Source organism: Caretta caretta, chromosome 3 (assembly GCF_965140235.1).
Source record: "Caretta caretta isolate rCarCar2 chromosome 3, rCarCar1.hap1, whole genome shotgun sequence".
Lineage (NCBI taxonomy): Eukaryota > Metazoa > Chordata > Testudines > Cheloniidae > Caretta > Caretta caretta.
The window spans coordinates 147,160,147-148,110,910 of NC_134208.1; the positions used below are offsets into that span (position 1 = coordinate 147,160,147).

Genomic DNA, 950,764 nt, shown 5'->3' on the forward strand with positions numbered 1-950,764 from the left:
CCCTTTACAGGCTGGATGTTGGACTGGGAAGTAATGAGCCAGCATGTTCATGACACTAAATCAAACCCTCTAGTAATAGGGTTTATATTTTAAAGGGATAGCATCCCTTCAAGGAATCAAGTGCCATTGGGGCATCATTTGTGTATTTGGTGGGAGGAAGTTGTGAAAGCATCCATCTCTCTCACCAGCCACCACAGGCCTCCATAATCAGCTGTGTTAGAGAGGGCACTAAGAGCTAAGGCAGCTTGGAAGGTGCCATGGCTAACAGCCCAGATCACATATGACAGGAAAGAGGAATATTGGGGGAGACCAAACAAAGGACTTGTCACTGCTATCCTGCTCTAGCTCCAGCAGGCAGTTTCATGCAGTTTTCGTTGTCTCAAAGATGTATCAAACTACGGGGCCTTTAGCCAAACTTTCCCAGCCCAGTGTGGTCTGGTGAACAGATGTAAGTGGCTGCTAAAGTCCCAAAGACTGTTTCCTCATTAAGGATTAGGACATTTGTCCAAAGGCCATTCGGACGTCCAGTTCCCTGTTTTTTGCATGTTAATTAACCAAAAGAGTTATTAAGCAGCATACAAACAGAAGTTAAAATGTTATCTTAGTTACACAGCACCTTGTGTCTTTGCTTGCTCACTAGGTATTCAACAACTTCAAACATTTCAGGGCCAAGTCTCTGATTTACAAGAGGCCATGCCTACTCTTAATTGGTTTTGGGGTAAAATAGCATCCTAAAAATCCTCCTCTTTACAATTATTTCAGTCTATCAAAAATGTTTTAACATTTGGGGTTATAGTTCCGTGAACATACACAGATTTTAAAAGAACAATTGAATTAGAATTGGACACTTACCTACTTGTTGCTAAATACCATTATGTAGTAACTTCAGTGGAAACAATAGCAATTAATTCACACTACCATCATCAAGTTATATCCCTAACATGGTAAATAAATTTGTCACCACTGTATAATTACAAGGTAATAACATTTTACATCCAACCTGTAAAGTACATTTCAAAGGATCTCAAAGTGCTTTAAAAGACATTCAATTATGACATGTCACAGCACCTCTATGAAGGTAACTAAGTTTTACCCCTGCGTAAACTAAGGCACAGGTAAGTTATGGCCAAAATATTCAAACTTGGGTGCATAAAGTTAAGCACCTACATAGACAACTTCAGTTGGAGTTGGAAAATAAATTTGCAGTTGGAGTGCTTGCTACCCCTGAATGCATCCGATGAAGTGAGCTGTAGCTCACGAAAGCTTATGCTCAAATAAATTTGTTAGTCTCCAAGGGGCCACAAGTACTCCTTTTCTTTATGCGACTACCCCTGAAAAGCATGCTAATTCTTTAGATGCCTAAACAGAAATGTAGGTGCCTAACTTTAGACTTGAAGTTTTTAGACTATATGACTTGTCAGTGCTTACAGTGAATCAGCCGCAGAACTGTGAATAGAACCCAGAGTCATAGATCCCCATCTCTTGACCTTACTGTTAGAAAACAGAATCAAAGACCTAACGGTAGGGCAGTAACTCTTTGCCAGAGGGTTTTCATTTAGGTAAAAATGCACACATCTGAGTTTTCACATTTTTGTCAAAGACTTTGCTCTATTTTTAAGCCTTTATTTAACTATATGTAATAGTTAGTGAGTTTTGTGCTTTTAACATAAATGTACAACATTCTGCTCATTATCCCATTCCTTTACTTGCTACTGTGTTCAGCTTGTCCCATTCCTGGAATGGGTAGTCATTTGCTTACAACTTAGACAGAAGATAATAATCAGTTTGGTTGCCAAGACTTAAAATAGTTCAGGGTGGTGCTTGTACTTTTTTTTTTTACATGCGTATACACACACACACACAAACCCAACAAGCCGCAGTCCATCGCCGATATATCTGTGTATCTAAATATCAGTTTTCTCTGCATAAGAGGGAATACGTCCTAAATCGCCTCCCTAGACTTGTTCTTTGTATTGGAAAACATACAATTAGTGTCTGGTTTTAGGTCTCAGAGTTCAGACAGAAAAAGATACAGCAAAGTCCCTGTTACAACTTGGTCTAAGGTCTAGTGGCAGTAGCATGTGCAATTACAACCAGCAGAGCTACTGCAGTCACCCCACGGAGTCTATCCCCACATTTGTATACTGTTTTCCTTCTAAGCTGCAATACAGCCATCTGGGGCGGTTAAGAGTCTCACTGAATGACCTGCTAGTGTCTAACCCTGCATGTGTGTACAACAGAAGGTGCTAGAAGACACTCTCTCTTCCACTCCCCACCTTGCATCCTTTAGTCACTCGTCATAAATGCAGTCCTTGTGTTCTCATGGTGCATGTATGTGTAAAGGAAACCTGGCACAACCCCCTCTGCACTAGCTAGCACAACTGAACCAGCATGGCATTAGCATACACTTTACCAAAGAGTTTATCGGGGTGTCTATCACAGGAGGCATTTAGAGAGGGAGAGGAAGGGTGAACAGTGCCAGCTGTGTGGGAAAGGGGGAAATCTCAGCAGTTTTAGAGGGGACTATAATGTGTTTATTAATTTATTTGTAATACTGTAGCACTTAGGAGCCTTAGTCATGGACCAGGACTCCATTGTGTTAGGCGCTGTACAAACAGAGATCAAAGAGACAGCTCCTGCCCCAAGGAGCTTACAATTTAAGTGTAAGACAAGATACCAGATGGATACAGACAGATTGAAGGGACAGTATAAGAAGCAACAGTGAGACAATACTGGCCAGCCTGTTAGGCAATGGTCTCTTACCCCCAACAGCTTAACCAGTGTCAAGCTTTGAACGCTCACCACAGGAATCAAAAGTAAAATACATATGGGACAGTGTGCCTAACTGCTGTCTAAAGTTCAAGCCCAGTTTATGATAGACATGTACTGCAAAAAAATCAACTTTAAAACTATTATTCTTCTGTTTCCAGCAAAACACACAAATATATAGAGAAAAGCCCCCCTACCAAACTATCCACATTAAGCAGCCCTGTGAGCATGGAGACTCCATTAAAATATTGTGCAATATAGTACACCTGAGCTTTATGGGTACTTCTCATTGTGGGAGGTAAAGAATTGAGTCATACCCAGAAGGAACATGAGTGAGTGTGTGGTTTTAAAAGGGAAAAGATAGTAGATAAAAGTGAATGAAAAATCTGAATCTATACTTTACAATGATAGCAAGCTTCAGCTAGGACTGTAAGCAGCTGCAGATACATTAGCATTAAGGCCCTGATTCAGCAAGGTACTTCAGCATGTGCCTAACTTTAAGCATGTGATCGGCCCAGCTGAAGTCAATAAGTCTATTCATCTACTTATTGTTAAGACAGATGCTAAAGTAGCTTGCTGAACGAGGCCTAAAAATCACACAATTCCCCCCTACTAGAATAGATTCTAAACAGACTCACCTACATCTGACTGGAGTTTTATTGTTGTCTGTCTTTCTGAACCAGCTTTACCTACTGTCTTCATTACAGCCTTCTCCAGAAGGACAGAACACATGAAAATGTTTGCTTTCAAACGTTCCAACAATGGCATGAGATACTATAGTAGTAAACCAGAACCCCCTAAAGCAGATTGTAAGTAACCTCATTCTTTTATAGTTCCAGCAAAGTAATCCCAGGCCACAGATGTCTAGCTTTTCAGCTGCTGTGCATGTTGCTTTGATTCTTATCATAATACTGACAGCCATTGTGTAATTGATTGCACATTTTTTATCTAGATCAGCTGGCTATTTGCTTCCAGTTCTAGATAATGCCTATAAAAGCAGGCACCCAGGAAACGATAGCCTAACATGTGACATATGTTTGCATGAGCAGATAGGCAGGTCTCACTCCCATTATATCAGTTATGTATTTTTTGAATATACTGTTTTTTTTTTCTTGCTCTTGATGGCTTTGCAACCAAATCACTTTAGTTAGGCAAGATGACTTGACGGTGATTTTCTGAACAATCAGACCATACTACAGAATAAATTAAATGTCAGGCCTGACTGCTTTGGGCAAGATTTTTCCCACTCCTTGAAGGAGTGTGTAGATGAGAAATGCAAGGGATGAAATTTCCCTTGTGTACTTCTCATATATAGGCCAGGCACAATCACTGCCTTTCACCCCCAGCATGTTAGACTGTTCCCTCTCGGTATGTCTACACTGCAGTTAGACACCCGTGGCTGGCCCATGCCAGCTGACTTAGGCTTGGAGGGCTCGGGCTAAGAGGCTGTTTAACTGCAGTGTAGATGTTCCAATGTGGGCTGCAGCCTGAGCTCTGGGACCCTCACAGGATCCTAGAGCATGGGCTCCAGCCTGAGGCTGGATGTCCACATTGCAATGAAGCAGCCCAAGCTCTGCAAGCTTGAGTTAGCTGGCATAGGTCAGCCACGAGTTTTTAATTGCAGTGTGGACATACCCATAGTACCTCTGGAGGGGAGCAGAAAGTAGGCAGAACTGTGGCTTCTTCTTGTAGTCTGATGCTTTGAAGGTCTCCCTTTAAATAGGCTGTTTTTGCTTTAATTGGCAAAATGATGCAAACAAACTTATTGTCCCATGTTGAGAGTAAAATGCTACCAATGAATTCTATGACATGCATGTATGTCACTCACAGTCGAGGGAAAGATTAACCAATTTAACTTGCTGCTGGATATAAAAGAGACAGACCCAAATTCTCCCCTCATTTTGGTCTGGTTTGCATTAAAGCAGCCAGTGTATTGTGGGACCCAGTTGTAATATGGTAGTCCTCCACTGTTTCAGACATAGGTCATATGCCATATAGATGGGCCAACCGGTTCTGAACTTCAGAACAGCCTTAGAGCCCTAGTCTGCCCCCCATTATATGGATGGAACTCACGCTGACTCCAGTGAGAGAGTCTTTGCACTTTATCAGGGCTGTACTGTGAGCCCAATGAGCATGGTTCAGTTCTACCAACACTGCAAGATCAAAAAGTGGTTTAACTTGGGAGTCTGCCGTGTTGTAACCTCCTCCTCCAGTGGGGTAGCTGCTATAGTGTGGATGGAACCTTACACAGGTATAATTCCTGTTGAAGTCAGTGGGTTTGCACCCAGGTAACTTAGCAGAATTTAGCCCATTTTATTCAAGTTTTAAAAAATTTGGTCCTAATGGTGTTCTGCAAAATTACCATTGTACTTACTATATATATCATCGTTTATAGCCAATTTGTTCCTATGCTGATTACGTTACCCAGATCATCTGAAGACATCTGTCCATGAGGTTGCCTTGGGAAGTAGAATGGATTAGTGACTATTTGTTATGTGGGTGGCTGAGAAGTGCATATTTTCCAGCAAAAGTCTTAGCATTGACCCTGCTAGTTAATAACCATCTTTCCAAAGATCAAAGGAAAGAACTTGATCTGGAGCAGACTCTGTCATACCTGGTAATTTACATTTTCCTGCCTAACGTCCTAGCATGTTTTTAATGATTTATCTCCTTTAGATGATGGATAATTCTGTGACTTTATCAAACAAAATTGGTACAAAACTGTCTTCGGACGATAACTGTGCATGTTAGGTTTGTACTGCCCTTGATGTGTTGATGGGAATTCCAGGTATAGTTTGAGAGTGGAACACCCTTGGGAGATGAAAGAGCCCTTGGCAATGGAAACCAATGAAGTTCCATTGTGCAAGAGAGCTGCAGGACGCACAGAGGCTATTCAGTGTTTCAGCCCACCCTGCCCAGTGTATAACTCAGTCTCTGCTGACGGGTCCCCTATCAACCCTTAGGACATTAGGATTGCTGGGGCTACTTAAGACTGCAGTGGCAGAGCACCTCCACAGTCACTCTGCAGCCTGAGGTGGAGAGGATCTCTTACCCTGACCTCTCTTTGGAGATACCCAGTACTCAGTACACCAGGTGCTGATGCTAATTCAGGTTACAAGCTGGATGGATTTAAGCCTAAATTTATTATCATGTTTATGTCAACAGTTCAAGATTGGACATATGATCCCATAAAGATTGTAGATTTGAAATTTGATCTGAACTCTAACATTACAGGGTTCACCTTCTGCTTAAAGGAAACTGCAGGGGGAAGGGAACAGAAAGGTGACAGAAACTAAAAAAATAAATTGAAAAGTAATGTACAACAGGATAAGAGATCAAGCAGGGAGAAAGGAGACAGACTTGACAGACAGAAAGAAGGATGAAGAAAAATATTCTAATTAGAAAATTGATTTTGTGTGTGTGTGTGTGTGCATTTAGTGTACAGGCCACACACTTTTGCCACATGGATTTTGGGAGGGTGTTATTCTAGCCCTTATACATAGAACAGGCTTTCCCATTAGCAAGGAAAACACTTATTTTAAATATTGAATCACCCTTGACTAAAACATGGGTTTCAGTTACAGGAAGATCAAGTTCATGAACTCCAGCTAGATTTGTGAAACCTGCAATCTCCACAAAAATAGTTCACAAGGTTCACAAAACATGGAACTCCAGGAAGTTCACCTATCCCTAAGTCACCAACCATTCTACCGAGTAAGCTGCTTTAAACTGCACACAAAAGGAGATATCTGCTGGAGCTAACTATGCACCAATACTAAAGGAAAAACAGATACTACAGCTAACCCATACTATATAGAGCTATCACCTTTCTGCAGGGTGCTCAGATAGCACATTGATGAATGTGGTAAACAGGAGTAGGCCATTAATGCCGTGCTAGGGTCAGATTCAGCTACATCGGTGTGCAAAGGAAGGAGGCTAAGTAATCTCCTTCATTTTTGCATGATTCTCTTAAGAGGTGGGAAGAATTCTAGTCCAAATGCTAGACTTCCCTTCCCTACTTTCCTAGGAGCTCAAGGGGCTCCAAAGGAGATAGAACCATGGCTCTGCCCTCTCTGAGCCAGCCCAGAAAGAAGGGTATTCTATACCCTTGTAACAGAGTGTGTGCTCCCTTTGCATGCTGGGGCCCTTCGGGAGGCATTCTGCCCCTTCCAGAGAGAATGCTGGTGGGTGCTCCCACTGAGATGATCTAGCACAGCACTGCACCTTAACAGAAGAAATGAACATTCACAAGAAGGTGCTAATTGCTGATGGTTTTGCAGCATCATCTCCCCAGCACACTTGGAGGAAGTTACTGATTTAATTCTATTAGAAAAGGAGTACTTGTGGCACCTTAGAGACTATCCTTTTCTTTTTGCGAATACAGACTAATACGTCTGCTACACTGAATTCTATTAGAGTTTAGCCCACCCCACCCCCACCCCACTTCCTGTGACGTGGAGTTCCTCTATAGGCAATGTGGTGTCTTTTTTGATCCTTACACAATAAAAATAATATGAAGAAACCACCAGGGTGCAGTTGGGTCCAAAATAACCGTTTTACTAACTCTACGTGAATGTGCAAGGCGTGCCTACCTAGCTACATGCTGCTGCTCTCTCTGGTTTCTGGTGGCTTCTAAAATATAGAACCCAGTGAGCACCAGTAGAGGGTTCACAAACTATATGAAGAGATACCATCCTATTTCTTATACTCTACAGGGGGATTCCAGGGAAGTGGCTAGTTGGTGATGCCTCTGGAAGCACAGGTCTGCAGAAGCCATGGTGCCAAGGGAGGCCAGAGTAGACTGGAGAGCAGCATGCAGCCCCAAGGCCTCTATATGGATGACCATAGCATCCTATCCAGGGCTCCAGAGACTCAGGGGTTATTTGACATGACCTTCCTGGTTGTTCTGTGGGAACAGGAGAGCAAACACTGCCTCCTAAACAGATGAGAAAACTACATGGTTATTTATTAATGTAAATTCATGGAGTTTTGAGTCTGCTATGTTGGAATACCCTGAATCATGTGATTGCTACCTGAATATGCTATCTGATAGCATCTATACAAGGCATCCTGAGCAGAGCCTTGCTCTGCTGATTTCTGATTTAACTTTGTCCTTGTCTTTTTCAGATATATCAGGAGTTCTCAAACTGGGGGTTGTGACCCCTCAGGGAGTCATGAGGTTATTATGTGGAGGTCGTGAACTGTCAGCCTCCACCCCCAAACCCTGCTTTGCCTCCAACATTTATAATAGTGTTAACTATATAAAAAAGTGTTTTTTAATTTATAGGGGGGGGTCGCACTCAGAGTCTTGCTGTATGCAAGGGGTCACCAGTACAAAAGTTTGAGAACCACTGAGATATATGCTGCTGTGCTATTCTTTCCCATGCCACTGTTTGCATAGTGCAGTTTACTTTTTTTTTTTAAAGGTGGTTTCCTTAGTAAAGTGCAGCTGTTTCCAATATGCATGTATTGCAATGCAAGCAGTGAGAGGCTCCCCAATGCATGGGGGAGGCCTGCTGGTGAATAGCAACAGTGACACAAGCATTTAAATGGCAAAAGCATGTTTGCACCTACTGAATTGCGTTTCTCAGCTTGTTGGAAACACATCGTAGCCAAACTACTATTAAAAAATGTTTGTGTGTCTTGACTTTCACAATAACAGAATTATAATTTTTATTCTCCTCTCACATCAGTTTTATACTGCTGAACCTACATTGATTTCAGGGGAATTAGTTCTGATTTACACCAGCATAAGTGATATCAAAATCAGGCCTGTTGATTTTATTTATTATAAATTGTACAATGGGTCAGAATTTTGACGTCTGTGGAGATACTCTGGATTTCACAGTGTTGTAACGGAGATCAGCATCTGGCTCAATATGTCTGTCATTTTCATTTGCCATTAAAGGTTTTCTGACATTTTTCAATTCTGACTCTTGAAAACCCCTTTGGGGTTTATATGTGCACCTATTACGTGGCTATAGATATTGTTTTGACTGGGATTCTTGCAAGATGTACTGCAACTGCTCAATTTTGAAAACATCTGGGGCTCAGGATAGAGCTTTCAGTGTTTGTGCCTGTCTGTTCAACATACAGCTGTGAATTCAACTTCTGTGGCTTCTCTACATAGTTTCACCCAATCCTGCATATATACAATTACCCAGAAGGTTTGCCACATTCTAGAACAAACTCATTCTATTTGTTGTGGATGTTTATGTGACCAGATATACTGTGCTGAACAGTATTTGAAAAATATTTGAGGCATGTGCTCCATCCCAACCACTCATTCCCTTTCCTTGACCTGCCCTTTGTGGAGAGCAAGGAATGTTAAATATTTCTTGTGGGTCTGCCCAGCCTCGTCCTTTATTTACACTTACTTTCCCATTCCCTTTTCCTGGGGCACCTTTCAGGATATTCTCTTTCCTATTCAAGTAATAAAGCTCTGGTAGGGCTTGATCCTTCATCAGTGAGAGATTTACCATTAAAAGTTTGATCCTGTGCCAATTGAAGCTTATGTGCAGAACTAGAATTAAATAGAAAAAGTGTTGAAGAGCATTTGGAACTAAATGATGCCTGGTCATTAATGAAACTTTATTCTGAGACTAAGCTCTCTTCCTTGCTGCTTACAGGAGGTTTATTTTTAAGCCATGTGTAAGAGTTAGTACTACCAACACTTTTCTTCTTGGTATGGATTGGGCCCAGTCTTGCTGCTATTGAAATCCATTGGCTTTAATAACCGCAGGATCAGACCCACTGTTTTTAATACAGATTCCATATTTAAGAACAAACCTCTCAGCCAAAAGAGGTCAGGCTTGCCTACACCCAGAGTTGCACCAGTTTAACAACAGGTGTTATTTTAAACCTGTTGAGTTGAACTCATGCAAAAGGCTGTGTGGACACTGATTTTGGTTTAAACCAAATGATTTCAGTTTAGCTTATGGCACTTAGGAACAGCTTTAAACTAAATCAAATAAGACACTCAAACCAGAATGTACACAGCCTTTTGCACCGGTTTTGGGTGGAGACACATCCTTACGTAAGGTAGTTTTAGTCATTCTAGCAGAGATATACAGTTGATGGGAAGATGGACTGACATGAAATATTCCCAAATCAAATGATCACACTGAAGTCCTTAGGATACTTGTTTACTTAAGTGGGAATGCAACACTTCAATACTGTCTTTTAAATGCTTTCAGATCTTAACAAACCCCTTGTTGAGGTAAAGACAGTTGTTATTAATGCTGCAGCTACAGTAGCTGTATGTTCATTTCTATTTCAGAATTTAGTTGTTTTGAAACCAGGTACATCCTTTCCCTCTTCTGTATTATTCTTTAAACTAGTGCTGTGGAAATGGGAAGCTGTTTTTCTGCTAAGCTGATTTGAATGAACAGTTCTAACTAAAGCTAAACCTACAACAGAGGAAGGAGAAACTTGCAAAGCTTTTTTCCAAAGCATTTCTTTCATTGTAAGTCATCTCAGATTTAAACTCTTTGGGGCAGGCTTGGGCTGTCTCCCTCTATAATGCACAAGACGAAGCACACTGTTGGTACTGCATACACCTGACTAGCTTCTGAACATTCATGCTCTTAGGATTAAAACATTATTGATTACTATTTTGCCATTAATGGGCCTGATTCTATTATCCTTACTCATGCTGAATAGAACTTGCAGACGCAAGTATCCCACTGAAGTCAAATGGCTACTCACCAAACTAAAGGCTGAAGAATTAGAGCTGAATTTGCACCAGATGTCCCAGCTATTATGCAAGATGGACGTGAATTAAGACTCTCTGAAGTGTAAGGGTGTTTTGAATCCAGACACAGGTTTGAATTGCAATGTTCCAGATGCCACTGACTTTATAATGGATTGAACCAAATATGCTGACCCATGTTTTCAAAAGTAGCCAGTGACTTTGGGTGCCCAAATTTAAGACACCTCAAATTGCCTGATTTTTGGGAAGGGCTGAACACCGACCTTCTGAAAAGTCACACTCCTTCCAGGGTGTCTCAAGTTGGGCATCCAAAGTCACTAGTGGCATTTGAAAATTTGGGCCCCTTTAACTGTGAGGTTTGAAATCCAGATCAGGCCTAAAGGCTGTGACTCTACTTGCTAACTTTTTCTTTTTGTTAAGTAAATGACAACACCTGAATATAGGCTCACAGGCCAGTATCACAGGCTCAGCTGCTCAGGATTGTTCAGCACTCAATGACTGCCTGTCTGCCTCCAGTGGTCACGAGGTTTGCAGCCAGCTGTTGATTGCCTGCAGTGCTGGGCTGTGACTTGAGCTTCAGCACAACCACTCCCAGCCTTAAATCGCAGCTGAATCTTTGTGTGCTTCTTGGTGATAAAGGAGACATTTGCCTGCAGAGAAAGATACAAAGCAGAGCTGTAGCTTCCTCATCCTTTCATCTACAGAGCAGGATAAGGAAACTCTTGGCAGTGGAGAAGGCCTACGCAGTTAATATATTTACGTGTGCTGGGGAGAAGCCTGCCAGCCCTATGGCCTGAAAGTTTCACTGTGAGAATATATATCCCAACAACAAAATGTGCCTAAGATTGAGCCAAAACAGCATGGCTATCTTTTTCTTTTCTGACCACTGAACCATGTGATTGGCAACATTTCTCCTACACAAATTGTTAATAAATTTAGCCCTTGCATAAGAAGGTTCTTTGGGGAATTCTAAAAATGTTTTGTTTCCAGAGCTGTTTAAGGGGGGCGGGGAGGTGGACGTTTGCCAACATTCTGGGTAGAGCCAGTTATCAACATATTTAGATTCCTTATAGGTTTTGCCTTGTTTGAGGTGAAGTAGTCAGACTTTCACGTCACTGCATAGAACAGCTTGGATCACGCTGAAATGCCATGTTAACTGAGAGCAAGATTGTGCCTTGCATGGGTACGTGGGGGGTGGGATGGAAGTGTAGGGAGAGAACACAAGAAACCTCTTGCCTTTGAATCCACCCCACAAGCATCAGGCAGAATAGCAATCTCAGCACAACACAAGGACTGCTCCCCTCTTAGTAGCCCTGGGCACACAAGAGGAAGGATGGTCCAGTGGTTAAGGCACTAGTCTAGGTGTTGGGAGACGTGTATTCAAATCCCTCCTCTACCACAGACTTTCTGTGTTAGCTTGGGTAAGTCATTTAGTCTCTTTCTGCCTTAATTCCCTATCTGGAAAATAGGGATAAACACATTAAAGATTGTGAGGTGTCAAGATACGACAGCAGTGAGGGCCATATAAGTACTTAAAATTGTACAATCCACCCCAAAGTGGAAGGGCATAAGAGCTGACTGACAACAGAGAGAGATCACACTGTGTCATCCCGAGTGAAATAGAAACCAACCTGGGGTGTGTATTTGTACATATTCCCTTTGCATGCCTGCAACAAGAGGAGGAATTACCGTTCCCGTGGAGTATGGCAGCTCTGCATCACTGCTGGTGCAGGACTGCATACAATGTATAGAACCTGCCCTTTGGGCAATTTGAGGCCAGCTTTTAAAAAAACTGGTATTAGTTAAAGTCTGGAATGATGTCTGTTAACCTGCAGTCAGAAGGGAACAAGGAATTTAAATTAGAGCGGTAAGCAATTGATGCAGCACAGCGTTCTTAATTTGTCTTATAGCATGTCCATAAACCTGATGCTTCCTGATAAATTTGTTGAGAGTCCTGGAGAAGGGGAAGAGAGTTCCCAGTTGAGCAACTGAGGCAAAAGAGAAACTATACGAGGAAATTAAAATAGTAAAATCCAACTAAAACCTGCTCTCCCTGCTCCAATCTAAATCAGGAAACAGAAGAAGGTTTCTGTGAGACAGGGGAAAACCTTGACATGTTTATTGTGGGCTCCCTCTCTTTTGAGTTCTCTCTAGCCTGTCCTTTCTTTAAACTGGTGATTAAACAGTCTCACTGATTGTAATTGGACAAATAATGCTAAGCTGTGAGCAAACAGGCCTCCTTGAAATTGTTCTTTCTGCACTGAGCCCTGGAACAGGAATCTGAATAATCCAACTGGGAATTGAGCAGGATCCAGAGTGCTGCAATGAGACCCCAATAATAAGTACTGACAAAGCTAAAAAAAACATCCTGGCTTGTGGCAGTTTATGTTGTTATATTTGTTTGATAAACAATTTTTGAACTGCAGCATTGTTTCTTGCTCACTGAGATGGTTTATCACTTATTATCTCCCATAGTTCAAAGGATGCTTCCAATGCAGTTGCTGTGGAATCCAAGATACACAACTTTGTTTACAGAATGAGCTAGCTCCATTAAACTGCTTCCCTCCCTGCCCCCTGGGTAATTAGCATTTCTCAACATTCAGCTTGCTAACAACATTCAAGAATGGGATTATAGCAGTACTCTATATGATGCTTTTTGTTTCTGGTTAAAAAACACTGTGTGAATGCAGCCATGTCTAACTCAAAAAAATGAAGGTGATTGCAGACTCTTGTGAGGATTATTTTGGCTGCTGCAAGCACACAGTACAGTTGTTTTCTATGCATGGCCAGATCTAGGAACTATGGTGTATTTTTTTTTCACTCTGGATTGTTCATCATTGCCTATTGGAGAATGGTTGACTGGCAGTGTGGGTGCAAACTCTAGTTCCACAATAAGAACAACAAGGAGTCCGGTGGCACCTTAAAGACTAAGAGATTTATTTGGGCATAAGCTTTCGTGGGTAAAAAACCAACTTCTTCACGCCCAAATAAATCTGTTAGTCTTTAAGGTGCCACCGGACTCCTTGTTGTTTTTATGGATACAGACGAACACAGCTACCCCCTAATAAAAACATAAATACTCATCCTTTCTCTTTGTAGAGGAGACATTTCTCTCTAATAGCCTCAATTTGCAATAGTAGGTAATACATGCATCAGAAAAGGGAGTGGGTGAGTGTACACACACATCTAGTCATCCTCTAGGCCTGATATCAGACAGGTTTGAAAGACAAATAGCTGCTTAAGCTACAGCCATACCAGGAAAATGTCAAACTGATTTACATTGTTCATAGTCTTGGTTACTTACCAATATTAATTTACAGTTAGATAATGCAATACCTACATGTAAGTCTACTTAGAACTACTCTGTTGCTAAGAGTCTGTCAATTAGAAAATGTTTTGTATTATCCCCTTATCTCTCGTGTATTTTTTAATCCTTAGATTTTTCACTGAATACAAGTGTTTGCTATGGGTGTTTTGGTTTTGTGGGGTGGGGGGGTTGGTTTTTGGTTTTTGATTTGGGGGGAAAGGGGGATATTTGTGTGTGTGTGAAAATAAAGGAGATGGGCCTAAACCACAAAGTTCAAATCTAGAGCCATTACTTTCACAAATTTTTGGTGTGTTTGTATCAAGGGTTATGGTCTGACATATTATATACATGAAGGGAATAGCTGTGACATTCAGTCCCAATCAGAACTTCCTCAGTTATCAAGGGCTGTCAAGGTTCCTCCCCCACTCTGAACTCTAGGGTACAGATGTGGGGACCTGCATGAAAAACCTCCTAAGCTTATCTTTACCAGCTTAGGTCAAAACTTCCCCAAGGTACAAAATATTCCACCCGTTGTCCTTGGACTGGCCGCTACCACCACCAAACTAATACCGGTTACTGGGGAAGAGCTGTTTGGATGCATCCTTCCCCCCAAAATACTTCCCAAAACCTTGCACCCCACTTCCTGGACAAGGTTTGGTAAAAAGCCTCACCAATTTGCCTAGGTGACTACAGACCCAGACCCTTGGATCTTAAGAACAATGAACAATCCTCCCAACACTTGCACCCCCCCTTTCCTGGGAAATGTTGGATAAAAAGCCTCACCAATTTGCATAGGTGACCACAGACCCAAACCCTTGGATCTGAGAACAATGAAAAAGCATTCAGTTTCTTACAAGAAGACTTTTAATAAAAATAGAAGTAAATAGAAATAAAGAAATCCCGCCCTGTAAAATCAGGATGGTAGATATCTTACAGGGTAATTAGATTCAAAAACATAGAGAACCCCTCTAGGCAAAACCTTAAGTTACAAAAAAGATACACAGACAGAAATAGTTATTCTATTCAGCACAATTCTTTTCTCAGCCATTTAAAGAAATCATAATCTAACACATACCTAGCTAGATTACTTACTAAAAGTTTTAAGACTCCATTCCTGGTCTATCGCTGACAAAGAAGAGACTATAGACAGACACATAGACCCTTTGTTTCTCTCCCTCCTCCCAGCTTTTGAAAGTATCTTGTCTCCTCATTGGTCATTTTGGTCAGGTGCCAGCGAGGTTACCTTTAGCTTCTTAACCCTTTACAGGTGAGAGGAGCTTTCCCCTGGCCAGGAAGGATTTCAAAGGGGTTTACCCTTCCCTTTATATTTATGACAAGGGCATAGGAAGAGTGATACAGAGAGTAGTTATGTGGCTTGTTTTCTAGGCACTATAATCTAGTGGATTAGGTATAGTGGTAAGCACAGTATTCAAGAGAATTTGCTTCGAAAGCTTTCTTCTGAGGCTGACTTGCTGTTTCAGTCACTTGAACCAGTCAATTAGGTTTAAAAAAGGATCGTTGATTTTGGATATATAACTGGAAACAGGTGGTACCCGTTCTCAGAGGTGCTGAACACGCAGCTGCTCTCAGTGATTTCATAAGCAGAGGCCATTTTGAAAATCTCTACCTTACCTTCTCAGAACCTCTAAAGTACAGATAAATATTATCTACGCCTCCTGGGACTGGCTAAGAGACTGGTATCCCAAGAAAGCAAGCAAGGAAGAGGAGCTGCCTCCAAGGGAGGAATGAAGCTAGTTGCTGAAATGCATTTGAACTCCAGTTCCAACATTTAACAGCTGCTTCTCTCATATAAGTAGACATAAGCTAATCTAAGACTTTTTAAATTATACTCTCAATTTTCCATATTAATACAAGCAATTCCTTTTAATCCACAAACTCCATATTTTCACTTTGTGTTGAAAGAGTAAGACTTAGTCAACCTTCAGTATACTACACATTCAACAGATCTGTTGTATGGACAATTAATAGCATCCAGGGGGAAAATTTTCCAACTTAAATGAAGTCATAGGAACACCTGTGATTTGCTCTTAAGGATTCCCCAATCCAGATGTGGTGAAAGAATTTACCAGAAAATAAATTATGACATTTCTGTAGATAAACTGTGTGTTTTTTATTTTTAAGTTACTAGTTCCTTATACAGTACAGTTCCTCATCCTCATGTTTCATATACACACTTAGGCAAAAGGTACATTTCAGCCAAATTCATAGGCCACCCACCAGATAAAGCAGTACTGTTCCTACAGCATGAAGAAAGTGAAATGTGCTGCTGAAGCAGTGAAGATGGAAGTCCCGTATGCCGTCATGTTGAATGTGTGTGATTAGCAGGAGTATGGAAGTAATTTCTGTGTATTACCAGCAGAAAGTGGGAAACAGTGACTCTGAAAAAGATTTGGGGGTCATGGTGGATAATCAGGAGCTCCCAATGTGAAGCTGTGGCCTAATGAGCTAATGTGATCCTTGAATGCATAAATAGGTGACTCTCGAGTAGTAGAAGAGAAGTTATTACCTCTATATTTGGCACTGGTGCGACCACTGCTGGAATACTGTGTCCAATTCAAGAGCCTACAATTCAAGAAGGATGTTGATAATCAGAGAAGAGCCACAAGAATGATTAAAATATTACCCCAAAAAATGAGTTTTGGGCACTGCTACACTAACCTGCCTATTGCCTGCTTAATCTTTCCTTCCCAAGGTAAAAGTTCCCAGGGTTGCTAAGGAAACACTAAAGGACATGGATATAATCTTCCGATAAAGTAATTAACACAGGCAATATTCTTTCCAAAACAAAGGTATCTTTTTATTAAAGTGACTAATAATCCCAATACAGTGTATCCTAAAAATCCTAAATAATGTTCAAAATCCCTGAGACACCAATCCCTGATGGCAAGTTAAATAGCATATAATTCAAATGATACTAAGCAAAGCAATTTGCTGCAAGTGGCCAGTTTGCAACAAATTGCTGACAGTGGATCTTAAATTGCTTTAAAGTTTACATAGATAAAATACAATTAAAACACACACTATATACTATCCTATACTATATGATAGTAAGTGGCGGGACCTATTGTGACCTGTGGAGGGTGAGGAACCCCGGTGGGCCAGCCTGTATTCCACCTTGGTCTCATGGCCTGCCATGGATATTAGTTGGTGGCTCCATCATGGAGCCAAACCAGACAGTCTCTACGGAAAAGAATAAATGGACACAAATCAGACGTCAAGAATTATAACATTCAAAAACCAGTCAGAGAACACTTCAACCTCCCTGGGCTCTCAATTACAGACTTAAAAGTGGCAATTCTTCAACAAAAAAACTTCAAAAACAGACTCCAATGAGAAACTGCAGAACTGGAATTAATTTGCAAACTGGACACCATCAAATTAGGCCTGAATAAAGACGGGGAGTGGGTGGGTCATTACACAAACTAAAAACTATTTCCCCATGCTAATTTTTCCCCCTACTGTTACTCACACCTTCTTGTCAACTGTTTGAAATGGGCCACCCTGATTACCACTATGAAAGTGATTTTTCCTCCTGCTGATAATAGCCCACTTTAATTGAATTATCTCATTAGAATTGGTAAGGCAACCCCCATCTTTTCACGTACTCTGTATATATATCTTCCTACTGTATTTTCCACTCTATGCATCTGATTAAGTGGGTTTTAGCCCACGAAAGCTTATGCCCAAATAAATTTGTTCGTCTCTAAGGTGCCACAAGTACTCCTCATTGTTTATGCCTTTTTGTGACAGTCTCAAGGAGCTCAATCTATTTAGCTTAACAAAGACAAAGTTAAGAGGTGATTTGATTACAGTCTATAAGTATCTACATGTGAACAAATATTTAATAATGGGCTCTTCAATCTAGCAGAGAAAGTTATAACATGGTCCGATAGCTGGAAGTTGAAGCTAGTCAAATTCAGACTGAAAATAAGATGTAAATTTTTAAGATTGAGAGTAATTAACCATTGGAACAATTTACCAAGGGTTGTGGTAGATTCTTCATCTCTGGTAATTTTTAAATCAAGATTAGATGTTTTTCTAAAAGGTCTGCTGTGCAAATTATTCTGGGGAAGTTCTATGGCCTGTGCTATGTAGGAGGTCAGACTAGATGATGTCAAATGTCCCTTCTGACCTTGGAATCTGTGAAAAGGTGAAGTTTCAATTCTTTTTCCTGTTTTTTGTTAAAGAAGAAAATACTATCATCAACATGTCCCCAAATCCCTTTCTTTTTGAGACAAAGATATCATCACTAAGGCTGGAGGTCGCATTCAGGATCTCACTCTGAATTTCTTGGTCACATTGTTCAACTCAGGTGAGATTTCCTGGCACTTGCAGATGCCACGAGGTTTGGAAGATTTTTTTTTTTTTTGGGTGGGCTCTTGTTGCTACATAACTTGAAATGTCTAATTTACACTCCTGTTTTTGACAAGAAAATGAGCCTCCCTCCATGCCTCTGCTAGCATAAACTCCACATGTCCTGTCAAATTACCTTCAACTTTGTACATTTGAAGTGTTCAGATCTCTAAGCTGCAATATTATCTTGGTATGAAATGACTACTCCCTGCCCAGCTTCCATTTCAGAAGCAAAAAAGTTACAATCCATTTGGTAATTTCATTTTTTAAAATGCACACCCCTAATTTTGTATGTTAAATAGAAAATGTTAGCACTTTTTTTTTTTTTTTTTTAATTTCAAGATGTTTACAAGTTTGGTATTCCCTACTCCCCTCAACACACACTACTTTAATTTTGGTTGAAACAGAAAAATGCAGTAGAAATATGAGGCAAACTGTAGCTGCAAGTGGCTGCTGTGGAGAAGTTACATTGTTTGAAAGCTGAGCTTCACCAGCTTGTCTTCTCTGTAATTGTGTTGTCTCCCGCAGAGAAGACTACCAAAGAGCACTTTCTTTAAACCATGTCTGTTGCAAGGCAAAGCTGCTGCTTGTTCTGCCAGTCTTTGATTGGGTTAAACTGGATTTGTACAGTCTGATTTAGAGTGATTGTTAGTAATAAATATCATTACTATATTTTGTTTTTATTACTTCCTTTTTACTCCTTCAAATTCCTATGGCCCAGATCCTCAGGCTCCTAAATAACTCCAACTCCTATTGATTTCAGTGCGAGTTAGATTCCCAAATATCTCTGAGAATCTGGGTCCATGTGACACCAATCTTTCCTCTGGTGGAAGAAGACTGGACGTGACTCTTTCTATCAAGAACTGGCATCATGTTGTGGGACAGATTTTCAGCTGCTCCTCTGTAAACTACCCCACCTACTCCAGCCCAGGATCAGCTACACACCATGCACTTGATCCCTCTCTGCCCTGTAATTCCAGTGGAGGGGAGTGGGCACTGTAGAATTTGCCCCACTGGCTATATGCCACCCAATGATTCCTTGTTGTCGGGAGTTGCACCCTCACCAAAGGACAGTTTAAAAGTTATTTTGTGGCACTAAGGCAGCACAAAACTGCCTGAGGCTTTGTCTATAGTGGCAAATGAAAGATAAAACTTTTGTCATTTAGAGGTGTTAAAAAAACACAGGCCCCTGAAAGACAAAAGTTTTGTCGACAACAAATGCTGTTGTGAGCAGCACTTTGTCGGCAGGAGCACTGTCCTTGTAATACCCTGTAGTCCAGAGCTCTCCTTTCTCCTCACCCATCTTGAGCACCCGCTCTCCCTGTGCATCCAACTGCCTGCAGCTAGTGTCACCTATTCAGAAGGGCCACCCTGCTGCTTCCTCAACAGACCAAGTGCACCAGACCACATTGACTTGCTTCTGCTTCTCAAAAGGCATCAGAAGTTTACTGTCTTTGTCCCAGTGGAAAAGCTTTAAACCCCCATTAACAACCTCTGTCCAAAGTATCTTTTTAAAAATAACGTTTTCAAAAACGGAGGAAATCAGAGTAAGCCAAAGGGAAGCGCTAAGAAATCATCTCATTTAAGGCCTGGTGAAGAGCCTCCTGAGGTAGGGTAAACACTTTAAGTAAAACAGTGTTTGTTCACTGTTATAGGACATGTGGCATAGTACCACTGCAAGAGGTTCTCTCCTTCCGTCTGTCAGCACCACTTGTCTCAGTCCATGAAGTTGTCTTCACCCCTTTCAGGTAGTGTGCTCCTTGTTTGTACTGTTTAGGTCTAACGATCCCCCTATTCCCATTTTAGACCTGAAAGCAATCTCTCAAATAGTACATGGACAATGATACTCTCGGTCACACCACCACTCAGTAAGCTTATTTCTCTGACTCCTTTCCTTACAATTGACTGTCACCTTGGCAGTATATTTGAACTGCGTTCTAGCCCTCCAGTCTGCATTTGAGAGACATGGACCAGAGCAAAAGTTATTTGCTCATATCAATGGGTGAATACATGTTTAAGTAGTAGGTAAGGGTCAGCTACTGCTTTCCCCAAACAAAATGGCTTCTCCTCTGCTGAATTTTGGGCAAATAAGTTACATTCCCTTTTTTGTTCTACACAAGGTTCTTGTACTAGGTTTTCAGATGAGTTTATCAACCCCCTTGGCATCTCCATTTTCTCCTGGCTAATTGTTAGTTTAATTAGAGTATGCCACAGGCTCATATTCTAAACCCCTTTCTATTTTAATTAATTAACTCAAATATGATCTGTCTCTGATGGTATTCAATCCATCAAGTGCTCTAAAAAACTTCTCTCCTTCCTTGCTATTTAAACCTATCAAATACTTGTAAAAGTTCTCCCTTTGTCATCATTTATAAGAACAATAGTTACTAAACAGCATTAATTGTAATAGGTTTAACTTAGTCTGGTAACAGTTGCTTCCTAAATCAATTAGTATTTCAATGACATGTAAATGTAGTGAAGTACAATTACTATTAGACTGTGGCAGGAGAGCTTTGGCTGTTGTACACATTCCTTCCAGCACTGTAAAAACAAAAAAAGTGGATGCTTGAAAATACCCAGGAGACCCATATCATTAAGAATAAGTTTACTGCATTATTGTTAGGTTGTGTGGTTTTTGGAAGCATTTGGAGTTTTCAATAATGCTATAAGATCATGCAAAACCAAACCCCTCCTCCACACATCATGCATGTTTTCCTGCGTAAGAACTCTTCTGACCATTTCTTCAGTATACACTGGTTTAGAGAAACCATGTAAATATCCTACTTTTCTTAAGTAAAAATATTTATGCGTGAATTTAGGGTTCAATGTGCATGAGTTTGACATCCCTTGACACAGATGACTCCTACCCACAATTCTAGCGCAGCAAAGAAAGTGCCACTGCGGCAATCCCTACTCTGTACAGGTGGTTTAAAAAAAAACTAGAACCGCAAAACTTCAATAAATTTTGAACGCTGTGAAATTTCCCCAAACAGCTATTACGCTATACTATCTCGCTAATATGCCTTAACTCCAAGTTGGTGGGAGCACCTGGAGAGTTAAAAAAAAAAGTTCATTCTCTATATTGATATAATCCTTGTCCTCTCTGCTAAGAGTGCCAGTAAGCATTTCAGCTGAGATGGTGACTTTTAAACATAGGTTCATTAAGCCTGAGCTAAGACCCAAACTCATTTGACATAGGCCACTAAATAGCAATAATTTTCAGCCACCATCAATCTGGAATAGACTAAAACAGGCAATGTTGGAGTGAAAAGCTGCCATATACTCATACCAGTGTCCTATACCATCAATCCCCTTGCTATAAGATAATTGACATTATTGAAGGGGTTTTTTTTATATCTGTATATAATATTTATAATGAACTCTGCTTTTCATATATAACAATGGATTTTTCCCCCAGAAAAAAACAAACAGTGAAACAAGTGATGCTACCATAGGATTAGTCAAAATCTATGTTAGATAACCCATTTGGTAGTTCCATGAGTTGTAGGGTGCTTATAAGTTTATATTACAGCACAGTTGTGACAACTAAAAGGAACTCACTTTTCTTTGGGGAATGTGAACTCTGCTCCATTGGTGCAATGAGCCCTGCATTGAGACATAAATAGGAAATGCCACTGAATTTTCTTGACTTTCAGAAAATGACACTAGACAGCTGTGCTGGTTAAAGCTGATATTGCCAGAACGTTAAAATCACTTGAATTTCCCTTCAGAACACTAGATAGCATTAAAGAAGTCTTCTTTCAACTTACAGCACAGAGGGTGCGTGGACCTAGAAATGTACTGTACACTAATGTATTATTGTACACTAATGTATTATTGTAGTCTAAGGGACATTGCATTATTCTGTTGAATGGCTTATTGAGTTATCAGTTATAAACTGATTGATCATCTCTCAGATGATCAGTACAATTTTGCTACAAGGAATGGTTAGCTGGTGAAGTTCACACCATGCTGGGAACAAATTCTATATACTCTCTATATCAGTGGTTCTCAAACTTTCGTACTGCTGACCCCTTTCACACAGCAGGCATCTGAGTATGACCCCCCCCCTTAAAAATTAAAAACACTTTTTTTTATATTGAACATTATTATAAATGCTAGAGGTGAAGCGGTGTTTGGGAGTGGAAGCTGACACCTCGCGACCCCCCATGTAATAACCTCGCGACCCCCTGAGGGGTCATGACCCCCAGTTTGAGAACCCTTGCTGTATATAGTCCAGACTTATCCTCTTTGCTGGTAACGCAAAACGATAAAACAAAACGCAAACCTCAATCTAGGCTTTCTTCCCAAGCTTGGCTGTTTCTTAGACTTTCCATGGAGGACCTCTTCTGTGCCACTTCCTCTTTATCTCAGAGAAGGAAAGACGTTCCAACCCCGCTTACATTCTTGTTGTATGTAACAAGATGCATCTGTCACTATGGCTCAGCTGTAATTATCCTGCACCTTTTGCAGGGTTCAGACACCTGACAGCAAGATGATTTAGATGAGCTGTGTATCATTATACAGGATATTAGGCCAATGGAAAATAGGCATCTAAATATCTTTGACGTTCTGGGCCTTTAGCGTCTGCCATCCTTTTACAGATATGTGACTGGTTCGCTTTTTCTTGTTTACTCTGTAGTGCAATACACAGTTTCCCATTTATAATATGGCTGAAAGGCATGATATGCCTATTAGTATGTTTCATCCACTGCTAATGAATGTGAGTGTGCAGTTCAGTTTTATTGCACTGAAAGAACCTACGGGACAGCGAAACAGAGATACCCCTTTGGGGGGTTCCTGGTTGACCACGTCTGTAATCATTTTAGCAGTTTTAATAGCTTTGTCTAGAGTAACTTATAAAAAATAGTCTTGTCAAAAGTTATTGGAGTCGTTAACAGGATGACATATTCCTACATTATGTTTGTTGCTATTCATGGAAAAAATTAATGTAGCTCACATGTCCATGTGGGAGGCACATGTTACTCTTCCCACTGCTCTTCATTTTCATTACATAACATATTATGCTATTCTCAGGAACATGTATGTAGGTAAGTCCCATTTAAAACCTTGAATTTTCTTAAGGAGTAAAAGTCAAATGGAAGGGGTATGATCATTTTGCACCCTTGCCCCATCTGATCTCAAGTTAAAGAAGGGGGTCCTGTGATTAAGTTCAGACCAAAGAGTGGCTTTTTACACCAAGGTAGAATTTGGTTCCTAGACCTTGCAGGAAGTGGTGTTGGTGTTTCAGTTGGCATTCTGACTCTGTACTTAAACATGGAGCTGGGGCAATGCTCAGAGGGCGCTGAGATGCCTCTTTACAAGGAGATGTAAAACTGAGATGTTAACCATTTGTTCTTAAAATTTGCACGGCTTTGGGGTTTTTTTTGTTTTTTTAAGTAGGCTGTTAATCAAGTGTCCTGGCCAGATTCTAACTCCAGTACTCTAATGCCATTCTGCACACATGAAGGTTCAATATTCTTCACTTTCACCCCTAAATTACTGCGTATTGTGCAGCTGCTAGGCAGCTGTTACATTCCGCCTTGTGCACAACTGCCACAGGGAATTTCCCTAGGGAGTATTCTATTATCTGTCATCTAAGGGCATGCTTGTCCGGGGTTTTAATGTTTATTAATGGTAAAAATGGCTTGTGGTCTGTCACAAGCAGAATGTTATCAAGATCTTGCAAAATCTGCAAGCATCTCACACACCCACACGCTCACCAAATATTCTGTCTTTCTATTTGGGCATTCTAGATTTGTTCGAAAGACATCTGGAACAACGTGTTGCCAGCTTCTGATCATCTTCATTTAAGTAAAGTAAGTAAACTAGCAACTCAATAAGACCGCAGCTGCTGAAATGGCTGTAGACTTGGAAACATAATGAGGAGGTCAATAGATGCTTTAGATCCTCAAAAGCATATCCTTGTGATTTATCCCCATCTGTTTTAAGTAGGTTTATAAATAGCTTGGCCTTTTGAAGTCAGGTTTGAATAAAATTTATATCCTACTGAGGAACTGTGTGGATTTCTACATGTTTTTAGGTGGTTGCATTTCAGCTATGACTTTGAATTTTTCTTAAGCTGCCTTCACCTCTTCTTTATCAGTTGTGTGCCCTAAGAGCAGAAGTTGGATTTGTCCTCAAATATATTTTTCTCTTTAATTTTGGTCCAGCAATCTTTGTTGTCAACAGGATTTGTTTTAACCTCATTATGCTCTTCTGATTTCCTAGAGACAAAAATGTCATCCATATTAATTGCCACTCCTTCCAGAATCTCAGTCATTTACTTTGGAAGATTTCTAGGGGGCTCGTGTTAATGAAAGCAATCTCTTCCAAAGAGCATTATAAAAAGTGCCAGCCTAGAAGAGTCACGGCAGATTAAAGCTTGCCAGAATGCTCCAGCTGTATTTACACTAAAGTGTGTAACTGAGCTCACAAGATTATTAACCTAGTTACAAACCACAGTGTAGGCAAGGCCTAGCAGTGATTCTACTCAGTTCCACTCCACAGTGCCAGTGCCAAGCTGACAACTTTTATAATATCCTTTAAGAAAGCACAGCTTTCAGTATCACAAGTGTACCAGAAATCTCTAATCCTTGGCTGGACCCTAGGGTTATATGCAACCAGCACAGAAGTTTGCTCCTTATCCAGACTCCGATTTACATTCATGTCACAACTAACATGTTAGAAAAAGATTAAATTGTGGTGTAGACAAGTCCTTAGTGAGGTGATCATTACTGGAGCAGTTAACTTGGAGATTCTCTCCCAGGGTATGTCTACACTACGGAATTAGGTCGAATTTACAGAAGTCGGTTTTTTAGAAATCGGTTTTATATACTCGAGTGTGTGTGTCCCCACAGAAAATGCTCTAAGTGCATTAAGTGCATTAACTCGGCGGAGTGCTTCCACAGTACCAAGGCAAGCGTCGACTTCCTGAGTGTTGCACTGTGGGTGGCTATCCCACAGTTCCCGCAGTCTCCGCTGCCCATTGGAATTCTGGGTTGAGATCCCAATGCCTGATGGGGCTAAAACATTGTCGCGGGTGGTTCTGGGTACATATCGTCAGGCCCTAGTTCCCTCCCTCCCTCCGTGAAAGCAAGGGCAGACAATTGTTTCGCGCCTTTTTTCCTGAGTTACCTGTGCAGACGCCATACCACGGCAAGCATGGAGCCCGCTCAGGTAACCGTCACCATATGTCTCCTGGGTGCTGGCAGACGCGGTACTACATTGCTACACAGTAGCAGCAACCCATTGCCTTCTGGCAGCAGATGGTGCAATACGACTGGTAGCCGTCATCGTCATGTCTGAGGTGCTCCTGGCCACATCGGCCAGGAGCGCCTGGGCAGACATGGGCGCAGGGACTAAATTTGGAGTGACTTGACCAGGTCATTCTCTTTAGTCCTGCAATCAGTCCTATTGAACCGTCTTATGGTGAGCAGGCAGGCGATACGGATTGCTAGCAGTCCTATTGCATCATCTTCTGCCGGGCAGCCATGAGATGTGGATGGCATGCAGTCCTTCTGCACCGTCTGCTGCCAGCCAAAGATGTAAAAGATAGATGGAGTGGATCAAAACAAGAAATAGACCAGATTTGTTTTGTACTCATTTGCTCCCCACCTGTCTAGGGGACTCATTCCTCTAGGTCACACTGCAGTCACTCACAGAGAAGGTACAGCGAGGTAAATCTAGCCATGTATCAATCAGAGGCCAGACTAACCTCCTTGTTCCAATAAGAACAATAACTTAGGTGCACCATTTCTTATTGGAACCCTCCGTGAAGTCCTGCCTGAAATACTCCTTGATGTAAAGCCATCCCCTTTGTTGATTTTAGCTCCCTGAAGCCAACCCTGTAAGCCATGTCGTCAGTCGCCCCTCCCTCCGTCGGAGCAACGGCAGACAATCGTTCCGTGCCTTTTTTCTGTGCGGACGCCATACCAAGGCAAGCATGGAGGCCGCTCAGCTCACTTTGGCAATTAGGAGCATATTAAACACCACACACATTATCCAGCAGTATATGCAGCACCAGAACCTGGCAGAGCAATACCGGGCGAGCAGGTGACGTCAGCGCGGTCACGTGAGTGATCAGGACATGGACACAGATTTCTCTGAAAGCATGGGCCCTGCCAATGCATGCATCATGGTGCTAATGGGGCAGGTTCATGCTGTGGAACACCGATTCTGGGCTCGGGAAACAAGCACAGACTGGTGGGACCGCATAGTGTTGCAGGTCTGGGACGATTCCCAGTGACTGCGAAACTTTCGCATGCGTAAGGGCACTTTCATGGAACTTTGTGACTTGCTTTCCCCTGCCCTGAAGCGCATGAATACCAAGATGAGAGCAGCCCTCACAGTTGAGAAGCGAGTGGCAATAGCCCTGTGGAAGCTTGCAACGCCAGACAGCTACCGGTCAGTTGGGAATCAATTTGGAGTGGGCAAATCTACTGTTGGGGCTTCTGTGATGCAAGTAGCCCACGCAATCAAAGATCTGCTGATATCAAGGGTAGTGACCCTGGGAAACGTGCAGGTCATAGTGGATGGCTTTGCTGCAATGGGATTCCCTAACTGTGGTGGGGACATAGACAGAACCCATATCCCTATCTTGGCACCGGAGCACCAAGCCGGCGAGTACATAAACCGCAAGGGGCACTTTTCAATAGTGCTGCAAGCTCTGGGGGATCATAAGGGACGTTTCACCAACATCAACATGGGATGGCCGGGAAAGGTACATGATGCTCGCATCTTCAGGAACTCTGGTCTGTTTCAAAAGCTGCAGGAAGGGACTTTATTCCCAGACCAGAAAATAACTGTTGGGGACGTTGAAATGCCTATATGTATCCTTGGGGACCCAGCCTACCCCTTAATGCCATGGCTCATGAAGCCGTACACAGGCAGCCTGGACAGTAGTCAGGAGCTGTTCAACTACAGGCTGAGCAAGTGCAGAATGGTGGTAGAATGTGCATTTGGACGTTTAAAGGTGCGCTGGCGCAGTTTACTGACTCGCTTAGACCTCAGCGAAACCAGTATTCCCACTGTTATTACTGCTTGCTGTGTGCTCCACAATATCTGTGAGAGTAAGGGGGAGACGTTTATGGCGGGGTGGGAGGTTGAGGCAAATTGCTTGGCTGCTGGTTACGCGCAGCCGGACACCAGGGCGGTTAGAAGAGCATAGGAGGGCAAGGTACACATCAGAGAAGCTTTGAAAACCAGTTTCCTGACTGGCCAGGCTACGGTGTGAAAGTTCTCTTTGTTTCTCCTTGATGAAACCCCCCGCCCCTTGGTTCACTCTACTTCCCTGCAAGCTAACCACCCTCCCCTTCTCCCTTTAATCATTGCTTGCAGAGGCAATAAAGTCATTGTTGCTTCACATTCGTGCATTCTTTATTCATTCATCACACAAATAGGGGGATGACTACCAAGGTAGCCCAGAAGGGGTGGTGGAGGAGGGAAGGAAAATGCCACACAGCACTTTAAAAGTTTACAACTTTAAAATTTATTGAATGCCAGCCTTCTTTTTTTGGGGCAATCCTCTTTGGCGGAGTGGCTGGTTGGCTGGTGGCCCCCCCACCGCGTTCTTGGGCGTCTGGGTGTGGAGGCTATGGAACTTGGGGAGGAGGGCGGTTGGTTACAGAGGGGCTGCAGTGGCAGTCTGTGCTCCAGCTGCCTTTGCTGCAGCTCAACCATACACTGGAGCATACTGGTTTGGTCCTCCAGCAGCCTCAGCATTGAATCCTGCCTCCTCTCATCACGCTGCCGCCACATTTGAGCTTCAGCCCTCTCTTCAGCCCGCCACTTACTCTCTTCAGCCCGCCACCTCTCCTCCCAGTCATTTTGTGCTTTCCTGCACTCTGACATTATTTGCCTCCACGCATTCGTCTGTGCTCTGTCAGTGTGGGAGGACTGCATGAGCTCAGAGAACATTTCATCACGAGGGCGTTTTTTTTTCTTTCTAATCTTCACTAGCCTCTGGGAAGGAGAAGATCCTGTGATCATTGAAACACATGCAGCTGGTGGAGAAAAAAAAAAGGGACAGCGGTATTTAAAAAGACACATTTTATAAAACAGTGGCTACAGTCTTTCAGGGTAAACCTTGCTGTTAACATTACATACATAGCACGTGTGCTTTCATTACAAGGTCGCATTTTGCCTCCCCCCACCGCGTGGCTACCCCCTCAACCCTCCCCCCTCCCTGTGTCTAACAGCGGGGAACATTTCTGTTCAGCCGTAGGCAAACAGCTCAGCAGGAACAGGCACCTCTGAATGTCCTCTGAAGAAAAGCACCCTATTTCAACCAGGAGACCATGAATGATATCTCACTCTCCTGAGGATAACACAGAGAGATAAAGAACGGATGTTGTTTGAACGCCAGCAAACATACACTGCAATGCTTTGTTGTACAATGATTCCCGAGTACGTGTTACTGGCCTGGAGTGGTCAAAGTGTCCTACCATGAAGGACGCAATAAGGCTGCCCTCCCCAGAAACCTTTGGCATTTAGAAAACTGGAACTGAGTTCTGATAGCACGGATTCCTCTCCCCATACAGCGATCAGATCCCGTACCTCCCGTTCAGTCCATGATGGAGCTCTTTTGCGATTCTGGGACTCCATCATGGTCACCTCTGCTGATGAGCTCTGCATGGTCACCTGCAGCTTGCCACGCTGCCCAAACAGGAAATGAGATTCAAAAGTTCGCGGTTCTTTTCCTGTCTACCTGGCCAGTGCATCTGAGTTGAGAGTGCTGTCCAGAGTGGTCACAATGGAGCACTCTGGAGTAGCTCCCGGAGGCCAATACCGTCAAATTGTGTCCACAATACCCCAAATTCGACCCGGCAAGGCCGATTTAAGCGCTAATCCACTTGTCAGGGGTGGAGTACGGAAATCGGTTTTAAGAGCCCTTTAAGTCGAAATAAAGGGCTTCATCGTGTGGACAGGTGCAGGTTTACTTCGATTTAACGCTGCTAAATTTGACCTAAAGTCCTAGTGTAGACCAGGGCTTACACAAGGAGGAAAATATACCTTTCCTTTATTCACTGAATTTCTATAAGTCTGCACAGATATGGATGTACTTTTTAGAAAGCAAATACAGGTACCATAAGGGCACATCACTATCCATTCAGAAATGTGTTCTGTTATGCCCTTCTTCTCCCCCTCACCCAGTTCTTCTTTTATTGTGGGAAACAGCAGGATTGGCACTCTTGTGGCTGTGCTGAATGCCTATGGCACAGCCACCCCTTTCAATAAAATCCACACTCGTTCGTCTTCAAGCTGGTTATTATGACCGCACGCTGTCCAGCTTCCTCTGTGTGTTTTATGAGACCCAGCTCAATGGTTGTGGTTCAGCATAGGTAGTTACCCCACTAGCGATAAAGGGGTCGAACACATGGAGGCAGATTATAAGGTCCAGTCTACACCTAAAACTTAGGTCGACATAGTTACATTGCTCAAGGCTGTGAAAAATGTCATGCCCTGTGAGACATAGGTTGACCTAACCCTGCACTGTAGATGCAGATGGGTTGTTGGAAGAATTCTTCCATTGACTTAGCTACCACCTCTCGAGAGAGTGGATTTACTACAGTGATGGAAAAAACTCTTCCATCAATGTAGGAAGTGTCTACACTGCCGCAGCACAGCCGCAGGGCCACAGCTGTACTGCTGTAGTCGCTGTAGTGTATACAGACATCAGTTGGTGCAAATCAGTAAAGCTCCTTTGAAGTCAGTGAAGCTACATTGCTTTACACGAGCTGAGGATTTGGTTCATACTCTTTTAGTTAATTTTCTTTTAAGCAAGTACAGGCTGTGAATAGACTCAGCCATAGGCACCGACTGTGTGGGCGCTCTGGGGCTGGAGCGCCCATGGAAAGAAATAGTGGGTGCTCAGCACCTACCAGCCACGCACTCAGCAACTGTTTGGCAGCAGAGGGAGTGGGGGCAGGAGAGGCGGAATGAGGGCAGGGCACTGCTGGGAAGTGCTGGGGCAAAGAGTTGGGGTACAGGAGGAGGTACGGGCTCCGGGAGGGAGTTTGGGTGCAGGATGGAGCTCAGGGCTGCGGCAGGGGGCTGGGTTGCAGGAGGGAGTGCAGGGTAAGGGCTCTGGGAGGAAGTTTGGGTGTGGGAGGTGGGGCAGGGCTGGGGCAGGGGGTTGGGGTGTGGGAGGGGATTCGAGGTCTGGGTTTTAGGCGGCACTTACTTCAGGTTGCTCCTGGTAGCGGCTGGCATGTCCCTCTGGCTCCTAGGCAGAGGTGCGGCCAGGCAGCTCTGTGCGGTGCGCACTGCCCCCATCCGTAGGCACTGCCCCCGCAGCTCCCATTTGCCACAGTTCCTGGCCAATGAAAGCTGCGGAGCCGATGCTTGGGGGCGGGGGCAGTGCACAGAATCCCTGTGGCTGCACCTCCACCTAGGAGCCGGAGGGAAAGCCAGCTGCTTCCGGGAGCCACGCGGAGCAAGGCAGGTGGGGAGCCTGCCTTAGCCCTGCTGCGCCTCCAACCGAACTTTTAATGGCCCAGTCAGCACCACCGGCAGGATCCCTTTTCGACCGGGCATTCTGGTTGAAAACCAGATGCCTGGCAATCCTACTCACATTCTGCTCAGAATCACAGTAATTTGTGCCCCTTAATCAGTTTTGGATTTAAACAACAGTAATACTGCAAACTTGAGATTAACAGTTCAAGCCTGTTCAAGAATGCCATCTTTAGATGCAGATCCTCAGAAGCAGACATTGCCCTCATTCCTTTGCTGCAACAGACATGCTTCTAGAGTAACTTTTGTCCTTACACTTCCTGTGCATGTCTCCAGTGGATGGGCAGACTTCAATCTTGAGTTCTCCCTTTTACCACATTTCTGACCATAAAACTATAGGTGTGGTTTAAAGGAATTTTTTGCAATACCTCTCCTTTTCTCCTATGAAAATGTCTTTGCTCCTTTTGCACCAGGTTTCCATTACTTTCTTGTTGGGAACTTGCATTCCCATGAGTTCACACTGCACATCTTGCCAGTGGATTGACTCGTACTTCTCCATGCACTGTGTTAAGCTTCATTGTGATTCAAAATATATGTAAGCTCTAATTCCACTCAGGCCATTCTATGGGTTTAGCATGCTGACGGTCATGCCGTGCATTGCACTTTAGCATTCTCTTTTCCTTACTGTTACAGAAGTGTTCTATAAGAAAGAAATATAAATAGTTAATAGACAAAGTCCCTGTAGATGGTGCTCAAGAATATGCAGCATTGTTCCTAAGTTTTGCAGGCTAATAAAACTAGTTGTTGTACATTGCAAATGGCTTCTTGTGCGCAGTTCTTACCACTCACTTCTGCTGCTTAAAAATGTCAGCTTTTGACTCCATGCCCTGTTGCGTTGGTAAAGAACAAGTCACTTTCTTCTAACACTGAACAAGGAACCTTATTAAAGTAAGGAAAACATTTTTGTCACTAAAACTAATCTGTCTTTCTGCTTTGCTAGAGAACTTCTGACTAGAACTTTTCCTAGCTCCCCTTCTCTATATATAAAAAGGCAGTTACTTGTATCCTCATATATCTTTTCTCTTTTCTTTCTCTTCTCTTTTGGGGCTACTTCCATACAGCTCCCCTCCCCCGCCCCCCAAGCATGGAACAAACTAACAGTCACAGTGCAACAGGCCCTACCCTCTCCTCATGCAAATTCTTCCTAGCGGCCCACTTCTTCTGGAAGGTCCACTGACACTAACCCACAAAAGGAAAATCCCACCTCCTGCCCAATGTTACAAAAGGAGAAGAAAAACAATTTAAACAAACAAATAAAAAAAGCCACCCTGAGCTAACATTGGGTCTCCCAGTGCATGATGTCCTATTGGTGCAGAGCTCTTATGCCTGGTCTATACTACTGCTGTGGGTCAATCTAAGGACTGGTTTACACTACATCATTAGATTGACATTCCCTTCATTGAGTTGAATTTATAATGTGCTTGTCTACACTACAGAGCCCTTCCCACTGACCTAAAGGGCTTTTCAAATTGACGCCTGTACTCCACCTCAGCAAGAGGAGTAGCGCTAGATTCGACCTTCCAGGTCAAATTAGGAGTAGGGTAGACACAGCACAATGTATTTCAACTTGTTTGGCCTCCGGGAGCTGTCCCAATGTGTTCCAATGTGTCCGCTCTGGACAACATTTTCAACTCCACTGCACTTCAGCCAGGTAAATAGGAAAAGCCCCGGGAACTTCTGAATTTCATTTCTTGTTTGATCAGCGTGGAGAGCTCACCACCACAGCTGACCATGGCTGCCCAGGTCTGCAAACGCACTCCAGCGTGGAGCATACAGGAGACACTGAATCTGATTGCTGTGTGGGGAGAAGAGTCTGTGCAGGCAGAGCTCCGAACCAGCAGAAGCAATGCTGACATCTACGCCAAAATCGCACAGGGCATGGGGGAAAAAGGCTACACCAGGGACACACAGCAGTGCCATGTGAAAATAAAGGAGCTCAGGCAAGCCTACCAGAAGACCGGGGAGGTGAATAGTCGCTCTGGTGCTGAGCCACAGACATGCCACTTCTATGAGCAACTGCATGCGATTCTAGCCTGGGACCCCAACACTGTTCATGGATACCACCCAGGGGACCCAGGCGGCCACAGGCAACAACGAGGAGGACATTGTTGATGAGGAAGAGGAGGAGGAGGAGAATGTGCAGCAGGTAAGCAGAGGATCCATTCTCCCTAGCAGCCAGGAACTTTTCCTAACTCTGGAGCCAGTCCCCTCCCAGGATCCACTGGTGTGGGACTGTGATGGCGGGGAAGGCACCTATGGTGAGTGCACACTTGTAATAACACTACAGGGGTTAAATGCAATTGTGGTTACTTTTTAATTTGAGGTAAACAATTGGGATACAGTGGCGGGCAGTGCAGCCATGCAAAGGGTGCTCCCCGGAAAAGCCTGTTTATGTGCCAAGAGTTTCCACAGTAAAAAATGGGCCCCCGGGTGTGACCTGACACTGCTTACCCTTTTGTGTGTGCTTACTATGCTTGCCTACAAACCGAAATCTGCTGCCCAGCACTCTGCCATGTGTTGTACCTTACTGGCAGGCTCTTCTTTTAAAACACAAAATTTGGCCGAGTACCGCAGGGAATGTATTTGCTGCTATGAATTGTTTCATTCATTGCAACTGTTAACCTTTTGTTTTCAACAATGTATGCTTTTCCTTGCAGCTGCAACATGTTCTCTGGATGCTTTCTCCACTCCAGCACAGAGGCTGTCCCAGATTAAAAGGTGAAAAAAGCAGACAAGGGAAGACATGTTCTGTGATTTGATGTGTTCCTCCAAGGGTGACAGGGCCTAGCTCCATGCATGGAGGCTCACACTCTCAGAGAGCATGCACATCAACCAAGAGGGCAGGAAAGCAAGCAGGGAACGAGAGTGTAACACGCAAGAGGAGATGTTGCAGCTTATGGGGGCACAAACAGACATGTTGAGGCATCTGGTTGAAGTGCAGGAAAGGCAGCTAGACCTTAGAGTCCAGCTGCACCCAATGATGAACCAACTGCCCTCCTCACCAAGTTCTATATCCTCTTCTCCCAGATGACCTAGAATGAGGGGATGGGGGGAAAGTTCCGTTATCCCTTGAACTCAACTCCAGGGGATGGTTCATGGAGCAGAAAGCTCTCATTCCCACATCTTAGATTACTAGACAGTGCAATTGTAATAAGATATGTGTCCTTGCCCCCCCCCCCCCCCGTGTTATCAGGCCCTTACCTGGTTATCATTGCTATTCAGTGCTGTCTCTGTTCAGTGTTTATTAGCATAATAAAAATGCATGAATTGAGTATAAGAGGCTCTTTATTCACTGTGCACACTGTGGTTGGTGGAGGTTTAGTTTACAGGGCAGTACATGCAAAAAAGGGGGCAGGTTCGTAAGGAAAAACACACAGAACTGTCACATCAGTGTGGGATCATTCATTAAACTGGTTTTCAAAGCCTCTCAGAGACGCAGTGTGCCTCAGTGTGCTCTTCTTATTGCCCTGGTGTCTGGCTGCTCATAATCTGCCTCAGCCCCCCACCCCACCAGAAACTTTCCCCCCTTACTTTCACAGATATTATGAAGAACACACCATGCAGCAACAACAATGGGAATATTGCTTTACCTGAGGTCTAACCTAGTGAGTAAACTGCACCAGCACCCCTTTAGACGTCCAAAGGCACATTCTACCACCATTCTGCACTTGCTCAGCATATGGTTGAACTGCTCCTTACTGCTGTCCAGGCTGCCTATGTACAGCTTCATGAGCCACAGGAGCAAGGGGTAGGCTGGGTCTCCAAGGATAACTGTTGGCATTTCAACATCACTAACAGTAATTTTCTGGTCTGTGAAGAAAGTTCCTTCTTGCAGCTTTCTGAAGAGACCAGAGTTCCTAAAGATGTATGCGTCATGTACCTTTCCCAACCATCCCACGCTGATGTTGGTGAAACGGTCCCTGTGATCCACTAGCGCTTGCAATACCATTGAGAAGTACCCCATGCAGTTTATGTACTGGTTGGCTAGGTGGTCTGGTGCCAAGATAGGGATATGCATTCCGTCTATCGCCCCACCACAGTTAGGGAACCCCATTGCGGCAAAGCCATCCACTATGTCCTGCACGTTTCCCGGAGTCACTATCCTTCTTAGCAGAAGTGAATTGATTGCCCTGGCTACTTGGATCACAGCAACCCCCATGGTAGATTTACCCATTCCAAACTGATTCCCAACTGACCGGTAGCAATCTGGCTTTGCAAGCTTCCACAGGGCTATCACCACTCACTTTTCAGCTTTCAGAGCAGGTCTCATTTTGGTATTTCTGTGCTTCAGGGCTGGGGAAAGCAATTTGCAAAGTTCCAGGAAAGTGGCCTTATGCATTTGAAAGTTATGCAGCCACGGCTCCTCATCCCATACCTGCATCACGATGCGGTCCCACCAGTCTGTGCTTGTTTCCCTGGCCCAGAAGCAGCGTTCCACTATGTCAACAAGCCCAGCTGCCGCTGCCAGTATGTGCGAATTGCTCCGTTCCATGGCTTCCAGCACAGCAATTTGCATGATATCACATTCTTCCACGCAGCTGCTCCTGGATAGGCTCTGCAAATACCGCAGGATGATGCGCGAGGTGTTTGTGACACTCACAACAACAGCATACAGCTGAGCAGGGTCCATGCTTGCTGTGCTATGGTGTCTGCACAAGTAACCCAAGCTTAGGCACGAAAATTATTGTTTGCCGTTGCTTTCAGGGAGAGAGGGAGGGAGGAACCAAGTGCATCATGGGAAGCTGACAATATGTACCCAAAACATCTCACGAAAATATTTTTGTCCCATCAGGCATTGGGAACCTAACCCAAAATTCCAATCGGGAGCAGGAACTGTGGGATAGCTGCCCACAGTGCATCGCTCCGTGAGTCGATGCTACCCATGGTCATGGTGATGCACTCCACCGACGGAAGGTACATAGGGGGACATACACCAGCAATTTTGTAAAATCGGAGGCTACAGGTCAACTTTAATAAATCTGAACTAATTTTGCAGTGTAGACAAGCTCTAAGCTACACAATTTGAGTTGTGTTAGTAGCATAACTCAAGTCGAAGTAGCTTAGATCTACTTACCGCGGGGTCCACACTCTGCTATGTCGATGGGAGATGCTCTCCTGATGACATTGCTTCCGCATCCTGTTGAGATGGAGTACACAGATCGATGGAAGAGCGCTCTCCATCGATTGAGCATGTCTTCACTGGATCCACTAAATCAATGCTGTTGCATCGATTGCAGCAGCGCCAATTTAGCTCCATAGTGAAGACCTGCCCTTAGTTTGTGAACTCCTCAGGATGGGGGTTCTCTCTAGTTTTGTACTGGCTATAAAGCTACAGGAGTCTCTCGCTGTGTGTCAAAACAACTTCAGAGAGAGACACCATTTTTCTTGGTCTTTTCAAAACTGAAGGAAAACAAACAAAAAACAAAACAAAACTACCTTTCCAGGTTGATTTTTTATTTAAATAAATAACCACAAACACAGATTCCTATAAAGGAGACCTGAAGGGTTTCAGACAGCTGAGCCTTTCTTAGACACTATTTCTGTCTCTATTCATCTCAGAATATGCATAAGAGGGGGGAAAAAGACTAGTCACAACACCAAGTGAACATTTTGCTTAGAGAGTCTCTTTCCAACCTCCCACCTTCTAAGCTCTTCTTATTAAAACACAATCCATCTGCTCTCCCTGCCTGAGTCCTGGACGAAGCACAGTTGCCATCTCTTCTTCCATGGTCAGAACAGAGGTATGGAAGCATCTGTGCCTTGTTAATCTCTACTGGCTTCATCCTTTCCCCCCACCCTACCTTTGGGAGCATGTCATTAAATAGAGTGGTGTTTCTGGTTCCAGTGCGTTCCCTATTGTCATAAATATAAAGGGAAGGGTAACCACCTTTCTGTATACAGTGCTATAAAATCCCTCCTGGCCAGAAGCAAAACCCTTTCACCTGTAAAGGGTTAAGAAGCTACAGTAACCTAGCTGGCACCTGACCCAAAAGACCAATGAGAGGTCAAGATACTGTCAAATCTGGAGGCGGGGGGGAACAAAAGGTTTTTCTGTCTGTGTGATGCTTTTGTTGATTTTACAGAGGTGATTCTTTTACCTTTTCTTTAATTAAAATTTTTCTTTTAAGAAACTGATTGATTTTTTCATTGTTCTTAAGATCCAAGGGTTTGGGTCTGTGTTCACCTGTACAAATTGGTGAGGATTCTTATCAAGCCTTCCCCAGGAAAGGGGGTATAGGGCTTGGGGGGATATTTTGGGGGAAGACGTCTCCAAGTGGGCTCTTTCCCTGTTCTTTGTTTAAAACACTTGGTGATGGCAGCATACGGTTCAAGGACAAGGCAAAGTTTGTACCTTGGGAAAGTTTTAACCTAAGCTGGTAAGAATAAGCTTAGGGGGTCTTGCATGCAGGTCCCCAGATCTGTACCCTAGAGTTCAGAGTGGGGAAGGAACCTTGACACCTATTGAATCCCCAGAGGGTCCACTGACCCCCATTACAAGCCCTAGGATCATCAGTGGGTGCTTAACAAATAATAAACGAGAAGCATACAAAAAGACCCTCACTTTAGTTCTTATTTTCAGAGACCACCAATGTCTGTTCTCTAAGAATTCCTCCAAAAAACCAAATACAATTCCTAAGATTTTTTATTTTATTTTGAGGAGGGGTTTTTTCATCTCAATCCATAGTGTAATGGAAGTGACACGGGTTAGTCAGTAAAACATATGTAGTACATTCCTCTGATTTCATGCAAGTTCTGTGTCTCTCCATCTCATAGTATGTAATTCATATGAAAATTCATCTGAAAATTGATCGTCAGAAAGCCTGGTCTCGTCCAGCAGCTCAGCCCATTAACACAGCACAAAGATACACTGTACTCCACTGGGCAAATACACCAGACAAGCTGGAATCTAATCTGGAAACGTTTAATGGATTTAGCAGTAGAAGTGCCAGCTACTGTATTTCATTAAATGGCAGGGGACTTTAAACTAAATGAACTAAGTTGTCTAAAATGTAATTGTCTTAAATAACAATGAAAACAAATTAGGTTTGAGTTGCTCCAGTCACTTAGGCAAAGTCATCATTAGAAAAATGACAGGTTTCAGAGGAACAGCCGTGTTAGTCTGTATTCGCAAAAAGAAAAGGAGCACTTGTGGCACCTTAGAGACTAACCAATTTATTTGAGCATGAGCTTTCGTGAGCCACAGCTCACTTCATCAGATGTGTACCGTGCTGCAGTTTCCACGGTACACATCTGATGAAGTGAGCTGTGGCTCACGAAAGCTCATGCTCAAATAAATTGGTTAGTCTCTAAGGTGCCACAAGTGCTCCTTTTCTTATTAGAAAAATGAACAATCATAATTTATGGTAGGTCAGGAACTATTTGTGTCGAGAGGTGGCTCAGGGTATCAATTCTCTCAAGTTACTATTTTTTTAAAAAAGAAGTAACTCTGATCGTGTTCTCATTCCTTAATTTAAGTCAAAATTCAAGCAAAACACTGGAAAGTTTACTTGATGTTTTAAGGAAGAGAGATTAATTTACTTCGTTTTAATTCCTTGCCAAGGTACTGAAAGATGGTGCATTTCAGCTAGGAAGATCATTATTTAATTGTTGAGAGCTCATCTAGTCTTTGAGAGAGACCAACAGGGATAGACAGAAACTGAGCTCAAACACTGAAAGTCACAAGAGTGATCTGAGTCACATTATAAAAAGAAAGAAATTCAGTTGCTGGCTGTACAGGATCAGGTGTGATCCATCCTAGAGACTGCCCTTATAATACCAAGCATGGAGGATCCAAGTCACTGCTCCTTTGGTAGTCAGATACCACAGTGCAAAATGTGACTTGGAAATTCAAAATACTGCCAAGTCAGCATAGTAGCATTTTATATCGGCTTGACACTGTTGGAAAGGTTTACACAAGATGCAAAGTGGCAATGATTTGTGCTCTGGAATTTTATACTTTTGGGGCCAAATTTTCAAAACTTAAGTTCTAGATTATGCCTGTAGAAACTATTCTTATATGCACACTCAAATGCATTTGTGTACTCAGATCAGGTAAATGCATGTGCAAATGGGTATATATATTTATAAATACCCTAGCATTACACGTAATTTGTCTTGCAGCTTTTTTTTCCCTTTGGAGCGGTGAGCAGTTTAGGACCTGAATTTTTAAAATATGGCCACTTAGGCTTTCACACAGGTCTAAGCACTCTAACATTACATTAAATTGCTTCTTAACATGTGCCTTATTTATTGGAGGGTATTTATGGCTAAAATGGAGGGAATTTATTGTTTTTATTTACAATATTATAGCAGTGGTAGATTTGCTTTAGTTAAGGTTAAGCATCTTCTTCTGTTTAAAGGTGGATGGTTCTATGTGTTCTAAAATCCAGATGCTGACTCAAATTTGTTGTGCCTCATGGAGGTGCTGGGTAGTTTAAATACTCCAAATTTAGGGTCATTTTATCTAGGGGTTCCTGAGATAAGCATCCCCTAAAAAAAGCATTTTACAAAATCATTTTTCTAATTTTTTGTCCATATGTGGGGTGCAAATGATAGCTCTGATCCTTTCCAAACTGATCTCAGTCACTCAGATACATCTCAGCTAGCATATGGTACCTATTGCCCCTTTGGGAAAGCTATATTGAAAAGAATATTAAAGGTAAAGTTTGTAACTCCAGGTCAGTGCCTGCCAAACTGATGCCCCTAAATCAGTGAAATGTGTACTTGCAGAAAGACTAAGGCTCTGTTGAAACAGGAGGCTGTTGTAACTGGCGGGCTCATGGTGACAGGCTGTGGTCATTGAACTTAAGTGGCACCCATGCACTGTGAGTTTGAATCCTATTATCCTTGAGAGTATCACAGAATGTGTTTTGTGCACACTCCTTCCATTCTGCAGGGGCTCATTTTGGAAGTTTTGCCTTGAGACCAAAATTTCTGGTTTAAGAGTGATATTGTTCGAAGTGCTCGAAAATCCAAATGCAGACTCTGATTTTACTTCAGAAGTATTATCAAATAAATTAGCATAAATGAAACAGAAGGAAGAAGACAGGCACGATAGTGAGATGATTTTTCCTGAACAATGGAACTGACTGTGATCAAAGGAAAGCAGGTTGCTGGGTCACTTAAGGGGTTCCTGATATACAGCCCCCTAACATGGGCTGTTTATAACATAACTTTTTTGGTGCAGAGCTAGGAAACCTGGGGGTCTGGAGCAGTTGGGGGGTGTTTGCCCCATATTCTCCCTATTTGAAGCCTCCTATCTCCTCCCCTTCCTTGCTCCCCTTGTAGTTGCCAATCTGGTGAGGGGAGATGCTTTCCATTCATAGCCCCATTTCTCAGGGCAAAGGCTGGGAGCCAGAAGGGGACACACTTCACACAAAGGGGGAGAGGACCAGTGACCTCCAGCCCCAGGGAAGGCAGGGACCTCCCATGTGTGAACCAGGATTTGGGGTCGCCCTGCACCTCTCCTTGACCATCCCATGTGAGCAAGCTCCTGAAAGGGCTGTTCCCCTCTCCCTGCCCTAGTATGTGTGAGCTGAGATACCAAAGGCCAGAGGCAGTGGGGGGATAAGAGCAGCCACTGAGATAAATGAAATCGTTCACACATTTATGAGCTATTATTTCAGGTTGCATCCATCTCCAGGAGGTGGGTCTCATTCAGTTGAGACCATCACATTGAGAGGAATGGGCCACTTCACACCTCTTTGAGCCTCCTATGCTACAAATAGCCAAGCCTCTCCCTTGTACACTAGACCCAGAATTGGGGTGGGGACTCTGCATCTCCAGTCTCCTGCCTCTCCCTGACTCCAGTTGGTACATGCACTTCTCACAGCCCCACCATCCCTCCAAGCTTGCCGGGGCACAGAACTCAGGGGCCGGGCGGGAGTGTCAAGAAATTATTTTTTTTAAAAATAAGGAAATTAAGTGCTGTAAACAGAGTTATGGTTGCCCAGTGTAGCCTCATGCCTTTCCAGAATGTGGCCAACAGCTCAAATTAAACCTCTAACAAACTGGAAATAAAAGCTAGGGTATCACCCTGCAATGCAACCTTAACTCTGTCCCCCTGGAGTTGGCAAAAGCCACTGGGAATGGTTCAGTAAGGGGCGGGGGTGCAGAGGATAACTGAGTACCAAGGTAAGAAGAGAGGTCTCCATCTTTTTATGTCTACGGATCAAGACTGAAAAGGAGCACTTGTGGCACCTTAGAGACTAACAAATTTATTTGAGCATAAGCTTTCGTGAGCTACAGCTCACTTCATCAGATACATTCAGTGGAAAATACAGCGGGGAGATTTATATACATCGAGAACATGAAACAATGGGTGTTACCATACACACTGTAATGAGAGTGATCACTTAAGGTGAGCTATTACCAGCAGGAGAGCGGGGGGTGGGGGGGGGGAGGGAGTTAACCTTTTGTAGTGATAATCAAGGTGGGCCATTTCCAGCAGTTGACAAGAACGTCTGAGGAACAGTGGGGGGTGGGAGGGAATAAACATGGGGAAATAGTTTTACTTAGTGTAATGACCCATCCACTCCCAGTCTTTATTCAAGCCTAAGTTAATTGTATCCAGTTTGCGAATTAATTCCAATTCAGCAGTCTCTCGTTGGAGTCTGTTTTTGAAGTTTTTTTGTTGAAGAATTGCAACTTTTAGGTCTGTAATCGAGTGACCAAAGAGATTGAAGTGTTCTCCAACTGGTTTTTGAATGTTATAATTCTTGACGTCTGATTTGTGTCCATTTATTCTTTTACGTAGAGACTGTCCAGTTTGACCAATGTACCTGGCAGAGGGGCATTGCTGGCACGTCATATGGCATATATCACATTGGTAGATGTGCAGGTGAACGAGCCTCTGACAGTGTGGCTGATGTGATTAGGCCCTATGAAAGTGTCCCCTGAATAGATATGTGGACACAGTTGGCAACGGGCTTTGTTGCAAGGATAGGTTCCTGGGTTAGTGGTTCTGTTGTGTGGTGTGTGGCTGCTGGTGAGTATTTGCTTCAGGTTGGGGGGCTGTCTGTAAGCAAGGACTGGCCTGTCTCCCAGGATCTGTGAGAGTGACGGGTCATCCTTCAGGATAGGTTGTAGATCCTTCATGATGCATTGAAGAGGTTTTAGTTGGGGGCTGAAGGTGATGGCTAGTGGCATTCTGTTATTTTCTTTGTTAGGCCTGTCCTGTAGTAGGTGACTTCTGGGTGCTTTTCAGGCTCTGTCAATCTGTTTCTTCAGCAGGTGGGTATTGTAGTTGTAAGAATGCTTGGTAGAGATCTTGTAGGTGTTTGTCTCTGTCTGAGGGGTTGGAGCAAATGCAGCTGTATCGTAGAGCTTGGCTGTAGACGGTGGATCGTCTGGTGTGGTCTGGATGAAAGCTGGAGGCGTGTAGGTAGGAATAGCGGTCAGCAGGTTTCCAGTAAAGGGCGGTGTTTATGTGACCGTCGCTTATTAGCACCGTAGTGTCCAGGAAGTGGATCTCTTGTGTGGACTGGTCCAGGCTGAGGTTGATGGTGGGATGGAAATTGTTGAAATCATGGTGGAATTCCTCAAGGGCTTCTTTTCCATGGGTCCAGATGATGAAGATGTCATCAATGTAGCGCAAGTAGAGTAGGGGCATTAGGGGACGAGAGCTGAGGAAGTGTTGTTCTAAGTCAGCCATAAAAATGTTGGCATACTGTGGGGCCATGCGGGTACCCATAGCAGTGCCGCTGATTTGAAGGTATACATTGTCCCCAAATGTGAAATAGTTATGGGTGAGGACAAAATCACAAAGTTCAGCCACCAGGTTTGCCGTGACATTATCGGGGATACTGTTCCTGATGGCTTGTAGTCCATCTTTGTGTGGAATGTAGGTGTAGAGGGCTTCTACATCCATAGTGGCCAGGATGGTGTTTTCAGGAAGATCACCGATGGATTGTAGTTTCCTCAGGAAGTCAGTGGTGTCTCGAAGATAGCTGGGAGTGCTGGTAGCGTAGGGCCTGAGGAGGGAGTCTACGTAGCCAGACAATCCTGCTGTCAGGGTGCCAATGCCTGAGATGATGGGGTGTCCAGGATTTCCAGGTTTATGGATCTTGGGTAGCAGATAGAGTACCCCAGGTCGGGGTTCCAGGGGTGTGTCTGTGCAGATTTGTTCTTGTGCTTTTTCAGGGAGTTTCTTGAGCGAATGGTGTCGTTTCTTTTGGTAACCCTCAGTGGGATCAGAGGGTAATGGCTTGTAGAAAGTGGTGTCGGAGAGCTGCCTAGCAGCCTCTTGTTCATATTCTGACCTATTCATGGTGACAACAGCACCTCCTTTGTCAGCCTTTTTGATTATGATGTCAGAGTTGTTTCTGAGGCTGTGGATGGCATTGTGTTCTGCACGGCTGAGGTTATGGGGAAGTGATGCTGCTTTTCCACAATTTCAGCCAGTGCATGTCGGCGGAAGCACCGTATGTAGAAGTCCAGTCTGTTGTTTCGACCTTCAGGAGTAGTCCACCCAGAATCCTTCTTTTTGTAGTCTTGGTAGAAAGGTCTCTGTGGGTTAATATGTTGTTCAGAGGTGTGTTGGAAATATTCCTTGAGTTGGAGACGTCAAAAATAGGATTCTAGGTCACCACAGAACTATATCATGTTCGTGGGGGTGGAGGAGCAGAAAGAGAGGCCCTGAGATAGGACAGATTCTTCTGCTGGGCTAAGAGCATATTGGATAGATTAACAATATTGCTGGGTGGGTTAAGGGAACCACTGTTGTGGCCCCTTGTGGCATGTAGTAGTTTAGATAGTTTAGTGTCCTTTTTCTTTTGTAGAGAAGCAAAGTGTGTGTTGTAAATGGCTTGTCTAGTTTTTGTAAAGTCCAGCCACGAGGAAGTTTGTGTGGAAGGCTGGTTTTTTATGAGAGTATCCAGTTTTTTGAGAGCTCATACTTAATCTTTCCCTGTTTGCTGTAGAGGACTGGATTCCTTTCTGGAAGATATACTTTAGTCAAACACAAGTTATTAGGCTCAATGCAGGAATAATTGGATGAAATTTTCTGGCCTGTGTTATTCAGGAAATAAAACTAGATGATCTAATGGTCCCTTCTGGCCTTAATATCTATGAATCTATAATAAATAGACACGAAGAAGGACTAAGAGAACATGCCATTTTTGTGATGTGTTCCACAGATTTGAATTCCAGCATTTATCTGCATGCATCCCAGCTGCATTCACTGTGCTATGTGTAGCTGTACTGAAAGTTGGAGCAACTTGGCAGAGCTGTGGTGTGATATGAGGAGAGGTAGATATGTATCTGAAGGGATCAAGTAGGTCTTATTTCAGCACTGAGTTTTGTAGGTTGAGTCGGAGGTGCACAAGAGTGTCTTCTTTCCATGTGGCTTGTCAGCAGTCTGATAGCCTATGTGACAGCGGTCTCCAGGATTTAGTGACTGGTAAGTGAAGGCAATGTCTCAGAAGGAATCCACAGGGCAAGTGTGGAGGGGAGATGACATTTAGCAAGTCTGGGGAGGGGTGGGTTATGTGGAATAGGCTCAGTGTTTTGGTATAGGCCAGCTGTAGATAGCCTCTGCCCTGAATCTGAGTTTTGCCTAGAGCAAAGAGGAGTTGGACTTTGTCCTACAGTGTTCATGTGTTCTGTGTTCTACATTATCTCTCAGGGTGGAGTGCTATTAGGTGTGTTATTGACACGTTCGGCATCACTCAAAGAGGGCAGAGTTAAAGGTGTGTTGAGTAATGACATATATCTAAACCTCTGAAAACCCAGGAAATATGGAGTTAAGGTATATGTTACTCTGTACACTCTGGCAAGGCCTTAGGCACCACTGGGCAACTGTAACTCTAAGTTAACAAAGTTTTGGGGCATTTCATAATACAGTAGGTTGTGATTAGGGAATAAGGAGTTCACATCCAAGGACCTGATTCTCCACTGCCTTGCACACTGCTTCATCATTTTCCACCTGTGCAAAATAAAGGCTGTGTAAGTGTAAAATGATTCCATTCTGATTTGGTGGCAATTTAACCTCATCTTGCCCAGGTGTAAATGACCATACACCGTAGAAGTCAGTGGAGAATCAGGCTTCAAACATTTCAAGGTCAGATAAGTCAAATACAAAGAATTATAGACTAAATCCAAGTCTCACTGTTTAATACAATTTACTCATGGTAAACTTCATTCACATTTACTATATAATATAAATAAAAGGTAATTGATTGCATGTTAGGGGGAAGGCAGTGTAGCCTGGAGATTTTGAGTTCTAATCTCGACTCTGCTGCTACTTCACAGTCTGGTCATGGGAAAATCCATTCATCTTTCTCTTCCCGTTTCCCCACGTGTAAAATAGGAATAATAGTATTTATCTCAACAGAGGCGTTGCGAGGAATAATTAGTTAGACTGTCCAGTGCTCTGAATATGCATATGCTAAGTATTATTATTAATAATTATCCTTCCAATAGTATATGGTATGACCTTTAGTCCCTGTTTCCAACTGTTCCTACAAATTTTAATTGTACCATTAGATTTTTACTATTACTTCTTTAGTCACACTTTCTAATATGATGTTTTTATTACGTAATTACAAAAGCCCACTGGTGGCCAAAGTTACACCTATCTCTAGCTATTTCGGTTAACTCAGCAATGTGTAGCCTAGTTCATAGGTGCTGGAACGAGGAGTGTTGGGGCTGCTGCCGCACCCCCTGGCTTGAAGTGGTTTCCATCATATACAGGGTTTACAGTTTGATCCAATAGCTCTCAGCACTCCCACTATACAAATTGTTCCAGGGCTAGTAGGCAAATTGGCTGTTTCATACTTTAAAAGTTCAAACCCAGTTACCAATGTACTTTGAAGATGAATTGTTCCCCATAAGTTCAATATAGATGGATTTCTTCCACTTTTTGAAAGCCAGAACAGATATCTGATCCAAAATAGAAGAGTAGCTGTGAATAATTCATAGATGCATAAATTCCAAGGCCAGAAGGGACCATTGTGATAATTTTGCCTGACCTTCTGTACAACACAGGCCATAGAACTTCCCCAAAATAATTCCTTTTGAACGAAAGCATTTTTTTAAAAAAAACATCCCATCTTGATTTAAAAATTGTCAGTGATGGAGAATTGACCAGTGATCCTCACTGTTAAAAATGTATGCCTTATTTCCAGATAATAATTAATAACTAATGAAGTGTTGTAATACAGGAAGACAGATTCTGATTTCATTTACACTGGTGTAATTCTGGAGTAACTACAGGGCCATCTTTAGGCATACTCAGCATATGCGGCTGCGTAGGGCACCCGAAAATGTGGGGCACCTCTGGGTCTTAGTGTCCACCCCTCTCCCTCTTTCTATCCCCGTTCTGACCCTTCCTGCAGGCTCCCACAGCTAGCTGCTGCAGCCTGGTGAGTCTTCCTCTGGAGGTTTCAGAGTAGCAGCCATGTTAGTCTGTATTCGCAAAAAGAAAATGAGTAGTTGTGGCACCTTAGAGACTAACCAATTTATTTGAGCATAAGCTTTCGTGAGCTTCAGGTATATACTGTCAGTTTCTGAATGTACTGACAAAAATAATTGTGCGTTACTGTAATATTTACTCAGAACATGTTAGTCTACAGGACCTTAGTTTAAAATTTGCTTTAAAAATATTTCATTAGAAGATTGCTGAAGATTATAAAATCACATCTCTAAAAAATCCTTGATCAATTTTTAGATGCACAATCTGAGTTTTCATCTTTAGCCTTAAATGCTTGGATCTTCAGACATAGTTTTTTTAAATAAATCCTTCAAAAGACCACCCTTATCTAAAATATACATTTTAATTTTAATTACTATAGTACAAAAAACTTGTTTCCAAAGTTTTCCTGTCCTTTTTGTCCATCCGTTTTCTCCCTTCACCCCTCTACCGCCCTCCCCCCCCCCATTGAAGAGAGACATTAAAGGGACAACACCGCTTTCCTTCCAAATAGCTGGACAAATAAGTTTCCCTTTCTTTACTTCTGACTATTTGATGAACTAGTTTTAAGAGAACCCTCTAGCAAAACCAGTACTTTAATAAGATATAAAATCCTTTGTTATGCCTAAAATTTTTGGAAACATATTTTTTAAAGTTGGTGAAATTTCATAAACATGTCTATTGTGATGGAGATCACACAAAGTAAATTAGTGTTCCCTTTTTCTAAAAGCAATGAACATTGTTATGAACACACTAAACCTCTGTGACTGAATAATTTAAAATAATGTCTTTGTTTCAGTGAGTTAAATATGTAGTAATCTGGAATGATTACTTAATGAAGGCTTGAGAGTACATTTAAAATATAAACTCATCTTAGAAATACTGATGAAGAAAATATAAAACAGAGAAGAGCTGTATCATGTATTCCATAATATTTAATGTTGTATTCAGCAGGACAGCTGACTTGCCCTTACTACAAAGTTTTTGCAAATAAATCTCTGACAAACTTCAGGGCATATCAAAAAACCCATGACTGACATCTTTTATTCCCAAATTTAGTGCTTTTAATTAGGTACCTTCTGCATGTCCAGTCTTCACCATCTGGCATGCAGTGGAAAACATTCTCCATTGTCTTTTGACAAAACTACTCTTCTGCAATTTCTTTCTAATGTCATTTGCTTCATTTGGGTTCAGGGATTTGGCTGGAAGGGGGGTGAGCAGGGAGGGGGAGGGAAGAGAGGAGGGAGACAGTGGGGAGAGGGCAGGGCCTGGGCAGAGTGGAGGTGGGGCCTGGGGCAGAGCAGGTGGAGTATGGGCAGGCCCACAGGCAGAAGAAGTGGGCAGGGGAGCTAGCCTCCCCAAGCAGCAGCTTCGCCCACCGCCGATGACAGCAGGTAAGACTGGGTCAGCTCCCGCACACCCAGTGCGCACTGCAGTGTCCTTAGGCAGGGGCTGTATTCACAGAGGCAAATGCACCAGCGGCGCATATTCTGCATGAGGGAGAGGGTACAGGGGTCTCTGCGGGGAACTGTGATTCTCCACCGCCGTGAGGTGGGCCGGGCAGCTCGGTATCCTTGCTGCCTCGTCCCCTCCACCCGCAACGGGCTGCAAGCCCAGGCTGCCGTCGGGCATAGGGGCACCAGTTTAATAATACTGCGTAGGTCCCCATAAATCCTAAGGACAGCCCTGAGTAACTCCATTAACTTTGGTGGAGTTGTGGCAGTTTTACGTCCCTGTAAGTGAGTCCGGCCCAGTGGCTCAGCAGTTCTTAGAAATGCTTGGCCATACACTCTAAGAGAACATGTAAAAGTGAAGAGAATCAGAAAGCATTTGTGTGCTAACTTAAACATGAGGGAGGAGGTGGAGTGCCTGTCTAGGTGGAGGGCTGACTATTTGAGCTAAAATTCTGACCTTATTGCAATCAATAGCAAAACCTCCCATGGAATTCAGTGGAGCCAGGATTTCACCATTAGAGAATAGGTTTTCCAGGTCTGCTTAGTTATTTGTGCGCTTGCAGTTTTAGACATGTAAGAATGACTATGGCCTTAAAAAGAGCTCTGGTTAAACAGAACTGTGAGTGTGCATAGAGCCCCAACAAAGTCACTGGGAGTTGACCTGTGTAGCTCCTTGCAGGATTCAGGCCTATATCAGAATGGGTGTTGGGCCTCACTGTAGAGAGAGAAATATTCTGTTAAATTTTATTACACTTATTTTGCGCAATGTAAAAGAAACAACCCACCAGTAGAAGGGAAGCAGACACATTCAAACACTATCTGGTGCAGTACTGTATCTAAGCTGTGAGATGAGAACGGGTAAAACTGACATCTTAGAGTAAACTCAAAATAAATCATAATTTGGATCCAATGGCTAGTTTCAGTAAAAGTTGGGCCAGAGCTGCAAAATTTGGATCTGGACTTCTGCAAAATCTTGGGGATGTTTGTATCAAGAGTTATGGTCCTGACTCCTGTCTGGTGTTAATGATTCAATCTGGATGGTGTGGGAACAAAACAATTGGTATATTGCAGCTGTTTTATAGACCCTGAAAATATTCTTTTCGACTCTAAAGATGGTATAAAAATTTTTTTTAAATATATGTACAAGTTCAGGATTATAAAATGTTGTTAACATAAAAAAGAGAAATCGATAGCAAACAAAATTCTGCTGTTAAAAGAATTTCTGTCTATGATTTATTTCACTAGTTTATAATAAGTTAAGACCTCTGTACTCTCAGAGAAGAAAGAGAATTGACAATCTGTGAGTAAGGAATTTAGGCACTGAGAGCCTGAGCCAAAAGCTGTTGAGGTCAGTGGGAATCTTTCCATCGTCTTCAATGGTCTTCAAATCAGGCGCTGAGTAATCAGAAAAAAATTAGTTAAAATTTCTACAAATGCTGAAACTCTTCCTGGTTTTGATCTACAATAAAAATAGACTCTGTCCCATACATTCATTCATAATTCACTAAGTCAGACCCCCAAATATGTCTGAAATGTAGGGATTGTGATAGCAGACAATTCCATATTGAATTCGTTTTAGATATAGCAACTGCTGGAAAGTAATATGCTGTGAAGTAGATTTCACATCTGCTTTTTAGTTATTGAATTATCTTTCTCAAAATTGGGTAGTTTACAAATATTTGCAGAAACCATAAAGTACTACAAGTATTTTTCTTGCTGGAAAATGTAAAATGTGAAAAGGGGGCAGTCTTAGCTCACTGCCTGTTTTGATAGCAAGCTATTTTTTTGTATTATTTCATGTAAAAATGGTGAGCTGGAACTAAAAAGAAAAAGTCTTTTTTGCTTTTTGATGCTCTTTCTAATTAATTACCTCTTGCCCCACTCCAACTTTTACTCTATGGCAATGTCTACGCTGCAAGTACAAGGTGTGATTCCTAGCTCAGGGAGACTTACACACCAGCTTTGCTTGAGTTAGTGCATTAAAAATAGCAGTGCAGCCGCGGTGGCACTGCTCAAGCTATCCACCCGAGTACAAGGTCCAAGATCCTAGGTATGTATTTGGGCAGCTAACTTTTGGGACTTTTCCAGACACTATGCCATCTAGTCAATACAGTTGTAGAATTATTCTTTTTTCAACTGTGTAGAATTATTTCAATGGGCAAAAGGATGTCTTCATCCTATGTCATCTCCATTTTGCCTATATATGGCTAGCAGGAGCAAGGGCAGGCAAACAAAAGGATTGAAGATGTCTCAATTGAAATAACATTGTCAGCTCATGCTATTTTATCACATCTTGAGCTATTTCATGTTTCTGTTAAAGCCACAATTCCTGTAATCCTGTGACTATCTAAGAATCTCAGCTTTCTTTCTTCTTCTTTTCTTTTTAAAGTAAGCTTCTTGACGAGGGGTTCTCAAACTGGGGGTCATGACCCCTCAGGGGGTTGCAAGGTTATTATATGAGGAGTCAGGAACTGTCAGCCTCCATCCCCAAACCTCGCTTTGCGTCCAGCATTTATAATAGTGTTAAATATAAAAAAATGTGTTTTTTAATTTATAAGGGGGGCCGCACTCAGAGTCTTGCTCCGTGAAAGGGGTCACCAGTACCAAAGTTTGAGAACCACTGTTCTAGACCTCTTGGTTCCAGAGAAAAGTTTGAAAATGTAACCTGAGTGTATTCTAAAGGCTCGAAAACTAGAAGGTTAATAAAAAGAACACATTTATTTATTAAAATCTCATCATTTTCAGCAAATCTAATGATTGTGGGGCTTAACTCATGATTTTTGAACATCTGGCACTACTGAATATATTTGAGCTAAATGGAAAAATTCAAGATCTAGTTTATTTTTAAATAACATTAAATTTACAAAGTCAATCTTGTGTTATGATTTTGGCTATTGTTAATAAGCTGGTGTATAATTACTTACTGACAGTTTAGCAAATTTGTATCAACTGATAAAATCATAAGTACTATATATTTAATTGATTTTATAATGTATAGATGTCTTTTTAAAAGGGCACAACCGAATGCCCTTATGATATGTAACAGAGATCTGCTGAATTTCTTGGCATGTATCAGGTGAAAGCCACATCAAATTCTGGTTTTATAATGAGACATATCACAGTCTAGGTAGCAGGTCACAAAAAGTTCAAGTAATATTTATGAAAGTTGCCATTCATTATAAAGACCTGGTTTTAGAGAATGCCTTCAGGATTGAATCCTGAAGACCTAACTACACTACAAGCTTACGGTGACTTGCCTACCAGTGAAAACCAGCCTCATTGTCCCTGGGCTCCTTTGCCACCCTTAACCACTTTCCTGGTTTCAGTCTGTCAGCCACTTTTACCTTGCCACATTATTTCCTGAACCATAGTTCAACACACACACACACACACTTGTTTTTCTTTTTCTTTCTTTCTTTCTTTCTTAGGGTGGGGTGAGGGGAGCTGAGGGGCAAATGAATGTGTTTTTGTTTTGTTTTAGCCATTAAAAATAATTTACCACCTTCACTTCCCTTGGCCAAATAAAAGTGAGAGGCCACCAGCACCAGTCACCCATGAACAAACAAACACAATAAATAAGAAAAAGAATAAACCAAACAAAAGCAGCAGACTTAGAACTAAGCAGTTCCCCATTCATTGTAATAGGATGATGCATGCCTAGCACCAGGTGTGTGGGAGTATAAACAGCAGCACTCAGAAGCCTCTTCACCTGGCTCAAAATACTGTTTGCTATCAAGCTCTGTTAGTTTCCCTTGGATCCAGAGAAAATCCAGAGTGGTAACAACTCCTCTGAAGTAAGAGAGTCTGTTTGTTTGTTTTTTAAATAGTATAAGGGGACATGTAAGGAAGGAATGACTTCTGTAGTGTGTGCTCTACAGCTAGTTTCTCCTAACTTTATCTTGAGGGCTTGATATTAATTTCAATTGATAATTTTCATGCAAATTAGAATTATATTGACCTGTGAACAGGACCTTAACCCTCTCATAGTTTCCCCCCATGGCCTGTCTCCTCCTGAAGGATAGATGTCTCTGTCATGAACTTTGATTGTTAAATGATACAGTATCTATTAGTTAGTTTGGTAGCATTACTGAGATGTGGGAAGTGGATATTTGCAATAGTTACAAATAGTATTCTTGTAATTTTATTTTGAGTCCTATGAAATTTGGTGGTTTTTTTGGTTTTTTTTTTTTTTTGAAGCCCCAGTTCCTGGAGTCATGTGAATATAACTCTCCGCTTTGATGCTTAATAAAAGGAAAGTTGTTAGTCCTCATGGTTGCAGAGAAAAGCTTGAAAACATGTCCCCTAATGTCCCAATAAGTTGGAGGCAAATAAAAGGAACCACAAAATTTATTTATTTATTTATTTTAATCTCTTTTTGGGACCTGAGTCATGATTTTTGGGTGCGTGGAGTTGGCAATGCAGTGAAATAGAGACAACAATACTACATTTCATATGAATAGCAAAGTAGGTGCTTATAATGTTTTAATTAGAGTAATCCATCTATTTTTCTGACTGATTCTTATTGACTTGTGTAGAGCCTTGAGCTTCTTGGTTAGAAAAAGAAGTGGTGGTTTATAAATATGGCATTTCTTGGTCAAACAAATTGGCTAAATTATTTGGAATTTACAATCTTGGCAAAAGATGATTTCCCCTTATAATGTTAATCTCTTCCTATGCAGTGTTATTTCCAGAAAAGAATACATAGGGAACCCCTCATGGACTGAAAAGTTAAAATGATGCAGATAATAGACCAAAACTGTGTAAACAATAATGCATTATCACAAGAATGTAGTAAAAATATATATTCCAATAGCTTAGGTCTGAAGACTGCACCCGCAGCCAGTCTTACATATATGCCAATCTGACATAAGAAAATGAGCAGCATGTCGTACATGAATACACAGCTTTATGTATTTCTTATCTATGGACCCACTGAATACTAGACAAGCACATCTTTAGCTATGAGAAATCCATATGGATGAATATAAATTTTGCACAGAGACAGCTACATTCCCCTTGTATGTTAAAATGAAGTAAAATAAAAATTGGACTTTCCCATAGTAAGACCCATAACTTCTAATCGCTGATAGAATGGAAAAATCTATCCATTCAGATATGGCTAAAATGTTTATGTGGGTCCTAGAAATAATATTCCTTCTTTCCATAAGTGAATGTTGTTCTAGTAATTTATAGCTTTTCTTGGATTATTTGTTGTTTCGCAATGATCGGAGGCTTCTTATTTCTAGCCTTAGCAGTGCTTATAAAATGACATACATTTTAACAAAATTATAGTTGTCTGATCATGCTGGCTCAATTCCAGATAACATGGGCATATGGAAAACTGAGCTAGACCCCAAAATTTCAACTTCATTTGAAAAGCTGTACATTTTTCAGTTTAACATGCTGTGAAGTGAAGGATCTTGGTACAAAAGACTGTCAGAAGTGCTTTGAAATCCCTGAGTGTAATCAAAATGCCTAAAAGTTGTGCATTCTTGACTATTTTAAACCCTAAAAGGGAGTAATGTTTGAGATCCCCCTTAATTTTGTAAAAGACTAAATTGCAGAGATGTGTTAAGTGCAAGGCAGGAGAAGTGGCAAGTCCTTTCTTTCTTGGCTTTGTGAAGACAAAATTTGGAAAGGAAGAAGTGGGGGAAGGAAGGGGATTAACACTTCAGTAGCATCCAGGAGGATCTCGCACTACATGTACAATTCTTGAAAATCTACAGAGAACAAAGCAAGGGAGGAGAGTGAGTGACCAGCTGTAGTCTCTTCCCCAGATTGGTAAATTCAAACTATGGATAAAGGAGGATGTTCTGTAAACTTCATTGATGCCTTTAAGCAATTAAACCAAGTCTAAAGATTGTGTGTGTGTGTGAATAAAGGGGTCACATTTAAGCCCTAAGGCTGGACATAGTTTAGCTTTGAACCCTAACTCTACATTGTGAGTCTTAATTTATGCTAATGTTGCTATTCAAACTTGTCCTTGCCTTCAAAGCCCTCCATAACTCAGCCCTAGTTTCCATCTGCCCTCTTCTTTCCTACACCACCTCCTATGCTCACAATAGCTCCAGGTTAGAATTTTGGATTCTGATGCTACCCACACTTACAGAGGTGCTTCAGATTCAACGTGTGTGTAAATGCTAGCAGGCTTGAGGCCTTAAATGAGGACATAGTTATTTACTTTAACAGCTGAGTGACTGTGTTTTAAGCAAGGGCATTTTTGAAAATGTTCTGCTGGGCTGCTCATCAAAGTCCTGTTGCTGCGGCTTATATCTCCCACTACTGTGCAATGGGTGGAGGAACATCTGCTCCTCCCACCCTGCACAGATCCTTCATCTGGAGTGCCAATTCTGTGGTATTGTATGGAATGGTAGATGATTCAATTGTTGTAAAGCACCATGTAAGCAACAAAAAACCCACGCTTTTTTAAGGTAAAATTCCTTCTCAGAACCTTACTTACTGACTGAACAAATAATGTAATCAAAACTCAGTTATAGAGTACACTTTGATCTTAGCTCCAAGAAGTGTGAGTGACCCACATACAGTTCACATTCATGCTAGAATATCCCATGATCATAGCTCACTTCTTGCTGTCTAGGTCAGGTAAGAAAAAGTGTTACTAAACAAACATTTAAGAATTTCTCTTCAGCATTTTTTTCCTATTAAAAAACCCACCCTCACCAACCTTCTCAAATATTGGATTAAGCTATTTCTATGCTGGTATAGCTTTTAGATATAGCCAGTAAAACAAACCAAACACGTCAGGAGAAACAGGAGACAAAAAAACCTCACTAAAATGTAATGTATGTAGATAGTTTTCAATATTTAAACTGCTAGATGTACAGTAAGTTATTGCAATCAAATAACTTGGAGACCGTGAAGTCCAAACTGCCAAGGAGTCATTCCTCTGCATAGCAAACCACAGCTGGGTCTGAAGTTTTCCAAATTAAAAAAAAAGAAAAAGAAAAGGTAATGGTAACTCATACCCTTGTGTGTGTTCTCACAAGTGCTCCCCAAGAAACGCTTGCAGTCAGGAAGAAGCTGTTCTATTTTTGGCTGGCTCTCAGCATTGGGGAGCTCCATCTCTCTAAGCAGATTAGAGGCAAGCATGGCAAAAGAGGTAGGAAAAACATTTAAGGCAGCTCCCGATACTGCACTTCACTATCTGCTACCAAAGGGAAAACCTAGAGAAAGCCAAAAGGCGAAGATAAGTAGGCCACATAAATACAACATGTAATCACTGTATTTCTTCCTAGAGCAAGTATTGTATGCTGCACATTCTGACCTTGGCTGAAGTGCCCTTTTTCAGAGAGAAATCATTCTGACTGTAGTAAGAATTCTCTACGTTTCATGCTCCCATATTAATCTGCACATCGAGGCTGAGAGAAACACAGCTCAAACTGTAATTGGGAATCCCAGTAAGCACTTCCAGCTTCTCAAAGCAGATGGATTAACACGTTAGCACTCTCATGCAATGAATTATCATCTGCTCCGGATTATCTCTCCTATGTATGAAAACATCAGTGTCTTTCCAAGTCCAGTGTTAGGTCTTCTGTTTAGAACTGCATGACTGTTACAGGGAGGAAAAAATAGAGCCCTTTCTGTGATACACTAGGGGGAAGTATGTTTTAAGGAGACGGACTGCTAAAATATATTTATGCTCATTTGAAGCTTGTCTCTTATGGTTGTCTCAAGAGCAGGTTCTACAAAGGGGACTTGAGGCATTGCAACACTTAGCCTCCTTTAGGTGCTCTGCCATATAGTAGAATCCACGGTCTTGAGTTAGCTCAGGCTTCCTTTATAATGCATAGGGAGAAATAGGAGCCAAAGAGTGGGATTAACAAATGCCAGCATGCTGAGTGGGGAGCCACCTAAACTAACTAGCAGGAAATGCTAAGCAGATAGCCCGGCCCTAAACCCTGCCTAACTCCAAGTCTGAGGGAGGCACCTTTCTCCAGTTGGGATTCGCCGCCCTGAACCCTCTCTGGAGTTAGGGCCAACCTGTCTTAAAATCCTTTCTCACCAAAAAATGTAGGACGTAGTGGTGTTGGATACTGCCCCTTGTACCCAATAGCTCAGTGGTTAGAGCACTCGCCCAGGATCTGGGAGACTCAAGGGCAAATCTCCACTCTCCCTAAGAGGAGTAGGGACTTGACCCCAGGTTTCCCACCTTCCAGGTGAGTGCCCTAGATGCTGGGTTGTGGGGTATTTTGGGATGGGTCTCCCTCAGCCTCTCCTGTTGAAGCTGATACACTTCGTATACAATCAAACGTTCACTGGAGCAGGGGCTTGAACCTGACTCTCTCACATCCCAGGGAGTGCCCTAACCACTGGGCTAAGGAATCTCTCTCTTTCTGTCTCTCCCCCAAAGAATATTGGGAAAAGGGGGCACAACCACCTCCAGATATGTTTTGTGCAGGGCCCACTCCGGTAGAGATGTTCTAAGGTGGCCTCAGAGCACACCTACCAGATCAGGCAAGACAGGCAGCGGATCGTTTAGTTGGTAAATCCTGCCAGGGTTCAGGTGTGAGTTAGATGCTGTGTGTCAGGATTTAGGCAGGTGTGTGCATTCCCACTGGCAGAAATTTAGGCACCAGCAGAGTTAGGCAGCAGCTTAGTGGTGGGTTTGAGAATCTACATTTTGGACTTGGGTTTAGGCTCTTAGACCCACAAAGGGATTTAGGTGCCTATCGTGCTGCACTAGGAAATTGATTTTGAACAAAAAGGGCCAAATTCTCTTCTTAGTAAACTCTGTTCTCTCTAAATCTGGACTAACTTCATTGCATTTACACCAGCATTAGCTAGAGTAGACTCTAACCATATGTTTTTGGAAAAGTGCAAACAGACATTAAGCAATTGCTACCAGGTTGAACTGTTGGTCTTGAACCTGCAAGTTGCCCTTCATGCTGAATTTAAGTTATCAACCAACATAGAGAAAATAAATGTCATACTCAAAGACAAAAGTTTTATCTTCTAAATCTTTAAGGTCCAAATATTACCTCTTAGTCATCTTACACTCGTGTGACTCCACTGATCTCTCTGGAATTATTCCTGATTTGCATAAGTATAAATGTTTTCCCTTACAAGTGCAGTACATGCAGTAAGGGAAAACAGGCACAAACCAAATCCACAGTTCTGATCTCTGGGTCCAGATCCAAACTTCCTGGGACCAGTTCTTGGATCTGATAAATCTGTGGTGTGGCTGCAGATCCAGCCGCCCAAGTATGTTTTAAGGGCTATTACCCCACAATGATCTAGTCATGATGCAAAATCATACACTTATATCACAGAATATGATCCTTTGTATGATTATTTTTGAAGTCCACCTATAATCTAATCAAATGATTCATGTTACCGTCTTAATGGATAACAAGTAATGGAACACTAGGCACTAAATAAGGAATGTAGCCACAGTGGGGAGTGCTAATTATACCAAGTACATTGGGGAGAGAGGCAGAGGTAGCAATCTTGGTTTATGACTTGTGGGGATTAGATTTTTGTGGTGGTGATGGGAGGGTGTGGCAGACAGACGAGATGCAATGTGATGTTGCCTGCTCTCTACAGATCAACCCCCTCCAGCTCCACTGATGCTATATTTATGTTTGTTTGAAAATACGGATTTCAATGATAGGAGAAAAGCTGAAAAATGGGGGCCAGAGAAGAGAAGGGTTCCCATGACAGCACAGATCCAGAGAGCTGTACCGGGATGTGGGGCAGGGGTCGGGGGAGAGAGTGTCAAAGGGGAACCCCTTTCTTCATCCCTGCATCCCCTTGCAGCTGAGTGGAATTTGACTGATTGTAGGGAGTTCTTCAGTCTTCTTCTATAACCTGTAATGGCCATTTGAGGTCACATCTATTGCCCATTCTACAGGGGGCAAAATAAATAACTACCATGAGTGGAAACTCCACAAGAAGCTCACAGTGTTTCCTGCCCCTTTGCTGAGTTATTCCCATGGAAGTAATTTATTGAGCTCTAAGGTAATATTGTCTTGGTCAATATTTGCTCTTCACGTCAATAAATAGTAATTCCTCCTGAAGTGAAGAAACCCAGTCTCTTCTTACCTCATAGTAAAGGCATTTTGAGAAGTGCCCCACATATACAATGTCACTCTGGTAACTGTGCCCTTTGGAGCATCACGGAGGAACTGGCACAACTTCACAGGGATTAAAAAGGATCATGAAGTTTAGTTTGTTTACACACTGAATTACTATTGTAGTCTGGTTTTTGTGGTACCTTTCAGCACACTGCTATAATAAGTGGCATTTACATTTTCATTTCCAGTTCACCTTTAAGAGACTGTGCCTTTGGAAATGAACTTCCCTATTTGTTAATCTTGCAGAGCTTGATTTATTCTAAATAGCCGCATAATTTAAAATTGGATATAAATAATATGCCAGTTTACAGTTCCAAGTTTGCAAACATTACCAGGCATATTGCCAGATCCAAAGCCCATTGAAGTCAGAGAGTCTTTCCACTGACTTCAGTGGGCTTGGCTCAAGATCACAGTATTTAGCTACCATGATTAGTCCACTGCAGTAAGCAGTACACCCACTAGTTAGGCTTTCCAGGACTGGACTTTAAATTAGTAACTATTAACTTTCACATTAATCTATCTTGCATACATTGCAATTTAAAAGCATGGAATCCCCTTCAACTTGCCCCTCTTGTTTTTGGCGGGGCGAGGTCAGGAATGGATACTGTGGTCCTGTCACCAAATATTCCAGAAATATTATTTGCAGAAGGGTCTGTACTCTGAAAGACTGTACTTTGTGTTCCTGGAAATCTGTCCTATTATTCTTCAATGCCTGTGGTATTTCACAACTTGGAAACACAGACCCACATAGAGTAGGTATTCTTAACCAATATGAAACTACTGTAAGATGTCATGAATCAGAACTTACTGGCCATCCTCACGAAAGACTTCATAAATTCAGACTCATTTTCAAAACAAACAATATACACTGGAGAGCAGGGCCAAACTAAGGTGAATCTAAAAACTTAAACCTAACAGAAATGGGGTCTTGCCCCAGGTACAGACTTCTCCAACCATGTCCAATGGATGTTTTTGAAACTAGAGAATTCTTTTATTCTTATAAGAATAATTATCTGTGCATTTCTGTGCACTCATCTCCTGAGTGAAATGATCCCTCCCTCAGTAAGGACTGCAGGAGTTGATTCATTCTGAGTAAACTCAGACTAAGAAACTTTCCTCTTTTGAAAAAATCCTCAAGGGAATTGAGTGAAATCTCTGTAATTTTCTTTTGCAGTGGTGAATCTTTTACTTCGAGTTGTAGAAGGCATGAGGATGTTGCCACTCTTTAGCCAACACCAAACAACCTGACATTATGGGATACATTTCAAAAACATCTGCCAATGTGACCTATGTAAAACTGGCATGATCAGCATGATAAATCCCAAGGGCACATAGCCTCTTTGTAAACCGAGTGTCACCCGCATCCATCTCTGGCTTGGTCCTTACGATGTTCTGACTGGATATTCTACTTTTGTCCATCATTGGCAATCTTATCATATCACCAAAACTTTTGGCATCCACATGATCACTGGCCATGTAGTGGCATTCCTTGGCAAACTCGCTTCATAATTCGTTGGTTTTTCATCCTAATAATATGTCCATACCAAGAAAGCTGTTGAAACCAAACCAGTGCTGACAAAGGCAGTTGCTGATCTTGTCCTGCCACTTAATTAGTAAAACTGGTAGTTGCACGCTAATAGAAATACAATACCTCTTTCAAAAACAACTAAGTTAACACGAACGAGGTACCTTTTTAGTTCATGCCAGCAGCATTTGCATGGGGGAGTTACTAGAATGGTGTGCAGTGCGCATAGCAATTTGCGTCCCTATAGTCCAAACTGCAGGGCCTTGTAGACAGGTGAAGCCTTAAGTCTTGTGGTCAATTAAGAAATGCTAGTTATGTCATTCAGCAGCATGACTAATGTTTAAAGATTAATATAAATCTTTCTTCACTAAAATGTGTGGTGTTGTAATACTGGATTACTAAAATGGACACTTGCAGCAAATGACTTCTCTAAAGATATGTGGGGTTTTGAAATATCCGGTGACTCTCCAAATCTCAAATATGTGCTGTGAGGATCTGAGCATGGCCTGTAAGTCTTATGCAGGCAAAACTCCCATTGACTTCAGTGGGGCCTTTCCCATCTTGGGGCTTGTCTACACTAAAGCTTTTTACCTCAAGTTAATTAATTGCTGATTAACTATAGGTATTTAGCACATTTGTAAAGACTAGGCTGAACAGTTTCCAAATGTTTGTTCCAGGATATGATCCATGTGTGTATTTTGTACTTTGATTGGAAGCTTAGATTCTGCAGATGGTGAAGCTCTTGTCTGGGAAAAACTTCCTATTCCCCCTAGGTGAATGGATTTTTTTTTCCACACTACCTTGTCATCATCTGTGCAACTTGATCAGTGTTTTAAGTACCAGTACATAATGAAGATGTATCTTCTATCTGGCTATGTAACAAAAATAATGATAAAAACATAACAGTAATCAGTGTGTACATTACAAACAAATCACCATGCAAAACTGATACTTAGGATGAGGGTTTCTGATTACTAGTGTTTAACACTTTCTGAAATTCACTGTTGATTTTAGATGGACTCACTATCAAGCTATATATTACAGTTTTATCAGTGAAAAACATTAAAAATATTCAGAGCATTTTTCCTCCAAATTTCCCCCCCTGTAATCACTTTCAGTCCAGTGAATGGTCTCTCTTGACACACAAAAAAGCTATATGATGCAAAAATGCAATCTCTAGCTGTATTCTTAAGTCAGAGCAACACCATGCTTTGAGTGTCTTCTGACAGGGGATGGATCACTGGACAATTGCCTGTTCTGTTCATTACCTCTGGGTACTGACAGGATACTGAGAGGCGGACCATTGGTCTGACCCAGTATAGCCATTCTTATGTTCTTGCCCGCGAATATGGGGACATAATCGAACAGAAAAGCTGAAAACCAAATTAAATTCCAAACAGTTCTTTTCAGTGCTTTTAGTTATTAAAAAATGAGCAGTGAAATATTGCTTCAAGTTAGTTTTATCACTTTTACTGGTTTCAACCTAAAACTTAAAATGCTTTTTATAACATTCATGGCACTATAGTACATAAAGGTAATCTTCATTCATTCTGCATTTTATTTAGAGGATCTGTTGACATCAATGGAGAAAAGACGCAGAACCCTGGTTGAGCACAAGTTTGTGACCAAAGTTGTATTACACTGATTGGAAGATTATTTTCCCCTTTCAGTGTATCGTCACAGCTGTTGGGGAAATACAAGTTATGATTCAATAAGCACTATTATAAGAAGTCAAAGGACATTTTAGCAAAAGATACAGAGGCCTGATTCTGATTTTACACCCATCTTTCACTAGCATAGTTCTGGTAACCAAAGTTATTCCTGATTTGTACCAATATGAGATAAGAATCAGACCTACAACACTTAGGACATGATCCAAAGCCCACTGAAAACAGTGGGAGGTCTTTAAATTGTTTGCATGGGTTTTGGAGTAGGCCATTAGGGTTATGTCGGAACTTCAGGGAACTTGCATGATTGACACCCATATGGGAGACCTGGGTCAGCCTAACTTGGGTGTGGACAGCCCAAGTGCAAAGCCATACTTTGAGTGCATCCGTATTTGTGAAAGACGCTAGGAATTCTGGGGGCACATACCATCATTCCTAGCACTGCAATAAACTGTGCCAATCTATGAATTCTTTTGCAGTGTGTCATGGGACACCTTGTCTGTCCTTTCTGGGCCCCTGTGTGGACGTGCTCTTAGCCCACCAGGTCAGGAAAGGAAACTCTTTCTGGATCTGCACAGTCTAAATTCTTGGTTTCAGCCTCTGTTCCAGCCAGTGGCAAGGCCTGGATCCACCTCAGAAGGATGACCTGTTCCAGCAGTTGGCATTAGTGTAATTCTTATTTCAGAAACATTAGGTCAATGCAGGTCATGACACGCAGTGATGGGCATTTTGGCACTGGTTTGTTGTTCTGAGAAGGCAGTGACATACCTTGCTAAGAAGATTCTGCAGGATGCAGGCAGACATGGAGAAGTGGAGACAGCTGATGCAGGTTTAATAGCTGTGGGATCCCCCTACACTGATCAGAAACTCTGGAGTAGGACCACAAGCAAAGAGTGGTGGGACTACATCATACAGATGTGGGAGAAACCAGCAGTGGCTTCAAAACATCTATGTGAGGAAGGCCACATTCCTGAAGCAGCTGGTGGTGCTTGCCCCTTCACTTCTTAATTGAAGACAGGACTTTAGAGAAGCTGCAAAGAAAACAGAAGATCTTTCAGTCCATTTAATAAAGTATTTACCATTCCTGTCAGAAGGCAGGTGAAATAATGACTATGGAACAAAGAAACTTAGGGTCAGATTGTGGTAGATCCTGACCTGAACAGGTGCTGGGCATGATACCATACTGGAGTGCAGATGCTGCTCCGCCCCACACCCCAGTGCTTCCATAGCTACTTGAAAGGGTGAGAGAGGACAATGGGGAGACCACAACCCTGCTACCCTGTATACTGGTCAGCTGGGGTATGGTGAAAGTGTTAACAGGCAATGTTGAGGGAACACAACCCATTGCAAGGGTGGCAAGACAACTGCTGCAACATGTGCTTCCTAGGAGACCCCAGGGGGAATTCTGGCTGACTCAGAAAAACTGAGCTCGTTAAGACAGAATTTTGCATTCATCTGCATTGAATAAAACATAAGAAGTTGTCCAAACTTGGCTCGTACTGCTGTTTGCAATGGGGTTTCATACAAGTGAAATGTCGGGAACAGCACTGTCTTAGGTAAGCAGTAATCGTATGAGGAATGTACTTGTGAAATCTAGATGCAGGCCTGAGATCTGGGTTAGTACCTTTGCTTTATCCTCTGTGAACTCCCATTTTCAATAAGTAGAGGTCATGTAAAATGACTAGCAGCCCACGTCCACACCCAGCAGACTGAAGCATTTCCTAATTAGGTTATATTCAATCTTTATAATGTGCTAGTAATAGATGTGATACTGCAGTGTAATCTCCACTGATATTATTCACTTCCCAGGAATGTACAGCTGAAGCTGCTCTGCTGGCTCTGACTGAAAACAATGGGTGTGGAGCTGACAAATAAAGTAGCTGTTTTACATTCCCTGAGCTATTCTGATTCTATTGTTTAAGTGATGTCTGCTGAACAGGTACTCACATTAGAAAACCAAGCACAATTTTGTCGATGTGGCAGCTATTTCTGAAGCTTATTAAAGCTTGTTAGTGCTTTTCCCATGCAATTAAAAACTGGACTTGCCTGTTGTAATATTGCCTGGCAGTTATGAATGGTTTCAACTCCCATTTTATACTGAAAAAATGAGCTCATACTATATAATTGCAGGCTACCCCCAAGAATATTTTTTAGTATCATCAGACTCTACATCAAAGATGACAAAGAGCCTGATCCTTCAAGATGCTGAGTGATCTCAATTCCCACTGTAGTCAAATAGAGTGAAGGGTACTTGACAGCTGCCAGGATTAGCCCCTAATGTTTAAAGCTGATAGCAATTTTTGTATGGAGCAAGACAAGTTAGAATGTTCCAGTTAGAATTTTGGCTTTCTTCTTGTTTATAATCTTAGCAGTTTTCATCAACATTGCAATATTTATTCTATGTCTTGCCCATACACTCCATGTACATTTCTTAACAATTGCCATATCCCTTACCCACGAATTAACATCTTATTTTTCTCCTTCAAAGCTTACCAGACAATAACCATTAATTGTCTTTATTAAAAACAAAAGCTTATTGAGTTGAATTTGTTCATTTAATATATACAGTGACCTTGATTCCTTCCCCAGCTGGCACGAGCGTATTCAGTTTGCATCCCTCTTCCAAGAGCTCTGCAGAGAGAGGCAGTTTGAGCTTGCTGTTGGGGATCCAAAGGCTGCCTGTGGACGTGTGTGAATTAGCACGTACCATGGCCAGCTTAACCGTGCTCCCGCCCTCGTCAAGACCATCCACTTTTGGGGCAGTGCTAGCTATTAAAGTGACCCTCTGAACGTCCACTTGCTGACATTGGGGCCTTAGATATAATAGCAAAAGTCAGAATAAAAGGGCAAAATCTTGCACAGCACTTGCATATCAATATATTATGATTCAGACGACATAAATAAGGTGAACATGGCTAAAAACAAAATAATCCCCCTTTCAAACAAGGGGTGAATTAGTCTTTCTCTCTCTCCCACATCTGTAGTATTAACATTGAAGAGGAGGATCACGTTCAAGCTAAATAAGAGACTCTGGACATCAGAAGTAACCGTATCAGATTCTTAAAAATGGGTTCCAATTATTATAAAAAGACTTTCAATTCTGTTCTCTAGATATTCTGTTAAATATCCCACTGGGATATTTATGGTCAAAGCTAACCACATTTCTTTGGACTTTTGTCTTTTAATTATTTCAGCGATCTAAAGAATTTAGATGAAAAGCAGAAGTATTTTTGCTTTTAAAAAAAATCAGTAGAAAAGATCCACTGCTCAGCCTGCTAGTAATTTTATTTATAGAAATTCCCAAAGTGGCAGTTACTGAAATAATCTGTGGCCAACAGGCTAAAGAAAACTTCAAAAAATTCAAAAAAGTCTCCTTCCAAGAACCATATAATCACTTCCATGAAATTGTGTTTTGTAACCCCTGGGCATTGTATTGACGTGGTATGAACAAATGAGAGAAGGTGAATTACTGGAGATCTACGTATCTTCAGTAATCCACTAGGATTATAAAAAGGTGGGAGCAGAAATAATCACACATTCCAGAATGTAACCTTTTGAGTGCACTGTGAAATGGTATTAAATGGCTTTTGAAAAATATTGTAGGCTTGGAGTCAAACTTCTTATTTATGACCAAAGCTTTTCGTGAAAAGCATTTACATTACTGTGTAAACTCTGAACTTCTTGAGTTTACACTGTGCGCTGTACTGCTGTAGTGTAGACAGTTGCTACAGTGACAGAAGGTTTTTTTTCATCACTGTAGTTAATCCATCCCCTCAAGAGGCCATAACTAGGTTGATGGAAGAACTCTTCCATTAACCTAGCATTGTCTATACCAGGATTTAGATTGGTTTAACTACATCTCTTGTGATGTGCATTTTTCATACCCCGAGCGACGTAGATAGGTCAACCCAAGTTTTTTAGGTGTAGATAGGTGTAAAGGGGTATACTTTAATGACCATAAAGCCCTTGTACATGCCTTGTCAATTTCAAACTGACAATTTCAAAACACAAAGAAATCCCTTTACAAATTACGTTTAAGTTCTGTGCTTACTAAATGCCTGCTCCTGCTCCGAGTGAAATAAATGCTAAAGTGCCATTGACTTCAATGGGGCATATATAAATCCATTATAATTGCCATATGACATACTAGAAGTGGGATTTAAGTACTGAGCTGAACTGGGACTAGTATGCCTAATGTCAATTAGGAACTTTAACTAAGATCAACCTTTCAACTCCAGCACAAGTTCCTACCTATGAAAGTTTTAAATTAGAGAGAAAGCATAAATCCTTGGTGGGAATGGGACTGGCATTTCCACTCCTACTTTACAATCCATTTACAAGTAGCTGTATGTTATTATACAGTGTTAATGTTGAGATTTTAATTACACAAGAATTGGGGAAACTAGGAATTCAGGTTCCCATAGCAACCTTGATTCTTCCTCTGATATGTATACCCTACAGTAGGGGGAAAATGCATTTTCTATTCAACTACTCCTCCAGTAAGACTATACAAACAAGTTGAATTGTGTGTTATGTTTAAACTGCCTTTTTATAAGATTATATACATTTTGAGCAGGACTTTTTTGCACTATTAATTCTTTATTTCTTTACAATATGATCTAAGCAGTATTATTACTTATCTATCTCTATAGTTGTGCCTGGCACATTACAGGATAGATAAAGGATTCCCCATCATGAAGAGCTAACAATCAGGAGGATACTGGAATGAATTGGGGGAAAGGGAAAGATGACGGTAAGGATAAGCATATAAGGAAAGTAGGATGAATAGGATTCCTACCAGAAACGGGCTTGAAGAAGGAGAGGGTTACTTCATGGACAAGTGGTGAGAGAATGATCCAAACTTAGGGGACAATATGAAAGACTGTATAGCTGAGGGTAGGAGAAGAGAAAGGGAGCAGTAAGAGGAGAGGACTTGGACAAATGTGGCATATCAGAGGAGCAAAAGAACACTAAGTCAACGATATAGGTGAGAGTGAGCTTGTGCAGATCATTGAAAGAGAGAATCTTGAATCTAATGATCCAAGAGACAAGAAGCCAGTGAAGGCATTCAAAGGGGCTGGGATGTGTGCCGTGACTGAAACAGATTTTTGCAGAAGCCCTTGTTAAATGTTGGCAGTCAAAGGCACCTGTGTCGACTTGACTATCAAGTCCTCAAAAATGGTTGGTTGGACTTTCTTCAAACTACCGCTGACACAAACTTCACCTGTGAATTAACAAGTAGCATGACAAACTTGAATCCCAAAGATACATTTAAGTGGCTTATAACAGGGTCTTTAGAACGAAAGCACAGTCTCAACAGTAGTCAGCTTAAAGACCGATAATGCATAAATGCATTCTGGCAAACAAAAAACGATCGCAAAGGCAGAGGTGAACATTTTCAGAAGTAAGAAAGGGACTCACAGAAGTAAGCATTTAATAAAAGATTCTTTTTTCCCCTTAGGTTTCTTGGTGGAATGAATTTCCACCCCATCACAAACTGGCAACTCCTGTATCCCATAACAGTTGGGCTAAGAAGCTTATATATATATTCTAAGAAGAATATATATATTTTTTGTAAGTAGCATTACTTGGGGCCTGAAAGTATCTGTTTTCTGCACAGGAGATATTTGTGTTTTTCAGACAGTGGGTCCCATTCTTCCCAAACTGTTCTCTGGGTGTGAATGGAGATGATGTGACAAAGACGGCTTAAAGCCAACTTTGCACGGCCCCCTGTTTAAGTTGAGAGCAGCCTAGATGCTGCTCTCAATTTATGTAGACTTTTGCAGCAACTAAGAATCCCTGAAGTACCTCATGCTCTGGTTATGCCACTACTACTACGGGCTGCCAGGGCACAGAGCCATTCCAATTCTCCAGCAGCAGTGGGACTACGCTCTAGTTCCAGCTGCTGCCGGTGCTTTCATTGTCGCTGGGAGGCCCCACCACACAGAGAGTAGCAAGGGAAATAACTTCCTGCACAAAACTCCAAACTGTCAGCAGTCCAACTAAGCAAGCAAATTCACCTCCTGGGTGTGAAACCAAACATGGAGCGTATTTGTCTAAACATTGAAAAAAAAATAATTATACACAAATGAAAACAGTAAGTGGAATGGAAAGCCCTTGAACTCACCAATAGCATTTCCTATCATGAATGCTATTATACACAAACTTTTATAACAAAATAACTCAACTTATTATAAAACAAACATGAAAGCCTCCAGCCTCCCGCCTCCCATGTATTCATCTCTGGAGAAGCACTTGGTAACAAATAATGGAGTTGTATTCTGCCCTCGCTCTCTTTGGGCTGGAGTCAAAGAGTATGGGCTGATTCCAGTAACGTCAATGCAGCACTTGATGCCATTCAAGGCATCTTACAGATTCATCCCAATTTAAACCAGAGGGAGTTCGGAGCAAATCACCACTACAGCGGGCCATTAAGACGGTGATAACTCAGATACCAGAATAATTCACAGTAACACAAGTATGAAAAGTGACAAGAATGTATTTAAAAAGAAAAGTCTGGAAATTCAGTTATATACTGAAGACTAGTGTTTACCTCTTCCATCGAATGAGAATCAATCACTGCAGTTTTCCTTTAACAAGTGAAACATGTTTTTCCCCCCTCCAGTACTTGCTGAAGGGATTTTTATAAAGTTTACCAAAAAAATTCACTTCAGCACTGAGTGTATGAGACCTCATTTGAAAGGTGGTAAGGTTTTTTGAGGGAATTACGAAAATTGCAGGATCAGGGTCTTAACTCTATGCATAATGTGTGGTTGGATGGCTGTGCCCACCCAGAGCCCTCATGGGGCCTGTGTGAGGGTGCAGTAGTCCACCTGCATGCTGGATGCTCCAAAATTAGGGCTGCACAGTGAAAATGCTTTCTCAGTCCTGTGACACTGTATTTATATAAACTGTAAAATGAATTACTCCCAATTGCCCTGAAGTAAAGTGCTTAACAGCCACTGACCATAGAGGGGAGAAGTATACATACTGGGTATGCATCTAGCATTTATACTTATAAAAATATCATGCATAATGAAAACTGTGTAAATATTTATAAAAATACCTTTGTGTAAGGTCTGTAACATATTTAATATTTTCAATCAATTCACATGCAGTGCTTGCGTGTCTGTGCCAAATGTAACATTTGGAAAAATGAACCTTTAGTAAAACTGTCAGAAGAGTTGTGTTAAGTTCAGGTAGCTGCCAACAATAACTTCTGGGAGCATATCATTGGAAGAAGCCAAACAATGCTGGGGTCTCTATCAGAATTAACTATGGCACTTGTAAAAATATTATCATTTTAGTATTTATGGACTTCCTATCCCATAACCTGCGGGACTCCCAACAACTATTTTCTTAGTTAACATTCTGCTTAAAGCATTTTTGCTTTCATCAAATAGATGGAGTTTCCTTTTAAATCTGGTGTTCAAAATGATCTTGGTTGTGAGAACTCCTAACAAACACAGAAGTGTCTCTCTAAAGCATGTTTATACCTTTTGGGCATAGCAAAAGCCTGAGCTCCGTTGCCAATTCTTGCTATGTTTGGGGTTTTTTTCTCTTAAAATGCCAGCTCCTGGACTGATGGCACTCCATGCAAAATCTCACCACTCCTTTAAGACAAAATGGTCTCCCCAGCCCTCCTGGTTGCAGAGAAAATCTTGCAATCCTGAACTGTAAAGAAGCAAAAATCAGGAAGCAAATGAAAAGAACCCCAAATGTGGTTTCAAATTCATTTTCCGCAGCCAATCTTGATTTTGGGGGGAGGGGGGAGAGCTCTCCTGACTGATTTTGAATGCCTGGCATTAGTTCAGATGCAGCTCTAACTAGGGAGCAGTTAGCAATGCCTCCATAATGCTGCGCAAACTAGCCATCATGAGATGTATTTAAAATCAAGTGTGTCTTGAGTGTATTCCAGCCAGCCCTGGGCTGTGCCAGGTTTTCAGTTCAGCTGCAGTTTGCCTCACACCAGGGAGCTGCCTAGCGCCCAGTCCAACCCTCTGCAAGCACGTGGGCTTAGCCCTGAGCGGTGCCGGTGTGAGCAGACACCCAGGCTCCAGAGGGAAGCGTTGGCCACACGCAGGACCTGCTGCAGCCATCAGGCTTGCAACAGCCTGTGGATGCTGCTGCTGCTTTCTCGCCTGCAGCCTCTGGGGACGAGCAAGGCGCAGAGTAAGGCGTTTCCCATCCAATGCACCAGCCCGGAGAAGGGGGAGGGCGCGCAGGGGAGGGAGCTGCCGGGTGACAGGCGGTCACAGGTGCTGCTGTTGCCTCTGAGTCACGGGAGAGGCGTCTCTGCGCCCCAACCAGCTGCTGCTCCCCCTCCCCCTCCTCAAGGCTGCTGCGGCTGCCAGCCCAGGCAGAGCCAACTCCTCACAGGCGGCCTTGCTTGCGGGAGGAGCAGCCACCGAGCCGCGCAGCCGCTGGGAAGGAGCTGACGCCCTGGGAAGCCGGTAAGTTGCTGCGCACAAAGATCTGCGTCCCCAGCCCCTGCATGAGCCTCCTGGCCTGGCAGGCAGGTGGTTTGCAGGCAGCGGGCGTTTTCTTTCCCTTGCATGATGTGGAGATTTCGTATTTTGGGCTGCAAGCGGCGGCAGGGCGGGTTTGTAAATACTAACCCCCAGGGAGCAGCACTCCCAAGGCGCGAGCGGGGCACAGTTCTGCTCTCAGAGCTGCTCGGGGCATCGCCCCTCGGGTAACCGGCTTCCCCTGGGCATGTCCAGTGAGCCCGGATCCGCCCCATGCAGCAGGACTCCAGTGTTCTGCTGGGGGTGCGCAGGGCGAGCCAGCTCTGCCCTCAGGGCTGCCCGGTGCAATGCGACTAGTGATCCTCTTCTCCTTCCTCCCTGCAAAACAGACACAATTCTGCTCCTTCCCAGAGCCACCCAGTCCGTCAGGGCTCAGCTTTCCCGCTTGCCCTCTCCCTGTGAAACAGGGCCAGTTCCGCTCCAACAGGCGGCCACCTGGCACATATCTGCTCCCATATTCTGCAGCATGTGCGTGAAACGGGCACAGTTCTGCTCTCCCCGTGCATCTTGGCTGGTACTTTGCTCTCCACAGGGAACAACTGGCAAAATTCTGCCCTGGGATCTGTCTACCCAGCGCAGCGTGGCTCTTCTATTCTGCCCTTCTGTGTGCACAGAGTGGGCAAAATTCTGGGCGTGGAGCTGCCATAAGCATCACAGGTTTTTTTTTTTACTCTGCTCTCTCAGGAGCCGATTACAGGAGTCAAGATGCAGTGTGTTTTGCCATAACACTTGGCAACTTAGAACAATTGCACTGAAACAGCTTGGCTACTGTCTGAGTTAATTTTTAAAAAAAGCTGTCAATTTCAGTGACTTCAAAAATTAGCATTCAGACAGACAAATGTAATCGATGCAATTTATTACTGAAGGTGATACCTGGTTTCATTTCCTACTTTCAGAGTCACATATTTGAATAAAAATAGAGTGGTGTTGGGTTTTTTTGTTTCTTTTTGGCAGGATGTCATTTTTGCAGTGCAGTTCTGGATTGGGTCAGTTTAAAAATAAATATCTACTTGAATGCTGCATTTCTGAATAGCTACGTAGCTGTGACTTGAATGCATCAAAGCAGAGTACTCAGCTGAAAAGAGAGCCTATGGTACAGTGTAATATGGATTGTCTGACAGATTGTAAGTCAGGAACTCACCAAAGGGGTTTATTAGGATGCTATCTAAAAGTAAAGCTGAGGTAAGATTTTGAAAAAAATTATTTCACATGAAAATAAAGTCCCAAATGCAGGAAGCAATTAGTGGAAGAGTTCATCACTGTAGATTGTAGTTGTGATTTAAAGGTATTTAGAATCTTAATATTTATAAAATATTGTTTCATTTAACTAAAATGAGCTTGAGCTTTTACTTTTCTTTGAAAGCATTTGGGAAATTGCTCCACTGTCACCAATCATTTCAGTGGGTCATTCATTATTCCTTGCTAAATGTGGATTAGAGAGGTATACAGGGAACAGTATGTTTGAATAAACAATTAAAAGCATGAATTTAAAAACAATTGAAAACCTTAAATGGATGATTCCTAAAACTCATCTTCATTTGAAATCTTAATGAGATCATTCTTATAAAATGATTGTGCTTCACTTAGGATTTTTAGAAACATGGTACGAATAGGGGAATTGTGGTTCTCAGTGGATCTCCAAGAGCAGGATTTTGTGCATTCTTCACAGGAAAAGAAAGCACAATATTGGAATCCAAAATGTCACCTGGGTGACTGCAGAAATATAAACGTGTATATAGTTAAATGATTACTATGTTGCAAGGATTTTATTTTTAAATGGTGTTATGAAGGACCTAGGTTTTTTTACTGTGTTCATATTTAGATTTATGTTCTCACAGCAGCATGTTACAAGTAGCATTTATAGCACTGGTATTTTGAAAAGTGACTAAAGTAGATCTATACTGCCAAAATATTCTTTGATTTGAGCATTTGTTTCTACATTGGAATATGCTGGAATAAATTGGTTTTTAAACAGGTTTTTTTTTGTTTTTTTTTTTTGTCTCTCTTCAGAAAAATAGTAGAGTCAGATTTTCCCTGGCCCTAGAATGGGTGAGCAGTGTAGAGAGAGGAGGCTTCACAGGGTCCATCCTCTGCACAGATCAAGGAAAATTACAGTCCTCACTCTCACGAGCTCAGCGAGAGTTCACTTGTGCACTGTCAGGAGTACACATCACCCCCAAGAATGAGGGGACACATAGCTGTGGCTCCCCCTCTCACCCCCCCATTACAGCCTTCAAAGCAGGCCAAATGTGCCAGGAGGACAGGGGTCTGGAGTTTGCAGCCTGGGGGGAGAAGAGGGGAGAATTATCTTTTTTTAAAGTGCAGTCTCAACCCAAGCTTTCCCTGGGGCATTGTGGCTCTGCACTAGCCCTTCAAGTGATGTGGCTACATACTGCAATCTAGCACCAAAGAACTGTTTTAAAACTCTTCCAAACCACTTGTATCAGCTCTGATGTGACCAAGTAAAGCCATCGGTTTGGCAAACAAAACTGTTCTTAGGGTTTTTTTTTTTTCTGTAAACCAGAGCAACATACTTAATAATCTGTTTCAAATAAAATGTCTTCCTTATGGGTGAAATCCTGGTCCCCGAGCCCAAGTCTTGAGTAGGAGTTTTGTACAGGGAAGAGTTTTTTTTCTCTTCATGTCTCGTTACCAAGTTCAGAGCACCTTCCTGGCTCGCTCTAGTTCTCCTCCTTTTATTTCTCCTTTTCAATGAGGTGGTATTCCAAAGGATCAAGAGAATTCATAAACTCGCTGTCCATGCGTCTACCACGCTCCCGTTCTGCCATGAGTAGAACTCCTGCTGCACGGGGACTGCAGAGTCCACTCTGTGGCCTCTTCGTATCCTGACTCCACTGCACAGCAGAAGCACAGTGTTTGTGCTACTGCAGGATTTGATCTAATTGCACAGCTAGTGATGCAAACGTAAAGTAGTGAAAAAAATGCAGCAAGAATTATATTACCCTCGAAACAGCCATTGCCCTTCTCTGGGGGTTCCCAGGTTATCCTGAATGGAGTCACTCTGCCTCCTTTAGAGTGGCCTTACAAGGGCACATCTTCACTGCAGAGTTAACTCTGGGTATTGTCAGCTTGGTTAGTATAGCCCAGGTGTGAACAGTCACGCTGCAAAGCCCGCTGCAAAATTACTGCATCCTCACTGGTGCGCCACTCAAGTGTGTCGCTAGGACTTATGGGGCATGTGCTGCAGTAAATGGTGCCGCTCTGATTCTTTCCCAGTGGATTGTGAAATAACTTGTCTGCCCTTCTGGGCACAGGGGGGCAGGGACATGAACAAGAGAACTGTCAGCCCTCAAGTGACTTTTTTCCTGCATCCTCACTGAAAAATGGATGAGTTACCAGCCCAAGTGAAAGCAGCCCCTGAGGTGTAACCCACTCTTCCAGCTAAGCCAGAATTTAAGCACTGCAAAACTCAGGTGAAAGGGTTTTTTGTGTGGATGGGAGAGAGATTAGAGGCAACACTAAAATAAGAGCCCGAGTTTGCTCTGCAACGAAGACCGCACGAGGGAGGACACAATAACACAAATGTGCCCTTGCTGTGGGAACGCTCACACCAGGCTAGTCTAACCCATTTGCCAACTCTATAGTGAAGACATACCCTAAAATGTGAATCCATTTCAGTATGCTTTTCAATGGGCCTACTCCTTTATTTAATGTTATTAATTGTATTTTTGGATGCCCTACTTGAGGTAATCATTACTTCCAAAACCTTGCATTGAATTTAAAATAGTATTAAGCTCATCACACTATTAATCCAACATGGGACTCTTACAGGAATCGGGTATAACAGAAGCAATCTTGGAGTAGGCAAACAACAGTGATATTTTTGTGGTTTTGGAAGTAACTCAGTGAGTTTTGCAAAACAATACAGATTGAGTTAGTATACAAAAATGACAGGGAGCTAGAGAGCTAGCCAGGGTGATAAGAGGAACTTTATGCTGCCATGGGATAAATCCCCAGGTATTGCAAGCTAAGCATTCGTTTTCACACTAATACTATTTGAGTCCACAAATTATTAATTACATTTATAGGCAGCCTTTGCCTTTGGTGGTGTCAGTGAGCTGGAAAGGTTTTTCTTCTTAAAAGTCTAGGAAATGATATACAAAAACCTATATTTGCTAGGACTGCACATTCTAGCACCCAAAGGCCCAAGAATGCAAAAGTTATAGTTGAAATACTCAACTTAAATTTTACCTTCTTGCATGTACACAGTGATCATTTTATTGAAGGTATATGCTACATCTTTGCCTACGGTTGTAGAAGAAGCTGCTATAATATATTGGTCAGAAAACTTACGCAGTCTCATACATATAAAGATAGCATGACTGTGCATGCAATGGGATAGAGTTAAGGAGGTGTGTTCAACCTTAACTTTTACATTAGATGCAATGTAGATGCTTAACTATATGCTCTTAATGTTGCATTAATGTTGTATGCTTGCATTTAATTGGGAAGAAGTTCAGAAATTCTGTTTCACTACCTTGATCACTATCAGAGGAGGTAGTAAAGGCATTCTCTTTGCAGAACAAGTTTAGATAAGACATTAGATGAAGTGATGGAGGCAGTTATCTTGCTGAGGGTCAGACTGGGTGATACAAGTGATCTTTTCTGTGATTCTATGCCATTGCAAATAGTGACTGACCTTCTGTAGAGATAAAATTGCTGATTACAAGCTGAAGTCATCCAGACTGAGTTTCTCATCCAAGCTTTGCAGAAGCTGTCCAGATGTACTTTTATGGCAGTAAAAATATTTTAAAGGTAACATGCAAAGCATTTTTTTAAAACTGGGTTTGTTCACTCATTTTGTGTGGTTGTTTTTTTTTTTTATGGTGTATAAAGAAGGGCTAAAAAGCAGTAGGAGTTTTTTTTATGTTTTTATCTTAGAAATATTTGAAATATCAAGTCTGATCTTCATTGAGATCCAAGAGAAATCTTCCAGCAAAACAGAGCATGTGTATTATGAGCTCTTGCATCTTAATGGCAGAACTGAGGCATTGAATCTTTAATCACAACATTCTTTCTCCGAAATGTTAATTGGACATTGGTGTGAAATCTTAACTATAAGAAACAATATAAAACAATCTGACTAAAGAATGTTAATATTGTTCCATGTGAATTGTTTGATGGCTTTTAAAAAATCTGGGAAGTTAATTACAAAAATTAGATTAAAAGAATGTTAAGGTTGCAAAAGTTAGGAAGTGCCAGAATTAAGGTTGGTTGTTACCTTAATTTGATTCCCTTGTGCATATTTACTATAAAACCATCAGTCATAACATAATCTCATACTATTTTTCACCACAGGACTTCACCTCATTCAGTGCACAATGAATGAGGCCAGAAGTCTCAAGAAGAGAGAAGATATTTTCTTATTTTAAGGTACTGGGCCAGGAGAGCTGAGTTCTATTGCTAAGCTGCCACAGACTTCCTATATAGTGTTGAGTACCACTATCATAATGTGTATGCACAATGGGGCCGAATTAAGGTTGCATAGGAAACTTTAATCCTGGCATTTCCTAACTTCTCATTCCTTGACTTTGCAATCTTAACATTCTAATTTTGGATTTTTTCATATGTAATTTTAATTATGAAGAATTTTGAACATCATAAGACTTTACTCCTGCTTCTTGCACTATCCAGCAAGGGGATCAAAGGAGTTTCCCTGCCACTATCACCAGCTGAGAATTCTTCTAAGCCAGTTGTAAAACCAACTCTGTAGATAGCAGTACTCACTTTTCTCCTGATCCACCTGGGAAGTCAATCAAAGACACCTGTGAGGATAGGAGGAGTACTGCTTTAGATCTGTAATGACCCAGGGGGAGGTGCTAGAGCAGACTTTAGGTTTAAGCTCTTCAGTGAAGCACAGGCCAATGGTGGACCAAATAGCCATTATTCTTGTAAAGTTCCTTGTTCAGTGCTGAAAGGAAGTGACTCTGACTCACGTGAGAGGGCCTACTACAAGAGGGGCTGTAAGAGACAGTTGATTATTTCTTTAGTACTTGGGAGGTGCTGAGGGCATAGACATATTTTAATTTTAGTTTGGTTATTGGTTTTTGTTTGTTTGTCCCCCTCCCCCATGTGTATTCATGCCTTTTTTTAAAAACTTAATAAGAACAGCTATACTGGGTCAGATCAGTGGTCAGTCTAGCTCAGTATCCTGTCGTCCGACAATGGCCAATGCCAGGTGCTTCAGAGAGAATGAACAGAACAGGGAAGTTATCAAGTGATCCATCCCCTATCATCCACTCTCAACTTCTGGCAGTCAGAGGTTTAGGGACACCCAGAGCATGGGGTTGTATCCCTGACCATCTTGGCTAATAGCCACTGATGGACCTATCCTCCATGAACTTATCTAGTTCTTTTTTTCTAACTTTTTTTTTTTTTGGCCTTCACAGTATCCCCTGGAAACAAGTTCCACAGGTTGACTGTGTGTTGTGTGAAGAAGTACTTCCTTATGTTTGTGTTAAAATTGCTGCCTGTTGATTTCATTGCATGACCTCTGGTTCTTGTGTTATGTGAAGGGGGAAATAACGTTTTCTCCACACCGTTCATGATTTTACAGACGTCTACCATATCTCCCTTAGTCATTTATTTTCTAAGCTAAACAGTACCAGTCTTTTTAATCTCTCCTCGTATGGAAGCTGTTCCATACGCCTAATAATTTTTATTGCCCTTGTTTATACTTGTTCCAATTCTACTATATCTGTTTTTGAGATGGGGTGAGCAGAACTGCCTGCGGTATTCAAGGTGTGGGCGTACCATGGATTCATATAGTGACATGATATTTTCTGTCTTCTCTGTCTCTTTCCTAATGGTTCCTGACGTGTTCATTTTTTTTGACTGCTGCTGTGCATTGGGCAGATGCTTTCAAAGAACTATCCATGATGACCACAAGATCGCTTTCTTGAGTGGTAACAGCTAATTTAGGCCCCATCATTTTTTATGTGTAGTTGCAGTTATGTTTTCCAGTGTGCATTACTTTGCATTTATCAACATTGTATTTCACTGCCATTTTCTTGCCCGGTCACCCAGTTTGGTGAGCTCCCTGTGTAACTCTTTGCAGTCAGCTTTGGAGTTAACTATCTTGAGTAATTTTGTTTAATATTTCCCTAAGTAGGATACGTTGATGCATCCTTGAATTGTGTGGTAGCACTATTAGATTTTTCTCATGAAGAAAGAGATTTTAAATGAAGTAAAAAATAGATGCCTTTTTAAAGATCCTTGACTATGAAAGAATATTGTACAGCTCACACATCTAGCTATTTGGATCTTACAAAGACTTTTGAATGTCATTCTTGATTCTGATCCTTGGTAAATCTGACCTTTCTAACTTTATTCAACAAAACATTAAGAAAACATACTGTGCTCAAAAAACAACTATTCTTCTCTCCATCCAAGGGTGTTGGAATGTGGGGGAGGGTGCACGGGGGCCATGGCCTTCCCACTTTTTACTGGCTGTAAGGGCGAACGACGGGGAGTGGAAGCAGAGAGGAGCAAGTGGGGGTGGGGCCTTGGAGGAACAAGCAGCGCAGGGGTGGGGCCTCGGGGTAAGGGGTGGTGTGAGGTTGGGGGCTCAGAGAGAGAGAGCAGTGTTAGGGGCAGTGCAACGCAGCGGGATGGAGCCACAATTCAGTGTCCTGTGCACCCCCGCTTTTAGGGCACTTCCACAGCTCCAGTCTCCATCTGTATGTGTATCTCTCAGTATTGTGTATATGGGCCCACTACAAGAGTAGAATCAACCCGTTTTATATTAACATCTCTTTAAATGCTTTTCATACATCTTTAATAGAAACTCTCTAAATGTACCATTAACTCAATTTAACTGTTGTAGCTAAATATGGTTAGATTTAGTTTTCTAAAATGACTTTAATTCTATTTATTCTCTGGGGTAGACAAACGAAACCTGGAACACGGGCAAAGATTAGACAGATATGTCACTTTTTTTTTTTTTACTGTACGCTTCAAGGTGCACATTCCAAATATGCCAACATTCAGTTTTCAATTTGGCACACCAGTAATTTAAGTAACAGTAGCATGCTCAGACTACCTATTGCCACTGCTTCTAATGATTCATTGACAGTGGTAAGTAGTGTTTGGTATCCGTTTACCATCTTTGTTTTCTGGTACAGTTGATATACTCTCTTTTGGGGATTACAGTGTTGAATTTTTCTATAAAATGTCTCCCGACCATAAGACTCTATTCCTGTCTTGTGTAACAACTATAAATTATTGACATCTCCCTTTTCAGTTTCAGACTATATCTGTACCAGTATAAATCTTCTTAATTTTACAAAAACTATATGATGGCATGATGAACCAACCATGATAATATTCTTCTAAATGTGAATACAAATCTGGCTGAGTTTGTTGAGAGAATTAAGGTATTGGGTAATGTAGTCACAAGGAATTTAAAAACAAAAAGCCTAAGAAAACAAAAGCCGCATATGTCAGAGTAATACTGAAGGAAGGGGGAAATGCCACAGGATCTGCCCTTAGTTTTTAAATACAGCAGTGCCTAGTCATGGAAGGGGGAGAAAGGCATAATATACCCTCAGATAGCTGTCTCTCCAGCCTTGGTTATACTTAACTTTTCTTCACAAAGATATCTCAGCTCCTGTGTGCATGCCCCACAAATCAGAGAGAAGGGCTCCTGGTGCAATTTTTATATGTACAGATATGTTCAACTATGTTAAGTTCCTTTTGACAGCCCCTACCTTTTATCTCATTCTTCTTTCTAGCTCTTTTGGCCTTTAGATTGTTTGTTTGTTTGCTCTTGGCCCTGAGACAATGAGAGAATTGTATGGCCAGAATGCAAGTGACATTGAGAGGATAATGTGATTGTTTGTCCTACATGTGAGGCACTTGTATATTCCAGCTTGCAAAGGATTGATGCAAAAGTTTACTACCCTTGATCAGTTTAACTTGGCTGCCTGTTTGCTCATGACTTTTTGGAATAGGACCCTGGAAGAATAACCACAATTCAAGAGGGTGTGATACATTGTGACCAAAGACACTTCCTGCAATTTGGCAACATCTTTCAGTGATGTATGTGTAGATCAGCTTCCTGCAGCTCCCATTGGCCGGGAACAGTGAACTGTGGCCACTGGGAGCTGCGAGCGGCCATACCTGCGGACACTCAGGTAAACATAGCATCTCGCGGCCCTCCAGGGGCTTACCCTGAACAAGCCACGAACCAAGTTTGGGAACCCCTGGTGTAGATATAACATGCACACGTGGGTTCTTCAATACTAGTAGGGTGCATAAGGAATGGAATGGAAAACAGTGCTCAGAATATTATAATGATGTTATATAAATCAGTGGCACTTCCTCGCCTGGAGTGCAGTGTTTAATTCTCGTCATCCCATCTAAAAAAGATATAGCAAATGTTGGTTTCCTTTTTAAAGGCATACAAAATGAATGATATAGAGAGGCTAGATAGGGTGAATAGAAGAGCCCATTGTCAAAGACATGATACCAGACTAGACAGCACTGGTTTTATGGCAATACTATGTTCCTATATGCACCTTTCCCAGTTGGCAGGATTTGATACACTTTAACTGACATACAGTACATGAGCAATATGCATTTGAGGGGCAATGCTTTAAAATAAAGTACAGAAGACCCTAGACCTGTCCCTGGAATCTCCTAAGCTATCTCCGTTCACTTGTGCCTAGGGTCCACAGCCACATCAACAAAAGCACAAATTTAATGGTAGAGTTGAGTGGTCAATTACAAAACAAAATTCACTTTAATTTCATTCTAAAAAGTTGCAACATTCTTCATTAAACAATTATTTGACAGTTATTACTCAACCACCTCTGACCAACAGTATCAAAATTACTAATGGATCTAAAAGGATCTGCGTAGGAGATGAAAATCGACAAACAGGATAAACCAGTGCAAAATAGTAGTTTTATTGCAAACAGCCATCTTTTGTCTAATGTTAAGTAATTAAAAAGTAAAAATTTATTTTTATTGACTTCTGCATATCATCTTACCTTGAAACGACTCTAGAGCTCTACGTTGGCAGAAGACTATACACATTTCCTAATGTTAATGTTGGCGTTGAATAGCAGCTGGAATGCCAGGATACTACTTTTGTGACTTTGAAGGAGACTTTGAAGGAAATTGTGGAGTGGCATGTACTAAAACTGTAACAATGTTTTCGTAATTTTAAATACTTTTTAGTGATGCCTTTGCCTAGCAGAAAGTATATCCATTAAAATTTAAATCTTTGAATTGTGTTTGAAAAATTCACTGAAAATATGACAGGTTTCAGAGTAGCAGCCGTGTTAGTCTGTATCCGTAAAAAGAAAAGGAGTACTTGTGGCACCTTAGAGACTAACCAATTTATTTGAGCATAAGCTTTCGTGAGCTACAGGATGAAGTGAGCTGTAGCTCACGAAAGCTTATGCTCAAATAAATTGGTTAGTCTCTAAGGTGCCACAGGTACTCCTTTTCTTTTTACTGAAAATATGAAAAGAGAATCTGTATGCAGCTGAACAACGTCCAAGGAAAGAAATACATTTTAGGCCCCAATTCTCAGATTAAGCAAGGATTTAACTCCTGTTTAAATTAATGGGTGTTTTGTATACATAATTAGAATTGGGCCCTAAAATACCATATTCTCTCTCTTCCTCTGACCCACCCACACTTCACATTTGCAGGGAAAGACTGCAATACTCTACAATTATCGTTACAACTTTATCCTATAGTCCTGCAAAAGAGAGATTCTAGCTGTTGTTACAATGTCAGTATTAACATCAAGTAAGTGTGGGGGGAGGGGAGACTACACACAAACTACGTTCAAAGAATGTTAAATTGGAAAAGTCAAGCACTCCTAAATTAGGACAGGGTAGTCAATAGGCGGACTGTGGACCAAATCCGGACTGCCAGACGCTTTTGAAGGGACCGTGAAATCCTTTTATTTACCTATAGGGTTGTCGATTAATTGTAGTTAACTCACACGATTAACTAAAAAAAATTAATCACGATTAAAAGAAATTAATCGCTGTTAATCACACTTTTTTTAATCTCACTGTTAAACAATAGAATATCAAGTGAAATTTACTAAATATTTTTGGATGTTTTTCTATTTTTTCAAATATATTGATTTCAGTTACAACACAGAATACAAAGTGTACAGTGCTCACTTTATATTATCACTTTTATTACAAATATTTGCACTGTAAAAATGATAAAGAAATAGTAGTTTTCAGTTCACCTCATACAAGTACCTAAGTGCAATCTCTTTATTGTGAAAGTGAAACTTTTAAGTGTAGTCTTATTTTTTTTGTTACATAACTGCACTCAAAAAAACAATGTAAAACTTTAGAGCCTACACATCCACTCAGTCCTACTTCTTGTTCAGCCAATCACTAAGACAGACAAGTTTGTTTACATTTACAAATGGTGCCCACTTCTTGTTTACAGTGTCACCTGAAAGTGAGAGCAGGTGTTTGCATGGCACTTTTGTAGCTGGCATAACAAAGTATTTATGGGCCAGGTATGCTAAACATTCATATGTGCCTTCATGTTTCGGCCACTATTCCAGAGGACGTGCTTCCATCCGATGAAGTGAGCTGTAGCTCACGAAAGCTTATGCTCAAATAAATTGGTTAGTCTCTAAGGTGCCACAAGTACTCCTTTTCTTTTTACGGATACAGACTAACACGGCTGTTACTCTGAAACCTTCCATTCTGATGATGCTCATTTTAAAAAAAAAAAATGCGTTAATTAAATTTGTGGCAGAACTCCTTGGGGGAGAATTCTGCCATATGTTTCATGTTCTAGCAATCTCGGATGATGACCAAGCACATGTTGTTCGTTTTAAGAACACTTTCACTTCAGATTTGACAAAACGCAAAGAAGGTACCAATGTGAAATTTCTAAAGATAACTACAGCACTCGAACCAAGGTTTAAGAATCTGAAGTGCCTTCCAAAATCTGAGAGGGACAAGGTTTGGCGCATGCTTTGAGATGTCTTAAAAGATCAACACTCTGATGCGGAAACTACAGAACTGAACGACCAAAAAAAAAAATCAATCTTCTGCTGGTGGCATCTGACTCAGATGATGAAAATGAACATGCGTCGTTCCGCAGTGCTTTGGATCGTTATCGAGCAGAACCCATCTTCAGCATGGATGCATGTCCTCTGGAATGGTGGTTGAAGGTGAAGGGACATTAGAATCTTCAGCGCATCTGACACGTAAATATCTTGCAACGCCGGCTACAACAGTGCCATGCAAATATCTGCTGTCACTTTCAGGTGACATTGTAAACAAGACGCCGGCAGCATTATCTCCTGCAAATGTAAAGAAACTTGTTTGTCTGAGCAAATGACTGAACAAGAAGTAGGACTGAGTGGACTTCGTTTTATTTTTGAGTGCAGTTTTTTTTTGTACATAAGTTGAATTTGTAAGTTCAACTTTGATGATAAAGAGAATTACACTACATTATTTGTATTAAGTTAATTGAAAAATATAATTTTTTGTTTTTTACTGTGCAAATATTTGTAATCAAAAATACCATAAAGTGAAGACTATGCACTTTGTATTCTGTGTGGTAATTAAAATTAATATATTTGAAACTGTAGAAAACATCCAAAATATTTAAATAAATGGTATTCCATTATTCTTTAACAGTGTGATTAATCGTGCAATTAATTGCTTGACAGCCCTATTTACTTACGCTAACATTGCCTGTTTCTACCTTTGAAAGCCCAAGCTCTCAGCCCCACAGCTGACAACTTGGGCTGTCAAAGGCAGCAACAGGTGATGTAAATGCAGGGCTGACCACCTGAGCCCCAGGGCGGCAGGGCTCTGGGCTGTCAGTGCCCCACACTGTCAGCTAAGTTGGTGAGGACACGCACCGCTGACGGAGGGGGTGTAGTGTGGACATGAAAAATTATAATAATTGCTGCAGTGGTTGTATGTCGACCTAACTTAAGTCAACTTAATTTTATGGTGTAGACTTGCCCTTCTCATTATGATGATTGTTATTGCGGTGTGAAAAATGTTTCTCTGGAGTCTGGTACTTGACTATACCTAGGGCTTGACCAAAAAGTGTGGACCTTGACACAAAATATTTGGCTACCCCTGAGTTAGGAAATGTCAGAATTAAGGTTGTCTGTCTGTACAACTTTAATTTGGCCTCCTTATGTGTATGCACGATCACATCAATGACCTAGTACTACTTTGCCCCACCTCACCCCTCAGTACACAGGATGGACTATGCTCTGGGTTGATCCCACCCTCTTCTGGCTCCTTGTCCCAATCTGTCCCTCCACCCACCCACACATGTAGCTCTTGCTCTTGTCCCTTCTGCATTCCAGTCAGAGTGCATTTTCCATCATGCTTTGTGGGTGTCAGCAGGGGAGCACTGAGAGCACAGGAGACAGTCTCTTCTCTCACTTCCAGTGCTCAACACCACAGTGGCCCACAGCTGCAGCAGCTGAGAGCAGCAATTGCAGGGAAAGTCTCCTTGCTCAGCTCTAGGCTGGAGCATGCTCTGTTGTTTTGTGGGTATGGTGCATTCACATGGGAGCCATAAGGGGATGAAACTTGCTCAGTGCAGATGAAATCTTTTGCGTTCTTAGCTCCCAAAGTAAAAAGTCTTTACTGAGCATGCGTGAATTGCAAGCTTTCAAAGGCTTCTAACTGGGCCAATTTGAGCAGTTTTTTTTTTTTTTCAGGAACAGCAAAAGGCACATCTCTTACACAAAGGCAAATTTCAAACCCATGCTCCAAAGCATAGTTGCACAAGAACTTCTCAACAAAATGGTGGTTTTGCCCATGTTTTAAAAAAAAGATTTGTACAATGTTTTTTTTCCCTAAACTTCATTCTTGGAAATGGCTCAACCATTTTTGCTCAAATTATCCCAAAATATTCAGCCTTAGGAAACACCTGGCTGGAAAATTTCAACCCAAATGGCTACAGATTGGCAAAGTTATAAGCAACTGAAAGCAGGGTCTTATAATGGAAAGTGTTGGCAAACCTGAAGAAAAGGCAGCACTACCTGTACCACCTATAATACATGCTGGAAGAAATAATGTATTGACCTTAAGTACCGTAATATGAAGGAAGTTGTATTTATCGTACTCTGTATGGAGGAGAGGGTTTCAAGGTGGGGTTCAAGGTGTTTGTCTAAAATGGCAAAGTCAGTCAGATGATTTGATTGATTGAAAGTGTTTCTTTGATATGCAATACTAGGGGTTGTCAGTTTTAGAATTTTCAGTGTGTAGTCTTTGGGTTTATGAGCTCCCAAAGTGTCTCAAGCCTAAACTTACAGCTGCTAGAATAGGAAAATTATATGGGCACACAACTCAAGATAAACGGCAGTTTGAGAGTGTTGTTTATAAAGACTCACATCATCTTGAAATGTAATTTAAATAACTGAACCTCAGCTAATTTAAAATGTATTAAAAATAATTAAATCATCTGCTGTCATTAGTCTTTCACTCAGGCCTGTCTAGGCTAGCAAATTGGGTCCGTTTAACGATGCTGGTCAGGGGTATGAAAAATCCACGCCCCTGAGTAGTGTTGTTAAGATGAGCTAAGTCCCCTTGTAGAGAGTGTTAGGTTGATGGAAGAATTCTTGCTTAAAAAAATGCTTTTAAAAAAAAAGATATTTATCTGAAGACTAAACCCAAAGTTTTTAAAACTGGCTGCCTAAAGTTGAGAACTTAAATTCACTTACTTTAGGTCCCTAGCTTTAGACACTCAAGTTTGAAAATTATATTGATAGTATTTTGTAATCTAGTCAAAGCAAATGAGTTAAGATTAGCTGAATGTGTACTATTTTGGTTGCATATTAGTTGAGTACTACTCAACTTCCAATTTTAAAGTTTTCAGACAAAAAGCTTTTCATGGCAGCTTGACAAGAAAGTGAATAGCTAAGAAAGGCTATATTCGATACTCCATGCAGGATTTCAAGTAGAAAGTCAAAAGCAGATTTTGAAAAACTGGGGTTTTCCTTTGCTGTTACCACTTGAATGAGATTTTCCTCTGACCATTTTAAGGAGTGTTACCCTTTCACTCTTCACAGTAGTCCTTTTGACTATTGAGAGAAGAGCCAATGAATTTAATAAGAGGCTTTTACAAATTTGGTATTTTGTCCTGGATTTAAAAAAATGTTTTGCAAATATCTCTTTTTCTATTTAAGGGGTGGGAGTCTTGTTTTGAGCTCAGCTAAGCATCTTACTGTTAACTTTCTTTTGTCTGGGAATTACTGAAAAAACTAAGGTGAAGTGAAGTTTGTACATATTAATAACTTCCAGGTAAAAAGCCTTACAAGGACATTAGTCAGCCAAAAAATATTATTAAAGAGCCAGGAAATCATGCAGCCTGCAGGAGATGGAGTAAAAATGTGTGCCATGGAACATTGGTTTTATAATTAGTTCCTTTTATTTCTGGTACCAAGTGGGATGTGGTGTTACTTTGCTAACTTTTGATCTTTTCATGTGAGGGCTGTATCGTGATCTGGGCCTAGGAAGTTGACATTTGGCTATTTGTTGGCACCTAGCTTCTCAGAGCCCTTTATAGGGGAATGGTACTGATTTGCCTCCTCTGTGGATTTTGTCTAAGTAGGAATTTGTGCAGTAGGTTTGTTTCATGTATTGTGTATGATCACAAAGCACTGAGGGTATGTCTACACTGGCAGAGTTAAATCTCTGGCAGTTTCAGCGCCGCTTAGAGAGCGTTGAAGGGAAACCGCTGTTGTGTGATCACACTGTCAGATGCCTGCACAATAGCATGCTCACACTTGAGGCACTTGCAGCGGTATTCAGAGCGGTGCACTCTGGGCAGCTATCCCACAAAGCATCTCTTCCTCTTCTGTCACTAAGAGTTGTGGGAAGGCGGAGGGGGTCATGGGACATTCTGGATCCTGTCCCAATGACCCATGATGCACTGCAATCCCCATGCTTCCGTCTGCATTTGGCACCATCTTTCAAAGGTTTGTGTACTGTGTGCTCTGCCTCTTCGGTCTGCCTGAATGGATCCTGCACTGTTGACCAATATGCTGCTCGCTCTGACTAACACGTCATGAGTGGCAGTGGAGTTATTCCTTAAAGTACAAAGGCAAGAGGAGTGTGACATTGATCTTTCCACGTGTAGTAACTATGACATGAGATTGCTTGTGGCATTCATGGAGGTGCTGACCATAGTGGAACGCTGCTTTTGGGCTTGGGGAAACCAAGCACTGAGTGGTGGGATCACGTCGTCATGTACATCTGGGACGATGAACAGTAGCTGCAGAACTTTCGGCTGAGGAAAGCCACATTCATGGGACTGTGTAATGAGCTTGCCCCAGCCCTGCAGCAAAAGGACATGAGAATGAGAGCTGCCCTGTCACTGGAAAAACTCTTGGTTATTGCACTGTGGAAGCTGGCTACTCCAGACTGCTACCAATCAGTCGCTAACCAGTTTGAAGTGGGAAAGTCTACCTTTGGACTTGTGTTGACGGAAGTGTGCAGGGCCATTAATCATATCCTGCTCCGAAAGACTGTGACTGTGGGCAACGTGCATGACATTGTGGATGGCTTTGCACAAATGGACTTCCCTAACTACGGAGGGGTGATAGATGGCACACACATTCCAATTCTGGCACCAAATCACCTAGCTACTGAGTACATTTATTAGAAGGGGTATTTCTTTATGGTTTTTCGGCTGCTTGTGGATCACCGTGGGTGTTTCACGGACATTAACGCAGGCTGGTCCAGAAAAGTGCATCATGCTCGCGTCTTTCGGAACATTGGCCTGATCAAGAAGCTGCAAGCAGAGACTTTCTTCCCAGACCAGAAGATCACCGTAGGGGAAGTTGAAATGCCCATTGTGCTCCTGGGAGACCCCGCCTACCCCTTAATGCTGTGGCCTGTGAAGCCATACCTGGAGAACCTTGACAGAAGCAAGATGCGGTTCAAGAACAGGCTGAGCAAGTGCAGAATGACTGTTTGAGTGTGCTTTTGGCCATTTAAAGGCCCGCTGGCGCTGCCTATTTGGAAGGCTGGATCTGGCCGATGACCATATTGCTAGGCTTATAGCCATGTGATGTATGCTCCATAATATTTGTGAAGGGAAGGGTGAAAGCTTCACTCAAGGCTGGACTGCTTAGGCTCAGCACCTGGAGGCTGAATTTGAACGGGCTATTAGAGGGGCGCAGCACGGGTCCATAAGGATCAGGGATGCCTTGAGGCATCAACTTGAAGCTGAAAGCCACTGATATTTGTTGCTATGCTCGGGAGTGCAGTTCTTGTAATGCTAGGAGGTAATTGTGATTGGTGTAGACGATGCACTATGAAGGTTTAAGACAATTGCCTGCCGCTTTGTGGCGCTCTGTTTTCTTTCAATTAATGGAATAAAGATTGCTTTCACATCAAAACAATTCTTTTATTAAAAAACAACAACCTGAGGAGAGAGACAAACAAAAAAACACATTAGCACTCTGGGGGTTGGCGAAGGGAAGGTCCCAGGAGGAGGTGGGGTCCCGGGACAGTTAAAGATTTATATATGTCCAAGTATTGTATGCAACCTTGTCCTTTGGAATACAGTGCAGCGCACACTTTACTTCAGCAGAGCTAAACTGCAGAGGGATGGGTGTTGAGTGCAGTGGGTACTAGGAGTCCACAGAGCTGTCCTGTGACGGGGCAGGAGTGGAATTCAGTGGGTACAGACTGGAGGTGATTGTGGATCAGTGTGTTGGCAGTGTCTGCGGGGCGCATGGGAAAGAGTTTTTTGCTACAGCGGCTGCAGGGGAGGACGGGTGCGTAGTTGCTCGGTTTGCAGCGCTAGTAGCGCCTGGAGCAGGTCCGCTTGGCGCTCCATAACGTTTAAGAGCCTCTCCGTGGCTTCATTCTGGCGATCCGCCTTCCCCTTTCAGTCCCTCTTCTCGCTGTCCCGCCACTTCTTCAATTCTTGTTTTTCATCTGTGGAGTGCATCATGACATCATGCAGAAAGTCCCCTTTAGTTCTTTGTGGCCGCTTTCTAATTCTGCACAGCCATTCAGCTGGCGATGATAAAGAGGGAGGGAGGGTGGGCTCCCAAGTTCATATCTCTGAAGCCAAAATGCAACATTTTACAGAAGCAGTATTGGTTGCAACATACAGATCTCTGATTCAGTGATTTAAGACACTGCCACTATTCACATACCTATCGCTAACTAGCTGACCCCAGGCAAGCACATATGAGCCACAAGACCCCCAAAATGGCGAGTAACCACAGGGGTATGGGAAATCAGTGTTCCAGGGCCGTACTGTCCACTGGGCACGTGGCTCATGGGGAGGGCCAGCACTGTTGCGGGGCATTATAATAATTATTGCCCCCACATTTTCCACAGGCTTTGTTCATTACGGACAATATCTCGCTGCTGAGAGTGAGCAGGGAATCAAGGGAGGGTCTTCTCCAAGACTCTTGCATAAGGGCCAGTGCAGAAGCCACTCACCTGTGTGGAGCAATGGTTCCCTCTCTTAATGGGGCAAGAAACAAAGCAGCTCTGCCAAAGAACTGTGGCAGCGGATTGCTCAGTATCTTCATGAGAGTTTCCTGGAGCTCTCTGAAACAGATTCCTGTGAAGTGAGGGAGTCCGTCAACACCCTGTTCTGCCGCTCAGACTAGGCACATGGTGGTACGTGCATCATACAGACACAAGCCTGCTTTCTGCAATCCTCCTGCTCCTAACAACTTGCTTCAGTGATTCCCAAAATCAGAGCCACTTACCAAGGGCCTCCTCTCCTGTTTGCACTTTGCCAAGCTCTGACAGTGGTGACTGGCGAGCCTCTTCTGGGGTAGAGAAGAGCTCCTGGCTGCATGCATCTCTGACCTCTGAGTTGTCGTCTGCCTTTGGGTCTCCCTCCCCCTCCACATCCTTGTCCAAGATTTCCTCCTCCTGGCTCAGTAGTGGAGGTGGGGTTGCCACCAAGTATCATGTCCTGCTCTTTGTAGAACTGGCAGCTCATGGGCGCAGCGGTTTGCCTCCCGTGTCATGGGGTAGGCATTCTGCAGCTCCTTCACTTTCACCCTGCACTGCAGCATGTCCCGGTCATGGCCGCTTTTTGTCATGCATCGTGAAATCTGTCTGTAGGTATCATAATTCCTACGGCTGGAGCGCAGCTGGGACTGGACAGCCTCCTCTCCCCAAATGGTGATGAGGTCCAGTAGCTCGACATTGCTCCAAGCGGGGGATCGCCTGGTGCGTGGAGCTGCATGGTCACCTGGAGAGATGCGCTGAGACCACTGCATGCATCAGCAAGCAAACAGGAAGGGGACTTTCAAAATTCCCAAGGAATTTACGGGGTGGGGCTGATGGTTGGTTGGTCACCCGAGGGCAGGGCAGTAGAGTTCAAACCGATGACCAGAGAGGTGAGGACAGGCATCGTGGGACACCTCCCGGAGGCCAGTCGCAGCACTGTAATCGACCAGGAGGTCTACACTGGCGCCGTGGCGCTGTAGCCCCGGTGCAGAAAGCTCCAAGCCTCTTGTCAGGGTGGTTTTTTTACAGCGCTGCAACTGCACAGTTTCTGCGCACCCAGTGGCGTGGCCGTGCGTGCACCTCGGGAGTTACAGCGCAGAAAGCTGCTTTACTCCGCAGAAACTTGCCAGTGTAGACAAAGCCTGAGTCAGCACAACCCTCCTAGAGTAAAGATTAATGTTCTGTGGTCACTGGTGCGATCAAACTCTTTGTTATGGATTTCCTTAAGTTATCGTTGGGGGGGGGGGGGGCAGCATTGGTTGTATAAGTACCTTAACTGTGAATTTCCTCCATGCATTCCAATACTTTAGTTTCTTGAAAGTTGAATCTTTGCTCTAGATTTCCAGACTTTCTAATGGTGGGGGGAGATGTTGGTCTGTTTTGTTTTGTTTTGTTTTTTTCTTGATGACTGCATTGATTTTAGTAAAGGTTTTAATCCTTAAATTACTGATATTCACTCTCCACCCTAAAAAACGGTTTTGTTTTTTGCCTTAAATTTCCTTTATCTCTGTAAATAGCTTTAACATGGAACTAGGAAGAATAGTGGACTTGAGTTAGAGAGAGAGAGCAAGGACATTCACTCTCTTTCCTGCTGGTTTCCTATGTTCTGCAAGAGGGGAGCACCTTTCATGTAGACATGGGCTGGATGGGGACTTCCTCCTTTGATCTCAGGAGATATGTAGAAGGCAGAGGGGTGACTAGGATGATCATAATAGCTGGGAGAGGGAGCACCACATCAGTGGCTGTTTCCATTCTTTCTGCCTGCAGACCTCTTGAAGCCCATGTGATGATTCCTACTCCAGCTGAACTTTGGAAGTGTGCAGGAGTTGAGGCCTCCACATGTGTAAAGGCATAAACCCTAATTCAGTAGCATCACCCGTAGATCCTTAAGCTCATTGTTTGTCATCCCCTGCCCCAAATCTTCTTTTCCTTCCTCATGAATCTTAAAGGACTCATTGGGGTCCCCTCACAGCTAAGGGCAGCTCCATTCAGCTGCGGTTAGGTATGATCAGAAGGGAACTTGGTGGAAGGCATCAGAGCAGGAGACATTCTCCTCTCTCGTTTCTCTGAAGCTAAAGACTAAAGAGGAAACCACCTCTCCTCTGGTTGCTTTGTTCTGCTGCCTAGCTCCCTTCTCTGTTAGCTGCCAATGAGGCTCTGCAACTCCTGGCAGCCTAGTCTTCAGTTTCAGTTTTAAAATAATGACTTCAAAATATATCAGGGACTTAACTGCTCTACTGGAGCTAGAGTTTCTGAGTAAGTTCCTTGAAGGAGAAGTTGCTGGGATTTCCACCACTGGGAAAGGAAGTGGAGTGTTAGTTGAGCGTCTCGCATGCATCTAACAAAGTGGGTATTCACCCACGAAAGCTCATGCTCCAGTACGTCTGTTAGTCTATCAGGTGCCACAGGACTCTTGGCTGCTTTTACAGATCCAGACTAACATGGCTGCCCCTCTGAAGCTTCGCAAAGGCATGGCCTCTCTCTGCTTTGCTGCTGGCCTCTCCTTATTTTTCTTACTGACCTGGTTAGTTGGTGTCTGGTAAATCTTTGAAACACTGGGTGTTTTAATGCCCTAAAGGGGAGGGGTGGGATGGGAAATAACTCTTCCCAGAATCCTGACTTGTAGTGCAGAAGCAACTCAATTATTGAATTACTAACTCTTTAATATTAATAGATTATGGGAACGATGATTAAGATGGAATACCATGGACTGCACTAATGTTTCTGGTTAGTTCTGCTGTGCAGTAGCTGAACAGAGACCGTATTCTCCTCAGAGTTATTTATGCACTGTGAAAATGTCTTAAGGACAGCTTCCTAAACGTCCTACTTTCCCCAAAACAGTAGAAGTCTGTCTAAATATGAAATATTTAAAAGTACAGGATATTCTTTAACATTAGTCATAATATTCATGGTGGAAACAAATTCTGGTACAAATCTTCTGGTTTTTCACATCAGATACTGTTGCTGTTTTGAATTTTGCACTAATTCAGTTTGACACAAGGCTCCGTTCTCTGAGGTTAGAGCTATGCTCTGTCTTGAAACTGCAGGAGCAAAGGAAAGTGCCTGATGACAGGAAGAGTAGGGACATTTTTAAAGAGGGTAGTATATGTGAGTGACTGTGTAGGTGTTGACCAGATCCAGACTTTGAAGGTCATGGATTTAAATTTTGCATAAGACTGAAATTTTGCATAAGATTCTGAAAAAGATTTGGGGGTCGGGGTGGATAATCAGCTGAACATGAGCTTTGTGTGACACTGTGGCCAAAAGGACTAATGAAATCCTTTCATGCATAAAGAAGGGAATCATAAGCAGGAGTAGAGAGGCTATTTTACCTCTATATTTGGCTCCAGTGTAAATGTTACTTGAATACAGTGTCCAGTTCTGGTGTCCACAATCCAAGAAGGGTGCTGATAAATTGGAAAAGGTTCAGAGAAAAGCTACGAGAATGATTAAAGGATTAAAAACATGCCTTATGGTGACAGTGTCAAAGAGGAGGTTATGGGGTGATTTGATTACAAGTATCTACATGGGGAGAAAATATTTACTAATGGGTTCTTCAGTCTAGCAGAGAAACACAATCCAGTGGCTGGAAGTTGAAGCTAGACAAATTCAGACTGCAAATAAAGTGTACATTTTTTAGTGAGAGTAATTAACCATTGGAACAACTTACCAAGGGTCGTGGTAGATTCTTCACCACTGACCATTTTTAAATAAAGGTTGGATGTTTCTCTAAAAGATCTGCTGTGGGAATTATTTTGGTCAAGCTCTGTGGCCTGTGCTATACAGGAGGTCAGACTGGATGATCACAATAGTCCCTTCTGGCCTTGGAATCGATGATTCTATAAAATATGTCAAATTTTCCCTCTTTCCTGTAGGACAAACCCGTCTGTATGGATTGTGTCTGTGCTTCTGCTGTTGCTGTCTGTAGCATCCCCCTATTAGGCACATAAGTGAATGCATGCTCAGTCAGTCACTGCACTGCTCCTCTTGGGGACACACTTGTAATGTCTTTATCAGTAGAGTTAAAATGGTGTAAGAGGACCAGGCCCACTACTTGTAGGAGCAGCAGTGACATTAAAATTATTCTTTGCTTTTGCAAGAGTGCAGTGGATGATGTGGAGTTACATATAATGCATCAAAATCTTAAGGGTCCATCCTGCTTTAATTGGAAAGAAGGGAAAAAGCGGTGTGATTTTTTTATTTCACTTACACCAATTGTAGGTTGATGTAATTCCATTGGTTTCAACAGTTACTTCTAACTGAGTGAGATCCGAAATGGGCCGAAGGAACTACGTTGGTCTTTCAAGCTAGCAAAATGAGTTTGGAAAAGTGTCCCTGTGTGCACAGTAGTTGAGAACCAGCTGCTAATCCTAACATTATTTACACCTAACATTTAATTGTAAAATGTACTAACAAAATACTTAAGGCAGCTAGAGCATAGTGTTAAGAGATACTTGTTACTTTAGCACTGTGCAATGTACAATTTTTAATGTGAAGTAAGGTGGTTTCAAAATTGTTAAAACACTTTTGTGCCCTGAGACTTTTTGTATGCCAAGTTTCATCAGGGAGCAAATGATTATTGCTAAGCAATTATGAAATTAGGGACTTACAATGGAAAGTCCAACAGCAGTGCTCCAATACATGGAAAAAACACACAAGATAGCTTTTCATATCTTCTCCCACATGGGAGAAGTAAATATTCTCAAATATGAAGGGCATTCCACCAGAATAGTGTTAAGATTGGTTTAATCAAGCAATAAAAACACACCAGTCTATACATTTTACTGAAATAATAAGTAAAGACACTAGAAGTGCACATGTTAGAAGAGTCAAAGCATAGTGAAGATTAAGGCTCTCTCTGGATTTTTGGTAGTCTCAATGTTTGTATATTGCAAGTTTAGCTTTCATTTTTAAATGAGGTTTTTAGTCTTTCTGCTCACATTGAAATTTTTCCAGATGTGACCCACTGAAATGCTGACTTCCAGAGTTGATAAACTCACTGAAACAGTAGCTTTGAGAGGTGTGAATTTAGGAGGGTTAATTCTGAAACCCAGTGACTGTTATATAAATAAAAGCTTTACTTCTAATGCGCTTTATTCAGAGTGTTTTGAGTTGTTTGAAAGGGCGTGCTACAAGAATACAGCTGCAAGATTTAGAAATGCCTATAACTTCGGGTTTTTTATTAAATATTTTATTTACTTTTGTTTGGTCTTCAACATTGGACTCTGAAGGAGACAGGTGATGTGGGAGGATTAGACCGTCTCTATAGAGGGGTGAATGTGGCGCTCTCATGTGGGTAGTGAAAAGCTGAAGAAGATTGGAGAATTTTTTTTTAAGGTAAATAAATTAATTTAAAACTACTCAAAAATACCAAATGTTCATTATTCTTGTATTTTGAGTAAGTTTACATAAAAGTAAATCCCACAGTATTTTCCAAAAATTTCGTTGGGTTCCGGAAAAGAAAATTCAGCAACTATCCGGAGATCTTATAGTAACATACACAAACCATGAGTTTATTAGTATTCTTTTGACTGTCAAACTTGTACAATCAAGTTATCTAAAGAGGTGATATTTTGTGTGTGTAAGAGACATACAGTGAAGAATATTATTAATTATCCAATGAATCTAGTTTATATATAATGACATTTTAAAAGGTATCCTCTAGAAAGATTTTTGTTGACTTCATGAAGTATTTTTTCCGTATGAAAAAAGAATCCTAGAATGTGGGTGGTGGAGGAGGACATGAAAGAAAAAAATACAATAAATCTGATATCGGAGGGGTTACCTATAGAGGGCTGTTGTGTGAGTCTCTCACCTTCAGGTTCAAATTCTGCCTTGGATTAAAAATGAAAATTTATGGGTTTTGGTCTTGTTCTAATTCACAGTGAATATTTGTTCCTCAAGTTATAAGTCTGCCCACCTTGGCATGATTATTCTTGGCAGTTTATGCTCAAAAGAGGCACAAGATTAATATAGTAGGAGTGTTGTAGATCAGTTTTAGAAATGCTCTGTCAAAGCAACGTGTGGACATTTTTACAGTGACTGCTGCAGTATAAATCAAAACATAAGTGTATTCTGCAGCCAGAAGGAATCTGGTGGATCCAGGGAAGCTCCATCCTAGTGACTCCATCGTAGTTTTTTTTTCCCAGTTGACTCCATGAATTTCTTGCAGTTTGGACCAAAGAAGCAGCAATGAAAGGCTGATGCCCTCACAAGATGTGAATTTACCTTCACTGAAGTTTCAGGAATTTGTGGGATTGGAAGGCTGTCTCTTTGGGACCCCATGTTCCTTCCCATGTGAGAGAGACCTTTCCAGAGTTTTTTGGGACCCGTGCCAGAGAACCACCTAAAACCAAGCCTGATTGGCCCAAAAAAACTTGTGAAAACCTCAAAAAAAAAAAAAGGGGGGGGGGGAGTTTGTTTATTTGTTTGGGTCGTGGTTGTTTTTTTTCCAGCTTCCCCACAGGCAAGCAGGAAAAAACGCAGGCCACATGACTGCATGAAAACAACTGCGCCATGCCACAAAAACAAGCCAAAAGTTACTTAAAATAATCTGATTTGGCAACCTCATGACCTTTCCTGTTACTATAGATGAGACATGACTACTTGCTTTTCTCTTCTCGCATTCAATCCTATTCTTCAGGAAATGGGTGAGGAGCATGTCATGATTACATCACTCTGCTGTTTACCAGACTTTCATCCTCCCTCTGTTAATTAATGCAATTTTCCCTGACAATACTTCAAAAGTAAAATCTGGATATTCATGTGGATATTGGAGCACTTTGAAGTATCAGCTTTTACCAGAGTTTAAGCTTTGTTCTCAGGACAAAAGTTCCAGAAGGAGACCTTATGGAATGCAGGCAGAAAGCAAGTAATATGTACAACTCCTGCTCCTAGAAAGCTCACTCTCTCACAGATAGGTGCTGCTTCGATTCAGTCCTCGACTGCCACCTTAATTCCAGGCTGCCTGCAAAGCTGTGTTGACAGAACTCACGCTGCACATGGGCAAATTCTGGGTTATCAAGTTGACTGGAGCCACACTGTGAGGTGTAACTTTTACCCTGCATAACTTTTTTGAAATATTGCTCCCCCAAAGGGACAGTGGTTGATGGACACTAGCTGAGATCAGTCCCAATCTGGTGTGATAAGTTTGGGAATGATCAGAGCCATAGTACGTGGGCTCACTTGGAATTCATGCACTTTTTATAAAAAAAACATGATTTTTAGGGGGCTGCATCTCAGGAACCAGTTGCTCCAAAAACCTTAAATTTGGACCACTAGTCCGACATCAGACCCTCAAAATGAACTTCATTTTCCAAGACCCTCTGAGAGAGCCTGGAGATCATAGAGCTTTAGAAAAATGAGCTGTTAATGAGCTAGTTCCATTCTTAATTATAGTGGTGCTGCTGCCACACACTAGTATTTCATGCTTTTGTACCTTTATTGTTCTTGCCAAACGTAGAATAAGGTCCGATCATGTTTAATTAGTTGAAATTAGTCTGCTTTTGCAAAGCAGTATCTGAAGCATAACTGGTTTTCAAAGCAATACCAGGCACTCAGAGCCTAAATATTTAAGTGGCTTTGGGCATTATTCTTATATATAATTAAAGCTGGGCAACATTTTCCAATGTTGTATCTGAAGAAATGGTGTTTTACCCACGAAAGGTTATGCCCAAAGAAATCCGTTTGTCTTCAAGGTGCCACCAGACTCCTTGTTGTTTTTGTGGATACAGACTAACACAGTTACCCCTGATACTTTCCAGAAAAAGATATACCAGGTACATTATATATCAGACATGACATGACTCCTGTGGAGGACTCTTTACCAAGTCATGTTTATTGTCAGCAAACAGATTCCAAAAGGAAGCAGCAAGAATTGCGTTTCTCTCTGGCATGGTGCAGTCATATCAGCAAAGTCCGAGGCAAGTGATAGGTGACAATGACATATCCCAGCTAGAAAGGTAGTGTCTGACACATGTCTTTCACTTGTATGAGAAATGGAGCACCCAACATGTAATAACTCCAGTCCGATGATGCTGACACATGTAACTCTCATTGAAATCATGCATTGGGAATGCAAGATTGGGACCATTTTGAACACTTCGTTTTCATTCTGTTGGGTTCTCTTCCATATGATGATCTAAAACAAAACTGAAAAGAATTTTAAATTATTCTAACGACCTATATTGAATTATACATGATTTATAAAAAGTCCTATTTGGGGAAATGATGCAGAGCTCAAGTAAAAGAGCTTGGTTTTTGCTCAAACACCTTATTGTGTATGTCTACGCTGCAGCTGGGAGGTGTGATTCTCAGCACGGGCAGACAGACTCATGCTAAAAATAGCAGTGTGGACAGTGCAACTTTAGTGAGAGCTCGGGCTAGCCACCTGAACTCAAACCCAGGGTTTCGACTCAGTCGGCTAGCGAGAGCCATCGAGTACTAGTCGAGTGCTAGCAAGTGCCGCGGTGTCCACACTGCTGTTTTGAGTGTGTTAGCTCAAGCTGAGCTAACATGAGTCTGTCTACCCATGCTGTGAATCACACCTCCCCAGTTGCTGTGTAGACCTACTCATTGAGGTCTACGGGAGAGCAGAGTTTTTAATCCAGTTAAGGACTTCCCCACCCTCCCACCCATGGTGATTTATCTTTTCTACTTTAATCTTTGGAGAAGGGAAGACCTACAACATAGAGAGGTTCACTCTTACCCATGAATAGGATTCATACAAATTGTCTTGTTTTCCATTGCCTTGCACTTTGTTTTGTCACTTACACATATACAAAGTTTTTACTCGGGCATTAAAACTTTCTCAACACCCATGTTTCTAAGCCCTGATCTACACTATGGGGTTAGGTCGAATTAGCCGCATTAGGTCAATTTTAAAATGAATGCATTTACACAACCAACCCCATTCCGTTGACCTAAAGGGCTCTTAAAATCAACTTCTGTACTTCTCCCCAAGGAGGGGAGTAGCGCTAAAATCGAGCTTGCTGGGTCGAATTTGGGATAGTGCAGATGCAATTAGACGGTTTGGGCCTCCGGAAGCTATCCCAGAGTGCTCCACTGTGACCACTCTAGACAGCACTTTCAACTCCGATGCACTAGCCAGGTACACAGGAAAAGCCCTGGGAAATTTTGGATTTCATTTCCTGTTTGGTCAGCGTGGTGAGCTCAGCAGCACAGGTGACCATACAGTCCCCCCAGAATTGCAAATGAGCTCCAGCATAGACCGAAAGGGAGACACTGGATTTGGTTGCTGTATGGGGAGAAGAATCTGTGCAGGCCAAACTCCGATCAAAAAGAAGAAATACTAATTATATATATGTGCCAAAAATCGCACAGGGCATGATGGACAGAGGCTACAACAGGGACACGCAGCAGTGCCACGTGAAAGTCAGGGAGCTCAGGCAAGCCTACCAAAAGACAAAGGAGTCGCTCAGGGTCAGAGCCCCATACATGTTGCTTCTATGATCAGCTGCAAAGCATTCTAGGGGGGGACCCTACCAGTACCCCACCACTGTCCATGGACACCTGCAAGGGGGGAGTCTCACGCAACACCAAGGAGGATTTTGTGGAAGAGGAGGAGGATGTGCAGCAGGCAAGAGGTGAATCCATTCTCCCTGGCAGCCAGGACCTTCTCATCACCCTGGAGCCAATACCCTCCCAAGGCGGGATCCCCGACCCTGAAGCCGGAGAAGGCAGATCTGGTGAGTGCACCTTTGTAACTACAGTACAGGGTTTTAAAGCAATAGTGTTTAATGTTTGATTTGCCCTGAAGAATTGGGATGCATTCGTGGCCAGTACAGCTACTGGAAAAGTCTGTTAACGTGTCTGGGGATGGAGCAGGAATCCTCCAGCTACATCTCCATGAAGCTATTCTGGAGGTACTCTGAAAGCCTTTGCAGAAGGTTTCTGAGGAGGGCTGCCTTATTTCGTCCTCCATGGTAGGACACTTCACCACGCCAAGCCAGTAGCAAGTAGTCTGGAATCATTGCAGCACAAAGCGTGGCAGTGAATGGTCCTGGGTTTTGGTCGCATTCAAGCAACATTTGGTCTATATCTTTCCGTGTTAGCCTCAGGAGAGTGATATCATTCATGGTCACCTGGTTGAAATAGGGGAATTTTTGTAAGGGAACAGTAAAAGGACCACGTTCATGGCGGGCTGTTTGTGCTTGGCTAAAAGGGATCACCCCAGAGAATAGCCATGCGGCAGGGGGAGGGGTGAAGGGATCATCCCAGAGAATAGCCACGTGGTGGGGTGTGGGGAGGTGTGTGCTGCACATCCACCCGAAAAGCGCAGCCCCTCCTTTTTAAATGTGAAACCTAACCGCCATTGCTTGCTGTGGGAAAGGATGGCGCTGCAGTTTGAAACCATTCCCACATGTTATGAAGGCATAAGAAGCCAATCCCGCGTACTGATAGGCTTACTATGGCTGCCTGGAAACCGAATTCTGTTGCCCAGCCATGTGTGATGTGTCGCCATACCGGCAGGCGCTCAATATAAAAGGCAAAATGCAACCTTGTACCTAAAGCACATGTGCTGTCTGTTGTGAATTGCTTGATTCTCTGTGAAAGAGTCTCTGTTTTGTTCTCAGAAATGTATCATCTTACATTTTACTCTCCCTTTTTATCTCCCCCTGCAGGTGCAAATGTTTCCATGCGCCCCCTATCATCTCCGTCCCTGAGGTTATCGCAGATTAGAAGGCAAAAAAAATGCACTCACGATGACTTGTTTTCCGAGCTCATGCAGTCCTCCCGCACTGATAGGGCACAGCTTAATGCATGGAGGCATTCAGTGGCAGAGGCCAGGAAAGCATTAAGTGAGCGCGAAGAGCAGAGGCTAATGGGGGAGCAAACGGATATGATGAAGCATCTGTTGGAGCTGCAGGAAAGCCAACAAGAGCACAGAGCGCTGCATCCACTGTATAACCGCCTTCCCTCCTCCCCAAGTGCCATATCCTCCTCACCCAGACACCCGAGAACGTGCGGGGGAGGCTCCGGGCACCCAGCCACTCCACTCCAGAGGATGGCCCAAGCAACAGAAGGCTGTCATTCAAACAGTTATGATCTGTAGTGGGGCTACAATAAGCAATGTGGCCTTGTCCTTCCCTCCTCCCCCACCCCACCCGGGCTACCTTGTCAGTTATCTCCGTTCTTTTTAATTAATAAAGAAAGATGCATGGTTTCAAAACAATAGTTACTTTATTTCCTTTGCCAGCTGTGATTGAAGGGGGAGGGTGGTTGGCTTACAGGGAATTAAAATCAACAAAGGGGGGCGGGTTTGCAGCAAGGAGAAACACACAGAACTGTCACACCGTAGTCTGGCAGGTCATGAAACTGGTTTTCAAAGCCTCTTCTATGTGCAGCACACCCTGCTGTACTCTTCTAAATCGCCTTGGTGTCTGGGTGCTCAAAATCGGCCACCAGGCAATTTGCTTCAACCTCCCACCCCTCCATAAACGTCTCCCCCTTACTCTCACAGATATTATGGAGCATACAGAAAACAGCTGGACTGGAGACACGTTGATGGAACTGTGCAGGACCATTAATCGCATCCTGCTCCGAAACACCATGACTCTGGGCAACGTGCATTAGATTGTGGATGGCTTTGCACAAATGGGCTTCTCTAACTGCGGAGGGGTGATACATGGCACGCACATGCCAATTCTGGCACCAGACTACCTAGCCACCGAGTACATTAACCACAAGGGGTATTTCTCCAGGGTTCTCCAGACACTTGTGGATCACCGTGAGTGTTTTACAGACATTAACGCAGGCTGGTCCAGAAAGGTGCATGACACACGCATCTTTCGGAACAGTGGCCTGTCAAGAAGCTGCAAGCAGGGACTTTCTTCCCAGACAAGAAGATCACCGTAGGGGAAGTCGAAATGCCCATTATGATCCTGGGAGACTCCAGCCTACCCCTTAATGCTTTGGCTCATGAAGCCATACACAGGGCAACTTGACAGCAGCAAGGAGTGATTCAAGAACAGGCTGAGCAAGTGCAGAATGGCTGTGGAGTGAGCATTTGGCTGTTTAAAAGCCCCCTGGAAATGCCTGTATGGGAAGCTGGACATGGCCGATGACAATATTGCTATGTTTATATCTGTGTGCTGTACGCTCCATCATAATTCGGAAGGGAAGGGTGAAAGCTTCACTCAGGGCTGGACCACTGAGGCTCAGTGCCTGGAGGCTGAATTTGAACAGCCAGAGACCAGGGCTATTAGAGGGGCGCAGCATGGGTCCATAAGGATCAGGGATGCCTTGAGGCATCAATTTGAAGCTGAAAGCCACTAATATTTGTTGCTATGCTCGGGAGTGCAGTTCTTGTAATGCTAGGAGGTGATTGTGTTTGGTGCAGACGATACACTATGAAGGTTTAAGACAATTGCCTACCACTTTGCGGGGCTCTATTTTCTTTCAATTAATGGAATAAAGATTGTTTTCACATCAAAACAATTCTTCTTTTATTAAAAAACAACAACCAGAGGAAAGCCTTGTGGAAGGCGTTGCGCAGCTCCTTCACTTTGACCCTGCACTGCAGTGTGTCCCAGTCATGGCCCTTTTCTATCACACATCTAGAAATCTGTCCATAGGTATCATAATTCCGACAGCTGGAGCGCAGCTGTGACTGAACTGCCTCCTCTCCCCAAATGCTGATGAGGTCCAGCAGCTCGGCATCGCTCCAAGTGCGGGATTGTGTGGGGCAGGCATGGCCACCTAGAAAGATGTGCAGAGACCACTGTACGCATCACGGAGCAAACAAGAAGGGGACTTTCAAATTTGCAAAGGAATGTATGGGGTGGGGCTGACGGTTAGTCACCTGAGATCAGGGCAGTAGAGTTCAAACTGATGGTCAGAGAGGTGAGAACAGACATTGTGGGACACCTTTCTGATTTCAGAGATATCCTTTCAGGTGTTAATAAGTACAAGGCTGTCTTAAGATTGCTGATTGAAAGACTAAAATAATAGTTCCTAGATGAGTGAATTACAATTTCAGTGGGGTGGGTAACTGAAATTTTAGTATGACCATTATAATGGCAGCTTTATCTCATTGTGCATTTAAGTAGAGGCAACTAAGGTGCTTTTATCCAGTGGGGTTTGATCGTGTGAGGGGGTTTTCCATATGGGAAAGGCTGCAAGATTTAAAGATGCAAATAGCTGAATGATTTTTCCAAAAGTGTGATTATTTATTTTCATCCTTGTCAAGGTTCCTTCCCCACTCTGAACTCTAGGGTACAGATGTGGGGACCTGCATGAAAGACCCCCTAAGCGTATTCTTACCATCTTAGGTTAAACGCTGCCACCACCAAAGTGTCTAACAATAACAACAGGGGAAGTGCCCACTTGGAAACGTCTCCCCCCCCCAAAAAAAATCCCCCCCCAAGCACTACACCCCCTTTCCTGGGGAAGTCTTGATAAAAATCCTCAACAATTTTCACGGGTGAAAACAGACCCAAACCCTTGGATCTTAAGAACAATGAAAAGCAATCAGGTTCTTCAAAGAAGAATTTTAATAAAGAAAAAGTAAAAGAATCACCTCTGTAAAATCAGAATGGTTTACAGGGTAATCAGATTCAAAACATAGAGAATCCCTCTAGGCAAAACCTTAAGTTACAAAAAGACACAAAAACAGGAATATACATTCCATTCAGCACAACTTATTTTATCAGCCATTTAAACAAAACAGAATCTAATGCATATCTAACTAGATTGCTTACTAACTCTTTACAGGAGTTCTGACCTGCATTCCTGCTCTGGTCCCGGCAAAAACATCACACAGACAGAGAGAACCTTTGTCCGTCCCCCCGCTTTGAAAGTATCTTGTCTCCTCATTGGTCATTTTGCCAGCGAGGTTCTCCTAGCTTCTTAACCCTTTACAGGTGAAAGGGTTTTTCCTCTGGCCAGGAGGGATTTAAAGGTGTTTACCCTTCCCTTTATATTTATGACAATCCTCAACATAAGAAGGGACTTTGTGGGGAGAGCAGACATGGAAGATATCTAGAGGCAGGGACTCTAAGTTCCTTCCATCTGTCCTAGCCTATCCTTGCAGTTCAACTGTCTTCGCCACCTGTCTAAACATTGCTGGCATACTTTTCTTCTAACGTTTCACTAAATTGAGGGAATCTAACTAGAGGAAATGAAAACGTTTAGGGACAGAATCCATATAAGAAGTGTTTCACACCTTTGGGAAGGGAAGTGGAGAGGAAAGTGTGTCTGAAAATGAACCAGTTCCTTTTATACTCCCTTCAGCTCACCAAGACATCAAATATTTGAAGCTTTCCATGCATTCCCTGTCACTGATAAATAAATATATGTCCAGCGGGGAGCAGGGTGTGTGAGTTTTCTCATGTATTTGTGGTTTTTTGTCGTCTTTAGTTTCTTTTGAGTTAAACTGGGACAGAATGGGTAAATTTAATCTAAAAGGGCTGGGTTGAGCAGAGTTAGGGTAAATCACTTGAACTGAACTGGCGTGTGAATTGGCCTGAATCTTTTATGGAGTAATTAAATCTGTGGCCTGAATCAAAAGGATGCAAACTCTTTAGCAGGGAGCAACAAAAGAGCTAAACAGTACTAACTGATTTGGTTGGAGCTACTCAGAAGGGATTTGGGACTATATAAACACGGAAGTTAAGGGATCTTTTCCAGGAAACAGACATATATGTCCTTCTCTCATATTTTCCAGGGCCTGCTGCCTGCTACAGATACAGAAATCTAGATGGGATTTCAGAGATAAGAGATGGTAAGTTCTTAATTAAGTATATCAGTACTGCTTATATTATAACTAAGGGCTTGTCTGTACTGTACTGACTAGTTTGCCCTGACTTCAGCCATCCGCCAGCCATGGGTTGTAGCTGCACTAGAGCCTCTGATCTAGTTTGAGTAATGCATTTTCTGTAGAACCCATTTCTGTCTTGCATGATTACTCTATTGGCCTTTGGTTTTGTAAGCAGCATAAAATATATTCTGTATGTATGTTGAGTGCCCAGCTTTTCAAGGGAGTTTGCCATTGTGCTAATTGAGGACCATTTCAATGCATGTTCTTGTTAGTGTTGACAAACAGGAAAGTATCTGAATAGCAGTCTAGTACCTAATGCATCTCCTGGTTTTTTAAATTCAAGACAAAGAGTGTCTTGTCATGGCTTGAAAAATACATTCATCTAATGATTAAGTGACAAATCTACAAGGCAAGTACAGAGATTTTCCTGTTAAATTCTGAAGAGTTGAAGATTATTTCGTATGTTTCTAACTCTTGTGTAAATTAAGAGACCCTCCCAAATGTAAACTGATGCAGGCTCAATGCAGTGTCATTTTGTTGAGTTGGCAGATGCACAGATTAGTTGCTTTTAGTTTTGCCAAGCAGCATCAAAGTGAAGTTAACATGGTTCTGGTCACTTTTGACTGCTGCTCACAGGGTTCTGAACAGCAGCAATGAAACTGAAGATGTCCGATGTTTGTTGCTTCTGCTTGGGAAAGTTCTGAGCATGCACTGGAGTTAATCAGAGGAGAGAAGGTTCCAAGGGTAGGGGCAAAATAGTGGAGACCCTCTCCCTTGCAGGAGGCACCTCCTTCTTCCTAGCAGTTTGGGGATGAGACTTCAGATTTAAGGCTTGATCTGAACCCAAAAGTTACACCGGTGGAATTGAAGGTATGGTGATGTGCTGATCTTGTTAAACTGGTGCACCTTTCTATGTAAAACAGTGCTAAAACCCCTGTTAATCAGAGATGGCTATGAAAGATGGAGCCCTTAAAAGAGATCACTCTAATAAAGTGGTTTTTCAAATTTTTTTCATTTGCGGACCCCTTTGGAAATCTTAGATATAGTCTGTGGACCCCAGGTTGAAAACCACTGCTCCAATAGAAATCCCATCCTCACCCTCCCAAAAGATGGGGTGGGTGTGGGGGCTGGGTTTCTTACCAGGGAATTGCGTCTGGCCTTGCTGGGGGTGGAGATGGGAATCCGCCTTTACCTTATGTATTTACCTCTCCCTGGTAGCCCTAGTCCTCAAAAACTAGCTTGTAACTGTTTTTGAAGTGCTGGCTGAGGTATAAACTGAGGCATGCGTTGAAAATTTTAGGCTGCATGAGGGAGGCTTATGCTGACTGTGCACTGGGTTGACAAGACTGCTGAAAGGAGTCTGAGACAGCATTATAAATGTTTGCTTGATAACACAGACTGGAAGGTAAAACTGCTTGAGTGAAAACCGGGTTATAACTGAAAATGTGTCATTGAGGCGGAAATGTCTCAGGCCTAGTCTCTATTCAAAGTATGTGGGGGTGGGGGAGTGGATTTTTGTTGTTGTTGTTTTATTTTTAATTTGAAGGAGATCCTTTTCACCTTTTTTTTTTTTTAATTAAGTTTATTTGTTCCCTTTTTATCTATTTATTTTACCATTGTGCCTAGGAGCCTTAGTCATGGACCAGGACCTCATTGTGCTATGAATAGCCTTGGCAGAATCCGGGACTTTTATATCAGCTATTAATACTGCATTTTTCACTTTTAAGAAATGTTTTAAACCATTTTTATTTTTACAGTTGCTGTAAATTTAGGCAGGGGAGGGAGGTATGGCTAGGGCAGTGCCAACAGCGGGGTTGCAGGGGGCTACCAACACCAACAGCAGGGGTCCAAGACACTGAGGCACAAGGTGCAGGGCAGTATGTGGTCATGGCCTGGCAGAGCAGAGACCCAACCCCCCCCCCCCAGTCAGGACTGCCAGAAGGAGGATGAGCGCATGGCCATGGGGTGTTCCTGAACAGTTCCTGCCTATGGACTGAGCCATTCAGCCACTGCACTGGGTGGCCTCCACCGTGGCCGGAGGTTCGTTACTGTTGTCCTCCTGACAGCCCTGGCCAGGGGTCTCTGCTCTGCCCCGCTAGGACTGGAGCCTTCCTTTCCCTCACCCCTGCCTTGTCTGCAGGCAGTAGTGGAATAGCCATGGGCCAATGGGGCCCGTGCCCCAGAGTACCAGCAAAATGGGTGCCCCCGCACTGGCTTGCCCTGCTCTGTCCCCCCGGCGCTCCTGCCAGAGAGCGGGGTCGGGGTGCAGGGGCTTGTCCCACTCCACCTGCCTGGTGCTCCTGCTGGGGAGTGGGGGAAGCCCCTGCAGCCCAACCCCACTCTTCCCCTGCAGGAGCGCCGGAGGGTGGGAGGGACTACAGGTGGAAGGGGTAGGAAAGGGCCTCCACTTGCTCTGGCCCAGGGACCCACAAACCCCTACTCTGCCTCTGCCTGCAGGGATCCGTTGTCCTGGGCCCTGCAGCAGCCCCAGAAGTTCTCTGCAGCTCTGCTCTCACAGATCCGCTCCCTTGCTCTTGTTACAGCAGGGCTGCAGAGGCTGGCATCATGGGCCGATCATCCTGAATGAGAGATGAGATTGGATGAGGAAGGGTCATAAAGTTCCTTGGAAGTGAGGACACGTAGCTGACGTTTATATGATGGAGAAAGGGAAGCCAAGGGAGGGATATGAAGGTCACTTTTCCAGTGCATGTTAGAAGTTAGTTAAGAGTTTTTAACTAGGCACTTAGTTTTCTAGTGTGCACTTTTAGGAACTGACTAGCAGTAAGTCAAAAGGGTAAACCTTGCAGAGGGCTGACTTTCAAGCTGGGCCGGTCTTTCTTGTGTTGTTTGGCACCAACAGTGAATTACTCCCACAATGTTGCTCCTTCCTGAATCAATACTAGGTGCAGTTAATTGTGGATGTGAAATTTTGCCTGTAAAAACTGGAGGACTGGCTTGAAAGTCGCACCCAGAAAGCCAAGAAATAAAAAATTAAAGTGAACTTGACCACCTTGCACATAAATGATGTTTTCTGTTCTTAAATATGTACCTTTATTTTTAATGCTCATTTTAGTAACTAAATCTAATTGACTGCAGATAGCATGCAGCCTGCCTGAATTAATGTTGCTGTTAAAACCTGTAACCTAATTCCATTGGCTTCAGTAGAGTTTAACCTGGGATATGGTTTTTAACCCTTTCTGCACTTCCTTACGTCCTGTGATTTGTTTCAAATGTGCAATTTTGGATTGACCTAGACTTTTTTTTTAACTTAATTATAATTGAAGTGCTAATGACAACTGTAGTTAAGGCTGAGGTGGGAGTTTCCATTCTAAGATCTTTTCAGTTGTGCATAACTTTCTAAAATTTTGACCTTTCAGGGAAGCAAAAGAGGGCCTACAGTTAGGCTGCTAAATAAATGATATGATTCTTTCCTTTTTTTGAGGGGACGACAATGAGAGGTGGTGGATGATTAACACTCTTGAAAATCAGGTGTCTTATTTAGATGCTTCAGTATGGGGGTAGGAGCCTAAATCTAGGCTCCACGGCTACACTACATCTTAAGTTGCCATAGTTATGTCACTCATGGATGTGAATTAGCCAAACGTAACTGATGCCGACTTAAGGGTTGGTATGGACAGCACTATGTCTGTGGGAGAGCTTCTCAAGCCAACATAGCTACTGCCGCTTTCTGGGGCTGGAGTAATTAAGCCGACAGGAGACCTCTCTCCCATTGACTTAGAGCGGCTACGCTAGAGAGCTTACAGCAGGGCAGCTGTGCCGCTCGCTGTAAGTCATAGCCTTTGACGCCATTTTTTGAAACTCTTGGCTATATGAGTCTAACTTTGAACTTTCTCAGACCTATCTCAATCTTAATGCGTATAGGCCTCTGTGTTAAAAAGTGTGGGGTTTTGTTTAAAAAGTTTGAGGTTTTTTCTTTTAAATGTCAATGTGGAAACCTTTGAATATCATTGCTGCCTCTCCAGATTGAATATGACTGACAGAGTGAGAGAGAAATGGAGATAGTGAGTTTACCAAGTGAACTGTGCTCAGCAACCGTGTCTAAGGAACTCTGACTTCAAAAAACTATGAAGTCAGGAAGAGGTTAGCTAGCCCTTGTTAGACTAAAGCCTTTTATCCTGCTTAATGAAGGGAAGCAACATCATAAAGCTAATCTGCAGGCTGGAACTGTCAGTACCATTACTAATTGTTTTTGTAAAAGCAAGGCTGAGTGAACCATGAAGAGTAAGCTAATAACCTGCTTTGTTTCCCATACAGGTTTTCTCAGGTTTTGGAAGTAATAGAGTACTTGGTCACTGACTCCTCACCTGAAGGACAGTTGTATGCTTAAACTTGGAAGGCTCTGCATTGGGGTTCTTCAGCGCTCTTAATTTCCAGATTCTCTTTTGCAGAAGAAATGGACCCTATGTGTGAGAGCCATCCAAGTCAATAATGTGACAACGATAACATTGAAAGTCTGCTGGAGAAGAATCACTAATTCCTATAAGAAGTGGGTTGGTTTTTTTTCCCATCCCTTATAAAACAGACCACCTCAAAATCTGCAAACAAAATGCCAGCTAAGACACCCATCTACCTGAAAGCTGCCAATAATAAGAAAGGGAAGAAATTCAAATTAAGGGATATTTTGTCGCCTGATATGATCAGTCCACCACTTGGAGACTTTCGCCACACCATACACATTGGGAAAGAGGGACAACATGATGTTTTTGGGGACATCTCATTTCTGCAAGGAAATTATGAGCTGTTACCTGGGAATGAGGGATCACCAAGAGTTGGTCAGTTTGGTGGACATAATGAGTTCTTAAGGGCAAACAGCACCTGTGACTCCATGTTTACAGAAACTCCTTCACCTGTGCTCAAAAATGCCATCTCGCTTCCTGCCATTGGTGGTTCTCAAGCCCTTGTGTTGCCCTTATTATCACCAGTGACATTTAATTCAAAGCGGGACTCCTTTGGGCCATCAAAGAATCCAAGGCTTAGTTGTGAGCCAGTAATGGAAGAAAAATTGCGGGAGAAAAGCAAACAGTTAGAGAATGGGGAAATGTACAAAGATGACATCCTATGGGAGCCGAACAGTTCTGGGTTGCATTATACTAATGGCAGAGAGAGTCATTCATCCAGCCTTTCTGAACAATGCACTGATTGGCAAACGGTTGACTTACTTGATGACAGTCATCTCTCATGTGAACTAACCAAGGCAGAGACTAAGTCAGAAGAATCCCTTTCAGATCTTGCAGGCTCGCTTCTTTCATTGCAGCTTGACCTGGGACCCTCACTTCTGGATGAGGTCCTCAATGTAATGGACAAAAATAAATCCTAGGACTGGTGTACTTTTTTGCCTCTTTGTAAATGATGCATTTAAAAAAAAAAACATGAAGAATATATATATAAAGATCAGCTGTATTTGCAGTTTGGGTTTTCTAAAAATAATCTTTAAAAATATTTTTTTATGTTTTTCATGTGGTGGTTTTTTGTTTTTGTTTTATTTTTTTAAGTATGGTAAACATCTCGTAGCAAGAGGATACATTTTAATAAAAGTTTTCAGCAAGCATACAAATGTCTTTCAAATACCAGTATTAGTTATCAGAAAATTAAGAAATGTTGTTGGGGGATGATAATACTACTTGTGACCATTAGCTTGATTGACCTTTAGTGGCTTTTGAGTAATCAATCTGTAAGCATCAGACTAGAGACTTAGGAGGTGAAGAATAAATATTAACTATTTCAACATTGCTTTACATCTAAGATTCTTTCTAGAATCTTAAATTGTTTTCATTAGTACTATTTCTTTTAGCTGCACTGTAACTAGTTCTTCAGTGTTAAACTATTGCTGTGTGTTCAAATGTGAACAGCTTGGGGTTGTTCAATTTTAAATATGGGCCAGAGCCTCAGGTGCTAAGGATCTGGCCCTATATCTATAGATCAGATCATAGACCATATGTTGTAAACACAGGTAACACAAACAAAATATTACTGTATTTAAATTATTTTAAAAGTTAAAATATATATTTTTGTGCTTATGTGGCTTTTTTTTTTTTTTTTTTTTACTGCAGAGTCTACATTTACAGATAGAGTATCATCGAAGTAGTTGCTTGACTTCATTGGCGGTCCTCTGTAAACTGTATTTTTGAGTGTTTGAAAAAATATGTATTGATAACTTAGCTTTTTCCTTCATTTACTACCAGAAATGCTTAAACTTTCAACTGATTGTCACCTTTTAAAGAAGGCACTGATTACTCACAGCGTGTAAAGAGACTGTGCTGCAATGTGATGTTTGGGGAAATGTGGATCCTTTACTACACTACATACATAAATTGCATAGGTACTCTGAGCAATACAATAAAGAATAAATGTTTAAATTCCCCCGTCTCTTTGTGATTAAATACGTAGCTCTCACATGAAATATTGGGCCTGATTTAGGCTTGTCAGTTTTGGATGGGTGTATTCCTGGAGGTTTCATCACATGACATCTCTAATTAAAGATTAATCTTTAATTCCTGGAGACTCCAGGACAATCCTGGAGGTTTGGCAACCTGAGGGCTGATTGTCCACTGCATGGAACAACATTAGTGGAAAATGAGTCATGCAGGAGACAGAGTCAGCCCCATTATCTTAATTAAATGTTAGTCTCTCCAGAGTTAAAAGTAGATAGAAGTTTTACTAAAAGGTCAAGTCTTTCTAAGCTAATTAAGAGAAAACTAATGCAGATGAAAAGAGTTTTTAATTGCAGCTGAGGGGTGAGGTTCTAGCCTCCACCCAGCTCTCTTTGTGCTGGATAAAAGGGCCAGAGCAGTATAAAGGAGCCTTAAACACCCATATTCAGATGGGGAGGATTCCTCCAGTACAGACACAACCATAAAGTTTCCTTTTGAGGACTTCATTGCAAGCCCCAGCCCCACTGTAGGGGTTTGAGTTTGGGGGAGGAAAGGTATGTCAGGTGGGGTTGAAGAGTACGGTGCTGCAAAAATTCTAGTTGCTGTAACTGTGTGTGTGAAAGAGAGAGAGAGAACTGTGGCAGGGAGAAAACATAGAAACCAAAATTTTGCAAATGAAACTTGATAATTTTGGATAAACAAATGATTCCTCTTCAAAACCTACAGAACCAAAATAACTTTCTGGAGTTTTTTTTGTGGGTGGGTGGTGGTGGCTTAAACTAGTTCTAGCTTCTACTGCGTGGAATTAAACCCTTTTGCCTAGACCAATTGTTGGACTTCAGTTTGGCCCTATCCAACTGCCTGTTGGATTAAGGACTCCATGAGCCATTCAGGGCCCATTATGGAGGGGCATTCTTCCCTGAGCTGGCTGAGGGAAAATCTTCAAAAGGACTACAGTTCAAGAATGAGATTGGGCTCTTTCTGAAAATTAGCCTGAGGAGCCATTGAGGCCAGCCTTTTGCCTTTGGCTCCCTGAGCACTGATGATGAACTGAATTCTGAGGATTTTCTTTTAAACCCACGTTTTTGCTTTTGTGCAAACTTTGAGATTCAACAGGAGTTGCCCCAAGCAAGGACTGAGTAAAATGGAGAGTCTGATCATCTGCTGGACAAACTGGGAACAGGACCTCTGCAGCTGTATTACATTTGTATGGGGAACTCTGTGGGACTCGTTGGGGGAGAATGCATGTACCACCACCCATACTTTCCAGGCTTACAGAGATCCCTGGTGGAGTTGGGATTATGATGAGGTGTTTACCCAGGCCGCTTGAGTAGCGGGAAAGAGCCAATTAACCCTGTGATAGGCTCCATGGCGGGGGGGAGAGTCAGGGCGAATATGCTTTTAATTGATGGTGAAGCACAGCTGGGTGAGGGGAAGACTTGCAGTCACTCTGAGTTTAGAGAAGAAAAGGAAGAAACCAGGGGGGGCATAGAGGCCCTGGGATTCTGGCCATAGGTGCTGACTCCATGGATGCTCCAGGGCTCAGCAGCAGCCCTGCCGATCAGCTCCTCCCCCTCCCTCCCAGTTCCTCCTGCCCACCGCAATCCGCTGTTCAGTGGCGTGCGGGGGGTGGGGCAGGAAGAGGCAGCGTGGGGCCTTGGGGAAAGGGATGGAGTGGGGGTGGGGGTCAAGCACTCCCCAGGAAATGACAAAGTCAGCGTCTGTAATCCTGGCCCTGAGGTAAGGGCATACCTTGAGGAGGGTGGAGAAGGAGCCCAATCAAAGTAAAGTAGGAAGTAGCCCAGGGAAACCAGCAAGGTTTGGGAAAGTGCAGACCTTCGCTGCTGCTTGTATGGTCCCTGGGCTAGAACACGGAGTAGTGGGTGAGCCTAGGTTCCCCTACTAGCCAGTGGGAAGTGGCTCAGGCTGGGTAGTGGAACAGAAGATTGGCTGAGACAGAGGCCCAGTGGGACTTTGATACCCTGGAAGCAGAGGACAGTAGTGATCTGGCGGGAGGGCTAAGCTACAGAGAGCACCATGACTCATGCAGAGAGAGAAGGAGGCTGCGGCTCACATGAATGAGTGATGGAAGAGAGGGTTAGACCTGAAAGGAGCTAATCCCCACAGGCAGTTCGAAGGAGGTGCCCCAGGGAGGAGTGAATCCCATCACAGGAAAGGGGGCGGGGGAGGAATATGCGGCCAATGGTTTGGTAGTAGGTGGGAGATCCCCACGTGAAGGAAGGGAGGGTCCGCTGGCATGATCACACAGAGGAAAGGTTTTTCCTCAAATGGGCATAAAGGATAAAATCCTGACCCATTGAAGTCAATGCGAGTTTTACCATAGGCTTCAATGAGGCCAGGATTTCACATAAACAGTGTTGTTATAAGCTGCTCCTCTAGAACTGACCTCAAGAATATATATTGTATCTGTCTGCCAGGAAATAGTGATAGAGCCCATAGATGATCCACATATTTTTATCACCACCCTCAAAAAGGTCATTAAGGATCACTACTAACCTTGTAGCATGGCTGGAATTAGTTTTAAAAACAGCTCTTTCCTACACTCCCACCCTCTTAACAATCTGCTACTAAATCTGCCTTCGCTCCTTTATCTAAGGTACTTAAATGCCCCCTTTATTGTAGTAGTTGAGCAACCGATCATCTTTAATGTACTTCTTATAGCACCTGTGTGAAGTGGGGCAGTGCTGTTATCCCCATTGTACAGACAGAGAACTGAGGCCCAGAGAGGCTACATGACTTGCGCAAGGTCATGCAGGAAGTCTGTTGGAGCAAGGACTTGATCCCTGAGCTCTCAAGTCTTAGGCTAGTGCCCTAATCACAGGCCATCCTTCCTGTCCCATCATGGCTATTCTGGGAAGTTGTTCTAGGCTACATACTGAGAGTCTCCCGTTTGTAGGAAGTGTGGGAAGGGGAAAAGCCAATTTATTATACAGAGAAGAGAGACCACAACATCGTGGAAACTCTCATGAACTCAGGTTTCAGAGTAGCAGCCGTGTTAGTCTGTATCCGCAAAAGGAAAAGGAGTACTTGTGGCACCTTAGAGACTAACCAATTTATTTGAGCATAAGCTTTCGTGAGCTCCAGCCCACTTCATCGGATGAACTCAGTTGTCCTAATCTTTCCACCTACCAGTTGACTCCGCACTAGTGTGTTTGGAAGATATGGGGAGTACAGAAGAAGGATTTTGCATTTCTATAACAGACATGCTCTTTCTCTGTGTAGGGCAGCTTCACACAAAACCAGGATTTGCAACCTTTCCAGAGCCTGCATTTGATCCGAAGTGTGATTTCTTTGTATAAATAAACATTGCGAGGCAGTTGGATCACGCTCTTTAAGAAAAAGCAGCCTCTTATGTTGCTTTTAAGGTAATGTGGTTTTTAGCAAGTTGTTTTTCACTCCAGGTTAAGCTTTCAACTAGTCTTACTACTGACTTATCCTTTTAAGTGTCATGTTCTTTTACTAAATCCCATGCCCATTTTGCTGATCACTCAACGAAGTTTGTTTAAACAGCTATGTGCAGGGCTTAATTTGTGCCAGGGCTGAGCCTCAGCACCTCTAGGCTTGGCGGTTCACAACCCCAGCACCTCTGGACATGTCAGTTATGAAAGTAAAAAAAAATTGCTTGAGCCCCGGCACCTAACTGCTTGAGCTCCTCTTTCATTACAAATTAGGCACTCGCTATGTGCCTATCTGAACCATCATTTCTTTTTATTTGATCTCGTAATTAGACCTGCTGAATGTGTGATATGGCCTAGAGGCACTGTCATGGAGTAGACTGATCTAAAGCCACAACCTTGATTGCAAGCAGAAAGGATCGTGAGGATGGAAAGCTTTTCAAATGCACGTTTGCAATGAAGCAGAAGGTAAAGGAAATTAGTGGCAAAATAAGTTGCATTTTGTATAAATGTTTCTATTTTCCAAGTTCCCCCAGCATGAAAGTTTCCCTAATAGCACGTGCCGGATCTGTGAATAAGCTTAGGTTTGCCAAGCATATGTGTAAGATTTTCCAGCACATTTTAAAACCGAACTGGATTCGGATCTAACATAATTTTTAAAATGCATGCTTCTGTAAAATACCTCTCTGTTTTACCCAGCTCTGTCTGATCTCATCTGGCATTGTTGCTGTCACAATATGCATTGTCAGTGATGTTGGAACTCCTACTGCTCCATTTTAGTGTTTGGTACGTAGATGGCCTGATTTTCCATTGCTCTGCTCTGCCCCTTGTGTAACCACTGATACCAGTACAAAGTGGATGTTGAGAGCCACCATTTTTTATTTGGTAAGTGACTAGCAAAAAAAAAAAAAAAAAAGGCCTCTCACAGAACAGGGTAATGCAGAACTGGGCCCAGAGTATCTAGAAAACTATTACTGCAATGATGGATGCCTCAAAATACGCGTAACACTAGGTCTGAGCAGAGAATTAACTTCATAGTCCTTCTACTATTTGCATTGGTAGGTGTCAGCGAAGTAGTTTGGCTGTAGGGGTTAGGATTGGGAAGTTTTACTCTGGCATGTGCTGGAAGCTATCACTAGATGAGAGAATGAGATGCAACATTTAGGTTTTAAATCAAGCTCCTAACCCGAGTTATTGTAACCTGGTTTGTCTAATCTGAGTTAAAAATGCGCCGTGCCCCGCCCCTTTTTTGCGGGGAGGGGGGCTCAGTGTAGACCTAACCAAAGAAATACAACACATTTTGGCAGCTGGGATGTGAGTTGGTTCAAGGGCATATGTCAATGCTGGAATATGTGAGGTAGGTTAGTAAATATTAGCAGTGGGAGGGCTTAGGTGGAATACTTTTTTTGAGAAGGTAGAAAACCATCTGCATGGGAAGTAGTCCTTTGACATTGCAAATATAAATAATCCTGCTGTAAGCATAACAAACTGTTGTGCTATGTATCCCAAAGCCAAGTAAAACTAAGATGATGCGAAGGATGGCAGAGTTGGATGCACACTAGACTTTCAGAACTGGGTCCAAGGAAAGCAATTAACAGTCTTTTGTAAGCAAATTAATTGAAGAGCTATGACCTAACTTGCTTTGTCTGCTTCCATTTACTTATCTAATGTTCATATGAAATGTTAGTACATCTGTTTCCTATAAGCGTTTTTTCACGTTATACTTTTTTTTTAAAGGGGGGGGCTTCCTGCGTCCAAAATCAAGGCTCTATCACTCACTCATTGCTTCTCTCTAGTTGCAATTTTAAAAGTGCCAGAAATCTTAATGTGACCCAGGTGCCCCATGTCGGCAACAGATACAAGTATATATCCCAGGGTCTGGCTAGACATGCCCAGATGGGAATGTTTCCCCTGTGATCACCATTTTCGTGATTTTTCACCGAAGGGGGCCCTGTGTGGTCTCTGCCGAAAGCAAAGAACTCACTGGCTGTCATGGTTATTGTGGGATACAAGTATGGAAAATATTTTAAGAGTTATGTACCATGGAGAGTATTGTATTCCAAAACTGCAGGATGCAAAACTGGTCACCTGGGGCCGGATGGCTCTTAGAGCTGACTTAATCAAGAGTGAGAACAATTGACATCTTTCAACCCAGCCCAACCAAGTGTTTACAGTCTAGACAAGGTGCAGGCTTGGGTCTTTATAAATGAGCCCAAGACCATGAATGGGGGGGGGTCTATGGAGCAAACAAAATGCCTCGATTTTGAAAAGAGACAAAAAGAAAGGCACAAGATGGTATCCAGTACAGAGGTGATACTCTGCCAGCATGACTGTCTCATGAAAAGGGGATCACTTCCAGCTCTTTCAACTGGACAAGACCTGTGTGACTGACTATTGGGTGATAAATTAGACAGGAAAGGAATTTGTTGTTAAGTTTGGCTCTAACTTGGATTTCATGTTTATCTGTAACTGTATGTTTCCAATCCTTATACTTGCCTCTATTTGAATCTTTATCTTGTGCATGGTCAAATAACCTTCTGTAGGGTTTTACTAAAGACACAAGCACGTGCTATGGGCTTGGAAGAGTGTTGAACTGAGGTGAAGCTAGTGAACTGGGGTGCAGCAGTACCGGAAGCTCCCTAGAAGTGTGGGGGCCACTGGCACCTGAACCGTAGCCCTGCCCTCCTACAGTCTTTCCTCACAAGGCCCCACCTCTTCCCCCTAAGACCCAGTCCCCCGTTTGCTCCTCTCTGCCCCCTCCCACTCCCATCACTCGCCTTTAAGGCAGGTAAAAAGTGATGGGACCATGGTCTCCTGCCCCCCCAGCTCTGGTGCCCTCATGTACAGATAGGTTGGAGGGACCTGCGCCTGGAGGCGGGAGCAGAACTCTGGGGCATGTCTCTCCACAGAGTTAGGCCCAAGTTATCTCTGTTCCACTTCAAGGCAGAGCCTAAGGGCTGGGGTGTGCAAATTGGTAGCTTGCAGAGGGAAAGAGCATGGCTTGCGGAGCCAGAAGTGGGGTGCTTATGTTGCCAGCAACCGACGATGTTGGGTGAGTTCCCACGATGGACACAGACAAGGCTCCCTTGCACTATAAGCAGGTGGTTGCAATTCACCCTGTACTTCTTGGGTAACCCTGAATGTGTTACACTTAAGTAGTACTTAATGTTTCCTGTTTACTTTTTTAGATACAGTGGATTATTTTCATCTCTAAAATTAAGGGGGAAAAATGAGCTGGATCATCGGCTGGCGTAAATCAGCATAACTCCATGGACATCCGTGAATACCGATTTACACCAACTGAGGATCTGGCGCACTGTCTTTTTATAAGACTGTTGCTGTGTATCGCCATTAATATTCTCTACTTGAATTTTTTTTCCTGTCTGTCTCAAAGAAAATGGGAAAAATCTATTTTAATTTGCATTTCTTGAGACTCAAAAACTTCAGGAATCATAGAACTGTAGGACCGGAAGGGATCTCGAGAGGTCTGTCCAATCTGGGCTGTACAAGTTATGTGATTTTTTTATTTTATATATTCTCCTCTGCTTCATGAATCTTATCCCAACTCCCAAGAAATGTACTGTACTTGAGTACAGACTCTAGTAGATTTTTGTGAATAAGACTTTTCATTGTGAAAGAACGTTGAGCCAACTTCTGCCTTCAATTACTTAGAAACGAATTCCATTGAAGCCAGTGGGAATTGCATGTGAGTATCTGACAGAATCTGGCTGACTGACAAACGATGAAAACCTTGGGACAAATCCTATTGCTTTATTCATGCATCCATGAGCACGGTATACCCCGTGGGTACATTCACATTCGTGGAATCATTTCATCTAATCACAAAGAGAAATCAAACACTAAAAGGGCTCCTTGCCTTTTCTCTGCAGACAAGGGGGATGGCCATGGAGTGTCACCTCTGCAGCATTCTTGCCTTCCTCCAGACCCTGCAAGAGACCATCCACAGGGAACTAAATCTGTAATTGAAGAGTGGGGTTCTCTCCATGAGTTGTCCCTCCATCAACCCCAAAAGCATTTCCTCCCCCCCCCGGCACTAATATTTATTATTAATCAATATTCATTTTCTGTGCACTATTTGCATGCTGTTGAACCTTTCCCCACTCCCTCCCCAGGGGGACCGCTCTGGCATATTGGCTCTTGAGTAGTTCTAAATTGGGCTTCTGCAGAGATGTTCTGCGGAGGGGCTGCAGACAGCACCAGCTTTTTCATTTCATGTTTGTACAGCACCCAGCACAATGGGGCTCCTCAGTGCTACAGGATTACAGATAATGGAGTACAGAGACATGAGGGTTTTGAGGTACAACTGAGCTCCCTTTGGCACAGGTCCTGAGGGGGGAGAGCGCAGGTAACTGCGCCATTTTTGTGCCTTCCCTATTCTGAGACTGGACTTGCAACCACCAGCCTGTGGCTCCCAGGGGCTGTTTCAGCAGCTGGGAATAGGAGTGCAGCTGTACTACAGCCAGGCCCCTTTCCCCTCCACCCCTTGGCCCTTATGCTAATGGCTGTGAGAAGGGTGTAATAGGGTCATTACCCCCATCTCACCACACAGAGAGCCCATTACACCAGGTAAATTCCCTAATGACCAGCTCTACCTGCAGGGAGATTATTTTCAGTTGAAATATATTTTTGTTATCTTTTGACTTGATTCATCTGGTGCCTGTATAATCTTTAGTCTGACAGTTTCGCCTCGGTTTCACCACCTGTTAGCTGTGTGTTAACACGCTTCTGTTGTCACATGGGACTTGTGGACTGTGGACACACGGAAACAGTGAAGGGAGGAAGGGCAGAAAGAATTGAGGAATATTGTTACATTAATTTGATTTACAAAATTCCAATCCTATGAAAATCACCCCTTCCATAAAATCCACATTTAAGGGCAAGATGGCATCTGGCTGGAACTCTTACCTTAAGATCTAACCAGAACTAAGGACTAAGCCCTAAACAGAAAGTTCCTGAACACTAGCTTTTTAGTTCCTTTTGATTGCATACAATCATCACTATCCACCTCTCCATGATGTTGAAAATTTCCACCCCCTTTCTCTCTCTTATTTGTGTATGTTTTCCCCCCCTCCCCATTTAGAACACCTTCCAGGTTACTTTCCTCTGGCAAGGGGGAAGATAAGGGTCCCTACTAACAAACCACCCATCTAAACGAACCAACCAGAATTAAAACAAGCCAACCAATATTTACTGTTAATGGTCTTCCATGAGGAGCCGCACTGTTACCTTCCTGGCAATACTGTGTTCCGAAAAACAAATGGTCCTGTGGAACGGCATAAAAACATAACACATACAAGACTCCTCTTATGTGACCCAAAATGGAGTTTCACAGCCACCAGTTAATACTGCAGCTTCTTCTGGTTCCAGAGAAACCCTCACAAAATTATTGCCCTAAGATAAGAATTCCCAACTCTCTCCTTTTTGAAATATGGGCAGCTGGAAAAAGGAAGACGCCAACTCTGCAGAATGCACCCTGCAGTTGGGTTCTCCTTCTCTCACTTCCCCTTGACATACTGCATATAATTCACTATGAACTATAAATGCAATTAACAGACCGTTTTAGCTGTTATTTATTAATTAACCCCTCAACAGCTCTACCTCTTGAGTTACTATGCTCTCTATAGTATCTTGCTCCATCACGAGATAGTGCTACTTACCTGCCTCACAAGAGTATTGTGAAGCTAAGTTCATGAATATTTATGAAGCACTCTGAGCCTCTTGGAAAGACTATGCTATGAAGTGCTAACCAATATTATCTCATTATTTACTTATACTCTCCCATCTGTCTATCCATCAGTTGTTTCTTAGATTGTAAGCTCCAGGGGGCAGGGACCATCCTTTTGTTCTGTGTCTGTACAGTGCCTAGCACAGTGGGGTCCCCAAACACTCAAATTATGGTGATCATAATAATACAGTATGGCAATTCCTATGTTCTTCATATATGGCCAGTGGTTGGGCAACTGAAGGAGACAGTTGCTTCACTGAAAGCATTTGCACATTTACTCCATCCATTAAACTGCTCTTTATTAATTCATCTAATGCCAGGTGGGAGATGTCAGGCTCAGAAACAACTTTTTTAACCACTAACAGTTAAATAGCAACTCCCTTCCTACTCCTTTTTTTTTAATTTAAGGCTACATCTACAGCTACAACCTGCGTCTGCAAAACTTATGTTTCTCGGGTCTGTAAATATTCCGCCCCCCCGAGCGACATAAGTTACATGACACAGGCATTTGCGTGCACAGCACTATGTCAGCAGGAGAGCTTCTCCCGCTGACATAGCTTATGGCGCTCGCAGAGGTGGGTTTTTTATGCCAACCCAAGAGCTCTCTCCTGTTGGCACAGAGCATCTTCACCAGACGTGCTGCTGTATCAGTACAGCTACGCTGCTACAGTGCGGTACGTATAGATGTACATACCCTAACATTTTTATTGTTTTTGTTCTATTTTTTCTAACATTAGAGATCCTTAGTCCCTTTAAAGGCTACTTAGAGGTGCAGTAAGTGGCTTTGGGTGGGATTCACAAAAGTATTTAGGCACCTATTTCTTTGTGAATCTCATCTTCTGTTGGTAACTGATCCAACTTGACATTCTCTTTATCACTCAGAGAAATGCCTCTTTTCTTCCCTAACAAGGCAGGCTGCTTCAGGAATGCAGGGGTGGAAAAACCTTGCAAAAACAGACTTTTTTTTTTCTCCCCATGATTTCCAGTATGTGATGGTATCTGCTGGGTTGGAAATACCATGAGAATAGCCTTATTCTTGGTATTTCCTGTCCTGGCTAATATCCATATACATCTACACTTGATGGTTTATATATTTGTTTAATCACCAAACATTTTCTAAATGCAGTAAAGCTTCAAGTCAGTTGTTATTTTATCTGAATTGCTGTAAGCCTGGAAAAATTCAGATGGAGACAAAATGACACAAGTAGAATTTTAAATGCTGATCTTCAGCTTCCTCAGTGCTGCAAGAAGTTTTTATTGTTTTTGATTTATGAAATTATTGTTTTCATTCAAGCTCAAACTACAACTAGGTGAAATGTTAAATGGCCTGCTTAAATGACCTCCGTCTCCTCCAGCAGTGTTTGGGAAATCTCCCACCATTGACTCGATCCCTGCTGGAAATACTAATGTTGATCAACCAACAGCATTTTCCCCAGTTTTTTGGAGGGTGGGGATGGAGGGGTAATTTGATCGGGTCACCTGAAAAGAGGACAAAGGATGGCCATGGTTGGGAAAATCTCAGCTGTTTATAAAATGTGCCTTAAAACATTTTGCCCATCTGTCTGTTACTGTGTCTTTTTTAGATGGTATGCTATTGGGGACAGGGATTGTGTCTTTGTATATGTGTGGAAAGCAGTTAGCATGCCTTGGGTGCTCCTGCAATCCAAATAATAATAAAATAGATGCCCAATATTGGTCTTTTCAGCATGGTAACAGTGTGATACTCCCTGTGCTCTGACATGCAAACACATATGTCAGAGAAAGGTCAAATTTAGGCCGATTCAATTAAGTGTGAACAGGTGCCTCCAGACCACCATGAAATAGCTGTCTGGGTAAGCCACTCTAATAGGGTTTGTGGGATTCTCTCCTGTCATTGTGTGTAACTTTAAACCATCCGGTGACAACAGAGACTTTAATGAACCAGACTGCTTGACACAGACACCCTTACAATTACCATTCAGTCATAAAAATGAATCTGTTAAAAAAACAAAACAAAAAAAAACATTTTATTCTGACAGGAGTCCAGATTGGCCCTGCTGTTGAAGTACTCTTGGGAGGGACCAGGATGAAGGAAGTAAAACTTCTGCTATGGAGTTTCTGGGTGGGGCAGAACTGGAACTTTTTCCCGAAAATCTTATCAGTAGCAGGGGGTGGGGTTTATTTGAGTCCATGTGGAACAAGCAGTGGTTCAGACACCCAAATTCTGTAGCTCTCCCAGAATGTGCAGGAAGCTGGGATCTTCCACACTAAGGCCAATTTTGTGTGTGTGTATGTGTTTGTGTATATATACTGTACTAATCTGTACCCCCCACTGAAGTTATGTGGGATGGAAAGAAATCCAGAGTTTGGCCCAGCACGTTGAGATTAAAATGTATGCTACCTAATGCTAATAACTGCTCAATTTTGAAATGTATGTTCACATTTCTTAAGGATTCTTTCAATCCACTGTGGGCAGTTCTGTCACTTCCTTTTTAGGAAATGTCTTTAATTTAAACTGACTCAACAAATATTCTTCATTGTCAAGCAGTGATGTGTACAATTGTGCTTGTACATGGCTATTTCTATAAACAGTTTCCTTTTAGGGGAAAAAATCAATTTACAATGCAGAATACCATTAGTCTTCATTCATGGGAGTTGGATGTGTGACGGTGGCTGTATACTGTACCTGCTAGCTGAAATTCAATATACTTTGCGAGCTCTGCCACAAAGAAGTTTATAATAAAATTATCACCTGCCATATCCCAGCTTTCCAGCTCAACCAAATCGTTTCACTTGTATAAGCAAAAAGTCTGTAGATGATAGATTTGATGTAGGGCAGCCATACATTAATCTATAATCTTCAATTTTAACTTTCCCCTTCAGTGACTCACTGAGTAATCCACTTGAGGAGATTTTCTATATTGAAATCTTTTTTTCCATTGAACTAATCTTCCCAGTCCTCTTAAGCGCTTTCTGTAATTAGGGTATGTATATGATAGAACAAAGTTTAAAAAAAATTGTTGGGGGGGTTATCCCAAAACGAAAATTGTACTATGAGGAAAACATTACCAAAGATGCTGGACATTCAGAAACTGGAGAAATCAAGAATTAATCACTCCTCCTACAGAAGAATGTTTTAGAAAATAAACTCTGACAATTGTGATTTTTTTTCCTCATTGTATTAGTGTTTGTATATTTCCTTAAAATTAAATAAAATGTATGAATTATTAAAAGAAAAGGGGAAAAAAAAAAGCAGGTCAGATCTTTAGCTGGTGTAAATTGCCACAGCTCCATCAATGGACATGTGACAATTTATACAAGTGAGGATCTGCCTCAGTATCAGGTAGACTCCACTAATTTAGGCCCAGATTGTCTCCTAAACTGTAAAGCTCTGTAATAGACTGGAAATTCTCCACCTGATTCAAAGCTCTTTGAAGTGAACGGCCCTCTGTGAAGTTTTCCTTGTACAGTATCCTTGCAATCTTTTCCCCATTGGGGCGAGGTTTGGCCCCTGTGGAATGCACAGGGGAAGTTTCATCCAAAAACGTGGGGGTGGTTCAGATCTCAGTGGACCCATCAGAAGCCAGGTCTCTCCACAAAGAAGTGCTCTGTGGGGACTGGGTATGTCTACACCTCAAATGGGTCTCTGGCTAAGGGGAAGTATAATTGCAGTATAGATGTTCAGACTTGGGCTGGAGCCTGAGCTCTTAGGGTCCCAGAGGTCAATCTCCAGCCCAAGCCCAAATGTCTGTCCCACAAGCCCAAGTCAGCTGGCATGGGTCAGCCGCAGATGTCTAATTACAGTGTAGACCTGTGAGTTTCCATATTGTCTCAAAAAGAAAAGGAGAACTTGTGGTACCTTAGAGACTAACAAATTTATTTGAGCATAAGCTTTCGTGACCTACAGCTCACTTCATCAGATGCATTCAGTGGAAAATACAGTGGGGAGATTTATATACACAGAGAACATGAAACAACGGGTGTTACCATACAGACTGTAACGAGAGTGATCAGGTAAGGTGAGCTATTACCAGCAGGAGAGCGGGGGGTGGGGAGGACTTTTGTAGTGATAATCAAGGTGGGCCATTTCCAGCAGTTGACAAGAATGTCTGAGAAACAGTGTGGGGTGGGGGATAAACATGGGGGCTGCCTCAGCCCAGCCCAGTGTGATTGCTGATCTGAAATCCAGCCCTGACAGGATTCGAGTATGGGATGGGTGCCTCTTGAACACATATATACCTGGCATTTCAATTGTTTTCTCTGGTAATTTATTCCTGATGTTTCTGTTGGGGGAATTACAAGATCATTTCATAAATCTTTAATTCTTAATTTATAGGGTAGTTCTCCCCCCCCCCTTGTCTGCAGAGCTAGAGCCAATGAGCCTCAAGTCCTCCCTGACATCAGTGGAATTACACCAGGGATGAATTTGGCCCATTATATTTAATAAATAACAGCTAAGCTGTGTGTATAAAATTACTGGCTAGCTAAGTATACTGAAGGAGAGTGTAAAATATTCTTTTAGAGACTGCCTGTGTGAGAAGTTACTCCAATAGCTGAGCAAAATATAATAAGAATTTTCAAAAAGAAAAACTGAACCTGATCTTAAATGATATTGGTTCTACGGTATTGTTTTTCATTATCTATTTAAGAGTAGTGCAGAGGTCTCAGTCCTTATAGGCCAAACCAGTCCATAAACACAAGTGGGTCCTCTGCATTTCATCGAAGCTCTGCAATCCATGGGGCATCCCTGTGTCCCTCTTAGGACTGGATGGGAAGGAAACAACATACCTACTTTGGAGACGCCCTTCGCCTCCTCCAGCAATAGAACTGGAAGAGAAGGCCACTAATGACCTGATTTCCCCTTTCTAGCACCGTGGGGCCCCATCCATCCTTGGAACCGCATGAATTATAAGGCCAGCCCTGTTTATTTGCTTAACTGCAGCTCAGTTTAGGGTTTTTTAGCTTATTTTTTCTGGTACAGCTTAAAAAAGCCAAGAAGAATCATTTCAGAAAACCTAAACTAGGTGACTCTAAATTGCTTCCAAGAACTCAGTGTCAACAGAATGACAAGACAAAGAACTAAGTACAAGTAATAGGTAATGGACAGTTCTAGAGTCAGTCACTTGTACACCTATTAATTCTTATATATGGATTTTGTAAAGCTCTTTTTATCAAGTCATCTATTAATACAACACTGCAAAATTTAAAATATCTCTAAAATGATTTTTTCCTAGTTCCTGAATCATATCAGTGGCATCTTGCATCTGGAGCCAAAGAACACACATCACAGGAGTAATCTCCCTATAAAAACAGCTAATATTCCTTGTATAAAATAAGATCCATGTGGTAAATGGATTAAAATCAAATGAATAAATATGTGTATTTAATTATAGCACTGAATTCTGAAATCAGAGGCAAAGAGAAAGTTACTGTGGGGTTTCAAAAGATAACAAAGGTCCATGCACTAAAACATCTGCTCATCCCTGAAATATCTGTAGTAATTCTATCTATCATGGTATTTACAGTATGTCTCCCATCACAATAATATCAGAACATTTCCCAACTGTTCAGAAAATCACAAAAGCACCCTCTCTGTTTTGTCTCCATTTGTAGAACTAACAACTTGAATAAATAATTGCATTTTCATATGTGTATATAGAGCTTATTGAGGGAATTCAAGGAAATGAATTTTGCATTTATAGTTTTGAATGCACTGAGATCTGTGGTTCATTCTTATTTCTGCAAGTAGTATGTTCCACTGATAGTAAGGTTGAGACTATTGCCTTGCTCGTGAGAGAGCCTTTACTGGTTTCGTTGTTCCAATGGAGCATAGCTGTTGTGGAAGGTCATGATCACAGTTGGAGAGGTGATGGAGTTAGTTATTTCAGTGCATGTTTGTATGTAGACAATCCCTTAGATACATAGCTCCACTGCCATAGGGGTCTTTGACTCTCAGTAGTAATACTTTGTATATCTTGCATTTGGTACTGAACAGGGAGCCAGGATAGAAAGTGGAGCATTGAGGTGATGTGCTCTTGGTGACCTTTGTTGCTAAGCAGACAGGCTGCTGTACCAAATGGCGCTTTTTCCAGGTACGTGGCTTCCTTCCTAGAGAAGAGTTGCAGTAATTGAACCTTGAGTTCCCAAATGCATGTCTAGGGCTTAGTCTACACTATGAAGTTTTGCTGGCATAGCTATGTCAGGTAAGAGTATGAAAAAATCAGAGCACCTAGCCAGCATAGCTATGTTGGCAAAACCCCTGGCGCAGATGAAACTATGCTGGCAGAAGACGGCTTCAGTGGGTTTAGCTAACGTTGTTTAGGGCACACCAGAACCGGACACGGTGTTCCAGCAGCAGTCACACCAGTGCCAAATACAGAGGTAAAATAACCACTTTACTCCTACTCAAGATTCCCCTTTTATTCATCCTAGGACCGCATTAGCTCTTTTGGCCACAGCGTCAAACTGGGACCTCATGTTCTGCTGATTATCCACCACAACCCATAACTCTTTTAATTGTCACTGCTTCTGAGGACAGATTCCCCCATCCTGTAAGTATGGCTTGCATTTTTTGCTCCTAGATGTGTGCATTTAGCCCTCTTAAAATACATAGCGTTTGTTTGCATCCAGATTACCAAGCGATCCAGATTGCTCTGAATCAGTTACTTGTCCTCTTTATTATTTACCACTCCCCAATTTTTGTATCATCTGAAAACTTTGTCAGTGATGATTTTGTTTTCTTCCATTGATAAAGATGTTAAACAGTGTAGGGCCAAGAACCAATCCCTGCAAGATCCCACTGGAAACAAACCTGCTCAATGATGATTCCCTGTTACATTTTGAACTTTTTTTTTCTTCAGTTAGCCAGTTTTCAATTCATTTAATGTGTGCCATGTTATTTTTATATTCTAGTTTTTTAATCAACATGTCATGCGGCACGAAGTCAAGTGCCTTACAGAAGTCTAAGTATATTATGTCAGCAGTATTCCCTTTATCAACCAAACCTGTAATCTTATCAAAGAAAGATATCAAGTTAGTTTGAAAGGATTTATTTTCCATAAAGCCATGTTGATTTGTATAAATTACATTACTCTTCTTTAGTCTATGATATAGAGCAATGGCTCTCAACCTTTCCAGACTACTGTACCCCTTTCAGGAGTCCAATTTGTCTTGCATACCGCCAAGTTTCACCTCACTTAAAAACTACTTGCTTACAAAATCAGACATAAAAAACCAAAAGTGTCACAGAACACTATTACTGAAAGATTATTTACTTTCTCATTTTTGCCCTACAATTATAAAATAAATCAATTGGAATATAAATATTGTACTTACATTTCAGTGTATAGTGTATATAGAGCAGTATAAACAAGTCATTATCTATATGAAATTTTAATTTGTACTGACTTCCTAGTGCTTTTTATGTAGCCTGTTGTAAAACTAGACAAATGTTTAGATGGGTTAATAAACCCCTTGGAAGACCTTTGTGTACCCCCAGGGGTACACATACCCATGGTTGAGAATCACTGATATAGAGAACCTGTATAAGTGCACGTATGCACATATTGTGAGTACTTCATCCCAAGCTGTCTAATCAGCTCATGTAGATAGTGAAAAAGATAGGGGACAGGATCAGGGTCCATGCTCCTCTAAGGGAACGTCTTCACCACCCACCGGATCGGCGGGCAGCAATCGATCCAGTGAGGATCGATTTATCACGTCTAGTCTAGATGTGAGATAAATCGATCCCCGAGCACTCTCCCATTGACTCCTGTACTCCACCGCCATGAGACGAGAGGCAGAGTCAACGGGAGAGCGGCAGCAGTCGACTCACTGCAGTGAAGACACCACGGTAAGTTATTCACGTAGCTGAAGTTGCGTGACTTAAATTGATCCCCCCCAGTGTAGACCAGGGCTAAGTGTGAATGCTCTATGTAGGGGATTTTCTAGGGCCTGGAACCACAAAGGGTTAAGTGTAGCAATTCTGTTTGTCTTAAAGCTTAACCTGTAGGTGCCTAGAAAATCACAGGAATTCAGAACGCTGAGTTAGGCTGCTAGGCTTCCTGTACAATTATCAGAGCATAGGCAACCCATGGGGTAGCAAAGTCAAGTGCCCCCGCAGATTTCTGCTTGGCCTCCTGGGGCAGGGGGAAGGGAGAGGGGCTCCCTTCTGCTACACCTGCCCTTTGGCATGCTCTGCCCCTGTCCCTGGCAGCTGGACCTGGGCAGGCAGTGGTACAGTTTAGGCATGAGATCAGCATCCAGACACCTGCCTGAGGAAGCAGTGAGCATGCCCAGAGGTAAAAAATGTAGGCTCCTAGGGAACTTTTACAGTGAAAATTGAGGCACAGAGTGTGTTTAGATGCCAAAAGGGGAGATGGCAGCTAAGCCAGGGGTTTTGTGATCACAGTAGTGCCTAAAACTGAGACTCAGGTGCCTTTGTGATTCTCTTTGTCCCTCCATTTTTTACCTGGCTCCCCCAGCTCCCCAAGGCCCCTTGTCAACATAACTGCTTCAAGAGTCAGGTTAACGCTTCCAAGAAGATCTCCCCCCACCACCACCACCCACACACACACACACTTTCCCTAGCCAACCAGTGCTCCTGGAATCCTACTTTCCCCGCACAGGAGGGGCCTTCATAGCGTGGAGAGGGAAGCAAAGTAAGTTTTACTTATGCTACCACTCCAGAGGCTTGGAGAGTGTAGAAATCTGGTAGACCTGGACCATCACCAGGTGTTTCCTCAGTATTGGGAAAGAGGGGAGTGAGCCACAGCTGCAGCACTCGTCCCTTTCAGAAGTGATGGCTTTGCATGTTTTGTGTGGATACGGCCATTTGTGCTAATTCTCGTTTTCCTTGAGTTTATTTTTCCTTATGAACAGGGAAAAATCAATGCTGAGTCTACTTAAATGGATCCAATTTCAAAATCCTGGCCCCACTGAAAACATTGGCAAAACTCCCATTGAGTTCAGTGGGGCCATCATTTCACCCCTAGAGTATAATGCTGCAGCTGCCGTTTATCCTCTTTGGCAAAACAGCAAACCTTGCGTGTGGTTTATTTCCGTGGCCAGTTTTCATATTGGTAACAGAAGGTGCATGAGAGAGCGCGGTGACAACAGAAAGGCAGATCCTCAGCTGGTGTAAATTGTCAGAGCTTCATGAAACCAACTTACACCAGCTGAGGGTCTGCTCCAGAGATTTAAAATGGAGGAACAGCCCACGTTTTAGGAAATCTAAATATGTGAGAAGTGATTTAATGGTTAATTTAGTTTTAAAGTCCGGCAACCACTAAACGCTTCATTTTTTGTTGTGGAAGTTCTGTTTCCCTCTCCCCCCTTCCCTCCACCCAAACACTCAGGACTATGCTCAAGGAACTGAATAAAGTATAGATATTTAAAGCATATCAGAGTTTGCATGAAATGAAGCCATTGTTGTATATTATTGGTTATAAGTATAGACCCACAAGCAAAGGAGTAATGTGGAAAAACTGATGGAAACTTGTATTAAAATATGATACCTTGCAAATTAACTTCTACAGGCAGCAAGAACTAATGCATTGTGAGCAAAACAGTGCTTTCACTATAAACTTTCAAAAAGAAAAAAAACAGGTTCAGAGGAAAATGTCCACAGTGAAATTGCTGATGGCTTTGGCCTTTACCATGTTAGGTATTACTAATTAAAGAACAGAAGAGTTTTAGATTAGTAACTTCATGGTAAGTCATTTTGAAGCATCTTGGGGGTTTTTCTGTTTTTAATTTATTTTAGTTGCACTATAATATAATTGTTTTATTTAAGTGGGGGGAAAATAAACTGAGGTTGTTTTTGTTTTTTTTAGGATATAAATAGTTCAATGTGATATGAATAATGAAGTGACAAGCAACCAGAGGTGGCTGGTGTTAGAGCTTAGTGACATTAAAATGGAATTTCACTCCTTCCTCCATAGCTCAGCACCTGGAAGGTGATGATTTTATGGAGGAAAAAAAACTGTACAAAAATACCATTTCTTGCAGAACATAATTTATACCTCTTACTATAATAAATAAAAGCCACATAAGTTTAGCCACATAGTTTTAGGTTATTTTAAGAAGTGAAAGGGATTCCCTTCAAAGTGCTAAGGAATGACACAGGAGATGATGAAATAGCCAATGCATAGTGTTTACGCTGCAATTGATAATACTTCTGTTTCTTTTAATAAAACTAGCAACTATATTCTAAATTTGTTTTATTAAAATAAGGGATACAACATTATTTTGTCCCTATTCAAGGAATTATGAATAAATAATTGATTTAAATGTGGAGGTGCAGACAGAATGTTAACTTGCTGTCTTCAGTTTTTACTTCCACTTCCCTCTCAACTGAGTCTTAAAGAATAATTGAGTAGCAAAGGGTGTCTTGATTGAAATAACAGAACATTGCAATAACGTTCTCTCAAATTCATCTCCTGTCATTTAACACTTTATCACACTTAATTTGTATTTTCCTTAACAGAAAAAATGTGACAACTTGAAATAAATATAAAAAGTTTTATCATTGATGGAGATCCTTTCTTTTTAAGTTAAAAACCAAAGAGCCAGTACCAACTTTAAAAAGTAGGTAACAAACGACATTTAGCAGCTCATTCATTGTCTTTGATGGAGTCCCTTTTGTAAGAGAATAAAGGTCATTGATGGTAGCTACATTTAAATGGCTTTCCTTCAAATTGTATTGCACAATAATCTCTGACAAGAAGGTTTTGGAAACAACAGGGGAAGGGACCACTGTGGTGGTGGTGGTGTTTTGTTTTTTTTATTCTTGGATGTGCCACAGATTTGCTTAAGCCTTGGCTACACTTGCAGATGTACAGCACTGTGAGTTAAACCCGCCTTCGTACAGCTGAGCAGGGAAAGCGCTGCAGTCTGTCCACATTGGCAGCTGCCAGCGCACTGGCGTGGCCACATTTGTGGCACTTGCAGCAGTATTGGGAGCGGTGCATTATGGGCAGGGATCACACAGAGCACCTCCTCCCATTCTGACGTCGTGGGTTGTGGGAAGGGGGCGTGGGGCGCGGGGCATTCTGGGTCCTGTCCCAATGCCCTGTGATGCATCGCTTTGCATCCCAGCAATCCCTGTGTTTCCGTCCACATTTGGCACCATCTTTCAACGGTTTCTGTGCAGCGCGATCGGTGTTCCGTTTTGGTCTGCGGGAATGGAGCCCAAACTGCTGAGGAGTATGCTGATGAGTCTCGCCAGCACGTCACGTTTGGCAATCGAGCTATGTCTTAAGATCCAAAGTGACAGTGAGGAGTCCGACGATGATATCGAGTTGCATAACGCGTACGACATGAGATTGCTTGTGGCATTCAATGACATGCTCGTTACTGTGGAACGCCGCTTTTGGGCTCGGGAAACAAGCACTGAGTGGTGGGATCACATCGTCATGCAAGTCTGGGATGACGAGCGGTGACTGCAGAACTTTCGGATGAGAAAAGCCACTTTCATGGGACTGTGTGAGGAGCTCACCCCCACCTGCGGCGCAAGGACACGAGATTGAGAGTTGCTCTGACGATTGAGAAGCAAGTGGCTATTGCAATCTGGAAGCTGGAAACTCCAGACAGCTACCGATCGGTCGCAAACCAGTTTGGAGTGGGAAAGTCGACCGCTGGAATCGTGTTGATGCAAGTTTGCAGGGCCATTAATCGCATCCTGCTCAGAAGAACCGTGACTCTGGGTAACGTGCAGGACATTGTGGCTGGCTTTGCACAAATGGGTTTCCCTAACTGTGGAAGGGCGATAGATGGGATGCATATTCCTATTCTGGCACCACCCCACCTAGCCTCTGAGTACATTAATCCGAAGCGGTATTTCTCTATGGCTCTCCAGGCGCTTGTGGATCACCGTGGGCATTTCATTGACATTAACGCAGGCTGGCCTGGAAAGGTGCATGACACACGCCTCTTTTGGAACACTGCCCTGTTCAGGAAGCTGCAGGCTGGGACTTTTTTCCCAGAGCGGAAGATCACAGTAGGGGAAGTTGAAATGCCCATTGTGATCCTTGGAGACCCTGCTTACCCGTTAATGCCGTGACTCATGAAACCCTACGCAGGGAGCCTTGACAGCAGCAAGGAATGGTTCAACTACAGGCTGAGCCAGTGCCAAATGACTGTGGAGTGTGCTTTTGGCCATTTAAAGGGCCGCTGGCGATCTCTGTATGGGAAGCTGGACTTGGCCGAACACAGCATCCCTGCGGTTATATCCGCGTGCTGTACCCTCCACAATATTTGTGAAGGGAAGGGTGAAATCTTCACTCAGGCATGGACCTCTGAGGTTCAACACCTGGAGGGTGAATTTGCAGCCAGAGAGCAGGGCTATTAGAGGGGCCCAGCGCAGGGCTGCAAGGATTAGGGATGCCTTGAGGGAGCAATTTGAGGCAGAAAACCACCAGTAATGTCTGGTGCCCTGCACGGGAGTGAAGTGCAGTGGTTCCAATGTTAGTAGGAATCTGTGTTTGCTAAGCTGACTTTCAGTGACTGTTTCTTTCCTGGGCTAAGGTATCTTTTACTTTATGCAATAATAAAGAATTTTCAACGCCAAAAAATCCATTTATTGAAAATAAAATTCATTTATTGAAAAGAAACACAACTGCTTGGGAAACAGAAAGGGCAAGGGGGTGGGGTGGGGAATGGTTCAATCACAGATTTGTGTATGTCCTGTTCTCATACTCAGCCTTCCCATCTGGAGTGCTGTGCAATGAGTGCTGCACTTCAGGATGGCTATAATTCAGGATGGGGTTGGAGTGCAGTGGGTAAGGGTCGTAGTTTTCAGGGCTGGGTGGTTAAGCTACAGGTGTTGGAGGTACCTGGTGGCGATAAGAATCTAGATGTTGGGGAAAGTGGGTTGGAGGTGACATGGGGGCACAAGGGCAAGAAGAAGAAAGTCAAGGAAAGTGTGGGCCCCTTACTGAATGAGGGAGGCAACCTAGTGACAGAGGATGTGGAAAAAGCTAATGTACTCAATACTTTTTTTTGCCTCTGTCTTCACGAACAAGGTCAGCTCCCAGACTACTGCTCTGGGCAGCACAGAATGGGGAGGAGGTGACCAGCCCTCTGTGGAGAAAGAAGGGGTTCGGGACTATTTAGAAAAGCTGGACGAGCACAGGTCCATGGGGCTGGATGCGCTGCATTCGAGAGTGATAAAGGAGCTGGCAGATGTGATTGCAGAGCCATTGGCCATTATCTTTGAAAACTCATGGCGATCGGGGGAAGTCCCAGACGACTAGAAAAAGGCTAATGTAGTGCCCATCTTTAAAAAAGGGAAGAAGGAGGATCCTGGGAACTACAGGCCAGTCAGCCTCACCTCAGACCCTGGAAAAATCATGGAGCAGGTCCTCAAGGAATCACTTCTGAAGCACTTAGAGGAGAGGATAGTGATCAGGAACAGTCAGCATGGATTCACCAAGGGCAAGTCATGCCTGACTAATCTAATTGCCTTCTATGACGAGATAACTAGCTCTGTGGATGAGGGGAAAGCGGTGGACGTGTTGTTCCTTGACTTTAGCAAAGCTTTTGACACGGTCTCCCACAGTATTCTTGCCAGCAAGTTAAAGAAATATGGGCTGGATGAATGGACTATAAGGTGGATAGAAAGTTGGCTCGATTATCGGGCTCAACGGGTAGTGATCAATGGCTCCATGTCTAGTTGGCAGCCGGTATCAAGTGGAGTGCCCCAAGGGTCAGTCCTGGGGCCAGTTTTGTTCAATATCTTTATAAATGATCTGGAGGATGGTGTGGATTGCACTCTCAGCAAGTTCACAGAGGACACTAAACTGGGAGGAGAGGTAGATATGCTGGAGGGTAGGGATAGGATACAGAGGGCCCTAGACAAATTAGAGGATTGGACCAAAAGAAATCTGATGAGGTTCAACAAGGACAAGTGCACAGTCCTGCACTTAGGAAGGAAGAATCCCATGCACCGCTACAGACTAGGGACCGAATGGCTCGGCAACAGTTCTGCAGAAAAGGACCTAGGGGTTACAGTGGACAAGAAGCTAGATATGAGTTAGCAGTGTTGCCAATGGCATTTTGGGATGTTTAAGTAGGGGCATTGCCAGCAGATCGAGGGACGTGATCGTTCCCCTCTATTGGACATTGGTGAGGCCTCATCTGGAGTACTGTGTCCAGTTTTGGGCCCCACACTACAAGAAGGAAAAATTGGAGAGAGTCCAGCGGAGGGCAACAAAAATGATTAGGGGACTGGAACACATGACTTATGAGGAGAGGCTGAGGGAACTGGGTTTGTTTAGTCTGCAGAAGAGAAGAATGAGGGGGGATTTGATAGCTGCTTTCAACTACCTGAAAGGGGGTTCCAAAGAGGATGGATCTAGACTGTTCTCAGTGGTAGCTGATGACAGAACAAGGAGTAATGGTCTCAAGTTGCAGTTGGGGAGGCTTAGGTTGGATATTAGAAAAAACTTTTTCACTAGGAGGGTGGTGAAACACTGGAATGCGTTACCTAGGGAGGTGGTGGAATCTCCTTCCTTTGAGGTTTTTAAGGTCAGGCTTGACAAAGCCCTGGCTGGGATGATTTAGTTGGGTATTGGTTCTACTTTGAGCAGTGGGCTGGACTAGATGACCTCCTGAGGACCCTTCCAACCCTGATATTCTATGATTCTATGAAAGAGTTTTGGGACAATGGCTGCAGGAGGGGGCGGGTGCGGTAGTGCTCCGCCTGCATGGCTACGAGTGCGGGGATAGAGTCCGCTTGGCGCTCCATGATGCTTAGCAGCCGATCCATGCTTTGCTGCCAGAGCGCCGTGCTTTGCCTCCGGCGCACTGCGTTTTCCTGGCGGATGCTACTTTCGCTCTCCCTCCACTCCTGCGCTTTTTGATTCTCTTTAAGAGATTGCTGCATCACTTCTTGCAGCATGTCTTCTTTGCTTCCTCGCGTCCTGTTCCTGAGTCTTTACAGTCTCTTGGCCGGTGATAACACGGACTGCTGAGATGTAAAGGCAAAATGCAACACTTAACAGAGGCAGCATTGTTTATACCAGGCAGAGTAATGATTCCCCCGCACTTCAGGAGGGCACACACAGTCTACACAATAGCATAATTTTCCCGTCCCAAAGAGAGCGCACATAACCCCTTGAAGCCCCAAAATGGTGAGTAAGTACAGGGTCAAGGGGGACTGATTGTTTCAAAGTTGTACTGTCCTCTGGGTTTCTGTGCCTTGGGGAGAGCCAACAGCGGCAGGGAGCCCCTATACTGAACATTGTCCCCACATTTTCCACAGGAGTTCGTCCTGGAAGATATCTCGCTGCTGAGGGTGACCTGGGAAGCAAGGGAGGGTCTTCTACTGCAATGCGGCTTCTGCCCTGGCCCATATGCAGTTTGCCTGTGTGCATCAATGGTCCCCCCTTCCCCTTGCGGCACAGTGGTGTGGACATGTTAGCGTAACTTAGACAAGGACCACTGTGGCTCTCCCAATAAACCTGCGTAAGCGCATTGCCCATGTTCTGGATGAGACTTTCGAAGAGATCACTGAGGCCGATTACCGCGAAGTGATAGACCACATCAATGCGCTATTCTGCATCTAGGCATGCATGCAGCCCTAACCCTCCTCGCCCCAAGAGCCCGCACCGAAAAAATTCCTTCCCGAAAAAAAAGCCGCGTACTGGGAACCTGCTTTTCTGTTTGTCCTCCACCAAGTACCAGCCGCTGCAACTGGCTACCTTCCTCGTGGCTCGAGAAGAGCTCCTGGCTGCATGCCTCCAGGAATTCCAGGGGTATCCCCCCGTCCCAGCACCCTCACTCCCGCTTTCCTCCTCCTCCTCCTCCTCCCGCTCTGAGGTGTCCATGGTGGTGCTCGGAGTGGAGGTGGGGTTGGCCCCAAGTATCGCGTCCAGCTATTTGTAGAATCGGCAGGTTGCGGGGGGAGCACCTGAGCAGTCGTTTGCCTTGCAGGCTTTGTGGTAGGCACTCTGCAGCTCCTTCACTTTAATCCTGCACTGCAGTGCGTCCCGGTCATGGCCCCTTTCCCTCATGCCCCTTAATATCTGCCCAAAGGTATCGTAATTCCTGCGGCTGGAGCACAGCTGGGACTGGACAGCTTCCTCCCCCCAAACACTGATGAGGTCCAGCACCTCGCCATTGCTCCATACTGGGGCTCGCCTGGTGCGTGGAGGCATGGTCACCTGCAAAGGGCAAACAGGAAGGGGATTTTCAAAATTCCCAGGGAATTTAAAGGGAGGGTCTGAGGGTTGGTCACCTGAGGGCAGGGCAGTAGAGTTTGAACTGATGACCAGAGTGGCTAGAACAGGCATGGTGGGAGACTTCTGAATACTTCTGGAGGCCAATCAGAGCGCATTGGGCGGCCACACTGGCGCCGCAGCACACCAGTGGCTGCGCAACAAACTTTATTCCTCTGGGGGAGGTGGAGGCCCGACAGTGCTGTACGTGCCTTGCCAGTGTGGACGGGGAGTGAGGTTCAGCGCCCTGAGCGGCCCACTCTAGCAACAACCTGGGAAGGGTAAAGCGGAGATGAAATTCTCTTGCCTCTGTGGCAAAGTCCCTGTATAGCAGCTGGAGCCCTGCCTGTCAGCAGCTGCTGCTGTCTTCTGCCCCCCAGCTTAATTTTAAAAACATCTTAGCTTTGATCCATGCTTAGTTATACTGGCAAAAAGATAGCGTATAGAGCAATAATGAAAATTCATCCTTACAGACTGCATCTGTGCTAGCGGGTAGCAACAGAGCGTAAATCCTATTAACATCAATAGGAATTTCACCCTGCGGGGAAAATTGGTGCCAGTACCCACTGATAAATATATTTTGAAAGATAAGCTGTCGTATGAATGACTTAATATGTTAACCTCAGTGGGGAAGCGTTAAGATAGTCTATTTAAATGCTGCCTAAACATTACTCTCTGATGTGTCAAACAGAATCTTCTCAGGTAATATAGTTAAATGCCTAAAATAGATTCTTTTTATTATTGTTTTCAGTAGTTCCTGCATTGTGCTAGGCACTGTACAAACAAATAGGATGACACGCACACATTAAGGGCTATCTCTGTCCCCACTCCTTAGGTCCTGTGCAGAGCATAGCTCAATTGGACCTCATTTTGGCACCAAACATTTTCACATGTACTTAATTTTAATTAGATGAATAATCTGTTGAAGTTGAATCAAGTCAAATATATGTGTAAGTATTTGCAAGATCAGGCCTTTTACTCTGTTACACCAGTGCAACCCTGTTAAAAAACAGGGGGCTGTCCTGATGTAAGAATGACAAAAAATACTGGTCCAGTCTTCTCTTGTGGGTGTTTTTATAGGCAACTAGTAGGGGCTGAATCCCATGGCTTTGCCACAAGAGCTGAGCAAGCAAGGAGGAGCATGCACTCTCCCTAGAGCAGCCTTGGAGGGAGATTAGGGTTTGATTACCTTTTATGGGAGTTGGGTAGGACCATAACTGTAACTATTCAGCTGCCTTCTAATTGATGAGATAATAAACCAGGAGACAGCTCAGTTAGGGGGAAGGCTCATTCAGGAGACCCTGGGTCAGGGAAAGGAGCTGGAGGACTTGCCACATATGCTGGATGAAAAGCCTGGTTGGGGATACTTGCTGTGTAGTCAGCTGCAAAAGACCTCTGAAGCAAAGGTCTGAGGAAGGGCCAGGTGGTAGGACCTGTTTTACCTGCCTTGACTGATGATGAACTGTTTGTGTTTGAACAATAATACATCTCTTGAAAAAGGGAATGAAATACTGATCCTGGTGGTAGCCTCATTGATGCACTGGCTAATTAGTTGGCCTGCTTGCTTACATGACAGTAAGGAAACTGATTTCAGAGTAGCAGCCATGTTAGTCTGTATTCGCAAAAAGAACAGGAGGACTTGTGGCACCTCAGAGACTAACCCATTTATTAGAGCATAAGCGTTCGTGAGCTACAGCTCACTTCATCGGAGTGAAACGCTTATGCTCTAATAAATGTGTTAGTCTCTAAGGTGCCACAAGTCCTCCTGTTCTTTTTAAGGAAACTGAGGCAGAGACTGGGTCTGATGCCAGGTTTAAGGCGACCCTGTTACACATGCATTCTGGCTTCCGACTCTCTGGCTGCTACAGGGCGGAAGTAAATTGTTGAGTCTCTACCTGGCACAGTGTATGTTCCCTGGTGTGCTAACACCACTCTGCCGACTGGCACGCTGGGGCGGGGGACGACAGAACAAAGGTTCTTGCCCAATTCCATCTCTCGCCATCCACCTGCACAGGATAGGAGGACATAGCAGCTTGGCGGAGCTGCCATTTCCTCTCCTGCGCTACTGCCCACGATGCAGGTAGTGGGTACAGGGGCCGAAGAGGCATTATCTGACACTACTGTGCCAGAGTGCTAGCTGGGCCACAAATAGCCCTAAAATGTAATAATAAAAATTAACTTGCGAACAAATACATTTAAGAATCACTACTGAGGCAGAATAACCATATTTTATGGAGTGGTTTTATTATGAATGCAAACAAGATAATACCAGCTAACAAAAATCTTCAGCTGTCACTTTATTAGTAAGTAAAAAATATATATATATGCTGCTGATTTTGCGAGCAAGTTTCAGAACTAAGCAATTTCAGAGGGTGATTATGTAGCAGAGTTCTGGAAACCTTCTGTCTGTTGCAGCTCCCAGATATTAACACAAGCTGCAGACTAAACATTTGAACCCTGCTTGTGCTGCCAGCTGACAAATGAAGGTAATTAATGAGTAGTTATAAGGTGGAAGAGTCTGGAAAATTGCAAGCTTTGTCATCTAAAATGCCCAGCACCGACGCCAGCATATTGGTTCAGTTGCATTTGTTTTTCAAAGTAATCTGGTATGGTTGTGTGTTGTACATTGAGTCTCACAGATTTATTCTTTCCTATTTCCTTTATATAAAATTCTCCTACCCCTACATTATTGCTGGCAGGGTAGTAGGTGAAAGAAATATCACATGCACTGATTCCAGCCATACGAGTCAGCTGGTGACAGGATTAGACACTATTCAATTCTTATGAAGTTGGGTGTCAGCTCTCCATTTTTTTGAAAAGACATTTGTAATGGATGGTTACAATGGAAGCTCTCAGTGAAGACAAAATCAGTAGCATCTGCTTCAGTGCCTCACAGTTCCTACTGGGAAATTACCACTGCTGGTTTAATATGCTTTCCAAAGTCTCTCTTGTTACGGTTTATGATTCTAACTCTAACAAAAGAAGCAAAAACCTTGGGCTAAATCCTGCTTGCCTTAGTCATTTGCGCAATACCAATAAAGCCAATAGAAATATTAACACAAAGAAAGCAAGATGCATTTGACTGTAATCTTAATTGTAGAACATCTTATGAATTCTTACTCTTCTCCCTGGGTTTCCCTTCCATTCTGGAGCCAGAAGTACCTCAACTTCAGTCTGCAAATTAAGGTGTTGGTTGAGGATTATCTTTGGAGAGTACCAGTATTTGGCCTCATGGATCACTGATGAGTCAGATTTTTTAAGGGAAGAAGGGATCATCTGTTCTGACCTCCTGTGCAACACAGGGCAAAGAATTTCACCTAGTATTTCCTGCATTGAGTCCAACAACTCGTGATTGACCTAGTGTCTTTTAAAAAGATATCCTGCTACACTCAAAGGACTATAAGTGATACAGAATTTACCACATCCTTTTACAAACTGTTCCCAGGGTTAATTACTCAAACAATTAAAAATATGCATCTTGTTTGAGCTTTGTTGACTTCAACTTCCAACCACTGGATTTTATGACTTTATCTGCTAGATTAAAGAGCATTTTGGCATCAAATATCTTCTGCCCAATGAGAGCGGGGGAAGGGAAAGAAGGAGATAAAGCCATAGCCTAAGGAGCAAAGACCTAGCAATCTAACAGATTTTTCCAAAGGGCAGTAGTGTACAAATAAACAGATTCTGCATATTTTACCATATTTTCGAAGACCTTTCTGAGATTAAACCAACATGAATGAGCCATACAGATCGATTCATAGTTTAACATTTCCCCCTTTGTAGAGCTTTCTTCTCTTGAATCACACTATGGTTTTAAAGTAACAGCCGTGTTAGTCTGTATTCGCAAAAAGAAAAGGAGTACTTGTGGCACCTTAGAGACTAACCAATTTATTTGAGCATGAGCTTTCGTGAGCTACAGCTCACTTCATTGGAAAGCTCATGCTCAAATAAATTGGTTAGTCTCTAAGGTGCCACAAGTACTCCTTTTCTTTTTACTATGGTTTTAAGAAAATTTTTTAAGACCCCAGTTCAGGAAAGCACATAAGCAGATGTTTGACTTCCATGCTTGAAGTTAAGCACTTGCTTCAGTGCTATCCTGAATAGGGATATGTTCCTGAACTGGATCCTAAATGTATTAATAAGGATTATGGTAGAGTCCATTTTCTTTCATGAAGAAACTGCAGCATGATAGTAAAATCAACTTCTCTATATTACCAGCAAAATCTGATTTCTACCTAAAATCCATGATTGTGCAAATGGTGAGATTTCTACATATGTGGAAACATACACTTGTGTACTTCAGATCAGTAAATGAGCACTTGAAGTGAGCCGTTTGCGTTCAAACATAAGTATTAAGTAACTTGTGACAGCTGCAATGTCAGTTGAGCTCACAGGTGCTAGATACAATATGTCTGTGTTTGGATTATAGAAGACTACACCTTAATAAATGTTATTGGATTCTGATTTTTACCACCACTTTACATATTAGAAATCTTAAATTTGGACTGCATGTAGGTTTTGAAAATGTAAATTGTTCCAGGAATCATCCTATACAGCATGCATTAAAGACAGAGTGTCCCACTGGCCAGAGAAAATTGAAACTGGAAAATATTTATCTAAATTGCAATATACTTTACCAGTACAGTAGTTGTCTGTGTCCTCCTACTTCTATTGCAGTTGCATGTTTGAATTGAAGCTTCACCTGACCCAGCCAATTTTAGTTTCTTCCTGGTATGCCATCATATTTTTGGTTCCTTTTTGGTTTATTTGTTGTTTTATTTTAATTATCATCCATCTGTTGCTTCCATTCACTGTTAAAAAATTCACTCACTACAGCCTTTTGTGTATCCACAGAAGGCTCAATTAATCTGAGGCATTATTTTCCTCTTGCAGAATGTGACCGTGAAAGCCAAGATTTGATTTCATGGGAAGGTGTCTGGGAGGTGCTGTGGTGTTGCAGCGGTGGACAGATCCTAGTCAGAATGTCCTTCAGAAGTAGTTTAGCATGCCACAATAGCCCTAAATTCTATATAGACTATAATATGGCTGCCATTCAATTGTGTGGTTCTGGTGGTGATAAACCTTGAGACTAAAGTTGACTAAAACCAGAAATGAGATGCAATTACAGTCTTTTATGCTCCGTTTTAGATGATCCTTTTTTTTTATAAGGATAATAAAAGTGGGGTTTTTGTTGTTGTTTTGCTGCTCTTTAAAACTTTACCCTTATTTCCTGGCTCATTCCATGTCCTTTCTGCCTGACAACTGCTGTAACTGACAGTTGAGAGTTTCCGTAGTCTTTAAAAACTGCTTGTAAAGTTTATTTCCTGTGCAAAAATACTGCATCAGGACATTTTTAAACCCCAAAATGTAGATCTTTTAAATAGAAAAAAACCATTGGAAGTCCAAGAGCAGCAGGGGAATGGAACCTGTGACTAGCTAACATTTATTTAAAACCTGTTTTAAAGCACTGAGCATTCTTTATTAAAGACATCAGTACTAAATTGCGCTATAATTATACAATAACTTGAGGACGCTTCCTATTTACACAATAATAACTGTGTCCTGGGCTGAAGAAGCACTAAGGCCAAGGGCTTCAATGCAAATAGTTCTCTCCGCTAATTTTACTTCTACCTTTTCTCCCTACCCCTTATTTTTAACAAGCCTTTTCTGGCAGTACATTTGATCCAGCCAGTTTAACCATGAAAGGGACAGTATTGCCAATCCCCAGTGCTCAAAAATTCAGAGTCATGTCCCAATAAAATGATGCAAATGATTTAGAAACTGAGATTTTTAAAAGTGTGTGGGGGCGTAAGGAGGTGTGTTGTTTGCTCTCTGGTCCTTAAGACTTCAAGGATCATGTTTTCAAACTTTTCTGTGCAGCGATGAGGGCTGGAAACTTACTATTTTTAAATGGAAACATTGCATGACTCCAGGAGTTAGGGCTTTAAGATTGAAATTCTTGCAGTATTTGGTCTATTAAAACTATGAGAGTTGGGAACCGGGCATGGGGAGTCTCCATGCTGCCTCTACCCATGCATCTCAGCCTGCTCTGTAAGCTTTTCAGTCCTACCCATTTCCCTCCCCTGGGCTGATATGCACTTAATCCCATAAGGCACACAGAAAGTCTGTGATGGTCTCCAGCCCTAGAATGGGGTAGACAAACGAGTGAAGGTTCCTCAAGCCCTGTCCCCTTCCACCCACATCTGCACAAGGCCAAAGGGCAGTCTGGCCCTCCGCAAGCTTGACATTTCACAATACCAAAATGAGACCCTGACTGGCCAGTTATTGATAAGGGACACTGAAAGAGTAAAAGTGCAATTTTACTTCTGTTAAGACCAGCTGTTTCTTAAGGACTTTTCTGTTTGCTCACCTTCACTGGATCTTAAACAGAGACATTGTGTTGCTATGGAGAACTGTGAGCAAGCAATGACAAATGCTCCCTCACATAAAGCCAAAGCACCCTGTTAACCATCAGCCATTCAGATATGACTGACAGAGTGGAAAGGAAAATCTGTGGGAAAAATATGAAACCAATTCCAGCTTTCGTTTTCTTAATATGTAAAGATGACCTCATGTTGTTTTAGCACAGCATGGTGGCACTCATATGATCTTGTGGTAGAGCATGATTTCCTGGTAGCTATTTCATTATTCAGGCATACCCATCACTGTGAGAGACATCATTCTGAAACAGGCGACATTGAAAAGCCAGGTCTGAGTTTCATTTCGCGCACCCACATTTCACACCAAGCTAAAAGAATAAGGAGATTGTTTGTTTTTCTCTGATTTTCTAAAAGTTACAAAAATTGTATTCACAGTATACTTATGAGAATATAGCTTCCCCGATCCTGTCAGTCCTCTCCTTTCCTCCAGACACTGAAGGCATTTAAGTAACATAAACTGTAAAATCTGGCATTACCGTTGATCTTTGCTTTCCACCTAAGATGCTTTCCAGGGCGAGCCTTGAAATTCAACACAACACCATTTTGTTGGAAGGAAGCTAAAGTCATAACAGTATAGCCTTTTTCTTTCACAAAATATGAATATTATAGCTTTCATTTATTAAAAATTATTTTGGTCGCATAGGGCTTCATATGTTTATTTTTAAATGATTGATCTTTTCTTTCTAAATATTCACTCTTTTTCTGTCTAACTCCTGGTTCTTTAATGTTTTTGACCCAGAGCAAAAAAGATTAAAATAAAAGTTAATATTTGTATACAGTATACTGTAGATGAAATTGTAGACCTTGAAGGCCTGCTATAAAAAGGCCTCTTGGGATGTGACAATCTAGGAATGCTTCCTAGCTAGGTTATTAATGAAGACAAACAAAACTAGATGAGATTCTATAGTCCTTACTCAGTCAAAACCCGCAATGAAATTTTGTCTAAGTTCATACTGGAAGCATGTAGCAGAGACAGGGATGGAATACAGGTCCTTTTTCCAAGTGTACTTTAAGAACCTTACATCATCCTTCTTTTCAATTACATCTGGTAAGTAAATTTTGATTCTAAGATGTATTCATTAAAGTGTAAAAACATGGTTGAAAGGACTCTTAACTATGCCCAAAATAAAATTCCATTAATCAATTAACTGGAATCTAGAGTAGTAGGAAACACGACTGGTAGCCACAGTTAAATTGATTGGTGGAACAATAAATAGTTGAATGGAACTTTGAAAAATTACTATCTGGGTAAGTGAAACAAAGCACAGACTCTGCCTGCAACAGTTGCAGTATATCCATCTCACCAGCTTCAGCAACACGTGTGTGGCAGAACAAGTAAATCATAAATTGGACTTTACAGCTCTGAACAGATGCCTAAGTCAGAAACACTACAGTCTTTAGGTATGAATAGCATCTTTAGAACTGGAAATAGACTAAGGATGATGTCAATGTGAATCAATACTTAACTGTACTAATTTACCTCTTCTCCAAAACATTATCCATATAGAGTATCCTTTATTTTTTTTTAAAGGGAATAGAGTGCCTACATTCCTTTTTCAGTAATGTGAAAGGTTCAGGCCAGATGGCTACAGGAGAGTGATCCTACTGGGATCCAGGAAGGATCCCACTAAAGGATCCCCTCCAGCCTAAGAGGGGGATCCACAGGACGTGGATACCAAATAAATCCGGGGGACAACTAATGAAATAACAGCGACAGGAGTGGGTCAAAGGATCAAATGAAGGGAACGGGACGGGACAGTGATAGAAGGCAGATATATTAGCCCCAGGTTGAGTAGGTCCCCTTTTCCTGGGTAAGGCAACAGGGAAGGTTCCAGATCAGGAACTTTCTGGAAACAATTAAGACAGACAGGCTCATTAGAACACCTGCAGCCAATCAAGAAGCTGCTAGAATCAATTAAGGCTGGCTAATCAGGGCACCTGAGTTTAACAAGGACCTCACTTCAGTTTGTGGCGTGCGTGCGAGGAGCTGGGAGCAAGAGGAGTAAGAAGCTGAGAGTGAGAAGGCATAGTACTGGAAGACTGAGAAGTGCAAGCATTATCAGACATCTGGAGGAAGGTCCTGTGGTGAGAATAAAGAAGGAGTTGGGAGGAGGCCATGGGGAAGTAGCCCAGGGAGTTGTAGCTGTCACGCAGTTGTTACAGGAGCCACTGTAGACAGCTGCAAGCCACAGGGCCCTAGGCTGGAACCCAGAGTAGAGGGCGGGCCCAGGTTCCTTCCATCCCTCCAACTCCCTACTTGATACCGGAGGAGTTGACCTGGACTGTGGGTTCCACCAGAGGGAAAGGTCTCTGGCCTGTTCCCCAATCCACTAGGTGGATCAGCAGAGACTGCGGGGATTGTTCTTCTTCCTTTCCCCATAGTGGCCAGTGATGAGGCTAACTGAGTGAACAGCAGGTTTGAGCCATGAAAGTGGCCAAACTGAGGGCTGCCATGAACCTCTGAGGCGAGCAAATCTGCCAATAAACACAGGACCCACCAAGGCAGAGGAGGAACTTTGTCACAGTAACCTATTCCCATTTTTAATATATGTTTGAAGTAATTTAATCTGCTCCAGAAAGCTCAGGTTGGTGTTCAGCAATGCCAACTTTTGACCTAAATTTCTAGCTGCACTGAGTAATACAACAGGAGGTCCAAAGCTATGAATAATTCTTGGCTCCCGTCTTTTGCTCAGTATTAGTCATGATGACACTGTCCCCAAACAAAACTGTTTTTCCTTAAGTGCTTTATATTGAGTCCAACTTTATAATTTAATCCCTTTGCTCCAAACTTCTGTATCAGAAAAATACATTTGGCCTTATATCAATCAGGAAGGTGTCATGTGCCTCTGATATAGTAATGAACACTTATAGAACAGGTACCAGCACAAACAGTCCTGGACATCAAAACCATGCAGTAATATTTCACTTCTTCGTGGGTATTGAATGAAAGGGTGTCTCAGCTATGCCAGTTCAAACCACATCACAGCTGAAGTGTCCAAAGAGACTCTAAAGTTTCAGACTCAGCCACTGCTATGTAAAATAATGCCACAGAAACATTCCCATGTCAAAAACACAACTTTTTATAGTACATTAAATAGCTCTCTCGAGCACTAAGGGAGCAGATCAAATAAATATCCTATTCCAAGTAAGACAGAGATCCACTGTGTATCTCTTCAGGAAGCGCATATAGTCTAAATTCTCATCTCTGCAAAGTAAGGTAATTTTGAAAATCCATCTACACTTCAAAAAGCTCAATTTGCAGTTTGTAAAAATAGTAAATAGAGTAGATACCTCTTAACTGAGGTAGCTCTTCCTCTAATTATGCTGCTGTCCCAATTAAACAAAATTTTTAAAGCCTGAAAATAATTTAAGGCCCAGTTTGTCGTATTGGAGGCCTGCAGATCCATCTTGGGGAAGTACAAAAGTTGGGAGAGTATGTTTCCCCTTCTCACCTGAGAAGCCCTTCTGTGGGTTCACCACAGATTTGTATGGGTTCCAGACTGGGATGGGGTGGGCCAAGGAAGAAGCACTGTCCCTTTCTAAGCCTGAGACAGTCAGCTACAAATGGATACAGATCCAGTTTGTATTAACTTGCACTGTGTTGCCAAGGGAGAAGAAGAGGTTCCAAGTCTGTGGAGGAAGGCTGGCAGCTGCTTGTGAGTTAGGGCTCTGCCTTCCAACTCCTTAAGTTCAGATACCAGCAGGATAGGAAAGCATTCATACCCAGAGTGCCTGCTCTGCAAAGAGCAGGAGGAATCCTCTTCCCAACACCCTTCCTAGACAGCACAACTGGAGTGGCAACAATAAACAGAGACGAGAGAAGAGTCAGAGACTGAAAGAGGGCGAAATGGAAATTGGAAGTACAGTACCAAAAGAGGCAAATCAGAAAGGAGAACATAGAAAAGGGGCCAAGCGTGGGGGCGGGGAGAAGAGGAACACAATTAGGAGGACCCTGACACACACGCACAAGACAAAAATGAGATTTCAGTAGTAAAAAATGGGGTATTTCAAGGCAAGAAGGGAAAAATAGGGACTCCCTCTGTATGAGAGGGAGTATGCTTTCCCCAGGGAGGAGTAGGAAGAGGGGGGAAGCCCAGTTTTCAACTCTTGTGCTATTAATCACATCTTGCATTATCAGGTGTTTTGTTTTTTTTAAAGGTTCCTTCTCACTCTCTATACTGGGCTCTAAGGGCCATTGAGTTCAGTGCCTATGTGCTTCTGAAAATCCCGCTAGGTGTCTATCTGCATCTTGAGGCACCTAAATACCTTTACAAATCTGTGATGGGAGCAGACCCCAGACTATGGGCTTTAGCAGAGAGCTAGAGAATAATCTCCTCCCAGGAATCCCTCACTTAATAAAGTTCCTCCAGCACCATGTGCTAGTCCTCTCTGGCCACTGTGGGTATGTCTACACTACACTGGGTAGCAAGCCTCTCCGCATGGGCCCACAGATTTGACCTAGTGGGGTTTGTAATGGCACTCTAAAAATAGATGAGTAGACATTGCAGCTGGGGCTGGAGCTCAGGCTCTGAAGCCTGGGTGGGGTGAGGTGGACTTAAGTGCCTGAGCTCCAGCCTTAGTCACAACGTCAAGGCACCATCTACACAGCTGTTTTTAAAGAGCTAGCACAAGCCCTCCGAGCATAAGTCTGTGGACATGGGCTCGTTCCCAGAGGTAGGGAAGACAAGTCCTGGAAGACCAAGAACTCTATGAGTGTAACTTTTTGCCACATTTTATCTCCATTCATTTTAGGCCCATCTACACAGGGCAGTTTTACCAATACACTGATACAACCCCCCACGTAAATGCTCTTGTGCTGGAATACTCAGTTTAGCTTCCCAAGAGACATATGTAAAAAAACAGAAAAAAGAAAAAAATCACTCTTATCGTGGAATAAGCATGTCCAGAGGACCGGCGTTATACTGGCATAACTATATCAATTTAAAGTCATACCTTAAGGTTTTTCAGTACAACCTTCTTGTGCACGCCCAGTCTTTGAGTTTTGCACTGATACCCATTACCATCGTAACTGAGCAGCACGAAACAATGTGCTTTATTTTTTTAAATCTCGTGATTTTTAAGCCAACCTCACAATTTTGGGGGAACTGACTAATGGTATTTGAAGACATGGGACTGTGATGACAGAAGATTCCCATTCCCTCATGGGAAAGTCCATATGAGAAGGGAAACACTTCAGGTGAGGGAATAGGCTTGCCCTTAGAGTACTCGCGGAGGTATGGACCTGCTGTCTGTCCCCTGAACGCATCTGGAGGCATGCCCGTCCTCTCCCTCCCCTCAAGGAGACATTAAAAGGGAAAGTCTTTTGAGTAGGGCTTCAATTGTTTTGGATAAATATCCAAACTTCTGGAGTTTCTTCTGGACCCCAACATTTTGAGGCCTTTAATTAGGTTATTTAAATTAATCTAAAATTTACATGCAACCTTCCAGCATCTGGAAGCCTCCCAGCTCCCTAACTTATCTGGATAATTGTCCCTGACAACATGTATACAACATCCAAAATTCTGTCCATAAATTAAAATCTGTAGCCTTTCCCAGATCCTACTTGGAAATACCCCTCAAAAAGAGAGCAGCAGACCCGGGATGAAATACAATTCTGTAATGCATAAAAGTAATAATTAATGTGTTATAGCTACATTTCTTCTTTAAATTGTTATTTGGCAACTTTTCTATCAAAAGACTGACGCTTAGAATTTCACACACCTTTAACACCTGGGTAAACACCATTTAACCTATTGGTAGTGGACAAATATACCTTCATTAAAATTTGCTACTACTGTCCTAATTAAGCAGCAGTCATTACCATTACTGTCATAGACTGGTTCTCTGGGAGCTGTTTCAACAAAGCGTCTGTCCCGATTAAATATGTCCAAGTTAAGTGAAACGTATTTTACTGAACTACCTCCATCTGGGGCTCTATCATTTTGAAACTATGTTTCTAATAATGCCCCTTACTACACACTATAGTACAAATGTTTTTACAAAGTAAAATATATATATATATATATATTTATGCTGTAACAGAGAACATTTCTCGACACCTGCCACACTTGAGCCCTCTGTCTGTCATTTCCCTTGTTCTTTTGACTTGTCCCATGTGCCACCTGATTATACCCAGCATCTTGGCAACACTCTGGCTTCGTGTCTTTTACAGAGTGCTTTAGGCCAAGTACCTTTTACCTCCCCAGCTTTTGCCAGAGGTCAGAAGTTTACTTTACATCTCTTTGGAACAGCCTGCCGTGGTTACCTCGGTAACAATAATGTGAAATAAAATGATCTGAAAGAAAGCGATGTTTATTATATTAGAAACTAAACAGAAAATAAAAGTTAACCAGAATAAACATGGCTGTGCTAGCACGTATACGAGGCCTAGTTCAACAGGTTACAACGAGGGCTGTCAAGTGATTAAAAAAATTAATTGTGATTAATCGTGCAATGTTAAACAGAATACCATTTAAATATTTTGAATATATTCTACATTTTCAAATATATTGATTTCAATTACAACACAAAATACGAAGTGTACAGTGCTTACTTTGTATTTATATTTTATTACAAATTGCATTGTAAAAAATAAAATAGTATTTTTCAATTCCCCCATTACAAGTATTGTAGTGCAATCTCTTTATCATGAAAGTTGAACTTACAAATGTAGAATTATGTACAAAAAATAACTGCATTCAAAAATAAAACAATGTAAAATTTTAGAGCCTACAAGTCCATTCAGTCCTATTTCTTGTTCAGCCAATTGCTCAGACAAACAAGTTTGTTTACATTTGCGGGAGATAATGCTGCCTGCTTCTTGTTTACAATGTCACCTGAAAGTGAGAACAGTTCGCATGGCACTGTTGTAGTCAGCATCGCAAGATGTTTACATGCCAGATGCACTAAAGATTCACATTTGTGCTTCAACCACCATTCCAGAGGACATGCGTCCATGCTGACGATGGATTCTGCTCGATAATGATCCAAAGCAGAGTGGACTGACGCATGTTCATTTTCATCATCTCAATCAGATGCCACCAGCAGAAGGCTGATTTTCTTTTTTGGTGGTTCGGGTTCTGTAGTTTGCGCATCGCAGTGTTGCTCTTTAATACTTCTAAAAGCATGCTCCCCACCCCGTCCCTCTCAGATTTTGGAAGACACTTCAGATTTTTAAATCTTCCCCTGGTCTCTAACTTTATAATTTTAGAACTGATTTTTCTTCAAGCTTGGATTTAAAAAAAAAAGGAAAAAAACAAGCCAGATCTGATGACTGTCTAGGTTGTGCTCTAACTTACCACATATACATTTGTGTACGAAATTCAATTTGGCATTTTTTCCCCTTTGTTTATCAGTGTTTCTCTGAAATGCTAGGTGCTCTGTAATTTTAAAACAACATTTCATTAAAAAATGTTAGATCTATGACAAACTTAGTGAATTTCCCAATATCCCATTTTCCAATATCCCATACATAAAACTAAAAATAGTCCCCTATATATTAATAACAGAGCTAAACTCAGTCTATCCCACCTGCTCCCCAAATGGTTGAAAAAGCAGATTTATGTTAACTAAAAAAAGACTATGTTTCAAAGAGTAAACGTGAAGGAGCTGAGTTAAAATGGAATACTTTCAGTTTCCCAATAACACTACATTGTTGTTCATAGAATCATAGAATATCAGGGTTGGAAGGGACCTCAGGAGGTCATCTACTCCAACCCCCTGCTCAAAGCAGGACCAATCCCCAACTAAATCATCCCAGCCAGGGCTTTGTCAAGCCTGAACTTAAAAACATCAAAGGAAGGAGATTCCACCACCTCCCTAGGTAACCCATTCCAGTGCTTCACCACCCTCCCAGTGAAAAAGTTTTTCCTAATATCCAACCTAAACCTCTCCCACTGCAACCGGAGACCATTACTCCCTGTTCTGTCATCAGCTACCACTGAGAACAGTCTAGATCCATCCTCTTTGGAGCCCCCTTTCAGTAGTTGAAAGCAGCTATCAAATCCCCCCTCATTCTTTTCTTCTGCAGACTAAACAACCCCAGTTCCCTCAGCCTCTCCTCATAAGTCATGTGCTCCAGTCCCCTAATCTTTTTTGTTGCCCTCCGCTGTACTCTTTCCAATTTTTCCACATCCTTCTTGTAGTGTGGGGCCCAAAACTGGACACAGTACTCCAGATGAGGCCTCACCAATGTCAAATAGAGGGGAACTATGTTGCTGTTGTTTATTATTACTGTTGTGCATAGGAACCCTCATCATGGACCAGGACCCCAATGTGCTGTACAATCAGAACAACAAAATTGTCTCTGCCCCAAAGAGCTCAAGGTCAAGGTATACAAAGATTTTTGAGTTCCTAGCTCTAATTGAAATCAGTGGAAGTTAAGACCCTAAATACCTTTGATCTGGGCCTTACAATCTAAGTAAAAGACAAGAGACAATAGATGGATACAGACAGATGGGGGAGTACAAGGAAATAATGAGACAATATTAGTCAGAATGCTAGGTCGTGGTCTCTGCAAACTAGCAACCTAGCCATTGTCAATTTTGGGGTTGTTGGTTTTTTTGGTAGGAATCACAGAAAAGGAGAATTTTGAATGGAGATAATGCATTCATTTGTGGATGTTTCTGGGGATCTCCGTTCAAGTGGGAGGGGCAGCATGGGAGAAAGCATGAAGGTGCTTGTTTTAAAACTGAACAAGTAGGCAACGGAGGCTGGCATCATGGGCCAATGAGAGATGTGCGTTGACATCTCACTAGTGAATCAGATGGGGGAGTATGTTATGCAGGATCTTGAAAGTAGGGTAACCAGATGTCCCGATTTTATTGGGACAGTCCAGATTTTGGGGTCTTTTTCTTATATAGGCTCTTTTTACCCCCCACCCTCGTCTCGATTTTTCACATTTGCTGTCTGGTCACCCTACTTGAAAGTGAAGACAAATATATTATGTTTGATGCAATAGAGAAGGCAGAGCCAGTGGAGGATGCAGAGAGAGGGGTGACAATCAAAGCAACAGGCTAGGAAAAGCATGGGCTGCAGTATTCTGAATAGCTGTAAGTGAGGCAAAGTTGCATTTTTCAAGGTCAGATGTTGCAGTAATTGAGATGTGAGAAGATGGCAGCCTGTCTGAGAGTTTTAGCTGTGTGAATAGATAGGAAAGGCCATAGCTTAGAGATGTTAGGCAGAAGGAATCTGCAAGGTTTAGACATAATCTGGATATCAGGACCCTAGAAAGAGGTCTGAGTTGAAGAATGGGTGGAAGGAGGGTTGCGAGGTCTAAATGTCACCACAGGGAAGGAGGAGGTAGCAGATGTGGATGTGAGATCTGTATTTGTGTTGGTGGCAGGAGGAAGGAGATTGGGATGGAGAAGGAAAGAAGAGCAGGTAGAGCTGGTGGGAACTATAGAGTCGTGAGGGTAACAAGAATGGGTAGTGGAGCCAGAGGGATGGGGAAAGAGGAGGAGGAGGAGAAATGCGATGGTGCAGAAGAATGGTATGGTAAGAACCACGGTGGAATGGCAGATGGACATGGTTACACACACACACACACACACATATACCCCAGTTGCTTGAAGCCATGAACCAGCAGAGAGGGAAGAGCTGGCCAGTCACTCATGTATCACTTCCCTTTGCTTCTGCCATATATGATTCCTGGAAACAGACCATACACAATGTGTCATCCTGCTAACTGCTGCTGAAGCACTAACCTCTCTAGTGGCTGTCCATGTTTGTCCCTCCAAAGTTGACCCACTGAGTGTACGTGCCCATTTAGGGGCTCAGCCAAAGTTAATGGAAGCCTATAGAAAGATTCCCATTTACTTTAATTGGCTTTAGATTGGGCCCACAGTGTCTGGTCTGACAACTGGTCCACTGGTCTTTTGAAACCCCTTCCTAAATCAATAAATGAGTGCTAAAATCAATGGGCAGCTTTGTATTAAACCAGAGAGACATAAGGTACATCAAAACTTGCTATGTTATCTCCATTTTTACCAATGAAGAAACTGAGTTACAATTGCCTTTTGGGTGCAGGAGCACTGAGTTCCTGTAGGTTAGGCAGATGTCTAGAACTGGTTATAATCATGGTTCTGACACTGACTTGCTTTGTAACCCAGAGAATGTCACTTAGCCTTTCAGGTCCTCAATTTCCCCATCTGCAAGTTGGAGTTAATGATATTTACCTACTTAACTTTATTTAGTTAAAATGAAGATTTTGCCATTGACTTACATGGGAGCAGTATTGGGTCTAGTGTTCGTAAAGTGCTATACAGAGGCCTGACCCAATGCCTACTGAAGTCTGTGGAAGTCTTGCCATGGACTTTTAATGTGCATTGGGTCAGGCTTGAAGTGTAACATCTTAAGTAGGCCAGTCAGTTCCAGAGGTTCTTAGCATTATGTTCAATCGATGAGAAATTGTAGCTTCAGAAAGGTGTGAACTACTTTTTACAGAAATCTTAGCATATTTAGATCAGTTTAGTTGAGCAGGCATTTCCTGAAGCAGCGAAGCAACTATGCAAGGAAGCATACCACCTTCATCTCAACAACACTCTTAAATGTTAATGGAGTTTTCTACTATTCATGCACAGACCTGCATTTTCAGATGGTAGTATTTTGTTTACACATAACCCATTTTTTCCCCAACTGTAGCAAAGCACATCATACTCATTATAGGATATTTATAACGTAGGGGATCACAAGATTTAGACCTCAGTAGTTAGGAAACCACTTAGGCTGCTGATACGATGAGACCACTACTTCTAATTGTGACCAGTATTGTCTCATTGTTTCCTTGTACTCCCGTCTGTCTGTCTGTCTCCATCCGTTGTCTCTTGTCTTATATTTAGATTGTAAGCTCTTTGAGGCTGGGACCATTTTTTTGTCCTGTGTTGGTACAGCAGCTGGCACAATGAGGTCCTGGCCCATGGTTGGGGCTTCTAGCCAGTAAAGTAAGATAATAACTACAAAAATACTTTAAAATAATTTATTAACAAGTAAACTATTAAAGGACCATTGAAAGAAAAAAATTCTAAATTGAAGGTGACTGTATTAATTATAAATTGGTCCAACAATATAGGACCAAAAAGCCAATGGGATCACTTAGTAAGTAACAACTTAATGGTTTTTTTTTGTATTAACATAAACATCTCTTCTTATTATTCATCCTTTCTAGATTCAATACACGTTTTTTTCCCCATCAAACTACCAAGTATACCACAAAATTGCCCCTTCAGTGAGCAAAGCCTGGATTTGATTATCTAGGTATTAAAATAACCCCAAATATCACTGATATGAAGCATGCTAACTTCAAAATAATTGGAAAGAAGATTACAGGCAATGGAACAAACTCCCCCTCTCATGGATGGGGAGGGCAACTGTCATTATGATCACAGTCATGCCAAGGATATTTTATGTTCTACAGATGGTTCCCTTCCTCTTCAACTCTAAAGATAGAGATGTGCTGAACAAGCATTTTGTAAAATTCCTATTGAAAGGAAAAAAAGCCAAAGATCAAATTAGAGCAAAGAAAATGGTGAGATACCTTTCCCAAATTTAAAACTCTATCTGCCTTTTAACAACAACAAAAGGTGGATATTTCCTAAAAAAGGACTTGATTGATTTGACTTGGAAAGGGTAATGTTTTAAAATGTAAAACTGAGGTGGACTTTATATCATTGCTGATTACAGTGGATCCTTGGCTGCTCCAGTTATATTTGGCCTCTGTCTGAAGATAAATATTTCATATATGTATCAGAAAGGGAGAAAATTGGAGCAAAATCCTTTCAGACATCTTTTAATTCAAGAAGATGGTTTTTCCATACAAAACATAATCCTTGTGAAGGAATAGCACCTTTGCTTAGTTTGAAAAACTAATTAACAAAATTGTGAGCATTGAAAATTACATCTGCTCCTGTGTAGTAGAAAATTTCTATCAAATCATTACGTGCACCATGAGCATGACTGCACACTTCATTGTATGTGCATGTTCCATCTAGACTCAGGGGCATACCATAGAGTTGTGTTCCCCATGCAACTGAGCCCTCACAGTGCTTGTATAGGAGTAATTAAAAGGCAGGAGTAGGAGGTGGGCAGATAGGAGAAGTCAGCATGAACATGGTCCTCAAAGAAGAGTGCATGATTTGCTACATGTAGGGGGAAGGGGAAAAGAGTAGTGTTAGGGACTACTGAAAATGCAGGACTAGGCATACATAGTAAACATTCCTTTTAAGGTAGCTGTACACATAAAGTCAAGTGTGAATTAATGATAGAGCTGGACAGATAATGTAAAATCTTTTTCACGATTTTATTTTTCCTTTTTCAAACAGAATTTTTACTTGTAACAAATTTTGGTCCAGCCAGCTGGAAAGTGCAGCTAGCTCACAGTGTGGCTAAATTCCACAGACTCCTTGCAGCAATTTTTCTCGTTCCTCCATAGCAGCAGACAAAGGGAAGGACACTCCTTCACTGGGAAAATGGAAACAGCCAACACTTGGAGTCTAAATGAGAGCTTAAAAGCTCACTTCTCTGTTGCTTTCAATGGCCATCCACTGACAGATGGCATCACTACTACAAAGCTTGAAAAGTATCTGTTTCTGCTCCACCAGTAAGAAGCACCCAGTAGAATGAGGACCACCATAACCAGCCTTTCCCAGCAGTAAGGAGAAAGGGCTCTTCCCTTATCAGCAGGAGCCAGCTAATAGTCTATTTGGTGCTCTGCTCAGCACTAAAATCACTGTTGGCATTCCACAAGCAATACATAACTGTAATGATATACATTGAACAGGGCTGGTGGCAGAATGGAGCCTCACAGAACCCTATCTTCTTGGGGTAGATGAACAGTTACCTAGTACTACTCTCTGAAATCCCTCAAAGAAATGAATGCAGCCATTAAAGAAAGAATCACCGCAAAGAAGTCCTGCTATGAGCACTTAACTTTGTAAACTTATTCTGTGGGTATTCAGACATTTTGTGCGCTGAAGACTGGAACATAAGACTTGGGTCAGCTGGACTCACTTTACATTTAAGTAAGTGATAGTGTGTTGATGTGATTCAAGTTATTTTTTGCCAAGGTACAGCCAGTTTCTGGCTTAGTTATCTTTTATTGGGTATCCATTTTCTATTCATTATCTCCCCAACATTGTTTCTGATCAGTCTGCTGCCTCTCTGACATAGATTTGCCATCATGATGCAAGGAATGCCACAGGAATGCCAAAAATACTCAGCTTTTTTATTTGAAACATTATGCCCCTGAGGTGCTTTCAGTGCTAGTTGATTGTTGCTGAGAAACCCACAGTTGGATAACCAGCAGTATTCTGAAGCAGCAAGTGGAATTTGGCAAAGACTGAGGCCATTCATATTAGTTCTAGGAGAACTTGAGCTTCATGATCATTTGACACTGTGGTATGTGACGGTGGTTGTCAAAAATTCAGTGTTTTTCTTTAAAAGGTACCTCTTTCGGACTGAAAAGTGACTTTTGATACTTATATTGGTTTGCCTACAGAGTTATCTTTCCCCCCCTTATTCAAACAAAAATACAGTCATCTTGTGCTCTCTCTTTCTGCATACACATGCTGCCAGAACTGATCTTTTCCTTCATTATTTCTAAGATATTATATTACCTTATTGGCGGGACTCCCCAAAACATCCTTGCTACCAGTCTGCATTGCAAACAAAATTGCACATAAAAACTCAGTCTCACTAAAACCTTGTTTCAAATTAATCTGAAATAAAGTTGTGTAGTTTTAATATGGCCTTCCTTTAGTTTTTGCTTTTTAACATTTTGATACTTATGATTCTACTAAACTCATTGGGCCAGACTGCTCCCATGCATATAGTGGAAATTTTGTCATTGGCTTTAAGGGAAGCAGGCTCTGGCCCTATAAATATTTCATTTGTAGCTGTATTAACTACCACACAAATTATCTATCTGCCAGTGGGTACCTGTTCTTAGTTAAGAAAGGTGCTCCAATTATTTTATTTGGAAGTATGGAGAGAAAAATCCTCCTTATGCTGTATGCTTGCAGTAATGGGGGACGAACATGTAAAGACGTCCCCACACCCTCTTCTCCCACGCAATAGCATCATGTTGCATCCAAGCTCTCAAGAGCAGTAGGACAGTGTATCTGCTAGCAGCCCAGATAAAGTCACAGGGATGATCTATTACCTTATGTGTGGCTAGGCATCCCAGCTCTTGCACATATGCTACAGGCTTGTAGGAATGGCAGGAGCATACTGTCCCTGTTTTCTAGGTCCTGATCCAACTTCTGTTGGCATCAGTAATAGTAAGGCCCTTAATTGTCCATGTACAAAGTGATATCTATTACTCTAATAGTCCCATTTCCCTTGGACTGGAGGAGGCAGGAATTGAGTTTAATTCTGTTTCTTTGTGAAAATATTTTGGTTCTAATTATCCTGATGGCTTTTTCTAATGATAGTCTTATGCATACCTGGTTTGTTTTATGCATGTAATCAGATACTTCAGTCAATTTAATAAAATAACTGGAAACAACATACCATGGATAGAGTAAAGATGCTCACTCTCTAATATGGGAACACTTTGTTAAGTAGAGAGATCGGATGATTGTATTACTGTATAATGTTTCCCTAAACAAAAGCTCACTGTTGTAATGATTATTGTAATGTCTCTGATACTTACATGGCAAGGATTTATTAACCTTTTAAAACTTCCTTAATAAAAAGATGTGGCCAGTGTCACAGCTTTCATTTTTCACTTTTAGGCAATGCACAACATTCACGGTTTATTTTTTTCCAGAAGTATAGAAACTTCACTAGAGAAAGCAACACTGGGGATTTGTTCAGGATTTACACCCATGTTTCCAAGATCAGAATCTGGCCCATTATTTTATTTTGTTCTGAGTTCCCCCCTATTTATGAGACAGCACAGAAGCGTTTTCCTTTATATTTGCACACTTTCTTTACGATAACTGCGGGGATGACTCACTTTTCATATTTGTAATGTATATTTGTAGAGCGGGTTCGTCGGGCTTCGTGCCTCTCCGGGGCGGCGGGGAACCACACCGCCTCCTTTAGTCCTTGCATGGCCCCTTGGGGAATTGGCTGGGCAGCAGGAGTCCTGGCTCAAGCCATCTGGCAGGGGGCTGAGCACACACAGGTAACAATTAGCGGATAACCAGCCCTGGGTCAGGGCGAGGCAGCGAAGAGTCACAGCTCAGGCCCTCAGGCAGGGACTGAGCAAACACAGGTAAATAGCACACCCAGGCTTCAGGTTCAGAGGGCCTGGGAGAGGGGGAGACTGCCACCCACGCGTTGGGTGGCAGCGGGGGACCCAGACCCTCCCACTCCACTGCGTCCCAGCCCGGGGCCCTAGCAGCAGCCAAAGGCCCGCTGCTGTGTCAGTGGGGATCCTGGCTGCAACACACTGACATAGGTTCCAGCAGTGTTGCAGCCAGACTCGGGTCGTCTGCTCCCAGGGCTACTTCCCCACTCCCGCTCTGGAGGTACCTGAGTCAAGGTGGGGTCCTCGGGGGGGTCGATCACCATTGGATCCTCTAGGGTAGCTGGCGAGGGGTAGGCTCGGCGACTCTCCCACACACTGATCCATGTTGAGTACTGGCTGGTCTGGCCAGTCTCCAGGTCCACCGCTGGTTGCTGTAGTCTCCCCAGCGGGAGCTGGGTCAGAGATGTCTGGCCTCTCCAGCAGCTGCCTCTCGAGTGAGCTCTGAGGTTGAACTCTTCTACTTCCTGTCCAGCCTCTGAGCCTCTGGGGGGTGGGCTTGGAGTGCTCTGACTCCACCCACTCTGGTATCTGGCGGAGCTCGTCCCTCTCTGGGGCACCAGGGAACGACACCACCTCCCTACAATATTCAAGAGTCCATCTGGTCGAATCCCGCCTTCGTGATGTTTTGCCAATACATGCTTCCAGTACTTATAGTGTTGAATGCTGGGTAGAGCACACACAAGTCAGTTATCTATAGAGATGCTTCACAATCACTAAAATTCAGAATAAAGCCCCAATGGTGTGAATCTGCCCCAATTTAGATTTATATTTTATATTAAGCAATGCATTCTTGTTCTATTTTAGCTTTCAGAATACCAAAGAACATGTTCTGAACATGATTTATTCTGAAAACCAAAGAAAATTCCTCATTTTCCTATCCTATAAACCTTCTAATCATTTGTAGATAAGATTGCTAAAGTACACGCAAGTTAGAGTGTAGAATCTAAATTTTTCTGTCATCAGTTGACCATTTATGAAAATGTTTTTAAAAGTCCTACAATAAATAAGATTTATCAATTCTAGGAATGTGTTCTTGGGTTTTTTGTTTTGTTTTGTTTTTAGCCAGGGAAGAGAGAGCTTAACTCAAAACCTATCACTTAAGTTATAAAACTACTTTCCAAAATTTATTTATTGTACAAGATATATTCCAGAAAGCTTATCTTTGTTTAACCATGTAAAAATCTACTTGTTCAGAGCCTGCAGCCAATTATCTTCCCCTGTCTAGAGAACAACAAAAGTGAGTAAGGGGCTGAAGGGGACTGTATTATGAAAGGAGATTAAAAAAACAAAATATATATAGCTTGGCCAAATTATCACTAAAGAAAAATATGACAAACATATACATGTATTTGAAAGGCATAAATACTAAGAAGAAAGAGGAAATGTGTAGCGTGGACCAAGGAAATAGAGCTCAGGAAAAAATCCTACCAGTGAGGACTATAAATATATGGAGTAGTCTCAGAATAGCGGTGATGAAAATGCGGAGCCAGATCTTCTGGTGCAGTGCAGCCACTTATTGCTGCATCACTAACAGAATCTGGCTACAAAGCCAGCTTCTTCTTCAAGTATATGTCCCTATGTGTGCTTCACTGCAGGATGTGCCCACACCTGTGTGCTCTCAACTGGAGAAAGCAAAGCAGAGTCCACAGGCTCATGCTTCCAAACAATGACATATAAGGCCAGGCCTATACTCAAAAGTTAAATTGACCCAGCTACGTCGCTCAGGGGTGTGAAAAATCACCTGAGAAAGACAATTAATTTGACCTGGTGTAGACACCATGAGGTTGATGGAAGAATTCTTCCATTGACCTAGCTACTGCCTCTCAGGGAGGTGGGTTAACTATGCCAACAGGAGAACTCCTCCTGTCACTGTAGTGAGAGTCTGTGCTCAGGGCCGGCTCCAGGCATCAGCTTTCCAAGCAGGTGCTTGGGCGGCAGTCAGAATGGGGCAGCCGTCCATGTCCCATGGCAGCAATTCAGCAGCAGCTCTGCCACTCTTCCGGGCGCGGCAGCTTTTGGGCGGCAGCTCCCGCTCTTCCGTCCAGGCGCGGAAGCAATTGGGCAGCAGCTCCGCCGCTCTAGCAGCGGCGGCAAGTCGGCAGTGACTGCTTGGGGCGCCCAAATTGGTAGAGCCGCCCTGGCTATGCTGAAGCGCTACAGTGGCGCACAGTGCTGCACCTGTGCCGCTGTAGCATTTCGAGTGTAGACGAGACCTAAGGAGGCATGGCCCCACCAGTGCTCAGTTCCTTCTCAACAGCTTGCAACTCAAAATGAAGCAATTGCGTGTCCACTGTTCTGAGCTTCCCGCCTTTCTTAACATAGACACTTTATTCTTAGTTTTTTCTTTTGTTTGTTTAGTTATTTTGATTTCTCTTTTTCCTAAAACCTCCTTCACCTCTCTGTGGCAATGCCTCTCTTCAGGAAGGATCTCCTGTCACTGAATTCTGGAACTCTGATCTATCCCAACCTCTCCTTCTTGAACCTCAGAGCATGGTTCCTAGATGTTCTCGAGTATGGAGCCAACCTCTTTGGATAGCGTCCAGTCAGTTCTCCTATCTAGTAGGAAACCTAGTATTTGCAAAACTTACCTTCAGAAGTGGTAATGCTTCCATTCCTGGTGTTCTCTTCACTGTTCTCGAGAAATCCTGCTCTCCAAAATCCTAAACGACCTTTATAGACACCAAGTCTATCAATGAGCTCAGTCAGAGTACATTTGGTTACTATCACAGCCTTCCACTTGCCCATCAAGGACTTCTCAGTTTTTGCTCACCCTAGTATCCCCAGATTTTTCACAGATTTACACAACTTGTTTCCCCTTGTACGGAACTCAGCCCCACAGTGGGACCTTAATTTGGTTCTCAGTGTCCTGAGGAAACCCCCTTTGAACTGATGGCAACATGTTCTTTCCTCCACCTCTCCCTCAGGACTTCATTCCTTATAGCCATCCCTTTGGCTAGACCAATGGGAGAGCCCGGTGCTCCCATGGTGAGCCCACATTTACTACCTTCTACAGAGATAAAGTTATACTGTGTCCCCATCCTCGGTTCCTCTTTAAGGTCTCTTCGGAATAACATATTAATCAGAGCTCTGCCTACCAGTGTTCTACCTCCGAGAGGAAACCAGCTTACGTACACTACATGTCAGGAGGCCCTCGCCTTCTTCCTCAACAGACTAAGACCTTCAGGGTCCTTCCCAGATTATTTGTTTCTTTTTTGCAGAGATGATAAAGGGATAACCTACTTCCATTCAAAGACTGTTGAAGTGGGTTTTGGGTCGCATTTTAACCAATTATGAGTCTGCTGGGAAGCAGTGCCTTTGCAGAGCAACAGCACAGTCCACTAGGACTCAGTCCACATCTATGGCTATACTAAAAGATGTTCCCATAGCAGAAAGCTGTAGGATTGAAACTTGGTCTTTCTTTAACACTTTGGCCAAGAATTATGCCATCTGACCTGCTTCCAGGAATGGTACTGCCTTTGGTGACACAGTCCTCTGCACTTTCTAGGACTTGTCTCCTCAACACGCACCTCCTTGTTGATTTACTGCTTGTGAGCCTCCTATGGTGCAGCACTTTAGGGACAAAATATATCAAAGACCTCAAGTCACTGCAAGGTAAGTAACCTCTCCATATCTAGCCCCAAACAGATCACCCAACTGTAAGGGTGATCCTCAGCTTGCACAGAGCCAATGTAGGGACTCTTCCACTACCTTCCCACCCTGTGTACGATGTATGACTGGTGACACAAAGTATGTCCAGGACATACCTACACTGCAGTGATCCTTAGCTGTACTTTGGACCCCTGCCCCTTTGGAGCCCACTGTTAGCCAGGAGAAGTCAGAGCAGGCTCTAGGCTGCTCTAACTCATGCTGAAGACCTGACTTGCACAGAGCCACCTCGGGATCAGGAGAGTGCAAATGAGAGTTTTATGCTTTTGCTCCCAACACTAGTGATCTGTGCTGTGTGCAGGTCAGCCAGACCTCAGAATCTGGCTCACCAAGTATTGCTCCCAAGGATAGCCTATGACTTAATAGGTCTTTCCATTTCCAATTTCTGTGCTTTAAGAGTAAAGAGAGGGATTGTGGAAATGATTCTAACAAACTAACTAAAATTCCTATCTGGGCAATCCAGAAAGCTCTGTGGACTTGGTGATTACTACATAGAGTCTTCAAATTCATTCTGTATTTTTCCACTTTCCTGCTTAATTTGTGTGTATGTGTGTGTATATAAAAATAGGTATGTCTTCAGCCATGCCTATGTATAGTGAATGTCTCAGATAAATTACATTATATGTCTATTACTATACATAATAGCCTACATTTTCTAATGTGACTCTAGAGTAACTAGTGATTTTTTTGGATTTGAACTTGATACACCTTAAAGGATCCTGATTTTCAGATGGGAGATAGCTAATTACTTTCTGTAAGTCTTTAAGACACCCCTTTAAGGTGTCAAATGGGAAACCAAAAATTGAAGCATCCACAGTCAGTGATCATTTTTGAAAATTCAGCCATTACTTTTTAAGTTTAGGTCCCTCCTCAGAGTATAGACACCTGTATGTACACTCTGAGTTTAGGTGGAACCCTTATATGTACTTCCTTTACAAAGTATGTCTTATTAGCTTACAGCATCATTATTAAATATAGGGTCTGATCCTGAAAATCCACATTTACATGAATAGGGACTATATTGTATTACAATTGAAGCATGGGAATTATGGTTCACAGGCTCTTAAATACAATGAAGAAAGAAAGGGCAAAAAGGCCAGGAGTCCATTATAGATAGCAAATATGCACTGTGACAAAGTTCCTGCTCTACCTTGGTGGGTCTTGCGCTTATTGGTAGATTTGCTTGTCTTGGAGCTTCATGGCAGCCCTCAGCTTGGCCGTTTTTCTGAATTCACAGTCCAGGTCGACTCCTCCTGTGTCTGACCAGGAGTTGGGAGGATTTGGGGGGAACCCAGGCCCGCCCTCTACTCCGGGTTCCAGCCCAGGGCCCTGTGGAATGCAGCTGTCTAGAGTGCCTCCTGGAACAGCTGTGTGACAGCTACAACTCCCTGGGCTACTTCCCCATGGCCTCCTCCCAATATCTTCTTTAACCTCACCATAGGACCTTCCTCCTGGTGTCTCATAATGCTTGTACACCTCAGTCCGCCAACAGTCCGCATTCTCACTCTCAGCTCCTAGTGCCTCTTGCTCCCAGCTCCTCACACACACACACACCACAAACTGAAGTGAGCTCTTTTTTAAAACCTAGGTGCCCTGATTAGCCTGCCTTAATTTATTCTAGCAGCTTCTTGATTGGCTTCAGGTGTTCTAATCAGCCTGTCTTAATTTTCTCCAGAAGGTTTCTGATTGTTCTGGAACCTTCCCTGTTGGGAAACGGAACGTCCTTTGCTTGCTCCTCAGCTATCTGCTTTCTATTCTTTTCTAAAGCCCCCTGGCCTGGATTTTTCTTACTTTTTGAATCTGCCTTAGTTCCCCCTTCCGACCGGGCCAGATGCTTTTTGTTTTGGTTTGATTTTTTGTTATTTTTTTCTTCTTGCCGTTTACGTGCTGGTCGGCCTCCAGCTTGCCGCCAGCACCCGCCCTCCCCCCCCCACGCCTGCTTTCGGGCGCAGCTATTTGCCTCAGCTGAGCCCCCCGGAGGAGTGGGGGGAAGATTGCCAATTTTGCTATCTGGAGGGGGCAGTGGAAACCCCCAGACCCAGCCGTTTTGCTGGCAGCTCAGATTTTACTTCTTGTCTTTACAACATTCTCAGCATGCCGGAAGCCTTGGAACACAGCCAACACGGCTGGAGAAGAAGATTTCAGAAGACAGGAGAAATAACCCAGGGAAGCTACAAATCATCGTGAAGGGGGCCGTAAGCCTGAGTAATTTTCTGAATTATACTCTTGTGGGGAGGAGTTTGACTGTGGTTTACTTGCGTTTGTGGCGGCACAGGGGGTGTGGCGCGGAGCCCCCCACGATCCATCGGTGCCCACCCCCCCCACCATTACTACAACTGTTACGGCGCCCCCCGCCGTCCGTCCCTGATGGCAACCTGCCATCTACCTTCGGATCCAGCTGTTCGCTTTGAACTTTGCATTTCGGACTGGACATAACAGCCAACCAACCGAGACTCTTTGGACAAACGTGCGTGGGTCAGCACACCCCCCCCGGATTGCTTATCCCACAGCTTGCCCCTATTACCGGACCCCGATTTGTTTCCCCCCCCCAGTCCAACCCCTTCAGCATTCCCCCACCCCCCCGCCTGCAGCCCAGCAGGGAGGAGCGGTTACTCTGCTTCCCCCTCCCTCCTCCTCCTTCCGGTGTCTCCCCGTCTCTCCCTGCTCACAATGGCGGGGAATGAGAGGGGCGAGGCCCCTTTAACAAAATCAGTTGTCCCTCCCCCACCTTCCCCCCTGCCCGACCCCCAAGGTCCCCCCCCACCACTATTATTAAGATACTTACCACCACCCCCGCTGGGGCACCGGCAGCAGGAGGCACCGGGGTGATTACTGATGCTGCTGCGCCCACCGCCCCCCAGATTCTAGGAACCCCCGCCAGCTGGCCGGAAGGGCCAGGGCGGGAAGAAAGGAAAGGGCCCTGCTAAAACCACTAGGGCCTCCATGGCAGGGGCTGCCCCCACCGCTGTGGCATCGTCATCGACTGTGGCGCCCCTCCCTGCGTTTCCCTCCACCAGCTCTGCGATTGTCCCTCCCCCGGCCCCCAGGACGTATCCCCAGGCGGTGACGGGCTCCCCCCTGCCTGCCGCCTCGTCATCTCATGGAGGGGAAATCGTAACCCCACCCCCCCATGAGCTGCGGCATGTACTACGGAAGTTCCTAGAACACACCCGTGGCGCCCGCGATAGGGTACAGCTTGCTTTTCAGCTATGGGGGGACTTTGTCCAAATCCTTCAGGCCACAAGGGCTCTTATACAGGAGGGCAGGGGGCAAGGAAGGCGCGGTGCTGCGGCCTACGAGCGAGCCCGCGGCTTCCAACACAATCTACTCATCCACGGGATGGGTCATAGGTTGCTGCGCAATCCGCCGGGGGCCACGAACACCCCCGCCACCAAGAAACCCCCACCCCCCCAGCCCTCCGCATGACACCCCTTATTATTGCGACCCTGAATACCAGGGGCTGTAGGATGGCTCTCCGCAGGTCACAGGTGCTCTCTTACCTTTGGGAAGGGGGGTACTCTGTAGTTTTCCTGCAGGAGACCCATACGGACCCGGCCGCCGAGGGCAGGTGGCGGCTGGAGTGGGGGGACGGGGTATACTTTAGCCACTTCGTGACTTGGCAAGCTGGAGTGGCGACCCTGTTCTCCCCCAACCTACGGCCCGAGGTGCTAGGGGTCACTGAGGCCGTGCCGGGCCACCTGCTGCACCTTCGAGTCCATATGGAGGGGCTCATGGTCAATCTTGTTAACATCTATGCCCCGCAAATGAGCTCCAGGCGGCCACAATTCTATCAACGGGTGTCCGACTTTCTCAGCACCCTGGATTCGCACGAGTGCCTGGTCCTGGGAGGGGACTTTAATACCACCCTCGAGGAACGGGACCGCTCAGGGGCCGAGCCGAGCCCGGCCGCCGCGAATATTCTCTGAGGGATAGTTGAACATCACTCCCTAGTGGACGTCTGGCGTGACCATCACCCAGATGACACTTCCACGTTCACCTTTGTCCGGGTGGAGGCCCTTTGGTCACACCACTCTTGGTTGGACCGTATTTACTTATCCCGTTTCCATCTTTCACAGGCCCACTCCTCCGCCATTCGGCCGGCCCCATTCTCCGATCATCATTTAGTCACCGTAATGGTCTCCCTCCATGCAGAGAGACCGGGGCCGGCCTATTGGCACTTTAATAACAGCCTGTTGGAGGACGAGAGCTTTGTGACGTCCTTCCGGGAGTTTTGGCTGGCCTGGCGAGAGCAGTGGCATGCCTTTCCCTCGGTGCGGCGATGGTGGGATCTCGGGAAGGTGCGCGCCAAGCTGTTCTGCCGTGACTACACTAGGGGCACCAGCCGACGGCGAAATGCAGCGATAGAGCAGTTGGAACGGGAGGTCTTAGAGATGGAGAGGCGCCTGGCCGCCGATCCCGAGGACCCGTCCCTCTGCGGAGCGTGCCGGGAGAAGCGGGAGGAGCTCTGGGCCCTTGAGGACCACCGGGCCCGAGGTGCCTTCGTTCGGTCCCGCATCCGCCTCCTTCGGGAGATGGACTGCGGCTCCCGCTTCTTCTATGCCCTGGAGAAAACGAGGGGGGCCAAGAAACACGTCACCTGCCTTCTTGCGGAAGACGGCACCCCCCTCACGGATCCGGAGGAGATGTGTGGGAGGGCCCGTGACTTCTACACAAGCCTTTTCTCCCCGGACCCGACCGATCCTGACGCTTGCGAGGTGCTCTGGGAGGAACTCCCCACGGTCAGCGTGGGCGACCGAGACCAACTAGAGCTGCCTCTCACCCTGGCCGACTTCTCGGAAGCCCTCCGTCGCATGCCCACCAATAAATCTCCGGGCATGGACGGGCTGACCGTGGAGTTTTACCACGTGTTCTGGGACATTCTCGGCCCAGACCTAGTCACCGTCTGGGCTGAGTCCTTGCAGAGCGGGGTCCTCCCTCTGTCGTGCAGGCGAGCGGTGCTCGCTTTGCTGCCGAAGAAGGGGGACCTCCGCGACCTACGAAACTGGCGTCCCGTCTCACTCCTTAGCACGGATTACAAAATCGTAGTGAAAGCAATCTCGCTGCGGCTAGGGTCCGTGATGGCGGACGTGATCCACCCAGACCAGACCTATACTGTCCCGGGTTGCAGCATTTTTGACAACCTCTTTCTAGTCCGAGACCTTTTGGAACTCGGGCGGAGAGATGGTCTGTCGTTCGCCCTCCTGTCTCTTGATCAGGAGAAGGCGTTCGATAGAGTAGACCATGGGTACCTCCTGAGCACTCTGCAGGCGTGTAGTATTGGATTCAGACCTCAGTTTGTGAGTTTTCTCCGGGTGCTGTACACCTCTGCGGAGTGTTTGGTTAGGCTCAACTGGACCCTGACCGAACCGGTCAGCTTCGGGCAAGGAGTGCGGCAGGGATGCCCCCTCTCAGGCCAGTTGTACGCTCTGGCAATCGAGCCTTTCCTCTGTCTCCTCCACAGAAGGATGACAGGGTTGGTGCTGCGGGAGCCGGAGCTGCGGCTGGTCCTGTCGGCGTACGCCGATGACGTGCTCCTCGTGGTCCAGGACCCGGGCGACTTGGCGTGAGTGGAGGCATGCCAGGCCATCTATTCGGCAGCCTCCTCCGCCCGAGTCAACTGGGTCAAGAGCTCTGGCTCGGTGGTGGGGGACTGGCGGCAGGTGAGCTCCCTCCCACCCGCGCTTCAGACCATCCGGTGGAGTGCGGGTCCACTGCTATATCTCGGCGTTTACCTTTCCGCCACGCACCCTTCCCCGCCGGAGAACTGGCAACATTTAGAGGGCGGGGTGATAGAGCGGATCCGGAAATGGACGAGGCTACTCCGATGTCTCTCCCTCCGAGGGACAGCACTGGTGCTTAACCAACTAGTCCTGTCCACGCTCTGGTACCGGCTCAACACCCTGGCCCCGGCTCCAGGTTTCCTGACCCACCTCCGAAGATTGATTCTAGAGTTCTTCTGGTCAGGAATGCACTGGGCCCCTGTTGGAGTTCTTCATCTACACCTGAAGGAAGGAGGGCAGAGCCTGAAGTGTCTGTACACTCAGGTCCGCATTTTCCGCCTCCAGGCCCTGCAGAGGCTCTTTTATAATGCAAGTAGTTCGGCGTGGAGCATACTGGCGCACGCCTTCCTGCGCCGCTTCCAAGGGCTCCGACACGACCGGCAGCTCTTTTATCTTTGTCCGAGGGCTTTTCCGCGAGACCTCTCCGGGCTGCCGGTCTTCCTCCAGGACCTCCTCCAGACCTGGAAACTGTTTCTAACGACCAGGTCCGTGGCGGCCACCGTGGGAGCAGATCTCCTCACGGAGCCCCTGCTACACAACCCCTAGCTCCGTGTGCAGGTGGCGGAGTCCTGCTCGGTGCGCCAGAGGTTGGTCCTGGCGGAAGTCACAAGGGTCGGAGACCTTCTGGACTACGACCGGAGAGACTGGCTGGATCCCCTGATGCTCGCTCGGCGCATGGGGCTCTCCAGCCCCCGTGCCCCCCCGGTGCGTACTTCAGGAGGTGAAGGCTGCCTTGACCCCCGCTGCTCGGGCTTATGTCAGCCGAGCCTTGTGCGAGGGCGCACCCCACCCAGCCTCTACCCCAGGCCCACCGGACCTTTCCATTGGGCCCCTACCCCGTAGATCCCAACAAACCCCTCAGCCTTTCACTGCAAGCCGGCTGCATGAACTGCAACTGGTCAGTTTTCAAATTGCACCACGGAAATATTTATACACACTCACGCTTCACACCCTTCACGCCCACATCCTGGTGTCCTGCCCCGATACAAAGTGGCGGGATCTCCTGCCACCTTTGGAGGGTGAGCAACCTCGATGGGCCAGCCTGTATTCCACCTTGGTTCCGAGGCCCGTCGGGGACATCAGTTGGCGGCTTCTTCACGGAGCTGTGAGCACGGGCGTGTTTCTGACACGGTTTACCCCCATCCCAGATACTTGCCCTTTTTGTAATGTGAGGGAAACCCTGGCACACGTATATCTAGAGTGTGCCAGATTGCAGCCCCTTTTCTGGCTCCTCACAAATATTCTATTGCGCTTCTGGCTTCATTTCTCCCCTCACCTTTTTATCTATACACTTCCCATCCATGGCCCCACAAAATTGCGGGATCTCCTGGTCAACCTCCTCCTAGCCTTGGCTAAAACAGCCATTTATAAAACCAGAGAGAGGAGGTTGGCCCATGAAACATCCTGCGATTGTAGGGACTTTTTCCGATCCTCAGTACATTCACGTATCCGGGCGGAGTTCCTCTGGGCGGTGTCCACCGACTCCCTTGACGCCTTCGAGGAGCGGTGGGCGCTGTCCGGGGTTCTCTGCTCGGTGACCCCGTCCGGTTCCCTCCATCTAACCCTTTGATTGAGGGGAAGAGCGAGAGACGCCAGCCCCAGCCGTTGCCGCTGTGGATACCATAATTACTGTCATCTAGGAGGGGTCCTATAATACATGGGTGTCTACCCCCCACCCCTAAACCGCCCACCCCGCAGCCGTGCCCATCTTACCGGGCACTCTCAGGAGAGGGAGGATCGGTGACACTGGGCGCGGCACTAGGTAACTCGAGGGGGTGGAAGACCACGAGTGTCGAGGAAGCCCCCCCGCTCTAGGCCACCAGGTAACTCAGGAGGGTGGAAGACCACGAGTGTCGAGGAAGCCCTCCCGCTCTGGGCCCAGGCTAGCCTGAACACTTCTCTCTCCTGAAAGCTGCTGTGTTATACCTTCTGTTTGCATTGCTTTGTTGCATAGTTGTTTTGTTTCCTTTGGTAATTCTTGTAAGTGTTGCCAATAAACTTCTTTTCTGTTTCAAAAAAAAAAACCTTCCCTGTTGGGAAACGGGACCTCCCTCGCTTGCTCCTCAGCTATCTGCTTTCTATTCTTTCCTAAAGCCCCCTGGCCTGGATTTTTCTTACTTTTTGACCCTGCCTTAGTTCCCCCCCCCCCCCCCCCCCGACCGGGCCAGACGCTTTTTTGTTTTGGTTTGGTTTTTTGCCGTTTTCTTTGCTGCCGTTTGAGTGCTGGTCGGCTGCCAGCTTGCCGCCAGCACCACCCTCCCCCATGCCTGCTCTCGGGCGCAGCTATTTGCCTTAGCTGAAACCCCCAGAGGAGGGGGGGGGGAGATTGCCAACCCGCTACCCAGAGGGGGGAGTGGAAGCCCCCAGACCCATCCATTTTGCTGTCAGCTCGGAATTTTTTCTTATCTCTGCAATATTCTCAGCCCGCCGGAAGCCTTGGTACACAGCCAACACAGCTGGAGAAGAAGATAGAAAACAGAGAAATCACCCAGGGAAGCTACAAATCATCATGGAGGGGGCCGTAAGACTGAGTAATTTTTTGAATTATACTCTCGTGGGGGGGAGTTTGACTGTGGTTTAATTGCGTTTGTGGCGGCACAGGGGGTGTGGCACGGAGCTGCCCCCCGATCCATCAATGCCCCCCCCAACATTATTACAACTGTCACGGCCCCCCGCCGTCCGTCCCTGCTGGCAACCTGCCATCTGCCTTCGGATCCAGCTGTTTGCTTTGAACTTTGCCTTTCGGACCGGACATAACAGCCGACCAAACGAGACTCTTTGGACAAACGTGCGTGGGTCCACACACACACACCCCGGATTGTTTACCCCACAGCTTGCCCCTATCACCGGACCCCGATTTCTGTTTTTCCCCCCTTCCAGTCCAACCCATTGGTACCCCCCCCCCGCCTGCAACCCAGCAGGGAGGAGCGGTTAATCTGCTTCCCCCTCCCCCCTCCTCCTTCTGGTGTCTCCCCATCTCTCCCTGCTCACAGTGGCAGGGAACGGGAGGGGCGAGGCCCCTCTAACAATATCAGTTGTCCCTCCCCCACCTGCCCCCCTGCCCAACCCCCAAGCCCCCCCCCCACTGTCAAAACACCTGCCACCGCCCCCGCTGGGGCACCGGCAGCAGGAGGCACCGGGGCGACTACTGCCGCTGCTACGTCCACCGCCCCCCCAGATTCTAGGAACCCCCCCAGTTGGCCGGAAGGGCCAGGGTGGGAAGAAAGGAAAGGGCCCCGCTAAAACCACTAGGCCCTCCATGGCAGGGGCTGCCCCCACCGCTGTGGCCTTGTCATCGACCATGGCGTCCCTCCCTGCTGTTCCCCCTACCAGCTCTGCGAACGTCCCTCCCCCTGCACCCAGGGTGTATGACCGGGTGGTGGCAGGTTCCCCCATGCCTACCGCCTCGTCATCTCGCCCACCCACTGCCTCCGCTACCATCACCAGCGGCCAGGGCCCCTTCCCCACCTTGACCAGGAGGCACGGTGTCCGTTGCCTCCTGGTGCCCGCCTCGCCCCATGTGGAGACATACGTGCAGGCGTTGGCGAAGGTGGTAGGACCCACGGCTATTGTGGCAGCCTCCAAGATGTATGGGAAGGTCGTTTTTTTCTTAGCTTCGGAGGCTGCCGCCCAGGAGGCGCTGGAGAGGGGTCTGGCGGTGGGGGGGGTGTTTGTCCCCCTGGAGCCGCTAGAAGACCTGGGTGTTCGCCTCGTCCTCACCTCCGTCCCTCCCTTTTTACCCAATGGTGCCCTGTTACCCGCTCTCTCCACACTGGGGAAACTTGTCTCTGTCATCAGCCCTCTCCCGTTGGGCTGCAAGGACCCCACCCTCCGTCACGTCCTTTCGTTCCGCCGGCAAGTGCAGCTTCTACCGCCGGCGGCGGTGCGTGACAGAGAGGCGCTCGAGGGGTCCTTCCTAGTCCCTGACCAAGGACCCCACTATTGGGTCTTCTATTCCACCGGAGAGGCCCGGTGCTACCTCTGCCGCTCAGCGGGGCATGTCCGCAGAGACTGCCCTTTGACCCAGGGGGGAGGGGCACCCGAGACCCCCGAGACCCGGCAGGACATCGGCCCCGTCGTTGCCGATGCCCCTGGCCGCCCGGCACCTGAAACCAACCCTCCTCCTACTCGACCCACCGCTGCTCCCGTCCGGGCCCAAGAAACACCTCCCCTACAACACCCAGGCGAGCAAGGGAGTCCCACCCTTCCTATTACCAATCCAGCAGAGCCTATGGAGGAGGGTGTGGCCAAGATATTACTGGGTATAGGAGAGGGCCCGCCCCAAGGAGAACCCCCCGCCCCTCATGCTGCCTCACCGTTACCCCCCTGAATCCCTGAACCATCGCCTCCCCCCCGACACAACCCCTGCTAACCAACCCCCAGATGACGCTATGGAGGGCTGGACCCTAGTCCAGGAGAAGCGAGGCAAGCGGAAGGCTCGAGCTCCGCTGCACCCATCCGATGCGGAAGCCCCCCGGAAGACCAGGAAGGGAGGCACTGATATTGAGCCTTCCGCCACGGCCACGAGTGAGATCCATCCGCTGGTGTCGGGAGAGGAAGACAGACTGGCATTGGAGGGCTGAATCCCCCCTCCACGAGAGACCCTGCCCTCCGAGACCCCTGAGGAAGCTCCTTCTGCCCGGATACCACCCAAACCCCCCGCGAACCCCGAGGAGACCGTTGAGGCGGGCCCTAGAGGAGAGGCCCCCGGGGTACCAGGAGTTGGCCTCTCCTCCGTGTATGCGGAGATTGAGGCCCTAGATTTGACCCCGGTCACCCAGGGAGAGGATGATCTACTGCTGGCTGGCCTCAATCTGGGTAACCTCACCCCAGCCCCCCTTTCCCCATGCTCCCTCCCCCTAATTGCCTTCCCGGGCGAGCGCCCCGCAGAAGGTGGTCCACCACCTGATGCCATGGCCGCCAAGACCACCACGGAGCCAGCGCCTAGCGTCACTGGGAGCCCCCTCCCTTACCCTTTAACCCTCGACTCTGCTCAGGAGGCACCTTCTTTTAGCTGCTCGCCTCCTGAAGCCCAGAGCCTTACCTCTGCCCCTGCCCCCACCCCTGTCCCTGCCCAATTCACCTCCTCCTGCAATGCTATTGCCGCCCCTGGGGTTATTTCTTTCCTGCCTTCTGCAGATTCTCCCCAGGGAGCAGTCTTTGCACTTTCTAGTTGCGACCCATTAGGAGTTGCAATTTTCCCCCCACCATCCCCTTCCACCCCAAGGCGGGAAATGGATTTAATAACCCCAGCCTGTCAGACGCCCCGCGAGTGGTCCGCACCCTGCCTACCTGCCTTAGCGGACCACGGGGCTGCATTAACATCCCACCAGGGAACACCCCGGAAATCGTAACCCCACCCCCCCATGAGCTGCGGCATGTACTACGGAAGTTCCTAGAACACACCCGTGGCACCCACAATAGGGTACAGCTGGCTCTTCAGCTATGGGGGGACTTTGATCAAATTCTTCAGGCCACAAGGGCCCTTATGAAGGAGGGCAGGGGGCAAGGAAAGCGCGGTGCTGCGGCCTACGAGCGGGCCCACGGCTTCCGAAAAGATTTTCTCATCCACAGGATGGGTCACGGGTTGCTGCACAACCCGCCGGGGGCCACGAACACCCCCGCCACCAAGAAACCCCCCCCCCCCCCCCAGCCATCCGCATGACGCCTCTCATTATTGCAACCTTGAACACCAGGGGCTGTAGGATGGCTCTCCGCAGGTTCCAGGTGCTCTCTTAACTTCGGGAAGGGGGGTACTCTGTAGCTTTCCTGTAGGAGACCCATATGGACCCGACCGTCGAGGCCAGGCGGCAGCTGGAGTGGGGGGACAGGGTATACTTTAGCCACTTCACGGCTTGACAAGCTGGAGTGGCGACCCTGTTCTCCCCCACCCTACGGCCCGAGGTGCTAGGGGTCACTGAGGCCGTGCCGGGCCACCTGCTACACTTTCGAGTCTGTATGGAGGGGCTCGTGGTCAACCTTATTAACATCTATGCCCCACAAATGAGCCCAAAGCGGCCACAATTCTATCAGCGGGTGTCCGACTTTCTCAACAGCCTAGATTCGCACGAGTGCCTGGTCCTGGGAGGGGACATTAACACCACCCTCGAGGAACGGGACAGCTCAGGGGCCGAGCCGAGCCCAGCCACCGCGAACATTCTTCGAGGAATAGTCGAACATCATTCCCTAGTGGACGTCTGGCATGACCATCACCCAGATGACACTTCCACGTTCACCTTTGTCCGGGTGGAGGCCCTTCGGTCACACCACTCTTGGTTGGACCGTATTTACTTATCCCGTTTCCATCTTTCACAGGCCCACTACTCCGCCATTCGGCCGGCCCCATTCTCCGACCATCATTTAGTCACCATAACGGTCTCCCTCCGTGCAGAGAGACCGGGGCCGGCCTATTGGCACTTTAACAACAGCCTGTTGGAGGACGAGAGCTTTGTGACGTCCTTCCGGGAGTTTTGGCTGGCCTGGCGAGAGCAGTGGCATGCCTTTCCCTCGGTGCGGCAATGGTGGGATCTCGGGAAGGTGCGCGCCAAGCTCTTCTGTCGTGACTACACTCGGGGCACCAGCCGACGGAGAAATGCAACAATAGAGCAGTTGGAACAGGAGGTCTTAGAGATGGAGAGGTGCCTGGCCGCCAACCCCGAGGACCCGTCCCTCTGCAGAGCTTGCCGGGAGAAGCGGGAGGAGCTCCGGGCCCTCGAGGACCACCGGGCCCGAGGTGCCTTCGTTCGGTCCCGCATCCGCCTCCTTCGGGAGATGGACTGCGGCTCCCGCTTCTTCTATGCCCTGGAGAAAACGAGGGGGGCCAAGAAACACGTCACCTGCCTTCTTGCGGAAGACGGCACCCCCCTCACGGATCCGGAGGAGATGTGTGGGAGGGCCCGTGACTTCTACACAAGCCTTTTCTCCCCGGATCCGACCAATCCTTGCGCTTGCAGGGTGTTCTGGGAGGAACTCCCCACGGTCAGCGTGGACAACCGAGACCGGCTAGAGCTGCCTCTCACCCTGGCCAAGTTCTCGGAAGCCCTCCGTCTCATGCCCACCAATAAATCTCCAGGCATGGACGGGCTGACCGTGGAGTTTTACAGCGCGTTCTGGGACATTCTCGGCCCAGACGTAGTCACTGTCTGGGCGGAGTCTTTGCAGAGCGGGGTCCTCCCTCTGTCATGCAGGCGAGCAGTGCTTGCCTTGTTGCCGAAGAAGGGGGACCTCCGCGATTTACGAAACTGGCGTCCCGTCTCACTCCATAGCACGGATTACAAAATTGTAGCGAAAGCAATCTCGGCTAGGGTCCGTGATAGCGGACGTGATCCACCCAGACCAGACCTATACTGTCCCGGGTTGCAGCATTTTTGACAACCTCTTTCTAGTCCGAGACCTTTTGGAACTCGGGCGGAGAGATGGTCTGTCGTTCGCCCTCATGTCTCTTGATCAGGAGAAGGCATTCGATAGAGTAGACCATGGGTACCTCCTGAGCGCTCTGCAGGCGTGTAGTATTGGATTCGGACCTCAGTTTGTGAGTTTTCTCCGGGTGCTGTACACCTCCGCGGAGTGTTTAGTTAGGCTCAACTGGACCCTGACCGAACCGGTCAGCTTCGGGCGAGGAGTGTGGCAGAGGTGCCCCCTCTCGGGCCAGCTGTATGCTCTGGTGATCAAGCCTTTCCTCTGTCTCCTCCGCAGGAGGATGACAGGGTTGGTGCTGCGGGAGCCGGAGCTGCGGCTGGTCCTGTCGGCGTACGCCAATGACGTACTCCTCGTGGTCCAGGACCCGGGCGACTTGGCGCAAGTGGAGGCATGCCAGGCCATCTATTCGGCAGCCTCCTCTGCCCGAGTCAACTGGGTCAAGAGCTCTGGCTCGGTGGTGGGGGACTGGCGGCAGGTGAGCTCCCTCCCACCCGCGCTTCAGACCATCCGGTGGAGTGCGGGTCCACTGTTCTATCTCGGCGTTTACCTTTCCGCCACGCACCCTTCCCCGCTGGAGAACTAGCAAAATTTAGAGGGCGGGGTGATAGAGCGGATCCGGAAATGGACGAGGCTACTCCGATGTCTCTCCCTCTGAGGGAGAGCACTGGTGCTTAACCAACTAGTCCTGTCCACGCTCTGGTACCTGCTCAACACCCTGGCCCCTGGCCCGGGTTTCCTGACCCACCTCTGGAGATTGATTCTAGAGTTCTTTTGGTCAGGAATGCACTGGGCCCCTGTTGGAGTGACACTGGGCACAGCACTAGGTATCTCGAGGGGGTGGAAGACCACGAGTGTCGAGGAAGCCCCCCCGCTCTAGGCCACCAGGTAACTTAGGAGGGTGGAAGACCATGAGTGTCGAGGAAGTCCCCCCGCTCTGGGCCCAGGCTAGCCTGAACACTTCTCCCTCCTGAAAGCTGCTGTGTTATACCTTCTGTTTGCGTTGTTTTATTGCATAGTTTGTTTTGTTTTCTTTGGTAACTCTTTGCAAGTGTTACACAATAAAATTCTTTTCTGTTTAAAAAAAAAAAAAAACCTTCCCTGTTACCTTACCCAGGGAAAAGGGACCTACTTAGCCTGCTCTCCTGCTGCTGCCCTCTGGCCTGGGCTTTTCTTGCTTTTTGCCCCTGCTTTTGGCTTCCCCCCCGACTGGGCCAGATGCTCTCCCCCTTTTCTTTTCTTTTCTTTTCTTTTCTTTTCTTTTCTTTTCTTTTTGTTGTTGTTTTTTTCTTTCTCTGCTGTTGCTAGACTGCTGGCTGGCCACCAGCTGGCTGTTAGCCCTCCCCCCCAGCCCACCCTCGGATGCTGCTGCCGCTTCAGCTGAAACCCCCCCCCTTGGTGGCCGGCCCGCTCCCGGAGGGGGGGAGTGGAAGGACCCAGACCCAGCCACTTGCCGTTTGTTTGTGGACCCATATTTGGCCGAGAGACTTTTATTATCTGCTCCGGCATCCCTGGAATGTTGCAGCTGCAAAAAAGAAAGCCTGGAACAGAGGAGGAAAAAGCTGTCTACCAGAGGAACACCACCCAGGGAATCTACAAATCGCTGTGGAGGGGGCCTAAGACAGTAACTTTCGAACCGTGCTCTCGTATGGGAGGAGGCCTTGACTGTGTCTTAACTGTGTTTGTAGGGACACAGTGGGTGTGGCACAGAGCTGCCCCCCGATCCATCTGTGTCCTCCCAACCCCCACACTGCGATCTTCATCCCCCCCACTCCACCATCTTTGCTGGCTGTCTAACATCTGCCTCTGGACTCAGCTGCTCGCCCTGATTCCACCGCGTGGGCCAGAAGCACCAGCCAACCAAACAGGACTCTCTGGACAAGCATATGGTGGTTCATGTGCCGCCCTGCAAATTGTCCACCCCACAGCTTGTCCCTTTCTACCTGACCCCAACTCCTGTTAACCACCTGCCACCGCCCCCGCTGGGGCATCGGCAATGGAGGGCACCGGGGTGACCTCCGCCGCTGCCATGCCCATCGCCTCCCCAGACTCTAGGGAAGCCCGCCAGCCGGCGGGAAAGGCCAGGTCAAGAAGAAGGGGAAAGGCCCCACTAAAACCACCAGGCCCTCCATGGCAGGGGCCAACCCCACTGCTGTGGCCCCGCCACCGACCACGGCGTCCTTCCCTGCTGCCCCCTCCACCAGCTCTGCGGGTGTCCCTTCCTCAGCCCCCAGGACATACGCCCAGGCGGCGGCAGCCCCCCCGCCTGCCGCCTTGTCATCTCTCCCGCCCACCGCCTCCACCACTGTCAATAGTGGCCGGGGCCCCTTTCCCATCATGACAAGGAAGCACAGTGTCCGACGCCTCCTGGTGCCCGCCTTGCCCCACATGGAGACCTACGTGCGGGCGTTGGCGAGAGTGGTGGGGCCCTCAGCCATTGTGGCAGCCTCCAAAATGTACGGGAAGGTTGTCTTCTTCTTAGCATCGGAGGCTGCTGCCCAGGAAGCGGTGGAGAGGGGCCTGGCAGTGGGGGGGGAGGGGGTGTTTGTCCCCCTAGAGCCGCTGGAAGACCTGGGCGTCTGCCTGGTCCTGACCTCTGTCCCTCCTTTTCTCCCCAGTGCTGCCCTGCTACCCGCCCTTTCCACCCTGGGGAAACCTGTTTCTGTTATCAGTCCTCTCCCGTTGGGCTGCAAGGACCCCACCCTCCATCACATCTTTTCCTTCCGCCAGCAAGTGCAACTTTTGCTGCCGTTGGCGGCACATAATGGAGTGGCACTCGAAGGGTCCTTCCTAGTCCCCCACCAGGGGGCCCATTACCGGGTGTACTTCTCCATGGGGGAAGCCCGGTGCTACCTCTGCCAGGCGTCGGGGCATGTCCAGAGGGACTGCCCCCTAGCCGGGCAAGGAGGGGCACCTGGGATCCCCGAGACCCAGAAGGACATTGGCCCCACCATTGCCGACGCCCCTGGCCTCCTGGTACCCAAACCCGCCCCCTCCTCCTCTTCGGAACACCACTACTTCTGCTCAGGCCCAAAGGGCACCTCCCCTACAATGCCCAGATGAGCGGGAGAGCCCCACCCTCACTGCTTACAATCTGGCGGGGCCTATGGAGGAGGGTGTGGCAGAGATACCACCAGGCATGGGAGAGCGCCTGCCCCAGGGAGAATCCTCCCTCCCTTATGCTACCCCACCGTTCCCCCTCAAGTCCCTGAGCCATTGCCTTTACCCCCTGACACGACCCCTGCTAACCAGCCCACAGATGATGCCATGGAGGGCTGGGCCCTAGTCCAGGGGAAGCGAGGCAAGTGGAAGGCTCGAGCTCCGCCTCATCTACCCGAGGCGGAGGCCCCCCAGAAGACCAGGAAGGGGGACACCAATGCCGAGCCTTCCGCTTTGCCCACGAATGCATCCCACCCACTGGTGTCATCCGGGAAAGACATGGCAGCACCGGAAGGTAGTGTCTCCCCTCCACGGGAGACCCTCCCCTCTGAGACCCTTGAGGAAGCCCCTTCTGTCCTGACTCTACCCGAAGCCCCCGTGAAACCCGAGGCAACCGTCGTGGCGGGTGCCGGCGGGGAGAACCCCGGGGTGGCGGAAAGTGTCCTCTCCTCCATGTTCGAGGAGATCGAGGCCTTAGATCTGACCCCAGTCGCCCAGGGGAGGATGACCTTTTGCCAGCAAATCTCGATCTGGGCGACCTCACTCCACCCTTTTTTTCCCCATGCTCCCTCCCCTTAACTGCTGCTTCTGCTCCCACCTCCGAGGAGCCCCTGGACTCCTCCACCGACCCGGCCGCTGATGGCACCCCGCTTACGACCACCGAGCCTGCTCAGGTGACAGCTGGCGCCACGCGGCCGGGACACGAGTCGCCAGGGGTACCCCCCGTTGGTGCGGAGCAATCGACTTCCTTCCTGGGTAGGGGCCCTACAGAAGATAATCCACCTCCTGATGCTGTGGCCGCTAAATCCACCACAGAGCGTGCACCCAGTGTCACTGAGAGCTCCCTCTCCACCCCCTTAACCCTCGAGCTTGATCGGGAGGCTCCACCATCCAGCTGCTTGCCTCCCGAAACCCAGAACCTCGCCCCTGCCCCTATCCAGTTTACCTCCTGCAATGTCATTGCCCCCCCTGGGGCTGTTCCCTTCCCTTTCCCAAGTGATGACCCCCAAGGAGCGGCTTTTGTGTTCTGCCCTGACCCATTAGGAGCTGCTATTTTCCCTCCATCGCCCCCTATCACCCCAGAGCTTGAGGTGAGCCTAGAAGCTCCAGCCCATCAGGCACCCAGTCAGGGGTCCGCACCCTGCTTGTCCGTTTTAGTGGACCACGGGGCTGCACCAAGGGCCCCGCCGGGGAACAACCAGGAAACTGTAACCCCACCCCCCCATGAGCTGCGAGGAGAGCGGCAGAAGTTTTTAGAGGATGTCCGTGGCTACTGCAACAAGGTACAACTTGCTCTCCAGCGATGGGGGGGACTTTTCTCAAATCCTCCGGGCCACAAGGGCCCTCATGGGGAAGGTAAAGGGATGGGGAAGCAGGATGCCGCAGCCTACTGGCAGGTCCGCGTGTTCTGTGAACAATTACTCACCTACGGGATGGGTCACAGACTGTTGCGTGGCCCGCTGGGGGATGCGAGCGTCTCTGCCAGTGAGGATCCCCCCCCGACACCCCCCATGACACCTCTCACCATTGCAATGTTGAGCACCCGGGGTTGTAGGATGGCTCTCCACAGGTCCCAGGTGCTCTCCTTCCTTCGGTAGGGAGGGTACTCTGTGGTTTTCCTGCAGGAGACCCATACGGATCCGACTGCCGAAGACAGTTGGCAGCTGGAGTGGGGGGACAGGGTCTACTTTAGCCATGCCACAGTTCGACAGGCTGGAGTGGCGACCCTGTTCTCCCCCGACCTATGGCCCGAGGTGCTAGGGGTCGCCGAGGCCGTGCCGGGTCACCTGCTGCATCTCCGGGTCCGTATGGAGGGGCTCGTGGTTAACCTCGTTAACGTCTATGCCCCGACATCGGGACTGGAGCGGCTGCAATTCTATCAGCAGGCATCCGCCTTCCTCGGCACCTTAGATTCTCACAAGTGCCTGGTCCTGGGAAGGGATTTTAATACCACCCTCGAGGAGCAGGACCGCTCGGGGACCGAGCAGAGCCCGGCCGCCGCGGACACCCTTCGAGATAGTCGAACAACACTCCCTAGTGGACATCTGGCACGACCACCACCTGGATGACACTTCCACGTTCACCTTTGTCCGGGTGGAGGCCCATTGGTCGAGCCACTCCCGGTTGGACCGCATTATTTATCACTCTTCCATCTCTCACAAGCCCACTCCTCCAGCATTCGGCTGGCCCTATTTTCTGACCATCATCTAGCCACCATGACAGCCTCCCTCTATGCGAAGAGGTCGGGGCCGGCCTATTGGAATTTTAACAACAGCCTGTTGGAGGATGAGGGCTTCGTGATGTCCTTCCGGAAATTCTGGCTGGCCTGGCGAGGGCAGCAGCGTGTTTTCCCTCGGCATGGCAATGGTGGGACCTGGGGAAGGTGCGCGCCCGGCTTTTCTGCTGCGACTACACCCAGGGCACCAGCCGACGGAGAAATGCGGCGATAGGGCAATTGGAACAGGAGGTCTTAGAGCTGGAGAGGCATCTGGCCGCCAGCCCCAAGGACCCACTCCTCTGCGGAGCATGCCGGGAGAAATGGGAGGAGCTCCGGGCCTGCGAGGACCATCGGGCCCGGGGCGCCTTTGTTTGATTCCGCATTCGCCTCCTTCGGGAGATGGATCGCGGCTCCTGCTTCTTCTATGCCCTGGAGAAAATGAGGGGGGGCAAGAAACACGTCACCTGCCTCCTGGCAGAAGACGGCACCCCCCTCACGGAACCTGTGGAGGTGTGTGGGAGGGCCCGAGCCTTCTACGCAAGTCTTTTCTCCCCGGATCCGACCGATCCTGGCGCTTGCAGAGTGCTCTGGGAGGAGCTCCCTACGGTCAACGCGAGCGACTGAGACCGGCTAGAGTTGCCTCTCACTCTGGCTGAGTTCTCAGAAGCCCTCCATCATATGCCCACTAATAAGTCTCCAGGCATGGACGGGCTGACCGTGGAGTTCTACCGTGTGTTTTGGGATGTCCTCGGCCCAGACCTGGTCACCGATTGGGCCGAGTCTTTGCAGAGCGGGGTCCTCCGTCTTTCATGCAGGCGAGCCATGCTCGCCTTATTGCCGAAGAAGGGGGACCTTCGCGATTTACGAAATTGGCGTCCCGTCTCGCTCCTCAGCATGGACTACAAAATCGTAGCGAAAGCAATCTCGCTGCGGCTAGGGGCTGTGCTGGCGGACGTGATCCACCCAGACCAGATCTACACCGTTCCGAACCGCAGTATCTTTGATAACCTATTTCTGGTTCGGGACCTTTTGGAACTCGGGCATAGAGACGGTCTGTCATTCGCCCTCCTGTCCCTAGATCAGGAGAAGGCGTTCAATAGGGTGAACCATGGGTACCTCCTGAACACTCTGCAAGCGTTTGGCTTCGGACCCCAGTTTGTGGGTTTTCTCCGGGTGCTGTACGCCTCCGCAGAGTGTCTGGTTAAGCTCAACTGGACCCTGACCGAACTGGTCAGCTTCGGGCAAGGAGTACAGCAGGGGTGCCCCCTCTCGGGCCAGCTGTATGCTCTGGTGATTGAGCCCTTCTTCTGCCTCCTCCACAGGAGGTTGACAGGGTTGGTGCTGCGGGAGCTGGAGCTGCGGCTGGTCCTGTCGGCGTACGCTAATGACGTGCTCCTCGTGGTCCAGGACTCAGGCGACTTGGCACGGGTGGAGGCTTGCCAGGCCATGTATTCGGCAGCCTCCTCTGCCCAGGTCAACTGGGTCAAGAGCTCTGGCTTGGCGGTAGGAGTCTGGCGGCAGGCAAGCTCCCTCCTACCCGTGCTTCAGACCATCCGGTGGAGCGCAGGTCCGCTGCTCTACCTCGGCATTTACCTTTCTGCCACGCATCCCTGTCAGCCGGAGAACTGGGAAAATTTAGAGGACGGGGTGATAGAATGGCTCCGGAAATGGACGGAACTACTCCGATGTCTCTCCCTTTGTGGGAGAGTGCTGGTGCTTAATCAACTAGTCCTGTCCAAGCTCTGGTACCGGCTCAACACCCTGGTCCCGGCCCCGGGTTTCCTGACCAACCTCCAAACATCGATTCTGGGGTTCTTTTGGTCAGGAATGCACTGGGCCCCTGTAGGGGTTCTTCATCTACCCCTGAAGGAAGGAGAACAGGGCCTGAAGTGTCTGCACACTCAGGTCTGCGTCTTCCGCCTCCAGGCCCTACAGAGGCTCCTTTATGATGCAGGCAGTTCGGCGTGGAGCATACTGGCGCACACCATCCTGCGCCGCATCCGAGGGCTCCGATATGACCGGCAGCTCTTTTATCTCTGTCCGGGAGGTCTTCCGCAAGACCTCTCCGGGCTGCCAGTCTTCTACCAGGACCTCCTCTGGACTTGGAAATGTTTTTTAACGACCAGGTCTGTGGCGGCCACCGAGGGGGCAGATCTCCTCGCGGAGCCCCTGCTACACAACCCCCAGCTCCATGTGCAGGTGGCGGAGTCCCACTCGGTGCGCCAGAGCTTGATCCTGGCAGAAGTCACGAGGGTCGGAGACCTCCTGGACTACAACCGGGGAGACTGGCTGGATCCCCTGACACTCGTTCGGCGCATGGGACTCTCCAGACCTCGTACCCCCCAGCGCATACTTCAGGAGGTGAAGGCCGCTTTGCCGCCCGCTGCTAGAGCTTACCTTGATCAGGTCCTACTTGAGGGCACGCCCCGCCCACCCTCTACCCCAGGCCCGCCGGACCTTTTCATTGGACCCCTGCCCCGTAGACCCAATTGACCCCCTCACCCCTTTACGGCGAGCCGGCTGAATGAATTGCAGCTGGTAGGCTTCCAAACCGCGCCAAGGAAACATCTATACATGCTCGTGCTCCACACCCTTCACGCCCTCACCCTCGTGTCCCGCCCCGACACAAAGTGGCGAGACCTTCTGCCATCTTTGGAGGGTGAGCAGCCCCAGTGGGCCAGCCTATACTCCACCTTGGTTCCGAGGCCCATCGGGGACATAAGTTGGCGGCTCCTTCATGGAGCTGTGAGCACGGGCACGTACTTGGCGTGGTTCAACCCCATCCCAGATACTTGTCCCTTTTGCGGTGTGAGGGAAACCCTGGCGCACGTATATTTGGAGTGCGCCAGGCTGCAGCCCCTGTTTCGGCTCCTCACAAATCTTTTATTACATTTTTGGTTGCATTTTTCCCCTCACCTTTTTATTTATGCACTCCCCATCCATGGCCTCACAAAGTCGCGGGATCTCCTAGTTAACCTCCTCCTGGCCCTGGCTAAAATGGCCATCTATAAAACCAGAGAGAGGAGGTTGGCCGATGGAGTTTCCTGTGACTGTGGGGCCATTTTCCGATCCTCAGTCCGTTCACGTATCCAGGCGGAGTTCCTCTGGGCGGCGTCCACCGACTCCCTTGATGCTTTTGAGGAGTGGTGGGCGCTGTCCAAGGCTCTCTGCTCGGTGTCCCCGTCTGGCTCCCTTTGTTTTGACCCTTTGATTGGGGGAGAGAGTAAGGGACCCTAGCCCCAGCCATTGCTGCTGCGGATACCACCACCTTAGAGGGGTCCTTTCACACATGGGTGCACGTGCCCCCCCTGGGTTGTCCACCCCACAGCCTGCCCCTTTTGTTGGATGCTTTCAGAGGAGGGAATTGTTGGTGACACTTGGGCGTGGCGCCAGGTAACTCGGGGGGATGGCAGACCTTGAGAGTCGATGAATCCCCCTCGCTCTGGACCACCAGGTAACTCGGAAGGGTGGAAGACCACAAGAGTCGAGAAAGCCCCCCGCTCTGGGCCCAGGCAAACTTGAACACTTCCCTCCCCTTAAGCTAATGAGAAAACAATTGTGATTGGTTGCTGTGTTACACATTGCATATGCTGCTGTTTTGTTTTGTAAGTGTGTTATGCAAAAAAAAACACCACCTTTTTTGCTTAAAAAAAAAATTACTATCCTATAGCCATCTGGCCCAACCCTGTCACAGCACTTTTCGTTTAAGATCCCATTAAAATGTCAATAGCAACTTACAGTGTTCCAGTAACAGTAATCATAGGAACTCACCAGCCTATCTTAAAATCTGCCCTTAAGGATTCTCCTAGTCCTCAATTGAAATCCTTGAGGTAAGGTCTAACAAGAAGGAAGGACATTTGAGCTAGGCTCCTGGGCTGGAGACCAGTTTTACAGTTCCTTGGCTCAAACCCTTCTTGTTTTAGTCAATCAGTCCCCTATACCTTTCCCTGGAATTTCCCTTCTTAGCCCTCCCCTCCTTTTCCATATATTTCTTTCCCCTATTAAAACATTTTTCTATCCCGTTACTTCCAGCCTAGAGCCAACCACTAACAAGCCCCGCATATAAACAAAGAAACCAAAACTAGAATATACAAACCACCTAATATACAGCAATTTTGTGCTCTTCCCTGGGAAGTCGCGGTGTTGTTTTCCTTGCAATACTGCACTTCTAACATTAGATGGTATCAAGGCTCATCAGGCCATCCCCCTCACATGATCTAAAATGGAGTCCAACAGGCAGTAACAAACACTGCAGCTTTTCTTACTTTCAGGGTGATCTCTGCAAAAACGTTATAGCAAGGTAAGAGTTCCCACATCTTTGCACACTTCTATTCAGCTGTACTTACTTGGTTTCTTTTTTTGGCTCCCATCACCACAACCAAAGAACTCTTAGGAGGAGTATAAAATAGCAATGGTGATTTTTCTTTTTTCCTCACCTACAAGCAAGAGGCAGACTTCACTTTTTTAAATATAAAAATGTGAGAATAAGGATAATATTGAGGGAAAGTCTGAGCGAAGGGGAAGATTTTGCTGTGAATACAGTGAGCTTAGAGCACATTCAAGATCAACTTTCACATGGTGTCTGTGTGAAAATTCTGTACAGTTTGGAGAGTTTGGGCCAAATACTGATTTCAGTGAAGTCAGTGGAGTTACACCATGGATGAATATGGTTCTTCGCTTCTGAGATAACTTTTTAGAGTCAATGCATTTTAAATAAGCCACTATATATATGGTGTCAGTTCCTTGGCTGGTGCAAATTGCCAATTTGCATCAGCTGAGCATCTGGCCCCAGGAGTCCTATTGCTTTGTATCAGTTAAAATAAGCTAGACTGCTAATTTTTTCTTTCTTAACAATTCTGCACATTAAAGTTGTAATAAAATCTGTTCCTCTATAAATTTCTATATTCTGACAAAGCAAGTACTGATATCATACATTTGAAATGACAGTTTTTAGGCCAAATATATCAGTTTTATATTACTTTTTTTATTAGTTAGAATACCCACTGCTTCCCTTCAACTATTTATCTTCCAGATATTTTTCACCAACACTCCTATATCTTCTAGTCACATAAATATTTAGCACAGAATGAGATATCTGATGTGCTGATCCTTACATGTAAATCTGTACCAAATATATAATCCAAGCTAGGTATTAAACCTGTGATTGGATAATAATATTATAAATGTTTGGAATGTTATGTTACAAGATAAAGGTAATTAGGGCTTCACATAGTCAAAGTTGACTCATCTCATATTCTAGAGGAGACCCATGAGCAGAAGAAAGATTTTGCTTTTTTGCCAATGCCAATTCTCACACGGACTGAATCTAGTCACATCTTTTGGTCATTCCAGGAAGCACTTCTGGCAAGAATATAGCACCCCGAAGAAGAACATTACAGTGTCAGCAACATTGATTTTCTGGCACTGCAACTCCATTTACAAAATTATATTATTCTTTATATCCAGTACCCAAAGGAATGACAACATGATAAGTCTGCCAATTCATAGAATCATAGAATCATAGAATATCAGGGTTGGAAGGGACCCCAGAAGGTCATCTAGTCCAACCCCCTGCTCGAAGCAGGACCAATTCCCAGTTAAATCATCCCAGCCAGGGCTTTGTCAAGCCTGACCTTAAAAACCTCTAAGGAAGGAGATTCTACCACCTCCCTAGGTAATGCATTCCAGTGTTTCACCACCCTCATAGTGAAAAAGTTTTTCCTAATATCCAATCTAAACCTCCCACACTGCAACTTGAGACCATTACTCCTCGTTCTGTCATCTGCTACCATTGAGAACAGTCTAGAGCCATCCTCTTTGGAACCCCCTTTCAGGTAGTTGAAAGCAGCTATCAAATCCCCCCTCATTCTTCTCTTCTGCAGACTAAACAATCCCAGCTCCCTCAGCCTCTCCTCATAAGTCATGTGTTCTAGACCCCTAATCATTTTTGTTGCCCTTCGCTGGACTCTCTCCAATTTATCCACATCCTTCTTGTAGTGTGGGGCCCAAAACTGGACACAGTACTCCAGATGAGGCCTCACCACAGCACTAGTAGGCAGAGGGTATTTCATTGGCAACCCATCTCTAGTTCCATATCCTCTCACTTTAAAAATAACCATTTATGATTAATTCTATATCTGGAGAGACACATTGATGGTTCTCCCTTCCAACTGGCTCTGGTGAAATAAAGTCTCATAGCCTAAAACAAGGGTAGCAGGTATGGCATATGTATCTTTGTTTTTGGCAGCATAACACAATATTCAAACAATTAATATTAACATTTTTAGAAAATACATATTTATTTTATACATGTTGTGTCAAATTCATCATTGGCGTAGGTGGGAGCTGTTATGCAAGATAATTAAATCCAAAAGCTGACTGGTGAAGAGTTGCAAAGGGATCTCACTAAACTGGATGACTGGAAGATGAAAGTCAATGTTGACAAGTACAAAGTAAAGCACATTGGAAAAAATAATCCCAACTACACATACAAACTGATGGGATCTAAATTAGCTGTTACCACTCAAGAAAGATATCTTGGAGTCATTGTGGATAGTTCTCTTAAAACATCTGCTCAATGTACATCAACAGCCAAAAATGCTAAAATAAGACAGAAAATGTCCTGATGTGTCTGTGTTAATCCATGGCATTTTCACACCTTGAATACTGTGTGCAGTTCTGGTCTTCCCATTTCAAAAAAGATTGGCATTAGAATTGGAAAAGGTACAGTAAAGGGAAACAAAAATTATTAGGGATAAGGAACAGCTTCCATACAAGGAGAGATTAAAAAGACTGGCACTGTTCATCTTAGAAAAGAGATGAATAAGGGGGGATATGACTGAGGTCTATAAAATCCATGAAGGGTGTGGAGAAAGTGAATAAGAAGGTGTTATTTACCCCCTTCATATAACATAAGAACCAGGAGTCACCCAATGAAATTAAGAGGCAATGGGTTTAAAACAAAACATAAGGGAGTACTTCTTTGCACAACACACAGGCAACCTGTGGAACTCATTACCAAGGGATGTTGTGAAGGCAAAAAGTATAATTGGGTGAAAAAAAGAATTAGATAACTTCATGGAGGATAGATTCATTAATGGCTGTTAGCCAAGATGGTTAGGGATGTAACCCCATACTCTTGATGTCCCTAAACCTCTGACTGACAAAAGCTGAGACTGGATGACAGGGGATGGAGCACTTGAAATTGCCCTGTTCTGTTCATTTCCGCTGAAGCATCTGGTACCAGCCACTGTCAGAAGACAGAATATTGGTCGAGATGGACCATTTATCTTTCCCAGTATGAAAGAAAAGGAGTACTTGTGGGACCTTAGAGACTAACCAATTTATTTGAGCATAAGCTTTCGTGAGCTACAGCTGGCCATTCTTATGTTCTTCCCTTGAAGTCAGCACAGTTGATTCTGCTTTTGGTAGTTGTGTGCGCCACCTGGTGAGCAGTCAGAGAACAGAGAGTAGAGAACAGAATTGCCAATTCATAGAATCGTTCATCAAATGGCTGCATAACACACATTACTGCAATTGAAACCTGTGACGGATCCTCCTGATCCATAGGTAGCAGTCCTCATGTGGAAGGCAACTGGAGGTCATGTCCTCTTGCTAAACTCTTCTTGTTGGCAAGTCATCCTTACCATATCTCACCTTCACATATAATGTGTTGCAATGCATTGCTGGGACATGGTATTGATGCAATGTGGCATAAAAAACAATTAAAAGTATGTTTTTCCTCAGGGGGCTTGGAGGAGCACCCTTGTGGACAGAATGGAAAGGGAGCATGTATAGAGGAGTAATGTGCAGCAAAAGGACAGAGACATACAGCAGGATATGGTAGAGCTTTTCAAGCGCCAGATGAATGTGCTGGAGACTATTACAGACCCTCAGGTCCAAGTCACCCATGTTCACCTCCCGCTGGAGCCTATCAATAACTGCATTCCGGGACCTCCCTATATGGCCATCCCCACGTTCCACATATGTTCTGGGGCCACTGCACTACTGTTACCACTCCACCCTGAGGGAGAGTACACAAAATCACAGCCACACATACACTGACCTGGTGAATGTGTTTTTGAAATGAGAATGACTGTTTTTTCCACTTCAAAGGTTCTTTTCCCTGTACTTATACTGTTTCGGTCAGCTACAATTAAAAGTCTATTCATGGAAAATTAATTCATCTGTATTAGTTCACAACATAAGGTGGCTGGGGCTGATGCCAGTCAAAGATAATAGCAGTAGGTGCATTTGCCCTGTTATATTACCATGCACAGAGGCCTCATTACAAGGTTCATACCGGAATACTAAAAAATAATGCCAAGCAGCGCACACTGCACCACACATTTCTGTGACTCACCATTGAAATGTTCTTTCAAAGCCTCCCTGGTCTGCATCGTTGAACTCCTCTTATAGCCCTGGTATCTGGCTGCTTAAAACCAGCAGCCAGGCGTTCCCCCTCCACGCTCCACCCCAGTGGAAACGTTCCCACCTTTGCTTCACAGATATTATCAAACGCACAGCAGGCAGCTATAACCATGGGGATATTTTTTTCACCAAGTCTAATTGCATCAGCCAGCACCCTTTCAAACAGCCAAAAGCACATTCAACAGTCATTCTGTAGTTTAAATTTTCCTTGGTGCTCTCAAGGTGGCCAGTGTATGGCTTCATGAGCCACAGGACAAAGGGGTAGGCTGGGTCTCCAAGGATCACTATTGTCATTTCCATATCCCCAGTGGTAATCTGCCCATCTGGAAAGAAAGTCCTTGCTTGCATCTTTCTAAGCAGGCCTTTTTTTTAAAAAAGATGCATATGTCATGCACCCTCCCTGACCATCCTGCATTGCTGTCCAGGGGTGGCAGGTTTGTAGAAATTTTGGTGGTGCCCAGAACCCACCCCCGCCCAATCTCTGCCCCCACCTGCCCAAGGCTCTGGGAGGGAGTTTGGGTGGTGGAGGAGGTCTGGGGTGCAGGCCCTAGGCTGGGGCAGGGGATTGGGGTGCAGGATTTAGGCTCTGGGAGGGAGTTTGGCGATGGGAAGGGGTGCAGAGGGAGGGGCTGCAGGTTCTGGGAGGGAGTTTGGGGATGGGAGCGGGTGCAGGGGTGAGGGCTGTGGCTGCAGATGAGGGGTTTGGGGTAAGGGAGGGCTCAGGGCAAGAGTAGGGGTGTATGGGGTGAGGGCTCTGTCTGGGGCTGGGAATGAGGGGTTTGGGGTGTGGGATGGGCTCAGGGTGAGAGTAGGAGTGTGGGGAGTGAGTGCTCTGTCTGGGGCTGGGGGGTTTGAGGGGTTAGAGAAGCTCAGGGCTAGGGCAGGGGGTTGGAGTGCAGGGGGATGAGGGCCCTGCTGGGGCTGGAGATGAGAGGTTTGTGGTGTTGGAGAGGCTCAGAGCTGGGGCAGAGGGTTGAGGGTGCGGTGGGGGGGGGTGAAAGCTCTGGCTGGGGGTGTGGGCTCTGGGTGGGGCAGGGCTGGGGATGAGTTTAGGGTGCAGGCAGGCTGCTCTGGGACAGGGGCCAGAGAGGAGGACACCCCCCAGCCCTTTCCCTGCTGGTAGCAGCGAGCTCTGGGGGAGGAGCCCCCCTTTCCCGCTCCCCCAGCAGCACACTCACCCCCACCACTGCCACTGCATGTGCTCCTAGGGCCCCTCTCAGGTCCAGGAATCTCCCTTGCCTCCCCCGTGGTGGGTGCCGGGGGTGCTGCGTGCACCTCCTCCCCTGTTGTTGCCCCTGACTGTAGCCTCACTGGGGGTAAGGGATGAGGCTGCCTCCTTGCTCAGGATGGGGCAGGAGCGGTGACTGTGGGCAGGGGGGCCCCCTGTGCTGGTGGAGGGTCCCCCTGGAAAAGGGAAGGGTCTGAGGTGGAAGGGCAGGCTCAGAGTCCGTGTGCCCTGGCAGTGGAGATGGGGAGGGGATGGGAAGGGGTGCAGGGAGGCAGCGTGGAGCTGCGCGGAAGAGGCAGAGGCAGGGACGCTTTGGTCCAGGGCCCAGGGAAGTGCGCGGGGGGCCGGGAGCAGCAAGAGGGGGTCGGGGGAGGCATGGCGGGCAGCAGGTGGGGCCAGGGGAGGGGAACACCCAATCCCAAATATTGGTGGAGCTGGGCCCCTGTGCTCTGAATATTGCTGGTGCTAAGGCATCACTTGGAGATATAACTCTCCACCGCAGTTGATGTCAGTAAAATGTCCCCAGTGATCCACCAGCACTTGCAATACTATAAAAAAGTAGCCCTTTCTGTTGATATACTCCTCGGCAAGGTGGTCTGGTGCCAAAATAGGGATATGTTTGCCATCTATCACCCCACCACAGTTCAGGAACCCCATTGCTGCAAAACCATTCAGAATGGTTGTCAAGAGTCACAGTCCTTTGTAGCAGGATGCAATTAATGCACACTTGCATCACAGCAACCCCCACAGTGGATTTCTCAACTCCAGATTGATTCCCAGCTGATCGGTAGCACTCTGGCATGGCCAGCTTCCACACAGTGATCACCACTTGTTTCTCCACTGTTAGTGTAGCCCTTATTTTGGTGTTGTTGCACCAGAGGGCTGGGGCAAGCTCCACACAGTTCCATAAATGTGACCTTGTGCATCCAAAAGTTCTGCAGCCACTACTCATTATCCTATGCTTGCATAATGATGCAATCCCATCAGTTTGTGCTTGTTTCTCAGGCCCAGAACCAGCAATCAACTGTCTGTAACTATTCCGTTAATGCCAACAACAACCTTGAATTGTATCTTTCTATGTCTATGCAAGGCAGCCTGCAAGGCATCGTCATATCCCTCATGGCTCCTCTGGCAGCTCTGAAGGACCAGGCATATTGTGTTTGTAACAGTCAGCACGATACTGAAGAGCAGCGCAAAATCCATGCTTCTCGCAGAGGTGGCGGATGTGCAGGTTTGCGGGGCTTTTGAAAAGAGGCGCGAAACATTATGAGCTGCAGATAATATTATGGGATGGATAAACTGCATCATGGGACATTGAAACCATGTTCCCAGTCACCCCTGATGACTCATTTGCCTGAATGAAGCTTTTCAAACCCTTCCCAAAACACCCTGTGCCAGATGGTGATGCGTTGCACAGCGGGATAGCTGCTCACAGTGCACTGCTCTCTGCATTGATGTAAGCGCTGCTAGTGAGGACGTGCACTGCTGACACAAAGACCGTAGTGTGGACATGCAAAAGTGATTTATTTATTGTGGCGGCTGTACATGGTTGTAAATTATGTTGACTTAGTTTTGTAGTGTAGACTTGCCCTCAGTCAAGGTCACAAAAGAACTCTGAGGCAGAGCTGGGAACAGATTTCCTGAGTCTGAGTCCAGTGTGTTAACCACAAGACCATTCTTTTGTCCCTTAGTGCCTTTGACAGAGACAGAGTAACAAAAGCCTTCATTTTTCTTGCAACATGCACTGGAAAAGTAAGAAAGGGCAAATATTTTGCCAACCTGAGCCCACTGTCTGTAATAAAAAAAATCCCTCTCATGCTAGCCCTGGCTTCTGAAGGAGTCAGTTTGAAGGTACCAACCACAGTGGGAATAAAGGAATTAATCAAAATAATTAAAAGTATCTCATAATGACTAGCTAGGTTCAGGGAGAATAAGAAATGTCCATATTATCTCTGAACCTGGGCATTATTCATTATTTTAACTGTGTCTAATTTTATATGTTTTGACACTGGAAAGTCTGTGGCCCTTTAATACCTAGCAAGCATTTGTGGTGTTTTGTTAAAGTTTTTGATCTTTTCTATACATGAACAGTTATTAACTCTATTTTGTTTGTATTCTTTTATTTTAATTTCATAGTTGTTTGTTTAGGATATATTTTAAAACTTGACAAATAATTTTTTTAAAAACATTCATGATTATATAGGCAGAGACCATAAATGAAATATAATCTCTCTTCCAATAATTTTAGATGAGGCACTTCATAAATGGAAAAGGCAAATATTTGGATCCCTGACCCACCTTGGTTGAAAATCACAGAAGAAAATGAAAGGCCAAAGACTAGTGAACAACACTTTCATTCACCCCTGTTGAGAGGAAGTAAGACAGAATGATGGCTTTTCTTGAAGGGGTGGAAAATGGGTATTATCTAGGATCCAAAAAAATTCTACAAGAATGTGGGCATAATCACAAGGAAAACATATATAGTATCTTATTACTCACTGCATGATTATTACAGAGCACACTATACACACTATAAAATGGGTCAGGTTGACTTACATACGCTGGAGGGGCTGGGATGAAATAATGAGTAACTAAAGGGGCTAGGGTGAATCTAATGGGAATGCCCAAGACTCAAATCTTGCACAAAACAGTGTTGAATGACTTCCTGGATGATGCTGAACTATTCAGGGTGGGGGTGCCAAAGACCTTTGGCATGGAGGGGGATGTTTGTGGATGAGGAGGAAAAACAAATGCCGGTGGAGTGGTTTGAGCAGGAGGCTAGCCATGGATATCCAGATGGGTACGGGGAATAAAAGCAGGGGTCCTGGTTGGAGGTGCTCCTTAAAGGACTCCATCAGAGACCTTTGCACATTCAGATTTGGTTTAGACATGGGCAGAGGGTGGAGCTGGTTCTCATCTTATTAGAATTGCCTTCCATCCTTAAACTATATACATCTGAGGTCACAATCTGGCTCTCTCAGAAGTACAGCAACTACTGTATGGGACACCAGATGTGAAACTGGGTAGTCCTCCTGCCATCTCTCCTCCCTCCATTCGCATGTTATTGTGGAAAACAGTTGTCCTGCTAGAGTGAACAGGGTCAGCTGAGTTCAATACCTGTTGTAGTAAAGCGTGCCAGAAACCTAGCATGCTTTGCTATTATGGGTACTGAACTCAGCAGATCCTGTTCATAAGAGCAGGACAAATGTTTTCAACAGTATCTTGTGGGATGAATGGGCTCTGGTATGTTTGACCCTCTGTGTCAAAAATGGCAATTTCTATACTGTAGACACATCCTCTTAGTCTGCTGGAAACAAGTGTTCTAACTGCATTGCTTGTACAGACTCAGTCTCTCCACACAGGCCTAACATTTCTGTGGTGCTGTATGACAGGCTAAGAAGCCTGATCCTCACCTATGGTTGTATCTATGAGAAACTATTCCACAGAGTGAACTAGAAGATATAGGGCAGGTAACAGCTTATAGAGTGTCTGCCTAACCTATGTTGACATAGCAAATGTCCTATTTACATTAAAAACGAGAGTAAGAAGAAAAGGGGAAAAAAGCTGTTGTCATCAAGGTCACCTTAGTTACATGTAAACACTGCTGTGATTGAATAGGTCCACATACAATTTATAAACACTTAGACTGATGCACTTAAATTTACAGTTATATTTATTTTACTCCTATGCATCAGAGTAAAGAAAAAGGTGTTTTTTGTTATCAGGCTGCTGGTGGCCCCACAGTCCTACTACACCATGTCCTAGGAAAGGAGCAGCAAAGGTGGGTTCTCCAGGCCTGCCTAGAGAGGCTGCATGGGAGAATCCAATCAGAGCTCAGCACCCTCAGATAAAAGGAGCTGCAGGGGTTTAGCTGCTCAGTTCTTGGATGGGACTGGGGTAAGTGCCTTTCTGCCACAGGAGCCACTGGCTGTGTTTGTTTAAGCTGGGACAGAGAGGATTTAGGAATTGTCGTCATAATGGAAGGGGTGAAGATAAAGTGGCCAGATAGGAAGAGGCCCAGGAAGTAGCAGCAATGAACTGAAGTGAGCAGTCTGTGGCTGCTGTTTATAGGGTCTCTGGGATAGAACCCAGAATAGTGGGTGGGCCTGGGTTTGATCACTGGTGAAGTGGTGTAACCCTGAGAAGGGGGACAAGACTTCTTAGGAAGCTCAAGTGAAGGGGTGAATTTAAAGGGCCCAGAGCCTAGGCTGAAGACCATGGTGAGGGTAGATAGAATGTTTTTGCTGGACTCTTTCTTTACCCTAGAAGGGGTTCATTTTGACTGGGACACCCAGCTTGAGGGCTGAGCCACTGGGAACCTGCCAAATGAGGCCACTAAGGAAGCAGAATGGAAAAAATATATATATATTTTTAAGCCTGTGGATGTTGCTGTCAGGGTTTAAGAGAGGGATAATAAACCTCTAACAGGCTGATAGTTTTCCTGAAACACCCGATCCTGTTAGCAGGTGTCTATTCTGCTGTGAAAGGGGTAAGTGTGAGTTGCTGACTTTCAGAGACACGCTATAAGGGAAGTTGGAATGGCTCTTTGGGGAGTGAGCACTGAGTGTGGCCTCACAGTGCTGGGGGAGGAACCCTAGGAGCAGTCAGCCTAGGTAGATAGTATGAGAAGAAGTTTGTTGTTATCTTGTGGGGGGTTATTATTATTTTATTAAAGTCAAACACCTGGAAGGGGGAGGTTTGGAAGTGGCATGATGTATGGACTGTGTGTGTAGAGCAGATTAGGAAAGGTATCTGCTTTCATATCCTTGCAAACATTGGAAACAGCTTCTGTTTTATGGCCAATGGTTACTGAGGTGATTAAGGCGCTTACAGTGAAAATATACTATCTTACAAATCCCTGGATGACTTCTGAAAAGCACTGTGACAATAAGCAGGGCTGTACTTCAGAGCCATAACTACCAGGTTACTGAATTGAGACCATGGCTTAATGTTCGTGGAAGAGCTTTTCTGAAACATGAGGCTGGGTATGAAAATATTTTCGAGCCCTTACACGCAGCATGTATGGTGGCTAGAGAATTGCCTAAAGATGTTGTTTATACTGAAATGCGATGATTCTCCAAGTCTATTAGGAGAGGCTTGAGGGACTGCTTGTGCAAAGTAGCTTCTCTGAAACTAGAACAATTTGGGCTATTTTGGAAGCAGTTCCTTCTGCGTGAAAGGCCAGGTCTGGATGGAGACCAGTGATGGAAGAAAGCAGGTCTGGTGCAGCACAGACCAGGAAAAAGGGGGACAAAGAGTTCTATGCCACCCTAGAACCTCCCGGATTGTGCGCTATTCTGAAGGCTGAAAATTCAGCTATATCCTCAAAATTACCCTGGCAGCTGCAATTTATGATAGTGCATCCTAAGCTGCCTATTGTCTTCTGCACAGCCCAGAATCCTCATAGCACTCAGCCCATCTTCCTGCCTAGGACATGCCCTCCTCACTAGGGCGAGTAAACAGATCAATACTGTATCTGCAGTAGGAGACTTCTTCCCTGGCCAGTTGCAGCACATTAACTGTTCCTACTAAATGCCAGAATGACATCTATCTAGGCATATACAGGGACTAATTTTTCCTTGCCTATACTATACTACAGCGTTACTTAAGTGCAAACTCACATTTGGGTTCGCTAGGTAAAAATGCGAGACATAAATTTGAAGTGTGATTTCATTTATCTTGCTTCTGTGTTCGTTTTGAGGGATGATGTGCCTACAGGTATGGTAGCCTTAATTAATAATAAAACACAATGTTGGAGGTAGTGTAGGCGAGGATACGGAAGTCCTTTGAAAACATTATTCAATCCTCATAGTCATTAGGCCCAACAGGCCCTTCCCATTTTTCGTCCTGGAAATGGGTGCAAATGATGCACAAGCATGAATACATTCTAATTAGTCCTGAAGTGCCTCCACAACACTTGCACAGTCCTCTCCACAGATTACATATGTCAGGTGTATAAGAAATCCAGCTGAGAAAAGCATACAGAGCATCAGAATGGTATGTAATAAAATAGACCATTCTTTTTGTCTCCATACCCCACCCCAGAATGTCCACTCTAGAGATTCTTCAGTGGAGCACTTGTTGGATGTGGAGGTAATGGAAAGCCAAGCACAGGCACAAAAAATGTGCCCTGCTTGGCCACCTCTTAATTTGCATATGTGAAGGAAGTGGCCTAAATCTGACACACACACTCTTATTTGTTATAGATTCACATAAATATAAAACTTTACACTGCATGCAATGTTTAGACAGCTTAATCAAGTTAGCGAGCACTGAATTGCTAACTTGCTTCAATCAAAATTGATAGTTTGATATCTGGTTCTGGTTTTATTCAGATAATTGGTTTTTTTTTTCTTTTCCAGCAAGATAACTGTACCTATTACTTCAGGCTCTGGTATGTGTTAATCTTGTCCAGGTTTTTTCTAATGTACTTCTATGAAATTCTCATATATCATCTGTCAGTGAAGGGGGAGAAAATTGAGGACCTATTGTGTCTGACTGGCAAAGGCCTTGCTTGATTCAAAGTTAAACAGTGTATTCTAGATTGGGTGCCTTTAGTGTCACTGGCATCTCAGGGTATATTTCGATGACCATGTGGAATCTACCTAATCTGTCTACTTGCATTCCCCATCTCCTTCATTCCCCACCATTATTTTTCTTTTTCCATCACTGGCTTCTTTCTGCTGCACTGTTTCCACTCAGGGCTGTCCTTACTCATACGCAAAGCAAAGCGTGCTGCTCCTGCCCCTGCTCAGGCTCTTCCCCAGGCCTCTGCCCCCACTCCCCTGAGATTGCAGCCTGGCCCGACCCTGCACTGACCGCGTGGTAAATGGAGTGACCCAGCCCCAGCCTGCTCTGCTCCCCTGGCTCCCAGGGTTGAAGGGAGGGGGGAACTGCCCCCCAGCACTCACCAGCCCCACAGCTGGGAGCCAGGGGAGTGGAGCAGGCTGGGGCTGGGTTGCTCCACTTCCCGCAGGAAGTGGCCAGACCCCCCCCCCCCACGGAGGCCCGGGGTGGGGCCCCACACAGCCCCCCAGCAGAGGTCTGGGGCCAGCACCAGCCCCCTGTGGAGGCCTGGGGTCCCACACTGCCCCCCTGCGGGGGGGGGAGGGGGAGGAGGGGCTGCATAGGGCACCAAAATAGCTAGGGCCGGCCCTGTTTCCACTGCTCCTTCCTCACTCTTGTTCAGTCTCTGAGCCTTTTAGTTCTTTCCCTCCCCTCCATTTTTCCCTCTCTCCCCACAATTTGCTGGGCACAGACCCTATTTCTCTCTCAAAAGTTACTCCCATCAAGTCCTTTCTCTCCTGCACACACCTATGCAATCCTCTCTCTGGGGTAGGTCGTGTTGCTGCTTAGGGGCAGGAGGAAAATGGGCAAGTGTGAGGCAGCTGGTGCTGGGTGACACCTCCTCTCCATTGTCTGTAGCTCCTCCCCACTGGCTGCCCTAAGGTGCTACATTAAGAAGCATGCTGTGGGTGAGAGAGCCAAAAAGAAGAGGGAACCTCAATAGAGAGACCAGATTTTCTGTGTGTGTGTAAACTAGGACAGCTGTTTGAGGGTAGGGGACCAAAAGCAAAGGAGAGAAGCTGGGACTCATGCTAGGGGAGCAGGGTGTTTTAATAGGAAATCTCATGAGGAGACTGGGAAGAGGAGGATGGGGAGTGCAGCGTTACAGACTTGGCACTAGGAAGCCCTGAAGCATGCCAGCACTCAGTCAGCCTTTTGTCAGTTTCACAAGTGCTGCCAACCAGTTCCTTCTGGTTGCTTAAGACTGCAGGGGTAACAAAAAACAGCTTTAAAAAATATTCATAAAGCCAATAGGGATTCTCTGGAAATACAGATGTTTCAGGAATACACAGTCCTCCTAAGAATGAGGAAGCCTTGGCTACCTGGGGCACCCTCAGAGAATAGCCCCTAGCAGTTGGGTGGAGGAACCTGCTCTCTTCCCACAGGCCTGCTTATGTGTGAAATTTCAAATTACCATGAGTGATAGAGCAACAGCAGGGACAAATGTTTGATACCTATCACATACCTTTCAGATGTAGTGAGTTTATTAGTGACCTTCTCATGGTCTTTGTAATTTTTTTCCCCCTAACACAAAGACTCTCGGCTAGGTTTATAATAAAGTGGCTTGTGTTACTTCAGTAACCGATGAGCTCTAGTACACGATAGGCCTAATTCTGCAGCCTTTCTGCAGACAAAATTTTATGATTGAGTCAAGACTTCTAGTTTGGAGACTTTGGAGTAAATTTTCTGATGGGAGTTCTTGCTTTTGCAGGCACAACTTGTACCTACAAAATCTGTATCTGCATTTTTGGATACACAACTCTAATGCAGGCACAAACCTGAGTAGTTTTGTTATACCACCTGACTTCAGGTGGCAAGGGGCGGTTAGTTAGATTCATTCTGTGAGCACACAAATGTAGGAACAAATTATACCTGAACATAAAGAGAGTAGTCCTTATGCCTGCTGAGAATATACTCCTCATACATTCATAATCATATAATGGGTCTGATGCTGCTGCCACTGAAGCCAATAGATGCTGCCTTCAATGAGAACAAATTGGGGCCCAAAGTGAGAGAAATATCCAATTTTCTAGTGGAAAAATCCACTGTGATACAAGACTCAGGAGCAAAAATGTATAATTTAAGGTGGAGAACATTCTGTCCTGCCTTGGGATTCTCTAAGGAAACAGGAATGAAGGGCTGACTGGCAGATAGCTAATGTAATACTCCCCCCCCCTTTTTTTTTTTTTAAAGTCTCCTGAGGTGATCCTGGCAACAAAAGGCCAGTAAGCCTAACTTCATTAGCAGAAAAATTGGTTGAAACTATAGTAAGGAACAGAATTATCAGACACATTGAACACTGTATGATGGGGAAGAGTCAACACAGCTTATGTAAAGGGAAATCATGCCTCACCAATCTATTAGAATTATTTGAAGAGACAACATACAAAGGGTGATCCAGTGACTATAGTGTACATGAACTTTCAGAAAGCCTGTGACAGGGTCCCTCACCGAAGGCTCTTAAGCAAAGTAAGCAGTCACAGGATAAGAGGGAAGGTCCTCTCATGGATCAGTAACTGGTTAAAAAATGAGAAACAAAGGGTAGGAATAAATGGTCAGTTTTCACAGTAGAGAGCGCAAAATAGTGGGGTCCCTGAAGGATTTGTGCTGGAACCTGTGCTGTTCAATATATTCATAAATCATCCAGAAAAGTGGGTGAACAATGAGGTGTCAAGGTTAGCTGATGCTACAAAATTACTCAAGCTAGTTAGGTCGAAAACTGCCTGCAAAGAATTACTCAGTTTTGTAAGATCCCTTTGAATTTCATCTGCCAATTTGTTGCCCAGTTACAGTGTTGATAAATGCAAAGTTATACACATTGGAAAACATCATCTCAACTATATATACAAAATGGCAGGGTCTAAATTAGCTGTTACCACTCAAGAAAGAGTTCTGAGTCATCATGAGTATTTCTCTAAAAACATCTGCCCAATATGCAGCAGCAGTCAAAAAAGCTAACTATGTTAGGAACCACTGGGAAAGGGATAGACAATCAGACAGAAAATATCATAATACCTTTATATAAATTCATGGTATGTCCACACCTTGAACACTGCATGCAGTTCTGGTTGCCCTAAGTCAAAAAATATATATTAAAATAAGTACAGAGAAGGGCAACAAATTATCAGGAGTATGAAAAAGCTTCTGTATTAGGAGAGATTAAAAAGACTGGCACTGTTCAGCTTAGACAAGAGATGAATAAGGAACACGGGATATGATAGAAGTCATAAAATCATGAATGGTCTGGAGAAAGTAAATATATCCTGCAGTCGCTACCAGGGTTACAAAGGGAGTTGGACAAGATGTGCAAAAAGTATTGGACTGAGTATGCATTCCTGTTTGACTCCAGTTTTCTCTTCAAACCACTCGGTCAACTTTCCACTGCATGCATAATGCATGTCAAGCTATGCTCTAGAGAGTCTTTAGTATTTGAATCAACTTGCTGCTACATGTGTACTTTTTGTTTGAACGCTTTTGTTATATTAAACTTTTTGTGAATACTTTCCACAAAGCCTTTCTGTTAAGGAAATTGAATACTCTCCTCAGGTTAATAAATGTGATATACAGGGGTTCGTTGAACTCTGAAAGATTTGATGAAAAACAAATCTGATCTATGCTGGAACATCCAGATCTAAAGCCAGCTTGTGACTCAGAAAGGATTTCCTGTGCTCTTCTTTTCATTCGGCCGAGAATCCCTCTACATAATACCTTGCTTAGAAAATACTTAAGAGTTGTCCCTCTGTAGTTGCTGCAGTCTTTTGGGTCACCTTTCTTAAAGTGATACAATGATTGAGTGTTCCCAGTCTTCAGGGATGTCACCCTTCATCCCAATGAGGTTAAATAGTTTCAGCGGAGCATGACCATGTCTCTTCCACCATGTTTTAACACTGCAGGTGATAGATCGGGCAACTTGTTTTTCAAGGACCTGATTATGGATTCCATTTCTGCTTCCTGTATGTGGTGGCCTTTGTTGCCTTTGCAGTTGATGACCCAACTGTCCTTGAGGCTAACTTAACTATTCATTTTCAATATGCAAAGAAAATATTCTTTGCCTTTTTAAGCTTTTGATCTTCATCTACAACATAGTTTTCCTAAGCATCACATATTACCAGGCATAATTCATGCCATTCATATTAAAGAGGAGGATGGTTTTGTGGTTGAAGCACAAGACTTGGAGTCAGATCTGTTATCCACTTGTGACTGGACCACAAACTTCCTGTGTAACGTAGTGCAAATCACTTAGGATCTGATTCTGCCACCTGCATGCTAAATAGTACCTTACTCTGCGAGTACGGTACTACTCAATGTGAATCTGTTATTTAACATCTCTATTCCCTATTTTACAGCTTGATAAATGGGAATAGAATAGTTCCCTAAGTCACAAGGGTATTGTTACAGTAGAATGTTGAAACAAAGATGGGGGGCTAACTATATCTCTCAAGTAGCTCCTTTACTTTCACAGTGATTACACTGGAAATGTTTTTGGCCATTTGTTACTAACCAACGCCATCTTAAGGCTTGTGAGTTGGACCAAATTATTTTATATGTGAAAGATATGAAAGCCTTAATGGAAAGGACAGCACTTCTTTTGTATATCATCTACAGGAAAGTAGACTATAAATTAGCTTGAACTACAAAGTATGTATACGTTCAGATACATATAAATCTCTATTCTAAATATAGCACCTATTAAGGTCATGCACTGTATTTTATCATCACAAGGATATTAGTAAAATGAACATGTCTATTTAATAATATTTTGGACCTTGCCTCAATTATTGTAAATCCAAATTGTGAAACCCTCCTTCCCGCACTGGCATGGAAAGACTCGCAGTTGTAATGACCATGTTTCTGCTGATAGCTTGTCCCTATTAGTTCAGCAGTGGAAAAGCTCCACAGGTGGAATCATTCCCTGTAGAGTGGAGGTTGGGGGAGGATGTTGGAAGAGGGGCACGAATATGTCCAGTAGGTCTGTTTGTGTGGATCTGTGGCCCAACTGTCCTGTATCTCAAGTGGCTGATGATGAAACACAGTAGCATTGGCTACTGCTATAGCCCATAGAGTGCTGTGCTGATGCTCTGCACCTGGGGAGGGGAGATTCAGGTTGAGATTGTGCTGTGCCTCTGAGAGTGGGTGGGGGCCTATGGTGGCTTTAAACCATCCTTGCACCCTCCTTGGTGGTTTCAGGGTTGAAGAGGCCCCTGGCATAACTTAGAGAGGCCCCCTTAGAGAGAGTTAAGGGTATGTCCACACTAAAATTAGAGTGTGATGGCACCTCCCACAAGCATACTTAAGCTAGCTTTAATTACACCCCACGATTGCAGTGTAGATACCCTATGTTATGGAAGCCTCACTAGCCTGCCCTGCTACAGTACTGTCCAGAATCTCCACAGCACTGTGTGCTGCAGCCCCCTCCCAACACAATCCTCCTTGCCTGCAGAATGCCCCTATGCTGGGGCTTGCAAGCAGCTCCTCAGAAGGTAGTTTTATGGCAATCTTCCACAATGCCTGAGCTATGCCAATCCTCCTCCACCAGCTAGGTGGCTTTTAGTGCTCATTTATGACACTCTGGTCCTCTTATGCAGCATAACCGGGCCAGTGTGGGTATGAGGCTCTGGTCCTCAATCTTTTCCTGACCTTTACAGAGATTCCCTGTACTAAGTTGGCTTAGATACTGTAGACACTCCAGATTTTATCCATATTAAAGGTTCTCTACTATTTTTAATATATTGCTTGGGCAGCATCCTAGAGAACTTGGCAGACCTTTCTGTAGAACTGAATAGAGCATTTTGTCCTTGCTATAGCATTCCATATAGGATAGCTTAAATAAACCTATACAAAATATCTCCTCCTCTGTGGAAATTCTACAGATTTTCTGAATGGCTTTGGTGAACCTATTGATTTCATTCCTTTTAAATTCTATAGGACTCTTCCACAAAGAGTATCTTTTCCTGGTTGGGAAAATATTATAAAGCCTCTGAGTTTTAAAGTTCTCTGGAACTGTTCAAAGTTACAATGCTGTGTGGAAAAGTTCTAGAAAATGTTACTTTGAATCAGAAATTTATAAAATGGATGATTGTCCTAGTACCACATCCTTTCTTCTCAAATACTTCTAGAGCCCTACCCCTTCACTTTCTATCTCTCATCTGGACCATAATTCTTTGTACTATGAGAGAAGGCCTTGTAATTTCTCAGTGCTTACAGGTCTTCAATTGTCTCTCTCTTTCTCAAGCATCTCCCTCATCGTCCAGATCTGCACTATAAGCTGTGGGCCAAATCCTGTTCTCACATACACCGGTGCAACGGAGAGTAGAACATGGGCCCCTTGCTCTTCTCCACTCATTGCAGTTTTTCTAGTACTGTCTTGCCCACTATGGTTCTCCATTCCAGCCTGATTCACCATTGCCCTGCACCTTATGCCATTATTTACAAAGTGAAAAGTGGGTGTAAAACATTACTTTTCTGATCTAATAGTGTTACACCTACAGGGCCCTCATGTTGCTCTTGCTCAAGATGCAGGACAATGGTGAATCAGGCGTGTTGTGCTCAGTGCACTCCTCTTTTGACAGCACGAAGCTGCTTCTTTTATCCATATAAAGTAAACACAAGTAAATGTCAAATATGAGGAATGGATCAGATGCTGTTTTACAGAGCACTAGAATCCACCTTTGACATGAAATGTCCTCTTTCTTTTCATAGCAAAATGAGCCTCTCCAAACTTGAATTGGGATGGCAGTGAAAGAGAGAATTCAGTGAAACCACATTTGTAGAAAGAAAACAGCACCCTTTCTTTCCTCAAGCAATATATACCAAAGTTTAAACCAAGCTTCATGTTTCTTTTACATAATCTTTAAACCTGCCTCAAGGACAAAGTTTTTTCCAAAGTTTAAAAATATCCCCTATCAAGTTATTTATGCACTCAAAATATTTTTCCAGGACATCTATTATTTCTGAGTTTGTTTTCCCAAGGGTCCTATTATGAAATGAACTCAAACTACAGTTGGAAGGTATGGATTTAATCCATGTGCATAAGATCTCGGGCTCAGTCCTGAAAAACACTTAGGCATATGTGCCTAGCTTTAAGCATATGAGTACTTCCATTGAAGTGAATGGGACTACCCATGAGCTTAAAGTTAAGCACATGCATAACTGTTTGCATTGTAGGGTCCTAAAGAATTATAATAATTTTCAGTAAATATTTCTTTTCTCTGAAATGTTTAACATCTTTATTTTTCCTTGAAGACTTAACTAGCTAAATAAGCCTGTTCTGCAACATCACGTATGCTACCTGTGATTAAAAGCTAGAACTGGGAAAGCTTTGTGAATTTTAATTCACACAAGCTCCAGCTTATTTTGCTATTTCTGATTCTGGTGCCTTAGCACCCTATGAATTTCAGTTAGAGTTTTGGGGTCAACCTAATGCAGAGCAGGAAAACCCAGCAATATTTATTAAGCACTGTGAATGGCACATGGGATCATTTGGCTTTTGATTGAAACCAGAAAAAGAATTAATGGCTGTCTTGGCAATTCTTATTTGCAGGTTGAATTTAGGTGAGAGAAGTTGAATTTGGAGAGGACAAAAAGGCCCCATCTAGGCTGGGAAAATAGGCCATATTTTGAAAATGTTTTAACTAATGCCTTTCAAAACACAACTTTGCAACATACATGGACAACGTGTAACATCTTTTTAAGATATGTTAGCTAGCATGTGTCCAGCTAATTCATTTTAAGAGTGTTAAGCTATTACTACAGTACTCCAAAGTAATGTTTAAAAATGTATCGGCTAACACATTTCCAGACATGATCTAGTCTAGACAGGGCCAGGAAGGAAGAAGGCACATTTCTTTTTAAATGTACATATGACACATTTACCAACACTTCTGTTTTATAAGATTCCTTTTCAGTTAGAATAAGTTTCATTGTGTGTGGTTTTTAATAACGCTTTTTAAAAGAGATGTGTAAGGAGGAGAATAGAAGGCAGATGCTTTCCTTCCCCTGCACTCCTGGGTAGGCAAAGATCAGATTCTATGGAAAGCATTTCATCATGGTTGTGGCTAAAATCTAATATGTCAAAAATGCAATAGAGGTGAGTCCTGTTCTATCAGAAATTTTATGTAGGATCCACAATTCAGTAGGAGAACATCTGCACAAGCCACAGAGAGATGTCTGAGAGTCTGTCACACACAGAAGAGTGGCTAGATAGCTGCAGGCTAACACCGAGAGGTGCATGCACTTGTGATGTAGCTGCAGCAGGGGCATCAAGTTGTTTTGGAAGGAAAGTGAGTTTGGCTGGTTGAGTCTGTTAGCCTGTGTGAGCGTCAGTGATGAGTGAAAGCAGGCTTTGTACAGTCAGACATGAGGCAGTGACCATCCCAGAGAGAATTATAACAGGAAGCCAGTTTCAAACTTAACTGTGGAGGTAACTGATGCCTCTCTGTAACAGCAGGTGAGCAAATAGTGGAAAAAATACTCGGAAGTGGATTTCTGTTTGAGAAAAGGACTTGTTTTCTGTGGACAGTTGAGCATTTGCTAAGGGTCATAAATGGGCCCTCTGGTGAAAGTGGTATTGTTTTTTTGTTAAATGGACTTGCAGACCTCAGCTCAACATTCTCCCCCTGAGAGAGCCCAACAGCAAATAGAAATGCTGATCTACCACATTACACTGGGAAAATTCAAGAAAACAGGCTCCAAGAAGCTATCATGTGACTCATACCATGTGACTTCTGTACTTGCCACCATCTTGTGACAAAAAAGTATATTTTTAACTTTGAATAATCCTGCCTCAAAGCAGTGTAGCGGTGACCCTGGCTTGTCTGACAGTGATGATAGCGGAATGTATTCTCCAGTAGGTCTTACCATGCTATTAAGGTGCCAGGGAGGCGACAGTTGTCCTCATTCTTGAGGTTGGGTACTAGCTAAATTGAGGGGGTAAACCTGCCACTGACAACATAACCAGGGTGTGGCTGAAGAAATGGCTAAAACAACGTGAATAAATAGGTCCCAGTTCCTTGTGTGTCCCTTGATCCATTCTGCAGCAACAGTGCAGAGTTTGATTGACGAGAGGCTGTTAGGAATCTCGGGGGCCAGAAAAAGAACTGCTCTCTCAGTGTGTACCTACAACTACAGGACACTGAGGGACAATTCAATCAACCATATAATGGAGGAGAAGGCAAGGATAGTCCTTGGTCTCTCTGAAACACGACAAAGGAGGTGGAAGTGAAGTGGAAAGTTGGAAGCACCATCATGCTGGGAAAAGGAGAAGGTGTGAACTGTTGGAGGAATCATTTTTATCTTCAACAAGGAATGGTCTTAAAAAATCATCTCCTGCAAGTTCAAGTCATCACGCATTGGAGTGCTGTACCTCCAACTGAACAAGAATAGCATCCTCAAGATTATCAAGATCTACGCTCCCACAAGCACAAGTGAACATGATGATGTGGAAGAATTCTGTTAGGAACTTGAGAAAACCCTTGCTCAAAAATCCACATATATGATTGTGATGGGAGACTTCAACACCAAAGTTGGAAGAGGGAAAGAAGGCAAAAAGTTCATTGGAAGGTATGGCATTGGCAAATGGAATTCACAAGGAGAGTGACTTGCAACTCTGGCAGAGACAAAAGAAATGGTCATTGGTAACACGTGGCTTAAGAAAAAGGCCAAGAGAAGATGAATGACTATATTCTGATTGACAAGTGGTGCATTGTACAAGACATCTCAGTCGTGCCATCATTCAACACTGGTAGTGACCATTACTTGCTCAGAGCAAAGATTAACTTCAACGTAAAGATGGAGAAGATAGCGCTACAGATGGCAAATCAGAGACAGTGGCCAAAAATGTTCGACAAGGCAATCCTGAACGCCAACATTTCCAAGGAAGACTGGAATCTCATAGATAACTGACGAGGACTGTGAAAACTTTGCCTCAACTTATCAGCAATGTGTGAAATTAGCCAAGAAAGAGAGACCGAAAAGAGTGAAGGGAAGAATCTTGGAGGAAACGAGGAATTTGCTAGAGAAGCGGAGGAATATGAAGCGAAACGATGGTGACAAACTCGAGTACTCCTTCTCTGCAAGCCGATAAGACTAAAGGAGGACTTAGAGAAGTACCGAAATGAAAGGCTCTTAATGACGGCTGAAGATCACAGAAGCCTCAAAAAATGCAAACGGGAATTGACACTGTACAGGTAGACAATAACAGTGCTGAAGAACAGGGATGGAAAAGCAGTAACTGACAGAACAGGGGTGGAAGTGATCTGCAAAGATTTCTACACCAAACTGTTCACATCTCTAATAAATGTTCCACTACCTACACTTCAACAGACCAACAAGCACGCACTCCCGGTCCTCATCAGCAAAGTTCGACATGCAATTTACCAAATGAAGGAAGGGGAAGCTCCAGGAAAAGGTGGACTGACAACCAAAATGGTAAAAGCCGGAGGCCATGACCTCTGGAAAACCCTTGCTCAGAGATTTAGCCGTTACTTGGAAATGCAGAAGATACCATTCATTTGGAAGGAGTCAAACCCCATTTTGCTGTACAAGAAAGGCAGTTGTGAAGATCTAAAGAACTATCCTCCAATATGCCTGCTCTCACATGTCTACAAGCTAGCTACCAAAATAATAACCAAATGACGAGTCTGAGCAGCAGCTGAGAGGGCAGGCAGGTTTTCAGAGGAATTTCAATACATTGGACCATATCTTTACTATAAACCAGCTATTGGAGTGCTCAAGGGAAGACCAGTTCCTTTTATGCATTGCCTTCATCGATTATGAAAAAGCATTCAACAGCATAGAGATCAATGCAGTGCTGAAAGTTCTTGCAGAGCAGGGCATCGACTCAAACTACTAAAGGAAGCAAACTGACTGTGCTATGGATATAACTCTGTTCGACACTCCCCTTCACATCCCAGTCAAAAAGGAGCAAGGAGACACAGTTTCACAAACTCTTCACAGCCTGCCTTGAAATGGTAATGAGGTGGATGAACTGGAAGGGTGGAATCAGCATCAACGATAAGCATTTAAACCACCTCAGATTCACGGACAATATCGTGTTGATTGCCGAAAACACTATCAAAGTACAGAAAATGCTGCGAGAACTCGACACAAAAAGCAACCATGTCATGCTGAAAATGAACCACTCTAAAATGAAATTTATGCAGTCTGATGCGTTGCCAAAAGCCCAAATAATCGTCAAGGGAGAACAAATAAGTTGAATAATACGTCTATTTGGGCCAAGAAATTAACATGCGCCACGATCAGGAAGGCGAACTCTCGTGAAGAAAGAAAGCTGATTGGCACACATTCAATCCTATCAAGGATGTCCTCCAAGGAAAAATCAACAAGGCAACATGTGCCAGTCTCTTCAACTCAACAGTACTGCCAGCAATGTTGTATGGCAGTGAAAAATGGGCACTGACTAAGATAGAGGAGCAACAACTGTCTGTCATGGAGAGGGCGATGGAAAGAAGAATTCTGGGGATTTCAATCCACAGATGAGTCCCCAGTGAAGTGATCAGACAGCAGAATGGAGTGCAGGACATCATTGTTGAAAGCCGTTACAGAAAATGCGATGGGCTGGGAATATAGCTAGGCTCACCGAGAATCAGTGGACTACAGCTGTCGCCGTGTGGTACCCCCAGGAACTGAAATGACCAGTTGGCTGACCTCCAAAGAGATGGGAAGATTTCATGATTTAAAAAAAAAAAGGCATGGCCACACATGGAGAAGGAAGACCAAGATAAGAGAAGAATGGAAGACGTGTTGTGATCAGTGTAGTCTATATGAGGGCTGAAGGACCAATTGATCAAGGTGATAAAATTGCACAAATTTGCATGAAGTGCTGCCTGATGGCTTGGAGGCTTCACCTATTAATTCTAGATGCCCCAAACCCCATACTAATAGTGCATGCCCCCACATTTTCCCTTTTGCCCCCAGAACATTTTATGCTCCCCCTGCAGCTCTGGAGCATTCTTCTATGCAAAGGCGATATCTACACAGTGGCTGGGAGTGTAATTCCCAGTGTGGGTAGATGGACATGTGATAGCTCTGCTCCAGCTCCTATCTAAAAATAGCTATCATATGTGCATCTAGGAAGCTGGGAATTACAACTCCCAGCTGTTACACAGACATACCCAGTTAAGATCAGACTTAGGGGTTCTTTTCTTCCTTCCCCGCCCCCCAGACCTAGGAAGTAGCTCCAGAAGGGACCTCGTCTTACTGTTCCCAGACCTGAGGCAGAAGTTCTAGCAGGGCTCTTGACCCTATTTCCAGGCCTGGGTCTACAGGGGTGGAAAGTTCTTTCTTCTTCCTAACAATCTATGAGGGGATAGAGGCAGCAAAGCTACCCTAAGCTGCTGGGTTCTTTGTTACCTTCTCAAGCCCCCCCACACCCCCTGTGAAAATGGTATCAACTGCTTCCTATTCCCTATCCAAAAGCTTCTGTTGGCTCTTAAGAATCAGTGGAAGGCTCTGTTTGCAATATACAACAGCTCTGATTGGCTCCCCGCCCACCTCCTGGGGAAGGGAAGCTAACCAGTCTGAGGGAGTCTTCACCACAGACTGCAGAATCTCTGTGGAACACCCATAGAAATGTCAGGCCCCCCTAATTTTATTTCTATGTTTGAACCCCATTTTTAATGGGTTTGGGTTTTGTAACAAAATTTGTTCTGCTCCAGTAAAATCTCTTTACTTGGTGCAGGAAAGTTAGGCTTTTGCCAAGAAAATATATACATAGTTCAAAAGTTTAACAAGACACTTTTGTTCCTCGCGTCACACAAAATAACATCCCTCAAAATTGTTTTGGAAATACTGCAGCAAAATTAAAATACATGGAGTGTAAATCAGAGAGAGTGTGTTTATCGTAGCCTTTGAAATGTTCTAAAGCAGCCTGAACTGAAAGGAAAGGGCCTCTACCTTCGCTTAATGCCAAGTGATTAGTCCTGTCCAAGACAATTAATTTATGATTAAGATCTTACAGGAAACCCTTATCCTTTTGTGTTTTCAATTACAAAAAATATTACAGTGCTAGCATATATATATTGTTTAAAGTGAAAGAGCATCCAGAAGTAATAACTAATAACAGCAAATGGTGCGTGATGACCTGCTGGGAAAGGGTTGCTTCAGCCCCTGACTCTGCTCACATCCTCGCTGTCAAACTAGTTTTAAAGATAGAAAATACCTTAGTGTGTGTGGAAATAATATAAATAGGTTCGACAGCAAAGAGTAGCGACAGCAAGATCCCTTATTTCAACCTCATCTAGGAGGAAGGTTGAGTGATGAGGAGTGGGGGGAATACTGCCCTCTGTTGCAGTAAAAACCTCACAAGGAGTTCTTCATGGAGAAAGATTTGGGTGAAGTTTCTCTTGTGGAGTTTTTCTCCCTTCTCACACAATGAGCATCAGTTCAGTCCCTAAACGTGGGAGAAGTGAAATCCTGAGCCCATTGAAGTCACCAGGCAAACTCCCATTGACTTCAGTGAGGCCAAGCTCTGGACCTATCTCAAGGGATCTGCTAGAGGCCCAGTGTCTCTGCACAGACTCTGGGGGATTCCTGCCTGCCCTCCTCTGGCTCCCTGGCACTGACAGGGCTTCCTGCACCAGCACTCTCTAAGATCTCACCTGGAGAAGAATCATTGCTTGCTAGTGAGGGTAAGGCACCATGCAAAAGCCAGAGACATTAACTGCTGGTGTTCAGGAGTGATAGTGAACATTCCCCTTCCATCTGTCCTTTCCTCCCTTGCGTCCCTGCACCTACAGAAGAACCATCACAGTGTTAGAGGTAGCGGGAGATTGTGCAGTGGCTGACTCTCATCACCTCCAAAAGGGAAAATCAATGTGCAGAAGTTTCTTTTTGTGTGTGATTGATACCTCCATGCCATTTGACTGAAGCAGTTGTGGCAATCAAAAAATGTTCTTTATTTGCAGACAGTGGGTACCATTTCTGAAATTCTGTTCTGTCTGTGCAAAAATTGATTCCGGATCTCAGTATGAGGGAGTGAAGTGGGGGCAGTGTAAATATTTTTTACATCTTTTTGACCTAATTAGTTAGCCGAAATTTGGGGTATAGTGCATTGTTTCAGTTAGGAGGAGAAATTGATTTTTGGAATCAAGTATTTTTTGATGTAATCCTGTTTACTTACAAAGAATGTACAAAGTGCTGTTTCCCAGAACACAGCAGGAATCAAACACCAGGAGACAGTTTCTTTGCTCACAGTTCCAAGCCTCTTTCCAGCCTGTACTTAGCCCAAAGCTCTGTCTCCAGGCTTTCCCCAGTGACATGTTCCTAGTGCTTGTTTTGGCTATGTACTTGGATTTCTGCTGCTTCTCTTTCAGCTTCTCTGCTGTTTCTTCTATATATTGCACAAACACACAACTCCACCAAACAATACCCAGCAACATTCCTGCACCCACATGTGCTTCTGTTTTAGGTGGTGGCTGCTATTAGTTTCAGCTAACTGGTTCCATAAAGGAACTTACTTATATTTATCAACAATTAAGCCTGGCTGTTACACCTACCAGTTTCTATGAGGCTTAACCCAACCCAAAACAACATAAATGTAATGAACCCTCAACTTTAATAGCTATATATGAACAGTATATTCTGTGAAGGACAACATCCGGTCTCCAAAACATACATGTAGAAACAACCTTAAAGACTGTAAAATTCCTTGAATGTGTAAAAGGGGCAACCCCTCTAAATGAGAAATCTAGAGACTGTATAAATATTAGGGCATTTGGGAAATGAGTTGTCAGGCCTATAGTCCTCTTTAGTCTGTGGATCTTACCTACTAGATTCTTGCCATGTCTAAAGTCGGTCTGGTCTGTATTAATAACCTAGTTTATCACTTTATGCTGCCTACCACAATATTAACAAGAAAATCGATATTTAAAATGTATACCATATGTGCACCTTTTGGAGAAGATCCAAATGAAAATGGATAATAGATCCATGATGAAATAATTATCAGTAAAGAAATGCTTTGGTATTCTCTCTCTCTCTCTCTCTTTCTGCCAGTTTACATGAAGTTACATTATATGGAAAAAAATACTGGGTTTTGTCACATTCCAAGATGATTGAGTAGGATATTAATAAGGGATCTGATGTGACAAGGCTATATAAGTATCTGGCAATGTAATTATGAGGTAGATCGATTTTATTTTAAATAATCAATAAAGGATCTTTCAACTGAGAAAGAAAGCAAGTTCAGAGTGGACATGTAATATGGATCAGATGAACTGAATACTTAGATTTTCTTATTTTTGGTGATACCTAGCCAAATAGAGAGTTCTTTGCAAAACTGAACAACAAGGCAGTGAAGTTCATGTAGGGAAGTAAAAAATTGTAATCCAAAAATCAGAACTCTAGTCATCATGGAGGGAAAGGAGTAGTACTACTCACCTTTACAAAGCATTAGATGGCTGTACAATTCTTATAGTACTCTGTGATCATCTTTTCCTCTTAATAATTTATGTATAGGTATTTATGTTAAAAATAATTCTTCTTAAGATCTTTAAGCTTTGGTAGTTATTGTTTTTGTGTATATTTTTTATAAAGTAAAGGGAACACTAAACACTAGTGACAGTGGTGACAATATTGGGTTCAATTCTCCTTTCACAATAGAGCTAAGGTGTTTTCAAAAAAGCAAATGGGTGCCTAATGCTAGGCTCTTAAATCCATATTTATTTAAACCCAAAAGTACAGAGCACCCAACAGCTCCCCTCAATTCCATTTACTTCAATGAGGCTACACTGATTTTAATTCAGCTGATAATGTTGTCTCAGGTTTACATCACTGTAACTTCACTGACTTTAATGACTAGCTCGTGATTTACACCAATGTAAGACGAGAATTGGGCTCATTATTTTATATACCTGAGGTCTGAAGACAACACGAAGGGTGATTTTTAAAAAACAAAATCAAATCAACGTTGAGCCTTTCATGGTACATTCCTGAAAACTATATAAATATAAACAATTGAGAAGAATTAAAACAAGGAACCACCTTTTAACTCTTGGGAAATATGTTGGAATAGGAGCAGTGTAGCAGGCAGCGTGAGGAAAACTATGGATATTCTTAAAAAGGTAGAGACTGACTTTCTTAAATAGACAGTTAACATGACACTTTATTCTTGAAGTATACCAAAGCACTTCCAAATCACTGGCGTGCAGCCATCTGTGAGTGGAAAGAAACTGTTGTTTGCCAGTGGATTGAAACACTGCACAAAAGATCTTAAAAGCCCAGTTCTGCAAACACTCTTGAGTCAACCTTGAGTAGACCCATTGGCTTCAGGGTAGTAACCACTATGCTTAATAGTAAGTGTTTTCAGACCCTGCATCAAGAAAATGAAGAATACTGTATTCTTTTAAAACTGCAAGAGGAATTTAGATAGAATGTAGATACACAAATAGTAATTTGGTCAAAACAGAGGAGTCAAGACCTCCAGAGTTCAAACAAGTCCGATTAAAATTGTTTGATCACTGTGGTCAGGGCTTCAGATTTGTCTCATCTGAAATAGATCAACTGATGGCTTATTCTATGATAGGGCTTTGGATGAAACTTCTAGGTTTTCTTTGAAGGTTTCCTATCCAAGTATTGAGCCTACTTAGCTTGTCTGAGCTAAAAATATAACCGCATGAAGGGGTAAGGTGGCTGCAGAAATAAATAGAAAACTGGAATCAAGTTGTCCGAGAACAAGAGGTACCCTAGATAGGCTTTGAGGCTTGATTCTGCCAGGTGTTGAACAGTCTGACATTGATCCAGCAAAGCCCTTAAGAACAGATTTAATTTAAAGTATATGAGTCGCCCCACTGAAGTCAGTAAGACTAAGCATGTGCCTCAATGCTTTTCTGGATCAGGGCCAGAATGTTCAATACCTTGCGAGACTGAGATCTTGGCAAACAATTTAGGAACCGAATGTGAATGTTCGCTTTCTAATCCATCCACTCCTTCCTTCATCTTTGACCAGCCATCTCTGTTTCAGCTGTAGTTATGAGTAACATTTGTAAGCAACAAATATCGTTTTTTAAGGTAAGTAAATAAGCTCCCTCCCTTTCACTGTTCTTGCTGCCTTTGATGTTCTGCTCAGTTGCATCTGCTCTCCAATGCAATCCCATTTTCCTGCAAGAAGTCTATTAAAGTACCCAGTGCCAAAAGCTCTCTTTATACGTCATATACTTGGCACTGTAGGGATTATGTGCATCTTACACGGTCTCAGAATGGCAAATTTCATGTTCAAATACCAACCTACCATTTAGCAGTGCAGGTGCTATGACTCAACTCCTGTGTTTGTTCCTGTTCTCCTAGTTCCCCTGAATCAAACCTGACATTTTTCTTGATGAATTTCCGCTTAAAGTTGAACCCCAGGAAGAAAAATCCAACTTGAATAAATAAATAGACTACCAGATGAAGAACATTCTTATTTCATGAATAAGACCTTGTGTTTGAAGACAGGAGTCAGCTATTTTATTGAATACTTTCTCCAGCTAGGAAATGGAATTCCTTGCCTATTATGGCCCAGACTGCGATCCACTTCTGTGCAGGTGTACAAAGGGGAAGGAGGCAAGAAGTCTTGTCCCCCTGGTTCCCACCGGGTAGCCAAATACAATCGGTCCCTGCAGCCCCCCGAGCTGAAATGGCTGTTTGAGCCTATTGATCTTCGTGTTCTACACATTGGATGATCTTCTGCCTACTCTTGGTTATTCCTGTGTGGCCCCACAGGGTGCTGATATGGATTGGGGGGGTGGCCCTCTTCATACATTCTTTTTACCCTGTCCTGTGGCAGAGATACATGGCTTATGCTGCAAAGGGTCTTTTGTGTCTGTGGAGAAAGGAACTGAATTGCCCTTATAGCCTACTAATGCATATTCTTTTTAGCTCATTGCTATATTGACCAAGGGAGAATCGTAAGCATCAAATGATCCCAGCGCACTCAAGTGTACTTAAGCATGTTAAATTAAGGCATTTTCATGGTGTGGAGCCAAAAGAGACAAGTTACCTTCAAATTAGCCACTTGAAAATAATCACTGTAGATCTTCCCTTGGGGACATGTGCTTCACAACAGAAATGCTATTCAATGAGACAATTCAGTTGCTCTATCAACAGAATTTGACAGGTATTGAGCGTGCCAGAGAGCAGAAATTACATGGTATGTAGGCCAGTTGCCCCTTGACTGATGCCTCTGACTTTGCTGTACAAACAGAGTACTTCACAATGCTTTTCTGGGATCCTGCCGGTAAATACGTACTAGAAGAATATGTATTCACTAACTGTCTCAGAATGTTACAGGGGAAGCCGCTTGAAGTAAATACACTGGCTAGAAAATTAACTGGATCTAATTCTGACATACACTATCCCTGGAAAGAAAACTATGATCTTATTCACTCTTGCCCTGAAATACATTTTACAAATATGATACTAAAGTGGTTCTCATAACAAAGCCTATCATGTATTTGTTAATAAGTTGTGTTCAAGTATCTTAAGGAGAGGCTGATGTGTCTGTATGCACACAGCAAGATGACAGTGTTTTGAAAATGTAATTCTATCCTAAATCATTTTGGCTAGTAGCAAAGATGTTTCTCACTATTTTCCATTTTTTGAGTGATTAATAATTGCATATATATGTGACCCGTATATGCCAACCTGAATGCTCAAAAATCCTGACTCAGGCCCCCAAACTCATGACATTTTAAAAAATGGGTTTCATTTTGTGTCTCTCCTGGTGTCAAAATGTTCGGAAATGTGAATCAATCTTCTCTCTGCAGCCATGAGGGCTAGAAACTTACTCTCATTCCAGCAGCTGGGCCTTAAAGAAAATGCCAAATATTGTGAGCTTCATAATGAAATTTTGAAAGTTAGGAGCAATGGTGACCATTTGTCCCACAGTTACTCTTTCCAAGTTAGCTGAATTCTTACTGTTAGCTTTCAGATCTGAAGAATCAATAAGGGACCATCTCCTTTTTTTTTTCCTTCAATCTAACTAGGTGGGAGGCACTCACACTATGGTGCTGAGGGCTAATATAAGACCCTACCAAAAATGACAGCTCTAGCACTTCTGACAACTGATCACAACAATGCAGATGACAGCAAAAAGAGAAGCAGTGAAAAAGGAGGCACCCACGATAGAAATGGCCTTCAATCTGACAGCGTCTTATAGCACAGCGGCTATAAGCAGTGCTGGGAGTAATGTTCCACCTCTTCTGGTATCACATTCCAGTGAGGGAGCAATTTATTGCAGATGGTAGTCACAGCCCAGCAGTGAATTCAGCAATGAATGAGATATTTGAAAGAGCATGGACTGTGTGGCAGACCAAAGTAAAGTTAACTCATACACTGAATTAATTGGATGCAAATTTGAAGACTCCCAGCAGAGTATTTTGGTCCCACTCTGGCTTTTAAAAAGCCCAATTCACTGGAGAGTTTTCAAACTGTTGCTGTGGCAATCAGCAAGAATGAGCTCCCTTTCCAGAGGCACAGGGCTACCAAATACATGGGCAAGGATCCAGTAAGATCTTGAGACATGCCACTGACAAATCTAACGATGCAGAATGCTGAGTGAGGCAGGAGTCCTACGGGGGGGGGGGGGGAGGGAAGAGCCATTTTCCAATTAGACTATATTATCCAAATGCATAAAACAGCTGAATTAAGGGTGCATGGCTGATATCGAAGATCCTCAAACTTTAATGTTTTAATATAGTTTTATAATGAAATATATACTTTATAAATTCCATAGACAGACATTAGCTCTAATAACATCTGTCCTCTATGCATTATGACATGTGACTGAAAATTATACCTTGGTGGAAGAATTGTCGATATATTCACTGTTTGTTACATTAACATGCAATGTTTATTAAATTGTGCCCATCTCAATTTTATAAGTATATAATGAGGAGGAAAAACATAAGGATTAATTGGAACACTGACAAAAGACCACAAACAAACAAACCCAGGTAAGTTGCTTTAATAAATCATAATGATTTGTATACCATGACACTGTAATATGGTTTTAAGCTCATTAGAACATGCTCCTCTCCCATATTCAGGCCTGGGCTACACTAGAAAATTAGGTCAGTTAGGGGTGACTGTGTGTGAGTCAGGGGTTGTGGAAAATCCACACCCCTGAACAGTATAGTTAAGCTGACTTATGTCCCCATGACAGCGCTACGTCATGGGAAGAATTATTCCCTGGACCTACCTACAACTTTTCAGGGAGATGGATTAACTATGCTGATAGAAGAATTCCTCCTGACAGCGTAGGTAGTGTCTATACTGAAGCGCTACAATGGTGCAGCTGTGCCGCTGTAGTGTTTTTAAGTGTAGACAAGCCCAAGGCCTGGTCTACACTATATAGGTTTGGTCAGCGTAAAGCACCTTGCATTGACCTAGTTTTTCATGTGTCTACACTTAAATTTTGTCTCCTACCGATGTAAGTGCCCCATTATGCCAACATAGTAAAACCAGCTTGAACAGAAACCCACAGAGACTGCATATAGAGCATTTCATTTTGTCAGTAATCAAAGAGAAAAAGAGCAAATGCAACTGATGGATTTTTGTTCAGACACTTTTTTGGCCTCTCATTCTCTTAGACCATTTATCATCTTTTCCCCATGATCTTCTTTCAGGTTTCCTGTGACCATGTTAGTCTTTTTTTTAACAGCTGAATAAAGGCTAAGTGTATTACAGTGTGAAAGTACAGAAAGCCCCTGCAACCTCATGCAGAAGAAAATGCAGTATTAAATTATGCAGGAGGACTTCAGCAGACCACTTAGGCTCCGATTTAGACCATCTGCTTCCCAAATGTCTTGTCAGTATCTTCATATTAACAAAAGCTTTTTCATCATGAGTGATGGGTCTGATGACTGATCAAGACAAAGAAGTGCCAGTGATACTGATGTGTTTAATTACTGGCAGAACCTTTGGGGATACAAGTTTGAATTTAGTTGATGTCAGGGTTGTTGTGACTTTCCAAACCTGGAAAACACACACACACACACCCCTCCCTCTCCTTCCCTTCCCCCCCAAAGAAAAGACTACTGTGAAAATGCACTGGTGGCTTATGAAATGCACAAGCACCTACTTTGTAAGTATATTTACACTTTTTTCCAAAATAAAAAGTTTGCAGTTCTGTACATAAAACCCAAGAACACACAATCAAGTCCCACAGTCTACTTACTAGGTATAGGTTTAACAGTTTTATACCTGCCCCATTTTTGCCAACTCATTTGCTTTTCCCACACTTAACTTATTAAGATGGTTTGATCAAATCAACTGGAATATGTTAAATATAATGGATGCTGAGCCAGCAGATTGTTTTAAAAATTGAAAACATTTTGAATTCCTGTCTACCTTTATGTTTACTTCCACAATTTTTCACCATTTTGATACAAACCACAATAACCTCTGACACAAACAGATGGGATAGAAATCTGACTCCCATTTTAAATGTCAGAAGAGAAGAAAAATTCAGAGTCCCCAAAGAACATACTTTTCTTCTTCCAATTCTGTATTCAGCATCAGACTTTATATTTGGAGTCAGACACATTCATTAACTAATGGAAAGATTCCATAACTTTTCTCCCATTTTTCAGTTTTGTATTTGTGTGGTTTGTCCTTTGTTAATTATATCAAGCCAGTTTTTCACTGAAACTGTGACATCATCATCATTGGCCCATAATCTTCCATTCCTCCTTCAAGTGCCTTTGACAATGGAGTACCTCTCTGTAGGGTCCATTGTTTGTGTGTAAAATGTCCCTGTGTGATCAGCAAAGTCATCCCTGTGCTCAGGAAAATATTTTATATATGTATGGTAGTTGGATGCAAGTGAAGAGATCATTCTTCTTGAATTCCACTGTGTGTCACTTAGAAGCTGGAACATCAATTCTCCTCGTTCATTCAACCAGCCATGAGGGATGTAGAAGAATTTTGTTTGTAACTTCCACAGTGTGTTTTATGACTATTGGAGATGTTGCTTCTTTCTCAATTAAGCTTAAATAGGTGGCTGAGCACCCAGAGGTCAGAAGTTTAGGATGATGATTGCACCTGAGAATCTCCTTTTTCTTTTATTATTATTGTCTGAGCAAATAGTAAAGCCCTTCATCGTCTCATTTTTCTGTGTGTTCTTGGATGGCATTTTCAAAAACTTGGCCACAATATTTTGTGGTTTTCTATTCAGCTACAATAGCAATAGTTAGAAGAAGGAATGTGGTGGTGTTTTTTCCATGTGGATGCTTGTAGCCATTACTAGGTCCTTTCTCATGTTTGAACTTTTCTGCATTACGGTCAAAGTTGATTCTTTTAGGTCTTCCTTTTAATATTTCCTCTGTTTCTTTGCTTGCTGAATCTAATTATGCACCTCAACATTTTAGCCTCCTCAGTGACTAGTATTCTAATTACAGTAGCAAATTCAAATACTGGTTAGTTTCAGAATGGATCATAATGATCCTGAAGAAATCCATGCATATAGAAACTCTAAATTATGTTTTGATGCTGTTTCAGAGCCATTAAAATATGAAAATAATTGTAATTATCCCATTAATCTCATAAAGATATAGATGTTCAAACTAAACATATTGATTAGTCTTCTCTCCAGTTCAGAGCTCTCATGTATGGGTGAATTAGTTTAGGAAAAGAGTCAGTTGAGCACTAATTGGGCCTATTCATGCAGTCTTTACTCAAGGAAAAAATCATACTGATGTTCAACCACACCTCTTTAAAACCTTTTTCTAACATCACTGTGTTTCTAGGTATGATTTTATAGTTCAGAGTCCTCCTATATATGAAATGCGCACGCATGCACACACCCCCTTTCTCTCCCCCGCACTGAATAACACTAAATTTCCAGTTGGCATCCAAGATTTGTTTTTAAACTATATGGCCTGAAAAAGTTTGGGATCTGGTTACCTGCAAAATGGCTTTTCTCCCTATGAGGTACTGCTATAGCTGCAATCAGAAAAGGCACTTCAGCTGCCTCTTTCTCCATTTAAATCACGCGGAGCTGCTGGTTAGGCTTTCTTCATTGATTGGTCCTCATCTATGGATCTTGCTCCCCAATTTTGTCTATTAGCACCTGGATTTAATAACCATCTTGGCGTGTTGTGCAGCCTATTATTTATTCCAGGTATTTGGGGAGGTAATAGAGGGGACAGTAAGATTTTAAGGGGATGGAGGAGTGGTTGTTTGCTATAAAAATGTTCGATTCAAGGAGCTTCACAAATTTAAGTGCCATGTAGCTACAGTCATAAGTACACAACTGTACTCCTGAGGGCATCCTGCACCGAAAAAATAAAAATTCTGTGCATAATATTTTAAAATTCTGCAAATTTTATTTGTCAAATAATTGTGGAGGCTCCTGCATGGCATTGGGGAGCATAGGCCACTGGTGGCACTGAGGTGGGAGATTCCCCCTCCACCCCCAGGACACAGACTCAGCGGTGAGGCTGCACCCAACCCTGACACAGCATAAGGACTGGGCCTGCCCTTGGAAAACTCCAGGGCCCTACCCCTCTGTGCCAGGCACATTGGTTGTGGGCAGACAGGCTCAGCAAGGCAGGATCCAAGTGTGGAGGGGATTAGTATGGGGGGATCCAGGTGTGGGTTGAGAGGGTTCTGTGTGGGGCAATCTGGGTGTGGGCAGCGCAGTGGGGGATTCAGGTGCGGGGGGATCTGGATGCACAGGGACTTGGGGGGTTCTGGGTGCAACAGTAATGGGACACTGCAGGAGGGTCCAGGTGAGGATAGTTAGGGCCCAGCAGTAGGAGTGTCTGGAGTGGGGGGGATAGAGCTCAGCAGGGAGGTCTGGGTGTGGGGGGGCTCAGTGGTGGGGTCCAGGTGCAGCTTGTTGGGGCTCGGTATGGTGGGAATCCAGGTGCAGGTGGCTCATCTGGGTGGTTCAGGTAAAGCAGGAGTGGGGTTGTTGGGGGGGGGTTCTGGGTGCAGGGGGGTGAGGCTTGGCAGGAGGGTCTGTATATGAGGGGGTCTGGATGCATGGGGGCTGGGCATATCGGGGAGCAGCTCCCTGTACAGTGATCCCTCTCCCTGAAGCAGAGGAACAATGGGTGCAGGAAGCTTGTGGGGCAGGGTGGGGGAGGGAGGAGTTTTCAGAGCTTTCTACAGCCAGGAGAGAAATCTGGGGGCGGGGGTTGGCGGGGGGAGAGGTGTCTGACACAGCCCCAGATGCTGTGCAGGGGAAGAGGAAGTCTTATCCTCCCCAGCCCAGCCAGGATTAGCAGCTGAGCCTGGCGCAGGGTAGGAGCCACCAGCCGGGTCTTCCCCAGTCATGCCCCCTGCCCCACAGTGATTTACCTCTCTGCCAGCTGCCCTGGGCACCCAAAACATACTGCTGGGGAGGGTCGCATGACTGCTCTTGTGGCTTCCTTTTTGCTTCCCCATCAGAAAGTCATTTTTCTGCTGGGAAGCAAAGAAATCCGTGGGAGACACAAATTCTGCGCCTACACAGTGGTGCAGAATTCCCCCCAGGAGTAACAACTGGAAACTCAGTACAGCCAATTAAAACATAACACTGTCAGATTATTCTTCTGCAGTAAGTGTACACTCTGATACATAGAGGACAATACAGATACCGTAGCCTCTGAAACACTCAGAGTTTCCTCTCATTCTCTTGTCTCCATTTTAAATCGCAGCTATATTTTTAATTGATAAAATAAGTTATCCCCCACTCTCATGACATCAATTTAGAAGTATATATCTCTCTCCTTACTTTTTCTATCCTGTCTATTGTACTTTAAGCCAGTTTCAACTGACAGGTTCAGTGCTGCATCATTACAGGCCCTTCCTGTTAACCTGACTGGAAGATATTGAAGTGCATAAAACTGAGCACTAGAGAACTTCAGGCACAAAGGCAAAAGCAGACAGATAAGATGTATTCAGTTTCATATGTTTTTAAATCCAGCCTAGAAAGAGTGCGAGAGAGAATCGGTTCAGAGCCCAATTCTCCAACTCTAATTAGATTCCATACTTAGTTTATCCACGACACTGTCTTTCACATTCAAAGGTCTTTCACAAACATTATCTACTTAAGCCTGACAACAGCCCAGATGGGTAAGTAGGTTATGATCTCTATTTTGCCCATGGAGAGCCTGAGTCAAAGGTTATTTGAGTCTTAATTCCCTGATGTACGTGTGGGTGGACATAAATGTAACTTACACCCATTGTAAGTACACAGTGTTGTAGTAGTCATATTGGTCCCAGGATATTAGGGTATGTCTACACTACGGAATAAGGTCGAATTTATAGAAGTCGGTTTTTTAGAAATCGGTTTTATATATTCGAGTGTGTGTGTCCCCACAGAAAATGCTCTAAGTGCATTAACTCGGCGGAGCGCTTCCACAGTACCGAGGCTAGAGTCGACTTCCGGAGCGTTGCACTGTGGGTAGCTATCCCACAGTTCCCGCAGTCTCCGCTGCCCATTGGAATTCTGGGTTGAGATCCCAATGCCTGATGGGGCTAAAACATTGTCGCGGGTGGTTCTGGGTACATATCGTCAGGCCCCCGTTCCCTCCCTCCCTCCGTGAAAGCAAGGGCAGACAATCATTTCGCGCCTTTTTTCCTGAGTTACCTGTGCAGACGCCATACCACTGCAAGCATGGAGCCCGCTCAGGTAACCGTCACCCTATGTCTCCTGGGTGCTGGCAGACGTGGTACGGCATTGCTACACAGTAGCAGCAACCCCTTGCCTTGTGGCAGCAGACGGTACAGTACGACTGGTAGCCGTCATCGTCATGTCCGAGGTGCTCCTGGCCACGTCGGCTGGGAGCGCCTGGGCAGACATGGGCGCAGGGACTAAATTTGGAGTGACTTGACTAGGTCATTCTCTTTAGTCCTGCAGTCAGTCCTATTGAACCGTCTTATGGTGAGCGGGCAGGCGATATGGACTGCTAGCAGTCGTACTGTACCATCTTCTGCCGAGCAGCTATGAGATGTGGATGGCATGCAGTCCTTCTGCACCGTCTGCTGCCAGCCAAAGATGTAAAAGATAGATGGAGTGGATCAAAACAAGAAATAGACCAGATTTGTTTTGTACTCATTTGCTTCCCCCCCTCCCCTGTCTAGGGGACTCATTCTTCTAGATCACACTGCAGTCACTCAAAGAGAAGGTGCAGTGAGGTAAATCTAGTCATGTATCAATCAGAGGCCAGGCTAACCTTATTGTTCCAATAAGGACAATAACTTAGGTGCACCATTTCTTATTGGAACCCTCCGTGAAGTCCTGCCTGAAATACTCCTTGATGTAAAGCCACCCCCTTTGTTGATTTTTAGCTCCCTGAAGCCAACCCTGTAAGCCGTGTCCTCAGTCGCCCCTCCCGGCGTCAGAGCAACGGCAAACAATCGGGCATCTGAGAGTGCTGTCCAGAGCAGTCACAATGGAGCACTCTGATGGGGCTAAAACATTGTCGCGGGTGGTTCTGGGTACGTATCGTCAGGCCCCCGTTCCCTCCCTCCCTCCGTGAAAGCAAGGGCAGACAATCATTTCGCGCCTTTTTTCCTGAGTTACCTGTGCAGACGCCATACCACGGCAAGCATGGAGCCCGCTCAGGTAACCGTCACCCTATGTCTCCTGGGTGCTGGCAGACGCGGTACGGCTTTGCTGCATAGTAGCAGCAACCCATTGCCTTCTGGCAGCAGACGGTGCAATACGACTGGTAGTCATCCTCGTCGTGTCCGAGGTGCTCCTGGCCACGTTGGCTGGGAGCGCCTGGGCAGACATGAGCGCAGGGACTAAATTTGGAGTGACTTGACCAGGTCATTCTCTTTAGTCCTGCAGTCAGTCCTATTGAACCGTCTTATGGTGAGCGGGCAGGCGATACGGACTGCTAGCAGTCATACTGTACCATCTTCTGCCAGGCAGGCAAGAGATGAGGATTGCTAGCAGTCATATTGTACCATCTTCTGCCAGGCAGCCATGAGATGTGGATGGCATGCAGTCCTTCTGCACCGTCTGCTGCCAGCCAAAGATGTAAAAGATAGATGGAGTGGGTCAAAACAAGAAATAGACCAGATTTGTTTTGTACTCATTTGCCTCCTCCCCTGTCTAGGGGACTCATTCCTCTAGGTCACACTGCAGTCACTCACAGAGAAGGTGCAGCGAGGTAAATCTAGCCATGTATCAATCAGAGGCCAGGCTAACCTCCTTGTTCCAATAAGAACGATAACTTAGGTGCACCATTTCTTATTGGAACCCTCCGTGAAGTCCTGCCTGAAATACTCCTTGATGTACAGGCACCCCCTTTGTTGATTTTAGCTCCCTGAAGCCAACCCTGTAAGCCGTGTCTTCAGTCGCCCCTCCCTCCGTCAGCAACGGCAGACAATCGTTCCGCGCCCTTTTTCTGTGCGGACGCCATACCAAGGCAAGCATGGAGGCCGCTCAGCTCACTTTGGCAATTAGGAGCACATTAAACACCACACGCATTATCCAGCAGTATATGCAGCACCAGAACCTGGCAAAGCGATACCGGGCGAGGAGGCGACGTCAGCGCGGTCACGTGAGTGATCAGGACATGGACACAGATTTCTCTGAAAGCATGGGCCCTGCCAATGCATGCATCATGGTGCTAATGGGGCAGGTTCATGCTGTGGAACGCCGATTCTGGGCTCGGGAAACAAGCACAGACTGGTGGGACCACATAGTGTTGCAGGTCTGGGACGATTCCCAGTGGCTGCGAAACTTTCGCATGCGTAAGGGCACTTTCATGGAACTTTGTGACTTGCTTTCCCCTGCCCTGAGGCGCATGAATACCAAGATGAGAGCAGCCCTCACAGTTGAGAAGCGAGTGGCGATAGCCCTGTGGAAGCTTGCAACGCCAGACAGCTACCGGTCAGTTGGGAATCAATTTGGAGTGGGCAAATCTACTGTGGGGGCTGCTGTGATGCAAGTAGCCCACGCAATCAAAGATCTGCTGATATCAAGGGTAGTGACCCTGGGAAATGTGCAGGTCATAGTGGATGGCTTTGCTGCAATGGGATTCCCTAACTGTGGTGGGGTTATAGACGGAACCCATATCCCTATCTTGGCACCGGAGCACCAAGCCGCCGAGTACATAAACCGCAAGGGGTACTTTTCGATAGTGCTGCAAGCTCTGGTGGATCACAAGGGACCAACATCACCAACATCAACGTGGGATGGCCGGGAAAGGTGCATGATGCTCGCATCTTCAGGAACTCGGGTCTGTTTCAAAAGCTGCAGGAAGGGACTTTATTCCCAGACCAGAAAATAACTGTTGGGGATGTTGAAATGCCTATATGTATCCTTGGGGACCCAGCCTACCCCTTAATGCCATGGCTCATGAAGCCGTACACAGGCAGCCTGGACAGTAGTCAGGAGCTGTTCAACTACAGGCTGAGCAAGTGCAGAATGGTGGTAGAATGTGCATTTGGACGTTTAAAGGCGCGCTGGCGCAGTTTACTGACTCGCTTAGACCTCAGCGAAACCAATATTCCCACTGTTATTACTGCTTGCTGTGTGCTCCACAATATCTGTGAGAGTAAGGGGGAGATGTTTATGGCAGGGTGGGAGGTTGAGGCAAATCGCCTGGCTGCTGGTTACGCGCAGCCAGACACCAGGGCGGTTAGAAGAGCACAGGAGGGCGCGGTACGCATCAGAGAAGCTTTGAAAACCAGTTTCATGACTGGCCAGGCTACGATGTGAAAGTTCTGTTTGTTTCTCCTTGATGAAACCCCCCGCCCCTTGGTTCACTCTACTTCCCTGTAAGCTAACCACCCGCCCCTCCTCCCTTCAATCACCGCTTGCAGAGGCAATAAAGTCATTGTTGCTTCACATTCATGCATTCTTTATTCATTCATCACACAAATAGGGGGATGACTACCAAGGTAGCCCAGGAGGGGTGGTGGAGGAGGGAAGGAAAATGCCACACAGCACTTTAAGCACAGCACTTTAAAAGTTTACAACTTTAAAATTTATTGAATGACAGCCTTCTTTTTTTTGGGCAATCCTCTGTGGTGGAGTGGCTGGTTGGCCGGAGGCCCCCCCACCGCGTTCTTGGGCGTCTGGGTGTGGAGGCTATGGAACTTGGGGAGGAGGGCGGTTGGTTACAGAGGGGCTGCAGTGGCAGTCTGTGCTCCAGCTGCCTTTGCTGCAGCTCAACCATACACTGGAGCATACTGGTTTGGTCCTGCAGCAGCCTCAGCATTGAATCCTGCCTCCTCTCATCACGCTGCCGCCACATTTGAGCTTCAGCCCTCTCTTCAGCCCGCCACTTACTCTCTTCAGCCCGCCACTTACTCTCTTCAGCCCGCCACCTCTCCTCCCGGTCATTTTGTGCTTTCCTGCACTCTGACATTATTTGCCTCCACGCATTCGTCTGTGCTCTGTCAGTGTGGGAGGACAGCATGAGCTCGGAGAACATTTCATCGCGAGTGCGTTTTTTTTTCTTTCTAAGCTTCACTAGCCTCTGGGAAGGAGAAGATCCTGTGATCATTGAAACACATGCAGCTGGTGGAGAAAAAAAAAGGGACAGCGGTATTTAAAAAGACACATTTTATAAAACAGTGGCTACACTCTTTCAGGGTAAACCTTGCTGTTAAGATTACATACATAGCACATGTGCTTTCGTTACAAGGTCGCATTTTGCCTCCTCCCACCGCGTGACTACCCCCTCAACCTTCCCCCCTCCCTGTGGCTAACAGCGGGGAACATTTCTGTTTAGCCACAGGCAAACAGCCCAGCAGGAATGGGCTCCTCTGAGTGTCCCCTGAAGAAAAGCACTCTATTTCAACCAGGTGATCATGAATTATATCTCACTCTCCTGAGGATAACACAGAGAGATAAAGAACGGATGTTGTTTGAATGCCAGCAAACATACACTGCAATGCTTTGTTCTACAATGATTCCCGAGTACGTGTTACTGGCCTGGAGTGGTCAAAGTGTCCTACCATGAAGGACGCAATAAGGCTGCCCTCCCCAGAAACCTTTTGCAAAGGCTTTAGGACTACATCTAGGAGAACCGCAAATGCCAGGGCAAAGTAATCCTTTCACATGCTTGGTTTTAAACCATGTATAGTATTTTAAAAGGTACACTCACCAGAGGTCCCTTCTCCACCTGCTGGGTCCAGGAGGCAGCCTTGGGTGGGTTCGGGGGGTACTGGCTCCAGGTCTAGGGTGAGAAACAGTTCCTGGCTGTCGGGAAAACCGGTTTCTCCGCTTGCTTGCTGTGAGCTATCTACAACCTCCTCCTCCTCATCATCTTCTTCGTCCCCAAAACCTGCTTCCGTATTGCCTCCATCTCCATTGAAGGAGTCAAACAACACGGCTGGGGTAGTGGTGGCTGAACCCCCTAAAATGGCATGCAGCTCATCATAGAAGCGGCATGTTTGGGGCTCTGACCCAGAGCGGCTGTTCGCCTCTCTGGTTTTCTGGTAGGCTTGCCTCAGCTCCTTCAGTTTCACGCGGCACTGCTTCGGGTCCCTGTTATGGCCTCTGTCCTTCATGCCCTGGGAGATTTTCACAAATGTTTTGGCATTTCGAAAACTGGAACGGAGTTCTGATAGCACGGATTCCTCTCCCCAAACAGCGATCAGATCCCGTACCTCCCGTTCGGTCCATGCTGGAGCTCTTTTGCGATTCTGGGACTCCATCATGGTCACCTGTGCTGATGAGCTCTGCATGGTCACCTGCAGCTTGCCACGCTGGCCAAACAGGATATGAGATTCAAAAGTTCGCGGTTCTTTTCCTGTCTACCTGGCCAGTGCATCTGAGTTGAGAGTGCTGTCCAGAGCGGTCATAATGGAGCACTCTGGGATAGCTCCCGGAGGCCAATACCATCGAATTGTGTCCACAGTACCCCAAATTCGAGCCGGCAACGTCGATTTAAGCACTAATCCACTTGTCAGGGGTGGAGTAAGGAAATCGATTTTAAGAGCCCTTTAAGTCAAAATAAAGGGCTTCATTGTGTGGACGGGTGCAGGTTTACATCGATTTAACGCTGCTAAATTCGACCTAAAGTCCTAGTGTAGACCAGGGCTTAGAGAGGCAAGGTGGGTGAGGTAATATCTTTTATTGAACCAACTTCTGTTGCTGAGAAGGACAAGTTTACACAGCGCTCTTCTTCAGGTCTGGGAAACTAAGGCCTTGTCTACACTGCTACTTTACAGCACTGCAACTTTCTTGTTTGGGGTGTGAAAAAAGCTTAGGACACACCACTCTCATTGCCATCTCCATGGGCAAGCTGAGGCAGCACCCCACAGAGGGTGCTGGCTTTTGTGGATTGCATTCTTAGGCTCCTCTCCCCCACCCCCAGTCATTGTATAGGTAGTTTAGTCCCCTAATTCAGGCTTTTGTGGATCACAATGTTTTTCCTGTGATTTTTTCCAGGCACCTAAAAGTTAAGCATTGTAATACTTGTGGTCACAGCTCCTTAGTCTCTTTGTTAATCCAAGCCTTTATACTTCTGCTTCAATTCTTCATATGAATAATAGCACTTCCTTACCTCACACAGCAGCTGAGAGGATAAATAGATTATAGATTGTGGGGAGTTCTGATATTATGATAATAGGGGCCTTAAGTATAGGTTCTGTGGATCTAAATAGGAGCACCCTTCACCCTGTCCCCTCCATCCCCACCCCAATCAATGTTAGTAAAGGACCCCAAGGAGGGACAGGAGCAGAAGGCTGCCACTTTCTCACTGGAACTACACATCTTAGCAATAACCCTGCCTCACACAGAGGCAGGCTGGTCACAAGCTCTTTTCTCCCTTTCAAAAATTACCTCCATAAGCTTGTCAAGCAACCTCAGATTTAAGCTGCATCCTCTCCACCACATATAATCTCATTGCTCCCTTCCTTTTGGGGGTTCTTACCCCACAACCACACCTTCAGATAATTACAGCTGGGAAATCTTATTGCAACTGCATAATGAGAGCGTGGAGGGAACTTTCTGCCCAGTAATGAAGTGGAGGAGACATCTCCAGCCCAACCTCTTCTGGAACTCTAGTTTTGGGGTGGTAAAGGGCTGGGGCGGGGAGAATATGATGGGATTACTATCAGCATGTTTCCCTGAATAAACTCCCTCCTAATTGACGGAGAACGCTCAGCTATTTTTAAGCGAATGTTCATGTGTGTGTAACTGTGTATTTCATTTACTTTGCACTGCAGTAGTGCTGTGGTGGTTATGTACCCCATATTGGTACTGAAAGATTTAAGTGGAGACACAGAGTAACTAGTGCAGCTGGTTGCACCTGGATGGTGGGCCAGGCCCAACGGAAAATGAAGACCAACCGAGGGAAGAGCTGGATGGTGAATGTAAAAGGAGAAATCCCAAATGAGAAAGAGGCTGCAAAGAGAAGAACCCTGTAGTTGTTCTGTGGTTGCTAGAGAGTGGGGGAAGAAGAGAGGCAAATGTATGGTAAGACCAGGGAGGGCTGTGGGAAAAGGCTTGACGGAGGCTAAGGTAAAGAAGTCCAGGAAGGCAGCAAGGAGTATGTAGGAGCGGACTTTAGCAGCTTGCCACAGGGTCCCTGGACTGGAAACCTGAAGAGAGGAAGGGCCTAGTTTCCTTTATTGGTCCACTGCAAAAGGTAGTGCAGAAACACCCTGACACAAGGAAGAGAAGGACCAGGTCTCCTGGGAGAAAGCCATAGGAGCAGTCACTCTGAACAAGAGTGGGAGGACAACCCTGCAGAGCCTGGGAAGGGGTGAAGAGTTATGTTTATTTGTGTTTAGTTTATTGGATTCTTGGCTTGCTCCAGATGGGGAGGAACTAAATGTGACCTGACCGGAGGGCCAACTCGCAAAAAGGCGGACAACTGCAGTGCCAGGGCAGCTTTTGGTAAGGGGTGCTAAAGGAGGAGAGCCTACTGTGCCACACCCAGCCAAGAGGATGGTGCGCCAGCAGCGAGTCCTCTCAGTTGACGGCCCTGTTTATCGTCTTTCATATTTTGATGGCGCTAATAAACACCATTGCTTAATTTAAACCAGACTTCACCTATGGATCATTATTTTAGTCCCACCTTCTTCTATAATAAATCTGAGCTCTCCCTCTCCTCTAAGAATAGTGCCAACTGGATTCTGTTAGTTAAAATGGTGTAAATCCAGAGTAACTCCATTGTGGAGTTAGTCCAAATTTATATCAGTATATCTGAGTTTTGATTCTGACCCACAATGGATAAAAAATAGAGCAGATATCTCATGCCACAACAATTATGGTCTATGTTAAAAATAACTGTGATTATTTATTACAAGGATGTGGCATGGGACAAAGGTGTAAGGAGTAAGGGGTAGCTCTAACAGAATTCTGCAGCAAATAAGAATGTACTGATGATTATTTGGGTACAGTCCAAGTAGGCACACAGCTTCTGTTAAGAGTCACAGAAACTGTGCTTCTAGGTTTCACTGCACTATAATAAAAATGTCGTTCTGTGGGCCTGCCCCATCTTCCACTGTAGTTAGCGGGACTCATTCCATTGACTTCATCCGGGGTTGGATCGAGATGTGTGTGTCTGAGAAAAGCTAATGTGGAATTCAACTGAATAAACAGTTTAGTGATGAAGATTACAAAGTAACCTTTTACTTGCTCTTTTTTTAAACAGGAGAGAGATGTTTTGCTGCCAGTTTGTGTGTTTATTTTCCAGTTACCATAGGAAATAACTGACCTATTTTCTTCCAACAATAAATACCTTTACTGAAGCTTCGTAAAATGAGCACACAGCCAAGACTTGCACTGAGGGTCCCACCCACACAGTCTATTGCTAGAGCCTACTGTGGACTGATTTAAGCATTACCATTTTTACTTGGGGCTTTGAACTGTTGGATGAGTGTTTTTTCTTACTGTATGTTTCCCCTGCTGACTTTGCTGTTCCAGATCAGAGATACAATTCTAATAGGAAACCTACAGAATTGTAGGATGTAAAGAGGCCAACGAACCCTGTGGTGCCACTGCCCCTCGTTCATAATTGTATCCCCATAATTTTGTTTAGCTCCAACTGTGCACCTTTAAAACGTTTATTCTGATTATTCCTATTTCTCTTCTTGATCCGTATGTTCAGGGCCTGATCCAAAGCCCACTGAAGTGTTTCACTTGACTTAAAGAGCTTTTGGATCAGGCCTTCAATGCTAATGCTATTCCTCTTTGTTTCCAGTTTAGTTAATGGGGCATCTTTTCTTTTTAAAAAAAAAAAAATGAGTCTGTGCAACTTTTTCAATGGGTGTTTAGCACTTCTGAAAAATAGACTAATAGTTTCTTTAACCTATAACATTTGATTTGGCATCAATCTAGTAGCTCTTCTCCCTTGTGCTTTTCCATTTCTATTATTAATGTCTGTGTATATTACTCACATTGGCTTATCACCGTTTACACAAAACAGTGCTAGAATTATTTCTGTCAAATGATAGCCAACATTTCTATTTGTATATCATATTTGTTTTTCTTACTGCTGCTAAGCACTGTGCTGAATCTTTCAGAGTCTTATCTATCACTTTGTCCAGACACCAGTCCTGTTCAGTGTTGTACAGTATGGACAGCGAATGAGGCAAGTTTGTGTAATGAATCAGGCTGTCCAAAGGGGATTTTGGTAAGCGTGTAGTGAATGAGGCACAAAGAAGTGAAAGGAGAGTCTTGTGATTAAGTCATTGGACTGAGACCCAGAAAAACTGGAAGAGCCACTTATATTTTGCCCCTGCAAATATGCATTTGAAATGAATTGTTTAAAACTGTATGTCACAACTGGCCCAGTACCACACTGTACGAACACAAGTCTGTTGCAGGTGGACCCAAACACTGGGTTCCACGTGCTTTGAAGCCAACTAGGCCTGGGCAGAGCATCAACTCTGTTTCTAGCTCTGGAATTCTAGGGCACGCTCCCAGGCTCAGACTTCTTATCTGAGCCCCTCTTTGTGACATGAGACTTTGCAGTCCAGCTATGCTAAACTCCAAAACCACTGCTTCAGACCTCAACCCCCCCCTAGTTATTTGCAGATTATTTTGTCCTGGGAAAAAGCAAAAAAGACACATCCCTGATACAGTCCACTCCCCTGCCAAATTTCAAGCCCTGGCTCTAAAGCCTGAAGGCAGAAACGCTTGTAAGAATTTTTATAACACGGACAAAACATTGTATTCTTTCCTAACCTCCCTCTCTCTCTCTCTCACAATCAGCCTAACAGGTTCATATAATTGGAAGTGTTGGGCAACCTTAATTGTAAGGGCACTACCAACCATTGTATACTAATAATCTGAGGTGCAGAGCAGTCAGGATCTTAAGTGTGTTCTGTAACTAGGCAAAAACCTGCCTCAGTTGTATTGGTGGGAAAGGTAAAAGGGGACCAGGATAGTTCATAGCAAATTCTCAAGCAGCATGTGCATTGCTACACTAAGTATATCCCAAATCCATCAGTCACGTCTTTAAGTGGATTTTATAGCAATACCAAGCCAGTCCCCCCAGTAGCTGGTACAGAACAGTCATAGATTCTTTAAAAGGCATTTGTTTAACCAAAACTAGTTCGCATATAAAATATTTTTTTAAATATGCAAATGTACAAAAAGGACCTTTAATATATGTACAATAGTGCATATTTCATAAATTCAGTTAAAATTAAGCATGACTGGAATTCTTGAGGTGGGACTGACATCAATGGGGAAGAGGAAAGGGAAATTATTTATTCAGCACTGGATCTCACACCAATAAAAAAAGACACATGGTTTTGATTGCTTGTCTCCCCACTAAATTCCCTTATATAAAAGTGAAGTGATCCTAAAGATGCTCGGGAATCTGACCATTCCAGCATCTTCAAATTATTTAGCTTTCTCCATGGACCAAAATCCAGCTAAATAGAACCCAGTGTTAATTTTAACGTTCAGCAGCTCTTTCATATGTTATTACCGTCGTATTTTTCCTTTGTTTCACTTTATTTCAAGTGGAATGCTATTTAAGATTATAGGTCACACTGCCTTGTGTCCTTGGGCTGAATTTAAATCTTTAACTGAGCCACTACAAATAAATTGTAATAATTTTTATGTGATTTCAGATCATGGTTGTGCTTTTGAGAACATTTTATTTAAATGCCCTGTCACTTTTGCCTACTGCTTGAAGCCCAGTTCATGAAATGCAGTAGGTGTCAGTAGAAATGTTACATCTGCAAGAAAGAACTCATGCAAATGTAAAACTAGAATGTGGAAAAATGGTGTAATACACTCTGTAATCTAATACTGTTCTATCTTCAAGGAGATGTTTTCTATATTGTGATGTGTGGTTTACTGGTACAATTGGTGCTTCATGTCAGTGGTGACTAAGTATATTCGATAATTTCACTTTTCTTAGGATGCTCCTATTATGGCGGCTCCATCCTGGCCTCCTGTACATTTTGAAGAATGTTTTTCAATCTATTTAGATAGAAATCTTTAGCAACACAAACTCAGAACATAATCAGAAGGGGAATTAGATCCATTTTCCGTATGGAAAAAAATAGAATTCCACCCTGTCAGAGAGTGGCTGGAACTTCCAGGGAGTTGGGCCCCAGATCACCTATGATTGATCAGCTACCTCCCAGCTGAGATGGATCAGCTAGGAATCAGGTGATTACAAAAGCCAGCAAGTGGCTCACTTGGGGATAGAGAGCTGCTAGGGGAGAGAAGCTACCGGAAGTTGGTTGGCTTGTTCTGGTGGGAGGTCCTGGAGTAGGATAGGACTTTTTCAGACAAGTGGTCTGTAGAGTGGAAATCTGTAGTGAATAGGGGGGAAGGGATAATTGATATTCAGCACTAGTTTCATGTGGAAGAAATAAAGCTTAACCAGACCCTGAACATAGCGTCACTCCTTTCTGGGCTGAGGGGACAGGCCAGCAGTGTATGCCCCCAAGGATCCAAAGGAAATATTCCAGAAATCCATGCCCCTTGATGCATCGTTTTAAACTGAATTATATATCTAATGAAACAGTCAGAAGAAGTTATTTTTCCCTCCACTGTTTCCTGTACCAGTCATTCATTCTAGCAGCACAGAGAGCTCAAGAGGCAATGAACACAGGGGGAAAAATGAAGAGGAAAACCATTATATTATGGTGATGTCAGCCACATCAGTGGTCATCTGGCCATTATTCCACTTTAAATCTTAGCCATTCAATTAATGCCACTAGCATTCTTTCCCTTCCCAAGGTCTCTCTCCAGCCCCTGAGATCTGTCTGTTCCTGTCTTTGAATGAGGTCCCCTTGATGGTGCCTTCTTTATCTCACTCCTCTATAAAGTTACTATTTCTTCCACCCACTGAGGGAAGCTGCTGTTGGCCAGGCCTCTTTTTCTTGTGTTGCCTCCTCTACTCACACCCCGCTGGGTTGTTACTGCCTTTGCTGAGTGCGGAAGAGTCCAGAGCTCCCCAGTATTATAGTCCCTAAATGGCATCTGTTCTGCCCCCTCCCCCTTGCTGCTGAGGTTTAGAGTCTCCTCTTCTGCTTCATTTTGCCTGCACCCAAATAAATCCTTCCACTGAGCTGCCCCTTATGATGTCAGGATGCCAGAGTGGTTGTGGCTACCATAAATGATGAAACAGGCTCAGCTGGATGGCACAAGGAAGAAGCCAATCACACAGTGAGCAGTGCCTTAAGTGGTCCAGCTTCCAAAATTTAATTAAAATCCAGATGGAATCTGCTTTTGAAAAAGTGGGATGCCAGTGGCAGCCTTACGCAGCTTTAATAAAGACTATAAGTGACCCAGGATTTTTAGGAAATACTATCTTGGCAAACTTTCCTTCCTAGCGAACACTTTACATTTGGAAGACTATAATCACAGGGGGGAAAAAAAACTAAACACTTTTCTTTAAAATGGAAAACAGATTTTTCAGGGACAGAAATGAGTCTCTTCACTTCTCTCTCACACACACTCCTGATCAAACACTGCGGAAAACTGCATTATTAATTTCCCCCATTGTTCCATTAATGATAAAAATGCATTTAATTAAACTATACTTAGGGTTGAAATATATAACAACTTAAGGCCAAATAAACTTTAAAAGAACCCTGAAGTTTAAACAAAAACAAATGAAACAAACAATATGTAGAAGCTGAAAAATGTGAATTAATCTTTAAAAAATATGTTGCAAAGTATGGAAAATCAGTTAAGATCCCCTAAATAACCTTAACTCTGCTTCTGTAACCCTGTTTAGTGTCCTCACCCTGTGTACTCTCAATGTAAGGCTGTTTATGACAAGTACCATAATATCACAGCTATAGTAGTCTAGATCTGAAACCCTACATACTGAGCTAGAAAACCTGATGGCTGGGGACACATTAAACTCCATAGATATTAAGGCCAGAAGGCACCATTATAATCACTTAGTCTGACCTCCTACATACCATAGGCCAAAGAACCTCGCCCAGCAACTTCTGCATAAAGCCCATAATGTCTGTTTGAGCTATAGCATATTTTTTTTAAGAAAGATATTCTGTCTTGATTCAAAGACTTCAGGTGATGGAGAATCCATTGCATCCCTAGGCAAGATGTTCCAGTGGATACCTACCCTCACTATTAAAAATTTGCATTTTATTTCTAGTCTGAAATTGTCCATTTTCGGCTTCTAAGCACTGGATCGTATTATGCCCTTTTCTGATAAATTAAAAACCATCTACTATCAGAAATACCTTCCCAATGGTAGGTACTTTATAGACCATATTTGTCACCTCTTAGCTTTCTCTTAGGCAAACAAAATAGATTGAACTTCTTAAATGTCTCACTGTAAGGCAGGCTTTCCAGACCTCAGATCATTCTTTCCTGACCATTTCCAATTTTTCAATATTTTTAAAAGTGTGGACAGCAGAACTGGATACAGTAGTCCAGTAATGGCCTCAGGACTGTGGAATACAGGGATAATACCACTTCTCTACTCCTACTTGTTATCCCCCCATTTGTACATCCAAGGATCACATTCACCATCTTAGTTACAGTATCACAAGGGGGGAGTGTCATTTCAACTGGTTACCTACCATGACCCCGAAGTCCTGTTCAATGTCACTGCAGTCCACCATCTTGTAAGAGTGACCTACATTCTTTGTTCATGACCTTGCATTTGACTGTATTAAACGGCATTTGGTTCAAATGAGTCCATCTTACCAAATGAGCCAGATTGCTCTGTAGAACTGACCTGTTCCCCTGACTCCACCAATGTCTGTGTCATCTGCAAATTTGATGAGTAATGATTTTGTTTTCTTACAGATCACAGATAAACATATTGAATAGCACCGGGCCAAGAATAGATCCCTCTGGGGCCTCACTGGAAGCAACTCCATTGGATGATGAAATTCCCCTTTTACAATTCTTCTTTGAGCTCTATTAGTTAACTAATAACTATTTTTAATCCATTAGACATGAGCCACACCGGTTTTGTATGGAGGAAATTTTTACCAGAATATCATGTGGGATCAAGTCAAATGTCTTACAGAAATCTAAATATATATTGTCAACAGGTTTACATTTTTAAACCAAACTTGTGATCTCAAAAAAGTATATCAAGTTGACTTATCTTCCATAAAACCATGTTACCTGGCACTAATTATGCTAGCAACCTTTAATTCTTTATTGATTACATCCTATATCAGCCTTTCCATGATTTTGCCCTGGATTGATGTCAGACTAACCAGTCTGTAGTTATGAATTTTAGTCTATAGCTATTAATTTTCATGGTTCATTAACAATAAGTATAGTAAGTTTGCAGCTGTGGACCTCTTGAACAAGATTCCCTCATAGCTTAGGGATGCAAGTATACAATCCAAACCATGAGGTTATATAGAGTTTAAGTTGCCTGTTGCTGAAGAGAGTTTGACTACTGTGGATAGCAAAAAGCTTAAAGCAGGTTTAGAGGCCAAATGACTCATTCATCTCTACTAGTGTTCCAGAACATATGTGAGACTCACTGGCAATGTGATGTGGGGGATGCAAGTGCTGCTACTTATGCTCTGCACCTTTTCTGTGGATAAACAGAGGAATTCATTCCCGACATATTCAAACCCAGCACTTTTAATGGGCATTGTTTTCTCTTTAAAAATACTTATGCCAATGTACAGAGCTGGAGGAATAGAGCTGGGTCTTCTGTCACCTGGGTGAATGCCCCAACCACCAAGCTATAGTGTAATTCTCTTTCTCTGGCCAAATGACTCTTTAATTATTTAATCCAAAGTGGAACAGCTTCAACAGGAGAGGCTGAAGGAGCCCTACATCGGAATATCCCCTAGCCCAGAGGTTAGGCATCTCTCTTACAGAGGGGAGGCCCTTCAAATACTTTCTCCCCAACAGGCAGAGAAGACAATTGAACCTGGGGAGGGGTGAGGGTTGCCCACATCCGGGGTAATGATCTTACCAGTAGGCTAAAAGTTATAAGGCAGCAGCTAAGCAGGGAGTTTGTGGATCACAGTGGTTCCTAAAACTGGGACCTAAGTATCTTTGTGTATCCGGGCCCAAACCCCTAAGCTTCAAAAGAATTTGAAGACTGCATGTAACTATAGTGGTCACGTGTGACATGTCAAAAGGTAAATGAAAATTAAAAAAACAATGGGCCAGATGCTCAACTGGTTTAAATCAGTGCAGATATATTGAAATCACTGGATCTAGACTGATTTACCTCAACTAAGGATCCAGTCCTGTGGTTTGGTTTGGTCTTTTTTCTTCTGTGCCCCCTCTCAAAAATCTGACACAAAAATCCACACCTGACCCAAAGATTCACTGATTTGCACCTACATTTTATTCCAGGGAAATGTTTCCACTCATTCCTTACTAGCAACTATTCAAATTCCCTCATGCAAGTGCTATTTCAGTGCTTTATTCCCAGCTGGGAATATGTGGCCTCCTTTTGGAACATCATCCTCTGTTGACTCTATTAGTCATTTAACTATCACCATGGTGTCTGTACACTACACTGGATACATCAGTCAAAGTCAGGAGGAGCACAGCGAAAGTGCTCTTGCAAACATCACTTATCACCTCTAACCCCAAGCTGCCCAATTTGAGCATCTCTGCAAGGTACCCAGTTCAACTGAACTCGAAAGCAAGAGTCCCCTAAACTTGACTCTCCTACGTAAAAGTGTGAAGCACTGTGATGGGCTCCTGACTTCACTGGATACTGTTAATGAACAAATAAATTATTAAAATCATACCCAGAGAAAGGAAACTGCACTATAAATACAACAAGCTGCTGCTTGCGCTCAGGAGTTAAGCAGTCATCCATACCCTAACTCGTGTTCTAAGTTATTTAACTAGCTCACCCCTGTGGTTTATCCATTCCCTTCAAACATTATAGATCTGCATTTGCTTCTATGGCAGTATTATATTTCGGATCCATAGAATTTAATTGAAGACTTAGCCCCATTACCCAAGAGGAGGCAGGTTTTGTAGCTTTAATTATAACCTCAAAGCCTAGGTTTATCTTTATTTTTCAAATATGTGCTGTGGGGTCAGCACTGGGTCTTCGCATTGATGACAACTACAAACACACACAGTAGAAAAATGGACAAGGGAGGTTTAAAATGGTTTCATCGGGATGTTGCAGCCACAGTAACCTTGATATAAACCAGCTGTGAGCCACTCAGGGTAAAACGGCATCAAGATTAATCAGTTTTAATAATACTCCTAGTTTGTGTGCCGTTTTCACTGTCTCTGTAAGGCTGCCAGGCTTATAGGGATCAAGGGATATTTTCATTATTTAAATAGTTTTATTATTTGCATTGATCCAATAAAACTTAAGAAATAAGGTCCTCACATGCTAACTATGTACGCTGCCGACTCCTAAGAGACTAGTAAAGGAGCTGATAGGCCTACTTTGTGTCTCAAAGGTAGCAGACAGGTCCAAGTATAAAAGTAAAGTGCAGAACAAGTCTTGTAAATATACCCTCCAAACAGGAGAAAGAAAGGTCTTCTAAGTCATTTCTGTAACCTTAATTCTGACTGAGGGCTAGATCAAAAATAATCAGCCTCCCAGGGTATCTGCAAGTACCATTAAACTAAAACATCCAGAGGTAACCTAATGTGCCTCATACCAGATACAGCTTGTTTCAGGTACAGTAAATGTGGGAATTTTGAATTAATATATTTTTCCTAATTTACACTAAATTATTCTATGTGCATTCTATTTATTGTTTAAAAATGAATAAATGTACATAGTGTTCAAAAAGTTTCACTTGTTGCAAAATGTAAACTTTTGCAGTTGTATTGTTTTTAGTGCTGATTGTGAATGGGCTGAAGAGATAGGGTTTGGGACTGGCTCTGAATTAGGTTTAGGTTTGGGTTCAACTGAAGTAGTAGGAGCCAGTTAGGCCCTTAAGACGCTGATATCTTCCCTGACTCAGGTCCTGCTACCAGCCTGCTTATTTGTCCCCTTCAATTGAGTGTTGAGAGCCACTATAGCTGGCACAGAACAGCAATCATGAGTGAAAGAAGAGAATGTCCCTCTGGGGCAGCATTCAGAAAAAGAAAGCAAGCAAAGGAAGCTTTTCTATCTAAGCAGGAAGGAGCTCTCCTGAGATACATAGACACAAATGTTCACGGTGAGCCTTCCGGCCCCAGTGAGGATGTGAGTGGTGAGGAGATGCCTGATCTTCCAATTTGTGCAGGTGACCTGGCAGCTACTGCAGCCGCCATATCTCCATCTCAAATGGATGTAACCATGCACATTCCTGAAAAAAAGTGTAGATCAGAGAAGAGTGTGGTGGAGGTGCAAGAAACAGCTGCTGCTGAGTTTAGTTCCTTAAGTCTAGATGATCCAGGACTGTGGACCCACTTGAGCGGTAGCCTGAGGGACTTCCTTGTACTGCATGGGCCACAGCAAGTGAAAAACTTCACGTTCCCCAAAGACAATGAAAATAGAAGTTTCCATCTAACACATTACAGGCGTGAAATCCCCAATGGTGACAAAGTGGAGAGGCCATGGCTTATGTACTCAAAAACCCAGAATGCTGCATACTGTTTTTGTTGCAAACTCTTCCAGTCTAATGTTCTGGCCACATTGGGTTCTACAAGAACAAAGGACTGGAAAGATCTGGCTAGAAATCAGGCATGCCAGGAGAAGGCAGCAAATCACCAGAGAGTATTCCATAGATGGAAAGAGCTTGAGATGAGTCTTAGGTTAAAGGCCACCGTAGATGATCAGCATCAAGAGAAGATTCCATCAGGGTCTCTTTACTGGCAAAATGTTCTGAAAAGGCTCATTGCCACTGTGAGAATGCTTGCTACCCAAAGCCTGGCACTGCGTGGCACTTCAGATCAGCTGTATGTGCCAAACAATGGAAACTTCCTTAAAACTGTGGAGCTGATGGCTGAGTTTGATGCTATACTCCAGGAGCATCTAAGAAGAGTCACCACCCAAGAAATGTACACACACCACTACCTTGGAAAAACAATTTAAAATGAGATCATACAGTTACTGTCAACAAAAGTCAAACAGAAGATTGTGGCAGATCTGAAGTCAGCAAGATATTCCTCTGTTATTCTGGACTGCACACCTGACATCAGCCATACAGAACAAATGACTTTAATGGTGCGTTTTGGAATAACAACAGAACCAAGTGAAAATGTCCCTGCAATGGTGACTGTCAGAGAGCATTTTCTAGAATTTATTGACATTGATGATACTACAGGAGCTGGTATGATAAATGTGCTTCTTAAAAAGCTGGAGGATACGGGAATTGCGATAGCTGACATGAGAGGTCAGGGCTATGATAATGGTGCCAACATGAGAGGAAAGAACAGAGGAGTGCAGACACGGATCTGAGAGTTAAACCCTCGCTTTTTTTTTGTCCCATGCAGTTCTCATTCATTGAACTTGGTGGTCAGTGATGCAGCATCAGCTTCTAGTGAGGCTGCTGAATTTTTTAATGTAATTCAAAGCATCTATGTATTTTTCTTTGCATCAACTCATTGATGGAAAATTTTGAAGCAACATCTGGGAACATCCTCTCTGACACTGAAACCACTGAATGCCACACGATGGGAAAGTCAAGTGGAGGCGATAAAGCCTATCAAACACCAAATTGGGAAGATAGATGTTGCCATAGTTGCCATTATGGAGGGTAATGATATGACAGGAACTGTTCGTTTGAGAACAGTGGCAGAGGGAAATGGAATCACCAGAAACATACATAACTTCAAATTTCTGTGTGGCTTAGTGTTGTGGCGTGACATACTGTTTGAAATAAATGTTGTAAGCAAGAGACTCCAAGGTGTTGACCTTGATATATCTGGAGCAATGGAACAACTGGACAAAACAAAGTCATACCTACAGTCTTACCAGTCAGATGAGGGATTTCAAAACGTTCTGAAGAGTGCACAGAAGTTGGCAGAGGAACTTCACACTGAAGGTATTTTCCCACCCATTCAAGAATACAAGAGTCACTGAAGAAGACGACGTTTACGGGATAATCCCATAAGAGACCCCAAACAACAATTCAAAGTTGAATCCTTTAACTACGTGCTAGATTGTGCAATACAGTCAGTTGAAGAACGTTTCATGCAGCTCAAGGAACACAGCAGTATATTTGGGATGTTGTGTGATATTCTAAAACTCCTCACTATACCTGAAGAAGACCTACACCAGCAATGCAGGGCACTAGAGACAGTGTTGACACATGATGGCATGTGCAGTATTGATGCGAGTGATTTAGGTGATGAACTGAAAGCCCTTTCAAGATACATTTCAGCAGGATCAACTCCAAAGGCTGTTCTGGAATATACATGCACAAATAAGATGACCACCCTCTTTCCAAATGCTTTTGTTGCTCAGCACATACTTCTAACACTTCCTGTAACAGTTGCCAGTGGAGAACGCAGCTTCTCCAAGGTGAAGTTAATAAAAACACATCTACGCTCCACAATGACACAGGAGAGGCTGGTCGGCCTTGCAACCATCTCAATAGAGCATGAGCTGGCTCAGTCTGTGGACCTTCAGCAGGAAACAGTTCAAATCTTTGCAACCAAGAAGGCATGGAAAGCACCACTTTGATTATTCAAACAGATAAAAATGCCAGTGTTTACTATGCAGACAAGAAAAGTTACATTTGTTCAGACGTTTGAAAGTTAAGTGTTACTTAAAATTTTTGAACAAGGCATTTTAAGTTGTTAGTTCTCCTTTATTGGGGTATTTAGCAGAACAGTACCATGAGAAGAGTAGGACAGGAAGAAGGTAGAAGTGAACCTTTCAAAGTTTTGGCCCAAGCGAGGTGGCGTGGGGGCATCATTTGAGCTCCCCGCCTCAGGTGCCAAAATGTTGTGGTCTGGCCCTAGTAGGGCTATATTACAGACCACCTGACCAGGATGGTGTTAGTGACTCTGAAATGCTCCGGGAGATTAGAGAGGCTATTAAAATAAAAAACTCAACAGTTACATATCACCTCAGGAAGGGATGCTGAGATAAAGTTTCTTGACACCTTAAATAACTGCTTCTTGGAGCAGCTAGTCCTGGAACCCACAAGAGGAGAGGCAATTCTTGATTTAGTCCTAAGTGGAGCACAGGATCAGGTCCAAGAGGTGAATATAGCTGGACCACTTGGTAATAGTGATCATAATATAATTACATTTAACATCCCTGTGGCGGGGAAAACTTCACAGCAGCCCAACACTGTAGCATTTAATTTCAGAAAGGGGAACTACACAAAAATGAGGAGGTTAATGAAACAGAAATTAAAAGGTACAGTACCAAAAGTATAATCCCTGCAGGCTGTGTGGAAACTTTTTAAAGACACCATAATAGAGGCTCAACTTAAATGTATACCCCAATTTAAAAAACAGAGAGAACCAAAAAAGAGCCACCGTGATTAAATAACAAAGTAAAAGAAGCAGTGAGAGGCAAAAAGGCATCCTTTAAAAAGTGGAAGATAAATCCTAATGAGGAAAATAGAAAAGAGCATAAACTCTGGCAAATGTGTAAAACTATAATTAGTGTAATTTATAATACAAAATCTATAATTTTGTAATTTACACTATAGTGTAATTAATATAATTACACTATAGTGTAAAACTATAATTAGAAGACCAAAGAAGAATTTGAAGAACAGCTAGCCAAAGACTCCAAAAGGAATAGCAAAAAATTTTGTAAATACATCAGAAGCAGAAAGCCTGCTAAACAATCAGTAGGGCCACTGGACAATCGAGATGCTAAAGGAGCACTCAAAGACAATAAGGCCATTGTGGAGAAACTAAATGAATTATTTGCATCAGTCTTCACAGTTGAGGATGTGAGGGAGATTCCCAAACCTGAGCCATTCTTTTGGATGACACATCTGAGGAACTGTCCCAAATTGAGGTGTCATTAGAGGAGGTTTTGGAACAAATTGATAAACTAAACAGTAATAAGTCTCCAGAACCTGATGGTATTCACCCAAGAGTTCTGAAGGAACTCAAATATGAAATTGCAGGACTACTAACTGTCATCTGTAACCTATCATTTAAATCAGCTTCTGTACCAAATGACTGGAGGATAGCTAATGTGATGCCAGTTTTTAAAAAGGGCTCCAGAGGTGACCCTGGCAACTACAGGCCAGTAAGCCTCACTTCAGTACTGGGTAAATTGGTTGAAACTATCGTAAAGAACAAAATTGTCAGACACATAGATGAACATAATTTGTTGGGAAATAGTCAACATGGTTTTTGTAAAGGGAAATCATACCTCACCAATCTACTAGAATTCTTTGAGGGGGTCAACAAGCATGTGGACAATGGAGATCCATTGGATACAGTGTATTTAGATTTTCAGAAAGCCTTTGACAAGGTCCCTCACCAAAGGCTCTTAAGCAAAATAAGCAGTCATGGGATAAGAGGGAAGGTTCTCTCATGGATTGGTAACTGGTTAAAAGATAGGAACCAAAGGGTAGGAATAAATGGTCAGTTTTTAGAATGGAGAGAGGTAAATAGTGGTGTCCCCCAGGGATCTGTACTGGGACCAGCCCTATTTAACATATTCATAAACGATCTGGAAAAAGGGTTAAACAGTGAGGTGGCAAAATTTGCAGATGATACAAAATTACTCAAGATACAGTAGTTAAGTCCCAGGCAGACTGCGAAGAGCTGCAAAAGGATCTCACAAAACTGGGTGACTGGGCAACAAAATGGCAGATGAAATTTAATGTTAATAAATGCAAAGTAATGCACATTGAAAAACATAATCCTAACTATACATATACAACGATGGGGTCTAAAGTAGCTGTTACCACTCAAGAAAGAGATCTTGGAGCCATTGTGGATAGTTCTCTGAAATCATCCACTCACTGTGCAGTAGCAGTCAAAAAAGCGAACAGAATGTTGGGAATCATCAAGAAAGGGATAGATAATAAGACAGAAAATATCATATTGCCTCTATATAAATCCATGGTATGCCCACACTTTGAATACTGCATGCAGATGTGGTCACCCCACCTCAAAAAAGATATTTTGGAATTGGAAAAGGTTCAGAAAAGGGCAACAAAAATTATTAGAGGTATAGAACAGCTTCGTATGAGGAGAGATTAATCAGACTGGGACTTTTCAGCTTGGAAAAGAGGCGACTAAGGGGTGATATGAGAGAGGTCTATAAAATCATGAGTGGTATAGAGAAAGTAAATAAGGAAGTGTTACTTACTCCTTCTCATAATACAAGAACAAGGGGCCACCAAATAAAATTAATAGGTAGTAGGTTTAAAACAAACACAAGAAAGTATTTTTCCCACCTTGATTATCATACACATTGTAAGGAGAGTGATCACTTTAGATAAGCTATTACCAGCAGGAGAGTGGGGTGGGGGGAGAGAAAACCTTTTGTAGTGATAAACACCCATTTTTTCATGGTCTGTGTGTATAAAAACATCCTTACTGTATTTTCCACTTTATGCATCTGATGAAGTGAGCTGTAACTCACAAAAGCTTATGCTCAAATAAATTGGTTAGTCGCTAAGGTGCCACAAGTACTTTTTTTCTTTTTGCGAATACAGACTAACACGGCTGTTACTCTGAAACCTGACAAACCAATCCCTTTTAGCTGCACCTATGGAGAAACAGTGACATCCAGTGGCTGGTAAAATTGATCACAAATGTAATTATTAGATTCTAAATGGGTCAGGGCTGTATGACAGAGGATTGACTATTCTCTTAATATCCCAATAGTATATCATAGTTGCCTATAGCTGGTCAAGTATGAAAACTATGTTAATGGAAGGATCAGGTTGTGCTGCTGTAAAACCAATATGAGTTCAGAATCAGCCCAATATCTCTATTTCCACTTAAAGGTCAAAATTTAAATCTGGCATCAATTGTTTGTGTTTTTCAATCTGAGTAAAATACCGTGCTAACAAAATTCCCCTTACAGCAGGAAAATTGTGGGTCATGTGCTCCCCTCCCACAGAAAATCCCATGAGTGGGGGACATTACTTTTAAAACAGAAAGCAGCATGTGAATGTGAATTTTCAGTTTCAGGTACATGTTCCTTTTACAGAAAAGGGATCTGTGACCTTGCAGACAGGACAGGAGATATAGTCCTCAAATTTTCCACAGGAAACTTAGCCTTCAAGCCACAGATTCCAGAACAACTATGAATAGGATTGTCTGTCCTTCCATGATGCTATGAGAGCCATATGTAACCTACACACCATCTGGGTGTTGTGTTCCATCCCATCTAGTGGCACTGAGACAACTTAGAGAAAGTTAAAATGAGTCTGCTCTACAGCCTTAGCTAACAGCCAGTTGGCTTTTAGCTCATGCGGTAGATTCTGGTGACTGGGGTCTGTCACCGTTACACATACATTTGTTAGGGGGAACAGGTCAGGCTTTTAGATTGACAGGTATCTGCTCCAGGTTGTGATGAAGCAAAGAAACTGCCCGCCCAACACAGCATGGGTTAAAGAAAGTCTTTGGGCCCAGCTAGCCTAGCCCTGCCCTGCTCTACCTGCAGCCAGGCCTGGAGAGGGGATAAAAGAAGGAAGCCTGGCTTAGTTCAGGGCTGAGTGGTGAAGAGGCAGGAGCCTAGCTATCTCCCTGCCTGAAGGGATGGACTTACCAGCCTGAGCAGTCACCTGGAAGAAAGCCACCAAGGGAGAGTGTGAAGGAACTGCAGCACTGGAAGGAACTGAGTGAACCACAGAGACTGTGGAGCTCACCCTCACCAGCTTGCAGCTGCCCCACCAGAGGGAATCCTGTGGGAAGCAAGCTGCCTGGTAGATTGAACTAGAGGGTCCATGCCCCAAACTGAATGGGCTGGTAGGAAGTAACATAGGGCAGTGAATTCTGACTCCCTGCTGAGAGGGATGCCAACCCTCCTGTTAAGAGATTGACATACACAGGGCTCTAGGCTGGGCCCAGGTCTCCATCCTTTCTCTTACCCTTCCCCCCGGCCTCAACAGCTGAGGCCACTCAGCCAGCAGGGAGCTGAGAGTCAGCTGATCTAATCACTAAGCTCTTGGCCATCCAAGCCCTGTTAGCCAGATCCTCAAAGGTTCTGGATCCACACTGCTTATTGAAAGAAACTGATGCTGAGTCACATTTCTATCTTATACATTTTATTAAATCCCTTAAACTATAATAAAACTGAGAAGACATACAACCAGAGCTAGGTGATCTAAGTATACTTAAGAATAAAACACCCTACCACATTAAAATAAAATCAAACCAGTTATTCTTAATATTTGATTGGAGTTAAATCTTCATATACATTCTAAGAAGGCTATCTGTTTGATTATAAAGCCCAACTAAAGAACTTTAACCAAAGTCAGTCAAATCTATAACTTGAAACTGGGTCAATTTAATACTAAAACCAAATTTTCTAATCTCTGAGCCACAACCTCAGAGCCAGTTATAAAACTTCTGTTTAAGACTTGAAATGGGATAGCTAATCCTTATAACGCAAATGTTATCAGAACATTTTTGATAAGTGGAAGTTAGTTACAGAGGCCTGTTTGTTGATGTTATGACTTCCTCTTCCCAAGATGGTTGGTCTTGTTGGTTCTGGAAGGTCAGATTTTCCTCAGGTGGCTTGTTGACCTGAAAGGCTAGGCCTCACACCCTTACCCTTCATTCTTATGGTTTATGAATTGCTCTCATTCTGACTTGCAGTGCCTGCCTCTGAGATTTTTGGATAAATCACTTTGGAGCCATGCATCTTGGTCCAATCAAATTTGAATTAGGTCATTCTCTTTTCTGATGCTTGCTAACAAAGTCCCACTTAAGCCACTCATTCATCAGCAAAAGAAACATAAACTCATACCTTTGAATTTCATCATGTCGACTTTCTGTTTTGCTCTATTTCTTAGGGTGTCATCAGCTGAATCTATATTTTCTAGAAAAATTCTGCCCCTGCCCCAATTTTGAGGCAATATAGGGGGTTTATTGTGGCAAAATCAGACTTATAAGGGAAACTCAGTGGCAACCTTAACTATTAACTCCAAAATGAAACCATAAAAAAAATTCCTGCTTGAAATGAAGTGAATTACAAGGTTTGCTGGCTAAAAGCTAAGCTCTCTTTCTATCAAGAGAGCAGATGATGATTTCAGAAGAGGGAAAGCATTGTAATTCACTTCACTTCGGACAGGAAACATTTTTAATTACTGTTGCAATATACTTTTAAGGTATGTATTGTGTACTTCTCTAGAGGCTAGTCTGTATAAAGGACAACATTCTGTCCACTCGTGCCAGCTAATTGAGTTATTCCTTAGCTCAAGTGATCTATGCTTTGGGTCTGAAGGTCCTAGATTTAAACCCTGCTAAAAGTTCACCACAGGTGTTGTTACACTGTAACATATGTCAGTGCCTTATAGCACTGCAAAAGTTAGGTGTGACTGCATATTACATGCACAAAGCTAGCTTTAATACCATGTTAAGGTTGAGAAACTCAGAAATTGGGGGATGAAATCCTGCCTCCATGGATGTCCATGACAAAATTCCCATTAACTTAAATGGGTATGTCTACGCTGCAAAGAAAAACCCATGTCACTGAGTCTCAGAGCCTGGGCCAATTGACTCAGGCTCATGGGGGCTAAAAATAGCAGTGTAAACATTCTCAGACCTCATCTGGCAGGCCCTGGTAGCCTAACTGTGGATGGGAAATCAGCGAAAGCATAGCTCTTGAGGGAACCTTGCTGCCATGGGGAATGTGTGGGTTTCTGCAGATGCCCCCAAATCTGTGGGATTTCCTTATGTATGTCAGCTATAACCACTACCCATTTATCTTACCAACTGGGTGATTTGGAAAAAAAAAATCCGAGTTTTAAAATTGAGAGTTGTCAGGTTTCACCAGAGGTTTTTTGGGGGATGGTGGGGGGGTGGCATGATTTGACTGTAAAGCACACATGATTGTCCTGGGTCAAATGCCAAGAAGATTTGAGTATCTGCACTGAAATCATTGGGAATGACAGGTGCTCAGCACCAATGGAAATTTGGCCCTGTGTGTTTAATTAAAGGCTCTTAAGATTAGAGGAAAAAGGAAAGAGAACAGCAACAAGTAGGGGTGGAGAATTATTTCTGGGAGGAGAAAACTTTTTTTCACTTTTTAAAATATACTTTTCTTCCACTAGAATGCGTTAGGTTTGCATACAACAGGGTTAATTCAGAGAGGAGGTTAATGATCTTCTTGCGTGCTAGCTGGTCATTAGAGCCTCAAAGTGAAGAAAGTGATCAGAGGATACTTGTCACATGCCCAGGCTCCCCTAATTCAAAGCAGCTGCCATCTCAGTGCATCATATGAGGGAGGTCAAGCCCAGGGTGAAGCAAGCTTTCTGTGTAAGAATTTTAATTAACAATAAGCACAATAAAATCCATAAACTGCTGAAAGTTAACAAGTGCTACTGTCTGAGATTTATGCTCAAAGCCAGTTTGTGCATGCACCCCCATCATGGATTAGCCATCTATTGGATAGTCATCGACAAATATTACAGTCATCCCTCCTAATCTTATTATCCAGCCTCTAAGAAGCATTAAGGACACATTTATACCACTTGTGGGAAACAGTCCAAATAAAACTAACTAAAAAGCTACTTATTCATAAGCAAAAGCAGTATTTTATGACTGATGGACTCCAAGTTAATCAAATATATCGGGGCCTAATTCAGGCCCTAAGTCTGGGAAGGTGCATGACATGATTGAACATAAATCAGTGAAGACTCACACCATAATTTAGTGTAAAGACAAACCATGATCTTATGTATTCTGCAGCTTGCACCTTTTTATGCATTTGTTTTGACATTTTAAGTATTTCATCAGGATCTGTTCACCTTACAAATTGGCACTGTGCTGCAATAGAATTGTAACACAGGTTGTCAGCTGTTAAGGTCCTAGGAAAAAGGGGGGTACACAGTAAAATACAATTCTAAAAAATGTTAATAACGTTTCCACGAACACTGAGACACCTCAGTATTTTTGTCTTCAACAAGCATCATGAAGCTGATAACCAAACTACATCCATGACCTTGTGGAGCAAAACTTGAAGCAAATGAGGAGGGAAAGGGTGCAAAGGTAGATTTGTATTTCTCTGAGCCTGAGGCCATTGTTACTTTTTGATTTAAAGAGGGATGCATGGGACAGGTCAAATGTGCTGTATCAGCACATTATCAGACACACAGCAGATTGTGCTGTCTGCTCTGCTGACTTGGAACCAACCTTCCATGGCTATGCTGTTGTGTGTGTCTGACTTTTAGGGCCCAGTCCTATTGACTTCACTGGGTGAAGGATTTAACCTTCTGTGTAGTCCCCCCTGCTGCTTCCTCTTTACCCTCATCCCCTGCTTGCAGTTAATCATTCACAGAGGGTGAAAGACTTGACCTAGGCTCTCTGCTGACCCTCTGAACTTTCAAAACAAAAGTCTGAATCTTTTATGCTTCCTCACCACTAATTCATATGTTGTTACCTCAATTTCCAACCCAGGGTAACACTTATATTGGTTTTATTAAATGCCGCTATTGGATCAAAGAAAAGAGATGGATCTTATTCATGCACACACACATTCAATACATTCATACCCTCATACACCCGCACACTCATGCAGGCGGAGAGTTACCAGAGACAGCAGAGGAAGCTGACAAGCCAAAGCATAGTAGATCTTGTGTGTCCGCCTGCGGTCACGGATCCAGGCCAGCGAGCAGGTCAAGAAGCAGGGGGCATGCCTTCTTCCTTTTGCTGGAAGTGGGTGGCTCCTGTCACGTACACTGAGTTTTCCTTCTGTGACTGTCATTGAGAAGCATTCCCAGACCTTGTTCCTTTCATGCATACCAGGTTCTTCTTTTCTTTACAGCACCCCATGATTGCCTTCTCAGGGCAGATTACATCAGACACACCTGTCTTCTGGCTCTTTTCTGCTTGCAGTTTCTCTCCACCCCATCCCACATACACTCCCTTGTTCACACTCCCTTATCTCCCACACACACTCCCTTGTTCACACTCCCTTATCTCCCACACACACTCCCTTGTTCACACTCTCTCTGATCAAGTGATGGAATATTGCAAAGCTTGGAGGTTCATACAAACGGTAACTGAAAAGGTTACAAAGCTTGCAAAAGTTACAAAACTTAAAAGGCTATGCTAACAATAACTAAAGTTACAAAGTTTGCAAAAGGTTACAGAACTTAATGATCATACTATCAATGACTGAAAAGGTACAAATCGTACAATAGCATTCTACTGGATTGAGCGGAGGTTTTACATAACATATGTAATGAGAAACTCTCTCCTAGAGAAACATTTAATCATAAACAGAATTTGTACCTAGCACTACTTCAGCCTCTAAATGTGAGTAGGCTCTGTGGTGCTAAGTGAACAAGAACATGAAGGGTGAGGACATGGGGAGTCAGGAGAGAGACCAGAGGGCTGGGCATCAGGGTGACAAGCCACCTGGAAGCTGTAGCAAGGAAGCTGAGAGCCGTGCGAGGAAGCTGGCTATGCTGGTTGGAAGCCAGCAATAGGAGACAGGACAGCAAGCAGAATATGTGAGACAACTGCAGTGAGGGCTGGGAGAGGAAAGGCTAAAACTGCTGGGTTAAGGGTCCCTAAACCAGAACCCAGAGTAGTGGGAAGACCGGGGTTCCCCTGGTGACCACTGGGGAAGTATTAGAGAAGACTGCCCTTAGGTAACCCCCAGAAGGGGAAACCATGTAGTGATCTGGCTGGAGTCATGAAGAAAAGGCTGCAGTTCCTGGAGCGAAAGGAGCTGCAGGATGAGATGATGTTGAGAGGGACACTGCCAGAGGAGACTGCAACATCTAGCCAGAGCTAATTCCCAGGTGCCACCTGCAGTGAGTGCAGCCTGTGACAAGGATGTGCTATGATGGTTCTCTGGATACCCACGAATGACAGCCACCTTGTTGTCCACTGCCCCCAGCAAGAGTCTTTTTTATGGTAGCTGGGTGTCTGCTCTCTCCCTTCACCCACTCAAGCACACTCTTCTGGACTGTGTCAGTATGAATTTTGCCTTGAAGGTTAACAATAGGTGCACCCCAATCCCTGAGTCCCTTTGAATCACACTTCTGTGATATCCAGCCCCTGAGACCGGCTACTCACAGAAATCCCTGATTCTCGGAACCCAAAGGTGCAGTGTAACCCAATTTACCAGTTTTACTTTAAACCACCGCTTCTGTAAGCCTCACAGCACATGTGAACTAATAGTAAAACAAAAAAAGATTTCAGTAAGAATAAAAATTTAACTAGAAACAAGAGAGAATGATGGAAACAACTGGTTACAATACAAAACAAAATCGTAAAACGTGAATCTGGGTCTACCTTTATCAGTGGTTAGTCTTCCTAGCAAATATAGTCGATTTCTCCCAAAGTCAGTCTTTTGCAGAGTTGTCTGGTTTCAGACAAATCAGGATCCAAGTGTTCATGAATGCCCTATGTTCTTTAAGGAGGTTTCTCAGTGAATGGATCCAGAGGGTTTTTCCCGCATCCTCTGTTATACTGAAAACAGTCTTTGGTTTCTATTCAAAGCCAGGGCAAAGCTCTGTCTGTTGTAATGTTCCTCATAGACTTTAAGGTCGGAAGGGACCATTGTGATCATCTAGTCTGACCTCCTGCACATTGCAGGCCACAGAACCTCACCCACCCACTCCGGAAATAGATCCTTAATCTCTGGCTGAGTTACTGAAGTCCTCAAATCATGGCTTAAGGGCTTCAAGTTACAGAGAATTCACCAAGTACACTAGTTTAAATGTGCAAATGATCAGTGCCCCAAAAAGCTGCAGAGGAAGGCGAACATCTCCCAGGGTCTCTGCCAATCTGATGCGGGGGAAAATACCTTCCTGACTCCAAATATGGCAATCAGTTTTATATATATGGCAACCCTGAGCATGTGGGCAAGACACACTAGGTGGATACCTGGGAAAGAATTCTCTGTAATAACTCAGAACCCTCGCCATCTAGTGTCCCATCTCTGGCCGTTGGGGGATTTTTGCTACTGGCAGTCACTGATGGGCCACGTGCCATTGTAGGCAGTCCCATCATACCACCCCCTCCATAAAATTATTTAACTCAGTCTTGAAGCCTGACCCATCCACTTTTCACCGGGGTGGATCCCGCCCCCTTCCCCTTTTCCTGTTCCCCCAGAGGCCCTACCCCCTGGCCAGGCCAGCATGGAGCCCAGCTGGGGAGCCCGGGCAGCTGTGGGGAGCCATGGCAGACCCTCCAACTGTCCGGCATGCGGGGGTGGGGGGACGGTGAGAGTAGCCCCCGGCCTGCATCCCCACTCCCTGCCGCCTGGGGCAGGAGGAAGGTCTGCGATTCCACGCCAGCTCCCCACAGCACGCCTGCACGGCTCTCCCCGACCCAGCTCCAGCTGGGGAGGAGGGCCTCAGAGCCACAGCCTGGCCATGGTAAGAGCCCCTGACTGCAGCCAGGTTAAAGGAAAGCCATGTGGGCAGCTGGGAGAGCCATGTGGGTACATGGGCCAGGGGTTGCTCGGGTCCCCCACACTGTGGGCAGGTAGAGGGTCTGCCATTGCGGTTCCCCACAGCTGACTGCTTGTTTCTTATCATGGCCAGGCCGCAGCTCCGAGGCCCACCCCACCGCTGGAGCCAGCTTAGGGAGAGCTGCTTAGGCAGCTATGGGGAGTCGCAGTGGACCCTCCACCTGCCCGGGGTGAGGGGGGACCTGAGAGCAGCCCCCGGCCCGGTCCTTGGCTCCCCGGCCAAATGGGGCAGGAGGAGGGTCCACGACTCCACACCCACTCCCCACAGCTGTCCGCGCGGCTCTCCCCGACCTGGCTCCGGCTAGGAGTGAGGGCCTTGGAGACGCAGCCCAGCCACAGTAAGAGCCGCGCGGGCAGCTATGGGGAGTCGGCGTGGAATTGCGGACCCTCCATCTGCTCTGGGCCGGCAGGGGACAGGGACATGGGCCAGGGGCTGCTTGCCCACCCCGCACTGCGGGCAGGTAGAGGGTCTCCCCTGGCTCCCCACGGGCTGACTGCTTGGTTCTTATCATGGCCAGCCTGCGGCTCTGAGGCTCCTCCCTTCGCCGGAGCCGGGACGGGGAGAGCTGTCCGGGCAGCTGTGGGGAGCCTGGGTTCTCCACCTGCCTGGGCCGGGGGGCCTGGGACACGGGCAGGAGACTGCTTTCACCTCCACCTCAGGCAAGGGGCCCTCTCCCCCCCTGCTTTTGGGAGGGCTCTGGCGCCTTTGCCCCGGGCTGGGGCTAGTGGGGGTGGGCCTGCAGCCAGAGACTCCGGGTGGCTGGAGCCAGTGCTTGTGCCACATGCCCACCAGGGGCTGAGAGCCATGCTACCACCCACCCAGTGCTCTGGGGTGGAGGTGCGGCTGCCCTGCCTGCCTGCCCTCTGCGCTGGGGGCTGCAATCAGCTGCCTGCCCACCTGCTTCTCTGGGGCTCGGCCTGGGGGCTGCACTGCCTGCCCACTGGGTGCTCTGGATGGGGGGGAGCTCTGGGTTCTGGTGGGGAAAGTCAGGTGGGAGGGAGGGACAGGGCCCCGGGCAGAAGGGGCGGGCATGCCAGGGGCTAGCCTCCCCAAACCTGCAGTTCACCCACCACCCATGGCACTTAACTCTTCTCCTTCCCTGGTATTTATCCCTCTGATGTATTTATAGAGAGCAATCATACCTCCCCAATAGCTTTATTTTGGTTAGGCTAAACAAGTCAAGCTCTGAGTCTCCTCTCATAAGCTAGGTTTTTCATTCCATGGATCATCCTAGTAGCCCTTCTCTGCAGCTGTTCCAGTTTGAAATCATCTTTCTTAAACATGATAATTCTTTTTATCAGCATTGCACACAGTATTCCGGATGAGGTTTCACCAGTGCCTTGTATAATGGTACTAACACTTCCCCGTCTCTGTTGGAAATACCTTGCCTGATGCATCCTAGGATGACATTTAGCCTTTTTCACGGCTGTATCATGGCTGATGGCTCATGGGCATCCTGTGGTCAACCAATACACCCAGGTCTCTCTCCTCCGCTGTTGCTTCCAACTGAGAAATCCCCAGCTAATAGCAAAAACTCTTGTTGTTAGTCCCTAAATGCATTACCTTTCACTTTGTACCTCTAAGATGTTTTAATTATTTGTCATTGCCTCTGATGATTTCCCATTTAAAGTCTTAGTATTGTGCAAGGCTAAACATTTAAGCCTTGCATGGCATCATCAGCCAGCCAGGGCAGGGTGACAACTCCTCCTTGCCCATATGGGCCATTACCAAAACATCCTTTTACTCCAAGTCCATAAAACACACTTTCTACAGAAATATATTATTTCTTAAATATTACCCATATATAAATCTCACAATGATTGTGAATCGTGACAATTTACAGGCTTTCTGTGGATACCTCATACAGAATCATAGGACTGGAAAGGAGCTCGAGAGGTCATAGTCCAGTCCTCTGCACTCATGGCAGGACTAAGTATTATCTAGGCACTCCCTGACAGGTGTTTGTCTATAGATATATGAGATACCAGCTGGTTCCAGACTTCCCTCTAGGGAGAAGAACAGGAGCTGAGCACCAATGCTTGTGACTTCCCAGCCACATTGTGGAGAAAGCAGTGCAGAATGTTCTGGTTTGTTTCCCGTACTGCATCCTGGGTAATAACATGAGAGGCCTCAATATTTCTAAAACTCAACTGGGTCTTTATTAAGAGAACTATTTACAGAGATGCTGCACTGCAGCTAGCATTCAAGTCACATGTACACAGACAGGCTTCTTAGTGCCTCTCCAAAGTCTTCCCTCCTGCCACTTATGCTCTTCCCTCCAAGTTCCATGTAGGTTGCTGCACATTTCAGCCAGAGCTGAGACAAATACATTGTCCCAGGCATTGAAACCAACACTTGTAAACACTAAAAACAGCGAGTAGTCCTTGTGACAATTTAGAGACTAACAAATTTATTTTGGCATAAGCTTTTGTGGGCTAAAACCCACTCCATCAGATGCATGGAGTGAAAAATATAGTAAGCAGAATATGTATCATAGCACATGAAAAGATGGGAGTTGCCTTACCAAGTGGGGGGGTCAGTGCTAACGAGCCATTTCCATTAAGGTGGAAGTGGCCTATTCTCAATAGTTGACAAGAAGGGGTGAATACTAAGGGAGGGAAAATTACTTTTGTAGTGCTAACGAGGCCAATGCAATCAGGGTGGCCCATTTCCAACAGTTGACAAGAAAGTGTGAGTATCAGCAGAGGGAAAATTACTTTTTGTAGTGACCAGTCCACTCCCATTCTTTATTCAGGCCTAATTTGATGGTGTCCAGTTTGCAAATTAATTTCAGTTCTGCAGTTTCTTGTTGGAGTCTGTTTTTTAAGTTTTTTTGTTGAACAATTGCCACTTTTAAGTCTGTTATTGAGTATCCAGGGAGATTGAAGTGTTCGCCTATTGGTTTTTGAATGTTACAATTCTTGATGTCTGATTTGTGTCCATTTATTCTTTTGCATAGAGACTGTCCAGTTTGGCCAATGTAAATGGCAGAGGGGCATTGCTGGCACATGATGGCATATACCCCTGGGATGGTGGTTGTGTGTTGATCCACTGGCAAGCTTTGGTGTAGCAAAAGTAGTACTATGGTGCTCTCTGGTGGCTTAAACGAAAAAGAGAAAATCAGGTCCCAAACGTGATCAACAGAAAACAAAAGAGAAAGTTTGAGAGTGATTTTAATCAATGCAAATGCTGGAGGAAAGGCAAAGTCCCTCCTTCATATCTCTTATATGATATGGCATCAAAAGGCATTTATAGAGTAAAGGCTGCCTAGTCAGAAAATCCACTGCTTTCCTGCTCAATATAAGCATGGATAGGAGGTCTTTCTTCCTTCTCTCCTAATAGCTATGTGTGTCAGCTTAACTGGGTCTACACTGGCAAAAAGACTGCCTATGAAGAGGAAGAAGAAAAAAGTTGTTTTATCGTTGAGAGCCCTTTTCAACAAAGAATGTAGGGAACGTGAATTAATCTTTTTTTAAATGGAGTTATGGAAGTATAGAGAAGTTAAGTGACTTATCCTAGTCCACACAGTAAATCATTGTCAGAACTACAGCTCATAAGAAATTTTTTAAAAAATTGTCAAAATTGTCACTAAAATGTATCCCGTTTTTAATTAAAAAAAAAACCCTTTCTGATGGAAATTTTCAAACATCAGTAGTTACAACCAGGTCCGCTGACTGCTAGGTGTATAACTAAGACCACACGCTCCCCAGGCTACCTCACTTAACCTATCTGGATTAGTTTATGAAATCCATACAGGACATTTACAACACTGACCCTATTGTTGAGACCATGCATCTAAGGGAGAGAGAACAGTTGATTATCCACACATCTACCACATCCCTTAGCTTGTGCAACTGATGATAAGATGCATGTGATTTCTGTGTGCCATCCTGCTGGATACCTCTGTATCACTAACACCCCTGGTCCTGACATTGCCCAAGTTTCCTTCTCAAAGATGATCCAATATGTGAGCTCACACATATAACATCAATGAACTGATAACTGCTCCTCATGTTTTTTGACAGGTGTGTTATTTTTCCCACGCACCCTCTACATCTCTAGTCCTGCAACGAACTCTGTCTTGGGAGATCTTGTCAGGGGACTTGATAAAACTCACTGAAAGATTGGGCCCTAAGTCATCAAATGAGAATGCCAGTAAATCAAGTGCCAGCTTTGCATTAAGCAAAAAGAGCATGGTGGCCCTGAGTTGTTATCCCCATTTTACGGTTAGGAAAACTGAGATACTGAGCAGGTAATTTGACTTGGCCAGGTGTTAAATGTGATTTCCATGAGCTGGAAGAAGCAGAGCTTGACCTCCTGAGAGTGGAGCCCACCCCCAGAAAAAGCAGGGACTTTCCCAACAACTGCAGGGAACAGCAGTGGGACAGGGACAGTCCTTGCTTTAGACCTCTTCCCTTGCCCAGATCTGTGTAGTCCCTGGATGCCAGTAATGGGAGCAGACTGCTTTTTCAATTAGTACTCTGGACATAATTATCTTTTTTTAGTAAAAAGTTTTTATTAGTTCAAGAACATGTGCAAACACCAATAGGCAAAACAAGCATAACAATACAATTATGTATGTTACATTTTTTTGTTTCTGAATTTTTTAAGAACTAAAATAAAATAGTACAACAAAAAGACATATGAGAGACAAAACAGCACAATCATAAAAATAGTGAATGTAAGCATGGTAATGACAGAGCCAGAGGACGAGGTACCAGAAAGAAAAAGCAGGCCTAAATGTATAACAAGGGTTTAAAAACAACACAAGGCCCATATCCATATCATAATGTTAAAAAGCAGTTATATTTATCAGGATTCTTCATTATTTTTTCAGAGTTCTTCACTTTAAATTCTAAAAAGGGGCACTGAATTGTACTAAAATCACTAGGAGCCATTTTTGTGCTAACAATAATTTTTTCAATAGGAAATATATCCCATATCCTTTTAAACCAAATAATTGTATCTGGAGGTTCCTTCTTTTTTGCCATCACAGAATTAAGGAGCATTTTGCTGCTGCCAGTAGATTAGAAATAAACTTAGATTTTTTCAGCAGCCACTTGCCTTTTACAGAAAGTAGCATTCAGAGGCCCACAAAATGAATTTGAGTACAATGGTTTAAACTTTAAAAGATTAAATGGAGGACAGATGTCAAAAATTGGCTATATTTGGACATCCTGTTGGACATGATTTTTAAATTACCTTTCCCATCACACTCTCTGTAGCATATGTATTTGGGAAAGAACTTCTGGTGATTTGTTTAATAGAACACATATAGAGGAAGTAGCTGCTCTGTTCTAAATTTGGGACCACTGCTTCAAAGAGGTCTCTTCCAATGTTTTTCCCATTTAGACATATAGCCATCTCTATCCTCCATATCACTTTTAAGAGTTCCATTCAGCCTTTATAGTCTTAATATTGGGACATTATGGCTTCCACTACTGAAAAAGTCTTTCAAGCCTTTTTCCATCTTGAGTATTAAGTACACAATGCTTTACTTGTACTCTAGGAAGAAAAAGGATCTGGAATAAATAAAGATTTATTTATTTAATTATTTTAAAAGTAGCATCTGTGAAAGAAGATTATGCCAGATTTCCTCCCAGAACAAGGGAATCTGGAATTTGTAGTCCAGGGACCACTGGAGTTGTAGGCCAGAGAGCAGGTCTGCTGGGAAAGGAAGTGCTATAAATGCAAGTCACTTTTGTTAGAATGGGGAGAAACTTGTAGAGAATAACTGCTTCTAAGGGCTCTTTGGTAACTGGGGACTGGTCAAGAGTTGTGGTGGGCTCTCTGCTGAGAGGAAATGGCTGAGCTGTGCTGTGCTGAAGAAATGTATGGAAGGGCCAGGGTTGAGGTCTGAGGCAATCAAGGGCAAGAAGTAGCCCTGAGGAAAGACTGAATCAAACAGTTGAGCTTGGAGCAGATGGCTGTTTCATTGGTTAGAGCTTCAGGGCTGGAGCCTGTGGTAGGAGGGCTCCTCTATGTCTTAGAGTGCTATCTTAGGATGGTGTCCTGAGACCCCTGTAGCTAATGGAGAAGGTCACGGTCTCACACATCCTGGAGGAAGGATGAAGCTCTCTGTGGTGCCTTGGACTGAGGGGTGAACCTTAGACTTGTGATTTTTTTCAGGGACTTTTTTGCCTTTTTGGAGGGGAGACTTTTAGTTGGGCTGGTGGACTAACCTACCCTGTTAGAAAAGAGAAACTAAGGCACAGAAGAGGGGGAAACTGAGACAGTGGCTGCACCTGATGTTGGAGAGGTTAAAAAAAAATCTTACACCACTTTTTTATTTAATCTTGTTAGATCATAAACTCTTTGATATTGTCTCCCTATGTAATCTGCAGGCATTGGCCTGCTAAACCCAGGGTTGTGAGCTCAATCCTTGAGGGACTGAGGGGTTTAAGGATATGGGGCAAAAATCGGTGGGATGATTTAGTTGGGGATTGGTCCTGCTTTGAGCAGGGGATTGGACTAGATGACCTCCTAAGGTCCCTTCCAACCCTTGATATTCTATAAATGGGAGGAGGGGGTGTTGGTGATGGTTGGCGGGGGTGGCAGGAGGGTGTGGCTCGCTGGGGGAAGCAGTGAGCTGTGTTGGGTGACAGCTGCAGGCACCGACTGCTCTTATGGGAGAAACCAAAGGGATGTCTGTGGATGGGGTGATCTAGAAAAAAATAACCCCCGCTACAGAGTTATTTCCTCTTCCCGCCCCGCCCTGGTTGTTTCCGCCAATCACAAGGTCTTTTACAGTCAGGTCAATGAGTCACCGCCCTGAAACGCAGCCGGAGAGACAATTGGACTGGGCGCTCGAGCAACCAATCAGACGGCGCCTTACAAACAGCCAATCGGAAGGGCAGTGGCATTGTTGTTGTCCTGTCACAGGGGGTTGCGCCGTGGAGCAGCTCGCCCAGCCCGCTGCTACTGAGTGAGAGTCTTGGGGAGGCCCGCGCCCCTTCCTCTGGGTCGCGCCTTCGCCGCCGCCGCCGCCGCAGCGGGCGGGGCGATGCAGCCTCCAGGCCCCCAGCAGCCGCCCCTCTATGCGCCCAGCAACGGGGACTTCACCTTCGTCTCCTCGGCCGAGGCGGAAGGTGAGAGCGGGGCTGGGCAGGTTCGCGGCTCCCGGCCCGGGAGCGGCCGAGCAGGCGGCCCGGGGGCGCCTCTGCCTTTGGCAGAAGAGGTGGCCCCCGCCCCGCTAAGTTTGTGGGTGTCGGGGGCGTCTCTCCGTCTAGGCGCTTGAGGTGGGTGGGAATAAAGCGTAACAACCTCCCTGCGAAATCCCAGCTACGGCCCCGGCCTGCGGCTCCGTCTGCGTGGCACAGGCACCTGCCTGTGGGGCGGGTCTCCTTCCCCGGCCGCGGTGCTAGCCAGGCCTACGCCGCGCCGTGACACATCCGTGAGTGTGGCGGCTGGGTCGTCGTCCCCCCCCCCCCCCGTCCCCCCGCGTGCCTGGGTTTGCTGCTTGGGCGGTGCCTCGGAGAGTCGTCCACAGAGCGCCTTGTGCTGTGGGTAGCTCGGGGACCCAGTCTCCAAGGCTCAGTAACTCGGCGCTGAGCAGGAGGTAGCTGAAAGCGAGTATAGTGCGGGGTGTGCGGCCAGCACACTATGTTATAGTGTGGCGAATAGGCTAACACATTATAGCCACTCACGCAGTAGTATCAAAATGTGCATCGGGAGAATGCTGTCTTAACGTTTCAAGGTATGCACTCGTGTTTAGTAAAGCAGTATTATGCCACCTGTAGTTCGACTAGCAGCTGCAGTCTTCCCCCACACAAGCAATTGTCTACCTTAGGACTATGAATTATCATTGCATGTGTATAAACACAAACTGGTGGCTCTGAGAACATGTGTATTCAGACATAATTCAGGACTTACATACAGCCCATCCTGAAAGTAGAACCAGCATGGAAATCTATTAGAAAACTGAAGATTAAAGGGAGTGTGCTTATTCATTTATTCATGAGCATAAACTCTGGTGAGTCAAGTGTAAAAGTAGAATTAGGGAGGCCAAAAAAGAATTTGAAGAGCAACTAGAAAAAGACTAAAAAACTAGTGGCAAAAAATTATTTTAAATACATCAGAAACAGAAAGCCTGCCAAACAATCAGTAGCACCACTAATTGAGTGAGGTGCTAAAGGAGCACTCAAGGAAGACAAGGCCATGGTGGAGAATACTCCAGAGGGAATTCTATGCCACTGCACAAGTGCAGAATAAATGTCCTCTGCAGATTTTCCTCCCAACCCCCAAAGAATAATTGATTCTGATGGGGAGGCGAAGGGAAGCCATGAGAGGAGTGTAATACACCCCTTCCAGGCAGCGGTCACAAGCGGGCACATCTGTTCATGCATCAGGAGCAGACAGGGGAGATGTAAATCGCTGCCAGGGGACTGCCCGTGTGTGTATGCAAGACTCTGTCCCTCTTGCTTGCTATTGCGGTGTGCCCAGCACAGAGGGGCAGGACACTGGGATGTTTCTGGGGCAGGCATGGGGGGGGGTCAAGCTCTTGCGCCGTGTCAGGGTTGGGTGCAGCCTTGCCACCAAGTCCATGGCCAGGGAAGGTGAGGGGGACTGCAGGATGATTCCTTCACCTTTGTGCAACCAATGGCCTGTGCATCCCACTGCTGTGCTGGAGCCTATACTCCCAATGCCTTTCTAATCTAGGGCACCTGGGAATCAGCCAGGGGACATTAATTGGCGTTGCTTTATTTCTTGGTTTCTATTATTAGATCTCACTGTCTTGATTCCTTCCTCCTGTGTGCAATTCTTGCATGTCTCCAGAGTGAATACTTGCTGATTGCATGACTCCCTTTCTCCTCCAGGAAAGCTTCCCTGCTCCCTTCTGATTTTGAGATGGACACCAAGATGAGCCTACTTACATTCTTGCCCTACCTTGTGCTAAGGATCAAATACACCTTCCTCTAATGTGGTGATCCACTGACCATTCATTTAGGAAAACATATCTGCTTTAATATAAACATACTCAGTATTTTTCTTTTTTTCTTTTAAGAATTTGTTTAAATTAGCCAGTCTGAGCAGAAATGTAATTCTAAAATGCACTGTTTTGCACCATTTAAAAATCAGGAGCCATGGGGAGTATTTTTCTTAAGTTTTTTTATTTATATATAAATTTAATATTTTTTAAAAAAACTGATTTTTTAAAGGTCTCATTATTTAGCTTGCTGAGTATAAAAGCTCCAGTGTATGCCTCTTATTTTGACATTCATGGCCTGTTTTGAATGTGCAACCTGTTCCTAATGCATCCTTTTACATATAAATCTTCTCTGAACTATATTGCCAGTGTTTCTGACTTCTCTATGCAGAAATGTGTAGCTTATGCTAACATAAAATGTTTCTGAACTATTTCAACAATGTCTTGTTCAGTGAGTGCCAAGGAGCCACTATTTGTTCCTGGAAGCTATATTGCTTTAATCCATATATACAGTACACTTATATTGCAAACTCTGGTTGAGAGACTAACAGTAGCTCTGCCTATATGTGTTTAGGAAATGCTGAATAGTTAGTGTGAGGTTATTTTCTGTATTGTAGTTCAATTATTACTTACTCCTTACTATGCGTAATAATACAGAACTTTATCTGCCAAACATTTCCTGAATCTTTTTTGTTGTCAGTAGTGTCACAGACATATCTGCTGATAGGTATGTTGAAATAAATTACCAAAATAATTTAAACTGGCATGATTATGATGTTGTTTTGACAAATGAAATATGCAGAATTTTAAAATTGTGCGCAGAATTTTTAATTTTTGGCGCAGAATTCCCCCAGGAGTGGGAGAATTCCCCCAGAAGTGGGAAAGACTAAATGAAGTCTTTGCATCTGTCTTAGTTGCAGAGGATGTGAAGGAGATTCTCACACTGGAGTCATTCCCTCAAATCTGTCACCTGAAAAGACTGTCCCAGATTGAGGTATCAATAGAGGAGTTTGGAACAAAATTGATAAATTTAATAGTAAGAATCCAGTGGATCAGATGGTATTCACCCAAGAGTTCTGAAGGAACTCTTATATGAAATTGCAGAACTACTAACTGTGGTATGTAACCAGCACTTAAATCAGCTTCTGTACCAGATGACTGAAGGATAACTAATGTGATGCCAGTTTTTAAAAAAAGACATCAGAGGCAATTCTGGCAATTACAGGCCTGTAACCCTAACCGCCAGACCAGGCAAATCGGTTGAAACTATAGTAAAGAACAGATTTATCAAACATGTAGATGAACACAACTTGTTGGGGAAGAGTTGACACAGCTTTTGTAAAGGGAAAGCATGCCTCACCAATCTGTTAGCGCTCTTTGAGGGAGTCAACAAAGGTGACTGTGCACAAGAGTGTACTTGGACTTCAAAAAAACTCTTTGACAGGGTTCCTCACTAAAGGCTCTTAAGCAAAGTAAGCAGTCATGGGATAAGAATGAAGATCCTCTCGTGGATCAGTAACTGGTTAAAAGACAGGGAACAAAGGATAGGAATAAATGATCATTTTTCAGAATGGACAGAAGTAAATAGCGGTGTCCAAGGATCTGTACTGGGACCATTGCTGTTCTACATATTCAGAAATGATTTGGAAAAGCGAGGTAAAACAGTGAAGTGGCAGAGTTTGAAGATGATACAAAATTACTCAAGATAGTTAAGTCCAAAGCAGACTATGAAGAGTTACAAAGGGATCTCATAAATGGCAGATGAAATTCAAAGTTCATAAATTCAAAGTAATGCACATTGGCAAACATCATCCCAACTGTATACAAAATGATGGGGTCTAAAATTAGCTGTTACTACTCAAGAAAGAGATCTTGGAGTCTTTTGTGCATGGTTCTCTGAAAATACCTGCTCAATGTGCAGTGGCAGTCAAAAAAAAAAAAGTTAACAATGTTGGGAACCATTAGGAAAGGGATAGATAATAAGACAGTAAATATACTTCTGCTGTATAAATCCATGGTACACCCACATCTTGAATACTGCGTGCAGTTCTACTCACCCCAACTCAAAAAAGATCTATTTGAAATGGAAATAGTTCAGAGAAGGGCAATAAAAATGATTTAAGGATATGGAACAGTTTCCATCTGAGGAGAGACTAAAAAGACTAGGACTGTTTAGCTTAAAAAAAGAGATGATGTGGGGGGCTTAGGACAGAGGTCCATAAAATCATGAATGGTGTGGAGAAAGTGAATGAGGGAGTGCTGTTAACCCCTTCACATGACACACGAACCAGGGGTCGCCCAGTGAAATAAATAGGCAGCAGTTTTTTTTGTTTTTTTTTTAAAGGAAGTACTACTTCACACAATGCACAATCAACCTGTGGAACTTGTTGCTGGGAGATGTTGTGAAAGCCAAAAGTATACTGGGTTCAGAAAAGAATTAGGTGAGTTCATGGAAGATAAATCCATCAATGGCTATTAACCAATATGATCAGGGACAAAGCCTCATGCTCTGGGTGTCCCTAAGAATTTGATTTCCAGATGCTGGGACTAGACAATGGAGGATGGATCACTTGATGATTTCCCTGTTCTGTTCGTTCCCTTTAAACCATTTGGCATTGATCACCCTTGGAAGACACAATACTGGGCTGCGTGGACCATTGGTCTGATCCAATATGGCCATTCTTAATCTCTAACTAAAAGAACCTGTAGGATTACAAAAAGCTGCGTGTGTGTTTTCTTTTTTGTGTGTCAGTATTAGTATAACTAAGAAGCAAAAGTTTAAACAGGATTACACAACATGAGAGGTTTCAAAACCTGCATCATGTCCACACCACAACTTCCGTTGATGGAGCCAACCTTGTATAGATAAGTTGGTTACAAATTTTCCCCAATGTAGATGTATTGTCACTGGCAAAAATTGCTGTCTGGTGTAAAGATTATGCTTTTTTCCCACTCCTTTATTTGTCTATCTTCCTTGTCTCTGACTTCTTATGTATTTTGGAGGACGCCTCTTCTGATTGGGCAAAGGATACAAGAACTACATTGTTCTCCCATCCATTGTATTGCTGCTTCAAGACATGGGGAGAGAAGATTCTGCCTTGAAAGCCAGCTTTCAAGTTGACTGCAAAAGAGCTCAGTACCACTTGCACAGGATGCTTTGCCTCAGTGACATCAGGAACCTTTTAACCAGCACCACAAACACGAGTTTTTGAAAGGTTCCATAGCATCATACCATTGTTGGAGGCAGACTGGTGACTTTTGATTCCCTGTAGCCCCATGTCCTTTCTAACACTCTGAACGTGGTTCAGTGGGACTACACGGTCAGGCGTGTAGGATTCATGATGAACTATTCAAAGTCACAGCTTGTCAGTAACAGACAACTGATATAAAGTAGTCCTACTAAATATGATTTGACTGTAAGTCTTTCAGCCCTAAGACAGGAGCCAAGATCTTACCAGTCTGGTAGAAATGTTAAGCAGGTGACTGCTTGTTATGCTATACAAATGTTGGGTTTGATGGCAATAACTGTATTCATAATACCAAGTATACCTCTCCATGAGAATAACTTTGTAGATAATGATATCCTACTGGAACCCAACATCTATATGCAATACAAGAGCGCTGGTAGTAATGGATTCAGAGATTCAAAGGTCAGAAGGGACCAGTGTGATCATCTAGTCTGACTTCTGGTGTACTACAGGCTATAGAACTTCCCCAAAATAAGTCCTAGTGCATAACTGTTAGAAAAACATACAAACTCAATTTAAAAATTGCCAGTGATGGGTGAGGACAATCTCTGAGGTGCTCTCCAGGTGCCAGTCCAGAGACAACTTTCAGTTATAAAGTTCCAAATGCCTCTCCTGTTCCTTTTCTCCTTCAGAAATGATACTGAATAGGAGGCCTTGCTTGCACTTGCACCCCTCTACTGCTCAAGCTGATGCTGTCAAGAGCTAGGGGAGTTCTGTCAGACTAGTTCTAAATTGCTGAAAACTGAGAATAAAAGTCCTGCACAGGTGAGTGTGATGTCTTGCTCAGGTTACCCAGAACTATGACCCACAGTGTTACTGCTCCACCTCAGTAAAAGAGAGCTTAGCAGTAGCAAAACTGTCAATTTTCTGTGAGCATACCAGCTTGTCTGCCTTGCCAGCAACCTTCAAGACTCTGCCAGTCCACGTGTTGTCTTGCAGGTGACAGTCAGTGAACCCCAGTTCCCAGGTTCCCTAGAGATGTCTTTCTGCTGCATCTAAACTCTCTGACTGGACCCTCGGAGAAGGTATTAAGTTTGCTGCCTCCAAAGAGACAACACACACTAGCCTGTTAATACACAACATTGAGATGGTTTTGTAATAAAACAAGAATAAGTTTCTTAACAAAGAATATAGGGTTATGTGTTTTCACGTGAGTGAAAGAGATAGGAAAGGTTAGAAATGAAACAAAACACACTTCCTAGTGACTAAAATTAACCTATGCAAGTTATTTCTGTCTAAATAGGTTTCTCATCTATAGTCAGTTCCCAAAGACTTCAGCCTCTTTGGTTGAAGGATCCACCTTTCTCAGATTGCAGGAGCTCTGGGCCCTTTTGCCCGCCTAGTGATGGATGCCAAAATGGCATTCTGTTTCTGCTTGTATTTTCCGAAGTCTGTTGTGTGTGATGCCAGAGCCAGGAAGGCTTTGTGGTGGAGCAGGCTTCATTCCCTATTGTGATAGTTAAGTGGTCTCCCTTCCTCCCCCACTTGTTTTGCTTGAAGACTGTGTGTACTGTATAAGTAGGTGTACTTTTCTTTGTCTTCTGAGATATTACCTGGCTCAGTTTACATTAGAAACATAGGAAGACAAGTGAAACAACATTCCTTTGCCTAGGATAGGCTGTGCTTATGGTCGAAAACACCTTCTAAGAACATATTTCCAAGCACACACACTCACATCACATCACCAGCATGTCGTCAGTTTGCATATGGTACCTAACATGGCACCTTTTAGATACAGATTATAATAACAGTGGTTTGGGGTAATAAGTGTGTCAGGTGTGATTGAGTTGTGGTATGGTATCTCCTCTGTTAGCTAGCATTGGGGGGGTTTCCTGGCTCACAGTGACATTGCCAGAAACAAAATTACAATCAGTAATTTCCTTTTGTAATTTAAAAATGGCTGAACAGCAGACACAGGGAAAACTGAAGTTCCAAGAGTGAATCATTTAGCTAACTGAGTTTAAGGCAGAATTCTAAATTGGTCTTAACATTGGGTGTTAAGTGAAAACTTTATGCATACAAACAGAATAGACTAAGTTGTTATACCATCATTATAGGTTGCATCCTGACTTTTTAAAAACTTAGTTGTATTTGCATAGTTTCTTACTCTATCATTCACATAAAAATATAATGACAATAGACATTGTCAATCTTAAAAAATCCCTAGATACTATGTCTGCACCCAGGTTTGCTGTCAATTATATGGTTCATAGACACTTTTCCTATCTTTCCTGCTCCCCAGCCCCTTTCTTTTGCTGTGTGAAAGGCCCGCACGCACAGAGAATGACTTTTCCTCTCGCATTGGCAGGGCAAGATTCTTAAAGACTGGAGGTGCTTCCAAGTTCCATATTGTAAATATTTGCAGAAATGCCACTGTGATCTATCTATACTCTGTGCCAACTATGCTTACTGCTGTAAAGCTCTCAAAAAGAAGAGTTTCTATACAAAAGATGTCACAATCTGACAAAAGGAGGGGAAAGACACCTGGGAATAGAAATACTTTAAATTGTTTTTGTTTTGTTTTTAAACAACTGCAGTGCCCAGGAGTAGAATCTAAACCAAATCAAGAAGTGCCTTTCAGATAGATTTGACTGCTGAGAGATTGGTTTCTTGGTGAACAAGTGTGTATATAGAGAGAATTTCATGGGGAAGGGACGGTATGGACAAGGCAGGAAGGTGGGAGCAGGAAAATGGAGGCAAATGGGGGAGTTTCATTAAAGAAAACCTGTGAAACAAAGGGGTTGAAGCCAACAAAATGAGATCAGAGTTCTTGCTTGCAATGTTCTACACCAGTCTACTCAGCACAAGCTTTCTACAAAAGTTGTGCTTTTTCTAGTAACAAATAGTGATTGAGACTCTGTTCTTGGAAATTGATACTTCTCCACAGTGTATTCTCATTAACTTTTTAACACAAACTGTAGCCTAGAATAACATCCCCTCTTTTGTGACCTTTCTCTCCCATAATTTCCTACTTCTTCCCTGCCTTTGTTCTGTTTTCAATTACTACTCTGCTACTCTGTCATTCTGGTTTGTGTGTACCTCATTGCAAACTAAGTGAAACATGCCAATACATTTTAGTTTGCCTTTTGTGGCATGTATGCATAAACAGGCGGAAAGCTTCCTTGCTTTGCTCCTTTTTTGTTTCTTTTAGTGTGGTGGCAGGACTAGATCATTCTATGTCAGAGAAGTCTGAGAATCTCTCCTCACGATAGCTCTGAATAAATAAAAGCAGGGCCTATGGAGTTCTGGTAGTTTTCTTTTTTAAAATGTCTGTGTAAAATCCAGGTGACAAATTGAAATGTGTCTATGAAAGGTTTTCCTGCTGTAACCAGTCACGCATACAAGGGGAAAATGGGGTGGAATAGAAAGGTGCTGGAATGCAAATAGGTTGCATTTAGTGCACTTGAAGTACTAAGCAAATTGCTACTATTGTGGTATACGATAACAATGTCATTTAACTAACATCCATAATATAACACAAAGTAAGTCCAAAACTGTCAAACCATAATGTCTACAGTTAGACATTTAAATGAATGGGGTAACTTTAGACACTGAAGTTGGACAGTTTTGGCCCTAAAGCAATAATTGATATATCTTTATCAACATTTTCTGTCTATATAAAATATTTTATCACTTTCAAATTATTCATCTCTTATAGTGTACAATTTTATTCCATAACTTTGAATACTTCTCAGTATTAACCTGTGTAGGGTAGACATACTGGAATACAGAAAAAATAGGAACAGCAGTTCAAACTGGCTTTTGTGAAGGTATAAACCTGTTTTTCTCTCCTTTTTGTTCCAAGATCTTAGTGGCTCTATAGCATCTCCAGATGTTAAGCTAAATCTTGGAGGAGGAGGAGAAGGAGGAGGAGAGTTCATCAAAGAATCTACTGCAACAACATTCTTGAGACAGAGAGGATATGGCTGGCTTCTGGAAGTAGAAGATGATGACCCAGAAGATAACAAGCCACTCCTGTATGTCACAGTTGCTCTTTGATATCTATCTTCATTTTTCTGGTTAATAACTTTTTTTGTTTGTTTTCCTGAACATTGGCGAGCAGTAAGTCTTTTTGCTGTAACTAGGATTCCACAGTGATAAATGGCTTAACTTTAACTCTATCGTTGTATTTGTAACATTGTACATCATTATCTTTATTCAGATTTTTTTTTTTGTATTGTGGGGAAGAAGCTAAAACATGTTGCTTGCCTTGCTTTAGGGTAAGGTAGAAAGGATGAGGTAAAACTTGAGTATAATTGGCCTTTGCTCATATAGAGTACCACAAAAAGTTGTTTTCTCACTGCTTCTTTTAAACTTTTGTTCTTTTAATGATTAACAAAAAATCAAATCTTAGGCTTGGTCTACACTACAGAGTTAGGTCGACGTAAGCTGCCTTATGTTGACGTATGTCAGCGTCTACACTTGCTCTCGCTGATGTAAGTGCCCTACTACACTGACATCATAACTCCACCTCCACAAGAGGCGTAGGGCTTATGTCAGTGTAGTTAGGCGACACCGTCCCTGTAGATTCTGTATTACTTACATCAGCTGTTGGCTACAATTCTTGTCAATTTCATGGCTCCCTGTTGGAGCCATGAAATTGACAAGAAAGGCTGTTAGGTTCCTTGCTGTGAACTCTGCCCCAGGCTTACAGCTTGGGCTGTCATCCCTGGGTGGGTGTGGGGCTCCAGCTAGAACCCAGCTCCCCTACAGGCTCCTGGCTACCTGCTTCCAGCGGGCTACTGCCTGCGGTCCCACTCCGAGCCCAGGTCCGGGTATCGAGAGCCTGGGCTCCCAGCTACCCCTGGTGCTCCCAGATCTGTCAGAGTGCAGCTGCTCTGAACAGAGACAATAGCAATGTGAAATTGCCAAGAATGTCTATTTCACTGCTGGTAGGCTCTGTGCTGTGAAATGGAGCCCACGTGAGACTCACAGCTGGGGCTTTCACCCTGGGGCAGATTGGGGGCTCCAGCTGTAAGCCCCGTGTGGCTATCTGTGCCCCACACTCGGCTGTCAGTGCCCCACGATGCCCCACTTCAGTCGATGGAAGTGATCCTGGCGAGGACATGCTTATCGGCAGGAGGAGGGTAGTGTGGACATCAACAGCCAATTGAATTACTGCAGTGGTTATAGGATGACCTAATTAAATTGACCTAATTTTGTAGTGTAGACAAGCCCTTAGATTGTGTCTTTTCTATCCTCCTCTGTTGTGCTGCCATTAAGCTGAGTTTGTTTAGCACTGTTAAACAATCAACAACACTGACTTACAAAAATATCAAGTGAACAGTAGCAGTTACTATCTGAAATAAAGGTATTGCAAATAGTGGTGGTCATCATCACAGTCTTGAAGTAAGTGGACAAAGATTTGAATTTAATTAGATTATATTTAATTGGATTATAATCCTCTGATATAAACTGACTTCATCAGGGCTTTTAAATGCTAGAGGAAAAAAATTCCTGCACTGTAGTCTTGTATACTAGGATTTTTCACTGAAACTCAGTTTTAAAAGTATTATAAATGAAGCACAGCTCTTTTCCCACATCCTTTCATTTTACGTCGAAGGCACGCAATCTGTTTAAAGCCAAAAATTACCATAATGCTGATTAAACCTACGTTTCCCCCTGTGTAAAGAGGTATGGTTGGGCTTTGTGATCTAATGGATAGTGCACTTTGAAGCAGGTGATCTGGGTTCTATTCCTAATTCTGCCACTAATTTGCTGTGTGGCCTTGGCAAGATGCTTAATCGCTGTCCTGCAGTTTCCTCTCTGCAAAATAAGGATAATACTTGCCATTTTTTGTAAAGCACTTGGAGATCCTCAAACAGAAAGTGCTGGGAGACAACACATATTTCTGGAGATATTAAAACTCAATCTGCATTTCCTAGTACATTGTAACTGAGCATCATGGGACACAAATCAGGCAATAACTTATTCTAATCATAAGTAGATTAGTACTCTGTAGTGATTTTCATCTGTAGAACTCCAAATCCTTTACAAAGGAGGCTAGTATCATTACCCTCATTTTATAGAGGTGGAAGTTGAGGCACAGCAGGAGAGGGATATGCCCAAGATCACCTAGCAAATCAGTGGCAGAGCTGGGAATTGAACCCAGATCTGTGCTTTCTAATATCATGGTCCTGATTCTGTACTTTCAGACCTGTGCTAAGATGGGCAGCTGCAGGAAGTCTCTTGAAGCTCCTTACTTCAGAGCCGCCTAGTTCCAACTGCACAGGGGCAGCCCTAACTTACACTACAGTCCATCAGCAACCTTACACCAATAGAGGATCAGATACAGCAGAGTTCTGCTTTGCCTCACCCCCTCTGTCATATCTGTACTCTGCCCCTGGAATGCCCCCTCCTTTCCCTTATGCCATGGTTGAGGGGAGCAGCAGAACTAAACTCTGCCAGATCTATACCAATGGAGAGTTCTGCAGAGGGCAACTCTTCGCTGGCCATCCCTGTCTGTTTTAAGGCTAATTTGTGGCCTTGAAGTGGGGGTGGGAAGTTGGAGAGTAGCAAGATCTGCTGATAGAACATCTTTTATTGATTTGATAAGCCCTTAGTTATTGTTGTTTACTCACACGGGAAACCAGCCAGTTGAACTATTGGCATAAACTGGCCTGGGGGAAACTACCCAGTTGAAGCAACTGACACCTTTCCTTTAATTAAAAGACCATCAGCTTCAGCTTGTTGGTATGCTTTTTTAAAATACTTTGAGGATTAATTAATCCTAAGCTTTTGTTCCCTGTTGGGAGCATGTATTATCTTTAGTTGCATTACAAATAAATGTAATGTGTGTATGTGGTTGCATATTTCCATGTATATAATCTTTAAAATAGCATGACAATTAAAAAAAAACCTTGACAGATGAATATGGCATACATGTGCCTAGATGTTGGAGGACAGAAGCTTTACTTTAATTCAGACTGTAGGGTATTTTACCCTTCTTTTGTGTTCCCAACCACAGTATTTATTTCAGTATAGTTAATGATGAAATTGCATTAATGTTGAATAAGGTTGTTAGAAATTTAACAAGCGTTTCTTGAAGAAATATTTAAACGGTAAAAATCATTTTTATCTCACTAGGATGTTGAGATTTAATTTTATGCTGCTGGTATATTTGGAAGTATTCCACATCTTGTGTCTCACTGCATCTGAAAGCATGGTGATAATGAACAAACTACAGACTCTCACTGCTTAATTAACCTGCTCTCACAGATGAATTATTCTCTTTACACAAACTGTTCCAGTACCAAAATATGTAGTAAAGCTTTTGTTTTACAATTGTAGGGAGGAACTGGACATTGATCTGAAGGATATTTACTACAAAATTCGATGTGTGTTGATGCCTATGCCATCTCTTGGGTTTAATAGACAGGTAGTGAGAGACAACCCTGATTTTTGGGGCCCTCTGGCAGTTGTCCTCTTCTTCTCAATGGTTTCATTATATGGACAGTTCAAGGTAGGTATAAACCTTTTATCTAAAGAGAACTTTAAACTAAATATTGGGACTTGAATGCTAAACAGTCTATCATATTTATAGAGACGAAGAAAGCCTCTTCTCCCTTTGCCGTTAGTATAGTGAAAAGAATGGAACATCTAGTTCCAAATATATTTATTTCATGGGTTAGTCTTTCTGCATATTAAAAAAACTTGTAATACTATACTAAACGTTCCTTGTAGTACATCTCTAAGGTTCATTAGAATAAAAATGTCAGGTTCTTGTCTCTGAAATGGAAATGAAGGAAGCGTGGGTTTTCTGGAGGCTTGTAATGATATGCAATCTGTCAGATTCTCAGCTGTATACTAACTGGGATGACTAAAAACATAAAATCTACACAATAGGTATATTTCATTATAGTGCTAAAGCAAAAGATGGCACCTTTACAATGCTGGTTCATCTATGTTAAATAAAATGTAAACTGTGACTGAAATTGAGGGCCCCTTAGGGATCAGTGATGAAAGTTAATGTCACTTAAATTTCTGTAGTTGGTGCACAATCATAGAGTAGAATGTCTGCACCATGTTTTTCTGTATGAACACATTCCCTCCTCTGAAATCTTCTCCCATCTTTAATTTAGTTCTCAAATACAATTTACATTGATTGTACTATTAACGTCGTAATATTTCAGTTCCCCCTACCACTGTCCTCTTTTTTGCATTGCACAATGAAAAAGGTAGTTGGCTTTCCTACATGCTTCACAAAAAAGTTTGGGACAGGAAACCATTAGAAGACTCTCTTCCCCCCCCCCCCCCCCGCCACATTACCCAGGCACATACTCTTGCAAACATCTTTAGTAAGGATATCTCTTCTAGAGAGGGGAAAACTTAGCTCTTTGTCCAGACATATTAGTAATAAGTTATGTTAACTAAGAATTCTAATTCAAAAGTGGCGTATTCAGTTGGCAGTTAGATACTTGCTGGTTGAACCTTCTACGTTATAGTCATACTAGTAGACTATTTTTCAGATCATTTAAAACTTATTTACTGGTTTTATTACCAGAAAACCTTTGTGTAAAGATCTTGAATTTATTGTGGTTACAAATAATGCCACAACTTCTGTCTGGTACCTTTTTTGTCCTCTCAGATATCTTTTCTTTCTCTTCCTCCCACTCCCATAATTGAATAACTTCTGTCTCCTTAATACCTCTGTCTCTTGTCACTTGACTTCTCATATGATTCCTTGAGAACTCAGGGAATGCAGCTTTTGATTGGCCAGCAAGAATTATAGTATAGAGATGCTTGGCCTTTCATCCACTTTTCCAGTACTGCCCAAGCAGAACATCCCTCGTAGTGCTTCTAATCACTGCCACCTTTAAAAAGTGACAGAACTTAGATATGAATCTAGGTCTTCTCTTGGTAGCACCTAAGTGAGACCCTCTGCAACCTCCACTTACAATAATGAGTAAACACCTTTAGCTCTGTCTTTAAATATAGCAATAAGTAAGGCTGTGTTTTAGTCACGGGTATTTTTAGTAAAAGACATGGACCGGTCACGGGCAGCAAACAAAAATTCACAGCCCATGACCTGTCCATGTCTTGTACTATATACCTGTAAATAAAACTTGGGTACTTGGGGGTGGGGGGCAGCCCAGGAGCCCCCACGGGTGCTAAGGAGCTGGGGGATTTGGCATGACTGGCAGGCTCCTTACCTGGCTCTACATGGCTCCCCAGAAATGGTGATGTCCCTCGGCTCCTAAGTGGAGGTGCGGCCAGGAGGGCTCCATGTGCTGTCCCCCCCCCTCCGAATGTCCACTCCATTGACTCCCATTGGCTGCGGTTCCTGACCAATGGGAGCTTTGGGGGCGCTGCCTGTAGGTGGAGGCACTGTGGAGAGCTGCTTGGCCACGCCTCTGCCTAGGAGCTGAGAGAGATACATGTTGCCATTTCTGTGGACCCCCCCTCTCCCCACCCCCCTGGGAAGTGCTGCCCAGAGCCCTCACCCCCCTTCTGAACTCCCAACTCCTTGCCTTAGCCCAGAGCCCCCTCCCACACCAAAACTCCTGCTGCTGCTGGGGGGGCACAGTGGCCCGAGACTGCCCCAGCTGTGGCCGGTGCGCCTGGCTCAGGGTCTGCCAGAGCTGCTCAGGCGGCCTCCGGGCCAGCCGCACCAGCCATTGAAGACATGGAGGTCACAGAAAGTCATGGAATCAGTGATGTCTGTGATCTCTGTGACAGACTTGCAGTCTGAGCAATAAGCCATACCGGGATGTGTGGTATTATAGAATGCTATTAGTCAAGGTAATTAATTTTGAGATATGAGCCTGAAAGGGAGTTCCTTCAACCTCCATAAGGTGTGCCCTAAAAGCTGACTAACACTGACTCTTGAATGGCTTATTTCTATGAGTATAGTTGACTAATTTTATAAGAGACACATTAATGTGATTTGTTCTTTTGGATGGGAGAAAGGTGCAGGGAAAGAAAGAAAGGTATGCAGTGTTTCTTTCCCCAGTGAAACAATGGTTTTATGATGTGTTCTTTTTAAAATTATTACAGAATTTAACTGAAGAGACAAAATCTACAGTGACACCAGCTTCATGCTCTTTTCACCTTCCCTTTTTATTTTTACAGTGCATATGAAACCTTAAATCAGTACCCAGTTTAGGTTTGTAGCCTAAACTTGAGTTTTAAATGCAACCACACTTTGAAGCTCAAAGGCTGTCCTAGGTGTGTGGGTTCCCACTGTAGAAGTGCTGTTTTCAAAGGGAAAGCATTATTTTTCCTTATTCTGCTTAGCAGCTGCCCTCCAGATCAGCTGGGCTGTGATTTAATTTAAGTGTAGGCTAGGGACCTGAATTGTGTGATAATTTAAGCCAGTTTCATATTCATATTAAGAACTGAGGAGAGGAGGAAACCTGAGAGGAAGACTACAGCCTAAACTAGAAGTACTATTGAGGTGCAGAAAGAGTTAGATCTCTGTTCTTTTGATTTTGTAGTTTTAAGGGTGACACACAGTATTCTGCCATCCCTAGATACAATGTTAATCAACCAAGAAAGAAGATACAAGATGAACATTGATTTTTCTTTGTTTTTTGTTACTTTAAGCCAACTGGTCAGTGTTGTCTGGGCATGCTTTTCATTGGGTCTGAAGAGAGAGTGATTTCCTTTTGTGTTTCAAAGTAGAATGAAAACAAACATGATTTAGCCAGACTTCTTTTAATTCGAAAATTTTTACTGACACCTTCCTGTTGTGATAACAAAACCACACTACGGGTAAAATACTGGTTTTACCATATTTTCTTATTAAGCATTCCAAACACACAGCAAACTTGTCATCTGAATTTTATTTCTAAATTCCATTGTAATACTGAATAATACAAGGTTTGCTGCAGTTTACTTTCTTATTAAACCAAAATGAATTCTGAATTATAATGAAAATTGATTGATAAGAATTAATTGTTCTCTCTCTTTTAAGGTGGTTTCTTGGATTATAACTATATGGATATTTGGATCCTTGACAATTTTTTTATTGGCCAGAGTTCTTGGAGGAGAAGTAAGTAGCAATGTGAAAGTGTGACTGATATATAAAATATTCAGAAATGACTTGGTTTTTTGGATGCCCAACTTGCAGCACTTTAAAGTCACCTAGTTACTTTTTCAAAAATCTTGACCTCCCATATTTAGACATGAATTATAGCACAGTGCGGAACACATTGATGTCTGTTGAAATTGAGATTCCAAGTAAATTCTTAGAGTTAGTCAGATCTAGTCAGATAGGTGCTAGCTAGTGAACAGGTTTTAATTAAAAATAAGAACGTATCCAAATCTTTGCCTTAAATTCTAACACATTCATTTGTTCATGTAACTGGATTTAGAAAACAAAACCCTTGGTCAATTTCACATGCAGTTATTTAAACTGCACATTTACTTACAACTTGGCCAGAACCAGAAATATATCAAAAATACTACTAGACGTCTAGAGCATGCTTACTACAATTTTCGCTGCTAACATGAACTTCTAGCATTAATTTAGGCATCCCAGTGGGAGAGTTATTTTTTTGTGGCAGTTAATTGCAGATATTCTGACTTAATGACCACTGTCGAGTTGATTTGTTAATTTGAAATCTGATAGTGTATTTCATACATACCATGCTAATTTCTAAATGCTGCAGTAATTATGTAATACTTATTTGAAATGCGTTACTCTGTCATTACCAGTAAAGAGCCTTGGCATTAAAAAGACTAGAAGTAACCAATTGTATAATTTGCATAAATATATTACCCTGTGAATTTACATTTAATGACAGTAATATTAAAAATTCACTTTGCACATTTTAATAACTTTAATTCTGAGCCACAAGACAGATGCATGTACTCAGCACTACACTTACTAGAATAGCTACTAATTCCATCATGACAAAATATAAGTGTTTTCTCTGTTGACAAAACTTACGAGCTAGATGGAGGAAATTGTTTTATTCTTTACGGATTGATTTATAATTTTTAGGTTGCATATGGGCAAGTTCTTGGTGTGATAGGATATTCTCTACTTCCACTCATTGTAATAGCACCTATCCTCTTGGTGGCTGGATCATTTGAAGTTGTATCTACACTAATAAAAGTGAGTTCAGTAATGTTTGTTTGTCACTATGCTTCAAAATATTGTGTTGCCCTGAACAAAATAATAATTTTAGTAACTTGTGATAAAATTTTAAAAGTACTGCTTGAATTCTTGTGACCCTCTTGTCCAGAAACAGAGGTCAGGAAGTCGCTTTGTCTTCCCCATAATTCAATATATGATATGTTTAGTTATTGGAACGTGAATAGTAACATCAGTCATTTCAGAGACCTCCTGGTAGTAGAAGTAGTAATCTCAAAACACTTCTACAAAGAAGGTAAGTATTGTTAGCCATTAAACAGATGGAAAACTGAGGCGGAGTGCCAAAACTGACCAGCCCAAAGTCAACTGCCAGTAGAGCTGGGCAAACTTTTTCAAACAAAACTTTTTTTAGCAACAAAATGCAGATTTGGTAACACTGAAATGTTTCACAAATTTGTGTTGGTTTTGCCAAATTTGTGTCCAAAAAATTTCAGGAAAAGTAGAAATGTTTCATTTTGACACCTCTGAAATGAAACTAGGACTGTCAATCACTGTTAATTCAAGCGGTTAACGTAAAATACATTAACTAGGTTAAAAAAAAGGTACAATGAATCGCAGTTTTTATCACATTGTAAAACAATAATAGAATACCAATTTGAAATGTATTATAAATATTTTGGATGTTTTTCTATCATTTCAAATATATTGATTTCAATTACAACAGAATACAAAGTGTACTGTGCTCACTTTATATTATTATTATTGTTACAAATATTTGCACTGTAAAAAAGATAAACAAATAGTATTTTTCAATTCACCTCATACATGCTGCAATCTCTTTATTGTGAAAGTGCAACTTACAAATGTAGATTTTTATTTTTACATAACTGCACTCAAAAACAAAACAATGTAAAATTTTAGAGCCCACAAGTTCATTCGGTCAGTCCTACTCCTTGTTCAGCCAATCGCTCAGATAGCGCTGTCTGCTTCTTATTTACAGTGTCACCTGCAAGTGAGAACAGGTGTTTGCATGGCACCGTTGTAGCCAGTTTTTGTATTTATGTGCCAGATGCGCTAAACATTGTATGCCCCTTTGTGCTTTGACCACCATTCCAGAGAACATGCTTCCTTGGTGAATTTAAATTGATATGCTATTATTGTTTAACAGTGTGATTAAAACTGTGATTAATCGTGACTATTTTTTTCTCACAATCAATTGCGATTTTTAAAAAATCATTTGACAGCCCTAAATGAAACAACATTTTGATTTTTCAATTTAAAATGGCTTTTCAAACTTTTTTTTTAAACGTAAACACTCAAAACTGAAACAAAACATTTTTTTCAACTTTTGAGTTTGCTGAACAGTTCCAAAAAGTTTAGGGTTTGTTTGTTTTTTTGTTGGTTTGCACCAAACCAATTTTTCTTTTTTGAATTGCCGGTCAACCAAAAAAATCTTTTATTTGCTCAGCTTTACCTACCAGGCCTGTGGCAGTAGAGAACTTTAATGAACTGTACTAGTATGGCAAAAGTTTCCTGAAGATATGTCTACCCTGCAATTAAAAATGTGTGGCTGACCCAGGCCAGTTGACTCAGGCCACTCCACATGGCTCCCGGAAGCAGCAGCACGGCCCTGCTCCGGTGTTCCAGCCAGGGAGCAGGGTCAGAGGCCGCTCCACGTGGCTCCTCGAAGCAGCAACATGGCGTTGCTCCGGCTCCTATGCAGAGGGGCGGCCAGGGGGTCTGCTCTGCACACTGCCCCTGCCTCAAGCACTGCCCCCGCAGCTCCCATTGGCCGCGAACTGCAGCCAATGGGAGCTGCAGGGGCAGCGCCTGCAGACGGGGTAGTGTGCAGTGTCACCTGGCTGCGGCTCCATGTAGGAGCTGGAGTGGGGACATGGCTGCTGCTTCCGGGAGCTGCTTGAGGTAAGCGCTGCCTGGAACCTGCACTCCTGAGCCTCTCCCCATGCCCCAGCCCCCTGCCCCAGCCCTGATCCCCCTCCCACTCTCTGAACCCCTTGGTCCCAGCCCAGAGCATCCTCCTATACCCCAAACTCCTCATCCCCAGCCCCACCCCAGAGCCTGCACCCCGTCCCGCACCCCACTCCCCTGCGCCAGCCCAGAGCCCCCTCCCGCACCCTGAACTCCTCACTTCTGCCCCCACCCCAGAGCCCACACCCCCAACAAGAGCTTTTACCCCCTCCTGCACCCCCAACCCCAATTTTGTGAGCATTCATGGCCTGCCATACAATTTCTATTCCCAGATGTGGCCCTCGGGCCAAAATGTTTGCCCACCCCTGCTGTAGGTAATCATGTATATGTTGCTGTTACCTCTGAGATGTTATCTACAGAATTTTTTTTTAAATATTCTTTTTATGTCTATGGCTAAGGGAAGCTGTTGCTTCCTGTTGTTGAAAAAAATTGGTTAGTGTGTTCCAGAGTCCTTGAGGTAGGAGAATGCTCAGTAAAGTGACTAAAGTCACCAGCCAACAGGTCCTTAATGAGGCCAAATTTTTTTAGTTTTTCCGATGATTTGCTTTGGAGGTACAAGACCCAAGAGTAAGAATCTTGCAAGATGACATTCAGAGAAGCAGAATTACAGGTAATAATCATGAAAAAAGCTCAAGTTGAAGAGGACTAAAACAGAATGAAGAGTTATTAGAGTGCTCCCCTGGAATAAAGGTTTATGCTATCCGAATATGTACCCTTACTGTTTGCTGTATTGTAACTATAGACTTTTAAATTCAAAGGAGTGAACTTGCAGATGCTTGTCGCCACATAATGACCTTCATTGTAATGTGCTTTGAGATTTGTTGAGGAAAGCCAATACATAGGATATGTATGTAGATTATTACTATGAATACATGTAGGTAAAATCACTCAGATATCCATGAATGAAAATACTTCAAGATCAACATGGTGCATATCTCTCTGAACACCAAAAAAAAAAAAAAAAAAAAAAAACCCACCATACTATGTGTTCTCAATATAACACTCAGGAAAAAATGAAAGGTTTCTTTCCTAGTGACATTCAAGAAAAGTTCTGATTTTTTGTATTGGTCTTTGGACAGATTTTCTTGTACTGTCAGCTAACATTATACCTTTTTTCTTTTTAAGCTGTTTGGAGTCTTTTGGGCTGCATACAGTGCTGCTTCATTACTAGTTGGAGAAGAATTTAAGACTAAGAAGCCCCTTCTGATTTATCCAATCTTTTTATTATACATCTACTTCTTGTCCTTATACACCGGGGTGTGACCTGAAGTGTTGGATGTGGCCAGAAACAATATTTTATTCACATGCAGACTGGTAAAACATAAGATTAAGGAGGCTGGAGAAAATAGGAGTGACTGTTTTGTATCCAGTTGTTGAAAGGTTTTAAGACTTAAACACACATTTGTGTATATTATTTAATTAAGCAATTATAGCTATGTGGATTTGTATCAGAGTTCTAGGTTTAAGATTCTTTAGATTTTCATGAACTAAATATAAGAACTTTGTGTTTTATAAGATTGTGTAGCAAAAATACAGCTTGATACCTGTGCCATAAGCACCAGGACCAGATTACTATATTACATTGAATGGGAATATGAAAAAATATTGGTAATGGTCTCAAAGTGCAATTTTTATTTTCTGTTAAATACAGCTGGCTTTTTTGGCACAGCAAATTCTGTATATATTTATGAAACAGTCCTGATGGCTCACAGAATAGGCTCTATAATTGAGACATGACGATATTAGTATGTTTTATGTTAGAGCCCCAGATTTCTTTTCTTTTATTTGGCTTTTGAGATTTTATAAATTCTAATTTACTTTGGGAAGAAAAGTGTACATGTGTATTTTGTATCTCTTGCTTGTGTGTAGCATATATACTCCTTGTTTAAGGATGTACATTGGGTCTTCAACACTTGAAGACCCAAGCATTTGAATTAAGAGTTGCATTTATATCTCTGCCAAATGGAGCAAGACGTACACTATGTGACATTAATTCATTAAATGGTTTATTTGCAGAATCAAATTATTTTATATTTAACAAGTTCTGAACTTGAAGTCACACAAAAACAACTTTCAACTGCAGCATTGGAATAAGGTCTGGGAGAACAAAGATAATGTATCAAATTTGTGACCTTGAGCAATGTTTTAAAATGACAAAATAAACAGACTACTTCTCTAACCTTGTATCTGTTTTGTAACACCTTGTTCTGTATTGCTTTTAATGGTATGTAATTTAACGAGTCAGGAGTTTTTTTCTAATATACTGTTCATCTTTTGCAAAATGAAGTATTAAAATTCTTAAAAGCCTTTATTCTGCCTCCATTGAGTAAGGAAGGCAGAATTAGGAACTTAGCAACAAATTTTCACACTAATTTTGACTATCAAATTAGGTAATATTGTGATAACATATTAAATACTTCCTGGGTATACTATATAAATTGTTTATGTAATGGTCCATGTTGATGATGATGATGGAAATTATGGAAAGAAAAAAATGTATTGAAGGTAACTTAGCATGATATTTACTTTATTGAAGTAAAGTTGTTTGCTATCTTTAGTAGGTAACATTTGGAAATAGGTTTTGACTGACTTGCCAAAAATTTCTTTTGCAAACTTTTGTCTCTTAAAAATAATAGTACAACCAGAGATCCTTACTGCAAATAAAAAAAAAAATCTATCGGCCATTACAAGGTGATAAGGAGCTGCCTGTGCTCTGTAGTAGTCAAACTACTGTGATTTTAGCTTCAATTCTACAATATTTGTAATAAAACTATCCATATAACTTGAAACTTTAATGATTAATTGTATGTAATTTATAATAATAATTATTAATTAAAATTTAAAGTTAAATTCTCAGCCTCCAAAAGAAACTTTAGTTTCTATAAATTGCTTCACTGCATGGGTACCTGGTAGTTTTAAATTAAACTACTTAAAGTTGATGCTGGACAAATGTTGTGATAGCAAATCCCAGCTATGCTAAGTCTCACAGTACTGTAAACATAAAAATAACTTTGGTATCATCAACTTTTAAACTAATCAGCGGAAGTTTTGGTTGAATAAGAACTGCAAGATGTTGTTCTAAACAAGTAGTATGGTTTCTAAAAATAGATTACATATCTACAGCTTAGTGAACCTGTCATAAATATAAAGGGAAGGAACGGTTTGTCAAAGTCTGGGGCCCTTAGTACAGGGTCAGACATGAGTGTCGCTTTAAGCTTGTTAAAGGCCTTCTGACACTTTTCGGTCCACTGAACAGCATTTGGCTGTTTCTTTTTGGTTAGGTCTGTCAGTGGGGCAGCGATTTGGCTGTAGTGCGGTACAAATCGTCTGTAATAACCGGCCAAGCCTAAGAAGGATTGAACCTGTTTCTTGGACTTTGGGTCAGGCCACTTTTGGATAGCATCCACTTTGGCCTGTAGGGGGCTGATAGTTCCTTGACCCACCTGGTGTCCAAGGTAAGTCACTCTGTTTAGGCCTATTTGACACTTCTTAGCCTTAACAGTTAGTCCTGCCTCCCTTATGCGCTCAAGGACTTTTTGTAGATGTTCCAGGTGGTCTGCCCAGGAATCCGAAAATATGGCCACATCGTCAAGGTAGGTGACTGCATATTCTCCTAATCCCGCTAGGAGACCATCTACAAGTCTTTGGAAGGTGGCGGGTGCATTTCGCAGCCTGGAAGGGAGTACATTAAATTCATATGGCCCGAGATGTGTGGGGAAGGCTGACCTTTCCTTGGCAGATTCATCTAGCGGTACCTGCCAGTACCCCTTGGTTAAGTCCAAGGTAGAGATGAACTGGGCCCGTCCCAGTTTCTCTAATAGTTCATCTGTGCGTGGCATTGGATAGTTGTCTGGGCGAGTTACAGCATTTAGCTTACGGTAGTCCACGCAAAAACGTATTTCCCCATCTGGTTTGGGAACTAGAACCACTGGAGATGCCCATGCACTTTCAGAGGGGCGGATTACCCCCATCTGTAACATATCCTGGATCTCCCGTTCTATAGCAGTTTTAGCTTGAGGAGACACCCGGTAAGGTTGGACCCTAATTGGGTGAGCATTACTTGTGTCAATGGAGTGGTATGCCCGTTCAGTCAGTCCTGGGGTGGCTGAGAACGTTGGCGCGTAGCTAGTGCACAGCTCCTGGATCTGCTGTCGCTGCATACGCCCAAGGGTCATGGAGAGGTTCACCTCTTCCACACCACCAGCACTTTTCCCTTCGTAGTAGACCCCTTCGGGCCACTCAGCGTCGTCTCCTCCCTGGGCTGTAAACTGACAAACCTTTAATTCTCTGGAATAAAAGGGCTTTAGAGAATTAATATGGTACACTTTAGGCTTTCGGTTGGAGGTGGGGAATGCTATGAGATAATTAACAGCTCCCAGGCGCTCCTGGACCGTGAATGGCCCTTCCCAAGATGCTTCCATTTTATGGGCCTGGAGCGCCTTTAAGACCATGACCTGGTCCCCTACTTTGAAGGAACGCTCTCTGGCGTGTTTATCATACCAGGCTTTTTGCTCTTTTTGAGCATCCTGTAAGTTTTCTTTAGCAAGGGCTAAAGAGGTTCAGAGGGTGTTTTGTAGGTTGGTTACAAAGTCCAGAATGTTAGTTCCTGGAGAAGGTGTAAATCCCTCCTATTGCTGCTTCACCAACTGCAATGGCCCCTTAACCTCACCCCCATATACAAGTTCAAATGGGGAAAACCCTAAACTGGGGTGTGGTACAGCTCTGTAGGCAAAGAGCAACTGCTGCAACACTAGGTCCCAATCATTTGAGTGCTCATTTACGTATCATGGCCCCCAAAGTTCCATTAAACTCCTCCACCATGCCATTTGTTTGATGGTGGTAAGGAGTGGCAACCAAGTGATTTACCCCATGAGCTTCCCAAAGGTTTTCCATAGTTCCTGCCAGGAAATTAGTCCCTGCATCTGTGAGGATGTCAGAGGGCCAACCTACCCTGGCAAAAATGTCTGCTAGTGCCTGGCACACACTTTTAGCCCTGGTGTTGCTTAGAGCTACTGCTTCCGGCCATCGGGTGGCAAAATCCATGGAAGTCAGTATGTACTGCTTTCCTTTGGGTGTCTTTTTCGGAAAAGGACCCAGAATATCCACAGCTACTTGCTAAAATGGAACGTCAATGATGGGGAGTGGCTGGAGAGGGGCTTTGACCTGGTCTTGGGGTTTCCCCACTCTTTAGCACACCTCACAAGACCGGACATAGGTAGAAACATCCTTGCCCATTCCCTCCCAGTGGAATGACCCCCCCAAACGGTCTTTGGTCCTGTTCACCCCAGCATGGCCACTAGGGTGATCATGGGCTAAGCTCAAGAGCTTGGCCCGGTATTTAGTTGGAACTATCAACTGTCTCTGAGGATGCCAGTCTTCCTGGTGTCCCCCAGAAAGAGTTTCCTTGTATAAAAGTCCTCTTTCTACAACAAACCTGGATCGATTTGAAGAGCTGAGAGGCGGTGGGTTGCTCTGTGCCACCGTCCAGGCTCTCTGGAGGCTTTCATCTGCTTCCTGTTCGGTCTGGAACTGTTCCCTTGATGCTGGAGACATCAGTTCCTCATTGGATTGTGGACCTATGCTTGGTCCCTCTGGAAGCGATGTAGGGGACGGGGCTGTTTCCGTTGACTGTGAACCGCTCTCCGCTGGGACACTATGTTGGGGTTCAGGCTCTGGCTGAGCCTCTTGTGTAGGGCTATCGGCTGCTGCTGGTTCAGGTTCGGTGGGGCCCTCTGGTGTTGAGGTTGCAAGTACTGGATTCAGTGCTGGCAAATGGTCTTGTGCTGGTTGTTCCGCTGGTTCCGGTTCTGGGACTGGTTCCATCTGGGTCTCTGGGACTGGATCCACTACTGCTGTTGCAGACATTGGCCTGGGGTCCGGGTCCATCACCTCTGACCGGGTCCTGATAGAAGTTTCCAGAACAGAGCTAGGCCTCACTGCTTGTTTAGCCTGGTTGCGGGTGACTGTTCCCACCCTCTTGGCCTGCTTCACATGATTGGCCAAGTCTTCCCCCAACAGCATGGGGATGGGATAATCATCATAGACTGCAAAAGTCCACGTTCCTGACCAGCCCTTGTACTGGACAGGCAACTTGGCTGTAGGCAAATCGAAAAAGTTGGACTTGAAGGGTTGAATCGTCACTTGGATCTCTGGGTTGATTAAATTGGGGTCCACTAAGGAAACATGGATAGCTGACACTTGTGCTCCGGTGTCCCTCCACGCGGTGACGTTCTTCCCGCCCACACTCACAGTTTCCCTCCGCTCCAAGGGTATCTGGGAGGTATCTGGGCCTGCGGACCTCTGGTGTGATTCCGGTGCAATGAACTGTAATCTGTTGGGGTTCTTGGGGCAGTTGGCCTTTACATGCCCCAGCTCGTTACATTTAAAACATCGTCCAGCTGACGGGTCACTGGGGCAAGGTGGGTTGCTGGAGAACAGGGTGGTGGAATGATAAGGGGTCTGGAGGGTTCTTTGGGAGGTAGGTGGGGCTTTGGGTGGCCCCCGGTAATAGGGTGTAGTCTGGGGTTGTCCCTTCTGGTCTCCACTCCAACTGCGACCAGTTTTCTTCTTCTCTGCCACCTCCACCCATCTGGCTCCAATCTCTCCTGCCTCGATTACGGTTTTGGGTTTCCCATCTAGGATGTATCTTTCTATTTCCTCAGGAACCCCCTCTAAGAATTGTTCTATTTGCATTAGGAAGGGCACATTTACTGGAGACTCACCACTTGCTCCTGATATCCAGGCATCCCAATGTTTCACAACGTGGTAGGCATGTCGGGTAAATGACACGTCTGGTTTCCACCTTAGGGCTCTAAACCTCCGACGAGAATGCTCGGGTGTTATCCCCATTCTGACTCTCGCCTTGGATTTAAACAGTTCATACTTGTTCATGTGTTCTTTAGGCATTTCAGCTGCCACCTCAGCTAAGGGTCCACTGAGCTGTGGCCTCAGCTCTACCATGTATTGGTCGGTAGAGATGCTGTACCCAAGGCAGGCCCTTTCGAAGTTTTCTAAGAAGGCCTCAGTATCATCACCTGCCTTGTAGGTGGGGAACTTTCTGGGATGGGAAGTGGTACTTGGAGAAGGATCACTAGGGTTTGTTGGGATATTCAGCTGAGCCTTTATCTTCTCCTCCTCTTCCACATGCTTCCTCTCTTTTTCCTTCTCCTCCAGTTCTTTGGCCCTTGCTTCCATTTCTTTGTCCCTTGCTTCCATTTTCAGCCGCATGAGTTCTATCTGTCTTTCATGTTCCCTTTGTTTTTCCGCAGCTTGAAATCTGCCTAATTCCAGCTTTTGTCGAGCCGTGGATTTTGTCATTCTAACCTTTCTGTTTTTAACTAACTTTACACCCGAGGTTTAGAAATAAACAAACAAAACTTGGCTGTAAAATTTTTCTTTGCTGGAATAGAATACCTATTCTCTGATAGTGATTGTCAGCCTACAGAAAAAGACAATTCCCTTGTCTCTGCTCTGGGCCCAAATCAAAGCAAAAAACCTCCAACTACTTGGAAACCTGCTTACCAGCAGCCCAAAGAAAGAAAAAATCTCCTTTTCAAACCTGTGCTCCTTGTAAAACATAAAAATCAAAATCCTAAAAAAAAAAACCCCTCCACTTTTGTCTCCAGGCAAATGGGTAGAACACCCCCCCCCCCCCATTTACTTTTAGAAAAAAAAATCTGGTTTACCAAGACTGTGAATTTCCCTGCAGGAGGCTAAATACCCTGCCTCCAGGCAAAGAAAACCTGCAATTCACAAAGATAATCCCCTTTTGTCTCAGCTCTGGCTCCAAAGCAGAGAGAAAACAAGCTGCTTTCAGTTTCAGCTGCTTCTGGACTTCCTTTCCAAAGGAAAAAAAAAATTCCTTTTTAAAATCTGTATTTCTAGTTCAAAAAATCTCAACTGGATCTCAAAATGATTTCAGGTTAATCCCACCACTCTGCCACCATGTCAAGGTTCCTCCCCCACTCTGAACTCTAGGGTACAGATGTGGGGACCTGCATGAAAAACCTCCTAAGCTTTTCTTTACCAGCTTAGGTCAAAACTTCCCCAAGGTACAAAATATTCCACCCTTTGTCCTTGGATTGGCCGCTACCACCACCAAACTAATACTGGTTACTGGGGAAGAGCTGTTTGGACACGTCTTTCCCCCCAAAATACTTCCCAAAACCTTGCACCCCACTTCCTGGACTAAGGTTTGGTAAAAAGCCTCACCAATTTGCCTAGGTGACTACAGACCCAAACCTTTGGATCTGAGAACAATGAAAAAGCATTCAGTTTTCTTACAAGAAGACTTTTAATAAAAATAGAAGTAAATAGAAATAAAGAAATCCCCCCTGTAAAATCAGGATGGTAGATACCTTACAGGGTAATTAGATTCAAAACATAGAGAACCCCTCTAGGCAAAACCTTAAGTTACAAAAAAGATACACAGACAGAAATAGTTATTCTATTCAGCACAATTCTTTTCTCAGCCATTTAAAGAAATCATAATCTAACACGTACCTAGCTAGATTACTTACTAAAAGTTCTAAGACTCCATTCCTGGTCTATCCCCGGCAAAGACAGAATATAGACAGACACACAGACCCTTTGTTTCTCTCCCTCCTCCCAGCTTTTGAAAGTATCTTGTCTCCTCATTGGTCATTTTGGTCAGGTGCCAGTGAGGTTACCTTTAGCTTCTTAACCCTTTACAGGTGAGAGGATTTTTTTCTCTGGCCAGGAGGAATTTTAAAGGGGTTTACCCTTCCCTTTATATTTATGACAGAACCTTAACCTATATTAGTGTATTTTACCAATTACAGTACCTTGTTGCATAATAATCTATAGTAAATGAAATTCATATCCCAGCATGTTTTGAAAGTATTTGTACTGTTTTAAAATAGTATACGCATTAGCAGTGAAGCTCTATCAGATGTGATTCTGGAAGTCAGAATAATGTGCTTCCCATCTTTATCATTTTATGGCTATATTATAGTGGTTAACGAGAAGATCCAATTAGTATTTTAAACTTTAAAGAAACCAAGTCAGTGTGAATGAATGTAGTTAACTGCATCATAAACACTAGGGGTTAACACACTTAAAGGTTGGTAGGTATTTAATGAGTTTTTACCATTTCTTGTCTGCCCTTTCCAAGTTGCGTTGTAGACAACTTCATAACATGTTCATGGATCTGCAATGACAATATGAACTTGGGTACTTTCTGAGACAGTTTAAAATCACTCTTTCAACACACCCAGCTTCCTTTTCATATGGGACTATGATGACATTTCTTTAAAAATCTTAGTTTCTTTTGTGCTAATATTCTCTTAAAACTATAGTTGCTGTTTTAACAGTGCCCTTCAAACTAGGGGTGTGTGTGTGTGTATAATATCCAGTGTATATATGCATATAACATAGCAAGTCTTTTATAGACAACTGCAGAATTGCACCTTTAAAGTCAATATATTTAGTTTCACGTTTTGCATATGCTATTCAAAGAAACATACTTAAACAGTTCTCAAATGGTTCCAATAGTTTTTTATAACTTCTCATTAACTCATATTTTTAGACCAGGTATGTATGTAAATACAGCATAAGATGTATTTTATAAAGATTTTGAATTAAACTTGTTTAGAGACTGTATAAAGCTTATTTATTTTCACTGAATCAAAACACATACATTCACATTCCTATATATGTAATCAGTTCCATGTTCTAAAATTGTAAATAAATTTTTTAGGATAATGAAGTATACAAACTTCTGTTTCATACTTGAAAATGTAATGCAGATTTCCTGTCATTAGTGCAACTTCTAAGCTGAAGCAACTACTTTCCAGCTAAGCTTATTTCCAAAGGCATGGATGCAACAGTATGGGACTTGCATGTGCACAGTGAAAATTGTGTTCTGAAAAACTTGTGTGCATTGAGCAGGCATGTACAAAGAAGTATTTTCCTACCTTTTCTCTAAGTTCTATTTTAAAATTACACACCTGAATTTTTTCATACTCCATTGAAATAATGAGAGGTTGCCTAAAAGTTACTATCAGTTGGCCCTTAAAGCACACTTTTCTGGCTTCTCTTTTCACTGTCCTACATCCAGTCTTCATACTACATCTAGCCCTGGTCTACACTGGGGGAGGGATTGATCTAAGTTACACAACTTCAACTACGTTATTCACGTAGCTGAAGTCTATGTACTTAGATCGACTTACTGTGGTGCCTCCACCGCGGTGAGTCGACCACTGCTGCTACCCCATCGACTCTGCCTCTGCCTCTTGCGGCACTGGAGTACAGGAGTTGATGGGAGAGCGCTCAGGGATCGATTTATCGTGTCTAGACTAGGGCAACTTGAAGTATATTTTTAAATGTCGCATGTCCATCTTCAACTATAGATGATCCAAAAGTGCCTGTTTGTATTGTTTCGGAGTAGCAGCCGTGTTATTCTGTATCTGCAAAAAGAAAAGGAGGATTAGTGGCACCTTAAGAGACTAACAAATTTATTTGAGCATAAGCTTTTGTGAGCTACAGCTCACAAAAGCTCAAATTTGTTAGTCTCTAAGGTGCCAAAGTCCTCCTTTTCTTTTTGTTTGTATTGTGTATCTATGCAAGCTAAAACTGCTAGCTCCTGCTGCTGGAAATTGTTCGAGTTTGGAAAAAGTAAGGGAGGATCCTGTTATGAAGACAGTTGACTACAAAGCTTAGTCCATCAGATCTCAATAATTCAGTATTGTAAGCTATTTTTTTTATATTGAAAAGGAGTATTTATAAAACAACTTGAGTTGTAGAGTAATTAGAATTTGAAGAGCACAGCTATTTCTTCAGCATTGGACAAGCTTCATCTTGAAGCTTTTAGGGCCTTACGCAAAGCTGCCTGAAGCCAGTGAGAGTATGACTGCAATGGGCTTTAGACCATGGACTTGATTATGGGTATGTGTACACAGAGATAAAAAACCTGTGGCTGGCCATGGTCAGCTGACTCCGTCTCACTGGGTTCCAAAAATTGCTCTGTAGGCATTCAAGCTTGGACCCTGCATAGGTGCAGGGTCCCAGAGCTCAGGCTCCAGCCTGAGCCCAAACATCTACACAGCAACTTTTAGCCTCTCACTCTTAGCTCCATGAGCTTCGTTCAGTTGACTCAGGCCAGTCACGGCTATGCCGCAGGTCTTCTATCCCTGTGTAGATGTACCGGTAGAAACAGATTTTCAGAAGAGATCAGCATTGTTCTCAGTGGTTGCTGCTGCACACAGAGCATTTTTCCATATCTGGCTGCTTCCCTCAGGTGCATAAATGGGAGCTGAGCTCTTTAAACATCTCAGCTGAATTGTCATTTCCTCACACTTTGGAGTAGAGGCTGTCTTCTTTCATCCCAGTAGATTCATGAATAGCATTGTCCTCACACCATCCTTAAAGATCAATAAGGCATTCTTAAAATAGTATATTCTTGGAAAATAAAGTTGTCAGAGTTCCCTCCCCACTCTGAACTCTAGGGTACAGATGTGGGGACCCCCATGAAAGCCCCCAAAGCTTATTTCTACCAGCTTAGGTTAAAACTTTTTTTCCCCAAGGCACAAATCCTTTCTCCTTGAATGGTATGCTGCCACCACCAAGTGATTTAGACAAAGAATCAGGGAAAGGACCATTTGGAATTCCTATTCCCCCAAAATATCCCCCCAAGCCCTACACCCCCTTCCTGGGAAGGCTTGAGAATAATATACCAACCAAATAGGTAAACCAGATTCTTAAAAAACAACTTTATTATAAAGAAAAAAAAAAGTAAAAGAAGCACCTCTGTAAAAGCAGGATGGAAGGTAACTTTACAGGGTAATCAGATTCAAAACACAGAGGATTCCCTTCTAGGCAAAACTTTAAAGTTATGAAAAACAGGGATAAACCTCCCTCTTAGCAGAGGGAAAATTCACAAGTGGAAAACAAAAGGTAATCTAACCCGCCCTGCCTTATTTACTTACTCTTTCTGCAATATTGAGATTTAATTTAGGATGGTTTATAGGAAGAGGAGTTTTCTGACATAGTGCTTCGCTGCTTCCCAAGAGAACACACAAAACAAAGAGCACAAACAATGCCTCCCCCTCGATTTGAAAATATCTTCTTTCCCCATTGGTCCTTTTGGTCAGGTGTTAACGAGGTTATTTGAGCTTCTTAACCCCTTACAGGTAAGGAGGAATTCTTCGGCTACCCTTAGCTGTATGGTTATGACAGAAGTTTAGCAGTCACTTTTGATTATTTAGATCAATAGACCTCTAGGATTTACTATTTGGGCACTCTTGTATCTACAGCTGCATGTAAATAGGGTAATTGCTTACCTCAATAGGAATTCTGCTTCTCACTGCTCATTATATGCAAAATCCTAGAAATAGCATGTTGAAAATAAGCATAAAATTGCATATACATTATGTGTATGAGGGCATATCCACACTACAATGTAAACCCAACATTTGAACTTAGGCTGAAGACACTCCAACAATACACAAATTTCGCTAACCCAGGGCTTGGATCCAGGACGCTATGGGGGTGGAGGGTCCCAGCCTGAGTCAAGCCGGGACCCAGGGTTCAAGCCCTAGTGCTTTGCAGTGTAGACACAGCACTACCGGACTTACGCTCTTCAGAGTCTTCCAAAAGTAGTCCACAATCTCACAGTCTGACTTTCTTTGTCCTCTGGACAGTCAAGTCTGGTGGACAGTCAGTACTTCCCACACTGCACCATGAAGAAAGGGCTAGAGCAGCCACATTTTGGGAGGGCACTAGGAAGTCTGGGCTATGGGTGACTGAAATCGGGCCCACATAATGCAGTGCAGGTTTCAGAGTAACAGCCGTGTTAGTCTGTATTCGCAAAAAGAAAAGGAGTACTTGTGGCACCTTAGAGACTAACCAATTTATTTGAGCATGAGCTTTCGTGAGCTACAGCTCACTTCATCGGATTCATTGCATCCGATGAAGTGAGCTGTAGCTCACGAAAGCTCATGCTCAAATAAATTGGTTAGTCTCTAAGGTGCCACAAGTCCTCCTTTTCATAATGCAGTGCAGACACTAAAGTCCCAGGTTAGGATCCAGCATTGAACAATTCCTACCTGGGGTTATAAATTACCTCAAGCGCTACGTTAACAAACCTGGGGTCTGCTAACATGACTTTTACTAACCCTGAGTAGACATATTCCAACTGTCAGAAATGTAGGCCAGTGTTGTAAAAATGAGATATAGCAAATAAAACTTGCTCTCTCAGCCCTTTCATGGGTTAGATAAGAACAGTGGTTTCCAATACAAGGCTTTTGATAACAAACAAAAATTTTATAGAATGTAGAGCTGAAGAAGAATACATCTGAATAATTAATTGAAATCTTTGATTTTTTTAAAGTTCAGTTTTATTCATACATACTATTCCTTATGCATGAATATTTAGATAGCTAACAAATAATAAAATGTTCATACAGCCCGATATTTTCATAATTTTAGCCTAATTTGATTGTTGTGGTATACAAATCCTTTAAAAATATTTGGTAGTGTGAATTACATATAACTCAAAAGAACTGGGTTTTTTACCCATGAAAGCTTATGCCCAAATAAATCTGTTAGTCTTTAAGGTACCACCAGACTCCTTGTTGTTTTTGTGGATACAGACTAACACGGCTACCCCTATGATACTTGATATCATAACTTAGAAGGCAATCACTTTAGATGCATGCATTTGACGCTACAGGCTCTAGTGATTGGTGGAGTCTTATTAATCTCACACACTTCTAATAAGGATTTTTTTGTGGGGCTGGCAAAAAGTGTACAAATATCAAAGCTACACTTAGTATAAATCAATAATTTATATTACTAAAAATCAACTAGGGTAAGATGAAGAGAGAAAAGGGGTAGCTAGAAGTCGAAGGAGCCAGACTGCAGGCAACAACTGAAGTTCCTACACTCTCAGCCCAAGAGAAAAAAGAACTGAAATTGTTAGGTGGGCTACACCTTCCTTGTTTAATGGGGAGTTTATTCTTATTTTAAATGGAAACTGGAACACAACTTTAAGTAGAGGGCCACAACCGTCACCTCCATAATTACCTCAGGCACTCAGGGCTAGATCCACAAAGGTACTTAGCTGCCTAACTGCCACTTTAGGCAACATTTAAATGCCACTTACTTCTGTGAAACACCCTGGTCAGCTGTCACCTAACACTAAGTGCCTAAATTGCCTAAGTTTCTGCCAGTAAAGCTACCATAGCACCTACGTTTCTGCAGGTGGGTATGTGTAAAATGGCTAGTCCTGATGCCATTGAGCTGCTCAGTGCCCTAGTGCAATTCTCAAAATAGACATTTTCCTGCATATCTTGCCCAATGACCCTAGTAGGTATGCTCTGACCACATAAAAACCAGCCAGATTAGTAATTTTTATGGCTAGCAGGCTCTGTGTGAGTGTGTCCAATAGCCCTGTGGGCAGGGGACTCATCTGGGATGTGGGAAACCTTTTCTCAAATTCCCATTCTGCCTGTGTTTGAAACTTAGGAATTCTTGATTTAGAGTAGGGACTTGAACCCCAGTCTCTCACCTCCCAATTGGGTGCCCTAATCCTCAAGCTATGAGGTATTCTGAGGTGGGTAGTGCTCAATCTCTCCTGTTGAAGCTGTTCCACTTTCTATAATAATTAAATATTAATTAGGCCAGACAGAAATAGAGTCTGTAATCTTGTGATCAGAGCACTCACCTGCGATATGGGAGACCAAAGATCAGGCCCTGCTCCAAATCAGGTAGAGCAGGGAGTTGAAACAGATTTCCCACATTCCAAGTGAGTACCATAACCACTAATCTATTGGTTATAATGGGGTACTGTCTTTCTTTCTCAATCCTCCTCTCTCTCTGGTTTTTCTTGAAACAGGACTGACCTTGCCTAGGCATGTAACTCCAGGAAGGGTCACAGCTGAGAATCCTTAGCGGAGAGAGGTGCTTTTTTCTGCCTTGCAGTTAGGCATCCAACTATCTTTTGAAGGGATATAGGAAATGTTAAAGCGAGGGGTGGGGCCTACTGGCTAGCTTAGATGGTTCCACTCCCAGCTTGCTGGTTTCTGTGAATTCCTTTCTTAGGCACTTATCTCTCCTCATGCATTGTACAGGGTGCATGGGCACCTAACTCACGGCTGAGGAGTTCATGCAGCACCAGGGCACTGAAAAGTTAAGCGTTGCAATGCTGAGCCTAAGTTCTCTTTGTGGATCTAGCCCTATTTGGTGCTGAGGAGAGTTTCTACATATCAACCAATATTGTCTCATTGTTTTCTTGTACTCCCCCTGTCTCTTGTCTCTATTATAAAGTTTTTAGGGCAAGGGCAGTCTTTTGTTCTGTGTTTGTATAGCACCTAACACAATGGGTCATTACAAAATCTAAACTTAATTTCCCCAATACTAATTTCTCCCTACTGTTACTCACACCTTCTTGTCAACTGTCTGTAATGGGCCACTCTCTTACCACTTCAGAAGTTATTTTTCCTCCCTTGGTATTCTGCTGTTAATTGATTTATCTTGTTAGACTGACCTCACACTTGGTAAAGCAACCCCCATCCTTTCATGTATTTATACCTGCTCCTGTATTTTCACTCCGTGCATCTGATGAAGTGGGTTCTAACCCACGAAAGCTTATGCCCAAATACATTTGTTAGTCTCTAAGGCTTGGGTCTACACTATGGGCTTAGGTCAAATTTAGCTGTGTTAGGTCGATTTAAAAATGACTGCGTCCACACAACCAACCTCATTCCATTGACCTAAAGGGCTCTTAAAATCGACTTCTGTACTCCTCCCCGACGAGGGAAGTAGCACTAAAATCGACCTTGCTGTTTTTGAGGTAGTGCGGACTTGAAGTAGTGCGGACACAAATCGACGGTATTGGCCTCCAGGAGCTATCCCAGAGTGCTCCATTGTGACCGCTCTGGACAGCACTTCGAACTCCAATGCACTAGCCAGGTACACAGGAAAAGCCTCGGGAACTTTTGAATTTCATTTCCTGTTTGGTCAGTGTGGCAAACTCAGCAGCAAAGGTGGCCCCCAGAATTGTAGAACGTAGAATGTTTCTACGCTCCCCCTATCATCATTGTTCCTGAGGTTTTGCAGATTAGAAGGCGAAAAAATGCACTCGCGATTACATGTTTTACGAGTTCATGCAGTCCTTCCGCACTGATAGGGCACAGCTTAATGCATGGAGGCATTCAGTGACAGAGGCCAGGAAATAAGTAAGTGAGTGTGAAGAGCAGAGACAGGACACGATGCTGAGGCTAATGGGGGAGCAAAAGGACATGATGAAGCGTCTGTTGGGGGAGCAAACGGACATGATGAAGCGTCTGTTGGAGCTGCAGGAAAGCCAACAAGAGCACAGACCCCCCTCTGCATCCACTGTATAACCACCTACCCTCCTCCCCATGCTCCATAGCCTCCTCACCCAGACGCCCAAGAACATGGCGGGGGGAGGCTCCAGGCACCCAGCCACTCCGCTCCAGGCACCCAGCCACTCCACTCCAGGGAACGGCCCAAGCAACAGAAGGCTGTCATTCAAACAGTTTGATTTTTAGTATGGCTACAATAAGCAATGTGGCCTTCTCCTTCCCTCTTCCCCCACCCCACCCAGGCTACCTAGTCCGTTTCTCATTTTTTTTTTAAATTAATAAAGAATGCATGGTTTCAAAACAATAGTTACTTTACGAAGGGGACAGGTTTGCATCACGAAGAAACACACACAACTGTCACACTGAAGCCTGGCCAGTCATGAAACTGGTTTTCAAAGCCTCTCTGATGCGCAGCACGCCTTGCTGTGCTCTTCTAATTGTCCTGGTGTCTGGCTGCTCAAAATCAGATGCCAGGCGATTTGCCTCAACCTCCCACCCCACCATAAACGTCTCCCCCTTACTCTCACAGATATTATGGAGTACACAGCAAGCTGCAATAACAACGGGAATGCTGGTTTGCACTGAGGTCTGACCTAGTCAGCAAACGGCGCCAGTGAGCTTTTAAACATCCAAAGGCACATTCTACCACCATTCTGCACTTGCTCAGCCTATAGTTGAACTGCTCCTTGCTACTGTCCAGGCTTCATAAGCCAGGGGAGCAAGGGGTAGGCTGAGTTAGGTGCTACCGCGCGGTGCTGCCAACTGGGAGAGCAGCCTAAGGCAGAAGCCTCCAGCTCACATGGTATTCCAGACAGGACTGAATCTCCATGAGACGAAACTTAAAGAAGAGCATGACCTGGAGTCTCTGGCTCCTATTCAGTGCTCTAAGAGGAGAATAGCCATGTCTGTCCAGGCGCCCCGATTGACCTCACCGAGGTCTGCCATGAGCACCCAGGAGACATACGATGGCTATCAGTCCTACTACACTGTCTGCCGCAAAGGCAAGGAGCTGCTGCTGTGTACCAATGCAGTACTGTGTCTGCCAGCAGCACCCAGAAGACGTACAGTGACGGTGAGTTGAGCGGGCTCCATGCTTGCCATGGTATGGCATTTGCATGGATATCCCAGGAAAAAAGGCGAAAAACAATTGTCTGCCATTGCTTTCACGGAGGGAGGGGGCCTGACGACATGTACCCAAAACTACCCGCGACAATGTTTTTGCCCCATCAGGCATTGGGAGCTTAACCCAGAATTCCAATGGGCAGCGGAGACTGCGGGAACTGTGGGATAGCTACCCACAGTGCACTGCTCTGTAAGTTGATGCTAGCCATGGCAGTGAGGATGTACTCTGCCGACTTAATGCGCTTAGTGTGGACATATGCAATCGACTGTATAAAATCGGTTTCTAAAAACTGACTTCGATAAAATCGACCTAATTTCGTAGTGTAGACATAAGGTGCCACAAGGACTCCTTGTTATTTTTGCTGATACAGACTAATACGGCTACCACTCTGAAAACTATCATGTTATGTCTTTCAAGTATGTTATTTCTACATTCCTGGAAAAACAGTCCACTATGACCAGGTAATGATGTCCTCTACATTCACATGGAAGAGACTAGCTGCAGATTTAAGGTCTGTCTGGTAGAGGTGTTGTTGTTAAAGGTTCCTTGTGTTGTATTGATTTGTTAGTTCTGTAATGTTCACATGCAGGCATTTTATTCTTTATGTCCTTGCTAATGCCTGGACACCACCCTGACTGGTTGGCTTGTTCATGGCCTTTAGTTAGTCTTCTCTCTCCTTCATGGATGAGATATAGGATTTCTTGTTTCACTGCATTTGGAATGATGATGCAGTCACCTTTATTAGTCCATTTGACTCACTTAATTGGCCACATTGGCTTTTGTCGCTTCTTTAGTGTCCTTTGGATACTTGAGCTAGCTGCCCTAATGTAAATGGGTATATAATGTAAAAGGGCAACTTGAAGTTGTGTGTCTGTCAAGGTTACTTTTTGTAGCTTGTATAGTCTGTTTTCTGACATTGGCCTGTATGTGTCCATAGCATCCACATACACCTTTACATCATCTTTGTGCTCACGGGTAGTTGAGTGCAATGCTGATTGCTCTGACAGTGTGTCAGCTACTATCAGATTTTTCCCAGGAACATATTTACAAACTTGGTTAAATTGCATTAGCCTTACCAAAATATGGCATCTCAGCAGTGCTTGATCCAGGTCTCTTTCACTGATATGGGTTACAAGTGGTCTGTTATCAGTGTAAAAGAATTCAATCTGCACTGATATCTGTAAAAGTTCTCACATGACAAATATGTTTCCCAGGCACTTCTTTTCGATCTGTGCATATTGTTTTCCTGCTTATGTGAGTGTGTGAGAGCAAAATGCAGCTGATTTGCATTCGGATCCACGTCGTTGCAACAATACAACAACTAGGCCATAGCTGCTTGCATCCACGCTGACCACTGTGGGTTTGTTCATCTGTGGTACTTGAGAAACTGGAATGTTGAGATTTTTTTAAACATTTTTTAAAGTAATTTCTTGATTTGGCCCCCACTGTCAAGATGTGTTGGACTCTAACAGTTCATCCAGTGTTTTCGTTAGTGTAGAAAGTTCTTGTGGGTATCAACCAACACAACTTGTATGTGTCTCAGTGGTATATTCATTTGTGCATTCAATTCTCGAATTGCTTTTACTTTATCAAGGCTGGGACTGATTTCATCTTTCTTTACTGTGTCCCAAAAACTTGATTTGATGTAGGTGGAAAACACACTTTTCCTTGTTTACCTTCAGTCCAGACTGACTGATTAAGCTTAGAACTTCATTGAAGGTTTTGTTGTGTTCTTTCATCGATGACCCACATATCAAAATACTGTCCATGAAAACTGCAACTCCATTTGTGTTTAGTAACAGTTCTGCTATCTTTCTGTGGAAAACTTCACATGCACTGGTAATTCCAAAAGCTAATCTTCAAAAGCAAACTCTCCCAAAGCATGTGATAAATATAGTTAGTTTAGCACTCTTTTTGGGTAAAGGAATTTACCAGAATCTATAAAAGGCACACAGCTTGGGAAAATACTGTAGCTCCTATCACACTGGGGAGGAAGTCATCCAGTGTTGGGAGGATATATTTTTCTCTCCTTACTGCTTCATTAAGTCTTTTAAGATCCACACATTTGTATTTTTCCATTTTTCTTTATAACCAGTACCATTTGGGGCACACCATGCTGCTGGCTCAGATATTTCCTCAATTACACTAGTCTGTTCCATTCTCTTTAATTCAGCTTCCACTTTATGAACCAATGTGATAGGAATCCTATAAAGTGTATGTACATTGTACATTTCAGCATTGTCTCTTAAGGTTATTTGTCCTGGATCTCCTTTAAAAAGTCCAATATCACCAGATACTACATCAAGTTCTTCTACTTTTGTCACTTGGTCCATCATGGCTGCCATGCTGTGGCCGAGATGGTTGCTGGTCTTTGATCTTTTGATCACATATACTCTGAATGCAACATTTTTGGTTTTGTAAATTATTTGTGGTGTGAACTGGCCCATGCAGTTCAGAATACCTCCATTGCTAGTCAGGGCTGTCAGGTGATTTCAGCTCTGGAAGGGGATAAAGTTAATTATATGTCCCTTCTGATATGATGGTCATGTCTGGTCCTAAGTTAATTTTACAGTTAATAGTCTTTCCATAAATATTCAGTTTCACTCTTCAGGCTAGCTTTTTGTCATCATAAGTCTGTAGTAGTCAGTTCACTGACTGCTTTAGTCTGGCAAATGGTTGCAAAATGTTCATATTGTGTGCACTTACAACATCCTGTGCCTTCAGCTAGACACACATCTCTTGGGTTATGAAATTTTCCACATCTTGTGCATTTAGTCTGAACGGCTTTATAGTTAGTGTAAGCAGTGTCAGGATGAGCTCCACCCTGACATCTGGTGGTGAGGTGTGGCAAGTTGTGGAAAAGAACTTCAGGGGCCGATCTCATTTGCATAGGCACACCCACCACGCCTAGAATGAGACCATAGCTGCCCAAATGGTCACTTTGGCTTCTGTGGGATCCCCAGTGTCTCTGTTATTGGGGCAGGAAGAATAAATTGTTATTACCCTGATTATGGGAACTGTGCTCAGAACTGTACGTGGCCTTTTGTTATGATGGAGGGATTCACCATCAACTAAGTAGCACTCGCTAGGCAAGGGTCATGGGTTCCAAAACTGTGTGAATGGAGAGAGGCTGGGGACAAGTATTAACACTTGGTGGCATGGGCCCCTTGGTGAGAGCCTTACATGCTAATTGCACTTCCTCCTCTCTCCACTGTAGAATATCAGAGCTAATTTTGATTTCATTAGAAGTCTAGCTATAGGCTGCTGAGCTCATTTTGGGCTGACAGTGCACCAGCACTGGGGCTCCCCTACTACAAGCTGAATTCACCTAAGAGCTGAAATCACTGAGTGTTGTGTTAAGTAGTGGGGGAGCCTGAAGCTATATTGTGGAGCGGTTGGTGGGCCGGCTGGAGTGCCTTGCGGACCGGCTGGTGGAGCAGTTTGTGGATGGCAGGAGCTGAGCGAAGGAGTTCGTGGGGCGGCTGGCAGAGCGGAGCGCAGCTGAGCGAAGGAGTTCGTGGGGCGGCTGGCAGAGCGGAGCGCAGCTGAGCGAAGGAGTTCGTGGGGCGGCTGGCGGAGCGGAGCGCAGCTGAGCGAAGGAGTTCGTGGGGCGGCTGGCGGAGTGGAGCGCTGCTATGGAGCTATCAGCTTCAGATCATGTAAGGTGCCTCTTACCCCCGTCCCATTTCCACCCAGGTTGGGAGGTAAAGCTCCGCAGATAAACTTTCGAACTCTGGGGCTGCCCTGACCAGGGACAGAGACTTTTGGGGCATTGGACTTTTGGGACTTTGGGTGATTTGAGGTTGCTGGACTCAAGAACCAAAGGGAAAAGGGCATGCCCCAATTTGCTTGGGGTGGGTTTTTTTTGCTCATGGGTTGTGTTATGAATCCTGTTGGTGGTGTTTCCCAAACATAATGCCACATTGTTTCTGTTATTAAAAGGCTTTTGCTACACTCAGACTAGGTGCTTGCGAGAGGGGAAGTATTGCCTGTTGGAGGCGCCCAGCGGGGGGTGGTATATATTTATCCCAGGTCACTGGGTGGGGGCTCGAGCCGGTTTGCATTGTGTTATTGGAATGGATCCCCTAGATATTGAACCCGGCCCTTGTTGCTGCCAACTCTGACGGGCAGAAGGGTTACATTAGTCTGGCACTTTTTGCTCATTGCCTTAAGGGTTTTATGATAATTACTTGTAGTAATCACATTGTGTCTCTTTACAGCTTCTAAGCTGGTTTCTTAAGGTATTCCTGCCTTGCGTTTTGGTGCTTCACTAGCTCACTCTGCTTTGTTTTCTAGGTAACTGTGTGTAGGGTTAAATCAGTCTTTAATTGTAGCTGCTGTGAGAAGCTTTTGTCTGTAAGCCCAGTATCTGGTCTATTGCTGATATGTTCATGTTTTACAGTCCCCCAATCGGTTCCCTGGAAGAGTTTAGTAGCAACGTGAAATCTTGCAAAGCACTGCTTCCACTCTGTCTGCTCTAAAGGTTTGTCAAAACTGAAGTTCTCAGGGGGCATCAAAGATTGGCATGCTGATGCGATTGATTCCAGAACCTGGGTTGCTTCCCTTCCTGCCTCTGTTTGCCACCTTTCTTCCTGTTTTCCTTCTGTTTCTGTTCTCCTCCACTGCCAGTCTGGTTATTTTACTTCTGACACCATGTCCTGTACTCCTTGTACATGACAGGTTGCAAGGCTGCTACTAGGTGAGGCGCCTGTACCAGATATGGACTAGCGGCTACACGGCTTCCATCATAAGAGAGAAAGAGAGACCAGATGAGTTCTCGTTAAGGTACTTTACTGCACTACCAGCTATGGCTGTTACCAGCTCAGGTAAGAAACGTTACACAGGCTGCCAGCTAGTGGCTGCGCCACACTCCGGTTTTGGCAACCCGTTGTAGGCTCCATTCAACACCTGGCGCGGGGGGGGACCCAGCCAACTCATAGGCTGGGATTCCCCGCTTCCGCCCCGCCCAGCACGCGCCGTGTGAGAGGCGGGGACAATAAAGCAGGCCCAGGTAGCCGCCCCTCCCCGTCAGAGGGACGGACGCCCCTATCTGTGACATCAGCCGCAGAAGTGGCGGGTGACCTGTCCCCTTCGCACTTCGGCCACAGCCCTCCAGGAGCCGGCATGGCGGAGGCTGCCGCGAAAGGGAACTGCCGGGCGGGGGCGGAGTCTCCCCAGAAACAGGGCGGTGACGCACGCCGGGCCCCTCCCCCCCGCTTTCTTAGCCGTTGGCAACTGCGCTCTTGCTTTTTCCTCTTTCACCTCAGGGCTCTCACCCTGGCCGTCAGTTCCGTATCCGGCGTGGGACGCGTCACTTCCTGCTCGCGCCGGCGCTCTCTCTTTCCCCCTCTCCCCGGACCCGGATGGTGACTGGTGGCGGCCGCTGGGACTGTCACTGAGCGGCTCCCCGGGCCTGTTGTCCTGAGCGGTGGCAGCAGCCAGGAAGATGGCTGCTGCGGCGGCTGCGGGGGCCTCATGCTCCTCTGCGGCGGCCGCTGGCCCTGGATCGGTCTCCGCTGCGCCGGGCCCCTGCGAGTGGCTGCTGCTGCGGGACGGCTGCCTGCGCTGCGACGCCGACGGGCTCTGTAGCCTCTGCTACCACCCGGCTCTCAACGCCATCCTGGCCGTGACCGCCCGCGGCGCCATCAAAGTCATCGACGGTACCTCGGGGGCCACGCTGCAGGCCTCGGCGCTCAGCGGTAAGGCCCGGCCCGTGGGGTGGCGACGGCGGAGGAGCCGGCCCGGGCTCCGGCTCGTGGGGTAGGGGCTCCGTGAGAGCCAGGCCCTGCTGGGAAGAGTCTGGGGCGGGAGGTGGCCGTGGAACAGCTGGCGCTGGGCTGGGGAGTCGGGCCCGGTGGCAGATGGGCAGGGCGCTGTGATGGGCCGGCTGCCGGCATCTTTTTTTTTCCCCCTGGTTGCTCCGCCGCCCGGCTGAGGGGCGGGGGTGGTGCGGCGCCTGTTTCGGTTGATTCCTAGGGCCCCGGTTCTCCTGTGCCTGGGGGTAACCCGGGTTTGCGGCTGGGAGACGCCTCCTCAGGACCGGTCCTGGTCTTGCTCCCGTATCTGAGGAGACTGGGGATCCCCGCCGAGACGGGCCGCTGCCCGGTTAAAAACCGGTGAGAACGGGGGTGAGGGGGTTGCGCGTGGGCGGGCAGGCGGGGCTGGGCTCCGCTCGGTATTTTCGGTCTTTTGGGGCTCTCCTGAGCTTTCCTGCCTCTGTTGATCAAACCTGATAAATTGTTGCTTTCCTCAGAGGCTTATGGGCAGGGGCAGCGCCGTGGCCAGCACTAAGACTTCCTTGTTCTTGAAAAATAAAATACAGACCGATAACTGATGAGGTGCCAGTGGAGCATCTGTATTAGAGTTATTTAAGGAATAAAGCTAAACAGTTGCGAAACAAAGTGGATTATGTGTTGGAGTGGCCTTGATTTTGTTTTTATACTAATTTAGTTGTTGCTTTGTAAGTAATAGTAGTGCACAGTGAAGGTTGCCAGTTATTAGTACCAACCCGCTAGACTGTATAGGGCTTTACTTTAATCTTTACTGATGAAGATGCCAGTTACTGTGTGGTGCTAATTGAGTCTTGATCTAAACTTTATAAATCCAGATATTAAGTTTATGATATAGATCATGTTGATTGAAATTTATTTTAGGTTGAGAGGTAATGTTTGACTTCTGTTCCAAATCAACTTTAATATCAAATGACTTCAGATTCAGAAACCCTTCTGAGGTTTTCCTGAGGGCTTCTGTGCTCCTTGATTCTCATTGGTGACAACAATAATGTTTTTACTGTTATGTTAAAAAGTTCTTGCTATTCACTGCATCTGTGGGCATAAGAGTTCAACACTTACTGTAATAATTATCCACTTTTTCTTCTGTCCTGATTAGGAAACTGATAGTTGGAAAATAAGTTCCATGTATGAGGATTAGATCAGTTTCCCAGTTCATTAATTATCTTTCAAACACCAGTAGAATAGAATATTCTGACAGGATTTCATAGTTTGGGGAAAATCTTTAATATACAAAAATCTAATTCTAATATGTTACTATACTCCTGCTTTCACTATTGATTTTAATATTATGTAGCTAGACTTTATGAAGAGGACTTCCATTGGTAGTGGTCACCAAAATCTCAAAAGAAGGAAGTATTGATGGCAGTACACAGGATATAGCTTGGTAAAGTCAGGGCCTGTGCTGGTTTCTCACAAATTTTGCCAGTTAGGCTTGGATAATAAATACACTTTCTCATTGAATATTAGCAATTAAATTATGAGATTGAACTTTGCAAGTGAGCAAAGGTTAGAAATCTGTACACACTTTTTTCTTTCATACATTAAAATATATAATTCCGAAATGGTCTCAATTCTGAAGTCTCTCATTTACTAAGTATCAAAGTTTCATCTATGATGATCCATCAGTGGCAACACAATTGCAAAGTTTCCACTGAGTGCTTAGTTTGGCCTGGAGAACCTTTGTTCTTTTTTGAATAATTGTCAACATGTATTCCATTTCCGGCATGCATATGTCTGAGAGCAGATTCTTTTTGGCTAACAGTGCCTGTTGGGAATGCACCTATTCCTTGGATGTCCTTGTGCCACCTTGCCTGGGGGTATAAAGGATAGAGTGGACCCAAATGGCCTTAGTTCCTTCTTACTTCCTATAACAGAGAGATGGAACCTCTGCAGTGTCCCCTTACTACGTGCACTGTAAAAATCTTGTTAGGATAGGTAGTGGTAAATGTTTTTTGCTCTGTTTGTATAGCACCTAGCATGGTGCGATCTTGGCCTATTACTAGGGTCCATAGGTGCTGTGGTAATATAAATTAACAATATTTGTTGTTTACAACAAAAAGCTCTGACAAAAGTTTGACAAAAAGCTCTTAGAAGAGAGATCTCCTAAATATATTATATCAGGACCTCAGCCATAGTGGCTGAAACAAAATCCTTGGGATTTAAAACTTGCCCCTTTTGTGGGGTTACTATCCCACACGGTGCTGGGCACTCTAGGTGCGTTCTTTGCCTTGCAAAGGGACCCATCCCTGAAAGGTACTGGATATATCTCTCCTTCTCCAAGAGGACGCACAAAGCAAGGAGTGTCCCTTTTCAGAGCCTGAGGCAAAAGATTCTGCCAAGCCTGAACAGTCACTTTTGACTAGTGCTCCTGTGAACTAGAACTCTACCATCAACTACCAGGTTCGCTTTTCAGGAGATTGAACCCCTTGACTACTGACCATGGCAGAGCTCACCCCCGCCCTCTGTTGTCATCAAAGAAGTGTCGGAAGGTATGTTGGTTCCAGCATGAGTGTAGGCATAGGTCACCCTCTCTGGCGTCTAGTAGAATGAGACACAAGATCCATCATGTCTCTGTTTCTGCTTATTCTCCTCTTCTGAAAGGCAGTTCGCTGCCCAGAGCAGGTCCTTTTGACGCATCAGCACTGGCTGGTTACCAAGCACACACAGTATCACCAGAAACTGCGGTCTTCATTTCCCCTGGTACCAGTGCTCTTGGTATTGATAACCTCTGTGCCTATGATGCTGATCTCGTGCACGGACTTTTTCAGTACCCAAGGTGTTCTCAGTACTGAGGGATCTTTGTGACCACACAACCAGAGTCCCCATTGCTCTTCTCGTCCGCTGTTCTAACCTGTCCTTTTTAGAAGTGCTGTTGCCTTGGTCCCAGTGAGTGATCCTGTTCAGATTGTGGGTAGGATTTGAGAATGCCCTTTGACAACAGATAGGATAGCTCTCCCCACTCCCCTGGAAGAAGTATTTTCATTTTCTTCTTCTCCTTATGAACATATCAGGGAGGTGTCTGCTGCCCCTCACTCACCCTATTGTTAACTGTTTTGGTCTGGAAGAGAATCCAGAGATTGCCCTATTGGCTGTATTGAACTTAATGTGCAACCAGTTAGGAAAACTTCCTCCACCACTCTTCACTTGCCTCCCCTATAAGACATCATACGTCTGTTTCTGAGGGTCATTTGGTACTGTCTTTCAGTCTGCACCAGCAGGAGCATGAGGGTGAGCAAGAACACTAGTAGGAGATGGAAGGTCAATTGATCTTCCATCTCATGAGGCATGATAGATGTTTTGGAGATTTTGGTGGAAATACTGCAAGAAAAATTGCACAAATTACAAATTTTGCTCTCCTCCATGCCTATTAGTGAGGGATTGTTGGAACTGGCCAAGCATCTCTGGGGCCAGACAGTTCTGGCATTTGGATCTGGTGAACCTGTCAACACAGTCTTTGATCACATTACTTGTTCTACCGTACCTGGTTTAGCAAAATAGAGGTCAGATATTGCACCCAGTTTCAGTATTATGTCTGACAGACTGGATGGTGGCTGGTTAACTGCCGTTGAAATAAATTGTTTTTGCTGAAGTGCAGAATGTTTTAGCATGTAGCAGAAAAACCTCTACTAGACTGACTTGTGCAGCAGAATAGAAGAGGTTTTCTATTTGAGCAGCAAAGCATCACCTGTCTTCTTTGGAACCCCTATTTCTGCTATTCAGGATTATCTGCTATTGTAAAACCTTTCAGACTATCCATCAGCTCTGTAAGTGTAAGCTTGCGTGTAGTATCTTCACATCATTCTCCAAGTCGGTCCTACTATATTTTCGCATGCTACTCTTGAATGAGACCCTCAAGGAATCAACCACGTTTCCCTCCGTCTGGGATCCCTTTCTTTTTTGGGGCCTCAACATGGTGTTAAGTGACCTAATGGGACCTAATTTTGAGCCCCCAGTCTTCATAGACGAGTAAAAAGAACGCCATTTTAGTGGTCAGAACATCAGCTTAGCAGGTAGGGGACATTATGGTTGGTTCACTCTATGTGGTATTCCATAAAGATAAGGTGACTTTTAGGACCTCCCCCCTCCCCATTTCCTGACTAAAATGTGAACAATTTTCATTTGAATCAGTTGATCAGCCTCCCAGTTTTCTTTCCAAGCCCCACTCAAATCAGAGGGAAAGCCAAACTGCATATCCTGGATGAGACAAGGCCCTCCAGAAGTTTCCCAAGGCTGTTTTTAGCCTTTGCAGATAGGGTAAAAGTTGTCCAAATAGGTATCTAACTATAGATCCTGTTACAAGAGAGCTATCTTGCATTCACATTTGCTCCTTAGAGCCCATTCCACTTGGGCTCAGGAAGTTTCTATGCCTTCTCTAAGGGTCATCTCTACTCCAGAAATTAGCAAGACAGCGCTAAATGGTGATCAGTCCACACTTTACCCACCACTATTCCTTAGTTGAGGCTTGAAGAACAGATGCTCACTTAAATAGAGCTGCCCTGCAATCCTTGTTTTAAATAGCACTCCTAGCAGTCACTTCCTGACTCAGGTCACTGCTTGCTAGTCGCCAGAAGTGGAATCCACATGGACAATCATACCAAGAAGGAGAAACAGTTACTTACCTTCCAGGGATTGTGGATCTCTGAGATGTGTTGTCCATATGGAATCCCCAACGTGCCATCCTTCCTTGCGTCAATGGAGTCCCATAGCAACAGGATTTTGTACACTCAAAGAAACTGAGGGACAGTTGTCCCTGCTCTTCCCTTTATGCCTTTGGGGGTTGTGTGTGAGCCAAGAGGATGTCCAGGGCACAGATGTGATTCTAATCGACGCTGCTAGCTGGAAAGAGGGCTAGATCTTGCATGCCTGGGGGTATGTCTGCATCAAAAGTGGAATCCATATGGACAACCATCTCGAAGAACCACAGTTATTGCAAGGTAAATTATTATTCTTTATGGCTGACAAGGATGATGCACAAGAAGGAATAGAACTTTGCTTGCCTAATTTACATGTGTTTAGTTGGAAGTTTAAAAAATTAAATGAAAAGGATATTATTTATATTTAACTGATGAAATAAACTTACAACTCCATTATGCCACTGTTAAAGTAAATACATTTAGGACCATGTAACTGGAATTAAATTAAACCACGACAGTCAACATATTATAATATTTTTGTACAGAGAACTACCTTAGCTTGAAACAAAATGTAGCAAATAAATGATGTACTTCTGATTTGCCTTTCATTCTGAAGGATTCAAAAACACTCTCAAAACTCTGAGTTCATTTATCCTCCAGTTAAACACTGTCATGCTTCTAAATGAAGGTAGCTATTCTGTGCTCTCAACTTAAACTAGGGGAAAAATGGGTAAATACTTTCCCCAGTTACAGCCACTCTAGAGAATTTAGGTAGGTCCAAAACAAATTAATGAAACGTGTATCTGGCCTTTACGCAAGGTTTAACACCTCTTACTTTTGTTAAAAGCTCTTCTAAAGAGGTAGCTGTAGCTGTGATACTGGCAAAAACCAATGTGTAACTTGGGCAAGGAATAGTGTCTAAGCAACAAAATGGTGCTTCACGTTGAGTTTTCATTGGAGGCAAAAGTATCTAATTCGCATGGTTTTGGAGACCAACCTTGCCTATGTGAACCAAGTGTAAATCAAAAATGTTTTTCTGGCCTTATCTACACTAGAGACATTTGGTATCTTCCCCTAAATGTAATGACTGTAGTCCCTCTAAAATGCCTGTAACACTCCTCATGTCTGCTCATACTTCTAGTGTTGCACATGCATTACAACCATTGTTTGGATTAGATTTATTTCGAGTAAGGCTAACCACCACGTGCACCTTAGTCTCTAATATGGGTCGAGACTGCTGGTGTAATAGCCCCAATAGCTCACTTGCAAGCTATACCTACAGTGAACAAGATCTTCTGATGCCACATCTTTCACCACTTGTGTTGCAGCCTTAACTTGGTGACATGTCTAGACATAAACCATCATGTTGTCAGCTGGTCTCAAGCTGATGTTTGACTCATGGTTCGATTTGGGCAGAGGAAAAGATCCAGGGCCAGTTGAACTGGAGCATATGCAAAACCCAGGTATGTGAGTAACCATATTCAGGAGTGCCAAGCCATGCCTTGACAAGGTAAGGACTTAATGGGATATTTTTCAAAATCACTTAAGGATTTAGTTGCATAAGCCCCATTGAGTATCAGTGGAACTTGTGCATCTAAGTGCCTTTAGGTACTTTTTGAAAATCCCACAAAAGATTCTGTGCAAAAAGGCAAAGAAAAAACATGGGTCTGTTTTCAGGTGTAAAATTTAATCATTAAGGGACTGGACCAAATCCTGTGCACTTGCTGCTCTACATGACATGGAGGCTGCTTGTGATGTAACTGATGGGGGTGAAGAGAGGATGGCTAAGGGGTGGTGATAAAAGGAAAGCAGCACCTCCATCTGCTAGGTGGATCATGGGGTTTACAAGGAGGCAAACGAGATGCCCAATCTGTTGCTGGGATTTCAGGATCCCTTTAGGATAGATATTAGGGCTGCTGATTGATCGCAGTTAACTCATGCGATTAACTGTCAAATTAATCGCGATTAAAAATTAATTGGGATTAATCGCAGTTTTAATTGCACTGTTAAATAATAGAATACCAATTGAAATTTATTAAATATTTTTGGGTGTTTTTCTACATTTTTCAAATATATTGATTTTAATTACAATACAGAATACAAAGTGTGCAGTGCTCACCTTATAATATTTTTATTACAAATATTTGCACTGTAAAAATGAGAAATAAAAGAAATAGTATTTTTCAATTCACCTCATACAATACCGTCATGCAGTCTCTTTATCGTGAAAGTGCAACTTACAAATGTAGATTTGATTTTTTTTAATTTTTTTTTAACGTAACCAAGGTGGATTTGATTTAAATCACTAGTTAGGAAGACTCGATTTAATCATGGATTTCTACATAAAAGTGCATTCTTGTTTGTTGTTATAACCTTAATACATATTATTCACAACTCAGAGATTGATGTAGGTTTCATTTTTAGAAGGTACACACTATATATTTTTAAAGTGATTTATTCTGAAAACTTTTCAGACTAGTTTTACAGCTATATCAAAAAATGAATGATTGTTTGATTATTTCATTTACCAAAGGTAATTGAAGCAGATGTTTATGAAGTCATTGGGAGGTGAACTATCTCCAGTTCAACAGGTTAATCATTTGTATTTGGAGGATTTTCTTGCCATGCTGTATTAGGAGAAGTACATCACCAGACAGACATTTTAAATTGTTTTATTTAACTAAAACAACAACGTTATGTATTCTGGATTTTTTTCGTCAGTAGCAAACATATAATTTAACAAAACAAGCATATGAATTTTTAGTTAAACATTCAAGTTTTTTAAAATCAGGTTTGTTTTTGTTTAAATTGTTTTAACTAAAATAATTAAATGAAATATTAAAAAAACAAAAATTAAATAGACTGTCAGCCAGCCAGGTCAATATGAGAAACTTAAAATATTGGCTTATGCAGCTAACTCGGTTGTCTTCACCTTCATTTTCCCGTGTGTTCATAATCTGGAAAAGAAAAACAAGCTTTCCTGCTTTTTCAGGTCCCAAACGATTTCTCAATTTTGAATGAATTAGTCCAAAGGAAGAAAATATTCTTTCTACACCAGCAGAAGAAGCTACTGCTGTTAAAAGTGAGATTATCACTTCAACAGTCTCTGAATCCAAGTGCTTAAGTGACTTCCACCCGGTTCACTGGTGTGACTTTCTTTCAAACATATTATTTCTTGAATGGTTCTTATTCCCAAATTGGGTTTCTCCTACGGCCTGCCACCATTATAGGTTTTCCCTTATAGTGAGAGAATGGTATTGTAGATCTCAAATCAATGAAGGCTACACTCAGACCTTCAGACTTCTGGAATATGCTGCTCAAACAGTTTCACTTTTGTTTCTACTGCCTGTCCCTCCCTTCTCACATTTATCTCAGACTTTTTCTCCTTGTCCAGATCTGTTTCGCCCCCAACAATCTATTATTCATTGAACTTTTTGAAACTTTGCACTTTTAGAGAGAGGTAAGGGATTGACTTCTTGTACACAAATCTGCAGAGGGACAATAGGGTTGAGGTCTGTTGTTTCTCACCTCTATATATTTGTTTATTTTTATCTATTTAAAAACATTTTTGCTGTTAACAAGCATGGTACCTCCGGAGACACAAATCCACAGTTTGAGAACTGCAAAACTAAGCATCTCTGATGGTATCTTCTAGACTGAGTACTGAGTCCCATTGGGTAGATAGAAAGATTAACCTAAATAATCTATACAGAAGCCCCTGGAACCCCATAAGATTGGGTCCCTAATCCATGAACTATTGGAACTCATTTACAGAACTTTTTTTAAACATTACATGAATCTATTGTCTCATACTATAGAATTTATAATCCCTATTCTATGATGAGAGAGGGTTTTTTCCTCAAAGCGTTTTATCAAAAAAATCCGATTTAAATAAAAAAATCCAATATATTTTTTTAAAAAAACAATTTATTTTTATCCACTCTGTATGTAACTACACTCAAAAACAAAACCGTTTAAAACTTTAGAGCCTACAAGTCCACTCAGTCCTACTTCTCATTCAGCCAATCACTAAGACAAACATTTGTTTACATTTATGGGAGATAATGCTGCTGACTACTTATTTACAATGCCACCTGAAAGTGAGAACAGGCGTTCTCATGGCATTTTTGTAGCCAGCATGGCAAGGTATTTACGTGCCATTTATGCTAAACATTCGTATGCCCCTTTATGCTTCAGCCACCGTTCCAGAGGACATGGTTCCATACTGATGACGCTTGTTAAAAAAATGTGTTAATTAAATTTGTGACTGAATTCCTGAATAGTATGTTTCCTGTTCTGTTTTATCTGCATTCTGCTATCTATTTCATGTTATAGCAGTCTCAGATGATGGCCTAGCACATGTTCGTTTTAAGAAGACTTTCACTGCAGATTTGACAAAATGCAAAGAAGGTACCATTGTGAGATGGCTAAAGATAGCTACAGCACTTGACCTAAGGTTGAAGAATCTGAAGTACCTTCCAAAATCTGAGAGGGATGAGGTGTGGAGGATGCTTTCAGAAGTCTTAAAAGAGCAACAGTCCAATGTGGAAACTACAGAACCCGAACTAGAAAAAAACAAAAAAGAGGATCAACTTTCTGCTGGTGGCGTCTGATTCAGATGATGAAAGTGAACATGCGTTGGTCTGCACTGCTTTGGATTGTTGAGTAGAATCCCCTCATTAGCATGGACGCATGTCCTCTAGAATGGTGGTTGAAGCGAAAGGAAATATGAATCTTTAACACATCTGGCACATAAATATCTTGCAGAGCTGGCTACAACAGTGCCATGTGAACACCTGTTCTCACTTTAGGTAACATTGTAAACAAGAAGTGGGCAGCATTATCTCCTGCAAATGTAAACAAACTTTTGTCTGACTGAATAAGAAGTAGGACTGAGTGGACTTGTTTGTAGGCTCTAAAGTTTTACATTGTTTGAGTGCAGTTTTTTTGTACATAATTCTACATTTGTAAATTCAACTTTCATGATAAAGAGCTAGAACTACAGTATATGTTTGAGGTGAACTGAAAAATACAATTTCCTTTGTTTCTTTATAGCACAAATATTTGTAACAAATAAATATAAAGTGAGCACTGTAAACTTTGTATTCTGTGTTGTAATTGAAATCAATATATTTAAAAATATAGAAAACACCCAAAAATATTTAAACTGTTTTCTATTATTGTTTAACAGTGTGATTAATAGCGCTTAATTTTTTTAATTGCTTGACAGCCCTAATAGATATCCATTATCCTAACTAGCAGGGGAGATGGCAGCCTGTCCATTTTAGCAGGAGGAGGAAGGAGTGTGTGTAAGGGATCCTTTGCAGTAGGTCTTCAGCTCTTTATTGTGAAACATAATGTACAGATTTGTGGGCAGAGAGAGAGAGTTTTGCAGGTTCTTACAAATATCACAGTTAGCATTTGTAAAGGGCTGGATATAGCCTCACATGAGGGCAGAATTGTCCACTAGTTCCTCTACTCTGCCAGCACTTGTTCCACTAGTGGCATTTGCAAAGCCCCTTGCCTGGTCAGTCTCCCTAATAACAGCCAGGACTTTTCATTCCCTCAGGTTCATGAGACACTGCTGCCAGTCAAGCTGGAAGTGCTCAGCATGTCATCCACAGAAGCTGTCTGAGTATGACTGGGTGGGATGCAAAATTGTGACCAAATGAGAGGCCCAGAATGGGGATGTGGTTCCATCAATGGCTCTCGGTTTGGGCAGCTCAGCTGTATGATCTCTGGCACACTTGCTATCTTAATCATATACACCATACGATGACCTGCAAACCTACACCACAACAGCGCACTCTCTGGGCTTCCTGACCCCAAATGGGTTGTCCCTGTTGAGGGGAACACTCAGTTTCATGGTTTGGTATTGCAATGTCAGCTAGCTTCCCATAGAGGTACAGAAAAGCCTCCTTTCTCATCCTGAAGTTCTGGACCTAGTTCTGCTTATTGTAGATCCGCACAGCTTAGTGCACAGCTTAGTTCCTTAGTCTTTCATTGCTCTGTTCCCTAACACGGGGGCAGTCTCCCAATAAAAATGTCTCTTAAATTTGAAGCTCCCCACTCATACTTGGCAGTTGGAAGGGGGAAGGAATGTTTGTTTCTATCCTCCAGCTTCTTGGCAGCTTTGAGAGGAAGGCTCTCTGCATTTGAACCCTTCCTTAGGTCTGGGGCTTTCTCCCCTGTGAATAACTCCATTGACATGCACAACTTTATGAACACTAGTCAATGGAATAGCTGAAGCTTGTGGGCTTCCAGCATAATGCGACTACCATAGGTTAAAGGGTATTTTGAAGCAAGCAACTATATTTTGCCTGTTTTCACCATGCCTTCCTGTTCTGAAAGGGGAGTTGTGCCAGTGATTTGAAAAGATTTCTAGCATTTTGTAATGTTACTTTGCAGTTCCAAATTAAAGGCCTAATAACATCTATATTTGAAGTTATGGGCATTGTTTTGGTACTTACCATGCACTAGATCAGTGGTCCCCAAACTGTGGGGTGTGCCCCTCTAGGAGGGTATGGAGCAGTGTTTGCAGGGGCATGTGGCAGGGCCCAAGCTAGCCCTCATGGGGAGGGGGGAGAGTGCCACCTAGCCTCACCCTGCCCCCAAGCCCAGCTGCAGTCCCAGCCAGACCCCTGCTTTGCCTCCAGGCCAGCTCTACCTCTAAGCCCAGCTTTCCCCCATCCCCATTTCTGCCCCCAGCTTTGCCTTCAGCGCAAGCTCCTCTGCTGAGCCAGTTGTGCGGTAGTGGAGTGGGGGGTGTGGACAGATTCTGTTACTGGTAAGGAGGGGCACAGTGGGAAAAGTTTAGGTACCACTGCACTAGATCTTGGCAAAGAGCATTCACTATTAAGATTCATGTGTTTCCTTGGTGTGAATAGAAGTATTAAACTTGTGTAATTTTTGAAAACAGTTCAGTTTTTAGAGTACTCTATCTCCAGCACTTTTTGTTAAAATAACTTCAGGTTTTTGCCATAGGCTCCACCCTGGACTCTGACTTGACCTACCAATTTTCAAGCTGGTCTGACTCGTTTTGGGATGTTGAACAGGGTGCAAAATTCAGCTAGAAACACAAGTGCAATTTCAAAGAGGATCTCACTTCTCTGTAATGACAACAAGAGCATTAGATAACATTTTTAAAAAGTGGAATGGTTATAAACTGTCCTGTAAGTGAGAGGGTTTGTAAAAAACTTCCCTTATGAACAGGTTACTCTTTATTTACTCACTTTGGGGTTTTTGGACCTTCCTCTGATTCACTGGTACTGGCCGCTATAGGTGACAGAATACTCTATTAGATGGATCACTGTTTTGATCCAGTATGGAAATTCCGATATTGACACTCCAATTTTACAACAATTGAAGCAGCATATTTTAGTCAGGAAGGAAAGTGAATGTGGCACAGATCTGCTTACAGAACAACAAAAATAAAAATACTGAAATCACTTTTTACTGTCTAACCTGGACGTTGATTGAAGTAGGAGTCTTGGGAGGGGCGGGAGGGATGAGTTAATCTCTAAGGGGACAGAATTGCATGATGAATCTACATGCTATTTGCTCTCGGATGCTTGCCACAGGCAAAAAGTTTGCTCTTGGTCATCATCTTAAGTCCGATGTTGACCATAAGCAGGGACCACCCTCCTCTGTATAGGAGAAGAGATTCAACCACAGACAACAAAATCTGCCCCTCAGTTTGGACACTGCTCTTTTCAGTATGCTTCACTTCTCATATGGCAGGCGCTGTGCGTTTTCCATCCTTTGGCTGCTGGAGTGGGTTTTGCTTTCCCCTCTGCTGCATACGTGCTGCAATACTTTCTCCTGTCATCCCCAATTTACTGTTGATTTGGGAATGGATCTGTGACTGGATTCAATTTTTCTATATTTCTTGGGAGTACAAGTACTGTTGGTTTGGACTATCACTCTGCCAGCAGAACACCAGTTTGCCTAACGACTGTAGAACGAAGGCTTGACTCTTGTTTTGCCTACTCTTGTAAGCCAGGGATGTGTAGGAAAAAATGAGCCATGTCAATGCCAAGAGTATAAAGAAAGTGTTCCATGAACTACTAGTGATTGGGGGTGGAATGGAGGGTGGTAATTAGAATGACTGCTCGTAGTGTTCCATGTTCCATGATTTGCCAAGGTTAGAAATATTTTGGAGGATACAGTTCAAATGATTCCAGGATAATTAAAACTTTTCCAAACCCTGTTTCTGGACCTGTGATTTGTAAACTGAAATTCTTGATTTTTAGACTGTCCTGCTATCACAAGAGCATATATAGACCACAGTCCACTTCAGAACTTGGAGCTGAACCTTTGAACTATTGGAAGTTATTAGTCAGCTGTTAAGAGTTGGGTTTGCAACTTCAGCAGTCTTTGATTGCAGTATCTGCTTCTGTAGGTGTAGGTAGAATATGGGACATTGTTTAACCATTTCATTCAAATTCTAGGAACTGAAAGTAGGCTAGTTTTCCTGTTTGTAAACATTAAACAGAGTCCAGGTGGCAATCGTAAATATCCTTGTAGAGTTTTTTGGTGATCATCCTTTGACAGCAAAAGCTTTTCTGCAAAAGTAAATTGAAGGAATCCAAATATAAAGGAAACAGTCTCTTGATAATCTCATAGAAAAAGTCTCTAGCCCAGACTATTTTATTAAACTAAAAGACTCTAGTACAGAGGTGTGCAAATTATGGCTCGCAGGCCACATGCAGCCCATGGGGCTGTTCCCCCTCCCCTGCAGCCATGCTGCCGCGTGGGCAGCACTCTGGGCGGTTGGATGGGGAGGAGGTTTGGGGCGGTCAGGGGATGGGGAACGGGAGCAGAGGGTGTTGGATAGGGGGCGGTCAGATGGGTGGAGGGTTCTGAGGGGGGCAGTCAAGGGGTGGGAAATGGGAGGGGGGTGAATGGGGGCAGGGGCCAGGCTGTTTGGGGAGGCACAGCCAGTGGTGAGCTGGAGCCGGTTCGCTGGAACCGGTTGTTAAATTTAAAGTCCTTTTAGAACCACTACAACCAGTTCTAAAAAGGCTTCTAAATTTAACAACTGGCCAAACGTGGCGCCTTAGGCGCCGACTCCGTGGGTGCTCCAGGGCTGGAGCACCCATGGGGAAAATTTGGTGGGTGCAGAGCATCCATCAGCAGCTCCAAGCCCAGCCTCCGCTCTACCTCCGCCCCTGAACGCGGCCCCCCAGCTCTGCTTCCTGCAAATCAGCTGTTTGCGTGGGAAGCCGGGGAGGGCTGAGAAGCAGAGCGGGGTGGCATGTTCAGTGGCGCGGGGGGGGGGGGGGGGGGGCGTGAGGAGGGCTGCCCGTGCTGCAGCAGGTAACCCGGGGGGCACGCAGGGGAACTGCTCCCCGCCCCAGCTCACCTCTGCCTCCCTGGGCCTGAGCACAAAGCCACCGCCTGCTTCTCAGCTCTTCCTGGCTTCCTCCCCCAAAAAGCTGATTTGCAGGTAGCCGGGGGGGGGGGGGGGGGGGCGGTGCAGAGAAGTAGGGCGGGGCAGCATGTTCAGGGGAGGAGGCGGAGCGGAGGTGAGCTGGGGCCAGGAGCTGCTGGTGGGGGCTCTGCACCCACCAAATTTTCCCCATGGGGCTCCAGCCCCGGAGCACCCACAGAGTTGGTGCCTAAGGCACCACTTTTGATGTGATCAGTGGGGGGAGTGGCTGCTCCCCCCTCCCCCCCAGCTACGCTACCCCACCCCTAGGAGCCAGAGGGACCTGCTGGATGCTTCCCGGGAGCTGCCCCAGGTAAGCACCGCTGGGACTCCCCACCTCGCCCCCCGGCAGGACCCTCTGGCTCTTAGGGGCGAGTGGGCATCCACTGCGGTGGCCCACAAGACCCTCCTACCCTGTTCTGGGGGCAGTCAGGGGAGGAGCGTGGAGGGGGCAGGGGTTCCGGGGGGGGCATCAAGGAACGCTGGGGGTTGGATGAGGCAGAGGTCCCGGGGGGCAGGGGCGGGCCACAACCCCCTCGTGGGGTGAGGAGGGAACCAGTTAAGTTTTTGGCGGCTCATCCCTGGGCACAGCCTTCCCTACCCGGCCCTCCACACAGTTTGCACCCCAATGTGGCCCTCGGGCCAAAAAGTTTGCCCACCCCTGCTCTAGTACTATATAGTACATGTTAGTCTATGGAGGAGACAACTATATTTGCAGTTTATGGCATAATTTTGAAGATGTCAAATACTTGTCAATTTTGAACATGATAAATGATTTTCAATGAGTCCTTGAGACAATGAATTATAAGCTTAAATAAGTGGAATTTACATTTTAATACTTTTGCTACTGTCCGTAGAAATGAGTTTTTTCTATAGAATAATTTATTTTCTTTGGCTGCAGTTGTATTTGTCCATAGACATTTCTCTCTGAGGAACTCAAGCATGTTGTTAAGAGTATAGTTTGCAAATGTTTGATTTTCCATTTAAAGTGTCCTCTCCTTTTTAGGTCAGCTAGAACTAAGGCTTTATAACTCCTATATGATTCAGTGGTTCCTGAGGTGGGGCACATGCCCCTCTCAGCAAGGATCTGCAAAGGCAGTACTTTGACTGACAGACAAACTTCTCTAAGGAAACCAGGGAGTGTAGGGGTCCTTGATACCAAAATTTTAGTGGATGAGGGCACCAGTCACAACTATTTCAGACTGTGTATGACTTCAGAACTGTAGGTTTTATGTAGATCACTTGGCGTTTGAGGGAGAAACCATAGGTGCTAAGGTGAAGCCATAGTCCGATTATAAATAGAAGGGTAGTTTTCAGCAGGGCTTTCGAGCGGAGCCCGGAGAGCGTGGAGCAGCAGGTTTTTGCCTGGAGCAGAGCCGGAGTACAGCTCCAAAGCCCTAGTTTTCAGGTTAGTAATGGATTAGCTAATTTATTATTTGGAGGAGGAAGTATACAGGAGGTTCTGAAGTTGTGGTTGATGACCGTTACTGAAAACTCTGGAGGACTGAGATATTTAAAATTAATCTGAAGTGTAAGAGGATGGGGGCAATATACGTTACCTTGCATAAATGTAAAATGATACGTATTGGTAAAAATAATTGAAACTACTCAGAAGTTGATGGGATCTGGACTATCAAGTTCTGCTGAGGCTGAATGGCTTCTAATTGTTCTGTTACACATGAAAAGAGAGCGCTGTAGAGATGGCAGTTTTACTGTCTTGTACACCTTTGTTGTTGAAATGTCTTTAAATGTTTTAGAAGTGGTACGTTTAAGTCCTCATTTGAAATTTTTCCTCTCTTGGAAGAAAATATCAGGATGACTATACGTGAGTACAGATTATGGTATCTTGTCTAACTGGGACTAATTAGATTGGCTTTAGTCCCTTGCCTTTCCTTCTAGATGGAAAGGAGGGGGTCAGGAAGGGGTCCCCCCTACTGTATTTTTTGTCTCCTTCCTCTAACGCATTAGGGATGGCCACAGCTGGAGATGGGACATTGAGGACCAGGTCTCTGAGGGGGCATGGAGCATTCTCTCTCATGTGCTTAGCTGGCTGGTTCTTGCTCAAAATCTAACTGATCACCATATGTGGGGTCAGGAAGGAAATTTCCCCCAGGTCAGGCTGGCAGTGACTGTGGGTTTTTTTTTTCCACCTTTCTCTGCAGCATGGACTGTAGGTCACTAGTTAGGATTTTCTGGGTGTATCTCAGTTAATTCCCTGCCATTGCAGGGGCCTCAGGCATTGGTGCACCTATTCTGTGCCTGTGGAACACAATAGTGTAGTCTCCTGTGTGCAGTCATATTTTGGTTGTTCAGTTTGGTGTACAGGTGCTGGGTTTTGTTGGAGAAGTGTGATATACAAGAGGTTAGACTAGTGATCTGGTGGTCCCCTTTGGCCTTGGAGAGGCTTCACCCATCTCCGCAGTACTGAGCAGCTTTTGGGTTTTTAGCTTGATCTATCTGTTCACTATACAGCTTAATTCCTACTATTAACTTGACCTGCAGTTAAGAAGAGGTACTCATCATCTTAAAGGAATGAATGCAAACTGTTTGTTTGCCACATACATGCAAAACTAAACTAAGACTTTTACTGAAAGTCGGACTTGATTGACTGCTTTTACTATAGCTCTTAAAATGGTCATAGATAATTGTTTGGCAAGAATACATGAACAATGTCATTAATCTTAAAGTGACTTTTGCCGGAAGGCACAATAGCCTTCAAGATATCTGATCATATAACTATTAAAAAAACTAGTCCTGGACTGCCCCTTCAACATTAAAAAATTAGCTAAATAATCAGTAAGTTATCTCATGTCCCAAAAAACATTTGACTGGATTGTGATAAATAATTCTACTTTTTTTAATAGCATTTTCTTCTGTATTTTCCCATGCAGCTAAACCAGGTGGACGGGTGAAATGTCAATATATTTCTGCTGTGGATAAAGTTATCTTTGTGGATGATTATGCAGTTGGATGTAGGAAAGACCTCAATGGCATCTTGCTGCTAGACACAGCTCTGCAAACACCTGTTTCAAAGCAAGATGATGTGGTTCAACTTGAATTGCCGGTTACAGAGGTAAGTTCTAAATTGTTAGTATATACTGACTCTACACTAGAGATAATGAAACTGTCCTGAGTTGTTAATTTAATATTAAAGGATTGCATGCCTAATGGGATCATGTAAATCACCATAAAGCAGTAATTACCCTCCACCAAAACTTGATGGGGTATAGTCCAAGCTAAAATCTGGGAACAAAAAGGGCACATAGCCAGTCCTGCTTCTGCTATCCAGCTGAGGCATTTCAGAAGAGAAACCTGTCCACCAATCACTAGAAATAGGGACTCATTTCCTGCTCTGTTGTAGTCAACCAAGCAGCAGCTCCTGCTACCCGTCCCAGAAACCACTGCCCAGACTATGGAGCCCTTAGATCATGTGCCTTCTAGGATTTCAAAAACAAGGAAAGAGGGATGAATGGCTAACATGTTGCCTCCATTAATCAACTAATTTTTCCCTACCTGAGAGGTGGTTGTAAACACCACCTGGTCATTGCATATCACTTGAAGGAAGCTTGCCCATCTAGCTCATGATGGAAGTATGATTCCTGGGGTCTTGTCTAGACTAGGAGTTAAGGTGTGATGTTTACATGTTAGCTAACCTATTTTAAGAGAGTCCATTGTAGACAATGCAGTGTACTTCTAACATATACTAAGCTGGTTGAGGAAAGCCAGACTCTTGCAAAATATGTTAGCACATGTTAGATAACATGTTAACATAAGACCATAATTTTTACTCAGGAAAAAGCCCATGCTGATAGTTAGCTCTGAAAAGAGCTTTCCAAGTCTTCAGGCTTACCGCTACCATTGCCAATTATATGCAGCTTATATGCCTTCTGGGTGACTACAAAAGGTTGGCGGGTGTCAAGGCCACATATGAGGACTCTAACTAGCCCAACACACTTACTTTCCTGGGTTCTGCTTGTTTGCTGTGTCACCTATGATGTGATACAAACAGTATTCAGTTCCATGGCCATGTCAGTTTCAGCAAGAAGATCCCTGTACCTAAAACAGTGGGTAGTGGATACTTTTCTTTGGTCTGGATAGTGACTCTTCTCTTTAAAGACTATTGTCTGGGAAGGAATTGGAGATCAGCAGGAACAGCTTCAGGTAGTCTAGGGCCTTATTGCCAGGAAAAAAGCAGGGAATGCTATTTTAATGCAACAACAGTCTGGTATAGTTACCTTTCATTATTAGAGGTGGTAACACCATCCCCCGAGAGTCCCAGGAAATTTTAAACAGGTGTTCCGAAGAGTGCACTGGATCAGGTGGAAGAGTCCCTTCATCCATGCCTGGCTCCGTATTCCGTTGTAGTCCAAGACTTTCACCAGTCTCGCACTCTACATTTATTAACTTTTGGTATGATACGTCTACAAATCAGATTCTATATCTTGTACCCATCTCTAATAGGCATGTGACAACATTATGAGGCTTTCTGCTCTTTCTTTTCTCCCAAATATTCTTTCTCTAAACTCATCACACAATACACTAAGTTTTCGTCTCCTGAAGGATTCAGGAAGTGTGAGGAGCCATGCGGATTTTAATTTGCTCTTCCTCTGAGGAGCAGCCTTAGCTTGGGAGACTCTTATTGGTTTGCTTCCGTTGTCTACTGCTCTATGGGGAGTGAAAACAATGTACATAATAATGGTTGGTAGGCAGCAACTCAGGAGTCACCCCAGGTGGGTGGCACAGTGTGTGCCATTGGGAACGAGTGCGCCTTTTAAATGATCATCTTCATTTACCTACCAGCCTGCAAGCTAGCACATGGCATTGGGAAGTATATTTGTTTTTCCCAATTCCAAACTATGAAAGATCTGACAAAATCGCTTCCTCAGAAGGTGGCCTGTTAGCATACTGTAGGAATTGTGCAATGTGCTTTGCAAATAAAAATACATTTCCTGCCTCTGATATCTGGAAACCTAGTTGTAGACCTGCAGGTAACAATGGTGAGAACTAGGAGCAAGGGAGAATGAGATTAAAATAAGGTTATGCTGTTCAAATTTGTGTGCATTTCTTGGTGGTATTGCTACTCTTAAAATATTGCAATGTTAATCATGAGCAGTCTTTCTAGCATATTGTTTTGAGCCTCATATTTCCCAGCACTTTGTCTATTTCTTCTCAAAATATCATTGATTTTTTTTTGTTACTAATTTACCCTTCCGTCTCCAAATTAGCAGTTCAGTTTGTCACTGATCTCAAAGGCTAAAGAAGCTTCTATGGCTGTAAAGGCACATAGTTGCCTGCTCTTGGCTGCTGCCTTTTGCACTTCTGATTCAAGCTTGCGGGGTGATGGTGAATATGGCTGGAGATCCAGGTGATAGGACTGGTGTGATTGAGCTAGTCTTCAAAAACTTTCCACTTTGGGTGCGCCATGTTGCTGTAATTATTTTTGTGGCTAGTCCGCCACATGTTGTTAGTCTTCAGTCATACTTCCTCAGGCAGCTTGCAACTGGTTACTTCCAGCAAAAGCTTTACTGTAGAGATTTATCCATGGAATGGGCTGCTAAGGAAAAGTGACTGGGATCAGGTTGCTAATCATTGCTCATCTTTAGTTTTCATCAGAATACATAATGCATCATGTAAGTTGTCATTTGGATCTGATTTTAGTGTGACCTTAGAATCAAGTGAAATACACATTTGCTATCTCATTCTTATCTCGAGTTATTTGGGGCATTCAGCGCACAGCAGTTTATTTAAAAAAAAAAAAAAAAGTACAGAAATAACCGTATATGCCACCTGGCTCATTTCTTAAAATCTTTGCGGAAGTCGATCTAGCTGCTGAATCCATCAGGTCTTAAATTTTCCAGGATAGTAGCTTCTGTGTCTAGACACTAATTTTGTTTCTTTCCACATGTTTTTAGGCTCAGCAACTGTTATGTGCTTGCATAGAGAAGGTAGATGTCTCCAGCACAGAGGGATATGACTTGTTCATCACACAACTGAAAGACGGCTTAAAAAATACCTCACATGAGACAGCAGCAAACCATAAAGTTGCAAAGGTGAAGAAAGTGTCTCCAAAATTCTCTAACACTTTTTTCTTTTTTTCTTTAAAAAAAAAAAAAAAGTTCATTTCCATTGTATGTTTTAAGGGTTTTGTAGGTCATTTTTGAATTGCTATATGAATTGAGTTCAAGAATTCTTGGTAACATTAATTTAACCTGATTGAAAGCCACGATGAATAATGCAGCTAAACATTGGCAACTTTTTCTAGTGTGTGGATATAGAGTATTTCCGGGGGTTAAACATAGCCTTGACCAGTTTTAGTTTATTCATCATTCCTTAGTTCTGTACACATAGTACAGTAACTCCTAACTTAACGTTTTCTCGTTGTTACGTCGCTGATCAATTAGAGAACACGCTCGTTTAAAGTTACACAATGCTCCCTTATAACGTTGTTTGGTAGCTGTCTGCTTTGTCCACTGCTTGCAGAAAGAGCAGCCCGTTGGAGCTAGCTGGTGGGGGCTTGGAACCAGGGTGGACCAGCAGCCCCCCGTCAGCTGCCCTAAGTTCCCTGTGCAGCAGCCGCCCAGGAGGCTATCAATTGCTGGGCAGTTCAGGTATCCTTCCCCCGACTGCCGTGTGCTGCTCCTGCCCTCTGCTTTGGAGCCGCTCCCAGGAGCCTCCTGCTTGCTGTGCAGGGGATGGGGGGGAAGAGGGGTGCTGATGTCAGGGTGTCTGCCTGCCCCCCTGCTCCTGTAACCCATCTCCACAGAACAGGGGGGGACAGGACAGGGCTCAAGATGGAGGGAGCTTCCTGTCACACCTGCTGTCTCAACTTGCTGATCTGCTTAAAAAGGCAGTATACTTAGAGTGGGGTCAGGGTATTTAAAGGGGCAATGCACGTCTCTCACTCACTCACACACACACACACACACACCCCACATACCCTGCACTGTGTGAGGGTGTGTCACTCACTCATGCACATCCCCCCTTTCTGCACTTTGGAAAGTGGAGGGAGTGGTGCGCTCCAGTGTGATAGAGTGGGTTCATCATCACCTTCAGTTTCCCCAGGGAATATTTTGCAGCCACTGCCATGTTGTGTCTCCTCCCTCCATTTGTGCTGCCTTGTAGAGTGTGAGACTACATTAACAACAATATGTTAACCCTTGAGGGCTCAGTTGAGTGCTAGTTCATCGTTTAGGAGCAAGGCATTCCCTGGGAACTATCCCACCCTCTTCCACCCTATAACTTCACCACCTCAACCAAGCTTCACAATCATCATTGCTGTGTACAGTATTAAATTGTTTGTTTTTAAAACTTGCAGTGTGTGTGTATGTGTATACGTATGTAATATAGTCTTTTGTCTGGTGAAAAAAATTTCCCTGGAATATAACCCCACCCATTTACATTAATTCTTATGGGGAAATTGGATTCACTTAACATCATTTCGCTTAAAGTAGCATTTTTCAGGAACATAACGACAACATTAAGCGAGGAGTTACTGTAAATCTATTCTAATCTAATAGTACCGTTGGTCTGAGCAGCTTCACTAGTCTTCCTAGAATGGCTTACCTTTCCTAACAAGTATAAAATTCGTTCTTTCTGTTCCTGTGAGACATGAGTTTGAATTGTAAACTTCCTTGTCTACAGTGTAACAGGATTTGGCCTAAAAGAAAAAAGCCCTCCAATTCCTCAGCAACAAAATGTAATTGAAAACAGTTAACCAACTTTAAAATCTTTGCCTAACTCTTCACATCAACATAAAATAAATATTTATGTAGCATCCATAGGTTAGGCTCTTTACGAGCAGTAAGAAAGACCCCAAAGTTTACAGTCAAAATACAGAACATACAGATAAAAGAATGGGTAAAGCAATGCAACACTTTTCAACTTTTAAAATGTAATTTAAATGCTTTTGCCTAAGTTGTTTTGACAAGGGGCTGGTCTGTAGTGTGTTTCACTCTTAATCTGGGGATTTGTGGCCATTAACATGCTATTCTCAGGGATTGACTGGTGGGGCTATTGCTTCAGTATGAAATGCTCTATTGCAGTGATACTCAGACCTCCGTGGTTGAGGAGCCAAATTAGCAATCAACATTACCCAAAAGAGCTACAGTAATAGCTGGCTATAGTGCTATATATTCATATTAAAACAGAATGACAGGGTAAATATTTAGTGTGTGTGTGTGTATCCTCACAAGAAATAAGTTAATACTTCAGTGCAAGTTGTTAACTTAATTGTTTAATAACATAGTAAAAAGACCCTGATTGGTTAATTTACACTTAATTGCAAGTATGTGGCGCACACGGCAACTAGGTAAAGTAGCACAAGAGTACATTTAAAAGTGAAGTGTCCAAAGGACTCTGGACTCTCCTAAAATTGATGCATTTTGAGTAATCTTTGAATTTATGGAAACTCGGTGTACCTGTTAGTTACCTTTGCTGAAATTCATAATACCAGAAACCATATTGTTTTGCATACCAATTTCCATTTAAAAGTGGACACATGTTTAGTCCTCTAACAACCTTCCTGATTTCGTCCTCTAACAACCTTCCTGATTTCTCTGCAAAATGGAATACTGTATGCAATGCTGAAGTTTTGAATAAAGGATGATCTGCCTCTTTAACTTTTTAAAAAAAAAAAGTTTATAAAACGTTTAAATATCAGATCTCTATTTCCAAACTCTTTTCTGAGTAGGCATCAAACTTAACCTCCAAAGACTTGCAAACAAGTGGTTATTTAAAAATCCCCACTAAAACTCTACAGAGCAACGGTATGACTTCAGGACTTTTATTTGTAAAAAAAAAAAAAAAAAATTCTTCAGACATTAAAGACACTTCTGATTGAGAACTAAATTGGGATATAAAAAAAGGCTATTAAGTTTTAAGATATCTCATGTTTTTCCTGCTTTTATAACTCAAATGACTCAACTTTTTTACTATAATTCACCAAAAAAAAATCTTAATTGAGGCATTTTTAGAGCTCACATTGCTGAATTTGGCTGCCATGTGCAGCATTGAGTGGTATAATCAAATGAGATTACTAACTGTAATAAATGCACTCAGTTTTCATGAGCTGCAGTTTTAAAAAATTGAACAAATGTTTGTGTTGTATTAGTATTCTGATGCTAGCATCAATGACACACGTATTAAACACAAGACTGGACATTAGTATTTCTTGATTCTTGTTTCTGATTTCCAGGTGAAATATTTGTATTGTAATTTCTTGTAATAACTTTTTGAATATCAAATTGAACGTTTTTTCTTAATTCAGTGGGCAACAGTTACGTTCCATCTTCCTCATCATGTATTGAAGTCTGTCGCCAACGCCATTGTAAATGAACTTAAGAAGATAAATCAAAATATTGCTGCCTTACCTGTAGCCTCCTCTGTGATGGATAGGTTATCTTACCTCTTACCCAGTGCGCGACCAGAACTTGGCGTGGGACCTGGTCGATCTGTGGACAGGTATATTAAAAAAATGTTAATGGTGAATTTTACCTTTTGTCTGGATCAAAGTAGATTGTGGATCATTCTGATTTCTTCAATAAGGAGAAATTGGATTTATCCATCTGCGGGAAAAGAAAATGGGGAATTCAGAAACTGGTTAATGTGTAAAGGTTTAGTGTAAATGATTTTTACAAATTTTGGCATTATTAAATAAAACTACTGTTTCTCCAAAGATACTACCTCTGTGGATTTATAACTCCTGGGTGTTACTTCCTTAGTGGAAGACTGGTTGAATTCCCCTACCTCTTAAATTTGTGCCATCCTCTGCAGAGTATAAATGCTTCCTTTCAATCACTTCCTTTTCAGCAGCAAAAGGAGAAAACTGCACTTGTCTTGCTATTGCTTGATCTTTTCCTGATTCCAGCAATACCTTGTTAAGGTTAAGATAATAAATGATACCTGCTTGCTAGTTAGGTTGCTATAGTTGTATATTTTTAGGCCATTGCTTAATAACTTTTGGCATGTTTCTGTACTGATATTTATTTGGAGCAAAGTGTCAAAACCACTTTCTGCAGCACATATATTTTTCCTTAGTCTTCTCTGCAAGGTTTAACTTATCCAGGCCCGGCTTTTAATGTTGGATCTCCCAAGTTCACAGCTTGAGTTGATATGACCACAAATTGATGTAGTGGCTGTCGGTGTATTGTGAGAGTCATTTATGTCTGTTTTGATAGACATCATAACACATACATTCACTCATATACCTAGTATAGACCACCAAACTTAATTCTTATGCACAACAATAGTGCAACACTGTTTTTATACTACAGTGTCCCAAATAAAGAGCTATTTACAGTGTCTTCACTTGACAGCAGAAAACTCCTTGGACTGATCTTGGAGATGGGGAATAAAACTACCTTGAATTCCCAGTTTCATAATTTCTTCTTTCAAGCATGTTAAGCAAAAGGGTACATCTACATTTACAGTACCGACACTGCACACCTATTTAGCATGGGTATAAACAGCAGTGTAGACAATGAGGCACTGCTTAGGTGAGTAGAGTATAGTGCCCTACATGCCTGAACCCCCAATATATACCTTACACAGGCTCACTACCTGCCCAAGCAGTGCCTCCAACATCTACACTGATATTGTTAGCAGTATTGTGTTCCACTGCCAGAGCTTTTCCCTGCTGCAGTGAAAGGCTCTGGCAGCAGAATAGACTCTGTCAGGGGAGAGGCAGTGGGGAGCTGAAACTTTGTTCAGGAGTGCTGTGTTTTCTCACCTGAAACTCTAAAGAATGAGAGGTGATGAGGTGGGGGCATTCCTCTGTTCAACAGCACCAGCTTCCACCATAGTACAATTCTTTTCACCTGCAAAGGTGTCTGGGATATGATGCACTATGGGATGAGATTGGGTCACTTAGTGAGTGGTCCAAAAAGTTTAGGACCACTGTTTTATACAGTTCTCAATCCCCTAAGACCCATGTGTGGAACATACTGAAAAGATAAACAGTTGTGGAAACTAGAAAAGATACAGGCTTCATTACTTTAACATTAGTAAAGGTTTATGTAACCTCAGCTGCATAATTCAGAATTTAGCTTACAATGTATTTATGATGTAGCATATTGTCTTACATGGACTTGGCATAATTTCAGTTAAGTTTGCGCTAAAATAATGACCTTTTGGATACAGCAAAGTATGTATCTCCATCTCTGGCATCCTAGTCTGGTTTTGGTAGCAAAGATTATTCAGTGGGATTTTCAGATAGTTGTATGCCTCATTTTTAGGGGTTAGATAGGTTTTGAATATCGGACAAAGAGAATAATTTTGATAGTGTTTAATGCTTATTCTTTTCCATCTGGCTGAAGAGTGCATAGTGGATTACAGTACATTCAAACTTTATTCCTGCATTTGAAATTGATCACGTATTTATTGCCTTATATTTAAATTGTTTGAAGAAATTTTCTGAAATCCAAGTGTTGATAAACCATTCTTTCCCATAGTTTTCCTGATAGTTGCAAAAATGGCTAATTTTAGTTTGATTTTAATTTTATCTGTTTACTGATGGCATTTGCTTTCTTAGATGTTTGTGCAGCCTGTAGTCATTTAATATTCTTCTAAATGACACTTTGGATAACATAAAATGTCTCTTTATAGGTCCTTGATGTATAGTGAGGCTAACAGACGGGAGACATTCACCTCATGGCCTCATGTAGGGTATAGGTGGGCGCAGCCAGATCCCATGGCTCAAGCTGGGTTCTATCATCAGGTAAAAAGATGATGAGTTTTAGATATAAATACATTATTGCCATATTTTACACTAAAAGACATACAGAGGAAAGCGTATGAATGCTTTTCAAAGATAAACTTCTCAATGGGTTCCTATCTGTTTGTAGCACAAGATCAGGCAGAAATTCGTAACTCAAGAATTCTGAAGTAACTGAGCCCTTTCTAGCTAGGAGATGTCTCGTGCTTTAAGTGCATTGAGGCTATCCCCAGAATAATTCCAAGGTCAGTTCTTTTTTGACCAGGGTCAGTGGAGGATAATGATTTGAGTTCCCATATATGTAGCACTCTTTTTTAAATCTGTATTTCTGGCCAAAAATAATTACTCCGATTCTGTTAATCATCAACATTACATTAATTTATTTTCACCTCACTAGATTACTGAACAATTTCTGTGTAACTGAAAGCTTTCTCCTTTATGAAGAGAGAGCTTACATAAGGCAGAAAAAGCAAAAAGTTTGATCTGAATTCTTTGTTCACTAAATTAGACTGACTTAATGGGACTTATTGAAATAACATTTTAAATTGTCCTTAATGTGGTGAAGGTTCAAAACACATCTAGGGCTAGTTGAATAATCGGTTAAATATAATCACAAATCTTTTTCTAATGTTGTTTCCCCATGCTTTTCATTAGCTCCCTTAAGTTTCTAGCACTTTCTTATAGATAGCCTTCACTATGTAAATCCATATATGGTACAGTAGGTCTTTTAGTTTATTGTAAGGCTAGCTTACATCCACTGAAATCAGCATTATTTGCCAACTGCTAAGCCTGTTAAATGCATTTAAAAGGTGAGTCTTTTTTGCAAGGCAGCCTAAAAATAACTAGTGATACTTAGTAAAGAATTTTTTTTTGTTAGACCCTACATGCTTGCTAGCAATTTTCAACCAAGAACAAATGCAGTATCATGAGAAATATCAGAGTTGCATTTAAATGTTTCCTAGATATACTGTACTTTAATGACTTGGGGAACAAAGGGAAAAATGCTAAGTATGGATGTTAAGCTCTTGTATGAGAGACAAAATGGAATGGAATATTTGCACTCTAACAGATTAGCAGATAGTTTAGCATTCTTCAATCTTTTAGGTGGTATTTAAAAATTTTCAGATATGTTAACAAAATCTGAGCATTATTTATCAGCTGTTTTGTATCATACAGTTGTGTGACTTTTTTCAACAAAAATTACTTAAAGTAATTACTCTTCTTTCTTGTTTGAGACCTCTGATATTCCTTCATCTCCAGTGGCTTGGCCAGAGAAGTTTTCAGTGCTCTGTCTGTCTTTTACGTAGTAGCATAGTGTTGTACTTTTTCAACTTAAAATACTGCCTCTTGCTGTCTAAACTTATGTGCAGCATATGGATGTAATGCTTAAATCTTGCTGTCAGAAATAAAGTATACAGTATAAAAAAAAAATAAAATAACTAGTTAAATTGTTTCTTTTAAAACTGATATGTTGACATCATTGATGCACAACTACTTCCTTCTCTTTTTATAGCCTGCTTCATCAGGAGATGACAGAGCCATGTGTTTTACCTGCAGTGTGTGTTTGGTATGCTGGGAGCCTACAGATGAACCTTGGTGAGTCTAAGGCCTGGTCTACACTGCGCGGGGATCAATCTAAGTTACTCAACTTCAGCTACGTGAATAACGTAGCTGAAGTTGACATACTTAGATCTACTTACCGCGGTGTCTTCACTGCAGTAGGTCGATTGTTGACTCTCCCCCGTCGACTCCACCTATGTTTCTCGCTCCAGTGAAGTACCGGAGTCGACTGGAGAGTGCTTGGCGATCGATTTATCGCGTCTTCACTAGATGCGATAAATTGGCCCTTGCTGGCTCGATTGCTCTGGAGGTAAGTGTAGACATGCCCTAAGTGTTTGTGGAATGTGAGACCTATTTTGCTTTCTGTATAATATAAAAATATATTAGGTGAAAAAAATTAAGTGGAGCACTTTGGTAGACATACCTTCCATGAGTTCTTCTTATGCATTTGTATTTAGAAAGTTTTGAAGCAATGGATTTCCAAAAATACCAGTGTTAAATGCAAACTGTCCTGCCATTTTAAGTAGCACAATATTGCACTACCTATAAAACAGGAAAAGAATGAAACTGCACTTGGTGAAAGCTCTTGGTTTTTCTCTCTCTCTCTCTCTCATTTGGAATAATTTTAAATTTTAATGGTCTGTCTTCTGACATGCTAGGTTTACCTAAAATCTCTTCACTTGTAAATACTTGAGTTCAGGATTCTGTTTTAGGTGTGACAGTTGATGAGGTTACTGATATAAAGTGTGAAAAGAGAAACGGATTTGGATCTTACCTCCTTTAAATAAAGGGATCACTAGTTTTCAAATTACTTGTTAAATGTATGCATGAGTGCATTTCTTTACCTGCTTCTAGGTGCCTGATCTAACTTTGTCTTAAATACATGTCTTAAATTGAACATTTGCTAAATTGCATTCTGGCTGGCCTGAATTTTTTTTTTTTTTTTTTTTTTAATTTTAGCCCTTTGCTTCTTATTTACCCCTTTTACTACACTTGATGATTTTCTCTTCTTTGATACTATCCTTCAGGTGTTAGTAAAGAATTATGATTCTTTTCAGTATCTCCACCGACTGCACAAATTTAATTCAGAAATCTTTCACACTTGTCTTACTAGTTTTTTTTATTTTTATTGGTTAAGACTCTACATATCTCAGTGTCCCTTTCTGTAGGGGGAAATGTAGATCTAAACAGTACTTCACTTATTACTAAAGCTACATTAAAGATGAAGTCTGGTATTACAAGTGATGATACTGTATATACTCTTGAGTTAAATTTTCTCTCTTGTTACAGCATCTTACTGCTTGCTCTTTTGACATTAGTAGCCAGTCGGAGCCCAGCAGTTGTCATGATAACTTCATGGTTATTTCTCTTAATGGTGTATGCAAATCCCCTGCAGTTGGATATGTGGAAGTCCTTTAAGCATTTCATACAATATGGTTATTGAGAAATAACCACAAACTAAGGATCAATAACAGTATGGTATTCTTATACTCTGGTTAAAACAATTTCATTGTATGATTCAACTCTATTACAGGTTGAGATATTACTTCTGCATTATGTATGTAGTGTCTTCACAAACATGGAAATTGATCTTAATAGTTAGTAGCGGGTATTCTAATACAAAATTGCTGCTCTGAGAAGCCAGTGTTTTGATATATATATTTTTTTTAATGCACAAAGGTCTGAACATGAGAGACATTCCCCAAACTGCCCATTTGTCAAAGGTGAGCACACACAGAACGTACCCCTCTCAGTCACACTTGCAACAAGTCCAGCACAGTTTCCCTGCACAGATGGCACTGACAGGATAGCCTGCTTTGGATCAGGAAGCTGCCCTCACTTTCTAGCTGCAGCAACAAAACGAGGAAAGATCTGCATATGGGATGTTTCCAAACTTATGAAGGTACATCTTATTTAAGAATTCAGTAGTAATTGTTTTTTTTGTCAGATTTAAATCAATGTACACCTCTACATTTTTATTTGTTCAGGTTCACTTAAAGTTTGAGATCAATGCATATGATCCAGCAATTGTTCAACAGCTTGTGTTGTCAGGAGAACAGAGCTCAGGGGTTGACTCAAGGAGACCAACATTAGCATGGCTAGAAGATTCCTCTAGCTGCTCAGATATACCAAAATTGGAAGGAGACAGGTATGCTAACCTTCCAGATTTAAAAATATCTTTTTAAAATGATCCATCTTGGATAATGTATTAGAAATGCCATTAAACTTATTCACACTTAGTTAGAAAGCAGAAATTCATCATTTGCTTATTCATGGAGATGGGAGTGGAATGTGGAGTGGTGATGCTTATGTACTACTACGTGATGTAAAAATGTCACTGAAGTCCCGTCTGGTGAATGATGATCATTTTTCTTTCAAAGCTTCTGTTTTACCCCAGCTATATTTAAAAATACTTTCCTCATCTGTCTTAATGTGTGCAGTTTTCAACTTGCAGGTAGAAGGGATACATTATCAGAGTTTGCTTGAAATATTGTGATGCAGGAAGCTAGAAATAATGTAGGGGAACTTAAGTGTCAAGAATAGATCTTCATTTTAATCACACGGGATAGTAGTTAAATGCAAGTGTTCTAAAGCTTTTGGAAAGTGTAGTTTCTAATCATTATGCTTTTGAAATCAAGTACAATTATTTAAGAGTTGCCAGATCTTGTCTTTTCCATGTCTTATTAATTGGTTGTTTGTACACTGCTTTTAAAGTACAAATTACTATGGAAGTACTAAGAACTATAATTCTTTCCTTACTACTTACCTTGGTTATGAAATGTGTGTTTATAGAATCGTATGTTTGCAAGGCCTTTTACAAAGAGAATACAAACCATGTCCTGAGGCATTTCAATCTGTTAGCTATGACTTGATGCAGACTGAAGAGATGATATCAGGCAAAGGGAAGGATGGCAGTTGCCAAAAAACACCATGTGTATATTCACAACGAATACATCTCTGTATTCTGTGAGATCTTATTACTATATCTGAGCATAATAAATTTAATGTAGACTTTCTTTCTCTCATGCCCATAAAACAATCATTGATGGAAAACTCCTGGGGAAGTCAGTGTTGAAGGGTGATGTGACAAAATTTTCTGTCTCCTTTCTAAACATTTTTACTAAACTTCAGGGGATCCAGAAAGTAATAGCTAATCTGCATGGAAGCAGAAATTTATTTTTCTTTTTAACTGAAATTCATCTTCAAGTATACATCCCTGTTGGTGTTCCACCATAGGATATGTGTGTGTGCCTGTGTACTCTCAACAGCAGATTATAAACAACTGTGTCTGTGGCTGCCCAGTGCAGCACTGTGTGCTCCCAGGTGTCGCAGTAGGGAGGCACAGACCTGCCACTGCTTAAGTTTCTTCTCTACTGCCTGAAGCTTGATATGGAGCAGCTGCAGTGTCCACTGCTTCCTAGCTGTTTCCCCACCTTTCTTTCTTTTTAGCTCTATTTACTCTATTTAGTATGTTTTTTTTTAGTTCATTTTGTGCATGGAGGGGTCCCCCCTATTGAATTTAACTCCTCAACTTTTGTGGTCTATGGCTTTTCCCAAGTCCTCAGGTTTAAACCCTGCCAGACTTGCCACAGGTCTCTTCCCTGTGGCAATGGGCACTCCAGCTGTCTCCGGTGCCTTGAAGCATCTTGGAAGTGTAGGGCTGAAAGGGACCTCAAGAGGTCATCTAGTTCAGTCCCCTGCGCTAAGGTAGGGCCAAGTATACCAAGACCATCTTTGACAGGTGCTTATCTAATCTATTCTTAAAAACCTCCAATGATGGAGAACCTCCTTTGGAAGCCTATTGCAGTGCTTTTAATTATCCTTATAGTTACAAGGTTTTTCCTCTTACCTAATCTAAATCTCCCTTGCTGCAGATTATGCCCATCACTACTTGTCCTATATTAAGTGGATATGGAGAACAATTTAACAGCCCTTAACATATTGGATGACTGTTATCAGCCCCCCCCCCCCTTTCAGGCTTTTTTCCCCTCAAGACTAAACGTGACCAGAGGTCAGATTTTCTAAACCTTTTATCATTTTTGTTGCTCTCTTCTGGACTCTCTCCCGTTTGTCCACCTCTTTTCTGAAGTGTTGTGCCCAGAATTAGTTCCCAGCTGAAGCCTCACCAGTGCTGAGTAGAGCAGGATAGTTATCTCCTATGTCTTAAATACAGCACTCCCGTTAATACACCCCAGAATGATAGTAGCTTTTTTGGCAACTGGAGTACATTGAATATAAGTCAATCATATGTGATCCATTATAGCACCCAGTTTCTTTTCTTCAGTGCTACTGCCTCTCCGGTTATTCCCCATTTTGTAGTTGTGCATTTGGTTTTTCCTTCCTAAGTATAATACTTGTCTTTATTGAATTTCATCTTGTTAATTTCAGACCAGTTCTACAATTTGTCAGGATTGTCATTTTTGTATTCTAATACTGTCTTCCAAAGTGCTAACCACCTCTCCCAGCTTGGTGTCATCTGTGAATTTTATAAGCACTCTCCACTCCTTTACCCAAATCATAAATGAAAATACAGAGTAGGTACCAGTCCCCTGTGGGACCCCACTAGATATGCTCCCCCCAGTTTGACAGCAAACGATTGAAAACTACTCTTTGAATATGGTCTTTCAACCAGTTAAACACTCACTTTATAGTAATTTTGTCTGGATCATATTCCCCTAGTTTGCTTGTGAAAATGTCATGTTGGGACTGTCAGAAACCTTACTAAACTCAAGTTATCATGTCTGCAGCTTTCCCCCTATCCAGTAGGCTAGTAACCCTGTCAAAGAAGGAAATTAGGTTGTTTTGACATGATTTGTTCTTGACAAATCTGCGTTGGTTATTACTTATCACCCTGTTATCCTCTAGGTATTTACAAATTGATTGTTAATTTGTTCCAGTATCTTTCTGGGTATCAAAATTAAATGCGCTAGTCTATAATTTCCCAGGTCCACTTTATTCCCCATCTTCACGTCCTGTCCAAGTGCAAAGTCTGTACTGGGTTTAAGGGCATGTCCTGCAAAGATAGAGAAGCTACGTGAGAGTTTCTCCTCCTGGAATACTCCTTAGCACTGGCAGGGTCAGATTTTCCCCCCTCCATACGTTGTCCTTAACCTCTTAGGTTGTACCGGTGACTTCCAGCGCTCCAGGGGTGATTTCAGAGATGAAACCTTCTAAGAGAAGAAAACACTTTTTCCTTGTCAGCAACTCTTGAAAGAAGGGTAAATCATCTCTTAAAGCTGACTCTCTAGAGATCTTGCATCCCACAATGGGTACAGTCAAGGCTCCAGCTGACACTGGTACCAAGGTTTTGGTACCACCTAAGATGAAGTCTCAATTGGAGAAATCCTCAACTAAGCATCACTGAGAGGCACCTTCCTCAATACTGAGAGGCACCTTCCTCAATGTCTGACACCTCTAGGTACTAAGATTCATCGAAGACCACCTCAAGGACATCGATACTGACATCCTTTCAGAGCTACAGAGACATCTCAAACCAACAACTTACTCCATCCCTGGTACCATCCTCCTCTGGACAGAAACAATCTGAGATACCGCCTGCATCTCCAGACCTGCAGCCATCCCCATTATGGGCCCTGGTACCATTCTAGCCCTCCAGCTCTCACTGTCATAGTCCTCCAGCACCCTCCAGATTTCTTTCATTTGAGAATTTCCACATCTTGGAGGAACCAGAGTCCCTTTTCCTAAGGAGCACTGTAAGAGCTCTTCCTAGGTGCCACTTTGGCAGTTCATGATTGAACCCTTACTCATCTGAACAGGACTTGACATGCCATCTCTGGTACTAGCACCAGTGCCCAAAAGCCTCCCATTCAGCTTGGGCGATGACACCTCCTCAGACAGATTTCCGTCCAGGCTCTGTCTCAGCTCTGTACCACCCTGCACTTCTAGGTACGCACCCTGAAGAGGACTTTCCAGAGTCCAGCACATGGCCCTGTGTTCCTTGGGCACGAATACTGTTGGGCTTGCTGGAACCCCTGGATGCTTTAGTGACCAATTTTATAGGATATCAGCCTGCAAGAAACACCACCAACACAACAGCCACCGGCACCACAAGACCGCTCACCCATACTGTATGATTCTCTGGTATGTGAGGAGATCCACAAGGAGGAAGAGCCACAAAATGAAGTGTTGCCCCTTTTGGTCAAGTCCTCTTCCTCCCCTGCTGAGCCAGTGATGCCACAACTGCTCTCTGATATAGATAACTTTAGGGCCTTCCAGGACTTCAGAAAGCATCTGGCAGAATCCCTCCAGATTCCATTAGAGCAAGTCGAGGAGTCTTAATCTTCCCTGGTGGTTGGAGGCCGATATTTGATCTCAGGAACTAGAACACCTATGTCCTATCGCAGCACTTCAAGCTACCATAATCCTATCCCTAGATCCAGAGGACTGGCTTTTTGCTCTTGACTTCCAAGATACCTGCTTTCATGTCATTGTTCATCCCTCCCTCAAGAGTCTTCTGTGGTCTTTCATAGGCTCAGAGCATTACCAATACAGTGTCGTCCTCTTTGGGAATCTCTGTGGCTCGAAGGGCCTTTATTAAGGCCCTGTCAGCAGTAGCGGCTCGCCTGCATCAGTCGAGTATTGCAATCTTTCCGTATTTGGATGACTGGCTCCTCAGAGGCCACTCCATCAGTACTAGGAGAGATCTCTAAGAGAATTCAGATAAGAGCATCCCAGTCTTGCCCTCTGGACATGGTACAGCATAATACTTAGTTAATAGGGAGGTAGTATGAACACTTTGCTACCTAAATGTCATTGAATGACTTCTGTTACTCTGAAGGGAGTGTATAGTCTGTATAAGATTAGGAATTGAGAACGCTGAATTCTAATTCTAGCCCATGACATTGGGCAAGTTTGTCAGCCTGCTCATTCCCCAGTTTCTGTTTTTAAAAAGGCATAAACCTATTGTATCTCAAACATTGTTTTGTACAATCTTTGATGGATAGAGGCTGAGTAAATGCAAAGTATGTAATCCATGATTGAAAATGTTGCAGTTGCCATGTTTTAGAATCTCATTGAGCTGTGTTGCGCTTTTAGTGATGATCTGCTGGAGGATTCAGACAGTGAAGAGCATTCCAGATCAGAATCTGTGACAGGTGGGTATATTTTTTGAACACTATATGCAAAAATCTGTTAGGAATTTAAGTATTTGTGGGTTAGGAAATGAAGTTAATTTGAACTCTGCTTTCTTGCATGTACATATGAAAAGATAGTCTTGGATCACATTTACAGCTACGCTACATGCCCACACTTTAGTCTGTGACAAGCTAAAGCTTTTTGGGAAAATGTAAAATGGCAAAATACACTTTACTTACTTAAAATCCCACGGCAAGGGGTTAAAATCACATTACATACCTTTTGTAGTGGAAAGAACTAATCGTAAAAGTAATAGTGGCATACAAATGTGTTCGCATTTTAAATAGCATGAAGCATTAGAACTGCAGCATAATCAACTGGGGTTTATGACCATGAAGTAATGTAAAAGTAAATGAAGTTAGATATAGGCATTTGAAAATTAGAAATTATCATTCAGCTAGTGAAATTGTATGTTAGATGATACTAGAAGGATGTTAAATTTCAAAATAGCATTCAAGTTCTTCTCAAACTGTGTTAATGGGGGGAAAAATTGTCATTGGGGAAGAATGTGCAGTCCTGTATGAAAGTAGTGTCTGAAAAGTGTTTAATGCAGTATCTGAATAGCTCATGTAACCAAAAAGGCACATAAAGTTCAAAGCTAAAGTAAAAAAGAAAGCAAAATATTGATAGTTTGCGTTTGGGTCTGGATTGTCCCATTTCTGGAACTGAGGAAATACATAGTTCTGTGGGAGACTTAAAATAAAAATGTGAGAAGTCAACTTTAGCAGTTGTACAATAACTTTCAGTTGTGTAAATCTTTTTCCGTAGTGACAAAATTGCTAAGGACCCAAATGCTATATTGAATTATAAAGATTCTTGGGTTTGTTTTTTGCTGTTTCTCACCAGTAGGTATAAACCTTCATGTTTATTTACCTAACTGGAGTCTGTACAGGATTTGTTGTTTTTATTCTTGTCATGCTTGTCTGCATTATCTGTTTTCATTTAATTTTATTATAACTTTTACACATCTCTGGTTAAATGAACAGTTGCTGGACAAGGACAACAGGAATTTGAAAAGACTATTGACTGTAGTTGACATTTCTTCCCCCCTGTGGTATTGCAACAGTGAAGATTGAGATGTAAAACTATACTTTTTAAAAAATACTCTTTAGTGCCTTTTATTTGAAAAGAATAAAATACAGTGAGATAACTTTGCTGTCTTTCAGATTTTGACTTATTTATATCATGCCATTTTGCATGATGTTTTATAGACAAAGCAAGGAAGGAGGTAGAGAAGAGGGGACGAGTAAACTCACTGCTGTGCTCATTCTCAGTTGTGTTGGTAAATTGAGAATAAGTAGGACGGGAGTGAGGAGCAAACTTAAAAAGTCTAAAGTCAGGAAATTCAGAAGTGAGATACTCACAGCAACCTTGAATTTCCAAGAGTTTTTGGATTGAACAGTGTTTGTAAAAGGTACCACATTCATATCTCTGAAGGCTAAATTTCTCTGTCCTTAAAAAGGAGTATATAAAAACTGCAGTTTAAACCTGATTTCATTCTAGAGGGACCACCTTTTAAGACTGAGAGGTGAACTAAATGTATAATTGTAATATCTGGGAATGGTATCCGTCTGAAGCAGAGTAGTGGGGTGAGCAGCAAAAAGGGTGCCATGATCAACTTACTGCAGCTGAATTTTTGTAGTTAAGGGGAATACCAGTAGTTAAATTCAACTTTACAAAAATGTAACTTGAATATTCCTTTTTGTTTATCTGACTTAGTTATCTAATATAATCTTCATTGGATACCACAAATTGATTACATGACTATCAATAAAATAACCTCTCAAACTGAGGCAAAGGAAAGCTTCAGCTTATTTCTAACAAGGTTTGTACTGTTGAGAAGTAGAAATCTTGCCAAAAAAAAAAAAAAGTTATCAGTTTTTTATATTAAATAAAACTTGTTTAAAGCTTTAGAAGGGAAACACTTGAAAGTCAGGAAGTGACAAAGATAGTCCCCTAAATCTTAATTCTATTTGCTTGTATAGATGTATTTTGCTAGCTAATGACATGATCACAACTGCTTTTTGCAAGACCTCTTCATTTTCTGTGCAAAGTGAATAAGGTCGGGGTCCTCACTGAAATGTCAAAGGATGGGGTGGGGAGGGAGATTAGAACTGCCTCACTCACTCTACATTCTCCAGTTTGCACTCTGAATGAGATAGGGTTCTTGCAGGAAAACTGTGATCATGTAATTAAATATATCATAATGCATAAGTACAAGGGAGTAGACTTGAGGTGAAGAAATCTGGATCTTCAAGTTTAAATGCTGGAAAAGAAGACGCTCAGGATTATTTTCCTTCAGCTCTTCTTCCTGGTTTGGTATCAACCTAGGACCTTTGTTTGCAATCATTCATGTTTACTAAATAATGCAAAGATTCTGTGACTTCTCGGAGTCCCTTTTTAAATTTTATCCTTGCATTGTTCCAGTTTAATTAGACCAGGTCATATTTCAGTGTTGGTGGTGGTTCTTTCATATTTTATGATTGGTCGTTAGGAATACTGCAGGGGTGTTTTGCTGGATGGTTTGTCAGCTGATGCGAACTGTAAAATATGGCGGTAGTGTAGCTGGGTTTATCAGCTAGGAGTGGGAGTTGAATCTGCCCTTCTGAGGGGGTCATACTGGGCTGTCTAGGTAGCCGGAGAGGGTATTGGTGTGTGTACAGCAGAGCCACTTGAGTGGCTTATGAGTTTAAGTATGGACAGCCACTAAGGAAGGTAAGTTTGGCTTGTTGGGAAAGTCTTCAGTTTATTTTCCTCTATCATTCTGATTTGAATTTTGTTAATTATTTAAAGGACAGTGGTTAACTTTTGGGGAATAAATGTTTCTAGGTTTTTCCCGGGTATGGAAATGTCACATTTTTGTATCCTCTGTATTTGAAGGTACGTAGAGAAATGACTAAATGGTTAGTTAATAGAATTAGTCTATAATGTATATTTATTTGGTTTAGGTTATGGTGAATATCTCTCTGTATAGCTATATAGATATCTACTAATGCATTGTTTGTTCTAAAGGGCATACATCACAAAAAGAAACCATGGAGGTGAGCCTTGATGTAACAGCCCTGAGCATTCTTCAGCAGCCTGAGAAACTTCAGTGGGAAATCGTTGCAAATGTGCTTGAAGACACAGTTAAGGATCTAGAAGAACTTGGGGCAAATCCCTGTCTAGCTAATTGTAAGAGTGAAAAGATGAAGGAAAAGCATCTGGAACAACACAACATTCCCTTTCCTTGTTTATTAGCTGGGGGTTTATTAACATACAAATCACCTGCTACCTCCCCCGTTAGTAGTAACTCTCAGAGATCACTGGATGGTTTAAGCAGGACTCGAGGTGAGAGTGTATCAGAGCAGGGATCAACTGACAACGAATCCTGCACTAATTCAGAACTGAATTCCCCTCTGGTAAGGAGGACTTTACCAATATTGCTTCTTTACAGCATTAAGGAGTCTGATGAAAAAGCAGGAAAAATCTTTTCACAGATGAACAATATTATGAGTAAAAGTTTACATGATGATGGTTTTACAGTTCCACAGATCATTGAGATGGAGCTGGACAGTCAGGAACAGTTGCTGTTGCAGGATCCACCTGTGACTTACATTCAACAATTCGCAGATGCAGCAGCCAATCTAACTTCTCCGGACTCTGATAAGTGGAACTCTATGGTTCCAAAGCCTGGGACGTTGGTTCAGTGCCTGCGACTGCCTAAGTTTGCAGAGGAGGAGAACCTTTGTGTAGATTCAATCACTCCTTGTGCAGATGGAGTTCATTTGTTAGTAGGACTACGGACATGCCCTGTTGAATCCCTGAGTGCAATAAATCAAGTAGAGGCCTTGAATAATTTAAATAAATTAAATTCGGCACTATGTAACAGAAGGAAGAGTGAACTAGAGTCGAGTCTTGCTGTTGTGAATGGCACAAATATCAGTGTGATCCAGCACGAGTCACCAGCAGATGTACAAACTCCTTTAATAATTCAGCCTGAGCAGAGAAATGTTAGTGGTGGATATCTAGTGCTTTACAAAATGAACTATGCCACTAGAATAGTGACTCTAGAGGAGGAACCAATAAAAATCCAGCATATCAAAGACCCACAGGACACAATTACCTCACTAATTTTGCTCCCACCAGATATACTGGATAATCGAGATGATGAGTGTGAGGAGCCTGTAGAAGAAATACATGTAACTCCTAAGAATGGTAATGGGAGAGAGAGAAAATCTGAGATCTCTACTCTTGGGCACCTGGTAATAACTACTCAGGGAGGATTTGTAAAAATTTTAGATCTTTCGAACTTTGAAATTCTGGCCAAAGTGGAGCCACCTAAAAAGGAGGGCAATGAGGAACCAGATATGTTTGTCTCTGTGATATACTGCTCGGGCACAGACAGACTGTGTGCTTGCACCAAAGGTAAGATACTTTTTTCAAAAAGTGATAAACGCTATAATAAAATGACAAATGTTAAATGTGGTAGAATGTTGACTGTGTTTCAGAACTACAAAAGTGGTCTTGAGGGTCATATATTGAGGATGTTCTCAAGTTCACCCCTGGTTCTAGCACTATTCCACATTTAAAGTTTAGGTGATATCTCTAAAACTGGAATGTACTTTTTAGGTGCATGCAGTGTATTGATAATTCTGTTGTCCTAGTCTTCTGGATTTTCCCTGTACTCCAAGATTTATAAACAAAACACAGCAGGCCATAGATCTCTTCAGCCAGCTATTTTAGGACTCTTTGGGTGCAAGGTATCTGAGTCTGTTGATTTAAAAATGTTTATCCCTTGCAGGCATTGTTTAACATCCTCCTCAGTTGCTAATGTACTAGAAAGTAATACACATCCTCATGTAATAAAAGGATATCATGCATCTTTCCAAACACGGAACATAAATAATTATTGACAACTCCTGCTTTTTCTTCATCATTAACAATAATTTTACCACCTCCATCTAGGCTTATACAATTGCTAGAATTTCTTTTGTTGCTAATATCCATATTGTCCTTAGCCCTGCTAGCCATGGGTTTCCCCCTATGTCTTTAGCTTCCCATATCAATTTTCTGTATTTCATAACTTCTAATTTATTTTGATTTGCTATCAGTTTCCCTTTTTTTCCATTGTTTTGTTATTTCTAATTGCTGCTTTCACTTTGCCACTGAATCAGGGTTGGCTTTTAGGCAAAGTTATCCTCTTTCTTGATTGTGGAATCATGGCTTTTTGACCATCTATGTTTTAAGTACTCTATTTTATTTACATTTTTCTCTCTCCATTTTTTTTCTTGGTAGATTTTTCTCATAACTTTCCTAAGCTTTGTGAAATGAGTCCTTTTGAAGCTTCATTAAGACTGAATTCATTTAACATTTACAAATAGTTCTTAACTTCGTCTCAAAACATTTTATAAAGGGAAAAAAATGCATTTTGTGAATAAGGCCTTGATGGCTTCCTGTTCATAAGCACATCTGGCAATGATCTTGATATCATGAAATCTAAAAGGGATTGGTTTTGGTCAATTTGTAGATGGGCGTTTCAAGAAAATCTGTCATTCTGAGGAGAAAGTATTTCGTTTCAGTCTCTGAATTGGCACTAAATCTGTGCCTCTGCATGATGTTAGCATATATTTTGCTGATATTGGTGCTGTCTTTTTAAAGGATATAACAGAAGTGTTGTGGTTAAAGATTCCATGCCAGTTTTTTAAGAGTTAGGGTTATTAACCACTATATTCTGGCCAGATTGTAAGTCTGGATAATCACTTTTTTTTTTTACAGTTCTTTAAACTTTATTTTGTCATTCTTAATATACATGAGTTTACCATACCAGTATTAAGGAATTTTATTCATAATCTGTATTTATTATCTTTAAAAATACCCGCTTGTGTTTGGTCAACTTCTTGTCCATGTATTCTGTTCAAATTCCAGAAATAGCAACCATTACAAAATGTACCTGATCCGGATGTGTAAAGTCTGACACATTTTTCATTGAAAGAATTTCTCATACTCTGCTCTACTTCTTTATGCCATTAATGTTGGGAGAGCTGTCCTTTTCCAAAAATGAGCTGTTGCACATCTGGCTGCTAATAGTAATTGTGTTATGTCATTTTCCTGAGTCAGTAACCTCCTTTGGACTGTAAACTAATAGAATCACGGAGTTCTTCGGGTCGGTCACCTAACTTTAGTTATCTGAAAAATTCTGTTTTCCTTCAAAACAGATCATTCCCAGTATATATGCAGAGAGGTCCCTGTTCCTCTACGTACTCCCCAATGCTTGACTCCCCTTTTTATATTTTCCTTAAGTGGAGAGAGATCCGACTGATTAAAGTTATTGATGAGGTTTTTGGCTTTTCTTCATATATTTTTCCTGTTGTTCCAAAGTGGTGACAGTCTTATTGCCTAAATTTATTAGTAACAATTCATTATACCATGAGGAGAGTAGGCCCTTTCAGGTGGCCTTTGCCATAATTAGTGTTTCTGTCTTCATTAAGGGTCTTGCAAAAGATTTTGATGAAATGGTTTACTTGCAAGGAAGTCACAACTAAGAATTGAGTTATTTGGTGTTAGTTTACATAATTTTGTCATTGTGGAATGAAGTGTGTTGTTGTTTTTATTTTTTTTTAATTTCCACTCCCATACGTTACATATTTTGGATTAGATAGCCCTGGTTGAATTTCTGGATTGTTTCTGACGCATGTGAGTGGTAAGGAAAGTGGGGGGGGTCTTGTGTTTGTATCAAATTCTGTATCTGAAGTGTTGTTTCCCTCTTGTGTTGGTCTAAATCTTTCAGGTAAAAAAAAAAATCAATGCATTAAATTGCTATTTAAGTTCTATTGTTCTCTGGGGTCACCATGATACCAAGTTGATGCTGATCTTAACTGAGCTATCCAATAATAATTGGTGCTTCCAGTCGCACTGGTACTATTTTTAATGTTTCTACTTGTAATATGTAGCTGAAAGGTAGCTTAGAAACCTTCTTCCTGGCACATTGAACAGATGACAAAGCTTGCAGATGTGCTCTCCACCAGGCTAGAAAGCAGGGAGGCTGGAGGAATCCATCTGAAACCTGAAAATAAAGCTACTTACTTGATACAGAATGCATAGGTGGAGGAAAATGATTGAAGTTTTTTTGTGGTAGAATGCATTTTGAAAATGTTGACTGTTTTGAAAACTGCTAACAGATTTAATACTGTTAATCTAGATTGAGTAGAATGCATTAGTAGTCCATATAGAGTGTAAAATTCGTGATACTCTGTGGTTTCAGAAATGGTTTGTAATGATTTCTGTAACTATATATTAGTGTTGGATTGTTGGTAAATATTATTCTAATGTTTTATTGGAAATTTCATTTAATGTTTTTTTTTGTTTTGTTTACTCCTTTTGTATGGAAAACTCAATTTTGACTTGGCCTAAGCTCAAAAATGAATATTTTTGGGGGGAAACTTGATCAAGATCAGTTCCCTGATTTTTTGAGTAATGAGGGAGGAAATTACAAGTTTCATATTCAAAAACCTTTCCTAAATATGGATAACTCATGAATTGTGAAACTTTCAAACTCCCAGGTGGCAAGCTGTCGAAATTGTCAGGTCAACTTGCCAAGAGCCAACAGAACAACAGGGTAAAAGCTAATTTTCTTTATTCCATTTCAAAACTGCCAGTAAGTACAGAAATAGTCTGTTAATTTGCATTCATAATTAGAATGTATGCATCCCATTGTAGTTACATGTGTGAGAAGTTAAGTGTTTGCATCTGTCTCCATTATTCTGTGCCTTGTGCTCAAGCCATATATCCTGCTTATGAACGAGACGTATTTTTATGATAGTGACCAAACGGAATCCTGCAAGCTTACAGTAAATTGAGGCCTGGTCTACACTGGAGGGATCCATCAAAGTTACACAACTTCAGCTACGTGAATAACGTAGCTGAAGCTGACGTACTTAGATCTACTCACCGAGGTGTCTTCACTCACCGAGGTGCAATGAGTCGACAGTTGACACTCCCCCGTCGACTCCGCCTGTGCCTCTCGCTCTGGTGGAGTACTAGAGTCGACAGGAAAGCGCTTGGCGGTCAATTTATCGTGTCTCGACTAGACGCAATAAATGGACCCCCACTGGATTGATCCGGCAGGTAGTGAAGACAAACCCTGATGATTAACCTTTCTTAGTGGTGGCAAATAATATTAACTGTGTTAGTAATGAACAGTAGTGCAGTTAAATTCAGTAACTCGGTAACAAATTAAAGCATTCTTTTGGGTTTAGGTCTTAACTTCAGGGGCTTCTAGGATGTCATCCAATTTCACACCAGTGTTCACAGGAAGGCTGTGTTTCCCATTACACTCACATTGTTCAAACATTATACCAGGGCTTGAATTAATTGACAGAGTAGTGAAAGGAGCACAGAACTCATCATTGGGCAAGAGCCCAGAGTTTGTATGTTTGGGCTGGGGGACAAAGTCAATAGTGGGGGAGTGAAGTGGCATTGAAAATTGACTAGGAATGGTGTTAGGGGAGGGGAGCAAGGGTAGCTAAAGTTACGGAAATGAACAAGTAAGCTGAGATCTGCAAGTTGCGATATAGGAACGCTGACTGGAAGAAGTTTGGAGCCATGCCAGATACTTAGAGCAGAGTAAATGTGGTACATGTATAAGAGACCAAATGGAAAGCTTGCAAAGTCAAGGTGCTGGTGAAGGGTTACAAAATCTAAATGCACATGTTGGACATGTGAAGGCTGGATGTGAAACAGTGCATGAAGGCTATAATGTTGGAACCAGAAACTTCAATGGGGATACAGACTTGTCTGGCACTGAATTTGGTGATTGTGAACACATGGTTTTAGAAAAGAGAAAGCTCTCTCATAACTTAAACCAGTGGAGGAAACAAGTCCCAAAATCTTTCTTAAGGATAAGAGATCACGAATAATCAATTGTAAGGTAATACCTGATGAATGCACTGTGTGATGGCACAGACTTCTTGTTGAACTTCAGAACACAGAGGTCTCGGAAGCATCTGAGCACCGGAGCGACCTAAGTGGTGGAAACTTAAAGATGGGAATGAAAAAACCTTCAAACAAGGCATAATGTATAGACTTTCTGATAATATACAGGGATGTGTGAAGGACAACTGGTTCAAAGGCCAAATTAACAATGATCCCTTAAGTTGATTCTACAAGTTCTTACCAACCCCCTTGTTTTGAACCCATGGGAAGGGGCATCATCACATACTTCCTATGTTATAAAAAGGCTTTCCTTTTCAGCAGTCGCATTAGGTAGGGGCATTGGGGAGCTGGAGATGACAAGAAACTTGCATATACAATTTTCCAGTTAAAGCGGTGCCCATGAAGTTTTCAGAACTTGGCCCCAAATGGAATGATGTTTTTCATTTGAATCGGTCTGTTCTTACCCTTTTCTGAACTATAAACCTCTGCATCTGGAAGAGACCTACTCAGCTTAGATGTGGTCTGGGCAGTGAAACTTTTGTTGTATGAGCTCTACTCTGGAACAAGTCAGGTGTACCTATAGGCCTGAACAAAAAGGATGAAAATGTCTAAGGACTTCATCCTGAGGCAGACATCCAGTATAGATCATTTCAGACCAAGCAGCTAAGCTTTGCTAAAATTCTAAGCAGCTGAAAACAGGATCTTACAGTGGGAAGTGTCAGGCAATCTTAATGGGTGGCACTCTTGCCTGCTGCCACAGATGAGAACATAGGTACTGGAATTAGTGGTACTGGGGGTACTGCTGCACCCCCTGGCTTGAAGTGGTTTCCATCATATACAGGGTTTACAGCTTGCTGTGAGCCATTGAACCACCCCCACTATACAAATTGTTCCAGCGTCCCTGGATGAGAAATTTTTAGACTGGTAGAGATGGATATTGGTGCAGTGTTCCATATGTGCCTGCTGGGGGAGCAGATAGAAGCAAGGTGTGTTGGGATTGGGGGAAACTTTCTCCATGGCATGGGAGTAAGAAAGAAATTCCTTCTCACATCTTAAATTCTGACTTAAGAGAACATAAAACTACAGGTAAGGAAGGTAACTTTATATTTTCCTAAGAAAGAACAGTGAGAAATACATGGTTCGCAAGAGCTACCCAAAAGTTCCAAATACCAGCAGCAAACCAATGGGAATTATGTTAACTTTTCTGGTACTTAGCAGAGAGATCCTATAGCTGTTGGGCATTTAAGTTTATTAATAAAAGCTTAAAAATCTGCAGAAACTCATCTCTAGGTTCTTCTTGCCAAGGCAAGATTACTACATACCTAGAATTTAGTGGACAAGTGGATTTTTCCTGGATTATAGCCCTGACTATAAGAAGTTGAGGAAGTGGTATTTTATAGAGAATATATTGAGTTGTTCTGAATGGGTTTCCAGTTGAAATGTTGTAGTATCAATGTATTATGGCAAGATTTGAATTGTATGATACTTATGAAAAGGCTAATCTGAAGAGTTTTTGGCTTTTTTCATGGGTACTGAGCTGTCTTTTTGGGTGTTGAAGGAACTTCTCTGGCTGATCTTTCATTCATAACCATTAGCAGATGGAATGAACATTTGCATGGTTATGTTGCTTTACTTTTTCTGGTAAAGTTAAATATACAAAGAGCCTTGAGATGCTTCGCAACTACTGTATGTAATGACCAAATAATGTACTCATTAACTAAAAGTGAGTTTGAGGAAATATATGCTTGTTTGACATAAACTTGTTTCAAACTATTTCTGTTAATGTCAACCACATTTTAGGTGGAGAGCTTCATTTCCTTCAAATTGGAGGAACCTGTGATGATATAGATGAAGCTGATATACTTGTGGATGGATCCCTTTCTAAAGGGGTAGAGCAATCATCGGAAGGCATGAAGCCCTTATCTAATCCTTCTAGTCCAGGCATTACAGGTAAACCATTCACATTTAAACATAACAAAATATATTGTGGTGTGTGTGTGGTTTTTTTTTTTTAAGCATGTCAAGTAGTCATCAGTAGTCTAGTCGTGTTCACGGTTTCATAATGATGGCTGCAAAAATACCCTAACTCAGTATTTTTCCCAGTTAATTTTATCTTTTCTTGTTCTTTGAAGTGGGGTGGGGGATAAATGTGGAAGTGACAGTGTTTTATCACTGCCGAAGCTAAACTTTCTACACCCCTTAAATAAGCCTGTAAGCTCATTATGTCGAATTAATATCATCTATTCAATCTCTAACTGTTGTCATGGCAGAATTTATGATACAGATGCTATATAATACTTCAGTCTAACATAAACATAACATTTTAAAAATAAAATTGGGTAGACAAATCATATATAGCAGCCTGAATACTGGAGTTGACTTGGTATTCTTCAGGTCCTAGAGTTTCTAGTGTATTTTAGAAGCCTTTTTGTGGTGTGGAAAATATTTCAAATTATGAAATTTATTAGGCAAAAAAGAGAATGGAGATTATTTATTCTGTACAAATTCCTGTAATTCATTGATTAATCCTGGCTTTCTAGAATAAAGTTATGGTCATCTCTCTGGGAGTTTTTAAAGTATTTTTAATTGTAAACTGAAGATGTTTTCATGTAGAATTATTGATCTGCTAAACAATGAATTCAATGTCATTTTTAGTCGTTTTTTCAGAACAGACCTGGACTTTAACAAATGGCAGGTGCGTTCCCTCAGCTAGGGTTATTAGTATAGCCTCTGCAAACTCTTCTGATTGTTTCCCTCTTCCTGTAAGTTTTTCTCCCAACTTTATTGGGATTTAACCTTGTTCCAAGCTGCAGCTTCATTCAGATATTGGGTTGCTAGCTGGAAAGGTTTACTCCTTTTCCCAGACCGAAGGAAGCAGCTGGCTCTACCTCTCCAATATCCAGTTCACCTCAAACACCATATCTAAGGCTTGTTTTCACTGCAGCAGTTAGTTCAAGATAATACAGTTGACTTACTTCACTGTAGCTTAGCTTGAGTGAGCATCTGGGCTGTGAAACACTGGAGATGCACAGTGATTTGATAAACCGCACAGCATAACTACACTGGTAATGTGATTAGATTAGCATCTGAAATGAGCTAGCTTCAGCTGTAGGCCATATCTACATCTCTACTGCATTAGGAGCTTAAGCATCTGAATCTCACATATGTCAAACCATATACTCTGAACAGATCACTTAGCTTGAGTTTAAACCTCCACCTTAACTCAAACCTCAAACTAGAGGCTGTTGTGTGTGGATGGGAGTCCGGTTAGGGGCACCCCCCATTTTTCACTTTAAGCTAATACAGTGAAGACAAGCCTATAGTTTGTGGTCAGCTGTGTAAGTTGACAACTACTTGGATTTTTACCTTTTCATATATCCTTATCAATTATTAAATGTTTAGCAGGTCAAATTACACTTGTGTATCTCACTGCCATAACTGGGGTTGACACAGGTGTAAATGATCGTTTTACTAAAACGATTTCTTATACACAAGAAGGAATAGAATTGTACTCTCCCCTATGTTGGCTCTGTAGTGCTAACGAGTTAAAATAACTTTCGTCACAAAACAAAGACTGAGTATACAAGAAGCAGATCTGTGATGTAAGTTGAATTCTCTGAATAATCACTTTTCAGAGTAGAGCCACCCTACACGCACGTTTGCATCTTAGGGAGCTTTTTAGAACTAGGGTAACCCTGCATCATCAGGTGATGTGTGATTTAGCCTTTTTTTATTCTGTGCTTGGTGAAATGGGTGTATTCAGTTTTTTCATGGAAGCTGACCTTTCTATGATTATCCATTGCTTGGTCTCATCAAGATTACACTACACAAACTAGTTTTACTTAACAATAGCTTTAGATCATCGAGAGACTGCAGCTGGGGTATTTCATGTAGAGAACAGTGTTAAAATTATTATACCTCAGTGTCTTTAGATTATTACATAGCAATTCCACATCCATCACAACAGTTTTCTCTGAATGGAAAGATTTTTGTCATGAAGTGGGTCAATAGATTAAAAAGAAACGTTCTGAAGTGCAAAAATCAAAGTTTTTGAGCAAGTTTGCTTTTAGGTATGCTGACTTCAAAACTAGCTATTTTTTTTTCCATGCCTTTTTCAAAAAATCTTCATACAAACATTTCTAGTGTTAGAATAGCTTGGATAATTTTGAAATTTGGTCTAGGATGTTTTGGAGAGGAAAGTATATATAGTAAACCTGTTGGTTTTTGTCTCCTTCAACAAATATTAGGAGTCGATCTTTTGGTGGACCAACCATTTTCCCTTGAAACATTGACATCCTTGGTGGAATTAACCCGTTTTGAGACTTTGACCCCACGATTTTCAGCCACTGTACCTCCATGCTGGGTGGAAGTCCAACAGGAGCAGCAGCAAAGGCGGCATCCTCAACACTTACATCAGCAACACCATGGAGATGCAGCTCAGCATACTCGGACTTGGAAGCTGCAGACAGATAGGTAAGTAGAGTAATAGTCCAAAAAGAGGGACGGGGGTGGGGGTGTGTGTGACTAATTTATGATGCAGTTGGTGTAGTAGTATAAGCTTGCTTCTAATTTATTTTTTAAATAGTTGCAAAGACAAGTGTGTGAATTAAAAACAAAAAACTAAAATGTTAATATAACTCTTCATTCTTGATCTTTTGCATTGACTCCCCTGCTTGAGGTTTCCGTATTTGTCTCAGTGGACCTGGAAACTATTTGATTTGTTGGGGAAGAGTCAGGTGCCTCATCAACGTATTACAGTGCTTTCTGGGAGTCATATGCATGTGGTTAAGAGTGATCTAGTTGATGTAGTGTACTTGCATTTTTCAGAAAGCTTTTGACAGGGTCCCTCACCGAAGGCTCTTAAGGAAACAGAGGGCTTGTCTACACTTAAAATGCTTCAGCAGCACAGTGTCTTCAGTGAAGATGCTGCCTACTCCGATGGGAGTGCTTGTCCTGTTAGTGTAGACAATCCATCTCCCAGAGAGGCAGTCACTATGTGGTCGGGAGAATTTTCCTGTCTACTAGTGCTGTCTACACTGGGGGTTAGGTAGGTTTAACTGCGTTGCTCAAGGGTGTGGATTTTTTAAATCCTTCAGTGACATAGTCATACTGTAGTTATACTGACTTAATTTCCTAGTGTAGACTAGGCCTAAGTAGCCAGGGGTTAAGAGGGAAGGTCTTGGATCAGGAGCTGGTTGAAGATAGGAAACAAAGGGTAGGAATAAATAAATGGTCAGTTTTCACAGTGGACAGAGGTGAACAGCATCAGGATCCTCTAAGGATCTGTACTGGGAGCTGTGCTGTTCAGCATATTCATTAATGACCCGGAAAAGGGGCTTGAACAGTGAAGTGGCAAAGTTTGAAGGTGGTACAAAACTATTTAAGATGGTTAAGTCCAAAGCTGACTGTGAGCAGTTGGAGGGATCTCACAAAACTGGGTGACTGGGCAAGAAAATGACAGATGAAATTAAATGTTTGTTTATAAGTGCAAAGTAATCTACACGTAGAGAAAAATCCCAACTATGCATACAAAATGATAGGTCCTAAATTAGCTGTTACCACCTAAGAAAGAGTCAACATGAATAGTTCTCTGAAAACTTCTGCTACGTGCACAGCTGTAGGCAAAAAGATGAAAGGTATGTGAAGAATTATTAGGAAAGGGATAGAAAATAAGACCGGAAAATATCATAATGCCACTATATAAATCCATGGTACCCCCACACCTTGAATACTGAGTCCAGTTCTGGTTGCCCCATCTCAAAAAGTATATAGTGGAACTGGAAAAGGTTCAGAGAAGAGCAACAAAGATGATCAAGGGTACATAACAACTTCCATGTGAGGAGACACTAAAAAGATTAGGACTAGTCATCTTAAAAAAAGACTAGTAAGGGGAGATATGATATATATGTCGATGAAATCATGAATGTATGGAAAAAGACAAAAACACTTTGTCACCCAATGAAATTAATAGGCAGCAGTCTTAATACAAACAAGAGGAAGTACTTTTTCTCACAGTGCACAAATAACCTGAGACTCATTGGCATGGGATGTTGTGATGGACAAAAGTATAAGTGGGTTCAAAAAAGAATAGGATAAGTTCAATGGCTCTTAGCCAAGATGGCAGCCCCATGCTCTGAGCGACCCTAAACCTCTGACTACCAGAGCGGGAGTGGAAGACAGGGCTGGATCACTCCATAATTGCTCTGTTCTCTACACTCCCCTTGAAGTTCTAGCAAGGACCACAGCTGGAGACAGGTTACTGGGTAAACTAGACTCTGGTGTGACTCGGTAAGGCAGCTCTGATGTTCTTATATTCTCTAAATCGCATAGATTTTCCAAAATCTCATATCATGTAAATTTACTGGACCAACCAGATATTCTACATGTGGCTTCTTGTTAGCTCATTGCTTGAAGAATGAAGTCTAGTTTCCCTGACTTCTCTACTCCAAGCTTTTCTCAAACTTAAATTTAGCTAGTTTAAATGGAGGGGGAAAAAAAAAATTCTCCATGCATGCATAAGATATATGAAAAGTGCTGGGAGAAAACTTTGAACTGTTCATACATCTTGCCCAGTTCTGAATCAACTTGGGAAAATGACCTGCGAATTGCTGTGGACAGCTCAATGTGCAGCTATGGTGGGGAAAAAAAAACAAAAAAGGTCATAGGAGGCACAAGGAATGGAATGCAGAATAGTATGGAAAATATGTAGTCATATAAATAAATACAATATTACAGAATTAGAGGAGCATCAGAGAAGGATAATGAAAATGATTGTGGGCATGAGAAAAACTCATGTGAAGAGAAACTGAAAAGACTTGGATTTTTTTACCTTAAAAAGATGATGAATAGAAAGGACATGTGTATATAAAAGAACAAATGATATAGAGAAAATAGATTGGGAGTTTGTTATACGAATGTCATAACACAAGAACAAGAGGGATGTTCAAAGAAACGGCAAGGTGGGAGTGTTGAAATTGATTACATGTTGAATGAAAAGGTATTTATTTTCCTTAATCAAACGATGGAACTTACTTCTCCATTATGTCACTGAAGCCAACAATTTACCTAGTAATCAAAACTAGCAGACTGTGCACTTAAGAATATCCAGAGTTATGTATGACCTGTTGATGCAAACAAAGTTTTGGAAGAGATTTAAACCCCCCCCCCCCCAAACAAAACAAAACAAAACCCTCATGCTTCAGGGTTTAAGCAAACCTCTCTGTAGGACTAGTATAAGACCTTCATGAAGGCAGATCTCACTTTTCTGTTGTGGGATTCTTAAACCTTCCTCTGAGGCATCTGCTACTAGCCACTGTCAGCTAGTTCAGTGGTTTTCAAACTTTTTTCTGGCAACCCAGTTGAAGAAAATTGTTGATGCCCGCCACCCAGCGGAGCTGGGGTTGAGGGGTTTGGGATGTGGGGGGGACTCAGGGTTGGAGTGCGGGCTGTGGGGTGGGTCTGGGAATGAGGGGGTCAGGGCTCTGGGGTGGGGCTGGGGATGAGGGATTTGGGGTGCAGGAAGGGGCTCTGGTTTTGGGGGGGCTCAGGACTGGGGCAGGGGATTGGGGTACAAGGCTTACCTCTGGCAGCTCCCGGTCAGTGGTGGAGCTGGAGTGCAAAGGCAGGCTTCCTGCCTGTTCTGGCACCGCAGACTGCGCTGCACCCCGGAAGTGGCCAGCAGCAGGTCCGGCTCCTAGGCAGAGGCATGCAAGCATGGCTCTCGCCCACAGGCACCGCATGCACTGGCAACCCTCTCCCTCTCCCCCCCCCCCCCCGGCGCGCTCCCATTGGCCAGTTTCCGACCAATGGGAGTGAGGAGTTGATGTTCAGGGCAGAGCCATGTGGCTGCCCTCACCCCCTGTCTACGAGCCAGACCTGCTGCTGGCCGCTACTGGGGCGCAGCGTGGTGTCGGAACGGGAAGGGACTAGCCTGCCTTAGCCGGGCAGTACCACCAACAGGACTTCTAACAGCCCGGTTGACAGTGCTGACCAGAGCTGCGCGGCCCAGTCCCTTCCATTCTGCAGCCTAGTTCTGGGTCGCGACCCATGGTTTGTAAACCACTGAGCTAGATGAATCAGGGGTCTGATTCAGTGTGACAATTCCAGTGCTTCTATGTAATACGCTACTGTGCACAAGCTGGTTTACTGCTTACCTCTGTATCTGTGTCAGGTCAGGTTTCAGAGTATCAGCCGTGTTAGTCTGTATTCGCAAAAAGAAAAGGAGTACTTGTGGCACCTTAGAGACTAATCAATTTATTGGAGCATGAGCTTTCGTGAGCTACAGCTCACTTCATCGGATGCATACCGTGGAAACTGCAGCAGACTTTATATACACACAGAGAATATGAAACAATACCTCCTCCCACCCCACTGTCCTGCTGGTAATAGCTTATCTAAAGTGATCATCAGGTTGGGCCATTTCCAGCACAAATCCAGGTTTTCTCGCCCTCCACCCCCCCACACAAATTCACTCTCCTGCTGGTGATAGCCCATCCAAAGTGACAACTCTTTACACAATGTGCATGATAATCAAGTTGGGCCATTTCCTGCACAAATCCAGGTTCTCTCACCCCCCTCCCAAAAACCACACACACAAACTCACTATCCTGCTGGTAATAGCTCATCCAAAGTGACCACTCTCCCTACAATGTGCATGATAATCAAGGTGGGCCATTTCCAGCACAGATCCAGGTTTTCTCACCCCCCCCCCCACCCCCATACACACACAAACTCACTCTCCTCCTGTCAGGTCAGTAACTTGAACCTCTGAGCTGGTCAGTCCTTAATACTTCAGCACACTGGCCCTTTTAGAATGGATTGGCCTCATCCACGATATATAATGTTTTGAATGATTAATAGTTATATGTCCATGTCATAGCAGCATCTTCTTCATTTATATAGGGCCAGAAGTGTGTTAGGTGCTATATAGGACAGAGGACTGTGATCCTTCGTCTAAGCTTAGACTAAATATTCAGTAGTTCTTCAGGAACCATGGTGTCCTGGGCAAACTTTCATCATGAGGAATTATATTTTGCATACTTACATCCCTGTTCTATTTTTCAGTTGTAAAGAATTTTTCACTGTGCGTCCTTAAACAAATCTAAACCAAAATAATCTATCTTCCCCCTTCTTTTCCCCAAATCCTGAAACAAAATCAGTTGTGCAGTATTTCTGAGGCTGAATAGCTGCCATATTCAGTCCCAGAAATGGCATTTCTGTGTGTTCAGTTTGTAAAGAACTTTAGGATCCTTCTTGAGTGTATTAACTACCTGTGTGCTAAAGCTGAGTTTGGAATGCTGTTTTAAAGACTCCAGTCTTCCTTTGCTCATAACTTCCTCAATTCTTCTTGGCCTAACATTTTCCATGGTTAGCCTTTTAGCCTTAGTGGTAGCACCATTATAATGATAATCACTCACTTGCTTGCCAATCCTGTGGTGTCTAGTCATCTTCCCCCCCCATCAGGTTGTAATTTTGTTCAGTTTGTTGTAGAGAGATTGTGGACTGCTTTCTGAAACTGTGTAAGTAATCCTAAATTCCATAGCAGTCAAGAAGATCTTGGAAGGCTGTCTTAGTTTGCTGTAGCAGGAAAGGTCTAGATTTTTTTACCTATCTGACATCCTGGAGTGTCTCTTAATAGGCTTCCACAAAATTCTTTGCTATCGTACTGTGTAGATTTGCTTTAGGAACTTCTTTGCTTCTCTGAAAGGAAACAGGTTCTTTTTTCATCCCCAGATAATTTTCCAAGAGAGCTTCTTTGTTTGTTCTTGGTTTAAACACTGTTAATGAGAAGAAAAAGGAGACAGTACTGAAAGTTAGATACTTATGGTAGAATTAAAAGAAAAGATAAAAATGCTTTGAGGTCAGCTGAAAAAGTTTCTTCAAGGAGATGTTTTTTCCTATTTTTTTTATTATAACAAGGAGTGAACATAAAGTAATTTTATTATTTAGATCCTTTTTCTTTGTCTATCACAAGTTACTGCTCATTTGACAGCCAATGGGAATATGGGTGCTTTACAAAAAAAATTGTTTTTTCCTTCTTCATGGAAAATGCTGCACAAAAGACTTCCGCCCATGCGAGGAACAGAGCTAATGGTCAAATAGACAACAAGCAATGAACCTTAACTACTGGTTATATATTCCTAGGTTCTGCAGTTTAATGGTGCATTACCACTGCCCGAGAGAGATCTGACCCTGAAGTTTAATACTTCAAAAATTTAATAAAAAGATATGTTAGAAAATAGTTATATTAACACTTAATAAATTGCGAAGAAATTGTGCAGAAGACAGTGATACATAGTATAGTGTAAAAAGCTTAGTTCTAAATAATATATTTATAAATGTCCCTTACACATGGACTGAAAACAGTTAGGAAGTGCATTTCTTCTTCAGGTGATGATCCCTATTGTATTCCACTGAGGGGTTATGCACATGCACCTAGAGCTGGAGCTTTTAAAAGTAGTAGTGTCCATTGATTCACGCATGTGCCCTTGTACTGCCTCATGATTTTGACTGAGGTGATAAAGGCAGGCGGACCGACCGCGCCCTCAGTTCCTTCTCACTGTTGCCTGGTCAGAGTTGGAGCTTCTGCTGTTCTCTCATCCCTTGTGACGCACTTTCAAATGTAGTGAGAGAGCCTGATTTATTCTTGTACATAGTTAGCATTTTATTGTTGTTAGTTTTCTTAGGATTTAAGGACTTTGGGGTGCCGCTTTGGCAGTTTTCTTGCCAACCACCCTTCTCTCTCCCTTGCACCCATGCCTGGGGACTGGATTATGCCAAAGATGCTGGGGTTCAAGATCTTAGCCTTAGAAATACCTCATGGAGGTCACCATGAGGACACAGTTGGATCCAGGCTGGGGAACTCCCCTTGCCCCCGGACATTGCCCTGAGTAATCCAAGTGTGCACCTCTTGCCATGGAGCTCAAGTCTGGTTACGCCAGTACCAGCGCTACGGACCCTGTGCTGGGCCCTAGCCATGAGACAAGGAAGCATGTCAGGTGGGCAAACTACGGCCTGGGGGCCACATCTGGCCCTCCAGATATTTTAATTTGGCCCTCGAACTTCCGCCAGGGAGCAGGATCTGGGGCTTGCCCCGCTCTGGCACTCCAACTGGGAAGCAGGGTTGGCAGCTTGCCCTCCTCTGTGCTGCTCCTATGTGTAGGGGCAGCTAAGGGGCTCTGCACATTGCCGCTGCCCCTATAATTCCCATTGTCTGGGAACCACAGCCAATGGGAGCTGCAGGGGCGGTGCCTGCAAACAGGCCACACCACCACATAGGAGCCAGAGGGGTACATGCCACTGCTTCTGGGAGCTGCTTGTGGTAAGTGCCGCCTGGAGCCTGCACCCCTGAACCCACCCCCGCCCCAGCCGTGATTCCCCTCCCACCCACCAAACTCCTCGGTCCCAACCTGAAGACCCTCCTGCACCCCCAAACCCTCATCCCCAACCCCCTGCCCCATCCCGGAGTCCCCTCCTGCACCCTGAAAGCCTAATTTCTGGCCCTACCCCAGAGCTTGCATCCCCAGCTGGAGCCCTCATACTCTTCTGCACCCCAACCCCCAATTTTGTGAGCATTCATGGCCTGCCATACAATTTCCATACCCAGATGTGGCCCTCAGGCCAAAAAGTTGGCCCACCCCTGAAGTATGTGCATAAGCATGGCAGTAGGTCTTCCTCAAGGACCAAGAAAGACACTGCATTGGCCATAAGTTCCAGCCATGGAGAAGTGATGTTCCAAAGCCCACAAGCATGACAAAATGTTGCACTGCACGCTGAATCTGCTGGCCCAGCTGCTGAGCGGCATGCCCCTTCTGCACCGGTTCTGCCAAAGTCCTGTTAATCATTGGTTCTGAGGCAACTTCCAGTTCTGTCCATGTACTGTGCGCCGTTGACTCTGGGGAGGCACGAATCTTCCCCCGAGTCTCCTGAACTGACAAACCGCCCTTTCACCATGTTCCATAAGGACAAAGTTTCCCTGCATTTACATCCTAGATTTCTTCTGAAAGTGTCTTCCTGCTTTCACCTCAACCACCCCATACATTTATCTGCCTTCTTTCCAAAGCCACATGCTTCAGAGGAGGAATGATGTTTTCACTCCCTCAGTGTCCTAGCCTTTTATCTGCAGAGGAAGAGGCTGTTCCGGAAGCCTCTGAGGCTATTTGTTGCTATCGTGGAAAAAATTAAGGCACAGGCCATCTCCACTCAGAGTTTCAAAGTGGGTTTTTGGGTGCATTATGCTTTATCAGGGCTGTCTCCATCCTGTGGGATATGGGCCCACACCACGACAGTGCAAGCATCAACTACGACTGCACTTCACAATGTGTCTCTTATGGACATATGTAAGTCAGCCATGTGGAGTTCGGTACACATCTTCTCTTCCTATTATGCACTGGTGCATGACTCTGCAACGGATGCCTTGTTCTGTATAGTGGTCCTCTGTTCCATGGTGCCATCTTTCTTGTACCCTGCTCCTCAGTAGGTGCTGCTTGTTAATCACCCTCGGTGAAATACAATAGGGACCATCATTCGAAGAAGTGGAGGCTCTTCGAGATGTGTGGTCCCTATCTGTATTCCGGTCCCACCCTCCTTTCCTTTTGGCTGCGGATCTGGTAGATTTGTGGTGGAGAAGGAATTGAGGGTGCAGTTAGTCTGCCCTGCCCTTTATTGCCTCAGTCAAAACCATAAGACGGTGGCAGGGCACATGCGCGGACCAATGGACACTACTACTTTTAAAAGCTCTGGCTCCGGGCATATGGAGCATGTGCATAACCCCTCAGTAGAATACAGATAGGAGCCATTCATCTTGAAGAACCTCCAGTTATAGGTAAGTAACCTCCTGTTACTTTTAAAAATGTGTGTAACGTAACACTTGGAAACATGATTAATTTTATGTTAATTGCTTTTTCTTCAATTTGAGCTACTTTTGCAAACCTTAGTGTGTCAAACTATGAAACTTTAATCATTTGAGGGGTACTTATTGTCTCAAGTTTACACTTTCAGTATAAAACAAGTTGGCCTCAAAAGGAAAAATATGACTCATTAAAAGAAAGCTGCACCCATTTTGCTCAGTGCAGGCCTCTGAGTGTGCACCTGGTAAGAAGCACTTCTTGTCCTGTATAAATTGTCAAATGTATTTCAAAATTTTGAATTGAAATTAGTATTTTGAGCCTCCTGCAGGTGGCCATGGTACTGTTGAAAAGTGACAATGTTTGACACCATCAGTGAAGAATGCCAACCAGATCCTATCATGCTTTGGTACCGTTTAACCATTGGAAGACAGTTGATGTTTAAGAAAGTATTTTCATTGTTTTAAATACTGACTTAAGCCTCAAAAGAAATTTTAAGTTTTATGGAGGCAGTATTGTAATGCAGGTAGTAGGCGGTTCTGTGCTTTTTCGCCGTTACTTATTGCCAAACACATTGATTCAGCATCTTATCAGTTGGCTTTCAATGTTTTCTACATAAAATGGACATGGTTAACTGCAGTTTAAAATACTTGATTTTTGCTTCAGAGATTCATGTGGATATTGAGGGACTATGAAGAAAGCTTAGACTTAGACTAACTAATGTAAAACTACATCTTTTCTCAGTACACTAGAGAAGTATATGCAGAAAATAAACTGGATGCTGCTGCTTGTTTGGCTGTAGTGTACTTGTAGACATGGTGTTACTAAATACCTAATATTTTTTCCCCAACAGCAACAGCTGGGATGAACATGTCTTTGAACTGGTTTTGCCAAAAGCCTGTATGGTTGGACACGTGGATTTCAAATTTGTTTTGAACTCAAACATAACAAACATTCCACAGCTTCAAGTGACTTTACTGAAAAATAAAGCTCCAGGGCTAGGAAAAGTCAATGGTAAGAAAGGAGATCATCTTCTTTTCTCAGACTTGTTACTTTTTAGGTCTGGTATTTTACTGATTTAATTAGCGATGAAGTAAAGATTTGTAGATATCTCAACTTTACATTTACTTAGTAATATCTTGCATTTTAACTTTCTTTGCACAAATGAACATTTATTAAAGATTGGGGAGCAAAAATGAGAGAAACATTAAAATAGTCAAAGATAAGCACAGATTTTAAAACCTCAGTGTTCTATAAAGAAGTATAGCTAAAGCAACAACAGTTTGAGCTGAACTTACATGTTGTCCTACTACTAGAATCTGATGATGCATTCAAAGAAAGTTGCAGTGTCAGACATAAATGACAGAGCTTCTGAGGTGTATAACATTTTTATTTTCTAAATCAAAGGATTTAAAAAAAAAATAGATAATTCTTCCAAGTCATATTTAGAAATTCAGTTTGCAGGTGTCCATGACTATAGAGCAGAGGTGGGCAAACTGCGGCCTGCAGGCCACATCTGGGACCCTCCTGCCCGGCCCCTGAGCTCCTGGCCCGGGAGGCTAGCCCCCCCGGTCCCTCCTCAGCTGTTCCCCCCCCCCCCTGCAGCTCACTGCACCACTGGCAGTGCTCTGGGCTGCGCGGTGGCGTGGCTGCCTGACCCGGGGCTCTGGGCTGCGCGGTGGCGTGGCTGCCTGACCCGGGGCTCTGGGCTGCGCGGTGGCGTGGCTGCCTGACCCGGGGCTCTGGGCAGCGCGGTGGCGTGGCTGCCTGACCCGGGGCTCTGGGCAGCGCGGTGGCGTGGCTGCCTGACCCGGGGCTCTGGGCAGCGCGGCTGTAGCGCCAGTAGCCACCGCTGCTCCGGGCAGTGCGGCTGTAGCGCCAGTAGCCACCGCTGCTCCGGGCAGTGCAGTAAGGGAGCAAGGAGCAGGGCAGGGTTGGATAGAGGGTAGGGGAGTTCAGGGAGGTGCTCAGAAGGTGGAGGTGTGGCTAAGGGGCGGGGCGGTCAGAGGGCAGGGAACGGGGGGTTGAATGGGGGCAGACAGGAAGCAGAGGGGGGTAGTCAGGGGCAGGGGGTTTTGGAGGTGGTCAGGGGACAGGGAGCGGGGGTGGATGGGGCAGGGGTTCCAGGGGCGCAGTCAGGAATGAGAGGAGGGGTTGGATGGGGCGGTGGGGGGCAGTCAGGAGACCGGGAGCAGGGGGTTGGATGGGGCAGGAGTCCTATGGGGGCCTTTGGGGAAGGGGGTTTGGATGGGGTGGGAGTTCTGGGGGGAGCTGTCAGGGGGTGGGGGCTGGGCCTCTGTACAATTTCGGAAACCTGATGTGGCCCTCAGGCCAAAAAGTTTGCCTGCCCCTGCTATAGGGCATCTGAGTGCCCTTATGAGAAGAAAAAATCTAGAAACTGGAATTCCATTGAAATAAAGGTTGCATGACTGTGAATTTAAGAGAAAACAAAAAACAAATTTAGAGTCATTCTCAGAAAAATCCCACTCCTTATGCCATAGCTTTCAATAATGGTATAAAGAAGTACTGCTGAGTCTATTTTATTTTTCAGAATAGCACATAAAAGCTGCTGTGTATCCAAGGGAACAGTATTTGAGTAGCAGTGTCTCAGTGGGGAAAATATATTTTCTAAGAGTACAATATGACTAAGAATTTCAACATACAGCTTAACTATGGACACAGGACAGAGGGAAACAAATGCTCCCACATTTGACCTGTGTTCTTTAAGACTCAATATGAAGTATTAGTTATAAGATACTGAAGCATGCTTGGTGACCACATCCAGAGATGGGGAAAATTCCCCACTCTTTGCTGGTTTGGCTGAAAATGAAGCTACTCTTTGACCTTATAATTCAGTCTCATTTATCCCAGCAAGTTTAGGTCTTATTACTTGTGGGCCATCTTCTGTGGCTTTTTTTTTTTTTTAATTTGTTATACAAATAGTAAAACTAGAGAGCTAAATAGGGTTTAACTAGAGCTGGGCAAATAACTCAATGTTACAATAACGTTTATTTAAATAAAAAATTGAATTAGATTCAGTTGTGTTACTCTTTTGTGCTAGTATTCTATGTGTGTTTCTTTTTTTAAACTGGGTGAGAAGCTCATGCTACAGAATATTTGCAGCAGTAAAAATTTGAGTTTATGAAATAGAATATCTGCAATGGAAACCATTTTTTAAGATTTATACTTAGGGAACAGAAACAATACCTGTATGTCCAATCAAACTAACAAACGCAGCTCTGATTTTCAATATCAAAAACAAATAATTGCTTGAGAGCAATGTATTATTGGTAGAAATTATTTTTCAAAAATAACACTCAGACTGATAAACTGCTCACAAACAAGCTGAGGACAAAGGCTAACTTCATTTAATAAATTGAGTTCTATTCTAATTTTAGTATGAAGGAGTTTGTCAGCAGCTGTAGGATTTTTTAGTAGAGATGATGGTTTCAGTGAATTTTGAGCAAAAACTTAAATAATAAATCTGCTATGGAAGTTAATGTTTCTGGTTTTCATTAATACTACACAATGTTTACCAAACATTGCTAATATTTTTTTATTTTCCAGAAGCAGCAGTAGATAGACAGATCACCTTTCCTTTATCTCCAGCTCATAGTATTGAAATGGAAAGAAATGGAAAACCAACACTGGTTGAGTTGAATGAAGAAATGCAGAACATGGATGTAGAGGAATCACAATGTGAGTTTAATATGGTTATTTCCCTATGGAGAAACTATGATATGAAAAATCTTCAGAGATCACATTGGAACTTCTATGTAAATATTTTCAAGTAATTAAAATAAAAAAAAAAGCACATTCTTTACGTTTATGCTGGTCAACCCTACATTTGGCAGTTGGTCAGTACATTTGGCAGTTGTTCCTTTCAGTGGAGACTATACTTTGCTGTTGAAAGCAAAAATTAACTGTTGGGGACTTCGATTTGTGGTATTGTTAAATCAAGGTTTTATTTTAATTTAGAAATGGAGCTATAGGTCATTTTAGCAGCTCTCAAGCTGGTCTGTCATGTCTTCCACTGCAACATGGTTTTAAGTGTTGCTTGAGTTAGCTAGTTTTCAAGGAAACTGACTTTTTTTTCACTGCATATCTAATTTTCCTTAGTTTTAGCATCAATACCTTCAAAACTTAAAATATCCAGTTCAAAATTCCTAGCTAGTCACAGGTTTCAGAGTGGTAGCTGTGTTAGTCTGTATCAGCAGAAAGAACAAGGAGTACTTGTGGCACCTTAGAGACTAACACATTTATTTGAGCATAAGCTTTCATGGGCTAAAGCCCACTCCATCAGATGTATGCAGTGGAAAATACAGTAGGAAGATATATATATATCTCCTCGTTCTTTTAACTAGCACACTAACTTTACAGCCTTATCAAACTCACTCAGTCCTTTCCTCATCTAGCTCATTACAGCAGCTTTCCCTCAAAACATGTGAGAGAAAGTGTCTAGAAGGGTATCAAATTATATCTGTGTAGGAGTGACTAGTGCCTAAAAGTAAGTGTTGCGGCTGAATAAATATCAAAAACCCCAAACTTCTGTCACTTACTCCTTCGAGCTAAGTCTTACTTTCCTTCTTTCTTTGCTTCATTTGGTGACCAGGTTTTCAAAGAGAAAACCAGGATACTATTGCAAGGTGTGTTTGAGATAAGGGGAAAGTTTTGGAGAGGAGAGTTTGGGTGGTGGGGAGGAGGCACGCACAGAGGTGAGCAGATGAGAATTTCAGTACATGGAAGGAGAGAAAAAGATTCCGAAGTTTGTCCTATTCTCTTCTTATCCAACTACCCACCCCTCTTACCCTTTTCCTGCTGCCCCCTCCTTTTGAAAATTGAGGTTTGTTTATTAAATCAGGATGGGAAAAAATATTTACCTCTGTACTTGTGTCCTTGCTATTTATCCCAGCCCGTCATTCTATTTTCTGTGTTAATTCTGATGCCCCGCTTCAATTTTTCAATCACCTCTCATTCATTGATGGATAGAAAGTTGGTTAGATTGTCGGGCTCAACGGGTAGCGATCAAAGGCTCCATGTCTAGTTGGCAGCTGGTATCAAGTGGAGGGCCCCAAGGGTCGGTCCTCAGGCCGGTTTTGTTCAATATTTTCATAAATGATCTGGAGGATGGTGTGGATTGCACCCTCAGCAAGTTTGCAGATGACACTAAACTGGGAGGAGAGGTAGATACGCTGGAGGGTAGGGATAGGATACAGAGGGACCTAGACAAATTAGAGGATTGGGCCAAAAGAAATCTGATGAGGTTCAACAAGGACAAGTGCAGAGTCCTGCACTTACGATGGAAGAATCCCATGCACCGCTACAGACTAGGGACCGAATGGCTCGGCAGCAGTTCTGCAGAAAAGGACCTAGGGGTAACAGTGGACAAGAAGCTGGGTATGAGTCAACAGTGTGCCCTTATTGCCAAGAAGGCCAATGGCATTTTGGGCTGTATAAGTAGGGGCATTGCCAGCAGATCGAGGGACGTGATCGTTCCCCTCTATTTGACATTGCTGAGGCCTCATCTGGAGTACTGTGTCCAGTTTTGGGCCCCACACTACAAGAAGGATGTGGAAAAATTGGAAAGAGTCCAGCGGAGGGCAACAAAAATGATTAGGGGACTGGAACACATGACTTAGGAGGAGAGTCTGAGGGAACTGGGATTGTTTAGTCTGCGGAAGAGAAGAATGAGGGGGGATTTGATAGCTGCTTTCAGCTACCTGAAAGGGGGTTCCAAAGAGGATGGCTCTAGATTGTTCTCAGTGGTAGCTGATGACAGAACAAGGAGTAATGGTCTCAAGTATTCTTGTCACCCGTGATCTGATTGTTTCAATAAATATCAGGGTTTTTTTGGCCTCGCTTGTGACTGACACTGGTATTTTCCGCCTCAACTGGTAAAAATAAAATAAATATTCTATACTCTTATATGAGGTAGCAATTAGAATACAACTTAGATTACATATGCTTATTCCATGATTACCTCTTTTAAAACCGTTTTATACTTCAGGTGGTGGTAATGTGTGTAAAAAGTTTAGTAACTGCAATACTATTTATACTGAGATTCCACTTGAACGTCCCAATAAGGTTCAAAGTGCCCTATTGTGCTAGGTGCTATGCAAATGCATACAAATGTGATTTTTTTCCTCCCTAAGAATTGAGTCTCTCAACTTCATTGTATAAAAGTGCTTACGTCATTCTTCTCTGAAGCTCTTCTGTTGTCTCACTGCTAATATCACCTTTTGTTCTTCTTTTTCCAAAGTTTGTTGTTTGTAATATGACAACTGAAAAATGAGGATTTGCAATGTGGATGTTGACTGACTCTAACGTCAATAATGGTTTTAGTATTTTTAGAGCCCTGCGTGGATACCACATTTATATCCATGGATATAAAGCGAGTATCCGAGGAGCTGCAAGGGTCTACCAGGAACAAGCAGTGGCGAAAGTAGCTGCACGTCTGGCTGCTGCTTGCAGGAGCCAGCGCTCTGCACAGGCAGCAATTCCAGCATGGCTGAACAGCCCCCAGTCCCACCCACTGGGGTGCGCACCAGGCTCAGCAGCTTGCATGCTCCCAGACTTGTGTGCCCAGGGACAGCTGCTGCTGAGCCTGGTGCCTGCCCCAGTGGGTGGGAGTAGGGACGGTGCAGCCATGCTGGAGGAGCTGTCCGCGTGGGGTGCTGGCTCCTGTGAACAGCGGATGGAAATGCCGCTGCTTTCACTGCTGCCATTCCCAATAGAGCCCTGCAGCTCCTCGGATATCCACAGATATAAATTTGGTATCTGCGCAGGGCTCTAAGTATTTGCATTGGAGTGATCCCATCTCCCTCATTTTGGCTTATTTAAATTGACATTTTCATCTGCTGCCAATGAAATCTAACATGAGCTTATTTTTTTTTAACTAGGACCTGTGATAGTTGTGGCTCAAACAACTATATCAGTTCACCATTCTACAGGCCATAAACTTGTGCAGAATATTGATCTTTCCAGAGCATCAGCTGTGTTACATGTACAGTATATCTGAAAACTGTACTTTGAGAACTTTCTGAAAATTAAAAGTACATAATTTGACTAGAACATGGCTTAGTTATTTCTTAAAAGGTGTCAGCTCACCTAACTTCTACAGTCTAAATTGAAGTTTAATATATATCCATTTAATTTATGAAAATTAATAACTTACTTTGTAACCTTGTCTTATTTGATGAGTCCATATCAATTCTACTTAAATTATGTTGTGTTTTTAAGGTCTTAGGTTGTGTCCATTTTTAGAGGATCATAAAGAAGACATACTATGTGGTCCAGTATGGCTGGCTACTGGACTGGATCTGTCAGGACATGCTGGAATGTTGACATTAACAAGTCCAAAGCTTGTTAAAGGTAAATTAATGTATTACATTGTCTCTCTAAAATGTGCATTACTAGAGTATACCCAATAATTCTGAGTTGAGCAATCTTGGTTAGGATTTATCAGATTAATTTCCCATAAGACCATGTTAATTATGGAACACTTACATAATATAAATCTACAGTAACTCCTCATTTAACGTAGTTATGTTCCTGAAAAATGCAACTTTAAGTGAAAAAATGTTAAGCAAGTCCAATTTCCCCATAAGAATTAATGTAAATAGGGGGGGGTTAGGTTCCAGGGAAATTTTTTTTGCTAGACAAAAGACTACACATACACTAAGTTCTAAACAAACAATACTGTACACAGCAATGATGATGATTGTGAAGCTTGGTTGAGGTGGTGAAGTTAGAGGGTGGGATATTTCCCAGGGAATGCCTTACTGCTAAATGATGAACTAGCACTTGGTTGAGCCCTCAAGGGTTAACACATTGTTAATGTAGCCTAACACTCTACAAGGCAGCAGGGAGGGAGAGGGAGGGAGGGGGAAGAGAGAGATGTGTATTGCCCCTTTAAGTATGCTGACCCCACTCTAAGTGACCTGCCTTTTCAAGTAGATCAGCAAGCTGAGACAGAAGCTGCTGTACAGAAGTGGGGGGAGGGGATTATCCTGACATTTGCCCCCCTCTACTGCCCCTGCACAGTGAGCAGGAGCCTCCCGGGAGCAGCTCCAAAGCAGAGGGCAGGAGCAGCACATGGCAGTCAGGGGAGGGACACCTGAACTGCCCAGCAGTTGATAGCCTGCTGGGTGGCTGCTGTACAGGGAATTTAGGGGATCAGGGAGCTGATAGAGGCTGGTCCACCCTGGTTCCAAGCCTCCACCAGCTAGCTCCAATGGGCTGCTCTTTCTGCAAGCAATGGACAAAGCAGGCGGCTGCCAAAGAAAGTTATAGGGGAGTCTTGCACAACTTTAAATGAGCATGTTCTCTAATTGATCTGCAATGTAACAACATTAACTTGAACAACTTTAAGTGAGGAGTTACTATATGTTTAAATGATTGTTCTTTAATGCCTAGAATTTATACTGAATTACCAAAAAAATACTTACTTAACTCAGATGGTTGTGAATGTTAGCCATCAAATTAAAATCTCTTCAGTTTGATATAGTACAGGTGTAAAAGCTCTTTCCTCCTTTTTGTTTTTTTCTAGGTATGGCTGGGGGCAAGTACCGTTCATTTTTAATCCATGTTAAAGCAGTGAATGACAGAGGAACAGAAGAAATTTGTAATGGTGGAATCCGGCCTGTTGTAAGAATACCATCTCTAAAACCTCAAAGTAGTAAAGGGAATTCTCTTGCATCACTGTTGGCCAAAGTTGCAGCAGGCAAGGTATTGAATAATTAACATAGTTGCAGCTATATTTTATATATATTAAAGCTTCAGAATCAATTGTATAAACCCCCATTTTGGAAATGAAAGGTCTCTCTCTACAGTTCCATAAGAGAGTTAAAACAAATCCTAGTGAAATTTTGATTAACTATGTAAGTTTTATACCTACCAGAACTGTAGTTTAGGTATAAAAAAAAAAAGTCCTACATTAAAAGATAGTTATTAAGGCTACAACCTCAAGCACTAAAAAGATAAGAAATACCAGAATTTAGGTTGCCTGCACAACCTTTTTTGAGCTCCCTTGTACCGGCATTATGATAGTCTTTAGTTATATGACCACATGCTATATTTTCCTAACTTGACTTTGCAACCTTTAAGGTTGTTTTAATGTAGGATTTTTGTTTAATTGCCTAGATTAAAAAAAATTTCATCATGTTGACCCATGTTAACCCTCACAAGGGCATCATTAGGGTAGGAACCTTTAGATCCACCACACGGTGATGGAGTAACTGATAAGTTGTCATCCTTCATTTAGATCAGCACTAGAGAGGGATAGGGATAAACCAGTGGGTTTCACAGGTATTTCCTGAAAGCAGAGGTCTGGTGAGTCTTGGAGGAATCTTGGAGCCCATTCCAGGCTTTGTAGGGGAGTGTTCTATAGGGGGCACAGATTCTTCTGCCCATTCCGCTCCAAACATCGCCCCTTTCTGTTCCATCCCTCTAGCTTGTTCCTATCTTCCCCATCCCTGGTGCCTTGTCCTAGTCCCATTGTCTTCACCTAGCCAGCCCCAATTTCTAGTCCTCAGGTTTCTCTTCCCAGTCTACTTGCCCATATAATCCCAGTTCCTCTCCCTATGACTCCTTAACTGATCTGTTGGTTTCTCCTCCACCCTGCCCACATTCCGGGTTCCCATGTGCTCCTGGGCCAGTTTCTAGTGTGGTGTTTCTTCCCCTCCCCCCCCCTCCCCCCCGCAACCCCCTGCTCCTTATCCCAGTTTTTGTCAGGTTAAAGTCATTCTTTCTGGTTCCCAGTCTCCTTGCCCAGACAGTCTTTCTCTCCTAACTGCAAATCCCAGTCCCATTTCCTCCTTCTCCTTTTCCTGTCACAGCATCAATTCCTTTTCCTCATGGCTTTTTGTCCCAGCTTATTCTCTCTTTACCCCTTTGCAGGTCTGGCTCTTGATTCCTCTGTGTTTGAATTAGGTAGCTTCATCGTCCATGCTGCCAGGCCATGGAGAGCACAGGAGAGACAGATCTGCATGCTGTCAGTTCAGGTGCCCAGACCTGGCACAGCCAGCCCAAGTCCAGAGCTGCAGTTGCAGGGAAAGTCTGCCTTAGCCCCTGGATGAAGTGGGGTTTTCACAGGGACAGCAAGAGTCAGAAGGCCATCTCTTGTCGAATTTCAAGCCCCTGCTCCAAAGCATGAGGGCACTAGAGCTTGAAAAAGTTGATGATGCAAGAATTTAACATGGGCAAAGCAACATATTCTTCCCTCATCTCATTCTCAGGAAACAGCTGATTAATCTTGGCTGAATTTTTTCAAAAAGACGCACCCTGAAGCAAACACCTAACATGGAAAACTTTAACACAGATGATTAAAGTTTGGCAGTTATAAGCAGTTGGCAGTGGTGTCTCACAATGGGAAATTTCAGGCAGATTTAATAATAAGCAAGGCTGTCAGCTCCACCTATAATATATAATCAAATTTCTCTGAGATCTGACCAGATTCTCATATGTTGTTCAAGTATTCAGTCTGTCTGAACTGTTGTCTAGCTTAGATTTTTTTTTTTTTGGGCAGGGGGGCCATTGTCAATCTTACAGTGCCAATGACATGCATGGCCCTCAGTAAATAAGCTACTTGAAATTACCCCTCAACTTTTACCCCAATACAGCAGTTAAAATAAGCTAGGAATCTCCTTCCTTTGGTTCCCAAACTGAAACATTCCACAATCACCGAAAAGCCAGAGCTTTTTCAACTGAGGGTTTTTACTTTTGGAACTTACTCCTCTTTATAGTCTGTCACACTTTGAGTCTAGGGATCTTTAGGGCACAAATGAAACTTGTTTAGTAGCTTAAAAATAAAGCTAGAATACACTTATTGTCTATACAGTACCATTAACAAGTAATAGATATTTCAGAATTTAGATTACCCAGCACTTTCATCTGAACAAGATGCATAAATGAAGGAATCATGAGTGCTGTAACTCTTGAAACCAATGTTTTTGGTTTTTTTCTGACCTGTCAGGAAAAGTCATCCAATAAAATTGAAGCCAGCAATTCTTCAAGAAAATCAGACAATCTGAGAGGCTGCGACTTACTTCAAGAGGTCTCTGTAACTATTCGAAGATTTAAAAAAACTTCTGTTTCAAAGGAAAGGTTAGTCCTGTCTCTCTGTAAACATGTTTTACTTAAATGTTTAGGTTTTTAACTTCATTATTTATGGCAAATTATAATCTGAAAGTTGGTATTTGTTGCTAAATTTAGTTGACAGGAAAATGATTAAAAAATTTAAAATGGTCATATATGGGTCTTAAATCTTCATACTGTGTAAATTGTAATGGATATCAAAAATTGATACTTTCACTTAAAGAATACCATAAATGTGTATGCTTAAACATATTCTGGTAGTGAGAAATTTTTCTGGCCTTCAAATGCAAATGTAACTAGCAGGGATTTGTGTTGCACTGCTGTAAACTAGATGATTGAAATGAATCAGACTTCACTTTTTGAGGAAAAATCTTTCCCCATTCTTAGCTCATAGGTTGCCCAGTTTTTAAACAAAACTTAGGATTGGCACTGAGTATCAGTTTTACTTGAACAGTTGAACTTTTTTTCTGTTACTAATCTCTTCTTCTTTAGAGTTCAACGCTGTGCCATGTTACAGTTTTCAGAGTTCCATGAAAAACTTCTTAACACACTTTGCAAAAAGACAGATGATGGTCTGACCACAGAACACGCTCAAAGCCTTGTGTTAGATACCTTGTGTTGGCTGGCAGGAGTGCAGTCAAATGGACCTGGCAGGTAGAAGAGAGATTTCAATTAAATGCATGTAGTTATTCTTCAGTATCAAATTTTCTAAATATAAAAGCTTATATAATTCTCCAAAGTACTTTTTTTTTTTTTTTAACAGCTCAAAGGATGGGAATGAGAGCCTACTTTCTAAAACACGTAAATGTCTTTCTGATATAGTACGTGTGTGCTTCTTTGAAGCAGGTCGGAGCATAGCCCACAAATGTGCACGGTTTCTAGCACTATGCATAAGGTTGGTGAAACACATGTTCTGAGGCTAATTCTATTTAGAGTTTACTTGTTATTCCTTGTAGTTAAATGTGCAAAATAATTTTATGTGGTGGGAGTTAGAAAAGTTAATATACTAGCCATTCACATGGGAATACATATGCTCAAGTATGTTTACAAGGGAAGTAAGCCTCTCTCAACTAATTTTATTTTCCCCTAGTGGAAACATGTTTACAACTGGGGGGAGGGATAGCTCAGTGGTTTGAGCATTGGCCTGCTAAACGCAGGGTTGTGAGTTCAATCCTTGAGGGGGCCATTTAGGGATCTGGGGCAAAAATTGGGGATTGGTCCTGCTTTGAGCAGGGGGGTGGACTAGAGGTTCCTGAGGTCCCTTCCAACCCTGATATTCTATGATTCTATGATTGATCACAAACTCCTTAGAACATTTAATGCAGTGGTATCATAATGCTTCGGGACTACAAGAAGAATGAAATATGAACTTTCATAGATCGTTTGTTTGTTTGTTTTCTTTGATAGTAATGGCAAATGTGACCCAAGTCAGCAGGGATTTGGATCTGTTCTTCTGAAGGCTTTGCTTGGCAATATATCTTTTCTACCTGCTGCTGCAACTGGTGGTATGTATAAAATATTTTTGCTGTCATAGGCATATTGTATACTTATACTAGATATGTTTTCCCTCACTCCTGTTTGATAGAAGAACAAGTTCTATTTGATTAGTATCGATTGCTTTTTGCCAAGCCTGTGAAATACCCATGTATTAATGTTCCATTTCATAAGCATGCCTCTTCTATTTAAATTAGTTTAGAGACTGTTTTTTATGAAGTTGTTTTCTAAAGCAGAATGCCTAGTGTTACCAACAAGTGTTTGATTTAATAATTAGAGAGATCTCAGGATCACTTAGCTTGATTTGATTTATTTAGATAACTAGTTAATTAGACAGCACATAAGAGTGTAGTTACCACAGTCTGAGAACCAGTCCTAGATCCAGTGACAAGTAGCTTGCACTCTTTGGTTGGTTCATGGGTCAACAGGCTCCCCTTGTAACTGTAAAATTAATTTTAATGACACTCATGTAATTACAAGCAAAAAAGCTGTAAGCAAAGTAGAAGAACGGCCATGCTGGGTCAGACCAAAGGTCCATCTAGCCCAGAATCCCGTCTTTCGACAGTGGCCAATGCCAGGTGCTCCTGAGGGAATGAACAGAACAGGTAATCATCAAGTGATCCATCCCCTGTCCCCCATTCCTAGGTTCTGGCAAACAGAGGCTAGGGACACCATCCCTGCCCATCCTGGCTAATAGCCATTGATGAACCTATCCTCCATTAATTTATCTAATTCTTTTTTGAACCCTGTTATAGTCTTGGCCTTCACAACATCCTCTGGCAAGGAGTTCTACAGGTTGATTGTGCATTGTGTGAATAAATATTTCCTTGTGTTTTTTTTAAACCTGTTGCCTATTAATTTAATTTGGTGGCTCCTTTTTCTTGTGTTATGAGAAGGAGTAAATAATACTTTACTTTCACCACACCAGTCATGATTTTATGGACCTCTATCATATCCCCCCTTAGTAGTCTCTTTTCCAAGATGAAAAGTCCCAGTCTTATTTATCTCTCCTCATATGGCATACGTGCCGTACCCCTAATAATATTTGTTGCCCTTTTCTGAACCTTTTCCACATCCAGTATATCTTTTTTTGAGATGGGGTGACCACATCTCCACGTAGTATTCAAGATGTGGGTGTACCATGGATTTCTGTAGAGGCAATATGATATTTTCTGTCTTATTATCTATCCCTTTTTTAATGATTCCCAACATTCTGTTAGCTTTTTTGACTGCCGTTGCATATTGAGTGGATGTTTTCGACAACTGTCCTCAATGACTCCAAGATCTTTCTTGAGAGGTAACAGTTAATTTAGAAAAAAGAAAAGGAGTACTTGTGGCACCTTAGAGACTAACCAATTTATTTGAGCATGAGCTTTCGTGAGCTACAGCTCACTTCATCAGATGTTTACCGTGGAAACTGCAGCTTCCACGGTCTGCTGCAGTTTCCACGGTAAACATCTGATGAAGTGAGCTGTAGCTCACGAAAGCTCATGCTCAAATAAATTGGTTAGTCTCTAAGGTGCCACAAGTACTCCTTTTCTTTTTGCGAATACAGACTAACACGGCTGTTCCTCTGAAACCAGTTAATTTAGACCCCATCATTTTATATGTATAGTTAGGATTATGTTTTCCAGTGTGCATTACTTAGCATTTATCAACATTGAATTTCATCTGCCATTTAGTTGCCCAGTCACCCAGTTTTGAGAGATCCTTTTATAGTTCTTCATGGTCTGCCTGGGACTTAACTATCTTGAGTAGTTTTGTATCATCTGCAGATTTTGCCACCTCACTGTTTATCCCTTTTTCCAGATCATTTATGAATATGTTAAATAGGACTGGGCCAAGAACAGACCTCTGGAGGACACCACTATTTACCTCTCTTCATTCTGAAAACGGACCATTTTTCCTAACCTTTGGTTCCTAAATTTTAATCAGTTACCAATACATGAGAGAACCATGACAGCTTACTTTGCTTAAGAGTCTTTGGTGAGGGTCCACTGGATTCCCCCTTGTCCATATGCTTGTTGACCCCCTCAAAGAATTCTAGTAGATTGGTGAGGCATGATTTCCCTTTACAAAAACTATGTTGACTATTCCCCAACAATTTATGTTCATCTATGTGTCGGACAATTTTGTTCTTTATGATAGTTTCAACCAGTTTGCCGGGTACTGACGTTTGGCTTGCAGGCCTGTAATTGCTGGGGTCACCTCTGGAGCCCTTTTTAAAAATTCGTGTCACGTTAGCTATCCTCCAGTCATTTGGTACAGAAGCTGATTTAAATGATAGGTTACAGACTACAGTTAGTAGTCCTGCAATTTCACATTTGAGTTCCTTCAGAACTCTTGGGTGAATACCATCAGGTTCTGGAGACTAATTATATTTTTACACTTCATTTGCCAGAGTTTACGCTCCTTTCTATTTTCCTCACTAGGATTTAACTTCCACTTTTTAAAGGATTCCTTTTTGCCCCTCACTGCTTCTTTTACTTTATTGTTTAGCCACGGTGGCTCTTTTTTGGTTCTCTTACTATGTTTTTTAATTTGGGGTATACATTTAAGTTGAGCTTTGATTATGGTGTCTTTAAAAAGCTTCCATGCAGCTTACAGGGATTTTACTTTTGGTGCTGTACCTTTTTGATTTCTGTTTAACTAAACTCCTCATTTTTGTGTAGTTCCCCTTTCTGAAATTAAATGCTACAGTGTTGGGCTGCTGTGGTGTTTTTCCCGCCACCTGGGTGTTAAATTTAATTGTTAGGTCACTGTTACCAAGTGGTCCAGCTATATTCACCTCTTGGACCTGATCCTGTGCTCCACTTAGGACTAAATCAAGAATTGCCTCTCCTCTTGTGGGTTCCAGGACTAGCTGCTCCAAGAAGCAGTCATTTACGGTGTCGAGAAACTTTATCTCTGCATCCTGTCCTGAGGTGATATGTACCCAGTCAATATGAGAAGTTGAAATCCCCCATTATTATTGAACTTTTTATTTTAATAGCCTTTCTAATCTCCCGGAGCATTTCACCTTCACTATCACCATCCTGGTCAGGTGGTCAGTAATATATCCCTACTGCTATATTCTTCTTCTTCAAGCATGGAATTACTACCTGCAACCTTTGCACCAGACAGGCAAGTCACCATGCGATTCTCCTGGTCATCACAAACCCAGCTATCTGTTTCTAATGATCGAATTGCCCATTACTAATACCTGTCTCTTCCTAATAACTGGAGTTCCCTCCCCTGGAGAGGTATCCTCAGTACGAGAGGATACCACATCATCATCTGGAAGGAGGGTCCCAACTATGGGATCATTTCCCTCTGCTCCAGTTCGATGTTCTCTTTCCCTGAGGCTTTCATCCTCCTCAACAGCAGAGAGGCTGTCAGTCCGGGGGTGGGACCATTCTACTGTGTCCCGGAAAGTCTCATCTGTGTACCTCTCTGTCTCCCTTAGCTCCTTTAGTTCAGCCACACTGGTCTCCAAAGCCTGTACACGATCTCTGAGGGCCAGGAGCTCCTTGCACTGAATGCACACACATGCCACCTGCCCATAGGGCAGGTAATCCTCCATGCTACATTGGGTGTAATAAACTGGGTAGCCCCCGCTCTATTGCTCGACTTCTGCTGCATTCTCTTCTTACTTCTGCAGCTGGTTCCTTTGTTGTTTTTTTGTTATCGGGGAATGATTTTTAGCTTCAGTTTAAAGATGTTTAAGGAATGTTAAGTGTATGTAACACCCCCCCACCGCCCTCACAACTCTCTTGCAAAACTCCCATTAGCCGTTCCTGTTCACTAGCTCCTCTGCTCGCTTAGGAGCGGGCTTTTTAAAGCCCTGGTCTTTCTGAGTAGCCCCGCCCACTGGTTAAGGGTTGATGGGTGCTAAATGGCTTAGGGATCAAAGTCTTGTTAAGAAGCTCTCAGCCTTGCCTAGCAGGCCGCTAGGCTCAGCACCCACACAGTCAGCACACGGTCCCCCAAACAAACAGACCACATGGTGTATTTCAGTTCAGCAGCAAGCACACCACAACAAACACAAACACTCACACAACAGACAACAAACTTACCCCAAGGGTCACATAACCTCTCCTCCTCACCTGGACTCCCCTGTTAGCTGCTTCTGTCTATCTAACACTAAATAATTTAGTTAAAATTACATAACTAGCAAATAAAGCATGTGTTTGAATTTTTGCTTTTTAGCCATATATCTTAAGTGGCAAAATAGAATTACTGCAGTAACTGTAACTATTTGTAACAAAATCGAAGCCTTAAAGGTTACTTCTGTCCAAGTGTATAAGATTAAAATGTCAAAGTCTTCATCATGTGTTAACTAATTTAGATTTTCCTTTGCTTTTTTTCATACCCATGTCATACAGCTTGGCAACTGTAACTGTTCTAGTTGCTGAGGTAAAAGACATTTTGAAAATATAGGTATGAGGATAGCTAATATAAGAAAAATGCATTGGAATGAATGGAATTAAGTTAATGTAATGTACATAAAATTCCATGAAACATTGTTCCAAAAACCAAAATCTAACATTTGATTTTCTAATGACTTAACCTTCTTGACCAAGTTAATTGTCAAGAAACATAGTTCTTAAGGTAAAAAACGAAACAAACACCCCCCCCCCCCAAAACAAAACAAAACAAAAACCAAAAACCCAACAACTTAATGCTTTGTGTGCTGAAACAGCATTATCTTAATAACTGTGGCTGGCTTACTCTCTCTACAGTGTAAACAGTACTCTTAAGGAAGAATCGTACACACCTAGTTGCAGAACACGAGCATAAATTATGTACGCATTAGAAAGAGACAACATTGATATATAGTGTTGCTATGTAAATAAAACATGGTTGTATGTTTCTCTCTCCTGATGTCCTGAATATATAGTTTTTCTAATTATGGCATACTATACAACTAATCATGAGACAATATATATAGTATATAATATATACAACATATGAGATGAGGTTATATATATATATATATATATATATATATATATATATATATATATATATATATATATATATATATATATATGGCATAATTAGAAAAACTGAGCAACTGTTATACAAAAAAGAGAAAAGCGTCAGTTACATCAAATGTTAATTTTCTATGTCTGTGAATTAATGAACAGTAATATAACTTTAATATACTATTTCTTTTTAATGGTTATTGTTTCTAACTAAGGCAATACTGGTGTTTTGTATATACTTATGTTACTTGCTGTAGCAATCTTATTTTTAAAGTTAACTTCTTTTAGTATGGGAATGTTTCTAAAGGGATTGTTTAACAGATAGTTACACACTTACACTATAAATTTAATGAGTATTACTTTGACTCTACTATGTTAACTGAACTACTTTAATACAAACATTTTCCTGGGAACTTCCTTTTCTTGAATTCTAAAGTTGAGCTGATGTAAAATTCTGTTGGAGGTTAAAATACTTGAATGATACAAAATGCTAGAATTTTTTAGGAAGTGACTGTTTTTACATTTCATTATCTATATTATGATACTTAAATTTTGCCATTTTTGTTAATTAATTTTGAGCTTTTTTTGAATGCAACGTTAGCCATATTTCTGTTGAATTGAAATTCCTGTTCCCATCTTTAGGATCTGTGTATTGGTATTTTGTATTGCTGAATTATGTGAAGGATGAAGATTTGGCTGGATGCAGTACAGCTTGTGCATCCTTGCTAACTGCTGTGTCCAGACAGTTACAGGACCGGCTAACACCTATGGAAGCTTTACTTCAAACAAGGTATTGAGAGGAAAATATGTACTTGTATGAACGTTTTCTTGTAAGCATGCTGTTTACTCAAATTAAAAAAAAAGTTTATGGTATTTTGAATGATCTTAGACACTGTCAAGTAACTTTTTAAAATTTGTTTCTTTCCATGATTTGTAGTACTGGTACAAGTATGATCTGGCTTTTTTCTTCTGATCTTAATTTTTGTGTGTGTGTTTGAAAAGTTGAAATGAACATGGCTGTTCAACAGATTCATTTTGCAATATTTTGTTTTATGAGCAAGCATTGATTAACACAGTTCTGGGAAATGTTATTTAACTGGTGCAGAGACAAGACGGGAATTAGGTAATTGTGTCTGTTTAAAGTGTGCAAATACAAATACATGTTGTGTGATATTTTATGCAATGCATCTGTTCACCAGCAACTCTCAAACTCAATACGGACCAAAGGATTTCCTATTTTGAGTGTGTGAAAGTAAGCCACACTTCGGCTTTACAGAATTCGACTTTTAATTTTTCTAATTTCAACAGATAATATCAATTTGTTTATTTTAAAGCATTTTAAAAGATTTTTACCTATTTACATTTTCACAGTTGGGGGAAATTAGAGTGGGGTCAGACAACAATTAGTTGTCATTCAGATTCAAAAAGTTAAAACTTTATAATTGTTTACGCAAATTGTCATCATTGCTTGTCAAAATATGCAGAGTCAATCCCTTTAAACTCTAAGTTCCCAAGCATCATTTCCCCCCACCCCTTTTCCGAACTGTAAATTTCAATTATTGATGGAAATATTTTTTGATCTGTTTCTATGTGTGTAAGGTGAAATCAATGTTTATGGACATTTACCGATTTAAAAAATGGAATCCTTCCAGCCTGTGTATACTGCTATAAATTGGGGAGTGCCACAGGACCCAGCAAATTCTTGCAATTTATTGCTGAGTCCACCATATTTTTAAAGTGCTGGTACCAAAGGACAAATTCCTGGACTAACTCCCTGGAAAAATGGGTCCATGTATAAATTAAACAGAAATACTATTCCAGGCTGTGGTAGTGATCGATCTCTTGAACTAAACAGACCAATCTGGTCAACTTCTGGAGAGCGTGGGAGGGATATCAAGGAAACTGGTGTTGGCAATTCCATAAGTTGCACTTTCCTTTACCCCATTCTGGTGCTATGGAGCCCTGTACTGTTGGAGGTACTTCTTGCAGACTGTGAAAATTGTGGTTTGTTTTACCACTATGTTAGTAAAGCTTATTAAAAACGTGAAGGGTTTGAATAGAGGAGGAATTACAGAGGATCCTGAGTCTCTAGATGGAAATCTGTAAATCCCCCAGGCTGGCACTTAAAGGGATATAACCTTGAAATCTGGTCAGTTAAGACAGAATTAGTTTCAGGCATTATATCTACATCTGGGTCCTCACCAACTCTTCCCCCCCCCGAATGAAATTGACCAGTATTTCATATGTAGTGTAGTTGTAGCCATGTCAGTCTCAGGATATTAGACACACAAGGTGGGTGAGGTAATATCTTTTATTGGACCAGTCTCTGTTGGTGAGAGACTAGCTTTCAAGCTACCCAGAGCTGAAGAAGAGCTCTGTGTTCTTCAAAAGCTTGTCTCCTTTACCAGTAAAAGATGTTACCTCACCCACCTTGTCTCTCTAGACAGTATTTTGTCAAAGAAAGTAAATTGGAAAATCAGAAAAATATTTCTTTCAATATTAGATATTAACTTGTAACAAAAGGAGATAAAATATAAATACAATGACTTCTTTAGTTTGACACTGTCACTTTAAGGTTCCAGACTCTCATTCAATCTGGTAGTTGAGCTGTTCCTTAGAAGTAAGCGCTGTTCTTACTCAGAGCTTACAAGCATTCTATTACTGTGGTTTAACAGGAACTGGGAGGGGGCATTGAAACATCAGTTCTCTTTTCTTGTCATCTCAACATCAAACTACTGTAATGTATGATACTTGGGGCTGCATCTGGAGATTAAAGTTAGAGAAGAACATGACTGACTGCATGTCAGGCAGAGCTTCATGAAGAGAGCTCGTTGTTGGGTGAAAAACAAGATCCACTTCAATGTAGGTTTAAACAATGTCTTTTAGCCTTCATTTGGTATGTTTTAAGACAATGCTGTTATCACCAATGAATTACATATATACGAAAAACAGCTAAGGCAAGAAAGAGAATTGATCAAGTTACCTCTCCTGGGGACAGGGCAACTCTTGTCAAATCTCTGATCGCTGCTGTGTTCTTCCCCTCTGTCTTCTCCACTTTCTTGTAAATCACCTATTTTTTATCTCTTACTCCATAATTTTGCAAAGACTCAGTTATCCAGTAACCTCATCTGTGTACCTATCTATTCTAACCCACCCCCCCAACTAAAACATTCTCATGCATAAACCCCAGTAACTAACCTAAACTAATGTTTTTGCTTATCCCACTAAAACTTACTTTCATCTGTCTACTTATGTCATCTGTTTTCTGCTGTCATCATCTCTGGCTTAATCTGGTTGTTTTTATCTTATGACTCTGTTTTTGTGGCTTTGAGTTTTTATTGCTTAGCTTGTTTTCTTAGGAGGGGCTCGTGGGCACCTGAAGTTGTTAAAAATTATTTCATGACACTCTGCTTTACCCTGCTCTTTAGTCAGACCAAGGTTTTTTGCAAATAAAGCGCACAGACCATGTTTCCTGGTTTACACAACTCTGAAACTGTTTCAGCTAAATTCTGAAATGCTGTATTAGCAGAAACACATACAAAAGCAAAAATTCCTTCATGTTTTCTTAACTAGAATATTCATTTCTTTAACATTATTGAGTATATATATATTTGATTAACACAAGTCATTACACAGCTTTCTAACACCATGCTAGTGATGCTCTGTGATCTGTGCATGCTGCCTGTTAGTTTCTAATAAGTGTTTGTTTAAGGTACTAGTTTTAACCTAAAAGCCTTAGATGTCCAGGGACCCTGTTACCTGAGACCATCTCTCTTCCTTTCCAATACCTCTGCAGTTGAGATGAGCTAAGGAACAACAGCAGAAGCATCTTTCTCATCACGTGTACAGATATCACAGCCGTTGTTATGAGCTGATTACTCTGCTCCTTGGCATTCCCTGTGTGACTTTATCTATTAATCAAGGCAAACTTCCTGCCTTTTTCTCCTTTTGAGATTTCACACCCATCATGTACAGTTCACATGTTATGAAATGTGTATAAAACATAACTGCTTCTATATTTAAAAATTAGAAAGAGGTTTTTCCTACTGACTTATTTGTAGAATGCTGCATGTTTACAAAGGTAAAGGTGAATGTAATGGTATGTATTTAAATTGAACAAAATACGAAATGTCGTCTTTGTAGTCTTCTAGGAGTCCCTTCAAATTATTGAGGTTAATGTGTTTGCATGGTCTCCCCTTCTCTCCCACACTCTTAAATAATTGAAGTCAAATCATCAGGAAAAATGTGTGATGTGTAGCCACATGCTTTTTTTTATAAATAAGATGACAACCACTGGTAAATTTTTCACTAAGGAGCATTTTATGGAGTATATGTGCGATAGTATTCAGTCTCTACAACTTCTGTGCTCTGTTTTTTCTCATCACTGCCATCAGATGGCATAATACTTGGTAATCATGTAGAAGCAGGTGTTCATTTAAATTAATGCTAGCTTCCTATTGTCTGTGAGTGAGCAGATACACTTTTGGTGACTAGCTACTGTCATGGGAAAAAGCCGCATGAGTAAATGCTTGAGAAGGGATAGATGAAGTGTGGATGGTTGCATATCTCTCTTGAGCTGCTGAAGAATGTGTGGGGGGATGGGGGAGAGAAATGACTGTATCACATAGGTAGCCATCAACTATCTCCTCAACCCTACTTCAGCTGAACCTTGCATGAGCTGTTAAACCTCTCCAATATCTCCAAAGTACTCCAGACTCTCTCCACTATCACTGCTGCTTTGATCCTCTGAATGACTCAGCATTGCCTAGCATTAGATCAGAGTTAAATATCATGTGGTCTTAGCTTCTGGGGTGTCTCCTTTTCCCAAGCATTAGAAAGTACCAAATGATATTTTAAAACATTTCACATATGTAGCCACAACATAATGTTCTTGTCAGGAGATGCAGCTTTTTTTGTTCCCATGCTACACCTGTTGATGACTACTTTTTCCATTAGGCAAATCAGTGCAATGACTTTATCAATGCTAGCATCATCCCAAAGGAGAAAGGCTTGTGCCATTGTAAAAAGGACCTCATGATGTCCTCTTTGATAGCGGACATCTGTCCATGCAAAAGTATGGTGGTCTGACTTTTGGGGCTATGTGGAACAGTACATGTAGAGACCGTGGATGACCGTATGATGATCATAGCCAGTTCAACGTGTTTAGTATGGATATCTCCTTCACTACCACCTACTTCATGTGGTGAAGCTCTCAGAGCACAGACTGGTCAGTGTCACCACTGATATTCAGTAATGGGCAGGGATGAAACTTGTAAGAATCATGTCAATTTCAGTCAACAGTTGCCAGGGTTCCAGAGTTTCTGGCATGGCAGAGATGCTGTGCTGATTGCCTTGGAATCAGGGATGCTGGTGCTTCCAGGATTCACGGGCAGTCCGTGGAGGCTGGAAGTCTTGAGGGTCCCCAGACTTGGGGCAATCCCTGTGATGGGGTGCCTTACAGCTGTGGACCCTTGAAGCCTGTCCCAGGATTTCCAGACTCCCAGGCCAGCTGATTCCCTGAGTTTGCCCAACTCTTGGAGTAATGGGCTGTGAGAGTTGGGAAGCCCGAGGGTCCATAGCTCCTTTACAGTCTGTATGGCAGCACTGTCCCAAAATTGTGGACTCTGGGGTTCAGGCTCAAAGGTAAACCTTTAAGTGGGCTGCTGAGGAGCTAGGCAGGCGAGCTGGCAGGCAAGTTTTGAAATCTCGCCTAGGTACTGTTGGAAGATTAGTCAAAATCTACGTGTTTCTGCACAACGTTTAGCTTTCAGTGAATTGCCATTTTTCTGATGAAAATATGCTCCATCAGAACATTTCCAACCACCTCTCTTTGCCAGAGTGATGCAGGGCATGCTGAAAACACCATCTTTGTGGAAGATTGAATGGCTTTGAGCTTTGGGAGAAAAGTGGTATATCTTTAGATTATTGCTTTAACTCAGCCAGCTAGTAATGTGTGGGTGTTCGTATACTGCTGTGCTGCTGGGTGGCTATTGGGCATATGAATTGTAATTCCTAAGGGACTATGGCTTTCTTATGTTTAAGAATACTTTCAAGACAATATTGTATTAAGTCTTCGTGACTGTTCTAATGACAGTTGCTTAATCAAGATAGTAGGCTGTCCACCAATGTGTGCCAGTTTAGAGGATTTTAGTGAAATATGAATAATTAGTAACCTCAAAGATACATTGATTAAATGACAGGTATGTGAGTTTTAGTCCACTGAAATAATACAACCAATATCCTAAATGAACTACTTGGCTTTTTGTCTCTCTTTGAGTCTCTATGCATTCTCAATAATTTATAGTTACAGCTTGGTGTTTGAAGAAGTGTTCAACTGTCTTATTCTGTTTGCAGATATGGGTTATATAGTTCACCTTTTGATCCAGTTCTTTTTGATTTGGAAATGAGCGGCTCTTCCTGTAAGAATGTATACAACAGCAGCATTGGTGTACAATCGGATGAAATTGATTTATCTGATGTTCTTTCAGGTATGCACACTTTAAAAAATGATACTAGATCTAAAACTTTTTAAAATAGTAACTCTTAAGAATAATATCTCTTCCTCTCTTTTATTGGTTTAATAAGCATTTAGTATTGTAGTATTTAAGTGACTGTATTTTAACCTTTGAGTAGATTTGTGAAAGTGTAAAACATTCTCTTCTGAGAACTGAAGAGCACATATCTGTCTCTGAAAGTGACTTGCCTCAACTTGTTTGCATGATTTTTTAAAGATAATTGCTTCCATGCATAGAGTCTGGTGACATAGATGTTCATGACTCCTATGGTTTTAAAGTAGACACTTGTTTTGATGCTTTTTCAAATATGGAGCCCAGGCATTACATGATACTAATTAATTTGTGTGATGCATCATTATGAAAACCCTCTCTCTATTGTTCAGGCATTAATTTTTAAATTTGTTTGTTTCACCCATACATTTGTGGTTGGTATTTCCTTCCCACTCAACTCTGTTTCCTTTTCCCCTTTCATCTCAAAACTGATTTTTATGCTTCCTATGCTTCTAGCAATGAGTTGTTTCACAGTATGGCACTGTTGTCATTAAAAGTGCATTCACCAATCCAGAAGAAATCCATCTTGGCGTCACGAGCTTTTAGAGCTGCCTCTCAGCTCAATATTACAACTCTGGTGCTGGTCATCCACACCCTGTTTAACTGTCATCAGTCATGCAATTCCCTAAAGACAGAAGAATCTCACTTGACTAAGCCTGAGTTCCCTCTTAAACCCCCTTCCCCCAAAAGACAAGTAAGGAGGTCAAGCATCAAGAGATATTTAGATGAGTTAAACCCCAAGAGGCTTAATTTTTGTCAACTCTGCCAAAAAGCACAGTCTCCAAGGAAGGAATACTGGAATGGGTTACCAAGGGAGGTGGTGGAATCTCCATCCTTAGAGGTGTTTAAGGCCTGGCTTGACAAAAGCCTGGCTGGGATGATTTAGTTGGAGTTGGTCCTGCTTTGAGCAGGGGGTTGGACTAAATCAAGTCAAGACACTTAATGGATAGCAGTCCTGAAGATGATGAATTGACATCCTTCCCGCCCACCCCTTCCTATTTTTGTCTCCAACTACTCTGGAAAGTTGATTAACATTATTTGTCCCCATCACTGGAATAAATTATTCTTGGAGGAAGCTAATTTTACTCCAGTTAGAGGTCTTTCACCCCTCAGCCTAGAAGGAAGTTAGGGATTGAAGTGGGATTATCTTTTCTTGTTTCTCATGAACTTGAAAAAGTTACTTTGCCTGCAACATAGCAAGGGGATCAATCAGCAGTCTGCCATAAACTTAATGAAACTGAGAATTTTACTTTACTCAATAGCTCAATTTTTCAGCTGATTAAAAATATTTTTAGTTGAGGATGCTATTTTTGAGTTCCCCAAAAGAAGTAATAGTGACTAAGAACTATAAAATCTGTTTTCTTTGCAGTATTGGACCACTTCCATGTCTGATAATAGTATCTGCTCATACCTCTCTTCATTGAGTTAATAAACTTTCCTCTGTTCTTAAGTCGAAGGATAAACATGTCAGAAAAAATTACCAAGGGAATCATAAGAATGGCCATACTGGGTCAGACCAAAGGTCCATCAAGCCCAGTATCCTGTTCTCTGACAGTGGCCAATGGCAGGTGCCCCAAAAGGGAATGAACAGACAGGTTATCATCAAGTGATCCATGCCTTGTCACCCAATTGCAGCTTCTGGCAAACAGAGGCTAGGGACACCAATCAAGTGGTCGTCTTCACTTATGTGTAACTACATAGGTAATGCCTCATTTTAGTGACCCTACCATAATTAGTTGAAGTGCTCCAGCCATTGAACCATTCTCTGTTTCTTATGGGATTTCTCTTTTTTTTTCACAGTAGCCTGATTTGAATGTCAGATCAACTTTACCTTTTAAGGCTAGATCATTGCATTCAAAGCTGTCTTAAACCAGTGGAAGACAAGGCACTATCATGACTCACTCGCGTAATATTTAGTTATTTGGGCTGTCTTGATATAGGTGGCAGATTATAGCCCCCAAACCGAAGCTCAATCTTAATGTGAGTTCCTGCTTGATCCCCAATTTTCTGTTAATCTGATTTGTCTTTTTTTCATAGTTGCCGCAGTCAGAAGAGTAAGCAAAATTAATCCTTTTTTAGCAGAACTATTCCTCAAGCTTTACTTAAACTAAGTAGTTTGTCTTTGCTTCACACTCTTCATTTTAGTTAAGACACATCGTGTTACTTTCCATCTGTCTGATAACTATGCATCACAAGGGAATTCTCCTTCATAACTTGAACCTCCCTCAGTCCTAAAGTTCTTCCAAGATAAAACAGTCTTTTCTAGAAATCTTGGTAATCTTTGCTTACTCTATGGAAGTCCTAAGAAAGGGCAGGGTTAAACCCATTAGATCTGCCATTGCTCATTGGGTCAGAGTCACCATCCAAGAAAGCGGGTATCTTTTCTAACAAGCAATTTCCCCAAGGTATCTCTGACCATTCAACAAGGTCGGTAACTATGGCTATGTCTACACTACTGCAGTAAGTCTACCTAAGTTATGCAACTCCAGCTATGTGAATAACGCAGCTGGAGTTGATGTAGCTTAGGCCAATTTACTGCGTGCGGTGTCTTCACCGCACTGGGTTGACTGGAGACACTCTCCGGTTGACTTACCTTGTGTGTCTCATTCCTGGTGGACTACCAGGGTAGACCGGAGAGTGCTCTGCCATTGATGTAGCGGGTCTTCACTAGACCCACTAAATTGACCCTGGGTGCATCAATCGTAGGAGTGTCAATCCTGCGGTAGTGTAGACACAACCTATCTCCTGGACAGAGAAATCTATCTCCAAAACTTGCAAAGCTGCCACCTGGTTTTCTCTTCACTCCAGATACTACATATTTAATGAGATGTTAGCTGCTCATTAACTTCTGAATCTAATACATTATACTTTTAAAATGCATTCTTGCCTCTTCTCAGACTTGTTCTTTCCTCTGTATCTTAGAGTTTTTAAATCACGGTAGTTAGGCTTGTGGCTTAATGTTTGAAATGCCAGAAGATAATCTGATGGAAGTCATGACTGTTAAATGTTGCTGGTTATAGTGTTAATTTTGGAAGTACTCTCCTTAGGCTTCCTGGCCAATGTAAAGGATTCTAATACTGAGCTTTCGTGGTCTAGAAAAATCTTTGAACTTGCCCCAAACGCATCCATGAGTGTGGGTGGATCTTATCAGTAAATGTTACTTAGGGTTGATGAATGTACTTTTTGCAAGTCAAAATTTTGCCAATCCTTCCACAAACAAAGAGTGTAGCCTTCATTCTTAGCTTATTTCTGCTGTTTGTTCCTGATCCTCTGACCAGATAGCACTTTGAGCTACAATTAGAATGTTCAAAATCCTATACCTAAAGACACATTTCTATAAAAATTAATGTATATATTATAGTATCTTAATTAAATTGTTTCCTCCTGAAATGTTAGATGAGAATGTGCACAGATTATATTTAACTGCTGACACAGTCCATACTTGAAAAATCTCATGACCACTATCAAAAGAACGCTAAATGATGAACAAAATATTTTTTTTTCTTACAGGGAATGGGAAGATTAGTGGTGGTACAGCAGCTGAGGGTAGTTTTACCTCCCTTACTGGACTCCTGGAGGTTGAACCTCTGCACTTTACCTGTGTTTCAACTAGTGATGGGACTAGGATAGAAAGGGACGATGCAAGTACGTTTACTGGTATATACAACCTTTTATTATTTCTACTTAGTTAAAACACAAAAATCAGTGTGTTCTAGATTTTTGAATGCCACTTATCCAACACGTTTTTCCCCCCCCCCCAAACAATTTCAGAAGTTGAGTAAATGTTTAAAATTTTAAGTTGTTAAATGGCAACATACACTTTCTTAGAGATTTGACAAACAACTGAAGGAAACCAGATTTCAAATGTAAATTTAGAAGTTTGAATTTAACTAATGTGTATAGCACATTAGCGTGTGTTTGCATTACAACCCCACATGGCAAAAGAAATCGGTTACGGTAACCAGTGTAACACCTTTATTTAGGTATGTGTTGAATGTACATTTTAGACAGAGTGCATAAACTGCAACTTCTGTAACACACAAGAAAATATTACTTTGTCCAGTTTGCTGTGTGAGACAATTACGACTTGATACTTTCTCTCTCTCTTGCTTTTAGCTTGCTCTTTTATTGTTAACCTATAAAGGAATTAAGGATGCCATTTAGAAGTGCTTTTTGTGCTTTTTTTCTACATACATGTTTGTTTTTTTTCTTTTGTTTCATGCCAGTGAGTACCTTTGGGGTTACCCCAGCAGTTGGTGGCCTCTCATCTGGGACGGTTGGGGAAGCCTCGACAGCACTGAGTTCAGCAGCCCAGGTAGCTTTGCAGTCTCTCTCTCATGCAATGGCCTCAGCCGAGCAACAGCTCCAGGTGCTGCAAGAGAAACAGCAGCAGCTTTTGAAGCTTCAGCAACAGGTTGGAGGCTATTTGGCTATTTTTTCATGCTGTCTCTAAACTTCAAAAGCTGAGAAAGTAGTTACAGAGCTATACTTTTTTTTTTCTCCCCCATTTTCATAGTGTATTCTGTGAGGAGAGAACAGCTCTGGGCTGAGGATCACATTCGTTAAACAAAATGATGAAAATGTTTACCATGCGATTTTTTTTTTTTTTTTTTTTTTTGGCCTTTCAAATTCTATTTTTGTACATGTGATGTTTTGAGGGTGGGGAGTTTGATCAGTGTCATTCACTTTCATAAAGAGTATAGTTTTGATTAACAAGCAGAAGAACAATATAGTCAAGGAACCACACTGGAATTAAAGGAAAGAGATGTTGCCATTAATAATGGTACCAGTTTACACAAAATAAAAATTTTATATGGTAGTGATGATTTGTATGCAATTTTACTTTTTCCTTAATGAAATCTTCTTGCATTATAAATCTCCATTTTATTTTTGGGATAATTACACAAATTTGAAAGTGAATGTTGGTGAGAGACACAACAGTAGTTGGTCCAATAAAAAATATTACATCATCCACTGGATCTCTCTAATTGGGACAGATAGGGCTACGACAATACGGCATATAAAATAAACATCAGATTAAATAGTGTTCCATTTTTCCAGCTTGTGTTAGGTAATTAATAGAACCATAATGGTGATAGTTGGATAACATACATTTTTACATAGTTTAAATGAAGGTTGAGGTTTTATACTCCGTCCATAGTGCATATTACTAATACGTTTACAGGCAGTATTGGTCTACTCTACATACTCTGCTTTTATTTTCTTACAGAAAGCTAAGCTGGAAGCAAAACTACATCAGACAACAGCAGCAGCAGCTGCAGCAGCATCAGCAGTTGGTCCTGTTCACAACTCTGTGCCTTCCAACCCAGTAGCCGCACCAGGATTCTTCATTCATCCTTCAGATGTCATTCCACCCACTCCAAAAACAACACCTCTGTTTATGACTCCACCTTTGACTCCGCCAAATGAGGCAGTTTCTGCTGTTATCAGTGCAGAGCTTGCTCAGCTTTTCCCTGGCTCAGTCATTGATCCTCCAACAGTTAATCTTGCTGCACATAACAAAAATGCAAACAAGTCCAGAACGGTAATTACTTTTCTAATAGAAATGAGACAATCAGGATTTAACTATCTGTTTTACTTTTTACTTGACTGATGAGTAACAATTCTGTTTATCGACTTTGGTTGAGATGTAAATATTTAACTACTAGATAAAATTTCCTTTTCATATGGCCTATTATAGCAGGGCAAGATATTCTATTAAATAAGATATATCTATAAGATAAGAATATCTACAATAAGATATTCTATTAAAAGAAAATAGATTCCTTATATAGGAGGTAACATAACCATGTAGCTGTAATATTAATCCTTTGAACAAGGATTCAGTGGGTTTGAATCCATTGATTAGTATTAGTATTTCCTCATGGTGCATACTAGTGCAAAATATAGTGTAAGTGATGTCAAGAATATCAAACTTGTAAATAGAAGGGACTGAATTTTTTTTCATTCTTACTCTTACATGAACAAGACCTTCATATACATATAAAATAGTATACATTTTAATGACCTTAATTTTACTAGTGTTTCTTCCTCCTCAGAATCCACTTGGATCTGGACTTGCTCTTGCAATATCTCATGCTTCACATTTTCTTCAGCCTCCACCTCATCAGTCCATCATTATAGAACGAATGCACTCAGGTAAAACTAGAACTCTTTCTTAACATCTTGGTTATGCGTAATGGGATTTTCTGATGGAGGTTGAATATTTTCTAGGACACTTTGATTAATAGTGTAGCTGCAGTCCTATTTGGCTTTGTAAATAAACGTGTGTGACTTTGTTACCATCGTATGCCAAGAAAGCTGAATGTACAAGGACACTTGCTGAAAAAATACTGCAGAGGAAAGTATGTTGGGATCTCTAGACAGGTACTTTAATGAAATACTTTTGCCAAAGGGCACAAATATCTAGCTTTATATTAGCTATTTATTTACCCTCTATGGCTGCCTATTCTAGAGCAAGCAGAAGTTATGAAACGCTAGTGATAGAAATGGTGAAATTAAGGAGAAAGCAGGCAACTGTTTTGCCCGTATAGCATGTGAAGAAGGGGCAACAAATAGGTTTTCCAGCACTTCATAGGTTTCTAAAAGATTTAGAATAGTTTGTATACGTATACCACCTATTCTTATACCTTTATGCATTTAAGTTTTGTGTGTATGTGTACATACGTGTGTGTACACTTTGCTGCATAAATTGATTACCAGTACAGTGGATCCAAGTCAAATATTTTGGACTCTTTTTACTATTATTTGCAAGTGAAGTTATGTCTATGATTCAGATCATCTTCAGTCAGTTTGCAAGTTAACAAACTACTTATATAGTCTTTCTGAACTATACTGAATCAATATATCAAACCACTATTTTCGGACTTTGTATTTTGGTTAATTGGAATGGTACTGATGCTTTCAGCCCATCTAACTTTTTTCATAGGAGCAAGAAGATTTGTGACCTTAGATTTTGGCAGACCTGTACTGTTGACAGATGTATTGATTCCCACTTGTGGAGACTTGGCTTCCTTGTCAATTGACATTTGGACTTTAGGAGAAGAGGTGGATGGAAGACGTTTGGTAGTAGCTACTGATATTAGCACACATTCACTCATTCTACATGACTTAATACCACCACCTGTTTGCAGGTTCATGAAGGTAAAAAAAAATAAGCTAAAAATGAAAATGCTTTCCCACAAGTACTGGTTCTTGAATTTCTTGTTCTTTTAAACTCTTTCAAATGGAAGTGTGATTTGTGTTAAATTTTCTTTATGCAACAATAAAGGTTACATTACCTTTCATTACAGATCACCGTAATTGGTCGATATGGTAGTACAAATGCTAGAGCCAAAATCCCATTAGGGTTTTACTATGGTCATACCTATATCTTGCCATTGGAAAGTGAACTGAAGTTAATGCATGATCCTCTAAGAGGAGAAGGTGAAGCTGCAAACCAGCCAGAAATTGACCAACACTTAACAATGATGATTGCATTGCAAGAAGACATACAGTGCAGGTGGGAAGAAATGTGTACACAAATATTCAGTTAAACTTGTTTTAAATAAACACTGGAAAGACCATGTCAGTAATTTTGTATTGCTACTTTCCAGGACTTGTTTAAAAATATCAGACAGTGTAACTTGGCCTTGTAATGTAGTACAGATGTTACGATATAAGCTCCATAGTGGTGATTTTAAAAAAAAGTAAATAGATATCCTCTTTCCCTCCATTTTCAGTATTTTATTTAATAGTGTATATAAAGTAACAAATATTCAGTTTCTAGCAATTTAAATCTTAAATATGTGTTGCTATATGTGAATTTCAGTTGAAAGGTGTGCTGGAATTTTCCCCCTGTAGGTACAACTTGGCATGCCATAGACTGGAAATCCTTTTGCAAAGCATTGACCTGCCTCCACTCAACAGTGCTAACAATGCTCAGTATTTTTTGCGAAAGCCAGATAAGGCAGTAGAGGAGGACAGTAGAGTGTTTTCTGCTTACCAGGACTGCATTCAGCTACAGCTTCAACTCAATTTGGCCCATCATGCTGTACAGAGGCTCAAAGTAGCGTTAGGTGCAAGCAGGAAGACACTAAAAGAACAACCTGACCCAAAAGAGCTGATTCAGATGTCCTCCACAGAGCAGTTACGCACCATCATCAGATACTTACTGGATACTTTACTTAGCTTACTTCATTCCTCCAATGGTTAGTGTTTTTTTTAATGTTTGCAAATAGATCAGTTAAAATATTCAATAACACTTTTACCAGTGTTCCAGAAACGTTGAAAAGCTTAATTTGCTAATTTCTTCAGTTAGCTTTTTGAGCAAGAAGATATGCTAGAAGTGGTCATGTTTATTGACCCACACAATACATAGAAAGCTTTTTATATTGTATTGAGGTCACATTTACTATAAAATCAGGAAGGACAAAAATAAATGATTTTTTAAAAAAAAGAAATGTAAAAAATGGATTATTTTATTTAAATTTCCCTTTTAAAAATAGACTTGTTTAAAATTAAATTTGAAGTTGACAACCTACATTAAGGCCTAAATTTCTATAATTTAAAAAATCATTTAAATGAAAATATGCTGCATCGATTTGCTCTCGTCAACTTTTAATGAGATAAAGGGTGCTGCTTTTTTTAATTATATACAGAATTGGGGGAAAATTTTAATTTCTGAGGATAACTCAAGCTTTATAAATATCACAATATCAGGTACTGCATTAAACATGTCTTAAGTCTTCATACTGCTGCGAATGCTCGTATTTACATTTTTCCAACTGTAAGTACTTCATTTTTGTTATGTAGGGATGCTTTTGCCTTAATTCCTTTTTGGTTTCAGATTTAGCTAGCAGAATATTTTCTTGATTTGGACTAGCGCATTCAAAGTGGATAAAGCTATTGAGAGTTGAAATGAGCAGGGAAGTTTGCTTGTCTCTTCCAACTTATGAATAAAAACCCAGTGGGAGAGTGAGGTCTGCTAATTCTAAAAACTTCAAAGGCCTGAGGCCAGATTTGCAAAAGTATATAGGCACCTAAAGATGCAGGTAGGTGCTGAATGGGATTTTCAAAAGCACCTAAGCAGGCATTCAAAAAGGTATCGACTTCCCATTGATTTCAATCCAAGTTTCTGTCCAAAGGCAGTGTTAATTTTTCTTATCTAATAAATAAGAAATGCATCATTCATTTAACGTAATAAGTAAAAATTAGGAATCTGAATAAATGTATGTTAAACTATATAAATGCTTACATCTGATTTTAGTGTAGCTTTCTGGTTAGCAAAAGGTACCACTGAATTTAGTATAAAGTTTGTTTTTGGTTGCACATCAACATGTTGTAATGGTTATACCAACCAATGAGGTTGAACCTTTCTTTAGGTAAATAACTAAAACGTACGAATGTAAAACAAGTTTAAAATAATTGATTGTAATGCAAGCTCCTTGCTTCCTTAAGTAGTTCATAATTATAATTGGTAGATTAAATCAGTCCATCCTGCTTTAAATTGGGTAACATAATTTAGCAATCACTTTGCATAAAATACTTAAATATTCATTGGAGCAGAGATATGGACCTGAATCTCCCATGTCCCAGGGAGTGCTCTAACCACTGGCCTATAGAGCATTTTTTCCTGTCTCTGGCCTAATGAGTATTTTATACAAAATGGAACAGCTGCAACAGGAGATATTTAGACCCACCCTAGAATACTCCATAGCCCGGTGGTTAGGTTCAAATCCCTGCTGCTCCCAGGGGATTTGAATCTGGGTCTCCCACATTCTGGGTGAGTGCTCTAACTGCTGGGCCACTGAGTAAAAAGGGGGGCACCACCACATATTTTGTGCAGGGCACACTCAGGTAGGTGTGTTCCAAGGTGGCCTCTGAGTACACCTACTGGATTGGGCCTCAAAGGGGAAAGCCTAGTTTTAGGATCCCTCCAGGGTTTAGGCATAAATTAGATGTTGGGTGTCAGGACTTAGTAGGTGAATAGGCACATGCCCACCAGCAGATTTTTAGGCACCCTAGGGACTTAATCAGCGGAAATTTAGGTGACTATAAAGTTAGGTGACAGCTGAGTGAAGGTTTTGATTATGATAATTTTGGATTTAGATGCCTAAAGTGTCAGTTAAGCAGTTAAATCCCCTTGTAGTTCTTTGGAGCTGAAGTCTCGCTAAAAGTCACTGAAATGGGACTTAAGCTCCTACGTCACTTCAGCATTTTTGAAAATTTTAGTCTTCGCCTTTAATAGTCACATTTTTGACTGTTAGAAATTTCTAACATAAAATTATCAATATAGGAAAAATCCTTGTAACTTTGAGCTTACTTCACTAGCAATCTGGAGAACAACCGAGCATGCTTTTTTTTTTTTTTTTTTTTAAACGAGCCACACACAATGAAGCATACAAAAAATAAATGTAAAGCTTTTATAATGTTTTTATATGGATACCATTTGACTGTTTATTTTTAACTTGCATTCACGGATTGGAAATTTTTTTAATCCAATTTATAGCATTCCTTATGAATGTAGTAACTTGCTACTCTTTAAAATCTGAAGACAAACACCTCTTCTCTTAAATGTCCGTATGCATTTCATTTGATTTCCTTCTCTTATAAGGGCATTCTGTTCCTGTGGTTCTGCAAAGTACGTTTCATGCTCAGGCTTGTGAAGAGTTATTTAAACATCTGTGTATCAGTGGGACCCCAAAAATACGGTTGCACACTGGCCTTCTACTTGTTCAGCTGTGTGGAGGTGAAAGATGGTGGGGGCAGTTTCTCTCTAACGTTTTGCAGGAACTGTACAACTCAGAACAACTTCTTATTTTCCCACAAGACAGGTAAGTTTGCTTTGGCATAGAGATACATTGTAATGTTTACTGTGTATGAATGATTTTACATAATTTTGTTGCAAAATGTTAGGTTTTTAACCTAGTATTTAGGAAGATGGCAGATGCGTTTTTTTTCCTACTAGCACTAACAATAGAAGTCCAGAGGCTTGAAAAAAATGCTAGTTCTGATTTTATATTTCCTATGGATTCTGTTTTTCAATATAAGGTAAACTTTTTATTTTAAAAAGGTCCCTTTTTGATTTATGCACTTATTGAAAAGATTACCTAAATTAGAGGTGAAGTGTTGTCGTGTGTCTGGAGCCAAATGGACTTACCCAACTCACCACAAAGATGAGAAGTTCCTTGTAATAAACTGATGATCTGATCACTACATTTAATTACAAAACAACCACTAAAATTATATTTAAAGAACAATTTCTTAACAGGAAATCTCCATTTTGGCAGTCTGATGCAACTTAAAAGTGAGTCCGATGCTTTCTGATGGAAAAGCAGAGTCAAAGTACAGCATTTCTGAGTTGTAAAGGAAGTATATACACTTGTAAGTTCTTAAGAGCATTACTTGCATGGGTTTCTGCTACATAAGTGAACACGCTCAGAACTTTGGTTAGCGGTGTCTGGGGATACATGAGTACTCTGCCTCTTTCATTGTGTGCTGATCTTGATATGAAAATTTACAAAAGGGCATGGCTCCACCCACCGGCTTGTTGCTGTGAATTCAAGAGGCAGTGAGCAGGTATTCAGTGATGTCAGTCACTGCCTCTGTCTTTTCTCTTGAGAGAATTTATCTTTCTCATAACTTATCAGCTTTAAGCTGTGCCCTTCTGTCATTTCTGTGGTGGCCAAGAACACTTTGTACCTATTTTTCCCTTTAAGAGATTTACAGTTGCATTTGTGCTATGTGCTGTGCGTCCAGTAACTGCACATGTCAAAACTTGAGTCTCCTGAAACTCCACCTGTTGGGACTAATGTTTGGAGGTGCCAGTGCCAGGTATATAGGTTTTGTGCCTCTTGGAAATTCATTGTCTATGAAACTTGACAGTGTTATCATGCTATGCAAGCTTGGATGTCAAGGACCATATCACGCTGCTCTTGAGGATCTCTGATTTAGTTTTATTCCCTGACACCTTGCACTAGAAGTCAGGAGTCAGTTCAGCTGTCGAGTACCACGTTCACTTTGCTGGCATGTTTATGTAGCAGGTCTTTGAAGAACTCTCTTCCCAAGTACTGTGACTTTTCTGGTCAAAGTGGTGCCATGACTCAGTAATTCTTGATCTATAACTATGGGCCAGTATCCTTGTGCAAGACATTCTCTGTATCAGGAGCCTCATTAGTGCACTGTTACCTTCCTTTGTCTTGGGTGTCTTTGTCTCGCATCTCCGCAGTGGATGTCTGTGCATTGGGAAACCATGGTTCTGTCCCTTAGTATAAGGGACTTAGACAACTAGATGAGTAGCCCTTCCCATCAATGATAAAAAGCCTACTGGGATCTCTGGTTGACCTCAACATCCATACTTATCTCTAAAATAGTGATTGACATTTTCAGGTCCCACAGCAGGAGTGTGAATTCATCTAAACTCGACCATTGTCCAGCTCTGTAGTCATTCTTTAGCCCAAATAAAATCAGGGAAATCTAGTGGGCCAAGCAAAGTGAGGCCTTACACTCAATTCAATGGAATGTCTACCCCTCAGTAATATGATGGTTTTTGAAAACATCATCTGTTCAGGATCCTATTGATTTTGATTAAAAAAAGGTGAAAAACCTGATGTCCACATATGTAAATATTATGATTATATAGGAGGGGAAAAGCAATGATCTCAGAGGCCTTCGCAGGAGAGCAGAGTCACGCTACATACAGGAGTGAGGCAGTGACCTCAGGGTTAGAGTTCAATGTGGAGGTTAGGGTGTCCCTACTCTGGCCAGACCCCTCCTAAACTGGGCCCCCTGCCTGGGTTGGTGAGGGAGTGTCATAGTGGCTGACCTTAAATTCCTAGCTAGTCACAGGTTTCAGAGTGGTAGCCGTGTTAGTCTGTATCAGCAAAAACGAGAAGTCCTTGTGGCACCTTACAGACTAACAAATTTATCTGGGCATAAGATTTTGTGGGCTAAAACCCACTTCATCAGATGCATGGAGTGGAAAATACAGTAGCAGGTATGTATACACAGTACATGAAAAGATGGAAGTTGCCTTACCAAGTGGGGGATCAGTGCTAATGAGACAATTCAATTAACAGTAGAATATCAAGGGAGGAAAAATCACTTTTTTGTAGCGGTAATAAGGGTGGCCCATTTCAAACAGTTGACAAGAAGGTGTGAGTAACAGTAGTGAGTAACTGCAGTAATTACTACAGTAAGGCTGCAAGTCTGTCAGGGAGGTCATGGAAGTCACGGATTCCATGACTTCTGCAGCGGCTGGTGCTGGCTCAGGGGTTGCCTGAACCGGGCAACCCCTGGGCTAGCGGCAGCAGTTTCGGTGTGTGGGAGGGGGCTCAGGGCTAGAGTCAGGGGATTGGGGGGCTCTTAGCTCAGGGTGCAGGGCTCCCCGGCTCCCACTGGCATGGCCTTGCAGCTGTTACTAGATGGAGAGGCCTGGGGGGGGGGGTCTGTGCGCTGCCTGCGCCCGCAGGTCCCACCTAGCAGCTCCCATTTACTGCGGTTCCAGGCCAATGGGAGCTGCACAGTCAGCGCTTGTGGTGGGAGTAGTGCGTGGAGCCCTCTGGCCCCTCCGCTGCCTAGGAGCTGCAGGGACATGCAGAGCCCCCCGAGCACCTGTGGCCTTCTTCCCAAGTTTTAGTTAGGGATATATAGTAAAAGTCATGGACTGGTCACGGGCTGTGAATTTTTTTTTATTGCATGTGACCTATCCATGACTTTTTTTTATGAAAAATACCCATGACTAAAAAGTATACATGAGTTGTTGAAGTGAGGCCAAGGAGGATGACTAATTACAGCTGTATTTTAACAAATACCTCAGAATTCTGAGTAACTGGAGCAGATAAAAATCCTTTTTTCTTTGCAGAATAACTTCATAAGTACAACATGAGCATAAGAGAGACCACTAATCAGGTTTCCTCTCCCTGCTGTTGTCAGAACTAGAGCTTGGTGAATACTGTTTTTTTGTTTGTTTGTTTGTTTGTTTGCTACCTTCTGTTTTGAAACAAAAAACTCAGAAAATAAATCACGTTGGATTGAATAATATGCTTCGTTCAACGAGACCTGACATTTTTCATTTCATTTTTGGGCATTTAAAAAAAAAAAAGGGAGCAATAATGGCGATTCATAGACGTTCATAATGACAATGAACAGTTATTGCGCCGGGGGGGAAAAATGAGAATTATTGCATAGGTTAGTGCACTCACCTAGGATATGTGAGAGCCAAGTTCAAGTCCCTGGTCCAATGACTTAAATTTTTATAAAAAAGTAAAACAGCTTCAATAGGAGAAATTGTGTGACCCACACCAGGCTATCCCATAGTCCATTGGATAGAGAGCTCACCTATAATGCGGGAGATGGTAGTTCACCTTCCTTGTTCACATCAGACAGAGGAGGAATTGAGCCTGGGTGTGTCAAATTCCAGCTGAGTGCCCTAGCCACTGGGCTAAAAGTTATAAAGAGGGTAGTGCCATCGCCACCACACCACCACTCCGCCACCACACCACCACTCCTCTGCCAGCCCAAAAAATAAAATGTCAAAATGAACAATTTCATTTCAGCATTTCCAAGACATTTCAATTTTTCAGTTCAGTAACTACTTGACAAACTTGACCCAATTTCATGAATAGTTTTGGGTTGAGCAAAACTTAATTTTTCAGCATGTACATTTTTTGACACAAAAATGTCATGCAGCTCTAGCTGGAATAGGTGCTTTAGACAAACCCCATAATACATAATTTATAAAATAACTCCCATAAAGGAAGTTGCTTCCTCAATACCAAACAAGTTAGTGGTAGTCCTGTTTTCTGAGTGATTGTGGTTTATATCCCATTGTCCACTTTTATTCTGCTTACTGCAACTATGGATATTCTTATCCATAATCTTCTTTTTTGAATATTACTAATCCCTTGGATTTAATACCTTATGGTAATGAATGAAAGGAATGTAATGATTCTTTAACATTTCTGTTCATTGTATTAAATACTACGAGCAGGCATATCAGAAGATCTGCAGTTCAGATTTCTTGGATTATTAATAGGCAACAAGTGTATCGAATTCTACACAAACATTGCTAATTACATTTAATAGCTATATAGGGCTTATCTCTTCTGGGATCTCACAAAGGCTATTGGGATTGGTTTTGATGAGGTTTTTGCAGTTCACTGTTAACTCTGAAACTTAATGATGACACTTCAAATGCTAGTATTAAACTTTTTCAGTGACTTGTCCTAACAAAAACATTGTCTCTTTCTTACCCAGTGTGGTTGAATTGTACCCATCATGTCTGTCTTTCCTTCTGCTCGCTTCAAAGGTGGCTACAAAGAAATACAACAGCAAAATATAAGTGTGAATCACAGTTCTTTCTTGTTTTTCGGTGGTGGTGTTAGTGATCTAGCAACATATCTGTGCTTTGGAGGGACTGGATAGGGACTCCTGGAGACGCTCTTTCCACATTTGCAGGGGTTGCTTCACAGCAACATGAGCCACTTTCTTCTTTGCAAGGCTTAGATGGGTTTTCATCACAGAGATCTCAGTTACTAGTGGTTTAGGAAGTAAGAAGGTGATTTGAAAGCAGCTCCATAGAAATATAAAATCAGCAGCATCTGGAACACAGGTCCAACCTCTTTGGAGTAAGAGCAAAAGACGGGCTTAGAATCAAACCCAGGTCTTAAGTGTAATGAACTTACTTGCGTGGTCTCAAGGCTAGCCATTAGTCATCTTGATTATTCAGATTTGATACTGTTCTTTGAAAAGATGATAAAAATTTTCGGAACATCAGCCATAAATATTTGGCTGCTGCATTGGGGTGTGCAGGCTTTTGTAGGCTTATAACACATGGGCCAGCCTGTTCACTTTATCTCAAATAGGAAAAACTTCTGCTGCCACTTCAACTCTCCCTTGTCCTCCTGGATTCTTTGAGTCAAAGGTGGGAAAATTCTCTTGCTCGAATAGGTGTTCCAGCAAACTCAAAGCAGTGCTATTTCGGAACTTTGTTTTTGAGCCTGGTGCCCTCAAGAAGTAATCATCTTATTCCCTCCTGATGACCTGCTGTCAGTTAAATAGAAGAGTTTGTTCCTTTGGGAAAACATGATGGTAAATTATTAAAATGAAGGTTACAAAAAACCTTACACTTCAGGCAAAAGGAGTGCACCCACACTGGAATAATGTGGTGTGGGTATTGTGGTGGATGGGGAATTTAGTCTGTGTATGCTTTCAAATGTTCATTGTTTTACAATACGCAGAATTATAATATAAAAGTAGGGACAAGTAGAATAGGAAATGAAACTGGTCAATTCTCAGTGAAGAAAATGCATAGATTGGGAACTCTGCAGGCTTCTAATGGTAAGTTACTGCTGATGACTTAAGGTTAAAATGAGAAACTGCAGATTTTATAATATTACATTGTCCCTCTGATAGTACAAATAGAACCCTGCCTACCTTTTTGAACTACAGCGTTCGTTTTTTACCCTTACCTTCCTTGATCTTTGATTTGAACATGTGGAAATGTTGTTTGATGTATTTTCCAAGAAGTATTACTGCATTTAAATGCTTTTTTATAAGAATTATAACTGAAGAGAACTGTTCAGTGTGTTTAAACATTTTTAATTTTATCTTTAGGGTCTTCGTGTTGCTTTCCTGCATTGGCCAAAGGTCACTTAGCAACAGTGGTGTCTTAGAAAGTTTGCTTAATCTCTTGGATAACCTGCTGTCACCTCTGCAACCTCATTTACCTATGCACAGGCGTACTGAAGGTAGTTCTTCATTTTAGGAGCTATATTTTCAGATTAGATCTTTATTCTAATTTTCATAACAGGAGCCTGATTTCACCTACTATCAAAGCAGATTAAGTTAAAATCCCCTTTTTTGCTTATTTGGAAACATTGATTTTTTTTGTGGGGTGTTAAAATTTCACATTCTTGGTCTTTGCCCAAACATGACTTTTTTTCCTTGAAGTTTTGAGCAAAATCTGCCTCACTGTTCTTGTTCAGTTAGGATGAAAAGGACCTTTACATGTTTAAAAGATTATCCCACTGTGGTTTCGGACAGCTGTAGCAAAAATAGCTGAATTTCAGAATTAGGCACAGATACAGTTCTCTTTGGGAACTAGTCTTTGCTTGTTTACCAAATATCGTTGGATTTAATTTGACCAAATTATGGCTGTTTGAAAATTAATAGAGCCTGCAGAATATAACATTGTGTTAAGTGCATAGCTAAAGTGCCCTTAACTCATGACTTGCTAAATATGTGTTTTTCTAAATTTTCTGACTTTAAATGTTCATAGCTCTCTAAAAATACTGAATTGATATTCTCCAAACTAGACTCGCTTTGTACATCTTCTTAAAATCATGACAAAATTGAAGAAAATCAGTTAATTATCTTTGAAATTTGTGAAAATATTAAATCATGGAACATCCCTTAACTCATGTACACTTACAAAGTTATACAAGGCTCATCAGCTTGGATTTATGAGTTTGCAAGCTTGGTAAATGCCAGCTGGCGCTCTCTTCCTCCCTGCTATCCTGAATCCCCCAAACAAAGATTTGTAAGTGACGGAGGGGAGTTGACTTATTGCTCCCCATCAGTGTACCAAAGGTTAGCACTGCCATACCCTCTCACTTGGTTGGCATAAGTTCTTATGATCTGCCTCTGCAATTCCTCCACCCCTTCTGCCCTCTTCCCACAGTTGCCAATTTCTTCCTTATCTTGCATCACTATTCCTGTTCACTGAGGACTTCAGAGCTTCATCTCTGTTGGTTTTCCAGCTTTCTTCCCCTTGGGCAGCACAGGTGAACACTAGGGAATTACCAAGTGTGTGATGAGTGCCAAGTGTGACAGAATTCCCAGTAGAGGGGAAAGGGTGAGAAGAAGCATCAAATGTAGGGAGCAAGAAAAGGAGTGAGAAACTAATGGATCTCTCTCATTAGTCCTTCAGCTAAGAGTCAGAAAATAAACAAGACACAACAGTAGGGGAGAAAAAGCAGGTGTTTGGAGTGAAAGTGAGGGGGAGTGCTAAAATTTGGGATGGAGGGAAAAAAAGGAGGAGAGTTTAAGAACTACTTAGCTATTAAGAGAGATTGAAGAACAGAGATATTGATCTGGATAGGGGGAAAAGACTTAGTATGATCATTTAAAACAAAAAAAACCCCCAAACTCAAACAACTTTCATGCATCTTTCTGTGGATCGGACTCCTATACTGTAGATCAGACTCCTTGTTTTTTTAAGTCTGAAACCTGGACTAATTTGCAACAAGAGTCACCCAGATTAGCCATCCTACCTCTTATCCCTCTAGTCTGCATTGCCAGTTCCAGGCCCTACCATTAAGTCTCTTCTGTTCCCATTTAGGATGGGGCAGTATGTTCCAATGGACAGAGTACCGGGTGGGGAAGTCAAAATGCCTGGATTCTGTTGCTTGCTCTGCCAGTGACTGGGTGTGTGACCTTGGGCAAGTCGCTTCTGTGCCTTGGTTTTCTCATCTGTAAATTGGAAATAATGATACGTGAGTTTACAGAGCATTTTGAGATAAATGGACAAAATGTCCTGTATAAAAACTAAGCAGTTATTAAATGTGCTGCTTAAATATAGTACTTTCATATAGATATGAAAATGTGATTTTAGCCTGCAATGTGGTACACAATAATCTTTGGCCTGTTGGTGCCTGTTGTGTCTATATAAGCATGCAATTTAATTAAAGACATTGATTGAGTGACCTGTTTGCTTTTGTAGGCTGATGGCCATTGATACACACTAATTAGTGTGTTTTATAACTGTTTTGAGGACAGAAGAATGACTCATTGATTCAAAAGGTTTTCTTGTGTGATGTACAAGTAGGTTTTGTGTGACTCACATGCAAAAATCCCCACCCACTCTGTTAGTGTGTGTGAGGCCAATGTAGGCACTAATGATATTAGTTTCAGAGTAGCAGCCGTGTTAGTCTGTATTCGCAAAAAGAAAAGGAGTACTTGTGGCACCTTAGAGACTAACAAATTTATTTGAGCATAAGCTTTCGTGAGCTACAGTACCACTTCAGTGTGTACCACTTCAGTGAGCTGTAGCTCACGAAAGCTTATACTCAAATAAATTTGTTAGTCTCTAAGGTGCCACAAGTACTCCTTTTCTTTTTGCGAATGATATTAGTGTTATCGATTTGCAGGAGGTCTAGATCTTGCCTCAATGTGAGGGTCTCAGCTTTCCCAGCAACTGGCTGAGATTTCACTTCGAATGAGAGCTAGCTTGCTGAGGAGCCAATCTGTGGAAAACAGGGGAATGTTAGCGGGTTGAGAAGAATAACTGCCCCTTTGTTTGTGGGGCCTTGTTTGCCTTTTGTTACCAAGGTTCATAATCAAGGGGACATTAATGGTGAGGGAGAATCCTTCTATTTCCTTTTTCATCTGACAAGAAGAATTGTGATCTTTGCTTTTGGACCTTACTTCAGCTCTTCATGATTCCCTTCCTCCCAACTTCTTTCTGTGCTCTCCGAGACCCCACGCAGTGATTCTTGAGTGCAAGTCCTTTCCTCTGTTTGTGGAGGGAAACATGGGAACCCTTATTACCTAGAACACCATAAAATGTCCGTGTGGGAATTCTTTAAGCATTGCTTTTCTGATTGTTATAATTTCAAAAATTTACTAAATCACTCAAATGTCACCTAAAACCTACTTGTTTAAGGGGTATTGGACATTCCCATGATCAGCTGGGTTGTAATGCTGGTATCCAGACTCCTAGACTACGTGGCAACTGTTGAAGATGAAGCAGCAACAGCCAAGAAGCCTTTGAATGGAAAAGAGAGGGAGAGATTCCTGACAGGTATGGAACACTTAGAATATTTCTAATTCAAGTCTAGATTTTAGAGATCTTTGTAAAATGTTCAGTACTGCCAGCTCATGTTCAAAAATGAGTCAGAATCATGAGATTTTAAAAATACAACTTGGGATCTGTTTATTAGCCTTCTGATTTTTGAACCATTTATGGTTTACATTTTTAAACTCTTTCACAGCCATGATGGGTATAAACTTAAAATAATAATAATAAAAAAAGAGTTGAGATACTCACGTTATCCCATGATACCAGGGGCTAGAACTTTAAGAAACACAAAATATTTTGAGACTGTCAATAATATTGTGAGAGTTGTTAAACCAAAAAAAGGACAGGAGACACTGGATATAGTTTAATTAGCTACAACTTTATTATTAGATGTCTGGGGCTACCTGGCAGATGAAAGTGTACAGTTCAAATAACTCCATGATCATTTCAGTATCTACCGAGGGGTTTCTGCCAGCCCCCTATTTCCATCCTGGTCCCCAGCCAACCCACTGCTGGGACTTGATCGTATTCTCTCGCCCCTCTCCCACTGAATAGATTATAAAGGAAAGGGGGGGTTGACTCCCTGCCATGCCAGTCATAGGACCCCCTTTCCTCTTCCTTAACAAACACCTCCTTTTAAGTCCTTTACCAAACCATTTATCTGGTCACTGTATCCCTTCCCTGTGGAGTACCTGCACTGGACATCCACCCCACACTTAGGCTGTGATGTCACAACTCATTACTTAACTCCTTTCCCTGTTCCCCATAACAAAGCCTCCACGAACCTGCTGTGGGGAAAGCAAAAACCCCACTGCATCATCTTGGTCAATCTGGTGGTGAGGGAAAAATTCCTTCTCAGCCCCCCGAGAAAGGAGTAGCTAGTGCAATGCCCACAATGGGTCCAGACCAAACCTAGTATTTTGCCATTTCCAAGGGGAAGGAGGGTGAGTGCTGCTCTTCCTGGTCCTGAGAAAAGGGACTTTTCCCACCAGGCTTGCTCTTGGTCAACTCTCCGGCCCTTCCAGTACCTGGGGGATGAGTCAACATTACCACGCTAACCCACACTACGTTTTCAGCAGCTTCTGTGCGTCTCTCTCACACCACACCTGTAAAGTGCTATACTCCTTCCCCTAGCAAGCTGGACAATGGTGCCCGTACTTAAGGTGTGGTGTGGTCAACTTGACGTTTGTGTGACTGTTTGTAGCTAACGTGTGAGGAGAATGGTGTGTTTGAGTAAGTGTATTTCAATTTCTAGCTTTGTTGCGGGTTGGTCTTTTTTTGTTTGTTTGTGTGGGGTTTTTTTTTTTTTTTTTTTTAAGTAGTATCTTTCAAGAGGAGAAATGTGAGTGATAAGTGCTCACATTATGGGTGCTTTTGGTTTGTATAAGTTAAACTAGTCTTGTTTTTTCCTTTCATACTTAAGAACTTGAAAATAGTAAATGCAAAATTGTACTGTTGACCTTTTCATGCTGTGCAGTAATGCTGCCACCTAAAGTGAGGATTGCGTGACAGATAGTTTAGTAGAAGCCTTAAATTTAATGCTCCATTTTTATATTTAGTTTATAGAATGACTTCTTATTGTTGCTCTCAACTATTTTAGGAACTGTTAAAAGTAAGCCTCAAATTTTGATACATGTTTCTTCCCATTAGGCAACCAATGGAGTTTTATTAATAATAGCCTACATACCCAGAGCCTGAGCAGATCTTCTAAAGGCAATAGTAGCCTAGATAGATTGTACTCCAGAAAGATCAGAAAGCAACTCGTTCATCATAAACAGGTAACTTTCAGTGTGTACTGGCACTTTTAATGTAAGATACTTATAGTAATGTACCTTATTTCTTAAAATTCCAGCTTTGGGCCTGGAGCTCATTCAATCTTGCTTTCGCAAAGGCCTGGTTCTGTAGCTAAAAGCTGCCTATCTCTCTTGACATGTATCTCAAACTGCAGGGCATGGGATCTGCTGAAATCATTCTAGTCTTGTGGAGCATATTGTTATATTTCTCTGTGGTCCGTATTTGATAGTAAAACTTACTTTGCATTTTTGGTGAATCAGCAAACATCTGAGTGCAAGCTTCTGGAGGCTGACCAGCTGTAATTCAACAGTATATCATTTATAAGACCGTGTTCACTTTTAAATACATCTGTACAGGTTCTGTGACCCTGTGTTCATATCTTAAAATTCTCTTAATATTGATGGTTCTTAAACCTAATCTGCTCTGACTCTGCTGGCAGCCCACTGAAGTTGTATAATTTAAAGTTGTACAAAAACTAAACTAAAAAAGGCTCAAGTTGCAATTTGAATTGAAGTTTACTATCATATGAAAATACTGATCCTTTTCACATCTTATTGCTTAATTTTTTTGTTTTTCCTATTAACATTTTCTTTTAGCAACTTAACTTATTAAAAGCAAAACAGAAGGCTTTGGTGGAACAGATGGAAAAAGAGAAAATACAAAGCAACAAAGGATCATCATACAAACTTTTAGTAGAACAGGCAAAACTAAAGCAGGCTACTTCAAAGGTATGATGTTCTGAAACTGCAGTTCACTTGTTGTCTTTTGTGTGAAAAGACCTGTTCCTGCAAAATCATTTTTGTCCTGGGTTGACTTTATACAAAAAAGTGTTTCATTCTGGCTCTTATCAAGGCTGTTCTGTTTGTCGAATTCAGCAGCCATCTGTAAATGTCTGGCTTGGGAAAAATGTTTTGGTTGATTCTGCTCCAGCCACCTTTTAGCTGATCATAGCCAAAATCATCAATAACCTAGAAGCGTTTGTAGTGTCAAACGAGTCTATAAAACACAGTAAGCACCTGACAGCACTTGTCTATAAAGAATTGAAAGTGTGCTTCATATGGCTAACTTATGAGTGTGGTGTTTTTTTTAAAAGGAAATTGTCTTGGGTGAGTAGCCAAAAAGTAAGCATGCCAATCCTCCTCCTCCCAAAGCAAACAAATGCTGTATTGAAAACACTTGTGCTTATTTTTAGGAAGTTTAGCTTTCCACAAGTATGGTTGCAACATATAAATCCTTGCTTCTTGTTATGAGCTCTGGATACTGGGGATGAAAACAAACCCAGGCATGCTCGGAGAACAATCTAGTAAACTTCAATGCCTTGTCTGCCAACAGAAATGGCGCAGGCAGTATGGACATTCCTGTGAGCATAAAACAAGTAGGACTCACTTCATAGATACCAGACTTGGATATCCATTTAGATTTTTACCTTTGGAAATCTTTAGGCTTTGGAAATCTTGTTACCTATTAGGACTTCTGAAAGTCTTTAAGGGATCATAGATGCATAGAGGTTATAAAGAGAAATAAGCATGCCACTTTATAATTACCATTGGAAAAAGTAGGGTTAAAGAAACACTAGCAAATTTTATCAAGTGCTGCATTTTCACTAACACGCCTCTTTTGTCATGAATTTCACTTTCCTGCTCTTTTTGCTCTATTCTTGAGTTGTCTCTTAAATGAAATACTCTTCTATAGCAGCAACGATAAACCACTTCCCTCCTTGCAGTGGTTACCATGTAGTCACTTTTCCCTTGCACAGTAATGGAAGGGCCAGAAAGATTTTGCAGTTGGAACAGAAGGAACTCCATAGGTGATCAGGGGAGGGGAATAGTAGGCCTGCTAGCGAACTCTTACAAAGGCTGAAGGAACTCAGCCACTGAGCCAACTGTGAAGCAGGTAAGTGAACTGGTTGGCCAATCCTGGAATTGAAGACTCAGCAGTGGAGTGCAGCAGGTTTTATAAGTCAGTGGCACAGTTTTAAACACCTGCACTACTGCACTGGCTGAAATATGCTGTTGGTTAAAGCTGTGTGGGATTCACTTTACAGCAGTCCTGCTTGTGTAGAAAATATGTTGCATTAAAACCTTCCACATTTAATATGATTTTTATTAATACCTATCGATTGTGTGTATGTACATACCATGTATATGATAAATTACAAAATTATGCAATTTTGACCACATCACCTGCTAATCAGTGCCATCAGTGACAACTTAAGGCATTCCAAACTTGGTAGTAGCTTCAAACAGCTGCCATGCTTATTTTAAAAATAAACAAAACCCTGTCCAGACAAAGATTTCCTTCTGTCTCCACTCCCGCAAAAAACAAAAACAAAAAAACCCCTGCAGCCAAAAGACAGTGACCCTTGCTCACTCTGGAAAAAAAGATGGGGGGATGAGGGGTGGTACTGTTAAAATAGCACAGGATTCTGCCCAAACAGTGGCAAATTGAAGGTATCCAACTTGCAATTTTTTAGTACTAGAAATGACAACTGCAGACTGTTGATTACCATATAATCAATCCCAAAGAGAGAGGCAGGAATTAAGCAATGGAAGGGTGGTCCACAGGGTGTACAAAGTGTGTGACACAAGATTTATACAGTGTAACAAAGAATCCTTGATTGTACGTGTCAAGAAATAATGTCTGTAGGTTTTCAAATAGCTTGAGTCTTCAGTATTTTGTCTGCCACCAGCGTGCACATGTTTACTTCTCTTTGTGCAGGGTAGTTGAGGCCCTGTATCTCTGCAGTTCCAATTCTTTAGCCACTAGGAAAGAACTAAAAAAGAAAAGGAGTACTTGTGGCACTTTAGAGACTAACCAATTTATTTGAGCATAAGCTTTCATGAGCTACAGCTCACTTCATCGGATGCATACTGTGGAAAGTGTAGAAGATCTTTTTATATACACACAAAGCATGAAAAAATACCTCCTCCCACCCCACTCTCCTGCTGGTAATAGCTTATCTAAAGTGATCACTCTCCTTACAATGTGTATGATAATCAAGTTGGGCCATTTCCAGCACAAATCCAGGGTTTAACAAAGAACTGAGAAGTCAGTATTCTTGATGGGTTATAAATTTCAGTTATAAATTACTACTGTGTCTGAGTACTATACATTTGAATTTGTGGTAGCTAAGTATCCATGAACAGGTGTAGGAATATGAAAAAATAGTATCAATTAAGAGTCAAGTTTCTAAAACACTTTTTCTGTAAAGTAAGTATACAGAATACACAATGGTGTTGAGAGCTCTGTCAGACTCTAGAATATCTTTGAGGATGTGAGTATGCCTACAGTCTTAGTCATTGCTTGGTTCTGTTTAGGCTGAAACTGTAGCAAAAGGAATTGAACCCATGGTAGTTTAATACAATATTACTAAATTCAATCTAAATAAATTTTTAAAAAGCTACGCCATAGTATGAAAGTTGATTGACCCTTGTGTAAGATTAACTGCATTACACACTTATGGTTTTGTCACTTGAAAGCAATGCAACCAACCCAAATTTATGCCACGTTCCCATATAATCTTAATATAGGTCCAATATGAGAGTGTGAGATTCTCCATTATTATTAAAAAGTTCTAGAGGTACTGTTACATTTTTCCAACTCCTGATATGCTTACATTCAGAAAATGGGCATTTTAGTTTAAAATTTAACACTTGTTTTATATTGATTTGTAATTATGCAGCATTTCAAGGATTTAATACGCTTACGTCGGACTGCAGAGTGGCCTCGTTCTACTTTAGACACAGAAGTATCGACGACAAAGGAAACTCCAGAAATTGAGCCACTTCCATTTACTCTGGCACATGAACGTTGTATCTCAGTAGTGCAGAAGCTGGCGCTCTTTCTTTTGTCAATGGACTTCACTTGCCACGCAGATCTACTGCTGTTTGTTTGTAAGGTAAAGAGAATGCTACAAAAGTAGGCAGTGGGGTTGTTAAAGTGAAGTTCATTTTTTATCAAGAATTATCCTAAAGTATGTGGTATGAGCATGTATTCTTTCAGCGTAGTATTGATGAAAATCTCTCAGATGCTACTTTTAGCTTTTCCTTGAGGATACATTAAAAATACTTATATTATTGAATTTGTAGTGATCCCTAGTAGTCGGTTTCCCATGTTTTCCAGTTTTTGAACGTTACATAATGGAATTATGTTTGCAAAGTATCTCCTACAGAGCACCATTTTAAAAGATACTTTTACATTAGTACAGTTTAGCTAGAATAAATTGGTGCAAGTAAACCTAAGACGGGAACAATTTATCTACTTATTTTAGCTCTACACAACTTTATGGATGGTATACTTTGTTCATACTGATAATAAAGGAGAAAGCTATTACTTTTTTTTTTCAAACTGTATTATCAAATACACATAACTAACTAGTACATTAACAACTAGTAACATTATTACAGTAAGTTATAGCCTATTTTCCTTTAAAATAACCTACTTTAGAGTACTGTCACTTGCAGTAGGAAAGTTCTCCATACAAAATCAGTTAGGTGGGTCATGTTTTGGCTTAAAATAAAGATTTCATATAAAGAACATACTCATTTCATTTTAACTGCAGACAAAAGTAATCAGGAGCTTTTGAAGCTTTCAGATGCCTCATTTTAGCTTTTGTTAAGCATATTGTTTCAGTTTTACAACCAGAACTTGGATGCAATCTATTGCATCTGTTTGTGGTTGTTCCTTGAGGCTTTCTGAAACTTTTTTAGAATTGCATAATTAAAACTGACCTTCCCACCCTTTGGAAACTTTTGGACTGCACCTCAGTTTGTTTAGATACCAGATACAGTTTAGTTTTGTCCACAGGCTCCAGGACTTGACCAGGCTCTTTCCATTCTTGTGTCAGATTCTCAGCCGGCAGATGTGCAAAGAGAATAGCAATGCAGTGCTGCTGTCTTCATTGTGATCCTAACCTTCAAATCTGATTTTAGAGTAGTTGTAAGCAAAATATTTCTTTTTTTCTTCCCCTGACTCAAGAAAATTGAAATATTGGGTGCTTTGTTCCTTGAAAGGGATTACCTGCCAAGCCCATTCTTTGTTTCCTTCTCCTTCATTATCATGGATCAGGCCAAATGGAGGAAGCCGAAGAGCAAGAAGCCCTTCTCAGGAGCAACAGAAGGAGAGCTCTGCTGTGACTGCTCCAGCCTATGGACCACCTTCTCTGCAATGAAAAGAGGCTCAGTCAATACAGCTTGTAGGTGGCCCCCAACTATCCTTCCTACCAGCAGGCCAAAGTCCCCTAGTTGCCTATACAAGGGCAGATCATGAGATTCAGCAAACTGATTCCCCAAACATGGACTCCTCATGGATAAATCAAGAACCTGAGGTGGAGTTTTGAAATTAAATGTAATTGGCAGAGCCCTGGTTTCTTCTTACTCCACTTAAGAGGAGCATCTGTGCTGCTTTTGGAATGTTCACCTGTATTTTCTCTCCAGCTGACTTTCAGAGGATGAGGAATGTGGGGATTCAGGGATCCTATATCTACATAGGCTAAGATCCAAAAGGCCACACTAGATAAGAAGAAGCTGGTCCCTGTGGGACCAGTTTCCCATTAAAAGGCAAAAGAAACCCAAGTGGCACAGAAAAAAGCCCCAAACTGCTCCAGACCCTACCCTCCTTTCCAAGACCTTTAGCTTCACATTTAATGAGAGAGCTCCAGGCAAACAGAGGCTGAGCAGGCTAAAGCCAAGGAGAATAACTCCAATCAGAAACTAAGGGTTTGCTCTTCCCTTCTGTTTCTTCTTCAGAGAAACCACTAGAAAAGTGGGAAAATTCTTACAAAGAGCATTGTTGGCAAGTTCTGAAGAAGTACAGAGTCATAGAGCCATCCGAAATTCTTTCTCCCTTCCCATCTTCTGTAAGACTGATGTAGCAGAGGCATCCATGGCAATTCCTATTGAGGATGATTTCTTTCAATGAGACCCCATGGGCAAGAAGATAGGAGCCATCCTTAAAAGATTTTGAAAAATCTTCAGCAGCTCTTGGAGCCTCACTGGCAACAGTGTACTTTGCCATAACCATAGTGTCCTGATGCAACAACCTAGAAAGTCATGGCTCTCAGGACAACAATGAAGTCAAATCAATGCCAAAAGAATCTAACGACATCATTTGTAACATTATGAATCCGTGGACTCAGGAGGTGTAACAGTAAGAACCGGTTAACTCAGAGACCTGTTTCTCAGGGTTGTTAAAAGGATAAACTTCAATTTGCAAATGGGATATAGGAATATATAAAGGTTAAGTGACTTTCCAAATGAAAGAAGAGAGTTTTTGTTAGAGATTGGTATTTATTCCAAATCTCTTTTAGGCTTGATCTTGCACCTAAAACTTAGGATGACCTAGCTACATTGCTCAGGGCTGTGAAAAATTTACTGCCTCTCAGAGAAGTGGATTACCTACATTGACAGAAAAATCCTTTCCATCAATGTAGGAAGTCATCTACACTATGACACTTGTGACAAAGTTCCTGCTCTACCTTGGTGGGTCTTGTGCTTATTGGCGGATTTGCTTGCCTTGGAGCTTCACGGCAGCCCTCAGCTTGGCCGTTTTCCTGAGCTCACAGTTCAAGTCGACTCCTCCTGTGTCTGACTAGGAGTTGGAAGGATTTGGGGGGAACCCGGGCCCGCCCTCTCATTCGGGTTCCAGCCCAGGGCCCTGTGGAATGCAGCTGTCTAGAGTGCCTCCTGGAACAGCTGTGGAACAGCTACAACTCCCTGGGCTACTTCCCCATGGCCTCCTCCCAATACATTCTTTATCCTCCCCATAGGACCTTCCTCCTGGTGTCTGATAATGCTTGTACACCTCAGTCCTCCAACAGTCCGCGTTCTCACTCTCAGCTCCTAGTGCCTCTTGCTCCCCACATGCACACCACAAACTGAAGTGAGCTGCTTTTTAAAACCCAGGTGCCCTGATTAGCCTGCCTTAATTGATTCTAGCAGCTTCTTGATTGGCTGCAGGTGTCCTAATCAGCCTGTCTTAATTGTCTCCAGAAGGTTCCTGATTGTTCTGGAACCTTCCCTGTTACCTTACCCAGGGAAAAGGGACCTACTTAGCCTGGGGCTAATATATCTGCCTTCTATTCCTCTCCTATAGCCATCTGGCCCAACCCTGTCTCACACTAGAGCGGCACAGCTGCAGCGCCATAACTGTGCTGCCGTAGCAGCTGTTGTAGTGTAGGTATGTCCTTAAACTCAGTGCTGTAGCAACAAGGCTATTCTTCCTCTTTATAAATGGTATGGGAAAGAATCTCCTTTTATTTCTGGGGCAAGAACTAGACTTGGGATGCTACAGGGAAACCCAGATCAGGTAATAGGTCCAAACCCTAGTGTGAACAGTTAGAGTAACTCCAGTCAGGTGTGTTTTCATCCAGAAATAGGCATATGGACAGAAGTGGCTCTGTAATGCTTTTTTTCTCCAGCATAAGTAATGTTATTGAGCATGGCTTATTTGTATCCAACCATCTCACCAGCCAAAGAGGGGACCCAATGATTAAAGATGCAATGGTTAGATTGCCTGGACCCACTCTTTCAAATCACAGAAGGTGACACTGAGCCCTTAATTCTCGTGAGATATATAAATTGAGTCCTGTGCTATTTACTAGACTCCAGTTTTTACAATAGAACCAAATACTTGGGAAAAGGTGTTCTACCTGAATAAGTCAGTGCTCTAGCCATTAGGCAAATAATCTTAACCAGCCAAAGCACTGGAAGGTGTATTCTCTCCAAACACAACTAAATAGAGGGTTTTGCGTACACTTATTTTTGATGGTGACATAAGGTCCCAAGTTATTCTTTCCAACTTAAACTCCCCTTTCTGTACTACTTAGGAGAGAATTCTCCTGACACTTTGTCCAAGTCTTCAGCGTGCTCTGGAGAGATTATGGTGTAACTAGATATTCGTAAAGCTCTAAAGTTTTATATTAAGTGTTGCATACAAAAACTAAGGAATATTTAGGTTGCAAAGTCAAGCACCTAAAAATTAGGGAATCACTGATCTAGGAGGCTATGTTAAGGATTCACAGGTAACTGTCGTGCATGTTCATTATGAAAGTCTTTAATTACAGGTTCACATACTATTTTTTCCACAGGACCTCTGATTCTTTCATTGGTAAAGTAATAACACTCTTACAATTAAGCCATATTTGGGTGGATTTTTATATTTCAGCACAAGGCATGTCTTTGACGGGATCCCCTGGCAAACTTCAATCCCTTCTTCAAAGCCTGGAAGTGCTATAATTGTTTCATTGAGCAACTTTAAGAATTTAACACTGGAAAACATTTTTCAGTAACCTTTTTCTCGTAAATAGCCCAACAGCTTTTGTTGAAATTTTCTTAAAACTCAGTCTGGCATTGAAAATTTTATTCCAAACTGTTAGTTTGACAACGTTACAAGCAATGGAAAACAGGATGTCTATTATAATGTAAAGTAGTAGGCAACCTTAACTATGGGTAGTTCTGCTAGTTCTGCCTATAATATGTATGCAGCATTGTTGTAGTCATGTTGGTCCTAGGATATGAGAGAATTTGGTCCAATAAAAGATATTTCATAGAAGATTAGGATTGGAAGAGACCTCAGGAGGTCATCTAGTCCAACCCCCTGCTCAAAGCAGGACCAATCCCAACTAAATCATCCCAGCTAGGGCTTTGTCAAGCCAGGCCTTAAAAACCTCTAAGGATGGAGATTCAACCACCTCCCTAGGTATCCCATTCCTAGTGCTTCACCACCCTCCTAGTGAAAGTGTTTCCTAATATCCAACCTAGACCTTCCCCACTGCAACTTGAGACTATTACTCCTTGTTCTGTCATCAGCCACCACTGAAAACAGCCTAGCTCCATCTTCTTTGGAACTCCCCCTCCCCCTCCCCTTTCAGGTAGTTGAAGGCTGCTATCAAATCCCCCCTCACTCTTCTCCTCTGCAGACTAAATAAGCCCAGGTCCCTCAGTCTCTCCTCATAAGTCATGTGCCCCAGCCCCCTCATCAGTTTTGTTGTCGTCTGCTGGACGCTCTCCAATTTGTCTGCATCCTTTCTGTAGTGTTGGGGGCCCCAAAACTGGATGCAATACTCCAGATGTCTCCTGACCAGTGCTGAATAGAGGGAAATAATCACTTCCCTCGATCTGCTGGCTTTGCTTCTACTAATGCAGTCCAATATGCCGTTAGCCTTCTTGGCAACAAGGGCACACTGTTGACTCATATCCAGCTTCTCAACCACTGTAATCCCCAGGTCCTTTTTGGCAGAACTCCTGCTTAGCCAGTCAGTCCCCCAGCCCATAACAGTGCATGGGATTCTTCCGTCCTAAGTGCAGTACTCTGCACTTGTCCTTGTTGAACCTCATCAGATTTCTTTTAACCCAATCCTCCAATTTGTCTAGGTCACTCTGGACCCTATCCCTACCCTCCAGCATATCTACCTCTCCCCCCAACTTAGTGTCAAACTTGCTGAGGTGCAATCCATCCCATCATCCAGATCATTTAATGAAGATGTTGAACAAAACCGGCCCCAGGACTGACCCCCTGATGCACTCCGCTTGATACCGGCTGCCAACTAGACATCGAGCTGTTGATCGCTACCCATTAGCCTGATGATCTAGCCATCTTTCTATCCACCTTATCGTCCATTCATCCAATCCATTCTTCTTTAACTTGCTGGGAAGAATACTGTGGGAGACCATATCTAAAGCTTTGCTAAAGGCAAGATCTATCATGTCCACCGCTTTCCCCATATCCACAGAGCCAGTTATCTCATCATAGAAGGCAGTCAGGTTGGTCAGGCATGACTTGCCCTTGGTGAATCCATGTTGACTGCTCCTGATCACCTTCCTCTCCTCCAAGTGCTACAAAATTGATTCATTGAGGATCTGCTCCATGATTTTTCCAGGGACTGAGGTGAGGCTGATCCAGTCTGTAGTTCCCTGGATTCTCCTTCTTTCCTCACCCACCTTGTCAGCCTATAATATAGCATGTAGATACCACTCATTTACCTTTTCTGTCTTGTTACATCCAAAACGGCCAGGTCCATAGAGCCTTAAAATAGCTGATGCTAAGATGGTTACATACTAATTTGCCTAGTGTCTCAGGAAATGATTTCTTGAGGGAATCAGGACTCGCTACTATGTGATTTGTGGCATTATAGACAGAAAAGACCTTTGTCACCTGAGTAACTTGGCAGAGCAGCATCATGGCTGCCCTTCATTTGAGTTTCTGCAAAACAGGTTTCCATTTCTCTTAAGATCAATCTAAAGTTAGATGGTTCTTCCCATGTGATTGCCAATTAACTTCTTAAAATACCAAGCATTTTCTTTATATGGATGGAATTTAAATTTGTGTACTATTCTATTTGAATATAAATGACAATTATTCTACTTTAGCCTTTCCTTCCTTATGTTTGTGTATTCATTACTTTGCGTTCATTAGATGTGGCATACTAGAATGGAAAATTTTCTAACTCAATGACATCTAAATCCTTTTTTTTTCTTTTCTGTTATATTCACAACTGCAAGGAGTCTTTGAAATCTTTTCTCATAAATGGACCTCTTCCCCTAGCCTACTCCACCTAAAATTTCTTTTGAATTTCTTGTACTATGGCTTCTTCTGGGTCCATGTCTGAAGTTAAAACAGTTGAATACTGTTAAATAATACTGAGCCTAATAATGAGAATTGAATGTTTCCATAAAACTTTGGATGTACTCGCCTGGTTTGAAAGTATAAGGTGCATGGCCACACCCTGGAGCCACTTGAACAAGTCTGAACTGCTTCTGGCATTTATAGGAATGAAGGCATTAGCATAAATGCGTCTAACTCAGGTGAAAGGAAATCATTAAACAACACATTTCCCTTTCTGTAGCATCTATTTTTAGTACCTCACACTTACATGCCTTTCATCTAACATCCTGTGAGATAAGTATATAAACCCATTGTATTAATGGGTAAACAAAGTCATAGTCAATGGGGGAACTGTGACTTTCCAGAATTAGTCAACATTTCACTCTGTGTGTTGGAGATGGTGGTGAAAAAGTGAAGTACTACTAAATCTGATGCATCAAACAATAAAATGGAAATATGAATGGTATAAATAAAGTGGGATATATGCAATATAGAGTTTATTGCCACTTTTTTGGGAAGACTCATTATTTGAGACATAGTTACTCATGACTGTCATCCCGAACTTGGAACAATAAATCTTGACATTACATTTACAAATTTAACTTTGTTGGGGTGTTGTGTGCATGTTGTTTGTTTTGTTTTTTGGTTGGGTTTTATTTTTTGGAAAATCAGTTAAATTGTATATTTCTGAAATTCTTTTACAGGTTCTTGCTAGAATTGCAAATGCTACAAGACCAACAATTCATTTGTGTGAGATTGTGAATGAAACTCAACTAGAAAGGCTATTGCTGCTTTTGGTTGGGACTGACTTTAATAGAGGAGATATCTCTTGGGGAGGAGCATGGGCTCAGTATTCTCTGAGTTGTATGCTGCAAGATATTCTAGCAGGTGTGTTAAAATTCAGGGTGTGTGGTGTGGTGTGTATTTTTTTTTTTTTACAAAATGCATTAAGCTGGAATTCCCCCCCCCCCACCCCCGTTATTTGATTCTCTGATGTGAAACATGGAAAAGTCTGCTAATGTGATTATGATAATGAAAGCATGTAGGTTTTACAAAGAAACAAATTGAAGATATTAGTATAAAATGAAACATTTAATTGAGATATTATAATTTTAAACACTGTGGCCTTCATTTTCAAAAATTTTGCATACCCAGTTTGAAACTTTTGACAGAGCTCTCGCTTTCAGAAGATGTTGGGCATATCCTTGGGGCATGATTTTCAGATGGGGGTATTTCAAATTAAGCACCCAAAATTGCAGTTCAGTTTTGAAAATTTGGATGAGTATGCTCAGATGTTAATTAGTCTTGCAGCCAGAGTACAGGCTGAACTGCTAAAGAAGTTGTCTGCTTACTGTAACGTATAGGAGAACTATTGGCAACAATAGCAGCTGAAGCTATGGAGGAAGGAGCCATGGGAGAAGATGCAGGAGCTTCTGCTGCAGACTCTGATGACTCTCTTCAGCAGTCTACAGTTCAGTTAGTGGAAACGATAGATGAGCCTTTGACACATGACATCGCAGGTGAACATTCAGGTACTATTTATATTGAAATGATGTTTAGGAAATAGAATGTTAAATTCTGTTTAGTCAGTTAACATTTTTAAATGCTTATGTACTTGAGTCATTCTGAAGCTTGCTTAATCCTGAAGTCTCACAAGCCTTTCACTGTGTAATGCACGGTAACTTTGTAGTTTAGATAAGTACTTTTGTGTGAATTTTAGCAAGGCATTCGAGTTTTGAGTTGTCATTTATCAGGGTCCCAAAGGTTGCAGTTAGCAAGAGGTATCCGTAAGCTTTAGCACTTACTAATTCTTAAGCATAATATTTCAACTTGGCCGCTCAATATTTTCAGCTGCACTTGTTGACACACTGCTGAGAGCTCACACTCAATGTTGTTTCCTCACTGAGTTCACTTGAATAGCAGTCATGACAGTATTGTATGTGGATTCAGGAGTGTGGTTCGTTGATAGTGAGCTGATAAACTAGAAATTTAACATCCTAAATGTCTACGCTCTTTCTTGGTGTCTATTTCATTGTAAGTAGGTCTGTAAACTTGGGGAGCACATTGTATTTTGAAGAATAATCTGTTCCTGCAAGGAATTCATTAACACAATGATTAATTCTTACTAAATACACTAGGAATTTAGAGAGCTATAGAACAAAATGGCAGTCTAAACAGCTTCTAGCACAGGGGTGGACAAACTACAGCCCATGGGCCAGATCCAGCCTGTGAGCCATTTTAAGCTGGCCCGCGAGCTCCTGCTGGGTTGGGCCTGCACCATGCGGCTTGGCCCCACTCCAGCCGGGGCACTGGGTCAGGAGCTGCATCATGTGGCTACTGGAAGCAGCAGCATGGCCCACTCCGAGGATCACGTGCTGCTCCATGCCTAGGAGCTCGAGAAAGGACATGCCACTGCTTCTGAGCTGCTTGAGGTAAGTGCCGCTCGGAGTCTGCACCCCTGAGCCTCTCCCCTGCCCCAGCCCTGATCCCCCTCCCACTCTCCAAACCCCTCAGTCCCAGCACAGAGCACCCTCCTGCACTCCGAACCTCTCATCCCCATCCCAGAGCCTGTACCACCAGCTGGAACCTGCACCTGTGCCCCAGCCCTGATCCCCCTCCGAACCCCTTGGTCCCAGCCCAGAGCACCCTCTTACACCCCAAACTCCTCATCCCCAGCCCCACCCCAGAGCCCTCACCCCCTCCCGTACTCCAACTCCAATTTTGTGAGCATTCATGGCCCGCTGTACAATTTTTATTCCCCAATGTGGCCCTCAGGCCAAAAAGTTTGCCCACCCCTGTTGCAGAAGCCACTTCCTCTGGAAGTGCTACACTTTGACTGAACAGATGTTGCGGTAGAACATTACTTCAGTTTGGTATCACATTTTACCCCTTCTAGACTCTTGGAAACAAGAGGAACACAGCAACTCTAAAGGTCTCCATGAAGCAGAGAGACCAATAATATTCATTGGAGTAAAATATAGCACTGCCCAAAGCATCATCATGTCCTTTATAGGATGAGCTAAAAATTTGGCTTAGCCTGACTTTCAAGCACCTCTTCTTGAAAAGGTTTCATGTCTCTGTAGAGAATTAGTACTCCTGTGTAAACTCAATACTGTATTACTCCTCTAAAAATATGGCAGTGAAAAATCTTTTATGAAGAGAACTTCAACTACCTATTTCTCTATTCAACAAAAATTTCAGAATGTTGCACTAATAACAAATTAAATAGGTATTGTGAAACTATTTATTGCACATAATTAATCCAAATTTTGCGCCTCCAACTGAATTGAGGTGGCATGAAAGGTGAATGGCAAAGAAAAAAAAAAAAGGGTTAGTGCCGCCATATCTCCCTCTACCCACCACAGACGCACCCTGGTGATTAATAAGTCTTCCAGATTGGACCAGAACTTGAATTTTTTTTTTTTTTTTTTTTTTAAAAGAGAGTTACAGCTGTTAGTGTTTTTGAAATTAATTAATTTTTTTGTGGTGGTCTTGGCACATCATAAAGAAGCAAAAAGAGTGTTTGCAAAAATGTTTCTCCTTGTAATTTGGCTCATGACTGTGGGAATTATCTATGTCTGGAATAGAAATGAATTCTAGATTCAGGCGTATTAGAGAGATTTGTTGCACGTTAACATTCTGTACTTGCTATGTCTTGCTCCGCGTATCTTACTCCCCAATAATTATTGAATTTTCAATTTTAAAAAAAACTTCTGGGTGAAAAAACCACTCTATCCTAATGGCAGCATTTTGGGTTTTTTCAACTAAAAGATTGGTAAAGGTTTTTTTGGTGATAGATATTGAATTTACATAAGGCACTCACTGAGACATGAGTCAAATTGCTATTTGATTTATAGCGTTTTCAAAAAAGATGAATTGTTACTAATTACAGTGTTGAAAACAAAGCAAACTGTGATCTCATTCAACAATCTTTGCTTTTACAAAATATTTTAAGTATATACAGCCCTAAAATTGGCCAGTAAGCATGTTTTAGCCTGGTCTTACAGTTTTAGCTCTGTTACTTGACAATATTAAAGCAGTTTTAATCATCCAAAGGTGCTCCACCTCTATCATCTTTGGAAAAAGATAAGGACATTGACCTAGAATTACTACAGGACCTGATGGAAGTTGATATTGATCCTTTAGATATAGATCTGGAGAAAGATCCCCTTGCAGCCAAAGTCTTCAAGGTATGGCCCACGTGAGTTTTCATAATAACTTCTACGTGTGAAACAATATAATCTCTTACCTTTCTGGTGTATGTCTAGTGATATTTCATGGCATTAGACCTGCTTTAGCTGTATGCTGTAAAGAACAATATTTTGAAGTTGAGGCAGGCTTTGACAGGCAAGAGCGTAAACACTGAATATAATCATAATTTAAGGTTATAAAAGCAAAATATTCCACGATTATCTATGTTACAAGTCATAAAGACAAAAGTAGGGTAGTAATTAATCTCCCCACACATTCTAGATTGTAGTATTAAAAAACAAAACCTACTCCTGATTGCTTCTTGCAATTCATTTGTAACCTTATCCCTCATTGGCATGAAAAGTTAGGATATACATTTGATGTACTCGCCCTACTGTAAAATGCATTAGCACTACTTAGAATTCCACAGTTGCCTACTTGGAGTATTAAATGAACCAGTTGCTGTGTCAATCTGTTTGGCTGCTGAAGTGTTAAACACTATACCTTATTTCAGAGTAACAGTGTGGGAAGCTAAACATGTTTATATTTGATGCACTAAAAGTCTTTTTTGTTTTTTTAGCTGGAGTATAAAATCAGTGTATTTTTAAATATAGTTGAAATAGACAATTACATCTTGCTGCTTTTTCTTCCATAACATTTCCAAGCTCATCCTGTTCATATCCATCCTCAAGACCCACTTCTACTATGCAGCTACAATAAATTGCCAGCTGAAAACCTGGGTAGATGATCTATGGGGACTTCTGATTTAAAAAAACTATACACACGCACAACTCGGCTACGTTAATACATGCTTTTATTTTTATATCCTCATCCTCCTTCCTTTTGCTTATTATACAAACCATTGCTTATTGTCGTAAATTAGATAGGAAGCTCTTAGGGGGCAGACGTGGTTTTTGTCTATTTTGTACAGTGCTTTTTACACTGAAGCCTCGAGGCAATACTGTTGTACAAATAAATTAATGTTGATATTGCACTGTATTTTTAAGAAATCATATTTTAGAGTCTCTTGTGCAAAACTGTAAATTTGAAAATGAAGGCATGGTATAATAGATATGTGCAAGATTAATTACTTATTAATTAATTATTACAAGATTTATTACTTAAAAGTAAAAGTTGATGCCAAGATTCTGAAAGATGGGTGCCTAAAGCTAGGTTTTTTAATCTTTGTTTAGGCATTGAAATAAGTGGCCTGATTGTCAAATAAGTTAAGCACCTGGTAGCTCTCATTGGATGACCAATCTTTGAAAACCTTTGCTTGAATCTTAATGCAGCTTTTCAGTTTATGTTGGATAAAATATACTATTTACATTTCCTGTGTACTGATCCAATATCAGAAATAAATTTAGGAGAAAATCTGAGACGGTTTCTATTTGTACAGCTTAAAGATGAATAATTTACATTTTATTCTCTCACTTGGTAAAGCCTATAAGCAGCACGTGGTATGATTACTGGGGTGCTGACTATGGCACTTACAACTACAACCCTTATATCGGAGGTGTTGGAATTCCTGTTGCAAAACCGCAAGTATCCACAGAGAAGAATGGATCACAGACTGTGAGTGTGTCAGTCTCTCAAGGTAAGCAAGCAGTAGGTTCACTTCAATTCTGTTGTGGAATCTTTAGATATTTTTCTAAAGTGTTTGCTTTGCTGAATAGTAATTAATGGCTAATATAATGCTGAAGTTGGCACGTGCCTTCTGCTTGTGAAATCATTAAGTGATTTATCTTTGAGGTGCACAGTTTGAAAGTTCATACACCAGAATTTCAAGATTCACAGAAGTATAAACAAAGTTTCTTTTGCTGGCAAACCAGAGGTTCATGCAGTAAACTAGAAAAGATTATACAGATTTTACATTATAGATGGAATTAGTGTATTAGAAAAAGAGTGAAAGTGCATGCTGTAGTTAAGAACATAAAAACTTCAATTTCTAACTCTTTTTCGGTCACTTTTGACTGTCTAAAACTTTCACCTACTGGGTTGACATTTGCAAAGAATGATGCATTTGTTTTGGAGGTTTGAACAAAAATGGTCTAGCTGTTCTGAAGTTGTTTTTTTCACTCTCCTACTCAATCCCTGCTACATTTAAAAAAAATAAAAAAAAAGGCATAATTTTTTCAAAGGTGCTTTACTGAACCAGAGATAAGAAGCGGACAGTGTTGCAGGGAAAAGAGCCTTCAGTAAGAAGTACCTCACTTGTTATTTTGGAAACTGGTTCTGATTCCAGAATTATGACCCACTGAAAAATGGTGCTTGCACACATGCTCGGTCCATGAGTAATTGTGGAAGGGGCAGCCAAGTGAGAAGCGAAGTAGACTTTTTTGCACTTCAGTGTTCTGTTGATCACTACCTGAGAACACACATTTACAGATTACTTCAAAATTTTTGATACTGCTGTTCTGAGTATACATGTCTAACACTCGCCGCCATGATAAGGAGCAGTGAACCTATTCACCAATTATAATAAAAAAAAATATGTTTTGCCAGTTGCTAATGTTGGATGTGTAGCTGTGTTGATCTCACAGTAGATCAAGCAGTGTCTTTTTGTTCAATCTTTAAGTACATTATAATCCACGTTTGTTTGATATTCAAATGTTACCTTGTATGCTGCTTTCTATAGCTTTGGATGCCCGTCTAGAAGTTGGACTGGAACAGCAAGCAGAGCTGATGCTGAAAATGATGTCTACTCTAGAGGCTGATTCCATTTTGCAAGCATTAACAAACACATCGCCTACATGTAACTATACATTGCTAAATCTTTCTCTTCACTTACTGACCATGAATTTCACTTAAAACTTGTTTTCTTGTTAAGGTTAACTTCAGGATTCTCAAATAATTTTGTAAATTGATCATTCAAGTGGGGATACTAAAAAATAAGTGAGTCATTTTACAAAGTTGTGAAATATATACCATTTTCTACTGCTGTAAGCAAAACACTATAAAGAAGAGGAATGGGTTTCATTCGGAGACTCTAGTTGAATAAAGACGTGTTCAGTGAAGTCTTTACATTTGTTTTCAAGAGCTTGATTGTTGGCTGTGATTAAACAAAGTGGAATACTCCCCTTTGGAATGGGACTGTGTGGAATGCTTAAAAGGGAATTCCCAGTAGTCTGTTTGACTGTAGTGCACAGCAGAACCATAGAGCTTCTGTTGGCCAATAGCTTTGAAAGTCCATTTCAGTGGGGTCATGCCCCAAATAGTGAATGTAAAGAGCTTTATACCTGTCACTCAAGCACACCCTTTCAGGTTTCTGTAACCAATAGTATGGTGACTTAAATACTGTATCAAAGATGTGACTATAACATGAAAAAATCAGTACTGGATAAGAAAATATAAATATTTTTTGCCTAGTGTAACTTTTTTCCTACAAAAGAATTCATGAAAAAACTTGATTTAATTTTTTTAGTAACTCAGTCTCCTAGTGGAACAGATGATTCATTGCTAAGGGGATTACATGCTGCTAACCAGACCAACCAGCTGATCATACAGTTGTCCTCCATACCTATGCTGAGTGTGTGCTTCAACAAACTCTTTTCCATGCTACAAGTCCATCATGTTCAGGTATGGAATTATGAACTTTCAGAACTTTGGTTAATACAGTACTTATTGCTAATATTGAGAGAGGAGTGTTACATTTCCCCATATTCAAAGTTTTTAACTATTGAAAATGGAATGGGAAAAGTACCTGTTAAGTAGATGACTTTTTAAGTTCTCATGTACAAATAGAGATAAAATAAATTATTAGGTATCCTAAATACTTGTCTAAGGAACATAACTTTTTTTAACACTTCTGTAATTAAAAACAGTATTGGATCTTTCACTGTAGGACACTGGATACCTCAACTAGTGATGAATTTCACGAAAGGTTAAAATTACTTAACATTTAATGGTCCTGATTATGTAAGGGCCACACGATGGAAAAGTGGAGGCCCGTTTACATGTTTTGCCCTTGCATGTGCGCGCACACATGCAAATTCAACAGTATGCCCATGGATACTTCGGGGCCTACCTTTCAATTTATATGCACATTTGTAGTTACTGAGCACATTTGTGTGTGCCTCCCCACATCAGTTTAAATATTTAATCGAAAGTCTATTGCACTAGCGGATTTTGAATAACATAGTCCCATCATTGCTTTTGAGTAATGAAAGTCACTGGCTTTGCGCATTCCAAAAGTTATATGCTGAACTTCTGCTGAGATATCTTAAATATTGAGATTGTCAGGCTATATGTAAACCATTCTTTTCTAAGAGAAACTTGGAGCATAGATAATTCTTAATTGTGTTTAAAATATAGAAATAAAAAAGCCATTGCCAGACTAGAGTAAAAGTACTCATGTACTATGTTAAGTGAGGTTTAATTTTATTGAAATTGCTGTACATCTATTCGAAGTTTCAAAGCTCTTCTGAAGAAGATTGTGCTTCGTTATGCTTGTCACCAGAGTGTGATAGCAGAGAATGTAGATAAGATAAATGACATTTTAAAAATCAAAATAGTCTGTTTTTCACACTTCAAGGTGTAGAAGTACAGTTCTGTTTTTGCTGATTTGTTATTTTATATCAGCTATTTATCTTTTTTTATTATTTTCAGCTTGAGTCGCTTCTACAGTTATGGCTCACATTAAGCCTGAATTCCAGCTCCTCTGGGAGTAAAGATAATGGTGCTGACGTTTTCCTTTATAATGCTAATCGGATACCTGTAATTTCTCTGAATCAAGGTAAAAATATTCTAGAATGGGATAATAGGTGTGTAAACAGCTAGAATATGATTTTCACAAGTAGCTAGTGTTGGCTTAATGCTCCCATTGAAGTCCATGGTAAAACTCTCTGCATCTTGTTTTCCAGAGAATCCTCTGACTTTGTTTTCCTTAACATAACGTCTGAATAGCATTCAAAAAATTTATTAGAGCATTCTACCAGTTTGGCCTTTTCTGGAAGGGTGGAAGAAACCATCACAGAATTAGTATTATTAAATTTCAGTGGTTAATATGTTGCCGTTCTATCACTTCTGTTTGTTCTGTGAGGACTTTATTTGGAATGCTCTGCTTGCCAGAAGCAGGAGATATATCTGACATCCTTCTCTAGTAAATATGATTCTGTGGCACCTTCTTCTGCCCCACTCACTCCAATCAAAGGACATGGGAGAAAATAAGGTCTTTGAACTGGTTAGTCCAAAGAAGGTGGAGACAGGAACTTTTTTCTGCTGTTTCAAGTGCTCAGTGCTCACTTTATATTTTTGATTACAAATATTTGCACTGTAAAAAACAAAAGAAATACTATTTTTCAATTCCCTTTATACAAGTACTAGCTCTTTATCATGAAAGTTGAACTTACAAATGTGGAATTATGTACAAAAAAGCCTGCATTCAAAAACAAAACAATGTAAAATTTTAGAGCAGGGGTGGCCAACCCGAGCCTGAGAAGGATCCAGAATTTACCAATGTGCATTGCCAAAGAGCCACAGTAACATGTCAGCAGCCTCCTATCAGCTCCCCCCGCCCCCAGTGTCTCCCACCCGCCAGCAGCACCGCCGATCAGCACCTAACTCTCCATCCCTGTGCCTCCCACCCGCCGCGATCAGCTGTTTTGTGGTGTGCAGGACCCTTGCGGGGGAGGGGAGGAGGAGGAGCCGCAGCCGCAAGGGCACAACAGACTCAGGGGAAGGAGCGGGGACCTTGGGGGAAGGAGTGGAGTGGGGCCGGGGCCTTGGGCAGAGCCAGAGATTGAGCAGTGAGCACCTGTACCACATGGGAAAGTTGGCGCCTGTAGCTTCAGCCCCGGAGTTGGCACCTATGCAAGGAGCCACATATTAACCTCTGAAGAGCCGCATGTGGCTCCAGAGCCACAGATTGGCCACCTCTGCTTTAGAGCCTACAAGTTCAATCAGTCCTACTCCTTGTTCAGCCAATCGCTCAGACAAACAAGTTTGTTTACATTTGCAGAAGATAATGCTGCCTGCTTCTTGTTTATAATGTCACCTGAAAGTGAGAACAGATGTTTGCATGGGCACTGCTGTAGCTGATTACGGGTTCTGCTCAATAACAATCCAAAGCAGTGTGGACCAACACATGTTCATTTTCATTATCTGAGTCAGATGCCACCAGCAGAAGGTTGATTTTCTTTTTTTGGTGGTTTGGGTTCTGGAGTTTCTGCATCAGGGTGTTGCTCTTTTAAGACTTCTGAAAGCATGCTCCACACCTCATTCCTCTCAGATTTTGGAAGGCACTTCAGATTCTTAAACCTTGGGTCAAGTGCTGTAGCTATTTTTAGAAATCTCATGTTGGTACCTTTTGTGTTTTGTGAAATCTGAAGTGAAAGTGTTCTTAAAACGAACATGTGCTGGGTCATCATCAGAGACTGCTATAACATGAAATATATGGCAGAATGTGGGTAAAACAGAGCAGCAGACATCCAATTCTCCCCTAAGGAATTCAGTCACAAATTTATTTAACGCATTATTTTTTTTAATGAGCGTCATCAGCATGGAAGCATGTCCTCTGGAATGGTGGTTGAAGCATGAAGGGACATATGAATCTTTAGCACATCTGGCACATAAATATCTTGCGATGCTAGCTACAACAGTGCCATACTAACCCCAGTTCTCACTTTCAGGTGACATTGTAATTGGTTAGTCTCTAAGGTGCCACAAGTACTCCTTTTCTTTTTGTAATTTAGAAGTGGGCAGCATTATCTCCCCGTAAATGTAAGCAAACTTGGTTTCTCTTAGCAATTGGCTGAACAAGAAGGTAGGATTCATTGGACTTGTAGACTCTAAAGTTTTACATTTTTTTTGTTTTTGAGTGCAGTTATGTACACTGCATTACATATTTGTAAGTTGCACTTTTGTGATAGAGATTGCACTACAGTACTTGTATGAGGTAAACTGAAAATACTATTTCTTTAATCATTTTTACAGTGCAAATATTTGTAATAAAAAATAATATAAAGTGAGCACTGTACACTTTGTATTCTGTGTAGTAGTTGAAATCAATATATTTGAAAATGTAGAAAAATATCCAAAAATATTTAATACATTTGAATTGGTATTCTATTGTTTAACTGCGATTAATCGTGGTTAATTTTTTTGAGTTAATCATGTGAGGTAACTGCGATAAATCGACAGCCCTAGAAATAAGCAAAGCATCCTTCATTCAGCCTGTAACTGCTTCCTGCCACGTTCACTAGTGAATCCTCCATGTGACCTGAAATCTGCAGTGAACATGTTATTGGGGATTTTGCTGCTGAAATGACAACCCCACAGCATATCCCGAGGAGTGGATTTTGAGCCACACAGGAAAAGCGGCCTTGTCGTAGAAAAGTCTTAACCTTGCTAGCTCCTGAAGCACTGAAACAAATCAGTCACTGTCTCATTTTTTCCATTCTGTAATTTGGGGCTCTAGTTTAGTGGCAGCCTGGTATGAAGACATACCTCAAATTTTTGTCAATAATTGTGGTTAGCCTTTCTTTATTTAAAAAAACTACAGTATTCTTCAGCAAAGGTTCAAAACATTAAAGCCTACATTAATGAAGTTGCATACTTCATAGCTGTAGAATGCTATAATGTATTCCTTGAAAACGAAAAAATCATTTTTTTTCATGTGCTACCTTTGTTTATAAGATGGAAGGATTTTACATTGACATTATGAAAAATTCTACTTGTGTTAATTCATGTACAGTTTCTTTTAAATGCACAGGATTAGCATCAAAATGAACTTTCAGTCCTAATATAAGTTCCTGATTATTACCTTTTGTTAAGGGCTCAGTATTTTGAAAAAATACAGTATGTTCTTCTTTACAGCATCAGTAACTAGCTTTCTGACAGTCCTGGCCTGGTATCCTAATACCTTACTGCGGACATGGTGCCTTGTGCTTCATAGCCTAACTCTTATGACGAACATGCAGCTTAACTGTAAGTTTTCTCTGAACATTGTTGTTGTTATGATGCTTGAAAACTAAATTACAAATGAAATAAAGTAAAATAAAAAGGTTCTTAATAAATGCAGGGTTTTTTTCAGGGAACAGATAGTGAATTTGGTGCCATTCACCTGCAGGGTGTCTGACTTTTACACAGGATATGTAGTGACTTACTATTAATCCATATTATGGGTGATGTCATGTGTGGAATAAATAGATGATTTCAAGTATAGTTCATCTAACAAGCCTCTATTTAAAAGAGGATATTCTTACTGAGCATATCTGCTCCTTTCAAGCTTACCTACTGTCTTCAGTGACACACATTTTTGCTCCATTTTTTATTCCTGTTAATACTGCAGAGTTAACAGCACAAAGAGAGGGGCTGAATTCTGTTCCTTCTTGTACATCATCAGAATGGCATACTAAATCATTTATGCTGTTCATGTCCCCCTGTAAACAGTAGGTTCTTAGTGATGGCAACATTTTTATAACTGGTAATGGAAGGGAAAACTTAGCTTGACTTTCACTCCCTTGAGCTGTCCATTAAAAATAGGGAGAAAAGAAAACCATGCAAGGTAAGTTAGCTAGATTTTTTCCCCCCAACATAGTATATATCCATAATACCTCACTACAGTGGCATAACAAGAACTTTAAAAAAGTTTAATTGTTACATTTCTATCAATCTGTAACCTTCACTGTAAATCCTCTGTTTTTGTTAACTGCTTTTAACTTACTGGTTTTTTTGGTTAACATTTCTGACTTTTTTTTCTTTCATGTGAATAGACACCCTTGTATGCTCTTCTAAATTTTTACAATGAAGTAGGGTTTGAACCAAAACGTACTTTTATTCAGATGTTGCCGAGTGGAATGCAACTTAATTCATAAAGCTATACTTCATCAGCACACATGCAGTTAAATCTACTTGATAAAATAACCCTTTAAGATATAAATATTTTTGTAACCATTTTTTGACAATCCCTTAGGTCATTCTGAATATCTGGTGACATCACTTAACAGCAAACGCAGACAGGAAATTCCAATAAATTTGTTGTCAGTCCCTTGTTGAAAGTGTTAGTGCTGATTGAGAAACTATAATTAAGTATTTCTAGGACATCCATTGCTGTCCTGTCTAAATGTCACACTAATAAATCTCTTCTAAAACACTTGATATTTTCGAAGTTCTTTACAAACTTTTAATTAACCTATGAGCCCACGCAACATCCCTTTCAGGTATGTAAGCTATCTTCTTCCCCTTATCCCTTCATCTGGTGTAGAGTAATTGTTCCAGGATCTGCCATTTTCCTCTATTTGAGGTGATATTAAGGTCCACCTGCTTACCTTCTTCTCTGATACAATCCATCCATTGCTTTCTCGGCTTTCCTCAGGGTCTCCTGCCATACTGTCTTACACCGAGTCCTCTTTCTTTGAGGCAGGTAAACATTGTTGTTCCCATTTTATGGATGGAGAAACCAAGAGGCTAAGTAACTTTCCTGAGAGTACCTCATGAGTAAATGGCTGTTTTGAGACTATAACCCAAGCTGCCAAACTCAGTCCCGTGCCAAATCCACTACACCAAACTGTTATGGAGTTCTTCCACTTCTAGTTCTTTTCTTTTTCGGCTTTTACTCTTTCCTCCCTCCTTTTTGACCAAAATGATGTTAGTACCCTAACTTCTCTAGCTACGGAGTTATATTTTTTTGTTCATGGTGCTGCATCTGGAACAATTTGTGAGAGGGAATCCACAGAGTAGGCCTCACCCTGCAATCCTACAGGCTTCTAGTGTCTCAATTTTTCATCTTTTTATGGAATAGGAAGAGAAGAAATTCTTTTTACTTGTTTTTTTTTCTTTTAGCCACAACAAACTATCTTTCTTTTCAGATGGAGAGCATGAGTGTCTTTTCATGATAAACATAATTTGAGTTTGGAGAGCTAGTACCTGTTTTCTGTATGAAGGCAAGAGGCCAGATCTTGCCTGTACACAAGTCAATCCAGGGTATACCAGACAGACACATTTCAAACCTTGTTAGGGGAACACAATCCTTTTTATGTTAAATTTTGTAAACACTCTATCTATTGTTTTAGCAATACTCTGGAAATTTATAGGGCTATATGAGCTTGTCATGTCAAATCTTATAAAGATTTAAACTTTGAGAAATAACATGAGATTATCCCTTTTTTGGATCGCCTTTTGATTTGTTTTGTAATTGCAATGAGGAAATTTAGTCTTGGCTCTGAGTATACTTTTGAGTGCATTTAGAGAGGGAGAAATGATCTAAGGTTTGACACTGATGCAAGATGGAGAGTTCAAATGGTCTGGTTGCTCAAACATGAGGACTTCATTTCATTCTTATATGTTATTGAATAACCTCTGAGCGTGTCAGTTTCTTTGAATCGGTTCCAACAGACTGGAGGAAAGATTCTGTATTCTGTTACACAGCATTTCAATTAGTGTGTGGAAAGTCACTTTCTTCTTTGCATTTTGATCCCTGTGTGTATTCCACTGAGAGTTAAGCCACAGGCAGTTCCAGGAGCTGCTATGAACGGTGGCGGAAGAACTCCAACTCTCCTTAGATGAAGTCCAGAATACACAGCATAAGTTCTGGGACATCCTGAAACCCACAGGATTCAGCCAGATAGGACTTCTGGTGAATGAAGCCATACTGGAAGAGGCATGAGTCAAAAGGCCTACACTGGCAACCTCCTACCCCCAACAGATCTGAGAAATGTGACTTTGTCCTGGCAGAGAGAGCAGAGTTTTTTTTTATTTTCCCACTTCCCTCCGAACTGCCTGGTTGCTTAGACTGCCACAGAAAGATGTAGGCAGCAATACCCAACAGTCACCACTGATAAGGAGGCCAAACATGCTGGGCAGGAAGGTGTTTACATCTACTAGCCTCCAATTTTGAATACTGAACCATCAAGCAGTGTTAGCTAAGTATGATCTAAATTATTCAATGTTCCTTGGGACTAATTATCCCAGCACAACAGGGCTTAATTTCAGGCCTTTATCAGCGAAGACAAGCTGGTGGTCAGAACTGCACTAGTGTCTGTGGTTGATGCAGCTGACATTGGATCAAGGTCAATGGCAACTGCTATCATGATGCGCCAGGATTCAGGGCTCTCTCTTCTGGGTTTCCCAGGGAGGTCCAGAACACTGCAGAAGACTTGCCCTTCAAGACCCTATATGAGAGGGGAAAAAAGGCTGGGGGGTATATCCATGAGAGGAGGAGAAAGGCAGCCAGGACAGATCCTTTGCTGTAAAGATGACAAAACCAGCTTATAGTGCCTCTAGGCAGACAGGAGAGAATCCTCAAAAGAACCAGCAGGAAAACTTTCTTCTTTGAGTAGTTGTCCATGTGCCTCCCACTCTGTGCACTTGACGTTGCGTACAAGATCAGTGTCTTTGAATAGCAGTGTCTTTGGGGCTGCACCTGCACCTTACAGATATTTGCACCATTAACCTTCATTATTGAACTGATTAGAGGATTGATTCACATTCTGATTAGTAACTGGGAAAGCTGCTGATCAATACTGCGAATGACTGTTAGTGATTACTAGACATGTATGAATATATCTGTGTCAATATGGCAAAAGATGAAGGAAGTGGTAGGAAGTGAAGAGGACTGACACAATGAAAAACCAATAATTTTCCTAAAACAAAATGTGAATATTGTTAGGAGTTGTTAAATAGCAAGATAGAAAGGATTCTTGTTCATCTCAAAATGCAGAAAAAACGTTTCTTTGGATTCTCTAAGATAAAATGTTTCCTTGAATAAAGCTGTCTGTTGAACTAAAAGAGCAGTTCATCAAGTTTTGATCTTGAAAGTGAGACTTTATGCTATCAGCCTCAAAATGTAGCCTCAATGATAACTTAAGTCACTGTTTCAGGTTTTCCAGAAGCACTACATCAGCTTCCTTCAGGAGCTGTATCGTAGTCTTCAACATGCCCCTGTGACAAAGTCAGGCCAGACGACTGCAAGAGTGTGCTTCTTCTCAAGAGTCTCTCTCAAACATATAGGCCATGAAGCAAGCATCTGGTCTCTTGGAGACAAAGGGATGCCCTGGTCTCACAATTTCAAAGACCAAAAAGCTGAAAGTACGGAGCAATGGAGCTCTCATCTCTGTTCTTGTGGAAGCAAATGAAGACATGATCAACTTGAAGCTGTTCTTCAGCAAACGTAAGAAGATCTGAAAACTGTCTTTGCTCCCTTCAGGCAGAGCACCACTGGGAATTTCAATATACAGGTGGTTGGTCAGCACTGCCCTCCAATTAACATGTTTGGCATCTGTAAGCCTTGAGCCCTAGAATGTTATAGGCCCTTGGGTCACAGAAATATTGAAAGATGAAGATGAGCTTACTAAAAAAAATTGCAGGTTTTTTTTTTTTTCTAACTTCAACTCCAGGTAATGCACAATGAGCAATTTAAACACTGTACCCTGAATACAGTCCTCCATAAAATATTAACTTGCAGTTTCACTACTAAATGTTGCAAGTGGAAAAAGAGAAAAAAATTAAGGAAGAACAAAAGAATCACCACTAACATTACTATAAGATGGGTGGTTGAATGTGATATGACCAATCTTCCCAATAGCATTCAGTGGATGTTTCGGGAAGATTATATGTCTGTTTGCATCTAACTACTATAAAAGTATTGATTATTGCACACTTAGATCAAAACATAGCACAACAATATATTCTATAAGGAGGTACAGAATTTACAAAAACAATTGAATGAGTTTTTTGGAGATACTTGATAGGTTACTGGCTGACACTGCTGTCACTTTCCATGGACATCTGGCTTGATATAATTAGCAAAAAAGTGAGGGGAAAACACAAGAGAACCAAAAAATAAAAATAAAAAATTGAAGTTAGGGGCATTGCCATTACTTAACTAATAAGACCGATTTTAAATATAAGGGTCATAAATTGAGCCCAGAACAGAATGAGGCTGAAATTTGGCTAATGGGTGCATAATCCTGAGCTGCTTCATCCTCTTCCAGCATTAAAAAGGAGGAGACCAGTTTCTACTCTGAATCTATATTTAAAGGAGGCTGTTGCAGTTCATTGTATTAAAATGGTGAAAAGTAGTAGAAATAAAATCATGCAACACAGCATCTGAATTCAGATGAACTTTTAAAAGCTGTGCAGGCAGCTGAGCATCAGATGAGCATGTCTTTATCACATTCAGGTTGGATTAGTTGAAACTTCATAATAGGTTATGTACTAAAAAGAAAAAAGTTGATGTATCTTGCAACAGATACAAAAGTCATGAGTCTAACTAGTTAGAGATTGTAGTATTTTTTTATTTGCAGTGTTAAACTTTATTTTGGACAATGTGCCTTTTTTATGCTTGGTATAAATATGTTTATGAAGAATATCAATGTGTTTTTTCATTTAATTAAATATTTTGGATGCGTGAGTGGTTAAAGAAAATCATAAACTTGTCCAGAATGATAGTATTGGTTGCTACCAAAGTGAGCCCTAGAGTAGCAAACTATGTTTGTTTTCAGAGGTTCCATTTTTCCCAGCTTGGTCCTCTTCAACAATTTGCACACCTACCCTGCTGTTTCAGATTTGTCTCCCACCAAAGCAAAGCTGGCTTTCCTTCCTCTAGGATAGTCAAATGTGGACTACAGCACATCCCTTCTTTACTGTTTCATGGGCCTGATGCTGCCTACCTCTGAGGTTGAGAAGGCTGCTTCAGCCTGTTTTTTACTTTATTGAGGCCCAGTTTAGTTTTCTTCATCAGTCTTGGCTTAATTAATTGGACTCAAAACAATATTAGCAAATCAGTGTGAAGCAGATGCTCCTTGTACCTCTGTAAGAATCTTTTTCAGCATGTGTTTGCTATATCTACTTAATATGAAAAATCTGTTATAGGTTGTAGACAAGCAACTTATGACAAAGGAAAACTACTCAGTGAAAATTCTTATATTTTTGTCTTCCTCTTCTCCCTGGTCACTCAATAACAGACCTAAAAGCAATTCTTCAACAAAAAAACTTCAATGTGAAACTGAAGAACTTTAATTAATTGGCAAACTGGACACCCTCAAATTAGGCCTGAATAAAGACTGGGAGTGGTTGGGTCATTACAAAACCTAAACCTAATTTCCCCCATACTAATTTCCCCCTGCTGCTACTCACACCTTCTTGTCAACTCTTTGAAATGGGCCACTATCATTACCACTACAAAAGTTATTTTTCCTCTCTTGGTATCCTGCTGTTAACTGAATTGTCTCCTTAGACTGACCTCACACTTCGTAAGGCAATTCCCATCTTTTCATGTATTTATACCTGCTCCTGTATTTTCCACTCCATGCGTCTGATGAAGGGGGTTCTAGCCCACGAAAGCTTATGCCCAAATACATTTGTTAGTCTCTAAGGTGCCCCAAGGACTCCTCATTGTTTTTCCTTCCATCCTGTTTCCCTCGAGGGATTTCTTTTCATGACAAGCCTCTCCAACATTATAACTTTATTTCACTGCTTTGAAAGCTTTTCAGTTGAGATAGAAGTTGTCAGGATTTAATACTGATCTTGACTGACAGTACTTTGCCTCCTGGTGGGTGGAGACTTATTAGTTAGTATAAGGAAACTATTGTATAATGAAGAGGAAGTCTCTGAAAGACAGAATTACTCGTAAGTAGTTTTCCTTTTTCACTCATCTACATCCTTTCCAAGGGATAAGTTATTGATAAAATAGATGCCAAGGAAACTCTCAAATACAAAGAAAGTAAAACTTGTCCGTATTTTTTTCCTCATCTCATCTATGGGATGAAGTCTATATCTATCTAAATAGATGTTCAAGCCATGCAGTTTGGTGAAAGTAAGTAAATGTATCTATTCCAGTAGGGCTTCTACACTTTCCCAAGTCTTGTTGTAGTTGAGTTTTCTTAATCATATGTAAGGCACGTGAGTAAGTTTGCTATGTATTCATTAAGCTTTATTTTGATTATCTGATCTATTCTCATTTTGCCTGTATTTCAATATCGCACTCACCCCCAAACTTGGAGGGTTTATTCCTATTGACAAATCTCCAAGTATATACAGTAGTTGCCGAAAGTGTGCTTTAAAGAGCAGATAGAATACATAGTCCTTGCCTGAGAGACCTTAGAGTGCAGTTAAAAAACAATAGAAAAGACCTGGGCTGAGGAAGATCAAAAGTTAGAATAAATAGAGTTCTCGGAACATATTGCCTCCACAAAACTAAAACTTGCTTCTATCTAAAGAATATTTTATGGGCAAATTCAGAAATTGAGGGAGTGGACTGACTGTGGGACTTGATTAATGAAGAATTAAGAGAGTACTGTAATTAATGCCAGTCAGCATGGGTTTATGGAACCCGTATCCTGTTAAACTAACTTGATATCTTTTTTTAAACGTGATTACAAGCTTGGTTGATAAAGGTAAAAGTGTTAACTTAATATACTTCGACTTCTGTAAGACGTTTGACTGGGTACTGCATGACATTTTGACTAAAAAACTAGAATGATACAAATTTAACATGGCACACATTAAATGGATTAAAAATTGGCTAACTGATAGATCTCAGTGAAATTGTAAATGGGGAATCGTCATCAAGCGGGTGTGTTTCCAGTGAGCTCTCACATGGATTGGTTCTTGGACCTATGCTATTTATCATTTTTAGTAATGATCTGGAAGAAAAAATAAAATCCTCCCTGATTAAGTTTGCAGAGGACACAAAAATTGGGGGGAGCGGGGAGTAGTAAATGATGAAGAGAACAGATCACTGATACAGAGCAGTCTGTATCGCTTGGTAAACTGGGTGCAAATAAATATTATGCATTTTAATACAGCTAAATGTAAGCATATACATCTAGGAACAGAGAGTGTAGACCATATTGACCATATGAGGGACTCTTTCCTGGGAAGCAGTGACTCTGAAAAAGATATGGTGGTCATGGTGGATAATTAGAACCTGAGCTCGCAGTGTGATGATGAGAGCGAGTGCAATTTTTGGATGCATAAACAGAGGAATCTTGAGTAGGAGTAGTGAAGTTATTTTACCTAGGTATTTGACACAGGTGCAACTGCTGCCGGAATACTGTGTCCAGATCTGGTGTTACCAGTTCAAGAAGACTGTTGATAAATTGGAGGGGATTCAGAGAAAAGCCACAAGAATGATTAAAAGATAAGAAAATATGCCTTATAGTTAGGGACTCAAAGAGCTCAATTTATTTAGTTTAACAAAGAAAAAGATAAGAGGTGACTTGATTACAGTCTATAAGTTCCTATCTGGGGAACAAATAGTTGATGATGGGCTCTTCAGTCTTGCAAAGAAAGGTATAACACATCCAGTAGCTGGAAGTTGAAGCCAGAGAAATTCAGACTTGAAATAGGTGTAAATTTTTAACGGTGAGAGTAATTAACCACTGGAACAATTTACCTAGGGTTGTGGTGGATTCTTCATCACCAACCATTTTTAAATCAAGACTGGATGTTTTTCTAAAAGTTATGCTCTAGGAATTATTTTGGAGAAGTTTTATGGCCTGTGTTATACAGGAGAGCAGGCTAGATCAGTGGTTCTCAAACTTTTCTTTTTTGCGGACCACTTGCAAATTGCTGAGGGTCTCTGTGGACCACTTAATGATCTTTCCAAATGTTGTTTGCACCATGAGCTAACTATAGTAAAGCATTTTGGATAAAAACACTATATAAAAAACCCCAATCATAATTCACATTTTTTGTTCTACAAATAAAAGCACACAACTCCTATTTTAATATCAGTAGTATTACCTTTCTAATGTGATGGATGTGCCCTCTCTCCCTTGCCGTGGCAGCCCCTGAGCTGGGGCTGGGAAGGAGGCCTGTCTCTTCCCAGCAACCACAACCCTGGAGCTGGGGAAAGTCACCTCTTTCTCTGGTTGGTGCAGCCCTGCACATCCCAAATTCCCCCTACCCCCTCTTCTCATCCCACTGCCCCCTCCCACTTACTCCCTATCACCCCCGCCCCCCCCCCAGGCTACCACCTCACCTTACATATGTGTCTTGTCCAGGCACCTAATTAGTGGAGCCACACATGCGCAGCTCCACTAATTTAGGTGGGTGGCCCTTTATTCTCTTGTGTGCGGCCACCTTAGAGAGAACTATCCACGAACCACCTGAAAGGAGCTTGCGGACCACAGTTTGAGAACCTCTGGACTAGATGATCACAACCCCTTCTGGTTTTGGAATCTATGTGGTTTTTTTAAACAGTTGGGAATCTGTTAGATTTGGTGGTGGGGAAAAGTGGTATACTCGGAACCTCAGTGAATGGTAAATAACTTATAGTAGCCTACTCCATTTTGAATAATGATGTATTATGAATAATGCATTGTGTGTACCAAGTGTAAATTTTATTAATTTTGTTAGTACTTGCAGTTCAAATTCTGTTTTTATGTTTTTGTTTTTAGCTGGTTCAAGCAGTGCCATCGGAGCTCAGGAAAGTACAGCCCAACTGTTGGTGTCAGATCCCAACCTCATTCATGTTTTAGTGAAATTTCTTTCAGGCACTAATCCTCATGGAACAAATCAACACAGTCAACAGGTAATACTGCTAATTACAAAAACAGAAGTAACTCAGAATTATAGGTAATTATTTTACCTAGTGTTGTAAAACCTCATTATGTCCATGGCTTGCACCATCATCACTTTTATGGTGTTAGATGATTGTGATAATTTTTTCTGTGTAATTATTGTTCTTCTTCAAGTATATGTCCCTATGAGTGCTCTACCATAAGCTGTATGTATGCTTGTATAGTCTCGATCAGAGACTGCAAAGTTGTGTCTGCCAGCCCTTGTCTGAGCAGTGCCAAGTGCTCTACATGAGGGTATATAGGGAGGCGTGAGTATATACCCCTAGGGGATGCCAGGGTAGACTTCTAGGCCACCCCAAACAACATGAAATGTTGCCTGTTCTGCTCCAAGGGAGGCTAAAGCCACAAGTATCAGGGGGATGCCTGATAACACCAAGGCCCAATAGCCTTCTTTATGCTTTCCCACCTATTCTGTTAATCCTTAAGACCCTTTCCAGGCTGTGCTGAGAAGGAGCAAGAGCTATGCTCATAGCACCTGTTTGGCTGAGACAGGTGTGGTAACCCCAAACCTCATCCATGTCTTGGAGTTAATGTCCCCTAGCTTGCCTTTCACAAAGGACCTATTGACACAGAACTCAGGGACCATCATCCATCCTAACCCCCCACCCCCGAATCTGAGAGCATGGCTTCTAAATCACTCTCAGACATGAAGCTGGTCTTTTCAGATAGATTTCAGTCAGTTTTGTTATCCAGTGGAAAGTCCACTACTCACAAGACTTACCTCCAAAAATGGAAATGCTTCCAATTCTGGTGTCCTTCTCAAGCCTTGGAAGTTCTGCTTTCCAAGATCCTGGACTACTACCTATTACAGTACATCTGGCTGTCATCACAGCCTTCCACTCACCCATCCAAGGCTTCAGTCTTTGCCTATCCTACAGCAACCAGATTTCTTAGAATTGTTCTCTCTAGTTTGACACCTGGCCCCCCAGCGGGACCTCAGTCTTGTTTTAAATACCTAATGGAAAACCTTCAAACCAATGACAATCTGGTCCCTCTTCCACCTCTCCCTGAACATTTTGTTCCTAATTGCCATCACCTTAGGAAGGAGAATGGGGGAGCTGGGCTAATGCAGCATACATCACCTTCTACAAAAACAAGGTTATGCTACATCCCCATCCTCACTTCCTTCCAAAGGTCTCCTGGAGCATAACGTTAACCAGGAAATTCACCAACCACTTTTCTACCCAAAACCTCGTTTCTTCAGAGAGAAATCAAGCCTTCATTCACTGGATGTCCGAAAGGCCCCTGCGTTCTATCTGGACAAGACTAAACCATTCTAGGTCTCTCTCAGGCTATTTGTATCAGTTATAGATGGGATGAAGAGCCAGCCAGTTTTCACATAAAGGCGAAGTGGGGTTGCATCTTGACCTGCTATGAAAATATGGGGGTGCAGCCTTCTCGCTGAATAATAGCACATTCCACTAGAGCTGAGTCCACATTTGTAGCTCTACTGAAGAACAAGCCCGTAACAGAACTCTTCTGGATTGTTTTAGTCTTCTCTCCATATCTTAGCCAAACATTACGCTATCTTACATGTTTCCAGAGATGGCTCTTTGGTGATGCAGTCCTTCCAGTTGTCCTGGACTTACCTCATCAGCAGCTATTTCCTCACTGAGTTACAGCTTGGGAGTTTCCTTTGGTGGCGTACCTATAGGGACATATACTTGAAGAGGGAGAGGGTACTTATCTTACCGTAACTTGAGTTCTCCAGGATGTTTTGTCTCTGTAGGTGCTCCTTCTCCGTTCCTTTGGAGTTCTGCTTCATGGTTAAGAAGGAACTGAGTGGTGATGGGCTTGCGTTTCCCTGTATGCACTGATTCAGAGCATGAGGCACCAGCACACAAACACTACTTTGCAGTCTTCAATCAAGAGTGTGTGGGCACTCACACATCCTATGGTTGAGCACCTGCAGGGACAAATATGTCTAAGAACTCATAAGAACATGAGACCATCCATGCTGGGTCAAACCAGTGGTTCATCTAGCCCAGTATCCTGTCTTCTGACTGTGGCTGATTCCAGATGCTTCAGAGGGAGTGAACAGAAGAGGGCAATTTATCGAGTGGTCCATCCCTAGTCCCAGCTTCTGGCAATCAGAGGTTTAGGGATACCCAGAGCATGGGGTAGCATCTCTGATCATCTTGGCTAATAGCCATTGATGGAACTATCCTCCATGAACTTATCTAATTCTTTTCTTGAAACCTGTTATACTTTTGGCCTTTGCAGCCTCCTCTGGCAACAAGTTCCACTGGCTGATGGTGCATTGTGTGGAAAAAGTACTTCCTGATGTTTGTTTTAAACCTGCTGCCGCTTAATTTTATTGGGTGGTCCCTGGTTTGTGTGTATGTAAAGGGGTACATAACACATCCTTATTCACTTTTTCCACGCTTTTCATGATGCTACAGACCTCTACCATATCCACCCCCTTACTCATCTCTTTTCAAACTGAACAATGCCAGTCTTTTTAATTTCTCCTCTTATGGAAGCTGGCTTTTTTGCATAATTTTGTTGCCCTTCTCTGTAGTATTTTTTTAATTCTAATACATCTCTTTTGAGCTGGGGTGACCAGAACTGCACACGATATTCAAGGTATGGTAGTACCATGGATTCATATCATGGCGGCATGAAACCTTTTGTTGTCTTATCTATCCCTTTCCTATTAGTTCCTAACATTGTTAGCTTTTTGGACTGCCACTGCATATTGAACAGATGTTTTCAGAGAACTATTCATGGTGATTCCAAGATCTTTCTTGAGTTTTAGCAGTTAATTTAAACCCCATCATTTTAGATGTATAGTTAGGAATTTGTTTTCCAATGTGCATTACTTTGCACTTATCAACGTTTAATTTCATCTGCCATTTGCTTGCCCAGTGAGCCAGTTTTGTGAGGTCCCTTTGTAACTCTTCACAGTCAGCTTTCAACTTAACTATCTTGAGTAATTTTGTGTCATCTGCAAACTTTGTCACCTCACTGTTTATCGCTGTTTCCAGATCATTTATGAATAAATTGAACAGCACAGGTTCTGGTACAGATCTTTGGGGGACCTCAATATTTACCTCTTTCCACTGTGAAAATTGACCATTTATTCCTTCTCTTTGTTACCTATGTTTTAACCAGTTACTGATCCATGTGTGGACCTTCCCTCTTATCCTGTGCCTGCTGCCTTTGCTTAAGAGCCTTTTGTGAGGAACCCTGTCAAAGGTTTTTGTTGTTTGTTTGTTTTTGTTTTTTAAAGTCCAAGTATACTCTATCCACTGGGTCACCCGTGTCCACATGTTTGCTGACTTTTCAAAGAATTCTAGCAGATTGGCACGTCATAGTTTCCCTTTACAAGAACTGCACTGAGTCTTCTCCAACATATTATGTTCATTGATGTGTCTGATAATTCCTTTCTTTAGTATAGTTTCAACCAATTTGCCTCGTACTGAAGTTAGGTTTACCAGCCTGCAATTGCCAGGATTGCCTCTGGAGCCTTTTTAAAAAAGTGGTGTTACAATAGCGATCCTTCGTCATCTGTTGTAGAGGCTGATTTAAACGAAAGGTTGTATACCACAGTTAGTATTTCCTCAATTTCATATTTTAGTTCCTTCACAATTCTTGGGGAATACCATCTGGTCCTGGTGACTTATTACTGTTTAATTTATCCCCAAACTTCCTCTGTTAACACCTCACTCCAGGACAGTTCCTCAGATTTGTCACCTAAAAAGAACGGCTCAGGTGTGGGAATCTCCCTCACATCCTCTGCGGTGAAAACCAATGCAAAGAATTTGTTTAAGTTCTCTGCAATGGCCTTGTCTTTTTTGAGTGCTCCTTTAGCACCTCGATCATCCAGTAACCCCACTAATTGTTTGGTAGGCTTCTTGCTTCTGATGTACTTAGAAAAATTCTGACTGTTTGTTTTTGTCTGTATGTGCTAGTTGCTCTTCATATTATTTTTTGGCCTTCCTAATTATACTTTTACACCTGACTTGCCAGAGTTTATGCTTTCTTCTCAAGTTATTGGTAAGGTAAGTAATCTTTTCCTTTGTTCATGCTGCTAGTTTCTTTATTTAATAGCATAACTCATGGATATGTTTTTTTCTTTTCTGAACTATTCTGGAGCATTATGGTAGAATCAAACACTACACAGTATACCAGTGACTTGATATTCCATGTGAGGGATTTCCTAATAGCAATTTTGTTTTTAGATACAGTAAAATAATGCAAGTAAACCCCATTAACTGAAATCAAATTGGTTAGGAGGAGAACTGTTAATGAACCATTTTAAGATTATGTAGTTAAGTAAGTGAGGAAATATGAAAATTAAGATCCTCATATTGTTAACCAGCCTATATTACATATTTATTTACTGACTACTTCTAATGTATATGTTTCTATGTGAAAATCAGTTCAGATTAATGGGTTTCGTGTTGGATAGGCTACATTACTCATTAAAGATTAGAAATTTTCTTAAAAAGGTAACTGTTATGAGGGGAATAATCTATTTGTTTTCATCCAAGAACTGAACTTTTGTGGTGTTACTACCCATCGCTGGTGGTAGAATGCAAATAAGAAAAGTTAAGACTTGTATCCACTCAATGGAAATTCCACAGAAATTATTCCGGAATGCAAGCTTAGTTTCCATAATGCTTTTCTTATAAAACATTTTACAGTAATTGTATTTTAAACAAAAGCTTCCTCGTAGCATAAACAACTTTTGAAATCTCTTTTCAGGTTGGGCCAACAGCTACACAAGCTATGCAAGAATTTCTTACTCGATTACAAGTGCACCTTTCTTCAACTTGTCCTCAGATGTTCAGTGAATTTTTATTAAAGTTAATACATATACTTTCAACAGAGAGGTAAAGATTGAGTTTTATCTTTAATACCCACGTTAATTTTTTTACTTCCAGAAATAGCTTTAGGCTGTCTATACTACAAATAAGTGTTTCTGTAACTAGGATGTGACACTTCCATATTTATCCAATTGTGAATGAATCATGGCTGAAAAGATTTTGCACCTCTACACATACTATACTACCTCTACACATACTATACTACCTAACCATATTTAAATGAGTTAATTTTGGGGAATTCTGAGCAGTACCTATGTGGTACCTCCTTCAGGTGCTAGAATGCCTGGAGTTACATGCCCACAAATCTGCATTGGCAGCAAGTGGAACAGTGCACTCAGGACTCTCCACAAGTCCTTGCATGAGGGACTGCAAATAGGAAGACTATATTGAGTGGTAGATGATTGGATGACATAACCTCCTCCTGGACTTGATTGGGGAACTTGTTCTTTGTTGGAGCAACTCTAATGTGATGCTGATTTGGGAGGCCCTCCAAAAAACCCTCTAATATTTTCATTAGCCAGAGGAAGGTCTGCTCGGGGACTCTAGTGTAAGGGGATAAAATAATCTGGAGTGTGGCATGAGGAGTGGGTTAAGAGGATTGCTGGTAGATTCTGAAAGTATTTCACCTGGATTGGTAAAGGAGGCTAGAATGGGATTTACGAAGCATGGTTTCATATAATATCCTTGCCATCAGCTGCAGCTACTTGTCCTTCAAAAATATATTATTAAACATGCGTGTTTTAAGGTCTTCAGCCTTACCAATAGAAATTAATAATATACTTAATTCTCATATCTCTAAAAATGTTTTCAAATAGTCTATATATAAATGAATGCTAAACGCTCCCTATATCTTCCCTAGTAATCATTTAAAAAAATGTATAAAGAAAACCTGACTGTAATGGTTATTTGTAAATATAGTTAATTGTAGAATAGATCCCATCACCAAACAACAATATTTTTTGTTTAACCTGGTAACTAATTTCTTTCCAATACATTTGTTTTTTAGCCCACAGAGAAAGATCATATTGACTTTATTCAGATCAAAAATATAATCAGTTGATCAGAGTGGAAAATTAAATAGCAACTTGCTATGGCCAAGATGTAAAAGGTTGAATTCCTCATTTAAGTGTTTAAATTCTGTTGTTAAAGACTTAATTCTTCCCTGCTACTGCAAGTATTTTACTATACATCAGTCTTATGATGCCACTTACTGGGATGCAAGGATTTGAGAAACTCCCACCCCTATTTTATAAGCCTAATTTTGACCACCTTCAAGTTTTCTTTGCTTCCTGACCTCAGCAGCAGAGATTGGTTGCCTCTGCTTTCCTGCTCTCTCCTTCCTTGTGCGTATGCATCGTTGTGTCTCTCTGTGGTATGGACACAAAGGAAGACAGAGGATGTAAGAAAAGGAAAAAAAGAACAAGCGCCGAAAGAAGAACTCCAAGGGCTCTTCTTCGTTCAGGAAGGAGAGAGTGAAAGACAGAGTGCCAAGTTCTGCGACAGCACTTCATCCTTTTAGGTGTGTGGGATCCTTGGTCAGAACATACCATTCAATCAGACACTATTCCAAACTCTCCTGGGATGCCAGAATGCCCAAATATACGTCATCTTCAAGCCGGGAGTGGCAGTTTCACTGGTGCACAAGAGGTCCTAGCACTCTACCTACCTACCTGCCTGCCTGCCTGACTGACTGCTATCTGAACTGTGCCACAGCTTGGTACCTGCTCTCTGGCTTATCCAGTTCTTCAGCAATTTCACTGCCTTTGTAAGGTCCAGGAGATCTTGGATCTGGATGTCTCTCAAATGGTCCTAGTTTTAGTAAGTCTCACTTTAACAGGCATTCCTTCTGTCCCTCCTTTGTATAGACTCCTATCAGCCTCTCTGTCCCACAAGCAGTACCTTTCAGCCTGCTTTTCTTTCAGCTCCTGGAGAAATTTTTGTCTCTTCAGCCTCTGTGTGGTGCTCCTTCATCCTCCTGTAGTTCCACCCACAATATGAAGAACAGATTTATTATCTCTTGGTCTGATACTAGAGAGCTTAGTCTTCACCCCACCTCCAAGCAGGAAACAGGCTCTCATCTCTCCAGAGACCCACTGCCTGAGCAATTGGGCTGCTTGTTCAGCTTAGCCATGTTCTATCAGGGTGCCTAGGCCTGAGGTTTCTCTGCTGGCCCCTGGTAAGCCCTGCTCTTACCGGTACTCTTCTGGCTCCTTTCCTACACAGGGCTCACAACAGTGGTTCTTTTTCCTGGGCTATGTATACATTATGAGCCGGGAGTGCGACTGTCTTGCTTGTGTGCAAACATTCACACTAGCTCTCATTGAGCTAGTGCAAGTTTAAATAGCAGTGTGGCTGGGGTAGCACTAGCAGTGATAGCAAAGGCATGGCTGAGCCAAGCTGAATGCATATCTACCATTTTCAGGTTGTTTGTATTCGCAGATGATGTCGCTCTCCTAACACATACCCAACACCGTATACAAGAAAAAACAATTCGACTCAATGCATTCAGCCAGCAAATTGGACTGGAAAATCAACTGCAATAAGACAAATATCATGACCTTTAATATTGCCTCACCATCACCTGTACGGATAAAGGATTGTGCTGCCCAAGTATGTGAATGTTTCTACATTGGTGAGAACGTAATCAGCCAGGATGGTGGAACAAGCCAGGACATCCGGAACAAAATCAGTAAAGCCAGGAACACCTTCAGGAGCTTAAATACAGTCTGGAAATCATCAAAATACAACACCAAAACCAAACTCAAGATTTATCAGAACTGCGTATTTTCAATACTGTTTTATAGTGCAGAATGCTGGGGATTGAGAAAGTATGACATGTCCAAACTGTCCTTATTCCATACAACCTGCCTCAGAAAAATCCTGTATCTTTTTTGGCTCAGAACAATCTCAAACCAAGATCCGCTGACACAGTGGAGCCAAGAGGATCTGAGCACCAATCATTGCCAGGAGGTGCTGGAGATGGATTGGTCATGTGCTTTGGATGGAAACTGATTCCATCACCAGAGTAGCACTTAAGATAGACACCTGAAAGTGAAAACGAGGTTGCCTGAAAACGACATGGTGAAGAGCTGTGGAAGCCAAGCTGGAAAACCTGGGGTACAGCTGGGGAACCGTTGAAAGACTTGCCAGAAGTAGACAGGAGTGGAGGAGCTTCGTCATTGCTCTAAATGCCAGAGGTAATAGGAACATGATGATGATGATGATTTATATTCAGAATGGCTCAGCTGTGCTTCCTTTGCTGCTACCAGTGCCACCAAGGCTACACTATTTATACACAAGCAGAGGAATCACACCACAAGCTTGTGTAGATGTAGCCTTAGTTAAGCTCAGCTGGAAGCTTTTATAAACAGCTTTGGCCTCGAGGCTCCCTCAGGCTTTCTTTCAAGATTTGGGTGCACAGATGACTCAGGGTTTAAGCATAAAATTTGAAATCACTACACTTTCTAGCTACAGAGGTTCAAACTCAGCCCAGGCTCACTCAGTGTTGAAGTTAAACTGAATGTCTTGCAGTTCACTGTGTCTGGGTCTCTCAGATGACATGTAAAACTAAGGACCTGGTTTTACATATAGGGTGCACCTACACAGCCCCTGGGGTGTGATTTGCAGCTTGGGTAGATGTACCCACACTAGCTTTAATCTAGGTAGCTCACTACCGACAGAAACTTAAAGCTGCGGTGGCACAGGCTGAACAAGCAAGTGTAAGCCCAATGGGGTAAGGCAGGCTTGTGAAGCCTGCACTGAAGCTTGCTCTGCCGTATCTTAACTTCTGTTTTTAGCAGACTAGTAGGATTAAAGCTAGTGCAGGTATATGTGCATAAGCTGCAAATCACGTGCTTGGCCGCAGTGCAGACATACCTAGTGTTGTTTAGGTACGTATTCTTTTGCAATAGCTCTGTGGTCTTAGCCTCCCTTCGCTAACCTGTAATCTGCAGGAACTACAGCTTCTGGTTTTCTCTGGATGGGGTTAATCTCTTCTACCTCCTGAGTGACTTTTTTTTCCCCTTCATTTTCCCCCCTGTTGGCTAGGGAGCTCAGGCTTTCTGTTGGTTCATTAGAAACTTCGCTTTTGTCTCAGCCTTGCAAGGTTTACCTCTAATTTCCTTTGTATTGCACTCTTCCTCTCTCAGCAAAGAGATTTCTGCAGTGCTCTCAGTGGCCTGCCTGCCATAGTACTCCCATTTTAGCTTCTGTGTTAGGGGTTTCCCTTGTTTCAACACCATGGAGACCTCTCAGGGCCCCTTAACTCTCTTAGTGCTTTTCAATGCCGGCTGGTCTAGCCTCTGAACAAACAGCCTGGTCTTGCATATTCTAGCTTCTTTCTACCCTCTGCTGCCAAGTTCAGTTCAGTTTTAGAAGTGCTCTCATCCCTCTGCACCTACTAGAACCTGCTACCGTTTGTCAATGGGAATATGATATTGAGGAGAGATCATAAATGAACCACCTTCCTATTCAGAACCACTGGATTCTGTAAACTCTCAATTGCTGGCCACCTTCAGGGTTGGGGTTCTACAGTCAGAATCTGGGGTACATAGTTTTGGGAGGGCACCTAAACTTCTGTACCAGTAACGGGGTACTCTTGCTGACCCTAAACCTCTCTTTTAGTATTTTCCAGGGCAAATCTAGAGAATTGGAGACCTACATGCTTTTATTTGTGATGCATCTTCTCTACTAGCTATGGAAAATATCTGTATAGGACTTTGCATTTTCACTGTGACTTGGAGGCTCAGAGAGAACTCTTCTAATGTTAATTAGGCATCACAATGAGACTGTGAGCTAGGAAAGTATTGGCTCCATTTTGCAGATGAGGAGGTGGTGTGCTGGGAACTAAGAAGTGGTGTGACTGCGAGATTTGTTTCTTCTTCTTGGGTGCACCATTGCAGGATGTGTGCGCGCCTGTGCACTTGAAACTGGAGATTGTATATAGCAGTGTCTGTGGACCCACACTTGCGTAGAGCAGTGCCTCATGCTCCCAGGTGAGGGCCTATAAAGAGGCATGGGCCCACCACCGCTCCAGTTCCTTCTCAGCTGCCTGTGGCTTGAGATGAAGTAGCTGTGGTGTCCACTGCTTTCAGCTACTTCCTGCCTTTCTTATTTACCTCCCTTGTTTATTTCATTTAGTTAGGTTTTTATTTTACCTAATTATTTTTATTAGTTGTAGCACAGCTTATGTTTGGGGATTCCTCCCCTCTGAAATTGGTGCCTTGCTCTTTGTGGTCTGCAATACTCCCCTGAGTTATGCTTAAGATTCTGGGGTTCAGGCCTTGCCAGATCTGCCAGAAACCTTTTCCCTGTAGTGACGGTCACTCTAGCTGTCTTCAGTCTCTCAGAGAAACTTCTGTCCCATCGAAGTGTAAAGTCTGCATAAGGTTTAGTAGAAGCAGGTCCCACAAAGGTAAAAGAAGGTAGGCTAAAGCTCCTCTTAATAGAATGCTCCTTAGTTCCGATGGGGTCTGTGTTTGTCCCTCTAGGTCAGTCTCAGGCCATACCAGTGACTTCAGGTGCAGCTCTAGAGATGAAGCCCCCCTCTCTCCCCTTTCCTAGCAGAGACTCTAGAAAGATGACTAAGTCACCACATAGAGCTGACTTTTGGGAGACTATTATTATCCCACAATAGGTACAGCTGAGGCTCCAGCTGGTGCCAGTAGCAAAGCATCAGTACTGCCTAAGAAGTCCAATTGGAGAGGTCTTCAGTTAAACAGCACCAAGAGGCCCTTTCCTTGGTAATACCTGATACCTCTAGGCATCAAGATGCATCTAAAAGCAGGAACTTGAGGGCTGTAGTAGTGTCATCTGGTTAGAGCAATAGAAATGGTTCAGAGTGATACCCAGCTCCCTCTCAGGTACTGTCATCCTCAGGACATCAGCTCTCTGAGCACACAGTTATCTTGTTGGCCCTCTGGTACCACATGAAGCATCCCTTTCCTACATCAATCCCTGTTCCAGGCCCCAGTACTGCCTTAAGTTCCTACTGCCTTTCCCCAGTACTGCTTCAACAACTTGTGTCTGAAGCCTTTCTCTCTAGAACTGGATCTGATCTACTGCCTCTGGCATTGATGCACAAAGTCCCCCACCCTTTCAACTCCAGGGATAACATATCCTCTGACTCTAAGGTTTCTGTACAGGGCTGTGTCACAGCATCATACCAGCACACGCCTCTAGGAATGTACCCTGATGAGGACTTTCCAGCCCAGCAGATGCCCTAGATTCACTGAACAGCCACTGGCTCCACAAGGCTGCTTGCTGGTATTTTATGTTCTCTTGGAACCTGAGGCAACCCAAGATGAGCAAGACCAACCAAACAAAGAAGGGTCAACTTTGGAGAAGTTCTCATCTGATGAGGTGGTAATGCCGCCCTCACCCTCTTATGCAGATGACTTTAGGGCCTTCCAGGACTTAATGAAGGGTCTAACTGAATCTCTCCACACTGCTTTGGAGGAAGGTCTAGTAGTCTCAGCATTCTCTGGTGACATTTTACATGTCTCCTCCCAGTGTAAGGTCGCCCTACCCATCAATGAGGCACTGTTCTCACCTGCATGAACTCTATGGTAAAAACACCGACCACTATTCCACCCGCTTGCAAACACCAGATAAAAAATATAACATTCTGCCCAAGGGAATGGAGTACTACTACTCCCATCCCACCCCCAGTTCCCTAGTGGTAGACATAGTCAACAAAGAGAACTGTCAAGCATGCTCCACACCCTCTCCTTCCAGGAATGCATCTTAATGCATTAATCTCCTGGGTAAGAAAAGCTATTTGTTGGCTGCTTTTCAATTTTGAATCACAAATTACTAGGCCTTGATGTCAAAATATGATTTTAACTCCTACTCAGAGTTTGTTCAATTTACTGAACAACTCCCATGAGACCACAGGGAACAAGCCCACATTTTGGAAGATCAGCTGATCACTAGAGCTTCCCTGCAATCTGCTCTTGATAACGATATTGTGGCTTCACAGTCCTTAGCTACCTCAGTAGTTATACAACATCCTGGTTCCAATCTTCTGGCTTCCTGAGGGAGATGCAGAACATCGCGAAAGACTTCCCTTTTGAAGGGCTCAAGGTCTTTAGTTTTTACACGGACTCCTCCCACCACTCCCTTTCAGTCACTGGGACTGTTTGTGCCTGCAACAAAAAGAAGTCTTCCGTAAGTCTCAAACAGTATAATGCTCCTGATCATTTCAGTTCCATCCGCAATGGACCTACGAAGCCCCCACAGAAAAGGGGACCACCATCCTTCCCCAACCACCCAGTCTACACGTTTCTCTAAGCAACCGTTTTGACAACTTAGTCAAGGGCCTCAAACAGCCTCTTTCTCTGGATCTTCTGCTGCAAAAATTTTGCTATCCAACCTTCTTTTGGAGACCACCTATCCCACTTACTACCTGCCTGTGAGCTCATCATCTCAGACAAGTGGACCCTAAGGTGGTCACTATGGGGTACTCCATTAATTTCCATTCTCCCCACATATACTCACTTCTGTTCCCCATACCTCTTCAGGGACCCTTCTCTTATGAGAGGCTGCATCTCAGATGTGTTCAGGCATGGCTAAGGACTTACATATGCTCTGAAGAGACTGTCTTTCCAAACAAATCACTGTACCTTCGCAAGTGTAAAGAACCAGTAAACGTCTCAGGTGGTGGAAAGAGCCAGTAAAGGTGTTCACATCAACCCTTTTCTCATGTCTGCCACCTTTGGAAGTCCTTTCCACGGATGTCTCTCTCTTGGATTGGGATCACATCTACAGGTTGCCAGTCTGTCAAGATCTCTCTGTTAGGCAACAGGGAAGCTATGTATTATCTAAACCTACATGGGTAGCATGATCTCACTCTTTATGTGCAGAATCGCTAAAACCGTGGAACCAGTGCATCTCCCATCACACAAAAATCTGTGAGATTTACCTACCGGGCCTTCAGAATGCAATGGCGGACTCCCTGAGCAGGAACTTACATCAGGACCATGAATGAGAGCCCAGTGTCTCTGTTTTCCACACCATCTTCCAGTTCTGAAGGTAGATTTCTTTGCAGTTTTGCCCAGTGTGAAATGTTGCTGCTTCTGCTCCAAAGAAGGATGTGGCCACAATTGCGTGGGAGATATCTTAACCCCAACTCCTGCTCTTTGCTTACCCATCTAATCCTCTTAATACTCAGGACTTTGCTCAAACTGAGACAGGAAAGGGAGCCAAATGGGCCTTGATTTCCCCCATCTTTGCCCACTGTGACAATTGGAACATGAGTGGCTTATGCCACATCCTAAGAGGGTGGGTATGCACATCATACCTTTCATTTTTGGAAGTGCTGCTGCTGGGAATGTGGGCAGGAACCCAGCTTTTCTTCCTGATGGACCTTTATCTGGGGGATTGCAGCAGCAATCTGACACTAGCTCAGCCACATACGTTTTGGCGAGAGCAGAGCTATGTGGATTCAAGCATACTTACCAAAGTTGGGAATGTGCCTCATCTTGGTTTGGTTTTCTGGAACAGTATCAGCTAAGCTTCCCAGAATCTGTTTACACTCCTAATCCCTTTGTGATGCTTCACTTTGATTTGGAGAGGGGACCTGGGATCATACTTCTCTCTGCTTCCTTTTGCTGCCCAAGGTTCTGAGGAGGTTCAGACAGGACAACAGAGTTGTGATTTTTACTGACTCCTTGGCAATCCTGCCACTGCTGTTTTTCAGATGTGAAGAGTCTAGCACTGAACCGCCTGTGGATGCTTCTTGAGATCTTGGAGCAGCTCTTCAAGGGCTTGTGTTCTACAACCACTATCTCCAGCTTGCTGCATTGGTTTCTTAACAGAAGCCCTATGTTGGCAGAGGCATACCATCTGACCAGCAATAGAATGTCTCTAGCTTCTTGCATTTATTTTAATCTCCGAGATCTTCATGGCCTGATGTATCATTGGGATAGTACTGTCCTGTATTTTTTTGCACCAGAAGGTTTTGGATTTTCTTCTGTTGAAATTCAAGAGGCACTTCATTCAGTGACCCTCATCCTGCAGGTTCTGACAAGACCCCTATTTGAGACATAAGAGCAAACTTATTTCTAACTTCTTTCCTTTAAGATCTTCGTTTATTATAGTGACGTTGGCCAGACAAGTGAGAGAGATTAACTCTCTCCTCCCTTCTGTGTGCTTTCAATTCTCTTCAGAAGAGTTTTGTTTTGTTTTCTCCGGGAATTTATTTCTGCAGTTAATACCAAATTCCTCTGGGACAAGTCCAGTATCTTCCCCATCAGTGACAAGAGGCTGCCTTTATTGTATGTTGAGCATGTTCTTAAGCTTTTATATTTCTCATTTTCAAGAATTTCAAAAGTCAAAAAAATCACTCAAGTTTTGAACGTTGCAACAAGAGCAAGGCTGCTGCTGTTAGATGGGTGTGAGGCTGCATTCTCATGTGGTCTGGCTGGTAAACCTTGTGTGCTTAGCTTGTCAAATGCCATAGGGCTTGAAGTCTCCATTTCAGTGCTCACTTCCAGTGAGGTATTTTTCCCCAAGTATATAAGGTAGCAGGCTTGATCCCCACTCCCTTTACGATCAGCTGGACCTGTTCACTTTCCTGGATGACTCATTTGGCTGCAGGGTCCAGCTAGCAGCAGAATTAAGGTAAGCTCACCTATCATAGAATCATAGACTTTAAGGTTAGAAGGGACCATTATGATCATCCTGCGCAACGCAGGCCACAGAATCTCACCCACCCACTTCTGTAACAAACCCCTAACCTATGTCTGAGCTACTGAAGTCCTCAAATCGTGGTTTAAAGACTTCAAGGTACAGAAAATCTTCCAGCAAGTGACCCATGCCCCACGCTGCAGAGGAAGGCGAAAACCCCCCAGGCCCTCTTCCAATGTGCCCTGGAGGAAAATTTCTTCCTGACCCCAAATTTGACAGTCAGCTAAACCCTGAGCATGTGGGCAAGACTCACCAGCCAGACACCTAGGAAAGAATTCTCTGTAGTAACTCAGATCTCACCCCATCTAACATCCCATCACAGGCCATTGAGCATATTTACCGCTAATAGTCAAAGATAAATTAATTGCCACAATTAGGCTATCCCATCGTACCATCCCCTCCATAAACTTATCAAGCTTAGTCTCGAAGCCAGATATGTCTTTTGCCGCCACTGCTCCACTTGGAAGGCTGTTCCAGAACTTCACTCCTCTGATGGTTAAAAACCTTCGTCTAATTTCTAGTCTAAACTTCCTGATTGGCCAGTTTAGATCCATTTGTTCTTGTGTTCACATTGGTACTGAGCTTAAATAATTCCTCTCCCTCCCTGGTATTTATCCCTCTGATATATTTATAGAGAGCAATCATATCTCCCTTCAGCCTTCTTTTGGTTAGGCTAAACAAGCCAAGCTCTTTGAGTCTCCTTTCATAAGACAGGTTTTCCATTCCTCGGATCATCCTAGTAGCCCTTCTCAGTACCTGTTACAGTTGGAATTCATCCTTCTTAAACATGGGAGACCAGAACTGTACACACTATTCCAGATGAGGTCTCCCCAGTGCCTTGTATAACGGTACTAACACCTGCTTATCTCTACTGGAAACACCTTGCCTGATGCACCCCAAGACCGCATTAGCTTTTTTCACGGCCATATCACATTGGCGGCTCATAGTCATCCTGTGATCAACCAATACTCCGAGGTCCTTCTCCTCCTCTGTTACTTCCAACTGATGAGTTCCCAGCTTATAACAAAAATTGTTATTAATCCCTAAATGCATGACCTTGCACTTTTCACTATTAAATTTCATCCTATTACTATTACTCCAGTTTACGAGGTCATCCAGATCTTCCTGTATGATATCCCGGTCCTTCTCTGTATTGGCAATACCTCTAAGCTTTGTGTTATCTGCAAACTTTATTAGCACACTCCCACTTTTTGTGGCAAGGTCAGTAATAAAAAGATTAAATAAGATTGGTCTGAAAACCAATCCCTGAGGAACTCCACTCGTAACCTCCTTCCCGCCTGACAGTTCACCTTTCAGTATGACCCATTGTAGTCTCCCCTTTAACCAATTCCTTATCCGCCTTTCAATTTTCATATTGATCCCCATCTTTTCCAATTTTATCTTATCGTTCCCCATGTGGAACCATATCAAATGCCTTACTAAAATCAAGGTAAATTAAATCCACTGCGTTTCCTTTGTCTAAAAAATCTGTTACCGTCTCAAAGAAGGAGATCAGGTTGGTTTGGCATGATCTACCTTTTGTAAAACCATGTTGTATTTTGTCCCAGTTACCATTGACCTCAATGTCCTTAACTACTTCCTCCTTCAACATTTTTTTGAAGACCTTGCATACTACAGATGTCAAACTAACAGGCCTGTAGTTACCCGGATCACTTTTTTTTCCTTTCTTAAAAATAGGAACTATGTTAGCAATTCTCCAGTCATATGGTATAACCCCTGAGTTTACAGATTCATTAAAAATTCTTGCTAATGGGCTTGCAATTTCTTGTGCCAGTTCCTTTAATGTTCTTGGATGAAGATTATCTGGGACCCCCAATTTAGTCCCATTAAACTGTTTGAGTTTGGCTTCTACCTCGGATGTGGTAATATCTACCTCCATATCCTCATTCCCATTTGTCATCCTGCCATTATCCCTAAGGTCCTCATTAGCCTCATTAAAGACTGAGGCAAAGTATTTGTTTAGATATTGGGCCATGCCTAGATTATCCTTAACCGCCACTCCATCCTCAGTGTCTAGCTGTCGCAATTCTTCTTTCTTTGTTTTCTTCTTATTTATATGGCTATAGAATCTTTTACTATTGGTTTTAATTCCCTTTGCAAGGTCCAACTCTACATGGCTTTTGGCCTTTCTCACTTTATCCCTACATGTTCTGACCTCATTAAGGTAGCTTTGCTTGCTAATCCCTCCCATCTTCCACTCCTTGTAGGCTTTCTGCTTTTTCTTAATGACCTCTCTGAGATGCTTGCTCATCCAGCTTGGTCTACACCTCCTGCCTATGAATTTTTTCCCCTTTCTTGGGATGCAGGCTTCTGATAGTTTCTGCAACTTTGACTTGAAGTAATTTGAGGTCTCCTCCGCTTTTAGATCCACAAGTTCTTCAGTCCAATCCACTTCCCTAACTAATTTCCTTAATTTTTTAAAGTTAGCCCTTTTGAAATCCAAAAACCCTAGTCACAGATCTATTTTTGTTTATTCTTCCATTTAGTTTGAACTGAATTAGCTCATGATCGCCCAAACCAAGGTTGTCCCCTACAACCATGTCTTCTATGAGGTCCTCACTACTCACCAAAACCAAATCTAAAATGGTATCCCCTCTTGTTGGTTCAGCAACTACTTGATGAAGGAATCCATCAGCTATCTCATCCAGGAAAATCTGAGCCCTATTATTATTACTAGCACTTGTCCGCCAATCTATATCTAGGAAGTTAGTCTCCCATGATCACACAATTCCCATTAGTATTTACTTCATTAAAAACATTAAAGAGGTCTCTATCCATATCCAAATCGGATCCCAGGGGTCTATAGCACACCCCAAGCACTATCCCAGGGGAGGCTCTAGTAGCTTTCTTCCCAAATGTTATTTTTGCCCAGACTCTGCCTTATCCGTTCCATCACTTCTTATTTCTTTACAGTCTACCTCATCATTGATATACAATGCTACTCCACTACTTTTGCCTTTATTTCTGTCTTTCCTAAACAGCACGTACCCTTCAATACCTGTATGCCAGCCATGACTACTATTCCATCATGTTTCTGTTATCCCTATAATATCTGGTTTCACTTCCTGCACCAGTAGCTCTAGTTCCTCCATTTTGTTACCTAGGCTTCTCGCATTAGTGTACAAACATCTTAATTTTTGCTGTTTGGCTTCTGAGGTTGCTGCTTCTTAGAGCCGTTGCATGTCCTTTTAATCTACCTTTGTAGGATAGGAGAAGAGACTGAAAAAGAGAATTACTTGCTGGTAATTCCATTTCTTGTCTCCTCTCATTCTGCAGCATGCCTTTCTTCTCAGTGGTTGGTGTGCTGCCTCTTGCTTCCTATTTCTCTTGTATTCAGTTGCTTTCTGTACAGTTCTGGTAGTTCTTTAACTGGGATGGGAAGGTCCTGACAAGGGTTTATATAATTGGGGGTGAGCTTTTTCAATTCTGCTTCCTCACTTCCCAGAGATGGCACCATAATATTGTCTGTCCCTTAATCATAGGCTGGAAGTAGAGAAGACTGCAACAAGGAAAAATAATTTTACCTTGGATGATAGCTGCAATTTGAATTATTAGAATGCTGTATAGTAACATTTAAATACATTCATGATGAGAAATAAATGTTTTTATTGGCATAATCATTCCAACTTTAATTCACTTTGTCTATATATTACAGGATATTACTGTATGCATGCCACATTTGACTTATGTTGAGCAACACACAAACTCAGAGTTGAAATAAAACAGCTTTTGAAAAAGGAGTTGATTCTTCCTCTGATATTAAAGCCTCATTTAAGTATGTCTTAAATATTTTCAAACAAGTAGGATTTAAATCTCCCAAAACACAGCAAAAGCACCAAAATGGGTTCAGATATTTAATATTGTTTTCAATATACCTTCAAATACTATTATAGTTCATCAACGCACTAGACTGATTGTGAAGGAAGCATTACTTTTATTTTTAATTCTCTTCTCTTTCAACCTAAAACCTCACTGTCTTCTAAATTGCACTCTTAAGACCGTGTACTGAAACACTAATTCATTTTGCATTCTGTAACGTTGAAAATTACAGAAAGATTCAGTTCTAAATCAGTAGCAGATTACTAGTTTTAAAATTTAATTTTTTTTAGCTAAATCAGACTTTTAAATAATTCAGTGCACATTGGTAAAACTTCAAAAGTAGCACCAAATATCCATTTTTCAGACCTCCAGTAAGAGTACGGTCTAAATTAGAATCTATTTTGCATGTGGCTTATTGGCCTGCAAATACTTACTCTGACGTGTTTGTGATAGTCATCAGTGGAATTATTTGATACTTCTTTCCTGTGATGTTGATGCATAATTACCCAGCCAAACCATTAAGGATTAAAAACCCAGAAAATTTGATGATGGGGAGTAAAGAATTCCTTTTTGCCAGAAAACAAGTGGAAATTCACCAATGGTGGTAAAAGATTGGGGGGCTTTCCCCCATACAAAAACTTTCTGCAAGTTTACAGAATTTCCCACTCAGTAATTTTATCAAAATTGTTGATGCCTGCATTTCAAAAATATCTCTAAAGTAACTGCATAGCCAAAGAAACAGTAGTTCTCAGACTCTTTCAATGGGAGGTGTTTACCTTCCTGATGATACCAGCACAGTGGTAAAAGGGAGACTTCCCAGAAACGGCATGTAGTGCCCCATGTAATTATAAAAATTGCCATGAAAAATAAATGCCTATCCCCTCTGTCAGAGGAACAGAAAACTAATTACCTGTGTGCTATCAACATGCATTTTTTTGAAAATTGCTAGGTTTTCAGAGTATATTGGTTAGTGAAATACAGTAAGTCCTTTGAAGAGGACTACCTTTTAAAAGATATATAAATCGTTGTCACCTGTTAAATATATTCTGTTTGATTCTCTCTTTTAGGGGTGCTTTCCAAACAGGCCAGGGACCTCTGGATGCACAAGTGAAGCTCTTGGAATTTACCCTGGAACAGAATTTTGAAGTAGTATCAGTTAGCACCATTTCTGCAGTAATTGAGTCCATCACCTTTTTGGTGCACCATTACATTACATGCTCAGACAAAGTGATGTCTCGCAGTGGGTCAGACAGCTCAGTGGGTGCTCGAGCATGTTTTGGAGGGCTCTTTGCCAATATTATCCGCCCAGGTGATGCCAAAGCAGTTTGTGGAGAAATGACAAGGGATCAACTCATGTTTGATTTGTTAAAGCTGGTTAATATCTTAGTGCAGCTGCCACTTTCGAGTAACCGAGAATATAGTGCTCGGGTTCCAGTGGCTAGCAGTACTACAGACAGTGTTTCTGATGAAGAAAAAGTTTCAGGAGGCAAAGATGGCAATGGAAACAGCTCTAATACTCAAGGATCAACTGCATATGTGGCAGACTTGGTGTTAGCCAACCAACAAATTATGAGCCAGATTTTGTCTGCTCTGGGCCAGTGTAACAGCAGTGCTATGGCAATGATAATCGGTATGTATTTGCAAGTAGATAGTATTCATTTAAATAAAAAGCAAGGAACGGCTCTTTCAGAATGTAAAGACTTAATTCATTTTCTCCCCATAAGAGAAAAATATAGTGTACAGATAAAAGGAGGGAGAGAGTAATACCAAACACATACTTTATTTTGGAGATTCCAATCTAACTTTTTGGAAGTTGCTTAAAATTAATTTTTTAATAGAGTAGATCAACTTGAATTATGAACAATTGAAACAGCATTATTTCTTGACTTCATCACTGCTTCCAGAAGGTAGAGGGCCATATCGTGGCGTTGGCCCTTGCACAGAGCATAAGAACCATCCCTCCTGTCTCATTTCTGTTGGTCTCAGTGAACGCTAATTGTGTATTCTGACTACCAGGTATATGCAGAGGTCAGATCATTTTCTAGGAGGTTTATCCCTATTATAAATAGGTAAGCAAGCTGAGTAGTACTGTGACAGCAGAGCTGCCATTTAGCCAGGGAATAAATTTAGAACTCTTGTGTAACGTACATCTGCACCAGACATACAGTGAGCTGTGAATATTCTATAACATACATTGATATTGCCCTCTGAAAAGAATCCTAAAAACATTTTAGTTGCTTTTGGCTAGAAGGAGCCAGCTGTGACCCTTGAACTTCCTGTCCCATTCCCTTGGTTAATTAACCTCCCCTGTAGTGTCTCACCTAACATTAAAGTAAGTTCTCTTGGCCAGGGATCATTCCTTCCTATTTGTACTATAAAGCGCCTGACACATGTCTGGGCTCTGTAATAATAATTTACCCTTCATTGCAAACTTCATTGTTAATTACATGCCAATTCATATTTTGCAGTAGCTATGGGAATACTAATTTAATGGAGATTTAAATAGCATTAGGTTCTGTTTATGCACTAACTGGTAGTGTTTGTCTGCTAAGCCTCATATTCTTGGCCTTAAAATGTGTGTTTCATCTGTTTTTACTAGGTGCAAGTGGTTTGCATCTCACAAAACATGAAAACTTTCATGGTGGATTAGATGCAATATCGGTTGGAGATGGATTGTTCACTATATTGACAACACTTAGTAAAAAAGCCACTGCAGTGCAGGTGATGCTTCAACCAATTCTTACCTACATGGCCTGTGGGTACATGGGAAGACAAGTAAGTTCTCTTAAGTCTATTCAGTTACAGTTTGAAATGTTTTTTTAATAGAAATCTTACAGTTTTGTGTCTGAGACTTCAGTCTGCTTTAAATATTTTCTGAATTAATCCTATAAAAAACCTTTTAGATTTCAAAGCCTTTCTAATAAACATGGAAGTCCTCACAAATAATAGTTCACTCCATAATTGAGTTACCAAAGTACATGTAATTTTAGTGGTGGTTAGTCTCATTAAAATTGTTTCCAAGTAGTTTCACTGCTTTAAGTACAAATTAAATTAGATTCATTTCAAGTGATACATATTTGTAGCAATGACACAGCTATTTCCTTGGATCTTGTTTTCTCCTTCATGGCTCTGCCTCTGTAGACTCAACATTGAAGATGTTGCATGTCCTGAAATGCTTGTAATTGTTAGGGCCATATGCACATGCTGCTTTGGTCTAACATTCTGGAGTAGAGACTCTAAAATTTCCACTCTTGACTATTTCTCTTTCTGCTAGCCTGAATTATGAGGAACTCAACATTTTCCCTGCATGGGGTTGTCACAGGGCCTTTTTGATTACAGTTAATGCTGGTTATGTAAAGAGTTACATTTTATTCACCAAAGAATAGACACGTGCCAATCCTATAGCTGCTGGATTTATCCATATACAAGTCAAAAGTGGATGGAATCCATATCAAGCTTCTGGCTTTCAAATGCTAGCAGTGAGAGATTTCTCTCATCCCAGTCTATTTCCTGTGCAGTAGGAGCTCTAGCCCTCTTATTTTTTTCCCCTTTGGTTCATCTGCTTGTTTTCTGTCTGCAGTACCCAAGTTCCTGAGGTATTTCAGACTGGAGATTGCAGACCTAGCAGTTCTCCACAGCAGGGTGGCGGGGCAGAGTGTGCGTGTGCATGGGTATATGCACGCATCACCTCAGTACTTTGCAGCTTTGCCCATGTGGACCTCCACTTTACCAAAGTGTCAGGAGCACTATAGTTGTATGTCTTAGCCCAGGGGTTCTCAAACTGGGGGTCGGGACCTCTCAGGGGGTCGTGAGCAGTCAGCCTCCGTTCCAAACCCTGCTTTGCCTCCAGCATTTATAATGGTGTTGTAAATTAAAAACACTTGTTTATATATTTAAGGGGGGAGGGGTCACACTCAGAGGCTTGCTGTGTGAAAGGGGTCACCAGTATAACAGTTTGAGAACCACTGTCTTAGCCTAATTGCTGATCTGGAGTCCTACAAGGCTGCCTGTCCCTTGATGAGTGTGGCCCTGCTAGTGTTTTTGTCACGCCAGGCTTTTTTTGCTCCACTCTTTTGAGCCTAGCTTGTCCATTTGTGACCAGATCTCGGAGATGTCCTATGTAACTGGTTCCCTTCCAGTGAAACATAGGGGTGGGCCACACCAGCTTCTCAGGGACTGCATCCTTCCCCTATATAATGAACTCACACCTATTTAGCTCTCTGTGGGATCAGGCTTTACCCTTCAGGGCACTGTCATGGTGTCCAGATCTTCTTCTTTTCCTTGTTTTCTCATCAGACTTTTAGGTATTCATGTATCTGAATAATGTTCTGGCCTTTAGGCATTAGCCTTTCACCTGGGCTGAGGTGCTTGTCAACATCCACCTCCAAAGCTTCTCCTCTTTAATAGATCTTCCTTGGAATCCCCTTTCTCCCTGTTGGAAACAGATTCCCCACTGCACAGGCTGAAGCATTACAGAATATACAAGAACAGATATGAAAAATGTGCTTAGGTACTTAAGCAGTATCCCAGCTCAATGAAACTGTTACTTTTATGTAGGGGAGCTGTCACCCATAATCTAGTGGACAAGCATATAGATAAAATGTTAAAACAGGATTATGAAGTCTCCAACATGCCTTAGAGCCTCTTTCATCTGTGCAGCCACGTTTAAGGCTACATTCTTCTGGGTTTGCCATGCCTTTGCCTTAGTTGGTACTAAAAGCGAGAACACCAATATCTTGTGAATTCCTTTGAAAGGACTTCAGTTCTTTCTGCATTTTTTTGTATGCTTCAGGTGACCATACTAATTCTATATTGTAGTTGCATTTAATTCAGGATCCCTTCAGTGTAATCATGCTGTTTGAGGAGGAGACCCTAATTATATTCTTTAAGGAAGCTAATGTTGGCAAACTTTTCAGCTGCCTCATCAAGGAAATGAAGTGGCTTTTCTCCATCTTTCCTTTCCCTTAGGGGTTGCATTTCATCCCTTTGGTTCCTCAGGCATTAAGAATACCTTACTGGCCGGCCAGCATTCAAGGCAGAAATCATCCATTTGTATCCCTGTCCTCACAAATTATCAGTGAATTGTTGCTGATCTTGATGGCTGTCAGCCTTCTTGAAGGATGGCTGAAATGGTTTCTTTTCCATCTAGTCTGGTTCTACTGTGACCAAAAGAAAAAAAAAGTCACTGGCAGTTGTCTGTTTTGGATATTCAGTATTTTTAGCCCCACTCTTAATTGAGCAGCTTTCCCTGTTCCTAGGCAAAGAAGATTTTCCCTGAGATGGGGAGCCAGGGGAAATATATTAATGCTATTTCATGGTAGAAAAGTGAACTGAGCACTTGTGTTAGGTGTTGGGAAGTGCTGTCTTATCTTGGACTTATCCTCACTTGGGGGTGGGGAAGAGAGGTCAATTCCAGAAAAGAAATAATCAGGTAATAAATAAATTGTGTTTAAATAATCTTGCGTGAAATTTAGCTGTGCACTATACATCATGACTAAGAAGTTCATATATTTCTTCTAGGGTTCTCTTGCTACTTGCCAATTATCTGAGCCACTGCTTTGGTTCATTCTGAGAGTGTTGGATACCAGCGAAGCACTGAAAGCATTCCATGATATGGGTAAGAGAGCGGGATTTCCCTCATTAAAATGTGCTTAGTAGAACAATGTTAGGTAAGCAAATGTAAGTAGGTCAAATATGCCTTTGCTTTCTTCGTGTTAAGTAGAAATCCTAGCTTTTGGTTTCTTTTAGTTCCATACTTACCTTTAATGTACATTTGACTTGCTTCACTTTACTTAGGAGGTGTTCAACTCATTTGCAACAACATGGTAACCAGTACAAGAGCCATTGTCAACACAGCAAGAAGCATGGTTTCAACTATTATGAAATTTCTTGACTCTGGTCCTAGCAAGGCAACAGATAGCAGTTTGAAAGCAAGAGTACTAGCTTCTGAGCCTGATAATGCGGAAGGAATCCACAATTTTGCACCATTAGGTTTGTAAATTTTTTTTTTGGGGAGGGGGGGGCCTTTGGGAGACACTAGATTGCACAAGACGCACATTTTTAAAAATGTCAGTGAGGTAGGATAGTCCATAAACTTTATACCAGGCTATTCTTAAAATCTGAATATGCTGATCAAGTGATAATGATTTGTCTGCTGGCCTAGAGTCGCCAGAAGGTGACTCATCCAGAGTCTGAGTACCAACAAGATTGGAGAGTGAAAAAGCCCATTTTGATTAAAATGAGTATATTGACTGGGGTGGGATTGCAGATATTGTGGGGAAGTGGCAAAAGGTCCCTCCAAATTTGAGTGACAGTATCAGAAGAAACTATTACAAAATGGTGCTAAAATTACAAAAAAACCCACAAAACAGTGCGTAGTTGATAGAATGAATGTCCGTTATGTATATTCTACTTTAGTGTTTTCAGTAATTACCTTAAGAATAGACATGAACAGTTGTCTTCAAACTCACACTACAGAGAGCTTGTAAGTGGCTGAGATCTTGCTCTAAGCACGTAGTATATGCTACAGATCACCTCCACATCTGTTACAAACTGCTCACTGTCAGCAGCAACCTGATGCTATACGTGGTAGTGTTTGGCACTCAAACAACTCTTCCTACTCTATTCTTAAACCAGGCAGAGATAGGAGAGTAATCGTTACTATATTCTTAGTCTGCTGGGAGCAGAGAGTGGGGACTTGCAAACGAAGGTTGAAAACTACCTTGCCAGGTTCAAAACCTCGCATGCAGCAATCTTAATATTAGTTTCCAGTACTCTCTGAAAGGCCAGGGCAACAACCTTTATGAAACCCAGACCTTTCAATGTCCATAATGTGAGAGAGAGAGGGGGGAGCTATTTTGAAACATTTGTGACCCTACCAGTAGCTTAAGATGGACACACAGAACAAGCTGTAGTATTTTGAAGTAGACGTGCAAGACTGCTTTTAAGTCGTGTACACAGAAATGTTGTGCATGTGTAGTGCTTGATAGGTGAGGTTTCCCTGGCAAGAGGGAGGACATGATAAACAAGGAGATACCAAGCTGGATTCAGCGCAGCACCTTCTCCATTCTCAGCAGCTGGGGTGGGAGGTTGGCATCTAACAAAATCATTAGGCCTGGACTTTGCTAACAGGCTCCCCTCACATCTTTTTATTTGGTCTGTGGCTCTAGTAGGTTGAGGTTTTTGACTAGCAGATGTCTAGCATATTTACAAGCAAAATTGCATTAGTTGTGTGTGCATTGATAAACTCTTTTTTATAAAAAAGTTAAGTATAATATATTTTAATGGAAAGACAACAAATTAATTTTAGTAATTGCAATGATTACACAGGTTGCAGTGTTGTAACCTACAACAAATGAATAATAGAAACATTTTACTCTTTAGTGACTGGTAATTTGAATATTAGTAATCTGAGTTTAGAATGTGGTATTAACAATTAATATAATAATTGTTCTTTGAAGGTTCAATCACATCAAGCAGTCCTACTGCCCAACCTGCTGAAGTACTGCTTCAGGCTACGCCTCCCCATAGAAGAGCTCGATCTGCTGCATGGTCTTACATCTTTCTACCTGAGGAAGCCTGGTGTGACCTCACAATTCACCTTCCTGCTGCAGTGCTGCTAAAAGAGATACACATCCAGCCTCATCTTGCATCCCTTGCAAGTGAGTAGATTTATTAACAATTGTGCTGAACTGAAAAACTTAGAGGATATAATTTTAGAAAAAAAACGTTTTCTTTGACCATAAAAAAACAGATTTAAGAACACTAACAAAAGCCCAGCAGTTTATTTTTCTTTTCTTATTGAGAATCAAATGCCATATAATTTCTTAGTTTTCTGTATTTTGTGCTGTTTGAATTAAGGGCAGGTCTGCACTTAAAAAGTTGCACTGGTGGAGCTTCACGGCTGTAGCGCTTTAGTGAAGATGCTACTATGCCGATAAGAGAGCTTCTCCCATTGGCATAGTTAATCCACCTCCATGAGAGACAGTAGCTATGTCAACGGGAGAAGCCCTACTGTTTGCACCGGGGGTTAGGTCGATATAACTGCAATTTTCCACACCCCACCCTGAGCAATGTAGTTACACCAACATAAGTCTGTAGTGTAGACAAAGCCTGAGTGCATGTCTTGCTGCTCTTCTAGTTCTACCTCCCTTGTCTGTGATGAGAGATGGTGTTAAGTAGGAGAGGTCCTTGCATTTCATAAGGAATCCATTTACATATTGCTTATTTTCTTAGTTTCTGGCCCCAAGTCTTAATTCTCCTGATGCATCAGACTGGTTTCTCTGGAGCATCCTACAGGGCCTATTAAAGCCCTCGTGATGGCTGCTTTATTGTTTGTGATGTTAGACACATTCAGTTTTAAGGCATTATAATCACTGACCTGATGACTGTCTCTCCCCTAGGTCCCTAATATTGATTAATTCATGCTGGTAAAACTGCTTTTTTTTTTTGCCAGTATAGCTTATTTGCTCAGTGGGGCTGGAATAAGGTATACCAGCAGAAGCAGTTTTGCCAGCACAAGCTTCATACACACTTGTGATTGTAGAATACAGGTATAGCTATACCAGCAAGGTGCTCCTGGCATAGACCTAGCCTGAATAGGCAGGGCACACTATGCATTCTTAATTCGTTTAACCCCCAACCTTTGAAATCAAGTGCCCAAATCACACTCTGGATATAGATAAAAATATGAAATTAATGTGAAACTTATGGTCGTATTTTGTGTCTCAGCCTACACTGTTCATTTTAATGATTCTGAACTCTCTCTCTTAGACTATGGCGACACTGCATACCTTGCAACACAGCAGCTGTGCTGCTACAGCCGTGCTGTTGTAAAGTAAGCTGTGTAGCCACTCCTTGTGGCAGACAGAGGGCTCTCCCGGCGACAAAATAAAACCATCCCCAGTGAGGGGCAGTAGCTTCATAATAGGGAGAGCATCTCCCGTTGACAAAGCACCGTCCACTCTGGCGCTTTTGTTAAAAGTTTTGTCATTCAGCGGGGTGTGTTTTTCACACCCCCAAGCGACAAAAGTTTCAATGACGGAAGTGTAGTGTAGACATAGCCTAAGTTGGGAAAAATATTCTCGTTTGTCTGTTAAAAACTGGGTACTCAAACTGATAGATGGTTTTTAAATAATGTAGGCTGTTAATTGCAGTTAATCCATGCTATTAACTCAAAACAAATTAACTAGTTTTTTTAAAAATGAGTGTTAATCACACATCAGGTGCCATGCTTGGAGGGGAGAGGGGGGTGTCTCTGTACACCTCCAGGGCAGAGGTGCCCCTCCTCCTGCTCCACTGCTGATCCTGGGCCGCCTCCTCCCCCAATGGAGCCACCCCTAGCCAAGCTACTCCGCTGCACAGAGTGGGGGGCTGATGTTGGGGGTGTCTGCTTAAAGAGACAGTGCGCTGGCACGCCCATTCATCCCTCAACACTCTCTCTCACACACTTCCCCCCACGAATCTAAAATATTTAAATAAATGGTATTCTATTGTTTAACAGTGTTGATTAGAACTACGATTAATTATGACTATTTTTAATTTTTTCATCATGATTATTTTTTTAATCATTTTACAGCCCTAAATAAAGTGTTAAACCCTGCTTTATTTCTCTGTAGCTTGCCCTTCTTCAGTATCTGTTGAAGTAAGTGCAGATGGGGTGAATATGTTACCTTTGTCAACTCCTGTTCTCACAAGTGGTCTCACGTATATAAAAATCCAGCTTGTAAAAGCTGAAGTGGCCTCAGCAGTTTGCCTTCGACTCCATCGCCCCCGAGATGCTAGCACATTAGGCCTCTCTCAAATTAAATTGTTAGGCCTCACAGCCTTTGGAAACACATCATCTGCAACAGTTAACAATCCGTTCCTTCCTTCTGAAGATCAAGTGTCTAAAACAAGGTATGTTTACCAATAGTTGCAAGAAATGAGAGCTATCCATGCTTTTCATCCTTCCTTTATGAAGTCTTTTATGTCTCTAAAGCAGAAATCCCAGGTAGTGAACTGAATTATCAGATTTTCAGCATTTCTCTATAATCAGCATCAATAGTGTTCATGTTAACTCTTTTAGAAAATTTGGGTTTTAACTTAATACAAGCAAGGATTAAAAATTAAATTTAAGAAATTAAATGTATTGCATTTTAAAGTCAATTGGTAATAAGGAATTTACTAACCTTTAGAAAAAAGGATTGATCATTTCTATTGGAAAATTTAAGCTGCATTAGTGAGACATCATAATAGAATTTTTGGTTTGGTGGAAGTTTCAAAAAAAATGGAAAATTTTAATTTTGGTTTGAACTGAAAATGACATTTTTTGAAATTTTTAGTGAATCAAAAAGTCTAAATTTTTTTTGTTAGGTCAAAATATAACATTTCATTTCTATTTTGATAAAATTTAGGGTGTATTGTCAAAAAGCAGTGGAGGACTAGATTCACAAAATGGCATGGATGACAAGAGGTGTATAACCTTTAGCCCAATAGTTAGGGAACTCACCTGGGAAGACTTGGGTTCAGTTCCCCCTCTACCTGATGTGGAGCTTGGGTCTCCCACCTTGCAAGAGAATGCCCCAGCCCCTGGACTAGGAAGTATTCTCTTATGGGTCTATCTCATTCTCTCCTGTTAAAGTTGTTCCACTTTTTATAAATAGTCAGGCATTGATGCAAGAGTACTTGAACTTGGATGTCTCATCTTAGGTGAGTGTTCTACCTACCAGGCTATAGAGTTATTCTTACTCTTTCTCTCACTCACTTACTATTCATTGTGATTATGAATAACTAGGAATTGGCTCTATGATCCCAGGAAACTTGGGATTTTTTTCTAATACAGTTTTGATTTGAATTGTCTTTCAAATTTTAGAGTAACTTAGGTGAAGAAACAGGAAAACTATATTTAAATTAGATTCATAGAGAAGCCTTCCATAACCGAAGTTCAAAGGATGATTCAGTTAACTGTGAAGCAATTTTTGTAAATTTAGAAAAGCTAAATATGCTAGCCAAATTTTGCTATTCCTGTTATATTTTGTGTGACTTTAGTTCATCATGTACTGTTAATGCGATTAAAAACTGATATATATATAAAAAACAAGGGTGCCGAGTTAAGTTGTGTCTGCAACCTCATCTTTTTCAAGGTCATTGCTTTAAATGGAATTGATTATTTGTTCAAGATAAAAATTCTTGTAACAGTTTTAATATAGGATGTTACATTGTATATTTTTAAAAGAAAAATAATAGAAGAAACAGGCTAAATATAAACAATATGTGTTACAAAATGTACAGCAAATGAGGTAGGGCTCCAGATCTGTTAAGGCACATTGTAATCTATGATAGTACTTGTTATCTTAATTTATTATAGATTTCCCCAGTCAAATTTCAGAATTTACTTCCTCCTGGTTCTGGCTAACTATATTAGGAGAATGATAAAATTGCACATGTAAGCACTCAAAAGAATTTTTTTTAAAGTGCAAAAATTAAGTTGCGGGCATACCTTTAACTCTGTAACAATGCAGTCTTTAATAATGTTTATATACTGTTGCTCTAATACAATATCCTTCATTTCACTTTACAGTGCCTATTACAGTACTATCTAATCACAGATATTTATACTTCTCTTCCTGTTGTACTTCCCATCTATAAAGGTGTTTACTTGATTTAATAAGGTTGAGATACATCATAATTATGACATACATTAATTCATTCTAGCTTTTTTGTTTATTATTTCAGTATTGGATGGTTAAGATTATTGCATCACTGCCTCACTCACATAAGCGATTTAGAAGGAATGATGGCTAGTGCTGCAGCACCCACTGCCAATCTGTTGCAAACATGTGCTGCCTTACTGATGTCACCATACTGTGGTATGCATTCTCCAAACATAGAGGCTGTGCTTGTAAAAATTGGGCTGCAGTCCACTAGAATAGGCCTAAAACTGATTGACATTCTTCTAAGAAATTGTTCCGCGTCTGGGAGTGATCCTGCAGGTGAGAATGTATTGCTTTGCTTAGTTTTTTAAAATATTCGTCATTCTAAATCTTGCAACTTCTTTTGTGGTTCATGTAAATGTGTAGGTAGTTGGTAAATTTACAAATAAAGATTTTGATTCTGCACTTTAAAATTGCACATCACACCATAATTTTGTGATATACAGTGCTGTGTGTTTGAGTCCCAATGAGGAAGCTATACTACAGGGGTTCTCAAACTGGGGATTGCGACCCCCCCCAGGGGGTTAAGGTAGTTACATAGCGGTCGCGAGCTGTAGGCTCCATGGGGCTGACTGCCCCAAGCCCGCATTATATTAAATTAACCCCCACCCCCCTTTTAATTTATAAGGGGGCTCACACTCAAACTTGCTGTGTGAAAGGGGTGACCAATACAAAAAGTTTGAAACCACTGCTCTAGCGCTTAATATCCTTCAGTGGTACAGCAGCATTACCAGCACAAACACACCCAGATTATAAATAAAAGAATGTAATCAGATTAAACATCAATTTCAGCAAATAATCAGATAAATACGCTTGGAATCCTTCAGGATACAGGAACTGTGCTATAGAACAGGTGTACATAAATTCCCAGTTGCAAACTGTGTTAAGGAATAGTTAAGGCTGAGAGTATGTCTGAGTAATTTAAGGTAAATTTCAGGAATGTTGTGATTATCACATAATTAAGCCTTGTTAAACTTAGGAAATTGAGAGTTATGGCTAAATTTATGGAAAGGATTTTTTTTAATTCAACATGTTTGGATTTTTTTTTTAATTTAACCTAATTCTCAATTGCCTGCATTTAAAACTTGATTATGGAATTATTGCAACATTCCTTTTACGTTTTTACCTTAAATTACTCATTCATTAATGTACATGAACGTTAAATAAACCTAAAGAGATGGTTATCACATGATATTTCTAATTGTTAGAAGATTTAGTATCAACTTGAAATCAGCTTTCAGGGTCACAATCACCTATGCACTGTGGTTGCTTTATGCCACTCTTGTAAAACAGCGAGAGTATACGGGCTGGTAAACCTGGATTTACAGTTACTTGGCATTGATCGAGCAACCCAGAATAGCTAGAATGTACACCCAGTTCTTTGAGTGCTTGCTCATATTGATTCCAATTAGGTGGTGTGTGTGCGCCATGTGCACGGCCATCGGAGAAGTTTTAACCGAGCAACACCCAGTGGGTTGGCTGTGGAGCCCCCTGGAGTGGCACCTTCATGGCGCTGGATATATACCCCAGCCGACCCAGCGCCCCCTCAGTTCCTTCTTACTGCCCGTGATGGTCGTTGGAAGTGTGGAGCTTGGCTTTGCTACTCTCCACTCTCCCTAGCGTTCACTCTACAGTTTGTTCATAGCTTGTTATAGTATTTGTTATAGATTAATAGTTGTAGTTCTAGTTATAGTAATAGTAGTTTATATTAGTGGGGGAGAAGAGGGCTTCCCCTCCTCCCCGTACTTGATTGGGCTCATGCCCAAAGCTCCGGGCTTTAAGCCCTGCAAATCCTGCTCCAAGCCCATGCCAACGGGTGACCCCCACGACTCTTGCCAGAAGTGTCGGGGGGAATCTCACCAGGTGGAGAAGTGCAGGATTTGCAAGAGCTTTCGTCCCCGGACTAAGAAGGAGCGGGACTTCTGTTTGAGACAGCTCCTTATGGAGGCGGCTCTTAGTCCTCAGCCTCCAGTGGCACAGCAAGACCCGGTGCCGAGCGCTTCGGTACTCAGTGCCCTGGCTTCAGCTACAGGAGCGGTACTGCGGTTGGACTCGGATAGAGAGCCGCGGCACCGAGGTTCCCCAGCACTACAACCAACATCTTCAGTCTGGCACCACTCTCACTCGCCTGGTCAGAAACGGTTCTGGAAGCTGGAAAAGGCTGGCCCACCTCAGCAGGCACCACCCTTTCTGGATCCACCTTTAGAACCTCGTCCTGCAGCAGAGCGCCCAGGGACACAGGTGATGGCCTCGGCACTGTTGACTCCGGCACTGAGGATGGAGCCGTTGAGTCCGGTGCGACTGGACTCCCCGTCTCACAGCGTGGTTGAGGTCCGGTTGCCATCTACACCAGATACCCTTGTGGCGGCAAGGGATCTGATTGCCTTGACTGTATTGGCATCCTCTCAACAGACCAAGGCACCGCCACTTGTCTGCATGGCACCATCCAGGGGAAAGCCGACTCTTATTCATCTCCCGTCACTGTCAGTTGAGTCTTGGTACCGATCCTGCTCTCTGCGCTGTTCCCGACGCTGTTCGCAGTCCTGGCACTGCTCTCCATTGTGGTGCCGGTCGTACTCGCGGCACCACTCTGACTCCCGGCACTGGTCTCGACACCGCTCTGGTCGCCATCCAGGAGTAGATCCCGGTCCCGACGCTGCTCCCGACGCTGGTCATAGTCGTCGAGACCCTGGTCCAGATCCAGGCGCCGGTCCAGGTCCTGGCACTGATCTAGGTCCAGACACCACTCCCCAGTGTCGTGGCACCGTTCTTCTCCATCTCAGCACCGATCTCCAGCTTCACAGTACCAATCAACTTTGTCTCGTCAACGTGATTTGGCGCAGACCCACTTGCACCACCGTGGCCATCGCATTCCGCCTCTCACTCATCAGGGTTTGAAGCAGGGTCACGCTTCTCAGACTGCCACCACTCGGATCATGGCTGCCTGGGCTCAGGGGCAGATCAGTGGCAGGCACAAGAACAGGGGCCTGCTCAAGGGTCCACCCAGTGGCCCTTTTGGATACCCTGAATGTACCACCAGGCCCAGGGTGCTCCTTCTGGGGCTTCTCGCTCGGCACTGTCCAAGTCATGAGTTCCTGAGGCCTCTGCCAGCTGTCCTGCTCCCGGAGGCACGGAGATGGTGGCATCGCCCTTACAGGCGGCAGCTCCTCTTCCTTCAACTCCAGCTCCCGGCCCAAACACTGAGGTCGCTGGACCAGAGCAGTGGGGCACAGCTCAGCAAGAGGTCCCGGATGATCCTCTCCCTCCTGTGGTATCCTCCTCATCTTCGCCCGATGAGGCTGTGGCGGGGACTGCTATATCGGGTCTCTCCCCCGATAGACCTCCGTGCCCACCAGGAACACTTGCACAGAGTGGCGTGGAACATGAACCTGCAAACAGAGGAGGTGGTTGAGATGGAGGACCCTGTGGTTGACATTTTATCTGTGGAGGCTCCTTCCAGGGTGGCCTTACCAATTATCTGGACCATTCAAACCAAGGCCAGAACAATCTGGCAAACACCCGCCTCTATTCCCCCAACTGCTAAGGGGGTGGAGCAGAAGTATTTCTTTCCCTCCAAGGGATATGACTTCTTGACACTCACCCACAGCCACATTCACTGGTGGTGCCCTCAGTGAATGAGAAGGAGTGTCATGGTCAGCAAGCCCCAGCACCTAAATCGAAAGAGGCGAAGTGCCTCGATTTATTTGGGCACAAAGTCTACTCCTCGGAGGGCTCCAGCTCCAGATTGCGAACCAGCAAGCTCTCCTGAGCTGATACAGTTTTAACTCTTGGAAGTTGGGGCTCTGGTAGAGGAGGGCAATGTGGTCACGCGAACTGCTTTGCAGACCTCATTGGACACCGTGGACTCTGCCGCTCGGACCCTCTCTTCAGGGATAGCAATGAGGTGCATTTCTTGGCTGCTTACCACCAGAGCTTCAGCAAACTTTGCAGGATCTCCCCTTTGATGGAGAGGGCCTGTTCTCAGACAAGACAGACTTGAGGCTTCAAAGACTCTAGGGCTATAATGCATTTGCTGGGGATTCGCACACCATATACACTGCGGAAACCATTTAAACTGCAGCCTCAATGCTCCTACCCTCTTCCTCGGCTGAGGCAGGACTTCTATAGAAGACGGGGGTGCTGTGGCAGGAGAAAACCCTCCAACCACCAATCCGGCCAGGCCCAAGGTCCTTCCAAGTCCTTGGTGGGTCCCAAACAAAACTTTTGAGGGGACGCCTGAGGACGGTGTACCGGACCTCACTCAGGATCCTACCCCATTCTTGAATAATTTATCCCGTCTCCACCGTGCCTGGTCCCTCATAACCACAGACCGTTGGGTTCTTCGCCCGGTGGAAAGGGGATACTCTCTCCAATTTTCGTTCTTCCCACCCTCCCTCTCCGTCCTCCTTCAGGGACCCCTCTCACGAGCAACTCCCTATCCAGGAGGTGTAGTTGCTCCTTGCCATGGGGGCGGTCGAGGAGGTTCCAAGGGAGCTGAGGGGTGGGGGGTTCTACTCCCGTTACTTCCTAATCCCCAAGGCAAAGGGTGGGCTTCGGCCTATCCTGGGCTTGCGCGGACTCAACAAATTCATGGTAAAGTTGAAGTTCTGCATGGTCTCCTTGGACACCATTATACATTCCCTGGAGACTGGTAAGCCACTCTCCACATGAAGGACGTGTATTTCCACATCATGATTCATCCAGATCTCAGACGCTTTCTTGTCAACTGCGAACATTATCAGTTCACAGTCCTTCCCTTTGGCATCTCCACAGCCCCCTGAGTGTTAACCAAATGTATGGTGGTAGTGGCAGCCTTCCTTCATACAGGTATATCCGTATCTCGGCAACTGGCTCATCCGAGGGCGCACCAAAGAGCAGGTGCAGGCTCACCGTCAATTCGTCGCAGACACGTTTCAACGGTTAGGCCTCCTGCTCAACATGGTGAAGTCAATGCTAGAGCCGACCCAGAGGATAGAATTTATTGGGGCAGTCCTAGACTCTGTGCGGGCTTGAGCCCTCCTTCCACATGCTCGCTTCCAAGCCTTGTCAGGCCTCATCAGGAGCCTTCAAAGCTTCCCAACCTCGATGGAAAGAATGTGCTTGAGTCTTCTAGGACACATAGTTTGCTGCACATACAAGACCAGACATGCCAGACTACAGCTCCACCTTCTTCAAGCCTGGATGGTATCAGTCTACCGCCCAGCTCGAGACAGCCTGAACCTGGTGGTTGCCATTCCGGAGGGGGTCCTGGCCTCCCTCCAGTGGTGGTTAGACCCAAGGGCAATATGCGGAGGAGTCCCCTTCCACATCCCTCAGCCTTCCTTGTCCCTCGTCACGGACACGTCAGCCCTGGGATGGGGCGCCCATCTCAGGGACATCCAGATGCAAGGTCTATGGGCCCCGTCCGATCTCTCTCTCCATATCAACGTACGGGAGCTGATGGCGGTGCGTCTTGCGCACCAAGCCTTCCGGGGGTGGTTGCATGGTCGTTGCCTGGCGGTCCTCACAGACAACACCATGGCCATGTTCTACATCAACAAGCAAGGCGGGGGTTGTTCCTCTCCTCTCCGTCAAGAGGCCATTCGACTGTGGGAATTCTGCATAGCCCACTCCATTCACCTGTTGGCATAGTTTCTCCCAGGGGTCCAGAACATGTTGGCGGACCACCTCAGCAGGTCCTTCCAATCCCACGAGTTGTCGCTCCATCCCAATGTCATCCACTCCATCTTCCCCAGGTTGACTGTTTGCCTCACACAGCAACTGGAAATGCCCAGTGTTTTGCTCCCTCTAGGGCCACTCCCTGGGCACTCTCACAGATGCCTTCCTACTCCCATGGACGAGTTTTATGCCTTCCCACTGTTTCCCCTTGTACACAAGGTCCTGCTCAAGGTGCGCAGGGACAGATCACGACTGATTCTGGTCGCCCTGGCGTGGCCCAGACAGCAGTGGTACACCACGCTGTTGGAGATCTCGGTGGACGCCCTGGTTCCACTGCCTCTTTTTCCTGACCTGATCACTCAGGATCACGGCTGCCTCTGTCACCCCGACCTACGATCCCTCCACCCCACAGCGTGGATGCTGCATGGGTGAGCCACTCTGAGCTACTCTGTTCTCATTTGGTACAGCAGGTTTTGTTGGGTAGCAGGAAGCCTTCCACTCGGGCCACATATATGGCTAAATGGAAGCGATTCTCATGCTGGTGCACTCACTGCAGCATGCCCCCCCTCCTGGTGTCCGTGCCTCTTATTTTGGACTATCTCCTGAGCCTGAAACAGCAGGGCCTGGCAATATCATCCATCAAGGTTCACCTGGCAGCCATTTTGGCTTTCCACCCGGGAGCGAATGGCCGATCTGTCTTCGCCAACCCCTGGTCAGTAGGTTCCTTAAGGGCCTGGACCATCTCTACCCAGAGGTACGACAGCCAGTCCCCACGTGGGACCTGAAGCTGGTCCTCTCCAGGCTTATGGGAGCTCCGTTCGAGCCATTGGCCACCTGTTCCCTCCTATACCTCTCTTGGAAAACGGCTTTCCTCGTTGTTATCACGTATGTATCCAAGCTCAGAGCTCTTACCTTGGAACCACCATACATGATCTTCTATAAGGACAAGGTGCGGCTACGACCTCACCCGGCCTTTCTTCCAGGACATTTTCCTCACGGTTTTTTACCCCAAACTGCACGCTACTCGTCAGCCACAACAGCTATACTCCCTAGATGTTCATAGGGCCCTGGCTTTCTACACTGAGCATACAAAGCCATTCAGGAAAATGGCCTAGCTCTTTGTTGCGATGGCGGAACGGATGAAGGGCCTCCCGGTCTCATCCCAGCAGATCTTCTCTTGGATCACTTCCTGTAACCGTGCTTGCTGTGATCTGGCCAGTGTTCCGACCCTGCCCCTCACTGCTCATTCTACAAGGGCCGCGGCCTCGTCGTCGGCTTTCCTGGCCCAGGTCCCAGTCCAGGAGATCTGCAGAGCCGCTACTTGGTCTTCAGTACATACTTTTACCTCTCACTATGCCATCGTCCGACAAGCCAGAGATGATGCATGTTTGTTAGAGTGGTCCTACAATCCACGGTATTTCACTCTGACCCCACCGCCTAGGTAAAGCTTGGGAGTCACCTAATTGGAATTGATATGAGCAAGCACTTGAAGAAAAGATGGTTACTCACCTTTGTAACTGTTGTTCTTTGAGATGTGTTGCTCATGTCCATTCCAAACCCCCCCTCCTTCCCCTCTGTTGGAGTAGCCGGCAAAAAGGAACTGAGGGGGTACTGGGTCGGCTGGGGTATATATCCAGCTCCATGAAGGTGCCGCTCCAGGGGGCTCCACAGCCGACCCACCGGGTGTTGCTAGGGTAAAAATTCTCCAACGGCCATGCACGCGGTGCACGCACACCACATAATTGGAATGGATATGAGCAACACATCTCAGAACAACAGTTACAAAGGTAAGTAACCGTCTTTTTTTTTTCCCTCCTCTTGCCCCCAAGTAAATAGGTCTGGTGGGAGAGAGAGTTAAAAAAAAAAAAAAGTATTAATGGTCACTTTTGCTGTTTATATTTTAGCTGAATGTTTCTGTCAGCAGAGGCTAGTGTATAGATTTCTTTTCTTCAGAGAAACTCATGAGGAGTAGCCTGCTTTAAAAATGGCTGCCATCTCCTATCCTGAATAGGACTTAAGTCACAGCCTGTCCTCATGAACATGCCCTGTTTCAAAATAGCCACCAACTCTCATTGTTCCCAGTAGAAGTGAAGCTAAGCTTCTTTAAGGTAATAGGACAGAGTTCCCTATCCTGTCAGGAAGTGAAGAAAAGCACTGTGAGTAGCAGGTTATGGTGGTGGGCAGTTCTTCTGAGAATATCCTGTGGCCTCAGTCTCATGGAGAGCAATATTCTCAAAATGGGTACCTAACTGAGGACTGCAAGTGGTCTCAGTATTACTGAGAGCAATAGGATGTGTCAGCCATTTTGGAAGAGGGAATATCTTCATTAAATTTGCTGAAGAAACTCTGTTATGAAGAATAACAAGAAATTACCATCACTACTTAAAAAATCATTAAATATGAGATATGCACAAGATTTTGATGAGTTTTAACTATATGGGAAAGTTTAAAGAATGGTATTCCACTTTGGGGTAACTTAGAACAAAGTCTGACTACATTGTAAAGAACCAATTTTTAATAGAGAAATTAATGAATTTACTTGTAAATTCTCAGAACCGTTTTCTGAATACTCACAGGTGGTATGGGGGAGGACATGTGGCATTCTTTATATATTGAGATTGAATCCTTGCTTTAAATGCAAAACTCAACTCAATCCTAGTATCGAGTTATAATACACTTGCCTCCGTAATTGTGTCCCACGTGCGCTTTTAAAAACAAAAAAAATTAAATGAGTACTTCTGCTGTTACTTTTTTCCTTTTGTGTGTGTGGCAAGATTTGAATAGCCCTTTACTTTTTGGAAGACTGAATGGCCTGTCTTCTGACTCTACAATAGACATTCTCTATCAGCTGGGAACAACTCAGGACCCTGGAACAAAGGACAGGTAAAATAATTATTTGAATTGTTAATGTCTTTAAGTATTAAAATAATTGTTTAAAAATGGATTGCTTAGTGTTTTCTCATTATGCTAAAACATACTTTTCTTAGATCCAGTTTGAAATATCCTGTGAGCACAGAACTATAAAGAAACTTCTAGTTTTGCATTTTACCTATCTTTGCATTCTCTTCAAAGAAAGCTTAGTAAACTGGGCACAAGAAAATATACTTTTTAATATGGCTAAACGTATGTATCTTGGAACAAAGAATATAAGCCGTACTTATAGGATGGGAGACTCTATCCTGGGAGGCAGTGACATGGAAAAAGATTTGGGGGTCGTGGTGGATAATAAGCTGAACATGAGCTCCCATCGTGATGATGTGGCCAAAGAACTAATGCGACCCTTGGATGTAGTGAAATCTCGAATAGGACTAGAGAGTTTATTTTACCTCTGTATTTGGCACTCGTGCTGCTGCTGCTGGAATATGTTGTCCATTTCTGGTGCCAACCATTTAAGATGCCCTATAGTGATGGACTCAGAGCTCATTCTGTTTAGCTTAACAAAGAGAAGGCTAAGAAGTGACTTGATTACTGTCTATCTACATGAGGAATAAATATGTAATAATAGGCTCTTCAGTCTACCAAATGAAGGTGTAACACATCCAGTAGCTTGAAGTTCAAGCTAGACAAATTCAGACTGGAAATAAGGTGTACATTTTTAACAGTGAAAGTAATTAATAATTGGAACAATTTTACGAAGGTTGTGATGGATTCTCCATCACTGACACTTTTTAAATCCAAGATTGAATGTTTTTTCTGAAAGAACTGCTGTAGGAATCATTTTGGGGAAGTTCTATGGCCTGTGTTATTCAGTAGGTCAGACTAGATGATCAGTGGTCTCTGCTGGTCTTGGAATCTATGAATCTGTGAAACCTCTTTTTTCCTTCTGCTTATATTAGCTATTACTTACAGGACTTTAGGTAATTGTTCTTCCATACTGCTATGGATGCAATAGCTCTGTTGCTTCCCCTACATTTTGCTCCCAAAGTTTAATGGTTTTTCCCTGTACACTGTGTTATAAAATTACAAATATTTACAATTTAAAACATACATTTTAAAATCACTTGTTCTTTTAATTATTGCCAAGTCGTGAATTAAGTCGTCTTTGGTTCTCCTGCAATGGTTAGTGACATCCCAAGCTTTACAAATGGTGCAGGAAATGTGAAATTTGAGCAAGTGCAACATGGATTCAATTTGTGGCAGATCAGTATGAGATCCCAACTTAAAAAAGCAAGTTCTACAGTTAATGAACCTTGGGAAATGTTATAAGATTTGTAGTTTACCTTTAATATTGGTTTAAAGAAATAGATTAGTGTAAATTATTTTGGGGCAGCTAGTTGATCTGTTTTATAGGTTCCTACTGCTGATTGATCTTCTGTTATAATATGCTATGTGCTCTTGCCTTCTAGAATTCAAGCCCTACTGAAGTGGGTCAGTGATTCTGCAAGAGCAGCTGCCATGAAAAAAAATGTCCGGATCAGTTACATTTGTCCAAACAGCTCAACAAGAGAGTATGGTCTCTTGATGCCATCTCCTTCCCATTTGCACTGTGTAGCAGCAATTTTGTGGCATAGCTATGAGCTCCTTGTAGAATATGACTTACCAGCATTGCTGAACAGAGAGCTCTTTGAGTAAGTAGTGCAAGTAAAATATTTCACTATATGCAGTTTATAACTTCTGTTTTTCATTTATTAAAAGATGATAGGCATTTTGCTTTTTCCGTGTGCAGTAATAGTGGAATACTAATTTATTTGGTGCTTAATATACTATGGTTAATGAAGAGGTACTGTATTACAGAGAGGGCCAGAGAGATGGCTATAAATAACATATTCTAAAATATTTTGATAGTAACTGTAATAGGGGACCAAATTATTCATTTATCCCATTTACTTTTCTTTCAGTATGTATGACATCATTAAATGGCCTTTGTGGCCTTATTTTTAATATACAGCATTTCTGAAACTTATTAAACTATTCATATGTTTTTGTAGCTATTATCAAGATCCAACATTTGTTTTCATTTCTGGAGCTACCACCCTTGCTCTGGTCACAGTTCATGTAAAACAATGAAGAAATATTTTAGTGCAACTGCAGTATAATAAATCTCCAATATTAAGAAGATTCAATTTCTCAAGGAACCATATCCTTATATTTAAAACAACAAATGAAGTTTTACTTTTTGATTAGTGAACTAAATTTTTGCTATAGTTGAAATTTTAAAACGGAAAAACTAGAAAATGTTCTTTTGTGGACAGCCCAAGTAATCAAGTTGGAATTCAGCATACCTGTTTAGCCAGGCCATGCCTGAGTTGCTGATTACAATAACCATTTATTTCAGGATTATCTTCAAATTTAGAAACCTAATAAATATGATCAGAATTTTAAAAAACAAAATAAGTGTTATAACCTCTGCTAGCAACCACAGTATGTTGGTTAATGTACAAGCAGAAAGCAAGCCACAATAGTTTGAAAAGCTGTAACAGGACTGGATGCAATGAAGTTTCTCAGTTGAGGAACATAATTACTAAGTGTGTCTATCCCATATGCATGGACTGGACCCAGCCTGACAGGAGTACATCTGGGAAACTGTATTTGGGCAACTAACCAAATACTGAGTAATTTTCAAATGCAGAGTGGTAAAAATAAAGTTTTCATGGGAAATCTGTACATGTTCTCTAGTACAGAATCTATAAAGAAAGAGGAGCCTGAGCTCAAGCAATAATGATTTCGTCCTCTGAACAGCATGACCTAGCATGCAAATTAAGGGCCAAACTCACCAGTACACTCTGGCACCTTTACATTGCTCAGATAAAATTCTCAGATAAAAACTACTTTATGATGGAGTTATAGCTGAGGATATATATCTGTAGTTTAAGGGTAAAAAAAAATCATTGCTGCAAACATGTTAAGGTATCTAAATGCCCAGTTAAGGCAGTCAAACAACTTTAACTGCCCTGTAGTGATGCCATGCAGTAACCATACCATTAAGACTCAGAATTTTTAGTTTATTTGGTCCCAGATTAGATTAAACTAATTTTTAAATGCACATTAATTTTTCTTATTCTCTCCCCCTTTCTCCCCCCCCCCCCCGCCCAAAGTTCTCCGTAGGGCAGAGTTAAGGTTGTTTGCATGATCTATTATTTTCATACCTGAACAGAATAATAGGGTGATAAATAGTAGCCAGCATGGATTTGCCAAGAACAAATTATTCCAAAACAACCTAATTTCCTCCTTTGGTTGGTTTACTGTCCTAGTAAATTTGGGGGAAGCAGCAGATGTGACATATCTTGATTTTAGTAAGGCTTCTGACACAGTCCCATATGACGTTTTCATAAGCAAACTAGAAAAATGTAATCTAGATGAAATTACTGTAATGTGGATGCACAACTGGTTGAAAAAGCATACTCCAAGTAGTTCTCAGTGGTTCACTGTCAAAGTAGGAGGAAATGTATGTAATGGGGTCCTGCAGGGGTCTGTCCTCGGTCTTGTAGTATTGATCATTTTCATTAATGAGTAGGATAATGGAGTGGAGAGTATGCTTATAAAATTTGTAGATGACACCAAACTGGGGAGGGTATTGCATGCACTTCGAAGGACATGATTACAATTCAAAACCACCCTGACAAATTAGAGAATTGGTCTGAAATCAGTAAGATTAAATTCAATAAGACAAGCGTAAAGTCCTACACTAAGGAAGGAAAAATCAAATGTACAAATGCAAAATGAGGAATAAATGGCTAGGATGGGAGGCAGGAAGAGAGAACCTGACTAGGTTTCTCCAGACCCAGCACATGGCTCCAGCAGTTATCTTCTCCTCTTCCTTCTGCAGATGCCAGGTAATGTAGCTAGTCATGTAGCTCAAGCTATCCTGCAGTGTTGAAGGCTCAGTGTTTAAGCACTACAGATGATCACAATTTTGGGTGTGGAGGTGTTAGCTGCATATAATTCTGTTTACTGCTTTCCTTTAAAAAAACAAAACCAAACAAAAAACCCTATGTTAAAATAGCTGCAAAGTCAAGTACTCAAAAATTAGGATATGCTAGATTTATGATTGCCTGTGCAATTTAATTTGGCCTTCTTGTTCATATGCTCTCTGATATTCTTTAATTACATGGCCACATACTGTTTTCCCCCTGCCTCCCCAGACCCCACCTATTGGCTAAAAAGTAGCTATTTAAACTTTGAAATAATACAGCATTTCATACGGAGTCAATGTAAGGAAATAGATGTAGCCGTGTTTAGTCAATCGGGTCCTTATAAGAACACAGGGGTTATCCTCTAGGTCAGTATATTTCAACCTTTTTGATACCAGGGACCGCCTTGCTGCCTTCCTCAACTCTGTCAGGGAGATCTCAGGGATCAGCACCGGTCCACGGACTGGTCGTTTAGTAACACTGCTCTAGGTAATTACAGCCGTAAGAACTTGAAAACAAAGAATTAAAGTTACATTTTGAAAAATTTAAACTGAGTAACTGAAAAGTCTGTCTTGTTGCCAGGTTTAGTGCATTGGTTAATATTCTGGAGACTGTAATAAGTTGTTTACAAAACATGAGTACACCTTATTCATAGACTTTAAAATGCATCTGTATTTGTGTATGTCTTTGGGTACATATATGAATAATTCTAAACTACAAATTCTTTGAGTGCTGGTCCATATATGTATTCGACTATGGGCGCATATTTTCTCCATGCGCACAGAGTCAGAGAATTCTTGAAAGTAGTTGGTCTGTCCATGAGCCTTCAGTCTCCTCATGCCTCCAACTGAGGAGATAGAGCAGAGCAACCGCCTTTCGAGTTCCTTCTTACAGCTGCATGGCCTGGGTCAGAACCTCTATAGTGTCCGGAGCTTCATCTTCCTCTTTATTGTTCAATCTGCATATATGTGGTATGTATAGATTATGAATAGTTTAGAATTTCACTCTATAGTTTTAGTTAAGTTTTAGGGTTAGTCGTCCATCCCCACTCTCTCCTTCCTGGTGTCCTGTTATGGGTATTGGACTCCAGCCTTCGAAATCTGTGCTTGCCCACACTCCTTCTCAGTCAGCAAAAACCATCAATGCTTGCCTGAACTTCCTCAATGAAGCTCGTATCTCGGCAAGGTGCAGTACCTGTCACGCTTTGCCCAGTTGTACCTTTGAAGAGCACAAATTTTGTCTCAAAAAGCACCTCGTAGAGAGAGCCCGTCATGAAGCAGCAGTCAGACTCAGGCCAGGCCCCACCTCTTCCTGTACATCAGCCTGACTCAGCAAAGAGTGTGCCTCCTGCCACAAAGTCCGGTTTAGGAGCAAGGGAATCTACTCCCACAGATCCAAAATCAGGGTCTTGTTGGGATGATGTGGAGCACTCTCATAAACGTAAGAGCACGTTGCTCTTGCTCCTCTAAGTCCACTTCAGAGAAATCTGATTCAACCACGCCTAAGCCGAGCAATTACATAGGTTTAATTTTATTAAATTGTACCCTATCTTCAATTGTAATTTTCTTCAGAAGAGCACTGAGAGTAGGGGTACATAGAAGAACTTCATTACGCTAAGTCTACGTTACGCTATTTTTCATTCTTCTATCGTAGAAGTTGTTTAGATGCTGCTTGAATAGAGAAAGTTATAAAATGCCCTGGGAACTTACTAAAATACTTTGGGATGTTTAAACCGCTTAATTGCAAAGTTCTTCACAAAGGTGGGTTACCTTATCCCCATCTTTACACGTTGAGTTATTGAGGTCACAGTTTGTTCAAGGTTGCATGAAGTAAATGGTACAGTTGTATGACCAGGGTCTCTTGATTTACAGACCTCGTCTTCAATCTACTAGATAATAGCGGTATTAAATATATCCTAATGAAATAAATTCAAATATAGTTATTTTTATGCAGTGTCCAGATTATGCTGTGATCTCAAGTTGGCTAATATTCTCAGATATTTGTGTTAATTAAAAAAAAGTTCTACAAACCTCTGAATATTGTATCATAATTAAACTTATTTATAATATCTTTGGAAAGCATTTTTATGAACTTTTGACTAACAAGGTAAAAGGGAAAATGAGTGACAAATTTTTGTTTTGGTGTGACTTTTTTTCTTTTCTTTTTTCCCCTTCTCCTCTAGGTCACTCTTTAACTGGTCTATGTCTCTTCCCTGCAACATGGTTTTGAAGAAAGCAGTTGACAGTTTGCTTTGCTCAATGTGCCACATCCACCCGAATTATTTTTCCTTACTCATGGGCTGGATGGGTATTACCCCTCCTCCAATGCAGTGTCAACATAGACTGTCTATGACGGATGATAGCAAAAAACAGGACCTTAGTTCTTCTTTAACAGATGACTCTAAAAACGCACAAGCACCTCTTGCACTAACAGAGTCTCACTTGGCTACCCTTGCTGCCTCATCTCAGTCTCCCGAAGCTATCAAGCAATTATTGGACTCAGGTTTGCCCTCTCTCCTTGTAAGAAGCCTTGCTAGTTTCTGCTTTAACCATACTTCCAGCTCTGACTGCACTTCTCAATCTGTGGATATTACCCAGGATAGACTCAGGAGACATCATGTTCCACAGCACTTTAATAAAATGCCCATCACGGCAGACCTAGTTGCTCCTGTACTCAGGTTTCTGACAGAAGTTGGTAACAGCCACATCATGAAGGATTGGTTGGGTGGTTCTGAAGTCAATCCACTGTGGACAGCACTTTTATTTCTGTTGTGCCATTCTGGTGCTACTTCTGGAGGACACAGTGTGGTAACACAACAGACCAGTGCAAGATCTACTTTGCTTTCTTCAACGGCAGGAACGGGACTGACCACTCAGCAAAGGACCGCAATTGAAAATGCAACAGTTGCATTCTTCTTACAGTGCATCTCCTGCCATCCTAATAACCAGAGGCTGATGGCACAGGTAAAAGAGCAAAACCTTAATCTGTAACTCTTCTTATTTTTAAGTGAAAATTTAGTTGGTACAAGATTTGAGAACCTAAGCTTTCGTGGCTTAAGTTTTGCATAGGAAAAAATAGCTTATTGGATGATCAAGGGATGTGAATGTAGATTCTGTAGTATATATTTTTTTTATTTGTAGATTTGATTCTTTAAAATACCATTTAACAGAGACGGTTTTACATCATGAAATATTAGCACATTGGGCTTTGTTTGATGGAAGAAATTAATTCTTCTGCCCGCTAGTACAATATTCATTATGGCGCATGGGGCTCTGTTTTGTCACTTACATTAAAGTGCATTTCTGTTTTGCTAACTTACTATAAAAATGGCACTTTGGTGGTGTGTTTGCAGATCAAATTTGCCAAATTGTGCACTCTTAATCTGGAATCCGAAGATAAAGCTGGGTGGTTTTTGTCTCTCATTAATAAAAACACTTTGCTTGCAGACATGGTTGAGCAACTTTATTGCTTTCAGTGTAGTTGATTGCTGCACAGGTAACAGAAAGCAGAATGTGGCCTTGCATTTGGAATTCAGTTAACATATTGAGAAGAATGGAATTGCAGCAGATGCTTTTTAGTAGCAACATACTGGTGCCCTTTTGCTATCTTGCTCCTAAGTGGCTGTTGATGTTATGGGGAGTGTTGACAATTCACAGTAGGGAAAGTGTTCCCAGGGGAAATGTTGATCCTAAGCAGTGGTTGCTCTTACAAGGTGATGCTGCAAACAAGCATCTACTGTAGTTCACTTCCTCTTAGCTGTTAGCTCTGTAGTGCCAACAGAAGGAAAACATTAAAAAAAAAAAAAAAAAAAAAAAGCCTTAATTTTTATCTGTAAATTAAGAGTGAATGCATACTAGGATCAGATAAACTGAGTAAGAAGAGGCCATTTTCAGAGAAGAACATCACCCCAGTGTAGCGAAATTCCTCATAAAGCAGAAAAATTACTTTTCACATTCTTGATGCAACACCTAGTCAAAATTGACTTTCCCGCTCCGTATTTTTGTCAACTAGCCTTTGTTTTTCAGAATATTGCCTTAAAAATAAACTTGAATTATTATATTGATGACTCATGCTTTTTTGTTTTTTACTCCTAATTAATTTTTAACTTGTTTTGCTGTTGGTTACCTGTTCATAGGTAACCATTTATTCTCCTCTCTGGTGATAAATTGAAGATGAGATCATTTAAATCCTAATTTGAAAAATAAGTGGTGGCAAATCTTAAAGGTTAATGGCCATGCTGCGCTATTAATAGTAATGCAGAGCTTTATTTTATAGGTTTGTGCACAGTCATAATCTAAGATTTTTATCTAATCTTGCATTTTCAGGTTCTCTGTGAATTGTTCCAGTCATCCCCTCAACGAGGGAACCTCCCAACATCTGGAAACATTTCAGGGTTTATTAGAAGGTTATTTTTGCAGTTGATGCTGGAGGATGAAAAAGTGACAATGTTTCTTCAGTCCCCATGTCCAGTAGGTTTTTTGTGTATCTGCATTATGAATGTCAATTCGATCTGACTGCACCCTATTTATTCGTACATTCTCACAGTTGATTCTGCTTTTTTTTGCAAACAAAATGACAACTTTCTTTATTATATTTATTGCAGAGTATAGTGATAACTACTTTTTTGGTGGATGTGGGGAGAGGGTTAAGCGGCTTTTTCTAGATTATTAATTTGCTGTATATCACTCTGACATATTTACAAGTAACCTTTAAAAGAGCCACAAGTAATTCTACTCCTATCTGACACAAGTTATAGAATGCCTGGGATGGAAGGGAAATTGGTGTAATCATTGTTGATTGGAGGATGAGGTTTGTGGGTTGAATCAGTTATCACTGGAGAGGGAGAAGTGAGTGGAGTTACAAACTTTTAGAGGGTCTGTTCACTAGAATCTAAAACCTCTTGAGGGTTTTCTGATAACATGTCTTATGAATTTATTTAGCTCTTAATTTTCAATGTTGAGTATTGAATTCATTAGCTGGTTCTCGCAGATTCTAACTGTAGTAAATTGAAAGCTCCTGGTCAATAAATGATTGATGTTTATTGATTACCAAACATCATTGTAGAAATTTAATTTTGATTGCCTGATACTGAAGGAAGTGGTGGCAATTGAGACTGCCAATAGATAGTAATGAAAACGTACATTTTTCTAAAGAAAAATATAGACATTAAGAGTTTAGTAAGAGAATTTATTTACAAGAAAAATGTTTTGCCAAAAAAAAAGACTTGAACTAGTTAAAGTTGCAGCTTTCTTTTATGCCAACATCCTCTTTGATATAATACAAAATGAGCAATTTAAAGAAACAATTGAAGCACTGCACCCAGGATACACTCATTAAGACAGACTTCAATTTGCAAGTCCACTGCTTGATGCTACAGGTGAAGAAGTAAGGGAAAAATTAAAGGAAGAATTGAGACCATCTTTGCTACTAGTTTGAACAACAAAAACGAAAATAAAGAAGAGCAGCTTCTTAAATGCAACCATCCGAAACTGCTAACACATAATGTTAAACACTGTAGTTAAACCTGTTGAGAAAGGGGCATCTAACACAGTCCTAAGGTATGTTGAGGAAGTTGGAGGTTCTTGCCTAGTCACCATGACATTTTATTTACTTTTTTTAAAAAGGAGGACTGATGCTCAAGTTTCCTAAGGTACTTTTTGTGGAGCATCAGAAGAGTGCGTGTTTACATTTCCATCCAACTACCAAACGTATGAAATTTGATCCCTTCATAAAAAGCACGCATTTTACACAGCAAGACACTCTGCAGAGAGTTACTAACTTAGCAAAAGCTATTGAAAAAGACTTCAAAGGAATGTGACCTAACAGGCTGCACCTACTGTCTCAATGTGTGGTAATATGATTTGGGTCTCAATAGCAAAGACCTGGAAGCATACAAAAACAAATTTGAAAAATGATTCAGAGAATCTGAATTGACCTCAGTTCAATTCAGAATTTTGCTAGGTTTTATAGTCAGCTCAGCATCTGTGTTTCTGGACCATTATTTATCACCCATAGTGGTACATTCTGTTACATCTCTTCCAGCATGCCAGAGGCATCTCAAATGCCTTTACAGTGTCCATAGGGCTTGGCCACAAACCAAAGTATGGTTCTTCAGACTCTTGTGTCTATGCGGCTGAACAGAGCAGTTGCTTTCAGTTATCCTTCCTTTCCTTTATTTTTTGGCTTTTAAAGCCAATTTTCACAGCCGTTCCCCACTTCCTTTTTCCTTCTCTTAAGCAAAATTTGGAGATTTTTAAAAAGAAAAAATAATTTTGTCCAAAATGGTACTATTTACTAAACTTCTCACCTTGGCTTTGTTCTCCCACCAACCCACCGTGCTTCACTCAGCATAGTGGATCTGGATAAAAAGAGGAAGCAAAAATTGTGATGATGGTGCCTCTCTTAGAGGGACCACCCGCTCAGGAGCCACAGAAGGGGTGCTCTACCACAGTTGTCCCCAGCCCCTGAACCCTCAGTTCCCCCACAAGAAGGGGATCAGGGTCTGGATGACTTATTGGAACTTCTCTCACACACCTATCCTAACCTGCGCAAGATTCCTCTGGAGATAACTGCATAGGTAGGTCAGTTCTCCTCAATGTCCAGGACCAAATGGGCAAGTCAGTTGTCTTCAGTCTGAGACCCATCAAGATAACTCCAAATATTTACTCGCAAGACTATTCCATCCACTTCTAAGAGAAACATTTCCACGTCTTAGGCCCTCAAGAGGTTAATGAGGTCCCTTGATGGGGAGTCTATCTCTGTCTCCCATACATCCCTGGAGTAAGATTTGGGCTCTCTTGTGGATGTTCCTTTGTTTCTCCTCACTAGTTACCCATTGAATGATGGCAGACATTGGATCGTGAAGGTTTTTATCAACATGCTTCAGAAGCCTAAAACCTCAAAGGGGAAAGGGCTCAGCTTCCTTACAGGAACCAGGATCCTGCCTTTCCATGGTGACAAAATGATTATCCAAACTCAAGTCATTCTTGGCACTTGACTTGGACTCCATAGTTATTTCTTTTTGCTCAATCTGAAACATCTGAAGAAAAAATCCTAACATAATGTGGATGTGCACAGAACAGTTAAAATATATTTGCAACATACGGACTCTTTTAAAAGATTGGATTGCACGTTTATATCTTTTCACCTAAACTACCTAGAACAGGGTGTAAATTAGCTCTAACTTGGTGGGTGGAGTAATCTGGTCAGAAATGGCATTTGCTGTAAAGAGTAGATCTTCAGAACAGCAAGTATTCTATAGCAACACACCCTTCAAACACTACAGAGTTCTCAGATTTCATAAAAAATGAGTTCTGACTAAATTTTGCCCCAGTGACCCCCATCCAACCCCTTTCTTTTGATTGGGTTGCACAGGAATAAACTGGCCCTGCATTTGGGATTTAGTAAACAATTCTGTTGATGAGCAAGAAGTAACAGAATCATACGTTTCTTCCTGTGCAGGGCAGGGAGGATTTTGGAAAGCTCGGAGGGGTAAAAAGCAATTAAAATTTTTTAACTAAAGAAATCAGATAAGACTGAATTTAAATGGGGGAGGTAATCTGGGTTGAGAGGTGCTATTTTCAGTTATAGTAAAATAACTTTAATGGTTATTGTATTATAAAAGCAAAGTACCTATTGCTAAATCTAGAATTACTTTGCCTACTATATTTCTGTTTACTCATAAATGGTATGTGATCTTCAACTTTTTTTCTATTGATTTATCAAGAGTAGTAACCACCTCCTCATCTGGGCGAAGTTTATTGGAGTGGGCGGGGGATTTCCTTTTACTTTTAAGAAATAAAAGAAATTAAAGCCCAAAGTACCTAACACGTTACGTGCGTGCACACTGGAGACGACAAGAGAGGGTCTTGTACTGAACTTAAACCATTTTTTTTCTAAGTGCTAAACAAAAATAGATTTTTGCAGCAGTTTTCTTTGTGTAAAAAGGTTTGTTTTTCTTTTGTTGTTTTAGTTTTTGTTGAATAATTTTACCATCGTATCAAGTTGTCATACTTTCAAACAATTTTCTTTTGATCTGGAGTGTGAATGGCTTAATATTGTGATTTTACTTAATATAGTTTAACGACTTGTCATGATTGTTGGCCTTATTTCTGAATACTTGAAAGTAAGTGGTTTTTCATTTCTTTTTAGCTGTACAAAGGTAGAATTAATGCTACCAGCCATGTAATCCAACATCCAATGTATGGCGCAGGACACAAGTTCCGTACTCTTCACTTACCTGTCTCAACAACATTGGCAGAGGTTCTTGACCGTGTGTCAGGCAAGTTTCAGTACTGTGTGTTTCATTCTATAATGTGTTAAGGAAAACTTGTGTCTGCTAGAAACACATCTATTATGTGTGATATCTGCATACTTGTAACAAAAAGTTTCAAAATAGACAGTAATCAAAGATTAAACTTTTTTACTTTTTTGGGACTATATAACACAGGCTTTCCTCTAACTGTTACAGTTTTAGATTGGCCATACTGTTCTTTCAACTTTACATAATCGATTTAGAGGAGGCAATCTTAGATATACTTAACAGTTCATCTTGAACTGCCAGGCCACAAAATGTAATACTATGCTTAAAGTCTCTCAATATTTAAAATATTTTCAAATTTTCTCCTGAGATACTTCCAAAAACTTAGAATATTTGAGTTCAGTATTCAAAGTTCCCTTTAACTGTCTATGCTCAATTAAAAATAATTCCTTACATAGATCATTTGCCTAACGTTTATTGCAAGTTAAAGATCACAGAACTGATGTCCACATTGAGTGTTTACACTGTCCTTTTCAATCTAATTTACGCTCATAGATTCATAGATATTTAGGTCAGAAGGGACCATTATGATCATCTAGTCATGCATATTTACCTGCAATATAAATAATACTCTATCTATAAAATGGAAATTGAGAACTAATTTTGAAAGTTATGAGTAACGTTGAAAAACAAAAACAAACAAGATGGTCATGACTGAGGCATTTATTTTATCCAAAAATAAAATCCAAGATTTTCAGTCAGACTATTAAAGTAGTCTTTTCTATATTAAATATCCATTTAACTGCCAGGACCAGTTCAACATTTTGGAGAAGTGCAACTTTAATAAAGACTCAATGACCTTGCTCAGGAAATTAAGGTTAGCGTTCACAATACAAAGTTCACCACAGTATTTTAAAAACAAAATCTTTAGTAGGTTGTCTGTATTGCTAAACTGTGGTCGACATTTTAGAGGAGTCAAAGGAAATTCAAAGTTATAGTTGCTACAACAGTTGCAACTCTGCCACATTGCACATAAGTGAGTCCATACCAAATACATATTTTCATATATACTCATTGTATGAATTTGCAAATACTTAGCTGTAATTTTGACAGTATATAAGAGTGTCTCCGTTAAAATATCTCTGGGAACATCTATATTTTCTAACTTTTTGTGTCAGATCCTCTGGTGTAGCTATATTGCCTTTGTGCATTTCAGAGGGGCTATACTTGTTTACATCTGCTGAGAATCTGGTCTTCTCAGTTTCTGTGATCAGCCAGTGCTGCACTGACACTGTTTCATAATTGATTTTTTCCAAAGTCTTTTTACATACTGATGACCAGTAACATATTGCACTAATGTAACATCTTTCATCAGAGTATAGCAGTTTAAAATAAATGGAGGAAAAATACATGAAATTACTGGTATGTGACACTTCTATTACCAGACAAATTTCAGTAAATCAAATGTTGTGTTCACTGGAGCTTTGTGATTAAAAATGCAATGCATCCTACGGAACATTTGAACTTTGCTTATGTGTTGTGTGAAGAAGTACTTCCGTTTGTTTGTTTTAAACCTGCTGCCTATTCATCTCAAATTGCCATCTCTTATGAAATCATAATTTCCCTATTTACCATGTATTTTAGCACACTGGGGTAGACAAGGTTTAAATATCTAATGATGAAGCAGAAGCATGTGTGTGTTTGTTTTTAATAATGATATCCAATACCTCTTTGGTTACCTTTATGCATCACAGAGAGGTTAAAAATGGCAGGAGCTCAATTCTTTCTCTTTGCATTTGCCTTTTAAATTAATTCTTCTGTCCCATTTAGACCAAAGGGAAGGTAAGAAATATGTTGTTTGGCCTGCCAGTTTTAAGAGTCCTTCCATCTGAACTGAAGGGGAGGGGAATAGTTTTTGTAGAAGGGTAAAACCATACCATTATATATACAGTGGAGCTAATTAGCAGTAACTACATGGTTATTCATATTTCAAGTAGTCAAAAGTCGTCATAATTGTGAAGAGTATTGATTATGATGCCAGAGGCAGTGGGATCTCTCTGGAAAAGGAAGGGACTGGGCCATTTCAGAGTGACTCAGTCTACTTCTGGCAGCATCTGCTAAAATAATCAGTGTGTGCAGCTGATCACTCCCTTCTCGTTAAGTGATTGAAATGACATTCAGCTCAACACTTAAAACACCAGCAACTAGGAGGATTATAATACTGACCCAATATAAGTGCATCCTAGAATATACCAACATAAGTCAGTCTCAAATTTTGCTTTACAAGTACACCTCCCAGACGGGGTTTCTAATATGCCTGTTGGCTCTGAAAAACCCAATGATGCACATTCAGAGAACCGAAGGATCCTGATTTATAAAATGCAGCTGGTGTCCACGATTTGCCCAGTGTTAGTAATGGGATGGAGACCCAGCTCCCTGTCATGCTGGAGGAGCTGTAGAATAGCTGGGATTTTCTGCATTTCAGGGGTCTTGTAATTCTCTCCATATCAAAAGTGGAATTTGGTTCAGATGGAAGAGTAGGTGTCATCGACCAATTTGTATCTTCAAGCAAGGAAAATGCTTCATTAGTCTGGAGAAGAACCCCAGGCAAACTGTTTCCCTTTCAGTGCCATAACTGTATATGATCTGGGTTGTGGTATAAAAGGGGTCCTTGCAGTAAGTACGTGGCGATTCCTTGCTCACCTAAGTCCTAGGCCCATGTTTCCTTTGGCTAGTGGGAGATGAGGATGATCACATGTGATCCCTTTTGATATTTTCTCGATCACCTTCCCAATCGGAAGAAGAGACAAGGAGTCTATTTGGCCATTTATGCACTATGACATCCATTACCAATGTGAGATCATCCACTGCAACCAAGAGGAAAAATGACAACAATTGTTTAATTACTGCTATTAGTAGATTAATACGGATATCTAATGTTCTGCACCTAAAATAAGTGGTCTGATTTTTCAGAGGTTCTGGGTGCTAGCAGCTTCTGTTGCCTTCAATGGAAACAATGAGTACTTAGCAGCTGAAGTGCACAACACGATATCCAAGTTCAAGTATTTTGTCTTAATCATCTAAATCTACAGTTGTCAACAATTAAACATAGTAATTTCTCTTTGTTTAATCTCCTCTTTTCTGTTGGTAGCAGTGATATTTTCTAACTCTGCTAATTATATCACCCGAATACAAACAACTAAATACTTGAACTTCTGCCTGGGTTTTCAAAGTATTGTTTCTTTAAATGGTCCAAGGAAATTAGTTGCAAGACATCTTGTCAGTACTCTGTCAGTGGCTGGTCTTTTGTTATTAAAGAAGCTTAACATAATTATGGAAGTTAGAATGGAACTCAAGGCTCCAAGCCAGCAAGGTAATTGAGTGAGACCAAATGAATATCTGGTGAGTGGGTGAGAAATTATAAAGTAGTAATTAAATTAGCATGACATCTTAATACCTATAAAATATGTGCGTACTTTTTTTCTCTTGCAGATACACCAAGTATCACAGCTAAACTAATTAATGAACAGAAAGAAGATAAAGAAAAAAAGAACTACGAAGAGAAAGAAAAAGTTAAAGCAGAAAATGGATTTCAGGACAATTACAGTGTTGTTGTTGCCTCTGGTATGTATGGTTTGGTTTTCTCCCCCCCCCTTTTCACTTATTTTGTAAAATCAATCCCTCTGAACATAAAATGAGAATAATTATGTCAGCTCATATAAACCCACCATTGTTATTACCAAAGGTGTACTACTGAAAATGTTTGACAATGATATTCCTTAATTAACCTTACTGACCTTTAGCAACAAGGGATGGGTCCTGGTACAACTCCGACTGCTAATGAGTTATGCTGTGGTAAAGAGTCCTGTTTGTAAAAGTTCATGTTTCTCTTGCATGTGTCCAAAAACACATAGCTGTTGTATTTATAAAGATCACCTAAACCCAGATCCTTCATTTACACCATTTGCATGGTAAATACAAATGGTACTGTAGTGGCAAAAGGTGTCATGATGGAGATATGTATATATAAAACCAATACCCTTTATTCCACATGAAGATAGAGGATTTTTCCAAAATCCTAGACCTTCTGAAAACTCATTCATATCCTTCTAAAATCTGTCATGTAAGCTTATCTCTTGCAAAATTGGAATGGAGTGTACACTCTGTAGCTGGAACATGAGAAGTTGGCAGTGGTAGAAGGGATTTAAAGTTGAACAGGTGGCTGCAGGAGGTATTGCAGTATCTTGCTCTGAAGTTCTGCTCTTTAAGAGCTGAGGACTGAACTTCTAAGGATCTCATGGAATTTTCTTAACACTTCAGCTGACCATCTTTTGAAGATGACTGATCTACCATAGTTTCACCTGGGCATGAAAATGAGCTCAGGGAGGGACACTGGTTTCTTTTGATTTTTGTAACCAGTATTTCTCAAACTGTCTCCCCTATCAGGACTTCAAGGTATAGATGAACCTCTTAAATTGTGTTTAAAATGCTGAACTGGGCCACTGTTTCACGACTCAAAATATGTTTATTGCAACTCAGCTGACTACAAAGTGCAACAGCTTCAGTGGGAGAGGTAGTGGGGATGGAGGAACAGATGGGTGTGACTAATACTTAGTGTTACTATATTTTCAAAATCAAAAACCCGGGCTTTCATATGTACCAGTGGACAAGAAAACCTAACACGTTTTGGTCAACATTTAAAAAGATAAAATTATGAGAGAGGCAGCATAGCCAGCCAGGGCTGACCCTAAGCACATTTCTGATCTCACAAGCACCATGTTATATCTCCCGTCCCTTTTTTAAATAGACTTTAAAAGTCTGGTTCTTTATTGCATCATTTTAATTCATCCTTCCTATTAAGTGAAACCTTTTAAAAATTTTCTTTATCCTAGTTATGTGTTCTTCTCTCTTCCTTTTCACTATTCTGTATCTATCTCTTTGTCTTTCTCAATTTTTCTCTTAAATAGTAGTTACTATGTTATGTACTCTCCTTCTTTTTCATCTTTCTTCTCCTGTGTTGGGTTATCTTCCTCTTCCCCAAATTTACCATCTTTCTTCTCTCGTGTTCCCTGCTTCTAATTTCTGTACTTGTACCTATCTTCTTCTTTCGACACATTCACACACACACATTCACAAAATACACATATACCATCTCCTCATCCACAAAATCTTTCTCCCTCCTGACTCATCATCCAAAATCTCTCTCACACACTCGTCTTCCCATCAAAATCAATGAAATGTGCAAACACGTCATACATTCCAGTCATACTTGCAGTCTCTTCACAGTACTATTCTATATGGGACTTTTTGCTGATGTCTTCCAAAAAGTCAACTAGCACATGTTAAGTGTAGAAGGCTGAAATGTCATTGCCACAGTAATGTTGTCCAGGCTGCTAAGCTGTTACAGCTGCTAAGTACTTCTGTTCTTGAGGCTCCAGTGTTATCAGCACTAGCAGATAATGCTGCCTGCTAATTCAGCAGACCTCAGTGTTACTCATAAGAAAGACCACAGGCTCGGTTCGGTAACAAAGGCCATTGGCTAGGTTTATTGTCCTCAAGATGCAGTTGTAGTGTCCTGGCTCCGTGGTTACAGATACACTAACACGAGTGCACAGTGGCAGTGAATGGCTCAGTCAGCAGTGGGAGTATCTGCTGTCCCCTCAGCCACACAGTGGGTTAAGGGGACCTTGACATTTATAGACTGAGACAAACAATTTACATACCACCTTACATGTTTCATGACATCTGCTTGTTACCTCCCCTTGTACCTTGCTCCTGCTCTCTCAGGCAAAACATCCCTATTCATCACTTCTGTCTGATTCCAGTCCATAAAGAACCTTGTCAAGCAAATCAGACTGAGACCACAGACAGACACTGATCTGCTCATGTCTCATCTTCCTAGGTCATGTCGCGTCTTGTGCCTATATGACACCATTTGCAAGACTTCACCTTCATTGCTTACCACCAGTGTACTTGGCAAGCAAAGATAATATGGATAAACTAGTCTTGCTCCCTCCCAGAGAGTAGGAGAGCTTGGTGGGAGAGCAGAGAGTACAGTAACTCCTCGCTTAACTTTGTAGTTATTTTCCTGAAAAATGCTACTTTAAACACAGCAATGATGATTGTGAAGCTTGGTTGAGGTGGTGGAGTCAAAGGGTGGAAGAGAGTGGGATATTTCCCAGGGAATGCCTTACTTCTAAGTGATGAACCAGCACTCGGCTGAGACCTCAAGGGTTAACACGTTGTTAATGTAGCCTCACACTCTACAAGGCAGCAGGAATGGAGGGAGGAGACGCAGCATGGCAGAGGGAGAGATGTGCATTGCCCCTTTAAGTAGCTGACCCCACTCTAAGTACGCTACCTTTTTAAGTAGATCAGCAAGTTGAGACAGCAGCTGCTGCCAGCAAACTCCCTCCGTTTTGAGTCCTGTCGTGTGTCCCCCTACTCTGGGAAGATGGGGTACAGGAGAAGGGGGAAGGTGATACCCTGACGTTAGCACCCCTCCTCCCCCCACCTACCCCCCGGCGAGCAGGAGGCTCCCGGGAGCAGCTCCAAGGCAGTCAGGGGAGGGACAGCTGAACTGTCCGGCAGTTGATAGCCTGCTGGGCAGCTACCACACAAGGAACTTAGGGGAGCTGTTGCAGGGCTGCCGGTCCACCCTGGTTCCTAGCTCCAACGGGCTGCTCTTCCTGCAAGCAGTGGACAAAGCAGGTGGCTGCCAAACGTTATAAGGGAGCATTGCACAACTTTATACAAGCATGTTCTCTAATTGATCAGCGACAAAACAACATTAACCAGGACGATGTTAAGTGAGGAGTTACTGTATGTGTGTGGGGGGGTCCCCTTCACTCCTTCCCCACCCAAGAGAATTTTGTTCATGGATGCCTCCTTGCTAAGCTGGGACAACCATCTGAAAGAGCATACAGCTCAAGGGGGGACATGGACTCCCGAAGAATCCAGGATGCACATAAACCTCCTTGAATTACAAGCAGTCCACAAGGCCTGCAAGCAGTTCTTACCATTTATACAATCCCAACACTAAAGTGATGATGAACAGCATATTGACAGTTTTCTACGTCAAGGATGGGGAGCAAGATCCATCCCTCTTTGCATAGAAGCTATCAATCTGTGGAACTGGTGTATTTGATGCCAGATTACTCTATCAGCAGTACACCTCCAGCAGATACACAATACACTAGCAGACAGCCTCAGCAGGTACTTCTCCAAGGACAACGAATGGGAATTTCACAATTCAGTGGTTCAGAGCAGGTTTTGTTGATGGGCTGGGGCGAGAGGGGAGAGGGTGAGTGAGTCTCCATCTGAGGCCCTGTTTGTGTCCCAAGAGCATGAAATAGATGAGGTACAGTTCCAGGAGGGCTCAGGGTCAGGGCTCCAGAGGAGGTGCACTTTTAATCCATTGGTCAGGGCACTTAATGTACATCTTCCATTCCATTATCACCTCAGATTCTGGGGAAGTGGTGGTTCTCCTGGCTTCTTTCAGATGGACCAGGCAATTCTGGGGCCCATTATTCTTCAGATGTCAGCACTCCTATACATCATTATATCGAGTCCTTCCCTAACCTATTGACCAAGGATGGGGCAAGATCAGGCATCCTAATCCAATTTCTCTTCATCTGACAGCCTAATATTTTGATGAGCATCGAACCTAGAAAGGACATGTTTGGAAGTGGTTCAAACCCTTAACAATAGGAGGAAAGAGTCTACTAGAAAGTGCTACATAACTAAGTGGAAAATATTTTGTCGGGTGTCAACATCATCTGATAACCCCAGATGGTTCTGATTTCCCCACTATGTTAGAGTATATTTCCTTGAAGACTTCAGGGCTTTCCCTTAGCTCCTTATGGTTACACTTAGCAACTGTCACAGCCTGTCATTCTTCGATTTACAACCATTCCATCTTCATCCACCCTGTGACTGTAATAATTTCTGAAAGGTCTAATCAGAAACTTCCCTCCTGTGACAAAGTCTGCTCTACTATGGGGCCTCAGTCTGGTCCTCTCAGCATTAACAAAGTCTCCAAGCAGACCTCTGGCCTCATGCTGTTTAACTTTCTATCGATGAAGGTTCCCTTTCTGGTTACCATCACCTCAGTTAGATAGGTAAGTGAGGTAGGGGCCCCTATGACTGATACATCATACACTATCTTCCATGAGGACAAAGTTTCTTTTAAGACTTCACCCCAAATTTACTCTAGAGTAATTTCAGATTTCCGTCTGAATCAAACAATTCACATACCTGTCTTCTTCCCAAAACCACACGTCTCCCGTGAGGACAAGAGACTTCATCCTCTCAGTGTCTGTCGAGCTTTGGCATTTTACCTGCAAAGGACAAAATCTTTTAGGAAATCACTTAAACTTTTTTAAAATATCTGTTGCTGAATGAATGAGAGGGGAAGCTATCTCTTCCCAGAGATTTTTGAAGTGTATGACACACTGCATTCTGCTGTGTTAGGAGTTGGCATACTCCTTCACAAGGTGTGAGAGCCCACTCGACTATGGCCAAGAATGCTTTAGTAGTCTTTCCTCAACATGTTGCTCATATTGAAATCTGTAAAGCAGCAAGATGGAGTTCGATCCATACCTTCACAAGACATTGCACCCTAGTGCAAGATTCTGTAGCTGACGCATCTTTTCAGCACTGCAGCCTCCCAGTCATCAGTACCACAGAGGTTGTCACACCCGACTTTTCAATGAATACTGCTTGTCATCCACACTCAGTGGAATACCCATAGGGACCATCACTTGAAGAAAGAGAAGTTACTTAGCTTGTATATTAACTGGAGTTCTTGATGTGTGGTCCCTATATGTATTCCACTACCTGCCCTCCTTTCCCTCTGTTCCGGATCCTGATGTATGGTTTACAGTAAAGAAGGAACTGGAGAGGCAGTCAATTCACATGATCCCTTATATGCTTGGTTCAGAGCATGAGGAGGAGAAGGGCACAGGCAAGGACCAACAAGCAAAAATCTTCCTCTCTGAGGCTCCTGGGGTGCATGTATACCCCACAATGAAATACAGATAGGGACTACAAATCTTGAAGAAAACTAGTTTTTGTTCAGGGTAAGTAACTTATTCTTACATGGACACACTATTTCTCAGACACTACAATAGATAGTTTTTTCCATACATTCGTAGATACACAAATGCACCTTTAAATACTGTGTACATGAAAAGTTATTTAAACTGCAGCTTGTTGTGTAAGTATATGCAAGGTCCTGTGTTCTTTACGGCAAGCTAGGCTGCAGTTCTGCTACAAAGTCCTCAGAATCTGTAGGACTCTGGTGGAAACTTGAAACTGTTGCAGCTTCAGATAACTTTTTAAAGAAAGGTTTTGTAGAATTAAGTAAACATGTAAATAAATTCAATCAATAGAGTACCTCTGTTTCTCTGTTCATTATTGTATGTTCTTCCCACGTTTTGCTTCAATAAACCGATGATGTGTACATTTCAGAATTTGCTACTACTAAATAGATCAATTCACACGCTCAAGAAGATAATACTAATGAGATTACACTCACTCCACTTCTTCGAAGCTGTCTCCACAACCTTGTGAAACTGGGTTCTTGTGTATACAGTGAATCCCATGTATAAAAATATTTTAGCAGCATGCAGATGGTCAATAATCTGTGCTATTTGCATCCAACATTAAGGGCAGGTTTTCCATCACAAAATTGGATTGAATAGTGTATGTGCATCTTGTATACAAGTTCCAGCGTGGAGTTAAGATGCGGCTGGTGTTAGCATCCATGTCACCCTGCTGCACTGCTGAACCTCCTGCACTAACTGTTAAATTTCACAACTGGAGTGCTGCTAGAGTCGGTGATGATCATAGTTCTTGATGCCTTCCATATTTTGACAGGTTTCAGAGTAACAGCTGTGTTAGTCTATATTCGCAAAAAGAAAAGGAGTACTTGTGGCACCTTAAAGACTAACCAATTTATCTGAGCATAAGCTTTCGTGAGCTCCAGCCCACTTCATCGGATGCATACTGTGGAAAGTGTAGAAGATGTTTGTTTTTATACACACAAATCATGAAAAAATGGGTGTTTATCACTACAAAAGGTTTTCTCTCCTACCCACCCCACTCTCCTGCTGGTAATAGCTTATGTAAAGTGATCACTCTCCTTACAATGTGTATGATAATCAAGGTGATGTGTATGATAATCAAGGTGGGCCATTTCCAGCACAAACATCTTTTACACTTTCCACAGTATGCATCCGATGAAGTGGGCTGGAGCTCACGAAAGCTTATGCTCAAATAAATTGGTTAGTCTCTAAGGTGCCACAAGTACTCCTTTTCTTTTTTCCATATTTTGATTTTTCGGAGAACTCTCAGGATTTCATGGCCACTGTGATAAACCATGGGACTGTTTTACATGACCGAATTCATAGTTGGACACATTCTTATCTAGTGTTTTGCTGGGATTGGCGTGGGGGATAGAAGGCTATTTTACGCATGTCATGGGCTAATGATTGTCTGCTATGATTTGAGGTTTGGTCAAGGGACCTGTTTTGATGGTCTGCCCTCTGAGGTTCACAGAACCTGAGCATTTCCAGAGGGCTCCAAGAGAGAATATTGTTTCTCTGACAGACCACTGTAGTTGTAATGTGGATGGTAGGACTTGATAATCTCTTGCTACCAGTGAAGTGGCTCCAAAGTGTCTTGTTCTGTAGCTTTGTCCCCCTGGATCAACAATGGTCTCCTGATAACCTATGACAACTGAAGTGGTAGGAAGACCACGTGCCAGAGACAGAAGCTGCATGCCGAATCGGATCATTTGTGTTAGGAATTTCTTGGAACCTTTTACAATGGCTGTGCAGAAAGCAAAAATTTTTGTCTAAATCTGTCAGCAGACTTTGTTAGCGTACTGGACAGCCTGGTTAATCGGAGATGTCTTTATATGTTGTCTGATATTATTCCCTGCTATTGAGTAGAAGTTTCATATTCCTTGCTGATAAAATCAGGTAGTGTCACTAAAGTGTCTCTGGATGCAGGGCAATATCAGGAGGGCACAAAAGCTGTGTGGTATTTGCTTGAATTCAGACGTTTGTCATTAACTGGGGTACTAAAGTTGTTAATACTGTGTGTCATAAACTGCGCTTTGGTCCCATGTCCTTCTTGACTGGTTTCCAGCGCTATTAAAAATGTGATACAGGCACCCGTTTTGTATAATTTTAGAAATCAAAATAAATACTAAGTAAGATGTTATGTGGTTGTCACTGTGAAAGAGAGGGAGCTACTGGCAGGCTGTTCTGTAAAGTGGGACCCTCAAGTTAGGAATTACTGATCCACCGTGTCAGCTGAAAGTGAAACTTCACAGCAGCCCATGTATCTATAAATCTTGCAGCTAGACTGCAGCACGGGTGTACTGACTTCCCTTGAAGTTCATTCTTTAGCCCTTAAACTTTAAGAAAAGTTTCCCTTCCAGCCCAACAGCAACATATTTTGTAAGCTGCCTCACATTTTCCCCATTCACTTTTGATTTGACGTAACCTGAATATTTTTACAGCAGAGCATGCTGCTAGACCATTTTCTTTATTCAGGCTTTAAGGGTAGGAATGAAACGATAAGAGCTGGTGTTTGTCGGTGATGTTAGGATAATGCAATTTGGCTTCATATTTTAAATGGTGATTATATCTTCTGTTTTTTGGCTCAGGGGGATGGATAGCCTGGTAATTAAATCAAAGGTGCCTCAGAACTTTTATAGAATAGCAGCTCTAAATCCAAATACGTAAATCTCAAATACCTACACCTCTATCCCAATATAACGCGACCCGATATAACATGAATTCGGATATAACGTGGTAAAGCAGCGCTCTGGGGGGTGGGGCTGCATGCTTCGGCGGATCAGCGCGTCAGTGTGTCTGGCTCCGACACGCTGCCCTTAGCAGCGTGTTAAGGGTGCCAGGCCGGGGCCGAGGGGTTGGATAAGGGGCAGAGGGTCTCGGAGGATAGGGGGGCAGTCAGGGAGCGGGGGGGGTTGCATTGTTCAGAGGTTCCAGGGGCAGGGCGGTTAGGGGACGGGGAATGGGGGCGTTGGACACGGCGTGGGAGTCCTGGGGGGCCTGTCAGGGGGCGGGGGTGTGGATAGGGGACAGGGGGTGGGGGTGGGGAGGGGTTGGATGGGTCGGGAGGTCTGAGGGATCAGTCAGGAAACAGGAAGTGATTATTAATAATGGAAATGCTTGAGGCCAAAGCAAGTTTGATATAACGCGGTTTCATCTATAACGCGGTAAGATTTTTTGGCTCCCGAGGGCCGCGTGATATTGGGGTAGAGGAGTATATGCAATTCTAGCATAACTTTTCTGCACAGAGGAAGTAAGCAATCATTCCCACTATTAGCACTGCTAGTAATGAGAATGTCTTGCATTAAAGAGTTAATTGGAGAGGTTTTTGAAACCAAAATTACTTTGAACATTTCATTTCTTTTACTAGGTTTGAAATCTCAGTCAAAAAGAGCTGTTTCATCGACTCCTCCTCGTCCACCGTCAAGACGAGGCAGAATGATGGCAGATAAAGTAGGTAGCTCTTCCTCAGGAGGGGAATCTTCCAGCAAGACCATTAGCGTTCCAGTTTTTCATCTATACCATAAACTTCTACCAGGTAACTTCAAGAACTGTTTTTAAATTGTTGAAATAATTAACTTTCCTTTCAGTTAAAAAAAAAAACAAACCATGATGTACACATGCAATATTAAATAGTAAGTATAATGCTGATGGATATCTGCATTCCTTTTTTCACCTCTACCTACTGCAGGGTTATAACCATTTTATCACTGATTTGCCTTTCAAATGAAAGTGAGGCTCTAGCAGCTCATGTGTCTATGAAGCTTGGCTGTAAAGACTGAGGTATGAACATGCTGGCTTCCCTTGAAAATCATTCTCTAGCTCTTAAAGTGGCAAATTTAATTAAAAAAAGATTCCCCTGCAGCCCAGCAACAAGAGTTTTTGTAAGCTTCCTCACTGTTTTTGGCCTCTGAAGGATAAATTCAAGTGGATAGCAACTTTTAGGGCTTTAGAGAAGTTCATTTGCCAGTATCTGTGTCCTTGAGTGAATGCCACAATATTTATGCTTCCTAAAATAGCATATCTTAGCCAAATTTTCATATGAAAAATATGTAAAGCAGCCATGTGCTATTCAATATTTTGAATGTTTGTAGATGACTCTGACTGGTGGAGTGGTAAATTAATTAAGATGACAGGTCACCTTATTGCAGAATGAAGGGTTCAGAGAAGAGTAATGAGAATCATTAGAGGTACAGAAAACTCTAATATGAAGAGAGATTGAAAAGAGATTATTTATCTTAGGTAAGGAGACAAGTAAGAGGGGCTGTGATAATATATAGAGTTATAAATGGTTTCGAGAAGAGCGTCTGTTCTCCCCATCTAAAACAAGAATGAGGGTGGTCGGGGGATGTTCACTTAAATTAAAAGGTGGCAGATTCACAACAGGTAAAATAAAATACTTTTTTACACAATTTGTAATTAGACTGGAACCTTGTATGGGATGTTGCTGAGGTCAAGATTCAAAGTGGGATTAGGTATTGAGGTCAAACAAGAATATCCAGAGTTACAGTCAATGCTAAAATATTTAGGCAAAGCGATCTGGATTGCTTGATAAACTGGGTTTATTCAAACATGCATGTTAATACAGCCAAATGCCAGGTCATCCCACTAGGAAAAAATGTGATACTGACAGGATTAGAGGTGTATTCTGGAAAGCACTGCCTTGAAAAGGACTTGGGGAACAGAGGGACAAGTGACTTGCTCAAGGCCACACACAGGAAGCCTGTGGCAAAGCAGGGATCCAGGTCTCCAAGTCCCAGGCTACCTCTCTAACCATTTGACCATGCTTCCTTATTTTTAAAACCTGAGAACTTTATTACCAGTAAACTGAATACATATTTTCATGCACAGACAGTTTGTCAGCCAGAAGTGGACTGTTGAGCAACTACACCCACAGCTGCTACTTGAGGCAGCTTACTGGCTAAATTTTTGGTACCCAGATGGCGACTTGTCTGTATGGTCAGAACCTGCCCTACAAGTCCAGGGCTTTGCCTCTGTCTCGCAGATGCAGCAAGCTTGGTTTTCTGTCACTTCATTTTGCGGTGTATCTCTTGTCTAAGGGAGCAGAGACCTTTCATTTACTCTTTAAGGAGATGCATTGGGTCCCCTGGCAGCCTGTGGAGAAACAATTTAAGCCATTGAAAGAAAGCTTGCTTCTTAAGTGGAAGCAGCTTTGACACAAGACAACTACCTGCTTGAAAAAACGTGTAAGATATATGGGGCATGTAATCAAATACAGTGCTTCTTCTCTGTGAGATTCGTGGAGTAAATTTCTTAGTAACAATCAAAGCTATCAATTTGGTTACCTACCTCAGTCAATCTGGTTACGCTCACCCCGGTGGTCCCATTACCAGTCTCCACTTAGTATGTCTGCTCATGGGATTTTACATCTGGCAGGGGAAAGGAGTTCTCAGTTGCACAGAGATTAGATGTTTATGCCTTGTACCTTTCTGCAACTTTAGCAATCAGCTTATAAATTACATAGTAATTCTACTTTAAGAGATCTTCAGACCCTCTTTCCACTGAAAAAGATCAACAGGACAATTCTTTTTTTATTCGTAAAACTGGAGATTATTGTGGGCTTATACTGGCTGCCTCCCAGTAAGAAAAGATGAGAGCGCAAACGCTTACCTTAAATTATGTCAAATTCCTAAACACAAGGGGTCAAACTTTCTCTCTGAAGTGGCCTCTAAAGATTTTTGTTTCTGGCTAGAAAGACTAGACCAATCTCTGAACGAGCAATTGCTCCTAAGAATCCTGTTGCTTTGCAGTTTTAGCCTGTATTATTCTGTTAAAATAATTCAGGACACAAGGTCTGGCATTATGTATGCTAAATTTCTTAAGGGACTCATTTTAAAATTTTAACCATCTAATTAATGGTAAATTCTCATAAAATTCATTCTTTATTCAGAACAAGTGCTGTAACTGGGGGAGGATATGCTGTTTTTCATACAGAATAAAGTGCAAAACTTAGTATTAATTATGGAACCTGAAGCGGTGATTCCATAATACATGGAGAGCATTGGGGCACTAATCTGTCCAGTGAGCTGTGTCTGTGGGTATCCAGTAGTCTATTCCAGACTGATGGAATCTGTGCAATGACAGGATGAGTTTAAATTTACGGACTTCACTGTCAAATTTTACTGAAGTGGTCAGGAAGTAAAAGCTTGTTAGGACCCAAGGATGTTAAATTCTCCTTTGTAGCTGTGGCATAAGTGAAGGAGCAAGATTATGGTGGTGTAATAAAGTAACCTAATCATAAATAATTTTCATAAATTTGTCTGGAAAATGATCTGGTTATATTATTGTGTAGGCCAGCCGTTGCCAGCTGAAATGACACTTGCCCAGCTTTTGACTCTACTATATGACCGTAAACTCCCTCAAGGCTACCGATCAATAGACTTGACAGTTAAGCTTGGCTCCAAAGTGATCTCAGACCCAAGCCTGTCAAAGACAGACTCCTTTAAACGTCTCCACACAGAAAAAGGTAAGTGTTTAACTTCTGTTGCTGTATTTTCAGCTTTTTATTTTTAGCAAGACATGCCTAACTTCAGGCTGTTTCACATTTCTCCCTTGCTGGTATTCCTAAATCATGCCGCTTGAGAGAAGTGGTGAGATTTATAGTGCATAGGGTCTTTAATACTAAACATTTTGAAATTACTTCCAAAGATATATGGTATAAGATACAGAGAACAACAGAAATGAAATTAAAGCAACTCTACTACTAAATTTTGTACTTACTGAGTTTAGTTGAATTCTATACCTTCACTCCCTGCTGCCTTTTTGCCACATTTGACTTAGTCCTGAAACCCTCCCTTCTTCCTGTCTCCACTTATTTCTCCACACAAGATCTCACTGATTTTCTGTCAAGACAAAATTGACAAGTACATCATCACCTTCACTACAATTCCCTCCTCTGTCTCCCTGTCACAAAGGAAGTTTCTTGTCTGCTCACCTCCTCTAAACTCTCCACTTGTCCCAGTGGCTCCATCCCATCTCCTTTGCACCTATTTATCCCCTTCCTTACTCATCTCCTAAACCACTCTATCTTCCCTAGCTCTTTCCCATCACAATACAAGCTTTCTGTAGTCTCTCCCATCTAAAAACATCCACTCGTCACCTCACGTGCCTCTTCAACTACTGTCACTTCTCCCTTTCATCTCTAAGCTTCTTTAATGTGCTGTCTGCAGTCTCTGTCTAGGAGTTTGTCTTCTCCAATTCCATCCTAGGTCCTCTCCAGTCCAGCTGCTGTCGCTTGCACTCCACTGACACTACTCTTGCCAAAGTTTCTATTGACCTCTTCCTAGCTAAAGTTCAGAACCAATACTTCATCCTCTTCATTGACCTGTCAGCCACCTTTGACACCATCCATTATGCTGTTTCTGAAATCCTGTCCTCCTTTGTTTCTATCCTTTCTTGGTTCTCCTACTATCTCTAACCACTCTTTTTGTGTGTCCTGAAGTAGATCCTCCTCATCCATCCTCCATTTTTCTGTAAGGGTTACTCGGGGTTCTCTCCCTGGTTCCCTTCTCTTCTCCCTCTACACCTCATCTCTGGGTAATCTGATCTTCAAACAAATTCAGCTACCATTTATTTCTATGCTGACAACTTTCAACTCTGCTTCTCTACTACCGACCTGTCTCGTTCTGCCCAAATGAAAATCTTGGTCAGCCTCTCTGACATCTCCTTGCGGATGTCTAGCTTTCAGATGAATCTAAACATGGCTAAAACTGACCCCTTAATCTCTTCCACCACAGGCTCTTCTTGCTATCTCCTTTCTAGATCACTTTGGACAACACCAACATCTTGCCCGTTGCTCAGGTCTGTAATGTCCTGGGTGGCCAGTCTTGGGCATCATCTTCAACTAGGCCCTCTTTCTAGGTCCTTGCATCCAGGCTATGCTTAAATTTTGCTGATTCTTTCTGCATAATATCTGTAAGAGACTGCCTTTCCTCTGCACCACACAACTAAAACTCGTGTTCCAATTTCATCTCGCATCTCAATTACTGCAACATCCCTCTCTCTGGCCTTGACAAATGCAGTCTTGCCCTGCTCATATCCATTCAGAATGCAGCTGCAGTGGTTGCTTTCCTAGCCCATCAGTTTGTCATAAGAACGACCATACTGAGTCAGACCAAAGGTTCATCTAGCCCAGTATCCTGTCTTCCAACCGTGGCCAATGCCAGATGCTTCAGAGGGAATGAACAGAGCAGGTAATCATCAAATGATCCATCTTCTGTCGCCTATTCCAAGCTTCTGGCAAGCAGAGGCTAGGGACACCATCTCTACCCATCCTGGCTAATAGCCATTGGTAGATATATTCTCCATTAATTTATCTAGTTCTTTTAATATATTGGCCTTCACAACATCCTCTGGCAAAGAGTTCCACAGGTTGACTCTGCGTTGTGTGAAGAAATACTTCCTTCTGTTTGTTTTAAACCTGCTGCCTATTAAATTCATGTGGTGACTCCTAGTTCTTGTGTTATTAGAAGGAACTAAATAACACTTCCTTATTTACTTTCTCCACACCAGTCATGATTTTATAGAGCTCTATCATATCCCCCCTTTGTCATCTCTTTTCCAAGCTGCAAAGTCCCAGTCTTATTAATCTCTCCTCATATGGAAGCTGTTCCATATCCCTAATAATTTTTTAATCCTTTCTCTCAACCTTTTCCAATTCCAGTGTATTTTTTTTGAGTTGGGATGACCATATCTGTACACAGTATTCAAGATGTAGGCATACCATGGATTTATATAGAGGCAATATGATACTTTCTGTCGTCTTATCAATCCCTTTCTTAATGATTCCGAACATTCCGTTAGCTTTTTTGACTGCTGTTGCACATTGAGTGGATGTTTTCAGAGAACTATCCACAATGACTCCAAGATCTCTTTCTTGAGAGGTAACAGCAAATTTTGACCAGATCATTTTATATGTATAGTTAAGATTGTTTTCCAATGTGCCTTACTTCGCATTTATTAACATTGAATTTCATCTGCCATTTCATTGCCCAGTCTCCCAGTTTTGTGAGATCCCTTTTGTAACTCTTCGCAGTCTGCCTGGGACTTAACTATCTTGATTAGTTTTGTATCATCTGCAAATTTTGCCACCTCACTGTTTACCGCTTTTTCCAGATCATTTGTGAATATGTTGAATAGTACGGGTCCCAGTACAGACCATTCTGAAAACTGACCATTTATTCCTACCCTTTGTTTCCTATCTTTTAACCAGTTACCAGAATCTTCCCTCTTATCCCATGACAGCTTATTTTGCTTAAGAGCCTTTGGTGAGGGACCTTGTCAAAGGCTTTCTGAAAATCTAAATACACTATATCCACTGGATCACCCTTGTCCACACGCTTGTTGACCTCCTCAAAGAATTCTAGTAGATTGGTGACGCGTGATATTTCTTTTACTAAAACCATGTTGATTCTTTCCCAACAAATCATATTCATCTATCTGTCTGACAGTTCTGTTCTTTACTGTAGTTTCAACCAGTGTTCCCGGTATTGAAGTTGGGCTTATCGGCTTGTAATTGCTGGGATCGCCGCTGGATCCTTTTTTAAAAATTGGCGTCATGTTAGCTATCCTCCAGTTATCTGGGAGAGAAGCTGATTTAAAGGATAGGTTACATACCACAGTTAGTCCTGCAATTTCACATTTGAGTTTCTTCAAAACTCTTGGGTGAATACCATCTGGTCCTGGTGAATTTTTACTGTTTAGTTATAAATTTGTTCCAAAACCACCTCTAATGACACCTTAATCTAGGACAGTTTCTCAGATTTGTTACCTAAAGAGTATGGGAATCTCCCTCTCATCCTTAGCTGTGAAGATCGATGCAAAAAATTGATTTAGTTTCTCCGCAATGGCTTTATCGTCCTTGAGTGCTCCTTTAGCATCTCTATGGTCCAGAGGCCCCAGTGGTTGTTTAGCGGGCTTTCTGTTTCCGATGTACTTAAAAAAATTTTTTTTGTTATTTTTGTCCATGTCATCCCTCTCTTTGCAGCCCTCTACTGGCTACCCTTTCCTATCACATCAAATGTAAGTGGTGTGTTTTCAATTTCAAGACATTTCACAGCCTATCCCTTCCTTACCTGTCATTTCTTGTTCACTGTCAAGATATCAGCTCTCACCATTGATTGGCCAACAATTCATACCTCCATCACCCTCATGTTAAATTTTCAAACAAACACCTTCATGATTTCTCCCATGCTGCTCCTCATGCTTGGAGGGGTCTACTGTGGAATTGGGTAAACCTACTGATCTAAGGGCTTGTCTGTGTGAGAACTATGGATAGGTTTAACCTAAGGAATGAATTTAAGAAGATTTTGTTTAAATCATGTCCATACAAGGTTTTATACTTATTTTGCTTAAGGCCTTGTCTATATGGAGACTTAGTGCATGGCATGCTGGAGTGCTGTACAGTGCACTAATTCTCCATGTAGATAAGCCCCAAGAGTGGCTTCTATCTGTTTAGTTTAACTTGTTCATAATGTACTTAAGCTAAATGAAAAAAGCCACTCTTAAAATAGGAGTCCATGCAGAGTTTTGCAATGGTTTTAGTAAATTGGCTTAAATTTGCACCTGAGGTCAAACCAAGAAGGACTTTGTCCTGTAAACAAAGCCTAAGGATTGTAGAAATCCAACTATTTTGCAGTTCTGGTAACCTGTGCACCGTCACCTATAATTGTGGTACTACAGGCCATCCACAGAGTTGATATTGGTTGAATTTGCCCTCATTTCCTAACACATGGTTAGCCTTATGATTATTTTGGGGTGCAAAATGCACTCATTACTAATAGGTTTGTCCTTTGGTGACTACCTAGAGATCAATTATGATGACGATTGGTGAGACAGACACACAAAGGCTTTGAGTTTTATTAGTAACATCGTCAGGATAAGAAAAAACACAGAACAAAATAAACAAAGATAACAGCAGAATCAACATGACACATACTCACGAATCCATGGGGCGGTGAGATGAGTGTTGTTTAGGTCACCACGGTCCTGCCATCTTGAGTGGCAGGGTTGATTCCTTTTTGTGCAACTATTTCTTACACCTGCTTATCTTCAAGGTCATATTTTATTAAGTCTTGGCCTCTTATCCATATTTGTCATTCCTGCTATCCATTTTTGGGGTTCTGACTATTGTAAGCATTTACGCAGATAGTTGGTTCTCTCTCTATATATATAATGTGGTTAAGAATGTCTAGCTAAATAAAGACTTTGAAGTCTAACAGTCTATCAGAAGATACTGCTAAATCTTCTGACTTATGCTAACTTACAGCAGGTCTTATGCTAATTATTATTATGACTAGGCCTCAAGCTAAGTATTATGCCTCAGGCTCACTGAATAGCCTATTGTAAAATAATTGTTTCTTGCCTTACTGCTATTTGCGTCATAGCTGTAGTTTCATTTGCACTAATTTAGCAAGCATCTTAACTCTTTCTAAGATATAAATGATTTTTTACCTGATTACTTGAGCTCAGGTCATAAGTCCAAGATTAATTCTGAAATTTTTGAAGTTTGCAGTTTGGAGCAGCACCACCAAGATCATCATCTGACTGGAAGATCATAACACTTACTAAACAAGCTAAATTTCTTTTTCCTTAGGTTCATATCTTATGAGTCCACATCATTTTTGCTAGCAGTCAAATAACCTGATTTGACTTGGCAATATATTGTTTTGGTTTTACCAAAAGAAAAGTTAGATTTTCTGTTGCTATTCTTGTACTGACATGTTTAACCCCCTTAAAGACTTCAATATTTGCTGAAGAAATAAGTATAATGTTCTTATTTTCTGAGTGGAGGAGAAAAAGTAAACATTCTCATGTTTTAAGATACCACTTCATTTAATGGTTTGGGTCTTCCTTTCTTTTTGTGTTTTTTTTTTTTTTTTAAATAGAACATGCAGACTTACTGGGGTCCTGTCCTGAAGAGGAAGCAGTCACTCCAGGAGACGAGTGTATGGATGCAGTGCTAGATGAATCTTTTCTTGAAACATGTCCCATTCAGTCTCCATTACAAGTGTTTGCAGGAATGGGTGGGTTGGCCCTCATTGCAGAAAGACTTCCTATGCTTTATCCAGATGTAATTCAACAAGTAAGTCAAACAGTTTGATTGTCTAGTAGTATGTGCTAGCTTTTTTCTTACTATAGTCATTTCCAAATATTTTCTGTATGGTTTGTTTTCTAAGAGTTAAAAATCATCCTATGAATTATACCTTGCATTTGATTGATCAAATGTTGACACATTTTCTCCAGCTTTGCTAATTAAATATCCTCATTAAAATCTACTCCCTTTGAAGTTAGGAATTTTTTCCTGAGTGAGAAGTTCTGAATAGGACATACAATGGTAAATTACTCATTGGGGATCCAAATGCAGTTTGTGTGATGCAGAGTTCTCCTTGCTAGTGGATGAGGGAAAATTGGTGGCAAAGGTCTCATTACAAGCTGCTGTGGATGTAGCTGACTCAACTGCCAGGTCCATAGGTTCAGCAGTGGCTATGTGTAGGAGTTCCTGGTTGCAGTATTCTGGGCTTCTGCATGAGGTCCAACCGACTGTACAAGTCCTGCCCTTTGGGGATCCTTGGTCTTTTCAGAGCAGACAGACACGAAGCTCCATGGGCTAAAGGAGTCATGGGTGACCCTAAAGTCCCTTGGGATGTACACCCCAGCCTCTTCCAGGAAGTGCTGTAGGCCTCAGCAACCCCTCCGGTACTGTGCCCCAGCTAGCAGTCAGAGCCTGCAGAGCAAAAAGGTACAGGGGTTAAAGGCATAGATCACTTCCCCCTTCTGTCTCTGCATCAAAGCCTACCCAACCTAGACATCCAGGTGGTTCTAAGCAGGCATTCTGATGCGATGCTCGAGGACACTGTACCAGTTGCCATGATGCCATACCCTGTTTTTCCTTTGTTTGCAAACCACCTTTCCCACTTCCTCAGTGCTTGGTCCTGTATCACCGGGGACCGTTGGGTGTTGAGCACTGTAGAAGTGTAATCTTTTAGTAAACAAAAAATATAAGCATTCATGTTACTCATGAAATTTTTGTTTTTAATCTGTAGCTTTTACAGAATATACAGTGTGGCTACACTAATACTGCTTATAGGAACCTTTAACTTTTGCATTATTTCTAATAGTTAACTCTGCTGTCTTAACATTGTTTTTTGTTTGGTTGACTTGTTTGTTGCAGGGTTTCTTTTGGGGGAGAAAGCGGGAAGCGTGTTTGGGTAGATGCGTGTGTGTGTGTAGGAAGTTGTCATTTTTGCTGCAAGCTTTCTAGCATTTTCCTAAAGATGGTTGGACTCTGGATTCACCCAGTCTTATGCTCAAATAAATTGGTTAGTCTCTAAGGTGCCACAAGTCCTCCTTTTCTTTCTTCCAGTCTTTCTGGAAGTTTATTCTGTAGCTGGATCCCCTTGACTGATAATGCATTGTTCTCAGCGCTCTCATGCTTGGTCCTGGGCTCTGTGGTTTGCATTGTCTTAGAGGAGTGAAGCTGTCTCAATAGTTCATAGATCAAAATTCGCTATTTAATATATCTGGGACTTGATCTATTAACTAATGACTGACACACTGGAGAGAGGAAATTTTTCTTAAATACTGAATGTTTTCTTAAATATCCCAATGTTTAAGGAGCAAGAGCTTATAATAAATGTGCTCTAACACCTTTAACAGATTTTCCAGCAAAGCCAAAGAAAACACACACTTGATATTCCTTATTTCAAAAGTTTAAAAAAATGCAAAAATAAAAACGTACAAGCCACCTTCAGTCATTTAAAAAAAGCACAACCCCATTTTAAAAAAATCCTCTGAAAGTCCCCTTTAAATCATACTGAAGAAGTAATATAAAATATTTGCTATTTTGTTACTCATGAATAAGGTGAACATCTCTTTGGGAGAATTTTTGTGTACTTCACACTTCAACAGTCATGAGCAATCATTGGTGTGACATTCTAAAAGGAATATCAGAATATTTTGAATGTTCATTGACTTCAATCAAGAAATGGAAGAAAGTGTTTGACTGCAGAAAATGGAATCTTCATAAACCATAATGGAAAAGAAAAGTCTTACCCATAGACATCAGTAGTAAAGGTGAAATTAATAGAGAGAGGAATGCTCATAGACTCAAAGATTTTAATAAGGAAAAAGTATGTAACACGTTTTCGTAAGAAGTTGCGTTATCCTCTGGACCACCTTAGTTTGTCTAACTTAGTTTTATTAAAAGTTCCTGAAAGAGTTACTGTTTCCCTCAAACTGTGATAAAGAACGATTCTCTGTAAAGCAGCTGACAGTGGGTCATTTTACCTCTACAGCAAGGCATGAGCTTCACAGAATCTATATAGAAGGGGTAATGTAGTAATTTGTAGGAGCATGGGACATGCTAGCTTAGTATTTTTTCTGATTAGGTCTCCAACCTAAGTGGTATTAGAAATGCCTAATCAGACCAAAGGAGAGTGAAAGGAAAACTGTTCAGCGCCTTTCTGAGGGATGAGAGGGTTAAACTTGAAACCTTACAAATTTCCTCTAATGTAAGAAAATTATGTAAAACCTATGCAAGTAATCAGTTTCTTTGTAGTATATTGTACTACATATATTGCCCATGGCCAGTACTACATCAGGCTATAATATCCTCAGATTTCATAATTTAAGTAGGGTAAGACCTTGTTGTTGCTCAGATGGGAATCCTCCAAGGAGAAAGTAGGCAGCTACTCTGGTATCTGAGATTCTGATTCAGTAAGTGGTACTCTTCCTTCCAAATAGCTGTATTTCAGAATTTCAATAAGAAGATATTGTAAGCTACAGCAAGAAGCTTTTACATCCACAGTAGTTACAACAGGCATGAATCTGGGCCTGTATGTCTAAAACTAGAATTTAAATAGTTGCTGGTATAACAGAGGGGCCCAATCCTGCCACAACTGAAGTCAGTGGAACTTTTGCCATTGACTACAATGGGTGCAGGATTGAAACTAGTGATTTGTGCTGTTTATGCATATATGTGCTTGTATAGATCTTCTGGCTTATGAATGTTTTGGCAGTACACTGCTGAGCCTCGTGCTTATTGGAGGCCCACCATCCCTATGAGTCTTAGGTTAATTAAGGCTATTCTGACTACCCTGCCTTTCCCCCTATGATCCTGAATAAGACTTTAATCACTGAAGAGCCTCTTTTGACTCCCTTAGGGCCGAGAGGAGCCTTCTAAAGATGTGGAAGGATTCCTGGGGAGCCTAATAAAGACTTTCAGACTTCAGGAAGTTGATGCAGAAGCAGAGTCTTGTTTTCTAGGCTCTATAGGCAAAGAGTCATGATTCTGCAGACCTATAGAGATTTCAGAAGTGGAACTCCATTTTTACAAACCTGAGACATCTGAAGCATCAGGTTACACAGTCAGGATGGTGGTTGAGAACTGTGGTTATCAGGCAATTTTTCAGCCAGTTTACCAAGGAGGCAGTGCTTTTGTTGCAGCCTTCTGTTGTCTGCTGATCAGGTCTCTCCATTTGTAGACTCTCGGGTTTCACAGGAACAGGAAAAATTTGGAACCATTAAAAACAAATATACAAACAAACTCCTCCCCCACCACAAAAAAACACAAACTCTAAGCAACTTTCCAAACAAATTTTTAGGTAAAGTTACAGTTGCAGGCAAAAATTAGGGGTTTGAGCATGAGTTACCTTTTAAGAATGTTAGTGTTTTTTAAAAAAAAGTTGAAACCCATGAAATGCAGAGTTAAGGCTGTGCTTAAATAGGGCACTGAAACTATGTTAACTCTACCCCTAAAGAGGTGGCACCTTCCCGTCTTTGCAAGTAGAGGAATGGAAATGTGCACCTCACATTTCTTTTATATTTTTGTTCATACAGACTTCCAAATGAAGTGTGTTGCTTTGTCTTCATGCGAACGTTTTCTCTTTTCATGTAATTAGTGCTCTGGAAAATTTAAGTTTGTACATGGAAACATGCTAGCTCTATCCTAATGATGCTTTGAAATATGTTTGCTACGGCTTCCCAAGGCCTGATTCTGCAAAGTGCTGGCATCCCTTTTTAGGTATTGGGTGCTTTCAGCACTTTGCAGAGCCTTTTTGATGGTGGAGAATAATTGCTTTTAGTATCCTACTGCCTAATCTATAAATTTCTCTTGGCTACTGTGTGTGGCCATAAAACGACCTAACCTCTCACTACCATTGAGACAGTCTACTTTGTGTGAACATTGATTTATTGCCACCTGTAATATCAGTTGGCTCAGCTGCTCGTGATCTGGTCTTAGTACAAGGAAGGAAATGGGGGGGAAAATTCCACATTGTGCTGTGGTTGTCTTGTTTTAAGAGTTAAAATAAAGCTAGTTCATTTCCTTTTTTGAACAGGTGTGTGAACAGCTTCTCTCTAATAAATAATAATAAATGAATTCTTTTGTCGTGTTTCATCTTCATGCCGCAGGTGATCTACGCATCGGCGGCCAGAGCCCCAGGCCCTTTTAAATCGCTGGTCCTGGGGCAGCTGCTCCTTTTGCCCTCACTCCCCCCCCCCAATCAGTGGCTGGGGTGGGGCAAGAGCAAAAGGGGCAACAACATTAAAGCGCTGTCATGGCAGCACTTTAACCAGGGTCCTTTGCCGCAGTAGGGCAGGGCTGCCAACAGGGGGGCGCAAAAGGGGCAGTGATGTTAAAGCTCTGCTGTGTCAGCGCTTTAAAGTCAGCTGGATACGGGCCGGTACTGGCAGCCACTTTTTACCGGTATGCTGTACCGGCTTATTTTCACCCCTGACTGGAATGAAATTGTGTGCTGCAAGAATTGACTCTAAATGATGACTACTTCCAAGGATTGTGTTAACTTTTTTGTTGTTTTTGAAGGTGAGTGCTCCAGTAGTTACATCCACTACACAAGAGAAACAGAAGGACAGTGATCAGTTTGAATGGGTTACCATTGAGCAATCAGGAGAACTAGTTTACGAAGCCCCAGAAACAATTGCAGCAGAGCCTCCACCAATCAAATCAGCAGTGCAAACTATGTCTCCCATACCAGCTCATTCTTTGGCTGCCTTTGGATTATTTCTTCGTCTCCCTGGCTATGCAGAGGTGCTGTTAAAAGAGAGGAAACATGCCCAGTGTCTGCTTAGATTGGTGTTGGGGGTTACAGATGATGGCGAAGGAAGTATGTACTGTAACTACTACATTTATTTGTAAAACTCTGCTAAATTGTTCTAACTTACATTTAAGTGTATTTACAATGTGATGCTTTAGAACAGGGGTGGGCAAACTTTTTGGCCCGAGGGCCACTTCTGGGTATGGAAATGGTATGGCGGGCCATGAATGCTCACAAAATTGGGCGTTGGGGTGCAGAAGGGGGTGAGGGCTGCGACTGGGGGTGTGGGCTCTATGGTGGGTCCAGAAAAGAGGAGTTCAGTGTGTGGGAAGGAGCTCTGGACTGAGGGGGGTGGGGGGCATGAGGGCTCCAGCTGGGGGTGCGGGTTCTGGGGATGAGAGTTTGGGGTGCAGGAGTGTGCTCCAGGCTGGGACCAAGGGGTTCAGACGGCAGGAGTGGGATCAGGGCTGGGGCAGGGGGTTGGGGCATGGGAGGGGGTCGGGTGCAGGCTCGGGGTGGGGCTTATCTCAAGCAGCTCCCAGAAACAGCATCATGTCCCTCTTCCGTCTTCTATGCGGAGTTGCAGCCAGGCAGCTCTGCATGTTGCCCTGTCCACAGGCGCCGCCCCTGCAGCTCCCATTGGCCGTGGTTCCAATGGGACCTGTGGGGGTGGCACTTGGGGTGGGGGCAGCATGCAGAGCCCCTTGGCTGCCCCTACATGTAGGAGTTGGAGCGGGAACATGCCACTGCTTCTAGGAGCCGAGTGGGGCAAGCCCCCAGACCCCGCTCCCTGACTGGAGCGCCGGAGCAGGTCAAACCCCAGACCCTGCTCCCCAGTGGGTGCTTGAGGGCTGGATTAAAATGTCCGAAGGGCTGGATGTGGTCCCAGGCCATAGTTCCCCCACCCCTCCTTTAGAAGGAGGTTGGAATTGCTTTGTGTAGTTTGTGAAGAACTCAATCTTACCCACATCCTGGATCATATAAGAAAATTTAAAAACTGGGTGACAGATTTTAAAATAGTTGTCATCGGGAATCCTCATCGAATGAGGGTGTTTCTAGTGGGGTTCCATGAGGATCAGTACCAGGCCCAAAACTACTCAACATTTTCATCCATGATCTGGAAGTAAATATAAAATAACTGCTAATTAAACTTTGTGGATAACACAAATATTGGCAGAATGGTGTATAATGATGAAGACAGGTCAGTCAGACACAGCAATCTGGAGCACTTCGTAAACTGGGCCCATTTAAAAAAAAAAAAAGGGCATTTTTTATACAGACAAATGCAAAGTTATATGTCTAGGAGCAAGGAATTCAGGCCATACTACAGACTGGAGGGCTCTATCTTGGGAAGGAGTAGCTCTGAAAAGAATTTGGGGTCAGAGTGGACAAGCAGCTCAGCATGAGCTCCCAATACACTTCTGTAGTATAAAGGACTAATGCGATGCTTGGATGTATAAACTATAAATATATAATGTATTATGTATAAAATGTATGGGGGAATAGTGAGTAAGTTAGAAAAGCGATTTTTACTTTTATGCAATGTTGGTGAGACCAATACTGGAATACTGCATACAGTTCTGGTGTCCACAGTTCGAAAAGGATGTTGAAAAATCAGAGAGGAGGCAGAAGAGAGACAAAAATGATTCAAGGCCTGGAGAAAATGCCTTACAGTGAGAGAATTAGAGTTCAGTCTGTTTAGTTTATCAGAAAAGATTGAGAGGTGACCTGATTACAATGTGTAAATACTTTCACAGGGAGAAAATACTGGGTACTAAAAGGGTTTTCAGTCTAGCTGAGACATGCATAATAAAAACCAATGGCTGGAAGCTGAAGCCTGACACATTCAAACTGGAAATAAGGCACTCTTTTAACATTTTAACTTTGAGGGTGATTAACCATTGGAACATACTACCAATGGAAGTGGTAGTTTCTCCATCTTTTGAATTCTGTATAGCAAGACTGAGTGCCTTTCTAAAAGATGAGCCCAATAACTTGTGTTTGGCTAAAGCATAACACAGGAGGAACTGGGTAAAATTTAAGGGCCTGTGATACACAGACGGTCAGACTAGATTATCTAAAGGTATAATAGTGATCTAATGGGCCATTCTGGACTTAAACTCTATGCATTTTGTGTAGGGCCAGACCAGTGAGGGTTTTTTTGGTTGTTTGTTTTGGTAACACAATGGACGTGGTCAGTACTAATAAAATTGGCCTTAAAACCATGAATAGAAGAGGTAGCAAATGTTTTTCTGGATCTCCTTCACCCACTGGTAGCCTGATGAAAACAAATAAACAAATTTCTCAGCTCAGATATCTTGGCCACCTTTTTTCTGAAGGAAACATGATCCTTCCATGTTTAATTAACCAGACATTTATCCCTTTGCAAAGGCTAAGCCCCTAGATACCTCTAGTATCAAAACAAGAACCTGTTCCTCCATTCATAAATTGGTTAAATGCCCCAAGGGAGTATCTGTGCTCCCTAGAACATCCATCCTAGTTTAGAACCTCTGCAAAAAACAAAAGAGGGAGGGGCAATAAACTTCCCAGTTTGCTCAGCTAGTCCCATGAACTTTGGCTTTTGTTTGCCTCTTAATTTTGTGTTGCTTTTTCGGTAAGATTGTGCACACTGTGGGAGACAAAGTGAGCCAAATAAATGAAATTTGATATCTGGGTATTTTCCTTCAAATTTGGGTAGTAAACTGACTGAAGGACCATCCAAATCTCATGCTTAGCCTGCTTCTTTTACATAATGTAAAGATCTACATCTACAAATCCCTGATATGGCCCAAAATAATTACCATTCAATACACCTCTGAGGCAAATAGTGTATCAATGTTCTCTCAGTTGGTTTTTCTACCATCCCCTTGTGGCATGGCTGATGAATAGAGTTAGGGAGCCTATAGAGAATGAGAATAAATACTTTATATTTCTTGTCATATAGACAGTGGTCATGGGACTTCTTGCTCTTATGGAGTAATAAAACCTTCTTTTAGACAACAGTCTGTTTTGTTCCTAAAATAAATAAATAAATAAAATAAAAGAAGTTAGATGTTTTGATAAGTTTGTGTATTTTGTGATTTTTTTTAAAGTAAAAATCTCAAGAATCACTTTACTGTGAATAAATCTACTTATTAACAAATAGTCACAAGTTACTTATTACACAGAGAAAACAAAGTTATTGGACAGTTAGATGTTTAAAATATTTCCAGGACTTGAGCTAGCAGTGTCTCTCTCATTCTTGTAAACAGTGTGTCTACTTTTTTCTTTTGAAATATTTTGAGTCAGAGGGCAGAAGAGTCCATAAAATTGGACAGTTTTAACTATGTACATCGCATTAACAGGCAAGAATATGGTTACACTGTGATTTTACAAATCATTCTCCTCCTCTCCACCCTTGATAAAATAGGGCTAACTTTAAAAATAAAATTATAGTACAAAACTCAAACAATGGGTATCTAGTAAAACATAATTTTAGTTTTAATGTCCTGTAGTGAAAATGTATTGAATCGCTACACTGTTTCATTGTGTACTCACCTCATGAACAGCATTACAGTTTGTGTCACAGCAAAGTTTATCCTAGCATTTATCAACATATTTTTAAAGTGGAGAGGTTTTTCTCAGTGGCTTCCTGGTAGGGCAGCTGTTTGTATAAACTTTCTCTAAACTTTACAGAGTAATCCAATCTTACAATCAAAAACATGACCAAGTATGTAATTTAGTGTAGTGAGAGAGTTGTTAATAAACTAGCTTTTCACCCTTGGAGATAAGGGTTTAAATCTTGTTTTTAATCACAAATTATATGCATTTATTGGTCTCAGCCTAGTCCATAAAGGAAACCAGTTCATATCTCTTGCCCATATTTCCCACCAGAATTTTGGCTAAAAAGAAGCCTGGCAAAAAATAATACATTCTGCTGAAGACTTAATATTGTCAGAAATATAGCTGAATATTTTCAATAAATCATTGCAAAGTTGAACATTATGTGCTGAACCGTTAAAAGGAAATATTTAATGTTTTTATACTTTCTCAACCTAGGTCATATCCTGCAGTCACCTTCGGCTAACGTGCTTCCAACTCTTCCATTTCATGTGCTGCGCAGTTTGTTCAGCACCACACCATTGACTACTGATGATGGAGTGCTCCTTAGGCGCATGGCACTGGAAATTGGGGCAGTGCATCTTATACTTGCTTGTCTATCTGCTCTGAGCCACCATGCCCCGAGAGTGCCCAACTCTAGTCCCAACCAGTCAGAGGTAAGCTTGGCTTCTGGTTAGTGACTGACTTAGCTGCAGTAAGCTCCAGTGACCGAGTAACTATGAAAGTCTTGTTGCTGGGGTAGCATCACACATCTTCCTTAATCTAATGTCCTGTAGCTCTTTAAAATGAATTCTTGAGAACTTGAATTCAGGTGAATTGCAAAAGTCATTTGAAAGTCCTTGCTAAACTACTGCTGCTTACATATTTCAGTGCTCTGTGATAACCTTAAAAGACTTACTACATTTAAAAATAAATTACTTTAACAGAATGTAAAGATTGCAAAGTCAGGCACGGAAAAGTTAAGTTGCCCATGTAACCTTTAATTTGGGCTGCTTGTGTATCTGTATTATGATGCAGTCTTTAATTACATGATCTCATACTATTTTTTTCCACAGGACTCCTACCTCATTCAGTGCTCAAGATGGTCAATATTTTTATCCTCACTAGTCAATGTGTGCCTCTGTCTTATATACTCCACACCATCCAACCCTACACTGAATGCAGAATTATTCATTAAGTGGTTTTCATTCTTCAATAAGTGGTTCACAAACCTTAGTGAATTCATCTTCATAACTTTTCAATAGGGTAAAGTGCTATTTTATCCCCGTTTTACAGATGGGGAAGTGAGGCACAGTGAGATTAAAGCCAAAGGACCTAGAGCCGGAATTTTCAGAAAATTTAGTATTTTATAGTAGTTAATATGTTCAAAGCACAGCTCCCATTGACTTAAGTTGCAATTATGAGAGCTCAGCACTCCCACAAATCATGCCCAGGTATCCCAAATTTGGCGAATAGAAAATGAGTCACACACAGTTAAGGACCATCTGTAAAAAGTTCAAAGTGACTTGTCCAGCATCACACAGGAATGCTGTGATAGAGGTCTGGATAAAATGCAGTTTTTCAGGGTGGCATTCAACTACTGTAACCACAAAAGCATCCTTTCTCTAATCCCTGGCTGTATTTACTACACACCTTCCAACTTTGGACAAGTGAGGTAGGTGAGGGGAGTATCTAACTCATTCACTGCACAATCCCAATTAATTCCCTGAGTACTGTCCATTCTGTGCTTTGAATGAGGCAGGCATCCTGTGGGAAGAAAACTAGTATGTGATCATGTAGTCAGACTGTATCATCATGCATACACACAAAGGGACCAAATTAAAGTTGAACCTACATGTTCATGGGTTTTCTGTTGTATGGAAGGAAACAAAAGTGGAGGCGACGGTCAAGAATCACTACAGTTTAAAAGTCTGTTTAGTCTTCCTGCCCCTCCCTCCCTTTGTGATTCTGAGACGAGACTGAGGCACCTAACAGGCACAGATGTTCTTCCATTTCTGCACCAATCAGAAGTAGTAATGAAGGGACACAACCTATTCTAGAGAGAAATAGTAGAATTGATGTTTATGAATCAGGTAGCGTTAACATTAGCCTTCTCCCAAAAATATCCCAGCTCACATTAGTTATGGGCCGTAAGCCCAATATCAGACCAGAGAGCAGAATATTTTAGCAGTAAGTCTCCACACAACTTCAGAAGTGCATAATGCAGCCTGGCCATTACAACTGGCTGGCACACAAGGCTCCACCTCATCCGTTTTAATACACTCACCAGTGTCAAGATATGGTATAGCACAAGTAATATTGAAAATGGGAGCTCACCTCCTGGAGTTGAGAGCAGTAGAACCAGTTCCGCCAGAATAAATGTACACCAGTGTATACTTCATAGTCTTTATAATCCAAAATTCATAGACGGTATCAGGGTGATCATTGATGTGAAGCGACTAAATAAATGGTTAAGGAAAGCAAGATTCTGGATGGTAACCCTAGGATCAACTGTAGTTGCTCTATATCCAGGAGACATCTGCCAGCTCAACACACATGGAAGTCTATCTCCACATTAACCTACGATCTTGTCATAGTAGCTTTCTGAAATGCATAACCTTGCACATCTAGCACAAGACCGTGTCTTTTTGATCCATCTTCAGCTACCAGGGTTTTCACAGTGATCCAGTAATAATCCTAGCAAGTCTCTGGTCCAAAAGTACTCCCCATTTCTCGATGATATCTTTATCAAACCTTCATCCAGAGCAGCAGCTAAGTAAATGAATTCTCCAAAAATTACTGCTTAGGTTCTAAATCTACACACCAGATACAATGCAAAATCATGTACTAATACTGAATGGGACAGTGTTTTTATTTCCCTCTGAATGTTGGTGAACCAAACATAAGAACAGACTTGCTGGGTGAGACCAGTGGTCCATCTAGCCCAGCATCCTGTCATATGACAATGGCCAATGCCAGGTTCTTCAGAAGGAATGAACAGAACAGGTAATCATCAAGTGATCATCCCCTGTCGTCCACTTCAAGCTACTGGCACACAGAGGCTAGAGATGCTCAGAGCATGGTGTTGAGGACAAGAAAACATATTGAAAGTCCAACCATTTCACCTTCCACTTTTGCAACAAATACATGTCTTGCTGGGTGGGGAGCACACCTGGAAAACAAGACGGTCACATGTAGAGAATGCCACATGGAAAAGAGAAAGTATCCGCTTCCTAGAGTTCACAGAAATGAATGCACTACAAAGTTTTTATCACCACTACCTTGGAGGCGAGCGTGTTTTGTTTCAGTCTGATTTGAACACCATGGTCACGTATCTGAACAATGGGTGGAATCAGAAGCTCACAGCTCCTCTCAGAAGCAAGGGAAATTGTTCTGGGCAGAGAAGAGTATCTTATCACTCAGAACAGTGCACATACAGCATACCCTGAATCCATGAATAGGATTGGCTGAGTAGCTATCTTACCAACAAATCTGTACGGCATCTGAATTAGGAAATCTTTAAACTAGTGACCAAGCAATTCAGACACCTGGAAGTAGATCTCTCTCGCAAATCACAGAAATGTGAAACTAGATCACTGTTTCATCAGCGAAGTGGATTCTCTTTCAGTAGGCACAGATGCCCTCACACAGATGATGTGCCATATGCTTTCCCACCCCTCCCTGTGATAATGAAGATAACTTTTTAAAAAATGAGAGATTCACCGAGCCTGTACTGAAGCCTATATTCTTGAGGTGAGGACTCTCCTGAAGTGCTCAAGTCCAAAGAGACAGCATATTCATCTGTAGTAACATCTCCATGAATTTGGGCATGTTGTAGTTTTACTATTAAAGTGGCTTTAGGCTCCAATTTAAAACTAAAATCATGAATGCAAAGTATTGCCAATATATTACTGCAAAGGCCATAATGATATATTTATGTAGTGTAACAATGTTATAATTTCAAATGTTACTGATTTTCCAAGATGCATAGTAAATATATTTTTATTTGACTTCTATGTTTTTTTCCAATTCAAAATTTGTTAATTTATAATTCAATCTGTTTATATATTTTAATGTTACATGAGTGGTATTTGCTTTTTATTACAAATAATTTTAACAACTTTATTTCCTCATTCTCTTTACTGTACTTGAAACAACACAAAAGGTGAAAATCAGAAGAGAAAATGAAGTCCTCTCCAGTTTTTGGCATAGGCCAAAATTTTCAGTATGGGGTGCCTGATGTTAGGCACCTACATAAGTGACCTGCTTTTCAGAAGTGCTCATTACCCAAAGCTCTCAGTAATTCTAATGGGAGCTGTGAGTGCTCAGTATTTCTGAAAAGCAGGTCACTTATTTAGGTGCTGAATATATGTTTAGGTGCACAACTTTAAAAGATCTGGTAGCTATCTTTTAAATTTAACATAGGCACCAGAATATTTTAATACATGTTAAAACAGTTTGCTAATCTAATGCTATTTTGCTATTAAATTTATTTTATTATTTAAATGCATTAATGAGCACCATAAGCATCAGCAATCTGGACACCTCAAAAAAGTTAGTGAAATAAATCTCATGACACTCCAAGGTCAGGAAGTATTATCCCCATTTTACTGGAGTAGAAACTGAGATGCCATTGAGTTTAAGTGACTTGGGCCACATATGAATTGTGTGGCAGAGCTGGGAATATAACCTTTCTCCCTGATATGTAGGCTTATGCCTTAACAATTCCATTCTTCTTTTACTACTTTAGCAAGTTTATTCACAGTTAATCCATGTAGTTTCATAATCAAGTCTTAGCAGCCTGCAGAAAGGTTTGAAATGACATTTTATCTTCCATCCAAATTTGTCTAATAATTATAATTTTCATTAAACTTGGCTATATTTTAGTGCTAGTTGTAGAGCTGCATCGTTTAACATGATCCTAATTAGCCTTCATTAGTGTACATTATAAAATATTATTATTGCCAATGTGATTACAGTAAACAGAAACATGATTTACTGTCCCATGCAAGCTGAAAATCACATGGGATGATTTACAGTCCTGGTTATGTACTAGAAATCCACATGCGTTGCAGAGTTTTTCCTGTGCCGGCGTTTGAATTCCAATGGATGTCTGTGATGGGTTCCCCCCGGGATGCTGGGGTTTCCCTGAGCCCCCCCGACCCACCTGCCTGGGCTCCCTCTCACGCTGTACTGCTGTGACAAACTGTCAAGCCTTCCAGCCTGCACTTTCACTAGCATACATACAGGTAGGGACACACCCAGCAGCAGTTACATGCAGGCTCTCTGACCAGCCCCTGCATAGGAAGGCTACAGTTAAGGCAACTCCCAGCTCCACAGACACGCACCGAATCTAGAGTATAAACACCAAATTATACCATGTTGCGCTGCACAGGGAACTGTATAGCATAAGCTCATAAAATTCGCCCCCTCCTCAATGTGGAGAGGAATATGCAACAGCCTTTTGCCCCTGAGATAAGATTCCCATACACTTCACTCCAACTCACTGGTTTAGGTAAAGCAAAAACAAGTTTATTAACTACAAAAGATAGATTTTAAGTGATAGCAAATGGATCAAAATAGATTACCTAGCAAATACACAAAAAATGCAAACTAAACTTAACGTGCTAAATAGGGTGAGAATCTGCTATTCATATCCAAAGAGATGATACAAGCAGGCTGCAGATTCTCAAGGGGCAAGTTGCACTTGCTTTACAGCTTGGAATCCCTAGGTGTTTCATTCACAGACTAGAAATCCCTTTAGTCTGGGTCTAGCACTTCCCCCAGTTCAGTCTTTGTTCCTCGGGTGTTCCCAGGAGTTGTCTTGTGTGTGGAGCGAAGAACCTTAGATGATCACTACCTGACTTGTATAGCTTTTGCATAGGGCAGGAACCCTTTGTTTCAAAGCTTATTTCCCAGACCAATCTCTGGAAAAATACTGACATCCCAAGATGAAGTCTGGAGATGTGTGGTCTCATCACATGTCCTTGTAGAGTCACAGCAGCCATTACTTGGAGGCTTTCTGTAGCCTTTTCAGGAAGGCTCCCCAGGTGGGAGATAAACTTCTGCTAAGGCCTATTGTTTTTTCTTAATGGCCTGTTGCCCTGAATGGGCCCTTCCCCACCCACTGTCTAAACTTAAAGCATCTTGTCTAGTGGGTATTACCCAGGTGTAACTACATTTGAAATACAGATACATAGTCAATATTCATAACTTCAGATACAAAACTATTACATGCATACAAATAGGATAATCATGTTCAGCAAATCATAACTTTTCCAATGACACCTTACATGGTTTATCTTGCACAAAATACATCATAATTATGTCATAATATCATAATAATCACTAACATAATAATTACTACGAAGAATATGGGGTGCAGTGTCAGTGTGTATGAGTTTGTTTTGATAAGTAAATAAGCAACAAAAAACAAAAAACCTTTTCCTGAAAGACAGAGAGAATTTTGAAGGACCTGGACAATATGATGTAGAATCACTTTTTGTTTTTGTTAGCCACAGGTGTCGAGCACGCACAACAGTGCATCAACAGAAGAACAGCAACTCTACTGGGCTAAGGGTACTGGCTTTGGAACTGGCTCCACGGCTTCTGGATGGGATGTAGAACAAGCTTTGACTAAACAAAGGCTGGAAGAAGAACATGTCACCTGTCTTCTGCAGGTATGGAATGGTGAAGTATAAATAATATGTGTAGGGATTCATGCATGTGGTGGTAATATAGTTAAGCCTGTAAAAAAGTTTGTATTTTTAACCTCTTTTTCACTCAAGTATCTAAAGTGTTTTACTTATTAGGCTGAAACACCTATCAGCCATTTGTGAGCCTATAGTTTAAAAAAAATATATCATTTTTTCTGTTTGGCTAAAAAAAGTCTAGCTTTTTTCTTATAACAAATGTGAATGTTTGAAAATGTGGGACTGAACCAGATGGAGCAGAAAATCCCAATAAGCTATTTGCTTAAATACAGATGCAATACACCTGTGACCTCAAGTAATTAATTGTGCAGCTGTTTTGTTAGACATTTGCAAGCTAAGCTGCTGAAAACAGGAGGTTGTAAGCTTGATGTGCATAATAGCTTTGTAGCAAAGGTGGATGCCCCTGTGATTATATGATTGGGGGAGGGGTTTGTTCCTGACCACCAGAAATGAGAACACATGCCAGCCTTTCAGGCTGGGGAGTATTTCTGTGTTATCTTAACACACCAGTTACTTTATCAAGGTCAGGAAGGTTGCAGAGCATTGCCTTCTATAGACTGAGTTTGATGCTTTGGGACCTTCAGAATCACTTGAGAGTATATAGAGCATGTCTCTGTTCAACCAGGTAATACAGTGAATGTAGCAAACAGAAATTAGCAAGAGATCACAAGAAGCTCAAGTTTAAATGATAAACACAGATTTTTTTTCCCCCCTAGGAGAAGGATCACCTATAAGTTTATAACCCCTATCATGGTGATCCATAGAAAAGCGGATGTGCTTAGCTGTCAGCACATGGACAGCTCTGAATGTTCACTGAACCAAGAATATTCTAGGAGATTTCTGTAGTGCTTTTATACTTCCATGTAGACCTATTGGCATCTAGGCAAAAGCAAAGGCAGCTGATCAGAGAAGCAGACCTGGGAGACTAGGAACAGACTAATTTCTAGTTTGCCAAATAGGCTTCTTTGTGATTTCCCCCTTTTTTCATCACTAGCAAGGGTAACTGGTTTGTTTAAGTCCCTTCTTATTTCCCCAAATTTTCCAAGAAGGTTATGTTTTCAGACACAGGAGAGTTGTCTCAAAAGGCTTCATTCAATCTTCCCCCAGGCACATCTCTATTCTCTGGGCTTGTTCAGCATACCACTGAACTTGAGCCATGTACGTTTTATTTATGATTGTCTGAAATGAGCTTATTGCTACTTCAGAGCTGAACAAAAGTTTAAATGTCCTGAGGCTATGGCATATTCTGACAAAGAAGTATATAGTTTAACAACTGATATAAATATTGCCTTTTTTTCATTTATAAAATGTATTTATACTCTTAAGTACTGAAAAAGAAAGACACATAATTTAAATACATAAAGAGCCACATTGTCAGTTAAAGAACTCTGTTAGATCACCATTATTATACATGCATATGCAAAAGAATCTGTCTCCTATCAAACATCATTTATAGGGAAAAAAACAAAAGAAAACAAACTATGTAAATAAGCCTAGTAGCAAGGCATGAAATTCAACAAGCTCATGCTAACAAACATAGGGAGTGAATTCCAGAGCCAAGGGCCCTTTTTATAAGAAATCCTATCTGCAATCAGTACAAATTTAACTCAGGGAGTTGTCAGCTCATATGCCTATTCATATGCCTATATTCACTAATCTTTACTGCTGGGATAGAGCACAGGGGAGAGGCCATTTTTAAGGTGGCTCAGGCCTGAGCCACATAAAATGTAATAGGTAAAAAAAATGATAGTTTCCAGTTAGTTTCCAAGAAACTAATTGAAGTCATTGTGATGATTAGAACACAAGCTTCATACTCCCTGCAAGACAATTCACTACACAAACAAGGAAGAAGACAGCTGTGTTATTCACTGACTGAAGATCAAAGGCGGTGTTCAGTTATATTCCCATGCAGGGAGTAATCTCATCAGAAGTGGCCGAAGCATGGATAACTGGATAGGTCCACATTTAACCGTAAAAGTTGCAGTCTCTTTGCCAGATGTTGATGATTAAGGTATTCTTTGTTGTTGACCATCTAAGATCCAAGAGGGACCCAACAGGTTATGCATCTTATTATTGAGAGGGCAGATACCTCTCACTGTCTTCACTGTTTGCCATATGATTTACAAATTAGATTTATCATGGGATTAAACTGGAGATAGGATGTATTTAGAAGGTAGCTATTCTGATAGGAGTTTCCGATCTCCCCCAGTGTCACATAACAAAGATATGTCTAGCAATTTAGTGCTTTCAATGGGTTTTTTAAATCTAAACTTTTGTGTAATTATTTGAAGTGGCTTTATTTAATGCTTAGTTTACATTCTGATCTTAACAAAAATAGTAATAAACTGTGATCTGGTAATTTCTGTATAGGATTCTGTCTAAATAATCTTTGAGCTCACAGGAGTAACTTCCGACATTTAATAGGCAAAATAACAAGCCAGCCATTAAGTAGATATGGACAGTTTGAGTTATTGCCTCTAAAATGCATCAGATTTTGACTAAGTATCTCAATATATTTTAATTTTCAGGTTCTTGCTAGTTACATAAATCCTGCAGGGAGCATATCAAATGGAGAGACCCAGACTAGCCACGAGGGTAGAGGACAAAACAGCAATGCTCTTCCATCAGTTCTGTTAGAGCTACTCAGTCAGTCTTGTCTCATTCCAGCAATGTCGTCATACCTCCGTAACGATTCAGGTAAAGTGCTGCTGTTCTCTCTCTCTTTTTTTTTTTTTTTAATTATTTATTTATTTAAAGCATATTGCACTTTTCTCTGAAATGAGCCTGGTGGAAAAGCAGAACTGCTATTGACAAAATCAGGGTAAATGTAAAGATTCATTTGCAAGAGAATTTCATGCTACTTGAACAAAATAGACAGCACCTGCAAATTTCCATCAGGGTTACTTTTGACATATTATTACTCCTTTATAGTAGATTTACTTAAGTCTTATAAGATGAAATTTGTTTGCTGTGGCTGTTGATGTGATCTCTCTTTATTTTGTAGAGTTTTAAACTCTTGCACAGTTTAAAATTATCCTTTTTTAAAAAATTTAAAACTATTTTAAAAAAAATTCTGTTTACAGATGCTATCACCTTGAAAAATCACATTTCTGTCTGACAATTTTGTATTTTACTATTCTTCTTCAAGAGCTAGTCCCAAGGATATTCATTATGGGTGCACATGTGCTCCTGGGAGTGGAAATTGTTCTGTAGCAGTGTCTGTTGGTTCACCCCTGCCCACTGTGCCTCCTCATGCTGTGAACCAAGGGTTTAAATGGCGGTGTGGATTTTTGGTCTACAGTTAATCTTTCTGTCCTAAGTGTGTGGTGTTAATGAGAAATTTATAGTTGACTTAATGTTAGTGTGCATACACATGCCAGTTGTGTATAGGCATGCGTGAGCCCTGCCATTACTTCTGAACTCTCTAAAAGTGGAACTGGGGTGGGTATTCAGCCATGGATGATGCTGTACTGTTTAAAAAATTCTGGTTTAGTCTCCTGAAGCTACAATAGCTGGCTCCCTCTCAGTTGTGATGTCACAGATGTCTTGGAAAAATCATGGAGCAGGTCCTCAAGGGATCAATTCTGAAGTACTTAGAGGAGAGGAAAGTGATCAGGAACAGTCAGCATGGATTCACTAAGGGCAAGTCATGCCTGACTAATCTAATTGACTTCTATGACAAGATAACTAGTTCTGTGGATGAGGGGAAAGCAGTGGATGTGTTGTTCCTTGACTTTAGCAAAGCTTTTGACACAGTCTCTCACAGTATTCTTGCCAGCAAGTTAAAGTAGTATGGGCTGGATGAATGGACTATAAGGTGGATAGAAAGTTGGCTAGATTGTCAGGCTCAACGGGTAGTGATCAATGGCTCCATATCTAGTTGGCAGCCGGTAGCAAGTGGAGTGCCCCAAGGGTCGGTCCTGGGGCTGGTTTTGTTCAATATCTTCATAAATGATCTGGAGGATGGTGTGGATTGCACCCTCAGCAAGTTTGCAGATGACACTAAACTGGGAGGAGAGGTAGATATGCTGGAGGGTAAGGATAAGATACAGAGGGACCTAGATAAATTGGAGGATTGGGCCAAAAGAAATCTGATGAGGTTCAACAAGGACAAGTGCAGAGTCCTGCACTTAGGACGGAAGAATCCAACGCACCGCTACAGACTAGGGACCGAATGGTTAGGAAGCAGTTCTGCAGAAAAGGACCTAGGGGTTACAATGGACAAGAAGCTGGATATGAGTCAACAGTGTGCCCTTGTTGCCAAGAAGGCCAATGGCATTTTGGGCTGTATAAGTAGGGGCATTGCCAGCAGATCGAGGGACGTGATCGTTCCCCTCTATTCGACACTGGTGAGGCCTCATCTGGAGTACTGTGTCCAGTTTTGGGCCTCACACTACAAGAAGGATGTGGAAAAATTGGAGAGAGTCCAGTGGAGGGCAACAAAAATGATTAGGGGACTGGAACACATGAGTTATGAGGAGAGGCTGAGGGAACTGGGGATGTTTAGTCTACGGAAGAGAAGAATGAGGGGGGATTTGATAGCTGCTTTCAACTACCTGAAAGGGGGTTCCAAAGAGGATGGCTCTAGACTGTTCTCAGTGGTAACAGATGACAGAACAAGGAGTAATGGTCTCAAGTTGCAGTGGGGGAGATTTAGGTTGGATATTAGGAAAAACTTTTTCACTAGGAGGGTGGTGAAACACTGGAATGTGTTACCTAGGGAGGTGGTGGAATCTCCTTCCTTTGAAGTTTTTAAAGTCAGGCTTGACAAAGCCCTGGCTGGGATGATTTAATTGGGGGTCGGTCCTGCTTTGAGCAGGGGGTTGGACTAGATGACCTCCTGAGGTCCCTTCCAACCCTGATATTCCATGATTCTATGGATTCCCACCGGAGCTTGAAAATCTAAAAATGTCTTCAGAGAACCTCAATCAACAAAAATTTTGAACAATGTAAAGAATGTTTCTCTGGATATTTGAGTATTTGACACATCACTACGGGATTATCTCATTTTCAAGAACACTTTGGTCAAGTATTTACAAACTTGCAGCTGAAATTTAAGGTAAATCAGAGTAGCTAATTTCAAACACGGGGGTAATTGAAGTCCTGTTGTGGTGTTAATCTTCTTATCTAAAATGGTGCCGACTAGTTTTATGTTCCATGGAAACAACTTACTTATTTTTGCCTGATAGAACAAGTTGTTTTGTTAATTGTGGCTGTGGGCCATGTTGTCCGTAAATGACTTATTTTAAAAATGGTTTATTCCTTCTGTAAATTAACTCTTGTAATATACAGCATATTAGATTTTTTTTTCTGAATCTATTCATAAGCTATTTGAATAGACTTAAGTTAGAATTTAATAATTCAGATCAAGATTTTCAAAAATAGGTGCCTAAAGTTAGGGTCCTACATCCCTATATAGGTGTCTGCTTTTGACACCCATTTTTGAAAAATCATTGTCTAATTTCTTGCAGGGCTCTGTATCTCTGGTGGAAATGAATTTTAAAATTTCCTGTGGTCTAGAGCAAAGTTACCATCCCTGTGTCCAAATGTCAGTTTTGCTGAGTGGCACTTAGTACTGTTAACAATTTAAAAAGAAGTTAAGAATCCTACTTGTAACAAACTTTTAATTGTAATTTTTATTCCGTATAAGGTGTTCTTCTTCGAGTGCTTGTTCATGTCCATTCCACATTAGGTGTGCGCACGCCGCATGCACTAGCATTGGAAACTTTTTCCCTTAGCAGTTCCCGGCAGGGCCCCCACTGCGCCATGCTTCTATACCCCTGCCAGCCCAAACCCGTCCAGTTCCTTCTTACCATCCATGGCAGCGTTGGAACAACAACAACCCCCGCACCCACCCCCGCCGGTAGAAGAGCAGTCCCTTAGCCTTTAGAGTAGCTGTTATCAGTTCGTTAACATATCTATTGTGGACACTTAAGTCATTAGCTGCTTGGAGGCTTCCAGCACCCGCTCACGGCTTCAAGGCTTGCGCCACGTGCCGCAAACCTATGCCAGTTAGTGACCCCCACGACTCGTGTCTACATTGCCTGGGGGACAGACATCAGACTGAATGGTGTAGGATTTGCAAGGCATTTAAGCCAAGAACAAGGAAAGAAAGAGACTTTCGTCTAAAGCAGCTGTTGATGGAGGCTGCATTGCAGCCGCCAGGCCCAGAGTGCCCAACGCCTGCTCAGGCTTCCTCGGTGCGTAGTGCCCCAGAGCTGTCGAGAGACCCGGCACCAGCTAAGCACTGTAAACTGTCGGCCCCAGAGTGCCCTGCTAGGCCCTGGCGCCGCTTGTCCTCCCTGGTGCGGCCCTCAGCGCAGCCGGAAGGAAGGCGCAGTCGTTCCACGCACAGGAGGCTGGTGCCTCCCAAGGCACCGAGCACTGATAAGAGCGGGAAGGCCGCGGTACCGGTGCTGACACAGTCAGTCCCAGCAGCACGAGCCCAGACCTAAGTGAGCTCGGTGCGGACGATGGGCTTGAGGGCATAATGGATCAGCCCTCTACACCTGGTACCTTTTGAGGCTCCAAAGGACCTCATCGAGCTATTGGCAGCGAGCCCCCTCCCGTATGGGGAGAACGTCGAGGGCTAAGCTGGCAACGGTGTGCAACTCACGGACACCGTCCCGGCACCGCTCCCGGAGTTGGTCCTGGTCGAGCTCCGACTCCGCGGACTCACACTTGCCAGCGGCTCAGAAGGAGGTTGCGACACCGGCAGTGGGTCGGCATGAGGAAGCACCGGAAAGGGCACGCCGCTCTCCGGCACCACCCAGAGACCAGCACTGGGAGGAGTTGAGACGGCCCTTGCCAGAAGACTCCCGCAGATGGTCCCAGTCAAGGGAACGCTGGCACAGGTCCTGGTCGGGGTCCAGGTGCTGGTCCTCGTCCTGGGGATACTGGTACTGCTCCCGCTCAGCCAGGAGCCACTTGTTCTCCCGCCGGCACAGATCGTTGGCACTGCCATGGCCTTCACGATCAGCATCGCCGCAGTCCGGCGCCGACTCCTACTCCGGCTGCTCTAGCTACCTGCACCGGGCCCTGGACAGCAGGGACCCTCAGGTGGGCTGGCAATCCCAATGGGGTCCGCCAGGCCATTGGCCCTTCTGGACCCCCTGGGCCTATCAGGAGCGCCAAGGGGCCCCGTCCAAGGCAAGTTACTCGATACAGCGGTCCTGGTCCCCGCACCGACGCCAGATAGTGCTGGAGCCTACAGTTTCCAGGCCTCTAGCATTCCCCCAGGATAAACGGGAGAGACTGGCACTGAATCCGGTGCCATCCCATGGACTTCCGGCCTGAGCCGGAAGCCCCTCCCATGGGAGAAGGGAAGCAGGAGGACCAACCAGAGGGGGTCGAGCAGCAGCTAACCTCCTCGTCTTCCCCGGATGAGGCAGTGGCAGGTACAGAGGTGTCCGGCCCTCCACCGATAGATCATAGAGCCCACCAGGAATTGCTGCACAGGGTCACCCAGAACTTGGGGTTGCAGGCTGAGGAGATGGTTGAGCAGGAGGATCCCGTGGTGCACATTTTGAGCCCCAAGTTCCATCCAGAATAGTGCTCCCACTTATTAAGACCATTCAGTCCAACTATAAGCCTATATGGCAGACCCTGGCCTCCAGCGGCCGAGGGAGTGGAGCGTAAATACTTTGCCCTTCTAAGGACTATGAGTTCCTGTTCTGCCACCCGAGTCCATGCTCCCTAGTGGTTTCAGCAGTAAATGAAAGGGAGCACTATGAACAGCAGGCCCTGGCTCCTAAGGCCAAGGAGGCGAAACGCCTGGACCTTTTTGGTAGAAAGGTGTACTCATCTGGGGGTCTTCAGTTGAGGATTGCGAACCAGCAGGCCATTCTCAACAGGCACAATTTCAACTCCTGGGCAGCGGTGGGGAAGTTTAAGGACAACTTCCCACAAGGCTCCCAACAGGAGTTCACGGCCCTGGTGGACGAGGGGAGGGCAAGGCAGTAGCCAAGACCTCTCTCCAGGCTTTCCTGGATTCGGCAGATACGGCGGCAATTGCGTCGGGGTGGTCATGAGGCAGTTGGCATGGCTCCATGAGTCAGGCCTGCAGCCTGAGGTACAGAATACACTCCAGGACCTCCCCTTCGAAGGGTCTGGGCTCTTCTTGGACCAGACAGACACAAGGCTGCACAGCCTCAAGGACTCACGAGTTAGGTTTAAGTCGATGGGTATGCACACCCCGGTGACCCAGAGGAATCCCTTTAAGCCGCAGTCTCCCCCTCAACGCCACTTCCAGCCTCACCATAGGCATGAGCCTTACCGTAGGCGAGGCAGGGATAACTGGCTATGGTGCAACAACAATAGTAACAATAATGCACCGGGCCAGAACAAACCCTAGCCGGGCACTAAGCCAGGCTTTTGAAGGTGCGCTCGAGGACAGCGTACTAGACCAGTCACCGGATCCGTCCCTTGGTTTCCTGAACCGCCCTTCCCGTTTCTCCTGTGCATAGTCCACCATTATGTCAGACTCTTGGGTCTTACACACGGTATGGAACGGGTACTCGCTGCAATTCGCCTTCCTCCCCCCTCTTCTACCCCCCCTTCGCCATCCCTCTTCAGGGACCCCTCTCACGAGCATCTCCTAGAGAAGGAAGTCTGCTCACTGATAGAGGCGGTGCCGCACAGCCTAAGGGGGAAGGGGTTCAACTCCCGGTACTCCTCATCCCCAAGGCCAAAGGGGGCCTTCGCCCCATCCTAGACCTGCGCAGGCTCAACAAGTTCCTGGTCAAGGCCATGTTCCGCATGGTCTCTCTGGGCACTATCATCCCTTCCCTGGATCGGGGGGACTGGTACGCTGCCCTTGACATGAAGGACGCGTACTTTCATATCGCCATCCACCCAGCACGTCGGCGGTTCCTACGCTTCACCGTGGGCCAAGAACATTACCAGTTTCTGGTTCTCCCATTTGGTCTAGCCGTGGCCCCAAGGGTGTTCACGAAGTGCTTGGCGGTGGTGGCGGCCTTCTTACGGAGGCAGAGAATCCGGGTGTACCCATATCTCGACGACTGACTCCTGGTGGGCCGATCCAAGGCGGAAGTGAAGGGCCATGTGGAGGTGGCCCTGAGATTGTTCAGCGAGGTGGGGCTCCTGGTCAACGTCCCCATGTCCACGCCTGTGCCCATGCAGAGAGTGGAATTCATAGGGGCGGTCCTGGATGCGGTGCAGGCCAGGGCAAGCCTTCCAGTATCCCGATACCAGGCTATCCAACAAGCGGTGGCCTCCCTGCGCCAGTTTCCAATGACAATGGCCAGGTGCTGCCTGCGGCTGCTGGGCCACATGACAGCATGCATGCACGCATGTGATCAGGCATGCCAGACTGAGACTCAGGATTCTGCAGGCCTGGCTTACTCAGGTGTACCACCCAGGCAGGGACTCCCTGGACTTGGTAGTGACAGCCCCAAGGGATGTGCTGGACTCCCTGCTGTGGTGACAGTTCCTGCCTGTGGTATGCTCAAAGCACAGTATATTTCTTAACTAAGTATCCTAAAAGAAAAGTGACTTTCTCAAGGCCACACAGTGAGTCTGTGGCAGAGTCAGGATTCTCAGGTCATTCTAACTCTCAATCCTGTACTCATTCTTCAAGACCACGCTACCTTATTGCCAGAAGTGCTGAGCGTTCACCGCTTCCATTGATTTTAGTTGCAAATGTGAATGCTCAGCATCTCTGGAGATGAAGGCCAAGGGATCTCAAGTGTGCACACCCAGAATATGAGTAGCACACAGTTAGTAGTAGTCTATGAAAATTTGAATTTAGGTGACTTTACCCAGCACCACAGGGGCCAGGGATAGAACCCAGTTCTTCCTGGTATCAAACTGCGCTAACCAGATTTTTTTCTTCCTGCTTCATTTACTACACACCTACCAACTTTAAAAAGGAAAGGTCCTACAAACAGCCTCATTCGCCACACCGCCTTGATTCATTTTCTGAGTACCATCCATCCTGTCTACTGAATGAAGCTGGTGTCTTGTGGAAAAAATTGTATGTGATCATGTAATTAGACACTGTCACAGTGTGTGTGCGCATTAGGAGGCAGAATAAAGGTTTCATGGAAATCCCTAAATCTGGTATTTCCAAATTTGAGTGCTTGAATTTGCAGTATTAGCATGTTTAATGTTGTAACTTGTAAGTTCTTCTCTAGGGTTTTTGAAAAGACAAATATTGTGCAACTGTTACACCCTCCCACCACACCACTCCATCAGCAGGGCTTGAACCCCAGAGTCTCTGCAACACAAACACTAGCACTTGACCTAAAAGGTGAATTGCCCTAGTAGGGAGCGCAAGTAGACTGTTATCCTTTGTAGACATGTGAATAGAGAAACATGCATACTACACTGAGTGTATTATATATGTTTGAGTAGCCCCATTTTACAGACAAGACAGCGGCATACTCAACAGCACTGCCCCTCAGAAATAATCTGCCAAATCTAAATAGATGAGACTTGAATCCGCCCTATTAGAGATCTTGGTTTTATTCCAAGCTTGTGTAACCTCTCAGTGGGGTAAGATACCTTATCCAATAAGGTTTGTAAAGGGCACAAAAGTATTAACACCAGTCAGTGTGACTAGAAGAAAGGACTTGAATTCATGGTCTCCTGGCTTCTAATCCAAACTGAGAAACTAGGGCGCTCCATGTGCCCTAGTTTCTCAGTTTGGATTAGAAGTCAGGAGACCATGAATTCAAGTCCTTTCTTCTAGTCACACTAGAAATCACACATAAAATGTTCAGGGGTTTTCACATCCACCCAGGAATAAGTTGTATTGAGCAACACACTACCAGAAAATAGCAGTTTTCAGCAGCTCCATAACTTACCCACAGCAGAAGGAATGGCCATGGGGTCAGCCAACGCTTACCTTTACCTCAGGACTCTCCCACTGCTGCAAACCATGGTGAATCCAGAGATCTTTTTCAAAAAGGTGGGGGGAGGGGGAAATAATGGGAAGGTTTTTTTATAATGGAAAATATAGAGTTGCTATTGCTCCCTCTACAATTAATATTATATAGGTTGCTGCTGCTGTTATGATGTTAGAATAGTCTTTCAGTGTTTTGGTGATGACTGCAATTTTATGTTTTATTTGTAGACTCATCTTAAGCACAGTTAGCTACAAGTACCGCATGTGTCTTGCCTGTAAAGTCTCTTTTTGGCAAAGCTTGTTAATAGGCACCTCTGTTTGTGAAATACCCAAATATTAAGCTGCATGTGGTATTGATTTAATGACAACTCTTTCAACTAGAAATTTATCTTAAGTTTTCCTGAGGTTTAAATATGTTCTGGCAGGTTCATTCTAGATTAACTGGCTCTTAAAAAAAAAAAATTAAAAAAATCTATATCGCAGAAGATCACGTGTTCCCGATAAAAGTGAAATGTTTAATAAATAAGCAGATGACCACTTAAATATCACTTAATCATTTAGAAACCTCATCTTGAAACAGGTCTTTGCAACCCAAGCAGATCACTCAGTCATGTCCTGCATCATTTTCTGGGGAGGAGCAAAGTGATCCAGATATCCTTGAAATTGTAAATTGGACACTTTTCATTAATTTCCCTAATTGCGTTTTTCCCTGTAATACAGAGAAGGAAAAGTCCTTCATGAACAGGGCGAAGGTATTCAGACATTATTCATAAGGGTCAGAGTTACAATACTACTGAAAACTATTACTCTGAGCGACTTTTATTTATATTTGTATTCTTTGTGTAGAAGTACCATGGCATTTACAATTAATATTTTTATAAAAGAATATTGAAGGAAGCTCATCACTTCAGTGCATGAGATTTTAATATACGTATGTCTTGTTCATGTCTGAATTAGAACACGATACACATTAACATTTGTATTCTGCTATTTTCATTTGATAACTTTTTCTTATGTTTTTAAAAACCTAACAGAACATGTTTTTCTTAATGAGGACTTAGGTATATCTCATCTTTGTAGTTTCAAGTGAAGTTTTTTTACTGTTGTTTCATAATTTTTACATAGAACCTTTCATCCAGAAAGATCAACCCTAATCATTTTTCAAATACAGGAGTGACTTCATCTACTGATGAAATGCAGCCACATCTGCAGTGAAACAGTTTGTTTGTTACATCAGTAGTTCTCAGCTGTGAATGGCAACTAGTTTGAGTCACCATCTAGTTCTTGTGAGAGTCATCATCTGGTTGAGTGTTTCTTATATTTTATATTTAAATAGTAAAGGTATTTTATTTGATCCAGAGGACCTCTGAGATGTGTGAAGAAATAAATAGTACCAACCAAAATTTTTAGGTTAGGTAAGGGAAGGCAGAAAAGAGAGAGAAAGCGATTATCCCTTTTAGTCCAAGCAGCTCAGAGTCTATGTAGAATCAGTGGAGTAAGGGAACAGAAGACAGAAAGGAAAGGAAAAGAAAATGAGCTGTCTTTTGTTACGTATTTATACAGTGCATAGCACAATGGGACTGAGACAGGAAAGCTCTACCAAAAATTACCACTGTTTAAAAATACTTTTAAAATTAAATTTAGCAGTACTGGTTTCTCTGTGAATTGGTTCTCATACACAACACAGTAGATCTACCAGTCTGGAGAACTGTAGGCTGACTACACCGGTCTGAGCCCACAAGGGGAAGAGTTTGGGTGCCTCTGTCTCCCTTTATAATAAAGGCTGGTAACTGCATCACAAGCTACAATATTCTGTCTTTGTGTTTACTAGAAGAAGCTGACATAATGCTGGCTGCTGGAAAGTCTTGGGACCCTTGTGTTTTTCAGGCAGCTTTTCCTTTCTGCTTTCTTCCTTGCACATTAGTTTCAGATCCACAGAACTCAGTGAGGGGGAAGTTTGTGGTCAGCACAGCTTCTGATGACATGGCACTACTGTCTTCCTTGGCTTTCTTTACCTGAAGAAGAGACTCCTTATGAATGTCTTCTAACAAGAATTCCTTCTCCCCTTGGAGGAGACAGTGTCTTACTTGTTCTGAGTCTTATTCCGCAGCTGACAGTGGGGGAAGTGTGTGAGTGTTGGTGATCTGAACATAGAAGCTAATTGGCATTAGAACTATCAAAACCTACCCTAAGTTCCTGAGTGGTGGTTGGTCTTCACACTTGACTTTAGAGATCTGTACACAAATATATTTGATAGTTTCCAGTGCTTAAACTCTAAACAATCTATTGAAGTTTGTGCATCTATGTCTCCAAAACTCTTTGCCTAGTGAACTGCCTCTGTGGTCTCAGATGGGCATGTTGAGTTCAATAGTTCTCTGGTGCAGTTGATAGACTTTTTCTTAAAACAAAATTTATAAGACTGGGGTCACTGTCCTACAGTGATGGTACTTTATAACTTAGGGCAGCCGGTGAAAAAACGTTGTGTAAACTGAAACTGCAGTGGGAACTGAGAGAGAATGTAATTACACAAATGAAGAATTTTACCAGGACACCAGCATTAACATCCTCACTCTTATAAATGGTGCCATGGGATCTTTACCATAGTTGGTCATAGCCTTGGGAAAGCAGACTTATCTGAAATGTAAAAATGACAGCACAGTGCATCAATATCATATTGGTGCACTGGTTCAATAATATTTCAAAGGATAGAGTGCTGTCTATTGAATCAAAACAGCATCCTGCTACCCCCTGCATTTTACTTTGCATTGTACAAACACTAAAATATATCTGAACTATTTCCTTAAGGCAGAGAATGCTTAACAAGATTACTACATTAATCTTTGATGTGAGTATGAGTAATTTCTCCCAAAACTTCACCCAAAGGATAATTTTATAAATAAAGTTAATCAGTGGTGCAATATGTAAATACTATAAATATTCAGAAAAATCCCAATCTGTGCTACAGTTTCTTCAATCAGCATGAATATGTTGATATTATTCTTCACATACACATACTTTGTGGATTCCAGTTATTTTTTTACCAAACAGTATATTACTTCCTATATCTATGGTGATGTCATAAGATTAAATATTTTCTGTACTATATGGATGACACCTAAATCTTTTCTCTACCTCTGATATATCTACCCCCAGTGTAGTCTCATTTCTGTTTACTTTTTTGACATCCCTTTACATCAAGCTCAAAATAGTAAAAACGAGAATTTAACATCTTTCCCCCCCCCCCCCAAATCCTTCTCAAATAAATAATATATAATATCTCATGGTTTAATATGCTGGAGAAAAGATGCAGAAGCCTTTGCCTAATTCACTGTGGATATTGTGGAGTCCTTACTTTATTTGCTGAACATTTTATTTCTAAATGGCTTTCATGGGCTCTGTTTCTTTCTCACCACAGAGTATAGTACACAGTAGTAGATTATCTAAAAGCACTAGATTGTCAATTTACAGATAGCCTTGAATAAGGAATGGGATGTTGCAAAACTGCCCCAGAGTAGCCCGGGAAAGAAATTGTGCTCGTCACTGTCAGAGACACAATTACTTCCTTGTCCCCCTTTCTCCTGGAAGGTAGTAATTTTCAGGGGTATTTTTAGCAATACTAGGTGATTAAAATCTCACTTCTCTTTTATATAAAAACAAAAGTTAATTGTGCTGTGTCCCTTGTAGCTTTCACATTTCCCACCTTGAATGCTTAACCTTGTACCTTTAATGTTCTCAAAGTAGTTTTCTTTATGGAATAGGAAAATGTGTGTATGTGTACTTATATAAAAGTGTACATATGTTTGAACTTAGATTTAGAGCCAGTCCTTCAAAGATTCACACACATGCATACCTTTAAATGTGTGCAAGTTCCATGGATTTCAGTGGGACTGGTCACATACTTAAAAGTTAAGCATATGTGTAATATTGGGCCTAAATAATAAACCGTACAATTAAATATCTGTGGTATAAAAAGTCGAAGATCCGTGTGGGATCCGGGCCTTAGGTAGTAAACGCCTTAAGGCAAGGATTAAGTCTTCCTCTGTACAACACAGTGAACACCGGAACTCTGCACAAACCCATTAAATTTGATCGTGAGGCTTTAGAGCAAACGGTTTAGAAATCTGTCCGTATCCAGCTAGTAAGAAATGTTCAATTAATTGTTAATTCTTTACCCTTGTGTGATGATGCTTTTTATTTTATTTTAAACTAAGCATCAATATAAAAAAGCCAAAAGTGATTTTGTTCATGTCACACACATTCTCAAAATGACACTGTGGAGGGAAAAATCTAGTAATGTGTATTGCTATCATTCTTCTAATAAATCTTAAAAGAAAATACTAAACATTATAACAAAAGTTGAAGAATTTAGTCAATAGTTAAAATTTTATTTATAATTTTACGGTACTTTTGGTATAACAGTGCTTTTTCCCCCCACACTCATTATACATTGGTATAAATCTTAACATACAATGGTGCTTTTAAAATAAAAACCCTACTTGACTTTTTGTTTTCTGGTCTTACCTATACAGAGGTGTATCATCACAAATCTATAGAAAGCATGGGATTGAAATAAATAAAATATATATGTAATCTACATTCTTCATGAAGACTTCTATGGTGCGATTGTCCTCTGGATTTTAATTTGTTTACACTGATTGTTTCCTGAATGTTCATTGGTAATAAAACAATACTATCTGTATTTCCAGTGTTCGAGCTTCATCCTTCATGAATGAGAAGTTTAATATTGTCAGTCTGCATTTACATAATTTAGTTCTCCTAACTGGGCTTACTGATGCATTTCACAGTCATTGATGCAGTACCCTTAGCCAGATACTTTGCTCTGGAATGTGTTTGATAATCTTTTGAGGCAGTGTTTCCTATTGCTTTGCATTTAGAAATCATTCTTGTCATCTCAGGTCTTCACACTGTATACTGTACAATTGATGCTGGAAAATGTCATCAAAGTGTAGTGTAGACATACACAAAAACAATCACAAAGAGATTGAGCACTGTTCCAATTATCCCCAACATGGCTAAAATAGATTCTTCTTTTTCTTCATTCTCCTCTTGCTTTTTTACATCTTCTAGTGTTGTGATGGCAGAGGTCCCCATTTTTTCTGCAGTTATCTTCACTGGTATTCTGACAGCTAGCTAGAAAAAGAAAAAATGATAAATCTAGCCCTTTTTGATCAAATAGTTTTGACATTTTCAAAAAAAATTGTGCACTACAGCTGTATACTAAAGATCTTTTGTTTTCTTAATGCTCTGTTATGTCTGGCTCATTTTTTGTTTTCTTTGTGTGGCTATATTCTTATTTTAAGTAGTATTTGTTTTGTAGCTGTGGAATTAGGCATGATGTAAAATGGCTCGGGTTTGTTGTTGCATGCCAATTTAATGTTTTGTCATAAAAGCTGTTTTTAATTTGGCCTTAGCCTATTTATCTTATTCCTTGTGAAATAAAAATTGAACACAAGCAAGTAATGGTCATATAATTGAAAATGACTGAAATAGCATTTGTGATTTCTTAGCTATTGTTGAACATTGAATGTCACGGTACAATAACAACTGAAGATACACTTATTTGTTTAGTGATTTGTAGTGTAGAAATGTCATAATATAATTCTGCAGCCTTTATAGCTATGCGTACAAATAGCAGTTACAGGTAAGGCATTTTTTAATCTACCAGCTTTTGGCCATTTGTGCAGCAGTAAATATTGAACAAAAAATGCAGATTCAGTTTTCAAAGATGATATTCTTACTATACTATGCCCAGAGATCATACTTTTGATAATGTTGTAAAATATTAAGAATTTGAGGATTTCTTACATATGATAACGTACAATCTTTCCATTTTTTGTTGTAAAATATAAGGCACCGGTAACCCCCGCTGTGTTGTTCTGTTTATGTTCTTAATGTATGTGCAAACAAGTACCTTCTTCAAGCATTTTTCTAAAAGATTACTTTCCTTTTTGGATTAAGTACTGGATGCTGTTTATCTGCTATGTTTTAGCATTCTTGATGAAGAATTTCTGCTCTTACTAAAATGTGGATTTAATCTTTCTAGTAGTCCAAATGACCCTTATTTACTTACTTAAGATTCAGAATAACATTTTAGAGTATAATTACATTTACCTCTGAAGATGTTTTTATTCATTAAAGATAAACACATTGCTGCTGAGAATCAAATTAAATTAAGTCATCAACCCATAACATAACATTGCTTAGATAACAGTAAAAAAGAAAATGTTCCTTACCCTACATTGCATCAGGAATAAAATGTCATCAGACATGCTTTTTAGTCCTCGATTCAGTGACAAACCAACCTTTTATCTTCATGGAGGGCTGCTCTTTTCATTTAAAGAGAGAGAGAGAGAGATCCTATATGAACATGAACAATTTTTTGATAAAGAAGTTAAAGCTGTGGAAGTGATGGTATTACAAGATCTTCCAAAAATACTGACTGGCTTTATCTTTCTGTAATCCATTGAAGCTAAACATAGTTTAAAACAAACAAACAAACAACCCTTTCAATATTGACACAAACTGTACATTATTATCTTAATTAAATTTGAGCTTTTCCTTAGATGATATATATTTTATTCACAAGCAAGTAATACATGCCATTTGGGTTTAATTAAAAAAAAAATTAGATAAGCTCCTGCTTTTGTTTAGGTATATGTAGTTTTCTTGACTTTCACTTCAAAAATGAGCCTTTAATCTGCTCTGCTTCTCACCAGCCCTCTGAAGACGCTTTTTCACGTTGACACGCAAGAACTCCAAATTCAGTAAACTGTATATTCAATTACACTGTGTAATTTTAGTCCAGACTTCGAAAAAGGATGAAAAATATCTGTTTTATTGGCAGTAGTGTTCGGACTGTCATAGACCTGCACTCAAAGCCTCTGAAAATAATTCCAAGATATTCTTCAAAGCATTGCATAACTTAGCAGCCAGTCAGCTCTGAGAAGTGGATAGACAGTGGCTTTGGTTGCATACTGTAGTGAGCTGTGACATTGATTAAACATGCACTTGGCACTTGCTGAATAAAGAAGGAACTACAAACCACCCTTGCAGACAGTGCGTTGCATAACAATGTGATGGCTCTGCTGTTTCATTGTCAGGCCAGGCACATTTTACTCCTGTAACAGTGAAATTGTGCTGCTGTACAGAGGGGAAAAGAGTTAGCTGTACTTCAGGGTTTTCTGATGAAGTGCTTCATGACACAGTTGCATTAAGGCATTCGAGCTGAAACAGTGTTTCTGCCTTTTGTGTTTTGATGCTTGCTTTGACAGGCTATAGTTTCAAACAGTAATTACTACTTTTAATGCTCTCCCCTTTTTATTCCCCACCCAAAGAATTCAGGTCACAATGTGTATGTCATCAAGACTGTTTAGTGGAAAAATGTTCCTGTTCAGCTTTTTATGGGAAGCAATAATTAGAATCCCGGTGTATGAATTAGACATGTATTAGTAAGACTGGCACTTTCCAGCTTGGAAAAGATATAATGAGGGTGGGATGTGATAGAGGTCTTTAAAATCATGACTGGTGTGGAGAAAGTAAATAAGGAATTGTTATTTAAGAACTAGGGATCACCAAATGAAATTAGTAGGCAGCAGGTTTGAAACAAACAAAAGGAAGTATTTATTCACACAATGCACAGTCAACCTGTGGAACTCTTTGGCAGAGGGTGTTGTGAAGGCCAAGACTATAACACGGTTCAAAAAAGAAAGGTCCATCAATGGCTATTAGCCATGATGGGCAGGGTTGGTGTCCCTACCCTTTGTTTGCCAGAAGCTGGGAATGGGCAAAAGGGATGGATCACTTGATTACCTGCTCTGTTCATTCCCTCTGAAACATCTGGCATTGGCCACTGTTGGAAGACAGAATACTGGATTAGACGGACCTCTGGTCTGACCCAGTATGGCTGTTCTTATGTGACTTTTGCTTGCTCCATTTTAGGAGCACTTTGAAGTCTTATTGCCACAAATTCAGAAAAAAACCTCAATAATTTTTTGCTTTTTTTTGCAAGAGGCCACTGTTCAGAAATATTTGATTATTCACTTACATGTCATGTGGAGGAGATTATCCAAGTAAGTGTGTTTTGGCTTGTATGATGTTGTTTATCTATTTCCGTGACTGGATACAAATTTATCTTTACTGTGAATATCATTTGTTTGAAGGTTTCTCCCAAAACAAATTCTTTAAAATGGTTCATTTTCACAAAGCTTGATTTGTGGACTAAAATATATAGATAAAATCAGAAGGCTTATGCAGCATACAAAGAAAATAATTCTAATTTAAGGGTAAATATCATAATACTGTGGGAATAATGTGACTAGAAATCTCAGTATACTTGAGTTTCCCTGATCTAAAGCAACATGTTGTAGAAATTCCTGAAAAAGCATTTATCCTTCTCCAGTTTTCATTTGCATTCCTTGCATTTGCATGGTAATTTTTATTTTACTCTTGACTTTTTTAAATCAATTTTTTATTTAAAACACATGTTGCTGGTAGTTTACTTTCTTTCCATTTTGTAATCTTAAAATGCTAACATGTTTACTTGTTTCTTTAATTTCTCATTGTGTCAGATTTTACATAGAGATTTTTTTCTTAGAAATTTCACACTATAATTCCTCATCAAGGCTGGAAAAAAAAGTAAGTCTAGGGCCTCACTGGTAGTCTTTCTGTGAGAAAACACAAACTCAGATACAAAATTGATAAGCAAATAGCCAGGATAAATTTGTAGCCAACACCAGGTTCCAGTATTGAATTTCCACAGGTCAGAAACATGCTTTAACCAGACTTCAGCAGGATTTGCAGTTTGATGTCAGTGGGACTTGCGCTCCTAAATCATGTAGGTGATTCTGAAAATCCCAACCTAAGGCTCCTACAGCCATATTTAAATGTCTAACTTTAGGCTTCTAACCTTGAAAATTTTGGCATGTGTGCACATGCACACACACACACATTCTGTCTCACACATACTCTCAGCCACACTTGTGCTTCAGTTGAAAACACTACCTGTGCCAACTGGAGGGCTTCTCCCATCAGCCTAGATGCTCCATCTCCCCATCAACCTAGCACTGTCTGCACCGGGGTTAGGTCAGTGTAACTGCATCGCTCGGGGTGTGGATTTTTCACACCCCAGAGTGACATAGTTATACCAGCCTATTTTCCTAGTGTAGAAGATGCCAAAGACTGTATGCCATTTAGGCAAGTATTTAATAAAAAACAAAATTTTATCCCCTAATTCAGCAAACATGTGGGTGCATATGTTTAAGCCTGAGGAGTCCCAGTGAAGTCAGTGTACAGTGTATCTATGCAAAATTACAAATTGCTTAAGTGTTTGTAGGATCAGGGCCTTAATTTTCAATCTTTTGTTCTTTGCCTATAGCAATTTTGGAACATTAAAACAGGAGACATCCCTCTTGCCTCCCCTTCCCCCCATATGAGTGTTTAACAAAACAAAAACCCCCACGGTATTTATAACTTAGCTGATTATAAACCTTAATCTGAAGTTTCATTAAAACAGTTTCAAACAATTTTACAAAATGCCCAGTGAATTAAACGCTCCCCCCTTTTTTAGGTTACTGACCAGTTATAATGTACTTTGTGGAGTTCATTACTAGTCCCCAGTCTTTGTGTATGGTATGGTATGGATTTGTTAAAATCACAAACCTCTGAAATTAATTCTTCTAGTAAGTCCAAATGTTCTAATAAGATTTTCATTTATTTTGATATATAATAAGCGCATATCCAGTAGTTCTTGAAATTTTTACATTAAAGAACTATCAACAAATGTGATTAAAAAGACAATAAACTGAATGAAGAGGTGTCAGCTTGCTGACTTAAGGTTTAAACTTTGCATTTGTGACTTGAGTGCTTGACTTCTCAATCCTAAAGTTTTGTTAATGCATGTTAAGTTTATCCTGATGATGCCTCACCATTGCTGTCCTTGACTGAAGACTGCTGATTCCTAAGTATCCAAGAAAATGCTTGATATTTATTTGGAAATGTGTGTATCAAAAAGTCAGAAATTAGAATTCCCACACATGATGATACACCACCAAACCACCATTCATAGTGGTTAAATGAATCCCCATTAAGCAGTGTACATGTTAATGCTGTTCTTTTTTTAAGAAGTAGTCACCTATCCTTCACTATAATTGTGCCAAAATAATGTTCTTGGGAGGCATCCCAATAAAAGAGAAATCCCAGTTCAAGATGTTGTAATTAATACAGGATTTTTCATTCTTAACTATTTTACAAATTATACATATAACACAGAACTGGAGATACTTCCACTGTGGAGTACAGCTGTCAGAAGACACACAGGATGCTGTACGAAAATGTGTGCTTGAGACACATTGTACCTTGACACCAGGACAAGACTTTATTCTAGAAAAATGCAGTGTAGGCTCGTTAGCATCCAGTGGAGATTGGCTGACTTAAATCAGTGGCTTAAATAATTGGGTTTACATTTGTACTTTTTAGTTATTTGCCTAAAAAGAAGCTGATTGGTTGGTAACCATTAAAATGTTGCTATGCCCTAAATGTAGCCTTTATACTAAACTTGATACTTTTTTTCCTAACCAGGAAGATACACTATATCTATATATATTCATTGAAGCAATTATATAGCGAACATACATTTACTCAGATTTTTAATTTTTACATTTGTTTATACGTTAGAAAATGATGAATGATACATTTCTGATTTACTAGAGAATACATTTTTAGTGATGATTTGTATCACTCTTTGGATGGAAACTGGAATTCAAGTAAATGCACAAACAGCATTTTAAAATTGTTTATATTAGTTAAACCTACTTTACATATGCAAGATACAAAACATGTTTTGATAAACTTGTTTCCTTATGTATTTAAAACTCTTTTTTTAAGCAAAAGCAATACTTGTGAATTGAATGTGTTGTTTCTGGTGGTCCTATCCTTCAGATCTAGTAAATTTCATCCTCTCTCACCTAGTTTTTATGTATAGATTGGAAGAAGAAAACAAACTGCTGCTTTCTTATTTCCCAATATGTTTAATTTTGAATGAACTAGTCATTTAACTGAACTAACTGAATAAAACGAAGTAAAGAAAAATATTCTCCCTGCACCTGCAGAAGAGGCTGCTGCTATCTAAAGCTAGTTTAGTATTTCAACAAGCTCTGCTTCCAGATGCTTGCCAGTGACTTCCACTAGTTCAGTGTTTTGACTAACTGCATAGTACTTACGGTATTTACTTTCAGGATAAAGGGCTAAAACATCACTACCGAAACATGAGCATGTGACTCCAGAAGAAGCAAGTATTTCACACCTGATGGTTAGGCCTCTAAGCTCTCTCTTTTAGTATAGGCCAGACGTTCCTTTGCTGCTATGTAATAACTTTCTCTTTTTCACTTGTTTCTTTATCCTCAAAGTGCTTCTGACAGATTAGGACCCTTTTTTCCAGTTTCTTTCCTCTTGTATGTCCTGAGACTCTCCATCCATCATGAAGCCCTTTGAAACATTAGAGCTAGGATAGAAGGGAAGTACGTTGATTAACCTGTGCAATGCTGCTTTCTGATCATACAAGCTACATCCAAGCTACTATAATACTTCATTTTCAAAGGCCTGTATAAACATTTGTCCTTACTTGGTAGAAGTTGATTTTTTTGCTTTTCAATGGTGGAGGGGAGTGAAATTGTTTTAATATGCAGATCTTATTTAGAGTTAAGGAAGGATTTAAAAAAAAGTCACGGTGCTGATTTAACATAGTCCATATAAAAGATTCAAGGTCAGCAGCAGAACTTTATGCAATACTGCCAAGTATAAACCATGACAGACAAGTAAATCCATCAGCTACTGAGCAAATAACCAGCTAATTAGGATGTATCAACAGAGAGCAGCAAATGACTAGCACAGTGGTTCTCAATTTTTTTTTCATGGACCACTTGAAAATTGCTGAGGGTCTTGGCAGACCACTTAATGATCTTTCCAAATGTTATTTATACCATTGCTAACTATTGTAAAGCACTTCAGATAAAAGTGGTATATAAAAAAAACTTAATAATAATTAACCTTTTTTTGTTCTACAAATAAAAGCACACAACTCATATTTTAATATCAGTAGTCTCTCCCCCACCGGGCTGGGAAGGAGGGGGGATGTCTCTCTCTCCCCTGCCACAGCAGCCCCTGAGCTGGGGCTGGGAAGGAGCGGGGTTCTCTCCCCGGCAGCCACAGCCCTGGAGCTGGAGAAAGTCGCCTCTTTGTCTGGCTGCTGCAGCCCTGCCTGTCCCAAATTTCCCCTACCCCCTCTTCTCACCCCACTACCCCCTCACCTATCTATTATTTCCCCCATCTCACCTCACTGCCCCCTATCACCTATTCCCCCAAGGCCACCACCTCACCTTACATGTGCATCTTCGGGGTCCAGGCACCTAATTAGTGGAGCCACACCTGCATGGCTCCACTAATTAGGTGGGTGGCCCTTTATTCTCCTGTGTGCGGCTGCCCAGGCTCTTACCTTAGAAGGAACTATCCGCGGACCACCTGAATGGAGCTTGCGGACCACTAGTGGTCCGCGGACCACAGTTTTTGAGAGCCTCTGGACTAGCAGAATAATTCCTTAGTATGTTTGTTACCCAAGCTCTCTCAGCAGTTCTTTTACCTTTTACCATTTGTGCTGAAACTGAGACTGTGTCTTTGTGAATTCTGAAATGTGACTGGAAAGAGGAGCAACGTAAATTTAGTTTGGATTTACACGTTTACATTTGCTGGCATTTAGAACAAGAGAAAAAATGTTATGAAATTGTATATGTAATAATGACAGTGAATTTAGGAATGTTTTGTAGGGAACAAGAATAAAAATCAGTATTTTAAGTGCACAGGTTATGCAGTTGTACACATTTTATGATGCAGGTATCCAAAATGTTGTAATTCGTCTGTTCTTTCCATATAAACAAAGTTAAAAGCCTCTAAGTAAAACGTTGACAGTTCAACAGGGGTTGATCCCAAGAGCCTTGCAAATCTTGTTGATTATAGATCAACATTAGTAGTGTATTGGGAGTGGACCTGAGGCAATACTACCCTCCAACGACCTCTCTTCCTTCCCCTTAGACCACAGAGTGCTGAAATACTCTTTTCTGTGACCTGTTGGGATATGCTTCTTATCTCCGGTTGCCTGCCACGTTAAATCTTTCACTTGTCCTTCACACCTGTTTTGACGACTCTAGCACATCCAGGCAGTGGAGAGCTGGAGCCGGTTGTTAAATTTAGAAGCCTGAGGGACAACCAGTTCTACAAGGGCTTCTAAATTTAACAACCAGCCAAAAGTGGCGCCTTAGGCACCACCTCCATGGGTGCTCTGGGGCTGGAGCACCCATGGGGAAAATTTGGTGGGTGCAGAGCACCCACGGGCAGGTCCTTACCCGGCCCCAGCTCACCTCACCTCTGCTCTGCCTCCGCCTCCTCCCCTGAACACGCCGCCCCACTCTGCTTCTCCCCACACACACACACCCAGCTTCCCATAAATCAGCTGTTCGCGTGGGAACCCTGGGAGGGCTGAGAAGCAGGCAGCGGCTTCGTGCTCAGGCCTGCGGAGGCAGAGCAGAGGTGAGCTGGGGCGGGGGGGCTCGAGGAGGGCTGCCCACGCTGCAGCAGGTAACCCAGGGGAGGGGGGCGCAGGGGAACGGCTCCCTGCCCCAGCTCACCTGGGCCTGAGTGCGAAGGTGCCGCTTACTTCTCAGCCCTCCCCGGATTCCTGCATGAACAGCTGATCCACGGGAAGCCGGGGGTGGGGGGTGGAGAAGCAGAGCAGGGCAGCACGTTCAGGGGAGGAGGCGGAGTGGAGGTGAGCTGGAGCCAGGCGCAGGGTGGGAAGCTGCCGGTGGGTGCTCTGCACCCACCAAATTTTCCCCGTGGGTGCTCCAGCTCCAGAGCACCCAGGGAGTCAGTGCCTAAGGCGCCACTTTTGATGTGATCGGTGGAGGGAGCAGCCGCTCCCCCTGCTCCCCCCCCCCCCAGCTATGCTACCCCGCCTCTAGGAGCCAGAGGGATCTCCTGGATGTTTCCTGGGAACCGCCCCAGGTAAGCACCGCTGGGACTCACCACCTCGCCCCCCAGCAGGTCCCTCTGGCTCTTAGGGGCGGGGTGCAGTGGGCATCCACTGTGGTGGCCCACAAGACCCTCCTGTCCGGTTCTGGGGGCAGTCAGGGGACAGGGGAGGGGGGTGAATGGAGCAGAGGTCCAGGGGTGGGTGGTGTCAAGGAACGCGGGGGGTTAGATGGGGCAGGAGTCGCGGGGGGCGGGAGTGGGCCACGACCCCCTTGTGGGGTGAGGAGGGAACAGGTTATTAAGGTTTTGGCAGCTCATCACTGCATCCAGGCTCTCCTCAGCCACAGTTGCCTCCAGCAAGAATCACTCTGTGTAACTGTCATAAATATAAAGGGAAGGGTAACTGCCTTTCTGTATACAGTGCTATAAAATCCCTCCTGGCCAGAGGCAACATCCTGTTACCTGTAAAGGGTTAAGAAGCTCAGCTAACCTGGCTGGCACCTGACCCAAAGGACCAATACGGGGACAAGATACTTTCAAATCTTGGGCGGGGGAAAGGCTTTTGTTTGTGTTCTTTGTTTATGTGGTTGTTCTCTCTTGGGACTGAGAGAGGCCAGACAGAAATCCATCTTCTCCAACCCATCCTAATCTAAGTCTCCAATATTGCAACCAGTATAGGTAAGCCAGGCAAGGCGGATTAGTTTATCTTTCGTTTTATGTGAATTTTCCCCGTGTTAAGAGGGAGGTTTATTCCTGTTTTCTGTAACTTTAAGGTTTTGCCCAGAGGGGGATCCTCTGTGTTTTGAATCTGAATACCCTATAAAGTATTTTCCATCCCGATTTTACAGAGATGACTTTTACCTTTCTTTTTTAAATAAACCCCTTCTTTTAAGAACCTGACTGATTTTTCTATTGTTCCAAGATCCAGGGGTTTGGGTCTTTGATGATTTTGTAACAAATTGGTTAGGATATTATTTTCAAGCCTCCCCAGGAAAGGGGGTGTGTAGAGCTTGGGGGGATATTTTGGGGGAAGACGTCTCCAAGTGGTCTCTTTCCCGGTTCTTTGTTTAAAACGCTTGGTGGTGGCAGCATGCTGTTCAAGGACAAGGCAAAGTTTGTACCTTGGGGAAGTTTTTAACCTAAGCTAGTAAGAATAAGCTTAGGGGGTCTTTCATGCAGGTCCCCACATCTGTACCCTAAAGTTCAGAGTGGGGAAGGAACCCTGACAGCAACCAAAATACCTTCTGATCCTTGGCTATGTGACTCTAATCTTGTCTTCCTTGCCAAACTTGTTTTCATTGATAAACCACAACCTTTATCAGCCAGTGTACAAGTGGAAGATCAATCCTCTATTCCTGCTAAGACTCTAAAAAGGCACTTGCCAAAATTATACCAAGTTTTTCCCCACAGAAATGTTCACCTTTAGCTTATCTTAAATCCTCATGTATCAGGTGTGCATCTGCTCAAAGAAAAGAGCAGTAAAGGGGGACAAGAATATGTATTATTTTCCCCTTTAAATAAAAAAAAATTCCTCATAAATATAAAAATTACAGGAATTGGCAAACACATTATGTGGCATGAGTGACATATTTATATTTTCTTGAAAAAATACTGATTTATATTCTATTCTATCAAGTTCTTACCTTCACCATCCTATCTGAGCACATTCCAGAAATAAATTAAGTGATATGAGTGTTATCTGTTGTGAACAGTGTCTTCTCTATTCCTCTTCCATCCAAGGGGTGGAGCGGAACTGACTATGAATTTGTGTGTGTGTGTGTGTAATGAGGCGTGGTGTACTTTTTATTTCATGACTGTTCGTTTAATGAGTGAATTTCAGTCTTGAACAAGCCCTGAGAAAGTTTTCCTCTGCACTGGCAAGCTTTATCTTTGCAGCAGACAATTATATTGTTCCAAAAGAGCCAAGTTCACTACAGCAGTCTTAATCTTACAATTCAGTTTCATCTTAAATACTCCATGCCCAGAGCATTAAGAGCCCTCAAAGTGAGGACTGAGGGTATGTCTACATCGCAGTTAACAACCAATGGCTGTCCATGCCAGCTGATTTGGGTGCATGGGGCTTGGGCTACCCCAGCCTCACTTACTACTGTGTTCTCTAGGTAGCCTAGTTGGTCTACCTGCATTTTTGGCTCCCTTACCCCACCCTGCTTGGTTTTATAGAACAGTGAAGAAAACATGCACAATAATTCAGTTTATTGCCCCTTGTGGGGAAAAGTGCAGAGTAAGAGGCAGTTGCAGGCAGATCAGGTCAGGGAAAAGAAACATATGTTGGGCAGATGGCTGCAGTAAAACAACAAATTCTGTAGCAAAAACTATTAATTGTGTGATACTTTAGAAAAATGTCAAATTCCATGGCGGCACAATCACTGTGTTCACAGGGCTCCTAGTGAGACGACTGAGGCAGTTCACTCCTCTCAGACCCATTGTTTCTTTGTAGACATTTGCGGCCATCAGTTTACACTCAGATAACATTTTCATTGTCTTTACAAGCATAAAAACTAGAAATTTAAATTTGTTTCCTAAACAAAAGCCAAGATTACTCTGGAATGCAATTCTGTGGCAAGGCATGACTTTTTGCAGAAGTTCCATGACCACGGGATACACCAGGTCTGGAATATAGTGGTAGTGGTACTATTATCACTCACTAATAGTTTGTGGTTTTTTATTTTTATTGGCTTGTGCTTCCAGTTCTCCTACTCTTGTTGTTTCCTCCCTGTATAATTTGACTTTCCCATCCCATAAAGAACTCATGTTTTTCCTGACACATTGTTCTGATTTAAGGTTTTATGACTAAAACATTGAAATGATCATTTCAATCATTGATGTACAGTTTGAGTTATGTTATTGAGAAACAAAAAAACTTTGCTAAAGCGTTAATGTTGTGTGTATGTTTTACTGCAGTCCAGGGAACTCCCCAAAAGTATGCTGATTTTACAAAAATTCTGACACATTTTTAAAAACATTGTCTGGAAATGAAGAATAGCAGACGCATGCTGCCATATAATCTTGTTAATTCACTACCACGCTGCTCAGCTAGTCTTACCTATGCATCCTTGTTTTTTGCTATAATTGAAATGTGCTTTTGGATGTATAACATTGCAATTATATATTTAAACTTTGGTTTTTTTCCAGACTTCCCTGAAAAATCCTGCCATAGGCTGTGGTGTGACATGGGATTGGTTTTACTTTCGGGAAAGTTAGGCAGGTGTTGGAAATTGGGATTTATTATAAGATATTAACTTTAATCTAAGATACTGATAATGTTGAGATATTGTCCATTACTGAAATTTAAAATGCTCACAATAAGAGCCTCAGGTTTATACACTAAAATTGCGTGACTGTCCCTTGTTATTGGAAGATGAGTTCTCTGGTAGTTTTCTAAGCCCAAGCCTTGTGTCCCTGAAAGCACGAGTTCCTACCCATAGCACATAATAGAAAATTAATGTTGCAAGTGTACTGTAGTCTACATTTTTCATATACCACAACTTAAGATGTTCAGAGCCTTTCAGACATCAAATACAAAAGCTGATTATCTATTTTTCATAAATGTCCTTGTTTTCATTTAAGCGTCTACTCTAACAGTTTAAAATCCTAATATACCACTGCAGGTAGCTTTTGGTGCCTTTTTAGTAATCCAACTCCATATAGATTTAACCTGAAAAAAACCTATATTTTTGTAAATGTATTTTCTAAAACCTAAGGAGGGTAATAGCAGCAGCATCTTGTCAAGTAATCTTGGAGCCATTTGAGAGCCATTTATTCTAATTATGAGCACAGTCTTTTCTGATGCATTTTATTTTGATATTCAAAACGCTACTGCGATAGCACTCATGTTCATCCTTATAAGGAAAAACTGAAAAATCAGGCTAACTATAAAACTATGGTATGCTAGCATTATAGTTCACTTTTGCTTAAGGCTAGGTGATTTTCCTACAGGCTTTTGAATGTAAAGTGTTCTTTGGATGAACATTGGCCACAAAACTTAACAGAATTTAGAGTGTTAATTAGACATATTATAAAGGAGGCTTGCTTCAGGTTGTTTCTGAAATAGAAAATCAAAAATCTGTAGAGCATGAAGTATTTGGAACTGACACTATAGCCTGCAGCATGGACTGTATTCATAGATCATATGTTTGGAAAGGTGCAGTCAAGAAGCTGGTCTGGGGAAAGCCTACAGCTCTAAATTATTTAGAAACAGTGGGAACAAAAGCTCAGCCCTTTAGGAAACTCTCCTAAGCCATTAAATGTTTGGCAGTGTCTATGGCAACAAGAACGAGTTTAAAGATTTTAATTAGAAACAGATAAAACTGTGTAATATTTTGTTCTGTTTTTCTCCTTGTAACAGTGCTGTGCTTAGCTGTTCTAAAACTCTTCCGAGTGCTAATGAGATTCTTGAAATTGTTCTGAACTTGAATACCCTTAGGGTTTCAGGCTTGTGAACAGTATTATGCCATGGCATCAGAATTAGAAGCCCTCAATAATTACTATATTATACTCCTTTTACTTACTCCTTTTCTTTTTGCGAATACAGACTAACACGGCTGTTACTCTGAAACCTGTCAATAATTAGTAAGGTTATTACATATTCTATAGATACCACAAATACTATAAAAATTGATTTTGAGAGAGCTTTGAAGATCTGTTTTACAATGATCTGGTGTTAAAACCACTAGGAAGTGTGTTCATATTGCAGTAGTGAGATGGTAAACATTGAATTTGAACTGTTTAATAAGCAAAAGGACAGTGAGGATATATTACATTTTAATGCTTCAAGTTTTACTGTCTCATTGATGAAACCTGCACAGTGCCCTTTTCCCCCGAAATGAATACGTTTGTATTAACAAAAATTAATATCCTTATATCTTTAAACTAATTCTTGACATACAGTTGTTGAGGTGGAATTGTTGCAGGAAATCTTGAGGAAGTGTGTGTGGTTGGATTGGTTTTTCTAATGTCAGCTGAAGATTGTTTTATGGTAGCCTCAAAAGGTCCCAGTCAGGATGGAGGGCAGTTGTACTAGCTGTTATACATACACAAACAAAAACATAGTCCTTCCCAGAATTTAAGACAAGATGTAAAAAAAAAAAAAAAAAAGTGAACAACTTAGTGAAATTAATAAGCGGTGGGTGCACAACTGGTTGAAAGACTGTACTCAAAGGGCTTGGCTACACTTGCGAGTTAGAGTGCATTAAAGCAGCCCCGGGCGCCTTAGCTCACTACCTGTCCACACTGGCAAGGCATGTAGAGCGCTCTGACTCCATGGCTAGAGCGCTCCTGGTACTCCACCTCGGCGAGAAGATTAACGTTCGTTGCGCCTCGGCTGAAACGCCTGGGCATCAGTGTGAACAAGGTGTTGCATTACAGCGCTCTGATCAGCCTCCGGAAACGTCCCATAATCCCCTTAAGTGAAGTGGCCGCTCTTCTCATTGTTTTGAACTCGCTGTAGGAAAGCGGATATGCCCTTTGAAATCTCCATTTCTGACAGCCGGCTGCTTATCTGCTCCGAGACAAAGCAACCATTATTGTGGAATGTTGTGTGTGTGTGTGTGAGAGAGAGAGAGAGGCAGTGGGGAGGTAAATGAATGATATGCACTCACCTGGAATACTGTTTAGTTCTGGTTACCCAATCTAAAGGTAAAACTCCACCCCTCAAAAAACTAAGTGGTTCAGAGATAGTCAATGAGAATGAGTTAGGGGCATGGGAAAAATCTCCTATCAAAACACTGGAGCTGCTTACTTGAAAATTGACGAATAAGAGGCGATGTGATAAAAAATGTACAGTCTGGTTAATGGTGTACAGACGGTAGACTGTGAACTTCTGTTCACCCTTTGTTATACAGAAGCAAGGAGAATTAAAATTGAGATGTGGCAAATTTAAAACTTATAAAAAAGGAAATGTTTTTTCACATGATGCACAATTAGCCTGTGAAATTCATTGCCACAAGATATCATTGGAGTCAAGAGATTAGCAGGATACAGAAAAAGATTGGACACTTATGGATAAGAAGAAAATCCAGAGTCGATATAAAAGATTTTTTTAAATAAAGTTTCAGAAGTTCTATAAATGTCATGAGTTAGTACATAAACCAGTTTGTTAATTTTTGGGGAGTTGTGGGCCATTTACTTCATAAATCCCTTCTGCAGGATTTCTTGAATCTTCCTCTGAAGTAGCTGCTGTTAGCACTGCCATGGACAAGATACTGGACTAGTTGGAGGTGTGGGTCTGATTTAGTATGGCAGTTCTCCCTGGATCAGTACAGCTGCCTCCATACTAGTGTGTTACACTGATTTAACTATGTCATGTTAAAAAATCTAGTTAAATTGGTACAAAAATGGTATGTAGATAAACTTTTTGTGAAGAAGCATAGTGAATATTGCAAGGGCTCTGCAAGAAACTTTTGGTTTACTCACTGCATATGTCATAATGTAAAAGCTGCATGGCTTCTAAAGCTTGCAGGATAGAGGCTTCCTTCTGTGGACCTCAAGATTTGCAAGATAGAGCTTTCCTTGGGGTCTTGCAACATAGTTTCAGATTTAATATTCCATCCTTTCTCTTGACAGTTTCTTCTTAACTTGTTTTTAGGCGTGAATATTTTGGAATTGGTGTTACTGCAGCATATTTTTTGTTTCTGTCTTTTAAATTATGTTTGCATGTGCTCTCTTTGTGCAGTATTTTTAAAATACATTGCCACTGAAAAGTAAAATATAAGTCCTGTATTCTCATCCTTATCCAATTAAGCTGCATTCAGAATGTTAAATGTTTTGGAAAAATAATTTAGTGCTGCTCAGTATTATCTATTTAGTGGGCCATTAGGCCTGTCTGTTCTTGGTTTGAGTATCTTAGAATATTAAAGGAAATCAAAAGAATCATTAGATTATTGAGCTTTGTGATATTATTCCTTTATATCATTTAAAGTGATGTTTTTATTCTAAGAAACTGCTTGCCATTAATATATTTTTCACAGGTCTTTGAATTTAGGTTACTATCATATATGCGTTGTTTTGGATCTACTTAAAAACTACTATGTTGGTAATGCAAATTAGGTATGTTGCAAGACCATAAATAAGTTCTAAATTATTCAGACTATCCTTTTTTTTTAAATCAACTCTTGGTATCCAGGGACTGTTAACCAGGATCCAAATTTTTAAAAGTGACTTGTGATTTTGGGTGCATTAATTTTTGATTGTTCTGCTTTAGACCACTTTAAAAGGGCCTAATTTTCAGCATGGATGCTTAGTGCTTTCTGAAAATCAAGTCTTGGTATCAAAATGGGCCCCCAGAATTGGAGAGAGACACAATCACTAGTCAGTTCTGAAACTTGTGGTCTATGAAGAGTTCTCCTATCAGAATTTGTTTTAATTGCTAATATTGCAGCAATGGAATAAAAACACTTTAAGCTTTAAACTCTTTAAGCTTTTATCCTGAATCAACACTATTCAAAGTTCACATTGTACAGATGTGAAAAAAGACTTTGAGACATTATGCCACTGCAGTTATGATAACTGTTTCCAAGAATTATATTTATCTACCAGCTATGCCTTTCATTTTCAGCAGATGTGATGTCAGTTGTTTGTTATATATTATTAAAGATTATATGTTTTTTCCCTTTTTAAAATGAGACACACTTTAGAGAGAGCCAAATGTCAGTAAAAGCAATAATCATGCTGTTTGTATAAATAAATAACACACATTGCATGAAGGCTTGGACTCATTGCAGTAGTGTTAAAACAGCTGGAGACAGCTCACTGGTGCAGACATTTAATTTCAGGTTTTGACTATCTGGTTAATAACCAACAATTCTGAATAATGAATAATGTTAGTATCATTCCCTATTAAGCTAGATACTTTCAATATGCCATTTTCTTAAAAGGAATGCTTTGTTTGTTTATTTGCATGTGTGTACACGCACCTATCCATGTGCTTGAGGTGCCGTTGATATACCTTAAAATATTCACCTAGGAAAGAGTGCTCCAACATAATTAAGAGGCAGTATTATCACTCAAGTTGTAGTACTCATTTGTATGAAATATGTAAACATATTTGTTTCTGTTTGGCCCTTTGTAGAGAAACTTACCTTTCATCATAATAGACGACTTTTTAGGTGGGTTTCAAAATTAAGTCTCAGAACATGCATCTAACTGTGAACTTGTGCTGGTTTTACCGCCTCCTGTGGTGAAACAAGGAGAAGTTTGGAAGTTCAGGGTGTGTTCTCCAGTAACACAATTGATGACTCATACCACTTATCACAGCATTAGGCAATGATTACCTCAATTTTTTAATCCACGGTCCTGTAGTCATTTCTCTGAACACTGCTGTGTGCATCAAGACTGCCAGCTTTTTCTGAGTGTTGCCCTTTAATGTATGCATTTTAAACACTTGAGAAACTCAAAAGATGATCCAGTAATAGTTCAACATCAAATATATATTTTGTTGTCCCTTTGTACTTAAAAATGATGGCAAAATAAGGGTCCCTAAATAGAGAATAGTCATATGTCCAACTGTATATATTTTTAATGGGAATCTGTTGTCATGTATGTATGTGTATATTTATGGTGTAAATAAAGGAAAGGTGTAGAAAATGTTTTCTGGTAACTTTATCCCTGTACCCCATTCTTCCATATTATTAAATTTTAAAAACATACTATATATGGAAATCCACAGAATTTCATACTTGGAAGTCATGCAGTAGCTACAGAATTTGTGAAAAAGCGAAAGTCTGTGGGTCACATTTTACCTCATAGCCTGTCAAACTTGCATTTTAAGAGCAACTCCTGGCTCTCCCTAAGTCAATGGCAAAACTCGCATTGACTTTAATAGGGTGAGGATTTCATCATAAGTGTTCATTGAGCTAACATTGAAAGTAAACCACTTTTGACAATGGGAAAACATATTTTGCTATTAAAATCCAAAGGCTACATGGATGTAGCTGATTTTTAACAATTATTTAGGGCCCTGTTCTACAAAGCACTTGATCGCATGCTTAAGGTTAAGCATGCTTTGCTGAACTTTAAACTAAATTTGTGTTGCTGGATATAGGCCTTAATGCATAATGTGATTGTTTTCATTTGTGACGCAAGATGCTTATAGGTAGGTAAAATAACCTAAGGCTTTCTAATAGTTACTTCCTACTGGATGGATGTAATTGGATTATTTGTATTCATTAATGTGAATACGGTATGTCATACCCTTGAAGTCCACGGGGTAGAGGTGGGGGAGAAAATTTGAAGTATGTTTCCTGGGGCCAAATAGAGATGTTCTGTAATGGTTATGGATGGAGCTATACTAACAGAATGAGAGAGGTTTGGCTAATTTTCTATCCTATATAGCAGCTGACCTAGGTATAAAGCCAGTGCAGATACTTGAACTAATTTTTCTGAGAGATGTAACATTGAACCTGAGCTTTTGGCATAAAACTATTTATTTTTAACTAGCTCACTTGATAAGTTGATACTTGTACAGGTCATAACCCTGAATATACAAGAAAAAAAACTCTGTATGAAAACAAGACAAACACTCTAATCAACAAAACCAGTTGGGATACTTACTCCAGAGTAGCTTCCTGCTCTAAAGAAAAATATGGCAACATATGAGGTAAAAGAAATCAGTTGTCATACCCTACACGATCTTCCATGGTCCCAATTAAGTCTAGATTATTAAAATATTAAGATTAATATAAATCTTAATGAACCTAATTTGGTATAGCGCTTACTTCATAGAAGAAACCACAACGCAACATAACAATCATGTAAGTCTTTTTGAAATGGAAAGTACTATCCTGTGAAAGATGGTATGGCACAATGATCTACACAGAGCAATCACCCAGAAGTTAAACGTCCTATCAGTGACAGCCATGCAGCAGAGAAGAAAACAAGCAGGCATTCAAAGGACTTAGTGATTATTATAGTTTCTTTTGGCTTTTTGAAAATTTAAAGTCAGTATTAGAAAATATAGTATAGTCTGGAAACAAAGTAATTTGGTTATGTGAGAGATCATGTGAAATTGGTTCCCTCCATATAAATAAAAGGAAACTGCTAGCTAGGCATTGTATGAGGAGTCCTTGGTTTTGGAACTCCCTCTTTCAGTCCAAGAGCGCTTGGATTTTTTAATCATCCAAGTGTTTCTCTTTTTTCTCAGCAGCCTGGGATGCCTCACAATGGTTTGCTGCTGTAGCTCCCAACCTGGGCTCCTTACAAATAGCCAGACAGCATGCAGGTTACACGCTTGAGTGTCTTTGTATAGCCACAGCCCTGGTCCAGCCACTCTGACCCCCACCAGCCTTGGTTACTTCCAGCAGTTTTGATTACTACTTGCAGAGTAACCCCAATACACTCCAGTCCCAGATTTCCCCCCAAAAACATGTATTCTGTGCTGTCCAGCCCTTTCCTGAACAGTCTAGGTGTATTAGTCCATTTCCTCTCTAAGGGGATTGACATACAATGGACTGCCTTAAATGAAGTTACCCAAATAATTCACAATAGTGGATTTCTTTTAATTAAAGAATATAACGAGTTTATTTAACTACGAGGAGATAGGTTTAAATGAGTACAGATATAAGGCATTGAAGTCAGAAATTGTCTCAAGAAAAATAAAGACAAAACATGTTCTAAACTTTACATACTAGACTTGGTTTAAGGTGAAATTCTTACCACATGCTCCCAGCAACAGAGCTGACCAAATTTCAGGTCAGGATCTACTCCCAAAGTCCATAGGCTGTTTCTTTCGTCGTCTTGTGGAAGAGATAAATGGCTAAGGAAAAAGAACGTGGGTTGCTTTTGCCCCTCACTTTTATAGTTCAGTCACTTCTTGAACTGCAGTTTCTTTCTCTCACAAGTCTTGGGAGACAGGCCAGTCCTTGCCTATAGACAGCCCCGCAACCTGAAGCAAATACTCACCAACAACCACATACCACACAACAGAACCATTAACCCAGGAACTTATCCTTGCAACAAAGCCCGTTGCCAATTGTGCCCACATATCTATTCAGGGGACACCATCACAGGGCCTAATAACATCAGCCACACTATCAGAGGCTCGTTCACCTGCACATCCACCAATGTGATATATGCCATCATGTGCCAGCAATGCCCCTCTGCCATGTACATTGGTCAAACTGGACAGTCTCTACGTAAAAGAATAAATGGACACAAATCAGATGTCAAGAATTATAACATTCATAAACCAGTCGGAGAACACTTCAATCTCTCTGGTCACGCAATCACAGACATGAAGGTCGCTATCTTAAAACAAAAAAACTTCAAATCCAGACTCCAGCGAGAAACTGCTGAATTGGAATTCATTTGCAAATTGGATACTATTAATTTAGGCTTAAATAGAGACTGGGAGTGGCTAAGTCATTATGCAAGGTAGCCTGTTTCCTCTTGTTTTTTCCTACCCCCCCCCCCCCAGATGTTCTGGTTTAACTTGGATTTAAACTTGGAGAGTGGTCAGTTTGGATGAGCTATTACCAGCAGGAGAGTGAGTTTGTGTGTGTATGGGGCTGGGGGGGATGTGAGAAAACATGGATTTGTGCAGGAAATAGCCTGACTTGATTATCATGCACATTGTGTAAAGAGTTGTCACTTTGGATGGGCTATCACCAGCAGGAGAGTGAATCTGTGTGGGGGGTGGAGGGTGAGAAAACCTGGATTTGTGCTGGAAATGGCCCACCTGATGATCACTTTAGATAAGCTATTACCAGCAGGACAGTGGGGTGGGAGGAGGTATTGTTTCATATTCTCTGTGTATATATAAAGTCTGCTGCAGTTTCCACGGTATGCATCCGATGAAGTGAGCTGTAGCTCACGAAAGCTCATGCTCAAATAAATTGGTTAGTCTCTAAGGTGCCACAAGTACTCCTTTAGTTTCTTGAGCCTTACCCCAAGAAGTAAGGGGTGGAGACATAGAATCATAGGAGTGGAAGGGACCTTGAGGGGTCATCTAGTCCAGTACCTAAGTATTATTTGGACCATCGTGGCAGGACTAAGTATTATTTGGACCATCCCTGAATGGTGTTTGTCTAACCTGCTCTTTAGAATCTTCAATGATGGAGATTCAGCAGCCTCCCAAGGCAGTTTATTTCAGTGCTTAACCACCCTGACAGGAAGTTTTTCCTAATGTCCAACCCAACCCCCCCCTTGCTGCAATTTAAACCCATTTTTTCTTGTCCTAATCCTCAGTGGTTAAAAAGAACAATTCTTCTCCCTCCTCCTTATAACAACCTTTTATGTGCTTGAAAACTGTCCCCTCTGTCTTTTCTTTTCCAGACTAAACAAACCCAGTTTTTTCAATCTTCCCTCATAGATCATGTTTTCTAGACCTTTAATCATTTTTGTTGCTCTTCTCTGTACTTTCTCCAGTTTGTCCACATCTTGGGTGAAATGTGGCGACCAGAACTGGACACAATACTCCAGTTGAGACCTAATCAGCATGGTGTCTTCATTACAACACTCCTGCTTATACATCCCAGAATGATGATGGCTTTTTTTTTTTTTTTTTTTTTTTTGCAACAGTGTTAAACTGTTGACTTATAGTTAGCTTGTGGTCCACTATGACCCCCAGATCCCTTTCCGCAATACTCCTTCCTAGGCAGTCATTTCCCATTTTGTATGTGTGCAACTGATTTGTTCCTTCCTAAATGGAGTACTTTGCATTTGTCCATATTGAATTTCATCCTATTTACTTCAGACCATTTCTCCAGTTTGTACAGATCATTTTGAATTTTAATCCTGTCCTCCAAAGCACTTGCAACCCCTCCCAGCTTGGTATTGTTCACAAACCTTATAAGTGTACTCTCTATGCCATTATCTAAATCATTAATGAAGATATTGAACGGAACCGGACCCGGAACCGATCCCTGCAGGACCCCACTCGTTATGCCCTTCCAGCATGACTGTGAACCACTGATAACTACTCTCTGGGAACAGTTTTCCAACCAGTTTTGCACCCACCTTATAGTAGCTCCATCTAGGTTGTATTTTCCTAGCTTTTTTATGAGAAGGTCATGCGAGACTGTAACTGACTGTTACTTACCAAGTTACTATTTTCTAGATGTTTGCAAATTGATTGCTTAATTATTTGCTCCATTATCTTTCCGAGTACAGAAGTTGAGCTGACTGGTCTGTAATTTCCCCAGTTGTCCTTATTTCCCTTTGTATAGACTGGCACTATATTTGCCCTTTTCCAATCTTCTGGAATCTCTCCCGTCTTCCATGACTTTTTAAAGATTGCTAATGGCTCAGATATTGGCTCAGTCAGCTCCTTGAGTACTCTAGAATGCATTTCATCAGGCCCTGGTGACTTGAAGACATCTAACTTGTCTGAGTAATTTTTAACTTGTTAATATTCGTATTTTAGCCTCTGATCTTACCTCATTTTCACTGGCATTCACTATGTTAGACGTCCAATCACCACCAATCTTCTTGGTGACAACCGAAACAAAGAAGCACCTCTGCCATTTCCACATTTTTTGTTATTTCTCTCCCACCCCACATTGTGTGACAGTCCTACCCTGTCCTTGGTCTTCCTCTTGCTTCTAATGTATTTGTAGAATGTTTTCTTGTTACTCTTTGTCTCTAACTAGTTTGATCTTGTTTTGTGCCTTGGCCTTCCTAATTTTATCCCTACATACTTGTGTTATTTGTTCATCCTTTGTAATTTGACCTAGTTTCCACTTTTTGTAGGAGACTTGATTTTTAGATCATTGAAGATATCCTGGTTAAGCCACCGTGGTCTCTTGCCATACTTCCTATCTTTCCTACACAGTGGGATAGTGTGCTCTTGTGCCCTTAATAATGTGTCTTTGAAAAACTGCCAATTGTCTTCAATTGTTTTTCCCCTTAGACTTGCTTCCTAGGGGATCTTACCTACCAACTCCCTGAGTTTGCTAAAGTCTGCTTTCTTGAAATCCATTCTTTATTTTGCTGTTCTCCCTCCTAACATTCCTTAGAATCATGAACTCCACCATTTCATGATCACTTTCCCCCAAGCTGCCTTCCACTTTCAAATTCTCAGCCAGTTCCTCCCTATTTGTCAAAAGCAAATCTAGAACAGCCTCTCCCCTAGTAGCTTTCTCCACCTTCTGAAATAAAAATTTGTCTCCAATACATTCCAAGAACTTGTTGGATAATCTGTGCTCTGCTGTGTTATTTTCCGAACGGATGTCTGGGTAGTTGAAGTTACCCATCACCAAGTCCTGTGCTTTGGATGATTTTGTTAGTTGTTTAAAAAAAGCCTCATCCACCTCTTCTTCCTGGTGAGGTGGTCTGTAGTAGACCCTTACATCCCTCTTGTGTTTTACCCCTTTTGTCCTTACCCAGAGACTTTCAACAATTCTGTCTCCTATTTCCATCTCAACCTCAATCCAAGTCTATACATTTTTAATATATAAGGCAACACCTCCTCCCTTCCCCCCCCCACTAATACTAATACTTCCAGTTCTCCCTGTTTATTCCCCAAACTCCTTGCATTTGTGTACAGATCTCTAAAATCAAATGTGAAGACCATGAGTTTCAGAACTGACTAGTGATTGTATGTGATTCTCCAATTCTGGGGGCCCATTTTGAGACAAAAGCTTGGTTTTCAGAAAGCACTCCCACCTCTCACTGGTCTGGATTGCACCCCAAAACGTGACACCATCGTTGGAGGTTTTAAAGAAGAGGTTAAATATCTTTCAGGGATGGCCTAGGTATATTTAATCCTGCCTCAGAGATGGACTAGATAATCACTTGGGGTCCCTTTCAGACTTAAAATTCTATGATTTTGGATGGATGTTAGTTGTCTCATCTTCTATTTAGAGTTAAGGAACTGGTAATAAGAAATGAAAACTTGTAGTATGCCTTAGCTCCAAGGGTAAGGTGTGCTAAATGAAACATAAAAGTGCTCCTATATGGTTCAACCTTTTACTAATGCAAGTTGTCAGTTAATTTTTTTGCTAGAGAAAGCAGAAATTTATTTTATCATAAACGCATTCATTTGTGAATACTCTGAACTAGAGCCATAGTTTTCCTTTTCAGTGTTAAAAATAGTATGTCCTGGGGACAGAGGAAGCAGCTGAGTAAAGTATCTGAGTATTGCTACATTTTGAGGATTTCTATAATGATATGAAATTCAGTTGAGAAAGGACATTCATGAGATATTTGAACTTATGAATGGAAAAGAAAAATAAATATCATGAGGGGAGAGATCTTTTAAAGTGTGTGCATTTATTTGAATTATTTGGAAGTCCTTGGTTTTTAATGAAATATTTATTTCTACCTACAGTTGCTCTTATAATAAATGCATGCACTAAAATTTACATCATATACAATGCCAGCTTTGGTAAAATATACTAGTAAGTGAAGTCTAATGTAATATGCAATTTTAAAACATAGTTTAGTTACAGTTTTTTCCTGTTCACTTTTTTCAGTCTTTGTATTGGGGTTTAGCTTTGTCTACCATTTTGGGCCCTGTGTGTTACTTTGAGGTTTTTCCCCTACTTTCTCTCTGCTCTTTTGCAGTGTGACACATCTAAAAGGTTGACTCTCATTGAATGAGAGGATAGGCCTGCTAAACCCGGAGTTTTGAGTTCAATCCTTGAGGGGGTCATTTAGGGATCTGGGGCAAAAACTGGGGATTGGTCCTGCTTTGCGCAGGGGGTTGGACTAGATGACCTCCTGAGGTCCCTTCCAACCCTGATATTATTCTATTCTAAGGGGAAAAATCAGACTATTGTTTTCAGCCATTTGAGGTCCGATTGGAAGGTATATTATTTTTACCTTTTTGTTGACTTTATAAAATATTTATTTTCTCTCTTATAGTTTTGGATATGGCCAGGCATGTTCCTCTTTACAGAGCTCTGCTAGAGTTGCTCCGTGCTATTGCCTCCTGCACCTCTATGGTGCCACTGTTGCTGCCTCTGTCTGGAGAAAATGGAGAGGAGGAGGAAGAGCAGTTGGAATCTCAAGCTTCTGTTGGCACTTTATTGGCTAAAATGAAGACATGTGTGGATACCTACACCAACCGATTGAGGTACAGTAAACATTTTAATCTCTCCTGAGCTTTCTGGTGCATTTGTTATTAATTTTAGAAAAAACAGAAGATGCGTAGATAAATATCTCTGTGCCACAGTCCAAAGTGATAAAACCATATACCATTTTATTGCCTCTGCTAGGTTTTAAGGTCACTCTTCATAACATCTTATGTCATTATTCAATTAAATTGATTTTTACCAATTAGCAGCATGGTTTATGGACTGCAATCTATCAGTTTAATTGAGATTTAGGTTTTATTTTTATGTATTTTGTTTTACCATACATTTCTCTTACCAGAAGTTAAATAATAAATTTGAAATTTCCAAAATAATTTGGTGTGTTTGGATATTGTTCTGCTTTAGTAAGTAGTTACTCACCGGTTGGAAAGATTGGTGGTAACCAAGTGTTTGGAGACTTAAACCTTCCATTTTCCCTAACTTTATTCTTGCTGGGCTGCAACAAGACAAACCTAACTCTTACAGGTGTATGCATGTCCTGCTGCCAAGCTGAATAAGCTCAGTCCCTCAGAAGTGGGAGTGGAGCAGTCAGAGGCAGAGCAAATGAGGGCAACTCCCCTGGCTCAAAATAGCTTTTGAAAGAAAGATGACATGCTTGCCTTGCCTGCTGCTTATAGGTGAAAGACCCACCTTAAAAGTGGGCTCTCCCCAGAAGTTTCACAACTGAAGAAATGCCTTTGGAGCTTGTCAGGGTGAGATCGAGGGAATTATGATTTTTTTTTTTTGCACATTTGTGTTACTGTGGATTCTGCTATACTTGTACATGCACTTCATGTGCACAAGACTGGAACTTTTTGAGTAGCAGTGGTGATTGGGGCCACACATGCGCCCTATGCTGCCTTGTGCTCCCGTGCATACATATATGCGTCTTTTATGCCATGTGTTGGCATGTAGGTATGTGACACCATTTGCCAGATTTAATCTTCAGCCCTTACAACTGTGGCTGAAGTTCGTGTATACAGTAGCCAGATACTCCATGGACAGAAAAGGTCACAGTCCTTTTTACAGGTGGTTTACAAGTCTTAGGAGGGCTAACTTGGTGGTTGGGCTCAGAGAACATATGGAAAGAGACCCCGTTCTGTCTCCTCCCTGACTCACAAACTCATAGACTTTAAGACCAGAGGCACCCGAAGGGAGAAAGAGAAAGTACTTACAAGTTATTGTAGTTCTTCAAAAGTGTTGCTTCTACATAGTCACACTCCTTACCTGTATCTTCTGAAGGACAGTTGGGACCACACGTCCTTTTTACACCCTTGGAGACATACATAAGGTGAGGAGGCATGAGAGGGTGAATGGCCCAAATATTGTTCTCTGGAAGATTCCAAGCTTGCAAGCCTAGGACAAATTTATTCCAATAATGTGAATATTGATATAATTCTCTCCAAGAATTACCATTACTAGTAACTCTGTAACCGAAGAGCTGAAAGGTGCAGTGGCTTTATTGTATCAACACTTTTGATAAATTTACCATTCAGTGTGATCAAATTTTCTCTGAAATTTTCAGTTTGGATAAGTCTCCGTATTGATTTTAAAAATTGAAGTTGTCTCCAGAATGTATCATCACTCATTATTCATTTAGCACAGTGTGAAAGGTAAGGATGTCATTTTTTAGCACAAGCTAAATTAAAAATTTAAATTATTAGCACGTACTCTATCTTGTCTAGCGCATATATCATTGAAATATTGCTCAGTTTTCCATCGGCTGTCAGCACTTTAAATGTGAGCTGAGATGATTTTGTCATCTTTTTTTCCAACATTTGTGAAACTCTAAATGTAAGCTTGAGAGACTACATTAAATTTTTAGTTTCATCTCCTTGCCATTCTAGCACTTTCATCTACTCAAAAATTTGATAAATTACAACATGCACTGTATCTGCTAACTTTGGTAGAGTATAATTTTTGTCTCACATTAAAAACAGAATTTTGGAACAGAGTTTTAGAGCAATAAAGAGTTTGTTTGTTTGTTTAGTTTTTTAGTGGTTGTTGTTTTTTAAAGCATCCAGGTAAAAGTAGAGAAAAAGAATGGGAGAATGTTAATATGGATTACTTATTCCCATTGCAAGTATTATGACAATTTATTCTTGGTGTATTTTGTTACTGGGCTTGTTGATTTTTAGGTGATTTCAATGGAATGATCTTATTTAAATCTCCATAATCAGTGCTCAAAAACTGATCATCACTGCTAGTGTGTGCATGTGCATGCACACACCTGCAGACTTATACTCTGCCTGTGGGAATGTGGGGAATCTATTCTCTTTCCCGCTTCAATTTTAGAACTTCATGTGCCTTTCTCTGGCTCTCCAGAAGGGCTTATGAGGTCTCTCAGCAGCTTCCTCTCTCCCACATAGGTGTGGTACAGTCTTCAGCTGGGCCTTCTCCTCCCTTTTTTCTAGAAGTACACATGTATCAGAGGGAGTTTAGAGAGATTCTCGGATCATTTTCCCCCTAATCTTCTAAATCCAGAGAAAAGGAATTCAGACTTTGTGTGGAAACAGTGTTCATACACAAAAAGGCAGACCTGGAGTTCCACAATTATGAATTTGACTTACCAGTGGCATGTGCATTTACAAATGGTGGAGTAAAACCACACTTCTTTCAAACATGGGTTATTGTCTTACCTTTGAATTTACATCAGGTGCATGAAGTTAAGTTTTGGGCTCAAAAGAAAGCTGTTGACGTGTTTATAAAAGCCTGGTGAATGGAACCTTCTTCAGATATGCAGTCTTTTCTGCCTACAAGGGAACTACCAGCAGAAGTTTCTATATTGACAGCATGTCATTCACATTGCTAGAAAGGTCCTATTTCATGGACCCAAGCTGGACCAAAGGATTCCAAGGAGGCCTAATTCTAACCTGTAACCTTTGCTCTCCCTTGCCTCCCTACTTATTTTGGTGTTTATTTTTTCTGTGACCCAACTCCATTTGAAGTCTAAGTTTATCTTTCACTGGGTTTGAACCAAAGTATTGTTTTAGCCCTTCCGATAACCACTTTAGCATGGGGATAGGAGTTTGAATTTCACAATGTGTGTGAGACTTCCCATTGTTGCTTGGGATACATGTGGCGTAGACTGGTTTGAGACTTCGGTCAGTGATTCCAAAGGTCTCCTTCAAAAGAGCTTTGATCTCTTCAGTTTGCAAGAATCTGTTTTTAAAACTGTGTACTTTTGCTAGTGTTTGGGAATGGGCAAAGACTCCTGCCATAGGTAGAGTTGGGTCTGGTTATTTAGAAAGGGCTGTGTGATGATTGAAGCTGTGATCATCTATTAAGTGGATTTGTTAAATGTAAAACAAAATGTAATAACTAATGACTAAAAGGGAATTAAATTCTGTCTCAGAGTGGCTAGCAATATAGTCAGGAAGACAGAAGTGTCCTGGGATGAAGAGATGTCTAAATTGTAATAGATTTCAGGCCAAAAGAAATGTTTGATCAGACAGGCCATGGAAATTAATCCCTTGAGACAGATCCCTTCCCCATCTAGTTCAAAGGAATTATTTCAAGTACCACATGTTGATTGGAAAGAAACTGAAAGATTATCAGTAAAATTGGATATAATGCTAAGTACATAGACAAGGAGGCAAGACAATAAAGCTTAATCAAAGGTAGTGTAACTGAAAGATGTCATTGATTGTACAGTGATCCAAAGGTTTGCATCATGTTTATAATGATGATGGCATCCACATGTAGACAGATTTCTGAGGCATTTAAATGAGTAATAAGCCCAAAGGAGGGAGAAACAATAGGAAGGCTTCACTGAGAAGGGCATGATACACAAAATAATAGATAACATGAGCAAAGATACTTGTATCTTACAGCAAGAGGGCAAGGGGACACAAAGTATGAGAATGTAAAACTGAATCCTAATCTACAATAACTACAAGACATCATATTTAGCAGGACTGTTACCTAGATCTTAGATGAGATATAAATTAACCTGCAACTGTGGTTTCCTCTCCAGTCTCTCCAACCATTATTTTACTTAAGGTTAAAAAGGTTATTGCTTTGATATAACTACTGCAAGGCATTCTTATGGAGAAGGTAAACCAAATTTGAATGTCAAATTATTAAAGTAAAGACAAAGGTACCTCCTTGAGGTACTTGCCCCAACGCCTGTTGCTCTCCCAAAAATCACTTATAGTGCCCTGTCAATTGTCACAGTTGAGCACAATGCCTCTGAAAATCCACTAACATTAGACCCTTCGAAAATAAAGCACTCAGAATTAGAGACCGCTATTGAAAATTTAGCCATCTGTACCCAGTCAGTGTCTAGCTACTGAAGTAGCAGCAGATATTAAGGTCCAGATCCTGAAAAGGTATTTAGGTGCATAATTCCCTTTTATTTCAGTTAAGGATCTATGGCCTATGTCCCCTTTGGCCTTTGAGGATCTGGCCCTAAATCCCCTGCATCCATTAAACTGTAGACCTAAATTTTAGCTTTGGATTTCCCACATATCACCAGAACCAAGGAATCTAACATTGCTAGAGCTAATTATTTAGCAGTTAGTCATTACTAGCAAAACTTGTAAACCCAAAATATAGTTTGTTTTGGGTTATCATGTTAATACTTGACACCTAAATAATTTTCCTCTTCAAGGAATCTAGCTGCAGAGCAGTTATGGGTATTAGCTTTGTGATAATTTGCTGAGCTGTCATACCTTGCCTTTGTGAAAATTAATAGACCCCAGTTTTGGAATAATTTAAAGCAGCTCTTGCCAAATTTTTAAAAGTTGATTTCATTTTCCTGAAATGAGGCTCAATCACAACCTCCTTCAGTCTCACCATGTAGTGTGAAAGGCCCCGTCGTCTTAATTTATACATCTTCCACACCATCTGTGCTCCACATTGAGAAATGCTGCCCTAAAGGCTGGGGGTTTCTCTTCTCGTGGAGGACCAAAAGCAAGATTAATTGTAATTCTGTTTGGGTCTGCCTTAATTTCAGACAAACAAGTCAGGAGTGTGTGTTCCATGCTTTAGTGGGATACGTTGCCAGGTCCAAGGATAGAGGCTTTGTTTAGATTTCTTTTTAGTAACAGCCACAAATCCTGTAAATGAGTGAAAGCTAGCATAGTATGATCTTGGGTTACATCTCAGTGTGGTTATTAGTGCATATCTAATCCTTTAGTTTATCTGGCAAAAGGTATGCTTCCCCTTTTTTTATTGCTCCTTCATTTTGGGGAAGAGAAAATGTCTCCAGGAGACAAGGTCCCAGGCCACGTGATGAGGCAAAATAACAGACTTTCTTGTTTCTTTTAGTTGGTGGTGGTTTACTGTTTTGGAAAGTTTTATATTGGAGCTTATTCCATTTCCTCAACCAACTCCCTGATTCAAGTGAGGTTTGGCTTACCTGACTTTATAGTTTTGATACTTACATGTACCCAGGAGAGATACTGTATAATACATAATATGGATTCAACCTGGAGAAACTCATTCACATAAGTGGCTCCATTAGAAGTGTAGTGGAACTGATCAAGTCCTAGGACATAAAGGTTTTTAGAGGCACCTGCAGACTTAAGGTGGTTTGCAAGGACTCTTTACGGTACTTCATAGAACTGGCCAAGTAAAGTTTAAAAGGTTTCCAGGCTTTGCTTCTGTTTTGAGAGTAAATAGTTTAGCCAAATTAAGAGTATAACTCTATTTCCATTATAAGATTGCTTTTGATCCCTTCCTCAAACTTAACCAAAGCTGAAGAAATTGTACTAAATTTTCTTGTGTGGCATTCTGCATGAGGAAAGTTTTGTTTTTGTTTTGTTTTTTCTTCTTCAACGTTTTGGGGATAGTTGGACAAGCTATTCTGAAATATGATTTAAGAAGTGAAAAGTTTTTCACTTTTCCAAAAGCCTGTTTCCCGAGTACATTTATTTACCTTGCCATGGTGTTCCAATATCAGAATTATAACTCCTTACACCTTTTGTACCCTTCTCTGTACCTTTATAAAGACAACCTTCAAGCTTTTTTTCTGCTCCTCTTTTACTTCAGAAATAGTAGCCATAGAATGTCGCAGTCGTTGTAAGACTGCAAATGTAATATGACAGGAAGCTAAAGCCTGCTGATATCCAGCTTTCTAAGCTGAGGGTGGGAAAGGAAGAATATTGAGTTCTTCTTTGAGTGCTTGCTCATGTTGATTCTATTCTAGTGTGTGTGTACCCATGTGCACAATTGTCAGAGATTTTTTTCCCTTAGCGTGGTATCTGTGGGGTTGGCTGTGATGCCCTCTGGAGTGCTGTGCTTATGCATTGGTATATTAGGCGCCGCCGGCCCTAGGCCCTCTCAGTTCCTTCTTACCATCTGTGGTGGTTGGTCAGAGCGCCTTTTTTCCCTTGCCTAGCAAGTGCTCAGTGGTTCTCTCCTTTTCTTTGAGTTTTAGTGTCTTGTAAATAGTTTGTTTACAGCAGTTAGTGGAGTAGGTGTTAAGTACTGTAGTTGGTAAGTTAGAGTCATGGTAGGGACTTTGCCCCAGTCTCTGGGTTTTAAGCCCTGTTCCATAGCAGCTGCCTGAAATGCTTGGGGGAATCACATGTGAAGAAGTATTGCATCTGTAAGAACTTTCGTCCCAGAACACACAAAGAGTGCGACATCCTTTTGAGGGCCATCCACATGGAGGGTGCTCTCCGCCCAGCCTCTGAGCCTTCCCAACCATACTTGACTCCCAGTACTTCGTCCTTGGTGAGCGGTGCATCCTCGGCAGTGGGCTCTATCCAGTACCGCTCCCCTTCTCTAGTGCCCAAGAAGAAGTCGAAGTGTGACTCCCCAGTACCAGGCAAGAAAGGCCAAGGGGTATGGGGTAAAGGACCCAGTTTCGGCCACCGATCCACCCCAGAGCTCCATGGAGACGCCCCCCATCACCCCTGAGGGGGCCCCTAACCCCCATGAGGGATCCGCCACTGATTCCATGAGTGGTAGGGAACCCAGACCCATAGTGGGGCCGATGCCTTCCCAGAGAGCAAAGGACTCTCCAAACACAGCCAGCACTGTGCACTGCGATGGACCCAGCAAAGGCTCCCTATGAGGGCAAGCCAGTCGTAATAACACCCCAGAGGTGAGTGAATGCTGCCGGTCCCCTGAGCTGAGGCAGTGCTCTCCGTCACCATGCCCCAGGTCTCTACAACAGCTCAGGTCACTGGTTCGACATTTAAGATTTCTGGCATGGCGCTTCTGGTCTCCTCCCTCTTGATGAGATTTTCCCAGAGGGAGACATCGGTCATCATATGGCCAGCACTAGTCACTCTCCTGCCAACTGTCTGCACAATGTTGATGATCGTCACCTACACCGTGGGAATGTTCTCTGATGTGGTACCGATCCCCCTGCTCCCAGCACCCATCTACCTATTCGAGGCATTGTTCACCCACAGTGACGGTTAGTTGCCACGCTCAGGAATCAACGGCCCAACGGTGGTCACAGGAATGGGATTCCTTTGGCATGGAAAGGGAGTTCAGCCCCTTGCCAAGGCAGCACCAGCACAATTGGGCACCTGAGGCTACGTCGATCTACATGATGCTGTTCTGGCAGCAGGGCCAGTGGCTGGCGCAGTGGCCCTATTGGAGTGCCTGGGACCTCAGCTTGACCTTCTCTTCTTGCCACGAGTGGTCGCTCCATCTGGAGGTGGTGGGTGTAATCTTCCGGAGGTGGGAAACTCCCCAGGTGCTTGATTCGGGGTGGGTGAACAGGGGCTCTCTGTCGGACTCCTTTTTGCTCCTATGATCGGGGGCTCTGATGTATGGCTTCCCCCCAGTGCCTTGATCAACAGAGTCCTTATGAAGATAAAACACAACAAAGCGAAGGTGATCCTGATAGCCCGGCTTGGCCTTACCAGCACTGGTTCAGCACACAGCTGGATTTTTCGGTAGCCGCCCCACTGCAGCTGTCTCGTTAGCCGAATCTGCTGTCCCAGAACCACGGCAGTCTTCTGCACCCAAACCTGGTGGTGCTGCACTTGACAGCCTGGTTACTGCATGACTGAATGTGGAAGAGCAGGAATGTTTGGCCTGGGTCCAACATGTCTTGTTGGGTAGCAGAGAGCCTTCCACCAAAGGGACCTATCTGGCCAAATGGAAAAGGTTCACCTGCTGGTCCTCACACCAAGGTATCTGGGCTGAACGGGCCTCGCTGCAGGCGATCCTTCTGACCCTCAAGCTCCAAGGGTTATCCCTCCATTGATTAAGGACCACTTGGCCTCTATTTCAGCCTTCCACTCCCCGCTCCAGGGCAGGTCAGTCTTCGCTTATGACATGATGGTTCAGGGCTGTGTGCGGGCAATGGGGTAGCTCAGGGTGCAGGGAGGGGATAGCTGGGGACTGTGTGCGGGCAGTGGGGTAGCTCAGGGTGCAGGGAGGGGATAGCTGGGGACTGTGTGCAGGCAGGAGGGTAGCTCACGGTGTAGGGAGGCAATACCTAGAGGCTGTGCGCCAGGAGAAGTCCCCTGTGGTTACTGCTCCCCAAGGGCTCCCAGCTTCACCGCTGTGGTGGGGGCTGCTGGGGCTCCTAGCTTCAGGCCCATGGTGGCGGGTGCCAGGGCTCGGGGTTTTAGCCGCGTGGGGTGGTGAGGCTTGGGCTCTGGTTTCCTGCTTGAGGCCCCTTGGGGATGCAGACCCCCAGTTGAGAACCACTACAGTAGAGTTTTGAAATAATGGAGAATGTGCTGGGGGAGAATAGCAGCTGGAAAATGCAGATTGCCAAATGTATATATAACTTTCCTTTTGAACAGAATACAGAAGAGATTTTAAAAGAATTTGGGAGATTTAACAGACTGGGACGCATTAAGGATAAACTGAGATACTTCCAAAAATTACATGCACCATATAAAGCTCTATTATCACAGAGTGATAAAGTAAAAACTGAACTTGGCCAAAAGTTAAAGTTAGATGTCGTTGTGCATATATACACACCGGCTGACTGAGTGAACGGTTTGGTCCCCATAACAATATGTCAGACTTGTATAGATTCATAAATTTGAATTCATCTTTCCATGCTTCACATGGCAGTGATCCTCCAATCGTTCTGTCCAAATCCACAGCATTCTGCTGTCGCACAATCTGGATATATCTATAGCTCTAAAGATCTTGCAGTCGTGCTCCTTGTTTGTTTTGTTTTTCCCAAAATGCCACAGTCTTTGGGCATGCAAACAATCCCTGACCAGATGGATTGTTAGGCATTGTGCAAACCTCTTCAAACTATACAAGGCATTCAGCAAACCTATTCCTGAAGGAATCAAAGCACACTCTGCAAGATCTCTGGTGACATCCTGGGCAGAAAGGTTATGCTTCAACTGAGGAAATCTGCAGGGCAGCAACCTGGTCATTTATCAATACCTTTATTAAACATTTAGGTGGAGGAGGAGAGCGTGTGAGAGGTGGCTCTTTGCACATGCTGAATTCTGGCCCCTGGCACACTAGTTACAGCAGCCTTGGAGCTGCTCTAAGATGTATCAACTTGTAACAGCCCTGTATGAACATTACACCAGTTGTGAAGAGCTAGAGGTTGTGGGGTGGTGGTGTTGAGGGTGGCAGAATAGGGTCATTCTGCCAACCCTAACCCACGTGGGAAATTCTGTTCTGTGGAAAGATTCTCCAGTGTGTCTGTTTCTATTCTTTAAAGATCCCTTTATCCCACCTGAGCAGAATAAAAGCCCCACATCACAAGGCACTATTGTTTGTTTGTGAAGAAACAAATAGTTTTACATGTTAAGATGCTTAACACTCAGGAAAGGGAGGGAGGCAGAAAAAGGGAATATGTTGATATTAAAAACTCATATTTGTTTGTCTAATTATTCCTCTTTTTAAATTTTCTTTCTTACACTTATTATCTAGCTAACAAAGCATTTGCTAAATTAAGTATTACTGGTATTGAACTGTTTTTAGAGTTCACTGTATGTTTTTGGTTCTTTTTCTTAGTCTTAGAACATGTGCTTAAGTGCTTTGCTGAATTAGGGCCTGTACATTTATTTACAACTTGCTTTAAAATTAAAATTGGAGGAAGAAATTTAGATTTTCCAAATCTAAAGTAAAATATATGAGATTTATTATGGAGAATAGAGCCCCTACTAACCTGTTTTGAAGAGGGGTTTTTGAAATAATTTTTAAGACAATAATTTCCCTTTCAGTAGCTTGACCAGCCACATTTTCTTTGCCTTTGGCATATTTTTCTTCCTTGTAAATCTCGAGGGTTTTGAAAATCTTGAAAAGCTGAGGTGCATTCTCTTTGTTTCTTGCAAGCAGCTTGAGAATTCTGAATTCAAGAGCCAATCTGTGGCCTTCACTTGGTGCTATTAGAGCAGGGGTGGGCAAACTACGGCCCAGGGGCCGAATCTGGCCCTCCAGATTTTTTAATCCGGCCCTCGAGCTCCCACTGGGGAGTGGGTTCTGGGGCTTGCCCCGCTCCAGCCGGGGAGCGGGGTCAGAGCCTTGCCTCACTCCTCACAGCTCCCAAAAGCAGCAGCATGTCCCCCTTCTGGCTCCTACGCATAGGGGCAGCCAGGGGGCTCCGCACGCTGCCTCTGCCCCAAGTGCCGCCCCCGTAGCTCCCATTGGCTAGGAACCATGGCCAGTGGGATCTGCAGGGGTGGCGCCTGCGGATGGGGCAGCGTGTGGAGTCGCCTGGCCGTGCCTCCGCGTAGGAGCCAGAGGAGGGACATGCTGTTGCTTCTGGGAGCTGCTTGAGGTAAGCACACCCCAGAGCCTGCACCATGACTCCCTCCCATGCCCCAACCCCCTACCCCACTCCGATCCCCCTCCCGCCCTCCGAATCCCTCGGTCCCAGCCCGGAGCACCCTCCTGCACCCCCAACCCCTCATCCTCAGCCCCGCCCCAGAACCCTCACTCCTCCCCACACCGCAACCCCAGCCTGGAGCCCACTCCCACTCCCTGAACTCCTCATTTCTGGCCGCACCCCGGAGCCTACACCTCCAGCTGCAGCCCTCACACCCTCCCAGCCCCCAATTTCATGAGCATTCATGGTCTGCCATACAATTTCCATATCCAGATGTGGCCCTCGGGCCAAAAAGTTTGTCCACCCCTGTATTAGAGGCTCAGCACTTCAGAAAATCTCTCCACTTCTTTATGTACCAAAATACAGATTTAGGAACCTAGCTTTAGGCTCCCATTTTTTAAAATCTTAGTCTATATCTCTACAAGCAAAAGACTAAGGTGGAGATTTTGAAAAGCACAAATGGTGGGAGTTAGGCACCCCAACTGCCTTTTGTGCATTTAAAAATATCTTCCTGTGGCGTTAATAGAGTGTGTTGCTTAGCTCCCCTCTTTCTCTGCATGAGTACTCTTGAAAATCCAGTGTTTCTTCTAAGAAAACAATAGGTCAGCATCATTCTGAGCAAAAAATCTGGTACAAGGAAAAATCAGTGTTGCTACAATAAATTAACTTTGTTGTTAACATACTCTAGGGATAGTTTTATTTGATGAGGTTCAAAGACCTTAAATATCACCATAATTTCCTCAGTGTTGAATATTTTAGAAACAGTATTAACACAATTTCAGCCTGTTTTAAAATATACAGAGCGTCTGAACTATTCAGTGATGGCACACACAAAAAAGGGAAAAAAATAGTAGTAGTTTGGAGCATCAAAGCATTAAATTGCTAATTTCTACTTACATAAGCATCTTTTTGTTATACTGATGCCTATGATAATAGAAAAACAGGAAACAAGTGGTGGTTTGTCTGTTAATCTTGTTTGAGTCTTAAAATGAACAGCTGTTGCTTTTAAAACAAAGATTTACAGAGAAGCAAAAAACTCACTAGAACTAAATGAAAATGATTTTGTGAAATGCCCACATTAAAATCTGTAATGGTTTACATAGGGTTCAGTGCATATGCATATTAGAACTTAATTTACAAATAAACTTTGAAAATATACACACTAAATAATTTAGCATTGTCAGTCTCATGCTTTCTCTTCAAGAGCCTATTTATATGCAGATGTAAACTATTGGTGGGTTGGCAAGATTAAAAGTTTTGTTAAAATGACAGTCATTTATCTTTGCCTTTCTTCAAACTTCATTTTGCTGTACCCAAAACACACATTTTTGCTGGTCCAGTCAAGACCATATGCTAATGACTGTGATATTTATAGGAAACAATTCAGTTTTTATCATATTTCATGGTAGATGTGGCGACACATTGCATTTCAAAAAGGCTTTGTTGTTTTTAGTGCTAATGTTTTTACCCATTGTCAATAATAGCTAGCTTTCTGAATACTCAAAAAGAAAAGGAGTAGTTGTGGCACCTTAGAGACTAACAAATTTATTTGAGCATAAGCTTTCATGAGCTACAGCATCCGATGAAGTGAGCTGTAGCTCGTGAAAGCTTATGCTCAAATAAATTTGTTAGTCTCTAAGGTGCCACAACTACTCCTTTTCTTTTTGCGAATACAGACTAACACGGCTGCTACTCTGAAACCTTTCTGAATACTGTGTCTGATTACAGTCCTATAACCTCTTCCCCCCCTCCCCCAATTCTTTTCAACAAACAGGTCTAAAAAAGAAAAAGCTAAAGCAGGAGTAAAACCAGATGCTTCTGATCAAGAACCAGAGGGGCTGACGCTTTTGGTACCGGACATCCAGAAGACTGCTGAGATAGTTTATGCTGCTACCACCAGTTTGCGCCAAGCAAATCAAGGTAAAATAAAATAAAATAGTCAATATGTTGATTAATACTGTACATAAGATTTTTAGCATGCTTGTTGACATAAAATTCAGAGGCCAAGATTTTAAAAAATGGATGCCAGAAGTTAGACTCCTAGGACTTAGATGCCCAGCTGCCATTTAAGGTGCCTAAGTCCAATATTTAGGCAACACTGAGATCCTCAAAATCTCTGCTCAGATGCCATGTAACCCTGCAGATGTCTAAAGTCCTTAGTCCCTTGCAGTTCCACCATTAAACTTCCCTAAGTTTTATCCAGTGAGCTGCCACAGTCTAGCATCCAGGTGCCTATCTCATGCATATGCCCCAGCGGGATCCTCAAAGTAGGCATTCCTCTGCCTGCCCAAACAAAAACCACAACAGCAGCTTAGGCGCCTACCTCAAGAAGAGGGTTCACCGCAATGATTCCCAAGCAGTGATTGGTGTCCAAGTCCCTTTGAAGGGGACAGCTTAGGACTCACCCCCCTCTTTGGAATTTCCTGTTGACTAGTTTAGGCAGCTCCCAGTTCAGTGTGCTGGCTTTTGTGGATCCCATTCTTAGGCATCTATCTTGCTCCCTCTGCACTGCATCGGGAGCCTAGGTATCTAATTCAGGGCTGTAGATTCCACTTGGTATCAAAGTGCCTACAAGTTAGGCACTGTAACACTTAGCATAGCAATGCATAAGTTCCTTTGTGAATCTAGTCCCTAAGTCTTGAATTTTGGATTTAAGTGGCTTGATTTTCAAAACTGCTGAACACCCAGCAGTTTCCTGGGAAACTTTGGCACTTGTTTTTAAAATTCTTGGTCAGATTATACAAAACTGGTTAGTGTAAGGGACAATGCTGTATCTTCCAGTTTTTATCACAATTATGTAACATCTTGTCTAACATTAAGAGGAAAATGAGTATGAGAAAAGCTGACAAAGTAATAACTCTGCTGTTGCAATTAAACTTCTTGAATAAAAAAATTAATTCTTAGTAAATTAAGTACAGAACAAAGAAAACCTAAATTAAGGATTAAAATGGAAGAAATTTCATATAACATTTGGTGTCTATACAGAAATTAAAGAAACCAAAAATGAATAGCTCTTCTGGTAACACTGATTTTACAATATATGTGGTCTTCTACAAGTCTATAGGGTAGGGAAACATGGAATTTTATAAAAAGTTAAGAAAACTATCTTAAATTCACAATGCAAGCTGATAGTTTGAGCTTTACAGTTACATTATTTGTAAAGCACAACTTAATCTGAAATAAAGAGCTGATTTTGTTATCACTTATGGGGAATATGTGTTCAGTATCGTTGTGAAACCAGTCACTAGTAAATGAGAGAACATCAGATTTTAATCTTATGTGGAAAAATATATATCACTTTTAAATATTTATATAACAGAAAAGAAGTTGGCTGAATACTCCAAAAAGGCTTCTGTGAAGCCCAAGCCTTTGTCTGTTTTAAGGTCCCTTGAAGAAAAGTATGTGGCTGTCATGAAAAAACTCCAGTTTGGTAAGTTAAGAAGTATTAATATTGTGTAATGTTGTTGTGTAGAAAGAAGAATTCTAAAAACATACAATGAGGCTTCAGTCCAGGAAAGATTTGCACATGTGAATAACTTCAGACAGTAAACTGTTCACACGCGAAAGGTTTCAGAAGGGTAGCCATGTTAGTCTGTTTCAGCAAAAAGAATGAGGAGTACTTGTGGCATCTTAGAGACTAACAAATTTATACAGAAAGTTACCCATATCCACATTTTCAGGTTGTGGTAAGTTGCATTAAATTATGTTCAAATGTATTAAGTACAGGGTGTTTCAAATGCAAATTACAAAATGATCTTTGTGTGTGTTTTAGTTCTCAGAGACCACTGCTGACCAACATGGTCTCCTTGTTTCCTTGTGCTTCCTCCATCTATCTTTCTATATCCTTCTGTTTTCTTGTGTCTTGTATTTAAATTGTAAACTATATAGGACAGGAACAGTCTCTTTGATCTGCGTCTGTACAGCACCTAACATAATGGGGTCTTGGTCCGTCACCGGGCTCTTAGATGCTTTGATAGTATTTATAATCATTTCTCAAATATTGGTGTGGGGGGGGGGTTACAAATGCTGCAAAAACAACTGTTTAACCCAACTTATTTGCTTCTATGAATAATTGTAAGACAATATTTTGTTCAGAGATACATTTCTGGAGTGTGTCATGAATCGGGCTGTTAAGCAATTAAATAATCACTATTAGTCGTGCTGTTAATAATAGAATACTATTTATTTAAATATTTTTGGATGTTTTCTACTTTTTCAAATACGTTGATTTCATTTACAACACAGAATACAAAGTGTAAGGTGCTTACTTTATATTTTTGATTACAAATATTTGCACTGTAAAAAAGATAAAAGAAATAGTATTTTTCCATTCACCTAATACAAGTACTGTAGAGCAATTTCTTTATCATGAAAATTGAAGTTACAAATGTAGATTTGTGTGCCAAAAAAACCTGCATTCAAAAATAAAACAATGTAAAACTTTAGAGCCTTCAAGTCCACTCAGTCCTACTTCTTGTTCAGCCAATCGCTCAGACAAACAAGTTTTTGTTTACGTTTGCAGGAGATAATGCTGCTTGCTTCTTGTTTACATTGTCACCTGAAAGTGAGAACAGGTATTTGCATGGCACTGTTGTAGCCAGTGTCGCAAGATACTTATGTGCCAGATATGCTAAAGATTCATACGTCCCTTCATGCTTCAACCACCATTGCAGAGCATATGTGTCTATGCTGATGATGGGTTCTGCTCAATAACGATCCAAAGCAGTGCGAACCGACGCATGTTCATTTTCATCATCTGAGTCAGATGCCACCAGAAGAAGGTTGATTTTCTTTTTTGGTGGTTCGGATTCTGTAGTTTCCGCATCAGAGTGTTGCTCTTTTAAGACTTCTGAAAGCATTCTCCACACCCCATCCCTCTCAGATTTTGAAAGGTACTTCTGATTCCTAAACCTTTGGTCGAGTGCTGTAGCTATCTTTAGAAATCTCACATTGGTACCTTCTTTGCGTTTTGTCAGATCTTCAGCGAAAGTGTTCTTAAAACAAACAACGTGCTGAGTCATCATCCGAGACTGCTATAACAGGAAATATATGGCAGAATGCGGGTAAAATGGAGCCAGAGACATACAATTCTTCACCAAGGAGTTCAGTCACAAATTTAATGAACACATTATTATTTAATTAACACGTCATCAGCATGAAACCATGTCCTCTGGAACGGTAGCCGAAGCACGAAGAGGCATGTGAATGTTTAAGAAAAGTCAGCTACTAAAGGGCCATGTGAATGCCTGTTCTCACTTTCAGGTGAGATTGTAAATAAGAAGCGAGTAGCATTGTCTCCCATATATATAAAGAAATTTGTTTGTTCAGCCAATTACTAAGACAAGAAGTAGGACTGAGTGGACTTGTAGGCTCTAAAGTTTTACTTTTTTTGTTTTTGAGTGCAGTTATGTAACAACAAAAATTCTACATTTGTAAATTGCACTTTCATGAAAAAGAGATTGCACTACAGTATTTGTCTGAGATGAATTGAAAGATACTATTTCTTTTGTTTACAAATATTTGCACTGAAAATGCTAATCAAAAATAATATAAAGTGAACACTGTACACTTCGTATTCTGTGTTGTAATTTAAATCAATATGTTTGAAAATGTGGAAAAACATCCAAAAATATTTATAATACATTTGTATTGGTATTCTATTATTGTTTAATAGTGCAATTAAAACTGCAATTAACCGTGATTAATTTTTTTTAGTTACGCACCGGAGTTAACTGCGATAAATCAACAGCCTTAGTCATGAATACTCATGTTACTGGGTATTCACACCAGAAATTTTTGTGGGCCTTCTTGTAAGATCTCTGAGTTTGGTAGAATGAAGAAGCAATAACATGGGACTTAAGTGACTAATAATTGCATGAAATACATTAGGATGAAATTCAATAAGGACAAATGTAAAAGTACTATACTTAAGATGGAATAATCAAGTGCACAAATACAAAACGGGAAATGACAGTGTAGGAAGGAGTACTCCAGAAAAGGATCTGAGGGTTACAGGGGATCACAAATTAAATATGAGTCAACAATGTAATGATGTTGCCAAAAAACAAACAGCACTCCAGGATATAATAGCAGGACTGTTGTAAGCAAGATATGAGAAGTAATTCTTCCACTCTACACACCACTATTAAGGCCTCACCTGGAATACTGTGTCCAGTTCTGGGCACCACACTTTGGGAAAGATGTCGACAACTTAGAGAAAGTCCAAAGGAGAGCAACAAAAATTATAAAAGGTCTAGAAAACGTGACATAAGAGGAAAGATTGAAAAAACTGAATTTGTTTAGTCTGGAGCAGAGAAGACTGAGGGGGGTTAGACATTAGGAAAAACTTCCTAACTGTAAGGGTAGTTAAGCACTGGAACAAATTAACCAGGAAGGTTGTGGAGTCTGTCATTGGCAGATTTTAAGAACAGGTTAGTAAACACCTGTTAGGGATGTCTAGATAATACTTAGGGCTTATCTATACTTGAAATGCTACTGTAGCACTTCAGTGTAGACACTATCTATGCATGAGGTCATCTTCCATCTGCATAAGTAATCCACTTCCCTGAGAGGCGGTAGGTAGGTTGATGGAAGAATTCTTTCGTTGCTCTAGTGCTGTGTACACTGAGGGTTAGGTCGGCTTAACTAAACGCTCTGGTGTGTGGATTTTTCACACACACCTGAGCGATGTAGCTGGCTCGACCTAACTTTTCAGTGTAGACCAGGCCTTAGTCCTGCCTCAGTGCAGCAGATTGGATTTGATGACATATTGAGGTACTTTCCAGTCCTGCATTTCTGCGATTTTTATGAATCGGGAATAGTCATAGCAGTAGTCATTGTGTGAGTAGTTTCTGAGCTATCTGTAGGTTCAGATATTTTTACATAAGCCACTCTAATAATAATGAGAGAAAACTAGGGAAAAAATCAATCTTTCAAGGATAATTCATAAACAGAAAAGGGGGCTAAACGCATTCATAAATTGTTGGCTGTGGATAGTTCATCCCATTCTCACATCAAGCTTTCAACAGCCACTAGGGACATGGGTCCATGTCAGAGGTCACAGCCTTAGGCTTTGCAAAAACCTTACCTCAGTCCCAAAGTCTGCAACTGACTCAGTGTGGTTAGGCCCATATTGACTTCGGTAGGACTGCACTCTAGCACAGCCGTCTGCCCATGTGGATCCCATTCCAGGATCCGACCCTCAGTTAGCAAAATCAACCATAACTTTGCATTTGTCCTCCATGTCTCCCAACATGGTTCATCAGTGAAAATACATACAAACCTTTTTGGTGGATTTCTGTAATATTTTAAAGATAATTCTTATTAACTTTAATGAACATTTCAGTGAAGATTTTTTGCGGGAAAATGTTTCCTGAACTTCTAAAAAATGTATGAGTAGCATTAAAAAGATTTTTTAAAATATAATTTATTGCTAGGTGCTCTTGCTGGCTCATACACAAAATTCTTTTTTTATTTGATCAATTAATGTGTTCCAGTCCTATAAATCTTCACGTGAGTAGTCTGAAGTAGCCCATTTGATATCAGTGGGGACTATTCACATGGGTGACTAAGGGTTTGGAGGACTAGGTCCATGAAATACATGTGATTCCAGAAAAAAATAAAACTATCCTAAAAATCTGGCCATCTAAGACCAAGAGTCAAAATACTGTATGAGAGAATGTTCTTGCAGTATTTCAGATAACAAGTACTAGAAATCATGTAGGATATTTGGTCTTGTAAAATTTCCAATCCAATATTTACAAGACCCTTCATGGAGCTTGTAATAATCACAGAAACCTTCTTGAGGCTCCCAGGATTCAAAACTTTGCATCCTAAATCCAAAGCTTTTCATCCATCCCTAAGAAAACAGTACAGTAATTCATGGTTCAAAACAAAGCTGTAGTATTTAGACCAAGTTGCTTTGTCCAAAAAAAACCCCAAACACCCCCTCCCCCCAACACATCTTGCAGAAGTGAAAAAGCACTCTTTCTAGGTCCCTTGTCTCAAAAAACACTTTTCAGATTAAACTCAACATTTCCCCAGTAATTTGCCTCTTGCCTCAGAGCATGAACAATTTCAGACAGAAGAGTTCTCTTTCTCAGAATATTTAAATGGTGAATCAAAGTCAGTCTTCTAGTTGAAAGGCTCCCATAACCTTAATTATGGAATTCACTGCTATTCCTCTGTTACACAACATACAAGTTTGGGTGGTGGGGGTTCAGAAAAAGAAGCCAGGACTAGGATTGAAGGTGGCTTGACAAATCATTTGTTATTTTGAGAGTAGTGTTTATGTCACAAATAGAGGTCTTGTTGTCATTTTGGCTACATTATCTTTTATGTTAGTATCAATTTTATTTTCAGCTTATTGCCAATGAAAACAGAGAATGTAGCTGGGAGAGTTATTGGTGCTATCTTTTCACCTTTGGCACCAAGTATCAAATTTCATTTAATGACAAATGATGATAAAAAATCTGGTCTCATTCTAATATTTATGAATATTTTCCCATATTAAACATAGTTGGCAGTCTGCTCCAAATAGAGCCATGACTAGAATTATTGTTATTCATTCCTTAGGACCACAATGTGCTTAGTCTGGAATAACAGGACGTTTTATAGATCAGAATTGAGGTACATTAACATGGTTGTGCATGGAAGCTTATAAACCTGCTGAACTATACTTGATTCTTCTACCCAGTACTGCTTATGCTTCATTTTCTGTGGTCACTATATTAACTCACAAAACTGCCTAGAAAAGAGGCGTGAAAGGGCAGAATGTTTTGATTACATGGAATGTAACTTTTCAATGGGTATCAGTTTGACACTTTATTCACCATCAATCAATTAGTAACGTTATTTTTCTAATGCAATAAAAATATTATTTTCACTATTCTAGATACATTTGAAATGGTTTCTGAAGTTGATGATGGAAAACTAGTTTTTAAAGTAAATTACCACTACATGTCTCAGGTGAAAAATGCAAGTGATGCAAACAGTGCTGCCAGGGCTCGACGTCTTGCTCAAGAAGCTGTGACTCTTTCAACATCACTGCCACTTTCATCTTCATCCAGTGTCTTTGTACGCTGTGATGAGGAACGGCTTGATATCATGAAGGTAAGAAACAAAGGCGCTTTCTGACTCTGTACTCAGTAGAACAAACATTTAGGAGAATATTTTTAAATACTGATGAGAAACATGACTATTCAATTTACCATTGTAATCGTTTCTAGTTGTAACTTCTATAAACTTCCTGTAGGTGACAAGAGTCCTAGTAACTTGGTGTATATTCCATACCCATTCTCTGTGTGTTAAGTCCTGTTAAAACTGGAGAGAAGGGCCAGATTAATGAAAGAAATAGGTGCATAATTTTATTTTTTGGATTTTTTTTTAAAGTGAGGTTCTGCTCTGAAAAGTTGATACAAACATGGTATCTTGCAGTTCTACATCAATTTCTCAATAACTTCCATGTAAAATAAGCTCAATTTACAAGTAAAGCCATCTCTTTTCTAATTACTAGCCTTGAGACTTAGCCCAGGATTTGAAAGTCAAGCCAGATTCTTTCCTCCTTTTCATCACTAGAAATTGAAGGATTGAAGGTGGCTTGACAAATCATTTGTTATTTTGAGAGTAGTGTTTATGTCACAAATAGAGGTCTTGTTGTCATTTTGGCTACATTATCTTTTATGTTAGTATCAATTTTATTTTCATCTTATTGCCAATAGATTGCCAAAATAGATTCTGCAGGCCAAAATTTGCCCTTACATATACTCGTGCAACCCCATTACATTCAAAGTATACCATTAGTGGCTCCTGTTCAACCCCACTGCCTTCAGTGGGCTTGCAGAGATGTAACTGAGGGTATATCTACACTGCAGTTAAACACCTGTGGCTGGCTCATGTCAGCTGACTAGGGCTTGCGGGGCTCAGGCTATCAGCTGTTTAACTGAGGTGTAAACATTTGGGCTCGGGCTGGCCCTGGGACCCTTCCCCCTCGCAGGGTCCCAGAACGTGTGCTCCAGTCCAGTCCTGAACATCTGCATCTAAGTTAAACGCTCTGTGGTCCAAGCCCTGCGAGCCGGAGTCAGTTGACATGCACCAACCAAGGGTGTTTAACTGCAGTGTAGACGCACTCAGAATGACCCTGTAATTGGTATTTAGTAAACAATCTATTAATGATGTACAAAAAAGGAGTAGACTTAGCTTCCAAACTGCTTTGGCTGGGTAGTGCTACCAGGAGAGAGAGGCATTAACAACTTAGATTAATCACTAATGCAACTAGGTTAGACAGATTTGTAAGACTATGACATTTTTATGTAGGCATTATTTTCAAAGTAGAACTGGAGGTAAAAAATAAGTTTATCCTGTAACCTCTCAAGATACCAATTATAAAATGTTTAAAACTGCAATTTGTCACATTTCTTTTTATATGATAGGTGCTCATAACTGGCCCAGCAGACACCCCTTATGCAAATGGTTGCTTTGAATTTGACGTATATTTTCCACAAGACTATCCGAATTCACCTCCACTTGTGAATCTGGAAACAACTGGAGGCCATAGTGTGAGATTTAATCCAAATCTTTACAATGATGGCAAGGTAATGTGCATTGAACTTAGTTCTCATGATGAAATTCAGTATTCAAGTATACTTCTTGGTCGGTCAGTTGGTCAGTCTGTCCTGCTGCCCTGCTTTGTGTTGTGCTAGGAACAAAGTGAAATGGACAAGAATCTTGCTTGTGCCTGTGCTCGCTCATGCTCTCAACCACAGTTAACCTGCACTTTAGAGGTGAAGGTTATTTTAAATTTCTCTACTGTAAATCACAGCAGCTGCACAGAGGAAGAGCAAACCAGGAAAGGAAGTATGAAATTTGCAGGTTTGTGCAGAAAATGTGTGTTCTGCCTTTGCATGCGAGAGAGAACTTTTAATAAAAGTACAGTTTATCATTAATTGTACTATGCATACATTATTAATATAACTTTCTTTTTTTCTTTTATGCACTATATATGCAGAAGTGCTAATTTATTTTTCCTCCCTGAAGCCAAGGTTATCAGCTGTTCTTGACTGATTATATGTTGGTGGGGGTTCTCAAGGGCTCCCAGAAGCTTCTTGTTAAAATTTGCCTTCCAAACTGAAAGGAAATTGGGTTGATTTCCCTATTACTAATGGACTTCACCCCCTCTTTGTATACTGCCAGAGATGACTTACCCTGGGGCTTTTTTCCCTTATGGTATGGACCAGATTGCAACAATTGGGAAATATTTAAAAAAAACAAAACAAACAAACAAACAAACAACCACGTATCTGAGGGGGAGAACTGCAAACCTCACTAGAAGGTCATCATCTTTTCCATCCTCCTCACCAGATTTCATAGGCTGAGCACTTGTGTTATGTTATCAGTATCCAAAGAGCCCAAGTCACTTTTGAAAATGGGATGTAGGCTCCTAAATATCTTTGCGTAAAATTTTCAAAACCACATAAGCTTTATTGAAAGTCAAGGGCCTTGTGTTCCTAAATTGCCAGGTCATTTTTGAAATGGGATTTAGACCAAGTCAGTCAGGTGCTTTTGGAAATTTTACCCTTAGTCTCTCTGCCTCAGTTGCCCATTTTGTAAAATAGGGACAGTAGTACTTCTTTGCTTCACTGGGGTGTTGAGACACTCAAATATTTTGGTAATGGAGGCCACATAATTACCTAAAATAGGTAAATAGATAGATTACTTAAGAACTCTAGCAATATTCCTCAGAAACCAACAAGCAGCTAATTCTTCCGTTCTCCAGTGGGAATTTTAAAGAGAGGTGCTCAAAATAATCTGGGGATGCTCACTGGTGGGATTTCTGCATAGGTCCCAGGGTGGTGATTGCGTGTGAAAGAGGAATGCAAACTGTTCGTTCTCCACAAAGTACTTTTGTGTAACTTTTAATATTCGTCATACTTGAATTTCCTCCACCGCTGCTACAGGGACTCTGAAAGAGGCTGCTTAAAGCAGACACGCTTCTGGGACCTTGTTGACAATGCTCACCTGCCACCTCAGGTGGCACCTGACATATTTCAGAACACTTTGAGGGAGGCCCCTTTTCAGTGTATGGGATTTAAGGAATGGCCTTCATTTGGGCTGAACCTCTGACACTCAGGATCTCCTTGAACTCCTACTCTCATTCACCCCGACTCAATCCCTTTCCTTGATTTTGTTGCAGTCTTAGATCTAGTTTCAGACATTCCCCTGTCTTAAATACAAAAGTGCTGTTGAAAAACAGAGTCCATATCAGTCATAAGCATTCAAGAATGTTCATGCTCTCTTGATATAGGTAGGTGTATGTGTGTGTGTGTTAGAGAGTGTTCATCTATACTGTTTGGCTAAATAGTTTCCTTTTCCTTTTTAAAAAAAAAAAAGTATTTTTAAGGGAAGGCAGGGAAGAAGTCATTACATTCTCAGGGATATTGAATTTGTGTGAGGCATACGTTTTGGAACCTCCAGAGTTTGTGACGTTTTTCTATGATTTTTTATTTTTTTTTTAATTTCTCTGTTTCACTCATTTGCTAGCATACTGTCCTAGTTGAACTTTGTCTATAATTTGTATACTTTAATTTGGTTACCATTTCAAAGTTTGATATTCAAAAAGATTTAATATGTCATAGTTCACAATATATTTTGATGCCCTACAAATTCCTATTAGTTTAAAAATGTTGTTTTAAGTCTAAACGTCATGTTAATTTAACTATGCAGATTTTGTCCCTGTGCATTTTATGCCCGACCTTATTAAAAATTTTATCTGCAGGTCTGTTTAAGCATACTTAACACATGGCATGGAAGACCAGAAGAGAAGTGGAATCCCCAGACTTCAAGTTTTTTGCAAGTAAGCATTTCTTCTTCCTCTTCAAAACACGTTGTGTAAGAACAAATAAATATCAGAAAAATGTCTGCTCTTTCCTTAGCTTTTCTACCTTAGAACTTTAAACAACTTTTTTTCTTCATAAAATACCATGGACAAAAGAAATTTCTTAGTTACTTTTCCATTTTGCTTGTGGGAACCTGTAGCTAACTAAGAGCCCCTCACTGAACAATGAAAGTGCTGTGGAAAATTTAACGACTGTTGGTCATCAATTAGATTTCTTATTATTTTGGAACGGAATTAATATGCTGTAAATGTCCCACACTGAGTGAGACCTCCTTATCATTGATTTCTTCTACGTAAACTTTCACTCATTACCCCAGAAGCTGTATGGGATACTATAACAATCTTTATGTACTTATTTCCAGCCAGTTTCCAGCTAGCAGCTACAGTCCCCAAAATAAAATACTAATCTGTATTATTTAGCAAAACCTAAATTTTAAAATCCTCTTCTTATAGCTGTCCATATTGTGACTTTTGTTCTAGTATCTCTTAACAGCTGCAAATAACAAAAGAAAGTAGCTTGTTGAATTACAGCACTGTAACTAATAATGTGAATACCTGTGTATTCAAATATTCATGAGGCTAGCACCTTTGGAAAAGAAAAAATCTAAATCTGTATCTGTTTTATAAATCTTAGGACTTGACAGTCAGAGTTGTTACTTCTTGTGCTCAAGAGTTAAATGTAAATTACTGGCAACCTAGTTGATCTAGTTAAGTCTTTTAATTCCGTGTACTTCGAGGGCTTGTTTTCATGTGTGTGACTGTGCCCCTGTAGCACTTTAGTGAAGATGCTGCTATGCCAACAGGAGAGCTTCTCCCAGTGGCATCGTTAATCCACCTCCCTGAGAGGCGGTTGCTGTGTCCATGGGAGAAGCTCTCCCGTTGACATAGTGCTGTCTACGTGTGAGAGGGCTGGGGGGTTAGGTCGGTATAACTGCGTCGCTCGGGAGTGTGGATTTTTCACATCTCTGAGTGACATAGTTATACCAATATAGGTCTGTAGTGTAGACCTGGCCTCAGAAGAAGCAAGAACAGCATAGCCAAGGAAAATTATTACTCGAGCTATCCCTTGTCCCATTACTGACAGGTTCTGGAAGCAGTCCCAGTTCATTTCTTGGCTGAAAGAAGGATGGCAGTTATGGCCTTTGAGGGTGGAAGGGTAGAAATCAGGTAGAAATAGGGGGAGATATCTGGACACCAAAAGGAAGAGGGAGGACTCCTGCCCACTAAGCATGGAAGGCAATGGAAATATTACTGTTTATATGCTAGCTTTTGTCTCTGGGAACCTGGTTTGACATCCTACTTTACTTCATAAGAGAAGCTAAAAGCATAGTGAATATTTTGACAATTTAACATACAATGCTTTTGTTTGAGGAGAAAGTCATTCTGATAATGATTGAGGTTCAGTGCATAGAAAGCTGACTTATATTCAAGCATTTGCTCAACTTCCCCCATGTAGATTTATGGAGGTATTTTCCCTTCCGGGGATCAGAGGTCTGAAATTAGGCCCGAGTCCTGCAAAGATTTGCACACATGCTTAAATTTACATACTGTAAGTATGTGTATATATATTTAAAAAATGAAATTATGCTAGTTACAGGGGAACTGTCAACTTAAAATCAAGACAAATTCAAAACTTAAGCTAAAGTAATTTCATGTACTTCAGTTCCTCCTGCCGCATTTTCCTATTGTTTATTTTTTCTATTTCTATTGTATATGAAGCATTCACATTAACAGGAAAACCAGTAAAAATGATTGTACAAAGTGTTGTCAAAAGCAAAGTAAACTGACTAATGTTCCAGTTACAATAATGTTAAGTGTTACTTGTCACAGTAGTGGAGAAACAGTTTTCAGAGAGAAGTTTAACTTAAACAGGTCTGTTAGGGGTCATCCAGTGGTGAAATGTGGTGCTTGTTTTGGAGATCCAAAAAAGAAAAAAAACAAAAGCAAAAAACAGACTTCAGATGAAACCTACGGATTAGAGTATAGTTAAGTTAAAAATAAGACCTCTCTTTGAGATCTCTTTCAAGAGTCAGAGGAACAAATAATGGAGAAACCCAGGATGGCTGAAGTAGTAAATAACTACCTTTCCAATTCTAAACAAAATCAGGAAGAGGAATTATGAGCAAGCAAATACAGGTGACAGTTCAGAGGAGGCCAAAGTTTCAATAAAACCTCATAAAATTAACTACGTATTAGCAGAGCCAGAAAAGATAGATCCAAAAGTTGTAAACAAATGGACAGAAGAAATTATTTGAAAGTGACCAATACTTTTTTACACATCTTGGAAACCGATACAGTCCCTGATTTGAGAATACAAAATGGGGTTTCAGACTTCAGAAGGAAGGACAGGGAAACGTTATTCTTTTTGTAACACATGAACAGTAAAAATAAAAGGGCATTGTTCATAAAGGTGTTGAAATATTCTACACAGCCACTGCTTAAATTGTATCCAGCGTATTAGCTACAGAGTTGACAAAATGGATTACAGGATGAAAATAATATTATTTTCAGCATGGGCTCTTCATAGTCCCACTGTGATGAGACACCATAAGCCTTGGGAGCCTTTTGTGACCACAGAGCATATTATAGCTACTATGAGTCTGAGAAAGGGGAGACTCAGTCCTCTGCTCTTGCTGCACCAAAGCCTTTCTTGACCCATTCTCCAGCTCCAAAGTTGGTGGAGTTGGCTGGTGCTGCTCTTTCAATGCTAGGGCCTTCTTCAGTGACTGTGCCTGGTGAAACCTCAAAGGTTGGTGCCAATTATACTTGCAGCACTAGAGAAAGCTACAGAATTTCAGTCCTCTCTGAACAGCAGTAAGTCATCAGCCATCTCTAGTTCCTTCTAAATCTGTGGGGGAGGCCCTGGAAACTTCTGTTCTCTGCTGTAAAGCATAAAGTTAAGAGAAAGCAGATAAATGAAAATTCCTTGATGCCTGGGGAATCCAGTGCTCTAAAAAGAAAAATCATTCTATGAATCAGAGATGGGACCAGTCCTTGCTGCTGGAAGTTTTGGTTCTAAATGTTCTCTCTCTCCAATGCAGATGCTGAAGACACCATCTGCTTCTTCTCTTGATGCTGACCTCACTTCTCTAGTGCTAATACCTAGATTTACCAGTTTTGAGGGCCAGTTTATCTCTGGATAGATCAAGAAACTAGTTGGTCCCCCATTATGGGCTTTTGGTTTCAGGGACAATTTGATTGGGCACAGTGCCATCTGGGATGTACTTTGCAGCCTGTCTTTCTAGACAGCTCCTAGAACAAGGATTGAGGTTCTTGGTTTGTGCTCATAGGAGTTTTTAGTCTCAATCCTTCTAAGCCCCATGGTATGATCTTGTGCCTTACCACCCTATGGTGTTGTGGCAGGTTCCTTGTTTCCCTCATTAGGCTTCTCAATGTTGTAGAAAAAGGCCTAGATCTCCAGCCTTGTCTCACTTATTTCCTTCCCAAGAGGTAATGGGGTAATTTTTTCTTGAACTTGTTTCTATTTTTAGTTGTTGTTTTTTACTTTTGGTGGCGTATGCATTGTACATTCACTTATGAGTATGCTAAAATCTGTTACAAGCAGCATAAACTATGAGAATGTGTGTGTGAGCCTGCATATATTTTATATTTATATCTATAGCGAAAGGTTTAGGTCCCTCTTTTTTCGTATATTGTGGGAAGACGTGCAGAATCTGTGTGATGAATGAATTATACAAGACAGAGGACAAATTGTTATTGGTACAGTGTAGATAATCTAAATTTAGCTGGTTGATTTCACAGGAATAGGTAATTCCTGTTTTAAAAAAAAATTAGCACAATGCTCTAACACACAGTTGTTACTAGTTTTCAGAATGCTAAAGGCAGCTGTGGTTAAGTCATTTTAGTACACTCCTAAAGGCTGTTATAATTGGACATTTAATAAAGAATACTGGTTTGTGACTATAGGGAGTTAACCAGATTCATGGGCAATAATGCTTGTAAATAAGTTTTTCTTAATACTTTTGCAAATACTTTCCTATAAAAGGAATGTTCTGGGGGAAAATACATAATTTCAATTTTGGTGATTAGCTTAGTTTTCAACAGAGCAATCTAATTTTCATTTTGAAATGACTGCAAAGCATAGTACCAGTTAAGAGGGTTTTTGGTTTTTTTTAACATGGACATAATTGCTGCAAAATGCCATTGTTTGCTGCAGATTACCTTCTTTAGCATCCTGGTATGCTAATGACATGAAATTTTCTTTTCTGCAAGAATCTGTTTTTTAATTTCATATTTTTTTTTGCTGAGTATGGGATTGGACAGTAAAGTAGCACAGTAGATAAATGATTAACTTTAGAAAATAATTTCATTCTGTAAATATATAAGTGGAAAAGTCCAGTTTCGGGGTGTGTGTAGTGTTTTTTTTTTTTTAACAGTTAAGGCTTGAGATTCTTCTCAAACATCAGGAGAGCAGTACCATGTATTCTACAAAATCTGTTTATATTTTTATTGAGACATAGGGTTTTACTATCTGCTTCAATGAAATCCAGATTCTATGGCGACTTTTTGAAAGTTTCTCTTTCTGACAGTATCAAAATATGAATACACAACACCCTGCCGAGTGTAGTTGTTGAATAAGAAGTTATAGGGGAGGTAATTCAACAAAACCATTCTGACTTTAAATGTATTTCTGATTCTCACAATATTCCTTCTCCTTAAGAGTGAATATGACTGGACATATGGTAATAATTGTGGGAAAACATATAATTGTCACACATCTGGCAGTATCACAAGGGGGACTGGTAGTAAAGTGCGAAATCTACAGTAAAGTTTATCTTCCTCCTAGACCAGAGGCTAGACTCGTAACTGATAAGCATAACAATCTTTTCATGTAAAGTGTGGAGATAGGAAATAAACACACCTGTAAAACTTAATACTGCATGTAAAGAAATTCTTCAGTGTGTCATTTGTTTTTTTCTTTCAAAACAAGAGGCACTATGTAGGTACTTAAATGGCTCCCATCACTGGTAATATCTGATTGCCTCCCAGCTGTACAAAAATAGGAGTAAAAAGAAAAGAAGGACTTGTGGCACCTTAGAGACTAACAAATTTATTTGAGCATAAGCTTTCGTGAGCTACAGCTCGCTTCATCGGATGCATTCAATGGAAAATACAGTGGGGAGATTTATATACATAGAGAACATGAAACAATGGGTGTTACCATACACACTGTAACGAGAGTGATCAGGTAAGGTGAGCTACTCCCAGCAGGAGAGCGGCGGGGGGGGAGGGAGAACACCTTTTGTAGTGATAATCAAGGTGGGCCATTTCCAGCAGTTGACAAGAACTTCTGAGGAACTTGGGGCGGCGGAGGGGGGGAATAAACATGGGGAAATAGTTTTACTTTGTGTAATGACCCATTCACTCCCAGTCTTTATTCAAGCCTAAGTTAATTGTATCCAGTTTGCAAATTAATTCCAATTCAGCAGTCTCTCGTTGGAGTCTGTTTCTGAATTTTTTTTGTTGAAGAATTGCCACTTTTAGGTCTGTAATCAAGTGACCAAAGAGATTGAAGTGTTCTCCAACTGGTTTTTGAATGTTCTAATTCTTGACATCTGATTTGTGTCCATTTATTCTTTTACATAGAGACTGTCCAGTTTGGCCAATGTACATGGCAGAGGGGCATTGCTGGCACATGATGGCATATATCACATTGGTGGATGTGCAGGTGAACGAGCCTCTGATAGTGTGGCTGATGTGATTAGGCCCTATGATAGTGTCCCCTGAATAGATATGTGGACACAGTTGGCAACGGGCTTTGTTGCAAGGATAGGTTCCTGGGTTAGTGGTTCTGTTGTGTGGTGTGTGGTTGCTGGTGAGTGTTTGCTTCAGGTTGGGGGGCTGTGTGTAAGCAAGGACTGGCCTGTCTCCCAAGATCTGTGAGAGTGATGGGTTGTCCTTCAGGATAGGTTGTAGATCCCTGATGATGCGTTGGAGAGGTTTTAGTTGGGGGCTGAAGGTGACGGCTAGTGGCGTTCTGTTATTTTCTTTCTTGGGCCTGTCCTGTAGTAGGCGACTTCTGGGTACTCTTCTGGCTCTGTCAATCTGTTTCTTCACTTCAGCAGGTGGGTATTGTAGTTGTAAGAATGCTTGATAGAGATCTTGTAGGTGTTTGTCTCTATCTGAGGGGTTGGAGCAAATGCGGTTGTATCGTAGAGCTTGGCTATAGACAATGGATCCTGTGGTGTGGTCTGGATGAAAGCTGGAAGCATGTAGGTAGGCATAGCGGTCAGTAGGTTTCCGGTATAGGGTGGTGTTTATGTGACTATCGCTTATTAGCACCGTAGTGTCCAGGAAGTGGATCTCTTGTGTGGACTGGTCCAGGCTGAGGTTGATGGTGGGATGGAAATTGTTGAAATCATGGTGGAATTCCTCAAGGGCTTCTTTTCCATGGGTCCAGATGATGAAGATGTCATCAATATAGCGCAAGTAGAGTAGGGGCATTAGGGGACGAGAGCTGAGGAAGTGTTGTTCTAAGTCAGCCATAAAAATGTTGGCATACTGTGGGGCCATGCGGGTACCCATAGCAGTGCGAATGCCCCTCTACCATGTACATTGGCCAAACTGGACAGTCTCTATGTAAAAGAATAAATGGACACAAATCAGACGTCAAGAATTATAACATTCAAAAACCAGTTGGAGAACACTTCAGCCTCTTTGGTCACTTGATTACAGACCTAAAAGTGGCAATTCTTCAACAAAAAAACTTCAAAACCAGACTCCAACAAGAGACTGCTGAATTGGAATTAATTTGCAAACTGGATACAATTAACTTAGGCTTGAATAAAGACTGGGAGTGAATGGGTCATTACACAAAGTAAAACTATTTCCCCATGTTTATTCCCCTCCTCCCTTCCTCCCCCTCTCTCCCCCGCCACTGTTCCTCAGAAGTTCTTGTCAACTGCTGGAAATGGCCCACCTTGATTATCACTACAAAAGGTTTTCTCTCCCCCCCCCCCCCCCCCCGCTCTCCTGCTGGTAATAGCTCACCTTACAGGGTCACTCTGGTTACAGCGTGTATGGTAACACCCATTGTTTCATGTTCTCTGTGTATATAAATCTCACTACTGTATTTTCCACTGAATGCATCCAATGAAGTGAGCTGTAGCTCACGAAAGCTTATGCTCAAATAAATTTGTTACTCTCTAAGGTGCCACAAGTACTCCTTTTCTTTTTGCGGATACAGACTAACATGGCTGCTACTCTGAAAAAAATAGGAGTAGCTTTTTTTATTTCTTCCTTCCAAGTCTGTAGAATAAATACATGTTGGCTTTGCTTGCTTGTTTGATTGTGTCTAAGTGCGTGAGGGAAGACATTACTGAGGAAAAGTGAAGCCAGAGAAATAAATTTTTACATTTAGCTCTGAAACTGGTAACTCACTGGTCATTCTTGTTTCTTGTAGGGGTGAGTTCCATAGTCAAGGAGCAGAGTCTGTGAAAGTTCTGTCTCCTGCACTCACAAGCCTCCCCCTGTTGGTCAACAGTTTCATCTTAGCTGTCATGGGAGCTCATGGTCTCAGGGAGAAGCAATTTCTTAGGTAGTGAGAGCCAATTCCATTGGAGGGTTTTGCATATTTGGACAGACCATGAACTGGACTCTGCACCCTGTGGGGAGTCGGCAGAGAAAGGAGAGCACTGGGGTGATTGCCATCAGTTGTGTTGCTAAGCAGAATGGGTGTTTTGTACCAGCTGGAACTTTTAGGGTGTGGAGCTTCACTCCTATATTTGAGTTTCAGTAATCAAGCCTGGAGATCTTACAGGGAGCACTGCGGTTTTGTCTGCACCTGAAAGTTGGCAGCAGTTGCTGCAGGGGGTAGTTGGACATCTAGTAGTACTGAGGAGTCCAAAGGGCACTCAGACTGCAAACTGACTGAACCATTTGAAGACAATTGCTCTCTCTAGTGAGAAATATTATAGAGGAGGCAAATTCTTCAAAGTGCTTCCCTCTTCCTACCCACATTATTTCAGCCTGTCTTGGCTCAGCTCTAGACAGCTGCTTTTCACCCAAGTGCTGATTTTGGCTAGGCACGTAAAAGATGGGAGATTGAGCTCTTGTCTTGCAGGAATCATTTAACATCTATATCATGGTGTTTATGTTGAATGCAAAGCAGCCTCCAAATTTCATAGTATCATAAATAGTGAGAAATGGATGGGAAAATGAAGTATGTGCTATCCATAACTATAAAGAAGCTCTTCCAAAACCTGCTAATAAATCAACTGAATAAAGCTCATATATTAGCCACAGCAACGAATGGGGATTAAAAATAATCCAGCAATGACCAGGAAGCATGGGATTTTGCAGTTGACGAACATAAAACAGACACTTAGGCAGAATATTATGGAAATTGAATACAAAGCCTGTATAAATTCACCAGTTGTTACACACACGCAAAATAAAAACTATAGCAAAGTCCGTTCATGTACTCAAATGGCTTGTTTGGGTTTCCTGGCCCTCACTTAATTCCTTCCTCACCTCAAAGTGGTTTTTCGCTTGTACAGGGTGGTTTTCTGCCCCAGGTCCTTCCCATTAGGCCTTGGCTTTTACTCCTATGTCCTGATCAGATCGGAGGTAGTCTTGTACTTTAAGCTTTTTCTGGACAAAATTGTTCTCCAGACTAGGTTTTTCATACATAGAGACCATCTGGGCCATAATTCTTTGCATTTTAAACTACTTTGTAAACATTAATTGACGAAAAATAGGATAAACTGAATGTTTGTTTGGAAAACGTTAACTAAAAACTTAATGAATAAAGGCTTGTATGATAGAAACCCTGAGTTCACCAGAGGCCTTTTATCCTCGTTTGGTTTAGATTAATTTAGTTCAACAGACATTTTAATTATTCACTTATGTAATTACAGATTACATCTGGGAGAGGGGAGGTGATCATTAGTAGTATGTTTCTGTAGAATGTTGGATTTGATTATTACAAAGAAACCTAGTTTAGAAATAGTTTGTAATTTTATATTGAAATCCATGGTCTGCTGGTTATTTTATTTTATCAGGGTTCCATTTTGAAGGTAGTAAGAGAACACTGTTGTAAAATTTCTTCACTGTGAGGAATAAAAATACTTTATAGCTATTAAATGGAAAGCAGCTGCAGGACTAAATAAATTGCTTGGAAACAATTAGGCACTAAATGTTTTCCTGGTTCAAAGATCAAACTATTGTTAGACCACCCAGAATGTTTCAGGAGTTTATCATTTTCTAACACAGATGAAAGTGGAAAATTCAGTTCAGAGATTGTAGGTAGCTGAAAACATATTATACAGCAGCAAATCTGCTTATTAATTAGGACTGTGCATAATGTTCAAAGCCATGAATAGCTAATATCTATTCAGTGTCTACTATGTCTAAATTTTAAAATACCCAGAATGTAAGATGTTTGAACTGTATATATGGCAGAGTTTTTGTCATCTTTATATAGTGAATCCTATAAGTTCAACACTGATTTTATGACAAGTTTTGTCATGTAGCATTTTGGAGTGGGATTTTTCAAACGCTTTCAGAATTGACCAAACTCAGCTTCCATTGACTTCAGGGGGAGCAGCATTAGGCTGACTGTAAGCACTTGTGAAAATTCCACTCTTTATTGTAACAGAAAAAACACAATTTTATTTTGTAGATAAAAAGAACCCAAAATATTTTTTTTTTATATGAAACATGACATCCATTAGGTAGGGCAACCACAAGCTGACTCAGTTTAAGATCTGATACTGAAAGAACTAGATAGCAAGACAACAGCCTTATAATAAATCTTAACAACACACACCCCTTTTTTGGTATCTCTTGATTCCTTGGGGGGGAGGGGGGCATCCATGTTTGTTAGCCTACATTTTTGATGAATATAGTCTAACTTTTATTCAACAAGCACAAGAATTTTTATTTAAAGAGAAATGACTTTTGATGTTGATATGGAGATGAAAACATAACACATTTTCTGCATTAGAAAAGTACCTGAATGGAAGCTCACAAGTATTTATTTCATATGCAGCAATGGCAGCTAACTTTTGTAGAGGTTCTGTTTAGCAGTTCTGATTATACAGTATGTTGTAATAGCATTTAACATGTTTGAACTGCTAAATACATAAACAGCCCGTGACTGAGTTAGAGGTGGAGAGATGGAGAAACTGAGTCACAGAAAGATTTAAGCAGTATGCCCAAGATGACTCAGTGAATTAAAGGCCAAACGAGACTATAACTCAGATGTTCTGAGATTCCAGTCCCCCACTCAGCCCACTAGACCAGTGGTTCCCAAACATGTTCCGCCGCTTGTTCACGGAAAGCCCCTGGTGGGCCGGGCTGGTTTGTTTACCTGCCGCGTCCGCAGGTTCGTCCAATCGTGGCTCCCAGTGGCTGCAGTTCGCTGCTCCAGGCCAATGGGAGCTGCTGGAAGCGGCGTGGGCTGAGGGACATACTGGCTGCCGCTTCCAGCAGCTCCCATTGGCCTGGAGCAGCGAACCGTGGCCACTGGGAGCCGCGATCGGACGAACCTGTAGACGCGGCAGGTAAACAAACCGGCTTGGCCCACCAGGGGCTTTCCCTGCACAAGCGGCGGAACAAGTTTGGGAACCAGTGCACTAGACTATGCTGTCCCTTCTTCATTTCTTTGTGGTGCAAATGAATTCAATAACAAGAATCGTTTTGATCAAAATAGGTTTACCCACTCCTCCTTGCGTTAACAAATGCTAGAATGACCTCCAGATCATCAGAGATGTAACAATAATGAGAATGGGTCTACAAAAATCTAATTTCATTCACCTGATACTTCATTAAAATATTTTAAAATGATTGTTTAAACTTCTGTTTCAAATAAGAATTGAGTTTCTTCTTGTTCAGATGGTGAAAAGAGGGAAGCCAAGGCCAAATTCTGTCCCCATATTTGTTTTGTGTGTCTGAGAAGAATATTTGGGCCCTTTCAGTTAACCATAATCTTTACAAATAAATAACTAAAGTACCAATTTACATTATATTATATAGCCAATATAATATCAGTAGATCTAAAAACTTTGAAAAAATACTTTTTTCTTTTAAAAAGAGAATGATCAGACATCTACTTATTCTTTTAAATGGTTTCTTTGCATCTAAATTTCAAAGCTTTTTTCCCCATGTCAAATGGAGTATAATGTTTTGTGGTAGTAAGCTACATAGGGAATTCCACTGAAACTAACTCGCTTCCATTTACTTAGACATACACTTATAATTTGCACTAGATATTGATCAGAAGTTTTAAACTTGCATGCCTAAAGTTCAACACCTAAATCCATATTAGGACACCTAAACAGATGTCTAATTTTCAGAGGTGCTGAGTTTCCGCAGCTAATATTGACTTAGTATGATTGGCAAACACTCAGCACAATTTTATTTTATAGATAAAATTGTGGCCACTTAGATACTTAAACAGATAATTAGAGTTGCAGTTCGTAGGCACTTCTGCATTAAAATGTTTATCAGTTTTTCTTAATTTTAAAGTAATAATTTTCAGCAATTTGTTTTAGTAGGCTTTTTGTGCCAAAAGTGTTCAGAAATTTCTCAGTAATCCTGCATCTGTGATTGGTTGTTAAATTTACATTTTTTTCAGCCAAAATTTATTTAGGTATTTGAAAATAAGGGAGAATTGTGGTGATGGTGAATTTTTGGAGAGGGAGTTTAGCATTAAATATCTATTTGATTGCTGGCCATGGGTCGAACTGAGTGTTGTTACTGCACATTAGGTATGTTGGAGTGTTGTGTTTCATGTAGGTACTTCTGAGGGTTTTTTTGAGGATTACCTAGTGCATATGGTTAGATATCTTTCATGTGTATATAAATCCCAATAAAATGAATAGTGAATGTGCAGTCAGCTTACTGAACACTGAGTTTGTATTTCCTATAGAACTTTTGTGGGTTTTTTTACGACTTTGAAAGTTCATTTTAGCTACTTTTGGTCTGTGAAGAGCTGAGTTTCTTCTGTAGTAATTAACCATGGCACTAATAGCGAAGTTACTTTAGGGAGAGGTGCTTTAGGCATTGGCAATATCAGGAGATGTGGCAGGAAAACCACAGAATCCTGAATCAGGGTGTGACTGGTAATAGTGAAGCAGTTGCACTTCAGCTATTTAATTTTAATGTGTGTTGTGTAACTTTTATACTCTTTCATTTTATAAATATTCAATTTATACTTACAGTGCTTGGCTTTTAGTCTCAAAATTTATGTGCTGCATCTGTGCTATGCTTGGACCTGAAAGCTAGAATTTTTACCTCCATTGATTATGGATGTTTAAGCAGTTTGAACAAACTAACAATGGTTAAGTTTTTAAATGTAATAAAAGAAACCATTGTTAGTTTGTTCAAACTGCTTAAAAATCCACGTGGGGCCAGGCCTATTTATTCAAAAAATGTTTAGCTCTGGAAGTAATATGTCTTTACATATTTATGATGATACAGTTTTCTAATTTATTTTTTCTTGGACTAGGTTTACAGTTGTGTGGATGATGGTTTTTAGTATAAGTATGGTAATTGTTTCAGATGGAACACAATTCCCCACTTGTATGAAATATTCATATTTTACAGCATACATTAATTAATTTGTCATAAAATATTTCTTGCAATGAAGACAAAGCTTGTAATATATAATATATTTTAAAAACAAGTGGTGGTCACTATGTAATGGACTGAATTATTTTTCATTTACTCATTTACTGCTTCTCTCCACAGGTGTTGGTGTCTGTCCAGTCCCTCATATTGGTAGCAGAACCCTATTTTAATGAACCGGGATATGAAAGATCTAGAGGTACTCCTAGTGGTACACAGAGTTCCAGAGAATATGATGGAAATATACGACAGGCAACCGTCAAGTGGGCTATGCTTGAACAAATCAGAAACCCTTCACCATGTTTTAAGGAGGTAGGTATTATGAAACAAAGTAAACACTGGCTTTTGCCTTTAACATATTTAAAGACTGTTATCAGGTCCCCAGTCACTCATCTTTACTCATGACTAAATGTGCCCAGTTTTTTTTAACCTGACTGCAGAGGTCAGGTTTTCTAAACTTTTTATCATTTTTGTTGCTCTCCTCTGGAGTTTCTAATTTATCCACATCCTTCCTAACTTGTGGTGCCCAGAATTGGAAACATTACTCCAGCTGAGGCCTCACCAGTGTCAAGCAAAGTGGGACAGTTACCTCCCATGTCTTACATACATTCCTGTTAATATACCACAGAATATTAGTCTTTTTCGCAGTTGCATCACATCATTGACTCATATTCAACCTACGATCCACTATAACCCTCAGATCCTTTTCAGCAGTACTACCACATAGCCAGTTATTCCCCATTTTGTAGTTGGGCATCTAATTTTTCCTTCCTTTACTGATTTTATCTTACTGATTTCAGACAAGTTCTCTAATTTGTCAAAGTTATTTTGAATTCTAATCCTGTATTCCAAAGTGCTTGCAATACTTCCTGGCTTGGTATCTGGTCACAATTAGATACCTTTTTAGTGATGACTGAAGCAAAATGGGCATTATACACCTCAGTCTTCTTGATATCATCAGTTATTAGCTCTCCTTTCCTGCTAAGTAGAAGACTTACACTTTCCTTCATCTTTCTCTTGTTCCTAATGTATTTAAAGAACTGCTTTTTATCATCTTTTATGTCCTTGTTAGATGTAATGCATTTTCTGCCTTAGCCTTTCTGATTTTGTCCCTACATGCCTATGCTATTCTTGTGTACTCCTTCTTAGCAATTTGTATATGTTTCCACTCTTTGTAGGATTCCTTTTTGATTTTCAGGTCATTAATGATTTCCGGGGGCAGCCGTATTGGCCTCTTGCTATTCTTCTTATTTTTCCTTCCCATTGGGATGGTTTGCAGTTGTGCCTTTAATATTGTCCCCTTGAGAAACTGCCAGCTCTCCTCAACTCCATTTCCCTTAGGTCAGGTCCCATGGGAAGAAAATCTATCAATTCTCTGAGTTTGTTAAAGTCCATTCTGCTTCTCTCACTCCTTCCTTTCCTTAGAATCATGAAATCTATCATTTCTTCATCACTTTCACCCAAATTCTCTTCCACCTTCAGATTCACATCCAATTCTTACCTGTTGGTCAGAATCAAGTCTAAAATGGCTGTCCCTCTGGTTACTTCCTTCACTTTCTGAAACAAAAAGTTGTGCCCAATACATTCCAAGAACATATTGGAGATTTTGTGTTTTGCCATATTACTTTTCCCACAGAAGTCTTGGTAGTTAAAGTCCCCCATTACTATCAGGTCTTGTGTTTTGGATATTTCTGTTGTTTGTTCTAGAAATGCCTCATTCACCTCCTCTTCCTGATTTGGTGGTCTATAGTAGACTGCTAGCATGACAAAACTCCTCTGATTTTCCCCCTTTATCCAGAGACTTTCAAGTGGTTTGCCTCTCACCTCTTGGACCTCAGAACAAGTGTCTATATGCCTGATGTATAATGCAACATCTCCTGCTTTTTTTCCCTGCTTGCCCTTCCTGAACAAAGTCCCCTCTGTACCAGTATTCTAGTCATAAGCTTTATGCCACCATGTTTCTTTGATTCTAATCAAGTCATAAATTTAGCTTATGCACTAATACTTAAATTTCTTCCTGTTTATTCCCCATACTCCTTGCATTTGTGTTATAAAGATCTAAGATGTTGAGCATGTTTCCCCACTGATTTTCTTCTTGTTGAATGAGAACTTTAACTATATAAAAAGGTTGAAAGAGAAATGATGGGAATATCAAGGTTCTTGCTATACTTATTAGAAAACAACAAGAAATGTGATGCTTTGGTGGAGTTGAGTTTATTAGATGAGTTTGCTAGAATCTTGAAACTTCTAAAAAGATGAGTGGAAAATATGATAAAATGTGGTTCTGTGAAGCTTAGCTAGTTTGTGTTTTTAACTTTTCACAGCATCAGATGTATTGTTTCTTATTCTAACTGCATTACATGCAAAATCTGCTGATCAATACTGCAAATAGGTACTAAAGGTTTAGTGATTACCAAACATTAGTGTATTAATTTATCTAACTCAAGATCCTTAAACGAAGGAAGTGGCAGGAAACGAGTGAGTGAATGGACTAGAGTAATGAAAACAGGTAATTCAAAAGCAAATTATAAATGTTCTTGAGCTGTTAATTAATGTGCTACCTAGGATTTGTACTCATTTCAAAAAGTACAGAAAACCAGTTTCCAGCTCTGAACATCGCCAGTTTGGTTTAGGAGCACTGTCTGTCTTTGAAAGGCAAAGATCAATTGACATAAAAACAATTAACTTGAACTCGATAATTTTCTGCTAATGATATTGCCTTCAGTGTACTGCAGAATGAGGTATTAAAGAAAATATTTCTCCCTGGTTATACTCCTTCAGACGGATTGACACTGTTACTAGATGTGGCAATTGAAGAAATTGATGACAAATTAAAGAAAGAAGTAAAATAATCAGTACAGACATTAATGGAAGATGTGAAGTTGTTTGTTTGACCAACTAATCACCAGAGTCCATAGAAAAGAAGTGTTTTATTGTGAGTTAAACAGCAGCAGCTCTTCATTCCAGAGATGGCTGCACCATAGTGATGGGTGAAGTGATTCCCAGTACTGCATACAGTTTGTACATGAGTTTGTAAAGTATTTTGTGTTTTTTCTGGCTGAAAAGTGTCATAAAAATGTATATTGTTAAAATCAACATATTACAGGATTACTCACATTGCTAGATTATACCTCTCTTTGAATGAGTTAATCATTTTCTTTACCCTTAGAATGGAAAGAGCTTGAGTGTCTTCAGGAACAAATTTTAATGTTCACATGAATATAGAAGAAGTAATCAAACACAAGTGCATATTCCAGACACTCAACCATTTACATGAGAGGGGACAGAGTATTACATCCATACCTGAATAGCAACATATATGCAAAAAGAAAAGGAGTACTTGTGGCACCTTAGAGACTAACCAATTTATTTGAGCATGAGCTTTCGTGAGCTACAGCTCACTTCATCGGATGCATACCGTGGAAACTGTTTTCCACGGTATGCATCCGATGAAGTGAGCTGTAGCTCACGAAAGCTCATGCTCAAATAAATTGGTTAGTCTCTAAGGTGCCACAAGTACTCCTTTTCTTTTTGCGAATACAGACTAACACGGCTGTTACTCTGAAACATATATGCAGAATATTCTGGCCCTGTCAATCAAGACATAAATATAATAAGAGAGCCCCTGATATTCCTCTAAACTGACTTTTGAAATTTTATGTAATAGTTTAGGTAATAGTGCCCTTCACTGTGACTCTGATCTTTGGGAATAAATCCTTTTTTATAAGTATTTGTAACAACTTTACTCTTCCAAGAAAAATATCAAATTGTAGTTATTTAAATTAAACAACTAAAGGTGGTAGAATGTTAGTCATTTTCATATATATCTCAGTGAAGTTCTCTGCAACCTACAAGACACGCACAATCTTACCCTTCAAAAAGACAGAAGCCTAGAAATTAAGGATACTAAACTACACCATCATAATTTGTAAATTAAAGCTATACATTTGGATGTACTGTAAAGCTCAGTTCAGTTCCTAAATACCTTGATTCCTGTTTAGTACTTTTGTCTTTTATATTAAAAGCACCCACAATTTGATTTTGGTATTTTTCATACACTTGCGTATAGCTCAGAGTCTGCTAATGGCTTTTATAAGGGAGATATCACATAAGCCTACATCCTGTCCCTTTCTTAAGAAGTTGAAGGAATAAGGTGCATTCAAATGGATTTATCCAGTAGAGACGCAATCATTCATGAGAGAAGATAATGACTTATTACTGTTATTTTGTTTCTAGTGTCTAGAGATTTGTAGCTGGTCCTGAATTACATTAAACCACAAAACAACTAAGTGAAAAGTAACATTGGGGGCAGATTTCATCCCACTAAAAGCAAACAAAGTCTGAGGTATAATATGAAACACCCATCAGTAATTTCATTAACAGTGGATTGAACCTTAATGGAGAGAAATGGCCTGAGCTTTGAATTGAAGGTTATTTTCAGGTTTTGGATAAGATATCCCTTCTCCTTCCTCCCCATCTTCCAAACTGTGATCCTCCAGTTGTCCCCTTCTCTTCTTGTAACTCTCCAATAGCCTCCAGCTCTTCCTCAACCTGGTCTCCAATAGTCTAGACTCTAGGTCCCATCTCTATAAACATCCAATAAAGTGTGCAAAATGTGAATTAAGCATGGTTCTTTGGGGTATACCTCAAAGTGAGGTGCTCAAAGGTCATTTAAAAAAAAACAAGGCTCTAACATTTTCAGTGCAGTTAAAAGTATTACTGGCTTAAAAGTTTTTGTTGCAAGGTATGCAAAATACAGTGCACCAGATGCCTTAGAAATATTATGCGATCCATTTGAAGAACTTATTCCTTTTACAGACCCATGCATAGATGATGCATGTGGAATAGGATGTTAGATGAGAAATTCCAATCATTTTTCCTACATAGAAACGTAGAATATCAGGGTTGGAAGGGACCTCAGGAGATCATCTAGTCCAACCCCCTGCTCGAAGCAGGACCGATCCCCAACTAAATCATCCCAACCAGGGCTTTGTCAAGCCTGACCTTAAAAACTTCTAAGGAAGGAGATTCCACCACCTCCCTAGGTAACCCATTCCAGTGCTTCACCACCCTCCTGGTGAAAAAGTTATTCCTAATATCCAACCTAAACCTCCCCCACTGCCACTTGAGACCATTACTCCTTGTTCTGTCATGTGCTACCACTGAGAACAGTCTAGATCCATCCTCTTTGGAACCCCCTTTCAGGAAGTTGAAAACAGCTATCAAATCCCCCCTCATTCTTCTCTTCCGTAGACTAAACATCCCCAGTTCCCTCAGCCTCTCCTCATAAGTCATGTGTTCCAGTCTCCTAATCATTTTTGTTGCCCTCCGCTGGACTCTTTCCAATTTTTCCACATCCTTCTTGTAGTGTGGGGCCCAAAACAGGACACAGTACTCCAGATGAGGCCTCACCAATGTCCAATAGAGGGGAACGATCACGTCCCTCGATCTGCTGGCAATGCTCCTACTTATACACCCCAAAATGCCATTGGCCTTCTTGGCAACAAGGGCACACTGATGACTCATATCCAGCTTCTCGTCCACTGTAACCCCTAGGTCCTTTTCTGCAGAACTGCTGCCTAACCATTCGGTCCCTAGTCTGTAGCGGTGCATGGGATTCTTCCTTCCTAAGTGCAGGACTCTGCACTTGTTCTTGTTGAACCTCATCAGATTTCTTTTGGTCCAATCCTCTAATTGGTCTAGGTCCGTCTGTATCCTATCCCTACTCTCCAGCGTATCTACCTCTCCTTCCAGTTTAGTGTCATCTGCAAATTTGCTGAGGGTGCAATCCACGCCATCCTCCAGATCATTAATGAAGATATTGAACAAAACCGGCCCCAGGACCAACCCTTAGGGCACTCCACTTGGTACCAGTTGCCAACTAGACATGGAGCCATTGATCACTACCCGTTGAGCCCGACAATCTAGCCAGCTTTCTATCCACCTTTTACTTTTCTTTTCTATACATCGGGGTGGTTTGTCCCTGTAACCTCAATAAGGATTCTTTAAAATACAGCCAGCTCTCCTGGACTCCTTTCCCCCTCATGTTATTCTCCCCGGGAATCCTGCCCATCAGTTCCCTGAGGGAGTCAGTCTGCTTTTCTGAAGTCCAGGGTCCGTATTCTGCTGCTCTCCTTTCTTCCTTGTGTCAGGATCCTGAACTCGATCATCTCGTGGTCACTCCCAGGTTCCCATCCACTTTTGTTTCCCCTACTAATTCTTCCCTCTTTGTGAGAAGCAGGTCAGGAAGAGCTCTGCCCCTAGTTGGTTCCTCCAACACTTGCACCAGGAAATTGTCCCCTACACTTTCCAAAAACTTCCTGGATTGTCTGTGCACCGCTGTATTGCTCTCCCAGTAGATATCTGGGTGATTGAAGTCTCCCATGAGAACCAGGGCCTGCGATCTAGTAACTTCCGGTAGTTGCCGGAAGAAAGCCTCGTCCACCTCCTCCTCCTGGTCTGGTGGTCTATAGCAGACTCCCACCACGACATCACCCTTGTTGCTCACACTTCTAAACTTAATCCAGAGAGACTCAGGTTTTTCTGCAGTTTCATACCGGAGCTCTGAGCAGTCATACTGCTCCCTTACATACAGTGCAACTCTCCCACCTTTTCTGCCCTGCCTGTCCTTCCTGAACAGTTTATATCTATCCATGACAGTACTCCAGTCATATGAGTTATCCCACCAAGTCTCTGTTACTCCAGTCACATCATAATTCCTTGACTGTGCCAGGACTTCCAGTTCTCCCTGCTTGTTTCCCAGGCTTCTTGCATTTGTGTATAGGCACTTGAGATAACTTGCTGTTTGTGCCCAGCCAACAGAATGTTTAGGGATAGTGTATAGAAAGAGAAACAGATTTAAAATTTTTATTAAAGCTAATGTTAAAAAAATTATATAATAGATAGGTTGGGAAAAGAGTGTCTGTACATCTGGGTATAGTGCTTAGATTTCCCACAAATGTAAAGTTAGTTTTCTAAAAGTCATATGATACATAGAGTACATAATCAGCAATAACCCAAATTTAGGTGAATAGATTTTACAATACAGTTTAGATATTAGAATCCGAATTCTCGGGTTCATCGCTCATGAAAAGTTGTACAGAGATTTGGTTGTGGAAAGCAAAATATATCAAATGAGTGGAGATTGTCCCTCGATAATTGAGAATTAGGTTGGTTGTCCTTACTCAACCAACACAACCGTGTGCAGTGCCTGTGAAACCGTGGTAGGTTGCAGGAGAAAAAAAGTCAAGCCTTATCGTACATTACATTTTGCATACACAAGTTCCATTTTAAAATCCTCATAACTCATCCAAATCTAAACAGGCTTTCACTACATAGCTGAAAAGTACATTTCAGACCCAGAGGCTATCTTTTCCACCAAATTTCACCTTTCCACCCATCCCTACTGAAGCATTAGAGTGATCTGAAAAAGACAGAGTGACAGAAGTGTCACTTTTTCCTCTTCATACACTAAAACAACTGAACTATTAATTCTGAAATGTTCCGAAAAATTTCACTGCTGGGGAGAGAGGAGATCTAGAAGCTGTCATCCTGAAAGATGAGCGAGACAAGGTGGGTGAGGTAATATCTTTTATTGGACCAACTTCTGTTGGTGAAAGAGACAAGCTTTCAAGCTCCACAGAGCTCCTCTTCAGATCTGGGAAAGGTAATCAGTGTCAAGGCTAAATACAAGGTGGAACAGATTGTTAAGCATGAGGTGTTGAAAGAAACCATTCAAAATGAAGTGGGCATTTAACACCTATGCAGTCATAGGTGAAAGGAGAGCTAGTGGGAATATTTCCAACACTCCTCTGAACAACATACTAATCCACAGAGACTTTCCTACCAAGACTACAAAAAGAAGGATTCTGGGTGGACTCCTCCTGAAGGTTGAAACAACGGACTGGACTTCTACATACGGTGCTTCTGCCGATGTGCACGGGCTGAAATTGTGGAAAAGCAGCATCACTTGCCCCCTAACCTCAGCCGTGCAGAATACAATGCCATCCACAGCCTCAGAAACAACTCTGACATCATAATCAAGAAGGCTGACAAAGGAGGTGCTGTTGTCATCATGAATAGGTCGGAATATGAACAAGAGGCTGCTAGGCAGCTCTCCAACACCACTTTCTACAAGCCATTACCCTCTGATCCCACTGAGGGTTACCAAAAGAAACTACAGCATTTGCTCAAGAAACTCCCTGAAAAAGCACAAGAACAAATCTGCACAGACACACCCCTGGAACCCTGACCTGGGGTATTCTATCTGCTACCCAAGATCCATAAACCTGGAAATCCTGGATGCCCCATCATCTCAGGCATTGGCACCCTGACAGCAGGATTGTCTGGCTATGTAGACTCCCTCCTCAGGCCCTATGCTACCAGCACTCCCAGCTATCTTCGAGACACCACTGACTTCCTGAGGAAACTACAGTCCATCTGTGATCTTCCTGAAAACACCATCCTGGCCGCTATGGATGTAGACGCCCTCTACACCAACATTCCACACAAAGATGGACTACAAGCCATCAGGAACAGTATCCCCGATAATGTCACGGCAAACCTGGTGGCTGAACTTTGACTTTGTCCTCACCCGTAACTATTTCACATTTAGGGACAATGTATACCTTCAAATCAACGGCACTGCTATGGGTACCTGCATGGCCCCACAGTATGTCAACATTTTTATGGCTGACTTAGAATTACACTTCCCCAGCTCTCGTCCCCTAATGCCCCTACTCTACTTGCGCAACACTGATGACATCTTCATCATCTGGACCCATGGAAAAGAAGCCCTTGAGGAATTCCACCATGATTTCAACAATTTCCATCCCACCATCAACCTCAGCCTGGACCAGTCCACACAAGAGATCCACTTCCTGGACACTACGGTGCTAATAAGTGATAGTCACATAAACACCACCCTATACCGGAAACCTACTGACCGCTATGCCTACCTACATGCCTCCAGCTTTCATCCAGACCACACCACAGGATCCATCGTCTATAGCCAAGCTCTACGATACAACCGCATTTGCTCCAACCCCTCAGACAGAGACAAACACCTACAAGATCTCTATCAAGCATTCTTACAACTACAATACCCACCTGCTGAAGTGAAGAAACAGATTGACAGAGCCAGAAGAGTACCCAGAAGTCGCCTACTACAGGACAGGCCCAAGAAAGAAAATAACAGAACACCACTAGCCGTCACCTTCAGCCCCCAACTAAAACCTCTCCAACGCATCATCAGGGATCTACAACCTATCCTGAAGGACAACCCATCACTCTCACAGATCTTGGGAGACAGGCCAGTCCTTGCTTACACACAGCTCCCCAGCCTGAAGCAAATACTCACCAGCAACCACACAACAGAACCACTAACCCAGGAACCTATCCTTGCAACAAAGCCCGTTGCCAACTGTGTCCACATATCTATTCAGGGGACACTATCATAGGGCCTAATCACATCAGCCACACTATCAGAGGCTCGTTCACCTGCACATCCACCAATGTGATATATGCAATCATGTGCCAGCAATGCCCCTCTGCCATGTACATTGGCCAAACTGGACAGTCTCTATGTAAAAGAATAAATGGACACAAATCAGACGTCAAGAATTAGAACATTCAAAAACCAGTCGGAGAACACTTCAATCTCTCTGGTCACTCGATTAGAGACCTAAAAGTGACAATTCTTCAACAAAAAAACTTCAAAAACAGACTCCAACGAGAGACTGCTGAATTGGAATTAATTTGCAAACTGGATACAATTAATTTAGGCTTGAATAGAGACTGGGAGTGGATGGGTCATTACACAAAGTAAAACTATTTCCCCACCCCCCACTGTTCCTCAGACGTTCTTGTCAACTGATGGAAATGGCCCACCTTGATTATCACTACAAAAGGTTTTCTCCCACCACCACCCCCCCCCAGCTCTCCTGCTGATATTAGCTCATCTTAAGTGATCACTCGCCTTACAGTGTGTATGGTAACACTCATTGTTTCATGTTCTCTATGTATATAACTCCCCCCACTGTATTTTCCACTGAATGCATCTGATGAAGTGAGCTGTAGCTCACGAAAGCTTATGCTCAAATAAATTTGTTAGTCTCTAAGGTGCTACAAGTACTCCTTTTCTTTTTGTGAATGCAGACTAACACGGTTGCTACTCTGAAACCTGAAGATTGTTGTAATGCCTCTAATAAGTCCATGATTTTTGGTGTCTAGCAAAGTTAGGAATTTAAGTTCCCATGCTCATCTTTCAAAGGTAGGGTGACCAGATAGCAACTTCGAAAAAATGGGACGGGGGGTGGGGGGTAATAGGCGCCTATATAAGAAAAAGTCCCCCAAAATGGGACTGTCCGTATAAAAAAACAGGACATCTGGTGACCCTATTCAAAGGTGTTGTGCAGGTTTCCTTTGAGGAAGAGGACTGAGGGGTCAGATATGGAGTGATAGTTTCGTGAAGTGTTCACCCATTGGTGATAGGGGTGTTTTGTCTTTTATCATTTTTCTGGGTGAGTTCATTCGAGAGCATAGTGATGGTTTAGTTTCATCCACGTACTTCTTGTTGTGGTGTTTGATGTACTGGATGAGGTATACCACATTGTCATAGGCATGTGTAGGACTCATGGGTCTTGAAACGTCTGTTATAGGAGTTGTTGATCATTGAAGCAGTGGAGATAGGTCTGCAGATTTTGCATCTGTTGTTCTGTTAGAGACTAGTTCTGCTTTGAGTCAGTGGGTCCTGATCTGTAGGGAGCTTGTTTCTGATGCTGAGCTTGGCAAGGTTGGGGAACCTGAAAGATGAACAGTGTGCAGACTTGTAGTTAAATGGAAATGCCCTTTATAAAAGGAAATTCCTTCAACCTTAATGGTACCTATTCGTTCATGCTAGCTGTAATTATTTAATAGTTTACAAGTAATATTCTGTAATATATTTTGTAAAATTAATGGAATTTTTTGAGATTTCACAGCAACATTAGTTGATCTTTGTCAAGAACTGTAGAGAACCTGCCATTTTGGGGAGTTGAATTATTGCATATCCAGAGTAATGAGGTGCAAATTAGCAAGCTGCACTTTAACGCATTGCAAAGGATACACGTGTCTGCAAGAAGACACATTTCTCATTTGCATTTTCTTATTTTAAGTTTAAATAAAATTCTTTCATGTGCAACTCAAAACTGAAAAAACTACTTAGGCAATATCTAAAGGCTGATCATGAAACAAATACAGAATGAAAAAACTAAGCGAGGTATGGTATGGCACAGGAATTGGTTCTATGGAGTTTCAGTTGTTTAATTTAATAATAGAATGTAGCTTCTTTTTTCCTTGAAATACTAATATCTGGGGGGAGTGTAGAGTCTTAGGAAATAAGATTTTCACTGACAGTCTTTCATCATGAGAAGAAATGTACATTGTCCATGGCATGTGGCAATTCATTTAATTTAATCTTCATTCAACATTTTAATGAAGGTATCATCAGATGATATTCTTCCTCTTTTTTTCATTTATATTTGGTGTTGCTAAGAAACTTGCTATGGAGCCAAGCAAGAAATCTGATATTTCTCATAATTTTTCTTGGACAATTTCACACCTCTATTAAACTGTGAAAGTGTGTGTATCAAATTAAGGGTAACTTGCAACTGTGGAAATTGATCCCTTCCCTAATTTCTAATAAAAGTGGAATGTGTGATTAATGCCATACTAGCAGTTTGAATATGGTTTTAAAAAAATTCTGTTAAACTCCCAGCTAGACCTTCTACCCATGACACATTATTTATGCTCATTTACTTTTTCCTGCTTTGAACCTTTTTCTTATGTAAAAAAGGAAGGAAATTGCTAAGTTTTGTCATAATGTCAGCTTCTGGTTGTCACTTGGAAGTGGTAGGAATAATGCATGGTTTTTACAACAGCAGGCTTAATAATACATTTCAACTGATTGTAAGACTTCTATGAAACATCTGATAGTACACATTGACTAAGAAAAGAATACTCACAATAAAGATAGATTATCTTTGATAAATTGGGCACTTATTGTTTCTGGAATTAAATTAGTATTTTATTATCCTACCATTGTACAAAAATATGTTTTACATTGAAAGTATCTGGCTTTTGTGGTCAAAGGGCCACCAAAAGAATAAAATATTTTGCTACTCACAAAATCATATGGAACGCCCTGACTTTCCCTTATGACTTTCTCTTCTTCCACTTTACTTGTTATGTTAGGTGTGACATTGACTAAGGTATTTTATAATTTTTGGAGCGAGCAATGGGAGCTGAATCATTGATTTATCAGTAGAATAACTAAAAAGCTAATATTACACTGAAAATGTCTTTTGTCCCTTTGCAGTACAGCAAGGACATGCCTAGCACTAGATTTTTCTCTTTAAACTAAAAAGCCTTTAAAAGACACTATGATAAATAGATTTTGTTCTTATTCTCCAAGTATTATCTGTATCGATCCCCACTTCTGGGTGGGCCTATGTAAAGTTGGATCCCTCTGTAGAGTAACCTTGGTGCTGCCTTACATGCTTCTATGCAAAATCCAACATTGAGTGCAGGAGTATATAAACTGCTGCTTCCCTAGTCCCATAGGTTTCTTCCAACCACCATAATAAATGACTCCCTTGGTCCTGGTTCTCCCTGCTCCCCCCTCCCCCACCCCCCGGGTCATCAGTTTATCAACCATGTAAGTACAGTTTTAGTGTAAACAGTGCATTTGTTTTTCAGATTTTATTATAATTGTATTCTGGTTAGTTAGTAATTATAACTAACTCTAGCCCAGTTCCAAGGGGTCAGTTGGATCAGGTTCTGTGTTGCATTGGGTTACCTGCTTTGGAATTAGAATCACAGAATCATAGAATATCAGGGTTGGAAGGGACCTCAGGAGGTCATCTAGTCCAACCCCCTGCTCGAAAGCAGGACCCATCCCCAATTAAATCATCCCAGCCAGGGCTTTGTCAAGCCTGACCTTAAAAACTTCTAAGGAAGGAGATTCCACCACCTCCCTAGGCAACGCATTCCAGTGTTTCACCACCCTCCTAGTGAAAAAGTTTTTCCTAATATCCAACCTAAACCTCCCCCACTGCAACTTGAGACCATTACTCCTTGTCCTGTCCTCTTCCACCACTGAGAATAGTCTAGAACCATCCTCTCTGGAACCAGCTCTCAGGTAGTTGAAAGCAGCTATCAAATCCCCCCTCATTCTTCTCTTCCGCAGACTAAACAATCCCAGTTCCCTCAGCCTCTCCTCATAAGTCATGTGTTCCAGACCCCTAATCATTTTTGTTGCCCTTCGCTGGACTCTTTCCAATTTATCCACATCCCTCTTGTAGCGTGGGGCCCAAAACTGGACACACTACTCCAGATGAGGCCTCACCAATGTCCAATAGAGGGGGATGATCACGTCCCTCGATCTGCTCGCTATGCCCCTACTTATACATCCCAAAATGCCATTGGCCTTCCTGGCAACAAGGGCACACTGCTGACTCATATCCAGCTTCTCGTCCACTGTCACCCCTAGGTCCTTTTCCGCAGAACTGCTGCCCAGCCATTGGGTCTCTAATCTGTAGCGGTGCATTGGATTCTTCCGTCCTAAGTGCAGGACTCTGCACTTATCCTTATTAAACCTCATCAGATTTCTTTTGTCCCAATCCTCCAATTTGTCTAGGTCCCTCTGTATCCTATCCCTGCCCTCCAGCGTATCTACCACTCCTCCCAGTTTAGTATCATCCGCAAATTTGCTGAGAGTGCAATCCACACCATCCTCCAGATCATTTATGAAGATATTGAACAAAATCGGCCCCAGGACCGACCCCTGGGGCACTCCACTTGACACCGGCTGCCAACTAGACATGGAGCCATTGATCACTACCCGTTGAGCCCGACAATCTAGCCAACTTTCTACCCACCTTATAGTGCATTCATCCAGCCCATACTACTTTAACTTGCTGACAAGAATACTGTCGTGGTCCGGTTTAGTCCAACCCAAAGGCTCAATCTGGGAAGACGACTTGTTGATACTGTAAAACCAAAGTGTGGTCAAACAATTGACTAGTTATGAACTATACTTGAGACCAAATAACCAGAGTGAGTCAGGTGTATTAATTGTACAGGGAAAAGGTTCTGTATGATACCAGTATCCGAAGAGGAGTCCTGTGCAGCAATGTTACATTCACCTTATGCAGAAGGTGAGCTTCCCAAAGTGGTATGATTTATATGATTTTACAAGTTACACATTTCTTTACACATCACTAAAATCCAACCCATCAGTTTGTTCCAGTTCCCTAACTTGTTGTTCTGTTCTTATCTTTGTTTTGGATATTAGCATTCTAGGTACTGATCCATGAAGGTACTTCCCTAGCCTGTGCTAAGACTCAGAAAGAATGTATCTTGCTTTTGACAAGTTTATCATCTGCTTGTGCCAAATGCTTGCTTCAGCAAATGCAAGGTGTTCTGGGATACTTTCCATAAGTTAACAGGCTTGTAATAAAAGTACAAGCCAATTTGGGCTATATAACTGCTATATTAATGCTTAATATGTAAACTCAAATGCTTGGAATATATATTGTGGGTAGTAGTATCAACATAATATATATATGTATGTTAGCCAGCATATATTAGTCAATAGACTAAATTCAGGTGGTACCCTCTTCAGAGAATTAAATATTCCTGATCCACATAGCAAGTGCCTGGGCACTTAGCTGAGAGGTGCATTGTTTGTGCTAATTTCAATCTGTAGTCGAAGAAAGTGTGTTAATTGTAATTCCAGTTCTTCCTGATGAAAGAGACTTTGAAAAACTTTCCAGCTGAGTCAGTGTCAATCTCCTCTTGAACTGCCCAATTCAAAGGCAAGGCAAGGGATGGACTGATCTGTGTATAGTAGGTTCTGTACTTCTAGTATTTAGGCACCTCAATCATTAAAGTATTTATCCTCACAACACCCCTATAAGGTAAGAAAGTACTTTTATCCTCATTTTACAGATGAGGAGTGAGACACACTGAGACTAAGTGATTTGCCCATGGTCATACTGGATGTTTGTGATAGAAGCAGCGACTTGAACTTGGGTGTCCCAAATTCCAAGCTAGCACCCTTAACCACTAGATCATTCTTCCTGTAAGATTTAAGGTGCAAAGGCATCCAGGAAGCTTACGAGGTCTAAGAACTAGTAGCTCACATCTGACTGCTTCCTATGCAGTATTGAGAGCGTGAAAAAGGGGGGTACCATCTATCCCCTGGCTCCCACTCTGATTTCAGAAAGAAGTTAAGAGCCTTGATTATCAAGGGGAACCATCTTGAGAGAGTCCTCAGTAATGAGTAGTAGTCACAGGCGATGCCTCGTTGCCTCCCACTTCCATTGTGATGGAGTTTTCCCAAGCATCACCATGGATCTGGGGAATGCACTGGGAAGTGCAATCTTTACCCCTTCTTTTTATCTGTGATTTGTTTTAAGCAAAGCACTATCTTCTGTGACACCTACTAAGTAATCTGAATGGGAGCTTATTTTGTCATTTATATTTCAGTAGTGCTTAAAGGCCTCAACTAGGTTGGGCCTTGTCTTAGGCAATGTACAAATATTTAGTGAATGACACACACTGTCTCAAAGAGCTTTCTCAGAATAAAAGTCTTGGAACCAAGGACTTCTGGAGTTGACCTCATTACTACTAGGGATGTAGTCTGAGCCTTTCTAGCTCTGAAGCCATTAGCTACCCTGGGTTGGTTCCTTCTCCCTCTCCTATCCTATATATACTGCCTAAAAAACTGCCTGATCCCTCAGAGGACATTGGGATGAATGTTGACGATGTTGGCAGCTTTCCCAATCCTCTTTGTCATCGCTAAAGAAGCTAACATTCAGGCTGTCCCCAAAGGACAAAGAATTTCTAAAATCTTCTCTTGAATAGCTGAAATGTCAGGCACAGTTTTTCTCAGTGCAGAAGCATCAACAACTGTTTGACTTATTGGCCCCTTAGCTTAGAGGGAGTATGGCTATCCCTATAAATTAGAGTCTGGTCAAACCAAACAAGCATCTTTTGGATAAGGCAAGCATCTGTTCCACCTGAAGCCTAAGAAGGAAAATAGGCACTACTAGGTTGCTGCCTATACAATTAGTGGGGAGGGGAGGAGTTGGGAAGGGGAGGAGTAGGGGAGGGAATTAAGTACTCTACACACTGTTTATTCATGGTGTCTGCTATAAATGAGGGGGAAAAAAACCCCTCAGGGTAGAGTTTATTAATTTACCCCATGAGGAATAACAAGGAGAAGAGGAAACAAGCAGTGGAGAATATGGCCCCATGTCTGCTGTACTGCAAAAATATTCAGCCTTGAAGTAATTGACAGTGTGCTTAGTAAACTTCTTTAGGAAATTATTTCAGAGTAGTTCTCTAGTTTTACGTATCTGTGACCCCACTTAGGGTTTAGAAATCTCTGACAAAGTCAGTGCTAAGAGTCTCATACCATGAGTAAAAGTTAGGACTACTTTTGTGTGGTCTCTAAAACTGTACATGGACACCAAAATAGGAATAGGGTCAGATTCTGGCTCCCGCCAGTGTAGGGAACAGCCTGAATGCTGATGCTTGAACTCTAAAATCGCAAGAGCATTATAGGGAGTTTTAGTACCACCAAAGGTGGTAACCTCAAGGGGACGTAACTGTGGCCTTGCCCCTTTCCACACTAGCTGATGGTCCATGGCCAGCTCTGGGGAAGAATATGCTGCACAACTGACATTCTTCCAGACACTCACTCGCTAACACAAGTTCTGCCTACCTGTGTACTGTTCAGGCAGAAAGTGGCACTGAGTGGAGACGTAAGTGCTACTCTTTCCCCTTCCATCCGACCCCAAACACATTCTGCTCTATAAGGGCAGTGGCTTTAAAACTCATGTATTGTATCTGTTCTTTTCCCGATTAGAAAATATTTGTGTGTAAATGTATGCCCTGTGTTGCAAATACATCTGGGATTTCTGTACGGTCAGGGAATTTAGCTACCATTTTACTAACTGTCAGTATTTTAGCATCCAGGAAAGTATTGTATTTAGGTTTTTGTTTAATCTTCAGCCATATAACACAAAATATCTAAATGACAATCTTCTCATCTGCATTGGGGTTTCTCAGTCTGTGGACTGTGACCCAAAATTGGGTAGCCAGAATGCATAAAAGGGTCATGGGGCTGGCTGGCTTACCTCCCCTCTTGGCATTGCAACCCTATGCACCAGGTTATAATGCCACTCTCAGAAATTTGGTCCAGCCAGCCCAAACCTGAGTGCCATAGTGACCATGGAGGTCAGAATGCCCAGAGCAGGATGCCAAGCCCAACCAGCCCTATGGGACAGGAGCTGGGAGGGAATGAATCGTAGTGCTGGCAGATTCTCTAGTAAGTACTGGCCCCTTAAATTATCCTCCCCCATGTAATACCCTCTCTTTGTACTGCATCCTGCTGCCCAGCCCCACTCCACTTTACCCCCCAAATTACCGAATTTCTCCCCCAGACCACTTTGCACCCAAATCCCACCCCACCCCTTACTTTGCCCCCTATGGACTGGAGGGGGGGGCCCTGTATTTTGGGGGGGAATATCTCAGCTCACTGCTGTTCACAGCTGGCTTCAGTGTCTGTTCTGAGGCCACCCACCCCCTTGTTGCAACCCTGCAGAGGGTTTGGGGTGAGGACTCAGTCTGTGGGCTTCTGGGGGTGGGGCTCTCTTGGGGTCATGATAGGCTATCAAGATTTGCAAATTAGTCCCGAGCCCAAAAGGGTTGAGAACCACTGATCTACTTGACATTTTTAGGTCAAAACTCACAGCCTTGCTGTTCTTAAAAGCATATGGTGGTTGGAAGCCAGGGACTAATTTTTTTTCTTCTTCTATTGTATATTTTCTTACAGGTCATACATAAACATTTTTACTTGAAGAGAGTGGAAATCATGGCCCAGTGTGAGGAGTGGATAGCAGATATACAGCAGTACAGCAGTGACAAACGGGTAGGCAGGACTATGTCTCATCACGCAGCAGCTCTTAAGGTGAGGCATGCTAATATAACCACAGGTAACATGAAGCAACAGTTCACTTTAACGAACTATCCTGCATGTACGAGTACAAGCAAAAATAGCCATCTTTAATAAAAAAAAAAAAGTTGAAACATGATTGAAGCTTTAAAATAAACTGTAAAACTGACCGTCACAAATGCATCTCTTGACGATTGTTTATGAAATATTTTACAAATGGAATTTATTTCCTTCTTATGTAGTTTGTTCCATCCCATGCAAGTGTGAGAGTTTAATTTTCTTTAGAAGGCTTTTAGAGCAGTTTGGTGTTACTTTGGGATCTATGGGATATGATAAAATTGTACTGTAACCAGTCTGCAGTACAGATTTAAAGGGAAACTTTCCAGAAAACCAATTCCTTTCATAGATAAAACCACAAATAGATAAGCAAATAACTGTATATTTAACATCTAACATTCCAGTGCAATTTTACAGTGTTCATTAACAAAATATATAATACTTAACAACTTTGTTTTTTGCTTGGACAAGAGCAGAATTTGTGGCTTTACTGCTGGGGAACACTTTTTCTGTTGCTAGAATGACATTCTTTCAATGCAACTGAGCTTTAAAATGAGGGTCACTGCTTTTTATGGTGAACAGATTAGAGTGGAGGTGGGCAAACTATGGCCTGAAGGCCACATCTGGCCCGCGGGACTGTCCTGCCCGGCCCTTGAGCTCCCAGCCGGGGTGGCTACCCCCCAGCCCCTCCCCTGCTATCCCCTCTCCCCCACAGCCTCAGCTTGCTGTGCCATCAGCGCTCTGGGTGGCGGGGCTGCGAGTTTCTGCTGGGCAGGGCGGCTGTGAGAGCCACTGGCCTGCCCCGGTGCTCTAGACTGCGCAGCGGCATGGCTGGCTGGCTCAGGCCAGGCAGCATGGTTTCCAGTCCTGGCGCTCTGAGAGGCATGGTAAGAGGGCGGGGAGCTGGGGGGGGGAGGGTGGATAAGGAGCATGGGATTCTGGGGGGCAGTCAGGGGATAGAGAGCGGGGGGTTTGGATAGGGGGTGGGGTCCCAGGAAGGGGCGGTCAGGGGACAAGGAGCAGTGGGGGTTGGATGGGTTGGGGCTTTTGAGAGTGGCAGTCATGGGGCAGGGGCCAGGCTGTTTGGGGAGGCACATCCTTCCCTGCCTGGCCCTCCATACAGTTTCGGAACCCCGATGTGGCCCTCAGGCCAAAAAGCTTGCCCACCCCTGGATTAGAGGAATATCCTTTCCACACTGTTTATATTATATATCTCTGTAGTATGTGTTTTATCATAACCTTTTTATTGATGGGGAGTTGTAATTATCCAAACTTTTCCTGCTGTGCCCAGCACCAACTATGAGCATGGATAGTACACAGTTGTGATGCAAAGGAGGACAAGCCAGGACACTTCCACTGCTGCCTTGCTGACCCCAAATGCCCTGCTGCTGCAGATTGGCATCCCATTGTCCCCTTTCCTCCACCCTCAGTAGAACTCTGCGGATATGTGAATTTCTGCAACCATTACTGTTGCTGGACTAAAAGAAAATGAGTACTTGTGGCACCTTAGAGACTTGTTAGTCTCTAAGGTGCCACCAGTACTCTTCTTTTTGCAGATACAGACTAACATGGGTGCTACTCTGAAACCTGTTGCTGGACTGGTCAACAGCCACAGAAATAGTTTTCAACTTGTGGGAGACCATTTTTATAATAATTTTTTTCCTGGATATTATTTGATTGATAATATGCATCAAAATTACTCTCTTAGAAGAATTGTGAAAAGTAATGATGTTTTAATCAATATCTTAATATCTGTACATACAGCGTCACACAGCTCAACTCCGGGAAGAGCTTTTAAAACTCCCCTCCCCTGAAGGCTTGGATCCAGATTCTGATGATTCCACTGAGAAATGCAGGGCCACAACAAGTTCTGAGGAGACGATATTGCATGACCAGGTTAAACCTAGCAGCAGTAAAGACATCTCCAGTGATTTCAAATTATGAGTGGCATTGACATGGACTTTACAGATACAGAGGCTTTGAAGCACAAGCCAAATATGTCAATATTTGTATGTAAGAAGCTAATTATGTAATAGGTAATGAAATTGAAACTATACTATGCCCTTAAGGATATACAGTTTAATTCAAGATGATCTTTTATTTACCTGTACAACAGTGTAAACTTTTTTGTGCTTTTATTTTTCAATTGTGAGAACCACTGATTGGTATGTTTAAAAAGTTATGTATACAAGAAATGGATAAATCACTGATATATAAGGGAAACTACCTTAGGAAAGAATGTTTACTGAATGTTTATTATTTTTTTTTTTTACTTGTAGAGTGAGGGCGGATGTAACAAAGAATATATATTGGTCATTCTTACAGCTACTATTTAAAGTCAGAAAATTTTCACTGAATTTGATAGATTTTACGTTTGGCCATATCTTCATGCTCATATTTGATTTCTAAAGAAAACCTCCTGTATACTTCAATAAAAGTTAAATGGACATGCTCCCTCTTTTATGATTTACTGGTACATTTTTTAAATGATCTGCCATAAAATACGTTATAGCTGAAGACTTGCACTTGTATGACTGAATTATTACAGTCAACGTATTTAATTTTATGCTTACTAATTCTAAAATGCAGATTAAATAAATGCACATGGTTTTACCTCATGCCAACATTGGACTTCTGAATTTATCTTTTATTAGTTGTTTTGTGCAAACTAATGGTATTCCAAAATTTGTCTTGATTGTTTTAGGCTATTCTGGAAGTAAAGGATTTTTTTTTTTAAACTGAATTGTCTGATTTTACATAGTAAAGTCGTATGTATTAATTTATTATTAAGCATTGACAAGGGCTAAGGATATGCCATATAGGACGGCTACATTCTACAGTTCATACTGTTTAGGTATATTTTCCATTTTATACTTGAACGCATACATCATAAAAAAATCAGTTATTGGCTGGATTAATAATTATAAATCTTGCTTCAAACACAACATGCACTGCTATTGGTTCTTAATTTTCAGTAGTCCTTAAGGGACAAATCAAACCATACTGGAATTACCTTAGATCACAGTTAGTAAGATAAGATATGTAATATTACATTGATTAGAGACCGGCAATATTAACAATATTCTAAATGAGGCAAGAAACAAAGTCCTTTCATCTTTTTGTTTTTGTTTATTACTGTTTATAAATATCAAATTTGACTTATTTCAACTTTTTCTTTGTTTTAAAATGTATCATTTCTAATAATTAAAAATGCCAGCAACTTGATGTCATGTCCTTATGCTGGTGTTCAGCAGAAATGTTAAATATTGTGTGTTATAAGTCTGCAGAGAACTTTTTGGCTGAAACAACCTGGTTTTCTTTTTAAGAGATGTTATGTTAATCCATGGCCTGTCCTGATTGTACATAATTGTCAAAATACTTACTGGACTTCAAAGTATCAAATTAAGCAGGCCTATTTGTTACCTTAGGGAAATCCTTGTAATTAAATATATTAAGCAAAACAAGCAGGTGAACACTGGAGTATATTTACATTTTGCAACAGTTTGGTAAAATTCTCCTGCCTTGATATTATGTTACATCTCCTAGTCCTTTGTTAGCATTCCACTTCATAGTGTAAGTTTCTCTAAAGATTGGTATTTACTTACAATACCTTTTCTTATTGCATGAGGTTAATTCTTTTTACATGCTTCAAAATTAAATGAGTCCCGCTTAGTGGAATCCTCCATGTAATGGAGGGCCAGGTGGTCTAGTGGGTAGTGCACACAATATCACCTGTCAGCAGGAAGGCCTTTCAGTCCAGTTCCTCACCTGAGGTTTAGCTTCTTCTCAGGTTGCAATGTCCTCACCCTCTTCTTATCAAAAGGGGAGTGAGATTGGAATATGGCTTATGCCCCTCCAGCAGGCTCAGACCCAGAGCCCTATGAAAGTCAACTATGTCTGGCACCAGAGTTACCTTTCCTGGGTCACTTCCTACCATCTGTCTCTCCTCCATGGCTCTCAGTCCAATACAAAATAACAAAAGAAAAGATAACCAAACCTTCAGCATGAACTCCTGTTTCACTCAGGGAGGCTTCTTCAGCACCCTTGTCCAGGAGCCCTCACAGTAGGTCTGTCTTCCTCCCCCTCAGTGAAGTGCATTTAAGCTTCCTCTCTAGTTAGAGCACGCTCTGCAGGTCTAGAGAGGCAGGGCTACTGGGCTTGCACACCTCATCACTTTCCCATATCTCTAGCAATTACCTTAGGCTTGCACAATCCAGTTAACTATATTTTGTATTATATTCGTGAAGCAAAAGCTCTAATTAAGTCTGTAAAATTGTTTCCATTATATATCTCCATTTTCAGATACAAATAATTTTTCCAAAAAAATATTCCTTTTGGGCCAAAACTCCACACACATTCTCAGTTGGATTGAATTGTGACTGCTTCAGCAAAGCCACTCAAACTATCACAAACTTAGCCTACCTGAGGATCTGTTTCATGAAGGTAAATTATCTAATGAAAATGTAAAGTCCTACTCTCACTAAGCATAATTTATTTTAAATATGTAACTTGCACCAATTTGACTTTAAGTGGGTGGGCAAAATGACTGACCCTCTTCTGGTGGGTACATTTTTTCACAGGGGATATAATTCTGATCTCACATGCCGATGTAAATCGGGAATAGCGCCACTGAAATCAATGCAGTGAAATTACATAGGTGTAAAACCTGTGCATGTGACATCAGAATCAAGCCTCTATGAATATCCAATCAATAGAAATTATACTATTTTTGCACTCACCATTGTATGACTGTTTTACTCCAGCAATTAAATTGTATTTGACTTTGGCCCAGTATTGCAACTGTTGGCAATGATACAGCACTATCTAATTTTGAGTTCTTTGACCTAGTCTTGAAGGTGGTGTGAAGTAGTAAAAAGTGCCTCTTCACATTTCTAAGCATCAGTACATGGGAGTGAGCCGATGCATTATCAAGCTATAAAATCATCATGTTTTGCAATACCCATGGAGCAGTCAAACTCCTTTAATTAGTTCCCAAAAATAAGTTCTCCATGCTCTTTCATTAGCATACCAGCTGCATAAACTAATGAGGTCAAAATCTTTTCCAAAACAAGCATTTCTTTATCACTGAGTTGTACAGACACAATAGAACAATGTGGTCCTTAAAGTCTTCACATTACAGTTACCTAAAATGTTAATCTCTCTTAAATTAACACAAAAGATCTTCTGGCTAGTGTTGTACCAAAAGAAGCGGGTTCTTCTATATTAAAAACAGAGGGAGATTTTCAAAATCACCCAGGGTACCCAACTCCCATTTGTGTCTTTGAAAATGTCCCCCATAATTTGTAGTCCTACTTTTAGGCCAATCTGCCCATCATTCACTACTGACAGATCTACACTATATTGCCTGCGCTTTCTTATGGTGCTCTTTGAATTCTGCAGTCACCTTGCAAAAAGGCGAAAAGTTTGCACCAAGCATCTTACCTTTACTTATCAACACAGCACTGGCATGTCCTGAGGTTTCATGTCCTATTTCCACAAACATAATGCCAAGCTTTCTCATAATAGCACAGCCTAGAGTAGCCATAAGACTAGCAGAAATGGTTGAGCAGCCTAAAAGAGTTTGCTTCATAAAAATAAGAGCAATAATTTAATTTTAAGATTTTTGCATGGAACAAACATACTCCGCCAAATATGAGGTGGTTTTCAAGCATGTGTGTGACTTCAGCTTTTTGATGATGCCTTTGTAGAACTCACTAGTTCACTTTTGAATTCCAGTCAGTGTACAGAGTTACACATCCCTGTGCAGAGCATCCTTTTCTGCACCCACTCTACTGCTGCCAACTTAAGTAAGAAAAATACAGGTTGGAAATACAGCCAGCAGCCTAGGAAACCCACAGCAGCTGGATATTGGAACAGTGGATACTTGCAATATTATTTAACAGGTCAAACTCTGTTTCACAACATTAGGTTTAGATGCATAGAGGCAACTAACAGCTGAGCGAAGCATAAAAATGCTGATTGTGTCAGGGTCTACACTAGTTCCTGTTTTTCAGCTGCTGACAGTGAGAGAACTGGTGCAGATAAGGCTCAGCCATGTTTACTACCATGTCCAAAACCTTGCTCTGAACAGGTAAAACCTGAGTACTAGTATGGACAGAGCTTTGAGATCTACAGATAAAAAACATTTTACAAGAGCTAGCTATTTGTACAGCTATCATTACTGCAACCATAAACAAGTTATATATTAAGCAACACTAGATTTTTATCTTTAAAACATGGCAAACTCCCTATGTGAAATTGTGTAATTACAATATAGTAAGTTGGTCTGTGGATCAGCAGCAGCCCTCTGTAGTGGTTGGCAGCAAGTGGGCTGACACATAGTTAAGCTTCTCCTTTGCATGTGCTATATTGCTTTAAAAGAAGCTTAAAATATTTTGAATTCTTCCTAATTTTTCTTTCCCATGTAAGCAATTGCTGCAGTTGTCACAAAGGTGTAACTTGAACACCAATGTGGGAGGAAATGGTCTGCATGCTCACTATGTAAAATTTCTGAGCTCCTCTGCAGCATGCTATTCTGTGACATTAATTCTTCAATCGGTTTCAGAGTGGTAGCCGTGTTAGTCTGTATCAGCAAAAAGAACGAGGAGTACGTGTAGCACCTTAGAGACTAACAAATTTATTTGAGCATAAGCTTTCGTGAGCTACAGCTCACTTCATCGGATACATGCAGTGGAAAAAACAGTAGGAAGATATATATATACACACAGAGACATGAAGAAATGGGTGTTGCCATACCCACTATAACGAGAGTGATCAGTTAAGGTGAGCTATTAGTAGGAGCAGAAAAAAACCTTTTGTAGTGATAATCAGGATGGCCCATTTCCAACAGTTAACAAGAAGGTGTGAGTAACAGTATGGGGGGAAAAATAAGCATGGAGAAATAGTTTTACTTTGTGTAATGACCCATCCACTCCCAGTCTTTATTCAAGCCTAAGTTAATGGTGTCTAGTTTGCAAATTAATTCCAATTCAGCAGTTTCTCATTAGTCTGGTTTTGATGTTTTTTTGTTGCATTACCACCACTTTTAGGTCTGTAATGGAGTGACCAGGGAGACTGAAGTGTTCGCCAACTGGTTTTTGAATGTGATAATTCTTGATGTCTGATTTGTGTCCATTTATTCTTTTACGTAGAGACTGTCCGGTTTGGCCAATGTACATGACAGAGGGGCATTGCTGGCACATGATGGCATATATCACATTGGTAGATGTGCAGGTGAACGAGCCTCTGATAGTGTGGCTGATGTGATTAGGCCCTATGATGGTGTCCCCTGAATAGATATGTGAACACAGTTGGCAACGGGCTTTGTTGCAAGGATAGGTTCCTGGGTTAGTGGTTCTGTTGTGTGGTGTGTGGTTGCTGGTGAGTATTTTCTTCAGGTTGGGGGGCTGTCTGTAAGCAAGGACTGGCCTGTCTCCCAAGATCTGTGAGAGTGATGGGTCATCCTTCAGGATAGGTTGTAGATCCTTGATGATGCGCTGGAGAGGTTTTAGTTGGGGTGCTGAAGGTGACGGCTAGTGGCGTTCTGTTACTTTCTTTGTTGGGCCTGGTCTGTAGTAGGTGACTTCTGGGTACTCTTCTGGCTCTGTCAATCTGTTTCTTCACTATTTCCCCATGCTTATTTTTGCCCCCTACTGTTACTCACACCTTCTTGTCAACTGTTGGAAATGAGCCATCCTGATTATCGCTACAAAAAGTTTTCTTTTTCCTGCTGATAATAGCACACCTTAACTGATCACTCTTGTTATAGTAGGTATGGCAACACCCTTTTTTCATGTTCTCTGTGTGTGTGTGTTTGTGTATGTATACCAGTATCTTCCTACTGTATTTTCCACTGCATGCATCTGATGAAGTGGGTTTTAGTCCACAAAAGCTTATGCTCAAATAAATTTGTTAGTCTCTAAGGGGCAACAAGTACTCCTTGTTCTTTCCGCTAATTCTTCAGTGTTGTTTTGAAAACACACCCCTACCTGTCAGTAGTTTTTCAGTAGCACAAGTCAACATGATTTTAATGTCTCCAGTTGGCATTTTTAGACTCGAGGAAACAAAACCATTATCAACGGGAGTGGGAGAAAAAGAGGCTAAAGACAGTATCTTGTATACAGTTCAGACAAATAAAATGTCAAGTATGTGTAGAATGAAGACATATAGAAGAAATTAAAGTATTCAAAAGAGTTGCGTATGTCATAGAATTTAGGTGGGCAAAATGAGAGCATCCTTTTTTTTTCAAGTACAAAACTGAAATTAATTTTAGTGGTCTTACAGAAACATTGCTCCAGTGAGGAATAGGTTTCAATCCATATCAATTTCCAGGACTCTGTGTTTTCTGTGGCACAAGGTCTATCAGGTCAGATATCTTGCTTCAGCTGTCACCAATATCTGATAATTAACAAACAGGAAAAAGAAAATCATAATACGTTGTTTTCAATTTCACAGTGCAGTTGATAAGAGGTGTGTGGGGGAAAAACCTTTCTGATCCTCATAAGTGATCTATTTATGTCCTAATGTAGGAGCCTTGATTAACCTTATTATTAACTTAGCCTGTGTCCCTATAAATATTATTTGTAGTTTTAAAACTATTCAATGTTAATTTAAATTCAGCCACAATATGCTACTTATTGATTCCCTGTGATGGTGAATTCCATAGGTTGATTTTATGCTTCCTAAATCAGTATTTCTTTTTATTGGGTCAACATTTTCTATTATTTTGGTTATCTTTTCCCACACTTTTGCTTGTGGATTTTTCCCTATATCCATATTCTTGCATAGGGAACTTGTTCCCATTTGTTAGTTGTGATTTTCATTTGATTTTTCCTTTTGGCTTTTTCTTATGTTTGTTGTATTTTTAAAGTTTTTTTCCTCTGTTGGTAGGTTTATTCTCCATCAGCTAGTCAGTAGCACAGCAACATTTGATTGGAATGACAATTCATCTCCCTGGGATATTAGCTGTTCTGGAAACAGAAATAATAAATTTAAAACATTTTTCAACAGAAATGAGGCAGATTTTTCCATATTTTAGCACCAGGAACAAACATAATTCAGTGAAGCTGTTTCAGATAGATCTTCATAATTTATTATTGCTCTTTTCAACCAAATATCTTGTATTCAGACAGACAAATTGTCACAGCAGAAATACATCAGTGCTTGAATTGTGGTGACGACTTGTCTTTGACAAAATATTGTGCTCTACTTAGCCTTTGTGACTTTCCATAAAAGGTAGAGATCTGAGCTTTCCAAAAGATTGCACCTACACGCTTTGTCAGGGTTCCTTCCCCACTCTGAACTCTAGAGTACAGATGCGCGGACCCACATGAAAGACCCCCTAAGCTTATTCTTACCAGCTTAGGTTAAAAACTTCCCCAAGGTACGAACTTTGCCTTGTCCTTGAACAGCATGCTGCCACCACCAAGTGTTTTAAACAAAGAACAGGGAAAGAGAGCACTTGGAGATGTCTTCTCCCAAAATATCCCCCAAGCCCTATACACCCCCTTTCCTGGGAAGGCTTGAGAATAATATCCTAACCAATTTGTTACAAAATCATCAAAGTCCCAAACCCCTGGATCTTGGAACAATGGAAAAAATCAGTCCAGTTCTTGAAAGATTTTATTTAAAAAAAAAAAAAGGTAAAAATGATCTCTGTAAAATCGGGATGGAAAATACTTTACAGGGTATTCAGATTGAAAACACAGAGGATCTCCCTCTGGGCAAAACCTTAGTTACAGAAAACAGGAATAAACCTCCCTCTTAACACAGGGAAAATTCACATAAAACAAAAGATAAACTAAACTGCCTTGCCTGGCTTAGCTATATTGGTTGCAATATTGGAGACTTGGATTAGGATGAGTTGGAGAAGATGGATTTCTGTCTGGCGCCCCTCAGTCCCAAGAGAGAACAACCACATAAACAAAGAGCACAAACAAAAGCCTTCTCCTCTACTCCTCCCCCGCCCCCCTCCCAAGATTTGAAAGTATCTTGTCCCCTTATTGGACCTTTGGGTCAGGTGCCAGCCAGGTTAGCTGAGCTTCTTAACCCTCTACAGGTAACAGGATGTTGCCTCTGGCCAGGAGGGATTTTATAGCACTGTATACAGAAAGGTGGTTACCCTTTAGAAAGCTGGCTAGATTGTCGGGCTCAACGGGTAGTGATCAATGGCTCCATGTCTAGTTGGCAGCCGGTAGCAAGTGGAGTGCCCCAAGGGTCGGTTCTGGGGCCGGTTTTGTTCAATATCTTCATAAATGATCTGGAGGATGGTGTGGATTGCACCCTCAGCAAGTTTGCAGATGACACTAAACTGGAGGGAGAGGTAGATATGCTGGAGGGTAGGAATAGGATACAGAGGGACCTAGATAAATTGGAGGATTGGGCCAAAAGAAATCTGATGAGGTTCAACAAGGACAAGTGCAGAGTCCTGCACTTAGGACGGAAGAATCCAATGCACCGCTACAGACTAGGGACCGAATGGTTAGGAAGCAGTTCTGCAGAAAAGGACCTAGGGGTTACAGTGGACGAGAAGCTGGATATGAGTTAACAGTGTGCCCTTGTTGCCAAGAAGGCCAATGGCATTTTGGGATGTATAAGTAGGGGCATTGCCAGCAGATCGAGGGACGTGATCGTTCCCCTCTATTCGACACTGGTGAGGCCTCATCTGGAGTACTGTGTCCAGTTTTGGGCCTCACGCTACAAGAAGGATGTGGAAAAATTGGAAAGAGTCCAGCAGAGGGCAACAAAAATGATTAGGGGACTGGAACACATGAGTTATGAGGAGAGGCTGAGGGAACTGGGGATGTTTCGTCTGCGGAAGAGAAGAATGAGGGGGGATTTGATAGCTGCTTTCAACTACCTGAAAGGGGGTTCCAAAGAGGATGGATCTAGACTGTTCTCAGTGATAGCAGATGACAGAACAAGGAGTAATGGTCTCAAGTTGCAGTGGGGGAGATTTAGGTTGGATATTAGGAAAAACTTTTTCACTAGGAGGGTGGTGAAACACGGAACGCGTTACCTAGGGAGGTGGTGGAATCTCCTTCCTTAGAAGTTTTTAAGGTCAGGCTTGACAAAGTCCTGGCTGGGATGATTTTAATTGAGGATCGGTCCTGCTTTGAGCAGAGGCTTAGATTAGATGACCTCCTGAGGTCCCTTCCAACCCTGATATTCTATTATACCCTTTATATTTATGACACCCTTAAACAAACAATGCAAGATTTATTGGGCTAGTTTGACTCTAGAGCAGTGAAACCCAAAGTGCAATTTATATACCAAGTGTGGTGTATTGGAGTTCTATAATATAGCCCACAGGCACCTTTCTTTTTAATAGAGGTGCAGTCCAGAGAAAACATAAGTCCGCACATGCAGTGCTCCATCTTGATCAAGAGAGAGCATTTCACGCTATGACCAGTCAACTCTGCAGGCTGTATCTCCAAATACATGCTGCAATCTGTTCTTTTTTTATACTTGTTACAGCAGGGGCAGCCTTTGTATTCTTGGAAAACTGCAACCTGGCCTCCCTGGTTGGTCAAAGTCTGGATCTCTCTACATTAGTGCTCTTCCCCCTCCCCCCTCCCCCGCCTCCATGTTGCAGGGATGATATATAATGGACTCATCCTCAACATGTCTGAAAAGATTATGTAAGTGCCAATGCTACTGATACTTCTGTAACTCGTGGTAAAATTGCTGACTGTGTATTTAAGATTCTTTGGTTAAAGTTTGAGCAAGGGGCAGGTTCCTCATCTTGACATCAGCCATCATGACCTGTTTTTTTTATTAGTTCTGTCTGAGTGCTTCATAACTGGGCATTAGCAGTGTTTGACAGAGAAACTTAAAGTCCAAAGAAGATCTGCCAAAGGTGAATGAAAAGGAGCATCTGTGCCCCGAAACCCAAGGCACTTGGCAATGAGAAGGCTGGCACAACAGAAGCAAGGTAACTTTCTCAAAAAGAAAAAGAAAAGGAGTACTTGTGGCACCTCAGAGACTAACAAATTTATTTATCCGATGAAGTGAGCTGTAGCTCACGAAAGCTTATGCTCAAATAAATTGGTTAGTCTCTAAGGTGCCACAAGTACTCCTTTTCTTTTTGCGAATACAGACTAACACGGCTGCTACTCTGAAACCTTTCTCAAAAATGCTTCAGTAACTTGTTTTGTTAACTTTCAGTGAGAGTTAGGTTCCCAAATGCCTGCATGACTTTTGAAAAATTTATCCCGAGTCTCAATGAAAGTCAATGGGACTCAGGATCCTTTGTATCACTAAAGTCACTTTTCAAAATGGGACTTAAACACTTTGGAAAATTTTACCTCCAATCAAATTCACTCAAGTAGAGGTGGAGCTGGACAGTGGGAGTTCAGGGTAAATGTCCTGATAGAAGACTGTAGGGTATTCCTGGGGAGCTCTGAGTCAGTTGTAGCAGTGAGGCTGACCTTCAGCTCCCTCCCTCACTTTGTACAGCTGGGTGTTGGTGCAGCACCGTGGATCCAGCCCATCCTGTGATTTCCTATTGGAAGGGAACTGCTGTGCAGTTGTAGAATTTCAAAGCAGCGTTTCTCATTACTAAATCCTGGATTTCCTTCTATATTCATGTCAATGCTCCCAGTAACAGACATGCCTAGAAGGTTGCTGCTAACTTTGAGAAGTAAAAAGAAAAAAAATGAAATCAATTAAATTATTTAGGGATTTAATTTTCCTTCAGCTTTGTTCCCTATTTCTTTCTGAATCCCTCTTTTTTTTTCCTGTGGGGATTTGGATTTCTAGACTCTAAATAAACTGAGACACAAAGTTCTTTGATTTGTATATTATGCTTTTGTTATAAATTATATTAAATAAATATGAATTCCTGTCCCTCAGGGCCTAAAATAATTGTGGTGAAAGTCATGCACAGAGGCAAAGGAAGTTGATAAAGTCTCGAGGGTAGTGGCCAAACTTTACTTAAATAGGGATTCATGAAGATAAATTGACAGATTCATCTGTCAAGGTTACTGGAGCAATGAGTGACACACATTTTTGTGCATAGAAGCAAATCCTTAATCAGCCCTTCTCAGGCAAACTCTCAGTGAAGTCAGTGGAAGTTTGACTAAGCAGCAGCAGCTGATGCCAAGAATCAGTAGTGCGGTCACGGAAGACCCCTGCCACCTTCAAATCACCCCGGCTCAATGGACCAACCACCACTACACAGCCTCCTTTCAAAATGCCTCTCTACACCACAAACCCCACCCCTTGCTATATCCACAGCACCACCTTCACTCTAATGAGCCCTACTGCCTCCTCTCATACCTCCAACTGGCTCTCCTGGTGGCTTCAGACCATCTGTTCCACAGTCATCCCCACAGTCATACTACCTACCTGGAACCCTTTCATCCACCCTTGCTCTCCTTCCTCTCCTGCCTGACTCACCTGTTGCCCTCTCTTATTCAGTTCCATAAAACCTTTGTGTCAAGTCTTGTGGGGAAGAGAGGCAGTTACATTCCAGCAACGAAACAGGGACCATGTGGACAGTGCTTAGAAACAGAAAATTAAAGGAAACCAGAACCCACAGCAAAAACAAGGCTTGTGGATTGACTAATTCACCCATAACGGGCTAGGGAGACTATTATAACCTGGCTTGTTCTCCTCTTGCCAATCTGCTTTTACAAGTATTCCCTCCCTTTGCCCTTCTGACATCATTACAAATTGCTGCACAATGCAGTGCAGAGTGATTTAAGTCCGTGTAAGCCCTGGAATTGTGAACCTAGTTTTATCACAATGTGGAGATCAAGAAACTTTCTGCAGCCTGTTTAAATTTTTGTAAAAAAAATATTGTTTCCACCTCTTCTGATACAGGGTTGAATGGAATGAACATACTCAGCAGTGCAACGCAAGGATTGGCAGTCAGTCCTTTGCCTAGGTGTCCTATAATACTACCTGCTCTTTTGCTGAAGCCTATTCACTGTTCATAAACTGATGCTGAGCATGTTTTCTCTCACTTAGATCATACACTTCCAATATATTCATTTCAGCCTCCTTGTGTTGCTTCAGTTAGAATAGTCCAAATTCTACCATGAAACCAAGGGAAGCAAAATACATGGTTCAAATGTGAAGAAAAATTATCCCCACAGAAACTGATTAGTCAGCATTTCCACCTTGTGGAGCTATTCTCATAAGTCCTTCCCAAAGCAATTTAGAGAAGCAGTCAGTAGGCCAGATCTTGATACTCATCTGTGGCTAGCAGTTTAGCCATCTCCAAGACTCCTGCTCTCTCACGTTGCGGCAAAGGGTGGATTCCCTAATAGTCTTAGGCCTTCTCTGTACCTGGATTTTTACCACCCAGTACACCTGCACCAGTGCAAATGGCTAGTGTAGACACAGTGCAGCATAATTTGTATCAGGGTAACTTATCTTGTTTGAAACCAAGGTAATCACAGAAATGTAGGGCTGGAAGAGACCAGGAGTGGTTATCAAGTCCATCCCCCCTGCTGATGCAGGACCAAGTTAACTTAGACCATCCTTAACAGGTGTTTGTTTAACCTGTTCCAAAAAACCTCCAATGATGGGGATTCCACAGTCTCCCTTGTAAGCCTATTCCAGAACTCAACTACCCTTTTAGTTTGATTATTTTTCTAATGTGTCCAACTTAAATCTTTCTTGCTGCAGATGTCTTAACATATCTGAAAACTGTTATAAGCCCCCCAGTCTTCTCTTCTCAAGACTAAACAGGCCCATTTTTTTAACCTTTCCTCAAAGGTCAAGTTTTCTAAACCTTTTATCATTTTTGTTGCTCTCCTCTGGATTCTCTCCAATTTATTCACACCTTTCCGAAAGTGGGGTCAGTGTGGAAAAGTAATGAGCCATTGAAAGGAGACCGCAGGAAAGCACTGGTTTAGCTTTTGATGAGGATCTCATATGCTTCAGATATTCAGAGAGTGATGGCCAAGAGGTAAGTAAAGCCATACTTTCCAAATGTTACCCCATTGATGAGGGTAAATGGAGACATAAAGTAAAAGTGCTCAAGATAGCAGGTGTCACTTTCACATCTGTGTTATGTACTGGAGTGTGCAACCACCTCCCACTCTTTTGCATCTGTTCTTTTGCGGGAAGTAGTTGGTGTGATATTCTGTACCTTGGGGGAGCACCCTGTAACCTCCATATTCCTCATCTGTATATAATTGTGATATTGCCTATAAAGCATGCTGTGTGAGATATCAGAGAAAAGGTTATGATCGGCTGAAAGTCAATGTTCTATCTAAATATGTATATCTTTAGTGCATATGAAGTTATGAGATTGTGTTGTATGGTTTTCACTAAGGGCATGGCTACACCTGCAGATGCAGAGCGCTGTGAGTTAAACCTGCCTTCGTACAAAGCAGTAGGGAAAGCTCTGCAGTCTGTCCACACTGACAGCTGCAAGCGCACTGGTGTGTCCACATTTGCGGCACTTGCAGCGGCATTGGGAGTGGTGCATTGTGGGCAGCTATCCCACAGAGCACCTCTTCCCATTCTGGTGCTGTGGCTTGTGGGAAGGGGCGGGGAGTGCAGGGCATTCTGGGTCCTGTCCCAAAGCCCCGTGATGCATCGGTTCGCATCCCAGCTTTCCCTTTGCTTCCGTCCATATTTGGCACCATCTTTCAACAGTTTTTGTACTACGCGCTGTCTTCCCTATTGGTCTGCGGGAACAGAGCCCGAACTGCTGAGGAATATGCTAATGAGTCTTGCCAGCGCATCACTTTTGGCAGTCGAATTATTCCTTAAGATCCAAAGTGACAGTGAGGACTCCGATGATGATATCGACTCGAGTAATGCAAACGACATGAGTTTGCTTGTGGCATTCACGGACATGCTCACTACTGTGGAACGCCGCTTTTGGGCTCAGGAAACAAGCACTGAGTGGTGGGATCACAGGTGGCTATTGCAATCTGGAAGCTGGCAACTCCAGACAGCTACCAATTAGTCGCTAACCAGTTTGGAGTGGGGAAGTCGACTGCTGGAATCGTGTTGATGCAAGTTTGCAGGGCCATTAGTCACATCCTGCTCAGAAGAACCGTGACTCTGGGTAACGTGCATGACATTGTGACTGGCTTTGCACAAATGGGTTTCCCTAACTGTGGAGGGGCAACAGGTGGGACACATATTCCAATTCTGGCACCAGCCCATCTAGCCTCTGAGTACGTTAATCGGAAGGGCTATTTCTCTATGGTTCTCCAGACGCTTGTGGATCACCGTGGGTGTTTTATTGACATTAACACAGGCTGGCCGGGAAAGGTGCATGACGCACACATCTTTTGTAACACTGGCCTGTTCAGGAAGCGGCAAGCTGGGACTTTTTTCCCAGACCAGAAGATCACCGTAGGGGAAGTCGAAATGCCCACTGTGATCCTTGGAGACCCCACTTACCCTTTGATGCCGTGGCTCAGGGAGCCTTGACAGCAGCAAGGAGTGATTCAACAACAGGCTGAGCCGGTGCAGAATGACTGTGGAGTGTGCTTTTGGCCGTTTAAAGGGTCGCTGGTGCACTCTATTTGGAAAGCTGGACCTGGCCGATAACAGCATCTCCACGGTTATATCCGCGTGCTGTACCCTCCATAACATTTGTGAAGGGAAGGGTGAAAGATTCACTCAGGCATGGAACTCGGAGGTTCAACAGCTGGAGGCTGAATTTGAACAGCCAGAGAGCAGGGCTATTAGAGGGCCCCAGCACGGGGCTGCAAGGATTAGGGATGCCTTGAGGGAGCAATATGAGGCTGAAAGCCAACAGTTATGTCTGGTGTGGTGTCCTGCACGGGAGTGAAGTGCAGTAGGAATCTGTGTTTGCTATGTATGATACTCTGACTTGCAGTGCCTGTTGCTTTCCTGGGCTAAGGTTTCTTTTACATTATGCAATAATAAAGAATGTTTTCAAAGCCAAAAAAATCAGTTTATTGAAAAGAAACACAACACAACTGCTTGGGAAACACAAAGGGCAAGGAGGTGAGATGTGGTGGGGTGGGGAACAGTACAATCACAGTTTTGCGTATGTCCTGTCTGGAGTGCTGTGCAATGCGTGCTGCACTTCAGGATGGCTTCACTGCATGGTGATGGGGGTTGAGTGCAGTGCGCAGGGTTGTAGTTTTCACAACTGGGTGGTGAAGCTACAGGTGTTGGAGGCAGCAGGTGGCGGTAAGCACTCAGATGTTGGGGAAAGTGGTTTGGAGGTGACATGGTGGCACAAAGGAAAGAGTTTTGGGGCAAGAGCTGTGGGGTGGTAGTGCTCCGCCTGCATGGCTACAAGCACCCGGATCAAGTCCGCTTGGCGCTCCATGATGCTTATCAGCCGCTCTGTGCTTTTGTGCCAGCGATCCGCATTCTGCTGGAAGACCCTCCTTTCACTCTCCTGCCACTCCTGCACTTTTTTATTTTCATTAGTTGAATGTTGCATGACTTCATGCAGCATGTCCTCTTTGCTTCTACGTGGCTTCTTCCTGATTCTTTGCAGCCTCTCGGCCGTTGATAACACAGATGGCTGAGATTCATAGATTCATAGATTCATAGATTCATAGATATTTAGGCCAGAAGGGACCATTATGATCATCTAGTCTGACCTCCTGCACAATGCAGGCCACAGAATTTCACCCACCACTCCTAAAAAAGACCTCACATCTATATCTGTGCTATTGAAGTCCCCAAATTGTAGTTTGAAGACCTCAAGGAGCAGAGAATCCTCCAGCAAGTGACCCGTGCCCCATGCTACAGAGGAAGGCGAAAAACCTCCAGGGCCTTCCAATCTGCCCTGGAGGAAAATTCCTTCCCGACCCCAAATATGGCGATCAGCTAAACCCTGAGCATATGGGCAAGATTCATCAGCCAGATACTACAGAAAATTCCTTCCCGGGTAACTTGGATCTTACCCCATCTAAAAACCCATCACAGGCCATTGGGCCTATTTACCATGAATATTTAATTACCAAAACCATGTTATCCCATCATACCATCTCCTCCATAAACTTATCGAGTTTAATCTTAAAGCAAGATAGATCTTTTGTCCCCACTACTTCCCTCGGAAGGCTATTCCAAAACTTCACTCCTCTGATGGCTGAGATCTCAAGGTTGCATCTGTAAAGGCAAAATGCAACACTTAACAGAGGCAACATTGTTCACACCAGACAGAGCAATGATTCCCCCGTACTCAAGGGCAAGCACAGTCTACAGAATAGCATAATTTGCCTGGCCCAAAGCAAGCACACACAACCCACAGGACCCCCAAAATGGTGAGTAAGCACAGGGTCAAGCATGACTGATTGTTTCACGGCTGTACTGTCCTCTGGGTTTCTGTACCTTCAGGAGAGCCAACAGCGGCAGGGAGCCCCTATACTGAACACTGTCCCCACATTTTCCACAGGAGTTCGTCCTGGAAGATATCTCGCTGCTGAGGGTGACCAGGGAAGCAAGGGAGGGTCTTTTACTGCAATGCGGCTTCTGCCCTGGCCCATATGTAGCTTGCCTGTGTGCAGCAATGGTCCCCCCGCCCCTCACGGCACAGTGGTGCGGACAAGTTAGCCTTACTGGGATGAGGACAACAGTGACTCTCCTGAAAAACCCGTGCAAGAGCGTTGCCCAAGTTCTGGCTGAGACCTTTGAAGAGATCACTGAGGCCGATTACCGCGATGTGAGAGAGCACGTCAACGCCCTATTCCGCATCTAGGCATGCATGCAGCCCTAACCCTCCTCGCCCCAAGAGCCTACACCGAATAACTTCCTTCCCAAAATAAAAGCTGCTTACCAGGAACCTCCTCTGGTGTTTGTCCTTCCCCAAGCACCAGCCGCCGTGACTGGCTACCTTCCTCCTGGATTGAGAACAGCTCCTGGCTGCATGCATCTAGAGATTCCAGGGTGTCTTCCTCCACCAGAGCACCCTCACTCCCGCTTTGCTGCTGCTCCTCCTCCTCCTGCCTTGTTGCACTGGCCTCTGAGGTGTCCATGGTGGTACTCAGCATGGAGGTGGGGTTGTTCCCAAGTATCGCGTCCAGTTCTTTGTAAAAACGGCAGGTCGCAGGGGCAGCACCGGAGCTGCTGTTTGCCTCTTCTGCTTTGAGGTAGGCATTCCACAGCTCCTTCACTTGAACCCTGCACTTCAGTGCGTCCTGGTCCAGGCCCCTTTCCAGCATGGCCCTTGATATGTGCCCGAAGATATCGTAATTCCTGCGGCTGGAGCACAGATGGGACTGGACAGCTTCCTCCCCCCAAACACTGATGAGGTCCAGCACCTCGCCATTGCTCCATACTGGGGATCTCCTGGCGCGTGAAGGCATGGTCACCTGGAGGCATGGTCACCTGGAAAGATTCGCTGAGAGCACTCCACGCCTGGCTGAGCAAACAGGAAGGGGATTTTCAAAATTCCCAGAGAATTTAAAGGGTGGGTCTGACTGTTGGTTACCTTAGGGCAGGGCAGTAGAGTTCAAAGTGATGACCAGAGTGGCTAGAACAGGCATTGTGGGATACTTCTGGAGGCCGATCACAGCGCAATAACAGACCAGGGCGTCCACACTGGCGCCGTAGCACTCCAGTGGTGGTGCAGCAAACATTATTCCACTCGCCAACGTGGAGTACCAGCAGCGCTGTAGCCGCGGAGACAGAGCACTCTACGTGCCTTGTCAGTGTGGACAGGGAGTGAGCTAGGGCGCCTGGGGCTCCTTTATTGCACTGTAACTCGCAAATGTAGCCAAGCCCTTAAATATGCTGTGGGTTTGGGAGGCACCCAGATAATAGCTGTACAGAACAATGACAAGGGAGGTAGCCATTGTCCAGCAAGGGAACTACAATGCAATGACTCACCTGCATGAGGCCACACCAGAAGAATTGCTCAACCTTGCCTGGAGACTCAGCAATGCCCACCAGACATGCCTGGACTTGTATTCTCCAAGCGCATAGGACTGAGGATATAAAACAGAACACAGCAGGCCCATGCTTTGTCTTTCTCCTGCCCCCACCTATACTGCAAGCAACAAGGACACTGAGTAGACTGAAGACTCCACCAGAGGAGACTGGCTCAGGCTTCAAGGGTGAAATCTGTACTATGAACTGCAATATCCAGTGGGATTAGAAAAACTGCTTAATCTAGATGTTGCCCAGTCTAACAGGGTTGAGAGTTTAGATTGTGTGCTTATATTTTATTTTATTTTGGTAACTAACTCTGATTTTTTTGCATGTCACTTAAAATTTATCTTTTTGTAGTCATTTGTTTAACTGTTTATCTTTACCAGTGAGTTTGTATGGGGTGTGGCAAAACTGCTCAGGTTTGCAAAGGCTGGTGTATATCCACTTTCTATTGATGAAGTGGTGAACCAATTAATAAATTTGTGCTTATTGTCTTCAGCAGTGTAAGATGGTATATTCCTGAGATACAGTGCTGGGAGCTGGGGGGATTTGGCTCCGGTGCCTCTCTCTGTATGATGCATGAGTGGCTCTGGGAGCATTCATGCAATCGAGCTGGGTGTGGGTCTCCACATGCAGTTGTGCTGAGTGATAACAGCACCTGGAAGGATTTGCTGCTGGTCACGAGCAAGGCATTGTGAGAGACAGCCCAGGCTGGAGAGCCATCAGGGGGCACCCCGAGGATCCCGTCACAGTTGGGAATGGCAAAAAACAGCCAAATGAATTATTCTGTGTTAATCTTCCTTTAGCCACAAAATTGTGAAAGACTGAACTCAGTGCTTCAGTAACCCAAAGAAATGGAAGGGATCAGAAAATGCTTATCCTTGAAGAAACAATAGGGGACCAGAAAAATTACTATTAGAAAACAAGGTCATGCTAATGGGTAGCACATGGCAGGAAACTGTAAAGTGCAACAACCTGCATGTCAGAGAAGAAGCTATGTCATAGCAACAGAGCATGGGAGACAATGGTAAAACTCCCGACTGACCATTGTATATTTCTAGAAAGACAGATACTTTCTTGTGCTGCTGATAGACTTTACATTGCTGCAGGATCCAAGTGAGGATAGTTTCTGGAATTTCACTGCTGGTTTGCACATAGAGAACTGCAATAGAATTGTAAATTAGTTAAAATTCCCTTGCTCCAGCGTACATTCATGTAAGGAAAGATAGGGTAAATCATTAAAATTTAATTTGAATAAATGTAATGTGGTCCTTTAAAATACTCTTTTGTAAATTAATTTCAAACAGGTTGCGTTTCCTGGAGATTTTACTTAGACTGTTGCTTTTAAACACATTTTCACTGACAGCTTTAAATACTGCCTTGTAGTTTCCTTGTTTAACTTTTATATTCTGATTAAAAGAAAAGGAGTACTTGTGGCACCTTAGAGACTAACCAATTTATTTGAGCATGAGCTTTCGTGAGCTACAGCTCACTTCATCAGATGTATACCGTGGAAACTGCAGCAGACTTTATATATACACAGAGAATATGAAACAATACCTCCTCCCACCCCACTGTCCTGCTGGTAATAGCTTATCTAAAGTGATCATCAGGTGGGCCATTTCCAGCACAAATCCAGGTTTTCTCACCCTCCACCCCCCCACACAAATTCACTCTCCTGCTGGTGCTAGCCCATCCAAAGTGACAACTCTTTACATAATCAAGTCGGGCTATTTCCTGCACCAATCCAGGTTTTCTCACATCCCCCCCACCCCCATACACACACAAACTCACTCTCCTGCTGGTAATAGCTCATCTAAACTGACCACTCTCCAGGTTTAAATCCAAGTTAAACCAGAACATCTGGGGGGGGGGGGGGTAGGAAAAAACAAGAGGAAACAGGCTACCTTGCATAATGACTTAGCCACTCCCAGTCTCTATTTAAGCCTAAATTAATAGTATCCAATTTGCAAATGAATTCCAATTCAGCAGTTTCTCGCTGGAGTCTGGATTTGAAGTTTTTTTGTTTTAAGATAGCGACCTTCATGTCTGTGATTGCGTGACCAGAGAGATTGAAGTGTTCTCCGACTGGTTTATGAATGTTATAATTCTTGACATCTGATTTGTGTCCATTTATTCTTTTACGTAGAGACTGTCCAGTTTGACCAATGTACATGGCAGAGGGGCATTGCTGGCACATGATGGCATATATCACATTGGTGGATGTGCAGGTGAACGAGCCTCTGATAGTGTGGCTGATGTTATTAGGCCCTATGATGGTGTCCCCTGAATAGATATGTGGGCACAATTGGCAACGGGCTTTGTTGCAAGGATAAGTTCCTGGGTTAGTGGTTCTGTTGTGTGGAATGTGGTTGTTGGTGAGTATTTGCTTCAGGTTGCGGGGCTGTCTGTAGGCAAGGACTGACCTGTCTCCCAAGACTTGTGAGAGTGTTGGGTCATCCTTTAGGATAGGTTGTAGATCCTTAATAATGCGTTGGAGGGGTTTTAGTTGGGGGCTGAAGGTGACCGCTAGTGGCGTTCTGTTATTTTCTTTGTTAGGCCTGTCCTGTAGTAGGTAACTTCTGGGAACTCTTCTGGCTCTATCAATCTGTTTCTTTACTTCTGTAGGTGGGTATTGTAGTTGTAAGAAAGCTTGACAGAGATCTTGTAGGTGTTTGTCTCTGTCTGAGGGGTTGGAGCAAATGCGGTTGTATCGCAGAGCTTGGCTGTAGACGATGGATCGTGTGGTGTGGTCAGGGTGAAAGCTGGAGGCATGCAGGTAGGAATAGCGGTCAGTAGGTTTCCGGTATAGGGTGGTGTTTATGTGGCCATTGTTTATTAGCACTGTAGTGTCCAGGAAGTGGATCTCTTATGTGGACTGGACCAGGCTGAGGTTGGTGGTGGGATGGAAATTGTTGAAATCATGGTGGAATTCCTCAAGGGCTTCTTTTCCATGGGTCCAGATGATGAAGATGTCATCAATATAGCGCAAGTAGAGTAGGGGCTTTAGGGGACGAGAGCTGAGGAAGCGTTGTTCTAAATCAGCCATAAAAATGTTGGCATACTGTGGGGCCATGCGGGTACCCATAGCAGTGCCGCTGATCTGAAGGTATACATTGTCCCCAAATGTGAAATAGTTATGGGTAAGGACAAAGTCACAAAGTTCAGCCACCAGGTTAGCCGTGACATTATCGGGGATAGTGTTCTTGACGGCTTGTAGTCCATCTTTGTGTGGAATGTTGGTGTAGAGGGCTTCTACATCCATAGTAGCCAGGATGGTGTTATCAGGAAGATCACCGATGGATTGAAGTTTCCTCAGGAAGTCAGTGGTGTCTCGAAGGTAGCTGGGAGTGCTGGTAGCGTAGGGCCTGAGGAGGGAGTCTACATAGCCAGACAATCCTGCTGTCAGGGTGCCAATGCCTGAGATGATGGGGCGCCCAGGATTTCCAGGTTTATGGATCTTGGGTAGTAGATAGAATATCCCAGGTTGGGGTTCCAGGGGTGTGTCTGTGCGGATTTGATCTTGTGCTTTTTCAGGAAGTTTCTTGAGCAAATGCTGTAGTTGCTTTTGGTAACTCTCAGTGGGATCATAGGGTAATGGCTTGTAGAAACTCGTGTTGGAGAGCTGCCGAGCAGCCTCTTGTTCATATTCCGACCTATTCATGATGACAACAGCACCTCCTTTGTCAGCCTTTTTGATTATGATGTCAGAGTTGTTTCTGAGGCTGTGGATGGCATTGCGTTCCGCATGGCTGAGGTTATGGGGCAAGTGATGCTGCTTTTCCACAATTTCAGCCCGTGCACGTCGGCGGAAGCACTCTATGTAGAAGTCCAGTCTGCTGTTTCGACCTTCAGGAGGAGTCCATCTAGAATCCCTCTTTCTGTAGTGTTGGTAGGGAGACCTCTGTGGATTAGTATGTTGTTCAGAGGTATTTTGGAAATATTCCTTGAGTCGGAGACGTCGAAAATAGGATTCTAGGTCACCACAGAACTGTACCATGTTCGTGGGGGTGGAGGGGCAGAAGGAGAGGCCCCGAGATAGAACAGCTGCTTCTGCTGGGCTGAGAGTATAGTTGGATAGGTTAACAATATTGCTAGGTGGGGTGAGGGAACCATTGCTGTGGCCCCTTGTAGCATGTAGTAGTTTAGAAAGTTTAGTGTCCTTTTTCTTTTGTAGAGAAGCAAAGTGTGCGTTGTAAATGGCTTGTCTAGTTTTAGTAAAATCCAGCCACGAGGAAGTTTGTGTGGAAGGTTGGTTTTTTATGAGAGTATCCATTTTTGAGAGCTCATTCTTAATCTTTCCCTGTTTGCTGTAGAGGATCTTGATCAGGTGATTCCGCAGTTTCTTTGAGAGCATGTGGCACAAGCTGTCAGCATAGTCTGTGTGGTATGTAGATTGTAATAGATTTTTTACCTTCAGTCCTTTTGGTACGATGTCCATCTGTTTGCATTTGGAAAGGAAGATGATGTCTGTCTGTATCTGTACAAGTTTTTTCATGCAGTTGATGCCTCCAGCTTTCACCCTGACCACACCACACGATCCATCGTCTACAGCCAAGCTCTGCAATACAACTGCATTTGCTCCAACCCCTCAGACAGAGACAAACACCTACAAGATCTCTGTCAAGCTTTCTTACAACTACAATACCCACCTACAGAAGTAAAGAAACAGATTGATAGAGCCAGAAGAGTTCCCAGAAGTTACCTACTACAGGACAGGCCTAACAAAGAAAATAACAGAACGCCACTAGCAGTCACCTTCAGCCCCCAACTAAAACCCCTCCAACGCATTATTAAGGATCTACAACCTATCCTAAAGGATGACCCAACACTCTCACAAGTCTTGGGAGACAGGTCAGTCCTTGCCTACAGACGGCCCCGCAACCTGAAGCAAATACTCACCAACAACCACATTCCACACAACAGAACCACTAACCCAGGAACTTATCCTTGCAACAAAGCCCGTTGCCAATTGTGCCCACATATCTATTCAGGGGACACCATCATAGGGCCTAATAACATCAGCCACACTATCAGAGGCTCGTTCACCTGCACATCCACCAATGTGATATATGCCATCATGTGCCAGCAATGCCCCTCTGCCATGTACATTGGTCAAACTGGACAGTCTCTACGTAAAAGAATAAATGGACACAAATCAGATGTCAAGAATTATAACATTCATAAACCAGTCGGAGAACACTTCAATCTCTCTGGTCATGCAATCACAGACATGAAGGTCGCTATCTTAAAACAAAAAAACTTCAAATCCAGACTCCAGCAAGAAACTGCTGAATTGGAATTCATTTGCAAATTGGATACTATTAATTTAGGCTTAAATAGAGACTGGGGGTGGCTAAGTCATTATGCAAGGTAGCCTGTTTCCTCTTGTTTTTTCCTACCCCCCCCCCCCAGATGTTCTGGTTTAACTTGGATTTAAACCTGGAGAGTGGTCAGTTTAGATGAGCTATTACCAGCAGGAGAGTGAGTTTGTGTGTGTATGGGGGTGGGGGGGATGTGAGAAAACCTGGATTGGTGCAGGAAATAGCCCGACTTGATTATGTAAAGAGTTGTCACTTTGGATGGGCTAGCACCAGCAGGAGAGTGAATTTGTGTGGGGGGGTGGAGGGTGAGAAAACCTGGATTTGTGCTGGAAATGGCCCACCTGATGATCACTTTAGATAAGCTATTACCAGCAGGACAGTGGGGTGGGAGGAGGTATTGTTTCATATTCTCTGTGTATATATAAAGTCTGCTGCAGTTTCCACGGTATACATCTGATGAAGTGAGCTGTAGCTCACGAAAGCTCATGCTCAAATAAATTGGTTAGTCTCTAAGGTGCCACAAGTACTCCTTTTCTTTTTGCGAATACAGACTAACACGGCTGTTCCTCTGAAACCTGTCATTCTGATTAAAGACGTTTCTACTTCTTGATGGGTTTTTCAGGCACTGAATATGGTAGCCAGGAGATTTGTCAGTGTTCTGTCCATCTTTAGAAGTGGCATCTCTGATGGTAGAGCTTACTTCTCAACGTGCACAGACTTTCCATTTTTCCTGACAGCTCACTTTTTCCACATCCCACTGCTGTCCTCCTCCATGCACCCAAGCTCCATTAATGCAACAGTACAGCACATAGCGTCCCACCCTCCACCATCTGCATGTAATTGTAGCCTTGTTTTTTCAGAAGTCAGACTCCAATGACACAGCATCCCAGCACGGTGCACCATGGTATACCAGCAAATGAGCATTCGTTCTGTAGTGTTAGCTAAGCATTAAACCCATGGCTGATGTAGATATTACAGGAAGTCTCACTGACAAGTGGAGGTAAGTGGTCACTCTAGCCTTATCTTTTTATCAGATTTAATTTGTTCCATAAATGTCCTCTCAAGAAACTCACCCAACTTCTCCTACGTATTTCTTGGAAGTTCCAATTCCCTATTATAACCCTCAAAGTTTACTTGCTTGGTCCCTGAGTTAGTTGTAGGTTTCAAGAACAGATTTATTTCAACAGAAAACCAACATACCTGTTGAGCTTCCCATGGGATTGTCTGAGAAGTTTGGTCTCCCTGGCTAAAGCCATATTCAGAGCACTAATAATATGTGGCAGAGGCCCCCACAGCCAAGGCACTAAAAATGTGAATGTCTGTCTGTCAACACTGTGTCCCATTCCTCTCAAGGTATTTGAAGTCTGTCAGCACACTAGGAAACTACACAGAGTAAGCAGGTCTCTGCCAGCTCTCAGAATATCACTGGGGACCCCAGGGTATATTTCTAACTGAAAAAAACCTCCTGCAGCCACGTGTCTCAGAGCTTAGGTCTGAAGACTTGGGCTGCTGCTACGTTACTAAAAATAGCTGTGTAGATGTTCTTGCTTGGGCTCTGTGGTCCGGGGCACTGGGCCTCAGAGCCTGAGCTCCAGACGGAGCAGGAATATTTACACAGCTACTTTTAGTGCTATAGCAAGCCCAAGTCTATAGATCTGGGCTCTAAGACTTTCTGCCATGGGTGTTTTTTTGCAGTGTACCCTAAGATACCAGTGGAGGAAACATTTTTTTAGAATCAATATTTACTGAAAGATTTTACTGAAGAAAGGCAAGAATATCACTAATTTTAACTTAACAATAAGACATGTGTCTAACTGTCTTACTGCAGGAGAATTCACCCTGTTGTTTTTCCCCTATAACCTAGAGCAATACGAAGTCCACAAGGCTGACAAGATATCCATAAAATTTCCATGTCCAGATCCACAAGACATACAATTATAGTGTGCAATTCGATCAGCACAGAACATTACAGTAGATAACTCCTTCACAGAAACAGACTGTCACTTTCTTGTCTTGGAGCTACTGCACTTAGAAATCTTAGAAATGTAGGACTGGAAGGGAACTCAATAGGTCAACTAGCTCAGTCCCCTACACTGAGGCAGGACTAAGTATCATGGACCATCCCTGACAGGTGTTTGTCTAACCTGTTCTTAAAAACCTCCAATGACAGCGCTTCCACAACCCTAGATAATTTGTTCAAGCGCTTAACTACCCTTCCAGTTAGGAAGTTTTTATTACAGTCTAACCAAAATCTCCCTTGCTGCAATTTAAGCCCATTACTTTTTGTCCTGTCCTCAGTGGATAAGGAGAACAATTTATCACACTCATCTTTATAACAACCTTTTACTTAATTGAAGACGGTTCTCATGTACTCCATCTGTCTTCTCTTCTCCAGACTATACAAATCCAATTTTTTTAAATCTTTCCTACTAGGTCATGTTTTCCTAGGCCTTTTATCATTTTTGTTGCTCTCCTCTGGCCTTTATCCAATTTGTCCGCATATTTCCTGAAGTGTGATGCCTAGAACTGGAAACAATGCTCCAGTTGAGGCCTTATCAGTGCTGAGTAAAGTGGAAGAATTACTACTCAAGTCTTGCTTACAACACTTCTGCTAATACATCCCAAAATGATGGTCATTTTTTTTTTGCAACAGTATTACATTGACGACTCATATTTAGTTTGTGACCCTTTATCTTCTTCTGCAGTACTCCTTCCTAGCAGGCATTTCCCGTTTTGTATGTTTGCAACTGATTATTCCTTCCAAAGTGCAGTACTTTGTAATTGTCGTTACTGAATTTCTTTCCATTTAACTCAGACCATTTCAAATTCTAATCCTGTCCTCCAAAGTGCTTGCAATCCCTCCCAGCTTGGTATCATCCGCAAACTTTATAAGTGTACTCTCTATGTCGTTATCCAAATCATTTATGAAGATATTGAATAGTACCAGCTCAAAGACAGATCCCTGTGGCACCCCAGTCAATATGCCCTTCCAGCTCGATTTTGAATCATTGATAACTACTGTCTGAGTAAGGTTTTCCAGCCAGTTGTGCACCCATCTTTTGGACGGTTCATCTAAACTAGTGGTTTTCAATCAGGGGTCTGGGGCCCCCTGGGGGGGCCACGAGCAGGTTTCAGGGGGTCCGCCAAGCAGTGCCAAGTTGTTTGGGACCCAGGGTAGAAAGCTGAATCCCCACCACATGGGGCTGAAGCCCAGGGCCCTGAGTCCCACAACCCAGGGCTGAAACCAAAGCCTGACCAACATAGCTTTGTGGGGGCCCCTGTGGCATGGGGCTCCTGGCAACTGCTCTGCTTGCTACCCACTAACACCGGCCCTGGCTTTTATATGCAGAAAACCAGTTATTGTGGCACAGGTGGACTATGGAGTTTTTATAGCATGCTAGGTAGGCCTCAGAAAGAAAAAGATTGAGAATCCCTGATCTAGACTATATTTTTCTAGTTTGTTTATGAGGTCATGTGAGACAGTATCAAATGCCTTACTAAAGTTGAGATATATGAAATCCACTGCTTCCCCGCACCCATCCACAAAGCTTGTTATCCTGTCAAAGAAGGCTATTAGGTTGGTTTGCCATGATTTGTTCTTGACAAATCCATGTTGACGGTTACTTCTTTATTTTTTTTTCCTAGGTGCTTAGAGATGGAGCAAATAATCAATCAATTATCTTTCTGGGTACTAAAGTTAAGCTTACCGGTCTATAATTCCCTGGGTTGTCCTTATTCCCCTTTTTATAGATAAGTACTATATTTGCCCTTTTCCAGTCCTCTGGGCTCTCTCCCATTGTCCATGAGTTCTCAAAGATAATCACTAATGACTCAGAGATCTCTTCAGCCTAGTCCTTAAGTATTCTCAGATGTATCTCATCAGGCCCTGCTGAACTGAAGACATCTGACTTTTCTAAGTAATTTTTTACTGGTTCTTTTCCTATTTAGTCTCAGACCCTATTCCATCTACACTGATGTTCGCTATGTTTGTCATCCAAGCACTGCTAACTTTTTTGGTGAAAACGGAAACATAAAGACATTTATCACTTTGGCCATTTGCTATGTTTTCTGTTATTGTCTTTCCCTCCTCATTTAGTAATGGGCCTACACTGTACCTGGTCTTCCTTTCGCATCTTATGTATTTGTAAAATATTTTCTTGTTACCCTTTATACTGTTACCTAGTTTAACCTTATTTTGTGCCTTGGTCTTTCTAATTTTTTCCTGCATGCTTGGGTTGTTTTTTTTTTAATATTCATTGTAATATGACCCAGTTTCCACTTCTTGTACGTCTCTTTTTTGAGTTACAGGTCATTGAAGTTCTGGTTAAGCCAGAGTGGCCTCTTACCATACTTTCTATCTTTCCTATGCATTGGGATAGTTTGTTCTTGTACTTGTAATAATGTCTCTTTAAAAAACTGTCAGCTCTCCTGAACTCTTTTTTCCCTTAGACTTGCTTCACATGGGATCTTACCTACCAGTTCTCTGAGTTTGCTAAAATCTGCCTTCTTGAAGTCCACTGTTTTTATTCTGCTGTTTTCCCTCCTACCATTCCTTAGAACAGCGTTTTTCAAAATTTGGGTCGTGACCCAGTACTGGGTCGCAGCATGTCAGGCACTGGGTCTCTCTGGTCAGCACTGCCAACCGGGTTAAAAGTTGGCGTTAAAAGTCCTCTTGGCAGTGCTGCCAAGCTAAGGCCAGCTAGTGCCTGCCTGCTCCAACACCGCGCTGCACCCTGGAAGCAGCCAGCAGCAGCTCCAGCTCCTAGGTGGCTCCGCACACTGTCCCCGCACCAAGCACTGGGGTCGGGGGGCAGTGCCTGCAGGTGAAAGTCACACGAAGTCACTTGCGTGCCTCCGCCTAGGAGCCAGACTTGCTGCTGGCTGGTTCCGGGAAGCCTGCCTCTGCACCCCAGCTCCGGGAGCCACCGGAGGTAAGCCCGTACCCCAACCCCAATCCCCTGTCCCAGCCCTGAGCCCTCCCAAACCTGGAACCCCTTCCTGCACCCAAACCCCTCATCCCTGGCCCCACCCCAGAGCCTGCACCCCCAGCCCAGAGCCCTGACCCCTCCTGCACCCCCAGCCCTGAGCCCCCCAAACCCTGAGCCCCTCATCCACCCCACACCCCTCATCCCTGGCCCCACCCCAGAGCCTGCACCCAGAGCCCTGACCCCTTCCCACACCGCAGCCCTGAGCCCCCCCAAACCCAGAGCTCCTCCTGCACCCCAAACCCCTCATCCCTGGCCCCACCCCAGAGCCCTGACTCCCTCCCAACCTCCCCTATCCAAACCCAGAGCCCCCTCCTACACCCATCATTCCCGGCCCCACCCCCACAGCCCGCACTCCAACCCTCTGCCCCAGCCCTGAGCCCCTCCCACACTCCATACCCCTCATCCCCAGCTCTGTTGGGTCACAGGCATCAACAATTTTCTTCAACTGGGTCCCCAGAAAAAAAGTTTGAAAACCACTGCCTTGGAATCATGAACTCTTATCATTTCATGATCACTTTCACCCAACCTGCCTTCCACCTTCAGAGTCTTATCTAGTTCCTCTATTTGTCAGAACCTAATCAAGAGCACATCTCCCCTAATTGCTTTCTCTACCTTTTGTAATAAAAAATAATCTACAACACATTCCAAGAACTTGTTGGATAATCTGTGCCCTGATGTATTATTTTCCCAACAGATGTCTGGGTAGATGAAGTCCCCCCTCACCACCAAGTCCTGTGTTTTGGATGATTTTGTTAGTTGTATAAAAAAAAAAAAGTCTCATCCACCTCTTCTTCCTGGTCAGGAGGTTTACAGTAGACTCCTATGTGACATCACCCTTTTTTTCTTCTTCCCCATTTTATCCTTACCCAGAGACTTTCAACAGGTCCTACTATCATCTTTGGTATACAAGGCAACACATCCATGCTTTTTTCTCTGCCTGTGCTTCCTGAAGAAGCTGTACCCTTCTATACCAATATTCCAATCATGTGACTTATTCCACCAAGTTTCTGTGATGCCATACGTATCCAGTCAGCCTTCAAAAAAATGGACAATGTGGATATGAATGTTCACCTCCTGCTAACTACTCTCAAAATGGTTCTTGGTAACTGTAGTATCAAGAAGTAAGCACTGCACCTAGACCTTGTATACACTACTGGTAATTGCAAATGCTCACATCGAAGCAGAACTCATATCTAAAGGAAGTTGCTCTAACAGGTAAGCAAAAACAAAAAGAAGCAGGCACTGTTATGATAGCCTGTCCACACCAAGAATGCATCCAGGGTGAAACTTGGTCCCATTGCAGTCAATGGAAATTTTGCTGTTGACATCAACAGAGCCACGCTTTCACTTATAGACTCTGTGTAAGCACTTATTAACTACAAAGGGCCATTTTGATATTGATTTTATACATTGAGTGATATTAAAACACAGTTGGTAGCAACACAAAAGTAACCACAAATCAATTGTGTAACCATAAAATAAAATGAATTCTTGAATTCTTATTGTGCTAAACTCATCACCTCATTGACAAACTGACTAAATCAGGCAATGTCTGACTCTAAACATACTACAATGTTCTATTAGTTAAGAAATCTACATAGCAATAAACTGCAGAGTCCATTTGGCAATTCCATAGTCTTCCACTAGACTCTTCCATTAGTCCAAAATATACTGGAATAGTTTTTCTTTCAAACATTCTTATATCCACCAGATTCAGTCCAAACCAAAATGATAAGTCCTTATTTGGGAACTTTAATCTTCAGCCTGTAAGGTCTTTGGCTGGTTTCTTAGTAGACGCTATAATCCTTTATGAAACAAAACATCTTGCTCTGCTACTGTTGCAGTAAATTTGGAAATATCATATAAAGTAGAATAAAACCAATTATCTTGAGTGTGAGGACTTTATTACAAGTACTGTCCTAAGTAACAGATGACCTTTTTGACCCCTTCTCATCGTCTCTACCTCTAAAGCCAGATAGACGGATGGCATCTGAGCATGAAGATAGACCAAGCATTCAGTCACTTGGAAGACTTAAAAAGTAACAGGTGTAATATTAAATATATATCAGAAGGGATTATTTCCTTTTTGTTCTCTTTCTAATACATCTGTGAATCCCAAATGTTTTTAAACATCTTCATCATACTTACCATCACATCATATAATAAGCTCCATTCTGCCTATGCCTGATTTTACAGAACTTTGAAATTTAAGCTAAAGTTTTTCTCTTTTTCTCTTATAGTACTGGTTACTCAGTCATCGTACAACTATGGTAACAGTATATTAAACTTGTTTCAGTGGTAAATCATTCTTTGCATATTTTACTGTAAAACAGTTTATTTCTTCAATAAATGAAATGAAAAGGATAAGGAGGAAGAATGTAAAAATATAGGTCATTTTATTGTAAATGTCCTCTTATAGTCATGGTAAAATCATTAATCATAATAAACTCATTTTGTCTAAAAGCAGAGGTAATACATTGGTCCATGTAAATCACTTTACGGCCTTGATGGAATGATGTTAGAATACCTAAATAGGTGCTGTAATAAATTTCCTCTTTTGGAACATTGTTTGGCAATGAAGGTTACCTAGGGGTGGGTGTGATTGGTGCCAACTGTTCATAAGAATAGTCTGCTTTTATTTCTGTAAAATGTATCGGAATACCATAAAGATGGGTTCCACACACCACGCCCCTCAGTGTCTGAATGGACACAGACATAGTGTAACTTTGGAACAATAAATGTCCAGGACACTTCTAGAATAAAATCCTAACTCCAGCTGCTTATAAGGTTTCCTGATATTTACAGGACTGAAACTAAAGAAAAATGAACACTGAAGGATGATTAATATATTGAACCTTTTAAAGTACTGTTTCTTTGAGAAGCAATTTTGGCATATTATATGCAGGTACATCAAATGTAAAACACAGTGGGTTCTACATATTCCATATTATGCCTTTTCCCCCCTAAACTTGGCTATGTATGTGATTTGGTCATGTACGTAGATGTGCTTAAATATAGCAATAATATATGATAGAAACATCATTTTATTTCACATATAAATAAATGATGTAGCCTGAGCAAGTCCTTATCCACTTATCCAAACATTGGCCAGTTACTGAATTCCTACAGCAGTCTGGCAATATAGATATACATCTGGCATCACAGAAAACAGAAGGGCTGTGAATGTCATATATACAACCTAAATGTCCTCATAGAAGATTTTTCAGCAAGGCTTTAGGGGAAATTGGTGTCTTCCCCTTTTGTGTTTTGTCTTTTCAATAATCCTGTTTATAGTTAAGTAACTTGTGTGTGTGACTCCAGAATGAATCAAGAACATGCACATTAAAAACATACCAGACCAGATTCTCTACTTCAACCAATTTTTGTTTGACAGGGCAGAGAGAAGGGAGACTGTGAGAGTACTAGGAGTGACTCCCTGATTCTCTGTCTAGTCCCAAAGGACTGTCCATCAGCTCAAGATACTTGGGATGAAATCTTGGCCCACCTGAAGTTAAAGGCAAAACTTGCAGGGTTTCACCTCTGGTATGCAGTGTGCTCTGGCCATGTTCCTCCCCACCCATGACTGCAGCCCAATCCAGATTACACCAATTTTGTATCTACTGAGGATTTCCAGCTGGGGGTTGCTGAAAGTGTTCTCCCTTTTTGCACTCTCTTTCTCTGCCTGGAAAGAGAGCACAGCCAGGCAGAGAATCTACCCCATGTTCAATAAGTTAGAAGCTTATTAATTAGCTAATGTTTATAAAACTCCTGGAACATACAAAGCAGTTAGCATTTACTATTATTAAATAGAGCATTTTGTACATACTTAAAATCTACATACTAGCAATTTGTTCCAAATATTAACTATACTATTTACTTTAAAATATTTCCATTGTACCTTAAACAGCTTCTTGTGCTCTGATTTCTCAATGGCTTTGTAATTGGTGTAAATGCTCTTGCAGATCACAGCTTATGTAGTCCTGTAAGAAATGACAGAGAGAAATCTAGTCTGAGGCTACTGGAGTAATTTTGTACTGTTCTACAGAAAATGTGAAGTTTGATACAGATTTTAACCATGTGACAATCTGACACTGGTTCACAAGTTATTCAATCAAGTGCAAACTGAATAACAAATAATAATGATAATGATGATGCCTGGCTCTTACATAGCACTTTTGATTCATTTATTTCAAAGCTGTTTACAAAGGAGGCCAGTACTATCCCCATTTTATAGATGAGGAAACTGAAGCACAGGGAGGTAAAGTATCTTGCCCAAGGTGACCGAGCAGGCCAGTGGCAGAGCTGCGAATAGACAACTCATGTGCCCTGAGTCCCAGTCCGGTGCTCCACCTCCTAGGAAACATTGCCTCCCAAAGCAAATTATGAATAATAAACTTCTTTGTAGTCTAAACTGGATAAGATGGCATTGCTTCCTCTAAATGGAATGGCTATACTTAATCTTGCTTAAAAGTTAATTTTATTAATTTTTAAGATTAATGTGCCTTTCTGAAAAAAAACCCATAATACACATATGGTAATATCGCTATGCAATATGATGCTGCTAAGCTTGAATCCATGTCAAAATTCTCTGGGATCTTTGAGAGGTATGTGATGGACAATTAAAGTGGAATATATATAAAATTTAAAGGAACAGAATGATCAAAACTGCTTTTCCAATTTCCCAGATTCTTTAACTGTTACCACAGTTATCAGTTATCTAAGGGTATGTCTACACTACATTTAGACATTTGCAGCTGGCTCATGCCAGTTGACTCAGGCTTGGAGGGCTTGAGTTAAGCAGCTGTTTAATTGCAGTATAAACTTCCTGGCTCAGCCTGGAGCCTGGACTCTAGGACCCTGAAAGGTGGGAAGGTCCCAGAGCCCAGGCTCTAGGCTGAGCCCAGAAGTTCACACTGCAATTAAAGAGACCCACAGCCCGAGCCCTGTGAGCCTGAGTCAGCTGGCACAGGCCAGCCACAGGTTTTTAATTGCAGCACAGACATACCCTAAAAGGACTAGCAAGGATACAGGTATCTCCATCCACCCATTTGTACTAACTTTACTGAGAACAGATAAGGAAAATAAAATGCGTGCATAGCAATTGATAATTCTACAAAAGAATGTTCTATTTTGTAATTATCCAGAACTACTTCTTCCCAGAATGCTTATCTTTACATTCAGTCTCTATGAAAATAAAGACGATGCTTCCCTTTCAGTTCAGATTCTGCTGAAATTACCCCTCTTGAAGCCAGTGCAAAATGGCTTACAGTGATCAGCTTAGTATAAATACCTAGATAGATAAAGCGATTTAGAAATCAGATCCCTCAGGTTCCAGCCCCTGTAGTGGTACATGGTTCTTTTCCTCTTTTACCAGAAACAGTTTTTATTTAGTTTTGCTAATTCAAGGACAGAAAACAACACTTAAGCCAGGTAAAATAAAATGAAATTGTTTCATTCATTTCCTCTCAAGTATGAAGTTCTACTCATCAGCTGCTGATATAGATGGTATTTTTTCAGTTAGGATGTTCTGACTGAGTGTGCTTTATATTGCCTTCCTAACTAATAAAACAATTAGCTCTATGGAGCTGCTTGTTTGTTTCTCTAAAACAATTAATTAAATAATTCTTAAATCTTTTGCACAAACTCCTTGGTCATTAGTGTGGGTCACTTCAGACTTTAACTTGTTTTGTTCTTGTTTTTTTCCCCACTCATTCTATACCTGTTAATTTTCTTCTCTGTAGAAAGCTTTTTATTAATAATTTTTAACATATTTTACAGACCAATAGCAATAAAGTTTTATTTGATTCAGTAAAGCAATAAGCCACAACAGTCTCTTGGTGAATTTTGCCCGATCCCTTCACCAACACTGCTTACTAAAATTTACTTTAGTATGGCTTCTTGCAAATAGTATATGACTCCTTAATTTTAAAGTCCTTTAGAAGCCCTCTGAAACACATATTGTAGATGTGGCATATTATTAATGTGTCCTTCCCCCATGAAACATAGTACCTAGTGGATAAGATGGAACAGTATGAAAAAAGTTATAAAACTGTTTATTATCCTACTATTCTGAATATTTCCTGTTTGTAATCTCTTTCTCTCTAGGGCCCCGTATGCTATATGGAACCCCTTCTCTCTTTTTAAGGTTTAAAATGACACCTATCACCACTGTATCTGAGCACCTCACAAACCACAATCATAATGTATTTTTTTCTCTTCCCTCTCCCACCCACCCAGCAGATTTCTTGATAGCTTTATAGGTTTCTATGTGAGTGAGATACTTATTTCAGGAATGCTAAATCCCAGAAATTAAATTTGCATTTTAGTTCTGATTGTGCAACTCATGGTCTCCTGATGAGTTTTGTGAACTTAATCAACTTGTAATAGATTGTGGCATAGCAGTATGTGAGAGGGGGAGGATAAGAGTGGGAAGTGGCGTGCCTGTAATGCTGAATGCTACGGAGGATTCTGGGCTAAAGAGAAATCCATAGGCATCCTAGGGACACTGCCTTAATTTAGAGCAGCCCTTGGGGGCAGTCAGTCAGTATACAGATGGTGTAAAGCCATTTTATCACCCCTTCCCCACACTGTGACTTCTGTGCACTCTCTCTCCCTCTCAGAAGACACAACACAGTATCTGCCCCAGAAACTTCAAGGTACAGATGGTGTGAACTCCCCTTGCTCAGATATTTAGAAGACTGTTGTTGAACTATTTTATGAATGTGTCCTGTCTCCTTACATGACACCTTCCCCTCTATCAGCTATGGATTTTCTATTCACTCATCCTCTTCATCTCACCAGAAATAATCTCTTAACATCCAATATTGTTTTCTGTATTCCCCTTAGTCTTGCCAAACTCCTCCCATATTTTCAGGAATGGTCCTCTTCTTCTGTAACTAATGCCCATAATTCAAGACCACTTAGGACATGTAATAGATATTATCTTTTATTTTGAAGCCTTATTCTCTTAAACTCCTGCAGTACTTTCCAGGTTGCCAAAAAACATCTTTTCACGTATCTTAAACTAGCACAGCTAGGAAGTCTGCTCAGTCTGAACTATCACCCATGCTTCTGCCCTCCCTGCCACTCTTAAAGAGACATTGTTAAATGGAATTCAAACCTGTGAAAAATGTACTTCAAATCAACAATGTCTCAAGGGTGGTAACATATGACCCACACAAATAAAAGGAAAAAACCTATTTGCTCTTAATGTTCTTCACATGCAATTCATTTGAGATAATATGCAATTGCACATCTTTGTATCATTTCTATTTTTTTGTTTTGGAAAAGTGAATTAGTTACACTTTTGTACTCCTTAACAATGTGGTGTACTTTTAAAATTCATATGGAAATCCATTATTTTCCAGAGCAGTGTTAAAGCTGCAAAATTATTCTTAAAGCAATCATGGTTGTATGAAATGTCCCTCTATTTCTCTCACCATATTACAAGCTAGAACTAATGAGACTTTTTGAACTCGGTACTTTGTGCATCTTGCCTTAATCATTTTCTGTCAGATGCACTGCAGTCAGCAAGGGGATTACCATCTTGCAGAATTGTTGTATGCAGCATCTGCCAGAGAAGGATTTTCCTGATCCCTGTGACTGTCATGTTAGTAAAGGGAACACCTCAATGTAAAAATCTTCTAACTACAAACCCACTGCATCTATCAGTCATAGATGATATGCTGATGTCTTATTTGAGTTTGGTGAGGACACCATCTGTACTGCTTTAGCTCAGAACCAGGGATATGTATCACTTTCTTTGCAGATAACAAAAAGAGCTCTTTAGAGAAGTGCACATAAATCTGTATACAGGAAGGAAGGAATTGAAGTCGCTTGGAAAATTTTATTGCATTCCACAGAAAGAATGTGCAGTTAAAAACAGAGAGAGAGAGATCAGAAGAACCAGAATATACTGGCAGCTATTCAGAGAGTGTATTTTAATGTACACCTACATGATCACATACTATTCCTCAAATAATGAATCATACAATTTATTTTCTGTCACAGTTGGGGCATATACAGAACACCACCACAAGATTCTCTCAGTATAAAGTCTGCCTCACAAATCCTCCAGGCTGGCTCATTCCCATAATTGTCTTCCTCCTCTCCTACTCCCAGGCTTCAGAGTTTCTCCAAAGACAATCTCATGATCACATGGACTTCCGCCACTATATATTGGTTCACTCCTCCTTCAGCTCTGCAATTTTCCTGGTCTCACAGCTCTAATTCTCCACTCTCTTTGACTCCCAAGACAAAAATTCCAGCCACCTCTTTGCCACCTTTGACTTCCTCCATAAACCCACCACACTTCTAGCACTCTCCTGCCTCTCCATACAGAATATTGCCAAATATTTCAGAGAAATTCATTGTGACCTTCTTACTCTCTCTTCCTCCTTCCATTATATCTTATCTTTCCCATCACTGATGCTGAGGTTTCTCATCTCCTCTCCTCTAAGTCCTCCACCTATTCCAGTGACCCTTACTCCTTCTGCCTCATGACCTTCCTTGTTCCCCACTTTCCTTCCCTTTTTCCTCAATCTCTCTCAGCTCACTGAGTGCACCATTAACAACTGCTTGCTCTCCCTTCCCAGCTCTGTGCTTGATTCCCCACCTGGTTCCTGACCCCTCAAATTTACTGAAACTATTCTTACCAAGGTCTCCAATTACCATTTCCTGGCCTCTTCCTCCTTGATTGCTCAGCGACCTTTGACACGGTCAATCATACCCTCCTTTTAAAAATGTCCCTCTTTTGGCTTTTGTGAATCTTGCCCCTCCTTGTATTCTTCCTTCTTCTCTGGTTGTTCCTTCGTTATCACATTTCTGTGGGTCCTCATCCTCTTTTGGTGGGCTTCTAATCCCAGAGGAGTCACTCCTCTTTGCTATTTACACCCTATCTCGGTATTACCTCATCTACTCATATAGCCTGAACTACTAGCTTTTGCCAATGGCTCACAAATCTACCTCTGCTCCTGATCTACACCCAGTCCCACATTTCAGCCTGTGTTCCTGACATCTTGCCCTAAATTTAAAATTAGGATGGCCAAAAACAAGCTCATCTTCTCTCCCAAGTCCTCCCTTTTCCATCTATCTTCTGCCACTGATGGCACCTCAATCCTGCTTGTCACTCAGGCACATAACTCAGGTGTTATTTTGGACGGTCTCTTTTTTAAACCTGCACATCTGGACCACATTCAAATCCTGCAGTTTCATCCTCTACAACATTTTCGAAGTCTGACTTTTCCTTGGTCCACACCACTGAAACCTCTTGCCAGGCCCTTAGCATCTCTTTTCTGGCCTACCACTGCCCTTCCTGACACTAGTTTGTTCACTCAGGTCCATATACAAAATGCTGCTATTAACAACAAACACTTTCCTTGCCAATTCCACTGATCATGTCAGTCCCCTCAGCTCTCCACTGACTCCCCCTCATTTACTACATCAAATACATGCTTCTAGTCCTTTACTTTAAGGTTCACATGTAATCTAGCCCCTTCCTACTTATCTACCCTTGTAACTCGTCACCCCCTACCCCCTTCACTCTGCCAGTCTCACTTTCTTCCATGCTGCTCCTTATGCATAGAACACCCTCCCTGAGCTGGTCTGTAATGCCACTTCTCTATACTCCTTTAAAGCCTCTCTCAAGACCTGTGTTTGCCATGATGCCAAATGTAAATCATCATCTGTTAGTGTAGACTTGCAGGGATTTCTGTTATTCGGCTATTATTTATATATTTTAATTAAAGAAACCTTTAACAAAAAAATTCTAGCTATTCACAAAGCTGATCTCTGAATGATGCATGCTCTTTCTGCTGCTTACCTTATCCTCCCTCCCCAGTTCCTTCCAACTGTTTGTTATATCCACTCTAGCATCTTGACCTAAATTTAGGTCGTAAACTCTTTATGGCAAGAGCTATGCTTGTACTCTCTCTACAGGATCCTGCATAAATGCAGGTCAATTCTGATTAGGGCTTCTAGACTCTACTGCAGGGGTGGCCAACCCGAGCCTGAGAAGGAGCCAGAATTTATCAATGTACATTGCCAAAGAGCCATAGTAATACATCAGAAGCCTGCTCATCAGCTCCCTCCCGCTCCCAGCACCTTCCACCCACCAGCAGCCCCGATGATCAGCGTCTTCCCCTCCCTCCCCACAGCTCCCAATCAGCTGTTTCATGGCATGGAGGAGGCTCTGAGGGGGAAAGGGAAGGAGTGAGGGCACAGCAGGCTCAGGGGAGCGGGCGGGAAGTGGTGGAGTAGGGGCAGGGCCTATGGCAGAGCCAGGGGTTGAGCAGTGAGGACCTCCCGGCACATTGGAAAGTTGGCGCCTGTAGCTCCATCCCCGAAGTCGGTGCCTGTACCAGGAGCCGCATATTAACTTCTGAAGAGCCACATGTGGCTCCGGAGCCACAGGTTGGCCACCCCTGCTCTACTGTAATAATCTATTATGATAATTAGAAAATTGTTCTTGATGATGGGGAAGAAAGGCAGTCATGTTCCACCACTGAATTTCAGAAATCTCTCACGTAGTCTGTCGGTTCAACAGCATGAAAATGTCATCATCTCTTTTTGTGGAACTGGAGTGACGCTGAAGTCTAAAGCATGACACACATGAGTCGGGCAGACAAAGTCATTGGTGAGCATCTTGGTAGCTATAGCAGTGGTATGACGCTTTCCCCTTGCAGCTAACAGTTTATTTCTGGCTTCTTCAAAGGATTGGAAAGCTCTGAGTATTGTGTCACCATGCTGATCTATTTGATGCAGCTTTCTCAAGATCAACTGGTTTTATTACACCAAAGTGTATGCTGTTCTCGATGCTGTCCTTGAAGTACTTTCTGGGGTGGCATTGATTCTGGTGTCCTTGTGCCAATTCTCCATAGAAAAGTTTTCTGGGAAGTTGCTGTTCAGGCATCCTAATGATGTGTCCAACCCAATGTACTTGAGCTTTTATTAGCATGGCCTTGATGCTTGTAGCATTTGACTTTTGGAGAACCTCCAGGTTGGTAACTTTGTCTTGCCAGCGGATTCCCATAATGGCGCGCATATGGAAGGCCTCTAGCTTTTTAATGCACCATTTGTATGGTGTCCACGTCTCACAGCCATAGAGGAGAGATGTGAGCACAAAAGCATTGTAGTTTTATTTTTGTTAAGAGGGTTACGTTGTGGGATTTCAGGACTTTGTTATGTAGCTTTCCAAATGACTGAGAAGCTTTCTGTATCCTGTTCATGATTCCTTTGTCAAGAGATCCATCATTGGAGATGTCGCTGCCGAGATAAGTAAAACTGTCAGCTTGCTTTAGTTGGAGTCCACTAAGGGAGATGCGGGGGGATATGGCATGGAGTGGTGAAGATGACTGATGCAACACCACAGTTTTCTCCAGGCCAAATAAAATTGAGGCCAAATAATTGTGATGCTTCAGCGAAGCGATCTATGATGCACTGGAGACGTCCCTCTGTTTGTGCTAGGAGGACACAATTATCTGCAAAGAGTGCTTCTCTTATTAGTAGTTCTATTACTTTTGTTTTTGCTTTAAGCCTTATAAGATTGAAGACTGAGCCGTCGTCTCTGTATCTGATGTATATGCCTCTGTTAAGCCTGTTTGTAGCATGTTTGAGAACTAGGGTGAACTTCAGAAATGCTAATATGACAAAAGGCCAGATCCTCAGCTTGTGTGAACTGGCTTAGCTCCATTGAAGTCTCTCATTTACAAGACCCCAGTGACTAAAAATACTGACGTTGGCTTTATTAAATGAATACAGATGAAGAGTAAGTAAAACTATACCTGATGGCACTGAATTGTAATGGTATAAAGATCAGAGTAAAACAGAACTAAAAATCTGAAAGGGTGTTTTCTTTTGTTCAGTAAATATGGCTGAAACAAGTTTAAGATAAGACATTTCAGTTTATTTCATCCTGTGAGTTACTCACAGTTTGAAGACACTCATATACAGACTCCATCAAGTTCCCCAGCTCTGAAGTCTGCAGGCTGCAAGAATCAAATTTGGCCCTAAGAACAGCACTGCTCACCATTTCCCAATTATAACTCTCCTTAACTTTTAAATTAGTCACCTGAGCAACAGCTTTTGTTAAAGAACTCCAGAATACTTGCAGAAGTTTTAAATGTAGGGGACCCACGTTGGAAATGACAGGATTTTTCCAAGGACACACATTTGACTCCTGCAGCACTGAAGAGTGTGTGCCAGACAGAAGTTAGGGACTGCTGCTGTATTAGCTCACAAAGCCGTAAGCTTAGCATTAGCTTTATTTGAAGTTCAATTTAATTTTACTTCATTTTGTTTGAAAAGTCCTGTACAGTACAGATGTTATGAATTTGCTCATGCCCAGGGAAATTATGTAGACTATTTGTGGAGGTATATAGAGATTAATATTTGTAGGAACTGATCCATTTTGCGTGACAAACTATCCTTCCATCTTAGATGGTGTTCAAATAGACTTGTGGCAATGAATCCATCTCATTTTAGTCACTTGCAAACAGAGTAAACATAGAGTGAAAAATTCCAGAATGTAGATAGTTTTTTTTAAACAACATTGTCACCTAGCTCAGCTTCTGATCATATTAAGCAAAAAAATCTTTCTATTAATCTTCAAGGGTTTGGAGATTTCCACAGTATTCCTTCTTTACTGCCTACTGCTGCTGTTCTCCAGATAAGGAGATGAGGTCAGTGGGCCTGGTACCTGAGGTAGGTTCCTCTGGAAAATAAGACCTTAGCATATGTCATATACAAGCCAAATTTTCAACTTTCTTCAGTTCACATGAGAAGCAACAATAGATTGGTCTGGGAATTCTGAAAGTTATATGCAATGAGTAAACCAGTAATAAAATCTTGGTTTTACTTTCTGCTTTGTTGTTTACAGCAAAGCATCATATGAAATAATTTTACACTTAATCCTTGGCTGCCTGTACCAGTCCAATGCTCAGAAGAGAAGTTTGCACATGAGCATTCAGAAGAAACTCCTTTTTTTAAAGGTTTTAGTATTTTTGACTGATTTGAATCAGCCCCAAACTGTAGCAAATTATCTTCCAGCCTTTTTGGTGAAAAAAATATTTGACAGCACCTGGAATTTTTAAAAATCAAAATATAGTTCTGGCCTCATTCTTATAATCCCCAATCCTACCTTCTTTGTCAGCACTTTTGGGGATTTTTTGTGTATTTCATGCCTTTTAAACATGGTAAAAATGAGGAAGCTATCCTCAGAGCCGATTCCTCAGGGCCGTCACCAGTAGTGAGGTAGTCATGACTATTTTCCTGGGTCAAGAGTAGACAGCAACCAGCAGCATTCCTCTCAGCAGGAAAACAGTCTCACTATGAAGCAGTTACACTGGTGCTGCTGCAGTTCCCCCAGGAGAGCCAGCAATGTGGTCAGTGCCATGACAGCAACACAACTAGATTGGAGCTCAGTATGGATAGCCTGAAGTTCATGGAAACCCTCAGGCAACTTGACAATCTTAGGCCTGAAACATACTGAAAATGGTCAACACCACAATAAGAAACCATGTAAAGTTATTCAAAGGAAAAAAACCTTAAACTGAACAGGAACAAACGCCAGATTGGTCTGAATGAGGCTGATTATTTTGGACATGTGCAGCAATCAAAGAAAGATGGAGGCAATTGCACAAAAGGTAAGATCCAAAACCAAGAAAGTCTAACAGCGATTTTGGGGCATGTTAATATGTATATGAAAATTATTCCTAATAATTAAGTTCTCTATTCAGAATGCTGCTTGAAGACAGAACAGAATGGCAATTCTACCTGGCAAGAAAAACATTGAGAATTTAAAAAGTTTGTCACAGAAGTCACAATACTGAAATATTCTGAGATTAATACAGAGTGTAAAAGCTTGATAGGACAGTTCCCAGCTTGTATCTACAAGAAGATCAATCAATGTCATATGCTAACACACAGCAGAACTAAGCTCAGATTGAAAAAATAAATGTTGGCAATTTTGGTTGTGAATGTGTTTATAGGCAGAAAGTGGTTGAGACATAAATTAGATTAAAAGAAGAGAAGTACTTGTGGCACCTTAGAGACTAACAAATTTATTTGAGCATAAGCTTTCATGAGCTACATGCATCCGATGAAGTGAGCTGTAGCTCACGAAAGCTTATGCTCAAATAAATTTGTTCGTCTTTAAGGTGCCACAAGTACTCCTTTTCTTTTTGCGAATATAGACTAAGACGGCTGGTACTCTGAAACCAGTCATAAATTAAACTGTAAATCAGTGGAAGCCAGATCTCAGAAATCATTGTGCATGATATTACCAGGGCTTCAAAAAATAATCGTGAAATTACAGAAGTATTTGTTCAATGGGAAATACGAAACCTATAAGGGATTTCTTATAGTAGTAATGCTTTCAAGAGTGCCTAGTGAAAGCAAGGAGCTTCAGGAACAGAAGTTTGAAGTAAATATGTCTCAAGTTCCACCGATTTCTGAAACAAAATTTGAGAAACTTCACCAAGAAACACAAAATGACCCAAACTTATAATTATGCAGCATAATTTTAAGTAGAGAACCAACAGAAAAAATCACCTTTCCACTGTGAAGATCCTGGGGCGAGCCAGGAACCACAATGGATTAGAGCCACCCTCTTCCCCCTCCACTGTACGTGTACCAAATGTGAGCGTGGTGCAGTTGAGGTTTCTGTCCCAAGAACCTAAATTTGAAGAATATAGACTATTAATTCTTACTAGTAAAGAGAAGACTTGAAAGTGATCTCTTACAAATATTCCATATTACAAAAGAAAATGACACAGTTAATAGAGATATGGAACCAAATTATGCTATTATTGATGATGGTTATCACTGACAGCAGAACTGGGCTTGACTTGGTTACTATGGTAAGAAGTCCACAGGCTTGTAAGGATACACAAATAAAACATTAGCAAGCTAAGAATAGATTTGGGAAAAGCTGATTAATGCAAAGAGTAATAAACATATGGGAAAAAGTTACAGGGGAAAGTGAAAGATTCACTAATTTGTGTCCTGAAAATAAAAGATTTAAGGGGAATGGTGAAAAAAGCAAGGAGGATTTATAATTACAGTAACTAAAAAAAATGGCAGGAATACTGGGTCTGGATGGCCTCTTCCTATTCCTAAAATTTCTTACGTTCTTTGTTTCTTTTCTACTAGTCATATCTGAGGCTGAGTTGTTGATATGTTATAGCAATGTGATGTCAATATATTTTAATGAATTATTATTAAGGCTGCATGTCTGTCATGGAAATCACGGATTCCGTGACTTTACTTGACCGCTGTGACTTCTGCAGTGGCTGGAGCTGGCTCAGGGACTGCCCGAGCTAGGCAGCAGCAGCAGTTTAGGTGTGGGAGGAGGCTAGGGGCAGGAGGTTGGAATGAAGGGCAGTACTGTCCTCAGGGAGGTTCCCTGGCTCCCACTGGTATGTCCCTGCGGTTCCAAGGTGGAGGGGCCAGAAGGCCCCGCGCCCGCAGGTGCTGTCCCTGCAGCTCCCACTGGCTGTGGTTCCCGGCCAATGGGAGCTGCGAAGCTGGCGCTTATGGCGGGAGTAGCGTGCGGTAGGAAGCCTGCCACCCCTGCCAATCACTCCCCCCCATGTGCGCCAGCAGGCATGCCAGCTGTGCGCTGCTGTCCGCCACCCCCGCCAGGACCAGCGGGGGTCCGGGACCACCCTCCCCGCAGTTTTAGTTGGGGCATATACTAAAAGTCATGGACAGGTCACAGGCTGTGAATTTTTGTTCACTGCCCATGACTTTGTCCACGACTTTTACTAAAAATACCTGTGACTAAAACATAGCCTTAATTATTATTAGCCAAATAGAATATGAAGGCTATTTATTTAGGCAGTGAGCCTGCACTCTGTCATTAGTCCAAGTCCTTGAGAAAATCTTTTCCTAGAGATAAAATGACATATTCTAAATTGTACCTTGGCAGAGATTTTTCCCCATTCTGTATTAAGTCACTGAGGGACAATAAAATTTTTATGGTGGTTAATGCATGGAATGTTATACTGATTTTCATAGTTTATGTGTTTTATAGCACCTTTTAAAATCTCCTCCTATAAGCTCCTGTACATATTGTGACACTGCACCCCGTACACTTTGCAGTGATATTATAGGATTGACAATTATAATGTATTTTATGCAAGACAAGTAATGTGAGGTGTCATTGGAAAAGTTATGATTTGCTGAATATGATTATCCTATTTGTATGCACGTATCATTTTTGTATCTGAAGTTATGAATATTGACTATGTATCTGTATTTCAAATGTAGTTACACCTGGGTAACATCCACTAGACAAGTCAGTCTAGATAGTGGGTGGGGAAGGGCCTATTCAGGGCAATAGTCCATTAGGAAAAAACAACAGACTTTAGGATAAGCTTATCTCCCATCTGGGGAGCCTTTCTGCAAATGTTACAGGCAGCCTCCAAGTAATGGCTGCTATGACTCTACAAGGACATATGATCAGACCACATAATGCTGGACTCCATCTTGGGATGTCAGTATTCTTCCACAGACTGGTCTGGGAACCAAGCTTTGAAACAAAGAGTTCCCGCCCTATGCAAAAGCTACATAAGCCAGGGAGTCACATTATCTGGGGTTCTTCAATCCCCACCCAAGAAGACTCCGGGAAACAACTTAGGAACGAAGACTGAACTGGGGGAAGTGCTGGACCCAGGCTAAAGGGACTTCTAGCCTGTGAATGAAACACCTGGAGATTCCAAGTGGTAAAGCAAGTGAAGTTTGCCCCTTAAGAATCTGTAGCCTGCTTGTATCATCTCTTAGGGTGAGAATCTGCTACTCATATCCAATCAATTTAGTATATTAAGTATATTTGTGTTTTTTGTTTATTTGCTAGGTAATCTGCTTTGATCTGTTTGCTATCACTTAAAACCTATCTTTTGTAGTTAATAAACTCGTTTTTGCTTTGTTTAAACCGGTAAGTTGGAGTGAAGTGTGTGGGAATCATAACTCAGGGCAAAGGCTATTGCATATTCCTTTCAACATTGAGGGAGGGGGTGAATTTTATGAGCTCACGCTGTACAGTTCCCTGTACAGCAGAAAACGGTATAATTTTGGGTTTATACTCCAGTGGTGGGTGAGAGTCTGGAAAGCTGGGAAATTGGCTGCTGTCTGCTGCATGTATTTGAGTGGCATCGGTCAACTCTCTCAGGTAGCTCAGTTAGTGTGTGTGGCACCATTTGTTGTTGGGTTGGGTGATAACAGGGCTTGGGTTAGGCTGACTGTGTCCCCAAGCAGTGTGAGCAGGGCCAACCCAACAGTGGTTAGAGGAGCCCAGCGGTTCCCACAGCTCCCAGACTGCACGCCAGGGGTGACAACATGTCACACATATCACTTAGCATAGTATTTGTCTGGAATCACAAGACCTCATGCCTTGATTGCAGGGACTTAAGACACCGCACCTGTGCAGAAGTCTCTTACCAACTTGGGGACTCTCTGGTGCAAGAGGGGTGTATGTTACAATACTAATGTCACTAGAGCTGACAGAACACCTGCACTAGATATTTTTAAAAATAAGTTTGCTGAAGTTGAAGCAATGGGATATTTGCAATGAGTTGCATAGGTTAGGGCAAGGAGGGCTCTATAGCTATTCCCTGATTTATGGCAGCAAATTTAAGGCTAATCATTTCTGAGAGCATTAAGACAGACATATACTATATATGCAATGAATAAATATGCAGCCCTCTTCCCAGTGAGTCTACATGTTTCACTGTAGAAATGGAACACACAGTTTGGAATACTAGTACACTCAGTTGTTAAAATAAACAAGGGATACATTTACAACTAAATTCATTTGTCAAGTTGACAGTGCTTAGAAGCTCTCTGCATGCAAAATACAGGAGCATCTGCCTACCACAAATACTTTAGTTATCTCTTTCATCTCCTGAAATGGATTCAAGATGTTATGAGGCTTTAAAATGCAGATTACATACACAAAACAAACCCAGAAGCAGATGCACTGACACTACAGAAAAGAATAGCTAACACCTACTGTTGGGGTGAATAAACAAAACAGAGTGCAAAGTCATGATCCTAGATGGGGAAAAAAAGTTTTTAAACTTCTCCGTGAAGCTCCTTGCACCCCTGTACACAAGCAGGGCACAATCAGATCCTAGTATCTAAGTAGATTTCAATGACAGAGTGGGTCTCTCTTGTCATCAAAACCTGGCATTCTTTTTTTTTTCTTTTTTTAAAGAAAGACATGTAATATTTACTATGGAGTGGCATAAGTCACTAGGCTAACCTGCCTTTGCCTTGTGAAATTCAACAAAAAACACTGCTTCTTCCAATCTCTTAGAGCTTGCAATGTACAAGCCTCATGCCTGAGTCTTCTCTCACTTGCACTTTTTTTTAAAAGTATCAGAAGAGAATCAAATCCCTGATCTAAGTCTGTCAGAAAGGAGTCAAATATAACAAGGACACTACCTTCCTCCTACACATTTTTTCCATTTTTAATATTAACATAGTAATTTTATGCCTTGAAAATGAGATATAAATAGAAATAGCTATTATTCTGTCTCCGGAACAAAGAGATGACATTAGAGGAGAATCTGTTCACATCACTAGAGGCCAGACTAAATTAAGTCTTGATCTATTCCACACTGTGATTCTATTAGAATCTGGCTCCAAGCCAAAAAGTCTCGTCTTCTTTGCAATCTAAACTCAACTATAAAAAATATAAAAGAAGGAAAATGAAGCGTAATGTGTTCATTACCTTTCTAAGCTTCCTAAAAGGCAATACAGCATTATTTTAGCAGATGAAATACCTGCAGCAATTACGACTGCATAATATATATTTTCAAAAGATATTAGCAAAGCAGCTGCAGATTCCAACCATGCCATACATAGGCCTTGTATCTTTACAGTCATACAGCGTTCCTCATGCCCACAGTAAGTCCTGTCATCCCTTCTGAAGCACTATTTGGGGGAGAGAGAGTTCACCTGCCTTTGTGCTCAAATGACTGCTTTTTTTAAAAACAAGATTTTTTTCTAGAAGGTTGCATGACACTTTACAGCAAAGTTTAAAAGATAGATGGACTTCAGATGTGCTTGTTTAGCATCATAACCATCTACAGAGGAAGGCCTTCCCAATTTTATTGCCAGTAGGTCCATCAAAGCAGACAGATAAAGGTGTACATTGACAAAAGTTGTTGGTTCTATGCCAATAAAGCTTCAAAGCTTGCGTCATACCCATATGTGTGTGAATGTAACCATCATTCCTCAGGTGATTCAGGGTTCAGAAAAAAAGCCAGGAAGACACATATGGTCACGAACTTTAGAAAGAAATCAGGGGTAAATGGAAAACTGCTGACACATAGAAAAACTAAAGATAAGGAGAGTCAATGGAAGTTCCATAATTCCCCAACCCTCTTGGCCATTATCAAAACCATCAAAATTATGACCTCAAGGATCAGGAATTTTAAACCCATTGTCCCTAAGGGCTCAAAGGGAGACCCGATGAGTACCTATAAAACTAAAAGTAACTATTGAGGGGAGCCACAGGCCAAATGCCTAGGCCCCTCTAATGAAGAGAAACAGACAATGTAAAGTATGTGTGTGAGAATTCAAATCCACAGCTTTGAAAGGATTCCTGTAAGCAGAAGTGACTGGAGAATGGACCACAGGAGCTTACATGTAACAATGCTCCAGTAGCAAGAAATCTAAATAAGCAGACCAGAGTAGGCATTTGAAGAGAGAGCTTTAGGTATGTTTCAGTTAGAAATAATATGTCACAACTTTGCATGTAGGGGGTGGGCTGGCACTGAATCTGAGAATTATATGCTGCCAACTCCTGAGGAAACCCTGCAAAAAACAGGTGAGAGTGAAAGGATGATGGGGTTTATAAAGTAAACAGAACTCTGGTAGAGAAGATCTGAGAAAGCCAGTATAATCAAGACAAGGGTAGAAGGGGGATAGGAAGTAGCCATTTCCTGGAGGTCTCATCCAAAAGGGTACTACTGGCACACCACCTTTGCCTGAACTATCCTAATCTGGGGCAGGATTATCCATTTTAGAAGCAAGCCTTGGAGGACTCCTGCCAGAACTGAATGGTGGTATGCTCTTCACTGAGATGGGCTGCCACCACTTCAGCAATAATACTCAAATATGGTTGAAGGGCCCTTGCCACAAATATTCAATGAGCAGCAGTGTGGAGGGTAATGGCTACAATTAGCATATGCTTGTTGAGACACATATCAGGTTATCACAAAGGTTGTGGACGATGGTGGCACTGGGCTTAGCTAAGCATAAGGCCTTTGAATATAAATACATTGGTAAAAATCCAGAGTAGCTGAATTGAAATAATTGAATTTACATCACTACGATGGTGCAAATCTGACCCATTTCATCTACATTAGTCATGTCCCTCAATTTTTCCCTTCCATTACTCTTATATATGTCTGCTGCACACACAAAATGACATTAAAAGAACATTAAGATTGCAAAGTCAAGCATTCAAAAGTTAGGAAATGCCAGAGTTAAGGTGGGCTATCACCAGCAGGAGAGTGAATTTGTGTGGGGGGGTGGAGGGTGAGAAAACCTGGATTTGTGCTGGAAATGGCCCAACCTGATGATCACTTTAGATAAGCTATTACCAGCAGGACAGTGGGGTGGGAGGAGGTATTGTTTCATATTCTCTGTGTGTATATAAAGTCTGCTGCAGTTTCCAAGGGGGGTGAGGGGGTGAAAGAACCTGGATTTGTGCAGGAAATGGCCCAACTTGATTATCATGCACATTGTGTAAAGAGTTGTCACTTTGGATGGGCTATCACCAGCAGGAGAGTGAATTTGTGTGGGGGGGTGGAGGGTGAGAAAACCTGGATTTGTGCTGGAAATGGCCCAACCTGATGATCACTTTAGATAAGCTATTACCAGCAGGACAGTGGGGTGGGAGGAGGTATTGTTTCATATTCTCTGTGTGTATATAAAGTCTGCTGCAGTTTCCACGGTATGCATCCGATGAAGTGAGCTGTAGCTCACGAAAGCTCATGCTCAAATAAATTGGTTAGTCTCTAAGGTGCCACAAGTACTCCTTTTCTTTTTGCGAATACAGACTAACACGGCTGTTACTCTGAAACCAGAGTTAAGGTTGCCTCTTCAACCTTAATTCAGTCCTCTTGCATGTATGAATTTAGTACAGTATTTAATTCCATGATCACATACTATATTTTCCACAGGACGCCTCCTACTCATTTAGTGCACAGGAGGGAAGGTTCTCAATGAACATCAATATTTTGTTTATTCATCATTGTTCAATTCACTATACACTTTCCAACTTCTGCAACGAATGAGGGGGGAGTCCTATAGACAACAGCTTCCTTCACTAGACAATCTTGATACTTCACCTAAGCATGTCTATGCTCTGCATTGAATCACAGAAATGTAGGGATGAAAGAGACCTGAAGAAGTTAAAGTCCAACCCCCTTTGCTGGGGCAGGGTCACGTAAACCTAGACTATCCCTGGCAGGTGTTTGTATAACCTGTTCCTACTAAACCTATAATGACGGGGATTCCACAGCTTCCACTGGAAGCCTATTAACTACACTTATAGTTAGAATTTTTTTTTCTAATAGCTAACCAAAGGCCCTGTCTATACTACACAGTTTTGTCAACGAAACAGTGGAGGTGTACATACACAACAATGCTCCTCCCCATGATTTAACTCTCCTGCTACACCGACATAATAAAACCATCTAGATGAGCAGCACAGCAGTTTTTGCAACAAAGTTAGAGCAACACAGTACCAGGGTAGACACTATGCTTGCTTATGTTACCCTAAGAAGCCTTCAGGAGGTGTCCCACAGTACCTATCATGACAGCTCTGGTAAGCAGTTTCTGCCCTGCAGCCAGGAACACAGGTACGTGCCTCTCCCCCTTTAAACCCTGGGAATTTTTGAAATTCCACTTCGTTTGTTTGATGTGGACAGCCCACATTGCATCTTCGCAGCTGACCATGCTGGTTTTCCGCAGCACAAACACTCCCACCTGGAGTACACCAGAGTTGCTGGATCTGTTGGGTCTGTGGGAGAGGAAACGGTGCAGTCGCAGCTCTGATCCAGCCATAGGAACTTTAACCTCCCCAAGCAGATTGCTGCATGGCATGGATGAGAAGGGACATGAAAGAGATATGCAGCAGTGTTGTGCTAAGACCAAGGAGCTGAGACAGGCATGCCAGAAGGCAAGGGAGGCCAACCAACGCTCTGGTGCAGTGCCGAAAACATGCAGCTTCTACAAGGAGCTGCATGTCATCCTTGGTGGCAACCCTGCCTCCACTGCCAAGAGCCCCATGGATACTTCGCAGGACTGGAGGCAGCAGCCAGCAGAGTCAACTCCAAGGACAAAGTGGTGGACGATTTGGAGGAAGATGTGGGGCAGGTGACAGGCTCACCTAGTGGCATCGTGAGCCAGGACCTCTTTTGGACTCTGGAGGGGTCTAGCCAGTCCCAATAGTCCAGCTCTGGTGTGCCTAAAGCAGGACACGGAAGCTCCAGTAAGTACTCCTTTTGTTTTGATGGTGCATGGTTATGAGTTAGAGATGTCCTTTATTTTGTTACATGGTGCACATGGGAGAAGGGATCAAAATTAATGACACTAGGTACTGTTTGCATCTGCTTTGCATTCCCCTGTGCAGCTACGAAGTGAGAGCCCTGCGGAAAAGATTGTTAATGCACACCAAAATCTCCCAGGAATCCTCCATAGAGATCTCTAGGAGATACTCTGCAATTCTCTGCCAAAGGTTCCTTGGCAAAGTTGCTCTGTTTCTTCCCCCATTGTAGTAAACTTTGCTGTGCTAATTGGCAATTACTTCTGCAGGAACCAAAGTAGCTCACAGGCAAGCAGCATACAGACCCTGTCTGAACATGCATGACTGCAGGAGATGCACCCTTGCATCTTCAGTTACCCTCAGTAGAGTGATTTCAGCTTTGATTGCCCCCGACTGTGGAAAACGGTGCCAGTACTCAGAATACTGTCCCTAGGTGCTTCTATTGATCCCCTTCTGAAACCACCCAGACCCTTTGTCCCATCTTGCACCCCACCGACAGGCCGAATGCACCATATTCAGCGTTCTGGTCGTGCTGCATGCTTGCCAAGCGAAGGTGAGAAAGAGGTGGATGAAACTTTTATGATTCAAGACTGAGAGTGCACACATAATGCTGACTCTGTGTATTGTTTCTTTTATTTCTGCAGATGTGCCCTTGAGGGACAGCTCCTATACATTGGCAGAGCGCCTCCATCAGATTAGGAGACATAAAAGGGGGAGTAAGGAGGACATGTTTCACGAAGTCCTGCAATTGTCAGACCAAGCTGATAGCAAGCACAGAGCATGGAGAGAGACAAACAAAAAACGAGAAATGGATAACCAGGAAAGGAGACGGGCAGAAGCAGATAATAGAGGACCAGGAGCGGATGATAAAGCTCACGGAGGACCAAATAGAGATGCTGAGGTCCCTGACTGCACTGTAGCCCATACAGAATTGCCTTCCTTGCCCTCCCCAAACCACCCCTACACATTCCTCTCACGTTCCCAGCCCATCACACTCGACCCCAGGAACATTTTTCCATAACGACAGCTGGACTTACACACAGCGGTGAGATTCTCACTTCAGAGAGTGCTGCTCACTGGCATGTCCCTTGTAAGAAATGTTAATCTGTGTATTGCTATTTAATAAAAAGATAGTATTACAAAGACAGTGATTCTTTATTTGTGACCTACACAGGTGGTTGCAACAGAAATTCATGCACAGTGGCAACCATCACATTTGCAGACTACAATTAGCACTCAGGCAGGAATTATTGGGGGGGAGGGATAGCTCAGTGGTTTGAGCATTGGCCTGCTAAACCCATGGTTGTGAGTTCAATCCTTGAGGGGGCCATTTAGGGATGTGGGACAAAAATGGGAGATTAGTCCTGCTTTGAGCAGGGGGTTGGACTAGATGACCTCCTGAGGTCCCTTCCAACCCTAATATTCTATGATTCTATTACAGGGGTCATTCAATGTGGCAAGTAAACAATGTCTGTCTCAATTCATTACAGAAGGACACATTACTGGGACTCATTGTCAAAATGCTGCTTCAACTCTCCCTGATTTGAATAGCCTCCCCTTCCCCACATTAAGTTCTTCTAATACCCTTGGTGTCTGGCTGCTCAAAATCAGCTGCCAGGCGATCCACCTCAAAGCTATGCCCCTGGGATAACTTTCCCCCCCAGCTTTACAAATGTTATGCAAAGCACAGCAGGCTGCTATGACCATGAGAATATTTTCCTCAATGGGGTCTAACCTTCCTAAAAGGCACCACCAGCAACCCTTTAATCTGCCCAGCACACGTTCTATGGTCAATCTGCACCTGCTGAGCCTGTTGTTGAAGTGCTCCTTGCTGCTGTCAAGGTTTCCAGTGTATGGCTTCATGAGCCACATGAGTAAGGGATAGTTTGAGTCTCACCGGATCACTGTGGGAATTTCCACATCCCACATTGGAATCATCTGGTCTGGAAAGAAAGTCCCTGCATGCAGTTTTCTATACAGGGCAGTGTTCCTGAAGATGGGTGTGTTATGCACCTTTCCTGGCTACCCTGCGTTGATGTCAGTGAAACAACCCCAGTGATCCAACAGCACCTGCAATACTATATGAAAGTAGCCCTTCCTATTGATGTACTCCATTGCAAGATGGTCTGAGGCCAAAATTGGGATATGCGTGCAATCTATTGCCCCGCCACAGTTAGGGAATCCCATTGCCGCAAAGTCATTCATTATTTCCCACACATTACCCAGAGTCGAAGTCCTTCGTAGCAGGAGGCGATTAATGGCCCTGCACACTTGCATCACTGCAACCCCATGGTGGACTTCCCAACTCCAAACTGATTCATGACTGACCGGTAGCAGTCTGGAGTTGCCAGCTTCCACACAGTGATCGCCCCACACTTTTCCACCATGAGGACAGCTCTCATTTTGGTGTCCTTGAGCTAAAAGGTGAAGGCGAGCTCCATACGGAGTTCACGAAAGGTGGCTTTGCACATATGAAAGTTCTGCCATCTCTCATCATCCCATACCTGCATCACAATCTGATCCCACCACTCGGTGCTTGTTTCCCAAGCCCAATAGCAACAGTCCACCGTGTACAGCTGCTCTGTGAATGCCATCATCAATCTTGAATTGTTTCTTTCCACACAGCAGGGACAGCACCATGGATTCCTGTTCAGATTTGCAGCTCACGAAATACTGCAGGATCAGCTGCGTTGTGTTGATAATGCTTATCACAAGAGTGGGGAGCAATGTAGGATCTATGCTTTCAAGCGGAGATGGCAGGGGCAAAGTTTACGGGGCAGCTGAAAAGCAGCGCGCAACGCAGCCCGAAGCCCTTGGACTTATGGGACGGAGAAAACTGCATCATGGAGCGGTGATCCCACCCCCATGATGCATTGCGATCCATTCCCAGAACTCCTAGCAGAAGAAGGTGGCAATTTGCACAGTGGGCTAGCTACCCATGGTACACTGCTCTCTCTGTCAGTGCTAGAGCACCAACTGTGGACACAATCTGCCAACACAAGAAGCATTGTGTGAACATACATAAGCAATGTAATTACAGCAGTTTATAATCATTGACGTAACTTAAGTTGACCTAACTCTATAGTGCAGACATGGTCTCAATCTCCCTGGCTCCAGATTAAGCCCATTACTCCTTTTCCTACCATTAGAGGATATAATCGACAATTGATCACCATCCTTTCTATAACAGGCCTTAACATATTGGAAGACTATTATCCCCCCTTCACCCCCAGTCTTCTTTTCTCAAGACTAAATATGCCCAGTTTTTTAACTTTTCCTCATAGGTAAAGTTTTCTAAACCAGTGGTTCTCAACCAGAGGTATGTGTACCCATGGGGGTAAGCAGAGATCTTCCGGGGGGTAAATCAACTCATCTAGATATTTGCCTAGTTTTACAACAGGCTACATCAAAAGCACTATCAAAGTCAGTACAGACTAAAGTTTCATACAGATAATGACTTGTTTATACTGCTCTACATACTATACTTTGAAATGTAAGTACAATATTTATATTCCAGTTGATTTATAGTTATATCGTAAAAATGAAAAAGTAAGCAATTTTTCAGTAATAGCATACTGTGACACTTTTGCATTTTTATGTCTGATTTTGTAAGCAAGTAGTTTTTAAGTGAACTTGGGGATACACAAGACAAATCAGACTCCTGTAAGCGGTATAGGCCAGAAAGGTTGAGAGACACTGTTCTAACCTTTTATCATTTTTGTTCCTCTCCTCTGTCCAATTTATCCACACCTTTCCTAAAGTGAGGTGCCCAGACTTGACACAGTACTCCAGCTGAGGCCTCACTATTGCTAAGTAGAGCAGGACATTTACCTCCCATGTTTTACATATGACATTTCTGTTAATACACCATAGAATGATATTAGCCTTTTTCACAACTGCATCACGTTGTTGACTTATATTCAACTTGTGATACACTAAAACTCCAAGATCCTTTTCAGCAATACTACTACTTAGCCAGTTACTCCCCATTTTGAAGTTGTACATTTGATTTTTCCTTCTGAAGTTAAATTCTTGTCTCTTTTGAATTTCATCTTGGTGATTTCTAAAATCAATTTCCCAAGATCATTTTAAATTCCAATTCTGTCCTCCAAAGTGCTTGCGATGCCTCCCAGCTTGCTATCATCCACAAATTTCATTCTCTCCACTCCATTATCCTAGTCATTAATGAAAGTACTGAATAGTATCAGACCCAGGACTGTCCCCCCTGCAGAGCCCCCTAGACATACCCTACAATTTGACAGAAAACCACTGATAACTAGTCTTTGAGTAAGGTCTTCCACAACCAGTTGTGCACTCACCTTATAATGATTTCATCTAGACCACATTTCCCTAGTTTGCTTATGAGAATGTCATGTGGGGCTGTCAAAATCCTCACTAAAATCAAGATATGTCATGTTTCTTGCTTCTCCCCTATCCACTAGGCAAATAACCCTCTCAAAGAAGAAAATTAGGTAGATTCCCCAACCCTGGACCCAGCCGTGCAGCAGGGCCAGCAGCCCCAATCCCAGACCCTGTGGGGCCAGGCAGCAGCCCTGCCCCTGCCCCTGCTGGGTAGCTTGGACCCTGCCACATTGGGCAGCCAGGCACCCAGACCCTGCCGTGCGGCCTTTAGCACACAGCTGGGCCACAGCTGTGTGCTAATTGGGCTGCATGTGGCCTGTGTGTTGAGAACTGCTGGCTTATGTACTAATATACTTTCAGTTCTTCTTAAATAAGATGGGGATCCTGTGAAAAAATATTATGTGATCACGTTACCAAAGACTGTATTATAATTTATATGCACAAGGGTGCTGAACTGAGGTTGCAGAGGCAACCTAATTTTGGCATTTCCTAACTTTTGAGTGTTTGACTTTGCAACCTTAATGCTTTATAACTCAATTTTTTGTGTGTAATTTTCTAGGTTTTAGAAAAAGCAAACCAAAACCACAGAAATTCCACCATGTGGTATCACACTGGCACCCACGTCAGCTTTATATCTCCATCTGAGCTGACTGAGCCTGAGCAGTCAATTGCATTACTCAGTATTGGGAGACTTGGTTGAAGGCCAAATAAGACTGTGGTGGTGATGGCTGATTGGGTGAAGCAACTGTAAGATACAGTAAGGATAATACCAGCCCCTCTGTCTGAGGGATGCTGCTGCCACTTGTTGACTAGATATGCAAGCCGTAGGGCTGGTTAGACCTCAGCTGCTGCTAGACAAGCAAGTACGGTAGAAGTGAGAGCCAGATTGGCTTCTTTCCAGCTTTGGACCACCAAAAGGCTAGAACCACTTCTTTGACATGTGGGCCCTGCAACTGTAATTCATGCCTTTGTCTCCTCAGGATTAGATTTCTGTGTTTATTTTAAAACCCTGATAAAAATGAGATCAGTGGAGCCACTTGAGCTGGAGCCCTATTGGTATAAATGAGAGAGGGCTGCTGATACACCATCATTCGCTACAGACCCTTCTGTTTGGATTTTGTTCCCCTTTCTTGATCAACAATGGCCAAGTTTGTTGACCTTCAGGGCATGCTGCATGACCCATATTTTCTCCCTTGATTTTAGGGAGTGAGGAGACTTGAGAAAATAGCGCCGTTGTCAAACAATACTTCAATACTCAGGAAAAGTCACTACAAAACACTTCAGTTTGCTGAGCCAACTGATGTCCCTGGTGCTGCAAAGCTTCCAGGGATAGATTCACAATGGGAACTTAAGCACTGCAAGTTGGGTACCCTGCTACCTAGTGGAATTCAATGCATGCACAAATACCAGCATGTTGAATGATGAAATGCTTAAGCTAGCCAAAAGGAAATGCTGAGGAGAGTAGTAGGCCCCACACCGTGCCCCTCAAAAGGAGTTAGATGCCTGAGTCCAGGCTAGAGGGAGGCACCTATCTCTACCTGGGATTCATAACCATGTACCTCTCTCTTGGAGTTTAACCCGGCTTAAGCACCAGTCATTTCTCAGGCAGAGTAGGGATTTGAACCTTCATCTCCCATATCCTGTGTGAAAAACTCTAGTGACTGGGCTAGGAAAAGGCGGAGTCCTCTACCCCTTAGCCCCACTAGCTAGAATTTTCACACTAGTTTTCACACCGGATATGGAAGACATGGGTAAATCACCACTCTGCCTGAGTTGGAGCAGGGACTTAAACCCAGGTGTCTCACCTCCCAGATGAGGGCGATTTAGCCTGCTGAGTACATGCCTGCCACCAAAATTTAGGTGCCTCAGGGACGGAAACTCAGGCACCTAAGAATGCCCGTGATGCTGAAATGTTGGACTTAGGCACTTCAACTGGCAGTTAGACAACAAAGTCCCACTTGTGAATCTAACCCCCCGTATGTTTGAGGTATGGTTCTGACGCTTTCACTGAAGATGTAATACCAGGACATACAAATGATGATGTAAAGAGGGGGAAGAGATTGATCACCAACTTGCATAAGATGCCAAATAGCTGAACCGACTGAGCCACTGTTAGACAAACCAAGAGATTTTCCCAGTGGCAAGACCTCAGCTGATTTCCTCTACCATGGCACTCAGAAAGTGTTTGCTTTCTCTGAAGAACTACCCAGTTTTAGATCCAGAACCCTGCAATTTTTCATCCTTGTATGGCTGTGAGTAGGTTTTCCCTTGATCATAGTGATTAAAAAAACAAAATATCGCGAACTGTTGATCAAAAATTATTAAACTGTGTATTACCCTAATTCAATCTCCTGTAGAACATCTTTCTTCGGCAAGACCAGCTTCCCCACCATACTGAATTGTGAATTTCTTTAATATTTTGCAATTTTTAATAACACTTCATAACGGTTTGCTATTTTAATACTGTTATTGCAAATATTTACCTGGTTATGTTTATTGGCGGTCTGGACAGATTATGGAGTGTTTCATAATCCCCCCAAGGTTCATCAGCTCCAAAAGCTTGAGAAATCCTGCAATAAAGGATTTAGATTAACTAAAACAAACAACTGAAGGCTTTTCTGTTAAAACCTGTAGGCTGAGATTGTTAAAGCTACGTAAGGTATTTGGACACCCACTTCCTCTTTAATATTAATGGAAATCAACATTCTAAAGTATTTGTGTGTCTACTACACAGAGTGCCCCAAGAGTCTTGCTGGAGCATTAATTACTTATCTAGAGGCAATGGACAGTAGTGACTTAGATGAGAACAAAAACTATTGCCTCTAGGTTTTGAGGAACCCAAGACATACAGAGCTCAAGCAATCTTCAGTAATCTCAAAGCACATAGAGGAAACAGGGTTGTTGGATGAGATTTGAAGTCTGTGGCAAAACGAAGAGTATAAGGAAGCTAATAAGCCACATTAATGTAGAGCATTTTCTCAATCAGTGGATCTCAGCCTGTGGCCCGCTTGCACATGCCAATCAGCACACAGTTGCGATCCATGTGACATCCTCAGGGCCACACAGGTAGTACATGTATTGCTTGGATGCAGCCCACATAACACAGAGCTGCATATGCAGCCCACAATGGTAAATAAGTTGAGAACCACTGCTCTACATGAATAATAATCAAAGGACAACTAATAAAGTGTTCAAATCAATTCACTGGTGGTTAGGAAGTCAGTGAAGCTAATACTGAGTTAAGTAAAATGTGTAATTTATATGAACTTATTGGAGGATTTTCAGTTCCTTGCTGCTGTTTCTGAAGTTCCCCTGGGAGCTCAATTAGACAATCTAATGGGTGGGTGGGGAAGGGGAGGGGGAGAGAAAAGCAGGAATTAAAACAGTCATCCAACCACAATGAAGAACATTTACTAATTATTACCATTCAAAAAAGTCAGTTGTACTACATTACCACTGGGAACTACAAGCAGAAATTACTGTAACAGGAAATTTTATTTCAACTAATTTTATTTCACTGAAAATTGTATCAGCAAACCATGCAAATGTATTACCCCTCCCACAATCTACTGAACTTCTAGTACTTGCTTGGCATTGTTTTAATTAGGGAATTCTGAACAACTTTTCTTTTTTATTCTACTAACTAGACGAAGTTTAAGAATTTGTCAGTTTGATTTTGGAAAAATTCCAGTTTAAACTAAATGCAGTGCTGTAATTTGTTGAGGAAAACAATTTTTCTAGTGGTCTTTGAACAATGCAACTTTTCAGCAGAGTCCAAGGGGAAAAAAAAGCCTAATCCTTGACTGCCACCTTTTATTATAAACAAACAAAACAAAAACCAACTCACAAATAAAACACACAAACAAAAACCCAAAAACATTTCAGGAGGATATAGGGAAAAAAAAAAAAAGAGAGAGAGAGACAGATGTGCTGAGATGACAGGAAGGAAGATAATCTTAAAACAGGGCTCCCAATACTAATTTTTATGAATATTTAAGTCAACTGAACGTTAGGGTAAAACTGTGACATGGCATAACATAGACAATTAAGTATGTGACTAAATGACTCATTTTGACCATCTGATTCTATTTGAAGTGTCACTCAAAACATGCATGATACATGAATGCACTTATCAATATGTGAGTCTTCAGGATTGACAAGGAAGATATGCTCATGTTCTATGGCTACAAAAAGCAAAGTAATTTCATGGTGATTCCAGATAGTTTTACTGATTCCTGGTAAATTTTAAAACCGTGATCAGTACGCTAGGTTACAAATACAAGAGATGGGAATTGGATTATTTGGTTTTAGTAAATAGTTCTGGAACTTTTTATCTGTAGATTCAAATACAAACTATTGTACCTGGAACTTGTAGTCAGTTGATGGCTGTTCAGTGGTCTATGTAAAATGAGCTCGTGATCTCAGTTCAGAAAACTGGAAAAGCAATTCCATAGCAAGTGGCATAAACCTCTTTGAAAATGAAGAGTTTATTACACTGATATAAGAAATAGGAAAGGGCTTCATAATGTTCCTGTCCTAGTTACATAGTATGTATGGACATGATTCCAATAAAGAAGCAACATCAGAAAAACTGAAAAAGTTCCAACGATTATTTCAGAACTAAGTTCTTAAAATCCAACATCTACCATGAGGAAGAGTAATTGGAAGGGTATTGAAGACCAAACAGTCCTTCTGAGAGCAGTATAGATTTCTAAATGGAGAGCTAGGAGATGGTAGTGCTGTAAGAGTGTTGAGAAAGGAGTCTGATCTTCCTTTTGAATGAAAGAGATGTGTACCCTAACATTATGAAGAAAAGCAAGAGGAGTAGAAATAGAATTCCTGGTACTGTCTTTCTAACCTGATAGTATGGCAGGAAATAAATGTTAATAAATTTCACAAGTCATATAGCTGTGAAGAGGGTTGTTACAGCCCATATGGAGAGATTCAAGCCACAGCATCAGCTTCAATTTATCCAGCCCAAATGCTGTCCCCTCATCTCAAATGATCAACAGTTCCAGGGTAGTGTGTCACCTCAGGCATTTTCCATTGTGCTGCTTCATTCAGTGATCTGGACATAATGGAGATGAAATCTTTCCATATCTATTTTACACATTTAGTTGAAGTGAGAAAAAACTGTAAAGTTCCCTGACTCAAACAGGAGATAAAGCTTTTTTCAGAAGCATCAAGAGTCAATTAAGACACAGTCCAAGGATCAGGTACAAATTTTCCCACTTCCATGCACCTGTGCAAAGTGGATGTAAAATAATAATATTCTGATTTAGCAGCATTTTACATCCATTTTGTATAGATTTAAATGCCTACACAAGGAACAAATCAGTGGAAAATCTACCCCAGTGTTTCCCAGATTGAGCTGTTTAAATGTAACCACTAGTGGGTAGAAATAGCATAGTCCTAGAAGAGTGAGAAAAATTACTCCCAGGCGGTGTAACGCTATCTTAGAGAATGATGTTATGGTTACATAGGGTCTGCCAGCTACTAAGTATGAAAAAAACACATCCATAAAATAGAAAGCCAATCTATGGCCTACACTTTCCATCACTATGGTCAAACATATACCTCTGCATACATATACACCAGTAAATGGAACTCTAGGAGGAGTCTTAACTCTCGATGGGAACTCCTCCTGCCCCTAACCCTTTCTACACTTGCATGGCTCTCTGCACTCCTGGGTTTTCCAATGATAAAGGCCGAGTCTACATTTAGATCACCCTCACCACATGGCTCAGGGCTGTGAAAAATTTAATGCTGTGTGACAGTTAGGTCAACCTAGTGCCCACTGTAGATGCAGCTAGGTCAATGGAAGAATTATTCCATCAAGCTGGCTACTGCTTCTCAGGAGGTGGATTTACTACAGTGATGGAAAATCCTGTTCTACTGCTGTCCTAAGTATCTACATTACAGCGCCATGGTTATGCTAAAGTGGCACAGCTACGGCTCTGCAGCTGTACTGCTGTAGTCAGGGCCAGATTAACTTTTTGTGGGCCCAGTACCAAACATATTTGTGAGCCCCCCTGGGGAATGAAGGGGCCAGGGGCAAGAGCACAGCGGGTAGGGTGGATTTGATTTAAATCACTAGTCAGGAAGACTCGATTTAATCATAGATTTCTACATAAAAGTGCATTCTTGTTGGTTATTATAACCTTAATACATATTCTTCACAACTCAGAGATAGATGTAGGTTTCATTTTTAGAAGGTACATATTATACATTTTTAAACAGTGATTTATTTTGAAAACTTTTCAGATTAGTTTTACAGCTATCAGAAAATGAATGATTGTTTGGTTATTTCATTTACCAAAGATAACCGAAGCAGACAGTTCACCTCCCAATGACTTCTTAAATATCTCCAGTTCAACAGGTTAATCATTAATATTTGGAGGATTTTCTTGCCAGGCTGTATTAGGAGGAGATCACCACCAGACAGACATTTAAATTGCTTTATTTAACTAAAACAACAATGTGAAGTATTCTGGATTTTTTTCTTCAACAGCAAACATATAATATTTTAACAAAAAAGCATGTGTCCCTCACTTCTAACATTTATCTCCAGACTTCTTCTCCTTGTCCAGATCTATTCTGCCCCCAACAATCTTCTATTCATTGAACTTTTTGAAACTTTGCACTTCTAGAGAGAGGTAAGGGATTGACTCCATGTACTCAAATTTGCAGAGGGACAATAGAGTTGAGGTCTGTTATTTTTCACCTCTCTATATTATTTATTTAAAAACACTTTTGCTGTTAACAAGCATGTTACCTCTGGAGACACAAATCCACAGTCTAAGAACTGCAAAACTAAGCATCTCTGATGGTATCTTCTAGACTGAGCACTGAGTCCCATTGGGTAGACAGAAAGATTAACCTAAATAATCTACACAGAGCCCCTGGAACCCCAACAGATTGGGTCCCTAATCCATGAACTATTGGAACTCATTTACAAAACTTTTCCTAAACATTACATGAATATATTGTCTCATACTATAGAATTAGAATTTATAATCCCTATTCCATGATGAGATATAGTGTATCTAACTTTACATAGGCTTTTCCCTCAAAAATCCAATTTAAATTAAAAAATCCAATTTTTTTATTTCTTTTTTTTAAATATTGATTTGTATCCACCCTGACAGCAAGGCATGGTGTGTGGGAGAGGATTGGTCCCCAACTGGAGCAAGGCAGGGGCCAGGGTCAAGATGAGCACAGTAGGGCATGGGGGGCAGATTAGTCCCTGCTGACTGGAGCAAGGCAAGGCCCTGGGGCAAAAGCATAGCAGGGCAGGAGCTAGGGTTGGTCCCTAGAGCAAGGGAGGGGCCAGGGGTAAACTGGATCCCCCCCGCCCCTGCCCACATAGAGCAGGTACCTACCTTCTCCCTAGTTCTAGCCCATTCTCTTTGTCGCTCTCTGCACTGAGCTGAGGGTGGGGGTGCAGGGTCTGGGAGGGAGTTAGGATGCAGGAGCAGGTTGGGGGTGGAGGGTCTGGCCAGGAGTTAGGGTGAAGGAGGGGGCTCAGGGGTGGGGTAGGAGGTTGGGGTGTGGAGCGCTTACCTGGGGTAGCTCCTGTTTGGTGTGAGGGGTGCAGGTGGGAATGTGGGTGTGTGTGTGTGTGTGTGCAGGAGCTCCTGTTTGGTGCTCAGGGTGAGGATGTGGGGGGGGGGTGCAGGAGTGCAGGAGTCAAGGCATGGGGTATGGGGGGGGCTGAGGGTGTATGAGGGGGGTGCAGGAGTCAGGTCAGATGGCTGGGGGTGTGGGCTGGGGTCATGGGGGTGCTCCCAGCCCCCAGCCCTGAGCCATTCATGGCAGGTGGCTGAAGGAGGTATGCCCCAATTCCATCCCCTTCCCTAAGGCCCCGCCCCCGCCTCTTCTCCACCTCCTCCCCCTAGCGCAAGCACACTGCAGCCCCGCTTCTCCTCCTCCCTCATGCCAGCAAACAGCTTTTAGGTGGCGGGGGAGGGGTGGGAACACGGCACACTTGGGGGAAGAGGCAGGGGAGGAGCTTGGCTGCCAGCGGAGCCTGCCCTGCCGCAGGAACCCGCAGGACCAAGCTTTTGCCAGTTGCCACCGCAGGAGAAAGCAGTGGGCAGAGAAGAGCGGGCCAGACCAGGGCCCCTTTAGAGTGTGGGCCCAGCGCCATGGCGCCATTGTAAACCCAGCAGTGGCTGCAGTGTACACGTATCCTTGAAAAGATCAATTAACTACATCAAGGGAAAAAATACTTCTGTGCATGTAGAAAGACTCTACATTATAATACTACAGAAGCATGGCGCAGGGCTGTAGCGGATCCACTTTAGTGTAGACATATCTACTGTGCTCAAAGGTCTGAAAAATCCACACACCCCTGAATATTGTATCTATGCCAACCTAATCCCCAGTGTAGACACAGCCAGGATGAGGAAAGAATGCTTCTGTTGACCTACCTACTGCTGCCTGGGGGAGGCGGAGTTCCTACAGTGACGGACCAATCCTTTCCATTGCTGTGCTACTGTAGTTCCCATAGCAGAGACATGGCCTAGTGACTCCATTCCCCTAACCCAGGGGTTCTCAAACTTCATTGCAACGCGACCCTCTTCTGATAACCAAGATTACTTCACGACACCAGGATGGGGGACCAAAGCCTGACCCTGCCCAAGTTCCACTGCCCTGGGTGGGGGGGCCAAAGCCTGAGCCTCATTGCTCTGGGCAGGGGTGCCAAAGCTGAAGCTCAAGGGCTTCAGCCCCAGGCAGGGGCCTGCAACCTGAGCCACAAAGCCCAGGGCTGAAGAAGCCCTCCAGCTTTGGCTTCGGTCCTGGGCAGTAGGGCTTGGGCTTCAGCCCTGGGTCCCAGCAAATCTAAGCCAGTCCTGGCAACCCCATTCAAAGGTGGTTGGTTGTAACCCACTTTGGGGTCTGGGCCCACAGTTTGTGAACCGCTGCGATCTAACCAGACAACTCCTACCTACTAACCCCCTGACACTGCTGAAATAATAAAGACTTCTCTCCCTCCTCACCAAAATTAAATAAAAGTATTAGAAAGGGAGTGGGGTACGCAGTGTAAGACTAGAACACCCACCATTCACCCCCCTGCTCGTCAATCTGAGGCCCCACAAGGCTTGCTGCAGAGTTTCTCTCCAGGGAGCCCAATGCCAGAAGATGGTCAGCAGCCGTAGCATCTCCACTGTTGCTCTGAGCGTAGGTCGCGCTGTGCTCTCAGTCCCATCCTCCACTGATAGCAAGGGCCACCGTGGGGACGGGGCCCTTCCAAATAAAACTGGAAACGCACCAGCTCAGGGTGGCCATGAGAAACGATGATAAATCGCACGACCGTTGTTTTACACCCATCGCACGCACAAGGGGCAAGGCAGAGGGAACATTAGTCACTAGCCCAGCACTACAGCCCCTAGTAGTTCCCGTTTCAGCCTGCTCGCGGGTGCCAGCACAAGCACACCCTCCCGTCAGCCGTGGTGATACATCACCAGGTGTTTCGGAGCGCGGCGGGGGGGTGGGGGGGAGCGCTGCGGCAGAAAACACCTCCCCAGATCCACCCCGATTGGGGCCGCGCACGGCGCTGCCCATCCAGTACGGCGGGGAGGCTCCCATCGTTGGTTTTGCTGTTTGTGCGGCACACGGTGTCACAAGGGATGGGCGATTCTGGTAAACGGCCCCCAAATGGTACCTAGTTTTTGGGCAGCCCCCATGGCCGCAGCTCCTGCGGAGAGTCCGAGAGGCCGGCGCCAACCCCCCAGCTGCTCCGGGCGCCCCCTGACCCCGCCTCCCCTCATGAGCGACGTTTAAACAGCAGCTTGAGCGGCTTGGCCCGGCCGCACACAGGAGGCGGGGCTGGGCGGGGGTGTGAAGGGCTCGGCATTTCGGGGCGGGGGGGGCGGGGGGGAAATCAGGCTTCGGGCGCCTCTCGGTTAGGCGGCCGGATCTCCGCTCGCGGGCAGAGGGATACCCACGGCATTCTACACAAGGTGCGCATGCGCTACTTTCCCGCGCGGGGGGAGGAGCAGAAGGGAGACGGTGTGCCGCCCTTCATCTCACACCGGCACGCGCTCAACTGCTCAGCAATAGAGCGCGCACGCGCACTCCGTCGGCCCCGCTCAGCGTGCGAGCCAGAGGCAGTTAGTTCCACCGCGCGTGCGCTAACGATCTCCGCCCAACGTGTTTCGCGAAGCTGTCATGGCGACTCCCTGAGGCCGGTTGCTGCACATGGGTTGGGAGCGCGGCGGTTGCGGTCAGTGAGGGAGCAGCGCCTCAGCCTGGCCGGTGGGGGTCCGAAGAGTGAGCGCGAGGCGGCGGCAGGAGGCGTGGAGGATGTGGGCGCTAGAGCGGGCGCTCCTGAGGGGCTTCCCCAGCGCCGCGGAGTCCCGGCGGGGGAAGCAGAGCGAGCTGGCCGCGGCAGGTGAGAGGCCGGGCCCGGGTCCCCGAGGCTGCGGCGAAGCCGGACCGGAGGGATGTGCAGGTGGTGCCGCCTGCTGGGGATGCTGATAATTGCCCCGCTCTGCGGAGCGAGCCCAACCCCAAGCGCGGCAGGGTCACCGCCCCGCTCACCGGGCCCCCGCCTTAGCGCACCGCGCAGGAGAGCGCAGGGTTATTACTTATAACAACGCAAGATACACCTGAGCAGGGCGTTACCGGCTCTGCTGCTGGTGGGGAATGGCACCTTGTTGCCCTCGAACAGAAGGGCCAGGTAGCATCGCTTCACAGGGTCTGTCTCCTGCCGAGCAGGGCGCGTTCTCCGCTCGGTGTCCAGTGGCTGTGAAGACACAGCAGCGTTGGTTAACAGCTGTAGTTAAGCCTATAGGGCTGCGTCTGCACGGCAAAGTGAAAGTATGATAGTAGCCGGGCCGACATACTTGTCTTAGCCTTAATTTAGCTAGCATGGGTACTAATAGCGGCGTAGATGTGGATGGTGGCACAGCTTAGCAACCGGAGTATGTTCCCAGGGACCCTTGGAGGGCTTGTACTCTGGTTGCTAGCCCGGGTTGAAGCCTGTACTGGTATGGCTGTGCTACTGCTGTTATACGCGGTAGTAGACTAGAGCTAGCATAGGTATGTCTGTTTCTGCCACAGTCGCACCTTTACTTTGCAGTATAGATGTCCCCTGGAAGGAGTTTGAGGTTGAACTCGAACTGCTAACTGGAGTTAAAAGTTGAGTTGCAGTGTCTTCACTGCTATTTTAACCCAAGTATGGTAGCTTGAGTTAGAACACACCTTTTTTGCCATACCAATGAGGAGTCCTTGTGACACCTTAGACCAGGGGTGGCCAACCTGAGCCTGAGAAGGAGCCAGAATTTACCAATGAACATAACCGAAGAGCCGTAGTAATATGTCAGCAGACCCCCATCAGCTAACCCCTTCCAGCCCCTAGCGCCTCCTGCCCACCAGCAGCCCCACCAATCAGTGTCTCCCTCTCCTTCCCCATGCTTCTCTCCCACTGCAATCAGCTGTTTTGCAGTGTGCGGGAGGCTCTAGGGTGGGTGGGGGAGTGAGGGCATGGCATGCTTGGGGGAAGGGGTAGAGTGGTGGCAGGACATGGGGCAGAGCAGGGGTTGAGCAGTGAGCATCCCACAGCACATTGGAAAGTTAGCATCTGTAGTTTCAGCCTCGGACTCAGTGCCTATGCAAGGGGCCTCATATTAACTTCTGAAGAGCCACAGGATGGCCACCCCTGTCTTAGAGACTAACAAATTTATTGGGCATAAGCTTTTGTGGGCTAGAACTCACTTCATCAGATGCATGGAGTGGAAAATACAGTAGCAGGTATATTTATACATAGTACATGAAAAGATGGGAGTTTCCTTACCAGGTGGGGGGTCACTCTAAGGAGACAATTCAGTTAACAATAGAATACCAAAGGAAGAAAAATCACTTTTGTAGTGGTAATGAGGGTGGCCCATTTCAAACAGTTGACAAGAAGGTGTGAGTTACAGTAGGGGAAAATTAGTATGGTAAAATTAGGTTTTGTAATGACTCATCCACTCCCAGTGTTTATTCAGGCCTAATTTGATGGTGTCCAGTTTGCAAATTAATTCCAGTTCTGCAGTTTCACATTGGAGTCTGTTTTTGAAGATTTTTTATTGAAGAATTGCCACTTTTAAGTCTGTTATTGAGTGACCAGGGAGGTTGAAGTGTTCTCCAACTGATTTTTGAATGTTGTAATTCCTGATGTCAGATTTGTGTCCATTCCTTTGCGTAGAGACTGTGCGGTTTGGCCAGTGTACATGGCAGAGGGGCATTGCTGGCACATGATGGCATATATCACATTGGTAGATGTACAGGTGAACGAGCCCCTGATAGTGTGGCTGTTGTGATTAGGCCCTATGATGGTGTCCCTTGAATAGATATGCAGACAGAGTTGGCACTGGGATTTGTTACAAAGTTTGGTTTCTGGGTTAGTGTTTTTGTTGTGTGGTGTGTTTTTGCACAAAGCTGGTAAGTATTTGCTTCAGGTTGCGAGGGCTGTCTGTAAGTGGGGACTGGTCTGTCTCCCAAGGTCTGTGAGAGTAAGGGATCGTCCTTCAGGATAGGTTGTAGGTCCTTGATGATGCACTGGAGAGGCCCAAAATGGCATAATTTGGCTTGTGCCAACCAGGGCTGACTTTTTATTGCAGGGAAGGAGAGCAAAACATTGGTACATGCTAGTTATTCCATATTTTTATCAGTCATGTAACTAATAACAATGAAAGGTACTTTCCTTGGGAGGGTCTGATGAGGCTGTTAAGTGGCCCATTTTTCTTCTAACACACTCTTAGTGGCTTTTTAAATGCAATCTTTCATTCTTTGTGAGGAGCCTCTTAGAATCATAGAATCATAAACTATCAGGGTTGGAAGGGACCTCAGGAGGTCATCTAGTCCAACCCCCTGCTCAAAGCAGGACCGATCCCCAATTAAATCATCCCAGCCAGGGCTTTGTCAAGCCTGACCTTAAAAACTTCTAAGGAAGGAGATTCCACCACCTCCCTAGGTATCGCATTCCAGTGTTTCACCACCCTCCTAGCGAAAAAGTTTTTCCTAATATCCAACCTAAATCTCCCCCACTGCAACTTGAGACCATTACTCCTTGTTCCGTCATCTGCTACCACTGAGAACAGTCTAGAGCCATCCTCTTTGGAACCCCCTTTCAGGTAGTTGAAAGCAGCTATCAAATCCCCCCTCATTCTTCTCTTCCGTAGACTAAACATCTCCAGTTCCCTCAGCCTCTCCTCATAACTCATGTGTTCCAGTCCCCTAATCATTTTTGTTGCCCTCCGCTGGACTCTTTCCAATTTTTCCACATCCTTCTTGTAGTGTGAAGCCCAAAACTGGACACAGTACTCCAGATGAGGCCTCACCAATGTCGAATAGAGGGGAACGATCACGTCCCTCGATCTGCTGGCAATGCCCCTACTTATACATCCCAAAATGCCATTGGCCTTCTTGGCAACAACGGCACACTGTTGACTCATATCCAGCTTCTCGTCCACTGTAACCCCTAGGTCCTTTTCTGCAGAACTGCTTCCTAACCATTCGGTCCCTAGTCTGTAGCGGTGCATTGGATTCTTCCGTCCTAAGTGCAGGACTCTGCACTTGTCCTTGTTGAACCTCATCAGATTTCTTTTGGCCCAATCCTCCAATTTGTCTAGGTCCCTCTGTATCCTATCCATACCCTCCAGCGTATCTACCTCTCCTCCCAGTTTAGTGTCATCTGCAAACTTGCTGAGGGTGCAATCCACACCATCCTCCAGATCATTAATGAAGATATTGAACAAAACCGGCCCCAGGACCGACCCTTAGGGCACTCCACTTGATACCGGTTGCCAACTAGACATGGAGCCATAGATCACTACCCGTTGAGCCCGACAATCTAGCCAGCTTTCTATCCACCTTATCCATTCACCCAGCCCATACTTCTTTAACTCTTCTGTATGTCAAGCACAAATAAGCATTTGCCCTCTCAAGCCAGGTCTCCACCTATTGAAATACTTAAGTGTCAGTGGGGAGAGAGACTTCTGAGCTTTGACTAAGCAAGTGGTGGATTTTGAAAGAGAATGGCACATGTCCAGATGGATACCAATTCCATCACAGTAATATCCAAGCACCTTCCAGTTTTTTATTCAGTGATGTGACTAACATCTGTCATGTGATTTCCCTATTATCCTTTCCCCGGTAAGAGAATTGTGTGTGCCGAGTAATGCTGCTGTGTGTGTTTTGTAGAGACGACAACATTGGAGTGCACCTTGTACATGGAACAGAAGGTGGGAAGGTTTGTAATGGTTCTTTGTTCCTGTGGGAGTTCATTTCTTAGCTTCAAACTATCCATTGAGAAAGCTCTGTCTGTTTCCCATTTGTGCTTCACCCTTACAGTAGAGAGTCCTGTTGTGTTTCACGAGTGGAGTTGTCAACCATGGTCTTCACCTGGAGCTTTATGTGATCTTATGGATATACTGGGTCCAGTCCATTGACCATCCTGAAGATAAGGTCCAAAATCTTGAACTTGATTTGATATTCTTTAATAAGTCAGTTTATAGAATGAAGGAGAGGTTTGATGTGCTCACAGTAGTAGCTTATGTTAAAATGAATGTATCCAGGGTGGGTTTCTTTATTGTTGGTCACACTATCACATTCCTTCCCTGAACAAGGGATAGGCTGTTCTGGTGAGTGGCAACAGTTGCTCATGACCCTTTCTTCAGCCAGGAAGAGCATTGGTCAAATTCACAAGTCTTGGGTCAAGACTGAGTACTTACAGAGGTCCAGTGCTTCTTGAGGATTGAATGTACTGACCTGCAGGAAAACAGGCATGCTGTTTGTTGTCCATCATAAAAGAAATAGACCCATGCTGTTTGAGAAGCTTTCCTAAATGTGTGTGAACTTTTCAGCACTGTAGGATGATAGTTTTTTGCAGCGCTTCACTAGGAATAGATTTAGGCCTAGCTTGAGCATTTCTGAAAATTCCATTCTGTGTGCAAACTTCTTGATGATAAATGGTAAATAGTTTCCTTATCTATATAAGAGTTTATCTTGCTCATTCCTTGTGAATATCTTTGGCAGCTACAGGAAGGAGTGTGTGATATATGCTATGTTAAATGGAAATTTATTCTTTTGAACTCCTTTTATAAGAGTGTGTTGAACTAATCCTTTCTCTTTCCTTGTCATAAAATTGTCTCATGATCTCTGAAAAGGTCTTCTAGCATGTGATACAGAGCTAGTGTCTTAGAGTTACCTGTAGCATTTAAGACATTTTTGGACTACAAGTGCTGTTCTCACTTAAGACCATTAAAATCTTTCTATTTAGTTTTAATGTGTACGTCCTGTACATGTAAAATATTTTCAGGTCTTTTCCCTGAAACTTGAGGTTTCCTTCGTGGTGTTGAAAAATATGATTGTTTATGCTTGAACTCCAGGGAGCAATTCATATTTCCATTGGGAAAAGGTAGCAGTGATTTGTAAAATTCAGCTTGAACATTAAGATCGCAGCCTGCTGATGCTGTGCTGTTTGAAGAAGGTGTATTTGCATTTAATGTCAGGTGAGTAGAGATTCTTTTTCTCCAAGATGAATGGGGAATGTTTAACGTTTTGGTTTGAATTGGTCTTGTATGCCTTTACACATCTGTTTTACATCTTGTTGTCATCGCACTCTGATTTTTATTTTTTTTTAATTGCAGGAAGTGAATCCTTACTGCAGTTGCATTTTGAAGGGAACTATGAGGCCATTTTATTAAGTGAGGTGATCCAGGATGTTTTCACTACACTCACAATGACAGAGGAGAAGATTGACACCTACTTGGAGAAGCTGATAGTAGCGTACCTGGACTGTTCTGCTGCAGATGCTGATAACGTGGAAAGGTGGAAATAATTGATTTATTATATGTGAGGCTAGAAGAGGCTATGTTAGTTTTATTAGAGGTCATTTTATCGTCTATAAAAGTTGACAGTATGGGACCTCTAAGATTTTTGTTCAGAGGACAAATCTCAGAGATAAAACCTAAGAAATCTATTTAGAAACATTAATTCAGTATTGATTTTTCTTTCTTTCACTATATTATATTTCAACATAGTGGGTTCAGGAGTTTTTTGAAGTCACATCTGTTGTTGGCAGCGTGTTTGTCCGAAGCTTCTGGAATCAAGAAGTTAATCGGTTTTAAATTAATCTCACCTTTCCCCTTTTCTCTGCTTCCATAAACAATTGATTGTCGTTTGTAACTCTGTAAACCTCAGATTACGTATTTGTCCACAAAACATAACATGACATAACACAATGTTTACATTATGCAGTGTGAGTCACAATGTGAAAATATCTTAACTGAAGGACTATTTCCTATGAGTAAGAGCTATTTTCTCCTCCTGACCTTCTATAAAGCATTTACTGCACTTCCACTGTACAATACATTCAAGTCCTCTTTCTAATACTAGATGTTAATATGTTTGAATTTAATGTTTGCAATTTGTCACATAAATAATATATAGTTTAAGGATTCCTAATTGAATGGAGTTATGAAAGTGGGTTTGTGTTTTTTTCTAAGAGAAAGTGGTAGCAAGGAGAGCAGACCCACCCCAGTTGGTGTGGTGGGGAGTAGGGACAGGGTAGGAACCATCGATATTTATAAGGTGTACAATAGATAAGGTTAAGATTTTGTCACTGTTACTTTTAGTAAAAATCTTGGACCGGTCACGGGCAATAAACAAAAATGTATGTAAGCCAATGACCTGTCTGTGACTTCTACTAAAAATAATGGGGGATGGGGGTATGAGAGCCCAAGCCCCACTCTGGGTAGGGCCCTACCAAATTCATGGCCATGAAAAACATGTCATGGACCGTGAAATCTGATCTTTTGTGTGCTTTTACCCAGTACTATACAGATTTCACAGGGGAGACCAGCGATTCTCAAATTGGGTGTCCTGCCTAAAAGAGGGTGTCATAAGGTTATTTTAGGGGGGTTGCAGTATTGCCATCCTTACTTCTGAACTGCCTTCAGAGCTTGATGGCCAGAAAGTGGCAGCTGTTGGCTGGGCATCCAGCTCTGAAGGCAGTGCCCAGCCAGCAGCAGCGCAGAAGTAAGGGTTGCAATACTATACCATGCCACCCTTACTTCTGTGTTGCTGCCTTCAGAGGTGGGAAGCCGGAGAGTGTCATCTGCTGACTAGGAGCCAGCTCTGCAGGCAGCAGCACAGAAGTAAGAGTGGCAATATCATGCCATGCCATCCTTTCTTCTGTGCTGTTGCTGGTGGTGACTCTGCCTTCAGAGCTGGGCTCCTGGCCAGCAGCTGCCACTCTCCATCTGCCCAGTTCTGAAGGCAGTGCAACCGCCAGCAGCAGCGCAGATGTAAGGGTAGCTGTACCACAGCCCCCCCACAATAACCTTGTGACCCCCCCCCCCCCCGCAATCACCATTCCTTTTTGGGTCAGGACCCCTACAATTACAATACCGTAAGATTTCAGGTTTAAATAGCTGAAATCATTAAAATTACTTAATCTTACATAATTTTATCCTTAACAGTAGTAATTGCACTGGGGGAAGGGCTGGAGGAGAACAAAAGAGCAAGATGGTAAAGTAATTAAGCATAACCAAGAAAGTGCAAAGAACTGCAAATGCCTACATACAGTATGAGACACTTAAAAGCAATAAACAGTTTAGCAAGAATGTCAGGTACGGTGTCTCAACCAGGGCTTGGGCTGTCAGGTCTAGTGGTTGGAGCAGTGATGGTCAGAGGCCAGGAACAGCACTGACGATCAGAGCCAAGGGTAAGAATCCAGGAGTCCAAGCTGGGGTCGGGAGTCCAAAACCAAGCCAGGACACAGGTCAGTCGCTATGGCTGGCAGGGACCGTTCCTGGAACAACTTCTGGTCTTAAATAGGTTGCCTGGACCAAGCAGGGTCAATGAGGGAAGCTGTCATTCTGGCCTTGTGAGGCAGTACTTCTGGTTGTATTTATCTCCACTGCACTACCATGGCTGCAGGGTTGTGGCAAGGAGTTGGTTATCTCACACCCCACAGACCCAGGTTCCTGTCTAGGGATGTACATAGTGTTTAAAACCATAACTCTGTAACAGATTAAAATTCTATTGGTTAAACATTTAACCAGGGAACTCGGGGTGCGGGGATGCTGCATGCCGGGGATCCTCGCTGCCGGGGGTGGCATTTAATTGTTAACAGAAACTGATAAGCATCGAGCTTATTGGTTAACCGGTTAAACTTTTACATCCCTATTCCTGTCCCTGCAGAACTTCACACAGTGAAGGCAAAATAGATGTAACTGGCTCTTTGAAAGCATTGGGCTGAAAATAATAATGGCCTCCCATGATCTTTGGTCATAGTCTATCAAAACGATATGTTTATCTGTAGAGGTGTGGAGAACAGCATTCTTTATAGTCTATCAAGTAGAAAAGGTCAGCAAGTAGAATATGCAGAGAGATATTCTGAGCTATGAGAATAGAATTATAGTGCGGTGTGCTACTGGTCTCTGGATCAGAACAGTTTTAATGGTGACTGACTTCTTCTTTTTCTCAATATTGTAAACTGTTTCTTGGAACATCTTGTTCGGAGTATATAAAGAAAAAAGACACTCAATCAGGGATTGAAAAATGTACCCAATACGTACTAGCCTAAGGTCTAATCCTAATCGCCAAGCTGAAATACATCCTCTCTAGCCCACTGTGGTGCACTTTAAAGAAATGAGTCTTTTGAAAGTTGAAGTTTAACTGTTCAAGATATTATCATCTGATGATAAATAGTATTCAGCATTGATGCATCTTGTTGATTTAAATTAAGCCCTGAAATAATGATGTGCCCCACACCCCAATGAATTTACAGTGGACTCTACCTCTTTACAGGGTTTCATTGCATCTGTTGCTGTACTCCTGATGTGAGAAGGTCTTCTGCCTCTCAACTGCTCTTTCTTCCGTACCTAGGTCTTTGGTACATGTTACTCCTCTTGCCCTTCTTAAAGGAGCAGTAGCTCACAAATCTCTGCTCCTTTTTCCCCCCTCACCATCCACTTCTCATTCTTTGAAGAGCAGCCCTGGGCCTGTTCCACTCCCTGTCCCCTATCTTCCCTGTGGGGGGAAAAAAGCAGCTCAAGCCACTCTGCTTCCTCCCGCTCTCAAAAATAACTTCGATGGCACCTCTCATCCTGTTAAAAGAGCAGCAGCACTTGTGCCTCTGCTCCTTTCCTCTCCTTGAGAGAGAGATGGTGCATGGAAGAAAACATAAAGGTGCTTGTTTAAAAAATTTAACAAGCAAGCAATAGACAGTGGAATTATTGGCCAACTGGTAAGGGGAGTCAACAGTTTCTTGGAGGACTGATTGCTGTGGGACATAGTGAGAACCAATTCAAGGTTGGATGATGGTCATGGAACAGCTGGAGATGGTAGAGTGCCACTTCTGGGCACAAGAAACGAGCACTGACTGGTGTTATTGCACTATAATGCAGGTTTTGGATGATAAGGAGTAGCTGCAGAACTTTCAGATGCGCAAAGCCACATTCCTGGATCTGTGCCTCAGCCCTCCAGCACAGGGCCACCAACGTGAGAGCTGCATTGACAATGGAGAAGCAAGTTGTGATCGCACTGTAGAAACTTGTGATGCCAGATTGATTTCTGATTGACTGGTAATAATTTGGAGTCAGGAAATCCACCATGATAGTTGGAATGCAAGTGTGCAGGGCTGTTAATTGCCTTCTAATACACAAGACTGTGACTCTGGGAAATGTGCAGGACATAGTGGATAGTTTTGCACAAATGGGGTTCCCAAACTGCAATGTGGCAATAAATGGCATGAATATCCCTATTTTAGCACCAGAAAGAGCTACTTTTCTATGGTAATGCAAGTGTTAATGGATCACTGGGGACACTTTACCAACATCAGTGTGGGCTGGTCAGGGAAGGTGCATCATACGCACATCTTTAAGAACACAAGACTGTTTGGAATGCTGCAAGCAGGGACTTTCTTTCCCGACCAGCAGATTACAGTTGGTAATGTTGAAATGTGGTGGTTGCTGTGCGTGTAAGAATATAATATTGCCAGTGCACCTATTAATTTTGTTTGAGACTGATTTTATTTGTTGTGTGAAATTGTGCAGTAACAGGTAATTGGTTCCTTTCAGAACTGCTGAGCAGTTGGCTACATATGTTGTGAACTAATAAAGATGAATTATGTTCTAAATAATAGAATTTTATTCTGTAACAAAATCAGTGCAAAAAACCCCCATGTAATTTTAAAAAAATTAAAAACTTAAGTTCTGTTCTATGAATGTATTAAAGGGAAAGAACGTTCATGTCCATTTCAGCTACTTATACACCAACCCTGGCTTTCACAGGTTAGTGTATGTGAAGCTGTGATAGTCCTTAATGTCCCTCAGCATACAGTGTTAGGGATAGTGCTGTGACCCCCAATGCCACATGGAGTGTTGAGGTGGGATATTGTGTTCTCAATGGGCTGTGAGGGAGGCAAACCTACAGGTCCACCAGAGTCTGCAATATCTGTGTTTGCTGCCTGAGAAGCCCTGTTATGCCCTCGTGCATCTTCCTCTCCTTTTCCTTCTGGGACTCCTGGGCCTTTTTTCTCTCCACACTTGCCTTCTCCAGGCTGTCTGCAATATTCACCCTCCAGGCCCTGTGTTCAGTCCAGTTTAGCATTGATTTGCAGGATCTTATTGAACATGTCATCCCAAGTCCCTCTTCTTTCTCCTCCTTATTTGGTTTAAGCATTTTGAGGGTGTGGAGGGGGAGACCCTAAAGTCCACGATGGTAGCAGCAGGGGACTTCCATGAAGGTGTCATCAAGATCTCTCAGGAGGATTCAAGGGACATCTCTGTGTACATAAACAAATTGCTCTGCATGGATCCTCACACCGAACTCTATAGGGGAATGAAAAGCAGATTGCAACTCTGCCTCTCTTGGTTGTACCACTTCCTCTTCTAGCACAAGTAAATGAATGAAAAGTCAAAAGATGTTCCCTGCTATTTTGGGAGTGCCACTCCTGTAATTGAAAATTTATCTACACACTTACCCTGCATTGGGCTTGCCTGTGTTGGACTAGCTGACCTGAAATGGAGTCAAAAACAGGTCCTGGCTTGCTGCACAACTGGATCACTTGGTCATCTGTTCCCCCATACTCCTCCTCCTTGTTCCTCTTCCACGGCCGCCTCCTTGCTGTTCACAGCAGGGGCCTGTGACTTGGGCTTTTTGGAGGTATCCATGGTGTGTGTGTGTGTGTGGGGGGGGGGGGGGGGGGGGGGGGGGGGGGGGGGTTGTCTCTGCTGAGTATGGCACGCAGCCAATTGTAAAAGCAGCAAGCTTGCAGCTCGACACCAGATTGACTGTTAGCCTGCCTGGCATTCTTGTATGCCTGCTGCGGCTCCTTGGCTTTCACAGGGCACTGCAGCTGGTCTCTGTTGTACCCCTTCTCCTGCATCCCCCAAGGAATCTGTTCATAGATGTTGACATTTCTAAGGCTGATTCAGAGCTGTGCCTGCGCAGCCATTTCTCCCTGCAGGCCCAGGAGATGCAAAAATCTGTCTCCTCCAGGCAGGAGCACATTAGGAGCATGTGCTGGCATGGTCAGCTGGCCAGCTGCACTCAACAATGGAGAGCTACTAAACGCACTTGTCAAGCAGGGCAATCTGGAACAGGCATTTCAAAAATTTGTGCGATTGTAAAGGTCAGGAGGAGTGACTGGTCTACATGACCCCTTGGCAGTGGAGTACAGAATGGTGACCAGAGTGGTCAGCGTGGGACATTGTGGGAAAGCTTCTGGAGAATAGTTAGGGTTGACTTAAATAACAGTGTCTGCACTCATGCTGCTTTGACCTAAGTACATTGGCCATGGCTCTGTGCCACTGAGGGAGGTGGTGTTACTGTGTTGGCATAACGGGGCACTTGCATCAATGGGAAAAAGAAAAGGAGTACTAGTGGCACCTTAGAGACTGACCAATTTATCTGAGCATAAGCTTTCGTGAGCTACAGCTCACTTCACTGGATGCATCCGATGCATGCATCCGATGAAGTGAGCTGTAGCTCACGAAAGCTTATGCTCAAATAAATTGGTCAGTCTCTAAGGTGCCACTAGTACTCCTTTTCTTTTTGCGAAAACAGACTAACACGGCTGTTACTCTGAAACCTATCAATGGGAAATGCATTTAAGTGTAGACACATGCACAACTAGGTAAACATAACTTTGTGGTGTAGACCAGACCATAAGAATGGCCATACTGGATCACATGCAAGGTCCATGTAGTCTAGTCTTCTGGCAAGTACCAAATCCTACAGAGGAAGGTGTAAGACTCCTGTAGTATGCAGATGTGAATTAATCTGCTCCCCACGGTAGGCCTTACCCTGATCTCTAATAGAGATTGGCTTAAGCAATGAAGCATGAGACTTAATATTGCTTCTAAAATACTCTTTATTAATTACGATGATTCTGAATGTTCTTGATGACCATATAAATATCCATACTCTCGTTATTTCCCCCCCACAGCTCTACAGCCTTGGATACTGTATTTCTCCTTTTTTTTTTTTTTTGGTTCTTTCAGTAAGAAATAGCAAATTTTAAGGCTGTAAGGGTTTTTTAGTTGGTATGAGACTAAATCTGTTCTAATGTTTTTTGATGAAAAAATCATCAGTTAATTGCTTTGATTATCTGTCTTGCAGACAAAGGTTGATATTTCTGCTGGGTGTAGGCAGTTTGCAGCTCTTTGTTCAGAGCAATTGGACCGGACCTCCTGTTCACTTACAGCCTCAGGACTTTTTGCCATCTTCATTGCTACACCAGTTCTGTGAGGTATGCTTACATTTTAAAAAGCTGCATTTTGGTTAATTACTGTCACTTCTATTCGCTGATAGCACATGTCTCCTGAAACAAGCATATACAGGTGTACTAAACAAATGCGGGAAATATGGATTAATAGACATTTACTATCTGTAAGTGGACTTCTGAAACTGAAGCGATTCCCCAAATTCTTTTGCTCCAGCTGGGGTAAATGTAAGAGTATCATGGGGTTTTCTCATTTCTCTGCATGAACCTCTTCCAGGTACAGTCTCGACAGTATTTCAGAGTGGACACTTTGGTGTCTAGCAAACATAAGGTACAGAAATGTTGCATTCAAAGAACCTGTGACAACTTGTGTCTTGCAAACTCCTGAGAAGCAAACTTCAGTGACTCTGAGATTATGGCTTTTTGCAAAGATCTGATGTATATCCAAAGCATTCCTATTTTCTGTATGAAAACATTCTTCTTAGCCTTGTTAACTCCCTGATAATCCCAGCCATTCTCCACAAGCACATATTTTAATAGGCTTCCATGGCCATGTATTAGACTAAAGCACTAGATTCAAAAGGGGGATAAACATGGGGAAATAGTTTTACTTTGTGTAATGACACATCAACTCTGTCTTTATTCAAGCCTAATGTAATGGTGTCCAGTTTGCAAATTAATTCCAATTCAGCAGTCTCTTGTTGGAGTCTGTTTTTTTTGTTGAAGAATTGCAACTTTTAGGTCTGTAATTGAGTGACCAGAGAGATTGAAGTGTTCTCCGACTAGTTTTTTTTATAAAATCTCCGCACTGTATTTTGCACTGCGTGCATCCGATGAAGTGAGCTGTAGCTCTCGAAAGGTTATGCTCAGATAAATTGGTTAGTCTCTAAGGTGCCACAAGTACTCCTTTTCTTTTTGCGGGTACAGACTAACATGGCTGCTACTCTGAAACCATAGAATAGCAAGGATTCTGGAATCACAGGGATTTCCCCCCCAGCCCTTTCCAATTTGTCATATTCTATTCCAAACATCTCAACCTGGTCAGACTGCAGAACGAAATGGTACCTTAAAAAAAAAAAATCAGTATCAACAGAACAGTTAGAGGCAGTGTCTAGGGCAGCGGTGACCAAACTTACTGACTCTTCGAGCCACATACTATAATCTTCAGAAGTTCTCAGAGCTCCAGCCCCACTCCTGCTGAAGCCCCAAGCGTTGGCAGGCACCTCTTGTGGGGCTGACACCCCAAGTTCCCCCTGCCCTAGTCTGGTAGGTGGTGGATGGAGGGCTCCATGAGCCGTACTTTTAGTGCAAAAGAGCCACATGCAGCTCGCGAGCCGCGTTTGGCCACCCTGGTTTAAGGCATCTCTCTAATTTATTTGGGATGTGGCAGAGGTTTTAATTGCAATATTGTATATTCATAATTTCTGTGAGAGTATTTAACCTACAATGTTTTGATCCAATTAAAATGGTTAACAAAGAAGCTATTTCTCAAGGACTGTCAACAAGATTGTCGTATAGAAGGGAAGCTTCAGGCTTGATGTTCCCAAAACATGCTGAGCATCTATAGCTGAGGTGGATTTCAATACGAGTTGTGGATGCTCAGCACCTTTTCAGGATCAAACCCTTAATAAATAGGGTTATCATTAAGCATTTTCATATTACTGAGATACATGATACTCCTACAAGATAGCAAAGGAATTTTCAAAGTTAGAACTGGTGGATAATTCTATTTACTTTGGAATCTTTTTCTTCATATACAACAAAGTAATAACTTTTTGAAGTATTATGTTTTAGAAGTATGTAGTTAGACTGACGTGTAATTGCTGCTTTCTCACCAAGACTTCACTATATCTCCTTTCCTGAACTAATAGAAGTTAGAGCGGATGCAAATATCTACTTACAAGAATACAATAGCTGATGCCTTTAGTTAAATCTTGGACAAGTAAAAGTATACATCATCATCATCATCAGTTTTTTGCTGCTCTTGCAGCTGCTGACATAACCATTCCTTAAAACAGATCAGGGAGCTTCTTTGCACCACTTTGATATCAATTCTTGCACAGAGAAAACAGAACTTTGTACAAGAATAGTTGTATCATAGCTAGTTTAATTGTAGATACTATTCTTAGTGTGTGATGAACGCTTACCCTAGTGAGTCATTGTGTGTGTCTGTCCCTAGTGAATAGGAATGGGCAAGTGCTGGCTGCTCATCTTTTTAGCTCTTGCTCCTGGCAGGATCACAGCAAAAAGGAGCAGTGCAGCAAGCACTGATGAGTGTTTTTGTATCTGTGGTTCAGCATAGTTTCTTTAGTATTAACTCTGTCCTAGAATATTGGAATCAAAGCAACAGAGAAACCTAACTTCTTCACCCTCTCAGTGGCCTTCAGGGGAGGGACTAGAGGATCCACATCTTAGTGCTCCCCATGGTCTTGACTGGAGGTGGGGCAAAGTGTTTGCTTTTGCTTAAATTTGCTCCTTTCCCTCCTTCAACAACGTGACTAGAGTGGAGTGAGAATGAATGAAGGTGGGGGTAGAGCGCTGGGCAGACTAAAGAGGGAGAAGCTGACTACTGACAGCCTCCTAACTAGTCAAAAACAATGTTAAAAATTGCCTCTTCTCCCCTTCCCCCAAAAATGGTCTGGGGACCTTATGCTGTCAGGCAACTCAGCACACAGTCGACCCAAAAGCCAGGAAGGGAATCCGTGCTGGACTTCTAGCTTAGCCTGTACGGAGCTGGAGAGCTCCCACCAACCACTGCCATCTTGAACTGTCTTCTAGACAGTAGGTGATCTAACTTTTTTCTCCCCAAGGCCTAATTCCTTTCAGTAACCGAGAGGGTTAGCAGAGTTTTTACCGTAATAGCACAATATTATATCTGCTTGTGATTTTGCCGCAACTGTGCATTTTGTAAGCTTATGTTTAGCAACTTGTTGAGACACTAAGGAACTAAAACTGGACATCATGGTTAGTGTGTACACTCAGGCAGCCACAACCATACAAGAATAACATTAAGAGTAAAACATATGGCTTGAAAGTACTGATAAATGTACTAAGCCAGTGTTTTTTTCACATCATGGGTCACAACCCAGTACTGGGTCGTGGCATGTAAGGCAGTGGGTTGCCTTGCTCTGGCCAGCACCGCTGACTAAGACGTTAAAAGTCCCATCAGTGGTGCTGCCCAGCTAAGGCAGTCTAGTGCGTACCTTTTCCGGCTGCGCTGCGCCCCGGAAACAGCCAGCACCGGGTCCTGCTTCTAGGCAGTGGGGCCACAGGACTCCGCGCACAGCCCCTGCCACAAGCACCAGCTCTGCACTCCCATTGGCCAGGAGGCGGGCGGTGCCTGCGGGTGAGAGTCGCGTGAAGCCACTTGCGCACCTCTGCTTAGGAGCTGGACTTGTTGCTGGCCACTTCCAGGGCACAGCACGGTCCGTGGTGCCAGGACAGGTGGGAAGCCTGCCTCTGCACCCTGGCTGCGCCGCTGACTGGGAGTCACCGGAGGTAAGTCTGCACCCCAACCCCGTGCCCCAAACCCAGAGCCCTGACCCCCTCCTGCACCCCGACCCCCTGCCCCAGCCCAGAGCCTCTCCCACACCCCAAATTCCTCATCCCCAGCTCTGTTGGGTCGCGGGCATGAACAATTTTCTTCAACTGGGTTCCCAGGAAAAAGTTTGAAAATCGCTGTACTAAGCTACTTATTTGAGAAAATAATGAAAGAACAAATAGAAAGACTTCACTGAATTTAAATGGAATATGGAATATCTGCATTGAGAACCTCCTGGAATAAAATTGAATTAACCTTATCTTCTGAAGGAATGATCTCTGCTTCTGACAAATCCTCTCTGTTACCCATGGTTTTAATTAGACTTAATTGAAACTCTGATATTAGTGGATTGAGTGATTTATCAAATTGGACTCTTCACCACCACAAGGTCCATTTCTATTTAAGTATTATCTGCTAATTTTACATCCATACCTGACTTACTTTGGATATAGAATTTTATTATGAAAAAGATTTAAAGCAATATAAGTGACTGTGATTAAAAACTACAGTATCAAGGAAATGATTAAATGAGCATAATGAAAATATTATAATAGAAAAATATGCATCCAATGTTTTGTGTAATTTAAAAATATAATTCTTTAATTCATGTTCTGCTGGGAAGCTAATTACTTTTGAATGGTGAGGTTAGCCTGTCATAGTGTAGTCTGCAGGTATATATTTCTAAGTATATTTAAATTCAGGCATGGTATTTTTCATATTAAAAGCAGACCTATTATTTTGGAGTATGTTAAAGGTGACCTGACCAAAAAAAACAAATTGAGTCTGTTTGGGTGTTTTCAGTTTGCTGGTCTCCAATATATAAAGAGCCTGAAATTTCCTGATTGTATTTAACATTAGAAGTTCAGATCTTGTTTGGGGTTCAAGAGTCCACAATGAAATTAGGAGGATTATGATATTGGCAGCTGAGCACGTGAAACCTCATTGAGAGAGGAAAGGATGTTCAAAGGATTTAAAACTATTTAATTTATTTTGACATTTCTGCCATTTGTAAGATAGACTTTTTTAGGCTGCCTTTATATATCAAAAAGAAGCAAAGAAGGCACAAACTCCTCTTTTTTTTAAACTTTGTAGCTTCAGTAAACTTGATTTAATATCTTAATATAAATTCTAAGCATTAGTATATATGGACATTATTGTGTAAGATGGATTTTAACAACTGATTTAGCATCCAGCAGCAACTAATATTGATTTGCCTTTGTCCACTTCATAGAGTACTTTTTTAACTTCCTTGGAAGGATTATAAAGTCCAGCATTTGTATCATAGATCAGCTAATACAGAGGTCTCCAAAATGTGGGGCACACCCCCTAAGGGGGCATTGCTCGATTCTGGGCCAGCCCCATGGGGGATGGGGAGGCAGCGCCAGCCAGCCCCGCTCCCAGCCTCGGCCCCCTTACCCCTGTTCATGTCTCCCACTCCCGGAACCTAGACAGTTTAAATACAAAACATAAACTTCAGATTTCTATTCTTTCCTTAATATCTAACCCATCTACATATTAGTACTTGTCCTGATATAGATTATATCAAGAAATATGGGGGAAAAACAGAAGAAATACTCTATCAATTAACAAAATAAAAGTCCAGTTGAGACGTTTTGTTTCTCTCTCTGAATCCATTGTTTCTCCACCCTGCATATGCGAACTAAAAGAGATCAATAAAGAATGCTGCTGATTTTCTCTATCTGTGTTAAGAAACCCTAGCCCATGCTTCCTTCACCTGTCACTATAACTACTGCAATGCCTTCTCCTACACCACTTCAAGTCCCAACTTTCCATACTTAAATGAGCTGCTGCCTATTTCAAGAATAAAGAAACACAATTATGTTATGTTATCTTAAATACCATAGTAGGCCTTCCTTTTCCCCACCTCTACATCTCCTTCATTTCAGGAACATGTTCAAAACTACCCTTCTTGTTTTCAAAGTTCTTTATGAGCTTGGTCTTAACTTTATGCCATTTGGTTTGTTTGTTCTGCCTACTCTCTTCCTTCGTACAGCTTCACTTCCGGGGTTGATAGCAGACACGCACTCCGACTCCTAGGCAGCAGCAACCTCTGAAGGCATTTCTAATTATAATTGTGCTCTGAGTGCATTGATAACTGCGTCTGACCATAATTATTTCTGTCCCTGGATAAATCAGGTGAAAGAACAAATTGCGAATACTGTTTTTTAGATTAGCTATATGTAGGGTCCTTATAGACACCTTGCACGAGCAATGTGTTCGTAAGGGTGTATACATTTATTCTTCCCCTCTGAATTAATCCTATCCCCACTTAAACTATAGGTAAATTCAACAATACTCATGTGGGATCTTTAACAGAATTGAATTATGCTTTGATGCTTATGAGTATAGATATTGAGATAGTGTAATAACTTCCAAATGGAGGAACAGCTGACAGTTTAGTAGTAGGTATGTGTTCTATTTCCCTGAAGTGATCTCAGAATGCACAGCACCCATTAAGGAACTTGACTGCTTAAATAGTCTACCTGACATTGCCTCAGGTTTTGTATGCGGAATGGTGAAAGCTGACAAATAATGGCTCTGAATAAAAAAAAGTACATCTCAATTTTTGGACTGAACTTGCTGGGATCAGGTTATGGGAGAATTATTTAATATGTAAGGATGCTACAGTTACTTTAAGGAAAGTTAATATTGTCTTGGTAAATAGGATAAATTTGTTTTTTAAAATAATTGTATTCTGATAATACCCCAGGTTATAAGCAAGATCACAACCACCCCCCCCCTTTGTTTTTTATTTAAAAAAAGTGGCCCCTGTGGTAAAAAGTTTACAATCTGTGGCCCTGATCCTGTGAAGACTTAACCTGGCATGTAGAAAAGCTCTATATCTGTGTAATTTGTTACTCGCTGGTGTGAATAAGCTGCCCCCTGAGTGACGTAAGTTACACCGACCGAAGCACCAGTGTGGACAATGCTATGTCGGCGGGAGAGCTTCTCCCACCGACCTAACTACCGCCTTTCGCAGAGTTAGTTTTATTATGCTGACAGGAGAGCTCTTGCCCATCGGCATGGAGCATCTTCACCAGATGTGCTGCAGCGGCACAGCTACACTGGTGCAGCTGCACCACTGTAGCACTTCCAGTGTAGACTAGCCCTTAGTCCACATTAGCAGTTAGTTCATTTAGTTAAAATTAGCTGATAGATGAAAGGCTAGCAGGAATTATTTACTTTAAGCACCCTGGGGCTTAGATGAACACTTAGTTTGCAGCAAGCTGAGGTGTAAATCTACCCTGGCCTAGCCTGGTGCTAGCCTGCTTTGAAATGGAAGTATATTAAAGAGCACTGGAGAACTTTTAGTGTGTGGCAATAAGGTCTATACGGCCACTTAGATTTACACTTCCACTTGCCACGAAACAAGTATTCTTGTAGACAAGCCCTAGGATGTTTAAAACAAACAACAATTCCTGCTGACCTTTCACCTGTCAGTTAATTTTTTAGACCACTTTTAAATTAACGAGAAACTCTTTTAGCTAATGGGACTTTCGTAAAAGCTTTGAGAATCCCTATTCTCACACATTCAAATTGGCACTTCATTTCTTGAATCCATCAGGTTTGTGTTAGTCTAAGTTATCCAGAAAGTGCAGGGAGTCAGAAGTATGGACAAGCCAACTGAGCTGCCTGGAGAATTTCATGGAACCCAGTGTCCTGAAAGATGAACCCCTGAAACTGTTACAACAACTGTTCAGGCAGACGTGGGGAAGCAGGTGTTGACCCAGGCTGCCTTGAGAGCATTGCAGGAGGCAAGACATGGTGGTCTGCTGAAGCTGGCTACAAGCTCCCTTCTTGCTATGCATATACAGGAGAAAGGAGTTTCTTAGAGGGCTGTCTGCAGAATATTGTTGCAGACAAGGCTTGGGTAGCTAGAGAGTGAAGCCAGGCCTCCTACAAAACATGACGAAATATTAATTCAGTATGTGAAGTGGTCAAGGCAGCCCAGCAAACCAGCGTACAATTTTAGCTTACCCTCTGTTCCCTGGCTGTAACCCAGACTCCAGTTCTGACTCCCTGACCCTGGTTGTTTGGCTCTAGAGGAGCACAGTGCAAGGAGCATGTGCTATAATACAATTAACTTTTTTTTTTTTTCAGGAACTACAATAGGCCTGGGGAGTAGTGTCCAGCCTGCAGTTGATCTTAGTTACGGAAAGACTAATTTAAGGCTTGTAGAAATGAATGCGTAATCAGCTGTGCTTCAGAGATCTTTTTTAAAATAATATTTAGAATGCCTTCTGAAGTATACTTTGTTGTTCCACTTCTGAGTTCATAAATTATTGAATAGAGCTATCGGTAGGAAGTGAGTACAGGTTTTGTGCTTAGCAGAGTGTTCTTTGAGCAGTCACTAAAAGTAATCTCTCCAGTATGTATTTCAGTTTCTGTATTCTAGGAAAACTGCTTGTCATCAGTACAGTCCCTTGAGGTTTTGATTGCGGGTCTATTGGAAAGTAAAAATCCTCAAGGCTATAGTCTAGATTTATTAGACCTAAAAGACATCATGCAAGAGCAGCATGCGTCTTTCTCCCTCTCACCCTTTTTTTCCCCCACCAACACACTCTTGTGCTTTCCCTCTGCATATTGTTTTCTGCCCCAATTTTTTTTTTAAGTAGTAAAAAAATAAAATAAAACTATTTTGCATTGAGTTCTGTAACCAAAATCATAGTGTACTTATAATATTTAGGAGGGATTTAACACTCTCATAGTGTTGTTGACTCTTGCAGTTCTTATACTGGCTTTTGTGATATTTGGTGTGTGTTCTGAAACCCACTCCTGCTGGAAATATGCTATTTAAGTGAGAAAAAAAGCTAAGCCAGTTTAAAATCAGCACTGAATTTGTTGATGTATGCATAAATTACTTTCCAAATGACTCCCTGATGCTACTCTTTAGCACAGTGGTCCCCAAACTTTTAAGGGTTGCACTCCCCCCTTATCCCTGTCCCTCAACTGGGGCCAGGAACAGGGCCAAGGCTTCATGGGGAGGGGAGCGTGGACAGAGGTAAGGGGTCAGAGAATGGCGCCACAGCTGGGGGCGGGAGCAGCGCCGGCAGCCAGAGCCCCGAACCCAGGGCTGGCAGACAGGGATTGGAGCGGAGCTGGGTGGCACTCCCTCCCTACCCCTCATGGGGGGTTGGCCCGGGGCCTCAGCTGCGCCCCCTGAATGATCCTCTGTGCCCCCCTACAGGAGCATGCCCCAAAGTTTGGGGACCTCTGCTTTAGCATATTACTTTTTTCATAAAATCAGATCAGTTACAGATGTTGGTAAAATTCTTCCTTTGAGTGGGCCTGGGGTTGGGTTTTTGGTACAGCTTTTAAACAATTTATTTCCTTTACTGTTTTACTCACAAGTGCTTCTTCAGACCATCAGACTTCATTTTCATGAATGGAATTGAAACCACTATGCTGATGTCAAGTAAAAATTCCTCTCGGTATCAAACAGTTTGATATCCTACAGCATTGGCTGCAGGATACAAGGCTGAAAGGTCTAAATATATATAAATGAATTACAGTACTACCCAGAAAAATCAGGTAGGGGAAAAAAGCCAGCTTTACTTTGGCAAAGATTTGCCTCCACTAAAAAGTGAACTACAGGAGCAACTTCACTTAGCAAGTTTTTTCTTGACCTGTAAATTGGCAGTCAAGGTGCTGAATATTGTTTAGATGCAGGTAACCTTACTTCATTTGGGAACAAATTAATATTTAAACAGCCAAATATATATACTGCTCAGCTAATATTACATCAGGGCTTGAACAATCCCCACTCACCCAAGATGACTAAGAATCTTTCTCAGGTGAGTGCCTTCAGTCTCTGGAGAATCTAAGCTGTTGCTTTTGAAAAAAAGTACATAACTTTTGTTTGCTAAGTGACATGGAGTAACATGAAGACAAACGCCTTCAGCTGCCTTTGTAAAGGGAGAAGGCTGTCATTACAGTTAAAATAGTTGGAGGGATGCATGGACTCTATGGCTAAGAGCAGGGTGCACTGTGGGGGCTGGCACCCGTACCCCATTAAGCAGAGGAGACATTCTGGAGGGCAGTCCCTTTCGTGGGAGCCATGGGGCATAATTTCCCAAGCAGAGGGTTCTTCATGTGCATGGGGGAACTGTGCTGACACAATCCCCATCAGAGGACTCTGTGCTGGGGGAGGGAGGAGATAGTATGCACTAACTGACTGTTAGAGGAACACCCAGCATTAATTTATTTGGACAATGGAAGGATACACTAAATTGACTTTTTTGGGTGGCTATAAGGTGACTTCATTAAATTATTTGAGGCAGCTTTGGTTAATTTATTTAGTGGGCAGCATCATTAATTGACATGCGATTTATGTGCTGGGGCTGCTGTTAACTGGAGATGCAGGTTTTACCCAGCAGGGAACTGGGGTCTTTAAGCCCAATCTAGCAGGGATACCCCACCTGCAGGAGATGAAGCAAGAAGGGGCAGGCCTTGTGGTGGGGTTGTGGCTTGAGGGTACCAGTCGGCTTGTTGAGCAGACTTTATCCTCTGGTGAGGTGTTGGGTAATCTTTTTGAAGCCCTGCAATACATTATTTGCTAGTTAAGTGCTTTAATATTGTCTGGTGCTGATATTATTATTCTTTCTTCTTTCAGCCCAAAGCATTGTGTACAGCTGTTCTGAGTATGCTGGTTCTGGATGGTGAATCAGTCTATAATCTGACTTCCCTTCCTATCTTGCTGATGTTAGCCAGAGTGATTCTTGTGCATTCAAGACATAAACTTACCGCTATTCAGGTATGAAATATGTGGAAATAGTTATTGTGGTTGCCAACCATGGATTGGTTCTCATTTTTCTTCCACTATCTCATTCTGTCTTGTTGACTATTTTCTTTCTCTTCCATTTCTTTTTGTCTTCCTTTTTTTTATCCTGTTCTGCTTTCAGAGATGTCTTACTTTAAAGGAACAGTTCTACACAACAAAGCAGTGACTACAGTAGTGAGGGAATTAAAATAAAGTGTTATCTTTTCTAAAAGATAAGTTAGGTAAATTGAATTTCTAATAGCTAAGCCAGAGAAAGGTCTACTAGGGCTTTTTCCCTTGTGAGGGATGAAGGCACCTCTATTTCATGAAGATAATTTCAGTGTTAGAATTTGCTGTTTTTCTTACATGTATAATTAGAATAACATGAGTGGAAATGAACAGTAGTACGTACAGTTGGGACAATCTTGTTTTTACATACTGTAACCTTTCTATTTCACAAACTTTTACATACTATAAAGTTATTTAAAAACTGTTAATCTTTGTAAGACACTGCAGCACTATTCTTTGGCCTGGATGCCTGCTGCTCCCATTCTAGACAGGATGGGTTTATCTGCCTTATTCCCATGCATGGAAGTGGAGCTAAGAGATTCCTCTCCTTTAGTTCTGGATTGTCAGCTAGATCCCCACCATGCCAACACATTAGGAGTACTAAACAACAATGTGGACCATATCCCTATCGGCCCCCCGTTTCTGATTTCACATGAAAGACAGAGAGGTTTCACTGAGTTCCTCCTTAAAATAAAGTTTTCTGACTATTTTCCTCCTTTGCTTTAGCTTAGAAGCAGTCTGATTGGCAGAGGGTGATTCTGGAGCTGGGGAGGCCTTTAACAGCAGTGACTTCGCTCCAGTGCGTTGCCGTTGAGGAGGTCAAAAGGCTTCCTTAGTCCATTTTGGTGCTTGGGCAGGCAACCCCTACTTCCAGCTGCATCTTCATAGGGGGCTGAATTAAACAGTGTGGGAGATGTTCCTGGTTTTGTACTTCTGGAAGCCAGGCTCTCCCTTGTTTCTCCCCTCTCACTCCAGATGAATGCTGTTCAGCTCCAGCAATCAGGTCAGTCAGAAGGGGAGAAAATGTACCTGGTGTATAAACAGGCATAGTGAGGGACCTCCTCCTGTCCAAAGGCTTGTTTACACTATTAAAAGTGATAACACCAAGTTTTAATGCTAGTTCAGGAGCAACAGCTGCTGAAAACCATTTTCTGCAAGTTTCAGAGTAACAGCCGTGTTAGTCTGTATTTGCAAAAAGAAAAGGAGTGCTTGTGGCACCTTAGAGACTAACCAATTTATTTGAGCATAAGCTTTCGTGAGCTACAGCTTACTTCATCGGATGCATACTGTGGAAAATACAGAAGATGTTTGTTTTTATACACACAAATCATGAAAAAATGGGTGTTTATCACTACAAAAGGTTTTCTCTCCCCCCACAAACCCACTCTCCTGCTGGCAATAGCTTATGTAAAATGATCACTCTCCTTGTATTGTAAGGAGAGTGATCACTTTACATAAGCTATTGCCAGCAGGAGAGTGGGTTTGTGGGGGAGAGAAAACCTTTTGTAGTGATAAACACCCATTTTTTCATGATTTGTGTGTATAAAAACAAACATCTTCTGTATTTTCCACAGTATGCATCCGATGAAGTAAGCTGTAGCTCACGAAAGCTTATGCTCAAATAAATTGGTTAGTCTCTAAGGTGCCACAAGTACTCCTTTTCATTTTCTGTAAATTTCCTAATGTGACCCAGCCATTCTTTCTCATGTAAGTTCAAATCCAACAAAAAACTCTCAATATTTCAGTTCTGTAATATTCATGTAAATGAGCTTAGAATTGGATAAAATTCTGAGAGATCTACCTTTTTAAAACATTAATATAGCCCTGTTTTTCACAAATACTATTCCACATGAAAGACTAAATACTTGAAAAATTTTAAAATCATTCAAAAGAAAATCCTGAAACATCCCCACAAAATTAAACTTAATAAAATAAGTTCCATGCAGAGCTCAACTGACTTAACTGAAATTTTTCCAAAAATATTCTTTTCTACTTTGATACATTTGTGTGGCAAGCTGTAGGCCAGAGGAAATTTTTATCACTGATCTTATAAACCCCAGATATATCCTCAGCTACAGGGTTGTGAATAGAATAGTATTCATTTCCTAACACAGTCATGTTTAAATTGCCTTTGGGTTTCTAAACAAAGTGATGGTGGGGAGGAGGAAAAGGATTTGACCTCTTCTACAAGGTCTCCTGTTTGTGAGCCACTGCTTTCTTCAGCTTGATATCACAAGTCATATTTCATTGCAGTTTAAAATAGACAATATTTTATCTGTTTTGATAGCTCCTCTCTAGGCAGATTATAATCAACTGCGTGTAAATTGGTTTAGATTTTTCCCCTAGATGCTGTGTGTGCAGTCCTTTAGGTTGATGTACACTTACCTGAAGAACAGAAGTGTGTGTGTATATATAAGATACTTTCTTGGCATTTATAGACAGTAGCATATTTTAACACTTGTTTACACACACACACACACACACACACACACACACAATGAAATAACTGGAATTAACAAATCTGGTAAGCATTAAGGGCTTAGTGTCATTTTGTATAGAGTCATAGTATATTTATGGATAGTAACCTTAGTGTTATATCTTATTGACAAAATTACACTACTTGTGAACTCTAGCATGCACTTTCTCCCAGTGCGAGCAGAGTGGGGTAAGTTAAATTGCGGTAGATTTTTATATTGCTTGTATGTGCATAACTTTAATCAATTATAATTCTCCTTTGAGCTATGGTCTGAGACAGCTGTAGAACCTTTTCCATCCCTAGTATTACAATTTTGTTTTCCTCAATTAGGTTTCAAAAGCAAACACTTCATCATTGTCAGATATTTTTTATTATAAAGAAAGCCATTCATGCTTCCTTACTGTAGCTTCCAAAAAACTCCTAAAGCCTCATCCAGCTTCTATTAAAGTCAATGGAAAGGCCTCTGTTGAAGTCAGTGAGAGTTGGATAGCTCAGAGAGAGAGAACTGCTTCCTGCCATACATAAATGGTAAACCATAATTGAATTTGTATGTATGTGGTATGTTTGTGTGTGTATAAAACCCTCAGTTTTATTTTTAAAAAAAGATGCTATGCACACAACATACATACCTGACTCCAAATCACAAACACAAGGAAATTTAAAAGTTAAGCCACAATCAATATGTACACTCTAATCCTCCACCCACAGACACACCTTACCACTATTGCACACCACAGTCAGCAACCTTAATTCTGCTCCTGTAGGGATCCTAGCCTCCGACTTCAGAATTCTTCAATATATGTAACATATAGATAAGCTTGGCAGAATTTGATTTTTATTTTTTTCTAATTTTAACCATTTTTATCCACTTAAAAAAAATTCTATTTGTAAGTATTTTCATTTTTTTCAGTTGGGGTGGGGAGTAGAGTTGGAGTTAAGGCAATGTTGACAGTGGGGCTGCAGTGGGCTCCCTGTGCAGCCAAAAGGCCCAAAACACTGGGGCACAAGGTGCGAGGGAGGCTGCAGTGCATTGTGACTAGTGACACCCAATCCTTGCACAAGATAAGAGGAAGGCTGGGGTCCTGGGAGAGCAGACCCCCCCCCACACACTCCTTCCTAGCTAGGGCCATGAGGAGGAGGACAAGATTCTGGCTATGAGGGAAGCTACTCCATTGCTGAATGGCTCCTGCTGGAAAAGGAGCCATTCAGCAGAGGGGTGGCCTCCTCCGCGGCCAGGGATGATGATGACAAATCATTGCAGTTCTGCTGGGGGGGGTTTCTGCTCTGCCAGGCCAGGACTCCTCCGGTCTTTCCTACACCTTGTGTCTGCAAGGATCCAGTGTCACTGGCCCTACTCACTAGTCAGGTGTGTGTGTGAGCCATCCCTGGCCAGGAACTGTTCGGCAGCAGTGTGTCCTTCCCTGGAGCCAGGGGCTTGTCGTCCACTGCTTTCCCCTCATCCACAGAGCCAGTTGATGGCATAGAAGGCAATTAGGGATAGAAGGCATAAGATAGGGATATCCATAAGATACCCTTATGGGAATCTTATGGGGATACCCATAAAATAGGGATAGTTAGGCATAGAAGGAAATTAGGTTAGTCAGGCATGACTTGCCCATGCTGACTGTTCCTGATCACTTTCCTCTCCTCCAAGTGCTTCAAAATTGATTCCTTGAGGACCTGCTCCATAATTTTTCTAGGGACTGAGGTGAGGTTGACTGGCCTGTAGTTCCCCAGATCCTCCTCCTTCCCTTTTTTAAAGATGGGCACTACATTAGCCTTTTTTGAGTCATCCGGGACCTCCCCCAATCACCATGAGTTTTCAAAGATAATGGCCAATGGCTCTGTAATCACATCCACCAACTCCTTTAGCACCCTCGGATACAGTACATCCGGCCCTATGAACCTGTGCTCGTCCAGCTTTTCTAAATAGTCCCGAACCACTTCTTTCCCCGTGGAGGGCTGGTCACCTCCTCCTCATGCTGTGCTGCCCAGTGCAGTAGTCTGGGAGCTGACCTTGTTCATGAAGACCAAGACAAAAAAAGCATTGAGTACATTGGCTTTTTCCACATCCTCTGTCACTAGGTTGCCTCCCCCATTCAGTAAGGGGCCCACACTTTCTCTGACCACCACCTTGTTGCTAGCATACCTGTAGAAACCCTTCTTGTTATTCTTAACATCCCTTGCTAGTTGCAACTCCAAGTGTGATTTGGCCTTCCTGATTTCACTCCTCGTGCCTAAGCAATATTTTTATACTCCTCCCTGGTCATTTGTCCAGTCTTCCACTTCTTGTAAGCTTCTTTTTTGTGTTTAAGTTCAGCAAGGATTTCACTGTTAAGCCAAGTTGGTCATCTGCCATATTTGCTATTCTTTCTACACATCGGGATGGTTTGTTCCTGCAACCTCAATAAGGATTCTTTAAAATACAGCCAGGTCTCCTGGACTCCTTTCCTCCTCATGTTTATTCTCCCAGGGGATCCTGCCCATCAGTTCCCTGAGGGAGTCAAAGTCGTTTTTTTCTGAAGTCCAGGATCCATATTCTGCTGCTCTCCTTTCTTCCCTGTGTCAGGATCCTGAACTTGACCATCTCATGGTCACTGCCTCCCAGGTTCCCATCCACTTTTGCTTCCCCTACTAATTCTTCCCTGTTCGTGAGCAGCAGGTCAAGAAGAACTCTGCCCCTATTTGGTTCCTCCAGCACTTGCACCAGGAAATTGTCCCCTACATTTTCCAAAAACTTCCTGAATTGTCTGTGTTTTTAATTTATAAGGGGGTGGGGGTCGCACTCAGAGGCTTGCTATGTGAAAGGGGTCACCAGTAAAAAAAAGTTTGAGAACCAGTGTTGTAAGCACACTGATCATTACCATTTGATATTTTGTGTCAGCTGAAATTGACATTTACTCTTATGGTCAGCAGGAAGGGGCAATGCAGTGACCTTCTCCTGATCTGGCACCAACTTCTTCATGCCCGTCCTTCCCATCCACGTAAACTTCCCCCTTCTCTCCACCTGTTAAAGGGAGCCCTTAAAGGGGCAACACCCCTTTTCTTCCAGTTGGCCAGGCACAGTCCTCCCTTCTCTCTCCCCACATGAAGGTTGTGATGAGCACATTCTTGGGGAAAACTTAAACCAGACACGAAGACAGATCTTAATATGAGATCCTAAAATGTCTGAATCTGACAGTTCCTTTACATATGTTGAGCGATGTGCATGTTCCTTGAGTCAAGGAATTGATATCTTGATAAGGTGTACTTTAAATTCTAACATGTAGAAGAAGAAAAACCTTCACTACCAGTCTTCAACCCCTCAGTGCAGAGCTGCATCCGAAGAGACAAATGGTTGAAATTTTAAACTACAACCCTTAAAATAGCAAGGAGAAAGTGAGGCAAGGCTGTAGGGAATTCAAATCACAACTAATTGAATTCTCCCTTTTTACTGGGTGACACCTTTTCTCCATTTTATATCGGAAAGCTGTGCGGCATTTGTATTGAACTAGAAATCTGTCATAAAGATACAGTAATAATTGTCTTATTTGTGAGACAGCTTCAGACTTTTAGCACTCCCCTTTTCAGAAGAAAGGATGGGATGTTTGGAAAGGAGCATTGTTGATTGAAGCCATCATCTGAGGGGAATACAAGAGGGGAAAAAATATTAACTGTTAAGTGACTGAGCACCCATCTATATAGTAAGGTTTTTTTGTTAATTTATTTCTTTTGACTCTTTCAAGATTTATTCAGCCTTGATATAATTTGAATCTACACTTTAGGAAACTTCCTACCTTAATCTAATCTCAAATAGATCAGATTTGGTATTGAATTTTTATAAAGCGACTGTATTTGTGTTTTTGAAATTATATTTTTAAAATCTGTTTATAAAAGAAAATCAGTTGTATTTATCATTCATTTAAAATATCCTTATTCTCCCTTTTAGACATTGCCTTGGTGGACTTTGCGATATGTGAATATTCACCAGCAGTTACTAGAGGAGCGATCGCCTGAGCTCTTTGCTCTTGCCCAGAGTTGTATAGAACAAGGTAAGTTTCAAATTATTTGATTATGTTCACATATAATACCATTCACTTGTCAGAAGAGTTTTGAAGATGTGTCACGGTTTGCAGCATGGTGCCTGTCAGGTGTTTTTGTAGCTGCAGAGAGTAGAAAGGCACTTCTTAAATTTATGTTGATCTAACAATTCTCTCTTGTTGGTGTGTGCTCTGTTGGTTAGAGCTCTGTAATCCTGATTACATTCTATCTGCTTGGAAACAAAAAAAAGTGTTTCAGTGGTATGCTACTGTTAACATGTCACAAATTGATTTGCAGGCATTATGCCTGTCTTGTCTCTTATTTAACAAAGCTCATTTGAGTTTGAAATGTGAATTCTTCTGGTTTTGTACAACTTTGTGAGAGACACTGAGCAATTTTCTACTGCTCCTCCTCACAGAGTATCTTATTAACCTGAACCAGAAATGTTCGGTACATGGTGTTCAATTCCAAAGACATGCTGGGTTACATTGCAAAAGGAGGGCATTATTTTTAAATTGAATTTTGAAGTGAATATTGATGCTGAGCGAAGCAGACTAATAGTGTTGGAACTAAACATAAATAAAATACCATTGGTTTCTAAGACATTGAGTTTATTTGTTAGCTGAAGATTTTTTGCTGTAACTGTGGAAGCCTAAGATATTTTCAACAGTGGTAAAGACATTTTTCTCTCCCACTTAGACATGCACTGGCATGTATAGATTTTGTCCTTGCCAAAAAAGGTATAGGGAATTTAAAATTCACTATTTTATAGGATGAACTCTTTTTCTGGTAATGAAAGGTTATTTCTTGGGGTTTGAACCAGCTGTAGGATCAAGGCATGACAGTGATGTCAGAATACCAAATAGTAGTTTGGGGCCCTTGCAAAATTACCATATGAATAGCAAAAACTTTTAAAATACAATGGTGAGATTGAACATACAATTATATTGGGCCCAATCCTGTGAATTGGTGAGTGATCTCCACTGCCATTGGGCGGCTCCAGCATTGGATCCATCCACTAAATTCTATAGTGTTTGTCTTTCTCTGTTCGTGAGCTTTAAACAAACTTCCACACAGTTTTATTGTAGGAGTGTGGGAAAACTTCATTTATGGACTATAAACCATTTCATTTCAGTAATTTAGATATCTAATTGACCAAATGTCTTTAATCTATAACATTGGGAAACTTGCTGTGTAATCACACTTTTCAGAAGAAAGGAATTCTAGGACACCTTTACTATCAGCACATGAAATTAAATTAGTTGACATGCAGACATACAGGCCAAGGAAATCTTGGACATTAATTGACATGGAGATAAGCCAGTCTAATTTGAGCTGCTAATGTCCTAATTAGCAAATGTATATTCATTTTGGCAAACTGTATTTTTAAGGTAAAAATCAGATGTTGTACTGATCAATATGGTAATTGAGCACTTCAGAAAAAACCCTAAACCTAATCAACCTATTGCTTAAAAAAAATCCTATAAAATCTGACCCTCAAGGTGTGCTGCAAAGCCAGTCTCCTCCTCTCCCCCCCCTTCTTCAAAGGGGAGAATTGCAAAGGTGTTGAATTGTGAGAGAGTTTTGCTGATTTGCTGCTGGGGGTGAGGGGTGGACTAGATTAGATGAAAATGTTGCTACTTAGTTATAAAGGAGTGGCGTTTTGCTTTTTTTTTTTTAATCTTCAAAACTCCGAGACTGGATGGATAGCTGCTTTTTAAAAACTCTGTACAAAATTAACTAAATGTCAGACAGGTGGCTGCTGACGTTTGTTGTTCAGGTTAGGAAGGGGAAGGTGGAGGGATTCCAAAAGCTTTTTCATTATTATAGAGACTGCAAATGACCCTGTTAGTAATACTCTGCAGTGATTGTTGCTCTGAATACAAGAGACTTGTATAGATGAGTAATCAGTGAGAGGGAGACAGGTTCAACATCAGTCTATATGCCAGCAGTTATTCAGTTGCCCTTGAGACTGTAGTTTATCATTTGTTTGGCTGAACATTTCTATGATGACTTTGCTGGAGAGTACAAAGTATTTTACTTTATTTTTAAAGTGTCCTTGCTTGTCTGAAACTCTTACTCAAAGAATCAAGGTAGCAGGAAAAACAAAACCTGTAACGTGGAGTATTTTGTCATACAGTGATTTTGAGTAGTTAGCATGTGTGTGTTGCCTTAGAAATTCTTAAAAATAAGATTTTAGAGCAATACTAAAAATAGGATGCTATGATTGGGGCACACTAAGGTTATGTCTGCACTGGTGTGCATACTCTAGTACGGGTTGTGTTTGATGCAGGCTCGAGCCAGCCAAACCCACCCCAAAAGTCTACATTTGCTCTGCTAGACATTCATATAATGCTGTGTACCCATGTGCATCCACAGTGCTGCTCTGGGCACACAAGTTTAGTGCTATTATTTCAGGGACTATATGCCAGGGTTCTTGGAATCACACAGACACTGTAGGAACCAGTTTTTGGTGTGTTGTAGGTACTATGTTTCAGTCCTCCTTGGACCCATATGTGGAACACATTTGTGCCTTGCCTTCACACATATGCCGATGACACTTCTGGATCATGTTGCCCTCACTTCTGTTTCTGCAAAACTGGGTTGTAGTCATGGATCTATTGGATGAGCTGCTCCTATTCCTTATTGCAGGACAAATTGTTTATGTAGTGGAGTAGGTGCTTGGCAAGATGCTGGATGGCATTTCAGCATCACTTTTTGCCAAAATCAAAGACCGACACATGCAAGAATAATTAATTTTTCGCACAGTGGACAGATATGCTGAATGCTGCTATTGCCTTTTGTGTACCATCATTTCTGGTGCAGGAGAAATAGCATGGTGTGGTGGGATCGTGTTATCCTGCAGGCTTGGGAGCAGCAGCAGTGGCTCCAGAGCTTCCACATGAGGAAAAGGCCTTCATGGAGCTATGTGAGAATCTTGCACCATCCTCCAGCACCAGGACACTGGATTGAGGGAAGCCATATTGGTACAGAAGCAGGTTGTTGTTTCCCTGTGGAAGTTGTTCATCCCAGACAGCTACAGGCCTGTTGGAGTAGGAAAGTTCACTGTTGGGTTTGTGGTTGTGGAGGTTTGTGAGGTGATTAACACTGTGGTTTACCCATTGGTGGTTGCCATAAGAAACGCTCCTGAAATAATAGTTAGTTTTTAAAAGGATGGGGTCCCCAAACTGCATTAGGGCCATCAATGGCACTCACGAGTCCATTTTTTTGCCACAAGGAACAAGTGAATATGTGAACCACAAAGGTGGTTATTCCATCATTATACAAGGCTTGGTGTAGTACAGAGGTAGGTTCATGAGTACTAACCTGTGGGAAACGCAGTAAAGTTTCATGATGCCAGGGTGCTGAGATCTCTCTTGTACTTTAAGGGGGAAACAGGGACATCCGCTGTGAGAACCCTCACTCCCAGGCTGTTTACGCACAGGCACTAGCATGTAAGTTGCTCCCAGCACATGAATGAGCACTTTTAGCCAGCTGCTGCTTGGATTGTGCAACCGAATGACACTAGCCAATATCTCCGGTCCCAGACACAACCCTAGGAATCTCAGTCTTGCAGTGTCCCGTTATGCCCGCTGGATGCTGCAAGCTTATATGAGTTCGTCAATTTAACAAAGAAATTGATATGTACCAGGCTTGTTATCCCAAGGGGAGTCGCTGACACGCTTCAAACCAAACGCACTGCTTCAGGTAGAATAAACAAATCTTATTAACTACAAAAGATAGATTTTAAGTGATTATAAGTCAAAGCACAAGAAGTCAGATTTGGTCAAATGAAATAAAAGCAAAATGCATTCTAAGCTGATCGTAACATGTTCAGTGCCCTCGCAAACTTAGATGCTTCTCCCCACAGGCTGGCTGGTTGCCCTTCAGCCAGGGTCTCCCTTTGATGAGCGCTTTAGTCACTTGGTGGTGGTACCTGTAGGTGGAGGTGGAAGAGAGAGCCAGCATGGAAAGTATCTCTCCCTTTTATCATGGGGGTGACTAAGTGACTTAGAATCATAGAATATCAGGGTTGGAAGGGACCTCAGGCGATCATCTAGTCCAACCCTCTGCTCTAAGCAGGACCAATAACTCAAGAGTCCAACCAATCCTTTGTTGCTGCCTAGGCCGGTGTCCTTTGTTCCTGTGAAGCTGGGCTGGGTTGGCTTTGTCCCATACATGTCCTGATGAGGTGTGAATTGCCCCTCTGTTCCTGGAGAGTTTTGCCTGGGCTTTTTTTAAGCCATGAGGACACATTTTCAGCCTCAAAACTACATGCATGAAATTACAACCTATAACGTTACTATAACAACAATGCTCAGTGCAACATGAACATTCTGAAGATACCTGACATGACAAACTTTGCATTGGGTACCACACAATTATATTATAAGGATGAACATGGGGTTGCAGGGTGTTCCCCCGAGATGCAGTGTGTCACACCTGTCCCCTTAGTTTACTGCAAGAGGGTTAGTCACTGACCATCTCAAAGGCAGTTTGTGTTCTCTTGGCATCCAGCCATTAAGGCCATGGGGTTTGGCCAGCTGCTGCTTGGATTGTACAACCGAATGACACTATCAGATCACTGGTCTAGATGACACCAGGGGAACGTCACAGTGTCTCAGCAAGCAGGGTAAGGCTGGCTTCCAGGGTCGAGGATTGAAGTGACCTAACAGATCACCGATCCAGATAACACCAGGGGAACGTCACAAGAACTATTAAGAGACAAGTGAATACTTTGTTTTTGTGGATACAGACGAACATGGCTACCCCCTAATACTTTTTTGTATTGTCCAGTTCATTACTATGGTAGTGTATTACTTTCTGGACGTACTGCAGAGCAGATAGCTGTATTTTTTTTTAATGCTTGCCCCTTGAAGCCTTAAACCCAGGAAATGATGCACAACTGCAGTGTGTAAGTAATTGCCCCTCTCTGAAATCATGTAATACTTATTTGATCAGAAATCTGCATTTTTGTAATATTTCCCCCCACTGTCATATAGGCTCCATTGCACAGACAGCTGTCATTTAACAATTACTAGCTCAAGAGCGAGCTGTGAAGAACGAATGAAAATCTAGGCCTGCATGTGTATAAAATCCTTAGTGGGTTTCTTTATGCACTTTTCTTTAAAAAAAAAAAAAAAGAGAGAGAGAGAGAGAAAAACAAATGACACTTTCTTCTGTGTGTTTTTTTATATATATTAATGTGCTTGCCTGACCTTCAAGAAGCTATCAAAGTATGGTGATATAGATAAGGGAAATGGGTATTGTAAGTTGTATAGGTTGACATTGAAATGTTCTGTCAGTTACTGAAATTGGTGAAGAGGGATAAAATGGGTTCTGCTAGAAACATACATTTTTATGGGTCAAATCTGAAGTCTAAAAACATTTATTTAAAAGAGGATGTGTTTAATGATGAATGTGAAAACAAGTTAAAACACAAAGCAAATCAGATGGCTTCGTAACAAGAAAGTGCTCCTGTGAATTACCAAGATGTAAGGTCAATGTTCAGCTAACTTCCCCAGACTTTAAAGCAGTCTGTTGAAATAAATTCCAGTGTGCTAATCAGGTTACACCAAGATAACATTTAAATAGTGCTAGCATCCTGAGAGCTTCATTTTTTGATGCTTAAGTAATGGGATATGGAACCCAGTCAGTCTACTTAAAATGAAAAATCATCAATGGAACTGTCATTTATTGGTAGAGTAATTTATAAAACACTTTTTCTTCTTGGACTCTTGAAAATATTTTTAAAATTGCATTTCTTCAAAAATCAGAAAATATAGTGTTAATTTTTTGTTCAGCTTGTATGATTGCATAGCTAGGGAAGAATAATTATGTATGTATCTGAGCTCAAATGTACAAATATACATTTTCTTTGTTAGAGGAAACATTTTGAGAAATAATGAATACTATATGATTCCTGAACAGTGCATTTAATATATGAATTGCCAAAAGGGATCATGCAATATTCTATCCAGTCTAGTAACCTGTCTCTGACAATGGCTACCAGATGCTTTAGAAGAAGGTGCAAGAATCTTTAATGATAAATTCTAGAATGAAACTTCCCAATGTAAATACAGATAATGGTAAAGGACTTCCAAAGCTATGGATGAAAATGGCTATATTGGGTTGTTCCTAGCTCTGAGAATTTATATCGCTTATTTCTTCTTCGAGGAGCGTCCCTGTAGGTGCTCCACTCCAAGTGTCTTGGCACCCTGCGCTTGTAATCAGAGATTTGTAGTAGCAGTGCCCTGGTTGGCCACGCACACGCGGCAGCCATTTCACGCGGCCGACCATCCCTCAGTTCCTTCTCTACCGCTTTTGGCTTGAGTCGGACCGACAACAGCACATCTCTCAAATCATAGATAGTTACCCTTCTGTGTTTGTAAACTACCCTTCCTTTCATTTTGTTCTCTTATTTACCCTACTTTTATCCTTTAAAATTTTTTTTGTTGTATAGCTTCTTTCTTCCACCCACCCCGCCTTCAGTGGGCTCCCACTTTGAATAACAACAACCAAGTACGGGACTCATCTCCTTCCCTCAGGCATGCCCGGCTCTCCTGGTTTCAAATGCTGCATAACCTGTAGACTCTCCATTCCTGTGTTGAACGGCCATGCTCAGTGCGTCCGCTGCCTCAGAGAGACTCATATTGCCCAAAAGTGTCTGTGTTGTAAAAACTTAACTGCTAGGACACGAAAGTCAAACTGTTAATGATGGAAAAGTCCCTGAGACTAGAATGCCTCCAAGCCAACAATCCCCATCGGCAGCCTCTGACAGGGGTTCTACCTCTAAGACTGTTGCCGAGGAGTCCGCTTCCAAAAAGGTCACAAAAAAGCAGACACATACATCCCCACGGAGAGATTCGCCTGAAAGAAAGCAATCTCCAGGTAGAAAATCTGCCCTGGTACCGACGGCACTGAAACCGTTGGACCACAAGGCACCAGGAATGTCGGGTACCGAGATGTCTCAAGGAGCTGAAGACCCAGCACGGGCAAGCTGTCTCTCAGGTGCACGCCAAAAGATTAAGAGACCTACCTCAGCACCGGCGGAGCCAAAGAAATCCTCTTCACCGAGCAGTGCAATGGCGCCATCCCCAGTACCCTTGCAGCATAGCAAGTATGCAATACCAACAGTTCTGACATTAACTGCAATTCAGAGTATATTACCATCCCTGGCACCAAGCTTCCTGGTTCCATGCCAATTCAGCAGGCATACAGACCTCATAGTCACCTCTACACCAGGGACCCCTTTGTTCGGCACTGAGGGTACCACAGTCAGGCCTGGACTGTGCTGAATAGGCACTCCTAGTGGATCTGCATCTCCGCTATCTAGTGATGAGGATGACGTAGGCCTTTACACCCCTCGTCATTCCTCCCCGAAACCGGGACCCTCTCACCAACAACCACCTATGGAAGGGTGAAGTTGGCGGTCACAACCCTGGATGCAACCACTCATTGTTCTGCCACCCAATTGGAGACACTGGGACCCATGAGAAATCTACAGGGCCCAGAATCTTAAACCTCTCAACTCACCAGCATCAGGGACCACCTGGTCCCCTTCACCCATGGGCCCACCACCACCAGAGGCCCAGGAGGAAGGTGGAGAGGAGCCCGAAGAGGCCCCTGAAGCCGATACACTGCCACCCACCCATATTTCGTCCTTGTCTCCGGATGAAACAATTATGCCACCACCTCCCACTACAGGAGATGACTTCAAGTGCTTCCAGGACTTATTCAAAAGAGTTGCAGAATCCCTGGACATCTCTTTCGCAGAGCTGCCAGAGACCCAGCACAAACTTACCAACATCCTACAGGCATCCCCATCAGCAAAGATGGCTCTTCCCATCAACAGTGCCATAATGGATCCTGCAAAGACAATATGGCAGACACCTGCCACTATCCCACCCTCCTGTAAACACTGGACAGAAAATATTACGTACCAGCGAAAGGGGCTGAATTCTTATTTACTCACCTGTCTCCAAATTCACTAGTTGTAGAGGCAGTAAACCAAAGGGGAAAACAGCACCAGTCAAAAACCACCCCTTATGGCAAAGATTTGAAAAAGTCTTGACCTCGTTGGATGCAAGCCTATTCCTTGGCCTCACTGCAATTCCTTGTCGCAAACTACTCAGCTTTGTTGGCGAAATACACTTACAACTTGTTTAATAAAATGACATCTTTTATTGACCAAATGCCGGAGGAATCAAAGGAGCAATACAGAGCTAACCTTGCGGAGGGCTCCTTAATTTCCAAAACAGCCTTACAGGCCTCCCTTGATTCCGCTGACACAGCAGCTCGTTCTATCGCTATGTCCGTTTCATGCATCAAGCATCATGGCTCTACCTCTCTGGATTCCTGAGGGAAGTACAAGCCACAGGTGAGGACCTGCCCTTTGAGGGCCAAAAACTATTTGTTGAAAGCACAGATTCATCTCTACATACCTTAAAGGACTCGAACTACCTTGAAGACCTTGGGTATTTATGTCCCTCCAAATAAGAAGAAACAGGTCAGATTTTACACTCAAAGATTCCATCCTACACCATACTCACAACTCAGAGAAACTACAATCAGCTCTGCAAACAAAAACAATCGAGGAGCATGCGGCACCAAAATCAACCCATTATGTCTCAACCTTCAACGTCACGTCAATCGTTCTGAAATATTGGGGCGAGGGCTCGAGACCTCTATGTTCTCTCATTCCGGAATATCAGATGACCTCCAATCCATTTGGATATCGCGTGCTACCACACTACCCAGTCTGGAACAACATTACTATAGACAAGAGTTCTGGAAATCATTCAAACGGGTTACTCTATCCCATTTACTTCTATCCCCACCTACCCATCCACCTTCCCTGACCCTCTTCAGGGACCCCTCTCATGAGCCCCTATTACAGCAGGAAATAAACCATCTCCTGCAACTAGAAGCCGTAGAATCAGTAGCACCTCAACACATGAGAAGAGGGTTTTATTCCCATTATGTTCTCATGCAGAACAAGAATGATGGGTGGAGATCGATTCTGGACTTATACAGACTTGTTGAATTTGCATGAGCACTCAGCATTTCAAAATTGTAACCCTGGCAACCATAATTCCGGCATTAGAGAAAGGAGATTGGCTCTCGTCCCTCGACCTACAAGATGCCTACTTTCATGTCACCATTCATCCAGTGCACAGATGATTCCTGCGCTTCACACTAGGCCATCAACATTACCAATACAAAGTGCTACCCTTTGGATTATCGACAGCCCCAAGGGTATTCTCCAAGATCCTAGCCATCACCATAGCTCACCTCCGCAGGCTAGGGGAAATGATCTTCCCATACTTGGATGACTGCCTCATAAGAGCACCAACACAACAGACTCCAGTACAAGCTACACAAACCACAATAACCTTCTTCACCAACCTAGGGTTTCAAATAAACATCCAAAAGTCCACCTTGGTCCCTGTCTAACAACTAAAGTTTATAGAGGCCTATCTCAACTGTCTCTCAGAAAAAGCGAGACTACCCCAGCAGCGATTCCTCCTCCTAACCACACAGATAACTGTGCTCACAGACAGCCCCCAAACATCTGCCAGGATCTGCTTACAGCTCTTGGGGCATATGCCTGCTACGATTTATGTAGTCAAACATGCCAGACTACATATGAGATGCCAACAGGCTTGGCTTTGCACCTGCTATATATCACAGAGGCATTCCCTCCACAAACGGCTCACTATGCCCTGCAAAGTGAAGGATTCCCTCCAGTAGTGGTTGCAACTGCAAAATGTCTGCTCAGGGATCCCATTTCAACAAAAAGCTTCTCACCATAACGATCACCATAGATGTCTCCCTCATGGGGTGGGTAGCTCATCTGGACAACAACACTATCCAGGGACGCTGGACCCCAGTGGAAGCCAACTTGCATGTAAACATTCTAGAACTCAGAGCATTCAGAAAAGCATGCGAGCACTTCCTTCCGCTCATCCGCAGCAATACCATCAAAGTCTTACGGACAACACAGCATGCATGTTTTATATAAAGTGATGGGGGGAGCTCAATCATATCCTCTGTGCATTGAGGCACTATGCCAGGGAAGGGCAAACTATGGCCCATAGGCCGGATCCGGCCCATCAGGGCTTTCCATCCGTCTGTGGGATTGCCATCCCCATGGCACAGGGGGCTAAGGCAGGCTCCTTGCCTGCCCTGGCCCCACGCCACTCCCAAAAGTGGCCAGCACCATGGCCCTGCAGCCCCTGGGGGAGGGAGGGCAGAGGGCTCCGTGCACTGCCCTCGCCTGCAGGCACCGCTCCCTGCAGCTCCCATTGACCGGGATTGGGGAATCGTGGCCAATGGAAGCTTCGGGGGTGCTACCCACAGGTGAAGGCAGTGCGCGGTGGACCCGCCTGCCCCACCCCACTCCCAGGAGCCACTGCTGGATATGCTGTCCACTTCCGGGAGCGGCGCGGGGCCAGGGCAGGTAGGGAGCCCTTGAGGTAAGCGGCACTGGGCCAGATCTTGCCCCCCAACCCTCTGCCCTAAGCCCACAGACCCTCTGCTGCACCCCTCCTGCACTCCAACCCCCTGCCCTGAGCCGCTCCTGCACCCCACACTCCCTCCCGCACCCAACCCCCTGCCCCAGCCCTACATTCATGGCCCTGCATATAATTTCCCCACCCAGATGTGGCGCTCGGGCCAAAAAGTTTGCCTATCCCTGCAGTATGCCTATGGCAATGATGCATCTCCAATAATGTAGACATCTCCACATCTTACCTGCCAGGGCTTCAGAACACTGCGGCAGACCACCTGAGAAGATACTTCTCGCAAGCCCACGAGTGGAAGATGGACTACCCAACCCTCGTTACCATATTTAAACATGGGGGTTCCCTACTTCAGATTTATTTGCAATGGCTCACAATATGAAATGCCCTCAGTATTGCTCCCAAGCAGGGCTCGGTCACCACTTCCTCGGTGATGCCCTCCTTACAAAATGGGATGCACCACTAATGTATGCGTGTTGCTCCACCCCCTTTTATAGCTTTGGCACAAGGAGGGAATCTTTTGTCTGTGCTTGTCCCCATCCCCGCCTCATCAATGGATAAATACAAGGATTAAGATGGATTCCAGTATCATGTGACATGGTCACATGTCACTGTAAGACCTCCTAGTCTCCATTCTTCCTGGGTTGGTCCACACGTATACAGGAAGGTTTGCAGGTAAATAAACAACTTACAACCAATTGTCTTAGTCAATGGGAGCCATCAAGATTCTAAACCATCATTAAACTTTGCATAATTACAATAGGACCTCAGTTATACTTCACATTTCTAGTTTCAGATATGAGAATGATACATGCATACAAATAGGAGGAATATATTCAGTAGGTTATAACCTTGTTAGGATACCTTACAAGAGACCTTTTGCATAAAGCATATTCAAGTTGCATCATATTCACACTCATAAGCATATTTCCATAAAACATATGGAGTGCAACGTCCCACATTATCAGTATTGTAATGAGTTATGCTAGATAGACCATTTAAGGTAGCTGCAAAGATGTTATTTGCCAGTTATGATGATCTCATTTATGTGTTTGTATCACCTTTGTATTATGAGTTATACATATGTCTGTATTTCAAAGTTGGGCTATGCTTCTGGGTGACACCCCTAGACAGTTTGGCATCAGCACTGCCTAGGCTGCTTGATGGCCCATCAAGGACCATCAGCTATACAATTGAACCAATGAGAGAAGGCAGATACATCTTATGACTCAGCAAAGTGTGCAGGGGCATGCTTATGGACAAAACAAGGCTTTCAAGCCATATGCGGGTCAGCTTGTGGTTGGAACAAAGGAAGCACAGGCCACATGGCAAAAGACTATAAAAGGCAACTGCATCTTCTCCATTCTTGTCTTCATTCCTGCTTTTACCTCTGGAGTAACCTTTCTACAAACGAAGCTCTGAACAAAGGACTGAATGACCCATCCAAGCTGTGGATGTGTTCCAGAGGAACTTTCAAGCCAGCAAACTTGCCAATACTGCTAAGAACCTGATGGACTTCGAAGTCTTTGTATGTATGTGACTGTTTTACCATTTAACATCTCTTCTTGTTCTCTTTTCTTTATAATAAACCTTTAGTTTTAGATACTAAAGGATTGGCTGGCAGTGTGGTATTTTGGGTAAGATCCAAACTTATACTGACCTGGTAATGTGGCTGACCCTCTGGGGTCAGAAGAACATCTTTGTGTATTTAAGCAGAATTTTCCAAATAACTTCTCACTGTACTGGACCTAGGTGGTGACTGGGAGCCAGAGCACTGGGATGCAATAAAGGGGGTTGTGTGATTTCTTTTTTTGCTCTTGATAAACAGAGTGTGGGGAATCAGAAGTGCAGTTTGTGACTGGTTGGGGAATTTAACTTCAGTGTTACCCATCAGTCTTGGGAGTATCTGTTCTCCCTTTTGTAGCTTGCCCTGACCTTCTCATTTCCAGTGAGGGCTGCCCTAGGCACCCCGGTCACACCAAGCACACACAAAACATATGCTCAGAAGTGGGTACAATTCTGCACCTGGTGTGAGGCTAACCACATCTGCTCATTCCACTCCTCTACCCAGGGTCCTGGACTATATACTAGACCTTAAAAAATTGGGCCTCTCCAACAGTTCCATAAAGGTGTACCTAGCTGCAATCACCTCACTACACAAGAAGGTAGATGGAACCAACATCTTTGCTCACCCAATAACTAAGTGTTTCCTAAAGGGCATGACTAACATCTACACACCTCTGAAAGACCCTACTCCTATGTGGGACTTTAGCCTTGTGCTCCACACTCTCATGGGGAAATCATTCGAACCCCCTAGCAACCTGCTCATTGCTACACTTATCAGTGAAGGTCGCCTTCCTTATTGCTATCACTTCAGCAAGAAGAGTAGCAGAGTTAGGTGCCCTAATGGCACACCTGCCTTATACCACATTCCATAAGGACAAAATGACCTTGCCAAACCACCCTAAATTTATACCCAAAGTAGCCTCCCCATTTCATTTAAACCAACCCATATACTTACCTGTGTTTTTTCCAAAACCCAATGTCGACTCCAGGGACGCAACTCTTCAACGCTTGATGTCCATAGAGTTCTGACCTTCTATCCTAGAAAAAACAAAGACCTTTAGAAAGTCATCACGTCTCTTTCTATCTATCACAGAATGATCAAAGGGTGAGGCCATCTCTAAACAAAGACTAAGTGGATTTCTGGCTGTATCCACCTGTGTTACCACCAGAGCAATATCCCGGCTCCATCAGGAGTTCATACACATTCCACCAGAGCGCTATCCACGTCAGTAGCTTTTCTTAAGAACATACCCCTTATAGACATTTGCAGGGCAGCTACCTGGGCCTCGGCCCACACTTTTACCAGACACTTTGCCCTAGAACAACATTCCACTGCCAACACTCAGTTCGGACTCTTGGTGCTATCTACCGTCAACAAAGCTACTTCAAAGTACCTCCCTCCATTGAGGGGCACTGCTCCATAGTCACCTAAAGTGGAGCACCCACAAGGACGCTCCTCAAAGAAGAAGAGAAAGTTACTCACCTTCGCAGTAAACTGAGATTCTTCGAGATGGTTATCGCTGTGGGTGCGCCACTACCCGCCCTCCTCCCCTCTACTTTGGAGTTTCACGCTGTTTCTCTGGGGTAGAGAAGGAACCGAGGGACGGTTGGCTGTGCACACTAGGTAAGCCCTCAGAGCGGTGTGGCCGAGGGTACTGCTACTACAAATCTCCAATTACAAGTGCAGGGCACCAAGACCTCTAAACTGGAGCACCCACAGGGACAACCATCTCCAAAGAAGCTCAGTTACTGCACAAGGTGAGTAACCTTTTCTTTTTTATCTTACCTAATGAAACATAATAGGTGGCTGGAGGATGTTCTGACCTATGCTATCAATTATGTGAACTGTACATTTAAAAAAAACTTTTGTGAATTGAACTTTTTAATCTGACCTATTTCTTCTACCTTTTAATAATACTTTGCACTAACATAATGCCATCCATCTGAGATTCCTAAAGCACTTTTAATGAATGATGGCCAACATTTCCAAAAATGGGTGTCTGAAGTTAGGTTCTTACGTCCTTAACACCTGAATAATGACCCAATTTTCAAAAGTGTTTCATTGGGTGCTGTTGAATACTGAGCACTTTTGAAAATCAGGCCACTTAATTTAGTGCTTAACTTTATGCATACTTTTTGAAAACCTTAGCCCAAAATCTTAAAACGCAGTGTATTCCTTTGTAATTTGCTGCATAAACTCTGCTGTATAATCCTGGTCCATGTCTACACCTTCAGTTTTAAGGAAATTATACACCACTGCTAGCAATGGTTGGGTGCTAGTGTGTACTAGCCCCTGGCATTACCTTTGTGATCTGCACCTACAATGCTAGATGGACACTCTGATTTTTTTAAAAAAACAACTGTGTAAACAAGGTCCTGGTTGTAGTAGTTCATTGTCCCTGTAACAGCAGACAAACTGCAGTGTAAACTCATTGCATTTTGGTAAAGAATCTGTTTTTGTGCTCACCTTCTTGTGTTAGTACATATGCTATTTCAAAATAAAAACATTAAAAAACCATATTGCTGCTTTTTCTGTTTACCTAAGAAATTAAAATTTCTGACATACTTTTCTTGGTTACATGAGGACCTTCATTTATAATGTGATAGAAAAATGGATTGTAAAGCCTACATTGGCTAATACATTTTAAAGAACCAATTGTCTGTACCATGTTTTTCATGATTGTTTGTATTTCAGTTGCTTAGCTGAAGAACAAACTTGGGAATTCTTAATTCATTTTATTAATCAAAATAGAATGTTTAGTGAGAGAACAAGTAATCATGGTAAATAAAATAAAGATGATTACTAATAGGGTTGATTAAGCTTACTAAGCCCTGGTCTACACTAGGACTTTAGATCGAATTTAGCAGCGTTAAATCGATTTAAACCTGCACCCGTCCACACAATGAAGCCCTTTATTTCGACTTAAAGGGCTCTTAAAATCGATTTCCTTACTCCACCCCTGACAAGTGGATTAGCGCTTAAATCGACCTTGCCGGCTCGAATTTGGGGTACTGTGGACACAATTCGATGGTATTGGCCTCCGGGAGCTATCCCAGAGTGCTCCATTCTGACCGCTCTGGACAGCGCTCTCAACTCAGATGCACTGGCCAGGTAGACAGGAAAAGAACCGCGAACTTTTGAATCTCATTTCCTGTTTGGCCAGCGTGGCAAGCTGCAGGTGACCATGCAGAGCTCATCAGCAGAGGTGACCATGATGGAGTCCCAGAATCGCAAAAGAGCTCCAGCATGGACTGAACGGGAGGTACGGGATCTGATCGCTGTTTGGGGAGAGGAATCCGTGCTATCAGAACTCCGTTCCAGTTTTCGAAATGCCAAAACCTTTCTGAAAATCTCCCAGGGCATGAAGGACAGAGGCCATAACAGGGACCCGAAGCAGTGCCGCGTGAAACTGAAGGAGCTGAGGCAAGCCTACCAGAAAACCAGAGAGGCGAACGGCCGCTCTGGGTCAGAGCCCCAAACATGCCGCTTCTATGATGAGCTGCATGCCATTTTAGGGGGTTCAGCCACCACTACCCCAGCCGTGTTGTTTGACTCCTTCAATGGAGATGGAGGCAATACAGAAGTAGGTTTTGGGGACGAAGAAGATGATGAGGAGGAGGTTGTAGATAGCTCACAGCAAGCAAGCGGAGAAACCGGTTTTCCCGACAGCCAGGAACTGTTTCTCACCCTAGACCTGGAGCCAGTACCCCCCGAACCCACCCAAGGCTGCCTCCTGGACTCAGCAGGCGGAGAAGGGACCTCTGGTGAGTGTACCTTTTAAAATGCTATACATGGTTTAAAAGCAAGCATGTGAAAGGATTACTTTGCCCTGGCATTTGCGGTTCTGCCTTTGCAAAAGGTTTCTGGGGAGGGCAGCCTTATTTCGTCCTTCATGGTAGGACACTTTACCACTCCAGGCCAGCAACACGTACTGGGGAATCACTGTAGAACAAAGCATTGCAGTGTATGTTTGCTGGCATTCAACCAAAATCCGTTCACGCGGTGGGAGGAGGCAAAATGCGACCTTGTAACGAAAGCACATGTGCTATGTATGTAATGTTAACTTTCAAGGTTTACCCTGAAAGAGTGTAGCCACTGTTTTATAAAATGTGTCTTTTTAAATACCGCTGTCCCTTTTTTTTTCTCCACCAGCTGCATGTGTTTCAATGATCACAGGATCTTCTCCTTCCCAGAGGCTAGTGAAGCTTAGAAAGAAAAAAAAACGCACTCGCGATGAAATGTTCTCCGAGCTCATGCTGTCCTCCCACACTGACAGAGCACAGACGAATGCGTGGAGGCAAATAATGTCAGAGTGCAGGAAAGCACAAAATGACCGGGAGGAGAGGTGGAGGGCTGAAGAGAGTAAGTGGCGGGCTGAAGAGAGTAAGTGGCGGGCTGAAGACAGGGCTGAAGCTCAAAGGTGGCGGCAGCGTGATGAGAGGAGGCAGGATTCAATGCTGAGGCTGCTGCAGGACCAAACCAGTATGCTCCAGTGTATGGTTGAGCTGCAGCAAAGGCAGCTGGAGCACAGACTGCCACTGCAGCCCCTCTGTAACCAACCGCCCTCCTCCCCAAGTTCCATAGCCTCCACACCCAGACGCCCAAGAACACGGTGGGGAGGCCTCCGGCCAACCAGCCACTCCCCCACAGAGGATTGCCCAAAAAAAAGAAGGCTGTCATTCAATAAATTTTAAAGTTGTAAACTTTTAAAGTGCTGTGCTTAAAGTGCTGTGTGGCATTTTCCTTCCCTCCTCCACCACCCCTCCTGGGATACCTTGGTAGTCATCCCCCTGTTTGTGTGATGAATGAATAACGAATGCATGACTGTGAAGCAGCAATGACTTTATTGGCTCTGCAAGCAATGATTAAAGGGAGGAGGGGAGGGTGGTTAGCTTACAGGGAAGTAGAGTGAACCAAGGGGCGGGGGGGTTCATCAAGGAGAAACAAACAGAACTTTTACACCGTAGCCTGGCCAGTCATGAAACTGTTTTTCAAAGCTTCTCTGATGCGTACCGCGCCCTCCTGTGCTCTTCTAACCGCCCTGGTGTCTGGCTGCGCGTAACCAGCAGCCAGGCGATTTGCCTCAACCTCCCACCCCGCCATAAACGTCTCCCCCTTACTCTCACAGATATTGTGGAGCACACAGCAAGCAGTAATAACAGTGGGAATATTGGTTTCGCTGAGGTCTAAGCGAGTCAATAAACTGCGCCAGCGCGCCTTTAAACGTCCAAATGCACATTCTACCACCATTCTGCACTTGCTCAGCCTGTAGTTGAACAGCTCCTGACCACTGTCCAGGCTGCCTGTGTACGGCTTCATGAGCCATGGCATTAAGGGGTAGGCTGGGTCCCCAAGGATACATATAGGCATTTCAACATCCCCAACAGTTATTTTCTGGTCTGGGAATAAAGTCCCTTCCTGCAGCTTTTGAAACAGACCAGAGTTCCTGAAGATGCGAGCATCATGCACCTTTCCCGGCCATCCCACGTTGATGTTGGTGAAACGTCCCTTGTGATCCACCAGAGCTTGCAGCACTATTGAAAAGTACCCCTTGCGGTTTATGTACTCGGCGGCTTGGTGCTCCGGTGCCAAGATAGGGATATGGGTTCCATCTATAGCCCCACCACAGTTAGGGAATCCCATTGCAGCAAAGCCATCCACTATGACCTGCACATTTCCCAGGGTCACTACCCTTGATATCAGCAGATCTTTGATTGCGTGGGCTACTTGCATCACAGCAGCCCCCACAGTAGATTTGCCCACTCCAAATTGATTCCCAACTGACCGGTAGCTGTCTGGCGTTGCAAGCTTCCACAGGGCTATCGCCACTCGCTTCTCAACTGTGAGGGCTGCTCTCATCTTGGTATTCATGCGCTTCAGGACAGGGGAAAGCAAGTCACAAAGTTCCATGAAAGTGCCCTTACGCATGCGAAAGTTTCGTAGCCACTGGGAATCGTCCCAGACCTGCAACACTATGCGGTCCCACCAGTCTGTGCTTGTTTCCCGAGCCCAGAATCGGCGTTCCACAGCATGAACCTGCCCCATTAGCACCATGATGCATGCATTGGCAGGGCCCATGCTTTCAGAGAAATCTGTGTCCATGTCCTGATCACTCACGGGACCGCGCTGACGTCGCCTCCTCGCCCGGTATCGCGTTGCCAGGTTCTGGTGCTGCATATACTGCTGAATAATGCGTGTGGTGGTTAATGTGCTCCTAATTGCCAAAGTGAGCTGAGCGGGCTCCATGCTTGCCGTGGTATGGCGTCCGCACAGAAAAAAGGCGCGGAACGATTGTCTGCCGTTGCTCTGACGGAGGGAGGGGCGACTGACGACACGGCTTACAGGGTTGGCTTCAGGGAGCTAAAATCAACAAAGGGGGTGCCTGTACATCAAGGAGTATTTCAGGCAGGACTGCACGGAGGGTTCCAATAAGAAATGGTGCACCTAAGTTATCGTTGTTATTGGAACAAGGAGGTTAGCCTGGCCTCTGATTGATACATGGCTAGATTTACCTCGCTGCACCTTCTCTGTGAGTGACTGCAGTGTGACCTAGAGGAATGAGTCCCCTAGACAGGGGAGGAGGCAAATGAGTACAAAACAAATCTGGTCTATTTCTTGTTTTGACCCACTCCATCTATCTTTTACATCTTTGGCTGGCAGCAGACGGTGCAGAAGGACTGCATGCCATCCACATCTCATGGCTGCTTGGCAGAAGATGGTACAGTACGCCTGCTAGCCATCCCCATCTCTTGCCTGCCTGGCAGAAGATGGTGCAATACGACTGCTAGCAATCCTCATCTCTTGCCTGCCTGGCAGAAGATGGTACAGTACGACTGCTAGCAGTCCGTATCGCCTGCCTGCTCACCATAAGATGGTTCAATAGGACTGACTGCAGGACTAAAGAGAATGACCTGGTCAAGTCACTCCAAATTTAGTCCCTGCGCCCATGTCTGCCCAGGCGCTCCCAGCCGACGCGGCCAGGAGCACCTCGGACACGATGAGGACGACTACCAGTCGTATTGCACCGTCTGCTGCCAGAAGGCAAGGGGTTGCTGCTACTGTGCAGCAAAGCCGTACCGCGTCTGCCAGCACCCAGGAGACATAGGGTGACGGTTACCTGAGCGGGCTCCATGCTTGCTGTGGTATGGCGTCTGCACAGGTAACTCAGGAAAAAAGGCGCGAAATGATTGTCTGCCCTTGCTTTCACGGAGGGAGGGAGGGAACGGGGGCCTGACGACACGTACCCAGAACCACCCGCGACAATGTTTTAGCCCCATCAGAGCGCTCCATTGTGACTGCTCTGGACAGCACTCTCAGATGCCCGATTGTTTGCCATTGCTCTGACGCTGGGAGGGGCGCTTACAGGGTTGGCTTCAGGGAGCTAAAATCAACAAAGGGGGTGGCTTTACATCAAGGAGTATTTCAGGCAGGACTTCACAGAGGGTTCCAATAAGAAATGGTGCACCTAAGTTATTGTCCTTATTGGAGCAAGAAGGTTAGCCTGGCCTCTGATTGATACATGGCTAGATTTACCTCGCTGCACCTTGACTGCAGTGTGATCTAGAAGAATGAGTCCCCTAGACAGGGGAGGGGGGGGAAGCAAATGAGTACAAAACAAATCTGGTCTATTTCTTGTTTTGACCCACTCCATCTATCTTTTACATCTTTGGCTGGCAGCAGACGGACTGCATGCCATCCACATCTCATGACTGCTCGGCAGAAGATGGTACAGCACGACTGCTAGCAGTCCGTATCGCCTGCCCGCTCACCATAAGACGGTTCAATAGGACTGACTGCAGGACTAAAGAGAATGACCTGGTCAAGTCACTCCAAATTTAGTCCCTGTGCCCATGTCTGCCCAGGCGCTCCTGATCGACCTCACAGAGGCGACCAGGAGCACCTCAGACATGACGATGACGGCTACCAGTCGTACTGTACCGTCTGCTGCCACAAGGCAAGGGGTTGCTGCTACTGTGTAGCAATGCCGTACCGCGTCTGCCAGCACCCAGGAGACATAGGGTGACGGTTACCTGAGCGGGCTCCATGCTTGCCATGGTATGGCGTCTGCACAGGTAACTCAGGAAAAAAGGCGCGAAATGATTGTCTGCCCTTGCTTTCACGGGGGGAGGGAGGGAACGGGAGGCTGACGATATGTACCCAGAACCACCCGCGACAATGTTTTAGCCCCATCAGGCATTGGGATCTCAACCCAGAATTCCAATGGGCAGCGGAGACTGCGGGAACTGTGGGATAGCTACCCACAGTGCAACGCTCCGGAAGTCGACGCTTGCCTCGGTACTGTGGAAGCGCTCCGCCGAGTTAATGCACTTAATGCACTTAGAGCATTTACTGTGGGGACACACACACTCGAATTTATAAAACCGATTTCTAAAAAACCGACTTCTATAAATTCGACCTTATTCCGTAGTGTAGACATACCCCAATAGGGTTTAGCAAGCTTAAAAGAAGGAATTTAACTTGGGGTATTACAGCTTATCAGAAGATAGCAAATCAAGTCACAATAACAGTAAATATCTTTAGCTTACATCTTGAAGCTTCTTCATCTCTCTGACAAGCTGTCATTTTCTTGTGACCACAAGCTCTGTGCCATTTCTAGACTGTGATTGCTTTAGACACTCGCGATTTCTCTCAGCTGTTTTTACTGCAGGAAAGTCATTTTCCTGTCATAGGTAGTGCTATGCTGAGTTAGTCTTGGCACTCTTAATGTATTGGCTTAGCAATTATTTCTAGACAACTAGCATTAAACTTGTTAATGAAACACAAGTATGTGACATACACTTGTCATTCACAGGATTATCAATTCAGGTGTACAGTTACTGATGTTATACCAATAAAATAAAAACCAGCAGGATCTTATTAAAGGGAAAAAGGCAAAATACCACATTTATTTTGAATACAGAAAGAATCATAGTAAGCAGTTAGTTATAGCTATAACATTCCATTCAATCTCATATTTATTCACACATTCATTCATACAAACACACACACACAGGTTCCGCAAGGTTGTTATCATAGTTACCAGCCTTAGAGTTGCTCATGCCAAGCCACTGGCCAGGTGGCCTGGACATGAGGAGGGAGCAGGGCCTTGTCAGATGCTCATCTGATGCTCCTGGAAGTTGGTTTGCAGAATCAGACCCCAAAGTTCTCACTTTTTAGAGTCTATTTTTATAGGAATTTCTTCCTATGCCAGTCTATGGGAATTGCTTCATCATGCTGTTGCTGAATCAATCAGCAGATAGCACGTTCCTGACGGCTCCAAGATGTTATCTTGTTCTTTGGTTCTCCCATTCTTGAGGCTGTTGGGTGGATTCCAGTCTGCCCTCCGGGGGGTCCTCTGGTTATTTCCACTTGACGCCTTATTCAGCCGATGGACACTGGATTCTTAGGCTGGCACCTCCCTGATCATTCAGTTATTATCCACACCAAACATCCATCCACATCCATCCTCTATCTCTATTTTAATCACAATTGTTAATACAACAAAAGGGCGGGGAGTCTCTGGGTGCTGTTTCTGTTGTTAGAGTATTGCTTTGAGTCTCTGTGAATTGCTTTGAGAACAGACTCTGTCTTAGAATGTACTAACACAATTAGCACATAGAGGGAGAGAAACAGTACCAAAAACCAAGAGACCTGTTAATTAGTAATACCCTGGAATTTTAACTATGGGGAATCAAACTCATTTGTGATTTTAATACAGAACTTCTTTAATATGATCCAACACTGAGAAGTATTTATTTTAGTAAAGTGAAGTAAATAACAAAAGATTCTGTACGCTTATCGGTTGGAATTGGTGTGAAGGTGGACTGTCCAGTTCAGCTGGACAATCTGCATTGACTGACTTCTCGAGATACTTGGAACTGAAGTTCCTAACTAATTTTCATTCAAGGTGGTGTGACAGATGTAGTCTTACTCTTCTCCATTATTGCCATGGTCACCCCAGTGACTAAAAGAGAGTTAACAAGATGGTTGTCTATGAAAAGATTGTATTTGTTACCCTCAGTGAGCACCCAGGGGACTCCAGTTCTCAGTGTCCATTTACATTGTAAAAATATCACATCGGTTCTAAATAAAGCTGAGCTCATTCCCTGAACAAGTTTCCCATGACACGGTAAATTGGAGAATGAATCTGATTATAAAAAGGTAACATTAAATAGGCTTGTCTTTCACCAAGAGGATGTCAAGTGATTGTCTACTTGCAATAAATCGGTAAGATACCAGTCCTGTGTAGCTTTACTGTCAAATATAAAAGAGGAAGATTGAACTGTCCTTCATTTTTATCATATAGCTGATAAAATGTTTGTGTGGCTGTCCCCACAGAGGAAACTTTTTAAGAAATTTCTTAAATAAATGTATATCTTTTTAAAAGTTCTGATTTAGATTCAGATAACATATTAACACCCACTTCCAAACTTTTAAATTTGTGGAGATATAGAGGATGATGCACCCACTGTAAGTTTAACAAACTTTCCTTTTTGGGGTTATTGTTAGTGTTTTTTCTTAGAACTTCATTCCCCTGAGGGTGTTCTGATGTCTTTTTTTCCTCTTGGTTTTTATTTTGCAGTGACAAACTTAGAGACTTTGTTCACAGATGATGAATGTTGGCATTTAGCAGTTCAGTTACATCTTGAATGTGCCTATACATTTTTGAATTACCATGAGTATAAAAATGCTAAAAAGCATTTCAACGCAGCTAAAGACATAACCAAACTACAGATTAATTTGACAGGTAAGTTTTTGTTTACAAATATTATGAAAATGTGCTTTAACTAGCCTTGTATGGCTTGACTTTTTTTTAATGGCCAAGAAGAAATAGAAGTGAGGTAATGTTTGGGAAATGCTTGCTTGTTAAGGGCAACGGTTCATTTTAAGTGGGGGGAAAGTGATTGATTCTTGAGCTTGTAGCATATTCTGAATTTATATTGGTATCTGTACAGTTACATTTTGTGCTCCTGTTCTCTTGTAAATAGTGCTGAGAGGGTGCAGAAGGAAAAACTAGAATCAACACATCCACTGAGATACTTAGTGTTGTATTGTGATTTCATTTCTAAAAGCACCACTTTGTGAAAAACTGCAGAATAGTAGGCAGTCATTGTTTGTTGTGAAACATCATTGTAATTCCTGGAAGTACTCATGCACAACATGGAAGATGAAGAGTGTGTACACAGACTATAAATAGTAGTAACAAATGGCACAAACAGAAAGTCACTTAACCCTCTTGCTGTTAGAAAATTAGCCTTCTTTTCTGTGTCTTGTAATTCTATAGCAAGGGCAATGGATTTTATTACATGTTTTTTTTTCTTCTGTGTATCAATAGTTTATTCATGATTATGAAAGAAGATGTAATGGTTACTCCAGAAATACTATAGAGGAAATGGAGAGGACTGGGAACAGAGGGAAAATTGCCCAAACTTGTAAAAATGTCATATCTACCACGATAGGACAAGATCTTAAAAATATCTGTCTCCACATCAAATTGACCAAGAAAATTATGTACAATATTCATAGTAACCTTAGTTACAATCTTTTAACACATGGTTTTCTTGGTCAGAACTAGAATACCATATCCAATATATGAAATCTAAAAAGTGTATCAAGCGAAGTCATTCACCAGGAAGGAAAAAGATTTTATTTTGGTTTCTTTACGTGGTGGATGGTAATCTTTTAAAATCAACTTTCACCATGTGAGGAACTGCTTCATGTATTACTGCATTAGGACACATCCTGATATGTTTCTAATATTCAAGCAAATTCTTAAAGTCAATGAGTCTCCAGATCTGGCTGGTGGCGTGCTTCAAAATTTTGGACATAAAAATTGAAACCAATAACTGTTGGTTAGACTATAATGATGAAACAAGAATGCATGGAGTCTGGATGGCTCAGAGGATTGGTAATTTGATTCAGTCTCACCTCTGTGGCACTGAATTGAGTCTAGTCTATTTTAGTAGGATGCAAAAGTAGTTCTGAAGACTGTTCAGTGCCTATATAGTGGCATCAGTCCAATTTGTAATGAACAGCTGTTGACATCACAGAACACACTGTCCTGTCTTTTGGCAATGTTGACAGACAGGACAAGAATCGATTGGCTGTAGAAACATGGAAATTGAATTATCTTCACAAACCTCCATATGAATTGATTCCTCAGAGCAAGGCTTGGGCTTACTGGCTGGGCTGTACAGAGAATCTTGAACTTCTGTTGCCTCTATATATACCTCATACCATAAATATAGGATTTCCCAGCTGTAAATAGGACACTTTTTGTGAACACTAAGTTTACTTATAAGTCTTTAAAAATGTCTCATAATTTAAATAAAATAAATTTTTAAACCTAATTTTTCACCTGCATATTTCATTCATATCTGGGTCCAAAAGGAAAATCTTGTGTACTTGTTAAACTAATTGTAAATATATTATTTAGAAACTGTCTTCTTCCCATTTTTCTTCAAGCAGTATATTCACAAGGTTTTTTTCCTCTTAAAACTTAATTTTAGTAATCCTTTAATAAGAACGATGGGTGCATATTGAATGTCCTTATGCAACGTTCATTATGCACTACGGAAAGTAATTCCTAAAATCATAAGACTTCTTTCCACATAATTTGGAATTAATTCCCCGACTTTCTAACTGGCTCCACACTTCCTTCGTTGTTCTCTATTTTAAGGGATCAGTAATTTCCTAATTGGTCTTTGATACAAATTGAATAGCATATTCTTCTTTCAGAGCTCTAGTACTTTAAAGATTAAGTAGTAAATGCTTACAAAGCTGGTTGCAATAGATTTTGAATGTATGAAAATGTAATATATGCAATTGATGCTACAGCCAAGACATGACATTCTGTTACGTTCTAATATGGACAGTACTACAAACTTGATATTCTAAAGTGGTTTTGCTAAAGTTAATTCAAATTGTTTTCAGTTCATGTATTTAAAAACATAATCAGTGTCATATGGTGTGAGACTCAGAACATAAAAGTTTAACAAGTTAAGGGACAATAAAACCCCAGCAATGACAGTTGATTTTTGTCAGCTGTTGCTTGATTTTACCTAAACGGCTATACCTATTTTTTCTTAATAAGGGGCGTTAGGGAAATAACTCATTCAAATGTAAAGATTTAAACTAGAAAAGCTATTGTTAAACGGAAAAAATAGTTTGCTGCCCTTGATATATGTGTGCTTTTAATTACTACTTTAGCCAGAGGTTAGGATAGCCCTAGAAATGAATTCTCGTGATCATGCATTTCTCTCAACTAGCGAGACTCCTAAAAGTATTGTGGTTTCTCTCAGTAAATCTATCAGAAGGGTTACAAAGGATGTCTAATGTGAAGGCAAATGAAATGAACATGTGGGGATTGTTGGCATTCTAGACAAACTTACTTTGAAATTCATGTTTTGGCTGGATAGTAGGAATGTTGCATCAAAAAAATTCTGGTTTAATATGAAACGTGCAACCTCCCAGCAGATACAATTTTAAAGCTTTTAAGAAGAATTTCATTAAAAAAAATGAAATATCAAATCATTTTTAATGACTATAGTCTTTATTCACTGAACAGTTTTTCATCATGAAAAATAAATATGGGGGGGGGGGTCGGGTTGTTGGCTTTTTTGTTTTTGTTTGTTTTAAAGAAAAGGTGATAGTCCTCAGACAGAGTCCAGTAGTGACCTCTGAATTTTAAAGTCCAATATTTTAAGAACCAGGGTTAGAAATAAATAAAAAATGCTCTTGGATTTTGTGGGTTAGTTCTCATTTTGTTTTTATTTTACATGAAACTTGTAAGTAAATACATTTTCCAGGCGGTGTTGGAGATCCTGATTCCTCTTAATAGTTAATAAATCTTAATTTTCTGTAGGTGCTTTGGGAAAAAGGACACGATTTCAGGAAAAGCATGTAGCACAACTTATACTTGATGTCCAAAGGAAAGATGATGTCGTCCTTTCTCACCGTGAGCTAAGCCCAGCACCAACTGCTCTGGAAAATTTAACAAAGGTATGCACTGGAAATAAATTGTTCTTTAGTAGTTCACGATTTTTAAAACTCATTTGAACACACAGCAAAGCTTCTCTTCTGGAACATTTGTGGAAAGGGGTCAGAATGTGAGTAGGATGGACTTATTTGTTCTGAAAAAGTTTTGATCATGATTTTGGGACTATTAGTAGTGGATTTACTTGGTTTAATTTGTTTATTGTGAATGTTGAGTTTTGTAAAGGACATCCAGAGCTTAGGACAGGTGCTTCTATTATCTGTTTTATAAATCTAAATAAATTACAAATAAATTTATATAAATCCCGAAGATGGGTTGTATGACTTTAGTGACTGTCTTATTCCATTTGATGCACAGAAATTTTCATGTGTAGATCATATCCAGAAGTTGTGATCATACATTCACTTGGCATACGTTTTCCTCTTAAACTCGCATAGTGCACAGATAAAGAAGACTGTTATTTAATTTAATAATGTTTTAAAGAAAATACACCTATTAATCAGGCCTCTGTCCCTGCCCTCATTTCCTTCTCCCTGAGAGACACACTTTGGACCCTTTCATAGCCCAAAATGGAACTACTGAAGCTCACCTGGTCATCAGAAATAACACACTATTACCATGTAGGTTTCTAGCACCTGATGCCCTGTCTCTCACACTTTAGAGTAAAACTAGCATTAAATGGCTAGGGGCTAAATCTTTAGAGGGGCAGAGCAATTTCCACTGACATCCAAAAATCCTTCTGGGGTACAGTCCTGACCAGTAAACGTTGTATCAGTGCCTGTCATGCACCCCTAGGTGCCTCAGAAGGCTTTGCTGCTGTTGCTCACAGCCATCCAACCAGCATGTAGCTCACACCTTGAGTGTCTGTGTATAGCGGCAGGCCCTGGTCTGGCAGCTCTGACTTCAGCAGCCTGCCAGCAACACACCAGTCACACTCTGGCTTTCTTGGTTACTACTTGCAGGCTGACCCAACACATTCCTACTCCCAGATTTTCACTAAAACATGTGCTTTGCAATGTCTAGCCCTCTCCTGGACAGTTCATTGCCCCTGTAAGGAGTCAATATTCAACAGTTTGTTACTTTAACTTGAGTTATCAAACAGTTCAGTTTAAACACAGCGCTGGATTGGTTTAGAGTAAAAATAAAACAAGTTTATTAACAAAAGAATAGGATTTTAAGTGAATTCAAGTATAAGAGATAAAGTTAAAAATGATTATAAGCAAATAAAAGCAAAAACAAGTGTCTAAAAGTCAAAAACTTAATCTAGTAAATTTTGGTTCAAGAGGGCCTTTCTCATCCACAATCTTCCAGCAAGACGATGGCTGACCCTTTCCTCAGTCAGGATGTCTCCCAGAGGCCCAAAGGTGATGGTGCCTTTGTAGTCTTAGGTGAAAGAGAGAACTTGGGATTTTCCGCCCCTTTCTTTTATAGTCCAGTGAACATTTAAAGTGGATTCATGTGAAGGTTACCCTTCAAAGTAAAGTTTATACAAGTGGTAAGGAAGGCAACATAAAGTCTGGTGGTGAAGGAGCCTCCATGCTTTTTCTTCCCCACCTGTGTTAGCTGTGTATAGTGGCAGGCCCCGGTCTAGCAGCTCTGACTCCAGCAGTTTGCCAGCAACACACCAGTCACGTTCTGGCTTCCTTGGTTACTACTTGCAGGCTGACCCCAACACACTCCTACTCCCAGATTTTCACTAAAACATGTGCTTTGCAATGCAAACAAATTGTGCTGTTTCCTGCCATCGCCTCCTAGGGTTGCCAACTTTTTAATCGCAGGAAACCCAACACCCTTGTCCGACCCCTTCTCCAGGGGCCTGTCTCAATCACTCCATCCCCCGTCCCTCTGTAGCTCGCTCTACCCCACCCTTGCTCACATGTTCATTTTCAATGGGCTGGGGCAAGGGGATGGTGTGTGGGAGGGGGTGAGTGCTCCGACTGGAGATGCAGACTCTGGAGTGGGGCCTGGGATGAAGGGTTTGCAGTGCAGGATAGGGCTCTGGGCTGGGGCATATTTTCTATAAAGATTATTACATAGCATGTAGGGTGTGAATCCAGGGACTGCTTTCAGTCACACAGAATAAGTATGGCAAACATTAAAAGGCACTCCATGCGTGTCTAGGATTGTGGGGGGAAATGTACAATATTATACTGTTTGAGAAATAGTCTATGATTATGTGATTCAGCCTTGAAAAACTGATGTGTAAAAAAAAAAAAAAAAAAAAAAACAGCTCAGGCACAAAATTTGCTTGTCTGTCCTTTCATTATTTTCATCTTATGGTTATCATTCTGGCATTTTACTCACCCATCAAGTAAGATGACTTGCATGTCCAAAAAAAGCTTGTTCCAGGAGTGTGGGAAAGTTGAATTTCTTAATGCTGAAAAAATTAAATACTATATCATAATGCATAAAAGTGGGGCAATTAAGGCTGTATGTAACTTCTAAATCTGGCATTTGCTGATTTTTTTTTAGTGCATCCTTAAATTCCTTTGTGTTCTGTGGAATATGGAAAAGTTTACTGAACAAAAAACCTATTAATTGCAATATATGGTGAATAATAATTGTACAAAACAAAGCCAATGAAGCCATCTGACTTTGTACTTGACTAGATGCAATCAAACTAACATAGGTACTCTCTAATGCCATCTGGTGCTGGCCAGCTTTAGGCTACTTCTTTACAATGAGCTAGGGGTGTGCTTGCCCTGCTCACATACACATACTTGTGCTAACTCTCATTGAACTAGTGTGAGTCTAAATTGCAGTGTAGCAGCTGCAGAAGCACATGAAAACCAGTGGGTGAGTACTTAGCAAGGAGAAGCTGTGCCTCCGCAGCTGCTATCCATGCTACCATGAGTACACTATTTGTTAGCTCTGTGAAAGCCAGCACGAATATGTGTATTCGAATCACACCCTTATTCATAGTGTAGAGGTAGCCTTGGTGTGTTTGGTTGCATCACAAGAAAATATATTTTGTATCTAGGAACAAACAGTTTCAGACTTCTTTTTTGTTGCAGGAAGGTAGAAGAATAGAGCTGTGAGAAGGTAAATTTCAGAGGCCTTGTCTATAGTCAGATGGACGTACACAAGTTAAACTAAATCTCTTAAAATCATGCCTTTAGTTAAATAGGTGCACGATTGTGTAGAGGCAAGGCCTGAGATGTGGGGTATATGTTTAGGACTCTTAATGCCATTCTGGTGTGAGGAATGTTGGATTAGTCTTAATCTGAAAACAGTCCTGAACAGCTTCTTGCGTTTTGCATGTAGTTTGTCAGCTTGGATTGTAAAAACATGTGCAAGACATGATCTAATCTCAATATAATATATTTCAATTGACCATCTTACATAAGTAAGTTAACACTAACTGAATCTGTTCAGTCAGCCTAATGACTGCTGTAATTTCTCTGGCTTGTAGACTAGAACTTGGACACTGCTTATTGATTATCTTATAATTCCTTAATGTAACTTCTGTTACGTCTGATGAAGTAGAGTCAGCTGCTCTCTTCTTAAGTGGCTAGCTCATATTGGAAGAGGATATAGAATTTTTGGTTGGCTTTGTTTAGTCAATACATAGAAACTGTGATGAATACCAACATACTCTAGAAATGTACTTTCAGTATACTTTAAAAAGAGAACAGAACTGCATATTTTCACACAAAAAGCCCTTTGTTTTGAGGGAGTAGATGAATAGAACTTCTTTGTTTTATTTGACGTATTGTTGTAGTTCTAAGATTTTTTTACTTCTGCCAGTTTCAAGCTTTTTGGCCTCACGATTAAACTTCAGTTATTGACCTTATAGATTATTTTTAGGTCTTAACATTAACTTCATCATTTAAAGGGTCAGTAATCATAAAATATTGCATGTTCAGTGAGCATTGAAACAAAAACTAATTACTGAGAATCATTGTAAAATCCATCTTCTCTTGTGACAAACCATAAAAACAGTCTTTCTTGGATGGTGTTGTTAACTGGGGAAAAAAATCAGTAAAGATAGTCATAGTTGTTGCCCTTCTCTCTTGAAGACAATATTCATTTTCCTATTAGAGCAGTGAAAATGCCCCCAGTGTCAGATCTTTGACATTCTGCAGCACAATGACTATCCTTCTAGCAAAAAAGGACTGGATGATGCTCCTTTCCACTGTTCAGACTGCTGGAGAGGTTGCTGCTAAAGAATTATAAAAGCTGATTTGCAGTTCAGTTATTTTATAAAATATCTATTGTGACATTCAAACAGTTAAATATGTTCTCATTTGATATTAGGGGCAACAAAATAAGCTAAAGGTATTATTATAATAGTTTGTATTTACTTTACAATGTGTTTTTCAACAGAATTATGATTTAAATGATGACACAGTGCTAAATGAGATAAAATTAGCAGATGCTGATCAGTACCAGTTGCCTGACCTGTGTGCAGAAGAACTTGCTGTTATCCTTGGAGTTTGGTAAGTTTATTGGTATCTTTGTTCCTTTTGTAAAATCTGCCTTGAATCTTGTGAAATGTTAAAAAATAAAATCTCAGTGAAATAAAGTCTTTTTTTTTTTTTAAATCAAGACTAGAGCATATACTAAGCTATAGTCTTGATAAAATTGCCCTCTATAACACTGATAGAGAGCTATGCACAGCTGTTTGCCCCCCACCCCCAGGTATTAATATATACTCTGGGTTAATTAATAAGTAAAAATGTAGACATATCCAACATGACTTTTTTTTCTGTCTTGCTCGCTTAGACTATAAGCTCTTTGAGGCAGAGGAAATGTGTAGCTGTTTGTCCAGCACCTAGAATGAGGAAAAAAGAAAAGGAGTACTTGTGGCACCTTAGCGACTAACAAATTTATTTGACCATAAGCTTTCGTGAGCTACAGCTCACTTCATCGGGTGCATTCAGTGGAAAATACAGTGGGGAGATTTATATACATAGAGAACATGAAACAATGGGTGTTACCATACTCACTGTAACGAGAGTGATCAGGTAAGGTGAGCTATTACCAGCAGGAGAGCCGGGGGGGGGGGGGAGGGGGGCCTTTTGTAGTGATGATCAAGGTGGGCCATTTCCAGCAGTTGACAAGAACGTCTGAGGAACAGTGGGGGGGAAATAAACATGGGGAAATAGTTTTACTTTGTGTAATGGCTCATCCACTCCGTCTCTATTCAAGCCTAAGTTAATTGTATCCAGTTTGCAAATTAATTCCAATTCAGCAGTCTCTCGTTGGAGTCTATTTTTTCACATTTGGGGACAATGTATACCTTCAAATCAGCGGCACTGCTGTGGGTACCTGCATGGCCCCACAGTATGCCAACATTTTTATGGCTGACTTAGAGCAACACTTCCTCAGCTCTCGTCCCCTAATGCCCCTACTCGCGCTACATTGATGACATCTTCATCATCTGGACCCATGGAAAAGAAGCCCTTGAGGAATTCCACCATGATTTCAACAATTTCCATTCTACTATCAACCTCAGCCTGGACCAGTCCACACAAGAGATCCACTTCCTGGACACTACAGTGCTAATAAGCGATGGTCACATAAACACCACCCTATACAGGAAACCTACTGACCGCTATTCCTACCTACATGCCTCCAGCTTTCATCCAGACCACACCACAGGATCCATTCTCTACAGCCAAGCTCTACGATACAAGTGCATTTGCTCCAACCCCTCAGACAGAGACAAACACCTACAAGATCTCTATCAAGAATTCTTACAACTACAATACCCACCTGCTGAAGTGAAGAAACAGATTGACAGAGCCAGAAGAGTACCCAGAAGTCGCCTACTACAGGACAGGCCCAAGAAAGAAAATAACAGAACGCCACTAGCTGTCACCTTCAGCCCCTAACTAAAACCTCTCCAACGCATCATCAAGGATCTACAACCTATCCTGAAGGACGACCCATCACTCTCATAGATCTTGGGAGACAGCCCCGTCCTTGCTTACAGACAGCTCCCCAGCCTGAAGCAAATACTCACCAGCAACCACACACCACACAACAGAACCACTAACCCAGGAACCTATCCTTGCAACAAAGCCCGTTGCCAACTGTGTCCACATATCTATTCAGGGGACACTAATCACATCAGCCACACTATCAGAGGCTCGTTCACTTGCACATCTACCAATGTGATATATGCCATCATGTGCCAGCAATGCCCCTCTGCCATGTACATTGGTCAAACTGGACAGTCTCTACGTAAAAGAATAAATGGACACAAATCAGACATCAAGAATTATAACATTCAAAAACCAATCGGAGAACACTTCAGTCTCTCTGGTCACTGGATTACAGACCTAAAAGTTGCAATTCTTCAACAAAAAACTTCAAAAACAGACTCCAACGAGAGACTGCTGAATTGGAATTAATTTGCAAACCAGATACAATTAACTTAGGCTTGAATAGAGACTGGGAGTGGATGGGTCATTACAGAAAGTAAAACTATTTCCCCATGTTTATTCTCCTTCTCCCCCCCCCCCCCCCCCCCCGTTCCTCAGACGTTCTTGTCAACTGCTGGAAATGGCCCACCTTGATTATCACTACAAAAGGTTCGCCCCCCCCTACCCCCCTGCTCTCCTGCTGGTAATAGCTCACCTTACCTGATCACTCTCGTTACAGTGTGTATGGTAACACCCAGTGTCTCATGTTCTCTATGTATATAAATCTTCCCACTGTATTTTCCACTGAATGCATCCGATGAAGTGAGCTGTAGCTCATGAAAGCTTATGGTCAAATACATTTGTTAGTCTCTAAGGTGCCACAAGTACTCCTTTTCTCTTTGCGAATACAGACTAACACGGCTGCTACTCTGAAACCTACAATGATGAGGTGTTTAGGCACTATTGGAATGCAAATAAAAATTATTGTATTTCTCATCCTCCTTTTTCCCTACTGTGCCCTCTCTGAGACCCCATCATCTTTTTTATCTGTCACTGAGTTCTTGAGTCACATGTAGAGCTAGATAAAGCTCCTTGGACAAGGTATCTCTTTCCTTTGTTCTGAAAAGCCTATGGTATGCTTCTCGGATGCTGTGTACATATTATATTTGTTACTCTGGAGGAAGTAAAATGGTATTCAATAAAAAATTTTAAATGGGATTAATAAAATCCCATGATCCATGAAAATTCCTTCCCAACTCTGAATTAGGTAGTTGCAGTGGATTAGGAGGATGTTCAGTGTGGTGAGAGCAAAGAAAACAAAATGTAAATATTTTAGGTACAATACTATATAACATTTCCAAGTTAAGCTTTCTCCATAGATAGATGTCAGTGAGGGAATTTATTCTGTATTGAAATTATGTTCTGCTGTGATATTAATGAAACATAAGGTTGAAAAATATAAATGGACACAATTCAGGAAATGAAAATGTTATGATTAAAATGCAACTTTAACTGTGTCCATTGTGCTTATGAGTGGTAACAATCTTTTAACTAGTTGTATATTATGTATACAAATAGTTGTATATTATGTCTATAATGTAACTGTACAATATATGCACAAAGTATAATTATTACAGTTGGAGGATAATTAGATTTGAGACCAAAAATTTCTCCCATTTGAAGTGTATAGAATTAAAGAGCATAATCACTTTTCATGTTCAGTATGAAACATGAGAATTTTTGCAACTTTATCTGAAGAATGCTACCACTGTATTCTTTATACTTTGCAAAAAGCAATTATAAAGTTTCAGCGGAGATCATTCTTTGTTTATAGTGTGATTTAGGCCTTAATATAATTTGGTGTTTCACATGGGAGTGGAATTATAACCCTGTTGTCTCCTTTTGTATTATTTGATGGACTTCATATATCACTAGCACTACATTATGGGATTTGGTGAGCTATTCTGAGTTGTTCATGTAAGAAATGTCCAATTATTTAGAGTTGTGTACCTATTTCCTTCTTTGGCTTTACAGATACATCCTACTATGATTAATATGCTTGCCAACTCTCATCTTCTGCTCTGTTTTTGGCTTTTCCCTTGTGTTTGCTCACTATGGCTTGCTGGCAGCTTACTGGGCAAGGAGCCCTCTGTCAGTGTTCCTTGACAGATTGAGAGGAGGTTGCAGGTTCCAGAAATCTTTACCTTTTAGTACTTCTCCTTTAAAGGTTATGGAGTTTTTCTTTTTGAAGAAGATTGTGTCCAATTACCCATGGATCAGTAATCCGAACATAAACAAGTTCCTGGAAAGACAGAAAATGGATTTAAAATACTGGCTTAATATAGCTCAATTTACACTGCTTATAAGCTTAAACAAGATAAAGTATCTTGGCTTGTTTACAGAGAGAGTGAGTGGATAAAAAAGACAACTAAACGCATAACATCCCTTGAAAGTAATCCCTTTCTCTGACCACTTTCTTTCTCTTTGTGTCCCCCTTGACACACTTATTAAATCCTTCCTCTAGTTCTCCCAGTTTTCTGAAGGCAAAGAGCTATAATAGAAGTTCATACAACAGTTTTGCTCTCCACCCTCTAGAAGGTGGCACTAAGGAAGAGAAAACAGTGATTAATGGCCACTTTGAAGGGCCTTAACAACCTATCTCTTGGGTACCATCTTTCAAAAACCACCTTGACAGGATGTAACATACCCAAATATGGGTTTTTTTTCTTTTTTCAATTATCTGACTTAAGGACAAAGGCTCAAACCCTCTGTTGCACATACATAATAAAATATTTTTTATTCATAACATTGTTTTCTAGAAGATGTTTTTAGCTTTTTGCAAATTTGAGAAGCATGCTTTATATATAAAGATTGTACCCATTGAACTGAAATTATTTTGTGTATACTCAAATAATTCTTGTTTCACAGCATAGATTTCCAAAAGAACAACCCAATACACAAGCTAACTGAAGAGGAGCTTTCAGCATTTACATCAGTAAGTAACTTATCTCTGTTTTTTACTATATTTATATGTTCCTTCAACTTCTCTAAGTGAAGTACTAAGCTGCGACCCATCAACTATTTTGGTGAAATTGTTTATGAATAAAAACTAATCTGGTTTTGGTCTGTTGCGTCCATAATTATGAAAAAGCACATTCATTCTCTCTCTCATATCAATGCTGAAATTCAGCCTTGTTTGCTTCACCAACTCTGCATTATGAAGTTTACATTTAAAAAACCCCAAATGCTATTTTCATTTCAATGTCTTTTACAAACATTTAATGAGAGAGTTTCTGATGATTTTAGATTTAGATTCCCTACTCAGAGTTGAAATGTAATGATACAGGTCAGGCCCTTATAACAAATTCTTCACATTGATTTAGTTCTGAAAGTACTTCCCTACCTTGTGAGCATCTAATTCTCAAGAGTCTTTTGTAAATTAAATAGTATAGTGCAGTCAGAAACAGTATTCTGATCCTTGCGAAGCCTTAAACACAGGAGCGTACATATTCTTTTTGGGGGGCTCAACTGAACTGAAGTAATTGAAAGCCAAATGAGTATTGTTTACACATTTCTTTAGGATAGTTTCTATCTGTTATATTTGACTTATACTGAAAGTGAAGGATTTTGTAGAGTGCTTTAGAGTGGCCCACTAAATCCAGGTTTTAGCATTACTACTCTGTGAACTTGTTCTGTGTTCCATTGTCAAGGTTCATCAACATTTCTAAGTCTGTCATGAAGAAAATAAATTTGTGGTGGGTGGGGAGACTTTATTGAAATATTCAAAATTATAATAGTATTGTGAAAATTTATTAATCAGTAGTTGTCCATTAGTTGCTTTTCTGAAGTCCAGGGTCCATATTCTGCTGTTCTCCTTTCTTCCTTTTGTCAGGATCCTGAACTTGACCATCTCATGGTTACTACTGCCCACCTTCTTCTAGTTCCCCTACCAATTCTTCCCAGTTTGTGAGCAGCAGGTCAAGAGGAGCACAGCCCCTCATTGGTTCCTCCAGCACTTGCATCAGGAAGTTGTCCCGAACACTCTCCAAAAACTTCCTGGATTGTCTGTGCACTGCTGTATTGCTCTCCCAGCAGATGTCAGAAGTCCCCTATAAGAACCAGGGCCTGTGATCTGGAAACTTCTGTTAGTTAGTTGTCTGAAGAAAGCCTCGTCTACCTCATCCTCCTGGTCTGGTGGTCTATAGCAGATGCCCCCCATGCATCACCCTTGTTGATCTTGCCTCTAAACTTAACCCAAAGACTCTGAACAGGCTGTCCTCCATTTTTGATGCTGGAGCTCTGAGTAATCATACTGCTCTCTTACATACAGTGCAACTTCTCCACCTTTTCTCCCTTTTCTCAGCATGACCACTGTCACTTGAACTAAACTAACTTCAGAGTAGATAACTCAAGTTAATTCTGCAGTGAAGGTTAATCTTATTAGGGTATGTCTACAGTACGAAATTATTTTGAAATTATTCTATTTGAATTTTCAGAAGCTATTTTATACATTCAGTCTTCTGAGAACCCACTAAAGTGTGTGAATTCGGCAGATTGCGTCCACAGTACCAAGGCTAGCATCGAATGTCAGAGCAGTGCTCTGTGGGTAGCTATTGCACAGTTCCCGCAGTCCCCGCTGCCCATTGAAATTTTGTGTTAAGCTCCCAGTGCATGGTGGGGCAAAAACATTCTTGCAGGTGTTTCTGGGTGTGTGTCGTCAGAAAGCTACAGCAGACAATCGTTTCGCGCCTTTTTGGCTTACAGATGCCATACTGCTTTCAGCAGATGGTGCACCGCTGCTCTCCTTCTACTATGAATCCACATCTCCAACTCAACTTTGCTTGGCCATCGTGAACCGAACAGCACAGCTTCCGCCGCCAACTCTGGTCTCCCACTATTGCCACACTTTGGAGCTTCTCCATGTTGTCTGTCCTGGGTTCCACCTCCATGAAAGCCACAGAAGACAACCATTTTCCGCCATTGTTCGGCTACCGTGAACCAAACGGCACAGCTTCCGCTGCCACTCTGCTCTCCTACATTTCGCACCCTTTTTCCAGGATTATCCATGCAGGCGCCATAGCCATGGAGCCCAATCAGATCTCCGCTGCAGTTTTGACCATTGTAAATACCTTGCGCATTATCCATCAGTATGTGCAGAACCTGCAAAACCGGGTGAGGAAGCGACGACAGCACGATTACTACAGTGATGAGGACATGGACACAGATGGCATGGCATGTGGCGATTGGGAGATCACGGTGGTGTTGGGCCAGGTTCATGCTGTGGAACACCGATTCTGGGCCCAGGAAACAAGCTAAGACTGGTGGGACCGCATAGCGTTGCAGGTACAGGATGATTCCCAGTGGCTGAGAAACTTTCGTATGTGTAGGGCCACTTTCATGGAACTTTGTGACTTGCTGTCCCCTGCCCTGAAGCGCAAAGACACCAAAATGAGAGCAGCCCTCACAGTTGAGAAGTGAGTGGCCATAGCCCTGTGGAAGCTTGCAACACCCGACGGCTACCAGTTAGTCAGGAATCCGTTTGGAGTGGGGAAATCTACTGTGGGGGCTGCTGTGCTGCAAGTAGCCAACACAATCATTGACCACCTGCTATCAAGGGTAGTGACTTTGGGAAATGTGCAGACAATTGTGGATGGCTTTAATGCGCTGGGGTTCCCTAACTGCGGTGGGGCGATAGATGGAACCCATATCCCTATTTTGGCTCCGGCACACCGGGGCGGCCGGTACATAAACTGCAAGGGGTACTTTTCCATGGTGCTGCAAGCACTGGTGGATCACAAGGGACGTTTCACCGACATCAACGTGGGATGGCTGGGAAAGGTGCATGAAGTTCACATCTTCAGGAACTCTAGTCTGTTTGAACAGCTGCAGGAAGGAATTTACTTCCCAGACCAGAAAATTACTGTTGGGGATGTTGAAATGCCAATAGTTATCCTCGGGGACCCAGCCTTAACGCCATGGCTCATGAAGCCGTACGTACAGCCTGGACAGTAGTAAGGAGCAGTTCAACTATAGGCTGAGCAAGTGCAGAATGGTGGTAGAATGTGCTTTTGGATGTTTGAAAGCGCACTAGCACAGTTTACTGACTCGGTTAGATCTCAGCGCAACCAATATTCCAGTTGTAATTGCTGCTTGTTGTGTGCTCCGCAATGTCTGTGAGAGTAAGGGGGAGACGTTTATGGTGGGGTGGGAGGTTGAGGCAACTCGCCTGGTGGCCAGTTTCGCACAGCCAGACAACAGGGCGATTAGAAGAGCACAGCATGGCGCGCTGCACATCAGAGAAGCTTTGAAAGCCAGTTTCATGACTGGCCAGGATACCGTGTGAGAGTTGTTTGTTTGTTTCTCTTAAAGTTACCCGCCCCCTATATATATAAAATAAAGTCACAACTGTTTAAAAAACGTTCTTTATTATTTGTTGCACAAAACATTGAGAGAAATCAGAAGCTAGACAAGGGAGGGGGGGTATTGAGTTACAGGTGTGGAGGAGGAGGGAAGGACAAGTCCAGAAACCAGATCAAAATTTCGGGTATGCCAGCTTTCTGCTGCTTGTGCAATCCTCTGGGGTTGACTGTGTGGATCCCCATAGCCTTCCCCTGCCCTCCCCGCCCTGTTCTTGGGCATCTGGGTGAGGAGGCTATGGAACTTGGGGAGGAGGGAGGGCAGTTATTCAGGGGCTGCAGCAGCAGTCTGTGGTCTTACTGCCTTTCCTGCATTAGATCCACCATACAGCGGAACATGTCAGTTTGCTCCCTCATGAGCTTGACTGTAGCATCCTGCCTGCTCTCGTCGCACATGTCCCTCCTCTCTTCATATTCATGTAACGCTTTACGTGACTCCACAATTGTTTGCCTCCACACATTCAGCTGGACCGTATCAGTGCAGGAGGACTGCATGAGCTCGGCAAACATGTTGTCCCGAGTTCGTTTTTTCCGCCTTCTAATCTGGACCAGCCTCTGGGACGGTGTAGATAGGGGCCACATTGAAACATTTGCACCTGCTGCAGGAGGAGAAAAAGGGAGGGTAGTATTTTAAAAGATACATTTTAGAGAACAAAGGGGACAGCTGTTTCTCAGTGAAACAGGTAATTCATAGTACACGGCACATGTTCTTTCTGTACAAGATCTCATTTTGTCTCTTATACTGAAGTGCCTGCCACTTTGGTGTGAGTAAGCCAACACATGCAGCCAGGCAACAGAATTCAGCTTGCAGGCAGCGGCCAGGCAACAGAATTCAGGTAGCCTGCGGGCTCTCTGGGATGATCGCTTCACACAGCACCCTCACCGCACGCGTGCACACACACCCACCGCGGGACTCCGATGAGGCTCTGTGCAGTGATGAGCCCTTTAAACTAAATGCGAACAGCCCAGCGCAGCTGGGTTTCCCCCCACCACATGGCTCCAATCAAGCTCTCACTCACCAGAAGTGCCTTCTCCAGGGTCATGGTCCAGGAGCATGTTTTGGGAGTAGGGGGAGGCTATTGGCTCCAGCTTTAAGAATAGTTCCTGGCTAGGGGGGAAAACAGATTCCCCACTTTCCGCCTGTGCACTCACCTCCTCCTTCTCCTCCTCCTCCAAAAACTCATCCTTCTCGCTCCGGGCTACTCCCCCCTTGCAGGTGTCCACGGACGGTGGTGGAGTAGTGGTGTCATCACCCCCCATAATTGCATGCAGTTCACGGTAGAAGTGGCATGTATGGGGCTGTGACGCAGAGCACCCATTCACCTCCCTGGCTTTTTGGTACACTTGCTCCTTGATTTTTGTATGACACTGTTCTGTGTCCTTGGAGTAGCCTCTTTCTGTCATGGCCCTAGAGACTTTAGCACACGTATTTGCGTTCCTTTTTTTTGGAACGTAGTTCTGCCGTAACAGATTAGTCTCCCCAACATGCAATGAGATCCAGTACCTCCTGTTCGGACCATGCTGGAGCTCGTCTGCAAATCTGGGACTGCATGGGCACCTGTGATGGTGGACTCTGCATGGTTGCCTGTGGTGGTGGACTGTGCTGATGGTCACCAAACAGGAAATTCAAAAGTTCCCGGGGCTTTTACTGCCTACCTGGCATTGGAGTTCAGAGTGTTGTCCAGAGTGGTCACAAGGGAGCATTCTGGGATAGTTCCCGGAGGCCAATATCGTCACATTGAGTCCACAGTACCTGTAACCCGGACCTGCAATCTTGATTTTAGCACTACTCCACTTGCTGAGGTGGAGTACAAAAATAGGAGTAAAGAGCCCTTTAAATCGAAAAAACTGGTTTGGTCGTGTGGACAGAACCAGTTTTATTTCGAGGTAACTCGGCTAATTCCGAAATAACTGCGATACTGTAGAAGGCAAAAGGACACTGCTAGAAAACAGGTTCGAGAAAACTGACGTCCCTGTGAGTCCAGAGTTATTCAGGGACACAGCCATAAAGTTGATGGTGATGTCTAGTTACATCTTCTTTTCTGGTCTGGTCAAAGCATCTTACAGGATCAGGGGGGTCCCAGAGCTCCAACACTAGTCTAAATGTCTGTCGTGCAATTTGTATAGCCCTGTAGCCTGAGCTGAGTTAGCTAGTGCAGTTGTTTTATCGAGGTGTAGCCATACCCTGAGTTACTGTAAAGGAGTTTGGTGAAGAGGTCACAACTACTCTCTGGTTACCCCAGACTCTCTCTTTGGGTTGTCTTCCTCGTGGTATATCTTTAGAGTCTATGTCTGTGGTGCTCATATCTGTCCTTAGTAGTGGCATAATATTGACATTCTTGATACTGTAGCTTCATTGCTGTCCAAAGATTCTGGATAGCAGCCGTGAAACTGACCAGAATCTTTTAAAATTCCCTCTCCTGCTGCTTGACGGTCATGAACAGAGGAGAGGAGATGGAGTTGTCTGGAGACTCAAGAAGACAATTCTGCGTTGTTCTGTTCATGTACAGTATGGCTGCAATGAAAATTTTAAGGCTAGAGATTTCTGCTTTTTTAATGAAGTCTTGCATTCTGTAGAAATTCATAGCTTAGGTTTCCATGCTCACCAGGAAAAGTGATTTTTTTACGCCCTGTCTATAATTTTAGACAATACTTGAAACTGAAAAGCTAGATTTCTGAGGCATTCTGGCTGTTGGAGTGCAGTTAAGACTATGATGAGATGATAATAAATAAGTAGTCTGAATATTTAATATTCTCATAGCTTAAAAAAATCAATCTTCCTGGGAAGAAAGCATTTAAATATTCAAGTGAGGAAAAATTCCTGTCTTTTACTGAATTATCTCTGGTGATTTTGAGACACTGATCTTTTGCCACAGAATTAAGTATTGAACCAAAAACAACTTCTCGTCATGATAAACCAGTTTCAAGTGCACTGGATGTTAGACTCCATATTTCTGATGCCCCTTCTGAAACCTCTTCCAGTCAGTATCTTCCTTTACTTCTCCTCCCTTTTTCTTAAGCCTTTAAATTAGACGTTCAATAAGGATATGCATTTAGAAATTCACTTTTTACTGCCTTTCAGTGGTATCAGACATAAATTATATTGAATCAGTAAACTGTTTTCCCTTTTCTCATCCCCTGCATTGCCGTTAAAAATGATGGCTTTCCCCGCTTCTAATACCAGCCGCTGATGGCTCCTTTACTTGTCCTTTGTTCTTCCCTAGAGTAGCATCGCTGTCCCATCTCACACTGTTTTTTCCTTGTGGAAAAGCAGTAGACTATGATGAAGACAGCAGAATGACATATTTAGATCTCTTACAAATCTAGTGTCAGGATAAATGGGGAAATCCACAAATCTATTTTTATCTAGAGTTGGGCAAATACTGAAAAAGAGTATTCATGGATATTAACTCGGGTAAAAACCATGAATTTACATTGATTTGTGTTCATTTTCCATGACATTCCTATGAATTCTATTTGCTACAAGAAAATTTGTTAGAAGAGATCTCATGAATATCCATACAAATGTGTTCAGAAAGATTTGCTCTGCTTTGTTTTTTTTAAAAAAAGGAGTACTTGTGGCACCTTAAAGACTAACAAATTTATTTGAGCATAAGCTTTTGTGAGCTACAGCTCACTTCATCGGATGCTGAAGTGAGCTGTAGCTCACAAAAGCTTATGCTCAAATAAATTTTAGTCTCTAAGGTGCCACAAGTACTCCTTTTCTTTTTGAAAATACAGACTAACACAGCTGCTACTCTGAAACCTTTGTTTTTTAATTATTATTATTTTGCTTTTCTTGTTGATAGTATTGTTCCTCCACCATGATTGACGCTTCTGTGTGACCTAAGTGATCATTCAGATACCACATATAATAATTGGTTGAAGATAAAATGGAGGTAAATCATTTGCAAACTGTGCAGAGGTTAAGATGTTTGTATAGGATGTTCTTCAAGTGATTGCTCATGTGTATTCCACAATAGGTGTGCGTGCTCGCCACGTGCACCGGTATTGGAAGTTTTTCCCCTAGCAATACCTATAGGGGAGTGTCCCTAGCGACCCCTGGAGTGGCGCCTCCATGGCATGGTATAAGGGGCACTGCGCACTCCCCCCATACTCGCTTCTTTCTTGCCACCAGTGAAGGTGCTTCGGAACTGCTCTGGTCCAGCTTTGCTACAGCTCATTGCCAGAACTCTTGTTCGTTCAGGGTATGGTACCTGTAGTTAGTAGTTTGATTAGTTTTAGTTAGTGCACCCGGGCCGGGGCATGCCCCACGCCCTGGGTTTTAAGTCGTGCAACATTTGTAGGCAACAGATTCCAGTGAGTGATCCACATGCAGACTGTTTACGCTGTTTGGGTGAAACCCATCTCAGCGATTGCTGCAAGATTTGCAAGTCGTTCAAGCCTCAGACCAAGAAAGAGGGACATTAGGCTCCGGGCCATCCTGATGGAGTCAGCGTTGATCCCGACTCCAGTGCGCCACTCCAAGTCAGCACCGGGTACCACGGTGTCGGTGCGTGGTCACACCCTGGTGCCATCTACCAGTCGGCACCCCTCCCCATCCAAGCGGAATGCCAAGAAGGCTAAGAAGAGGCCTTCCCAACTGCGGCACCAGAGCAAGACTGGGGGAGAGGCTAGACCCATGTTGGGCAGTTCTCGGTCCCCATCGGCCTCTAGGCCTCCGACTTGGTCAAGCAGAGTAGCCCAGCCTGTTCGGAGCAGGCTTCCCTGGATGTCTGGATGCCTTCCACGCCAGAGGCCCTGCAAGCAGCCCAGGATGTTATGTTCATGATGGTACCAGGAGCACTGCCAATGTTGGCCCTGCGGTCCAGAGGCAAGCCTCTGCTGGGTTCTCCGCAGTCGCCCCCAACTCAGTACCGATCTCGGTCAACTGAATATTCCAAACGCCATTTACCGCTCAGCAACCGTACCGTTCATAGTCCACGCAGACAACCAGGTTGTCTGGCTGGGTTCCATCTGACAGAGACTCCAGACACTGCTCTGCCTCGAGGAGCACATACAGAAGGGACCAAGGCAGATGATGCCGAAGGTCCTCGTCTCAGAAGGGCTATCGTAGCCAGTCGCGACACGAACATCAACGCCATTCTCGTTCATCGTCTCGCTCCAGGACCCCACCACAGCACCGCTCCCACAGCCCCGGGCATAGGTCATCGGCGCCTCGCCGGCACAGATCCACCCACGGGAGCCGATCATGGAGCAGCTGCTTCCAGTGGTACCGTTCCTCCATGTCGGGGTCGCATGTCTCATGGTCGGCACCGCTCCCGGCGCTGCCACTTCTCCCAGTCCAGGGACAGTAGCAGGTCCTACGTCAGCCCAGCCTCCCTTCCTAGTCGTCCATTGATGGGTCAGGCCAGCCAGGCCAAACGGCCTGCTCCACTGGTGCCACAGCACCGGTGCAGTGACGCTGGGCCCCGTGGCCGGCACAGTGGTACTGGTGAGCACCATGGCCCCCGATGCAGCCCCTGATGGGGGCTCACTCAGTGGCCGGAGCCTTGGAATGGCTGTCAGCCTCCCTCTGCCAGCCTCCGAGGAAGGAGTCAGTGGGACGTGCATCTTTGGCGCCATGCCCGGAGAGCGACCAGGGTGTGGATCCTCCTGTGCTGGTGGACACGCAAAGTACTGCACCTGACTCCTCGCCCTCCCATGATGAGCCGATTTACGTCCCCTCCTCCCTCTGTTCCCGTAGGAGGACTCTAAAGCCCACCAGAAGCTACTGAAAAGGGTGGCATCAAACCTCAACCTTCAGGCAGAGGAGGTGGAGGAGTCCTCGGACTCTCTTTTGAACGTCCTGTCCGCATCAGTACCGGGCAGCGTGGCCTTGCCACTCCACGAAGGGGTGGCAAAAATTTCAAATGCCTTGTGGCAAACCCCAGCCACATTGTCCCCCATCTCTAAGAGTGCGGAACGCAAGTATTTTGTGCCCGCCAAAGGACATGAATACCTTTACACCCACCCTGCTCCTAACTCTCTGGTGGTTGAGTCGGTCAACCATAGGGAACTGCAGGGCCAACCAGTCCTTACTCTGAAAAATAAAGATTCAAGGAGGCTGGATTCTTTTGGGAGAAAAATTTATTCATCCTCGAGCTTTCAGTTATGGGTGGTGAACCATCAGGCTCTCCTGGGCCGGTATGAGTTCAATCTATGGGGCTCTCTGCCCAAGTTCGAGGACTCCCTCCAGGAGTGTGACAGGAAGGAGTTCAAAACTCTGGAGGAGGAGGTTACAGCAGCTGCCAGGGCAACCCTGCAGGCAGCGTCGAATGCGGCGGACGTGGCCGCTTGGTCCATAGCCTCTGCGGTGTCCATGAGAAGGGCATCGTGACTTCTGCTGTCCGGGCTGTCGAGTGAGGTGCAGAGCTCCTTGCAGGACCTCCCGTTTGACGCCAAGGCTCCGTTTGCGGAACAGACGGACATAAAATTGTATGGCCTGAAGGACTCCCGCACTACGCTTAAGACTATTGGCCTCTATATTCCAGCTCCAGCTAAACCGAAGTTTAAGCCACGGCAGTCTCCCACCCAGGCCACCCACTCTAAATATGAGCCCCCTTATAAAAAGTTGCGGGATTATAAGAAACGGCTGCAGAGATCATCTCGGTCTGCCCCCCAGCCTGGGTCCTGCAAGGGCAAACAGGCAGGGAAATGGTAGTTTTGATGGGACACCCGGGGGCAACCTACCAGTTCTCATCAGGGATCCACCCTCTATAAAGCTTCCCTTCTCCAACCAGTTGTGTGCTACATCCTCCAGTTTACCTCTACCCTGCACAACCACCATCCGCCCCCATCCCTCCTGGGGGACCCCTCTCATGAGGCTCTGCTCGAGCAGGAGGTGGGGTGGCTCCTTGGCCTAGGAGCTGTAGAAGTGGTGTCAGTGGAGTTTGAACGCAAGGGGTACTGCTCCCGCTATTTCCTTATCCCGAAGGCCAAAGGCAGGCTCAGGCCCATCCTGAACCTACGAGGCCTGAACCAGTACATGGTGAAGCTCAAGTTCCACATGGTCTCCCTGGCCTCCATCATTTTCTCTCTGGATCCTGGGGACTGGTACACCACCCTCGATCTGCAGGACGTGTACTTCCACATCCATATATTCGAGGGGCACAGACGCTTTCTCCGTTTCACGGTTGGGCAGGATCACTACCAATTCATGGTCCTCCCGGTTGGCCTGTCCACTGCCCCCAGGGTATTTACAAAATGTACGTCTGTGGTGTGGCCTACCTCAGGCACCGTGGCGTCCAGATCTTCCCCTATCTGGACAACTGGCTGGTCAAGTTCAGTTCCCGGTCGCAGGTGCGGGACCATGTAACACTCCTTCTGTCCACGTGCGCCACTCTGAGCCTGTTGGTAAACAACACCAAGTCCACAGTAGTCCTAGTACAATGGCATAGAGTTTATCGGGGTGGTCCTGGACACCACGTCAGCCAGAGCCTCCCTCCCACTGGACAGGTTCGAGACCCTGAAAGGGCTCATCGACGCAGTCACAAGGTTTCCAGTGACAACAGCCAGAGCGTCTCCAGCTCTTGGGTCACATGTTGGTGTGCACATACGTAGTTTGTCACGCCAGACTCAGGATGAGACCCCTCCAGCTCTGGTTGGCCCTGGTGTTCTCCCACGCCAGAGACAGGATGGACAAGGTCCTCACTGTGCCTGAATCGGTGATCGCCTCCCTTCAATGGTGGGTCCTCCCCGGGGAACGTGCTCCATGGGCTCCCGTTCAGAGGCAGGCCCCCGTCGCTAGAACTGGTGTTTGATGCATCGGACCTGGGGTGGGGACCCCATGTGGGACACGTTCAGATCCAAGGTCTGTGGTCTGCACAGGACCTGGCCCTCCACATAAACATCAAAGAGCTCAGGGCAGTCCGATTGGTGTGCATGGCCTTCCGCTCATACCTGGAGGGCAGAGTGGGCAGGGTTATCATAGCCTCCATGTTTTACATCAACAGGGAAGGCGGGGCCTGATCCTCTGCTTGGAAGCCCTCAAGCTGTGGGACTTCTGTATAGCCCATGACGTTTGCCGACAGGTCTACCACCTACTGGGCGCCCAGAACTCACAGGCAGACCGCTTGAGCAGGGACTTCTCCTCTCCGCATGAGTGGTCTCTTCATCCAGAGGTGGCGCTCAGACTTTTCCTAGAGTGGGGAACTCCCCAGGTGGACCTGTTTGCCACTCGGCAGAACTGTTGCTGTTACTGGTTTTGCTCCGGGGGGGGTGGGACAGGGCGTTATCTCCGGTGCCTTTCTCCTGTCCTGGTCAAGTCAGTTCCTCTATGCCTTCCCCCCGTTCCTGCTGATCAGCAGGGTCCTAGAAAAGATAAAGATGGACAGGGCCCGGGTCCTTCTGATTGCCCTGGCGTGGCCCAGGCAGCATTGGTACGGGACCCTCCCGAGCCTGGCAGTCTCCCCGTCATGGCCGTTACTGTTCCACCCGGACCTGCTCTCCCAGGACCAGGGCTGCCACCTCCACCTCAACCTAGCAGCACTCCACCTCACAGCATGACTGCTCAATGGTTAGGATGGGAGGAAAGGACGTGCTCGGAAGGGGTTCAGCATGTCGTCTTGGAAAGCAGGAGACCCTCCATGCGCCGAGCCTACTTGGCAAAGTGGTCTCGGTTTTCCAGATGGGCGGCTGAGCGGGATGTTTCCCCCGTGACTACCCCGATTCAACTCATTTTGGACTACCTCAAAGCCCAGGGCCTGGCGCCCTCGTCTGTCAAGGTGAACTTGGCGGCTATATCGGCCTTCCACCCGCCGGTGCAGGGGCACACGATGTTCTCCCATGCCATGACTGGCCAATTCCTTAAGGGATTGGATAGTCTATTCCCGTACATTACATTCCCGTACATCCCCCTGTCCCGCAGTGGGACCTGAACTTGGTTCTGGCCTGGCTGACAGGCCCCCCCTTTTGAGCCGCTAGCTACGTGCTCCTGGTCGCCCCTCTTGTGGAAGGTAGCCTTCCTAATAATGATCATGTTGGCTAGCGGGTCTCGGAGCTCAGGGCCCTGACCTCCGAGCCCCCGTACACGGTGTTCCATAAGGATAAGTTTCAGCTCCGCCCACATCCTTCGTTCCTCCTGAAGGTGGTCTCCGCCTACCACATGGGTCAGGACATTTTCCTGATGGTCCTCTGCCCCACGCCCCATGTATCCAGTGAGGAGCGTTGCCTCCACACGCTGGGTGTGAGATGGGCTCTGGCCTTTTATCTGGAGTGGACTAAGTCGTTCAGGAAGTCCTCGCAGCTGTTCATCGCCTCAGCTGAATGCATGAGGGGTCAGCTGATCTCTACTCAGCGGCTTTCCAACTGGATCACCTCGTGTATCCATACCTGTTATGACCTGACGGGAATCCCTCCACTGTCAATTGTGAGGGCGCACTCGACTAGGGCGCAAGCCTCATCGGCTGCCTTTTTAGCCCATGTCCCCATTCAGGACATTTGCAGGTCTGCCACATGGTCTTCAGTTCACACATTCACCTTGCATTATGCGATCGTCTCCCAGACCAGGGAAGATGCAGGGTTTGGCAGGGCTGTGCTCCGTCCCGTGAATTTGTGAACTCCTACCCACCTCCAACAGATATAGCTTGGAATCATCTATTGTGAAATACACATGAGCAATCACTCGAAGAAGAAAAGACAGTTACCTTTTCCATAACTGGTGTTCTTCAAGATGTGTTGCTCGTGTCTATTCCACATCCTGCCCTCTTTCCCCTCTGTCGGAGTTGTCTGGCAAGAAGGAACTGAGGGTCGGGGGAGTGCCCAGCGCCCCTTATACTTCGCCATGGAGGCTCCACTCCAGGAGTCGCTAGGGGTGCTCCCCTACCGGTATTGCTAGGGGGAAAACTTTCAACACCGGTGCACGTGGCGAGCACGCACACCTGTTGTGGAATAGACAAGAGCAACACATCTCCAAGAACACCAGTTACAGAAAAGTTAACTGTCTTTTTGAACAGTTCTGAAGAACAAGCTAGCAAAGATCAGTCTGCTCTTGGAAAATTCACAAACCAATAAAAGGGCTGTAGTTATCAAATTCTTCAGTTTATAGCACTGTACCTGTGTGATGAGACGCCAGGCTCTGGGTTGCACCACTTGAAAAGGGTATAAGTTTGGGGTATCAGATCTTTCTCTGAATACAGGTATCCAGCTGGTGATCAGATCTTGATTTGAAAAAGTTCCAAAACCGAAAAGCAACAAGATTTAACCATCAGATTATTAAACGTAGTGGTTCAGGCTATGTCAAGTTTCCTTCCCCACTCTGAACTCTAGGCTACAGATGTGGGGACCTGCATGAAAGACCCCCTAAGCTTTTTCTTACCAGCTTAGGTTAAAACCTTCCCCAAGGTACAAAGTTTGCCTTGTCCTTGAACCCTATGCTGCCACCACCAAGTGTGTTAAACAAAGAACAGGGAAAGAGCCCACTTGGGGAAGTCTTCCCGCAAAATATCCCCCCAAGCCCTACACCCCCTTTCCTGGGGAAGGCTCGATAAAAATCCTCACCAATTTGTACAAGTGAACAGACCCAAACCCTTGGATCTTAAGAACAATGAAAAATCAATCAGGTTCTTAAAAGAAGAATTTTAATGAAAGAAAAGGTAAAAGAATCACCTCTGTAAAATCAGGATGGTAAATACCTTACAGGGTAATCAGATTCAAAACATAGAGAATCCCTCTAGGCAAAACCTTAAGTTACAAAAAGACACAAAAACAGGAATATACATTCCATTCAGCACAGATTATTTTACCAGCCATTAAACAAAAGGAAATCTAATGCATTTCTAGCTGGATTACTTACTAACTAACAGTTGTAAGGCTGCATTCCTGATCTGTTCCCAGAAAAAGCATCACACAGACAGACCCCTTGTTTCCCCCCTCCAGCTTTGAAAGTATCTTGTCATTGGTCGTTTTGGTCAGGTGCCAGCGAGGTTATTTTAGCTTCTTAACCCTTTACAGGTGAAAGGGTTTTGCCTCTGGTCAGGAAGGAATTTATAGCACTGTATGCGGAAAGGTGGTTACCCTTCCCTTTATTTTTATGACAGGCTACATTTCTGGAATATCTATAATTTTGAGAGTAAGACTGTGTGAGTATCTTAAAAATTCCATGGCAGATTACAAGTTGCAGATCTGCCTGTAGTCCCCAGACAGACTACTTGTTTCGTTCCTCAACACTGCAATCATAGCATGTTCTAGAAAGATACTTGCCACCTGAGGGAATAGATTAGGATTAAGTACTGAGGGTAAAATCCTGACCTCACTGAAGACCGTGACAAAACTCCCATTGACTTTAATAGGGCCAGGATTTTGCCCTGTAAATTTACAGTTAAGTAATGATTAAGGACAATGGTAAGGGTTCAGTGTACCTAACCTATCTTTATGCTATAAACAAGAAATCAGACCTATGAAATACAATAGTAATATTTCTGCAACAGATATAAATTTAACATTAGTTGGCCAGCTTTGAAGTGGTGGTATATGTCAGCATTGGATTAATGTTGAGTCTATTTTAATCTTTTGCACTTCTTTAATGCTTTCCTTGAGAATCTTAAAGCATTTTACAAACTTTCAAGTAAGTTTTGTATCTTCACTGAAAGACTTTTACAGATGGATAAACAAGCAGAGTGACTTGCTTTGAAGGTCATGCAGCAAGTCATCATCAGCCCTGGAGAAATAATTTTTCTCCTTGGCTTGCCGAGGTCCATATGACAACATAATATGTATAGGTACTTGTAAGCAAATGGTTCAGGAAGCTGAGTGAATCACTTTATAAATTACTCATGTTTACGTAAACTTTTTAGCCTTGTATTAGCAGATTTTAATTTTAAATCATTGCTGTGATAGATAAATTAAGCCTACTGATATACAAGTATTTTTTAGTTTACACACTGACAGCTGTTGTTTAGATTGGAATTAATACTTTTGGAGAGCGGGGAGTTCGAAAGGGAGGTGGGAAGGAGAAAGGTGAAGGATGAAATAAGGGGAATAGAGAAAGAGTTAAGGTATGAAGGAAGAGAAGAGAGAATGAGGTTTTACAAGATAATTCCAGAATGAAGGAATAAAAATATTTGAAGAAACGTTAAATAGGGACAAAATACCGGGGCAGGGGAGAATATTAAAATACACAATCAGAACAGAAAAGAGAGAATTAATGAATTTCGTGAAAAATACGTTTAAACTTAGAAACATTAGTCTAAGTGAAAATACATGGGGGAGAGGAGAGAAGATACAGAAAGATATACAGTAGTAGGAAACGAGAATGTCATAAAAGGGAAAAAAGAACAAAAATAAGATTATCAAGTTTAAATTAAATTTTGTATTATAAAAAGTTTGGTAGAATGTTATAATTCTTCTGAGTGCTGGTCCTTGTTGTAGTCCACTGAAGATTATACACATGCGCCATGCATCTGGAGCCCTACGTTTTCCTGTAGGTTCCATGATTTTCATAACACGTGTCTCTCAGTCTCACTTGTTTTGCTGTAAAACAGTAGATATTGCTAATTATTATTCGGTGTACTTTTGTGGAAACTCCAAAGCCCTCTTACCCTATTTTAAGTTCTCCATTGCTCTGTCAAATTCCCCAGGATCTTCATGTCTTCAGTCTCCTGCTCTTCATATCTTTGCTACCTCCTGCACAACTTAATGATGGATGAAGTACAGCAATAATGTCTAATTAAATTGCTAATTTAAATAATCCTTTTAATGTTAAATTCAGTCATTTAAAAATTATAATAAATAAAAGACCTTAACAGGACTGCCATCACATGTAAAATATGTACTTATAAATGACCAAAGTTTGGACCTTTTAAACTTTCTCTTCAAAAATATAAATACTTCTGCTCAGGTGTAAAAATAGGAGATACTGAACCGACATAGCACGTGGTCTATGCAGTAAAAGTAAACAGTCTTATGATTGCTCATGTGATATTGCTCAGGAAATCATACTCACTGATATTTGTGAAGTGGTAGAGGCCCATTGTTTGGGCGAATTCCCCATATAGAGAAAAAAATAGAATAGCATTATCATGCCATCTAGTGGCCAACTATTTGAAAATCATGGTGGTTTTTACTTGTACTCCCTTCTCAGTATTTATAGTAAACATTTATTCTAGTGAATACAAGCATGCTTATTTAAATATACACTTTTCTGGAACTAATGTACCTCCTTTGCAGAGGTGCTACAAATTACTTCACATGGAAAGCACAGCAGAGACAGCTAGCCAGGTGGCAGGAGATGTCTCCAGAGAAAATTAGCTTAACCTTACCAGATGTGTGGAAGCAATCACATTGCTTTTTATTCTAGGCAACAGAACCAAATAAGCAGAAAATAAGAAAGAGGTTTCCTAAATTAGTGCAGAACTGAGCATATAACAGTAATGCTGTAAAAGTCCAAGAATGCTTGAAATCAATGCTATACCAGATATAAGAAAATACTTTCAAATGCAAAGAAGTAATAAGAATAAGTGTCAGAATTAGCCAAGGTGGTCACAGATGTAACCCCATGCTCCAAGTGTCCCTAAATCACTAAATGCCAGAAGCTGGGACTGGATGATGGGATGGATCACTCAAAATTGCCCTCTTCTGTTTATTCCCTCTGAAGCATCTGGGACTGGCTACTGTCAGAAGACAGGAGACTGGGCTAGATGGACCATTGGTCTGACCAACTATAGCCATTCTTATGTTCTTAGAATAATACACTTTGAAGCACTTGCCTAGGACCACATAGTTAACAGCGCACAGTGACCCAAATCCAAATCCTCTTTCCTTCATTTCATCTTTTGAGCCAGTTGATCCATGGCCTACTTACTGTAACATCGTAAATCCAAGTAAAAATATGTGTGGCTTGTAACCACACAATCCTAAATCTTCCTTGGAATCAAAAGGCACAAATTAGACTCTAGCCTTCATATGGTACTTTATATCAACAAAGGCTCTCTCTTAGGTTTATGCTTTAACCTGAAATTGTATGTAGTTAGGAAGGGATCTTGTGGAAGAATCCCAAGTAAAGTCTCTGACCTACCCTGCAGCTGAGAGAATGAGTCCCATCATAACCTGAAGACTAGGCAAGCCAAATTACATCTTCTGACCTTACAGTGGGTTGGGGTTTTTTTTCGTTTGTTTTTAAACGATGGGGAGAGTTGGTGCATCAAGGGCTCCTAAAGCATCTATTAATGAAGACTTTAAAAGGGCACTGCATGTGCTTATTTGCTCAGCAGTTGTTTTCCTATAAATTAATCAGTTGCAATTCATTTAAGCTAGTTCAAAGCACCTTATTAAGTATATAAACAATAACTATACAATGAAATTAGGCAAAAAAGCCATATAATAATGCTGCCCTTGGTTCCTCTAGCATTATTTAAACTGCTGTGTGTATGTGTGAGCAGGCATCTTCTCAGCCTACATGTGGATTCCTAAATCTGCAGGCTGGTTAGATGGTTGTCATACGTTCATCTGATATCTGCTGAAATGTGTCTTTCCTGGAGAAAGGAATGCCTTTCAAGATATCTTAGGAAACATCAGAAATCTTAAGTCACTTTAATAAGGCAGTGGATCATCATGAGTCCCCTTTACTTTGGGCACTTTTAATCAGAAGAGGCACTTGTGGCCTGCAGTTCCCTTTTAATGGATGTAGTTAAGTCATAGTTAAAATAAAGATAGTACAATAGGGGACGTTAACAAAATAAGATCAAACTAATGGCCTGATTCTGCCAGGTACCCAGCACCTCTGGAAGTTGCAGAATGCCCTGAACACTCAGTGAAGTTTTTCTGAGTTGAAGATCTCTGTGTCTATCAGGTTCAGGTCCTTAATTTAATTTTTTTTATCAATGTTGATTGTAGTCCTAAAATTATTGAGAGCTACAGTGGGGACTTGAATCCTGCTACAAGACGAATACTGGAGTTGAAATACGTGATTGAACTTGACAGGGAGTTTTGGTATTGCCCTAACAGTAGTGACCATTAATTAATAAGTACTGTTAATCAATAAGTACTAAATTAATACTGCTAACTATTGAAGCATTATTTTTGGGTCAAATCCTATTTGTGTCCATAATCTCATTCACTGTAATGGGCCTACATCTGAGTAGGCCCATCTCGATTTAGTGTATAGAGCTTTTTGCTCAAACCTATTAATCGAACATCACATACACAAATATTTTAATAGCTTGTCTTAATTTATAGCTGAAATTAAAGAATCAAATATACATAGTAAATTAACATTGATTTGAATAACATTTTGGGTGTACGTAGGACTTTTATCTTTGAATTTAATAGCCTTGTGCTGTGCGCAGATATAATCTTAAGGATTTTTACAAAAGTTCTGGATTGGATGCTAAAATTATTAACTCCTTTCTAATGTAGCCATTTCTGGAGCTTTCACATTCTTGTGATTAAATTGTTAACTAGATATCTTCATGTTAAAGGTTTTGGCTCCTATACATATTACAATCAACACAAAATGACAGGTTTCAGAGTAGCAGCCGTGTTAGTCTGTATTCGCAAAAAGAAAAGGAGTACTTGTGGCACCTTAGAGACTAACAAATTTATTTGAGCATAAGCTTTCATGAGCTACAGCTCACTTCATCAGATTGCTGTAGCTCACGAAAGCTTATGCTCAAATAAATTTGTTAGTCTCTAAGGTGCCACAAGTACTCCTTAACACAAAATGAGTATTTGGATTTAGGTGTGGCTAAAATAGAGATTCCATATTTTACCTGTGTGTTTAAGGATTTAAGGAAACACTTTTCTTTAAAAGATTATTTTATCTTATTTCTATTTTGATAGCACATGGGGAACCCAAAGAGGAATTTGGGCCCCTTTGTGCTAAACATTGCACAATCAAGTAATAGTCCCTGCTCATAGTTAGGCATGTATCGTTTTTTCAGACCTTTTGTGTTGTCTTGTTGAATAGCACATAAAAACCAGTAATTTTCAAAAGGCAAAAAATACAAAGAATTATGACAGCAAATGTGCTGTCACCTCACTTTGGTGCCACTTACACTTCTCCGTCATTGTCATCTCTTCAGAATCAGCATTTGTTTCTTAGAGCTTTTATGTTAAAAAGTGGAAAATAGGTAGGGCAAGTAAACAAAGGGAAAGCTAATTCAGCATCTTTCCAGATACTGATTTTGTATTTTTGTGTACTCCCAACTACACAAATATTTAAAATCCCTAAAAAGTCTATATCAAATTACCCTTTCTCTGTTGTCAATGGATTTTCTTAGTTTAAGGGTAAGAAATTACAGTTGTAACAGTTACTGGTTTGGTGTGATATTGGGCAGTATTTTTTCCCTACAAGTTCACAAATATGTAAATAGATCGCCTCATGTTTGTGTCCTTAATATTTGCATTGGCTTAAAATTCCTTTTTGTGAATCAACAAAAATGAGTCCTTAAAAACCAAAATGCCTTTCCTCTGTTTAAATTTTTGCTCATTTCATTTGTCTACTCTGAATTTCTTTGATCTGGTTAATGCATTCACTACAGTATGTTTGAGAGGACTGAGTGACCACGATAACTGTATGAGTGTACATGAGACTTCAGAATATTTTGAAAATTTGTTAAAAATGTAACATTAAAATATCTATTAAATATGGCTTGTGTGTATACAGTGACCTGTAGGGCAGGAAAGTTCATTACTATTACTAGAATGTAAAGTAGTATTATAGTACTTCTGTAGCTTTCTGTAACAGACTATAGTTATGGCTTCATTTTGTTCAACTCCAGGTTCTTCTCAGTCTTTGTTGACATAATCATGTCATCCCCTCACCAATTCCAGGATTCTGTTCAGAAATGATGATAAAGATATTTCTGTGGAAAAGGGAGGTGCTGGGGATAGGGTAGGACAGGGCTTTACCACACCAGTTCAGTGCTCTGAAATCCTTTAGATCTCAGGCCGGGGCATGGGTTAGAGCAGCATATCAGCTGCTCTAGCACCATGACCCAGAAGTGGAGGATTAAGGAGCTGCATTCTGCTCAGAGATGTCCCCCTGCCCCCACTACTGCTTAGCTGCATTGAGCTCTATTTCAGGGGACAACTGAACCTTCCAGAGCTTTGGTGTGCCTATCCCTGCATGGGTTCACAGAGTAGGGAGGAGTGTTCATTCTTTGCACTCCTGGCATACAGTGATCAAAGGACTCTAGCTTCAGTAGTGGTACTAGGAATAAAATAGTGGGGAGGGAGAGCAAACACAAATGGTGCAGCGGAAACTGTCACTACGTGCTCTCCACTTTTTCTTGAATTCATTCTGTATCCCATCTTGATATGCCTGTGGAGCCATGGGGAGGAGAAGAGGGGACAAGAAAAGGTGTACTGCATTGGTTCACTGAACTTTTAAGATTTCTGTGATTTATGGTGAGCAGAGCAGCTTGGTGCCGTTATTTTGATGCATAAAATTGGGCAGGGAAGGTTGGCTGTTGTCCTCCTTCAGACATTTCTAATCTGCGAGAGATCTTTTTCTTACCATTTAAAGGGAGAGCAAATCTTACATAACAGTTATCCTCCTTACTGTTCTCTTCGTGTTAATCTGACTACAGAAGTTGAACATTCAACCTCCTCTTGCCAAGGAAAATATAGGCATAAGTTAGAAAAATCAGATGAAACACATTGAAAAAACAAGGTATGATTGAGAGGGGTGGGGAACCTGTCCAAACCAAAGGAACCAGAAATGGACCAAATGGTAATGCTAGCCATTCTTCCTGTTCCTTTGTTTTCCACTGTGCTGATCCATAATTCCATAAGACTATTTTTACTATGGAATTTGATCTTGAGGTTGGCCTGATTTTTCGAAGGAGGTGGACATCCACTGAAGTCAGTGGGATCCAAAGGTGCTTAGTCCCTTTTTAAATCAGGCCATACATTTTAGTGCACGTTTTATTAAATGTATATGTGTTGTCATTTTTCTCCCTTTAATGTGTTTTTTTCCCTTTGTTCCTCTCAACCTCTATATTTCATTTGGGATATTAAGGGAGAACCTGGGACTGCTCAAATCAAGGCACATGACATTTTCAGAGTAAAATTGTTAGTAATATCTCTGCAAAAATAACATGGCAACTTGGTTTATAAAAACTGCCTCTATAGCTTAAATAAAAGTAGTTCATTTTTGTCTCTGCTGAGACAAGGGGTGAAGTATCTTTATATTTTTTATAACCAGAAAAAATGATGAGATGCTCATTAAGAATGTTCTCCTGTTGTAACTTTTGTGGCTCTATAAAAAGTTTTTTTTCACCTTCTCTTCTGAGCGGCATTGCTAAAAATGATAAACTCTGTCAGTTACAAGATTATAACACTGCAAAGACTTTCTCACAGCAGAACTGTACTAGTGCCAACAAATGTAAGAGGGTAAATGATTTCAAGGCCATTCTACTCTTTTTTCCCCCCTCTTCTCTAAGGGGCACTAGTGAAAGGAGTGAATCATTTTCTAGGATTGTCAAGATCCAAAATTTTACCGCTAATTTAATGTATGTATGCTTTCTGATCCAACTGCTGGGAAATTGGATTGCTGCCTCTTGAGTACAGTAGAATCTGAAGCTGCCTCTTCATGCTGATGAGTTGTCATGCACAATGGCTCAAATGGTTTTTGGGGTTCTTGTTCACAAATTTTTTAGTATGTATGTTTAAAATGTATTATGAGTAGGATTAGCAAAGAATTCTTAATGATTTTTGCTGTTACTGTTTTCGGAGCGTTTTGTGGTTTCGGGTTAACAAAATTAGATGCTGTAGTACATGTGTTGCGGGGGACAAGTTTACATTCCATTCCAAGACTGAGATTAAGTAATGGTTAGTTTGAAGTTGTTTTATTTTACAGAACATCATATTTATACATAACTGACACTTGTTTCATCTCCTTAAACTCTATTTACCTCTGTGGTCTGTCTTCAGTGAGTCCACCTGACTGGCAGCACTGCTTGCAACATATCTTATAGGAGAGGACTTCTTTAGTTGTGTGCTTTGGGAGCAAGAATCTGAATGGAGGGAGGTTTCAGACACCCTTCCTGCTTTGGATGGTTTTTTTGGTACAGTCTGCAAGCAACAGACTTCAGAGATCTCATTAAACAATATTTATTAGAAAAAGAACAAGAAAACCACATTTAAACAAAAATGGTTTGCTAGTCTTGTGCTCTGAAAAGTTAAGCAAACTAAATTTGATGACAGTGACTAACAGATTTTCTTCTCTGCCTTTATATTTCAGCTGCTCACATTTTTCCCTAGCCAGCCTGTGTCCCAGGATTCCCAACCCCACCCCCATTAATTTTTTGGTCAAGTTGTAACCTCTATAATTCATTTCAGCTGAAAAGTTTTAGAGTTCGTTATAAAAACAGGGTGAAGTTACGGCCACATTTCAACAAAGTGCTGTCTGATGTGGTGTATTTACTGAGGGTTGATGAAATAATCTCTGCTCTCCATACAGTGTCCCTTCTTTATGCTAACATTCCCCTTACTCTCATTTCCACCCCATGGCCTAGTTCTGCAATGGTCCCCCAACTTCCTGGTTCTCAGTTGAGCATTTCAAAAGTGGTTTTGACCTTCTTTGCTCCATAACTATCCCAAAAAATCCAGAATTCTGATTTGCATGTTAAATTGTTCCTGGTATTAGATTGAATTAACTCAGTCTGTCTGTCTACTATTTCTGTATATTGGACTTTTAAGCAGAAATTATTTTTTTCCTCCTAATTCCCTCATATCGGTCATTCTGTATTGTCAAATAGGAATTATTGACAAATGCCAGATCCTTTGTCACAGTCCTATATGATTGGTTATATTTTAAAATTACAATTAAGTACAATCACTTGGTACTTTTCATTCTGCCTAATCAACTGTGCTGTTGGGAAATGCTTTCATACCTTGAATTCATGTATTATCATTAAAGAAATCAATGCTAGAAAAGCATCAATTGGTGATGTCAATTTATCCTACTCATCTACCTGTTTGAAAAAATAAAATTAATTAGAGGAGGATGAACCCAGCTTGAGCCGTCCTTTAGATGAGAATTTACAACCTCCTTTCTGATTTCCAACACAGAAGAGGTGGTTTCTTAATGTAAACATTTAAAGTTTTAGTGCAGTTGGAGGTAGAATTGCATGTAAAGTTTAATTAGCTCCAGAATTTTAGGTAAGCATCCAAACTTCTGTGTGTTCTCCCAATTGGATTGTACTTTTGGAGGTTCATCAATTAAGACTCTTGTTCAAAATATTTCGGTCCATAAACTGCTGGACAGAGAAGGAAGAGGCACAAAGGAGAAAGGAAGTCTTTTCTTTTTTATATTTTAGAACACTGGCTTGAGCCAAGTATAATGTGGGAACACAAACAGTAAAGATTCTGCTTTCAGACTTTGCTATACTTTTCCCCGCTTGTATCTTACTAGAGAGCATTTTATTGAATAGTGAAATCCTTTGTAAACGTTAGTGACTAGAGGTTAAAGCTAAGAATAAGCTGAATTCGAATAGCATTTAAACATAGCAGCAGCTACACAAGTATGTTTTATATCCTGAGTTATACTTATGTTATATATGAATGGCAATGTTGAACTTTCTGCAAACTCAATGCATGTGTGGTATGAATAAAGCAATAATCATTCATAAATATTCTTGCCAGCGAGCCCACCAATTTTTGTTTCACTGATGTTCGTGTTGGCTCCTTTTGTTCATCTGTGCATATATGGGTAATTGTTTTTTGGCATGTGTGGTGAAGCCTTTAGTGAATTGTACAAGCCATTCCGAATGAATGCTAGTAAAAATCTTAAAACACTGTTATGTATTCTGTTTATGCTATGCTTCATGGAAAAAAAACTCCTTAGAAATGTTTTAATGGTGTTTTAAATTACATTAATACTTTTTTTTTATCTGCTTGTAAATCCAGGCTGCATGAACACAACTGCAGAGGCTTCTGAGGCCTGGGCCAGGTTGGGATAAAAGGTGTGTTAGACCACACATTAGCCAACATATTTCGACTGCCTAGTTTAGACAAGGCAGTATGTACTTTAGCACATGCTAAGCAGGTCCAGTTAAAGCCGAGGCTCCTCACTTGGGTTTAGCTTGACCAGCTAAGGCAGTATGCCTTGTGTGCACTAAACTATTAAAATACGTTAATTAGAATAACATACCTTTTACTCTAGTCTAGACAAGATCTGAGAGAGAGGGAGTTTAACATTTTAGAAACCTCTGAAAACATGATTTTAAGATTTTATTTCTCTGTACTAGAGTTAGAAACAGCAGTTTTCAGCAAGAGGTTAGATTTTAAAATCACAACATTTTTAGAGATACAAAGCTTGTATTTCTAGTCCTGCTAAGTAGCGACATATCAGACTTCCCACCTGTCATTAGTCTGAGACTGAATATTGCTTGCTCTGGGAGATTCTATATTTAGGGAAAAGAAAGGAACCATATATCTGGCAGGTTGTTTTGATTTTATTTTCAAGATCATCTCAGAGATTTGAAACAGTTCAAAGATTTGGAGCATTAATCATAATCTTGTGGGATATGGAATAGTAGTGGACAGAAAGCAAATATGGCAGTTAAAGTTGTGTGATTAAAGGCCATATTTACATAGTCCTGCAGTTTATTTCATGGTTATCATTAGCATTGCAGTGAGTATATTATGTATTTCTGTCCACACCCTTTTTCTATGGAAATGGAGTTTTGTACGCCAAGAGTAAGCTGTACAGATAATTATGTACATGAATGTAGTTTGCTTGCTAGATGTCTAACAGATCTTGGTAATAATAATAATTAGTGTTATTAAACCACTTTACCTTGCTGTATTCTGACTTATTTTAAGAGTTGGACACAAGAAAGCTCTGTTCACCCCTAAAATTATGTAAAAATATAGTATGTTAAAATGATTTAATAAATCTCATTTCTATTTGTTTGAGTAATACCTAGAGGACCTAACAGAAAATTGTGCCCTTTTGTGCTGGGCGTTGTTCCAAACACATAACAGATATCCCCTTGCCTCAAAAAGTTCATAATCTAAATAGACACGGCAAACAAAAAAGGGGAAAAAGAAGTATTATCCCCGTCTTACTGATGGGGAACCTGAGAAACGGGAAGATTGAGAGACTTGCCTATGGTAATAGAGGAATTTCTGTGGCAGAGTTGAGAGTTGAATCCAGGTTTCCTGAGTGTCCAGTGCCTCAACCATAAGGTCTTTTTTCCTCTCATCCTTTTTCTTTTGCTTTCAAAGCTGCAGGACCCTGGGAGTAGTGTGTTTAAATACAAATTATCATTGTATACAAATTATAAGATCTTTGCCAGATTATTAAAGAAGAAAAAATAACACACTACAGCTTGAAGTTAGTTCATTATAGCCTTTGAGTGAACTGCATTTTTTTTATATTCAGCTGAAAGTAACTAGGATTGTCACATGAAACTGGTATTTCTTCAACCCAGTTTTCACAGAACATTTTAAATAAAATATTTTATTAATACTTGTATTGTTCTGAACACACAATGTCTGGTTTATCAATAGTGTATGTTCAATGTCCCCTTGACAAAAATAGCTTGTTTCTACAGTAGTTCAGCGTATGTACACTTACCAGTCTTGCTTCTGTAAAATAGTGCATTGTCACCAAACAGTAATGCCTTCAACTGTTGCTGTGTTAGTGTGTTGTGGGAAACCTGATAGTTCCCTAGATCAGGGAGTTATAAGACTATATTGCAAGCCCAAGCATGCAAAAACCATGAGTTGGACTCTGCAAAAATCTTGTGATTTTTTTTTTAAAGTAATATGACATTGTTTCACCTTCCTCCAATTTCTTTTTCACTACTTGCCCACCCCCAATTCAGGTAAAAATTCAACCATGAATAAACCCTTCCTGTTCACTCCATAAAGAGGATTCCACTTGCCATCTCCTCCCAAGGGTGAAGAGAACTGCCATTCTCTTCCTCTCTATCCTAGTATTGCCAACCGTCGGTGTTCCAAAATCATGAGTCAAGTGCCAAGAAATCATGACTTTAAAAGGTTCCTTGATTTGCCTTCTGGTTTTTGAGTTTTAAGTTTCACCTAATTCATGTTGTCAAGTTTTTCTCTATAGACACGAGCTAGAACTGTTTGATTTGTTTTAACAAATGTTGAGAATCGCACCTAATCATACATCTCCTGGAGCTGAGACTTTAGTTAGCCACCTCCTCCCCACTTTCTTCTGCTTGTAATAATTTCCAGTCCTGTTTCCTAACACATCCTCCCCTTGCTGCCCTTAGTCTCTTTTGTTTCTGCTGCCTAGCCCTCACATAGTAACTGAAGAGGCCACCATCTTCACTGAGGGCCACATGGCTTTAGGCCCATTGGAAAACACTGGAACATAACAGCCATCTTTGCTGGAGGCAGTCTTACTTTCACCTGTAAAGATTAAAGGGATTTGCTGTTGCTGGGGACAATCTTTGTCTCATTGATAGTAATGGGAGATGGTGGCAATTTTGGAAAAGGGCCAAATTTTGCAAGACTAAAGGTAGAAATCAGAAATTCATGAGATTCCTTAATCCAGATACTGTGATTGTTGTGATAAAATTGTGAGTTGGTAACGTGAGACCTGAAGGGTGTTCTGGAAGGTTATTGTGACAATCCCAGAATTTCCCCTATAATTGTCAATACCTTCATGAGACCAAAGATGTAGCCCACCAAGTGGCAGCTGAGGTGTGTGTATCTTTCACTCAGCAAGTCACATTTATGGGTGAATTTCTGGTGATGCAACATATAGGAGACTGAACATGTGAGATAGTGATGGACAGAATTCCTCTGGTGAATGCTGGCTTTCAAAACTGGGTATGCCAGGTATGCTAAACTGCCAGTGACATCCTGCCTGGAACTGTGGTTGCTGCCCTGGAATGCCTTACCAATCTGGAGATCTTTTGTTTTTCCCCCAGACGTAACATCACACACCTTAACAGCCTTAATTTTATTATGGCAATGCTTGATAGTACATTGGTTCCCAGCCAATGGGAGCTGGGGAGGGGCGGTGCTTGCGCACCTCCACTCAGGAGCCAGACCTGTTGCTGGCTGCTTACGGGGTGCAGCGTGGTCCGCAGTGCCAGGACAGGCAGGAAGCCTACCTTAGCACCCACCGCTGCACTGCTGACTGGGAGCCGCCTGAGGTAAGCTCGCGCCCCAACCCCGTGTCCCAATCCCCTGCCCCATCCCTGAGCCCCCCCAAACCTGGAGCCCCTTCCTGCACCCCAAACTCCTCATCCCTGGCCCCACCCCAGAGCCTGTACCCAAAGCCCTGACTCCCTCCCGCACCCCAACCCCCTGCCCCAGCCCAGAGCCCCCCCCACATCCTGAACCCCTCATTCCCAGTCCCACCCTGCAGCCCCCACCCCAGCACCCCAACCCTCTGCCCCAGCCCTGAGCCCCTCCCATACCCCAAATCCCTCATCCCCAGCTCCGTTGGGTCGCGGGCATCAACAATTTTCTTCAACTGGGTCACCAGAAAAAAAGTTTGAAAACACTGGTCCACAATATTTAAAATAAAATAATTCTATATCCTGTCCTAAGAAAATCTTGCATTAGTTGCAGGAGTTGAAATACTTAGCAAAACTTAAATTGAACTCTGTTTGTAAATTGTAATACTGAATGAATTAGTGTGTACAAATTTCAGTTTTTCAGTAAAGTTCTCGAGCACATGATGCATTTACATCCTTGGCATTGAGTCTGGAATTCCTGATGCTGGACAGTTATGAGACATGCATTATTGTTTAATGTCTAGGGAAATCCTTATCAGTGGTATCAAAGAGTTAATTTCTTCTAATTTGAATCCAAGTGCCTGATTTATTGCTGTTAAGATTGGGCTTTAGGAAATAAATGTAGTACTGTGATGTGGTGTGGAAGTCTGCCCTTACGCTATTTCAGGAACAAATCCAAACCGTAAACCTGAAAAAAGACAATGCTACTACAGTCAAACCTGACTGAAGTGGTTTTCAGCATAACACAGAATAAGTGATATATTTGGCCAAGTATAGTATGTCAGTAATATGGCTGGACTCCATTCTAAGTGAAAATAGAAGACATATCTTACGTGGTTTCACCCTTCACTGGTCAATGAAAACAAATTTCTTTAAATAAAACAGGATCCTCTTTCTTTGTGACATTTCCTTGTCTTCAGTTTTTTCCTTCTCCTGAAGAAAGTTGATTGTGAGTACCTATGAAGAAAGTTTACTTTAGTGGTGAAATATGTTCCTTAAAACGGTCTATCAAAAAATTCCAGTCAAAGAAATAACAGCACCGAAAATCATCTACTATCCTTTACAAATATAGGAAGGTTAAATGTATGTACTTTATAGTGTATTTGGAGAGTGAGCTCTTAAAAGCTGAATAGGTACCATTCTACTTATACCTGTTATGATGTAATATTCAAATAATGAAAGTTTTCACATCAAGAGTGGATTCTGCAAGTTGTAGGGATAAAGTATTGGTGTCAACACTTGTTTGATGTGCCAAAAGTATCTTTAGAAAGTGATGAATCCTAGAGTAGTTATTGTAGAAAGCCACACTTCTGTGAAAACATTTAGTCATTGAGCGTGATTAAACATTTGTTAAGGATGGGATTTTCAAAAGTGCCTAAGTGATTTGGAATTGGATTTGTTCTCCTTCCTAAACCACTTAGGGCATATGTACACTGCCTTGCAGTTTGGACTACTGAGGTGTGAATAGCACTACATGACAAAGTGCTGTGATGTAACAGCCCTGTTTGGACACTGTGAGTGCAAACTAAAGGGTTCCTAGTTCACATTAATGTAATCTTGTTTGAAAAGGATTTTACTAATGCAAAGTAGGAATCTTTTAGTTCATTCCCACAACCTCCACATGGTAGTCTGAAGTGCAGTGCAGTGTAGACAAGCCCTTAGTTATCTTTGAAAATTCCACCCTAAATTTAACAGCTAAATAGTGAACTGCATTATACATGAATATTGAATCATGCTCTTGACTGTGTATGTAAGTAATATTCTGTCCTTGTCACTATTTTTATTCCTCTCCTTTGAGACAAATTAGTCTGAATTTGCTTTCTGGTGTCCCTATTATATTCAAGCCCAAATCAAGGCTTTTTATCTTTTGCTGTCCCCCGTTAGAAACTCTTCATTGCATCCAATATGTTCATCTCCTGCATACTTTCACTTAGACATTAATTCCATACGTGTGCTCTCCACCATGAGATGCACATCTTATGCACTCTTCCATCACCTGTCCATCCACTGAGACTGATATTGCTCTAACACTCACTTCCCCTTTAACTTCCTTTCCTCTTATACAATGTGCACTGCAAGAGACACTGTACAGCACTCCCATGTGTGCTTGTATCCCTAGAGAAGGCAGGGCAGACTCCTTTTGCCTGGTCCCCTGCTGAATGAGAAATGGAAGTCTTGCAGCTCATTACTCGCAGCTCACTAAAAAGAAATTGGGTCATTTCATGGTTGGATTTTTTTTCCTACCCATGACAGGATGTCATATTCCAGTACATGCAGCTAGACCAGATGGGTTTCTTTTGCTCCTTAAAGTGTAGACATAATTTGTGTCAGTGTGAGACAGGAGATCTTGCAAGAAAAACACTAAAAACAGCCAGCGTAAATGCAAGGTCATGCAATGATTGATGTTGGTTGTTTTAAGGAGTTGTTAAAAGCGGTGTGGGGGACCAGGTATGGGGGTGAGCTTTGGACAGGAGTACTTTGTGTGTATTCTTTATGAGCAATGTGCAGTCCCACCCTATTCGTCACTACTTCACTGAAGAGCAGTTAAAGTAGTCAGAAATGAGGTGGTCGTCTTAACTAACTTTTCTCCCTCCCTTTATGTGTAAAAAAGAGAATTGGAAGGGAATGACAGTTTCCTCTGGCCCAATTCTTTCTCTTCCTCTCATGGATATTTGTGAAGAGAAATGGGAGCTGGAAACCTTGTCTTCTCAGTCTCTTCCATCCCTCTCCTGAAAACTCCAGAAGACCCACTGAAGAGAACTGCTGGGCAAGAGATGGCTTGCTCCAGCCTTCAAACCTATGTCCTCTAACCAAAACTGGAGAAAAAGGGGACTTTTGTAGCTTAGTACCTTGCTGGAGCAGAGACTCTGCTTAGGGCAGCCTTGCATGGCTTTAACTGCCACCACCTCCACCATTGAAGGAAAGATTAAAGAGAAGTGGGCTGTCAGGCCTGACTCTTGCTTTTCTCTATTGGACATGGATATTCTTTCACCAATGGTTCTTCAGCTTTGTTTTCAGTTGAGCCCAAATACCATACAAAAATTAGTATCAATAAGGAAAAGGGTAATCAATAGGAATTACCCTTATTTAATTTTTTTAAGACCAAGAAGGCCTGCTTTTTAGAGCAGATGGAAGAAATATATAGAAAGGAGTAAAAATGTATAAATTGCTCTAATGAGGAGAGTAGCATAATATTTTGGAGCCAAGATCTAGGATATTCTTTGCAACATTGTGTTGAAGTTGAAACAGACTCTTCGCTAATAAGTAGTGGATGCATTTAAGTAATTTAAAATCCAGTACTGATTAGCACTATTCAGTATTGTCTCCTAAATATTTACATTGAAAGGGGAAAATTTGTAGCCTTTTAAATGTAAATTATTATTATTCCTTATCTGTTTTTAAGTGTTAAGTACAGAATGTAACTGTTTACTTTTACAATATAGAAGCAACTCAGAGTTTTACTTTATTTATAAGAGTAAGGACTTGTCTACTTGGAGGAAAAAGCCTGGAATACCTAGTGCATTTTAAATTCACACCATACTTGCTTTTCACTAACTTCCCCATGTGGACAAGCCCTAACTCTAATATATGTGATTCTTATGCCTTTTTAAAGAGATGTTCATTTTTTATAGCTGATTTCTGTAAGAACATTACAGTCATTTCTGCAGCCTTCCATCTGCTTTCTAGCACACAGCTGGGTATCTGAACAAGTGCCTAAACTGATACGACTTACTCAACAAGTTTACTTGTCTCAATAGTGCACTTAACACTGGGTGGGTAGCCACAATAGGATGTAGGGCAACCCCTGATCTCTCATTGAGTCAGCAATTTTTGCAGTAAATAAAGCTTAATTTAAGTCGTCGTCCCCTCCCGTCGAGACAGAGGAATAAAATTACAAAGCTATATCTTCATGTCTGTTAAGAGTTGGGGAATCAAGTGTGAGCCAAGATCGGAAGATTTATTTTCTCATGAACAAAATGATTGTTGCCAGTCCTCCAAACAAGTTACTATGTCATACAGCTTTGCAGGAGGCTGAAGTACAATGGGGCTCATATACGTTACAGAAATGATTAAAAGGACACCACTGTTTTTGTGCCACCTACAAGTCCGCTAATAAAAAAAAATACCGTTGGCAGCTGCCCAAAGATTTTAGCATATGATCAGCCTTGCAAGATGCCAGTAAAGAGCAACAGTGGTGCATCTCTATACCACCAATGCATCTAAAAAAGGGGAGGAGGAGGATCTGGGGAACTACAGACCAGTCCGCCTCACCTCAGTCCCTGGAAAAATCATGGAGCAGGTCCTCAAGGAATCAATTTTGAAGCACTTTGAGAAGAAGAAAGTGATCAGGAACAGTTAGCATGGATTCACCAAGGGCAAGTCATGCCTGACTAATCTAATTGCCTTCTATGATGAGATAACTGGCTTTGTGGATGAGGGGAAAGCAGTGGACGTGTTATTCCTTGACTCTAGCAAAGCTTTTGATACAGTCTTCCACAATATTCTTGCCAGCAAGTTAAAGTAGTATGGGCTGGATGAATGGACTATAAGGTGGATAGAAAGCTGGCTACATTGTCGGGCTCAATGGGTAATGATCAGTGGCTCCATATCTAGTTGGCAGCCGGTACCAAGTGAAGTGCCCCAAGGGTCGATCCTGGGGCTGGTTTTGTTCAGTATCTTCATTAATGATCTGGAGGATAGCGTGCATTTCACCCTCAGCAAGTTTGCAGATGACACTAAACTGGGAGGAGTGGTAGATAGGATACAGAGGGACCTAGACAAATTAGAGGATTGGGCCAGAAGAAATCTGATGAGGTTCAACAAGGGCAAGTGCAGAGTCCTGCACTTAGGATGGAAGAATCCCATGCACTGCTACAGACTAGGGACTGAGTGGCCAGGCAGCAGTTCTGCAGAAAAGGACCTAGGGGTTACAGTGGATGAGAAACTGGATATGAGTCAACAGTGTGCCCTTGTTGCCAAGAAGGCCAGTGGCATTTTGGGATGTATAAGTAGGGGCATTACCAGCAGATCGAGGGACGTGATCATTCCCCTTTATTTTGGCATTGGTGAGGCTTCATCTGGAGTACTGTCCATTTTTGGGCCCCACACTACAAGAAGGATGTGGAAAAATTGGAAAGAGTCCAGTGGAAGGCAACAAAAATTATTAGAGGGCTGGAGCACATGACTTACAAGGAGAGGCTGAGGGAACTGGGATTGTTTAGTCTGCGGAAGAGAAGAATGAGGGGGATTTGATAGCTGCTTTCAACTACCTGAACGAGGGTTCCAAAGAGGATGGTTCTAGACTGTTCTCAGTGGTAGCAGATGACAGAACAAGGAGTAATGGTCTCAAGTTGCAGTGGGGTAGGTTTAGGAAGGTGATGAAGCATTGGAATGGGTTACCTAGGGAGGTGGTGGAATCTCCTTCCGTAGAGGTTTTTAAGGTCAGGCTTGACAAAGGCCTGGCTGGGATGATTTAGTTGGGATTAGTCCTGCTTTGAGCAGGGGGTTGGACTAGATGACCTCCTGAGGTCCCTTCCAACTCTGATATTTTATATGATATGATTCTATGAGGTGCACTTAAATCCCTTGCACAGTTAAAGCCTATATTTATAGCTTCAGACTGCTACCACCTTGATACAACAATGATGCTTTTTAAAAAAATAGTTTTTAGAATGGTCTGTTCCTTTCCACGGGACATCCATGATGTAGAGGATAAACCATCTGTAAAATACAGAGGCTTAGGTGGCTGCCTATAAGCAGGTTGATAGGGGAAGAATATATTCAAACTGACTAGGGCCTTGTCTACACTACCTCAGTAAGCCAACCTAAGTTATGCCATTCCAATTATGTGAATAACATAACTGGAGTCCATGTAGCTTAGGTCGACTTAGCTTACTCTTCTTGTTCTGGTGGAGTACCGGAGTCAACCAGAGAAAGCTCTGCCATCGATTTAACAGGTCTTCACTAGACCTGGTAAATCAACATCCCCTCCATTGATTATAGCAGCACCAATCTACCAATAAGTGTAGACATGGCCTAGGTGTGGAGGTAAAAAGTGAACCAAAGAACACCACCGGGTTCAATCTAGATGTAGAAGGGAGAACTGCTCTGTTATGGCAGTGCAGGACTTGTGTGCAGGGGGAGTGAGAGGGAGTGGACTTAAAAAAAGCCTTTTCTGTCTTATACATTGTAATAGAATACTTTCTAAATATTGTGAGAGGAAAATGTTTTTCCTTCTAATCTTCTGTGCTGTCATACAGCTTGATTATGTCGAGCACCTTCTCGGGGATGCTTAGCATAACTTCAGTTTCTCTCGAATCCAGTGGAAGTTGAAGGCATTCAGCCTCCTGCAGATTCAAGGGTAATTAAAGATATTTAAGAAGTTTAAATCTGTATTTTACGTGAGTGCAGTCGAACAGCTACAGGGCTTTGGGGTATCATTTGGGACTATGCCAAAGCCTAGTCTAAGGGCTGTTCTACACTAGAAAATTAGATTGACCCACCTATATCACTCGGGCATGAAAAATCCTCACCCATGAGCGACTTTATTAAGCTGACCTAAATCCCATGAAGACAGTGTTAGGTAGACGGAGGAATTTATCTGTTGACCCACCTACCATCTGTCGGGGAGGTGGTTTTACTACAGCCATGAGAACACCCTTCCTGTGACTATATTAAGTGTCTACACTGAAGCCCTACAGTAGCGCAGCTGCAGCACAACACCTGCGCTGTTGTAGCATTTTAAGCGTGGACATAGCCTCAGGAACAGTACAATTAGCTGTTAAAGGCAGACATTTGGAACAGTGCTGTGACTTTCCTTCTGGGAAAATGTGCTTGGTGATGTGGTAACCGGGGGTGAAAGGGAGGAGAGAAAACTTATAATAAAACCCTAACAGGGAAAAAAACAATACCTTGGTGTCATGGAGTCCCCGGGCGATGCTCTGGAACTGCTTCCTACGAAGCCAGTCAGGACTCTGGGGAAGTCTCCTTTCTGTGAGCAGACTGTCTCCAGGGCAAGAAGCTCACACAACTTCCACCTTCCTGGGTCTGACCTCGGAGCATTCAGCATCCTCTGCCCCTCCGTGCGCTTCCCACAGCGAGTCCGCCCAGGCAGGCTCCTGGGGAAGCCAGAGGGTCCTGCACCCCAACTTTGCAGTCAGACGTGACTCTCAGCCAGCCAGTAAAACAGAAGGTTTATTAGATGACAGGAACATGGTCTAAAACAGAGCTTGTAGGTGCAGGGAACAAGACCCTTCAGCTGGATCCATTTTGGGGGGCAGTGAGCCAAACAACCACGTCTGCACTTCACTCCATGTCCCCAGCCAGCCCCAAACGAAAACTTTCTCCCCCCTCCTCCTCTGGGCTTTGTCCCTTTCCCAGGCCAGGAGGTCACCTGATTCCTTTGTTCTCCAACCCTTAAGCTCTCACCTTGCCAGGAGGGAAGGGCCAGGCCATCAGTGGCCAGGAAACAGGGTGTTGGCCATTCTCTGTGTCCAGACCCCTGCACACCCCTGCCCTCTAGGGCTCTGCAACGATCATTCACCCTTATCCCACCACCTAGGTATTAAGAACTGCATAGGGGAAACTGAGGCACCCCCACAATATTCAGAGGAAACATTAAGAACAGACCCGTTTCATCACACTTGGTCTATGCAACAAAAAAGTTTTTATGATTGTTTTGATGTGAAAATTCTAATACAAATATATCCAGCTGTATTTAATTGTGAAACAACTTATTTGAATATGCTTACTTCACATTAATTAATATTTAAAAGAACCCAAATGTGTGTTTCACTTTTAAATTATTTGAAATGGGAAAGTTAAAACCAAAAGTGTAAGCTATATTTATAATTACGTAATGTTATAACTTTAGTGCATAGGCTACTAGACAAGACTAGACAAAGCAAATTTTAAGAATACTTTTCTAATTAAACTGTCCCTTGGTGCAGATCACTGTTTGTGTCTTGGCCTTGCTCTTGATTTTAACACCAGGAGAGGTATTTCTAATGGTTGTGGTTAAAAGCTTTAAGCCCAGCTCTGCTGATGTTCAGCTAACACCTGTTGTGGTGAAATGCTATTTTAGTTGTACACTCCCAGGATTAGTTTTTATGGACTGAAATAAACCCTTGTCATTTACTTGAATGAGCAGCTCTAGTCTCTGGAAAAGACATACTGAATGTGTGGTCTAAACCAACTGAAAAATATGGGATATTAGATTAATAGTGGAAAATGGCACTACCTGTGTGTGCTGATCTCCCAAGCTAATACAAGAGAGTAAATCTCTTGTGCCCTGTCATTTTGATAATTTTAAGACTTCTGTTTTTTCTCTGTCACTTCAGGTGAACAATAATCAACACTTTTTAACAGGTAGCGAATTAACTGAATGCTCCAATTTAAGTGTTCAAAAACAATTTGAAGAGATGTGAAAAATGACACCAGTGAAGTGATAATAGGGATATTTTTTCCCCTTTTGACAGAAACTTTATAAAAAATTATGGCTTGGCAGAGCATCTGATCACACACCAAAAAACCATCTACTAAGCTGTTTCAAAAACAAACACCTGGCAATCTCTCTTGCAGAATCAGTTCTTGTGCAGTATTTATGAACTCTTTACCTGATTTAAAATCCAAAAGGAGGCAGTTAAAATTGTGATTTAAGTGGGACCAGAAAATACGTAAGACATATCCAAGGTAATGCCACTTTTTTCCCCATTGAAGGACTCCTGCAAATAGGCAACTTGGAATACTAATCTGACATTTTGGGTAATAGAGCAACTGGATGTTTTTTCACTTGCCCTGTGTATATTTTTTTTGTGTGTGAAATTTTAACTAAGGTAGCTACTGTCACCTTGAATCAGTTGATTCAAGTTGATTATTCTGAAATAATCCCTTTTTTACTAAACGATTACTGGAAATATATGAAATTATATTTTCAGAGAAGGGAATGTAAACTGAGGGAGACACACATTCAAGGTCTGTTAGCTTCACCTAATAGACTTCTGGGGCCACTGGTTTTAAAAACTGAGAATGCAGTGTGACAGGGTCAGGCCAGATGGCTACAGGAGAGTGATAGAAGGCAGCTATATTAGCCCCAGGTTAAGTAGGTCCCTTTTCCCTGGGCAAGGTAACAGGGAAGGTTCCAGAACAATAAGGAACTTTCTGGAAACAATTAAGGCAGACAGGCTGATTAGAACACCTGCAGCCAATCAAGAAGCTGCCAGAATCAATTAAGACAGGCAGGCTAAGCAGGGCACCTGAGTTTTAAAAAAGAGCTCACTTCAGTTTGTGGTGCACGTGCGAGGAGCTGGCAGAAAAAGGCGCAAGAAGCTGAGAGTGAGAAGATGTACTACTGTAAGACTGAGAAGTACAAGCATTATCAGACATCAGGAGGAAGGTCCTGTGGTGAGAATAAAGAAGGGGTTGGGAGGAGGTCATGGGGAAGTAGCCCAGGGAGTTGTAGCTGTCACGCAGCTGTTACAGGAGTCACTGTAGACAGCTGGAACCCAGAGTAGAGGGTGGGCCCGAGTTCCCTCCATCCCCCCCAACTCCCTACTTGATACTGGAGGAGTTGACCTGGACTGTGGGTTCCACCAGAGGGGAAGGTCTCTGGCCTGTTCCCTGATCCACAAGGTGAATCAGCAGAGACTGCGGGGATTGTTCTTCTTCCTTTTCCCCATGCTGGCCAGTGATGAGGCTAACTGAGTGAACGGCACATTTGAGCCACGAAAGTGGCCAAACTGAGGGCTGCCGTGAACCTCTGAGGTGAGCAAATCCACCAATAAGCGCAGGACCCACCAAGACAGAGGAGGAACTTTGTCACAGCTGTTACAAATAACTGGAATTTAATTCATTTTGACCACACAACACAAATCATGGATTTTTCACTGGAAATAGTGAGAGGTTATACTTGTTTTAATACTGTTGTTACAATACAAAAGTTAATCCCCTTTGCCGTCTTTAACTGCAAAGATTTATGGGTATTTTTCTAAAATGTTTAAATCTAAGTGAAAAAATGTACAATCAATTTCCTGCTAAAAGTATTACAAGCACAATAATATAGAAAAATATAGGAATTTTTAAGAACTAATTTCTTTCAGAACCCTACTAAAAAAATATTTTCTAGATTTGTAGCTGAAGCATTGGGTTTTCATCCAAAATCATTTTAATTTTTTTTTTATGTTTAAGTTTAGTGCTTCTGAAAGTGAGGCATTAACAGATATGTGTTGAGTGCAGCTTCTGGCAGCTACGGGCACAGTGTCTGCAGAACTCTTTATGTTTCAGTTTGCTCCCTGTTGAGCAATTCTTCTGTCTTTGAGATGTGGAGCAAGCAGGAGATGAGGCTAACGATCACTAAAAGATTTTCGCTTGTTCCCTAAATGAAGATTCAGAACCTGTTTTTTTTTAATGTGGAAAGCTAATGTACTAACTGTATCAACTGTACTGTAATGTACTGAAGAAATAAATATATTAACACAACACAACCAGGGTACATTATGGGTGCTACAAGGCTCAGTTTAAAAATGCAGTAGTGCTAGGGATTAATCTTTTTGAACTGGACCCGATGTACTTGGCACTCAGTATTAAGGAGCATATATGTAGTTATCTTTCAGTAGACGAGAAGTGGCAGTGCTACATCACAGAACTTTCTATCACCAGCTAGCTGAACAGTAAATTTAGGAAGTAAAGGAACGGCATAATAGCATGCAAGAAGAGACTTGACTGCATCCATAGAATGTTGGAGGTAATTTCTTCTGAGATGAACATCTCACATTAGAGAAGCCATTTGCCTGAGTACAAGGCCGTGTTCTCAAAGGGATCAATGAAAATCAGAACTTTATGCATAAAGTGGATGTGATCGAAAATGAGGTCCAAATAGTCTGAAAATTGTGACAGTCCTAGAGAAGATAGAGCAAAAACCCTTCAGTGACTAGTCTTTCTTAAATGGATTATAAACCTCTGAGAGAGAATCTCTTCAAGTCATCAAATTTCATTTCTGCCTAGAGACTGCTTCTCTCTGTCTAAAGACTGTGCTTATGTCCTTTTAAATTATCCTTACTAGAAACATAATGCTTATAACAGCTATATTTGTGGGACATTTACATTTTCAATATATGAGTGGATTTACACTGCCTATATGCAATATCTCATGAAGGAGATAACACTCTTAAATGTTGAAAGTCAGCTATGCCAAATAGGATTAGAATTTGTAATAGTGTATCTAGAATAACATGCAGTGAAATTCTACTGGAAAAATCTTCACAATTATAGAAGATATGAAGGTTTTATAGCAAATAAGATGCAATTGATGAATATTGATGTTTACAACTTCTACTCAGATTGTTTTACACACAAAGTGACCTTATTCCTGTAAGTAATCAGCTTATTTCTGTTCAAGACAGCAAATCTTTAGAGATTCTCAATTTTTTTCATATTGGTATGTATCATCCTGATGATACGTTAAATGAAGTATTAACTACATTTCTTGTGCAGTACTTGTGAAGATGAGAAATTAATAGAAAGTGCCCAAGGTACCACATTGAGTGGTGTAAATTCCCAAATAATTATTTGGAAATACCATATGTCATGCCAGTGTACTGTAGTATAATCTCTTTATCACAAAATTTGAACTCACAAATGTAGAATTAGGTACAAAAAATAACTGCATTCAAAAATAAAACAATGTAAAACTTTAGAGCCTACAAATCCACTCAGTCCTACTTCTTGTTCAGTCAATCGCTCAGACACACACGTTTGTTTACATTTGCAGGAGATAATGCTGCCCACTTCTTGTTTATAATGTCACCTGAAAGTGAGAACAGGTGTTTGCATGGCTCTGTTGTAGCCGTAGTTGCAAGGTATTTGTATGCCAGATATGCTAAACATTTATATGCCCCTTCATGCTTTGATTTGTAGGCTGCCAAGTTTTACATTGTTTTGAGTGGTTATATAAAAAGAAATTCTATACTTATCAATTATGTATAAAAAATACAGCATATGCTCCCCATAGTCACAGCACTTATTCTTTAAGTGTCAAATGAATTAACTGAGAATTTACAAGTAAATCTCTTAATTAGTTTAGGAGTTAGTTATTTTAAATTGTATAACATCATGAGAGAGTGGATAAAAAAAGTGTCAAGTATCTTTTAATTCAGTTTCATTTAGTCTGGGAGCACTACAAACATTAAAGTGACTTAGTCATAACCCTATAATTGTTGCAAAGTAATACAGGGCAGAGTTAAGGTTGTATAGGTGCCCAAATTGTGCATTTTCATACCTTAACATGCTTGGATTTGTTAAGTTTAAACTCTGACTTTCCTAGGAAAGAGAGAGAATTGAAGCTCTAAGACAAACAATTGGTTAATCCACATCCAAATTCCATGACACTAAATGCATACACTATTAAATCTTTCCAACAGCTAGCATAGTTTAATAGTGAGCTGTAGCTCACAAAAGCTTATGCTCAAATAAATGTTAGTCTCTAAGGTGCCACAAGTACTCTTTTTCTTTTTAATAAAAATAAGATCACCCATGAGAATACTGAAGATACGTACTGGGATAATTATGTAAAATTAATCTATTGATGTAAGTATAGCTAAAAATGAATAGATTTCTTGTGAATTGCCAGATGTGCTTGTAACTAATGTATTATTTTCCGCAAAAATTTTAGTCGCTAAGCAACAAAATATTTTGATTGTATTTAAATCTCTATTTAAACTATTTTCTGCACTTAAATAGAGCGGTGCTATAAACTGGAATGGCAAAAAAGATTCTTTATAAACCCAACAAAAATAGTAAATACAGTCAGTGTAACTTAAGGATGTTCTATTTAAAAATATCTTTGGTAATAGTTATATATAATATAGTTGTATGGTTTATTTTAGATGTTCTTAGTACCTTCAGCCCAACGAAAGGTTGTTGAACGATAGTGATGTGATAGAAACTCGATAAGTAAAAGAGCACATCCTTCAGAACGCAAGTGGAATATGAGTGGTGTTAGTTTTTGAATTACAATGTTTATGTTGACTGGTGATTATCTGTGGAGAGATGTGCTGTTTTGATTTTCTGTTTCCTATATATTTTAATAGGAAGGACATCTACAGCCTAGATAGGCATTTATTTATGTTGTATTTTAAACCAAACTCAGTAAATAACCTCTGTTTGCCAAAACAGAGATTTACAAGTTCATATACAAAATAGCTGAACAAAAAATGTTAATATAAACTGACTTGCTGTGTTATGGACCAGGACAAGACAGGAATCTGCTATCAGAACCAAACTTGCGGTTACAATTAAACCTTTCTCTAAGACTCCCTGATGTATACCTTAAACCCTTCTCATTCCACCACTCAGATGGATTTTGCATTTGAAACTGTTTTTGTAGTAGTTTGGGTCTCTCACTGCTGTGGTTGTCACAATGACAAATGTTCTATATTTTGCATTTTAACACTTACTATTAGCCATGTTTAAACATAATGTGAAGTATGGTGTATTCACTGACGGAAAAACTTTGTTAATGGAGAGTTAAGGTTGTCTGGTAGTACCTCGTGCCCTTCCAGAATGTTGAATTCAGCAAAACTCTGAACCAGGAAATAGAGTTAAGGTTCAAACCTTAAATCTGCCTCCCCTCCCTATTGGCAGTCAATAACCACTGGGAATTCTCTGCATGCACTCCAGGTGCATTCGCTGTTAGGTGTAGCTGTATTGAATGGCGGAGGGATTAGTTGGAACAGCTCAGCAGAGCTGCGATTGTGATATTAAGAGACTGGGGAGGGAGGCTGTGTCCCTCCCCCTACATCCATCTGTATGCATGATCAAAGGAAACAAGTGCATGTGTGCCTTGAGAGATCCAGTATGCTTCACTTCAGCACTCAGTTCTATTGGCTGTGTCAGTAGCAGTGCACAGGGGTGGTCTTGCCATGTCGATTGTCAGCAGTGAGGTGGGATATGAGTGGTCTGTGGGTTTAATCATGAGTAAGTGAAAGTATAGTGTTAATTGTCATGGTGGGCATAAGGGTGAAGGGGTTGTAAAATTTAGCAGATGTGATCATGTTTCTGTGTGTGTTTCTAAGTGTGTGTTTAAAGCAGGTGTAAATCTCTCCTGTTTTAACTTAAGTTAAACTCTTAACTTCTCATGCAATGGATTTTTAGAGGCCTTTGGTGTCTTGGAGGGATGCTATGTCAGTTTATGGAGCAAGGCCCAGATCTTGCATTTTTACTCAAGCATATCTTTGCATTGAGGTAGTTCCATTGAGCTCACTGGATCAACTTGTGCATAGTTGATTGCAGGATTGGGCCCCCCTTTTTAACAAGATACATTGTTACTAATACTTTACATTAATCCTGAAAGGGTCTTTAAATGAACTTTTCACAATTAATGCTGGTTGTTTCCCTTTAGCCTTCATTCATTCCATTGTATGAAAATAAATTAGTCTTTCATGTCTGTTTCTAGTTCATTTTGCTTTCAACATCAGTACTTCAGTTTTTGGGTTACAAATACTGCGTGGGAATATTTAAATGCGACCAAGCTTCTTCTAAAGGAAACACTTATGATCAAGTTTCATAAAAACTTTTAACAGATTTAAATTTGGGGTCTACACTTCTCTGGAAGTGTGTTTTTAAGACTAGATCAGATTTTCCCTAATTTCATTTTCTCCTTCTGGTTCTCAGGATCATATTCCAAGTTGTTTTTTCCTTGTTTCAAAAATGTAGAAAGACCCTTTCCCAGACACTTAAAAATAAATTAACTGTACAGTAGATGTAAAAAGTGAGACCAAAAGTGAAGTAACAGGTGTGTGTGTGCTACCCAGCCGAAAAAAAAAACAAAGGATTTTGTTCACTTGAGCCCAGCCATATACTCCCTCACAGGTCTTGTTAACCTGCAAGGGTTTTTTTTGTTTTTTGTTTTTTTTTACACAATGCTTGCCTTGTAAAGAGAGGTTGTGGTGTGACTTGATTTCTTTTTACAAGCATGAAAATACCTCTCTGCCACAAGTGAAATAATTTACAAAAGCTTTCACTTTTTGCTTTTGTTTGTATTGATATAGTGTTCTAGTATAAATTACGTGGATGAATTAGTGAAACAGTTTCATAATTAGTCACTCGTGGGGATAATGTTCTAGTTCATTTGTGTGTGAGGCTTATTTTTTTTTTAAAAGTGCTTGATGTCTGGTGATTTAACATGGCAGAGCTTTAGAAACCCTTTCAGAGTAAAAATTTTGCCTGGGCAAGTAGCCGAGTGGGAACAGGGAACAAGTGGCTCTTTCACTTGAGGTCACAAGAGAAAAAAGTAGCTTAACAGCCTCAAGCTCCCCAGTTACTTTAGAATCCAAATGTCCTGTTCTTGTAAAAGGGATGAGGAGGAAAGCGCAAAATATCCTAGACACCACTATTCTTGGGGACGATTCTAGGGGCAGTGAGGAAGGCAGTTGCCTTGGGCACCAACTTCCAGATAACACTATACCTCTGTGACACTCAGGGTTTTTTGGCGAGTGGAGGTTAGGCGTTGTTTTTTGTTTGTTTTTTGCCCGGATGCTGGAGCAGCAATTAATCTTTTTCCACCCTGACTGGTAAAATTGCTTCAGGCCATTCCTGATTCTTCTGTAGGAGGAGAGGAGCAAGATAGTAGAATGGCACAGATGCTGCATCTCTGTAGAAAGGAGGAGAGGGAGGAGCAGGGTTGCTGGAACTGTTGCTGTTCATTTAGTGGAGTGGTGTTAAGAAGCCAGAGCACTCCATGTAGAGAAGAGCTCCTGGGAGGCTGAGGGTCTCTTGCATGTCCAGGAGGGCTTGTTATTTATTTGGGGCAAGGTGGGAGTCCTAGAACTCTTTAATGGGATTGATACAAAGTATGCTAGCCTTGTTGAAGATTATTTGCATTAGCATGCTCCCATTCCCCAAAGCCGCTGCTTTATTATTTGTCACAATGTCTCCCCACTCCCAAATAGTAATTGCTGTACTATTTCTGATTGGAAATAGTCTTCTCCATTATTTATACTGTGTCATCTAAACGAAAGTGCCACCTTGTCTGTTGCTGAAAATCTATTTATCTGCTGTATTAGTATTTCCATTTTTCATTTTATAAGTATGGAAGAAAAAAATTATCAGGATCCCTTGTTGGTTGGAGAAGAGTTCTCTTTGCTGGGGAGAACTGAAGCAGTGATTTTTCTCATTTTAAAATGTACAAAAAGTTACATAGCTTTGTTGGTCTTTCCATTTTTTCTCTCCTTCCAACCGCTGGTCCCCTTATTTTTTTTCCTTTTCTCTGTTTAGAATCATAGAATATCAGGGTTGGAAGGGACCTCAGGAGGTCATCTAGTCCAGCCCCCTGCTCAAAGCAGGACCAATCCCCAACTAAATGCTGGCAATGCTCCTACTTATACACCCCAAAATGCCATTGGCCTTCTTGGTAACAAGGGCACACTGTTGACTCATATCCAGCTTCTCGTCCACTCTAATCCTTTGGTCTTTTTCTGCAGAACTGCTGCCGAGCCATTTGGTCCCTAGTCTATAGCGGTGCATGGGATTCTTCTGTCCTAAGTGCAGGACTCTGCACTTGCCCTTGTTGAACCTCATCAGATTTCTTTTGGCCCAATCCTCTAATTTGTCTAGGTCCCTCTGTATCCTATCCCTACCCTCCAGCGTATTTTAATTTCTAAAATGAACATAATGAAGACTTCTTGTGAAGATTCTTTTTCAATGAGCAGATTTTTTTTCTGAAATTTGTTTTATTAAGCAGTTTTCTTAATTTACAGTAAGTAGGATGGTACAGGAAAGTATGTTATGTATGGTTTTTTCCAAGTTTGATTTTTTTATTGTTTCAAGGTATATTATTTTAAAATATAGTGAAGTGTATTAATGTCTGGTTTTAGCCACAGATGGAACTATAAAGCCTTAAGACTGCCCAGAATAATTAGAATAATTTATTTTATGGTATATTCGGAGTACATACTCAGTGGGAATGTGAGGACTGCCCAATACTTACGAATACACATTCCGAAGCTATTCTTTAAAACCCCAAGTGTAAACAGTAGTATCTTTAAATGATTTATTTTTTTCATTTCATTGTTCTTTTTTGAACATTGTGATTAGGCAGTGAAAATGAGAAACTGTGAGCATTTGTAGGTTTTGGTATGAGACTGAGCTGAGTGCTAACAGAGTTACAAATAAGCCAAAGTGAAAGTAACTAACACCTGTTTTCCAATTGTTCACTGCAGTTACAGTATATTACAAAAGGTTGCTTTGTGCACAATGTATTTTAATTAGGAAAATCACAGGAGAATTTACCATGGCTGTGTTGCAATAGTATGAAAGAGTGTACCTGATGTTTTGTTTGTTTAACTTTGAAACAACCCAGGATTGTTATTAAGTCAAAAGTTCTCCCAAGCCAATGGCTTATTGGCCTGAGGAGGTTAAGGCATGTCAGTTTCATAGCTAACAGTACACAAGGGACTTGCTCCACATGCCAGTGCAGAGGGGAAAAAAAGGGGCTGAGTACTCCCCACCCACTGCAAAATGGGATACCCAGATTGCTGGTTGGTGGGGAGAGAGGAGCAGGTTTCAAAGGGCTGCTACTCCCCACCACAATAGAAGGGAGGACGGGGGGGAGCCTTAGTTCTGCCTCTCGTAAACCAACCAGCACAACTGAGCATGAGTGATGAGTGAAGTTAATCTGCTGCTGGACAAAGGCTGTCAGATTGTTGTCCTCTTGGAGCTGTGGGAGAGCCAGGGAAGGAATTATGACTAACAACTACTTCCCCGTACTGTTTCTGGGACAGCATAGCTATTCATCTTTACCTTACTCAGGGTGACACACAGGCTTGTCTTCACTACCAGAGAGATCGACACTACCAGCGGGTGTTGATTTAGCGGGTCTAGTGAAGACCCGCTAAATTGATGGCAGAGTTCTCTCCGGTCGACTCCGGTACTCCAGCTTCCCAAGAAGAGTAAGGTAAGTCAACCAGAGAGCATCTCCCGTCGACGCAGCGCAGTGAAGATGCTGGGGTAAGTCAACCTAAGCTACGTTGACGCCAGCTACGTTATTCACGTGTCAGGAGTAGTATAACTTAAGTCGACTTACCCCGGTAGTGAAGACAAGCCCATAAAGTCTCAGTCTAGGCCTAGGTGAAGTCATAACTATTGCTGCTTCTAGAGTATTAATAGTTGACTGACAGGGAGAGATGTAGTTTTGTGCCTCTGAAGAAGATATATTGATGTCTGTTTATTGTTTTGTCTACAAATTACTGTTGCATACTGTGAAATGAAGAGTGTTGCCCTTGTCCAAATTTTAGTGCCTGAAAGTATACTTAGGAATGTTCAGTTCCTTATTCATTTTGGGTTGTGGGGTTTGTGTTTATATTCCGACATTTGGGAACCTTGGATTTAGCTGAAATACCTTTCAGTGAGAAATGTATATTGACATCTATCACCAACTAGTTAAAACTTTTTTTTCATTAAGTAAAAATAAAATGCACAAACAGATAATGGTAGCATACCACCATCTGACACCAGACTGGAAAAGACTAAAGCTGTCTATATGGAATCAAGTGTGTTGAGGCCACTCTGGCTACCACTTTCTTAATGACCTCCCCGAAAAATTGTAGGTTAGAGATTGGATGATAACTGGTGAAGTTGTTGGCATCAAGAGAGGGCTTTCTGAGTAGTGACCTCACACTGTTTCTTTAAGGGCAGCTGTCACTCAGCTTCATTATGGAGAGAAGTAGGATGGACTAGCCTACAGCCATGAGAGTCAAGTTTGTAGCTCAGTAATGACTGACCACAGTGTTCTCAGTACACGTAGCATAATCCTCAGTGAAAGAAAGTGGACAATACCTCACCATTGAAGGTGGCATATATAAAATCTCCTGCTTAGATTCATCTCCCAAGTCGCTAAACAAAGCAGCCCAGGGAAGAATGATATTTTCAGCTAACAGGTAGAAAACTCCACACAGCAAGAAACTGGATTCTTGTGTAGAACAAAACAAGTAAAATTCACTAGATTACTAACAACTCTGGTAAATTCTGCTGAGCACAACTTTGTTTATACGGTAACACCAAATAACTACTTTTTTTGCTTGTGTCAGAGCCACTATTTAGGGAAATAAATAAGAAGCCCTCCTTCTTGTAATCACTTTCCATGTGTTTTTTCACCACTTGTTCCGTCTTGCTTCCTTGTTGATTCACTAGTCCCAAGTTTTATTCTTTGTGTGCGTGCGCTCATGCTCACTCTCTCTCTCACACACACACACACACACACACACACACACACACACAACACCAGGTGAACTTTATTCAGATGAAATAGCATAGCAATAAAATATTTGGTCCAGTCATTTTTGGTCCATTGTTATTTAATAGACCAGCAAATGTGCATACATATAATGTCTTGAATTTACCAATAAGATACTGTGACAGAAAATTTGAATTGCAGAATAGGTTACAGTTTGGGCAGACCTGCTTGAACAAGTGAGAGATGTTGAAAATTACCATCAAATCTCATTTTTTTAACCACTCTTAAAATAAATAATTTTAACCTTTTTTTTTTTCCCCATCCCCCCCTTAGTGTTTACTTTCACAACCTAAATTCTGGGCCATTCATACTTCAGCCTTACTTCTCCGGACAAAGCTTGAGAAAGGAAGCACTCGTCGAGTAGAACGAGCGATGAGGCAAACTCAGGTAGGTCGTCCATTGTTACTGCCTCCAATCCTCATACACATTCTCTTGCAAGCATTTAGACAGCCAACTTTGAAAGAGAGCTGGCATTTTTCAAAGAATTTAATTTTGTAAATAAAAACACTTTTTTACATTAAGCCTTTGGAAGGTTGAAACCAGAATCTGTTTCCTTAACTTTTCTTCTTTCTGTGACATTGAAATGGTTATTTTGTAGTGGTTTGTGAATGCAAAACCTATTAGCCAACAAAATCCAGAAAATATTTCAATTGTGAGGTGTGTTTACCTATAATTCTATAGAACTTTTCTGTGGAGCATTTTTTAAAATAGTCTGCCGTCTTTACAAATTTAAACTTGGTTCATGTCCATGGTCAGCAGGCATTTCCCATGCATCTGTTTCAGGGGAGGGCAAATTTTTGGCCTAAGGGCCACATCAGGTTTCTGAAATTGTATGAAGGGCCAGTTAGGGGAGGCCTATCTGATGCCCCCTGCTTCTTGCCCCTTGACTCCCCCTCCCCCCGCCCCGGACTCTTGCCCTATCCAACCCCCACTGTTCCCTGTCCCCTAATGGTTCCCCTGGGACTCCTGCCCATCCATCCCTCCCTGTCCCCTGACTGCCCCCGGACCTTCTGCGCTCCCCACCCCCCGGGGACCCCTGCCCCATCCAACCACCCCTTCTCCCTGACCCCTATGAAACCCCTGCCCCTGACTGCCCCTCAATGCCCCGTCCACCCCCCCTCCTTCCTGGCTATCCCCCTGGGACCCCTTTGTGGCTCCAGGCCAATGGGGGCTGCAGGAAGCGGCGCAGGCCAAGGAAAGTGCTGGCCGCCCTTCCCGCAGCCCCCATTGCCCTGGGACGGCAAACCACAGACAGTGGGAGCTGCGATCGGCCAATGCTGCAGGTAAACAAACCATCCCGACCTACCGGGGGCTTTCCCTGGCATGCCGCGTGCCAAAGGTTGCCAATCCCTGTCTTAGACCATTATATTAGATACATTTTTTTTTTTATTATGTAGGTCAGCACCACAGATAACTACATGGAAATCTTGAGCAGATTTATTTCTTAAATGTCAGTTAAGAATTTGATTTGATTAGGCCAGAGTTAGCAATAAAATTAGAAGACCAGTATGATATAAACCTCCCAGATTTTTATGCCTAGACCCAAAGGGTATTGGTTCAAAATTACTGGGGTGGAATGAAGTGGGGAATGTTGTAATAAAGGTATTAGAATCAGTGACAAACCTTGTTAATGGAGAAATAATGAAGAAAAATAAGGGTCATTTGTTTGTAGATAAAGGTCCAGAAAATAGAAAAGGAATGGAATGTACACTAATGTGCATGTAATTACTGAGGGGAAAATGATTTTCCTTTTAATGGCTTGATGACAATACAAGTATAGAAACTGAATCTAAAAATGAAAATACTACTGCTAGAAATGTATCTCTAAATGAGATACTTGAGGAGTAAGTTGTAAATGCTCTTCCCAAAAGGCCCTCCAACAAAAACAAAATCTCCAACATTCCAAAAAACAAAATCTATATAATTTATAAATAACAGGGGAGGGGAGTGTGGGTGTGAAGCTAAATTTTGGTGACTGTGTGTGCTTGCTGCACCTCTAATGTCTGGAATGTGCATTTAACAGACTTGTCAGTTGGAAGCAGCTGCTCTGGAGTCCGAAACCAAGAGCAGAGGGGGCTGGATGTAACTTGTGAATAAGGACTCACATGCTGGGCTAACTCAACTTATTTCATTGTTTTATTTTTTCCTTGTCTTTCCAATCCAATGACAGTTATGAAATCAAAATAGTTACTTACTTCAGAGGATCCCAAATTGGTCTGTTGAGCAGTTTGTATTGCTTCATGGAGAGCTGGATGATCACTGGCTCTCTTCATTGTTTTCACTTTCTTTTACAGTTATCTAGTGTAATGATGCTGCCTCTGGCGGGAGAAAGCTGAGAGTATCAATTCAGGACAAACTGCTTAGAGCAGGGTAGTTACAGCCCAAGGCTGGGTTTCCTTTATTATTAAGCCTCTCCAAACCAGCCAAACAGAGAGGACTTCGGTTTCACCCCACTGGCTAACCATAAGTCATATAAGCAATTCCCTTAGACGCTCCTGTTTCCCGGTATCACCATCAGTGCCACTCGTTATCAGGACGAATGGTTATGAAAACTAATACCCTAGTAAAAGAAAAAAGTTTCTCCCAATCCCAAAGGACCAAGCCCCAGATGCAGGTCAATATACAAGTCAGATATTACCTACAAATCACGCTGTTGCCAATCCTTTAGAATCTAAAATCTAAAGGTTTATCAATAAAAGAAAGAAATATAGATGGGAGCTAGAATTGGTAAAATGGAATCAATTACATACAGTAATGGCAAAGTTCTTGGTTCAAGCTTGTAGCAGTGATGGAATAAACTGCAGGCTCAAGTCAAGTCTCTGGAGTAAATCCACAGTTTGGATGGGTCATTCAGTCCTTTGTTCAGAGCTTCAGTGTAGCAAGGTTCCTCCAGAGGTAAGAAGCAGGATTGAAGACTAAATGGAGGGGTTTCCAGGAACATTTATTTTCTTTCTCTTGGTGGTGGAAACCCCTTTGTTCTCCTGTGCAAAATCACATCAACAAGATGGAGTTTGTAGTCACCTGGGCAAGTCACATGTCCATGCGTGACTCAGTTTGCAGGCGGCAACCTTTGCTCACATGCTAGTTTGAACATTCTCAGAAAGACTTCTCATGTGGATTGGAGTCTCCCAAGGTCCATTGTCACTTAAGTGTTTCCTGATTGGGCACTTAATCTGCAAATTCCTTTCTCAAGAAGCTGACCAAATGCTTCACTAATGCCACTTAGAATCAAACACATTGAGATACAAGTACATAGCCAATATTCATAACTTCAATTATAAAATTGATACATGCATACGGATAGCATAATTATAACCAGCAGATCATAACCTTTCCATAGACACCTTTCTGGACTGCCATTGTACAAGATTTGGTGCAACTATATGACCGTGGTTGCAACAATAATCTATACGGTCCCAGTTCATGTCAATAATGTCACATCTAGTCCAGGAGTTCTCAAACTTCATTGCACCTTGACCCCCTTCTAACAACAAAAATTTCTACACGACCCTAGGAGGGGGAACCGAAGCCTGAGCTGTCCTGAGCTCCACTGCCCCAGGCGGGGTGGGAAGGGGCAAAGCCAAAGCCCAGCCCCACCACCCCTGGTGGGAGCAAAGCCAAAGCCCAAGGGATTCAGCTTCAGGCAGGGGGCCAATGACCTGAGCCCTGCGACCCTGGGCTTTGGCTTTGGCACTGGCCCTGGGTGGTGGGGCTCGGGCTTCAGCTTTGGCACCCAGCAAGTCTAACGCCAGCCCCAGTGACCCCATTAAAACAGGGTTGCGACCCACTTTGGGGTCCTGACCCACAGTTTGAGAACCACTGATCTAATCCCTTAATGCATAATATTATAACTACCTGAATGCTGTAAATGTAAGTATTGTGTTATTTGTGATAAGGCTCAGGGATATGTCATATTTTCCTACAGAGTCTGTGAGCAAGATGGCTTGCCATGCCTAAAATATTACTTAAAATTTTTAAATGTTACTGGAAAGCATAAAGAATGGAAATGTTTGTGGACATTATACACATTTTAATGTAATGCTTCCCCGCTTTCCCAGATGCAGAGTTGTACAACCATTTAAGTTGCCTAGAAATAGAAGTGTGCAATAAATGATTCTTCAGTAGGACTCTCCACCTCATCCTGAATCCATTTTTCGTGTGTGTGTGTGTGTGTGTGTATGTACATATATTATACAGATAAAAAAACTCTCATTCAAGAACGTTTGCAACAGGAAGTCAGGGCTTGTCTTCAGTGTGGTGCTAAATTGGCGCCTCTGCGATTGCTGTAGTGGCGTCGATTTAGCAGGTCTGGTGAAGGCACGATAAGTCCATGAGAGATCGCTCCCCATCGACTTCAGTACTCCACCTCAACGACAGGCGGAAGCTAAGTTTACAGAGTTTCTCCCGTTGACACAGCGCAATGTAGACACCGCGCTAAGTCAAAGTAAGTTATGTCAACTTAAGTTACGTAACTTAACTAGCATAACTTAAATCGACTTATATCATCAGCGTAGACAAGGCCTCAAATCTGTCAACATTGACACCGCTAGCTGGGAAGATGCAGCTAACAGTCTATGCTGGAGGGCTGCTCTGCACCAGGGATCCAGAGGCAGAGGAGAGGTGGTTGAGAGAGGGGAAAAAATGAAGAAAGCAAAGAGGAAAGCAGAGCAGGTCTCACGTGCTAATAGTGTGCTGGCTTCATCTTATGGCCCTGTTCTTTACACCTGTATTAACTATATGGCAAGCACTTGAACTCAAGAATTGGACTCTTCAGTCACTCATGATGCTGTAGCACGACACAATAATTAAATGGTTTTGGTGCTTACACAACCATTTTTCAAGCTGGAAGGGTGCCATTACATTACCATATATTGTGTTTCCTAGGTCAGACTCAGCCATTGGAAGAGTGTTTTCTGCCAAGTAGTTTCTCAACGAAAGTTAACTAGATATCACTCAGGTTTTCATGTGTGTTAGGGCAGTTAAGTTTGGGAAAGAAAGAAGTGTTGTAAAGAGGAAAAATAGTAAGAATCTGACTATTCTGAAACAGTTTAATCAAACGCGGGACTAGAGAGACTGAACTTGTTTGTCCTGTTCTGCCCCCACTGAGACCTCCCCAAGTCAAATTAACAAAAGATGTGTTATAATTTGTAATTGATTGAGGAGAGTAAAAATGCAGATACAAAAGAGCATTTTTTTGTCAAATACATTCCCACCATCTTCTGACACTTGTCATCACAAAAAGCAACTGTTATTGTTAAAGCTTAGTTTAATTGAATGTCTGTGGTTAGGAAGCTTGTACTCAGATTGACTAGTTAGATAAAAGAGTAGATGTAAACGTTTTCTCCTCTTTGTGGGCTCTTCAGAAAAAAGTAATAATATTGGTAACATGAAGCCGTCCTCCAATTTCAGTGCGTGTGGTAGGTCAAAAGTCTAATTGAAATACTGGAAGATGGAACATTTCATTCATTTTCTAGATTTTTACCTCTGTAAAGAAATAGGGTACTGTTAACAACAAAATCTCTACGTACAAAGAGAGAGAATCAGGAAATGAATAACTATTTGTGACTGATAACCATGTCTTAGACACTTTTCACTGATATCCTTTGTTTTCTTTTTTAATTGCTTGTTGAATGGAGTTGTCTTTTTTTTAATGTAATAATCAAATTGCTAGGGTTTTCTAATGTGTGTATTTTTAAATTATAAAAGCTATTTTGCAATCTCACAAGCATTTATCAGTGCAGAATCTTAATTTTTTGAAATCAAGTTGAGATGAGGCTTTTTCTTGTAATAGCTTACATAAAGAATGCATTGATATTGTGATGTATTCTTCATAAACATACCATGCGTTAGTTAAATGAACTGCAGGTACATAAGGTTAGTTAGACTTAAACCATATAGTAATAGAAAAATTGCAAGATGATTCCTTCTGAATGTTCCCTTCTGGACAGTGTAAACACAGTAACAGGTGAAAAGGATCATAAGGAGACATGACTTTATTCAAATGGGATACATGTTAAACAATGAAGCACGGTACTTAAAAATTATTTTTAAAAAAGATTGATTTGGCCATGTCATTGTGTTTGTGTCTTTGAGGATGAACTCAGTCTCTCAAAGAATGCAGCTGTTGTGCCTTTAGCCCAAGTTTTTGACATAATTTTTTCAGCATATCTCTTTATTGTAATGCCTGACTTGGGAAAAAGGTTGCAGTGCAAAGCAATAAATGGTATCTGGTATAAGATCAGTCAGATCTGTACTACAGATTACCATCTAGTTTCTCCTTCCTGTCCAAAATATAGATACAGCCCTTGATACAATGATTCTTTGCCCAGGGTCTTAAAGGAGATATCAGTGGAAACTTCGAGGCATTGAATTTGCAAATGTTGGAATCACCCTACATATAAACAGAGATGGGGAAATATCCCAGATTCTGTTTAGGGTGATGCTAAGCCTTTGTAGAGCTAGATAAGCTGGCTAACCCCTAGAGCAATATCACATATACCTAAGGCTGGCCTTAAGAAGCCCATATTATCATTCTTGTAAGTCCAGAGAGAAGAGAAAGGGCTGACTACTTCTCTTGGGTTTGACCTTCTTCAGCCCACCTCATAAATGTCCTTGTCCTAAGCTTTCTCTCAGTCCTGCTGATACTTCCTCTGGTAGTGCTTAACAGTCCTTTCCTATCACTGATACTCTATCAGCATTGACAACAGAGGCGGCAGAAATGTTGCAGTGAAATATGCCGCAGCACTTCTGAGTGCCTAATATGCCCAGAAAGACACTATACTGGTTGAGTGCAAAGAGCAGGTATGGACTGAGAGAAAGGAATGATGGGGAGAATGTACTATGTTCTCTGCTGACACATGCTCAAATTTAAACATATACATAACTTTAAACTTATAATTCCACTGACTTGAAAGACTACTTGTGCTTAAAGATGTTCACTCAGAGCCATAGTTGTGACACAGGATTCGCCTGACTAGTACGTTAACGTATGAAAGAGATCAGAGTCTTTCACCATTGTTTCAAGGTAAGTTCTACTATGAAACAGAATAATTTATTAGAAACATATGTAAAATATGCACGTTATTTTTTGTTCACATTGTTTTAAGAGGAACATTAAACTAGTGACTTTTTATAAAGGTTTCTTTCCAGACTTTGTTTCCAAGCATTGAGACCTAACTAAAAGTGATTTTTGGTGGCAAATTTGGGAATTGGTTTGGCCAATTTTAAATGATCTATGTATGAAAAAAATAAATGCAAAAACAGTTAAAAGAACTTAAATGCACAACTGCAGTTTACAACTAATTTAAAGGGAAAAAATAGTATGTTTCACATTATTTGAAAAACATTATGTTAAAGTGAAATTAAGTCATAAAACAAATGCTCAAAGGGGCAGAATTAAGATTTTGCATGAATGAACTGTTTCTGTTCTCATTTGGAATCTTGCTGAAGGAGACTGTCCTGTTGTTTCCATCTGGGTGAAGCTAAGGAAGCTGCGACTAGATCATATTTTGAGAGGATAATGACACCAAATTCTAGAGATGAGGTGGCAGTGCCCTTTGCAGCCTTAATGTAGTTATTGAAGTGTTCTATTTGAATAATCAAGTGGCTCTTGTTAAGAACACCTGATTGAATGGTTCATAAACCAAGGTGGGAGGGCTTGCAAACACTTTGGAGGACATTAGAATTTAAAAAGACCTTGACAAATTAAAGAATTGGACTGAAACCAACAAGATAAAATTCAGTAAAGACAAGTGCAAAGTACTACACTTAGGAAGAAAAAATCAAATGCAGAACTACAAAATGGTGAATAAATGGCCAGGTGGTAGTAATGATGAAAAGGATCTGGTCCAGAGGTCACATGACCACTCTTGTGGCTTCCCTTTGCTTCCTCATCACAAAGTCATTTTTCTGCAGGGGACATAAATTCTGTGCATGTGCAGTGGCATAGAATTCCCCCAGGAATATGGAATAGAAACTGGCTCACTGTACCCAGATTCCCTATTAACTGTCCAGTTTGGTGTTAGTCAGCAAGACAAATTGTCAAGAGGGACTTCAACATTTGGGTATGTTGCAAAACCTTTCTGTTTACACAGGCTTTTCCCGAAGGCAGTGATTAAGTGGGAAGGGTTTTTTTGGAGTGGGGGGCGGCAGGGGGTGTGTGTGTGTGTGTGAGAGAGAGAGTTGCTCATTTAGTTTTGTTGACTTTGTAAATTTTATGGATTTATAGTTGTGTGGTTGATTTTCAGCTATGGAGTAAGGGTAGGATTCTCTCTCCCTACACACTAGCCACATTTTAAATTTTCAAGCATCAGTTAGAAAAACAGTTCAATACAATCCCAATGATCTGTTATCCACAGATCATTGGCATACTCAACCATAACAGCTCCCTGTTCTTAAAACATACTTGGGAGCACTTAAATCTATGAATTATAAGAGCTGCTGTGGTCTGTTGCATTTTTTCATATCCAGGGAGCTTTTAATCTTCAGATACTTTCATGTGTAGTAGTTTGGAACTGCAGACAGAGTACAGTCATTAATTTCTGTTGGATGGGGGCGGGGAGTCCTTTTTTATTTATAAATAACCATATTCTAATACAGCATTTTATTTACATTAAGCTGTTTCCAAGCGTCCAGTGTAGAAGATGGAGTTAGCTGGGCATTTTCTGATGAATCCTTTTGCTTCCAGAAAATGCCATTGCTTCAAAATTAAAGCTTTCTGCAGGAATCCATATCAATTTCAATAAAATTACATTTTAAAAATAAATAAAGCATTTTGCTATGGTTGAAAAGGAATGCTTCCATGTTTTTGTTTCAATATGACTTAACATAAAATAAATTTTGAAATTATATTATAAATTATAATATATAAAACAAAAGTCTAAATTGGAACAAAACATTTAGATTTTAATGAAATGGAGCACTTGACCCAAAACTAATCTTTTCCAGAACATTTTGAATTTTTTTTTTTTTTTTTCAATTCGGAACAAAACCAAACCTGAAAAATCACAGAACTTCCCACCAAACAGGAATTCCGGTTCCTGCACAGCTCTTGTAAAATAAATGACACACACCTAATGAACTGGACAGTTTTACTGTTATCTTCTGCTTTAATGGAATGTGTATAAAAAAGTGTAGCCTACTCTTCTCAGTCATGTCAGAATACAGTTTGCAACTATAGACCGTGGCCAATTATTCTCTTTATCTAAATCTTCTTGTTTTGCATGGCGCATTAAAAGATGGTTTGAATCCCTCCTTGGACTATATAGAACTATGCATAAGAATTTGACATTACTAGTCTGTTTCTTTCTGGTTTGATGGAAGATGCCGTAAATACACCTCAGACAGGCACCTGGAGTTAGATTCTGGTTAATCTCTGAGACTAGGGCTCCATAGAAACAATTTCATGGGAGAGAATTTAAACAAAGGCCAAGATTTTAAAAAATAGGTGTTTAAAGTTAGGCTTGTAATCCACAGTCAGGCTTCTAAATCACTGGCTTGATTTTCAAAAGTGCAAAGCGCCCATCCGCATCCACTAAAGTCACCATAGGTGCGGGAACTAGGAGTGCTGAGGGTGCTGCTGCACCCCTGGCTTGAAGTGGTTTCCATTATATACAGGGTTTACAGTTTGGTTCAGTGGCTCTCAGCACCCCCCTATAAAATTTGTTTCAGCACTGCTGGAAGTCACTGATATTTCCAAGTTGCTCAATAATTTTAAAGTCATATCACTGACATTGCTAACATTAGGCACCTATTTTTGACATTCTTGAGCTAGGTTAGTAAATCATGAACTAGAGTTTTCAAAATGTATTGCCTCCACAGATCACAACCTAATTTCTCCACTTCTTTGGAGTCTTTGTATTTTCTGCCCTAGTGGACAAGAATTGAGGGAGAAAAGGACCAGACATGTCTCTAATTTGTCTCTGTGCTGAGCTGTGCGTACGTAGTGGCAAGAGGACCCCTTTTAGGGTTCTGCTTTCAGTGGCTGAGTTCAATATGAGATTTGATGGTCAGATTAATTATGTAAAAGCAAGTAACCTATCTCTGGCCTTACATGCACTTCCATTTTAGATATGTGGATTTATTGGTACATCCATCTGAAGGAGATTCTTTTTTTAAAATTCCAAATCTACTTTCTAGTTGTAAATAATTCACACTTTTTTCTTATCATCCTGCTAGCTCTGTTGAATTTCTAGATGTTGACTTGAGACAGGTTTACTGTGCAAAACTAATTTACGGAGATAGATGGGAGGCAAGAACATAAATTTATTTTTCATAAATTCACATTTGTCCTGAAGAAAAACATGAATCGAATTGTCTTCCCAATGAGAGCAGTGTATTCTATGTTAGAGGTGTGGTTATGAAAGTACGACTTGGAGAACAGTGGGCTTTACTTGGGTGTGTTTTTTTCCCAACAAACTTCAGACTTAAGGTAATTCAGTGTTCTCTCTCTCTAAGAAAAAGTTAACAAAGCACTGAAATATATACGCTGAAGTCACCTTAACTCCTGTCATCTTTTGTCAAATATTCTTGCATAGCACCATTTACTCAACATATGTATAATGGTAGGGTTTTTATTGTTTGGGTTTTTTAAATTGCTAAATTGTTTGGGTGGGAATTAGAAATTTGATTCTTTCTTGTTCTTGCTTTATGCAATGTAAGGTTCTGTTGTTTTTTATAAGGTTTGTATGCTCTTGGAAGTTTGATTTTATGTATGTTTTAGTATATAATGGAGGGCTTAAATTTGATTAATTGTCTTGTGTGTAAGTGTAGCCTATCTCTCTGATAAAAATGTCTATTTTTATCTCATTATAGCATCTGATAAGTTACACTTGAATACCTAATACTGTTATAGCTGCTGTCTTGTAGCTTATATTAAGGGCACCTACAGTCTCAGGCACCTTTTTATACTTAAATAAATGTAAATAAATAATAATTGAATATGCTTTGTACTTGTAGGCACTTGTAGATCAGTTTGAAGACAAGAAACCATTGGTATCTGAACGAATGAAGATTTTCTACAGTTGTCAGGTGCTTCCACACTGGGCCATAGAGGTACAAACTACCAGTATGATATTTACTCTAGATACTATGTTCAGATGTGATACCAGTGTGTTATGTGCCAGCAATGCCCCTCTGCCATGTACATTGGCCAAACCAGACAGTCTCTATGCAAAAGAATAAATGGACACAAATCTGACATCAGGAATTATAACATTCAAAAACCAGTAGGAGAATACTTCAGCCTCCCTGGTCACTCAATAACAGACTTAAAAGTGGCAATTCTTCAACAAAAAACCTTCAAAAACAGACTCCAATGTGAAACTGCAGAACTGGAATTAATTTGCAAACTGAACACCATCAAATTAGGCCTGAATAAAGACTGGGAGTGGATGAGTCATTACAAAAACTGATTTTACCATACTAATTTCCCCCTACAGTTACTCACACCTTCTTGTCAACATTTTGAAATGGGCCACCATCATTACCACTACAAAAGTAATTTTTCCTCCCTTAGTATTCTACTGTTAATTGAATTGTCTCGTTAGACTGACCCCCCCACTTGGTAAGGCAACTCCCATCTTTTCATGTACTCTGTGTGTGTGTGTGTGTGTATATATATAATTTTATATATAATATATATACCTACTACTGTATTTTCCACTCCATGCATCTAATGAAGTGGGTTCTTATGCCCAAATAAATTTGTTAGTCTCTAAGGTGCTACAAGGACTCCTCGTTGTTTTTACTGATATAGACTAACATGGCTACCACTCTGAAACATGTTCAAATTATTTTTGATATTGTGTGCTATTTTGTGAAGCACCATGTCCTAGAAGCTGCAGTGGAAACCCACTGTCTGCTGCATGTTACCATGTATAAATTGGAAAACTTGTTGAAAAAACTGGATGAACCTAACAATATAGGAATATGTAGATTTAAAAAAGAAAGAAAGAAAAAAAGAAATCAAATTCTAGAACATGTGCAGCTTTTTTATATACATTTCTATCATACACAGAATTGACTGCTTGCTTAGAGATGTTTGCTTGCAAAACAGCTTTTCTGCATGGTCTTCTCGTTTTTTGCTTTAATGGAAAACAGAATAAGAATTCTTCAAAAGAAAATGGAACAAATAGAGTTAGTGTGTTCTACAGTTACCAAAATACCACAAATGAAAAGCGTTGCCATTCTTAGGGGTCTGCTTCCTGTCTCTCCATCTACCCATTAATGAGGTAGACCAAGTCTTATAGGAAGTGGGTCATGGCCAGAGTACTCTGGGTCAGTGGGTGAGATAACCCTGTTTGTTTCCATTTTCCACATAAGCCTGAAGTCCTCCTATACCTCAATAAGGTTCTGCCTCCTAGATGTTGGCCTTTCACTTTGATCCAGGCCCACTCCCCCATCAGTCCCTTTAGTGCCCACTTCCCCTCCTCCACTATGTGATGGATTTTCTTAATAATTCCCTCTTTTCCCCTGTGGAATCTGATACCTCATCCCACAAGAGGAATACCAAAGCTGAAGCACTCTTATTTTCTAGTCATGCAGCTTCTTTTTTTGTAGGATGAAGAGGGCATTTTTTTCCAGCTACATTTTAATTTTAAGTGGAAGGTCATGCTATTTGAAAGATGTCAGACTGTGCGTAGTCTTATCTGGTGGTATATTTAACGCAGTATCAGAGGGGTAGCCTTGTTAGTCTGAATCCACAAAAACAACGAGGAGTCCAGTGGCACTTTAAAGACTAACAGCTTTATTTGGGCATAAGCTTTTGTGGGTAAAAAACCCACTTCAGATGCATGGAGTGAAAATTACAGGTACAGGCATAAATATATATTGGCACATGAAGATAATGTAACTTACATTACAAGTGGAGAACCAGTGTTGAAGGCCAATTCAATCAGGGTGGATGTGGTCCACTCCCAATAATTGATGAGGTGGTGTCAATACCAAGAGAGGGAAAATTGCTTTGGTAGTGAGCCAGCCGCTCCCAGTCCCTATTCAAGCCCAAATTGATGGTGTTAAGTTTGCAAATGAATTGTAGATCTGCAGTTTCTCTTTGAAGTGTGTTTTTGTTGAATAATGGCTACTTTTAAATCTGTTGTTGAATGTCCAGGGAGATTGAAGTGTTCTCCTACTGGCTTTTGTATGTTACTATTCCTGATGTCTGATGTGTGTCCATTTATCCTCCTACGTAGAGACTGTCTGGTTTGGCCAATGTACATGGCAGAGGGGCATTGCTGGCACATGGCATATATCACATTAGTAGATGTGCAGGTGAATGAGCCCCTGATGGTGTGGTTGGGTCCTATGATGTTGTCGCTAGAGTAGATATGGGGATAGAGAAGGCAACGGGGATTGGTTCCTGGGTTAGTGTTTCTGTGGTGTGGTTTGTAGTTGCTGGTGAGTATTTGCTTCAGGTTGGGGGGGGGGGGTGGGTTGGCTGTCTGTAAGCGAGGATTGACCTGCCTCCCAAGGCCTGTGAGAGTGGGGGATCGTTTTCCAGGATGGGTTTTAGTCTGTTGATGTGCTAGAAAGGTTTTAGCTGGGGGCTGAATGTGATGGCCAGTGGTGTTTTGTTATTTTCCTTATTGAGCCTGTCCTGTAGTAGGTGACTTCTGGGTACTATTGCTGTAATAAGATGGTGTTGTATGGTAGTGATAACGTGTATGAATACATATCAAATTGCAGAGGCTATAGATCCCAATTCTGTAGTGAGATGCTCACATGTGGATGCTTGTACCTGCATAGAGCTCCATTAAATCAATTTGATCTCCGAATGAGCTTAGGGGGGTTGCCTTCATTATCTCATTGCAGGATTGGGGCCTTACTTAGTAAATTTCTATATATTTCTACAAATAAAATTATGTATTTTATATGTGGTAAGCAAGTTTATAATTTCTTTAAAACTGAAGGGGATATTGCTATATTAATCTCTTTTTTAAAAAAAACAAAAAACTTCAAAGTCTAGAAAACACAGCTTAATAGGTTAGTTTAAAATGGAATTACTTATTTTTAAAAGTTAAATAAATATTGTATTGCAATGTGTCTGCTCTCAAATCTTTGTCTTTCCTTTAAGTCAGATCTGTATGGCTGCTCAAACTGGACTGATGTGCCTTCTGGAAGGAGCTCTAAATTTTTCCAATTTTTTCACATCAAAAATTATTTATGGAGATTGTTACATTGTGTGGACAAGTTTACTTTAAATATATTTGAAACAATACAAAGGAATTTTTATTAGGATGATTTGTCAGCGATGAGCAAAATTCAGATGCTTGATTGGGATTAATCACCCAGAAGTTATCCAAACTTTATCCCAACCCCATTAGTCTTCAAAATTTGGCTACACATCTCATGAGAAATGTTTCTTGTATTTTTTGTGTTTCCTGTTAAGGCCAGAAATGCCTGTAACATCTTTTTTAAAAATGATAATGAACATGCATTTAACTTTTCTCTATTATTTTTGACTTTCAGCACCAACTTGCAAGCTTACTCTTTGAACTGGGGTGCACAAGTTCAGCTCTCCAGATCTTTGAGAAGCTGGAAATGTGGGAAGCTGTAGTAATCTGCTATGAAAGAGCAGGACAGCATGGGAAGGTGAGAGAGTCTTGTTTCTGAGCTGAGTTTCTTGGATTTTGTTATTTATATTACAGTAGCACCTAGAAATCTTGTTGTGCTACGCACTGTATACATGTACACACATGCAGATACACACAGAGCTGTTATGTATTAGTACAAATAGATATGAACTCACCCAACTTTTTTCTATTTAGCAATTCAAACAATGGCTGATTTATTGTAGGTGTCATGGCAGAAGTGGGTCTGGCGAAGGTATTTGAACTGGGAGAGGGTAGTACAGGTCAGCCCACGGTCAGTGTCCATACACAAGGAGAAGTGTGTGAAGAAAATATTTGTGGGGAAAGAGGACAAGCAGCAAATGAGTTTAGTATCATTGGTAGAACTGAGAAGGACCTGTGGTTGGGGACATGTTGGGAGAGGAATGCGTGAGTGAGAAGTGGCTTTGGAGGTGAGAGCAAGAAGTTTGAACTTGATAGCGTGACTGATTGTGTGTGAGAGAGAGAGAGAGAGAAGGGTGATGTGGTCCTGGCTAAGGACAATGAAGACTGTTTTATATGGTGGGGTACAATGTGAGTGTTACAGATTAGGAGGTTCAAATAATCAAAATGGGGAGATGCTGAGGGCCTGGACAAGAGTTCTGACTGTGTGAAAATAGGTAATCCAGTTATAATTCCTACTTAACTTTAGTTCTCATTTAACGGTAGCTCAAACAGACATATGCTGTACGTTTTGTTTTTAAAAGGCATAGTTTTAAGAATCATTAAGATAAATCAAATACTCAAGTCGGGAAATGCAGTTTTTAAGATTGAAAGTTCCACTTTAACTCTCCCTGCTTGGTTGTTTCTCTGCTGAGGTTTCTCTGAACTTCTCCCTCCATTGCACTAGCACTTGTGACCAGCAGTGGGAGCACTAGGGTAGGCCAGCCAGTTGACATTTACTGCTGTCATCTAACCCCATATGCTGATGACACAGTAGTATAAAGCTGCTGGTGGCTAGTCTGTATTAGCCCTACCTTTTGCTCACACCAATGAAAATACACTGGTGCTAAAGCATTGATGAAAGGAATTTAAGAAAATGCTTACTGGATATGTTACCTGTTTGCTTATACCTTTAAATGTGTTCTGATTATGCTAATATGTCCAGGTGGGAAGATTGATAAAATAAGATCCATGGTAAAAACCCTGTTTTCAGTAGCACGTAACTTTCTGAAAGGTGAAAGTTTTTCCTCTTTAGTCTCTTGGCCACCTTACTCAGATCTACTGATACATGGAGAACCTATTTAAAGCCATACATGGAAAGACTGGGCTTACATTGAGTTAAGGTTGCAGAGGCAGTTTGTAGTCTTTTTATATAGAATTGTAACTTGTCAATTAAAACAAATAACCTAGAATTTCTTTTAATGCCTTATGTAACTTTTTCCAATTATACTAGGCCAATATCTAGATCTTGGTAATTATAAACTGACAGATCTGTGTTTCGCTGCCAAATGCCATGTCACATTATGCCTGCCTTGGGGATACTGTGCTACTCTAAGGACTCTTTCAGTACAGTAGAGAAATAGAGGTCAATATTTTCCATTTCCTGGAAACACATTCTGTTCTAGTTAAATGCACCAACTGCCCATAGGGAGTTATGAAAATGGCATTCAGGCAGAGTATCTGACACAGGAAACTGCTTTCAGAATTGATGTTTGTACAGCACTTTGAAAATACATAACACCATGTAAGTGCTATGTAGCAACAGTACTGAAAACAAGGTTAGATCTAGAGCAAACCGACAAAAAAAGATTTAGCTGTAAGACAAGGAGTGAGTATATTTGTGCTCATTATCAAGAGAGCATTATTAATGTGAAATATTCCTATTAAAAAGACACTGTAACTAGACGTGTGGAAATGCATGAGAATCTGCGAGTGCGAAATATTGTCAGTGGATGGAGCAGCCTCAGAGCAAGTTGTGTTAGACAAGGCTTTGTACCTGATTCTCAGGATTGCTATTTTAAAATGAGAGTAATGAAAAGCTGAAAAAACTTACAAAATGGTCAAACACTGAAGAATATTAAGGGGGGAATATTAAGCCCTAGAGTCATATCATGCTCTTTATTTCTACTTTTGAATTCTTGGTTGACAAAAAAGTTACAAACATCAACAATGCAGATACAGAAGTGAAGAGGTAAAGTAGTGCTACAATTAGTACTGCAGCATATATTAGATTCATGTATTAGATCCAATATACTTGAGAAAAGCCTCAATGATAACTGGGAGAGTGCATATAGCCGCATAAAATTTGCTAAGAGCAAGAGGTTACTAAAGTTTAGTAAACTGTTTTCTGGATTTTTGTATGATTATTGGATATGACTCTACTTATTTATTTCATAATATGAATATAATTAGTGGAATCTGGTATCATAAAGTGAGCCAGCAAAAGAGCAACACAGTGCCAAGCAAGGAGCAAAACAGAACACTTATACAAAAAGAGCAATTTAAGTTGTGAACACACAGTGTGGTGTTAGTTACTGACCTTGTCATTCCAATTTTTTCACTTGTTGCATTCCTCCAATAGACCTATTGAAGAGCAGACACCAGTCTTCATGGATGTGGTAAAAAAGTAGGCTGAGGAAAGGGTCCTGAGCCTGTCAATACTACTGAAAACTAAAGAGGGGCATTTGTACCAAATGGAAATGTTACTGGGAGCATAAATTTGAGGGAGAGGGCAATGGCTATAGAAGCTAAGATGTTCTTGAAACCTTGAATAAGGCATCCGGTTTAAAAATATCACCCAGCCTTTCAGTAATGGCCCCTAGCCTCCAGCACCTGCCCTGTGCACACACTTCACCTTCAGCCAGAGAACTGCATGTTTTGCCAGCTGGCAAATAGACCTACACCCACTACTTCCTCTCTGCTTTGCCCCCTCCATGCTGCTTGGTATGTGTCAAAGGTGTAAATGAAGGGCTGTTAGGAGCAGAGCTCCCTCCTCAGCTTCTCCTGCATTAGTTCAAGCCATTGAACCCACTGTGGTTTACTAGGGTCAGGCGAGACATCAGAGGAGAGGGCTGCTAGCTTGGTTCTTAAGACATCTTCAGGGACAAGACACCCTTCCCTCCATCATTGTGGAGGCTTGGTGGGAACTTGTTCCTTACCCTAACTTGGGGATAGTTCCAGCCCCGCTCCTCACCCACCTTCCCCAGCCTTTGACTTACCTGTGAATTTCCACCTTGAGGAGTGCCAGTGTAACAAGGCAGTAGATGCTTGTGAGATGGACACTGCTTTGGAGGAGGGGAATTGCTCCCCCTAGGACAGAGCTATTTGGGGACATAGTTGTGGGGAGCCTGCATGGGGTTTGGCCCTCCTGACCACTTGCCGTGTTAGAGAGACAGCAAGAATGTGGAGAGAGGAGGAGCTCCTGGAAAGAAAGCTCCTGGAATGGGGTGGGGACTCCCTCATGTGCAGGAGCCCTAGAACACTGCTTCCCCTTCTTCCTCGGGTGGGAAAAGCCAGGAACAGAGCCCAGCTTTGCAGCTGCAGAGGCAGCAATCCATATGTCAGCGATCGTCCTTGTCACCACAGGAGAAGTCTATGAATGCAAAACCACAAAACATTACAAATGTTACTTCATGCAGGGGAACAACAATAGGAAGAGCTGGGAAGCCTGTTTCACCCTCTTATTCTGACTGTCTGTGCATTACAGAGACAAGGTGGGTGAGGCAATATCTTTTATTGGACCAACTTCTGTTGGTGACGGAGACTAGCTTTTGCACTTATACAGAGCTCTTTTTCAAGTCTGGGAAATGTACTCAGTGTGTCACAACTCAGTACTAGGTGGAACAGTTTTTTTTTTAGAAGATAACACATTTCAAGAGATCATTGAAGGTGTAGTGGCCCATTAACACTTCTTCAGTCATGGGGGGAAGGGAGCTGGGAGGGGTTATTAGTGGGTTACAGATTGTTGTAATAAACCATAAATCCAATGTGTCTATTCAGTCCATGATTTTTAATGTCTAGCAAAGTTATGAATTTAAGCTCTCAGGCTCATCTTTTGAAGGTGTTGTGCAGGTTTCCTCTAAGAATGAGGATTGAGAGGTCAGATATAGAGAGTGGTCGCTTTCTGAAAAGTGTTCACCCTCAGATGATGTTTTTGTCTTTTATTATTTTTCTGTGTGAGTTCATTCCAAGAGCGCAGTGATTGTCTTGTTTTACCCATTTAGTTGTTGTTGGGGCCTTAATGCACTGGATAAGGTATTCCACATATTGTGATAGGCATGCATAGGATCCATGGATCTTGAAAGGTGTGTTGTGGGGAGTGTTGATTATCACAGCAGTAGAGAAATGTCTACAGGTTTTGTAACTGTTGTTCTGGCAGGGTCCGGTGCCACTTTGAGTTGATGTGCCCTGGTGTAAGCTGGGACCAACATGCCTACAATACTGCCTGTGCAATTTGTGGCAGAAAAGGAGTATCATGAAGTGCTGTGCAGCACAGGAACATGGGAAGGGGAAAGACAGGACAATTTAGATGAATATCAGAAAAGCTTCTTCAAGGCAAGATCAAACTAGTATATAAATTACTAAATTAATATTTTACATGATGCTTTGAAAATGTGACTACTGCCATTAAACTTTACAACAGGCTTGTAGAGAAATAAGTATTCCCTATATGTAGAAGAGGAAACTGAGACAAAGACTGCAATGAGTCAGTTCCAAAACAGGAATTAGAATTTGGGAGTTTCCCTCTCCCACCCTCATGCTCAACCCACTCTGTCATACTACCTCTCTAGTAGACTGTCAAATACACTCCCAAGGGTAGGATGACCAGATGTCCCTTTTTTAAGCCCTCCTGCGTGTGTCCTGACTTTTTTTTTTTTTTACAAATGGGCAAATTGTCCTGTATTTTGGGTCTCCCACACCCACCCGGGCCGCTCCCCGTGCTGGTCCATCAGCACAGCCCCCACTGCGTGCTGGCTCTCGGCCAGCAGGGCCTCGCCCCCGTCCCATTTCCAGCCGGCACTGGCTGCGCTCTGCGGTGGTTAGTGAGTGCGGGCAGGCTCCAGGCAGTGGCCGTTTGTGTCACCTCTGCTGCCCACCCATCGGCCCATTAGTGCATTATCTTTCTTCATGTTTTAAATAAGTGTCTAGTGAACTGAGCTCTTGCTTTCATTCCAGTTCAGCTTAGACACGCCTGTCCAAACCATTTAATTGTAACCAAATCTTGTTTAAATCAGCAATATTTATGAAACTGTAATTTTAGTTTTATTTACCATGTTAAATTTACCTTTTTTATAAAGTTAAATTTAAGAAGTTTTGTGAAGATTAAGAAAAGTAGCTTGTTCTATAGTTTGGGAACATGCTCAAAATATATTTTTCAAAAGTTCATTTTATTTTGATTTCATTGCTAATTATGTAACATTTCAAGTGATTAAAAATGTGTTTAATGATTAAGAATTATGAAATGAATCTCTCACACAGCGATTACACTTCATTTATCTAAATTATGGTCTTACCAAGAGAAGATCACCACTCAGATCCACATGAAGGATTTTGCTTCCGATATTTTTCTTTCTACAGAACCAGAATTCCCATCAAAGAGCAGGATACCAGTTTATATCTGCTACAAGATTACAAGAGTAATTTTGCTCTTAACAAAAATGCACAGCATAATGGGAAATCTTGATTTGAAGCATTATCCAGATTTGTATGAGCCAACAAACTAATCATTTTTAAAAATCCAGATAATTTTGTGACTTTGTGATAAGAATCATTTGCATTAGTCCTGTGAAGATTGGAGGAACAAAGAGAGGATGAAAAACCAACTGCATAATATATATGGGAGGTGAACAGACAAAGTATTGTATATTTAATTATTCTGTTTTATCTCCAAGCTGGAATATTTATATTGGCAATGAATCCCTGCAAATTCAGGCCAAAACATACTGTTTTTGCGCACTTAAATGTAAAATGTAATTAGTGAATAGCTGGGCTGTTTGTGTAGTGTGTAACAGTACTAGGCACTACCATACAGAGACCTGGGTTTGGGAGTGACTTACACAGGATGAGGTAAAGGAGCAGCATGCAATGCCCTTTTCAGCTCATAGCTGCTGTTCACAGCAGAATTGGTTAGTCTCTAAGATGCCACTAGTACTCCTTTTCTTTTTGCGAATACAGACTAACACGGCTGCTACTCTGAAACCTATTTTAATTGTGTGGTTCTCTCTGTTCTAGAACAATTAATCATCTTTGAGATCAGCTGTCAATATTTATTAATTTAATCACAGTCAGAGAAGTTAGAGATGTGAGGAAAAATTATTTGTTATCTAGTCTTTCCCTCTGCCAGCTTAGGGTTTTTTATGAAGGTATATTTTTCTCATGCTTTGCCCAGTCTAATAATAAATGTCTCAAGTAATAGAGATTTCACAGCTTCCTTTGGAAAACTATTCCACTGCTTAAGAACTCTTACTGGTCAGAAATTTTTCCTGAGACTCAGCCTACAATTTTCTGCTTCTTAATTTGGTACCATATTTTCCAATTATGTTCCCATACAATCCTAAACAATTCCTCTCCCTTCTTTGTTTATGCCCTTCCAGTATTTGTAGACTGTTATGTTTCTGCTAAATCTTCACTTACCATAGATGGCAGCAAGAATGTCTTAATATATTAGAGATGAAAATATTCACAACAAAAGGGCTTGAAAGGGCTCGCTCTTTCTGAAGATTTCTGAATGGGCTCTTTGAACTTTATTAATAGTCCAAAATTAACCTGTATGCCCAAAATTGAGGGAGGGGCAGTAGAAGACTGCACACACATTGGCCATTTTTTCTGACTGAATTCCCTAGAGATTATGCAAGTGTGGGGAAGGAAAATAGCTTTCATTAGAACAGAAGAGGGAAGAATCATTCCCACGTGAAGATCAACAGTGCAGTTGCCTTAGGTAGAGTGAGTGACATACTGCAGGGGAATGTGATTAATAATAAACTGCTCAACCTTAGCTCTGTGGCAGGATTTATTGGACTAAGCCATAATATCATATGGTTCAAACTGATCCTTTCAAATAGAGAGCATACACTGAGTTGAATTCTGAATGATGCTGCTAATATCTGTGTGTGTTATGTGTTGAGGTTATATTTGGGTGGGGGGAAATTCACTTTGGACCACTGATGATAGACCACTACCTATTTATTTATTGGTGAGACTAAGGAGGGGAAAGTATCTTTTTGAAACTTTGAGGTTAGGGAGAGACTGTAACCTGGCACTGAGGAAAGTAAGACAGAGTTATAAAGGGTATTGTAGGCACTCAATTTTAACAGGTCTTGTGGGAACTCCAGCATATATCCTCTCTTCCAAAAGCCTGCAAATCCTCTGAAGCTTGGTTTTTAAATGCTTACTTATGTCTGAATATATTTTTATCTCCTACATTTAGATGAAAATATAGCTTTTATTTGTACATTTTGTAGAACAGTAGCAGCCACAGCCAAGAGGGAGTAAAGAGAGAGGTAACATAAAACATGTTGGAAGCATTGCCTCCAGAAGGGGCAAATTAGAGATCAGGAAATGGAATAAGCATTGAGGATACCTAATGAGGTGATTCAAACAAAGAAGAATAAAAGAGCAGGCAGGACCTGTCAGTAGCCTAATAGTAGCGGCAGTGCACTACCATGTAAGAGATACAGATTGGATTTCCAGAGTTTGTATTTGCTTGTTGGGCAAAAGATACAGTTGAGGCATGAAATGGGGAACAGCTATTTGCAGCTTTAACGTACTGACACTTTCCCCAGTACAAAGAGGTAAAGGTTAATCCCATTTTGACACTGAGGTGCTCCCAGGTTGTACCATATTTCAAAATTTTACTGGAGAAAAATTCTCCTTTTCACGTAGTCCTCTGCTTTATCTCCAAATAGTCCTCTGCTGGAAAATGTAAGAGTTTACATTTCACCTTGACTTCCATGAAAAACAGTTTGAAAAAAATTGATCTCTGAAATGACTCCTTTTTACTGCACTAGAGTTGCAATAAAAATGAATATGGCTTTCGTATTTAACATAAGTAAATCATGCCTTAAGGTTCATGCAGACATGAACAGAATTTTAACAACAGCACTTAAATGTTAGTCTTTGGGCTTTACAAGATGTAAAAGAATTTATGGAACTTTTTTTTTTTTTTTCAAGGATTTATCTCTGACACAGACTTTGTTCAAGATACTGTTTTGTTTTTCAGATTTCTTGACTTTTCTTAGATTATGTAAGGAACTGCTAAAGTGTAAAATCTGAGAGACAATGGTAATATGTGGTTAGATTGACCATGGATTCTCCTATTAAGGGGCTCATTTCCTTTTTATTTTTATAATAGGCGGAAGAAGTCTTGAGGCGAGAGCTAGAAAAAAAGGAAACACCAGGATTATATTGCTTGCTGGGTGATGTTCTTAAAGATCACCAGTACTTTGACAAGGCTTGGGAGTTATCTAAGCATCGCAGTGCCCGGGCCCAGCGCTCCAAGGGTCTCCTCTATCTTCGCAACAAAGAGTTCAGAGAATGTGTGGAGTGCTTCGAATGTTCAGTGAAGATTAACCCCATGCAGGTTGGGAACGAAAAACAAATATGGCTTTTAAAGTTTGCATGTTTACTTTTTAATTTTGTTGTGTTTTTAAATTTATTTTTCAAAATTTAAAAACAGGTTAACTGTGTTCACAAATGGTCAGAGTAACCGTTTTAACGTTATTAATTTATGTGGTAAACATTGCTGATCTTCAAGGTGAGAGACTAAGAGCTCTGTCTAGAAGCAGCATAATAAGGGAATGGACATGTACAAGCTTTCCTATGCAGGCCTTCTGCTGAAATTGAGACTTGGCTTTTTGCATCCCCACTGTCCCCAAAATGCCAAGACACTGCAAATGGTAGTGTTGCTAGGCAATAAAGGGTGGGGTGGACTAACCGCATCTGAAGTTTCTTCTCACCGCCAAATGGTCTGGATCAGAACTTTCAGTGACCTCATGTGATGCACTTCTAGAAGTGATAGTTGTACGTAGTTTTACAAGTTTTATACTACTTTACAAACATTTTATTATTTAATCTATTTGGCCCAAGTGTAGTATTAAAGTGCAAAAGTTTGCAAAAGACAACGCAGTAATACAATTATGGTATAATATAGAAGGTATTTCTCACTAATGTATATTCTTAATCTGGCATGATATTTTTTCATGTAATATAGTTCCCTAGCTGCAAAATAGTATTTCATGTGCATTTAAGAATATATCAATTTTATAGGCATCTTAGAAGTACCTAAAATAGAGATTATAATTTATAGAATCTTAACACTATTACTCCCTCCTTTTCTGCTGGCAAAAGATTTTTACATGCAAATGTATTTATAAATTTGATTGGCTGTCTTGCATCCTAGTTAAAGAAAACAGACCATATAGATATTTTCAGTAGCGAATCCTGCAAAAGAGTCGTAGGAACTACCATTTGGGTAGTGACAAGCTTATGGGTGCAGCTAAATCCACTCTTAAAAACTCTTCACTCTTAAAAACATGTATGCTGATGTTTCGGTTTAGGGCTGAATTGTGTCTTATAACTATTGCCTTGCACTGGGAATGGATTACAGCTGCCACTTCCCAGCAGGTATTGTGCTTCATAGATGACTCCTAGAGCTCCTTAACAAATATGGGGAGCACTGCTCACACCCCATAAGACCTTTCTTGGATTCATTTCTTCTGCACATCTCTTGGCTGAGTAGTGGTTCTAGGCCAACAAAGTTTTTGTCCTTGGGGGAGTTTGAGGATTTTTGGCTATGAATAGGCCTGCATGGATAGCACAAACCTAGAGTGGCACCTTATGGCCTGTCCCTCCCTCTGTGCAGTAGCTAACCCCATTCTGGTCCTTTATGAAGAGATCTTGCACTTTGACAGTAAACAGAAAACAGATATGAATTTTCATTTAACACAGTCTGCATGAGGTACCACAGGAAGAGAGAAGGTTCCAGCAAAGTAAAGTAGAACGTCATCTGTCAGTGTTTCCAGGCAAGATCCAGAAACAAGGTTAGGAGTACTAGTGGCACCTTAGAGACTAACCAATTTATTTGAGCATAAGCTTTCGTAAGCTACAGCTCACTTCATCAGATGCACGAAAGCTTATGCTCAAATAAATTGGTTAGTCTCTAAGGTGCCACTAGTACTCCTTTTCTTTTTGCGAATACAGACTAACATGGCTGCTACTCAGAAACAAGGTTGTAACTGAGAACCCTGTAAACCAAACAGATAAGCTGAAACGGTCTGGGAAAGCAAAATGGAGCTTCCCAAGCAACAAAAATCTATCTCTTGGTTCAAGGGGATTGAAGAAAGTTTGGGATCTTCTCACAAAACCAACCACAAGAAATAAGGGAAGAGTGAGCACCATCAAAAAGGCCTTGATTTGCTGTGAGAATAAGGGGATCCTGCAGTTGGAGAAAAGAGGGTACTAACAGGTACAAGCAGTAAATAGTCTTATCCTTTAAATTCTTCAGATTATGATTTCTGGTACCTCTGTTATCGTGTAACCAAAAGCTTAGAACATGAGAAAGAGAGAGAGGTTGGGGAAAGGGTATATTTGGGAGAAATTTGGTTATATGGATAGACAGAATTTAACCAAGGGGAGTGCCAGGCAAGAAGAGTAGTTGAGATAATACCACATCTGAGGTTTTAAAAAAAAGGAGAGGGGTGGGGGAGACTTCATCACTCAAACATGAAAGCAAGGAAGAGGAAAACACTCCAGAGGCGGTGTCTGTATCTGTGACTGACTTGAGCCATCTCTGTGAGTCAGCAAGAACTTTTATAAATTGAGATGATGATGAGGCTGTTAACTGAGACAGGAGAAAAATGCAGGAGAGCTGTATTAGGTTTTTGAAAATTAGACATTTGAGGTTCATCGAGGATGTAGGAAATAAAAATAAATGACTTTGAAATGTTGGTAGCACAGTAAAAGAAAGCACAGAGAAAGGTGCAACATTCCAAAGAGTTGATTGAGAACCTTGGAAAATAAAGATTAATAGATCCTGATTATTTTATCCACAAGCTAATTAGCAATTTATAGTAAACAAAGCGCTTAATCATTTAGGCCAAACTAGGTTTCTGATTGAGTGTTCACCTTAGTTTCTGAAAAAGTTACCTGAAAATAAAAAGAAAGGAATGTATTAATGTCATTGTCCCAGGAAATAAAAGTATAAAGACCTGCAAGCAAATTTAAAAGTCTGAGTAAAAGCACACTTACGTATCTGATAGAATGGAGATAGTAATGTTAAATAGTTTACTTTCCAACCTGAGACTTTGAGAGACACTAGAACATCATGGTTAAAATTGAACCTGCAGCTCATTTGGAAATGTTTGTTGTGCTAAAGTATTCTGGGCAGTTAGCTCCAGCTATTCTGTAGTAATTTGGCTGAAAGTAGATGCATCAACAATGTTACCTGGCATCCAAAGAAAAATAATAAATTATAGTAAAGAGCTCCTGTACTGCAGCAGGGGAATTAATTGAGGTTTTCAGAAATTTAATATAAGCTTCTTTAAATATGGCTAGTTTTTCTTTTTAACAACCCTGTCCCGTCCCCCGCCCCAAAAAAAAAAAAAGAAAAGAAAAAAGAAAGCATCTGTTTCCTTGCTCTGAGATTTGGATTCCTGCTCCGTAGCATGTTTGTTTTCTCTCTTGACTTAGCAGGGAAAATGAAAACAATGCACTGCCAGTGGCAGTTGCTCTTCCTTAAACTTTATTACATGTGGTGACAATTCTTCAATGAGATAAAAACTTGTATTTCAACAGTAATTGTTTTTTACAAGTGAGACTAAAGTAAACTGAATAATTTCCACTGAGTTATTTTTCAACAAAATCTTCACATTTGTTTGTCTCACAGTATGCTGAAAGCAGTATCAGTAATTCTACATTTTTGGTGTTGGAGTCTATAAATGTTTCAGCATGACTCTCAAGCATTATAAGGTAAAGCATAGAACACATTTCACCTGCTTATTTTGGCAATACAAAAGCTTGTTCTAATGCAGATTATATGGAAGATTGTTGATTAAGATCTTCCCATTGTTACAGAGACAGCTGTGCTAGAGAGAGTTCTGGAGCCATCCATAAGAACTAAAACCAGTAATTCAGCATCTGTGACCTTAAGCTACCTTCATCTGTGAAGCAGCTGGCAGCCTTACTGTTCCATTTTGCAGTCTACCTTCTAAAGTCTTTCTTCAGTTTGTAACCATTTTCTCTGATGGGGAGGAAATTTGAATAAAACTGGCCTTCTGCGCTGTTCTATCCAACTTCTAAGATGTACAGAAACAATTTAATCTGCCTACAGCAATCTCTGTGAAGTGAACTACAGAAGCTTGGTCTCCGTCTGCTGTTAGTTACTCATGATTAAGGTTAAGTGTCTGTCACAGGTATTTTTAGTAAAAGTCAGGGACAGGTTGTGGGCAATAAACAAAAATTCAGAGAAGCCTGTGACCTGTCCCTAACTTTTACTAAAAAAATACCTGGGAGGTCTGGGGGTAACAGTGGGAGCAGCACAGGGGCTGGCCTCCAGCAGCTGCTTCAGCTGCCCCATGGATGGCCCCAGGCCACTGCTCTGCCAGCCCTATGGAATGCTGCTCCGGCAGCCCTGGGGCAGATGGTCCACTCCCTCCACACTGCTTCAGCCCTGGGCTGCTGCTCCAGCGTCCGTGGGATTGACAGCTACTTCAGCCCTGCCGATGCGGAAGAAGTCATGGAGGTCCTGGAAAGTCACGGAATCCGTGGCCTCCATGACAGAATTGTACCCTTACTCATGATCACTGCTGTGCTTGTGGTGGTGGTAATTTGCATTAGAGTAGTACCTAAAGGCCCCAGTCAAGATCAGGTCACTGTTGTACTAGGCAGTGAATGAACATATAGTTTAAAATCTGAATAGACAAGACAGATACAGGTTGGGAGAAAGAAAGTGATATTATCCCCATTGTATAGAGAGAAAAGTGAGGCACAGATATTAAATGACCTGCCTGTGGTCACCAAAAAAGTCTGTGCAGAGCCAGAAATTGAGCCCAGATCTCTTGCATGTCTGGACTGCAACACTGTCTTTCATATCAGTTTTGAGCAGCTTGACTGTTCTTTTCCAACCTCACCTTTCTAAATGTTGTGGTAATTAGTTTCTCTTACTCTTCTATTTTTGGGTGCAATTGACATTCATTGAACTATTATCCTATTTCTCTGCATACCAGAATCTCTGTCTGCAATTAGTGCAACTCAGGACTTCTGCTTTTCTCTCCAAGGTGAGTGGCTTGTCAGATTCCACCCACATTTACCTCGCTGTATACAGAGGTACATTTTCTATAGAATCACTTTTTTGGTTACTATTATGTGTGATGCCCACTCCAGTAATGCCTGTCCTGTAAAGGATATAGATATTATAATGTGCTTTCCCCTCTTCTATGTCTGTATATTGTGCTTCTCATAACTGTTCCCCAGGTCCATGAGAAGATGGCATATAATTCCTCCCCCTCCAAATCTCCTGTCTTTCCACAGAATCGTACAAAAACCATCAAGGCTAATTGTAGTTCTGCAGAAACAAATCACCCTGTAGGAAAATATTTCCCTGAAGCATTAAGAATTTAAATCCTGAAGTGATTCAATGCTTAAATGACATGTTTGATTCCAGTGAGTCAGAGCCTGATTCTGATTCATACAAGGACTCAAGGTCACTCAAATTATATACACATTAGAAGCTAAAAAAGGAAGAAAGATCCATTCTTGTCTTCCTGGTCCCTGTCTCCCATGGGAAATGCAAAGGGAAAAAAGTATTTAGAGTCAAATTCAGCTGCTATTATTCAGGCAAAATTCCCACTTAAGGCAAGAGGAGTTTTGGTTAATAAAGGCAGCAGGTTTTATTCCTTAAAGCGTAAAACTAACAAGCATTCTGCTGAGAGGTGCTCTTCATTTTTTGTGTTCCATCCAAAGAAAGCTTTTAAATGAAAGCCAGTCCAAAACAAATAAAAATGAGCAGCTTTCCTCCATATAGGAGAGAGAAATTTCCTGTTCCTCAGGATGTTCTACCTATGATTTAGAGGCAAATTGTTTGAGACAAGTTGGATAAAATAATGTATCTTGCCCGCCCGCCGCCCCGCCCCTCCCCCCTTGGATACTGAAGTTTTTCATACACCATTGTCTTCTAAAGATCTGCCTAAAATGTATCCTTCCAAAAGTTAATTCTCTGTTCCAGAATATCTTAGAAGAAATGTAGGTTCCTCCCAGAAATTATGAATGATTCAACTACATAAATGACACATTCTCTGTTGCTAAGAATCTATTCTTCCTTTCTAGCATTGATCAAAAAAACGTTCTGATTTCTGTGAACAGAATCCGGTGTTCCCAAAGATTTCTTAGATAAGGATATTGACTATTCTTCCTAACCTGGTTTTTGAGACTGAGGCTAGAAATGGCTTACATTTTCACAGCCAGAGTCTTGCTACAATGGGTTGTGGCCATTCCGGTGACAGTTGGCAGCCCAGTAATCTGCCAGTGAGAACTCTTGACACATATACAATCCCATTTATGTTACTGACTCACTTCCCCAATAGAATTACAGCATGTGAATTAGAAGGAGAGGAAGGGTGATAGTTGAGTTAACTTGAGAAGCCTTGAGACTTCTTCCACCTATTGAGTTAACTAACACCTTTATTTAGCTGTGACACTTGAGTACCTTTCCCAGAGCTGAAGAAGAGCTCTGTGTAGCTCAAAGTGCTCTCTTTCACTAACGGAAGTTGGTCCAGTAAAAGATATTGCCTAACCCACCTTGTCCCTCTGCTATCTTGGGACCAACATGGCTATAACAACACTGCAAGCACTTTTCTGAAAGTAGCAGACCAGACCATGTGGCTCAGATAACTTTGCATGCTAGCCTGCACGGATTTGAGAGAGCCTGCAAATAGGTCATATATCAGTATCTCTCTGGAAGTCAGCTTGCCATTGACTGCAACTGGATTTCAAAGCTTCAAACAATGCAATAAAAGTCTTACTCTCAAGAATTTCCCTTTTGAAAATCAGTCAGCCTTGTAGCGAGTGAGGTAGTGGGCAAAGGTAATTTATGTAAACAAACAGGGTTGAACTTTTATTCTAAACTTGCCTTGGGCTTCCTGATCACAAGGTATAACACAGATCTGAGCCTAAATTATCATCATATGATGGTATCTGCTTTGAACTGAATCTTCACAGTTCAGTCTCATCTCTGTTTTTCTAATCAATGGACAGACTTGGATATCAAACCAACAAACTAGTGCCAAAAAGGAACTTTAACCTAGTTTCACAAGCCTTGACAAAATTTATTTTTTGAACCTCTGACAAAGTTTGCCTTACACTACTTTTCAGTCGCTTTCCTCAGAGAAATTATTACATCAGCCAGCAGAGTAGTCAGATTTGATGCCCTGCCCAATAAAGTGGAATTCTTATTCTTTCTGCACAGAATACTGCCAAATCCGTCTCTAAACTAGCAGCGTATCTTGTTCACTTTTCATCTTAGTCAAAAATGTCATTACCCACCTTAGAAACACTTAGAGAAGGTACATGTACTCTTTCTAGATGTTCAAAGGACAAATAAATGTTACCTCAATACAGCAGAGGATCGAAGGAAATGGATTCATTAATTGGTTTTGATGGGGGTCACAAAAGAGGCATAAAAACTTCAAAGGCCGCTGCCTATAGTAGTCAGAATGGCCATTACTGAACAAAGGGGGAACTGAGGCACAGAAATTAAGATCAAAATTTCAGCTAACTATGGGTGCCCAAATTGAGACTCCTAGGACCTGATTTTTCAAAGTACATAGTATTTAAATCATTCAAAGCACATCTCCCATTGACTTCAGCTCCAGTTGAGTGCTCACCACTTTAATTCAGACCCCAAAGGGTGTCAAGTTGGGTACCCAGAAAATGAGGAATGCACAATTAGTGACTACCTGTGGAAAGTTTGGTGTCAGTAACTTGACTAGTATCATTTAGGAACTCTGTAGCAGAGAGAGAATCCAGTTTTCCAGGATGGCATTCAACTGTCTTAACCATGAGACTGTCCTTTCTTTACATAAATCCGCTGTCTCATTCACTATACAACTTCCAGATTCTGCAACAAATGAAGCAGACAATAGTCTCTTTCCTTACATAACCCTGTGAAATAGCATGAGATTGGGATGGAACATATTGCCAGTGGGTTTCACAGATATTTGTGTACAGCAAAGGAATACTGAGACTCATGAATCTTGTGTTCCAGTCCAGGCTCTTGAGAGAACTGTGCTCTAGTAGGCACTGATTCTTCTGCCTGTTTTCCCCAAGCTTGACCGTTCTGTCTCTTTCCCCCTCCCCATACAACCTGTCGCTGTCTTTGTCCCACCCCCTACTCCTCACCCCTGTCTCACTTTCCTCGCTTATCCAGTCCCAGTCTTCACTCCTCAGGCTTTTCATCCAAGTCATAGTCTCATTGCTCAGCAAGCCTAGCTCCACCCTCCTGGCTCCTTGTCTGATCTGTCTGTTTCTTTCATGGCCTGTGGCCACCCCTGTGCCCACATTCCCTGTCTCCATTGGCTTCTGGTCCCAGCCTCCCTCTCAATCTCCTCGTCTAATCAGAGTACTCCCAATCTCTATGCCCAGCCAATCCCAGTTCTCCCCTCGCTCTCTGGTTCCTTGTCAGATTTCTCTCGTTTCTCCCTCCACCTCCTTGCTCCCACCTGGATCCTGTCCCAGTCTTCTTGCCCAGTGAGTCCCATGCTCATCCCCCAGCTTCCAGTCCCAGTTTCTCTCTCCTTCCACTTCCAGCCTCCAGTCCAAGTCTTTTCCCCCTAGGCTCGTCGTATCAATCTACTCCCTCCCCAAACCAAGGTCCTGCTCTCATTGCCTCTGCATTGAACATGGGAAAACAGCATAGTGTCCCTGTTTCAGAAATGGCTGAACAGCATTGGCTGAAATTTTCCAAAAAAGATTCAGCTGAGGGGGAAGGTCAAGGAAAGTGTGGGCCCCTTACTGAATGAGGGAGACAACCTAGTGACAGAGGATGTGGAAAAAGCTAATGCACTCGGTGCTTTTTTTGCCTCTGTCTTCATGAACAAGGTCAGCTCCCAGACTGCTGCACTGGGCAGCACAGCATGGGGAGGAGGTGACCAGGCCTCTGTGGAGAAAGAAGTGGTTCGGGACTATTTAGAAAAGCTGGACGAGAACAAGTCCATGGAGTCGGATGCACTGCATCCGAGAGTGCTAAAGGAGTTGGTGGATGTGATTGCAGAGCCATTGGCCATTATCTTTGAAAACTCATGCCGATCGGGGGAAGTCGCAGACGACTGGAAAAAGGCTAATGTAGTGCCCATCTTTAAAAAAGGGAAGGAGGAGGATCCGGGGAACTACAAGCCAGTCAACCTCACCTCAGTCCCTGGAAAAATCATGGAGCAGATCCTCAAGGAATCAATTCCGAAGCTCTTAGAGGAGAGGAAAGTGATCAGGAACAGTCAGCATGGATTCACCAAGGGCAAGTCATGCCTGACTAATCTAATTGCCTTCTATGACAAGATAACTGGCTCTGTGGATGAGGGGAAAGTAGTGGACGTGTTGTTCCTTGACTTTAGCAAAGGTTTTGACACAGTCTCCCACAGTATTCTTGCCAGCAAGTTAAAGTAGTATGGGCTGGATGAATGGACGATAAGGTGGATAGAAAGTTGGCTAGATTATCGGGCTCAATGGGTTGTGATCAATGGCTCCATGTCTAGTTGGCAGCAGGTACCAAGTGGAGTGCCCCAAGGGTCGGTCCTTGGGCCGGTTTTGTTCAATATCTTCATAAATGATCTGGAGGATGGTGTGGATTGCACCCTCAGCAAGTTTGCAGATGACACTAAACTGGAAGGAGTGGTAGATATGCTGGAGGGCAGGGATAGGATACAGAGGGACCTAGACAAATTAGAGGATTGGGCCAAAAGAAATCTGATGAGGTTCAACAAGGACAAGTGCAGAGTCCTGCACTTAGGACGGAAGAATCCCTTGCACCGCCACAGACTAGGGACCGAATGGCTAGGCAGCAGTTCTGCAGAAAAGGACCTAGGGATTACAGTGGACGAGAAGCTGGATATGAGTCAACAGTGTGCCCTTGTTGCCAAGAAGGCCAATGGCATTTTGGGATGTATAAGTAGGGGCATAGCGAGCAGATCGAGGGACGTGATCCTTCCCTTCTATTCGACATTGGTGAGGCCTCATCTGGAGTACTGTCCCCAGTTTTGGGCCCCACACTACAAGAAGAATGTGGAAAAATTGGAAAACGTCCAGCAGAGGGCAACAAAAATGATTAGGAGACTGGAACACATAACTTATGAGGAGAGGCTGAGGGAGCTGGGATTGTTTAGTCTGCAGAAGAGAAGAATGAGGGGGGATTTGATAGCTGCTTTCAACTACCTGAAAGGGGGTTCCAAAGAGGATGGATCTAGACTGCTCTCAGTGGTAGCAGATGACAAAACAAGGAGTAATGGTCACAAGTTGCAGTGGGGGAGGTTTAGGTTGGATATTAGGAAAAACTTTTTTGCTAGGAGGGTGGTGAAACACTGGAATGTGTTACCTAGGGAGGTGGTGGAATCTCCTTCCTTAGAAGTTTTTAAGGTCAGGCTTGACAAAGCCCTGGCTGGGATGATTTAGTTGGGGATTGGTCCTGCTTTGAGCAGGGGGTTGGACTAGATGACCTCCTGAGGTCCCTTCCAACCCTGATATTCTATGACTCTGACACCCAGCCTCTAAAATTTCAGCCAAAACAGTTAATGTTGTAATGTTCTAAGCAACTGAAAAATGGGTCTTACAGTAGGACGTATTGGGCAACCTTGATAGTCGTAGTAGTGCCAAACTTTTCTTCTGCAATGCTTTTTATAACTTTATTTTAAAAGCACCAATAATTGTTTTCCAGAATCTAAGCTTTTTGTGTTTTAAAAACAAAGTTTGTAGATCGTATGGCTTAAAATGTGAACTAAATATAAACCGATGTGATGTCTGCCTAAGTCTGCAGAGAGCCTGAAAGGTTTGAATTCCCCTTTGCGTCTCCCAGGGATGTTGACTCAGAAACCTAACAATACTTTCAATGTCAGCATAGATAAGTATTTCATGGATGATCATTTTAGCAGAAAGATCAAGCTAATATACTACTTTTATTTTTAGGTGTTCCTGCATATGTTGGGCAGTATTGGGTGGTTCTTGCTAACAAGGTTTCCTGGGATGAGGCATGAAGAATTCAAATCTTACTCTGTCCCACATTTAGAGTCACCTTCTAGCCTGCCAAAAATTTTGAGAGTGGGAGAAAGGAGATGCAGCCCCTCCCCAATACCAAAACCCTCAACTGCTTTGTGGGTGTCAAAAACAACTCCCATAGAGTCCTGAACGCCAAAAGTCTCAACTTTCAGCTGTCAAACCCACCTACCTTCCATGACATGTAGAAAGCTGCTGTGTCTTTTCAATACAGTTATCTGCAGCCCAATGAAAACTGAAAATGTTGAAAGAATAAAATCAATTAATTTTAATATCAATAAATAACAGGGAATTACTGGTCTGGTTGGACTGGTGTGGGTGGGGTGGACAAGCTGAAAGTAGGAGACTAGTGTGGATAGAAATGTGCATCATAATGAGTATCCTGATGCAAGGTTCATTTGAGCTACCAGCTTTTGGTCACTGACCTGGTCTGGGCCCTGAATTGCTAATTGTAACACTTTGTATGTACTTTCATAGTGAGAGCCTATGTTAATGGCTTGCTACAAGATCAGCAGAAAAATGGACCCGTTGTGTTAATTTTGTTACAACAGGGTAGTTTGTGACACCTTTACCCACATAAAAACCTTCCTCCACAAGTAGTTATGTTGAAATCAAAAGGACAGTGTGGAATAAGATATTGCTACACAGTATGAATTAAGGATAACATAATCTGACCCAATTTTTTTTCCTTCCTACAAAAATAGTGACTCTTTCTTTCATTATTCTTATCTTGGCACTTTGAATGATGGAGGCTTTTTACACTAGATATTAGAGTCTGGAACAGTTCCCCAGCTGATTATAAAATGTTTTGAAATGTTGAAATCCAGTTTGATTTTTTTTTTATGGATGTGTTTAACCAGCAAGGACTTCAGAAAATGTTTTATCAATGTATTTAGGACTCAGTACCAAAATCAGATTACTTGTTCTGAAAGATAGTACTGTTTATCTTAACTTGCTATTGTTGGAAAAGTTACTGTTTGACCAACTCACTTCTTTGGCTTTTAAAGACATCTACTCTGCACACCTCTTACTATGGCATATCGTGTATGAGTAGTTGCATGCCACAGTGAAAATCAAACTGCGCCCACTCTGTGGTGTGTAGCTACCTGTCAGTGAAAGGATCTGGCAGTGGGGTGGCATTGGGGGAGTGTTTCCCTGCTGCTGAAGTCTTTCCCTGTGGCAAGGAAAGGCTCAGGCAGCAGGTTGCTGACAGTTTTCCCACTGCTGGAGCCTTTCCTTGTGGTGGGAAAAGACTCCAGCAGCAGGACATTACACTGGTAAAAACAGAAGTATAGATAGACAAGGGAGGCACTGCTTGGGTGAATAGAGAGCCCTGTAGGGTACATACCTGCATACATACTCTCAGGATTCAGGAGTGTCTTTACTCGCTTAAGCAGTGCCTCGACATCTAATTATTGCACGAAAAAGGATTAGAAGTGTGTTTGTAGGTAATGCTAGTTGAAGCTTATCAACAAGTTTGCTGCATTCAAAACAAAAAAACTAAACACATTATTGGCAGTTTTCTCTCTCTAAAAATGTTAGTTTTTTTTTAAAAAATTGTAATTAGTAGGAACATTTAATATTGTAACATCATAGCTTTTGCGGCTATCATTCATTTTTAATTATCAGACATTTTTATGTAGAAAATGTAATTTTGTACTGCAAAACAAATTTTTTTATCATTAACAATATTTATAGCCAGGACCCAAAAATGAACATAATTTTCTCACAAGATACAAGAAAGGATGCAAACTTTTGAGTGTTATTCACTTGCTTTTCTAAACCGATGTGCATTGGTGCTGTGCGCTGTAAGCGCAAACCTTGTGTGGAGAATTAAGCAATTCACGTATATTTTATACTTTTGTATATCCATGATTGTTAAAAACTTAGGACAAAAAACTGCTCTATATTTTGTTTGGAAGATATTATTTCTTATAATACAAGGTTATATCTAAATATCATATAGACAGAGTTTCCACCTATTCTCAGCTCTTCTGAGAGGATGTCATGTGGCAAGGGACGGTAGTGGCCCTCCTGCAGCCCCCAGAAATACTGTGTACCCCTTCTCCATCCACAGGCCCCTATGAATGCCGGGCACCCCCTCCTCTGCCGGGCACCCCCCACCTACTGTACCTAGAGTACCAGGCACCCCTCATCTGCTGGGTACTCTCTGCCCTCCGCCCACTGCTCATCCAGGAATATTAGTCACCCCTCACCTACTCTCTGTTCTCTCTGTGATAGCAATCCATTTTAGTTGCTGCAGTAGGCCTTTTCTGAGAGAGAGTAGAATTTCTCTGCCCTGTGTACTTAAATTTTGTACAGAGAAGACTTATTTAAACATCAGTTCAGTGTGAACTACTTCCACTTTTCATCTATCATAATCAAAAAACTACATCTTAACTTTTTCAGAATACAAGGGATTTTGTTTTTTAAGTTTTAAAAAAGAAAAACAGAACAAGAGAGTGAGTTTGAATGTTTGCACTGCCCATGTTGTGCCATAGAAGTCCGCACCTGGGCTCCCCAGATTAAAGAACATTTGGAAAGCAAACTTAAGGCTAAGAGAAGAAAGCAAAAACAGAAATAAATGTACATTGGAAGCAACATTCACACAGGCACAGAAGAAAAATCAAGATTGATGTGATGTAATAAGTGAATTTCTCTGTGCCCTGTACTTCTCAGGGTAAAAGTTAGGCCTTGATGATGGCCTTTTGGGAGATTTTGTGTGAAAGTTTTGCCTGGCTGTGAAAATCCCTGCCAAATTCAATCAACCTGACCAAGTCATATTTGCTCTGCTCTGCCTCTTATTGCATGAAGGTAACATTGGAAGTGAAGCTGAATGAAAAACCTGAATTGCTTGTTTGTCTTGCCCAGGTCTCCTACTGTACATTGCTGTCTCTCATGCAATAGGTATTCCAGAAATGGCTAATTTAAGGAAGTTAATAATTGAGGCTAGTACTATTTTCATGTATTTCAATAAGATGAAAAATATCTTCTGTGATGTCTGCAAAGAGAACAAATTTGAATGCAGCCTTCCAATTGCTGTAGTACTGAAGAGATGGTGTAGTCTGTAGTTAGTTATTCAGAGTGTTCAGAAGGCATGGAGTGTCCTCATTCAGCTGTAAGATTATGAAGAGTTCAGCAGTGCAAAAGCTGAAAATTCAAGCAGCTACTCAAGAAACTAGGCAAATCCTTTGCACAAAACTCAAATTTTGATCAAAATGCTTCAGTCATTGTATGAAGCATAGAAGAAATTGGAATCTTGTTCTTCAGTAGACACAATGTTCTCTAACACAGAAGCGTATGGCACTCTGGTCAACAGAGTCACTGCAGAACTTTGCACAAAAGCACATCTGGGGAGATTCTAGAAAAAAATAAATCCTTTCATGTCCATTTTGCCAGTCAGGGAGCAATACTCAGAAAGGCTTTCTAAAATTTTCACGCAGAGCTATGTCACTCGTGTCTCCTGAGGCTTTTAAGAACGAATTGTCATTCTGGAAAATTATTGTGCTTTTTGACCCCCGTTGTAATAGTGTGGTCTCTAATAATACATTTAATGAAGAGAGAGTAAACTCCATGCATACCTGGCGATGCCTTCTCCAGACAATGGCAACACCACTTCATTTGAATTCTGGAAAGTTCACCACACCAACTTCCCAGATTCAAGCTATGCTTTTTTTCCTCTCCTGTGTCCCTCAACATTAACCCCAGTAATTATCCAGAAAACTGAAGTTAATTTTCACCCATTTTTCAAATAATATAATAAACACTAAAAAATTCTAAACAAAATAAAAACTGGAAGTGAAGGGTCCTACATATAGAGCAATGCCGTATAACACCAAGAAATGTATGGATTTGAGAATGGAGGAATCTTAACTAATTTATTTTGTGCAGAACATACATACTGAATTCCCTTTCTCTTTGTTTTCTTTTCAGTTGGGTGTGTGGTTTTCTTTGGGCTGTGCCTATTTAGCTTTGGAAGGCTATGACGGTGCTGCCAAAGCATTTCAGCGCTGTGTGATGTTGGAACCTGAAGTATGTACAATTTATTGAAGATTTATCTTTGCTCATCTAATAGTTTGTGAAAGAAGCCAGGGACTCCCAAAAAAAAAAAAAAAAAAAAGTGGTTCATTCCTTAGTTCTAATTGTTCAATTTTTACCCTGTTCATAAAGGATGTATTTTCTCATTAAGCATCACAAAAAGATTTGCTTGATACTTGACTTTTCTATTTTATTCATCTACATACACACACCCACACCCGGTAAAGTCCTTTATGGTATACAACATTAAAATAAAGCAGATAATGCCCAAGTGCTTTTTGATTAAAAAAAAATTAGAAGTGAAGGAGCCTATTCTTAAACAGATAATTTGTTAAAATGCTTAGTCCACTCTAGACTTTAAAGGAGCCTCCTGCACTCTTCAGTTAGCTGTGCTGCTTAATTAATCTTTCTGTGGAAGTGGCAAACTAATCTCAGTTAGAAACACTCACTGAAGAAATGGCAGATAACTGGCCTTTGGAACTAAATTTGAGATTGAACTCAGTCTCCCACAAACTGGGAGATGTTTGGGATCCACGTTTACATGTGTGCATCATGCAGGTGTGTGTCCACCATTGCCAGGCTCACAGGATGCCAGCAGGATTATACTCCCTTTGTTTTTTGTGTGTAAGTGATGTAGGGAAGAATGCTTTGAGCCTACACAAGGGTATGTTGGCCCGCACTGTTCTATCAGGTGGTCTGGCCTTAGGAGTAGAAACCTCTGTCTCATCCTCCCTGCTTCAGGAGAAGTATATTGATGGTATTCATTTATTTTTACTAAAAAAAAAAAAAATTAAATGAAAAAAAATAAATTTAAAAAAAAATTCTCAGTATAATCTGAAAATTAACTCAGTTGTGCGTTTTCTTCTATCCATGAATATGAATTGTTAAACTATAAATTAAAACCAACTTTTTATGGAAATCATTCCAACTTGTTTGGTATAGCTCAGTCCTGTCTGTATTCACAGGAATAGACCAGTTGATTTCCTAATGGTTTAAATGGGATTTATTTGAGTAAAGGATGCAGGATTGGGCTCTTAGTCCTGGTCTACACTTAAAATTTAGGTTGACCTAGCTATGTTGATTTACTACAGCAACGGAAATACCCTTTCCATCTCTGTAGCAAGTGTCTTCAGTATAGTGCTACAACAGTGTAGCTGCAGCTCTGCAGTTGTGCCCTATAGCATTTGTAGTGTAGCATACTCTTAGTCACAATAACTGAAATTCACTCTGCAAAAGTCTATCACAAGGTCATCACACTAGTTAAGTCTAAACTAAGCCTGCAAAACACTGGGGCCTTCAGTGGTCCATAAGTCTGTTGCCCTCAGCCCTGGAATGAATTTCACTGAAATATTCTGGTTCTGTTCTTGTTTTGGGTTTACACCATTGTCACTGCTCTGACTTCAGTGGAGTTACTCCAGATTTTCTTCAGTGTAAGTGAAAGCAGAATCAGGCTCAATATGTACAACGCCAGAACAGAATTAATTTAACCATTTACAATTCAACATTTCTCTTATATTTCTGACTGTTGCTATCATTTTGTTTATTTACCAGGCAAATTTTATTTTTTTAATTAATGTTATTGCCACCTTAATATTTAATATGTATGTGCATTTATTAATGTATGTATATGATAAGGAAAATTGGTCATGTAAATCTATTATAATTTTACGTTTTATTCAAATGATTTTTCCCAAATAAGTGGAATGTCTTTGATTTTAAGTGCTTCCTCTGTTGTAATTGCAGAATGCTGAGGCCTGGAACAATTTATCAACTGCATATATCAGATTGAAACAGAAGTAAGTACTTCAAAAGGTTTAGAGAATACTGCTTCCAAAATAAATATTTCTGATTTCCTTTCTCCTAACACTGAGAGATTATTCTCACGATGTGGTTTACTCATTAATGCTAGTCCTCTACCCTTCAGTCTAGTCTCCCAGTAGGTTTCCTACAGTGATACTAATTAGAAATTAATCACCTTTCAATTGGAGAAAAATATATTTAATTAGCTTTGTAAAGAGCAATAATTTGGAGCTGATATTTTCAAATTCATAATTCATCGCTTATACACTAAGTACAAACAAATCAAAATTATTCATACTAGAAATGGAAATTAATTGGACTGTGAAGCCAAAAAAGATATGTCCATTTTAAAACGGAGGATATAGTCAAACCTATATTGATTCATGCTATATTCAGTTTGAGATTTGAGGGAACAAGTAGTAGTTTACTATTGACATCATAAAAGCAGATGGTGATTAGTATGCATAAACCTGCTTGTTCTTTTCCCTCCAAATTAACCATTAACAGAGGAAACCCAGACTCAAAGCAGCTAATTTCTTATTTCTGTATTTTCACTTGTTGTAATATTAAAGTTCTCTATACTTTACTATAAAGTTTTGGTAATATTCTTGCAAGGGCTGAATATGGAAGAACAATTTAATTTAGATAATACTCTGTACTTGGACTGTGTCTCATTATATTTTCTACCAAAAAAGAATAAAACTTTAGAATGAAAAGTAGAAGCATGAAAGTATATTGAAATTGCCAGCGTTTTGTTTTAAAAACGGACATTCTGAACAATTTATGTGGTTTAACTTTAATGAAATGAAATAAAAATGAGGAGAACAGTGAGTTCACACAAAGTGGTAAACACGTGAAATAAATTGCCATGAATATGCATTGTAGCAAATGCTATAAATAAGTCTGAGATGTTTAGACATATTTATGGAGAGACGAAGAGAAGAAAGCAAGGAGTAGAATGACTGCCCAGGCTGAAACGAGGAATAGAAATAAACAGACCTAGTTTGTTTGACCAAATGTCCTTTTCTTCAGTTCCTGGTGCCTTTGTGGAAGTGTCTTGAAGGAACTTCACAATCGGTCATCAAAATCAGGAAGATTGAATCAGACAGTTACTTATTTATTCATTATCCCTGTTGAACTCTAAAAAAGACAATCTGTTACCTGTTCACAAGATAGGGTGTTTATGCAGTCACTCAGAATGCACTGTTTTAATTCAGAAGTAGATAAATGCAAAATGTTTCCTCTTCCAATCAGAGGATGTTGGTGTTTGACTCCTACTTCTCAACCTCCAAAGCATGCTATGACACTTCAAGGGCTGTATGCATTGTCCTATGCCTAATAATTAGAAGTATTCTTCATCAGAATGATTTCCACCTACCCGTTTACAGCATAGGGCAAAGGCACTATTGAGCGATGTGTTCTACTTCACTTTTTTGACTTTGACTTCAATTTTATGGTATCAAGAAAAACTCATGCCAAAATTGCAAGGTATTTTATGTCCTTAACACGGACAAAAATATTAAGTGTTGGAAAATATTTTTGATGTGCTGTGAATTGAATCATCATTTTCATATTTCTTTCCACTGTAATAACTCAGCATTAAAAAGCTATTTTATTTTTCAAAAATCGATTACAACCGCAGTGAGAGGTTGATTGCTTTGTCATCATTTGTTGGCAGAATTCAGATTCAAGATTGAAAATATCAGTACATATGGCCAAACTGTATGAGGAGATTTAAACCCAAAGGTGCATTTAAAATAACAGTGGAGACAATTATTTTGGTGAAGTTCTATGGCCTGTGTGTTATACAGAAGGTCAGACTAGATGATCAAATGTCCCTCTGGCTTTGGAATCTCTTAATCTACTGTGTTCTTTTTTAAAAAAACAAGAAAAAGTTACCAAGCAATAAGAATGACAGTGTTTTATTTTGCCAAAATGTAACAGCATTTACATTTACTGAAGTGATTAAATAAACACCTGCTTTCTTTTTTTTCCTATACAATTGTTGTATTTATTGTAATATTTTCTTTATATGCATAACAAACAATAGTAAAAGGTCTGTCCATTATACTAGGTGTCTTTCATTGCAGTTAATTGGAAAGGGCCAAAGTTGTATTTATCACTGTTGGTTAATGACAATTACATTTTTTTGCTTCTTGATCAAAACCTTATGATCTGATCAAGTGTTTGCAGACAACTTAAAGTGAGCTGTAGCTCACGAAAGCTCATGCTCAAATAAATTGGTTAGTCTCTAAGGTGCCACAAGTACTCCTTTTCTTTTTGCGAATACAGACTAACACGGCTGTTACTCTGAAACCTACAGTAAATTATGTGGTTTTTCTTTTGTAGATTATGTGTAAGGGGAGATTAATGGAGTATTTTTCATTATCTGTGCTTACTGAATTTAAGGGCTAGCTCAATGTCTTTTCAAAGGAAGGTGGATAACAAATAAGTCCTGCAAAACAGCTTATTTATTAACAGCTGAGGTTACTGAGTATTCAGGAGGCAAATCAATAATCTACCTATGTTGCTGTCCCAGGGAGAAAGGCTTTGAAAGTGGTCAAGGACCACTGACTCGATATGTCACTAGAATGATAATAGAGGAGGAATTATTGCAGGAAGGCTAATAACAATGTAATCTTCACTGAGGCCAACTGGTATCACTGAGAGAGAGAGAGCGCAATATCTCGGAACAGGTATGAGATAGCGAGCTATGTAATCAACTGGTTTGAGCGGAAGGGCATGAAAGAAAGGGATTCTCAGGCTTTCATGTAAATTCTGAGCAACTAATCTTAATGTTGCATCTGTTTTCAAAATGTGTTCATTAATTATGTAGCCTTTAAGTAAATACAGAATGCTTTTAATATGTTATATGCCAAATCTTTTGTTTTTATTCTTAACTAGAATCCAAGCATTTCGCACGCTCCAAGAAGCTCTCAAGTGTAACTATGAACACTGGCAGATTTGGGAGAACTACCTTGTTACCAGTACAGACATTGGAGAGTTTTCAGAAGCAATTAAAGCTTATCATCGGCTTATGGATTTACAAGAAAAGTACAAAGATGTGCAGGTGGGACAGATTTCTTTTTGTTTTTACATGTTCGTATACATTCATTTTTCCTTGTAGAAATTATTTGCATCATTATCAAGTACATTTCAATAACAATAGCATACTTTACAATGAAAGATATCCAGGCAAGTCTGCTTCATTATGAGATTTTGATTGTAAAGAGAAATAATTTAAACTGGAGAGGAGACCAAACAAAACCCTGGATTGCAACATCCCCAGGCTTTGAGGGAGAATAAATTTAGAGTTTGCTGCTCAGGTCCATCCCTAAATTGAACTGTTGGGGATTATTTCATTTTTCACACACTTATGTATCTCACTGTAAACATTAATACAGATTGTTTTAGACCAGTGGTTCTCAAACTTTTGTACTGGTGACTCCTTTCACATAGCAAGCCTTTGAGCGTGACCCCTCTTTTAAATGAAAACACTTTTTAATATATTTGACACCATTATAAATGCTGGAAGCAAAATTGGGTTTGGGGTGGAGGCTGAAAGCTCTTGACTCCCCCATGTAATAACCTCATGACCCCCTGAAGGGTCGTGACCCCCAGTTTGAGACCCCCTGTTTTAGACCTTCCAGCTGTAGTAAGGTTATGATTTTTCCCCATAAATTTGAAAATGTATATCTTATACAACTAAACCTTTACAAATGAATTAAATTTCATGTACTGAATATTAAACCAACATAATCCAATACTATGAAAATATAATGGATGAACTTCATATGCTTTTCACTGTAGAAAATGAAGGCTAATATTTGCTTTTATGTATTAATTGTGCTTTTATATCCCTGGCAAACTTTGAGTTTGATCAGGAGATGTAATGAATACACTGTACTATGACTGTCAAAAGCATCTCATTTGCTCTTTTTCTTTTTCAGTTTACTTTTTAAAGACCAAGAATGCCCAAGTATTAGTATTAATCACTTGTATAAAAACCACCAAACACAAGTCAGCCTGTTCCATATGAGCAAAATCAATCAAATTTGAGATAGTTAAAATTGAAAAGGTTTTAAAGCTCTCTAGTGTATTTCAGTCGCAAATCAATGTCTGTGGAAACATCTGTAGTTTTCCATGTGGTAAGGATTAGTCTATTGGCAGCTACAATGCTGTCATTAGGAAGGAATCATGTTTATTCATGGGACGCAGTGTAGATTTTTCTGGTTAGGAAGTGCCTTTCTGAATTACTGATTCAAATAATAGTTGTGTTACACAATGCAGTCCAGAACTGATCCTAATATCACTTTGGTCAGATTGTCATTAGCCTACAAGAAGTAAAATACCATGTGAACAAATTTGCCTTTTCTTCTGTGACCGTTCACGTGTTCTGAGCTTCACGTGCTTCTTTCACCATCAAGGGTGTTTTTTTAGGATTTTATATTGGATATTCAGTTAAGCTTTTTGCATATTGCTTAGAATAATTTTCCACTTTTGTTGCATAATTTTCCTTTCTGTTCTGTTTTCCCCTACAGTTTTTAATCACACACTACGGTTTTTATTTGGTTAGGACTGTATTGATGTTAAATGTCCTGAGTTTTTTTGTTTAAGATGTCCCAGTAGAGATGGACCTTAAAAAGCCTTCCAAGTTCTTCTTCGAGTGATTGCTCATGTGTATTCCACAAAAGGTGTGCATGCTCACCACGTGCTCCGGTGCCGGAAGTTTTTCCCCTAGCAGTACCCGTAGCGGGGAGCACCCCGCCACGACCCCTGGAGCGGCGGCTGCCTGGCGTGGTATAAGGGAGGATGCACTCCCCCCACCCTCAGTTCCTTCTTGCCACCAGTGAAGGTGCGTCGGAACTGCTCAACTCCAGCTTTGCTGCAGCTCGTCCCCAGAACTGTTTGTTCAGTAGTACCTGTAGTCAGTTAGCTAATTCAGTTAGTTTAGTTAGTCATTGAGCCCGGGCCCTGCACTCCAGGCTTTAAGTCATGTGGCTCTTGTAGGCACTCTATTTCAAGGAGCGACCCGCACATGGATTGTCTGCACTGCTTGGGAGAAACCCATATCAGCGAAAGATGCAAGATCTGCAAGTCTCTCAAGCCCCGAAATAAAAAAGAAAGGGACGTTAGACTCAGGGCCATCCTGATGGAGTCGACGCTGGCCCCGACCCCGGTATGCCACTCCGAACTGGTACCCAGCACCGCGACGTCTGTGCACGGAGACCCTCCGGTACCATCGTCCAGTCGGCACTGCTTCCTGTCCACGGGGCACGCCAAGAGGACCAGAGACACTCCCTCTTCGCAGTGGCACTGAGGGAAGTCTGGGACAGAGGCTAGGCCCATGTCGGGTAGTCCTCAATCTCCATCAGGCCCTAGGCCTCCGACTCATGTGAGCAGAGTAGCCCGGCCCCTTCGGAGCAGGCCTCTCCAGATGTCCGGATGCCATCTACGCCTGAAGCCCTCCAGCAGGCAGGGACATCATGTCAATGCCGGTGCCCAGAGCTCCGCTGATGTTGGCCCCATGCTCCAAAGGTAAGCTGCCACTGGGATCACCACAGTCGCCATCAGCCCGGTACCGGTCTCGGTCAAGGCAATGTTCCCGACACCGCTAACTGCCCAGCGACCATTCAGGGCTCAGTTCATGTAGATCACCCTCGACACCAGCCAGACTGTCTGGATGGGTGCCGTCCGACCGGGACTCCCAGCACCGCTTATCTTCGCAAAGCGAATATAGATGGGACCGTGGCAGACGTCACCAACGGTCCTCGTCTCACAGGAGATACCACAGTCGGTCATGGAACAATCATTGACGCCGTTCCCGCTCGGACTCCCATTCCAAGTCTCTGCCAAGGCACCGTAGCCCCGGGCGTCGATCGCCAGTGTCTCACCGACGCAGGTCCGCCCCTCGAGGCTGTTCATGGAGCAGCTACTACTGTCAGTGCCGCTCCTCTGTGTCGAGATCACGGTCCCGAGGTCAACGTAGATACCGGCACCGCCGATACTCCCAGTCCAGAGGTAGCAGCAGCGGATCATACACCAGCCTGGCCTCCACTCACAGCCGCCCGTCTACGGGCTGGCTAGCTTGGCCTGAACAGCTGGCCCCGCCGGTGCCTCAGCAAGCACAATGGCACCAAGCGTCGTGACCTCCGGTGCAGCTCCCGGTGGGGGCTTGCTCGGTGGCTGGGGCCTCGGAATCACCATCGGAGTCAATCTTTAGACTGCCAGAAGAAAGGTTGGTGGGACCTCTGTCCTCGTTACCGAGCCCAGAGTCCAACCAGGTGGTGGATCCTCCAGTGCCGGACGACACCCAAAGCATCACACCGGCCTCGCCGCGTCCAGAGGAGCTGATTGCAGCCCCGCACTCCTCTGTCCCGCAGAAGGACTACCGGGCCCACCAAGACCTCCTAAAAAGGGTGGCAGCGAGCCTCCCCCTCCAGGCTGAGGAGATTGAATAGGGTTGAATAGGCTCTTCCATGTGCTGTCCCCTTCGGCACCGGGCAGGGTGGCCTTGCTGCTCCATGAAGGGGGGCAAGAATTTCAAATGCCTTGTGGCAAACACCAGGCTTGTTGGCTCCCATCTCTAAAAAAGCGGAGCTCAAGTACTTTGTACCCACGAGGGGACATGAGTATCTGTATACCCACCCAGTGCCCAACTCCTTGATGGTCAAGTTGGTCAACCACAAGGAGCGGCAGGGGCAACCAGCCACGACCCCCAAGAACAAAGACTCTCGGAGGCTGGATACTTTCGGGAGAAAGTTTTATTTATCATCAAGCTTTCAGCTATGAGTAGCAAACCATCAGGCTCTCCTGGGTCACTATGAGTTTTACCTCTGGGAATCCCTCCCAAAGTTTGAGGATCTCTCCGGGAGCGCAATAAGAAAGAGTTTAAGGCACTCATGGAGGAAGGGGCGGCAGCCGCAAGGGCATCCCTGCAGGCTGCTTCGGATGCAGCAGACCTGGCCGCACGGTCCGTGGCCTCAGCGGTGTCCATAAGATGGGCGTCGTGGCTTCTGCTCTCTGGGCTCTCCAGCGAAGCGCAGTCGTCAATGCAGGAATCTCCCCTTCGACGGGAAGGCTCTGTTTGCTGAGGAAACAGACACATGGCTGCATGGCATGAAAGACTCCCGCACGACCCTCCAGACCTTGGGCCTCTGTGTCCCTCCTCCGGCAAAACCCAAGTTCAAGCTGCAACAGGCTCCCGCCCACGCCGCCCTCCCAAAGTACAAGGCCTCCCACAAAAAGCAGCAGGACTACAGAAAGTGCTTGTAATGGCAATCCCGGCCTGTCCCCCAACCTGGGTCTTCTAAGGTCAAGCAGGCGGGGAAAAGGCATTTTTGATGGGACGCTCAGGGGTACCCCACCAGTTCTCAGCAGGGACCTACCCCCAATAAAGCTCCCTTTCTCCAATTGGTAGCGTGCTTTCCTCCCGGAATGGTCGCGGCTCACCTCGGACCGGTGCGTTCTCAACACCATCTCCCGACGTTACACCCTTCAGTTTACCTCCTCCCCACCCAACTGCCCTCCACCCCAGTCCCTCCTGGGGGACCCCTCCCACAAGGCTCTGCTCGAGCAGGAGGTGGGGCGGCTCCTGGACCTAGGAGCTGTAGAGGTGGTGCCCAAGGAGTTTCTGGGCAAGGAGTATTACTCCGGGTATTTCCTTATCCCAAAGGCCAAAGGGGGGCTCAGGCCCATCATGGACCTGCGAGGCCTGAACCACTACAGGGTGAAACTCAAGTTCTGTATGGTTTCCCTGGCCTCCATCATCCCCTCCCTGGATCCCGGGGACTGGTACGCTGCCCTCGATGTACAGGACGTGTACTTCCACATCCACACATTCGAGGGGCACAGACGCTTCCTCCGTTTCATGGTGCGTCAGAGTCACTACCAATTCACGGTCCTACCGTTTGATCTGTCCACTACCCCCAGGGTCTTAAAGTGAATGGCGGTGGTAGCGGCCTACCTCAGACACCAGGGGGTCCAAATATTCCCATATCTGGACGACTGGCTAGTCAAAGGCACCCCCCCAGTCGCCGGTGAGGGATCATGTGGCACTCCTCCTGTCCACATGTACTGCCCTGGGCCTGTTGATAAACAATGCCAAGTCCACGTTAGTCCCGGTCCGACACATAGAGTTTATCGGGGCGCTACTGGACACAACGTCTATGTTCTAGATCTATGTTCTATATCAACAGGCAAGGTGGGGCCTGATCCTCTGCTCTCTGCCACGAAGCCCTCAGTCTGTGGGACTTCTGTATAGCCCACAATATCTACCTAAAAGCCTTCCACCTGCCGGGCGCACGGAATATGAGGGCAGATTGCTTGAGCAGGGATTTTTCCTCTCAGCATGAGTGGTCTCCACAACTGGAAGTGGCTCACCAGCTCTTCTGAAGGTGGGCTACTCCTCAGATGGACCTATTTGCGACCCAGCAGAACCGATGATGCCCCCGGTTCTCCTCCGGGGGGGCCTAAGGAGGGGCACTATCTCCGATGCCTTTACCCTGTCCTGGTCAGGCCAGCTCCTCTACACCTTTCCCCCATTCCCTCTGATCAGCAGGGCCCTGGAGAAAATAAAGACGGACAAAGCCAAGGTCCTCCTCATTGCCCCGGCATGGACTGGGCAGCACTGGTACGGGACCCTCTTCCATAGCTCCGCCATGGCAGTTACCTCTCCGCCTGGACCTGCTCTCTCAGGACCAGGGCCGCCTCCTCCATCCCAACCTAGCAACGCTTGACCTCACGGCGTGGCTGCTCAGTGGCTAGGTGGCGAGGAAAGAACATGCTCGGAACAGGTTCAGTGCGTCCTACTTGAAAGTAGACGGCCCTCCACTCGCTGCTCCTATGTGGCGAAGTGGTCTCGGTTTTCGAGGTGGGTGGCAGGCCAGTGTGTTTGTCCGACGGCCACCCGGATCCAGCTTATGCTTGATTACCTCCTCCACCTGAGGGCCCAGGGATTGGCACTCTCGTCAGTCAGTATACTTGGCGACCATATTGGCCTTTCATCCCCTGGTGCAAGGGCAAACGGTGTTTTCCCATGCTATGAGTGGCCGGTTCCTTAAGGGTTTGGAACCTCTCTACCCATATTCCAAGCCCCTGGTTCCACAGTGGAACCTAAACCTGGTGCTGGCTCGTCTCACGGGGGCCCCGTATGAACCACTGGCCACGTGTTCCTGGTCTCACTTTTCATGGAAGGTGGCCTTCCTGGTAGTTATCACGTTGGCCAGGCGGGTCTCGGAGCTCAGGGCCCTAACCTCCAAACTGCCGTATACGGTTTTTCATAAGGACAAGGTCCAGCTCTGCCCACACCCCACGTTCCTCCCCAAGGTGGTCTCTGCCTACCACATGGGTCAGGACATTTTTCTGCCAGTCCTCTGCCCCAGGCCTCATGCGACTAGTGAGGAATGCCATCTCCACATGCTCGACGTAAGGCAAGCTCTGGCTTTCTACCTCGAGCGGACCAAGCCGTTCAGAAAGTCTTCGCAATTGCTCGTCACCTCAGCTGAGCGCGTGAAGGGCCAGCCGATTTCCACTGAGCAGCTTTCTAAGTGGATCACTTCGGGCATCCATTCCTGTTATGAGCTGGTGGGGGTTCCCCCGCCGCCCATTGTGAGGGTACACTCGACTTGGGCACAGGCCTCATCTACTGCCTTCATGGCCCACGTCCCCATCCAGGACGTTTGTAGGGCTGCCACGTGGTCTTCGGTTCACATGTTCACCTCGCACTATGCGATCATCTCCCAGGCCAGGGATGATGCCAAGTTCAGCAGGGAGGTACTCCGTCCCAAGAATTTGTGAACTCCTACCTACCTCCAACAGATATAGCTTGGAATCACCTATTGTGGAATACACATGAGCAATCACTCGAAGAAGAAAAGACCATTACCTTTTCCGTAACTGGTGTTCTTCGAGATGTGTTGCTCATGTCTATTCCACATCCCACCCTCCTTCCCCTCTGTTGGAGTTGTCTGGCAAGAAGGAACTGAGGGTGGGGGGAGTGCAGCCCCCCTTATACCATGCCAGGCAGGCGCTGCTCCCAGAGTCATGGGGGAGTGCTCCCCCCTATGGGTACTGCTTGGGGAAAAACTTCCAGCACCGGTGCACGTGGCAAGCATGCACACCTATTGTGGAACAGACATGAGCAACATATCTCGAAGAACACCAGTTACGGAAAAGGTAACTGTCTTTTTCTGCATGTTCTCTTTAATATAGCTATATGCAATTAGAGGGATTTTCATATGTGGTTATGAACAAGCCCAAAATCTGATTAAGGATTCCAGGAAGGCTTGTATTAATAATTGTTCAGGGAGGAACAGAATACTCTAGTAGCTAAAAATGAATAGATAAACATAAACAGCTAAGTTATGGTTCTTAGAGGAAACTCATCCTGTTCAATATTTCCAGAAAGTCAGTCCCCTTGACTATCTACCGTCCCACCTTGCAGCCTGACTTCAGCATTAGTTCTTTTCCTTCCCTCTGACACTTCATCTCTCCTGCAATGGATTAGCAGCATACCTGATAATAGACATAGAATCATAGAATATCAGGGTTGGAAGGGACCCCAGAAGGTCATCTAGTCCAACCCCCTGCTCGAAGCAGGACCAATTCCCAGTTAAATCATCCCAGCCAGGGCTTTGTCAAGCCTGACCTTAAAAACCTCTAAGGAAGGAGATTCTAAGGATATGGCTAAGTGGAAGTTGGTGTGTCTCTCACATGCCTCTTTCCATGCCAGCACAACTTGATCTTCTTGCTAGATCAGAGGTGCTGAATGTATGTTATTTTATTAACTACTGTACTAGTTGACATGTCAAGAAAGAGGGGGGAAAACATAAAACCATTGGTTAAATCAGTATTAGGTAACAATCTAAACTAGGAGGATGGCTATACAAATAGTGCACAATACGTTAACAGTACAAGCCCTTACAAGCCATACATAAAAGATCACCCATGGGGTGTGCTTCATAGCCCATTGTTCTAGGATCCTCTGATACAAGACTAAATGTACCAAATTAGTAGTATATAATGGAAGTAATTTAGAATATCCCTGGTTTTGTATGCTGTGGTCAGATTCTTAATATTTCAGCATATTATTCAAAGATGTTTTTAAACTAATACAATTTTATTAACTCTTTAAAGGAGTTTGTAATTGAATTATAGTATGTTTTCTATTTGTATGTTAGGTCATTGCTTTTCTGTTTCGGATTTGTGACCACAAAATGTAATTGTGGGAAATTATGCTTCTGAGTTATTCTAGTTATCTAATGATATCACACCCCCTTCTTGGCAGGAAATATGATAGGCTGTAGGATATTGTGAGGTTGAATGTATACACATATGGATGCTACAGGCAAAATTCTAAAAGGAAAAATATTATTAATCATTCCCATATATAAAATAAAAATGATCTGGGGAAAAAACTGAGATGTGTCACATTAACATTAATTGATCTTTGCATGAATCACATGTCTAATCTAACGCACTGGACTTTTTATGGTGATGTTATTAAATAGATATATTGTTAAAAGAGAACACTGCCTTTCATATGTAAGAAAACTCCCTCTCTTTCTCCTTAGCCTACAGATCCTTCTCAGCTTTGTGATATGAACACTTATATTTACAATATCTATATTTTAAAGCATGTTAATCAGAAAAAAGTGGTTGGAACATATTGATGAGAGAGACACTGAAATCTGCTTGATTGCTACCTAGACTATAATGTCTCTGGATAAAAGGAGGACTTTAGTCACTAGGCCTGTCAATCTTGCCACCTAGATATTGGATGGTTGAAGGAAAAATATTGAAGGGGAGACTCCGACACCTTTTCAGAAGCATTGCATTCACTATACATACATACATGCATACATGTATGTCTATATATAGCACATATATGCATGTACATATATATTTATCTATAAGAAGTAAGGTAGAATAAAAGGCTACAGTATATCAAATAGTGCTAAAAACTGATTCCTGGATAGTCTCATTAAAATTTTATGCATGTGTTCTTAGCATTCCCTTTTATGGCCATGGCCCTTAAAAAGTTGCCAGTTTTTCCTAATATAAATAAATAAGTTTATCTCAGGGTCCTATATGTGTTTTCCTATACTTACTGCAAATACTGAGTTTATCTAATATTAAAGACTCATGCAATTATTTATGCCAATTGGCAAGTTTTTTAGGGTCATGCCTGTACGTGAGAGAAACTACAGTTTAGCCAATAATTAAGTCACAATTTACCAAAAAAAAAAGACCTGGGGGCAGATTCTCAGCTGGTGTAAACTGTCTTTACACTAGCTGAGAATCTGCCTCCTTCCAATGATTTAACCTCTGGTGTGTATGGGAATGTTATCCAAGGGACTTCCAAAAGTGTTAATCACATAACTTTTCACAGAATGCAGATCACTGAAGCCAAGCAGTTGGTGTTTATCTGTAATGTTAACATGCTGAGGATAAGAAAGACACTAGATGCTGCATTGATTGTTGGAATGTTTTGCAACATCGCTTTCAGGAGCAAAGCTACATACTGTACTGTCTGTGAATGTGAATTCAGTGTGCACGGCTTAACGTGAATACAGGATCCCAAACAGGAAACAGCATTGAGTGAAGATTCCTATTGCCTCTTCCCATTATGTATTATCCTCATTTAACTGGCTCATGCTGCTAGAATGTTTTGTAATAAGAGGCAAAAGCAAAAGCTTTTTGTGCTTGTATTTCTGTAAGGGCACTTTCCAACAGGGATTTTGAGTGAGGAGGTGGGGGGATTAACATTTTCAAGAGACATCTGTGCTCTCAAGCGGTTCATTAATGATCAATTCCTTGATTTTAAGCTTTAATTTGGGACGGTATTTGCGGTGAGTGTATTTACAGAGAGCTGCCTTACAGAGTGCTGACTTATCATGGGAGAACTATTATCTGAAGGTCCTTTCCTCACTTAAGCTCTGTCAGCTTTGATTCACATCAGTGCAGCTTTGGAACATGTTTTGACTAGTTCAATTTTTATATGAAAGGAGCTGTGAGTAATGTAAACACACTATATTCTATTGGTACAACATAGTAATTGTGAAATGAGATTAACATCAGTTAAGATGTTTTAGGGTAGTTTTTTTTTCTTGTGTTTTTGTTTTGTTTTTTTAATTAGTGTGAGGCACAAAAAATAAGAGAAAGGAGGTGGAATCCTGGTATAGTGGAGAACCGTTAAACACACATGTGCTTTGTACAGTGGTCATATGAGGCATAACTGATTAAACAGACATAAGGAAAATAAAAGCAATTTGCTTGCACAGGATCCTTTTTAACTTAGCATCTATTGACTGTGCTGGAGTATTAGTGGATATGACAATTTAACTTCCCTCAGAGGACATTTAATTAAAAGTTTAACCATTAAAATTGTGTTCTGAAAGTAGAAAGTTGTGCCTTGATTGCTAATCCTGTTTTGGTGTTTAGATACAATTCACTTGCAATTCTAACAAAAATATTTTTAACAGGCAATATAACCAAGACATGATTATGTTTTAGCCCCTTTTCAAGTAGAACCTATACTTTAATGTATTATTTATCTGTTTTATACTATTGAGTGTGATACAGCAATAGAATATAGTGTGTTTATATTACTCACTGGCATATTTCAAGGACATAACTGTTGCATGACACTGTCTTTTTAAAAAAGCTAAAAATATCTAGGTATAGGTATTGGAACTTATGGGCTCAGCAGGACTACAGCCCTATTAATATTTGGGCATATTTTCCACAAAATTATTCTGTATAGTTGTCATTCCCTCAATATCCCGACTAAACTTTTTGTTTCCTACGACTATCTTCAAGAGTGAAAGGCTGACTGCTGATTAGTAGAGAGGAAGAACAGATCAGCCCTCACACAATAGTTTAGATAATTTATTTTATAAAATATATATTAGTGTTTTTTAAAAAGATTAAATAAAAATGTTAATTCGCTACCATAGTTTGATAACAATGCTGAATAGAAAGTTATTGGAATTTTTCATTTAGGGTTTTTTTTTATGGTTGCGTTCTTTTCTATTATTGGCTTGTAATAGTTTGGTAGACCTATTTTGTAATATCACCCATTTTAAATTTACTATGCTACTGACCAGGAATTTGAAATACATAATTGAGAATCACTTGATTGCTGTTGGTTTTGACCAAACAGTGTAATCCAATTATACTGTTGAGAAAAATATTTGTAATAGAAACATTTATCTGTGTCATGAAAAATAAATGTTGTTTGTTTGCTAGTTTAAAGTAAAATTGTTTGGAATGTGTAATATTATTGATTCTTATAAATACAACAATTACGATTAATAGCACAGAATGTGTTATAACTTAGTGTTTTCAATATCCTGTACCCATCTCCATTTTTAAGGGTTCTAGCCTTTCATATTTTTAGCAGGATCGTTGTACATCAGTGAATCATTCTGAGTAGTCATTAATGTAGCTTTCTAGCAGGATTAATATTCTGTATCCCAATCGCAGTATGGATTTTATTATCTAAAAAGTGTCTTATTGTTAGGAAATGCCAATTAGTATTATTTCTTTGATATTTAATCTAAATGATTTATTAATATTATACAGGAAAAAAACCTTGGTTAAAGAACGTTATTAAAGGTTGCAATGCCAAGCAGTCAGAAGTCAGAAAATACCAAAATTAAGGTTGTCTATGCAACACCTCCCTCCCCCCAACCCTACCCTTTTTTCCTACCTGTCTCCCAGCCTCAGTCTTCATCCTGGTCTACTTTTTCCACCTCCCTAGTCCGACTCTTGTCCTATCTTGCCTATTCAAATGAGGCAGCATCCTCCTTGCTGTCTCAGCCCAGCAGGGTGGCATTAGCAGCCCGGGAAAGACAGGGCCCCTGCTCTCAACTCCTGTGTCTAGCCTCAGCTCAGCCTGCAGCACCCCAGAGCTACAGATGCAGAGAAAGTCCTGCTCAGCCCTAGGCTGGTGTATGCTCAGTGCAGACAGAATCTTCAGGGAAGTAAGCTGCAAAGCTCTAGTAAGTCTCCACTGAGCATGTGCAAACTTCGATTTTTTTTCAAAGATTTATAACTTGGACAAATTGCCAGATTTTCACAGGTTGGGCAAAAGACACATCACTGACACGAAGGTCATCCCCTGCCAAATTTCAAATCCCTGCTCCAAAGCATGGAGACAGTAGAGACTCTCAAAGAAAAGTTTGCCAGAAATTTTTAACGTGAGCATAACAATGTATTTTTCCCTGACTTTGTTCTTGGAAATGGCTGCTCTGAATTTGTTGAAATTTTCCAGTAAATTCAGCCTGAGGCAGACCCCCAGCTTGGAAAATTTCAGCCAAAACAATTAAAGTTCAGTTAAATTCCAAGTACTTGAAAACAGGGTCTTATGAGACGTGTCAGGCAACCTTAATAATAGGTGGTGCTCCAAGTCCCACTTATAATCTAAAATTGTATCTCTCACATGCAGCATCCTGCTCCTGGACCACTCCTAAAGCCCCCTTTTACACCAGCTTTTTTGGGAAAGCACAAAATTCCCACCACTGCTCACTGGAGGGAGGACAGAAGCCTCCTGCATACTTGCTCCACCCATAAAACTCCTTTGCAAAAAGTCTAAATGAGGATTAAATGGGTGAACTTCACTCATAATATACTTTTTAGTATCCCATATAATCGTATAAGAACAATTTTGTAAGATTAGTTTGCCATCTTTGTGTTGTAAAGTCTTTGTAATTTACTAAATTATCAGTGAATATATACTGAAGTGTTGCAAATGTTGCAGAGATATCAAAAGCCAAAACTTGTTGGTGTTTGTCAAGGTTCCTCCCCCACTCTGAACTCTAGGGTACGGATGTGGGGACCTGCATGAAAAACCTCCTAAGCTTATCTTTACCAGCTTAGGTCAAAACTTCCCCAAGGTACAAAATATTCCACCCTTTGTCCTTGCCGCTACCACCACCAAACTAATACTGGTTACTGGGGAAGAGCTGTTTGGATGCGTCTTTCCTCCCAAAATACTTCCCAAAACCTTGCACCCCACTTCCTGGACAAGGTTTGGTAAAAAGCCTCACCAATTTGCCTAGGTGACTACAGACCCAGACCCTTGGATCTTAAGAACAATGAACAATCCTCCCAATGCTTGCACCCCCCCTTTCCTGGGAAATGTTGGATAAAAAGCCTCACCAATTTGCATAGGTGACCACAGACCCAAACCCTTGGATCTGAGAACAATGAAAAAGCATTCAGTTTTCTTCCAAGAAGACTTTTAATAAAAATAGAAGTAAATAGAAATAAAGAAATCCCCTCTGTAAAATCAGGATGGTAGATATCTTACAGGGTAATTAGATTCAAAAACATAGAGAACCCCTCTAGGCAAAACCTTAAGTTACAAAAAAGATACACAGACAGAAATAGTTATTCTATTCAGCACAATTCTTTTCTCAGCCATTTAAAGAAATCATAATCTAACACATACCTAGCTAGATTACTTACTAAAAGTTCTAAGACTCCATTCCTGGTCTATCCCCAACAGAAACCAGCATATAGACAGACACACAGGCCTTTGTTTCTCTCCCTCCTCCCAGCTTTTGAAAGTATCTTGTCTCCTCATTGGTCATTTTGGTCAGGTGCCAGCGAGGTTACCTTTAGCTTCTTAACCCTTTACAGGTGAGAGGAGCTTTCCCCTGGCCAGGAGGGATTTCAAAGGGGTTTACCCTTCCCTTTATATTTATGACAGTGTTTATCAGAATATAAATGAAAGATTTTTCTGCTTTCTAAGGTGCTGAATATTCTGGTCAGGGCAGTGGTGGATGGAATGCCTGATCGTAATGGAGAGGTGGCAACGGGGTTGAAGGGGAAATTGCAGGAGCTGTTTGGCAGAGTGACTTCAAGAGTGACTGGTGATGCGGCCATCTGGAGACTGTATGCCAGACTCTGTGGAAATGGACAGAGTGATAACCCTGAAGATACTGAAAAGGTAAATGTTGAGGTTGCTTTTTGGTTTTTGTTTTGTTTTGTTTTGTTTTCCTAAAATGTGAATTTGTTATAGCAATAGAAGGCTGTTATCCTCTAGTAGACCAGCTACTGAAGCAAGATACAGAACACACTTTGCAACTGTTCCTCCGTTTTGCTGCAGGCATTCTATTCTTTTGGGGTTTTTTCCTCCAAGTATATATTTTCTTTAGGGGGGAGGAAGATTTTTAAATTTTCCGTCAGTTTGTTTTTTTAAATATGCATAATTCTATCATTCTAGACTTGGACATTTTTTTTCTTCAGAAGAAGAAATTTCCTATTACAGCATCTGTTGGTGACACTAGGTTGATATTTTGAAGGTTTTCATTGCAACCATAATGGCTAGAGATTTAATTTTAACTCAAAGCTTAGATTCTGGCAATAAGGCTGCAGCCTTCAGAAAACAGTGGCTCACTGAGTCATCATAAGTTACCAAACTCAGTTCTGGGATCATAGTGTGAAAATATATTTAGGGCTCGTCTACACTGCAGTAATTCAGAAACAGCTAATCCTGAACTATTCCATGTGGACACATTCCAGAAGAAGAATGCCTTGTTTCTATTTAGCTTAAAGTGGGTTTACTTCCTCCACTTAATTCTTAATCTGTTGAGGTGTCAAGGCCTGTGTACAGTTGTCTGTCCTAATATTAATCTGTTTCTAATAGCCTCTAATCCCAGGTCGTCACCGTTCCCTCGATCTCTCAGTTAGATCATAAATTGAGGCTAGAGTAATTGCATTTCCAAAATAACTGCTACACAACTGGAGTGCTTACTTTGTTGTTCATGCTGGATGGTGTTTTGCAATTTGGTATTAAGTTTCCAAAATTCACATACCCGTGCACACTCCCAAAATATCTCTAGGTTATCAGATCTTCACTGAACCTGAAAATATAAAATGTCAGCATTCAGTATGTGTTTCCTAATGGCACTCTTTGACCAGGGTAGAAATGTCAGGCGGGAAGATTGCTCAATATTCTGTGATAAGTACATGATGCAGATTGTTGGGCTTGTGGTTCACACGTCCATGGTAGTGTACTTCTAGTCACTTTGTCCTTCCTCATTCTGTTCTCTTCAAACTCTCCTCTGTTAACTTGCATGCTTTAGCCCTCACTTGCTTTCCTCTGACTCTGATTTGTCTGATTCTCCCTCTCTCCTTTCCATTTTTTCCTTTAGAGATGAAAATGATTTTGCCCTTTTTGCATTCAGAAGCACGGAAGTTGCAATATCATGTAATGCATCCCTAAATACTAATCAGACACAAAAAGTAACTCAGAGCTTATCTACACTATAAATGTAGTCATGTCAGGGAGCCCGGTTACATCATGGTCTTCCCCTAACCCAGTTATAAATGTGGTTTCAGTATGTAGAGGAGACAGGACTTTAACTATGTATCATAACCAGACTGGTTATGAAACATGGTTAAAATCTAATCTACCCTGCAAATTCGGACCATATTTGTAAAAGTTAGGGTACACTTTTGTCAGTTTCCTGACATGGTTGTATTTTAGTGTAGACGGAGCATGAAAGAGAACTGAAAAACTAAAGTCTCTACAGGCACAACTTGAATTAATTTACAGTATCAATTTATAAAACTTCTACTATATTGTACAAAATTTGAAGGTTTTCCTGTGCCTATTGGGCATTAAATCAAAGTAGCTGTCTATATTGCAATTTTTCAAAACCCATATAGTGTGAAAGAAGCAAAGAGCTTGAATAGAATATAAAATAATGTTTGCAGTTTTCGTAGCATCATAGATGATAAAGACAGGAAAAGGCCTATTAGATCATTTTGTCCCTCTCCCTGCAAATGCACATCTGTCCCCTTTGAACACAACACTAAAAAATGTTCTAGTTGAGGTTTAAAAGACTCAAGCAATGAGGCTTCCAGCAGTTCCCTTGGGAGAATACTCCACAGCCTCATACATCTGGCTGCTGTTAAGATTTTCCTGGTATTCAGACTAAATTTTTCCTTTCCTAATTTCATCTCTCTATTCTGGTGGTGGCTGGTGTCCAAAATAGTTGCTGAGGCGGCAGGTAATAATCCACCACACTCTCCTTCATGTTAATCAGTGTTTCAAAATGAAATATAGGAACACTGGTAAGGAAGCATATTTTGGGGGAAGAATGTGGTTGATGGGGAAGTGGGAAGTAAAAGGTGCCACTCCTGTACTTTCAGAATGAAAAACTGGGATACCTTTTATAGCAAATGGTGGTATGGGAGAAAATATTTATCCCTCAGTCACTCCTTCATTGTTCTCTCCTCCTCCCAACCTCCACCCCTTTGATCTAGTTTTTAACCCAGCATACACTCTCTTTCTCTTGCACACACACCAATCTACTCACAACCTCCTTCACCAATTCAGTCAGTTTTCTCCTGTGCTTAACCCAGTGCATCCCTCTCCCACTTCAGAATCTTCTAAAGCCTTCACAATTCCCTCCAATCTAACACCAACTCACACTTGCCCATGAGGCCAAGAACCCTTCCCATTTGCAATTAAACTCTCCATGGCTCAGTACCATCTCTCTCCAAATACATCCAAGCTCAGAAAACACACACACACAACCCTTCAGCCTCAGATCTTTTTCCCTTCCTGCCTGACACCCACATACTCAACCCGTTTGTTGCTGGGCCTGGAAAATGAGGTGGCAGCAAGGAAGCATTTGCAGGCAGCCCTATATGCTGCCTCTCTGGGACTAGCCCTACAGAAACCTGTATTCCCCATTGTGTTCCTCCTCTATCTACTACCTGCATCAGGGCCAAAATTCCCTGATGACAGCCAGATGTATGGGTCCTTCAGAGGCTTGTAAGTTCCAGCTCCATCAGAGGCCCCCTGTGGGAGCAGGCAGTACTGCTGGAACATTATTGTTGAGGCTTGGTCCCCTTGGCGTCTAATGACCAATCTTCGCTGCATTGCTTCTAATATCCATAGAATCATAGAAATGTAGGGCTGGAAGGGACCTTGAGAAGTCATGAAGTCCAGCCCCTTGTGCTGTGGCAGGACCAAGTAAACCTAGACCATCCCTGACAGGTGATTGTCCAACTTGTTTTTAAAAGCTTCTAATGATGAAATTTATATATGGCTTTAAGATGTTTCTTCTCCCTTCTGTTTAGACTCTTCAGATGGTAGTACACTGTTATAATGCCCCTCTTAGTCCATCATTTAATCAAGTGATAGAACTTTAGCATCTTCAATTTTTTCACACAATATGTTTAATTTTTATTTTTAGTAACACTCCACCCCCTGTGAGAAGGAAAAAATAGCAAGCAATCATTATTTTCTCCTTTTTAAATTTCTCCCGCTCACTGAGCCGTGCGTTTTTTAGATTATTTTTCACCTGATGTATAAGCCTCTACATTGACAAAATGCATCTCATTTTGTTTTGGTTTTTTTCAGTGTATCTAATCTCTCTGCATCCCTTGATATTATTTCTCTTTCCTAATTTGTGTTCATAGCTTCCTTCCAGTTTTTCATCTGCAAATTTCATTAATGTGCTGTTGATTCCTGTGATACAAGAAGTGGGGGGAGTAGCTCCCTTTGATGGACACCCAGCCAGCCACTTAGCTGTAAAATCCCTCTTGGTCTGTTCTCTGCTTTCTTTTACCTCTGGGCTTGTTAACCCTTTACAGGTGAAACAACCAGAGAACAGACCAAGAGGGATTTTATAGCTAGCTAGCTGGCTGGCTGAGTGTCCATCAAAGGGAGCTACTGCCCCCCAAATGTATCACAATTCCCTTTTCCAGATAGTGAAGATGTTGAATACGACCAGATCCTTGTAGTACAGCACTGGATTCCTATTTCCCATTTATGTTCCCATTTGTCTGGCAAGAAATGGTCTTCATAAACTCAGAGTGATCAGTGCTTATGGTTCTGTTACATCTTAGATATTTTCTTTCCCTTTATTTGTTCCATTGTTATACTAAGGACAGAAATTGTATTGAAAGTGTGGTTATTACCAGACTCACTTTTTTTTTCATTTATACATTTGTTTAATAAATTGGTATCATATTTGTTTTTCATTATAGTTTCCTGCTTCTGAAAATTCTTCCTTGATTACTGTTTACATTCATTTTCTATACTTCTGTTTGCTTTTGGGAATCAATGCAGTATCAAAGCAATAGCTCAGTCTAAGAAAAACAATATTGGGTAATATTTTTGGAAAAAAGCCTTGTAGTATTTAACTATATATTTCTTAGGTTCAGAACTGCTGTTCAAAACATGTAAGTGTTTTCTCTTTTGGATATGCTTTTAATTATTTTGACCTGGCAAACATGGGTCACGTCCATCAGTCTAGACAAATTTATAAAAAATAAAAATTGTCTTCAGACACATGTTACTTTATGTGCCTGACATCCTTGAGATGCAATATCAGTGAACATCTGTGTTACAGCTGGTGCTAATGGTTTCAGAAAAACTCTGACTCTCAGAAAATCCATCATATTAAAGATATGTTCAGTTTTTTGGGAGGAGTGTTTAATATGTGCAAAAAGCTAAACTGGAATTCTTTTATAATTTTGCGTTAATTGATTGTTTTGCAGTCACTACAGTATCTCACCAAGGCACATAAATGTGAAATGCAATCAGCAGATTGGGAGAAAGATATTTCGTCTTTTAAAGAATTGGTGAAAGGAGCCATAGAGCTTGCCCATGGTATGTTCGCTCTGAAACATAACATTTTATATCATTCATAAAGAATATACAGAGTACTTAAGAAACTCACTAACAAAATACATTCTTTCTTATCCTCAGATATTGGAACTCATATGGCACCTATTGTTTGGGATATAATCTTGTTACTGCATGTGAAAAGTTGAGTCTGGGTGCAGTGAGATAGAGTTCCTGAGTATAAGATGAGGCAGCATTTAAAAGGCCTGTGAGCCAGCAAACACTGTGAGTAGCACACAGTAGAGATCTCTGGAAGTTCCTGAGAAAGTGAGAGAAAATGATTCCTGTCTCAGCCGTGAAAAGGGAGAGCACACTGGGGGAGAAATATTATAGTGGTACTCTTCCAAGCCTCCCACAAAATAAGCTCAGCTGACAAGATACAAATTGAGAGGCAATTCTCAGTAGATTGTGTAGCTCTGGACTCTGATAGACTCTTTGGTCTTTGCTCCCTCTCAGTGAGATTCAGATAGATATACCACCTATGATCTCTGTGCTCCTTGGCTTCCCTTCATTGGGGCTCAGATGTTCTTCTAGAGACCTTGGTCTTAATTAAGAAGAGAGGGGAGGAAATAAGTGATAGTTTTCTGCCAAGCCCACCTACCCACAATGCCAAAATTAGCTGCTGCTCAGAGTAGATTGTGCAAATCTTCATAATATACTTCCTTTTCTTACTTCACGGCTGAAAGCCTGAAAGATGTTAATGGTGAAATTTAAAGGACCAGTCTACTTGAAGGAAATTAGCACCTGTGTAACTACACTGAGGTAGTTGCACTGGTGCAAACTCCTAATATAGTTTCTCTGCACTTGTGTAAAGTAGGGCTTAGTCAACTTCATCCAGCAACAAACAGCAGTTGAGATCACTGGGAGAAACCAAGAATGCAAAATTAGGTTGAGCCACAAAGAAAGAACCCTTCTCCACCAACTACTCCTTGACACAATGGATAAGCCAGTAGTGGAGGAACAAGAAAGTAATAAGCGATTTGGCAATTAGAAAGAGTAATAAGAATAGCCCAGGACAAACATCCGTTAAGGAGGATTAGGACATTGTGCGGAAGCTAAATTATTTCTTTATACCATTCTTCAATACTTGAGGATGTTGGCAACTGTGTTAGGGATTGTTATTTGCACCAATTAAAAGGTGCCTTGTTTTGGAAAAGAATACTTCTTGTGGCTGTCAGTCATTTATCGGAAAGCTGTATCCATGTCCTCCAGGTATTTCCTTAACCACTCTGGAGATCCATGCCTTAGGAGAACAGATTGGTGATAGGTGAGCTATTTTGGGGGAACCCTAAATCTCTTTTCCAGGTAACACTCTGGCCTTCATTGACTAGGCGTTCAGAACCAGAGTCAGAGGATGCACCACTTAGCCCGACTCTGATGGTACTGCCAGAACCAGAGAGGTTCCCTTAATCATCCAGATGTAGCAGTGCTGTTGATTCCTTTCTCCTCCCTCCCCTGATGACCACCGTCAGATCCAGGAACTGTTACAAAGAGTGGCTGATGCCCTCCACATTCCACTGGAGGAAGTGCAGGAGGGCCAACATCAGTTGCTTGATACCTTGCATGCATTTGTACCATTCAGAGTGGTGCGACCAGTCAACTATGTTGTTCCTCAACTGGCCCAAACTTTCTGGCATACTCTGGTCACTTGCACACCCACCGCAAAGTCAGTGGAAAAGAGATACTATGTACTGGCAAAGGGGTCTGAGTTTCTGTTTTCTCACCCCCTGTCCAATTCCTTGATTTATACAAGCAGCAATGGAACAAGCCTGGTAACAACCTCCACATTCTACTCTAGCTGACAAGAAAGGTAAGAAACCAGACTTCCTAGGTTGCAAGGTCTTTTCTTCGGCCAGCCTTCAGTTTCTGATCTCCAACTACCAGGCGTTATTAGCTAAATATGACTTTCTAAATTACAGTCAGTTAGCAGACTTTGTAGAGAATCTTCCCCAGGAGGATCATGCCCACTTCCACACTATCCCAGAGGAAGGCAGACTGGGCACCAGGACAGTGCTCCAGGCTGTAGTGGATTCAGTGGACAGATCTTCACGAACTGTGGCCACAGGGATTGTCATGAGGAGGGAATCCTGGTTCCATTTGTCTGATTTCCTTAGGAGGTGCAGAATTCCATTGAGGACCTCCCTTTTGATGAATCTCACCTCTTCAACCAGGAGACTGACGACTCCCTCAAGGACTCCAGAGACACCCTGTGATCACTGTGTATTTATACACCTGCACCCAAGTGAAAGTTTTACCACCTACCTCCCACACAACAGGTCAGAACTCCTCAGTCCTTTCATCAGCAACTCTACAAGCATCTTGGAAAGCGTCAGAAGACCAATGGTCCCATCCCCCGGGTCTGCCCATATAGTCTTCGACACCACAAACTCAGTCTTCACAAAAGTGATATTTCTGAGTGCATCTAGAGAGCCGTCAGTTGCCTTGCATCCTATCATACGTACAACCCTTCCTCTTTGAGGGACATCTAGCACACTTTTTACCAGCTCAGAGTGCAATTACAATAGACAAGTGGGTCCTGAATGTCATTCGACATGGCTATATGATCAAGTTCATGATGCTACCTCATCCACATGCCTCGTCCCGTCCTCCTTCCAGGACCACTCTCATGACAGTATGCTCTCCCTAGAGGTAGACTCCCTACTGCAAAGAGGATCAATAGAGCCTGTTCCTACAGTATTTCAAGGTGCAGGGTTCCATTCCACCTATTTCCTGGTGCCCAAGAAGGGAGGATGGAGACCAATCTTAGATCTCTGTCATCTCAGCCACTTCATACCTAAACCAAAGTTTCATATGGCCACCCTTGCAGCCATTATACTCTCACTAGAAAGAGATGCGTGGTTTATGGCTCTTAATATGCAAGATGCTTACTTCCATTTAGATATCCATCCTACCCACAGACAGTTCTTGAGATTTATGGTAGGCCCAAGACACTTCCAGTACAGAGTTATACCATTCGGGCACACGGGTCCATGGGTCTTCACTGGTGTCAAGGGGTCCTTAAATTCCCTTATCTCGATGACTGGCTACTAGAGTACGATCCAGACAAGAGGCTCAACCTTCAACCTCCTTGCTGCTCCTACTCCTTTCCTCCCTGGGGGTGAGCATATCCCACACAGTCCGTATAGTAATTCAGGGCACATATTGATGTGTTCTGTGCACATGGCTACATACCAGAGGATAGATTTCAGGCCCTGCAAGCACTGATTACCACAGTGGCCTCCAGTACTTCTGTTCCAGCCAGAACTTGCCTTTCCCTTCTTGGCCACATGGCAGCAAGCATGTACGTCACTGCCTTCACTCATTTCCGCTTCTTATGCCTACAGCTGTTGCTTGAGAGATCTTATTATCCCACGCACCATTCCATGGACCTCCTACTGACAGTTTCCCCCGAGGTTCTCTGTTCCCTTCGATGGTGGATGGACCCGGTTCAGGTTTTCACCGGGATACCCTTCTTTCCGTCTTCTCGAAGCACGACGATCATCACAGATGCATTGCTCGATGGCTGGGGTGCCCACATGGGCAAACTCATGACACAAGGAACTTAGACCACTCAGGAATCCAGGATGTACATCAGCATCCTAGAACTTCGGATGGTAAGGACAGCACGTCATGCATTTCTCCCATCTATTCACTTCTGTCACGTTCTCATCATGTCAGACAACACCATCACCATTTACTACATAAACAAACAAAGGGTGCACGAGGTCACCAGTACTTTGTGCAGAAGCTGTTCATCTCTGGGACTGATGCATCGCCCACAAGATCCTGTTGTCAGCAGCCTTTCTTCTGGGAACTCAGAACGTGATTGCAGACTCCCTCAGCAGGAAATTTGTGGCTGACCATGAATGGGAGCTACACGACTCTGTGATTGCCACCGTTTTCAACTGCTGGAGGAATCTGACCAGAGACCTCTTTGCCTCCAGCACAAACAGCAAATGCATCCAGTACAGCTCCTGGGGAGGGCTCTGCATCTTTTCCCAAGGCAATGCCTTAGTTATCCACCGATCAGACCAGATCAGTAATGCCTTTCCTCCCCTACCATTCCTGCCATGTGTCCTATACAAGATCAGATGGGGCGGTAGGGAGCTACGGTCATCCTGATTGCCCTTTTCTGGCCTCACCAATTCTGGTTTTCCCTTTTCCGCTTGTCTACATGTCCCCCACTTCTGCTGCCAGCTTTTCTGGAACTGCTTACGCAACGCAACGGCAGGATCAGACATCCCATTCCACACACCCGTCACCTGAGAGCTTGGTTTTTGGATGGGCATCTTCGTTAGAATGGGAATGTTCGTTGTCAGTACAAGATGTCCTTTCAAGTAGCAGGAAAGAGTGCACAATGCAGTCCTATCAGGCCAAGTGGAAACATTTCACCTCCTGGGCCCAGCAGAAGAGTCTTGCCCCTGAAGCCATGGGCATTCCTCTTCTCTTGGACTATCTCCTGTCCCTGAAGGAGTCAGAACTCACTCTCAACTCTGTCAAAGTGCACATAGCAGTAATTAGTGCTTTCCACCCCCATTTGGAAAGGCACTCTGTCTTTACACACCCCTTGACTACAAAATTTTGGAAGGGCCTCCTACAAACTTATCCTTCCGTTCAACCCACTGCTCCCCAATGGGATTTCAACCTTGTCCTCACAATATTGATGAAATTACCCTTTGAACCACTAGCCTCCTGCTCCCTGTCTCTCCTCTCCATGAAGGCTGCCTTCCTAATAGCTATTGCTATTTTGCAAGAAGGGTAGGCGAACTGGGGACAATGATAGTGGAGCCCCCATTTACCACATTCCATAAAGATAAAGTTTCCCTGCACTTGCGTCCCAAGTTTCTGCCAAAGGTTGTATCCCATTTTTATCTCAACCAACCCACGCACTTACTTGCGTTCTTTCTGAAGCCACACACCTCAGTGAAAGAACAGTGCCTTCATTCACTCAATGTCTGCGGTGCCCTGACCTTCTGTCTGCAGAGGACGAGATCATTCAGGAAGTCCCCTAGACTCTTTATCGTTATAGTAGAAAGGATTAAGGGGCAAGCAATCTCTGCTCAAAGGATTTCTAAGTGGATTTCAGGATGCATTACACTCAGCTATCTGTTGTTGGGATTGCCTCCCTCTCCCTTGGTGCGTAACTTCTCTTCCCAGTACACCTTGGTGCAAGACTCTGCGATGGATGCCCTGTTCAGCATAGCTGTTCTCCATTCCACGGTTTTATCATCTTCCTTCTCACTATGTTCTGCTTGTTAATCACTCTCAGTGGAATACAATAGGGGCCATCACTCGAAGAAGATGAGGTTACTAACCTGTAACTGGAGGTTCTTCAAGATGTGTGGTCCCTATCTGTATTCCAATCCCACCCTCCTTCCCCTCTGCTGTGGATTTCTTGGTTCGCAGTGGAGAAGGAACTGAGAGTGCGGTTGTTCTACCCTGCCCTTTATCGCCTTGGATGTAACCCTGAGGCGGAGCAAGGGCACATGTGCAGACCAGCAGACACTACTACTTTCAAAATCTCCAGCTCCAGATGTATGGCATATGCATATAAGCCTCAGTAGAATACAAATAGGGACCACATATCTTGAAGAATCTCCAGTTCCAGGGAAGTAGCCTCTTCTTGTAAAGATGAGGTATTGTCAGAGACTGTGGTGTCAAAAGAAGAGGTGCTGGAATATATTGAAAAATTAAGGAGTATCAGTTGCCAATTAAGCATCATATGGTACATCCAAGAATTCTGAAAGAACTTAAGAATGAGGTGGTTGAGCTGTTAATGAAAATGTCCAATCTTATTAAAATTAGCTTCTATCCTGGAGTATAGTAAATGCATCTATTTTTAACAGACTACATGGGGTGATAGTGAGAATTATAGACCAATAAGCCTTACAACAGTGCTGGGTAAATTGGCTTAAATGGTAATTACAAATTTAAAAAAATAGAAATAGAATTATATAGGATCTGGATGATCTTGGCATGATGGGAACTAACCAACACGGCTTCTGCAAAGTAAAATCATACCTCAGTAATCCCTCAGAATTCTCTGAATGTGCCAAAAAAATCAGCACACCCATATAGACATCTGTGCACCAGTGAAGTGTGTGGTGTGGTGTGGTGTGGTGTGTTTTCTCTTGGAGAAATATGAGATCAGAGTTAAGGTTTTGCTTTATAGTGCAGTCTTAAGGAATGTGGTGTATACATAGTGTATGTGTTGGAGGTATATGGCACTTTTTTTTATAGAGCAGTTGGGTCTGTCAATACAAGTAGTGAGAATGACTTGTGAAGGAATCCTAAAATATACCTTAACTGAACATATTCTTGTTTACGCTTTTGTTTTCTCCTTAAGCAAACTTACTATTTTTAATCAAGTTTTCTCTTTGTGGGATATTATGTTCCAAATGTTTTATGACAGCTGTTCAGTGTTCTGATTAACTGTTGGATTTATACCTACAGGCTATCATTATGGTGTTTAATGTTTTTCCCCCTTTTGCTTTGACTTTTAGTGGCAATAAAGTGCAGTAAAAACAAATCTGATCACCAGGGAGCTTTGCAGATACTTTCTTCAGCTCGACTCAACCTGCGTGGCTTGTCATCCAAAGCAAAGGTGAGACTGGTTTAGAAATATCTCAAAGGAAAAGTCTCTATGACTTTATCTTTAGTTCTGATCTCTCAGCCCACCTCCTAAATAGAAGACATTTATAGATCAGATAATGCCCATGAATCACACTACATCATAGAGGGATGCTCATTTCTGCTTAATTAAGGGTCACTATTATAAGCCAAATTTTTCTCTCCCCATCTTTGCCTAAACCAAACCAATCATCCTAAAATTTCGCAGGCCAATTCTTAGCTCAGGTTAGAATTTTATTGGAAAATGTCACGCAAACTGGCACAGGTGGTTTGGAAGGTTGGAAGACTTCAGAAATGGAGTTATGTTTCACTTCTGGGTTATTTTCCATATGTGGATGGCCATGAGAAGAATGCCAGGCAGGAAACCATTCTGGGAGCAGGGGTTGTGGAAGACCGTCTGAGAAGCAATGGGCTCCAACTCTGCACGGATTGCAAAATCTGCCAGAATTATTGCAACTCAGCATTATTGAATTTTTTTTTTAAATTCCTAGGCAAAATATTTTAAACTGTAGTTAGGTATAAACAAACATAACACTAAGCATTTTTGAAAATGCCATAAAAATGTGATGATTCAAAAATAAAATTGAAAATTTGTAGCTATGCAGTCATCCTTAATTCTGTCCCTGTACAACCATCAACATTCTATCTTTTACTCTTCCTTCCCTTCACGGTGTAAGGTGTACTCATTCTTTAATTAAGGCCTGCTCCTGAATATATTTTTGTTGAATAAAAATTAATGTTCCTATCTGATTTTAAGATCGCTTCATCCTGTGTCTGTACTTAGCGTGTGTGAATTACAGAGCATAGGTTTTATATACATGTATATACATTACAAACTTGGCTAAACTTGGTTCTTACCATTTAAGGACTGTAATTTAAGGATCTGAGCCTAGGAAGTTTGTATCGCTAGATATGCTGACTCCATGACTAATGACATTTGTTTAAATGCTGACTCCAGTACCTCTTGGGAATACTGGGAAATTATTGCCGTTTGTGTGTTCTGTTTTGATTCAGTAAGTAGTAAAGGACTGTATGTCTTTTCTTTAGACTGAGTATGACTCTTGAAAGGAGGCAGGAGTCCCTGGCATGAATGATGTAAACACAAGTCCAGGTGGTTTAAATCATACTGTATGGTGCAATCTTTGGAAGATTAAGAATCAGAGTCTAGTAAAATCTGTTCTTAATTCCGAAAGTTACTGATGAAATGAACTTGTATGTTCCTGGCAGATAAGGGTGTCTAAGTTTCTGACAATTGTAAGAGAAGTGAAATGGGCAGAGATTAAGTTGTTTGGGTGATCTGAACTGATTTTTCTGTATGTTCCAATTTTTTGTCTTAAATTTTAAACGTCACATTGCACTTCGAAAGATTTTTGTGTTTTGTTTTTTGTTTAAATACTACCCCCCTTCAAAAGTTTTGATTTATATATCTGCTCAGCAGTAACTCCAGTATACCCATTTTTTCACCTGGTTCTTGTCTTTAGTTTGAGGACTCAGTGTTTGGGGGGGATTTTGAACAAAGTACTTTTCTTTCAAGGTACTGAGAATGATCTTAGGTGTTAGACTAGTGACTTGTTCTTCAGAAGAAGAGAGAGAGCGGAGAAAATAATTAAAGATCAAATGCTAAAGCTTCCTGACCATACAGGTGATATGAACAGATCAGCACAGTTTCTTTTAAAGTAAATCATGCATATCTAGTTGATTAGTCTAGCTGACTAGTTCTTTAACAATGTTAAGAAAGTAGCAGATTTTTAAAAAAAAAGTCAGTGTAATGTCAGTAATGCTGAGCCAGTGTAAATTGACTACCTGCATTACACAGGAAGGACCTAACTTGCCTGCCAAATTCCTAGTTTGAGTTTGCTAGGCTGAGTGTCCAAAAAAATCATGTGTAGTTTTTAAAATGAGCAAATCTATATTTCTGTAAGAAGGAGTTCTTTGTTCAGTGGCAAAGCATTCGTGAAGCAAGTTGGTGACTTGTTAGCTCTCCATAGCATACTTTTGTTTATATGTCAATCTTATTTTCTTATATTTTGATGGTGGCGGTGACGTATATATCCCATAGCAATCCTTATGCCCTTGGTTAGTTTTTATCCTATCTAAATTTAGGCTTCATTCTGTCTTTTAGTCATTGAGTTTGACAAAGTGAATTACTCTACACACTTCCTTTGGATCAAAAACATGGAATTTATGGCCAGATTTCCCTTTTGATCACCAGCATGACATTTATTCTGCCACCCATATTCATGCTAAGTGGTACCTCACTCCTCAAATAGTCCCATGCATTTCAATGAGACTAACTTGAGGAAAGCAACATAACTACGGATGGCAGAAGCTGGCTGTCGGGTAGCATTGTCTTTTAGTGGGTAATACAAAGGAGTGATTCAGGAAGTCTTGAGATGTAATCCCAGTTTTACTACTAACATGTTGTATCGCTTTAGGCAAATCATTTAACCTCTCTGCCTCACTTTTCCTATATGTAAAGGAAGGATTACAGTATTTTACAGGATTTGTCGACACTGAAGTTTTAAAAATATAAACCACTGTATAAGTGCTTAGCATTATTATTACACTTCAGCGTCTTGTTTTCTGTTGATTGAGTTAATTATTGACAGATGCCTGCAGCCACCCACTCATGTTCTGACATCAAATGTTACAACATGTTTATTTTGGCAATCTGGAACAAATGATATATAGTATAACATACAAGAAAAAATGACAGTCAGTTAAAATACAGAACTACTTTTACTTTACCAAACAGATCAGTCCACACAACAGTGTTGTGTGAACTGTGGTGTGAAGGAAGAGTCTGATCCTGTTTACTGAGATTAATGGCAAAACATCTTAAGATTTTAATAGGGGCAGGAGTGGGCCTTAACAGAAACCCAGCTTTCCTGGGCGGACTGGAGAATGTCAGGCGGACTGAAAAGGAAACATGCTCTGAGTCTGAGAAGAGAATGATAGTCATTCACTTCTATGTGTGCCTTCTGTTTGTTCACCACAAAGTGGCATTGGTGGGTCAAGTTAAGATGAGGGAGATGACCATGGATGCAAAAAAAAAGAAAAAGAGAGAGAGATCAGAGGTCACGACATGCAAATTGGGGACTTTAATTCTGTCTGTAGGATGATCTCACTGCATCTAGTTTCGATTATGATGACTGTAAATATAGTTAAATATTGTTTTTGTTTTTATTATGCAGCAACTTTTTGCAGATGCAACAAGCAGTGAGGTTTCCAGTGAATTAGTTGATGAAGTAACAGCTATGGACAGCATGATTGCTGACCTGCAAGAAATGAGCAACCAACTGAGGAATCAGTGCTGAGATAAAAATAAGATTTCCTGGAAGGAAGACAATGATGACATGCTTTATTTGCTCCAGTTTCTGCTGATGAAATTGCAACTGTAACACATAACACAAATTTATAATAAATATTTTCCTGTACAACACTGATGTCCTCACAGTCAGATGCCCTGAGCTTCTAAACTGTTTTTAAGGTCATGTCTACTAAATCTCTTAAAATTGTGTGTCTGCTTCTGTGGGCCTGGGTTTTCTGGAATAAAACCAATCATATTTATAAAGCATTTATTTAGGATTAGTTCTGCCTGAGTGCATTATATAATTGGCTCCAGGACATAGCTGTACACTGCTGCAGATTGGAGAGAGTGAGAAATCCCAGTGATGATATAGCATAGGATGAAATGCAAAACGATTTAGATCTTGTCTTAACTGGGAAAAAAGGAAAGGTGAGAAATAGGAAAAATTCTAGTTGGTTACATTTTTTTATTTTCTGTGTTCTCAAGCAAATGTCATGTTATCCAAGTAGCTGCATACTTGCAAGGTGAATATTTAATGAAAAGTTATTAAATGAAAAATATAGTGATGGACATAGCAGTATTCAGCTTGCTTCATTAAAAGTATAGGCCACGAGACATGTAGGGAGACTTGAGACTCAATCACCAGTTGGTTTGTTGTTGTTGTTTGGGGGGCGGGGGTTGTTTTTTAAGAATATCTACCTTTTGGTACAATCTGGTTTATTCCAAAAGAAGAAAAAAATGCTTTTTAGAATTATTTTTGAGCCCTAGCACTAAATCTTCTCTGGAAGGAAAGTTTTAGCACTATCAAGGGAGGTGTGAAATCCATCCGAGGCAGGGGAATCTCCCAAGTTCTCCTTTCTATGTGGTGGCAGATTTTAAACAAGAACCATCCCACCATCAGCTTGAACACGTGTTTCTTCGATTTAGCTGTCTTGATTTTCAAAATAAATAATAATGTCCACTGATTCTGTGTGGCATACACATTTTTAACAAAAAGTTGAAGATGTGCAGCATGAGCTCATTTAGCAATCTGGGAGTAAATCCTCATTATCTTCCATTTACACACATCTATCTAGCCCTTAAATAACAGTGGAAGTAATAAAGGTAAAATTTGTGCATAAATAAATATTAGTATTCTGTAATTAGGGTTTAACTACCCTTCTCCATTGATTGTTTTTACTACAACTATTTCTTCACTTGATGTGGCCACATGTAAGGGTCCTCCTCTCTTCCAATGCAGCCTGTAGTGTTCCATCCCCACCCCAATCACTTTGCAGACATCCTCCATTGCACAGAACATTGACAGCTTTGACTTTGTCCCTGACTGATTCTGTGTCTGGCCTCTTCTCTAATAATAAGTACGTCATGGAAGACTTCACAGAGGTCATGGAGACTAAAGCTACCTTCAGTCTGAGATATCTGACTTCTGTGCTCCTCAATCCAGCAACATTTGACTCAGAATCTCAAGAGGAGACAGTTGCCAATTAGGGCAGAGACAACTCAATCCCTGCAAGAACTTCAGTTTTCCCCCACTTCACAATGGAAAACTTCCTAGTATGGCATGAGGACTGCCTCCCCTACCCAGACAGTCCTAAATTTGGGTATTTTCACTGAAGCCTGCCCCTCACAAGCCCAAGACTACTGCAGCCTCATGAATTACTGGTGATTCTGTGGCCCCAGTGAATCCTCCTGATGAGTAAATGATGAGCTTTGGTTCCAGAAAGCTTGCCAAACCTGTCTTAGATTGGATACTGAGGTGGCTGGATATACTCCCATTTCCAGGATAAAAGGTGACTTTTAACACAAAGGAATACCAGCCTGCTCTGCTTTTAAACTCCTGCCTCTCCTCTTCTGTGATTCTGTGTTAGAGCATGATAAGGGAAATATCAGATAGCTTATTGGGACAGCTAACATGGACTGTCTCAGTACTCTAAACTTGGAAGAGACTTTTGCTCAAATGTTGAGGAGCAGCAAAATTAATTAATCCCATGTAAACAAACAATTATTCAAATTGTACGATCTCCCAAAGTGTGCTGGACACTTCCCAAACAGGGGGATGACACTGTCTCTGCACTAAAGGAGTTAAAATGTAAAAAGAGACATACAAAGGGAATGGGAAATGGATAGAGAAGGAACCAGCAACAGTGGTCAGGGCAATTGTGAAATATCTACTTATTGGTTTTATGTTTCTGTTTTTAAATATAAACTAACACCAGCTTCTTTGTAGTTATTACTAGTTCCTATGACAAATCTCAATTACTTTTCATTTTAAACATTTCTCTTTAAACCCAGTTTAGCTATCCCGTTGCCCATGATCTCTCCAATCCACACGAACCAGGCTGTGAATGCAACCTTTTCAAACGGGGTCCTCTACAGCGCCCTCCTAAGAATCTTCCCTCCTAGCTCTGCACAAATCCCCAGTGTGCAGGGAGATGAGAATCCAAAACAGTCAATCCTGATGTAAAAAGATAGTGGAGGCCCCTCACATCTGGCCTGCCAATTAGTACTTGTCATTAGTTGATCTCCTGGTGAAGAATGTAAATGAGGTGTTCATGACGATTCTTTTAAATCTGTTGGCTGCCTGTAATACTAGTGATGGAACATAACTAGAGACCCTAGCAGCAGTAGGTGAAGTTGCTCCTTTCTAAAAGATCCCAGAGGGTAGTTTTGGGCAATTGCTCATCTTCCCAGAGGGTTCTGTCATGCAGGATTCCCGAGAACTCCATTCTGTTAACCCTCTTGTTCAAAAGGTTACATAGGCCTATTAGTTTGTGATAAATATGGACTACAGCATGTTCCATATGCAAATAATTCTCTTCTCCATATCCATCTCATCCAACGCTGCTAGCTCAGTCAAGCAATTTACGAGAGTATAATAAAAGACTGGTGCATAAGATGGGGAAAAACAAGCAAGACACGAGTTTCTGGATGCCCAGATAAACATGGAGCCATCGTTACTGCTTTTATTTGCACACAGCAAAAAGCTGTGACCTTTCCTTTTGAATGTGGACCTTGGCACCCTTACCAGGGCTTTATCATCTCCAGGATGGATCATTTCTATGTGAGTCTACACATTAAAACCATTTAGAAATTGTAGCTGGTGCAGAATTCACTGACTCACTTGTTACGCAGTGTTTCACACAAAAAGCACACTACACCTGTAATCTGCACTAGCTGTCTTCAGTTCTGAGTGAGACTTAATATGTTGATTCTGATCCAGTTTGGGTTCTGGTTGTGTTAGAGACCCACCTCTATCCTTGTAGGATGCCAGCACAGTTATTATCCGGTAAGTGATCAAGATAACTCACTAGTGGCAGGGCATTCTTGTGTTCTTGACTCTGGAACTCACCTCCAACCTTGGTCTGCTCTCGAACAGCTAATCTGTTGTGAGGCTTTATTTGCAGGGGGTGTCCTGCATAAAGTTATGGAGGATCTGCAGGGTAGGGAGGACAGTTTATCACATTGATCAAGAGATTTTTTTTTCAGGTCATTAACCTCATAAGGTTCAAAGCTACATTATCAACTGCTGGAAATGGCCCACCTTGATTATCACTACAAAAGGCCCCCCCTCCCCTCCCCCGCTCTCCTGCTGGTAATAGCTCACCTTACCTGATCACTCTTGTTACAGTCTGTATGGTAACACCCATTGTTTTATGTTCTCTGTGTATATAAAATCTCCCCACTGTATTTTCCACTGTATGCATCCAATTAAGTGAGCTGTAGCTCACGAAAGCTTATGCTCAAATAAATTCGTTAATCTCTAAGTACTCCTTTTCTTTTTAAGGGTGTACTGTATTTTTAATCAATGATACCTAGATTCTAGAACAGGTACTTTTATACATTTTTGCAACTGTGTGTGTTTATAGAGAAAACATTCGTGTGGTGGTGGTCAGATTTTTTGGGGATGGATGCATTACTCATGACTAGCGAGGAATCTATAAGGATGGTGAAGCCACAAGTTAGTCAGGCAGGTCATCCCAAACAAATGCCACATCACATCATCTTACATTTTCTTTCCCCCACTTTTTTATCCCTCCACCCATAATACCAAGCTGCCTTAGTACCACATAGAGGCCTAAGAGTGGGGGTGGGAAAACTGGAATAGTTAAGACCTAAAATGGTGTGGGGTTTTGTATGGTAATAATTAGGACACATTTATAAAGTAAATTAAGGAAATATATGTACTTGGGTTACACCAAGGGCTCTATTTTCAGAATGAAATGTATTGATTTTATCTTGCTCTGCATTACTTTTTCCCTGAGAACATATAAACCAGATTTTTTTCCTCATCCATCTTTGCTCAGTCCTAGTCTCCACAGTGGATGTGAGATTGACTGAACCTATTGGTGGATAAGTGAAGCCAAGGAAACACACACCATTTACAGGCTAATATACATGTAAATTACATTTTTCTGAGTTTGTTTATCCAAATGTGAATAAAACTATGTCCCTTCAGGGCTAAATGCAAATGGAGCGGGAAAGAAAAAGCAGCTGGGTGACATACAACTTGTGTTTTCTGAACTTAAAAATAAACTGGAGCATAGATAGGAAAATCTTATTTTAAACAGGAAAACACTACTACCATGTGAATGGAATTGTTGTCAGTCGGATTACTCAGACTGGCTGCTGTGTGTTCCAAAAGCAATTTTTGAAAATAGATTGAGATAGAAAACCCTTTTTTTCTTTAAAATGTTTGTGTTTATGTCAGAGACAGACAGGCTTGGTAGTCCTGGAGTTGTGAGGATAGCTGATCTTAAGGAGTGTAAATCCAGCAAAAGAAGCATTGCACCACAGAGACTGGAACACATGCTGTCCTGACTTTTCTAGAGTGCTCATAGCTACATGTTTAAAAGTGATTTTGTGTGCCCAGCTAGAGAGAGTTTAAAGGAGCCTGGATTTTAGAGAGAGAGTGCTCAGCAGTTCTGAAACATAAGATCCCTTCAAGATGTCTAAGTTGAGTACCCAAAATCGCTATTTACATCTGAAACTTTAGGCCAAAATGGACCATCTAAATCAGTTAGTAGAAGGCAGTGGATCAAGAATTAGAAAATATTCATTACAGTTCCACAAGAAGAATTTTGCCTCATGAGCTGGAAGGTCCCTGAAGCACAAAGTGTGACTGCCTTAATTTTGAACTTCCTACTTTCTTTGTTTAGATCCTTAGTGTTTTCACATAGATTTTCTATTGGTTATCGTCTTTATTTTTTTAACATACTAAAGCATTACAGTACTTTAAAAAAATCCTCAATAGCACAAATAGGTAAATAGACAAGTTGCTCTAATTTATATTTTAAAAAGTTAAATTTTCCACTGGTCTGAGTCCAAAGCTGCTTCACCTCACCTATGTAGCAACTATTATGATACAAACACTGACGCAGCTGACATCATATTCAATCTGAAGGACCTCTCAACAGGATGTAATGTTGCTGGGGGGGGGGAATGAAAGTCAGGGTCGATAATCAGCAGAACATGAGCTCCCAGTGCGATGCTGTGGCCCAAAGGATGTGATCCTTGGGTACGTAATCAGGGGAATCTTGAGGCGGAGTAGAGCGGTTATTTTACCTCTGTATATGGTATTGGTGCAGCCACTACTGGAATTCTGTGTCCAGTTCTGGTATCCCCAATTCAAGAAAGATTTTGATAAATTGGAGAGTTCAAGAAGAGCCATGAGAATGATTAAAAGATTAGAATATGCCTCACAGTGATAGACCAAGGAGCTCAATCTATTTACCTTAGCAAAGAGAAGGTTAAGGGGCAACTTGATTCCAGTCTACATAGGCGCCGACTTCTGCTGGTGCCGGTGGGTGCTCGACACCCCTGCCCCACCCCCATTCCAACCACTTCCCCAAAGTCTCCATCCTGTCCCTGCCCCTATTCCAACCCCTTCCCCAAATCCCGGCCCCGCCTCTTTCCAGCCTCCTCCTCCCTCCCTCTCAGAGCTTGTTATGCCACGAAACAGCTGTTTCGCGGCGGCAAGCGCTGGAAGGACAAGGCAGAGGTGAAGTGAGCTGCAGCAGTGCAGGGAGCTTGGCCACTGGTGGGTGGAGAGCACCCACCAATTTTTCCCTGTATGTGCTCCAGCCCCGGAGCACCCACGGAGTCAGCGCCTATGCCAGTCTATAAGTATCTCTATCGGGAGCAAATGTTTGATAATGGACTCTTCATTATAGCAGAAAAAGGTATGGCTAGAAGGTCAACCTAGACAAATTCAGATGAAATGAGGCATCTTTTAATAGCATAATTAATAATTGGAACAATTTACTGAGTGTCCTGGTGGAGTCTCCATCACTGACAATTTTTAAATCAAGACTGGATTTTTTCTAAAAGATCTGCTCTAGGAATTATTTTGGGGAAGTTCTATGGCCTGTGCAATACAGGAGGTCAGACTAGATGATCACAATAGTCCCTTCTGGCCTTAGAATCTATGTATCTAGAAACCATTATGATTTTATCATATGTCTGTGACCTTTGCATTATTTACTTCATAAGAAGTGGTTCAGTTTGTGCTTCTTTTACTATTCTCAAAAAATTATCCCAGTTTGTCTCAAATGCATATAAACATTATTTTATGTACTTATATTACTGCAGTCCCTACAAGCCCCAGTCCGACTGTCATGCTAAATGCTTGTTATTGACATTTCCCTGTAATTTAGTTAGAGCTGTCAACCCATCTAAAAAAGGTCTTTCCTCATTAGAGCTCAAAAGTTTTAACTAAATTGACACTTGTAAGAAGGTAAATTCTGTATGTTTTATATGCTGGAGTCCAGAAAGAAAAGAGAAATGAAGGCAACCTACAAACATTTTGTAATGATAATGGCAATAAACCATTGACTATAGTGGCCAAAGCTGCCCCATTCTAATACAGACAGGTTTTTTGCAACATTCAGAAGTACTTATAAATAGATAGATTTCAATCGACAAGTAGCTTATTCAGGCATGTGCTCAAATATAGTAGCTGCATTCATTAGACAAACATATCTACTAATCCCTGAGCTATACTAATAAAAGAGTAATCCCTTATAGGCTGAATGTAGTGCTGGTTTTCTTTTAACTATTAATGTCCTTCAAAGACCAAAGTCTAATAATAATTGTATCTGTATTTAGTTTTCAGCAAGTGATCTTAAAAATTAAGATAATCCAGGCATTGTGCTGTGAACTGTTTATTGGACAAAGAGCGACTTTCAGACTTGGGAACAGTTTAAAATATATCCTATTTATTAAATGGATTTTTTTCATTAAAAAAAAAAACTTTTGCTCTTTTTGCTAATTATAAAAGGAACCTGTGATTTTTAAGGAGTTTTGTTTCTTGCTTACCCATCTCTTTCACTTTCTTGATCCTATTGTGAAGGCAATAATGTTACATTTGTGACATCACAATCTGTGGCAACATACTGTTGTCACAAACAGCAGGTGCAGACTTAATTGATGGAGCATGGAGAAGGAGCTCTTCAAACAGATGGGGGCAGATGCTATTCTCTGCTCAGCTGGGGTAAGTAATGGAGTTATTATAGATATAAATGACTGTTTAATTCATATCAGAATATAGTCTATGTATTGGCAGTAACAGGGTGGATAGGTATCAGAAAACTACTACTTGTATAAAACATTATTTTCCAACTATGCTTGAGAAAGTCCTTTTATAAATTCTGACCTGAATGCAATTAGCTTTCTATGCACACACTAAGAATTTTTACTTCCAGTGATGTCAGGTATCCCTTACTCTCTATTTCGATTTGTTACAAACGCTACTGACCATCTCTTGGCCAAAAACCAGCATACTGGTCTATGCAAAGGGATATCAGCCAGGAGCCATGAATGGAAAACCAGTATTAGCACTTAGTTTTCAAATAAAATTGTATGTTAGCCTGTTAGTGACGTCACTACCAAAGAAAACCGTTTGTGGTGGTTAGAAGTTAAATTTTGGAATGCTCCCATTTTCCAGACTGCCATTCCCAAATGAATACTATGTTTTTCAGCCTTAAATGGGAGCATTCTGCCGTAGTGCCTCTTGCCCCTCGCTTTCCCTCGTCTTTTGGCTTCCACCATCGTACAGACACTCCCATTCGCTGACATAGTTACTCTTTCAATTTTATCTTCACCGTGAACTGTATTTTTCTCTCTTTCTCGCTGAGTTTTTTTTCTGCCTCCATATCACCCATGTTGCCCCTCTGCTTTGTAAGGCCCTGCCACACTTTTATGACCTCTGGTGCATTGATCAGCTGATTGATTTTTGCTGTTGCCTTGATATTCTCCTAGCCCAACAGTTTCACATTGTCCACCTACAACTCCATGCTCTCCTCAATCGTCAGAGCCTTTCCTCCTCACTCCCTTGTCTGCTTCTCTGGCCCCTAAACCTGCCAGGGTGGTTCAATGTGGAGAAGGAGCCAGGAATGAGGTTTGTGAGGGGTTTGGCCAAAGAGGCCCAAGGAAGGCCTAGGAAAAGCCAGGCAGCATAGGAAGTGACACAAGGAAAAGTGAAGCAAGGTGGAATTTGAGTGAAAGGGACAGTTTCTCTGTCTTAAGGCCCCCAGGCCAGTGCTTGGAGAGGAGGGAGGGCCTGTGCTCCCCTGTACCTCAGCTGAGCCACCCGGAGAGGGCGCACTTGATACCTCCGTGTATGAGGGGAAAAGTGTTGTAAATCCCGGCCAGAAAGCTGTTGCCCAGGGAAAGTGAAGGTCCATGTGGAGCCCCTGCACTGCAGAGAAAAGATTAGAGCTATTGATTCCACAGGAAGGGAAGGACTTTTCCCTTGATCCAAAGACCAATGCACTAACTCATCCAGTTAAACTAGCTCATCACCAGAGGGAGACTGCAGACCAGCTTGGGGAACTGAGGCATTGAGGTGTGGATGCATCCGGACAGCAGAGAGGTAAGCAATACCCTCACAACAAACCAAAGATTAAAGGTACCAAACTAAAGTTGTCAATCTCCAATTTGCTGTATGACTGTTAACAGACAGACGATCTGAGTAATTCTGAAGGCTGGGGCAGACTCCAAATACATAGAATTTTTTCTTTCGTTATATTTATAGCTGCCACCCCTTCCACTGTTCAGGTTCTGCTATTGTCTATCGCCTTGTATTTTTAGAGGCATGTGATTTGATTGCAAATTTTAGTGCAAGCCTAAAACTTTGTATAGTGAACATGGTTTCAACCAATTAACATTTTTTCCCCAAACTCAGGGAATGATAAGTGGGGGGGATCTTAAGCTATGGATTTTGTTAGAACTGGGTGATTTTTGTACTCTTACGCTGTACCTGCAAAAGGAGCTTCTTTAGGCAATAAGGACCAATGCAGCAATTTTTTTTCGGTAGAGGCATGTCTTGCAGTTAGTCTGTATGTAGGACACAAGTTTTGACGTTCTATCAGATCAGTGGCTAAAATGCTGTGGTACTACTTCCAATAATTTTAAAAAAAGTATGATGAGATGGTGCCCATGCCTGATTCCTGAATAATGATGAGGGATAGAAGGCAGTAATCTATAAACACAGAACTAAAGAAACTGCCACTCACAAATTAAATGTAAACAATGCAATAATGATAATACTCTGTACTTACATAGCATTTTGTATCCTCACATGTAATAGGCATTGATCTGGCCACTCTTGTTCACGGTGAGTAACTCCCCTGAAATACCATTAGAAATAAATTGGTTAGTCTCTAAGGTGCCACAAGTACTCCTTTTCTTTTTTCAACTTCTGAGTAGTTCTTGATGGTAACCTCAAATAATGAAAACTGTTATAGTCGTATTAATCAGGAACACGTCCACTGATGTCAGTGGGGATATTCCAGCATTAATTGGGTAACTAGGAGCAGGTTTTGGCCCCTTGTGACTCATCCTTTGATAATCTAATCCCATCAACATCCTCCATCTATTATATCCTTACGACTGCCTTGCTCTGTTGGGAATAATGAAGCGGCTTGTGCCTCGGTTGGTGACACCAAATATCATGAATTTAAGATGGCTGTTGTAATGTAATTAACCTTCCAAAACTACTCCCCCAACCCCAAAGCACAGTCAAGCAGTGCACCTGCGGCTGGCACCAAGAAAAAGGCAGGCTTTGCTTTCCCGAGCTGCAGCAGGGCAAAGGGTGTCAGTGCTAAGGAGGCCGGCACTCAAACTTCTAAAAGATTCTTCTTCTCACCTCCAAACAGAGCAATAGGTCCTTGGATTTTCCACGGCACAAGGTGATCTCTGCTTTGGCTAGAGAAGGTTCCTGACTGTCCAGTTATCTGAGTGAGCTGGTTGCATATATGTTCTATCTTAAGGTTTTATATTGCCACATATCACTGTAATATCTAAGCGCCTTCCATATAAAATCAGTAGCAGTAGAGAAGTCCCTCGTGGACGTTGTGGAGTCTCTGACACCTCTCTCTTCTTGGGGTCAAATCTCTGATCAGGGTAGGGTTTCAGTTTTTGATTTCTTTAGATTTTGTTGCGTGGTAGGGGTTTATTGGGTGGACGGAGTATCAATGTTTTGAGTGTCATTCTTATGAAGGAAAGATCTTTTCAAAGTGGAAGGTTTTGCAGTCTTTCTAAAGATGGTCAGACTCTAGTTTGCCTAATATCTTCTGGAAGATTTTTCCATAACCAATCACCTCAGGTGAGAATCCTTTGTCCCCAATTCTCACACAGTTCTTTCTGGGCTTTATGATCAGCACTGTCCCAGAGGATGGCAGCGTCAGCACTGTCAATGGTGGCTCTTAAAATAGAAGTCAGTCTTTGATGTAGCTGTGGCTTGGTCCAACACTTTAAAGTAGCATCCGAAGCTGTATGGGAGTCAATGGAGAGACTTGAGCATGGCTCTGATGGGCTCATGCCAACCTAAGCCATGGAGGAAGAGGGCAGCCACATTCTGAAGCAGTTGGATCCTGTGCATTGTCTTCACATTCAGCTTCAGAAACAGAGAATTACTATAATCCAGCTTGGAGGTGACAAATGTATGGATTACTGTGGCCAGGTCCTCTTATGGGAGGAAGGAACAAAGTTTTTAGCAAGCTGAAAGTGAAAGAAGGCATTTTTAGATACTGATGCCACCTGGTCATCCAAGCTTAATGAGGAGTTGAACTGAAGTGATTTATGCTGAATGAAATAAAAATGAAATGAGGTTGTGCTCAAATTAGCATACCTTGCACCTGAAAGATGAGGACATCAATGCATTGACCAGGATGCTGTCTATTTCACCAGCTTCTTTAAATGTCTTCTGCAAATGCTATTAGCGTTTGGCATGGGACACATGCCACATTATTTGTCACCTGACTGATCAATTGGGCCTTCAAAGATGGTCAACACCAGTGCACAACTGGGACCTCATCACTGGAATAAGTGAAAATCCTCCACACCCTTAATGCTGAATGAAAGAAAAGTAAATGGAGGTGGGAGAACACATGATTATGCTTATAAGAAGCACAAGGGATCTTTTTCTGGGGAAAAAGCAATACGCTGCATTTATTGAAGATACAGCAATTAGCATACGCATTCAATCACTCACACGCTCGCTCTCTCTGTCCCACCAGTTGATGTTATAGTTATCAGTCCAGAGTCCGGATCAATTTAGTGGCCAACTAGGTTGATCATGGGTAGGGAGGAGCCAGGTTCTGTCGGTCGCAACACGATGCTCTGGGGAAGTCTTGGCAGGATGAACCCAAAGTTTCATGGCAAGGCCCTGTTTATATAGTGATTTTCCTTCACTGGGACCAATGAGTTTTGCACTGTCATGCTGTAATCAATTGTTGTTTGATGAGTGCTTGTTTTCTTAAATTGTCCTTCTCAAGCTTTATCTTGTTCTTTCATTAAGTGTCTCAGGAAGTTACCCCATGCTGGTTTTGATCACAGCTATATTGTCCCCATGGATAGGTGCCTGTCTCATCTTTAGAATCGTCAATCTGCCCTCTTCTGACCTTTCAATAGGGGTGTGTTGTAATCTTCTGGTGCTCTTGCGTCTGTCCTCGGTTCCTTCCTAGAACATCTGGTTCGGTGATGGCCTTCACACTTATCTTCTAACACACACATTCCTCATTCACACACAAAACAGAATTGATTTACACAGAACATTTGAACAGGAACATCAAATTGCAATGCAAGAGAAAAATAATCATTGAAGTCTTTTACTTATTTTAAATGCTAACCCTACAACAAAGTGGTGACCCTAAAAGGTCTCTTATTGCCTTGAAATCAGCTCAGACACAGATTCTGGCTGATGCATCTTTACCAATGGCCCATTAGGCCGTTCCTTTCTGCTTTCAGAAAGGGTGGCTGGCAGGATATGGTCAAATCATACACCAATACATTTAATACATGCTACATTATTATCCTTTATTCTTCAATCTAAATTATATAAAATACAAACATAAAATCCTACTACTACAGCAGCGTAGATAGAGGCTGGAGAAGAAAAAGTGTCTCGACTCCAAGTGTTCTCACACCACAAAAATGTCAGGCTTCCCACTCAGCAGCAAGTGGCCCTCCAGCCACTTGTAATCCACTTTTGAGTTTAAAGGCATATTGGGAACTGTTCAGTATTCCAAATTTAGTTTGTATTTTAGAAAGGGAGTTGAAAGTGCCTGTTTCCTGATGCTGAAAGTACAAGTTGAGCATCTGGGGAGATAAGCTTGGGAATCCTGTAGGAAAATGAGATTAAACTTAACTAAACTATAAATATATTCAATAGATGAATATAACCTTTTCTCTGTTGTTTTCTCATATTCTTATACTAGGAATTATTTTGCACTCCAGACTCAAAGAATGGTTCTTTATAAGTGTTTATGTCCCCTTTTTAAAAAATTGAAATGTGAAACCACTAGGATGTGCTACTGATGAACATCCTGGATGCCTGAAGACCACTCCCCCATGGTGTGAACCAACAGGATATAATACAATTGATGCACCCCCAATGATGATTAATGCTATGACATTTGAAACATGAGGCCTTGCATAAATGAAGACTAATGGGTTTTATCTTAGTGGGGAGGTTGGGTTGTTTGAGTAAAAACAGTTAAATTGACAGAATTGTCTATTTTAAGAAGACAGGCTTTTGATTTATTTTAATTGAAATGTAATTAGTGTATTTTCCTCTTTGACGGCCTGTGCCAGAGCTTATGATACTGACCATATGGTATTTCGATTTCAGAAATGATGCAGGTGGTGGTATTCTGGTCTATCAATCCTGCACTGAGAATTGACTGGGGAGACCCACACTGACTTCAGTGGGACACTATACGGGCACAGAGGTCTGCCTGTTCAGTTCGGGATTGGGGCCATAATGAGTATTTCCCAAATAGATGCACACACCAAGGCTCCCATCCTGCAACTACTTATACATGTGAGTAACTTTATTCATGTGAGCAGTCTCAATGACTTCAATGGAGACTATTCATCTGAGTAAAGTTAGTCATGAGCATATAGGTTTGTGAGAATGGGCTTCAAAACAGTAACAGACTGGAAAGATTCTAGCAGCATCTGGAAAGTAGTATCCCTACAGAACTATCTAAACGTAGTTTTAGCAGACATTAAATGTGCCTTTACATGAGCTTATATGCCTTTACAGGAGATTATTCTTTGTGAATGTGTCAGACTTTTTGGATGAATATGTTTATTACAAATGTAGATTCACAGACAAAATAACTGAAATAACATGAGAAGTAGTAAAAATACAAACACATATTTGGTTAGAATTAGGAGCCAGGGGGCTCCTCACGCTGCTCCTGCCTGCAGGTACTGCCCCTGCAGCTCTCATTGGCCATAGTTCCTGGCCAATGGGAGCTGCGGAGTTGGGGCTCAGGGTGGAGTCAGCACACGGACACCCCCTTCCCACCCCACCTCCCACCCCTCCAGAGCCGCAGGACCATGCCAGCCGCTTCCGTGAGCAGTGTGAGGCCAGGGCAGGCAGGGAGCCTGCCTTAGGTCTGTTGCATCGCCGGTCTTTTAGCAGCCTAAAATCTCCCTTTTTGGCTTCCATAGCCTCTGAGAGAAAGAGCCCAATTCCAGGAGGCTCCCGGCAAAACCAGGAGGGTTGGCAACCCTACTTCCTCTGGATGCTCAGCAGGGATGTCCCTCTGAGGGAGCTGCCATTCTGTCCCCCACACCCAACACTATCCTCTGCACCCGTCTCAGCCTCCCTGCAACCTCTAAATGTGCCTCCTGCTCCCTCTCATCCTCCTCACCTACCTTTCACAGTGTCCCTGCTGCTCCTTACAGGCCCTCGGTCCTGTCCAGCCCTAGAACCATAGAGTGGCAGCAACTTTGGCGGTGGGTACAGCTTCAATCTAACTGAAAACAGTGGGAGGTGGCAGCCAACTTTATTAAGGGCAATCTCACTTCCAAGTGCAGACAGACTGCAGGGAAATGGTGGCCAGCTTGCTGGCTTTAGCCCCATTGACAGTAACAGGCATTCTGACTAAGGGAACATTCATCAGGTCAACAAAACCCCAAAATCATTAGAGATGCAATAAAATCACCAGAGTTGGCAATTCTCCTTTCTGTTGTCAGCTAGTGTAACCCATGCGTCTAGTAAGGAGATATCTCTTTAAGAGACCCTTTGGGGGAGGAGGTAGGAGTGAGTAGTGTCTGGGTCATTGTTGCTTGGCAGATTTAGCACACCCAGAAGTTTCTGGAACAAGGTGTGGCAGCTTTGGGTATGCTCCAATAGGTTCCCTGGTGCTGGGGTCAGACTCCACATGAGGGCCAGCACTCAGGGCAGCTGCTTTACAAAAGGCCATGTGCCCCCTGTAAGTTGGGAGAAGCCGAGCCCAGGAGTGCAAAGCAGGCTGTTTTCCCAAACTCTGAAGCATTCTGCAGCAGGTTAGTGATACTGTTAACCCTCTAACAGGGAAGCATAGGCAATGTTAATTATAGAAAGGGGAAATTGGGAGAGAAAAATAATTTCTTCTATTTTAATTGTATACTGTGAATGTTGTTTGATTTTAGCCAAACCGTTTTAATTAAATGTCTCAACTGGTATGATTCACCAACTGGTCTTTAAATCTAGTAATTGGGAGTCACTTATATTTTACTATTCTCAGTTCTTGTATTTTCTTGTAACAAGGTTTGTTTTTAAAATCTGTATACTTAATTGAGTGATTGATCAATCAGTTAGCTGGCTGGCTAACAGTGATTTCAACTGAGGAAGAGCGTGCATGGTCTCCAGCTGAAGATTCTTACAACCAAGTGGAGGGAAGATGTTGCTTTTAACTCAGCAGACTGTATAGATTTGGTGATCAAAGACTCTGAGACTCAGGTGAACTCAACCTAAGTTTTTGGGACCTCTGAGTTTCTTCTCACTGTGTTTCTGTGGGGACTGACCTGTTCAGATTTAATTTGTTTAACTGTGAAGAGAATGTATGTGGATTATAAAATAGCCATGATATGTTGTAAAAATTAAATGATCATTCATTATGTCTCTTTATCATAAGATTTTATAAAGTTGTTAGTTAGATTCTTCCTTTTGGGACTTGAATGTGGGGAGGTTGACCCTATGCAATCCTTGCTGAAAATCCTTAGAGACTGAATTCTGGGTCTCTGGTTGCTTTTCTCTGGGAGTTGGGTTTTTTGGGCACTGGAGAAGGGCAATTTAGCAAACTCTAGCCCATGAGGAGGCAGGGAGAGGGTCCACTGGTCTTGCTATTTCTTCCATCTCCATTAATCACCACCCTTATCTATTTCCCCTGTTATAACATGCCTCTTGCCACCTTGTCCCTGGAATTTTTCCTTATGCGGCCCCACAGAGTCCTCAGGAGGCCAATGTCCCATCATGAAAGCTGTGTGCCCCCTGGGCCCTCGTTGCTTTTCCGGGTTCATTGGCAGCACAGCAGGGATCTTGCAGGTGAGCTCAGGGTGGCTGTTCAATGCATAGGGGATCATATGTGAGGTAAGGTCACACAGGTGAGTGTGAGAAGGTGACAAACAGATGGACAAGGATTGCAGCATTGGCAGAGTAGACTGTGGAGGTGGTGAGCAACTCAAAGCCTAACAAGTAGGAAGGGGCACAGTTATGTAGAGCCTTGAAGATGATCATAAACAATATGACAAGAGACAATAGGTTGAGAAAAACAGAGTGGTGAGGACAAGTGAAAAGTGAAACAAAATGATCATATTTGCTACAGTAAGCAGCAGTCACTAAAGTTAATGGCTTTTCTTCCCCCAGAACAGGAATTGTAACTTTGTCTCCCTTTAATCCATTTCTGTGATTACTTTAATGCTTTTTTATATATAGCAGGGTTTTTTTTTCTGTGAATCATCCATAACCTTAATACAGGAGGCAGTATATCTGAAGCTGTGTAGTCCTGTTGTAGTTTCATGGGACTATTAATTTACATATTACTTTTTTTGAAACCATGTTATAGTTGCATTTGTGTAACTCTTAGAATGTTCTATTTTTCAGCATGCATGTAACCTCAGAAATGCTATATCTGTGAACAAACTCTGATACACACCCAGCATGGATGCAATATTACGCTAGTCTTCTCTACAATGGAGAGATCAGTGTGAATTCAGCAATTGCTAGACTCTTCTGGCAGGTGAATGGTAAGATAAATAATTTACGTGGAGACGTGACCATCGTTTAAATCAGTTCCTCAGATTGAATAGAAAAGAATATTTCACCCTACAGATAAATTAATCTTTCCTCGGCTTCTGTTTAACATCTGGTATAAACACTGATTAAACGATATGGTAGATTGTGTGCAATAAGCACCATCCCTCCCTTCAGCTGCCCTCTTCGCAAGGCACTTTCAGTGGCATTTGCAAGGTTTCAGTTTAACTGACCTTCATACTCAACTTATTTTTGTGTCCTGGGTATTTTTAAGATGAGTCCATGGGAACTCCCAATCACGTCGCTGGTACAACTGGAAGAAACATTTGAGGCAGTGCTGAGATTGCTGATTGTTACCAATAGCTTGATGTTTTTGGAAAGTCACTAAGCGATATTTTCCACTTTATAGTATTTTCTAAATGTAGAAAGACTGTCCCCATATGTTGTTTGTTGCTAAATGGCTGAGAATTAGGAAAAGATGGTCATTCCCGGTTCTGAAGAATTCCCCCCACACTCTTGGGAAAGCCAGGTACAGGCGTGTAGATACCTGGCTGCACAGACAGTGGCTGATAGCCATGCTTCCAAGGAGGTTATTCTGATAATTACAGGTTCAATCATGAGCTGTAAAATGCACCTGTCCAGGGGAGTTAGGGGGCATTAGACACCCTGTTATTCCTCCCTGTGGGCTACTCTCAATGCCAGTCCCTATGTAATGCACAGGTGGGAGAAGAGTGGGCACAGCCTTGACTCCTCAACTCAAATGCATTGGTACATTCAGTTGAGCCAGTATGGAGGGGGAAGTACATTGGGCCAGCAATAAAGCAGGCTCAGATTGCTTTTTCCTGGAACAATAGGGGAAGAAGGGACCAAATTTGTCACTGTTCTCTAGGGGAGTGCAGTTGTGCTATGCCCCTTACTGGGAAAAGAATAGAGGTTGCTAATGCAGCTCACATAAACAATGGCCAAAGTGGTGAAGGGGGCAGAATGCGGGATGAGTGAGCAGCTTGTTCATGGCAGCACTAGCTACTGTATGGGTGTGTATAAAAATATAATTGGACTGTATGAACTTGATTTTTTTTTTGTGAACTGTTTTTAGATTAATCAATGCTAAATCATACAGTACAAAGTGATTTATTTAAATATAAGGAGTGAAACTCCTATACCACTTTGTTTATCGTGATGCAAGACCTTTTATAACTTATATACAGTTGGAAGGATATAGACAACTTGGCATAAACAATCCCATGCCAGTTGCCAAGTGTTCAGATTAGGATTTTATTTCCATAGACACAAGGGGAAAAAAATAATTCACAGGATCAAGGCCTCAGAGAAGTCAGAATGTTCAGTACTAAATATCTGCCTAGGAAAGCTAAATTTTTAAATTTTAAATCTCCTTGATCCAAGTTTCCCAGAATGCCTGGCTCTTAAAGGAGCATCTCCCTTTTCAATGAACATATGACTACACATAATTCAACTTCCTGTTACATCCCTTATATGTGACACCCTTTAATAGACGTCCTAAACCTTGATTTCTTTATTTTAAAAAATGAGAAAATCAGTGGATGTAATAGCCAGATTTTAGTAAAGCTTTTGATACAGTAGCTCACAAACTCTTATCTGAAAAAACTTACTTAAATTAGCTTGAATATGAGAAGTGTCACTTGGTTTAAAAACTGACTGAGGAATTGATACACCAAAGAGGAGTAATGGTAAGTGACATTCTACTGAGATGGGGACAGTGGCTAATTGGATGCCAGGACTGATCGTAATTACTACTTTAATGATCTGGAAGACTGAGTAAAGAAAAATGTTAATGAAATTAATGGATTATATTAAATTGAGGGACGGAGGAACATCACTGAAGACACAGAAATAATATGGAAGGGCTTGGAGCCTGATCTAAAGTCCAGCAAGGTTTTTTCACTAATTTCAGTGAGCAGTCCTTTAGAGAGAGTAGAAACCTAGAGGGGGAATAACACACTGAATTTGGGGAAATGCACACTAATAAATCTTGGAGCAGGGATAATAAATAGATATTCAACGGGTGGGATTCCACTGGAAAACTAGTAATGGCACAACAGACCTATGAGTGGTTGGATGTGAGTTTACAATATGATTTGGCAGGAAAAAAGGGCAATTTAACTTTTAGTATACAGAGAGTTTATTATTTATTCTTTGTATCATCTTGCAAAAGAGAGAATGATGATTCCTATGTCTGGTGCAGCCATAACTGGAATATTACATTTGTTTCTGAGTACTTCAATTATAGAAAGATCTCATCTGTTTAGATATTAATACTGAGAGGACTAGCTTTGTGGCTGTGCATCTACTGGTAGGCACAGACTAATCAGAAGACATTCAAAGAAAAGTAACAAAAATTATTAAAGTGGTGTTGTCACAGCAATAACAAATTTCCAAATCTGAAAACACCTTAATTATTTAAATCTGATTTTTTTCAAAAAATGTAAATTCTAGGCTATTTAAACTCTTCTTTATAGATTAACTTTCACTTTTCTTGGCCTTACACTCAGATCCTCAGTCAGGACAGAGTTATCTGTTGATGATACCCGAGCAAGAGACAGCAGCAGTTGCTGAAAGGCCACAACAAAAAACAGAAGTCTTAATGCACAACCACACAAAGCTTGGTGACACATGATCTGGTTGCTCCCTAATCTCTCATAAGATGGCCTACTGACACTTCAGTGAGGAAGTGAACAATGCAGTGGTGCCCAGGACTAGAGCTGTCCAGACGACAATTTCATTCCATGGCAAACTTTTTTGAAACTAAACTTTGAGATTTGGTTTTGTTGTGTGCTGGAAGGAAAACAAGACCTTTTGAACATTTTTGCAAAACCAGAATTGTTGAAATCTCCATTTTTGGATTGAAATCTGAGTTCCAGTTTGGGAAGAGGATGTGGATGTGGCCTGGTATTAAAGGCACTGGCCTAGGATATGGGAGATCCATCTTCAAGTCCCTACTGTGCCTGATTCAGAGCAGAATTTTTCTTCCCAGATTGTTTTGATTCCTAGCCCATGAATGATCTACTATGAAAAACACCCTTCTGAATCAGGCACAACATGGACTTGAGCCTGGAAATAGCTTAAAGGGGAGGGTGAAGGTAGAGAGAGAAAAAGGCATTTCTTTCACCAAAAGATGTCTCCATCCCTTCTCTCAGAAACATAAGCAATATGTGCTTCTGTTATCTCCTGGAAACATTCCTCCTTATCACTTCTTCACATAGTGCCACTTCTCCTCAGCCGTGTGATAAAGTTGGAGAAGAAGAAGGATAGGTAAAAATAGGCCAAAAATTATGGTAAAATATTGAGGAAGCATGGAACATGGTTTTTGAAAAACAAAAACATGTTGCTAAGTGGAAAAAACATTTTGTAATTATTCCAGTGTTAGGGAAAGGGAGCTGCTGGATGGTGGTTGGACAGGGATAAAGTTTGAAGAGGGGATCTACTGGAGAGAGTAAGTTCTGAGAAAACATTAGAAGGGAGGAAAAAACAGTGTTACTGAAGAGGGAAAAGGAAGGAGATAAAAGGGTTAAGGTAAAAGGAGTAAAGAAATAATTATTTTAAACACCTTTTAATTCATAGAAATGCCACCAGCAAACATATTGACAAGATGCTAAACTAAACCGTTTGACTTAGTATATATTTGATTTATGATTTAGTACATATTTTAATGTGTTTTCCTGACAGAAAAGAGGAAATTAAAAGGTGGGAGGGACTGGGCAGAGTCCCAAAAGCTATGAGAGAGGAAAATAATCTTTCAATCAACTGTTTTCCTGCCAGAGGGTGGATGTCATGCTATCACTAGTAGTATTCCCACCAGAGTACTGCTATTCCTGTCCTCCCTTTCTGGAGATCTTAACCAGAGCCCTGTGATGCCTGTGGCTGTTGATCCCCTGATCGGAAAGAACAAGAAATGTAAAAGTGAATCCTGGGGACTTGAAAGTCTTTAGCCCTTTTCCTTGTGAAGCTAAATTTGAAAAACGTGAGACAATAAACAGATCACAAAGGAGGACAGGAATAAGCAGCTGCACTCCATTTCTGCTGCACGGGATTAAAGGGGAACCAAAAGATATCTTGCCCTCTTCCCCCACCACACAGAAGCCTGTTATGTAAAGTGAATAGTGTCAGTTTGGGGTGTTCCTCCACCCCAAAGAATCATCTTGTTGATCCTCCTCAAAATTCTTAGGCCAGTCTTGCTCATGTTGGTGTGATCGTGGTGGACAGGGATGTCTTACACTGCTGTGATGGGGGGAAAAAAAAGAAATATGTAAATCTGCTGCAAAATATTAAGGCTTGAACTGCCTTAGCCCAGAACACTGGTATTTTCTCTCCCCCCCACCCCCTCAGTGTCCATCACCTGCAACTGCTATTCTTTAATAGGCAGACTATCCCAGTTTGAAATAGTATTTCAGAAGCAAGGAGTGTCCACAATATAGAAGCTTTTGTGTGCAAAAGTGTAGATACAGCTGGGTCGACTGAAGGATTCTTCCATCCACCTAGCTGCTGCCTCTCAGGGCTTGTCTATGTTTACAGTGCTGCAGTGGCGCAGATGGACCAGTGCAGCTATGCCGACGGGAGAGCTTCTCACGTCAGCCTAGGTACCCCACCGCCCTGAGAGGCGGTAGCTGTGTCGACAGGAGAGGCCCTCCCATTGACATGGTGCTGTCTACGCTGGGGGGATAGGTCAGTATAACTACGCTGCGCAGGGGTGTGGATTTTCCACACCCCTGAGCAATGTAGTATAACGATATAGGTTGTAGTGTAGACCAAGCGTCAGAGAGGTGGGGTTACCTACACTGTTGGAAAAAAACAGTCAATATAGGAAGCATCTACACTACAGTAGCACAGCTACAGCACCATAGTTGTGTTATGTAGACATACCCTAAGCTTGTTGACTTCGGGGCTGTCTACACAGCAAAGAAACACCCGCAGCACCAAGTCTCGAGCCTAGGTCAATTGACTCGGCCTCATGGAGCTTAAGCTGCAGGGCTGAAAATAGCAGTGTAGGCATTTGGACTCCATCTGGGGCTTGGGCACTGAGACCCTTTCCCCGGCCAGGTTTCAGAAACTAGGCTCCAGAACAAGCCCAAAGGTCTACGCTGGTATTTTTAGCCTTGCAGCCTAAGTCCCATGAGTCCAAGTCAATGACCTGGGCTCCAAGACTCAGCACCACCGGATTTTCTTTGCAGTGTAGACTTCCCATTGTGGATGGGCGGTTTTCTGTTTACTCTTGGTTGCTCCAGGAAGACCTCTGTTATGTACATATTTCCCAGACATTGTTTAATTTTCCTGTTGTCTCGCTTTTGTACTAGTTTGATTACCCTTTTTGTTAATGACAATTTTGTTTCTTGGTGGGTTAAGTACATAATTTATAGCTAATCAAAGAGGGATAGCTTAGTGACAAAACTGGAAATCCTGGCTCATACCTGGGTACGGCTTCCAGTACAGTGAACTTCTCCAACAGGACTGGAGGAGCAATTCTGGGCACAAAAATGCAATGGAACTTTGCTCCCATTATAATATTATATATTATGCTTATTAGCACAAGCTATAACAATATTATATATTTTTAAAAACCCTTTAACAACTTTACCACAATCTAGCAGCCAGGTTTGAATGTTAGCCCTGATTTTTAAAGTCATGTGCACATGTGTAATATGCTTTTAAAATGGGTCTTGTGTTCCCCTGTAGTGGCCATTCCACACAAGATAACAACCTGCTACTGCTGCCAGCTAGTGGACTTACTCCTTTAACTCGGGTAGTGCAGAAGATCTTGTGTTCAGCCATGCTATAAAAACCTGTAATGGAAGTTATCAAATGTGCATAGCTGACATGTACAATTTCCATGATTGTGCACACATTCATAATTATGCTCATAAATGCCTGATAAATGCAAAATATACATGCATAATACATTAAAAATTACATTTGTACAATACACTAAAAATTACAATAAGTGCTTAATGTGTGCTTGCATGTTAAAAGCAGACATAAAGAGCCTGGGGTACAGGAATTCCTATATTAATTTCAGGGAAGTAAAACTCTACTGTGTTTTCACATTCTGTCCTGTGAGCTCCAAGAGGAAATGCACATTTTTAATGGTGCCTTTATGGTACTTGAGCTTTTGGCTGTGTAGAAGATGAAAAACTTCATTTCAATCTTTAATGTTTTGGGGATGTGGTGAATACACTATAACTACATTTTTCATATTGTGCACCATTGAGACTTCTTTTTAGTTTTTCTTTTGCTTGTTCAGTGATTGTTAGTAATTCTCAAGTCCCTGAAGGGTTTGCGTGTGGCTAAGGATTCTTTCTCTCCCCATAAATTAGTCACAACAGTTGAGGTCAACTATGGTGCTTGAGCTAGATATCCTTATTTAATTATCTGGGAAATTGGGTTTCTCAGTGGAAAGCCTTCAGTTTGGGAACTCACTTTCTCCCTTGGAGGATGGGGACTGGCCCAAGATATTTAAGATGATGAAAGTTTCCTGGTCTGTCTGCTAGATAGAGGGACCTGTGGCCATTTTAAGATATATTTCATAAACCTCCAAGGATATAAACTAATACTAATGGTACCTAGAACTTTTTGTCAGCAAATCTCCAAGTGCTTTGCAAAGGAAGTGAGTATCATTATTCCCATTTTATAAGTGGGAAAACTAAGGCACAGAGAGGCTCAGACTTTCCCAATGTCATTCAGGAGGCCAGTGACTCCTCATATCTCCTGAGTCCCCGATGAGTGCTCTATCCATTAGACAACACTGTCTCTCACCGTTAGAAATCTGGGCCACCTCGCATTCCAATGGTATATAGCCATATATTCTTGTCTTCAGAAACATAAACCATTTAATTTTTGTGGTTCAAAAATATATTTTAAAATTTGCAGACCTTAACATCATGTCATTTTGATTGCCCTCTTACCTACAGTTTCTTCCACACACGTACTTAGGAAAATGTTCACTTCTAAATACATGCTGGAATTAAAGTAGGAGAAATAAAGCAAGACGCTCACACTTCAAGATGAAATCTCTTCTGACTTGATAAACACTTTAGGGAACAAACTTTCAAAGCAATTGTCTTGAACCAATGATCAGAAATATTCACTCCTTTCCTAAATTCCCAGCAACACCCATTTGCACTAGGCAGCCACAGCAGCAACCACCAACACCCAAAAGTAGCCCACAATGAGTGAGGATGTCTGCCTGCACTGGTGGGCTGCAGAGGAGAAGGTTGGATGCCTGTCTTGACTGGTGAGGAGGCAGGCTGCTTCTTGTGTTTGTAGCATCCTGTTCTATGGTGTAGCCAGTCCACATGATTCCCTCTCTGGTCTAAAAGTACACTTCAGTTTTTAGGGCATAGCAAGACCTACTTCTTTTCCTACGCATTTGCCTGGGATTGGTGGTAGGATTGGGGTGTTTGCTTTAGGAATTGCCTTCTCCCTCCCTCTTCCATTCAGTATAAATAGCTTGTGTTTTATTAAATAATATATGAGCCTTGTAATGCATAGCTAAACACATTTTTAAAATCAAAAACTACATAAATTATAATTTCATTCGTGCTTGCCTGTCATCTGAATCTGGATGGGACAGACCCCAGTGTGGGGTTCTTTTTGTTTTTTTTGTTTTTTGGTCCTGGGTTACCCTGTAAACCAAAGTAGTTGGAAATAGAAAATTATTTTGCCGCAATTCTTGCATCCTACTGCAGCTGAGCATACAGAAGCTGCAACTTCTGCTGTTCCTTCATTGCTCCGACTACTGGCTTGCTCAGGCACGGAGGCAGCTAGCACCAATAGCTGCATCAGCTCCCAGGAGGAGGAAGAGGGGGATGCATCATAAGAACTGCACAGTGGGGAAAGGGATGGAGCAATAAGCAGGGGATGCACCCACCCTACTAGGGGATCAAAAAGAATCAGAATGGGGGTTTTGCTTAATTAGGTACATGAGAATTTGGCCCTGTGTCATTGAAGGCCCTGATAACTAAGATATCTATTTTACAAATCCTGGAATTCACCATGCACCCAGCCCTTGGGTGACTCAGCCGCTTAACTCTGGGCTTGTTTCTAATATTTTCCCTTGTAAGAGGGGAAAAAAGCTTCTCAATGTTGGCCACTATAATTTCATTCAGCAATAATAGCAAAGGTGCCCTAAAAGCCTGTGCTGGCATGTTACCATTGTGACATGAAACCTAAGCCTCTGTATTTTACAGATGGTTTATCCTCTACATCCTGGATGTCCCGTGGAAAGGAACAGACAGTTCTAAAAACTATTTTTTTAAAAAGCATCATTGTTGTATCAAGGTGGTAGCAGTCTGAAGCTACAAATATAGGCTTTAACTGTGCAAGGGATTTAAGTGCACCTCATAGAATCATATCATAAAATATCAGGGTTGGGAGGGACCTCAGGAGGTCCTCTAGTCCAACCCCCTGCTCAAAGCAGGACCAATCCCCAACTAAATCATCCCAGCCAGGGCTTTGTCAAGCCTGACCTTAAAAACTTCTAAGGAAGGAGATTCCATCACCTTCCTAGGTAACCCATTCCAGTGCTTCACCACCCTCCTAATGAAAAAGTTTTTCCTAATATCCAATCTAAACCTCCCCCACTGCAACTTGAGACCATTACTCCTTGTTCTGTGATCTGCTACCACTGAGAACAGTGTAGATCCATCCTCTTTGGAACCCCCTTTCAGGCAGTTGAAAGCAGCTATCAAATCCCCCCTCATGCTTCTCTTCTGCAGACTAAACGATCCCAGTTCCCTCAGCCTCTCCTCGTAAGTCATGTGTTCCAGTCCCCTAATCATTTTTGTTGCCCTCCACTGTACTCTTTCCAATTTTTCCACATCCTTCTTGTAGTGTGGGGCCCAAAACTGGACACAGTACTCCAGATGAGGCCTCACCAATGTCGAATAGAGGCAAACGATCACATCCCTCGATCTGCTGGCAATGCCCCTACTTATACATCCCCAAATGCCATTGGCCTTCTTGGCAATGAGTCCTGGGAAGTGAGGAGCTAACTATGGTTGAGGTCAATCAGTGTTAAAAGTATTGAGCACATTATCATCTTAGGTTAGCTCTTATTCCGTAAGGTGCTAATGATTGGCCAGTTTGACTGCTTCTGTTAAAAATGACCTGGCTGTAGGAAACTGACCTAGAAAGCAGAAGAAAACTAACTTTTTAACAAGTCATCTTAAGAAGTGGGTGGAGTTTCAATATTCTCTGCAAAAAAAAAACCAAAAAAGGCTACTGAGCATGCTCAGAGATGGGTTTTTTCCATTACTATTTTTTATTATCCAGCTGATTTTTTTCAAACTGTGTTATGCATGTACTGCAGAATGAGCACATTTTATATGCCAGATTTAAAAGCTCAGACATTTTTTGGTTGTGTGGGGGAAAAGTGGCAACCTTTTTACAGCAGGAAAAATATTTTCCCAGGCTCACCTAACTGAAGAAACAGCTAGATATATTTAACTCAAAAAATATCCTTCAGTTGAGAACAAGCATGAAAAATTTCAACCTAAAGGAAGAAAGTTTTCAGAAAGTTCTGAGTTAAGGAAAAAAAGGGAAGGAGAGGTTTACAGCCAAAACTGTTTTGCAACCCTAACTCTAGCGTGCTTAATATGCGGACAGTGCATTTTGGATATTAGATGAATGTTCAACAGAGAAAATGATTGTCATTATACATGGTTTGTATTACAGTAGCATCCAGAGACTCTTGTCAGAATTGGGCCTCCTGTGTGCTTGGCACTGTAGAAACAGGGTAAAAGATGGCCTTTGCCCTAAAGAGCAAACAGTTAAAGACCGCACACAACACTTCAGCAACCCCTAGGACCCAAAACTCTGCCTCTCTGTGGGAGGCACCTTGACTGATTTATCAGGCCCCAATTTTGTGCCCATTGCAGTCAATATCAAAACTCCAAAAATAGCCAACTGACTTTGGTGCAGGATCCTCACTGTCCTGTATACATCAATTGTTTTATAAGCCAAATTATTTCACATTTATTTACTACAAAAGACTGTTTTTAAGTAGTTCAGCATTAAGCCACTAAGAACTGCAAAAACTGTTGCTTGGCTGAACCCTCTGTCTAATAATGCCAGTGATAGCCACATCTATGAGTTCTTAGTTAATTAAAAACACAGGGAACGAGATTAAATTGGTGGTTTTACAATGCGGCTGATTTAGTCACATTGCAGATGCTATCACAGATTTTAATTCCATAGTGATGGGTTGCAGTTATTTAGTGATTGATAATGGACATGTGCCATAACTTACTCTTGTCATGTGACTCATTTAGCAAGGCTACCTAATGTCAGGTTATTGTACCATATGCTAATCTAAGAATCCATACAAAGCGACCTTTGTAGCTACTCTTGGTTTTTAATGAAAACCAGAATTATCTCAGGAACTCAACAATAAAAGTGTTGGGAGTTTGTTTTTCTAGCTGAATTTCCAATGACAAAATATTTAAGGCATACAGTTAAGTTGGCTTTTGCTAGTAAGCCTTATTACTGAGATAAGATACATGATGCAAGAAAGTACATTGCTTACATTAGTGTTTATAAACACAAATTATATTATGTAAGATGAGCTGTAAAATATATATATGTATGTACAGGGAGACGTTCCAGTCAAAACAAATATTTTGTCCTACATTTTTAGTGAGTCTGAGAATCTGATCTTCCTGCTCTTGTGTTTTAAATCTCTGTGGCTTGAACTTGATTTTCTAAGTTTCCATAGAACTGTCCAAATTGGTTAGCTACACAGCCAGATTTTCAAATTTATTTTCAATCTCTCTTGCAGTCTCTAGTTTAGTATTAGTTCCAGGAAAAATCTTGACTTGTAGTTGGGTCACTTTCTTTTCAATTTAATGTTTTTATTGTGGGTTTTTCAGAGATTCAGAGATTCCAAGGCCAGAAGGGACCATTGTGATAATCTAGTCTGACCTCCTGTTCAGGACAGGCCATAGAACTTCCACCAAAATAATTCCCAGAGCACATCTTTCCATTCTTGATTTTTAAAATTGTCAGTGATGGAGAGAATTGACCACAACTTTTGATAAATTGTTCCAATGGCTAATTACTCTCATGATTCCAAATTTATTTATTTCTAGTCTGAATCCATTAACTTCAACTTCCAGGCATTGGATTGTGTTATGACTTTCTCTGCTAGATTGAAGAGCCCATTATTAAATATTTTTCCCATATAGTAGACTGTAATCAAGTCTCCCCATAGCCTGCTCTTTTAAGGTAAATAGATGGAGATCCTTGTATCTGTCACTAGAAGGCATATTTTCTAAACCTTTAATAATTCTCAAGGTTCTTCTCTGAACCCTCTCCAAATTTTCAACATGCTTGAATTGTGGATGTTGGAACCTACTGGACATAGTACTACAGCAATGGTCACACCAAAGCTTAATACAGAGGCAAAATAACCTCTTTATTCCTTCTTGAGATTCCCCTGTTTCTGCATCCAAGTGTCATATTAGCCCTTTTGGCCACAACATTGACTGGGAGCTTATGTTCAGCTGATTATCCATCGTGACATCCAATCTTTTTTAGAGTCACTGCTTCCCAGGACAGAGTCCCCCATTCTGTATGTGTGGCCTGCATTCTTTGTTCCTGGATGTATTCATTTACATTGAGATTTAGCCATATTAAAACACAGATTGTTTGCCTGTACCCAGTTTACCAAGCAATCCAGATCTCTCTATATAAGTGACCTGTCCTCTTCATTATTTTTATGTCACCTGAAAACGTAATCAGTGATGACTTTGTTTTCTTCCAGGTCATTGATAGAAGTGTAAATAGCATAGGGCCAAGAACAGATCCTTATGAGACCCACTGGATGATGATTTCCTGTTTACAGTTATGTTTTGAGATCTATCATTTAGCCAGTTTTTAGTTCATTTAATGTGTGCCATGTTAATTTTACATTGTTCTAGATTTTTAATCAAAATATCATGCAGTACAAAATCAAATGCCTTACAGAAGTATAAGAATATTACCTCAACACAATTACCTTTATCAACCAAACTTGTAATCTCATACAAAAAAAATGTCAATTTAGTTTGACAGAGAGCATGCTGAAGAAGAATGTCCAAGCAATCTTCTCTGAGATCTTTCCTATCCCAGGAATGAAGGAAGATAGAATTCAAAAGATTCTGGAATTGAACCACTGGCTAGGCAAGTGGTGTAGGATTTGGGTTTTGTGGAACATTCTCCCCATAGAAAGTGGACCAAAGGGGTTGTATAACTTGGATGGTCTATATCTCCATAGAATGGGGACTAATCTCAGGGACAGGCTGACTAGAGTAGCCAGGATGGCATTAAACCAATAACAAAATGGGAAAGTATAAAGAGTGGAGATATGAGCATTCAGCACAAAAATTGAGATGTCGAGAACAAAATTAGTCAAGAAACCAAAGGACATTAAGAAAAGAAATTCTGTAATTGCCCATACATTACTGCTAGGAGCATGGATAACAAATGAGGAATTTGAATTGCTCATTCATGAGCATAAATTTGATCTAGTTGTGTTACTGAAACTTGGCGGGATGATTCGCACAATTGGAATGTTAAAAAATCAATGGTTGTAACCTATTTAGGAGGGATTGAGAGGGCAATGGCGGGAGAGGAGTTGTCATAAATATAAAGGGAAGGGTAAACCCCTTTGAAATCCCTCCTGGCCAGGGGAAAGCTCCTCTCACCTGTAAAGGGTTAAGAAGCTAAAGGTAACCTCGCTGGCACCTGACCAAAATGACCAATGAGGAGACAAGATACTTTCAAAAGCTGGGAGGAAGGAGAGAAACAAAGGGTCTGTGTGTCTGTCTATATTCTGTCTTTGCCAGGGGTAGACCAGGAATGGAGTCTTAGAACTTTTAGTAAGTAATCTAGCTAGGTACGTGTTAGATTATGATTTCTTTAAATGGCTGAGAAAAGAACTGTGCTGAATAGAATAACTATTTCTTTGTATCTTTTTTGTAACGTAAGGTTTTGCCTAGAGGGGTTCTCTATGTTTTGAATCTAATTACCCTGTAAGGTATCTACCATCCTGATTTTACAGGGGGGATTTCTTTATTTCTATTTACTTCTATTTTTATTAAAAGTCTTCTTGTAAGAAAACTGAATGCTTTTTCATTGTTCTCAGATCCAAGGGTTTGGGTCTATGGTCACCTATGCAAATTGGTGAGGCTTTTCATCCAACATTTCCCAGGAAAGGGGGGGTGCAAGTGTTGGGAGGATTGTTCATTGTTCTTAAGATCCAAGGGTCTGGGTCTGTAGTCACCTAGGCAAATTGGTGAGGCTTTTTATACAACATTTCCCAGGAAAGGGGGGGTGCAAGTGTTGGGAGGATTGTTCATTGTTCTTAAGATCCAAGGGCTGGGTCTGTAGTCACCTAGGCAAATTGGTGAGGCTTTTTACCAAACCTTGCCAGGAAGTGGGGTGCAAGGTTTTGAGAAGTATTTTGGGGGGAAAGACGTGTCCAAACAGCTCTTCCCCAGTAACCAGTATTAGTTTGGTGGTGGTAGCGGCCAATCCAAGGACAAAGGGTGGAATATTTTGTACCTTAGGGAAGTTTTGACCTAAACTGGTAAAGATAAGCTTAGGAGGATTTTCATGCAGGTCCCCACATCTGTACCCTAGAGTTCAGAGTGGGGGAGGAACCTTGACAGGAGTGTATTGAATCCTCACAAGGATTCCCTTGCAGGTACTATCTAGTTAACTTTATGTATGGTTTAGGATCTCATCTACCAGCAAGAACTTTAAAATGATAGAAAATGTAGAAAAACTGTCCCAGCAGAATAATTCCTGAAACCACAACAAAATGAGATAAAGCAAATGAAAATATCCCTGATGAGGAGTTATTGGGTGAAAATCTATGGCTTGTATTATGTAGGGGCTCAGGCCAGATAATCATAATGCTCCCTTCTGCCTTTATGATCTTATGAATCATTGCAAACAAAATAAACTATGATTAAATTAAATAAAATGACATCTGAGGTGTTCTTGCACACCTGAGATCCTGCTGAACCTGGAGGGTTTATTTGCACTTCAAATTTGGTATGTTAATTATTCAATTTAAGGCATTTAAAGTGCACTCCAGTACCCTGGTGATGGATGCTTTATAAATGTGTAATACTCATTATTATTATTATTTATTACTATTATTATTATCTATTATTTATGGTTCATTTTATTTATTAATAGTACATTCCAGTAAAAACATACTTCACTGACTTCCATTTCTTAACATCCTGTGATGTTTAGAGGTTGGCAGGTCTTTAATCCATATTTAACATATGTTTTGGTCTGCAGTTGTCATGACTGCTGAAATCAAGAAACCAGTCATTTAGCCCATATCGCATAGAACTCCTTTTCCTAATCCCTGCCTCTGAAGTTCCATTGTTTCATACATAAGTGCTCTGTATTATCTCACACTCCAAGTCAAATATTGAATATTGGTGTGGGATGAGGCCTTCCTGTTTTATTGCTGAACAAGGTGATCTTTCTAGTTGCTTGAAAGGAAGAGTTGAACAGTACAAAATTGTTTATCGCTCCCATCTGGCCCTTGTAGCCCTGATTGCCCTTACCATCAGTTTTTTTATATTGTTTAATTTGACAAAATAACATTGCACTGAATTAGCCAAATTAGCCCCATGGCCAGAATGCATCAGGGATATGTCTTCTCCTTCAAGTATTAGGCTCCTCCCTTAATTAATCTATATTGCCCAAATTTGATTTAGCTACTTGTTTCCAAGTACTATTGACTGGGTTGGCAAGTGATCATATTTTTGATCCAGCTACACTATGATTAAAAAGGATTTTCTGTGTGTGTCATTAAATGTATAAGGTTAACAATCACTGGCATTACTGCTCTTTATTTAATTAATGATAAGGTTGGGAAGTTAATGCCTGATTGGGCTGAGGCTCCAAAGTGTTTTTCTGTGTGTTGGAGGAACAGGGAGAAGCCATGCCTATGAATCACATGGGAGTTAGTACAAGAGAGATGATAGGAGAATTACACAGTTTCTTTAAAAGCTGTACACAAGACAAGTTTCCCAACACCAACTCTTCTATTCATCCTTTCTCCCGTTTCAAGAACAAGAGAGCATTCAATAAGCTTGAAAAGCAACACTTTTCCAGTGGATACAAATAAATAATTCTATTAATACAAAGCACAACTAACCTGTGGAACTTATTGCCACAAGATATCACGGAGGACAAGAGTTTAGAAGGTAAAAATTATATAAATAACAGGAACCTCCAGAGTTACTTTAATAAAAATTCGCAACATCAGCAATAAAAGTTAGTAAGGAATGTAAACCGCTCCTCCTTAAAGCTATTCCCCAACTTCTAACTGAGTAAGTTAGAAAGAAGCTAATTTTATGAAAAAGTAAGTCCCCAATTGCGCACTCCTGGGTTTTATGCAGCAAATATTTATCATTGGTCCTCCCCTTTAGTGTGTGTTGAATGTAGAATTATTAAATAATATTCCTGAATGGCAAAAAGCTCTGTCAGAGCTAAAAAACAAAACAAAAAAACCCAGGAGGGTAAAAAAGCAAGAAACTCATTTTGGGGAGAGGGTAAATTGTGGGTTTGAGGGGTAATTGGTTTCAGAAGGCATTTTATGCCTCTGGCTAGCAAGGAAAAGGGGATTGTATGTAATATTCACCACTCACATAACATCAAATCAGAGTTGAGGGATAGTTTATTTTATTTAAGGGCACAATTGCTGGGCTATTACACTGAGCTCATTGTTACGTTCCTAAACAAAATAAAAAACTCTTCCTTAATTATTTTGAAACATTTTGGGGAATGGGCAATTATACGCAGTGAAGCCTTCAGTTGTACATCAATTCCTTGATGGGACAGATCCAACAAAAAAGAAAAGATAAGCAAGGAAACAGGTGTTGCAGGAACTTGTTCAGTCTCTCAAACTGTAGTAAAGAATTGCACTCAGGGGAATTAGTTTAGATGTTTTATTTAGACCCTCAACATTTAAATATTAGAATAGATTTAAAGTTAAATTCTGAGGCCACTGAGGTCAATGGAAGCTGTATTAGGTACTCAGCACTCATGAAATTAAGGCGAGTGCCTAAATATGGATTTGGGAGACTAACTTTAGGCGACTATATTTTAAGTTTGGAGAGAAGTCTGAGAATTCATAGATTAAGGCCAGAAAGGACCACTTTGATCATCAGGTCTGACCTCCTGCATAGCACAGGCCAAAGAATTTCATCTGGTAATTCCTTCACTGAGCCCAATAAATGTCGATTGAAGTAGATCATATCTTTTAGAAAGACGTCCAGTCTTGATTGAAATACTTCAAGTCATAGAGAATTGACCACATCCCCTGGTAAGCTTGTTTCGGTGTGTAATTACCCACACAGTAAAAAATGTTGCATCTTAATACCTGTCTCAATTTTATCTATCTTCCACTTCCAGCCACTGGATCTTGTTATGCCTTTGTCTGCTAGATTAAAGTGCCCTCTAGTTTTTAAAATGTATATAATGATGTCTATCGCAGACTAGGTGTGACTGCTCAGTAAAATATATTTTTTGGAAGTCAGATCAGGATAACATTGAACTGTGCATAATGTGTCTGTTTTTGTGAACACTTTTCTCTTCCCAAATTTGGAGTACTCTGTGAAATACTGAAAGGAGAAATCTGGGTTACATGCAGTTGGGGTCAGACAATTTTAGTATCAGTTCATAATTTCCTTTGAGACATGTGCCACTCCTTAAGGGACTATCCTATAAGAGGGGGTGATTTAACATAGCAGGAATAGCCAGGATTGGTATGTAAGGCAGCATTGCTACATCTCAGGAAGATAATACACACTGTGATTCAATTGTTCGCCACTTAGCTGGACTAGAATGGAGCGCTTATTGTCTGACACATATGAGCTAAGCATTGATCTGATCGCTTCTGACATCCAAAAATGGCAAGTTGCCTTTTCTCTTTAGCTAACTTAATCCTGGCCTTTCAATGTCTTGAAATAAATTTTGGAAACATGCTTAATATCTGGTTTGCCACCTTATTGGAATAGTACATAGGATCAGATGGCATAAAATAAAGGGTTTAGGGCATGCCATTTGGATGGAGATTATCCATCTGGAGAGAGGGCAGAAAATTTCCTCTTAAATCTTCTTTTATGGAAGTATTCATATGTGGAAAGTTTAATATACCTAGGTCAGATGGATTGCATGAATAATATCTAAATGCTACATTTAAAGTTGTTTGGCAGGCACTTAGACAACTCGCTAATTTAACATGACGTTGTTTATAGAGGCTACAACCCAGGGGTGTCTCTTTACACCATTTTATTTTTATTATTTATACAGCGCTACAGGAATGCATAGTACTTACGGACTAATAAAATGACAGATTCTGTCTCTAAATAACTTAGTCTTGATCATTTCCATCATACTCCCACAGAAGAGTTTGTAAGACTCTCAACTGAAAATAGTTTTATATTGACTAATCATTGTAGCATTTGTTGAACATTGTTTTCAGGAGTCTAGTTAACAACATGAACTTCAAATAACACTAAGCACTGGGTGAATAAGTATGCATTTTCAAAAGACAAAACAATAATCCTGAATGGTGCTTTACACATCCTTTAATTGTATGTTTCAACCTGTATTCCACCTCCCAAGAAGTGCCTGTGATCTTTCCTCTTCTTGTGATCTAGACCTTTTAATAAAAACTGATTAGTCTTTACAATACAACTACTGTACTTGTTTGGTCTTTTATGTAGATAAAAAGAAATCAAGTACATACAGGGATTATTTATGGATAAATAATTCAATTTTATTTGTGTCTGTGAAAAAGTGTTCTACAGACTGGGGTAATGTTCCTTAAAATTCTGCTTTGATGTCCCTTTGTCTTGCTGGCTGTGGTCAAATTCAGTTTTTGTGTCTCAGATCTACAGCACTTTGTTTCCTTTGAAGTGTAATAATAATTGGAGTATTGAAATGTTTAAAAAGCATTTTGAGAGAGAATTTCTGCTTGGATTAAAGCACAACATTACAAAATTAAGGTTAAACTGCGCAACTTTCATTCCCCCTACTTTGTGTGTAGGCTTAATGATACAGAGCCAGAATTTCAGGCTGGTTTGACAGGTTTCAGAGTAATAGCCGCGTTAGTCTGTATTCGCAAAAAGAAAAGGAGTACTTGTGGCACCTTAGAGACTAACCAATTTATTTGAGCATAAGCTTTCGTGAGCTACAGCTCACTTCATCGGATGCATACTGTGGAAAGTATAGAAGATCTTTTTATACACACAAAGCATGAAAAAATGGGTGTTTACCACTACAAAAGGTTTTCTCTCCCCCACCCCACTCTCCTGCTGTGCAGCTCCACTGAGCTCCGTTTACATCAGGTGAAAATGTGACACTCAGCCTTTAATCATGTCATCGCATTTTTCTCAAATATCATATTGTAATATATTCCTACACAATTTTTCTACAATTTTAACTACACATGTATAGCACTTCATACTATGTACTACTTTGTGTATGCCAGGCAGTCCATGAAAGTAATGTAGGAGGGGAAACAGTACAAGTGTCCAACATAACGTAGATAAGAACAAGTATAACAAGGAGAAACAGATAGTGGGGTAGAGGAGTTGGTAGAAAAGCACTATGTGGTAGCAAATGGAGGAGTTTACAATTAACTTGCATCTTAGTTCAGTTAGCATTGTAGTTCCCAACATTAGCAAACAGTACAATGAATACTCAAACATCAAGGGCTAGATTCCACAGTACACTCATGCTGCTTCATGCCTCCCTGGTGATGCAAAGCAGCCATAAATCTGATCCTATATCATAAATCTGATGGAAAGCTGAATTTAAATCTTGTGGAAATAGGATCAGAATTGAAAGTTGTGTTGTCTCCTATCAGGTGTGCTACCACATCCATAATGTCCAAACTGGGTTTGTTCCAAACTTTATAGATTTTTATCTGTCTGTTGTTGTTCAGTTGTAATGTGGAAAAGTTGCTTCTGGTTTGATAGGCAAAATATTGTTTTTAAGCACTAGACATTTAAAAATGTTCATTTTTCTGCTCTAGTGGTTACATAAATTACAATAATCTGTTAGCGTTTTCCCTGACCATTAGGATTGTCATTTGAATAGTGTATCTGGCATGTCTCTTTGATCGTTACAGAAGTGCCAAGTGAAATACTGTGTGGTAGCACCCATGTGGAATAAAAGGCCTGCTTTATTAAAATGGAAAGCACCCTAGAAAGATGCAATGGGATTCGGATACAAATGCTTTACAATAGGACACATTCTTATGAACTGATTTAGTATCCCAGCTGAGATTCAACTCCCAGGGAGAATTCCAGATTCATCACTTACTGACACTGGTTTATTTTCAGTGAAGGGAATGCTGACTTCTTAGAAAAGGAGGAGGGGAGAAGAAAACTGTCTCATTTATTTTATCCCTGTATTGGTGGGTCAGGGTGAAGTTATTTTGGGGCAATTTTGTTGCCTTTCTTGTCAGACATTCATGCCATAATGCTGAGCAGGGAACTTTCTTGCTTTTGCTTGCACCATTTAAAAATATCAATTGTATTTGGGATTAGATGATGCCTTTCATTTGAATCTTGTAAACTTTGTCATACAAGATCTTCATCACCTGTAATACCGTACTAGTGATGTTTGGTTTAGGCACATCTGGGAAGCAACAGATGGGAATAATTTTCAGTTTTAAAAAAATTGTGTGGAAAAAGGAACATAAGTTTTAGTCATATACTGCCTTTTTGTAAACGGATGATATTCCAAAGAGACATTGTGATTAGTTGTTTTTCTATTTTGTGCAGGCCTAAGGTGATCAGATATTTTCTTGGCAGCAAAACACACATTTTCCAGGAACTGATTGTTATAGTAAAACATCCTGGATCACCTTATTAGCTCTCTTGAGTTAATTTACTGTTGTGCTTTTGGAAACTGACTCCTTAAGGTTCACAAAATGCAGTATTTATGGAGCTTGCCACAGATCTACAGTGACTTTGTGACTTTGCCACAGATCTACAGTACAGCATATGCCAGCAGGAGAACATTTGGAAATAAAGCAGAATGACTTATGTGAATTTTAACTGGCAAGCAGTATAAGTTAGAGATAGGTGAGTACATCTGAAGGTAACCAGCAGAAATGAAATATGAGCATGGGTAGGGGTAATATGTTCATAAATAGAAATCGTGAGCTCTAATGAGTGAAGATGGAAAAATCCACTTTCAGCATCATTCCTATAACAGAAATTTTAAACAAGTTAAAAAGAACAGTCGACATATATGTGTAAGTATGGGTCTGTGTAGTGCACTACATCTATATGGGACAGAGAAAATGTCTCTTTCCTCTGTTTTGAAACTCATATAAAGCCTGAGGAAATGCCAACTTCTAATTTAAATGTACATATAAAAAACCAACAACAATGAGGTTGTTTCAGTCTGTTAGAAATGGCTGAGAGAACTTTATTTCTTGATTGGCAATCCAACTATGTTGCAAATATTGTGAAAATTTCAAAATACGTTGCAACATTTTCCGAGATTGTCCCTATCATGTGCTCTGAAAAATGCAGAGATTATTTCTGTTCAGCTTCTCACACCACTGAAAATATTTTTCAGCTAGAACAAATTTGAGCTGCTTTAATTTGTTTCCTATCACAGCTAGCGAGGAGAGACAAAAACAAGTTATTTACTTGTTCCCATAATATAAGAACTAGGGGTCACCAAATGAAATTAATGGGCAGCAGGTTTAAAACAAAAATAAAAGGAAGTTCTTCACTCAGCACACAGTCAACCTGTGGAACTCCTTGCCTGAGGAGGTTGTGAAGGCTAGAGCTATAACAGGGTTTAAAAGAGAACTGGATAACCTCCATGAATTTAAGTCCATTAATGGCTATTAGCCAGGATGGGTAAGGAATGGTGTCCCTAGCCTCTGTTTGTCAGAGGGTGGAGATGGATGGCAGGAGAGAGATCACTTGATCATTAACCTTTTAGGTTCGCTCCCTCTGGGGCACCTGGCATTGGCCACTGTTAGCAGACAGGATACTGGGCTGGATGGACCTTTGGTCTGACCCAGTATGGCCATTCTTAGGTTCTTATGTTACCTGTTTTACTGACTTGCTTAAGTATCACTGGTATCCACAATCATCCACTTCCTTCTTCTTAATGTGAATAATTAAGCATCTGCATAAGTGTTTGTAGGACTGGGGCTTAGACTATACACCCTTCTCGCTGGGGTCCACATCTTTGTGTGTGTGTGTGCGTGTACGTGCGTGTACAGGGCCCAACATAATAGAGCCCTCATTTAAACCGATATCTTTGGCTTCAATTGCAGTACAATCGAATAGTCACACCTAAGCAAAGTTATCAATGTACTGGGACAATTTCTGAATGTGTTATTTCATTTCAAAGAAGTCACTAACAAAATGAAGCTTGACTAATGGCATTTCACATACTGTATATTATCTGCAAAAAGCTGTCAGTCAGATTCTATCCCTCAGATCTGTGCATGAAGAGGACCTACACAGAAAAGGGGTTTGGTGTCTCCATGTCATCATCCATCGCTGCTCTATGAGCCCTGGAAAAGGCTCTGTGTGGCTGGGGGGGTCAGCATGGGGGAAAGAGTGGTGTCAGCCTCAGGACAATCATAGAATCATAGAATATCAGGGTTGGAAGGGACCCCAGAAGGTCATCTAGTCCAACCCCCTGCTCAAAGCAGGACCAATTCCCAGCTAAATCATCCCAGCCAGGGCTTTGTCAAGCCTGACCTTAAAAACCTCTAAGGAAGGAGATTCTACCACCTCCCTAGGTAACACATTCCAGTGTTTCACCACCCTCTTAGTGAAAAAGTTTTTCCTAATATCCAATCTAAACCTCCCCCACTGCAACTTGATCAATCTCGGAGGACGATGGGACAGGCCGGGGGAAACTGCAATTCCTATTCCAGCCCAATGGAATTTACCTGGAAAAGGTAATGCGTGTCACATCATATTAACTTTCCCGTGGATTTCCTTTCAAGGGATATGAAGGCAGCTATGGCAAGAGGTGTTCCCTTGGACAGCGAGTTCCATTGAAGCTATGCTGGCAGAGAGTCAGTGAAGGAGGGGGGCTACCAGTGGCTATTGCTGAAGCACAGGAAGACAGGGCCTCTGCGCAGGTGACCCTGGTTTCTCATGGATTCCCCAGTACCTATTGGTTTCTGTCATGTTTAGAGCCATGTCCTGCAGGCTTTGCTTTGATGCCGTAAACCACACCCTTCACCTCTCAAAGGTGTGCTCTGGGGGAAATCATTCAAAGGGAACCCTCAGAAATATCTTCATAAAAAGTCCTGCCCCCCCCCCCAAAAAACCTTTTCATATGGAAGGGGGTGCTCTGCCCCTGTGTTAAGGCAAGATTAAGACTGCATGGTTAAAATGGTAGAAAGCAAGGAAATGAGAAAGTTAAGGTTCCTACAGCAATATTAATTTGTCCATGTTGCACTTGGAGTATTTTCAGGGGGAGGAGAGAGAGAGAGGGTTATTAAATATGTAGGTTAATACATTTTGTTTGTGGTGTTAAATGTATAAAATAAAGATAAATAAATAAATGAAATAGAGGGCATGCAATGCAATATAGCAAAGGTAAAGTTATTGTGAGTACCTTAACTTTTGCTTGCAGTTCCTCACTTTTTGTAATTTTAACTGTGCAGACATTAAAGAACACCAACACAGAATTTCCTTGATTTCATCTAAGAAAAACTGATTTCTGGTTCCTAGCCACGCTAGCATTTAAGACCCCAATTCAACAAGGCATTTAAGTACCTGAGTTATCCCTCTTCAGCAAAAAACTTAATGTGTGCCATTGAATTCAGTGAGATTTACGTACATGTTTCAGGGTTTTGCTAAATTAAGATCAATCGATTATAAAGCCAGAAGAGACCTTTGGGATCGTCTAGTCTGACCTCCTGCATAACACAGTCCATAGAACTTCTCTGAATGAATTCCTGTTTGAAATAGAACATATCTTTTAGAAAAAATATCCATTCTTTATTTTAAAATTGCCAGTGATGGAAAATCTCCCACAATCTTTGATAAACTGTTCAACTAGTTAATTACCCTTATTGTTTAAAAAATTGCTCCTTATTTCTGGTATGAATTTGTTTTGCTTCAGCTTCCATCCATTGAATCTTGTTATGCCTTTGTCTTCTAGATTGAAGAGCTCATTATCAAATTTTTGTTCCCCCATGTAGTTGCTTAGAGACTGTGATCAAGTCACTCTTTAACCTTGTATTTTTGAATCTCAGTAGATGGAGTTTCTTGAGTCTATCACTCTACGGTATGTTTTCCAATACTTTAATCATTCTTGTAGTTCTTCTCTAACCCTTTCCAATTCATCAACATTCTTCTTGACATGCGAACACCAGAACTGGACATAGTATTCCAGTAGTCTGGTTGCACCAGTGCCAAATGCAGAGATCATACAACCTCTCTACTCCTTCTTCAGATTCCTGCATATACATCTAAGGATCCCATTAGCCCTTTAGCAATAGTGTTGACTGTGAGCTCATGTTCAGTTGATTGTTCACCGTGATGTCCAAGTCCTTTTCAAAGTTGATCCTTAACAGGATAGAGTCCCTCATCCTATAGTATGGGATTAATCAGATGTCTAAAGTTAAGCATGTGCTTAAGTACTTTGTTGAATCGGAGGCTAAGTGATCACAAATTAGACTTGGATGCTCTTTTTTCATTGAGGTGAATGAGATGGGGCAAGAACAATTTCACATCTTTTCTGTTATTGCTTTTAACCTGGAGACAGTTTACCACAAGCCTGGGTTAAGAGGGCAGCAGCAGACCAAATTATATTGTGATTGCATAATTCTGATAACTGAAAAAGACAAGCATTTTTAAAGGGAAAGCTTGAAGCATGTACAGTACAGAATGCAGCAAAAACGGTTGAGATCTGCATTTTCACAAGTACAAATTTCTTCTTTGTGATCTTTTTGGGTGGGAGGAGGTCACGGTTCTCCTCTGGCTATCTGTGCGAAACTGCAGTTGTCTTCATGACAATTGTCCTTGCAGTATCGCTCATACTTCAGATTGGGCAGGAAAATATGCATTTAAGTCACAAAAGGAGTGGAGTTCATTGGGATCTGCTAAAAAGCTTAGCAGATGTCAAGTAAGCATACTCAGAATTGCTTACATCTTTATTTTTATCCCACCTATTCTGTATTCAAGCTTGGACATGTGCATACTCCAAAATTAGTACAATTTACATGCCACATTTCAAAGTTCAGTTATTTTTGTATTATCTGTATAAAAAATAAGTGTGGGTTTGTTTTTTTGGTTTCTTTGGTTTTTGATTTGTTGTTTTTGTTTGTTTTTTCACAGTGGAAATGAGAGATGCTCATTTTCCTTTTTTTTTTTTAAAGATCTAAATATAACAAATTACATTTTGTGCTTTGAGATTAAACATGGGAAAATTTGATCCACAAAAACAGATCCTGCCCACCAAGTTAGGATTAGATGAAACTAGTTTATAAATGAAACAGCCTCTAAACTATAGAATTTGTAACTAAGCACATTCTGTATGATCACTTCATTACAATTGTTTATTTATTGGTTGTCACACATGGGAACTCTGTTGGTGGATTAGGGCCGCAGTGTGATATATACAAAGAAGATAGTTCCTACCCTAGAGAATTTACAATCTGAGACCCTGATCCGATTTGCATGTCTGGAGCCCTATTGACTTCAATGGGTTGCCATGTGGGGGCACGCAGTTGTAGGATTTGGGTGCAGGTGACAGACAGGATGCAACAGATGAATGAGGCAGAGAGAAAGAAAGGAGTAACAGTAAACCAGAATTTATCATAAAAGCAGAAGTCCTGGCTCACCACTTATCTAACCAATGTTAAATTTATAAGCATTGCAGCAGAGAGAGGCTTTTAAGGAGGAAAGTTTTACAAATGTTTACAGGGATTTTTACCAACTGTAAGGGTTCACACTGGAGACAGACACAAGATTATGTGGAAAAAGCAGGCAATCAAGGCAGGCATCACTGGAGTGAAGCTAATCTTCAGGTTTTTACATTTGTCATTTATCTCAAATGAGGGTATGTGCAAAATAAATAAATGTTAAAAAAAGTCGTTAAAATTGTTTCAGTGAGAAGTTTTAGAACCTCCATTCTTAGGAGCAGGAACTTGAAACCTGGCAGGGAGCTTACCCTAGTGTGAGGGAATCCACAAAAATTCGGTCATATGAGCTTCTGAAAAAATGTCAGTTTACACATGCTTAGTTGAGACTTGTTAGAGTTTGGCAGCTAATTCTCTGAAGGGTAATCTGCACTGGGCGTGATCCATCCCCTCACAGATCCTACGTTGTGACCAGACTGCCCAACCACCATCCTCTTAGAGCAGCTGAGTGTGATTCAGCTGAGGGCCTCAGGGGCAGAGGATTTTCCCTGCAATTGCTGCTCCTGGCATTATGGCATTGGGCACAGGGGCTGAGGATGTGGACTCCATCTCTCCTGTGTTCTCAGTGTTCCCTATGCTTTTGGCCAGGCAGTGAGGAGGAGAAGGAGGAAGCAGTGTGACTTGAATGCAGAAGGGTGAGGAATGCATTGGGAACAGAGGCAGGAACTCAGGGAGAGAAGGTTAGGAACAAGAGCTGGAAGGGTGGGGGGCAGGGGCAGGAACAAGAGGGGCTGGAAACTGAGATGAGTGAGAATGGGAGCAGGGGAGGACAGGAAGGAGAGGAAAGAGGCATTGGAAGAAGCTGGGGTGGTATATTAAGAAATGGGGGGAGAGATGAGCTGGGGTCAGAACTGGAGGGAAATCACAGCAGGAAAGGGGGAAAGGACAGGAGCTGGGGAAGAGGGATGGGAGCAGAAGGGGACAGAAAGAGGCTGTGGGGGGCAAGGCAGAAGCGTCTGTAACCACTAACGTATACTTTTCTGTGGAGCCTGGAACTGAACAAAGGATTTCTGAGTCACAGCATTTCTTTGCTGTGTAGCCAACTACTGGGAAACCCACTGACAAAAATGTCTCCATCCCCTTCTAGTGACAGGTCTAAATGGAAGATAACAGCATTGTACTGCTAGCTGTTAGCTCAAGTGGTTGAGGACTATGTTCAGGATCTAAAGATTTCAACCTTACTGATGACCCATATGGCAGGGAAATGGGGGGCTGAAGTTTATGGGGGAATCAGTATGGTTCTGCATGGATGACCCTTTGTTTTCTCAATATAAGGTTTTTTTAAAAAAATGTAGGAAATTACATTAAAACTTACCTTAAAGGAATATTTTGGTCGCAAAGTGTAGCCACAACAACAAATTATTGTCCCATTTATGTCTATTATTCAGAATCACAGAAAATCCAATTTAACATGATTATGACTAACAAAAGCATAATTAGAACCTGGCTAATGTTGGAAATCAGAATTACTTTCTGGCAATTTGAGATGACACAAATGCTTCCATTTGGAGTGGGGGATGAGGAAACCCCTATTATTTACAGGCAGATTGAAAAGGGAACTTCTGTTTGTTCAGCATGCAGTTTTATAGAGACAACTGAGGCCTGTAGCTGACATTTTTAATTTCTAAAATTGTGGTCACAGTGTATTTGGTCCAATTAATTAGACAAATTACAATCCTCGACATTAAATCCTGGGTATGACTGGTATGTATAAGGATGAATAACTGGCTGTTTCTATTTAACTGTTCTAGTTTTTCTTGTTTCTTTGGAGAATTGTTTAATAAAATGGAAGTTTGATTATGATCCAATATAGGATAAAGGAGATAAATGCATAATGAATACAAGAACATAGTTTAAAATTAACACTTTGCAATATATTTATTGATTTTATTTGTTACAATAAGTTATGTATCTGTGTAATAAAGACATAAAATGCACAGAATGGCATAAAACGAGCACCAATGTTTTTTCTACTTCTGTTTTGATCATGGATTCGGATGTTTTATCCTTGTTTAAGCGGAACTCCCCACTGAAACCAATGAAGACTACTGTCTAAGAATCAGTGACATGACCTGTTCATAAGACCTTTCTTAGAAGGACACAGTCAGTGTACAGGTTTCAGAGGAACAGCCGTGTTAGTCTGTATTCGCAAAAAGAAAAGGAGTACTTGTGGCACCTTAGAGACTAACCAATTTATTTGAGCATGAGCTTTCGTGAGCCACAGCTCACTTCATCAGATGTGTACCGTGGAAACTGCAGCAGACTTTATATACACACAGAGAATATGAAACAATACCTCCTCCCACCCCACTGTCCTGCTGGTAATAGCTTATCTAAAGTGATCAACAGGTGGGCCATTTCCAGCACAAATCCAGGTTCAGGAACTACTATAAACCTGACTCAGAGGTCTCCACTGATTTTTGTGGTTTACCAATAATAATTTCCTACTTAACATTTTTTTCTTGACTTTTGCAATGCTAAATATCCATCCTAAGAACAAAGGAAACTAACTGACTACATAAGAGAAACAGTGAAACAAGGTATATAGTCAAATACATTATCTGAAAGAATAGAAACATTATTTTCTCTAATCTCTGTCAGCTATACTAACCTTTCGTGTTATATATAACCTTGTTTTTAAAAAAAAAAAAAAAAAGTCAGACCGAAGTGTGATTTTTGGACTCACTGGGGTCCCTTTTTAATGTGTTTTAAATTTGTTTTGCACTTGGAAATATGCTAAGATGTGCTTCAAAAATATGTAAATCATTTTCCAGGATTCAGCTGAATGTGTGCTATTGAGTTAAGCTCTTTTTTAGTAATATAAATCAGTCTTGCAGCCATCCAGGATCTTGATTTGCTGACAAATCTAATCTTGTAGTACATGCTGTCCTTATTGTTGGTATTTTTTTAGAAAATAGCACTAAAATACCCCCCACTCCTCGCTCCCTCCCACAAAGACCACAAACTATCAACCCAACACCTGTCTTACTATAAATACTAGTGAGAGAAACTAACTTGAGTAAATGGACAGATAGTGTGCTCCAAGCCACGGTGTGAATCTACAGTGCACTAATCTGACACGCACTAACTGGCCGTCTGAACCCTGCTGCCACACACTACAAGTTCTGTAGAACAATTTGACCTACTGCTCTTTCAAATGGGAATATGTCAAAGTGTTCTACAAAACTTTTAGTGTGTGGTAGCAGGGTCTACATAGCTAGTTAGCGTGCAGCAGGCTACTTGACTAGACATTCGTACCTTGACTTGCTGTGCACTAATACTCCACACGAACATGCCCTTAGGGATTAGTCCTGCATTTGGATCCTCACAGATCCTTGCACCCATGCAGAGACTCACTGACTCAAGCATCATGTATGAGGGCCAAACCCCACAAATGTGTATGCGTTTGTGTAACTTCACTCATGTCAGCAATCTCATTGGGTTAGATCACAGCCTCTGAACACCTCCCATTTAAAAGTGATGAGAGGGGGTTCTTTGGGAGGAGGTCTCCATTTGGATCTCCTCTTTAAAATATCCCCACATCATCATATTGTGCAGCAAAGTTTGACTCTCTGAGGAAAAAGGCCTGAGGTCTGCCTCCAAACCGAGTGGATTCCTAAAAGTCTGCATAGATTCAAGGGAGTCTGGCATGGAGGTCCTGAATCCCTGTACCAGCTCTGGCATTGGCATTGCTTCCAAAATGACTTGTCATGTGTTTTAGTTTTCAAAATCCCATGTAGGCCTTTCATTCTGGCCTTTTAATATTTAAAGTCCTTTAGGTGTCTCCTTTGCCAATCTTGAGTATGTGGGGTTAGCATGGGTGGGGTTCTGAGTGCATGAAAGAGAAAAACAGACATAGAACCCTCTGCAGCTTAGGTTGCGGAGTATTTGTAAAGTCACTCTGTGGCTGTTGCTGCATTGCCTGGGCTGCAGGAGCAGCCACAGTCCCTGAGCCTCTCCATTACACGATTAGGGAAGGTCCTGTTTGAACCCATCTAGTCATAGACATAATGACTCCAGCCCTGACCTCAGACTCGCCTCTGAAATCGCATAGCATGTAGAGGGTTGCATGCATGCCTCCTGCATGATTTCTCAAAATTCTGCCCCTGCTCCCTGTAGAACTGCACTAAGGAGAGGGAACAGGATTTGCCCCTTTCTGAATGGCTGGGTTTTTTTAAAATTTTTATTTATTCATTTTGCTTGGATGGAGATTAAATTGTTCTCTGAATAGTGAATTCAGGAAAGTGACCTCATTATAATCCTTTATAGTTTGAGCTTTGAAAAAGATTCTGAATGACACTGAACAATTAAGATGCCTTTTTTATAGTTCTTTCAAGAGTAATCAAGTGAGTAATTGAATAAAACTGAATGAAGGCCACAGCGGGCCACCCACATGTACATTGGCTTTCATAAGCGGTTACAAATAGATGAATAACTCAGGGTGGGGGAAGGTGCAATGTGGCTAACTGGTCTATTTATGTATTATTCAATGAACTCTAGAAATAGAGCTTTCACTTTAAAGCTATGTTTTCCGTGTATTTCTAAACAAGGATGTTCAATAGATTATCAGTGTTTTAGAGTATGTTGTGGTGTTTTGTTTAGTTTGTACAGTGGGCCTCTTACAAACAATCAGCATTCTAAACATCATATATGTTGTGCAATATGATTACAAAGACTTTGCACTCATTTTTCACAGGTGTAAATGACACAAGGGACACTGGTAGGGAAGAATCAGGCCCATAATATTTGAGCATTTGTGTCAGAAAAATAAGTGAATTTGAAGCAGTGAAAGATTGTAGTTTTAGGGATAATAATCATTTCCTTATTCTAATATTTTCTTGTCCAGCGTTGGAAAAAGCAACTTGTTCTACACATGACAGGTGGAATGCTGGTATTACTCAAAATAATTAGATGTATTTCAGAAGTGTGTTCTTTTGGACAGGAGTCAGGATGTTCAATTAGGATCAAATCTATGAAAAATGTTGGCATTTGAGAAACCTTCTGCTTCAAATAAAAAAGAAGCATTGGAGTTATATTTGGAGAACATTTCTGTGATTTTGATTTTGCATACACTGCATTGGAGTTCCTGATATGAACATGGGAACAGGCATTGGTTGAATACAATTGTCTCATAATATTCCCGATTCAGATCCATAAAACCACTCACTGTCGTATCCTCAAAACAACGAGGAGTCCTTGTGGCACCTTAGAGACTAACAAATTTATTTGGGCATAAGCTTTCGTGGGCTACAGCTCACTTCATCGAATGCATGAAGTGCTCCTGTATTTTGTTGTTGTTGTTTTGTATTATATCGTTGTTTTTGCCGATACAGCTACCACTCTGAAACCTGTTTTATCCTCCAAATCCTACCTTAAGATTCCCCTTTCTTATAACGCCTTCAGGCCACTCCTAGCTGATAACAGCAAAATAGGTGGTGAGTTGACCTATTATGCAAAATGTGCTCATTTCACTGTTACCTTGTCCTCTTCTCTATTTCATTTGCCCATTTCAGTTTCCTTTTGCAGCTTGTCTTAAATCTGGTCAGTGAGCTCTCTGGGAAAAAGTCTTCTCATTATTTGTTTCTACAGTGCTAACCCTGCCTAGAATAAGGCCCTGCTCATTGTCTGGGGCTCATTGTTTGTAGGTGTTAATGTAGTACAAATATATATTGTTGTTTTTCTAAGATGTGATTCTCTATTTCTGTTGCATTCACAAAACAATAGAAGTTTCCTCAGGGTGGGGAATAACACCTGTAAATTTCCACTAATTTTCACTCTGATCTGTTTGGCTGAGGAACTAAAATGTGTGCTTCACATGTGACTTCACTGTGTTAAATTTTGTTGGAAAACCTGCGGAAGGAGCCAAAATCTGTGAAAAAGAATGCAAAAGAGAGGTGATCCAATGTGTGTCAGATCATAGGAATGCAACTGGTGACACTGTCAGATCCACAGTTGGTGTAGCTGCAAAATCCATTTCCAGATCCTGAGTCCCCAGATATCATGTTGGAGTAGGCACAGAGCACTGAATCTCAACATGTGGGCCAACTATTGGAGGCGGAGCTGGCAGCAAGCAGAGCATTCAGTAGGAGACCTCAAACAAACTTTCATCGCTCAGAGAACAAAATTTCCTGTGCACACCCAAACTGGAGCTTTCTACAATTGGAAAAACAAGATTCCTAACTCTCCGTTGACAAACACAGGCCTTGCTTTTCTCACTGGAAGATCTCAAGATACTGGACTTTAAAAGTGTGGCATTTTTATGTATAGAAAAACAATTGGACTGTAGGCTATTTTGGTAGTTTCTAGGGATGCCTCTCAGTCTGGTACAGTTAGGCTCATGGAATTAGGACATTTGGATGTACACGCACAAGGATGGAAAAAAAAGAAATAGTCCTTAAAAGAAAAAATGCTTCAAAATATTTTTTCCTTTAACATCTGTGGTATGTACAAAATACCTTGTGGCACCTGACTTTGCCATTTGAGAGTGTGGTTGGGGCTTCCCTCTCTGATAGTTAGTTTCAAACCCATACCCCTTGCTTTGGAGCGGAGACTCCTCCTCCAGCCTTGTGAGAAGGCAGGAATTCACCCAGAAATCACTTCAGCACCTGTGTCTGTAACAGCAATTTTATCAGCAGTGGTCACCTTTATCAGCAGCCAAACAGTCCAAGTGCCCTCCAGCGTCACTCCCTCAGTCATCAATCAGCGTGCTTGCTTCCCTTTGGGCTCTGGATGATTCTCCTGCACAGAGCAAGCTCATATGCACAATGCAGGCAGGCTGCTTCCTGGGCTTTTTCCCCAGCTCCAAGCTCAGACGTTTTTCTTGCTATGGCCCTCCAGTAGCAGCACACTCCCTGTCCAGCAGCCCATGCAGTCCCTACTCAGAAAGTATCCCCCTCTCCCAATTGAAGGAGAGTAGGCAGCGGGAGCTAGGAGTGGATTTCCTGCCAGCTTTATGGCCAGCCAAAGCTCTGTGGGTGGAATGCTGTCCCTTTCACAATGTTGGTACATTGGGGTACCAGAGTGAGTAAGAAAAAAAATCCCAAACTCATGACAAAAAAATGGTAACATTTATATATCTAGTGTATAAGCAAATACAATATATATGCACTCACACTGTAGAGACTGTGAGAGCTAGTAGGCAGAGGAATTAGTATCCCAAGGGAAGTCTCGTTACTTGAACATATTAAAACTGGCTGGGACAAAATACTGTAAAATGTACTCTAGTGAGCAATCCTGGAGAGAAGTGGACAGGATGACTTCAATTTCTATGATGCATTGAATTCTATTAAAATTGACCCATCACCACAAGTGAAGAATGTTTTTATACCAAGCCTTCTGATTATTACCTTACATGCTGCTGAAAAAAATCAAATGTATTTTCCAGTATCCAGGGTAATATCAAAAGCAGATCTGATCAAACACTTAAAAATTAAATAAATTATTCCAAGAAAAAGGACAACATTCACCAAATTATTTATTCACTTAATCGTATTCAACCAATTCTATGGAAGTGACAGAATCTGGGTATAATATACCCTTATTGAATCATAACTTTGGATTCCCTGCTAGCCATAAAGAAGGCTTCTGAAGCAGCCACCCTTGTCATGTGACCCTTACTGTAGTATTCTTGGAGAAGCAACAGGGACACAGGTTTCAGTGAAATGTTTTTATTTAACAATTCACATCAACATAATGGATGAAATTGAATACTCAAATCACTAAACTCTGTGTGTTGTCTGTCCCCATGTCTCTCTTAAGCCTTCTTTCTATTAGGGCTCGTCTATGGGGAGCAGAGGTTAAAGTGGATTGATTTGATGGGTATTATTGAATATGCAAGCTGCACTAATAGTGTGCAAATGGGATGGCTGTGTGCTCTTTTAATTCACGTCATTGAAAGGGTATCTGTGGTCCTTTGAGTGGTCTCTGCTGAGTACTATGCATTCTGGAATTTTTCTCACTATGCATTTGTGGGATGCATTGCATAGACCAGGCAGGTTCAAATTTTGAGAAAATCCCATATTTCTGCTGTCTCCACCCATGCTTTGTTTCTGTGTGGGCTAGTGCCATTGTTTGAATTGCTGTCAGCCAGCATGGACCCAGCAATGCTCTGTGCTACTGTGCTGGTAACTACAAATACACTGAGGCTGCTTAGCTGTATTTCAGCTCTCAAACCTGGATGGCTTTGGTTTTAGACTCTGCCCACTGCACCATTGAGCAGATGATGTGGCGGCACCTTCAGCAGTAGCAGAGAAAGCAGGATGAGGAAGAAGAGGACACTGACTCGCAACTGCTGCTACAGGAACTGTTCCTTAGGGCAGCTTCACATCATGCAGCACCATTTCTGGGTTTGGGAAACCAATGTGGATTGGTGGGAAAGGATCATTCTGCAGACCTGGGGTTATCAGCACTGGTGAGAAAATTTCCGGGTGGTGATGGCAACCTTTTTAAAGATAGGTGCTGAACTAGTATTGCAGCAGCAGCAGCAGCATACCAACATGAGGGGCTCCCTACCGGTGGAGAACCAGGTTGCCGTTGCCATCTAGAAGCTGGCCATCCCTGGATGCTACTGGCCCACAGACAACCAATTTGGCATAGGGAGATGGAGCATTGGAGTCACTGTACTGCAGGTGTGTGGTGACATAGAAAAGGTGCTGTTGCACCAAGTTAGAAAGCTTTGTAATCCTCAGAAGATTATTGACAGGTTTGCATGCATGGAGTTTCCAAACTGTACTGGGGCAATTGATAGAACCTATGTGCCTCTTATTTGCCCTCTCCTCACGCCACCCTAGGCCTCAGAATTTATAAACAGAAAGGGTTATTTCTCCATGGTGCTTCAAGGGCTGGTTGACCAGTATGGCAGGTTTACATACATAAATGCAGAATGGTCTGGAAGGGTCCACAATGCTTGAATCTTTCAGAACTCAGTAATATCTACCTTAATGGAGAAAGGACTATCTGTCACCAGCATCATTATGAACATTAACGGTGTGGAGATTGTTCCAGTTATCCTGGGAGACCTCGCTTATCCTCTGCCACCTGGGTTAATAAAGTCATTCACAGGCCACTCAGACAGAAGGAAGGAACTGTTTAACTATTTCCTCTAGTTGCAGAATGACAATGGAGTATGCATTGGGCCATTTGATAGGAAGGCAGTGCAGTGTGTGGAATAGGTTGAATGCTGAAGAAAAAAATTGCCCAAGATTATAGCTGCATATTGTGTTTTGCACAGAATTTGTGAGAGTAAGGGAGAAGGCCTTAATGATGTCTGGGAGGCTGAGGAACAGTGACTTGCTCAGCAGTGTAAACAACCAGCAAGCCATCCGATAGAAAATGGAAACAGTCCGGGCAAGACTGTCAGGGATGTCTATTGCTCATACTTTGAGTCTCTGGCCTGTACATCCAGCTGTTAACTTGTGGATGGGGGTTGAGGGGTGGGATGGATTGCGAGCTGTGCAGTCTTATTTATGGGTGGTGGAAGTGGAATATTGTGGCCAGGGTCGTGTACAAAGGGGAGCAAACGGGCACCCCCAATAATCGTCCCGGCTGCGGTGGCGGTGAGAATGAGCTGCCAGAGTGGGGAGGTGGAGAAGAAAAGGAAGAATGAGCTCCTGCTGGAATGGGGGAGGGAGGGCACAGAACAGCCCCCCCCAGGGGTCAAATTTAAATTTCAGCACATGCCCCTGGTTGCAGGCATCCTTATTTTACTTTGTGTCTGTGCCTGGATACTTTTGTAAAAACCCTGTGAATTATTTAAAATTTATGGATTTTCTGTGAGGGTGGAGAGTCCCAGAGCCTGGGCTCCAGCCTGAAACCAAACATCTACACAGCAATTTTTAGCCTCACAGCCCAAGCCAGCCATGGCTACGCCACAGGTCTTTTATCCTTGTGTAGACGTACCTGTGAGCACAGCTGTGGTGGCAGAGCAGGGAGCAGATGCTGGTGTGCTCGGTCTCCAGAAGATGGCTTGGTTCCAGTTTGAAGCACTGCATTGCCTGCTTTCCTAAGACCGGTATGTGCTGTAGCTGAGCATTCTGGCTCTGTGTGGCCTCCAAGAGTTGCCTGTGCATCTCTGTCATTTTCAACAGTGTCTTTTGCCATGGCATTGGCAACACTGTCCCTGGCCACTGCCACACTGTCTTTGGCCGCTCCAACAATTTCTCTTGAAGAATTTCATTACCTCTTCAATGTCAAGTACAACCTCTACTACTGCATTGTTTTGGGAGTCTGCAGTGATGTCTGCAAACATCCCAAGTTTTCTGTTTTCCCCCCTTCAGGTTAGCCAGCAGCTCTGTTGACAAAGGCCCTGTCCTTGAGGGTCTGCTTCCTGCAGGTGCCATGGCTGTGGGAGTAGGAAACAAACCACAAGCAGTGATTGATCATATTCCAAAGAGAAAAGAGTACTTGTGGCACCTTAGAGACTAACCAACTTATTTGAGCATAAGCTTTCGTGAGCTACAGCTCACTTCATCGGATGCATACTGTGGAAACTGCAGAAGACATTATATACACAGAGACCATGAAACAATACCTCCTCCCACCCTACTCTCCTGCTGGTAATAGCTTATCTAAAGTGATCACTCTCCTTACAATGTGTATGATAATCAAGTTGGGCCATTTCCAGCACAAATCCAGGTCTTCTCACCCTCAGCCCCCACCCCCCACCCCACAAACTCACTCTCGTGCTGGTAATAGCCCATCCAAAGTGACCACTCTCTTTACAATGTGTATGATAATCAAGGTAGGCCATTTCCAGCACAAATCCAGGTTTTCTCACCCTCCCCCCCCTCCCAAACTCACTCTCCTGCTGGTAACAGCTTATCCAAAGTGACCACTCTCCGTACAATGTGCATGATAATCAAGGTGGGCCACTTCCAACACAAATCCAGGTTTTCTCACCCTCCCACCCCCATACACACACAAACTCACTCTCCTGCTGGTAACAGCCCATACAAAGCGACCACTCTCCCCACAATGTGCACGATAATCAAGGTGGGCCATTTCCAGCACAAATCCAGGTCTTCTCACTCCCCACCCCCCGCCAACCCACACACAAACTCACTCTCCTGCTGGTAATAGCCCATCCAAAGTGACCACTCTCTTTACAATGTGTATGATAATCAAGGTGGGCCATTTCCAGCACAAATCCAAGTTTAACCAGAACGTCTGCGGGGGGGGGGGGGGGGAAGGGTAGGAAAAAACAAGGGAAAATAGGCTACCTTGCATAATGACTTAGCCACCCCGAGTCTCTATTTAAGCCTAAATTAATAGTATCCAATTTGCAAATGAATTCCAATTCAGCAGTTTCTTGCTGGAGTCTGGATTTGAAGTTTTTTTGTTGTAAGATAGCGACCTTCATGTCTGTAATTGCGTGACCAGAGAGATTGAAGTGTTCTCCGACTGGTTTATGAATGTTATAATTCTTGACATCTGATTTGTGTCCATTTACTCTTTTACGTAGAGACTGTCCAGTTTGACCAATGTACATGGCAGAGGGGCATTGCTGGCATATGATGGCATATATCACATTGGTGGATGTGCAGGTGAACGAGCCTCTGATAGTGTGGCTGATGTTATTAGGCCCTGTGATGGTGTCCCCTGAATAGATATGTGGGCACAGTTGGCAATGGGCTTTGTTGCAAGGATAGGTTCCTGGGTTAGTGGTTCTGTTGTGTGGTATGTGGTTGTTGGTGAGTATTTGCTTCAGGTTGGGGGGCTGTCTGTAGGCAAGGACTGGCCTGTCTCCCAAGATTTGTGAGAGTGTTGGGTCATCCTTCAGGATAGGTTGTAGATCCTTAATAATGCATTGGAGGGGTTTTAGTTGGGGGCTGAAGGTGACTGCTAGTGGCGTTCTGTTATTTTCTTTGTTAGGCCTGTCCTGTAGTAGGTGACATGATTATCATACACATTGTAAGGAGAGTGATCAGTTTGGATGAGCTATTACCAGCAGGAGAGTGAGTTTGTGTGTGTGTTGGGGGTGTGTGTGAGAAGACCTGGATTTGTGCTGGAAATGGCCCACCTTGATTATCATGCACATTGTAGGGAGAGTGGTCACTTTGGATAAGCTATTATCAGCAGGAGAGTGAGTTTGTGTGTGTGGTTTTTGGAAGGGGGGTGTGAGAAAACCTGGATTTGTGCTGGAAATGGCCCACCTTGATTATCATACACATTGTAAAGAGAGTGGTCACTTTGGATGGGCTATTACCAGCACGAGAGTGAGTTTGGGGGGGGGTGGACGCGGAGGGTGAGAAGACCTGGATTTGTGCTGGAAATGGCCCAACTTGATTATCATACACATTGTAAGGAGAGTGATCACTTTAGATAAGCTATTACCAGCAGGAGAGTAGGGTGGGAGGAGGTATTGTTTCATGGTCTCTGTGTATATAATGTCTTCTGCAGTTTCCACAATATGCATCTGATGAAGTGAGCTGTAGCTCACGAAAGCTTATGCTCAAATAAATTGGTTAGTCTCTAAGGTACCACAAGTACTCCTTTTCTTTTTGCAAATATAGACTAACACGGCTGTTACTCTGAAACCATTCCAAAGAGACTATCATAGCATTTTTATATGCGTTTCAGACTTTTGCACCCTGACATTCTTCCCTCAGAAGACCTCAAGGGGACCACAGAGGTGGCAAGTGATGTGTGCATGGGAGGGCTGCATCAGGATTATTTGGCTGTGTGGTACGTGCTGTTTGTGTTTGTCATTGTTCCTGGGAGGCTGGGTGGGTTGGGAATTATGTTCCCAGTTTTGGTTTGCAGTTTTGCTGTGCCTTAGAGGTGCGTGTATGGTCTTAGAGGAGTTAGTGGGAGGCATCTGGGGCAAACTGGAAGGTAATCCCCTTTTGTCTGATGCTGAGGAAGGTGACTAGGAGGTGGAGAATGACCTAATTTAAAAAGGCAAAGGGCAGATCAGTGAAATATGCTATGAAGTTATTCACCAAGGTAATCTCATAAATATAGAAGTCAGTTAACCTCAGGATGTGTGTACTCTCTCTCTTTCAATATACATATATTTATATAATATGTATGTACTTATAGGTATATATAAACACACATTGTCTGTTTTGTGACAATTGAGCCTACAAATCTACCCAAATTGTGAGCTTAACTGTAAAAACTCTGTAAAGTTCATAAGATATTACAATAACCTATAATAACAAATATAGATGGAAATTTGTATGAAAGGAAGACAGAATAACTGAATTAGTCTAAGCAAAAATGCCAAGTTAATATAATTCAAGGACTGTGTTGAAATTATGCTTGTTAAAAGCAGGAGATGTGAAGCCAAAATTTAATGAATCAAAATTGGTATGTTGGATGTTCGTCCTAATTGGAAGACAGAATAATGATGGAATGAGCTATTCCATCCATCACTCTCTTTCTGGGTCCTTACTTTTTTTTTTGGGGGGGTGGGGGTCAAGGGGAGTACAAAAATAATTTAAAAAATCTTCAAAATAACAAAGGCTACTGAAGCAAGCTTCCCCATTATGGCTTCCACCCCCACCATTTGCTGGAACCCTACCGCCTTTGTCATCCTAGTCCTAAAAGTTGTCCTAACCAAAATGGGACAAAGAGAAAGGGACTCAGATGACATCCTCACACCTGCCAGCTCCAGCTGAATCCCAGACACCAGCTGTGATAAGTTATCATCATCTTTAACACCACCTAAAAGGCTGTCAATTATGGGGGCTTTTCCTCCTAAAACTGAACTTTAACAACAGCAGCAGCAGCAGCATCTGCGCCAGCCCATTTCAACTAACTTCTGTTCTGTTCCCCAAAAGGACAGCTACTATTATCCAGGACTGTCCCTACAGGGGTGTGGGGCCCGGGGTGGAAGTGACAGATTCATCTCTTCCGGGACCAACTGCACTGGCCAATCGCACCGGCCCACGGGGCCCCCCAAAGCACGGGGCGCAGAGTGGTCGCCCCAATTCACCCTACCCAAGGGACGGCTCTGCTACCATCTTTAGTACCATCTAAGAGACTGTAAACAACAGAGGCTTTTCCTTCTAAAAGATGTCTACAGCTGAAAAAAGGGTGGGGGGGGGATAAAATGTTAAAATAAAAGTCTTAATACTTTACTTTTCACTGCTTTAACTATTTTTCCTTCTTTTGTGTATCTTTAATAAAGGGTTAAAAGAATATTAATGGTGTATTTGCTATGGTGCTAAGCAGGCTAGTGTTTCTGTATACTAAAACCTGAACCTTTTTTAATTCTGCTTAATGTTAGCCCATTTATTCAATCTAACTTAATACAATAGTTTACATGCACACGCACATACTATATGTACACATACATCTATGTTATAAGTGTGTGTGTGTGTGTACACGCATGCTATATACAATTTTTGTCGATAGCATTTATTCAAATTTTCCAAGTATTCCCCTTCCTGCTCTTTATCAATAGTTATTTTTACAGGATGTGACGTTGCACTCCATATGTTTTGTGGAAATATGTTTATAAGTGTGAATATGATGTAACTAGAATATGCTTCATGCAAAAGGTTTCTTGTAAGGTATTACAAAGCTTATAATCTACTGAGTGTGTTCATCCTATTTGTATGAATGTATCATTCTTGTATCTGAAGCTAGAAATATGAACAGGTTTCAGAGTAACAGCCGTGTTAGTCTGTATTTGCAAAAAGAAAAGGAGTACTTGTGGCACCTTGCATCGGATGAAGTGAGCTGTAGCTCACGAAAGCTCATGCTCAAATAAATTGGTTAGTCTCTAAGGTGCCACAAGTACTCCTTTTCTTTTTTAGAAATATGAAGTATTCCTCTGAAGTCCTATTGTAATTATGCAAAGTGTTGGCCATTAATGGTGGTTTAGAATCTTGATGGCTCCCATTAACCAGGACAATTGGCTGCAAATGGTTCTGTTTACTTGGAAGCCTTCCTGTGTTCATGTGAGTCAGGCCGGAAAGAATGGAGGCTTGGGGTCTCACAGGACATGTGACTATGTCACCTGGTACTGGAATCCGTCTTAAACCTGGTGCTTTTCCATTTAGAAGGAGGGGTGGGGACCCAGAGAGAGGAAAAGATTCCCGCTTTCTGCCAAAGTCATAAAAGGGGGTGGAACAGAACAAAGGGGATTGCAGTCATGAGAAAATCCCTAGTTACCACCTGAGCTGGAACTAACAAGAACTGTACCAGAAGAAAAGATTGGGCCCAGACTAAGAAGGAGTCTAGTCTGTGAAAGAAGCTTATTGGAACATCTCTGAGGGTGAGATTTACCTGTATTCAGTTCCTTAAATTTATTAGGCTTAAACTTGCATGTTTTGTTTTATTTTGCTTGGTAACTTACTTTGTTCTGTTTGTTGTTACTTGAAACCACTTAAATGCTACTTTTTATACTTAATAAAATCACTTTTGTTTATTAACAAACCCAGAGTAAGTGATTGATACCTGGGAGAGCAAACAGCTATACATATCTCTCTGTCAGTATTATAGAGGGCAGACAATTCATGAGTTTACCTTGTATACGCTTTATACAGAGTAAAACGGATTTATTTGGGGTTTGGATCCCATTGGGGTCTGGGTGCTGGAGTTAGGTAACCTGCTGAGTGGTTTTCAGTTAAAGCCTGCGGCTTTGGGGGTGTGGTTCAGACCTGGGTCTGTGTTGCAGCAGGCTAGCAAGTCTGACTCAAGAAGGCAGGGTTCTGGAGTCCCAAGCCATCAGGGAAAACGGTCTCAGAGGTAATTTCAGCACATCAGGTGACAGTCCCAAGGGGGTCTCTGTGACTGAACCTGTTATACAGGGCTTTCCTTCTTTCTTCTTTCTTTAAACTTATTTTCTTTACTGTTCTTGTGAAAGACAAAATCAAAAAAGAAGTTTTGTTTCTTTGCCACTTTTGAGCCATTATTAATTTTATTCACCTCTTCATTCATTAATAAATATGTATTCTCTCTCGTTTCAGAGTGGTGGCCATGTTAGTCTGTATCAGCAAAAACAACGAGGAGTCCTTGTGGCACCTTAGAGACTAACAAATTAGTTAGTCTCTATGGTGCCACAAGGACTCCCCACTGATTCTCTCTAGTATTACTTTTCCTCTGATATATTTTAAAAGGTCTGTCTCCCTAGCTAGCATTAGCTCATCCAGCTTTTTCCCCTATCATTACTTTTTCCTACAAGCTTTAAGAAGACTTTAATTATTCTTGTTTGACATCTTTGCTCCTTCCCACCTATACACTTTTCCATTTCCACTTCATTCAGTACATTTAGAATCCCAGTAGTGAACTCAGCACCCTTAAAACTCAGTAACCAGAGGCTCTGGCATTTAATATATTTCTCTATAACTTCCATTTTATAAGATAATGTACCATTCTCCGTGATAATAAGAGAGGCCAGTTTCAGATAGTCAGTAAAAGCTTAGAGCAAATTGCATGTTAGTTTGTGAACTTGTGTTAACATATATCTTTTCAAAGCAGAAATTTGTGTGTGTAGAATCAATCATTTTACCTATATTCTTTTTTTCCATATAGTCAAAATAGTGAATAGTTTTGGGTGAGATTTCTGTCACCTGTACAGGTCCAGTAGTAGGGCCTAGGAATTAATACTGTGACGGGGGAGCTGCCTCAGTTACAGAATTACAGATGGCTCCTCCAAAATACCAGAACTTGGGTAAAATTTTCAAAAATGCCTATGCAACTTAGAAGCATAAATTGAATTTTCTCAAGTGACTTAGGAGCCAATGGGACTTAGGCTCCTATGCCCCTGATGTTAAAACTATTTAGGCATTGTGCTCAGCTTCACAATGCCTAACTGATTTAGAAGCCTAAATATTTTCAAAAGGGGTTTAGACACTTAAGATTTAGATTCCTACATGCCTAAATCCCTTTTGGAAATAAGATTTAGGCTCCTAAATCAATTAGGCATTGCTGCTTTTAAGCAGCTGGGCCCAAGTGCCTAAGTCATGTTTAAAAATGGGAGCAAAACTTGTCCTGACCAAAATTTCCTTTTCTCCTTTGCTTTGGGGGTTGTGGTCATTCCTAGCCCCAGAAAACGAAGACCACAAACTTGTAAATTATGAAATGACTGAAAATGAAACCCTAAACTGCCAGTTCAACAACTCCTCTGCTCAGGCATTTACATTGAAAGTTACTGTGTATGCATGCATGTCTGACTTGCACGTGAAAAGTTTTTATAGAATAATCATGAGCTGGTATTTAAATAGCATTCTTAATCCAAATATCTCAAAGCCTACAACTACACATGGTATACAAAATAGCTTCATTCACTCATCAGCTATCTCTGGGATGGATATTGGAAGCACATAAAAATACAGTGCAACAGATCAGGAGAAAACCATTAAGAAAAATTCTATGTCCATATGAATGATGGGCAGGTAGAGTGTATTTACACCCAAGTTGCCATGCGATCCTAAATAACTGCACAGATCAGTACAACCATTTTATATTTTATCTGGAAGACAGAACAATGCCCGTGCTTTGTTAACATATTAACTCAGCAGCAAGAGCCTCGTACTGACTCACTAATAACTTTTCAAGTTTCTGTAACACCTGGGTGGTGTTTGGAGGTTTCACATCCAAGACATGACCGTACATGACCCTGCTTAGCCAGTGAGAAATGGTGAGATCAGAGTTTCAGATGGTATGGCTACAAAACATATAGAGTAACTACCAACATTTGGGGTTTCCTAAAGATATTTGTTGAACATCAGCATCTATTATAAAGACAAGGGGCCAGATCCTACTATCTATATCCAAAACTTCTGATGAGTTAAAATTAGGGCTGTCAATTAATCACAGCTAACTCAAGCAATTAACTCAAAAATTAATTGCGATTAATCGCACCATTAAAAAATAAAATACCAATTGAGATTCATTAAATATTTTTGGATGTATACAGTGCTCACTTTATTTTTTATTACAAATATTTGCACTTTAAAAATGATTAACAAAAGAAATAGTACTGTAGTGCAATCTCTTTATCGTGAAAGTGTAACTTATAAATTTAGAATTATGTACAAAAATACATAATAGCATTCAAAAACAAACCAATGTAAAACTTTAGAGCCTACAAGTCCACTCAGTCCTACTTCTTGTTCAGCCAATCGCTAAGACAAACAAGTTTGTTTATATTTATGGGAGATAATGCTGCCTGCTTCTTATTTACAATGTCACCTGAAAGTGAGAACAGGCGTTCGCATGGCACTTTTTTAGCCAGCGTTGCAAGTTACTTATGTGCCAGATATGCTAAACGTTCAAATGTCCTTTCATGCTTTGGCCACCATTCCAGAGGACCTGCTTCCATATTGAAGATGATCATTAAAAAAAAAAGTATTAATTGAATTTGTGACTGAACTCCTTGGGAGAGAATTATGTCTCCTGTTCTGTTTTGCCCACATTCTGCCATGTATTTCAAGTTATAGCAGTCTCGGATAATGACCCAGCACATGTTTGTTTTAAGAACACTTTCATAGCAGATCTGACAAAATGCAAAGATGGTACTAATGTGAGATTTCTAAAAATAATTACCGCATTGGCCTCAAGGTTTAAGAATCTGAAGTGCGATCCAAAATCTGAGAGGTTTGGAACATGCTTTCAGAAGTCTTAAAAGAGCAACACTCAGATGCAGAAACTACAGAACCTGAACCACCAAAAAATAAAATCAACCTTCTGCTGGTGCCATCTGACTCAGATGATGAAAATGAACATGGGTCAATCCGCTCTGCTTTGGATCATTATTGAGCAGAACCCATCATCAGTATGGATGCATGTCCTCTGGAATGCTAGTTGAAGCATGAAGGGACATATGAATCTTTAGCGCATCTGGCATGTAAAATATCTTGTGACGCCAGCAACAACAGTGCCATGCAAATACCTGTTCTCACTTTCAGGTGACATTGTAAACAAGAAGAGAGCAGCATTATCTCCTGCAAATTGTAACCAAACTTGTTTGTGTGAGTGATTGGCTGAAGTAGGACTGAGTGGACATGTAGGCTCTAAAGTTTTACATTGTTTTAGTTCTGAATACAGTAATTTTTTGTACATAATTCTGAATTTGTAAATTCAACTTTTATGATAAAGAGATTGCACTACAGTATTTGTATTCAGTGAACTGAAAAGTACTATTTTTGTTATTTACAGTGCAAATATTTATAATAAAAATAAATATAAAGTGAGCACTGTACACTTTGTATTCTGTGTTGTAATTGAAATCAATATATTTGAAAATGTAGAAAACATCCAGAAATATTTAAATAAATGGTATTCTATTATTGTTTAACAGTGCAATTAATTGCGATTAATTTTTTTAATCACTTGACAGCCGTAGTTAAAATTCTATGTGAGTTGTGTCAGTCTAGAGACTACAGCATTAGGCTCAATATGTATAAATGTATAACATGACTGTTTAGAACCAAATAGTATTATATAGATCATTATGATTTAATGAATACTTTATGTATTGAAGTACTAAGTAAAGTTTTTTATTATTTGTCCACTCTTAAATTTTACAACTAAGCATTCCTACACAGTGAGATCCCTCCAGAAAAACAAAAACAAAACAAGCATATTCTCCCTTCACAATTAGTGGATAGTTTTCAAATCATTTCATTCAATAAAATGTACGGTTTGGTTTTATTTTTAACCAGATTTGATATCCCTCTTTTTGAAAACTTCTAGAGATCTTAAACTTATATGAATTTCATAACTAGAGGAGAAAAAATAAAATGCATTTTTACATATAGCATAGTACAATAACGCAATTTGGAAAATAGAAATGATTTTGTTTTAGTTGAAGGCATAGACATTTTCTTGGCACGTTAAATGTATTTGTTAGACAGGAAAGTAAAACTACAGAGGAAAACTAACTTTAGCCTTTTTATTTTTACTTATAAAGACAGACATTTTTTGCCTCTTAATAGATGGTTACATCAAAATGATGTTTCATGGTTGTTTGGTGTAAAAGACTAAAAATAAAAACACATTGTTCCATGCATTGTGGACAACTTTTCCAGACAGGGGAAACCAGAAGATTTTTATGACTTAGGAAAGCAGAGTTCCCAGAGGGCTGGTCTGCTTTTCTTCCACTCTTCCCTTTAGGATTGTCTGAAAACATTTCATTCATTTTTGACCATGCAATACATTTATAGCCTTTTATTTTTAGGGTTCTGTCTGTGCGTCCTGTGTTCCTTTTCCACCCCTCCTCCCTGGCTAGAGCTTTCCCATGTTGTCAGAGGTATATTTCAATGTGGGCTCTTGTTTACGTGCAGTACTCCCACGATGACAGGACTTCAAAGAGGGTTTTCCCCCCTCCTAATAGGGAAAAATGAGCTGACAGCTCATAATGCGTTAGATGGAGCCTTTGAGTTCAGCCCTATATAAGAGGCAGCACGTAGCTGTGCTGACACAGGAGGAGCCCTGGGAAGGAACTATGCCTCAGAGGGGCCCATTTCCTCCCATGTTCCCCTTTTACTCTGGGTGGAGGGAGAACATTGCCACAGACCTTTTCAGGGCCCAACATACTCTTCTCCTAGTGTGCCCAGCTGGTTCTACTTGCATGTGTGTGGGTGCAGGAGGGAGGGAGGTGGCCAGGGAGGCAGAAATCTGCCCACCACTTACCCACTTGCTCCCACATGGTGACATCCAGCCTTTTTCCTCCTTCCTGCACCCACAGTTACTAATCCAAGTAGTTCTGATGTAGTGGTGAATGAGTGAGAGAAAACGCACCACCTTATTCTCCTGCACAGCCGTGTTAGACCCAGCCACAAACTATACAAATGAATATTAGCTTTTAAAAAAATTCTATATTTGATTAGTTATGTGAGCTACTTGATGGTGTGGCTTTCTTACAGCTCAGAATTTCTTTTCCAGTAGGAGAACCAATTGAATCATAAACAGAAGCATAGATCAACACAGGATTTTAAAATGTATGTGACTAAACTTAGGTCCCTAAATCCATATTTAGGCATCAAATAAGTGGCCTAATTTTCAAAAGTGCTCAGCGGCCAGGAGCTACTGGTGACTATCCTCCAATTGTTTTAGTAAAATTCAAATAATATGTTTGAATATTTGGATGTGCTCTCTGTAAAACAATGAAAAGATGTTTCTTAGAATATGTGATTTATTCACAGTTGATTTTAAGTATATCCGTATATTTCTAGCTGGAAAGTACAAACACACTAACAACTGATTTGTTCCATGCGCTGGTGTCAATATTAGGAAGAATAATTGGTCTAATACACCTTTCCTGTTCAACACATCAGCCATGATAGTTATTTGGTATTAATCGCGCATTTCTACTTTCCAATATCTGGATTTTTTTTAAAGAAGAGCCTTAATTTTGAAATACCAGTTTTCTAATATTTGTGTCTTTTAAGAAAACTACAATTTTTTGAACAATTAGTAGGAATGAGTGGATGTGTAGGCTCTAAAGTTTTACGTCGTTTTGTTTTTGAATGCTATTATGTATTTTTGTACATAATTCTGTTTGTACGTTACACTTTCACGATAAAGAGTTTGCACTACAGTACTTGTATGAGGTGAATTGAAAAATACTATTTCTTTTGTTTATCATTTTTACAATGCAAATATTTGTAATAAAAAATAATATAGAGTGAGCACTGTACACTTTGTAGTCTGTGTTGTAATAGAAATCAATATATTTTAAAATGTAGAAAAACATCCAAATATATTTAATTCATTTCAATTGGTATTCTATTGTTTAACAGTGTGCTTAATTTTTTTAATCGCAATTAATTTTTTTGATTTAATCACTTGTGTTAACTGTGATTAATTGACAGTCCTAAAAAACACAAATATTTCCAGCGCAGTGCAGCAAAGAGATCACCTCCACTAAAAGAACATTAGTAAGGCTTCAAAGATATGCACTCAGGTTAGGTAATTCCAGAATTAAGACTACTTGTACAAATTTAATTCAGTCCTCTTAGGCATGTGACACAGTCTTTAAGTACATGATCGCATATTGTACAAGACCCATGCCTCATTCAGCTCCGAATACAACAAAGCACTTAAGCACATCCTTAATTTCTCATTGGAGTCAGTGGGACATAAGCATATGCTTAAAGTTAAGCACACAGTTAAGTGCTTTGCTGCATCAGAGCCTCAGTGCACAAGATGGATGGTATTCTTCATCTTTTCCGTTCATCACCAACACTGCCCATTCTTGTTCAGTGTGATCCATACTACACACTTGCTCTTGCTCATGAGCTCTCACTGTCTCTATAGCCACTTGTCTCCTTGGTCTTCTCTAATTCTGTAGCATGTTAGCTAGTGTTTGTAATCAGGTGTAATGGGGTCTGCAGATGTGCTGCACCTGCCTGGGCCCATGAGTGTCTCTGTTAGGTGAGCGTATTAATGGCGCCTGCTGAGATTGTTGTGCCTGAAGCAAGAACAGCTGCCGGGGATGTGGGAGTCCTGTTAGGACTCTAGGAAATGCCATATCAATAGCCATGCTCTTCTTTTGCCTGGGCACTTGAAGCCCTTTGTGATCAATTGATCCATTTTAAAAAAATGCCATGTATTCATAGAGGAAACAACCCCTGCCCCCAATTCAGCCATGCAGCTGTTTGAAATTCTGGTGTTACCCTCCCTAGCCTTCAGGTTTCCTCCATGTGGAATTGGGATATTTCCTCACCTCTGTATGTGCTTTGAGATTTATGGGTGACGAAGTGCTATGTAAGTGCAAAGTATTATTATGAGCTGCCTAATAGAACTAGATATTGTGGAGAATAAACCTGAGACAGAGAGTGTACTGAAATGGTGTATGTTTGTCCTAATACCCATTTGTTAAGGTGTGGGGAAAAAAGTCTTTCAGGGTTTGCTTATCAGGCACTATGGAGGTACGATAGACTCTTGCTTAAAATGTTTGCAGGAAATAAGTAGTGGCTGTAGCATCTCTGTATTCCTGTTCAAGATTTCTCTGCGGAACAGGGAAATGTGATGAAGAGCTTTTATGCTGTGGATCTGTGGGTCATGGTATTGACTGCAGAAATCAAATTTTCGGCTACCTGATTTGGAAATCTTCCTCCATCTTGGCTTCTGCCTTAGTGCCAACCTAAAGTATCTTTTGACTGACTGGTTTGTCCTTTCCTACTAGTGGGTACTCTGTTTTCAATGTACAAACTGCAGATAGGAGTTAATCCTAAATCCACAGGATGAGGTATTTTACGCTGACCAGAAAAGAAGACCAGCAACTTCCCATCAAGCTGATAGGCTGTTAGGACATGTTCTAGTTTTTCTGACCTAAGGTAATCTACGTAGGGCTAGTCTACACTAGAAGCGCTACATATGCACAGCTCCTCTGTGTACACACTTCATCAGACACACACTGCTGTAGTGTGTCTGATGAAGATGCTCTATGCTGATGGGAGAGAGCTCTCCCGCTGGCATAATTACTCCACCTCCATGAGAAGCGGAAGCTATGATGGCAGGAGAGCGTCTCCCACAAATTTAGCACCGTATGGACAGCACTTAGGTCACTGTAACTTGTGTCACTCAGCCGTGTGGCTTTTTCACACTTCCGAGTGACATAGGTTATATCGAGGTAAGTGCTAGTGTAGACTTGCCCTCAGTGCACCTTCTCTAGTGGTGGTTGAGCCACATATAGAAGTTCATACTACGAGCTTGGGTAATAGATCTGAGTCTTTTTAGCTCAAGCAGTTGATACTTTTGCATTTAGATCCAAAGATCCATGTTGCTGGTGACCCATTCATGGTTGCAGCACTACAAGTGGTGGCCTGCATGGGGAATTGAATTGGGTGAATCTCTGAAATTCAAAAAAAAGCTTCCCTAGCCAGAGGGATTGCGTAACACACACAGGGTGGCATTTTGTCCCCTCTCTCTTTTCCAGCTCCCATTTACTTCCCAATGACTCTCCAGCCCATCCTGCATGCTACTGCTTTCTACTTCTTTTCTTAAAAGTTTGGTCCCTTCCTCTCATTTCTGCCTCCTCCTCTTTTCTCCCAAGTATCTGACCCCTTCCCATTCCCCTCTACTGCTGCCTCCCAGCTACTCTTTTCTTTAGGGAAGGGTCTTTTACCACTACCACCCACTGTTACTTTCCATCCACTCCACCTGGCCCCTTTCAGTCTGTCTGCACAGCATCTCATACACAAGGCCATGGCGTAGTGAAGGTGTTACTGTAATACAAATAATATTATGTATAATTCAGTTTTTATAAAGCTTGTTTTATTAATATTTTAATGTACTTCATGCTGCTGCTGCTGAGTTTCCAGTTTGCCACTAAATTCCACACCAGGGTCTTGCAGAAACTGGATGCCTTTGCTACAGAGTTTGGGTACAGTGTGTCACAGACTATGTTGGGTTTGAACATGATTTCTGAAGAATCAAAAGGAAACATTTTTACATTGCTACTGGTAATAGATACATGTTGAAACAGTACATTGAATAATTTTCGACTATACCTAAACAGGTAGTATCAGATCAGGAAAACTGGACCAATTTTTAAAAAGGATTTGGAAACAAAATGCTGCAGCTATTATGTTGCAGACATGAGAGCAATTATATATGCAGTGCTAACCTAAATTTTTTATTTCAGACAGTTCTGCCAACCGTGAACTTGTAAATAGAGTACTGTGGGCATGTACATGTTTAAACAAGTGGTTTCCTACCTTCAGGTTAAATTGAGTCATTTATATATAATTGTTTATGGGTTTAGAAGAGCCAGACATCATGTCTAAATGATAAAAGGGAAATTAAAACATGCACTCATTTCTCCCATCCCAAGTGCCTTCTAAAAAACAAAAAATGAACCTGTAATAAAGTTTAGAACCTTTTCCAGGATTTCTAACTTAATCCTTCTGTAAGTATAATGACATTTGATTTAAAATATTAATAATGATAATAACTTAGCTTTCATATATTATAAAACTTACAACTAGAAAAAAGAGAGCTAATACAATAAATGCACAAAGAACAATTAAATGTTAATAAATGAAACAATTCTATAACATAATTTGTGCCTCTGTAGTGCGTACACACAAGCCCGTGCCCCGAAACATCTTAAAATGATGGGCTCAGGCAGCTAAAATTTGGAAATGTAACTCCTTTTGGATCCCTCAAGCTACCTTGTGGCTTAACCCTCTACTGAAGGTCAGAAAAGTATTATTCATCTGTCACAAGTGGCTAGACTTCACCATTCACACACATGGAAATGTCCTGGAAAATGAAACTATGAAAACAATCCAAGAGCTTCAACAAGCTCATAGTCTGTTGAAAGACCATCTTGGACTCTACTCAGAACTTAGCATATGTATCATCATGGGATCCCATAAAAATTAAATTCCACCTTGGGACCAATCTGGTTGGTCTACAGTAATTCAAATAAGAGTGTCTTCTATGCAGCCTCTAATACCATATATACAAACTGTTAAGACTCTCACAGCATCCCACCCTAAGGTTATAGATACTATGGGAATAAACATATACTCTGAATTTAGGCCTGTGTTGTCTTTCAGATATGTTGTGTTTAAACACATCAAAGAGGTGCTCCCAATCCAATATAGCATATACATTGTAATACTGTATATACCTCTATGGGTATGTCTACACTGCAATTAAAAATCCACAGCTAGCCTGTGTCAGCTGACTTGGGCTCACATTAATTACTATTAAATTGCAGTGTAGACATTGAGGGTCAGGCTGGAGCCCAAGCTCTGGGACCTTCCCACCTTGCAGGGTCCTAGAGCCAATGCTCCAGCCTGAGGCCGAACATCTACACTGCAATTAAACAGTCCTTTAGCCTGAACCCTGTGATCCTGAGTCAGCTGGCAGAGGCCAACTGCAGGTTTCTAATTGTAGTGTAGTCATACTCTCTGTACAAAACCAATGCTTACTTGAAATACTATTTTTGCTTTTTGAAGGTGAAAACCTATTTTGTTTTATTTGAAAAGAAATATGTGTTCCTGCTGGAATTGCACTGTGGAAACAATGGTCGCACGAAACTGTTAATACATTGTACAATGTCACTTGTTTACAAGAGAAACCATTAAACTTGATGGGTATTAGCGCCTTCAAGATAAGAATTGTATGGTAAATTAGAAGTAAATTGTAACAGGCAGTGCTGGCCCTTTAATATCAGTCTTATGTCCAGCCCTCCCCTGTTCCTGGTTTCAGTCCAAACAAGAGGCATTCTGGGAGCTGAAGTTCTCAGAGTGCATGGAAGTGGTAGACTTCACAGAAAACAATGCTGGGAAGGAAGACTGTAAATAAATAATAACTAAATAATAATAAATAAACAACTCCCTTTCCTCAGTGCAAGAGAGAGCAGGTGCCCTAAGAAAGGGATAGGAACAGGATATTTCCAATCAAAGGGCCTGGAGAAGAGTTTGAGGGGACATTGGAAGTAGCCTAATAAAGGGATTAGCAGATGATTGTGTAAAGTACCCCCAGGAGTGGGCATCATTTTGGCTAGAGAGTCAGAAATAGGGAAGTGGTGGGAGGGAAGCTAAGACTTTGCATCAAGGTAAATAAAATTGCATGGGGACAGAGAAGCAGGAGAGAATTTGGGGTTGAACCTGATGTGTTCTTTTGTTGTTGTCTAGAGCCAAAATCTGGAGTTCCCATCAGTTCTGAGGGAAAACAAGGGGGTGTTGCTATTATACTACAGAGAGAGAGGTTTGAGGTTTGACACAGACTCTGGAGAGGGACAGCCTGTGACCCATGGTGACAAACTGAGTGAAGAATTTCCTTGATTTGGATTCTTGTTTGTATGGATTTTCCTTATCCCAGAAGAGGTGGAGTTTTTTAGTCTGTCATGATAACTAAACCAATTTACCAGTGAGGGGAAATGTCCATGTTCTCAAGGTGAGAAGATAATGTTCCACGATATTGGTTTAAGTTAAGTCGAAAACTTAATATCCCCACTTAACTAGTCGATGACAAAGAATTTCACAAGAGGGGAAAAGACATTTTAAAAGACCATTAAAATATATTTCTGTGCTTAATGACTCTAGAGTCTGGGTAATAGAGCATTCAGTATATATTCTGACTTTAACTCAGTTGTCATGTTAACAGCTTTTAAGTTTGTAAAATGTGTCATTATGATTTATTTACTCTAATGCCTGCCAGGTGCTTTCCAAACAGTTTAGAAGGACGGTCACTGCTCTGAGGAGCTTGGAATCCTCATCACCCCACAGGCAGCCACGTTCCCACTCACAAAGACCCATCCATTGAAGAGCCTGGTTTAAATTCCTCATTGATTTTCTTCTTGATAATTTGAATTATGAGCGAGAGCTGCATGGTAAATACATTATGGGCACTTGTAACACTTTCGTTAGAGAGAAACATTTAGATAGAACTGCATCAAAAAATTAATTGCCAATATATTTTAGTTATATGCAAACTTGAGCTGTATTCGTACATTTTCTTGGGAGGAAAAACATATGCTTTCCTATTCTGCTGATCAGAGCTTTAAAAAGTGTCTAAAATATACATAAATTAACAAAAGACCCCAGTTCTATGGGATAGGACAGAACTAAGTCCTGAGACTTTCCCCACTAGAACAGTTGAAGATTTGAGGTGGAGAAATGAGATTCGGATGCAATATTCAAAAAGCAATGAAAAAAAATTAATACATGAATTATGGATATGGAGCTTCATTTCTTTATGCAATATATATATATATATATATATATATATATATATATATATATAAAATAGTGACGGGGCAAGGCCAGATGGCTATAGAAAAGTAGTGGGAGATAGATATATTAGCTCCAGGCTAAACAAATCCCTGGTACCAGGTTAAGTGAAATGGAAGCTGCTCCAGGTCAATTAAGACATCTGGGGCCAATTAAGAACGTTCCAGAAGGCAGGGAGAATGCTAGGTTGATTGGGACACCTGAAGCCAATCAGGCACTGGCTGAAACTAGTTAAAAGCCTCCCAGTCAGTCAGGTGGGTGTGCATGTCAGGAGCTGTGGGAGGAAGTTGCGCTGTTGGAGAGGCTGAGTAGTACACACCATATCAGGCACAAGGAAGGAGGCCCTGAAGTAAGGGTGAAGTGGAGCTTGAGGAAGTGAGGGCTGCTGTGGGGGAAGTAGCCCAGGGAATTGTACATGTCATGTCTCTAAAAGGTCAGCTACCATAGCTGATACTATAAGGGCCCCTGGGCTGGAGCCCAGAGTAGATGGTGGGTCCGGACTCCCCACCGCCACCTTTGACCCCTGATGAATCATTAGACTGGGAGACAACAGAGACCGTGCAAGGAAGGATAACTTCTCGTCACCTCCCTTGCTGGCTTATGATGAAAATGGTTCAGTAGACTGTGACCCTTGTCTTGAGAGAAAGAAGGGTTACGTGGAGGGTCACAGTGAGCCTCTGAGGCTAGTGAAATCCACCAGGAAACGCAGGACCCACAGAGGCAAGGACAGAGCTTTGTCACAATATATATAGATCAAAGTCTGGGGGAACATTTTTAAGCTGTCTTTTTGTGCCTCTTTTAGAGAGAGTGAGTGTATACTTAGCTGTTTTTGTAGAAACTTCTTAATTTTGTGTTAATAGAGTTGTCAAGTTGCCTTGATTATCCTTGCATATAAACATATTTTAATATCTATCAGAACAAAATTTCTATTTCCAAATATAGTAAAAAGCAGCAGCTTCTAGGTAGAGCTAAATTACTCAGCAGGGTTATCCAGAAATTCTGAGTTCCTAAATACCTACCTATTCCAGTCTTAAAAGGTGACTTTCACACTATAGTAATGATAATAAGACAAATTTGATTGAAAAAGAATTGTACAGTGGTGGGCCTAAAAAACCTATCAGTTGTCTTAGATAATGAAATATTGTGGTTGGATAATCTCAGTAATTTAAGTATTTAAGGTGCATCCTATAGTATAGAGAACTACAAGGGAACGCTACAGATACTGAGAACATTACGTAATTTATCTTAAGTAACACTGGTAAGGCTTTAAGGAACACCGCTGTCTATTGTCTAACTATTTTAAGGGCTTAAGTGAGCATAGTGCCTTGTTCAGGACCTCTGTACTGGAGGAGCAAATTTCACCCAAATGAAATAGTCATCTGACACAATAACTGACTTTCATAGATATTTTTCTGAAGAAACTACAGCTGTCCTCTTTGGAAGAACCATTTTATTCTCTTGCCAGGTAAGCTTGAAGGGAATCTTCAAACTCAATACCTTCAATTGTTAGTTGACAAAGATAACTGTACAGCCTCATACAGGAAATGAAGGACAATATAAATACTTTAATGCAACCCAAAATAAATAGAGAAGTAATTTGATTTTAGGTCAAAGACAGTCATCTATACTAATGCACTGTGAGCAGAAGTAGTCAAAAAGCTCAACACAGAACTACAGAATCTCTTTATGTAAAATTCTCTTCAAGTAGGAGTTGATTGTGCTTCCTGTGATAATCCCAGATTCTGTCTCTTTTAAGTTGCTTGCTTGTTTCTCTCCTCTATTTACATTTGGAAAGGGAGAAATAGATGTTTATTTATTTATTTATTTATTTATTAAAGATTGGTGCCCCTAGCCTCTGTTTGTCAGAGGGTGGAGATGGATGGCAGGAGAGAGATCACTTGATTATTACCTGTTAAGTTCACTCCCTCTGGGGCACCTGACATTGTCCACTGTTGGTAGACAGAATACTGGGCTCGATGGACCTTTGGTCTGACCCAGTATGGCCATTCTAATGTTCTTATGAATCTGTAGAAAATACCAAAAGTAGTGAAAAACTACATGTACGAGTACAAAAGTATGGATTCTGATTCTATTAAATTTCTAGTATTCCTGCACATGATCCAAACAAAGATTCAGTATAAGTATATTGGGAAATAGGAACTATGGCTATATAGTTGGATACTGTTTGCTACAAAAAATAAACTGTTATCCTGACCTGAGTGAATAAGGGCTCAGCCCTCTATTCCCCACATACCATGAGACTCAAGGAGATGCTTATTCACAGAGATACTATTCAGCATAGAGACATTTACTCTGGTAATATAATGGAGTCTCCCATCACTTCAAGAGATTTTTCTTTTTTATGAAAAAAGAAAAGGAGTACTAGTGGCACCTTAGAGACTAACCAATTTATCTGAGCATAAGCTTTCGTGAGCTACAGCTCACTTCATCGGATGCCTTTTTCATGAAGTTGATAGATTTCCACTCTATACGGCTAAATGCAGTGCCTTGCATAATGACAGGTTTCAGAGGAGCAGCCGTGTTAGTCTGTATTCGCAAAAAGAAAAGGAGTACTAGTGGCACCTTAGAGACTAACCAGCTCACTTCATTGGATGCTGTAGCTCACGAAAGCTTATGCTCAAATAAATTGGTTAGTCTCTAAGGTGCCACTAGTATTCCTTTTCTTTTTGTGAATACAGACTAACAGAGCTGCTCCTCTGAAACCTTCTTTTTTATGGTTTCTCACATGGGAAGCGAGTCCAATTCTGAATTTGCAAATGCAGCTGCCTGTCTTGCAAGTGTAGTCATCACTGTGGGGAGGGTTTGAGGTGTTGGCTTTATGACATGCTGTCGTCTTCTGATAAGGCCTTAGCTGTCACTCCTCAAATGTAGACATGGCCTCATGGCACAGACCTCTCCATCTGGGTCTGTTCAGTGCAACAAGTACAGAAAGGGCAGACTGTGTTTAGGGTTCCTTTTCAGTCCCCTTTCCCCAGATCAGGGAGTGCAGCACTGCTCTATCACCTCAGGAGGATACAATCTCCATATCTGCCCTGATCTGTGGAGAATAACCATCACTACTGTATGCAGAGCTGTGACTAAGGACTGCCAGCAGCACCCTTTGCCTGTCCACCTCGCCACTTCCCCTTCCCCACAGGACTCTAGTGAGTTGATTAGGTTAAATGACTTGAATGAGCTGAGTTAGCTGAGCAACACACACTATGAATGGATTTAGGTGAGAGAGCTTTTGTGCAGAACCTCTCTCACTCTCTTTCCCAAACAGCTGTTGCAGCACTGGTACAATAAATTTCACAAGCACAGCAGCTTTGTATTTGTCCTTCTCATAGATGAACTACCTACCTGAGCTAAAGAGCATCATCTGCCCATGGATTTAGTGATTGGCCAATGGCTGCATATATAATGCAGGTTGCTCCTATATGCCATCACAAGGCATGTGCTCTATTGCCATCCTCTACATTGACACTGAGCTGGACTTGTTCCCCAAGGGAGTCAATGACTGATGGTGCTCCACATAAACTTGTCCAGAGACCAATACACCACCATTACCATCGCTTACACACAGACAATGACTCATACAGATGAGATCAAGGAGCTGTTTTATGAAGATCTGAGAAAAATCATCAGAGAGGTGCCACACCAAGACAAACTCATTGTCCTTGGACACTTTAATGCTCATGTGGGGCCATCTCTGACCTCTGGAGCAGGGTGCTAAGCCATCACAGCATTGGAAGGTCAAACTCCAACAGCCAACTACTTCTCTCCAAGTGTGCCAAGTTCAATCTCACTATTATCAACACAGTCTTCCAACAGGCCAAGAATTATAAAACAACATGGATGCATCCCAGGTCAAAACATTGGCACATGTTGAACTATGTAATTGTAAGGTCTGGAGACATTAAAGATGTGTACATAACCTTGTCTTTGAGAGGCACCAAATGATGGTCAGACCATCAGCTTGTGAGAAGTATCATGTCACTACATTTCTCACCAAAGTGCCCAGAAGATGCCTCAAACCATCAAAGAAGATCAATGTAGCTGCCATGAAAGACCCCAGCAAACAAGCAAAGTTGGAATAGACACTGAAGACTTTGTCATCTGAAGGTCCCAGAGAACTCCACAGACATTGAGGCGGCCTAGCAGAAGCTCAGAGATATCACATATATTATGGCATCCAAAGTTCTTAGCTTTGCAAGCCAGAAACACCAAGACTGGTTTGATTAGAATGTCCTGAGATAGGCTACTGGAGACCATGCACACTACACACAAGTCCTACATCTTGGACAAGAAATCAGCAATGAAGAAGGTCAAGTACTATAAGGCCAAACAAATGCTACAAAATCAGTTAAGTCTAATGAAGAACCACTGGTGGGGGCAGAAGGCTGCAGAACTACAGGAAGTAGCTAACAAGCATGACATGAAAGCCTTCTATTAAGGTCTCCATGCTGTGTATGGCCCAAAATCCAGAGGTACAACCCCTGTCCTCACACCAGATGGCTACTTATGCACAAAGGCAATATTCTCTCTTGCTGGGCAGGACACTTTGATAGTCTCCTGGACCATCAATCCACTATGTCCAATGAAGCCATCGCCTCACTCCCACAGCATCCTGTCCTGGAGAAGCTGTCCATGGCCCCTTCTTTAGAAAAGGTTATTAAAGCCATCAAGCAACTGTCCACGGTCAAGTCTCCAGGCCACAAAGGCATTCCATGTGAAGTGTACAAATGTGGAAGTGCCCACCAGGTCAGAGAACTCGCCAGCTTTTTCAAAGTTATATGGGAACAGAGTACCCAGGAGTATAAGGATGCTTTCATAGTTTATCTATACGCAAGGAAGGGAAGCATATCTAGCTGAGACAACCAGCACACTATCTCAATGCTGTCTATAGCAAAGAAGATCCTTGCACAGTTTATCCTCAACAGGCTTATGACTCACCTGGTGGACTTGGCGTATCCAGAGTCAAAGTGTGGCTTTCATGTTGGCCGGGCACCATAGACATGATTTCTGCAGCCCAGCAAATACAAGAAAAGATTCATGAACAGAGCAAGGACCTGTACATGGTGTTTGTTGACCTGAGCAAGGCCTTCAACATGGTGAATCACGAGAGCCTATGGAAACGCCTTCATAAATTTGGTTCACCAGCGAAGATGATTGCTATCATGTGCTCATTTCACAATGGCATGATGGGCCAGGGTGATGGAGTGTGGTGACTCATCAGGACATGTAATGGCTCCAGTCCTCTCCGCCATTGTATCTTCAGCCATGCTCTTGTTCACATTCCAGGACTTTGACAGATGTGTACACAATCCTTTCAGACCGGATGGTGGCGGGGATGGACGGACAGGGGACTAGTCAATCTATAGCGACTCAGGGCCTGTGCCAAGGTAATTGAACAAGCTATTAAGAGAGCTCCTGTTTGCTGATGTTTGTGTCCTCATTGCGCATATGCTTGCGGACATTCAGCTTATCATGGACCATTTTGCCTATGCCTCAAAATGCTTTGGTTTCACAATCAGTCTAACAAAGACAGAAGTCATGTACCAGCCAGTGCCAGACCACCAGCATCACGAGTACCATGATCCCATCATCACAACTGACAACACACCTCTCAACTCAGTTAGGTAATTCTGCTACCTGGTTAGCATACTTTCCTGCCACACCATGTTGGAGGATAAGATCATTCAGCATCTGGCAAAGGCCAACTTGGCATTTAGCAGGCTCACCCACAGACTCTGCAGGGAGCATAGAGTCTGCCTCAGAACCAAGATAAAAATTTACCAGGCTGTTGTACTCACCTCACTCCTCTACAGCTGCGAGACATGGATGTTCTACCAATGCCACTTCAAACAGCCGGAGAGCTTCCACCTTCGCTGCCTAAGATCCATCTGCAAGATCAAGTGGCAGAACAGGATACTCAACACTGAACTATGGCATTGTGAGCGTGCTCATCAGGGCTCAACTTCACTGGGTTAGACCCATGGTCTGCATGGAGATTTCCCATAAACCAAAAGCAGTGCTTTACAGCCAGCTGAGCATAAGAACCCCTTCTAAGGGTCAACCCGTCCTGAGATATAAAGGCACTGTGAAGGCCAACCTCAAAGATACATATTAAAACCTGGGAACTTTCTGTACTGTCAGGCTACTGTTCCTGGCTAGTTATTCAATTCAGTTATCAAAATAATGCAAAGATTCACATACTGACTTTTGGGTCATGGACTGTCCGAACTCTTGTTGATAATGACGAAAGCCCGGAATGAAGAATAGCCCTTGTTGCCAAAACACTGAAGAGGTATAACATAGACATCACTGCCTTCACTGAAACCAGACTTGCTGATGAGGCCCACTTTGAGGAGGTGGGAGCAGGCTACACCTATTATTGGACTTGCAAGGCCAAGGACGAGCTGAGACAGTTGAGGGTAGGGTTTACCATACAATGTGATGTTGCCCACAAGCCCACTCTGGAATACAGTCAGTACCATTTCAGGATAGGGGTGCTGAAATCCTGTGTATGTTGATGTAGCTCATAGATGGGGCATATGAGTGTGTATGTTCATAATCCTGCATATTAGTCTAATCAAACACACTAGCATGTATATGTGTTAAGGCTGTGCATGTCTTTTGTGGAAGAATCTACCTGAAATAAAGACACACTAGGAGTTAACCAGTTAGTTTCCACTGTACCCTGCCTTATACATGCATCTATCTGAACTGTCCTGGAGGACTGAGCTTAAATGGAAAAAGGAAATGAACAAATGCATGGTTGACACCCCCCACCCTCAGGTACACCCTTTTTGCTGGTGTGGCTTAGGAGCGGGGTGAATGACTCACTGGCTGACTGTCACTGGAATGTCTGAGTGCAGGAAGATGTTGGGGGCATGCTCTGGACCACAAACTGCATACTGTCTAGATTTGTTTACTCTAACCACAGTAAATTACAATGGCAAGCTTTAAAAAAAAAGTTGGCGACTACCGGTATTTATTTTAGACACAACTGTTTAGGGCAAGATGCAAATGAATATGTTTCACTTTCACCATCAAATACTGGAGGTCAAATTTCTGGTCCCAACAGCAAAGCCTGAGTAAAAGCCTGCAGGAACTAAAAAGATGTTAGGGATGTGACTGAATCCTGTACAGACAGTAGCTGCTGTACAAGGTACCCTTCATCCTACCACACCATATGGGCCTCAATCCAAAACCCATTGAAATCAATGGGAAATCCTTCCTTTGATTTCAGCTGGCGTGGCACAGGCCCATGGAGAGGAGTAGCAGATCTAGGCTGCTATCCCCTCTAATCCACCCGCTTGTAGGGCTGTGAGCCAGTGGATGCACTCTGTGATCTCAAAAAGAAAAGGAGTACTTGTGGCACCTTAGAGACTAACCAATTTATTTGAGCATGAGCTTTCGTGAGCTACAGCTCACTTCATCGGATGCATACCGTGGAAACTGCAGAAGACATTATATACACACAGAGACCATGAAACAATACCTCCTCCCACCCCACTGTCCTGCTGGTAATAGTTTATCTAAAGTGATCATCAAGTTGGGCCATTTCCAGCACAAATCCAGGTTTTCTCACCCTCCGCCCCCGCACACACAAACTCACTCTCCTGCTGGTAATAGCCCATCCAAAGTGACCACTCTCTTCACAATGTGTATGATAACCAAGGTGGGCCATTTCCTGCACAAATCCAGGTTCTCTCACCCCCTCACCCCACTCCAAAAACCACACACACAAACTCACTCTCCTGCTGGTAATAGCTTATCCAAAGTGACCACTCTCCCTACAATGTGCATGATAATCAAGGTGGGCCATTTCCAGCACAAATCCAGGTTTTCTCACCCCTTACCAGCAGGTGAGTGAGTTTGTGTGTGTGGTTTTTGGAGGGGGGTGAGGGGGTGAGAGAACCTGGATTTGTGCAGGAAATGGCCCACCTTGATTATCATACACATTGTGAAGAGAGTGGTCACTTTGGATGGGCTATTACCAGCAGGAGAGTGAGTTTGTGTGTGCGGGGGCGGAGGGTGAGAAAACCTGGATTTGTGCTGGAAATGGCCCAACTTGATGATCACTTTAGATAAACTATTACCAGCAGGACAGTGGGGTGGGAGGAGGTATTGTTTCATGGTCTCTGTGTGTATATAATGTCTTCTGTAGTTTCCACGGTATGCATCCGATGAAGTGAGCTGTAGCTCACGAAAGCTCATGCTCAAATAAATTGGTTAGTCTCTAAGGTGCCACAAGTACTCCTTTTCTTTTTGCGAAGACAGACTAACACAGCTGTTACTTTACTCTGAAATCTGTGATCTCAGTTCTCCTCAGTGAAATTGCTGGGGAGCACTGCTCCACAATGTCCAAGCGTTATAAAGAATCCTGTAGGTAGGGTTGTGGTGATGCCCTTTTGCACGGGAGACCAAAAGCACTTGAACTATTTTTAGACCTCCCTTGGGTTCCCCAGGATTTGACCCTTAGTTAGGAAATTGGCATGAGGATCATGTGATGAGGGCACTACTGCCTGGCAGTTTGTCCCCCTATTCCCACCCACCTATCTACTTCCTCTTTCTGGTTTTCTCAACCAGACTGAATGGAACCAGGGTTGCCAACCCTCCAGGTTTGGCCTGGAGTCTCCCGGAATCAGCATCGATCTCCTGGTGACTACTGAAACCAATCCAGGAGGTTGTAATAGGATATTTTAAGAAAATTAGATTGTCATGTTGGGGAAAAAAACCTCCCGGAATAGCTTCAATCAGAGTTGGCAACCCTAGCTGGAACAGCTGTGGTGCAGCTGCTCTTGGGTCCAAGTCACTCAATCCCCGTTGGCTGGGTTTGTTGCCTGCTCTACATTACCATGCTAACCTTGCTGGCTGCCACCACGCCCATGCAGGCTAACCCTCTTCCACGTGTGACAGATTTAAGTCACTTTTCCCTAACTATACTCCCTACTCCTGGTCCTATGCCCCCCAAGATGGTCTAACTGGCTGTCCCCCTAGTTCCCTCCCCTTATCTCAGACCTGCTTTAAGACTTCTGCAGACAAGGCCTGGTTCAGGCTGCTCCCAGAGTTGTTTTCCAGTCCTGTGTTCAGGCTTTGTTTGGGCCTGCTGTATTCCTTCAGGCAACAGCACGTGGTCCAGTCTGCAGCCTATATGAAGCAATCTCATCTCAGCCCCACCCTGTAGGGCTGTTTTTCAAGGGTATCTGAGCCAGTCAATTGGCCAAGCGCCTTACTTGTCTGCACCTAGGCTGGGCTCCCTCTGTGCTATGACATTCCAGATCTGTAAACATCCTGAAACCAAAAACAAGTAGATTGCAGACTTGCATATATTTAAACAACTCTGCATAGACCTGTAGAGAGATGGGGGGCAAGGTGGAGAGTGAGGAAGGAGATGGGGGAAGGAGACCTGGCATCTCATTCTCTTCCCCTCCCCATCCCACTTCCAAGCACGTTTATTTTTTTTCTCTGACCCTTTTTATTCAGAAGCCTGGAAGGGCAGCACATGGAGGAACTTTACATATGCATCCCTCAACTGCCAGGGCTGAGGGAACAGTGCTGGGACCTTCTTCAATCCTGATATTACAAGAGGACATCTGCTGCCCCATAAGCAGTTGTTTATCCTACTGGGGAAGATAATATTGAGAATGCTAACCTTCTGGGTATGTGTTTAAAAAAAAAAAAAGTGAGTGGCAATGCCACAATGACCTAAATCCTCTGCCCAGCACATTGCCCAAATAGTCAGGTCATGAAGCTGCTGTAGAATTAGTGCCTTGGCTGCCTTTTAGATGGAAGTGCCAATCTGCTCTTTTATATTTTCATACCCATTTCTATGTGTTTTTATACCTTTCCACCTATGCGGGTGGGGAAGAATACTGGGACCTGACTGTCTGGATTTGTACAGTTATATAGCCTTTAGCATTCACTCCAATGCAGATTAAAGCCAACGGGATGGCCCTATAATGATGTTTTTATTTCACAGAGATAACTTTTCCCTGAAACTTGAATACGTTTGAGAAGTGCACCATGTAACAGTGCAAATCAGGATCAAATCCTGAAGTTTATTTTTGTAAAGGTTAGTGTTCCTGGCATATGACATACTCATGCTGCTAGAGTTTTCAAATATTAGTTATAATATTTACTTTGCTTTTGTGAAGAATGTGTTAGTTTAAACATGTCTATTCCTAAGGTAAAGTGCAGTAATTAAATTAATTTTTTTCATTTTTGTGGTTCATTCCATCTAATTTCCCCCCCCCAGAATGTTTATTTTTAGTGTGTATGGGATTGTACAGAGAAACAAGCAACAGTGAGGATAAATAATCTAAATAAAAAATTCAATGGATATTTTAATTGTTTTGTGGAGAAGAAATAATTACCTCTTGAAGGGGAAAAATAATTGCAGTGGCATACTATATAGTGGGTGGGTGTTTTTTTTTAAAATCCCATACATTTCCAAATCAGTCATTTTGTGGGTGAGTGTACTGCAGAGCTCCTAATTTATCTGTTGGAGATACTTCTGCTAGTACTGGGGGTGGGTTTTGAGGGTACATAAATGCACAAGACTACTTTCAGCGTGACATTTATGTCAGCATGTTGAAAGGAGGCCAAATTCTACTAGTCTTAAGCAAATAGTTTTGTTGGGTATGGCAGTGATCACTAATGATGGACAGAAGCATTAGGTTTTGTCCAAGTGGCTGCAACTTTTATTATAACTTGCTAAACAAGATAATCCCTAAAGGCAGCTTGTTCTGGTAGCTGTGAAAGGGGAAGAAAAGAGTCGCCCCAAGCTGTCACCAGCCTCTCCGCTTTCAGTGTTTAGATCTAGTGCAGCCTAGCTGTCTGTGTTCTGACCAGCCTGATTAAACCCTAGCTGTTGATGGATCCACTGTATTCCAAGATCTGCATTTATATGCAGGCTACCACATAGCCAAACCCCACCCCTCACCATGAAAGCTTGGCATCTCTGCAAATCCAATCAGGGATCTAATTCATGCTGCTGGAGTATACTGAGATGCCATTACTCTTGAGCATAGATGGAATATCCCTCAAGCAACCTTCCAACCAATTCTTGATCTAGGTCCATATGTCCCAATCATAAATATCAGCTGCTAGAGATGGTTATCTAGATGAAGGTGTCCAGGTGCTGTTACAGAGTTTCCCTCATGCATCAGTGTTTGGTCATCAGCTCAACATGTTTCAATGCTAGGTGAATGTTGTCCTGTGCCCAATCTATAGTCACCAATCTGAGCTTACCTGTCTAAACCATAGCAGTTTGGACAAACTGAATTGGCAACTGGGCAGAGCTACCCTATTGCAGCCCAATTCCACTCCACTTGTGCAACTATCTTATTATCCACAACCAAACATTTGCCCCTTAGATGGAAGATGATTAACTTGGGGGAAGGAGGGGAAGTATTGTTGCTAAAGCTCATAAATCAAAGGCAGTGTTGTTGTAACCATGTCAGTCCTAGCTGGCTATATCTTATGACAGTGTTGAACCCACAATAGTCTAGTCCCAAGAAAAACCCAATGGTAATCTGTCTGCGACCAGCTGCCTACTTGTGAGCTCAGTGAGCAATACTCTAGCCAACAGTACAGATCAAGAGAGGAGCCTGTTGCTCCTGGACTGCTGGGCCAATGTGCAAAACTGAAAAAAGCAAATAATGATGTGAGATTAGATGTAAATTAATGCCCATCTATAAGAAGAGGATTGTGGTTGATGGGTGGGTTGGGAGTTACTGAAAGCCTCCTATAAGGCTAAGCTGGTTGGCTATGAGCATTCAGTGAAGGGATAACTAAACCCTGATGGACATAAGTCCAAGAGCAGATAGAGCACCCTGGCCCAATGGCTATATCTTGTTTTCCAGAAGGCCAGCCGAGGCAGTAGCTACCCCATCTTGGAATAAACAGCAGCAATAGGGCCGTGGGTCCTGATCTACAAAGGCTTCTGAAAAATGACAAAAACTAAAATTGCAAGAGGGTGGTAGAGTCAGCATGCAAAACCTTCACCTACAGTTCCAAGAGAGGCAAGCAATCATGTCCCAAACCTGGACTTATGCTCATTGAGGCATACATGTGTACCTCTGTGTGTACCGTGCCTAACACACCGGAATCTCATTCTCCATAATAACTAATCATAATAATTACTTATTCAGAGAGAAACATCTCTTGGAGAGGAGGAACTGAAAAAGAAACCATAAAGTTGCAGCTGGCACCATAATGTACAAGGGGAAAGCTTGCTTACCCAGGGGCTGCAAAGTATCCAGCATGAGTCTTGCAGCACTAAACGTGCATGGGTTGAGCTGTAAAAGCCCCTTAAAAAGGGAGGGCCACCATTGGCCAATAGGTACAGCAATACCATCAGGAGTCTGTGGTCACTTTCCCAAGCCTGGACTTTAACCCAGTACTGGCTTGACTAGCTGGTTCCCCTAGATATAATTACTTGCATGGATAGGTTGAGTAGGATCTGGCCTTTTGTGAAATATTATTGAATATTTATATTGTGGTCGTACCTAAAGGTGTTAACTGGAGTGGGCCCCTGTGGGGCTGGTTGCTGTACCAACAGAGTAAATGCCACTTTCTGCCCAGAACAACAACAAATTTTCAATAAAAAAGTGCAGTGCTGCTATGAAAAATTACTGTGTGAAAATTACATGGATACCAACACATTCTTACTTAGCAGAGATCTGCTTCTGGTAGTCAGAGTCATATTTGCTTATTTTAGTGACTACTTTTTTCTCCTGTTAGCAATATGGAGCGAGCAAAGGTAAGAGTAAGTGAGCTGGACTCGATTCCTTCCTGTTTATTATCAACAGGAATATCTACTAAGTTCCATGCAGTGTTGTTGTAGCCATGTTGGTCCCAGGACATTAAAGAGACAAGGTGACAACCAGAAGAGCTGTGTTAACTCGAAAGCTTGTCTCTCTCACCAACAGAAGTTGGTCCACTAATAGGCATTACCTAAGTTCCAGTCAGTTACACCTGTGCAAAGCCACTGAAGAGAGAGGGGTTGTGCCTGTGTAACTAAATGCAGAATTTGGCCTACTGGTGGTGATGTACAAAAATAACCAAGTCTGATGGTTGGGTCTCAGGTTGAGTTTGCAGGGCTAGCAGTTAGAAAAACTGATTCCCAACATTTATCTCGGGGGGAAAAAAGTAGGATTAATGCCACTGAAACTAATGGAGTTTCACCAGTGTACAACTGTCCTGCACCTTCTCCAGTCATTTATACCTGTACAAAGTGGCTTTATAACACAGTATTGCCAACCTTAAAGGTTCAAAAATCATTAGTCACACCGTGAAAAATCATGAGATTTACAAAAATAGATTATATTGTGATTTTGGTCAATTTGTCTTTTGATTTATTATTTTTTTTAAACTCATCTGGCCCAATTCACACCCCCTCTGCCAAACTGTATCACTGAGAGAGAACACTACTGCTCCGATTTGATAGCTGTCACAGTTCTGGTTGAGCACCCACTACTGGACACTCACTAGGCAGGTGTGTTTGGCCCCACATACTGGATCCATGTGGCTCTAAGTTCCCCTGGGAATGGGCAGGCTCCAGCCACAGTCTCTGGCTTGGGACTTTTCCCAGGCCCAGACATTTTCCCTGGCCCAGACATGCTGCCTGGTATCACTTCCAGGGAATGGATCCCTATGGTCCAGCTGCCTTGGGGCCCCCAGGACCAGTGTTGACTCCCCAAGACAGCCCAGTCACGCAAACATACCCTCCCCAGAAATCCACCCTGATGGGTATTCTGGTTTATGGTTAACCCTTCAGAGACGTGATAGTTGAAGCAAGACAGACAGACTTTGCAGAAGGATTTCTAAACTAATCACTTCTTTACTCTTATACAAGTCATGAGAGCTGCAACTCTAGGAAAAATAATAAAGCACCTGTACACTATCCCTCCTTCAGAGTGTTACCACTCTTGAGTGCTCTTTGGGATTTGGTCAATGTCTTATTAGGAGTTTCAGGTCCTTCCTTGTCCTCTCATCTCCAGCTCAGTCTTCCCTTCCTGAACACGGTTTCTTCTTGTTGACTCCATTCAGTTTGGGCTGGTCCAGCAGTCAAAAATTCTCTTTCTCTCAGAAAGCATATTCCGTTGTGTTCCCTGAAGCTCCCAGCATCTGCGTTTTTAAGATCCAGTTCTAACACCCTTGTTTCTTTGTTCCCCTTCTGGGGACTTTCCACCGCCCCAACCCTACCTCCTGCAGACAAGGTGGGGACCACTGTTTTTCCCTAGATGGCAGCCATATCACTGTTCTGCTAGGGCAAGGTTATTCAATTGTTGATGGTCTTTAATGACCGTCCCATCCGTTTCCCTTTAACAGAAGGGGAATGAATGCACTGAAAGACAACCATAAGGGTGTAAACATACAAACACAAAATCAAACTGGAATTCATAAATTCACCCAGACAAATTTCCCAAATAGTCACAGTAGCATTTTACATTCACTTTGTACGGATGTAAGTGGCTATACAAGTTGCATGGCAGTAGAAAATCAGGCTCTTAGATGTCAAGCTTCAAAATGTAATTCTATTTTGGGAAAATGTTTATCTGATTTGTCTTTCACTTGTGCTGTTACACACTGGTGTAACTTATTCCTGATTGACACTGGGGTTACAGGAAAATCAGGCCCATAGACCTTTTTGGAGAAATCAAAAGAGATTCTTAGCTGTTAGCTCCATAGAGTTTAAGGCTAGAAGGGACCATTAAGATCACTAGTCTGACTTCCTGCATATTAGTGGCCCATAAAACTTGACTCCAGAGATCTTGCATCAAGCCCAGTAAGTTGTGGTTGAACTAGAGCATATCTAGAGGTTGGTTACTCTTGAAATTAATGGTGTGGTATAAGTGGTTTACTGGTAGTTTTGTGATTTTAAATTTGGAACTTTTTTTTACTTTAAATTTTACTTTTATTTACTCACTGATGTAATTCTCACTTATTAAAAAGAAAAGGAGTACTTGTGGCACCTTAGAGACTAACCAATTTATTTGAGCATAAGCTTTCATGAGCTACAGCTCACTTCATTGGATTCATCTTTATGCATCCGATGAAGTGAGCTGTAGCTCATGAAAGCTTATGCTCAAATAAATTGGTTAGTCTCTAAGGTGCCACAAGTATTCCTTTTCTTTTGCGAATACAGTCTAACACGGCTGCTACTCTGAAACCTCTCACTTATTAATTGTCAATTACTTTGATTAACAGCTTCACGGTATTTTCGTCGTCATTTTGTATTTCTCATTGCATGTTTACATGTTGGTTTAATAATAAAATATAGCAGATTAAAACACTGGCCTCCCATGGGGCCATTTTTATAGTTACTT

General features: G+C 42.1%; 4 protein-coding genes and 3 long non-coding RNA genes across 18 annotated transcripts; 5 read left to right on the forward strand and 2 right to left on the reverse strand.

Moving 5' to 3' along the window:
* The first annotated feature begins 68,842 nt into the window (after window positions 1–68,842).
* CDC42EP3 (CDC42 effector protein 3) lies at window positions 68,843–108,992 on the forward strand. 5 transcript variants are annotated; one of them, XM_048843613.2, is made up of 4 exons: window positions 68,843–69,276; window positions 93,065–93,170; window positions 102,520–102,576; window positions 106,888–108,992. In XM_048843613.2, the coding sequence occupies exon 4, from the start codon at window positions 107,180–107,182 to the stop codon at window positions 107,948–107,950; it is 771 nt and encodes a 256-aa protein (XP_048699570.2). In that variant the 5' UTR covers window positions 68,843–69,276; window positions 93,065–93,170; window positions 102,520–102,576; window positions 106,888–107,179; the 3' UTR covers window positions 107,951–108,992. The 5 variants fall into 5 exon arrangements, with proteins under 5 accessions (XP_048699570.2, XP_048699569.2, XP_074983102.1 ...); XM_048843612.2 differs by lacking the exon at window positions 93,065–93,170; XM_048843615.2 differs by lacking the exons at window positions 68,843–69,276; window positions 93,065–93,170 and adding an exon at window positions 69,406–69,425.
* Window positions 108,993–112,253: 3,261 nt separating this feature from the next.
* LOC142071616 (uncharacterized) lies at window positions 112,254–155,508 on the forward strand. Its single transcript, XR_012667740.1, has 4 exons — window positions 112,254–112,390; window positions 112,754–112,888; window positions 124,578–124,696; window positions 153,120–155,508. It is a non-coding gene; the product is annotated as an uncharacterized LOC142071616 (long non-coding RNA).
* A 101,672-nt stretch (window positions 155,509–257,180) lies between these two features.
* YIPF4 (Yip1 domain family member 4) lies at window positions 257,181–278,728 on the forward strand. 5 transcript variants are annotated; one of them, XM_048843608.2, is made up of 7 exons: window positions 257,181–257,434; window positions 261,617–261,713; window positions 266,326–266,497; window positions 269,811–269,982; window positions 273,436–273,513; window positions 274,468–274,581; window positions 277,675–278,728. In XM_048843608.2, exons 1-7 carry the CDS (start codon window positions 257,384–257,386, stop codon window positions 277,810–277,812), a joined length of 822 nt encoding a protein of 273 aa, XP_048699565.2. In that variant the 5' UTR covers window positions 257,181–257,383; the 3' UTR covers window positions 277,813–278,728. The 5 variants fall into 5 exon arrangements, with proteins under 5 accessions (XP_048699565.2, XP_048699567.2, XP_074983103.1 ...); XM_075127002.1 differs by lacking the exon at window positions 257,181–257,434 and adding an exon at window positions 260,054–260,266; XM_075127003.1 differs by lacking the exons at window positions 257,181–257,434; window positions 277,675–278,728 and adding exons at window positions 260,054–260,266; window positions 277,102–277,655.
* Window positions 278,729–299,381: 20,653 nt separating this feature from the next.
* BIRC6 (baculoviral IAP repeat containing 6) lies at window positions 299,382–619,179 on the forward strand. The gene is given in 76 exon segments (XM_048843594.2): window positions 299,382–299,398; window positions 299,400–299,451; window positions 299,453–299,717; window positions 316,766–316,947; window positions 319,787–319,924; window positions 323,140–323,333; window positions 325,476–325,587; window positions 327,098–327,180; window positions 328,825–329,047; window positions 329,133–329,293; window positions 334,201–334,259; window positions 337,312–338,706; window positions 345,013–345,162; window positions 347,460–347,685; window positions 356,911–357,071; window positions 359,625–359,756; window positions 363,297–363,428; window positions 364,606–364,784; window positions 367,030–367,160; window positions 367,644–367,805; window positions 367,915–368,046; window positions 368,559–368,656; window positions 374,255–374,402; window positions 379,967–380,100; window positions 383,689–383,823; window positions 384,405–384,592; window positions 385,409–385,723; window positions 386,238–386,337; window positions 387,128–387,342; window positions 387,492–387,700; window positions 388,042–388,388; window positions 390,794–391,013; window positions 396,796–396,929; window positions 399,845–399,982; window positions 401,630–401,757; window positions 402,370–402,501; window positions 405,456–405,671; window positions 413,080–413,263; window positions 413,740–413,895; window positions 416,432–416,565; window positions 418,010–418,163; window positions 419,205–419,321; window positions 419,991–420,145; window positions 421,175–421,301; window positions 424,382–424,492; window positions 433,909–434,042; window positions 438,802–438,929; window positions 453,518–454,080; window positions 455,050–455,225; window positions 457,971–458,067; window positions 458,247–458,441; window positions 459,911–460,111; window positions 462,068–462,347; window positions 464,166–464,422; window positions 472,576–472,684; window positions 474,148–474,369; window positions 478,835–479,615; window positions 480,978–481,121; window positions 484,804–484,933; window positions 488,405–488,536; window positions 497,369–497,536; window positions 500,312–500,485; window positions 505,905–506,101; window positions 510,842–511,142; window positions 515,112–515,329; window positions 521,168–521,332; window positions 523,894–524,062; window positions 562,086–562,296; window positions 574,789–574,934; window positions 576,334–576,444; window positions 581,908–582,125; window positions 583,445–583,606; window positions 585,787–585,864; window positions 598,621–598,809; window positions 616,379–616,513; window positions 618,320–619,179. Coding segments are annotated over 76 exon segments (14,652 nt in total). The 3' UTR covers window positions 618,500–619,179.
* LOC125633805 (uncharacterized) lies at window positions 536,597–539,407 on the reverse strand. Of its 2 annotated transcripts, XR_007355713.2 has the most exons (3): window positions 538,967–539,348; window positions 538,487–538,579; window positions 536,597–537,383 (listed from the first exon to the last, which is right to left on the reverse strand). It is a non-coding gene; the product is annotated as an uncharacterized LOC125633805 (long non-coding RNA). The 2 variants fall into 2 exon arrangements; XR_007355712.2 differs by having other exon boundaries at window positions 538,487–539,407.
* A 5,325-nt stretch (window positions 619,180–624,504) lies between the features above and the next one.
* LOC125633806 (uncharacterized) lies at window positions 624,505–683,722 on the reverse strand. The gene is made up of 4 exons (XR_007355714.2): window positions 682,679–683,722; window positions 676,098–676,184; window positions 650,593–650,674; window positions 624,505–624,952 (listed from the first exon to the last, which is right to left on the reverse strand). It is a non-coding gene; the product is annotated as an uncharacterized LOC125633806 (long non-coding RNA).
* Window positions 683,723–683,740: 18 nt separating this feature from the next.
* TTC27 (tetratricopeptide repeat domain 27) lies at window positions 683,741–866,410 on the forward strand. 3 transcript variants are annotated; one of them, XM_048843605.2, is made up of 21 exons: window positions 683,741–684,010; window positions 688,992–689,114; window positions 689,253–689,433; window positions 696,235–696,364; window positions 706,513–706,653; window positions 713,133–713,235; window positions 735,897–736,061; window positions 739,179–739,315; window positions 743,637–743,749; window positions 748,109–748,175; window positions 795,322–795,435; window positions 806,005–806,100; window positions 809,515–809,637; window positions 817,948–818,175; window positions 832,779–832,877; window positions 834,627–834,679; window positions 837,588–837,753; window positions 851,443–851,640; window positions 856,212–856,323; window positions 862,842–862,942; window positions 866,163–866,410. In XM_048843605.2, the coding sequence occupies exons 2-21, from the start codon at window positions 689,072–689,074 to the stop codon at window positions 866,283–866,285; spliced, it is 2,493 nt and encodes an 830-aa protein (XP_048699562.2). In that variant the 5' UTR covers window positions 683,741–684,010; window positions 688,992–689,071; the 3' UTR covers window positions 866,286–866,410. The 3 variants fall into 3 exon arrangements, with proteins under 3 accessions (XP_048699562.2, XP_048699561.2, XP_048699563.2); XM_048843604.2 differs by lacking the exon at window positions 688,992–689,114; XM_048843606.2 differs by lacking the exons at window positions 688,992–689,114; window positions 795,322–795,435.
* The last annotated feature ends 84,354 nt before the right edge of the window (window positions 866,411–950,764 follow it).

Excerpts from the sequence above, each read along its gene's own strand:
- CDC42EP3 (XM_048843613.2), top strand. The coding sequence starts at position 107,180 with ATGCCAGCTAAGACACCCATCTACCTGAAAGCTGCCAATAATAAGAAA.
- YIPF4 (XM_075127002.1), top strand. The coding sequence starts at position 260,069 with ATGCAGAATTTTAAAATTGTGCGCAGAATTTTTAATTTTTGGCGCAGA. Across the intron at positions 260,267-261,616 it reads AAAGACTGTCCCAGATTGAG|GAAGTACTACTTCACACAAT; the intron begins GTATCAATAGAG and ends TTTTTTTTAAAG. Across the intron at positions 269,983-273,435 it reads CATTATATGGACAGTTCAAG|GTGGTTTCTTGGATTATAAC; the intron begins GTAGGTATAAAC and ends CTCTCTTTTAAG.
- TTC27 (XM_048843604.2), top strand. The coding sequence starts at position 683,923 with ATGTGGGCGCTAGAGCGGGCGCTCCTGAGGGGCTTCCCCAGCGCCGCG. Across the intron at positions 806,101-809,514 it reads TTCCACACTGGGCCATAGAG|CACCAACTTGCAAGCTTACT; the intron begins GTACAAACTACC and ends TTTGACTTTCAG. Across the intron at positions 837,754-851,442 it reads AAAAGTACAAAGATGTGCAG|GTGCTGAATATTCTGGTCAG; the intron begins GTGGGACAGATT and ends CTGCTTTCTAAG.